This window comes from Apus apus, chromosome 2, assembly GCF_020740795.1.
Source record: "Apus apus isolate bApuApu2 chromosome 2, bApuApu2.pri.cur, whole genome shotgun sequence".
In the NCBI taxonomy this organism is placed as follows: Eukaryota; Metazoa; Chordata; class Aves; order Apodiformes; family Apodidae; genus Apus; species Apus apus.
Genome location: NC_067283.1, coordinates 81,316,612 through 82,470,044, shown reverse-complemented (window position 1 = coordinate 82,470,044; position 1,153,433 = coordinate 81,316,612). Strand labels below are relative to the sequence as shown.

Genomic DNA, 1,153,433 nt, shown 5'->3' with positions numbered 1-1,153,433 from the left:
ACTCTCCAAGCACTAAAAAGGTTAGAAAATTTATGTGCAAAAGAAAACAAACTTTTTCTGGTACCCACCATTCTTAAATTTTGATATGAATACAGCGTATTGCTAAAATAATCATAATTAAAATCCACAGCTCACCTTTGAGTTGAGGTTTTACAGCAATTGTTACACAGCAATAACTAGACTTACAAACTATACATAGTCATGTGAGCCCATGTAAGTTTTCAGGTGTTCTACACTACCATAGAGGGACACCCCAGCGGTTAATTGAGGATTTTTCAGCATCAAGTGATGTACTGCCATTCCACCCCAGGAAAACCCAACGATACCAATCTTCTTTGCACCGCATTGTTCCTTTAGATACTTCAAGACAACATCAGCTTCCCTAAGACATATAAACAAAAGTAAACTAAGGAATCTATTGCAGAATCAATACTTGAAAATTCAAGAAGTAAATTAAAAGAGATACATTAATTTTTCTGCATCCTCGCCCCCTATCATTCAAAATAGAGAATACTTAAAAATCACATTGCAGCCCAGAGTAGTGACCTCTGTATTTAAATGGGAGTTAACAACTCTGGTCCTAGTTTAGGGAAGTACAGGTGTAGGTACTTGAATACTTACCTGAATTGTGACCTGCTCCTTTGTTTTCAAAAGAAGCAAATTTTTAACTGAATCACTTTGTCTACGACAGCACAACTAAAGACAAGACATATCTGCAAGTAGAACAACATCTTGCATTATGGATTGTAGGAATAGATAAACTTCACTGTGCTACCTCTGCAGAGTCCACCTATTTAGATAAAGATTTGTCCTGAGTATGACATTTTTGTTGCATGAGTAAATATTAAAATACCCTACCAAGCCACATGCAATAATACTATACTAAAGTAGCAATTACTCAAAATTAAACTGTCAGTAATGTTTAAAATATGAGTATTGCATGAGATGTTGCACACAAAAAATATGCAAATTGTTTTTAATGTAGGCCGGAGCAGGTAAAATTTCTTTTCAGTTGCTAACTTCTTAGCAATTCAATACTTTTGGGTTTTTTATTATCTACTGAGTTTTAAATTAATTGTAAATGCACCCTGCTTACAGTAATAACTATACTTTCAAATATTATGCACATTAGTATGGTCATCACAGGTTTGGTTAGGCTGACAAAAAAGCAGTACAAGAATGACACAATCCGGAGATTGTGTCTTGGGTCTGTAGCACATGCACTGTGAATGGATGAGCTCTCTCAGATTTGATTTCTTTGGAAGGGTACTAAGTCATGGGTGTGTTGCATTCTTCATGCTCTGAAAGATCTGGCCTTGAGGGCAGCTACAATGAACCCTCAAAAGAAAGCACAGGCATGTCCTTGAGGTCTTAATTGTTTAAGACAGTGCCCACATATCTGCTTCCTCTTTGGAGTAGGATTTTTTTAACAGGTGTTAGTCATTTGTCTTTTTAAAAACTTCCATCACAGCTTCTGCAATATATGGTCAAAAGCTTTGCTTAGAGATGTTTCAGTTGGGCATGGACCTGTTGAAAGGGTCTTACAAGATGATAGCTGAGTAATAGGGTGTTGCTGCCTCACTCTCATCCTCTGAAGTTTCAGGCTGTGGTGATAGAAGCTGAAGAAACAATAACGCCTCCCATAATTCAGGGAAGCCTTGTTACAGGCACTGCTAGGCTCTACAGAGAGTGGGCCATCTATTTCTCATTGAGAAAAACAGTTTAGTTGATCAGATGTATCTCAGGTTTTGGGCAGTGTTGCAAATTTTTATTGAGTGCTTCTCAGGAGAATATTGTCTGATTCTATAATTATTTACAAGGCAGAATGCAAGATGGGCAAGTAACAACTGGCAGATAACAGAAGCAGATGTGGAACAGTTTTCCTTCCTTATCTTGAGGAACTGGAGGCAGAATCATCATCTGTGGGTGAGAGTGCTGGCTATTTCATGGCCTGTGAAACAGTGGCCATGAGCCTGTGCAGACAGTATTGCATAGTTAGAAACAGGCCCAGGAGAACAAGATGGGGACAATAAGCAGAGTGATGGACCAAGCAGATAATCCTGTCCAAATCCCAGCCAAGACAGTGCCCAGAATCACAGAACTGCAAGAGAATAAGCAATTCTGTGTGTGCAGCCAGCTTGCCCTGATGTGAGGTACCACTTTTAATATTTCATGCAAATTCCCCTCATTTGCCAGATGGCCTTTAAAGTTCAAGTACAAATAATCATCTTACTTGTCTACTTTCATAGGATCATGATCTTTCATCCAGTCAGCAAAGTCAGCCCAGTGATCAGTACTTTTCCAGGGTTCTGTTCCCTTGAAGAAGTCTGGGCAGATTGTTCTGTGTAAGACATGAAATAGTGTAAGACATGGAATCAAGTCAATTTTCATGTCCAGGTGGAAAGAATCTACGGATGCCTACATGTCTCCTAAAGTATCTTCTACTGCAAAGTACATATATAGGTGGTTACTATCTGAATCATATTCTACTCATCTTGTTCTCTCAATCTTCAGAGCTAAAAGTGTATGTCTTTCTATGGAAAAACCCCCACAAATAAACTCCCATTATTTCCTTAGACATACTTAATACAAAAGTAAAGGGATTAAGCAACCCTCCTGATTCTATAGAAACACATATATATATCTTTGCCAGTAAAAGCTAAAGCAACTGTTCAAAAGGTTTAGTTCTGAAAAGCTTATACAACTTAAAAAATAGATGCCAAGTTTATCCTTTAATAACGCTGCCACATAAGCACAAACACTGTCACTTGTTGACTTTCCTTTTGGCTTTGTGCTCAGGTAGCCATTTTGGATGGGTCAGTTTTGCTAGCTGTGGTGTCCTCACGGGAACATTTTGTCCCTTTATGTTTTCATTTGCTCAGACTGGCAGGATATGTTTGCTCTCTATGTATGGGAACCACTATATGCCTTGCTTAGCTTTGGAGCCTATGATTTATCGAAGTATTTAAGAGGAAGATAGGAAAAACAGTTGCTTACGTGTATCCATGCCCCGCAATCAAATCGACTATGTATCTAATGTCTGGAAACAGCCATCCAAATACATCATGAACCACAATCACAGCTTTGTCTGTGAAAAAAGATGGTCTACAAACATATGCCTTGATGTGCTCAATTAGTACTTCATGTCCAAGGGACCCATATTCAGATCTTCTTCCACTATTATATAGAAAAGGATCAGCCATTTGGAAACCTAAAAAAAAAGAGGGGGGAGGAAAAAGAGAGTAAGAAAGTAAAAACATTTGTTAACACTAATTATTAAGGGAAAATAAAGGCAAGTATGATCTGCAGAAAGTAGTTCAATCACTTCTGTAAATAACATTGACATCCTTGTATGAAAGGAGAAAGTAGAAAAAAAGCAAAAACAGTGTTCTACTGCAGAATGTCTTAGTCTATGATGTGTTATTAAGCTAGGAATGAAGAGAAATAACAAAAGAAAAGTTAAAAAATTACAAACGCATGTGTAGGTCCTGACCCTCATGTCACATTTGTTTTACTCCCATGCAACTCTGTCAGCACTAGCATGCAGCAGTACAGTTTCACATGCCACTCTCTCCCCACGCGTGGGGCCACCACTCGTGCCTTCAAGGGGAATCCCATGCTGGTTTCTCTGGATTGTGTGATGTGTAAGCACTCAGCTGCTACAGAGAAGTACAGCACTCAGTGCTTCTCTCAGTGCTGGCACCTGCTAATTAATCCGTGCTTTTGGTAGCAGCATCACAAGCAGTTCTGGGAGCCAATGTATGGGGTGCAGTTGCTGAAGGACTACAGTGTGGATCTGTGAATTAGATTTCAATGCCTTTAGCCCATATGCCCTTGAAAAGGATTCCAAGAAAACAAGCAGATATGCAAATCTCATTCAAAATATGGTTTTGTTCCTTCTCCAAAAATAGCAATTACAGACAATAAGCCAGTAGATGTACTAGAGAGATTAAAGTCAAAAGTTGTTCTGACTCTCTGTGTCAGAAGCTTGGAATGGACGCAGAGCAAAAAGTCGAATATGATCCTGTAATTAAAAGTAGTGTTATAATGCATCTATACAAGGAATCCAATTAAGTCTGCAGGGGCAGTATTAATAGCAGCACTTCTGAGCCATGTACTGACTTCAAAACTGTCCTTGGGGATGCAGCACACACACCTGCATGCACATGATGACTGTCTACGCTTCTTCATTTCTACATCAGTCTATCATTCCTGTTTGTGCTGTAGCATGTACTTCAGAAAACTATCTAGTCTTCATGGAAGTGCAGCAAATTCTGGTTAAAACGTATACCTTCCTCAGCTCTCCACTAAGCCCAGCAGCAGAGAGATAGGTTTCACTGAGTAGTGGGAAATTCTGCCTAAGCAGTAGGGACACATTTGGAACCATGGTCCACTCAGATTTGAAGAACACAGAGTCAATGCCACAGAGACTCACCGCTTGCTTGTGCCTTACACAACACTTCCCAGCTTGCATGATTAACACAGGCTTAGTAACAGCATCCAAATTTTATATGCATTTTTAGACTGTCTTAAACCTAAGTTAATTAGTCTTCCCAACATATAATACAGGGACATTGCTCTTCCTCATCCTCTCCCAACCCTGAGGCTGCTGTCACCAGATCCAGCAGGGCCAGCACTGAGTTTGAGCAAATGTGCTTGATTACAACTGTAACGCCAGGCTGATAAAGTGTGGTGTAGAAATACAGGAACTGGACCAGAACATGGCTTTACTGCTAGAATCAAGCTGCTTCAGAAATAGCATAGGTGGATGATCTCATGTTGTGAATAATCCCTCGTGCTGATAACTGAGAGCTGATTACACTTGTTAGTTGTTCTCCCACTTTTCTCAACATCTGAATGTCAGGGTTGGTGTTGGGAAGCATAAAGTAGCCAGATCTTCAGAACTAAAACCTCCATTGTTTTAGCATTGTATGAAAGTGGAAGTTGTAACATGCATGGAAGAATATCTCCTAGTTTAAGCCCCTCATAATAGGCCTGAACATGCTTGAGAAATTTCTGTTCATTCAAAAGCACTTCCTCTGTCTTTTTTTTTTAACCTAAGGTAAAAGAGCATGTTGAAGTGCAAGAGACTGCCTGGAGAATTCCCAGGCACTCCCAATGACAGCTGATGGTGTCAGCTGGTTCCTGAGATGGCAGCCACAATATTATTCCACTAACACAGTTTTTCAGAAGGGCACAACCTACGGTGTCCCCTTCATGGAAGTAGTTTTTAGGAGGCATTAGGCTTTGCAATGGTTGTGAAACAGCCTCCTGCCTATCTGTTGGTTCCTTCCCAGAAATCATTTCTTTGGCCTATCTTGATTGATGCCTAGCCAGCTGGGGCTTCTCCAGGCACCAGGCTGCAGAGAATGTTAGTAAATAGTCAGCCACACCTGAACTGCTTAGAAATCTTTGATGGGATCCTGTTCAGTCAGAAGCTTTATTTGTGCCCGCCCACTTTGACCCACGCAACACAGTGTGGCAAAGCAACAAGCCAGGATATTTCCTACCTATCTTGTCTCACCTCATTCCCCTTCCCACCAAGTTCAGCCATTACACTTTTCCTTTTCCTGCTTTCCCTGCGGCATGATTCCAAGCAAGCAGTATCTCACCTTTACACACCACTCCTTATCACTGAACTCCAGCCCAGAGGAGATGCAGAGCCTGCACGAAGTCAGGAATGGGGGAAAAAACTCCTGCTTGCAGGGAAAAAAAAAAGAGTTATATCCATGAGTCTGCTGTTATCTTTTTGCTCATTAAGAAAGGGCCTTCTTTCAGTTTCTCCTCACCAATGGTTCTACTCTTCATTGGGTATATCACTACCATTCAGCTTTTGTGCAAGTAACATAAAAACTGAGGAGAGTTATTTGTTATTATCACAAGGCAAAGGTGGGCTCCATGGAGTGGTAGGACAGACCTAAACTACTACATTTTTGGGGAGCAAAAATCACGTGGTTAAATCCTGCTGAGTCTTAGTTTTCAATAGGAAAAGCCAAATCCCTACCTGGGCCTGAAAAATCTTTTTAAAAACAGGTAAAATAAGAGCAAAGGTAGTACTAAGGATAATCCTCACTTCTTAGAGTATAAGCATGTGATCTCAAAGTGCTGTGCTGTTTGGCAGGACCTTGAACTAGTGATGTCAAGATGTGACATCTCTGCCATTTTCTTGGGTCCAGTGGTAACATTTTAAACTCCAGCAGTAAGTTATTTTAATGATAAGTGCTCCAATGGACAAAAAAAGGAAAAGAATGGGAATTCATTGCCATAAGGGCAAAATAAATTATTATGATCCCTTAATGTGCTCTTCCTATTGATGGATATAGAATGGTTACCAGTGTCCCCAGAACTATTGCTGTGCCACAGCTTGCAATAAGCACTCAAAATGAAACCAGATGTTTCCTAAAGTTGACACCCTTTATCTTCACCTTGTCCACTCCCTAATACTTGTCTTGTTTTACTGAAACCAAAATAAAAGTCTCTTTTTAAAGGAGTGGGTTTTTATGCCTGTTTTGTGCCTTTTCAAAGAGCTAGATCTAATTGCTTAGCAATTTCAGATTTCTCCATTTCAGCACAGTTAAAAGTAGTTAGCCTTTTCCTGCTGCCAGCTCAGTCTTTGTGGACCAGTTTACCATCACATACCTGGAATACAGGATCCTGTTTTAGCCCAGCTCGCTGCTTCTGCCCAGAGAGATACCAGCTAGGTTTCTCTAAACACAAGAAGAAAATCAGTTCTGCTGGCAGTTTTGCTCCTGCTGCTGCCAATCCAGTTTCCAGGTGCTCTTCAACTCTTCTGCAGACTTTGGGATTGGGAGGTGAAGAGGAGAGGCTTAGCATAGGAGTCATCCCAGCCAGGAAGGGTGGGGACACATCATGTAGAGAGGCAGGGTGCAGCAGGCTCCACATCACTTGCCTTTTACTCCACCTTCTACTTATTTATTTATTTATTTATTTACCCATCTGATTATTTATTTATTTATTATTTGGGGAGTTTAGAAAGCAAGATACACACAAACACTATACTGCACTTATTTTTTTCATCTCTCTGAATGTCTGTGATTCCTAGCAAAATAGTACAGAGAAGTTGAAGCAAGGCTTCTGAGTGTTATGATCAGCACACTTCAGTTTTCTGGGAGAATTTACCTTCCAGACCTGTACAAAGCAAATGATGTGTGTGATGCAGCCACTTAAGACACTGCAGAATCTTTGCACCTCAGCATTTATAGCTGAGGCATTTAACATCAGTGGTGCATTTGCTGATGCACTGTTAAATTCAGAGATGCATTTTCTTACAGTATATTCATGCACTTTTATTGTCCAATTTGTGCCAAATGAAGATGAATCTCCCCTGGTAAAAGTGCAGCATAAAAGTCTCCCTAGCACAGAGATCCAACATATTGCAGCCACACCCACAAGTATTCCCAACAAGTCCAAAAGTGTTCCAGATTTTTTTTTATTAGACTTGCTTTCAACAAGTTAGAAACATTTGAGTCTGAGCTGGTTGTTATTGATGGTGGCTCATTGAAATTTTCCATTCCTTACCCCTCAGGCTGATGTCTACAATAGCTTTAGTTTCCTCTGTGGTTTGTGAATGTGTGCATGTTGGGGAGTGAGGCATGAGAGACAAAAGAGCTCAAAGAAAATTACAATGTTATTTCATGTCAAAGATCAATAAAGAAATTTTTATTCTAAGTGTATATGACAAGTCCCAGAGTCACTCTGCAGATCCTCAGCTGTACTCTGTGAGGTAGTGACCCCTGTGTAAAACAGGTGATGGTTGGATTAATTCACCAAACTTCAGACATTTACAGTGAAGATGTCTACATGTCAGCAAGGTGTCTACCCTTCCACAGTTGCCATTAAGATTTAGGGTATGATTCACACTCTATGGGTGTCTTCTTCAGAATGAAATGGGTATTCCCCTAGATGCTACCAGCTGTGATGATCATGGAGTTTAATAGCAGCCTACCCATCTAGTGCAGGTGTAGACTGCTGTGTGGAGTGTATTATCACTCAGGCAAGGTGAGTCCCACCTCTGTGTGCTGTGGGAGCTACACGCAACTCCAAATTAGCATTTGTCATGACCAGAGAGAGGGTGTTTGCCCTGTCATACCTGTCAGTAACTTTGCACATCAGGATTGTACAAGAAACCATTAAAAAGATTGCTTGTGTTGCAAGGGAGGGAGTGGGGAGACGTCACTGAAAAGATCCAGTTTTTACTTTTATATTAATGGAATCTTGCTTGACCTTGTCCCAGTCCTTGCTTGACCTCAGTGGGCATGCTCTACTCAGATCCACAAGACTGAAGTACTGTCTTGTCCCCCCAGACATGGGTCTGTTCAAGCTGCAGTGGAACAGAGTGAGCCAGAAGAAGCAGACATCTAATCCCATATGCATCTCATGACTGTAAATCCTGTCTTCATGCCCAGCATCTCTAATTAGGGGTGGTTAGGGTGAAAGGAGAGCAAAGGGCTTGATCTGCTGTAGTGGAAACTTTTGCCTGCACACTGAGATTGTGTTTGACTGGCAAATCCTAAATCATTTTGATCTCCCATACTTGAAGAGGCTGTCTCCCCATAAAATATAATCACCACCTCTGTAATGGACTCAGGATTATGGAGTAGATCGCACCTGTACATTTCGTACAGTCTCAAGCAATTTATATATTTAAGCCTGCTGTGAACATATCTATTTTTAGGGTTTTCAAAAAAAAGAAGGCAGATGAGGGTTGGAATGAGTACAACAGATTCACTTGTCCAAGCACACAGGAGTCAAATTTCTCCTTCACCTGAAATACACAGCTGCTTTTTGTTTGGTTGTTTGGTTGGTTGGTTTTTTTCCCCAAAGCTTTGTGCCAATACTCATCCACTTGCTCCTCCTGGTTTTTTAGAAATGAGTGTGAAATTGAACCCCAAAGTAAATCTTCACAGCTGTTGGCTGCATTTTTAGCTGTATGTTAACAGAGGAAACAAGATCCTAGGGCATGCAAGCCTGCTGTCCCTGGGCAAAATAGGAAGGTATTCTCTCCCAGACAACTACTGATAGATTAAAACCCAGAAAGCCAAGAACTCTGCTGGCATCTAGTGCAGATGAGAAGGATTCCAATGGAGAGACCAATGCACAGGCTTAAACATGATCTGTTTACTGTCACCTGGTACAGAATCTGGAGTGCTGCTGGTGGCAACAAAATTGTCATGAAAAACCTGTTCAAAGTGTCTGTGCTGAATGGTGCTCTTGCAGCCTAGAAGCTGCAGACAAGGCAAGAGGCTCCCCTCTCCTCTTGCATGGGTTCTGCTGGCAATAGCAGCCTTGTTAAGGGGTTACCACCATTGAGGGTACCTTGTGAGGAACCAGTGGAGATGCTCTGAGGAAGGGTTAGCAGAGAAACATGGTCCAATGGGATCAGAACAGCTCTGTACCCAGTATCTGCCACGAGACCAAGAGGCATCATTTGGGACTTGAGTGGCTACAGGAGGGGGGCATAGCTAGTCCCTCACACAACTTCACTGAAAAGAGAGGGTCTAATTAGTGGGCTTGTAATTTGGAGCTGGTTTTGGGGCTTTTGTTTTTGTGTGTCATTCTGATTCTTTTCCCTCCATCCAGTGAAAGGCTGCGTATCTAAACCTACTGAGTCATCACTCAGGAGAGAAGAAATGTAGTTTAACAAAACTGATTTCATTTGCCAGGTTTCTGGCTTTGGTCTCTTGTCAGTGTTTGAATAAAAACCTTGGAAGTCAGGCCAGCTTTTGTTATTACAAATCAAGGCTCGGCCAGAGGTTTACATGTACAGATGCTTTCACTGTCATCAGTGAAAATTAATCTCACACTTACAATTTCCTTTACCCTTTAGCTAGCGTGGTACTCTGGAGCATTACAAAAAATCTCCCAGAATTTTCTGCTTCGCTTAGTGGCAAGTCGTCTCTCCGCTCTTTCCCATGCTTTCCCGTGTGCCTAAGAAGAAAGGCTCCGAAGCCTCCCTGTGGGAGTGACCTTATCTGCTCCATCTGGCGCGGCGCTGGCAGGCACGGCCGCGCTCCCCGCACCGAGCGGAGCAGCCGCCGCTCCTCGCCGGGCACCGGGACACAGGGCGGTCGCGGCGTCTTTGCATCTCTCGCCGTGCTCCCACTCCCTTGCATTTGTATTGGTTCTAAAAAATAATAGACTCAATCTGTCACCATCCCTCCCCTTCGGCCATCCCCTTGCATCCGCCCCCTTCCCCGCCTTTACTCCGTTTCTGTAAGCTTTTGAGACGTCATCTGGCTTCTCTCTGAGCCTCCCGCTTTGCTTTTGGATAGGCAGGGGTTTGTTCTCAAGTGCGTACAGCTCCTTTTCTCCATCAAAGCGTGGCTCTGACCACAGGGACAGAAGGATCACATACGTAAAGAAAAAAAAAAAAAAGTTTTCAAAAGGTATGTTGCCAGTGAGCTGGTTGGCATGTAGAAATAAATGGTCGACCCAAGAGCTTCTGGGTTACTCATGTCTGGTTTGAGTTAATTTTTACATATAATAAACTGTGAATGTTTAGTCCTACTTTTGCTGAAAGAGCCTGTAGGGTTTCAGAGGGTGTGTTTTGTGAACTTTATAGAAAAAGGGTGGAGTATAACTTTAATTACGCCAAAGCAATAACAGGAAAACTACTTTAATATTGTGGATGACATGCAAAGAGGCGTATTAAAATTACCTAACACTGTCCCGGTGTTTCGAGGTTATTTAGTAACTCATCACTTTATTAAAAAACACTTCCAGTGGAATTTCAGTACAAGGCACATGGTTCCAAGTAATAATTAATACTAACAGAAATAATGGGGTAAATAGTAAATTTTGGAGCAACGGCTCCAAAACAGGTACCCCAGATCAGAGGCAGCATCACTGTTGCACTAAACACTATAAAAAGAGACATGAGTAAGATAACAGAATTAAGATTATATGAATAATTGCATGGATCAAGGTCTGATTTCCTTACCTATTTTCACATGACTTAAGAATATGTCTATTATTTTGTCTTACCAAACATTTTGCATTTTTCTCTAAAACTACAAATATTTTGAATCCTTCAAGGATTCATTCTTTCCACCCATTTAGTCACCGAAAGCTGTATTGTCTGTGCAGAATTTTCCCCATAAAATATCGAATTATAAGACATACATTTGCTCTGTTTCACTACAGGGCACACTCCTTTTTTTCTTTTTCTTTTTCTTTTTCTTTTTCTTTTTCTTTTTCTTTTTCTTTTTCTTTTTCTTTTTCTTTTTCTTTTTCTTTTTCTTCTTTTTCTTTTTCTTTTTCTTTTTCTTTTTCTTTTTTTTTTCTTTTCATTTTTCTTTTTCTTTTCCTTTTCCTTTCCTTTTCCGTTTCCTTTTGCTTTTCCTTTTTCACAAGATATACGCTTATCGTTATATTACTAGCCAATTAGCATACACAAATCAATTCACAGCAATCAAATTACTTTATTAAATATGTTTGCAGAGAGCACCTGTTCTTAGCCTTTTTCTAAAGCAAAATAATGAACTTTGGCCTAGCAGAAAAAAATTAAATTTCTGTGTAATCCTGCAAATTTTTGAGTCTGTGCTGGAAGTAAGTGTACCTCCCCTGCAATCTGAGCCAGTTTAACAAAATCAATTTCTAAAAGCCCCAGAGTACACGTTGGAGTAAACATGTCGTGGAGGATCTGAGGAGAACTGGTTCAGGCAGGGGAGTAGTCTGCCCACTGCCTGTCCCCTGCCCCATGCTGCCCAGGGCAGGCACAGGCAGGCACATGGACAATGTGTGTTACGTGTGGAAGGGAACGCTTGGACCATGGAGGCCAACCAGACTGCAGTTACTGACCACCCTATCTGCTTCAGAGAGGATGTCTGCTGCATGTGCCATCAAACGTCATGGTGTGGAAGAGGTTGTCTCCCCCTGCCCACCCAGACATCTGCCCCTGCCCACCTGGATAGTTAAAACTTTTGCAAGGGCTATTTGTGCTGAAGCAGCTGTGCCAATGAAGAGTGAACTCCCAAGTTTGCTCTTCCACAGCTGGTTTGTGTACTACCAAGTTTCAGACTGGAGGTTTCAGCAAGGAGAAAAGCATGAGCTTAAGCAGGAAACTTGAAGGCTCATCAGATTTAAGCTCACAGGGTTGATACTACCACCTCCAGCCTTGACTGTTTCTGGTATACTGGATAGAACCAAAATAAGATCTCAGAAACCTGACAAGTTATTGGCCACGAGGCAAAAAGCTTAGGGCCACCTTATTCAGTCCTTCACAATGTTCCTCTCTCAGGTGCTTTTATTTTCTCTTTTTTGCCAGGAAGCTACAGAGATGACAGCCTGTCTGCACTTGACAAGGCAGGCCACTTCCAGAGCTGTGTTTTAAGCTGCAGCTCAGACCTCAGGCCAAGCTCATCTGTTCATTACAGCCTGTTCTCCTGGTTCAGGAGGTAAAACCAACCCAAACCTGAAACCCTCCCCCAGCAAGCTGGAATCCAATCACTAGTCACCTGCCTGTCTTCAAAGACACCAACAATCTGCACCACAACTTATTAGCTTCATCAGATCTCCTGGCTTGCTTCTAGGTGTGCCTGGGGAGCCAAGATCCGATTTTTTAAATGAAATCACCACTTGCTTCTACCAAGCCAGACCCGAATGGATTTCCTCTCCTTCTTGTGCAAACCATCTCATAAGCCCAGATACGAACATTGAATGAGTTCTCCAGGGTGGGCATGATCTTTGGGCTTCTTATTGGATAAAGAGGAGGAGGGAAAAAGGGAAATTAGCCATCTTCTCCACAGAAGGAATTCATAGCATGTCTATACTATCAAACACTCTCATGAGAGAATGAGAGATTTCCATTAATGGGATAGCATTTTTCTGAATGTCCACACAAAAAAATAAAACTTTTATATAAAGGAGATAGGAAAAACACTGTGAAGAAGTCTTGGATACACTGGTCTTGAAAGAAGGACCTGGGACTTTCTACTCAAATAATATGCCCTCAATGTGTCCCAGGAGATTTAACATAAATATGCCAAGTCAGAGATCCATGTTCAAGCTACTGTTCCACCATGCTCATCTGTGCAGAGACTGCCATACTCAAATGGCTACTTCTTGCTCTCTTGTCTTCTCTGGGGGATCCTGCCTTGGTATAGCCACTACTTTTTCATGTGAGCAGGAAGCAGAAGCCAAATTCCTCCCATTCCAGTCAGATATCAGTATACATTAGCTATTCAATCACTCCCTCTCTGGTGTTAAGCAGAAATCGGTGCAGAAATTCCTCAGAGTTAAAACCAATTACATAGCTGATCACAACTTTTCTGTATCTTACACAAAAATCATTGTAAGTTCTTTCCTGTGAGAAAAGACATTGATGCAAATGTTTTTAAACTTAAAGCTGTGAGTGCTAAATTAATTCCCAGATCAACTACATACTATGTAGTCGAGAGCAAACAGTAAGCACGGCAAGACTCAGAAGAACAGTGATGATACTGCACATTCCTTGTGCAGTGCACTTGTGAATTATGCAAATTGAAAGTCAGAAATTAAACAGACTGCTGCCTTGGCATTTGTAATTAAGGCTCTTCATTACCTCACAAGATGCTTTTATAATACAAGTTTGTTTAAAGGCCTATTTTAGGTCTTCTGCTTTGATGGGATAGAAAGGTTTCATGAAGTTTGGGAAATTTTTTCCCTAAATGCAAATTAGATTCTGCATGTTTCACCTGTGTACTGTTCAGAGTAATTTTTGACATGTTTATGTTCATCTTTCAAGTAGTTGTGCTGCTTACTCCTGGAAACCTCTCAGGTAATCTGCAAACTTCAAAGGCTCTTAGGAATTCTTCATATTCTTTAGGTATCTTTTTTGAGGAACTCATTTTTCTGTGATCTCCCAACAGCAGCTAAAAGCCAAAAACTACAGCCTCCCTGTCACTCTTGTACTCTCCATTTATCTTAAATATAAATTTTACAAAGAAGGAAGTATATAATTTTTTCTGATTTTTTTTTCTGAAAACAATAAATATATATTTTTTCCAACTTGTTGTCTTCAGATATAATAATGATAATAATAATAATAATAATAATAATAATAATAATAATAATAATAATGAACATCGTTGAGATGCTGAAGAAGAACCCAAGCTCAAGCTAAGCTCAGAAGAGCCAATCCAGTACAGCCAATCCCAGTCCTACAATGCACACTCACTTTATTTTGTGGGCTACAGGGGGACTTTGATTTGTCCATGTAGCACAACATTAAATATATATGACAATTTTGCAATACAGTGGATTTAGGATGGACATCCAGGTGTGTTAAAGTTTATATCTTTCAGATTCCAGCTTTCATTAAAGAACGATAATGTTAAATAACTGAAAATGAATAGGCAAAGAATCTTATTGTGTGTCTGTGATTGTATGTTACACTGAAGTGCAGGACATTACTAAATACCTTTGAGAATTGACAGAGATCAAATTGGAATAGAGCAGGTAAGGAAAGTGTGATGAAAAATAGATTGAAAGGTCACTGAACTGTAATTGCATTTTCGTAAATGGTTTGTTGCTTTGCATAGTATAAATACGGGTTTTCAAAAACAGAAAGAAGACTTTAATGTCTTTCTTCTCTTGTGTCTTCCAGTGACAATCTAAATTCAAACCTATTTTGGTTATGATAGCTGATCTGGAATTGATCCAGATCCTACATCCAAACTCTACAAGCCAATCCAAAGTATACTGCAGGTCCAAGAACATTTCAGATATTAAAGAGATATGAACATAAAAATATCAACATATTTAATAGATGTATACATATTCAAAATTCAGTTTTGGACTGCAGTGGGAAAATCTAAAGCAGAAAACCAAGCACAAGCTCTCTTTGCTGTATAGATTTCCAGTTCACCAATGTTCACAGATCCCTATGGCTCAGACAAACTAGATAGCTCTGTGTCCACTCTCTCTTGACTTATTTGGACTTTCTCCTGTCATTGCAAGATGATGCTGCTGGTGAAAACACATCAATTCTCACACATGTGCTGCTCAGCAGGACAGTGCTGACACACTGCCAGAGCAGATCAAATCCTTAACATCCAGGTTCACACAACAGGCTCCTCATGTGAGATCATTTGGTGTGGCAGTGCTGGAGCACTTCCACACTCTGTCCCTGCCCCTGGCCTCCTTCCTGCTGGGGACCTGAAGCCTCTCTCCTCTTGACCTTGGACTGCTTGATACTGCCAAAAAGACATTTTTGCAGGTAGCATTTTGCAGAGGATTTCCTTAATTTGAACTAAAAATTCAGTGAATGGCATTGGAGTGATAGTGACCCCTACATGAGCCCCCATCAGTAAGGCAAGGTTAGAGACTCCCAGCACGTTTTTCCCACCCTGAGCAGATGGACAGGCCAGTCTCTGCAGCAGGAGCTGGGACTGCTCCCTACTGGGGCTCAAGGCAGGTAGCACTTTCTGCAGCTGACTGGTGGCAGAGACCATCAGCGGCTGGCACATCGCCCAGGTGCTCCTGGGGAAGCAGTAAGTCCCCAGATCTTTCTTCCCAATCACCTCCAGCCCCAGCTGAGCACAGGCAACATCTGACACATTGCTCAAGAGGTTCTGGCAGTCGTGAGATGCGATCTGGAGGTTACTTTTTACTCTATCAAAGACAGAACAAGATTCGGAAGCCTGAGGCAGGACAGCAGATCAGCAGCCCCTGGTGACTCACTCACTCAGCTGCCACCAGTGCTGGCAAGGTGCAGGGCAGCTGTGCCAGATGCTGCTTCAGATGTTGAAGGCTTCAGACACCTGGATATGCCTTTGGGCTCCTCAGGTAATAGGCTTAACCAGGTGGCAGCATTCGAGGCAGTGTTTCCTAACACTGGCAGCTGCTTGTTTCATGGCCTATCAAACTGTCAGATGGCCCCAGTCGGGTGCATACCACCATGGTCTCTGTCTGCTGTCCCACTGCAGGCACTAGAGATCCTCCATCTCCTCTGCCACCCTCTGCTCAAAGCTTCTAAACCATTTCCTGGGGCTGGAGCAGAGCTGCCCTCTTGTGGTACCCATGCTGCAGGTTTCTGACAGCAGTTTGTATTCTTGGGGCTCAGCTGATAATGAATTGGAAAATACAGGCTCTTCCTTCTGAAGTAGGGATAAACTAGACACCCACTTCTAAAGTAGGAAATTTCCCAGATGTTCTCCTCTGAAGAGGAGATTCCAAACAAGTTTGTTCTCAGGAGCTGGACTGGGATGCCAGGCTGAGCTTCTCAAATAGTCTTGAGACCCTCTGAGGATAAGGCCATGAGAAATATATATCATGCACTGCCATTTCTCTGTGTGTCATCATCCGTGTGAGCTGACTGTCTTTAGCATCTTTAACCAGGCTCTGGCAGAGGCCCATCAGACATCACGACAGCATTAAAAAAATGAGTATAACAAAATGTTTGATCCACAAAGAAGAGTCAAGAAGATGTAGATCAAGTAGTAAATGTGCTTGATTTTCCATGTCAGTCACCCAACTGAAAATCTGCTTCACTAAGCCAAGTATTTTACTCTCCTCCTTAGACATTAAAAACATTAAGTGGTTTCTTCACTGTATTATTCACCTACTGAAGGCAGTACACGCAGCAAATGCATTATTGGCATAAGGAAATAAGAAAAAAGCTGAGGTTTATGCTCAGATTCTCATTGTGCAAGCTACAGTGAAGTGAAAGTTACTACAGAAATCAGACAGCCTCATAAAACAGAGGTCATTGACTCTGAGCAGCCTGTAATTACTTTGACCTTTAGACCATAGCTCAAGTTTCCCCTGCTATCCTTTTTCCCGTTGCTGCAATTGTTTGAAAAAAACTAATGACTAGTCACTAGAAACCAAGGTCTGCCTGTATTCTTCTCCTCATCAGTGCAGCAGAGACAGTAACACAGATGTTGTTATAGACAGTACCTGTTGTGATTATGTGGATCATTCTCCACAATAGACACATTCTCATTTTGGCAACACTCACATTTTCAAGTGAATTAGAACTGAGCCCTGCCCAGAGGAGCTCAGTCTAATTTGGCTGGCAGTCATAACTTCCAATACCATCTGGAAGGTCAAGGAAAATGTTTCTGGCAAAGTTAGATTGCTCCTGCTAAATACTGAGGATAACCCCTAATTTGTAAGGATATTTGCACAGATTTTGGAAGACGTGAGAACCAACACGACCTCACAAGAATTTATAAGCAGTCACTTGATAATGGTAACATGTTTCACACCACACCCTCTATTACCAGAAGGAGAACAAGGAGCAGTATGAAAAAAAACAAACACAAAAAAACCCAAAAAAACCCTTAAAAATGCATAATTCTAATCTAATGGCATAAGTATCTAAATATCTAAAAGGCTCACTCAAAGTTGATGGAAGTGTTTTAGGTAAAAAACCATAGGCCTCAAACATTACTACAATTATTATGAATGGGATATTCTGAAAGACAAATATAGCTGGTTTTGGTTTGGTTTTGCTTTGTTTTAACCCAAGAGTATTTCATTGAGCAACAGCAGCCAGAGTTCTGGATCTAAAGTGGATTAGTAACAACCACCAGCTCCACTCTCAGCGTGACAGCAGGATCCTAACCAAGTTGATAGGGCTTAGTTCTAAACAGAAAATCCACTGTAATTAATACATGTGAAAAGATCCCTGATGCCTTTATGCCATGTGATTTGGTGATGCACATTCTGCAGATCTTGAGAAGAGCTGTGAAGTTCTGCAGGTATTTCTTTGCTCCATGGAAACAGATATGTGTCAATCATCCAAATATCACCTAGCTTTTTGAAATCTAGGCATATATGAACAGCCTAGATTTTCTTAGTCAAACTTACTAAACAGTGATTTCTCCTGTAATATCATTTTCACACTTTTTACACTCTAGCTAACTTCACCTCTCACTGAAAATGCTAGAGGGCATAGTTTCTTTCTTGGTTGAGATGTCATAATCCATAGAACAGACCTCAGTGCATGGCCAAGCATGTCCTCAGAAATATTTTCTAAAATAAGCAGGACTGGAGCCTACATCATTTCTATGTCTGATAATCCTGAGCCATTATGTCCATCCCTAAATTCATGTTTGGTGCAGTGCTGCTACACGTTTTATAACATACAGCAAGTGTGCAAAACATCAGTCTTGAGACACATTTTCATTTAGGAAGTTGGGTTCCTCAGGTAGTTACTAATCATAGCCTAGGTCTGGTAAAAAGAAAACACGCTGAAAGGAGACACATCAGTCAACACCAAGACCTCAGAGTCAGTATTTAGTGTCAGAGCAGCAGCCTGGGCAGCACTTCTGAGACGACTGCTCTCTGTCTTCGTGCCAGGAACCCGCTTGGCACAGCAGCTTCCTGCTGGTTAGGGGCAGCGTTATGCGATGCTGTGGCAAAACGGCCAGCCACCAGGAGGCACATCTTCTAAAGGCCCTGCAGGGCACGGGGAATATCCAGGGGAGAAGGGGCTTTCACAAGAATGAAAGTATTCACTGGCAACATGTCTAGTGACTAATTTCAAAAGCTTTCATATACTTTTAAAAAGCCTACCATGAAAGACTGAAATTGGAGAATTATATACATTCAGCCTGCCACAGCCTTTTGAATGTGAATGATAATTTAGGGACTTTTACATGACATTTAATTTATATTTACCACAACCAAGTAACAAGAACAGAAGAGGAGGCTGAGGGGAGACCTCATTGCTCTTTACAACTACCTAAAAGGAGGTTGTAGTCAGGCGGACGTTGGCCTCTTCTCCCAAGTGGATAACAACAGGACTAGAGGAAATGGCCTGAAGTTGCACGAGGGGAAGTTTAGAATAGTTATTAGGAAGATTTTTTTTGCCAAAAGAGTGGTCAGGCACTGGAACAGCCTGCCAAGGGAGGGGATTGAATCACCATCCCTGGATGTATTCAAGGAAAGTTTAGACATGGCACTTCAGGACATGGTCTAGTGGGCACGGGTGTTTTCTCTGGGTTGACCATTGAACTTGGTGATCTTAGAGGTCTTTCCCAACCACGACGATTCTGTGAGTCCGTGAAATAAAGCATGGGAATTACAAATGTACTTTTGAGTTTTAAGTGCCCCATTTCTTGTTTTTCCCCTCTGGTTTTTGTTGTTGTTGTTGTTGTTTTTTATCCATTAATCCTTGCTCAGACAAATTGAACATACTGGCATTTCTCACTTTCTCAGTACTACGCTGGCACTTTTTTAATATGGCAAGCCAATTTGTCAAGACGCAGATGAGCTTACTTTAAAAATGAACTGATCTTTTTTTTACTTAAACCTATAGGATAATTTGAAGCGTCGGATGGGCTGTAAACCCTGGAGTACCCAGCCAGTGGGGAAACAGGGGAGGGAACTTTGCATCGGGAATAGGGAATATAAACAGTTATTCACCTTACTACGGGTGTGCCTACTTGTTTAGGTCACCCATTCGTGCAAGAATGTAAATAAACTGTGCTTCGCTGAAGGATCTGTGTGGGCCTGCTCATTGGCACGACAAACGTTTCTCACGACGAGATATGAGGAAATGAGGTTAAATGAGGAAAAAGAGAGATAAAATTGTGCCTCTGGCATGTGCCATCTCTGCACTCAAGTCCAGACTTGACCTGCCATCCATTCAACTGCTACCACGATGGCTGGAGGGTTAATGTGAAGGACTTGATGACTGGTTGTCAGACACAAGGGGTCATATGGTAAATTCAGTGAGCTGAAAGTTGCCACAACTCACTGAACAGCTAGAGAGGTTAAAAACTGCAGCCACGGAAAACCAAACTATAGACACGTGCATTTCATCAGCACAGAACTTCCCTGTAACCTTACTGCACTGTTCTTATGTTTCCTTCTTCAAAGAGATCCTTGCCAACCCACCAGACCCCACCTGAACCCTTTCCGGGCAGCCGGCAGAGCACCAGGTTGTGACGTGCGCTTGCCTGGGCCGGCAAGAGCCCGACGCGCACCCGCCTAAGCTGGAAGAGATGTTTGCGTTTCACTGGAGAGTTTATTAGCTCTGTTGGCAACTTCAGACTCAGCAGGGAGAGCCGGGCTTGGGGGAGGTAACACCTTTTAAGGCGGGTGACGCTCTTCCCCCGAGGAGTTTCCCGGGGCTTCGAGAAAACCCGCAGCCCGCACCGTCCGCATCCCCGACAAGCTGACCCTCCCAAAAGCCTGCCCGACCTCGGCTCTGAACGCCTCGGCGCGGGGCAGGACTGAGAACAGCTCTGAGCCGTGTTTCACCCGACTGCCGTCTCCGGAGGGGGACACCTCCCTCCTTCCCTCCCTCCCTCCGCCTCAGCCGCCGCCACCGCAGCCGCTCCGCTCCGCTCCCGCCCCGCTCGCCCTCCGCCGCCCCACCTCCCGGGGGCCAGAGGCCGGGCGGGGCGCTGCCGAGGCACCAGCCCCACCGCAGCGCCAGCCCCACCGCTACCGCCAGCAGCCCCCGCCCCGCACCGACCGAACCCGCCCCGCCCCGCACCCACGTAACCCGCCCCGCCCCCGGCCCCGCCAGGGGGCGCCCGCGGGCAGAGCGGCACTCTAGCCCCGCCGGCTCGGTGGTGCGAGTCCCCGCGGCGCCCGGCAGCGCAGCGCAGCGCCGAGCGGCGCGGCCCCGCCCCGCCCCCCGCGGTCACACCACTCGCGGGGCCGGCGCTGCGTCAGCCGGACAAGATGGAGACCGCCGAGGAAGGTACCGCTGCCGCTCCGCCGGGCCCCGGGGCTTGCCCCCGGCCGCGGAGGGGGGGGGGGGGCTCTGCCCCTGCGCCTCCAGGGGTGGAGGGGCGGGGGGAGGGGGGGCGTCACTGCGCCCCATCACCGGCGCAGCGGGCGCTGTTCATGGACGGGCTTGCCGTCCTGGGGCTGCAGGTGCCCGGGCCGCCCCCCCAGCTGCGCCCCTCCTCCCCCGCCGCCGCCGCCGCCGAGCCCGGCACCCTGCGCGGGGGCACCGCGGGGCGCGGGGCGGGGCGCGCGCGGTGCCCCTTACATAACCGCGGCCGTTGGGAGCCGGGGCCGCGCGGGGCGGGGGAGGGGAGGGCGGCGCTGCGGTAACAGCCGGCGCGGGGCAGCGGTGCGGGACCCGCCGTCACCCGCGCTCGGGAACCCCCCCCCCCCCCCCCAGGCCTCCCCGTTCTCCTCCGGCTGAGGCGTTGCCGGCAGGGAGCGGGGGGCTCGGGTGCGAGTGAGAGGGCCTGGGAAAGGAAGTCCCGGCGCGGGAAGTAGAAGTTGGGGTCGCTTGCCCGGAGAGGCCGTGAGGAAGGGGCTGCCCTGGGTCGTGCCAGGTTGTCTTCGGATCCGGTTGTGGCCGGCGGGCGCTGCCATACCCGGTCCTGGAACTTTGCGAGGTCTTAAATTTCCACTTTGAGCTGAAAAACAATAGCAGTTTTAGCTGCTGCTGCTGCCTCTTTTGCTAGATTAACTTTATTGTGTATGTTGAAATACCTGTTTGAAAAAATTGAAGTTGTGAAGTGATGCCAGGAGCTGACATGTTTCTCAGCTGCTTCTTCAAGAGACTAATACATAGTAGCTTACCTAATTTGAAAAAAAAAAAAAAAAAAAAAAAGTTGTCACAGATATAGTCGTGTTTTGTTACCGTGCAGTTTCCATTTTTAAGGGCGCTTACTTTCCTTGAGATCAAATGTGGTCATGTGTTGCCAGCACTTTTGCTCTGCTTGAATAATGTTGAGGAACTGCATATTTCAAGCTGATAATGCAGAACTTTCATAAACCGGGAGTTCATATTGTAGAATAAACCAAAATAAATAAAGGGCATGTGTTGTGCCATGTTTCTTGCAGTATCTGAGCTTTGTTTGTCATTTTAAGCAATAACTACAAACATATATTGCATCAGCAAGACAGTTCCAAGGAAAGTGTTTTGTCTCTTGGCATTTGTTACTTTGGCATCATTTTGAATGTTGCTTTTTAACTAGTGGCACTTGATTTTCCAGCTTGAGAGGATTTTAAAAAGAAAAGCTGGAAAAACATGAAACACTGCAGGAAATAAGACATCACCTTTGTAGAAATCTCCCTTGCATTGTTCTGTAGACATCTTTAGTACTTTTAAAAGCAGATGATTTATACAAATACTACTGTCTTTAAAATCTAACAACTTCTAAAACTGGTCTGCAAGCGTGTCATGCCTCTGTAAAGCAACACTTACTTATACTGATGAGATAAACAAGATGAAACTGATTGCTTTGCCTCTGGTTGCTCTGAAAACCTGGATTATAGCAAACTGTGAAGTGCATACTTGGAAATAGGTGAGTTCCCAGCACTCCAGTAGCTGGTGAATCCATCTTTGTGGAATTAACTCAAGCAGCATAGTTGGTAATTTGTTGTTGGCTGTTAACAATGATCATACCTGCTTTTACTGGCTTTAATTTGGGGAACAGTGAGGTCAGGGAGAGAAGAGGGGGCTGTTAGTTAATCTTAAGGCATTGCTTCCTTTAACTAAACCTTCTTGTTTAACTCTGAATGTGGAATTTGGACTTGTCTGTGTGTATCTATATATACACACATACACAGGTAGCCTTAGTTATTGTAGTCTTATCAATGTTACCTTCGAAAGCTTGGAGTACTAAGATGAAAGTAATCAGTCTATAGACTCACTTTCCATAAATACCACTAGAATGCTACAGCTTCTACAGCTGCAAACTTCAGTCCCCACTATTTGAATTTCATCACACTTGCCAGGACACCAAAGAGACTTCCCAAGGTTAGAAAGCGGTAAACACTAGCAACAAAAAAGGCTGTGTTAGTGCCTTAAGAAAGAGGAAATCCATGCTCTAATATTACTCTCTGACTGAACTACTGCTACAAAGTGTCAAATTAACTTTCCTAGCTATTGGTGGCCCTTGTTTTTCTGATGACTTCCCTTCTTGGCATAGTTGTATTGTGACTTAACTAGATGGTGAGATCTCAAAGAGAGGCAGGTCAGGGTAGTAACAGCCAGACCTAAGTGGCAGCTTCTTTGCCTTACAATGAATGTCTGAGTTGTGTGTCTGTAGTACTTGAAAGCTCCAGATACCAACTTGTGCTGATGAAAGGTACTCTTGTTTGTTTCTAGTTAAATTGGTTTGTTGCTAAATAACACAGTCTTTGCTTTTAGATATTACAGCGAGGAACATTCAGAGAGGTGGTAGGCAGAGAACGATTCTCTGGGACAACAAAGAACTGTGTTACCCAAGATCATTTTTTCCAAAATGTATACATGAATGAAAGGAGGCATGTATGTATAAAGTGTGTGTATAAGTAAAAAAATCATATCTGATACACAGTAGAATTCACTCTGAACATGACATCTTGCCCCTTACCAGGCTTTATGGCTTTGAAACCATTTGCTTCTTTACATTCTAGGTTGTTACTCTCAGGTGTGTTTATTTGCATTTATAAAACTAAGTGGGAGTATCTAGAAATTCTAATAGCCTTTGAAAAAACAAAATAGATTTGACTTATTTTAGTAAGGTAACAAAGGAATTTATTTTCCAAGCAAAGAGTGCATTAGCTTTCAGTAAAGCAATTGATGTTTTTCCCCGACGGTTTTGAGTGAACAGTATGCTGTGAAAGCCAATGGACCATTAATGAGTGGGTTCGGAAAGCTATGGGGGTGTTTCAAAGCAGTAGACTTTTAACTCCCTGGGTTTGGTGCCAGAGAGTGTTCTTAAAGCAGCGGTTTCCCATCCTGTCTTGTGTGCTGGCTCCATTACGAGACTGATCCAGCATACAAAGTTGTTTCCTGTAGCAAAGGAGCTCTATTTGAAAGAATGCTGGAGGTGAGGACACCACAGTTAGTGGGTAGAACCTGCCTGTGGGTTGAAGAGAACTGTCCTGTGCAGCCATTTGGAAATACTCTCTGTGATAATGGAATAATTTGTTATATGAAGTAGTGGTTCTGGTAGTTCTTTTCAGCAGAGAAACCAGAGGCTCGTTTGTCGGCTGCAATGGAAGTATTTTTTATGTCTCTATGTAGCATCTTTGATGTGGTATTTCATCTTATTGCATCAGTATGTGTTTCTGTTAATTCTAGGTTTTCAGTCCTGCATGATTGAATTCAAATCTCTCGGGTCTATAAATATAAAACTATTATTTGTTTCTTTAGAATCACTTGAAGTCTTGTAGAAACTGTTCCAGTACCCTGTGAACTGTGGATGTGGTCATATTGTGAATTCTTTGTAGAAAAAACATTTTAATGTTTGGTACCTTTTGGAACTTTTTCTACAAAAACATTAACTTTTGAAGCTTTCAATCAAGAACAAAGATAAGTGATTCAGACTTGAAACTGCATATTTTCACTGTTCTTCAGTGCTTTAAGTTAGTGTTTTTCTAACAGAGACCTCTGTGTATCTGTTGCGCTCTTGCAGGTTAACTGAATGGTGTTTAACAGAGAAATAATTAACAAAAGTTAAAATGCTAAGCAGAAATCTGCTATAAATACAGACATTTTATGTTAATTTCTGTAATAGAAGTGAAAGTTCAATGGTATTAAAGGATGAGTAAAGTGAAGATCCCACCCATCTGTCGAAAAGCAAATTAAAAAAGTAATTACTTATATTTGGTTGTATGCTTAAGTGCTCTGAATAACTGAACAGTGTTAAAACAGACATCTGTTCTGTTGAGGGAGAGGTTTATACGCGCTTCTTTGTCCACAAAGCATTTTGCAATCTTTACTTGTAAGAAAATGTCAAAAATGGAGAAAAAAAGAGTATGTGGGACCATTTGAAGTATTACTGACATTTTGAAAAAAAGAAATAGAAAACATATTTCCTATGGTGGCTGAACTGTAGGCAGCTAAGTGGATGGCCTTATTCAGCTCAGGCAGCAAACTCGCAAAATACCAATTTCTGATTATCGTGATGTGGTGGTTTTTTTCCCTTTCATCAAGAGCACCAAGGAACTCCCATCTTAGGTTCAAGGGTAGCAAAAGGCACGCCTAAGTCATTAAATATTTGTAAATCTCTTCTCCTCAGCCTTTCTTTAACTTTTTAAAACTCAAATGGAATTTTTCCATTTCAAAGTCTCCGCTTTCAGAAAGATTATTCTTAATAATCTCTGTTTTCTTTTGGTGATAGCTTTTTTTAGGAAAAGAGCACCTCTGCATGTAGTTCTACTGTGTTTGTTTCCTGGAAGTCTTAAAAATAAAATAAGACATGTTCTGGTGTTTTTATAACATGATCAGGCAGATAACATTCTTGTTGCTTTTTGTGGTATTCCTGTCATCATGTCTTGCATCAGATGGTACCTGTCTTTCATCCCCTTTCAATTTATTTTGGCTTCATTTTGCTACATAAAGTTTCAAGAATTATGTAATTTGTCTTGCAAATGTGCATTCTGTAAGCAGTAGGGTAATGAGCTTTATGTCCTTGTCAGCAGATATATGCAGAGTCTGTCGGTCTGAAGGAACTCCTGAGAAACCCCTCTATCATCCATGTGTGTGTACTGGCAGTATTAAATTCATACATCAGGAATGGTAAGTTCTGTGTTTGTGGGGGGGGGGGTTAATTTTTTTTTTTTAAACACATCAGCATGTCTCTAAAACAGTACTTCTCAAGTCTTCAGGTTAACTGTTAAGAAAATCCAATTTTCAGAGGAAATGTGTTAGGGATTTTGATTTTTTTTGGTTCATTACAGTCCACAAAGTATTTAGTAATTATATATGAGAAGAAAGTACTGATAATTGTTTGTGTTTAGGACTTCAGTTGTGCACATTTATCAACTTTATGAAAACTAAGCAGAAAAATCAGTATGTTGGGGGTTTTCTGCCCACTTTTATTTGTGAATAAAAAGAACATGTAACTGCATGGAAGAAATAAAAGTACTCAAGTACTTTTTGGTCGTTTTGAGGTGTATGTTTGATCAGGAAAATTAGAAAGTTAAAACTGTAATTCTGGTCTATAGCACACATTCTCACATTCTTTTCATGTTGTTTCAATAGCCATTTTTTCACAAACATAACAGGTCTAAATCTTACATGTGTATGTCATGACTTGAAATATTTTTAAGGATTGGTGTCACTCGTGGGTGTCCATGTCAGGTTATATGCTTTTAGTTATTAGCCTTTTCAGTAATATAAGCAAAGAATGCACTTTGTCAACAATATAAGTGATGTAGTTAAAGAGTCACTTACTCAGCTTAACTTTCTCACTTTTTGGAACTTGCTTGGTAGCCTAGGTGAGCTTAGTAACCATGCTCAGTTAAGTGCTGCTTGATACTACTAATATCCTGATTCATGTTTTAAAACAGAGAATTTGGGTGTTTTCCTTAAAGAAGGGATAAGGTGGAGGTTATGTGATAGCATGTTTTAATATGATCGCTTTTTATTGCAGCTTAGTTCAGTGGCTTAAACACAGCAGAAAAGAATACTGTGAATTATGTAAGCACAGATTTGCTTTCACACCAAGTAAGTATATTTTACTGCTCCTATTTTTTCAGATTTTTTCTCTAAGTATGTATGATTAATTTTCAGCATGATAGATTGAAATGTGTGTTTTGACTTCTGTATCTTTGTTTGAATTACAGTTCTTATGGGTATTATTGCAGACTTTGAATTGTTTGAACAATGAATTATCTGGTTCATAAATTTTATGTGAGCCTTAAAAGAAGTACGATTCTGTACCTTTTCCGTCTACTTCAGTCCCATTCTTCTGTAGCCAACAATAGAGTATATGGTGTATTTTCAGCTTCATTGATGAATTTGAGTGTTTATGAGGCTGAATATTAAGGTGAAACCACAGCAAAATTAGAATTTGAAAAGCAGTTTTCAGTTACCTTTGAACTAAGCACCTGCAATGCTGCCACAACTTCTGTCTGTTTCAATTCAGATGGTTTTGGCAGATAATGGAAATTGTAATTATTCCAGCTGCATTTTAGTAAAAGATACAGTAACTACCCAGTATTATATCACCTTTTATGTTTGATTCAACTAAATAAGTTAGGCTACTTCTTATGAAGTACTGCTGTATCTTTATGTGGTTCCCAGAGGATTCTTGATTACATTTTAACCAATAGGAGTATAAATAAGTGAGGTCCTTTGGCTTAGTGGCAGGCTAGGCTCACTATTCAGTAGTGCCAGCTTATTGATTGTTGAATAGGTAAAGTGGTTCTTGTGCTATGTGTTTTTCTGATTAAATTTATTTGTTCTGATTTCATCTTTGCAAATGCTGAACTCATTTCTTCACGATGCAGATATGTAATTTAAATTTTTCTTCAACTGATCAGTATCTGCACTGTAGAAGCTGTCTTGAATTTGGAGAGATTGAGTTTTGACTAATTTATATGAGTGCTGCAATAAAAATCAAAACTCCTGTTCGGGGTACCTGGTTCCAGTTAGAAGAACAGAGTGCTCATCCTATCTGCTCCCCTCTCCCCTCTCCCCTCTCACCTCTACTGTTTTTCTTTTTTAAGACTAAGGAGCCAAATGGTTTAGTTCAAGTCTTTTCTGTTCCAAAAATCCCATAATCCACCTTCCTTTTAGATACTGAACCTCAGAATTTTCCATTTCTGCTAACAGTTAAGCACATGAAACCATTTTTTAAATGATCAGCAGTGAATTATGCAGTATTAACTCTGCCTTACCGGTGTGACGAGAACGATGTATTTTATGTTGAGCACAGCAGTGCTTTCAGGTTATTGTTTTTAAATACTACAGAGACCTGTATAAGAAATGTCAGAGCGATGTCATCTGCTTGCAAATTTTATTTGTTAAACATTTTTATAAAGACAGTATATTGGTTCTGTTGAAAGCTGTGAAAATTAAGAGTGATCCACAGTTCTGGAGCTCTTTATCAGCTAACTAACCACTTCCAAATTTACATTATTTTACTAGGTCCTCTACAGAATTTAGTGTGTTAGACCAGAAAGCTGCATTTCAGTGATTTACTAGTTGTTAAGAAGTAAGGCTTTCTAGTTGTGTATGAAAACAAGACAAAAGTGTATGAAATTTTACTTAGGATATAGGAGAAAGAGGATGAGAAGTTCCAAATGACATGCATTTTATGTGTTACTCTGGACACTAGAAAGCTTATCAACTGCCCTTATCAACAGAGGTGTTCCTGCCTAAGTTTAACACTTGACTGACATAGCTGTTACCAGTACAGTTTGTAACGCAGTCGCAGATTACAGACACATGAGAAAACATAATTGCATTACTGTGCCTCAGCAAACTACCATTTGTCATAGGAGCTGTGAAACTGGTAATAAGTGAAACTCTTGCTTCCCGGTGTAATAGAGTGCTTCCACCGTATTCTGCCTCTAGCAAGGGTCTGCTCATCCTGCTATCACACACTGGCACTCCTCAGACAGCACCCTCAGCTGATCATGTTTTCCAGGCTGCATACGGTGGTAGTGTATGTTGGGTACCTAGCACTGATTCCCCCAGCCTTCTATACCCAGAATGTCTTGTTTTGTTATTTCCCTCACACCCAACACTCAAGCAGTTATGGCTTCCTCAGTGTCTCTTTTCCCTTCTTATTTGGAAGATAATGTGGACTTCCAGCCTGGAAGCTGGATCTGCATGTGGGAGCTGGTGAATTATCACGGGTGCTGGAGAGAGAATACAAAGGCAGAGATGGGATTGAAGTATATGCTAGTCATTCAAAATGAGGTTGGATCTGGCCTATAACCATGCCAGGTTCAAGATAAATTAATTCACCATGGGATGTGTTGGAATAAATGCGTATACATAATTAGTTTGTGCTTTAACAGACAGGCACTAAGTTGAGAATAATAATGCAGCAATACCAGCAGCTCCTCTTTTAATTTAGCTTGTTTTGCTTGTTACGGCTCTTGCTGTAGTTCTGTCAAAAATGCTCGTTTGCTAAGTGACTTTCTGTGTATAGAGTGTTCATAAACAATGTATGTACTAGAAATACTTTAAGTCCTTTACTGTCTTTGACTTCATTAACATTGTGTGACTTCTTTGACACCTGAACTGTCCAGGTTAGTTACTGTTTGTAAGAAACAAAGAGTAAAAGCTCTAACTTGCACCTTGGCAGGAGAACAAAGGAACTTATTTTTCTTTTAAATAATAGCATCATTCTCTAAAAATGTTGAGTCATGTAGGCAAATGACTCAAATTTTCAAACACACACTTTGAAGCTAAATTTCATATGATTAAAAATTCATTCCTTTTCTACAGTTCTTCAACTTACGGATCAATACAACTATTTTAAAAAAGTAGCTTTGGACTTTATTTGAACTGTGTCAAGGTTAATTTTTAACTTGCACATTTTATTTCTGAGATTCTAAATAGCAACTACACTTATTTTTTCCCTCCCCACACACTCACTTTCTTTTGTTGTGCTAAGATGCACTTTTCTGGCTGTCACACTAAACATTCATAAGCACTGACCCATGAAAGAAGGTGAGACTGTATTTCATGTGAGAAGATAGTTTTTCAAAACTTCTCTTTTCTGTAGAAGGTAGCATTAACATGGAATATTTTTACAAATTCCTAAGTAGAATAGCCTGATGTTTAGCTGGAGATTGGGATGGATTCATTTCTCTGCTTCATAAGCAGCTGCATTGCTGGTAAGTGAATGATATGATGCCACAAGCTTAGTTAACACAATTATTGTAAAATGGAAGCAAGCCATGTAGGCAGGATGTTCTTCACTTTATATATTTTTATGATCTCAAATAAGCTTTTGATTTATGCATGCAAAGTTATTAATTCAAGGCTTTCATGCGCTTGGGCTCACATTCAGCAAGATTTGGATAGGCTGGAGAGCTGGGCAAAGATAAACCAAGGAACCTAATGAAGTTCAGCAAGAATAACTGTGGAGTCCTGCACCTGGGAAGGAACAGCAACATGGACCAGTACAGGTTAGGAGCTGACCTGCTAATAAGCAGCTCTGGGGAAGGACCTTGGAGTCCTGGTGAACAAGAAGTTATCCATGGGACAGCAATATGCCCTTGTGGCCAAGAAGGACAATGGTATCCTAGAGTGCATTCAGAGGACCGTGTTCAGCAGGTCGAGGGAGGTTCTCCTCCCCCTCTACTCTGCCCTGGTGAAACCCCACCTGGAGTATTGTGTTCAGTTCTGGGCTCCCCAGTTCAAGAGGGACAGGGATTTACTTGAGAGAGTCCAGTGGAGGGCTACGAGGGTGATTAAGGGACTGGAACACCTGCCTTATGAGGAAAGGCTGTGACCTGGGGCTGTTTAGTCTAGAGAAGACTGAGAGGGGATCTTACCAATGTATATAAATATCTGAAGGGTGGGTGTCAAGAAGGAAGGGCAAATCTCTTTTCAGTCATGCCTTGTGATAGGACAAGGTGCAATGGATGCAAACTACAGTGCAGGAAGTTCCACCTCAACATGGGGAGAAACTTTTTTAGTGGAAGAGCTGTCCAGAGAGGTTGTGGAGTCTCCTTCTCTGGAGAATTTCAAGACCCTTTTGGGTGCGTTTCTGTGTGACCTGCTCTAGATTCTGTAGTGGTCCTGCTTTTGTAGGGGGGTTAGACTTGATGATCTCTGTATTGTTGTAATCCTCGTTTGTTACTGTTCTTTTCTTGTTGTTTGCCACCTTTGTTCATGTGTAACTTAATATGAAAGTTTATTGGATCAGGAACTATTTGTTCCTGTGAATCATTTTAATTCATTGACCTCCTAAGCTATCCTGTAACACACTGAGATTGTCCATATTAAAGACTTAAGGTTGTGAGGTTTTGTTTTTTTTTTTAATTAATCCATAAGCCTTGGTACTTTTTTATCATCTTAAAACCTTCTGGATGTGGGTAGCATAACTATCTTAATGTGAAAGAATAAGTTTCAGAGATTTTAGGGCAAATAAAAATTAGTATCACTGACCTAATTGTAAAAGATTAAATTATATATTCATATTTTAAAGTAACTAGTGCAAAAACCATAATGCAGTAATTGTGTGGGTTTTGTAGTGATCATTTATTAAGTTCCAAACTTTTGGATCTTTAGTTTTGTACTAAATGATCTGTAAGAAACTATGTAATTATACTGAAATTACTGACCCAGTTTTGTTTGGCTTGACATTCAAAGTAATTAAGGTTTTATTGAAGGATATAATGGGCTAATTTTTAACCTGTTCATTTTGACAGACTTCAATACTGTAGTCCATAGCTTCAGAATGTCTAGAAAGTCTCGTTTGTAAATACATGAACTTCTGAAACAAAACACTACATGTTGGCATAGAATTCAACATGTCTGCTGCCAGCTCCAGGGTGACAGAGTAAGCATCCTGTTGAGATAGATATGAATGTCAGTTCATATGTTTTGTTAGACCCATGGCTTTCATGAGAAGAGGTGGCATTTTTCTCCTATTACCCTAGCAATCTGGAGTAAAATCTGTGTATGTCTCAAGAGCATGAAACATAGAAACATACAATGGTTTGGGTCAGAAGGGTCTTGTGAAGGTCATCTAATTGAATCTAAGGAATAATTTACAATCATTGTTTTACCAAATTAGTACTTTAACCCATGAGCTATAAATCACACCATTTTTACTTAAGAGTTATATAGTCTTATGTCATGATCACCGCACAGGGATGATTGGGGTGGCATATACGTGGCTTACAAGTGTAATAGTAAATAGAAAATCTATGGGTAAGAGGGCTTTTTTAAGTGTGGAGGTACTGTGAAGTACCCTAAATGACAATTTTACTTAATTAAAGATGTTTTGCTTCCACACTGGGTATACACCTGTTGGTCAGCTGAAATGTACTGACAAACTGTTTCCCTGAAAAGCAGTAACCGTTATTGCCTTCTGACTTCTTCATTTTTTCTAGGAAGAGGAGGAAAATTTCAGCCTTGTGTTTTTCTTTCATTATGTGTGTCAGCATAATACTGTGTTTTTGTCCTCAGCTGTATGCTTTGGAGACGCAAAATTAGTATTTGTGTTCCTGAATAAGTTAGGCTTATGGGGGAGGGCATCTGCTCCCAGAGAGCAGTCAGCCAAACAAAAAAAACCTGCCCAAATCTAGTATTCACAAGTAAAAAAGTAGTTTCAATGCACTGGTATCCAAAAAGCCTTTACAGTAGTTTTCTCATAGCCTTGCCAGCTCAAAGAAGTTGAACTAAAGCTGTGAAGGCTTGCTTGTGCTCAGCCAAAGTCTGTTTGAATTTGATGCTGTAATAGAAAAGAATAATTACTGTAGTTGGCCTCCAGTAGAGAGATTTTTATTTGAAGGAACTGTGGTAAATAATGCAGGAAATTGCTTTCTCAAACTGAGTTAGAAAAGATTACTGGGATGGGAATTAAGGGGTGGAGGAAGGATGAGGAGGACAAGTGTGCAAAAGGGAATGAAGAGGATGTATACTGCAGTGGCAGGGGTCAAAGTCTTAGGCCTTGCAGTGGTAGTGGAGAGTGGATTAAAGGAGGTGGAATGTGGAGAGAAAAATGGCAGTAGGTGACAGAGACAAGCGGGGGCATTAGCTATGAAGATCACTGGCAGCAAGCTTCAGTGCTCAGTGTGCTTGCACACCAGAGGTTCCTGTCATGCTAGGAATTTTTGTATTTCACCCACCCAAATGTTTTAGTATATAGAAGGGCTTTATTTTATCATTATGGTATAAAGCTTCTAGTGGTAGAAGCTTTATGTATTTTGAGCTGTGGTGAAACAAAGGAAAAATGGCAGTCTTCCCCCTGCCTTCATCCTGTCCCAGGCCCTGAAATCATAAAAAATCACAAAATTGTTAAATGTAGCTTGATGAAGCTTATGTTCTCTGAGTAGTAGCTACACTCTGCATTTATTTGAATACTCAATTCAGTTGTAATCCTAAAGCCTTTAGAAAAATGAGTGTGTAGAGGTGCTAAAATTGAAAACCACTTCAACTTTATTGAACATAATTTTTTATAATCCTCTGTGTGTTCAGTAATTCCTGAAAGATGCATTTTTAAAAAACTAAACTCTCCCAGCTTCCCCATAACGATTAAATAATTAATGCTAAGTTAATGTTTTCCTTGTAGCCTGTGTTGCAGTTCCAAAGTGTTGATCAAAATAAACTTTTTGAAAATGAAAAAAATAAGCCTGAAAGTACCTGCTGGGTGCAGTTTTGTCTGAGTGATACCATAAATGTGTAACAAATACACTCTGGGTAGGTATTCTTTAGCACCCTTAACAAAGGTCTGCTTGTCTCCTCAGCTAGTTTTCCAGAATGTTTGTTACCTGTGAGTTGAGAGGGCGTTAGTAAGTCTTCAACTGGCGTTTCCTGTGGTACTACCAAGTTGTATGTTAAATCTGTTTCTCTAATAAGAAAACTGTAAATTGTGAGACAGTGTCAAAATATGTTTGTGTCCTGCTTTCAATTTACTCTTCTGTGTTCTCAAAGATATATTTCTACACTCACAGCTACTATACGAGTATGTTAAATTATTAGTCCTTTATTAAAAAAAAAAAAAAAAAAATCCAGTTTGTTGGCAGATACCTGACAAGTAAGAACCTTTGAAATTTAAAATCAGATTGCATTTGTCTTTTGGTTATTGTTTTGTGGTTACTTAGTGTCAAATATAGTCCATATGTTGTTGAAATGCACAGGACTCTCCACATTCTTTGGCTACTTCTGCTCCTTGATAGTGCTTTTCTATGCTCTTGAGTTCTCTTTACAGAAACAGAGGGAAATATCCTTGAAAAGGGGAAGTTTTTTTTCTCCTGTATAGGCTTCCTTTCTGAGATTAGGATGATTAGGAACGTAAGTAAAGGTAATAAGGATGTTCATTAAAGGAAAAGGGGGATGCAGGTGCACTTCATGAAGCAGTATTTCTCAGACTTTTAAATTGAAGGATTGTTCATGAGAGGGAAGTGAAACTTTTCACAAGTAATTCCTATAAAAATCGAGTTTCCTTATGTAGTTTAAAGTATAACTTCAAGCTCAGCGCTTCAAACATAACTGTTAAACATCTAGGCAGCAATGTCTTTGTGCAACTCCAAACTATAGTTTATCTTCTTTATTCACATGTGTTATTGATAGTGTGCATTATCACTTCTCAGCATCCATCCGAGTCTGTAGAAGCCAGCTAAATGTAATGAAATTGTTAGCGATATATGTTTTTTAATTGTTTGTAGAAGATGAAGCCCTGTCACTGTTTTTCTTGGCTTTTGAGTTGGATAGCTTCATGTAATATATAGGTGTTGAATTAAAAAAGTTAAGAAAATGTACTACTGTGAAAATGTCCATACAGGCTGAGGGTTTTGTGTTCTGCTCTGTAGTAGGACTGACCTTAGTCGAAGAAATCTTACATGGTATTAAACAGATAATGTGTTCAAAGTAAAAGTTGCTCTGTGTGTATTTCAATGTCTGTAGATACTTCATCAGTTCCCTTCAGTTTTCCTGTCTTTGTGGTGTTTTCATTTCACTTTTTTTTTGTGCCGTTGGATAGCAAGTGGAATCTAAATTATCTAACACAAACAAATTGACAGTATGCAAAATTGTGAATTGCTTTTGTTCCTTATGGTCTTTCCTTGAACTAGGTTTATAAATAACATAGAGTGATATCTTTGAGGTAGTGCTGGGTGGGAGGGCTGCTGAATTTATAATCTGCTTGTAGGCTTGAGCTTATTTTGAGATAATCGGAGTTCACAGTTAATAAATAAAATATTAAGAAAAGTCCTTTAAGTCACAAAACAGCATGGAGCTTATTCATTTTTCCATTCCACACAGTACACAATGTAACAATGTAACAAATGTGTCATGTGAAGTGTTTTTTGTTATTTGTTTAGAGTGATCTCTTGGGAATCTATAAAATATGCTTATTCTAGTAAACTTTTGCCAAATGCCAACATTTTGTAGTTGGCAGGACTCTTAACGTAAGTGCTTCTTTAACGAAAGAACTGTTACATAAGTGCCTTTTCTACACAGTTTATTCCCCAGATATGCCTTCACGGCTTCCAATCCAAGACATCTTTGCTGGACTGGTTACAAGTATTGGCACAGCAATACGATACTGGTTTCATTATACACTTGTGGCCTTTGCATGGTTGGGAGTAGTACCTCTTACTGCATGTAAGTATTAATTCTTTTGTACTGTAATACTTATTCACAGGAAAATGTGCCACTTTCTGCAACAAAGTTTTGTGGGACCATTATTGGTTTTTTTGTTTGTTGTGTTTTTTTTTTTAAAGATCATAAATTCAAAGGCATTATTTCACTTATTTTCACTCATAAGTTCTAGCTCTTTGACTCTTAAGCCAGTAGTGCAATGCAGAAAGGTATTAAGAGATAGGAGAAAACGCATAAAAGGGATTTAAAACTGCTTGTTGCATTATTTCACTTATTTTCACTCATAAGTTCTAGCTCTTTGACTCTTAAGCCAGTAGTGCAATGCAGAAAGGTATTAAGAGATAGGAGAAAACGCATAAAAGGGATTTAAAACTGCTTGTTCCAATAAAATGCTTCTTTTCACTGATCTATTTAAAAATCTACATGGAAGGTTTTATTTTATACTATTTATTAGTATTAGGATAGAAGAATTTCCCTGGTTTACTAACTATCTCTAAATAAAAGTGGAACTTTTTTTTTAGTATGAGAAGTTAAATTCCTTTACAGTCATACATAAAATGATTAGTAAAACTCCTCTTAAAAAATCACAAAGGCTTAGATAAGTAAAGGAATTAACAGAAAGAGAGGACACATTTAAATTACTAGTATCTAGTTTGAAATTCACTTTTCAAATACAAGTGATGAGAACTACTGATGTTTCAACAAGCTAAAAATATAGAGATGAAAAAGGGCAAAGGGGACATAGTGTTCAGTCAAGGAAATGATTGGAAGTCCATCTTTACAAACAGTAATATATGCCTTGAACAAAAGAGCACAGAGCCAGTAAATGCATCTCCTTAAACAGTTGCTCAATGTTCTGTGTTTTTATATGTAGCTGGCACTGGCTTAATTTGAGAATAGTGCAATACTGACATCAGCTATAAAAGAGTGGCCCTGTTCCTGCAGCCTCTTCTTCCTGTGCAAGGAAGAGAGCTTTTCTGGGCATGGAGTAAAGAAGATTTGTAAATTACTCTGCATTAGAACTAAAAAATATTTCATATTTGTTCCTTGGGTTGTTAGATAAAACTTGGTTTTCTACCGTTGTTCAAAATGTAAATATTGTACACTTGTCTTACTAAAACTTCTGAAGGACAGCAAAATCATATTTAACAGATTAACCAAGGTAGTTACATTTCTTAACTGTCTGAAAACCTGATGCTGACTCTTCAGTAATACTGAAATGTTACCAGAAATCACCACCTACAGCTTAGTTTTGCAAGACTTTTTTTTTTTACAAATGTAATTTTTGTTTATTAATACTCATTTCCTAAGCCAATATAAATTAATTATGATTTTTATTTGTGAGTGACTGTGGTTTTTTTACTTAATTTCTTTCTCTAATTTTGTACATACACATACATTTTTATGGATTCCTCTAAGAATTAACATACTGTGAAGGGTAACATATTTGCCTAGGAAGGTATCCAACATGATAAAGCCATGGAGTCTAACAAGCCTTGAAAAATCCATTCGCTTTTGAAATGTGTTAGGATCTATCTTTTGGATGTGATTTTGTGCAGGTTTTGTCGTCTTACCTTAAAAGTTCTGTCATATGGCTCATGTAACTGTGGCTGGCTTCACAAGGAAGTATTATCTCATTATGTTGTATCTGGAAGAAAAAGGTGCAGCGTAGAAGAACTTATCAAGCATACCAAAGGAAATGTGTGGTTGAACAAACCTGCCTTCCAGATTAACATGCTAGTCGTGCAGTTATCCCATTGTGGGATAAATTCTACATTATTTTTTTGTAATGTCACTTATTGCATTACCCATCTTATATGGCTAAGTAAAAGGAATTGGTCTCTCTTTGCATACAGGCAGCCTGATCCCGGTATGTTCCAATATGCTGTTGCTATTCTGTTAGCACAAAGCATATTTACATTAGTGGATGAAAAAAGCCAGCTATACAATCTGCTGTATCTGTTCAGAGAAGAAGGATTAATTGGGCCATATTAATCCAAAGTGATTTTATTCTCTGTGATAGTAGTATTTAGCTGCACAGTTTCTAGAATGAAGTACCCAAGGTGCAGTGCATGAAGTAGGAAAGACGTATACACACTAAGTAAGATGAATGTGTGTACACTAAGGCAGTAGGAAGTCCGAAGTGGAAGTTGGCTTATCTGAAGTGCCTCCTTTATGTCAAATTTTAGAAATCACCACTCACATTCTGATATGGCATATGAATCTATTTTCCTGGAGTATTAAGATGCCACTTTTTAAAAATAAATAGTTAAGAAAATAGTTGTATACATGTTTAATGTAATGATGTAGTGGTTAAAATTGTAGAGGTGTGTAACAGAACTACTTAAATTGACTTAAGTATGAACGGAAATTGTGTATGTGAGCACCAAAAGAACCAGCAGAAGAAGGGCTAAGAGGAGTATTTGCTGTTTGCCAAAGAACACTGTATATGAGGATGCATTCAAACCAAGAGAGAAAACAGACTAAAGCTAAAGTGTCAAGAAAATGAACAACACTGGAGCTATACAGAGAAGGAAAACAGGATATGTGTCCAGACCACTTGGACATATGTCTTAGTGCTTATATGAGAGTGAGCAAGTGAAACCTTTGAGGAAAAAGATGTTGCATAGATACCAGTTTGCTTAGTTATTTTATGTAATAAAATTCCCTTCCTATTCCATAAAGTCTTGCAACGAGTTTTGTTCCACTGGTTTCCTACCAGTGTGTTTCGGAAATTGGAGGTTATGAGGCTTGTGTTCTTTGACCCGTACAGTCTGGCAGAGTTCCTAGTGACATCTGCACCTTTGCAGTTTCCTCACCATGTAGCTAGATTGTGGGCAAGGGAAACTGTTGAAACTTACTGGCAACAGAGGATCAGTATCATCTTAGTAAATTTGGTTCAGTGACTTCAATATAAAATGTGTAAGTAGTATATGGTTTATTAGTTTAGTAGTAGTACTACAATGAGACTAAACATTTTCTTTAGAACAGCTATAGTCATTGTGTCTTTTGTATTCTAACTTACTCTAGACCTTTGAATGTTGTATTACTTTCTGCTCAATTTCAGTAGGAGGGATGGATTGCACTGGGGCTGTGTTAACTTTCTCCAAGTGCTATATTATGTCATAGGTAAAAAGTGAGCATAAACAATAGACCTCTTTGGCATTTTTGGTGGATTATTCATGAGAGATGTAGAAATACAAACTTTCTATAAGTTCCAGACACATTTATTGAAGAGGTAATAAGTGAGCTATTTATTCTAGGTCACAGAAACTATAGAGTGCCAGTATATCTTTGAGTACCTATGCCTGCTTAAAGAGTGGAATGAGAATATTAAGAATTGCATTTCTGGATATGGGTGTCTTAATTCTTCCTTCATGCTGTTCAGAGCATCTGTGTGATCCTATGGAGCTGAATCTCATTTTCTGAAGTATACTATATACACTGATAACCTACTTTTAAGATTGTGACTGAAAAATCATTATAAAAAGCTAACATTAACTAGTATTAACTATTAATCCATAAAACAATTATTTAAAACAGATAATGAAATGGTGAGATTCCTTGCTACAAGATATTGTAATACCAGAAGTTGATACAGGTTCAAAATATTATTGAACTTATTAATGGATAAAAAAAACCCATCAAGGATTAATTAGCACTCAGATATTGTGGCACAGGAACTGAGTGGCTTTGCAGAAGCATATGAGAATGTGCTGAGGAAGTATCTTCAACCTGTTTCCATGTTCTTTCTGAAGTATTCATTGCTGTGACCAGTGATGGAGACAGGTCTAGATGAATCTTATACTCTGAAGGTATACTTTATCAAGAATGTTCAGTTAAAATAAATACAACTTTGTTCTACAGGGTTGTATATGGTCTTGAGTTCTGTTAGTTCCCTGGAAGTTGAGATTTTTTTCCTTGCCCTAAATTTAGCTAAGACACCAGGTAAAAAGAGGGTACCTATTGTTGTTTCCAAGTGAGGCTATAACCAAAATTTCATTTATACCACACTTCTGTTTCTTCATGTAGGTCGTATCTACAAGTGCTTGTTTACTGGCTCTGTGAGCTCACTACTGACACTGCCACTAGATATTCTCTCAACGTAAGTACTTAAACAGTTTGTTACAAATAACTTTCCTAGTCAGATTACTGTGAAAGTGGTTGCTTTGGAACCTCATGTCCCTTTCTTCCAGTTATGCTTGGTATCCTTCATCATCTTAAGATGCATTAAGTGCATTTAGAAGGGTGCATTAAGTAATAGTGTGTCCAGCAGGTCGAGGGAAGTTCTCCTCACCCTCTGCTCTGCCCTAGTGAGACCACATCTGGAATGTTGTGTCCAGTTCCGGGCTCCCCATTTCAAGAGAGACAGATTTACTTGAGAGAGTTTAGAGAAGACTGTAAGGGGATCTTAGTAATGTATATAAATATCTGAAGGGTGGGGCCAATCTCTCTTCAGCTGTGCACCGTGATAGGATGAGGTGCAATGGATGCAAACTAGAGCACAGGAAGTTCCATTTCAACATGAGGAAGAACTTTTATACTGTAAGGGTTATAGACCACTGGAAGAGGTTCCCCAGAGAGGTTGTGGAGCCCCCTTCTTTGGAGACTTTCAAGACCTGTCTGGATGCCTTTCTGAGTGACCTGCTGTAGATTTGGTCCTACTCTGGCAGGGAGGTTGGACTTGATCTCCAGAGGTCCCTTCCAACCCCTAACATTCTGTGGTCTTATGCAAGCAGCTGCCCATTACCCTTTGTATAACAAAATGTATGGCCCACAATAGAAATTATTACAATAGAAATAATTTCACTTTGAAGTTTTCATATTTAGGATCTTTGAAGATGAAAAAACTGACTTTACAAAATGAGTCCAGGTTAATGAATATTTGTATTTGGTATTAAGAAAACTTACACTGTGAAATTACACTTAATAATTTAAAAAAAAAAAAAATTCCATTCAGTATTCCTCCTGTTACCTCACAGTAAGCCTAGATTTTATTTTATTTTTTTCCTGAAAAGAATCTGAAACAACTCAACATAGAGCATCTCTTCTCATGTCTTTTACAGTCTAGGGAGAAAATAAAGGACTCCAGGATATGTCAGATTTTAATGGCATGTGAAGTTGTGCTTTGACATGTATTTCTTTGACAGAGTCAATGTCATTAGCATCTTGTGTCAACTTTTCATTTTGGACTTCTGGTCCCCATGGTACTCACTGTGCTCTGCAGGCACAGGTGTTTATGCAGCTGCGTGGAGAGCCAGACTGCTTTGGGGATGGCAGAGTGCCATGGCATGCTTCTTTCTGACTTGACAGAACGTATTGTAGCGTATTAGTTTCCTGAGCTAATTCACTTTGATCAGGGTGTAGTGCAAGGGTGGAAACAAGTAGGAGGGGCTAACTGCAATAAGGGATGAAGGTTGCTTAAGCCAATCTAAGTAACTCTTGTATTGCATGAAACCATAGTTTCAGTTTGCCAGCTGAACTTTTGCTGGTGCTTTGCAGGTATGACTTGATAGATAAGGATTTTTAAAGTACAAAGCTAATATCTGGGGTAAAAGACTACCTGGAGAGCAGTTGAAGGCAAACCCTGCAGCTCTATTATTTTGGTTAGGGTAGCTCAGCAGATAAAATGTTTCAGTAGACTAGATGTTATGCATTTAGCCATTTAAACAGACCTTTTACTATAATGAATCATTTACTTAGTGACTGTTGTGTTTCCTTGGCTATTCTTGAAGATTGTTTTTCCTGAATTACTCTTGAAGCTTTTCTTCATGTTGCATCAGATCCTGTTTTGTAGGAATAGTTATGTTTAAACAGTATAAATTTCACAAACCAAATCAGAGGGAAATAACACCTTCTTAAAATCAGTGTTTATCTTGGCACTTAAAAATATTTGTACTCGGGTATGTACAAGCTTCCTGAAATAAACTTTGGAATAGTTTTTTTTAATTAAATAAAAATTGTATATATTTTTTTCACCTAGACTTAAATTCAGCTTTTTTGCACAAATACCTGTTTATTTGTTCATTTGGACAAGGAAGATCTGTTTGTGGTCTTTAACAATGACTAAGTTTAGTCTTATTAGCAAAATTTGTCCGTAATGGTTGTGGTTTTTTCTGTTTTTAACAGGGAGAACTTACTGGCTGACTGTTTGCAGGGTTGTTTTGTGGTAACATGCACTCTGTGTGCGTTTATCAGCCTTGTTTGGTTACGTGAACAGATTGTTCATGGAGGAGCACCACAGTGGTTGGAACAAAATCAGCAACAGCCGCTCAATGGTGTTGGTCAACAAAATGAGGTAAGACTCAGTATTTCATTATAAATTTAGGAAATGTGTGGTAATTTAGTAAATGTGTAGATAAATTTAGAAAGAGTGCAATAAAAATTACGAGAACGTTGGAGCATCTGATATATTGTGAGAGGCTGAGAGAACTGGAACTGGAGATGACATGGATCAGGGTGAACCTTACCAATGTGTATAAAAGCCTGATGGGAGGAAGTAAACAAGACAGAACGAAAGTCTTCCTAATAGTATTGAGTGACAGGACATCAGGCAGTAGGCTCAAATTTAAATACAGGAAATTTCATTTAGACAAAAAACCAACAAAACAGATGTGGGTATGTCTTTTTTTTAACTGTATGGTCAACTACTGGAACAGGTAACTCAGAGAGGTTATGAAGTCTATCTCAGGAGTTACTCAAAAGCCAACTGGAAACAACACTGAGCAACCTGTTTTAGCTGATCCTGCTTTGAGTAGGTGGATTGACTGGACTATCTCTAGGAGCCCTTTCCAACCTCAACTATTCTGTGAAGAAATCTGACTGTTTCCCTTCCTCTTTTAAAAGGTTTAGTGGTCCCAAAATTCATGCTTATCTGAAAAAATACATTATTAATGTTTCTTAATACTTTTTTCTATGTACAGGATAAAAGTACAGAGAGAGGTTGATCAATTTAACTGAATACTAAATCCTGTTTCTGTAGGCTCAGGCTGTTGTAAATGGAGGTGTTGAAAATGCTGTTCTTGATCAACCTGCTAACCCAGCTGCTGAGAATGTAGTTGTAGGCGAGAACCCTGAAATTCAAGAAGAGCAAGTAGATGAGGAGGAGGAGGATAACGAAGATGAAGAAGATGCTGTAGTAGAAGATGCAGCAGATGCAAACAATGGAGCACAAGGTAACAGGTGACTCAAAACATTAGCGTTCTAGTACTTTTAAATATAAATGAAACCATTGTAAATAGAACTGTTGTAATTCAAGGAATTCCCACTGTGTAAATTCCCTCTTCAGCTTAAGTTATCTTGTTTTTCCAAATGCTATGGATTTCTTCTGAGCACTGAAGTATTTGTTGGCTGAAAAGCTTTCCAGCAGTTACAAGTTGAATGTTATGCTGTTAAGTCTTTTTGTTCATTAAAAACATAGCATGGAGTCATTACATCTTGTTTTGGATGAGTCTGACAGCTGTAAAAATGGCCATTGTCTCCTCAGATGACATGAACTGGAATGCTTTGGAGTGGGATCGAGCAGCAGAAGAGCTTACTTGGGAGCGAGTGAGTAAGAATAACTTTCTTGGATAATTCAGACTCACACATGAAATAGTTTGTAGTATTACTGCGATAAAATCCATTTGAGAGAGTTTTCACACTAGATGGATCCAAATCTATCAATAAGAGGCTCTAGTGACCTAAAAAGTCATTGTATTAAAAACAAATTGCTATCATGCTAATCGGTATCTATTAAAAGTCCTTTCTTTGTTTTTAAATACAGTAGCAGCTTAAAACATTTTTTAGCACACATTGTTCTGAAGTCTTCAACTTGTTCAGGTTTAGAGATTAATCACAGCTTGCATTGAGGCTGCTAGGCCAGATCACGTGTTGCACATAGGTGTTGCTTTCTTTGTAGTTTAATGCCTAATTTTTGTATTCATGAAAACATGAAATGAAAAGAGAGAACAGGAGATTTGGCTTAATTTATTTACATATTTGCAGAAAGCAAATGCATTTCTTAAAAAATGGAGCATTTCAATGTAACTTTGCTTATGGATAACAAATTCCATAATAAGAGCATGAAATGTATTTATTCTGTAGTCATAGAGCAGTCTAGAGATTCGGCACCAAGTTGTTTTGTAGCTGGTTTACAAGGAGCCAGGATTTGAGTTCAAAGCTCGCCATATCCACCAAGATCTACCTGAAGCTAGATACATAAGCTTCATGTGATCTACCAGTGTCACTGGTGCCCATGGTAAACAGTTGTAAAGCTAGTTACTGTATTCCTAGGCTGTGATCAGTTGTTGCCTTGATTGCAGTGTAGTAGAAACACAGTTTTCATCACCAGAGACAGCTCTTGAAACTTGTTTTGTATCTAGTGAAAGCTTCTTGGTTTGTTTTGAAAGATACTTAGTGAAAAAGGGCATATGTAAATTCTGGTTTCTGAACCATTCTGCTACATATCTCAAGAGGAAAGCATTATATTTCTGAACCAAATTTGTGTGTTTGGAAGTGTTGAGGTACTCTAGTTGAAAATGTTTTGACTCATCTCCATGAATATAGAAATCGGTTTTTGCAAACTCTCGCAACCATTTCTAATCCTGTGTGCATGCATAGGCAATAGGTATCTAGTTGGCATTTAGTATCAAAAGTGGGGTAGGCTTTTCTGCTGTTTCATCCTGTGAAAATAGAATGCAAACTTTATGAATTTTCAAAAATGTTTGCATCTTGGTTTATGTTGCAAAATATGTGCAACTTTAATATCTTGGAACTTAGTGCAAATTCTGATACAAAATAGCCTTGTCACTGATACTTTACAGTCCTAATTGTGAAGTAGGAGTGTCTGGATGGAAATAGTAAGAAACCCTTGAAGTGGGGGGGGGGGGGAATTTTTTTTTTAATAGATGCTTGCTTTATGGCTCTTCTGTTGACACTTCCTGTAGCAGCTGTGCAGATCAATGGAGGATTTGTTTCCTGTCTTCCCTAGCTGTAAACCATTTGTGTTGTAAACTTAATAACAATGTTGCAACATGTTACTGTTGCTAGTTGTTTTTGAACATGTAAGGTAAAATATTAACCTTTGGCTTTTGTCAGTGAAACATAAACTGGTACTTTGCAATTAGAAGCCCAGTAAAAATTGCGCTTGTATTTTAATACTGAGTTGTTTAAACATGTTTTTAAATAACAGTTGAATCACTGAAATAGTTTATAAGTACAGAATTTTTGTCAGAATCTTAAATCTTGGAGAGAAATAGCCCATAAGTTAATTCATTACATGTTTGTTTTGCCCTATACAAATACATGTATGTTAAACTATTCCACATTTATATCACTGCCTTTGATCAACTGAGTTTACTGTGTTGAACAGGAACTTAGGTTCTACCCCTGTATTTAAAAATTTATGTCCAGATCATGTTGGTTGAGCAATTAAAAAAAAGCATTTGACCATATCAGACAGTAAAAGTTGGTGTGAATGAGGCTTATTTTAGATACATGTTTTGTTTTTCTAATGAGTAAATAAACCTAATTTTATTATCTTCACAGATGCTTGGACTTGATGGATCTCTAGTTTTTTTAGTAAGTGAAATTTCAATAATTTCTATAGAAAGTGTTTTGTTTTTTTAAAGCAAACTGTATCTTGAAAAGTTACATACTTCTATTTGAAGTCCCCATTTTCATATGATATTATTCTTTAAAGAGACTTCCACATGATGTCATGTTCAGGCAAAACTGTCTTTTAGGAGTTTCACAGAGTAGCATGTGTGGCATAAAAGTGTAATTTATTAAAACATATAGGTTACTTTGAATCACATACTCCACTGTAAATCAAAGTTTGACCCTTCAAAAATGCATACACTGAAAATACATACCTGTTCTAGCCTTTGCTAGTTTTGCTCTTTATGTTATGGTTAAAATAGTGTCCTCATTCAGTCTTCCCTGATTTGCCCTAATACCACCAGAACACCACTAGGGAATTTTTAGTGTGACTTTATTTGGTGTGCAAATTCTGGTAATAATAGCCAATTGAAAGAAGAAGACTAGATACAAAAGTAGACTCACGTATTTAAATGACTGATATTTATGTACTGTTTCTTTATCATCTTCCTCCCTTCTTCCCCCCTACTCCTTGCAGGAACATGTCTTTTGGGTGGTATCTTTAAATACATTGTTCATACTTGTGTTTGGTAAGTATAATTTGCTCTTAAGTGTGAAGTGATAATGCAGGTTAATTTTAAGGCTCTTCTCTCAGAATAAGGGAAGTAGTGACATCTAAAAATGGAACTACGAATGACCTGGGAGTCCGAATAATAAGTCTTTATTGCTTCTAGTTTTGTCATTTTAATTCTTTTTAGTAAATAGGTTTAAAATAGGAAATCTACCAAAAGTTTAATGATGTCAACCAAAGCACAGAAAGGAATATTTGTTTGGAATGTTGCTAAATTAAAGGAGGAACGTCATGGAATTAATTTATGAGCAAATTCAGTACTTTTAGGAACGGAGAGGGTATTTTTTTTTCTTCTTACAGTTTTCACTAGATAGACTTCAGTCTCTTTTTCCATCAACACATTTTTGGAGCTCAAAATTAGGAGAGGGGGGCATGCAAGAATGTAACAGACTGTGTAAAGTTGTCAAATATACTATAGTTTTGTGTCTAGAATTACTACAAAACAACTTTCCTTTGTTCACACAACTGACAAATTGTAGAAAACAGTAAATTCTTATCAGCAGGGTATTTTACTTTATTTTCCTTTCTCCTTCCTGTAGATGCTGAAGCTGAACTGCAACTTTAAATGTTTGCAAGACTCTATTTCTAGTATAAGACAGGAATATTTCCTTGTTCTGATTTCATGTATAGTTAGTGCTAGGAAATCTTTTGGATGTAAACTTGTTACAGCTTTAAAAAATCCTAAAAAATAATAATAATAATCCCCAAACCTCAGATGTATATTTCCCAATCATTTGAACCCTAAAAGAAAAAGGTAGTAAAATGCTGGCCTTCTTGTGAATAGCAGTAAGCTCCCCCTTGAAAGTTTCTAGCATTCTTATTTTATATTTACTGCTTGTAATATGTAGGGTAAATTTGCATTTCCACACTGGTTTTACTGCAGAAAGCAAGGTACCAAATTCAGAATTTATTTTTTAAAAACCTTCCTGACAAGCATTAGATGGTGATTCAGATTGGTGGGGGGGGGCTTTGGGGTTTTTTTAGTATCTTACAACCCTTGAGTGACATGGAATAATATCAGCTCTTCCCTGTGCTTCAATTTTGCTTGCTTGCTGCTAGCAGGAGCTTTTGGATTATGGTGCTGAAGCTCATTAGTGTTCTTGATTTGACACAACTATGTGGGGAAGCAGCAGCATTGTAGTGACAAGATAGAACATTTCATACACTTGAAGGAGATACCAGACACACAAATTCACATATTCTGAATTATCAGTTTAGAAAGGGATTGTTTGTTATTGTTTTTTTTTGAGCAGTCTTTCTTGGCAAAAGTTTGAGCTTTAAAAACTGAAGTCATACTGTGGATAAGAAATTTTAACTGGCAAAGTAAAGCTCACAATACTGAAACAATTATTTGAGCATATACTTATTGAAACAAATCAGCAGACCAAAAGAAAATAATAAGTATCATACATATTTAATTTACAAAAACTAAAACTTCTCTAATAGGCGTTGGAATATACTTGAATTATTTCTTTCTGATGGTCTATTTTAATCTGCAGCTGACACAAGTTAATTATGTTTTTTGGTTGCTATAAAATGTAGGCTTTTTTAAAAGTGGATAATAACTATAGAATTTCTAAACCCTTAATAATAAATTATCATTATGATAATAATGTAGTAATAATAAACCCTTTAATAATAATTCATAACTATAGCTATATAATCATAATAATAATTTAGTAATAAGAATAATTAATAAGGTTTTCAGATAGCTGTGTTTTCAGTAGCTCTACGTGTGCTTTAACAGAGACCAACAGGAGATCTGGGAATTTAATTTGGGCCTCTCAAGCCTATTTTTAGTATCTTTCCCACTAAATAATATTGCTTAATTTTCAACTGCCAAATCACTAGTAGTTCATAATTACAGTCCTGGTGAGTTCAAATGTCCAAGGAAATACTTTCCAGAAGATAAAACATAATGAAAGCATTTTGAACCGTAGTTACTGATCCAGAAAATACTGTATTATACTCTCTTGCACAAGTTAACAAAGTTAGACTTAATTTGTATTTTAGCTCGCTTTGGTAGTTGCAGAAGAGTTTGTACTCCATGTTTTTTGTTAAAAGGAATCTATTAAAAAATCTCTTTTAAATAAAGTTATTTTAAATTATATATATATATAAACTGCACAGTAATTTCCTAAAACACTGTCGAATTGATACAAATTTTAAGTCAGGAGTCTGATGTTAACAGAAGTTTCATGTGATTTTTTTTTTTAATCTCACTTTTCTTTCTCTTGTTCTTACTGGACAGAAAGAGCTCAAGTCCTCCCTTTATCTTTTACATTTTTGTTATTTATTTCTAGTAACTGCTGATTTATCTGAAACAGACATAAATTAAAAATTTCTGATCGTTGATCAGAATTAAAAAAAAAACCTGCTAAATCTTGTTTTGGGTTGTTGGGTTTTTTTTCACATATTGGTCATACAGAGGTGTATGAGAAATTCCAGGAGGTGAGAGAAAATCATCAGGCTTTTCATTTTGGGGTATGTTTAGTCTACAGTATAGGTGAAAATAAAAGCTTGCAGTTACTGCACCCCACTTCACTTACTAATGACTCCTTTTACTCCTGTAGGAAAGTGATGTTGAATTCTGTAGTCTTTCGTAGCTTGGTTAGAAGAGTACAGGGTGAGCTAAAACAACTACTTGATCCTGTTGCAAATACATGGATGCCCAAAAATGGGGAAAGTGCAGTGTTTTTTAATTCATTCCTCCTGAGACCTCAGAATTGGCTAGAGTTAGTTCTTAGGAATAATGACAGTTCTTATTACATTACTTCAAACTAAAGGACTTCTCAGTTGCTCCTCATCCATTCACTGGAGCATCATCTTTATCTCCATCTTCTCTCCCCTTCACAAATTTCTGCAGGGCTTGCATTTTTTTACAGTATTCTTAAAAATTAAAACACTAAAACTGTAACCTCGCTAATGCAAGTCCTATCAGACCACAAAGTAGAATTGCTACTTTAGTCTTTTAGTGTATGGGAAAGAAGAGATATATGGAACAGGTTTGTGTGTACCACAGTTTTCTGAGACTGATACCACCGTAGTACGCAAGACTGAGAAACTGAATTCACTTTCACACAGCAAGAAAGAAAATACTGTCCTGTTATTCTGTGTAGTTTCTTATTGTTTGTTGTTTTTCAGTGTAAATTTTGATCTGTTTTTCAGTGTTTGTAATATTATAGAAATATAGCATTTACAAATATTTGTAGAGAAAGTAATTTTTTTAGTTGCTGTCACAAAATTGATCAGAAGTAGAACGATTACCATGTTATAATATAGACATCCTGCAAATAACACTCCATTTAGGAGTTTTCATGTCCTTTTTTCCCCTTCTTTCTGCTTCCATTATGCAGCATTTTGTCCATACCACATTGGTCACTTCTCCATTGTTGGCCTGGGCTTTGAGGAATATGTAAGTACTGTTTGCTAATTTCAAAATGAAAAAAACTGCTGCTGTTTATTTAATCAGAATATTTTTGTAGCATGCTTCCACTTTTATTTGTGATTGCAAAAGTAGCATGGAATGTCTGACATTTTTCCTCCTCAAACCTATGATTAAAAATGTTCTCTCACTCTTTCCTGCTCTCTCCATTATTTACATTTTAGTGAGGTTTCCTTCTTGTACAAAAAACCCCATACGTTTGTTTTTGGTTTTTTAAGACTCTCTTGTTCCTCGTGTGCATTTTTAATTTGTGTATTGAGTTGATGATAAAAGGTAGGTGAAAGTAAGTTAGTGTAAGGTGACACTGTTTCATATATAGAAGTTGTTTCGTATATGAAGAAAGTAGTTGTTAGACTAAATGTACATACTTTCTATTCTTGTTGGAGATACCAAAAAAGTACTAGATTATTAAAATACGTAAAAATTGAAGAAACTTGTCATTCTTCTTTAGGAGTTGAGATTTGAAAATTTTCTTAATTGCATAAAAAGGAGATACAATCTTCTAAGAGACTGAAACTTTCCCTTTTTTTTCTCCTCTCCCCCAGGTTCAAGCATCTCACTTTGAAGGCCTGATTACAACTATAGTTGGATATGTTCTGCTAGCAGTGACGCTAATTGTTTGTCATGTATCCTTTTGTGAGAAGTTTAACTGGTTCACATTTTACATGTAAATAAATTTTCTGGCTATGTTTTGAGGAGGCACAGGCATGATGCAGATGTAATTAATGTACTATTTTGCTTTGCTTTTTTGGTGAAATTTGGAGAAAAAGTCTCTTCTGTTCTCTTGGCCATTTAAAAGTTGTCAGTGTAACTGTGTTCTTCAGAACGCTTGCACATGTTTTAACATGCAATGGTAGGCTTTTATGCTTGCTTGAAGGCCTCCAGCTAAGTGTCTGAGAAGACAGAACCATTGTTTTTTTCTTCACTGTCTTTGCACTGTTGTTGTGGGCTATCTAGTTGCAGCAGAAAGAGAAATGGGATTATGAAAATATGTAGGGTGATCCTGCCAGATCTTTAGAGTGTGGGTTCTTTTAGTTCCTCTTTTATGTCTCTGAACCACAGAGAGCTTGCAGCAAGGATTTCCTTCTTTCTTATTGTTACAGAAAAAATAAAGTAATGACAGAGTCCTGAAAGGTAGAAGGATTTGGTCACAAGTTAGAACTGCATTTTAGCTGCATGTTTTTAAAGGGACTACACCAACTTCAATTTGAAAGAATAAACACTGTTAATGGTTTTATGTTCAAGAGTACACAAAGCTAACATCAACTTGAGACCACCTGTACCAATGAGCGGTGGAAATTTGGTTAAACCCACTGATTGCCATGTCTCTGTTTTACCTCCTAAAAGAAAACAAAGCAAAACAAACCCCCAGCTTCTAGATTTTCTTGGAAAAGGTGAGAATTTATTTCAGACTGCATGAAAAGGAAAGCTACCATTTAAGGAAGGCCTTCAGTTTTGAAACTTGCTTACTCGTATCAAACGTTTTCAAAGACAACTCTATTTCTTGGAGAAAACTTTTGGATTTAAGAAGGGTGGTGGTATTATTTATTTGTTTGGGTTTTTAGATGCATTTTTTGGGAGAATTATCCAGCACATCAGATTGTGACTTGCAGGGTCACGGCCAATTTTGAAAATAGAATCCCCATAAAATTCATACTTCCTGTTTCACTTTTGTCTTTTGCAAAATTTCCTGTTGCTGAAACCACATAATAACATAATGTAATGTAAACATAATATGACTGTGTTATGAAGTATTTTTCAGCATTATTTTCTTGACAAAACTTCAGGGTTTGGCAGCACTTGTGAAGTTCCAGCGATCGCGTCGTTTATTAGGAGTTTGCTATATTGTTGTCAAGGTAATTCTACTTCTTTATGTGTAGCAAAACCCCTCTATTTTCTTGGCAATTTCTGTTAAACTAGTGAGATGTTATTTTCTCTTTTTTCCTAAAGGTTTCCTTGTTAGTGGTTGTTGAAATCGGTGTGTTCCCTCTCATCTGTGGCTGGTGGCTGGATATATGTTCTTTGGTAAGAATCAAAGACAGGCTGAGAGGATTGGGGTTGTTCAGCCTGGAGAAGAGAGAGCTCTGGGAAGACCTTTTTGCAGCCTTCCAGTGCCTGAAGGGGCCTACAAGAAATTCTTTACTGGGAGGGTGGTGAGACATGAACAGGTTGCCCAGGGAGCCTGTGGATGCCCCTTCCCTAAAAGTGTTCAAGGAGAGATCAGATGGGACTTTGAGCAATCTGGCCTAGTGGGAGGTGTCCCTGCCCATGGCAGGGTGGGTTGGAACTAGATTGTCTTTAAGGTCCCTTCCATCCCAGACCATTCTATGATTCTATGAAATGCGATACAATCTTTTTAGATGATGTTTCTATTTAAAAGAAAAAAACTTCTGGTGAGAAGGGAGTTGTTGGTGTGAGTTTGAAAACACTCTTACCTTTTTATAAACATAGTGTTTCCAGAGGGAAGGGGTTTTTTTCAGGTACTGTGTAATGCTCATTTTGTTTTTCTTTACATTACTAAATACAAGTTAAAACGCTGTTGTTAAAATAAGATCCTAATCCTGTCTACTGCATTTGCAAGTCCACTGTGATAGCGAACCTTGTGTACTGAATAAACTTCTTTATGTAGCCATCTTATGTGAAATGTTAATAACTTCATATTTTAAAAATTGTCCGGTCTCTGTTTTGAACAAGACTCATGCTGTGTTTACCTGGAATTGAGGGCACTTTTTCTGTCCTGAAAAAAAATTTATTAATTTCAAATGGAGAAAATTAATTTATTCTAGCCTTAGTAGAACTATAATTTTACTTACTTGCCCAGCAATTTGCCCTTGTGGCCAGGAAGGCCAGTGACCCCTGGGGTGTACTAGAAAGGGTGTGGTTAGTAGGTCAAGAGAGGTTCTCCTCCCCCTCTGTTCTGCCCTGGTGAGGCCACATCTGGAGCATTGTTTCCAGTTGTGGACCCCTCAGTTCAAGAAAGACAGGGAACTGCTTGAAAGAGTCCAGTGCAGAGCCACAAAGATGATTAAGGGAGTGGAACATCTCCCTTGTGAGGAAAGGCTGAGGGAGCTGGGTCTCTTTAGCTTAGAGAAGAGGAGACTGAAGGGGTGACCTTATCAACATTTGTAAATACTTAAAGGACGAGTGTCAGGAAGACAGAGTCAGGCTTTTTTCAGTGATGTCTAGTGATAAGACAAGAGGCTGTGGGTGCAAACTGGAACATAGGAGGTTCCACGTAAACATCAGAAAAAACTTCTTTACTGTGAGAGTGACAGAGCACTGGAACAGGCTGCCCAGAGAGGTTGTGGAGTCTCCTTCACTGGAGACATTCAAAACCTGCCTGAACAAGTTCCTGTGTGATGTACTCTAGGTGATCCTGCTCTGGCAGGGGGGTTGGACTAGATGATCTTTCTCAGTCCCTTCCAGTCCCAGATTCCAACTCCAGATGCTGTGATTAAGGGAAAAATAAGTATTTGCTTCCATCACAGTGCCACTTTATTTGAACTAATTTATAAGTTACATAGTGTATGGTAGTGTTTCAATTGACTTTTTTCTGTCAGAAGAAAGAATTAGTTCAGAAATTTATCTTTGCTGTTCTTATAAAGTGTTCTCTTTTTTTTTAATTGAATGCTATAATTATTTATATGTTAGCACAAGGCAGATATTTGAATGCCTATTAATGAACATAGGGTAAACAAAATTCATACCTGGAGGTTTGCCAAACTTCATACTTGTTTACTGCTTACCTTCTAGGAGATGTTTGATGCCACTTTGAAAGACAGAGAATTGAGCTTTCAGTCTGCACCAGGTACCACAATGTTTCTGCACTGGTTAGTTGGAATGGTTTACGTCTTCTATTTTGCATCCTTCATTCTTTTACTGAGAGAGGTAAGTCTGTAAGAACAAGACTGGTATGTAATGTAGTTAGAGAAGCTTGCATGTTTAACTCTCCATTTCAAATCTGGGTGTTGCTGCTGCTGTGCTTTGTGTGTGTATATTAGATTCCAGCATTACGTAAAAGAGCCACAGTGGTCCTTACTGTAGTGGAAAATGATGATTTAGAGTATATTTTATTTAGTGGGTTTTTGTTTACGAAGAGTCCTTAAGCATGGGTCATGCCTTAAAATTTATCTAAATATATTTCAGTTGTCTAAAATTGATTAATACTTGGAAGTGAAGCTTGTAATTAGTTATTGCTTCTCTACTTCTTTGTGATAATGCTTTGTTCTATTTCTATACCAATTTGTTGAACCTTTTTCAACAAATACCCCTATTACATCTAAAACCTGTTTGCTGCAGTAGTGTTATCCAAAATGAAAAACAAAGAATGCAAAGATAATTTTCATATGTTGTTTCTGTATCCTACTTCAGGTATTGAGACCCGGTGTCTTATGGTTTCTCAGGAATTTGAATGATCCAGACTTCAATCCTGTGCAGGAAATGATTCACTTGCCCATTTACAGGCATCTCAGGAGGTTCATCTTATCCGTGGTAAGGACTTTTCTCACAAATTTCTTTATTTGCAAAGAAAATTTCATGTTAGCTCCCATTTACATTACTACACAGTAATGTAAGGAAAAAATAAGGAAAAAATACTTTCAGAAAACAAATCACACTTTTCAAGTTGTGCTTCTTTCAATTTTTAAGAAGTTTCTTGTGTAGAACATTAACTACTAAGTTTCAAGAATAGGATTGTATTTTTTGTTTTTACTTAGTTAAACAGAATTTTTTTTAACATTTTTAGTGTCTAGCCATGAGTTTATGTAAAGGCTAAGGATGTGTTTAAAATGTACTTGGATTTTAATCAGGTTCCTTTAGGAAACAGGATTTATAAAAATGCATGGTCTTCATGCACCTGATCTCCTCTACTAAATTTTGATTCAAATTAAAATATGAGGAAATAGAAACTGAAAGATTTTCTGAGGCTTCTACAAGTTGCATGAAAGCTGAGCCACTAAGAAATGAGCAACGCACAGTTATTAATCCCAGAGCTGTGAGAGGGATGTAGAACCATCTGACAGTGCCTGAACTGTCAGCTGGCCACACAGTGCTTACTCAGCCATGGTCCTGTTTGGCAAGGGCGTCATTTCATGCTGGTCTGTGAGAATGGAGTTATTTTTACTTTATAGTGTCCTTTGGGGCTTTGGATTGGTGGCTGAAACAGTGTTGCTACCACACAGGTGTTTTGGCTATGGCTGAAGAGTGTTTGCTCGGGTAGCCTCAAGGCTTTTCCTCTGCCCTGCTCCGTCACCCCTCCAGCAAATAAGCTGCAGTTTGGGAGGGGGGTATACTTTGGACAACTGACCCAAACTCATTGAAGGAGTATTCCATATCATATGATGATGGGCTCATCAGTAAAAGCTGTGGGAAAAGAGGAGGAAGGGAAGGGGATTGTTCATTGTTATGGAGTTTGTCCTCCTGAGCAACTGTTAAGATGTACAGAGGCCCTACTTTCTGGGAAGTTGCTAATCATTTGTCTACTGATGAGCAGTAGTGATTGAATTTGTGTTTTGCTTGTACACAGCTTTTGATTTCTCTATTAAACTCTGATTATCTCAATCCATGAGTCTTACTACCTTCCTTCTATTTTCACTCCATTCAGCTAGAGAGGGGAATGAGTGAGCAGCTGGGTAGATGTTTGACTGTTAGCCAGGGCTAACCCACCACACACACGAAACATGTCAGAGAGATGGGTACGAAACTAGGTTTGGTTGTTTCTACTATTTGGACTAACTTGTTTAACTTGTTGCAGATTGTCTTTGGATCAATTGTACTACTCATGCTCTGGCTTCCTATACGCATTATTAAGTATCTTCTGCCTAACTTTCTTCCATATAACGTTATGCTCTACAGGTAAGCATTTAATTAAAAAACATTAAAAAAAAGTTCATTTTCCATCTCCTTATAACTAGAAAAATGTATATTTGTGCTCTTTCAGCATTAATGTGGCATTGTTTGCTACATTTTGCTTGTTTTCAATTAATCTAATCATACAATTTGTCAAATAAAAAGCTATTAAGAAAAATAAGAGGCATTTTTATTCCATACTGATAACTATTTGGTTTTCATATGCCTTCAAAACACCTTCCCCTTCAGCTTTTTGAGAGTGAAGTTGTTGCCATGTTTATTTTTCACATCCACTCCTGATTATCCTTGCTTCAAGAATAAAAGGATATCTGTAACTTTTTAATGATACTGGTATATTTCTGTTTCTAAATATTAATTGAAACAGCAGTAATGCAAGCAAATAGAAGAGCAAATCATATTGTCTGACATCAACTTTTTGTCTTAAGTTTCCTGTGCACTCATGAACACTTAAACCTGTGCTCAGAGTAGTATAGAAAGAGAAATGTCTGCAAAAAACTAAGTAGTTCCTGTTGGCATCTAATAGATTTTTTTGTTGTTGTGGTGTTAATATTCTTCAGTGGAAAAGACGATTATGAGAAGTTTTCTTACACTTGACTTCTTGCTTTTTCCATTGTTTCTAGTGATGCGCCAGTAAGTGAACTTTCCCTAGAGCTCCTTTTGCTTCAGGTGGTGCTTCCAGCTTTGCTAGAACAAGGACATACAAGACAGTGGTTGAAAGGTCTTGTACGAGCATGGACTGTTACTGCTGGATACTTGCTGTAAGTAGAGAAAGCCAAAATAAGCTAAAAGTATTGTGTCCAGCTTGCCTTTCAACATGAAAGCAGCATGCTTTCAGGAGAGTTATCCCAAAAAGTCACTTTAATAACTATTTTACAGATAAATACAGATGAAAACTCCTATACTGATTTCCTATGGAAGTGTCTTCTAAGCAGTATTTGTACCTACTTCAGGACTAGGTTTTGACAGGTCATTTGGTACACTATTACAGCATTTGCTTAGTAGAAAAATGAATAGAAGTATGACTTAACAGCTTGTTAAATTCCTGTTATATGGAAAAATTGAAGAGGTAAGTGTCAGCAGAACATTTCCATGAGTCATTCAAGTAAAATTGATGTGCACCATTTGCATTTCTTACAGTAAGAAGGAAATTTTTTTTTAAAGGGAAAAATTATTTAGAACATTAAGCTGAACAAGTGAATACCTTTAAGTTGGCATTTTTAAAATTACAAGTTCCATTTCTAAAGAGGGATAAAACTGTATCTTTGTTAGCTAAAGAAAATCATTATACGAAGTGATGTTCCTTAATTTAGACTGCCAGGAAGACTTCTAGCACTAGAAATTTTTTAGTTCATATGTTGTTTGCCAAATTAGTCAAATAAAAATTAAGGTTGATTTTGTTTTTCTAGAAAGTTTTTAAATTTAACTTCAAAGTATATTGGCATTCTCCCACATCTTGCTCATTGTGGGTCATGCCAATACAGCACTATTAGGATGAAGATTTTCTTTGCTAAGCTATGTATGAGTTTCTGAGAAAACGAGTGAAAGACCTTTTTCTTCCACTGCAATCCATAATACTTATTTTAGGTTCTCATAAGGAAACTCTCCTCACTTCTGTTCTCTTTTGCATTTTGTAAAGATACATTTTTAAGTAACTTGTTCATCCCCCTCCCTGGAATTGTTCAAGGCCAGATTGAATGGGACTTTAAGCAGTCTAGTCTAATGGGCTGTGTCCCTGGCCATGGCAGGAGGGTTGGAGCTAGATGTTCTCTTAAGGTCTTTTTCAACCCAACCCAGTCTGTGGTTCTAAAGTAAGAGAAATTTGGAGCTGACAGAAGTGGTTGTGCTTTCTTCACTGTTGGCAGCTGTTAAGAACATTTGTAAAATATCTCTTCAGCAATTTTAGTTGAGCACAGATGAAAATGCCAGTGGAATACTTTTTAAAGCAGATTGACTCTTTCTAAGATTGATGTTCTTAGAAGATTGTGAACAATTTAGAATCTTCATAAAAGACTCACCTGACTCGGTACTTCTGAAAGCACGTCTAATAGCAATGCAGTACTGTCCTTGTGCAGTTTGTTTGAAGGCAGTTGTTTTCTAATAGGGCTTAGTAGCAGTAAAATAAAAGCTATCGAGCTGCTTGCTTATATGAACTGAAATATTGATGCAATTTTCCTTTCATATGCACAACAACTTTAATACTAGATTTTGTTTTTCAAGCAGACAGATAAGTGTTCTTTATTTGGGGCTGTATTCCCACTGTTCTAATTGCACCCACACTAGCACTTTCCTTCTAAATTCTGTACTAAGAATGATATTGAGTATGTTATTAGAAAATTGTTTATTTTACTTTATCAAGATTCTACCAGTAGTCCTGTATAATTTTTATACAACTTGTGTTCATTCTCAGTAGGCTTGTCTTTCTGTAAGGTTCTTACTCGTACCAAAGAGAGCAAAACTGAAATGTTGGTTGTTACAGGGATCTCCATTCTTACCTACTTGGTGACCAAGAAGAGAATGAAAACAATGCAAACCAGCAGCCTAACAACCAGCATGCTCGCAATAATAATGCCATTCCAGTTGTGGGAGAAGGTCTTCATGCAGCCCATCAAGCCATACTTCAACAAGGAGGACCTGTGGGTTTCCAGCCTTATCGTAGGCCTTTAAAATTCCCACTCAGGGTAGGTGTATCTAACGCATGAAGAGAAAAGGGAAAGGCATTTGAAAAATGGGTGGAATTTTTTTGTAAGAAAGATTTTGCCCACGTGTCATCAGAAGTCAAGTGGTGGGTCGTGTTGGTTTGTGTTTTGTATGGTTTGCAACTTTCTAAAAAGTAGTCTTAAAGTTAATTTTTCAGCTTTTTTAGCCTGTAACTTACGACATTCAATTACCACTGTATTTATAGATCCCATATGTGTTGTGTGTTAGTTTACATCTCCCTTTCCTAATGGTTAGTAATGGAGAGAAATATATTAACCCCCAGCAAATGGATAGTTCAGGAATGTGTCTAATAAGGCATGGCTTTCAAGAGAGCATACTTTGGTCTTGTAGCTGAAGTGTATTTTAAACTTTTTTGCTTCATTAAGAAATTATATGGAGAAATTCTATTGCATTAAACATAGGAAGGTGTAAAAATACTGCAAAGTTCTAAATCCATACACATAGAAAGAAAACGGTGTTGGAAAATACCTAACTTCTGAGAATAATATGTAGGTCAAACTAGGTAAATTGTTTTGTTGTTACCAGAACTCTGAGTTACTGAAATATAAACTGAAACACAGCTTATTTATTTTTTCAGTACAGCTCAGGAAGGGAAGTAATGGCTAAAGTTAGAACAGCTTAATACTGCTTCTGATGTTTCTTTAAAATGCTGGATATACCAGAATTCTCATTACTAAGTACAAAATTAAGGTGTGTGTGTCCCCTATAAATCTCAACCTAGTAGAGCTGAAAGAGAATTTGAAAGTATTTTAGGATTGTGCAACCATTTAGCTTCTGGGTGTTCTACGTTTGGGCTTGATATGAGGGTGGGTAACTCCATCCACTGGTGTTTTTACCCTCTCAAATGGCCCTCCATAGGAATGCATGCGGCACTGCTGCAGAGGAAACAGTGGGAAGAACTAGCTCAGGGATGAAATGGCTGGGGAAGGAGAATGAATTTGCCCCTGTCATAGCAGCTGCTACTTCTGTTTGGTCATAACAGGAATTCAAAACATGCTCTGAGACCAGTTTAATCTAGCATAAATATTCACTTACTACTGAAAGGAGTGGTGCCGTTCTTGCTCCCTTCTTCCCTTCTTAGCATGAATGCCTGAGCTAGCATATATACACATGATGAGCTGGAACAGATCCAGATGAAAACTGAGTTAATATGCAGAAGGCATTAGTTAGATGTGTGTGAAAGTTCAGATAAGACTATATTGTGTTATTTATAAAGAAATTATACTTGTGACATTTTCACTCAGACTGAGTCAGGTTCCTGTGCAGTTGCTGGGATGACAGAAAGGGTAATTGAAATTAATTACCTGCTTAGCAGCCAAACAAGGAACTAAAGTGGCTTCTCACTTACTGTGACCTGACAATATATAACCACTGTAATGTGGACATGCTGCTTTCAAGGGAGGGGTGTGTTCACCTAGGCACTCATTAAGTCCTTTCTAGAACTACCATTGCATGAATTACTTTACTTTTGTGGATTCTTCTGGATAAGGATGTGCTGAAATTGTCTCCCCCTCTTGAAGCATTGCATAGTGTAAGCTGACCTTGGTGGGGTGCTGACCTTGAACTGATTATAATAGCTTACCAGTTTCATATTCAGCTGTCAGAGACTTTTTTCTGGTCTACTTACCTTCATCTAGATATTTTAAGTTCTTTAGAGACTTGTACAGAACATAGAAAATCTGATTTAACTGAACTTCTTTCCCTTGTATTCATCAAGAGGTATGACAAGCATTTGCACAATCTCAACATACATGGTAGTTCACTCATGATTCTGTGTTTCTGGTTCCACTTGTTTGAAGTATTTATATAATTAATTGTTCAGGATTGCTGCAGGTGCTTCAGTTGTAATTTTTGGTATATTAACCTTAGTTCTAGTTATATAAGTTAATCTTACAAAAATGTCTCCCACATAAACTTCCAGTATGGAACAACACTGTATTTTAATTACTTTCTCAACTGGGGTTTTAAGAATTTGAGAAGAAAACAAACAGTGTTGACATCTGATTTTGTAAGAACCTAGAACAAGCTGGTTTCTATTCTGTTTTTTTATGTATTAACGTATTCCACTAGAACTCACTCATAGTGTTCCTATGGACTGAGCAAGGATTAAGAACTGATCCCTCATGTTATTTCAGTTACAAAAAGCATATATAACTATGGGTTTGATGTATTCTTTTTTAACTTAATAAAGTACATACTGTTAATCTGAAACAAAATTAAAATATCACTTTTTTTTTTACTTGTTACATAAAAGTTTATCATGAGTTTTACCAGATGATTCTTCCAACTCATTCATTTTTTAAACACATGGTCTCTTGGTGAACTCTCAAAGCCTTTCCAGACAAATGCTGATGTGTGGAATTCATTGAATTTTCCTGCTCTCCTGCCTTGTCTTCCTTTACCTTTCCTTTCATAATCCATAGCTGTCAGCAGAACCTGCAAACTCCCTGGCAAGCTTTCTTCTGAGAATTTTTAGATTTTATTACTTCATTGTTGATTCTTTAAAAAAAGCAAGACTATCTAAAAAAATACATTTATCATTACTTTTCATAGACTTGGTATGTTATTTCTAAAATCCCTTTAGATTTGTCCTACTGTAGTTTTTCATTTAACTTACCAGAGTTCATCCATTTTCTATTTTTTTTTTTATTTTTTTTTCCCCATGGATTTACTTCTAACTTCTGGAAATCTCATCTGGAAGCTGTTTTTATTACAGTCTTTACTGTGACAACTTTGAGGAGATGTCTTAAGTCTTAGGATTAGTAGTGAGTTTGTCCTGAACCCTCACTTCAGTGTATCTAAATGAATCTCCTGTGAGCATGTTTCCTTTTGACTACTATTTTCAATATTCTTTTAATGAGTGTCCTCATTTTAGCTAGTTTGCTTTTTTGATGTGTTATTTTGGAAAGAGTAGGGATGTCCTTGAAACACGTTTGAGTCTTAATGTATTGTGGTCACTGCTAGTGCTTCTTCTGTGATAAGAGTAACATGCTGCCTCTGCATTGTTTAGGTTCAAGTCAAGAGTTACTCCTCCTCTTGTACGTTCCTTCTCACTGATCCAAGAAGCAGCCATGCATGGTTTTTAAAAGCTTCATATCAGCTTTAGTCATTCATGTATTGTGACTGTGAAGAGTCATGGACTTTTCCCCAGCATTCTCAAAGTAACTATTTAGGCAATATTGTTCCCAAACAAGTCACATCATGTGTTCCTCATCATCAGAAAGCTTATTTTGCCTGAAACCCAGTTGTCAAGTTACTCTGGTTTCCTTCTTTCTGTGATTTGGGATCCCCAGCCATAAAGAGAATATTCTTTGTGAAAAAGGGTATATGGCTGTCACCTGGCAAATAATTGGGTATTGTGGAATCATCAGGCTAATGTCTACAAAATCACAAGCTTTTTCCTTGAAGAAGTGCTGAAAGTCCTAACCTAGCTATGAGGCTGATCTACATTGTCCACAACAGTCTCATCAAGGAAAATGTGTGTCACAGATTTAACTTTCTGTTAATAGCCTGTTATGGTAAGATGTTAGTTTTCCCATAGTAAGCTTGCTTGTTGTGTGGCTTTGGTGATTAGTGAAGCAGAACTTCATAGGACATGATGCTTGAGACATTTAAATGATTTAAAGACATCAAGTACATGAGAATTCTCTGCTAAGATGTAAATCTGACTAAGGAGCCACCACCTTTGCTGTCAGCTGCTGGTCACATAAACCTGGGGGCATCTGGAAGAACATTCTCAGCAAGGTTTTCCCAATTACAAAAGCAGTCTTGCTTATCTGGCCTACAGAGCTAGAAACCTTTTGGGGTTAACTGAGAGTTGTTGTGCTGGTTAGTGCAGAAATAAAGAGATTATTTTTTATTATACCATAACAGACAACTCCTGTCCCTCTGGATTCAAATGTTAATTTTTACTGTTGTGACAACTGATGTGAACTCTTAAAAGAAATGCAGCACACCTGCAGTGTTGTGTATGTACTGTGGATAGGTTTCTTGTTACTGATTTATTTATACAGTGAAATGTTAGATGGTATTTGAACTTTCTAGTTTAAGCTGCGTTTCTAGCATGATGCATCTTTTTATGTTTGGGGTTTTTTTTGCTTTAAGTAACTTTATTATAATTTTTTTCTTTTTTTCCTCTTTCAGATATTTCTTTTGATTGTTTTCATGTGTATAACATTACTGATTGCTAGTCTTATCTGCCTTACCTTACCAGGTAAGTCTATTATTGTAAAACTGCAACTGAAAACAAATGTTTTGAAACTATTGTATAAAGTCAAAAGGAGTAATCAGGAAAACCAGGTCTCACTTTTAATGGTACTAGATACTAATGGTCTCAGATTTTAATAGTCTAAAAATCTAAATCATAGAGATAATACCCATATTTAAATGACATAGATTGCCATTTCCTTTGTTTTGTTGGAAGGATAATTTTTTTAAGGGCAGAGCTCCAAGTGCTGAGAGAATCTCTCTAGTAGTATTGTGAGAAAAAGAAAATTGATACTCTTGAACTTGCTTTACCATTTAGAGAAGGAAAATGCATAGCTTCTTACCAGGTCTTCTACAGTATCTTCTTTAATTAAATACTCTAAAGGTGTCATCAGCACAAGGTCACTAAGAGACTTTGGAGTGATACACATGCCACTTCCCAAATATGTATGAATGAGTACTTTAACAAAATCAAAAGCACTTTGTAGTTGTTCTAATAATTTGGGACAAATTTAGACCTGTAAACTCATTTGACTTTTATAGCCTGGCTACTGTATTACCATGTCATTTTTACCTCTTGGTATTAATGATCCTAACATCAGTAATCTGCTGAGAGCACAGTTACAATTTTTGTGGTGGTTTTAATAGTAGTACGTAAAATAATTCCACTATAATACTGGTGAATAGAAGCACTATTAAAAAATGAAACGGAGCAAATGAGTCTCCCGTTTTTGTTGGAGAGCTTCAGAAGCCTGATCAGTAACTCTTAAAAAATTGTATGAGGCAGTGAGTGAAAAGACATAAACATAGCTTATAAGATTTAAATTCAGTCTTACACACTAACATATTTGGCCTTTGCAGTTCTAAAGTTTAGGCTCTGAATAGTTCAGTATTTGGTGTTTTGATCTCCTGTAGTTCAGATCACATTGCTGGTGTAATCAAACTTCAGGCGAAAAAAAATCTACCTATGTATTTGTCATCATCTACGTAACTATCTATACAGTACGTCATACATTTGTGCCTTACAGGTGTAGTACGAAATTACTGTTTTATGCTGAATATATTTGTGCGTTGATATTTAACAGTAAATTTAAGAAGTATTTTTCAATAGGCATCCTTCCTTAATACGTTGAAAAGCATTACTCTATTTAACAGTGTTTGTGTTTGCAGTATTTGCTGGCCGATGGTTAATGTCGTTCTGGACGGGGACTGCCAAAATCCATGAGCTGTACACAGCTGCTTGTGGTCTTTATGTCTGCTGGCTGACGATCCGAGCAGTGACAGTGCTGGTCGCCTGGATGCCACAGGGTCGCAGGGTGATTTTTCAGAAGGTCAAAGAATGGTCTCTTATGGTGAGTCTTGAGAAAAAATTGTACTGATTTATCAAATAAGTAACTTAACAAAACTTCTTTTATTAGTGCATGTGGGTTTTACTCCGTAATCTATACCTCATTTTTATTTTCAGACCGTTTTGAAGCTTTTGCAGATTACTTTCCTATTGCGTTGGATACCTGTATTTCTGGAAAACATTTAGCACAATGTTAAGCAATCCGTGTAAATAAGTTTGTGTATAAATGTTTGTATTTACATTTGTTTTTCTGTTTTCCTTTAAAAGTGAGTATGTTGCATTCTCCCTATGTGGTGTGTGCTTAAATACATTTACATTTTCACATGCACTTCAATGCTTAACTACTACTCAGTTAGCAATTTGACATCAAATAATAAAAAAAGGTAGATTATGATGAATGCGTCTCTGCAAAGTAGAATGATGCATATTTTCATTAAGATCTTTGTTTTGATGGATCTTTGTTGTTCAAATTAATATTTTGAAAGGAAGTACTGTGGGGTTTTTTTTGTTTGTGTTTTTTTTACCAGGAGTTCAGATTCTCACCTTGGCAACAATTTTATATCCCATCTTTTAGTTTTGGTTTTGAAGATTTCTCTAGCAGATTTCTTGTCTAAGTATAGTAATTTTAAACATTGATAGTATAAATAGCATCTTGTGATGGACGTGCTTGTGTGCTTATTAGACCATTACAGACGTTTTTTGAAAGATTCTTCTCTAATTTTCCTGCTTACAAGAATACTCAAATGCGTTTGAAGTACCTTTGGATAGTATTCACTACTGACAACAAGCAAAGGTGATTTTATGGTTTAAAACTATATGGATACCAATAGGCACAATCACGCCTTTTTCTGGATGGGGCATGGAATAGGACTTAATCTCTAAAACTTGCATTGCAAAACTAGGTATGTAGTAAAAATTATTTCTAGCCATGTGTATGTATGAATTAAAGGTCTGTAGTTTTTTTTTCTCCAGCTTTATCTGTGTAGTTTAAGTTACATTTTGAAGTTTAAACAACAAGAATCCTCTGATAAACATACTAATTGAATGTCTTGGAAATTTTTTCTAGATAATGAAGACATTAATAGTGGCTATACTGCTAGCTGGTGTGGTTCCACTTTTGCTTGGTCTTCTGTTCGAACTCGTCATCGTTGCACCTTTGAGAGTTCCTTTGGATCAAACACCTCTCTTCTATCCTTGGCAAGTAAGTTGCCCCTGTTTTTCTTCTGCTGTTGATATGTTTCTTTACTTAGAAGTAAGGGGTACCAGAGTTCTTGTTTCATGTTGATTTGGTGCTTCAGAGCATTTCCTTTAAGTATGTTTCTACTTGACAGAGGAAAGACAGTCTGGATGTGAGTAGGATATGCTTAGGAATTTTAAGTATAAAAAGCTGAATTTTGTGGGATGACGTCAGAGGATCTTTGCATTTCAGTAATTAGATAGTCACTTTTATCAGTAGCATAATTGTAAAGTTACATAAAGAAATTAGTATAGCTGTATGCACAGATGTACATATTCTGTCTGACCTTTTTGTAAAGCTTTCTGCCTACCGTTATGCAGCAAGAGGTTCAGCTGCAGTTTTAATTCAGTGATGATACACACTATGAATTAGGATTATTCTGGGTTTAGATTGAGATGTCAAATCATTAATATAGGCTTTTGCGGTAGTAGTGTTTTCGTTTTCTTCAGCCAAGTCCCACAGGTTAAGGGAATGCAAACTTTATTTTCTGCAAGTTGGTGGAAGAAATGAAGGTACAGTGGATCAAGTGACTAATGCTTGCATCACCTAGGCTGAGTTATGAAAGAACTTGTAACTCAGAGAAACCTTACTTGAGGGAACCATAACTCAAAAGATCTAGAATGCATATTACTAATTAACAAAGTGTTCAGGGATAATGATTTTCTCAGCAGTCCACAAACAAGCTTTCGTTTACTTTCAGTATCTAAATGTTTGAAAGTCTTATTAAATATACTGAAAATTTTATTTTCACGTGGCAGAGCTTCCTCCAAATACCAGATTAGAGGGATTTTAGACTTGTAAATTAACAAGGAGCTGTTGAAATTCAGAATAACTTCCATTTTTCACAAAAGAGAATAGAATTATACAAAGGTTACTACTTGACCAAACACAAAGCAACTTTCACGCTGACTTTTTTGTAATAATTTTTAAAGTCTCTGGGGAAATAGATGGCTTTTTAAGTAATTGGTCAAAGAAAATATATTTCCCCAGCAGCTGAAGAAAGTTAATTAGCCAGTGCAGCCAGTTGTGTAGCTCTTTGTTCTGCCTTCTCAACCTATACTTTGCATTCCATTTTTGGTGGTTTTTATTGAAGAATCTCTTACAAGTATCTGTAATCCAGAAAGGATTGATTCAGTATCTGCAGAGTTTACCAGAAGCCTGTAGTTACATTGTGTTCTTTCAATTCTGTGCCATAATAATTGCAGTATATGTTAAAACATATATTTTCCTCTGAATAGTATGACTTTTTTGTTGTTGTGAAGAGCAATGCCTTGCTTTGTTTAGCTCTTCTCACATCAGGCGGGGTTTTTTGAACAAGAACTTAAGGGAAAAAAAAGTGTTTCCTGACTGGTGTGAACATTTTGTATATTGTTTCTTTTCTTTTTTAAAGGAATCAAAATAGCTTATTTCTAGGTAAATGTTAGCAGCATTAATTACTTTGCACTTGAATGCTAATCTGTTGCTTTAACTGAGTGTAATGCTTTTATTTTGTATTTGCCTTTGGTTTAGTAGTAGCTGATTTTCCTGGTTCAAGGGAGCTGAGTAAACTCTTAGGAGTTTGCAGGTGTCACCTCTTGTAAACAGTGTCCAATGTAAACAGAAAAGTTACTATATTTTTACTTATAAGTAATATTAGCAAGTTGCTATTAAAAAAGCTCTTGGTTGTCAAACTACTGAAAAATCTTGATGCTAACAGTCCCTTTTTGCAAAATTAGGACTGGGCTCTTGGAGTTCTACATGCCAAAATAATTGCTGCCATAACACTGATGGGTCCCCAGTGGTGGCTGAAAACTGTTATTGAACAGGTAGGACAAAAATGTCCATGAGAATAATCTGTATAATGTATTTTGAATGTTTTTTGAATGTATGGGTCAGAAAATGGAGTTACTGTTGGAGTAATGGAGTAATGGAGCAAAACTCAACTGATCTTGTACAATTCTTTTAGCCTAATCCACTAAGCTACGCTAAACAATAAACCAAAAAAAAGTCTCAGAAAACTGAAATGAGGAAAATGCATAAACGTATATGCAGTTTTATCAGATTTGTATTACAGTGAGAAACATCAGTATTTCTTCAGATGAATTCACAAGTGTTCAAATACTGGACATTATTTGTGTCCACCACTCAAGAACAGAGACTTTCTGCCTTCTCCTGAGCTGTAGAGACTTGCAGATGAGGGCATATGAAAGACCACATTTCCATTACCTTATGATTATGAAGCAAGACAGAACAGTTTCTCTGAGCAGTTCTGAGTCACATAGCCTGTTGCTTTCTTTGGCAGACATTGTTTTCTTTATTACAGTGATTAAGTTTTACGTTTGTTGTCACAATGAAGTATCTCAGTTGTTTACCAGAAAAACTTTTCAGCTCTGTGCTGTATGTAATGGCTATGCTGCAGGTCCTCCTCAAGAATTGTGGAGGCCTTCTCTTAGGGCACTGACCCCACATACAGAGGCTCTGATCTGCACTACCAAGTAGAAAATAAGATCATGGTTTTTGCCCGTGTTACCAAATGTAATAGATTTGTTCTGTTGACATACACAGCATCTTCTTTCAGCAAGTTAACAGCACAAAGCGATCACAGGTCACCCATAAAACCACCATTCACAGCTCTATTTAATGAACTTTAATTTGGTCTCTTGCAACCAAATCACAACACTATTCCAGATTAAGTTGCTCTTTTGCACCCTATTTAAATTACATCCTGGCACAGAGATTTTCCTTCTTCAACTGTAGCCATCATGGTTTTTTTCAAATTTGGAACACTTTCTTCCTCTCATAAGGAGAAAACCTTGTGTAAAAACCCTGTAATTATTACTGTAAGCACAGAGCATGGCTTTCCTGATTGACCCATTCTACTTCTAACTTGTTCTTCTTAGGTATATGCAAATGGGATTCGAAACATTGATTTACACTTCATAATCCATAAACTGGCAGCACCAGTAATCTCTGTTCTGTTACTTTCCCTGTGTGTTCCATACATCATAGCTTCTGGTGTTGTACCCTTATTAGGTATGTATACGTTCAGAATACCTGTTTATCATCTGATGGTTTATAGCACTGGTAATAAGTCTGTGGAAATAAAACTTAAAGCTCTAGGTTATTAAAAAAAAATCAAAGAAACAACCCACAAATAAAGAAACAAACAAACAAAAAAACCAAACAGGAAACCCCCACTCTTCTGCCAGCAAATATACATGCTTAAGGATTGCTGTATCATCTTAAAAGTTGGGGGGGGTTAGAGAATGCAATACATTATTCTGCCTGGCATTTTAATAAACTAAGTGCAGAATACATCAAAAGTATGGGACTGAATAATATCTAACAGAAGAAATGTAGGTATCTTGCTAGTTTTGGAAAGGGTTGATTAATTAATTGCTTCTTTGAACAATCAACCTTTAATTTTAGTCTCTAGGAGGTAAAGTATGCTGAGGACATCTTTTCTGACTTGTCAAATTCTAAAGGAAGCTTAGAACTGGCAAAAATACTTGGTTTGTGGTTTTCCTTCGGTAATGAAATGAAATGTAAATTTTAATTGTAGCTTTTTTATATACTTCACATAATTAAAGGCAATAATGTTATTAAGCAGGATAGATGTGCTTTTACATCAGCAGTTGTCTTGGTAGTTAGTTCTAATGTTAACATGTTCAATAAGTCCCATTTTACTCTTCAACTTCACTTGAATGCAGACTTCAATAGTGTCACCGTTTTTCTGACACAAGGTATACACAAGTCAGTAAACAAGAAGAACTGATAAGCCCAGCTTTTATACCATGGATTTTCACTCTTAATGGAGAACTTTTGAGCTTGAATGCTTTAGATGAAAAAAAACCAGCAGCTGTTATGTTGGATCTCTGAGATAAATGGGTGTGTTACTTATTTCACAGCCCTTCTACTGAAGTTACAGTATAACCAAAAGTGTAAAAGCAGGTGCAGAAGCAGAAATGCCTGTGTTCCTTGAACAATGCTAGATTCTGTGAAGGTTGTGTCTTGTTTTCTAGGAGTTACTGCTGAAATGCAAAACCTAGTTCAGCGACGGATTTATCCTTTTCTGCTTATGGTTGTGGTGTTGATGGGAATTCTCTCCTTCCAAGTCCGCCAATTCAAGCGCCTTTACGAACATATTAAAAATGACAAGTGAGTATATAGTGGGGGCTTTTTAATTTTCCCACTTAAAATTGTGATAACAACCTCAGATTGAATTCAGGTGTTGTAGATACTTAGGGCTAAAAGGGATTTTAAGAAGCTAACTAGATGACCATCTAAGGCAGATCTAAACTATGCAGGGCAAATCTTTCTATCTGTGGTTCAGGTAGAAAAGCACAGGCATAGACTGTCTTTATAAAGAGAAGACACTCCCCTACATTTAACTTGAATGTGTTTTACCACAAATTAAGTTGAGTGCTTGTTTGTCTCTCCCTCTGTAGTCTTGAAGGACAAGTGGACATAATAATTATCTGGAAGTAAAATCATGTCACAGTCTGCTGCTTATAAAACCATTTCTCCAACCTTTTCTGCATGTCGTTTTCTTATTCTTTCTACTCATTAGTCCAATTAACCTGCTAAAGGATGTTAATTTGATTTGATAGAATTTGTCCTTACCAAATTTTGTACTGTTTTCTGATCTTTTAAGTAATCTCTATTCTTTATTACTCAGATATCTCAAAATATTAATTTTTCCTGTATTTTTTCTGGTTATCCTGCTTAGTTTCTAAGCTTTTTTGTGTTGTCCTTATTACCCTATTTTTTGTATTACCTAATTACCTTATATGTTGGTTATTTAAAAAAATAAATGCTGGACTCGGCAACTAGGCTTCCTATGCTTTTATTCTATTGAAAAGGAATAAATGTGTTTGTTGTGTTCATGTCCTGAGTTACCCTAGGACATTTTTGCTTTCCATCAACTACAAAAAGAGACAAACCTAAAATAAACTTTTTTAAACTTTAAATGTTAGGAAGTAACTGATACATTGTTTGATGTAAATGTGAAATTAATAGCATCTAGAAATATTGAGAGAGTTGTAACTAAAATTAAACTCTCAGCATATCAGTTTGTTTTAGCACCTTTTATTTGATCAGTCACCTGCCGTCATAACATGTTCTGTAGTGTTTGGCCTACTGTATTACGTATAGCTGGTATTTATATTTACACATGGGTTTTGAGCTAAATTTTCATAACTTTGTCAAAATGTGTATTGAATTGCAAATTGCATTAATGTTACAAGTTGTTTCCTTGTCTAAATAAGGCATATAAACAGTATGCAAAGCTGTGAAAGTAGATCTAAGTGAAAATTACTTTGATATTAAATTATTAAATGTTGCAACCATCCTTGTAGACAAGGAGTTTGTACAACTTCAGTTAATGCACTCATTTCAGGAAGTAAGCAAGTATAGTCATGTAGTACGTAACAAATTTCAAAAGCATACACAAGTTTTTGTGACATTCTAAAATATCCAAAAAATATGTAGTAGTTGTTCCGTGATGGTACCATGAGAAAAGAAGCTGTGGTGAAAAGGTTTCCAAAGGAAGTGGCAGGTTTCGGGGGAAGAATTTACAGGTGTATATGGTTCCACTTGTAGAGCATACAAATAGGAAGCATAGAAAGGAATTTAGATAGCAAAAAGTAGGAGTGTGAAACAATGATGTAGAGAAAGTAAGGAATATTGGGAAAAGCAGGGAAACTGCCAAGCTGATGAGATGGTGAAATGTTGAAACAGAATTTAAGTAAAGGAATCTTGCACCCCTCAGGCTTGACGTAGCCTGGCATTAGAATATTTTCTCTCCCTTTAATAAAGATTGAGCTGCAGTAAAAGTTTCTCCTTTACAATACTTACTTTTTCCAACCAAGGTGTTTTTCAGTCTGTAGTTCAGAGGAGCCTCTCTTACTCTTGCTCAGTGCATGTTCTGCGTTGTGGCAGGTTCTTTTTTGAACTTAGAACCTCATTAGCACTCTCACTTGGTTTTATATCTTAGTTGTTGTTCCAGACATTACAGTGGCTCAGACAGACACTGCAAAGATGCTCTTAAAATTATCATCTGGCAAAGGGGCTGGGTTTATAAATAATGGAAACACACTCTATATTTCATATCTTCATTCAGTTTAAATTTGTCTGAATTACTGAATTTAAGGCTGTAAAAACAAGCCTGTAATGCCTGTATTCTGTTATTAAATGCTTGAATGTTGAGAAAAAATGAGGATGCTTGAAGACCAGTAAGGGGGGAGGGATCACTTGTAGAATAACTCTTGCTGAAATAAGAGAGTTTCTTCTGCAGCAAAGGAAATAGAGTGGATTTGTTATACAAAATTTTGTATTAACTTGTGTTAATTTCTCATTGTCTTTACTATAATCCCAGGTACCTTGTTGGGCAACGACTTGTGAATTACGAACGGAAGTCGGGTAAACAAGGCACATCAACAACTCCACCTCAGTCTTCACAAGAATAGATGGTCATATTAAACGTCATGACCTTCCCTTTGCCTTTACATGTCGTTTTTTCATAGACTCTTCTTCAGTCTTTGGATATCTCTCCCAGTAATACTCTCAGCAGTGTTTTGACTTCTGTCAGTAGCATCCAGATAGTAGTTAAGGCTCCATCCCTTATCTGCATTTTCTGGTGTTATCAATGCTGTCTGAGGTCTGTATATGTGTAAATAGAAGTATCCTGATACCCTAAAACCTTGGATTAAAAGGAATGTGCATTGTACATCTTTAAAAAAGTATATTAATTTATTAAATCTAGTTGTCACTTTATTTTGGACTGCTGTTCTGTTGACAATGTGCCACAAAGCAATAGTGCGAAGAGGCAAGATGTTTTTATAAAATTTGGAGCTTACTTTATCGTGTTCATAACAGTTCTTATTGTAGAAATATAGTATGATTTTTCATGAGTGGAAAGGCCACACAGAGAATATCAAAAGTAAATAACTGCCTTGCAGTCAGCAATGAAGTGGCCGTGGTGAGAACATAATTAACTATGTATCTTGCTGTCAAGTCTTTTTTATTATTTTGTATAACACCAAAGCTGTTGTACATTTTCTATTGCCTGATTGTTTTTCATGTGTCTGAGTTTGTAATATTGTACAGTTGCTGTTAAATCAAGAAAATATTTCCTCTTCTGAGAATTCAGATATACTTGTTGAGGCTCAGCTGGGTTTTTCTGTTTGGTTGAGGGTAGGGGGGGTTGGCTTTGGGAATCGGGTTTTCCTGCATTGCAACAGAAAGTTAAAAAATTGCTAAGGCTAGGTGATAGAAGCATTTAAAGGTACCAAGGAAAATTAGATAGGTTCACAACTTAAATTGTAGCAAATTTCTTATGAACATAAAATTCTTCAGGACCTTGAGAGGAGGGATGAACCTTATCTGATGGGTTTGCACAGGAAAAAAGAGCATAGTGTAAGCGACATTCTGACTTGGTCCTTAATTGAAGAACTTGAAATCTTTTTTTCAGTAAGTTAGCAAAGTTGCAAATTGCAGTATGAATTTTATATTGCACAAATACTAAAACCCACAACAACAACAACAAAATCTCTTTTCTTTCAGAATTGGTCACTGTGAGTTTTTATGGGAATAATACTGAGGAAGTGATTCATCATGTACCATTTATTGCCTGAGGGGCAGGGCAATATGCTATTATATGCTGTTAAACAGGCAAGGAAGAGTTAGCAGATTTCTTTGCAAGGACATAGTCAAACAAGAGCCACCAAATCAAGTCTGTGTTATTTCTGTATGTAAATAGAGGTCTTCTGCAGTAATGTTTGCGGGGGTTTATGTAGATTTTAAAGAAAATACTTAACAGTATCACAAAGCTTTAAGTAGCATCAAATCACATGCTTAGGTTGCAGTATCTTTCCTAGATTAAATGGAGGGAATGAGAGTATCCATTACAGTAATCAGAAAATTGATGGAACATTTAAATTGCTACTCGGTACGCTGTCCTTCAGTATTCTGTACTTAACTATATGTGTATATAATTAATACTTGAGAATCTGGCAGGTGCTTTGAGAGTGTCATCTCCTTTTACTGATGTTGCATCTCTGATCTGGTGTGTTTTCAGCTAATGTGGTCCAGGCTGTGATGATGGTAGTGCATTTTGGGTGTCTGAACTCATGTTCTAAGGCAGTGAGCACAAGCCAAAGGCATCTGAGTCTAGCAGCCCGGTAGGATTTGGCTTTCACTATCAGAAGGTCAGAAACTACTATTTTACAGAATTGCTGTTGTCCTGATGGATTTGAACTACAAATATTACACTTTGGAGTGATTTATTAGGAAATCTCCACTGACATGAAATCATAGAATAACCAGAATATTTCTCTTGTCATTCACTGTTGCTGACTAAATGCTAAATGGAGTATTTGCCCCGTATATTTTTGATGTGCATAAATATTGCATTTGGCTATTTACAGTGGTGTACATGGTGGGACAGATCTATTTTCACAAGAATAAATTCACTGGTAACATCCATTCTTACTTATGCCAAGATTCTGTCTTTGACATATCTTCCGTAAACAGTTCCAAAATGGTCTTGCCACTCAAATATTGCGAGCACTACTGTGCATCATGCAGAATTTGCAGTAGTGTGATTCTTGTAACTGTGTTTTTATTGAGATAAACTGGTCTTAACATTAAAATTTATTAAGAAAAAGCCTCTGTGCTGTTTCTTATTACTGTTGTTTTGCAAGTCATGACAGAAAAATCTGAATCAGGCCGTCATATAATGTGCACTGTAACTATTTTAATGTAGCTTACATTATCTGTATTCAGTCTTTTTTTATGGAGAACTGGTTTCAAATCAAACTGTTGTACTTTTGCACTGCTTTACAGATCCCAGGTGAAGTTTGTTTCTGAAACTGTCCATTGTGAACTTCCAAAAAATTTCATCTCCTTATTTTTATGCCTATTTTGGGAAAGAAGATGGAGGTTGTATCTAAGAAGAATTAAATAACACTACTTTTTTTTATTGCTTCTAAGTTTTAATAGTTTGCCTTATTGTTCTGTGTATATTCCTCTGGCCTAGAAACTTGATAGTCAGCATATGAGTTAACTGGCTGTTGCTGAGATAGCTGACAGGCTCGATACCAGCAGCTGCCGTCTGTGGTAGAGTCACACAGCGTGCAGTGGTCTTACAAGTTCAGTGTGTGTATTTTCACCACAGTTTGTGTTGACCCTGTGTCTGGAATGGAGGCGTTGGAGATGCATACTGGTTTAATTGTAGCCCCTTTGTGGTGTTGAGTATCTGATGCTTTTAGTGCTTCTACAGGCCTTCATCCAAGAAGTGTCCGATGGCTCTGAAGCTAACGCGTCACATACTGAAAGAAGTTGATTGCAGCATGGCTTTGACTGTTTTTACACAGATTATTTTATATTGATTAAAAATAGTTAAAACTCTGTATCCTTTCTCTGACTCCCCTTTCCCCACTTTCAAGGGCTGTCTGGAACCTGCAACCATGCTCTGTCAGTAACTTCCTCAGAAAAATGTCAGCTCCATCACCAGTTACAGTAGTCACATCACTTTTCAGCTTTCTTTGCATTCCCCAAAGACTGAGGAAATGTCTTGATAGAAATCTGCACAGCAGCCCCACTATTCTTAAGAGAACTCAGTAAAAAGCCCTTTACTTTGCAAAACACAAATGGCAGTGATTTGTTGATTCCACTGCCCAGCATGCTGATGATGAGCGCCCTTTTGTTTCCTCATACTCCACTGACTGACTGTCCATGTATATCTAGATTGGAAATCCTTCATGGATCCTTCAAGCTCTGCTTGCCTGGGGCACAGACACTGTACAGCCTGCACAAGGGCTTCTTAGCAGAAATTATACAGATAATAAAACCATTAAACAGGGAGCTGAATCTTGGTGCTGTAATCAAGTTCAGGATGCAAAAAAAGGAACCAGTCTTCTGAAACAGTTAAGGAAATGACTTTTATGAAGCATTAAGGTAAATTCTGGTGTTTCAGCTCTTATTTTGATGCACTGGAACTAAGGAATTGCATAGTTCACAGCAATTGTATTTAATCTGTGAAGCTGTGTTTCTGGTTTTAATTTGTTAAGAACTAGTCACCGTAAATTGAGAAATGATATGCTGAAATCATAGTTACTCAACAATGGAGATTTTTAGAAGGTGGTATTTCCAAAGGTCTAATACTATTCTGAAATAAACTGAATGGTTTGAATTCAGTATAATACTCGGGGATAGAGCAATAACAAGGTGATTTCACAATTCTGCACATCATTGTTGCTGCTTAGGTGCTTAGTTGCTGTAATGTGTTACTTGCTGAGTAGTGGCCAGAGCCTCAGAGGTACATTTTATTTTCCTGTACAAGGAGAATACAAACATTTGGAGTTATCTGACCGGGGGGGGGGGACACTTAACCTTATCTGATATATGTTAAATCACTTGCATTTCAATTAGTGTTTCAGTTTCTGGAAAATAACACTAGTGTTACCTAGAGAGAAGGCCTAGAGAGGTCTTAATAGATGAAAGCATGTTCTGGAGTAGCATGCAATTAATTGGTCTCTTATTTTCCAATTCTTTTTCATTCTTGTATGGAGGTTTTAGCCTTATGATTTTTACAACAGTTTTTAATTCTTATAAAAGAATGTGTTTTAAGAAAACACAGTTTTTCATCAAATACTCAAAAAATCTTTCCACTTAAGGCATGGTGCTGTGTCCTGTAATACTGTCTTTCAGCTTTATGCCTGATTTCACTGCACCAGACCTAATAGCTGGAAGATTTGAGGGTACGATATTAACTTTCTGAGCAAGGACTGGGGATCATAAAGAATATTTAACTTCAGCAGTTTAGACACCCTTGAAAAACTGCATTGTGGTATTAATTCCATTCTGTTACAGTGTTTCAAGAAGTCACTTGAAAGCATCTCCCCTTTGAAGAGTAGCTACGTCATGGTATGTCAGGAGTTTGCTGTGTTCCTCTGTTCGCAGGAATCTGTGAAGTATCTCTGTCCTGCGTGGCCTTGTGTGTTCATCGGTGGGGGGGTGTAATGTGGATCGAGAAGGGCTGGGTTCATGGAAGATGGTTCTTTTTCAGCAACAGTCAGGTGCTGCGCGCATGGAATGGGCCGAAGTTTCTTTGGAGCTGTGTCTTCTGAAGGCTTGGTGAAGGGAATAATGCCATTATCGAACTGATCCCAGTGCTCGGGCTGTTCCTGGGTTTCCAGGAGCCTGCCGCCTGCCTCCAGGGACCCTGCTCCTGCCGGTGTGGAGCGATCGCTTCTGCTGGCAGCTAGGATACTGCCGGAGAGCGCCAGTCACAAAGCAGCGTGTCACGGGGGGCTGGCAGGAACGGACGGCAGCGCACGCCGGGGCCCAGCAGGCCGGGAGAGCCGGAGACCGAGCTCCCCGCCACGGGCTCTGCCGCTGCCTCGCCCTGCAGCTGCCTCGGGCCTTGGCAGCGCTTTATAGAAAACAGGTCTCGTTTTCGCCTTCTGCACAAGGTGTAATAAAACGCCTGACGCAGGGAAGCGCCCGGCCGGCCCGCCCCGGCCTCGCCCTCCGGGCCGCGTTGCCGGGGCCGCGTTGCCGGGGCCGCTGCGGCGCCCTGCCCGGGCCGCGGGGAGCCGGGGGCCCGGCTGCTGCTGCCGGGCTGTCCGGGAGGGCTGCCCGCCCGGGGCCAGCGCCCCGCCGAGGGGCTGCGTCAGGCGGCGGGTGCCTGGGGCGGCCCGGGAGACGGGAGGGGCAGGGCGGGCCGGGCTGAGGCCCCTCGGCGGGGCCGGTCACAGCCAGGCGCTCTGCCGCCCGCCTCCGGGCCTGGGGAGCTGGTTTGGCTGCGTGCGAGGAGAAAGCGAGGAAGTCAGAGCGAGGGGGAATTCGGAAGCCCCTTGGATCCGGCCCCAGGCAGGAGCGCGGGGTGCTGGAGCAGGGCACCGGGCCTGACAGCCTCTAGCGGCCCCTGCCGCCTCAGCCACGCTGTGACTGCCTGGTTAGTTGTACTCCTTCCTCAAGGCTTTTCTGTTCCCTGGCTTGACCTGAATTTCCTGACTTTTTCCCTTCAGCTTCAGTTTCCCTGCCTAGAGCTGCGATTTTAATCTGTACTGAAAGTGTGTGACCAATGTAGTAATTAAATGCACACTCTGAAGTCTGTTCCTGATGCAGGTTTTCTGTGTTGAAGTAACAAGGATACTGTATCCTGCCAGTCTTTTTCCAGAAATGAAGCTCTGAGCATGGATTGATCCCTGAGGCAGCCTTGAGTCACAGCAGTCCCATTCCTTCATCACTGACCTTAGCAATCCTCTTTTTGGCCATCTGTGTACTCAGAGCATATACACAAAAATGACAAGATTGTTCTTGGTGTGCAGTAGTGAGTTGTCAGCGTGGCTAACTTTCATATTGTCATGTGTGGTGTGACTTGTCTAGACTACTCATTCTACAAATAAGTATTGTGTTAGATTTGAGGAGAAAAATAATTTTAAAACTGTCTGAAGATAGCTGTTAAAGTAGTTCTCCTTACCTACAGCTGTGGTTGGCGTCCAAGCTCCAGCCTCTTTATTTGTTTGCCATCAAGTTTAAGGTTTCCAGAGACTCACCGTACTTTGTCTTTCCCTTTTGACTTTGTGAGTTCTCCAGTAGCCCCAGTTATCAAGTAGGACAGGAGGGAATTTTGGTAGAAGCCCTGTTCCCCCCCCATGTGCATACACAGGTTTTCATTCACATTCTCTATCTGTGAACTGCTGTTTTATTGTTGTTTCTTCCAGGTCCTTGTCACTGAACACAAACGACCATGCCTCCTCCAGAAACCATGTTTTGCGCTCAGCAGATCAAAATTCCCCCTGAGCTGCCTGACATTCTGAAGCAATTTACCAAAGCTGCTATTAGGACTCAGCCTCATGATATTTTGCAGTGGGCAGCTGCGTAAGTAGGATGTTCATGTAGTGATGTGGCACTGTGTGTATGGACCCGTAAAATCTCAGATTTGTTGGACAGTGGAGCTGGCTTGAACATGAAGCCAACCTGTGCATTGCATAGACACTTCTGTGCATTAATCCAGCACGTGAGCCTGTAAAAATGGTGTAGGGCTTGATTTCTGTTTCAGTGAGGTTTAAGACTGGCATATTTCTGGAATAGTCTGATTTCCATATAGAAGAATGCATTTTAATTTTTTCATTAATTACTCTGTTCTTTAAGACTAAAGATGTCCTTTAAAACCTTAGAAGACCAAACCTCTTTATTACTACTATTTTTTCCTTTGATGTGAGACTTAATTCAATATGTGGTGTTTAAAGGACACCTAGAAATAGCTTTCCGATTCTTAAACTTTCCTAGGTTTCTTTTTTTGTTGTTTCCAGGAACAAATGTAAGGCATCTCCTTAAATGTTACTGACATAGGAAAAGAGCTCAAAAAGTTTGTGACTTCTAGATGATAAATTAAACTCTCATCATGAAGTTGGTTTGAGATATTTAAATGTTTCCTCTTTTTTTTTTTTTTTCTTTTACCTCTCACTGTTACTTCATGTCCTGCAGTTTGTGTGGACAAGCTCTAGAAAAGTATCTGAGATGTTCTTAACTGAGGGGATTAAAAAAGTCTGTGCTGTGTATGTGAGGGAGGGAAGGCTTTTAAGGAAGCCACGCTGGAGTCTGGCTTGCCCATTTAAAAAAGAAAAAAACAGAAGCTGAATCGCTAAAGCTGCAGTGTTAGTGAAAAGCACCAGGAACACCTTAAAATCGCCTTGTTTCTCTTAGGAATGTGATGGAGGTGGGATGTGGCTTACCTCCCAGTGATGGATGTGCAGGGAGCTTGCTCCAACCAAGAAGCTGAAGTGGCAGCTGAAGTTGCAGAGCCTGCTGCAGCGTGGGGCTGGTGAGAGCAGGGGCTGTGCAGCGCTGTTGTGGCCAGGCCCTCAGCCAGACTTTGACCTTGGCTTACGGATGGCACCAACTTGGTTGGAGGAGCCCCCACAGATGGGTAGGCAGCTGATGCTGATTGCACAGCCCTATCTGGAGTATGCTCCCATGCAAGAGCACCTGGGGCCAAGCAAGGTCTGGATCCGGGGGGCCACATGAAGCAGAACCAAGGCTGTGGTTTCACACACACTGCTGGTGCTGTAGGTCTTGTCCCTGTGAATAATCAGATGGGGAAATGGATTTGGCTGAAACGTAGTCCAGGAGTTACACATACGTACAAACTGTGCATCTCTTTCTATACAGTCACGTTGATTTAGTTCTGCAGTGCTGCTGGCCATGCATTTTGTTGAGTATTTGCACGGCATGGGATAGCCTGGGCATGGGTATGGGTGACCAGGGCAGGTGAAGGAGGATGAGTGGAGAATCTCTTAGGATAGATAGACCTGCCACTCACCAAATTAAAACTCAGTTTTTCTTGCCCGCTTCAGATTGTTGGCCAGGTATGGCAGAGGTAGTTGCTCTTAAGGGTGTGGCAGCCTCACAATTAGAAGGATGTGCTTCTAATTCCCTTCCTGCTCTGTTTTTAAATTTTATTTTGGAGTGAACAGAGATGGCAGAAATGCTGATGAGAGAGTTGCAGCATAAGTAGCCAGTTGTAATTTTCAAGTAGCTTGTGAGGGGAATGTTAAACAAACGAGCCCTCAGGTGCTCATCAGTCAAATGAGAAAAAGCTTGTGCTTTGATTTGCAAGCCCATTCTGGTGTTAATAAATGACACTCTGCCTTTGCCAAGAAGGACTGAGTGTATCATGCACAAAATAAGTTAAATGCCTTATGAATTGTTAGAGGGTTGTGAAAAAGGAGTGTAAAAAATCATAAGATTGTGGTTTCCCCTGCAAAGAAAGGTGGTATCTGGGCACAGGGAGATGGGAGTTGTGTAGGCAGATGGCTTGCCAAGTGCTGCTGCTCCTGTGTAGGAGGATGCAGATTCATTCACTGAACTATTATGTCATGGTAAAAATAATGAGTGTTTACTTCTGTGTAGCTTATAATGGCCATGGCACTGAAGTGTCTTGCTCTTCCCATTCACTTAGGTACTTTTCAGCACTGTCAAAAGGTGAACCCCTTCCTGTGAAGGAGAGGTTTGAAATGCCTTTACCAACAGAGGAAACAGATGGTGGTTTGACCCCAGGACTCCTTAAAATCTTGCACAAGCAGGTACAAACTGGCCTTTGTCGAACACACAGTGCTATCAAGGAATGCTGATGTGCTGGGGAGACTGACTGTCAAGTATTTGATGTATTTTGGGGAGGGAGTATGTTTTGGTGTCATTCTGGTTTTCAGAGTTCTTACTGTGGTACCGTGGTACCGTCTCAAGTTTTCTCCCAAAGGCATGGTGAATGTTGCAGAACTGAAGGAAAAATGGAAGCACCTCTGCCTGCCAGAGGAGCAGCTGAACACTATCCTGCAACTGGACAACTTTGGTGAGGAGGCAGAATGGATGAAGATTCTGGCACTTGGGTGCAGCGTGCTCGGCAAGGTACGTTCACAACAGGAGCCCTTGTATCCAAATGCAAAGGGATGTATATGATCATATATGAGGTAAACCATAGAACAGTTAATGCAGATGGTCTTTGGGGAATGGTAGTTGCTTTTGCAGTAGCTGGTAAAGTCACTTGTATGGTTACTTCTGTTCCCCATCAGCTTTTGGTCAGGGGAGCTTAACCAAAAAGAGAGGGCTACATCCACAGTTTACTGGGATGGCCACAGAGGAGCAAGCATGTCCACAGGGAGCTTGGACCATGAGAGAGAGGATAATAGAGGAATGATGCTTATGGAATCAGTGTCAATAAGGACAACTGGAGGGAGAAATTAAAACATCCGCTTTTAATTGATTGTGTAGTCAATTAAATTTTCACAGAAGCAGTTAATTTTACTAAATCTACATCTAATTATTTTAATGTTAGTAATAAAATCTCAGCAGAGCATTTAAACAGAATGAGATATTATAGAAGGCACTACACTGATGTTCTTATGAAGTGTAACATTTTTAATGACTTCTACAGTAGGAAAGAAGGGAAACTAAAAAGAAAATACATGTTAAATAATATTTTGAGAATGTTGGAATATCTGGATACCCTGAATGTTAATCTGGCCTGGCAATCGTGTGTATATATATATAGATATATATTTATTAATTTCAGCTGTGTATTTCTTGATTCCAGTCCCCCTCCAACACGATTTTGTAGCTTGGGTTCTTAATTTAAACTAAGTAATAGCAAGATTGTTATTAAAAAAAAATCAGAACAAAATCACAGTCTCAGGAACATGATTCTGATGAAGCTAGACCATCTAAATTTACCTTAATCTATCCATCCTTTCAGATTTTAAATGAATATTTTTTTTTCACTCTATATATTGAAACTTAAACTTGCATTTCCCAAACCAGAGAGGAAGACACAAAAAATTTACATTCATTTTCCTGCAGCTGTTAAGTTGTGTTAATGGTTGAATAGGGTCATGGGTAAGATACAAGAGTAGAGAAGTGTGAGCCTCTTAAAAACACCAGGTTATCTGAAGTGTCTTTCTGTGAAGTACTGATGTGTTTTTACAGCCTTGGAGAAACAACCACAGAAGTAGCCTGCTACACTGCCTTTGAAAGGTGGGGACATGGATGTGAATAACATTGCTGTATTGTGAGAGGGAGCAAGGGGCAGCTCAGAGTGGCAGGAGCAGGAAACACCAGTAGCACTGTAGCAAACTGAGGATGCTGGAGGCCTATGCTGAGTCTTCCATCCACGTAGGCAGCTGCCTCTCTTTCCCTAGAGAGGCCTCCCAGGGGAGGAACTACATTACATACAACTGCTAAGAGGTTATAAAATGACACTTCTCTGGCCTGCGTTCCAGATCTTGAACAGATACTGGATTTATTGTAAATATTGCTGTTCTGCTGTTAGGAAGTACTTATTTTTTTACAAAATAATTGCTTGCTTATTAATGAAGAGGCTAAGGATACATTTTTTTAAAAGTTATAGCAAAACTATTACTACTTGGATTTAAAAAGGTCCATGTGGTTTTTTTCTTTGTTTGTTTTAATGGCATCCAGTTAGTCTCTGACTTAATGAAGCTCAATGCTGCATTTTCCCACACTTTTCTCTCTGTAGCTCAGCGTGGATAGGGCGCTAGACATTGTATTGAGTAAATACTTTTTAATAGTATATTTGGAATTAATACCTCAAGGCATGTTTGTTCTAAAGGGAACCCAAATGTCACTTGGTTTTGACTAAACTGAAACATTCTTCAAATGCTTTTTGCCTCTATTCTTTTTCTACTAGATGCTAACATGGAACTTGCAGATAAGTAAGGAAAACAGTAAATATCAGCATTCCTAAAAATTATTATATCATTGTAAAAATTAATCTAAACCATGAGAATTTTCTGGGTTTTGCAGATGCATCTGACTTAACTGCTTAATTCAGTTAGATCTATTGAGATAAGATATATACACACTTGTATACATACATACATGTAGCCAGGTGTGAGATTTTATAGTAGCAGAATAGAGCACTGTCCTGGTTTGAGCCAGGATGAAGCCAATTTTCCTTTTACTGATTTTTTTTTTTTCCTTCAGTAAGCTCTCTTTTAACTAGCAGCAAGTATTCCAGCTAGTGGACTGATAACACTGGAGACAGAGCTCAAACTACCCCATGCAATCTTTAAACATCATGGGATTCTGGTATTTTTTACCCTAGTTTCCACTATAACTTCATTATTTTTTTCGATCCCTGCATCTGCACTGGAGGGTAAATTTGGTGTTGGAAGCTAGGTAATAATGATAAAGCCTTCATGTCATTTACACTCACTTTTAGTGGCTTGCAGAGGGTGGTGGTGGCTCTGATAATGTTCCTCTAATTTCTTGACTGAACCTCCTCTACAGTCCTTACTGAGTTCAATGAAACATGCCTGTGAAATCATAACAAGGGACCCAGAAGGCGGAGCAGCGAGCGTTCCCTTCGAAACATTCTCGTTCCTCTACTCCTATTTGGCCAGTATCGATGGAGAGATACCAGAGGAGAAAACTGAAGCTTTCCTCCAAAGGATTAAAGAACAAGCGTAAGTGCACGGAATTGTAATGTGTGGATTACCCCTGGGTTCTCCATAAACCTTTAATTTCAGATGAATAATCTGTCTTCACTTTGGATATAGCCATAATGGCAGGAGTAAAGTTGAGTAAGTTTATACTAAAGGTGTACATAGTTATTTTTTGTTAAGTGGTCAGCATCAGGGTTTGAACAGTTAAATGATAAACTGTTACTTTTCCGTCTTTCTTTGAAATATTGAAGTCACTGCCTGGTGGTACAATTTTCCCTGTAGGAAGCAATTATATACAGGTTTATATGATATTACTGTATATTACTGGTACTAGAATCGGGAGAATCTTAAGGGCTACTCTTATGATTTAATACAGATCATAAACAGAAACTGGAAGTTCCCCCTTGAAGTCTGAAGTTTCTATCATGTTTCTCCCAAATTCCTTCTCCATAGATATTTTCTTGAGAAAACATTTAGTATTACTTGGTCTTAAGTGTTTTGGCTCTTCAATTTTTGTAGTATTTCCTGTGGTAAATTGTACTTCCTGGTAATGGCTTTATGTTTGTTGCCTTCAGTGAGTACAAAGGACAACGGTAGGACATAGTCCCACCTGAATAGTTTGTCCTGTTTTGGTATTCATGCTGAGTTGGGGTGCCTGGGTACATTTCTAATCTGTCCTGTTTCTCTTTCTGCTTGCTCTGAGGTTGGTTTATAGTTTGGTGTCAGTCTTATCAGTAAGCCATGAACTAAAACAGTTCTTCACAGCAGATGTGCAGGTTGAAGGTTAAGCAAAACCTCACTGCCTGGTAATCTGTTTTGCTGCCCACAACAGCTGTGTTCTGGTCTTTTCTGTGCTGTTGTGTAAACACTGGCTTGCTTCATAATGCAGAAGCAACCCCATTCTCACCTCTGGACTTCATCAAGTAGTTTGTTAGCAAATGAACCTCTGTGAATGATTAATCTCTCGCATATTGAGGCAAGGTAATTATTTGTAGTATCTTACTAGTTTGGTATCCAAGGTCTTACGGCTGCTAAGTACCATACAGTGCGCCCTGAGGCAGGTGGGATCAGTGGGCTTGGATGCAAAGAAAGTGTACCGTAGCAGTGTAATGGATGTGTGTGGGTATATATATGTGTGTGTGACACACTGTGGAGTTTTAAATCTCTCTGTTGTTTCTAAGGACTTGGGTAATCTGTGTGCTGTTAGTGTTGGATGACCCTGTGTGTGTCATACGCTCACTTTGCAGTAAAGACCAAGTGGCAATGTGAAAGGTACAGGGATTTGGATACCAAAACACTTGAATCACAGCTATATGCACATTTAAGGATTATGTGACTTCCCTTTTCTGTAAGGGCTTAAAGGGTGCAGCCTAAGGTAACAGCCAGGCAGGTCAGCGCAGCAGTGCCAGCCTTGCTGTGGTCCTGGTGCAGGATTTTGGTGTCCTCCAAGTGTTCTCTGGTGCTGTGGGTGTTGGCAAGATGGTCCCAAATGCTCATGTAGGGACAGGTCTCCCCTTGATACAACCAGGGTCTTTTTCTTTTGTACCCTGTTTACCTCCTATATTATTTGGCATCCTCCTTACAAGACTGGGTAGAGAACAGCCTGTTGATGTTCTCTGCCCATTCAAATGATTTATGAGGAACTGGTGAGGTCACTTGGATTATTCAGCTTGGAGAAGACGAGGCTGAGGGGTGACCTCATTGCAGCCTATGGCTTCCTCACAAGAGGAAGAGATGGGGCAGGTACTGATCTCTTCAATCCTGTGACCAATGACAGGACTCGGGAAATGGCAGGAAGCTGAATCAGGGGAGGTTTAGGTTGGATATCAGGAAAAGGTTTTTCACCCAGAGGGTGGTTGAGCACTGGAACAAGCTCCCCAGGGAAGTGGTCACAGCACCAAGCCTGCCTGAGTTCAAGAAGCATTTGGATGATGCTCTCAAGCAGCTCATGGTGTGATTCTTGGGCTGCCCTACATAGGAACAGGAGTTGGACTCGATGATCCTGACGGGTCCCTTCCAACTCAGCATATTCTAATTGTATTTTTCTAATTTTCTAACTTGCACCCATTTTTTCATGTGTTGTCACCACTTTTGGTGCTTGCAGGTTGGTTGTTCTGAAAACTTCTGGACACCTGCACTTCATGATGATCAACAGGGTATTTGCATAGATTGGCTACCTTTTTTGTTGCACACACCAACACTATTCTGTTGCTTTAGACGGGTGGCTGATCATATTTTTGTCAACATTTGTAACTGAAAAAAATTCACAGACTTGTGCTAACAGCTCTGCTAACCAGGCCTAATCCATGAAAACTGCTACAGGTGAAAGTCTCATCTCTGATAAGCTTGGATTGACTATGTGAAGTCTTGTGCCCAAAAAAATCAGTGTCAAAATCTCATAGCTTTTTAGGAGATGGAGGAAAGGATCCATCAAGATACTGCATATATTCCTACTAGAATTAGCAGCATGGAATTAGTATTAGGAATGCATGAAAATGACATTGTCTTCAATCTAGTTTTCAGTGATAAATTGCCAGTTTAAAAGATCTGCAACAGGCTTGCTCTCTAATTGCTGCCTATGTGGCAGGTTTGCAGACAGATAAACTCTTCCTCCCATCTATCTGGAATTGGACTTTCTGTCTTGGATTGCTACCAGCTGGATGTACACAGGAGCTCAAAATGCACAAGTAGACACACATGAACTGAATTGTTTTGTCATTAGTTACTAACAATTTTTTTAAATAACTACTTTTTAATGATAGCTCTCTTGCTTGCTGTTACCATCACCCTCAACTGAACCTTGCCCAACAAACTAGGATTTACCATGCTAGTGTTCTAAAATGCTTGGTTTATTCCTTTCCAGCGACCAACAAACCGGCATGGTGCTGCTCAGAAACTTTCTGACCTAACCCTCAACACTGCAAGTTTTGATCAAGCCTACTCTTCAGCACCAGGTGAAAGGGGGAAAAAAAAAAAGGAATAAATACATGTAAGAAAATGTGTATTGAAAGGGCTGTTATTTGCATATTACAATGCAAGAAGATGCTCATCTCTAGCTCTTCCCTTTGTTTACATCACTCTTGAAATGGCCATTCAGTAGATGTTGATTGAATACATGGTTATACTGTTTTCCTGCCTCTCAAATGCTGATGCTCACACCTAAGGAGTGATACCTTCACTCATTTTTTTATATTGAGTAACATGTATTTTGTTGTGGATCTTCCTACCTGTACTTCTTAAGTGATTGCAAGAAGTAAAACACAGAATTAACTTGAGGGAAGATGGGGCAGCTCCAATTGGTGCATTTCTCATTATGCAGCTGGATAGCACTGACTTTGACTCTTGCACAAATACAGCTTGTCTTTTACTACTTTGCATGGACAAGCTCTATTAAACAAAGTCTTACTTGAGAGAACTTCCTGAGAACCCTGTGGCTGAGTTGGCAGAAGTATCAACTCAAGAAAGGACAGCAATGTTTCCATACTGTTTTTCCTCTAATTAGGACCCTTTCAGAACTTAAATATCCTTTTCCATTCTTAGATACAGTTGCCTAATGAAGGATCTATTTAAACATGTCTTGTTTTCTGACACAAAAGGCTACTGCATTTATCAGGTGAGGAACGCCTGACAGAGTTCAGCTTGGTTTTGAGTTGAACAGCTGTAGTAGGCACAGAAGTCCAAATCAATCAGAACTAGACTAAGTATTCAGTGACAGATAATTGCAGAAATGACTGAGGTAAGAGACAACATACTGGTGGCTACAGTAAAACTGGAGAGATTCCATCGACAGGGAAGCCAAAACCAGGAGCCAATGGAGTGCCCTCTCCTGGCAACTCACTTGAACAGAAGAATATATTGTAGGACGGATCTGCAACCTTCTTCTTTTGTATTTGCTTACTTTGTTGGCACTGGCTGATGATGACTGGCCTTGCTGTAGTAGATTGTGTGAGGAATTAACAGGACAAGACAGTGATATGATAAAAATCTCCCTGAAGTGGAATTCTCCTGCATACCTTTAATATGTACCTGTGTGTTTTAAATATTTTTATCAACCACTACTGCTAATATTTATGTTAAGTCTACAGGATGGGAACACTTCCTAGTTATTTCTGGAAGGATATGGGTACACAACCAGTGTTTGAAAATGGCAATCAGCAACTCTACAAGTGTTCTTGGTACCTCCTCACTAGTTTCTGTGGAGGGCTATATTCTTATCTTTGCCAGGTGACTTTGGTCCTAAATTTGGGCATGAGTTTGGGAACAGTAACTTTCCCTGTTACTGTCCTTTTACCACTAACTGCAGTTGAAGATACTTTAATCTGCTGGAGAAGTCTGAACTCTCCCCTCTCACCTCTGGTACATGCTGTAACTAGACAGTAAGTGCTGACTTTCTGGAACACTGCTCTCAGAGGTGACAATGTCAGGTGGCAGGCTAGGAGGGAAGTTTTCTTCATGCCTCTTCTATTTGTAATTGCTCCTAGTTCTCCAGGGACTAGCTCTGTACTATATCCACCTTTTGGATACTAATTACAGGTCAGAAATGCAAATTAGTACAGTCTCTCACAGATTTCATTCTTCATCTTTGTCAGACTAAACTCAAATAGATTAAAAAGATCTATGTAATTTATCAATAGATGCATTAGTGTTACACAGTTACACATTTTATGATACGTGCTGCTTCCACCATGACAAACCTTGACACCAGTTCATTTTTGTCTCCAAGGCCAGCTGTGATGTAACACCAATATTATGTACACAGTGTTACTGTCCCTGGCACAACAGCAGTAATGACAGTTCCTGGTGAAGCAATTTTTTTGAACAGCTGACAAACAAAACAATCAGGTCCAGGTTTCTACTTTCTTCTTTTATGGCTGTGATACTTGTCTTCATCCCTGAAACAAAAACACAAACATTGTGTGTGCTTTTAGGCTCAGACTGATAGAACCTGAAGGAAAAAACCAAAACACAAAATAACCCAGGCTTGGAAAATGGAAATGTCTCATTAAATGTAATCATGTCCTCTTCTAAGGAAAGAAAGTAAACTACTTTAAGACAGTTTATTTCCCATGCTGTTTTAATCAAAGTTTTGTCATGCGCTGCAGTAGTGGCAAATAGGATTAGGATAAAATTTTAGGATTTAGGAATTTTATTTAGGACAAAAGGCTCCACAGTGTAACAACACCAATTTGAGACAAGCAATCTTTCCCATCCGTGCAGTTACCTACAGCATTTTTTCCACACATCCTAGGGATAATGCACCATTTCTTCTGCACAACAGCCTCAGTCTTTGCTCCAACACAGGTTACCCACACCTATGGTCTTGCCGATGCAAATGTGCCCTTGATGGTATTAGAAGGTGTGGCCTAGATTTGTTTTCTTTTCCGTGAAAGTATGTCCAGAACTACTGAAGAGCAACAACACGGTTCTGAAGCAGAGCGAGCTAGTCAGCTGATCCTATGAATATACGCACTAGTGAAACAAAAAATCCTGTTTATTAAATCCCAGCGCAAACTGGAGCATTAGGCAAGAACACTTAACTGGTTAAATGAAAAATATGTCCTCCCATGTCCATCAAGGAGTAAAACTGCCTGCCACAGTACTGTGCTAACCCTGTAGCATGCAGTTTTAAAGTGTCACCTTTCAGATGTGAGAATAAATTCTGAAGTCTGGATCACAGTTTACGATCTCACAGCAAGTTCTTTTTAATGTCAGTAGCCTCTTGCCACTAGTTCTTATACTGCAGATGAGGTTAGCCCAGCTTTTTAACTGGACCAGATATTCTAATTCCCTGCCCTAAATTCTCACTGCCAACAGCTATGGCCACCTGATTCAGAAGCAGGAGTTCAGTCACAGTATTTATTGCTCACCGTTCTCTTCTTCTCTGTGAAACTCTGTCTTTGCCTCTCTCACGACTCCTTTTTCGTCTGTTTGGACTCCTGCTGCTCTCCCTCCTGTGTCTGGTGCGTTCAGGCTCCTTACAGCTTCCTCCAGACTGCCGTGAGTCCACCGAGGCTGACCGCCTGTCTTCCCTTCTGCAAAAAAGGTTATTGATTTTATTCAATAAAAAGTTTTACAGTCACTATTGTTTTCAGTACCAGTTCTGTAGTAATAAAGATGTATCTTTTATTAAGCCTCTCTACCTCCCTAAAAAATACAGTACCTCCTAAAAGAAGCCCAAAGTCCATGCTCTTACATATGCACATAGAATCATAGAATGGTTTTGAGTTGGAAGAGACCTTAAGTATCATCTAGTTCCAACCCCTCTGCCATGGGCAAGAACACATCCTGCTAGAGCAGGTTGCTCAAAGCCCCATCCAACCTGGCCTCGAACACTTCCAGGGATGGGACCGCCACAGCTTCCCTGGGCATCCTGTTCCTGTGTCTCACCACCCTCACACTAAAGCATTTCCTTCCAATGTCTAACCTAAATCTCCCTTCTGCCAGCATAAGACCATTACCCCTCCTCCTCTCTCTACAAACCCCGGTAAAAAGTCCCTCCCCAGCTTTCCTGTAGGCCCCTTCAGGTACTGGAAGGCTGCTGTAAGGTCTCCCCAGAGCCTTCTCTGCTCCAGGCAGAACAGCCCCAACTTGCTCAGCCTGCCTTCATAGGAGATGTGCTCCAGCCCTATGATCACCTCAGCACACTATTTAATCCAGTTACTTCTTACAAAGTAACTTGTTGCTCAGTCTTATCACCTGTGTTTGGCTCTCAATCCCTAACTCTTCAGCCACGTGCCCTCAGCTGCTGCCTACAGTTGGAGAACCCAGCAAGCCTAATCTCCTGTTTGGCCTTTCCATTTACCTTTATTTTAATGCTGAAAAAAATACATCTCAAGTGTCACCCTTTAGTTTGTTTCAACAATATTTTCATTTGAAGAAATCCTGTAGAACCATAAATAGACTATCACTAGGCAATGTTTTCATTTTTATTTCAGTGACAAATGTTTGGAAGGGTGTGCAGTGTTACTTGATACAGGAAGAAATACATACACATAAAACATGCTATCAGCCTGCTCACATGCCCAAGGAATCTGTCAGCTGTGGCATACCTTCCTGAAGATTTTGACTTCCCTCCTTCACATGTCTCTGCATTATCCAACCTACTCTCTTCCTGCCAGTGATTGCTGAGTTCTTCCATATGCACACCAATCACATCCCGAATCACCTGGAGATTTAAGATACATTAAAACAAACAAGAAAAGCAGCATGTCATAGTAGCAAACTACACTAGCAACTAGACAGCAGAAGGTAAAGATCTCAAAAAAAAAAAAAAAAAGCCACCCCAAACCCTATACACCAGATCTTTGAATGGAAGGTTTTATTTGCAGAAAAAGGTATTTCATCATATATTTAAACAGCACCATTTTAAAACAGTCTAAAATATCTTGCTGGCATTTTCATTTGATAGAAACACTCCTGTTGTTTGTAACTTGCTGCAACAAACCAAAAACCAGCTCCTTTTTAGTTTGCAACTCTAGTAAGGCAGTGTACAAGAAGCGGGGGAAAAAAGGGAGACATTTTCCTTGTCTGAAATGGTATATAAATGTTTATGTTGAGGTACAATAAGCACTTTTGTGCAAAAAACCCTCTTTCCTTTCAGATACTCACCTCAGTGTAAGACTTCTTTGTTATATGAACATTCTTAGCCCTGTATGACTGCCGCCGCCTTTTGTAGTCTCGCATTTCAGCCAGAATTTCAAGATGGGACTTTGGACCTTTCTGACTATCATCTAGCAAAAAATTGGAAGTAAAACATATGACCATTAGCAGGACAGTAGCACCCGTAGGTATGCAAGTCTGGTGCTTTAGTAATAAAAGTCCAAACCATAAAATACCTGGTGTTCTTTACGAAGTTTCTCCACTGTTTAGTAACTATTACGAATTTAGCACAAGCTCCCTCTCCAGCCATCTTGCTAGCTGTTTACACAAGACTAAAAAGCCACCAAGCAAATGCTGTTGTGTTATCTCAGTCTCCTGAGAGTGATCCAGATCAATATATGGGCTTGCATTTGGTCAAATGCCTACAAAACACAGGCCATGTTTTCCAAGGCAGTATTTCAGTAAGACACAAAGACTAAGAAGGCCAGATTCTGTGAAACATCTACCTGTGTAGACAAAAAACACTATCTCCTACCACTTAGGCATAGCAGGGCCCACAGGATAACCCAGATGCTTTCAGATGCTCATATTTCACTTGATCCAGTTACAAACTGGCATGATTCAACAAGAATGAGAGGCCTTGTTCCAACACACTCATTTATATATTGCTCAAGAGCTCCATCGGACAACTGCCAACATTTCTTGTTAGGCTTTTAATCTTAAGTGATCTTGCATCTCATCATCTCTTACAGCAAACACCATTCCAAGTTCTGCAGTCACTTGGCAACATTAAACAGCCTGAAGTCAGCTGCAGTAAAGACAAAAGATCCATCCACTAAGATGGATCTACACAATACATGTGGCAAGAGCAGAGCACTGAGACTTTCTCAGAAGTAAAAGAACACAAAGTCTACCAGTCTTTTCTGAAGCCAGGTCCTCATTGTGGCTTTTAAGAACAATATGCTCTTCACAATAAAAATAGCACAAGCAATTCAGTTTGGCTTTTAACTAACTTATCTATCTACACAAAGTGAAAATTCTGAGTGGTGAATTCAACAGCAGACTGTTCTTCAAACCTTGGGTGATTTTTGCTGCTAAATCCACAAAGAGGTCACTGTCATTTTCCGTGATTTGGGATCTCGACCTCTGCTTCTTTGTTTCCTCAACAACATAATCATAAAGAGCAAGGCGATCAGCTTGAGTCAGGTCACAGGTGAAACGCTTGTGATTTTGAGGAACTTCCACAGGCAGTAATGAGTAAGATCCTGGAGGTTGAACAGACAGCTGTGATTAGCAAAATACCATAATTATACAGGAAAACACTGAGAAGCTCAACAAGAAATGCAGCAAAAACTCATGCTGTTTTCATCTTCCCTCTACATGTCTGTAGGAAGATTCACCCTTCTTAATTTGAAAGCATAAAAATTGCTCAAAGACAAAAAAGGCCCAAAGCCCTCCCCAGTCTGTACAACCTCTCCTGACTGCTCACACTGCTAGTGACAGGCTTTGACATGTTCTCAAGGGATCAAAGTAGATTACATGAAAAGGACACTGTATTGTCCCATCAATTTCTGCTCTTGACTTACTAACTAAAGCAAGAGAGATGAAGCTGCAGCTCTTGCTTGTGGGTTTGTCTAACTCCTAACGTTTTCTGTTACTAGCTGCAAAATACCTGCTGTTCTGCCAACACAAATGAAAGCTGCTAGGAGACTAGGTAACTGGGCACTGTGCAAATCAGTTTAACTCACACTGTCACTTTCTCTACAGAGCTTTCATAGTAAAATTGCCATAGGCACCAATAGCTAAAAGGGTTACAAAGGCACTTTCAAGATACTCCAGATTAGTTTAGAAAACTCACTTCGAAGTTATGAAAACAAACACTGCTTGCACACTATTCTTTCCCTGAATGGTCAGGCCAGTACTTGCTCTCCCTGTTCCCCCACTGAAACACACATCCTCCAAACAGTAAATCCATTCTCAATCCATTGCACCAGCAGCAAAACCACTTCCTTAAAGATAAAGGATGCAGTATTCTAGGATACTACCTGCAGAAAAGCGTTTTACTTGAGAACATTCCCCGTAGCCACTGACCTGACCTCCATAATCCTGCTCCCTGCAACCCCAACCCTACCTTCTCCCTGCAAGGCACAATCCTACACAGACATGTGTCTCCAGGTAAGACAGGGTGTACACAAGAGTCCTCACAACAGCAAAGCTACTGCTTGTCTAGGTTATTCCACACTTAACAGCAGCTGGGCAATCTTTCACATCCTGCTTTCACTAAAGACACTGAAGCAGGGGAAGAGGAGCTACCATAACCTACAACAACAAACCTAAAATGCAAGATTTCCTCATTACTGTACTTGGAATCTAAGACAGCACTTTTATAACCTGAACTAACATATTTAAACATGAATACTAGCCTTTTATTTTTAAAACGCACTGTTCTTGCAGGGTCATGGAAGCCCACAGAAGTGCTCTAATAGTCACATGCTTGTGATTTCACAAGAGTTCCATGACTTGTGATGAAGACCAGCCTTCTTGTCCTATTATATATCTATTTGAATATTCTAAATATGGTTAGAATTTTTTTAAAACAAAGATATAAAACTACTACCATTGGTAGAGTTAGTCAAAAGGAAATTTATGATAAAAAATGCTATTTGTTTCTGTTGCCAAAGCCTTTAAATTAAACAATTCCAAGTCAGTAACTCTTGTAGTGGGCTAAGAGTCATGATGGAACCACCCCACGTTGTTTCAGTGTTATCTTCAGAGAAATGCAAGCTTGCAGTGAAAACTGGATTAGCAAACACTGGCACCTAGTGGCTCACTGATCGATCTCTGCTATTAAACCACTGAGAAAAGGTTGATCTGTTTCTTCTCTGCTTGGATATACTTATGTCAAATTAATGAGTTACCACTTCCCTCCAGGAAAAAAAAAATAAAAATGCATCCAACGTGCTCCAAACACATGAAAGTTCCCATCACATGAAAGCTCCTTTCCAAGCAACTGACTGTTAAGGCTCCATGCCAGAGAAACAAAGGCAGCATAAAAATCTATGCCAGAGCACACGCTGCTGTATTTGACTACCAAGGCAGACAAGTAGAAAAAAAAGGCATTTTTCCTTCTGCACTTTTACCAAACTAAGACTACAGGCAGTAAATGCTGCATCTTTCAGGTGTTGCAGTAACTTCCATACTATAGGCTGCGGCTCTACAGTGGTTTCTATAGGTAGCCCTACTTTTCTACTCTGAAAAAGAAGCACAGCTCAGACTTAACCTCCTCTCCAGGCTGGTGAAAAAAAACAATGAAAAAATGAAACATAAAGAAACTCATGAGCTGAGAGCAGACGCAAAGGACAACATCATATTTGCAGATACATCAGCATTTTTACTATACAATTTCTTAGGATAGTCTTGAAACAATCCAACATGGTAAGAGTAATACACCTGTTGTTTGGTTATTGGTCTGAGCAGTGGTGGACATGCACATATAGCTGATATCTAACAATTAATCCTTAATCAAAATAAAAAGCAGTCCTTCTTTTCCTCCCCACCCATGACAGGAAGAACAAGGCTGGAGGCAGCAAGAGAAGAACTTGAACCACAAAGAGCTGAAAATAGTAACAGAAAACGCAGGCAGAAAGGAAAGTGTAGGTAGTGGGATGGGAAGTGAAGGACTAGTGCTTTAAGAAACTCCTGAATTTTGCAGTGTTGATTTCCCAGTCCTCAAGAGATCTAGAGGTGTGAGCACAACAGACTCAGATCCTCTGACCTGGTTGCCCTGAGTACAGAAAGTAATGTTCCAAAGTATACAAGGGAAGGAAAATTAAAAATAAATTTTTAAAAATGCCTCATAGCAGTTCACAAGTGGAATCAAGGAAGCTGTGTGTGGGGACACAAGAGCATCTCACCACACCAGAGCTGACAAAGCTGTCCCAGTATCTGCTTACCTTCACTGTAGCTGGTACCTTCTTTTGCACTTTGAGCTCTAGCTTGCTTAACAATATGAAACTGCAGATCTTTATCTGCAGACAGACAAAAATATCATGAAGTTTTACATCAAATACTTGGTAGGGTTAGTCCTTATTCCCCAAGGGTTATTCCTTATTCCCCAACTGCTATTATGAGACTTATGGTAGATTTTTCTTACAGAAGGGAAGGTCTGAAGTGAAAATGTAATTTTAATCTATTCTATATTTTAACTGAGGGGAAGAAAAAAATAAAGAAAATAAGAATTTCCAGGTCACAGGGATATAGAAAACTAAATGTATGTGTATTACAACTGTATTCTATTCCATTACTATAGCCCCAAGTTCTAGGGCCATTTTTTTCACCTTCTAAGCCTGCATTTTAATATGCTTTCTGCATACTGCACGGACCCCCCACCTCTGCCCCCCCGGGGGCTTCCCCTCAGCTTCTGATCCTCAGTGCCCGCCGCCGGGGTGCCCTTCTCCGCCCCTCACCCTCTGCCTCCCCCCGGGTCTCCCCTCCCCGGGTTCCCTCTCACCCCCTGCCCACCCCCCGGCGTGCCCCCCCGGCCCCGCTCACCCATGGCGACAGCGGGGACCTTCAGGTGCTGGTAGAAGAAGCGGGAGTCGCACATCTCCGCCTGCGGGACCAAGAAGCGGCTCCGTCACGGCCCCAGGGCCGCCCCCCGCCACGGCGGCCCCGGGACCGACCCCTCGTCCAGCCCCAGCCCCAGCCCCAGCCGTGCCGCCGGGCAGGGGCACCCCCGGGCCGGGACCCCCCGCGCCGCCCACCTCCTCCTCGGCCGAGTAGCCCATCTTGCGGAGCCGGCAGGACGCGGCGTGCTTCTCCAGCGACGCGCGGGGGACGCGGTGATGGGCGTCGTAGGGGCAGGGCACCCTCTCCACCTGCGGCGGGAGCCTGGTCAGCGCAACCCGCCGCCCCGCACGGAGCCCCCCGCCCCGCACGGAGCCCCCCCCTCCCCCGGCCCGCACGGAGCCCCCCGCCTCACCGCATCGCCCAGCCAGACCGCGCCCGCAGCCGCCGCGGCGGGGCGGCCGCCGCAGCCCCCGGCGGGAGGCGGGCCCGGCGCCATCGCTCCTGAGGGCGCTGCCGCCGCGGAGGCGGGCGGGGGAGGATGACGCGCCGCGGGCGCCCCGCCCGGTGCGGGGCCGGGCTGCGGCGGCGGCAGCGAGGAGGCGGCGCGGGGCGCGGGGCGGGCGCGCTGCCGTCACCTCCGGGCCGCGGCGGGGCCGCCCGGGCCCGCAGCGGCGCCAGCAGGGCCCCCTGCCGGCGGGAGGGGGCGGCGGCGGCTCGTTCCGCCCGGCCGGGGGGCGGGTCTGGGCCGGCTGCGGCCCCGCTGCGCCGGGCAGGAGGAGCCCGGGAGCTCCCTGCTCCTCTTCGGCCGCGGGAGGGCAGCGCGAAGGCGGGTCCCGCCTTCTCTTCCTGCGCGGGACCCGTTCCGGAGCTGCGTGCCCGTGTCTCTGGGGGCCTGCCTGGCTGCTCCCGAGCCAGCCCCCCGAAGCAGGCGCGGGGCGGGAGGCACACCGGCCTCCTGCAGGCCGGGAAGGCCCTGGCGCCCGCTTCCCTCTTGCCCCCCAGAGCCAGCAGCCTCCGGCACGTCTGCCTGCGGGGAGGGGTCCGGCAGGGATAGGCTGCCTGGCGGGCGAGGCCCGCGGCCGCGGTTCTCCCCAGCGCAGGAGCTGGGGTGGGGAGCAGCGGGGCGGCTGCAGCTGCCAGCGGAGAGCCCTGCCCTCTGCCTGGCCAGAGTTCTGCCCAGAGCCTTCCCCCGGAGGCTGAGGGAGCGTTAGGGCTGTAAGACAGGATGGGGAAGAGGATGCCTGATCTCAGGAATAAATCTTGCGTGACTGACGTTTGTGCCTGCCTGTTTTTTTGTCGCCTCTGAGGAAAGCACATAGGGCTGGGAGGAAGAGTGGGTTTAACCAGGCGAGGGGGGAGGCACGACAGATGTAGCTGCCAGAATTGCTCTTGTACATCTGCTTTCCTTAGCAGATTACAGGCCTTTCTCTCCTGCACAGTGAATTTGAGACTCAGCTGGGATTTCAGCCCTTAGAGACGCTTGCTCTCTCTCCATGTTTGCCCGAGGATCTTTGACTTCGCATGATACTAGATACTTACAGTGGAAGACTTCCCAGCTGCCCTTGCAATTTTGTCTGCTGTACTCAGGTATTCTCACTAAAATTAGCACATTTATCAGTAAGAACAGCTGAACAAAATTGTTCTAACTGTCTCCACTGGAAAACACTATTTATACAAAATTATGAAAGTCAAGTTCGACAAAGTATCCAAGCAGGTTTTTCTAAAGTATAAAGATTAAAGAACATTTTTATTTTTTAAAACTTATACATTAAATTGACAGTTAAGAATCATCAACAGATGTTTTACTCTAATGGACAACATTTTAAATTACTCATAATGGTCTTAGGAGTTTATTTTCCCCTAGAAATACCAGTTCCTGGGATCATGGAACAGTCAGAAAACTGCCACTTTCCTGGCCTGCATGGATTTGGATTTGCCGAGTGTGCTGGTAGTGTGGTGCTTTTCTAGAGGGTCCTCCTGAGCAATACGGTTGTCTGGAGAAAACGTCTGTGGGAGCCAGCCCTAAATACCTTCACAGTGCAGCAGAACAATCCTAAACGGCGGGATAAAGCAGAAGGCACAGCAGCAAAATACTGTATCCCTTATGCCAACATAAAGACCATGCAGCACTCCTGGGGAATTCCTTAAACATACCACCTCGTGTATTCCTCCAGATTGAATTTATCCCACTAGGTAATCCCGCTGCAGCTGCTGGCGTGGAGCTTGGGACCCTAGCCTGAGGCAGGAAACTTAATGTGGGTTCAGCGATCCCCACAAAGGCACTCGGTGACCTGCAGGACACCAGGCTGAAACAGCACTGCTGTTATGGGCTGCACCTTTTTTGATGGGTATCCACCAGGAGTGGGAGGCTCATCTGAGCAACAAAACCTTTCCCCACAGATCACAAGGGGAGGAGCATCCACAGCTTTTCTTTTGTTTTGTTTTGTTTTTCCCCTTTCACTGATAAGAAAGCCTTGCAGGCTTTCTGCAGCCACTTCAATATTTATTTAGAAGTATGTGGACTACTTGAATATAACCATTTTTTCTCTAACATGTCAGAGAAGACAGTTTTCATATGTAGTGCTGCCTCTGTGCCTTAGAGACAGAGCATTACTTAAGAGTTGCGTTGTGTCCACAGTTCCTCCTAGAAATCAGGGAAAAGTCGGTGAAAGCTCAAATTATTAATTCTTTTTAACATGTTTCTGGTAAAGAGAAATACAATAAAATCAGTGAAAGCTTTCTCAGGCGCCTTGCTGTGCACAGTTGGCATGCACATTTCTGGCCAAGGAGAGGGCCAAGGAGCTGGGGAATGCAAGCTGAAGGAGAAAAAATTTTCTTGTGAGAGCCCAAAAGCCAAAATGGAAAGCAGCCTGGCTGATGGCCCCAGACAGCTCATGCAGGCCTGGCAGGCAGAAGAGACCCCTTTTGACTTCCAGTTGTGATAGATTTTTGCAGGGCTCCACCCACACATATTTGGCAAAGTTGCAGCCAAGTTCTCAGCATCTGGCCTAGCAAAGGGCAGGGGGTAAGCAGCCAGTGCCTGGCAGACCACAGCCTGTCCAGCAGCAGGGGATTAACTGCCCCCCTGGGCATAAACTGTGCAGAAACCACCACATCCCTGGCGGAGCTTAAACCACAGCTGGCTTCCTTGACGTTCACCCTTTGGACTGCAGAAACAGGAGACACTGAACAGGGAGGCAGGGGGTCCCAGCACCCCAGTGGTAAGATTGACCACACTCATCTCAGAGCAGCTCTGCTAGTTTGTAGTGCTGCTGCCTCTTCTCCCTTGCCCTTAGAGACCATGTGTCAAACTCATTTTCTCCAGGGAAGGAGATGTGGTATCCAGGCTGATTGCATGGGTATCACTCTGCAAAATCTACTAAGCTAGAGAGAGATTTTGTAAAGCTGAAGCACACAGACGCTTGAATTGCAATTTTACGTCATTGTGCCTATTACTCCCTGCTATCTTAGACTTCAGCTGAGATGTCACGCTCAGAATATGTAGGACAGATTCAGCTGAATCAGCTCCATTATCTACAGGGACATGAGGTGAATTCCTCTAGCACACATGAATCAATTTATAGAAAAACTCTTAATGGCACAGGCAGATTTTTCAACATTTCCTTCAGCAGACCCCTGACCAGGGTTTAATTTTCACCATTTGCTCTCTGAGTTCTAGTTTTGTTGCCTTTCCAGCTCATCCCACAGTGCCGGTGTGGAGCAGTACAGGTGCTGATGGCAACCAAGAGAAGTCAGAGACTGCTCAGACCTCCCTGGTTCCTCTGCTAGGAGAACTGAATGGATTCATTCCTTCAGTTGTGCACCTCTCAGACCCTGCTGCAGGTCATTGGTTCCTGGATCCTGACGCTTATTCTTTTGTAGCTTAGCCCAGTTCACAATTACAGCCTAAAGTACATTTTACAAACTGCAGTACACTGGGCTCTTCCAAACTGATTCACAGGTGGCAACTCTAGCATCTGTTAATGCCTTATTGATTCCTCTTTCTGTATCTCCGTGTGATCTTTCATGGATTCATCCCATACAGATCAGTTAGTCAGGTCGATACCATCCTCGTCTTTAAAGATAAAGCAGTTTAAAGTGTGGTGTTGCCCCCATGTGCCAGATTTGTATGGAAGCTACATAACCATCTGCGCTTAAACACTGACAAGATGTATTGCTGTAGGACTATTGATGGAAAACATTCTCATTTGGTGGATCTGGAAATTCACCATTGAACAGCCAGAGGTAAATCCGATGCCCTCTTGCACACTGAAGTTTTAATACATGTGGTTTTGAGTTTGTGGGTTTTTTTCAGATTAAGCTCCAGCACCTTCACAGTTGCCGTACTGTGATCCTTGATCCTTTGCCTGTTCCCTCTGCCTTCTTCTTTGCTCTGAGCTTTCCAGCTGGCCATACCTGCTGCCAGCTCGGGGCTGAGGTTCCTCACCTGCCTTTTCCTCCTGGGTTGTTAATGGCCTGGCAGACACAGGCTGGTGTCTCCTTTTGGCATATTCATTTAACACCTGTTGTGATTAATCCCTGTGAAGAACGAGCACCTCATCCACGCTGTTTGTCACGAATACTGCCAAGATGGAAACCAGCTAAACCAAAATGTGGCCAAGACTCTGTGGAAACTGGCAACTTCTGGCCAGTGACTCAGCCCCTGCTCGTGCTTTATAGAATCATAGAACTATTCAGGTTGGAAAAGACCCTTGGGATCACCGAGTCCAACCATCATCCCTACTCTACAAAGTTCTTCCCTAAACCATATCCACCAACACCACATCCAAACGACCCTTAAACACATTCAGGGATGGTGACTCAACCACCTCCTTGGGCAGCCTATTCCAGTGTCTAACCACTCTCTCTGTGAAATAAATATTCCTAATGTCCAGTCTAAACCTCCCCTGTTGCAGCTTGAAGCCATTCCCTCTTGTTCTGTCACTAATTACCTGTGAAAAGAGACCAGCACCAACCTCTCTACAATGTCCTTTCAGGTAGCTGTAGAGACTGATGAGGTCTCCCCTCAGCCTCCTCTTTCTCAAACTAAACATTCCCAGCTCCTTCAAGCATTCTTCATAAGACTGATTCTCTAGGCCCTTCACCAGCTTCGTTGCCCTCCTCTGTACTCGCTCCAGCACCTCGATATCTCTCTTGAATTGAGGTGCCCAAAACTGGACACAATACTCCAGGTGTGGCCTCACCAGTGCTGAGCACAGGGGGACAATCACCTCTTCTGCTGGTGACACCATTTCTAATACAAGCCAGGATGCCATTGGCTTTCTTGGCCACCTGGGCACACTGCTGGCTCATGTTCAGCCCCCTGTCAATCAGAACCCCCAGGTCCTTTTCTGCCAGACACTTTCCAGCCACACTTCCCCAAGCCTGTAGCATTGCAGGGGGTTGTTGTGGCCCAAGTGCAGGACCCGGCACTTGGCCTTGTTGAAGCCCAGACCATTAACATTAGCCCAACAATCCAATCTATCCAAGTCTCTCTCTGTAGAGCCTCCCTATCCTCATGCAGATCAACACTCCTGCCTAGCTCAGTGTCATCTGCAAACTCACTGATAATACACTCTATGTCCTTATCAAGATCATCAGTAAAGATGTCAAACAGAAACAGTCCCAACACTGAGCCCTGAGGAACAATGCCACAGGCATGGAGACCCTTCCAGCACAGGGCTGCTTGTGCTCTTTGCCAGGAAGGACAGAGCAGCCTGTGGTTTTCTTTTAAAAGCACACTATTGATGTACAATTGATGCACAATTGATGCCTGCTTGAAATTAAGAGAGAACAATTTACTCATCCGCTTGTTGTTTTCATGTGCAAGTCCTCTTGAGGAGGCTTCACAGCTTTGTGCTTGACGTGAAACTGTATGAAGTGTCCCAAACAGGAGCTCAGATGCTCCCTTAGCTGCTGAGGAGCTTTGTCTTGCCTAGAGATAGCTACCCAGTAGTGACTGTGGGCTCAGCAAGGCAGCCCATGCTGCTCACAGCTCCACGTTGTGCTGCAAGTTGCTGCACTTTGCTGACCAGGGCTACAAAGCCACTGCCGAGGTCAGCCAGCTGAACAATGAAGAGGCAGCCTAATGGATTGGGCTTGCGTGGCAAGGTTTTGTTAATGGAGGGGCTGCAGGTTTGGCTTCTGTGAGAAGCTGCTAGAAGCTTCCCCTATGTCCAAATAAGCCGATGCCAGCCAGCTCCAACACAGACCCACCACTAGCCAAGCCCATCAGCAACGGTAGTAGTGCCTCTGGGATAGCATACTTAAGAAGGGGGGAAAAAACCCCAAACTGTATAGAAACAGCAGTGAAGAGTGAGACTATATGAGAGAAACAACTCTGCAGACAGCAAGGTGAGTGAAGAAGAGGGAGGAGGCAGCCTGTGGTGAAGACAATGGTGAAATGGGAGGCTGTGCCCCTGCAGCCCACAGAGGTCCACAGTGAGGCAGATACCCACCTGCAGCCTGTGGAGGACCCAACATCAGAGCAGGTGGATGCCCAAAAGTGACTGTGACAGTGTGGGAAGCCTGTGCTAGAGCAGGCTCCTGGCAGCACCTGTGAACCTGTGGAGAGAGGAGCCTATGCTGCAGCAAGTTTGCTGGCAGGACTTACGACCCCACAGGGTTTCCATGCTGGAGTAGTCTGTTCCTGAAAGACTGCACGCTGTGGAAAGGACACATGCTGGAGCAGTTAATGAAGAACTGCAGCCTGTGGGAAGGATCCGCATTGGAGAAGTTAATGGAGGACTTTCTTCCATGGGAGGGACCCCAAGCTGGAGCAGAGGAAGCGTGTGAGGAGGAGCAACAGAGACAACATGTGATGAAGTGACTGCAACACCAATTCCCCATCCCCCTGTGTTGCTGGGGGGGAGGAGTTGGAGAAATCAGGAGTGAAGAAGAAAGGAGAGGTGGGGGGAAGGTGTTTTAAGGTTTGGTTTTATTTCTCATTACCTACTGTGATTTTATTGGTCATAAATTAAATTACTTTGCCCAAGTCGAGCCTGTTTCGCCCATGACAGCAGCAACTGATGAGCAATTTCCCTGTCTCCACCCACGAGCCTTTTATTATGTATCCTCCCCCTGCCCTGCTGTGGAGGGGAGTGATGAAGCAGCTTTGTGGGGCACCTGGCATCCAGCCAGGGTCAACCCACCACATCTGACATCAGGTGTGAGCCAATATAAGCGTGCACCCCTTCTGGCGATACCCACAGGTATTCTGGATTGCACAGAGCCTCAGGCTGTAGCTCCAAAGGCATCAGCATGAGGACAGCGAGGTGGGTGGGAGGCTGGAGCAGGGCCTCCTGTGTCCAAGTCATAAACCAGGACTTTAGACAAAGGTGCTGGGTGTGATCGTTGGAGGTGATCACTTTCCAGTGCTGTTTCTGTGGGAAGGTCAGAGCAGAGTCCGAGCGTCCAGCAGGCAGAGGGCAGCAGAGGCACCAGTAACATGTGGCTACCTCCGAAAATACACGTTTTACAGCCTCTCTGCTTCATTTTCTGCAGTAACAGATCCCCACCCCAGAACAAAAGCTAATAAATTATGTATTTTTTAATCTGTTATGTGGCAGAAAAGTGTTAACCAAATTACATTTCCCTCCCTCTGTGAATGCATCTAAGGCCACAGCAGCAGCAGAGTGTTGCTCCATGTGTGCCTGCTCCAAGCTTTCTGCCAGACCTTTGTCCTTGGGTCACTGTTGTCCCTGTCTGGTGTGCACTAAGGGGATTGTACTTCCTGAGCGTGGGGAACTTGCCCAGCAATTGACCTGCCAAAGATCAGCTGGAGCGGGCAGTCCCCTTGCTGCCCACCCAACCCTGTGTCAATGGGACATGTGGAAGTGCCTTTCAGGGAGGGACACCATCCCTCTCTTTATGCCACCTGTAACCTATGAAGAACCTCACACTGCGAGGTGAGCCAGCTGGGTCCCATATCCCAGCCCCATATCACTGCAGTGCAGCCAGCTGGAGCCACTCCATGCTCTGGCAGATGAGCTGCCAGACAGGGCAGGGCAACAGAGAATGAAATAGCACAGACATTACAGTGCTCTCAGCACTTAAAACACATCAAAAGCTTTAGAGCAACACAGAAGTTCTGTGTCAACTGTGTGTTTTAGCTGGTGCTAAAGTCCCCCTTGCATTTGCTGTGTGGGCATGTCCTAAGTGTGCCCCACTCTGTGCTGGTGTGGAGAACTTCAGCTCCGCCCTTGGGGGACCTGTGTATGCCCCAGGCCCTGGGGGATCCTTGCCAGCATGGGGTCAGCGGGAGATATCCAGACACATATGGATTGAGCCGCCTGCTTTTGCTGCATCTGCAGACTTGTAGAGCTTTAGAGGTGGCTTTGAAAATGTGGCCTACCATCTTCAGCACTATTAGTGCAGTGAATAATGATAGCTGTCCCTAGGTGTTGCCATTTCTTCTGATGAAGGTGTGCAAAACAAGCAGTATTACTTTAAGCTGAAACAACATTTCAAAGGAAGTCACAAGAAGGAGAAACTTACTCACCCACAACAATTTCGTTGGAAAGAAGAGTCAGCAGATGCAACTACAGGCCAGGTTTTATAACAAGCTTAATATTCTGGGTGTGGATTTGCAAGTGCTGCCTGCAAGCATCCTTCTTCTTGCAGGAGGATTAGCACAGGGGATTACAGATACCCGTTGAAGAGTTTGGCGTAGGCTCAAATGGTCACACCATCTCAGGCTTCCCAAGCATGTGGGGACAGGGAGAAGGAGAAAGTGAGCACAGGGGAGAAACTGAGATCCTGGACAATAACTGCCAGTGGGAAAAACACAATGTGGCTTTAGCTCTCACAGGGACTCATCACTGTATTTGCTGAGTTCATCGGTGGTGGGATTTCATCAGGCTCAGCACAAATCTGCACCTCAGCAGCATCACATTTGGAAGCTCAGCCTCTTGGCTGAGACATGAAACAGAGGTGCTGCTTGCTTGTGGACAGAAACGGCCCACAGGCACCTGTGTCTGCATGAATTACAGCATCAAGCTCCACATCCTGGCCAGTTTCTCTTGACTCTACACACACAAGTCATGAGTTTGTGGTTAAAGTACTGTGCTCACCACACACACACACACAGATCTCCGCATCCTGCTGTTCCTCAGTGCAGGCTTCTTTCCATCCTCTTTAGAGGCTTCCTCCCTATTTAGTCCCCTGGTAAGCCTGTGCTTTTGCAGTCACCCCACCTCTTCTATATCTCCACTCATCATGTCAGCAGCTCTGTGCTCTCAGATCTTTCCAATGCTGCTCACTGATAATCAAAAACTTCACTGAAAAGTAGGAACTGCTCCACCGTGCTATTACAGTATTAGCTCCAAACAAGAAATGTTCCCCAGCCTGACGTTATTGCTGCAGCTCTGAACTGTCCTGCTGCACAGCCCCTAACAGGTGTTTTGTCCCTTACAAGGCACATCCATGTAAAATAAGCAGTGACCAGACTGTAGGAAAAAGGAAAATCAGCCCCCCTCACCCACTTCACTGGGATGCATCTTCCGTCCCAGCGTGTGCACACAGCACCCCAGCACACAGTTCCCTGCAAGTCTGCTTGAGGAATAAGGTTATTATCTTTTAATGGCTACTTATTCCACTTTCCAGACATTCAGCCAGAACCTTCTATGTGCTGTTCTTCATGCCTGTGAAATGCAGTGTGCAGCGAAGCATCTCACCTCAGATACATCTCTCACCCACCACAGCAGAAGCAATATAGAAACACTAAGAGGACATATCATAAGACAAACAGCTCCATTCACATCAGCAAAAGCTGTTAGCACCGCAAACGCATGTCAACAATCAATCCAAACCTAATACATACACACAGTCATAAGCTGTGTTAAAAGAGCTGCTTTAAAACTACATCATTTAAGCTGTGAACTCAGATGTCGGAAAAGCCAGGTTTGTAGCTGAGGGCTCCCCCGTGGTGCTGCAGCCTGTCACGTCTGTGGCAGCAGGGAGAGCAGCCGTGCCTTGGCAGCCGGGTGGCAGATCCTACCTGTATGGATTGAACCTGGCAATGCCCCGGCAGTGTGGCCTGAATTAAGATGTCACACACATGGCTGTGAATTACGAAACTCTCGGTTAGGCTGCTGGGCACCAGGATTACTCTGGTCTATTTCTGGCTCTGGCAGCAGAGTCTTAATGGGTATGGTGGTGATTACAAGTAGGATAAGCAGGAGCCCACGGCTGGCAGGGCTCCCTTAGGAAATCTCTGTGGCTTCCCTTTGGGGGATTTGGAGCTGTTCTGCAAGCCACACCTCCCATCCCAAACCTGGCAGGGACTCCCTTCTCGATGAAGTTAAAAGGAAGGATCCTTGCATGTCTTACAGGAATGGAGATGCAGCCAGAAAAGCCAGGATAGCTTAACTCAGTCTTGCTTTGCCCAGGCTATAGGTGCCTACATAGGAAACCAGAAGAGGACTCGGGCAGAAGCACTGAATTAAACCAGGTACCCAGGCAAGGTATAATAACATTGTCTCTGCTCTTAAATTCCTCACTCAGTATTGGAAAAAAGCAACTGCTACTGTGTACTACTGAAAAATGTGAGAACCTGCAAACCAGGCTGTTTTTTGGTTGCAGACATAAATCCCAGCACTGAAGATTCAGGATCCCATTCCCTGACAGCTGAGCTTCCCCCTAGTTCCTTGCTTAGGTGCAACCACCCAGGCAGCAGCTGCAGGCTGAGAGGCTGAGCAGAGCTCCTTGCCTACCTCCTCTGTCTCTTCGCCCGGGGATCAGTAGAGGCAGCAGCGCAGCAAGTTGTAAACACACAGTTACTAACAAAAGCCTTAGCTGTGGCATCTCTCACTTACAGAAAGCAATCCCGATTAACCAGGTGGTGCCGTTTGTTACTGCATGATCCTGCATGCTTCAGGTTGCACCCAGGATTTGCAGCTGCTCACAGCCAGGGCACAGTGATGGGAGAGCCTCTATCAGTTTACCCCTGTAATCAATGCCTGGCATAAGAGCCAAATGCCAGTTGATCCTTTCTCAGAAATCCTAGCTGCCCATAGCAACTGCAAAGCTAGAAAGTGTCTGGTGTACCAGTGCTCCTCCTGGAATGAGGGGCAATGCTGCCCTGGCCATGGGGTGGGGTACTCACCAAACACCTCAGGGGGCTTTTGCAGAAAAGTGGTTTGTGTTAAGTGCAGGGAGGAGAAGAGCGAGAAGTTTTGGGATGGGAACAGCTCTGGAAATTATTCCCTTGCCATGGCCTGACACCAGGTAGAGTAATGAAAAGTAAAGCTGAGCCCCACAGTAGCAGCTGCTGGCACAGGGTACACCACAGTGCTCCTTTTCCTCAAACGAGGTGTCCACAGCTTTGTCTGGTGACCCTGCTTCTTCTTTGTCACATCCCTGCCTGCTGCAGGCAGAGGTAGGGGATCTCACACCTCGCTGCCTGGGAAAGGCATAGCAGCAGGGGTGCAGTGGTATTTCATTAATGAAACAGTTGCACAAGCACTTTCCTTAGCTTCTGGAAGGGTCTGGCGTCTTTACATCACCAGAGCTATCCCCCAAATGCCTTCTGACATAAAGCTGGGGCACGTCCTTTGCCCTGACTTTTCCCATTTTACTGGCCTTTTCTTTCCCAACCCCATGGCAAACCCCGGAAACCTTCCCTGACCCACCAGCAGCTCCGTGCTGTCCTTGCTCTCCCACCATCCCGAGGCCCCACACAGGCTCTGGGCTGGGACAGCAAAAGGCCAGAGCTGCAGGCAGGCATGGATGGTCTGGCTGTAAAAAGGTGGACAGCAGAAATGCAGCCGCCCTCCAAAACCCACTGCCAAGGGGCTCCCCAGCCAGCCTGAGCCATGCAGTGCCCCACTCCCAGCCAAGATGGAAGTGCTTCCCGGCCGACATTTGTGTTTCACCTGCATTTTTCTCTGGAGTCATGAAATAGAGGTACTGGAGGAGCTTGTGCCAAGCCTGGACTGAAGCACGGCAAGACAGGCAGAGTGGCTGCTCTCAGGCAGGTCCCTCAGCAGTAACATGCCATCAGCAACTCTGCAGAAACCCCATTTCCTGCATCCAGCAACTGGGCTGAAAATTAACATCTCAAATGAAGATCGCTCCTGTGCTTGTCAATGGTCAGGTCTCTTGCAACACTATTTCAGACAACACAGAGGATATTAGAACTCACCAGCTATTCCTTGATCTTTTTGTATTCCTTAGTTTGAAATGTAGCTTGCTAAAGCCCAGAGGATTTCACAAGAGTCTGTTCATTATGACAAAAGAACAGTGGAAGCAAGGAGAAGTTCCTTCAGCTTGGCATTGCTCTTCTGTTTCTACAGCTTCGAAAAATCTTCCCCACAGTAGCAATTCCCCAGTCCACCATTCTCCGCTCTTACTTGGAGTCTGAAATTATTAAAAAACCCCACAAACAATTTTCAGAGACAAAACAGGCCTGCAGGTTAATCTGTCTGGAGATATTTTTCAAGGGGCTCCTAGGAATTTTCTAATATCTCTTCATTTCCATGATACTTTTCTGGCCCCACTCATGACCTGTATAAATTGGAAGCCAGAGATTTTTAAATTAAAAAGAAAATCCCCATGGAAAAAAAGACATTTTTTTAATAATATCCACATACATATAATGTATATTTATACATTATGTATTATTTATGTATATATTTAAAAGGTCAACAGTGTGTATGTATACACACATATATATGTATAGATGTATTTTCATATACACAGAAAAAAATAAACACTGAGTAAGGAGAGTCTTGATATATTTAGCTGTTCTGTGTAACTGAAAAAATACTGGAGGTCACCTCAGATGTCAGTAAAGGCTTTTCTGCAAGTTTTACATCCTTACCTGCAGAAACCTTCCTGCTTTGGAGGAAATACCCCCCTGCCCTTTTTCCACCAAGCCTGGTAAATTCAACAAGGCTCTTCATCGTAGGATGGTTTCCATCTAATTGCTGGGGGGAAGAAAACCACCTGTGGATTACAGTATGATTTTCTACAAACAAGCCTATTTTAAAATGAACTAAAGGGCCTGTGTGAAACTAATCAAGGAAAGAAAAAAAAGCGAGGTGGGTAACAGATGGTCCCACAGTTAAGGGAAGCTCTGAAATGAGCTCAAACCAGACTAAGCAATTAGAGGCTTTCAAACAAATAGGCCAAAATAGCCGCACTAAATGCTGGCGTCATTATCGAATACACAAACTGCCTGTAAATGAGGCAATGTTTCTACTGAAAGGAAGACTAAAAAGTACAACCACCTTATCCTGCACACTTGCCATCAGTGCCTTTATGAAGAGCATGCATTGCTGTTTGCCTAAGTGTTAACTGTGAATTTTATAACATACTTTGTCCTCTCAGGCCAGTACAGGTGTGAAACCAAGAAATGCTTTGTTTATCCTTCTTAGTAGGAGACAGAAAAATCTGGTTGAGGTTAATCTTACTTGTGTTCCTGTATTCACACCTCACCTTGAGGTTGAGGCCCTGATCCAGCCAAGTAACAAATGCATACTTAGCTTCAAGCAGGCCTTGCTTTGTAGTTCCAGTGACTTCAGATCAAGAAGAGACACATACTGACAGCATGTGCTGGAGTATGTCTGTGTGCAACCCGCCAAATTCTGTACCTTCTGACACCCCTGGGAGAGCCTTGGGCTGCATGGGCAGCCAGGGGCAGAAACAGGACTTGGTTAAGTCTGACTGTGCTGGAGGATGAACTTTAGGATTTTGAATGAAGTTTGTCATTCCTGCTTTTCCTTCCTAGTGCAAATGTCAGTGCAGTGTGCCAAGTCTTGAATTCTCCTCTGGTGGCATTTTTTACTAGTTTCCTGAGGGTGTGATGTTGCTGTGACCATACTGGGTACATCGCTGGTTTACGTCCTTCCCCCAAATATATCAGAGGCAGGATTTAAATTTAAAGATGGCAAATTGGAGAAACAGACTGCCAAAAAATTAGGACGAAATTTTGTCAAGGCAAATGCAAAGCACTACCCTTGGGCAGGAATAATCAATTTCATGAATACAAATTGGGACCAAATAGCTAGGAAGTGTTGGAGGAAAGGTTTCAGGGATCACAGTGGACCATAAACTGAAGACAAGACTGTGGCAGACTGCTGTGCCATAGGTGAGAACTATGCAGTACTGTATGAACAGGAGGACAGTGAACAAGACTTAGAAGTAATCGTGCAAGTACTTAATATATTCTGTTCAGTGCTTATAAGGCCCCTGCTGTCGGTATATGCCCAGACTGGACACTGTCCAATGAAAGAGATCTGGAATAAACTGATGTCAGAGGGGCTGTGGAAACACCAGTGCTAGAAACTTTTAAGTACAGATTGGCTAAATACTACATTGACATCAGTAATATTTACTCCTGTGCTCATGCAGCTGGCTTCATGTCACCTCTGTGGTGACCAACCTTAAGACACACGCTGATGGGACAACAAGACCTCACACACTCAGGATACACATGGAAGCCCTTGCTTTTAGCTGGTGGTCAGAGCATAGTGTCTTTATATCTGTGTGCTTGAACTTCAGAAGACAGTATTATCCAGGTAACTAGCATCAGCGTGCTTGTGTTTAGGGGGTCAGAGAATCCCTTCACTGCAAGAAAAAAGACCTGAGAGAGGGAGAAAAATCCTACTCACCAAAAATCTCATCTCTTGTAGAAACCTGGGAGCAGCATCAGGGAAGAGTCTTAAGGAAAGGGAAAGCAATGCTTTAAATCATCTGGGTGTGTTGTTTGTTTTTTTACATGCAAAGTCTTTAGACAGTAAAAATGTGCTGTGGCAGGCCCCTGTCAGTTCTCCTTTCTCCGCTTCACACCTTGTGACTTGTAGACAATACAGAAGATCGCTGTGCTGCTCCTCCGTGCAGGCATTGGTGGCCGGGGGCTTCCCTGTGTTCCCCTGTGATGGGTTTCATTGCTCCTTTGCAAAACACAGGGCTGCTGAAATGCAAAGGTGCAGCAACAGAGATTAGATAATGAGATTGTGTTCTTGGTTTCCCAAGGGTTGTGATAGATCAGGGACATCCCTGCCTGACTATGTGTTGCTGAAGAGAGACTTCCACAAAACCAAGAAAACAGCCTTTTAACAACATGTCACCCAAGTTCCCTCACAGACATGCCTGGCATTACGCTTCTAACCTTGATAGCCTGAAGGAAAATCTGATTGTAATTAATCTTACTTGACAAGTGGAGAGCTGAGGCAGAGAGACAGCAGAGCTTGCTGAAGGCAGGGATGCAGCTGCGCAGGACAGCTGAGATGAGAATCCAGTCTGACCCAACCAGGACTCCCCTGGGGTTTCACTGCTTCAGGTGCGGGTGGTTTGCACCTCTCATTGCAGCTGTGAGTAAAATGCACCATAGGTATCCATAAAGAAAGCACACATTTCAGTTCTTGCTCAACTCTGTAACTACCAACACAGTCAATAAATATTCTTATGACTTTTGCAGATGAGTCAGATTCTGCATTACATACTGTGTTACAGTGCTGTTAGTGTCTCCTCCACCCATGCTGCCACACACATGGTGGCACTCTGGCTATCTCACACTGAAAAGGAGATATTTGGGGAGCAAAAATGAGACCTGGCAAGCAGTCAGTGCTGTGATTGTGCACATCAGGCTGGACTGAGGGTAAGGAGGAAAGCAGATGGGAGGGAAAGTACAATATTGCATGATATTAGTAGTACTCTGAGATCTCATATTCCTGTAGCAGTACAAATAACTTCTAAGTGCTGGTATGAGAGAAAAAAATTATTTCATATATACATGCATAGAAAGAATAAGAAACAAATTCTCTCCTTGTAGTACAAAGTAAATTGCAGTTGACATGTAGATTTTTCAGAGGAAACAGAGATTGGTTTTGTACCTACACTTTTATTAAAAGACTATGGAGGGACAGACTATTTAACTGTTCATCATACTCATCTTAACTCTTTATTCCTTTTCGTTCAAATGCACGTAGAATTAAGCTGCCCTATCTATTGCTTTATGTACTTTTCACTGGCCCTGCTGGAAGGCAAGTTTGCCCTAGAACAATTGATTATCTCAAATGTAAGTAGCACAAGCATCTATACAAAGATTTTGCTCTTTTTAAGGTGTGACAGCCAATGTGATGGCCTTTTCTAAACCAGTATTTTAATGGGTTTGCTATTTCAAAATATGTTTGACTATTTTGCTATCTTGTTTTGAAGCTCGTTCTTTCCCAGCTGGGAATATAGCAGGCTGTGGGCTGAGGCAGCTGGCAGATGGATTGAGAGGAAGAGCTGCCATCCCTCAGCAGGCTACACCCACACTTGCTGGGGAATTGGTTTCCTCAAAACACTGCCCCAATTTAGGTTAGCTGGCAGCAATTCCGTTTTGAAGAAGTCTTATGATATCCAGTGAAAAAAGAAACAGTCAAGATCCTTAAGATATAATACTACATCTCACTCACCTTTCAAGCAGCAAAAACCCCTGCAATACACGGTAGATTTAAAAAAAAAATCAATCACAAACGGAGGCACTATTTTCCCTCCTGACACTTAATTTTCTTATGTTTTAAGCTGTGCACATTCAGAACTAATGGAAAAAACCCACACAGCTAATTTTCTTTTTGGCACGATAGCTGCATCAAATGCCTGGTACCATGGAAATACCAGTTACTCCCGTCAAGCTTTTTGAGGTGGGGAAAGAAGGAAGTCCAGGCATTCTCTTTTAGAATTCTAAGAACAGAATTAATCACAACGGACTTTTGAGTGATGAAACATGGGGATTCCCAAGGGTTATTTTAATTGGTGCTATCTACACAACAGCAATAAACAAGCCTTGTTTTGATCTTCCTCTTCAGAAACTGTTTGACTACACAGCTAGGAAAGTGATTTTCTAGTGCCTATGTGCTCTGTATTCCAAAATATGCAAGAAAGTGCTCACAGTCCACGTGAAACTTGGCATTTTTCACACAGGCAGAACAAGAGAGCAGACCAGAGGACCACAGGGCTGGGCCATAACCACCAATGCTGAAAAAACCTCTTGGTTTCAACTGATTCCCTTTGTCCCCTCCAAATGAGCCCTCATTCAGCTCATGTCAAATGGTGGTTACAGTCCAGACAGTGACAACTGTGAAATTAAACAGAAAAATACAATGTTGGGTCACACATGGCAAAATTCCCTTTCCACTACCACTGACCTGTGTCACAGCAGAGTGCTGGACCTTCACCAAAATTAGCCACTATGAACAAACAAAATCCATTACTTCTCTTAGACATGTATCCTGCTGTAAAGTTGGTACTCCTAAATTGTGGTAATTATTTACTACTGATGATTTTTAGACTACTAGTAAGATCAGTGATTTAGGGGCTTCTGGCTGCCCAGTCAGAGGGCTGAAACTGCAGGCACTTAAATCACGTTGTTAATTTCTCTGTGTTCACCGTGTGGTTGCTGGCTGTAAATAACCATTTTCAAATGAAGGGAAAGGCACAGTATATCCAGGAGACCTTCTGGGATTTACAGAGACTCATCTCAAAGGTATCCATGTGGCAAAGTGAGTTACTGGAGCTGCCCTACACTGCACTATTCTTCCAAAAGTGAAAGCTGCCTCCACTTTACAAGAAAATGAAGTGTATTAGCTAAATTTAAAAAATGAGCACTGAGTCCTCCCAGGCAATTTTAATTTCTGCTCTAGGCTGGCTGTAGCCCTGTGATTGACTGCTCCCATGCAACTGACTGTGCTGGCATGGCATACAGATTGAGAAATGCACTCATATACTGTAAATTACAGGACTAGAGCCTAAGACTTTAGGTCTTTCAGGACAGAAGACCCCTTCTGGCAGGAGTTATATACAATGCATAATAAAAGGTCTATGCACAGTATAATAATGGCTACTGCATCTACTCATTGTTATTGATTATTATGTTTTGTAGTATTATTAACAATTTGCCTTATGACAAAATTTCCCCAGAAGACAGCTGGATTGTTGAAGGCACTAAAAAGTTTTCCTTTGCTTATCCTAACCTGTGGCTTGAATATGGAACACTAAAACCTTGTTAAAAAAAAGCAGAACATAGGCATTCTTAAGGCTTTTATTAAAAGGCCCTGTCTTAGGGGGAGATTAATTATTTTGCAAGCAATTTAATCCATCAACCCGCTCTGCTTGGTCTTCTGCAGCTGGCTGCTCTGCCAGCTCCATGCAGCCTCAGTGTCTCCAGCTGCCAGAGCTGTGGCCATCACCCACCCAGCACCAGCCCTGCCACTGTCTTGCTGCCACCCATGCTGTGAAGCTGCTGCGTGGTCCCCAGAATGTCACTCTCCCACACCAGGCAGCAGCTGGCCAAAGAGCTCCCCGGCACTGGATGGGTATGAGTGGGGGACTGCTCCCATCAGTGACAGTCTGGATGCAGCACATGGATTTGGGAGGTGGAGGGAAGAACTGTACACATGCACACTGTACCGTGAACAACCATTCAAGGAAGCTTCTTTCTGCAGAATTGAGGGAATGGCAACAGGTGCGACTGCATGCATCTCACCTCATCAGCAGCTCATGTGGTAAAGGCAAGTCACGCCTGACCAATCTGGTGGCCTTCCATGACAAGGCTACAGAGATGGTGGATGGTGGCAGAGCAACCGGTGTCATCTACCTGGATTTGTGTGAGGCATTTGACACTGTCCCGCACGACATCCTGGTCTCCAAACTGACAAGGCATGGATTTGACAGATGAACCACTCAGTGGACAAGAAATTGGCTGGATGGCTGCACCCAGAGAGTTGTGGTCAATGGTTCAGTGTCCAAATGGAGACAGGTGACGAGTAGTGTCCCTCAGGGGTCAGTACTGGGACCAGTGCTGTTCAACATCTTTGTTGGAGACATGGACAGTGGGATTGAGTGTATCCTCAGCAAGTCTGCTGATGATACCAAGCTGTGTGGCGTGGTTGACACCCTAGAGGGAAGGGATGCCATCCAGAGGGACCCTGACAGGCTAGAGAGGTGGGCCAGTGCCAACCTCATGAAGTTCAGCAAGGCCAAGTGCAAGGTCCTGCACCTGCGTCGGCACAACCCCAGGCACAAATACAGGCTAGGGGGAGATTGGCTGGAGAGCAGTCCTGAGGAGAAGGACTTGGGGGTGGTAGTAGATGAGAAGCTCAACATGAACCACCAGTGTGTGCTGGAGCCCAGAGAGCCAAACACATCCTGGGCTGCATCAAAAGAAGTGTGGCCAGCAGGGCTAGGGAGGGGATTCTGCCCATCTGCTCTGCTCTGGTGAGATCCCACCTGGAGTGCTGTGTACAGTTCTGGTGCCCTCAGCACAAGAAAAATATAGATCTGTTGGAGAGGGTCCAGAGAAGGGCCACAAAGATGATCAAAGGGCTGGAGCACCTCTGCTATGAAGGCAGGCTGAGAGAGTTGGGGCTGTTCAGCCTAGAGAAGAGAAGGCTCCAGGGAGACCTTATAGCAGCCTTCTAGTACTTGAAAGGGGCCTACAGAAAAGCTGGGGAGGGGCTTTTCATCAGAGAAGATAGTGATAGGACAAGGGGTAATGGTTTTAAACTGAGAGAGGGGAGATTTAGGTTAGATACTAGGAAGAAATTCTTCACTGCAAGGGTGGTGAGGAACTAGAATGGATTGCCCAGGGAGGTTGTTGATGCCCCATCCCTGGATGTTGTTAAGGCCAGGTTGGACAAGGTTTTATGCAACCTGGTCTAGTGGTAGGGTTCCCTGCTCATGGCAGGGAGGCTGGAACTTGATGATCTTTAAGGTCCCTTCCAACCTTAATGATTCTATGATTCTTATGTCATATGGGTTGGCTCTAGTGTTCTTGACAGGAATGGATTTATTAAGAGGATGAAACTTCCCCTTTTAGCACTGGCTAATGCAGTCTCAAGTATTGAAAGAGAGGAGAGTAACAGATGTAGGGATGCTCATACAGCCAGTTTGGGGTTGCATATGTCCTAAATAAAATAATAATAATAAAAAAATAATTAAAAAGCCCCTAAGAAAATATGTTTGCATGTAGAAGGAACCTACTTTGAGCAGGTGCCTGCACCTGGGCTGCCCTTGGAGCAATACAGGGACACCATGTCATACAGGTGACAGTCAACAAAATTGACAGATAAAGCAACATACCAAAGCATGTTCCGATGGCAGGAACCCTCTTCATGGACTTGCAGCTCTGCATCCCACCTGCTAACCTTTCTCCCATCTAGTCCCTCCAGCACCTGCTCTGATTTTCTAAAGGTTTTTTAAAAAATATAAAATAAGCATAATCTTTTGCCTTCCCAGACCTCTCTCTCATATTTCTTCCTTTATCAGTCTGCGTAGATCTTTATCTTGTGACTTTGTTGGAAAAAGACAATTTTTCTAATATTTGAGCACCCGTCTTCCTGTGGAAGAGCACTGTTGACTCTGTGAGCATAGGCATTCATGTTGAACACAGAGTAAAAGGACAAATTAGGCAAAGGGCTGCCTTTCAAAGAGAAAGCCGTGGTTTAAAACAGATGAGTATTGAGGCCCCCAGAAGCAATTAATACCCAAGCTGAATATACACATTTTATAATCCAATGCACTGTATTCTACTCCGAAACGTATTATAAAAATTATGAAAAAATAATTTAAAAATGCTTTACATGGCCATTATAGACTGTTAAGCATACTTTGGCAAGCCAGTATTATGCCTAAAAGACAACCAGAGTCCTATGAAAGAATCAAGGGAAAAATTAACAGCATCAGAAAGAAAACTCACTGCTGTGGAAACTGGTGATTAGCAATATGGCAGTACTGCAGCAGCTCAGCCAAACAGCCCAATTTGACTGTCAGCCTTCTGGTTGTGTCTGTTTTCAGGATGTGGCTGGTTTTGATAGCTCACAATTTTTTTTCTTAACACTGTAGATTAAACCCCGATCACTCTTAATATTGGTTACCAGTTAAGAAAGATCATTTTTGAACAGTAAAAATAAACTCTTACTCTTAGGGTTTCTTTAAAATGGACCTACACTTTATTTATTTACTTTTGCAATAGTATCCTGAAATAAGGCTAATATGTCATAGTCAACTAATAGCACGTTAACTGGATATGATCAGAACATTTGTTGAAGCTTAGTAAAGGACAAGTGGACTTGATTAAGTACCTGTTCTGGTTTGGTGGGTTTTTTGGTAGTGGGGGAAGGGCCACAGGAGTAAGGAGCTGAGAAGCTCCCCCTGCTCCAAACCCAGCCAAGGAGCCATTAGAGGGACAATAGATGCTCCTCTGCGATTAACGTAGGAAAGAACTGATACAACACCTGAGCAGAGAGGCACCTGGGGGGAGAAGAGCTGTGCTGGGGGGAGAAGAGCTGTGCTGGAGGGGGAGAGCGGTGCTGGTGGTTGGTGAGGAAGAAGGGGAAGAAGGTGCCTGAGCAGAAGTTTCCCTGCAACCCATGGTGAGATGGCAGCTGTCCCCCTGCACTCGTGGAGGAATATGGTGGAACATTCCCTGAAGGTGCTAGGAGGGGTGAACTTGGCCAGTGGACTTGGATTTTGTGGCCAGAGGATTTGCTGCCAGTGGACTCTGATTATCCAGCTGTGGAAGACCCCGGCACCAGGGGAGGTGGCTGTTCCCGAAGGAGCCCCTGACTCTGTGGGAAGCCCAGGCTGGAGCAGCTCCGGACCTCGTGGGAAGGACTCATGAAGGAGAGATTGGTGGAGGACTCTGTCCCATGGGAGGGACCCCATGGGGAAGCAGGAAAGGACTGTAGGGAATCCTTCTTCCTGAGGAGGAAGGAGCAGCAGGAACCACCAGCCTGTGAACTGACTCTAAACCCCATCCCCTGTCCCCCCGTGCCGCTGGGGGGAAGGAGGGAGAGAAACAGAGAACAAAGGGATTTGGGCCTGGGAAGAAGGGAGGGGTGGAGAAACATATGCAAGCCCTGCTCTGTGTGTTGTCTGTGTCCTGAGTGTGTTTGGTTCGTGTGAAAATAAATTATTATTTTTTCCCCAAGGTGAGTCTGTTTTGCCCGGGACCTTAATCTGCAAAGAACCCTCCTTGTCCTTTGTCTCGATCCATGAGCTTTGTCCTCACCCCAGAGTGCGTGCATGTGCTGGGGGGGAGCTGAGTGAGCAGCCACGGGGCTGTTTCTTTGTTGTCGTGTTGGGCCCAAAACCACGCCATTAGTGGCAAGCCAGGCAGGGGAGAGAGACAAGGAACCATGACAGTACCTCCTGGAATACTCACTTTAATTAGAAACTTCATGTCAATTGATATAAAGATCAGGAGAAAAGGAGACTCACTGATTGCTGATGCTGATTGCAGCATTCAAACCTTGTCTGCTTCTGTGCTACAAACTTTGCTTTGGTAAATTAAAAATATCTTGGCTTCTAATCCAGACGTTATTTTCTCAAGGAGCTTTCAGGAAAGTAGGGCTTGCAGCTAGTGGAAAGGTCTTATCTGTATTTCTAAATGGAATATAAATATGTTTGACCTGGAGGAAATCATTATGCTCTTGGTTGCTTCACTTTCCTCAAAGAACCTGAGTACATCCTTTGCTCTTACTTACTTGGAGATTATTTCATCAGTACTTAGAAACAACAAATCTTCTATGGAAGATTAGAACCAAGAACTGTTTCTTTTCAGAAATTTTTTGGAGCATAATGATACAAAGTTAAATTTAAAACAGATAGTTTTATCATTTTGCTTCTGGGGGAAAGTATATTTTCCTGACTTGGCTCTGCTCACTGATGTTAAGCCCATGTGTCAGCCCCAAATTAAACTCACTGTACCATTGACAATATGGCCACCTCTATTTTTAGGATCAGTGTGTGCACAGCCAGCATGCTCCTTTCCAGTTGCTGAGTTAATTTAATTTACATGTATGTCCTGGTTTTGGCTGGGATAGACCTAATTTTCTTCCTAGTAGCTAGAGTAGCCCTGTGTTTTGGATTTGGTATGGGATTTGGTGTGAGAAGAATGTTGACTATACACTGACAGTGTTAGTTGTCGCTGAGAAATCAAGGACTTTTCAACTTCCTGTGCTTAGCTAGTGTCCAGCTGCACAAGAAAATGGATGAGAGCATAGCCAGAGCAATGGATCCAAATTTGCCAATGGAATATACCATACCATATGATGACATGCTCAGTATATAGATGAGGGATGGCTGGGATGCACACTCTCTTCTAGAATTGCAGTTTTGGGACCTCTCTCCTCTGGAATTGCTAGCTAGGGAGGGGCAGGGCATTGGTCAGTGGGAGGTGAGCAGTTGCACTGTGCCTCACTTGTTTATATGTATTATTATTATTATTAATATTACTATTATTACTATTACTTTGTTTCAAATATTAAATTATTTTATCATAACATAGGAGTCCTTAATTCTGCCTTTCTTATTCTATTCCCCACTCCCTGGAGGGTGGTGGGACAGTGAGCATGCAGCTGCATGGTATTTAGCAACCTGCTGGGTTAAAACCATGACAATGTATAACACCATAAGATGGAGCCCATCACTCATCCAACAATGGCCAAATCATGAGTGCAGCTGCATGGCTGCCCACTGAATGCAATGTGGCCATCAACAGCACATGACGTGAGGCTACACCTCTGTGTTAGTATATATGCACTTCAGCTGGGCTCATGGTCTCACCCTCTTTTTGTGAGAAGTCCTAGTTCCTAGCTGGCTGTTCTTGGGCACTTTACCAGTAACTAACTGGCCAGTGACCCATCTTTTTATCACATGAATCTCCATCCCCTTTCCCCTTCCTAGTTTAAATCTCTCTCAACAAGCTCTGCTAGCTCTTGCACCTGGATCCTTTTCCTCCTTTGAGACAGGTACACCCCAGCTGCTGCCAGCAGGCTTGGTGTGTAAATCAATCCATCATCAAAGAACCCAAAGTCCTGGAGCCAGGTGTTGATCTCCTGTCTCCTCCTGTTTATTCCTTCATCCATCCCTGCAACTGGAGGGGAAGAGGAGAACACCACCTGTGCTCCTGATCCCTTAACCAGTCGTCTTAAGGCCCTTCACTGCCTCTGGACTTCTCGATACTACTTTGTCACTACCTACCTAAAAGATTGAAAATGGGTAATAACCCAAGGACTTAACAAGGGAAGAGAGCTTTCTACGTATTTCTAACCCAGGTCCCAGGGAGATATCAGACTTCCCTATGAAGTGGGTCCAGTCTGCATATTTGGCCTTTTAGACAATACACACTGTTCTAACCTCATCTACCATGCCAGTCATCTCATCACAGAAGTTTATCACGTTGGTAAAGCATGACTTCCCCTTGATGAAGACAAGCTGACTATTCCTGATGACCTTCAAGTGCCTGGAAATTATTTCCAGAATTAGCTGTTCCACCACCTTCCTGTGGTTCAAGGTGAGGCTACCCAACCTGTAGTTCTCTGGATTCTCCTTACAGATAGGAAGGACATTTACTTTCATTCATTCTTCAGGCACTTCTCCCAGTCACCGTGCTCAATCATAGATGGAGTGTGGCCTCACAATAATATCCACCATCCCCACAGCAGTCATCTGCTTTCCCACATAGAGGGCAACTCTCCCTTCTCACCGTTCCAGCCTTCCCTTCCTAAAGGAGCTTGCATCCCCCCCCATTACAACACTCTAATCACAAGAGCCATCCCACCACACCTGTGATTCCAGTAAGATTGTAGCCCTGCACCTGCACACAGAGCTCCATCTCATCATATTTATGCCCCACACTGTGTGCATTATTATACAGGCACTTTAGAGAGGCACCTCAGCATGTTGAGTTTCTGGAGAGGCTTTGGGGGACTTCTGCATAATGGCACCTTAGCAGCATTTCCTTGCTTACATGCAAGTGCTGGAGGTGACCCCACTTGAACCTCATTTTCTTGATTTTGTGTTCCATTCCTGTCACATCACCCCATACCTTTTGCTCATTGACCCTGTCCAGAAGTCACTCACATCTTCTAGTTACTCTCTTCCTCTCCTGTCAGTTTAAAGCCCTCCTTTTGAGGTCAGCCGTCCTATTGGTGAAAATAACTTTGCCCTGTTTAGTGAGGTGGATCCCATCTCTCCCAACCAGATGCTGATCTGCACACAGGGTCCCATGGTTATAGAATCCAAAATCCAGTTGCCAACACCAGCTCTGTAGCCAATTATTGCCCTGTACTATCAGTGCCTTCCTCCTCATACTCTTTACCCTTACCAGTAGGATATAAAGAACCACCTGGGCCCCCATGCCCTTGAGTACTGCCCCTGGAGCTCTGTAGTCAATTTTGTGCCAGGTTTCCCTGGCAGTATAATTTTGTGTCCACGTAGATTAACAGCAGGGTGTCGTGATCACTGGGTTGGATGTGCTTCAGCAGTCCCTCCACAATGTCCCCAGTCCAGGTCCCTAGCAGGCAGCAAACCTTTCTTGATGATAGATCAGGTTTACAGGTGCCTCTGTTGCTTGCAACAGGGAGTCACCCATTACATGAACTTACCATTTTTCCAGGGGATCTTGCATTCTTTAGGGTCAGGTGGACCAGATCCTTTCCTTGAAGACATACCTGGCCTCTCTTCAACTTTGAGGGTGGTGACCCCATTGCAGTTGTAAGCCCTTAGGTGGGGCAGGAGCCTTTCTCTTGGTGCCAGAAGTCACCAGCTTCTATCCTTCCCCTTCTCCAGCAGTTCCACTTACCTTGAAGTTAAGAATGGACACTGCCTGCTTCTCTGCTGCAGCTGGGGGTCTGGAGTTGTTCAAGCTGCTGCATTTCAGAGAAAACCCCATCTACCTCCCTTTTTATCCTCTCTGATGCTTCACAGCCTGCTCACTTCCTCCTATAACTCTTCTACTTGGTAGCACTGTTCCTTTCCTTCAAGATAGAACAAACCCTGTGGGATAGCAGGCCATGCCTCTGGACACCAGGGATGGTCAGGCACACCCTGCAGCCCAGGATTTGGAGGGCTGAGACTGTCACAACAGTACAAACTCAACTGAGCTCTCCCCTTCCTTATGCCTTGCTGCACAAACTGCTGCTTCTGAAAAATAGTGCTCTGGGCCATGGCTCTTCTATTACCCTCTCCTGAGCACAGAGTACAAGGTGCTTCATCAGCCCTAATCAGGGGCAGCTGCAACAAAGGCTCTAGACACCCTGGGTCAAGGGCAGCTAATCACATTAATTAGAAGCTGCTACAGCTTCCTTGAGCCCATAGCCTGGTGGCTCCCCTTCCTTTGTCCTTCCCTGGCAGCAGCAGGCACCTGCCAGTTTCTCAGAGGGTTCCCAGATACACCCAATGATCCTGAACCTTGTCCCCTGAAGATTCAGAAGCTCCTAAAGAAGAATGCAGAGACTGTTCCCTAAACATGTGCCTCTGTTAGCTGCACCCAATAATATCTTACTAAAATCTCCAGGCATTTGTTCCTAGTGCTCTGTGTGCATACTCGAGTATGCATTTAATCTGTGTGAATAATTTGCAAATGTATTATGTATATATATCATAGAATGGTTTGGGTTGGAAGGGCCCTTAAACATAATCTAGTTCCAACTCCCCTGCACGGGCAGAGACAACTTCCACTACATCTGATTGCTCGAAGCCCCATCCAACCTAGCCTTGAACACTTCCAGGGAGGGGAATGTATGTAAATTTATTTATTTATTTATTTATTTATTTATTTATTTATTTATTTATTTATTTATATTTCTATACTTACACATGTAAGTCTAACACACATAAAAATTTCACGTCCCCTTTGTATTTGAGTGGTAGGCAGCTTAAACCAGTGACTGGTCTCTGATATGTCTGGCTGCCCATCATGAGGTGAGCATAAACTTTTCAGAATAGCACGCTTGAACTCTCATTCACGCTTGAACTCTCATTGTGTTTGGGACCCAAAAGACTGCTGTGCATGCAAAAGATAAAACTCCAGGGAGTTTAAACATAGCAGCACAGAAACAGCTGCACTGCATCAGACTAATCTGATGTCTGACATCTGAAAGTGTCCTTTACCAGATGCCTGTAGGGGAGCACAGGGGCAGGGCAAGCAGGTAAAAGTACTTCCCCAGCCTCTGGGGGTCTGTGCAGTGGAGAGAGTCTCCTTAACTCACTTTATAAGCCAAATAAATAATTCAGGGTTTACTGACAGCCATTAAAACCAAGTAAGCTAAAAGTTTCATGTTCTAGAGCTGTCCTTAGGGTATTTAATTAAAAATAGGCTCCTGAGCAAAAGAATTTCATCATATTATCTTTCATGAAAGCATTACTGTGAAAGAACGTAATTTCTTGGAAAGACTTATCCCATAACATGTTCTTGTATTATAAAAGCCATTTCCTGTCACATTCCAGGTATTCTGCCAAGAAAAGAAGGACCATAGCTGGGTATATGGCTTTTTTTCCTCTCTATAGTATTTAAAGATTCTTTTACAAGTATTTGACAAAGCCCCATGTTTTCTTTCTTCCTTAAAGGAGAAGTTAGTCTCTTGTTGCTTGTGGAAGGCTGTCACGTTCTTGAAAACAGAGTGAAAAAACGACCCAAACTGCTTATATGTGTCAGAGTTAGACTGATTTTTATAATGCTTACTTAACTTAAACATATAAGGATTACCATGGAGAAACCGTATCACTTTTGGAATCCAATTTTAAAAAATTGTATTGGTAGAAACAGCGTTATTGGTGTTCCACTTGTCCTGCAATTCAGCCATTTGTCTGTGATACTTCAGCATCACATTCATTAATGCATTTCTCCCATGACACATCTGTGAATTGCTATTATCCACATATTTATAGCTAGAGAAATGAGGTCCAGGAAGAGCAAGTGATCCATCTACAGCCACACAGAAAACCTGCACAGCATGAACCTCAGTTGTAGTCTCAAGCTAAAGTGTTAACTAACTGGCATCTGGAGCATCCTGACTAACCACGCACCAGCCCTGAAAATGTGCTCTTCCAAATGAGGGCCCAGCTATACTCCTCACAGATTGCAACACCCAGTTCCTGAACTGTTTGACAAATAGAATTTCTGCTCTGCAATGAAATTCTGACATCTGCAACATCATGGTTTTTTATATTACAATTGAATACATAATGCATTAATTAATAACAATATGTTCCAATATTTTGGTACCACGTATGATTAAAAATTTTAAAAATTAAAACTGTAGAGTCAGGAAAAAATTATCTTGTCTTGCTTCTAATTTTTAATATATTTTTTAACATTATTGAAATATTTTGGTGAAATAATGAAAGCCATTTTACAGATTTACTCCCATCTAACACATTAACATGCTGCATTACTGCAAAGCATCTAAAAACTCTGCATTTTTTGGGTGGGAAAGAACTCTTTCAAGAAACTTCCTGCAGTGCAAATCACCAATAAATAAGATCTTGTAAACCAAATGCTTTCAGTTGTACTCGTCCAATCTGATGGTTTGTGGTTATGTGTTTACAGCATCATCTTTATCAAACAGTTCGTGAATGGACAAAGAGAGCAACAAGCACAATTAAAAACAGCTGTTACACTAATACTCGAGAAACAGGTTTTGGGAGTCTTACTGGAAACCTGGCATTCCCCAAAGTTCTTCAGCCATGATGCCATCTTCTCAAGGAAGAGCAAATAACAGAACATGTTCAGACAGTGTTTCCACATTTTTCCTTATGTATATTCCAATGGTATCAAGTCTCCCTCCACTTAAAGTAGTTTATTTTTGCAAGGCTAACTTTACTTAATGAATAAATCTCAGCCAAGAGTGATATCTGCTTGATGAATTTTGGACTAGCATCAACAGCAACATGGAAATAAGCCCCCCTCACCACCACCATCCACGTGGCATGGATGTCATGCCACTCCATGTCATTGTGGTAGTCCAATATCTATCTAGGCTCTCCTGCCTCAGGCTGCTGCCACAAGCTGTGCTATGCCTCTGTGCACTGAAATCTGTGTCATTTCTCATTGGAATTCAGAAATCTCAGCCACTGGTAGAAATTCTCAAGTGTCTTGAACAGACTGTGTGAACCTCCTGCTGGTGAAAGGCCATTTCTTATCCAACCATCTTTCATTGCTGGTAGAGTCTTGCCTGCCTTTGGTGTACCTTTTTTTATGCTTCCATGTGTAGGTTTCACTTCAGTTGCTTGAGGGAATATGAGTACTTCAGAGGGATAGTGGATTACTGCTTGTCTAAGGTCTTCTGCAAATTCCCTGGTGCCAGAGTAGTGCCATCCCCAGCCTCTTCTCAGAAGAGGCTCTCCAGCTGAGACAGAGGAGATCCTGAGAGGGCATAGAGGACAAGCGTATGCTGAGGCTGAGGTCCCCTCTACTACTTGAGATGAGACACTCATCCTGTAGCAAAGAAGCACAGATACCAGAGAAGTCAGGAAAAGAAGGGGTGAGTGGGGCCATGCATCTCTTATTTAATCTCTTTTTGGCTGGAACCATTTCTCAGATGTCACCCTCTGGCTCACATCTGTTTATACCTGGACTACTGTTAATTAATACTTCTGAAGCATGTTTGAACTGTGTGTGCTTTAGAATTGATTAGGTTTTTTTACCCAATTAGGGAGAAGGACCATGTTACACCAGCAGTCCAGAGACTGCATTCCTTTTATTTGGGGCACAATTCAATTTGGGACAAATTGTCCTCTGTTCATGCCAAGTGCTATATGCCAGACTTCATCTCCTTGCTCCATAGGTTTTGCCATGCAGATGAGCAGTTAAAGCAAGGGGATGACCTGTCTTTCCTCCAGACTACTCCAACTGTAGCAGAGTTGTTCAACAGTGTAATTGAAAAGAAAATCAGCAACTAGATTTAAACAAGGAGGGAAGAAAATTTTAAAGGAGGAACAATGAGCACTGTACTTACCTCTCCACTGGTGCAACCTGATTGCATCAGAATCTAAATGCACACTTTCTCCCTTTCTTTGCATTGGTGTCACCATGACAGAATTCATGTTTTGCTTACTTGTTCTTCAATAAATTTCTTTTTTGATCAAATATAAAAACCTTTATTTGCCTGAAATATCAGCAAGGCTATTATCTTTTTAAAATCAAACAAAGCATACATGAGGACTTGGCTCACCCTTGGCTTGGAAAGAATGCCCTTTCTAAGCCCTTGGCTGAGAAAGAAATGTCAGGATTGCTTCCCTATTTCCCCTGCCCCACCTCGGTAGTTTTCACTGCCTCTTCCACCTTCTCTCCCTGTGGAAGCTGAGTCACAGCTCATGGTTCCCAGACTAATAAGCTGTTTTGTCACCTCTTTTACTGCCTTATTCTCCAACTAAAACTGATGTAATTTTTCTTAATGGCAAAGGAATCAGTAACCCAATTAAACAGGGGAGCTTTAAATCACCTGGGTTACACACTGTTCAGAGATAATACTTTTGCCCCCCGCCCCTCCAAAAAAATAATTTCACCTCTATGAAGCATTCAAAGCACAGATCCTATGCACCAAAGCCCTTCTCAGATGTCAGATACTTAGTTTTTGACATCCCTTGGCGCTCAGTATACTTTATTATGTTGAGGCCTCTAATGACACTATTCTGAGATTAATGGGATATTAGTACTAAGACAGCCCTGCCGTAACACATCCTGTGCAGCAGAGAAACAAAATGTCAAGACCCTAGAAATACCACATGCCAAAACCACCACACATTGTAACAGCATGCCTCTCCATTTAGGCAGAGACTGACCTTTTCAGAAGAAAGAGGTCAATGTACATTCATTGGGAAAAAAACATAAAATAAAAAAATGGTTAAGGTGGGATATTTTAAAAGCACAGCACTAGCCTAAAATGCTGCTCGCAATCAGAGTCGTGGCTGCACTGCCCTACCAGTAAGAGGCCAGATAACCTGGGTGCAGGTTCACAACACTCTTGAAGAGGTCAATACACACAAGTCCTAAAACAAGCCTGATTCCTAAGTGATTCTGATGTTTTGTTAAAACCTCACTCACTCTGTGGGAGCACTTTTTACTCTCTTCCTATCCCAAAAAGACTTAATGCTGATACCAAAAGCACTCAGTCTGCCTGGATGCTGTGACAAAGCCATAGGGCTGTTAGGGTAAGCACACACCTCTTGTTTTCCAGAGAGCAGTGCAGTGGCTAGAGGCATTACCAGACCTCCCTGCTATATTCATCAGCAGGCATGGGTTCAGCTTTGTGGCATTAACCTTGGTTTAATCCATCACCACCACTTGAGAAACAGCACAGTTACTATCAAATACTTGGTGCGGTCTTCTTTCCCCTGGAAAGAGATTTTTACTTTCTTATCTGGTCCCTTGGCTGATATAATTCTGCAGGAGTCTGAAATAATAGGTTCTTCACTAAATTTGCTGTATAATAACCTTGACAACATTGCGTCTGATCAATGCCCAGTTTCCATTGTTTATTCCCCAAAACAGTGCCTTTGGGTAAACAGTGTCTTTCATCATTCAGCATTTGACAATGGTAACTTTATCCACCAGACTGAGAAGGAAACATTTTGTTTACTCTCTCTATAAGAAATATTTATATGTAAAATCTAGATTTCTATATGGAAATACTTATTCCTGGATTAAGCATCAAGAAAGACTATAATGAAAGATCTTGTTTCACTGGGCAACTAATTACACTTGCTGGGGATGGCAGCTTAAAGAGTAATGTAAACAAACACAGTGATGCAGTAATTCCCCTCAGGACATGCTGTGTGCAATTCTGTACTGAACAAAGTCAACTGAGACCCTCTTGGCCAAAATGTCATTAGTGACATTAAGGAAATGCCACTGCTTGCTGATTTATGCAGAGTCCAGGGACTCATCAGAACTAGAGAAAATGTTGCCTGTAAATTTTAAGTCCACCAAAAATGCAGTTACATATAGTTTTTGCAAGTATTTTTGCCATTTCCACACTTTATCCTAAAACAAACCACAAAAATGTAATGATTTCTTACTTGATTCAGCCACTGAACTAAGAACATAAGAGACTTCACACTATAAGGTTGCTAGAAGATTAAAAAATTTCTTTAAAACAAATCTAAATTACATGTGCCTCTACAGGGAATATCTAGTTACACCAATCTTTTTGTGTTCTCTTTCAACTTTAAGCAGAGGAGCTTCGATTCTTTTTCATCTTCCTTTGAATGTAATTTACCCGCAATTCTAATTCAAGCATAGTGAAATTAATTTCTTTTGTCTGTGGTTAATATAAGCAGAATTGATATAATGGAGATGGGAGCTCCAAATCCAACCTCTGTTTCAATTTATTTCAATTACACTTCATTAAAATTACCCTATGACATTGGTAACAGTTATGTCAGGTTTATATGTCAGGGCAAGAAGCCAGCTTCAAATTACCATTTTCTACCATACCACAACCATAGCATTTCTTTAACTACATTAACAAGCATCAATGTTATCATTCATTAGATGCAAATTTCTTTGGGTCACTCCTCAGTAAATAAATGCATTATTCTCTAATAGAAGTCTTGGATGTGCCACTTAGTTTGTGCACAATTTTTTTACATTGTTTTAACTGATAATCAATAGCCTTCTACATATTCTACATCTCATTCAAATGACAGACTATTTTTGTGACACAGACAAGAATTGCACACCACTTAATTCTGCTCCAATAATACTTGAAACATTTAGGGGAGTAATCATCTTGACAGAAAAACATGCAAATCTGATTCAATTGTGCTAGGAATTCCTTTCAAGAGATGTCAAAGTCACCAGAAGCTGTGTAAATAGCAGTATTGAACATTTTTGCTTTCCATGTTGCTTCCACTTTAATAAAAATCTTCATGAGAGCTCTTCTTAACCTGTTAACCAAAGTTAAAGGCAATAAGATTGTATGCATGCAAAATGAGTGTTTATTTTATTGGAGCCAGACTCTTTTCAGTAGTGCCTGGTGACAGGACAGTGGGCAATGAGCACAAGCTGGAACACAGAATGTTCCATTTAAATATGAGGAAAAACCTCTTTACTATGAGGGTGACAGAGCACTGGAACAGGCTGCCCAGGGAGGTTGTGGAGTCTCCTTCTCTGCAGATATTCAAGACCTGCCTGGATTCAGTCCTGGGTAATGTGCTCTAGGAGATCCTGCTTTAGCAGGAGAGTTGGACTAGATGATCTCCAGATGTCCCTTCCAACACTGACAATTCTCTGACTCTGTGATTTATTTTTTTTTCTCTCCTTTAATCATCTGAATACATTTCTTTTGAATCTTGTGATTTTCTAATTCCATTTGCTGCTATGGTAATTTTCTCTCCTAATTACACTCTCTCTATATGGCACAGAGACATCACTGAAAAGCTCAATACAGAGAAGCTTTGCAAGTTACTCTAACAAGAAAAACTCTAATGAGGATCAAAAACATCCAGTGAAGTCTGTGAAAAAACCTCCCTCCCCATGTCCTTTGGAATAGGTGCCAAATAAGGCAGAATTAGGTGCTGCACTTTTGTGCCAGATTTCTCCCACAAAAGGAAAGCAGCTGTGACCTTGCTCCAGCTTTTATTCCTTGCATGAAGCACTGGAGAGGAGACAACAACGCCTTGGCTTCTCACTCAAGTAGTCCAAACCATGAGCCCAACATGTTTTTACAGGAATGTACACGAGTGCTTACATGCCAGCCCTGTTCTTAGAGACTCTCATTGTAGGCAAATGAGAAAATAAACTACCTAACTGTGCAAGTAATTTCAGCTGGAGCCGATTATCCATCTGCTAATCCAGTGCAGCCTGGAAGCTTTGCCAATGACAGATTAAGGTCAAACAAATGATCATTCCTAGGAAGTATGCTCCTCTTCCTAAATGTCTTTTTCTTCCAATATGTTGTGAAATGCTGAACAAAGAGCCAATATAATATTATATTAGCATAACTTTCTTCTACTGAAGCTACAGCAAGTTTCTGGAATAACACTGGGTTCTAGACAAGCCAGACAGTATGTTTAAGACAGAGACTCTGGTTTTAAGAGTTTATAGGTGAAAAAGGTAAAACCCAGGAAAAACTGCAGAAAGAAAATGTTGTTATTTCATTTTACAGTGGCAGAACTAAAGCAGAGGGCTTATGGGAATGCGGTAGACAAGGTGTGTAGAGACTGAAGTAACAGTGGCAACTTTAAAGCCTGTGTCCAGCAACAGTGTGAGGCTGAAATGCCCCCATGATATGCCTAAGAATATTTTCCCCAAACTGCAATTTGTGCTAACTTGTTTTTTTTCAGAAACACTTCTTCTAAAAGATTTTTAAAGATCAGCTTGAGGCAGCTTTGAAAATCCCAGTGTGCACAGTTGTGCGCACACACATGAACTACGTGCAAGCAAAGAAGGTCTTAGTATGAAAAGGTGTTAAGCAAACTGAGTTATAGGAACTGTTGCTTCTGCAGCCCAAACTTTAAGACGTCAGAGACAGACAGGTAATTAGTAACATTTAAATTTATTACTGGAAGGCTACACAAAGGTAATTTGGGCATGTTTCCGATTCAGACGCAGGTCTTAATGCTAAATGGGTAAGCCTCATTCCCTCAGGCACGTTGCTCTAGTGTTTTAAATCTTTGCACAAGCTGTCTTGTCTTCTACCATTGCTCTGACCACAATGAAATGCTCTGTCTGCAAAGCCAGACACAGACCTTTTTTTTTTTTTTTTTCTTTTTGTAGAGCACTTTAATACCTTCTGATGAAAAGAGCTGCCTGGAAGCTGGGTCCCGTTATGTAAACCCAACATCCTCACACCAGTAATCCACAGATGTCTCTCAAAGTCTTGTGTAACTGACTGGCAGAGCACGGTGCGGACGCTGCCTCCTCCCAAAGAAGCTGCTTTGCACGGGGGATAACAGCCTACTTAGCCTGTCCTGCTGTAGCTGAGCTCCAGCACTGCCCCATCTGTGCCACTCATGACACAGGCAGGAAAAACAACAGTGTGTCCCTGCCTAATTAGGGCCCACAGCACAACGCCAGACACGTGTGAAATCACGATTAAAAATGTCTTGAGCTACACTTTAGAAGGATGCGGCTTGTAAAAATAGGAGTTTGCTGAACGTGAAGGCAGTCTGGCAGAAATTCAGATATTTTTTACAGTAGTTCAGAAACTATTTTAGTCCCCATGTCTCCTTAACTTCTATAATTCCTGGTAAAAAAGGAGGAAAAAAAAATTGAAATATATGAGAAGTGAAGCCTAACTTTTTAAAGAGAATGGTTCATTGTGGACCAGATTTTGTCATACACTAATAAGGCAATGAAGGAGATGAAGCACAAAAAGACAGGCATCATAAATGCCTGCTTATTTAGATTACACTACTGGAAGTGCTTAGGACCTGGATTTTGTCAGTCACATGTAAGGCAAACAAAACATATTTAGATACATAACGTGTCTAATTACCTTTGTATTTTCCTTAAGAAATATACAGGATGCTTTTTCTCTTTAGCATAGATAGGTTTTGTCTGCAGCAGTGAATGGCCCATATTTTTTTGAAAAGAAGGAATCAAGACCCCCTGAAAACTGGGAATACACAGCTAGTGATCACTAGCTGGTTTACTTCAAAGGGCTGAAAGGTAACACTGCTAGGAAGAAGAAGCCATCAAAGTATTTATGGAAAGTCAACTTGCAAAGAGGACACAAGAATTTTTTTTAACATGCCAGAAGAGCACAATTGTCACTTCTTTTTTTCCCTTCTTGAAAGCAGCAAACCAAAATAGGATAAAAAAACCCCAAAGTCATAACTAAAATGTGAGGAATTTTGCCTGAGCATTTAAAGCCTGATGAATTTTTTAAGTAACAGAACAGGGTTTCTTATAATATGAAAGTGTTAAACTGCCTTAATTACATCAGGACCCAAGAGGCTGAGTCTCTGATATGAAAGGCTTGATATCGATCACAGACTGCAGAAACTTCCCTCTTAAAAGTCCAGCACAAATCTATAGCTAATGAAACCTGTTCCACATTAATGAAAGGCTGGTCAAATGAAATCACTTTATTATGTCCTTGGGCAACAGGTGAAAAGTTTGCAATACAGGAACTGAAGTTAAGGGTAGATGCAGATAGTAGCCAAGAACTTTTTTGGATTACAGATGCTAGACTCTGTATTATTTCTGAAAGATTATTCTGTCTATATAGCAGAATAATGGGGCAAAGCACTGTGGGAGTACCTGCTGTACTGCTAACCCATAAATATATATGTTCCTCACCAGAACTGTCAGGCAGGTGCACTTCCAAAACCAGCTGCTAAATTTCAAATCATACAGAGTTTTTACAAATTAGTAACTCACTTGCAAAGTCATTGAGATACTATCACACTGTAACTATCAGCAAACATAGGGCAATTGGATCTGTATGCCATTTTGCAGCAGAATTACCTCAGACAGGCTACAAACTTGGGGAGCACTCCCAATTTATGTGTAGTTTTGTAGGAAATACATTGCAGTGGATTCACATATTTCAAGGACCACCACACTCAAGCTTTCAAAGACCTGGTACTCAGCAACATAAATCATTAGATTACCTTTAAAATAAGGTATTTAAGACAGTATACTTATTGTTCCTTTTACTCACCTTTCTAGTTTAGAAATTTGACTTCCAGATAGGCAGGTGATTTCTAGCTCTAACTTTGAGAGAGAAATGAGAACATGAGACTCCACTGGAAACTGAGACAGTTGGCTTAAGAGGACTATTGTGTACTCCTATTATTCACAGGGAATTTTCCCACAAGTATATGTCTTATTCTCAAAAGTTACTCCCAGTGGATCTCAAAGCTTTTCAAAGCCCATTAAAGTGTCTTTCAGCTGCAGCTTTTGCTAAGACCTCCACTGGAACAGTTGTGTTGGCAGCCTCCCTGGCCACACAGACTTGGGAAGTAATTCCTATTCCACTGTCTCCAGCCTAGGGACATTATTTGTATTGACATGCAGAGATCAGTACTCTTACTGCTTTCCAAAGGAATGAGCTCTGATCAGCCTGATCTAGTGGGATGTGTCCCTGCCCATGCAGGGGAGTTGGAACTCGATGATCTTTGATCTCCCTTCCAACTCTAACCATTCTATGATTCTGTGAGGAACCTTTGCCAGCACCATGCCTTGCTTCCCAACCAGCCCGTCAGAGAACCACCAGGGAAATGTGCCCCTGCTCCACATTTCTGAACAGCTCAATATCGGTAATTTAGAAAGCAGGTTATCACTTGAATTGGCAAATGTTTAAAATTAATTTTCTCTCAAATCCCTGCAGACTACCCCACTGAGTAGCCCTTGCCTGGTGTAGTTTTGAGCTGTGGTGCTGGGCTGGGGAGGTCTTGGGACTCAGCCCATCTCACCAGCTCTTCCTCCACCCCTGGAGGAAGCAAACCCACTTGTTGCACCAAGCTGGGTGTTTCACTGATGGGGTTTTGTACCATCTGTGCTGCACCGACACACCACCATGCAGCAAGAGAACCACTCCCTGGTGCAGCACTTGTGCCAGCACACTTGGCATATGCAGCCCAAAATTACTCACTCCAAAACATTTAAATGGCGAAATTATGTGTGAATTGAACTTGGCTCTCACAGCACTCAGCTCTGTGTCTCTTGCAATTCTGATACATTTTAAAGTGTTATTAATGCATTTTTCTTACCTGCCAAGGGTTTTACTGTGTGGAGTTAAACACAGCTGGGGTGAAGAGTGTGGAAGATGCCACTTGAAGGAACCCTGAATCCCAGTAAACAGCTACTGCAGTTGCTCTGGGAGAGGAGGAGGACATAACCTGCTCACAGGCAAGACAAGTGGCATGGCTCTCCCCACTGGGATGCAATGTGTTTGTCTCCTCTCAGTCCCCCTGACCCAGGTGAATGCCCAGCCCTCCTCCCCAGCCCCAGAAGAAGGACTGTGCTGGCCTCCCCCCTCACTCTCTGGGCTGTGGCTGTGAAATCACCTGGAAAGCTTGCTTACTCTGCTTGCTTTGTGGGTGTCAGGAGCATTCTGACCTTACTATTCAAATATTTAGGAATGCCCTGTGTGGTATAAAACCAGTGACACCTGCTGAAAACATGTATATGATCCAAGATATATCCATTATCCAAGACTGTGCCCATTTTACATCGCTGCCTTTTGCTACAGAAGTTGTCCCAATGGCGTCAGCAAAGAATTGTCTCCACAAAAAGATAATGGTACTTCGCACACATAAAAACTAATTGAATCTCACCAAGATTGCTGTAGTAAGTGCTCATTTAAATGACTATATTTCTTAGGTATTTAGGGGGCATGTCATTTTTCACAACTGTCATTCTATAAAACCCTTTTTTTATTTCACAGAAATGCAGGAGATACTTTTGGTTCTCACACAAGGAAAGCTTTATAGATAGCACAGTTCCAGAGTTAGGTTTAATATGGGTAAGCAAAAAGCAAATTTGTAAAGCTAAATGTTAGATTTTTTTTTTTTTTTGGTATTGAAAAAGGTACTTTTATTTTAGCTAAGAACAAAAGAGAGGTGCAGAGGGAGAGTTTTTAAGTTGAAGTCCACATCACTGTTTCTTATTGGTAAGAAGTTACCTCTTGGGGTTTAACTTTAGAGCACACAGTATAGCACAATGCACAATCTTCCAGCAGTGCTGACAGTTTTGTTATAGGTAGAATGGTTTTCTCTCAGTAACCTTATTTGAAGATATTTACCTTCACAACAAAAACTGTAAACAGTCTCTCTTTTTAAAATGTGTTGTACCCTATTATTCCCAAAACAACATTTTCAGCAGAGTTGGAAATCAAACACAGCTCAGTATACCAGTGTCTGCTGTTAAATCTCATTGCTAAGTGATAAGCAAGATGCCATTTTAATAAACCAATCAACAACAACAACAAAATTAAATCAGCTTACTAGCAAGTTCTCTTTTCTTTCTATTTTCTAAATAAAATCTCTCCTGGAAATTTCTAGGAAAAGTCAAGGTTTATTTTTCCTGTTTGCATTCTGAAATGGCATTTTTTTCCAGATCAATTAGTTCCTGCTGAGCTCTTGTACCAATTACGCTTCATTATGTTGCTTGCAATGCTAGTGTGCTAGCTGGTGTAATGAAACTTTTATGAATAATACAACAAATTGCATTCACAATTAAGGAAAAGCATGTACCTTTCCTGGACTGCCAAAATAGTGTCTCCAGGCTTCCAGTAGGAGAGTTAACATCTGTCTCAGCAGCAGCTCCCAGCTTGTGTTCCCCCTTATCAACAGGCCACGTGTGGGGCAGAACATGACCAGGATGCTCAGTGTCTCTAGGCAAGACATGCTACCTCCAGGCAATAACCAGAAAGGAGATACCTGAACTTGACTCACTCCTCTGGCAAGAGGAAAGAAATACACAGCAAGAGGCAAAGTCAGATCATAGGAATGCAGAGCTAAGATGAAGGAAGAACCTGTCTTCTTCCACTGCTGATTACTATACTAGGCAGCATAACTCTATTTTCTGTGTCTTGTCTGCTGAAAATGGAAAAACCTCTGCTTTGGCCACATGCCTTAATTTGAGGGAGATGAATAAAAGGTCCAATCAATCCAAAACATTCAACTTTTACAGTGAAAACCTTTGAATTTTAAGAGTCCTACAAAATTAATCCATTCATGCTATGCATTTGGGCTGCCATCTGGTCAGCGCTTCATTAGCAAATGACCCATAAGCAAAGAGAAGAGACCAGTCATACAGCTCCTGGTCTGCATCATCACTTGCCACCTCACTCTGGACTCCCCTTCAAGCAAGACTGCACGGATGTATGTCCTGGTTTGAGACAGGATAGAACCAATTTTCTTTCTAGTGGTTTTACTTTTCGGTTAAATCTCTTCTAAGTTGCCACACCTGCTGAAATTAATGGCATGTTAATGGCATGAGAAGAATCAAGTGCAAACCGTCTTCTAGAGAGATGCCTTGTCTGGCCATGTCCCTTCCCTACTACTGTCCTCTGGGAAAGTGAGATGCTCTTTCTTCCCTCTTCTGTCCTCATCAAGTAAACAAATGTTTTCATCTTTTCTACAGCCACTGTCATGGTTTGGGCCCAGCCAACAACAAAGAACCACACAGCCACTCACTCACCCCCCATGCCCTCCTAGTGTGGAATGGGGAGGAGAAATTACAACTAGAAGCTTGTGGGTCGAGACAAGGACAAGAAGGGTTCACTCACCGATTATGGTCACAGGCAAAACAGACTCAACTTGAGGAAAAAAAATAACTTATCACCAGTCAGATAAACAGGACAAAGATAAAACAATGACCAGAGCTTAAATACCTCACCCCTCTCTTCTTCTTGGGCCCAAATTACTTTGTCTCCAACTTCTCTACCTCCTTCCCCTGAGTGGCACAGGAGGACAGTGGATGGGGTTTAGAGTCAGTTCATCCCATGCTGTTTTCTGCTGCTCCTTCCTCCTATTCCTCAGTCTTTCCCTGCTCCACTGCTGGGTCCCTCCCATGGAAAAGAGTCCTTCACAAACCTCTCCAACATGAGTCCTTCCCACGAGGTGCAGTCCCTCAGGAGCAAGCTGCTCCAGCACAGGCTTCCTACAGAGTCATGGGCTGCTTTGGGAACAGTCACCTCCCCTCGTGTGGGATCCTCCATGGCCACAGTCCACATCTGCTCTACTGTCCCTCACAGGCTGTTCCACCATATTCCTCCATGAGTTGCAGGGAGGCAGCCTCACATCTCATCATGGGCAGCAAGGGAATCTCTGCTCAGGGAACCTCCTCCCCCTCCTTCCTGACTGCCAGGTGTTGTTCTCACCCCCCCTCTCCTCTGTCCTGAGATCTTGTATCAGTTTGTTTTCCTTACTTCCATATGTTAATCACAGAGGCGCAGCCATTGCCTCTGATGGGCTCTGCCTTTGCTCGAGGTGGGACCGGACTATTGGAGCAGCTTCCAGCAGCTTCTCTCAGGAGCCATCCCTGGGGCCCCTCCCCCGCTACCAAAACCTGCCACACCAACCCAACACAGCCACCCGCAGACTAGATTATGCATTTGAGTACACTCAGTGTGCAAGTTCCTTCATCAGTGCAAGACAGTTCACAGTGGAGGAAACTGAAGAACTCTAAATACAACTTCAAGAGCAGCCAAGATATTTAAGGAAAATTTCTTCCTAAGATCTTGGTACTAGACAAGTGCAAATAAGTAGAGAGCAGTCATGTAAATGCAAATATCCACTGCTGAACATATGACAAAACTTCAAAACCTAGTGAGATTCAGGGTATCTTTGACCATGACCTAACATTGCCCTAATCATTAAAGCAAGAACTTTTAATTTCTTTACAACATTTCTAGCACATAAAGAAGTGTTCAGCTTTCCAGGATTCCTGGGAATGTGCAGTCCTTTTGATTTTATAGGCTTCAAACGTTTGCAATTCACGTCACTAATTTAGTTGTCAAAGTCCAACCATAGATTTTAAATTGGAAGACATTGACTTTGACCTCTTTATTTCAGTTTCACCAACTGAAAAGCAGAGATAACAGTATTTACCTATCTCAGTGTCCTCTGATTATTAATTGCTGCTTGTGAAGCAGCTTCACTATGGAAATTTCATCCCTCAATGCTGCCTTCTTACAGAAGAATTTAAAGACTTCCTTGTTTCTGGATGTACAAAAAGCAATCAAAAGGAAATCACACTGAATACATAGGATGTTTCTAAAGAAAATACAACCACATGGAAGCATATACTTCCTTTACTGAATTAATAGCAGTTTTTTTCGAGTTGTAAAGAAAATACAGGCAATAAGAGGGATGAGGAAGGAAGTACTGCACTCTACATTTGGTATTACCTCTGTACAGGGGTCAGAAAGACCCTCCATGCATGCCCTTTATGGCATAATATGCTTTGAATTGTGACAACTCTTCATTTTAATACACTATATCCATACATAAGAGTGTGGGTAGTAACAGAACTGCTTGGGATTTACCAGAAAAGTGTATTCAGTATTATCTACCTACCTATGCTTCTAACTTCTTCCTTAGCGAATTAATGGAAATATATTTTCTTAAGTGGAAAAATTAAAAGTGATGCAACAGAGTGACTATGATATTTAAAATTGCTTAAATAATGATCATATAGTAGGGATGGTTTCTAAAGAGGTGTGTCTTACACATAATCTGCTTTCACTTGAGCATCTCCTGGGATAAGCTCCATTATGTTTGTGATTTGTGAATACTGCATTACAAAAACACCAAGAAACAAAGCATTATGGCAATTGAAATGATTTCAGGAAAACATTAAACAATCTCCTTGAAGAGCATCACATTTCTGAAAAGATGAGAATGAGTATAATCCTGTTAGAGACAAGGAAATCTAAATAGATAATGTGCACAACATGAAGATAATAAAACCCCACAGTTATTCTATGAGTTTTTAAAATGTTTCCAAAACACACATACCTTTATCAAGGCACTAATTCTCTAAATTATTTAAATACATGCACAAAGCATTTCCAGAATATTCAGGCATATATGACTTTCAATACAAGCCTCTACTTAATTGTATGATTACATACTCTGGGGAAATGTCAGTTAACACCAGAAGGACCAATTATGTCAGGAAGAGGTGGGAGAGAAAAAACGAAATATCCTCTGAACACTATTAATTGCACATACCAGAAATCACATTTCTAAGTATAGGGTGTTATTATTTTCATACTGTATGAAGAAATGAGTGCAAACTCTGGAATCCCATACTGAAGCTACAAAGTGTTCTTGCATCTATATGGCCTGGCTGGAGACCACTTTGTTTCTCAGCATCCTGGTTTATATTTAAGAATGTAGAAGAAACAGAGAGAGAGAAATATATGCTGAATATAACAACTGTGTTCTTCATAAAGTGCCATTTACAGTATTTGCTGGCCAGCATTCATTATGTTCTGAAAAGAGAAATAGTTCCAAGGTGACCACTTGTAGCCCTTCATGGAGCAATGCCATATGTATTTAGATGGATTTCTCTAACATCTCAGTGAGGAGCTCTATCCTCTTCCCCATCTGCCTAGCTCTACAGATTTGAACAAGCCATTTACACCATGAGTCATTTAAACCATTTGAGTAGTGCCAAAATAAGACATCTGTGTGTTTGAAGTTACATTATACAATGCTCTGCTGCATTTGAATAGTCTCTAAGTCAATTTCAGCACCTATAAAATGAGTATGATACTCACCTTTACAGCACAAGCTGAGACTCTGCTGAAACATGTTGATCGATGCAAGTTGTATTCTAAAGCACTCCAAATTCTCACAGAAGGGTGAATAATAAAATGTGATTGTATATATGACTAAATTATGGCAGCAAAACTTCTAGACTTTCCCTTTAATTTCTTCAGTTTGTGAATTTTTTTCTGTTTCTGCTTTTGTATCCCTGTTTCTCCAGCAGTGGATTGCATTAGGTAGCAGTGTCCAGCCTTCGGTTTCAATTAGACAAAGCTGAAATAGAATTATAAAAAACATTTCAAAAATTAAAACTGGGTCACATAATAAGGCTTCCTCTGGGGTTTGCCAGAAAAATTAAAATTGGAATTAATTCAGCACTAATATCTTTACAGTTTACTGATGTGGGGCAATAGTAAGGCTAGATGGACTCATATCTGTGGTACTTCCTTGGCTTGAAGTCAAAAACCATCTGAATCTCTATAAAACTATAATGTCCTTAGGTCTCAAACATCCCAGAAATACAGAGATGTACCAGTATCGTCATTCAGGAGAGAGTTCTCAGGGATGAAAAGGCTTAAAACCTCCCACAGTCATGCAGGAAAAGAAGAGTGAACTGATCTTAAGCTTCAGAAGTGCTGGGATAGATGTGCTACATGTTTTCTCCATATTCATACCAGTACCAACCCAATCTAATTTTGGTTGCATCATTTGACAATATAGGAAGAAGAAAAATTTTAGGAAAATGTTCCTGTATGTGGAAATACATTCATTCAGAGAGAATAAAAGGTTTTAGTGTAAAGACAACATTACTTATTAATTTTAGATACCCAAGCGATGTTTTCACACATGTACTTGGGGATTCCACTGCTACACCAGAGTTAAAAAATAAAGTAACTGTTAACAAATAAATTCTCATGCACACTACTCCAGTTTGTCATGGTTTAAGGCTGGGCTGGCAATTAAATGAGTGACAGATGCTCTCTATTAACTCCTCTCCCTTCACAGAAAGGGAAAAAGAATAAGGGAGAAAGACTTATGGGCTGGAAACTAAACTAAAACAGCTTCAATGAAACAATAATAATGAAAAAGAAAACAATGAAATATGTACAAATATATATGTATTTGTATATGTGTGCCTCCCTCCACAATAACACTCATGTCACCACTGAGGCTGCAGGGCAGCCCTGGAAAAGTCCTAGGCTGAGATCCTGGAGTCAGTGGCAGATAGAAGCTGCGTGTAGGAACACACAGATTCAGGAACACATGGATTGGGATCAAAGACTGACAAATGGATGGAGTCCTACCAGGATGCCAGCCATGGACAAAGAGTGCTTGACCCTTGAGACCCCTCAGATTTATACCATGTATGATGTGTATGGGATGGAATACTTTGTTTAGTCAATTTTGGTCACCTGTCCGGTCTGCTTCTCACCTCAGGAGGGTCGCAGGTGTGACCCCTTTACTCCCTTTTATTTCTGGAGGATAAGACATTTTTCAGAACCAAGCAGTGGCCTTGGTTCTGCACACCATTCTCCAGCAGTAACTATAAACACTGACTGTTATCAGTCCTAGAAGCAGAAACTGGCTGAAAAACATGCTGTTAATTTCAGCAAGTGCATTCACTTAACTGAAGAGACTTAACTGAAAAGTAAAATAAGTAGAAAGAAAATTGGTTCTGTCCTGGCTCAAACCAAGACACAGTTAAAAACTCCTGATGATCCAATAATTATGTCATAACAGAATGCATATGGGATTTTTTTTCCATAATAATTTTTATACATGTATTAATTTCTAATATTGTGGGTTTTTGGTAAAAGACATTAAAATACAGGAGAATAAAATTAAACATAATTTCAGAAATATTTTGCACTCCTACTCTCAATCTTCATTAGCCTTTATGCAATGGAAAAACAATGAATATTTCCACATTAAGTGCATGTGTAGCATTTAAAAAATAATATGCAAAGTAAAAAGAAAACAGAAGTATTTTGAAATGAAGATTTCTGTAATCCACTCTTCTGAGATGGCAAAGCCCCTGACAAAGATTTTATACAAACTTTTGTTTTACCTTTATTTTAATAAATTAATGTCTGCACACTAACAATAACTTCTCATCAGTTTTATCCCAAGAAACTCCCTAAGACAGAAGTTAAAAGAAAAACTAAAATTAATCCAATGCTGGAGAACTATTGGGAAGCCTCAAGGTCTTCACCATCAACAGTAGCATATACTTGAGAAGAGCAGCTCTGTGTGGGACTGTACCCTTCTTTTTCTCCTTTCACTTGCATTTGCTCCTTGTTGTGGTTTGGGCCCAACACAACAACAAAGGAACAGCCCCATGGCCGCTCACTCAACTCCCCCCACACACACTCTGGGATGAGGAGGACAACGCTCATGGGTCAAGACAAAGGACAAGGAGGGTTCTTCACTGATTAAGGTCCCAGGGAAAACAGACTCAACTTGGGGAAAAAATAATACTTTAATTTCACACTCATCAAACACACGCAGGGCACAGACAACACACAGAGCAGGGCTTGCATATGTTATCCCACCCCTCCCTTCTTCCCAGGCCCAAATCCCTTTGTTCCCGGTTTCTCTCCCTCCTTCCCCCCAGCAGCACAGGGGGACAGGGGATGGGGTTTAGAGTCAGTTCACAGGCTGGTGCTTCCTGCTGCTCCTTCCTCCTCAGGAAGAAGGATTCCTTACAGTCCTTTCCTGCTTCCTCATGGGGTCCCTCCCATGGGAGAGAGTCCTCTACCAACCTCTCCTTCATGAGTCCTTCCCATGAGGTCCGGAGCTGCTCCAGCTTGGGCTTCCCACAGAGTCAGGGGCTGCTTCGGGAACAGCCATCTCCCCTGGCGTAATCAAAGTACACTGGCAGCAAATCCACTGGCCACAAAATCCAAGTCCAGTGGCCAAGTTCACCCCTCCTGGAACCTTCAGGGAATGTTCCACCACGTTCCTCCACGAGTGCAGGGGGACAGCTGCCATCTCGCCATGGGTTGCAGGGAAACTTCTTCTTGGGCACCTTCTTCCTCACCAATGACCAGCACCGCTCTCCTCCAGCACAGCTCTTCTCCCCCCAGGTGCCTCTCTGCTCAGGTGTTATGTTGATTCTTTTGTATGTTAATTGCTGAGGAGCATCTATTCTCTCTGATGGATCTTTGGCTGGGTTTGGAGCAGGGGGAGCTTCATAGTTTCTTACCTGAGCCACTCCTGTTGGCCCTTCCCCTGCTACCAAAAAAACCACCAAACCAGACCAGAACACTCCTCCACTGTCAGCCTTCCACCTACCACCTTAAAAAATAACAAAGCAACATATAAAATCACAACATTAGCATACTTTATGTGCCTTACCGATGCTAGAACTGTTGTTCTTCATAGTACTAAGGTTAATTATGTGGATTCCAAACTTCTTCCAGCGAAACTAAGGTCCACCAACCAGTGCAGGGGAGGTAAGTACACACCTTCCAGATGCTCCTTGCTGTCAGGGAACTGCCCTGCCTGCTCCGGACTAGCACAATTTGCCTTGAGAAATCTACCTTCTACTAAGCACTGCTACCCCTCAGGAAGTTCAGCACTGGCAGGGCTTGCTAGGTTTGTGTACAAGATGAGATCCGTTGGACCCAATACTGTGCCTTGGAAAAATAATATTTTTCTAGAGTAGGTCATGCTTTAGATTTCAAGTAGAAATTAAACACAGGTTCATGTTAAAAGCAGAACTCCTATTGTTTTCATTAATGTCTAGTAAATGAAATTACAAGAACTAGTATCGAATGTTTACCGTTTTGTCCCTTTGTTGCATTAACTGCACAGAGACAGCAATGGGCTGGTATTGCAGATACTTCAAAAAACATTTAATCTGACTAAGCAGCAGCTGTAAAATGCCAGCAGTTGAGAAAGCACTAACATTTAGCAAGATAATATTTCTTATTCTCTTGCTTCACTCTCATCATTCAGCTCAAGCCTTTGGTTTCTAGGAAACATACTGCAACTTCTACCCATAGATCCCTAGCAGATGTTGCTTCTCACATCAAGCAGGATTTCACATCAAATCTTAGCCAGAGCTTAGGAAAACTGAGGCTCTAACTGCTCTTTCCAAAGGACTTTATAAGTGGGGAGCTCTTAGCAAGTTCTGCTGAATCTGTTTGTTTGTAAAAGCTCTCCCCACCCACCTTCCCATTCAGGTAAATATAAGAACAAACACTGTCTCTCTTTGGCTTTTTCTAATTGACAGGAAGCTGTTCCTCAATGATCTTTTCAACTTAATTCCTTATTCTTACCTTGAATATCTTCTTCCCACTTATCTCACCAACAGTAGCACAAATACAGTACACCACCCTATGTCTTTTTGCTAGGTTAATGGCACTGTTATGACCCACAGCAGCTAGCCTGTTTTCAGACTTACTACAGCACTAACAAAGCATCTAAATAAAAACCACTTTATTTGGCATTATGAACATAGAGTTGGATTTATTGTTCTGCAAGCCCTGCCATGAACTCAGCAACTCCAGAAACTGGTTTGCTTACATCCATGTGTAAATATTGTATTTAGACTAAAATTCAGCAGCCAGCTTTTGAAGCAGCAACCAGTCTGTTTTGAGGACCAGCGCATGGCTTGGAGGCAGCAATGCTGAAAACACAAATTGCTATCAGTCTGTATCCAGAAATAAAAAAGATGCTCCCAGTAAAAAGCAAAACCCCATCTCTTCTACTGCCTTGTTTCCCTCAGTGCCCACATCTCCTCCACAGACACCCCCATGGCACCTGTTGTGACCCTTGGCACAGACCAGGTTAGCACTGTGATGATGCTGGCTTCAGTCATGCCACCAAACCCATTCCTCTGTTGAACTTCTGGAGACCTGGGCTTCTCTCCCTGTGTGGAGGTTGGCAGATTGCTCAAGGGAGGTTTCCCTGTACTCTGAATGCTTTGCTTGGTGGCTCTGGTGGAAGTGCCGAAGAGCAGTCCAGTGCCCACAGAAACATCTTCTATGTGTCTCAAAAAAAGAGCTTTTACAAGCCATTCAGCAGAGAAAAAAAGTAAGGAAGCGAGAAGGAAGCGAGTGAGGAAGCCATTATGTTTCTGGCTCATACTGCCAGGTAACACTTCCATGTGCTCCCAGCACAAACCTACAAAGAGATAGGTGAGGAGGCAAATGGCTACAGGAAAAACCTGTCTGATGTGCGACTGAACTTACACAAGCCTGGAATAATTGAAACCACTTAAGTTGCCAATTTGTGGGAATACACCAGGAAGGTGCATAAACAGCATAAATGCCTTACCAACAAATGCTAAATAAGCCTCAGAGTCTTGTCTGGTAGCTTCTTACAGGCAGATAAACTGAGGAAGAAGAAAATACCCTCAGAATTTCAAAAGTGAGTGCATTCATATCAGATGGGTAAAAATAACACATAAACAGGCTTCTATTAATCAGTTACTTCAGATACCTAAACAATGCAAGCATCCAAAGCTAATTTTTATTTTACTATGGAAACAAATGCTTTTGTTCTGACTAGATTTTATTTTTAAGAATACTGGTGATAACTTTTAGTGTCTTGTGAGTTTTTTCCTCAGGTGAAATTAGTGAATATGGGAAGGACACTTAACACTCACTGAATCTTCATACTGGTATTACAATTGCATGTGAATCTCATTAAATCTCAGTCTCATAATTGTTTATAAATTAAATGGCCTACAAAATGTAATGGGGTGAAATGGGAGTACCTGATGCTATAGTCATTCCAAAAATTGGTTTCTTCAAAGGAAACTCTGTCTGTATAGGGACAGGTGGGATCTGCTTTGAATTTCCTGCCTTGTTAATTCCCAGCAATAAATTTTTAAGATGATGATGATAATGAGTAGTGATTCTGGGCTATTTGCTTTAAGATGACCATATTTATTTCTTTGCTTTTATTACAAAGTTTATAAATACCAGCATTTAACTTCAATGATGTTAACTGGAATCTTTTCTAGATGAAAGGTTTGAGGCTGTCCTCTTAAAAATGGCATGAAAATTAATTAAAAAAAAAAAAATATATAATTTGAAAGCCTTTGCGGAGTTATTCTATGGCCTTTCTTCACATTGTTTTGATTTGATTTGCACACTAAAGCACAAAAGAAACCCTGTTTGCCACACACGAGCTGTGTTACTGAAAGAAAGGGGAAAGCAGGCATACTCTGTTTTAATTCTACAACCATGCCCGAGCAGCCTAGTCTTGGTGAGAGCCTAGTCTTGGTGAGAGCCTCTGTGCTGACAAGAGAAAAGGCTGCAGCATCATTTTAGGGATCCATGGAACAGTTTATGTCCAATTAGCTGCACCTTTTTGTGGTAGCTCATTGTCAAGCTGCACAGATATTAAATAATTTGAACTACAGTCAACAGCAGCTGTAAAAGTAAAAAATTCAATGGGAAACACAATGTCTGCTCTGTACTGGCCTGACACCTTGCTTTGAAAGCTCAAGCAATATAGCACTGTTCTTTGAGAGAAAGCATGAAAGTGTCAGGCTCAAGCAAGAGAAATCAGTTTTCATCTCTGAGGTCCCTGCAGAACCACTCCAGCTATGGGAATGAATGGATTAATTTCTCCTCCATTAATAAGCCAAGAAGGTAAACTCTAAACATTGGGGGGGGGGGGGGGGAGGGTAAGGATGAATTTTCAGAATCAAACTGGTTTTTTCCTACATTGAAATAACTATTGTTTCCTTCTAATTAGAACTATGGGTTTTCAGAGTTTAGTGTGGGGTTTTTTTTGTTTTGGGTTTGTTTGGTTTTTTTGTTATTCAGAGTTCCTGCTGCCTGCACCTTTGATAGCATGCTTAATATATATTTAAAACAATCCGGCAAAGTAAATACTTTTTCTTGTAAAATTATAAGACAGAAACAACCCAAATATATTTGATTAATCAATTTGTACAGGTGAGCTGAATCTTTTATTCTCCCAAAATTTTTGTTCCACTCTAGTTAGAATTAGGTTTTTTTATTGTTCTGCTATTCAAAGCTACTACAGACAAAAGCCTTCCTGAGCTTTTACAATTATTTCAGACTGAGAACAACACAAATGCTCCCTGCCAGCTGCAGTGTGTCAAGTTAAAAAGAAGTTCTTCCAAAATACAAGTGCTAATCCAAGAGATAGCATCTACTGAGCAGATCTTTGGCCACACTAACTGAGGAGGAAACAAAAAGTTAACTGAACAAGCCCCTTAGACTTTTTGAGTGCAAATATTTAAGAAACTGATGGACAATGACAGCAAATAAAACAATCCTATAGAGCTGTCATGCTGCAACTAAAACCAGCTCCAAAGCATTTCATTTGGGAACAGACATATAGAGCAGTATCCCAGCAAGGGCCTCTACACAAAGAAATAACCTCAGCATGAATGTGGCTGGTAATGTATGTCAGCTGTGATCTCAGAGGTGTCTGGAGGCGAGGGAACAGGTTAATCTCCTTTCCTCCCAGTTTAGCTTCTTCACAGAAGCAGCCAATCAGGGAACTATTTATTACTAATTCTGATTCCAGATATATCCTTCTCCTAGGCACTAGGCTAACCCTGTCAGTTAGAGATCACCAGGAAGCCACTGGGCATTGTAGCACTGGTGACATCTGGTTCACATAATGTTTTCTTGAAAAACTGCAAAAACCTACTACTCAGGCTCCTTTACTCACAGTTACATTTCACTTGCTGTTTGTACCTTCTTTTAATGTAAAAAAGTCAATCATACTCTGCTTTACTTGATGCAGAAATACCAGCTCATTTCTCTCTTGTCAGACAGGGACTGGACCCTGGACGTTCACTTCCTGAGGGATGTCATATATTTGAGGTTCACTTCAAAATGCTGTTGAGGAAACCAAATATCCTACTTTGTTGGCCAAAGAGCTTTTCCCCACCTCTTCCCTGCCAGTGAACGGTGCTAATCCATGGCATCTAAAAGGGAAAAGGGTTTCACAAGAGCTGTGACAAAGCAGGAAATCAATTTATACCTGCATTATTCCTCTCAATCCCCAAATGCCTTCCATAAGAAGTATGTGCCTGACATCTCTCCAGCTGGTAAAACTTTCAGGCCTTTGTTACGTGATTTGATGAGTTACTTGCTTTAAAGCTCTCCTTCAAAGCACAGAAATTCTCTATAATAATTTCTCCAGGTGTGGAGAACGGCCCGTCTTCTCCTCCCCCCGGCACGCACGACTCAGACTAGCGGTAGCGCTGAAAAGTTTTGCGTGCGTTGCTGCAATCACGGCTTTCGGGACCACCCCCTTCGTGCCGAAGGACGAGTGGCAGCTTCTGCCGGCCCTGCCCCGAGCACCCCCGGCCCCTCTGCCGCGGGGGTGGGCTGCGGGGGGCGAGCTCTCCGCTCAGACGCGCAGCCCCCGCCGAGATGCCGGCACGGCGGCCGGGCACGGCTTCTCAGCCGGCCCGGCGCGGAGCTCGGAGGTGCTGTGGAAAGCCGTGTTTCCCACCTCCCGGCCGCAGCCCTGTGGCTGCGCGCAGGGACCCGCCCGCTCCCCCCGCACACCGCCTGGGCACCCCCCGCCGCCCCCCCGGTGGCAGCGCGCTAAGCCGGAGCCCCGAGCTCCTCAAAGAGATGCTGAGCCGATTACGGGCCAGGAGTTTGCGAACTGCCTCCTCTGGCCAGATCTCCCCTCCCTGCCGGCAGCCTCTCCCCGCCACCCGCAGACGCCGCTCGGCTGGGCCGGCCCCCGGGGGAGCCCCGAGCGGCAGCAATGCCCTGGCCGGGGGCTCCTGCAGGGCCCCCCGCGGGAGGAGCCTGAAACTTGGGTGAGGAGGGGCAGAGGGATCCCGTTCCCAGCCCGCCGCGGGTGTGCCGGGCGGGAAAGGGCCACAGCTGTCGGCGGGGCAGAGCTCGGCGGGCGGGTGCGGGCTGCCGGGGGCACCGGGCGCCGTGACCGCCCCCCCGGGCAGCGCCCCGCGGCCTGCGGGCCAGGGAGTCCCGGCAGAGCCGCTGGCCGCGGGGCCGGGCGCCGGGCGGGGCGGAGGGGATCTCCCGCGTCCCGGCCCCGGGGCCACCATGGTGCTGCTGTCGGGGGACGGGGACCAGCTGGCCGGGGAGCGCGTCTGCCCCGCGCCGGCGGCGAAGGAGGTGCCCGGCGCCGAGGCGGAGAGCGGCCCCGAGGAGGGGGCGGCGGGGGCTGCAGTCGAGGGGCTAAACGAGGAGGAGAATGAGGAAGAAGAGGACTGCGAGGAGTACGAGGACTTCTCCGAGCTGCCCGACACCTGCAGCATCGCCTCAGACGACTCCTTCTACCCGCCGGGGGGGCTGGAGGAGGAGGACCTCAGGTCCCTGGAGCGCGACAGCCCCGAGGCGCTCAGCCTCTTCCGAGCCTGCTGCACCAACAACACCATCGTGCTCAAGGCGCTCATCCGCCAGGGTCCCGGGGAGGAGGAGGTGCGGGAGACCGACCGCAACCGCCGGGTGAGCATCCCGCGCCCTGCCCCGCCTGCCCCCGGGATCCCTTCATCCCCAGCCCCCGCGGAGGGAAGAGCATCTCCGCTGCCGCGCAACCCCCGAGCCCCCCGCTCCCCTGCGAAGGGGCAGGGCTGGGGCAGGCCTGCCTAGGTTGGGTGACCCCGCTTCCATTTGAAGGGGGGCTGCTCTGCAGTCCCGTGGGACGGGACGGGACGGGACGGGACCCCGTGCAGCGGGGACGGGAGAAGGGCGCGAGGCTCCGCCCTGCTAGGCGCAACTTTCCAGGCAAAGGAAGGGTCTGATTTGTGGGGAGAGGGGTCGAGATTCCAGTTTTCCCACCATCGGTTTGAAGTTGGGTCTTGCTTTCCAACAGCTTATTAGGGACAGAGAGTGGCTTCACCAGCAGTGGCTGTGTTCAGCAGGGCTAAACCTTCCTCTTCACTGGCCAGTCCATCCCCTGCGGTACTTCATACTTTTCCCCTCAAGAATTTGAACAACTGAACAAAGTTAATGTTTTCCTTTTTTTTTTCCTTTTTCTTTTTTTTTTTTTTTCCCCTTTAACTCCCCCCAAAATGTAAATTGCTCCCAGTTCCTAGAATGCTAAGCAGGGTTTGGGGTATTGCTGTGCTAAAATCCAACTTTTTGGAGTTCTCCTGATACTTGTTTTGTTGTTGGTGGCCTGTTTTGGGAGTTTGTATCAGTACAAGGTTTGTGATTCAGTTTTCACCTGTTACTTAGTTTACTGCAGGGACAGAAGTGTACTTCACTAAATCAGAAGGTGAAAACTTAGGAACGATTTCCTAGGTAACGTGTAACTGGGACATTTGAGCAACAATACAGAAGATGAGCAACAGCAACTGCTCTATTATTGCTACAATTTATATTAAAACTAAGAATTTTCACTTGTAGTTTGCATAACAAATTGTCTGTGACAGGAATGTTTTGAAAGAAAGTGTGAGGGATTTCAGTTGGGCAACCAAATTGCATATTCTGGCAAAATAAGTGGTCTTTGCATCAAAAATGATACAATAATTTGGGTTTGGGGCTGTTTGGGGAGGGTTTTTTTTTTGTCTTACATGTAGGTACTTGTACGACTTTCCCTACAAAATAACTTTATTTCGCCACCAAAGGATTGTTTTAATACCTATTTTTAGTGATCCAATTTTCGGTAAACTTCTGCAAAAAGATACAAATACACATCCAAGGCGGCAGCAAGCATGGTGGTGGAAATAAGCAGCTGAGGTTAGAAAACTTTTATATCAACTTTTCTTCTGCCCAAGCCAACATATGGTGTAGTTATGCTCTTTGTAACATGTGAGATTCAAAGGTATATCATGGGGGATGTTGACGATCCTGCAGATACACCTATCCTGTATATGAATCATAGAATCATAGGGCTTGGAAGGGACCTCTGGAGTCCTATCCCCCTGCTGCAGCAGAAACACCTAGGGCATATCACTCAGAAAGGCATCCAGACGGGTCTTGAAAGTCTCCAGAGAAGGAGACTCCACAACCTCTCTGGGAAGCCTGTTCCAGTGCTCTGTCACCCTCACAGTAAAGAAGTTCTTCCTCATGTTGAGGTGGAACTTCCTGTGTTACAGCTTGGTGCTGTTTCCCCTCGTCCTATCACAGGGCACCACTGAAAAGAGACTGGCCCATTCTTGACATCCACCCTTCAGATATTTATAGACATTAATAAGGTCACCTCTAAGTCTTCTCTTCTCAAGACTAAACACCCCAAGGTCTCTTAGCCTTTCCTCATGTGACAGATGTTCCAGACCCTTAATCATCCTTGTAGCTCTCTGTTGGACTCTTCCTAGCATATCCCTGTCCCTCTTGAACTGTGGAGCCCAGAACTGGACACACTACTCCAGGTGTGGTGTTACGAGGACAGAATAGAGGGGGAGGAGAACCCCCCTTGACTTGCTGGCCACGCTGTTCTTAATGTATCCCAAAATACTATTGGCTCTCTTGGCCACGAGGGCACATTGCTGTCCCATGGATAACTTGTTGTCCACCAGGACGTCAAGGTCCTTGTCCACAGGGCTGCTTTCTAGTAGGTCAGCCCCTAATCTATACTGATGCATGGTGTTTTTCTCCCCAGGTGCAGGACTCTACACTTACTCTTGTTGAACCTCATTAGGTTGATCTTTGCTCCCAAGCCTCTCTAGATCTCGCTGGATGGCTGCACAGCCTTCAGGTGAATCAGACAATCCTCCCAGCTTTGTGTCATCAGAAAACTTTCAGAGGACACACTCTATCCCTTCATCCAGGTCATTGATGAAGATGTTGAATGAGACTGGGCCCAGTATTGACCCCTTGGGAACACCACTAGGCCTGGGCTAGGACCCAAATCCAGCCCTGGCATTGCATGGATGCTTGCCTCCGATGAGGCCCATGGATTCATCACTCCTCTGGTCTGTGATGATGGGAGAGGTTTGGCCTCACTGTATGTGTGGCATAAAAGACCATGTGCCTCACAGCTGTCCTTTCTGAAGGGGTGGCCTTCCCACCCAGCAGAGGGTATGCAGCTGGCCGGGAAGGTGAAGGCATCCTCTGCCTCAGGGCTGAGTTGTGCAGAGCTGAGTCGGGGTTATGACAAAGCTGTGGTGAGGCATCAGCCTTCATCCCCCACTAGCTCCTTCTGCAGAGGTGATAGCTCAGGGTGGTGAAAACAGTGGATTCGCCTAGCTGGACAGCCCTCCCTTTTCCATTTCACTTCCCAAGAAACAAGGTATTCTTCATTAAGTCTCCAGCTTCCCAGAAAATAAACAAGATTTTAGCTTGAATCCGAATTGAAAGTTCCTCTTCCTTGTTCATGCTGTTAAAAAACCAGATTTTTTTCTCTACTTAAAGAAATATTCCATTTGAACTGAAATTAATATTTGACATCAAGTTATTTTTTCTGCAATTTTTTATGGAACCAAAGTTGTAATTCAGCAGCTTCATGAATGATGTGGGAGACATGAATTCAGATTCTCTCTCAGCCTCAGGGGATATAAACCCTCACAGTGGTACAGAGCAAGATAGCTTGAAGTTTTCCAGACAAGTGTGACCGGGATAGGAGCGGCCTTTCTGCTGGGAAGCTGAAATGTCAGGAATGACCACAGTACTGACGTCCCCATGGCAGGGTGGAGCCAGCCTGGGCACTTCTCATCCCCTCTTCCCAGGGATGGCAGCAGGGGATTGCTGGCCACCTGGTTAAACCACAGTCTGTTCTCCACAGGCTTACAATAAAATGTAGAAATAAAACACTGACTACTGTTCTGATTTTGTTCCTCTAGTCTCAACTTTTTCCCCAGCCACTGCTATTCAGAGAATCAGGGAAGTCATGCTATTTTGCATTAGAAACCCACCTTTTTCAGGTATCTTTACCTGACAAAAGGGAACTTTCCCTTAGTCCTTTCAATGCCCCTTCTGTGAAGTTTGTGCAACTCTTGAATTTGCATGTCATATAAAATCATTGTGCATTACCCATAAACAAAACTTAGTTTTACTGCCAAAAAGTAACAGAACGAATTACATACACCACTTGTGCTAATGGAATTTTCCAGTTGCTGAAATCTGTACTGTTAGCTTCAACATCATCTTTTGACAGGGTAATGTTGTTTACAGTACCATCTGGCATGGATTTATTGGAAAGCTTCATTTATTTACTTATCTATTTATTTATTTTTTACACTGTGAACAAGTAAGATGAACTTCTGTTTCTTCTAAGAGTTCTGTGAGGCAGGAGAGAGAAGGAAGAATAACTTGTTTTTTAGAAGTGGGATGGTGAAGGGAGGGCTGTCCAACTACAACTCTGATCTCATAACCTTTGTTACGTATGTACAGGACAGTTCCATTTTTTGCAACTGAAAAACTACCTTCTTTTTCAAAATGGACCAAACATGTAATGGATTATGGCAGTAAGACAATGCCATATTTTGATTCTGAAAGTAAACTCAAATCTCAAAACATAGCACAAAGAAAAAAATTCCAAATGGTAAAATTCTTAAAAATTATTTTGGGCACAAACAGCTGGAATTTTGCCATTGTTTTGGTTTTAAATTTTTACATAGGTCCTAAAGGAATGCTATGTGTTAATTTAAAGTCTGGAAGGATTTATTTAAAAAAATGCTAATATCCAGAGGTCAGTTTCCTTATTTTCCTCATCTTTTTTAGCAAAATACATAATTTCTCTCTTTTTGAGACAATTTGTGCAGCTGGATAGCAACATTTCATGGGGCTTCTGCAGAAGTGTGTTTTTCCTGTGCTTTGTGAGCTGCAGAACCACCTGTCAGGCACATGTTTTCATGAAATTCACCTTCCTGCAGTAAACCACACTCCACAACATTTATTAGTCACCACATGTAGCCTGAAGACAGGTACCTTTCCTGTCCTGTTTTCATTGTTGTTGAGACAACAGCAGTTTATATACAAATGTCTGCATAGGGTCCCCAAGGGGTTGATCCCCACATCTTCAGCTGCACAGCCCTCTGTATATGTCCCAAAAGTCCCAAAAGACTGACTTGTTATACTCGTGTTCTTTCCTTGGCAAATCTAATACTGAAATATTTGGAAAACAACTATGACAGCATATAACATACTTATTGTAGATCATAGAATGGTTTGGGTTGGAAGGGACCTTAAAGAGCATCTAGTTCCAAACCCTGTGAATGGGTAGGGACACCTCCCACCAGACCAGGTTGCTCAAAGCTCCATCCAACCTGGCCTTGAACACTTCCAGGGATGGAGCAGCCACAACTTCCCTTGTTCACTTTTAAACTGTTCTTCCTCATCCTCTCACTACATGTCCTTGTAAAAAGTCCCTCTCCATCTTTCCTGTAGGCCCCTTCAGGTACTGGAAGGCTGCTGTAAGGTCTCCCCAGAGCCTTCTCTTCTCCAGGCTGAACAACCCGACTCTCTCAGCCTGTCTTCATAGCAGAGGTGCTTCAGGAGACCTCTCATTCATTACTGCTGATGTATTTACCTACCGCATGCTGGCAATCATAAGGGATTTGCAAACATATATGAGAAAATAAAATCCTGGCTCCAGTGAAATCTCCTGATCTGGCAGGAACCAGAGTGTGATCCAGAAAATGATGCTGCTTTCGTCCATGTACTATGGGGCCTGGTTTTGCCTCCTTACTAGACACATTTCCAGAATTTCAGATAGTTGCATCTTGCAAGTTTTAACACCACTTCATATTAAATCTTGTGTGGAGACCACAATTATATATACTCAGAAAGGCAGAGTTTCAAAATCTGGTGTTCTGTTACCACAGAAGGAGAACAAATTTAGACATTTGCCATGACAATAGAGAAGGCAATAAGGGATTGGAGGGAGAGAGGGGAAAGAAAGCAAAGACATTCTCATTCCAGATCTGTAGAAGGGTTTTGCGTTAACTATCCATGTGGCATATGCTGTAACTCTGTATTTTAGAGTTGGTGTATGTCCAAAACCACTCTGTTGTAGTCTTTTTCAGCTTTTCATTTTTTATGTCATTGTTCAGTGTATAATGTCATCTGCTAGGAACCAATTTGCAGTTAAACAGTTTGTTACTGTATGTGGAGATCAGGCATTTGTGATCTTCATTTAATCCCCTGAAAAAGTGTGAAGACATAATCTATGTAGCTTGTAAACTCTTCCTTCTACTTTCAGAAAATAGACCTAAATCCATAAATGAGCACAGTTAACATTTCCTGCTAAAGCTTTATACAGGATGCTGTTGATCAGTATTAGTGCTTTGGAGTAAGTTTGCCTTTGAGGCTCAGTAGTTCTGCAGCTCTGTCACCAAGCAGACCTGGATTTGTGTGTGTGTTGTTCTGTCCTTTGTTTAGTTTTGTTTGTTTTTTGTTAAAGGAAGAAAACAGAGTTTTAAAGAGTTGATTTCTGGATCTAAATTTCTTTTTATTTCCCCTCTCATGATGTTTAGTAGAAAAAAACAAATGAAGAATTACCTGAGGAGGGACAATGAGGCATCAAAACCTGGAAATTGTTGTTTCTGAATAAACAAAAAAGTGATGTCCTGCCTAGAAACCTACTTGAAAAGCTTGTGAGAACATAGAGTTGTGCCAACTGTGGAAGTAAGCCCAAAGAAGTAGGAGGAGAAGAGAAGGTTCCTAGCAGTGTGGTTCACAGAATGGCATAGTGCATGAATTAAGAAGATGGTTTCCCTGTTCTCCTTCTCTCCTTAACAGAGAGCAGTGGGTTTCTCCAGAGGGTGATTTGGACATCTCTGCTGTACTATTACTGCTGTGCTCTCATCCTGGCAAAGAGCATCCCTCTGCTGACTTTTGAGAGAGTTTGCACATGAGACTCCTCATTTGGTGCGTGTCTACCTCCTGTAGAGGACACGCTGTGTTGGAGATCATCAGAGAGTGATCCTCTGCATTGACTGGAGATGTTTCTCTGAATACAACCTAAATGTGTTTGTGTGTTGCTGGCTGTAAAAGGACATTTTGGAATGGTATCACTCACCCAGTCACCTTACTGGACCCATGATGGCATCAGAAGCATCAGACCTGTCATGCTGGTCTCCTTGCTCTGTGCTGCAGACCTGTCCTCAGGAAGGCAGAGCCCCACAGGCTTTGCACTGCCAGAGTGAGACTGCATGGGGTAACTACGCTAGTTTAGGGAGTGTTACCCTTCAGAGTTTTACACAGAGAGTCCTTAATGGAGTTGACACCCAAATCTTTTTTTGCCGAAGGGCTGTGCTTCTAACACTGATACTGGCTGAGAAGGACAGCGAGCCAGTGGTTCAGTTCCCAGGTCCTGGGTGAAGGGATATTGGGCTGGATGATGCTTTTATAGAAAGCCATATATCACAAAAAGTGCCAGAGCTCATGTGAGACTCCATTAACCTGTTTTTATTATTTTTGTTATCTTCATGATACTTGAGTGCAAAAATAAAAAATTAGGAGTACAGCATTTTGTGGTGAGGAATGAAGATTTCCTTGTCAGATACTGCAGTTAGTTGTCATGGCACATAGTGCAAGTCATCCCGTGGTAGAAAAAGGATTTGACAATATCATCTGCTATAGTGCTGGGAAATTTTCTCAAACTTTCATAGGCAGTTTCAGTTCCCTCATACTCTCTCATGCAAAGTAGTCTCATGGGAAGGATTGTATTGAAACTTAACTGTGAAAGGGAATTTTTTAGGGTGGAAATAGTTTTAAAAATACCATAGCAGCAAAAGTAATCTAATTTAAATCCTTAAAAAAAGGTGCAGAAATGCCCCAAATGCACTAAAAAAAAGTCCCTGGATATATATACGTGCTTAAAAAGGAAGTGAGTAAGCAAGGCAAAGCAAAGCACAGTAGGTCTCAAAATACAGAAGCTGCTTGAAACAAATTGGAAACTCTTCAAATACTGAAATTACAACTCAGGGGAAGCCATCAGAAAGGAGTAGATAGAGCATGAAAAAGATGAAGTCAGTTGGCTAAGAGGGAATTTGGTGAGCTATTCAGAGCGTCAACCAGATTGATACAGATAGGCAGTGGGAGGCGTCACAAGGGCGTGGGTGGGTTAGCTGCCTGCCTGCCCTTGTCTGCATTCATCTGAAGCGTTAGGTGAGTAATGCCTTTGTAAATCTGGCACAGAAACATATCCTCTAAAATAACTGAAAAAGAAGTATATGCCCAGAACATGATTTCAGTGGAGTAAAGGGAACAATTAATAAGGACCATGAGGGTGCTAAGGATGCAGGTCTTTGGCAGACCACTGGAAACACATAACCAGATCTGCTGCATCCTGCATGCAGCTGACAGGTAATGACATGTTGTCGCTATCTGCGACCTATTGTATCTCCTTTTTGGAGTGAATTTAACTGATCGGGATCTGCCGAGAGGTCCGCACGCAGCGCTCGCCTCTCACAGAGGAGCAGCGAGCTTCGGCACTGACTTCTCGGGTGAGACACTTGTTCAATGCTCACTAGTGTTTCCAATAACAGCAGCCAATCCCCAATTAGAATTTACGAATACATGGTTTATTGAGGAGAAAAATAAAACATTTTGGGGCAGGAGACTCAAGATAATCAAAATACATAGGATCTGTAAAATAACTTTAAAACACCAAATACCAAGAACTTAAATATGCTCTAATACTTATATACAGATAGGCCTTATTTACACACCCAGATTAATTATTATTATCACACAGAGGGGACGAAAGAGGGATATGCCCGACGCTTGTCCCATATAGGGTCACAGTTTGTGTGCAGGTGAGACAGGAACACCTCAGGGAGAGACTGATACCCAGAATACAATCCCTTACTTTGTTCCTGAGATGGTCTAGGTACTTTTATAGCAGCTGCGGGTGACTTCCCCTGCAACCCGGTCTTAGAACCACGGGTGGCAGGAAGAAGTCTCACCACACGTGCTCAGCAGCAGGCAGGGAGGCAGGAACCGCAGGCATGGAGGCAGGAACTGTAAAAAGCCGCGGGCGAGGCGGGACGAGCCAGGTCTGCAGGGAGCCGGGACTAGCCGGGACTAGCCGGGACTAGCCGGGGCGAGCTGGGGCTGCAGGCAAGCAGGTAAACAAGAACAGCAAGCAAGCAGGTAAACAGGAGCGGGGACCTCTGGCAGGCAGGCAGACACCCCGAAGGCGCAGGTCACCCCCCAAAAAGCAAGCAGCAGCAGCTTCAGTGTCTGTCCAAAAAGCACGCCCCAAATCAGCAGGCACGCTGTCTCTTTTATGGGTCTCCTTTGCTCCCAATTGGCCAGTCTCTTGTTTCTGGGGCTTCTCAGCCAATCAGGCAGCGACTTTTTCCCGCCACTGCTGTCACCGGGCAGACTTGCGGTTTGCAACCTTGTTGCGGTTTTCCCGCCACTGCTCTTGTTAGCAGCTGGCTACCTCTTCATGGCTCTGAGTTGTTGTTTTCTGGCAGAGGAGGCAGGCAGGAGAGGGTTTCAAGTGCCACGTGGAGCAGCCATTTAAGTCAGTTGTGACTGCTGACCTAAAGGGCATATTATATTCGTGTGAGGAAAGGTCTGGTCCTTCACAGATGTAATTTTTATTTAGTGTCAAAAGCGGCGTTGGCTAAAAGATATAACTCCTACTGAAACTGATAGATACATCAACGTGAGAAAGCTGTGCAAGTTTAATCTACTCTCAAGCGATTAAGTGGTGAAGAGCGGTTTCCTTGAAGAATTTTGACAAATTGCTTAATGTGAAGTGTATGGAACAGAAGGGATGTTTTTAGTCTGGTGGTAGCCCAGAAGTAAAGGTCATTGAAATATTTTGTTCTAGTTTAAGCAGTCTTTCATGTTGGTATCTTAAGTCAAGTATTGGGACTTGCAGAGCTCCTCAGATATGCAGTGATGACCCTGGTTATCCAGCTGAGCACTGGTTGACTCCAGGTGTAATAAAATACAGATGCATTTAAAATCTAATGATTGTCTAACAAGACCTGTTGTTTGGGACATCTGTCATCAATAATTATGACAGATCTATAATTGTGTCTTCAACAGAATATGTCTGTAACACAGGTAAGAAATGTGACTTAACTGCATTTTTCCCGGAGGCTCTTGGAGGCTTTTTTCAGAGTGCATAATGTGCCACTGCTAATTCCTCTGTCTCATTAGGAGACACAAATTTCTCTTCTCATGGAGGAATATTAGCACTAATTTTATCCCTTAAAGTTTGTAAGATCATTCCCCTGAAATTTTTTTGAGGCATAAAATGCTCTCCAAAGTTCAAGATTTAGATAAATACAGGGTTATTGTAATCTGGTATTTTAAAAGGGTTATTTTGAAGCAGTGCATAGGTATTGTAAATAGGTGACTTCCAACAAAAGATCCCTTTGATGTTGAAGCTGTGAGAAAGAGTATATCTCGAAGACCTTAAGAGGGAGAAAGGAGCCTCAGAAAAGTCCATTAAGAGCAATTATCTTCAGAAAAGTTAGGTTTAAATCCTACAATAAAGGAGGTGGAAAAAGACAATGCCATTGCTCTCCTTCTTGCTCATGGACTCAGGACTCCCATGCAGAAGACTTAGGTTAACTGCAGCCTGATACACAAGAAAAAAACTCCAGAAGCATCCTGGGGAAAAAAAAACAAACACAACAACAAAAAACCACAAAAACGTATTTTTTCCTTTTTACTGTCTCTGCTAGCAATCTTGTATCTTCTTACAGCAGGAAACGCGCAATCTTTAATAATTTCTTCCTGGTTCTGTTTTGCCTCCCTGCTGTTGCTCTAAATGTAAGTGTTGTGGTTCTGGCTTTTCAGCTCCATTAAACGGTGTGTTGCACAGAGCATTGGTAGTGTTGAAGGTGCCTTAAAACTGGATCTTCCCAAAAAGATATGGAAATTCTCCTTATTTTAAGTGACTGCTGAAATAACTGCTGGTTGATGTTGCTTAGAGCCTTCAGGGTGGCTTCAGAGAAGCAGGCTTTTCTCAGCTCACTCCCGTGTGACTCAGTGGTTATGGAAGGGTGTTCCAGCTGGCCTGGCTTTGGACTGAGAGCTCGCTGAGGCTGGGCCAAGTGTGCTTTCCAGAATATAGTCACCTCTGTGATAGAAGCTGTGTGGCCTGAAAGCTGTCAGAGGTGTTCAGTCCTTTCCAGAGAAGAAGAAGGCAGGGACTTCTTTGGAAGAGATGCATGCTCTGGTTTCGTTCTAATTACAATTCACCCCTAAGCGGAAACCAACTACAAAACCTGGAGCTCAGAAAATATTTTGGGTATAAGTAATTTTAAAAGGGTTGGTTTAAGAGACCCCCACATCTGGGATGTGGGGAACACAGCTGTTGCAAATTGAAACTCATAAGCTGAGAAGCAGAGGGCATCTTATGTTAATATGGCACTACATAGAGCTCCACAATCCTGAAAGCTTTCAGTTGCTGTACTTGCTGCTTTAGGTTTTCCATGCTATCTCTAAATTAGCAGGTTTTATCTTTTTTTAAAGAGGATATGATAAGAGCAAAACCTAACAAAGCTATAGCTTCATGATGTTTGTTGGTGACGTTCAGGCATTCATTTTTGAGCCATTCAATCGGTTTCTGTGTGCCTCAACATATATAAATAATATGTGACTATATGGAGGATCCCTGCATTGTTTTGATCCCAGTAATTCTACTGATACCTGACATACATAGACAGTAGTGGAAGTGATTCATCTCTGGGTACTGTTGTTCTTCTACCTTCCTCTCCTCAAAGGCTAAGATTTTTAACCTACAGAAAAATCATTCAGTTTCCAGTAGGATTTCTCCATGAGACTAAGGTAGCACAAGTGCTTGGCCTGAGGGGTGTTTCAAATCTTTGGGTAAGGAGTGCTCCTTGAATTAGGGTACTACTCTGTGTAGAAACCACTTTTCAGATCTCATGCCTGAGCTGAAACAAAGTGCATGCTGATACTGTTTCTCAGGAAGAAAAGTTAAAACAGATGGCACTGCTAACAAGCACCTCATGGCTCTGAAAAACTGCATCCTGTTGAGTTTCAGTAGCCTGTAGGAGAGCTACCAAGCCTCAAGTACCCGGGAAAGGAAGTGGATCCACAAGCCGCAAAATTCCCAAGTTCTTCAGCTCCTAGCTAAGTACCAGTAAGTACTGTCTGGTACCTCATATGGCAAGGCTTTAGATTTCAAGGCAGGATCTCTGAGGAAGAAAGAACAAATGGTCCCATCTCAGGCACTGGGCTCAGAGCTGTCTGCTCAGAAGCACCACAGGAGTGATGGATTCAGGTCACAGCTGTGAGGGACAGTGGGTCTCCAGATCGTCCAGCATCAGAAAGATCTTAACGTTGAGTTCCCTTCATGTCCTTTGTTCCTGCTAGCGCTGGAAGCAGTGACAGGGGCTGTGGTCCCCTGAGGAGCAGAGTCAGCGCTGGCAGGGATGGGGACGCTCGGCCCCTCATTGGGTAGTGCCTTTTTCAGAGGTGTGAGACTTGCTTGCTTTTCACTCCTTCAGGCTTGTCCCTAGGTTTGAGGGGATGTTTCAGAAAGGCTTTTGAGATTGGTTCACTTCTGCATGTGCCACAAAAACCACTTGTTGTCGTATTAATTTTAATCACATGGGTCTTGTGTGTGTGCTTGGGAATAATATAAACTCTGAAAATAAATGCTAACAAATGTTGAACAAGGAGTAGAAGTAATTAAGGTATCTATTTGGATCTATTGAGACATTCCAACAGGTATTTTTGTTTTCAAAATTTGTTCTGCTACTCAAGAAGAGATAGACTGAAAGACAGAGAAACCTGATCTAGTTGAAGATGTCCCTGCTCACTGTGGATGGGGTGGACTATGTGACCTCTAAAGGTCCCTTCCGACCCAAACTATTCTACGATTCTATTTTTTAAAAAATCACAGCAACCCAGCAAGCCCCATTTTACCTTTTGACAAGTATTACTGTGTAACAGAGACCCAACAAAAACCAGGGGATTTTTCATAATACTATACAGTGTTGGTAGTACTTCATCTTCACAGAGGAAAATGATAGTGAGATTGAGAAGTAACTCCTGTGTGACGTTACAGGTGTTGGTTGTTTCATGCCAGATGATCCTAATGTGCATCAGGTTTATCTTAATCTACATTTCATTGAAACACATTTTTCTTCCTCTAAATAAAAGTGGTACATGATCACTAACTAAATCTCATTGTTAATTTTGAAATAAAGATTGTTTTGGAAAGCATCAACAGCCTTTTAGTTGCAGAAGATCCCACTAGGTAAGCACAGGCTGTGTGTCCATTGCAGCCAGCACTTGGCCCAGGTTTTCTCTGAGTCTGGAGCAGTTCTCCTAATTCACCTTTTTTATTTAGGCTTTTCAATTTAAAGAGCCAGAACTAGCATAATTTGAAAGGGCTGGTGATACTTCCTGCTGTATTATGGTTTTGGAAATTAATAGTGCTGATAGTAAAATTGGCATAATATCTATTTGCAAATGCTGTGTACTTTTTTTCAGAAATGACAAGATAGCTTTCAGGTAGGATGACACAGTAATAACACGATGCTCCAGTTTTCCCCAAATTAGTATTTTTTTTATTAATTTTGGTACCGTTTCCAGTTCTCATACTTTATTTATACAAGTCATGCTGTTCTGGGTAGTTTTTTGGTAATTGAGTATTGCCTGCTAACAGTTTTTCCTCATATTCTTCCTATACTGCCTGTCACTGCATGGAATTAAGTTTAACTTTTGTGACCGAGGTGTTGCACAAAGGCCACTTAGTAAAAACTGCTGGTAGACATTTTAAATAGAAAGGGTAAATCTCTGGGGGATGTGAAAGAGCTCCCACGGGCTTTATTTGAGACAGGAGTTTACCTTTAATGTTTTCATAAATAAAGTTTCTCTCAGAAGGTTACCTTCCAAATTTCTTAAAATGTTACACCATATAGATTTGAATTTAACCATTTCTTAGGGTTCTTTCATTAAAATAAAAATGACAGCCCTCCAACCTGGGCTAAATATACTCCTATAGCATACCCAGTGTGTCACAATAAGAAATAATTAAGCACAGTCAGAAGAGGATGGTTGTCACAGAGTTTGTAGTTGCACATCTGGCAGTGAATTAGCAATTCAAATTGTATCCACTGTGGGAAAAAACAACAATGTGGAAATAGTTCCCATTTTTAAATTCTATTATTTTCTATTATGTCTGTTTAATTCCACAGGGAGCAATTTGAAAACAAGCTGATACAAAACGGGAATGACTCACGGTCGGGCTTTTGTCGCTTCACACGTTTCAGATGTATAATGCTTTGAGCCTGATCCTGTAATACTGTCTCACATATCTGGGGCCTTTTTTTTTTTTCAGTCTGTCTTTTGCCTCTTAGTACATGAGGCCCAATCTTTGGGACAGCCTGCGTGCAGATAGACCAAAGGCTGATGACAAGAGATGCTGCCAGAGGCCACCACAGCTCAGAATTGCACCCTCAGGGAACTTTTGTCTCTGTTAGTACTGGAGAGGGGCCTTACACATCAGCCATTGCTATTAGTTCTCTGGAGTAAAAAAGTGGCAGATAACACATTAAGTAAGTTCATAAAAATGCAGCCTTTCAGGGGGTATTTGGCTTTTTTTTTTTTTTCCTTTTTCTTTTTAAGAAAACCTAGTTACCTTCCTAATTGTTTCTCATATGAAAAAAAAGCTCAGCACACCTATCTACTGTTTGATTGGGAAACATGGGAAAGCTGCGTGTTTATTCATACAGGTGTCTTTAGGTGTGGAGGAAGGCAAAGGGAAGACTGTCTTGGGAAGGCAATAGGGTATTTCTGCGTATCTGAAATTATCAAGTGGGTTTGAAGGTTTCAAGAGAAGGCAGAGTCAAAGCTTAGGTCCATAAAGGAGTTAATTTCAAATACTTCTTTCCACAGAAGAAGATTTTCTGTGAAGATCATGAAATAACAATAGCTTGTCGGGGAAAGGGCATAGAATAACAAGTATTGCTTGGTTTTGGAAAATGAACTACTACCAATATTAATGAAACCTTAGTGTTTAGACTTACAAAGCGCTTCTGAGCTAGTAAAAAGTGCAAGCAAAATAGAGGAGTTTTCTGGTTGCCCTGAGACAAGTGTAACTGCATAGTAAATGCCAAGATGCAAGGAGCAGTGGCAGAGGAAGCCAGAGGAAACCCACAGCTGGGAAGCAACAGGTTGTTTTCCCTGCCATGCTGCAGGCACCTCGTCACCATCATGTCAGGCGAGTCCTGTTTGCACGGGAGACTGGGCAGCGTAACCATGCTGGAGCTGCTCTGCAGTGCTGCAGCAGCTGATCTCCTTGTGCTGAGCTGCCAGCCTGGAATAAAACCCACATCGTTCCTGGAGGGCAACCTGGTCAGTGGTTTGATGAGGGAGTGAAACTGCCTACTGTTTCATTGGTGACAGGGAAAGAAAATGTTAAGGTCCCTGGGAATGGGGTGAAAGCATCTTCCTCCTTCCCCAGGGACAGAAAATCAGTGCAATGCCCCAGGCAGGGACTGTCCCACAGCCTGCAAGCAGGGGCTGTGTGGGAAGGCTCAGGTGGCTTCCTGGGTTTACAATACTTATCTCCATACAAGTTTCCTTGAAGTGTGTTCGATCCATTACATGTATGTGGAAAATTCCCTGCAAAAGTGAGATAATTAAATCTGACAGTGCTGCCTGATCAAATTACACCTGTTGAAATAAATATAGTTGCCTGCTTTTGGATTTGAAGAATATAAGCAGATATTACAGTCCTTTCTCAGCATACATTACCTCCTAATCTTCCTGTTAGTGATAGGACATGAGGCAAACATTGAAATATTTAATACTTGTGAGATATTTTAGAAGAAATAAGCCATATAAGCATCCCAGAACAAAAAGAAGAAAGAGACTTAGTGAATAGATGTCAGCCTTTTTCTTAAAATTGATCACCCAAATTGTCTTTCTCTAAGACCCAAGATTGTGAAATGCCTTTAACTTACTCTTGTAATTCTATCTTTCCGTGGACATTTTTAGCTTGACCTAGTTTATGCTTATTACAGTCAGTGCAATTGATGTATGAGCAGAGGCTCCATGCACAGATAGATGCGGGTAGAGCTGTGGTATTTTGGTGTGTATCTATGTGATTGTTATGGTGCATTTCACAGATTACAAATGTACAGTGAGTGGATTGTCCACTAAGGATCTGCATTCAATTAAAAAATAATTACCTGGAGGTTTCTAGTAAGGTGATGCTGTTGCACTGTGTGTCTCGTATCTCAGGTCTAGCACTCTCTTTTCTGCTATCCTTAAAGCTATGAAATCCCCTTGCTCAGGTCATTAAAAATACTATGATCTTTCTTCAGAGTGTTAGTACTAGATCAGTAGAGACTCTTACCTTCTTGTGCTAGGTCCACGACTCAGTCACCCTATTAGACATAGACAGTAAATGTGGGGCAAAACAGATTAACACCACTGACTAACTGGATAAATACGTGTGATCCCTGTGATAAATCCTGCAGACAGGAAGGATTTTAAAAACACAAGGTCTCCTTTGTTATGGGTGCAAAGGGAGAGCAGCTCCATGTCAGGCCTTGGTGTTTCAGGACTGTGGTAGCTGGGGTGCAGGCACTGAACCCACAGCTGCACACTCCTGGTGCCACTACCAGCCCAGCTCCCTGGTGCTGTGTCTGCTGGAGCACAGATTTCCATGCTAGACCTGTTCATAAGGCCACATGCCTGGATACTGAGTAGTTATGTGAAAAAATTGCTCTGCAGAGCTACGATGTGTGTTTTTCTGAAGCAGTACATCCCCAGCAGACTGGAATGAGGGCTGCTGGCTTCATGCTGGGCTGCTTACAGGGAAAACCAGCCACTGCATTTAAAGAGTTCAGCATCTGTCTCTCTTATACTGCTGTTATTATTTGACAAGTTGAGCGTGCAGGAAAGTACAGTTCACAATTCTGTAATTAATATCCTCTGTTAACTAGTCTACCATCTTTCATCCGCCAATCTGCAGAGTTTGAAAATATAGTTCAAATATATCCGTGGCAACATATGTTGTTTTGACAACTACCTACCTACCTACATAAATACATATATAAATAAATAAACAGAAATCATTATTACTATTTCTGTATTCCAAGATAGTAATTGTAATTGCCTTTGGTGAGCTTAACATGAATGTCGGCCCTTCTATTCTGTTTACTCCTTGCTGTCCATAGAACACATTGCTCTGGGGAGGAAGTTTTTAAAACGGCACATAGGTACCTAGTTCCGAGCTTGAATAGATGTCTAAAAATACCATATTTTCCACTTCCCTGTTTAGTTAATATTTCTAGTACAGTGATTGCATCAGTTCTGATTTATCACTTAAATTGTTGGTGTGTGTCTTATAGGAAAGAGGAGTTACAGCAAAGCCTATATGGTTTGGCAGCTTTTCTGTCAAAGGGCAAGTGAGGATTGTTCATGTGATATAAAAACTAACACAAATGTTCAAATACTTTCAATTAATTTCACAAACTTGCTTCTGTTCCTTCCCAGAGTCATGTCCTGTTGTTCCCTTTAAGATTTTAAGATGTTCAGAGAGTGTATCGTGAAAGACTCTACCTTATTATTTGCACTACTGCAACCAATAACATAATTCCAAAATATATTATTTTAAAGTCTACCTGTATTGGCTGAACTTTTAAGGTTATTGCTACAAAGCAATAGCAGTTGGTACAATCATGTTATTATCAACAGTTCTGTGCAAATATCCAATATGAGGTTTTCAATTGTTAAGGGGAAGAAGCTGATTTTTGGCTGTAGGATTTTGATACTCATATTAGTTACTGTCAATTAATTGCAACAGGCTTCCATTTCGCATATTTGCTATTGTTAGTCTCTTCCCAGAGGTGGATTGAAGGAATTGGACTCTGAAGGTAACAGGAAACATCCTGCCTCTAATTTTGAAGTAGAAATACAAAGACCAAACCTTCTGCTTTTAAAAATATTGCAGTATTGCCAAGGAGCATTCTCTCATTTTGCATCAGATAAATGCAAAAGCAACTCCAAATGCTTAGCAAGACGTTTGAAAATGATCTGATTTAGGGAAAAACCTATTACTTTTTCCAGGTGCCTGAAAACTGAGGGAGAAAACCAGAAGTTTTACCATTCATTCACTGCTACTCTGATTATTTTAGCTAATGAATATAGAGTTCTTAGAAAATCTGGGATAAGAAGGTGCAAAATTTGGTCTGTAATTGTAAACTATCTAAAGCCATGCCCACACCTCATGGAAAAGAAAAGGAAAAAAACCCTAGGGTCTCCTGAGATCATAAGAAAGGCGCTTTATCTGATGAACCATGAAGTGGAAGATGACCATACTTTCTGCATATTTCATTTCACTTCTGTACAGTTTTGCCTTTCTCATCCGTGCAAGCGAAGGAAGATCTTAACAAACCTTTGTGTTGTTTTTTACTACAGTGCAGCTTATTTGCACAAAACTAAGTCACCTTAATTGCTATTAAATTAAAAATAAAAGCCAGTGGAAACTGACAGATTCACAGCCTATTTCCTGATCAAGGCATTTCAAAAGAGAGATCAAAATGTTACTAGAAATGATAGGGAAACCAGAAATTACTTAGAAAAATGTATTTTATATTCTCTGAAAATATTTTAAATCTCTCTAAGATAACTGGAGTTTTTGTCCTTAAGCAAGTATTTAGGCCTGAGATAGCTGATGCAGAGAGGCACATACTGATGAGATTCCTTGTGCCGCAAACAATTTAATATGAATGAAGAAAAATGGAAAATAAAATGCCATTAAATCAGTGCTTTTCAAATCTATATGTAAAAGCTATTTTCCTTGTACATTAGCTTAAAAAAGGAGAGGGGAATTATCAGTTGTCAGTCTTCCAATAGAGGCAAGACCTTGATATTTCCTCTCTGTGCTTTCTAATATCCAGCTGAGTAAGATGAGAGCACGCACTTTTTTAAGGAAGAGGTGGGGGAGGGGAACCTGACTCAAGAATAGAAATGATCATAAGCTGAAAAAGAGTTTTCTTTGACATCATTAAGGTGCATCTCCTTCAGTTTACTTCTCCTGTATGAGTCATTGTGGTTGTCTAGCTGAAGCAATTTCATCTGACCTGTGTGTCCTTCCTGAGGTGTGGAAAATGTTTTTGGTTCTCGCTTGGTAGTGTTGTGCAGAGTCTGGTGGACTTAAATAGCAAGTGGAAAGTTCTCTGTGAAATAAAGGTCTCAGAGCCTTTGAAGGCTACATTATTAGCACACCACTTCTGATTTTTTCAGAACTCAAAGTTTTAGTTGTAGCTTTCTTTTCTTTAGCAAAAGGATGAGGTGGGAGAATCAGTCCTAGGAAATTAAACATTCAGCACTGGATGATAAAATGCACATTAGAGGAATTTAAAAAAATGCAGAACATAAAATAATAGACCTCTGTGCATTTGCTTCTAGAGATGGTGGCTGAGGAAACAGCAAATGTGTAGATTTGGTGGTAATGAAGGACAGTGTTCTCTCCTCCTGAGTCCTGTGTCCACCCCCAGGTGACAGAAGAGCAAGCCTTGACAACAGGTTGTGCTGTTCGTTTGTCCAGCTCAGCTCCGTGGGGAGCTCTGCATGGAGTCGGGAGGTTTAATGCTGCTGAGATGTCCTGTTCATGCGCAGGTGGATTTAAGGATGCTCCTAAAAGTCTGCTGCAGAGGACAGGCTGTGCTCCACATACTCTTTATGATGAAACAAAAAGAAGTCAAGTGCCAAGATGATGTAGACAAAATGTTACCATTTTAGCATCTGAATTGTGGTTGGGTATATTTAATCATCAATTGAATCTAAAAATGCCAGTCTTCTGGTTTTGCCTCAGCCTCCTGTAAAACTGCTTGATTTTTCTGAGTGTGACCTGTGAGTGGCTGCTAAATGAACAAGGATAACTTTAGAAAAGTGGCAGCTATTCCTTTAGGGGTGGAAATGTAATGGTTTTTGTTCAGTGTAATGTATGTAATTAGGCTGCACAGCTAATAACAATTTATAATGGAATATTTAGTTACACCAACATGTAGTATCTTTCTTTTCAATGCAGAAATACATATTCATCCCACCTTTTTATTGTCATTATTCCTGTTTACTGCTAAGCACCCTATGTTTCTCCAATGATTAGAGAATTTCCTTCCCTATCGTGCTCTTCATCATTATGAAACAGAAAAATTGCACAAATGTTAACAGAATCTTCTCTGCAATATTTCTTCAAAGAAACATGTTTCTTTGTTCCCATGTCTTTGAGAATTCCATTGTTTGGAGTTGGGCACCACAAAAATAATGAAAATTTTGTTTACAGGTCATCTTTATACTATTTTAATGGACAAGTCTCTCTCAGCAACAAAGTTAATTTCTATCAAAGATTCTCATTTACAGTACACATATCTCTGCAGTTATTGGTGTTTCTTTGTTTATACCTGTAGTAGACATAACACTACCAGTTTTCTGAGCTTGCCAACCTGTTTGCTTAGATGGAGCTCTCTAGCAGCAACAGATCAGCCATCACAGCTGGAGTAGCCTGTTGCTGTACTGAGCTAATGGGAAGTATTCCCCAGTAACAGACAAACAGAAAATCCTGGAGAGCAACACAGAGCTCTGATGGATGTGCTGGCCCATTCACTAATTCCCAGTTTTACCCAAATATTCTCCAATATTATGAAGCAGATGAAGAACAGTTTCTGGATTGTTTGACTGAAACTGTTCTATAAAGCGGACATACTGTATTACTGACTTAGCAGTTTTATATAGTCAGGCCATCTCTAGTAATTACAGACATTTAAATAGAAGTGCAAAATTATTACTCCCTTTTTTTTTCCCCAGCTATTTAATTCTATCTTCTTTACTTCAAATTCAACCGTATATAGACACTCAGCTCAGATAGACAGGGTGGTCACAGGCTTTGTAGAGCGGGAAAGACTGTAGAGTCTCACTCAGCTCTTGCCACCAGGCAATGACATGCAGTATCAGTGTGTGCAGCACTTCCTTATTAAACTCAACTTGCAGTACTGTAGCTGATGTTAGACAGATAAGATGGTGATGCTACTGTCTCTCACTTGAATATTACAAATATGATTTTTGCTGAACTGTCTGCCCATAACACTGATACCTGTTATAGTGCAGGGGATGATGAATCCTTATTTAGCTAATTGAGATAGTAAAAGAAAGAAATTCAAAATGAGAGTGCACCCTAAAAAAAAAAAAAAATCTGTTTTAGAACCACATTCTTCAGGATTTTTTTCAAGAGTTGAATCTGTGAAAAACAGTGAGCTATCAGTGGAAGAAGGTCCCCATGAACAGGTTAATTCCATGTCACAGTGTGTGTCTTCTCAAACAAAAAAACAGACTGAGCCTCTTGGAGATTAACATCATTGTGGATGAGCCCATTCCCTAAATACAGTTCTAAATGAGTGTGAAGCTACTCAGTAGGAGCTGCAGGCCAGTAGAGCAGTGCTCTTCATACAGCCAAGTGCTACTCTCTGATCTTTCAAAAATATACTTCTGTCTTTTGTTAAAAGAGATGCACTTTTCACAGGGTGATGCTAAACCTTCAGGAAGGAACGATTCCTTAATGGGAAGTCTGATGCAAAATGGATTTCCTGTCCAGTGGCTGTGTACAGCCTATCAGTTACTTTATTCCTAAAATACACAGAACCATGGTTTGATGTTTTTTATAGTAGGAGTTAGTTCTTGCTCTCTGACCAGCCATGAGAATTACAGTCATCAGCATAGGTCCAAGTCACCCTCTTTACCCTTGACCAAAGCATATTTACATAAAAACTAAGAGCATAATCCACATGGTCTGCAGTAATTTTAAATGTGATAATAGTCATCAGTGTTTCTAACAGTTATAAAAGTTTAAAAGCTTGGGTATGAAGTTTATACTCTTTAATATTGCCAATTCTAGTTCACTATGCCTTACTTGAAAATTGCCTACTTGTTTGAAGGTAATGTTTTTGCCTAGAATTTAAAATCTCCAGTATTCAGAGACTGTGAATTTATCAAGGCTGTGTTTAAGAAATTACCATTATTAGGGCTTCCTCTCTTTCTTCGTGGAGACCACTTTTCACTGCAATTTGTGCAGCACATATTAGGTGGGAAAGAGTGAAAGACTTCCTGTGAGGCCAGGACCTGTGGCACTTTCCTCCAAGTTTCACAAGTCTGAAACTAAGGATTAAAACTTTATAAAATCCAGTTTTTGGCTTTCAATGTGGTCATCTGTGATATTCCATGGTAGCTGCACTGCATGGAGCTGTGGGATCACAGGATTGCAGTCTTTTAGGATCAGGACAGTTGACACTAACTCATATATACCAAAATCCAATTTGGGTCTCTGAGTGAAAAATGGACACCTCCCATCAGTTCACCACAGATGTATCTGTTGCTCATGAAGCTTAATTGTTTTCTAAGGAGGAGCAGGAGATCTTTTTTTGTATTTATGCACAAAGAAATCTTTTGTCTTGTTTGAGCTGGGAAAAAAACAGGAAGGGGCATAACCGAGATGAAAGCCAGTCTAGATAAAACCAGATGCATATCCTAGATAAAGGAAGTGCTTTCATTGTGGAAAGTATAATGGCAAGGGCTTTCAAGAACCTGGATTCTTTGACATCTGAAGAACCACCACTATTTGCACTAGCTGATGAGAATCTGAAAGAGATGAGAGCCCCTCAGAGGGATCTTTGTTTGATAGAAGTAAAATAGTAATGCCTGATCCAGCTGTAGAATCTTTTTAATGTCTACCAACAGTATTTCAGCATACAATTCCTCCTGAATATCAGTATTTAGCTTGCATTTTCATGCACAACAGCTACTGATTGTTGTTACCATGTTATCCTCTCGATTGAAAAGATGCTCACTCTTGCAATGTGGTAACACATCTAGAATGAAAGGTGAATCCTATAGGCTACTTACTACTGCATCTCTGTCATCAGAGAATCACTTGCCTTTCAGCTGTACAAGGGCAGCTGGTCCTTTCCCCTTTCTCTGTTTTCACTGGGGGAGAAATTTTAACACAATTTTCTGGTCCATTCAGGTTGGTTGCAGGATCAATAGGCTTATTATTAGAAGATCCAAGATCAGTGGGAAGGGTTAGTATGAGAAGTGTTATAGGAGAGGAAGGGTGTTATTCATCCACTGATATTATGAAACTTACTGTCAAATGGCAAATTAAGATGAATATTGGGCTTTTATTGCTCTTGCTTCTTCTTTAGATCAAAGGATGAGGAAATAGGCTGGAACTTTTATGTATGCTATTATGCAGCATTGTGTGTAGCATGCAGGCAGTCCCTCATCTCTGGTGACCCAAGAAGGGTACACAGTTGCTCTTCTTGGTGAGAACAGGGCCTCTGCCAAGGAATAGCTTTCACCCTGATGGATTCTTTCTTCATCAGGTTGATTTCCTTTTTTTGAGGAAAGAGACTTTTTCTTATTTTTTCAGTGGCAGATTAGCCATTGATGGACACACCTCTTCCTGGGCTTCAGGCTCTCTCTTTACAAGATTTGGGTCTGGTGCAATTCCACAGCTGAAAGGCTCAGAGAAATACAAGTAAAATGACTTTACAGAAGTTGGAGGAAAGGAACTGAAACTTACTGAGAAAGTGGTCTTTCCTAATGTAATTGCAGGAGCTCATTGCCACAAGAGGGTGCTTGCAAGCTCATCACTGGAAGAACTCCACAGTGAAAATGCAATGGGACCTCTAAAACGTTTCTAGAAGAGACAGGTTATATCCAGTGAGAGATTATGACAGAGTAGAAGGCTGTACATTTATCTTTTAGACAGCATCTGACTGAAATATATTGCTTACAAAGACTGTGAGTCATTACTTTTGGAGAACTCTCCTGAAAAAACCTATTCATTCAAAACCTCCGTTTAGCCTCTTGCAACAGATCTAAGCTACAGTCAGCCTGTGTCTGACAGAACATCACAAAAAGGAAAATGTATCTATTAAGCAGATGGGGAGGAGTTGAATCCTATGCCTTATAGCCAGGGGGAGTACTTTTTGACAGAGTTATGTTTGTGCACAAAACGCATTTCACGTGCCTTCTGAACGCACTACGAAGTATGTTTTTTACATGTTGAGAACTCTCTTTTTTATCTTAAATGTGTGCAAAATGTGTATATATTTAGATACCAGGAGAGAAGTTAAGAGCAGTGTCTTTCAGGCCCAAGATTTGGAGTTCAGATCTGAACGGGTTTCTCAGTGTTCTTAAAGGTCTTACATGGTGTGAGAGAGCACTGGATACAAGTCACATCAGGTTTGGGTTGTGCTGTTAGATGATACACCTTTGTCTATTGCTTTGTTTAGCTCTTAAGAGTTTTTGCCTTCCAGAAAAAAAAAAGAAAAAAAGAAAATGCTTCAGTGATATAATCGGAAGAATATTATTGTAACATTGGATTTTTAATTAATCTGGCAATTGCAAGAGTCTGCAAAATGTTTGCCCTATAGCTGTGTTATATATTTCCATACAACTATGTGCCCTCGTGGCCAAGAGAGCCAGTAGTATCTTGGGATACATTAAGAACAGTGTGGCCAGCAGGTCAAGGGGGGGTTCTCCTCCCCCTCTATTCTGTCCTTGTAACACCACACCTGAAGTAGTGTGTCCAGTTCTGGGCTCCCCAGTTTAAGAGGGACAGGGATATATACTGGGAAGAGTCCAACACAGGGATACGAGGATGTTTAAAAGACTGGAACATCTGTCACATGAGGAAAGGCTAAGAGACCTTGGGGTGTTTAGTCTTGAGAAGAGAAGACTTAGAGGTGACCTTATTAATGTCTATAAATATCTGAAGGGTGGATGTCAAGAATGGGCCAGTCTCTTTTCAGTGGTGCCCTGTGATAGGATGAGGGAAACAGCACCAAGCTGTAACACAGAAGTTCCACCTCAACATGAGGAAGAACTTCTTTACTGTGGGGATGACAGAGCACTGGAACAGGCTTCCCAGAGAGGTGGAGTGGAGACTTTCAAGACCTGTCTGGACATGTTCCTGTGTGATCTCCCTGAGGTGTTCCTGCTGCGGCAGGGGGATTGGACTCGATGATCTTCAGAGATCCCTTCCAACCCCTATAATTCTTTGAACTATTTCCACAAAAATAGTTTGAGCCTTATTACAAACTGAGTTTCTTTCAAGGGTTCTGAACCCCACTGCAGCTTTCTGCTAGAGCAGCAGGCACTCCCAGCCTCAGATGTTCACAGGAGGAAGCAGCCAGCACTTTGCTGTTCTTCACTGTTCCAGGCAAAGCCTAATAATGTCCTGTTCATTTAAGGATCTGGAAATACCTCATCCTTGTTCACTGGGTGGTTTACAGCCCTTGGAAACCTTGCTGAACAACACATAGCAATCCAGTGAAAGAGAAAGAAATGAAATTAAAATCATCTTGCCCTTCCCTGAGGCAGAATCCTCACATAGATGGGAGTCTGTCATGTTGCCTCTCCTAGTCCTCAGCAGTTAATGGTTTGAGTGGCTAATGTTTTGAGCACTTCAAGGTACAGACATGGGATTTGTGGCAGAAATGCCTTCAGGGTTTACATCAGGATTCCCCCATTAACGTGCAGTGCACCATTTATATGGTTTTCTGAAGTCTCATTTCTCTTTATTTTTTTTTCTCTCATTTCTCTTAGAAATATCTCTTCCCTTACTTCTGAGCCAGAGAAGAGTGACCTGCGTCTAGCACAGATACCAAAAAAGAGGCATAGCAAAGAGAGATGTATAAATATGGCTGCCACGTATCATGTGTTATTACTGTCAACACTACTAAAATTTAGCACTAACGTTTGACAGTATTAACACTGATTAATACGTGCTATACAAACAGGAAAGCTAGGATTAGTACGGCTGCATTATTTGTCAGGGATCATCACTATTTAGTAATTATACCTAACATGGCAGTGAAATTTAACCTGATAAAAAACGTGTTATTTCCCCTGCCATCCTCCCACAGTATTTTCTGTCCTTTACAGCAAGGCACCCCATGAACAGAACACAGAACCTTTCCCTGAAAATGGGATCCTGGGCTGATTTGCTGTGCTATTGAAACCAGAGATAACTTCTTTTTAACGCATGGCTCATGGCGATAACTCCACAAGGTGACCTGCCAGTTAATTTTAAGTATGTGTTGTTTTTATTAAACAGTATTTTCTTAAAGCTTCCTCATATTCCTTTTCTAAATTTACACTTTCTTTACTTCTGCTGTGATCATAGATCTCCCATACATTGCAAAGCTTAATTTTGGACTGATTGGACTACCTCAAATGTCACTTCTGTTTTCAGTCATGGAAAAACAATCCTGGTTTCCTCCCCTTCCAAATCTATTTCTTCATTCTGTATATTGCTTTGTTGCATCACAGTCTGCTGTCACTAGCAAAGGCACTAGCAAAGCTACTGATGAAATATCAGACTGATGAATATATATTCCTAATATAGTCTTATCAGATGTCACTGCAAAATAATACATTATTCTAAGAAAATTGATCTTGATCATGAATGTGCATACCTGCTAACATCCTGAGTGAATATTTTAAATATATATTTTTTTTTCCAATGGAATTGCATTAAATTTCCTAATTCAAGTGCCTCAATGTTAAAATAAACCTGAGTTAGTTGTAGTTGCTGCTAGCTCTTGTTCACGTATCCAGGCCTTCACTTCTTTGTTTCAAGCTGAGGTCCAGAGAGGAAAGAGGAAGCAAAGGTTTTTCATTGCTAACACAAGTCTGGTTGCTACTCTTAAGAAGTTACCACCAAGTGTCATCTTAACACAGAGCAAATCAGCTTGCTGGCAACGCAGCCCAGGCCTCCTGCAACTCAGCTGACACGGTGTCCCTCAGCTCATTTTTTTTTTTTTTTTTTGCAGAGCTGTTTCCAGGACTAGATTTAATCCTGAGTGCACTCTGCTGCTGACCTCCTTCTTTGTTGTGTAATGCAAGCTTTTGCAGGCATAGTAAAATGAACTTTCCTGGGACTATTTTTAGAGGTGATCATGGAGATTTGGATTAGAATAGATTAAGTAAAGATTCCTGCAGAGATGATACATACACCACGCTATACCTTTACTTAAAGACATGTCCCGAGTGATACAAGAGGCATTTATGAAGCAAATAAAGTCAAACATCTCCCACAAAATGGAGAGGGGAAGACGGCAGGTTATCACCTGCAAGTCCACAGACTGGCCTGTGTTTTCAGACAGCAGAATGCAGTTCATGCTGGCAGTTCACGCTGGAAGATGAATCTGTGAGTGCTCCTAAGACTGCGCGGGCGGCAGTTTTGTGCCTTCAGTATTCAGGCACTGGAAGGGGTAGTGCCATATAAGCTTGCTTTTGGGTAGAAGATTGTGCTTCAGGCTACTGTGTTCCTCTGCAAAGGAGGTAGTGACTTTTGCACTTCACTGCTTCATCCGTGCTTGAATACACTTTGCACTTGTCTGATTGCTTTCCCTGGCAAATCCCCACCTTTGCCCCCCTCCATTCACTTGGAGTTTTGTCCAACCCACAGTCAGCCAAAATTAATTTCAATTCCCAGCTCTTTTTCTGTTGCTTTCCCAATATAAATCTGTATGTGACTAAGCTGTTGCAGCCCTCTCTCTAAAAGGTCAGCCAAAATTATTTTGCCCAGATAATATTCAAGCTTATGTGCTTGATGGATTTCTGTAGCACATAAACACCACTTCTCATGGGACTGATGACCTGAATAATTACCTCATCTCAGTCGCTGTTGATCTGATCAGCTAAACCAATTACAATGTAAGCTCAATCCATTTACAAAAGTTTCTCAGATTGCTTTATGCAGACTGGAAGGTTTTGTGCATTATACACAAATTAGTATGTAATGGATAGTGATGCTGAGCACTAGATTTTGCTCTTTTTTAATACAATGTGAATTTTGAATCTCTTTCAACCCAAATTTCACAGGGTTTCAGAGATTTTAATGGAGGTCAGAGTTTCCCTTAAATAATTTTGGGAAATTTATTTTGCAGTACTTTACCTGATTTTTTTATTATTTTTTTTAATTTTGTATGTGAATTATCTTATAGTGAGTGATAGTTATATCTAGTTGTGTTATAACAGTGTTATTTATAACACAAACTATTAGATATATAAATCACTGCTTTAGTAAATCAAGAACAAAAAGTTTAAACAGAACTTTTTATTCCTTTGTTTTATATTCTTCCATTTCTATTACTCAAAATATTGTTTGTGTAATGTGCTTTTAACTTAGACATAATCTGCATATTTGTTCCTGCACATGATTATAGATTAAAATGAATCATTATCTCATTTAATTCATTTACATGCAGTTTTGATCATTGCTGTTAAATCAACCTTGCAGAATCGTCATTAATACTTAGAGATGCATGCAGGGTGAACTGGACAGTTCTTTATCATGATGCTTATGAAAAGCAACAGGTAATGTCAATTTAGTCTTTTGCCAGACCAATTTTTGCCTGGGATAATAGGCAAAAAGATATAATAAGCTGTTTTCATTCTCAGCATCTCGATGGAAAATAAGTTGCCCCAAGAGATTTTTTTTTTAAAGCTGAAATAATTGTATGCTGTATGTGATTTGCTCTGCAGTTCAGCTTGAGTTCATTATTGATCCTCTTAGTCTTTCTTGTGATCTCTATTATCTGTAAGGATACATGTAGCCTTACGTCTGTAATTTTGTCATAACATCCGATTTATAGAAATGTCTCCTGAGATGTCTATGACCTCACTTAATCAGACACATTGTTTCGCCATTAGCCAACTCAGCTGAGCAAGGCCAAATTTATTTTTATAGTGGCAGCACTATTCCAGTCTTACATGGAATCAAAGAGATTTAAGGCACATGAAGAAATATCAGTTTCAAAATAATCAAAATTTTCACAAGACTGTTTTATTCAATTTCAAACCTGCAAATTTTAATACAATACTTGTAGTGTGATTACTGAAGAGTACTATGAATATTCTTACAATTCATAAACACTGCTTGAGGAAGGTGTTGCAACATCTGATTACCTGTAGGTAGTCCCGTGCCTGAAATGTCCATTTATGTACTCTGGGATGAAATTAAGAAAATTGGTTCTACTTTATTTAGAATATATGGAAAAGAAGTATTTTATCCCAGACTGACCCTTTTGTCATATACTCTAAACAAAGTATTTTTAGTGTTCCTCTGTAACTTCAAAACAAAAGGGGGTCTTTCAAAACCATGCTAGTTACATAAAAAGAGGACATGTCATGTACTACAGAAGAACTGTGGGGAAGCTCTGTTAAATGCCAAATACTCCACAGAGGAAAGACAGACCCCTCAAGACCTGGCAGTATTATGGCTTCTACTTGGAAGAAAACTGTTACTGATCTGAGTTTCAACCGCCCTTCTGGGGAAAAATGGGCAGTAAATGTTAGCGTAGTTGATGTGATGGATGACTCATGCTTCCTTGCTACTCACGCAGAGTCTGTATGCAATATTTGAAAAACGAAAGAGGATCTGTAGCAAACCTCAGAGAAGGCAGAAGCTCCCACCTCCTGTAATGAAGAAATCCCTTTTCCTATAGTTCAAAGGCCTTAATGCCATTTCATGTTTTAGGTCTCTTCTGCACAGAGGATCAGAGCAGGCTTTTTTTGCCTATTCTGCTTTGTTGATCTGGGAGAATGATGAGCAGAATTTCTGGCCGCTAATTGGGAGAGAGCAGGTCTTAGCTAAGAGAATAGTCCTTGAAAGGCAGAGATACTGAGCTTGTATGCTGTGGAAATATGTACAGTTATTCCTTCTAATAATTTACAATTATTATATATTAATGGGAATAGTTTGAGGTTTTAGTATGTTTTAAAATAAGTGGTGGTTGAGGACATATGAAAGGGAGAAAAAGGGATGCTGTTGAAGGAGAAAGGCTTAGGGAGAGGACATGCATATAAGAATTATCAGTCTTCCTTCTCCTAAAGCTTTCACGTGCAGTGAATATGTCTGAGAATTGATCTTACTGAGAAAATAATAGTAAGATTCATTTAAACATTTTTTTTTCCACATAGACTGATCACTTCATAATTGCTCTGTGACTCTTCATGTGAGGAAAAGTATAATTGATGCCTGGGTAGAACATTAATGAGATAAAATGTCACCTCTTTTCTGAGGATAATCAGGCTACTCAGGTTCAGAATTTTCCAGCCAACATTAATTTATCCTGCTTTATTTTTGTATTTAAAAAAAACATTAAGCACACAGCTGTGTTTTCTTGCAGACTCCTGTGATACAGGCTACTGCATTACCAATTGCTTCTAAAGTTTGCTGAAAGCAGTTTGCTATCAGTTATATTTCTTTATTGAGATTGTTGAAAGAGTTTTTAATATATTATGTCTGTGGATATTAGTATTTATTGGTATATGAAGTGAAAGTTTCCAGACTAATAACTCATGTTGCAATTGGTTGGTTGGTTGATTGATTGTGCATCCTGGCTGATCCGCTTTTACTAACTTTCAGCAGAATACAGACAGGGCCAGAAATGAATGCAAAAAAGGGAAGGAAAAAAAAGGAAAAAATAAAAACATCGCAAACCCATGAATTATCTTGGTTGAATTGAACCAGGGTTTGGGGAATAACTGTCAAATCCAGGGACAATTTCATTCTAATGCTGCAGCCTCCTGCACCTCGTTTCACTATCTGATGTATTTACAAGAGTTATGCAAAGGAAAGCAGCTCCTCAGCAAGCTGCTTCCCTAGGAAACCTGTAAGTGGTGAGGATAACCAGAGAGCACTTGCATCAGCCCTTGATGGTGCTGGAAACCCCATGGGGGTGAAATGACTTGTTTTTACATTATTGTGCAATTGCTCATTTTGCATCTTAACCAGGGAGTGCTGGGCATGCTCCTTTCAACACCAGGTTCTCAGATTCATATTTGACCCACTTCAAATTCGTACAACTGTCATTGAAAAATGATTTTCCATGCTACTGCACGAAGAAATCCCTCAGAAAGATCCTATTCTCCATTGCCTTTCCATATCCTTAAGCAATCAGTGCTAGCACCTTGGGGAAATAAACTTCAGAAAATGTTGATACCTGAGTAATCCTTCTAGTTCATCAGCTCAGAACTGTGAGTGAGGTTGGTTGATTCTGAGATCATTTGTGCATCATATCTGCTGAAATCAGAATGTCAGTGTGTTTTAGTTTAATTAGAACCTATCTGATAGAGGTACCCACTAAAAGTAGGACAAATGTCCTTAAATACCATAATGCAAAAGCCTCTCACACAAAACAGCTAATGTTTGTTGTTTGTTACTGTTTGTTTTACTGGTTTACCATTTGTTTGTCTTTTAATGAGAGCAAAAAAATGAGGTTTTTTTTAAAGCATCTGGTAAATATTTTAGAGCATGTCCTGTGAAAATATTTTTCAGATGCTGAGTGAAACATTTTTTTCCATTAGAGATAATTACTTTAAGCTATTCTTATGGCTGCTTGAAGATACCACTCTCTTCAAAAAATGTCAATTTTTGCAGTCAACAATAGATTCCACTTTCTTATTGTCAAGAATTTTAGGTCTCCAGTCTATTGTATACTTATTTTTCTGCTGTCATTAGTAGCTGACATTTTACTAAATGACTGGATGAAGTTTTAAATTGGCAGAGTTTTTGGAGTTGTAAAGACCCCTATCCTGAACATCAGGTGAAAAGTATAATTATTAAAAAAGTAGAATAATGATCAAGTCCTTATGAAGCGGACACTGACACTTTTTTTTTTTTTTTTTTAAGCTAAGAATTATTACATTGAAGTAAAACTGGAATCAATCTCAACAATCCAACCAGGAGAGTACATACATTTTAGTTAATTTTATTTATATATATATATATATATATATATATGTAGTGCTGTTGTCTCTGCATTATTTAGCTCTGTAGCTGTTCTCTTTGGTTCTCTAATTAAGGCCTTACAGTTGCCAGTAGACCACACAAAGATAGGATTGTAACTGTATTTGTTGGAAGAGCATTTTTAGACTTTCATATATATATATATATGTATAAAACTGAATATACTTAGTTAAAAAACCCCTAATTTATAGAGACCTTATGCTAGGAAGCTTAGTTTCCAGTACTTACTGGGGAGTATTATGTCCAGTTCTGGAGCTGCCAATGTAAGAAGGAGATGGAGCTATTGGAGCAAGTCCATAGAAGGGCCACAAAGATGATCAGAGGGCTGGAGCACCTCTGCTATGAAGACAGGCTGAGAGAGTTGGGGCTGTTCAGCCTGGAGAAGAGAAGGCTCCAGGAAGACCTTATAGTGGTTTCCAGTACCTAAAGGGGGCCTTCAGGAAAGCTGGGGAGGGGCTTTTTACAAAGGCTTGTAGTGATAGGACAAGGGGTAATGGTTTCAAACTAAAAAAGGGGAGTTTCAGGTTAATTAGGAAGAAAGTTTATTTAATAAGGGTGGTGAGATACTGGAAGAGGTTGCCCAGAGAAGCTGTGGATGCCACGTCTGTGGAAGTGTTCAAGGCCAGGCTGGATGGGTCACTGAGCAACCTGGTCTAGTGGGAGGTGTCTCTGCCCATGCAGGAGGGTTGGACTAGGTGCTCTTTAAGGCCCCTTCCAGCACAAACCATTCTATGATTCTGTGATTCTATGATAACAGTATCCTCTGTACAATTTTAATAGAATGGTTTGAAGTATTACAGGGGCTTCACAAGGAAATGGAGATACTCTTTACAAAGAGTGGTGTTGCTTCATGCTGAGGACAAGTGTGAGAATAAAAAGAAATCAGAGTAATAATTTTATCAAAAGATATAATTGAGAAATCCTCTTCATAGCCTGTGAGCATCCCAAAGAGTTGTCATTGCCTCTGTGTCTTAATGAAACTGTTTGCATGTAAGCCAAAATGACTATTCATAATAACAATGAAGCAGGACACTGAAATATTAACTAATTAGTTATAAGGACAATAAATCAAACCCACAGTTGTGGTTATTTGGTGAATGCCTCTGTCTCAGTAGTGTCCTTGGGGAGAAGAAATAGAGAATGTTTGGACAAGAGCTTCTTAGAAAAATGATGGATGAGTTAGGACAGGGCATTCAGTTTTCATAACCAAGTTATCCCTCTTGCTAGCCAGCTGTGATTGTGAACTTGCAGCATGTCTGTGTGAGCACGTTTTAGGCAGACAGGGCTACCAGGGAGGCTGAGATTTGTGTCTCTGTCCTTACCTTTTCAGTAGTCAGATACTGATGCTGAGCTCAAGAAAACCGAGTCGTGTTGGTGGTGCGTAGGGAGCGCAGGGAGCACTGATGTATTCTGCACCTGCCCTCCCCTACAGAGGAACAGCAGGCTACCCGAGCAATCCCAAAGACCAGAGATAATAGCTTTAATCCTAATGGTCAAGTGAGCAGTCAGGATTAAGTACTGTCGTTCCATTTAATTAATGATAAGTGTATTTTGCTGTATTTTAGAGAAGCTGTCAGTTTGCCACTTGCAGTGAAACATTGGTTGGGTACCAAGAGGAGTTACAAGGTTTACCTCCTGGCATGGCTTCCTCCTGGAAGTTTTACACCTTCCAGCTGTCATAAAGTACATTAAACAGTGACTCTAAAAGCAATTTTATTTTATTTATTATTATAAAAAAGATCTACTTCTAATGGGAAACCTGAAGTATTTAAAGATAGCAGCAGACAAACACTTCTCCTGCCTACCACTTCCTCTTCAGAGAACAACTAGTTGTTTTTCAGATAATAAATATTCAAAGCAGGTCCAATTCATTTTACCTAATGGGTTCATTTCATTATATAATAAAATCTGATTTATTCTCATTTGAATGTATATAGCCATATAAACATACGCCATTTATAAACAGATCCTTTCCAAGGAGCATAATATAATACCTAGTCTCCTAGGTGTTTCTGAGGAACACCAAATGTTACTAGCCAAAGGGCAGAGATATAAAGTGGTGTTTTGTATTTGAACATGGTGCCTGGAGCCAATAACTAGTTACACTGATGCCTTCTCAGTTCTTCAGCTTGAAAAAAAAGAAAATGAAAAAGCAGACAAGTATGCTTCCTCAGTGAACTTTTCTGAGTCTGGTAAACCTAATGGTCTCTTTATATTTTACTTACAGAATGGTCTTATCGTTGCCTGTTACCAAGGGTATGTGGATATTGTAATAGCCTTAGCACAATGCCCTCACCTTGATGTGAACTGGCAGGACAACGAAGGGAACACAGCTCTAATTACAGCTGCACAGGCAGGTAAGGCTCTTTGTTTCACCTCCTACTTATTGGGTCTTAGGAAGAGTGTGTGTTGTGGCTACTATTTTAGGGTTTTTTCAAAGCTCTAAAATAAATCCGTCTGGGTAAAATAATCCTGGCCAAGTTCACTCCTGAATAATTTTGCCATTATTTTCTTTGAACTAATGAATCTACAGTAATGCTTATCCAATGGATTAAGGCAGAAAACACTATGCATTTCTAGTAGAGGCTGTTATCTATTTTAACTTAAAAATAAAGAAAATCTTGCCCCAAGTGTGCAGTACTCTACTGCTTTGTTCCTTTATGCTTAGTGCCCTATGTTTGCTCTGGCAAGCAACCAGTTGACATTGCAGTCATGTAATGTGCTGTATTGGTGCTTATAGCATCTCTTTTCTCATGCTTGTTGCACCTACCTCAGTGGGTCTGTAGTAATTGCTGACTGTAGGAAAATCTCTCATGATTAAGAAAAATTTGAGCTGCTAAGATGTTTTTCAACCACTCCATAGTTAATAGCAAAAAAAAAATATCCCTATTTACATAGTCTGAGCAGGATTCAGTGTCTGCCAATGCTGCTTTGATAACAGACTGATTATATTGACATCGACCACATTAATCCTGATGCAGACTGAACAGAGTTTATCCTCAGGTTTACTTTTATCCCAGTCAGCACAGTAATATTCAGTGAACAAGTGTAACAGATTACATAAATGTACGAGATGCTCCCCAGAGAATTACTAGTTTCAACTGTACAGTTAAAAAGCAATCAGTTGATTATTTCTGTGAAAACTCAACCACTGTCCTTTAACCTTTAAGGAAAGCTGTAGTTTTCTCTTACAAGTGTTAAAAAAGTGCTAAAGCATGTAATTTGGGAAAAAATTGATGAAGTAGGCCATCAGTTTGTAGTCTAAAAGCAGTTCCAAGGGCTGCTTGGCTCTGCATCTGTGGTCTTCTTTTCATCCCTCAAGTGTGCTCCTTAAAGACAATCACTTTGCAAGGAAATGCATAGCTGGTCTTTGTCAAGTCTTCTCACTGATGAAGAACCTAGGATGTTCATAGGAGTTCATGGGATGCAGTATTCCCTCCCAGACCCTGGCTGGCTGGAGGAAACCAATTTCCATCAGACAGTATCAGTGGACATTACAAGCCATGTTTAAAGATTGGAGCAGTTCTGTTTTAATGTTAATCTAGTAACATTGCCACTAGACATTTCCAGGTAGTAGCAAACTGTGCTTTGTGTTTTACCAAAAAGCAAACGGCTAACAAAGCGTGAGATAGGTCTTGAATACTGGAAGAAAGAATTGGGACCACAGTAGTCATGTCCATAGCAAAGTCATGAGGATAGTAGCTTTTTAAAGAAAGGAGAGAAGACTCCAAAACTCTAACTTACTTACTTTCTTTGCCTTAATACAAGTTTGGGCTATAAAAGTTTTAACACTGACTCCTTCTTGACCTTTATAACTCATGATAATGAGCTCAGAGTTAATCCTGAGGGCTGACATTGAATTGACACTCTCTGCCAGTACTTGCTATTGATCCCCAAAGCAATTGGAAATTACTGTAGTCAGCAGAAGCTCTTACAGACTCTTAACTTGTTTTCCCCTGCCTATGATAATCCTGAGCTACAGTGTTGACACCAGTTATTTAATTCATTATCAAAAGATACTGCTCTAGTGTTAATAGATATTACTGTGAGGTTAGCATTGCAATCAGAGGAGCTATAGTGCAATAGATGCTGCTTAATTATTGCTGAATGTTAAGTAATATCAATAAGCAGTATATTATAAAGAAGTGAAAGCAAAGCTTATGCATTCTTTCTTTTAGTGGAGGATTCATTGTTGTGTTTTTTTAACTTTAGGCCATGAAGATAATGATGGTTTTGCAAAATAAATTATTCTGAGAGATCACTGTCATTTATACCAAAAATATGGGGTTTCCCGTGGAAAGTCTAATAGCAAATACACATTATTTGAGTTCATGGTAAGGTGATACCAGAAGCTTTCAGAAAGTGCTTCTGGTTTTGTTATTAGCTTATTAGTATAGAAAAATAACCACAAAGTGCTCTGCTTCATGTGTAAATTTCAGGTTTGAAAGTTGGTCTGTTCACTTGCTCTCTCAGTATTTCGTATTGAAATGACATGAGATCCCATCTCAAAGAGAGCTTGCCTTCCAAAACTGTATGTTTGTTGCAGTCTGGGAAGGGAAGGGAAGGGAAGGGAAGGGAAGGGAAGGGAAGGGGGAAGGAAGGCAGGAAGGCAGGAAGGCAGGAAGGCAGGAAGGCAGGAAGGCAGGCAGGAAGGCAGGCAGGAAGGCAGGAAGGAAGGAAGGCAGGAAGGCAGGAAGGCAGGAAGGCAGGAAGGCAGGAAGGCAGGAAGGCAGGAAGGCAGGAAGGCAGGAAGGCAGGAAGGAAGGAAGGAAGGAAGGAAGGAAGGAAGGAAGGAAGGAAGGAAGGAAGGAAGGAAGGAAGGAAAGGAAGGAAGGAAGGAAGGAAGGAAGGAAGGAAGGAAGGAGTTTCAAGAAATGGGAAAAGGGAGGAAAATTGCATTAACTTTTTTTTCAGTTCTGCTGCTGCTGAGTACATAGCTGCCTTGGTGGTACTGTATTATGATTGGCATACATGGGTGTTTAAAGGCAGATGTATTTGCTCATAAAGTATAGATGGTTTATATTACAGGGACTGGTTTGGGGCTGGGCTATAGTGCTGGGAATTAAAAATCAGAGGTTACCCCAGTTTCTGCTTATTAAGAGAACACAGACAGATAAAGCATCCAGAGGATGAGAGGTGTGGAGTGTATTTGGTTCCATCCATCTGTGAGAAAGCATTCACCACCCATAGCCCAAACACAGGCTTTTTGCAGGTACAATTAGAAACTGTGATGTTATATGACAGAGCACCTTCCTTAATATGCAGCTCGTCCTTCTGTCTGTATTACATAGATTATTGGGTAATGTTGTCATCATTACATGCATTTCGTCTGTGGCAGCAATGAAGTGAATGGAGCTGTTACAGACATCTGTGCTGATCTCTAAATATGGCTCACAGGGTGAGGAAGTGTGCCCTTAGCATGCCAGTTCTGGTAGAACATAGATCTGGCATATAAACAAGAAGAGCTTAATACAAATTCAGTATCACCAATGAGGCTGAGGCCAGGCCAATTTATTTTAGAGCCGTATACAGCTTTCATAGCAGACTTTAAATCATGGAAGACTCAACTGGTTTACAATTTAGAAACATATTTCTGCTTCACCCAGGCACAGGAGCACTGAAGCAAACTTTATAGCCTTAAATCAAAAGTGTATGAGAGGGTTTGAACAAAAACTTGGCAGCTCTGAGTTTTCCTTTGAATTTGGTATCTGAACTAGAAATTTGAAGCAAATCTCAGAGGACAGAAGTTCCCACAGATTAAAACTGAAGTGGTTTTCAGGAATCCCTGAGACACAAAACTTCTGAGAATCACAAACCTCTTCATTTTCTTTGCTGGTATTTTTTCTGTCTCACTTGAGTCCATCTGTAGTGCTTGAAGATTTTTTTCTGAGGAAGGTCTTTCAGGATTGACTTCTAGGATCATCCCAGATTTGCAAAACGATTCTTACTGCAGCTATGCTTTTGGCAAAGGGAAGAACATCTTTAGTAATGTAATAACTGGTGAAAAATCTTCCATCGTATTATTTCTCCTTGTTTCTATCTCTGGTATTTGTGGTCAAAAAAACAGTATTTCAGCTGTTCCAAAACCTCCATGAAGATGCACACTCTACATCAGTGAAACAGTGCATGTCCTGCAAAACAATTCGGGCATAAAAATTCTCCCAGTGGTAACCAATACCTTGCTAGGATTTGATCTTAGGCCATCAAGTCAGTGAAGCTGAAGCTTCTGTATTGAGTAAGCAGGACTGGGTCACTTGATCCTGCATTGAACCCAGTTCATTTTTGCTTTGTTCAGCTTCTTGTGGCTTGCTATATCTTTATATTCCATTTGCATCAGGCTGCACAAGGTACAGGGAGCTTCTTATTCGGTTTTCTCTGACTCCGGCGTTGCTAGGCTCATCTGAACTATCCCTACGTCTGCTCAGGTTTCAGGAGAGTTTCCAGTTATGCAGCAAGGTAGCAGAGTCTAGGAAATTCTAGGAGATAAAAAGCAGCACCTAGAAAACATCTTCAATTAATTGGTAAAGATTTTCTTAACTTGCTTTCCAAAGTGAATGCAGGACTCTGTTGATACCAAAGTGACTGTTGATGAAGTCTGCACCAGATGTGACACTATAGACTTTCAAAATTGTCCTGTATGAATTATAATCTGCTTCAGTAACATTTCTAGATGAATTTGAATGACATGCATCACAGAATATTCAGCTGGACTGCAGAGTGAGATGAAAGAATATTTTTACAGCTCCTAGTAATTAAATTGTGATTGTTGCAGCTGCGTGACAGACTGCATTATTTTATAAAGCATCAAAGCACCATAAAGTGAATGACAAGTGAAGGGAAAACTGTTTTGAATGAGTCATAATGGAACTAGATACTTGTCTTGTTCTGATACTCCAATTACAAAGACTTGATGTTTTAATTGGTCTTTCAACTATTTAGCCAGAGATGTCTTCAACTATTACTATGCCCTTGCTGACACCAGTTATCCTGGCGTACAAGGCACACAAAAAGCAAAACCACTTGCTTTTAGAAACAGAACTAAAATTATTTATTCTACTAACAGAACTGAAAATCAGCCCCATTTTCATGTTGCTGGAGGGTAGACAAGTGGCTTTACACTGTCAGATGGAAAAATAAAAATGCAGGATTCTACACAAAATATTTCTTTGTCTCGTACAGGCCTGGCATGGTTTGTTAGAATTATTGGCTGGAACCATCAGATGCAATCACTTTTTAATGAAGCACCATTATAGCAAGGCTCAAATTTACTACAGGAGCCAAAAAGCTGAACCTCTGCAGTAATTTCCCCCAGGTGATGGGTTTTTCTTCCATAAGCTGAAATAATTCCCTTTGCAGTGCTACTCACTGAGTCAAGAAACTGAGGCCCCTTTCAACCTCAGAGTGACCACCTCTGTTTTCCAATTATTCCCTTACCTTAAATTGACTTTTCAGAGAGGAGAGCAACTTGAAAAATGGTGGGAACCCAGTTTTCTAGGCTCCTAGCCCAATACTCTGGTCACAAATCAGTGCCACCTAGCCCTAAGGTTGACAACTGCAATGAGCGGAGAAGGATACAAAGAAAGGAAATTGCATTAGTTATTTGCTTTTTTCCAGTTGTTAAACCTGCAGGAGTAATTTTTTATAACCTTGAGACAGCACCTTAACCTGTGACGTATTTTCTCTGCTTTTTTGTTTCCTTAAAGGGCACATAACCATTACAAACTATTTGTTGAACTACTTTCCTGGGCTCGATATTGAGAAGAGAAACGTGTTTGGATTCACGGCGCTGATGAAATCTGCGATGCAGGGCCGAACAGAGTGCGTGAGAGCCTTGATGCTGGCAGGTATGCAAAATGCTTTGCTGCTGCTTCATCTTCATCTACCTGTAAATACTAGAGAGTCACACACAAACACCAAGAAGAAATACGGCTCTTGGGGTGTTTACTCTGAGAGGGGTGTTGCAGCCTTCCCTGAAAATGGGTTCAGCTTTTAAATAAGTCAGAGGGAAGGTGGTGAAGTCACATGCTGCAGGTGCAGGAGTGCTCAGTTTGCCTGTGGAAACTCATCCAGGACCTCTCCAAGAACTCTCAGGGTGAGATTCATTGTCTCAAGGAGAGTTCAGGAAGTGTGATCATCAAGATTTGTAGGCAAGGAGTTAATGAAGTTCATGACACAGCTGGGAAGCACATGCAGGTCTCTTGCTGCCAGCTCTGCAGGTGTGATGGTGCATGATGGTGGTGGAACCATAGCCAGACCTCCACCTCTCTCTCCAATTGTGGCAGGTCCTGGGGTAGGTAGTGAAAAGCACTGGGGGCTCTCGGTCTTGTCAGGAGAGTTAGGTGTGGGGTTCGTATCCCACAGGAGCATTGGTGGGAACTTTGGCCAAATAGGGAATTACCTCTCTTTCTAACTCCTCTATAGTTCCAAATTGGCTCTCCAGGTTTATGGGCAACATGTCACCAGTGGGTCTGTATCTGCTGGAAGGAGGGAGTTGCAACACAGGGAATGAGCAGGTCCATCTGTGCCCACCTGCCTCTCTTCACATATGAGTACAGGAAATATGTTTCTTGCTGTTGGCTCCTGAGTGCAGTTGATTTTCCAGCCCTGTACTTTGCAAGGTGAAGGGGTCCTGGAGAGGAAACTGGGAAGGGAAAGGGGCATTGGGCCTCGACAGGAGCAGTCCCAGCATACACCACCTTTTAGCCACAATGTTAGATATTTTTATTATATGAAGTAATTGGTATATAAACTATTAGTTAATAAGTAAATAACTAGCATAGATTAGTAAATATTCTTGTATTACAGTACTAGATCCTTGACACAAATTAAATATTATGGAAATGATAATTGTGAATATGTGAATATTGTTACTGTCAAGACCAAGGATCCTACAGATCCATTTAAATGAGAGTAAACTACTTGAATAAGTAGTTTATTTTAGCCATTTTACTGTCATGTAAGTCTAACCTCTCATAATCTGAATATTTTAGGTCACAGGTATTAATCAAGTATAGTGATATTTCTTTCATTTGTTTTCATAATATCCAGTTTCCAGATGTTAATATGACACAGAACATGTGTCAGAACCAGCATTCTATTTTCTGAAAGGTTCTGTAGCCTCTTATACTGGAATCAAGGCTTTGGAATTGGATAATATGTTTTGGAGTTCAAATTTTATGAAACAAAATTATGAAAAGGCAGCCAGAGCTACAGTACTTCTAGACACAGATGCACTTTCTGGAGTAACACATACTTCATGCAGAAGCTAGTTCAGAATTTTCCAGTGCCTATTATGAATTATCACTTAGAATGAAACTACAAGAACTTCTGACTTGTCAAACTAACCTTACATTATGACGGCTTTCTATTGTTATCACTGGAGATGTGATGGAGGCTTGTTCTTTCTGTTCTGGTCACTAGAAGGTATTTCACAGTCTTTCCATCTTTGTAGATAACTCAGTCCTTGTTATTCTACTTCTCATACAAAAAATATCAATATTGAAATTTGCAATCTAGTTGCTGCCTCTGGCATCTGAACAGCCACCTTTTCTTCTTTTCTTCTCAGTGATGACCAGTGATAGGACAAGGGGTAATGGGTGTAAATTGGAGCATAGGAGGTTCAAGGTGAATATCCGAAAAAATTTTTTTACTGTAAGAGTGACAGAGCACTGGAACAGGCTGCCCAGAGAGGTTGTGGAGTCTCCTTCACTGGAGACATTCAAAACCCACCTGGATGTGTTCCTATGTGATGTACTCTAGGTGACCCTGCTCTGGCAGGGGGGGTTGGACTAGATGATCTTTCGAGGTCCCTTCCAACCCCTAGGATTCTATGATTCTATGATTTTCCTGATTCCTAAGAAAACAGAATATTGGAGAGAACAAACCTTTAGCCAGCCAGGAAATGGCCTAATTAACCTCTATATCAAGTTTACCTACAGAGAGTTGTATCAGCCCATTTGTGCATCAGAAGTAGGGAGGATAAGAGGTATAGAGTTTGTAGAGTTAATATACTCTGAGTTTCTAAATTGCACTTTATATACATGTTTTAGTGAGTATTTTGCAGGTCTTCACATTTCCAGCTCGAAATAGGGGCCACAAAAGAGGGTGGTAAATTACCAGTACCCACTTTAATATCTGATTGTTTTTTTGCACTGTACAGTCTGGTGAAATGTCGGGGGGGAGGGAGCTACTGATCAGAATGGATTTAAAAGTGGTTTGGAGCTTGAGGGACACTGAGTGGCTGCTGACAATGAAGTGGTAGTTTGCTGAAGAGGGTGAAATTGTTATTAAAATCGGTGAAAAAACCGATTTCACAAATAAAAAAGCAAAATTCTATGTTAAAACATAAGAATGCATGGAAATAGAGGGGGAAAACACCCCTATTCAGCTGTAGGTCTACTTGCATAGTCTCTGACTTTTGTACAGCTATGGAACAGGTATGTATCTTTAGAAAAGAGTTGGAGCCAGGAGGTTTTTAAGCTCACTGTCTGTTTAGTGGCTTGGGTAAGACCTCTATTGATGGGCACCTACTTATAGCAATGCAGGAGGTCAGTAAAGGAAAACAGCTCACCTTCCTAACCGCCTAAGCATGGATTTAGCACAGTCAGATGGGGAAGAGGTAAGGGCAATGTGCGACAGATGGTTGCAGCTGGATTGTCAAAGTGACTGCTCTTTCTGAAATTTGCGTTCCTGGAGGCTGGCCAAGGTCAATCACTACAAGATTAAGGGGCTCTGAGACACTTGGCTGTGACGTTTGCTCTTTCAAAGTGAGTCTTTGGAGCATGTGACTTGGCTGTCAGTGAGTGCACAGTGAAGAAGGGGGGGAGCCCAGCATGTGGCCAGCAAGCCAGACCCCCCCAGCCAGTGGGGGCACAGGAACACAGGCTGTAACGCACATGTCAAGCCCTGCTGAAATCTCCAGGGTAAACTCAATGCTGCTTTAGTACAGCTGTCAGAGTGGCTGCAGATCTAGAGACTGGGCTTTAAATGCTGTGTATAAAGCAGGTTGCTAGCAGATGCCAGACTCTTTTACCCCGTCTTTAATTTCAGGGTGTCAGTTTTGCATCTCAAGGGGCATTAAACCTTCTTAATCAAGTAGAACACTGATATCCCAAAGGGGCATGTGTATGCCAACTAGTTGTGCTGAAAATGATCTTTGGGGCAACTTTTATAGGAAAATCAAGGCACGTGGCAAATTAAGTTTTCCTAAAAGAAAACTTGTAGGCTGTACCTACACTGAAATTACAAATGGTTCAAGAAAATTGCTATCGCATTTAAAAAAGGGACATGACTGAATGTCAAGTTTGTTCAAAAATGTCTCCTGATTTGTACAGAAAATCCAATACCACTAGTAAATCACACCTTAGAAGAGATTTTGTAATACAGAGTACAAAGACAACATTGATTTCTGTTTAAGATCAGGTTTTCAGTACTCTGTAGTATTGTTTCATGAGATAAAGTTTCTGAAACTCCTGGGGACACATCCATCAGGCAGCAGCAGAAGTGGGCTTCTCCTCAAAGGGAGGAGAACCAAGGATGTGAGCAAGGCACACAGAGGTACTGGCCTCATCAATGAAGGTGCTTCATGAAGAAATGGAGTGGGACTCATGACCGTAACCAGGAGAAACCGTTACTGCAGGGGTTGCCAGGGAAGTCCATGGTGACAAAGCAAGACCATAGAGGCAAGAGAGGTCTGAGGTCAAATGAAGTCTGTGGTCCAGGTACCAAATCAGCAAGGCATGGAGCCAGGCACAGCACAGGCACAGCTGCAGCATAGCTCAGGCAATAACCAGAGCTGAGTGTCTGAGCTTCAATGCAGCCTTCAAGCAAAGGTGGGGAGCCCCCAGTGAGCACTTTCTCACACAGCTCATTTTGCACAGTTCTGATCCAAGGTCTCAGCTTGGCAGCTGTGCCATATTGGAGCTGGGATGTCCTTTTTTTGAGATAACATTGACCAGCTGCCTATACCGCTTGCTTGCTTACAAGCAGAGCATACTGTTGTTCATTACAATTTATGGGAGAGAATCAGTGGTAGGAAGTTTGGGTAGGTTAGTTCAAAACAGGCTAGTGGAGCAGGAGTGGCTTTGTATGTCTTTGTTCCTCCCTTCACTGGTTTGTAGCTTCTGCAGTGATTAACTTCTTATCACTTTCCCCATTCTCTCCTTTTTGCTCTGTTTCTCTGTAATGGCAAAACATTGTTTGTGTGGAAGGTTATACTGTAGTCAATGTAAATGGCTTCCTGATATCCCTTCCTGATATCTTGTTTCCCTAATTGATAGCTTGATAGTTTAAAATGCTGTTACCAAGATAATCCACCTGGAAAAAAATAATTTCTCATTGTGTTCTCTTGCCTTTTCCTCAGGTCTCAGTCTCTGCACATTTCCATCTTCCAAAGCAATGGGACTAAATGTTTTTTCTTTTTTCCACCAGGAGATGCTTAGATTAGATATTAGAACAAATTCTTCACTGAAAGGGTGATTAAACACTGGAAAAGGCTGCCCAGGTTGAATCACCATCCCTGGAGGTGTATAAAACCATACAGATGAGGTACTTAGGAATACAGTTTAGCACTGGACTCGGTAGAGTTGGGTTATGGTTAGACTCAATGATCTTAAAGGTCTTTTTCAACCAGAATGATTCTGTGATTCTTTTGAGGCAAGATCTGTGTAGGTCAGTTGTATATTGGTGCTTCAAAAATGGTGCTTCTGCTGATAGAGAAACCCCTAAAGAATTCAAATGTTGTAGCCTGTTCCCTTCAATTTGTGGGTTGCCAGGGAATGTGGCAGCATTGGATAGAGTACTGCAGCAGTTGCAAAGATATAGCAGAGAGGATTAGAATGCTTGTACCTCCTATTACCCTTGTATCCTCTCTTCAGACCCCCAGGTCCCTTTCTCTTACACTGCTCTCCAGCAGATCAGTCCCCAACCTGTACTGGTACATGGGGTTGTTCTTCCCCAGGTGCAAGACTCTACACTTGCCCTTGTTGGATTTCATCAAGTTTCTCCCCGCCCAACTCTCCAGCCTGTCCAGGTCTCGCTGAATGGCAGCACAGCCTTCTGGTGTGTCAGCCACTCCTCCCAGTTTAGTGTCATCAGCAAACTTGCTGAGGGCACACTCTGTTCCCTCATCCAGGTAATTGATGAAAATACTGAACAGTACCGGTCCCAGTACTGACCCCTGAGGGACTCCACTAGTCACAGACCTCCAACTAGATTCTGTCCCATTGACCACAGACCTCCAACTAGATTTTGTCCCATTGATCCCTTTGATCTCTCTTTATTGCATGTTCCTTTTGACAGAAATATTATAGCTTGTCATATGTGAGGTTTTCTTTCAGAGGCCTGCCTAATTCAACTCTGATCATAGCAACAAAAATGTGGGCATTTTCATTAATTAACAGTATTTTTTTTTCTTTTCTTTGAGGGGCAAATGTTCACGCAACTGACCCAAGCCGTGGACTGACTTCATGGGAATGGGCTTGTTTCACAGGAAGATCAGAATCTGCCTTCATCATGCAGAAGTTGATGGACAGTCCATGCCCAGAACAGTTTTGTGATCAATATAAACCAGAATGGCCAAAGATGAAGGAACTTCTTGCCAAGGCTGCAGAGCCAAAAAGCTGTTTGCAGAGGGTGTCTGAGTGTGTGAGGGCTGCTATCCCGTTCCGGCCTTTCTTTGGCCCAGAAAAAGATGGGGTCCTCGATCACATGGTGAAGGTGACAACAAGCCTGAGCAGCCCCTTCATTGCTCTGGCATGCCGGACAGTTTGCCCAGGCAGCCCGCCTTCTGTGGGGAAACGCAGGCTGGCTGTGCAAGAAATCCTCAGGAAACAGAGAGCCGAGGAGATCCGATCTCAGGACAAAGACCACTTAAGCAGCTATGAGAAGCTCTTTCAGAACTCCAGAGTCACGCTGGTCCCCAAGAAGAAGGACCGGCGAGCCAGCCTGCAGCCCATCAGCCTCGCGGTCTCCCATGTGAACACGGTGGCCACGCGGAAAGCAAGCCTCTTGCCGCTCCACCTGCTCCGACGGAGCAGTGTCAGGCCGGGATTTGTCATCCCCAAAGTCCGTGTCAGCAAGGCTCCTCCACCCACCTTCCAGCCAGAAAAGGCGAGAAGGAGGAGCAGTGCGAAGGATGACCCCTACTTGCAGATTCCCAAATGGAGATACAAGGAGATTAAAGAGGAGCGGAAGAAGGCAGAAGAACAGGAGAAGAAAAAAGCAGCAGAGGCTCAAAAACAGAAGCAGGTGTCTCCCGCCAGATCCAGGACCTGATTTAAAGGCAGTTGCTTGAAGGTTTTTGAGCCGTCTTGTTATCTGAGCAAGATAACAGACTGCACGCCCTCGTGTGTGCCCACTGCTCACAGAGCTGGAATGCTCAATAATGGCCTTTAAGGTGCAGAAACAGGGCAAGGGCTATGCCACAGTGTGTCTGGTGGTGGAGCAGGAAGGTATTTTGAGGTGGAAGACTTAGTAAGTTTACCTGTCTGCTGTTGACAGGAAGCTTTAAGTGGTGCAGTCCTTCTACGGTTCCCTTTTTTTCCCAGTTCCTGATGAATGACCGAGGAACATCTTGAAAAATATCATGTGTGTGTTGTTCATTTTGTAATGGACAAAATTAAGGAGCTGTGCTTTTGACAATTGACATTCCTCCCTCCCCTTGCCTAGGTAGATGTATTAAAAGGTTTTATAGTAATAATGAAAAGTTTAAAATCTACAACAGCATTGGTGGGCAGTGAAAATGCAGATCTACAATAATTTTTAATATACTAAGCACTTTATTTTAATTCCAGTAATGAGAATTTAAGACAGGATAGGTATTAAACTGTACAGCTCTATACAGTCTGTATGGATGCAATTCCTAATGCTGTTTGTTTTGTTGAATATAAAAAGAGCTGCATATGAAATATTTCTGTAGTTGAGGTATTCATATCCTCTGCAGGTGTAAATCAGGGGCAGGATTTCTTTGGAGCAACAGAGAAGATGAGCTACTTTTTCAATGCCACTGTCATCGAAGATTTGCCTCCCCCATTAAGTTTCCCTGTATCTGCTATCTGTTGTGTCCTCTTTAGTCTCAGGGAATTTTTGTCATTGTGTTTAACTGTGAAATAAGGGAGATGGCAAGCCACTGGTGGGCTTTTTTTCGAGGTTGATATTTTAAGTTCCTGTAAATAAACCCCACGAGGTTTACTGTGAGCCTTTCCATATTATAGCCAGGACAGGATAAATATGCAGCTTCCAGAAGTTCAAGCAACTTTCCAGGTCTCGAGCCCAGCCATATGATATGAACATCCAGTCAGAGATCCAGCATCAGGCAGCTCGGCCACTGACATTTGGCAGCCGTGGCCACGTGTCGGTGTGTAGTGTGCCTCTGGGTGCCTGGAGAGGGCAGCACCTCATCCCTCTATCTCAACGCTGGGAGACGACGTTCTCTAGCAGAGTGCATCTCAAAGTGGGAGTTCCCACAGGTTGCTGCAGGGTCGTGTGGTCCACGCGAAGGCTTCATTTGGTTTTATCAGCAGTCAGTCTGAATGGCGTGCCAAACCCTGGCTGCAAACCTGCTGCTTGCTGAAGACCATATGAAAAAAAAGTAGAGGTCAAGTGCAAACAAGAAGCCATACAGCACGTGCTCAGGCTATGGTTTTGCTCAGGATTTGCTCCCCTTTGAAATGAAATGTGCTGTGGTGTGCTCTCCTGAGGGTGTTGCTCTGCGGGAGCCCAGGCAGACCCCCGCTGCTGCTGTCACCACCTTCTCCAATCAAACAGAAGCAAAACTTTTCCATCCTTTGGTCTCACGACACAAGGACTGGCCACCATCTCACTGAACTTGTAATGAAACTCATGTGTGTCATGGGAGAAACACATTCAGTTGATTGAAAACCAGCACCCAGATTGGTATTGCTAGCTAATGTCTGCAGGGTCAGAGCTCGACAGAGGTTAGAGCAGGCACATGAAATAAGGATTTTCTACGCAGCCTGTTCTTTGTACCTCTTGCTGGAGTAGCTGTATTGGCTGGACTGCATTGCCAAGTAGCCTCCCAGGTCAGAGTTGAAAGAACATGCATCCTGCTAATAAATCTCCCCAGCCCTGTGAATTTGAAGAGGACTTTAGTCTGCAAGTGCATCAATGCTGTACAGTTGATAAGCATCAGTTTCGAGATGGATTTGGTGTGAACAGAGCTGAAGCTGAACTCATTTCTGTGGAGAGTAGGAAGGCAGTCTTTTAGCTGTTTGTGGCAAAGGTATCAGGACGGATTTTGAATTGCTACACTGGATTGAACGGTTTAGCTATAAATTTTTGTTTACTGCCAGACTAGCGTAACAAAGATTTAGCATTCAGATTCAGTATCTGAAAAGCAAACTGTGCTGCAGGTGAACACTTGAATTTGCACTCTCAGTATCACTTGCAGGAGACATACAAGTGATGGGCTCTCAGGGATTAACCTACAGTATGTTAGAATAAGGGGCTGAAAATTAAGCCTGTTTTCTAACCCTTTGTACTTTACTGTGTATATGTGTAAAAATATGTGATATTTCCATTAAAAGAGGCATAAGCTGTTTAACTTTTTTGGCAATCTTATTCTTCAAAGTGATTTGAGGATGCTGCTTTTCAGTAGATCAAAAAGCCCACCCACTTTCACCAATAGACTGATCAGCACCATCTGAAAGCAGTTTGGTTCCCCTGGAAGGAGCTTTTGTGTGTTAACTTCCCCTCTTTATGAATTTTTCCTGAATAAAAGAAACCACTACATTTTCCTGACATGGGGCTTTGGCCAGCCATCTTGGTGCAGAGAGAAGCCATTGCTTCGATAACCCACAGCCACGCTGCTCTGCTGTGAGCAGCCAGTCCCTCAGCATCATGGCAGCCAGCGTGGCTGCATTTTGTTCATCTGTGTAAAGCCTGGCGCTTTGCTAAAGTGGGAAGTGCAGGCACAGATCTCTGCCTCGTCATTGCCTTCCTCTCCTGCTACCCTACTGCACACCCTGGCCATCTTACTCCTCCCCCTCATCACTGTCCTCACCCTTAGTGCTGTGTCTCTTGTCTTTATTTAATGGTCTGAAGGTTCTGAAGGTTACAGTGGGCAAAGTTCCTGCAAAACACACTTCTGGAAACATGTGGCAAATGGACCATAACAGGGAAGGAAGGCACACCTGGCTCTCCTCCAGCCCTTTGTCCTCCTTGGGCTGCTGCTGCTGCTGAGAAGGATTTGATTTCTGTTGGATTTCAGCACAAATAGAGTGGTTTATTTTATATATATATTTTTTTTATTTTTTATTTTTTTTTTCCCCCAAGAGACCTGTAACTATGAAATGCCAAGTGATACCAGCTGTACTTCAGATCACTCCTGGTCACTCAAGCAGGAGTGTTTACCTCCTAAGAAATGCATGCGAGCCTTTGGCAGCACCTCCTGGCAGCTGGAGCTCCTGAGGGAATGCGGAGGCACTGCTATAGGATGATGCTTCTGCAGACAGGAAGCAGACTCTGATTCCTAGGGTGGAAAATGGTTTTCTACCTGCCTTCGATGCCAGGCTGCAGCCTGGCATGTTAGTGGGAACAATGCTCCTGAGCATTGGGAGTGAAACTGGAGCATGGGCTGTGCCTGCCACCATGGACATTGCTTGTCTCAGCACACCAGGAGCTTTGGTGTGACAGCCAGTCACTCCCTCACTGGGTGGCACCCAGCCTGATGGGGTAACTTCTGCAGTAAGTAAGGATTTACTGTAATGATGGTGGAAAGTGAAATCCCAGGCAATGGTGTCACAAATAAAAGACCAATGAAAACCTCTCCTTAAGCCTTGATGAAAATCCTCTATGGGTCTCCCCATTGAATGCCTTTTTCTTAATAGTTCTGAGTGCTTCTGCTGTCCTACTAAGGGCCAGAGCAGCTGGTAAAAAAAACCACCTTGAATAGAAAACTGGCATACTGATAGGGAACATCTTTTGAGGGTATTTCTTTTTAAACAGCTGCATTTCAGCAGGAAACTTCCAAAAGCTGTGACAGAAGTTAGGACCAAATATGCAGGACTGCAGGTGGTCTGAACTGAAGCCTTTTCCTTTTTTCTGTAATTCATGTGATGCAGCCTGGCTTTGCTTGCTCTGCATGTTGTGCCTCAAAACTCAACACTACACAGTTTGGTTAGATACCTGGAGTCTGCAGGTGAGCAACAAGCTGAAAAGGGCAGTTGTCTCTCTCTCTCGCTTCTTGTCCATGCATTCCTGCTTACCCCTAGCAAACCTGGCATTTGGCTGGATTAGCTGGAGCTAAGGCAGGGGAGCAGGGAAAGGAACAGGCGAGATGGTGTCATTCAGAGCCACTGAGATCCTGGGTGGCTCAGCCAGTGCCCCAGGCTGTGCCCAGAGTGGTGAGGAAGAGCTGACTCCCCAGCACAGGTTCAGCAGCTCCAGAAAACAGTGAGCTGTGTGACACACACAGGTGACACTCTCCTACAGGTGTTTGTATCTCCTCTGAACCCCATGGAAAGGGGCATCAACTGGTTTGCAGATGGTGGCACGTAGGGACACAGTTCAGTGGTGGACTTGGCAGTGCTAAGTTAATGCTTGGACAAAATTATCTTACAGTTCTTGTCCAACCAAAACAAGTCTATGTTTCTATGGTCAGGAAAATTACAGTCCCTCCATTCTCTGAGCCCTCTTTGAAAGGATTAAACAAGCACCAGCAGCAGAGCTCAGCAACTTCAGCCATAAAGTAGGGCAGAAGGATTTGTAAGAAATGGGAATTATCCTCATATTTTTCTTCCTTTTAAATCACCACAGGTAGAATTACAAACCCATACTGTCATGTCTTTCGTTTAAAGAGCTTCTTCATCACTTAGATAATTACTTATGTAGAGTGTATTCAGCAGAGAGGGCAGCTGAGCAGCCAGCCCACCATCTTCTCCAGGCAAGTGAAAACTTGACTGACCGTTTGGCAGACTCTCCATATAGTAAATTTTGCAACTAAGTATCTGAATTCCAAGTCACTGAAGACTGCTAAACTAACATAATCAGAGAAGACAGTGGGTAGGGATAATGCCTGGAAGACTGGACAAAAGGTAATGGAGGCAGTGAGGGGGGCGAGAAATAAAGTCAATGTCTGTGGTGTGTTTCTGATTTAAAACAAGAATGGCTTTTTGCTCCATTTTTTTTCTGACTACTGTGTAGAAAAGACTTAAAGAAGCCATGAAGGCTTGCTCTGGACTGCTAAGGAATATATCATTTAAAAAGAAAGTGATTCAATATGAGACTCTTTCAGTGTCTCCTCTGATTTTGGCAAGTTACCTTGTGTGCTGGAAGGTGTGCAAAGGTGTTGAAAACAGTTGCTCAAAACAACTAGGAAAGCCAGTTTCCCAGCATTCTTTTTTGAAGCTTTTTACTCAGCAATGACTTTGGACAAAGTTCTAAAAGACTTGATCTGAGGTTGGAAAAAATGCCTCCAACAGCATCTTAAAAGTAAGAAAGTCAAATAAACCTGTCACCCAGCAAGCTGGCCACCAGGGACTCACACATTATGAGTTAAGATTAACACAAAACCAAAATAATAACCAATAACAGGGAACATAATTTAGTTCCTTCCCTGCGTACCTGTACTACATATGTTCAAGGCACCAAGGTCTTGTCCTGGAGACACTCCTTCTCTAGAATGTCTCCCCAACCCAAATGAAAAAAAAAAAACCCAAACAAAACAACAACAAAAAACCAAAACAAAACCCCAAAACCTGAAACAACAAAAACATGCTCATCATCACCAGGTACCAGGTCTCACTGGTTGTGGAAGGTTAAGGATTATTTACAGGGAAAGCCAGATTGGAAAGTCCACCAAGGAACAAGACAGGGAAATTGTATTGAGTGACATAGTGTTTGAAGTGTTTCTGACCACAGTCCTTGGGTCATCCAAGTAAGCAAAAAATATAAATAAAATATAATATATATACCTCCAACGATATTACAGGCTGTCACAGTATTTAAAAAGAGGCCTGGAGACTGGGACCTCTACAGGTGACTTCCAACCCAATACATTCTGTGATTCTATGTTTATTATACATCATATTAAATTAAACCCTACCGATAAAACTAGCTCTTGGTAACATAGTAATACGTGTATGTCACTCCTATATAAAGTAATAGATTTTATTTATATATATATATATATATATACATATATACACACATATATATAAATCTCTCTATATATATGTTTAGAAATTTATAAAATATATGCAAATAAAAAGGATCTCACCTTCCAGTGATAAAGCACTCAAATATGTTAATGATGACTGCCTCTAAGAAAGCTAGTGCTAAATAATTGTTCTGGAAGAGGAACACATCATCCAGGGTATAATATGGAGGCTACAAAGAGAAAACAGACCAGCTGCCTTTCCACTGAACACTATGGACCTCTTGCATGGGAAGAGGCGGGGAATATTGTAAAAAAATCATGCTTCACCAGGTAATTAAAGTTATTATGTATATAAATTTTGCCTAGTCGGGTTTAAATCTGGCACTTCTCTCAGCACATTTGAATTTACAATATTCATAGTGTTCTTTCATGCCTATAAAGCCATGCCGAGGTTTGTGGATAATTAGTGGGCCAAATGCTGCTGTTTCAGGAAAACAGAAGAGGTCATGAAAATGGATTCAGGTGGTTCCTTTTCCTCTTCCTGTCATAGCAGCTTTCCACATGAATGATGGTTTGCTACTTTGCCCAAGCCTTTCCCCCTAAACAAATCAAAACCAAACAGAAACCCTCAAGAGGCAGATGTGCAAAATCCCGGCTTGCAGACGCCACCCTGGATGCATCCAGTGATTTTGCATGAGGCACTGATAGAACAGCAAGCTCTTGTAAATGTGAATCAAGAAAGGGGTACAGGAACTGCTCAAACATCTCTGCTCCAAGTGTGTGCACGTGCCTGAGCATGCCTACGGTATTTTTATTTTTGGTGCCATACTAACTGAAATCTGCTCAGGGCAGTGTTTGTGCTTTTTCAGTCTCTATATGCAGCCTTCTACTGACAAAGTTGATAAAATACTTACTTTCCAACTGCATCCAGCAATGGGATCTGTTTCCTTGTGTTTGCTGCTATTATACTGAAGCCAGCTTCTGGCATGAGCTGGTGGCACGGGGATGCTCTGCATCATTGTGTGACAGTGCTAACATGACACAAATCAACAGATGACGCCGTTAAGTAATGGCCCCATGAAAAGTTCTGTTCCAAAACAAGGTGAAACAGAATTTCAAAAGCATACACAAACCTCTTTGTATTGAAAGCTGACATGCTGCATGATCAACTTGTCTGCTTTCCCAAGGAAATGTGGTGGAATACAGGTCACTCAGGATTTACCCAGTTTCCATTAAAGGGATATGAGGTCTTGACCACCTGATATCCTTTTCCAAAAGCTACAGTCACAGCCTCCTGAAGTGCATCATTATAAGTGAAATTAAACATTTGTTTGGTGAGCAATAAAACTGAACAGACCAGTCATAGTAAACTAATTATTTGTTGCTTTGCTCATGAAAATTTGCTTCATAAACTCAAATTCAACAAACATGTTCAGTTAAAAAAAATACTTTATGGACGTTTTCCACATTCACTTTCTCACCTGTGGTTTGTGAAAACTGTGGGGTTTTATTCTTCATATGATTGCCTGTATTAGCCATTTTTTTAATGTGCATGGACACAATGAGCAGTGTTAGCCTGTGGTTTCCCAGCCACTGTGAGGCAGCCTTCTGCAAGAACCTTTTCAGGCTTATATAGGGTTTTCTGCACTAACATTCCTGGGAGTCTACACCTGCCCTTTATTAGAAGAAGTTCTGTCAGGCACCAAGTGGCTGAACCACAAGAACCAGGCTTTCTTGTGTGACAGCAGTCATCTCAGTCACAGTAACTGGTGGGCACTAGTTTTGGCTGTGTGCTCAAAACAGGTTCTCCACCTTCTTGGATAATCACTTGTTCAACAACTTGCCCATTTATGAACTTTAAATATTATGAATTGTCTTAGGGTTTCTATGGTTGACTAAGCTATTGTGCTCAGAGAAAGCCAAGGATAAAGTGCTGGAATGAAACTGCATGTCAGCTGTCCAAAGAAGAAATAACCAGGTATCAATCACTGTGAGGCCTTGTCTGTACTTACAAACAAAACTAAAAAACCCAAACAGAACAAAACACCAGAGAGATGAACTGGTTTAACTGACCCTCTTGGGATTTAATGAGGCTAATATTCACTCGACTTAATCAATCAGAACTAGCTTGAGATGAAAGCGATGCAAAATCATTCACCCTGAAATCAGAGTTTCCACCCAGAGAGTTATGGCAGCTTAGCTAAAGTGCTTCCAAGGTGAGTGCTGCCCTGCCACTGGGCTGAGGGCTGGATCCCTGACCCAGGGGAAGGCTCTGCCTGCAGCTCTCTGCCAACCCATTCTGCTCTTCTTGCAGCTTTCATTCTTTCAACATGATGTTAAGGTACTCATGTCTCTTCTTTAGCTAGTCATTTATGAGCTCTCTCATACACACAGCAGAGACAATGGCACCTCCTGGAGCAAGTTCAGTGCCTCTTGCTGACCCTTGGCTAATTACCAGTCTCACTTCCATTAACGTGGCTTGCAACTGCCAGAGATCCTTCCCCTCACACAGTCCCCAGCACCACATTGCAGCTTGAATTTGGGAAAGTCTTTGAATTTGGGCAACTTTAAACCCCTGCATGCAGTGCTGGGTAAGAACCATATCGTCACCATCCTCCACAAAGAACTGCTCTCTTTCCATCAAGTAAAACACTGACTTATTCGTTAATTCAAGGCTGCCTTTTGAGGATCACAGCCTCAACTCAGGAACAAAGTGAGCCTGACAACAGTCAGAGACAGAAGATTAAATATTAATCCATGCTTTTGTGATACCTATGCTGGATTATAGTAATTCCCTGTCTGCAGATCTTCCCAAGGCCCCTTCCTACAAGCAGCCAGCCATGGGATTTAATCACATAACAGACAAACAGCCCACTCCCCAGACACTAAGCTTGGGACTTGCTTGGAGACCTCTGTTCCTTCTTTATCTCCAGGTGTGCTCTTCAATTGCCAGCTGCAGAGTACATTCATAACTGTAGCTATTTTTAGTCACTAAAGAAAGTCTCAGCTTCCAGATGTGCCTACTGGTACAAGAGAGAAAGAAATCCAGACAATCTATAAACACGGTAGGCAAGCTCTGGCTCTTTCTCTCCTAAGCCCATTTTTCCAGGACACTAGATGTGTGCTATACTGGTTGCCCTTCTTTTAGGGGTTTGAGTGACATTTTCTCAGGGCAACAATTAGCTAAATTGAAAAAACAAGAAAATTAGGCCATTGTGAAGAGCTGGCTGTTGCACACCAATCAGCTAGGATATGACCAAAGTAAAGAGAATGTGAGGCTGAATGACAGAAAAGGAAACCACCACCACAGAGGGACATGACTGAAGAAAACACCGAGGGAAGACAACAGATTAAAGCAAACATCACCATCTAGGTATTCCCAGAAGCATCAAAGCTGCAGCTGTTCCTGCGCTGGCATAAGCTGTATCGAGTGCAAGGATTGTTTCAGCCCAACTTGCTTGTCTCCTCCGTGCCTCAGTTTACCCATCAATTAAACAGAGACATTTTCCTAAATCCCAAGTTAACTCATAAACTCTGCTCTTGGTTATCAGCTATTGAGGGAAAATTATGGGTGGGAAAAACCATAGAAACAAAATCACATAATGAAAACTATGTAAATTAAATAAAATCTATTGACTTTGGAAAACCATGTGAAGTTCTTTACAGATGGTGGAGGCAGTTTGGATGGCAGGGGCCAGAGCGGAGCCTGGGGCAATCCCAGTGGCAGTCTGCAGATGTCAAATGATGGTGAGGTTGGACACAAACAGAAAGCAGATCATCTGCTGCCCATGTCTGGAAGGTGGCTGAACCCGTACAGCTTCTGAAGACAAGAAAGTGCAGGACTGCTCATGCATTCCCTACAGTATAGATATATACTGTTAAAGGTATCATCCTTGAGTGTCTATGAAAGAAAAAAAAAAAAAAAAAAAAGTACTTCCCTTGGAGTAACAGGAAGGTGATAGTCTTTGGCCTGTTTTTTCCCACCAAGTGCTCTCCTTAGGTAAATGAATATTTGCTGTATAGCAAAAAGTACGCTTTTTGAGTGTACTCAAAAACTAGCTTTGCCTAGAAATGCAAGATTAAAAATGTTTTGCATCACATACGTAACACCATCATGCCCTTCTTTTCTGAAGTGTTCCAGTTTTGGGAGATTTCAGTGGGCTATTTAAGCATTTATGAACTTATGAAAGGAGAAGCCAGATTTGTGCAGTCCAAATGCCATTAAATCCCTGTGTTGTGAGCTACTATTAGCTGAGTTCTTCTGAAAACCTTGTACCAGCTAAGAAGACACATCAGGGAATGACACTTAGAAGGCATTTAAATGAATCCAGGGCAGGAGAAGAGAGAAGGTAGAGGCAGTGGCAGCAACCCAGCAGCAGCAACTCAAACAAAGCCAAGGTTTAATTTAAAAGTGATAACATCCCATCAGTTATTTTAAAATCAGACTAATGCATGGACACTAAACTTCTTATACAGTTGTGGGTTTGCACTCCCCCCCCCAAAATAGCCTTCAGACTTCTAGGTGCACGGAGAGCAGAAGAAAGCAGTATTGCCTTCACTAGTGGCCTGAAGGTCTCTCCCCTGTACCAGAGCAGGCATGCCAGTCATGCCACAGTTATCAAACCCAACCTAAATATGTGGTAATGAAGCTTATGAAATGAGTATGAGATGCTCTGAGCACACACTGATAAATGCTTTAGGGGAATAGCAGATATTTCACTACTAGTCTGGGCAAGATTGCTTCTTTAAACAGGCTGTTCAGTATTCAAGCATCAGCTTGCCTCAGTTCCTCTGAGCTTGTCCAGAGACGTAGCTGAGGCAGGTGATGTTTGGATGCAATTGTAAAAACTTCCTAGACGCCAAGAGAGAGTCGTAAGTGAGGATGAAGCAGAAGGTGGTAAACCAGGCCCTGAGGACACCACAACCAGATGAGCCCAAACCCTATCACAGGTGGGAGGAAGCACAGCACTCTCTAATCTGACTTACACAAAGTTATTGAACTAAGTAAATAAATAAATACTATGGTGAGTAGTCAGACCTTATTTCAATATGAACTTGACTGTGTTTTCCCCTGCACTCAGCTTCAGTCTTAATGATGCTGTCAATTGCCAACTTTGGGTTCTGGAGCCAACAACCCCATTAAGACTCTCATGGTTTGACTCCAGCCAGCTACTCAGTCCCACACAGCCACTCCCTTAATCCCCCTCCCTGGGTGGGATGGTAAAGAAAACTGGAAGAGTAAAAGTGAAAAAACTCATGGGTTGAGATAGTTAATAGGTAAAGCAAAAGCTGTGCATGCAAGCAAAACATCAAGAAAACGGGTGGGAAGGAGGGGAAGAAGGAATTCTTGAGCACCATGCTGCATCCACACCTCAGCAGCAAGGTTTGCACCTCCAAAATACTTTGGGAGCTGCTCATACATTTCCTAACATTCTTTGCAAAGTGTTTCTGCTAATATAAATTATATTGGTGTCTTTCCTTTGAGAAAATACTGAGTTACGCAGCGAATGCTGGCAGGGCATGTAGCTGTTTATAAGCTTTTTCACGTTTTCACAGGCAAACCCTGTTAAATTGTAACAATAACCGCCTGCATTTTACTGGTAAGCAATCAACTTCCATGAAAGATAACAAAAGCTTCAATTGAAATGGGCTAGTGTCGTCGTTTGGGCCCCACACGACAACAAAGGAACAGCCTCGTGGCCGCTCACTCAATTCCCCCCACACACACTCTGGGATGAGGACAAAGCTCATGGGTCGAGACAAAGGACAAGGAGGGTTCTTCACCGATTAAGGTCCCAGGCAAAACAGACTCACCTTGGGGAAAAAAAAATAATAATTAATTTCACAACAATCAAACACACCCAGGACACAGACAACACACAGAGCAGGGCTTGCATATGTTACCCCACCCCTCCCTTCTTCCCGGGCCCAAATCCTTTTGTTCCCAGTTTCTCTCCCTCCTTCCCCCCAGCGGCACAGGGGGACAGGGGATGGGGTTCAGAGTCAGTTCACAGGCTGGTGGTTCCTGCTGCTCCTTCCTCCTCAGGAAGAAGGATTCCTTACAGTCCTTCCTTGCTTCCCCACGGGGTCCCTCCCATGGCAGAGAGGCCTCCACCAACCTCTCCTTCATGAGTCCTTCTCACGAGGTCCGGAGCTGCTCCAGCCTGGGCTTCCCACAGAGTCAGGGGCTGCTTCGGGAACAGCCACCTCCCCTGGCGCCGGGGTCTTCCACAGCTGGATAATCAGAGGTCACTGGCAGCAAATCCTCTGGCCACAAAATCCAAGTCCACTGGCCAAGTTCACCCCTCCTAGCACCTTCAGGGAATGTTCCACCACGTTCCCCCATGAGTGCAGGGGGACAGCTGCCATCTCACCATGGGTTGCAGGGAAACTTCTGCTCAGGCACCTTCTTCCCCTTCTTCCTCACCAACCACCAGCACAGCTCTCCCCCTCCAGCACAGCTCTTCTCCCCCCAGGTGCCTCTCTGCTCAGGTGTTATAGCCGTTCTTTCGTATGTTAATCGCAGAGGAGCATCTATTGTCTCTCTGATGGCTCCTTGGCTGGGTTTGGAAGCAGCGGGAGCTTCTCAGCTTCTTACCGGAGTGGCCCTTCCCCCGCTACCAAAAAGACCATCAAACCAGAAGGGCTAGAAATCCAGATCTCTTAAAATCTGAAGCTGTATTCTAAACACCATGCTCCAAGCACTGCTGTAAGCCCTGCTTAGGAGGACTCACTGTGTGCTTTTATTAGGTTACTCGTAAGCATCATCATCAGACACATTTTCATGTGGTGTGTAACCCCACGTATCTTACATCTGGCAGAAACTCAAAATCTACCTCATGGTCCAGAACAAAAATCTTGTTCCTCCCTCTCCTGTAAGCTGTGCACCAGCAACAAGCCTTCACGGACTCTCCTAAAGAAAAGCACCTGATGGCTGGATGCTGCTGGTCACCAGAAAAACACATGCTGGGGTCTTCCGAGCTGCCTGGTCCCTGAAGATCATTCAAGGCAGTGTCCTGAGAGGTGTCCCTGGCAGTGGCCTTCCTAATGTCTACATCAACAGCATTTGGCTGTAAACCTCAGAAACCCCCAGCAAGGAAGGGTACAAAGATCATGTTCTGGTGATCCATGCTGGTTTCTGGCTGAGGTCAAAGGCTGTTGACTGCATCATCCATAGAACTAACTGGGACAGAACAACAGAGAGAGTCAACTCTAATACAAAATGCTGTCAAGAATACTCAAGACCACCTCCTGATACTTCATAAACTCTTTTATGCTTTGTTGGTGCTGATTGTTCGGGTGATCAAAGGCAGTCTTGAAAAGTCTTTTCTTTGAGTAACTACTTGAGATTTTTTTCCTGATGTACACGTACATCCCTGTCATGCCCAGACACTCCCAACTCAGCGGACTCCAGGGGAAATACCTGAGCAAGGCAAAGGCACCTGTTTGGCATTACTGTTTCTCTACTTGCCAACAGGCTCTCATCTGGGATGCCAGCAGCAGCAGTAGTGGTGCACAGCCAGGAGTGTGCCTAGGTCCCTCCAGGAACACTGCTCCAGTGGTGACAAGTTTCAGGCAAGTGAGACAGGGGAGCCTGAGGAAGCAGTCACCACAAGTCTGTGCAAGACAGTGTGACATCTTCTGCAAGAGCTGAAGGGAAGGGAGGATATGGGATCTGTGCTTACAGAAATGATGGGGGCAGGCAAGCAAAAGCTACTAGGCATTCATGGGTGTGTTTCTCCCTGTCAACAGTTGTTGCATCCACAAAATACATGCTCCTGATTTGTTTACTTCAAGTGCCTTAGAAAAAGTAGTCCTGCATAATTACATGAGCTGCTTTCACTTATCTGAATTGCACCTTCCTTAAGAGGTCTTCCAACTTCATTTCCAGGCTGCATTTCCAAGAAGGCTGTAGCATTTCCCTCTCAAAATACCAAGGTTAGATCAGACCAGCTGCTACCAAGATCTTTTGTTATTACCTTTCCCAAATTCTGTTTGTCTGCCAAACCATCCCTCAGCAAATCTACACAAAATGCCTACATGACTCTGCACATTCAGTGGCAGTTCCAGGGAGTGAAAAGATGCATGTCCAGCTTGAGCTCTCTCCCTTGGATGGTTCCCCAGTAACTGCTTTTGGACACCTCCCCACACTGCACAAGCTCTCAACTCTAAGCAGCCTAGCCCACCACAAAACAGAACCAGTCACTATATCAAATTTAACCTGTGGGTTTGTAAGGCACATGCAGGAGCTAGGCTGTGGCATGGCATGACAGCCTGTCCTTGAGAGTGGCAGTGCTGGGAAGTGAGATGGCTACCTATGTGTTACACTCTGCTGCCTCTGAGTGACTCCAGGTCCAACAGGTTTTGGTTTCAAGTTAAGTCTCTCCTCCTAGCGCTTAGTTGATGTTTTTGCAGAATTGTTCTGTCTCTGTTTCTTTTCTCCCTCTCTTGTTGTTGCTGATGGGAAAGGCTGTGAAGTCAGAAAGAAGTCTCACCCAAATCTGCATTGATCCCATTGAAGTGATGCCCCAGCCAACTCCAGCAGATGCTGTCAGTAAGCTGCACTGGGAACCAGTATTTGTTCTCAAGGATTTATGTTAAGTTTGCAGAGCAAAACCAAGTTCACCTCTCCTATTACACTTCAAGAGCATTTGCTGCATAGTTGATGGAAAGCGAGAAGTCTTCAGCTGTATTGTTATTAATGCCAGAAAATATGGCTGAAAGTACACAGGGCTCACACTCATTGCTTGCCACTCCTATTACCCATTAGAACTGTAATACTATAAAAGCAATATTCTCCATTTCCATCAGCTCTAACATTTTACCTTGAGGATATATTATAAGCTATCAAAATGCAGTGGCCCATAATGAACACAAAGGTGCCATCTTTATTTAAGCATCTTTCAGAGTAGTGCTAGGTCACTAATGCTACTTAGAATTGCTTCTCAGGGTAATTGGGATACTCTTAGTCCTGAAGTACTGTGCTTTATTCTTTTCACTCTATAATCTCAGCTCCTTACAAACAGCCACAGAAATTTTTCTATTTTCAGAACATAAAGTACAATCAATCAAAAGTGAAGTTCCTGCTTGATTCTGACTTTCAAAAGCATTTCAGTAGTATCTCCAGGCTAAGCAGATATCTTGCCAATTGCTTTGCTGTTTGTCATGTTTGATTATAGGCAAAGAACACATAAATAAAGGAGAAACTGCAGAGCAGACAGACAGGTGCTCCTTCTTCCAAGGAGCTCTAGCTGAATTCCAGTCCCCTTTTTTTGGAATCATGGGGCCTACACAGTAATAGGCTAAAGTCTTTTTTTGTATGACAGATTTCATTTCACTCCCTGAAGCCAGGGCTTTACAACACATTTGTGAGTAAGCAAAAAGCCCAGAAACCAATGCTAAAGAAATGGCTTAGTAGCCACCAAGCCACAGAACTGAAGATGGGACATAGTGATCGAACAGTGACATTCCTCTGCAGAGCTTCACAAATGCAGCTCACATGAAGTAAAAGATCTGCCTGCAAATCTTCTCCGCCATTTTCCATGTTGGTATGCCTTACAGTGTTTGAGAAGGGAGACATTTGGAGGTCCTCACCTAAGGTGAAATATGTAGTTTGACACTCCAGTTCTGCAAAATAAATCTGAAGTTACCTTAATTCCTTGGAGGGTATCTCTGAAGTTAACAGGACTCCTGAAACACAAAGTAGAAATCCTCTCTGAAAGACTGGTGGCTTGCACGGGATGGAAAAGTAACCTGCCTTGAAGGAACCTTTATGCACTCTAATTTCTATAAATATTTATCTTAGCAACTGTTGGCTAGTGGTGAACTAGCTGTTAGCATGCAAAGTAGGGCTTTTGTACTATGAAGTACAAGTTTCCAGTGTGTATAACGTAGGAGCTGTTTGGCGCGGAGAAAAGTGAGGCTGTGTGTTTAATGAACATCCTCATAATAAGCTCAGTTAAAAGGCTTATTTAAGGCTTCAGCCTTTCATTCCAGACCTCTCCAGCTGTCACAACTGTCACATCAGCAGTGGGCTAATGTTTTGTTTTGTTCTGAGTGATAAATCAGGCCCTAAAAGAGCATTCTTGCATTTGCTATTCATGATCTTTTAGCCAGAAAGTAGGAATAAGGTAAGGAATCAACTTTTAATGTAAAGCTTTTTTTATTAGCAATTCAGATTTAACACAGTGAAAAGTTATTTGCATAATGAATGTGAAAGATGTTCACCCAACCTGTGTTTGAAGGAATCGGATCTCACGTTGCTTAATGTCCCTGGGATGAATAAAATATTAGATCTCAATTTCTAAAATTGACTGTTCTCTCTCTTTGTAGGTTCGCACACCCTAGAATATTAATTAGGTCTCAGTTCAGTTAGAATATGTCTCAGTTCCACATCCTACATGTACATGCTCCCAGTGATGGATGTTGCAGTGAAGAAAGAGAATAGATATTTCTCTATGTTAAACCTTGTAGGTTAAAAGAACCAGAAGTTTGTTCAAGTATGTTCGCATTTGCAGATTTTCCTCATCCAAAGGGCTCTGACATGGAAAAAGAGTCAAGGGTGTGTAGGTTTATAAATTAATTACTTGTATTTTCAGTATATAATTAGGCAGTGGAAATTGCTGTCAGTATAGGAAATGGTCAGTATTCAGCTCTGAAACAAGATGATAGCTTGGTTTCTTTTCTCTCATCATCTTCTAACAACAATTTTACAGAGCACAGCTGAATCAACTCCTGTTGCAGATCCAGTTACTATTCTAGTTTTAATACTGGAGGGTTTACTGCTTTAGTCACAGCTCCTGTTCACTGCAGATTTAACTGTATAAAAAAATAAAGTGTACAACACTCCACCAGCACATGCTCCAGTCTGCTGGTCTTCAAGAGACAAAGCTACAAGACCTTTAGCTTCCTCAGACTTCCCCAACTACCATGTTACAAACCCAGCCAACCCATGCCCATCGTGCTGCTCAGGACAGATCTGCTGGAAGTGGCTTGAAGCTGAGAATCAAAGCCCTGTTCAGCCCATGGTTCTCTCATATTTGGTAACAGATGCCAGAGCACAGGGAGGTGAGAAAGTCCAGGTCCGTATGTCTGCTCTGTCCTGCTAGCTCAGGACTACTATCCCTACTACTGTCCCCCACCTTCTGGGCCTTCCCTGGCAGCTGAAGGTTCAACTCCCTCCCTCGTAAACCACTCCTGTGGGCTTTCCCTTTACACTTTGACCTCAATCAGCATTAGGAACCTGCTATCCATGGCTCCTGTTTGTGAAAATCTGCTCTAAATTCACAGTAACAATCACGGATTAGAACAGCTTTTTAAAGAAACAAACCACGAGGTCAGTGGAATTCGAAGAAGTGGATGGTTAACCCTCATGCAGAGTGATACATCACTTGAAAACTTAAGTGAAGGCAAAGATTAGGTGCTCGTAACTTTAGAAATAAGGCTATTTTTAAAATACTAAGCAAAGTTTTCAGATAAATACAGCAGGTTTACAAGTAAGTCTAAAACAAGGAGAAAACTGATGCCTCCCTTCAGACCCAAACACTGTCACACTGGTGCAATTTTGCTCAGAAAGGCTTTGAATGTATCAGTGGCTGCAGCCACATCTGAAACACAGTGAGATACTAGTTATTTCAGCCACTGGCAGCATGCAAAGATTAGTAGATAACTTTTGCTTTTTGTTTTAACTAAATCCACTGTTCAGTACTTCAAGCGACACTTCTGGTTTAAGTGGCAAGCCAGGTTAGTTGCAGTGCTCTCCAGTGTGCTTGGTCCTCTGTATCCAAGAAAGTGATGTTACTGTCTTTAACATGGTATCAGACATCCACAGATATGAGACAGCCTATCAAAAATGGCTTCTAAGAAGTTATTTTATATAACTTCATAATTTGCTGCTTGTTTGTGAACCAGAAAGGATAAAAACATGTTGCCAAACCAGCTTTAGTCACAACAATGTGAGAATATACCAAAGGCAATACACATGTCCTTACTGTTGGCTATAGAGCTCACAGCTCATTAACACCTAAAGAATTTTTATAATCCTCAAAATCACTGTGGATTACAACTGCTTTTCTTTTTTTTTTTTTTTTTTTTAAGACCATGAGTGATGTACAGAATGCCAGCACTCAAGTTTTCTAAAAATAACTCCAATGCAAGCTGGGCAGCAGAGATTGTATTACAGGGCTTCTTTCAAGTTTTTCAGAACTGACATACTCTTCTTTCATGGAGTCCTTAGTCAAATACAGTACATGCCACCTCTCTTCTCAGGCTTCCTATCTAAATATTAGTGCCAGTGTTTTATGAAAAGGTTAAAAAAACAGTTTACACTAGATGCAGTCTCTTCTCTGATGGGGAGATGAGGAAAACAAATAAATACGTGACCCAAGAACACAGCAACAATCAAAATACAAACCTACACCTTTCTAAGAAAAAAGTGTGCACATCACAGGATTGATAGAGAAATTTTGAGGAAAAAAGGAATTCTTTAGGAAAACAAATCAGGTACTATTTAGGAATTGCCTTTACTAATTTTACATAATACAATCACACAGAGTACTTACGAAAGGGTACAGCTAGAATGTAATTTATTTTACCCATTTGTTGAAGAAACCCAATGAAGTTTTACCACTGTGGACTTGACTCAGTTTCTTTTCATCCAAGCTCTTCCAGTCACTATGATCTGCATTTGTCTTTTATTGGCAGAGCAGATAATATAAGCTGTAACTTGCTATATTTAAGTGTCTCTGTCTTGTAAGGGAGAAGGTTTGTGTGTAAATAAATTCAACTAAAAGAGATATTTGTCTTCTTAAGCCTTTACATCATTGCAGCATCTGACCAGCAACATCTATTCCTGCTGTAAAAGTAACTGTACTCTTACTGACATCCCCACATTTTCTGAGATGCAATTAACATACCTTAATCCTATAGATAAAGGCAGTGGCCTAGACTTAAATCTGATTTTAAACTTGATATACTCAAATGTGAAGGGGACATGAGAAATGTTTTATAAAACTTACACCTCCCTCCTCCATGAAGATGGTGAGTATTCAGAATAAAGCTATTCCAAAGGGACAAAAACATATGTCCGGTCCATCCCATTCACCTTTGTGTGAGACAGATTGCTCTGAATATTTTCATTGAGCAGCCAGAAGCATGTGATGATCATACTACCATGGATAAAGTACAAGACTTATGCTTCAAGACTTCCCATGACACAAGGGTAAACCATACAGTTGAACCTGGAAGTAAAGAATATCTAATTAGCAATAAGATCAGTTGCAATATTGCTGGTAGCAGAGTTATGGATCTCGCAATAATTGAGGACAACTCAATCAACAGCACGCCAGATGTCAGGCACATCTATTCTCCCCAAATTTTAAAGGAAAATGACATTTTTTACACAATGCAGCACATCATTAAGTGCAGAGTGTAAGGATGTAACATTGCAACAGTCCCAGGGCAGTAAATCTACCATATCTCCACTGCATCACATATTTATACACAATACACATATACTAAACATGGGATGCCTGAAGTATCAGAAAGCTTCCAGAAACACTCTGGCCCTTTCTCCAAATTCTTTGGTGATTCAGTTGTGTTATGGCATGCAGAATGCGGTGTTAGCTGCAGTTTCATGAGAAGCTTGCCACCTCTTCTGGTTACAATTCTTTCTTTTTCTGAAAGAAGATTAGAACTCGAAAAGCAAAGGAAAATGTAAAATTTCATTTTCTTTACTATCCTGGTTTATTACCAAGCTTAGGTTCTACAGCTTTGCAAAGATCAAGTGGGCATCTCCAATTTCATAGTGGAAAACAGCAAGTTCCATTTTAGCTGGTAGCATCTAGTTTTTATTTTAAATGAGACTGGACTACCCAAACCAGCTCATCTACTGTGTCATAAAACTTCCTAATAAATTTCACTATCTATAAAATGTTTAATGATGCAGCATTCTGTAATAAAATCCCATAAACCCCACAAAACTGCACTCTCCTGATTTACATTGTACTTACACAAAAAAGAGCCCAATATACAACTTCATGCTTTATTGTTGTATTATTGTAATTTTAACAATTACAGAAAAAAATATTTTGCAATAATTTCAAGGTAACATCTGAACATCTTCTCTGCATGTTATTGTATCTTATTTTGAAAGTTTCAATATTCACCAGTAGGAATCCAGATAACCAGTTATGATTCTTCGAGCAAGGTAATGCTTTGGTGAGGTCACCTGTGTACAAACTTGGATACCTCCCAACAATATATAATAAGCTTTCATACAGAGACATTTTCCAAGTATATAGGAATTCCTGCACTCTAAAATCCACTAAGGTCATCTTGAGAGTCATACTCCATTGTACAAGCTAATATACTCATCTAAGTAATCAAAGACAAAATTCAGGTATTGTCTATATATGCTGTATATATTGCATTAACAACCAGGAGCAGTAGTTTGTAATTCAAAAGCATCCATGTTCCTAAATTTTAGTATTAGAATAGACACGTGGTTTTGTGTTCAGAAACATTTCTACCCCCTATTACTTGATGCTTCTACATTTAATTTTCCAGTGCAGTCAATGGAGTAGAGAGTGATCCAGCTCCTCTTCAAAGACACTTCCATTTGGTCAAAGATGCCATACCTAAATTCTCCTGACTGTCTTGATTACATCACCATTGACTGCAGCTGGAGTCTAGACAGTATTTCAGATGAAGGCGCAAGACTAGGAGAGCTGAATCCCATCCAGCCCACTCTCAAGCCAGAAGCTACCAGCACCAGATGACTGACATGATCTGCTTCACCACTGATGCAGCACACTGACAGCTACTGCCTGTACCATCAACAAGATGTCACCCCTTTTTGTCCCAAATCTGCTAACATTCCTCCCAGGAAATTGCCTCATGCAGAAATGCCATGAAGCTCAACAATGCTACCCTTTAGGAATGAGATACTCATGTGTGAGTCACTTGGACACTCATGAGTGGCTACAAACAAGGCCTCAGACGTACCAACAACAGAAACAGAAAGCATATTTTTAAAATTATGCATATTCTAATACAGAATAAGTCTTATAAACAAGAATAAGTCTTATAAACAATGCTCATTACTTAAGGCAAGTAAGGTTATCTAATTAAATTGAAAATAAGGACTGCATATACAGATTGTACATCCTTCCTTGGGTGTAGAATAAATATAACCATGCATATTCTTTGCAAAACACCATTTCCATTTCAAGCCTACGAAAAAATGGAAATGCCAGGTCCCTCTCACCCACATGAAGTAAAGTATTCCACTTGTGAAATGGGCCGTATTTCACGATTTTGTTGTTTAAACCAGATACTCTGGGAATTATTTAATTATTATTATGCCACAGTAATTTAAAAAAATACTATTTTTAAAGCTTTCCTCCCTGGTTTTAAGTACTACTTGATTTGAAACATAAATGAACTAGTAAAGCTCCAAGTGACCCTACACTTTCATTGATTTGCCAGGTGAATGTTGGCAGCATTAGTTCCAGTAACCACTTTTTGGACATTATCATAAGTTTTATAAACCCAGAGGGTACTTAAGGCTGTACTGTATTTATAGTCAGATAAAAGCAGACGTATACTTCAAAAATGTAGGTGGACTGTTAAAAAAAAATGTTTTTCTAGGTTTGACATATATGAGGTGTAGAAGAAAAATGATAAGTGATTTTGAACTGTGCAAACAAAAGATTTAATTTGTAGTCAAAACTAATCCGATTGCTCTATTTGAAAAGACTTTTTTATTCCCTTGTATCACTACTGTCCTTATTTACAATAAGAAGAATCAGAAAAAATAAGATGTGTAACAGAGGTTAAGTCATAAAGTTAAATACGTTTACTAATGGTATATCCTAATTTCAAATAGTAATCTCAAACTGTATGTTAAAAAAAAAAGGGAAACAGATTTTTCACCAGTTTATCTTAAGTTCAATTCTGGAGGGTCCTGAGGTCCTTCAGCTTGCTATTGGAATTGCAGAATCAAAGCCTCATAAAAATACAGCCCCCACTGAGATTAGTAAGATCACAAGTCAGTTGTGCACAGCAGCATTGTTGCTGTTAAGTCTGATTTCTCTCCCTCCACCATACCCACAGATCTCCAAATGGAAGAACATCAGCAAGACTCTGCAAGTGCAAAGAAGATTCAGCTGGATTTCTGCCCACGTGAGAATGTTTTTGGGCCTTTTATCATCTCACTAGTTGAAATCAGAGGGCACAGCCACTGGGCTGTAACACTGCACGATACTGAAGACTGCAAGGGTTCCATGTAACCAAGACACCAATTCCTGTCTCAACAAACTCCCTCCAGGCAGTAAAGGTACCAGTACAGAAGGGTTATTCTTCCCTACCCACTTAGTATTAAAACTACATTAACTATCTGCTATTGCGATGACACAACTAAATGTACAAGTTTTAAGCTCAGTAATCGTATTATTCATAGTGAAGTTTTATCTTGGCAATAAGAAAATCTTGTACAAAACCCACTCTTGATCAGCATATACTTAATAATAGAGAATTTTCCATCTGGGATAACAACTGAACAATGTCTTCATTCTTATTAACCCTTGACAAATAAAGTAAAAGAAACAGCAAAATATTTTAGAGGTCAACTTTAGTGATTTGACAACGTGAATTCTAAAGGCTTTTTGTCTTCTCTCGAAAACTTATTCACTGACGCTAGTTTGGTTGATGTTTTGGTGGAGAGCTCACTTGCGAGGCTGGTGGATGTGCTGTTTGACATGCTGTGGGTGAGGAAGCTTTTCCACAGAAGGATGTGGTTTCTGATGAGCCACCTGAGCCGCAGCTGGAGGGAAGTCCTTATCACCCTGTTTGAAGAACACACCAGGAAAAACGTAAGAAAGCTTAAAAGCGTACTTTCCAGTTCAAGTGGATATAAGTTTTTAAATGTGAAGAGCAGATGGAAAACAGCATTGCATGTTACTCTGAAGTGCCTGTGTACACATCCTATCTTGCCATTCTTTTAGCCAACTTCAAGACTTCACTTAATTAAGTTTTACTTCTTCCAGCTGCACACACCACCCAAGAACATAGTATCTTAAAGTGATCCAAGGGAAAATAAAAAGCATCTTACAGGTAAACCACATTACACAGCTCAGTGATGTAAGGTCATCATGATAAATGTTATGAAACCATGATAAAAATCCTATCGCAACACACAAGGCATGAATTACTAATCATAGGATTAATGGCTAGTTAATACTAATGATTTAGCTTATGGATTTCCAGGTTCTGCCTGCTCTTAAAATCCAGAATAACGCCTTGAATCTGAGGTACCCCTAGGCACGTATGGCAGCTCAAACACCTATCTTCAAACATATCCTTACAGGCAGGAGTGTTGCTCCTCCTCACAGATCAAGCTATACCAGCAGACTTACGTGCAACCACTTTGAAATAAAAGTAATGCAGTAATATCTAGCTTGGATATGAAAAGAAGATTCAATGAAGTGCTAAAACAGTGGAAGTAATTTCAATTAATAATTTCAGTTTCACACAGAACCAGAAGGAATGCTCAAAGAGACTTAACACAAATATACAAAACATAAAGCCTCTTTTCATAAAAGAGGAATGAAAAAGATTAATTTTGCTCTGATCAATGATAATTCTGAAAAGCCTACAATCATTTTTCTGTGACTGAAGTAAATTTAATGGTAATCTTACCCTAGCGAGGACTCCAGAGATGAACACTGATGGTTTAGGTGGGCTGAAAAAAGGTAGGAGGGATTATTAGTGCAAATTATTTAAAAGACAAAAATGAAAATTACATCACACATACAACGAGAAGAAAAAAAAAAAAGTGACATTTTTGGCAATTAATGAATATTTCAAATAGACAAATTTCCTCTTTAAATTACTATTGCCTTACCAGTACTTACTGCAGACAAAAACAGGCCTGTAAATTTGGGCTGCTATTACTTCACTTTAATTGTGACAGCAGTAAAAGGCCGGTCCAACAACACTGTTCCTTACTTAAAGATAGGTCTTTGTTTGCATTGGTTTCTTAATCCTCAGATTTTACATATAAGCTGCCAGCAGTACTTTAGGCTTCGTATTTTTGTATTGCAACAATGACAGCTATAGTTGGACTAAACTTACTTCTGTGATGAAGAATAAAGTAAAATTCAAGTTTGTACCTGTCAGTTTAATGGATTAATATTCTCAGTCTCAGAAAAAACAACACATAATACTCTAAATCCCACACTTTCTAGCAAATACTTGCCTACTCTGTTACATAAAAGGAGAAGCATGCCTGCAATAAAACTGATGTTAAAAAAAAATAAGGCAAAGTCTGCCCTGCTTTTTCATTTGCAGACCTCCATCTATGCCAATAGGAACAGACTCTCCATAGGTAGAAAATTACTTTGAAGCTTTGTCAGTATGAGGGATCAGCTTCCCTGTGCCACTGATTTACTGAACTAACCACCTCTACGTAGAGGCCAAAGCACCTATAGCTGGTAACATAACATTAGACATGCCTAACAGCATGTCAAACAGCTCACCCCCGGTGCTGGGTGTTGCCACAGTGTCTAAATTATAAATACTCAGCAACTTCAGTGATATCTTGGGCAAATAAAACCATACATCTGCATGGAGTCTGCAGAAGGGTCGAGACAAGAGGCTCCAGAAAATCTCCACAACAGATGTAATACTTCTGTAAGAAACCTGTCTAACCTGAGGCACTGCAAAGGGAAAGAGGGACTGGAGATCAAGTTGTGCCTCATTCTGAGCATGTTTGTAACAGAGGACTCGGAGCAGGTCGTTCATTAAGTTGGCTCATGAGAAGGGTGCCTATCCTGTGATGTTAGGGTTGATGAGGTAGGAGTAACACAAAGCAAACACAAAGCAAGTGATTTACGGGAGGAATGATACTGATTATTACAATGCACTCTACAACTACACAGCTTGTAAAGTTTTATTAACACGATGTTATGTGAAGTTAAGGTAACACGCAACAGTATTAGACCCTGACATAATGGTTTAATAAGTATGCCTGAGCCCTGTTTAAGTCAGGATATTTCTACACAGTCTCTGAACACCCCAGTTATTTAACAACACTCATCATCCCTTCTAGACTTTTTTTAAAAGTCAGAAAGACCGGATCAGAAAAAGGGAGAAAAGAAGGAAGTTCTGCTCTAAAATACCTCCATTTAAGAGTACCAGTGATATTTTCTGCAATGAGACAGAATGTTTGATAGCTGTATTAGACTCCTTCAATCTAATTTTTTGCTAGTATAAACTAATAACAAGCAAAGATCAATAGCAAAACACTTCCATTTTATCCTAATTGTACTGACCCAATTAGTATATAACAGTCTGCATGATATTTCCTGGATGCTGAGTAGCAAACTCAAAGAAATAATTCCAACTGACAGAACACAGAGGTACTGCAGTTGCTTAAGGCATCATTCATCAACTAACACAATGGCATTATAAAGGAAATTACCAGTAAATGGAAAAAAAATGTGTGGCAAGTTATTCTTCAACTATACATGGAATTGGGGTTTAGTCACACTCAAAGAAACAATTCTTTGTTTGGCACTGCATTATTAACAATATGAGAAATTCAAATAAAGGATTTTTTTCCTTACAGTCTTACTATGACCTTTCAGTGTTCACTACGCTTGGATGATGCATGAAATTCAAATAAACATTTCTCTAAAAAAGCCTGTCTTTGCTGAATGTGTGCTATAGCTTGTCTGCCTACCACCAAACTGTACTATCCTTGCTTTAAAAACAAGTTAAATGCTCTGTGGCATTGGCCAAAAATGACAACCAGAAGGAATCTCTAGCACAATGGCTGTTTCAAACACAGCTTTTCCTTCTGCAAATCATAAGTCTTCTCAGAAACCCTAGTCGACTCTACAAAATGTCATGCTACTAAAATTCAGGACCCAACCTTGCAAGTGCCAAGCTCCCTGGGGACACAATGAAGATGGATAAAGTTAGAATATTTAGTACACTTTCATACCTATTTTTATTTAGTTGCATGTCCTTTTGTCTAAGGAACTAGGCTGAAGACCCTGTAAGTATCATCTTCAGAATCAGTTAAGCTAAAATCCAGTCTGAGGTTTGTCTTTCAGTAGTACTGCAGAATTAGATAGTGTATCTTTACAAAGAAGACAAAAATCAGCAGTACCATTTTCCTGGTAAAAAACTACATCCTTCAGATATGAAGCATTTATCTTTAACTCTTATAATGAAATAATGTATTTAGCCCTGTCTGCATGGAGTTGGTTCTGGGACTGTCTTCAGTTGCACTGTTTTAGGAGCAGGGCACTCATTTGGACCATCCCACAGGCATGTAGTAGGCACCAGAATGCCTCATGCTAACTCACCAAAGGTTAACATGGAACATTTTAGGGTAACACAGGGCAATTTGCTGACACATATGGAACAACCTAATGGGAAACCAGTGTTGTAAAAATGTATATACATTCAGATGCAGCTGGAACTGATTTGTCTTTGACTTTCACTCGTTTGTGCTCTTCACAATTGATTGGAATCTTCTTGCATTATGACAGATTTCCAGCTTCTAAAAAGAAGAACTAGAACACTGACATGGCTTCCAGCTCGAGTGCCTGTACCCTGCATTCACAAAGATCTTTTAAAAAGATCCCAGCATTTTTTTTTGGCTGACCTGAGTTCTCACCCTTGGCTGTGAGTGCACACTGTAATCAAGATTCACCTCTCTACTTAGCTGATAACAAAGGCAAAATGCTTCACTCCTACGGAAAAGACACCAGCCTATTAGGAATCTCATTTTCATGCATTAATTATTCCCTAGCAGAAAGAAAGACAGAAAGCTTTCCAGAAATGTGAATGTGTCTGTATTTATGCTCTATGTTAAAGCCCCTGGCTTTCTCCCCATTTTTACTAGATTATGTTATCCTGGAAACGATCTTTAAACATTTAATATTATCCATTATCTTTGATGATCTGTAGAATCAGAATCAGGCCAGAACATACATAATCACACATCTATACTAATGAAGCCTGCAATGGATTAGAGAAAGGCCTGGATAATCAGTCACTGATTCATACTTTAATTTCATTCTTAATGAAAGAAATGCTTCTACAGATGAACTTCTTTGCAATAAATTCAGTCTCTATTGCCAGACTCTCAAACCATTGGCACAGATTAGCTGCCAGGACCATGACTCCATAATTGCATCCTGGGACATCTACTGAGACTGCAGTGTTGCAACATCACTCACTATCTTTCCCAAGAACCTACTGAAAATAGAAACAAAAATGGAGAAAACACACAGGCTATCATCGACACATTTGCAAAACACTTTCAAGTGCTTTAAATTCTATTGGTGTTTTATGCAAAGCACAAGCTACATTTCCAGTATTTCGTAAGCTGTGATGGTTGCTTAGAGGATATACTTAATCTGATAGAAATCGGTTTGACAGATGTTGTTTTGAACAGTATTCTTTGTCTAAGCATCAGTAAAACAAGAAAGTGAAAAACTACTACTTTCTGACAAAACCTGACTTTGTTTATTCATATATGTGCTTTACAGCTATTTAGTGCACACATTTATTTAAAGGTAAATAATAGCCACAGCCAACATTGTGTAAGGAACACAACAGTGTGCTTGCCAAGACTGCTTAGAATGCGTGTCAATACCTTCAGAGCAAATCCTTATTTTATTATAACATATGGAGGAGAAGAACACATCTGTTGAGATCTGAGCGCTCAAAGAACTTACGCTGATTTTACATGTGCGAAACTGCTAAAAACTGCACCTGTTTAACATCAGCTTCTCTACCGGATTAATTTATCCTGATTGCATTCAAATAAAATAAAGATTTCTGTTATTTCATAATACTTAGCTTCAATAAGATATTCATCTGGCATTGGAAGCAAATCACAGAGAGATGGAATGCTTGAAAAGACCATTAGCTAGATGAAGTGAGGCATTAATAATACTAAAATCTTATGCCTTCACCTTAGAGGGACTGGTTAAACTGAAGTTTGTCAGATATTACTGTAAAGACAAACACGGTGACATTGGAATTACTGTGAAATCTCCTACAGGCCACAGAACATACATAGCACAGATGAGTACTTATCCAACTCCATTTAAACTAGAGAAACTGAAGAAGTTTGTTTTATAAATTAACAGGAGATGTTATAGTTATTAACTTTATCTATCTAAACATGCAGTGTATGTGCACACAGACATGAGGCTATGCATGTACAGAAACAGAGATGACACAGATTCACAGTTTTTAGGAGTGGTCCCAAATGCCCCCACAGCTGCATGAGGGACGAACACCTACATCCACTCTCCTGTCTGCAGCACCTGAACCACCTAAAGCACCATCACCTGATGGGATGGATCTGAATCTGATGCCGGTTTCCAGTGGCATGTTGAAAGGCAGATCCAATCTGGAGGAAGGACTATGAGTATCGCTCACAGTACAATTCAAAACAAAAGCTACATTTAGAGCTGACTAACCAGGAAACAAAACCATGCAAAGGCATAATTCCTTCCCACATGAACTACAAACTCCTGAACAGGGAAATGGGTCTTACTGCAGCCAGCTGGTGTAGAAAGCTCATGCTCCATGTTCATGGGGTTCACAGAAAAAACAAAACGCTAAGACAAATAACGAATAAGAAAAAGCAATAGTAAAAATAGTACCTCACAGTATAGCTCATTTAAAATACTTTATTTGGTCCAGGAACACTGTAAGTAAAGAATCAAAGAAGAAATAAAGATGGAAAAAACAAGGTGAGAGAGCATTGAGAACCTTCTACATGAGGAAGGAGATAAGAACTATTTGCAGACAGTACACAAAAGAGTGAAGAATATTGCTTCTTTATATTATAAGTAAAGAAAGTAGAAGGCACTTAAAACTAGTAATAGCAGGTACCTTTAATATACCATGGAACTAAATGTAGAACCTCCTGAAAATATGACAAGATCAAGAGTTCAGTGAGATTCAAATTATATGATGCAAACCCATTTACATCAGTCAGATTAGAAATGTGTTATGCGAATGCTGATGCTCCAGGACTCAAGTTATCCTTAAACTGATCAGGACTACAAAGAAATCTCCTCTGTGCAGAGGTTAAACTTTGATACGTCATTACCCTTTCTGCCTTCAATTAAATATCATAAGAGATTATCTTCCTGATACATCTGATTCCCCCCAAAATCATCTACATACTGTAAATGAGAGTGAAAGCACAAGCTCAAGATGCCCAATGTGCCAACATTTAAAACAGGTTAGCCTACTTTAAAAAGGACAGAACAACACAGATACAAGGCTTTTGTTAAGCTAGTAGATTTTTTTTGTTGAAATAAGTAAAAAAAAGTTACATACTTTAAAACTACATTGAACTCCTAAAAGAAAATTATTAATATTTGTCTCTTCATACTTCTGAGAATTAATGATACGTCTTATCACTGGGGATCTTTTGCTGTTTAAGTGGGCCTGGCAAACAGACACATGAAATCTACAAATAATAGCATGACATGTTTTCCAAAGACTTAGGAACCAAAAAAAATAATTTTTAACTACCAAAGAGTAAGGGTGGAGTTTGTAACTTGTTGTTTCCTTTAATCAAATCATCCAGTGGCATGTACTGCGACTCACAGTTGGCCTCTAGCTGTGGCAAGCACAAGAGGAATCCCTGTGATGGGCTGCAAACTGAAGAGACATCTACACAGAACCCAGAGCTGCACCCAACTCCATGAACCACTGGGCAAAGGCAGCAAGTGGACAGCATGCACCTCACTCCCCCAGCACCCTGAAACAGCAAGCACTTGAAAAATGAGCAGAACCTTCTACTGAGCAGATTGGCCTTTATTTCCTTACTCATTTACAAACATATCATTCACTCTCATTAACAAGCTGCTTAGGCAAGCAAAATGAGAAACATATATGAAATAGTATGATCAGCAGTTACCCATTGATGCTCCAACTGCTCCCTAATTAGAGCAAATCTTGTTATTTTCTGCCTTGTCCTGGCATGATATTCACTCCAATAACAGAAAGTTCTCCAAATATTCTGAGCAGAATTTCATTTTCAGTCAAGAAAACTTCAGACTTTAATCCTTCTCTTATCTTTCCAGAATTAAAAGCATTTTGGCCGGTCATTCAAACCATCCAGCTTAATCTTCAAGGTTGCTTGGGAATTCCTAATTTTTGGTTTCAAAACATGAAAGCTAAATAGTCTTAGTTTCAGTCTAATGCCTCTTTAAAGATGTCCAGGTACTTACTTATAGGGGTGATTATTTGAATGTACAGAGCTGCCTTTGATTTTGGCATTGTCCACAAAAATAAATTCCAAGATGATTAAAAACACACTGAGATGATTAAAAACATTTCTCAGCAACAGAGTAAAAATAACAAGCACACTGCTCATCAGCTTGCCTGAAATACTTTCCCATTGGTTATAATACATTTAGGTTATTAATTTTCTGGACAGAAAAGTAATAATTAGTCTGACTGACTACCAGAGGGAAATATTCTAGCTCACTGCATGAGGACATACGCTATCTGATATTCTATGATAATTTATCCTGTTGAGGTAATTTATTTATCTGCCATAGCTTTCAAACCTTTAAGATCACCCACAGGATGGCACTGTTGAACCTCTGAGTATCGTACACAGTAAGAAGGGAACGACCTCAAAGAAATCCAGGTGCTGCAGCAAATGCTAAAATGAGTAAAAAGCCACACTTCTCCTTGATGCCAAATCTTGATGAAATGCAGTACATACACACACACAAATTCATACACAGCCCTACAGACACTACTTTTGGAAAACAATTTTCTTGCTCCCATGTATTAGTCTGTGTCCTGATACACCTTATGAACTCAATGCCCTGTCAGGAAATTTTAATGACTATTTGTTTTGCTATTCACATACATGCAAACTTGGTATCCTGCTCTTTTAATGAGGTGGTAAATCACTGGCCATTATATTTAATAACAACTGATTGACATTCATTGTTCTTACATTAACTGACAACATATTTGCAGCATATGGACTGATTAATCTCACCAGCCTCTCATTTATCTGTTTTTAGTGCATCTGTTAGCCATAAAAGAAAATTATTTAAGAAAGATATCCACCATCTCTTATCTATATTGTTGTACATGACATTGCTATCAGAGGTTAAATTTCTCTTTCATGCCTTCTTTTGACCAAAATATGAAGATTTAAGCATTTCATCTTTTCTATAGACTTAGAGGATTTACAAATAGTCTATAATTCTCCAACTACTGGCTTATTTATTAGGGTTCAACCCTGTTATCACAGTATCTACATTAGCTCTTGGTGAACATCAATGGCAAACTTCTCCCTGGCAGCAATCACAGCACTAGCCCACTTAATATCTGCAGCCATTTAACTGGAAAAATGAGAGCTATGAAAACTGACATAGAGCAAGCAGTACTTAAATGGTGACACAACTCAAAGGAAACTCTAAAACAAGGAACAAAGTAGGGCACACTTTAAGCATTTGCTGTGGAGAGCTTCATATAACAGTAGGATGTGACTGATGAATGGAAACCATGCAGAATGCATGGTGTAAAATGGGGTTGAGAAGACTCCTTACAGTAGTGCTGTGGCTGTGGAAGCATGCACATTTGACTGTGTGTCTGCAGTGTAGCTTGGGGTAGTAAGAAGTTATATTGCAGTTCTTCACAGCAATAGGAGAGTGAAGGCTGCACATCTACTGAATTAATAATGGCTTCAGAAATCAGAAAGCAAGATTCAGGTTCAGACTTTTAACAGGAAAGTTTTGGAAATTCTAGGTCACTGCTGTGTGTCTCTGAGACAAATACAGATTCACCTGGGCAGGAGGGTGAAGATTTTCACCTTCTCATTAGCTCCATCCACAGCAGAACAGACTGTGATGAAGTTCTTCGCCCAATAAAGAGCATTGTTGAAGATCATGAAGACACTCCAGTAGTATCAGAGTTGAAGATTGTGTGAGCTGGCTGTATTGGTCAGGAACTTGCTTTAGTTCAAAACTGCCAAAGTTATTAACAGAATTCTCTCTATTCTCCGCTGGAAAGTGGCATTTCTAGAGGCATAAATCTTGTCATAGGAATAAAAGAAAACTAAGTCCTGAAAGCTGGAATTCCTCTTAATTCAGACATAGGAAAAAAGAAAAAAAACATTCTTTAAGTATGCAATCTTATATTTAGAGCTCATAAGCAAACAAAGACAGAATTTTTAAAAAATCAACTTAGCAGCTTACTTTTAATAGTAAGAAACACCCTAACTCCTAATAAAACTCACTGAACTGAATAGAAGCAACTGCTTCATTCCTCTACTACCATGTTTGGCTTGTATCAGGAATAGCGTGGCCTGCAGGACTAGGTAAATGATCATGCCCCTGTATTCAGCACTGGTGAGGCCACACCTCGAGTACTGTGCTCAGTTCTGGGCCCCTCAGTACAGCAAGGACACAGAGGTGCTTTAGTGTGTCCAGAGAAGGGCAGCTAGGCTGGTGAGGGGTCTGGAGAACAAGTCTTATGAGGAGCGTCTGAGGGAACTGGGGTTGTTTAGCCTGGAGGAGGCTGAGCGGAGACTTCTTTGCTCCCTACAACTACCTGAAAAGGAGGCTGCAGCAAGGTGGAGGTCAGTCTCTTCTCCCTAGTAACAAGCCACAGAAGAAGAGGAAATGGTCTCAAGTTGTGCCGGGTGAAGTTTAGATTGGATATTAGAAGAAACTTCTTCACGAAAAGGGTACTTAAACACCAGAATATGCTGCCCAGGGAAGTGGCTGAATCACCATCCCTGGAGATGTGGTGCTCAGGAATATGGGTTGGCATTGGACTCTGTAGAGTTAGCACCATACTCGATAATTTTAAAGGTCTTTTTCAACCAGAATAATTCTGTGAGTACTATGCCTCCTGCTGAGCTGTGGTGGCTGGAAAGGCAGCATCTTTGTTTTCCATCTAGAAACGTGCTGTCACATGAACACAATCAGACCAGGCTGTTTCTTCCTTCCATATTTATCTTAAGGGTTAAATCTGTAAGGTCAACATCAGATATTACAATCCTCTACAAAACTTCTACTACTATGAATGGGACTGGAACTTAGTACCTAGAAAACACAGGAAATGACCGTGAATAAATCAATAGCAATGGGATTCAAAGCATTACAGTCTGAAGGATTTTAAGAGTTTTTAGGTGGTGAGCTTTCACTCAGTGTGAAATAAAAGTCTAGTTTTTCAAAGAGATAATATAAGCCATGACAATGCAAATGGGTAACAGATCAATGTTCTGTTACATCTGTACATAGTTCTATAGTAGCAGCCATTCATTTCAATCACAGAATCATAGAATCCTAGGGGCTGGAAGAGACCTTGAAAGATCATCTAGTCCAACCCCCCTGCCAGAGCAGGGTCATCTAGAGTACATCACACAGGAATGCATCCAGGCGGGTTTTGAATGCCTCCACAACCTCTCTGGGCAGCCTGTTCCAGGGCTTTGTCACTCTCACAGTAAAAAAAAATTTTCTGATATTCACCTTAAACCTCCTATGCTCCAATTTGTATCCATTACTCCTTGTCCTATCACTGGTCATCACTGAAAAACACTTAACTCCATCTTCTTGACACTCACCCTTTACGTATTTGTAAACATTGATGAGGTCACCCCTCAGTCTCCTCTTCTCCAAACTAAAGAGACCCAGCTCCCTCAGCCTTTCCTCATAAGGGAGATGTTCCACTCCATCATCTTTGTGGCTCTGTGCTGGACTCTTTCAAGCACTTCCCTGTCCTTCTTGAACTGAGGGGCCCAGAACTGGACACAATATTCCAGATGTGGCCTCACCAATGCAGAATAGAGGGGGAGGAGAACCTCCCTTGACCTACTAACCACACCCTTTCTAATGCACCCCAGGATGCCATTGGCCTTCTTAGCCACAAGGGCATACTGCTGGCTCAAGGTCATCCTCCTGTCCACCAGGACCCCCAGGTCCCATTCACCTACACTGCTCTCAAGCAGGTCAGCCCCCAACCTGTACTGGTACATGACGTTTTTCTTCCCCAAATGCAAAACTCTACACTTGCCCTTGTTGAACTTCATCAGGTTTTTCCCCGCCCAAGTCTCCAGCCTGTCTAGGTCTCTCTGAATGGCAGCACAGCCTTCTGGTGTGTCAGCCACTCCTCCCAGCTTGGTGTCATCAGCAAACTTGCTGAGGGTACATTCTGTACCCTCATTCAGGTCGTTGATGAAGATGTTGAACAACACCGGTCCCAGTACCGACCCCTGAGGGACTCCACTAGTCACAGGCCTCCAACTAGATTCTGCCCCATTGACTACAACTCTCTGACTTCTTCCTTTCAACCAGTTCTTGATCCACCTCGCTGCCTGATCATCAAACCCATACTTGATCAACTTATCTACAAGGATGCTGTGGGAGACGGTGTCAAATGCTTTACTGAAATCAAGATAGACCACATCTACCGCTCCACCATCATCTATCCACCTAGTAATTTCCTCATAGAAGGCTATAAGGTTAGTCAAACATGACTTGCCCTTGGTAAAACCATGTTGACTGCTCTTGATGACCCTCAAGTCCTTGATATGCCTAGAGATAGTGCCAAGGACAAGTTGTTCCATCACCTTTCCAGGGATGGAGGTGAGGCTGACTGGTCTATATTTACCCAGGTCCTCCTTCTTGCCCTTCAATGGGGTGCAGAAATCTTAAAGCAACTATAAACTCCTGAATGTCAATACCACTAGTGATTTTTAACCTAAGAAAAAACAACTGCTAATTTTCCAGTTCAGTCTGTTAGATCTGTCACATCTTCGTGCTCCATTTGTTTGAATGGATTTAATTGCTTTAATCATAGTTAAAGCAGTTAATTTTCTTACATAAGTACTATAGCACCTGCAAGATGGCAGCTAACCACTTGGCAGTACAACCTCCTACCATATAAAACAGGGTTAAATTTTTACTGTTTGTGATGTACACGTAGCTTTGCTTCATCACTTTGCTTCTACAGGACAAACAGATCAGTCTGTCTGAGGAATGAAAACAAACAAGCATACTCAGCCTCATCTGAGTTTACATTTATTAAAAAGCAACAATATGGATGGTACTTTATACCGGGAATTTGTACTAGGATTTTAGACTGGTCATTTTGGTACAAAGCATAACAGAAGAGAAAAAAAGACACTAAAAACAAACCATTTTACTTTATCCAATACTTTGTGGCACAATTCCGGCTAGAGTACTGTCTACATTTATGTATCTGTAGTTCTAGCTGAAGAGAGTACTCAGGAAGCACACAGTTTTTCCAAAAGAACTAATAGTAGTACCTCTGGTCACTGTCTGGATGTTAGAACAAGTGACAATATAATAACAGGAGTTGGCTTCAGAAATCTTCAGCTTACTCACTGTTGGAATCAGGGACAATGGGCCTAAGTAAAATGTACTTCTTGTTTCAAAAAGAAAGTGCATCTAAGTATCAATTTAGGTGAGATTAGCAAAACAACTTTTATTTCCTAAATATTCCTGGATTCCTCTGTATGCTTCAACAATCCATTTCTGATGTCTTGTGAGTACTTGGACACATGCATATTTTAATAAATAGCTTTTTATTTGCTCATGAACCAGGATATACCTTTTGTAGAAGTCTATTAATATGCAAATGGAGAGCTCTCTCCTGACTCTGAAGGTCATTTTTACTCTATGTAGTTCAACAGAGTAATGGATTCTAACAATGTGAGTGAAAATTCATGAAAACGTATCACACCACAACCAGATTTTCAAACAATTAAAAAGTGGAAGTAGTAGTATCACAATAAATGCATCTTCTACCATACAACCAGGTGTGCACATTTGTAAATGCTATACTGCATGACTTTTCATAATGTGGTATGACTTACTGACAACTTATTCTTTCTAAATTTTCAAATTTTGGGTAACGTATCTCCAAAGCCAGTGCCTTCCTGAGAAAACATTTCTGTAACTTAAAGCATAATCACTTCACATGTAAATAGAGAAGACAAGGAATTTGAAACTTGTAGCAACCAAATTTTGTTGCAGACTGGAGCATAAGACGATGCACTGCTTGATTCAGCTGAATTCTTCTGAATTCACAGGATCTGAGAAGCAGCTCAAAACCTCTGTAACAAGAAGTCTTAAAAATAATTTAGAGGAACTACACCAGTTTGGGTCTTAACTTTTTTTTAAAATCAAAGACTTAGGGAGGAAATTAAAGATAAAACCAGTCTGAGATTGCTAAGTCAAAGAACTCCAAGGAAAGATTCAAATGGCTAACCTACTTGCATCAGGAAAACATTCCATGAAAGAGCGTGAACCGTGAAAGACAAGAGACGTAGAAATCATACAGATAGAAATACATATATCTGAGAAAGGCCTCACACTTCATAAAGGCTCAAAATTCTGGTTTAAGTTACAAAACAGATAAATCTTAAAAATTGGGCATTGAAAAAAAACCCCCAAGTTTTCATTTAACTGAAAACTAAAGATACTACTTGAATTTTTTTACTCAGGTGAAACAAAATTCTGAAACATAAAAAAAGTCAAGCTCAATGGAAAGCAACAAATCTAGATATAATGACAACGTATTTTGGGAAATGCTGTCTGTCTCACTCTGACCACTCTTCCTCAATCTCATAGTGATTCGTAGTGCTCCTACCACATGGCAGATGCAAATCAAGTGGTGAGGCCAGACTACAATTCAGGCTATTCCCAGACACATAAAGCTGTGCCCAATGAGTATCTAGACTCTGATGTGGTCTGAAAAAAAACAGTGACATAGATTACTACAGGTTTTTTGGTTAACACCAGATAGTTATGCTTAAGAACTCAAAATACGAACACAGGAAGCCAAATTAATGCCTGATACATTTACTGCTGGTACATGTATTCACTTATAATCTTCCTTTCACATAATTTCCTGAGATCACATTTTAGAAACTGGTTTGTGTAAACTTTTGACCAGCAAACAAATTAACACAGGCTTTTCATGTCAAATACCTACCCATTCACTCTGAAATTATCACCATGAAAAATGCAGAAAGAGCAGGTGTAAAGAAAATGTCCTTAATTTATCAAAAGGCCAAATCATTTTCTAATTTTCATCTTCTATATTTATGGCAAAAACCAATGTGGCATTCCTATTATTAACCTGCATTTTCAAGAGAGAAGACAGACCTCTTGTGTATACTTGCTCTGAATACTTGATGTTATGACATTAAAATTGACAGAAAGGTATTGGTCTCCTGTCATATTTATTTAAAATCTTTATAGAGAAGTCCATGGAGACATACCCTAGTCACCCAGATGACAGCAATGCTATTGCTGCTACATAATGGCCAGCTGCAAACTGAAGTTTAATTTCATTTTTGTCTATCAGAGGCATCTCTTCTAGCTACTTTCCGTTGCAAAAAGAGAAATTTCCACAAAATTACAGCAGTGATCTTCATTCAAAACTGCAACACATCAAGAGAAGTAGGAGGTAAAAAAGTATACAGGAACTTCAAGCAAAAAAATCAAGCTTTGTTACGAAGCTCTGCTGTGAAACACAGTCATTTTAATTGATGGATAACAGCACAATCCACAGTTCAGAAAAAAACACAGTGCAATCATGCTTTTTGATCCATGAGTGGAAGTAAGAAGAAAAGGGCCCATTCTCCAAGGATAAATAGTTCAAGAATTCTGTGAATATGGGCAGAAGTTCAGTGGGAGAGGAAACTGCCAAGGTGAGAGGAGAGAAAAGATGTGTAAAAGGGAGGAAAAAAAAAAAAAAAAAAGGATGAAAAAAGGGGATCCTCTCCTTTGGCAGTACTCCTTAGTAAGCATCAGGAAAAATTTCCTAAAACACAGCAGATATTTAACTCTCTTGAAAAAGAGCACCAAGAAGTGGATTTGCAACTCCTACAAAAAGCACTGATGAGCCACCAGCAGGAATGTACAATGAGGCATCTGCATATGAGTTCTGGTACCTCTGCTATTTCCAGAACCCTAGCTTCCATATAGACCACTGTTGATCTTCAGTCTTTGATGAATCAAAAGGTTATGACTTCAGCATTTGAAATAGAAAGCCCACAACTGTCCACAGCAGCAGAAGAACACATGGGAAATAGCCAACTCTCTGTATCTGCTCTGGGCTGGCATGGTACAACCGTAACATGTGACAGAAAAGATCTTCCTAGCATTGTGTCAAAGGGGAAGCTATGATCACCTATGGAAGTAATGGAAGTCATGTTGATTTTAGTCTGCATTCATTTTGCAGAGCTTCAAGTAACAGTAGGGTGCTAATGCAGAATGGAAAAAACTACACAAAACATAAACTAAGAATTCACTCTTAAGAAAGTCCATCCTGAAGTAATTCTGTTTGTCTCCCTAGGTCTCACAAACTGACAAGCAGCCTCTCATAACTTTCTCATTAACCAATCAACGTTCAGAAAGTCTTATTTTGATTTCACTTAGTGTTATCTCACTTTCTCTCTTGGCATATGAAGCAATTTGATCAGCTATTCCCATTTCTTTTAGGTATGGTAATCTTGAGGAACAAATTAATTACGAACTTAAATCAGGCTGACAGGTGTGACTATTCAGTGGTGCTTTTTAAATGGAAATGCATATTTAGAACTTCAGGAAGGCTTGTAATTATTTCAGGTTGGTCAGGTTTTGGATCAGACCAAATATTAACATAGCAACGTGAAGGTGTAATTTGGTGGTGTGGTGTTTACAGCCTTGGAAAATCTAAGGAAAACTTATTCAAGTATCTTAGCTATCATGCACACAGTGCAACAGTTTCCAAAGCAGGCTGTAAACCTGAAGTCTGGGTATTATCATTAATACCCCCTGCTGCAATTTCCAAAGGGGTTAGGCATTCACAATTTCACTTGATTTAAACAGGAACACTGTACCTCTGAAAACTGAGCAGAGAGTATAAAGAAGAGTACTTGCAGCACTTAAGAAACCACTTGTGAGTTTTCAGTAGAATGTGTAACTTGGCCCGCGTAACCACTGTCAAAGAAGCATGACAAACCAGACACATCTGATATAGTCCTTTGGAAAAATGTGAAAAGAATTTGAGCATAAATGCAGAGTAAAAAGGACAGAGCCAGAGAGCTGGTTGTCCACCAGCTCACACACAATCTTGTCAGTCTATACAGTGTAGTTTTCTACTTTCCTGAGGATGCCTGCATAAAGTCTCACACTGCAAAGGCTAGATGGCTATCCTGGATCATCCACTCTCCAGTATGTGCTGCTTGGGTGGCTCCTCTCAAGTACTTACACATAGTGATAAGCTCTCATTGAGCCTTCTCCTCTTCAGGCTAAACAGTCCCAGTTCTTTCAACCTCTCTTCCAGCCTCTCCATCATCTTCATAGCCCCTCACTAACTGGACTGTCTCCAGTAGTTCTGACTCCATCTTGTACTAAGGAGCTCAGAACTGGACACAACCCTCTGGCGTATCAACCAGTCCTCTCAGTTTGATGTCATCTGCAAACTGGCTGTGGGTACACTACCCCATCACCCAGATCATTAATAAAGATGTTGAACAGGATTGGACCAGACCCAGTCCTGGCCCCAGGGATACACTGCTAATTACTGGCCTCCAACTAGACTTCATGCCACTGATCACCACTCTCTGGGACCAGTCATTCAGCCAGTCTTCCGTGAACCTCACCATCAGCTCATCCTGCCCACACTTCATTGTGTCCTCTCTACGAAGACCTTACAGTAGACAGCACTGAAAGCCTTGCTGAAGTCTAGGAAGACAATACCCAAGGCCCTGCAATGAGATCACCATTTGTGCTTGTAGATAAAGCATTTGTGCTTCCACGTTATCTGCTATGCACATACTAAGGCAGAGCAAACACAGTTTACCCTGTACAAGATTCCTGAAAACTTCATGGGCTAAAGGGGACTCTCCTGCAATTTCCTCAGGCAGCAATACCCCCAAAAAGAACACATAAAACACCAGCTGTTTTATCATCATTGCTTCTGTGTTGTCTCTACTATATACACTCTTACAGAGGAAAATCCCAGGAGGTATAAGTGCAGAAAATATGAGATTGACAGACCAGGCAAGAACAGATGAAAACAAGAAAGACAAAAAAATTGGGATTTGTGAGGGTTAAAGATACCTGAAGCTAAAGTGGAGAGACACTTAACACAGTGCTAAGTGATGAAATACAGATTAAAGATAATGAAGCTGAAGAAGAGATCAAACTCAGTTTTGCAACTAATACACTACATTTCTGAACTGGTGAACAAGCTGAACATGAGCCAAGAATCTTCCCTGGCAGCATATAAAGCCAACAGTATTTCGTGTTGGAAATCATCCCCTTCTGCTGACCACTCACTAGACCACATGTAGAGTACTGCATCCAGTTTTGGGCCTCCAACATAAGACATCAATAAAGTGGAGTGAGCTCATAGAGGGCCATCAGGATGCTCAGGGTGCTGAATCATTCACCCTGCAAAGAAAGGCTCAGCCTGGGTTTGTTCAGCCTGTAGGAACCAAGGCTTTTGAAAAACCTAATGGCAGCCTGCCAATGCCTATAAAGAGGTTAAAACTAAGAGCAAGACTCTTAAGCAGCAGCGCATGGTTGCAGGGTGAGAAACAATGGGAGTAAATTGAAACCAGAGGTTCAGATTGGCTGTGAGGAGAAACTTGCCATGAGGACAGTTAAGCAGTAGAACAGGTTGCCCTTAGGGACTGTGTAGCCTCCGTCTTTGGATGTTTTCAAGATCAGGTTGAATACAACCTTGAGTAAAAATCCCACTGAAAAAAAACCCCAAACCTAATAATTAGGGTTAAATGTGGTCCCATTGACATACTGACAGAATTTAGTTGCACGATGAGCTCTCAAGTTTTCTTCAGAACTTGCTTTAATTCACAGAATATATGCTGTCAAGCAGCTACTCACTCAACCTTTTATAATCCCCATTGAATTTCCTGTGCTCTAGTTCCTACTTATTACACTTCAGACATCTTTTTTCACAGCAGTCTCTGAATAATTTCCTTGTGGCCTTTTTCATGGTGTTTATAAGTAGTGATTCCAACATCAGTTTGTTTTTAAAACATTCTTAAGGTATGAAGAGTCTGAGTTTAATGTTGAAGTGCAGAGTGTACAATTCATTTGCTGGCCAGGTTGACCCTGAGACCCAGTCATGTGTTCCTAAGATGCTATGGTTTATAAGAAGCTTAGAAGTCTTCTACTTCAAACCAGGCAATCTGCACCTGGTAATTGTTTCTAGTAGCGGACCAATAGCAACTCTTTAGGAAAAGCACTAATGACTGCAGAAAGCATATGGTGATCACTTTCCTGCCATTTATCTCATCAACAGCTCTTTGTCTTCATCTCTTCCCATCCAGCTCGGCAATCAGTGGAGAGATTTCTGAAGCCTCACCATTACCTCTTCTATCAGCATACACCTGAAACCATCTCCAAAATTAAATAACAATCCCATCTAGCATGTATCACGGTAAAAAAAAAAATTCTGCTAGACGGTATGTACCTTGTTGGAAATGAAAAAGCCTGTGAAACTGATAGAAGATGAACATGTGCATGAACTAGATGTTACTTAATGGATTTTAGATGATTCTACTCAGATTGTCTACTAATAAACAGAATTCACAAATTGCACTGAATGATCAACTAATTTATTTTATACTTTACCCTCATATAAGCCTGTCTTCCTTCAGCAGACACAACAGAACTCTGATGATGACTGAGGGTTATGCAGAAGGAGATACCCTTGCTGTAGCAGTTGAAAAGAGTTTATCAAATAAGCTAGGGAATGCTCAGGAGAGAAAAACCTCTAGAACTAAGGGAGTCCAATGATGTCCCAGAGAAAATACCAAGGCTATTTTTAGCAAATCACATACACAGACTTTTCCCAGACTATCTTTTTTGTTTATGGTGCTCAACTTGAGATTCAAAGACAGAATAATCAATGCAAATAAAGGCAACAGGAGCTATGGTTGGAAGTTACAAAAAGCTACCTACAAACTAAATATTCTAGTATGACTGGGTCTCAGGGTCAACCTGGCCAGCAAATGAATTGTACACTCTGCACTTCAACATTAAACTCAGACTCTTCATACCTTAAGAATGTTTTAAAAACAAACTGATGTTGGAATCACTACTTATAAACACCATGAAAAAGGCCACAAGGAAATTATTCAGAAACTGCTGTGAAAAAAGATGTCTGAAGTGTAATAAGTAGGAACTAGAGCACAGGAAATTCAATGGGGATTATAAAAGGTTGAGTGAGTAGCTGCTTGACAGCATATATTCTGTGAATTAAAGCAAGTTCTGAAGAAAACTTGAGAGCTCATCGTGCAACTAAATTCTGTCAGTATGTCAATGGGACCACATTTAACCCTAATTATTAGGTTTGGGGTTTTTTTTTTCAGTGGGATTTTTGTTTGAAGTCTTACTGGTGCTTTAAGACAATTTTTGCACATATGAAGCTTCTGATTGGTATTTTTTACGTGTGATGGTTTAATAACTCAGGGAATTTAAGTTTGAAATTATTAAATTCACAAACATATCTAAAAGAATTGACAGGTTTTCCACACCTCTCCTGCTTTTAGAGGAAACCACCAAAGCTCAACAAAGGTTAAGTGGATTTATTTTTTCAAGCCTAGTATAACCTAGTAGTATTATTCTGGCTATCTGAAATCTTTCTTGCAGCAGTGTAAGGAAAAGGAAGATAGCTGTTTTTTTGTTCTGAAGATTACTTTAACAAGGGGTGCAAGGCAAGCCTGCATGGGATGAATCTTCTGCAAGTTTGCTTTTAAAAAGCAAAGTGGGAAGACAGACTGCATGACATTGATGAAGATTTGTAAATTGTTATATTCCCTGAGAGTCTTAGTTACTTAAGCCAGAAGGAAAGTGATAGTAGTAGTGAGCTGCAATCCTCCACACTGGCCAGGACTGCAGAGGTAAGGACACTCTGCTAACCTCTTGTGTCTAGTTCCTGACCACAAAAGAGAAGGAGAAATAGAACTAAATGCACTTTCCTGCACTTCCTTCTGTTTCTCAAATTTAATCCCTTCTGCCATTTCACTTTTAGCTTGATTTTGATCTCCTCCTTCCTCTTCTTCTTTCTACTTAGCTCCTTATTAATTCCAGTAGGCCTCTGACTCAGTTTTCTGCCCTATCTAGTGTAGCCTGGGTCTCTCACACTTAAAACAACTCCACCTTCCCATTATCTTTTCAGACAACTACAGAATTTTCTTCCAAGAGCCTACTCCTACTCTCCTAACCTCCCTTCGTCCTAGAAAGATAATCATCCCCTCAGGATCTTTAATTCTTCCACTTATTATCTACCTCTGATTAATTACGGCTGGAGACGCTAGTCCTTGGCTATTTCTACAGTCAGGATCCTCTACTGGTTTACTTCGTGTTGCAGGATCAAAAAGGAACTTCAGGAAGTGAAACAATTCCCTGCTGGCACTAACCAGTACCACTCCAGAGCACTCAGCAGAGTACAAGGAGAGAGAGAGAGAGAGAGAGAGAGAGAGAAAAAAAGCACAATTACAAGGGAAAGAAACAAATGCCAACATATATGTAAGCATCAACTTAACTTGAAAGTTTTACTAAAAATCTTTCTGGTTCTTTTGTGCAGTTTTGGCCACTATCACAAGGCATGAGCTGACAGACTTGTCACTTTTTCAGAAAATCTAAACAACTGCTGAACAAAGCAAAGATAAGAAACTGGTGGCAGCAGTACAGACAGCTGCCAACAATGACAGCACTTAATCCAGACCAGTGTCTGAAGTCTTACCTTCCTGAGAAACTATTGTCTTTTCTATTTCAAAGACAGTCTCACAGGAGTGTTTGGCAAGCTGATTTTAATTTTGGAGAGAACCAACTGCATTCTCTGACTGCCTAAAAGGTAATGCCTAATTACACTAGTTTGAAGTGATAACAATAAAACTTTGATGATTTATACAATTGGTTCCAAGTTCATCAATGCCAGTTACCAAGCAGTTCTTTTCAGTCTTTGCTTTGATCAGAGAAAGTGACCTTGCTATCCTTTTAATCCAACTGTAAAATAAGCTTGTAATTAGTTCTTTAAAGTTCAAGTGATTCTAATGAAATCTCTTATGACCAAAAATGCAAATTAATGCTTTAGTTCTACATCTTGATAGTTAGGGAATTTGGATTGCTCCCTGTCCCAGATTCACGAGAGTAGGGAGGGTAACATTAACAGGACCAGAAACACAGGAATAAACCTATCACCTGAACTAACATTTTTATGCTTTTGATAATTAAAAAAGTTTATGAAACAAGAGTACAACAGTTTTTTTAAACATTTGATAAAAAGAGTAGAAAAACCTGCAGTATTTCTACATAAGCAAAATTTACAGGCAGCGGTTCCTAAAAACATGCATGTTTCAGCTCTTCCTTTCTCATTAAATCAAACAACTGTTAGATAATAGAACTGAAAACGATTTTGATACCAATGTATTCATCGTGTTCCACAGCACATCAAGCTGTAAGACTAACAGTTGGCTTCATTTCAAATTAAACCTGACAAGCAGTCCCTTGGTGAAAGAACATGTGTTAATTTAACTAAAACACATACCTCTTCTCTTTCAAAATACCTCCTCCATCAAACATACAGCTTTTACGATACTATTTTCCTGTTAGGTAGTATTGCTCTTCCTGTCTTTCCATAAAAATCTTACTGCAAACACAGCAAACCTCTAACTTACCCTTTGGTGGTACACAGAATGAAGATTTTCTCCCCTTCCAAAAAAGCAGACATGAAACCTGTACTTAGGTGTCCCTGTCATTTACTAGTGTAGCTGCTAATAATGTATACAAACAGAATAGGAGAGAGAACTTCTCCGACATTAGCCTGTTAAATGAGGATGACGACTACTTCTGAGGAACTGAGAATTAATAAGCACAGTACCTTCTATGCTTCACTGCTTATCCTCAGACAGATTCCTCATCTATCTGTGCTTTTACCCTTTTGCAACTGAGGTCTACAAAGTGGCTCCAGGATCAAGCAACAACAACCAAAGTAACATAACGAGTACACTTGATGGTTGCTAGCAGAAACCAAGGACACTGAAGGACAGCTGTCTTCCCATATCTAAGTGAAAAGAAACACTAAAATAAATGCCAGCAAAATTAGCCTTGAAGACCTGCTATTTTTAATTCAGTATCAGCCAGCGTTCTCTTTTGTTCACAAGCTCATCTTGCCTCATGAAGAGGTGTCAGATACACAACAGTAAGCAAACTATACCAGAATCTGATTATAAGGAAATTTATTCCTACTATCTAACATGGAGGCTTGCATTTTGTGAGGATGATAGCTTATTCATAAATGAGACTATAAACATTGTATTGTAAGCCTTTCTTTTTAAACCCTCCAAAGGTCTTGTTTACAGTGACATCAAGTTTCTAGGTCAAACGTGTTTCAGTAAGTATTATTTCTTTGCTTAGACTTTCAAAAATACTGTTTTAAGCGACCCAATGGTCTGAAATTTGACCCCAGAAAACAGAGCACAATGTAAGTACTGCCTGTACACATAGAATCACAAAATGGTTCAGGTTGGAAGGGAGCTTTAAATATAATCTAGTCCAATCCACCCCTGCCATGGGCGACATCTTAAAGTTGCTTTAATAAGGCTGCTCAAAGCTCTGTTCAACCTGGCCCTGAACGCTTCCAGGGAGGGGGGCAGCCACAACTTCTCTGGGCTACCTGTTCCAGTGTTTCACTACTGTCATATTAAAATAATTATTCCTTGTATAAAGCTACCCACTTTCAATTTAAAACAATTACTCCTTGTCCTATTCCAACAGTATCTGCCAAAAAGTTTGTCCCTATCTTTCCTATAGGTCCCTTCAGATACTGGAAGGCTGCTATAAGGTCTCCCTGGAGCCTTCTCTTCTCCAGGGTGAACAGCCCCAACTCTCTCAGCCTGTCTTCATAGCAGAGGTGCTCCAGCCCTCTGATCATTTTTGTGGCTCTCCTCTGGACCCACTCCAACAGATCCATGCCATTCCTGTGCTGAGGGCTCCAGAGCTGGACACAGCACTTCAGGGAAAGTCTCACGAGAGGGGAGGAGAGGGACAGAATCACGTCCCTTGACCTGCTGGCCATGCTTCTTTTGATGCAGCCCAAGATATGTTTGGCCTTCTGGACTGCAAGCAGATGCTGACTCATGTCCAGCTTTTCATCCATCAGTACCCCCAAGTCCTTCTCTGCAGGGCTGCTCTCAATCCCTTTATCCCCCATATCTGTCCTGATCCTGGAAATTGCCCCAACCCACGTGCACTTGCACTTTTCCAGCCTGTTAAGCCTGCAGATCAACCTTATGTTCTCTTACACAGGAAGTGCAAAAGTACCTGGCAAAGTTTGCAGTATGACAGATTTTCATAACCTCCTCAAAGCACTCTTGCTTGTTTTTTTGGGAAATCTGAAGTCCAGAAGCTATGTTTACTGCATGCCAGGAAATGAAGAACAAAACAATTCAGGACTTAAGAGATTTAAACAAAAATTCCATGTTTGGTTCATGAACTTAATTAAGAACCAATACACATACCTGCACAGAGTAGCGGCATAATTAAACTTGAGATGCAGAAGTTTACTTCATAAATAAGTTGTGGAACAGATTGCCCAGAGGAGTTGCTGATGACCCCTCCCTGGAAGTATTCAAGGCCAGGCTGGATGGGGCTTTGAACAACTGGTCTAATGGAAGGTGTTTGCCCCTGCAGAAGGGTTGGAACTAGATATTCTCTAAGGTCCCTTCCAACCCAAACCAGTGCATGATTACATGACTCTACTTGTGCACTGAATACAGCTTCTCAGCAGGAGTACACAGCAGCAGGAAGACATGTGTAGCTCAGTGGTGATACTGCTGCACTAGGGAAAAAGGTCCTAAGTGCAAAAGCGGATACAGAGGGGAATACAAGTGTTTAAAGTTAGCACCTCCACACCTCCGCTTATCCTAAGTGTCTAACAGGAACCCAACTGCCTTGCAGGGCTCCTCAATAATACCTCATCTCACATGGACTGAGTTGAAGCCAGCTTTCTGTCCTTAAAATATGCCTAGAATAATTTCTTTATGTATTACCCAGAGTGGTAAACACTGCAGATACCCATGGATAAAAACTAAACTGACCCCCTGGGGTGTAAGAACAACTGCCTGCAATTCCTCTTGAATGATCACACACAGGTGGAAACACAATCCAACATTATTTGTGATTGGTGACAGCCAACATGGCTTCACTAAGGGCAAGTCACGCCTGACCAATCTGGTAGCCTTCTACAACAAGGCTACAGAGATGCTGGATGGTGGCAGAACAACTGACATCATCTACCTGGATTTGTGCAAGGCCTTTGACACTGTCCCGCACGACATCCTGGTCTCCAAACTGACAAGGCATGGATTTGACAGATGAACCACTCAGTGGACAAGAAATTGGCTGGATGGCTGCACCCAGAGAGTTGTGGTCAATGGTTCAGTGTCCAAATGGAGACAGGTGACGAGTGGTGTCCCTCAGGGGTCAGTACTGGGACCAGTGCTGTTCAACATCTTTGTTGGAGACATGGACAGTGGGATTGAGAGTATCCTCAGCAAGTTTGCTGATGATATCAAACTGTGTGGTTGACACCCTAGAGGGAAGGGATGCCATCCAGAGGGACCCTGACAGGCTGGAGAGGTGGGCCAGTGCCAACCTCATGAAGTTCAACAAGGCCAAGTGCAAGGTCCTGCACCTGGGTCGGCACAACCCCAGGCACAAATACAGGCTGGGGGGAGAATGGCTGGAGAGAAGTCCTGAGGAGAAGGACTTGGGGGTGGTAGTAGATGAGAAGCTCAACATGAGCCGCCAGTGTGTGCTGGAGCCCAGAGAGCAACTGCATCCTGGGCTGCATCAAAAGAAGTGTGGCCAGCAGGGCCAGGGAGGGGATTCTGCTCTCATGAAACCCTACCTGGAATAATGTGTACAGTTCTGGTGCCCTCAGCACAAGAAAGATATAGACCTGTTGGAGAGGGTCCAGAAGGGCCACAAAGATGATCAAAGGGCTGGAGCCCCTCTGCTATGAAGACAGGCTGAGAGAGTGGGGGCTGTTCAGCCTAGAGAAGAGAAGGCTCCAGGGAGACCTTATAGCAGTACTTGAAAGGGGCCTAGAGGAGAGCTGGGGAGGGGCTTTTCATCAGAGAAGATAGTGAGAGGACAAGGGGTAATGGTTTTAAACTGAGAGGGGGGAGATTTAGGTTGGATATTAGGCGGAAGTTCTTCACTATAAGGGTGGTGAGGAACTGGAATGTGTTGCCCAGGCAGGCTGTTGATGCCCCATCCCTTGAGGTTTTTAAGGCCAGGTTGGACGAGGTTTTGTGCAACCTGGTCTAGTGGTAGGGTTCCCTGCTCATGGCAGGGGGTTGGAACTTGATGATCTTTAAGGTCCCTTCCAACCTTAATGATTCTATGATTTCAGAATTATTTTTTTTCCAAGGTTGCTTACAGAAGTAAACATTTATGCTGCTTTTGTTTACTATGACAAGATCATAAATTAACATAGCTGTAGTGTCTAAATCACAACTGAGCTCATATAAACAGCATTATTCACCTCTGCAGAAGCATGACGGAAGAAGAAGTCGTCAGCTTTGTCCCTCCCCAAAGTTCTTAATTCTTTTCTCCTCAAGAAGGTGTCTTAAGTTGGAGTCAGAAGGTGAGCAGTACAGTCTGGAAATCCAAAAGCATTACAAGCTAGTACCTAGCTGGCCTGGAGAGTAAATACAGGGTTCAAACTCTGTCAATAACCTCAGGCAATAAATTTCTCCTTGCTGGTGGAAGTTGGGGAAGGAGTTTTATTCACATTCTGGCTGCAGCCTCAACTTCAGTCATTTTGTCAGTTAACCAGCACAGAACTTTGTTACCCATGGCCTGGGCTCCAAGGTGCAGCTTGCAACAGAGGCAGAACTACTACTACAGAACAGAGATTTAACTGTTTTACCAGTTGTCACATTCCACTGACAGCACCCTGTCTCTACCTCCACCTTTCTTTCTCTCCCTACTATCCTACCAGAGACAGGAATCTATGCAAAATGGCAAGGTATCACATGAATATTTCAGAGAATAACCAGACTGCCAGCTGCTCAGGAGTGTTTCAACCTGTTAGGGAAGGCAGAGACTACAGTGCAACTGAAGGAATTTTCATTGGGTTCTCACATTGCTGTGGTATGTGATCATAAAAAAACCTCTCTCTATAAACTTGAACCAGTCAGTCTGCTACAAGATGTACCAAAAAAACTTCTGTGATATCTTTGTAGCTCACCTGAGAAAGGGCACATGATAAATACTTCCTTCTATTACCTGCTACTTTCACCAGATGTTCCAGTCTTGTGTTAGGGAAGACGGTAAATATAAACATACCACAACACCTCTCTACATTCTTTACTGATACTTCTATTAAATCCTTCTTACTCCATAGCACTACAGAATAATCTAAATTGGAAGGCCTTTTTATAGTGACCAGTCCAACCTCATGCTCAAAGTGGGGCAACACTGCTGTGCCTTGATGTGTCAACTTTGAGTATTTCCAAGGACGAGGACTGTGAAACGCTCTGGGCATCTTTTTCAGTGGTTGAACCACTATGGAAGGTTTCCTCCTTCTTATGTCTAGTCAGAATTTGCCTTGCTGCCATTTGCAGCTGTGGACTTTTACTCTTTCACTGTGGACTTCTGGGAATAAGTCTTTTGCTTTCTTAAACTTTTGCTTTCTTAAACTATTTTTCCATGTCATTTTAGCACTTGCCCCCTGCCATCCCAGCTCAATGAAGTCTCTCTCCAGATGGGCTCTGGCCCTGGGCCACTGCCTCTCCTACTGTGATGGCAGCTGCCCTGGGGACCACCTGTCCCTGCCAGGGTGCTCTAGGGTTGCGCGTTTCCTCCAGCAGCTACTCCTGCCACACCTGCTACTTCCCTTGCAATATCTTTTGGCTGAGTATAGCTACCATAAATGTAACACTTAATATTTTTGTATTACAGGAATTGTTCCCTGCAAAGGCTTTCATATTGTAGCCGGGTCCAAGTTTAAGGCCAGTCCAAAAGATCTCTTGCTTTTGACAACATGCTATCCTCCTTGAAAGGCTTTAAGAGAATAACAAGAGTAATTTTCTCCCCTGAAAAGCTACAAGTGTTAAATTAAAAAAAAAAGAAAAAAAAAGAAAAAAAAGTGAACTTCCACATAGATTAACCGAAATAAGGCTCACTACTCTGTGAGGCTTACCTTTATGTTGCAGTAACAGCCAGCCAGTTTTGCCTCTCCCTCACCTAGCCATCAACTCCTGGACTGGTTAAGACTAGGGAACATTAGGAAACGAAAAATAATGGACACACACCCTTATTATTACCTAATTATTACACAACCTTATGGGGGAGAGCTCCAAGCCAGGGTGGTAGGAAGACTGAAGTGAGCAGACAGGTCCTTCCTAAGTCAGATCTACCCACCAGCTTCAGGTCGGCTTTGCACTTTGAGCCAGGTTGTGATCTTGTTCCCAGAACAGAGGATCACCTGCAGCTCAAGCACTGACCCCCAGCACTCACCAACTTCTCCGACAGCCCCTCAGTTAAACACCCTACCAATGGCAAAGAACTCCAGAAGAACATCACTAAACTCAGCAAGAAGAGGGTATGGCTTACAAAAGCTGCTGGAAAATTAACTAAAAAATATTTTGTTGAGCACTACTACATACAAAGAGATTAAGAAGCACATGTTTTCAGAAGACTCTTCTTGCCTCAGGAAATGCTTGTGTTGCTCTAGAGAGATTTTAACATCACTGAAGGAGTATCTCTGGTCCCAACTACTGCGCGGGCATGTGAGAGACATTAGTTCTGAAGGTTTCAGGGTTGTTTGTAATTACCAGCTGGCAAATGCTACCACGGAAATCAGTATTTATGTTGCCAATACTACTTCTACCAAATGCAAATTCTTCCAAGACATTGTCTCCAGAACAACATCACTTCCAAATGATTTCAAGATGCCTTGCAGCAGATGGACTGTAGACTTGCATTTTAAATGAAAATTATCACACCAGGAGCGCAGGGGGGTGAAGAGAAGCTCATCACCAAGTATGAAATGAAAAGTAATGAGCATCAAGTACTACACACTGAATTAAGGCAACTCTACTCTGCATAGGGATTTTTCAGGCTTCTTCCCATACAGTGATATTTCATCTCTTCCAACAGTTTACTTTAGGCAAGTGAAAGTAAGTGATGGATGCTCAGAACCAAATTAAAATTTTAGATGAAACCATCCATTTCTTGACATGTATCCAAAGATTGACTAGTCTCACTAGAATTTATTCGCAGAGACTATGCTAGTTAGACTAACATGTGGCACTTAAATTTTTCATCTATGTTTACCGAGTTGCTTTCTCAGTTTTCAACTGGAAAAATTCCTGCTAGGTTTGTGGTAAAATTATTTTTTTAGAAAACTCTTACATTTCCTTCCTTTTCCATACTTCAAAAGCTAAAACATGCTTTGGTTTTTGGGTTGGTTTTTTTTAGGTGTGGCTTTTTTCCTACTTTTAGTCAAAATGATTTTGGCAGATCATGAATCAACTAACACTGTAACTCTTATCTCCCTTCATCTTAAGAAGAAAAAAATCAAACTGAAAAATGTATAAATCAAGGCTCTTCTCTCTCCTTGCTTTTCATTCTTTTCTTGTACATGCTAGAAATGCTCAGTCTGTGTTTATGCCCATGACTGTAGTCCAAAGAAACCAGAAAACAACTGATCATATCCAATTTTTGCCACATATTAAATATGATGTACATAAATCTAAGCAAAGTCAAGGAGAGTTAAGATGCTAACTCATATACTGCTATGCCAAAAATTAACTGGAAGCATTCCTTGGCAATCAAATCTTCAAAAGCAAACCAAAGCAAACAAATTTATACGTACGTCTTGAATTCCCCCTCCCCAGACTAACACTGAGAATCCAGACAGGAAAGATTTCCTGAGGTACTGTAAACAGCACCAGGGTTAAGTCTGAGCAGTTAGATTTACAACTTCTCTGGCCCTTTTGCCTAGGGAATATTGTAAGATTAAAGGTATTAATAATATCATGTGCAACAACAGTGAATCCAGAGAATAGCACTTCCTTCGAGTTGTTCCCTGAGTCTGCTATAATGCCTACAGATCTGCTACAGACTAAACAGGGATAGGCTACAGAGACCAGATCCTCATCTAAGGCTATGGAAGCAGGCCTGTTGACATCACTAGATTCTAGCCTACTAATAGTACTTACAACAGAATTAAGAAAAGCAGTAACTTGTTAGAATAATTCAGAATTCAGTTTTAAAATCCCTTCCTAGAAGGAGCTGTGATGCAGGCTTGCAATTGTTCAAGTCCCTAAAAATCAACCACAAACATTCTGAAAAGTACTGCAGCAGTACAGAAGGATTGCCTCCATGATTACCTAATGCAACCAGGGTCACTGAGAAGGCAGATTCCCAGGTACTTACTCATACTTTCAATACATAAATCTTTCATGAGTTCACTATTTCCTCCCAACACACATATGTCTCCACTGAAATGGCAATGGATCTTAACATTAACTGAGTCTACAACTAGTTGTACAGTGTGAGAACACTTACCTTGCTGACCCTCAGTGGGCAGCAGTGAACATGTGGAAGGAGATGAGGATGGAGGATGTAGAAGGGTACTCCTAAGAGCACTCTCCAGATATCTGCTGTTTGGGAACTTTCCAAGCCAGAGGCTGTGTCCTTGTATTTAGTAGCCCTCAACAAACTACCTTCCATTATCATTCCAGTGGCTTTTGTAATCCAAAACTACTGCTTGTAGAGTTTAGTGATGTCCTTCTGGAGTTCCTCACCACTGCTAGGACATTTAACTAAGCAAAACAGCTCTGCAACACCTGCAGACTTGAAAAATTCACTGTTTACTTCCTTGTTAAAGTCACTCAAATCAATCAGTGCTTTCACTGTTTGCATATATGAAGTCACATGTGTACCATTTCCACAGATACAGCTTTTGTTTATTCAGTCAAATCCTAATGCTTGGCCCAACACTGCCTTCTCTACTGAAAGGTGTGATGGGCTATGGAATCTCATGGTAACAAGCACTGAAATTATGGCAGACTGAACACTTCAACTGTGAAGATTCAGTAACTCCAGTGTTAGCAAACATAATTACAAATGCTGTGAAAATCTAAGATGACTTCTGATAGAAATTTTGCTGTTAGGGTCTTTCTACTGACACTTTTTCCCATTTGATGGGACACATTACCTCATTTTGCAGTAACACAATTAAGATTAAATAAAAACAAATGAATGTCACATCCCACAAAGCTATTTACTTGCTAAGGTTTCTCTCTTAAAATGTACAAAGAAGAAACTTAGAAAAGGAAATATTAAAGCCAAGCAAATAAAGTTAATTTGTTTCAGCAATGTGAATGCTGAATTAAGAGTCAGCATATGAATTTATTACTTAATTCCTTTGTTTGCATACTTTTGTATGCCTCTTAGTGAGTGTAACAGTATTAGGAAAATTTAGCTCAGATTCTTCTAGAGAGAAAATGTTTTTCAAGGTTTTCAAGGTAAAAGTACTGTAAAGTTACCCCCAAAAGAAATTACATCTCTTGGCTAAATATTTGATGCAAATAGTATTAAAAACGGAATGAATGATCAAGTGAAGAAAAAACCTTCACTCTATTTGGTATGCGCAGAATTCCAAAACTGCAAACAAGGCCCCTGATTAAATAAAACTGAATTACCATGGGATATGGTAGAAGATACTCTTGAGGATCAGTAACTGAAAATAAAGCATATAAATAAATAAAATATCCTAATGATGTAGGTTATCAGTGTGATCCTGCAAGAAATCTCAGAGGCCTAAACAGTGAGATGGCAATATAGGCTAATGTTAGTGAATTATTCAGGATAAAAATCCTGGATGTATACAGTTATAAGCGATCTCAGAGGAATGACTGAACAATAATGTGAAAGAGAAAGATGGCACCTTGATAAATGCAGAATATACACTTTGGGAAAAACAATTCTAACTGTACATGTATTATGATGGCCTCTAGAACAGTTATTAACTCAAAAACAACCGTTGGAATCACCGTGAGAAGATTTTTTAAATCAGCAGCTAAATACCCTGAAGACAGTTAAAAAGACAGCTGGAACACCACAACAATTAAGAGAAGGAAAAGAAGCAGAAAAACAGAACTATGCTAGTATGTAAATCTGCAGTATGCTTCTACCCTGCACACTGCAATTCTAGTTATCCCACCACAGAAATAAACAAAAAGAAGAGAACTTGAGGAAAAACATACAGTGGAGAGAAGGTAAAGCAAATATAGTTATTCATTACTTACTAGTATTTAAGACTCGGAGGGCACAGGAAAAAGTTAATAGGCAAGCAAAAAGAAACCACTTTCTGCAGCACAAACTATTTATAGACTGTGGTGCTACCTCCACAGGAGGATGATTATCAAGGTGAGAAATGTACGTATGCTCAAGAGAGGCTCAGAGATAAAGGAACCAGGTCCACTGGCCGTAATTCCATATGATTAGCAAGTTTCTAAGCAGTTACATGGATTGCTGGATGTGGGGAGAGTTCATCAGGCTCATTCTACACTAGGCCTTCTTGTACACTGTCCCAAAGTACCATCTGCTTGGGAGCACTGCACCAGCAGGCGAGGACAGAGTGAGCTTCATGCTGGCCTTGCATAGCCATTCTTATTCTTTAGAAAAGAAGAGGAAGGAAAGGACTATAATGAGTTTACAACTCCCCCTTTCCTTCATTGTATTAATAGTTCTTTATTTTATCAGAAGCATGGCAACAGGCAGGGAGAAGTATGAACTATATACAGTGTCTTAAGCTATCAGCTAATAAACCTATACACATTGTAAAAAAAATGCTGGAGAGGAAGATTAAAGCTGGTGCATTAACTGCGAGCAATTATCTTCCCTTTCTCCTCCTATTGGTGGGGGGATAACAGTGTGCATCAAAATGGCAAATTTTCTCTTCCCAGCAAAAGGTAGTAAAACCTGAAAGAACTACCAAAGCACTAAAACCAATATAATGTTCTAGCCTACTTGGTATGCACAGATTTTTAAAAAATGCCAACAAGATCCCTCGTTACTCTGAGTTACCATAGTATACAGCAGGAGACCCTTTTGAGGATGAGAAACTGGAACAGACAAACACAAAAACGATACAGCACTGCTTTAAAACATACATATGACTGTTACTTATTTCTATTAGACATATGCAGCTCCTAAACACCATTTTTATTTCTCAGTCTGACACGGAAAATATAAAAAAGCCAAGTTCTGATCATCAGACCAGCAAAGCTGTTAGTCAGTCTGCATAGAAGGAGGAACATATATACAGTGGCCTCTCAATATTAGAACTCTTCAGAAAAAAAAAGGTAATTTTAGGAAAATACAACAGGAAGGGGACAACTGGCAATCACTAATACAGAAAAAATTTCAAGGGTAAGACACAGCACAAAAGAACATGAAGACAAGGAAACAGGGTGTCATAAAGAGAGATCCTCAAAAGGGCAGCAGCAGGAATAAATAAAACATCAGCAGGACTGCAAGTTTTCTGTAATTGTGCTTGCTTACAAGATATAAAGGAAAAATGTAGTATTAACCTCAAAGCCATCTAGAGGTCATTCAAATCATCCCAATACAGGGAAGGAACCAGAACAGCCAGCATTATCAGCCAGAAGGCCTATGTTTGGAGAAAACAACAAACATGAAGCTCCACTCCATAGAAACTTTTGAAGTTCTGGCATTTTTTTCCCCATTGTAAACTGAAGAGAGGATAAAATCTTTCAAACACACCAGCAGAAACAGAACTGTGTAATGTCTGAAAACAGAAAAGTAATTTTACCGCAGTTTTCAAAGCAATAAATAATAATCATAAATTTCATTTAGTCAAAAGCCTTCTAACTAGCCTTATGTGGAAAAATTTGCAGTAATGTTATTAGTGCCACTGTTGATATAAAACAGCATACACATAGCTACATACACTTTTCTAGAATCACAAGTTAGCATTATCCCGGAAATAAAAGAAGAATCACAGAAGTGTAAAAATACTCAGCTTAGTGTACTGAAATTTCATTCCATCACCTCCAATAAAAAAGCAACATTTTAACAAATAAGCCAAACAGGGTTTCATATTAACTGTCAGTTAACTCATTAGTGTCCCACAAAGTCAAAAGTCTAATTCATTGCATGAAACAGAGTTGCTTAATAGCAACAATAACACATTGCATGTTAGCAAATATGCTAATATGTTGCATGCAAGAACAAAGTATTAAAAAATAAAATCTAGCTTTCATAAGTATCGCAAAGTAATCTTCATCCTCCTAATAACCATCAAACAGTAAACACAGTTTATCAATGCACATTATAAATGCTAATACAAGGTTACAGTCTCAGGAGTGACTGTCAGGACTGGAGGACAATGAAACTCATTATCAACATTTAAGGTGTACAAGGATGCACACATTTAGTACTGAAATTTTGCTCACTTGATTATTTTGAAGACTTTTGGTAGTTCCAAATGCTCTCAAGACTACAACTTAAGCTGTTCTAGCAAAAAACTGTCTCTCTCTTCCACTGTAATACCTGGAGGTCTGCATTTTTAACTTTGAATCAAAAAAGATGGCTTTAGAGTAGGCTTTGGGAAGCAATGACAAACATTCAGCTCTGCAAAGTACCAAAACCAAAGTGCTTCTGTCTTAAATACAGTCCTCTGTATTTGTCCTTTTCCCCAGAGTGAAATTTGCAATTTGAGAAGACACGCTGAACTCACTCATACAGTCAGCAGTATCATCATTTGCAAGCTTAATGCTACCTTCCCTCCACACAAATCAACCGTAACTCGGTGTGAATTAATACCTCAAGCCTTGGGGAAGGGAGAGCCCACCTGCTGGCTCTGGGGGGACCTCATAGCAGCCTTCCAGTACCTGGATGGGGCCTACAGGAAAGCTGGGGAGGGACTTTTTACAAAGGCATGTAGTGACAGGACAAGGGGTAATGAATCAAAACTGGAAGAGGGGAGATTTAGGTTAGACATTAGGAGTAAATTATTTAGTGTGAGGGTGGTGAGACACTGGAACAGGTTGCCCAGGGAAGTTGTGGAAGCCGCATCGCTGGGAGCATTCAAGGCCAATCTGGATGAGGCTCTGAGCAACCTGATCAAGTGGGAGGCATCCCTACCTATGCAGGTGCGTTGGAACTAGACAAACTTTAAGGTCCCTTCCAACTCAATCCATTCTATGATTACACCAGTGAAATCAACACGCTGGGACTCTGGGACTGTCTGATTAAGTACTGCAGTATGTGGTGCTAGATGAAGCATGCCTCAAGTTTCTCCAAAATTGAGAGCTAGACTAGTACTTAATTATAGCTCTAACTCTGAAAAAGAAAACAAAGTTACATTTTAAGATCATTAGGTAAAAAAAGAACAAACCCCTTTGATTGTACCCCAGAGCAACAATGCCAGCTCTTCTTTGAACACATTAAGAGCCCCAGCCAGGTTCATCATGTTACATATATTCTAAGGAATGAGTCCCAGAGAATCTGAAACTCACCAGAAGTAAGATTTGTGTGAATGTTGCTGAAGTATTTTTTTACTAATTGTCATTTGTTTAACAGGATGTCTGTGACCAAGATGCACTCACTGAAATGTTACCACAAAATCAGAAGGCAGCAAGCCTACTTCAGCCAACATTTTTCCATTAAGTACTGTGTTTCAATGAACAGCACTATCAGCTGCTACAGCAGAATAAACAAATCTCTGATGATAATAACAAATGTCCTCAGTGCTGTCCTGAATTATCTCTCATGTATCTCCTGCTTCTAGTACCAATGGCTGCTCCTGGGAGCAACCAAGTGAAATTCCCTCCTGTTTGTCCAGGTGACAGTTAAAAAAGGATAATTCTAAGTTTATTTTAGTACTAAACTGCTTCAAGGTTTGGTGCCTGATGCAGCTGAGGCAGAAGAAACTTGAGAGAAAAGTGCTACTTGAAAAACTAGATCCCCCTCCTTGGCACACAGTGTCAATCTCGCACACCTCCTACTCATTTTCAGCTCACAGTGACTTCTCTTCAAACATAGGTTTCTGACTAAATAAATGAGGAGCATCTGGTCCTCTGGCAGCTTTTTCTATTAGAATTCCATACCTTTAGCTTTAGAAATGTTCTCAGTGTTACTGAACACCTAAATAATAGAGATTTGGGCTTAGCTGGCATAATAAAAATGATTTCGTTATACTTTTGGCTTTGAAAATTTTTGTGCTTTATAATGCCTATGTAGTATTTGTTCCAACATCATCTGTGCCTTCAAACTGGCACAATGACCTTCATCCCACACATTGCAATAATTTAGAAAGATATCAAGAGAAAAGCACAAAGCAAAATGCCACCATGCAAGCTATTAGCTTAAGCTATTTTACTTTTACATACAGATGCGGAATGCTGCACTCAACTGTGCTACTTATAAGATACTACTTCCCATCCATTTTCCTCTCACATATGCCTAAGCTTTTCTCACTCTCCTCATCACACAGAAATTATAGACTTTAATTCTTTTAAAATCTTTTTCTTACACCAGCTTGGCTGACAATTCAACTCAGCTTTCCAGCTAATTTTCTAAGACAGCATATGTTTCTTTGGGACCAAACCTGACTCTCGCTGAGCTGTATGGCATATCTGCTATTCACTTTGAGGGAGGGGAAATATCAGATCTTTTTTAGTTCTCTCACACATGCACACAGTACTTCAGGAATATGAAGAGAGCTATCCATATAATGTCATAACTAGCACTTACACTGATGGATTTATCAACTTCCTGCTTCAATCATCAAGAAATACTGGAAGTATGGAACAGTCTTTCAGACAACTCACATCTTACTGTAGGAAAATGTTTCATTCATAATCTTATCTAGCTTTTTCTCCATTCCCTACATTCACAGATATTTTCCCTTCTTAAATGGAGATATTCACAGCTTCTTTTTTTTGCCTTACAGTAGTTCCATATTTAAAAATCAATATTATAGACACTATTCTCTGCATTTATATTTAAATCTATAATGGTATATACATTTTATATGGTTCAGCACAGTTAACAGCAACTAATTTGCTAATTCTCCCAGTAACTAGTCATCTGCAGATGGTACTGTCCTGAAAAATCACATAAAAATTGCTAATATTGGGTTTTGGTTTCACAATTAAACAAATTATGCATACATAAACTTTAGTAGACTTGAGCATCTGCTAACTGTAAAAATACTATGCAAAAGATGAAGACACAAAGATGAATAGAGGTGGGAAAATGCATGGAAGGCAGTATCACTTATATAAAGGAGCATGAACCTAAGAAGCTATTCCTGTAACTGTGAAGTGAATTTTAAGTCCAAAATAATAAAGATGAGAAGAAAGTAAAAAAAAACAAAACAAAACCAAAAAACACTAAGCTCAGAATCTTTTGGGAGAAAAAGATGTTTTGGAGAAGGTAGGAAGCTATTTCCCTGACTACGGTATGTTCTGTATTCTGCTTAATGATATTAGAAAATTATAGTTGCAATTTTTTTACAGCTCTTCTGCCAGCAGGACATCCTTTTAGCCTTTGGAATATTGAACCAAGCAAAGAAAAAGTTACACCCAACCCAAAATCTGGTATGATAATGGGCTAATGCCCAACAGTTGCTTCAGTTTGCAACTTTGCCAGAAACTGCAAACATGGTGTTCACAGCCAGGTTGCTTTTCATTGTGTTTTCCCTGCGACATTTCATCCTCAAAGACCAGCTGCCTCCAAAGCTCCACACAAGAGTAATGAGAGTTCAAAGACCAAAGACATTAATAAAAACCCTCATGAGTCATATCCATTATATCCACACATTTAATCAAGTTTAAGTTTTTATTTGGTCAAGCATAAAATGGCAATATACAGTCTGTGAAAATTATGTTTATGTAAAGCCACGTCAGCTCATAAAAAAGGGGAAAAAAGAGGTGATGACAGATGCTTGTACATAGTTCACTCCTTCAGAGCTGCCTCCACTCACACAACAGGCAAAGGGACCTTTTTAAGACAACACTTAAGTGGCCTTGCTGCCAGAAAGGGAGACTCAGTCAATCCTCTACCCACCAAAGCCGCACATTTCTTCTCCAAAAACTTAAGCAGAAGATGTAGGAGCCTATCTGTCCCAATCTGTCTCTTTACCTTAAATATCCACCATGCTGAGTCAACACTTGCTTGCTTTTCCAACATTTTGGTTTTATAGATGCATGAATACAGGCAAAGAGGTCTTTTTCCATCTTTATGTTGGTGAACTACATGTGAGAAACACTAACGGGCTATTCACTCTGAGTATTGATGGAAGTACTCATGAAGTTTAGTTTCCAAGTTTAACAGGCTAAAAAGTATCTCACTCTATTTTTTTCCCCTTAGAACTCTCAAGATTTTCCTCTGCCAAACACATGTTGTCTCTACAACAGAGAACAGTAGAACTAACTGGACTGTACCATCTTCATGACAGAAACTACCTCCTACAGGACTTGTGTACAAGGAAGCTGAGTGCTGGACATTATTTCTCAGGGCTCGGCTGTTCCGAAGGACAGCTTTTCCCAAGTTAAAGGGCCAGGACTTCGACTATTGTTTCTGCCCCAACTAAATAACTAGAAAAACAGGGTGAAATACAAAAAGTCAAAATTTTTTCAAGCATTTCAATATTTTGGGTGTAAACAAGCCTACAAACCTGCTCTAATGGCTTAGTTACATAATCTACTTAAAGTTTTTAAAATTCTGTCAGAAGTCTGGACAAGCGTTCTTACAAGGCAAAAAATAAATATATTTTCAAAGACAGCAGAACCTTCAGTGGTAAAGGAAAAGGGAGATAATGCCTGTGGGTTATTTTTTGTCAATTGCAACAGAATGAAGCAAGGGAAAGGAAATAAAATTTACTCTTGAATGAAAGTATATACCTGTAGCCTAAGTTTTTTAGATTCCCATTGCACTTTTAAGAGAAAAAAAAAAAAGCAGGAGCACCTTAACTAGCATATTCAGACTTTAAACATAACACAGAAAGATACCCGAAGGATAGCAGGGGCCTTTGAGAACTCCACTCTCACCATGTAACTCAGTAAGTACTGAGACTGGCTCTTTGACATACATCTGCATGCATCATTAGCTTGATTTTGCCTTTGAGTCACCACATTCTAAATTATTCTCTTAATTTTTTTTCTTTTACCCAAAGAATATGGCTAGGGTCCATATCCACATTCCAAACCGAAGTAAAATCCAGGCTGCATATTTTATTCTTTCTAGAGCAATGGGAAAGTCAGAGAGAATGCTGGATTCACAATCTCCAGGTAAGTTTAAGTTACAAAACAAAATTTACATAAGTACACTGAGAAGCCACTCTACTGCATTTATATCCAGTAATTATATCTCTGTAATCATCCACTTTGTTTCATAAACATAACAAAAGAGAAGTCTTTAGACATTAAAGCTTATGCAGTTTACTGTTTGTTAAAAGACAAAATGAGCCAGAAATTTGCTTTAAGTATTTAAAAAAAAAAAAACATCCAGATGCTGGTATGTAATTATAGTTTCTTCTTGAGCTCCCAGCATGACAATTAATTAAGCTCTTGTGCAAAACTGAACAAGCAACTCTCACTTCAAATTATCTGTCTTTCAGGAGTATTTATTATGGCTCAAGTCAGATGCTGGCACAGAAGTGAGTGTAGTATTGCAAATCTCAGTTAAACACGCATTCTAATACCGCCCATGACTATGAGTAGCCTACTTATTCCAAGTATTTTCTATGACAACATGCAGTCCTGAAAAATGATGGTTTCTATTCACAACCCTACTCCTAATTATACGTTTCATCATCACTTAGCATCACTAAAACCAACCTTCCAGCAGCCATCAATATGACTATCAGTCAATCCAAACTGCAACCATACCTAGAAAACAAATCAATGCAAGTCTCACACAATTACAGAAATGTAAGAAAACTAGTAACATCAGATGTTCATCCAGCCAGTATCTATCTCCAGCCAGGCTGATAAATCACCTCATCTTGAAGAACAAGTGGGCTGAGGACCTCAGCTCACAGTCAGGTTCACCACTGACATCTTGACTACAGTGGTGCCACTGGCTTTGGATGCCACACATTTTTTAGTTGACCTAAACCAAATGATGCAACCTCTCCCTTCTTTCATTGAGTCTTCTCTACATAAACTTAATCAGCAACTCATCTTTAAGTAAAACTGTATTTATACCAGACATACAAAATTATCTCCACTACTGCTCAAGGCTGAGAACTGCCTTGTAGGAAAAGTTTAAATTTTTGTAAATTCATCTTACCACATACTGTTTTAAGGAATCACAAATCACCACTATGACAAGTCAGCCTACCATTTCATAAAATGGTAGGTTGTCACACCATTTTATTTTAGGAATCAGAACTGAGTAAAATGCTTTGCAGAGTACATTACAGAAACTGGATTGCACACTGCTAAACGGCTGAGAAAAGCAAATGTCATATAAGATACACCTGGTGAATTTACTTTAAAATCATCTTTATCACAGCACAGTTAGCTGCTTCAGGGGTGTTCACCTTCATCAGCTTTGTTTACATTAACACTAGAAACACTGACCGAATGCCTTTTCTGCAAGTACACTGCAAACACAATGCCAGCTGTCTCCGAAGCCACTAACATTTCTGTGAACTCCAGCTGAAAGCTTTCTTGCTGAGCAGCTGCTCAGATTTGTGTGGCTGTGGGAGGGACAAGTGCTCTCAGAGCTCCCTGGGAACACTGGGAGAGCTCAGTAACTTCTGCCTTGATTTACTGCCAATTCCACTAATCTGTCCTCAACTAAGCTTGCAATGAGATTAAAATAATCACTCAGTCATCATACCCTCCCTCTTCACACATACAAATTACTCTTCTCTGTTTTGTAATGTTCTCTCACATCACTGTCAGCTGTTCACATCACCTGATACAAACTGCCTGAAAGGCTGCTTCTCTGGACTTTGAATGCAACAGGGAGTAGAGATTGCATCATCAACAATACTACCTTAAAATGGTCAAGACTAAGACGCACGAGTAGGAAGTTAAAACATCTATGTCTCCGCATGTATTTAGCAAAAGGACATAAAATACCAACTAGCAAAGACAAAAAGTACATATACATTGGTGCCAGAGAAAGCAGAACAGACTGTGAGTGGTCTCCTCTCCTGCCCCTGGTTAACCTGTCCCCATCTCCTGATGAACCTCCCTCCACATCAGAAATCAAAGCGTTTTAGAAGTAGATGCTGAATCACCAGGAGCAGACACAGAAACTCCGGGGGACTGCACTTTTCAGCACAAAATCAGTTGACATGCTGCAAACTTTAATTTTGATTAACAATAACTTTATGCACTATGGCCTGTGGAGTCTGCTTGTCCTGTCTATGGCTAAACAACTTTCTGCTCCATCTATAGCTCATTCAGCCACTGGAGCTTTACAAGTATGCCCACTGGAGCCTACAAAAGGCACATTAAGCCCTTCCCCTCACAGACAGATACTTTACAGTTCAACCAGGAAAACAACTTCCCTCAGACCTGTAAAACAAACTTACAGTTTTGCTTTATAATTCATGCTGATTCCCATCTAACTATGCTCCTCATATCACTCCTGCCACTTTATTTCTCAAGAGGATTAAATCAAATAAAAAGTTCAGACCAATGCTTTTTGTATTAATATACAAGCTCAAGAATAACTGTGTGCACCACTGCCTAATACAGACCAATAACATATCCTCTGCAAGAAATATAAAGCAAAGAATGCACTTTAAATGCATATTTTGACAATAAACTTATCGGGTGGCCAAGGGATTCAATTTTATGCAGTACAACAGCTAACTATTGCCTAGTTAATAAGGTAGCTCTAGACTTCATTAAACTTCCTCCTCCACCTTTAAAGCACAAAGATTGCTCACAGATCTGCTTTACACTACTAATACACAGTGTGTATTTGTTAGCATCTCAGAATCCAAAGTGCACTCTCTCTACAGACCGTTCTTTTTGCCAGGCTTTGTTTTGTGTTGTGCATTCGTCTCAGGGCACCTGACCTGGACTCCCAGCAGATGATGCTGAACTGGAAGAAGGCAGGCCAAGGAGACTACTAAGCCACGCCAGCTAGGATTGGTTCTTCAGTCCATACAACCAGACTAAATGATCTCCAAAACACACACAATATGAACATGAAGTCCTCACCACTGTCTACAGATCTGCTTCTAATGTGCCACAGCATCTGCTAAAGCAGACACAGCCACACATATCAAGGTTAAAATTTAACTTTTCCCTGCGCTATTTCAGTAAGCATGGAAAATTATAATCTTGTTTGAAGAAAGAAGTAAAGCAGATGGCTATACTGTAATGGAGGTTTTGATCTGTGAACAGGCATAAGAAGTAGTCTCATCCTAATGAAATTCCCTTGCCATGAGGTTGACATGCCAAGGAAGTAAGAGTAAACAGCTACGTAACACATCTTCATTAAAAACACATCTTCATTGCTTGTATCCCCAAGCAAAGTTTAAACTAACAAGAAGACATGATTCCTTCCTTTGAGTAAAACTTAACTGCAATGGAGACCCTCTTCCAGCTTGCATGCTACTGTGCAGAAATACAAGATGAGCAACTTTATAATGAAGAAATTATAGCAAGTTTCATTTTCTGGCCTTTCACTTAATTTTAATTACTGTTCTCTTTTCATAAAAGTTTTTCCTATTCAAGTTGTGATTTAGTAAATAAACATGCTTGCTCTTATTTATACAGACACTTTCACAATACTTATTACCATTGTTTTACAGGTAAAAAAACCATCATGTAAGTCACTCTACTTACCAAAGCACATGAATAGCACTCTGTTGTTGGTTTTTTTGCCTTGAGCAAACAGCAAGGACAAACCCATGCACTAAGCTAGTACATAAAGATTTCAGGTAAATAGTCTTGGCTACAAAGAAAAACAGCTAGCACAAAAGCTAGCAGAAAACCAGGTGGCTTTTGTGTGAACAGAAATGCAACAGTCTATTGAAACTCCCTGCTTTTATTTCTACACAGCAGTTACCTGACAAATCTAGTTAAAACTGCAAAGCAACTGCTGTTTTGGTATTCACCACTAAAACAGTTAAGATTCCCACCTAAAATAAAAGCAGATAATATTGATAGCATTTGTTTTTACTTGTCTTTTAAAAGCATCATACTGTCAAATACCTCAGAGAGAGGAGAACTGGCCAAGAGGTAGAAGGAAGATCACCTCGTACACAGACGGACAGCCTAGTGCTTCCTCCAAATGCTTCTGCACAGTCTGAAACAATGTTCAGAAGCTTTAGGAAAGCTGATGTTTTACTTTAAATGTACTTTTTTCTCTCTGACCTCTTACCTGGTAAGATCATTTAAAGGAGGTGCAGCAAGGTAAAAATTCCCAGATTCCCCAGATCTCTTCAAGGAATGTGTCACTTGCTACTGTTTAAAATGAATTTTCTGATACAAAAAACCCCGTATCTTTGGTTTGCTATTTTCAAGGAAAATAAATTAGTGATAAGGTTCAAAGTTGTGGAAATTCACTGTAGCACATGCATCAAATAAAAACGCTCACCTGCTGGTTTCCCAGTCTTGGTCATCTTTATCTTTTTCTTCTTTGGCATCAGAATTGTGTGGGTGTTTCTGAACAATTCGCATCCCACCAGCTTTTACTGGAACGAAAATTAGACACAACAAACCTCAGTCAAAGTCAAATCAGCTAAGTGAAGAATGTTTTAAGGATGACCCTCCCACCTCTTCCCCCTAATACTTTGCAGAGTAGCTTCATAGCAATCACAGCTTGAAAAAGAAGCCCGAAGTGTTTAAAAGCCTGAGGAACAGCTACTTCAGGACCACACCTGCCGTTCTTTCTCATCATGTCATCTCTGTGCATCCTGAGAAGTTGCAGCTCATTTTACCACCTGCTTCCAAAACCATTTTAGAAAACTCAACTCTGTTTTAACTCTCCTCTCACCCCTACCAAGTTGCAGCAGTCAGATGAAGAAAGAGAGGCAATGGCTTGCATAACACTAAACAAAAGGCCACAAACAATGTTAAATACTCCCATAAAGAAGGGCCTAAGAACCTTACCAGTCTTTCCAAGTTAAGAACTACTGCTATAATACTAGCAGTTACAAAGAAGTATGCCACAAACTGTAATAAAAAGCAGAGTTTTGGAGGACCACTAACTTGCATTTAGAACAGAGCTTTTTCTCTCATGAAACATAAGCATTTACCACATCTCAAATCCGTGTCACAATTAGTTTTACAAATGATGCAAATGTGAAGCATCCCTTCGAAACACAAAAGTGAAAGCAAATCCAGTTAGGTTCATCATTTATGCCCTCCAAAGTGATACCTAAAATAGAAATCAAGCCATGCCAGCACTGAAGGTACCAAGCAGAACAACAGTCAGACTGCTTTTGATCTACTGTTTTCATACTGCACTTCCTCCCCCACCGCTCTCCCCCCCCCCCCCCCCAGCAACCACTGCTATATATGCTTACAGGACAGCACAGGATAACAAGATGCATCTCATTAGCTAATTGGATGGGCTACACTGCCATCAGCAACCACATCAGAAAACCACTATAGGGGTCAGGAGTCAATAAAACCACCAGAGACACAGTGGTTTGGGTTTCATGTTGCAGTGACACAGTAAGCCTGGGCAGAGATGTTTCAGCCGGAGCAAGCAGGATGCCTGGAGCCACACTCAGAAGGAGCTGACACAGCCTGGCCGGGTGGCTGGGGGGAAGCCGTGCTTCTGACAGCCCTCCTGTGCTCAGGCACAGGGAGACACCCAAGCACCTCACAGCAGCTCAGTGCTAATCCCCGAAACCTAGGAATAGGTATGGTTCTCAGTTTGTCACCAGGACAGGAATGGAAAGGGCACTCCTGTGCATAAATTTTACAGCCTAGGTGAAGCAAGAAGCGAAAGGGACCTGCCCTAGGAAAAAGTAACAGCTCTTTGGCCCTGGGATTTTTTAAATTGATTTTTAAGGTTTGTGTGATATTTGAAAGATAAACTTCTGATTAAATAAAGGACATTAAATAAAAGACAGGCAATCAACAGAAAAAATATCAAAGAAATATATTTTAAAACCTATCAAAATTGTGTCCCCTCATCATGCATTAAAAAAAAAAAAACCCACAACCACAAAACACTAACCATTTTGTGTTCTCCAGCATAAAAATCACAACACAAACTGGTGAGAATGTTTCACATTGGATAAGGAAAGATAGAAAGGATAAGAAACAAAGAAATGCAGGTTTAAAAATGAAACAAAAATTCAAATTCCTATTAACTTTTCTTGATGTAAACTCCTTAGAAATTTGCTTGCAAAATCAAACACCAAGTTCTGTCAAGTGCTGTCTTCTAACACCTCAGTTAATCAAAGTGATTGGTATGTTTCACTAACATTAATTTATAAATATAACATCACTGCACAATCAGCTCTTGTTAGTTCCCTTTCAGATTACTTTGTGGAAGATGCTATCTCCATAGCAACATCTGCCAGGCTACAAACAGCACTTCTGGACAATACATGCATGCTTCCATGTTCTTCACCATCTAAGAGAAAACTAAGGAAAACAATACCTGAAGATTTTGGGCTAATCTAAGTGGTCTAAAATATCTCCTCTCCTATTGTATTTCATCAGGTCACCAGCCACTTGTTTTCTCTTTATCTGTCAATGGCAAAGATATGCAGCTAAGACATTCAGATTTGTCTGTATGTAAAATTAACAGGGATTAAAAAGCAAATAACCAGACAATTAAAAGGCATAATAGTGACTGAGCAATGCCGTAACTTAATAATTTTAATAATCTGATTTTTCAACTAAAATCAAACAGGTGTAGTATAGACAGCTAAAAGTACATTTGTGCATAATCGAATGTTTAATAATGCAAGGTTACTGTTCAGAACTGGTAAACCAAAAGAATCTAGCAAACAACTGCAGTAATATTGTGTATTCCTGAGATCAAAAGTGAAATAATTAGATGAGCATTGTGTACATACAGCTGATGTACATCTCTGCCACTTGTGATACAGCATGCTCATACCCAGTCTAGTTTCAAGAGATTTAGCTTAAGAAGAGAAATATCCTTGCAGGATAGTTCACCTTCCTTTTCAAAAGGTTTCAAGCAAGCTACAATACCTCAAGGTTAGACAGAGAAGAAATTATTATTACATCCACTGAACTAAAGAAAAAAACCACTGCATTTGTGAGATTTTCTTGAGACTTACAGGATTCATCTATTTCTTAATGCTCCTAGCATTTACTACATAATTTCACAGATGCTTACTACAACGATTTTGTTACTTCGAAGTAATTCTTAAGAAAGAGCTCAGATTTTCTTATAGCAAATCCTGCACAGAGCAGAGAGAGGGTTTAAAGAACTGATATACCACGTTCCAGAACACTGCCGGAAAACAGTGCCCAGAAGAGGCACTGTCAATGACACTGTTTTGGGAGGAGAAAAAAAGCAGTTCATGAGCTGAAGGAGCTCAGACCACAGCTGCTCTGGAGAGGCCAGCAGGGACCTGTGCTCAGGCAGGAGAAACCAGGGAATGGCTCCCCATGATGGCAATGGCCAAAGGGCCACCCACCTCTAAAGCAGGAAATGAAGAGGGGATCATCTGCCAGCATGCTCTGAGAAGAGCTCCAGCACAACTGTTTGCCTCACTGCTAGCTAAGAGCAGAATGTAATGATCATCTGTCACGTTTTACCGCCCTGAGCGGCTGATAGGACTGTCTTGTTTGTCCTGTGAATGTGTTCCCGTGTTCCTCTTACAGGTATGACTGCTCCTTTTGGCAATGTATTAAACAACTGCGTTAATCAATTACCACTCTAGATCATCTAGAGTCTGTAAACATTCTCCGTCTATTTACCCTTTTTTTTTTTTTCTTTTTTTTTTTTTTTTCCACTGACGTGCTTCTTTCGGACTGCTCCCAGTTTCTGAGACTGTGTTCTGGAATAAACCCCACCAAGTAGCAGCAAGCACCCAAGTACCTAGAGAAGCCCCACAGATCACCAACAGTTCCAGCCCCAGCTTGCTTAGGTTGCCGACCCGAGGCAGCCCCTCCTGGGAAAACCTTCCAGCTCAACCCATATTGCCTGCTGGTCACAGGAACTGGACAGGAACTTTTAGAAATCCAGACTATACCCCAGACTTTAGCAGCTTCCTGTTCTTCATCGATACACAAAATCTATTTCTTATATACTGTATAATAACAGATTCCATTACATCAACAAAAAGTGTAAAAAGGACCGAGGGAAAAACAAAATATTCTGCAAGCTTAAGGGAGTATACGTTAGTGTCTGACAAAACAATAACAGAAATAAGAGCTATTGTATCCCTTCATTACAGAAAAATCTTGGCTTAGAGCTATCTTTTTTTAGTGTAGAAAGAAAGTACGTAACTATTTTAAAGAAACTACTGTAAAGCTTCATAAATAAGCTATCAAGGCAATCACCTTGCTTTATTATTTCACAGCATCTAGTAGAAGAAAGTAACTGCTAAAAGCTTAATTACATAGCCATTTTTAGACAGATTGCAAGCTATACAAACATACTCGGCAATGTATTGCAGATACATTGATCTCACCGGCAGACAGGTATTTAATAGCACTTAAGTTCGAGCCCTCTGAAGTTTCAGAAAGGAGTTCACAGTTGCTTTGTGCACCCTGTTACCAGCCTGAGGTCTTGAGGTTTCTTTCAATTATCCTTTGTCTTTTCAAGTGTTTTTCTTATCTATTTTTTCCCTCCATGCGAAATACCAACACAGAGAGGAAGAGAGTGCATGCAGTCAGTAAGCAAGGGCCAACGCTGCATATGAAAAATAATGGATTTGTCAATTCTGCTTGAATTTGATGATCTAAATCCTTCCCAACTTGTACGTCTAACTCATGCTCAGCGGGGTAAGATACATCCATCATTATGGGTAGGTCTGTTTATAAAACTGTATGCAGCAAAATGAGAGCTTTTAAGCCATATTCATATCTTAAGCCCTATTCACATCCTTTCCTTGCTAGGAATACACCTTGTTACTTATGAACAGAATTCCACCTTTATTTATGCAGTCATCTTTTTTTTTTTAATAATTTTTTAATTTCATTTTATTAAAACCTGTTTGCAAACTGCCCTATTGCATATTATTTTTCAAGGATCTAAACCATCTTGAGACAGAGGATTAAAACCTAGCTCCAGCCTCTAGAGTAACTATAAACTGTCAGTAGTCAGCACATTTATTGGGGAATTTCTAATTATTAAAAGACCAAAGGGCCACTTTCCTCTGCCAACCAGCTCAGACTCATATTCTTCCAGAAATTACCTGAAGATACAGTAAAGCTGACCTCAAAAACAGTTTTGATGATCACCTTCCTTCCAAAGCTGAATTGGTACACACAAAAAACCCAACAACCCAGGGATTCTAATCACCTTAAAAGGCACATAGCTGAAAGAGCTATTTGGTTCATTAGTGGATGCGTATTTTACAACAGAGACAGTGAAATGCTTTGACAGCAAGGGAAACCTGTACTGTACTCCAGTTGTGCTTTTTGTACTGTGCATCACTAGTTTCTTGGTGTTCAGAGGCTCACTTCAGGCCTTAAAAAAAAAAAATCCACCTCTTTGAAAAGACAGGTTCCAAAGCAAAACTCTCTAACACTGAACATCAGAAAATATACTTACAAAGCACCTAAATAAAAATATGCACCATTTATGTTTCATTCCCTTTTCAGCAACTGTGCAGCAGGAAGACACAGCCTGAGGTCTTAACTACAGCTTCACAGTGAAGCTGACATTTACCTGACTCAAAGCAAGCCACCTTGAGGAGCTGTGGCAGCAAAGGCTGTCGACATGGGAAAAAGTGGTTTGGTTTCTTGAAGAAAGTCATGTAAACGCTAATGCCATGAGAAGGGAGGCTGCAGAACTGGGACAGCTCTGCTCAGTCAAGAGACTGGCTTGACTGTACTGCTCAACTCTATTTGCCATGCAAAGCCAAGCCATTATTTCTAACTTCTAGTACCTATTTCAAGGAATTTCAGGTCTTCTTTATAAAATAAGCAGAATTTCACTAGGTTCAAAAGTAGTTTTGAAATTTAGCTTTAAATCTCATCAATTGATTTGAATACAAAGCTAAACACCCAGCGAACTAAGCGTTTCAGCATTTTTTGACTGAAAAAAACAACACAAACCAAAACACAGCCCACCAACTAGTCCACCAGGAAACGCATGAAAAGTTGCTCGTTTGGGGACCACAATTCTCCTTGTTAAGAAAACTGTAATAAAGAAGAAGAAAAACTAACAGGACGAGACGGAACATGACAACTTGGATACTGCCAGTAGCTGAACCCCACCTGTGCACAGAGAGGAGCCTGTCACCTCTAGAGGGTGGCAGACCCGTGTCCCACCAAAGGCTCTCCTACCCCAGCCACCTGCGGCTCTCTTTCCCCAGGAGCAAGCAGCAGCGGGCGGAAGGTGCCAGAGCTCCTTTGCTGAGCAGCTAGCAAGCTGTCTGCCTGCTACCCTGCCAAGCCTCTGGAACTCAAGCTAAGAGCACGCAGTCTGCCCTAGGACTCACACCACGATGCCCACAGGCAAAACGTACAGAGAGTACTGGTCATTTTCAGTTTGTCTGCTCGCCAACAGCCCTGCAGGCTGCGACGCCGCAGAGACTGCTCCTTTTTCCCCTTCCCGCCTTTACGAGCCCCCGGAGGTGGTTTCTCAGGCCCCCGCCACCTCTCGAGGACGCGATGCCGAGGCAGACGGCGCTGCCCGTCTCCCGAGTCAGAGGCTGGAGGTGCCGAGCAGACCAAACTCGGTGAAGATCTGTCTGCAGCTGAGAGCTCCTCCGGGAAAGGCAGGGCAGGCAGCATCACCCCCATGCCTACCACAGGGCAGGGGGAGCTCAGGCAGAGATGAGGGGAGGACCAACACACCCCCCCCCGGTTCCAGGCAGCCGGGGGGCTTTCGGCGGCGACGTTCGAGCAGCCAAGCCCGGAGGAAGCAGCCGGGGCTCGGAGCCCCGGCAGCGGCGGCGGGGCCCGCCTCAGCCCGGCCTCGCCCTCCTCAGCCCGGGCAGCGCCTCGGCGCCCGCACGCCGCAGCCTCGGCGGGGAACCGGCGCCCGGCCGGGCTCTCTGGGAGGCGTTCAGCGCCCCCAGGCCCGCGGCTGCCCAGGCCGCCCCGCTTACCCCCCCGGCCCGTCCCCGTGGGTCGGAAGAGAAAGAGCGGAGAGACGGGAACCGGCGGCCGTACCAGCAGGAGGGTGTCCGGCCCGCGTCTCTGCTTTCTCTTTGGGAGGCGAAGACATTTTTACTCTGGCAGAGGCCCCGCACCGGCACCCGCACCCCGACTACCAGCTGCGGCCAGCGCGGCGCGGCCCCGCTCCCGCCCTGCCAACGTGGCCTCCCGCCGCCGCTGCCCCCGCCAGGACGCGCCCACCGCGGGGCGGGTGCCCGGGCGCGCCCGCGCTGCCGCCGCCCCAGGGCGGACGTGCGGCCGCCAAGCGCGGGGGCGGGCCGGGAGCGGGACAGGCGCGCCCCCGCCGCTGCTGGGCGGGGCTGGGGCGGGGCGGGGCGGGGCTGCGGGCGGGGCGGGGCTGGGGGCTGCGGGAGGGGCTGCGGGCGGGGCGGGGCGGGGCTGCGGGCGGGGCACGGCGCGGGGTGCGGGACCCTCGGCAGCCGCCGCCGCGGGGCCCTGCGCCGGGGGAGTCGGGGGGTGGCGGCTGGCAGGGCCCGGCCCCGCGCCCAGCGCCAGCTCGCCTGCAGTCTCGCTGTGTTTCTCATTCCGTTTCTGTTTCTCTGTGTGTTTCCCCAGCGGTTTGATTTATTTTTTTTTTTTTAAATTCCCCGTGATCCTCCCTGCCGCTGCTCAGAGCGGGGTCAGCGTTGCCAGCCTGCCGCCCCGCTGAAGCCTGCCTTCCTCTTCCTCTTTTCCCGTCAGGAGCAGGATTCCTCTTGCTTCATGTCACTGGCTCCTGCAACAAAACTGCTTTCAAATCCCTGGCTGCATATGCAATTGGAGAGGGTGATACACACCTTAATATATAATTGCTTCAAGCACACGGCCCAGGGAGTTAACACGATTCTGAACTATGTGCTTGTACACTTCAATTAATACTTTTCATGAGTGACTAATTATCAATTCACGTCTTTCACTTCTATTTGGTCCTGCCAAACCACGTCTGTGTGAAGTGGCATGTACGGCGCCGGCGTTGCCTGCGCTTCCCATCTCCTTACCTCTTCCTTGGAAGTAGCAGTGGCCATTCACACCAGTCCAGGAAACCTCTCAAACGCCTCAGTGACGTTTTCCCAAGTGTTGTGGGAAGGCACGGAGCGCAACATCAACTACATTATCAGCAAAGTGTAAACCATGCCAGCTGTTCTGCTTCTCTTTCATCGTTTGATGTGAGGAAAGTGAGTCCCCCGAAACAATGAGCACAAGGTGGTTGGAAGCTGAACCCCCTAAAAGTGCTGTAGTGATGATACCACATCTCTGGTATGTTGTACGATAAACCGATGTAGTCATATTTTAGTTATTTACTACCACTCTTTGTTACAATTATATTACCAGTGTCAAAATGTAAATATTAGGTAAATAAACGGGGGGTAGGGTGGGAGGAGGGATTGGCAACAAGCCAAAATATAATCACACCACATTATTCTTAACACACCGCATGAACAAATGTTATAAAAAGGCTGTAACTATGTTCTTGATTTTTGCTGCTGGGTAATTTCAATTTCTTCAGCACTTCAGAGTCTCAGATTATATTTTCAGCTCTGTCACCTTCTGTGTAGCCTGACACAAATTACTCCAATTCCCTTTCCAGTCTCTGTCAAAATCTATTCAGATTATCGTTTTTTTCTAGAGCAGAATCATCTCCTAAAGGAAGATTTTAATGTTTCTTTGTCTGCTCTCCTCTGGATTTGAATTAAAATATTGTATTTTCAGCTATTCTTAGTTTTCCCAGGAATGTTTGGTTTGGACTTCCCTGTGCTGGTTACTGGGGTCAGTATGAGGTTTTGCTGTTGCAGATCAACTAGCTGTTACAGAATTAAAATTAAAGAAGGCACACTTTATGACATTATAAACACCCCAAGTTAATGTTTTTTCTCCAAGAATCAGTAATAATTTCATATTTCAGTGCAAGGATTTGATATGTGGAGATGCACTGGGAAGCTGAATTGCAACAGAAAACGTACTTTGGCTGTTCTTGTGAAAGCTGGCAATATTTCACAACATTACAAGACTTTACATATCCCCATTATCACAAATACTTTCATGAAAGCTTCCTGTGGCTTCACTGCTAAAATGTGACATCTGTCCTGGGTGTGTTTCAGAAACATGGGGCTGAAACGTGATACTGACTGCAAATGGAGCTGGGCATCAGGTTTGGAAGCTGGGATCCTAGAACAAGCCATTCTGGTGCAGAAGGAGCAAGGACTGGAATAGAGGAAGAGATGGAAGCAGGAAAGAACAAGATGTAGGAGGACTTGGCCTGAGTGGGCAAGGAGATGAGGGCAAAAAGTTGAGTAGGGAGTGGTGGAAAGGTGACATGAGAATTGCAGAAGCTGTGCGAGTGTGTGGTAGTAGAAAAGAAGTGTCTTTCCTCAAGCAATGAAGTGGAAGCCAGGGCTGCTTGGGTGAGATCAGGATGAGAAGCCCCAGAGGGAAGGAGGACAGACCAAAATCTGGTCAGGCAGGAGTGAGGATGCAGACGGGGAGGCCTGCAAGAGGGAGTGGGAAGGATCTTTGCTACTTTCCACAGCCTGGAGGTTGCCAGATCTGGCTGTGCTTGTCAGTACATGTAATTAATTACTTGTTTCCTCAAGCAGCAGGTGCCTGTGCAAATGCTAAGTTTCTGTGCTTGTAGAACAATTATGCAGGTGTGTCAGCATGATACCATAGTATAGAATTTTGTTTTCAGTTACTTATTCCCTTATTATTTTTTAAATGCTGCAAGAAAAGCAAAAAGGATGCCACACACCCCCCAAAAAAAGAAAGAAAGAAAGAAAGAAAAAAGAGATTTGTAAAATCAAACACCTAAATGAGGAGAGGCTGTAAAGGCTGTAAGTGAGATTTCACTTTTGTGAAATAGAGTGATTGTTTATTTGGCAGTTTGAAGGCAACATATATTTCTTCAGCTAGCAGTGGTGCCACAGTATTAGGAGCCTTGTCCTTCTCAATTATGCCAATATACAAGAAATACAGAGATAGGTGACAAATATGAAAATAAAATGCTAGGGGTTTTTGGTGGCTTTGTCATTTCCAGCAGTTCCGTTGTTTGTACCAGCTTGTGTGAATGGGAACAACTGTGGGAAACCTCAGAGGAAAAACAGGCAGTTTTTCCATAACGTTGGCCATGAAGTGACTTCCTTTGCCAAGTCAGCCACGCCTGCTGCTGGCACCCTTTTCCCTGAGACTGTGGTAAAGACAAGTCTCTACTGGAACACTGGTGAATGACAGAATCATGAAGACAGGGCATTGAAATGCAGCAGCACCACGAGGGAAGAGTAACTAAATCAGACTGTTTAGAATATGTTTATTTCATATTTTCATGTGTTTTGAAGACCAGTGGATGTTTTAGACTTAAGAGCATTTTTCTGAAGGATTCCACCACACTCCTCTTCAATTAATAGGCAAGAGCTCATAATAGACATCTCAAATATCTGTGACAACTAACAAAAATACTCTCCAGCTACTACTGATTTTAACTAAAATAGCAAGCAGAAAGAATCTGTGTCTTTTGCAGTAACAGTGCAGGCAAAACCCCAACTCCCACATTAAAAAAAAACCCAAAAAACAACCAACCAAAAATAGGAAATGAGCCCTTTACAGTTCCTAAAGGGTATGTTAAAAAAAAACATGTGAAGAAGTTAGACAGTAAAAAAAAAAAGGTACATATAAAAACAATTTTCTGTTGCAGTTGGCCTTTCACTACACTTTTGACAGTAATACTAGGTTCTTATTTTTATGCTTTATAGCCCGAAGCATGTTCAGTATTTTAAAAATAGGCAGTCTGTTGAGCTGTGATTAGGACACCATTTCTGTCTCTCTTGAAAATACTTCCCAGTACTTAACAGATGGCTGCAATTTTGGTGCTTTCACTTGGGCCTGCAGCAAAGCTTTGTGTTCTTTCTGAAAATTCCAAAACACACAGAAAAAAATGTTTATGGATTCAAGTCAGGGCGAGATTATAGTTACTTCATGTAGGGTCACTCAACACTTAAAGGCAGCAAAATGTTGGGCCACAGCTCTCTTGACCTCTGCCATCAATTCCAGCACACATGTGAACACGCGGGGTGTAAATCCCAGGGAGCAGGATAAACTGCTCTGTATTTAGCAATAGGGTGGGCAAAAACTCTCAGTAAGTAGTTTTTTTGCCAAATGTATAGATAAGTGTAAGCTCAATGAAAACTACTATCTGGTTTTGACAATGCAAGCAAAATAGTTTCTCCTGAAAACACTTGTTTTGAAAGTTGGGCTGAGAAATGAATTTTATATTATTATTATTATTTTCTACTTCCAGCCAGTTAATAAAGATATCAGTTCTTCTGTTAGTTCTAATCCTTTGTGACATTTTTCAGGTAGTGTGATGAGTTTTTGAGAAATGACATACAAACTGAAGGTTTAGGGTTTTTTTTAATTCAGTCCTTCAGTTTGACTTTTTGAGTTTTCAGATTTTTAATTGTCTATGTCACCATTCACTACTTAAAACAATGGGTCTACAATCTGATACAGTCACAAGATGGGGAAGTGCCATGGAACTTATAGAGACTTTATCAAAAGCCATATAATGATTGTGTTCTGTCCACTATTATACCGGATTAATGAGAGGGTGCAGTTTTTAAGAGTATGGTTTGCTAGGAAATCTTTAGAGGTTTTGTGGGCCACCGTCCCAAATGATGATTTTGTTCCAATTTGCAGATCTGGAAAACAGTTTGTGTAAGAAAAAAAGTAAATAGATTTGGGGCAAGAAAGTAATGTGTTTTAGTATCCATTTTCCACCCTCCCCTTACTGACTGCTGTTGCATTGACCTTATGATTAAAGCCACTTGAGTTGCCAGTGTTGGCTGGTTTATCTGTATCTTGATGATCTCAGTGATTCCATGTTGTTGCTCTAACAAGGAATGCAAATTTACTTGCTTGCTTGCTCGCTGGCTTTACTAATTCAGTTTTTGAAAGAAAACCTATATAATTATTTTTTTTCTTTAGAGAAACACAAACATTAAATCTGTTGTGTTAAAAGTTACTGAATGGAATAATAATGTAATTTTAAAACTCAAACGCTCTTTTATTTTAGTGTTTTATAAAATTTCCTTGAAGATGTTTCTGCTAAAAAGTATCCAACAGGTCTATCTCATCAGAAAGATGGAAGGATGTTTTCATAAAGAAATGTTATAACCTCACATTGCCATTCTTAGGTTATATTGCCATGAAGTTCAGACTTCTGGGCTGTTACTAAACATTAAATCAGCACAAAAAGCAATTTCTTAGAATGATGGATTACTGCTGAGATGTGAATCAAATTCAGGAGGGTTCTAGCAAGGGAAGAGGTTGCTCTGTGTGCCTTTTTCTCAAAAGCATTCTGGTTTTCTGGTAATTGTTATGTTAGATGCAATTACTAATTTTTACATTTGCTTCTCCCCACTGCTGTTAACAGTATTATCTTAGCTGTTAAGTTTGAGACACAGTGCATGCTAGACCGACATAGTTTGTACTAGGTTTCTTTTCTTTCAAGAACAATTATAGGTTGTTATTTGCCATACAGCTGAAGTAGAAATTTATATTGACTTCACAGGGTAATTCTGCCTTTAAGGAAAACTCAGATGGAAACCACTATCACACTACAGCCTCACATTAGGCTAAAATTGACTGCTTTCATTAAAATATTTATAAATGTCTCTACCACTATATATGAAAATGAAAATAAAGCAAAATAAAGTGAATAAACCTCTGTGACTTTACAGAGACTTTGTGCTACAAAATGTCAATATCCGTTTTTCCTCCGATTCAGTGCAATTCAATCCTGCCTTAGGACACTACTCAGTGATATGGATTCTGATATGGAAGATTAATAAAGCTATTTATAGATTAGATTTATAGATTTGAAGGAAGGGAGGCATGAGGGAGGAGAACAAAGGGGAAGAAGAAAAAAATGGAAAAAGTGGAAAGAGAGGAATGAAGGAGGGAAGGAGGGAAGGAGGAAGCAAGCAAGGGAGGAAGGGAGGAAAGACGATGTCTAGTGCAACAGGGAAAGTAAAAGCCATCCTTTGGAGTTTTTTCATCCAAAGATCTCAACGTTCTGTATAAAGGCCATCACTTTCATTATCCTGTGCCTTACAATGTGTAAATGGAAGTTCAGAGAGGTAAAAATAAGTTGCCAAAGCCAAGGTAGTAGCAGAGATGAAAACAGAAGCCAGACCTCTGGAGGCACAGTTCTCTCTCCATTAGGTCTTATTAGTCTGTGACTTAATAAAGAAATGGCATCTTTTATCTTTGTAGATGATGGGCACATTACTGCTGCCTAATTGGGGAGGGTCTTGTTCTTCCAGCTCTGTAGACTACAAGGCTTCTCTCCACACAAGTGTGAGGGTGCAAATCCTCTTGGGTTTTTTGAGCCATGTGGAAGCTTCACTGCTAGTGGAAATGGGGACTGTGATTGCTCCCAGGAGCTACTGGTATGGCTCCCAAATGTGGCTCAAGAGAATGAGGTGTTGTAGTTGGCTTTGTGTCATACCACTTCTCTGTTCCTGTTTCCCATCCCATTCTTTCTTTGAGATTGCAACTGATTTGGACCTGTGGAAGCTGTGCTGTTTCAAGAAAGGCAAGAATTAATGTTAGCTCAAAAGTGAAAATGAAATAAAGTCCAACTAGTTTAAATTCTTAATGTTTCCAAGCACATTTGGTGGTGGTGGTCTACATTTTATTTCTAAAAACAGTTAACACCAGAACGTGGTTTGCTTTGGGTTTTTTTGTTGTGTTTTTTTTGTGTGGTTGTGATGGAAACAGAGAACCTGGCTGACTGCCAGCCTTTCAGTAAGCACCCATTACAGAACTGATGGTTGCTTAGCATCCATATTTCCTATTTAGGGTCAGGTACCACCACATCCATGGTAAATAAAACCAGCCTTCATTGATTTCAGTATCTTGGCTCTTTCTGTTTTTCATAGAAATTATCCCTGGCTTTGGAGTGAGTTTTGCATTGTACCACATTAAGGACAGTTGACCCTAGCTTCTAGGAAATACCCTTTTAATAGTGTAGAGGTGACTGTTACAGGTGCTAAACAGCTTTTGTTCACACCAGCTCAAGCTGATTGTAGCTCATCACAAGCTGATTGTAGGTCAGCACTTTTCAGTACCTGCCAGGGTGACAGTCTTGGAGCTCAGGCACAAGCAGCCACTCCTAAGACAGAAGAGTGAGGTTGGTACTTGGCTTCCCACCCTAACAGTACCTGACAGGTTTTAGCTGATCCCACTTTATCTTTCCAAGAGATAGCCAGAACTATTCTACAAAAAGACTTTTTTCTTCTGGGAGTGCCTTTGTGACTTCATTTCAGACCTTTGGCAACAGATTTCTGTTAACTTTGCAGCAAATGTATCAGTTGCAAAGTTCAGGACTTTACTCTGTGCATTACTTATTTATGTTCTTTCCAGAGAACATTAAGTAACAGACAACAAGAAATTATACAGTGTAGTGTCTATTTAGTCTAACTAGTGTCTTTGTCTAAAGTAATGTAGTAATTTTTTAATCTTTGAACTGATCTTAACACATAGCTCAGCTGTAAATCTACCCAATAATTTTCCCTTAGAAACACTACTCTAAGTTACAGAGAAAATTAATTGCTGAATAGCAAAAAACCCTATTCAATTGAATTCTAGATGCCAGATTTCCAACTATAATTCTTCTTCATTCTTATTAGAAGGAGTCTGAGTGTGTCAACAGTCTTATTGATGTTTTCTGTTGAATGCTTTGTTATAAACTGAACATAATTAAATGTAAGTAGACTGATATTTCATCACAGCTCAAGGGTATGAGGCTAACACATTTTTTCTCTTGTTATCTCTCCAGTCCTCTTTCTTCTTACATGAAAAAAATGCAAAGTATCAGCATTCTTTAGGGTTGGGAAGTCTTATGACCTCTCCTTTGGAAACTGCAGAATTTGAACAATGGTGGAATGGTTTTGCTTTTCAGCTGTGTTCCAGAATTATGTCAGTTTTAATGAGTATATTTTTAAAATGCTTGCTGGCTCAGAGCTAAAGGTTATAAGACATTTTTAAAGTCTGTATCTATATGTTATTTTTCTTTACACAAGGATTCAGCTTGTTTACCAGTTTTCCATTTTTTCTGCTTCTCCGAACTACGTAATTCAACTGAATTTATTTTAGTTGCTCATATTACAGTTTTTACGCTTTTCACAGAAGTCAAGTTTTATGTTTAACAATTATCCTGTGTTAGGTGTTTATCAAAATATTACTAGAAAGTTTTTTGTGCTTGTACTAGGTCTGGATGGCATGGAGGTAATTCTCATCATAGCAGCCCATATGGTGCTGTGTTTTGGATTTGTGACCAAAACAGTGTTAATAACACTCCAGTGTTTTTGCTATTGTTGAGCCGTGCTTGCACAGCACCAACTCTTTCTTTTTTTCCTACTCTGTGCCCTCCAGTGAGTGGGAGAAAAGGAGGGAGTGAGCAGCTGTGTGAGTGCATGGTTGTTGTCCCAAGTCAACCCACCACAGTTCTGTGCTGTAAGTACCAACCTGACTCGTGTGTCTTACCATGGATGACTGGCCTGTATTTCTCCAGATCTTCCGTCTTGCCCCTCTTAAAGAGGGATGTGACATTTGCCTTCCCTAGTTGTCAAAAACCTACTTGTGAATGTCCTGACCTTTCAAAAGGGATAGAGATCTTGCAGTGACAGCAGCCAGCTGTTGGATCCACCCTACCCAGTCTCATCTGTCCAGCTGGCTTAAGTGAACCCTAACTCTGCTACCATGATTAATGCTTCAGTCCCACTGGCTGTTACTGTGCTCCTGGTACTCCTGAGGGAAAGTCATACCCATAAGACACTGAGGCAAAAAAAGGACTGAGTACCTCACTTTGCCCATATCCTTTGTCACCAGGTCCCATAGGTAGGGGATCTACAGCAGGTCTAAGTTTTCCCCAGCCCTTATTTTGCTGCTAATGTGCTTACAGAAGTCTTTCTTAATAGACCTTCGTAGCCATGCCAGTTTCTCATCTAACTAAGCTTTAGCTTTACTAATTCCATCACTGCACATAGTATAATATATTATAGTATATAGAGATGTAACTAGATAGCCTGTATATCCCCATACACAGCTATATCTAATAAAATACAATAAACGTACTATATAAGGTGAAGGGCTAAATGCAGAGTGAATATGTCATCAAACTGAGTGTAAACAGTTTTTCATACTGAAAAAAAAAATAGAATACATAGTGGTTGCATTTATAGCAGGCATGGATAGACCAATCAGACTGTCATATCAGGAGTCACTTCAGTTTCTTCTTAAAATTCCAAAAGGACAATAAAATACATTTCAGTATGCATTGCATGGTACAGAACTAGCAGCCATGTGTGAACATAAAGGTCTGTCTAACCTGATGAGTGAAGCTCTCTGATTGCCCACAAGGATCGGGCTTGTATTTTCTCCACTTGTTTCCAAGAAATCCGCATCTGACCATCTCTCAGACCCAACCTATGACCTGGAACTCCTGCACCTTTCCACAAAATCCGTCAACATTGTTCTCAGAACAATGGCTATGGACTGACCTTTTCTAGTGGTTGTTGCCAGGCTCTGCTCAATGAGGAATTCTGTATTGTGCTACATACACATTGCAGTGGTGATTTTTCTCCAGACTTACATTCCCTGAGAACGTCAGAACCTCCTCTGAATGTGCTTTTATAGACCCTCCATATCTTTGGTACAAAATAGGCCTGCATCCCTTGACTTAACCCTTACACAGGATCCATATATGCTGAAGAGCTAGTTTCCCAAACATATCTTTTACATTGGAATTAAAATTAATTGCCTCAGGTATGTTTACTCAGGTCTGCTCTGTCCTTACTTGGAATAAGGTGGAATGCCATCAGCCCTGTGCCACAGACTCCTGACAAGTTTATATTATGGTGAATCATGTTGCTCATTAACAGACAAGCCTCTTTTGCGTATGAACATCAAATTTTGCAGTGGTTATTGCACCAAGCCTTTGTGCAATCACTACCACTAAACATACAAGATCTGAGTGTTCCCCAGCAACACCTGCGATTGTTTGAATTATCCTTGTTGGCTCCCTTGTACTTCTGATTTCTATCTTCTCCTCCTGTGGCAGCATGGTTTGGTCCTTCATTGGAGTCTAGCTTGTTTAGCTTCTCAAGGCAGCTTTTGTCCTCTTACATGGCCATAGGGACTTCTTACCTTGCTGCTACCACAGTCCACTACCACATTGTTGTGTACTGCTGTCCATTCTTCCCTCCCTTTCCAGCAAATTCCTGCGGACAGTAAACTACCAAAGCCTTTCCACTTCCCATTTCACTGCCTGTGCTGTATTTTGATGAATTACCAAAGGCTGTACTGGCCACTGAGCAACCTAATGACATTGCTTTCTTGAAGAAATACTGTCCTTGGATCTTGAATCCCAGAAAACTGAAATAATGATGGTGAGCTGGTAATAGCTGAAATTCCAATTTGGTGTTACAATTTGCAAGCTATGTTACAAGACCGTGGGGAAGAAGGACTGATACTGCTAGGTCAAGGAAAATGTGTATCACAGAACTAATCGAGGGTCACCACCATCATTTATGGACACACTATGTGGATAAGAGGGAAGCTGAATGGATTGTTCGGAATTCATCACATTCTGTTGTCAATATCTGTCCAGAGGAGTAAAGGGACCCATAATCCCCTTTGCAGCCACCCCATCTGTTATTTTTTTTATAGGCCATTTCTTTCCAACCCTTTACTGATTTTAAATTCTTGGCTGTTACAGTACTTCTGGTTCTCCTTCAAGGACAATTCTGCTAGAAATATTGTCTCTTACGGTCATCCTGAGACAGAGCCTTAAGTTCATACAGATTAACTAGGAAAGTTCTGGCTCCCTAAACCACCTCATCTTTCTGTCCAAGGATTAGTGCTCCTTTCTTGTCCTTTTCATCTACTCCTTATCATCCTACTTGCCCTTTTCCATGGCACAGACTTAATCTTAGTTTCCAAACCTGCATCTGGCACAGCAGTGTGAAAGTTTATAAACTGCCTTAAATACAGCACTCTGCATTGAAACTAAACTGCACTTTTGCTGTCGTTATCAACAACCACAAGACATTTCACTCCACTATCCCCTGTTCCTCAGTTAATTCTTGTCTAAATTCAATCACAGGTTAAAAGCACATCCTTCAAAAGACTCTATATTGCCTTCCTCCGCTTCTGTAATGTGTCTTGTTTGCTCTGGCTTGTCCTTTCTCTCCTCTGTTGCAGTCTAATCTCAATGCAACAATGAAAATAGCTCCATATGGTCCTGCTCCATATATCTTCCCAGAAGATTAGCCAGTCTCCATATTGCAACCAAGTCTGCACACCTGATGGAAATCCCTCCACCAACAGATTGTCCAGGAGGAAATGCCCCCGTTTTTTGCTCTGCTCAGTCCCATACGTCAGTTAAATACCTGTTGTTTTGTCTGTCTTCTGATCACATAATCTTGTTTGTCCTTTGGAGACAATCCTGGAATAAAGTTCTGCTGTATCAAGCTCACCTTCAGCAAATGAAATATATATGAAAACAATTAACTGCTTTTGAGTCTCATGGGCACTTCTCCTATCTCATCACTCCCCGGGTTGGTAGGGAAAAGCAAAATGAAAAATCCCAAACAAAAAATCTCACACAATCCTTAAGTACATCTGTTGGAGAGGGTTTTTTGGCCTGTCACCCACACTCCTTGTCCAGCTTGGCTTTTCTGCTGTCTGCTCACCTATGAGAAGCTTTACCCTGCGCTGCATGAGAGCCTGCATGCTGCACTGACCCCAGTTAGCTGCCTCATGGCCCACAAGTGAGCCAAACCCCATCCTATGAGTGTACCTCTCACCTAGGGTTACTCTTCAGACATCCCGTGCCTGACTTACCCTAAGGGGTGGGACTCGAATGTGTCTGGCCAATCATCATATCTGATAGACAGATGCAGCATAGTCCCTTGTTATGTTTGTATAAAACATGGATTAAGCTTTCTGTGAAGTAAAACCTTCTGATTAAAGATACAATACACACAGACTTCCAGAAGTATTTTCAGTTTTGATCAAAATAGGAAGAGAGATGTACCAGCTGGAGATCAACTGATTAACAGTTTGCTAGTAAACAAGCCAAGGAGATGAATGTATCTGATTTTCCAAAAAGAAAGGAGCATTTTCAAAGAGGCAAGGGCAATTAATAGCCAAGAAAAAGATCCAAAGTGAAGGATCACCTTTTTGTGGGAAGAGAAATTTTATTTTGAACACATCCTTAAGGTGTGTTCAAAGGAATGTATTATGAAAGGTAACATGGTTTCCTGGGCCAAGATCCCCTTCCACAATCTAAACCTGAGAATGTACTTATTTCAAGGCTGGATCCGCAGTCAAGAGGATCTGAATTCCTAACAGTTTCTCAGCTGCCTCATAATGGGCCAGAAGAAACTTCAGAGCCAACATAATGACCAAAGATCCGTATGCATTGTTTCCTTTTGGCACTTTGACTTTAGAAAATTTGCGACCACCTATTTTAAACTCTGTAAGAAAACATTTTTCTTCCCTTTTACTTTAGACTGGCTTGAATTAAGGATGATTTATTGGTAAATAGCTAATGCCTTAATCCCATAGGTGCAGCTAACCTTAGAACCAGTTTACTGGACTATTCTTGCAACACCCAGCATCCCAAAGCTTTTTTTTCTTTTTTTTTTTGACATTCTCCAGTTTGTCAGATAGGGGTTTAAGTGTAGGAAGCATTTTTTCCTGACATGCCAGCCAGGGAAGCAGCAGAGTTGTGCACGAAAATGTTTAACCCAAGAATTTTGCCAGTTTGAGTGTCACAGTATTTCCTAACACTGAATGAAAGGGTTTTTTAAATGTCAGCTTTCATAAAATGAAAGGCATGCAGCACTGTGAGAAGCAGTAGGAAAATGATCTGTTATAAATATCTGAACTCTCGCTGAGGTATCTTTTCTCCTGTGTCCTCCCTGGAATAGCTAAAACTAACATCTCTATTGAGCTTAAAGAACCTGACCAATCAACTATTGAACACAGAGCATTTGTTGCCTAGAGGAATGAATAATTAATGTAGCCTTCCTAATCTGGTATCAAAGGAAAGGAAATGTAATAGCAAATATGCCTGTGCATAAGGGGGGAAAAAAGACAATAGTAACATCCTATCAGGTCTGCTTAAATGATTCATAAACATGAACTTGAGTTCAGGTTGCAAACTGAAGTGTCTAGTGATAAAAGGCTGACTGAGAAACCAGAAAAATTTATTTTGCTGGGAAAAGAAGTGAGATGAAGGCAGAGAAGATTTTGTGAGCCTGCTCAAAAGGAAGCAAGGAAAGTATTTCCAGCTGAAGATTTTGGACTTAGAGATTAAATCCCTGCTGCTAAGCTTTGCTATTCTCTAAGGTAATGAAAGATTCAGGCCTGTTGTATTTCTGTAACTTTACCAGTATATCTTGCTTCTGAATATAACAGGCAAAACTAGAGGCAGAAATCCATTTAATTTTCTCTTCACTGTCAGAATATTTCTTTTTTAATGGTTCTTTCTATATTAAAAGGTAAGAAAGTCTTGGGGGGGAGACAAGCAAAAATATTCCTAGAAGCTTAGTTACATTTTTGAAGAGAGGTGTTGTGGACTAAATGTTCAAAATTTCTCTAGAGCCAGTGCAATCTGCAGAGACAGCATGGAAAAAGCAAGGTAAAAAGGGAAATGGGAACTGGGGAATAGGTAGTGTAATCACGAGACCATTTTTTCAGATTGTTGAGGTCCCCAGAAGCTGCAATGAAATCTATGCAAGTTTCTGTTTTGGGAAACAACTGAAAAACTGTGTTTGCATCCAGAGATGGAAGTGTGGAAAAGCTGGGTACTGGCAGTACAGAGGAAAAAATACCCTAGGGGACTGTATATAGTTTTTTCCTATCATACTGTGTAGAGTTTGAAGCTTTTTCTCCATGAGAAAGTTGTGCTGGTCTGTTTAGGTGTGCAGTTTTAAATAAATAGCACAGACATTACTATTTGAGCTAAAACTAATTTATTTTATTTTCAGTTCAGAACAATGAAAAATTTGTGTATTCTATACCAAGTAAGAAGGCCTACACAAGAATTTAGGTGAGTTAAACTAGATTGGTTTAAAACCTGGTTTAAATCCTATCAGTGCATCTTTCTGGTGTAAAGGTTTTCGGCATGTGCACTATCCACATTAGAGAGAAACCTGATAAAAATATTTAATTGGTGATGGGATACAACTGAGGATTCACCATTTCTCAGAGAAGTACTTTCAAAAAGAAGCTAGAATTAGGAAAAGCTGACTGCCATATAGAAAAAAAAAAAGCACAAAAAAGAAAAAACAATCAAACAACAAAAACCCAAACCATTGCAAACAAACAGGAAATTCTACATAAACAGCATGAAATCAGACTGCAAAATCAGGAATTAAAGACACCAAAAGTCAGAAAGACCTGTTCAACAAGCAGCATTAAGGTAAGCCAAGATCATTGTTACAGAGAGAGAAACATCACATTTAGCTTGGTGAAGAAACCAGGTGACAAATTCAGTGAATTGAAAGCATGTCATGTTTAACACTCCGAAAGATGAAGGAAGATTCAGCACCATGTCCTTGTTTTTAACAGGTTGAAGTCACACAGGCTGCTGGGTGGCTGTGTCGTAGGCAAAGAAGAGCACACACAAAGTCACATTCATCCCTGCTCTGTTCAGCATGTAAGAGAACTACAATCTGGATTTAAAAAAAAATCAATCTTGCATCCTGCTGCAAGGTGGGTGGATCACTGAAAATCTGTTGTGGGAGAAGGAAACAACTCTTTCCTCAATAGGTTGAGATGGAGATTTTCTCTTCTCCAGCAGTTCACATGACTTTGCAAATGCATAGTAACCTGTAGAAAGGAGTCTGGGTAGAAGGCAGACTGTCCACATCTAAGAAATAATGCAAAGTACAGAATTTGAGAAGAAATAAAAAAGCAAATTTTGCAATCATTTTACTGGAAAATTTCCTCCTTTTTCAACTGTCTGTGTGTTGTAATGAGGTGACAATGAGAGAAAAACACGAAAAGGTAAAGTGTGGTGTTCTTTCAATAGCACAGAATGGCAGTGAAGGGAAAAAAGAACTCTCATAATCATTGTAAGCTAGGAAAATAAAGATGGCATAGCTGAGAAATAAGAGAATCCATGGACTAAAAATACCTAGTGGTAGTAGTAGGAGACCATTACATGGCTGACTGCAGACTAATTGCATTTGTTCAGTCATTGTGAAAATGGATACAGATGGGATGCACAAGTTTGGAAATATCCTACTGTTAAAAAGAAAATACAGCAAATGTTATGCGATAAGCCATTACCTAAGATGATATTGTTGGGGAGAATTCAGAAGAGCATAAGGGCATATGTCTAAAATACTATTGTCTGCTTAGCAGAACTTTAATTTTTACTGATTTTATTTTCCATCAAAAAGAAATGTAGGATGGTGATTGGGGGAAAAAAGGAGACAGACCTTAGCCAGTGAGATAGGTTTTCTTAGTCTGCCACTGACTCAAGTAACATAAAACTTCCTTGCTTGAAACAGAACTTAGTTTTCTGAAAATCTGTTAGAGCTGCTTGCAGATCTTCAGTGGCTCAATGAGTATTTTGCATTTTCTTCACGGCAGCGGTATTGCAAGTTCTTACAGGGATGCCTTCAAAGGCACAGTCCAGATTTTACAAGCTTATTCTAAGCAGAAACAGCTGGGGAAACAGCTAATATCAAAGTTAGCAATTCCTCAGAGGTCTGAATACGTTCCAGATTATAAGGGAGAACAATGAAATCCCAGACTAGTCTTTTGTATCTGGTTTTCATACACTGATAGCACACCTGCTGGCAACTGGGAGTCATCATAGCTGTTATTCCTGACTGCTCTGATTTTATTACATTGTTCCTTGAGAATTAAGTTGGGTCTCAGCAAATCTTGCTTTGGTCAGAGAGAAAGCTTAAAGTGTAAAATCTGTGTCTCCAGTTACATAAAAAACACAGTGAAGTCCTCCTTAGTTCTCAAAGTAGCAAGAGTTGGCTAATGTATCCCAAGGAGGAAATCTTCCTTGCCAGTAAGTGTGCATCTTTTCCCACAGTTCAGACAGATTTATCAGTCAGAGACACTGGGCAGCCTTTGGGCCAGATGTCTGGCATGTCGTTCTCTGCAGCTGAAGAAGGATGTGTTTGTTACCCTTCACTAGAGAAATGCTGAGATACACTTGGTAGTGCATTTATCTGAGCAGGGCAGCTGCCACGTTTGGTGTGAGTCTATTAGAGAGCTACTACACTTTCCATCTCCACACACCAGGTAAACCAACTTTACTGCACGTACCTTTGTGTTTATTTATCTCTTAGAAACACCCTAACACAAACCTAGCAATTTATTTATTTATTTTTATTTTTTTGCAAAACACTTTGAGGCTGCTGGATAAAAGCAGAAAGAAAATGCAAAAGACATTTTGTGGTTAAGCCTGAAGATTTAAATACTGCTGCATGGTGAGCAACACTGAGGCATTTATGGTGGTACTTTAATCTCTCTGCGTTATACAAACAAAAAATCAGATGAGCAAGCCCTTGAGCTCTCACAGTTGAACACAAATTTTCATTCATTTTGGCTAAATTGCTATGAACGTATGCAAGCCACATTAATTTGATAAGCCTGGGGGAATCTTCCTAGTGCAGCAGGAAGAACCTGTAAGGAAGGACCTTGCGGCCTTTGAAGAAAATTCTAGCAAAACACAGGAAAGATTAAAATGATACCACAGAAACTCAGAAAATTGAATTGTCAGGGGAAAAAGGGCTTGGGAGGAAAGGAGCAATAGGGAGGGGGAGATAGAGACAGTGATAATAGTTTTGAGATAACTTAGAAGAAAGAGGAGGTCAGGTGGAGAAGTATACACCAAAGAATTGTGTGTGAAGCTTCACAAATCAGAAGGAAAAACTCATGCACTTGCTGCCAGTAATCCCTGTATCTCATGTTTAGCTGCCAGCAACAGGGGAGACTGAAAATGCACTCATGCGGCTACTTGACTAAGAAAGTTTGGAGAGCATTACTGTTTGCTCTGTGAAAGACAGATATTAAATATTTAAATCAATTTAAATGCAACTGTTCTGTTCTAAGTCAGAGAAAATCCGCAAGTGCATCAGGGAAGCGAGAGGATTTTGATCTCAGGCTTTCCAAGGAAAGAACTCAAAAAGCAATTACCTGAGATGTAATATCAAAACATCTGTCAGCCATGTCTGAAAATCAGGTACCTAAGCTGGTATGACAAAGCCTTTGCCCAAGCATGTGGGCTGTGGCTCCAAAGTAGAGGCTCTAGTTTGTATTCCCTGGTCTATGTCCTATGGACTCCCAACCTTTGAGTCCTGTGGGTGTTCTTCCATCTGAGCCTGTAACAGACCAAGATGCCTAAAGCAGACTGCGTTTCTCACAGTGTCATTAAAACTGTGACTCCTCTGGCTGGTCGAGAGCCAAGCTCCCAGCAGGCTGGCTGGAAGGTGGAGGTTGCTTGGCAGTGCAGGGTACAAGAGAACACATTACAGAAGTGTTGCACAAGTAGTCACTGTTAACTCTATAACCTTACCTAATGTTTTACCATTTACCCCAAGTCCTTGCCATCAAGATTTGCACATTTACAGGAACTTCTTACTTGTTTCACTTTATTGTGTTTAGCTGACTATATATTTTATTGTGTTTTTTACTCCTGAACAATGTGCTGGTGTGTCGGTCAGCTGTGTCCAGCTTAACAGCTGATTTTTCCCTTGTGTCTGGATTAATTATTGCTTTTTATGTGCAGATGCACAGTTCAAAGTTACTGGGTAGGACTGGGCCCTGCTGGCTTCCCTCAGGAGGTACTGACACTCCTGTGCTGGTGACCAGGCTGGAATGATGGCGACCAGGGGTTTGTTATCTGACCGAAAGCCCCTCTGTGAATTATCACTAGCAACACTCTGAGCTAAGAGGCCAAGTTCTGCTCTCTTGTTTTCTCTGCCAGCTAATTGAGGTTGTCCTGTCCTCCAGGGCTGCCTCAGCAGCTGACCGAGGATGGCTAGAACTGTGGCAAGCTGTCAGTCTTCCCCCTCTCAGTATTTAATGGTTGATTCTGTAATTTTCACCATGTGCTGTGTCTGTGTTCAGATCAAACCAAACCGCCTTTTGGGGCTCTGAATGTTTCAATGAGTGAATCATACCCTTGGGTATCAAGTAATCTCTTTACAAGTTAAGTTTGTTGGTTGGGGGGACGTTGTTGGGAAGAAGACTCAGTGCAGCAGTATTTGCTGTGTGCCTGAAATAATGGCCAGGGCAGAGGCTTCCCAGAGGCTTGTCGTGAGAGAATTTACCTTTCATTCCAGGAGGTGAAGTACAAGCCTGATTGTGTACTCTTTCCTGAGTCCAAAGGTTTATTTGGATATGGAGTCATGTTGATGACGGCTTCTGGCAGTCTTGATAAATGATCGCTTGTGGGCAGGCTGAGATGCCTCCTTGCTGCGCATAGCTTCATCAGTTTGTGATTTTGCTGAAAAACTCAGTCTTCACGATAAAAATTAATTTGTATCTTTTCTCACTGTGCCTTCAGCAGTTTATTTATTTAGAGTTTCTTTACCTATATATTTCATTGTCTTGCTCAATTTGACCTAAACAGCTAACATCCACTGAACTTCAGGGACTCGCCTATCTTCAGAGAAAACATTGACCAGCTGCATTTTTTTAACATAGGACCACAGTTACTCACAGTATTTAATTAAATACCCAATTAACCTATATAGTGAAAATATAAATGGACCTTTTGCTCTCTATTTACTTTGCTAAATAGTTATCTATTATAGTAGTTATTTAGTTAGTGCTTTTTTTCCTGGATAATTATTTGTACTGACTACCTACCTGACTCCAAGATATAATCAATTCTCTGTCTTCACACCTTGCCTAATGTATTTTTCTTGCTTTCATGACATTTCCTACTTTGTGCATGTATCTATATCTATATCTATATCTATATCTATATCTATATCTATATCTATATCTATATCTATATATCTAATCTATCTATGTCCTGGTGCTTGGATCATGTCTGGTAAATTGATCAGAAGCTTCAGGTGACATGACATTTTTCATTACACCAGTGATAGAAATAATATGCATTTCAATGGTTAAAAAAAAAAAATTTCAAGGATGACAGACTTTAGGAAGTCCTGCAATCATCATTCCTATTGTAAAGCACTGGCTTTTAGCAAAGCAGGCTATTTTACAGAAAATTAATGAATGAGAAATAGAACAGAATAGAAGTTGAGCATTAGTGTGACACATGCTGCATGCAAAATTGCAGTAGGTTAGAAAGAAGAGCAGCTGGGTGGATGGCATATGTGCCTATATGTCTGATTTAGTTATTTGCAACATGATATTTAAGATAGTGGCCTCAAGTTACTCACTTAATAATTCTTTGTAGGGAATTGGTTGTGTTTCTGATGTCATAGTTCTTAAGTTTTATGTACACAGTCCCCTGAGTGGGAGCTCTCACAAATCAAAGATTCTACTTCCTCCATTGCTTGAAGAAGATTCAAATCCACGTAAGTGTTTTTTTAGGAGAATATTCCTAACACTGAACATTTTGCTATTCTCATGGAAGTGAGTAGGAGAGACTGTTCCTTCTGGGACATACCGCTTGGCTGTACTGGCTGGAGCACACTTAACCTACAGATCCATATTCTATTTAAAGACAATTGCTCAGTCACAATGAAGTCTCTACCAACACATTATGCAGGGCTAAAGAGTATTCTATTACCCTGAGCTTTGTAAACCTGGCCTGGCTTGGCCCAGCTCAGCATGAGTACATCCGGGACATAGCAACCAGCCTTAAGTCTCCTCCATTGGGTGCTTCTGTGGCTCTAGGATATAAATATTATGTTTCTGCCTATCTCTCAATTCATTGTGTCTGAAGCAATGAGACCCTGACATTGCTGAAATAGAAGGCGTGTGTTGCATGCATTGTGGCATGGCATGACAGCATATGGAAATGTTTGAGCTTGCACAGTTGCCTGCAACTGCACTGGAGGACAGTGCAGGCCAGACAGAAGTGGCACAGTCTTGTCCATGCTGCCTAGTGTTCTTGGTATTTGGTTCAGCTATCTCAGAGACTGTGAGTAGGCACAGGGAAAACCCATACTAGGCAGTGTGCTTGCGATGAGGCAGTAAGAACAGGATATAGCTGCCACAGAGTGCCTGGGCACATTTCTACATCCTGTTCCAGTAAGGTGCACAAGCATAGCCAAAGACGGATCGGTCCATGTGCAAGAGCAAAGTTTTAAGCATCTAAGTAACTTAACTGCTGCAAACAAAAATGATTATTGGATTAGAAAGGAGCTTTTAAGAATTAGGTGCTTAAATTAATTTCTGGCCTTCCTCTGCTTCAGCTTATCAGTAGCAAGGGTAATCACACGCCCCTTAGTGTTTTAAGAATGCATAACATCATGATTTTAGAGGATTCATATAAAAGAATAATGAGGGCCAAACAGGGACTTTAAGTAGTTTGACCATGAGAACAGTAATGCAGTTTGACTGCGGTAGTATCCTTCAGTGTTGTAGACTATCTCAGCTCTGTCAGCTACAGTTAACTGCAGTATTGTAAACTAACCGTATATTGTGTTGAAATTTTCCAATTCTGGGTATCTGTGTAGCCACTTGGATGGTCACTGAAGCAGTAGAAGGTGCCTAAATCTGGTTCCTCTGATATGGCTGTTGATGAGAATACAAAAAATTGTTATACATAATTATCCATGTGCTTTCTCCTCTCATCCAGATCTCCCACACTATTCAACAAAGTCCTCAAAGTACAGCACGTTAGCCTCTGAGGTGCACTGCGATCCTAGGTTCACCCTTTCCAAGGACAGACTTAGTACATCTTATTGTGTGCTGGATGGCAATCTGTCTGATGTCAGCATTTGAGTGCTTCTTAAGTGCTGGCAGAAGTACCAATTAATTGTTTTACCCTCCATAGACCAGAGAAAGAATTTTAGATGTCTTCTAGTGTGATGCCGTTCGAGTGCTTTAAATCTTCTAAGCTTTATAGAGCCCTTTAGCTTCAGGCTTTGGTACTGTTCATGTAATATACTGCTGCTTCCAGCCAGCATTCCCTTTGAAGAACACAGCATATAAGAACTTAGTCACTGGCCCAAGCACATAATATGGCAATATTTCAGTTTGAAAGCACAGAGGCCTTTGCTTGGGGTCTTTGTGAAGTCACAAAGTGCTGTGGGGTCACTACAACTTTGTTAAGTAGCAAGAGTTCATTCAGTGCTTGAATTAGAGTGTGTGGACTGTGTTGCAGGGAAGCAGGATGTCTGGTTTTTGGAGCTACATTCTCATTTCCAAGGGGATATACAGTTTACTTCATTTGTAACAGTACTCTGTACTGTTCCTATCAGGAGCAAAAGCTACTAATGCTGGACCTACAGACTTGGAGTAAGGCCCTGTGCATGACCTGAGACCTTTCCTCTCCTCCTCTGATGAAATGCACCTCTGCTAAAAGCTCTCTCAAATTTAAGCACCCCAACAGCTTCACAGCTTCATGGAGAAATTCTGTGAAGACTCATCCCTGCTGGAAGCGTAGCACTGTGACCACGCAGAGCTCCTCAGGGACTTGAGTCCATGGGGATCCATGGGAAATGGGTTGGCACCCTTTCTGGTAAAGAAAGCAGGGGAAGGACAGAGGTTTGCAGGACACTGCCTGGTGGCTGTCTGGACGGTCTAATTGCTGGTGTGTTCCCCTACCCAGCCTTGGCCCATGCTGGCTGCTATTCCCTGGGATGCTGCTGGGACGCAGTTCAGAGATAGCAAGGGTCAGCAGCTGTTTTAGCCAGCATTGTGTGTCAGGACATACTCATTTGGGAAGGAGGGTTTCAGTCATATGCATACCAGTCGTGCTGTGACATTTGTCATCAGGGCCAGTGCAGAGGGGATCTAGGTCATGCTGGCATCCAGGAGCGAGAAAGAGTCATCACCATACTTTGGCGGATAGTATACTGACATTCTAGCAAGGGGCATGTCTGTCCTTCAGCTCATCTGGTCACATTTCTGGCCCCCATATACAAGAGGCAATTGAAAGGGACCTTATTGGTTGATTTCCAAACAGGGAATGGCCAGGCAGCAGTGGAGAATGCCTTCTAGCTGATATCATGCTTCAAGGAGCCAGTTTTCCTGCTGTGTGTCCCAGCCTCTATGCTCATGTGATGCAGCCTCAGGACATGACCCAGCATGTAGCAGCAAGCAGGGACCCCAGCAGATCCATAGCAGTGGGAATATTTGTTGCTGTTACAGACTGGCTTACCTTCTGGGAAACATGCCTCTGCAAACTGAGCTTCAACAGCCACCATTTCTGAGGTTAACTTTCTAGTGCTCCAATTTCCCACCTTTCTTGAAGGTGAAGGACTAGCCTCAGATTGGCTTTCTAGTTTGAACAAAATTTTCTGTGTAGCAATTCTGGACTGAGTTTCTGCGAATGGGAGTTGTTCAGCAGCCTGACTGTCTTTGTGTAGGGAATTTTAGAAATTATTATTTCTCCAGTAGGGAGATCTGGACTATAAATTGTTTAGAAATTTGTTGGCTGATCTTCAGCTGATCTGATTTTCATTCTGCTCCCACTGTAAGAATTGGCAGCTTTGCAGTTTAAATGTTCTCTGCCAGATTTCTAAACTATGCTTTAATAGAGCACAAATCTAGTTGTGGCCTCAGCAGTGTAGATTAGGCAACTGTGGTTAGGTAACTGGTGCTTAGTTCTCAGTAGACTAAGTCTATCAGAAATCAAAGCTTTTTAGCACTGAGTTCAGTTTTATTGTGGTTTGTTGTTTTTTTTTGTTTTCCCAAATGTGAGCAAAACTTCTTTGTATTCAGAGACAATTTAATCAAATTTTCAGTCCCTCACTGAACAAAAAAAAAATTCCCTCTGGATGAAAAAAGAAGAAAGAAATATTTCATAGTAGTTTTTTCTCTGAGATTTAAGATTAACAGTTCTACTAAAGGAACCATATTCCACCATTAAACTGGATGACATGACACAATTCAAAAGCAATTTTGGTATAATGGAGATAATTTCCCATCAATTTAATGAAAATACAAATTTTTACGTAGTAATGTTTTATGTTTTATGTATCATTATTCTAGACTGGAACTTCAGGAAGTCCAAGTAAAATACAAGCATATAAGAATCTTTATTTTTGCAGATAATGTTATCAGAATGATAATAGGGTGATATGTGGATCACAATAATGTATTCGTGTTATAATATCTGTGCTCATTTCAGAGAGTTTCAAGTTTTCAATAAGTTGACCTGAAGATCTTTTCAAGCCAGAGAAAAAAAGCTACTTATTAAACGTACAGTGCTAACTTACCAATATTAATGGAGTTGCAGTCTTGCCAGAAGCAAAATTCTGCTACAGAGACAGAGCAGCTACCTCTGCTAAGAGGTTTTTACTACTGTACATGTCCTACATTTTGTAAACAGTGAGAAAAATTACTATAATGATGCTTAGGAAACTTAGCATCAATATACAAATGCAAATATAAAAGATAATCTATTGTTCTCTACAATTCCGTACAGTCTAATATATGCACTTTAGCATTCCCTTTCGAATCAGTCTGGTGATTAACTCATCAATCCTTTGATAATTATTGAAATAATTGTCCCTCAAATGGTAATAAATCTGATGCCTGTTATGTGTTGATGTTATTTTCACTGTTTTCAAAGAAAATGCAAAATGTTTTAAGGATTTTGCAAGCAGTAGTTTAGATACAAATCTGTGTAAATAAACACTGTGGATTGTTTAAATGTTAATATCATTATAGATCTACGTGCTGTAATACGGCAAATACGAGATCCAATGGAATCTTTTTATAACTAAAGGCTGAGTCTTTATGGAATAGTTAGCAATGACTGATAGAAGTTGACAAACCCCCCAGACTCTTGCTTTTGTTTTCATTGGGAACTACTGAATCATCTTTCTACTTTTAAAAACCTTTTTAAATAAGCACGGGTTTTGGCTTCTATTTTGCTAGAGAGGGAGGAGCAGAGCTTCAGCTTGTTAAAATCATTGAAGAAACTTCAAAAGCCAGTAAAGAACCAATGTTTTATCCCAATTGAACATGTCCAAGATTTCTATCAGAATTTTTCAAAGTACTGGCTCTGCACTATTTCATTTTTCATGTATGTCCCCTCCATGTAAGGTCATATACATACAGTAGCCTAATTTTACACCTAACTTTAATCTTTTGGAGAACATACTGAAACTACAAGTTGGCTTTCCTCCAGTATTTCCTTGTAATATAATGGGAAATCTTGCCTTCTGCTATAGCACAGCTTCAGGTGATGAGAAAGTCCAATCAGCCTGGGCAGAACATCATACTAGTATAGGCTTTGTTGTATCTAGTATGCCAGTGGGCGGTAAGGTGCCAAGTCAAACAGTGACATTGTCAAAACTCTGCTGATCTGTTTCCTGTTCATGGAACTATCCCAGTTCCTCAGTTCCTATTACAGTGAAGATTTCATGGTGCTTGAGTTTCTGTGAATGAATCATAGAGTCATAGGATCTTAGGGGTTGGAAAGGACCTTGAAAGGTTATCTAGTCCAACCCCCCTGCCAGAGCAGGATGACCTAGAGTACATCACACAGGAACGTGTCCAGGCAGGTTTTGAATGTCTCCAGTGAAGGAGACTCCACAACCTCTCTGGGCAGCCTGTTCCAGGGCTCTGTCACTCTCACAGTAAAGAAGTTTTTTCTGATACTTACATGGAACCTCCTATGCTCCAGTTTGCACCCATTGCCCCTTGTCCTATCACTGGATGTCTCTGAAAAAAGCCTGGCTCCGTCCTCCAGACACTCGCCCTTTACATATTTGTAAACATCGATGAGGTTGCCCCTCAGTCTCCTTTTCTCCAAGCTCAAGAGACCCAGCTCCCTCAGCCTTTCCTCATAAGGGAGATGTTCCACTCCCTTCATCATCTTTTTGGCTCTGCGCTGGACTCTTTCAAGCAGCTCCCTGTCCTTCCTGAACTGAGGGGCCCAGAACTGGACACAATACTCCAGATGTGGCCTTACCAGGGCAGAATAGAGGGGGAGGAGAACCTCTCTTGACCTACTAACCACACCCTTTCTAATGCACCCCAGGATGCCACTGGCCTTCCTGGCCGCAAGGGCACACTGCTGGCTCATGGTCATCCTCCTGTCCACCAGGACCCCCAGGTCCCTTTCTCTTACACTGCTCTCCAGCAGGTCAGCCCCCAACCTGTACCGGTACATGGGGCAGTTCTTCCCCAGGTGCAAGACTCTACACTTGCCCTTGTTGAATTTCATCAAGTTTCTCCCTGCCCAATTCTCCAGCATGTCCAGGTCTCGCTGAATGGCAGCACAGCCTTCTGGTGTGTCAGCCACTCCTCCCAGTTTAGTGTCATCAGCAAACTTGCTGAGGGCACAGTCTGTTCCCTCATCCAGGTAATTGATGAAAATACTGAACAGCACTGGTCCCAGTACTGACCCCTGAGGGACTCCACTGGTCACAGATCTCCAACTAGATTCTGTCCCATTGACCACAACTCTCTGACTTCTTCCTTTCAACCAGTTCACAATCCATCTCACTACCTGATCCTCAAGACCACACTTCCTTACCTTATCTATGAGGATGCTGCGGGAGACAGTGTCAAATGCTTTACTGAAATCAAGATAAACCACATCTATCACTCTACCATCATCTGTCCACCTAGTTACTTCCTCATAGAAGGCTATAAGGTTGGTCAAAACATGACTTCTTCTTGGTAAAACCATGAAAACTTAGTTGCTCAGATACAGCTTGTTAGTCTTGTGTTTTGATGGACCGATAAAGGCTCTTCAGGAAGTACAGGCTGGGAAGGCAAGAAGGAAGAGTTGCCCTTTATGGCAAAGAGTAGCTGGAATGCTTGGAGCTATGCCTACAGCTGGGTGATGAGCCAGCAATAGCTTATGGGTAAGGTTAGTGGACAGACCAACATGGATGACATTGTGGATGTCTGCTGTGGACTGCTTGATCAGGAGGAATGAGGTAATATGTCTTTCTTCAGACAACCAGAAGAAGCCTTATACTCACAGGCCTCCACAGAATCACAAAATTGTCAGGGTTGGAAAGGACCTCTAGAGATCACTTAGTCCAACTGCCCTGCTAAAGCAGGATCACCTGGAGCATGTTACTCAGAATTGCATCCAGGTGGGTTTTGAGTATCTCCAGAGCAGGAGACCCCACAACCTCCCTGGGCAGCCTGTTCCAGTGCTTCATCACCTTCACCATAAAGAAGGTTTTCCTCATGTTTAGATGGAGCTTCCTATGTTCCAAATTGTACCTGCTGCCCCTTGTCCTGTCACTGGGAAGTACTGAAAAGAGTCTGGCTCCAGTCTCCTTGCTGGATTTTGTGGAGAGGGAGCAGGGCTATAAGTACTATCACAAATATAGGCTTAAGAAGAGCAGACTTGGGAAGAATCTCATGAATTACAGACCTGTAAAGGAGTTAAAAACTGTTGGTCAGTATTCAAGTATTACCTCCTTCAAGCTCAAGAATGATCCTTTTTGATGAGTATGAAATCAAGCAAAGGTAAGCAGAGGCCTGAATGGATATAAGAGGATCTTGTGAATAAAGAGGTGATGCAGGCAGAATATAGAGACACTGAGCTTGCAGGGGTGATTTAGTAAACCCAAAACCCACCTGAATTTGAATCTGGTAAGTAATATGAAGGACAACAAAAAAGGCTTCTGCAAGTTCATAGGCAGCAAAAGAAAGAGTAGGGAAAATGTGGGTCTACTGCTGAATGGGGCTGGTGATCTGGCACACAAGATTACAAGGCACTCAATGCTGTCTTTGCATCAGACTTTACTGGTAAGATTGCCTTTCAGGAGTCCCAGACCCATGAGAACTATGGGAAAGTCCAGAGCAAGAAAGACTTACCTTCAGTGGAGGAGGATCAGGTTAGAGAACATTCAAACAAATTGGATGTACATAAGCCCATGGGACCTGATGGAATATGCTTGTGAAGGCTGAGGGAGCTGGACAGTGTAGCAAGGAAACAACTCTTTATTGTATTTGAAAGGTCATGGTGATAAGAAGAGGTTCCTAAAGAATGAAAGAAAGCAAATGTCTGTCCTAATTTTGAGAAGGATAAGACTGATGATACAGGGAGCTACAGGCAAGTCAGCATCACTTTGACCTCTAGGAAGGAAACAGAATAAATACTTCCCAAAACCAATTCTGTTTGCATGAGGGACAAGAAGTTTAAAGAACCTGACAGCCTTCTGCAATTAGATGAAAATTTTGTCTTATGTCAGCCGTAGAAAGGCACTTTTTTGGCAGTGTATCCCATGATATCCTCACAGACGAAGTAGTGAAGTACAAGTCAGATGAGCAGACAGTGAGATGAATTGAAAACTGGGTGAACTGCATAGCTGAAATTCTTGTGATCACGGGCAGGAAGTCATAAAAACATAGCCCCACATTTGGGCATCTTCCAGGCCATGGGCCCCCCCTGCCCAAACCCACCATATTCGGCCATGCGTCGGCCAGAGTCACAGTCACCATCACAGTGGCCTCCTGATGTCACCAGCCCTATCACAGCAGGGCCCCTGCAGCCGGCCCACAGTTCTCCCTCCAGCTCCCAGGCCCTGGGATGCCAAGCATGGCTGGAAGGAAGAGGAGCCGGAGCAGCCGGGCGGGTGGCTGCCCGCCCTGGGTGGGACAGCACGGACACAGTTTCTGCAACCACCAGAGAGGAACGTGCCTCCCAGGGCCCTGGAGAAGGGGCAGCAGCGGAGGAGGAACATCCCCCCGGCACCATGAGAGCCACGGCCCGTGCTCACACCACCGGTGATGTCCCGCACGCAGCTGTGGGCGCCAGGGAAGCAGCACGGGGCCCTGGCGTGTCTGCCTGCTGAGACGTGGTGTGAGCCCCGGGCACGAGAGGCAGCGCAGCCGCTGGTCACAGCCAGCGTGGGCTCCAAGGGTAAGTCATGTCTGGCTGAAAACAAACCCTCTGGACTCCCCATGGGCTCACCTGCAACCCCTCCCACCAATATACCTTTTTCTTTGTGGATTAACAAGGGTTGTGTGGGCCCTTCTTTGCCAACCCCCACCACCGCTTCTCGCCAAGAGGTGTCATCTCTTCCCCGCCAAGCCCTGAAGGCGAGGGGAGGAGAGGGCCCTGCCTCCACTGAGCTGCCCTGCCTTCCTGAGATGGGAAGGGGTACCCACAACCTTGCAGGAGATGGCCTGTCCCACTACCACCCAGGCCCCTGCTTTGGACCATCTCCAACATCAGCCCCACCACTGGCCTCAGGTATACCACCACTAGTACGTGAACATTCTAATAGATTCCCTCGGAACCCTTATTTTCTCCAGACTGAACAAACCCAGTTTTATCAGCCTTACCTCATATGGCAGGTCCTCCAGTCCTGTGATCATCCTTGCAGCCCTTCTCTGGACCTTCTCCAGCCTGTCTGTGTCCTTCTTGTAGAGCAGGGACCAAAACTGAATGCAATACTCCAGGTGTGGTCTGACAAGCGCAGAGTACGGTGGGATGATGACTTCTTTATCTCTGCTGGTGATGCCCTTGTTGATGCAGCCCAGCATCCTGTTAACTTTCTTTGCCTCTGCAGTGCATTGTTCACTCATGTTGAGCCTGTTCTCCACCAAGACCCCCAGGTCCCTTTCCACAGGGCTCCTCTCCAGCTGTGTGGATCCCAGTCTGAACTGCACTCCTGGGCTATGTGTTCCCAGATGCAAGACCTTACACTTCTCCCTGTTGAACTTCATAAGTTTTCTGTTAGCGCACTCCTCCAGTCTGTCCAGGTGATCCTGGAGCAGGGGTTTTGGATTAGGCAATCTTTGGAGGTCCTTCCAGACTCAGTGACTGTCTGGTTCTGTGTTTCTGTTGGCTGGAGTTGTCCTTCTTCATACCTGAATTGCTCACTGAAACCTATGCAGTTACTGGTGGTTTAAGTGCAGCCATTTGCTATTTGGTCAGTAACATTGATACAGTTCAGGCTGTCCAGGCACGTATAAGAACTATATCAGAAACTTAAAATGACATGGAGTTAGTGAAGTGAGTGCTATACTAAGAGTTTTCCATCTTTGTTTTCTGTCATGTTTTAGCAGTCATTTTGTAGACTGCACTGCCAAGATTCAATACTGGTACAAATGGTATTTTATTTTTTTATTTATCTCTTTATTTATTTATTGTAAGAAGACATTGACTTTGGTATATCTCTTAAGTAGTACAACAGAAAAAATTCACAAATTGAAAATCCTAATGTTAAGTTACATTGTGTTATTGTTTTCCTGTCACGGCATATTTCATCATTGCCAAGCAGGGTACATTGCTGTAATGCTGTGGCAGATTCTCAGTGGAATGAAGCTTTTATCTGCCATGTTAATGAATGGTTTAATAATACAGTAAGAAAGACTACTCACATAAAATGTTTTAATGATGGATGTCAGAACAGTTTCTAGAATGGATTTGTTTTAACAAAGGCAAATGTGCTTCCTCAGGCATCTGTGGGATTGCTACTAATAAAAAGAATGAACGTCATTAAATTGGTAACATCATGTGCCTATGCTTTTATTATCCTTACTTTTTCTTTTATTATGTTTTAGTAGATATTTTTTGGAACAGGAGTTGTAAAATGCTCTTTGTCATATATATCAGTAGAGTTGGAGAATCTGTGTACATTGCAGTGTTCCTCGTGTAGTGTTTTTAAATATATCTAAGACACACAGACACACAGAGGTTAGAAGACTGCCACTCTGTTTATTAGACTGTTGTTCCCTGGGAATAATTAGTAGCAAATGATCATGCTATTAAAAATACAATCACTGGTCTGTATATAAGGGAGTGTTATAAACATGTTTAGGGGTGTTTTTTTTTGAACAGGGAAAATCTTGTGGGGGAAGTAAAAGTTGGAGGCTGTCTAGGGCACAGTGATCATGAGATGACTGAGTTTTTGATCCTTGGAGAAACAAGGAGTGGGGTTAGTAAAATTGCCACCTTAGACTTCCGGAGGGCATACTTTGACCTGCTCAGAAGACTGATTGACAAAGTCCCTTGGGAGGCTGCCTTGAAGGATAAAGGAGTCCAGGAAGGCTGGACATACTTCAAGAAAGAAGTTTTAAAGGCACAGGAGCAGGCTGTCCCCATGTGCTGGAAAACCAGTAAGTGGGGTAGGAGACCAGCCTGACTAAACAGGGACCTTTGGCTGGACCTTAGGAACAAAAGGAGAGTCTATGACCTTTGGAAGAGGGGACAGATCACTCATGAAGTCTATAAAGATAAAGTGAACCTAAGCAGGGTGAAAATTAGGAGAGCCAAATCACAGCTAGAGCTCAAACTAGCTACAGCTGTTAGGGATAATAAAAAATGTTTCAATAAGTTCATTAACAATAAAAGGAGGATTAGGGAAAATCTCCATCCTTTATTGGATGCAGAGGGAATCTTAGTAACAAAGGATGAGGAAAAGGCTGAGGTGCTCAACACTTCCTTTGCCTCAGTCTTTAGCAGTGGAACTAGCTGCTCCATGGATACACAGCCACATGAGCTAGGACACAGGGAGGGGATGCATCACGATTAAAGAGGAAGTGGTCACACACAGGTCTATGGGACTGGATGAGCTACATCCAAGGGTGCTGAAAGGACTGGCGGGTAGCAAATGTAACACCCATCTATAAGAAAGGCAGAAAGGAGGATCTGGGAAACTATAGACCTGTCAGTCTGACCTCAGTACCAGGGAAGGTCATGGAGCAGATCATCCTGAGTGTTATTAGAAGACTTATAGAGGATAACGAGGGGATCAGGCCCAGTCAGCATGGGTTTATGAAAGGCAGGTCCTGCCTGATGAACCTGATCTTTTATAACCTGATGACCTGACTATTGGACAAGGGAAAGGCTGTGGATATTGTCTATCTGGACCTCCAAAAAGCTTTAACACTGTTCTCCATAGAACTCTCATAAAAAAAATGGCTGCTTATGGCCTGGATGAGCACACGATCTGTTGGATCAAGCACTGGCTGGACAGTCGGGCCCAGAGAGTGGTGGTCAATGGAGTCAAATCCAGCTGGGGCCAGTCACAAGTGGTGTTCCTCAGGGCTCAGTGTTGGGACTGTTTCTGTTTAACATCTTTATTGATGATCTTGATAAGGACATAGAGTGTATTATCAGTAAGTTTGCAGATGACTCCAAGCTAGGCGGGAGTGTTGATCTGCATGAGGATAGGGAGGCTCTGCAGAGAGACATGGATCAGTTGGATTGTTGGGCTAATGTTAATGGTCTGGGCTTCAACAAGGCCAAGTGCCGCGTCCTGCACTTGGGCCACAACAACCCCCTGCAACGCTCCAGGCTTGGGGAAGTGTGGCTGGAAAGTGTCTGGCAGAAAAGGACCTGGGGGTTCTAATTGACAAGGGGCTGAACATGAGCCAGCAGTGTGCCCAGGTGGCCAAGAAAGCCAATGGCATCCTGGCTTGTATTAGAAATGGTGTCACCAGCAGAAGTAGAGAGGTGATTGTCCCCCTGTGCTCAGCACTGGTGAGGCCACACCTGGAGTATTGCGTCCAGTTTTGTGCACCTCAGTTCAAGAGAGATCTCAAAGTGCTGGAGCGAGGACAGAGGAGGGCAACGAAGCTGGTGAAGGGCCTAGTGAATAAATCTTATTAAGAGCACTTGAAGGAGCTGGGAATGGTTAGTTTGAGGAAGAGAAGGCTGAGGGGAGACCTCATCAGTCTCTACAGCTACCTGAAAGGACATTGTAGAGAGATTGGTGCTGGTCTCTTCTCACAGGTATTTAGCGACAGAACAAGAGGGAATGGCTTCAAGCTGCAACAGGGGAGGTTTAGACTGGACATTAGGATAATTTTTTTCACAGAAAGAGTGGTTAGACACTGGAATAGGCTGCCCAAGGAGGTGGTTGAGTCACCATCCCTGGAGGTGTTTAAGGGTCGTTTGGGTGTGGTGTTGGTGGGTATGGTTTAGGGAAGAACTTTGTAGAGTAGGGATGATGGTTGGACTCAGTCATCCCAGGGGTCTTTTCCAACCTGAATAGTTCTATGATTCTATGATTGTATGACTGACAAGTCAGGGTTGTATTTTGAACCCCAGCTGGAATAAAGGCTTTAACAGGTGATTTAGATTATTATCCTAAAGTACTAAGCACCAAACCTTATTTCTTAGTGTTTCTGTAGAGATATAATTAGAAAAATTATGTGTATTTTTTCTGATACCACAAACAGAAAAAAAGACAGGTGTGGATAGGAGAAGTCCTGAGTAAAGTAGGAAAAGAAGAATCTAGGATAGTACAGATTTCTTTACAATACTGAAAATCCTTAGGATTATAAAATAGCAACTCTTGTTGAACATTTCCCAGTGTAATGTTTTACTAGCCTCTAAAATAATGTACATAACAATTTTAGTACCTGCAAAGTATCTAGCCTCTCATTTGCTTGCTGAAGTAGAAGAGAAAGTTATGAATTACATTTGTATTTTAGAAAACATATTTATGTTATGTATGTCATCTGTACATCCTAGGTACTTGGGAGCCAGTCTTTCCTCCATCCATGGACCTCTCATTTATTTGGACATAGTAAACCTTAGATTAAATTATTTTATTCAGTCTCCCATTACTGTGTTTTTGCTGCATAGGAACCAAGCAGTTGCAAGATTATACAAAATATATTTCAATTCAAGTCTGAAATCCTGCATCTGACAAAGGCCAGTACTTGGTCCATCAGAGGAGGGCAGCAAACAAGCAAAATAAAATCTATAGTTCAGCTATATGAATGTGTGCTACTAATTATCTAGGGGAGAAATTTCATCTTCATCCTTGCTAAGTTCATTACTAGAGCTGGAGCAAGAGACATGAATGCCGCTGTTTCTAACAATTATGTCCTAATATTGTCTAAAGTAAACTTCTGAAAACTTGCTGGCAAAACAAACAAACAAACAATATTTATATATCTAAGTATGTATGAAGTAAATACACATGTATGTAGGCATATCAAGTAAAACATAAGCATGTTACTATATAGTTTTAGTCAGGCACAAGTTATTTATGCTGGGTAATCTTCCACATTTCTAGTCTCACTGATGAAAGTAACATTTTAACATCAATTGCAAATTGTTTTTGAAGTATTCCTTTTCTGAGGTTTTTGACTTGACAGCTGTACTCTAAAGCTTTGACAAGTTTCCAGAGGAACGAATGACTTCAAATGTGAATGAAAATTGAATAATACAATTTTATTTCCTAATGGTACTGTACTACTAAATCTAATTGGCACAATGCACATCCTGAAATCTTTGTGTCTTTAAAAAGTGACTCTTCTTTCTTCAATTCTACAAGAAATACATAATTTGTCCTCATTATTACACAGAAGTATGGTTTATCCTTTCTCCTACCACCCTAGAGAGCTGGGAAAAGATCTTTACAAGCAAAACTACATAACTACTTGGACAGGACTTAGATATCTAAGACCAACATTGAAGTCCTTGAAAACTTGTGCTCTGCTATGCTAACTCCCTCAACGTTATTTATTTATTTATTGAATATTCATGTTACTCGTGCATTTCTGCTGGTGAGCAAACTGAGATGTGTCTCAGTCTTGACAGGGCAGAGCCTCTTGAAACCTATTCACGCATAAGCCCCTTTAGCAGCCATTAGACAGCTACTTGGCCTCCTATTTTGCCAGAGGGGCCCTGTCAACAGGCACTGGCTAAGTGCATTTAGTGGCTGGTTTTCTGCTTGGAGGGCAGTGCAGGCTGCCAGCCTCCTCTACTTACACTCACTTCCCCTCAGTGGCTCTATGGTCAGTGTGGTAGCTCAGGCAATCTGAATTTAAGTCCCTGCTTTTACTTTGCAGAAGCTGCTTCCTAGAATTCAGCTTTGGCGAGACTTACATTAGATGTTTTACGCCTTGTCTGTATTGAAAGCTTCTAAAAAATGTCCTGTAATTGAGTAAATAAATTGAGCACTTCATCTTGGCAAATGGCAAACTTCTATCAGATTTTATGTTCCTTTGTTTGGTATTTCATGTATCCAGAAACCCTGAGGCTTCTGTCATCCGAACAGGTTCCTTGAAAGCATAAATTATTGCCACTTTACTATGCTAATCTACAAATGCTGTTTTTCTTGGGAGGGTCATTTTCCATGACATCTCAAGCCTCAAGCTCCCAGCTAAAAATGGCAACAGGGATCCCAGACATACCAGTCATTTTTGCAAGACAGCCTCTTAATAGTAGACCAGCTGCAGGAAGCACAGATAGCTGCAGAGCAAACCTTCCTGCATCATCTAGGGAATGATGGGAAGGGAAATCAGGAGGAATGTGCCAGGCTAAGGAAGCAGCACTGTCCTAAAAGAAGCCTGTATGGGAGAGATGTGTTATAAATCAAAAGCCCCTGGAGACAGGGGAAGGGAGGTCAGCTGGTGGCAGGCAAAGAAGGAACCACGACTGAGGTAGTGGTTGCTACTTGCCACCAAGGGGGGGCATCACAAGAAGTGAACTGGTAGCAATTTCATAACACACACAAGGAGCCAATTTCTCATACATCACATAGCTCACCTTCCAAACAAATTTCTGTCAGTTGTAGCAAACACTGGAAGTTTCTGTGAATTAAGGGTTAACTGGACAATTGTGGGGGAAGAAAATAAATAAACTGAAAGTTATTGAGTACCAAGTCAGCACATCTGGCTCAGGTTGTCCCTGACTTATAAACTGTGGAATGGTGGGAGAGAATTTGGGGAAACAGAGCACATTGTTACAATCAAAATCTTGTTACAGGCATATATGTGGAACCAATAATTTATTGTTAGGCCAGTTAATGTTTTAACAGTTGACTTGTAAAAATTATATAGCTAGGATAAGAAAACCTCATTAATAATGCAGTTAAATTTGTTGTACAAGAAAACTGATACCCCTTTTCTCCAGGGTTGTGCTCACCCTTCTGATGTCCCCATGGGTGCCAAAACAAAGACTTCAGACTTCCTCAGTATGAATAGAGGGTGTCAGAAAAACTCATCAGCATCCTCAGGGCTCATGTGGGCACAGTGAGCCACCCCTGATGTTATGTCCCTCTCTCCTCAGTATTGGGGTCTAGGTGGGGCTATTTGTTTAAGATTTCATATCACAGCCTGCCTCCTGCTCCCATCTAACCAGGCAAAATTTGGGAGGCACATGCTGTCCTCCCCCAGCGCCATTGTCCCAGAGGGGGTGAGGTTTTTTCCAGCAGTGACTACACAGGGCTGCCAGCCACTGCCCTGGGCAGTCCCAGTGCAAAGCCAATGCAGGGAAGCCACAGGCACGTGGACATCAGGCAGTTGCTGCCACAGCTAAACCAGATCCTGCCAAGGCAGAGCCAGAGACATCTTGAGACCCTGTGCTGACAGCTGCCCACCAAACCTTACGCTAGTGATAACAAAACCAATATTTACTGGGTTGCAACATGCTTGCCCTATGTTTATCTCTGCCCTAAGTTTTGGTCAGTTTTTCCAAGTTTTTGTCATTGTCACAAATAAGATGCAGGCTTTTAGATCCACCTAGTACAGCTGTTCTTATTTGCCAATGCAAGGCTCCTTCTCCTATGTTGGGCTGATGAGCTGGACAGGAAGGTATCATGAAGGTGGAATCACATCTCCAAAATTCATAAAGGATCTTTCTGTTCCTCCATTCCTAGTCAATAAATATTCCATAGATCACTTCAAGTCACTCCTGCATCTCTTCAGATCTTCCCAAAAAAAGGTACTTTTTCTGTGCAAAAATTTTTTTTTTTTTCACTTCAGAACGACAACAAAGTAAGTATTCACCTCTTCTTTGAACAGAAAAGTTCAACCATGGCTGTGCTTCTGCAAAGCCTTGAGCTGGCTCTGCCTCAGCTTAGAAATGTGGGATTAATTACATAGCTATACTCAAACTTTATCATATATTTTACTCAAGCAAATACCCTCCAAAATCAATGGAGTAAAAGCTTTGGAGTTTGCAACAGTTGCATTAATAATATCAGTTAATAAACAATCCTTCAGGACATCCACAGTGCTTTCAAAAAAGAGTAGTCTTATACTAAACTTGCAGAAATATTTTCTCCACTACAGAGGCCTGTATGTCAAAACAAGACTACAGCCTGGAACTAAACCAAAGTACACCACTTTATGAATAAAAATTTCAGAACACACAGTTTTGATAGTGCAAGAATTGACAAAAGTAAAGAAGATGAGGAAGGGACATTGGCCTCCTTCAATATGCAGAGCAAGTCACCTGGTCATGGTGAAGGATGCAACTGCCAGATTTCATTTGACATTGTTAGTGCTCCAATTTTGCCACAATTGTAGTGTCTTTTGTTTGTTTGCCTTTACTCAATCAGCACAGTATGTCAAACCCTTCAGGTGCAGAGAGGTCTATGGCTGACGTACTCTGCTACTCCAGGGGGGATCCTGGGCTTCTGAACCATGAAAAACATTGTGCTTTGATAGCATGCTTTACCCTCCGTAGTTTGCTACATTTTTCTACATTCTTTGCTACCCTTCTTTAAAATCAAATTCAAGCTAAAGCAAGAAAAAGGAAAGACTCAACTTTTTAGTAATTCTTTGTCCAAGTTTGAGCCAGGGTGAAGCCAATTTTCTTTTACTGATTTTTTTTTTTTCCCTTCAACTGCTTGTGGGAGTTACTGGGGTAGGGGGAGGCAAGAGGCTTTTGCACATTCCTGAATGCATTTGTATATAATGGTACATATTTTTTTTTTTGTCATTAGTGTGTAATTAAAGCTGTCTAGTTTAGTTTTCAATCCAGAGAGACTCTCTCCTTATTCTCCCTCTCCTTCCCTACCTGAATGGGAGGGGGAGGGGATAGAGAGCATTGTTGTCACTGGTTTAATTGCCAATCCTGAGTCAAACCATGACATTCCTGGACTGTTTGTCTAGAGCTATGCTGTCAGAGCCAGATCAATAATCGTATCAGAGGACCTCACATGAAGGTTTCTGCTTGACTAAGGGGAAATAAAATAAAAGTTACTATAGAAGGAATTTATTTGCAGAATGATCATTTTTTCTCCCTTACCTTATATACAGGTGTCACAGAGACAGACTGCATACAAGACACCGAGAGGTACTAAAAAAGCCACACAGTTGTGATATTTCCCAGAGGCCTCACTTACCTGCAGCACCCTTTTTACCCTAGTGTAAATGGACTCTGATTTTAAAGGCAGAAGCTGGCCCCTAGCATGCATTTAAGTGATTTTCATCATGTGTCACAGCAGAAAAAAAATCCTTTTTTAAAAAATAATTTTTTAACAACACACAAGTATGTTTCCATTTCAGGACACAGCATGGGTAGAAAAAAAGGCTCAGGGGCAAGTGTGTGCCTGGCAGAAAGGACAGAGAGTTCCTTTAGGTATCGAAATTGTGCCCTATATTTAACAGTGCCGAGTGAAGCTCAGTGGTGAATTTCCTTAAGAGTGAAATTTCTTATGTTGTCTAGACAATTTCCCAGCTTGTAAAGGATAAAGAGAAATTAAAATACAATTCCAAGTGGTCTTTAGGTTTGTTTTTTTTCCTTACTGTTAATACGTAAACTTTGCACAGTAGCACTCCAGCAAGTCCTACATTTCACTAACTACAAGACACAGGAATACTACTATTCCTGCTGCTACTACAATTCCAAGAGGCTTAACTGTTAATAAATGACTAACTCTAATAAATGAAAACTATAATCCATACCTCCCATTGGGTTTACACTGAAGTATAATGTTCAAGATGAGGAGGTGCTTGATGCTCCTCTCTGGAATCAACATCTTCCTTCGTGTTTTGAAACAACAAAACCAGATGCATATCTTTATACTTGCAGAAGGCTGTGTATCTTTCTTTTTGTTTTTGTTAAAAGCCATTTGAATATTGTCCGGTAATTATTTATTGTTTAGACAAACATTAATTTTCAAGATACATTCCCCATTTCCAATGCATCTGCATACAGCATTTTAGAGCAAGTCCCTACATTTGTGAAACTTCTTGCGCTTTCCCTTCAACTGGTGAGAACCAGCCACTTGTACCAGACACTCTGCCAGGTAACTGAGGAAAGAAGTTCTTATTTCAAGAAGCAGACAAGAATTCTTTCTATTTATTTATTTATTTTACAGTCACATGCAGGCACTCAGGTTTGAGTGAGGCTCTATTCTGTGGGAAAGCTTATGAAGCAAAAGTACATCGTATATCCAAAACATATTTCTAGCCCAGTGCTCCAGTCACACTGGGATTTGTTTCTACTTTGGCAGAGCCAAAGGAGGAGTGCTTGAAGGATTGGACCAAGCTAAGGTGAGAGCCAAGAATGAGCACAAAGATCAAGAGAGAGGTGGAGAAAACAGGCAGAACAAAAATATCAGCATGTTACAAGAGAAAACATCTGTGAGAAGTAAGATGGTGGGGTTTTATTTTCAATTTAATTGAAAAATACCAGATGTAACCGATGGAAAATGTTACAACTGGCAGAAATAAAAAGTTATTAATGAAAGGCATATTTCTGCCATGAGTTTTATCAAAAGTTACTACGAATACTTGGCCTTCCTCTAACATAATTCATATTTTTATTTTATAGGGTCTTGGCAGATACATGAAGCAAATCACAACCACGCTGAATTTTTACTCGTTCAGGAGAGCTTTTGCAAAACAGATGACATTGGAGATGCCCCCAGCTAGAAGATGTTAAACAAATGCAGCATGCTCCATTATTTGGTATAGTCCAACCTGAAATAAAAAAACTCTAGATTCTCTATCATGAAAAAAAAATAAAGACGTTAAAATAATCCCAGAATTCTTCCATCAGGAGAAGCTTGTGTTGATACCATTTCACTTCTGCTCACCTAGGTATGTTTCTCTAACCTGCCAGGTTAGAGAAAAAATAATTCAAGCTGGAACTAATGCTGGAAAGAAGGCCTGTTAGAATTATGAGTGTGGTGTGATGACCCTGGCTGGGCACCAGGTGCTCACCAAGCTGCTCTGTCACCCCTCTCCTCAGATGGGCAGGGGAGAAAAAATACGGTGAAAGGCTTGTGGGTAAACACGAGAACAGGGAGAGATCACTCACCAATTACCATCACAGGCAAAATAAACCCAACTTGGGAAAATTGATTTAATTTATTACCAATCAAATCAGAGTAAGGTAATGAGAAATAAAAACAAATCTTAAAACACCTTCTCCTACCCCTTTCTTCTTCCCAGGCCCAAATTACTTCCTTCCTCCTCAGGGGAAGGACTCCTCACACTCTTACTCTGCTCCAGTGTGGGGTTCCTCCTGTGGGATAGAGTCCTTCATGTACTTCTCCAATGTGAGCTCTTCCCACAGGCTGCAGTTCTTCATGAACTGCTCCAGCATGGGTCCCTCCCACACAGTGCAGTCCTTCAAGAACAGATTGCACCAACATGGGTCCCCCACAGGGTCACAAGTCCTGCCAGCAAACCTGCACCAGTGTGAGCTCCTCTCTCCACAGGTCCTGCCGGTAGCCTACTCCAGTGTAGGCTTTCCACAGAGTCACAGCCTACTTTGGTCATTCACCTGTTCCAGCGTGGGGTCCTCCCTGGGCTGCAGGGGCACAGCCTCCCTCACCATGCTCTTCACCAGGGGCTGCAGGGGAATCTGCTCCATGGCCTGGAGCACCTCCTCCCCCTCCTCCTTCACTGGCCTTGGTGTCTGCAGAGTTGTTTCTCTCACATATTCATACTCTTCTGTCTGGCTGCAATTGCTGTTTCCACAGCAATTATTTTTCCCCCTTCTGAACTATGTCATCTCATAGGCACTACCACCCTCACTGATGGACTCAGACTTGGCCAGTGGCGGGCCTGTCTTGGAGCTAGCTGGCATTGGCTCTGTTTGGACATGGGGGAGCTTCTGGCATCTTCTCACAGAAGCCACCCCTGCTGCCCCCCCGACAACCAAAATCTTGCCGTGCAAACCCAATACATTGAGAAAAAAAGAGGTTAACACAGAGAAGACTATTCAAAGAGCCTTGTTAGGAAAAAGAGTATGAATGTTGTCTAAAAAACATCAAGGTGCCGAGTGTGATTATCAGGAAGGAAGAAGAACTGTGTAAATATTGGATAAATAAGAGAGGTGTTCACTGGAGCACTCAACCAGGATTCAAAAGACTCCGATTCAACTGCATCCCCACTGAAATGTAGACAGTGACTTGCAGTTCCTTTCTGTCCAAGCATGCAGCCAACTCCATAGGTTAGAGGCATGTTTGCTGTCTCTTCATTAGTTTCACATGAGGTGGAGCTAGTGCAAGAGAAGAAACAGTGTATGCCTCACAGTCTTTTACATGAGAATGCTGCAGCCTGGTGGCTTCCAAATTATTGCACAAAAAAAATATAATGAATGCTCCAGCTTCTTCCCAAGAAGAAGCAGAGCAACTAACGTCATCTACCTGGATTTGTGCAAGGCCTTTGACACTGTCCCGCATGACATCCTGGTCTCCAAACTGACAAGGCATGGATTTCACAGATGAACCATTCAGTGGACAAGAAATTGGCTGGATGGCTACCCCCAGAGAGTTGTGGTCAATGGCTCAATGTCCAAATGGAGGCAGGTGACAAGTGGTGTCCCTCAGGGGTCAGTACTGGGACCAGTGCTGTTAAACATCTTTGTTGGAGACATGGACAGTGGGATTGAGTGTATCCTCAGCAAGTTTGCTGAGGATACCAAGCTGTGTTGTGTGGTTGACACCCTAGAGGGAAGGGCTGCCATCCAGAGGCTCCCTGACAGGCTAGAGAGGTGGGCCAGTGCCAACCTCATGAAGTTCAACAAGGCCAAGTGCAAGATCCTGCACTGGGGTTGGCACAACCCCAGGCACAAATACAGGCTGGGGGAGAATGGCTGGATAGCAGTCCTGAGGAGAAGGACTTGGGGGTGGTAGTAGATGAGAAGCTCAACATGAGCCGCCAGTGTGTGCTGGAGCCCAGAGAGGAACTGCATCCTGGGCTGCATCAAAAGAAGTGTGGCCAGCAGGGCTAGGGAGGTGATTCGGACCCTCTGCTCTGGTGAGACCCCACCTGGAATAATGTGTACAGTTCTGGTGCCCTCAGCACAAGAAAGATATAGACCTGTTGGAGAGGGTCCAGAGAAGGGCCACCAAGATGACCAAAGGGCTAGAGCACATCTCCTATGAAGAGAGGCTGAGAGCGTTGGGGCTGTTCAGCCTAGAAGAGAAGGCTCCAGGGAGACCTTACAGCAGCCTTCCAGTACTTGAAGGGGCTACAGGAAAGCTGGGGAGGGGCTTTTCATCAGAGAAGATAGTGATAGGACAAGGGGTAATGGTTTTAAACTGAGAGAGGGGAGATTTAGGTTGGATATTAGGAGGAAGTTCTTCACTGTAAGGGTGGTGAGGAACTGGAATCTGTTGCCCAGGGAGGTTGTTGATGCCCCATCCCTTGAGGTTTTTAAGGCCAGGTTGGAGGAGGTTTTGTGCAACCTGGTCTAGTGGTAGGGTTCCCTGCTTATGGCAGGGGGTTGGAACTTGATGATCTTTAAGGTTCCTTCCAACCTTAATGATTCTATGATTCTAAGAAGAAGGTGGGAAAAGGTTGCTATAGCCAAAAGTTATCATTTTACAACAATGCAACAACACATTTTGTTTTGGTAAGGCTTGCAATTCTTTTGGGATTTCTGGAGCAGAATGGTCAAAATATTTTCTTTCCTAAGAGGTATACCAAGAGACAACTGAACCAGAAGCTCCCACTTCAGTAACTGAGCTGTCACATACAATCTATTTCTTTTTTTTTTCTTTTTTTTTTTTCTTTTTTTTTGTGAGATACTGCCTTTGGCACCTGACCCTGGGAGAGGATACAGAGGGAGCCAGGCAGCATCCTCTTCATTAAACCAAGGCATCCAGTCTCTAAAGAGGGCAAAATGTAAGACGCACTTCTCCACATTTCGCTTTTATTTTTTAATTTATTTTCCTTCCTTCTAGTTAGGTAAGCTAGCTGCCTGGCAGAGACAGCCAGACGGCTTCTGTGTATTCCTTAGGCACATATCCCTCTGGCTCCATGGATTATACAGAGAACCTAAGCCTGAAAAAACTTCTGTATTCTACCTCATTGATGGCTTCATGACAACACAGTGCAAGATTTAACAGTATGAGAAGAAAAAGTTGTGACAGACGTTAGTCAAATTGCTTCACACTCTACTGGAAGGTCCTTACATGACAAAGAATGTAGCCTAGTTTAAACATTTCTGGATGATCTATAAGGCATTGATTTAATAAATGTTCTTGCTTATTTAAAGTTAGCTGGAAATCTTGCAGTCTAGTTGAGATTATTGTACAGACCACATGTTTATTCTATTTCACAATCTTATACTTTCAGTACATATATACATAGTCTGAAAACTCAACACATGATTTTTAGTGTATCACTATTCAGATGACTAGAGGCCAAGGTATTCTAATCTCAGTATAAACTTTGTAATTGCTTGGTCACAACAAACTTGTTAGTCCAAGAAGAAGACACTGAACAACAGTGCCGCTGGTTTTGCCTTGATGCTCTTGTTTCTCGTCCTATTTTTCCAGAACACATAGCAAAGCTATAAAAAATTGAAAAGTAGAACTATTCATGAGTCTCAGCCAACATGAAAGGTTTTTCTTTTTTTTTTTCTGTGCATCAAAGAAACATACAGTACTTTTTTATTATTTATTTTTCAGTGTAGCACAGTTCCTTAAGGCATCTAATAATAAAAATGTTGGCTTCAGTCAAGGAAAGAGAGTGTTTAACCCAACCTAAGTCAAAACTTGTTGAAAAATCCCTGTTAAGTACATAGTCTGATGCTGCATTCCTTGACCACACTTTCTTTCTGAGCAGTCTGCCTGTAGCATCACCATTTCAGCCAGATCTCAGAATTCCCAAAAGATGGTTGCTGGAATTGGTGAGCACAGAAGAAGAGCATTAGAGGTAAAATTACTAACACTGTAGTAGAGATGATGTGTGAAAAACTGGAATAAAAAAGGTAATTGACTTTGAGACTGTTGCCAGAGCAAAGGCAGCATAACGAGCACTACAGATTATTCAAAATTGGGAGATTTAGCTTTGTTCCTAAAATAGTATGCAGATTACCTTTTGAATGTCTTCTTTTTACAGCCTTGTTTGTGAGTAATTCCATGAACAGCTGTTTAGCCTAACAGTTTGAGCAAAGAGCCCAAATGACTGACCTGATGTAACCTCTGTTCAGCTGCTGCCCCTTGTCTAGACTGCAGTCGGATGCTGACACGACCCTACAACACTGGAGTTGATGAATAGATTTTTTTCTCTCCCTTTTTTTTTCAGACTTCACTGAAGAAATACTTGTGAAATGCCAAGCTGCAGGCAAAAGTAATAAAGACCTTACTACATAAAAGAACAAACAGGAAATAATTCATTATGCCTGAGATGTGCAAGACTGCATTGCAAATTAAACACATAGAATTTTACTATGTGATATTTCACACGTGCTTGATTCTTACTACCATGCAGATGCTTAAAAACTTTGGATGCAGATAAGACCATCTTCTGAATGTTAGATTGTTCTTGGACACAGGCAGTTTGTAGCTGCAAGTTTACCTTTCAGTCTGCACCATTTCACAGACAACTCTCTAAATTAGAGCTGGCCATGGTTTCCACAAGTAGTTTTTCAGAAAAAAGAGTACGTCGCCTAATTTGAATTTTGGTTTCCATGAACTGACATTCTTTGTACTATTACAGTTGAGCTTCAAAAATGTAGAAAACAAAATTTTGCTTTAGCATTTCTGAACACAGCCTCATGTCTGAGTCCTGTTGTGCACTGCTGTGTAATTGCCAAATCTGTAGTAACTCTTCTTTGCTATAGTCAGTATGTGCCTTTTTACAATGCACTAACAACAGAGTAATAATTAATTAGGTTCTAGCATTCCTGAGGGAAAGTAAACATCCTTTATCTCATTATAATCTTGAAGTACTCAGGAAAAAGGCTTATGGGATACTCTGGAAGAAAACCTTTCTCATTTGTGGAGCCTCATATGGAAATGAACACCTTTCTTAGTGAATGTGATTAGCTTGTGCATTTTTGGATCACAAAGGCTGTCTAAGAGAATGGTTTGGTAAAGTTTGGAAGCATATCCCATTTCCATTCACCACCTTTTGGTAATTTCTTGGTGTGGTTTAGACACACAGAAACAAGATCTACTTAGAGAAAACTCAACGAGAAGTTCTTCTTCAAGAATCACTCTAATGCTTAAGTGGGGCAATTGGTTCTGAACTACTGGGTGGGGTGCATCCAATTTTCCAGCACAAAAGTTTTTCTTTAGAAAGTTTGAGCTGCATATATAGTCAAAGCACTTGGGCCAGGGTATGAAGCTAAATTTAATCTGAAATATATTTCCTGTGAGGGAACAGCAAGAGCAGGCTCCTTCACAAGAGAAGGAGAGCTGAGGGCTGAGGATGATGGCAGGGCAGGACATGGCATCACCTGCAAGTATGGGGGGGCAGAGCAATGCACTTGAATAAGAACAACAGAGCAGTAACTAGGCTCAGCTGACAACGATCACCGAAAATGTCTGTAGTGGTGGAGCAGATCTAGCCATATCTCCAGTGGTGGAGAGGTCAAGCCAGGAAGCCACTTGATCAAGGCAAAGCAAGGATGAGAGGACACATGGCTGGGCATAGGCATACCTGCCGTGTAGCTCAGGCAAGGAAGGAGTGAAGGCCTGAGCTGTCAAACACAGCTCCAGAGCATAGGGTGCAGGCCCCAGACAAGGTTTGTCACAGCTCTTTCTCGCAGTGTATCTGTTTTCACAACATAACAATGGGACGTTTCACTGCTGTGCCATATCAAAGGTGATCCTAAACCCTCTTTAGTGAGGGAAGATGTTGCAGATCCTGTTGGTGCACTCATGATCAGTTTAACCCAGGACTTGCAGCTTCTTCCAAATAGGAGGAGACTCTATGAACTAGACAAACCAAGCAGGATCTGGGGTTTGTAACTGTGACATAGCAATGCACAGAAGATTTATAGCTAATTTTATATTCTGTCCCTCATTCTCCTGTCATATTTGAGGATCCCTCTCCTGACTCTCTTGACTCTTCCTCTCTGTTGCAGATTTGTTCTCTGATAATCCAGATGTTTGTTTCAGGCTGCCAAAACTGACAGGCATCTCATTAAGCAGGTCATGTCTTTTCTCATGTGAGGAAGGACCCTATGTAGGTGCAGGGTGCTTTTCCTAGGCATTCTAGGTAGGTGCTTTGGGCCAGAAGGAGTGAAGTCTTTCGGAATAAATAAGAAAAGCTTGGTTTTGTCTGCGGAAAGAAAGAGAGCCCTTGCTGAGTTTTCTGTGGCATGACAAAAAGTTTCTTCTTCAGCCAAGATTTGCCTGATCATCAGCTTGATATTGGCTGAGGCTCAAGTTTGTTTAAAACTTGGCCTGTGCCACCGAAATTCAGCTCTCGTTTCCCAGAATCTTTTATAGGACTTTGGCCCAGGTTAAGTGCTCCCATCACAGTCTCAGGACCAGACTAATTTTGCTTTATTTCTTATTTTATTATGAAGTATCACATAATTCTAACCCAAGAAGAGCCCTTAGGCTAATAAACTGAAATCTAGATGTGTTTTTGTTTTTTTGCTTTGTTTTGGTTTTGGTTGTTTGGTTTTGGGTTTGTTTTTTTTTCTTTATTATTTTTTTTTTAATAATAATTTAGCATAATGAAATCAGGTGCTGTCAGCAAGCTGTTCTACCGCTTAACTGTCCTCATGGCAAGTTTCTCCTCACAGCCAATCTGAACCTCTGGTTTCAATTTACTCCCATTATCAGCATGTCACCAGCATTTGGACTGTTCTGCTCTTTTCCTATCCACCATGGTAAGGTTGGCATTTGAGGTGGACACCAGTGCACTCATCTGACAAAACGCAAGTGAAGTAATTCCAGAGCAACTCCACCAACTCCTATGGAAGTAGGAAGTGTCCAGTGCCTTTGAAAATCAAGCTCCTTATTTAAACACATAACTCCAGGCATGCAAGTCTCAGTTGGAAATGAAAAAGCCTGTGAAACTGATAGAAGATGAACATGTGCATGAACTAGATGTTACTTAATGGATTTTAGATGATTCTACTCAGATTGTCTACTAATAAACAGAATTCACAAATTGCATTGAATGATCAACTAATTTATTTTATACCCTCATATAAGCCTGTCTTTCTTCAGCAGACAGAACAGAACAGAACTCTGATGAAGACAAAGAGCTGTTGATGAGATAAATGGCAGGAAAATGATCACCATATACTTTCTGCAGTAATTAATGCTTTTCCTAAAGAGTTGCTGAAATCAGAGGATGATGAAGGAGTATGGAAGGCAAGCAGTGGAGAATGGTGTAGTGCAGAGACCTGCCAGCTGTTAGGCACACTAAGAAAAAAAGAGGAAAGAACTATGAAACAGGCTTTCAAAGAGGTTTGGGGGAATGATTTGAAAGTCACAGCCCCTCTTTCAGGCAAGATGTCCCAGCTGGATTTCAAAACTTTATACAGATAGCCTAAATTATTGAGGTTTGAAGTCTTTGTTAAAGAACTACTGGAATAAAAATTTCAGGAAGTGTTCCCAGTATTCCAGGCTAATCTGATTGTGTTTGGCAAGAGAGTGCCAGGCAATTTAAATTTCCAATTCTTACTTAGGGTAAAGATAATTGTACAAAAGCCAGCAGTGACAGAGGTGTTTAAATGAGGTAATCAAATGAACAATAATAGAAAATATTTCACTATGCATGGAACTTTCAACCTAAAGACTGCAGCGTTTAAACATAGGAAAGAGCAGAGAGGATGATAAATAGGAGCAGAATTGATTCTGGTTTTACTGTCCAAGTCAGGTTGGTGAATTTGAGAACTGTTCTAGTGTTTGTATTATCCTCACCTTCCATTATTGTACTCATTGGTGTCAGGATGTAACAACAAATTAAGGCCTCTGAAAAGGAGCAAGTTTTACCTTTAGTCTATTTATGATACAGGTAAGGGCTTTTGAAGTGTGCCAATTTCTGCCATAAAAATAAACAGAATATAAATGTCTGTACTGAGACAGACATTCCCTGGAAATTAAACCTTTTTGAGATGAACCTGCCAACTGTTGATGATCTAAGCAGTAGAAGATGCATATGGTTGCTCAATAGACCTCAACACTCATTTTGTAAAGCCACAGCTCCCTCAGAACCCCCCTCACCTTCTGTGTGTGTTTGTACTCATCTCTGAGTAATTGTTGCATGATCTGTTTTTTTAATCTGGGAAGACAGTCCACTTCTATCCCATGACAGGCATAGTCTGTATGTGATTTCCCCTGACAGGCCAAGGCCAACGTGCCAATGACATCCCACTTATTAAAGCTGCAAGTACTGGGAATTAATTAATCTGGTTTTGCCATCATTGACCTTCTACCCTGCTCTTCTCCTCCATGAGAGTGTGTGTGTGATTCTAAGAAACTTATAAACTGCTCCATTTGTGCTGAAGACTCCAGCCATGAAAGAGGTTTCTGAATTATCCCAGACTACAAAAGAGCAGATGAAAGATGAGCAGACGGAGCAGAACAATTGTGAAATCCTTCTTTTCCTCCATTGACTTAATGATGGGTAATGACTTCCCATTCTGTTCCTCAGCCATTTGGTAGAGCTAATATGGTGACATGTTTTTAGGTAATTGGTAATTATTATATTAATTTAAACTGCAGTTTGTGAAATGTAGTGAAGAAACTCACTTTGTCAATGTGTTAAACAAAGGTGCTAAAGCACTCCATGAGTTTGAAGCTTCAATTATCCCCTTATTTACTAGGCATGGTACTCTCAGGTTAGGCCTGAAAAACAAAATTAATAGAATAGACTGATGTGGCTTCTGCAGCTAGCATTGTCCAGGATAGAACCAAATCCTCACACTAAGTACAAAATGTTCTAGGAACATCTATGATTAGTGTAAAAATAAAATATTGTAATATCAAAATAGGAACTACAGAACAATTACCAAGTATTTTTGCCTCCAGAATCTAAGTGCTTTTTATTTTTGGCCTTGCTTGGTTATTAAGATAATCCAGCTAGATGTTCAATAATTCATTAATGCATAAAGCATATTATTTCACAAGGTCTCATTAGTTTAAATATTTCATACATAGTACATGCGTGAGGTTGAAGGCAAAGACACATATTTATGCTAGAAATGCAAATCAGAAATTAAGAGTTTCTAGAATCATTCCCACGTGTCAAAATCATTAAAGTGCATAGTCATAATGCTACATAAGTGAAAATAATTTATTTTCTACTGAAAATCATACTTTAAGCTAAAAGCATTATTTTATAGTGATGATTTTTTCTCTCTTGATAAGAACTCTCTTGTGTGGATAGTTTGGCCTAGGAGATATCTGCCAGTTGAACAGCACCGGTGCTGACTCTGCTTCCCTTACTTGAGATTAAGTCGGTCACTGAGGCCTGACCAAGCCTGCCTGCACTCTTAGAACTCGAAAAGATGAAATATGCTATTTGGCTGGAGTAGCTCCTAGCATTTAGAGTTTTTGCAATCAACAAGGGCTGCTGCTGCCAAAAAGATTGCTTTCTGTAGCCTCACTAAGCCTGAGAGCCTGTGTAGAACAATCTGCATCCTGCAGTACACACACAAGTCATGACTACAATAACCCAGAGAAAGCCTCTGGCACCCATGACTTAGTGAAATGTCATTTCAAGCCAACCTGCAAACAGAATGCAATCATTGTCTTCACTCTCAGCTGCCTGGTCTGTGACAGAGAGTGCAGGGACCAGGAGTGCACATCGGAGGCAGCTTCAGGCTAACATGCGAAATCCCCTATTCCAGAAAATCCCTGTAATGAGAACTTAGTGACTTGCTGGACTTTCTGCTTGGAGGGATATTATCCATCTTTCTTCTTGAAAAAATTAAATCCTTTTGAAACTGTAAAGCCTCTATTAATGCAGTAATCATGACAGCTGTGAGGGATAGTGACAAATGGTCTCAGATGCTATGACCCTAAAAAGTAATATATTTAAGGGTAAACCTTAAATGTAAGGCTTAGAAAGCAATAATTTGCCATTGAGTTTGTTGCTCTGTTTCCTGTAGCTTCCAGAGGTTTGAAAATGGAAACTCGTATTTCAAAATGCCTTCTTTAGCAGTAAATTCTACCTGATCATAATTGAAGAATTGCCTTGTGATTCCAGAAGCTGCAGTATTTAAGGAGGCTCTGCGCGGCACAGGGTCTTCCAAGCATGCCAGTTTGCAGCACTGATGCTTTTCTGAGCTGCCATGGAAGGGAAAGATTTGAACAGCTGTGCAAATAATATCTGGAAGATCTGGTAAGCTTTGCTAAGGTACTGAGTTTTTTATGTTGTGCTCATTGCTCAGGGGCCACATTTTTAGGTGATCACTGAGCTGCTTGGATTTTGCCTTTCTGCACAAATCTTTGCTTGCAGACTCCTGGGAGTCCTCTTGGAGAAAAGCCCTGCCCAGCAAAAAGCCATCAGACTCTTGCTGCAATTTAACTGTGACTTTGTGTCCTTGTGGCTATAGTTTTATTTAGTATACATTCATATTTAACGATCAAAACGTAGCTTTAAAGTACAAAAAGATAAAACAATCTTAGAGAATGTGAGAGGACTATAAAATCAGAGAAATCTTGTGAAAGAAAAGGAAACATTTTTAACACTTCTGCTGCTAAACTTTTTTTTTTATTATTTTTGTGTGTCAAGTAGAGAAAAGCTTTACACATGGAGTTTGCCATCTTCCTAACCCTCCTCTTGGTTTCTTAAAATCAGTGTGGCAGAAATATGCAGGTTTGTGGTGCTCATGTTCCTAACATACCCTTTTGGGGTATGACAGGCTCCATGAAGCTGTTGTGAAATCAGCCGTAACTAATTAAAGTCCCATGGTGGGTAAGGCCCTAGGTGAAGTAGTCATCTGCCTTCTGGTTAAAACTGTGAGGAAGAAAAATGGTCACTGGATGGGAGGAGAGAAGAGGTGGGAGGCTGCCTATTTGGCCTATGCTCAATCCTAAAATGCCAGGCTGGCCATGGCTGCTACCTCAGAGGTACGAGGTTCTCCGTGAGACAGGAACCTTGCCTCCTCCCAGCAGCTGTAGCTGTCTCCTCCCCCATTCCTGATTCCAGGCAGCCCTCTGAGTAGCAAGCCCAACACTGCAGGACTTTTTCTTAATGACAAGGGATTGGTTTTGGTCTGTCATCCTTCAATGAGAAAAAAATGATTTTGTGTGTATTTCCTATGCCTTGAGTCAGCTCTGCTTATGCATGTCACAGCTGGAGTCTGATGATAGAGATCATTTAGAATCTGGAAGATCTCTAATTCATCAATAAAATATCAGCTATACAAATTGACATAGGGCTTTTCTATGAAGTAGTTTTGTGCCTCTCCCTATGATCAGGGTTTTCTGGAAGAAACCTCAGCTTACTGAAGGTTGTGAGGTCTTCCAGAGCTCCCTTAAGCAAACTCTGCATTTCATGCTCATATGAGCTGGTGAGGGTAATATGGCACTGCAACAGGTTGCCCAGGGAGGCTGAGGATGCCTTATCCCTGGAAGCGTTCAAGGCCAGACTGGGTGAGGCTTTGAACAACCTGGTCTAGTGGAAGGTGTCACTGCCCATGGCAGTAAGGTTGGAACTAGATGGTCTTTAACATCCCTTCTAACTCAAATCTCTCTATGTCTTAAGAACAGTTCACTCTCAAAGTGGGAGAAAATATGTCAAGCAGCATTCCACTAAGGGTTGATCTGTATACAGCGTTTTTTAATATTTTCATGAACAATCTGGATCAGGAAGTTTGGGAACAGAAATTGGGACAGTGGAAGCAATGGAAGGGAAAGTATGTCTACTGAATTTGCAGGTGGTGTCAAACGAGGAAGGGCATTAACAAACAAGCTTCCAGATTATTTTGTTGAACTGGAGGAATATTTTGCAAAGAAGATAGGGTATCATTCAGTAGTAAGAAGTAATACACTTACATGGGGACAGTTCTTTAGGTAAATCAAGGAGGAGCAAGAGCTGGGAGGAAATCATTCTGAAGGGGAAAAAAAAAGATTTTATATTGAGTCATATATCAGCTGTGTCATGTTATTGCTAAAAAAAAAAATAAAAAGAAAAAAAATAAGCACTACACCCACTATACTGAAAGATATTTTCTATCCTTATATCTCTATGTATACCTTGAAAAAGAAGGGATTATAGCTTGAAAGAGTGAATTTCACTGCAGTTGGCACTGCCAGGGTCTCAGCAGGAGGACTACATCCACTCTTGATGACAGGCTTTAAAAAGGATGTGCAAAAATGCATTGCAGAGAGAACAATGAAAGCACTGGAAAACGTCACCTGCAGGGGAAAGTTAAGTCAGTTGAGGTTATTTAATTTAGAGAGGAAAATGTCAAGGAGAGGCATAATAACAGTCTTTGGATGTGTAAAGATGTTGCTGCTAACAGCAAGTGAATAAGCTCTTATCTGTGCCTGTAATAGGCAGGGGATAAAGTAATAGGTTTAAACTCAGGAGGAAAGATTCAGATTAGACATCTGGATATCAGGCATACTACATGTTCCCACCGAAAGAAGAAAATTTAAGTCAATTGAGGTTGATTTATCTCAGCAAGGGGACTGCACATAATGGTAACACAGGGAATGATCAAAATTTTCCTGACAGTTACTGAATTTGATGCAACTCTACTGATGCCAGGGAATGAAAGAAATGGATGAAATAATACAAGGTGTGATGTGGAGGGAGGAAAGGTGTGGAGTACAATGTAAATAACATTGCAGAAGAAAGATTAAAGAGAAGTAGGAAGCAGTAGGTAAGAGGATGCAATGGAGATTAAATCAAGGTGGTGAAGGGAAAGTGAGGATGCAACTGGAAGACAAAAAGGAGAGGATGGAGGTGAGAAGGAGAGGACCTGGAAACAAAGAACCAATCGGTTCCAGGGTTGGATCCCTTTAAAGGTCTGGGATCTAGATACAGAAAGATTGTCAAAAAGTTCTATTGCCTCGCGGATGTTTTCAGACCACACCACTTTCCAGACCTTCCACAGTCTTCTGTTTGTATTCTTCTGCATTCAGGAATGATTGTGAAAGCCAAAGGCAGAGTTTCCTCACTTTCTTGCTCCTTGTTTTCTCACAGGAGTTCATTGCACAGCCCCAAAATTTCTCAGAAATCAACACTTTGGCAAAGCCAGCCTTTTCTGTGCTTGGTTTTGGTACCAAGCAACTAATTATTCTGGAAATTTTAATAATGAGGATCATATAGGAATTCTCCAGCAGGAGGTTGGGGAATAAAGTACACTTCTCCATGGCACCATTCCACTGGATTATCCTTTTTGTTTCTGCAGACTCCTTCTTTACTCATCACGTACTTCCCAAAAGCTGCAATGTGGGAATCAAATGTGCTATAGAAAACTGTGTAGCTTGATGCTTGACTGCTTCTTCCATCTGCACACAGCCTGCTCTCACTTTCACGCAGTGCATGACAAAAAAAGATCCAAGAGTTGGACATCCAGATAATGTGGAAGTGGAAACCACTTGGGAGGTTCCAGCAGTAACATACTGGTATCTTTACTGCCGCTGTAGTATGAATACAAAATAATAATCATAAATGTGCAGAGTATATTTATTGATACTTGAAGAAAGGATATATAAATAGCACAGAGATGGTTGCCCCTTTTGGGCCAGTAGTTACATGCTCCCACTTTTTCTGTGGGAGTGGAAAACAAAACACCAGTTATGGTGATTTCTTTGTGCAATGCTAGTGTCAGTGACAAAATGACAGGAAGGAGAGCCATCAAACAGCACACAAGAGGGAAAAATGTCTGAGCAATTTGCTTCCCGTGGCACTAAGTGTAGTGTTGCATCTTTGGGCTGCCAAATATTTTAACTGCTAGGATCACACACACACAGAAGATGTTTAGAGTTTGTTGCAGAAAACCCAAGTTCTTAAAAATGTTTCTCCATTAATATTGTAAGCCACTTTCATTCCAAGCCACATTTTATTTATTTAGTTAGTTAGTTTTATATTATTTATTTTTGTTAATATTTAATTTTATTTATTTATTTTAAGCCACATTTTAAGCAAAGTTATTAATTTGTCAGCTAATTCTCTGCAGGTGCATTGTCTTGGAAGTACAATTTTTTTCCCCTCAGCAACACTGTTTAATGTGATGAACAATGTTGTCATGATAAGCCTCACTAGGTTTCCCCTAGCCAATAATTCATTGAATTACAGCGTGACTAGAGGAACATCAGGCAATCAGAAAGAACCCCCACCAAAACATTCTGTGAGAAAAGGAACCAAGTGCTCTGGTGCTTTACTGCCCAGTAAAGGGGTAAGATGACTGTGTCACCAGTTCAAAGAAGTCACAAGCTCAGATGTCATGGTTTGGGTCTAACACAAAAACAAAGAACCAGCCCCATGGCTGCTCACTCAACTCCTCCCTGACATGCACACACTGTGGGATGGGGAGGAAAAAGCCCAACTGGAAGCTCATGGGTGGAGACAAAGGACAAGGAGGGCTCTTCACCGATTAAGGTCCCAGGCAAAACAGACTCAACTTGGGGAAAAAATAATAATTTAACTTCACACCAATCAAACACACCCAGGACACAGACAACACACAGAGCAGGGCTTGCATATGTTACCCCACCCCTCCCTTCTTCCCGGGCCCAAATCCCTTTGTTCCCGGTTTCTCTCCCTCCTTCCCCCCAGCGGCACAGGGGGACAGGGGATGGGGTTTAGAGTCAGTTCACAGGCTGGTGGTTCCTGCTGCTCCTTCCTCCTCAGGAAGAAGGATTCCTTACAGTCCTTCCCTGCTTCCCCATGGGATCCCTCCAATGGGAGAGAGTCCTCCACCAGCCTCTCCTTCATGAGTCCTTCCCACGAGGTCCGGAGCTGCTCCAGCCTGGGCTTCCCACAGAGTCATGGGCCCCTTCGGGAACAGCCACCTCCCCTGGCACCAGGGTCTTCCAAAGCTGCGCAATCAGAGTCCACTGGCAGTAAATCCTCTGGCCACAAAATCCAAGTCCAGTGGCCAAGTTCACCCCTCCTGGAACCTTCAGGGAATGTTCCACCACGTTCCTCCACGAGGGCAGGGGGACAGCTGCCATCTCGCCACGGGTTGCAGGGAAACTTCTGCTCAGTCACCTTCTTCCCCTTCTTCCTCAGCAACCACTGAGATCTTCACCCCAGCACTGCCTTTCACCTCTCCAGCTCAGCTCTTCTTTTTAACTGCTTGCTGTGCTCAGATCTTATATAAATTCTTTCACATGTTAATCACCGAGGAGCATCTATTGTCCCTCTAATGGCCCTTGGCTGGGTTTGGAGCAGGGGGAGCTTCTCAGCTTCTTACCGGAGCCACCCCTGTGGCCCTTCCCACTACCAGAAAAATCCTGCCAAACCAAACCAGCACACCAGACATTATAAGGTTATTGGGAGCTTGAGGGATTTTACTATACACCAAGATTTTTCACCATCTTAGGAAAAAAATTATACATGTAAAATACAAAAGCCTCCATTTTTCATTAAGTTCCTTACCCCTTTTATTCCTTCAGTGAATGCTTTCTAGCTGGATTACCATTAAAAACATTATACCTTTTTAAATGCAGATTGTTTACCTTGGTAGCAGGATCAGAGAAAAAAAAATGGTGGTAGTGGACATTAAGATCTGTTAGGTTGAAGAGACACAAACAAAGGCAAAGCAAGGTAAAAATGGCAAACTAATAGCAAACATATAGTCGCAAAATGTTGTGTGCAATGAAGTTCTCAGAGGCTGAACAGAAACCCTACTTCTGACATTCTGCCCTTTTTCCTCACTTTGGAGACTATTTCCTAATCACAAGGGAAGTAACAGTGAAACTGGACAACCCTGAGGTCCCAGCAACTGCACAATGCTTCTCCCCACATCCTGGACTGACCCAGAAGAGCATCGCTAGTGTACAAAAAAAATGTGCTAGTGGGCTTATTTCTTCCCCTCCTCAGAGATAAAAGATAGCTCCCTGAGAGGGAGTTGCTGTTAGAAGCTGCTATTGAAGTAAAGCAGAAGCAGGCAGCAGATTGCCATCATTTCTGTATTTCACTAAAACCAGTGGGAATTATTTTCTTATTTTGAACAGCAGATGAAGTTCTGCATTTGAAAACAAAATTCAAAAGTATAACAATACAAATCTACCCCTCCCCTGCTTTCACCTCATTTAACAGGTTCTCTCCACTTTCTTTTTCCCTGTTGGTGAAAATGCACTATTTTGTTAAGATTACCTCACACTGGATTATTTAAATCTCAGTTTGCAGTCCTCTTCTGCTTTTTCAGTCGGAATTTTTAAAAAAGGTAAAAGCATTAGAAAACACAGAATCAAAGAATAGTCATGGTTGGAAAGGACTTCTGAGGTCACTGAATCCAACAAAGCAAAACCCCAAACCAAAACAAGCAAACAAAACAAAACAACAAACAAACACCACCACAAACACACAACCTACAATCTCAGCCACTAGAGCATTCCCTGAAGTTCTGGATCTATATGTTTTTTTGGAATACACCTATATCTATATGTTTTTTGACTCCACCACCTCCCTGAGCAGGCTGTTCCAGTGCCTGACCACTCTCAGTAAAGAAATTTTTCTGAATGTCCAGTCTAAACTCCCCTTGCCACAACTTCAGACCATTCATTAGATGTACCAGGGTATTTCCTCCATGTCAGAAACTGGACAGTCCACCAAAAGAACAAAATAAACCTTGGTTTCAACAGGGTGTCCATTAACAGGAAGGCTCTCTAACACTACCTTTTTATTTTTATTTTTTTAATTTTTGTTTTAGTGATGGTTTTTGTTCGCTTTACACAGGTTCAGCAATCCTTAAAAGGAAATTTATGTTTTCTGCCCTTACTAGAAATGGAGAACCATGTTTCACAACTGGCAAAAACCAAGCTGCTCAAGGCTCATTGCACATAGCTAGAAAGAACCACTTTTAAAATCCTCCAACACATTGCTTTTCATTTAGTCAGACAGATTTTTATGGAGAAGATGGTTCATAAAGGAATAATACAAACCAACAGTACAGCAGGCACAATATTCTCGCAAGGATGGCTAAAGTGATCTACCCTGCCTAACTGGCTATGGGATGGGAAACTGTGCAGCACTGCAGGGTTGGTACTGAACAAGAGAGTGCAACACTTCTATGTGTCAATATGAAAAGAAAAGCAAGAGGCAGATACAGTGACCTTGGGTGCTGTGCCCCACCATTTGCCTTGGCAGTGTGGTACTGCCAGGGGCTCCCCTGGGCAAAGAGCTACAAAGGACCCCACTATTTCAATTCTCCTGGGTATAATACACTCTGGGGACAAAGATGCTCCCTCAGTCTATCTTCACCGTTCCTGCAGTTCCCATGGGGCCCGCAGTTCAGTGCGTTTGGAGTGATGTACCTGCAGTCAATGACAAGGAGCTTTCTGAAGCATGAAGGTAGACGTTGCTTCTGCTCTGCCTTGGAGCAGTAGTCCAGCTTGTACTCTGCATGCTCCTCTTTCGGGATGAAAAATATCATGCTGACCTGGTGGCATTAAAGATCTAAACCAAATGGTCTCTCTAGTTGAATACTTTTTCCCACCCCAGACAGTCAAAAGAACAGAGTGCAGGTTTTTCCAGGGAGCTGATCATCATGTGACTGTCTGGAAACAGAGTAGATGCTTTGTGATGAGACCCTCTCAGCATAAAAATACTGACGGACACAGTTCAGAAGGGAACCTGTGAAAATTTACAAAGGTAACACACAGAGCTGCAAGACAGCTAATCAAAAATGCCTAAAAAAATTGTTTTACAGCTGCAATGCGCTGTCAATTACTACAGAAGTCATGCAAAAACCCATGAAAATACTGAGGAAACAGCAGTGTGATCATGTTTGTCACAGCATCCAACCTCAAGTACATGAAGATAGTGTAGTAGATGAGCTTGTGCTGAGCATGGATAGAATCAGTGTCTTCTGTGGATAAAAGGGGGTGTATTGTTAAAGTGTATCAGGACAGTTCCAGAACACTAAATCAATGTTGGAATTGACTCAGTCAGTTGGGTACATATTTGAATCCCTTATCCCACCATTCTTTTGGGTTTTATCACATTTTTAACCTATATTATGTGGTTGGTTGCCTGTGTGCAAATGTGTCTTTTGATAGGTATTATGCAGATGTGGAATCCTGTATAATACACTCTTGTACTGCTGTGCTAGGTAGAGATTTGCTTGTTGCACTTAATATGCAAATAGCAATTGATGCACTGCTCCAATACTACCAAACCCATTAACATGCAGACTCCATTTTCAGTTATTACAGGAGACAGTACTGTGAAGGTGTCTGGTTGTGCAGAATTTGCTCAAAGAATTAAAGCTCAATATAATATGGCTTTCATATACAAAACCTCTCTGATTTTGTGTGAGAGTTATTATTTCACAAAAGCTTAAAAAATACGCTCAAGGCTGCTGACAGACTTTCACTGTCCAGGATGGTCAGGGGCCTGCAGCTAGAAGGAGTTTGGCTTTTACTGTCCTGAGGAGAGGAAAATAAGGACCCACTTTATAGCTGCCCACAGCTACTTCAGAGAAAGTAAAAAATATGGGGGAGCCAAATTGTGCACAGCAGTCACAGGTGATACAGCAAGGTGCAAAGTACACCAGTGGTGGCTTGGGACATTCAGGTGGACATGAGGAAAAACTTATTCATTAAGAGGCCAGAGCAGCACAGGAACAATTTACCTGGAAATGTGGGAAACCTTCAAGATTTTGAAGAACTGGCCTGGCAAAGCCATGGCTGACTTGATATTGTATTGGTGATACTTCTGCTTTGAGTGGCATGTTGGACTAGATAGTCTTTAGAGGTACCTTCCCACCTACATGACAATGATTCTTTGATCTGCTCACCAACTTGTTGTACAAATAACAGTTTTTGAACCATCAGCACTCACAAAGCCATTCAACAACATCTATCCACGTGGACTATAAGCACAATAATATTTTTGCAGAACTGTATTACATTTTTCTTGATTGGGATTATTCCAACAGTTCACTTTTCAGTTCTACTTTAGGGTCTTTACTCATAGGATGTCCAAAATAAGTGTCCTTTCCTAAAGTAAGGATGTATACAGTAACATTTCTGCCTTCTCCAAACAAAAAAATTAATATAGGCCTTCTGATGATTGTTGTTATATCAAAAAAGATTGACTAAACACTGGTGGGTTTCTTTGCAATGATGACATTTAGCAGTGCCAAAAAATCTTTTACTAGTCTGTGTGTTGCTACCCATAGTAAGAGGAAGTCATTGCCTTAAGGAATGGGCAGCCTAAGGCAGACAAAGAATGGAAGAAAGGGAGTATATACAGTGGAAAACAGATAGGGACATATGCTGTGATTCACAAAGGTTGCTGAGAATGGAGGAAGATGAACTATTAGATAAATGCTATTCTCCTAAGGCCTAGCTCAGTACTACTACAACATAGTAATCTTCCAATAATTGTTAAAACAGATGAAGCTGTTTTTTTTTTCCAGTAATGAACATAGTGGAGGTTTCAGAAAATTATATTCTTCAGCCTCCCAGGGAAAAAAAACACTTTCATTTTACTTTTGATGAAGTGTCTTGGATCTCTGCCCCTGCTTCTTGCTCAGACAGAGAAGCTCCCACAGATTGTTTCAAAAAGAACTGCAGTCAAGTTTTGGTGACAGCTTTATTTCATTCACTGCCTTGGAGTGTGTATACATATTGCCCAGGGCAGAGGCACAGCTCAGTGGCAAATAACAAAAGTCACAATTCAGGTGTTTATATTCTAACAGTAGAGTCATGCCTGACTCATTTATAAGAAGGGAGAAACAATATCGTCAGCAAAAAGCCTGTGGATGTAAAACTACAGCTTGCAGTGTCCAAATGCAGGAACGAGTCCCCAGTGAGTCCTGAGCTGGTTTGTTTATTGGGTTTAGCTGATCTGTCAGATTTTTCATGTGCTGTTCTGTAGTTTCTGTAAGCTAAGGGTGAACACAAAAGCCAGACATCTCAAATCTTGTTTCCTCCTTTAGGAATTGCAGGTTCTGTTCAAAACGCACCTCTTCACTTTTGCATATCAAGCTGAAGTGCTGCCTATGAGGTGCTTAAGTAAATGCCCTTCATCTACCAGTAGTAGGTATGTTAAAAAACCACAAGCAACCATTCCACACAGCTGGAGAACACCATAGATAAAGCTTTTTGGACACTAGGAAGATGTTGGTGTGGATACAGTAATAATATACTCAGTTATATGTTCTCACACATCTTCAAAATTCTGGAGAAGTTTCTCTAAAGCTTAATGAGAATATGAGAATTTATTTTTTTCTGTAATGTAAAGCAGAGCAGGATTACAAAATGCACCTGCACCAAAGCACTTGTTCATGTCACTGGTGCCTGTGAGATAACATATGATGTATTCCCAACATCGCCAGAGAAGTGATGAGCGTAAGTTTAAACTGTGACTGGACAAAATCACGATAGAAACAGCCCATTTACAGCTAGTAACTGTAAGAGACACCAGTTCTGGCTCCCAAAGACCCCAGAAGAATGGCAATTTTACTGCAAGCTGTTTGCACTGTATTTATACTTAAAACCCTGTTACTGGCAAAATGGTACATGGTTGAGCATCAGTCCTATTAATGTTTTATCAGTCTAATAGTCCAAATTAGTGGTGCATTTACAAGAACATGCAGTCTCAGTCCAAATTTGATATAGAAAAACCTCATTAGTAATACAGTAAAATTATTTAACATTAAGATTTATTGATATCTCCTCCTTTTCTTTGATGCTCTGAAGGACCTTCCACAGTCCCTCTAGGTGCTAAGGTCAAGAACATGAAACTCTCTCATGAAAAAAAGAGTGGGGTTGCAACAAGTCATCAGTGTCCTGAGGGCTTTGCTGGGAGCAGTGTGATGACTGTGGCAGCTCCAGAGGAGCTGTTTGTCCTGCAGAAGAAAAAGATGCAGGGATGGAATAGGCAGGTGGCCACTGGGCAATTGCTGCCACAGCTAAAGCCTGTGACCTTGCACTTGTTATTGCCAAAGATCATATTTGCAAGGCTACAGCTAGGAGAAAACTTAAAGCAAATATTGCCCTTGTTGTACATTACCTTACACTATGGATTCTTCTGTCTACATTTGGTGTTGACTGCTGCTGAACTGAGGATCCTGGACTAGACAAATGCTTGGTTTGACCCACTGCAGTCCTCTCTATGTCCCTGTAATTACAGATGGAGCCAAGAGAGAGAATCCTGTCAGCTATATTTAATGCCAGTGTCTCTTGTCCTTATGCATTTATAAAATGACCAGCTAAAAAGCACACCTTTATCAGGGAAGCATTGTGGTTTGAGCTTCCATTTGTCTGAGGGTCTGACAAAACAAAGGCTAGCAGTAGCTCTGAAGGGCAATATTGGTGACATATGAGAAGGATTTTGCAGAGCTGAGAGCATTTTGTGGCAGGGTGAGGAGCATGATATAATGCTGAACCCATGTTCAGTGGATGTGGGAGGTCAGGAAGGGTGAGGTTAGCACAATAGTGGTGTGTTGCAAATATGAGAGAGCTGAGATGGTGATGATTCCTCATGTAAACATCACCTTAAATCAAGAGGAGATCCACTGCAGATTTTAGTGAAGTCTTTCATGTATGCCTGACTGACTCATCATAGAGCTCCTTTTTGGGTACCTAAGAGGAGTTTATATCTCTCAGCTGAGGACTGATAAAGGCATATTCTAAATGTTGTAGTAAAAATTATAACCTGAAAAAATAGATTACATTGTAACCCAAATGAATCTTTTTTTTTTGTGCCTGCTGAAACTTTAAAGTTTTCATACAGCAGTATGAATCATTCAAATCTGGGGCTTCTCTTTATTATTTTTATTTTTCCTGCACTAATTGTAGTGCACTTTTAAAGCACACATTTTAGAAAGTGATGACAAATGCTTGTTGGGGAACTTAAATCTTCTTAACATCTGTCTCTTTTATCTTCCTGTGGCAACATAATAGCAGTGACAAGACGTCCTTATCCTGCTCCTTAACCAAGTGCAATCCTTTCCTTATGGAGCTTGGGCACTAACAAGTTATTACCTATGACTTTCCTTATCAAGTCTTTTCTTCACAGGGAATTATTTTCATGTTGCAGAGTCCTTTTCTTATTCTACAACGCATTCACATGTCTGCGGATACATCCATCATGGGACTGAACCAGAGTAGCTCCAGTGACATCAGTGCTTTGCATTTTGTAAATGACTATTACTCTGATTCATATTGACTTTTTGATACATTGTGTATTAAAATTGTGTATTGAAGCCAAACATTTATTTTCACAAATCAAAATTATTAGAAACTTCTGTCTGAATGTTTTTTTCTCAAATATGCATTTTTGGAACGTTATTAGGAACCTGTTGACACTATTGATATAAAAAGAGTAGAGTGATGGGTCTGCATTTTTATATACTGCCTGTTGCCTTCATAAGCCAATCTGCTTCATGCTGAAACACAGTTCTTTAGGTGTTAACTGTTACTTTACCTCTGTTATTAAATTACTTTCAAAATGAGATATGTCTGATTAAATCAGTTTAAAGACTAAACAAGCAGATCCAAATTTGATTAATTTGCTACTCATGAGTCACACTGAAGTCAGAAGAGGCTTGGTTTAGCACCAAATGGATATTAAACAATGCAAGTTCATGTTCATACAGTATCACTGAGAACCCAATAGAGAATATGCCTTGCTTACATATTTTATAACTGATAAAGAATAAATCATCCCATTTATCAGTTTCTCCATTTCTGTACTGTAAAAAGTGAGGAACATTTATACTGAATTCATTGTGGTTGCTGAAATGCAAAACCTGTCATCAATAGAAGAAGGCCCATACTCCTGATAATGTAGACTGTCCCCTAATTTTTTTGGAAGAAAGATGAAGACAACTATAGCGGAACGACATTGACATATTTTATCATGAGAGAAGGGTCAGACCTTGACATTTCTGAGATTAATGAAAGGCAGCAGTCAAGGCTGTCATTTGTCATCCTGTGTTGTGTTTTTTTCCCCTCATAAATCTCATCTTTAAAGCCTCAACTGCTGGAATAATGGGACTGTACTAGGGATTTACCTTTTTTTTTAAGGACAGTTTTAAAAGTCTTGGAGACCACTGAACGTTAAGGGTTGCCGGTTGTATCACTTGTGTTTGTAGTTCAACTACACACAATGATTCACACAAATGTAACCTCTTGACCTTTCCTGATGGGGGAAAGGAGAACCAGCTCACACGGCTGTCTCCACTCGGTAATGCTTCCCAAGCTTACTAGAATGTCATCTTGTTTGCCAGGTGTTTGCCATCATCCTGTCCCTTCCTCGCCATGTGAATTTAGTGACCTTTGTGTTTTAAATGTCTATATCTAGCATAAGGATTGTCTTTTGTTTTAGTAATTCCATAGGGTGAGATGGAAGGTCATGACTAGTGACTATACTGACACTGGGTATCACTAAATATAACGGACTTTATGCTTTAGTGTCCTAAAAGACAGATACTTGGTTTAAGGGCAGTCATATAAGCTCCTTTCATAGTAAACGGAAAATAGGCACCTCCAGAAGTCAGTTCATCCAATTCTAAGATGAATCCCTCTCTATTACAGAGGAAATTTAAATAACTAGCTTAAACTAGATGCCTCATAAATGGCTGCAGTTTGATGGGATACGTCTCACCCCTGTGTGCGAGGAAGAAAAAGAGCTGCAACCTCCACAGACTGAAATTCAACATGGTGCATAATATTCTTAATGGAGAATACTTGAGAATTCATCACTGATAACTCATCCAGAATTGCAACAACAGGTCATTGAATTGCTATTTATAGCAAAGCTTATTATCATTTATCCTACTCAGGTTGAGTGACCTTGGAATTTTTGCTCATCAGACCCTTGAAATTTCATTTATTGCCTAGTCTCTGGCAAGCGAAGGAATCCAGCTACATGCCCTGATTGTTAATGCGAGCAGTAGAAGCACTATTTGGTACAGCACCCTAGCGCTTCATTTTGACTTTTATCATCACCCAGTGTCGGCAGCAAGGTGTCACTGACAGGCCCACCTCCTAAAGAATGGAGGAGCTACAGAGTTTCAACCTAGCACGGCTGCTACTCTCTGAAAAGTCTTCTGTCCTCCCCCCTCCTCTTTTTAATTTTTTTTTCCTTTCCACAGCAGGCACCATGAACCAAGTTTCAGGGCAGTGTGTCACAACCCAGAATATAGGTATGAAGATACAGATATAGAAAACATAAAATTATGTACAGGACAGAGACCTTCCTTTGGTCCCATCAAATAAGCATAACCTCCCCTCCTACTCCAGGGAGACCAACTTTTCTTACTGTTTTCTATCCAGTGCAGAAGACTTTTTTTTTTTTTTTTTTTTTTTTTTGTAAAATGGTGTGATTTCTCACATAGTGGAAAACTAGGTGCCCAGGTGGTTGCACATGTAGCTAAATGCATAGACACAGGGGTACAAGCCAAGGTGATGGGCCATTCTAGCTCTTGCTAACTTACGCTGGCATTACCCTGCAATAACATCCTTCCTGTGAACTCATCTTGTGCACAATTGGCTATAGTTTTAAAAATACAAACATAAACATAAGAAAATGAACACGAGCAGTCCTGCCAGTCAACCACCAGCAGCATCAGGGGGTTAGGCATTTTGTAACCTGAAGTTTCTCTATTTATAGGCAATTTTTAAATTGAATTAATTTTTTGAGCATTCTTGAGTCACAAATGGCTATATTCTCAACACACTGCACAGGACAAAGTTCTTCAAGTTAATTTCATATTTATACCCGTTCTCCAAATGATCATACCACTTTTCACCAGAACTGCAGAATGCAACTGCAGAATGTCCCTTTTGTTTTTTTTCAGGCTGCAATCACTTCATTGCAAGGGGCCACTCCATGGCCCAGTGTCGTTCTTTCATCTGCAGCCTTGGATGGAAGTGCATGTTGAGTTGAACTGGTGTAGATATTCAGGTCCTTTATGTGTATAGGCAACAGTAACCAATTATTCAAGCCAGGATTCCTGACACATAGATGGCCCACACTTATGTGGTAAATCCTTCAGTCTGCCCCATACTGTCTTTCCATTTTTTGCAAATTGGCTTTATCTGCTGGTTGTCTGCAACAATTGATGCCTTTTACTGGAGAAGGAAAAATATCTAAGAGGGAAAATTTTCTGTAAATGCTTGTAGGTACTTCATGATGAAAAGGAGTCAGGCAGACCTGAAGATTATCCCATAAAAGTTCTCCAGTTTCTTCAGATGCCACAGCTTGCAATGACACTGAGAATGCACATGTAGAAGGATTTTACTGCCACAGCCCCAAGAAAGGATTGAGTAATTTGTGATTAAAACTGAGGTCCAAAAGCTAGGCTTTACATACAAAGCAGCAGCCTTGGTTCCCAGAATTGGCTGGTCTTCTCAGCAGCATGTCAAGCTTCCTTGACAAGCACTGAAAGAGCAGGAGACATAAAAAAGCAGTTTGTTTCCTGCCTTTAAATATCTATTTTAAGTGTACCTTACTCATGCACTGCTGAGGAGAGCAGCCACTTTTGGGAACCAAGGGCAACTGAAGACACTGCATTTAGCTATTTGTTTTCCAGAAACCCTTCCATAGAACCCTTAGCAGAGGATCTTAATGTTGAACAACAAAATATTCTTCCCATCTGGCTCTTGGACATATGAGTTTCAATCCTCTCAAATACTCCAGAAAGATTAATTGAAAACCATACTTGCTGTGAAAAGGAGGCTGTGTCCTACAGCTCTGCTGTCAGGGTGTCTGAAAGGACAGTTCCCCCTCATGGCTCCCTCCAACCAGACAATCCATGGCATGGTCCTCCCTCGGAGGAGGGGAGTATGTCCACCATCTGCTGTCTTCTTTCTCCAAAGTCAGCTCTGTTAGTACCACCAAAATATATTTTCCTTCCGCAACACTAGTATTCCCGGTAAGTGGTGTTAATACTTACACTTGCTCTCTTCCTTTCTCATCACACAAAATACACAGGTTAACACACCAAAGACTTACAAATAATACTTATGTTTTAATTTTACAAGGGTATTCACTCTTTTTCATCTCACACACCACTCAGTTATTTAATTCCTCAACATTTTCACTTTGCTTCTTCCTTGTTTTGCAATTTGGAATAAAAAGGTCGTATAAAAGAAAAAGAAGTTCCTGTTATTTTCAGATCAGCTCTCCATATCTTCCTTCATTGTTTTAAATGGTGTCCCTATCTTTATCTTATGCATTGTGTAATACAAAGTCTCTGTGGCCTCTGCAAATGATTTTCTGTAATGTCTGCGGAAAGGTAAAATAAAGTGCAGCATAATCTTTCCAAGCCTGACTCCTTCATTTAAAAAAAACCATATATAAATATAACCAAATGGTACACCACATGGGGCCTCTTCATAACCTAATCAGGCAGTTTCAAATTTGAAGTACATTATTCCAACAGCAGCTTATATAGGTAGTTTCTGATCATTAGGAAAACAGATATTTCAGTCGCTGCTGGATATTATTCAGTCCACATTCTCTCTGCTTTGTAGATCAATGGAGAATTCCTGACTCCAGGCACTTCTTTTCTGTCCAGTACAGTTAAAATTGGTCTCTGCCAGCTGCTTGCAGGCTGTATTCAGAGCATCAAATCTTCAGATGTTTGAGTTGCTGTGTGATTAGAGGGAAGTCTTCCTTCTCACCACCTCTCACAAGATCCATCCAGGACCTGGATAGGTTACTTCATGCATATGAGTGGAATTAGTCAGATGGCAAAGATTTCTGTATCTCTGGGTGCTCTTCAGATATTATTTTCTTTAATTCCTTTGATCATTGTTTTGAAGACTTGGATTGTTTTAAAAGACCCTTCATTTATGCTCTTCTTCATCTGCAAATACATTTCATAACAACTTTGAATACCTTGACATTTTGGGAAAAAACTATGACCCTACACTGCTCTCTGTTTTCTGATGTACTATACTGAATGGCAGCTTCTTTCAGTGAAAACCCAAATCCTTAACCTTTAAAGAGTTAGGACTCCTGATTTGAGATTAAAGAAAATCACATTTGTAGGCTGTCTTTATAAACCTACTAGGCTATTTGTATTTTACAGTACATGTGCACAATCCTTGCCCCACTTGCATGACAGCAAACATGCAGACAGCAAATTACATAAGTACTTAAATATGTAGATACATTAAAATATTTCTTTGTTAGTTCCCTCACTTCTTTCAATCTACACTTTGCATGTACTATTTGTACACATCTCCTAGTAAATCACACTAATCAGAAAAAGTCCATGCATCATTTGGTGTTCACCAGCCCAGCATATTAGTTGTAAACATGCAAACACATGCATGCCTGCTGCTGCTGCATGCAAGAGCCACTTCACAACAGCAGTGGGAGATAGACACAGCTCCTCTTTTGCAAATGCACAGGACTCTGTCCCCTGGATATAAGGAGAGTAACCTTTAGATTTACAGCAGTTTCACATTGTGGGTCTATGGTACATTACAGCAATTTTTAGGGGATGTCTCATTTCCCTTCCTGACTAGCCAGGTTCTTTGCTTGGTCATTGTAGCTATAGAACAGTATATGCTTATAGCTTTGAATTTTAATTTCCAAACAAGAAGATCCTGCGACAACCAGATATGGAAAACAGTATCCCAAATGAAAAAAAAAAAAAGTAGAAAAAAAATATGTAAAAAAGGAATCCTCAGAGATGGGACAATTTTCTTTATCAAAGACTGCCTGTGCTCTGTCCATTTCTACTGTGGAACAGTGGTAAAAGAGGTGTTTTCTTGTAAAACTGACATTATTTAGAAAGGGTTTGATGTTAGTCATTTGCTTTAACTGTATAACAACTGGTTGTTTACTGCTTGATATATGGTACTAAATTGAACTATAAAGAACAGTGCAAACATTAACCAGCAAAAGGGCACGTGCTTGAGAGCCATATTAACCACATCACAGTGTCCTGGAATCTACACTGCCAAATCCCAAATATTTTTCTTTTTTTTTTTTTTTAGCATTACAGGGCTAAATAGTATTTGCACTGCTGAAAGCCATTTTTTATTTTTTATGTGTTTGTTTTTCTCGGAAGCACAAAAAGGAGGCATCTTTCTAACAAGCAGGCCTACAACCACAGAGCAGAAGAAAATATGTTAAACATCACCCAGGCAGAATGTTCATCAGTACTGACATTAGCTTACTAGCAGCCTGAGAAAGCATTCCCATGCAACAATCTGTCCAGAGATCACAAAACAATGACACTTCACTTGAACGTAGACTTGAAGCTATACCTAATCAGAAAGACTGATTAGACAATGTCAGTAAACTTACAGACTAACTTAACCAGTTTCCCTGTCTGCCAGTCTGTTGCTCCATATGTCCAGATCTACAGCAGAGAAGTGTCTCAAGAGACAGCAACACATTTTGTGCTGTGAGGCATCCGTCACAGCTGGGGTTGGGCTCTGCCTCCTGAAGTGCTTGCACCAAAGCCTGCAATGCATTCCCCATAGGTGGCATCCAAATGAGCCTACCTACCAGAGTTATCCAGGCGTTCCAGTTGACAGGAACATTGGAGTGGTAGTCTGAGGTCTTACAAATGGCAAGCCTTCCACTGAAGCCAGTCAGTCACCAGATAGATGACGGAAGGACGTGCACAGGCCAGCAGCTACCCTAGACAAGCTATTAGAAAGCATCTAATGGTACAGGAGCTGTAGCACTGTCAGCAAACATCATATGCAATGCCTTGGTTTATTTTCTAAGAATGAATATGTGACAAACGTGTACAAGAGCACTGAGGCACAGCAGGGCCATTTGCCTTACTTTTTCACACCACTGAATGAATGTCTGGAAAGGCAATTTCCTTGGAAGTGAATAGGAGATGTGGTTACACTCATGCAAATAGCTGCCAAGAGCGTCGATTTGCACATCTTGTTTAGTCCATGGCTAAGAGGCCTATGCTTGACTCAAACATAGATCATTGTTTGCCTCTTCCCCAGAAAACTAATTCTAATGAAAAGATTCCTAAAATAATCTTAAATATCAGGGAAAATACCTTCTGTACCTGTAAACGAGCAGGCAACCTTTCTTCTCTGAGAGACAGTGGGGCTTAAGGCTACTACCCGGTATGCTCCATGTTGTGACCACTAATGCAACAGGTGATTAAAAGTGCCACAGGCAAGTTGGGGAAGGTAGACCAACTGTTAATCAAAGAGCAGCCCCAGATCAAAAGAAAAGTCCAGCTGGCAAGTCATTTTAGAGTGTTGGGCTTTTTGGCAGTTGCTTTTTAGGGAGAGCAGGGCTATCATTATTGCCTTTACTTAGAGCAGCTGATAAATAGAATTCAGGTTCAGGGAAAAATCTTGTGATGAGGAATGACTAGCAAAGAAAGGATGTTCCTTTCTAGCATTTGAGAGATGACTCAAAGTAGGAAGTCATGTTGATATTCTAGATGCTGTTTCAATATTAGTAAGAAATGAGTGTCAGGGAGCCTACAAGAGTATGAAGATTGACTGTAGTCCCAGATATCTTCAGGTCTGTGTTTGGCTAAATTTGATGTATGGGACATAAACCTGATCATTTTGACTAAAACAGCCTTTGGTCTCTTCATCTGTGTATTTGGTTGAACTGCCCTCCTCATATTTTTTTTCTCTTGAAGTAGAAAATCTCTCTTGCTTCGCACCTCTTGCAAGACTCTGATCTGAAGGAAAACTTTGAATTTTTAAAATATTTTATGAAATACATTATGAAGAGTTCAGAGATTGATGGTCCAAAGTTGAGTTGGAGGCCTGTAGCCAGGGGTGGTCCCCAGGGGTCAGTGCTGAGTCTGATCTTGTTTAACATATTCATCAAGGACCTGGACGAGGGGAGAGTGTAACCTCAGCAAGTTTGCTGATGATACCAAACTGGTAGGAGTGGCTGACACTCCAGAGGGCTGTGCTGCCATCCAGCATGACCTAGACAGGCTGCAGAACTGGGCAGATTAGGATCTTGGAGACAATAAATTAACCGTGAGCCAGCAATGTGTCCTTGTGGCCAAGAAGGCCAACTGTATCCTGGGATACATTAGGAAGATTGTGGCCAGTAAGTTGAGGGAAGTCATCCCCCCTCTCTGTTCTGTGCTGGTGAGGCCACATAAGGAATCCTATCTTCAATTCTGGGTTCCCCAGTTCAAAAGAGACAGGGAACTATTGAAGAGAGTACAGCAGAGAACAATGATGGTGACCGGGGCACTGGAGCATCTCTCTTATGACGAAAGGCTGAGAGGGCTGGGGCTGTTTAGCCTGGAGAAGGCTGAGGAGAGACCTCATCAGTGCCTATAAATATCTAAAGGGTGGATGTGAGGAGGATGGAGCCAGACTCTTTTCCATAGTGCCCAGTGACAGGATGAAGGGCAACAGGCACAAGATGCAACATTGGAAGTTTCATCTGAACATGAGGAAAAACTTATTTACTATGAGGGTGACAGAGCACCAGAACAGGCTGCCCAGGGAGGTTGTGGAGTCTCCTTCTCTGGAGATACTTAAGACCTGCCTGGACGCAGTCCTGAGTACTGTGCTCTAGGGGATCCTGCTTTAGCAGTGGAGTTGGACTGGATGATCCCTAGAGGTCCCAACTCTGACAATTCTGTGATTCTGTGAATATTAATTAGGAAGTATTATATACCTGATTGCTGATTTCTAATTAAATTCTGTAAATATGTAATATGCAACATATGGTACACAAATATGTATAACACTGTGGAGGTGTTAAAAAAATGGGTACACATGGTGATTTTGGGATGGTTTAATGGTCATGGGGGTGTAGGCCTCACAGTTGGACTTGGTGATCTTGAAGGTCTTTTTCAGCCTTAATGATTCTATGATTCTATGTGATATAATCTGTGTGCGTGTATATACATACATATATATGATAAGAAATTACAAAGCTTTACAGAAGAACAAAAAAACCCCAGCAAAGCCAGACACCTTTGATTAGCTTTTTAGGTTACCTTTTATCAGTGCTTTTATTGATTTCAATCTTCCTTGGAAAACAATAACTAAAGTTCACTGCAGACCATGATTTCTAAAACTCAAATTAATTATTCTCTGTCTCTTTCTCCTGGTAATATTCTGTGTACTTTTGTAAACCCTTTTTACTTCCATTTTCCAAAACCAGCTGTGATTCCTTAGCCCTTAAATATGTTTCTTAATTGTTCAGATAAAAAAATTGTTGCTAGGCACACTTTTAATTCCATTTTTTAATCACTTTTGCATATTCCTACTCTTTCTTGACAGAGGCAGGAGCTTCTTTGGGGCAATATTTATTAAACCTACTCATAGTCTTCTTGCACCTGATCCAGATCCTGAGCATTTGAAAGGATAAGTGCTGTGATAAGTGATGTAGCGTTTGCAAGAAGCTTTAGTATGTATGAAAATACTTCTACAGATAAACAAGGTAGAAATATATGGACATACATGCAGCTGGTCCTGATAGCCCTGCTTGAGGTTTTGATTGGTTTGGATGAGGAATGAAAATGAGTAACAGAGCACATTATGTTGTTCCATATTTTAGAAATGCTTGTAAACTCCAAATTCTGATTTGGTAACCGTCAAAGAAGACAATAACCCATTGTTTCTGCATATGCTGACATTTCTCAAAAAAATGGGAATTATTTTTCTTTATAAAATGAAGAAGCTACTTAAGGCATAGTTTGCATGTCAAGTCACACACAGTTTCTGTATGAAGTACAATTTCTGATTGGAAAGTTAAGCTATACAAAGAAAAAAACAAGTGTGCATTACTAAAAATACTTCTTAAGAAATGCCACAAGTCTTGCTCTCCTTACCTTGAATATCCCAATCAGACTTTATCACTTTGTTTCTAAAGGAACATAGGTTAAATAGAAGCAGTTGAGTTGAGAAGGGCAAGCGAGAATCAGAGAGCTGGAGCTGCTGCCTTTGTGACTGGAGTTGGCAATGATCTTGGCTATTACTGGAAAGAACATTAAGAGAAGAAAAGATAAGGGAACAAAAGAGAAGAAAAGATAAGGGAACAAAAGAGAAGAAAAGATAAGGGAACAAAAAATGTTGTTGCTTCTCAGGACCGACAGCTACAGCTCAAGAAAGGTATCTTGGAGCCTTTGCTGTCTGTTTTCGAAAACACTTGAGTTTCTGTGCTCCAGCAGCCAGAGAAGGCAACAAAGTTCTGGCCATCATCAGGAAATGCATCAGGAACACCACATTTCACAAAGGACACATTTAGGTTAGAAAAGGTAGAGAGAAGAGTAACCAAAGCAATCAAAGGGATGCAGGGGTTGCTTCATAAGGAGAGATTAAAGAGGCTGCATCTCTTCAGTGAGTAGAGGAGAAGATAGAGGGGGAACTTTGCTGAGATTTACAAAATCACAAAGGCAGCAGGTCATGTGAATGTAGAACTGGGTTGTTAACCAGATCCTATGGAGTACTGGCACTGGGAATGCTTGATGAAACTAGTAGGAGACTTGTTTAAAACAGAAAAATGAAAGTACCTCTATGGGATGTGGGCCATGAACACTAGGGGTTTGTTGCTATGCGACATTGTAGAGGCAGGTCCAAAAGGGAGGGGGGAATAGTCAAATTCAGGGTCTTCAGGTCCACACACACACATTAAAGGGAGCAAACAAGGTTGTGTACCCTCTAACATCTCTTACATCACAGTCCCAAATGCTGGAGGGGTATGAGGAGAGTGGGCTGCAGAAAATGGCAGTTGTGTGCCACTTCTAGAAGGTGGACTGTTATTCCAAACCCATCAGGCATTTCAGACATTCTTAATACATAATATAGGAAAGAGTAATTGGAAGATCTCATTACCACCTGACTATAAAATGTAAGCAAGGAAATACTTCACTTATTCAATAATCAGCAAAAAGTAAACAAACAAACAAAAAATGAATTATTTCGCATATTCCAAATTAATGGAAATCGTTGTGAATGACATGGAGTTAAGTAGGTCATCCAGCTCAGACATGAGCCTATCCACCAATTAGGGTAACATCAAGAGGAATACTTGTCAGCTAATCCCTGAAGACAGGAAGATATCCTTTCTGTGTATAATTTGTTAATCACAGTATGAATTGGGTTGGCTGGTTTGTTTTCTGGCACAGTTATTCTCTTGCCTATGTGGAAGAAGGGAATTAATTCACAGTGTATTGCTGTCACTTTCTGCAAGGGCAAAGACTGAAAAGGGCAGTTGGTGGAAGGTAACTTCCATAAATGCAAATGCATTTGTCTCCTTCCTTACCTGTGGCAGCTATGAATTCAGGAAAGGTTGCTGTGTTCAGATCCTTCAATGCACAGACTTTGGCTCAATAAAGAAAGCTGATGGACTTCATTAAGCAGGTATATGTGTAAGATTCCTTCATGTAAACATTTTATTGAGGCTGTGTCTCCCCAGTGGTCCCACCTGCCAACTTTTCCTGTTTCTTATTATTAGCTGCCACTGTATGGAGTAATTTTTCTTTTGCTTTTATATTAGAGTAGCTTGGGGACCTGTGCTGCCAGAGATGAGCTCTGTGCTACTGAGAGACAATGAACCATGACCAGTAAAATCTCCAGTTGTACAAGTGAAGTCCTTAATCTAATGGCTGGGAAACATTTTATAATTGCAAAACAGGAATGAAGCCACAGATTGTGACAATACGCACAGTTTTGTATAAATATACTAACTTAAGCTTTTTTCAGTGAAGACCAGTGATAGGACAAGGGGTAATGGATACAAGTTGGAGCATAGGAGGTTTAAGATGAATATCAGGAAAAATTTTTTTACTGTACGAGTGACAGAGCACTGGAACAGGCTGCCCAGAGAGGTTGTGGAGTCTCCTTCGCTGGAGACATTCAAAACCCGCCTGGATGCCTTCCTGTGTGATGTACTCTAGGTGACCCTGCTCTGGCAGGGGGGTTGGACTAGATGATCTTTCGAGGTCCCTTCCAACCCCTAGGATTCTATGATTCTATGATTCTATGAACTGTTGCAATTTTTTACCCTGATAGAAAACCCAGACTTTTGGCAGCCAAAGTCATAGTAGTTATAGGAGTTTATTGCTATTTCCCTTTTAATTCTAGATTGCATCCATTCTTTCATTTAACAAGATAAGGTAAATTCTAAAATGGTACTTCTAGCCACTGCATGAAAGATTTATATTTTTGTTGGTAAACTTTTAATTTCTACTTTAATAAACCCTTGAAATTTAGGCATGTTTTGCTGTTTCGGTTTCCCTCCTCTCCCTCCTCTCCATGACCCTCTTATTAAACATGGATATTGTACTATGAGATACTCTTGATGTGGGGCTTTAGAAGTTACTGCACAGTAATGTTGCCAAGAGCCATTCCTTAACCTCTAAACTAAAAGGGAATGACTGAAAAGTCACATACCATATTACTTCCATGTGAAGTCACAACTACAAGAAATGCTTTGCTGGAACTTGGATTTAGAGAGACTTTAATTGCTAATGATGTTTCTGGAAGATATGTAACTGTTTTCCCTGTTGCCTCCACAAAGCACTACCATTTCTGCAAAATCTGAGCAGCTGGAACAAAACTAAACTATTTCAGAATCTGTCTTCTATTCTGCTAGGGGAAAACGCATTACAAAACCTGCTAAATTTTAAATGCTTTATGTTATAAATCTACTCTCCTAGCCTGGTCAGCATGCAAAATACCTCGGCAATCTGACGTGCATTTATGTCAGCTTGTACCTACATAACCCAACAAGACAGTCTGCCTGTCCTTGCGGCTCTCTGAACATGCAGGTGCCTTGGATAACAAGATATACTGCATCTGCAACATTCTTCTTTCGTGGTAACTGTGTGCAGCCCTTGTGCCAGGACCTGACTGCCAGCAGTGAGGGTCCAGTTCCAATTTCAGAAGTCACTAATAAAACACTGCATTGCATTCCTATCCAGAAACTGGGGAAATTAAATTAAACCGGCAGTTGCTCAATGACCTGACCTTCCTCACTTGTGAACAATGAATGAACTGGTTAAAAAAAAAAAAAAAAGAGTACTGCAAAAAGGAGAAACAGGAAAAATATCCCCACAGATACATTAAACCAGGACATGCTTCATGGGTCTGCTTTATTACTGTCTTCTCTCCATCAGATGTCAAGAGGAGCGGCTGTTCTACATTTTTAAGCATGAGCCACTTCAAACTCCTGTGCTACAACAGATTCCTTTGCTTTGACAAGAAAGGGGGCTATTGCTGCAAATGCAAAAAAAGGAGCAGTAGCACCATCTTTAAATGGAAACAAATGGGGTTTCTCTGGAAAGGGTGCACTGTTTTTAACTGTGACATACTGCAGATTTTTTTTTCCTGCTGGGAAAAAAGGGACAAAACCTAAAAAAACTCAACTCAAACAAATAAACAAACAAGCTCCACACCCCTCCCCCCAAAAAAAAACCCCAGAACATATTTTAAGGTAAAGAGAAAGGAAATTTCCTTTCTGCAAGTCCTTCTGTATATTTTCAGTACCAAAATAAAATGTGTCAGTGATAGCAGTGGCCCCAGCAGCTGGGCAAGCGCTGAACACACCTGGCTATGGTAGTGGTGGCTCACTCCTCTGCATAATGTTCAGGTACAACTGGAACACTTCCGTCAGCTCATCTCTGTCACATCTCTTCAGTGATCACTGAACTTTGTGTGCAACTTGGGGCAGGAAGGGGTGGGGATGAACAAAAGAACAACAAAAAATGCAACAAAAACTCCCCTAGAGCAATAGCCTGGAAAGCATGAAGAAATACTTAGAATGTCCAGGAAAGCTGAACCTCTCCAGAAGGCTAGAGGACACAGGGGAGACTGAAGGCAGCCCCTTGCTCTGGGTCTGCAAACAGCAGCTGCTACACAAATGACAGAGTGTGCCTTCAGTTTTTAATTCTGATGTTTTTGCTAGTTTTCAGTTAACTGCAGATCTGCAGACATGTGGATGGTATTATCTGTTTTTTACATGGAGTAACAAAGGTGAAAACAAAATTATTTGTGACTGACTTAAGGCTAAGGAACCTATTCTACAATACTGGCAATAAAACCACACAGCCAAAACAAGTAGTTTATCTTGGCTACCTAGTTATTTTCATCACCCAAGAAAAGCAAGAGAGCATCCAGACAGAACAAGCATCAGAGGGGTTCAGCCCACACCCAGATAAGAGTCACGTCAGATGAATCCATTCTGCAAAGTCACAAGCAATGTCACCTCCAAATTCCAGAAAAAGGGGAGAAAAAGTGGTAGTTCTGCCTGATTAGACCTTAGCAACAGCTGTAGTTTTGGAAATCAGAAGTCTAGGACCCACTAATGCCAGAACAGAGACTGCACTTCACAAGAGGCTACTACACAGATTAGCCATCAGGATCCAGGTAATGCAAACCATGCAAAGACTGCCATTTTACAGTGTGACAACTTTTTTATTCTTAACTGCTGCCATTGGATTTTTTTTCTGAGAGAAAAAAAGGTTTTTTTCATGAGCCAGGTGGAATAGGTCCCTGAAATTTTGGGATGCTCATGATCTTGGTGCCATGCTTTGAAAGAGAGCTAGTGCACTCCTCAGTCACCCATCAACAATAGCATAAGGTCAGGGGTAGAGGATGGGCTGAACATGCCTGAAAGAAAGGCAGAAGATCTCCAGATATGTTTCTTGCAAGCAGTGCTGCCCAGAGACACTTACAGAGCAAGGACATGTAAACTGAAGTCTAAAGTGACAAAGGCCCTTCAGCATTTACCACCTTATGCTCAAAACTGCATGTGACAGGACTCCAGATGGTGTACAAATGTGAGGAGGTTTTGCCTGGACCTTTTCCTGCAGAGAATTCCCCAAGCAGGTTTTAAACTTTTTTTAAAAAAAGCTCAGGTTCATTACAATACAAAACTCCACTGCTTATGTTTGTGAATGGAGACAGCATAAAGGTACTGCTGGGGTTGCAGCACCAGAAAGGGGGTGGCCAAGGAGGTATAGAGAAGGGTAAAGATTCAGGAGGAATAGTGAGATTCTCTCAAAATAGTGAGATTCTCTCAAAACTGTTGCTTTTTCAAATACCTGTAAGATTTCAACTGCCTATAAATTGAGTTGAAGTTGGAAATATTGCCCCAACTGCATCTCAAGGTCTCAATAATAAGGTGGGCTTTTTAGAGAAAAGTTTCTTGTTTTAATTAAGCTCAAAATGTTGGCTTCATGGCTGGTCTCAACCTCCTGTCTTCCTTCCATACTGCCTTTTAAAAGAGATCTTCCCCTCAGCAGCCTCACAATGTCTTCAACTCCACATTGTAAGACTGTGGTAATTAGTTGGAGCTTTGCTGAGTTTGTGGAAATCTTGTGAGTAAAGTAATTATAATATAGTTTAGTGTTTCAGCCTATTGCTTTTATTTGCAAGATTGCTGTCTTCATAAAAGAAACAGATTCTGACAATGTGATGGCTGTAGATAATTGAAAAATTGTCTCCAAGTTGTTTTCTCAGTTAAGTGTGCAGCACAGTCCCTTATTTAAGGAGCACAGTAACACTGTGTGTAAGAAGTCCAGGGATATGGTGACAAGTGAGTACTAGTCAGCTTACATGACAACACACACACTGTCATCAGTTTAGTTATCAGGCCCCAGCTGTAGCTAAACTCAGATATTTGCATCTTGTTACCACTTTTTGTGGGTTTAAATTTGCCTTCAGTTTGGTTTTTTTTGTTTGTTTGGTTGGTTTTTTTCCCAAAAATGATCTGTGTTCTTCATTCTATTTAGTAGTGATTTGAACAAGGTGAAGTTAAGTTGTGAATTTCAAAACCAAAGAAATTCATTGTTATTAATAAAAGTGCAAAGTTAAGGGTCTTTAGAAACAATGTCTTCCATTTCCTCCTATGAAAAGTGCAATCTCAGAAAGATAAATCCAACCCAAGTGACTTGGGCATCTGCCAACGCAGGCGTCTTTGCAGACTATTTAAAGTAAAATGCTTTGATAGAGTAGGTAATAAACTGGTGCTGAAAGGTGCACAACGAGCACAAAAGAAAAGGCAGATATGTTTGCAATAAAAGCCAGGTAGTGAGGAAGCCAAACAAGTGTTGAGTGAGTTAGAGCCTGGCTGAGAGTTATCCCAGGTGTTAATGGGCTCCAGAGGCTAAGGTGACTATTGAACCAAAAGGTATTAAAAGGTCAGGCTGGGCAAGGGCTGGTTGGCTGCTTGACTTCCCCTTTTAGCATAGGATGATGAAAAAAGAAATACAATGAATTATCAGCTTGGATTCATTATTGGAACAGGAATTCAAAATTAATAGGCTTTAATTTCCAGTAATGATACTCAAGGACAAGTAATGGCGTTTTAATAAGAGAGTCTGTAGACTAGTCTTGTTCATCTGTCTTGATAAGAGGGTTAATGGTGGGAGCCAAAGACAATTTATCAGCATATCTTCTAAAACCTGTTTATTTCATAGAGGAATTGATTTCAGACTTGAAAGTCTTAAAGGCTTTATGCTTAAACAAAAAACTCAGTGCAAGAAATGAAGTATGCAAATGATTTTATGACAATTGTAGTTCTTTTTCTTTTGAGTGAATTATTTACCATCAGACAATGAATTTTGAATTTGCTCCAAAGCAAATTTCAATATCATTTTAGCATAATTTTTGTCAGCTTTCCATGGTGAGTATTCATTGTTTATTTGTGCCAAGTGAATATTCATTCAAATTTGCAATTATGTTTCTCTCTACTAATTTAGCAACAATCCTTATCAGCGAATAACTAATTGAATAAGTGTAATTTTTAAATATATCTGAAGTCCACCAAGAGCACTGAGCAGCACTGTCATTCAGACACTCTCAAAAGAATTTGTGTTAGTGCATTTGATGCTTTTCATTTCATGAAAATTCATTAAATATTACCCTCAATTTCCCCAGTGCTATAGTATGGGGTGCAGTGACAGTTTTGCATAGCTGCTGAGGTTTGAACTACTGATTTAATTGTTTATTTATAGACGGAATAACCTACAATATAAACAATTTAAGATTTGGTAAACCATCTTCTGTTACCCATGGGCATGGCTGTGTTAACTGTTACATGCTCACACAAGATGCAAGTTTTCTACTAAAGCTCTAAAAGGCAACTCGTTGGTTAGCAAGGAGACTTCAAATAATATGATATAGCATAATGAAGATTATATCTTGATTATGTTTAATGATAATGATTTTGAATTAATTATCTAATTTCCTGATATAAAAAAAAAATCAAATGAAAATTTATTTCAGAAACAAAAACTTTTCAGTTTTCTACTGCCTCCTATTCTATTACTGTACTTACATGTTTCATTTTATATTTCAAAACAAGGGAGAAACTAGCTAAGAGTGCATTTGTATGTAATACTTTTCTGCTGCCTTCACTATTTTTTTAATGTCTCCCAAGACCATGAAAAATCACAAGGTAATTGTAAGACCTTTCTTCTGACTTTGAATTGATAGTGACACACAGATACTCAGTCTTCTGGTAGCCTTTTCAAGAACATTTTGTATGTGAAAAATGTTGATTAAATGATAGTAAAAGTGATCCACAGATATTATAAAGGCTAGTGAGGTTCAAGCATTTCTTTGATAAAATTCTCAGGTAGTATATTGTGAACTTCTCTGCAGTGATTCATTCTAGAGCTATTTTCCACTTTACAGTTTCCATGATTGTTTGAGTAAAATAAAAACTAGGAACAGCATAAAACTAAAGGAACAGTAAAGCTTCTTCACTTTGGGTTATATCTAGTATTTGGCAGACCAAGAAATTTATCATACAGTTGGACTGATTATTTTCTATTTTCATAATTGTTCTGTGTATTACAAGATATTTAAAAAATAGAACATTTGTTTATGCAAAACATGCATTAACATTTTATATGTCTTTGCTTCATTTCACTGGCCATTTGGTATAAGGAAATATCATTAAGTCTTATGGCCAGGTTCATTGCTATACTTTGTAAGTAAAAAGGGAGAATAAGCATTGTTTGACTAACTGTTGAACCTGATTTACCTTTTACTCGGGTTGATGGAGCATATTGCTTAATCTTCTGCTCAATATCCCCCTTTATTCATAAAGCAGGTAGCAACTTGTACTCAAAACATGCAGTGGGTCTGGAACTGACAATCAGAAATCTGCTGTGTGTGGAACTGAATGTGTGTGTGTCTATATATATATGTAATAAATATATATAAAAATATAAATATATATATATACACAGACATGGGCACATATACAAATATGAAAACATATATATATATATAAAAATGTATATGCATGCACCTGTGTGCATGTGCATGTAGAAGGAAATATTACATTATATCCCAGATCTTCAAAATAAACATCCAAATTAACCAGTTAATGCATTTCACTTAAGAGTTTCCTCTAATTTTACTGCTAATATTTCTCTTTGTTGGTTTTTTTGGTTGTTGTTGTTTTGAAAACAATCAAGCAATTTGCTGTTTGAACCCACCCCCATTATTTTGCCAGACCACCCCAACCTCCATTGGAAAAGTAGCATGGCAAGCTGCAGGCAATCCAGGAGACTCCTGGAGTGCCTCCATGACAAACTTTTCAAGACAAGAACTTGACAGCCCTACACGAGGGGATGTGTTATTGGACCTGATGGTCACATATGCAAGTGAACTCATGAGGGATGAAAAAGCTGAAGGCAGCCTGCGCTGCAGTGATTGTGCACTAGTGCAGTTCACTGTCCTAAGGAGTATGATGCAGACGAGAAGCATAGCCAGGACTCTGAATTTTAGGAAAGCAAAATTCCAGCTCTTTAAGGAGTTAGTAAGTAGGATCCCATGGGAAATGGCCCTCAGGGACAAGGGAGCAGAAAACAGCTGGCAGATCTTCAAGGATGCTTTCCATAGAGTGCGAGAGATCTTAGCCCCCAGGTGTAGGAAACTGGGCAAGGAAGGCAAGAGTTAAGAATGGCTGAGTCAAGACCTGCTGGTCAAACTAAAAGACAAGATGGAACTACACAGGCAGTGGAAGAGGGGACAGGTATCCTGGGTAGAGTATAGGGATATTTCCCAGTTGTGTAGGGATGAGGTCAGGAATGCCAAGGCACAGCTGGAGCTGAACTTGGCAAGGGATGTAAAGAAAAACCCAAAGGGATTCTACAGCTATGTAAACCAGAAAAGGAAGGTTAAAGAAAACATACCCCCTGCCCCGATAAGCAACAGTGGTGAACTGGTAACAACAGACGAGGAGAATGCTGAGGTTCTCAACAACTTCTTTGCCTCAGTCTTTTCTGGCAATCCCTCTGCTCACGGCTCTCAGGTTGATGACCCACAGGATGGAGACCAGGGAGATGGTCGCTCCCACCATAAGCAAAGACAAGATTCATGACCATCTGAGGAACCTGAACATACACAAGTCCATGGGACCTGAAGAGATGCATCCCAGAGTCCTGAATGAGTTGGCTGATGTAGTTGCCAAGTCACTCTCCATGATACTTGAGAAGTCATGGCAGTCAGGTGAAGTCCCTGGTGACCAGAAGAAAGGAAACATTACTCCCATTTTTAAAAAGGGTAGAAAGGAGGACCCTGGGAACTACTGACATGTCAGCCTCACTTCTGTGCCTGGGAAGATCACGGAACAGATCCTTCTAGAAAGCGTAGTAAGGTACATGGAGGACAGGGAGGTCATTTGAGACAGCCAGCATGGCTCTATCAAGGGCAAGTTCTGCCTGACCTAGTGGCTTTCTACACTGGAGTGACTGCATCAGTGGACAAGGGAGACCTACAAATGTCATCTATCTGGACTTCTGCAAGGCCTTTGACATGGTCTCCCACACCATCCCTCTCTCTAAGTTGAAGAGATATGGGTTTGATGGATCTCTGGATAAGGAATTGGCTGGATGGTCGCATCCAGAGGTTAGTGGTCAATAGCTACATATCCAGATGGGGACAGGTAACAAGTGGTGTCCCTCAGGGGTCTGTACTGGGACCAGTGTTGTTTAATATCTTCATTAACAATATGAACAGTGGTACTGAGGGCACCATCAGCAAGTTTGATGATGACACCAAGCAGGGTGGTGTGGTCGATATGCCAGAAGGATGGGATGCCATCCAGAGGGACATGGACAAGCTGGAGAAGTGGGCCCAGGTCAACCTCAGGAAGTTAAACAAGGCTAAATGCAGGGTCCTGTGCCTGAGCTGGGACAACCAGAGACGTGAATACAGGCTGGGGGAAGACATGCTAGAGAGCAGCCCTGTGGACCAAGACCTGGGGGGGCTAGTGGATCAAAAGCTGGACATGAGACAGCAATGTGCAATTGCAGCCCAGAAGGCCAACTGCATCCTGGACTGCATCAAAAGAAGTGTGGCCAGCAGATTGAGAGAGGTGTTTCTGTTCCTCTACTCTGCCCTGGTGAGACCTCACCTGGAGAACTGCGTCCAGCTCTGGAGCCCCCAACACAAGAAGGATGTGGACCTGTTGGAGCGTGTCCAGAGGAGGGCAACAAAAATGATCAGAGGGCTGGAGCACCTCTCCTATGAAGACAGGCTGAGGGACTTGGGGTTGTTCAGCCTGAAGAAGAGAAGACTCTAGGGGGACCTTATAGAGACCTTCACAAGGGCATGTAAAGACAGGACAAGGGGTAATGGTTTCAAGCTAGAGAAAGGTAGATTTAGGTCGGGCATTAGGAAAAAGTTCTTTAACATGAGGAAGGTGGATCACTGGAACAGGTTGCCTAGAGAGGTGGTGAGGGCCTCATCCCTGGAGACATTCAAGGTCAGGCTTGATGGGGCACTGAGCAATCTGTTCTAGCGTGAGATGTCCCTGCTTATTGTGGGGGGGGGTTGGACTACATGGCCTTTAGAAGTGCTTCCAACCCAACATATTCTATGATTCTGATTCTTTACTTTCCATTTCATTTTATGTCTCAAAGAAACATCCCTGTTTCTTCCAAAATTGTAAGGCTCAGTCAGCTATCTGCTTTGAGCTGATGTGGTTTTTTTTCTTTCTGGAAATACAGCATCCTTGGCAGCCCAACACTCTGTACTGTGACTACTTTCTGGTTTTAAATTCTTCTGCACTCTCCACGCCCATTAGTCACATTCTTTTGCCTGTGGTGGATCTCTCTAAGCTTACCTTGGGCACCATGATGAATTTAACCTGTACTGGCTAATGAGGTACTCACGGAGTCAATTCATAAAACTAAGGTATTTATTAAGAGCAACGATGGAGAGGTACAGTTGAACCTGCCTTCTAGCAGTGTGCACACAGATTTCAAATTATGCCCTCCTCAGATTTGGACTCTTCTGCACAGTTCCCATGCAGCTCAGCAGTTTTGAAAAGTAGCTTGGAAGGGCTTGGATTCCTCTTAGTTATTCTACTATCAGTATATCACTGTTGTATCTGCAATGGCATGACTACAAAGCCACATGTGAAGCAATATGTATTTAATATTTTGCAGTGGGAAAACTGCCCTTAAGACAGCATCTCACAAGCAGCATACTGACCTGCAAAATTAGCATGTTTTTTGCAATATAATCATCCAGTTAATTAGCTTTGCTAGAAATCCCATTTATGCTACTCCTTCCAATAATGAAAAATGCCTTGGAGGGAACTTTTTCATCTGCATTCCAACAAAATTACTGAACATTTGGGCAATATTTTATGTATTGTTGTATATTGAAGAAATGTGTCTCAGATAAATTGATTGTAAAATCTGAGTAAAACCTGCCAAATCCTGTGGTCTTCCACTTCTTTACCGACAGGTACAAGCTCAATAAGCAAAAGCAAAACTGCAATCCCAAACTTCATTTAGCTAACAATGTTTGGGCTTGTGCATGGAGCAATAGCAATGCTCAAACTCTCCACTTCTCCAAAGAGAAAAGGAAAAACTCCATCTGCTTGAAGTGCTCTGAGGCTATTCACCAAGGGTGGGCAGTGAGTAACTTCTCTCAGTTCTACCAAATGATGGTACCAAATGAGGCAGCAAGCTGACAGCCAGCTCAGACGGATCTTTGAATTAAAAAAATGTGTTTTGTTTTTGGTTTTTTTTCCTCTGGAAAGAAAAATTGTTTTCTTTTACACACTAGTTAAATCTTCAAAGCATGTGGTCAGAGGTTAGTAAAATCTATTTCTGTGCAAATGTTGTGAGACTTTCACAAAGTGCTGAAAACATTTAGAAGTCTGAGGACTCCAGAACTTCATTGACTTAATTACTGCCAAGAAATGTTTGATCAGTTTTGAGTGTAGGCTCAAAACTACAGGTGATAGTTGCTCTGGTCTGAGCGCGATCCCTTGGTATAGTCAGGATATTTAAATTACAGAGTATAGGTGAGCAAGAGAACTGAGGCTGTTTGTCTTGTCAAGCAAAGGCATTTTCTGGCGTGCTTTGCTTCCCAGCTCTTCTTATTGCTCCCATTACAGGTTGTTTAGAAACTCATTGTGGTTGTCCTCCACCTTTATGGATGTATGGTTCTTGTTTTGGAAAGGCACCAGGATGTTGAAGCATCTTCCTGCTATGAAACAGGGATGTGACCCTGTGGAGCAGAACTGGGGCATACTGCAGGGTTGGATGGTTAGACTGAGTGCTCTGACCATTGTTTTCTTGTTCTAGTATTGACCTTTGCAATTTTGATTGTTGAAATTTTTTTTTATGATGTTATTATGAATCTGGAGATAACATGTGTAAAGATCTAACTGGACTGGATCATTAACAACATCAGAATTATGTTAAGCCAGCTGCTGAAATACTTATGAGCCAAATACCCACACACAAGAACTATCAATGTATATCTATATATTACTTATATGAATGAAAATGCACAATAATTTAATAACACTCTTGAAAAATTCTATACTTAGTTTTGTTTTCACTTTAGTTCTGAATGGCAGCTTTAACCTTGGCTTTCAATGTTTTGGCTTTCCTTATTTAAAAAAAATCAATGACTTTATTGTAATTTTAACAGAGCTTTTTCTTTCTACTTTTTTTTTTGTTTCATTAGAAAGGAAATTTCACTTTGAAAATTAGGTTATTATTTATAGATTCCAAGCCAGCTGTGGATAGGTAAGAGGATACGATATAAAATGAAAATAAAATTTGAGAGAGCAGTAAACAAAGTTATACACCTGTGTGTTGTTCACATAGTCAAGTTTAGGACTGATTTCAAAAGGAACCTGCTTTTTGGTTTGAAATTTAGGTCAAAGTAATCATTAATCCTATATGAAACTCTGATATAATTTTCACCAAGTCAGGAGTCAAGGTGCAATGAACCCCCCAGCTACACAAGAAACAGAGGTTCCTTTAATGGAATATGTGGAGTTGTGCTAATTACACAACACTTACCCACATCTGATCAGGAAACAAACATCTTTGAACGTCTGGGGAGAATCCCTTTCATTTCCTGCAAGTTCCTTACAGCGTTGATTTAGGTGGGTGCCAGGGCTTTCATTTGGGAAAGAAATTGTTTCCCAGCCTAGCCAGCAAAAGCAATACCTATCACTTCAAGAGAAACGCCATTTGAAAAAAAAAAAAAAAAAGGTAAAAGAGCTGGAAATGGAGACCAGACCACAAACTCAAATAGTATCCTCCATGAGAAGAGACATTGCTTGCCTTATCAGGTGTTGTATGACTGAGGTGCTAACCTGTGACAGCAAGTTCTGCTGGAAAAGTCAGCAGACCCTTACTTGGAGCTGAGCAAGGTCACTTCTATAATACATAGAGAACATGAATGTCCCTTGGGCAAAACTGGATGAGGCTCATAAATAGTGAGTAATTTGAATTGAAATATTTTCTTAAGCTCAATATAAAAAAATCCCATCCTGTGGTCAAATATGTGAGAAGTTAAAAATTTAGAGAAGAACTACTTGCACTGAAAGGATGTTATCTGTTGTCAGTATAATATATGCCAGATGCCAGAGAAAGGACTGTTTGGTGAGCCTGAAAGCTATAAAAGTCTCAAGGGAGAAATTACAAGCTTCTTTATGGAGTACTGTGTAATATTACCACTGAGGCAACATAAAAGCAGCACAGGCAAACCGCACCACACCAACATGCACCGAGCTGATCTGTAGTGCCCGGAGTTGTTCCATGCCACATTTTCATCGTCTCATCTCTCAGTCACACTCTCTACCAGTCAGAAAAACATTATGAATCAAGAATGTCATACTAAAGTTTCTGAGGTTCTAAAAAATAATGTCTGACATTCAAGCTCCAGGGACTCAACACAATTAAATCAACTTAAGGGAAAAAAATAGTTTTAAGTAGAAATTCCAGTGATTTACCTGAAAGTGAATGAGGGAAGGAAACTGGGGCTTGCAGTCACCTTTAAGGTACAGAGGCACATTTTGCACTTTGAAAACCAATCCAGAAGTTAGGACTCTGATCCTAGAAATAGTGCACAGCCCCATGCAGCTTAACATCTACAAACAGTCCTGCTGAGCTGTGGGTCTCCTCATGTTGGCAGTGGTACTCATTTGCAGAAACATCTGCAGGGTCAAGCCCAAATGACTCGAGGCAGTCCCAGAGGCAGTATCCATAATTCCAATTTCTCAGGCCTAGCTCTAACCACCAGAAGGCAGGTTGAAAATGGGCAAGTCTGCTGTCCTAATTGTAGAGTGATTTGTGATGTAAATCACTGTATAATTGTTTAAATAATAACGATTTTTTTATTTAAATTGTCTTGTTTAATTATTTATTCACCAACCCTGAAAGCTGTTTTATTTTCATTTTTGGCCAGGTCACCACACCCCTTTGGAGAGAAACAAGTGTTCTCAAATTGGGAAGGCTTGGACAGTCCCTATTTGCTGACTAAAACTGGAAAAGGTCAGCATTGGCTTTGGTCCTTTAAAAATACAGCTTTTATGCATTTCTGTTGTTGCTGTTGGTAAAATACTCTAAGTATTACTCGAAAAGCTTCTAAAACTGAGACTAGCATCTGGTGCAAGAATTTCCACGCCAACATTTTGCCTCACAGCAATGCGTATTTTAGCCTGAATTTCACCTCAAAATGAAAAGGCAGAGGGGACAGCAGAAATTCAAGACCTGTCAGGCTGTGCTTACCTGTCATGTTTCTTTCTATCACTTGCCAACTGATTAAGGTAACCTTGTTAAAGAATTAAATTAACACGCAAGTGAAATGACAGAGCTTTAGATGTTCCGGTTAGAGGTTATCCTGTTTCTCTCTTCTTGGCTGCAAGTGGCTGTTGCACACATGGTACCTGCTGCCCCACTGAAATTATTTTCCATTGCAACACTGAGGCATTGCAAAGATGATTAATCTTTCCTCCTTTCAGAAAGTCAGGTTTTTTTCTCTGCTTTCTCATTTAATTTTATGCACAGTAGCCAGACAAAATGAGGGTTGCACAGTGGAAGGATTTTGGGTAGTAAAAGCACAACCCAGTGAGTCAGGATACGGTGCCCAGTTTTGCTGGCTTTACTACAAACATACTGTGCAGCCATGAGCTCTTTGGGAAAAGATGTATTTCATGAAAAAGATCAAGGACCAATTTTTCAAAAGGAACTCATGTTTGCTAATGAGAGCTTCTGAAAAAAAAATATAAATCTGTCCATAGAAATTATATTTGAAGTTCTAAAGCAGTGAGTTGAGCATTTTACAAAATTCTTTAAATGCCTGTTAAGTTTATTTGTGTGCTTTGCATTACCTTGATTCTTCATCCATGTAACGGTGTCTTGCCACTTACAGAAATCTGGGCCAAAGGAATTAATTGCTGTCATCACAAACTCAGTAAAATCATCAAGACAAACCCATTGGGTGGGCAAGAAGCTGTCCTGATGTATACATGTAACCCCTGTTTTCCAGGTGATATTAGCAACTCCTCTGAGACGGGTGATGTGTTCAAGGCAATTAAGGTAAATGGGACAGCCTAGGAACTATACGTAAGTTTTCCACAAAAAGTCCCCAGTACTGATATTGGAGCTGAACTGGATAATAAAGTAGCCCTGTGTATGAAAAACTCAAGTAAAAGAGTCTCTTGAGTTGAAACGTTAATGGTGTCACCAATTTCTTAGGTAGGCAAGAGTAAGAGTAAGGTTGTAATAAGATTGAAGTCTTCACAGGTGGTGAAAGGCATCCTCCACAAACAAAAGCAAAAAAAAGAGATCTTAGAGGAAGCAGTTCTAATGCCTCTTTCCTAATGCTTTTTCATTGCACCTTAGGACTGTGGTGTACGCACAGCTCAGATTGACTCTATTCTTTAAAGATAGTCCCAGCATGGGAAATCAGTATGCTTCAGTTGCTGGAACTGATGCTACTTAGTTGATCAAATGGTTGGCTGCTCTGTGAAGGAAAAAAAAGGAAGGAATAGGGAATAGGGGATTTTAGTTCAGGTCATCCCAGTCAAAGACAAGTGGGGAGTAGAAAAAAAAAAAAAAAAGGCTAAACTTTGGGTGGCTTATATGCACCTCAGGATTATATTAGTAGGTAGGATAGTCCTAAAATGGCATTAAAGGACTTAATTGTGGGAGAGGCCATAGACCCCACATTCAGACAAGATTTAGTAGCAAGTAAATTTATAGGAGACATTTGGCTACAGATATGGTAGAAAAACCTGCAAATTTTGCTAAATCCAACCAAGGAAAACTGCATGACAGAAGAATTTTAATTACTTTTGCCTCTTCTCTAAAATGTCTGCCATTATCACAAAGTGTTGTACCTTTCAGGAATACAAAACACGGGGGAAATTGAATTGGCTCCTCAAACACAGGCAAATAACTTTTGTTATAAACATGTTTACTTTCCTCATTTTTTCCATAGGAAAAACGCAGCCAATATGAATGCAAAGCTTGACCAACGTGATGTCTTTCTATGACCATCTGACCCTCCTATTGGATGAGGGGAAGGCTGTGGATGTTGTCTACCTGGACTTTGGTAAGGCCTTTGACGCTGTCTCCCACAGCATTCTCCTGGAGAAGCTGGCAAATCATGGCATAGACAGATCTGCTCTTCACTGGGTAAAAACTGGCTGGATGGCTGGGCCCAGAGCCTTGTGGTAAATGGAGTCAAATCTAGTTGGTGGCTGGTCACCAGTGGGGTGTCTCAGGGCTCAGTTTTGGGGTCAGTCTTGTTCAATATCTTTATCAATGATCTGGATGAGGGGATTGATTGCACCCTCAGTAAGTTTGCAGATGACACCAAACGGGGTGGGAGTGTTGATCTGCCTGAGGGCAGGAAGGCTCTGCAGAGGGACCTGGACAGGCTGGGTTGATGGGCCAAGGCCAATTGTATGAGGTTCAGTAAGGCCAAGTGCCCTGAAGTTGTGGCAGGGGAGTTTAGATTGGATATTAGGAAGAATTTCTCTACTGAATGAGTGGTTAGGCACTGGAACAGCCTGTCCAGTGAGGTGGTTGAGTCACTATCCTTGGAGGAATTCAAGAAACACGTATATGTGGCACTTTAGGGCATGGTCTAGTAGCTGAGGGCATGGAGGTTTTTTGTGGGTGTTTTTTGGTGGGGTGTGTGTAATTGCTTGTGTTTGCTTGTGGCTTTTTTAAAGTGTTGATGGTTGGACTCAGTGATCTCAGAGGTCCTTTCCAACCTTGACAATTCTGTGATTCTGTGACTCTGTGATATAGACAGTCGAGTGTTTCTTTCGTTCTCCCACCTACCTTTTGAAGTGGTCCAAAAGCTTTGTTCCATCACCTTGGACACTTGGGTTTATGACCACCTCAATCTGATTATGACCATCACTCAGGCTGCACATTAAATCCTTCATAGGACAGACAGAATTTTGTCCACTTTAGCACTTTTATTGCTAGGCAAGGGGAATGAAAGCTGTGTCTAAAAGCTGGTTTTGTTTGAAGAATCCACAGCACTTGCCCAGTCTTTGACTTGATCTGCATAAGGGTAACAAATATTGGCTTTGGGATGCTTTTATTTTTTTGTGATGTGGTTTTCTGTGTGGGTGATCCATGCCCTCCCAGCTCAACTCTAGAGATACAACATTGTATTTAAGTATGAGGTAACTGAATGAATATTTTGTTTTACAGACATCTGCCAGAAGATAAAAGCCTTTGAAACAGAACCCTCTTTCCAAGAAGTTAACCTTCTGACTAGCTACTGCCTCCTTAGTTCTCTAGTAAGTTATGCATTATTTTGGTCTCTGTAATTATTTTCTCTAACACTAATCTAGCTTACAGTTGGCATCAAAAGCCATGGATTTCGCTCACACTGGTTTTCTGCAAGAGTAAACAATTCTTTAATATGCAAATCAGAGCTGCAAAGTTGGATTAATTTAGTCAGCATGCCCTTGAAGGAGAGAAAGGCTTTTACAAAAAACTCAAGGTTACAGTTGTGTTCCTAAGCATGATGAACAAGATACTCGACCCTTTAGAACAAATAAGTAGGAAGATCGTGTCCTCATGGAAAAAAATGTAGGATAATAACAAAAAAATGGAAGCTAAATTAATGGGATGGATCATATACAGAAACTGAACTGTAATTTTGACAAATGCTGCAGCTTTATCTTTCATATTTTGTTGGACAATGTGAACATTCAAGCTCTAGTCGACATAGTAAATCAACCTGTCCTCACAGACACATTATAGGAATCCAGTTGGAAAATACATTGACAAAAAAGTCTTTTTATTCTAACAGGTGTTAGAACTGGCAAATAAAATTGACTTTAGTTGCATCTCTCTAAAAGGATAGTGGACCATAAGCCATGAGGCCTGAGACAGAATACCACCATGGAGATTCATCATAGTTTGCAATGCAAACACAGTTCAAGAAGATTTTTCCCTTCAGGAAAGTCCCCCTTCAGGACTGAAAGCAAACATACTGAAATGCATAAAAACTCTCTATAACAAATGCCTGTGCATGAACTTTTAAAAAACCACGTATCTAGCCCAAAGGCTCAATTAAAATGGATGTTTGTCATAATTTAGAACTAATTCTTCCAGCCTTGATTACATCTGGGTGTCCAAAACTAGAGATGTTCCCTGCAACACAAAATGTTTATTGACTTTGATTGATTGGATGAACAAGTGAATTCTGGAACCAAGTTTTACTCCAGGATTAGGAGTTCCAGGCACCCTCTGATATAAATTCAGTTTTAGGATCTAATTTTTATTTATACGAAGACAATTAAGACAGTTTTAGAAAGAGTCCACTGTTTATTGCATTTTATGAATTGATCACACTTCATCCTTGATGCTTCCTGAAATAAACAGGAAACCATTTATGCATTACTTTATTATCACTTTGAGACATAAATATCTCCAGAGAATTAATAGAAATTGCAGACAAATATTTTGTTTCAATAAAAATCAATATAATCTAGATTGTACTACTTAGCTCTATCAACATTAAGGAAAAAAAATAAATAATGTAAATCAATTATCAAACACATGAAAATAACATTCATCATCCTGTCAGGATACAGTATCAGTGTAAATAGCAAAAAGAAGAAAAGCAGTATTTGATCTCATCTGTCTACACTGAATCCTGTATGTATTTTTAAAGTGTCCTAATCATAGTCAGCTTAAGCAGGTCATTGGCAAAGGGTCCTCTCATTCTGCTTTTCGAACACGGAGGCCAAGAAGAAAGGCTGAATATGTCAAAATCTCCACCTGGTGGAGCACAACACTTAGACTGTTTCGTGGAGATTCTCTTATCTTTACATAGCCTTCAACAGGTTTTTGCTCCACAGGCCACTGAGTCCTTTCCAATCATATTCTAGCATGAAGGAATACCACAGGCATCTTCCTCACCTGAAAGCTTTTGACTTTATTGGACTTCAGCCCTGCATTAACTGGTGTGCCCAGGGAATCTGTCATTTTCAGTAAAGTATGCCAAGGCCAAAGTCGAGCAGCTCTATGACTTTGACAGATGAGAACTGACTGAAGCAGTGTCTTATTAAAATAATCTTTGAGGTGCTTACCTATAAACTCACAGGTTTGCTAGGGAGAAGCAATTCCCCTTCTGGTGAGTTTTCATCCTGGGAAGAGTCCGGATGCAATGCTGTTTTACAGGTCTTGTGTGCTGCACAGCAGCCACTGGACAATACTTCCTGGTTCTTGATGAAATTTTAGCAAGATCTTAGACATGTGAAGGACAGATTCCCGCTCAAAGCTAAGCTAGTTTTCCTTCTTTAAGCTTGTCAGACCTGAGAAACATCAGACAGAAGCTCCTTCTGTCTAAAGCATCCTCTTCTTGTACCCTTCCAGTAGGTGATAAAGCAGTATGTCCGTACATATCTGCTGTTAACCAGGGTAACATCCAGTCCTTGTTACTTGCCTCAGGTTGATTGGCTTATGGGCACATCCATGCTCTGAAACGTTTATCAAATTGGCCTTGGATGCAGCTCCTGTACTCCTTTCCTCACTTACAACATGCTGCTCATGCCTCGGTCTACCACTGTTCAACTGCTTACAGTTTATCCCTTCTGTATTTGAATATTTATACTCATGCTGACACCCACAATTTTGCAAGGCTAAGCAAAACCTCAGCTAAGACATACAAATACTAAGACAACTAAAGGAAGATGGATAACAGAGTTGCTGTTACAAAAGTTCCTAGGATGATTTTTTTGCTAAAATGGCTTCAAGGCCAGACAAATCCAGAGGTTTAATACATTCCGCAATTGTTACAAAGCTTAAAACTTGCTATTCATACAACTGCATAATTTCCATTAAGATTATTATTAATGCTTGACAGCCTTGCTGACTGTGGCCTATCTCTATTCCAGTGCCTGAGCTCAGTGAAGTCTTGGCTACCCCACAGCTCTCCTTAGCTCTTGCACCTCTGCCTCTGCCACCCATGCACAGTGCAAGCCAACTTTCTGCCACCACTGAGACATGGCCACTCACCTGGGATTGAGCCAGATGACAATCTGCTGCAAAGCCCTTGTCAGTCCCATCTCCTCTATGGTAGTAAGAGTGGCTGGTGCCTCCTGTCCCAAGCAAAGGCACGAAAAGCACTTGGAAAAGCGCATAACTAGCTCAGAAGGCAGCTGTCCAGTGTTGCCCTGTCTTAGGACCTTTGCCTTCCATTACAACAAACTGGTTTGGCTCATTAAGCCTCAGTTAATTTCAGTTCCCAGAGACAGTATTTTGTGTCTTGCTTATTGACCCAGATACAAGGACTCGTTGAGTCTGCAGTGACTTGATTTGCAACAAGAGGAGCAGGGTGTGCTTTTAAGGAGGCTGATAATAAAACACTGGCCTCAGGGCCTTTCAGAGGCTTGAAGGAAAAATTAAGCTGAAAACCTCTTCGCATTCAATAAGCTTGCTTTCTTTGCCATGGTACACCCATTGCCTTAAAATATTTGACTGAGAGGGAGAAAAATGGGAACCTAACAAGGAGATGAACATGGGATGTAACTGTGCCCTGTGCTGTGCCTTTCTCTTCCAGCTACTCCAGCCAGCTCTGATCTGCTGTTTCTATTATTCTACCTTGCCACAAAATCCATATATTGCTAAGGATCTATGAAGTCCCTTTGCATAGAGGACACTCCAAGAACAGCTTCTTCACTTTACAGTTAACTCTTTTTTTTTTTTTTTTTTTGGGTGTAACTTTTGCGTCCCAGAACTGGCTGCTATTGTTTTGCCTTAGACTAATTATTCATCCCCAGACACCTGACTGGCCCAACCACCCAGGCGCCTGCAGCTACAAACCCTTCCCTGTTTTACAGTGCTCTGTATTTTCAGCAGAAATGTGTCCCAAGGACAGTGAAATGATGAATACCAACTATAGCTGTTACAGGCCAGCCCACTGCTCACTCCAGTGATGTTTCCCTCTCCTCACCACATGTTCATAGGGTACTTCTCTGTTTTTTAGCACCTTTTTCCCTTTGGAATAATTTTGCAAGTAGGATTGCTTTTAAGCATCAGCCACTAGATCTATCCAGATGCCATCAAAGAGTAAGTAGCACCTTGGTACATGGTAGTTAATAGTGTCTGAATTATCCCATGTTTCTAGTGGGTTTGTCTAAGCTGAAATTGTGCCAAAGTGTTCTCACTATGAAAAAAAATTCCTCTTCTATCGACCTTCAGCCAAAATCACATAATGGAACTATATTGGGAGCCCATACACCAAAAAACCCCACAAAAACGGAGCTAAGATATCTCTAAACATTTTTATATGGTCCTAGTTACAGGCGGTGATAACAGGTTGGGGTGGTCACATCCCCATTCTGCTCTTCCAGCCCCCTCCATCCTTCTGTGGGATGGACGAAGGTCTTGGAGGAAGGATCAGGTGTTCTGTTGTGGCAAGACACAGACCGGCTGTTTTGCTTCTCAAACACATACCTCTTTTCTGAGATTTCATGAAAATATTGTTGGCCATACTGTGAGGCTGCACGGCTGCTGTAACAGATGGCTTTGTGAGTGGCAGTAAGTGCCACCAGCAAGGCACAGAGGAAATCCCTGCAAGTAAGAGTCCCAGTCTTTCTGGGATAATTAATGATTTCTGGAAATAGTACTGGAAACACAATAAAAGATTATCTAGTTTATTTCCCACTTTTGATGTCCCTAAGTTCAGTAGGTCAGGCTAAGCTGTGGCTGAAGTTGTTCTGCTTTATAAAACTGCTTTTATTTTTAAAATCAAAGTTAACACAGCAGACAAACCACACTTGAACTTTGGTGTGATAGACACAAGATGAATGACAGCCCTAATTTTTCACTTTAGGACGCAGCTCCAAAACCATCCTGTCTTTTAACACCTGTTTAACCTTAATTTTGCTGATTTGCACAGTCATTAATTAACTACCTATGGTATACACAGCTACCCTGATATATCTGGAATTTCACAGTCTATTAGAGTACATAATTTGCATTTACATCACAGTGTTGTTAAACCAAATCATTATCTTAACCTACACATACACACAAAATTTCAGGACTTCAAAACAACTTGCCTCCAACAGTATTTTTCAATTATACATACTCATTTTTCTTCTTATTCAGTCAAAACATATTACATGGAGAGTTAAATAAGAAATGTTATTGTGCTAAACCCTAATTACTAAAAGTAAAAAAAAAAAAACCAAAACAAACAAACCTCAAACCAGAGGCCATAGTTGTGGGAAGGTTAGTTTGCACTTTCCCCTGGGTTAACAACATCAACTTTAATCTCTGGCTTCCAATTTTACATCCCCTTCTTACTAATTTAAAAGACACTGCTGATGTTCACGTGCTGGCACAGAGCCCTGCCCTTTGGCAGAGGTGGTACAGTAACCTGTTGACAGCCCCCTCCCTCCTCACTCAGCCCATCTGTAGTGTCCTGCTCAGACACCTTTATGCTGCTCTCCCAGGCTGGAGCCTAGGTCAGGGTATGAGCTGTTCCCCATACTTGAATGAGCCAGCAAACCAGGTGCATTTAAAGTTTCCATTTTTTTACTTTAAAATTTGGGCAAAATGCAAGTTTTGTTTAGGACATATTATCAGTCTCTACTGAGATTTTTTGTGAGTGCAAGAGCAGAATGAGTTACTGACATGCAAGTGCTGGTCCAGCACCTGGCCTTTGGTAGCTGGAGTAGAGCATAGCAACTATTACATTATTAAACAGGAACTAGAGGGGTGAGGGGGAAAAACAACCAACCAACCAAACAACAAACAACCCCCCCAAAAAAAACCAAACCAACAAACCAGCAGGTGACCTCTTACAATGTTCTAACTGAAGGTAAAGCAAAGAACAGAACTGGAAAGCCCCTGGCCAAGATGCAGCAGAACCGTGAGGGCATGGGGCTCGTCAGCATGGGGCTCCCTTGAGCTGTAGCCCCTGCCCCCATAACCAATTTGTTCTGCTTTCCAAAGTCAAAACTGGAGTAGTTTAGAGGAAAAGGTTTTGACGGTGTTTTTTTAATCCTTTTTTAAAAAGAGCCTTATATTTGCTATGGAAGATGTTGGGCTTCATACAGTAGATGCTCTTCCTTTTTTCTCTCAGCTAATATCAGAGGTGATAATTGATTGCATTTGTAAACTGTAGCCTGAATTCTCTGTCATGCCTTTTCTCTCTGGCCTTGGTGTGTTAGTTACTGTCTTGATGTCTTTAGTTATCAACATTTTCTGCCTATACAACATAAGAAAATAAGAAAAGTATGTAAAAAGCAACCCTCATAGCCACAGAGCTATGTCCAAATGAACAGACTTATGTAAATTCATATATTAATTAAATTTGTGGAAAATAGTGAACCAGCAAACCACTGCTATTTTGCTTTCCTAGATTTAGTGGTAAGCTTCATTATTTTGCCTGTCTGGAAAAGAAAGGTATTTCAGAGTCTGAAACTACTCAGCTGGCTACTGAAATTAACTGCAGCTGTCAGTCACTGCAAGTACTTTTTATCTAAGTGTGCTGTTTTGGTTTGGTGGGCTTTTTTGGTAGTGGGGGAAAAGGCCACAGGCCTGGCTCCGGTAAGAAGCTGAGAAGCTCCCCCTGCTCCAAACCCAGCCAAGGAGCCATTAGAGGGACAATAGATGCGGCTCTGCCATTAACATAGGAAAGAACTGAGATAAGACTGGAGCAGAGCAAGCAGTAGGAAAGAGCTGAGCTGGAGAGGCAGAGCAGTGTCAGGGTAAAGATCTGGTGGTTGGTGAGGAAGAAGTGGAAGGAGGTGCCCTAGGAGAAATTTCCCTGCAACCCATGGTGAGATGGCAGCTGTCCCCCTGCACTCGTGGAGGAACATTCCCTGAAGGCACCAGGAGGGATGAATGTGGTTTTGCTGCCAGTGGACTTGGATCATGCAGCCATGGGATGCGACTGTTCCCAAAGCAGCCCATAACTCTGTGCGAAGCCCACACTGGAGCAGCTTGCTCCTGAGGGACTGTACCTCGTGGGAAGGACTCATGAAGGAGAGGTTGGTGGAGGACTCTCTCCCATGGGAGGGACCCTGTGGGGAAGCAGGAAACGACTGTAAGGAATCCTTCTTCCTGAGGAGGAAGGAGCAGCAGGAACCACCAGCCTGTGAACTGACTCTAAACCCCATCCCCTGTCCCTTTCTGCCACTGGGGGGAAGGAGGGAGAGAAACCGGGAACAAAATTATTTGGGCCTGGGAAGAAGGGAGGGGTGGGGTAACATCTGCAAGTCCTGCTCTGTGTGTTGTCTGTGTCCTGTGTGTGTTTGATGAGTGTGAAATTAAATTATTATTTATTCCCCAAGTTGAGTCTGTTTTGCCTGGGACCTTAATCAGTGAAGAACCCTCCTTGCCCTTTGTCTCCACCCACGAGCTTCTAGTTGGGCTTTGTCCTCCATCATGTGTGGTGGGAGAGGAGCAAGGGGGGAGCTGAGTGAGCGACCACACTAAGTCACTCTCTTAAAGCAATGAAAATAAAATTACAGAGAGCAGAAGGCTCTACAGTAACTCTTGACAGACAGGTACTAGAAAATAAGTTGCTTTTTTCCCTCTTAGTTATTAGAATGTTGCAGTTTTTGATGTGCTCGCTAGGGTGGCTGTGATATGTTCATTCTTTGAGAAGGCTGCACCAGTTCTTCACTTATTTTCACTTTAGGCCTGATCCATGGCTTGGTAAAGCTGATGGAAGTCTTTTCAGTGATGTTTGTGGGCTTTAAAATTAGCTAAAGGTTTATACTTTGCAAGAGTTTAGCATGCCCTTTCTTTTTCTTCTCACAAAACAATACCAATGCCCACAGAGGAAGGAAACTGCTTTTAAAATAATACTAAGGTGAGTTTGATTTGGAATTAAGTTGAAGGATAATGCATTGGCAGGTGTCTTGCCAGAGTACTGTGCGTGTACTCAATGTGTGTGCCTTGCTGGACTTGTGGTGTGCTGATCTTTTGATTAAAGTGGCCTGGTCAAGATGGTGGAAAACTCAGGAGGGGCATCGGGGAGAAAGAACTTGAAATGCTGGTGTTAGATGGAGCCATTGGACTTGGCCCTGAGAAGAATGAAGCAAGAATTAGGAGTAAGTGCTCCTAACCCAGACATATCAAAATACATGATAGTCAGCTGCAGGCTTCAATCCCCTTGCCTGGGGAGGAAACTCAAACCTCCCATAGTGGCTTTAGGCCACTATTTAAGAACTGTCTGGTCCTCCAGAAAAAAGCTGGCCCTTCACAGATCTTTAGCAGACATCAGTGTACACGTGGCCACCAGGGAAAATGCCAGACTTGAAACTGCAAGTGGCTGGAGCTGCTTCTTGGCAAGCCCAGACCTAGCACCAGCCGTGTTCAGTGTGTGTGGCTGCTCAGCTACACACCCATGCCAGGCACTGTCCGGCTGAGAGTAAATTGGCCTTTGCAAGTTGGGTCCTTGATGGGATTGTGCCCTGTGTTCGCCACGTGTCTGTGTGCCCACAGGAAGACCACACTCTGCTGCTGAGGATGGTGAAGGGGAGGGAAAGTTTGCAAAAAGTTCTCTATTTTAGCTGCCTGATGTCTTTGTACCCTAGTCATAAAGTCTTGGACCTAAAGTCTTTGATCATGAGTCTCATCCTCCTCCTCTGTCTTCCTCAGCAGTAACAGCCACCGCCCTCATGCCCAGCACTTCGGCTGTTTGGTTTGTTGCCTTGCTGGCTGCAGCTGGACACACCCAATTGTGACCTCTTTCCTTCTGCTGCTCCCTCGCACTTTTCTAGCATAAAGCTTTGTGTGCCTCATGTTGCTGCTATTAAATGTTCAGTACACTAGCTTTTCAGTAAGACTTGATGATCTCAGTGCATGAATTGTGTTGTTGAGCCCATTCCACTTTTAGTAATTCTGGGTGTGTATCTTATCTTCAGACATGAGCCCTGAGTTTCTGCCTTTTTAGGCCCCTTGTTTGCTCCACCCCCAGACCCTTGCCTTGCATTGCTGTCTCCATCCTTCCGAGTCCTATTGCTGCTCCCCATCATACCAGCAGTAACACTAAACCCAGAGCTCTTTCTGCCTGCTGGCAGGAGAAGATGATTAACAGGGATGGAGGAGTTGAGCAAGCCTCCCTTGCAGTGCACTGGCTTGCATAGCTTGTGCTGTGCCAAGCTAAAAAAAAAAATAAATCAGCATTTCTGATTTGAGTTGCAAGCCTCCCTGGCGAGATGTTTCTGCAGGCAAATGCAACTGCATCCCAGGAAACAATTATTCCCAAGCCCTTACATGCACTGCACCCCAGGGCTCCCAGCAAAGCATGAGTAAATTAATGGCTCGCTTGCTGTTTCTTGGCTGCTGTGTACGTATCATCAGGGCCAAGATAATATTTTTTACATTGTGCTCCCATCCAGCAGCACCAGCCTTGGGATGCTTAGGGTTTTTTTCTCCAGGTGTAGTTAAACTCTCTCTGCAAGCGGTGACAGCTGAGCTGTTGCAGCCATAATGAGAGGTGAACTGGGTGTTGACACTCTTCTCAAGAATACCTTACCCTTTGCTTGCTGTTGTGGAGTGGGTTGTGCTCACAAACCTGATGGAGAGGGAGGGGGAGGGGATGCCTTGAGAGCTGGAAGTTAACTATCTGATTAATATTTAAAATAAATAAATGGCAGGGGGTTGTTGGCTGTGTGAAGCTAGGCATCAAATTATGGAGTCAACTTCTGAGTTTAAACATATTGCACTATGACCAGCAATTCTCCACAATACAGTAGGATTTATTAATAGAAAATATGTCAATATGAGTTTGTCTTTGTACATGTTGGCAACATGTACAGTGAAACACATTTTTTTTCTCAATCTACACTGTAATAGTTCTTTTGTGTTAACTGACATAACCATTTATATTTTGGGCTTAAATATGTTATTTGTCAAAATGTACTTTCAGTGTTAATATACCTTTAAAATCATAGTTTATCTTTTAAATATTGAATTCATACTATTTTTTTTCAAATCAATATTGCTCATGTTAGTGCAAATTTGTTAATCTTGAGATAGGTTAACCATTCCTTCCAGACCATAAACAGCATTTAATAAAACAGTGAGATTTATATAGCTCTACACAGCTGAACAAGATTCTAATATGAAGCTTGTTAAAAAAAAAAAAAAATCCAACATTTTACAGTACATCAATTGCATTTTATACATTTTTTTTGGAACAGTTTTTTTCTTCTCTATTTCTGTGTGTGATCTAGTACAAGAATGAAGGGAACAGCAATAGGTAATTAAACTTTCCTCAATATTAGAAAGAATGAATCATATATATCTTGCTCAGTATGGTAGCAGTGTTGTATTTCTGAGCCTGGAAAAGAAGCCAGGTAATTCAACACCTTCTCAAAACTCAGTACAGCAAGAATGAATGTGATCAGTCGGAGCACTTGCCACTAAAGAAGAATGGAAACGAAACAACACAAACTATAGACAAAAGGTATTTTATGCCTCTTCATCAATCCAGAATCTCTCACTTGAGCAATGGTCAACATCTGACTCCAAGTAATTCCTAAGAGGAGATGAAAGGGGGCAATGTGGGCATTTCAGTAGCATGAAGAATGGAAATAAATCCAAGCTACAATAACCTCCTGTCCTAAGAACTTCAAACAGAATGACAGATCACTTCGGCCTGTTGGCAACTTTTGCCTGGAGAACTGTGCCAGCCTGGTGGTTATCAGGCAGTCAAGAAGAACTTCAAGTCGAGAGTGACATTCTTTATTAAAAAAAAGCTTTTATACTGAAAATGTGCTTTGTTCAAAATAGCACTGCAAATGTCACTTATCTTATTAAAATCAATGTATTAAATAAAATATAAACAACCTGTGTCCAAAACTATGAATAGTATTTTTATCTACCTCACTATACATCTGGCCCACTGCACCCCTCCCACCCACCCTTTCTTTAATTTGTTAAAAACTTTTTTTTTGCATGCGATTTTTTCCCTCGTTTACTACAAAGAGCAGATAAGGTTACATATCGTACACTGGGAAAAGCTGCCAAAAAAAGGTTAAACTATATTCCTAGGTTACCAATAAACCAATTCTACATCACAATACCCGCCTGTGTGAACTAGTGGGGCTGCGTCCTATGGAGCAGGCGATGGCTGGCAAGACTTCTCCCCTTGTGCACAGCCAGAAGTGTGCCAGGTGATGGTACGACTACTACAATGACTAATCACAGAAATGTTCGCCACCTAAAACAGATTCCTTAATTGTAATTTGAGCAATTTACAGCTACTCCATTTGTGGTGGGTTTTTTGCTGTGAGAACTGTGAACTGCTGCCTCAACCAAAGAAATGAAGAAATGTTAGAATCTTTCTTTTCATTCCAGAATTACAAGAGCTAAGATGAATATGCCAGCTCTTCTGGCCTCCTAGCCTAGCTTCCTTTGCTATTTTATAATGAAAAAAATTAAAAAAATCTCTGTCCCTTACGTTTTTTATCTTTGAGGGTTTCACTTTAAATGCACAGAAATGGTCGGTATCTTTCATATTTGAGGAATGTGTTTTGCGCATCAGGTTTTCTTTTTGGTATGGGTTAAAATAAATGATTGTCCTAATGGTTCAGGAGCTGGACCTTTCTCTAGCCTGGACAATCTGGAGACTCCAGACTTAAGTCTGTTGGGTTTTTGTTTTCCACTCCCTCAGGAAGATGGCAAGATCAAACTGCCTTCTTTGAGCACTTGCACATTGGTGGCCGGAGAGTAATGAAACCTCCCCAAGAAAAGATCAAGAGATGCTATTTTAAAGGAAATGGCACCTATGGGTGAAGGAGTCAGTGAAAAAATCAGATAACCCCTTCCTTTTTGAGTATGTGGCCTAACAATTTTGAGTTGCTGTCAATGGTTAAGAAAGTGAGTAAGAGAAAGCACATACTGGAGTTTCCACTGTTTATAAAAACTGAAAATCAAATAAAAATTGAAGCTTGAACAAGGAAAACACTGGATGAAAAGTCTTACGCCACACAAACGCACACACTCAAACACATACACACATACAGGCACACAGAATACTATGCACACATGGACACACACAAGTAAGAATGTATATTTGTATGGCAGGTTCTTGGAAATAGACATTCTTAGCAAATATGGATGACAGATCAATTGTAATTTATTTTCTTTTAACACTGTATCATCATAAAGAAAACTGGTATAAATGAAAAAAATCTATTTCAAATATCTACATCTAAAATTTTAGGCAGTGAAAAAGCACTTTGTTGACAAGGAGTGTGGAATGATGAATGTTAATTGTCAGAAACTGCTGAATGCCTTTTTTTTTTAGTTGCCACAAACAAATTCACATATCAGAACGAACAATACTGCTAAATATTCCTTTTTGTTTTTTTGACTTTTTTTTTTTTTGACTTTTTCTTTTTTGTTAAAACGCACCGGGGAAAAGAAAACCAAAAACTGGAAATTCATACATCTTTCAAAATTTGAAATTGAAGCAATATTTAGAACCATAGATGAAGAAACACTGTGGCATTGGTGTAATATACACAATGCACTTGTTGTTTGTTTGTTTTTTTTTTTACCTGTAATGTACATCAAATACTTTACAACAATGCATTAACAAAAGGCAAGAAACATCTTGCTGTACAGAGGAAACCCCAAATGCAACTTGAAGCCTAGATTCACAATGAATGAGGATATTAAACAAAGTGTGAGAAGCTGTTCCCCATTAAGTATGTATGCTGCTCAGTTACTTGTGCTTAACTCTTGACCCACGTCCACTGTCGTTCTCCCTCTTCCCTTCAGCCACATCCAATATACAGCACGGAACTTTAGACCCTACAGGCCAACAATAAAGTTGCCCCACACTGTAAAACATATATATGTATATATATTTCTTTCTAATTACTCCCAGGTTTAGCTTTCGTATCTTTTAGCCTTCTAAAAAAAAGCTCTTAATTTTTCCCATACTGGTTATCTGGGCCTTCCTATGGAACAGGCTTTAACAAACTAAATTTGCAGGAAAAAAAAAAGTCTTGTGGTATGCATGCACATGCACAGTTCCTGGAGCTTTTGTATCTGCCCAAGTCTCAAACCCAGGAGTCGGGAGAGGCTGGATAGTGGCTTGTTTCATAGTTAAGTTCACTATAGGGACGAGCAGCTGAATAGAAGTCGACATAGTTGCCAGTTGACTTTAGTCCCAGGTGCATGTTGTATTCGCTTGCAGGTGGACGATGATGCACTTGGTCCTCAAAGAAGGACTCATCATAGTTTCTTGTTGAATTCTGAAACGGCTGATATGGTTCGTAATCTTTTCTGCTGGGCTCCTGTGGAACTGGCTGTGTTGAAACCTGAAATATAGAGATACCCACAGATTGTTAGAACTTACTGTGGGCAGCAAGAGTGAAGAAGCAGTAAGTTTCACTATGTTTCTCATGCTGGAAATGTGAAGTTTATCTTTGTAATGTTAACATCTGCTCAAGGTATTGCTCGGTAGTGAATTAATTGCAGCTTTTCCTTGTCATTACATGTCTTTATTTAATATTGTTATTAAATACATTTATTATTTAATGTTACTGCTGGAGTACTTAAAAAGTAATTCAAATCTGGATCTGAGCAGTGTAGCTCACAGTTACTTTTGTAACTATAATCTGTGTATAATTTTCTGACTATTTTGTGGCTATATTATGCAAACATTGGTGGCCAAAACTCAGCCTTGAATAATTTCAATGGAAAAAACATACACTGCAAAATTTGTGACTGCAAAATGACACAGCCTTCAATCCTCCAATGGTCATATTGGGAATACTGGTACTCTGATGTCAGTGTCAGAAGACTCTTTGCAGACCTTGCTAAGTCTGCAAGAGCTAGTAATGCTCTTTCAAGAAGAGAGGAACAGTTGCACTGCTATGTCCCAAACTCCATGATGTTCCACAGCCACGTGGGCCACAAAGATGATCAGAGGGCTGAAGCACCTCTCCTATTCAGACAGGCTAGAGAGCTGGGGTTGTTCAGCCTGGAGGAGTGAAGGTTGTGGGGAGACGTCACAGCAGCCTTCCAGTACCTGAAGGGGGCCTACAGGAAAGCTGAGAACGGGCTTTTTATGAGGACATGTAGTAAGAGGACAAGGGATAATGGAGTAAAACTTGAAGAGGTGAAATTTAGATTAGACATTAGGAGGAAATTCTTCACAATGAGGGTGGTGAGACACTGGAACAGGTTACGCAGGGAAGCTGTTGGAAGCTCCATACCTTGAAGTGTTCAAGGCCAGGTTGGATGGGGCTCTGAGCAACCTGGTGTAGTGGGAGGTGTCCCTGCCAATAGAGGCAGGTTGGATCTAGATGATCTATAAGGTCCCTTCCAACTCAAACTATTCTATGATTCTGTGTTTCCATTATATTATTTCAAAGCATGTCTCTATCGGACTCTGTGTGTAGACTGCAAAAGGCTCTCCGTGTCCTTTAACAGACCTTCAAGTGATCTTACAACACTGGATGCAATATTAGAACATGACAAAGGACCATAACTACTCTAGTTCCTATTTCTAGTATTGATATCAATGTGTATAGGACCTTGAGTCCCTTGTTTCATTTCACATATTCAAAAGCAGATGTTTAATTTTGGACACAGGAGAAAAAAAATCTATACTAAACAATGTATTTATATGCCAAACAGTTAGAGGTGGGCAGTTTTTGAGTAGAAAATAGGAGGCTGAAGTAGTATTTCTGGGTTCATTTTAGCTAAAAACAGTATTTCTGATAGGTCCATCAGAAACTTAACATTTCATTGAGATGCAAGTAGGAAAAGGTGGAAAACCGGTTTTAGTTTTCACTCAAACTGTCACCCCCAAAATCAAATTAGTTGATTCATGACTGCATTTAGAGTGAACCTGCTGTTACAATACCTCATACGCTGTTTTTTTCTAAGTACTATGTTAATTAGAAGGGCTTCATCTCTTTAAATAAAACCATTCTGCAATAAAAGCAGAAACACCTTCATGCACTGAACTGGCTCACACAAGTCATATGGTGCACCACAGGAAGCACTGGCTAATTAAAAAGCAAAACTAATAAGAAGAATAGGGGCACAGAATATCAGAAACTCTCTTCACCTGAAGTTTTTGGATCAGGCTTTTATATTGAAATTTCAGGTAATCCAGTAAAAACTTTCAGAGAAAAATATTTTTATCACATTTACTAAATATTACTTTAACTCTCTGATAAGACTAATCATTTTAAGTTCTTTCCTTAAGTAGTTTTGGGTGTCATTTCTCTAGCTAAAAAATGCTGTAACTTCTGCATATTCTGTGGAGAAATTGTGAAAATATTGAAGAGTTTTGTTAATTAAGTACAACGTAGCATTACACACAATGATGAAACAAAAGCCTTTGAGTGCAGAAAATTGTGTTTTGCAGGGCTTGAGGAATACCAGCTATATGAATGCCATGTGTGTCAATATTGCAACCTTTTCTGTGAGTGCATTAGCTTGGCACCCATGCTGCCAATTATATTTTTGTAATGCCCACCTTATCCAGACATACTTATTGCTCTCTGGTTTTCAGGGACAAGACATTTTAAGAGAGTCCCAAAGTTCCAGACCAAATGGCTTGGATGTATATACATGAGAAAGTGTCCTTGCTGATGAAATGCAACATTTTCTCTTGCCCATATGTTGATGAGTACATTAAAAAACAAGCAAGCAAAAAGCCTTGCTACAATCATGCTTCTGAAGTGACTAAATGGCAAATCTGAGGGCTTCTACTACACACAAGTGTAGTGTACACATCCCTGCACTAGACACAGGGGGATCTTTCTCCAGGACTGTTCAATACTTGAGGGTCTGCTAGGATTCCTTAGCATGTGAATCATGTGGCAATAGCATTAGTTGAATTTTATGATGGCTATACTTCAGTAATAAGATTTGACCAGACTTAACCAAATTCATTGGCACAGGACATCATGAGACACCAGAGCCGGTGCAAGTGTTGGTTAACATTAGTTTGGATTTTGTAGTCTAAGTCACACTTATCCAGAACTTTAAAATCATTTGGGTTGCAAGCTGCTCTTGATTTCAGTATGAGTTACAGGCTTAAACACCTTAGACAATTTTTGTGCATATGCCATTTAGAACAGTAACATTTTAGTCTTCTTACTTACCTGGTTATGTTTGATATCTTCAGCAGGGGCACCATATGAATTCCTGTACAAAGTTGAGATTCCAGTGTTCTGAGCTGGAGAGAGAAGAAAGGAAGGAAAATGCATTAACCAAACATACCTCTTTGGCCTCAAAATCAATTCTGAAGGCTTCATTATATACATTATACAGCACCTGTTTTCCATACATGAAAAATCTTTAAAAGCATCTGTAGACTTCTACTTTCTCTTCCTCCCACTGAACAGTCATCATTTTTTATTTGGTGAACATGCATATACATGTTATACACTTATTAATGGTAACAGGTGCTATTTCATGTTCATACTAATGTTGTGCATGTCACATATAAACCAGAAAAATAATTTCATATACACCTAGCAACAGTTCAGGTTATAAATGGGATTTTGTATCACATTTACACTAAACAGGTAATGGTTGCAAATATTGAGACTAAGAAACATTTAATTCCTTTCATTTCAGTTGGATGATGCTAACCCAAATCCTGTATTATTAATCCTGCACTGCTTTTGTTATAGGGTGAAATTATGCATGGCAAAAGTGATTAAATGCCACTGAAAACTGAGTTATGCAAAAAAGTAGTATATAGTTGAACTGAAGAGGTCTGGCCAAATTGTCTCAAATTCACAAAGACAGTTTTGCAAAAAACTGATTTCTCACCCTGCCCTCCCTGCTCCCCAAACACATAAAAAACTAAGGATTTTCACCGCAAATCTGGCTTCACTGATAACCATGGTTTGGCTATCCAACTGAAGCTTAGTTTGCTGACAGAACTAACACAACTGTAGTTATTTCTTATAATTGACAGAGTATGAGGGTATTATTTTGTGTGGCTGCTGTGTACTGGTCCTACTGGGCATGTGTTATTAACTTTTGAGACATTGTAACCAATGGTTTGATGCTGCCATGAGGACTCTCACTGCAAAAGCACATGCCTGAAAGTAAAATTGAATAGTTGTGAATCAGAGCATTACTGTGACTGAAACATCTTGCTCACACAGCTTCTCTCAGGCCTCTGTGCAATGGTGTAAAACCTGGAGGCTGTTAATACCTTTGCAACTTGAAACCTTTGAGGGTGAGGACTGAGCATCAGAGCTGAAAGCTGGGTGTAGGATCCATGCTAGTCACATCACCAAGAAGAACAACAGTTACTGAAGAAGTGACCACTCTTTCTTCCTTTGGCAACCTGCTAGCATGGACCCCAGCATGTACAACTGCCTCTGTCTTTCCCACAGCCACCAAAACCTCTCTGGAGAAAGGAATGACATGGTGTCCAGCCAAAGTTTACTGTAATACACTAATTCTGGTCTTCAGATCTGCTATGGGCTCCATGCTGAGGGCATAATTTTTCTCAGAGCTTGGTGTACTGTTCCATGTTGCTGCTTTACAGATCTCAGAAGATGTGCTTACGAGACGTCCAGCTTGTTCGTGAAACAGGATAAAGACAGGGTTTATACAGTGGGGTAGTGAGCCCTAACAGCTGGAAAAAGATTTTCCACCTGATAACCATTTACTAACAGGGATGAAAAAAATCATTTCTTGAAGAGCTAGATGCAGTTACTGAGTGCAAACTTCTGAGCAGGAAACGAAGAACTCTGGAGGTCTAGAGGGAGGGCAGCAGGATCCTTTCTTCAAAGGTAGGAAGAGTAAGAACTCTAGTAACAGATGATGGTCAGTCTTTTCCAGTGGTAGGCAGTCTTTATTCTGCCTTTGTGCCAACAGGTGGCAACAGATGAAAACGATGACTGCTTGAGTGGTTTGTCTTTGGCCATATATGTGAGCACAGAAGGGTCGATCTGCAGAGGCCGTCCCTTCTCAGGCTGCATTTTGTCACCAAAATTGAGTGAATGTGAGACTTGACTGTTATTAACTGCCAGATCATTTCTTGATGCCGTCTTTTTGATGCTGTTTTTCTGAGTTTTTTTGCTTGTCCTACAAAGTCTTGGAACAAGTTGGGTTATATGAATTCCTCTTCTCAAGATCTAAAGAGATTCAGTGCTTCAGCTACCCATTTTGTGAAGTGCTACTTGAAAATAATGGGTGATATTCAATGTATTGGACTCTGATAAACAGGGGAAGAACTTATTGTAACCATTTTGTTTTCACATATATAAATTGCACGATAAGCAAGTTTGAAGTTTTATGCATGCAAGTTTTGTCAGGCATAACTAAACATATTCAGTCCAGACAGGACCATATTGTTCATGGTTGGCTGATGTCAAGAATTGTAGTATAAGAATTGTACTGTGTAAGGTGCAACATCTGAGGGTTTTTTAAAGAACGGGATGAAAAACAGGAAACTGGACACATGCTAATTTATATGTTGTCCTTACAGCTAATCTGAGAGACTTTAAGGAAGATCATGGCCTATAAAAAAGCACATGGTATAAGTGTGCCACTAACAGCCACAACTATTATAAATCCAGAAACAGTGGTCCATAGGTGTCCTGCACTACTGTGACATTTGCTCTGATGTGCTCAGAATTTGCGATGGAAAAATGGATGGTTTCAGATTATGAAGACAGCTGCAAGGTCTGCATTGCTGATTCCACTGCAGTGATGTGGATACAAATTCACAAGTTTAAAATGCAGTAAAAATGTAGTATTATTTTCTTAATGTAATGAAAAGAAATACAATGACACACCAAATGCTTGGAAATGAGAGCCAAAAGTTCAAGAACAAGAAATCTTGGTTTAGTCTAGCTGGGAGGCTGAGATAATTCTGTCTCTGAAGAAAACGTAAGTCAGGCAATGTAGCTGCTAGCAGTGCCTGCAGCCCTACTCCAGTACCTGCTTCTGAACACACAGGCAGCATCCCTGGGAACTCCACTCCCACTCTGCTGAGCTTCAGTGAGCAGTTGACTCTTGCTGTCCAAAAGCAGAGGGAAAATATAAAAGAAAGAAGGGGACAGAAAGAGCTAGATGAACGGGCAGATATTGTGTGGTTAGTATCTGATTTTTGCTGTTAATATTGTGTATGTAAATAATTTTCTGTTTTAAAACATGGTGAGAGAAGAGAAGGGAAAGGGGTACAAGGAGCAAGGGATGTAGAGTTTCTGGCAGCCACAGTTCCTTACAGAGATGTGAGAAATTATTAAATTATTTGAGGAGTGACGAGTGTGTGTGTGTTTTATGCGGTAAATAAACATCAGAACACGATAGTACCAAAGAAGTATTTTTTATCAGGCAAAACTGTGAAGGTTCTAAAATGAGTACTATGATTTGCTCACAGTACTTTATGTTTGCATTGCATAAAGAATGTTAAGGAGAAATAACTTCCTCTTTTCCCCCTGCCCAGTTTTCAAGGTAATGTGTTTTTAAAAAGCCTCATATAGTTCCCCACAGCAGTTTTCTGCAAAGCTGTCAACAGCCTTCAAAATTATGTCACTCAGCAGTTCATGTGATGAAGATATCACTGACCAAAGCCATCCGCATATATCCCAGTGACTTGATTCATGGTTTAACATTTAGCTTTCAGTTCTTTTAAGTACTTATTCTGAACACATTTACAGACACTTTGAAATAACAAGGTGCTAGCCTTTTGCCCTCACAAACACGGACTGATAGTAGGAAAGGACAGCTCAGCCTGACAGGTAGTCATCCTCATCTGATATTGCATAACTGGGTTTTTCTGCTCTAAGCAGCAGGACTCCATTTTCTAAAATTTAGCTCAAGACAGTAAAGGAAAATGGTTCTGGGCCTCACAAATCCCAGCTAATAGAGATCATTACGGGTCACTACCGCTGCCACCTTCTTGCACGGTGAAAGATGAGGTAAAGGGCACGAGAAAAGATTACAGTGTATTATGATTTCTTATAGTAAGTTCAAGTAGCCCAAGCATCTGTAGCTATTGTAGCAGATGATGGTGGCTGGTTGTGTTCTGAATGTGCAGGGACTTTAAGTAAGTTTAAGTAAAAAAGCATAGGCGATTGATTCTCAATAACTAAAAGAAAATAAATTAATCAGAAGGTGTTTTTGCTGGTGGAAGTGAAGATACAGGGTGCAGACTGTGAGAGAGAGAACTAACAAAGTAAAAGAAACTTCAGAGCAGGAGTCCCATGATAGCACATAGTAAGCTTATCCTCCCTGCTCTGAAGGAACACACCATGGCATAAATAATGTAATCACATGCACATACAGTTCCTGTTTTTTTAAAAAGGAATATAATAGGTTTAGTCTTAAAAATATACTTCAGATGATAAAATTTTATGATTGGTTATTATTTTCTACAGAAAAGATGGAGAGTAAATATACCATGCATCATAAACCCATGAAAGGAGAGGGCAATGAGAACATTGATATTGTTCCTCTATTTTTTAGCCGTCCTTGTGAAATCAATGTAAGTTACCATCTTCAGCCAAACTATTTACTTCATAGATTCTCCATTTTCCCCAGAGGTTTCCTGACAACTCCCCACAATGGCAAGAAGCCAATATTTCTACTTTGAAAATCCATCGAAACCCCTTCATTTCAGTCCTAGCCAAGAGGTCATAATATTTTTTAACTATACAGTGAGAAGGACTTTGGAGAAGAGCATGGAGACAGTCATAGATCAATTGGGAGTATTGCTGTAACTACATTCTGTGTAAATCTGTAAGTCAAAGAAATCTCAAAAATGTATATGCCAGGTGGAACCTGAAAAAACATCTATCTAAATCCCATAGGCTCTGTGGATGTATTAGCTGCATTGCATTGTCTGATGCACAAAATGAACTACAGGCATTGCAATGAACTTGCTACACAAATTTAGATCATTCGAGTACAGTCAAAATGTCTCACAATTAAAATCACAAATACTGATTTTATATTGTTTTTATTGAAGTGTTTATTTTATGAGCAACAAAGAGGTTACACAAATTTCACGTTGAATGTTGACAAGTGAGGCTCCTTTTAACTGTCATTTTCTTTTGCTCCTAAAATGGTGCTTAAATTGAGCTCAAAGCAAATGAGCAGAAATTTGGTGACCTGAAAGAGAGAGAAAGCAATTTGTTAATTTCATATAAATTTCTACAATGGTCATGTAAGATTGTGAAATATTATTCAATTTTTCAAGTTGAATTTTCAAGTTTTGATTTTTCTCAATCAGTCAGTAGCTGGAAAAATAGTTGATATCTGAGCATGAAGGTAAGAGTTCTGAGTTTCCTTACTAAAAGCCTACCCAGAAGATCAGTAAGAACTGACTAAACACAAGCAGATATTAAAGAAAAACACGATGCAAAAATCAAAGTGGAACTAAGGTTGCTGGAAAGTACAAACCTGAAAATTATATTGAAAGAGAAAGGAAAGAAGGGAAACAGGTGTAGAAGAAGAAAAACACTAAAGTAAAAGACAAACTGAAAAGGGGTGGGGAAAAAGAAAAATCACAGTTCTTTCCAAGTATGGAGGGAGACAAGACTGTCCGCAAGAAAACAGATTTTCCACATGGACACCCATTTTTTTGTTGAACTTTCCGATACAATCTGGTAGTCTAAATTTGGAGATACAGCTAGTAGAAAATACTGTTTCTGCCTTTTTTCCTGAGATTCCCTCTTCATAGATCCTTGACCAACTGCTGAAAAAAACACAGTACTGTCCTTCACAGACATGCAAGTAAGAGCCACTGAACTGTTTTAGAGAACTACCTTGTGCAGTTCCCCACAGCAGTGACTATGAAACAGTCAAAATATTACAGATACATAAAAATGCAGTACCTTGACTGAATCTGCTGCAACCTCAGGTAGAACACTGCAGGTCCCGCTCAGGACAATCCTCATTTCTCTGGTTTCCAAATGCTCTTGACAGTCATTCCTCTTCTTCAGATTTTCACTTCCATGTTAATTAATGCTCTGTATTGCATTTTCACATAAAATGAAAGGCTGGCCTCTAGGTTTTGCTAGGCAGTTTGGATGGCCTGATGCTGAGTCAGCATGCTACTGGTGTGCCTACTGAGTGGAGGAAGACAAAGAGCCCATTCTGGATCCTCTGAGCAAGACCTCTATCAAGGATGTGGGAAAAGGCAACAGGCATTCCAGAAGTGCAGAGTGACCCCCCCACTGTGGTTTTTTTGCCTGCCTTGAGGTAGCATGTGCAGGGGAGGACACCATGATGCTCAGCACTTTGTAAATGTATGAAAATGTTCAACAGAGATATAAGACTATGCAGTGGTGATGAAGACCATCACTAGGGGAGAGATGCCTTCAGTGAAACATGAAATAAATGCTATAACATACACAGAGAAAGTTATTCCATTTACATCAGCCCAAATGAGAAAGTAACAGGAATAAATTTTACAAACTGCTACCAAATTTCCTAGAATGACTGACATACAAAATGAGCTAACTGGTCCTGGAAAGCCACTGCCTGCAAAACACAGATGTTAGGGATCACCACACATGCTCAACCACTCTCATGCTTCAGAAACAATGCTAGTTAGTACAAGGTGGATTTACTCACTTCCTTCTAAAAGGAAAACAACACTGAAATGTAAAATTGCTTCTAGACCCTTACCTCTGTGAAGCAACATGTCTTCACTAATTATTTGCATGTAGCACTGAATTAATTAAGATCTAGTACTTCTTCAGTTGCATTTCTCAATGTGGCTAAAACTCCAGAATCAACCAAAGCAGGCTGATGTTTTTCTACAGTATAGAAACCAGCCAAGCCTACAAAATCAGTGGTCAATCACACCTGATTTTTATATATGCTATGCAAGTATAATCTCACCTGTCATGGTGTCTTTCCTAGAAGTATGTTCTCCCTTATTTCCATGGTAAGTGGCGTTTGTTCCAGTTGATTCATAGTCTGTTTTTCTTTCCTTTAGGCTGATCATTTCCCGAGGTGAGGCTGGGGCACTTGCTAGATCATGAAAATGGATTTATTTTTTCTCACTATATATGACTGAATGTAGTGTTTAACTCTACAGAGTAAACATTTTAGTCAAGTTTATATTTGTTAGCATACCAACATTAAGCTGTTTGAATAAACACTACCCCATTATGGAAGAAAAGATGTACAATTGTATTCATGGGACAATAAATTCCAAACATCATTTTCTCTCTGAACTTTTAATTTTTTTTTCACTTATGCCCAACATCTAGGATGATTGTTAAGAAAAAAACATACAAAAATTATTATTTTTTTCCCTCTTTAGCTTTTTAATTTAATTTGTCAGAACTTTCTGGTATAAGCACTTTAGTATTTTTTTGTTCTCCTCAAAATGCTTAATTTATTTCTGCTGGAAAGACCATTTAAGTTTCACCTGGGCGGAAAAACCTTTCTCAGATGGTTTTCTCCCTCCTTGACTGAAAATTAACAAACCCATTATATGACTCTAATGGGGATGGGAAGAAAATAAAATAATAAAAAAAAAGCATATAGTAAAGACTGCCTAACACTTAAATCTAACTCAAATAATTTCTTTGTCTTTAAATACCTGTGTATGAACAACTGCCATTAAAACAACAACTGCTACTTGAAGGTACAATTAAAATGAAGTCCTTCATGATACTTTGGTATGGCTAAAAGAAGGAAAGTATGAGGTGATTAGGAGAACTGGTATTGCACTTGATTCCCAAGTGCTGAAAAATGTGATCACTGGCAGTAATCATAAGGACTTAGAGCTTGTGATGCTTAGGAAAAGGAGAAAAGCAGAGCTAAAAATAATGGCTTTCAAGTAAACTGACTTCAAGATATTTAGGTCTTGGTAGATACAATGCACTTTCCCTGATGTGGAGGGCAGTGGAAGGAGCACAAGGTGAGTGGCAGAGCACCCCAGAGCCTTGGTCAAGGCACAGTGGTGTAAAAATAACTAACATGTGGACGCTTACTTCCACTCTCTCTCTTGCCTCCACCCAGATATTTGATATGTCAAAAGAACCTCAAAAACAAAAACAATGTCCTTGCTTTAAAAACAGGAAAAAAAATAATTAAAAAAATATTTTAAACAAGCTCGTTTGTGAAGCCTAATCATGAGTTCTGTCTTTCAGCATCTCTGAACTCTGTTACATTTTTTTAGTTAAGGAATAGGGAATTTTTTGTACCTAATTAAGGGGTAGGGAAGCACAAGGGATGTTGAATTCTTCTTAGATTGGTTCTGCTGGCCTTGGCCTCTGAATTTACAGAGCAAATATGGGACAGATGGTTTTTCTTATGAAGCCATTAAAACTGGGGATTGCTTTCAAATTGCTTGTCAACAGTGATGTAATTCTAAAGCTCATAATCCAGCAGATATAAAGAAACATTACATTAAATTACCAAATGAGCTAATGACAACAGAAGTCTAACAGGGAACAAAACAGAAAGCAAACTTTGAAAAAGTTGCTAAGGCAGGGACGCATTTTGTTTCCCATACTCTTGTAATGCTTTGAAGCACTCTGGTGTTTTAAACAAAATTGACTGATACAGGCAAAATCATCTCTCTCTGTTCCCTGTGGGATTTATCTCTCTCCTCCCATGTGAGAACAACAGTTTTCTGGCAAGTGTTAAAATCCAGAAGTGCCCTCTTTCAGAGTTTTTACTGGAAGCAGACATAAAATCATTGGTTGACATTAGACTGAAAAGTGATAACAAGGTTTTCTGCTCTTATTCTTAAAGGACACAGAAAAGAAGACAGACCTCTTTACGCTAGTCAAAGTGTCTTATCACCATGTCCTAGGGATGGAAGGGACACTGGGAGTTTATTTACTTCAACTCTTAAGCCCAAGGTAGGATCCAGTATATCAAAATAATTCTTGACAGATTTTAATCTAAAACTAAAGATCTCTAATGACAGAGACCACATAACTGCTCCAAGCAGTCTGTTCCAGTGCTTTGTTTCCCTACTGCTAGGAAATGTTCCCTGATGTCTAGTCTGACTCCTTGCTGCTCATTATTTCCATTTGTCTGCTATGAAAGTAGAGAAAGTTCATGCTGTACCTCTTCACAGCTGGCTATTTCCTTGAATATTTGGTGCTTACCTCTTCCCACTGCCCACATCTCGTTTGAGTTAAACAGTTACAGTCCATTCACTGGGTCCTCATATCCTGATTTCTCCATCTCCTGATCCATGTGTGCAACTGACAAAATTCCCTGAATAATTTCTAAAGAACTTTTGTCTACCCAGAAATTCTCCTTATAATTTATTTGTAAAGAATTATATATTTTTTCTTCCTTCAGACAGTATTTCAAATTTCTCAGGACCACCCTGAATTCCAATAATGCCCTTCAAGGCACATGAGATTTTCTCAGGTTTATGTCACCTGCAAAGGTAATGGGCATCCTTTGTGTATTATCTGGGTCATAAATGAAACCACTGAGGAGTACTGGGCCCAAGACAAACCTCCAAGAAAAGGATGCTTCCATTTTGGCAATAAGCAATACCCATTTTTAGCAAATGGCTCTCAGTCTGTTTTGTATTTACCATATATGACATTTTCTGGACCGCTTGCTAGCTTGTTTTAGCTTCCTATAAAAATCTTGTGTGAAATAGTCTTGCTGATTACAGTAGATTTCATCTCCTGACTATGCCTTTAACAAAGTGCTTTAACTACGTTGTAGAAGGAATTCAGGTGGATTTTATTAGAACAAATAGTATCAGACCAATGTTTGCATTTAATATGGATACTACTGGACAGACACTAACTTTTAGTACTCTGTAGTAACAGATACTCCTAGAGTTAAGCAGTATCTTATGTTCCTACTATCTTTGAGGTGTCCAGATTCTGATTATTTGTTCCAGCAATTTTCTAGAATGAAGCTAAACTGACTGATTGGTAATTATATTGGAACTTCTTTCTTCAGCAACAACCACTACATGTATCTTTTTCCAGTCTTATGATAACTGATGATGGCAGTAAAATTTAATCCAAAATTTCTTGAATTATGTTCTTGAAGCAATGCAGTAACAGAAGTGAAAAGACAGTACTGGCAAGAGACAGAGTGAAGATCTCAGGGCCAGACATTTCAAGAGCCTTGCACTTACAGTCAAAATGAAATTTTGGAGAAGAAAAAAGGAACAAGAGCCCCTTGCAGACTTATGTAATGATAGATTTTGAAAACCGAATAGCAGCTCTCACTGTATTTCTGGCTATACTTTCAAGTTTCCTCAGTGATTGTTCTGTAGGACTAAGATGTACCTTCTAAGTAATCAACAAAACAATTTCCTTAAAAAAGCCCAACTATGACACAATGTTGATGGCAATAATAAATTTGGCCAATTTTAAGCCTCAACTCTTGGTATACCCATGGAATGACAGCATTAGATTGAACAATTAGCAAAAATCACATTGAAAAAGGCTGACTGCTTTAGTCTGGTTATCTAAGATGATTTTTCACTGGGAATGGTTTCATCTAACCAAGGTGTGTTCAACCTTAGAATAAACTGAGGGGAAAATGCTCAGATTTTTTAATATAAAAATTAATTAACACTGCAGCATAAGATGAGATATTACACAAATTCACTGCATAGATCGTACTGAATTAATGATAGCTGGTGTAAAAATGCTGTCAATGTCACATGAAGGCCTGTAGTGAGTCTTTTGTGAAACTTGCACATACACATGTATACACATATAATGAGAATAAAAGCTGACAAAAAATAATGTGGAACCTTCAGCTTCTGCTAAGTGTGCGGTGTGATCATGAAAACACTGTGGTTTTCATGACTAGCAAAGTGAGTAATGCAATTTCCTCACACTACAAACAGACAACACTGCCCTGAGATGTACTCAGGTAATCCCAATCAGGAAAAAAACTGCATGAGAATTTGAAACAAAAAAGTTACAGAATATTCTTTCCGCTGTAAAACTTTACAAGAAAAATTGATTCCTGCTTTGAAGAGGTAATTCAGGTAATCAGTAAGAACGCATGTTGTGCTCTTCCACCACTGTTAACAACCAATACGGATGCCAGTGACATTGCTAAAAGGAGGAAAACGACAGGGACATATTACCTCTGTCTTTACTTCAGCCCTGAAAGCCTGGCCTTACCTGAACGGTTGTTAGGAGACATGCGCACGGGAGAGATGGAAGGCGTGCGGGATGAAGAGTACGGTCTTTGTCGATCCCTTTCTATTGTTGAGGATGAGGCTACAAAGTGATACTGCGACCATCCGTCCTGCAAGACCAAACATTGCGACAGCAGTCAGTGAAAATGCCACGCAGGGTAGAGTATTATTCTCCAGTGTTTTCACTACGTACACACAAGTAGGCTACCATCTTTTTCCTGTCACCGGGTGGCAAATATTCCCAGCAGTGAAGGATATGCGGACTGTACTGGCACACCAGGAGAAAAATCAGAATGCAGAAAGTTCTTTAAAAGAACACATTTCAGAAAGACTCACATTATGAACACAAACCAACTTTTTAGGCTGTTCAATAGTTAACTAATATAACTAATAGTTAACTATTACCCAATAGTTTTATAGTTAATAAATAGTGTATTTTTCCCATGCCCCTACTTTTACATTGAAAACGGCATTTGGGCTATGAAAACATTCTAAATTGTAAGATTGTTTGTTTTCACAGTGAATGACAGTTTCAGCTTTAAATAATTTCTGTCTTATCAGGAAATTTTAGAGGAAGCAATACAATAATCCAAAATAATGTGCTTCACATTTTTTAAAGGATATTAAAAATAGTTTGAAAGTATAATGACAGAATAAATAGACTTCCACTAGTGTTGTCATGAAATGACCGTATTTCAAATGCCTTAATTTATTGATAGATTTTAACTGTCTCTATCACAGCTTAATGTTAAATCTAAATCAGTAACACAGTTTTCCCAGTCTCACACTGAAGGCATAGGCCCTTTAAAAATGCTTACTTTCTGCTGTGCTGAGTGGAAATCGAGTCAAGACCATGGCAAAGCACTAAACAAACTTTTTGCAATGAAATGCTGAATAGAAAACAGCTGGAATTTTCCTCTTGCTTACAGAAAAATAGTTCTCCATTGGGGAAGTAAAGAATATTTCCACCTCTGTCCTGGTTTGAGCCAGGATGAAGCCAATTTCCCTTTTTACTGATTTTTTTTTCTTCAGTGAGCTTTCTTTTAACTAGCGACATTCTGTCCTAGCTAGGCTGATAAGACAGTGGAATGTTTTTCTAACTGCTGGGTCTTCAAGGTTGCACCTTCGCTCTGCTGGCTCAGACACTACGGGGAGATCTGTGACTGCCCCGTAGGAGGCTGAGTTAGACAGACAGCAAAACTGGCCAGAGATATTCCATTTCATATATCTACGTAAGCTCAGAGGAAGGTCAGAGATCACAGAAGACAACTTCCTGCTTCTTCTTCCCTTTTCTCCCATCCATGGCCGGTGTCCAGGGAGGACTCCGTCCATCCAGCACCATTGATCCCCAGGCTCGAGCTCTCCTGACCCTCATCACTCTCCGCTTTCTCCAGCAGCAGCTCCGGGATTTCTCGGGACTGTTCCAGCTCAGGGGAGTGTGGTGGGAGTTGCTGGGGGAGGCGAGAGGCTCTTGCACATACCTGAACATATCTGTATATAATTGTATATATTTTCTTATATCATTAGTGTTTAATTAAAGCTGTGTAGTTTAGGTTTCAATCCAGCCAAGTCTCTCCTTCTCTCTCTCCTTCTCTACCTGGGTGGGAGGGGGAGGGGATTGAGAGCTTTGTTGTCGGGCCTGAGTCAAACGGTGACACACGTCCTACCCCAGGCTACTCCAGACATCCACCCCTGCATCTCACTCCCTCCCACCCTCTGCCTTCGCCTGAGGCATCGCTTTTGTTTCCTTCACACAACCCATGAGCACCTGGCTCTAGGAACTGCAAGAGAAAATGGCTTTCCACTAAACTTTCAAGAAAGAGAATTCAGCAAGAGTGTGACACTTTATCTTTTAAAACCAGCAGGAGAAAAGAAGATATTAATACTTGATGTAGAGGGAAATGTCATAAATAAATTAAGACAGACAGTTGTGACATCTAACTACAAATTCTGAATACATAATTACATTACATAATACTTTTGTATAAACATGCATGTATCTCAATCTCAATTTCAAAGGAAAAAAAAAACAAACGAAGAGTGAAGTTTGGGCCTAAGCTTTCATAGTAGATTCATGACTTTCCCTAGACTTGATAGTGTTTGTCCACAGAGTTCACTTATATTACTTCACTGAGCTGCACCTCATATTTCATGACAGTCATACAAGAAAATATAAGGAAGAAAACCAGTTAATTAATAAAAAACTAGTAATTTGAAATAACAAATAGTAAATATTTAATACCACTTGTTTAAAGCAAAATTTTCTATATCCAATCTATCATTTCCAACAAGTAGCTTCTACACAAGCCACATCCTAGAGGTAGGATCAATGAGGATGCAAACAAAATCATCTGTAAAGCCCTAGCTTCTTAATGGTAAATCAAACTGGAAATTAGTAGAAACTTTTCAATACATTTACATATATAATATGTATATATACTACATATACATTTTAAAAAACAACTAACAGTTTATAGTTATAATGAACAGCTTAAGTTCAATAATCTTATCCAAGCATCAAGACTGTAAATAACATACTTAGCATTATTTTTACATCTCCTGTTAATAAATTGCATGGTGGTTTCTCTACTACAAAAAGGAAGTAGTAACCATTTGAGAGGCCCATGCCATTCCCTGCTGAAGAAAAATGGTTCCCTTCTTCCTCCATCTCTGAGGTCAGAAGTTCTTACCAGAAAGGTGACTCTCTATAATTCACTCTTACAGTTTTCTGATCATTCATTTTTCTCTTAAACAGACTTCTGAAGAGAAGATAACTAGAGTGCAAGCTCTAGATCTGATAAAAGGAGACGGAATAGACTATTTATTATTGTCTGCCTGCAAGAGGAGACATCAGCCGCGCTTACATAGCATGAGTCAGAAATGCTTCCAGCTTTGTGGATCTGGATGCATGCACGGCCAGGTGCACTTTCCTTTTGCACTGTTGTTTCCCTCAGATAAAGTCCTGGCACGTGGGTCAGAAAAAACTGCCCTGAGCCTTCCCATAAACTCTTCTTCCTTGTGTCTATTCCACCTGTGTTGCTTACATAAACACCTGGACCCTGGTTCTGATAGGAAGTCAGGCAAACAATAAAAACTAACACAAGTATTGTGGTGACCTGGCCTTACCTTTGACTAAACAAGGCACATTGCTGCCACTGTACAACAACCTTCAAGGTTGCTTTTCAACAGCATTATGGGTAGCTACCAGACCTCCCAGTATTTCAAAACCTTAATACTTTTAAGTCATCTATCTTAAGCTCTCTTCTGCCGCAAGAAACAAGCTTCCTTCCTTGGAAAGGTAAACAGTTTGTAACAAATTCATTAAAACTATCCCATAAACAATTCCAAAAGCTATTAGCGTTAAATATTGAAACTAATTTTTAAGAGCCTAAAGGGAGTATTTTCAATTTAATGCCGAGATAAACACCACCTGACGTGATGGCCGCTTTCATTACTTTGTTTCAGCTCTAGTGCCTGTAATGAAATTTAATTAAATTGATTTGGGTACTTAAAGGTACAGTATATAGCAGTGTCCTGCAGAGAAGAAAGCTAACTCAAAAACGAAGTGTGTGCAACTTCATTTTAAAAAACAATTTACCAGCCACAAATGTGATCTAGGAGAGAAAAAGTACAACAAAAACATCTGACAAGTTGGAAAGAAACTCAATGCAATTCTGTTACAGAACGGATGCATTTGTTAACTGGCAGCAGTTAATTAATAGGTGACAACTGCATGGTACAGGAGGACACAGAACAACCACAGTACAAAAATACCATTATATGCCCTTATTGTCTCTTCCAAAGAATCTTCTACTAGGCATTTCTCTATATGTTGACTATAATGAATATATGTATTCTCCCTCAGTTATACTCCATAAAGTCCAAACATTAATGTTTGTTTGGCAGTTAAATGTTTCTAACAAAACATTCTTGGGAAAGCTGCAGCAATTAGATTTGGGGCAGGGGCTGGATAACCACTGTAGAAAATAAAACTGGTATTTCAGTCTCACTGATCACCTTTTATTGGACTTAAGGAGTGAGCAGGTTCCTTTGTCCCCTTGCTCAACTTAAAAGCAATTTTGAAAAGAAATAATTTCTTCAGAAAATTGGGAAAAAATTGTCAGGGTGACTGAACATACTGTGCCAAACACCTACTGCATAGGTATCTCACAAAAATATAATCTAGGTTTTCCACATTATTCATGTTTAAGATGTAGGGGAAAAGAGAAAGCAGTTTTCTATTGTGCGAACAAGCATTTGAAATTTTCAGAACTTTTTGGTAGTAGAGGCCTCAACTTGAGGAGATGATCCATCTCTGGAGGTGGGTGATATCAGACACATCATCTTCTCACTTGTAGTGCAGTAACAGCATGAGAACTGAATGGCATTAGGTGCTGACAGGATCAGAAACCACGCAAAAGCAACAGGAAACGAGAGCTCCTGGCTGGATAATTCACAAACAAGAGAAGAAAGAGGGGACAGATACCATGAGGCGGCCAAGCAATGCATGGTGTAGTTGGGAAGGAGCCCCAACATCACCAGTCTCAGTGTGGCACCCAGCCTGGATGACCTCATGGCATCCAGTCAGAAAGAAATCCCACATTAGCTCATGTGCTAATAGCCACACAGCAGAAATAAGAGCAAGCCCTACTCTCTGACTGAATATGCTGATCAGCTGCTAAGAAGACACCAACATAAACTGAGTGTTTTAGAAAACCTGTACCATAGCTGCAGGCACGTGATTGTCTTTCAGTGCTGAAGGGCATAGTCTGCCCTGACTCCTGGCCACTGAGGTCCTAACACTGTCAGAAAGAGCAACTTCTCAGAAGCAGAGAAATCCCACTAGGGAAAAGGAACAAAAATGATGCAACAAATTCAATAATGGAACAGCTAAAACCTGAGAAACTAGAGAGAATGTTGTATCTTGCCTTCCCCAAGTTTACAAACTCTCCAGCATGCCACTTGTTGTTTCAGGCCTTCTCCTGTCAGGCCTGATCAATTAAAACCCTGATTTTATTTAATTGCCATTTTTCCAAATTACTTGAAGCACACAGGATCATGCTTGTTTTGTCATCTCACTTACATATCTGTAAGCCAGCATTTTACTAGTTCTAGGAAATAACTGCAATAACAACTGCTCCTGTAATGGCAATAAACTGTAGAAATGTGAAGTCTTGATAGGCAACCACTTGCAGAAATCAGTAACTAGACCCACCATAGTGTTAGAAGTAGCAACCAGGCAAAATGCCTGTAAGTACTTAACGTAGGATCTGTTCACTTTGAAGCTCAGCCAGACATTGCCCTGAGTTGCTGGTGTTGCATCTCTCACAAGCTGAAGCACTGCTGTCAGGTTAAATGAAACATCCTGACTGGTGTTCACCAGTGTGACACTGTCTAGAGTAGAAGATAAATCTGATGTGAATTAAGTCAAGGCTCATCAGACTTACACAGGTCTGGGCAATTATTCACTGGGAATTTGTTGTCATGACACTAATAAGACATAACAGAAATTAGAAGTGGATCAAATTATCTACATACATGAAAGTTATGCGTGTAACTTGACTGTGGTGGGAAATCTAAAATGGTAACGAGGTTGGGGTGATCCACACATCTCACGGAGCTCTTAAATGGGAGTTGTAAACTAATGCAGTTTAAATGCTCACCAACCACCATGCTTATCATTATGCTTTACAACTTGGGATCATATTATTTTCTTTTTATACAAGAGAAAAAATAAATACATTTCCCAGAGCTTCCCCATGGAGACACCATGCCTGACTTCTCTCCCTCTGCTTAGCCCCATGGTAGCAGAGGCAAACCATCCCCCAGCAACACACCTGAATATTGAGTTTGCTAGCTCCCCTGCATGCCACCGAAGTAGGTGATAGGGAAATGTTAGCTGCTGAAGGAGGGATGGAGAGAGGGCTGTTCTCTAAAAAAGCCCCTGCCTTTCAATTGAAGAGTGTTTACTTTAGAAGGGGAATTTCAACTAAACTCTTACAACTTCAACAACTCTAGAAATGCTCTTGAAACACAAACCAACCTGTTTTAGATAGACTATGTAATTTTAAAATGCAGGTGCTCTTTATTTTTTTCTTTGAATTTTAAGTGCCAAATCCTACGATCAATAAATGATTCCTGGGAGGATTGTCCTTTCTGGATTTGCTTGCAGTGTTTCCAGGAAACTCAAAACCAGCAGAGAATTCTTGTGCATTGATCTGCTTTATGATGTATTCTGAATAACCCTACTTCACTCATGTTTTTTAACTGCCATCAGCTAAACCACAAACAATTATAAGCAGCATATTGACATTTTTATTCCTAGGATTCTGTCTTTTGCTTATAAAGTGGGAACTCAAGCTATGTTGTCGAACAGTGGAGTAGGGATTGAGTGTGGAAGATCCGGGCATTCTCCCAGTTTACACACCAGCAGTTTCTGTTTGAGTTAAATCATGTAAAGCAATTGTGCATTAAGTCTGCAAGTGGAAATCTGGAGTAATTTCAGTGGTTTCAAAAGACAAAGGGCTGCTGACTCCAACTGTCATGTTTGCCTTTCTCTCCCAAAGAGTTATGAGACAGGCCCTCAAAATCAACAGATACAAAGTGATGACATGGATCATTGAAGCCCATCTTAATTTGAGGATTTTAGTATTTTTATTTATAGTATTTCCCTGGCTTATGCAAGCCAGAAAATTACTTAAAACAGAGAAATTATTGAAGCTTGAGGATTTAAAAATATTATAATAATTTGGGTAAAAGTGCAGGAGTTGCTCACAGTATGACCACTAAGCTGAAGTGGTTAAAGCAAAATACAGTTTGCTTTCCATGCCTTCTGATGATGACAATGATGCCAGCTACTTCCTGGTTACAAGTTTTGTTGGGAGTGTAACACCTGTCCCTGTGCAAGCCTGGAAGGAAGGACAATCACAGGCATAATGGAGAAGAGGGGACAGACACTCCTCTGAGAGTACTAGGGGAGCAGTTGCCATCACTAGAGCCAAGGCAAAGAGCAGCAGTGGCTGACCCAGGCTTTAGTCTCCTTTTTTTTATGATAAGCAGTGGGCTTGGTCTCAGCACTTGTCTTCTTTTTACTCTGAATTTCAGTGTACAAATGGCTTTTACTTATAAGTGACTGTTTCTGCAGCCCAGACACAGCAGAAATTCCATTTCTTAAGAAGCTGAAAGAGAAAAACGTATTTAGGACAGTATGAGGCTTGAAGAAATGCTCCTTGTCAAGCAGTCATCAACCATGACAAAACTGTCTGGCATTGGATGAGGATTATCAGGTTTTCTGTTGGCTCTTTAAAGTGACATTTTCAGAATCAGTGGTTGAACTCATTCTTGTTAAAACAAGATGCATACCCCCTAGCCTCCATCTCAGCTTCCCTGAAAGCAAAGCCATTTTTCTCCTTTTGTCAGCATCCCACCCCAAAATCTTTTGTAATATTTTCTCTTCTTGTTTTTCTCTTGTCATCAGAGAGCCTGAGGCATTGTATTCTTCTGAGAGTATCACCTTTTTTAAAATTTCAAAATATCACAGATGGCCTTGGTCAGTTTTCTCTTTTCTAAAATATTTTTTTGCCTGCAGTATTATAATCTTCTAATCACGTAACTTCTACAGTACTTTTACATCTCATCCCTTGATTTTAACTATGAAGAGACAGATGATAAGGGAGAGAAATGTTAATTGCTTGCCAAATCTATCCAGGTGAGAAACCTCTAGGTAACCATCCCTGGTTGTTTTATATAGTGCAACTCTGGGACATTTCAGGAAATCACTGAGGCATCGCTTTATCTATCCATAATTAATTATTGATTTCCTGTTGTGTGAGCTGCAAAGATGACAAGACCTAATCTGATGAGTAAAATAGCTATAAGAAAAGGGAATTGTATGTGAGGCAAAGCATGAAGGACATGACTACAGATACGGCAGAGTTCATTATTCATTTTGTTGAAGTTATATGCAGCTAAATAATAAACCTTTCAAAACACTGCAATAAAATCCGAGAAATTCATTTTTCAAAGCATCACTTTGCCTCTTAAACAGAAGTAAAATTGTTTTATTTAATATATTTTAGAGGAAATGAAGGCAATATTCAGCACATCAGATAGAATTCTGTTCTCCTGTTTTCCCCTGCACAAATAAGGTATATAAGCTATAATATAAATTGGTAGAATAGCAATATTTTTTTTTCATGTATCTTGTATGCAGAAAAAAACGAACAAACTGCATTCAAGAAAGCATTTGCAATAAATTTTTACTTGTATTGTCATTTTCACTTAAGTAATGTGATTTCACCTATCTTAACATGTTTATGCCCTAGAAATGCAAACTCTGGCTCTTGGCCACAAAATCTTGATGGTAGCACAAATACTACTTTATGCTCAGGGGCAGTTTCTTAAGCCTAATCTCCTTGGAAATACCAGAAACCAATCAACACTTCTTACTCTTACTTTGCATGCATTAAATAACAAAGTCAACCAAACTCTTCAACTATACCCATGAATCTAAACAACAAAATAATCATTATCAAAAAACCCACACTGTTGTCTCTTACGGTAAAGAACATAATAGGACTGATTTTACTGATTGTGGTCAAGAGCCGTTAGAACTTTCTGCTTCCTGAAGGGTGGAACTGTGGTTGAAAACTGGGGATCATTTTATTCAAATGTGTAGCTGCCTGACAAATGAGGAATCAGTGCCTGTTTGGAAAAATCACTAAACTGCTGTCCTTGGTTTTAGGTGATTTTTTTTTTTGTGTGTGTGTGTGTAAATACACTAAACTAGAGACTTAGAGATCCCAGTTATTATTGCTAAGCTGTGTGAGTTTACCAACACATGTAGACATTAATAATGAGCAATGCATATTCTTTTTTTACTGAAATACCCTAAAGAGTTTTTTTATTTGGTAAACGAGAGCTTTAGTACTAACTCAAACAGCAACACAATATTGCATCAAAGCATACAACTCTTCTTTTAGAGAGACTACAACTTTTTCTAAAAGCACATTTTAAAATTAAAAGTAATAAAAGTTTAGAAACTACCAGTGAAACTTCTAATTTCTGCTTTCTAGAGGAAGAAGCTATAGCTATTTTATTATGACAAACTGTGTCAGCTAGTAAATGAAGCAAAGCAATTCAGAACAAAGCACACACTACAAAACAGACTCCTTTTGAAATATGAGGCTACTTTCTTGAGTCTGAAAAGGCAGACATATTTAGGCCATTTCTGAATTCTGTTATCAGTTTTAGGAAGAGAACAGGGAATAAATGAGGACTTCCCAGCAATTTTTTCCCCCACCCATTATTAGACCATGTAGAACATCAAAGAACTCAAAGTAGGATACTGATGCACCAGCTTAATATTTCGTCTTACTTTGACTGAATTGACATGTATTGGCCACATCAAACAAACATTTCTAATCTCCTTATAGGACCCAGAAGGATGAGTATGATGATAGCCTAAGTATAGCAACACACAGAAGCATCAGCAAAAGATTCTCAGCATCAGATGCATCAGAACATCACAGCTAGACTATTCACCTCTGAAAAGAAAACATTTTGATTTCCATAATAATTAATTTCATGTCCATCCCCTCTGTGCTTGTTGCATACGGTATCATTACTAGTAAAAGTTCCACTGATCTGATCCATTTGCAAATCTACAAGCAGTCACCTGACATACTGGTTCAAGTCTGCTGGGAGAAACAGTTTCTAAGCCATCATCTTTTAGTACACATATGCTTCTATTTGTGTCTGAACCTAGATATAGAAACACTAATCATAGAAGTTAATTAAAAATTATATTTAGTTCTGAGTTGTAGAGAACATGTTCCTTGAATGAATTTTGGAGGAAGAGACTGGAACTCATTAAAAATGGCTTCTCTTTGCATTTATCTTTAAAAGACTTTTGAAAGTCTTCAGAAAGACTTCTGGGTTCATTTCAGTATTGTGCATCTGGATCCAGCTAAACTTTGTTTGCATTATTCAATGTTGTTTTTATTTGTTCTGAAAATTTCAGTATATTATTTAAGTGAACTAAAAATATTCCCAGTCCCCAGACATGCAGATAATTTTCTCAGGTATCTACGTTGTATTCAAGTATTAAATTCAATCTTATTTTGAGGACCTGTACTTTTGAGAAAAAGAATTCTGTGGATGTGACCTTCCACTAATGCATAATGCTCCAGATTCTGGATGCTGACTTGTATCTCTACCCTAAGCATATTTCAGAAACTTCAGCTACACAGTTCCCTTCAGAAAGACAGCTCCAAGTCAAAGAGACTGACTCCTGGGCTGCATTTTAAACTTTATTTTCTTCAGCGAAGTTCAAAAGGTGGAGTACTTCAGAGACAGACTTTACACAGCTAGGAGATTAAGTGTCTCTCTTCTAAATCTGTACTTAATAACTTGGGTTCTCAAGTGAAAAATATGTAGTTGTTTCCAAATAAGTCAGATAGAGCTTACTGTGAGACTCACTAATGCTAAGGATGCTTTAACATTGTGTATATGTATGGCTTATCCTAGAGAACTGTTTGAACAAACTTTGATTCTTTTATTTGTTTAGCACCTCGAGTCTAGTAGGTTTAGATGTGAATGGTGTCGGCTTCCACACAGCTCTTACTGATGATTCAGAAGAATTACTGCTAAGTCTGGTTGTTGAATTTACCACTTGCTACAATGCTGAATGTTAAAGGCAAGCACTATCATACCTCTAAGGCCCTCATGAGAAAAGCAACAGTCAAGCACAGCTGCAGACACTGTCTAAGCTCATAGCTCAAACCATTAAGGTTTACTTCTTTTAGGTATTCCCCAGATGTCCTTATTCAGACATGGCCGTGTCTTCTAGGTCCATGTTGTGTTGTGAGTACATTTTACATACACACACCTGCATTCATGTGTACAGATGTGCACGTATATTTACCAGCAAAAAAGCCGAGATGCCATCACACAGATACACAGGCATTTGAAAGTAACAGGTGATTATTTTGGCTCTAATTGAGCTTAATTGTATTATCTGTTTGTTGTGGGTTTTTTTTAGCCCGTAGCAAATAAATGTAAGGATGGGCAAGGTCTTGCTTCAGCTACACAGAACTCTTCTCATGAAAACACTATTGTCAGTGTTGAATCTTCAGTTCAGCGCTGGATGTATCTTAGAGTATAGCTAATGTTTTAAATAGGATAGCAAGCATGCAGAATGTTTTAGAAAGAAACATATAAATACTGATATAACTGAAACGTGAGTAAAGGAATGGTAGGTGATACTGCACAGTAAAAAAAACCTGTTGAGTAGATCACAAATAATTTAACTATGTAAAATGCAAAATTATTAAAATAAATGAAGTCTATTATGCAGTAAACATTATGGAATTCAGAAGCATAAAACATTTGAAAACTTCTACCTCTAATATTTGAGGCAGAAAAATTAATATTTATATTCCAGCATGTGTTACCATTGTCATATAAGAACATTAGTATTTTGGGTTCCCAAGAGATTTTCTACACTTTTTAGGCCATGTAAAATATAAAAAAAATTAAAACACCACAGTGGCAATCCCTTCTCTTTCTAGTATTGTTTGGTCCTGTTGATAAACTTAAAGGGGGTTGGTTACAAGGAACTAGGAAAAATATTCCTTGATATGATGGATAAGATAGGAAAATCAGAACATGATCTACTTGACTGCATAAATTAAATTGTTATTATTTGTATTATAACAAAATAGTAAAAACATTCAGTTTGACTAAACATTGTATAATATTTCATATATAAAGATAGTGTTTTTTTCTAAATAATTCTTCTTAAAACTAGCCAAATGAATTACAATGGTAATACAGTTAGCTGAAGACACTCAATATATTAATGTTATACCAAATGCTGAGAATCTCTCCCTCTCTCTCTTTTTTTTTTTAAATTTAATTCAAGCACCATTTATACACCATTTTTTCCATGTGAGAATATTTCAGCACATGTATAGCTCAGCTCAATTTATTTGCAGAATTTCCTCTTTAGGCTTCAGAATTTTGCTCATGATACGTAAATTCTTGCTGTATAGACAAACAAGATATTACTTAAGCAGGCAATTGGCAATGAAAAAGCCACAGGTGTTAAAATTTACTTGACAAAGTTTTGAATGGTTCTTGAAAAAACTCAATTTCTGGGAAGACACATGCAATCAAAAGAGGAGGTAAATGATAAGTTTATAATATACAGTGATGTGGCCTAGTGCTGTGTTGAAAAGAGTAGCTGCAAAGTAAAAAAGAAACACAAAATTCCAGACTAACAAATCATTCCTCACTGAAGAAGCCTTGCATCTCTAAGAAATAATACGCAAAGATTAACAGATTATTCTTTGGTCTGCAGGTACTAACAGTTATTTCCTGCAGAATAGAAAAGATGCCTTTGCTCTAATGAAGACATACTTCATATTTCCATGAGAACTGGGAAATGCAAGCCTATCTTACGTGAATATTGGAAACTAATATACAGCATAAAATGTGGAAATAATAATAATTTAATACACACAAAAACCAGTAATACCAACTTTTTCTCTGCTACTGAAACCAATCACAATGTCATGATTATGTACTTAGCAAGATTGCCATTTGATAAAAAGCCACATTTAAAATGCTTGCTTAACTGTGAATAACATGTTTTTAGGCAAGAAAGCCTGACATAGAAAAAAAGAGAGCGAAATATATTTTTGAAGACTACTTTTTTTGCTATATTGGTTATAGAATCTCTGTCTTCTAAAATTACTCAAATGATGCTTTAAAAAGGCTCAAATATGTTAATTCCACAGAAAATTTCCACATTTCCTTTCTTTAAAATCAATTCAGAAATTTGCTTAATTTGTCATTAACAAAAGAAAGTAATGTCATATATCAGACGATTAAATGCTGAGCGTTTTAAATATCATATTCCTATTAGCTAAAGATTAAAGGGATTTACCCTCACACTGAAAGATATTTATGTCTAAAGTATTTAAATGAGATCTTCTCTGTTGTCATCTCTCTTCCAGGCAAAATTAGTAGAAAAAAACCCAACAAACTGAAAGAAATAGCATAACTACTATGTCCTCTATGACCAGCAAAAACATGTAGATTCCTATTTTCTCTACATATTTTAGCAGAAATAATACACAGACATATATATATATATGTTTCTATACGGATTTACTTGAATGCTGTGCATACGTAGAAGGCCTTTTGGTTTTGCAATAATGCCATAGAGCCACATTTTATTATGAAAAATATCTTAGGAGGAAAAAAAAGGACTGCACTTGGTTAAGGAAGTTGAATTTTAGTGTCTAAAATAAGTGTCTCTAATAAAAAAATGCCCAGTCATGCTAATTCTCATCAACTGTACTTATGCCTGAAGGAAATCTCTGTTGTTCTTACTGATAGAGATTTTGAAAATTGGCATTTTAAGAATGTAATTAACTCCTGGACACACTGATCTTTCCATAGGTATCCTAGTTTACCTGGGATCCTCTTACTGAATCAGACAGCTATTGCTTTTTTATTAGAGATGCCATTGGGCCAGAAAAGAAATCAAAGTGCTTGATAAATGTAATTTACTATTGCAACATGATGCTTATCAGTAACTGCCTTTCTGTTTGAGAGGTTCGGACAATTGAAAGAGATTACAGAAATGCTAGAAAGCTTGTCAGAGAACTGAATGTAATAGACTTGACCCTCTTCTGGCATATGCTGTTCTCAGAGAGAGCAAAACTCTGCATAGCTTCCTCACACAGCTGAGGGGACTGCTCTTCTAAATGGAGTGAGATGCTTTCCAGCTAGAAGCTACAGGGTTCAGTTAATTAAATTGTATAGCTTGAAAACAGATACTCTAGTAAGGCTTTGTTACTTTTGATTCAAATGTCTTCTGTAGAACTCTTTTGGGTACAAATCTCAGGATGCATGAAATAGAACAATTCAACACTGGTCAGCTGACAGCTAGAATACCTGGGTTGGGAAATAGATTCTGGTTTCTTGGCTCTGGGAGAGAGTATGCTGAGCGTGCCATGACCCAGAGTGGTGGTTTGGTGAAAATCCTCTGTCATCAGTCACACTGAAGCTTGTGGCCGCCCACTGCCATAAATCAATCAATCAGTCAATAATTTATTAATCAGGTACTTGTATTTTCATAGTTAATATAAACATGGGCTTCAGACAATACCTTCTCTATAATGATAATCTAGTTTTATATTGCACTGGGGGCATTTACATTACATCAATCCATTATTTTTCTAAAAGGATGACATATTAAGCTGAACAAGGCCTTGCTAATACTATAGAAATAAATTAAGCCCCCTGAAAGATCAGCACTGCAAAACACATATGCTCATGAACAATTTGAGCACAGGAATAGTTTCTTCAAGTGAACCCACTTTTTTTGGTAACTATTATGTTTTGGACATGGAATTTAGATCCTTCCTGTAGGGTTTAAGTTCTGCACAGACCTTTTCACTAGGGAAATTTAACCTAAAGACAGCATCTTTTGGAGGGATGTGTCCAATAACCTTATCAGAAGAACATCCAAATGTGTTCCAAGACTACATGATAGCATGATGTAATTAACATTTTTAAAGGGTCACTAGATAGGTTTTACTTAAGAAAGGACTTCAGATTCTAAAACTGCTTGACTAGAGTTTTGAAGTTGATTGCTGGCAATTTTTATGGAACATTTAGTAATACAGGGCCTTCTCATAGAGTCATCATCTTATTATTCTGAAACTGATCTGAAAGTTATTCTGAAAGATCTGGAGTGATTTAACTGCTTTCTAAAGCTTCAGGCAATTTTAAAAATCTTTTCCAGCCAATGACAGACAAGGCCATCTTCAGAGTGACTACTCTGACTTCATTAAACATCTACCACAATACCCTCCCTGTTATAAAAGGCACATTACATGCTGAAGGATGACCACCTTTAATGGCTTTCTTGGTTTAAATAATTGGTTGCATTTTTATTCATTTGATAGGTGAAAAGGACAAACACTTCTGTGGTTCCATGCAGAACAGAAGCCTGTGACAATAAATGGAAAGGAAAAATAATTTCTACAAATTCACTGGGATCTGTACTTTTATACTGGAAGACAGAGTAAGAGTAAACATAATGATAGAATGTAAACATATTTTCTTGGAGCCTAAGTAGTTAGGCAAAGCAAACCAATTGGTACACAACATATTCTTCTTAACAGCTCCTCCAGCTTTTTTACTATTACACACATTTAATGCTAATTGCAGCTTGTTTTTAGCTAATACATTTTATTTCATGTTAAGCTCAATTAGCACAACCCTTTTGCTCAAATTTCCTCATGTAATTTAACAAGCTATCTGTGTTTAAGAGCAGTTGGTTATTTTCTTGAATATTGAGATGGATAGAATTTACCAGCTAATGGAAATCTGCTCTCTTACAGTCACATCTGTGTTCTCCAAGGTGTTCCCAAATCTTCAATCAGGTAGCACCCTGGAAACTGGAGAGGGGTCCAGTGTTCCTCACTTGGAAATATATGTCTTTAAAGAATCACTACTGTAGCTCACACACTCACTGGGCTGTGAACCATGTGACCATTAATCACTTTTGAGTATCAGATTTTAAGTATTTTGTAATGCACTCATTAAAACAGAGGAAGATAAACAGTAATTTATGAAAATGTCTTACTTGTTGAGACGAAAGAAGTTTGAAAAATACATTACTTTAAAGTTGCTCATCGGGAGACAGTATTTCATCTACTGATGAAAGACCAGTTATTTCTTACCTGCTAAGCTTCAGCATTGTTTGGAAATTAATCACACTAAATCATCCAAACACTGTTTATGTGGGTCTGAATCTGAACCTTGTTTTTCTCTTGGTGGGAAGTTCTCAGAATAGATTTCTGTTTCAGTCATTGCTCAGCAAGCTAAACACTATTTTCCATGATGAAGTACCTGCAAGTTAAGCTTCTGAGATGACTGGCAACTCCTGCACATCAAGACTTCTAACTTGTTGACTGTGTTGTGAAAGTGTCAAATTAACCATATCAGGGAATTAATTCCCCGCCCCCCCCCCCCCCGCCCCCAGGGCAGAAGCCTACAAAGGATGATAAACACTGCCACCTCACTTACAGAGCTGAATGTTTACTATTTATCTCTTGTGCCTTTTCCATGCCAGCCTAACCTAAGAAGACTGTGTGTCCTATTAAAACCACAGCACAACTATGAATTGGAAATCCTAGCTCACTGCATAGAACATGTCAATGGAGGGCACAGGGCATGGCATAGCTCTGCAAACACAGTGCACAAGGTATTGTGGACTCACAGAGCTTTCCAAGTGGAAAATGAGACAACAAAGCCAATGCCTCCTCATCTTCCTTCAGTTTGCAGCTCAAGTTGTGGGAAGTTAGAAATCTATCTATCACTCTCCTGCATCAGAAAAGCTACAGTCTCCACCTTAGCAAGCTTTCCATAGAATAAAAAGCTATTTGAGAAGAGGGACCAACAGTCCAAAGGCTGTAACTCCTGTTGTATTAACTATTAATAAATGAGCACAATGTTACTGTTCCAGCAAAGTGAACAATAGCAACACACAAACCTTGAATCATTACTTTGTAAAGCAACTTGGGAATCCCAGGACACATCAGATGCTGCAGACTACATAGCCTGCCTTCCCAGCAATATTCAATTGGCTGCAATAGTTCCAGCTCTTGCTTTTGAGGCCTTACAGAAAGAACCTATGAAATCGATAGAGACTTCTCATTGTTTCCATAGGGTGAAGGATCAGCCCACTGCAGAGAAGTTCCTGGATACCAGAACTGAGCTCTGGACTGTCAGAGCGACGTGGCTTGCAGGGTTTGTTCTGTCCATCTGCTCTGCCTTTCTTTTTAAACACAGCACATGAGCTAGCCTAAAACTCTTTTTACAGAAATGCGCACATCTCCAGCTTAAATTGCTTTACCAGATTTAATTTTCTATGCTTTCTACCTCACTGACTTGTGGAATAATTTTGGATTTTTCACAATAAAAAAGGATGGACAGGACCTTACATTTTTTGTTGTCAAAAGACACTGTTTGTATTCTTAGCCAGATACACTACAACCTTGAGATAGGGTATATCGCTTGATTTGATCAATGAAGTTAACTGAATCATTGTCAGTTGCTGCTGCAGCTTTTGGCTTTGAACAGAGCAGAGAAACAGGCAGTATCTGTCAGGCTCTGAGTGGCACAATGAAATTTGTGCACACTGCCATTCTTCTTAAGAAACACAGACAAAGCTGGTACCCTGAAATCAGTTAAATTTGGGCTATATTTTATGTGATAGCTGATTTTGACAGAGTCCTTAGAGGCTGCTTAATTTAGGTTTCACCAGATAGGTTATAACTTCGGTTAAAGCTGAAGAGGTTGCTCACCCATGATGTACGGACAGAGTATGGAGGAAGCATTTTATGCCTTGCTAAGGGTAGCCCCACTACCAGCAGCAGGTGGGGAACTTGTTTCTGACTCCTACACTTCTCACCACTTCACAGCCCTGAGTTTACCAGGGGATACTGCAAGTGTGAAGTTGGTGCTTATGCGCTTATTGGCTTTTGGTTCTTCACAGGTGTGTGAAGTCATTAGGTGACCACACCAAACACCAAGTCTGGATGGATTTCCTGTCAGTGTGGTTTATACTCTGCCAGCTATGGGATGATCCCTGCCTTGTTGAGCAAAATTAGCCAAGTGAATGGGGTTTTCATGGTTTTGCTGATGCAGTCATATTTGGACCAAATATACTGCATGCTACAGTACGAGAAATAAAAATATATTCCCTTCTTTCCCCACTAATACAAAGGATAAAACTCGTTTTTCTCTCCCCTTACTCTACTGCAAACATGTAGCTCTACAATATATATATCACAATTCAAACTATTTGGTTACACTGTTTCTCAAACAGTAAGGTGTGATGCTTGCAATTCCCTTGTATTACAACAGAAAATTGTGCCTCTCTGTAGGCCACCAATTCTCTGAAAGTAATTGTATAGATACTTGAGTACACAGGAAGAAATTTCTGATGGTTTTGTGCCGGCGGCGAGGGAAGCAAGCAGTCCAGAATCAAGGTGATTGATAAAGCAAGCTTCGATTTATTGAATACACAGTGTTACTTTTATACCCTTTTCCAAACCTACATGTAGTGAATTCATTGGATAGTAACTACTTGTAGTGAATTCATTGGATAGTAACTACTTGTAGTGATTTTACTGGACAGTAACTACTTGCAGTGATTTTACTGGATAGCAACACACACCTGAGTTCCAGGGTTCTTCCTTGTTTTCTATTATTCTACTTCTCTACCTTGCCCTTGAGTTAGTTTAAGCTAACAGAGAGATTGTTTATACTTGTGTTAGGCTAAAAAAAGAGATTGCTTGTACAGCTGCTATTTGTGCTACACTCTCAAGGCCTCTCGAAGAGATAGCAAGGGCCCATGGCCCTGCTGCTCAAGCCATTCTGCAACAGTTTCGCAATGGGATTCATCTGCGCTTCAAAAAAGATTGTAAATACAACATACTGCAAAGTGTTGGTCATAGTATACTAACTGTATGTTCACTCATTTTTACTAGCATATGTATTTTAATGAAATAAAGACTGCATGACCCAGTATCTCTATATTAAATGACTAGCTGATTATTAGTATAATGCAAACATTTCTAATTTTCCTATCATAAAAACATTAATTTCCCAACAGTGGTGAAACTCAGCCAGCCAGCAAAACAGTCAGTCTACTTTAGGCAAGTTTAAAAAATATGATGGACTTTATAGTATATCTTTTAACAAACTGGAGCATCTTAACTATCTCAACATTTTGATTAAAAGAAACCAAATTTATACAATGTTTAACAGCATGTAGTGAATATATAAATATGTATTTATGTAAATATGTATTTATACATATTTAATACTTTGTGAAGCTTTAAGGAATTAGCCAATGTAGAGTTTAATAAAATGTTTCCTGAGAATAAAATCTGTCTGGTACGAGTGTCCTGGAAGCTACCTCAAAGGCTACCCTGCCCTGTTTTCCATACTACTACAAGTACATACTTGTGGCCACAGAAAACGTTCTTTTAAGCATGCAAGGTACTTAGTACCTAAGCATGCTTAGTATGTAAGTACATTACCAGGCATTCTCATTGGCAGCCAACAGAATGTCCTTTAGGTCGCAGCGTACTCAGAAGCCATATAGCATATAGATTCCCTCATGCACGGAGCAACCCCAGAAACTGCTTTTCAGGCACAGCATATATACACAGACAGAAGGTTGGAAATGGGCCAGACATTGTAAGAACCTCTAACAGACTACGGTGCAATGGAGTTCAGCCTCTACAGTGCAGCCACCCACACGCACAGAAGTCAGGCTATGCACACTTCCAGTGCGTAACTGCCTTGCGTCAAGAAAAGCCTACTACTCTAGCTCATGTTTGTTCCCACCTCTTCATGGGACAGTTGAGTAACAGCTCGTCACAAGGAACATCTTTGCATATGGTATCCCTACTGCTGCCAAGGGTGATGACTGAAAATACTGGAAGTGAACAATGGGAAAGACTCAATATTCATCCTTCTTGCTCCTCAGACTTGACACAAGCAGGGCTGAGGCATGCAAAAGAACAGCATTTCAAACAGAAGGTCAGCTTCTGCCAGTTTGAGATTTGGTGCATAATTAAGTTATTTTCTTGTAAAAAATAAAAGGCTTTGCTGCTGTGAATCTTCACGACTTCACAATTCTTATGCCTCAGCCTTAATTAGAACCTGAACTTTTGTGCCACACGAAGTCTTAGCTCTCTTTGCTGACATTACAAATGCAAGTATCAATTACATCAGCTGTGAAGTTCCACATTGTGAGAAGACCTCTGAGAACTAAATCTGCAGGCTGAGACTCACACGGAATGTAATTCAGTTTGGAAATATTCAGCAAGAATTACGTTAAGTGCGGTAATTTACTAAGTAGACACTTACATTAAAGGTATATTGGATGTTGCTTCACGGGATTGTATTACCATATTGCAATTCATTTTTAAGAGGTTACCAGGCCTGTGGGAATGGTATGGTAGGTAATATAGACTCCACAGACTGAAAACCAAGTAGACGATCTTACTGTCTGCCAGGCAATTGGAAGTGAAACTATCAAGTTTCAGCCCAGCTCCACATGTAACTGACCCCTAAGCACCAATCCTTCAGATAATCTTGTTTACAATCTCATGAGGAAATTTGGGAGTTGAAGGGCTGGAAATCAAGTCATGTCCTCAGGAGAAGGAGGGGAGATGTGAGAAGGAAAGGTACAGTAGGAGAGCTTTGCATAGCTTTGTTCTATGAACAGGGGACTTCACTCTCCAGGGATGTCAGATCCAGCACTTTCTGTACAAGGTCTTTTTAAAAATCAAATTCACATCCCCTTTTCACCAGCACATATGTTTTCAAAAGATATTTCCATATTTAAAGTAGAAATGAGGGAAAAACCCATAGCTCCAAGTATCTGGAATTTTAAATTGTAGTTGAATTTCCAGTTTACATTAATGTTTTGGCCTAAAGTCTCTCAGCCCCCAAATCTGGGTAACAATATGAAAGATGACAAATCTTGAAAATACCCAAGCCTTACCTTTTTGTAGAGACTTCTCAGGTCTCTGTACTGCCACATACTATTGAGGACCTGAGATGCTGCTTTCACCACTTTTGGCGAATGCCTGTTACACACATATATTAAAAAAGGGAGAGAGAGAGAAAGAAACAGTGAGAAAGAAACTGTTAAGTATAAGACTCCATCCCAATTTTCAAATGCATTGCTATGGATTTAAACCCACAATGAAAGCATGTTTTAAATGTATTATGAGACCTTTAGCTGGCATCTTGGAAACCAATGTGTTTTTAAGCAAGGGCAATACAAGTTTTTTCTAGTAATAATTATTTGGTGGGGTGCAAAATAGGTGTTCCTCAGCACACTGACAAGGATTCATGCTGAGAGCATAATAAGAGCAGTGAGAGAGAAGGCAACTGGCAAGACTGTTAAGGACCCAACTGGTATTATGTACATCTAAGATGTCCTGGCTACATCTTTTGCCAAAAAGGGCACGAAGTTAGAACCAGAGTTTCTTCAAACTTCAACTCATGACAGCATGCTCAATGCATTAAGCGTCTCTTGGCAGTGGCCAAATAAACACTCTGGATGGGTGATGAGCACTGTTTTTGAAGCGCAGAGCTGAGATGCAAAATTAGAACTGATTACAAAACGTCATGACAAATTTAATTAGGAATCCAAATTAAGACTTGCATCTTGCTCGCACTATTACCCTTACATGATGGCAATGCAGTGTCATGCTAAAAACCCTGTATAACTTCACATGGACTTCCTCGTCAGAAAGGTTTTGAAAGAAGCTCTATTGTCACAATCAGTTGGTATAATATATTAAAAAAAATATATCTAAAAACCCCCAAACAATCAGAGAGTATTAAGCTCAGTGAGGTAGGTTCAAATAGAAAAGGACTGGGAAGATAACCCAGCCCACTGAGGAGGCAAACATAGTGTAGTTAAGTCTCTATGTGGTACCAGTTATACGCATAAAGCAGCAGTGGTAGAAAACGTTGCAGAGGCCAAACTCTGGAGTGAAGATTGATGGAGTCTGGGGCAGTCATTGTGGTGGTTCATGCTTTAATTAGAAAAGGTACATGGATTGCAAAACCAAAGAGAAAACAGAAAGCCATCAGCATATATTATTGGCCTGGGCAGAAGTCTTCTCAGGGGTCAGGCCCTGGTGCATCCTGTGACCTCTGAGAAGGACAAGCAGCAGGCTGGCAGTCAAACTGGTAAAGCAATGTTCAGGACACAAGTAATTCAATTAACTTATACTGCATTTTCCTAGTAATTTAATTGGTGCTTCTTTTTTTCCACCTTCCATTTCTCACCCAGAGTACAGCAGTTGGTGGGTAATTGGTGAATAAACAGAAATTTCATAATTCCTTTCAAGCATAATTGTTTTTATTATACTCCCAGCTGTACTGGCTAGTGAGGTGCTGATAACATGGACTAACCAGAAATATAATTGTGCCATACTGTGGGTACTGAGGAGAGATGGGAACTATGCAAAGCCCATATGGGCTTGGCCAATATGACCTTGTGAACACCAGTTCTCTTGTGTTGTCATACAGGGAAAGCACTCAAGCCCTGGGCATGTTCCAAGGGCTAGCAGGGCCAGCCTCACACTCCTGCCACAGATACATACCAGGATGCATGGCCAGGCTAGTATCCTGCACTTGTAGAAGCAGATACCTGACAGCGGACACGACAAATTTGAAGTGTTTTACTGTAATCAACTGACCATGTCAGGATTTCCTATCAGTCCAACAACCAGCAATTCTAATTTTTAACCAATGGATTACATATCAGAGACAAAACCAAAGCAATGGTGTCTGATACTAATACTTCTGAAACAATGAAACTTGCACTTAAGATGGGCATTTGTAGAACTGTGAGTTGACAGGTTTTCTTGTTCTGGGACTGTGTAACCTGTAACAGTAGTAACACAGGACCACAACTCAAAGTTATGTGAGAGGTGGGATACATATCATGATTTGGGAGGGCATGCTGGAATTACTCAACACTACCTGAGCTATAGGTATGTCTTTCACAGTTATGAGGGATACTTAGACAGGGAATTACATCCTTGGATCCTCCCAAAACCACCCATCATCCTTTGAAAAGTCAAGATTTAACAGGTATTTATAATCTCTACAGGATAATGAACAGGTAGACAAATGCATTATTTTGAGGAAAGACACATTTAACTTAAGAGAAATGGATATGAACCTGCTTGTAGTATCAGTACATTTGATCTAGAAAATACAAATAAAAAATTAAAGAGATTCAGCAGTAATAAAAATGCAAATGTAATAAATCAGCAGAGCATGGGGAGCTCCCACAACTGGAATCACATACTCTGTTACGCTACTACTTTTTACCCCTGACAATTATAATGTGAGAATGTTTCAATAATGAATTTGGTATGAAAAGAAAAAGGTGACAACAGAGGAAAAGAAATGCAATTAAATTATATTGGCAATGCTCTGATCACATAGGCGAGCATAAGTTCTCATACCAAATGTAAGGTGCATAAATCTTTCCTTCAGGTTGTAGCCTGGCTTTGTGGGGCTCTTTTAAAGCTCTGATGCTGCGGTGGGCTGTGTGATGACAGCTTCGAGTAGGTGGACTGATGGGTTTTGTACACTACAATGAAGGCTTTTTGTTTTCAAACTGCCATAGTCCCATTGCACTATACTTCTGCAGGTTGACAAATATGAGAACCAGGCTATCTGTTTTAGGCAAAAGAAGGATAAAGAGTGAACTCTTCATGAAGAGTGTGTACATAGGAAAACAGACAAGATGAAACCATAGCTGCTCTGAAAATGTCACAGGCGTGTGTAAGATTTTTGCATGTTTTGGTGTCTCACAAAGTAGCCTGCAGTTATCCTAATGCTCACTCAGGAGTAAGGTGTTGGGAAAACCCAGGGATCAACTTTTCTCCTATGCCCCACCTTACCAGCAAGCTGGTGGCTTGGAAAAGGGTGCTGTGAAGAGGCATGAGTGACTTTATATTCTTAATTCCCAGAGCAACCGGAACAGTAACAGAACTGCATTGAGGTTCGCCTCCTTTCACAGGATCCCTCCACATGCACGTCACCCCTTCTGCAAGGTGCAGTCCAACTGCTCTGGTCCCTAGTGTTTATCAAGAACTTCTGGAAGTACTTAGAGGTAGCAGTTACTGTAGACAACTACTTTCCTTAAACTGCACATGCAGTGCACTCCATGCACTGCTGATGGCACACCAACAAATCACAGCAGAGACTTGCTATTGGCACTATCTGTTTCTTGTCACTTTTCACACGGGGCATTATGTTTTCTGATGAAACTAAAGTAATCAACTCATGATTGCACAGAGGAGGCAAACACATTCAGGACTAATAATAACTACTGGAGATGTTAGAAAAGGTGCAAGATGATTTGCAAAACATACTTGTCTCCTTTACTCTTAGATATGCCAACCAGTTTCTCAATGCCGCCTGCGTCTCGTAAGGCCTTGGCATTCTCCATGTTTTTAGTGATGACTTCATGCAGAGTGCAGCAAATGGCAGTAACGGTGTCATCAGACATGGCCTTGCTTGATGAGCTGTTGCTGTTGTTAGCGCCTGGCAGTCGGTGGACCAGATCCCTCATGGCATACTTGCCTTTGTTGAAAGAAAACGAAGGGAGAATTCAGAAGATACAGTAATAAAGGGTGATGGAGAAGAAGTACAGGGAAAACACGCAAGACTGTTAGCACCATTTGCATCATGGCATGTAATCTAATTGGCTACTGATACTATTTTGGAGCAAGTCACATTTATATGATTGCACGCTGAAGAATTTCACACATTGGGGACTTTTAATATTTTCATATTACACCAGTTGGAGACATCAATTATGGGCTACATCATGCCCTTGTAGGAATGAAAAGATGATAGTCCAGGCCAAGTACATGTATAAAGATAACCTGAATACCACAACTTACAGAACTTGGCAAGTCCAGATCTCCCATCACACAACTTGTAACTCAAGTTACTACAAATAAAAATGTGCATCAGTTGTTAAAAAGACTATTGTGAATGTAAAACCAATGACCCTGCTATTTGTAAGTCTTCTCTGAAGGACAGGTTTCACAGCACAAGGTTAATTCTATACCATATGCAGAAATTGAACTGGGTTTATTAGTGTTTCTATGACTTTATTGCTTATTCAGTGCTTAGAGATGACACTGCACTCTTGCACACATCCTTAGTTGTATACATGGTATTGACCAGAAAGGCAGCCCTTCTGACATATGTTCCTGTCTGGTATTTAGAGATTATTTTATAAAACAGTAACTTCTAGAACTTAATATCTCCTATAATGAAAGGTGCAACAAGTTTTTTTAATGGTCACATTGAACTGATGACACAAAAAAGAAATCCTGTTGAATATTATCCCTTTTCCATGTTTAAATGAAATTTTTTTTTTTTGCAAACTTGCACTTAAAAGTCATGTAGTGCTTGTGAAAATAACACAAGCGCAGCTTCTGATAATTTATATATATATATAGTATAAACGTAAATACATAAAAATGTAGGGCAGAATTAGCAACAGCAGAGATATATGGGAAGCCTCACAGCAGTTCTATAGAGGGTGAGGGTCACTAATGCAGGAAAAGAGCAGCTCACTAATTCAACGCAATGAAGACAAGATCAGAGAGGGTGAGGGCCTGATGAAGTTAATGCTGAGGTGAGTGAAACAAATCTGAATCACCTTTAGTGCAGCTGTGCTAGGAATCTGCATACAGCAATCATCATGAGAGTGTATCATGCAGGATGAAAAGGACAGGAAAATTGGGAAAAAAAGTATAATTATCAATCTAATCTACATAACATTTTATGAATGAAATAATCAGGTATGATTGTTGTATATAATATGGTAATTTAATCAGATTTTTTTGATAACTTAAAAAGTTCTGATCAATTTGTACTTTTGGGTACTTATTACAAAAATCCTTTCTGAATTAATGAATTCAGTTGTGTGTGTCCACATCTGAAAGCAGAGCTAAGAGGAAAATCACATATTTTAACTATCAAATGTTAAATTATTTTTATTTCTCACAATTTTGCCTGCTACAGTAGAAATACAGTCAGTCATCTGGAACAGAATATTCATAGTACAGATAAAAACTAAAATCCCTGTACTGAAATGTTAAACTTTAAATGCTTTGGTAATGTGAGATCTTAGAAATTACTCACTCTGTATCATGACAAACATTCCCGATCATAAAAAGCATAACTTTACTAACAAAATGTGCACAGTAGGATTTGAAGCCTACTGGTGTGCTGCAATGCAAATACAAACACAAATCTTGTCCTCAAACATTTTTATGTCTTTGTACTTAATATTTAATTGGCCATTTGTGTTATTAGCTTTTCAGGAATATTATTAATATCATATGTAATACAGATATTAACACCACGTTCCCTTTCAGAAAACGTTTGTTTGAACAAACTTAAAATCTTTTTTCCCCTACACATACATGAAACACTGTTCAAGAACAGCCTCAAGTGCTATTTTTATCTGCATCTGTTTGTTCTTTGTAACGTGAACACATTAATAGCTGCTTATCATGTACAGTGATTACTTCAGTCTGTAGCATATAGTAAATAAAGCTTATGCAGCAAAAAATAAACCATGATCTGATGTAGCTTTTAGTCTTCTAATGGAGCCTTGTGTCAGGAATAAGTACAAGTAGATGAATCAGATACATGAGTAAGACTTTCTCCTTTACCCTGCATACACATTCAGAACAGACCTATGATCCTTTTTCCTTTCTTCCCTCACTTAAATTTGCAACCCACTGTCTCAGTCCTCTGGTGGAACCAGAGGACAGTGGTGACATTAGCGGCCAAAGACTGTGTTACTTGGCACTGAGTATAAGGAAATCTGGATGGCTGTCCCAAGCAGACTTCTTTCCTACAACTGGCCTACTAGTCCAGTCAATAGTAGTCATGCCTGTACATGTGCCTAGACACACAAGATACTTCCTAAAATAAACAAAAGCTTTGGAGCTATCAGAAAAAGCTCATTAGAAAAAGTGAACTCAACACAATCAGGCAATGGTATAAGCATTCTGGACATGTTCATGCTCAACAAGTTCTAATATTTCTGACATGCACACACTTAACTTAGGCATGGGAAAATAAAATCAGTATTAGATACTTCAAATTAGCCAACCAGGCTTTTACAAATAATATGCAACAGTGAAACACTACCGTATCCCTTATTCTGAGTGGCTGTGGTAATTCCAGCTCAATAAACTATTCAATTCTTAGTCAGTTGTGTACTAAAATGTTTTGGCATTTTTTTTTTTCCTATGAATCGCATGGAATTCAGCCCTTGGATAGCAAGTGCCAGGAGACTCACCGTACGAATTTGAAGACTTAAAATCTAGTCAGCACATTGCAGCTTTGGCAGCTGTGCAAGCAGGTGTCCAGTTTGGAGATCCCTCTATCATAACCTGTAATGATAATGCCAGGCCACCGGTCCTGCTAGGAGCTGTCTGTGAAGGAGACAGGCTTCCTTCTCCCTGCCCTGTCCCCGAGGTGAAGTGAAAGACAGAACTGCCACCTCAGAGAGAGCTGCTTACACATGCAGGTAAAGCAGCTGACACCACATAGACAGGCATCGTGCCTCAAATTGTCCTCCCAGAGGTTCACCAGAAAAAGGTGGCACACCAGCTGGAAGAAGAGGGGAATGACCAGACTATAGGGCTGCTCTAAGTCACTGTTTTACATGGTCTTACGTTTTTTTTAACAGGTGTAACTGTTAACATATTTTCTGTGAATTTAGTATTTGAACACTATGTTAGCTGCATCAAAGGAAGCATGGCTGAGAGAGGTGATTCTCCCCCCTCTCCCCCCTCCACATTTGTGAGACCCCACCTGGAGTACTGTGTCCAGTTCTATACACTTATTAAATAGTCATGGTATGGTTCCCAGTTTCAGAAAACAAGACTTGGAAGATTAACTTATTGAAAACACAAGAAACATCAGACAGATAGTAATTCAAACTAAGAGCCCTGTCCTAGAGGTAGGGCTTGCTCTAATAAAAGTAATATGTCATCTCGAAGATACTAATTAATTCATATTGTGTAGGTAGATAATAAAAAAATAGCAGAATGCCCCCATATTTTGTTGTAATGATAAAGATATCCTATTCCAGAACTGCTGGTGTCCATATGTCACAATATAAGTGAATTTTGTTCTCTTGATTCTAACACATGTGCTTCATGTAAATTTCCAGGCATACATGGTTTTGTGCATTTTGATTATCCTTGTGTGTTTGTAAGACCATTCAACTTCAGTATTTCACAGCCTTTTTGAAAATAATAATACTGGGAGAGCTTTTATTATTATTTTCAATCCTTATTTAGTAAATGTGGCAAAACAGACTATTTAATTTGGGTGGAATAGATTTTAATAATGAGTCAGTATATTCTACTGGTAGTCTAATTAAGTGTATTCATCACATGTTAGCAGTGGCAGAAATACCACACTTGTGTTTGATAGAGTTAATTTGTGCATAATGCTTTTTTAAGGTGTAACTGATAATCACTATCGGTACTAGGGTAGCATCTGAAAGTACTCCTTAGAAGTCCAGCTGTCATTGTACCAGAGGAACCTTGTCCCTTCTTTGATCAGTGGAAATCATCAGTACATAATGAGGTGCAAACATGAGGTGATTACGCTGGGTACAATATGTAGCAAACTCTGGACTTGGACTGCCTAGGCAGTAAAAGGCAACTTGTAAGCGTCACAGCAGCAGTGAATCCCATGTGACTTAAGAGGGTAAAAGTGTTTCAAGTTTTCACAAGGTGATTTTCTTCTGCCACTGAAACACTTGAGAGGGAAAAACTACTTCAAATTGTAAAGGCAATACAGGCTAAGAAGCAAGAAATGCTGTCAGACTGGATCTGAGAGCCAAACACATGTATTTTTTTGTGGGATAAAGGACAAATCAAATCAAAGATGAAGCAGGGTAATGCCAGAGCTGTTTGACTGGTGGCAAAGTTAGTGTGGATGGAAAGAGATAAAGTTATAATTTTGAAAGCAAGAAAGGCTGCAGTACTGAGGCTGAGAGAGACTAGTCCATGCAAACAGATCATCACTCTTCAGACTTTAGGGAGCACCAGTAAAAGTGCAGGTGAGACAAGACCAAGAAATAATCTACCCAACATATCAATATTGGTTTATAAAGGACTCCTATTTCAGAAGGCAGAGTAGCAAAAGCCAAAATAAGGGTCATTAGCAACCCCAAAGTTTCATGCCACTGCAGCCACTGAGCCAGTGACTCTGCTATCCATCCCTATCCTTAAGATATAGTCCCTAGCATAGCTTACTGCAGCCCACATTACATGTGAAGGAACTGTAAGTCACAACAGTTTGTAATCAGCAACCCTTTCTTCTCTTTGTCTGGTGACTTCTGGTTTGACATGACTTAGGCTGTTGACATGTCATGTCATGTTGACATCCAAAATGCAGCACTATACCAGCTTCTAAGAAGAAAATTGACTCTATCCTGGCCGAAGCCAGGACAACAGGGCAGATTTATGCAAGACAAATGCAGTGGCTACTGTCAAACCTACATGGCCTGGCCAGTGTCAGCTAATGGTTGGTGATGTTAGGGATGAGAACACTGTGCATGAAGTACTATTAGATGAGGAAAGTGGAAAAAAGCCTGAGCAATAAGATTGAAAAGCATGCACCCAAAAAGCATGGGTCCCATCACTTTGAGCAAGTGTCAGAAAATAGAGAACTTTGGATCTGTTTGGGATTCAGGTGCAAAAGGAAAGCTAAAACCATTCCTAGGCATGTAGTGGGCAATTCATGCGTCCAAACACTAATGCAGTTTCAAATACCCTTATATAACTGAGATGTCTGCACAGAGTTTGTAGACCTATGGAAGACACACAGCCTTCTGGAAAACAGCTCTAAGTAGGATGCCCTATGTTCTTTAATGTCCAGCACTTCTGATGTTTAGCCAAAAATGTTTCCTGGGTACCCTAGTCATAGAAACATAGAATGGTTTGGGTTGGAAGGGACCTTAAAGATCATTTGGTTCCAATCCCCTTGCATGGGCAGGGACACCTCCCACTAGATCAGGTTGCTATGTTATGGATGTACACAAACATTTGTAATCTCTGGCTCCTCAGAGTAAACACATATGAAGACATTTCTCTACATGATGTTAATTGACTATAGTACTGCAATTACCCCTATCAAAAAAATTACTAAATCAGCTCAACCATTTGTAAGGGAATGAGTAATGAGTTACCTTAGACTGGTATGAGTAAGTACTTCAAAACTTGGAGGCTGGAGATGCTGCTTTAGCTGCTTCACATTAAGCTTAGTCTGCCAATTAAGCTGGGATGAGTGCTTTGAGCCACAGAACAATGCCACATTTCACCTCCTTGCAGGTTTATTTGAACTTAGATTTTACGATTCTGTGGAAATAAACTACTTTTGGAGAAGATGGAAAGAATTAAAAAAAGTTAGGCACATGTGCCCTTCTGTGCCCCCAAGCACCCAAGTGCACTTTGCTGATGGCTGCTGAGACAGAACAAAAGATCAGATGGAAGTCTCAAGACTCCCTCTTCCCCTCAGAGAAATGATACATATTTTCACTTTTCCACCACCTCTGAGGACGGAGAGAAAGATTTCAAGATACAAGATTGGTATTTGGTATGGACCACGACAAAGAGGAACAATTTCTTCCCTGATACATTGCATGTGACATGCCATTCAGTGGTTTTCTTTTTTAAAAATATGTTTTATCAAGAATAAATTCAGCAATGGCTAGTGTAGCATATAAAGCCCAACAGGGAGTAGGAATAGTCATCTTTTACAGTTTCAGGGAAGAAACCTGCAAACTTTCACAGAGCAATGAAAGTACATGAACCACCAGTATCTGTGTTGGCAGTGTCAATGAAGATTTGCTTGTAAAAGTATCAAATATCTAAAGAATATAGAATACAAAAGCTTTTCTCTTTTTAAAAAGATTAAAGATGCTGGTTCTGTGATTCTGTATTTGTCAAGAGGATGGTATAGTACAGGGAGAACTAGGAATGACAAAGGGCACAGCCACAATTAGGAGTGGAAGAGCGGTATGCATAGAAGCTAGGGGCATTGGACAAAGACAAAGGAGAGCATTTTTGTATTTTCCGTCTGAACATGTCATGGGAAATCACAACTGGGTGGAATGCAATCACCGTTTTCAGCAAATTGCTTTCTCAGATCCACCACCGTCCACAGATTTTATTTCCTGTTACAGAATTTTAACATAGCCACTTTCTTCCTTCAGCTCCTGTTTTCAGAAACATGACTTTTCCGTTTTATGTATTTTCTGCCTCCCACTGGCTGATGATTTTTCTTGCTTTCCACTCACCTTCCCAGGGCTGCCCCTTCTCCCCTCAATTACATGACTGGTATTTTTGATTCCGTGAGCTGTATCCCCTCAGCCCTTTGGGTCTTAACCACTAAGCTTTCTTGTTCCTTCACTGTCTCGCCTATTTGAAATTTAAGCATATATCACTGCATCTGTCCCGTCTGACAAGCTTTCCAATCCTCTCTTCAAATTGGTTTACAAACCTTCAGTTTGATCCTCAGCTAGATCCTGTCTTTTGTCACAACCCTGTACACCCATGATCCCTGCCAGGCTCCTGCTCTTTAACCTTCTGAACTAAAGCAAATTGTAGCTAGCTTACAAGCATAGATTTTAGACTTGAAAATACTGTTGTGTTTAAAACCTATTGCTCTTTTACTACTCTTGTTGTCTGCCATGTATATCTCAATTCCATAGACAGCTTTCTATTTAACTACTGTTACTCCTAATACTTGTTTTACTCCTCTCTCCATGGAATATGTTCATATTCTGCATTTCTCTCACACAGCAAGACTGCAGATATTCAGGCTTTATATTAGCACTTGTCTTAAGACCTAGAGACTAAAGAATTTCCAGGGCTCTTGAGCTGGTCATAAACTGCTAATTCATAGAGCATATCTGTCCCAACACATGCTTCAAAGGCTAGATCCATGTCTACACTTTGCATGCAGAAGCACTTTAGCCAGCTCCACTGGAGCTAATGCCAAAACTAGAGAAATGTATTGAGGACCAGCTGTATGCCTCTGCCTCTTTCATCTTTGCTGCTGTCTTTTTGAATGTCAAGGGATGCATGCTGTCACAGAAAAAGTGGCTTTCTGGAGAAACTACCTGTCTTTTGAAGGAGGAGATGTTTGCAGCAGAACAGCTGAAAAACTAATAAAGAAATGGACTTGTGGGTACCACGGCCAAATGGAGTTACTGTTTCCAAGAGTACATCTCACCCACCATAGTGGATGGCTTCTATATTGAATGTTAATCCATACATTCAAGCTGAGCAATCTTTGTCCCCTCTCTCATGCTGAAGAGGCAAACCATCAAACACAGGCAGCCCAACTCAGGGTGCATTCCCTGACTTGCAATCTGGTTTTGGAAGACAAATTTGCCAAGAGGTGTAAGCATTAATTTGTTTAAAGTCTCACCCATACTGGGAGGATAAATTTAAACAGTTCAAGTCCAGCTTGACTTGCCTAATTATCTGTTGATCTGATATGCCAGACAACTACTGGGTTCAGAGAAGGAGAAAAATCTCCACCAATAAGTTTCTATTTGTCAGCCTCAGCAGTAAAAGAAGCAGCATTTTTTTAAGGTAAACTGTCATAAATCCACACATATTACTGCTTTTCTGTTGCTCCCCCTTCCCTGGCCAGACAAAAAGGATTTTTTGGTTCCAGGGAATTTGATCTTGCATGCTTGGGTTTTATATTCAGAATGGATGGAGTCCGTGTGGGCACACAGTCTAAAAATCTCCTTTTTAATTGATTTTGTTTTCATCTCCGGACAGAAATAAAAACTGGAAAAGGTATGGAAATAACCTGTTAGCATACCTATTGACACAGGTAGTGCATATATATCTAATTAATCAGCTCCTTTACACACCAACAGATTCATTTCTCGTTTAGACTGCACTGTCATCTTTCCTTTCATCTTTCCACTAGCCCAAGGTAAAAAAGATTCTGCAAAAGGAAGCGATTCCTCAGTTTAATTGCTGCAGGCTAAGTTTTCTGATTACTGGAGCTGGTTTTAGTCCCTTGCTATCCTCTTCCCTGCTCCCTGCAGAGAACAGAGCTTTTGGAAGGTTGAATTTTTAAAAAGATATAGTCGTTTAATTAATGTTATGATTAATCAGTGTTTCTAAAGTGCTTTGAGGAGGAAAAGTGCTATGCGAGTGTTGAGTGGAATTTTATTTTTATCTGTTATTATTTTCTGAGATATGATAACATTTTGTTAATAGTCTGATTCAAGGGACTTTAAATTAGGCCATAATGAAGACATAAGAATGTAATCTATTTTTGGAATAAAGTAAGTTTAGGCTTCAAGATCTATGTCCTGATCCAACACCCATTTAAATTAATTAGCCTGTCTACCAATGTCAAAAGACATTAAATTGGATTCATAAAGAAGTAGCCTATCTTTTCTATTTCAGTTTTTATTTCGTGTCCAAAACACAACAAGATTCTGACAGGAGACTGATGTAGCCGGAGTGAATTGCAACTAGATATTATCCTACTTCAACTGTCCATGAAGCAATTGCTATTTATTTGCTACTATTTTTCTTCTTCACTTGTGCTATAATATTGCCTGAAATGAATGAATTAATTTGTCCCCACTGTATGGTCTGAAAGACTGATTATTTTTGCATGCTTTCATATGCATTTACAAAACTATCATGGTGAAATGTACAAAAATTCTTATATTTAGAGGTGTACATTAAAAAATTAAGAGAAATAAACCCAATGTAGATCCTCATTATATATCCTCTTATTAAAGAGTAAATAAGATGCATAGATACAAACATGTTAGCTCAATAAATACAAACCATGGTAAAGTCATAGTGTTCTTTGGAAAAAACCTCTTCCAACAAATACCAAACCACACCAGGTCATACTGTAATGTTAATATATTCCCTAATTACTGCATTGTTCAAACATTTCTAAAGTCATCACAATGAAAACTCTTTGTGAAGCAGTTAAGATAATTAATCTGTGCATAATGGCAAAACAATACTGAGGATACATATCAGTATTTCATGTTGCTTTATTGCACACCATACCATAAAAGCATTTATATTTATTAACAAAATCCTGGTTAGTATCTAAGGCTCAGTGAAAACATACACTAATTTCAGAGATGTCAATATTTTGGAGAAGAACAGAACAGAACAGAAAATAAACAAGTAAAAGCACAGCAACAGAAAAAGTGCTGTTTCCTAAATATTTTTAGAAACTTTGAAGACAATTTATCCATGAAACGGTAAGAGTATAATACAATATTTGCTTTTTCTTCAATTTGGCATTGTTAGCAAAGACCTCATGAAGACACAGTGTCCACCTGTTGAACTGCTAATGCATCAGTGGAACTAAAACAGACCATACAAACATCAGCTGTAGTAATGAAGTTACAGCTACCTTTATTAGAAATGGAGTGTCTCACACTAGTCATGCAGAAAGTGGACAGGCAGTCAGTTTTATTAGGTATGTTTTAGAGGTCAGTCCATTACCATATGGGTAATACTAATGTTCTGATTCAGTTTAATTCCTCTTCTCAATAGAGCACTTCGTGTTCATAGCAACATGCTCATTGGAAAAGTGAAAATTACACTGTAGTTTTGTATTTTAGCTCACCTGAAGCTACTACAATTTAAGGCCTGGATACAGTAGGTATGTAAGCAAGGACATGGTGCAGAGTTTAGAAGAAGCTTTGTGTTCTGACAGGAAGGGCAAAAATGCAGCTGATGATAACTGTCCTTAATTAAAGTATATTATTTTTTGTTTCAACTACAATGTGACTAGTTTTTACATTTCTCATAACAAAACATCCTCAGCTCTTCTTAGTTATACAGCTCATCATTAGCAGTTTAAATAAATTGTGATAAATTAATTTTAGTCCTGACTCCTCCATCAGAGTACAGATCTACCAGAACACAGTTCTGTGTGTGTTTCATCAGGAGATGCAAGTCAAAGGGTTGGTTCACAATGTGACTTGGTTTTGGGTTGTGCTACTGGTGGTCCTTTCAAGGTAACAGCTCCAGGTGGGGTCTTCAGGCTAGTAGCTGATAATCTTTTTTCTCTAGCAGCCCTCAAAGAAAGGTTGTCTCAAGACATTGATTTGAGCTTGCTCAATGTCACTAACTTACTGCTTTTTTAACCTGAGTCACAGCTGCTCACTTCTATCTAAGTAACACACAGAAGGAGGATACTCAGGACTGTGAATTCAATGAATTTCCTTCTCTTACCTCCATGGGGATGCAATTTTCCACAAGGCAAGAGTCAGAGAGTCCACATGTTAGACTTGGTCTCCTTTTTGAAGACCAAGTTGGACAGAAGAGATCTGCTTAAGGCAAAGCCCTCTTCAATCCTTCAAGTTCATCTCTCTCAGTCCTCTGCAATGTTGCCTGATCCCTGCTGCTCTCAAGGAGAAAGGGAGAATTAAGTAAGTCTTCCAAAAGTCTTCTCCTCTCTCCAGACTTGGGGAAAGAAGAATCTGCCAGAGACCAGTTGGCTCCCTGGCTCCAAGAGCCTTATTCTAAATTATCAGTGCTCTGAAAGACTAGGGTGGAGCCCTTCCATGTAGCCTTGCTATTTCCCTATGACATGGCAGAATATAAACTACACTCTGCACTGCAGGGGAAGAATGAGAGATCACGTTTGAAGTGCTAGAAAAGATTTGACTTAACAACAACAAAAAATCAAAGCAGAAAAAAAATGCTCTCAGGGAAACAAAACAGGTGAGTTGTTAGATACAATGCTGACCTCCTAACAATGGGAGATTCAAAGCACAATATTCTCAAGGTAAACTGTTTCTTGATAGACTGCTCTACTGCAAATGATAAAATAAATCTGAAGAATAATCATGTTGCCTTTGTGAGAACAACTGTTGTTGTCAGCGTCACCTTGAAAAATTCTGCACGCAAATATATGACTTTGCATATACTCATTCTAATAGCATGCATTTTCCTCTAATTAAAATTAGCACTCTGATTATTTCCTAGAATAATCCTGAGGTATGAAATCCAAATAATGTACAAGACATAGCACTTTAAGAGCATCCTGAGTACCACACAATCTAAAAGATCCTGTAACTTTTCTTCTGAGAGGAGTAAGTAATGAGGAAATTTATTTTCCTCGTGTCACACATTAGATGTACCAAGCAGCATGCACATTCTTTTGGTACATGGAGCTGAATTATTGCCTTATGCTGCAAAATCTGTGAACTTGAACCAGGAGCTTCTTTCTCAGCATTGCAAAGGACTCAGGATTGTCAGGATTTTCAGAAGGAATTTCAGAGCCTGTATCTTGAACATAATGCAAGGACAGCCATAAACTAACAGGGTCATTATCTGATTAATTAAAAGACTAAGTTCCCTAGAAAGACTAGCCTACCTCTGCTCCTGTTCCCCAAAGGGCTAAGTGTATAAAACTGAGGTGCAACCATGTGTGAATGAGGGGCTTAGCTCAGTCCTACTTGACTGTGGACCCTGATACTTCCAACAGCAAAAATGAAACAAAAATGTATGCAAATAACTTCCTTATGAATTATAGGACACTTGAGGTTGTCACAACTTGTGCCCATGACCCCCTGTGCTTGACTGGGCATCATCAAGAAGAGTCTAATTCAGTCCTTTTTTCACCTTGTGACATTCGGGATGTATAGTGTTTACCAAAGACACATCTCGGCAACTCACTGAACCGGTTTTACTCAACTGATAATGCCAGCTACTCCTGATGTAACCACCCCATCCAAACCACAAGCCCTTTGCACAAACCCCAACCCTCACGCAAAGTCGTTCTCTAATGTCTAGCTCTAATCCCTGTCTCCAAAGGGTGACCCCAACCCCCTTGCTCTAACCCCTGCACAGATGCCCAAAACCTAAACCCTAGCAGGCCAGGGCATGGCAGAGGAACATGACAAGTGCTTGGGATCTTGAGGTCCCTGTGCTTCAGCACTTGAGTAAGTAGGAGAGGGAAGCTGGCACATGAGGACAAGAAGGGTAGGGGAGAGAGAAGGAGAAACCAAAAAGGGTGATTTTGTGGCCTTTTGTGGCCTCCTTTTGTAAGCAGGATTCAGGTGATAAGACACTGATTGTGAGACCACATTTGTTAAACTCTTACCCTAACTCTGACCACTAATCCTAAACCTGACTCCTAGCTCCTAACTCTACCCCCACCCCCTCCTTCAATCCCAAACTCTAATCCCTGACCCAAATATCACAAACACAAACTCTGAGCCCGTAACAAAACCCAATAACGAATAATCGGGTAAAAGAAGAAAATCAGTTGGCACAGGAAATATTTATAACTGTTGAAAAAGAAACCAAATTTATTTGATATAATCTTACTCTCATAAAGCTGAGAAGGAGCAGTGAGGTAAGGCTTCATTTATCACTGTCTCAAACAAACATTAATTTTCCCTATGTGAGAAAATTAAAGATTTTGCTCCTGTTAGCTATGGTGTCACTGCAACACAAGCTGGTTCCCAGCTTATTTGGCTTTGCAGAAACACCCAATTAAAATTCCTGCCTTTCAATCAAATCCAGTGTAAATCTGGAGGATAGCGATGGATCTGACATAGTGCATTAGCAAATGATATTGGTCTTCCCTTTGACAATTATGTTAAATTCTCTAGTTAATGGCATCACTAAACTCAGAGAATCTTAAAAATCATAACCCTACTCCTTACAAAATATTCCACTCAGGTAAATGAAGTATTTGTGAAAAAAATGAGGAAGGAGAGAAAATATTTATATTGGCATATCAGCTTTTGAGTCATATGCAGGTAACAGTCACATTTGATCTGTTCAGGAGATTGATCGACAAAGTCCCTTGGGAGACTGTCATGAAGGGTAAAGGACTCTGGAAGAGCTGGACATACTTGAAGAAGAAAGTCTTAAATGCCCAGGAGCAGGCTGCACCCTTGTGCTGAAAGATGAGCCGATGGGGAAGAAGATCAGCCTGGCTGAACAGAAAGATTCGGCTGGAGCTCAGGAAGAAAAGGAGAGTTTATGGTCTCTGGAAGAGAGGACAGGCCTCTCATGAGGAATAAAGAAAGGCAGTAAGGCAATGCAAGGAGAAAATTAGGAGGGCCAAAGCCTGACTTGAACTCAACTTGGCTACTGCTGTCAAAGACAATAAAAAATCTTCCTATAAATACATTAATAACAAAAGGAGGACTAGGGAGAATCTCCATCCTTTATTAGATGCAGGGGGAAACATAGTGACAAAGGATGAGGAAAAGGCTGAGGTGCTAAATGCCTTCTTTGCCTCAGTCTTTAGCAGACAAACTAGTTGTTGCCCAGACACCCAGTCCCCTGAGCTGGAAAACGGGGAGGTGGCGCAGAATGAGACCTTCGTAATGCAAGAGGAAATGGTCGGTGACCTGCTACACAACCTAAACATCCATAAGTCTATGGGGCTGGATGGGTTGCACCCAAGAGTACTGAAGGAGATGGCGAATGCTCTCACCAAGCCTCTTTCCACCATTTACCAGCAGTCCTGACTAACTGGGGAGGTCCCAGTGGACTGGAGGGTAGCAAATGTGGTACCGATCCACAAGAAAGGCCAAAAGGAGGATCCAGGGAACTACAGGCCTCTCAGTCTGACCTTGATGCCAGGGAAGGTCATGGAGCAGATAATCTTGAGAGCCAGTACACATTGTATTAAAAAACAACCAGGTGACCAGGTCCAGTCAGCACGTGTTTATGAAAGGAAGGTCCTGCTTGATGAACGTGATCTCCTTCTATGACAAGATGACCCATTTGATCGATGAGAGGAAGGCTGTGGATATTGTCTACCTGGACTTCTGTAAGGCCTTTGACAGAGTTTCCCACAGCATTCTGATGAAAAAGGTGGCTGCTCATGGCTTGGACGGGCACACGCTCTGCTGGGTAAAACACTGGCTGGATGGCCGAGCCCAGAGACTGGTGGTGAATGGAGTTAAATCCAGCTGGTGGCGGGTCACAAGTGGGGTTCCTCAGGGATCGATGTTGGGACCACTTCTTTTTAACATCTTTATCAACGATCTTGATGAGGAGATAGAATGCACCCTCAGTAAGTTTGCAGATGACACCAAAGAGGCAGTGTTGATCCGCCTGGGGTTAGGGAGGCTCTACAGAGAGACTTGGACAGACTAGATCAACTAGTCTCAACTATTTGAGGCTAAGCTCAACTGCCTGAAGTTCAAAAGGCCAAGTGACGGGTCCTGCACTTGGGTCACAACAACCCCATGCAACACTACTGGGCTGAGAAAGAGTGGCTGGAAAGCTGTTCAGCAGAAAGAGACCTGGGGGTTCTGACTGGTAGGTGGCTGAATATGAGCCAGCAGTGTGCCCAGGTGGCCAAGGAGGCCAATGGCATCCTGGCCTGTATTAGAAACAGAGTGGCCATCAGGACCAGGGAGGTGATCATCCCTCTGTACTCGGCATTGGTGGGGCCACACCTTGAATAATGAGTCCAGTTTTGGGCACCTCAATAGAGGAAGGACACCGAGGTGCTGAATTGTGTCCAAAGAAGGTGAAGGGTCTTGAGAACAAGTCTTATGAGAGGGAGCTGGGGCTGTTTAGTCTGAAGAAAAGAAGGCTGAAGGGAGACATCGCCCTCTACAGCTACCTGAAAGGATGTTGTAAAGAGGCAGGTGATGGATGTTTAAAAACATCCCTGGATGTTTTTAAAAGTTGTCTAGATGTGGTGCTTGGGAATATGGCTTAGAGTTGGACTTGGTAATGTAGAGTTAATGGTTGGACTCGATGATCTTAAAAGGTGTTTTCCAACCTAAGTGATTCTGTGATCATGCAGCTGCAAGTTCCTTTAAACATGAGTCCCTTATCTAATACAATCAGCAATAGAAAAATATTTGCAGTCACGTTGTATAAAATTTACAGCATACAAACCACACTGAAAAGATTCTTTAAAAATCATTACTATAAAGCACATTTAACAATTATGGGATATTCTATTGGATATTTCTTAGCTTCCAGATTTATTGACATGCATATTCTTATCTTTGAAAACATATGAAATACATCCTCAGTGCATATTTATTTCAAATATTAAAAGTAAACATCCCAGTGAATACCCTGGAACCCGGCCCACTTCTGAGCTATGAAATCCTCTTCTGCAAACCAATTAAAGTAGATAAATCTGTCATTTATGTTCAAGTTTTCCTTGCCCTGGAATTCTTTTTCCTTTCATAGGCTGAGTCAGATAATGCTCTCCCTATAATTCACATTCTATGTATTGGTGCACATACATACTACTATGCAGCATAGTACTACTATGCAGAAGCCTTTAAAAGCTAATGCAACTCCTTCTTCAACACATAACACAAATTAAGATTTTAAATTAATCGGTGTTTCAGCTGTCTCCAAAATCTATGCTTCTTTTCTTTTGCCATGGCAGTTGAACCTTACTGCTACTTTTCAAACATTTTGGAATTTGGGAGAAAAGAGGGCATAAGAATATGCCCCTGAATGGAATGCACAGCTAGAGCAGCTGCCTTGCAAACATGCAGCCTGCAGGAATGAAGCACATATATACTAAATAACATACCAAATGCATATAACATATTTAATACAGAAAGAACTCAGAAATTAAGAGCAGGCTATTCAAAATCATGTTAGCAGTAACATGGGGTCTCTTACAAGCTTTCAAGAGGGTTGCTGGTTTTTCCTCCCCCTATTAAATTGCAAATGCAGCAGTAAAATACAGTGTATTTATGTATTTTGTAGTTAAAAGAAAATATCACATAGCTGAAGGTCTCACAGAGGAAAGCTTGTGGATCTCACTTGTCTTGACATCAGTAAAGCCTACAAGACTATACTCACATACCACCCTCAGGAGAAAGCCAACAGAAACTGCTGCAAATAGTATGAAAAATGTTTGGATGGTGCTACTCAGAACAGTTACCAATGGTTCATCACTGAAATACAAGCATGTATCAAACGAAGTATGTAGAAAACGTATGAAGTAAGCTCTGTAGATAATCTTCTATCCTGGATCTATATCCATCCAGTGTCAGAGTCAGTGGTACAAATGGTGAAAGAGAGAACAGGAGCTAAAAGATGTTGGAGGACTGGTTTAGAATTCAGTTATCTCGATTAAGGAAGCTGGGATTCATTGAAGGCAAATGGATAATACACAGGCAGGAGATTATTATCCTCAGAAATACATAATGAAAAACAACCTACTGAGTAAAAATTCTGAGAAAAGGATCAGGAAGCCCGAGAGGAGCTATCACAAGATAGTCATGTGTTACAAGATGGGTTGCTGTGAGATAGACAGCTATACAGGAGTGTTATTAACAGTTATTCCTGGCAGAACATATAGATTTGCTCCTCTGCATGAAGCTTATGGAGGAATACCACAAGTCTGAATGCTGAACTTCAGGAAATATATAGACCAACCAGAATGAGTCCAAATTAAAGGAGCAAGAATAGCTAGGAAGATAGACCAAACTGACAGCTATCTCAGCTTCAGTAATATTGTTATCTTTGTGGTACTGTACGGAAGTGGCATCATTCTTACAGACTGTGTTACTGTGAATGACTAGATTTATGTCAGAGAAGGTTTCTGTTGGAAGCTACAGATCATCAAGAAAAGACAGAAAAAGAGGGTTTCTCAACATAGGGCCCCACTGCATGTTCAGGATGAGGTCTTCATACGGCCTACTTAAAGAACTGGAACAAATGTCAGTCAACTATCCAAAATAAAAAGATTTTAAAGAAATTGTTCAGCTGGTATTTTTTGTGGTTTCTAAATTTACAATTACAAGGTTCAACCTTGAATGGTTCAGTTTATGTGTCAGTTCCATCTCAGTTTCACATTATTTACTCAGTCAGCTAACTTAGTAAGTGGTCAGTTAGGACCGAGACACAGTCACTCCAACAAGATCATTTGAATTCCCAGGAAGATACTTTTTCATCCAGGTTTTCAGGCTACATAATGGCAGGCACAGCTGCACTGGCCTCAGGAATTTCAGTCCATGAGGCTCACACATTTCTAAGGGGTGAAGAAGATAGATTTCTTGCTCCCTTACCTCTGGAATGGCTCCTTGTGGTATAACAATACTGATTCCAGTCTTTATAGAGTTCAATACAACACTATTGATGTTAAATACATTTCTTGCTGCGGATGCAGTGCGTTGGTTGTCTTTCTCATGCTTGAGTGTTCCAGGAATGGCTTTAGGCACAGCATTAATATTAGTTGGTTGATATTTAGCCTTGTCAAACCTGTACACTGAAGGTATCCATTCTGCTGTTGACCTCAGAAGGCAGCACTGAGCTGTGTGCTTTCAAAATTGGTTGATGAGAACTGGGAAATTTTTATAGCAACTCTAGTTTATGTTGAGCTTTGTTTGTCAAGAGACAATGTTTGGGATTAGGATTTTCAAACTTGCACTCTAAGGGCCTTGCTGCAATACTATAAGGTTTTATTGTAAAGCAGCTGTAAGAAGCAGTGACTGTTTTCTGAATCTGTTAGTTCCTTTAATGAGGCCTTTCTCAGGGAAGCTTTTCTGAGGATAAAAAGCGGACTGCACAGTCTCCTCTCTAGATGATCTGAAAATTGCTGGTTTATTCTGAGGTGGAGGAGGGTCAGACACAGAGTTCACTTCAGAAAGTGCAGGGCTGTGATGTGCTGGGAGAGACAGGACAGGACTATTAATTGATTGAGGTTGTATATACTGAACCAAAGGAGCAGGAGTAGGAGCTGTAACTTGAGGGATTGGCTCATAGCGCTTTTCACCAACAGGCCTATCCAGTGATTCAGCATCAGTTGGTTTCCCCTCAGAATAATCAGTGAAATTCAGCTGATTCTGCAATTGCATTTATTGGTTTAGTGGGGTCAGAATGACAACTGGCAGTAACCAGCACATTTTCAATACTCCTGCAATTGAGGTATGAGAGTTGCTTTCAATAATACTACTCATTTTCTTCAGCATCATAATTATTTGAGACCTTCACTCAAGGTCTCTGTGGTTCTGGGGTCCTATAAATATACTTCTTAGGTTAACTGCCCTCTTTGCTTTTGAATGAGTGCAATAAACTGGCTGGAAAATAAGGTGACATGACCTTTCAGAGCAATGAACCACTTAACTACCCGGTATTCGGAAGAAAGGGAAAAAGAGGTCCAAGAAAAGATGCAAACAAGATGAGGGAAGTGGCAGATTCAGTAACTTGAGTCACCAGATCCACACCTCTGAATCTGTTTCAAACTCCACAATTCCCCTAATTCATTTCACCACCATCCTCCTTTTTTTACTCTCCCTGTTTTCTGCTCCTTTTCCTCCAGGATCAGGAGAAGCAGAAAACAGATATCTTACCTCCTTCCACTCCTCTTCATAATCCATGGAATATTCTCTTTGTTCACAGCCTTCAGGTGACTTGGCAATCCTGGCTTTTGGGTGAACTGCTGCTATTGCCAGATTGAGTAAGCACCTGCTCAGACTCACCTGTCCTCCTAGAGTTATGCATACACTGAAGGGCCGATACTCAAGAGCAAGATTATTGTGTGGACAGCTCACCTTGGATGTTTTCTCCTGGGCTCCCTCTGCAACCTAAACTAGGCTGTACCCCTGGACTGGTAATAAAAGACAGCTCATGTGATAACTTTTAAATTAATACCACTGCTCCTGAAAGTAATTCCATCAATTTTGTAATAATGACGCACATTTTATAAGGTCTTTTAGCTGATGATGTCTAGGCATTTTCTGCACATTAATTGTCCCTGACAATGACAAAGACATATGTGATTATTCATTCACAGTTATGGAAACCAAGTCAAGACAGGCCAATGACCAGCTCAGGAAGCCATCTAAGATTTCATTGCTTTCCTCCTCAGGACTGACTGAACAAACCTAGAGAACAAATTAACTCTTCCAACTACTAGATTTGATTTTGTTGTGTCTGCATTCTAAACCATTTAATTCTCTTACTCTGTTTACTTCAGTGGCTTGATTTTCATAAGAAATGGTTGCAATAAAGTTAATCTCTAACTCTTTATTTTTGTCTTGGTTGAAGCTTGAACTAAAGGTGCGGTTCTTTTTCTTTCTCTTTTCAATAACTTTGCCTCAGCTTTGAAGTTTCTGTAAGCTGAGGAGAGCTTATCAGAAAAGTCCCAGTGAATGAAACATGCTTAAATAGGGCTACAAGTGAATGAGATGAATTTCAGTCTCCCTAGGAAGAGGCTGAGCTCTTTGGTATAAGGCATATACATATTCATTCCCAAGGCAGAAGAATGGATTTAACTACAGTGGATAAAGCACAAAAATCCATCTTCAGAACCCCCGTCTCAAAGGCTTTGCTCATGATGAACTCAGTATTTCAGAATGTTAGTGGCTCACAAGAGAGAAGGAGTCATTGCCTTCTCTTCACGGCCTGATTTAGACATTGCAGTAGGGCATTGTAAAAGAGAGGATAACACCTTGAACTGCTGAAGACTTAATATCTGTATAGTGAAATTATACACACTGGCTTGCCTGCCTACCTGATATCATCATATTCCAAAGAAGCCTGCTTTTGTCCTGCACAAGAATGCAGCTTATCTGTTTTGTTATTCTAATTTTCTAGTAAAGACATGAAGGAATTACCCAAACTGTTTTTTTGTTGTTTTTGTTTGTTTGTTTTCTGTGGGGCAAGGAAGGAGGGGGGAGGGAGGGTTTGTAAGCAACATAACAGTTTCCAACAGTGCAGTAATACTATGGTAGGACTCATGGTAGCTGAATTCTAACAAAACAAAGCACCTTAAACATCCAGTATACAAAAAATAAAGTTTATAAGATAATTACCACATTTTGAGCCTTACAAGCCCTACAGGGCTAAGTCAGAGTTTTCTACCCCTTATGTTGGTTGCTCATGTGACTTTTTTACTTTTACTTTTACTTACAAAAGTTTGTAACAGGAAAGAGTGATTTTTTGCTGACCCAGATCAATTTGTCCAATAAGTCAGGCAGTGCTGACTCACACAAGGGGTTTGACTACAGACAAGATGTGTTAATGAGAGGCCAGAGGGAGCCTAGGAGCAGGAATATCTTCTGCCACTGCCTGCCTCAGGGTGAGTTACCATGTCTACGGTGAGAGAACTGCAATTTCCTAAACATGCTATAATAATCAAGAACCTATAATTTTAGACTGGAAATAGAAATTCCACTACTAAAAAAAGGAACTGTTTGATATAGAAATTCAATATTAATTTATTTCTATGAAATACACTTTGTGGGGACATGGCAACATTTCCCAAGGACCAGAGTGATTGAACTGACCTCCAGAGCCAAAATTGATTGTCAGTTCCTTTCAAAAACAGCTCCTTAGACTCTATTTCATGACTGAGAAGAGAAACTGAGTTCTTCATTTGCCATCAAGCACCAAAAAATTTTACCCAGATGTTATTTACATGGTAAAAAAAAAAGCTGTACTTTCACCTCCCATGCCTCATACTTAACTCATTGATTTAAAGTAGACCTCACCATTGTTTGACATTGTCATGATTATTACCATCTATGCAGCCTACTCACTGTACCTTAATAATGCTGCTTTGCTACTCTGAGTTGAGTCCTGCTTCTCAGGAGTCTGATGGAAAAATTCCTTTTAGCTTCCATGAGAATAAGATTAAGTTGACAGCAACAAGACTTTTTTCTGATTATTTTGATCGTGTGCAATAATATGTGTTTTCTAAACATTTCTATTAGTATATATATAAAGATGAAGTTAAAGACACTCTATGTCAATTTAATATGGCGATAGTTTCTCAGATGGACAGCTGGGCAGGAACCTCAAAGTTCAACAAAGGTAAATGTAAAGTCCTGCACTCAAGATGACATAATGCCCTGCACAAGCACAACGGGGGGGCAAACAGATTGGAAAGTAGGTTTTCAAAAAACCTCCAAAACACAGGGGTGCTGGTGGACAAGTTGAGCTTGAGTCCACAATGTGCTCTTCCAGGAAAGAAGGCCAACCACATCCTGAGCTGTATTAGGTAGAGTCTAGTCAACCAACCACATAAATTTTTCTTCCTCTAGACTCATATGATTCTGTCTCTGGACTGCATCTAGAGGACTGCATCCAGTTTTGGACTCCCTAGTGCAAGAAAGACATTGCAATATTGGAACAAGACCATTGGAGGGCCACGGAGATAGTTGGAGGTCTGAAACACATGGCATACAAGAACTCAATTTTCTGGGCCTTAAGAGAAGGTTAAGGAGAGATCTTACTGTTGTCTACAACTAGTTAATGGGATGGTGTAGAGAAGATGGAGTCAGACTCATCTTAAGAGTTCCACAGTCTAAAAAAACGAAGCAAAAGACACAAGCTGGAACACAGTAAAATTCAAACTGGTAGAAGGACGAGTATTTTTACTATGAGGCTGATCCATCAAAGCAACAGGTCTCTCAGGGAAGTTGGTGAATCTCCATCCCTTCAACTGGACAAGGTTCTGAGAAACCTTCTCTTACTGGACCTTTACTTGAGCAGGAGGTTTGACTAACTGACCTTTAGAGACAGATTCAGTAAGACCAAATTCTGTCTTTTGTTGCACTGACAGACCAAAGCCTTCCCTACAAACTGAAAAAGTGACTTTATTTTTAAAAATGTATTTTTTTAAGTACCTAGTTAATTTTCTAGGCTTACATGGGCTAAAAGGAGGTAAACTGGTACAAGATCATCTAGTACCCACATGAATTTCATAGCATATGTGTCCCAGACTGTTAGATACTACTCTACAGTTAAGACTTCCCATGAAGACAAGTAACTTCTGAATTTTATTTGTAATTCCTTCCCTGCACATTTATAAAGTACCAGCAACAAGGGGTTCTCTGATTAAGCTTCTTAAAAATCTGCAGTCTGGACTTAAGGAGTCCATACCTAAAATATTCAATTATCTACTGTCTCCAATAAATAAATAAATGAACAAATAATCTCCAATTACAAGTTTTAACAAAGTGCTGTATTTTTTTTGTCTTAACCTGATATTTCAATTTGCACTATGCATAATGCACTTCTACACAAATAACATAGGTTTAAGCAGTAATGCCTATAAATGCTTTCTTAGATAAATTCCTGAAGTCTGAGCGATCATTATAAAGTACTATATATTATACACATATAACATTGCTAACTCTGGGGGGTAGTCATTGTGCCTTTTCCTTGTCCGCACAATCTCTTGCATAACACAGCCACAAGCAGAAGCGAAAGGAAAATGAAAAACATGATAATTTAGAAGTTTGTATCAGTAATACCAGATTTCAAATAATTTAATAGACATGCCACAGAGAGATCAATGGGGCTTTGAAGCTGATTCTACGGGTTCTCTAGTCTTTCCTTGGGAGGAAAACCACATTTTCTTAATTTTTGTTCAATTGAGTCCATCGAGATACTAAGCACCAGAATCACAGTCTTACCTTACAGAATTATGTTAATAAGGCCCCTCAGCTAATTGATTATTTCCTCCCTTATCTCAGATTATAAGAATTTGTTACCCTCTTAGTATTTTGTAACTGTATATTACAAAACTGCTGCTACTCAATCCCAGCAGTGATAAGCATGAAACAGCAGATTCGGATTTCTTTAAAAGTTGCTGGTTAAACAGGGGTGCAAGCTGATTTAATCTGAGACCTATTCAACTAGTATCCAAAAGAAGAACCCCAGAAAGGAGCAGAAGGCTAAGACATAGTGACTGTCCTGGACAATGCCTTTTTAGTGATACTACATGCAAGTAAAGGTACAATATTTATGAGGAAACAGAAGGATTAATTTCTAAAGGCTGCAGAAAAAGACCATTTTTCTGCTTTCTGTAATCAAAAGGATATTTGAAGTTTTAATAATGCTATCTGAAACAAGAGCCTTTAACACTAAAGCCTGTCATAAATGATAGAAACAACTAGGGAATGACTTAGTTCTTACAAGCAAGCAGATCCTACATCAAAGTACTTCACAAAGAGCAATTATTTGGTAAGAAAACAGCAGCATCTGAAGATGCCATGCAGAAACCAGCAACTGTGAGTTTCCTTTTCATAACTGTCAAAGACTAAAATAACACTAGGATCACCCATATTTTGGCACAGAATGCATATAACCAGAGAAACCTTCTGTGTATACTGGGGCAACTGCTAGCATCCAGCAATGTTGTGTAAGCACACAACGGTCAGGTACATAAAGAAAAAATAATAACTAAATTAAATATAACTGCATTGAGATTTAGTTAGAATGCCAGTTGTAAGAAGCCAGACGTGTGCTGTTTCCTAATCTTGCATTCCTTGAACACCAACTCTCTGATACCTTATATCCTTGTCAGATTTCTATCCTAGGTAAATTAGACATTTTACAGTGCAAATATTTATCTAACGGATGATTTCAAACATCTTTGTTGTATATTGACAGGTAACTTCTATGTTAGCCTGTGTCAGCTTAGCCCTCCTGTGCAGGGACATAGAAATCTCTTAGGTCCTTGCAATCTGAGTTTTCTACCAGTGTCACCTTTGTAAAGGGTATTTGGGTTTTGTCCTTAACATTCTTCCTATTTAAGTAACCATCACTACGAAACATGCAGAAGACAAGTTTGGGGACACTGAAATGGAAGTCTGAATATGTCTCAAAAGCCACATGTGGACAAGAGGGACACTGTGTACTGCCACTTCACCTGTCAACATCTAACTTGGGAACTAGGATTGTGTGAGATTCTTCCAGAATAACTGCACTACTTAAAGAGAGTGAAAGGATGTACATGCACAGAAAAAAATATTTTTAATATGACTGTAAGCAATATATAGATAGCTTAAATTTGACACATGTTCATTTATATATTTATATATTTATTAATTTTTTTTCCTTTCTTAGTTCCCCCCTCAACATCCTTTGTAACTACAGTGCACCAGCCGTATTCCCAGGGTCTTCATATGCAAGAAGAAAATGATGTTACTTTCCTCTGTCAAATGCTAATTTACTTGCCATGTTCTTCTACTGTCTTTCATCAACATGGGACATGAACAGGATAGCTCTAGTTTCTTCAAAGAAAAGGACTTCTAGTAAAAAAATGCCATATATGTAATTTCTATAATTTGAATATCACTTAAATTGATAAGGCTTTTAGGAGAAAAGGTTATTTTGCATGTTGCATAGAATAAAACTACCTCACTGTTCCATGAATTGAAGCTGATACAGAATAGGCTCGAAGCATCTGCTTTGATACACTTACCTGTTAATGTGAGGCTGTCACAAAACTTGCATCTTCAAAACAGCTTTGCAGATTTAGAATAATTCCTCAAGGATTTAAAAGTACTTTTAAAATTACTTTGGCAGTTTGTGATATTTGCATTTCTACCTTTGTATGTTTTATGCAGTAGGGAACTGAATTATATGCACTTTTTAGATCAGTACCTTGAATTTTCAAAGGATAAGTAGCACTTCTCAGCATGAACATACTGAGAAACAGAGATGAAAATTAATATTGAATTGTTTGAAATGTCAATCTTCTGAGTGAGAAAAGTGGATACAGTTACAGTTTAATTGCTTTCTACCTTGTGCAGAAGAACAGAACAAAATATAAATTGTTTATCTCAAACAAAATGCAAGATGCAGGTTGGGGCACTTGCTTTTGTGTGAAATGCACATTAATGCAGTGAAGAGGTACACTGTTGGCTGCTTGTCATTTTTTGGTGTTGCTTTTTGGCAGTTACACCGAACCTAGGCTTTCTTGGGGCACCTCCACAAGATTTTGCAACTGTAATGACTTGCATTCAGAATTTAGTAATACTGAATGTCAAGACAAATTTTTAAAATCAACATTAAAGGCTTTAATATTTGTAAAACTTAAAACATTAAATGACATAATTTAAAATTACTGGTATCATCTAGATAAGCTCTCATGGTGCAATACCAAAGATTATTCCCTTGAGATTCTGGAATTTAAAATAGAAATATAGGCATTTTCCAGATATTTCCCCACAGGTCATTCTATTATGAGGAGTAGCTGACCTAGGGCTGGGCTGTGTGTACTAGTTTTAAGCGTCTTGATCTTATTTTATGAAGACGAAAAGCTTTGTAATTCTTAAGCTTGGCATTACAATGAAAAACACATCTGTGAAAGTGGTATTCTTTCTTACCCTACATCTGAGATTGTACATGGTTATTTCTGTTGTATTGAGTGACAACCAAAAAATTTAGTGTTTTTTCACTAGTTGCCCTTGCAAAGTCTAATGAGCTAACTAAAAGGGTGTAATTATTCTGTGTTATTAGCACTACTTCTGACAGGATACTACTTGCTTATCTTCAGCCAGCCAAAAGTTAGCCATCTAGTCTCTGTCTACTTCTATAGTTTCTCACGCATGACCCATTCCACTGTAATATCCAAGACTTGAGGCACAGAATTTAGTGGGATGAACACCTAGAGGTGCCACTGTCTCTCCACTGTCTGCAGCAGAAGTTTGCCTGACCAGCTGAAACACCTTTTTTCCAGATAGTTCACAGTAGAGAAAATGCCCCCAAATCCAGACAGCCATTTTTAGGCAATAAGGAAGTTCAGGTGTAAAAGACTTAATCTAGTCTTGCAAATGCTTGATCATGACTTTGATATTAAAATGAGAATTCAGTATTACCAACCCTACTTTTACCCCTAAATCTCTTACTTGGGAATGTAATTTGATAAGAAATTACTGAGGAAGGAAACCTTTCATAACCTCTGTAGCTACCAGGTCTGCTTGTCAGAAATACATTTGAGATAAACTGGAGGAAAAGGCAATGAACAAGCTGATGAATGTACATAGAAAGTTAAAATCTCCTTGACACAAGGCTTCTACACTGTAATGGAAAAATATTAAACATTTAAACATTTACCAGTTTAAATTCTCAGCTAACATGCACACAACACTAGCAACCAGGGAGTCTGGACTTTGCCATATAGGTGTTATAAAATATCAAAGCTTAATTATGCATTTATCACCTCAACTAACACCTTTCTCTGTGGTACAGAGTAAGGAGTATCAGCTATTAATGTATGACCATATATTCTCTTTCCTACATCAGCTTCTTGATGACAACGTCTTCTGACTCAGGTATCAGTTTATTGTAGTATAAGTTCTGCACAGCTCAACTATTAAACGCAACAAATGAAGTGCAATACAGCTTGACATAAATTAAATTGCAGCATATATTCGTCTTCCCTGCCTTCTGAACAAATGTCTATGATTCTTGATTAATGCTTTCTGGCATCTCACGTATTGCCAATTTATGTCAATTTAACATTTCAGTGACTAAGATACTTGGTAAGTCAATTAAAAATTCAATTAAAAAAATTCAGCGCCTCTCTGATCCTTGCAGATGTATGTATGAGAAATTCAGAAGTGCTCACATTTAAAAAGGAGAGAAAATGGCATGTAGACACTTGAAGTGGGATGAAAGCAGCATATTTGATTTAATCATCTCTCAACCCATCCCCATATTCTCTATGAAAGTACATTACTAGGACTTAGAACTTCTTATAGCTGCTATTCTTGTAACTATGATGCTGAACACTGTTTTCCCTTGGATTTATTACTAATGTTTAAACAAAGTTGTGGTCTTAAAATGTGGCTATGTTCTAAGACAGGAAAATTCCATGCAGTTATTTATGCTCCAGAAGAGTCACATTCTGCTATGAGAATGCAAATACTTGTTTCTGACGTGTTTTCAACCTAACAGCCGAAAGCAAATCTTTCTGAATGAATCATTATCACATTTGAAATAACATACCTGACTCTGCTTTGAGTGCAAGGCTGGGCAAAATGACCTCCTGAAATTCCTTCCAACCTGCATGATTCTGAGAGTCTAACAATTCATTCGAGCTGTAAACTCCTGGAATATATTTCAGTCAAACTTTCTTAAGTTTAGCGATAAAACTTTGAAACAAACACCAGGTATATGAGGCACCCGAAGAGACCCATGTTGCTCATGAAATGGCACGGCTTACACTCAGTGGCAATTTGTACTTTCCCTAGAACAACTTCATCACTTAGCAACAGAGACACAGAAATACAGGGTGAGATCCATTTTACGGCACGTTGCATAAAAGAAGTCACTTTCTGGCAGTTTCGCTCAGTCAACTGTAATTGAATCTAATACAGGAGTCTTCCACTGGACAATGACGTTTAAGACACGGACCAAGATTAAGCAGGTTCCAACGGACATTCATTAACAATGTAAGTGATATGCCATCCTTGAATTCTGTGTATATCTTGTAACAGCATTACCAACAGATGATAAGTGATTTGAGAATAACTGAGTAGTGCCACTTCGTAGCTTCCAACTCAGGAACAATTGTTCCAAAATGACCGCTCCTGGAGGCCATGTTTCAGGACTTGATTAAAAACCTTGCAAGAGCTGCATAAATTGTATCACTAACTCCACTTATCTGAATCACGCTTTTACAGAGATAGCCACAAAAGGATGTCTTCAATGTTTCAACACTTCAATTTATCCCATCAAAGTCCCTAGAATCTAGAGCCCTGAATAGACACATGGATTCTCTACACATTTTCAGGGAAGACATACATAAGGACGTTATCTTCTACAAAGTCAAGAAGTCAACAGAAAACTTTAGGCAGAACTGACCTATTTCATATTTTTTCCCTGAAGGTAAGTGATCAAAATGCTTCCAGTCCCTAATAATAAGTTTTATTTGACCACAGAAATACAGGCTAAGAGTCCAAGAAACCATGGTCAGGGTAAGAGAAAACTGACAGAAAGACCTGAAGCATAAAGCTGTGAATTGAAATTTTATAAATTTTACCTCCAGTTCTGCATTCACTCCAAAGCCTGTACCCTGTGGACTTATCACCAAACAGTATGAAATGCAATACTCATACGAGTTCCAAATTGTACTTCAAGAGAGCAATCCTATATTGGACATATTCTACTGTACATGAATATTTCTCATCTGGAGCAGCTTGTAAAAACAGCTTAACTCTTCTGAAAGACCACCTGCTGCACTTTAATAAGCCACCTTAATTGTAATTCAAAATCAAAGGCAAATGTCATGCATATACAAGAACAATCCTAATGTAGGATTTTTTCCTTGCTGGGCAAGAAAAAAGGCTGATAAACCTTCCCATGGGAAGCACTCCTGGGAAGCACCATAGAGTGGGTACTATTTAATGCAGACAAGAGTCCAGAAAGGCATGTGGAGAATTGATGTGGTCAGACTGTGACCTGGAAAATATCTGGGCATAACACCTAAGGAGGGAAAATCAGGTGCTGGATTATCTAGTGCCTGTACTAACTAGTCCAGCTTTACCACATCTTTGTCTGAGTGTAGTTTAATTTTGGGAAGTAGAAAGATGAATACACCTAGTCTCTTGGCCTAGAGACATGTGGCACAATGCAAAATGATGAAGGAGGAGAAAAAAGAGGGTCCTTTTAAGGACATGAAGCATGCTTGAAATGAAACCCAGGAAGAAGACCTCACTATAAATAAAGAAAATGCTGTTCTGGGGATGGCTCAGATAAATTATAAGAGAAGCCTGGCAGCAATCTTTAGCAATATAACAACACACTTGATAGGTTTGTGTGAAAAACAAAACAGACTGGTCAATTCATTGAAGTCAGGAAAGAAACTTATGGCCATTTAAAAAAAAAATCTTTTTGCTTGTTTTGTAGCTCGTGACTCTGGATTTTAGAAAGCTTTCTGATATATTTGCCAGATGCCTTAACACTGGTCTATGGGCTGCTTGGCAGGAGCAGAAAGAAATATTTCATTCTCTGGCACATTTTGATAAAAATTTGTCAGCTGGCAACGGAACCACGGCACTAGTGAAAAGAAAGCTTTCTAGATGCACTAAAAATCCCCAGCCAACTCAATTCTACATTTTAAATTTTGTTATATATACAGTTGGAAAATTCACCTTTTAAAAAAGTTTATCTTAAGGGGAAAATTCCAGTTCATGAGGTAGAACTTGTCAGCACAAGAACATGATGCACTAACAAAAACTGCAAAGAGAAAAGATAAACAGGATGTTGATTCTGCTTAGGCAGAAAGACACTTGAAGGACTAACCTGAAGAAGTTCCTTTTGTGTCCTCCTTTCCATAACAACAGCTAAGTATTGTAGAACGTGCAAAACGGTAATATTCATGAAAATGAACCATCTACAACATGAGTTGAAACCCTTGACCACTCTAGGTGTCGAACATTTCTGAAAATCTGCTCTATTATATGCTCTATTTGCTAAAAATAATCAGGAACAAGAGAAATAATGACCGTTATTACTGTTTCTTTGAAGTTCAATGATGAAAGGCAACAAAATGAACATATAAAGATCACAGCTGAAATGGTTCAGGCATTACAGCCATAACTTCCCTGTCATATTGGCATGTTTGGACTTTTTTTAAAGTGCAGCAAATTTGCATTGCAGTTATGGGTTACAATTCCTCAGAATCACCCCATGATAACTTAAATCTGAGCAGCATTGTACAGCCATTACAACTTGGTGACGGAAATAAATTAGGTACCTATTTTCAACTTACTTTTCCCACCTTTTAAAAATATATATTTGTTTACATTGCATGTTTGTCAGTAATTTAATAAAATATTAAAATGCTGAGGTTGTGCAAGCTTATTATCCATAAATTACCCAGTATTTTAAATGGCATGTCATATTAAGACAGCTCAATTTCACATGTACAGCATTACTTTCCTTAATTAAATTTGCAGTTTTGGGAAGGAAATAAAACTCTCAATTAATAATAATCAGAGCACAGAAAGGGTAACCACATATTGTCTAATTCATGCCACCATAAACCATATTTATACTCTCTAAATTCAACTATAAAGATTTTTTTGTTACATCAATAAGTAGGGTTAAGAGATTATAGAAGATAACTCAGTATGAATGCAGTTTGTGAACCCTGTAGGGGAAGTTCCACAAATAAAAGAATAAGATGTTAGATAATAGAGACTATGACATGCTGTAGAGTGAACGTGGAAGTGAGATTATGAGAAGAATGAAAAGGTTGGCTATTAATTCAGATTTGATGGTCTAATGTATTTGCTTCAGCAGTGACTTGTACTTGAAAATTCCTAGGGAACAACAAAAAACCCACTAAGACCACTTATGTAGTATCCTGTTTCCTGAAATCTGAACACAATACATAGAAAAATCAAATTCCACACCAATTATATCAACTATAACATGAGCAAAAGCTGAACAAGCAGGCTGGTCTTGCAGGTACAGCACTCTGGTGTTCAATCCCTGGGTAATCACAGCAGGTTTACACTACTCACCAACCTCTACCTCTATTTGCTTTACAATATTTTGTCATGAAGTCTCTCTAGTTTGTACAGTATGTGAGAGGAGTAATTGCCTTGTTTCAACAACGTTCAGAGCACTGCTGTAATGATGCACTAACTCTGAGATAGCACTGGATACACGTAATACAACGTTATGATAGAAGTATCTATTTGAGGAATTACGTAATTAAAAGCAGAGGAGGAGAAGTATGCTGTAATGATAACAAGTTAGCAAAAATGAATTAAAAAAAGCTCTTAATTTACAGGAGAAGTAGAAATAATTTTGTCATGACTGTTGAAATAGTTCAAAATCAAGGAAGTGATTATTTTTCAAAAACAGAAGATGAAAATAGAAGTTCAACGATCCACAGTGTTTTCATGAATTTGGCTAAAAAAATACACAAAAACCTAAACAAAATAAAAAATACCCAAATACTAAGATGTTTACTTACCATGCCACTAGAATTCAGGCACAATAATGTTTTACATTAAATTACTGTCCTCATCCTTAACTTACATGTTGTGAAACAAGCATCACCCAGTTCGCTTGCTGAAGCTACAAATCTGCCTAGTAAATTCCTGTAACCATCTTAAAATCTTTATGGTTTGTCACTTCATGATCCCAAAATTACTTGCAATAGATAATCTGAAGATCAGGAGTGGCTGCTCTGCTTAGATCCTTGATCTGGAAGATGCAAGTGCTACTGCCAGCCTAGGAATGAAGTGCTAAAGCAAAACAAAGCCATTGCTTTTCTTCTGGAGATTACAGTATGACAGATCATGAAACACTGCATGATATTTAATTAATTTAACAATTCCCTGCACTACAGCACTAAGCTGTCACATAAAATGTAAATATGACACATTAGAGAAAAAAAATTACAATTGTGCTAGGAATGTCAGACTAATTATTTTTATTGTGCTCATTCTGCTGCAAACTGGAAAAAAACCCCAACAACAACCCAAAACCCACAGAATATATAGATTGTTCGGAAAGAACATACCTATTAGCTCCTTATTTCTGACATCTAAGGCCATGTTTCGTAAAGCTGTAGCAACTGCACATACCACCCGGTCGTTGTCTATTCGAAGCAGTTCCACCAGGATTGGCAATCCTTTTTCTTTGCGGACAGCAGCGCGGATATACACTGACCACTGCGAAGACACAAGGGAGAGTGTGAAGAAGAAAGTGAGAAATCCATGACAGAAAGCAAGGCACCTGAAGTTGTAACAGATATAGAGGAAGGAGTGCCAGATGCATGTGGATGCAAACTCAGAAGAGGGGAAATAATTTCATTTATGATGCTAGGCAACTACTTGATTTGGAAATCTGCACTGATTTTCTATGGTGGTATAGAAATTAAATGATTAATTGAGTTTACTCCTAGCACACCTGGTTACACTTTTACAGCCCAAGTCAGCAGACCACTTGCTTTGCATCAGCATTTCCTATGCAACACCTAATGATGCTTGTTCACTTGTAAAACAACAACATTTATATTACAAAATACATACTACAAAACATGTTCAAGAGGTCAGACAATTTGTTTGCTATTATCATAAGAACATTTAGTCTAAAACCACAAAAGTGCTGTTAAAACTTCTCTTGTGATTGTCAATTTGTTCAGAAGGAAAACAAGGACAACTGTATGTCTGGTTTTGGCACCTGTAGTGGTCCTAACCAGAAGACTGTTTTATTGTACATCAAGGAGTTACAGATTCACGTAACAGCTGACTTGAGGGAGGCACAGGGCTGTGCTGTGTCATGCTGCACGTACCACGTGGCTGCAGGAGAAACCCAGTGGTTGATCATATCAGAGAAGCCTGCGGGCATCTCCCTCTCAGCAGCTGGTCATGTCACCATCACCACTGGCATGCCCTTGTCTTTTATCTCAAAGTGAAGCAGCATGTTCTCATGTGAATGTCCTTTTTCTATGACAGTAGAAATTATGAACAGAGTTGTTTACTTCTAAGAAACTCCTTTAAGAGCTCTAAAAGATATCACGCCAGTGAACCTCTCTCCATGAATGGGATTTGTGCTGTGACTGGGAGGTCCATCCAATGCTGCACAATGTGATTCTCCTAGCACCTGAGGGATGAAAGATGAACTATAGTACACTCTTTTTCATTCCACTGTTAGCTCCAGAAGTTTGAAAAATGTAAACAAAACCACAACTGTGACCTTTTGGCTTTAAAATCTATGGATATTGCCAAATTTGAGACATTTGGACATCTGTAGGATGTCCAGGTCTTCTCAGTGCAGCCCAGTTCAAAACATCTCTTCTCTGGAATTTTCAGGAAGTTCATGATCATGCTCCTTGCACTAATAGTTGAAAGAAACTAAAGCAGAACTTCTCTGTCCTTTCAGTGTTCTGGCATGGATGCTTATCCTGCCATCATCCTTGGAAGGTTCTGGAAGCCCTTAGCATTTGAAATATTTCAAATATTTCACAAATTAGGATGCTAAGCCTTGGTATTTTCAAAATATGATGAACCTTCTCTTTTGACAAACCTCCCTTAAAGAACAGTTATATCATACCTTAAAGAACAGCTGCATCACAATAGGGTTCCTCCATAAACAGCAATAGTAAAAAAACTGCCATGACATAAAACATTAGAAAAAGCTAAGCATGCTCACTGTCAGCAGACCATGCTCCTCTGCATATGAACTCTGCTCACCACAGCTGAAGGGCTCACTTCAAAAGCATCTGTTTACACTACAGACAGATTCCCTGAATAGCAAAAGCCAGAATATAGTTTATGATAAGAACAGTAGAGACAGAGGCTGACAAGGGTTGCGATGTTGCAATATTTGGAGGGCAAATTCATTCCAAGTGATGTAGCTCAGGAGAAACTGGGAAAGAAGGAAAAAAATCCAGCATTTAAAGAATATTACTGTTATTCCTCTGTAGTAAACATGCATAAAAAAGCTAGCTGTGTGGACTTTACCATAGACAAAAGTTACAGTGGTTACAATAAGCTTCCTAGTCAGGTAAATGGGACATGGGGTTCTCAGTATCACTGAGCACAGTAATGTAATACGTCTAAAACATAAACTTGCCATTGTTTTCTGCAGCAAAGCAAATAGCTCTCAGTTGATAGAGGCGGTAGCAGGATTCTTGATTGATCTTACTCTATGTGCTCTCCTCCAGTCTGTACTCTGGAATCAGTGTATAAGGTGATCATCAGATAAAAAATGAAAACACACCCTAAGGATCCGTGTGTTTAACTGAAAGCTTCTACTAAAAAATAATTTATTTCCTGCACCTTGATTTTAATGGGTTATTAAATATAAAGCCTGCTATGAAAGAACCAAATTAATCTATTTCAGCTTCCTGTTTTAATAAACATGTATTTACCTGCCAGTTAAACACACATAAAAATTCCCATAGCTGGATTGCCAGGCCCACCTGTCCCAGGGGTGGCCTCTTCTGGGTCTGCTGTGATTACAAGGTGACTACCAGAGTGAGGGTTCATGGTGGCAGTAAGATTATTTTGAGAAAGGAGTGAGCCTGTCTGGTGGCAGAGGGAGTTCAAGCTAGCAGGCAGTATATTGAAAGTTGGTGTCGTTCATCACAAAAGTACATCACAGAAGTAGCACCTCCAATACAGATTACATGGGGAATCAGTGGGGACTTTAGTGTTTTTTTTAATTAAAAAAACCTACACCTTATTTGAATCTATTAAATACCAGAGAGAATCTAAAATGATTCTTCAGATTATTCACTATGTTATAAAAACCTCCCTATTCAAACTTCTGTAAACTGTTTTCCCTTGAACTTTTTTAGTCAGCTACCAAGGGAAAATACAAGCATTTGTTTTATGAAACCCAGGTTTAGAACAGACTTCTTGAATTGTAGAATTTTCATCATCCATTCCAAAACAAAAGTCTAAAAGAAACAAATTAAGAAATTGATTTTTTTAACCCTAAGGAGAACAGAAGACATTGTAGGAGAAACACCGAAATAACTCAATACGAAAAGAAGCATAAATATAAACCTCCTTACTGAATAAATAACATGCAGACCTTCAGCATCTGTAATGAACCAATTAATTTGATCACAGCGGTAAAAAATACCACTCCAAAGTTTTCACAGGGGAAAAATCCAGATATTATGTTTTATAGATGCACATATGCACACACATGCATGAAACAATGGGAGAAAGAGACAAAAAGGATGCAAGACGGATGTATGAAATTTCTCATCTCCCCTGTGCATTCCTCCACCCCCCAGCTCTCTCCTTCCAGAAAACGCCATCCGCCCTGGGAAAAGTTCACAGACTCCTCAATGTGTGATTTGCCAGCATTTCATCTGCATTTTCAAGTCATGCACCTTAGGCAGAAAGAGAAATAACTATTAATTGTTTCAGCAGTCTCCAGAGAACTTTCCATGTGGAAAGTGGTAAGAACTGTCTGTGTCCGTTTCCTTAAGCTGCCAATTAGGACAAGTCTCTGCCAGCAATTACGCTGCGCTGTGTGGATTTCAGGAACACTCAAATTGAGATGCCTCAAAACGCCTGTTTTTTTCTCTCAGAGAATGGAAACATTGATTCACTCTTGCATTTATTGATGATCTTTCTGTTTGCCCAAAGCCATCATGAAATGCGCCCGCATTTCCACATTGCAGGTCAATTGCTAATATGAGCTCAGTGAAGTATAAAAGAGAATAGATGAAAAATCATAAAAAAGAACAGAGACAAAGGGTTTGTTGCCAATGAGTAGGTAAATGAGGCACTCTGCTAATATACTTAATCATCCTGTTACTCCACAAACCAGTGGCAGTGTCAGCGATCAGATAACTGCTCAGTTTGTAAAGAGAAAGGGCTCCTACAGGAACAACAAACACTTTAGAGGGAACAAGGAGCCAAAAATGAAGACAAAATTACCATTGTTGCATCAGATTGTGGCTAAATTATCAGAGACAAGCACAGGAACCACAATCTGTGCATGAATACTCTTTCGAGATAATTGAATTCGGGGGGCATAACTTCTATACATGACTTTGAAGGTACCTAGTACATCTCTGTGTCCACTTTCATTAGTAGCTCCCTTTTTGTCATAGTAATTAAAGAGAAAAAATACAGTAAACTGGAATATTATTTTTTTAGTTTGTCACAGTTATTATTATAAAGGAGTCTGAATGCCTCTAGTGGTTACATTAGGCTGAAACCCAACAAGAATGTAATTAATCTAGATAAAATTTACTTATTTTTTCCAGAAAAAATGAAGAGTGTTTAGGCAGCTAATTCCTTTTAGTATTTCATAGGGTTTTAATCTATGAAGCACCATCACAGGAGACCAAACTAAAAATGAAGAAATTTCCAGCACAAAATGGAAAAGAAACACCAAACCTCACAAAAAAAATCCCCCAAGGAATACCAACAATTGTATGCACTTGATATTTTGAATGGATTCACTTTCCTGCATAGACACCAGTATTCTTGGAGCATCTCCTCCAGAATTTCACCATCACATACTTCATTTTTGACTGAAATTTGAATTGTATTGGTACAGTTCAACACTGTGACTCAATGACTATTCAGCTACTGTACATGAAAGGGAACTGCAGAGACATAAACTACAGGGGATAAAAAAAAAAAAAGCCAACTCAGGGCAGCAACCATGACAAAGCAACCTAAATTACCAACAGACCCAGGAAGATTAAAAAGATTCAGAATTTGCTGAGAGAGGCTTAGAAAGGGGCTGTCTGCTAACAGAAGCTGAACAATAGTCCAGCGAAGAGAACTACATATCGAATAATCAAAGATCAGTGAGTAAGCAAAGACCAATATTCATCTTTGTCTGATCATAACCAATGTAATACATGCATCTGGAAAATAAGAGAATATTTTTACATTTTACTTTACTCAAATAATTCTACTGGGATCCCTGAGAAGTCACACCACCTGACAGAGAGCAAGCTTCTCAAATCTTTGTTACCCTTTTACAATTTCTTAAGAAAGCAAGTACGTCCCAGGGACTTTCTGATCCCTGACTGCAGTGTTTTGTTCTCAGAAATTATTCCACCTGGTAGGCACACCAGTACATTCTCTACATCTTTGCGTAGGGACAAGAGAAAAGTATGAACTGGTTACTGTCCTCTAGCTCTACAACCTTAGTCAAGCTTAAAGAGTGAGGAAAAAAAATCTAGTGGGTAAAGTTATATAGTTAAATAAATAAATTAGATAAAACTAAAGTGATGTTCACAGGAGATACCTTAAATATTTAAGGAAGGTAAAGTTCAGAAGGAACTGTCCTTGCACCTCATCATTCCTGGTTCTGTAGTACAATAATATATTGTCTATTCAAAATTAACTGAGAGTCATTAAGACTTTTCTGAACATTGTACTGAATACTATTAAATAAGACAAGCTTTGAGACAAAAGTGACACACCTCAAGGGAAGCAGACTGATGGAGTATAGTAAGGGATTAGCATGAGCACAAATTCACCATGAGCTGATGTCCATGCTGATCTCTTCATGATGTCTATGATACGGGTGTTTGAAGCAGCATGTCTTACTTCTTGAGTATTGTTCTGTTCCTTGAATCTTGCCTTCCTGCCTACAGAGCCAATACACGTCCCTGTATTAATTGATGCCGCTTCATCTACGGAGAGGAATTCCACCCAGGTAAGATTTCTGACAGAATAAAGTATTTTCAATTTAAAAAGCTTACCTCTGTTGATTATGTGATGTGTCATAAGGGGTTTTCTCCATCCTATCAGATAAGGATTTGTAACGCTAATATTTTGGAAAAAAAATAATGTAAGCCTTTTCACTGTAATCCAAGAAACTTTCTCTTGGAACTTTCTGATGAAACCCCAAAGTGTTAATATACAAGTAACTACAGTAATCAGAAAAGGCTGCCAAGGAACCCAGAATATGTCCTTGCCTGATAAGAGGAAGACTGATAACCTAGATGTCTGCTGCTTTAGACAATAATTATTCATTATCTGCAAGTGTCTGGATGGTAAGGAGCTTGAAACTCTCCTAGTACTACTCTTTGAAGTAGCTGCACTGACCTTGTGACTGAATCAGACCCTCTCATGTTTTCAGTTTCCTTATCTAATAATTCATTTAATTTTCTTGCTCCCATAAGAATCAGATTTCTCTAAGATGGCATTAAGAAAATAAATGTAGTTGCTTGCCTAAGGAACAAAGACCAAGATTGCATCTAGCTATCTCAAGAGATCAGATCAGTGACCCAAAACCCCATTCATATGGGGATCAAAGACAGGAACATTCAGTTGTCTTACCAAAGAGCCTTATCCTTCCCTGCTGAGTACGATCAAACATGGAAGTAAAGGAAAGGAGGCAGAAAGAACTAGCCAAGGAATGCTACGGCCTCAAGTGATTGCAAGACTTAAACAGAGCAGCTCTTGTTCCTGGTGTTATGGAGCCTGAGGAACTGACAGACACTCAGGAAAATGAAGCTGGCCATCCTGACATTAAAGCAGATGAAGAAAGTTTGTAAAGCCTGAAAAGTAACCGGGACAGAAGACTGGGCAGAGAGAACAGACTAACGAAGGCCCAGAGCAGGTATGCTACCTGTTCTGACACAAGTTACTATGTTGCCAACAGAAATACAGTATATCTTGTTTCCTGGTTTTAAAAGTTACCAACTACCTATATAAGTTATGATAGTATTTTAAAACAAAACAGGATCATATGAAGGAGAAACTATTAAGGGTAATACACAAAATTTAAGGGTTTGATACAATTGAGGAAATTCTGCTTGTGGTGATAATGTGTTTTTAAGTGCACGTAATGGAAAATACAATATTGTAGGACCAGAGGCAATGGGAACAAGCTGGAACACAAGAGGTTTGTAGAACATCACAAAATGCTTTTTCACTGTGAGGGTGACAGAGCACTGGCACAGGTTGCCCTGAAAGTTTGTGGAGTCTCCATCCTTGGCGACATTTAAAAAAGTTCAGACGTATCCCGGGGCAACTGGTTCTAAGTGATCCTGCTTGAGTAGGGGTTTGTACCAGATGATCTCCAATGGTCCCTTCCGACCTCAGTCCTTCTGTGACTCTATGAGTTAACAGCAACAGGTGTTGCAGAGATGTCTCCGGCAGATAAACTGACATCAGCCTAAATTTAGCTGTCAGATGCATATAGACAGACATAGCAATACACAGATATGCCAGTATCTCCATTCTTCCTGTGAGAGAATTTCTGTTCAAAAGGGATATAACCTTGAATCCTTGACATTCTGAAGTCTAGAACATTTTGCATGTTTTTACATGCTTAGTAGATTTAATGTATTAATAGCCTATTTACCAAGATGAAAACTAAAAAGAACTTGCCACTTTTATTCCTCCCATCTAAGGAAAAATATTGATGCCCAGCTACATATAAAAAGATCTGTTGAGATTTCCTTTTATAGGCTGGGTCTTGTAATTTTATACCTCATAATTTTTTTAATCCAAGGTATTAAAATAAATAATTATATGAGGTTGCAGAAAGGACTTCACATTTGAAGTGTTATCATGTGAGAAATTTCTTAATAAGCAGTCAAGTGTCATCAGAGTACAGCTGAGCGAGCCAACAAATCTCCAATTTTTATTTGTGCATTTTTTTACAAACTTGGCAAAACCCAAATGAAGTGTTAAAGAAAACTAGCAGAGACCCCAACAAAAGCAGGTACCTAATAGGAAGTAAAGAATATCCACTGCTTCCAAAGGCATATCTCAAGCCCTATTCGCTCAGCATATTACTAAGAAGCTATAAAATACAAGTTCATATTAAGAATATTTAGAAATAAGTCTACTTTTAGAAAAAATATATCTCAGAGTGGCAATGAAAGAAAGCAAAACCCAACCCAAAGGACATCTTTTTTATGCATTGCTCTTTCTGCCTGTAGGAAGTTCAGGAACAAGGAAAATACTCTGGTTATGATATGATGGGAGAAAATGCTTTGGGAAGCAATGACTCCCCTCAAACAGAAATGCACCCAGCCTGATGCAGCAGCTGAGTTCTGTAGAAAGAGGCAGACAAGTGCATGTAGACTGCTGACAACCTGGGCACTTGGAATGCCAATAGCTAGTGGCCATTGACCCCATCAGGAGATAGACATGCAGTGACTACCACAGACCACTGAACAAAGCAGTAGTCACCCCTTAAACATATCCTGGAAGTGGTGTGGAAAACTGCATTTTGTTAAAATCCCCTGCACACATATTTGGACATCCTCAAATATATTATTCCAGAAGGTCCATTCATATTACACATAGACGCATCAAATAAGTATACGAAAAAATAAAAGAGATCTGTGAGGATATGCATGTGTGTTTCCATGAAAGGAACAGGTTTGCTTCCTTCAGATTTCAATACCAGTGTCCTCCCTATGTTACAATGTCTTGGTGCAGAAGAGCAAGATGAATGAACTTCTGTATTCACCTGAAACAGCCTCTTCCAAAATCAGCTCTGCTTTGTATATAAGCTGTCAATCTCCTTTTCAGAACCCAAATATACATCAAAGTCAAGAGACACAGGCGTCATCTACCCCAGATTAAATTTTTGCATTGAAAATATCCTTTCTCATACCTCATCCTGTTTTATCTGCAAACTTTCATTGGGATCTGTTACTGTATTTGTCACCAACATGCTCAGTTTTTTACTCATTATAGATTGCTTTGACTCTAATAATAATTGCAGAGATCAAGTATTTTTTTAGCCATTGTAAAAAACAAGTTTACTTTGCAGACAGGTAGTATATGGCAAAGCTTGGTCCAAACTGCTTTATCTCCACATAGAAAAATTATGCAAATATGCATGTCACTTTTTTCTTTTTTTGATAGTATTTGGCTTTAGAAGAAATTCCTGCCACTGAAGCCATGCCAAAAATGTCCTACAGATTAGGATTCATTATGTGCATGTGTTGATTTAATGTGTATGCATCAATGAGAAACTATATTCTCTGAGATAAAGCAAACTTTCAGCCTCTCTCAGCTGTTAATCCTTAATGCGATGCACTGCTGCTTTCTTTTCAAGTTTCAAAGTTTTAAAAGCAGTCTAGGGGAATTTAGACCCATTATCACCTGCTAATTCTAGTGGCAGACATTTACCTAAATCCCCTATACAATTTTTTATTAAAAAAAAATCATTCAGACTTCCTTTTTTCTGCTCACTTTTCCTTCATAATGGCATTGGTTAAGCACTGCCTGTGTTAGCAGTCTTACATCTTGGTCACTGAGGAGGATTACACAGCTTTATATCAAAGGAACTAAAAGGATGAAACATCTAGAAAATAATTATTCAAGTGCATGAAGTGTGCTGTATTTTTTTCCAGAAGACACCATATGTTTGGAAGTTTGTGAGCTTGCCCGGTGCACCGTCTGCCTCATAATTCTGGGATTCTCCTGACATTAAAATAATGCTAATTGAAAAAAAAACAACCAACCAACCCACAACTGCTATTGCTATTAATATTAATAGCAACTTTATTTTAATGTAGTTTGCTCTTTTTTACTCTTTCAGTTCATCATAAAGTTCTTCCTGGAAGATTTCAAGTAAAAAATAAAAGAAAATCTGTTCCCATTCTTTATACAATTACATTTTCTTGAGGAACTAAAAACCTGAAAATCTCCCTTGGGAATAACCTCTTCTTTAAAGAGTTTTCTATCTTTTATTTCAGTCATTTTATATGTAGAAGACTGCAGCAGTGGAAAAGAGAGGTCAAAAGGTGGAAACTTCAATGCTTAAGTTATTCTCAAAGAGGATTATTCCCCTTACACAAAAGGCTAGTATGACATGTGAAATTAAGGATATTCGTTCTGTGTCTGCACATCACTTGTAACGGAATTGGTAAATCCTTAGAAAAATAGAGCAACACAGGAACAACTGAGCTCTTCCCATGGGATCAGCACTGATAGCATTAAATTTTAAATCAGTTTTTTGCCAAGGAGCTCTGTGGAACCTTCCTTCCTCTCCCTGAACACTTCTGTCAACTAAAGGATGACAGGTATATAGATTTCTTAGAAATGGGAGAAGGGGAACCACTTGGATTTTAGCATTCCTATTAGTCCTGGCAAACATGCATGCATTGTTTTCTCATTTGGGCCAGGGCTACACCCATTCTCAGACTGATAAAATACATGTATCATGTTTCTGTGCCAGGATTACAGAATCTGATGTGGTCTACAATGTGAGAACAATACAAGCGTAGTGATTGTCAGGCACAGTGTATACATAGCACTTTGTAGGACAAAAATCACTGGTACAGATGCTTTGTTACTAATTTCATATGTCACTGAATGCAATAGTCAAAGGCACTTTTAGCAGTTTGGTGAAACCCGGTGCTCAAAAACAAAAAAAATCACATGCCTCTGAAGATCTACTGAATATTTCAACATAAATTTCAATAAAACTTGATTAAAAAAAAAACCCACAACAATTTAGTAGAGTCAGATTTATCATTTCAAAATTAATGCCTAATTAAATTGATATTTACATATCACATATGAATGCCCAATTGCTTAAAACCAATCAGGATACATTCTGAGACCTATCTGATAAATGCATTTCCCTATGAACACAAGAGTGTTTTCACAGTAACTGTGAAAAATCCCCACAGAGAGTTAACTTCAAGTCAGTGCATGATCTGTAAACAATAGGATTAGATAGTTGGTACTTTCACCCAATCAAACCAATCTACCATCAGGAAAGGGATGAAGGAACTGCCCTAAAAAGTAATTCAGGCTCAACCGTTATCTTGAATTTATTCTAAATTTGTTCTAAATTTAGAAAACTTTTCAAAGTGTAATAAATTAATTATTTTTTTTATTTCTTAGTTCACTGAAAACAGTTTCAGAGAGAAAAATGGATCTTTTGATGATAAGTGAAAAGCAGGATTAACGGGAATGGAGTGCCTCGAATGAGCACTATACATATTTGCTCATTACACAAATTTAATCATATTCATGTATTTTTATAATATTTTACTTTTTTAAAAAGTAGATGGTTAGATTCCTTGGGTTGGTGTCATGATTCAGATCTTGCTATGCTGTTACCTGATTTCTCTTAAAGAGACAGAATGTCACCAGTTTCTGCAGTGACAAAACCATATGGCTTCATTTGCGGGGGTTTGAACTAGATGATCTTTGAGGTCCCTTCCAATCCAAACCATTCCATTATTCTATGATCGACACCAGAGAGATTTTGGCCTAATTTTTCATGGCTCTCTGACCATGGATTCATAAAGATTCTGCTTCTCCTCATTTGGATATGGGTTTTCAGTGGAAATTTTTCAAACTTAACTTGACCAATGTGATTTTCACTGCTGTATGTTGACTTCAGCTATGATATGACTATCTGGATTCATTCAGAGGACTTGAAATGCTATCTCGAGTTTGACTGCAGATAGTTCTGTGAGAGCAGAGGGTTATCCAGCTACCAGGAGCATTCCGATGCATTTATATCACCATTGGCTGTTATCTGTAGTGTTTTTTTTCTGAACTGAAAAAAAAATACGTATCAGGTTAATATTCTTACCTTCCAACTCCCAGCGGCCAAGTTCTGCAGTGCCCCTGCTGCCCCCTCCAGTGTGTCTGGATTTGAGCACTCAGAAAGAAGTGTGAGGTAGGGTTTGACTATTGAAGGGTGCCACAGCATCTGGATTCCTTTGGGCGGTTCTGCACAGTCTGGGAGAGGTCCTACGCCATCCCACTGTTGGAAAGCACAAATCAGATGGTCAGCAAGGAACCGTGAGATATATGTGAAGTGCCTCAGCTGAAGGTATAATATCTACATGCACACGTGTCAGGGCATCAGCCTGTTAGCAGCCATTATTTATTTTAACATAGTGTGATTTTTCATAGAGAAATCAAATTTCCTACTCAGCACTGCTTATGGAGGAGCTATAGCATTGGCAAAAATCACAGTGCTTTAGCTAGCTGACATAACAAAAACACTTATTGCTGCGTTGTTTTTCTTTTGGTGGGCGTAGAAGTCCAGTGAACGTGAACATATCTTAAGAGGCGAATCTAAAACTTGCATATGAAGATATTCTCCTTTTTTACATCCTGCACAGTTCTCCACATTCTCTTTCTCCTCATGAGAGGGAGAAAAAACCCAACATGAAATGCTTATGTGGAAAACTAAATTATTCAAGGCCCTGAGCCCTCCATCCTCTGAAAGACACCAGGTGTGACAAGTCTTACCCAACTGCTCAACTTCTGGCTTCTCACCATGCAAGTGCCAGAGGCTTTCAGCCACAAAGCCAGCCAGACGTATGGTCTGAGACTCCCATGTAGTTGGTAGAACCACCCCTCATGAAAAAGACCCTTCCTCTCATCACAGAGTTTTGCCATTAAAACAACCTTAGTCTCCTAGTCTGATATCCAAAACAGGTAATATTAAACCCTGGACAACTAGCAGGTTATTGCTCAAAACCCAATCCTACCAGAAAGAGAAACTTTATTGCAGGAGAACAGTGATCCACCTCTCCAGCGGAATGCACAACACTCACCCCTGAGCATGAAGAAGGTAATTCCAGGACCTTTTTTTTTTTTTTTTTTTAAATAAAAGATGTGGAATACACTTCTAATGATATTTTAAAGGTGACTTTTATCTATATTTGTAATATATATTTTACTTGCTTTGAACAGATGAAGAGATATATAAAATTCATAGTCTTAATACCAGTAGTAAAAACAAGCCCTATCTTTTTAATACAATCTCTTTTCTAACCCCTCTGATTTACAGATTGGATGATATGATACAAAGTAAACCTTTTCATGCCATGCATTAGAGCTTAATGTGATTGTGGAGATAAAAAATGTGTATTGTAACACTAAACATACAAAGATAGCACAGCCCAAAATAACTCATTTAGATTTGAAACAGTCAGTTTTCCTAGCTGATTTAATTACGAGTCAAACAACACAGTAACACTTGCACAATTCCTGCATCCAGGAAAAGACCTGTACTCTCTTGTTTTCAGGAAGTATCAGTCATAATTTAATTTAAGCTAACTTTAAAGATCTTCATATAACTTAAGGGACAACCAATCAAGTAATCTAATAACAACTAACATAGCTTAATTTTAGCAAGGTTTTGTTAGATTACTACCATCGAGGATTCAGAACACTATTTTTCCTAAATTAAAGCAGAAAAAAACCATAAAAATGGAAAGCTAGCAGGACCATTTAATACAAATGAGCCATTACTCAAAACCAGAAAGCTGCTCAGGTATGAAACTTTCTGCACTGGACAAAAAGTATCATAGTTTAAAAGAACAAGCACAACAATACCCAGTGGTGGTTAAGCAAGTATAGGAAAATTGCCTTCTGGAAAAACAATCCCTTCCAATGACACTATTATAGGGCTGTGCCTTTGAATTTTCTTATTACGTTTCTGCCTTTCAAGCAATAGGTTGATTTCACCGTATATGACTCAGTTCTTTTTTTCTCCATATAAATCACCATCCTTACCAGAAACGAATTCTTGTCAGCCCATAAAAAAACCCATATAAAATCCCCTGCTTCTTATTTTAACTCTCAGAATTGAGTAATTTCTGCTGTTGGAATTTTTTTGGAAAACAAATGAGAAACATGTCTTAAAGCTCCAGCCTGGCCTCTCACCAGATTTGGGACTTATGCCTTAGTAAGCCTGCTAATGAATGACTTGTGATGTCTGAGGGCACAAATTCAGGTCTTCATCCATCTCATTCCAAATTGCTCAAATTATGGACACATGCAACTGCACAGTTTTTGCACAAAGTACTTATTATATTATTTCATGGACAAAATACATGTAATGTATCAAATGTATCAGATCAACCCAGTACATTTTTCGTACACATGTGAGGATGTAACTTTTTTTAAACTCATGCATTTACAGTCCCAAAGAATGGTGAAAATGATTGAAAAACAACTGATACAGAGCTGTGTATATGTTCATGCTATACTAGTACTTATACAGCATTAGAAATTATGCTTGCAGATAAATTAATATTTAATGTGGTTTAGCCATTCTGCCCAACAATGAGAAAACATTAAAAAAAAAAAAGAAAGATAAATTGCTGCATTCCCTTGCCTTTCTTGCAACTCACTTATAGCAGATGGTTGTATTAATTCATCACACAGTGTGGGGGAAGATATTTTCTCAAGACACCATGATGCCTCAGGGCCCTTGTAAGGGTGATAGAAGCCTTTGGTACTTCACTTGCACAGGCAGTGAAGGTGCAGTAAACTCAGTGACAGTGGATAATGTCCTACCCTATTCTTCAGATGTGGTGTGTGTGCCCAGAGCAGCATGTGCAGGGAGGGTGTCACTGCCAAGCACACATAACCTTCATGCTGTGCCTATGGTAGTCTCTTCAAGGGCAATAGAGGGTGACAGAAAAGATGTTGCTGTAGCCACTTTCTGGGAGGTAGAGAGCACAAACAACCATGACCTGTCAGGTGCTCCCTTGTCCCAGTGTTTCAGCTCCTCTCAGCTTCTGCATGTGTGATCTCAGCTAGCCCTTCACCAAAGAGCTTAATGACTTCTGGCATCCTCTCTGTAGCTGAGACCAGGGCCTGCAGCCCTACAGCCCAACTGTTTCAGGGCGTGCAGGACGGATGCGGGTCAGAAAATAAGCTGTTGCAAAGGAGGTTTTCCTCATCTTCATCCCTTTTATAAATTTTATTTCTTAAGTAGAAACATCAATTGCTTGAGTGATAAAAAGATTTTTCCCCAAGATGATAGCACAATATTTTCTCAAATGGTGGCTACGGCACGACAGAAGTTGTTTTGTAGTTCACATTGCTCAGTATTAATGAACCAAGGAAGTGTGCTAAATGACTACCCAGTTAATTACTGGCAGTTACTTTATTGTGGCAAACGGTCAGGAAAGAGGAATAGGGTCTATTTGAAATAGGCTGTGGATGTAGTAGGAGCCTCTGAAAAAGAGGATGACTATGCATTTACTCTTCCTAGCTTACGCTACATTGGAACTGAAAAGTCATAAACAATATTCCTTCCAGGCTTCCCTCCTTCAGCTGAAATTACCCACATATATTATGGTTGAAGCTGACAAACTGTTTGCTATGAGGGTGAGATACAAATCTCTCATTTCCTGAAAACTGGTGCAAAGAAAAGATGAAAGTCAAGAATGAAAAAAGAAGCTGAACATAAAGGTCTTTAAGAACAACAGACTTTGGAGATTAAGAGTACTCTAATAGTTTCCAAAGTTTCCATATTACTAAGAAACTCTGAGAGGAGAAAAGATCACTCATCTAAATGCTCTCCCCTGCCACAGAACAGATCTCCTGTCACCTTTTTTCCTCATTTTAATGAAAACAAATCCATTTTTATATCATAATTGTACTGGATACCAGAAAAAGCTTCAACTCAGTAAGAACAGTGCATTCTCTGTGTTTTGTTTTTTTTTCTCTAACAGCCTCAAGTTGGTGAGGCTTGCAAAATACCACTACTGGAAAAAAAGAAAAAATAAAAAAGTCCAGGGAAAAAACAAAACAAAACCCAGAAATCACTAAAATCATCTTGATCACTCCAATTATCAGACTACCTCAAATATCCAACACTATGCTATAGCTGTGTTTTTTGTATCAGCAGAGGAAAAAAAATCTGTATCAGCGATTTACCAGTGTCCACCAAAAGCATTTTTAAAATTTCAAAGACTTTTAAACAAACAGCCACCCCCCAACCAGAGGACAATGGATCCTCATCCTGCATATCCAGTAGCTGTGGAAGTCTATCCCCTGTTCCTAGACATGTCAATCCAACAGTTTCTTTTGGAAACCACTGTCCGATAGATGCATTGGTCAACGCTGTCAAGAGCAGAAATTTAATGTTAAGCAACAAAAACTCATAAAAGTCATAGAGGTGGCTTTCAGGAGTGACGGGAATCCATGCAGCTGATACAAAGGAGGCAGGAGTGCCAATGTGAGCACTGTGTGCAGTTTTGGGTGCTGCAGTATAAAAAGGACATTGAGGTGCTGGAGAAGGTGCAGAGAAGGGCAATGAGGCTGGTTAGGGGTCTTGAGAACTGGCCCTATAAGAAGAGGCTGAGCGATCTGAGGCTGTTCAGCCTGAAGGAGGCTGAGGGGAGACCTCATTGGTCTCTACAAACTATCTGAGAGGAGGTTGTGGTGAGGTGGGTCTTGGCCTCTTCTCCCTAGTGACAGGAAAAGAGGAAATGGGGTCAAATTGTGAGAGGTGAGGTTCAGATTCGATATTAGGAAAAATTTATTCACAGAAAGAGTGGTGAGGCATTGGAACAGGCTGCCCAGGGAGGTGGTAGAGGGAACGTCCCTGGAGGTGCTCAGAAAAAGGGTAGACATGGTGTTTTGGGAGATGGTCTAGTGGTTAGGGGTTGTAGGGTGGATGGTTGGACTCGAGGATCTTGAAGGTCTTTTCCAACCTTAAGGATGATTCTATGATTCTATTCTATGATGTAATATTTCAGTTAAGTCAAAGCTCAGTTCAAACATCCAGGCCTAAAGCAAGGTGGTGAATATAAACGAAGGTGCTGTTGTCCAGCAACGGGTAGCCCCAACAAAACTGGGCAATTTCTGGAATACAGTTTGTTGGATAAATAATGATAACCTCCCCAGTCTGATGCAACAATGTTTACAATTTTGGGAAAGGTGTTTGGAATGCTTTGAAAACATTCCAATTCTTTGAATCTTTATTATTAATCTGAAAGATGAATAAATCTAAATTATATTCCTGATTACATATTACATTCTTAGAAGAATTATCAATGCCTTTATTCAATGTTTTTTTAATAAACATTATACTTTGCTACAAAAAATAATTTCATTTGAATGATACATTTTGTCTTTGCTTAAAATCAGATCACTCCCAAATAAAACAGGATGGAATTCAATCTAGGGAAAACAATCCTTGGCATCTCATTACATCTTCTCATCCCTCTCCACCGGAAGCTGAAGCTAATGGGCTTTGCACTATATTCCACAAATTAAGAAATACAAGTTTTATTAAATAACTCTGTAGTTTTGACTTTGAAAACAACTTGATCATACATGATACTGAGAGATTCCCAGTGTATATGATACGTTTCTGTGTAGGCAAGCAAGAATGTAGAAATGGGCGCTAAACAGCTCTGTAAGGAGATGCTCAATACAGTTGATATCTTGCTAAGGAACAAAAAAAAAAACATTTAAAAGCCACTGCAAATTCTCTGTTACTGTCCTCATTAATTTGGTATGGGTTGGTAGAGTATTGAAATATACTTGGTAAAATAGGGGTCTCACCAGGAGAAAAGGCTTACTTGACAGCTTTATTATTTATTCTTTTTGAAATATTATTGCCTTAAATCTGCTATTTCATCTGGATAGAATAATTTAGAGCCCATTTAGCTAGCACGCTAAAGAGGTGTGCCAGTCAATTTTTCAGTGATATATAACTTGAAATGTTGGTGTTATACCTTAAGGCTCCTGACAGAAGTGAAAGAGAAGGTCAGGCTCATTTCAGAAGTGCCACTTCCAGTCAAAAATCACATTTTGGGCTAGATTCTGGGCTGACAAGAACGAAAAGAGATGGGGAATTCAAAAGGAGCATGAAGCCAAGGAGTCAGCCTGGTTCTTCTTTGTGGAGAAAGGAAAATAAATGAAATAGTTCCACATATGTATATAATGGGCTACATAAAAAGAAATAAAGTAAGGATTAATGGCAGCTCCCTGGGTTTTTTTGCTGAAATTGGACCATACTAGTTATTTTCCCTAACTGCTTTTTGTTCTAATCCTTGTTTCTTGTTGGCAGCTGTTAGAATACCTACAGCAGTGACAAAATTTTCCAAAGTGGAACAAGTAATTTTCTTTGAGCAGCCTGTAACAGAAAAAAGCAGCTATGGAAAAACTACACCTAGAAAGATATGGAGAACTACCTGCTACCAACACTTTTCCTTTGGAAAAGTTACAAATCTGTAGTCATTCTCATTGCTATTTAGTGTGCGTACTGCTACAGTAATGTGTCTGTGATATAATTGTCAGCATTCCTCTTATTTTAAGTTGTTAATGGGAAAACGAGTTAAATACACTTTGAAAGTCAATCCAACTAAAATAAAAACCTGCAGCCCTTCAAATAACTTGAGGAAACTATCAAGACTGTACTTTACAATCTTTGCTTAGTAACAACATTAGATATAACAACACATTAATGTTTTTTTAAATTCACTCATCTTGCTTGATTTAGTCCTACAGAGTAGGACTACCTACAGGTAGAGGGAAAGTATAAGATCAACTGTAAAGTGAAGATGTACAGAAATACAAGCCTGATGTCTGCCTGCATGAAAGCTTCTCTACACAAATGTGACTGGGCGAAGTACAGTGTAAATTATATGAAGATTACATCTGAATGTTATGACTTACATTTTTGCCATAAATTGCATCCATTAATAGACTGAGCTGTTTGCAGCACTTATGGCATTCACAATGCATGCATGGCTACAGTTTCCAGGTGCCACCATGTCATGTGCAACTTTTTCAAGCAAGCATATTTCCTTGTGTTACTCTGGAGCCGTATGTTGCTTTAGGCTCTCAGCTAATTAACAAAGGCAACGGTTTTGTGTATTATGCATCATGCACTTTATTTCTAATACGATGCATGAATTATTTATATTTTAAATTATGAGTACTTCAATTACTAGAAACACAGCTGCAAGTAAGATTCGTTACCTGATCTTGTGATTTCTTTTTCTTCTTCTTCTTCCCCCAGCACCCTGAACTCTCTGCATCTTTTCCATTGGCATCACCACAGAGTAATCCATCAAGTTCATCCGTTCCCATCTGCTGTCCCTGAGATGTTTCTGCAGCTAGCCTGTATGAGAGGTTCCTCAAAATGCACACACAGTTTTCAACGGTCTAAAGAGTGTGACAAAAAAAGAAAATAAAAAATACAAAAAACAAAACAAGAAAAATGTTAAAATCCTTTCATTGCTTACTCTGTATACAAAGCAGAAGAAATGTCCTTGATCTTTGCACATGCGGGTTTGGTTGGTGGTTGTTTTGTTTTTTCCTAAAACCAGAAAGAATCCCTTTCTGGCATAAATTTTATGTAAATTGCCAGAAAAATGGGATCTGAGTTCCATTTCACTAATACCTGTAGCATGAAAAGATGATGTTTCCTGAGTTCCAAAACTAAGACTAGAAAATCTCAGAATCTTGTTGCCTTTACTGCTTCTAGCCAGGCTGCAGACACCTTGTGGGCAGCCTTTCCCTTTCCTCCATTTTTCCCCCTAGTAGGTTGTGACTTCTGTGGAAGATGCTGGCAGGAATCCAGAAACAGAGCGAGAGGCAGTGGAAGAAAATTCAATGATAATTCAACATTTTTTCTCTAAGTCTAAAAGAAGTTCTGTTTAGACTTGGTTTAAGTCTACTCATAGAATTTGTTCAATCTGGTTTGACCATCCCTAATAAGCAGGATATGGGCTTAAATTTCTGGAGGCATAGAAAGTATGGTTTAAAAAGCCTCTATCTATCTGTCTATCTATCTATCTATCTATCTATCTATCTATCTATCTATCTATCTATCTATCTATCTATCTATCTTTATTTCAACTGCTCCTAATACTCCACGGAGATAATAAGTGACAGTCACTACATCTCGGCTCTGCTGCTCCATTAACCCAGAATGGAATAACTGTGAGGCTCTTGGCTCTTTTATTCTGCTGTACTCACCAGTGAGGCAAACAGATGGGGATTAATTTACTTCCATATACTGTATGAGCTTATGCCAGGTATGCATTTGGCACATGGCTTTTGTGATGACATTAAGTTCCAGAGATGAACTGAACTCAGACTCATCTAGACATTACACTCTTTCACATTACACTTGTACTAATTTGAAATCTTCAGTCAAATACATAAATACATGTAGAAATATATACATGTGTAGAAAGTGTTCTTAATGCTCTTCTCACACCCAAAAGTTCTGTAGACTTCATAGCGACAATAATTATTTTAAGTTTGCTGCATCTTTTACTTTCCTTCAACATTTCCATATGTGAATTTTATTCACTCCTGCTACTATTTACTTCTGCACAGCCATAGCATGCTGAAGCTTTGTGTTTGTTGATTAGGGTTCTATATTTTAACTCCAGTTTTTACAAATTACGGTTTTCATACTTGAAATTCTCATTATGGGAAAGATAAACTCACTCAGTGCACTGCAAGGACAATGTTACCTCAAACTGGAAACATAAGGAAACGTCCAAGGCTTAAGCGCAACAGACACCTTCTTCACTAAGGTGAACTCTACAAGCCAAGAAAGCTGGTTCTAGTCATGCACTGGACACACTTCACTCCTTCTTGAAGCTTTGAAGGGTCCTTGTATTCCTCATTCCTACAGGTATACTTCAATTTCATCATGAGAGGATTAAATATAACTTTAGTAGTCATTACATTTTAATAGATCACATTAAAAATATGAACACTAACTTCATGAGGTAACAATGTCTGAGTCACTAATTTTTTAACTCTTTCACTTGAATTAGCATAGCTTTTTATTATTACACATTTATAAGAAACACTGCTGTTAAGATGCTTGTAATGCAGCTAAGATTTATGCACTCTTAACTTCACCAACATGAGGAACATCTGTCAGCTTCCCATGCACCTGGAAGTGTCTCATTCTCTTTCAGAGCCTGCGAGAGCAGGGACCTATTTTATCAGTTGTTAGTCTTTAACAGCATTACAAAATTACCTAACAGGTTAACTGTGGCATTTGGAAAAAACACTTATTAACTTTAAAGTAAAGTTCAATTTTTTGTTATAATAGCACCATTTTTGAAACTAGATAAAAAAGTTACTTAGAGACAGTTATTTAAAAGTATTTATTTTAATTAAAATTATATTCTGCTTTGGGATAAATATGCCAGGTAAGAGGCTACACTATGGTGTTTCATATTTAGCTTAAAACTACTTTATGTCATGCAGCTAAAAACCTCTTAGACAGGAGGTTAAAACTACAAAGGCAGGGAGATCATTCTTTCTCTACTTTATTCAATTTTTCCTCCATATATGAGTTAGCCTGCAGTTTTTTCAAGTCATACCAGCTACAAATGAGAGTATAAGCAGAACACTCTGTATTAACAATAAGAGGAAAAACAGGGACCTTATTGTGCTCCTTATTTAGCCTTTTTAACAGTAAAGCAATCTTGAAATCAGTTGGGTCACCTACAAAGAAACTGTTGAAAAACCAGCAGCTGAGCTGTGAGACCTGGCATAAACTGACTTCCTCATTTTCCATCCACCTCCCTCTCTGCTCCAGTGAAAATCCTCTGACTTCTTTCTGTGAGGCAAGCTGAATCAGGGAGCTTGGAAACAGTCCCCGGGTTTAGCTCTTCTGAGTCTAATGAAGCTGAAAATGCCCCCCATTTCAGGGCTGTGCTACAGGAGGTGATTGGCTGCAGGTCTGCTCTGGATCCAGCTGCAAGCACAGGTTCCTACCTTGTAGGTGGGCCTCCTCCCGTCATCACTCTGCTAAATTTTTATTAATGGAAAACTGATTGTAGGCTAATGTGTTGTGAGGTTTTTCATTTTGGTTGTGTGTTGTTTATTTTTATCTTAAAACACAAAAATGTGCTGGTAGCCCAGCATCATATGCTACAAACCTTTCATAATTCCCCTCTCCCTCCCCTGAATTTACTGGCAAATTTCACATGTTTAGTTCAGGCTAACAACCAGAAAGTTCTGGAGATTATTCCTCTCCAATTTATAAACCCACAGAGGTCCACAGACAATAATCTTTGAAGGATCAAAAAACCCACCCAGTGGATTTTAAAATTTTGCTCTGTAAAAGGCTGATCTCCTGGGATTCTTAGTGATTTGAAAATGGACCGAGGTTGCCCTAGAGCAGCAACAATTGATTCATCACCATGAAGCAACTTATCACCTGAAAGCAACAGGTGTTTGAAACTGGCCTTTATCTCTGGAATACTTCAATGTATTACGTATCTTCAGTTTGGAAATGCTTGGTTTCTTTTTAATTAGACAGTCCCTTTCACTTTTGGAGAAGCCTGTTTATATCTTACTACTTCAGAGAAGTAATGTGACATAAAAATACATCTTAAGACAGTTGTTATTGAAAGCATTCATTGATCCTCTTTCAAGAAAAAATAATGTTGGCAGTACTGCAAACCAGCCTATTAATTGATCAGTGTTTTTTTGTTTGTTTATCTTGTAAGCCTACCATACTGTCACTGATTCTGTCTCATACTAGGTATTGAAAATCAATTGAAATATAAACCTGGCAGAGTCCTGTAAGAAAGTTTACATAGTGTCTGACATACCTGCTCCTCTTATGCCTTGTATTTTCTCTTGTGCTCAGCATTGTATTTTCTCCTTTAATAACTCAAGTGAGGGGATGACACACTTACCTGTGCACGCTACACAGGCAGACACAAACCCAACACTTAGCACACTAAAACACAGCTCAACAGAAGAGAAAGAAAAAAACGACGCTAAATTATGCTTTGCCAAGGCACCCCTCACAATTCTTTAAAAAAAAAACAACAACACAACATGACTTTAGAGTCCTGATGTACCCTGAATGCCTGGATTTCTTGCTCCTGAAAAGACAAAGATGACAAACCTTACTATCAATTTCACTGCTCCCCAGAGCAGACTGGATCACGTACAGCAATGCGTCCGTCAGGCCATCACACTCCCTCATCCTTCTGCGGGCCTCCTCTCCAGCAGAGCTGACATTCCTGCAAGGCAACAGCAACAGTCACCACCTCCCCTCCTGAAATGCTCTCACAATTAACAGACTGATAAAAACACTTGTTGGTATTTTTTTTCTCCTTTCTTCAGTTCAGAGCTGTGACCAATGACAGCTGTGAACGAGTTCAGGAAATGTAACACAAGAGGGGAAAAAATGGAAGTCATGAGGCTCCCCACAAGAAGGGGCTGAGAGACCAAGCAGCCAAGCAACATATGCCTACCTGAGCTGGGAGACCCATGACCTACTAAAACTTGACAAAGGGCTGACAATTTTTCTTTCTTTTTTTTTTTTTTTCCTTCTTTAGTTGGTTTTGTATTTGTGAGAAAGCATTTTTCAAATGTGCATAGGTACATAGAAATTAGGCATTGAAAAATCTAGAGGTTTGACAACGAAATCTCTCTCCTAGGATTTGAAGAGCCCAGTAGTTAGGGCTCTTAAGGTGAGAGAAAAAATATTATCAAAGCATAACGTAAAACACCTGGTGTTGCTTGCTTCTCATTTTACATGTGTTTCCTTTTCTCTCTCATTTTGAGAGAACATTAATGCCTTAATCGTCTCTTTACGTGGTTGCTCACAAGTTATTTTACATTGCAAAATTTAAAACCTCAGCTTATTATAGTAATTGTGCTCCTCAAACAGGGCCAGAGGACTTACAAACACATTTATAGAAACACGATTAGAACAAAATTTACTGGATTACATAATGTGTCATAAAGCTTAAAATACTGATATATAAAGAAACAGATATGTATGAACAAGTACATACAAATAGAGATTATACTTGTTAACATCAAGCCTCCCTGAGCAAATTGCTTTATAATTTGCATAGCAGTTTTGATTTGGAAATGGGTGAATTAGCAACCTCAGGAACAGGGTAAAACTCTTCTCATAGTCTCCTTCAGCAGGGGAAGACAACCTTCTGCTGAGATGCTTCATATGTAGCTCTTCTCTCCACACTACTAAGGTTTATACAAAAGAAGAATGGAAAATAGTACACCAGCCCTAAGTATTTAATGTCAATGTATGGAAACAGAAGGGAGGGCATTGGCCCTCTGCTTTGGGAAGAAGGCAAGGCACTTTCTTTCTCTTATTCCATTTTCAATTGTCTTTGCATTAAAGATGGAAAAAGCATGAGATTCCTGGAAAGGAAGATGAATTTTAGATGGAGGAAGGTGAGAGGACTTAAGGATAGATTTATTTTCAATTCTTTCTTTGCTCTACCTACTTTGTGTTCTGCCTCCTTATGATCTAAAAATATAGCATTTCCCCAAAGCACCAGATTTTTCCTAATCAAATAATCTTATGACAATCCCCAAACCTCTCCTATGCAGGTTCCTAATTGATCCTGCTCCCTAAACACATGTGATTTCCCATCTATACTTGCATCTCCACACAGTCCTAATTAGTTTTGCTCTCCCGCATACAAGCTGCCCCAATTAATTCAATACTCTTCCCTTCACCATTGCAGACAGCCTGACAAAATACCATACAGCCCGGGAACACTACAATGACCTCCCTAGCACACTAATTCATGCTCTCTCCATTCTCCTTGAGACTCCCCAGTTTGCCCCACACTACACACCAGGAGTGTGCCCTTCATAATGGCTTGCAAGTTTTGTGTTGTCTTGTCCCCAAACTTGATACCTCTTCCCTTCTCTGCTGCTCTGTGAGCAGCAGATGAGGGGGCTTCCTCCAGTTCATGGGGAAACCCTCTTTTGTCATCTGGGAACTGGGGTCTGGAGAGAATCAATTGGAAAAAAGTCTTCCATTGGTTCTCCCTTTGAAGTAATGGAAACTTTTTTACTTCCCTTTGGGTGACAGAAATCAGAAGGCAAAAGTATAGAGGGTGGTTTTCCCAAAACAGTGCCCATGCCTTATACTTGCAGGGCCAGAGACTCTGCCTAAAGTGTACTGTGAGTAGACTGGGCCCTTATCAAAAGCAATAGCTCCACCTGAAATACCTAAATGACAGGACACAGAATCATGGATCTGAAAAGTGCACTGGAAATGGGCAGTGAGGACATGGTGGATTAGTGGGCTTCTCCCCCCAGCCCCTGGAAGATAGAGAAAGAAAGTTGTATCAAGCCCTAAAACAATAACTGCACAAATTACAATTGGAAGATGCTGAGCAAGTGATCTCAGCACACCACATTTCTTTGCACTACTTCAAAAAACAAACAAACAACAGCAACAAAAAAGCAAGCAAGCTTAAATATTCCTGAATCCTTTTAAACAAGTAGATAGAACAGTCTGAACTAACATAATGTATTCAGATTTCTTCATTCTCTGTATTCATGTATACTGAGTGCAAGCTTTCAAAACATACAGTCTTAGACATTGGTAGAAACTGGAAAAACATTCTCCCTGATCTTTCATTGAGGTGATTTCTCCTCTCTAGCATGGCCAAATGCACATCACCTTGACCCTCCAGAACCTGCAGAGACTGGCAGACTCTTAGCTCCTCTCCAAGCTCACCAGAAACTCCTCCTCACCAAGACAGCAATGTAGACAACCTAAGTGTCCCTGAGCTGTGAGCTGTCTGCCTCACTCATTTCCAGGCAAACAAAGAATATGAGGCCTTTATACAAAGTTATAGAGACACACTAGGGGCACATCTTGCACATACAATGTATTTCTTTGCCCTGTGTGAAGGAGCTGTCAAATTCAGTTCTTCTGTTCACCGTCCTTCCCCATTATGCTCCAGTTGCTTCTGTAATCAAGAGTTGGATATACTGAATTCCCATGACTGTTTTTCCTGTGTCTCTGTCTAGCTCCTGCACTGACTCATAGCTACTATAGACTTCCTCAGATGTGGTGTATTTATTTACATGCAAAAGAGCTTAAAACCCAAGACAAATCCAAACACTGCACTACATTTTGACAGAAATAATAACTTGATTAATTAAATAGAAAAACATCCCATTATCTAACTATTCCCATTTCACCTCTATTGAAGGAATCATTGTTAACTGATATCTTTCACAGAAGGTCTCTAATATCACCATGTTCAGGCTATGTAGTTCTGTGAAAGAGAAGCAAGTTCCAGATTACTTGACCTGTCAAAGAAACACACTACCATCTTAATTCTCTTATTTCCCATTCTTAACTCAAATGTGCTGCAGCCATCAGTGTGTCAGGGAGTAAGACATGACATTTGTCAATTTATAGTTCACTGTGTAAACCTTAAACTAAGGCATTAGTAGTATATTCAGTTGGTAAAATGTACCACTAACTAAGCACACATTTCTCCAGTGTTGGTTTCCAAACAGGTGAAATTACATTTTCTGGATTTTGAAAAACATGTAGAAATACAAAGCACAGGTTTTTAGGAAGAAAAAAACTCCATGCTTCTCCATTGTAAAGGTAGCCCAGCAAAGCCTTAATTTCATGTTAAATTTTGATAACTTTTGGAAAGTCTTTTCACAGGGTATATGTGAGGTATAGGCTGACACTTTGAATCCAACAGATCAAGCAGTTTTAGAATTCCATAAACCAGTAAAATTAATTTCAAATGGATTGCAGTCACACAGGAATACCAAGAATAGGGAGTGCTGAAGAATAACTCCCGGTTTAGTCAGAAGGTCCCACACAGACCTCCAACAAACAGCTAACTTTCTTCTCAGGAGAGGAACATCAAAAACAGATAGATAGAATAAGAGCCCAGACCCATGGGTCATCAAAGAGCCATTTTCTTAAAAAACAACAAAAAAAGGCAGACTGATTTTGCTAGTAATATAGGAATGGAAAGAAAACTACAATAATCCAGCTTCAGTTTCAGGGGAAGATATGTCACAGCAGGCATGACCCTCCAAACATAATTAAGGGATATCCATTCTGTACTAATAGGAAGTGTGTGCTGTAAAGGAATGTGCTGTGCAACACATACCTGACTTCTGTCAACTTTGGCACTTCACTTATTCAATATAATTTAATATAATTGGTGGGATTTAAGGTGTGGAAAGATGCGTGATAGCAAGTAATTTCTTTCTTCTTAGAGGAATTTTTCATATGCTCATACAAACTATGGAAAGCTTTAAGCAATATCCTTATGACTACAGGGTAGTTAGGTCCACCTGCCTTATCCAGGGGAGGGACATAGGAGTTTTTTGGAAGATGACCAAGAAAGCAAGAGTGCTGAAACACAGACCCTCTAGATATGGGAAGATTTAGCAAACTGTTGACATTACTCCCAAGTAGCAGAACTACAAATCTCAAAGACAGAATTAAAGTATCTACAGCAGCACCTGTCCACCTTGAGCATGCTTGGGTCACAGCAAATACTTTGAACTTTCCTGTACCAGCTACAGGTCTGCAGACTGAAGATCTCTCTGCAGTTGTGCAGGGTAATTGTTGAGAACCAATTCTCCCTATTAGGAAAGATGAAATCAAGGTGTGTCCTCCTTAAGGCCCACATATGGAAGTTTTTTGCTATGGACTGAAGTTATAAGAAAGGAGAGACATCAGGAAGAACATCTTAAACCAGGTGCAACTCAGAAGTTATCTTTGGTACAAAACCTCAAATGTGTCCAAAATATAGCTTTATTTCAAAAAGTTTTGTGTAAGAGAGACTAACATAACAGCCTCAATCTTTTCCATCCTTCTACTTGCTATAATAGCCATCAGAAATCGCTGTTTTGCAGAAAAGGGGAAAAGTTGACACAAACTAAGAATTCAAAAAACTCCTTTAATGTTGCAGGAACCATGTTTATGTTTCCCTGAGGATAATTAGTGGGGGAAAAGCCTTCTGAGCAGCAGAATTGCAACTGATGCACTAAACAGTCATCTTTAGAACACATATGTTCATTAAAAAATTAAAAAAAAAAAAAAAATAAAAAATCCCTGATACTGGCCTCCTCTACATATGCTCTGTGATATGCTGCCTGTTTTTATTTGTCTGATTGACTCAAGATTCTCCTTCAGGGGCACAGCCTTGTCTTGGTGGCAAGCTGGCATCCCCAGTCCCACTGCAGACTGTTGTGGTGATTCTCTAAGGTGGTCTGCAAGGTAGCAGGTGATCATGTAGGATCTACTGCTTTTTCTGTGCACTTCCAGCTGTTTCTATAAGCATTCCGGTTCTTTGCTGCAGTAACACTGACAGCAAAAAGAGGCAACCAGCACAATGCACATTTCTGGCACATGTGCTCACAGCCATTCACAGTCCCTTGACAAATATGTAATTTTAAGGACTTTTTACAATGGAGTAGACCTTGAGTCACATCGGCTTATTTGAAAGTATGCAGTGCAGACTTTGGACATACAGTAAGTAGATAAATTGTAGTTATGGTTACTATAACTTTCAGACAAATTCTAAATTTTAATAATTATTTGGACACTAAGGCTTTTTTTAATCATCCCTTAATGCTGAAAACTAAACTAGCTGATAAGAGTAGCTATTTCTTTGACAATGTTAAAATTTAAACACAGTGGTGAGACAAAAAAAAAGAAAACACAAGATGTTCATCTTCATTATTACGTTTCTGAGTGTTAGGCTTTTAGAAACTACAAAATCAGCTTATTGTTTGGAAGTAATAATAAATTAAAATAGATTTTCCTGTTACTGCCACAGATCTTTCCTGCAAATTTGCCCGATTTGAATGACAGTTCAATGCAGTATTAGCAAGATTAGCAGGATTTCTTCTTGCTAAGTGGTCTTAGTACCAGTTATCGCTCTCTATCTATAAGTTGGTTTCAGAGTAGTAATAATTTGTCAGTTCTGCATGTGGATTAATAATAACATAGGGTTTTGGGGAAAATGATCTCCTATTAATTAAAATAGCTCAACTGTAATTAAAGAAGCAAGACCAATTTATATCAACAAGGAATGAGGCCCCAGATCTTTCTCTTAGGTATTCATTTCACTTTAAAAGCATACACTGCAATTAGACAAACTCCTGACAGTCTAATGTGGATACAGTCTTGGTTATTAACCTTTCTATCAAATGCTGTGACAATGTGATTTAGCTTTGATTATTCAGCCATAGCTTTCATTTTCAAAACACCAGAGCAATTAGCCTACCAACTCGTGCACTCAACAAGTAGCTATTACTGCTCTGCTTCTACATGTCCAATCCTTGGGCTAAATGCACTGTTTTTAATGACTGCTCTGTGTGATCTGTGAAGCAATTGACTTCTAACGTAATTTTTGGCTGTTTTGATACGTTTTGATTTGTGGTGGAAAACGAACATAAATTGCCATAAACATGTTAAAAGAAACAACCTTCCTAAACCAAAACAAAATGTTATGGCATAAAATATTTTTGGAAACATTCATGATATAATGAACCCTACCCTTACCTGAAAGAAACAAAAAAAATACCTAACTCCACCCCCCCTGCCATTTACTATGTGTTTTCATTTGAAGTGTAACTTCTAAGTGCACACAATTATTTAGAGTGAATTCAGGAAATGTTTTAAATGATTGTACCAAAAAAAATAAATTCTACCTGCAGCAAATTTCTCATCTGATATTTCATTTCTCTGACATGTAGTATCTGCCTTCATAAGTATCACTGCACTCATTACTGGTCAGCTCTTTATGCAGATACCCACATTTAATGCACTACCTGCAGAAGGTGAGTCAGTTTGACCAGCCTTCATCTGTTTTGGTAAGAGCTGAAATATTGTGCCACTTACTGCCCTTGGGAAGAAGCTGCTGTGCTGCAAACTCTGAAGATCATAATGGGAACAATGTCAGTGTCATGACATTTTTCTCCATTTGGAATTGTAACATTTCCAACTCGATTCTTTCCCAGAGTTTAATCAGATGCTGTGAACAACAAAGGACTCTCTACGTGTTAAGGACCTACTGTACACAAGTGAGCTGTGGTGTGGTGGCCCAGGCCAACAGCCAAGCACCACAGAGTTGCTCACACAAGCTCAGAGACTGCAGCAAACTTAGAGATGAGGAAACAGACGCTTCTATTTTCAGTTGATTCTTTTCTTTTTCTTCCTTATCTGAAGGAGCACAACAAACTGGTCAACCCTAAGCCTTTCAAATGGCTGCGTTTTCCACTAAGAAGCACAGCATTGTATGAATTTAAATGAGCAGGTATGAGGTATAATTCAACCATTACTTTTGCTTCAACATACACTGTATTCGGCCAGTAACACTCTGCAGGTCTTAAGAGGCCATTATTTGAAGTTCTAATAGTAGTATCCAAATTGTTCACTGTTACCTGAGTGTGCCATAACCATGGTCTACAGCCTTTCACTTTAAACTACCTGGTATCTCAGGACTGGAAGAATGTATATGCAACAGCATGTTGAAAAATGGTATAAACTACAGCAAACCATAATAAAATACAGAAGTAATGGACACATAAATAAGATATGCTAGGAAGACTCAAAAGGGCTGATTCAGAATCCAGAATCCTACCTTTTCATTCTGAAGACAAAATGCATAAGCAATAAGCACATTAGATAAGGGATAGATTGATTGGTAATAACTTCACTTTTCAAAAGACTTTTTACAAGATCTCCAACAAATGTACTTCAATGAATATAAGCAAACATGGGAAGGCAGATAGATTCAGGTAATTTGTTCATGTTTACTTTTCTCATCCACTAAAACATGAAGTCGGTATTTATCCTGTTTAGTCCTCTGGGAAAGTCTCTGTCTGGCATGAACTGTACTAGCAGAAATACATCCACAAGTAGAAAAACATTCCCCTTTTTACTTTTTTGAAGGCTATATTCTCAAGAAAAAATTGACATTACAAACTGTATTAATAAGGACAACCAAAAAGAAGCAGGCAGAATGCTTCAGAGTTCAGAATAAGCATCAAAGAAACATACTACCTGTAAAAGAGAGTAATTTACTAAATGTTTAAACAATTTGTTCTGACTGTATCAGCATGTCTTACACTGCTGAGATCACTTATCCTTTGAATGTTATTTAACTAATATAATTTCAAATTTCTAAAGGAAAATCAACGCTCCTTCAACCAAAATTTTAACATATAATACTGCTGAGGAAAAGGATTTTCTTCCATACCTGAAACTTGTGAAAAGGTATTTAGCCAACTTCACATAGTGCCATGTTCTGATGTATTTAACCTTGGTTTAGCTTAAGAACAACTGGTACTAACAAATAAAAACAAAACCTCTTGATTTTGACACTTCTTTCCCCTTGGCTTAGTCACAGGCCTAATTCATGTGCTTTTCAGGGATACATGGAAGTCTCTTTTCTATACACTCAAATATACTGAATCCCTGAATTGATTATAATAAGAGTGCAACTTCTGAATCCAGCACAGGGCTAAAATACAATCCTGACCTGCTTCCAACGTTTTACCTGAAATAGTTCAGTGCTAGCAGGCATGTCCTAGCTACAGAAAATATAATTGTCTCTAGAATAATAGGAAAGGACTAGACAATCACATTAAATTAACATTTAAGAAAAAAAGCATGATGCTTTAACAAATGGAGTAGTTTGCTTCTTTAATAAAACTCTCAAACCAGAAAATCTATGAATAAGTTTCACAATTATAGTTTTTTGAATCAGGAAAAAAAACCAACCAACAATACAATACAACCAACAGAAAACTAACTTCAGATTATGCTTTCTTGAAGTTTATTTGTTAAATATCTTGCTGTCTTAAAGTACTAGTTTTTCCATCCATTCTTCCCTCTGTCAAGAAATTATGAACCCAAGAAGTCCTGGGAGTTTGTACTCTTTGCAGTCATCCTCTGCTTCATTTTAATAAGGCTTTTAGAATCAGGTCTCCAGCATCTTCATGAGAAGTCTTCACTGAAAGAAAATGATTGTGCTACTCCACACAAGCAAAAATGAAAGCTATTTGAAGTCTAATATCTGCATTGAAACCTTCTCCGGCATTTCACTGTCTTGGATTCCTATGAGTCTCAACTGTCTTCCATACATTCTCTTAGTTGTTCATTATAGAAAAATGTTTTAATTAATAAATCTTATTTCCCTATCTTGCTGATGTTATTATTTGGATCTCCTTTTTTTTTTTTTGTTCAAATACACAGTTGAAACACTGAGGAGTCCAAAAACAGGCAATGTAAATATCCAGTGAATAGCCTGCTACATGAAATAAAGTCCATATGCCAAACAGACGCATTGGCCACATATTTGAAGGACCTCCTAAAGTTTTAGTCACACAAATTCACAGTTGAGGGCAACTAAGCTTGTGTAATAAAACGCCTTATGCCTCAACTTCTTTACTGTGAGAGTAACAGGCTGCCCAGAGAGGTTGTCAAGTCTCCTTCTCTGGTGATATTCAAAACCCATCAGGGTATGTTCCTGTGTACTCTACTGTAGGTGATCTTGCTCTAGCAGGGGGGCTGGACTAGATGACCTTCAGAGGTCCCTTCCTACCCCTACAACTCTGTGACTGTGAACTGTCACATTCCTGCTACAAGACAATGCAAAAAGACAAATGTGTTATTCAGGTATAGACCCAGCAATTGTACAGTCAACTGGGCAGAAAAGTAGACACTTTGAGATGGAGGCAAGCTAAAATGAGATCTCCTAGTTCAGTGAGAGACAGATATGTGTGTCTATGCAAACATGAAAACTGTGCCTTTAGGAAAAAAGAAATGAGGGTAAACTAGTTTAAATCTTGGGACAGAATCTCTTGACACTGTCACTTTGGTTTATTGCTCCCACTCTCAAGTATTCTACTTGGGCTAGATGACAATTCAGATGTGACTTCCGAGTTGTACAAATAATAATAAAAATTAATTATATTACAGATGCTATAAAAATTGCATTTTTTAATGTTCTATTTTCAGTTTTCCATTTTTTATGCTGATTTTTACATTGACACTGTTGTCACTAAACCGAAACAAAGAGTTTTGGATGAGCTATTACATCATCTTGCGTATTAATCTCATACTTTGGTAAGCATATAAGCTCAGTAAGTCTATTTGCATGTACCCTTCAGTTTGAAACATTTAAAAGCATTGTTAGTAGCATGCTTCTTCTCAGGGCTTGTAAATGAAAATATTGAGAAGTTACACAGTACTTTTGCTTTTGTTTTAGAAACAAGTAAAAAACAGAATCACCAAAATCAAACCCTAAACAATGTAAATAGTTACATTTAGCAGTTATGAGTCTGAAAATTCTATGACTAAAGACTAGGTTCCTGAAAAAAAAAATAAATTACTTGCTATGAGCAATCCTATCAACATGGAGGAACAAACAGGATTGTGATTGCTTAAGTAAGATTATTCTCCAAACAGAGTAAGAAATCTCCCCATCACATCTGAGTTTCAAGTGCCTTTCTGCATCTATTTTACAGTTTTGAGAAAACATTATCAGCACAGAGCCTTGATAAGAAAGAATGGTAAATCAGCTTCGGTTGTTGACTAATCAGATGAGCACAATTAATTACAACATTAATCAGTTCATTAGATTATTAGGTTAATCTCTTTCTGATCAGCTGGTTAGAAATTTTAATACAGAGGATAAGAAGTCACAAAGCAGAACACTCATTAGAGTATTAGAAAGTATGAAACACCACCCTGAGTGAAACAAACTAAGTCACATCACATCATACAAAAGTAGAAGTCAAATGCTTTTCAATTGTATGTATACTGATACTCTCAGTGAACTGACTGCTATGGGTATCTCTCCATCTGAAGGCTCTCTCCAAACTGGGGAGGGGTCTTCCTCCTCTACCAAATTAAAAATGGTTCCAAATGCTGTCTTAAATGCCATTTATCTTACTTCCTAGTCTATACTAGTTACTGGTATATTCTAACTTTTGTTTTACTATCACTATCCACATGCTCTGTATTACCAGCACTTTGTCACAGTTTTCAGTTAGGAAACTTAAAATTAATTTTTTTTTTGCTCATGTTAATTCTTTCTGGTCACATAAATAATTATTGTGATACTGTTTCTGTGAGATTGCATTTTAATATTTCTAGTATTTCTTGCTCCTCAGCTTTCTTACTTTTATGCTTTAGCTCCATTAAAACCATCTATGCTGCTTCCCTCTAATAACACCTCACAGTGTTAGGAGTTCTTAAGCTAAGCATCTGTAAAAAAACTTATTTTCATAAATTGCCTAATTGTAAAAAAAAAAATCAAAAAATAATGTGATAAACTATAATTCTTATGCTTTGGCTAAATATGCTTTCAGCATAAGAAATAAATATGTATGTTCATGTCCTATTTTCATGACAGTCAACCTGAAAGTGCCAGAGTCTTTATCCTACCTCAGATTATGTCACTTCATCATATCCCCAAACGGCTTTATGTGCATACTGAGAGATGATGAAAGAACTGACCCTCTAGCGTGCCCTTCAGCCTAATGAGTCATTGTGCACCACTGCTGCTCGAAATAACCTGTAAAAAAAGAAGGGAATCACTCTACCACAACCCTACTTATCCCAACGTAGTCCATGCCATATAAAACGATGACCAAACTCTCTGCTACTGACATTACTGTCAATACTCTCTCCCCCTTTGGCTTATATCCCAGGGATGGAGTCTGACATCTTTGCTCTTCTGCCAAAACAAACCTCTACACTGCTCTGTCTCAGTGCCTGCCACTGTTGTATGTCACAGTAATTGCTTAGAGGGCAGAGATTACTTTCTGTCATAAAGTTAATTTTTCCCTTTCTATTTGAACATATCCTTTTAGTCAATTAACTCATTCCTGTAAAACTAAACACCAAATTCAAACTTCCCATTGGTGCCTTGAGATACTCATGAGACCCTGCATGAACAACAGGTTCTCTTCTTCCACTTTGTCATTTGCTTTGCCATGAAATGTACTGTTAGGCTTGCCTTCAGATATTTTACCCTCCCATTTGCAAAAGTATGCATTTAGCATGTCACTGTATTTGCTTCATCATGATTCTTCCTATAAATTGAACCAAAACACTTGTATGCAGTGAAAGAGAGGACAAACACCCCCTCAACACTTCAGGAGCCTTGTATATATGTGAGTGAGTAAAGGCTTACACAGAATCATCGTGTTCTTTACCTGATTATCAGTTTTGTGCATTCTATTTTCATCAAGTCTCACCTTACATAGGCTTTACTACATGTTCTTTGGGCCAAGGGGCCCAAAGTATATTTGTGTTCTAAAAACCCATGAATAACTAACGGCCAAAAAAAGAGTGGGGGGAGAATTGCGCAAATGGAACCACCAAAGCTGAGAGCTGTTTTCAAGTACAAAGTTACTTATTCTGTGGCAACCTTCAGCCCCAATCTCTCAACAATTATTCCTACACTGAGGGATTTCTGCAGCTGTGATTATTCTTTAGTTGACAGATCATAGAATCATTAAGGTTGGAAGGGACCTTAAAGATCATCAAGTTCCAACCCCCCTGCCATGAGCAGGGAACCCTACCACTAGACCAGGTTGTACAAAACCTCCTCCAACCTGGCCTTAAAAACCTCCAGGGATGGGGCATCAACAAACTCCCTGGGCAACCCATTCCAGTTCCTCACCACCCTCATAGCAACGACTCTTCCTAATATCTAACCTAAATCTCCCCTCTTTCAGTTTAAAAGCATTACCCCTTGTCCTATCACTGCCCTCTCTGGTGAAAAGTCCCCTCCCATCTTTCCTGTGGGCCCCCTTCAAGTACTGGAAGACCACTATAACAAAGCCTTCTCTTCTCCAGGCTGAACTGCCCTAACTCTCTCAGCCTGTCTTCATAGCAGAGCCCTTTGATCATCCTGGTGGCTCTTCTCTCAACCCTCTCCAACAGCTCCATGTCTGTCCTGTGCTGAGGGCTCCAGAACTGTACACAGAATTTCAGGTGCAGCCTCACCAGAGCAGAGCAGAGGGGTAGAATCACCTCCCTGGCCTTGCTGGCCACACTTCTTTTGATGCAGCCCAGGATGCAGTTGCTCTCTGGGCTCCAGCACACACTGGCAGCTCATGTTGAGCTTCTCATCTACTACCACCCCCAAGTCGTTCTCCTCAGGACTGCTCTCCAGCCACTCTCCCCCCAGCCTGTATTTGCATAAGCATACCCTGAGTGACAGATACTCAGATCCATCAGATTTGCTCCCATGTGACCTGCTTTCACAACATACTCAGTGTACAAACCTCACTGCTAATGTAGTGCTTTGCCTGTAGTGGTGTGATGCCTGGGAAGAGTTTCATCCTTTGTATGCCTCGTGTGCCAGTCAGAGACCAAATTAGCAAAAAGATAATTAGAGCTTATAAAGGTGTCTGTTCTTTTATGAATAAACACTCATTCTAATTTTGTAATTATTATTTTACTATTCTCAGTTAATTGTCAGTTACTCAACCACACAGCTTCCTCCAGTACAGTGCAAACAATACCCAGAATTACAGTAAAATTTTCTATATTAGGTATAAAAGAGTGCAAATTATTTGATACAGCTTCAGGAAGCTCAGCACTTATTCTCCAGCTCAGAGATTATTTCCATTGCCAAATCTTGCTGAAATGAATATAGTAGTACCAAATACTAGTTGATTTCCCTCCCCCCACCCTCCTTCCTAAACAGGTGGCTCTGGTAAAATGACACTCCATCAGGGTGATAACCACATGAATCAAGTATTGCAATGTTCCAGTTCCTTGTGCTTGAGTTATCTTTCTGCCCAGACCAGGAGGGATACAGGAGGCTCATGTGATCGTAACTGATAAACTACCTGTCTGTTCTGCTTGAGATGATTCATTTATAGACATCACACGGAGAAAGGCAGAATTACTCTTCAATTTATTAATTCTTATTAAAGTAATTCCTACCACTTTTGTATCCTTTATTTACCTCATTTTTACATATCTACCTACTCATCCAACAGCTTTACATACCCAGTGCCCAAGGCCCAGCACCCCATCATAGCTGAGTCCACAGCCCTGTCCCAGCAATGCTGCAGCAGTGCTGGTCTCCAGCCCTGTTTCTGGCTCATTGTTTGGATTTCCTGCCTTGGCGTTGGACCCGGCTTGATGCCCTGCTGTTGCCTGATGCTGTTAGGAGTGCCAATAACATCCACTGATTTCCTCCAACTCAGCTCACTCGGCTGAGCCCACTGGCGAGGGCACTGCCCGTCGATGTCACAGCCACCCTCAGCTCCCAGCTCACCAACCCCAGGAAGCAACCCTTGTCCTGCTATGGCCTGACACAATTAATTAGGCAGATGAATCTCTCAAATCTGCTATACTGGTCTTGATATTCCTTCTCTTTCCACTCCTAAAGCCACTGAAGGCTAAGCAGTGCTTTTGGTTAAAAGTCCATTCTTCTGAACACCCTAAGACCTCCACACATAACTAGACTAGGCTGAAATTCATTGGTCTCTGCAAATGCTAAGTATATGGTCTCTGGCTGAGATCTTCTGCATTTCAGCTCCTAAAGAAACCAAAAGCCATAAGGATGACAAGTTTAAAATCAGCTGTTTGTAGTATTTTATGCATGCATAGGCTGGAAGGACACATCAGTCCTATATTTTCCTCTCCCTCCTGTGGATTTTGTTCTATGGGATGTGATGCCAGTGAGGGCCCTACACCCTTCCTTGCCATGTGGGCTACAGGTACTGGAGGGGCCTCAGTGGAGGCTCAGCCTCTCTTCCCCACTATAATCAGATTCAGACAAGGACTTGGTCTTTGCTGGGTACAAGCATCTCTCCCTGCATCCTTGGATGCCAGCAGCAGGTAAGCATCCTTCTGAGCACCTACAGCTCTGGGAACAAATTTCTTAACTATATGAAATCACACTCAGTAGATGAAGGGAAGAGCTGTACCATTCCACAAGCACCCACTGGCACTGATGGGTTCACCAAACACACCAGGAGCATGCAGACACTCTACAGGCTCTTCTGCTGGAGGAAGCTTACAAAAAAGTTAGCTGAATTTCCTTTGCAATAACTTCCTCTGGAGATACATAGTCTACCCTGACAGTATTCACAGGAAGAATTATTGGGAAACAGCTATTCCGCAGTTCTTTGCATTCTGCTGCATAGACAAGTCCCTAAGACAAAACCCTTGGTTACAACACAGGTTTAGCCCAGCCACAGGAAGTAGAAGCAACCCATACCCAGCTCCAATTTAAAACTAAAGCTTACTTCTTACCAAACATACCTGCATCCTTGCTTGATCATTCTACCTAAAATGGTGCCCTCAGCATCATTGTATTAAGACACACACGGCCACTGTCATGAACATTGTCTGCTCTCTGAGAATCTCCAAGGAGTGCAGCACCCTGGCAGATTAAATTTTGAATCTCAGTGTTTACTCACACCTTTTGTGGCTCCTACAGTAATCATTTCACACTCAGTATTCCTCCCTTCCCCTTTCCTCAAATAAAAGTTCTTTAGACTGCATAGGTCTTCAATTTACACATTTATAACCCAAACTCCACTTGAAGAGTGGCACTACAACCTGCCCAGTATATTGAGGCAGCCTGTCAGTACTGCAAACTTGTTTTAAAAATCAACCCTGTTAACTGAACGAAGAATGACAGCCAAAAAAACCTGTGGTACCAGAGAAGTTGACTGCTACTATTAATACCAGCAAAGAACAGCAGTAGCAAGCATACACTCTGAAACTACTTCGAAGATCAAATGCAATAATATTTATTTATTTAGCCTAATGATGAAGTCACTATGAAATAAACAGCAAAGAGTTCTGGAAGTATTTCAGTATACAAGTTCTGAGAACTCCAGAAAAATATAGAAGTATCAATGACAAAAAAAAATTACACCTAAATATTCCAAAGTTGTATTAGTCAGGAAACTTAATTAATGAAAAAACTACTAGGTTTCCCCTATTCTTTCAAAAAATAGAATATTAATATTTTCCATATAATTTCAAAGTTTGATCCAAATTTTGAGGGGATTTAATTGATTTAGAGACATGCAAACAGCACTTTAGACATTATGCATGTAAAGCTCAACACTTTTTTCTGACTGCAATTTCACCTTATGTCAAAAATTATGAACAGCAGCTTGTAACTACAATTTTGTGATTGTCTGTGCTCTTTTAATCATAAACATGTATTTGAAAAAGTGGTAGTTACTGACAAAACCCAGCAGTTGTCTTCTTACAGAAAAAAAAAAAAATTGCTTCTTCAATATCTTTCTGGGTTTTTTAATGCCACTTCTCTTTTTTCCATTGTCACCCTGTATTTTTACTTCCACTGAGTGACAGCTAGCAAAGAATGAAATTTAATTGAAAGAAAAACACACATTGCTTATGGGATGAATAAAAGTGCATTCAGCCAAGGCAATGTGCTGCCACACAAACAAGCTGAAAATGTCCTTCCACAAAGAGTGCACCACGCTGCCCACCCTCCCAAAGAGAAGAGCCTGTTCTGTGGGCAGCCTGGCCCCACTCCTCTGCTGTCAGTGCGAGGTTCTCTCCAGGGGGCTTGGCAGCCAGACCCCTTCTCTAGCAGGGCACTGAATGGCCTGGAGTAGGCAGTTCTGCCATCAAATTCAAGTAGGAGATACTTCTGGTGTGTTTCAGAATGCTACTATAATACACAAACTGTACACTTCAGAATTAATTTCTGGAGCGTTTTCAGCCATTTCACAGTCAGTGTCATTCAAATTAAGTTTTCTGGAGTGATCCCATTGCATTTATGCAATATATTTATGCAGAGAGCAACAAGTAGATCTCCATCTACTGTATGCCTGAAAGGAATTCTTACTTTGAGAATTAAATGCCACTTAAGCACCTTGTATTCAAACTGCTTAGTGCTTCAAGTCATGGTGACTATTTAATTCTGCAGTGTGTGGAGCAGAGTGTATTTAAATAAACACCTTATTGTATATGTCCAATGTCATAGCTACACATTTCAATTTCCAGTTCCATCAAAATACTACTTACTAATTTGCAGAATTTTATTTACTCTCCTTTAAAATCAGTCCTAACAAAAAGTTAAGAGAAACCAAACGAATGCTCGTTAACATACACTAATTAAACAAAAAGATATTTAAAATAGAAATATTTCTCTAGCTGTTTGCCTGACATTTGAAAGTAATTATACTTGCCATTACTAATCAGTTCATCATTATGAATTATAAAATACTTTACAAAACAGTACGGCTAGAAAGTTAAGCATGGAAAACTTAAGTAATACCCAAATTAAGCTTCCTTCTGCAACTGTAGTTAGAATCACAGAATAACAGAATCATCCTGGTTGGAAGGGACCTTGAAGATCATCTGGTCCAACTATAACCTAAAACCCCCTACCATACCTAATTTACCCCTTCAGCTCTTTTACAGAATGATGATGATACACTGTCTACACTGTCACTTTTTACCCCCATAGGACTCATTCCACTCACGTCTCATCCACTGCACAGGATGGACTGACTTGATAACAATCAAGTCAGATTGACTGACAAACTAGAAGGGGTTGTTTGGTGTTATCCTGCTCACCTCTGTCAGCAAGTACTCCATGACCAATGCAAGGGAAGAGAAATAATGTCCCAGAGAAGGGAAAGGAGGTAAGGAGACTTTGTTCTCTTCCAGATTTTGTTTCAGAGCTTGCGATTTCTGTATTCCTCATTTTCCAGGGCTTTCTCTTGAAACTCTAGAGTCACTCATAGGATCTCAGAAATCCTGGCTGGAAGGAAAGTGTGGGACGTCACCCAAGTACAGCCTGCTGCCTGAGGAATGACTGTCATCAACACAAGACAAGGTCAGTGGTTTTGTTACAGAGCCTTGAAGACACGGCAGGATGGACATCTCAATGCCTCTCTGTTCCAGGTAAAGCATAAGGACCAATTGGAACCTTCCAAGCAGAAACCTGTGACCTTCTCCTGGCACCCTCCCCAGTTTCTCAACATCTTTGCTGAAATGGGTGGGCCCAAAGCTGGATGCTCTATTGCAAAGGTGAGCACAGCAATACTGAGTAAAAGGGGGAAAACTTCTATGGACCTGCTGGCCACAGATGTTCCCTAGTCTTGCCTTATTCATGATTAGAACATGCTGTTGGCTCATATTTGTTTTGGTGTCTCCTATAAACCCCAGCTCCTTTTCAAAAGGGGTGCTGCTCAGACAGGGGGTTAAAACTGATAAAACTTTGTAAAGTGATGGTGTATTGTTTTAGTGTTTTCCATTCATCCATGTGGCCAGACACTTTATCACAGAAAGCAATCATACTCATTAAACATGATTTGCCACTGGTAAATCCATGCTGACTATTCATAGAAGAGTATAATGGAATCATAGAATGGTTTGAGTTGGAAGGGCCTTAAAGATCATCATTCCTCTTTCATGTATTTGGAAATTGATTCAAAAAACAAATCCTCTATGTTTTTTCCAGAGTGTGAGGTAGAGGTAGTTCCCATACTGTCCTGTTTATTCTTAAAGACAGATACATTTTTAGCCTTTCTCTAATTCTCACACACCTCCTGCAAACACCAGCATGACAGATGCCTCAAAATATTGTCCAGCTTCTCTTGCAGTACCGTTGGGTAAATTAATCCAGTTTCACGGATCTCAGTATACTTTCTCCAAATAGTCCTTAATTCTGTTCCTTGCCCATTGCTGGCTTCTCCTCTTCCTTCCTAAAACATTCTGAAACATACAGGAATCTAGGAGCAGGATTTGCCTGCTAACACTGAGGCACAAAATGTGTTGACCTATTCAGTCTTTCCCCTTTTGTCCATCACTAAAAGAGTCCATCTTCCCCATGCATCAATGGACTCACATTCCCCTCATCTTCTTTCTGCTTTTAGGATATATACGCCTGTAAAATCCCCTGCTGTGATCCTTTGTGTCCCTAGTTATCTTCAGCTGGGCTTTGATCTTCCTCATTTTATCCCCAAGTGCCCAACCAAGGCTTTTCACTCTTTTGTTACTCTGGTTTCCACTCCCTGGTTTCCTTTTGTGCTTCAGGAAGCTTTCTGCTTATCCAAGTGAGTCCTCTGCCATAATTTACAGTCTTCCTGTACAACAGGGTGGTTTGTTCCTATGTTGTTTTGTTGTTTGTTTTTTGTTTGTTCGTTTTTTTAAATTTGGTGAGCACCCTTCTTCTATGAAGCAGTTTCACAAAGGCTTCAAAATCCATTGAATTTGTGACTGCTATGGATACATAGCTGCTGTCAGGGGGAATGATCAGAGCACAGGCAAAGCACAGGGTAGCAAATAAAGTCAAAATGGGAAGTGTGCCACTACAGTTGAGAATAACAATCTAAATGTATAGTCCAGGCCCACAGGAGGTTTATACCAAATGCAATAGTCTGTACTGCCGGCTGAACATGCTGAAGCTGCTGCAGGTCCACCTACCCAATGCTGCAAGTTAGCCTTACAGTTCTACCGCTGAGATCATTCCTGTTTCCTGTCTGGGTATCAAGGGCTGAAAACAGTAGTATTGCTTTGAGCGAGACAGTAGCAGGAATTGTGCTGAGGCCACTAAATTAAATTCACACGAAATATGAAAAGAGCAGAGCAGACTCCAAAATGACACCTGCTGGAAACTGTTCTGTTTCTCACTGCAGATTTTGAGCATGCACAAATATTTATTATTGATGAGCTAAGGAAATAATTTGCCTTTTACTGAATACATGAACTTCAGGAAATAAAAAGGCACAAGGACAGACCTACACCAGAGAGGAGTAAGTGTGAAATGATTAAGCAGGAAAGGAATGAATAAGCTTAGATCTCTGCCAAAAGTCAGATTCCCAAAACCACTGCATATCTGCACCAAGTAAAAGTCCAGCTTTTCAGATGTCATTGTAAACAAGACAAATCTCCTCTTTAATTCTATAAAGACAAAAAGAAAGAAAGAAAGAAAGAAAGAAAGAAAGAAAGAAAGAAAGAAAGAAAGAAAGAAAGAAAGAAAGAAAGAAAGAAAGAAAGAAAGAAAGAAAGAAAGAAAGAAAGAAAGAAAGAAAGAAAGAAAGAAAGAAAGAAAGAAAGAAAGAAAGAAAGAAAGAAAGAAAGAAAGAAAGGAACAGTTGGTATTATTTGAAACCAATATGAAAACTGGTGGACAGTTTCACTATTACCCTTGTAATACATTCCTGAGCTTGATTTAAGAATGAGAGACATTAAGCTTGGCTTGTAAGGTGCTATGAAAGTCAATTACTTTTACTGTGTGGCAGTTGCCTCTAAGGTTTTTGATAGATTAAGTCCAGTACATAACAGTTATCAAAGTATTACATATATGCTAGTTCCTGCATTATTTGTTTTTATCTATTATGTCTGATAATATGAGATGTGGTTTGCATTAGCATCCCCCAAACTCTCTGTGTGATAACTAGAAAATAATTTCAGGAACCTTATACAAAGTAAGATACATTTACTTTGCTAAAGCATGATTAATTAAAGTTCTCACATACCTGGAGGAGAGGAAACAAAAATAATATCTAGGGATTATGATACTTTTACTTTGGAAACTCTTTATTGTTAGAGTTTACATTATAAAGACAATTTACAATAATAATATACCTGAGCCCTTGAAGAATGGCTGACTACGTAACACATCCAGCAGCGATAAAACATAATGATAGGGCTGACAGTACAGAGAACAAACATTTCTTTACATAAATTAACCCCCACTTAGTAATTACACTATATATCAGCCAAAAGGTCAAGCAAAATGTAAGCCTGGCAGAACCAAGAAGGCATGTATTAGAGTCCAGACAGAGTTATGTTGGCAAATTATGGGGAATAACTCATCAGTTAATGCTTTCCATGTGTTCCATGATATGTGGAGCCACAATTCTAGAATAAATGTTTGTGCTAATGCAGTAATTTTCCACTTCTTTAGAAGAAATGTTACCAACTGCTGTTATACAGGACAAAGAGTACTGAAAAAGAAAGTATACAGCTATGCAAACACATACAAAACACATACAAACCCCCACATGGATGCACACACCTCTTTCTTTCAGGTTTATTAGCAAGCAATTATGTATTTTCATTATATATAGTAATAATATCAGAGTATTTAAAGTACCTATAGATTTTGAGGGGTAAATGGTAAAACAAACTGATTATTTACAGGTCACTTGTGACATGTAGCAGTAGTATGCCTTTCTCTGTGCAACCAGTACTTCATACAGGTGCCTAGCTAAGCAAGCCACCTAAAACAAGTCATAAACAGCTGTTATAATCAAAGGAAGGTGATTGATTTCTCTGAAACTGCTCCAAGATGGAGATGCTGCTTACTTAACTTTGGGTACCTCATTTTTATTTATTAAAATCCAAACAAAAAAAACCTCTCAATTAATAAAAAAAACCTGGCAAATCTGGGACGATTTCAGTGCTGAGTGTCTTTTAGTTCACTTTTCTACAATCTAGCTGAAGGCAAAACCAAAATTACCAGATCTCTCAAAAGTAAATCCAAAACAAAACAAAAAAACCCCAAACGCATTGTTCCTGTAAAAACAATGAAAAACTCTCACGTTGTTCTTGTAAACTGTGTAAAATTTCAGTTCAGAATAATGCATCATTCATAATTTCCCTAACCCCCATTTCAGCACCAGACATCCCAGTGGCAGACAACACTTCCTCCAGCGGATTTTGCTGGTGGTTTCTGTGCCTGTGTGCGAATTCGTTACTGAGCTTCTGTCCTTAGCAACCTCTGCAACCTCATGACAGGGAAGGGTGACACAGTTGTGCCAAGGGGGGTTAAGTGGGACTATGCTGTTTTCAAGACAGATTATGTCTAGAGTAGAAAATATGACCCTAGTTACATCACCATCATTAGTGTGAAGCTAAGAAAGTTGCATCTTCCTTCTTAAATTTGTCCAAGGGGGTGATCATTCTCTTGTGCGCTGCAAATATTCATACAAACTCATCAATGTTTGTTTCTGCCACTTGGTCATGTTGTAGGAGAATGTAAATAGAGTAACTAACTAGTCTCTACTCTGCCCCCTTTATCACGTGGGCTATAAGAAGGATGACCTCCCACCCCTACCCAGTTTATTAACTAAATATGAGTTCTTGCCTGTTTCTGTGTGAGGACAATACTTAAACACTGCAGAAGTCACAAGCTGTGCCCAAGGCCATTTGTCTGCCCACCGACTGCAAGTGCTCATCTGAGCAGCCAGGAGAGCAACCAGACTGTGTGCACAAGCAGCTAACCCTAACACATGGGTAACGACCAAAACTACAGATGATATTGTGCATTTTCTCACCTTTGCACAGACTAGAAGATGCCCCTTCTGAGCATGTAGTCTGGCAACGAAAGACAGGAGGTTTCAATCAAAATAAATCAATTTGACTAGTCTACTGAAAAATGTCCTCAGTAGAAATTAATTATATGAAGTGAACCCAGGAAATTAATATTATTTTGCAAATAGATACTTTTATTTTCTATTTTATTATGTATTTTTACTTCACTAGGGGATTAAAAAAAAACATAAAAGCACCCATATTAATATATACACAATATTTACATGTGCCCTTTCATGACTATCTCTTTTGAAACACTTTGTAAGTATTGTACATTTGTGCATAGAAAATCAGATATAAAAATGGATGAATGACAGCAGGGGAAGAGGAGGAGGTACTTCACAGTACTGTCCTTCAAGAGAAAACTGTAACCAACTAAGTGTAATAAATGACTACCTGACAAAAAGAAATGAACTGTGAAAGTAAAAAGGCTACACTAGGATGAATACTTCAGAAGTACTTTGCCACAGAAACCCTCTGTATGTACATACTATCAGGCAGATGTTAAATGTTCTTATACAGCACGTGCAGATGCAGCTAAACCACAGAATTATAGCGTGGTTTTGGTTTTTTTTCTGTGTGTGGTTGGTGTTTGTTTTGTTTTGTTTTGTTTTTTTAATAGAATGTGTTCATTCTTTCCACAGGAAACATCTTCAACAGAACTTCAGTAATACAGAACTTCAAAATACATATGAAGCTAATTTAGGGAAGGCAACAGGAAAAGCCCCTAAAACCCACAAACCTCTAATATCTTTGTTTAACTCATTTTTAAAGAGGAAAGTCTTCCACCCTGTCTGCCATAGTAGACTGAAACTTAGCACAGATGTTTCTGGCAGAAGACAGGAAAATCCTCTCACAGTTTTGTGGTTGCCTTTCTGAGGTAGTGTCCCCAAAGCTGTGTGTGCAACAGTGAGCTACAGCTGGAAATCAACATCACCTTGCCCTAGCTTTGAACCCTCACACTCTACATGTGTGAGTGTTAGTTTTTATTATATCCAGAGAAATATTCAAATTGGCTAAAACTCAGGGAACCCAATTAGTAATGGGCATCACATGCTTTTCACATCAGTCTTTATAAAAGTCTCAATTTACCCCAAAATTAACTGTCCACTTTCCTAATCCTCTCAGAAAGGGGGAAATTAATTTGATTGCAAATAATGTACTTCATTTGCCTTTACTGAAGTGCTCTTACTAGCTTGTCCTCTCAAATTCGCAGGAAAAGAAAACATTGCAAAGTGCTAAAACTCCTCTATAGAGCTCTAGAGTGACAATAAGTACACAAACTCAACACTCTCTGGGCAGTTTCACAAAAGATGACATACACAAATGATCTGCTGCTTTTCCACATCTTCAGCTCAGACACTGTGAGTGAACCGTAAGCTAAGCAGGCTTGGCAGTCTGCAGCCTAATTCATCACACCCCACAAGAGCTGTATTTTTATTTAATTACTTACCTTATCAGGAGGCTTCCTGGGAAAATATTTCCAAAACAGATAAAAACTACAGTTTGTAAGTGAGGTTAGTGGGGACTGCAGGTCTTGAGACTTCAGTGCTAAGGATATCACTGGAGAGTGCTTCTCATCAGCTCTCAGTAGCTCACCAACTTACAGAAATGTGGGATGCCATCAAAGCCTTCTTGCAGCAACAAACTCGAGCACTGGCTCAACCTGAGCTGCTGGCATTAATTACTCTTGTGATTGAAGTGAGACAGTTCACATGCTCAAAACATTCAGAAAGGAGGTGATAAAATGTTTACTCTGTGATGGTGGCCAGCTTATCCAGAAGGATGAAGCAAGCTCAGCACACTTCAAATAGAGATCTCTACTTAAAAACCTCAGATTGAGCAAAGAGACCAAATGATCTCCTCACTCCTAGGGGAAGTTTCCGCAGATCTGAAGTGGTCTATCATGGGATAATGAGGGAAAGCTGTAGAAGTATGTCCTGCCTTTTCTTTGCTATGCAGGGCCATGTGTTTCCACATGTTCCTTTTCCATTTTGGCCAGTAAAGCAAACAGTTTTAGGAGGAGAAAAGCTAGCTAATATACAAGTCAAGCAAACAGCACCAAAGAACTTCAGTCTTACTGAAGAACATTTTAGTTACTTGCAGTGGAAATGAGTGGCCATACAAACTCTGGATGATCGTGTTTCTCATTTTCCTTGGGTAAATAAAACACTATCATCAGGCACCATGACCATGAGTGGTGCTACAGAATTGTCATAATCAGTTTTTCTTTCATGTTGAGACAAATAATATTTTCTGTAGAGCCAAACTATACTAGTTTTTCAAAGAATCCATTCAAAAAAGACTATCCAGGGTGTTGGATAGTCAGCAAAGCAACAACAGAGGTACACTCCAGTTCCCACTGACACCTGTGGTCCTTGTGATTAACTCTTTTGCATAGTCCAGAGAGTTGAAACAGAACTGGCCCATCTCTTCAGCTTCCCACACAGTGACTGCACGGATGTGCTGACACATTCTAAAATACATGCGATGCCACACAAGCTTGAGGACTCTTCCCAAAGAGAAAACAGCTGTGCCACTGTGATACGCTGCTCTGCAGCTGGCCAGCGAGAAGGAGGCCTGCTGCAGTCAGCTCGGCTTGGAGTCAGCCCAAATGGAGTCAGCAGGCCACCAAGATACAGATCATACAGTGTCTGCCAAGCTAAAATAATTCTGAAATCATAACAACCCCACAGAATCTAGCCTTTTTACAAAACAAACAAATTCACTTTATTCAGAGCCTTCACAGCCACACAGCTTAAATCTCTGACAGAAGAAAATGTAAATTAACACTACCTAACCATGCAAATACATGTGGACATTTAATGTTCACATTAAGCACTAGTTAACAGCACGCATTCAACCTGAAAGGAATTAAAACCACCAAAAGCTGGGAAAATAGTCAGTCACTCAAAACATACTTGAGATATTGAACACATCCCTAATGCAGAGCTGCAACACACCACAAGCCGTTCAGCCTATGAAGCATCAGCTGAGAGTTTTGTTGTCACTGAGCCTAGGAATACGTGAAGGTATTGGGGGAACATTCATTCTTTTCATATGTGTGTGTATAACTTCCAGCAATAGTAAATTAACAAATCACAGGAAGACCACAGTCCTACCACAGCAACAAGTAAATATTTAGAACTCTATGACACCCAGTTAAGTTGTTTTTTTTCCTTTAAAAATCTACAAACATTCATTTTAAAGAGAGTAAAAGATCCTAGTTGAAGATTAAGAACCAAATTTCAACTAGATCCAAAATTATCAGACTCTGACATATAGGTCCAGCATTTCTCATTCGTATTCAAACATGAAGCCCCATCTGAATGAGTTACCTTGTTTGCCCAGGGATCACTTAAATAATATTTTGAAGACAGATGTTGACAGATGACTTTTTGGCTATCTCACTGCAAAATCAATACATTGGGAGTTGCCTCTGCATTTGAAGGCAGATCTAGGCAGGGCAGCCCAGCATCTCTTAGCAGATAAAATGGTGGAGGCAGGCAGTACACCACTGAAGTTTATTACATATACTTAAGTACAGAGAGAAAAAGTGTCTGGAATCAGCCTGTATTATATTTGAGACTAAAAGCTAATACAAAAGGCATTCCATAACACCAGTTTAAAAACAAAATCTCTGGCTGAGATTTTGATCAACTTGAGCCCAGAATGAACTTCCAGAGCTTTGTGGAATTTGTAGCATCAATGTGATAGGATGAAGTAATACTTTTACCAAAAATGCTGAAAAAGCGTTAAACTTCAGAGTGCTATTTGAATACCACTGCTGTAATTAGTACAGTATGACCTTGTATAAACCTTATCAATTCGTTCATGAGTATGCAAAGTGGGAGTAACTGCACTGTGAAAAGAAAGTGGGGTGCTTAAGTACCTGATACAGCTACACATTTAATTCTTTTGACACTTCTCTCTTGAGTATCTCCTGAATAAAATTATTACAGCAGTAATCAGAGGACGCTGATCTATTAATATTAAAATCTCTCTCTACCCCCAAAGCTTAACATTAGATTTTTATTTCAGCTACATTTCTGAATGATGGCAGCATTCAGTGAGGAACATTCTCATATCTTGCAGAAATTTGCCTCAGAATCTTTATGCTTAATTGTGATGCAATCATTGTGGCCTCTCAGATTGGTTTGACTTTTATCTAGACTGGACCTTTCAGCTTTTTGAAAAGGTGAAATACATTTTGCACACAGGTTGACTCTTACTAATTTCCTGTGACTATATCCATTTTGTTTTGTGATTAGAAGACCAGGAGGAACATGGCCGTGAACATCTACACATGAGCTAATGAAAGCTTTAGTCCTTTTTGAAACTATATTTTTCATAGTTCCTGCCCATGAAAACAACCTGTCTGAAAGTTTTCAGTTGGAGTGCCTGAAATTAGGCACTTCAAGTAATTATCAACAAGATCAAAACTGCATATAATTTTCAGAGCTGGTATGTCAGTGATAGTTTAGAAATACTCAAAGCCTCTAACAACCAGGCTGTTACGTGGACACCTACTCATTGATGAAAATCCCTGCCATTGGTTAAATGCAACTTAGCGTTTATACATTGTATCTTGTTTTAAAAGATAAGAAACAGCAGTTCAGTTCAATTTCCCTCCTGTGCTGTGATTGCATATGATACCCTGGGAGGCATTATCAAGCCTACTAAGAAAGGTTTTAAATAGTCATCATGTACAAATAATGCATGATTTCTGAGGGAATGTGTTTAAAAGTAAGTAATATCCTGTTCAGCTTTAACTGTGATCCAGATACCTTAATTTATAATAAATTGGAAGTTATCTGGTAGTCATTCATAGAGCACATGTCAGGAATCCTTCTTGGTTTCTTCAAAATAGTGGAGAGTTGACATTAGCTCCTCAGTTCCTCCACAGCTTGTCATTGCTGAGATCCAGGAGCATAAATGATGTCAATTTAGTAAGAGTTTAAGTTGTAGTGAAAAGTTTTGAACTTCACAGAACCAGACATTAAAACTTACCTTTTCCTTAGCTTCTAGACATGGCTTTCCTCTGCACTTACTTCCAACTCTAGTTCCTAGAGAAATTCCCAACCTGAGAATAGCTGTCAGGAGAGCATGTGTTGTTTACCAATGGACATACCAGTATACTAGTGTAACCTTGTAATTTAGGAAATTTCCAGTTTGATTCAACATCTTAGATGTGGTCTAATGAGATTCAACACATGATAAGAAATTATGTACGCTATGTAAAATATAACATGCATCACCACAATATATTTCTAGAATGCAACCAGATAACTTGCATCAAATCTGCTGATCTCATGGTCCTTAGATTTTAATCACATTAGTATTGTAATTTAATAGTTCAGAATGTATTAAAAAGACAAGAATGGTGGTGATTACCCCTTTCTCCATGGTAAGTCAGGATATGAAGTGGCTAAGAGGAGGAAAACTGTGGGTTAGGATTTGGACAGCTTCCTCTCTACAAGTGGATAACCCTGCCTCAGTACCCCTCTAGTTACTTGTCTCTCCCATGCCTCTTGATTGCTTGTAGTTAAAGTCCCTCTCTTGAGTAGGCTGCCAGTGGAAATACAAAATTTAAATGAGTTTTGCCCTAACCTTGGATTCTGACTGGCTTCTCAACGGAGTGTGGGCTTTCTTGTTATCTATTACACAAGACTGTAAGGTAAGCCTGGGCTCTGGAAAAAGCAAAGGAGATACTGATATGATTTGACAAGCCCAACATCTCTACATCCACTACAGCACACACAGTGATGGACACAATGTGACTGTTCTGTTGATAGGAGGAGAATCCTAAAATCGGCTGCAAAGGTCCTGGTCCTACTGCAAAAAAACAGCTCTGTTTATACCCTGCTGAGGATATTCAGAGCTTGCAACACTGACTAAAGACAGAAACATATTTTAGCTCCAGTAATCAGCCTTTTTGTATCTGAATGTGTAAACACATAAACACGTAAATGCAGATGTGTATCAGTTTAGTTTCTTAGCAAACATTTCACACATCCATAAAATAATGTTTCTTCATACATATGTATGTTTCTTCAGAAACTAAACAAATGATGAATAATACAGTCTGTGCTATTTATTGTATCCTGCTCCCACATCTTCTTTTGTCACATGCAGCAGAACGTTAGATTCAAAACAATTATAGAAGTTCCTAAGAATAAGTATCAACAGACTTTGGATGTTTAGAAGAGAACTGGAGGAGAAACAAGACTCTGGGATAAATGCATTAGATGTAAATGTCTGTGAAACAGACAACTGATCCACAAAATAGCTAAAGCCATTTGATATTCAGGCTTTACATCTAACATAAATTGTTTTAACAGGTAATTTCTTCCTTCCAAAAGTTGATATATTCAGAAAACACTACTGGGTCAGTTACACTCCATTAATGTTTTAAAAGCACTTTCCCCCTTTGCTTTTCTACTATGAGAGCTTGCTACATATTTTTTCCAGTTGAAAAATAATTAATGGCATTTTGTGAAAGGTTTGAGAAGTGTAAAAGTACAAAAATATGAAAGGTATGGGGATTGACAAAAAAAAACTACTGGAGTTACTCTCCCATACAATTTCTAATCAACCAATAGGGGGGAAATAAGTATCTTTATAGATCTTTGATTTAAACTGCCCCTATTCCTTCAGTGTATGATGAAAATTAAATACAACTTGGAAGAAATAAAACCCCAGCATTTCATGATGTTGAATCTAAAACTAGATTCGAATCTTAAAAGCAGTAAATTCTCAAAAATCCTTTTAAATCCTCAGATGGGATTCTATTAACTTAAATTAATCTTCAATTCATAGAAAAAAAAAGTTTCAGACTGTACACCAAGACAAAAAGTCTTGAAAAGATCTTTGTTTGTATTTTTTTTTTAGATAGTATTTGGACAGAGATCTAGTTTTGCAATAAGTAAGTGTATTGGGTTTGGGTGGCAAAGTCTAGTAGTTGGGAGAGGGTGCTACAGGTTTGGCTTCTGTGAGAAACTGCTAGAAGCTTCCCCCATGTCCAATAGAGCCAATGCTACTGGCTTCAAGATAGATCTGCCACTGGCCAAGGCCAAGCCTATCAGTGATGGTGGTAGCACCTCTGGGATAACATAGTTAAGAAAGGGTAAAAAGCTGCTGCACAACAGCAATTGCAGCAAGAAAGACAGTACAGAAGGAGTGGGAGGAGGCACTCCATCTGCTGGAGCAGATTCTCCTGCAGACTCTGGAGAAGACCATAGTGAGGCAAGCTGTTCACCTGCAGCCTATGGAGGATCCCACAGCAGAGCAGGTGGATGGCTGAAGGAGGTTGTGACCCTGTGGGAAGTCTGTGATGGAGCAGGTTTCTGGTAGGACCTGTGGCCCCGTGGAAAGAGGAGCCTGCCCTAGAGCACACTTGCTGGCAGGAATTATGACCCTACAGGGGGCCCATGTTGGAACAGTCTGTTCCTGAGGGACTGCATCCTGTGGAAAGGACTGACACTGCTGCAGTTCATGAAGAAGGGGGAAGGACCCATGTTGGAGAAGTTCATGCAGGACTCTCTCCTGTGGGAGGGACCCCTGCTGGAGCAGGAGAAGAGTGTGAGGAGTCCTCCCTCTGAGGAAGAAGGAGCAGCAGAAACAACGTGTGATGAACTCACAGCAACTTGGATTCCCCATCTGCCTGTGTCTCTGGAGGGGAGGAGGTAGAGAAATCAGAAGTGCACTTGAGCCTGGGAGGAAGGGAGGGGTGGGGGGGAAGGTGTTTTCAAGATTTATTTTTATTTCTCATTATTCTACTCCAATTTGATTGGCAATACATTAAATTAATTTCCCCATGTTGGGGCTGTTTTGCTCGTGGTGGTAACTGGTGAGTGATCTTCTTGTTCTTACCTTAATCCATGAGCCTTCTGCTGTATTTTCTCTCCTCTGTCCAGAAGAGGAAAGGGATGACAGATCAAACTGGGGGACACTTGCTGCCCAACCAGGGTGATCCCACCACCATAATCCTGATGTTTCAGGTTAAGAAAACATTACGCAATGTGCCTACTGTGGATTTTTACATTTAAGATTAGGGATTGTAAACCCTCCACTATAAACAGCTGGAATTCTAAATTGAGTTTTTATCTGACTTTCCATAATAAGTCTAAATGAATCAGAAACTATAAACCAATGACACAGTATTTCCCCAACACAAACAAAGCAGTCTCTGCTGAAACTGGGAGAACTTGTGGATGGCTGGCTGAACAAGAACTAGCAATGTGCCCAGGTGGCCAAGAAGGCCAAAGGTATCCTGGCCTGTATCAAAAACAGTGTGTCCAGCAGGAGTAGGGAAGTGATCATGTCCCCGTACTCAGTCCTGGTGAGCCCACAGCTTGAGCACTGTGCTCAATTCTGGGTGCCACAGTATAAGAAAGACAATGAGGTGCTGGAGCATGTCCAGAGAACACCAACAAGGCCGATGAGGGGTTTGAAGGGCATGTTGTATGAGGAGAGGCTGAGGGAACTGGGGTTGTTTAGTCTGAAGAAGAGAAAGCTCAGGGGAGATCTTAGTGCTCTCTACAACTTCCTGAAGGGAGGTTGTAGAGAGGTCAGTGCTGGTCTCTTCTCCCACGTAACTGGCCATAGGACAAGAGGAAATGGGTTAAAGCTATCCCAGGGGAGGTTTAGGTTGGATACTAGGAAAAATTTATTTACTGAAAGAGTGGTGAGGCATTGGAAGGGGCTGCCAAGGAAGGTGGTGGAGTCGCCATCCCTGGAGGTGTTCAAGAAGCGTTTAGATGTGGTGCATCAGGATATAGTTTAGTGGTTGTGGTAGTTGGATTATGGTTGGACTCAGTGATCTTGAAGGTCTTTTCCAACCTTCATGATTCTATGATTCTGTGAAACCCAAAACGAAAAAACGAAGTAAAGCTTTCATGGAGCTTAATGAGGTATGGTACTAGTATCTCAGTGGGGAGCGAAGTAAATTGGGTGATTACTTTAACATATGTCAAACTGTGGTTTGGCAATTTATGAAAGATTAATATTAAGATTAAATTTATAAGTGATAGGTATAACTGCATTTAGAGCTCTGAGTTACCTAAGCCACTTCAAACTATTCAAGTTATTTAAAATTAGTAAGTACAATATTGTATTTAAGCTATTTTCTTTTTTCAAATCACAGAAGTATGCAAAGCACAGTTTGTAAATAATGTCTTTATGGAAAAGAGGAAATAAGAGGAAAAGAAGGTCTGATGTTGTGGACATCTCTCATACAAGTTCATGCTGATTTCAGCTGCATTACTGTGTGACTTTAACTTGGCTAAAAATGATAATAAATAAGCAGTTAAGAGCACTAGAAATTGTAGTTAAGCAACTTTTTAATTGAAAAAGCATAAGAAGCTCTCCTCAACAAACTGAGAAAAGGGAAGATCAGCAGAAAGAATAGTAACTCATGCACCGTAGTGAAAAAGCGCAAGACAAAGATCTGACTATGCCTACATAAATGCCATGCAAACTATTTATTAGTGTTGTATAGAAGCTGGATTGTATTACAGCACCTCTCAGATACTACTTAATGTTTTCAGCAGTGACAGAATCATAGAATTGTTAAGGTTGGAAGGGACCTTAAAGATCATCAGATTCTAACCTCCCTGCCATAAGCAGGGACACCTCACACTAGACCAGGCTGCACAAGCCTCATCCAACCTGGCCTTGAACACCTCTAGGGAGGGAGCTTCCACAGCCTCCCTGGGCAACACATTCCAGCACCTTACTGCCCTCTTCTTGATGTCTAACCTAAATCTACCCTCTTTCAGTTTAAAACCTTTACCCCTTGTCCTATTACTATCTTCTCTGATGAAAAGCCCCTCCCCAGCTTTCCTGTAGCCCCTTTCAAGTACTGGAAGGCTGCTATAAGGTCTCCCCAGAGCCTTCTCTTCTCTAGGCTGAACAGCCCCAACTCTCTCAGCCTGTCTTCATAGCAGAGGTGCTCCAGGTCTTTGAGCATCTTCATGGCCCTTCTCTCAACCCTCTCCAACAGCTCCATGTCTGTCCTGTGCTGAGGGCTCCAGAACTGTACACAGAATTCCAGGTGCAGCCTCACCAGAGCAGAGGGGCAGAATCCCCTCCCTGGCCCTGCTGGCCACACTTCTTTTGATGCAGCCCAGGATGCAGTTGCTCTCTGGGCTCCAGCGCACACTGGCAGCTCATGTTGAGCTTCTCATCTGCTACCACCCCCAAGTCCTTCTCCTCAGGACTGCTCTCCAGCCATTCTCCCCCCAGCCTGTATTTGTGCCTGGGGTTGTGCTGACCCCAGTGCAGGACCTTGCACTTGGCCTTGCTGAACTTCATGAGGTTGGCACTGGCCCACCTCTCCAGCCTGTCAAGGTCCCTCTGGATGGCATCCTTTCCCTCTAGGGCATCAGCTACTTTACACAGCTTTGTATTGTCAGCAGACTTGCTGAGGATACACTCAATCCCACTGTCCATGTCTCCAACAAAGATGTTGAACAGCACTGGTCCCAGTACTGACCCCTGAGGAACACCACTCGTCACCTGCCTCCATTTGGACACTGAACCACTGACCACAACTCTCTGGGGGCAGCCATCCAGCCAATTACTTAATCAATTACTTAACCACCGAGTGGTCTATCTGTCAAATCCATGCCTTGTCAGTTTGGAGACCAGGTAGTTGTGTGGTACAGTGTCAAATGCCATGCACAAATCCAGGAATGTCATGCATCAGAATGTATCAGAAAAACAAAGGAACTGAAGACTGTATCCCCTTCCCCCAGATCCTCCTGGCATACTTGCTGGCGTGAAAGCTTATGCAATGAGACCTGATGTCTCTAAAATCTGTCAATACTACACATTTAGAAACACTTGTCAGGTACTCTGAACACCACCACTTTTCCTATGATACTGAGCACTGTCACTGATAATACTGATGCAAATGAATTTTAATCATTGTCCTTTCAAAAAACAGCTCTAGCAAAAGGAGAAAAAGAAAACAGCACAGGACAACCAAACCAGCATCTTGAAAAAAACTCTCCCAGGGAAGAGGACAATGGACTTCAAATTTACGAGATAAACACAGCACTATCTCAGCCAGCAACCACATTACACCTACTTGATTTACATTACCTCCCAGTAATGTCCAATGAGATTTTCCAACAGAAACATGAGGCTTGTGACTAGTCACAAGTGAAAGTATGGTGGTTATTTAAAGAATGCCAGCTAAAGTACAACCTGCACAAAGCATGCCCTACTCATCATCTCCACAGAGCTTTCTGATCTTTCTGACACATTGGCTGTTTCCTCCAGCCTACAGCCTACAGCCCTATTACAGGTATTCACCACAAAAATCCAGTTACCATCCTAGAGGTCAACTTACACTTTTCTCCCTTGCGCAAACTCAAACTTGACATTCTGTTCAGACTGGGGAAAGGTAAACAAGAAAGCTCCTGCTGGTGTGAAGCAAAATGAAGTTCAACCATCTCCAAACGTTCTGGCTCTGCTGAAGAGCATCCATGCAAACTAAGTGGGATGAAATTTTCTAAAGAAGATGGGTGAAGTCCAAATAAATACCGGAAGTCATTAGAGGACAGAATGATGCATATGGGAAATAGAGCGGATTTGATATCAGAAAGATATTTATAAAGCCGTAATATGGTGAAAGGACCTGGGTTTATAAAGAAGACCAACTCAGGACAGCCACTTGACTTGCTGCTAGAGCTACCTGGGAATGATTGAATAAATATAGTATGTACAGTCTTTTGCAGGCAGATATGAGCTTATTTTGCACAAGCTGCCCAGAAGGTGCCCAGAAGCTTCTACGAAAGGTACTATCAAGCACTTGGTAGTAAGCCTTGCTGCAGAGCAGTATATATTAGATCAGGCAACATATCATTCTCATGTGGCCACAAGTCCTCAGGCTGACCCACTGTGCAGGCTACAGTAAGCTCACATCAGTTTGCAAATGGGCATGCATACACACTGAAAAAAAACCCCAAACCCAAAGATTTCAAGACCAAAGTGCAATCAAACCATTAACTATGAATACGATGAACTGAGGTTTTCATGGTCAGGGATGGACATCAGTCCCTTACAAGCAGTTTGATAAAATTAGCAGGAAAGAGAGTTTATGGTGTGGGGACACTGGACATGTCTACTAAGAGAATGGGTACTGTGAAAACTTGTAATGGGCACTTCTTTCAGAGGCACCTCTTTAACTGAGATAGGTTAAACACTGGAAATACGAGAAGTGTAACATGGTAATTGTCTTTATGGAATGACTCCAGTCACAGTGATCAAGTAACTTTTTTCTAGTAATTTGACCATAATACAACACAATTATACTACTGAACTCTTTTCACAACCAATACAACTCAGACACAAACACCTAGCTTCAGTTACATAACCCAGTATATGATGGTATTCACATACATTCACCTGCATTTAAGTCCAATACAAGTTCATTTACAATATGCAAGTTATTACCTTTTAAATTTCATTCACTTCTGATCACATATAAACAATCAATAATGATAACTACTTTTTCCCTTTAACTTTTCATGTATTGCTTCTGAAAGGGAGACACTTAATTTGATGATGCAGCACAAAGACAAGAAGGTGCTTGCTATAGATATGTTAAAAAATACTGGTATTTTACTTTGCCTCTTAAATATTTTTTAAATGTAGCTTTTTGATGGGTATCTGCTTTGGATGCAGCATACAACATAGATTGTATTACTGATGCATACGATCCAGCTACTATTTTTTTATGATGTATGTAAAAATATTAACTACTCAATTTTTATGTCTCTGACCTAGACAACATAATCTCCAATACATAAGGGGAAAAAAACCCCAATGCTTAAAAAAACCTTGCCTAATAGGTTACAATATTTCAACAAAATTATGTAGATTGGCATATAAAAATTGTTATGACTTAATCCTCTTGTAAGGCTTTGTCAGAACTGAAACTCTTCTTACTCATTATATTTTCATTCTCACATCTACAATGATTTTTAGGAATGGACAAATAATGTTGCACACACTTATACAAGGTGCATCTTGGTGTTGCATATACAAGTTTGGCACACAAATATAAACACATATCATACTCATTAAGAATGTATTTAAGCATTCTAGCTGCACAATATTAAATTGGTTCCATCCTTTTCTCATCTTCACAGAGAAGAAAAAAATCTACGTTATATATTTATCGAAACTCCAGCAATAGCAGCTGGAACCCATAGGGCATGTTACTTTTTGTGAGCATCTTCATTACTTGTTGTGCTGATTAAATCGGGTGTAATAGTGAGAACATATTGACTTCACTTAAGCAACTGAGGAAATGGGACAAATCTACAAGGAGAAAAACAACTGTAATACCCCAGCTTGGATGAGAAGATCAGTTAAAGCTGTTATAAAAGAAGAAAGGAAAACCCATAGCAGCACTTTTAGATTGTTTTTTGAATGGCCTGAAGCTTATTTTCCAATTAATTTCTAACTTCAAGTTTACAGCACTGAAAATCATCATCTCGGCTGACACACAAACCAAGTCTCTACTTTGCAGATGCCTAAGAATGCAAAGTATCAATTCAAGCCAAAGGAAGATGATTAAAGTGAAGCAAATGTTTTGCAGTACTCACCTTAGGCACCCAGTGGCATTACGCAGCACCTGTGATGAATGGAGTTGTATTTTATGATCATCCTGGAGTGGAGAGTTTTCCCATCCAGAGTGAGGGATGATCACTGCATTGGTCAACACTGCGAGGGCATCCTGGATGATTGGCATTTTCAGTGCATCACAGGAGGATAGATTCCAGAGAACTCCTGCAGAAAAGCAAATGACTAATAATTAATAGTTCTGCAAAAAAGATTGAACAGTTTTTGCTTTGTTAAAAACCAACAAAACATTTAACAGCATCGGTGCGCTTAATAAAGCTGTTTCTGTCACAGAAACATTGGAAATTTCTCAGAGCTAAGCCTAAAAACTGAGCAGCTGGTTATGACCTAGGCTTATATAGGCCATGAACCACATGTGGAATGAAGGAGTATTACATGTATGTTTTTAGGGCTTGGACTTCAGATTTCTTCCTTCTCAAATAAAATTAAATCAATAGCAGAAAATAGAATCTGATTTACACTAAGAACCTCACTGTTAATAGATATACATTGAGAGATCAAAACTGTGGTCTTCAGTGTAATGGAAGGAACTGTCTAGGCTAGTTGGTACTACACGCAAAGAGACTTCCTTCACAGTCTGATATAGTAGTATGGTATTATTCCAGCCTTCAACAAGTCACTTCTTGTATCATAAATATTTTATGATTCAAAATTACAGAATACTACCATTTTTGCACATAAACAACAAACTTAAACAAGGAGACTAACAGGAATAGAGAAAAACCACAACAAACCCTTCTATTAAAAGTCATAATGTGCCAAAGAAAAGGAAGAGCAATCAAGAGCCAAAGCTTTCAGAGCACAGCCACAAGGGTCAGGGCCAATATAGATGTGCCACACTGAAAGCAGGCAAGGAATTGTTGGAGGTAAAAGAAATCCTGCTTTTCGTTCCCTTCTATGTATTTGTATATTTGCTGGAAAAGCACATCTGATTTTTGTGCTGTGCCAAGAGCCTGCTGCTGCTGAGCAGCTACTAGTAGTGCCAGGGGAAGCTGGAGGGTAGCATGCTGCTCTGGAGATGCAGTGGTCTTCATTCTAGCCCAGGGTTCTCCCAGAAGCAGCTGGAAGAGCCAGCCTGCTTCCTCCTCCCCGTTCCCTTGCCAACATATGTCCTCTTGTCTACAGTCCAACCCTACTCCTTCCTACTTTCCTTCCTGCAGTGACAGTAGCCTGGCCTCACACCTCACCTTGAGTGGTAAAACTGAGTTTTGCCTTTATGGCTATCAAGCCTTGAACTTACACAAAGATTATCATCATCATTATCATACACACAAGGTTATTAAAAAGAACGTTACACTATGAAAAACCAAAGTGAGTGGTGGTGGGAGGAAACTGCAAAACTCCCTATAAACATAGACTGGGATATTTATAAATATAAGCAGCAAGAACACTACTTGCTCAAGGCTTTCTTTAGCATTCTGTGTTTTGAAGGAGAGGTGTGATTAACAGGAATCAACCTACATTTTTGAGTTTCCCTTTAAAACTAATTACCTCTATGGTGAGACTATTTCAGTTATACAATTTCATGTTTCAATTATTTTAGATGAAGCAAGCAAAGAAAGCTATGCAGTTTAATGTAAAAAATTAGCTTAGCCTACCCACTAATAAAAAACCCCACATTAAAACAATCTGTTTGTGGTAATAAGGCAGAAACTGACAAACTTTAGCTACAGACAAAAAAAAAAAAAAAGAAGAAATAACAATACTCATTTTTTCATTTAAGGATTCCTGTTTTAAAGGGAATAGAGCCATGGCTTGAATTCTGTTCTGAGTGCCTTAAGAAAAGTAATATAATATTTAAAGGAATAAAGACCTTCATAAAAATATTTATATTGGCTCTTCTATAACAGGTTCTTGGTATGCTTTACTGGCATATCAACTATACCTGAAATATCTGGTATTTTGCTGGTCTTAGTACAAACAACATGGCTGCTTTTTTTAACCTTTATCTAGACAAGTATAAATTATGTGCATGGCAGAGAAGCAGAGAATCAGAATGCAAATCTTTCCTCCCTCAAGTTCTGATTTAGGTCTTAAGCAAGACAATGTGTGCTGCTTTTTTTGAGAAGTTTTTTGGAAGTGAAGCAGAAAAGAGTGCTTTGATGGCAACAAAACAGTACTTTGGGCTTCGAGAACTTGTAATAAACCAGAAAAGCAGAAAAAAAAAACAAAAGAAGGAAATGTAAGAGCCCTGCTTAAAATGCTTAAAAATGTGTATGTCTACACTATTCACTGTTGGTTCTTGTAATTAAAAGTAAACTCACATAAACACGATAAGTTGGTATATAGCAAGAGCTGAGATGCCCAGAAATATTCTTTAAGACCTTTTTAAAGGGCCCTCAATTTAAAATCTTCTCAACACTGCACATGAGCTTTTGCTCAATAAACTGTAAGAGAACAGGTGAGCTCCAAATCAAAATAAAACCCTACCTATTCACTGAAGAGCCAAAAAGTGAAAGCAGAGCCCACTAACGAAATTAATTCTTCAGAGTAAGAGGATGAAGGGATCACCAGACTAAATTAGCTGTTCTGTCTTTTCCTAAAATGATTGTATGTCAAGACAGAATCAAGCAAAACAGCACTGCTCAGTAAGCCTGACACCATCTTCAAAGTTTTTCCACCTCACACACAGTTTTAAGAAGATAATGTTCCTCTACCCTAGAACAATGTGTTTTATCGAATTTTAAGCTTTTGAATACTACCAACCATATTACTGAAAAAAACAATTTTATTCTGACAAGTTACAATTTATTCTAACAAGTAGTGGAGTCTGCTACTTGCTGAGGTTGGCATTTTAAGTGCCTCCTTGTATCCTTCCTTTATTAAGGATTTGCAATTATGAAAGGGCACTGGCAATTCACTTCTCATTACTTTTGCTGAGGATGACCTGGAGCTAGATTTATGTGGGGTCTATGAGGATGATCCATTCCCTTGACTTTGCAAGGGAAAGCAATAAAAAATTAAACCTTTTACCTGAGGCACCTTCCATTATGGAGTTACGTCTTCTCCATATGACTCTGAACATACTTTTCAAGCATGCATGCATTACATGCCCTTTAAGACTACACTAAGGACCTGGTCACTGAGATAGTTTTCCACCTTACTCTGAAAGCCCTGACTGAATTGGGTTTCCAAGCACAATAAGGAAGGCTGGAACAGTCCCAAGGGGCCTGAACTGCCCCCTAAATAATTTGCATATCAACAGCTGCCCACTGGAAGGGAAGGGACTGGACTTGCCATACCAGTGATTCATCATGAATAGTGGGACCTATTCTGCTGTCTATGTATTGGAAGAGAGCTGCTGATACAGCAACTCAGTAGCCCAACTCAGCAGTTTAGGATCAGAAAGCTGACTCTTGGGAGAGAAGGGAAAATAAGGATCTAGTCAAATCAGTGTTGAACTTCTACTCAATCACTTGTGTTCACAGTGTCTTTGTCTCCCCATTTGCAGATCGCTTCAGGCTGGGTTGGATGCTTCTGACTGAACGCTGCTGCTCTCTCAGCTGTACACTTTAAAATACATACAGATGTGGAAGGGAAGAACTGTCAGACAAGAATGCTAGACAGACATTAGCTTTAACATCAGTCAGTAGAGGAACTACCAGAAGACCTGAATTAAGTTACTGTGTAAAGATGAGCGGTTCCTGCCCAACTTGTTTTCCTAACTGATGAAATTAAACCGGTCCTATAAAACACAGAACAAAACAAATCAAAAGGAATTAATTCTAAGTGAGAGAAACACAGGAAAAAATAATTAAACTGTTTTCAATCAAAATTTAATCCTAAAACATGACTAACGGCAATCCGTTCCCAATTAAACACTTTATTAGAAAACAAGAAAATCAAATAAGGATGCATATATGAATGGCAAGATTTTTTTTTTTTTTCAATGCTTACTCATGTATTTTACTGATGAATTTTTTCTAGCACTCAAAATCAAAACATATGCTTGGCAACAGACACAAAGGACAAAGATGTTATACTTAAAACTGAACATCCAGTTACAGCTCAAAGTATCAAACTCCTTTCTCACAAGAACCAGTTAGGAAGTTAGTCCTATGTATAAAGTTGCACCTACATGCAAAATGAATGGTTCAGTGTACAGCTGCTAATAAAAAAAAAAAAAAAAAAGAAGAAACACTCATATACCAACAATTCTTAAGATTATTAAATTGTTATCTAAGAGTGACCACAGTGAAAAATGTAATTTCAGCATATCATCAAACTTTCATTTTGTAAAGGAAAAAAGTGAAATGTTAAGATCTGTTTCTAAACAAAAGATATTCTCAAGTTAAAAGTTAAGTATTCTGTGTTGCAAATTGCATTTCAAAAACATTTCAAAGTACAGAGTGGTTTTAAATGGCAAGTGTTTAAATACTTCATCACTGGGGCAGGGGCATCAAAATTACATGCCCAGCTGAATTTTTCCAAAGGATTACTACTTGCTGGAAAAGTTCAATGCAGCTGTTATGGTAAGCCATATGCTGCAACAGATGTCCTCTATTTATCACTCCAGATTGCCTTGTTTGATATTTCCTCTTCAACCTAGATTTGACCGAAGTAAAAAAGTAAAAAAAAAAAAAGTAAAAAAAAAGTAGTATATTAACAAGCAAATAACGAAATGGGTTTCACTGCCATATAAATAAATAAAAAAAAAACTTAAATGAATTTGCCATAGAAGCATCTCACTGATTGCACAAGGGGAAAAAAAGTTCTATCCCATTTAGAGTTGGAAGTTGATGTGGTTCATACACGGGCGATAAGCCAGTGCCAGAGACAAAGAGAGAGCAAAAAGGAACCACTTGGGTTTTCTGTTGGGACAGAGTGTAGTAAACTCAGGACACACGAATGGGAGGCAAGGAGAATGAGGCTGGCTGTGATGGGAAAACCCAGCCCCAAGCAAGCCCATAAGAGAGAGAGAAGAACTCGCTTGCCAGGGGTATCACACTGCTCCTCACTGAGACTTCAGCACCCTGGTGACTTTTTCTGCCTCTTGCCCTGTCCACCTCCAGGGAAATAGGCACTGACAACCTGACAAAGGGTTTTTATTCCCTTTTTATCAGCACATTCCCTTTTACCCATAACAATACTTTAACTGCAACAATTTGCAGAATGAATTGGTGCCTCAGCCTATTGCTAAGAAAGCAGGGCAGCAGATTTTAGAAGGCAGCAATTAAAAAACCTTTTCTTATTTGACTGAGAGCAGCAGGGAGTGAAGTAGTTAATCTGATAATTCATAAAAATGTTGAGAATGATACTTCATTAATACAACAAATCCTATCAGTGAGTTTTCCCATTTTCTGAGCCAAAGTACTGACAGCATCTTGAGAAAGGGGGAAAAGACTGTTATATAATTAGACAGTAAATTGGAATACATTTTGTACAAAAAAGTAAGTTGAACTGTCAATATTGTTTGCAGAAGTGTTATCTGATAGGACAGCATCTTTCTGAAGCAAAATTACTCAACTTATTAAATTAGTTTGAGATTTGCCATTACATATGAGCTATAAATAGGATATGTTTTGAGTGGTTCTAGAATTCCTTGGAGATGCTGTAGTCTAAGTTTCCGAACTGATGTAGAGCCTTTTACTTTCCTGGTTTCCAAGGAAAATGGCTACTAGGATTTAGCATCTCATTGAATGACTGCACAACAGATTCACAGGAAGACTTTATAAAATGCCAGTTAATTCCTGCTCTTAATTTGTTTGGGAATCACTTCCACATTTCTAGAAATGACAACAATGTTTCTGTAGGTGATGCTAAAACCTAAAATGTAAACTTGGCCAGACTGTAAAATCATACTGTTGTGTTCCTCCTTACACAGCTGTGCCTTGTTATCACATCTCCACTGACTGAGAAATGTCAGCTCATTGGTCTGGAGAAGTACAAATAGGTATTTAAAGTATTTTCTAAAAATTATGATTATTTAGTAATTAATTTTGAAGACTCTCTGTAAAATCTGATTATTGGGATGGAAAAGCAGAGTAGCCCTGTAGCCATTGCCATTGCTAGTAACATGCCAGAGGGTTTGCTACAGTGGTGAAACCTCTGAAGCTGAGTTGCTTGAAGTTGTGTTGGGCCACTTGGATCTTTAGCTTGATTAACTGTAGCAGCCATTTCTGTAGACCAGGTGGCTTTGTTTGTTTTGCTTTTGATTGGCGTTGCACAATGGTGTAGCATAAGCTTAATTTCATCAAGATAGCAGTAACAAGGAGTTTTTCCACATTTAACAAATCTTTGGTTTCTTTTTTTCCCCATATCAAGATTTTAAGTGTAACAGCAGGGGACCATAAACTATTCTATGCAAAGCTTGAACTGTGAGATTAAATGTATGTTTTCACTGCAATCTGGGACTTGCAGAAAATTTGATGGAGTTTGGCATTTTATATTAAATTCTCACTGGCTCACAAAACTCAGGGCAGAGGTTGAAAAATTCCTTTATTAAAAGGATCTCAAGCATTGGGAGGGAGTCAAACCATTATATAACCTTTGGGAACTGAAAATGCTTTTGTACTTGAAGAAAGAAATACTGAAGAAACGATAATATGTAATTGCTCATTCAGCCACTGGCTTCAGTCCAGAGTAAACAGATACGGATTTTCAGCACACAATTTTATTAAAGTTGAAAACAACTGTTATTTAAAACTCCTAATTAGAAGTAAATGAGTACAAAAGATTTAATCAACTTTTTAAATTGATTGTGGTAGGACATTGCACTTACAATTACATCAATTTAAAGAAAATAGGAAAGATTTCTTAGAGTTAGTACCGTTCAAATCTCCCCTTTGAATGAAAACCATTTAAAACATACAAGGACATTTCAGTACCTATGCAAGTAGATTTAAAAATTGTAAATCTTATCCTAAATCTATTATTTAAAAAATAATTTAGCTTAAAGTCTGTAATCCACCCAAATATGCTTGGTAAGTTCCTAAAAACACTTGTTTAAAGTTATTACAAGGAATTTAGTTATCTGCAGAGGAGAAACTATGCAAGAAATGAATTAAGATCTTTTCTTTTCAACTCAAAACAAGCACTTCTGAAAGCTGTGTTTTGTGATAGCAATTATCTATCTTCATACTTAACCTTCCCAACTTCCCAAGGACATAGTGATGGCATGTTGGAGGTGGAGAAGAAGCTTATTCATAGGGCTACATATTAAGAGGCATTTGTACACTTTCTGCATTTATCCCATGTCTCAATTTTTTTAACTACAGAGAGATAGGAGCCCCAAATGGTACTTGGCAGTCTCATTCTCTTAGCTAAGCATACACTGAACCAAATCTACATCAGTCTTGTATAAGTATTACCATGGTTACACCATCACGACAGTTTAAGCACGTTGTCTGGCTTCTCACATTGTCTTTTTGAAGAGTTTGTAATATCCAGGATACATATTTGAACCTAAAACATATTATATCTTTATAATCTAATTTTCAGTTAATGTAATGCTGAAATCCTCTCTTTGGTTCTAAAAGCAACCCACTTCACACATTTATCTTCCTACCTATCTTTTTATACTAAGTATCAAAATCTGTTAGTTAATGAGGCCTTTCACTAGGCAGGCTTCCTTATACTTGTATTGCTCCATTGCAAAACTTGGATATAATTAAGAAATGGGATATTTAATATGATCAACACTCAAATGGCATCCAATATAAACCTAAGGGAAAAAAAAAAAGATTAAAAAAAAAAAGAGGGACATAATAAGACATTTTAGGAATTATATCAAGGTGAAATACTCTAAGAATGCAAGTCATGGAAGAGTCTGAGTTCTTTATTTAAGTCTGTGGGAAAGTCACCTCAGAGTGAGATAAAAGAGCCATTATTCATCTTCAAAACCAAATTTCCAAAGAGCAAGAGGGCTAAAAATAGTTGCCACTTCTAAATGAAAAGTTTATATCACAATAAAATTTCACATCTGTGTTTACACACTCCAGTAACTAAGCTAATGTGAAGGGCACTTTTGCAGAAAATTATTAAACTGATAAACTGGTTCCAGACCCTAAGTACTAAGTAGCCAGCCCTTTGCCAAAACATTGTTAAATATAATTTACTACACAAAAAAATCACAACTGTAATACCTTAAGAAGCACAATCAGAAAATAACACTACAAATAGAAAACAGCTACAGGTGTGTGCTTTTGACTCTGAGAACTGCCAACTGAAGAATTCCCGTTGTACCATGAAGTTAAAAAATCTAAAGAAATGGCCAGAATTACCTAAAAAAATAAAAATAAAAATAAATAATAATAGTAAGCATTACACTGAAGTAAACCAAAAGGTCATTTTAACAGAATATTCCCTTAAACCTGCTTTACACATCACTGTAGGCTCACTAACTTGCAATTACATAGATTAGTGAAAACACATGCATTTTTCTACCAAAAAAGGAACAGAAATGTAAGCCAGCTACATAACAATGTTGCATAATATGGGGTGACAACAGAGGACTAACCAAGCCAAAACACAAACTGGGCACAGCTGAAATTAAAGGCAACACTAATGAATACTGGAATTCAAAACCTGGGAAGTAAACTGAATTTTTTCCTGTCCAACCTGACCATGGGCTAAATACACTAGAACAACTCATGTTTCTTTGAAAGAAACATGTACAAAATGTCTTACATTGGTTTTTTTTCAGGAACTGAATATATGCTTTTTAATTTAGTGAATAAAAATGCGAATATACAGAGTCTATGCCTATCTACATATAGTACATATGTATAGTGTCAGACAGCTTATATATATATTTTTTTTAATTTTCTTTTGGTACATGTGATACAATGTGATAATTGTCATAATTTATATATTGTCAGTAGACAGTAGCTAAATCTCTGATACCTCAATATCAACCAAAATAAGCCGCATGCTGGCTGCCAGCACATGAAAAAACAATTTTCCCTGTCATTATTTATAGCTGTATTTCTTTATCATTGTGCATGTTCTAAAAGTGGATCATCCACTCTTACTTTCCAATCAAATATGGTACATACAGTTTGAAAAAGGTTGACACAATCATACAAGGCGCCTTTTAAACGGAGTTGTTTCTAATTCAGCTAGCTTGTTGTTCAGAGGCAGAAGCTGTGTTCTTAGTTGAGATGAATTTTGACAAAATGAGAAGAACAGCGGTTTAAATCACTTTATCTGTGACAGGTACTCAGTTATTGGATGGAGCCAATGGAACAAGGAGTCAGGTTGAATCTACCAACAGCTGCTTGACCTCACCTTCTCCACAAGGCATCAAGCGGATTCTTCTGTTATCTATGCTAACACTTCATATTTTTCATGTCATTTTTTGTTTCCTGATAGTAAAAAACCAGAAATAATGCTAAAATTGAATTTTGTGGAAGGGCTCATAATTAACTTCAACTCAGGAAAGGCAAGGGAGTCACTAATCAGTTACTTGTCATTATTAACAAGTGAAAACATTTTTTTTCCACCATCTGCAGGATCTGTGCTAATTTTGTATCATGTTCTTGTCTATTTATATTTATTAGGAAAGTGTTAATATTTAATTATTTTAATATTGAAGGCTTTTTTCCCATTAACAGGAGCTACTGTGGAAACTAGTAGCACAGTGCTGGGGTGAAAAGATGGCTAAATTAAGTACGGTGCACCGAGCTTATACTGACTTCTTTTCACTTACAGAACTATGTGAAACAAGATAATATAATTCACCTTCTCCTTGACTCTCTGGAAATTATGAAAGGGTGTAGGCAACGCTGAAATCTCTACTTCGATCAGAGTATTTGACTTCTGCAAAAATGCCTATATTCATTGGTATACCTCAGTTTATCCAGGTTCTTCTTGTAAGGACAAGTGATTGTGGAAGTGTTTCTGGAACAGTAATCTTTGAATATTTCAGGAAGTCCTTCCTGGGCATTAACACAATTTAATTTCATAACAGCCAGGCAGCTAACTTCCATCACAGCTTCTGCATGTGAGCCTGCACCAAAACCATTTGCTTCATGTGAGAAAATCTTGAAGACTCATCACTTTGCAATAAGGCTCAAGTTGCCCAATTCAAAACTTTAAGCATGGTAAAGTCTTCCAATATCAGCCTGAGTCCTCTGATAGCAAGGAAGAGAAAGACAAGACAAAGTAAGAAGTGAAAAACTCAATTTTGGAGAAACTGTGGTAGAAAGAAATCTCTGAAAAAGAGGAAAACTACAAACAGCACCAAAGGCAATCCTGACAAGCAAAAAGTCACTGGGATAGAAAGCTGGTCTGCAGGTTTAAATATCCTTCCAAGATTAGTCTTGAGAAATTGAAATTATAATCTCCTTAGCAACAAGGAGGAAGAAAACATGCATGCTGGAGGAAGGAACTAACATAATAACTTTTGCTCTGGTGAGCATGTGCTTCATCTTGGTGCAGGCAATGAATGCTTTGCTACTGTTCAGAAAAACTGAGCTGCTAAAAATCTCTCCTGCCCATATTTCTTCCCCTGCAGCTAAGTGCCTACTTAGCTAGCATCTTTGCCCTTTCAGATTTATGGACAGGTCATTTAGACTTGATAGGCTCAGATCCCCATCCACACAGCAAAGAAAATGGCACTCCCCAATGTAAGGCAGGAAGTTTGTGCCCTTTCTAAAAGTAACAAACAAGAACAGCTTTTACGTAGAGAGGATACACAAATAACATGAGGTGGAAAGGCTCCAGGTATTATGTTTATTCCTAAAACACATTTGCTATTATTTCCTCTGTACTTCCTTCAGGCTATGGTGGCACTACTGAAATAATTATCTTCCTGCCACTTGAACTCAGGAAGGCTGATGGGAGGCAGAGAGAACTTATTTTATTTTTCCTTGTGCCCACCACCAAGCTAAATTTTTCCATTCCTGAGGCAGCTGCTGCTGCTGCATCTTTCCTTCCCCTGAAAGGACAGAGAGAAGAAATCTAAATGGGACAGCTGTCATGCTCCAACACATTACAGTAAGCAAATGAGAATTGATTCAGGTGCACAATTCCAGCCTGTTTCCTAAAAGTTGCAAGATGAGAGGTGCAGCTATGAGTCTTACTTTGGAAAGGAGCTTTGTAGAACTCTACGACTATCACGTTTGCATTTTCAAAGCAAGGGCCATTGACTTTCATTCTGAAAGGCACAAAACCTGGAGAGGGCAAGTAGTAGCCTTCTGGGATGTACTGGCTATTGAAAGCAAACAACAAACCCAATAAAAAAACAGGCCCAGACATAAAATCTTGAAAAATCACTGACTTTGATTCCATTCCCCAGGGTCACCATCTTGCTCTGCTCCCCCTTCATAGATGTTCAGCACTCCTGATGCTCACCATCCCTGGGAGCTGCATCTACCCATATCAAGACTGGTTACTGCCTACCCATTGATGTTCAGTACCTACTTCTTGGTAGTAACAGTTTGAGGGCATGATAGCACACACATCCTCTCCTTCTGTGGAAATTCAGGAAAATTTAACTAAATACTGTGCAATGGAAGGAATGCCATCTGTAACCTAGTATCTTTTTTTTTGAATGACCCAATGCCATTATTGTTCCATTTACAGACAGCAGGGGAAGTGCCACTGTGACTACTGAGGTGTACTGCTGATGTTCATTAGCAGTTTGCCACTTACTACTCAGAATATATAGGCAGAATGCTCCCTGGAGCCAGGACACAGACCATGTAACCAAGAGACAAACGAGGATGTTGAATCTGAAGTGCTGCTTACACTTTATTAGACCTGTCAGTAATTCTGTCACTCTGCAGGAGGCACCACCTGAGCTTGTGTAACCAAGTAGCTCTGCCCCATTAATCCTCCTAACAAGTATGAGGTGATAGGTGGTGTAACTAAAGAAACAAAATTAAATATAAAAACCTACATGTGATAAACACCATAAAGTTTATTCAGACACCCTCAAGGAAGGAACCTGGAGTCAGCAAGAGGACGATAATCTTATCAGTTGTATCCTAAATGAGGCCTGACCCACAAGGGTAATTTTTTTCTGCAGAAGCATAGATGATAGCACGCCCTCTGATGCTTCTATGACAGAAATGAGAACTTTTCTTCCATAATTTAGTAGGAAAGTCATAATGGAAATACAGGCATTGTAAAAAAGGGTAATAAAAAGATCTTAAGATTTTTTTATTTGTAGCATTAAATTAATCACAACATTTATATCAGCAATCAAATAGAGTGAAATGGCAAACTGAAAACTAATAAAAATAATCTAGCTTCTGTTTTGCATTTTAAGCAGGATAGCTTAGGGCACAGGGGAAAAAAACACCATACATTTCAGGTCAGTGCTGTTTGACAGCATTTCAGTATTTCAGAAGAAAAGTCCTACCTTGAATTTTGTAAGGGAAGAAGTTGAAATGATCTTAAAAATACCAGATTCTACTACATCAAGAAAGAAGTAGCCTCTACCACTATCTGCATGCCCTATGTAGAAGATACATCAAAGAGCATGCAATTAAATTTCAGAAAAAAGGCTTCAGAAGATGATGCTGTCCATCTCTCCAACACGCTTTCCCATTGTCCTATCGGAACCACAAGAAAGGTGAAGAAATGTAATGAAATTCTCCTTCTTACTATATAGGATATAAAGGAAATTAATAAAAGCGAAATCCAGCTTGTGCATGTATAGCCCTACACCAAACAGGAGGTAAAGCAGAGGGAGAGCAGAGGATTCCTACCACAACATATGTGTGTATGGAGTGTATCACTTGCAAGAGTATTCATGGCTAACTGAGAACAAAGCGACCAGCAACAAAGCCTGCATTCATCTGTAAACTGTCCGCATGATCCTGTATGCATTACATATATCCAAAGCATTTTGTTCTGCTAAAGAAGATGGCAATACAATAAAGAGTTACAGATGCAGCAAGTGGCATGCAGCACGGATCTGTGTTTGAAAGACCTGTATTGAGTTTGAACAAAAAATACTGAAAGATTCAAACCTGTGACCAGTTCTCTGATTTCCAAATCTGTAGTCTTGCGGAGTAACCGTACTAATGCTGGGATACCACCACAGTTTTTGAGAGCAATTTTGTTGTCATCATTTGCCTTCCCATATACCAAGTTTCTCAAAGCTCCACAGGCACTACGGTGGACTTCTGTCATCCGATGGTCCAACAGATCCACCAGTAACTGTATTCCGCCTTGTCTTCTTATCTGAAACAGGCCAAAGTGACAATCATAAGATTAGAGGAAGAACAACAGTATTCCATATGCTATCCAACATAATTAAGCTGTGGTTTATGCAGGCTGTGCTCCAGCAAAGGTATGCCGATAGCCCCACAAAGCTGCTACATTACACTGCTTTGATTCCTTGTATTATTTTTTCAGTGGAAACATAACTGTACCATGACAAACCTGAACCTCTGTAAAAGTAGCCAAAAGTTAGTCAGGAGTGTTGCCTCCTCAAGATGAGGGAAGGCCTTATAGCCCTCTAAAAATACCTGAAAGGACATTGTAGTGAGGTGGGGTTTAGATTGGAAATTAGGAATAATTCCTTCCCCAAAAGAGTTGTCAAGCACTGGAACAAGGACGTGGTTGAGTCCCCTCCTTGGAGGGCTTTAAAAGACGTGTATATTTGGTGCTTAGGGACATGGTTTAGTGATGGACTTGGTTGTGTTAGGTTTACGGTTGGACCTCAAGGTCTCTTCCAACCTAAATGATTCTATGATTCTACGGTTCTATGACTCACTGAAAATAAAGACTGAAAAATGATTCATCCTTTGAGGTTACAAAATCGAGCTATACAAAATTACTCATACATAAATCATAGATAAAACTCTCCCTATTCTACTGGCTTGTCTGGCATATTCATGTTTTTATAAGAACACCAAGACTCAGCAAACAAAGCAGTTTTGTAGTTAAAAATGTATATACTGTGATTTTACATTATTAAATTGAAATGTTTTAATGCCTACACAGTTACAATACAGCTTTGGGCATTATACCATATCCGACTTTTTAAGCAATATGCAGATCACCTTGAAGAATACAGCAACTGGCACTACATGGAGTGTGCAGGGATGTGAGTGGACATTGGTAAAATATATCAACATCAGATGGAAGCTTTTTGAGAGTCCGTGATTCTACTGCTCAGAGGAACCAAGACACCTTTTAGTTTAGAAACCAGAAAAACAGATCAAAGAGAAAAGGTGTTACAATACATCTCACTGGTTAAAACTTTACCCTTGTGAACCGATGACTTGCAATGAAGTAATTCCTTTCCAAGCCAGGAAAAATTTACCAAGTTTATCTGGGAGGTGTGGGGAGTGTGACTTGTTTGTTTGCTAGCTTGTTTTTACAATTCATCACTATTTAATCTTCTGATTAAATCCTACTAATCAGGTTATCAAAACCAAGCACACTACACAAAGAGCCACCCACATAGCAAAACAGATGACATTTGCTGAAACATGCTGGGAACAAAAATCTTTGCATCAGTTCTACAAAAGAGGAACCAACCACTGAGCTTCATACTAATATCTGAAAAGAAAAAAGATCTGACTTAAGAAGGAACAAAGTTAGAAAATACACAAGTCGTTCCAGTGTGATGAGTAATATCAGGAACAACAGAACGGAAACCAGCCTCCTGATCTTTGTGAATGGCATGTTTAAAGTACGCTATGCTGAATGAATATTTTAATTGCTTCACTGCTAAAAAAAAGATTATTGATGAGAAAAAGTATTAACTTTGTAGCAAATACCATTCTTTGTACTACAAATAATCTGAAGACTCAAAGGGCTCTGCCTCTGTTCAGAGGCATGCTGAGCCCTCCTGGACATTGCCAAGTGGCACCTCATGCTCCTCAGCAGTTTCTCTTGTGGATGCACTCGGGAGACAGTCTTTGCTAATTTCTAGGAAAAAGGTGTGGCTCTCCCATGTTCAGCCAGTATTCCTGAGCTGCAACTTTCTTTTTCAGTCATGTTACCTGACACTAGTATTCGGAGCATGCAGCTCCTCCTCTCCCAGGAACCTGGGAGTCAGAAGCATACTGAAGTGATTAAAAAATACTTTCTTAAAAGTGAGGGCATTAAATATTAAATCTAAAATGCACTTCTGTCAGAAAAAAATATAACAGAAATGATACGGATGTTATGTAACACTTTACCTCACTTGACAAAATTTCTTCAATCTTGCTGAAGAAAGAACCTACTCTTACCTGGGAAAGACAAGAATTATTTTGCAAACTTTATTTGAATTTCCAGGCTTGAATACCTGGCAGAGTGGCTGTGTCATGCAGGCAGAGATAAGAGCTCAGTTCTGATGCTTTTCTTCATCTGGATTACTGTCTTGCTTTGGTTTTGTTTTTCCAACCGTCCATTATTCACTAGAATTCTCACCCCATCTTTGTGTTTCCATCATATATCTATATAGTTGTTTAATAATACATTCTCCTGCAGGTTTATATGCCTGACAAATTGTGACATGGATGTTACCAGAATCTATTTATGTTTATGGAAACTGAGGCAAAAGAAATTAAAGCCTTTGTTCAAGTCCTTTACAGAATTAGATCCACAGTCTGGAGGACAATTCTGACCTAGTGAGTCTCCTGGGGCAGATCTCAGCCGAGCTAAGTTGTCACAGCTCCAGGGAGTTCAACAGCGGAGCTGCTGCCAAATGTCTTTGCCTACAATACTGGGATGGGTGGATAAGCAACAATTTTCACCAATGGAGCATCAAATCCCACTCCCCCAAAGGACTTCTGAGAGATACTTCTCTCTCCTGACTTTATATGAAGAGAACATTTCTCAATGCAATATTTATTGACACATCAGTGGCTGCTGCCTTGCCACATCTAGAAGAAAAATAAAATAGACTATGCCAGAGTCTGCCTGCCTGCTAGAATTGAATAATCTGGACATCCATAAATCGATGGGTCCGGATGGAATGCACCCATGGGTGCTGAGGGAACTGGGGGAGGTCATTGCTAGGCCACTCTCCATCATCTTTGGTAAGTTGTGGGCAACAGGAGAGGTGCCTGAGGACTGCAGGATAGCAAATGTCACTCCAGTCTTCAAGAAGGGCAAGAAGGAGGACCCAGGTAACTATAGACCGGTCAGCCTCACCTCCATCCCTGGAAAAGTGATGGAACAACTTATTCTTGGCACTATCTCTAGGCATATCAAGGATGAGGGGGTCATTAAGAGCAGTCAACATGGTTTTACCAAGGGGAAGTCATGTTTGACCAACCTTATAGCCTTCTATGAGGAAGTAACAAACTGGGGGTTGGACTAGATGATCTTTTGAGGTCCCTTCCAACCCCTAAGATTCTGTGATTAAGATTCTGTAATTAGCATAATAACAAGTTATCAGGAGATACAGGAGATCAACTCTTTTTTTCACACAGACGAATCCCAGAATAGCCATTTCTTAGGTCAAAAGACATACTTTCAACTCTGCAGCACAACCACGTTTGCAAAGTCATATCATAAAGTTTATTCTTCCTGTCTTGAATATATTGTCCCTTTTTTACACTCTTATAATTACCAAAAAAAACCCCAACAAACCAACCAAAAGAAAAGAGAATCAGACTATAAGTATTAAAAATGTGGAGTGAATCCATGTTGTGGTAGTTCTCAAGTGAATCTTTTAATCCATGGACAAGGTTAATTTCTGAATGCTCTTTTCAACTTTTTCTCACTAGAAATATTTTGTGTATGTCTTTGGAATATATTGTCAGAGAGTTGCTAAATAAATACATCAGGATGCATTATTTTACACACGGCACTATGGAGTGTATAGCAAATCTTCTGAGAACCGGGAATCCCAGACTGCACATGCCTGAACTCATTCTGTTGAGCCTTCTCAGTAAATACTCAACATAGACCTGTGCTGATCAAAGTAAAAATGAAAGAATGGAGATGACATGCATTTTAAAATGAATTTTTTTCTGTGGATGAATGCAGAGCTGCTTTTCTCTGATGAGTCACATGAGTTCTCCTTCTAGTAAATTTTAAACTTTCCTTTTGAAGTTGGCATTCAATCATTAATGTGTCTGTCTGCTTGCTGGTCAGAAGGACTTGTACTGGTCAAGTCCCATGATGCCATGACACAGACAGGACAGGAAAAGCTGCCAGACTTTCTGCTTCACAGACCAATAAGAGTGCACTCATGTTGGTATGGTATCACAGTTTTTTCCTCTGGTATTGTATGAAGTTTGGTTTTGCACTGCATCTCGGAATGTATTTGTATATGCACTCTGCAGATACAAAGTGAACTTGGACTGAAGAAAGGGTTCAGACCAGTGCTGGAGGCAGTGAAAATGTTATCCATGTCCTAATTAGGATAGCCTGGATGTCTCATGCCATGAGCATTTGAGAAATGCAGTTTATCAGTTTCAAGGCTGAACTTTGATTCAACAGATTTGGCTTCAGTGGTCAAGAAGCCAAGATTAGTTCAGAATGTGTTTATCATAGCAAATTTTCCATGATTTGGATATTAGATATTAAATCTACTAGGAGTTACATGTGAGCAGCCTCAAGCATATGCACTAGTAAAACAAGCCAATAATGCATTGATGATGTCTGAAAAAATACAGATATACTTAATCATAGAAACATAGAACGGTTTGCATCAGAAGAGACCTTAAGGACCATGTACTTCCAACCTCCCTGCAATGGATGGGGACATCTTCCACTATACCAGGATGTTCCAATACAAGAGATTGGATGGATGTATGTTAATAAAATAAATGTACAATGTGAAGGATATTTAGATACCCGGAATGCGAGGGCACCTGTGTTGTGAGGACATCTGGTCAACGGCTGTCCAGCATATAAACAGAGATGAAACAGGAAAAGTAGTGAACCCCACTTGTATACACAAACCCTATAGAAGAAGAGGCAATACCAAAGACCAGATATGTGAGGCCACTGATGGATGGGCTGCTGAAGGAACTGCTCAAAGGATTGGAGAAGTTCAGAGTTTTTTTTTAAGTGGTAAAGCAGGAGAGAGGGGGAAGGAATGAATGACAAAATTATCACAGGTCTTAAGGGAAAAAGCATTCTTATGGGATGCTTTCAGGTCATTGTGGCAGTGTGAAAAACTTAGGGGATGTTTAGCAGAAGGGCAAAGGTAGGAAAACAGAGAAATCCAAATGCATGGGAGAGGAATAACACAAGAAAACAGAGAAAGAAGCTGGTCACACATAAATAAGTTATGCCTCAGTATGCTTGTCTGGCCAAACCCTGCTGCTGATCACTGCAGTCTATTATATCTTTCCATCCCAAAGGACTATGACAGTTTTGAGAGGTGGGCCCATGCAAACTGCATGAAGTTCAACAAGGAAAAAAAGAGCAAGGTTCTGCACATGAGTCAGGGTAATCCCAATCTCAAATACAGGGTGGGCAAAGAATGGATTGAGAGCAGCCCTGAGAAGAAGGACTCAGGAGGTTTGTTTGATGAAAAACTAAACATGAGCCGGCAATGTGCACTTGCAGCCTAGTAGGCCAACTGTATCTTGAGCTGCATCAAAAAAGTGCAGCCAGCAGGTCAAGGGAGGTGATTCTCCCCTTCTACTTTGCTCTCAGAAGACCTCACCTGGAGTACTATGTCGAGATCTGCACATAGAGCTCTTTGAGTGAGTCCAGAAGACAGCCACGAAAATGATCTGAGGGCTGGAGCACCTCTCCCCTGAAGACAGGCTGAGAGAATTGGGCTTGTTCAGGCTGGAGATGAGAAGGCTCTGGAAAGGCCTTATACCAGCCTTCCAGTATCTGAAGGGGGTTTATATGAAAGGGGCTTTTTACAAGGACGTGTAGTGGTAAGATTAGGGGAATGGTTTTAAGATAAAGAGGGTAGATTTAGATTGGATATGAGGAAGAAACTCTTCACTATGAGAGCAGTGAGACAGCAGAACAAGTTGCCCAGAGTTGTGGAAGCCCCATCCCTGGAAGTGTTCAAGGCCAGGTTGGACGAGGCTTTGAGCAACCTGGTCTGGTTGGACATGTCCCTGCCCATATAGGGGGGTTGGAAATAGATTATCTTTATGGTCCCTTTCAAGCCAAACCATTCTACGATTCTGTAATTTTTACTAAACCTTACTCCTAACAATTTTCCTGGGTGAGGACAGTCTACGTTCTGCATACTGCTAATGAACCTCGATCTGGAGTGAGACCAGAGTCTGAGGATCTGCTACTAGGCAAACCAAAGGTTTGAGCCAACTACCAGTGAGACATCTTTGTGTCTGCATGCACCTGAAATGAGACCTGCTAGCAAGTTTTGAGCCTGCTTAGCTGGAGAGTAAGGACCACATATTATTGCTTGTGTTGGTGTGTCTGCTGCTTCGTGTACACAAGGCTGCCTGTACATTGTTCTCATGTTTGTGTCAGTCTGCTGTGTGACTTAAGCTTCTTTAGCACACATACCCAACAAAAAGAAGAGGGACACTTCTATTTCTGAGATGATCTGTTACTGATTAATTTCTCATTCATTTATTGTCTTGTTTTTGTAGATATGTAATTTAGGTTAGTATATACTACCCTGTGCTTGACGTTTTAAGTAGTTTAAACCAGCCTTAGGTCATGTTCCCTGAAGGATCCAGAACACAAGAAATCATCATCTGGCTTGTTAAGCTAGTCTAAAGAAGAAGTGCCCACCTTCTGATGCAACACCATAACACATCCTGCTCCATTTCTAAGCAGCAGCTGAAGTTTGGTCCTGATCACCCTGAAGACTGTTAACTCTAATCCCACAGATGGGAACAGGTGGTTCACGCAGCATTCAAACATTACTCTTATACAAAGGATACACTGGAGTCAGGGAATAAAATACAGAGCTTCATTAAAAAGAAAAAAATAAAATAATCCAGGGACTTCTCCTGAAGTGTATTTAACACCCTTCGGGAAAGTTGTCTGGATCTAGAGCTCTTGGTATCTTCTCTCTGCTTTGTATTACACTGGCTAAATATAACCTTTACTCTTTTTGAGATAGGATACTTTCTGTGCTCTAAAAAAAACCTGACAGAAGGACCTTTTAAGAATACTGGACTTCTCAGGAAAAAAAACAAAACAAAACACAAACACCAAAACATGTAAGCATTGTAGGAAATATTGCAACCGTATTAATTTACCTTTTACTTTTCATGACAAAAGCATGCCAAAACTTGCCAAATGGTAACACAGCTTGAAACAGAATTATTGTCAGATGTGAGCAGTAACATCATTACAGTCCATGACCTTAATGCATAAAACATGCTACCTGTCACTGCTTCAGCAGAGAAGCCTTGCTGCTCCTCCAGGGTCTCTGTTTAAAGTAACAATTGGATGAGGAAACTTGACTGCTTTGCTTCCCTAGGGATGGGGAACGTTTGCCCAAAAAGTGAGGATAATCAGGGCTGTCAGACTGAGTAGAATTCATGCTTTGACTTACAAACAAAATTATTATTTTCTCACATTGAGAGGGACAGATAACTTCTCAAATGTGAACAAAATATGAGTGAGCAATCTTGGCCCTGGAATTTGTTATGCTTATGGCACAGCAACAGCAGAAGCGGAGTCAAAGCAAATGGACATTAGTTGCTTTGATTATTACTACAGTTTTGAACTCTATTTAGACATAAAAATTATTCTGTTCCTCCCATCAGAAAATGAAAGAAGCAAAACCCTCTCTTTCAGTCACTCCAAATTGATACTGCCTTTTCCATGCCTTGAAAAGCTGTTAAAATCAGAGCTAGAAATACAAAAAGGAAGAAAAACGAAGCTGCAGATTTTAAACAGTTTAGCCAAAGACTGTTAGATAATGAAGAATTCCAACACAGCCTAAAAATATTGCTGTGATAGAAACCAAAACACCCTTCGTCTTCTATTTATACTCAGCAAGTGGGTATCTGAGATACTGTTCAAATTTTGCCAGTAGGTGTAACTGGAACATCCTCTTCTGCATTTGACTATTGTGCCTTAGAAAGTAAAATTTGATGAAAACAGAAGAGGATTAAGAATAGGTGCCAAAATTGTTAGACTGACAGATGATAAAAGTGTGTTTCTAAAATAACACAATCTCTTCTTCCCAGTGAGACATTCAGTGTCCCACTATTAACAGCTCCACCGTCCTAATATGAAGAGTAATTAATGGTTAAATGCTTACTTTCCACATTTTTCTTAATAATCACTTCTGAATAACTCTTCATCCAAAATGGGGGAAGGAAATTTAACAAGAATCAAGCCTTTTTAGACATCATAGATATTAACTGCCAGCTTAATTGACATTACATGCTGCATCATCCACCACTTATTCTGTGACATTTCCATTATTAAGAAAGCATGCTTCAGTATAACAAAATACAAGTGTTTAAACACACAGAATTATTTTTAATGCCCCTGTTACATACGGAATAGAACTAAACAAAACTGACTGCTAGCACAGGTCATGGTATATATATTTACCTGTATATATCCAATAACCCCCAAAATAAAGGGATAATTCTTGTTAAGTCTGTTTCTGTAAATTTTTGTAATAATTTGTTTTATTATTCTTAGATGCCTCTTTCCTAACAAGCAGAATAAGTGCTTGTAATTTCACATGCAAACAGATTGTAACCAACTCTGTTCCATGGAAGTGGGAAGAAGGCACAAGTGAGCAAAACCAAATGGGGAAGGCCTTTTTAAACACTGGCAAGGCAGTGTAGTGTTTCTGAGACACTCTTTTGACTATGGCCTCCCTCCTCCTCTCAGGATCACCATTTCAGCAGACTGGTGCACCCACACAGACCAGGGCACCCCAGAAAACTCCAAAAGGCCCCTCATTGCACAATGACTTGACCACAATGAACCATTATATGCACTGCTCATAAAATTATTACACTTCCAGATTTTCTTACTGCAACTCCAAATCCTTTCCATGAGACATGTTACTTATCTTTGCCTGTTTTACATTGTTAAAACAAATTTCATCTGAGGGGAAAAAAACCCAATGTATTTTTTAGAGAAGAGTTTGGAAGATGGACAGCCTCCTTGCTAGCTAGCTCTTCTTTACTATTTCTTCTGATGTGCCTATGGAACAGCAAGTAGACAACACAAAATCCATACACTAGAAACACACGTGAGATTCATTACAGACAAATTTACCTGTAACGTCTCAAGGCAATTTAGTCTCATTAGCAAAGTAATTTGCTATAAGTTTTAAAAAGTGCTGAGCAATTTTAGCTTAAAATAGAGTGGAATGTTATGCAAATTGCTGCATTAGCTCCAAAGTCTAATTTGTTTAAAGAACCTAAAGCAGTCTTTGGATCTAGGTCCCATTTAAGAATGGCTATGTGGAACTGTCACTAAGAGCTTGTTAGATCAGACACAAAGGCAACATAAAGCTGTGAACAGGCATAATTTCAATAAATTCAACCACTGGTACAAATACAGTGTTCTGCTTTAATTAAATAAGAATTGTTCCCTGTGTGCTAAACTGGCTGCATGGAGAAGGGCATCTTTTTCTGCATCCATAGAAATCAGGTAGGTGTTTGGAGGAATGGTTGTGTGACACATGAGCACGCACAGCATGGAGTCAATACTAAGAAGCTTTTCTCCTGGGAGTGGATATTCTATTTCTGTTACTGAGCGCACATTTGTGTCCCTCAAGTGACCTCTTTAGATCCTAGGATCTATGTGTGGGGTTAACAGAGACTTGAAAACATGTTCCGAACAGAAGGAGAGTAAAAACCGTGTTTTAAAATTGCTCTGAGAAGTTATGAATAAGTGTACTGCTTTCTCAGTTAGTAAGCTTTAATGTATTTGGAACTGTTATACATTTGTCTTTGGATGCTTAGTAGGAAGGCTATGCTTATTATAAGTCAAGGTTTTAGCATGATTTTATTTTTTTGAGGAAAAAAACTCCAGCTGGGTGTAAGTTACCTATAATAGTAAAGCAGTTTACCCCTAATACTCTTAAAATCCATTAAATTTGCAGGTTGACACAAGCATCCTATTCTAAATCTAAACATCAAGCATTAGTGGGATCACACAAGTAACTCTCCTAACTGCAGGCGTAGAGCTGACCTGAAATGCTTGTCTGACTGTAAAAGTATCAGAAAAGCAATTTTCAATCCCACTTTTAAAAGCAGTATCTCTGAAAATGAACAGATCGGCATTGACCTGCATTAACCGAGCTACTCAGCTTTTGAATCACTGCAGGTATAATATAACATTGTGGAATACACACAAATTAGGAAAAATACAAACAAGCCAAAGCCCTTAGAAGGTATTATAACTCACAGATTCTCAAGTGGGGTCTTTGCTTTTTGAAACAGTCAAAAAAGGCAAATACTAAAAAAGGTTGAGCAGTGTGCACTTTATGAATAATGTAATATTGATACTAATTTAGGATGCAAAAGACATTACTATTACTCAAGCATTGATCTAGTACTGTCTGAAGTTAAATGAAAAATTATAGTTAATGTCAAGGGTTTGGATCATTTACTTTTTCATATTTACAAAGAATTAGTCATCTATTTGCAAATGAATATTATTATTGGGCGGGGGGAAATCAACATATATACTCCCTTGTATTCCTATAACCAGATTTCTAGTGAAGTTAAACAAGATACAGAAAATTTAGCAATTTTTTTGAATGTAAAGAAAAGTAAGATTTTTAGACAATTGCAGTAAGTCAGTACTTCAAATAACAGCAACAGAGGACATCAACTTTGTGTCAGGTTAAAATTTCTCAAGTGGTAGTTAACCATATTCAGTTAAGTGTATGATTAGTGGGATTTAGTCAATAGGAACACAAATAAGATCTTGGAACAAGGTGGTCACAGAGAATTCCTTTTTTCATTTAAGCCCAAACAACAGAAAAACTTTATCTGATGTTTTGGCTCTAATTGGAAATTACAAAAGATCCTCTTTTTATGCTTGCTGCAGCTATCTCAGATTGTTTGCCTTGCAGAATAAACACACTACTTCTTCTCAGATTAAAAATAAATTTACATTTATTGGATCAAGCTTCATACTGCCACCTGATAACATTCCTTCTCCCGTGGCATCCTCTACTGTAACTTAAACAAGAGGCATTCTCTCCTTATAAATGAAGTATTATCCTCCAAAGAATTTCTATCACATGACAATTTCCTGTCTAAAAGAAGTATTTGGGGGGCCAACTACTGCCTCAAAAGCTAATGAAAGCCTTCTCACAATATTCCTCTTTGGTAGGAAGTTTTGCTAATACAAATTCAGGAACACAAAATTAAATTATTTGTGTAAGTTCAAAAAGGCAGACTGTGAAACTGCTGACTGAAACATGAAGTTCTAGAGTTCTAGTGCAAAGCAACACTGCAGAATCTTTCCTCCATCTCCCATTTACATAAGCATTATAAACGCAGTAAAAGTCAGCACAAGTAAACCTGCCTCATATCTAATGTACTTTGCAATATTCAGAGATCAAAAGGTAAAATTATACATATATACACACAAATGTGTATTATAGTAAGTGTGTGTGTATACATATACTTACTTAATGGGTCTGAATGTTTTGGGTTTTTTCCCCCCTTTGTCTAGCACAGGTTCTCTTTGCCTTCTAAAATCCACATCTTTCTTCTTATTTTTCCTCAGTCCCCTATACTGCTTGAAATAGGGGAGAACAAGAATTTCAGGCAGTATCCAGGACGTGCATAACACAGACTTGCAGAAGGCCTCAGCAATGTTCTGCTGAGTTCTCCTAACATGTAACCTTCCATTTGCTTGTTGGACCACCAATAAGCTTCAGAAGACACTTTCCAAAAGCTGTCCAGCATAACTCTAGATCTCTCTTTTTCAATCAGCAGAACACAGAAAAAGCATACAGAAGTGAGGAACAAGCAAAATAGCCATCTAGAATAGTGCCACCTCATGGTCAATGGACTAACTCCGCTTACTAATCTTCTAAAGCTTTTGTGACTTGCAGCAATTTTTCAGTTCCTTCTGGACATGGGAAGAGCAAAGCAGCAGTTTGAAAAAAACCCACACCACAACAAACCAAAAAACAACAAACCAACAGAAAACCCTTACCCAAAGCCCTACAACAGTCTTGTGTGTGAAGCAGGGAGTGTGCCCCTTTCTTTAGGGCCTTGCTTAGTTAACCATGTGCCCGCAATACGACTAGTGAAGGCACCAGCCAGATCCTGCAGTGCTGCTGATGCTGGTGGGCAGCATTCCCACCTGCTCCTCAGCAACTGCAGTAGCAACAACAGCTCAAATACAAGGGGCTGTTTTGGATCCATTGTGTTATTTATAATTTTGCATTAACTATTTCTTTATATATGTTAAATTATCATTATAGTGAGCATGACATTCCCTCTTTTTAATAAGGATGAGTATGCAGGAAAAAAAAAAAATCTCTCTGTAACTAAAAAATATTATTCCATTCCAAATAACTTTTCAAGCCATATTTCACAGATCTAACACATTTCTGTCTCTGCCTGAATTGAGCTGTCTACAAGATACCAACCTCAGAAATGTCAGCCATTTATCAGTAAGTATTTCTTTTCTGGGATGAGGAGAAGGAGAGGATCTGACACATGACCCATAAAAATTGTACAAAACCCCAGAATTTCAAAACAGATAATTTTTGCATCTTGTTTTTTATGGTCTCATTTTTCTTTTTTTCCTTGTGTGGTATGAGTCATACTCTGAGTTAACCCAGCGTAAACCCTAGAAGACCAGAACTGACTTCAGCAGCACTGCTATAAATTGAGATTACATCAAGGCCTCTGATTCCAAGTGACTTCAAGTATTTTTCTGCAGTGGCTGGATAGACAATTCAAGAGTGATACTGAGGTGCTGGAGTACAGAGGAGGGCAATGAAGCTGGTGAAGGGCCTAGAAAATATATCTTTTGAAAAACGCTTGAAGGAGCTGGGAATGTTTAGTTTGAGAAAGAGGGGGCTGAGGGGAGATCTCATCAGTCTCTACAACTACCTGAAAGGACATTGTAGAGAGGTTGGTGCTGGTCTCTTCTCACAGGTAATTAGCAACACAACAAGAGGGAATGGCTTCAAGCTGCAACAGGGGAGGTTTAGACTGGACATTAGGAATTATTTTTTCAAAGAAAGAGTGGTTAGACACTGGAACAGGCTGCCCAGGGAGGTGGTTGAGTCACCATCCCAGGATGTGTTTAAGGGTTGTTTGGATGTGGTGTTGGTGGACATGGTTTAACGGGGAGAACTTTGTAGAGTAGGGATGATGGTTGGATTCGGTGATCCCGAGGGTCTTTTCCAAACTTAATAGTTCTATGATCCTATGACAGGTAGGCATTTTAATTTTAGAATCTCAGGTGTCATATGCTTCTACAAACCTGTTCCATCTGCTGCAATGACTGTCTAGGTTAGTAACAACCATCTCTTTGTATTTTTAAACACATTTTGGAGATCAGTTGATAGTTTTTAGCTTACATGTTTCATTGGCATGGCCTATTTATAATGACTATAATTCATCTTCTTGAAATAATTTTGCTGCCAACCTTTTTAGTGCAGATATGTGGAGAAAGTATCAAATTACAGACAGTGATATCAATCTAGGTTATTTTCTTTCTATATAGTGTGTGCTAAGTCTTATCATGGCTTGCTGGATGATGAGAACAGTAACAAAAAATATGCTCTTCCATAGGAAAGTAACCACCTGCATTAACACATCTGGCTAATAAATCAGAGAAACAATTGACAGAAGAGCAATAAATAGAAAGAAACCCATGGTATTTGTACTAGAACATTATATTTCTTGAAAAAGTTGCAAATATATTCATTGCCCACTCAAAATTTGGCAACATCCTATCACTTATGTCAAATGACACTGTTTTTCAATGCGTGTTACCTTTCCTTCCCTACCACCTAATATTTTCAAATACAGAAGACAGAGCTTTTACAAATATTTTGATACAACCCGGACATTTTTTCCTCAGACAAGTGGAGACAGATTCATGACACAGTGCAGTGTTCTTACCGCATCAGCTGCACGCCAAAGAAAGCAGCACAAAGGCATTCATCTTGCACACATCATGCTGAATTTTTTTCTCTCCTTAATGTATGAAAAGTATTATCACCAGATGTTCACATCTGAATTTTCTGGCTAATTGAATTTATTGCCTAAGTTTCTCTTCTGTGTGGTTACTCATTCAGAGGCAAACTGGCTGTCCAGAGCTGAAAAAGTTAGAAGCCTCTAGCCAGTATTCTCATCTCCTGCAAGGCGGACACGCTAAGGGTGAGTGCTAAACCCACATAAACAGGAGATGTAGACAGGTTTTGCTCAACACCTTACTCACTCCCTTCATCAACCCACAAGAACACCAGTGTCAGGGCCCTAAAGAACAGCAAAACTGAGGTCAAACTTAGTATCCCAAAGATGTCTGCAGACACTCGTAACAGTCTGCAGTGTAGTGCAGAAACTGGAAGAGTCCAGACAACAACAGTGAGGCTGCATTAATCTTTATGAAGTATGGACAGTTGTTAATACTTAAAACAATTTTTTTGCTTGCTTTGGCTCTACATAATTGCTGATGACTATTTATTAGCATCATAAAAAAATGTATCTTAAAGAGGAGCATCTGGAAAGAGTGGACAAAACTTTGTCCACTTTGTTCTTCTCTCAAGAGGGAATAACTGGGCAGTGGGGGTTGGGAACATGAAAGCAGCATAAGGAAGTGTGTGGGGTAAAAATACCAACACATATTCTCAATATTAAGACCACTATTTTGTAAAATAATAATGTTTTCAGTCACTTTGAAAATCTATTCAATTCAGTGTCCTTGTGAGATAAGAGAGAATGATGCAATGCTAGAGAACAACTGAAAACAACAGGAAGGCAGCAAACGAAATGTCTAATTTGTGCTTATATAGCATTAACTCAAAAAAACCCCTACAACTAGATGCTCCATTATACTTATGAAATAATATACTCCTGTTTATTTAATTTTAAAACCATGTCACTTTACAAGCCTGATACTTCATTCCTAGTTGAGCCTATTTTTCAAAAGGAGTAAATTTGAAATCTGAACGCAACAGACTCAAAGCATTAATGAAGATCCTTGGCAGAGCAGAGGACTGATAGACAAGAACTGGCCCTCACAATGTGCCACTTCTTTGCCGTGCAGTCTTCAGTTAACAACCTAAATCTCTAGTTTCCTCTCTTGACTGGATATTACTCCCATGGGGCTTGTCATTAATTAATTTATTGAGCAATGGCAATATTTTCCTAATCTTACATCAAGTGAAATATATGTCAGGTGCATAGTAAATCATTATTATAATTGAGGCACAGTATCCTGACAATGAAGTCAAGAACAACCATGGTTAAATTACCCCAGAGGGATCCCAGAGTGTAAAATGCCACTACTTGCTGCAGAAAGCACAGATTGTGGGGACACAGCAGAACACTGAGTGACATTCCTTCACACTCAGTTTTAATAAATGCAAAGACTGGGCACAAAACAAAGACATGCACATTATAATCAGAAGAGATAAATGTAATAAAATTACATTGGATGGTAAAAGTGATGTAGAAAGTTTAAGATTAAATTCCCTGATAGAATATGGCCGTTTATACTTAAAAAAAAAAGAAAAAAAAAAAAAGTGAAAAGGCTGACCATATTATAGTTAACCTTGTTTCTGGAATTTATTAGCTAAGCAAAGACAATTTATTAGCAAGAAAAAAACAGACCAACTTATTCTGATAAATATTGTTTAGTAATGCAGTGTTGGATTCTAGATTGCGAGAGAAGTAGAATTACAGTACTTTAATACTAGTGTATGAAAGCATGGGGTTTATTAGCATTATTCTAAATAATAATGTTACAAGGCCATTAAGAGAGTAAGTGGTCTTAACAGCAGTGTTAACATTGACTATTGCATCAATACCAATGCAGCCATTTCTGCCGCATCTGTTTTAGTTAATATTACAGTGGGAAAATGTTCAGCCACAGGCTTGTGTTACAGGCGATGAGTTAGTGCTTGATTGATTCACACAATACAAACTGAAAGAGGAGAGAGGTTATCATGGAGATAGCATAAAGGGATGTCCAAAAGAGACATATTAGACACTTAAACTAGCACTGTAGTTAAGGAAATGCTATTGAATATACTCTTCTTGCACATCTATCAGTAAAAAAGGGCTTGAAGTACAGAAATCACTGTTTTAGTCAGGAGAAATAGAGTGTTTACATCTGCCTTCCTTAACACAAATAAATCTCAAGCCACTGACTGATGGAATAAATAAAGTGGAAGGGAGCAGAGAGACTGAGAGGTTAAATAGGTCTGAAGCTGGTGTCAAGTGGGGCTGATTTAAAAAACAACAACAACAAACAACAAAAAAGCAGAAGCAAGAGCAGAAAACAAAGGTTGCATTCAAACGATATTCTGATATAGAAAGAAGCTGAGACAAGCCATAGATAGGATGTCAGAGTGATGAGATCTTGATAATGGGGAAAAAACAAGGGCTTTGTTTCTATAAATCTAACAAAATACAGGATCTGTCCTTCATCTGTTCCAGGTTTGTGTTTTATGAATCTTCCAATAGGACAGAGGAAAAGATGTCTTCAAATTAATGTGACTGCAAGAAGGCCAGACAAACTGGAGACAGAAAGACCACCAGGACACAGCCTTGCATCCTCTCCATGCAACCCACGGGATGGGCAAAAGCAGTGGGTTAGGACACAAGAGACAGCCTGTCGCCAGTGAGGATCCAGTTCCATGTCTCCAGCCCTGTGCAGCATGAACCACCGTTGTCTCCCTCAGGCAACCTCCCAGCTCCTGAAGCAGCTGCTGATGAAACAAGAAGTAACTGAGATCCCTCCATGAGAGGACCAGGAAAATCCTCTCCCATGCTTTTTCCTCAGCTGGGGCAAAGACCATTTTTGGCACCATTTGGGTATATCATAAAAAGCACCCAGAATTAAAGCAGAGGGACAGGCCTTGCAAACATTGTCAACCTGAAACCACACAGGCATTTATATTGATGGGCCGTTGCTAGCTTATCACCCTTCAGAAGAATAAAGGGAAATAATACAAGTGGAATAAAATTATCATCCTTGTTTTTACAGGAGAGCCCATGGCCACACAGGGCTAAAAATGGACCTAGGGCATCAAACCTAGTCAAGTGCTTTCAGTATAAACCCATTTTATTTCAGCTATATTCAGGTATACAGCCTTCACTTAATCTGTTCATAATTTATGACATCTTCACATATATATCCCTTCTTTCTCTTCTCACTCTGGCTACAATGAAACATAAATGCTTTTTTGTTTTTTTTTGGTGTTGCAGCATCAGAGTGTATTTGAGCCATAGGTATGATAAGGAAAGATAAATAACAGAAACTGAAATTAATAAAATTAACTGGTTTTCTCTCAGTTTGGTTTTGTAATTACTATCATTCCCCCAGTCAACCAAGTCACATTTAATAATTATAGATCAGATATTTTACAATTTGCAGTTACTTCTCACGTAAGATATATGCAGTACATCACTAACACTGCAACAGTGTAGCATCTGTTAGTTGAAAAACATTCTTCAAGCACCGCAAGTTCAAAAGCTCATGGCAAAAACAAAATTAAAAAGATAAGTAAGCTTTGCAGAGGAATAAAAATCTTGAATGTAATGGGTAAGAAATAAGCAGAAAGCTTTTTGTATACTTTGTCTTACTGTGAGGAGTAACTTTCATTCAGTGTAAAAACATATCCCTGACTGACAAGGTGCGATGAGTGGAAATCACAGAATATTAGGGGTTGGAAGAGACCTCCAAAGATCATCAAATCCAAATCCCCTGCCAGAGCAGGAACAAAAGAAAACAAACTAGGGCAGATCACTCAGAAAGGCATCCAGACAGGTCTTGGAAGAGAAGGAGACTCCAAAACGTCTCTGGGGAGCCTGTTCCAGTGCTCTGTCACCCTCACAGTAAAGAAGTTCTTCCTCCTGTTGAGGTGGAACTTACTGTGCTCAAGTTTGAATCCATTGCCCCTCATCCTATCACAGGGCACAAGTGAAAATAAGTTGTCCCTGCCTTTTTGATGCCCAGCCCTCATGTATTTATAGACATTAATTAGATCCCCCCTCAGTCTTCTCTAGACTGAAAGCCCCAGGTCTCTGCCTCTCCTTGTGAGGCAGGTGTTCCAGTCCCTTCATCATCCTCACAGCCCTCCCTTGGACTCTCTCAAGAAGATCCCTGTCCCTCTTGAACTGAGGAGGCCAGAACTGGACACAATACTCCAACTTAGGTCTCACCAGGGCCAAGTAGAGGGGGAGAAGAACCTCCCTCGATCTGCTGGAGACACTCCTCTTAATGCACCCCAAGATACCATTGGCCTTCTTGGCTGTCCCATGGATAACTTGTTGCCTACCAGGACTACAAGGTCCTTCTGCACTGAGCTGCTCTCTAGCAGATCACCTTCTAGAATGTACTGGTGCATTTTGTTGTTCCTTCCCAGGCGCAGGACTTTGCATTTGCTCTCGTTGAATCTCATTATGTTCCTCTTTGCCCAGAAAGTCTGGTTGGGAAAATTATTTCAATATTGCAATTTACAAAAGACAAATTCAAGGGTCATTTCCAGAAATATTAAAGAGTATAATAATAAAAAACAATAGCAATTTGTATATGAAAAATTGACAGTAAAAAAACCCACCTTGCACTGTAAAAAGCATGTGCTGATTGACTTGTTAGAAAGTAGACTAGAGGTAAGTAAGAAACTGAAAGTTAAGTCCCGTAAAATCAACATTAATGCGTATTTTTAGAATAATAAAAAAAAATTCTTAGGTAAAGACTGTTCCTGGGTATATCACAGAGTGCTACTTTACTTCATTAGAGGTATTTCTACCAGTAAAAGTACACAGAAAGTGTCTTTGAAAAGGACTGTTTGACATTTACTTGCATGGGTGAATATGACTGCCCAGGGTGATGGGGAAACAGACCCAAGTAGTCCTCCAGGCAGTAATCTAAACCTAGGTAAGCAAAAGCATGAACACATTAGTGCTCATTTTGGGAATCAGGTGCAGGCAAGCATTGCTTCATATAAACAATCATCATTAAAATAGGAAATTCCTTGTGAAGTCATTTAAGGAAACAGTTCTCCAGCTGAAATTTTACCCATACAGATGTTTAACATATGAAAATTATGGTTATCTAAGTACTAATAAAATGTTTATAACTTAACAGGGAAGTATACTTTCTCAAACTATGCAATTATTGTCTGCACTAAAAGGCACTCTCAACAAATATTTTAGAGTCTCACTGCAACTTTTACATTGCTTTTCAGTATCACCTATGAGATATTTCTTCCATTTAAATTAAATGTCATGTCTATATTATCTTCCATGCAGAGATTAAAGGAGTTTACATAATGTCTTTAATGGAAAACAGCATCATCACCTTACGAGTCAAAATCCAGCTTTTAAATGAAGATATTTTTGAAGAAAAAAAGAGAGAAAAGGAACATTATGGGAAGGTGAATACAAGACCATGATTCTTCAAACACACAGGGAAAGGGAGATACTCTGTTTTCTCTGCGACCCCTAATGGAAACATAGGGAAACCTTGCAGAACATTGTAGAACCAAAATGAAGGTATCATGCTAAGATGAGAGCATCTCCAACCCCGGCTCTGGATCCTTCAAATGTTATGGAGTGAAGAATTCTGCCAGCATTAGCCACATCACAGAGTGCTTGTCCACCACCCCATACTAAGCGTAAATATTCCTTGGAACTAAGTCATCCTAGAAACAAGTCTGTATATAACCTTGACCATCATGGATCTTGCAGTACTATGGATGGCATAAAAACTACTACAGCACTACAATTCTGTGAATTATAGATGTAAAAGAGATACAGGAGAGAAAAAAAAAATGTATCCTGGAAGATTATGACATCTTACATCATGTAATGAGATCTTTTCCTTACACATGTTTGCATGTTTGCATTCCATTTCAATCAGATGAACCATCACACACTTAACTGAACAGAGGATGGGAAAGAAATATCTCCGTTCAACAAGCCTTCAATAATCATAAAGAGTAACACAGCTATAAAGATAATGAAGATAAATAAGTTAGTATATTCTGTGCTCACTGCTTGACATATGAAAGAGCAGTGGTATTGCATTTAAAGGGTTCTGGACACATTCTGAAGAATTCACAGAAGATACAGAAAAACTTTTAAGATTAATGACAAATGAATGTGAATGAGTGTTTTGAGCAAGTCTGGAAAAGAATTGCTTTCAGTGTGCAATCACTCATTTTTTTAGAATGCCATGCAATAACGTCTGGACTGACACTTTTCTTCCAAGACCGTGTCAAGTGAGTACATGGGAATGCTCTCCAAGATAAAGAGCAAATTGTCTGATCCAGTGAAGTTTATTAAGGATGCAAGGGAAGGTTGCATGCAGGACAGTTCAATAGTTACTGTTCTTTTATTTGGCACCTTTGTATGATTTTCCTGTGATGAGACCCTCAAGTGCTGTGGCTTTGATGGCAAAAATTAATTCCCCAGCTTGCAAAAAAGAGTCACTGGTGCCAAAAACCTCAAGTGACCTGTTACACCTTTGCAGCTGATGGCAGGCTGCCATCTTCCATGGGAGTAAAATGGTGTTGGCGTGTGAAACTGCACAATTCAATCCTTTTATATGGTGACCTCATACAAAGGAATAAGCTGTCATTACAGGAAGAAAAACTGCTGTGGAAGAATAAATCCTGTGTTTAATAGAATGTGCTCTTTTACAGAAATGTTCTCTGGTGAATATTTTCAAATGCTTCTCTTTTCCTATATCCCCTGCCTGTTCCTTCTTGGCACCCACGACCAGCTACTCTGGCTCTGCTCACAGTCTTGCCATTGTTGGCGTAAGTGCCCTCTCCTAAGGAGAAAATGCCATCTGAAAGGGCCTTCTTGTGCTCTTCTGACTGATCAACCTCTGATTTGCCTTCAAATAGCTGATCAAAACTTCTTCACTCCTTTCCTTTCGTCTTTTACTTGTGTTCTTCACTGTCTTCTATGAAAGAATAATTTATATAACAAACTGCTAGAGTATTCTGAGATTCTGAATTTCATCTTTATTATGCCTAACTCTAATAGGCTGCTGGATAATTTTTACAGCATTTAGCCTGCTGTATCCCTATGCCAATTTTAACACATGTGAGATTTTCAGTAAGGGCTGGGTGCTGCTCAACAGGAGATAAAAAATCCAAACATCAGACATTAGCAAAAACAATCCATTTTCTTGAACTGCATTCTGCACCACCTGAGCACCAGGCACAGGGAATAAAGGTAAAGAATGAGAAGCACTACTGACAGCAGATGTAGTGCCTGCCTTGCAGTCAGCAATACTTCAGGAGGCTCAGAAGTAGCACCTGTAAAAACTTTCAAGAGGAGCAGTTATAATCATACATTTAAATAAAGACTAGCACTGAACAGCTTTGAGGAGCATAAAAGTGGCAGCACCTGCAAGAAATGTCACCACCGTCTTTACCAATGGTCAGTGTTTAATGCATTTACCTATTGCTATACTGGTATCTTCAGGGCTGGAAGGGGAAAAATGAAAATTCTACCAGAAATATAAAACTTAACTCACTTCAGAAGTTTGTTTTTTTTTAAAGTAAATTACTTTTGACACCTTAGGGCCAGCCTGGGGCATCTTCACATAAACAATTAATGATTTTGTTTGAAAGTTACAGAAGAGCTTTTGCAGACCTCGGTGGTCCGAGAGAATTGCTACAAACAAGAATAAGCAGGGCTTTTTTTTTTTAGCAAAAAAGGGATAAAATAGCTATTAAATGCTGAGTGACAGTTTCATGCTCATTAGTAATACAGGTAAATGATTTTTTTTGTCTCAGCTCCCAGAGCTGAATCTTCAACAACTGCATTACATTTCAAATTCAATGCTATCAGTAAATAAACAAAATTGTGACATAATATTATCCATTCTGTGTTTCTGTATGTTCAAGTGCATGTTACAAATTAACATTTAACAAATTAGTCATTGAATTGTATTTGCTTTTTCCTCAGTGCCTGTCAGGTGTATGAAATACAGTTTTCTTAACTTTCACATTTTTACATCCTTTCTCCAGCATTTGAAAGACCACTGAGAGTTTTCTTTCTTCAGTCCAAATAATTTGCTAGGCTGATGTGAGGCATTTGGTAATTACAAAGAACTGGAATTTTTCAGCTTTGTAATTCCAGACTTGTACCTGGACTTTCAAAATTCGTATCTACTAATTTGACAAGAGGTTGCAAGGAAAATAAAATTTAGGATGAGTCCTAGTGGTTTTTTTGCCTGCACCTTGTGTCCAAGCTGGCATGTTTCCCTGTGATTGCACATGACAGAACTACCTCCCTGCTTTCCACAAAGAAGGAACCAGATGTTAAACTTGGTCATTCTCAGAGAGAGAAGAACTGACCACTACATACAACTGCAACACAAATATACTGCAGAAGAGTGCTCTGTCTTATTGACAGGACTTTGAACTTCTCACACAAAATGTTCCTCAAGACATTCTTATTCAGTGGAGAGCATATTACCAAGGACTCCAATAGACAAACACAGGAATAAAGTGCTCTGCTGAATCATGGTCTAAACACAAAAGTACTTACCATTAAATACTACATGTAGATGGAGAAACAGATAAAAGACACTGATAAAATAGTTGGCTAACATTCCATGCTGTAGTTTAAAACGCTTCACAAAGCAGTAAAGCAGACAATACATCTAATTTTTGTTCAACTCAGAAAAAGCCATAGTACCAGAAGTTTGAAAGCACATTTTCAGGTGGACTGTTTTAAAAACCTGTATTTTGGCTTGTTTCCAAATACAGTTTCTGTATTATGGAGTGAGGAATCTATCAAAGCCCTGAAAAATAACTAATAAAGAGGGGAAATCTTCATTTTATCGGTTATCTGAGAGAAGGTCAGAGAGCTGCTTAGCACTTCATTGTTTTATATACTTATCTTCACTCTCTCAGCTTGTGAGCCTGAAGCTTATGAAGGCTGATGCCCTAGTAGGATAGGTAAGATCAACAACAATCAGTCTGCCTCTTCCCTGAATGGTTAATGGTTAGCAATGGGAATGAAACCATTTTCTTCCCCTCAAGTGTGATAGCTACCTAAAAGCTCTCAATCTATAGCTAACAAGAGGAAGCACAGATTGTACAATGATTACATTGCTCTAATCATTTAACCACCTTTCTCAGGGATTAATCAATTATTTTACTGAAAAACTAGTTTGTGAATAAGGATGAGAAAAAAGTACAGGAAAAGAGTGCAGTTAAAATTTTCAGCAATACCTGTAGCAGAGTTCTCTTTTCAGTGCACAAATATTCGTCATTTTACCAGTCATGTAAATATTTTTAAAAAATATTGTTATCCCTAAAGATGTTTGAGATAACATACCCAACCAGTGCAGTTCTGACAGTGCCAGCAAAACACATAACTAGTTACTCACTCAGGAATTTCCTCAGGATGAAATAGCCTAGAAGGGAAAGCTGCTCTAACTGCATAGACCCACAGAGTGATATGTGCTGAGGGTGAGGATAATGAAGCACTAGCAAGGCAGCATCACTGCACAGTTCTGACAAATAAGCAATAGCAGACCTTGATCTCAGTTTACCTTTACATGCAAGGCTGAAAGATGCCGCTACAGGCCCCAATTTATGGACACAGCACGTGTCCCTGACTACCAGTATCTCAGAGAGGGCAAGAGGAGACAGCTGGGGCTGGTAACAGCTTCACTCATTCAATTTTAATTGACTCCTGTGTGTTTGTCTGAAGGCTCAGAGCTGCCTTCCTTGTTTCAGCTTGTGCCAAAAGCTGAACTGATTGCATTAACCACATGGAAAAAGCAAGCAAGAACTACCGATCAGCTACAGGTACAGAACAAAGTCTACACTGCTGTTTGAATTACCTTTTAGATACAATCTGCACTGAATTTCAAGATCACAGACCAACGATCACAGTTCAGGCTTCAAACCCAGTGAAATTAAACTCTATTCACACAATTATACATTAAAGCAGGCTTTGATTTGGAATCCTGTTGCTTAATTTTCATCTTTTGTGTTTGTATTTAGTGTCCAAACATCTCTCTTTGAAAATCCCTACGGAAATGCCCACATGCTTCACTGAGATTGAGACTATGCCACTAGCTGTTTACTGAATAACTACTGATACAGTGTTTAGTTGGTTTGCACACAATAAAAATAATCAAAACAAAACAAAAAATAGTGTCAATATTTAAACACCTTTTTTATTTGCTCTAATAGTAACAAATTACTTATGTGAAAGCTTGAGTAAAATGGGTCCAGACACATATACATTATTTCTCTTGTAATTACTTTTAAAGTACATATAAATAATTGCTGATGATAAATGGCAGACAGCATCACTGCTAAAAAAAAAGGGTTTATAGATCTTACCTCTGCTTTTATTTTATTGTCTCCGAAACAGAGATGTTGTAAGTAGGCTGCAGCATTGGACTGTACTGAAGGAAATTGATGTTGTAACATCTGTATAACTTCTGGAAGCTCTGGATCTCGCCATCCAAACTCTCTGTGAGAAAACCAACAAGAAAGATTCATTAAAAATTCTGCTATTAGTGGATAAATTTGACAATGATTGGGTCAACAGCGAAGACCGATGTCTAAAATCTTTATTTTTTCCCCCCATTACTTTCAAAGCAAACATTAAATCAAATACAAAGGTAATTTTCATTTTAGAGCTTACTTCTCTGCAAGAAAAAAAAAAAAAGTTATATAAAGTATAATTAGAGTAAATAACTTTATGGAATTAGGTCTCTAAGTGCAAAAGTTTCCTACATCAGAAGGTTATGTAAAATCTTAATATAAGAAAAGAATTAAGATACATGCTCATAGCATTGTACTTTCTCTATTAAAATTAAAATATGGAGGCTGGAAGCAGAATCACAAATAGTTTGCTGTGAAAAAATTCAGTCTTCACACTTTTCTTTAATCCAACAAAGCATGAAACACCACTAGCATCAAATGAAATAACTGACTCCAAATGTGTTAAACAAGTCCCAGCAGCTATTCTGCAGCTTCTAGAACTTGGCTTAAAATCAGTCTGTCACTTCAGGTAAAGGTTTCCCATCTGTGTTTAAGGGTTAAATCAATCATGAAAATGGCTTTGGACTTTGTACCCCAAAAGCCAGAGATGCACACGTCACTCTGCATGAGATGCTTAATTTTCACATCCTTTTCCCTAAGAGCTAATTTTTCATGCCATACACATATTTTCACCATCTTCCATATAATAGCTCATATGCAAGACAACAGAGGGAAATGAGGGGAAAGAGGTGACTTGTGAAAAGTTTCTAGGTTCTCTGTTATAGTTACCATGACCACCTGGGAATTCACTGCCAAAAGACCCAAAAAATCTGTAGAGTCCAGTGAAAGTATTTTTTAAAATATTCCTGATCATTATTTTACTGCCCAAATGTTAGGGATTCTGCTGCACTGAGGCCAAGTGAAATTTGCTGAGGAAATTCACCTGTGTTTGAATAGCCCTTACAGTAGCTCTGCAGTCTGTCTTCAGTAAAATTGGGCATCTCACACTTAAAGTGCAACAGTTATCCAAGTCATTTCATTGAAACAAGACTAATGTTACAATAATAATGAACTACCACGAAACAGAGGTATTGTCTGTTCCTTTCTCATATGGGATGTTTGTCAGATTCAGAGTTGTCATTAGAATTTTATCATTATGAAGATCCAGAATATAAATAGGAGTTGTAAAAAAATGCATGCAGAACTTCAACTATTTATCTTCTGACAAAACAGATGTTAACTCATGAATATTAAATTTCACATTAAGTGTTTAATACAAAGAAACGATTAAGTTGTAACAATAAATCACATATGGACTATTTCAATGACTCTTCAGATGATACAGACTGTTGAGAAGCAAATGTTTTTGCTCTTTTGCATATGTTCATAAAGATCTGAACTGAGATTTTCAACAGTCAGACAACATTGTAAAAGGTATCAGGGAAGGCTGGAAACTTCAGCAGCTGAAGGTGGCAAACATCATGTTTTCTGTGCATACCAGCTTAATATGACTTTGTCAGCAGGTGAAAAGGAAATGATTCTTTGGCTCAGCACTTATTTCTGTTTAATAACAGGTAGTACAAACCCATTAACAAATAATAAATGCACAGAGGTGACAGAAACAATATTTGAGAAACTACTTCTCTCTTGTATTTGCTTTCTTACTGTTAGCCATGTTAACACTTGTTAACAGGATCTTCAAACATATTAGACCTGCTTCCTATATACATGGCTCTCAACCAACCAAAGACATCTTCCAGAATTTTATTTTTTTAAATAAAAATAAATAATTAAAACCCAAACCCCACAAATCTTACTAAGGACAAATTAACTACCCTAGCTCCACTTCTAATTATTCTCATTTTCAATCCTACATGCCATATTTGGATTTATATATATATATTTATATATACATATTTTGGAGAGGATACAAAACACTGGAAGAAAACAGCTTGCATGGAAAGACTACAGGGGAACGTTTGAAATAAGTTGTTTTACACCACATAGCTACACCTCAAAGTGTTGGAAATTATATCACCAAATTCTCTCCCAGACAAAATTTCCTTCTTCATAAAATGTGTATTACTTGAACAGAAATCAATCAAAAAGCTCACTATGTGCAGTAGTACATGATGAAGCCTGACAACCAGCTCAGGCTCTTCCTCTTCTGGAATCCAGAACAGAAGAGGCAAGGAAAGGGTAAAAAGAAAAAGTCCCTTCAACAAAGGTATAGTAACTGTTCCGATGAACCTGCCATCTTGATATGGTATTTACATATGAAAACAGGGCTGTGCCTCCTTTTCCCCTCTGATCTCCCAAAGGAAAAGCTAGCAAATAAGTGATACATGAATACTTGCTGGAACTGGTTGTGTGCACACTGGACGTAAGCAGAAAATTAATTCAGAAAATAGATCTTCAGCACTGAATACTGAGTTTGTCATGTCATCAGTTTTAGGAGAGATAATGAACTAAGCGGGAAAAAAAGTTAAAACACTTAGCCCCAGTATGCACTGTCATTTCAAGCAGATGGTCTTTAAAATGATTGTATTTTTAGTAGTTTCTAAATGAAACTATATAAAACAAACAAAAACTTCTGTCAACAGTTAAGGCTGCTTAAATAATTGCAATAATTTTAGCAGCCTTCAGGGCACGAAGGAATAGTTTCCAGAGGTTTAAATTTTTCATCTGTTTTATACAAGTCTCTTATAGGTGGGGGAAAAAGTGAGCTAGAGAGATGATTTTTAATTATTATTTTTTTTAAGAACAGCAAGCTTGTGGTCCAATTAACAACATTTACTTGAGAAAAATATTTATGGTGGGGTTTTGTTGTTGTTGTTGTTGTTTTTTTTAATTTGCCTTAATTATAAAACCTTGAGAAGGCTACTGAATGAAGTCAACTGGCAAAGGTTGTGAGAAAGGGATAGGGCCAGAGCTTCTTGAAGACGAATCTACAAAGCTATCTGGAATATCTTGCAGGGATGTGGAGAAACTGTCAGGACACAGATCCAAACATACCTTAATGACAAAAAATACATATTAAATTAGAGACTAAACAAAAAGTAAAAGAAAAAAAAAACTAGTTGTGAAGGAAGGTATGTTGCAGAAGTCAAGAGCTGGAATAAACTGGGCTGCAGACATTTAAAGGTAATTGAAATTAGATAGCAAAATAACTTTTACTGCCTAACAAGAAAAAAAACAATACTAGGGTCAGTATATGATGAAGATAAGGGTCAGATTAAAGGAAGGGAGAAGCACAGTGAAAATAAAATCTATCTCCATCTCTGTGAAACCTCTCATAATGTGCCACAAGGGAAGTAGTTAAAGTGGCAACATAAAAGGATCCAATCCTATGTAAAATTTTAAAGCAAAATTAAGCAAAATTGGAAACTGCAGTGAATATCCTAAACAAACTCTAGCTAAGCCTATGTCCTTTATTAACATCCCCATGCACATAAAACCTGAGTGAGGTGATCCACACAGATAGTGAAACAAGCCAGAAGGCTGCAGTAAATATAAGGAGGTGTGTGGCATGTAGTTTTGGAGAATGCTATCAGAGAGTCTGTGTAGTTGATCCAAACATTAATAGAAAGCTAGCATCTGTATATTCAAGACCTTCTGCTATTGCCTACATTTCCCTTGGAATGCCAAGACTAAGCTGTTCAGGTCAGCTAAAGGCTTCTGGTGGTGGTGAGGGTTTTTCTACAAGAGAAGAACAGCTGTGCAAGAACTTCACAGCTTTGGCTGGAAAGCAGCATATGCAATGCACTCCAAAAACTTCAGTAGGTTGAAAAAACGCATTCTTTCTATGAAGCGTCCTCATCTTAGGAGACTGACCAAAGTGTGCCAAGGTGTTCCATGTTCTTTGATGGAAACTGTGCTCTAGGAATGTAGGATTTATCTCATTCTGAATCCTGCCAAAGGTTTTAGCTTGAAGTGGTGATTAAGATAAGTGTTCCCTGGATTACAGCAGGCTGCTGTTCCAGTGTGGAAGAGGACTCAAAGGAGAACACTGAGTTATATGTAAGCTGGCAAGGTGTACACCTAGACTATCACAATAGGATATTTTTCATCTGTGAACAACTGAAGAGAATTAACAAGGAGCTGGACATGACATACAACTCTGAAAGTGAGCAGCAGAAGCAGCAGCACCAAGAAATCCAGGCTGACTTGGGTACAGCAAGTACTGACTCAAAACCAATTCCTGCTCCTGCTGTCGTACCACATACACATGTCAGAAAGCAAAGGAGATGCAGACTTTATTGTCAGTAACACAGCTGAGTGAACTGGCTACATGAGATTACTTAAAGGTGCTGCTGCACACAAATTATGTACTGCATCTGAATATTTACTTGAATTATGTCAGAATTCTCTTTTTCTGCTACTGCAAATGCTGATGACACACAGAAAGGCAAAACCAAAAATTCCTGTTACATCTATATCTGCACTCAATTAAAAAAGGCTACAAAGTAGGTTTTAAAAGCACAGGTCTTCAGTTGGTAACCGAGGATACAGATCACTTCAACAAAGCATTGCAGAAGCAGGCGTGGTGGCTCTGTCTACTCTCCATCCATTGGTCACAGTGAGTCTCATGAGAGCTTGGGTTCTTATTTCTGATTTACATTATTAGAGCAGAACATTCCCATCTGATCAAGCAGTTGGCACAGGCAAGCACTGACACCCAGAGCTATTCCCGTCTCAGCAGCATTCCCCAAAGGCAGCACTGTGAAGATGCCTGCTATAAAGAACCATATGCTTGACTAAGACTGAACTACCACCAAGCATTTATCAAAGAAAGAGAATGCACAGTTTTTAGATATATTTCTTACAGAAGTGTATGGTTAAACCAGGCTGGTCTGTATGTGCTTGCCTGTCTTAATATGCACGTGTATCTGTGAGACAGTCTTAGACTGGTGAAGGAGAGGTTTTCATACATCACAGAATCATAGAATCATAGAATCCTAGGGGTTGGAAGGGACAGGCAAAGACAACACATTTTGAGCTAGGGATTATCTTTCCTAGATTTCTAATTCATATGCACTGTGGCATGGCTAATGCCAGCCTACAAGAGTTCTTCCTGCACCTCCGCCTGCAGAGATATATTCTTCCTTTCGGTTTTTCCCCTCTCATTCCGAAAAATCAATAAATAAAGCCTGAAAATCTCTTTTGCCTCATTTCTGAAAGGAGAGCTGTGAGAATGGGTTTCTGGTATCACTAGGGAAAAAAAACCCAATAAAACATCTACATGTAGTTCAGGATCAAACACAGGAGAACTAACTAAGAGCCAAGAGAAGATCAAAGAACTACCTTGCATGTTTATAGGGAGAAATTTACTTCTATTAAAAATATTTTGAAGGAAATATACCAATACTACATGAATCTCTCTCTAAGAACATAATCTTAGTACATTTAAGAAAAGCAAAGACAAGATGTTCAACTTAACTGGTAAAAAAAATAAAAAATACCTAAACATAATCAAATCAAAATTGGAAACTTTTCATTAAAGTTATTTTCCCTTTTTCAACATAGTTTACCCTATGCAAGCACATACATATAGACAAATTGTCAGCCTGGTTTTAATGATCTGCTACAGTTTAAGAGAAGGCAAAACTACTATATTTGGTCTGAAAACATAACATGGATGCTGGAGACCTCTAGCACACAATTTCAGGAAATGAGATACTGAGAAGTCAATCTGTTCCACGCACCTTGGAAAACCCACAAAAGCCTTCACCATATTGTCTTCTGTAGTAAAACTTGGCCAAAGAGGTGTACAATAGCAAGGAACTGATCACCTTCATATTCAGCTCCATGCTGATGTAAACTACATATATCCACAAGCTGTAGTAACAGCAGGTTTGGGCCTAGTGCACACCTCTTGGGGCAGCAATGAACTCTCATCCACAGAGAGTTCCCTGTACTTCTGTTTTATCCTTTCAAGAAAGATAAACCAAACCATTGACTACTGGAAAAGTTAGGAACAAAATAAACTGACATAATTTAGGTTAAATCTGGAGGCACCAGAGGTAACGGCAGAGAAAAGGCACCACTGATGTACCTTCTGTGAATAAAAATCTAAGTTCTGATGAAACAAAGAAATCCATCTATGTTACTGTTTATTCAAACCTGGAAAGTGCAGCCTGTGTGGGGTGCTCTGTATAACTGATGCAAATACATCCAGTGCCACACAAACAGAGTAAATGTACAAGCAGCTCCTAGAAAAGCTGAAATATAAGAAGGAAGCATACAGAGGGTGGAAACTAGGATGGGTAACCTGGGAGGATTACAGAGAAGTTGTCTAAGCAGCTAGGGATCAGGTTAGGAGAGCCAAATCCCTGCTAGAACTAAATCTCACTTCTTTGCATCAGATTCTCTGGCAAATGCTCCAGCCTCATCGTAAAGGCCACAGCAGGTGAAAGCAGGGACTGGGAGAACAAAGCACACCACACTGTAAGAGAGTAAGTTTGTGACCATCAAAAAAACCTAAGGGTGCATAAATTTATGTGACCTGATGGGGTCCATACATGCACCCTGAGGGAGCTGGCAGATGCAGTTGCTAAGCCTCTCTACATCATATTTGAGACATCATGGCAGACTGGTGAGATTCCCGCTGATTGGAAAAAAGGGAACATAGCCCGTGTTTTTAAAAAGGGGAAAAAGGAAGACCCAGGGAACTACAGGCGGGCCAGTCTCACCTCTGTGCCTGGCAAGGTCATGGAGCAGATCCTCCTGGAAAATCTGCTAAGGCACATGGAAAATAAAGAGGTGATTGGTGACAGCCAACATGGCTTCACTAAGGGCAGGTCATGCCTGACCAGTTTGGTGGCCTTCTACAACAAGGCTACAGAGATGGTGGATGGTGGCAGAGCAACTGACATCATTACCTGTATTTGTGCAAGGCATTTGACAGTGTCCCACATAACATCCTGGACTCCAAACTGACAAGGCATGGACTTGACAGGTGGACAACTCAGTGGATAAGAGATTGGCTGGATGGCTGCACCCAGAGAGTTGTGGTCAATGGCTCAATATCCAAATGAAGGCCGTTGCCGAGTGGTGTTCCTCAGGAATTAGTACTGGGACCAGTGCTGTTCAACATCTTTGTTGGAGACATGGACAGTGGGATTGAGTGTACCCTCAGCAAGTCTGCTGACAATACAAAGCTGTGTAAAGTAACTGATGCCCTAGAGGGAAGGGCTGCCATCCAGAGGGACCTTGACAGGCTGGAGAGGTGGGCCAGTGCCAACCTCATGAAGTTCAACAAGGCCAAGTGCAAGGTCCTGCACTGGGGTCAGCACAACCCCAGGCACAAATAGAGGCTGGGGGGAGAATGGCTGGAGAGCAGTCCTGAGGAGAAGGACTTGGGGGTGGTAGCAGATGAGAAGCTCAACATGAGCCGCCAGTGTGTGCTGGAGCCCAGAGAGCAACTGCATCCTGGGCTGCATCAAAAGAAGTGTGGCCAGCAGGGCCAGGGAGGGGATTCTGCCCCTCTGCTCTGGTGAGGCTGCACCTGGAATTCTGTGTACAGTTCTGGTGCCCTCAGCACAGGACAGACATGGAGGTGTTGGAGAGCGTCGAGAGAAGGGCCACCAAGATGACCAAAGTGCTCTTCTATGAAGACAGGCTGAGAGAGTTGGCGCTGTTCAGCCTGGAGAAGAGGTGGCTTTGTTATAGTGGTCTTCCAGTACTTGAAGGGGGCCTACAGGAAAGTTGGGGAGGGGCTTTTCACCAGAGAGGGCAGTGATAGGACAAGGGGTAAAGGTTTTAAACTGAAAGAGGGTAGATTTAGGTTAGACATCAAGAAGAAATTCTTCACCATGAGGGCAGTAAGGTGCTGGAATAGGTTGCCCAGGGATGTTGCGGAAGCCCCTTCCCTGGAGGTGTTCAAGGCCAGATTGGATGAGGCTTTGCACAGCCTGGTCTAGTGTGAGGTGTCCCTCATGATCTTTAAGGTCCCTTCCAACCTTAACCACTCTATGATTCTGTGATTCTACACATCTCACCAAATGTGCAGCTCTTGAATCTCACAAATCTTGACCATTTTTTTCTTCCTCTTACTGTGTTATTTACACTTTCTGAAGAGCTGATGTTGTTACAGCAGCACGCTTGCCAAATGGCTTTATGATATAAAAAAAATATCACACTAACTTCTTCATTGCAGGGTTGCCTAATTATTTTTTAATACATGCACAAATTTAGATTTGATTTGTAGGCAAAAAACTGGTGGCACAAATGGAATCAGAAGGGGAAGCATTTCACTGCAGAGTCTAAGGACACTTGAGGTACAGGAAATGTTTATTTCAGAGCTTGTCAGCACCTCATGAGACAAACATTAGAAAGATATGCTTGGCCCAACAGTTGCTGACTTTCATTTGAGTAACACACCAGACCTGCTTACCCAGGTACACTGTGACCTGTTAGCACATGCAGTGCCATACTTGGACATTTTACCAGATTAACAATTTCACTGATGCAAATGGGCTACACTTTGAATCCTGGCACTGTACTTCTTTTTTAATTAAGCACATAGCTTACATCTTCCCTAGATTTCTAATTTAGCACAGGTGAACGTACAAGAGTTGTACAAATACTCATCAATCATGCTAGAAAAAACCTGGATGCCACTCTTGCGTTACACGCTTTCCTTGGTTTCTGCTTCCTTGTGGCCTAAACTAGAACCACCCTGCAGTGGTGCTTACAGAGATTCATCACAAATGTGGTTTTCACAATGATTTGTGTCTGTTAATGAGGTGCAGAGGAGAATGTGCTATGGCAGATCTGCCAGGCAGCGATGGAAAAGCTCAGCATGTCCCAGGTTTTTAACAGAACCGTAAACATGAGGTCTCAGGGCTAATCTGGCACTTTAAAAAATCACCTCTCTGATACAGCAAAGGGCTAAAATTGACATGTACAATGGCAAATATACCCTCCTGCAGTTTTACCTTTGTATCCTTTATATGTTCTCCAGTAAGGCATCCCTTTTCTGTTTTCACATTACTACCTATGATTTAGATTTTAAAATAAGAAAACCATAAGAAGTAAGCTTGTGAAGAGGCAAGATGAGAACTACTTCAACATAACAAAAATGGTCTGGAGCTGAACTGTGTAGATTTCTTGAACATTTTCATCTTAAGAGGAAAAGATTTTTAAGATGATACAATTGAGTAAAGATTATCTAATGACACTGGCCCCAGTGGTACTATTTGTGGCTCTAGGTTACTGCCTACGTAAGTATTATCTACTCAAGGTTACCCCTATTTCATTTACAAATGACTTTTTAATGGAAATATATTTATGAACCTTTATGAAATAATCTTTCATACTACCAGTACTGATCTATAAATATTTCAATCCCTTGTTGTAAATGAGGGAGCTTTTAAGAAAAAAGCTGCCTATGTCCTGAGGTAGCCACACAAAGCCATACCCTGCTGTGGCTGGTATAATGTTATCTCTCCTCTCTAGACTGTGGGGTAGGGAGCAGAGAAAAATCAGAGACTTCTGTGCTTTAGAATATCTTTAATTTTGCCATTTGTGCTATTTGGTTTGTTTAATGGTTTGGGTTTTTTGTTAGAAAGTGGCATTTGTCTTTTGGGGCTCTTGAGCTGAAAACAGTCTTGAAAATCTTGTTTTATCTCTTCCTCTGCAGGCATTTGCATATACAGGGACTGCTTCCACAAAAGCAAGTAAGGAGAAAATTAATTAACCTATCAAGATATCTTTAAGCTGCTCAATTTATCTTTTTTTGCCCTGCAATGCAACATTTTTCTGGCCCCAAGGTACAGAGGGGCCTTAGAGTAGCTTAATACATTGCAGTTGTGAAAATGTGCCCAGTTAACTCTTCTCTGAGAGAACAGCTTATGCTTGCTTCTCTCTGTCTGCAGAAGTTCACACTTCACAATGAAGATTTCAGAAGACTGTGAAATGTTGTGCATTGGCAGAACAGCTGTTACAGATGTAGATATGCTTTTCTTGTACTTCAGAAAGGTGGAAATGCAGACAGGAGATTAAGACAGTAGATAGACCTATGGGAATCTAGCCTTGACTCTGTCATTGACATAGTCAGACACAGTAATTTACTTTAATGCCTTTTTCTGAGCTGGATACATTCTCTTTCTCTGGTGACCTGTAAATCAAAATTGTCTCCTTTTCTAGAACTAGTGTTCTCATTCAGAGGCTCTTAAACCTTTCTGCATTTCAACAACAGAACAAAAAGCTTTTAAGGTCCTGCTCCCATCTGGCCAAGTAGATATGTATGCTTTCCAAAGAACAATGTTATGCCACAAATCCCCAATTTTCCTACGAAAATAGGAAGAGCACTTTAGAGAGAAAGACATTTATTTAATTTCCGCATGTGCATCACGACACCTAACCACTGCAGCTATAAAAAAAAAAGACAGCACCAAAGCAAAAGGAACAATTTAGCATTAGCCCAACAGCTTTAACGTTAAGAATTCAAACCACACTCATAGGCATTATAGGAAGCTGGCACACACAATATACCCTAAAGTCTCAGAGCATTCACATTTTTTGAAATCACCACTGCCATAGGAGTTCCCAAAAGGTTTTTGGGCATTCCACCACCTTCCAGTCAAAACTTTTAATGTCATATTGTTAAGCACAATGAATTTCACAACTGATGTGACAACACATGGATCATCTCATCATTGCTCAATTTGTTTGATCCATCTTCTGGCCCCAGCAGATCCCCCGAGTCACAGGGCACCGAGAGGAGAACGTCTTCTACCTTTCTCCAGCACAACACGGAAACTCAAGCTCTTTCATGTTTCGGGAAAAAAAAAAAAAAAAAAAAGTAATCAAACTGTACCTTCCCCTCCTAACTGCAAACAAAACGCACGGGCAGATTGCCATCTGGGTGACCTGCAGACTGCCACAGGAAAGGAGGCAGCACTACAGCAGAAACTGGGTATTTTTACAGAATCACAGAATCTATGTGTGCAAATAGCAGTCAGTAGTAATTGCCAGTAGCACATACAGTTTTGTGAAAGCTGCAGAAATACTTTTTATAGCTGACGTGGGGGCAATGAGAGGGTGCCCGTCTGAAGTAATAGAAAGCATTAATCTTAAATACTTTGTGCTATCTTATTCCTTAGTGATTATGCCATCAAGTGCATTATTACCTTACTTTGTCACTGCGTGGTGGCAACTCTCCACACATACATGCCCAGGCATCACTCTTATCTAACACTTTGCAGAACTCCTTGTCTTTCTGAGCACAGTAAACTCTTCAAAGTAAACAATCTGTGGATGCCTAAATAATGAATATTAAGCAATAAAACTTAAAGGTGACTCAAAATACCATACAAATTGATAAGCCCCAGAATTTGCCCTGAAACACTCAAACACAAGCCTGTAAAGCCAGGAGAAAAACCCATGTGAATTTCTGATACCGAGTTAAAAAACAGCAAACTCCTTTCATTTTCTTTTCATACAACTAGACTCCTATTAATTTCTTTAGAGAAGCAGAGGGACTAATTCCATTCATTAAACTTGCAAGCTGTACAATTCTGTAAATGCACCTGAATTTCATCTTGTCACATGGAAATACAGACTAACTGCTTTCCTTTGCCTTTATTTCAGTTTCAATTAAGCATAAAAGAGCTAGTCTCCTGTATGCTAGCTTGAAGTATCTCAATGTACAACCACCAAAACAATGTAATAATGCAAGGTACACTTGACATTCAGGAGGCAGAAAGTACTCAGAATTAATAATGGAAGAATCAAATTGCTAAAAAATTGGTCAAATGAAAAGCTATTGGATGGAGGGAAAAATATCCACCAGTAATGAGTAGTAACACTCAAATACTATTGCTACTTCCCATCACATGCTTTTCATCTACTTCAAAGCACTGTTGAAATTCTAGGGAATTCTGCTAATTCAGTACATAGATACCATCATCTTCAGGTCAGGAATGTGCAGAGATACAGCGCTTATGTGCCTCTCTCACAAGGGCAAAAAAACACTGGCAAATGTTAGAAGAGCCACTATTAAATCCTCAGCCTTAGTTTTCAGCTCTCTGAACCAAATACAATGATGCACTGTCAGCTGGCTGGAAAAGGTTTTCAAGAATACAAAAATGCAGAGGATCTGGACAGCACTTCGGAGAAGTGCAGGGTAAGTAGAGATCTGGGCTGTCAAAGCCAATTTCTGATTGCAAGTCTCCTGTTATTTGGAATGTGTGCTGCATCATACGTTGCTCAAGCTAAAGATGGCCTCATTTAGGGAAATTTTAATCTCAGATTTTGTAGAGCATAAAACCAGTTTGTTTATATATATGGGAAAAAAAAAGTCACACATCCATTCAGAAAGGATGCTTTTTTGTTGTTGCCATTTCTAACAAGGCTGTTTCAATCATGTCTTATTCTACTCAAAGCACCAATAACTGTAATATCCCTTTCAGGGTACTACACCAACAAACAAGACTGTACTTCTGTGCTTGCATGGAGCAGTAAAAGGAAAGAGGATGGTTTCTAGCTGGGTATCCTGCATGATAACATTTCTGTTCTCTGTTTGGACTAGAGGCTAACCCAGAGTCTCCACAGTGACACAAAAGCCAGCAGAAAAATAATGAGCTTACCAATTAACAGATAAGGCTAAATGAAAATAATATCATAGAATCATAGAAAGGCTAGGGGTGGAGTGGACTTTAAGAATCATCTAGTACCAACCTCCCTGCATTGGCAAGGACACCTCCCGCTAGTAGACTAGGTTGTTCAAACCACCATCCAGCCTGACCTTGAATACTTCCAGGGAGGGGGCATCCACAACTTCCCTGGGCAGCCTGTTCTCGTATTTTTACCACCCCCACAAAAAAAGATTTATTCCTAATATCTAATCTAAATCTCCCCTCTTTCAGTTTAAAACCTTTACCCCCTGTCCTCTCAGTACATGCCCTAATAAAAAGTCCCTCCCCAGCTTTCCTGTAGGTCCCTTCAGGTACCGGATGGCCTGTATGAGGTCCCCCTAGAGCCTTCTCTTTTCCAGGCTGTACAACCTCAACTCTCTCAGCCTGGCTTCATAGGAGAGGTGCTCCAGCAATCTGATCATCTCTGTGGCCCTCCTCTGGACTTGCTCCAAAAGCCCCATGTCTTTCTTGGGCTGGAGGCTCCAGAACTGGACACAGGTAGGGTCTCACAGGAGTGGAGCAGAGAAGAATCACCACCCTTGACCGGCAGGCGTATAATACTGGCAAAGTACTACCAGTGCTGCAAGTACAACATCAGGTCAATTCACAAACCTCAGCTGCTGTGTCAGCAACAAAACCAGACTGAGAACTCTGTGTCTTGTTTAAAAACATAATCCAAATACCAAATCAGAAAAAAAAAAAAAAATTTACATGGATGATACTCAAGAGATTATGGCAAAAGTAGGCTGTACATTTTAAATAAACATAAAGTAGACATCTCATACGTACATTTGATCATTTTACCTCAGTAAAATGCAACTCACAGAAAAAAAAAAACACGCTTTGAGTGGGAAAAAAACAGCTCTTCCCTTAGTTGACATCCTACTGGGCTACACCTGGGAGATGACTTTTCTACCCGTAACAAGAGGAATGAAGTTGCAAACTGTTCTACACAGAAGTTCTGCAGAAATGTTTCCAGCTGAACTGCGAAACACTGTATAGATCTAATAAATCCACTGCAGAAAATAATCACACTATTGATTCAGGGCAATAGCCCTTGTTAACGAATGAGTGAAATCCTGCCAAGGATCTGTCATTTAGAAATCAGAATCAATACCTTAAAGAGGTCTTTGAAACTTGAATATATTAAGGGAAAATATGTGCCTCAACCTATCAATCTTTCCTCAGCCAGTGAAAGCGCAGCTAATTACAGAAGAAGGATGAGTTACTCTCATGGCACTTAGTTGTTAGTTTTATGGTACTTCTGTGCAACATGTTCTGGGTGGGATTTTTCATCTGATTTAATTAATTCCAGTACCCCTTACTATCCAATGATCCAATAATTTAGCTGGTGTTTGATACCCTGTGACATATTCTGCCAACGCCAAGAAACACAGGCTGTGAATTCCACCTTTCCCTTTTCAGACTTTGGGTAACCTTTTCTCTCAAGATTTCCTTATTTAAGCTAAAAGGACAATACCACTCCTTTCAGCTTTGAAACTGTCCCTTATGTGCTCATGAGTCAGTTGACAGTATTGACAACAGCTATAAAAACCTCCAGTATTTACAACCTATAGCTCTAACCTGAATGATTGCCTCAGACTTCATAATCCAAGATCAGATCATGGTGACATACTACTAAGCAACTGATCCAAAAGTTGTTTATAAAACAGACATCTGATACATTTAGAATTAAAAGTAGTTTAAGCTGTGGTTAAAGACTTAAGTATTGATTCTGCTACATGTGCAAGTCATGTAGCATGTGTACCCTATAAGAATCTATCACCTTTTAAGTAGATTATTACTTAAAAAACCCTAGATTTTGCTCTAAAACGGTCCCAAAACTGAATAGCGGATTAATTTGCTAGGCTGACAGAAATTGTAATGACAGGTAGTTCCAGTCATGTCTAACAACCCTCATTCACAGACACTGAACCTATTCTGATAACCATTTATTTCCTTATTTCCCCTCCTCCCAAGAGATATACTTGGATCAAGGGCTGGACAGAATTACCTGCTTTATGGAAGACAGGAGCATGCTTGCCCAGAACAGACACAAAAGCTCTCTGTCTAGGCTGGCAATCAACTGCCTGTCACACTTGATAAAGAAATGATATTTGACTTCTCCTTTCTCCTTCCTTTTTTAATAGCCACTGACATCTGCTAGCAGGAAAAATAAGTTTCTCACACATCCATAACTTCATATTTCTGATATCTTTTGGACAAATCCATATAATTTTGAAAATTGTATTTCAAAGCGCTGCTGCAGATTTTAAAGTCAAATTCAAAATCAGTAAAGTCCACAGATTTTCAGCTGTGTTGTTTGTGCAAGGGGAGGCTAGGAATGGGAAAAGTCTCGGATTTTTTTTGTGTGTGTCAATGCTTGCTGTTCATAAATTTTCTTCTAATGGCAAATATGAATTCACATAGGACACAGTGTTCTTGATATAACTTGATAAAAATGAAACTGATATCCATTTTCATTAAAACTCAGTGTGGAAAAGATATGGAACTGTTCTGCAACAGAGGATATCATACCAGGTGTTCTTTATTTATTAGTGAAGAAATCACTATATAGGCTATTGAAATGATTTTTCTTCATTTCATAAAAACATCTCCCTCATAAGTTTTTTTCATTTGAGCATAAAGGTGATCATACAGCAAAGGCGACATTGCTGATCAAGTCGAGAGCACACCACACTTCAGGTTGAAATTGCACTTTTTAACTTTAATTTATACTGGAGTCTCTTTCACTCCAAAGTAAATGGAAGAAATATTATGCACAGAGGTGGCTTACAGAGAATTTCTGTATATGAATTCACATGCACAAATCATAGAATCATTAAGGTTGGAAGGGACCTTAAAGATTACCAAGTTCCAACCCCCTGCCATGAGCAGGGAACCCTACCACTAGACCAGGATGCACAAAACCTTGTCCAACCTGGCCTTAAAAGCCTACAGGGATGGGGCATCAACAGCCTCCCTGGGCAACCCATTCCAGCTCCTCACCACCCTTATACTGAAGAATTTCTTCCTAATATCTAACCGAAATCTCCCCTCTCTCAGTTTAAAACCATTACCCCTTGTCCTATCACTACCTTCCCTGATGAAAAGCCCCTCCCCAACTTTCCTGTAGGCTCCATTCAAGTACTGGAAGGCTGCTATAAGGTCTCCCTGGAGCGTTCTCTAGGCTGAACAGCCCCAATTCCCTCATCCTGTCTTCACAGCAGAGGTGCTTCAGGCCTTTGATGATCTTGGTGGCCCTTCTCTAAAACCTCTCCAACAGGTTGTATCCTTCTTGTGCTGAGGGTACCAGAGATGTACACAGTAGTCCAGGTGCAGCCTCACCAGAGCAGAGCAGAGGGGCAGAATCCCCTCCCTGGCCCTGCTGGCCACACTTCTTTTGATGCAGCCCAGGATGCAGTTGCTCTCTGGGCTCCAGCACACACTGGCAGCGCATGTTGAGCTTCTCATCTACTACCACCCCCAAGTCCTTCTCCTCAGGACTGCTCTCCAGCCGTTCTCCCCCCAGCCTCTATTTGTGCCTGGGGTTGTGCTGACCCCAGTGCAGGACCTTGCACTTGGCCCTGTTGAACTTCATGAGGTTGGCACTGGCCCACCTCTCCAGCCTGTCAAGGTCCCTCTGGATGGCAGCCCTTCCCTCTAGGGCATCAGTTACTTTACACAGCTTTGTATTGTCAGCAGACTTGCTGAGGGTACACTCAATCCCACTGTCCATGTCTCCAACAAAGATGTTGAACAGCACTGGTCCCAGTACTAATTCCTGAGGAACACCACTCGGCACCTGCCTTCATTTGGATATTGAGCCATTGACCACAACTCTCTGGGTGCAGCCATCCAGCCAATCTCTTATCCACTGAGTTGTCCACCTGTCAAACCCATGCCTTGTCAGTTTGGAGACCAGGATTTAATGTGGGACAGTGTCAAAGGCCTTGCACAAATCCAGGTAGATGACGTCAGTTGCTCTGCCACCATCCACCATCTCTGTAGCCTTGTTGTAGAAGGCCACTAGATTGGTTAGGCATGACTTGCCCTTACTGAAGCCATGCTGGCTGTCACCAATCACCTCTTTATTTTCCACGTGCCTTAGCAGATTTTCCAGGAGGATCTGCTCCATGACCTTGCCAGGCACAGAGGTGAGACTGACCAGCCTGTAGTTCCCTGGGTCTTCCTTTTTCCCCTTTTTAAAAACACGGGCTATGTTCCCTTTTTTCCAATCAGTGGGAACCTCACCAGACTGCCATGAACTCCCAAATATGATGTACAGAGGCTTAGCAATCACATCTGCCAGCTCCCTCAGGACCCATGGATGAACCCCATCAGGTTGCACAGGTTTATGCACCCTCAGGTTCTTTAGATGGTCATGAACCTGCTCTACACCTAGGGTGGTGGGTAATTCACTCTCCCAGTCCCTGCTTTCACCTTCTGTGGCCTTTGCGTTGAGGCTGAAGCACCTGCCAGAGAAGACTGAAGCAAAGAAGTCACTGAGGACTTCAGCCTTCTCAATATCCTGTGTTGCTACCTTGCCCGTTTTTTTGAGGAGAGGGCCTGCACTCTCCTTGGATGTCCTTTTCTCCCCAACATACCTAAAGAAGCTTTCCTTATTGTTCTTAACATCACTGGCAAGATTTAATTCAAGCAGGGATTTGGCTTTCCTAAGCTGATCCCTAGCTGCTCAGACAACCTCTCTGTAATCCTTCCAGGATACCTGCCCTAGCTTCCACACCCTGTGTGCTTCCTTCTTCAGTTTGAGCTTTTGTATGAGCTGCTTACTCATCCATGCTGGCCTCTTGGAGTTTCTACTTGACTTCCTCTTAGTTGGGATGCAACGCTCTTGGGCCTAGAGAGGGTGATCCTTAAATATCAGCCAGCTTTCATGGGCCCCTCTATCCTCCAGGATGTTATTGCAAGAAACTCTTTTGAGCAGATCCCTGAAGAGGCTGAAATCTGCCCTCTGAAGTCAAGGGCAGTAAGCTTGCTGTGAGCCCTCCTTGCTGCCCTAATGATCTTGAACTCCACCATTTCGTGATCACTACAACCTAGCCTGCTCTTGAGCTTAACATCCCTCACCAGCCCTTCCTCGTTGGTGAGGACAAGATCCAGCACAGCACCTCTCCTTGTTGGTTCCTTGACGACTTGGAAAAGGAAGTTACCATCCCTGCACTCTTGGAACTTCCTGGATTGCTTGCGTTTAGCAGAGCTGTTCTTCCAACAGATGTCAGGGTGGTTGAAGTCTCCCATGAGGACCATGGCTTGTGAATGTAAATCAAATTACTATATTAGATATTCCCATAAGCTGGTAATAATTTACATTAAGGAGGATGTTCTGCCACCTTCTTTTCACACTTGTGAATGTTTGAGATGTACAGTAAACATGGACATTTTTGGGACATAAAAAATGTCATGATTTTTGGCAAACTCCTAAAAGCTTTCAGTCTTTCAGATGGGGGTCAAGTAATTATGCATGATTTGGTTTTTGGTATTTTACTAAGACTATGAATCTGCAACATTATAAGTGGTATTTAGTGTATATGTGTCCAGTGAGTAAGTGCTTAGTTCTTTCCTTCCTTAAAACATACTAAACACAAATTTCAGGTTAGATATCCACAGCAAACAAAGTCTCTACCTTCATTTGCTATCTAATGAGATAAAAAATACTTTACCTTTTGTGAAGAGCAAAAGACACCCTGATGTTGTATTCACTTTAGTATGAATTACAGATATGTAACTATCAAAGTGGCAACTATATGTTTTACTTGTATGATGTATATTTTAAGAAGAGATTAAGTATGTTAATCAGCTACTTGTGCCCATTGCAATTTCAGAATAGAAAAAATTAGAAAAATGCCAGCAAAACAATAATTAAAGAGATTCAGAGTGTGCTTCCCTTTAGCTTTGCAATATATTAATTTCTCAAGCTTTTGTATAACTGATTACACCTTTTTTTTTTAACTTCTACGGTAAATAGCAAAACTAATTAGCTGCACACTATTAAGTTATTGCACATTTATCTACAACAATTCAATTCTGACTGTGAAATAATCTTTCTAGCCCATAATTATACTCCAGCTCAATTAGCATAATTTCCGCAGCACATTATTTAATAAGGAAGCTGACATAAGTGTTGGTCTTAAATGCCAAGGATATTCTAGACAAGTAAAATTGGGAGACAGGCAGAGCTGCATTAAACACCTAGGATATTATCAAGATAGTACATGTAAAACAGAATACGAATTCAATGCTATCTGAACTATCACAAGCAGCTGAAGAAAACACTTAAAGGGCTTGAGATGTAGCTGTGGCATTCAGGATGTATAGTTCTTGTCTCGAACAATCCAAGAGATAAGTGATGGACTTTGGCACTCAGGATATCTGTTGTCTGTCTTGTGGCATCTGAGAGTTAAACAACATTTGCTGATGGACTAAAGAGATGTCTCAGCAACCCACCCAACCATTTTGTTTCCCCTCCTGCAATGAGTACCTGACAACTGGGGAGTTTAGTGTGGGACATGCTGAGATCGGAGACAAAGGAGTTCTACAGCTGGCCCTGGGAGCAGAATACCCAGTGATAACCAGGCCTTGACATGAAAACCATTGACTTAGCAGGACAAGACAGAGTGCCTGTCTCAAGCCACTTCCTAGGACTGAAACTCCACTGCAACAAACTAATCCTGTGGTGCCAGTTGTCTCAGCCTCCTCTTTTGTAATGGCTGATCTCATCAATTAGCCAAACAAAGACTACATAACCCCTGGCATCATACCTGCCCCCTGCTATCTCTGAAGAGCATGGAGAAGATAGAAGGATTTTCTCCCTTATTCAGGGAGAAAAGTGGGGGTGCAGTGGGCAAGAACTGTATAAAAATCTGAGACTCTATGGGTGCATTTGAAGCACTTCCCCACCAGGAACCACTTCCCCACCGACGACATCGCTGGACCGTGGTGGTAGCTGTGCTCTCGCTTGCCGTCCTCTGTATTTCTGCTTTCTCCTTTCTTTTCTGTCTCTGTTTTCCTCCCTGTCCTATCCGCTCTAGGGACTTTGCTGTGTTACTCTAATAAAAGTTTGTTGTGCACGTGACATCTGACCTCGTTTGCATCTTAATTTCACCATTTGGGATCACCTTTAAACTTCTTCTCAGGTCCTGCTGAACAACAAAGGGTGCAGCTGCCATGCAGCTCATCCCAGGAGAGGGAAGGCAGAATCCAGCCGCACCAGCCTCCCACTGCGGTGAGGAGTGTTGGAAAGCAAGGGGCTTCTGCCCCATCTCTCGTAAGACCGCACGCCAGCCCCGGTGCCTCTTTGTGCACCCAATGTTGTGTTATCTTTGTTTTGTCCTGGCAAGATTGTAAAAGATTGCCACGTATCCGAATACCAGATCGTGACAGTACCTCAGCCACTTCATTAGAAGCAGTTTCATGTCCTTTGCAGCTCCTTCATCCCCTGTCACTGCATCTCATTCCCCTCTCCAAGAGCAGCCAACAGATTACTCATCATCCCATTCAGTGTATTAGTTTCCTTAAAAAAAAAAAAAAATGCATATGGTCTTGCATCTCTTACACTATACTAAGTGCAGGCAGCCAACTCCCACTGAAGAGAATCACCATAGGTGAAAAGATCAGTCTCCAGGCTTGTTTAGTCTTTGATTTGCTGGTGAGGATTTACCAATGTGAATCCCAGTTAGTAGCAACTAGGCTGTCTTATGGACACTTAATTCCCTGGTTTCTTGGGCTGAATGTGCTTGTGGAGCTACATGGACAACAGCACTTGAGGACTGCTGGGCTGGATCTAAACAAGGAGTTTTGGAGGAAAGGCTTTGCCTCCTCTCCACAGCCCTCTGACTCATCCTGTTCTTTTCCTGCACAAGCCTGTGATGTGCTGGGTGTCAGCACGGATCAGATTTGTATGTCTAGGCTATGAAATGTAACCTCTACTGTAACACATGCAGCCATGAGTCCCTCCTGACAGCTGAGAACTGGAAAAAAAAATATCTTATATAATATAATAATTTATTTTTTATATATATATATATATATATATATTCCTTGCTTGAGTCTTCATCTAACTGTTTCTAAACACTAGTAGTTTTAAATGAACTGTTATCTGAAGTGCTTTTGAAGTTCTGTGAAGGACTTTGACTAAATATATGCTGTTGGTGATTATGTCCTTGCACTCTTCCATAATTACGAATGGTATAAAGATAATTTCACCTGTGAAGGATTACCATTTCTTATGTGAGACCATGAAAAACACTGAGTAAAATTTTCAAAATCACCAAGGTGATTTAAAGCTGAAGTCCTATTTTCATGTAACCTCATACAGGATTTTAATTTAATCAGGACTTCAAAATGCCTAAGACTCTCCTGAAAATGTAGACTTCAGCTTTTAAACCACACAGCCACTTTTAATAACTTTATTCGCTCTAATTAACTTTTTATTTTGAGGTTAGTACTATTAAGCAAAATCAGGACCAAAACAATCTCTGCATACTAATCAGTCACTGACTCCTGCTGCTGAAATGTACCATGTGAGGAGATGTTCTAAAACTTTGACATAAAATCAGAACAACAGAAACTGATAAATCAGTTATTGCAGAAATAAATAAATAAATCAGCAATATCTGTTTCAACTTGCTGCTTTCTTAGGAATATGTACAACCAGGCAAACTCTGCTTAATCAAAATTGAAAGTAAGGAAATATATCATAAATGAGTTTATAAAGTAACTTTTATTTTTATTCAGACATATAAATGATGCATCAGCTACAAACACAGCCAGTTCAGGAGATTTCAAAAGCACAAGGAAAACTGAACAAGATTTCCCAGAAAGCTGCTCTGCTGTTCATTCTGCCTTATCACCAGGAGTGACGCAATCTGATTTTGAGGCAGGCTCCCTTTGGCAGATGGCAGCGAGAGAGGCAGCAAGACCATGGCCAACTAGTTCTGCACCTGCAAAACCTGCTTCGTCTTTCAGCCCAGGGCTGTTTAGGAGGATGTTCCTATGAGAGGAATCACGTTGCCTGTTCTGAACCAGCATCAGTCAGGTCTGCTTACAGCCACAGCCTTGCAGCTCCTGTCACTTTGCAACACAAAGCCAAGAGCAGAGGAGCCTTTTGTTTAAAGACATCTTTTGAACTGGAGTTAAACACATGAAGAATTAAAAGCTAGCTTGTCAGAAGCCAAGTAAAAACCTTTTCTAGAAGGTTTAACTTCTCTTTTTAAGAGTTAAGAATAGAATACACAACCAAAATTAGTCTTGACTTCTAAGACTTTAATTATCTTTTCTAATACAATTTCATTTTACCTATCTGTTTAAAATCAGGTTATCTAAAAAATTACTAAGGTAGCCAAGATTATCAAGGATGCTAATGATTTAGTCTGTCAAATTAGAGAGGCCAGGCTATAAATGAGTCTCCTTTGTCAAACTGTGTAGCTAATATTAGTGCATCTAAAATTACTAGCCAGTTATGAAAATCTTGGTCTGCTGTTTGTCTTGTTCTTTCTCCTTAACAGCTATTTAGCTCCACCACTTTTTCTTTCCAGAGTATCAGAGCATCGAGAAGAAAGAAATGCAGCTTCACCCTTCAGTCCTGCTGCTTTGAGTCAGAAGATAAAGAGTTATGGCTTGAAGACATAAGATAAAAGCAAAGCAATATACTCGAAGCCAGAAACTCAATGAATTAAACTAAGAAAAAAACCCTGTAGGTCAGGCAGAGATAATGCAGAGTAAGCACAGCAAGAGACAAGGAAATGGGAACTATAAATGTATTGTTATCTTTTCCATGTCATTTCATCTCTCTATATGTCTGTTTTGCTACCTATAAAAAAAGGCCCTTCTGAAAGGCTCTTCCGAAAGATTTCTGAGAGCTTGCTGTAAAAATCACTAACTCCAGGGCAAAATATCATTACCAGTGCTGCCACAAAGGTGCAGAGTAGTCACCAAGGCTTGGATGGTCTTAAAGGGGGTGAAGACCTAAGACAAAAAGAACAATCAGGAGGCAGAGTATCAGCTACAATTTGTTAACCAAGCACTGTGCAAGAAGTGCACCAGAGATGCTTGGTAAAAGCCAGTTTGCTCCACACGCCTCAAGAGGTTCTGTTTTTCATCTGTGTTGTCAGGTCTTTTCCTCTTGCCCTAAAAATTGAATTTCCTTGGACTAGGTTCCTCATATCCCAGTACTGAGAACAGACACTGATTGGAGAATATGCACATACATAAGGAGAGACTTAAAAAAAATATCCTCAGCTTAATAAAAATATTCACAATTGTATGTAGCTGTAAGAATGATGAAATACAAATATTCGCTGAGGATAGCACTTAAGAAAATGACAACTTAATCCAGCATTTTACCTGTTTTCTTACCAAGGTGTCAATACAGTATGTGAATGCCTCTCACAGATGAACACTTGGGAGGTTTCATGACTGTTTTAGCAAGTTACGCCTGCTCTTGGTTTTTAATGTGATAATGGGGTGACTCATCGATAAAGAGATGCCAACAGGAAGACTGATCTGCCTGAAAAGCAGCAATTTTATAGCAACTCTTGAAGGAGTCTGGGATGTGGAAACAGCACAGTCCAGTATTTACCTGATACCACTCACCAGACTCAACAATACCTATCAGCTTTTATCGTCACCTATTCAGCTGTCTCAATTGTTTAGCAGCTGCCAAACATCTAGATACTACTTCCACCGTTATCTATAAAAACACTTTTATCATCCACTATAAATACATAAGAAGCTTACATTTCTAGAGAACGCTGCTAGCCTTGGCACTGATTTATTCCCGGGTCAAAAAGAGGTAACATTCTGAACTGTCAAAGTTGTAGTTATCAACATGATTGCTCAACACTAGATTTATTTTTCAGATATTTTAATTTTTATATTGAAGCCACACACTTACATGGCTTTTTTTTTTTTTTCTAATCTAAGTGATAACAAAGTCCAGGCAGGTTTTGAATGTCTCTAACAAAGGAGACTCCACAACCTCTCTGGGAAGCCTGTTCCAGTGCTCTGTCACTCTCACAGTAAAGAAGTTTTTTCTGACGTTTAGTGGAACCTCCTATGTTCCAGTTTGCACCCATTGCCCCTTGTCCTGTCACTAGACATCACTGCAAAAAGCCTGGCTCCATCCTCCTGACACTCGCCCTTAACGTATTTGTAAATATTGATGAGGTCGCCCCTCAGACGACATTCTGAACAGTCCAAAGCCCTGTTTTGAACTCAGAAGAAGGCAACACTCAGATAAATTACCATCTGTGACTACCTCAAGCCATGCGAACATCAGAGAAGATGAGAAGTCAGCCAGGAGCCTGCCCAAGATGCTGAATGCTCCTCTAGGTGGAAACCTGCATCTGCTCACCCAGACCACAACTGTAGCAGGGTGTCCAGCCCTTAAGGATGCACTGACTGAACTAGCTACTGAAATGATCAGAACAGTTTTAGCAACTCCTACTTTGTACAGACAACAGCTCATGAAATTTTAAAGAGCAATGAAATGGAAAAAATAACCATACATGTATGCAGAGCAGGGAGTTATCAGATTTTAACTCTGTAAGATCCGGTGGGAGAAGTAACAATTAGCTGCAGAACTCTGCAGTCCTGAGACAGCTTTCTGAACCATACAGGCAGAGGATGCCAAGGCAGCACCAGCAGCTCCTACGACACAAGAAAGCGGTGCTATAAAATGTCCCCAAGGAGCACTGAAATGTGCAGTCAGCCCAGAAAATGTGTGCTACATGAAGTTTTCTTCAGATAGTCAATAGGATTTCTGCATTTCCCTTTAAACTTCTACTCTAGCTTTTAGTCTGTAAGCAAAATACTCACTTTCCCTACAAGAGTTCTGCTCCTGTTTTTATTTCAGGAAAGTATGGGACATGAAAGTAGCAGAGGTGGGTTTTATTCTTTAAATACTGATCGATCTTAGGCACAGATAGAGAAAACAGTTACAAGTTACAGATACTTTATTCTTTCTTTATAAAATCTTTCCACACACACTGAAACCGACAATTAATAGTGCTAAATCTTGCAGAAATATCAGCATACTAGAATATAATGAGGTCCAACTGTCTAGTCAGGCACAGAAATAGGGAAAAAAAATGAAGTATCACCAGCATCACTATGAACTAGCTTTAAAAATCACAAACCTGTGCATTAGAAGTTCAGCAAAAGAAGAACAGAACCAAAAGATGCATTTCTGCACCATTCAACTAGACCCTGAAGATCTCAAGTTTTTCTAACACATTTAACATGCCTTTCCTATTTTATGGAAAAAATAGTTGTAGCAACATTGGTTTAGTTTACATCACTATATCCAATTTTTCTTTCAGACTGTACACACGTGGCTGTGACCGTGAATTCAAACCAGAGAATCACAGAATGGTTTGGAAGAGACATTAAAGATAATCTAGTTCCAACCCCCCTGCAGGGGCAGGATCTCGTCCCACTAGATCAGGTTGCTCCAAGCCCCACCCAAATGCCTTTGGACAGTTCCACAGACAGGGCATCCACAACTTGCCTGGGCAACCTGTGCCAGTGTCCGAAGAATTTCCTAATTTGTAGCCTAAATCTCCCCTCTTCCAGTTTAGATCCATCACCTCTTTTCCCCTCTCAATACAAGCCCTTGTAAAAAGCCCCTCCACAGCTTTCCTGTAGGCCCCTTCAGGTACTGGAAGGCTGCTATAAGGTCTCTCCAGAGCCTTCTCTTTGCCAGACTGAACAGCCCAAACTCTCACAGCCTGTCCTCATAGCAGAGGTGCTCCAGCCCTTGGATCATCTTTGTGGTCCTTCTCTGGAATTTCCCCAGGAGCTCCATGTCCTTCTTCTGTCAGGGGCTCCAGAACTGGACACAGTATTCCAGGTGGGGTGTCATGAGAGACCGAGTGAAGGGGGAGAATCAACTCCCTTTACCTGCTGGCCACACTTCTTTTGATGCAGCCCGGGACACAGCCGGCTTTCTGGGCTGCCAGTGCATATTGCCAGCTCATGTTGAGCTTCTCGTCCATCATCACTCCCAACTCCTCCTCTGGACTGTTTTCGACACATTCTCCACCCAGCCTGCATTTGTGCTTGGGATTGCCCCGACCCAGGTGCAGGACCTTGCACTTGGCCTTGTAGAACTTCATGCAGTTTGCACAAGCCCACCTCTCAAGCCTGCTAAGGTCCCTCTGCATGGCCTCCTTTCACTCCTGCGTGTCGACCTCACCACACGCTTTGGGGCTGTTGGCAAACTTGCTGAAGGTGCACCCAGTGCCACTATCCATGTCACTGACAAAGATGTTCAACAGCAGCAGTCCATGTACTGACCATTGGGGAACATCACTCATCACTGGGCTCCAATTGGACATTGAGCTGTTGATCCCCACTCTTTTAGTGTGACCATCCAGCCAGTTCCTTTCCCAGCAAGTGGTCCATCCATTGAATTTGTATGGTTCCAGTTTTGATTCCAGGATGTCATGCAGGACAGCGTTGAATGCTTTGCACAGGTCCAGGTAGATGATATTGGTTGCTCTTCCTTTGTCCACCAATGATGTGATCACACTGTACCAAATTAGTCAGGCAGTATTTGCCCTTGGTGAAGCCATGTTGGCTGTCACTAATCACCCCTTTGTTTTCCATGTGCCTTAGAAGAGCCTTCAGGAGGATCTGCTCCATGACCTTGCCAGGCATAGAGGTGACACTGCCTGGTCTACAGTTCCCTGGGTCTTCCTTTTTTTCATTCTTGAAAATGGGAGTTTTGTTTCCCCTTTTCCAGTCAGTGGGGATTTCTCCAGATGGCCAAGGCTTCTGAAATATGACAGACAGAGGCTTAGCAACTTTGTCAGCCAGTACCTTCAGGAGCTGTGGATGAATCCTGTCAGGTTCCACAGACCTGTGCACCTTCAGGTCCTTCAGATGGTCACAAACCTGCTCTTCTCCTGTGGTGGGGAGATCTTCCTTTCCACAGTCCATGCCCTTGGCTTCTCCAACTTGGATGGTGTGACCAGAGCCTTTGCCAGTGAAGACTGAGGCAAAGTAGTCACTGAGTACCTCAGCCTTCTCTATGTCCTTTGTGGCCAGGTCTCCAGTTTCACTCTGAAGCAGGCCCACAGTTTCGCTCATCTCCCTCTTATTGCTGACATACCTGTAGAAACCTTCCCTGTTATTTTTAACATGCCTGGCCAGGTCCATGCTTTGGCCTCCCTTACCTGATCCCTTGCTTCTCTGACAGCTTGTCTGTACCCCCCCCCCAGGACACCTGGCCCTCCTTCCACTCTCTGTACACCTTGTTTTTGCATTTCACTGTCTCCAGAAGCTCCTCTCTCATCAGGTTTAAGACACTTGTGCAGAGACCTATTTAGCTCTTTGATGCTTCTTAGCCCTGGCTTAGAGACATATATGAAGCACAAATGCAAACATTTCAATTTCGTGGCAATAAAATGAGAAGTCTGCCCATGAAAATTTTTCTTTCTTCCTCACTGCAGTAGAAACAATACACAAAATGGATGTAATCTATCTAGGAAGATTTTGAATTTTTTGACAAGTTACCAGGTGTATGGTAATTAATGGAACTTCAGTTCAGTTCTTTGGCCACACAGCTCTTTCACCACCCAGTGCCAAGGAAAACCCGGGATCAGCGTATCACGGTAAACCCCACAGTGGGGTAACCGCTGGCATTTTGGTTCAACAGGGAAATGCATCTCCTTCAACCATCAGAGCTACACAACCCTGAACACACACCATTTGTGTGCAATGACAGTCTGTTAGCAAACCGTGCTACTAAGCAATCCCAACTTCATTAGATTCTTAAATCCGAATTTGTTTCAGGTTGACATGACATGGTATGTGTCGGCTCCTGCTGTTAGTGATATTGTTGCAATGAAGAAAAAAAAGAAACCCATCTGTATCTTCCCACACAGTCAATGACTGAGAGAATCTGTGCTAATGGATTTTTTTTGCTGCTCTGCAGTGTGAAGACATTAAAACTTATCTCTACCACAAACAGCATGAATGAGTATTTAGATTTTTTAGTATGGCTTTTTTTTTTTGCTCTTTTTTTTTTTTTTTGGCAGTGATTTCATTGTACAAACATGTATTTTATCTATATTATTATGTTTTTTTCTAAAATCTTCAGTCTTATTCTACACTTCAAAATGTCGAACAATTATGTGGATCATGTTGCTGGGTCACTGTACTTGTTTATAAATCAACCATAGATATGTATGACCTGAAAGGATATCTGGAGCACATCGGTTAATGTAATTTAGGACTCTCGAAGCAAAAGCTGAGAGAAGAGATATAAGGACTAACACTTCCACAGAATAAAGTACAGGACGCCACTAATTTAATTTAATAAGAAAGGCCCAACTTTGTGAGTTCAAAGATTCTCTAAGTAAGAAAATATGGCTTAGTGGTGGATTAGAATTTAACAAAACTTTGTGAAGTACAAAACGTGGACTAAAACTTTTAACTACACCACAAATTAAGGCCCAGAGTTTTGAAAACAGCAGAGGCAGAAGGACACACACTTTCTTATTCTTCTAATGCATAGCACAAGCTCACTTATCATCTTTTGTATCCAAAAAGAGGATGAAATATATAAATTAAGTCACTACTTATTTTACTCACAAATGACAATATTAACCTACATTACGTTCAGAGCAATTGTCTTCTTTGGAAGTTTGCAGTGCAACAGGAAGGAGATTATATTGGCAAAACTGGGAGCTAATTCAGGGCTCACCATTGTAAACACTACAGAAACTTGTTAAGCTGTATCAAATGTATCAAAAATGCCATGATGAGCTATATGTTAGAAAGCAGAAAATGCTACTCACCTCAACCACTCCTTCCAAGTACATCTTTCTTTTTTATTGTCATTATTAACCACCAACCAGCCATTCCAATGGAATGGACTGTTATTACCACAAGACCTTTGTTCTTGCCCCATAACAGCTTAAAATGTGTCACTGTATATGTGAAGTCAGGATTTTTTCCACATATATCAACAACTTAACCAAAATTAATTTCATCTGGTTTTGGTGTGGCATTTCATTTTTTTTCATTGTTATTTTTATTACTTTGATGGAAACGTGATACTGATCTGAGCTGCTCAGACCTACTTAGAAGCAATTCTGGAAAACAGGCAAAGGAGTACATCAAAAGATTGAGATGGTTGCTATGGGTAGGCTTGGAAACATTTGTCCCATATTATGGATATCATGTCATAACCCTATACTACAATCTAGCAGGTTTAGTGCAGTCCATTGTGGACAATGTCCAAAACATGATTCTTTCTAAAAAAAAAATAAAATACTATTTTAGTAAAGGTTAGGACTTGCTAATATTCAAGTTAGCTTTCATAAAAATCTATTATTAATTTAAAAATTTTGCAAATAAAAATTCTCAGTTTTAGTTACGTTCTATCTCCTCCACAAATGACAAACCACTCTGACATATGAATCAGTCTCACATCTATTCATTAGACAATTTCACTTTGTGATTAATGATGTTTAAATGTTGCATTCACATTCTTTCAATTTCTAAAAATTCCCTAATTATTAGAGATGTAGAAAACCTTTTAAGGAAAATAAAAATCAGAACACACATCTCTAGTTTGGAATTTCATTGATATTTTGAGAAATACCTTTTATCCACTGGACAGCAGGCTGGGATTAAAGGAACTGACTTTCAGTTATGGGTCAGCAAATGTTATGGAGAAATAAAGATCAAATTTAACATGGTGTCTCAAAAATAAAACGTGTCAAGTTTTTAAAATAAAAAAATTTAAATAAAATTCTAGTTGAATTGAATGGTTAGACAATGAGGAATTTTTAAATCTAAATACTGTAAATCAGAACTTCTTACTAGTCCTACCTTGTGCTTCTTCACGTGAAATTTGTAAATACTACATGAGAGAGGAAAAAAATTGTGTAAGATGGATTGATGTACTCTCAGCATTCCAAGTTCTTCCATCTCTGCGAGGAATTATGTAGATGCAGAGCATGTTCAGCATGCAAGTCTTGGCAAACCTTGCTGTTTCAATAAGAAACAGATTCTTTCCTAACAGCAGGTATAATTAGTAACAGGATTAGTAACATGATCAAAAAAGAGCTACCTAAAAGAACAGAAGAACAAGACTAAATATTATGGTAATTTCTGGAACCATGTATTAAAAGAAAGAAGAAAAGTATGTGATATTTAGAGAAGCTGCACTCTCAATCTTGGCCTGTGCAAGCATGCAGCATTCTGGGAGTGCAATCCCCTCCAAATGAACTGCTCATCTCTGTTCACTAATAGTTTACTTCTAATACTCTGAACTTCACCTTTGTTTTTCCTGCTTTGGTCTTTTCATTGGAAAAATGTCATAAACTGCATCATGAAAAATCAAATTATTTCTTTTAATATTAATTTGAAGTTAATGAGAAACTTAATCAGATTTTTTTTAACAGCAACAAATGTTTATGTGACCTGCTTTTCCATTATTTTCAGATTTTGCAATTTGCTTCTTCAACAAAGAGTAAAAAATCTGTTTTGATAAACATTGTTATTTACATTCTTCCAGCAAATGCTTCTCAGATTAATGGGACAATTACACTCTGGAAACAGCAATACATACAGAAAATTTTAATCAGTTGTTGCTTTCCTGTGTTACATTTAATGCAGAGAGGATGCCTGTACATCTTCTGACTAATTCTGAAGAATATTTTTTTGCATATTTAGCTTTCAAGGAATGCATTTTTTGCACCTCAACACAGAAAAAAAAGGTCTTGCAAACTGTAGCTCAATTATCACAGCTCTCAGTTATCTGATTTGCCATCTACTTACATCCTTACATCTTCACATTCTTTTTAATATACATTATTGATTTTACTTAAATATGAGTATTTACTTATTGACTCTTGTAGTTCTTTTATATTTTTCTGTCCTTCTCCTGAGATACTGCAAGTAAGGCTTCCAAACATGAATTCCAACAAGAATTCTTCCACAAAATAAAGAGTATTTTTCCACAACCTTAAAACACAAGCTTTAATAATCATGCCTCATTTAAAGGCTTTCATCGAACTCCTGGAATAGATGACAACACTTGAACTGAAAATATATGAATTAATTTGACTCACATTTCATGAGGCACAGTAGGAAATGCAAAACTAAATCCTAACAGATGTCATATAAACATATAAAACTCTCAACACACTATTAAAATATTAAAATTGCAAGACACAGGATTTCGAGGCTAAGAAACACCAAAATTATAGATCAGCTTTCAGTTTTTTGTAGCACAAACAAACATCAAGATAAACAAAATGAAACACTGTTCAAAAAAGATTTATGATTGATAGAAATGTATAATTAAACTCTGAAACAGTCCTTTAGGAAAACATTCAGACCAGAAATGAATAAATACAGAAAGACAAAATACGAATAAGTAAACTAATAAATGTTGTAAGTCTTGTATTCTGGAAAAAGTCACATCATCTACACATCTGTATGTCAAAGTCTGTGCTGCTGGAACACTGCTGAATCATTCAGTGTTCAGCAGCTACATATTCTTTCTTATGCAGACCTCACCCTGGCACAAAATACCTATTTGGAGCGCAAGGAAACAGAACACTGTACTATTGTACTGCAACCAAATACAAATATGTAGCCAGAGTAATGGAAAACAAAATATGAGGCTGAAAGCTCAGAAAGAGTTTCTGTGAAATACGTGAAGGACCACAACAGCTATTCACAGTTTAGGATTCAAATCAACTCGCAGAACTGCCTTTAGATTAACTGGGAGTTTCCTGGTATGACAGGGTAATAGCACAAGTGCACTTTGCTTATTTGTGTTGAGGATGAAAGACTTTTGCTCCAGTGGTCCCAAGCAGTTAAAGCTATTCAGTCTAGCATGGGTGAGGTCACCATTTCTGGAAGTGACAAAGTGGCCACACAAAGAGCTAGTATCAGACAGATATATGTTGGCACAGTCCAGCCAACAACCCAGTGCTCTTGATACAACTTCTTTAAGAATTCTGGTCTCAGAGTTCAGGGGAGATCTTGGGAAATGCCTAGGGAGCAAATTTGGAGCCTTGCCACCTCCAAGAATATAAAAAAGAATAGGGTGACTGTAGATCAACGTGCATGCTAGGAATAAGGGAATCTGTTTGTTTGTTTTTGTTTGTTTGGTTGGTTTTTCCCCAGTAATTTAAAATACGTTATGTGAATGTATTACTTTGTGCAACACAAAATATTTACATGTTTTTCTTTTGTCCCTCCTGCCTCAGCAAAAATTCAGTCTTATGTCTGAATTTTGTAACATCAAGGACAGCAACTCACTCTGGAAAGCACAGGGGGTGGCAGGAAAGAGGAAGGGAAGATGATGAAGCCAAAAATCTGGAACTAGAAGCAGAGCAAGAAGCCCTTGCTGGAGCAAAGCAAGTCCTAGCATAGAGCAAGTAGAGCTGTTGGAAACATAAATGGAAGTGAGCTGAGAAGATAAATGGAAGTTTGAATGCAGGAGGAATTTCACACCATCTGGAAATTCACCAGTCAGGTGAATCCAAATGGTAGAGAAACCATCTTAGAAAACCCGTTACACTTCTAGACAGAAAAATAAAGGTAGAACTCCAGCAAGAAGGTCTTTATTGCACATTTCATGTACAAGCAACTGTCCCCTAGGAAAGCAGCCTGGATGCACCATGACACAGAGAGTGTCTTTGGGAGCTATTTTGAGGGGGCTAGACAGAAGTAGCTCAAAGAAACACAGTCCTTGGTTAGCACTTTCAGAGACACTGGCAAGCAGTCTGGTCTCCAAACACAGAAACAAAGCCTGCTGAGAAATTATCAGATTGGTAGAGAACACTTTCACACACATCATAAAACAAGATCAAGTCCAAACTATACCCACAACATCATGTCATAGGAGGTCATGGCATTAGACCATAAAAAGGGAAACAAATGCAGTGCTGAGGTCTTTCTGTCTAAAGATGGCCATGTACCTTTCTGGTCTGGAACCAGGGACCCAGGATGAAGGGAAGAGGTGGGATTGGTACCTAAGAATCAGAAGTCAGGTGAGTTTCCAAGACCAGAGGGCATCATGCAGTCCCTTGCTTGCTGGATACAAAGGCCATATGAAGGGCACAAACGTTCTAGATCAGCAGGTGAGAAGCACTGAGTTCAAGAAACCTTCACTTCTACTCTTTGTGAGTACCAGTAGCATAGAGCAAAAGCAAGAGAAACGCTTTAGAGGGAAAATCTAAGATCCTGCAAGGGAAGCTGAAGACAAGGTCTTCAACATAGAAATGTACTTGTATACCACATAGGACAGAAAACAGACAGAAATACAAAGATACTTTGGTAAAAAAGTGAGGTTTCATGTTAATTATGGAGTGGAGACACTTCTCTGTGAGACATTAGATACTGCAAACAAGAAGCCTGTATTGGAGGCATGGAACTCATTTGAACCTTAAGGGAATCAACCTGTTAGCCCTTCACATATGTAAGGACATGAATGAGCTTCTCACTAGTAAGTGCGGGCAAGTGGGGTGGGAGGGAGGTAGGAAGAGTAGAAGATGGTAGCTGCAAAATAGCACATGGTGTTGGATGAGGCTTCTACTATTAAGGAAGACAAAGAAATAGTAAGCCCCCTTATTAAGGAGTCCATAACTTAAGGTGTAACTGTTGATTCTCCTGGCATGTGAGTTTGAACTCTTTAAACTGAAGAGCCATTCGCAAATGACCAGAATTAACTTTAGTTTCACATCTCAATGTAAAACATGAGGGTTGGAATATTCTTCACACTTTCACTCAACTTTAGTGATGGGAACTACAGAAGAGAGAAAGATTGTCTTAATAAAAAGGGTAGCTAAGATACTTAATGCAGTATGAATGCTCCCTTAAAACACAGTAAGGAAAGCATGATGGCAGTGCAAATCACCTTTCAAAAAGAGCTTGAGGAGAAGTAAAAATCAGCTAAAAAGATGAGAAAAGTTAATTTTCAAGAAGTGCTTCTGAGATCTTTGAAATCTGTTAATCTAAAAAGCAGTGAATTTGAAGAATGAAGGATATTTCAAGAGTGGGCGTAGATCATCAGCTCAAGATAGGCATACTGAAATGGTATGATTCTACCTACAGGCAGACAAAATACTAAAATCTGTCCCAAGTGTGAAGAGGAAGTCAGAAGGCATCTAAAGCACTGATTGCACCACATCCACGAGATGACTCAGTAATGGAAGAACCATTTGCAGAGAGGTGAAAGATAACAGCACTGTAGTATTTGAATTGTTTTGCAACGTGCAAAGTCAATAGGAATCTATAAATGAAGAGCTTTAGGCATTTCTCATTTCATTCCAAGAGCTAAAAATGCTTTATACACATCAATTTACTGAGATGGATACAATGGTGTGGTTTAAGAATGAAGTCATATTGGAACTGAGACTCAACAGTTACCTAACACAGTTTCCAGATGCTCAGAAAAATCACATCATTATTTCAGTTTAAGCCTAGAACAGACTTTTGAGCTGGCTAATAGCTTCACAGAAGGAAAAAAAAAAAGCCAAAGACTGTTTATAACTAAAAAGAGTCAGGGCTTTGGATTTTCTCTCTCTTTCTCTACTGGCACTCCCGTACCATCACTCTGGGATCTGAATCAGAAGTCAATTCAAAAGGCAAAGTTACCCTCACCTGTTGCATTCCCAGCACCATTCTTAGAAAGGCTGCATCTGAACACACATCAGGCACACATCTGCGAAAATAACGAAATCTGACGAGATGGAATCACAAGCTGGTAGGAGTAGAAAGCAATACTACAAGTTAAAGTTGCATTAAGAATGCTTTTGCTGAACTAATCACTATTTTCTAATCTTTATTGTGTATAGGTATGCAGAGAACAATAATGAACTCCAGACAGTAATTAATGAATACTTGTTCATTTCCTATCAGAGTAGTAATGGTCAAATTTTTACAAACAAATTATTTGTAAAAGCTAATGATTATGAAAATCCACTAAAAAAAACATGGGGTAAAGAATAAATGGGAGAAAAGAAAGGAACAGGAGGGAACTCTAAAGTAATAAGCCAGCCAAGAAGCTCAGTCTCTTGGTGCTTTCCCTTGAGAGATTTTGTATGGCATATATGACCCCTAGACTATTCAACAGCCAAAATGTCTCATTATTCAAGAGTCTTACAGAAAAAAAATCAGTATCTAGATGCATCTGAAACTATTTCAAATAGGACTTGAAATACTTCTTAAAAATGTTAATTGAGCTTATTCTAAACAGTGACTGCATATGGTAAAATAAGATCACTGGCATATATTAATCAGTGAATACAATTTAGAAAAAGACAGACTGAAATTAATGTCTACTGACCATCATGAGCCACTAGTAACATGCACAGTATTTTAGTTACTTTTTCAACCCTCTAGTAACTACTTTTAATTGAAATAACAAACATGTACTTTGGGAAACTTAAATGGATTATTTCAAAATATACACAGATTATACATTAATCCCAGCTGAGTGCCCTTTCTATAATTTGCATTCTTAAAAGTCCCCAAATTCTCCTGATTACTGAACAAGTCATTGAACTTCTATGATCACAACTGGGTAAACAGTTGAAATGCCAGACAAATTCCTGAGCCATTTTTGTGGATTTCCGGCACCAATCCAACCTCTATCAAGTTGATGTTCACAAGTCTCAATCAATTAATAGTGACAGAAAAGCAATGAAGATCATTCAGTACCCTCTTGAAACACAAAAGCTCATGTACTGCAGCTAAATCAACTTGGATAGTACCTGGAACCCCCAGTACTGAGCTGGAATGCATTTCTGAAGTACATAAGCCTCTCCAATTTAAATTATTTTTACCTATTTGATATGGACGCCCGTGATCTTCCGTATTTAGTCTACTTTAGTGAAGTATGTAGAAATAAAATACACATATGGAAATAAATGAATATATTAACTAAATATAAGCTCTACTCTATTTTCAAGATCTATATATATTGTTTGTTAATATATTTTTATTATTACCCCAAGTAAATCACAAGATGTAGAAATCTGAGAAGCAATCTTAACTCAGCTCATAGCTTGAAGTCTCATTAGTTCTTTCTTGTTGAATCAGGCTGGTGTGGTCTGGTGTCCAACCACTGCACATGTGGTGAGGAGACTCTTGGTTACTGCAGGAAAAATACTGCAACACAAAAATTCCACCCACAACAATACTAGAGAGAATATTGCACCCCTGATATTCTTTGGACTGTCTGGGATTTTTCATCTTAGAAGATGAAAAACTGCACCATTTTGGCTTGAGGAATCATTGTATTTTGAGAAACAACCACAGAGATTATAGAAAAAGCCAAATATGAAACTGAAAACTAGTAATTATCAGGCAAGTTTCTTAATCTGACAGGAGAAAAGTAATTTTTTATAGCTAACCACTAAAACTGTTAAAGCAACTAAGAGAAAACCCAAGATCATCTGGATTACACTTTAAAACAAAGCAATTGTACTTGTTTAAAAGTGCAGAAGAACTTTGCCTTTTCAATAATTCTTTCCCTATTATTATATCAACTGATCAATTTCTTTCACTTAATTACTATGGTGCTAGATTTTCAAAATACATTTTCCAACTTGTTCATGCATTACCCCACTTCAATTCAGTGAGATATTCTAAGATGCCAAGCAACAGTTCCTCAAACAGCAGCTCCATGATTTCAAGCAATACAAAGGTCATGTGCAGTTGAAATGAAATTGCATCAGAAATTTATTATTAAATCTGAAATCTAAATGTTCCCAGATGTACTGTCTTAAACCTATAATTGTATGCATTATGAATTAAAATAATATCTTAAGTTCATGACCGTTATTCTACATCAATCCTTATAGGAATTAACTGACAGAAATGCTTTGTTACATAAGCTAGGTAAAAAGCTGTCCAGCTTACTGTGCAATGACTGTTTCTTTAAAACAAAACTTCACAAGGAATTTTAACAGGAACACAGCATGCAGTGGCTGTTGAACTTTCCTGTAGGATTAATTTAAAATAGAAAAGCAATCTGGTATAAACAATCTGATTCTGTCTTCATTTTTCTGAATTTGTATTTATTAATTTAACATTTAATTAATTAATACTTATTAAACATTAAGCTTACATCAGTTGCTAAATGCTAAGAAGCACTTGTTCCATATATATCATAGAAGCAAGGTGTAATAAACTATAGGAAATAAAACCAGCAAGATATACAAGAAACATCAAGTATAACCCCAAATGCAGCAGAGATGTCATTGCCTAACTATTCTCTGTATCTACTGATCATTTGAAAAAAAGTTTTAAAACAGATGAAAAGAAATATCAAAATACAGGCGAGGAAAGTAGATAATAGCATTTAAGCTCTGAAATTACTCTACTGTATCACTGATTTATTTTGTTTGTTCTTCGGAAAGGTAAAACCCAAACCACTATTCTGCACAGAACGGAAGTAACAAGGAAGAAATTCATATTATTACGCCCAAAGATGCTGCTGGAATACAGCACTTCCCAGACAGCAGACAGAAGGGAAATTCTGGTCTCTGGCTATCTCCCAGATTCATTCACCACAGTGTTGGCAGACAAGTACTTGATGCCTTAAAGAGTATCAGTGCAAGAAACACACTTGGCATTCTGGGTGCTGTAACACAGCTCCAGCTACACTGCTAGCTAGCTTCATGCTGAGGAATTGCTATGTGACTTATCTTTCTGTTTTGCTGTTAACTGCTGTTCACATTTTAAAACATGTTCAGATGCCATTTTCACATTGCAAAACAGCCAAATGCAATGGCTGCCTGTAGCCTCTCTTCAGCCTAAGACTCCAGAATACTTTATTAACTGCTCATAACTGCCTAAAGCATCCTTACAGCAGTGATGGCTTGTCATATGCTGTTTTTCTCTCTTCCCTCTAAAGTTTGACCACAGCCCTTGAACTCTGACTTGCAGAGGAACTGATTACTAACATTACAAATCACTAAAAGCAAAAATTCTGTGTTCCCTCAAAATTGCCACAGAGTTCAACAGTCTTCCTTAAATCCCAATTTGATCTGTTTCCTCCCTTCAGCAAAACAGCAACATGTCTTTGCAGGAAAAGGCAGCTCCTTCTTCCTTCATTTGCGAGCAGATGGCTCTGGAAAGCAGCTCTCTCTGTTCCCATCCTGCAGCCCCAAATAAAGAATCCCAAGGGTCTCTTCTAGTACAGCTCTTTCCTACACGAATGTCTCTGCCTTTAAATAAATAAATTTTGGCTCACTTCCTGCTAATTACATCCGCTTGTAATTTCTAAGTCAAATACTAGTTTGCCTTAAAAAAAAAATAAATTAAAAATTGTGCCAAATTACATTGTCCTCTGTCCTGACTCGTAACTACAAGATTTTTCAATCTATAAGATTCCATCTATATAGAACAAAACATAAAGTTAGCATATGTCTGTCCTCTTTCCCCAGCATCAAGCTTCTGGCATCGTATGCTTTGCTGCCTGCCCCTACACGGCTGTCTTATCTTTTATTATTTAAATAGTGTTTATGTTTTTGGTGTTGCTTTTGTTGTTGTTTTTGCTAATGTTTTATTTTTATTTGTTTTGTTGCTGTGGTTTTGGGTTTTGTTTTGTTTTTTTTCTCTATGAGACCAAGTTTTTATTTCAGCTACTATGAATTCACGACAGCATCAAATGCTACATAGACATACAAAGGCTACACCTTATGTATTTGATTTCTTCTAGACAGGCTGCATTTTCCTCAGGTTTGAGAAGTATCACTGAAAGTCTTTAATTTTTCAGTACCTGAATGTACAGGCATAACTATACTCAAAGAAAAAAAGCACAGATGAGATTCAGCTATTACTAGAAACTTGTTTCAATCTCCTCAGAAAATTCCAGACATATGTCTTTATTAATACTCATTTACTTGTAAAACTAATTTAAACAAGGAGAACGAAGGCTAATTGACTGATTTATTGTTGGCATTTTATCCTCAGCTCTTGTCACATGACAATGGTTGCAACAAGAAAAAAAAAAAAAGGCAGGTTTCTTATTGAGCAGACCACAGGCCAAGACTATATATGTTAGTGTAACAAGTAAAAAGCTTGAGGAACTCAGGAACTCACCCCTGAGCTCCACTGTAATAAGGATGGGTACATGAGATCAAAGTGAGGACAGACTATGGAAGGAGGAACACAGAAATACTGCCTTGACATGCATGGGTGCCTTTAGGAAAGTTAAAGATGAACTTGAGATGTACAAGCCATGTCAAAGGCAACAAAAACGGCTCCTGTTGCTACATTAACAATAAAAGGATGAACAAAGAACATGCAAGCTCATTGCTAAATCAGTAATTGCAGGCACAGATAAGGTCCAGGTAGCCAATGCCTTCTTTGTCTTAGTTTTCACCAACAAGGTATCCCAGGGGTATATGTCTGGAGCAAGTGCTCAAGGAGGAGAAAAACTGTCAGCAGCAGAGGAGAATCAATTCAGGAATTACCTGACAAACTTAAACCCTTACAAGCCCATGGGACAAGAAAGGATGGATGTGGTGATGCTGAAAGAGCTTGGTGATGACACAGAAAGGCTGCTCTTTGTCATGGCACAGAAATCTGTGGATGAAGAGAGCCATTAATATAATCCAACTTGATTTCAGCAAGGATTTGATACCGTGTCCCACAGCATCCTGGGATGTTATCTACCTAAGTGGACTTCATTTGTACTTGACCTGAAAGCTTGTTACAACTGGAGCTTCTCAGGGGTCTATTCTGGAGCCTGTCCTCTTTAATACAAAGGAAAAAACAAAATGTACCGCTATCACGTTTGTGGGCAATATCATATTGGGAAAGAGCAGTCACAGAATCACAAAAAAACTTTAAGATGGAAAGAAACCTGGTAAGTCATTTAGTCCACAATCCACTCAAAATAGGTCTAGTGAGACCAGGGTCCACAGGACCTTACCCAGCTCAATTTTGGATGGATCATCTCCAAGGATGTAAACTTCACGAATTCTGTGGATGTGTTTGAATATTTGAACTGCATGACAGGAACTTGTATCTTTGTATTTAATCCAAAATTCCTGTGTTCCAACTTATGCCTGCTGTCTTATCTTATCTGCATGCAACTTGGAGAGGTCCAAGGACAAACCTGAAGGCAGATGTGCCATCCAGAGGGAGCCAGACAGACTGGAGGAATGGGCCAACAGAAACTTGACATGCAAAATAGGCAAATGCAAAGTCCCACTTCTGGGAATAACCATCTGCAATTATACAGGCTGGGAAATAACTGTCTGGGGAGCAGCTCTGTGGAGAGGGACCTGAGGTTTCTGGTGGACAGCAGACAGCATGAGCCAGCAGCCGCCCTAGCAGCAATTAAGCCTAACAACATCCTGGGCTGTATTAACAGGAGTGTAGCCAGCACATCAAGAGGAGGATTTGCAGTCATTAGACTGCAATGTGGAAGGCTGCATCCAGTTTTTGGCCATAACAATGTAAGATGTTGATAAATCAAGAGGAGCTCATTAGAGGGGCACTACCACCAGATAAAGAGCTGACACAGTGTAGGAGGAGAGGCTGAGGGAACTGGGCTGTTTTAACTTGCAGAAGAGATGGCTCAAGACAGGCACTGGATCTAACAGCAACTCTCCTTTATCAAACAGCAGCTCTTCCAGAAGGTGGACCTCTTTACTGATGTCTATTGCTAGATGATGAAAGCCAGTGGTCAAAAGTTAAAATGAAGCAGACTTTAGCTTGACATAAAAAAAAATATGTTCCGTATCAGTAGAAGTAAGCACTGTAAGAGATTGCCCAGGGAGGCTGGAGAATCCCTGTTCTTGTAGATTTTGAAGGCCCACCTAGACAAAGCTCTGAGCAACCTGCTCTAAATTTGGTGTTGACACTGTACTGAGAAAATCTTTGGATTAGGAACTCCTAAGGTCCCTTCCAAGGGGAAAAAAAAATCCACAATTTTAACTCACACTTTTCAAGAAAGCACTAACCCGGTAATTAAAACCAAAGAACAAACAAAAATACACAACTACAAAAAAAAATCCAAACAACCAACAAACCAACCACAAGCAAAAATAAACCTGCTAGAGGCATATTCATCTTCTACTTGGCCTATATAAGTTTTTCTAGTTAGTTAGAATTAATATTGCATTATCAAACAGTCTTAGTACTCACACAGTGCAGAGGTATTAAAACTATTCAAAGTTGTTTCCACTTTCATGATTCAGTAATTTAATAATGTTTAATCCATAAGATATAATGCATTGATTTCTTTCTATAGTGGCACATAATTTCTACAGCAACGTGCAAGTAACAAATTGAGCTTTTCATTATTTAGAGGTACACATGATGGGAATAATGCCATTTTTCTGCTTACTAAACAAAAAAAGAAAAAATCTTGTCATTTTTCCTTTTCTTTTGAGAGAGAATGGAATAAGTTTCTGAAAAGAAAAAAAAAAGAGTGAAATTTTCATTCCAAATTATGGCAAAATTTCTATTTATTTTTTCCTTGATCAGTACCAGCACAAACATATAAAATGCAAAACAAATTATAAAGCAAATTATCTTTCCATAATAATGACTGTAAGCAGTTGATTTTAGAAACTCATAATGCCAGTAAATATTAAATCAAATAAACTATGTACACTGATTACTGTAATTTATTTTTTTTTCTAATGTAACTGGAAGGTTACTCAGAGGTTTCACATGACATAGCTACAGGTTTCCAGCCCCTAAGGCTAAAACATAGGCTGTAGGAGATATACTCAATACTACAATTTAAAATTTATAGTAGTGTTAATCCTTAAATTGCCTTTTAAATGGAAGACTTTTTTTTTTTTTAATCATATTTGCCATTTACCTACTAATTCCCTTAAAAAATACTGAGATGCTTTATACATTGTACACCTACATGCCGACAGAAGTTACAGAAGTGCTCTGAACATGTTAAGTATGATGAAATATTAAAATAGTACACTTTGACTTAATCTTGGCATATTTTCTTTCTCGCCTCTGTCCCATGTTGTGCCAGTAAGGAAGAATCCAACATGGTTTTCCTAAATCTAAATTTTCCTGAATTTTTCCATCACAACTTTGTGACCCACTTCACCATAATCTACTGTGGTAGTGGAATAGGATGTGAATGATGAAGTGATGCTGTCTGACAAACAGGTCTGGAGCTGTCAGCCACAGCAACAGATACTTTATCGTATCTGCCTTTTAGGTGTTCCCTGGTTTGCTCCTTAGAGATACAAAAGATCATCAAGGGCTTGCAGTCCCTTACACTTAGTTGCCAGAAGTCTACTTTAAAGACAATTTGGCTTTGTTCTTTTAATCCCTGAACATTATTTGTATTTCAGAATCAACAACTAGAAACGGTAAAGAAGAACATCCATGAGAGGATAACAGTACTATTAGCTGCTCCCAAAGTGTGAACACTAACCTCACTGAAGTAAATCCCTCTAGGAAAAAACAAATATACTATAAATATATATACATAATCTCATCCTGTCTGCGGGATTTGATCTCTTCCTTTAATGTGCCCATAAATCAAATTAATGCTACAGTGTTCTTATAAATGTAAGATCCCTAACAGGTGATTAACTTCTATCAAAATCCATAAGCAGGGGGGAAAAAGCCCAAACTTTCCTTTAGGAAAGCCATGCATATTGATACTGAGTCCATAATATGCACCAGCTTTTGACTAATCAGCCCAAGCTTGCATTGTAGTCAATCAATTAGAAATACAGTTAAAAACCCTGTTACTAAGGAAAACCACAAACTGTGATCCTAAAGGAACATAGTACATCTCCAGCTGAAACAGCAGAAAGGTTTATTGTATCTCTGTTTGAAGTGCTGATCACAGCTGCTGGGACCTGTCTTGCATCAAACACACAAGAGTCATTTAGGTTGGATGACAAAACCCTATTGGGTTAGCTTCTACAAGATTAAACACTACAACAAGTAGTTATTTTGCTTGTTATTTTGTTCAGAGGGGACTATAACCCTGTATTCAGCATTATTTGTACCAGAGTCATGTTCCTTACAGTCAAGGAAAAAGCTGAGCAATGTATCCAGAATGGATGTACTCTTCCATAGATGTTAAATTAAACTCCTAATACTTTGTAAAAACAGAAGTAGCATGTGCAATTACTCTTAAGCAAATACTGTGTTGCAAAATAACTATCATCAACTATTAGGTTGATCCTGAGAATGGGCCTTCAAATAGACTGGTGATGGGTACATGCAGGACTGACAAATCCCACTAAACACTGCAGGGAAAGAGAGACATCTGTAACAATGCATTAGATTTCAGATAGCCTTAATTCTTTGGGTTTGAATGAAGAACATACTTTTTCAGCTGATGTTACTGTCTGCATAGAATGGAATTCACTTTTCATCCTCAAAAATGACAGCTGATTATCCACCTTTTTTGATCATTCTGTGACAGCTCCCTGTGGCAGATGTCAGTGTGGCAGGCCTGCGTGGTGAAGTTCTTGCCAAGATACAGAGGAAAAAGCTGTCTCAGGTCTCCCACACATAACCTGGAGGAACCAAGTCTACGGATGAGAAGGCAGCTCGGAATCCAGATCAGTCAAATCTTCCATGTTTTCCTGTCCATCGCCCTGAAGCACACTGCAGTAGCATGCCTGGAACCAAACATCTATTCGAGGCTCCTGAAACTACTGAACCACCTAGAAAGCGGCTGTGATTCTTGACATTAAAGAATAGTCTCCACACCCTAACCAGCAAGTGAGCATAGACCACAGCACTGCTGCTGTCATCACCCATCAGCTAGAGTGCAGAGCTGTACATCGAAGAAGTCCACACAAGTGGTGGCAATTCTTCTCAAGGGACATTATGACTCTCTAAGACATATGTTCCCCCCCCCACCCCCCACCATTAAAGATAAACCTTTCAAAAACATAGCATAAAAAATAATTTCACTGAAAAGTATGCTGTAGCCTGTATGCAAACAACCAGATGGAAAAAGCAGGCAACTTACATTTGCATAACGACTTTTAACTGGAAATGCTTTGCAAACACAGCATTAAAAGCATGTAATGTATCATTGTTACTATTGTGGCATCCCCAAATAGCACCGATGAGATCTAGGCCTCATTATAAGATGTACACTATAAATGTATAGGCAGACACATAAAACATGTTTTAAAAAACCTTTCACCTATTATAGAATATAATCTACCCCAACTGACTACAACACAATGGAAGAGAACAGATGGTTCAGATGGCAACTGTAAACACATTTTACAGATAGCTGAACTTCTAATTATATCAGTTTTGAGATCTCCTGTCACACCTTCACAATTTATAGTATGTAGCCCCTTTAACCTCCCTGTAAAAAATTCTATAGGCTCCCTGCTTCTATTCCGACACTTTCTCTATCAACTGGAGTTTTTCCTTCCTCCCTCTCTTCTTCCAGAAGGTATGGAAAAGGGTGTCCCTCAGCTATCACCTGATTAGGTAAAGACCATACAAAAAATAGAAGCTCCAGTAAAATTCACGGTACTGATAAGGTACCCCTTCTTCTCTGCAGTCTTACCTTAACATTGCCTCCTTGCACAGTACTACCTGATTTAAGTCCTGACAAGGCTCTGAAAGAACCAAGGAACTGGGGCCTCAGAAGGTCACTGACTCAAGTCTCTGGCCATAGGTAAAGGTAGCAGGAGAGGACCTGAGTGTTGCTGCCTCCCCGTCTCCTCATTTGAATTTAATTGCTCTATATTCCCCTTCTCTCCCCCACAATTTTAATGAACAATCACTGGTCAGTTACAATAAACTATTTAGGCTTTTATTATTTTCATTTTTTCTCTTACAGAAGAAAGTCTAAAGCTAATTACTATCTTGTAGAGAAAAAAACCTGGATATTTTGTTACCTACAAGGGACACTTCTAGGTAGTGACCACGAGTACAGTGCAAAAAAGCACCACCCTAATTTAAGAGATTGTCTTTTCTTTGACTTTCAGTCTTGTGAAAGCTAAAAACTGCATTGTATATCATTATTATAATTGGAGATTTTATGCTCTTTTCCCCCAGATAAAAGGAACGTGCATGTTAAAAGGAACCACATACAAGATCCAGGCTGAAAACACACTCCTTTCTGCTCACAAATTCGTCAAGTACATACACCTCTTGTACTACTACACAAAGCATCAGTTACATGTGGAAGGAGAAAGAGCTCACATACCTTAGGTCCAAATGCTGTCCTGAAACAACATTATACTGAGCTCATTCACTGTCACAAATATACGAAGCCTGCAGTTGGGTTTGGTAACTAATCTTCAGTCTAGCTTAACATTGGAAGTTTTTCTTTTATCTGTCATTATGAAAGTGTACCTAAGTTAAATAATACTTCTAATTCTGAAATGTTTCACAAAGTAACAGTTTGTCTGCATTAACTCTTAGTTTTTAACATAATACTGAAAATTTCGCTTTCGGTACTGTGTCTTAGCAATATTTTTAAACTGCTGGTGCACTGCTGAAAGTATTCAACTCACAAGACAAAGAAACACATGAAGTCCAGCCTAAATGAAACAAACACATCAGGGAAAAAGTGCTCAACAACCTTTAAGCAAATAGAACAACAACAAAAAAAGAGCTGTTCATATACACCAGCACTTGCATTAGGTTTACTTCTTTTCTTTGCTGGTGTATTAGAAATTCTATATACCTGAATTGAGTTTGAAACTAAATCTTATCTAATTCCTTCAAAATCTTAGTAACTGAAGGAAACATTTTTCATGGGAAACATTGAAAAGTATTGAATCTGACTCTGCTTCAGGGACTATTTGTCTTCCCATGCCAGCCTTCCTATCCAAGGACAATGAGAAACTGAGTTGGGTTCAGATTGTAGCAAGGTGAATACAAAGTAATCTGAAATTCTAACTGGTTTAAGCTGCAACTAAACAGAAAACCAATGGATATAAACAGGAAATACAGAAACTATTTAAAGAGTACTAGAAGATGATGGATGATGATCCAATGAGGAACAGAATGCTTTCATGAAGAATAAAGACAGAACAACTGTGCAGGGACAAAAGGACAGCTATCAACATTCAGAATCTGAACTCCTGGCACATTTGCCCACTGATTGATCCTGTGTTATTTCCTATTGACCCACCTTGTTCTCCTTCTTAAAAAAATCTACTCTTGAGTACATGATGTAAAAATATGAAATACAGCAGACAGCCCTTCGGTTACCCTGTTGTGATAAGACAAGGGATAATGCTTTTAAAGTAAAAGAGGGTAGATTTAAATGAGATATAAGGAAGAAAGTTTTTATGAGGAGGGTGGTGAAACACTGAACAGGTTGCCTGCAGGGGTGGTAGATGCCCCATCCCTGAAAACATTCAAGATAAGACTTGAATGGCTCTGAGCAACCTGATTTAGTTGAAGATGTCCCTGCTCTCTGAAGGGGGCTAGACTAGATGGTCTTTGGAGGTCCTTTCCAAACCAAACTATTCTATGAGTCTAAGATGGCCTGTGCCCCAACACAGCAAAAAAGTCCAAGGAGGAAATACAAGACCAGCTAGCTGGAGTGTGCAACCTCCTGCTTTAAAATATATGTGCATTAAGTAAGTGGGAAGTGGACAAAGTAATGGTAATTCACAAAGAACAATGCTGCAGGGGACATGAGGGGAATCACAGGCCTTTAATACCCCAGCCAATTTTTTAGAAACTATTCTAAAACTGAATTAATGAGCACATGCAACCACATGAGCCACTGGAATCCTGTGGAAAAGCCAACAAGTGCGTTATTTTTTTAAAAAAGCAAAACTCTTGGCTCCCTCAACAGCAGCTATCTCATGAGATTAATACAGCAGTGAAGTACTGATGAACCCTGAACATCATCCTCCCTGAGCAGAATGAAGGTATACAAGCTGAGGAGTGATTGTAGTAAACCTTTTCTACTTCAGATGCTGAATCCTCATAGAGCAGCTCTTCTGACTGCTCCATCAACTTTCTTTACAGACACTGGTCAAGTAGGAAACGAGGGGTTGTCCTAGAACAGGAGATCACAGAGCATCATAATAACTTGGGCTGAGGCAATCACACAGCCACACTTGTTTTTTTCCAGTGAAGAAAGACCTTTGTAAAAAGTCAAAGAGATATTCTGCTACCTAATTTCCATACTATGCAAACAAATTCAAGACTGGAGATCAAATAATTCCGTGAGTTGAAGCTGAGAGACATGCAGTACAGCAAGCATGTATTTCAGTTGTGACGAAGGGGGTGCAACCCTACAGAGTAGCTCCCTCAGGTAATTCAGATCTTAATAGGTGCCCACATAAACAAACCAATTGGTGCTGAAATAAAGGCAGGTTCACGTGCATCAGGGCAGATGTCAGAGTAAAGCTTCAGTCCATAGTGCTCTACTGTCCTGGTCTGAGCCCTAAACTATGACATCTACCTACTTCCTCTCCATACAACAAAACGGTTCCTGTGGTCAGGATCTTTTAGATTGTTATGAAATGATGGAATCAAGACAGGCAATCTAGACATAAAACTCTGTGAAGAATAACATATTAGAAAAACTGAAGAAATCTTATAAAGTCTTCCCTAGTAACATCTTGTAAACAGACAGGAGGCCACATAGCTAACAAGCTTCCTAAGAATTATTGGACTAAAAAGCTTGAAGATTTATTTCCGTCCATGTCGTATAGTATAAGAAAATTAATTAACAATTTGGAAGCTTATAAATTACTTTGACCTATAGGAAAAGACTGCTCAGAATAAACACAAGTAATTTTCCCTTTTGGATTTTATATAAGCCAGGTCTGTAAGCAGGGCACAAAAAAATACTGTGGTGGGAGGGTGTAAAACTGACAGATGATGGGGAAGCCCCTAGGGAAGTTGATTTTAATACAGATTTTGCACTGCACTCCAGTATATCACGGTGTTAGAAAAAGTTTGTACATTGTTTTGTCATTTAAAGCCCAGATGGCCACCAAGGAACAGTTGTTCAAGACAAACTCTAGTATCCCACAGGACTTTCTGTTAAATAATAGAAAGCCAATTACAAATTTGAAAAAGCCTAGACTTTTTTCAATCTGAAGTCTAGTTAATCTTTTTCAATGTATGGAGAGAGAGATATGGGTATCAGAAGAAATTATATCAGCACACTACAGATCTCATGGATCATTTTCTCTGTGCTGTATGACAGACATTTAAGTGTCATGGTGGTTACTTTTCAAATGAGATTATATTCCCATATTCCTATCCTGTACAGCAAATGCTCTTAAACATCAGAACTTGTAACAGGAACACAGTTATTTTTTTATTTTTTTTTTTATTTCAAATCACAGTGTTCAGCCTTTTAGTCCTTAGAATGTTTTTTAATAGGAATGGGCTACCTGCATTGTCTGCATTTAAGCTATGGCAAAAACGACAAAAAAATGACGGATATATAGCATGAACCCAATAGTTTTCTTTGTGGAAGAGGGACAACAAGATTTCACATGCAGTACAGTTTCTTTTTTTGCCAGATGATCTTACAATCATGCATGGCTGAACAAGGCAAGTACAATTTGGATGGCTGCTCACAACTCACTTGTACAAAAAAAAGTATCACTATCCACAAACCTCAACGGGGACATAAAGCAGGTTTTAAACCACCGTAAGACTAAGCAGACACAGTTTATAATCAAACTCTGTCAAGCAACCTAAAAAATAAAGAAAACCCTCAAACAAATAAACACAAAAAAACCCAGGCAAAAAATATTAGGAAAGTACTTTCAACCAATGAAATAAATCTCCCAAAATATACTCTAGGTCAACTCCTTATCCCACTTCTCAAAACACTATCAACAATTACAGGGCAAATTCATCCTGAAGCAACTCTCTAATAATGAGTACATGAATTATGAGTATGAAGCAGTATTACTTCCTCTTTCTTGAGGTAGCGTTATCTTAACTCATTGTAATTTCCAAGTTTTCCAATTAGCAGATAAAGGGATTAAGGAGAATAAGTAAATATCACTGAGCCTGAAGCAATTAGTGAAAAAAAAAATAAATAATGTGGATCACAAATTTGCAAGCATGGCTGCAGAATAACTAGCAAGAACACGTGAGCAGGATCATGTAAAAAACATGACTTAGCTCAAAGTACTGGAAATAGAAATGCAATCTGTATTTAAAAAAAATTAAAATGTGTTTATAACAACCAGAAAAGCACCATTTTGTTTCATGGGTAGGGCTGAAACAGGAAAATATCTGAACAAAACTATTACATACTAAAATACTACTTTTTTTTACAGGCCAGACTGTATCAACACAAACTGGGGCTGCACAGCAGCGTGACAGCCATCCTGGGACATGATGCTGGCTGAGTTATATACTAGGCAGTAGAAACAAAATATGAGGGGTGTCACACGCCTTTTTTATCCCCCCTTCTCATTCTCTGTAACTCCTTTCCATCACATCCTTTCTGGGACTAAACCTGCTTCTGTGATACACAAACACACACATATTTACCACAGGTGTCAGTGTATCACTTCCCTTAGTATGATCCATCTTCTGCTGAAGGCAACAGTAGAAAGCAAGGCTGATAAAACGTGCAGAATCAGAACCAGGTCACAATAAAAATAATATGCTCTGTAAATGCCGTCATACATTCAGATACTGTCCCCTGGAAGTCACAGATACGGGGGTATCTTTCACATACAGAGAACAGATTTTCTTGACCATTCGTGCCAATTTTCATTGGAGAATTCAGTAATTTCAGAGCATGCACAAGCTAGAGCTTATGCTAACAATTCAAACCATCTTTCAGCTATACCTGCCTCACCTACCCTCGGAGATAGCAATTGACAGCCTCATTTTTTCAGATTGCTTTGCAAAACAATCTTGATTCTGTACATTGTTAACAAAACCCAGGCTGTCTAGCTCAGGTTCTTACTACATTATTTATGCTGTCTGCACAAGAGTGACAGTACCGTACACTCACCTTTAGTGAAAAGTGGCACCATCCCCACTGCTAGAAACTTAAAGAGGGGTTAAAAACAATTTCTGTTCTATTTTATGCCTGTGGACCAGTAAATTTTAGAGCATTTCTTATGCATCAGATACTATACCTTGTGTTGCAGATGACTTACAGTCCATTGTTCAAAGACAAAAGGTAAACCTGGTAAATAAAATGGAGATTTCTTCTCACAAGACCTGTGAAATAGTCACCTGTTTATACAATCTAATCTCCTTTTAGAAGTGCTGGGTAAATTAGCTTCATTTAAATACATTGGTATGAACCAGTTTAAATAAGTGAATGATTACACCACCATAAAGTCATGACTTTCAAACTCATACAGGCTGCTCCAATAGGGACTTATTACCTAAAGTATCTACACCTCAGCAACAGGTAAACGAAAAAGAAATTCTGATTTTGATTATGTAGCTTATTCTCAGCTCTGCTATCCTGAGTATTCATGACACTCACAAAACTTTTAGATCAGTATGATCAAATTGATACCAAAAGAATCACTTATGTAAGTGATTGCAATCAGTGATTAACTTTTCCTTTGAAGACATCTCAGATACAGTTTGTTAGTGCATCACTCTTCCCTCCCCCCCCCAACAGGTTGCATGGAAATGAACATCTGATTGCCAAAAACTGTAAGGATTTGGGGGTTTTCCCCAATTTTGCCTATTACGTTTTTTTTTACTTGACTGTGAACACTAGGTTAACGACATTTGTTGTCAAGTTAGTACCTACTAATTGACAGAAAAGTGTAAAGTGTCATCAAAATACACAGCAAAGTTGAAATTAAACAGTATATAGCTTGTCAAGAATGCCATCCTATGGGAAAGCACTGAGAATCCTCCTCCTCTCAACATTAGATACTCCTCATATATTCTCTACACACAAATTCTATTAAGTACTTTCTTTGTGTATATGAAATCAGAGTTTAATATTTTAGAATGCAAAGACTGAAATACAATTGTACTTCTGCTTTAGTCATAAAAAGCTCTAGAAGGGCACATTCCTTACTGAATGCATTTATGTGCTTCTTTGACCATATGAAAATAAGAAGACAAACTACAAATTGAGCTTTGTTTGTAATAATTTAAATATTTATATTGTTTTGTAAATTCAGAATGAAGATGCAAAACAACTCATCTCAAAACACATTGAAACAACAAGCATTCAGGAATACCACATTTTAATAATTGATGGCTTTGTATTATCTTCACTTATCTGTTGCAGTGAGAACCTTCAGACCCCTTGGTGAGTGCCCTTCTATGGGGAAGGGATTCACCCCTTTTCTTGTGGTGATTTTTTTTCAAGCATAGAATTCTTCTGCAGGACTTCCAAACTTTCTGAGAGCGTCGGTTGATTTAATTAAAAAAATGTCAAGTCATTGCTTTCAAGTCAGCCTTAATTCTGAAAATATTCCTTAGCTTTCTATCACAGAAGATTCCTGATCACTGGATTTTTTTTTTTAATATGGCATTCCATATAGCACACCATAAATTGCATGTCTCTCCAATTCCGCTCCAGCCTTACTACAATTTGTAGACTAGACAAGGGGAGGAAGACAAAAAAGGGCATCCTCTCTTAAGGTACCTCCCCAGATACCTCAAAGACCAAGTATCCCAATGTGAAAAAAAATTGCCACCTATAAAACAAACTCCAATGATGGTTTTGTGTGCCTTTTAGTTATCATAATATGCATACACCAAATAAATTCTAAGGTGAAGTGAGGATAATTGTTTTAAATTATATAACATGCATCCAGTAACTTCAACAAATGATATCCAAACATCTTTTCCAGTGTTGTTTCCCTGAAGTCTGATACACACAAAGGGCTTCTACCATTAACTAATCTATAAATAATTTATCAACAGCAGTTTGCTGTCAACACTCACAGCTTCTTCTATCAACTAAACCTGCTCCTGAAAACATCAGGTTATGCCAGCTAGAGAACTGCCAGTAAGACAAATTTAAATAATAAGTCCATTTGATACAGCATAGGCATACTATGTGTGGTAGAGCAAGGAATATGCCCCTCAGCAAGTATGTGTCGCTCTTCCACTACCAAATTTAAGTTGCAATTTGCCCTATGAGTTATTCTGAATGATGAGGCATTAAGCCTTATACTTCACAGCTGAAATAGCATCACACTGCCTCTTCCATCCTTTCTTGCATGGAATCAAACAACAGTTCAGCTTCACTCTTCTAACTACTCACAGCACCTTACTGCTCTAAATTCCTTCTCCTTCATCAGAGAAGTTAGTAGTTAAAGCAAGAAAAATAATTTTGTATCCTCAATCCATGCAAGTCTGCTTCACTTTAGGTCTTAAACATTTTTCTGCTTTTCCCTTTAACAAATTTAGAAGAAGTGTTTCCATGTCAACCCTATGACCATTTTAATGCATACTGGTTTTATATCTGTCAGTCTCCTACATATTTTTAGTTCCTTGCTAAAGATCACTCAACTATGTCTAGTTAAAGTGTCAAACAAGTAAACATGACAGAAGGAAAATTTCTATTCTGTATACAGCACTTGAGGTGCAGCCTCACCAAGGCTGCATACAGGGGCAGGATCAACTCCATGATCCGGCTGGTCACACTATTCCTGATACAAGCCAGGATGGTGTTGGCCTTCTTGGCCACCTGGGCACACTGCTGGCTCATGTTCAGCTGCTGTCAATCAGCACTCCCAGGTCCCTCTCTGCTGGGCAGCTCTCCAGCCACAGCTCCCCAGACCTGTAGTGCTGTTGGGGGTTGTTGTGGCCCAAGCACAGGACCCAACATTTGGCCTTATTGAACCTCATGCCACTGGCCTCTGGAATTTGCCTGGTTACTAAAATACTGAAAATGAACATGTTCATTTATCAAGATGTCTGTCAGCAAAAGATATTAAGACAACCAAATTAAAATGATACCGGGGTTTCCACTTTATAAGCAAGCAAATCCTAATGGCATTATTTAAACCAACTGCTACATTTGAATTCAGTTATGTAAAATCTGCAGTTCCTGAGCTCAAAATTTCAAAGCAGAAATAGAGAATATATGAATACAGAATATCCTTTGGGCTGACCAGTACAAAGACCATACAACGATATGTGCAATGGCTCTACCTGAAGCAGAGAACACAAGTAACAACCATGTATTTTTTCTGAAGATGACACTGAAAATACCATGTCCTTTGAATATGAGGCTTCCATGTGAAAAGTGCTGGAGAAGCTGGGGTCTACATCAGGCCAGGTGCTTACCAACATTAACACAAGGAATTTCAGCAGCAGCCAGCTGTATTGGCAAGGAGACTCCACTTACACTGTACCTATCCTAGTGTTTCTTATAAAACAAAATAATCTCACGTGCCTCTGAACAAAAATGCTCCCGTGCCCCGTATCTCCACATGCTGATTGCATACAGGCTCATGCCATATATACATAGACTACAGATTCTATGTATATATACATACTACATACAACTTTTTGTGTATATATGTATATTTATATCTTGTATTCATATTATATTGACCAACATTGAAGTTCAACGCAGTTAAAAACTCCATGAAGGCTGAAGGCTGGGTAGAGGCAGGAAGTCTTCCACTGTGGAATGCCCTGCACTCTGTGCTTCTGCTTTCTGAGACATTCCATGGCCAACATAAGCTCAGTCTAAAAGCCTGACTTAATACTATATACATACATATATACACTAGCATATATATATATAGTAAGCTAACCTTAGTGAATGCTCAACGTGAAGTGGTAAAGGAAACCGATTCCTTTTTTTCTGAGTTGGTTGACTACACTTAATACTTGAGCATTTAGATTGTTAGCCTATTTGAAAAACTTTTTTTGTTATTCCAGCAACCAAACTTTCACAGCAGTTTTGATTTTTACAAGATGACAGCATGAGACTGTTGAGTATAGTTGGCTACATTTTCCACATAGTTTCTACAGATGTCCAAGGTCCTTCACAGTTCCACCCTTCGCTGCATTCCTTGAAATGCTCTTTTAACACCAATCTTGAGTACATATTTCTCAATGCCTTCCAAAAAGATTTTCACACGGCATTTTTCTACAGGCTTTCAAGAAACTACCCCTTTTTTTAATGCTTAGGTTTTCTACTGACACATGCTTACCAGGGTAACAATGAAATGTGACTAATTCAAAGGAACCCAGGGACAACAGTAATTATTTGTTGAGAATAATAAAAGCTTTTAACTGATTCAGAAAAGCAAATCTATTGCTATAATTAAACAATTTAATTGCTTTTATTTTAAACCCTGCATTCTTTTCTACTTTCTCTTGTTCTTTGTCAGTCCACCATTCTGCATTTCATTTCAAACTGAATATGAGCTTTCTGGAATAGAGAGGTGTAATTTTATGTAATGTACAGCAATTTTATGCAAGTACATTAAAATGAAACCACTGGACCATTTAAATACTAGCAAGATATGCAGAAACAGCAACACAAATCCATGTTTTTAGCTTTGTTTGACATCTCAACAAGTAATGCAAGCTGGTAATTCATAGAGCACTTTTCATAGTTTCCATTCCAAGCTGCATCTTCTCACAGGAGTCACATCACTCTCATGTGCATATATTGAGAGAAATACATGAATCTTCACACCAGTCTCCTTCTCAGTGAGATCTCAAGAGAGTTCAGCATTATGAAGCCTAAATTTTACATGGGTTTGGGGAGAACAAGGAAGCAAATGTTCTTTCCCTGAGGTAGAAGAATCTATGTCACAGATCGCTTTTTTTACAATACAACACTCAGATGAAAGCAGCCACCTCCCTTCCCTCTGAGCTTTCTAAGCATTGATAGGTCTTCAATTCTCAGAAAATTCAAAAGCTACATTTGAGTCCATTTTGCTTCCATTCTTTTTTTCTGGCTTTTATTTCAAAAGATGATTTTTTTTTTCTGAAGTTACTAACCAAACCTTAATGCCAGCATACAAAACCTGCTAGAAGTTTATTTGCTTTTCTTTCTTACCACTGAGAAATGGATTCGAACTTCATTCAGTCTTACTAGAAAAGAATGTAAAAAATGTTTCTCTATACATTTAATTACAATTGTAAAGCTGCCATCCATGAGATTGAAATGAAATACTTACTCTACAATGGTATTGGCAGTAGAAAATATTTCTCTTGTTACACTGACATCTTAAGATTTCAGTGATAGTTATTTTAGGAGATAGTCAGTCTCCAAGAAATGTTATTTTATGGCTTGAATCAAGCAGTTTTATCTGTCTGAAAGTAGAAAAACACAAACTCCTGAACTGCTTCTAGCTACTGTTGTAAACAGTCTGAGACACTGAGATGTTGCATTTAACAGAGGTACAAGGAAAGCACTTTAGAGAAAATTTTCTCTGTGTTTTTCTCAGATTCCTGAAATTAACTAGTTTTCATTCTAATCTAATAAAATGACATAAAAGTTTTATCTTCTTAATTTTCTTATGAAAACAAACAGGGCTTCAAAAACTGCCTCTTAACTGTTGATCAAGACTCACTGCCAAATTTTCATTTAGAAGTTTCTTTTCCTTGCTGCATTTACTCCATTAAAAGTTAGGTTACAAAGTTAACAAAATTTCATCTTTGAAAAGACTGCAAGATGTAGCTTATATTGCTTATACTCATCACAACTGGGAGTGCCGTGAGCTTAGCTTTCCCCAAGAAGCCTGCGATACCAAGGAACTAAATCAATACCATATGCAGAGTACTCCATTTTCCTAAGAAGTTAAAAATGTTAGAGAAGTAAGCTCACAAATATTTTAAAATGTTTCTGAACACTATTTTGTGTATTTCATTATCCTTCAAGGCTCCACCAAAATTGTCAACACAAGCGTGACGGGCTACCTTCACTACTCTGCATGTCTCAGCAGTCACCTACCAGTTCTCTCCTTTCTCCACCACTCATTCTATTCTTACAGAGGCAACATAAATAATACAAATAATAATGCAGATTTCTCCTCATCATCAATTCCTGAAAAGCAGTTCAGAAGCTGATGACTTGTATCACATGCTTACTGTTAATTAAAAAAAAAAAATTACACTAAAACTTTACTGTAACTGAGTGAAACTAAGTACTGTTTAACATGAATAAAAAGCAAAGTCCAAGACAAATTCTAATTTTATTTTAAATAACAAAAGGAAAGAAGATGTAAGGTCAGCAACAGACTAATCTTTATGTCAATGAATATGTAACTGCAATTCATATTTAAAGTTACTCTGAGAAACTGTTCACTTTATCATTACAAGGTACATCTGACTGAGAAAGAAACTTCCTGGGGATTAGAATCTAGTAGGCTTGGTTTCACTGTACCCATGTATGCAACCAGTATGATTAGACATATTGAAGCTGATAAACAGGCTCCTCAACAAAAGTATTTGCACCTGGCTGACTTGAAAACTGAATCAGTGAGCACTCATACTTGGAAAGGAAAAGGTGGAGAGGTGTTAAGTGTGCATTTTGAGGCATCAGATCTTGAAACAGTCATGTGTGCACATTTGTCAACAGCACAAAAGTTCCAATGATGTTATAACCCAGCAAAGCAGCCGAACTTGAACACACTTCCCACTCTTTTCTCAAACTCGTCTCTCCTCCTGGGAGACACCTTTAGTGTAACCATCTTTTAAGGTAATTAAAAGAATAGTGTCATCACCCTTCTGACTGCCTTTAAGAAACACACAACCACCCATGGAGAAATGGAGGACTGTCTCAGGTGCACCAAGTATGCAGGCTTGCTGTTGCTAGCACAAGGAAATTTCATTTTGTAGGTTCCCCCTGTGCAAAGGCATTCCTCTTCCAGCATAACCAAACTGCTGTAAAGTTTCACTCATCAGGCTTAAGAACTAGACCCACATTTTTACTGAAATAATGTATGTAATCTCACATACTTCAGAAGCAAGCTTTTATGTGGTACTTCTCTGTTGGTTTTCGAAAATCATTTGTGTGTTTTTTTGCTTGTTTTGTTGCTGTGGTGTTTTTTTTCTTTTTTTTTTGTTCTCTTTTTTTCTGGTGTGTAAATTGTGCAGAAGCAGAAAGGTAACAGATGGCTACTGGAGTCATGCCATAGAAAATGCAGTGGCTGATAGGATCTGTTATCCTGTTGCAGCAGCAGATAAAACCTTTACAGTTTAGGATAAAATTTCATTTTAAAAATATAACTGCTGACAAATGAAAAGAGAAGAACTTACAAGAGAAGACTATGCATAGAAGATTTCATCCCACAGAGATAATTTTATGTATTTAAAAGAATTTCTATGTACACCAGAGGAAAAGATTTGCCTAAATGGAGATTTTGCAATTTGGCTACCTGTGGCAAACTCCATTCTCAGCTAGGATGGTAAAGCCATGGGAGAAATCAAACCCCTTTTCCCACTACTTCCTGAAAAAGCTATCTAACATAACACCTAAAGGATCCTCTGTGTGCCAATTTTGTGTGCAGCCAGAGCTTTGCAAGATATTTGGCAACTACTCTGATGCAGAAAAATGTCAAGATTTTATTAATAAAAGCTAATGGAAGGAATCACAGAACCATACAAAAAATTAAAAAGGCATAAAGAGAGTAACTCCTCACAGAACCCAACTTCATGCAGGGAAAAAAAACAAAACAACAAAACAACTGCCATCCATCTTAAGGCCATTTGAGACCATAAACTTATGTATGCTGACATGAACACCTGAGCAATTACAGCATCACATTGCCAAACAACCAAGGCCACTTCTGTTTGTGAAACACTGGGAGATGAATTACAACTGACTATAACAGTTCAAACATTTTAAGTCTTCAATTAAAGTAAACTTCATAAACAGCAAAATACTCATTGTGAGAATGCTCAGACATGGTGACTCACTACAAGCAGGTAACTAACTGCACACCCACGTTTCAGACATACACAGCTCAAAGTATTGAATGAGAAAGGGGATAGCAGTGATGCAACTGAGCCAACAGGAAAGAATCAAGTCTAAAGAAATACAAAAATTTGTAGGCTTCTCCAGGCTCATCCACTTCCTGGAGTCCTAGCAGGCATCTCCTAGACTTCACTGCTGTGGCTCCCTCAGATCCTCTAGGCAATGCAGCAGCAGTTCCAGCAGCTGGTGAGTGAGGCTCATCCAACCAGTCACCACCCACATCTGGTGAACCCTGGCTGCACACATAGCAACCCTCTGTCATTAATTCTGCCCTTAACACAAGGGACAGAGGATCAGCAGGTCTCTCAAGTCAGCACCATTTCCCCACACAGAGCACCCCATGGGTAGGTCCCCCTCCGATGAGCATGCCAACAGGCACTGTGGTCATAGGCTGTCCCCATGTCACCTTGAGGCAGAGAAGAAATATTGTGGTAATTTTCCACCTGTGACTGTGCCCTGCTGATGAGAAATTCCCAGGTCATGAACATTATACCTAACTTCTTAGACACCATCTGGGGCCTTAGGACAACGGAATCCACCCCTAAGAACACCTTCCTGCTTCTTTTTTTGAGACATGTAAAGAAACACAATAGAGAAGACTTTTCTGTTTATACTTCATCATTGTTCTGACCCAGGTGATTTAAGGTCAGTTATTTGCCAGAAATGGTTTCATTAGTGAAGGTCACACAATACTCTGAATTTCAACCATCTACAAGTCAAAACCAGGAGAGCGTCATGCTGCAAAACTGTTGTGTAACCTTGCTGATTTTGTAGGCATATGGAAATCCCAGGTAGAAATTACATTGGTGTTTCCATAAGGAGATAGCCAAGACTATAGACCAGCAATCACCGAGTTAGTTGGTAGTGGTTTGAGTGAAGTTATCGAGCCTGAATATTTTAAGGACAATGAAATTGCATTAACAGCAGCTAGAGGAAATTTAGTTTCTGAATCTTTCCAAGACTTGGACAGAGTCAAGAAGAAGGACCACTTTTCAACTAGTTACAAGAGCTGGAACGAGTGAGGCTGACTGATCAGTGCAGCTTCTCTGAGCAGGTAAGACAAAAATGCAACACAATCCTAACGGGAAGGTAAGGAAGGCAAGGAAGGCACATGTACCGTCAGTATTCATTCCTCTCACCAACAGACACAAAATCACATTTCTTTAGCCTTATAAGCTATCACTGCAAAACTTCAAAACTAAGTTTTTATATTAGAGACGCTTAAATTCGGGTAGATGGAGAAGGAAACAGCATCAAGGCCCTTTATAGACAGATAGAAATAGCATCACATTCACAAGCTCTGGTCCTCACTGGGGACTTCAATCACCTTGATATCTGTTAGAGGGAAAACACAGCAGGGCATAAGCAATCCAGGAGGTTCCTGGAATGTGTTGAGAATAACTTCCTTTTCCAAGTGACAGAAGAGCCAACAAAGAGAGGTGCTATGCTAGACCTTGTTCTCACCAACACTGAGACGCTAGTGCGGAATGTGAAACTCACAGGCAGCCTTGACCATGAGATGCTGGAGCTCAACATCCTTAGCACAGCAAGGAGGATGCACAGCAGGCTCACTACCTTGGATTTCAGGAGAGCAAATTTTGGCCTCTTCTGGGACTTGCTTGGTAGAGTCCATAGGATCAGGCCCTGGAAGGAAGAGGAGCTCAAGAATGCTGATGAGTATTCAAGCACCACCTCCTCCAAGCTCAGGAGCAATGCATCCCAACAAAGAGACAAAACCACAAAGAGGCCTGTGTGGATGAACAAGGACCTCCTGGAGAAACTCAAACATAAAAGGGAAGCCTACAGAAAGTAGAAGCAAGGACAGGTAGACTTCCCTAGCATAAATATAGAGAAATTGTCCAAAGAGTCAGGGATCAGATTAGGAAAGCTAAAGACCTGATAGAATTAAATCTGGTCAGAGATGTCAAGGGCAACAATAAAAGCTTCTTTAGGTATGTTGGTGATAAAAGGAAGACTAGGAAAACTGTGGGCCCTCTCTGGAAGAGAGAGAGAGAGACTTGGTTACCTGGCATATGGAGAAGGCTGAGGTACTCAATGCTTTTCCCTCAGTCGTTGCTGCACTGACCAAGTCACAGAAGGCAAAGGCAGGGGGACTGGGAGAATGAGGAATCACCCACAACAGCGGATGAAGTTTGAGATCACCTGTGGAAGCTGAAGGTGCACAGAAGGTCCATAAAACCTGATGAGATACACCTGCAAATCCTGAGGGAACTAACAGATTAATTTGCTAAGCCACTATCTATCATATTTGAGAAGCTGTGGCAGTCCCATGAAGTTCTTACTGACTGGAAAAGGTGAAACGTAAGCCCCATTTTTAGAAAGGACAGAGGGCCCAGGGAACTACAGGCCAGTCAGCCTCACTTCTATACCCAGCAAGATCATGGAAGAAATCCTCCTGGAAACCGTGCTAAGACAGATGGAAAATATGGAGGGATTTGTGACAGCCAACTTGGCTTCACTAAGGGCAAACCATCCCTGACAAATTCAGTGGCCTTCTATAATGAGGTTATAGTTGGAAGAGCAACTTATGTCACCTACCTGGACTTGTGCAAAGCATTTGACACTGTCCCACACAACATGTTTGTCTCTAAATTGGAAAGACATGGATTTGGTGGATTGACCATTCAGTGGATAAAGAACTGGGTGGATGGTTACACTCCAAGAGTTGAGGTCAATGGCTCAATGTCCAACTGGAGTTCAGTGACGAGCTGCATTCAGTGGGCATTAGTATTCGGACTGGCAGCACTTAACATCTTTCCTGGCAACATGATGGTGGGATTGAGTTCACCCTCAGCAAGCTTGCCAATGGCACCACGTTGCGTTGTCTCATCAACATGTTGGAGGAGATGAGAAGCCATCCAGAGTGACCTTGATAGGCTTGAGAGACGAGCCTGTCCAACCTGCATGAAATTCAACAAGGCCAAGTGCAAAGTCCTACACCTGGGCTGGAGTAATCCCAAGCACAAATACAGGCTGGGCTAAGAACAGACTGAGAACAGCTATGAGGAGAAGGACTTGGAAAAGGACTCAACATGAGCCTGAAATGTGTGCTTGTGGTCCAGAAAGCCAATCTTGTCCTGGCCTGCATCAAAAAAAAAGTGTGGCCAGCAGGTCAAGGGAGGTGATTATCTCCCTCTACTCCGCTCTCATGAGACCACACCTGGACTACTGTGACCAGTTCTGGAGCTCCCAATGTAAGTACATGGAGCTGTTGGAGTGGGTTCAGAGGAGGGCAATGAAGATGATCAGAGGGATGGAAAACCTGTGCTATGAAGACAGAGTGAGACAGTTGCGGTTGTTCAGCCTGGAGAGGAGAAGGCTCCATGGAGACCATAGAGAAGCCTTCCAGTACCTGAAGGGGGCCTACAGGAAAGCTGGGGAGGGGCTTTCTACAACGGCTTGTAGCGATAGGACAACAGGTAACAGCTTTAAGCCGAATGAGGGTAGATTTACATTTGACATTACAAAGAATTCTTTATTATGAGGGGAGTGAGACAATGGCACAGGTTGCCCAGAGAGGGGGTAGATGCCCCCTCCCTGGACTTGTTCAAGGTCAGGTTTGATGGGGCTTTGAGCAACTTGAAGATGTCCTTGCCCATGGCAGGGGCGTTTGAACTAGATGATCTTTAAGATGCCTTCCAAGTCAAACCATTCTATGATTCTGTGATCAAACAGTGTTAAAAAAAAACCACAAACAATCCTTCCTCTCTCCTCTTTGATCTGTAGTATATGAACCAAATACATCATGTCCTGGTATAGAACAAAAGAATTATCAAGTTAACTTCAAATTATTTTTAAAGAGTAAAAAACTAAATTAAAATACTTTATTATTTAAACTTGTGTAGCTTTCACTCATTTCCTGAAGTAAATACTTTGTTTTACCTTGCAATGGAGTTTGCACAGCCCTTCATTTTCCCATGTGCCTTTCTCCTCCAAATCTGTACCTTTGGTATATTCAGGAAACCTAAAGGTAGCACTCTGTCCTCCTCCACGCTAAGAAAATACTTTCATTTCTCTCCGAATCTTCAGCTATCCAGATCCCCCAACTTCACTGCATCCTAAGAATAAATGTGAGCCCCAAATTATTAAACAGCAAATGACCCCACTGTTGCTGCAGCAGCTTAAAAGATACCAAATAAACAAACTTAAAAAACCCACAAAACAAACAACAAAGGAAGCAAAAAGAACAAATATGTCACAGGAAGCCTAGAGACTAGGAGTTTCCCTGGCAACAATAGTTGTAGGATATCTATGGAATTAGTGGTGGCTTTTGCTTCCTAGGAAACCACTCGGCTTATTGCTAAGAACTGTGATGTGCTTATGAGCCTCACTTGCTTATTGAGCTCCTGGAGCAGGGCACTGGAGTCAGGTGAGAAAGATCTCAGTGAAGGTGGTGGAGATCAGCAGAGGAGTATCATGCACCACAGAAAGAAAGGCTAGGGGCTGGACTTCCCATCAGGCTCTGATCTTGAGTGATCTGGCAGAGATCAGTCTATTCCCATCTACCGTATTTAACCTACATAAAGCTAGGGTTCTTTAAGTCAGGCTCTTCATTTATAGAGAGTATAATCATTTTTAGCTAAACTCTACACTAGAAACATTGTTTTAGCGAACTCTTGGTGTTATTTGCTTACAGAAATCTTCTGCATTCTCAATGACACCTTTTGTGCAATGGCTACAAAATCAGCTGGATTTTGTTTCCTGTTTATAAAATACTTGTGCAATACACACTGAGGTCCAGCTTCAGACACTAAAAACCTCTCCGTAGAAATTTATGTCTCAGTTTTGAGGACGATTTTTAGTTGCTTTGAGAATACCTGGGGCCTCGTGTCCTGATTTTCAGCAAGGTTCTTCAAAAATTTTCCCCATTCATCTTCTCCACCTAACACACTTCGACCCCCATCCCCATCACCTTCCCCATGGAAGAAAGATCAAGATTATCCTTTGAATGTCAAAGCACCTTAATTAACTTATTCTCAACATCACTGTAAACAGCAAGATCATTATTATCCATCGGCTGATGAGATGTCCAAGAGCTACTACTGAGAAGCTTCTTATGTGGTTTATCTTGCCAGGGGATTGTAACAGCTTACATGAGCCCAGCAAAACCTGAAACTATGGTTCTGCTCCATGTTTTTCATGTTTGGTTGGAAAATATACTTACAACATCTTCTGGCTCTTGCAGTCTGTCATCACAGAAATGCACCACGCAGATTTTGCATCTGTCAAAGTTTGCAAATGAGCCACAGGGTACTGAGAAAAATGTGTGGCAAACAAAGGCAGAAACTGCATTGAGACATACAGTCCCCATTAGAAGCTCAGTTAATACTGTTCAAGAACCAGAAATGAGCTATGGACTGCATGAAGATGAGGTACGATGTCCAGCTGCTTCCTCCTGGATGAATGAAGCCATTAAAATATGCATCAGATTAAGAAACAGTGGAAAGGGCTTTGTTGCTGTTCTTCAAGTGGCAGACCAAAAAACGAGACATCAATCTCACCTCCCCCCAGCTGTTAGATGTGCACTTACCAACACTACGTGGGGCTCCTCCCACTGTGCTCCTGAATTATTATCATTGACAAGCACATAAGTGTACTTCAATTCTCTCCCTCCAGCATAAAGTAAAAGGAATTACCTTCTGGTGGAAGGAGAGGACTCTTAAGAGCTAAACTTTCAGATAAAAACAAGAGACAAGGCAACATCTCTCCCAAAATTATTCCCTCTATACCACATACAACCAACCAAATAAAACTGCTGCTGCTAGTTTAGGAACTGTAAGCACTTCTGGACAGACTCATCATTCAAACTACATGGACCAACACTGTATGTGTTACTGTGATATATTGAAATCGTGATGTTCTGTGATTATAGTTGGGCAGGTTTGTTAATGATAGGATCAGATTTCTTTAAAGAAAGAATGGCAACAAAATCAAGTGGCCTTGCCTAAGCCAGAAGTTAACATTCTCTAGGAAAGTCTTTTTCAGCCGAGGTTTCATCTAAGTCAGTTTTCTGAAATCCCAAATCAAGAAGATTAAGGATAGTCTATGCATTCCCGCCTCACATATTTTAAGGAAGCAGGCTTCATCCTTATTTAGCTACAGCAGGACAGGGAAACAGATTACTGTTTCCTACCTGCTATGTTTTCTCTAAACTATTTTGTGCACTAAGTAAAAATTCATGGCAGCTATGTAGAAGGGATCTGTATGAGGAATTGTGATCTGCTCCAAACTTGTGATTCTTGAATTGGATGTATTTTATGCTGTTTAAGCTCTTCATTTTTACTTTCTTTAAGCATCAATTTTACATTCTCAGAGGAGTATACAGTAAAGCCTCAGAGACCGTACAATTCTGATGTAGGGAAGTTAAACCAGGTATATCCTTGCTGAATAGAAGACACAGTTTAATTCATCATTACAAAACACCATCTGCTTGGTTCTATAAATACAAGGGGAGCCTGGCCCAAGTAAGTTTGATGCAAGAAATTCTTAGCAGAAACCTAGGAAGTTAAAGTGTTTACTTCTGGAGGTGAGCCTAGATTGCCAAACATTTACATGGTCAGATCCACAAAGAGAATGTTTCCCATGGCTCCCCCTCTCCCCCCAGTTTTGAAGAATCATCTACCTCTTTACCCTTAAGTTCAGTTATGGGTAACAGGGACTCTTTAAAACTATTGAATTAAAAGACTGGCTTATCACACATTGTCATATTAAAGGTGGGAGGTACATCTGCAAGCCCTGTTCTGTCTTATCCTGACCAGAAATATGAACTACAATTTTCTACCTCTCGGGTCAGAGAGTTATGCCAGAGAACCATCAGCACCACCACGAACTTTCTGGATTCTGAAAACCGAGGCCCACGTCTCAGAATTGACCACAGCAGTGCTGCACACACTTGCCACCTGCTGTACTGTAGTCACAGCAAGGCCCTCTACCCGAACAAAAGTTTCTTTCTGAAGGTGGTATCTCTTCCCCAAGAATCTACCAGACATGTTACCACCAAGACGTCCAACCTCCCACACTTGCAGGTTTACAGTCTTATTTTCTTACCTCGTTACACTGTTTGAGTGTCTGGCTGCTATTCAGATTTACAGTAGACCAACACTATTAACACTGAGACAATCCTTGGAACAAAGTGAGATTAAATATATGGTGAGGACTCCTGCAGAAACATTTACCTTTTAGCAGGCCACATTCCAAACACTGTGTGCTAATCTCATATGAAGCACACAAACATAACTAGAGTTTATTTTACTTTTAACACTTTTTCCCTGGAAAAAAGAAAGCTCTCCAGCTTACATTTTGAAAATAGAGCATTTTTTAAAAAACGCAAAATAATAATACAAGATGAGTTTTGAAAGTTAAGAGTCCACAGAAAATGTTCTAATTTATTTCCTTTCACAAGTGGAAAGAAAACCAATGTAAATGTTTAGAAGACAAGTGGACAGGACCGCCACCTTCTGCGTAGAAGGAAATTAAGACCACCAGAGGTAATGAAATGGAAACCTGACTCTGAAAGAGAACAGAGCAGAAAAGTCTCAGGGTATCAGAGCTAAATCATCCAATGCACGGAATGTTCTGCTTCTACATTGACCTATACTCAGACAGTCCTGAAAGTAAGAACTACACAAAGATGACTGATTTTTAAAACATTGTTTTCTTGTTAAGTTGCAACATGATTATTCTGCTACTGGTTTTGGGGGGTTTTTGTGTTACCTTTGTTCATTTTTTTTTTTCCTAAACAAGACCCCAATCATTATTGCAGTCTGGTCTATAATGAAGAATGAGCCCTTTATAGTTTCATTTACCAAATTACCCCATTTCTTCTGAATAAACAGTTCTGAAGGTTCTGAAACACATCTCTTTGGAAAGAGGATGCCATAAAGGAAAATTATAAGTGAAAGAGGATGCCATAAAGGAAGTTTTTAAGTGTAGAGCAATATAATTCAATGCAATATAGAAGTGGACATTTGAACTCTGGAATTCATTTTGATAGCCTTAATGGAGCGTACTCTACACAACTTGTACCATCAACTCAGCTTCTTGCCAGCTTCTTCACAAGAGAAGGTGATGAGTGTATACATGCATGTAAACAAAACCAGGTAAGAAGAGAAGTCACAGAACAATGAAGGAAACATGTTGACTCAACCCATCAAACCAGACACAGTCCATAAAGAAGCAAAACCACCATTACTGCAAAACTTTATCAGTATGTATTTAACTGAAGGATGTGAAAATTATCAATTTTTCATTTGTTATGCAGCAAGTGTGATTTATCAGCAGTGGTACCTGTACATGGTTTCTTAATAGGCAGGAAACTCAACAACTAAGTCATTTGCATACATGTGTCAGGTTCGTATTTTGGAGTAAAAATTGGAAGGCACACAGACTGACAACTGGATATCAGCATTTCTGTTTCTAGGGCTCCTCAGTTCCCATAAAGTCTAGGAACAGACAAACCTTAGATAATTTATTGGTGCCAAGAGGCAGATTAATCTCTCTTAAATCAAAGTAGGCTGCAAACTATCACATGAACACATACTTCTGACACTTTAAAATAGTCATGACTACTCTCATTCACAGTTCAGTAGCAATCAAAAGCAAGACAGAATCATAGAATGTTAGACAATAATTAGATAATAGATAATAAATACTGTTTTATTACCTTCCCTAGGCCACTTTTAAATATAAAATATTATCGCATGAAACAGTTAATAACACAGCTCTACTGTCTGTATCTCTTCCTTTTTTTGACATGAAGTAAACATAATTTACAGACTGATTCTACAGAGCATTCTTTTATCTTTGATACTCAACTTCTCCATTTTCTGTGGGCAGAACTTAAGTTTTATTTCTGACAGGTGATAAGGGCCTGATTTCCTTTTTAAATAACAAAATCTCAGACTTTCCATCAGTATAGACGTGCATAGTTTTTACTATCTGTTATATGAGCTCATATCAGCTCTCTATCTGCATGAATCAAAAATTATCCCCTACCATGAAATTGATAATAAATACCTTCATATTTTTTAGGCTAGCTTTTGTCCTAAACTTCAAGTTAATGAACATTACACTGCATTTTATGACAGCTGTATGATGCAGAACAGATGTTCAGCTAAAATTTCATTTGCCAAATGTCAGCTCACAGAACATATATAAAACTGGAGTATTAGTAATCCAAACTACATGGTGAAAACAATGGAAAAAATTGTCAGCTACATCACTGCCTGCCAACCATTTTTCTTGGACTTAAGATGGAAATTCTGTCCGAATGGAAGATTCCAGAAAACAATCTTCAGTTTTAGATGGGCATGTTCTCTTCTGGATATCTGTTTCTCAACTTGAACTGCCTGATATTTAGCAAACACTAAGCAAAAGCCTGTAACTTTTATACTGAAAGAGTGGCCAGGCACTGGAACAGGCCTGGGGGGTGGCTAAGTCACTATCTTTGGAGGTATTCAAGAAATGTCCAGATGTGGCACTTCAGGGCATGCTCTAGTGGCCAAGGTTGTGGGTTTTTTTTTGTGGGTGTTTTTTGGTGGGGTGTGTGTGTGTGTTTGTTTTTTTCGGTTGTGTTGGCGTTGTGTGGGTATTTTTGTTTGTTTCGGGGTTTTTTTTTGTGTTGATGGTTAAGACTCTGATCTCAGAGGTCCTTTCCAACCATGATGATTCTGTGATTCTGTGAATATAATCAGGTCTGCTTCTGACTTTTGTTGATAAGAATTATTCAAACCAGCAAGTAAGGATAGCAATACTAAGAAACACCATACAGAGTCCATGGGTCAAACAAATGAGATAAATAGTAATGCAAACCTCTTTTTTAAAAGTTATTTTGTGCCAATCCATCTAACAGTAATTAGCAAAAATATTTAATGATCCCCTCTGAAGAGTTTGTCAGTTCAATTTATACCTGTATGCCTGCTCACTCCTATTTTACCTACAGAAATCAATACTCATGAATGAACAAATGGTTTCAGAAGATGAGAAAGAACTAAAAAGCAGGCACATGAAAAATCTGCAAGATGAAATCTTCTTTTACAAGGACATAACTTATACATTACCTGACTAACAGCTGCAAAGCGATAGCAGAGCAACTGAATAGTGATAATGTTTTCTTAAAAAGATATTATGTCTAGGTTCCATAGATACTGTAAATATGTCTTTACTGTCTACAGGGAATACATGCTTCTCCTAAGAACATATCATATGGATTACAGTAATTTTTCCTCTGGTTTAGTGCACTCCTAATGTAATTTTCTTTAAGTTTGAACGTGAGACTATTACAAAGAAAAGTTCTTTTTCCTCCGTGGGATTTTATATTCCAGAATACAAATATATCAAAATACCAAGTTTTCAGAAAAGGGCTGTTTCCCTCAGGCTACCAATGTTTACTCTGGGACAGGGGCAAGAAGGGGAGAAATTCAGCTTGTAGTTTTTAAATTTTCTAGATGAATATCAAGAGCTAAAAGAAAAAAAAAAGGAAAAAAAAGGTTGAAGGCAGGCATTTTCCCAAGTAAGACTTTGCAATGACTGAAGTAGCTGTGAGTAGTGTTGCTTCTGATGGACCTTAAAACTTAGGGGCTGTTGTGTTGGAGAGACAGAAAAAACCCACTATAACGCTAAATGAGAGATCAGGTTGTGAATATTTGGTTTTTAATGCAGGAAAATAAGTATTTTCAAATTGATGTGTAAATATTTCCAGCATTTTTGTTGGGACAAATATTTGGGCTTTGTCTATCATTAAATTACACATAGCAAAAATAAATATATAGTAAATCAATCAATCACACCATCTGCCACAGAAAGACCTTGTATAAATCCACAACTGCAACAAGTTTAAATAAACTTAAGCTACCCAAGAGATAGTTTTGTTTTTGTTTTTTTTCAGAAAACTGAACAAAATCACCAAGTGCATTGAGGATTACAGTTAGCATTTCCATCGCTGTTATCACAGAAGTCAAATCACTGCCAGAAACCTCACACTCTCTAATTCATCTGTCTGCTTGGGGTATATATGGCTATAAAGCTTCCTCCTTGCACCTTTCCTAGGTATATGAAGATGGTCATGCCTCTCAGCAACATTAAAAGTTTTGCTATATATTTAAAAAGGATACACAGTAACAAACATTTCTGCAAAGCTGTAGTACACACACTCTGCTACCAAGTACTGGCAATGGAACACCCCATGACAGACAGTGTGAAACATTAGCCTGATTACACTTTGCTTCCATATTGCTCAGTATCCTTGTCCAATACCAGAATACCCTTTTCTACAGCTTTTATAAATATTAATCTCAGACAAACCAACAACCTGTGCCCAAGGAGCTACTTGAAAATTCAGTCCACAATGGTTACAGTCAAAACAGTTATACCATTCCTCCCCTTTTCAGAGAAAATTATTTTTTGTACGCTTCTGAGGGATGGCACTACTGAAAGCAGGCTAAACAGGCACGTTCAAGACCACAGCTATCGCTTTGTTTCACAGAAGAGCTCATGAGAGCCTTCCAAGGTAAATCTGCAGGACAAAACTGTTATGATCATAACACAATCTTCCATGTACAATCACGGGTCTCTTTTTTCAGGTGCTTTTATATTCAACAGCCTAAACATACAAAAGCAAACCACAATTACAAACCTCTGCATGAGCAAGAATTAGTAGACAATGAAGGTTTCACCCACCTGGGATCTTTCTGAATGCTATCAATGGAAGGTGACCTAGCCAAGGTCCCTTCAGGTGGGATGGCTGGCCCAGATTTGCTGTATGGTGATTCAACAGAAGGACAATACTGCAGCTGTCGGTAGGGATCTGCGTAATTGGAGGCGGGGCCGGCTGCATAGCTGGCCCTCTGGAAGGTCGCTGTTGCGTTCTGTGTGCCGTGTTGACTGCCTGTGCGCTGTAAGGGTACGGAGTCGACACCAGGGGAAGATGGGGCTACGACAGGAAAGTAGGGACAAAGTAAAAAATTGAGGACCTGTTCACAGAAATGGTTAACCAGGTCTAGGCAGAGGAAAAAAATAACACAACACACACATATAAAACAGGGGTTCAAAAAGAATGAGGAAAACAAAAACAAACAACAACGTCATTTTCAAAACCATTGAAGTAAATAACCATCAAATGAATTTCTAAACAATATGTCGCTTCTGGACTATGAGACCTTAAGCCAGTTAAACAGATTGTAGAAGTGATTTTCACTAACTTGAAACCAAAAAAGTACAGAAGCAGCATTGAACTAGTAAAGCTAAGATTCACAGCCAGCTCTGAGCAAGGCTTTTTTAGGACCTTACAGGGGTGGAAGTCAGTCAGATCCACCAGAAGGAGGGTCAAACCAGGCTCAAGACTCCAAACTGGGATGGATGGCTCTACGGCAGAAGAAACAGAAAGCCATGGCCATCCCAAATTTATAGTCCTGGTAACCATAAAGCAGGTAAAACCAGACACCTGCTACTGAGAGCTGCTGAGTACACTTCATTAACCAATCTTCTGCATGTTTCACCTTAAGGAAGACTTAGGGGTCTGCTGCTGCTGAGTCTGAAAAAGAGCTAAGCACAAGGTGATCACAGAGATGACTTAATGCACACCAGCAACGGCTGTGCTCACACACCACAGCTCAAGATCAATGCATTACAAGTTTTGAGCAGCTTAACCAATAGATTTAAACCAACTTAGTGCTTTTGCAACTCAAAAATCTTATTAATCTCTCTTGTAGCCCATTATCTTTCAGTTACATGCCCATGTACTGAAGATCCAGTCTGTTTTATGAATCTTATTAAGCACGCGATATTTTTCAACCAAAGTCCAGTTAATGGAAAATGGATTCTGAGTGTAAAGGCCATATGACAAATATCCACATGATCTTTGTCCTGGAAACAAATACAAATTACATGTTGGATCTGCTCAGAAGGAAATTTGGACTGTTTGAAGTGGCATGTGAACTCATGGTGGCTCCCATTTCCCAAGACAACAAGAATACTTTCACCAGCAGGAGCGTGCCCAGGTGCAGGACTGTTTTCAGCTGGGTCAAATTCTTATGCAAAACTGTAGGCAAAACCACATATTCAAGAGACAGGTTTTAATCACAGACTTCCCAATTTCTCATTAGCATGCACATTTACATTTTGAGAAAATAAGTATTTTTAATCAAGTCCATGAAAGAGACTTCAAGCTTTTTATCTCAAAGTGTCAGCAAATGAAATACAGTGAGCTTTAAATACAATTAGAGCAGTTTTGTCTGAGTACTTGTCAAAGTAACAAAACCTGAAAATTTGTATCAATTTATGGCCTTTTCTTCCTTTTCTTTTGGCTCTGAAGTATGTAATTTTACAATAAGAAGTATTACCTTATAACTCTGTTACTAACATAGATAAGTGAAATCACCCATTCATCTATTGTCCTTTCAGTAGGACTGTCCAAGGCCAGGTTTGGATGGGGCTCTGAGCAACATGATCTGATGGGAGGTGTCCCTGCCCACAGCAGGGGGGTTGGAACTAGATGATCTTTAAGGTCCCTTCCACTGCAAACCATTTTATGATTCTATGATTACGTTAACTTACATATATAGCAACATTTTTAAAGGTTTTGCTTTTGTTTAACTGCTTAAGAAAGAAGATAATAAGACACATAGAGACCTTTTAATAAAACTGTATCAGTTAAATACACAAACAGTATTAGCATACTGCAAATCCCATGCAGAAATCATGCTAAATTCAGTGTTAGGAAGACACAAGGAAAACATCACATTTGAACAAAAAATACACACAGTTCAAAATCAAAATTTGGTGCCTTGTGATAAAAAAAAGAGTAAAAAAACAAGTTAGAGAAAATACTGAAAATATTTTGAAGTGAAAATACAAAAATGTAATTACATACTAACATAACATACTCTCACTATGCAGGAAATACTGCTGGCTTTTGACACCTATATGGGAAATTGCAAAACACCCCACAATCCTAATGCTGCGTTGAAAACCAATAACTTAATTATAGTGTAGATTGCTTTGCAAAATATTCCACTGGTTTCCCTTCCTCTTCTTTGCAAGACAGTTCAACAGAAATTCTATTTGTTTTTAAATACTTGGAAAATTTTCCTATTTTACTCCTTTGCCTTGTTAGTAAAATAGGTATTTATATGAACTGTAACTAGCTGTCACACTAACACCTACATGCTTTTTGAGTCACTCTGATTCATTTCTCAAATTATCTTCCTAGCAGACTGTTACTTCCTTTTGAATTTTATCACAATGAACACAGAAGCGCCATAGTCAGAATATGAGAATGACACAAATCTTAAACATTCACAAATAAGCTTGTTCAGCCAGTGTTAGCCAGACCAATTACAAGAAAAAAAAAAACAAACCCAAAGGACTAACACTTCAGAATAATTTCTACACTAACTTGACTACAGCCACCTTCATGGACTGTAAAAAGGTTAAGCTTTAGCAGATATTTTTACACAAAGACTTTAATGTAAAACTGAAGCAAAGCCATCTCCTATCAATACATTCTGTCTGCTTAAACAAATCTTTTTGCCAACTAGGCTTAGTGACTGAGGTGTTGCTCTTTAGGCTACGGAAAACTTTCTGTCTATTGAGATCTCCCTTCTACTTAGCTATGGAAAAAGCAAAGCTATAGTAATTATGTTTATTTAAATAAATAATTCAGAAGTCCATTTGCCTCACCCAGCAACACTAAATCTTCAGTAAGTACAAAGGCATCCAGAAGGCACACACTTGGAAAAGACCAAAAAACATTCATGTACCAGCTACATTTGAGGATGCTCAAGCAACCTCTTTACATATTTTTAAACTGAAGACAAATAGCCCTTCCCTCTAACTTCTGCATTTGACTTCTCTCAAATCTAAGCCAGCTACACACTGATCAGAAGCAGCTCAGTGCAGGTAGCACACAATACTATTTTGACAAGGATCAGGATTCGCCCCAGCAAGTGAAGAAAGAGGCAGGAAAGGAGTTGTAATAAAAGTGCTGTTTCTGGAGAAATGGACTGCTTTCCTGTGTCCCAGGACCAGCCCAGCCTTCCTGGGATCTGGCTTAGCTGAAGAAGTATCATGGCTAAGTCATGTTTTTGCCCTAGGTAGGCAGTCCCTACCCTGTCCCTGCCTAAAGGTAAAAGCAAAAGTCATGACCCAACTGTGAAAAAGCAGGGCTAGTTTTGTGGATGCCTTGCTGATTTAAAGAGAAGCTTGGAGGTTAAGTCGTCCACAAAACTAGACCTACTTCTGGTCTTCAACAGTCCCAAAACCAAGGTGGTCAAGATTAAAATCAAAGGATCAAAAGGTCTCAAAATCTTTTTTCTCCTGTATGTTGCTTTACCTAAGATGCAACCCACAAAAGCATAATTTTTAATAATGTCTGCCAGCTGTCAATCAGCACCTCCAGATCCCTCTCTGCTGGGCAGCTCTCTAGCCACTCTTCCCCCAGTCTGTAGTGTTGCATGGGGTTATTGTGGCCAAAGTGCAGGACACTGCACTTGGTCTCATTGAATTTCATGCCATTAGCTCAGCCCATCGACCCAGCCTGTCCAGATCTCTGCAGCTGGTCATCCAGCCAGATTTCAACCCAGCAAATGGAGCAGCTGTCCGAGCCATGGGCTGCCAGCTTTTCCAGAAGGATACTGTGGGAGACTGTGTCATAGGCTTTGCTGAAGTCTAGGTAGACCACAGCCACAGCCTTTCCCTCATCCACTAGGCAGGTCACCCAGTCATAGAAGGAGATCAAATTGGTCAGGCAGGACCTTCCTTTCCTGAACGCATGTTGGCTGGGCCTGATCCCCTTGTTGTCTTGTACATAATGCTTGATGGCACTCAGGATGATCTGCTCCATAACCTTGCCAAGCACTGAGGTCAGGCTGACAGGCCCATAGTTGCTCGGATCCTCCTTCTGACCCTTCTTGTGGGTGGGTATCACATTGGCCAATCTCCAGTCATCTGGGACCTCCCCGGTCAGCCAGGACCAGTGACAAATGATGGAGAGCGTATATCTTTCACAAAGACTTCTTTCGAGATCTTGCTTTAAGTTGTTATCTCATTAATACCTTAAAAAATATCCTATCATCTCAGCCTTTCACTTCTGCAGCACCAAAATCACATCCCCAGAAAACTGAGCCTCTGGGGTACCACACAAACATTTAATACATTCTTACAAATCTTTGCCAAAGACAATGAAAAGCCCCTCTTAACTACAGCAAAAACCCTTCAAAGACCTGATGTATGCCCTGATTATGGTTCTCTTGACTGCAGAAATGGTATGCAGAAAAGCCAGCCTTTTGCATAGTATCGAAAAAGATACAGCATATTTTATATTAATGTTGAAAATGTAGGGCTATCTGTAAATCTGCTCACAGGCTCATAATGAGACACTAAACTTATACTTTCAGATTTTCTCACCTATTATCAAATCTATGTAATCTCTAGAAACAATCAACAAAATTCTAAAAGCAAGAACACTGTTGCACCATACCCAAGTATCTCAGGGAGACCACAAAATAATTGCTAAAAAGTTCAGACTTTCTAAAAGTCAGAGGGCATTTTGCCTAGTTAATATATGTAGGATCAGACCTTCAGAAAGGATAAACGCATTTATGAGACTTGTTACACCTTCTTGCTGAAAATTAGCTGGCTAATGCTGCTGTTTGACTTTTGGATATTACTTTGTAAAAATTTCCTCCTATTATTCTACATTAGACATTCGAGTCCTGTGTTAACCTTCTCCCTGTGCCTTTCATACAGATTTTACAGTTCTTAGGGGTTTGTTTGTTACTTTTTTTTTTTAATCACTGATTTGCACCTACAGTTGATTTTTACTCTCATCTGAAAGTTGAAAATTGGATCCCAGTAAGATGTCCCTTCAGTGCATGGTATGTTCATCGTCCTTCCATGAATTCATAAATTATACAAATGCATTCTGTTGGTTGCAAATACATAGGAATATTTACAAAACAGATACTTTTCTCATCTAGTATACCACAGAAACAACACAGTTGCATTCTATATCAATTGGGAAACGGAATTAATCACATTTGGGGGATACTCTTTTTCTCTCTAAACACTGAGTGTTGTAGAGCATGAACCAGCTTACTTTATTTTTTATTTTTTTTTTCCACTAGAAGTTCAGCAAAATAGATTATAATCAGATTAGGAGCAAATCAGCAAGACAAAAGTAACAAGCACAAGCAGTCAAGTTTAACACTGGTCAAGATGTATAATACATATATAATAATGAATTTGCTTACTAGTTAGTTTTAGCAGCACTTTTCTAGATTGTAAGCATTAAATCTTACAGAAAACTATGGTTGGGGAATCTGAAAATATTTACTGAAAGAGTGGGGAAAAAAAACAAAACCCCACCTTCATAGTTGATATTAGCAACTACCTCTGAGGTAGTTAAGATTTTATGAAGGCATTAGCATATCCTCTGTTAAAAGTACACATGCACAAAGAATTTTATACTTTAAGCACGGAAACTACACAAAACCAACCGCTAAAGGATTTCAGGATAGAAGGCTTGCAGGACCTTACACAACTATCAACACCACAAAAGTCCATTGTAGCTTGGGAATTTAGCTACATAATTTCTTGTAGTCAAAACAGGAAAAAACCAGTCAAAACTACTGCAACTTTTTATATCTCCTCTTTTCTATTTTCTTCTTCCTCGCTTCTCCCAACTCCTTCTTTTGTCCCATTTAGTTGCTTATCTTACAGTCAAAACTCCTGTTTCCAAATTATCAGCCAGCAAGAAATAAAAATAATCTGTAAACTAATCTTCCCTTGCATCTTCATATGGACTCCTGTCCATCCAGCCAGCCTTTGCTGTAAATGTGTCAACCTTTTAGGGCTTCCAGGATTGCATTGCACTCCATGCAGTCAACTAGAAAAGCTTCTTTACCTCTGTTACGTCCATGTCCTCTCCCTCTCTCAGGGACTTCTAATTATGCTTCAAAGACTCTGCTAGCCTTTTGCCCCCCCTAATTCTTTCTTCTGGTTTCAACTTTCCCCAGATACTTGTATTTTGTGTCTCTCAGGGGAGATACCATCTTCTTCCCTCCAGTCAGCTCCACCACGCTCAGCTCAGTGCCTTCAATAACCAGGCACAGCCAATCTGTCTGCTGTATCACATACGACTTTTTAGGGGAAATGCAAGCAAACAAGCGAAACAGACACTGAACAGCTTTTTCCACCCACAAGCAAGTTAGTCACAATTTCCTTAGGTACTGACTATACCTGAATGTCACACCTTCTTGTAATTAGCACATCTACATGCGGTTGCAACCATGTATTCAGTAATATCTTTACTATCAGATGTTTTTCATGACATGGTAAACAGCAAGCCTTTTTATCAAAGCGACATCTTTGTCTGTTCCAGATGGCACCACAGGAGATTTATGTTGTTCACTCTCTCCCACCCCCCTCTTCAAAACCAGAGGTAGCTGTTAGCCACTATGCTCTTACTTCTATGAGAAATACCCAGCACATCTCTGAATCAGTTAACAGGTTCATTCCCAACACTGGCAGCTGCAGAGTACTGAGCCTAAAGAAGATAAAAAACATACTCCAAGTGATTGTACATCCAAATAATGAATTCTTACTCATTTGATTCTTTCAAAAATCTCAAAATTATCTCCTGACTGTCGCTGTATTTACATGCAACTGTTCTATGGGAGAACAATTGCTTGCTTCATAGAAACCAAGGAAACATCACTCGTTTTCAGCATATTGTCGTGGTTAATAAATCCTCTTTCAATGCAAAACCTGACAGTCTTGAAGACTGAAGAACTGAAGTTGCTACTGCACTGATGCAGCCTTTCACTGTGATTTTCTAAGAGCGTTCTTTAGATCTGACACTAATTGCTACGAGGCTGAACATTCCTTTGCTTAGAAACTGATGTTTTTCCATAATGCAGAAAGAATCGGAGGAAGAAAGCACTGCTTCCTCAGTTTCTGAGCTTTTCTTCTCATGCTTGGTTTTTTTTGTTTGAAATGCATACCTTTTATTGAACAGTTCCATTGGGGTATTGCCTAACCTTTAGCATATGGAATAATCATCTTAATCACCAAATCAGATTTGGCATTTCTTTACTACTACTGTTTTCTTTAAGGGTTCAAATATGTGAGCAGCTGGTATCAAGCTGGAATCACCTAGTTCCATTAGGGCTAGCAATGGAAGCAAATACGTACCTTATGAATAATGTAAGCTATAATGATTTCTGCTCTTTTAAAACAAATTTTAATGAAGAAACAGGTAGAAGTGAGGAGCAATGGAAACAGAGGTTGTATCTCAGAAGTCTGTATTTCAGTTAAATAGATTTGGTGGCTGAGATGAATGAGTTGTGATCAAAGTTTATTTGCAGCTGTGCTTGATGAGACCTCAGGCTTCACTGCTGTGCCCAACCTCACATGGCCACACCCACAACCTTCTCAAATTCTATAACCTTCCCTCCAGTCATCCCTCACCATCATGTTCCAGAGTTAGGGGGTGCCCATCATGGTAATACAGCCTGTATCTCCAAAGCATATATAGCTAAGTCATCATTTTGAAATCCATGTAGTCTGAGGGGTCACCCAGGTTTTATGCCGATTTTAGGATTCCCCACATGATTACAAACATACCACTAGTTCTGATTCCCAACTCTCTGACTTAATGCAGGAGTTACTTCCTTCCTTCTTTACAACAGAAGAGGGCAGAATAAATATTTTTCAAGTTTCTGATATTAAAAAAATATAACACTCCTTTCCACCTCCAGGAACTGCCTGCATTTTAAATCTGCCAGATTCTAACCTCTACTAATACATGCAACTTTCATTCTCAGATTCAGTTTCTAGCATATTTCAGTGATGCTGCTCTGTACAGAAAAAGAGAAGGGTGCGTCCACATAATGTGATAATCAGATGCCAACTTTGTCTGCTAAAGGTGCTATGCCAAGAACTTTTCTCAGATTGTCTCATCTCTCTGAGATGCATCTCTAAATCTGGGGAGAACATGCAGTTAAATTCATTTGTTACATGAGCATTTAAACAGAGAAAGTAACAACTCCTAAGGCCCTTAAAAACAACTGCCCTTTCAGAATTTAAGACACTTAATTCATCATGTCCATTTCCTCACTGGAGATAAAATTCAACCCTGAGCAATGGTGTAACACAGGACATACATATAACTTTCCTCCTCTTTGTAGTACTACGTAATTTCACATTATGCACGAGACTTAATGACTGTAACCATTATAAACCCCCATCTCAGTAAAGCCACACAGACTAGCCTACTGCAACTAAATTTCTGGTTTTATGCCAAATTCACCTTCTCTCAAAGTCCCTCTGCTAAATAGCTTCCTGTCCAGCTGGCCAGCATAAAAGAGAACACATGAATGAAACTCACTATTATTATTAAATAATGTATGAATATTATGAGACAATAACAGAGTAACGGCCTGCACTGCATCATGCTACAGCCATCAAGCACATGGATGTCTTTATATTTTGACTTTTCTCTATTTAGTACACTATAATCCTACATAATAAAATGGCTACTAACTGGTATTTTTTAAACACCTTACTGAGCTTCAGCTATTTCAATTAATAGCTTCCACTCTGGAGTAGAGAATTACTTTACTATTAACTTAACCACATTTGTATTCCAGTGCCAGACCATGTGATATGTACACCTTAAAACATTAACCTAACTTCTGCAAATGATAGTTTGAATGTTCCTGGACTCATTACAGTAAAACCTGACATTTTTGAATACTTGCTGTACTCGTAAAAATTCTAACCATACATGTAAACTGCTGAAATTATGATAGAGGAGGAAACTACCTCTAAAAGTAGACAGTCTTACATAAAAAAAAAATTATTACCGCTTTGGGTTAAGAAAAAACAAAACTAATAGACCGATGATTTTTACAAGAGTGCCTTTAAATATAATGATGCAGAAAGAATGATCCTCTAACAAAAGCATTAGTTGTGTTGAAGACATTACTGAGTAGTTACCTCAGGTACAGCATTATGGTTTTGTTCAGCAAAGATTTACAAGGAGACTCCTAAGAAGAGTTTGAATTGCTTCTTATTTCACAAATTGTATTTCACTTTGTATTTCTACAGAATGCTGAAGTAAATGAAAGAAAATGGACACAGCCTTGCATCACTGAAGTCTAACGTGACTAGGCTTTAACCTGAAACTACAACTGTATAGTAAATAGATGATAAATACACAGACAGGGTTTGGCACAGAGTAGACACTGTATTTTCTCAATAGTGGCAGATCAGATTTACAGGCTGTGTGCTTCCCTGACTGAGATTTTATGATCGCACTTCTCCCCCAATAGGTGACAAAAAGTCAAGGGACATCTGAGAAGCATTCTGACATGCTCCGAGTCATCTTTCTACTAAAAAAGGAGAACAGAAGAATTAGAAAATACACAGGGCAAACCACAGGCCTCTGGAGGTACCCTGTTCGTGCGAAAGAGAAAGGAGGCTTTGGACACTGACCATTTTAAAAGGTTTCTATTCTGAGCAATGGTGCTGGTCTGTCTTCAGATAGTTACTATTCCTCCACAGAACTCAACCATGGAGTCAAGACTTTGAAACTACGAATACCTTATCTGGAGAAATGCTTCTCACAATAAGGGCGGTATTGCCCACAGATTAGAAAGATGGTTCTGAAGAGTTTTCACTTCCTGCAGCTTCCCTCCCTCTCTCAGTGAGCTCTTGTCCACAGCTTTACAGCAACCACTGGATACCACTGAAGCTGAAAACAATGTCTTTCATTATATTCCTGACAAAATTATAAAAGGAAGAAAACAAAATAATTTTATATATATATAAAAATAATAATAATAAAATATTCTTTCTTAGAGGAGATGCCACCATACCTGGAAAAAGAATCATCTAAAAACACATACACAAGAATATAACACAGACATAGCTATACCAGACACCCCAGATATGTCCAATGAAATGGGATTATGACTGCACTGCTTTGAGGTGATTTGTTATTCACTATGCAGATCACTAAGGTATTTTGTGCTCAATTTACTTTGTACTGAAGATTTGTTCCCTGCTTGTTTCCTATAATTCTCTCTCCCAAAGCAGTATTATCAAGTGGATGTCAGTTAGGAATACAGGTCTATTATCACAACATTACCAAACTAATAGAGATGCAGTGGAAGGAATTATTTTTCTTTTTAATTTCCCTGAAAACATGATGTCCTATAGCCAGACCTCCATGCTGTGTGATTTACCAGCATGATCCTCAATTAATCTGCAGCTGTGGCATCACAGTATGTCCCTGCACAGCACAGCAGCTTGTGACAAAACAAAAAAACCCAAAACAAACAAATCTGTCCCCTGAACAGAAAAAAAATCCACAACCTAAGCAGAAAGAAGCAACATTTGGTATTTATAACCTAACTATTGTAGTTTAGGACCAAATAAAAACTAAGTAAAACTTTGAGAAGCAGTATAATGGACAAAGTGTTTAATTCAAATGGAGCAAATCAAAGCTGACTTTTCTGTTGCTTCTCCTTTTCACCTAAAGTGACAACTTTAAAGCCAAAAATTGAAAAATATATTTGAAACCAAGGTTCCCTTTTTAATTGTAGTGCTTCTAATACAGGAACTAATAGCTAGATGCTGCTCTGAAACCCATGTAAAACTCATTGATGCTCACTCTAAGAATCTGAAAATACCTAATTGCATGTACATAGGAAATTTTCTTTTCCCCTCTAGCCTGCTTAAAATTCCTTTTACTCACTAATCTGAAGACTATGGAATTACAAGTGATACATCTGATTAACTGAATTCCAGCTCCGTACCGAGAAGCAATACTAACATAACCTGAGAATGGATGAGGTAGCTGTTGGGCAACTAGGATTATAAATAGCTCTGTGGAACCTACCACCAGTGCTGTGCAAGGCTCAAACTCAAGAGTCTGATTCCCAGAGCTGAAGTCAAGTTTGTTAATTTTCTAAAGTTTTTTTTGCAATATTTTTAAGTCATAGACAACTTTAGTAATTTGAAATGGCTAAGGAGAACAGCTTAACAATGGACTGCTTGCTATAAAGTACTGTAAATTACTATCAAAAAGATCTCTCTCAAAGCAGAGATTAAAAAAACCACCCACATTCTCATACTTGTTTTAGATATCATCTGAATACTAAATACCAAGTGTAAGATGCTGTACCTGGGTCAGGGAAACCCCTGGTATCAACACAGGGTGGGGGAAGAAGGGATTGAGAGCAGCCCTGTGGAGAACGACTAGGGGTTACTAGTGGATGAAAAGCTTGATATGAGCCAGCAATGTGCTCTCATAGCCCAGAAAGTCAACCATGTCTTGGGCTGCATCAAAAGAAGCATGGCCAGCAGGTCAAGGAAGGTGATTCTCCCCCTCTACTCCACTCCTGTGAGACCCTCCCCTGAAGTGCTGTGTCCAACTCTGAAGCCCTCAGCATAGGAAAGACATGGACCTGTTGATACAGAGAAAGGACACGAAAATGATCAGAGGGCTGGAGCACCTCTCCTGTGAAGAAAGGTTGAGGGGTTCGGGGTTGTTCAGGCTGGAGAAGAGAAGGCTCTGGGGAGACCTTATAGCACCCTTCCAGTGCCTGAATGGGGCCTACAGGAAAGCTGGGGAGGGACTTTTTACAAGGGTGTGTAGTGATAGGACAAAGGGTTTCAACCTGAAAGAGGATAGATTTATATTAGAGATTAGGAAGGAATCCTTCACTGTGAGGGTGATGAGACACAGTAGATGCCTCATCCCTGGAAACATTGAGGATCAGGATAGACGGGACTCTGAGCAACCTTATCCAGTTGAAGACAAACCTATTCATTGCAGGGGTTTGAACTATATGATCTTTGGATATTCTATGATACTGTTATAAAGTCCTTCACATAACCACTAAAAAAGAAAAACCTTAAAAGGTTAACATTTTAAGGTGAAAAACTTTTCTTTAACAATTTTTATGATTTATTTGTAAAAGCAGACACAGAAAAACACTATCAGTTTGTGATGCCACACAACTGCAATAAAGCAGGCTTAATATTCTTGAAATAATAAATTGCTCTATAGGATTTAGATGTCTAACTTCTTTCACATGGCAAATTTTTCAAATATTGGAAAATTGCTTCACGACATGAAAAAATATTCACCTTGAAATAATGACTTTGAAAAATATCAAACATATTCAATACTTTATTACATATGAAGACAAATATTTACAGGCTTGTGACGATGATGTACTTTTGGTTCAACGCATACATCCTTTGAAGCTTCTGCTCCTTTTGTGAGGGACATCAAGGAGCTAAGAGATATGACAAAATGTTGAGAATCAAAGAAAACATAAGCTGGATGCACATAAAAAACATGCAGCAAATTAAGTACTTGGGTGTTTGGAAGCAGCATTAAGCAGTCCATGCAACACCCTTCTCTGTCCTTGCTTTAAAAATACAAGTTGCAAAAAAACCCAAAAAAACCCAACCCAAACCAAAACACAACTGACTTGCACCCACTCAGCAGTTACGGTTCCCAGACCACTGGCAGCAGAGCACCACACCCCCCTGGAACAAGGTGAGTTTTCTGCCCCACCATGCTGGCAGCAGAGGGAAGCAGGGCAGAGGCAAGAAGGTGGCAGCTGGTGCAAATTTCCAGCAGCAATTCCACAGTGCCAGACTTCTTTCTATCAGGTCACAGAGATGGAAGTTCAAAGGGGCTGGGCATATCACTGTCTTTCCTACAGGGATGGAGCCTCCAGGGAGCGGGGGCAAACAACATGTGAACCTAGCACTGAGCATGGGAGGCAATCAGACACCAGAGAGCTGGGACTGCCCTGCTTCACTTGTGAAGTGCAAACGAGGAAAGGAAGAGGTCAGAGCTATGTGAGCAACCAGAAGCAACAAAACTAGTAACCTCACCTCCCTTCAAAAAAGCAAATGCAAACCAAACCAACAGTGCAATCAATTTTGTACAGCCTGTTCTTCTCTGGGGCAGTAAAAAGGGAGGGATTTAGCTTCTACCCCTCCTGCCTCTCCTTCAGGTCCTAAGTAGAGACCTCATCCTCACCACAAGCACCTCATGAGATGGAACAAGGAGGCAGAACAGAAATACAGCTCAGACATGTTGTGAAAAAGCCACCACCTCAGTGACAAGAGAAGGAATGCTAGTTTTCCTTCTACATTTCCCCTCAGACACTGCTTAACCTCCAGGACAGCAAAAGCCTGGGTCAAGTGCAGCAGGGGCAAAGCAGTACACACAGGCACAGCTGCCTGGGTCCCCTTCTCATCCCTCCAGAAGCTCATCTAATCCATGAAGAAAAGATTCCTCTGGGAGCAAATGTTGCTCCTATCCCACCAAAGCAAGACACACTTTTAAAGGAGAAAGACAACATTACAAATAACTAGGAGCAGTGCTTGACGTAAGACATCCCTTGGTGCAGACTCCTTTCCTTCAGCAAAAGAATCACCAGGCAGGAGCAGGAAGGAAAACAGAGAAGAGGAAAACAGCATCTGCCTAGAAACACAACACTATTTCTTATCTTCAGCAGCTTTTCCTGAGCTGCATCACAGGAGAATGAAATACAGTTTTCCCTGCTGTTGGCAAGCACTTGAACAGAAACCAGGGCCTGGGTCAACAGATAATTCCCTCTGAAAAGGGGAACCTTGACTCTCCACAGCTCTCCTGACAGGACTTTCCCTCCACACAGAAACCCAGCCCACAGAGCCATGCTTTTCCTTGGCAGCTGCCATCACAAATTTCACAGGCCTCTTCTCTTTGATAAGAATTCTCCACCATGGCACCCAGAAGGTGCTGCAACCTGTGGCACAGCTTTTGGCAACAGACAGCTTCAGAGGCAATGCATTGGTGGAACCACCCAAGCACTGGTGTATGTAACCTCAAGTAAGCATAGCCTCAAGGAGACAAGGCCACCAGAGAAGCTGGAAAGCAGCCTGGAAACAGCCTGCACACATGGAGACATTGGGCAGCTTTATGGGCAGCATGAGAAGTGCTACAGGAATGCCCTTGCCCCACACACTCCCTGACAAATAACCATTGCAAAAGCATGCTTGGCAAACCCTTCAAGTCCTGCACTAAGCAACACTTCAGAGGCAATGCAATTTTTGACTGTTTATCCTTTCACTGTTTGACCTCCTTTCAGTAAATCTTTCATGTCAGTGTCTTCTTTTTATTTCATTTTTATTTTATTTATTATTAACCACAGACTCTTCCTAACCCTTTGCCTCTCTTCCCTGGGAACCTGAGGAGAGTTCTCACAGTGCCTTGCATGTGCCATCTTCGTCAAGGAGGCATTTCAGCTCCCCACACCCAGAACTCAAAACTAATGCCAAGTGGCTACATAACCACACAAAGCTGCTGGACTTCCTACAGTTAAGCTGTGAGGCCTTCCCCCTGGTGACCATCAGAGGCACAGACCATCCTCAGGCTGTGCACCCTGAAGCAATCCTTAAACTTCATTAATGGCTATGAAGGTTCATCTGGTGCCACTGAGATGTGCACGTCCTTCACAGAGCTGAGAAGGACAGGTTCAGTCCTCCAGCATAATTGCTGTTCATCCTTGCCACTTACATGATGTCAAGGACAAAAATATTTGCTCTCAGCCCCAAAAACCAGTGAGGGTTCTTAACATATGAACACTCTGCAGGTTTTGTGGTCTAAATGTTCACTGTTACCAGAGCCTGCCTTGCTTTTAACCAGCAGCACTTAGTTCAGCTGATAAAGCCTCAGTTTGAGGAGAGGCCAGAATTCAGCTCAGCTCTACCACTTAATACCCCTGCCTCCCAGACCACTAGGGAGAGCACCCTTTCAAAGCTTTTCGTCACTTTATCCAGAAAGCACATCCTTTTTACAGAAGAGGGCTTGTATCTTTCTCCAAGGGACTGTGATGAAACTAACTGTTATGACCTTCCAGAGTGCTGCCAGCCTCCAGAGGGCGATGGGAGCTGGTCCCATAGAGCCATCGCTGCTGAAGTCATACTCCCCTGCTGCAGCTTGGCATCGACAGCTCAGAACCTGAGCTGCAAAGCTGCTTTCTCCTCTAGGCAGCTACAGAAATTCCAGGCTTGCTAAATAGCGAGATTTTACCCACTTGGGCTTGTTTCATGTTTAACATGAATTAAATCCCAGTAACTACGGTCTAAACCCCTAGTCCAAACTTCTAGTTCTGCAAGGAAGTGAATGGTTGCTGGTTCCGTATCCCCTTTGCCTGAAAGGCAATCTCTCCCACCTCCTGAGTAATAGCCCTCTTCAAATCCCAGTAGTATTCACATAAACATCAAGTAAGTTTATCTCTACTACTATTAACTTCGAAATTGAATTAGTAACACAAAGCCATTAGGTTTTTAAGGAAACTAAGTAACACGCCTGTCTGGACAAAAATTGTATTTGTAACCCAAGCAAGTAACACTAACAAGTTGTAAGTTGCTTTCAGTAAGTAAATTACCTTGTTATTTATACTATGTCTGAGTACTTCCTCCAAGCACGTATTTTGCAGATTCCCATTTCCAAAGCAGTATTTCATATTTATTGCTACTTCTAGTGCAAAAGTTTGAGCTGGTACATTTTATGAGAGAGGGCATTACCCTCTGAAGATCGAGAGGGATTGTGAAGTAAAAGGTACCAACCAAAAAAAACAAACTGTGCAGCTGCTGCTGTCAAGTTTGAAAGATTATTTTTAACTTAAGACAGCTTGACAGCAACACACTCTGTCATAATTTAAAAGAATTCATCCTGCCCCTATCTAAAGTTATGCTTGTATTGGAGATGTTCAGTAAGCTCATACTATTTTGTACCTTCTGCAATATGTAGCCTTTAGTGCAGACCTATTGTCATTCCTTTAATTCCCAAGTGAATTAAAAGGAAAATACAGACGTTAAAAAACAAATATCAACCAAAAAAACAGTGAGTGAACAAAACAAAATTAATTTAGTTAACCTCCAGAGAAATTTTAGCTTATTGAATTCTGGTCACTGAATGTTGATTCACCAAGAGGATGAAAAAACTGAGTGGGCTTTATCCTTAGTTGTGTAAATATTCCTGAATGTAATAAGTATTTAGCAGCTCCCAAAAGAGAAACATAAGATGTCTACAGTAAAAAAATAAAAACAAAAGGAAAAGAAAAAAAAGGTTTCTGTTCTGTGAGTCACTTAATCTTCCAAATTAAATGAAATTTTCAAATCCAAAAGAACAACCCACAACATAAAAGTAAATGGCTTGCAAGTATAACTAGCATAATTTTTGTTTCTAATGGGCAATGTTAACTGCAGAGAAAAAAAATCCAGGCTTTTGACAAAGTCCTTAAAGTAAGTTTGCCTTCCCTTTATTTCCATCAGATGTGGAAAACCATGCACCATCTTCATGATTAATAGTACCGTTGTAATAGACAAAATAATGTCAACTCTGGTCTATAAAGGAGCACACTAAAGTCTTAAAGCTTCTCCTCTAGCTCCAACCCTGAAACAATTCATGCACATAGAAGATTCAGGCTATGAACCCTCGGCACGTTTCTTCATGGGAGTACAGAGCAATCCACACCCCTCATATCTTGCACAAAGTAATCAAGACAAACAGCTATTCAGTCCTACAATAAAAAAAAACAACACTTAAGACCAACCAAAGAAGAAGTAAAAAATTCTATGTGCCAAAATTCAGTTGAACTCCTTCCCCTCTTTTCTGCTTATTTCAGAAAAATGGCATGGTCTCCACCAGAAGGGATATGTTCCTATAGGCTTTTGTGGTAGAGGCAGGAACAGTCTGAGAGTTGATCTGAGCCTAAAACTCTGAGTTCTGGCAGATCTTTAGCCTTGTTGTGTGAAAGGCTGACAGCATTCACAGCTAACATCTATTGACAGAGCAACAGAATAATTAGCCTGGCATGGATGCCCCTGCTCTTATTTCCCCAGACCTTGATGATAGAGGTCAAGGGGAAAAGCAAGAGAGGATCAGCCCAACACAAAGCTGGACCAACGGGCTCGTTCTTCAGAATAAGCCTGGAGCAATGCATATTCCAAACAGCAAAACAAAATTCATCTTCATAAGGCCCATTTCTGCTATCAAAAAATCAGTGTGTTTTCAGCTTTTCCTCTTCCTTTCTGAAAACCCATTTTCAGGTATTACCCACTAACATCCTGTGTCCCAGTTTCATTCACTATAATTGTGATCTATGTTGTCAAGGTTTCCTTAAGAAGGTGTTGTGAAGATTACAGTCACAAGACAGCCTGCTATTTCAGCACAGAGAAGCAAGGGATGCGTTGCAAAAAAACCAAGAAATACCTCTTCAGGGCATGACTTGGAAAGAGATCATCATATAGGAAATACGAGGAAGCCACATGTGGAGCACAAGGCTTAAGTTCAACATAAATAGTTGCTTCCTTCACTATTACTGTCCCTGCTGCTCAGTGACTTAGAGGTCTTGTCCCCTTCATGTAAAGAACAGTAACTTTCCTCATGTACATGTATAACTCTACACTAAACATATACTATAGTAGTTTATTTCATGATAAGAAAATGGTGTAATGGTGCTCTTTGACAAGTATAAAGCTGTTACTGGTATTTAGCTAGAGAATTCTGTGGAAAAAAACCCTTCTTTTTAAGGATTTTCTCCTGTATTTCAAACACCTAAAAGTTGCATAAAGTAACAGAAATTTTTGGACATGCAAAACCTGCCAGCTTTGCCCTTGGAGAAATAGTCTAAAAATAAGAAAAATAAAATTTTAAAAGAGAGCAAAGTATCTTGGTCCAAAAAATACACAATTTTATCTTGATGAAAATGGAGGTGATCTGCAAATGGTCATAATCTTCCCTCTTTGGTCAACACAGCAAAGATAAAATATTAGAAAAACTTCCAATTCCTAAGGCAAGCTCCTTCTACATCTGCTTTAGGCTATTTTGGCTGTAGCATTTAAATACTCTAATTATTTTGTGCATTAAACACCATAAATATCCCTGTTGATTTGTGGTCTATTTGTGGGTTCCAAAGTACAGCTGTATTTCATTTGGTTGAGAGGACATTCTGCAAGTAGGACTTGTACACCAATGCATTTCATGGGCAATAATTTTTATGCATGGGTGTTAGCAGTGAAGCTAACAGCTTTTCTCTATGCCATAGTTCAATGTCTCTGTATCTATACCTAAGTGTAACATTGCAGGAGAGAGGAAGAACATTTATGTATAATCCACTTGAAAAGCAGTTAATAACACTTCAGTTTCATGTGGAAGGAACCGTGCAGTCCCTTTGCAACACGAAGTACCTTTGCAAGCAAAGGAAACCTAGCAATTTCTTCAGAGACAACAGATTTTCCTTAAGGATAATACACAAGATTAATAAAAATATTGCCTCTCAGCTTATTCATAGGCCTGCGGCCCAAATTAGCTTAACCAATATAAGCAGAATATTAAGTCTCTCTCCATTTTGTGCATGCCTGTGGGGTTCTACTGACAAGGGCTGCCATCTGCACAAGGTATTTTGTTTGTCTGGCATGCACATAGTACATTTTTGCTTGGCACATTAGAAAGAGAAGAAGAATTAGTACTGAAGAGTAAGGCATAACATAAAAAGACAATCGTGCAAGTTACACCCACCTACCTGTACTAGTGCGGTATGTGCCTGTGTGTGCTGGTTGCAGAGGGTCCCCCTGACTCTGGCTGAGACTCCTCATAGGGGGCTTCTGATAAACTCTGTCTTCGTAAATAGGATCTATATGATGTTCCGGAGACTGCAGTGCCCTTAATTCGGAGCCAAGGTGGCTGTGCTGGCTGCTGTAAGATGCCCGAGACCCAGCTGCAAATAGATTTATAAGAGACATTTGAGAAACACAGTGACAAATACAGCGTCTACTTTACAAAAAGTTTACTTGAAAGCAGCACTTCAACTAAAAAAAAACAAACCCAAACAAAAACCAAATAAATCAATGTTTTCAAAATGCAAGTAAAACCAGTACGCAAGGACAGCAACAGCTCCGCTTAGTCACTTTAGCTGCATCATCCACCTGCCTTCATCTACTCCAAAACCCCATTTCTTCCAAGGAAAATAAGTATTTTGGAGAGATAGATACCTCTTCTTATACAGACCAAAAAAGGGGAAAAAAAAAAAAAAAAAAGAAAAAAAGAAAAAAAAAATCAAGCTATGAGATCCAGGAATGCCCTAGACCAAACGAGTCCACAAAAGAAACAGGAATGGATAAGAGGGAAGAAGTAAATTCACATGTTATGCCTATATCTTAAGATCTAAAACTGTTGAATAGATGTAGCTATAGGCTGATCTTTTGCTGGTTCACTAAAGATTACCATCCTGGATTTGGGCAAAGTTTTCTACTAGTTCAGCTTGTGCTGCTCAGACAAAAGGTGTAGTCATTCTGGATGAAAATCTCTACCACATTCATGGTGTTGACACCAGTTTTGTTGCATAAACAAACAAATAATTTTAAAATGCAAAGGACTGATTTAAAACAATACGTGATAGCAACAGAGGCTAGAAATGAGAAAGATACATAAAATTATTTAAACTTTAATACAATTTGACTGGATGAAAATAATAATTTATTACATTTCTTTCTTTCTAATCAGTGTGTGCCATATAGGTGTTTTCTTCTGATTTCTTCAACATATGTTCATGGTTTCTGGGGAGTACCCTATTTGCATATTTTTCTCTTCAAACATTTTTCAGCCTGACTTGCCATTAGCACACTACTCAAAGTAGTTCTGTTGTTCCCCTTACTAGAAAAGCTTCCAAGAATCTTCAGTGACATATTTTATCTACTACTACTGCAATTATTCAGGAAGTTGATATCACTATTATAGAATTAAATTCTTCATGGTCCTCATTTTCAAAGTGCTCTTTAACCCACCGTCTTTGATTCTCAGAGCAGCTGAATGACTCCACCAAAAGCCTAGTATCCTTCAGAGTGACCTAAAATACAGACTGCTATGACTATATCCAAATTTCACTGTGTACTTGGTTAACTCTGTATTCAGAGGAAAAAAAAAAAAAGAAAAACTGAGGGCAACATTTCAGAGTTTCATCAACAAACCAGGTTTGCTACAGAATTACAGCCCATTCTATAAGTACTATGTTTCATTTATTTAAAAATTAGTAATGCTCTTCAGAGCAACAGATTTCTTTTTAGTCCTGCTTCTAGTGAATGGAAAGATTTTTTCCACTTAATTTAGTAGCAATATAACCCAAACACTAATGTGGTCTCAAATAGTTATGCTAGTCTTCTGGTAAGGTGGGCTTAACCTTCTTCATACTCTACTAACAGTTCTGGATCTGCAAGTGATAATATTAGTCTAATTAGGTTATTATGCTAATATTAAAGAAAGCTTTATTTGCATACTGTGGATGTAACTAAAGCTGTAACCTAAAGGTTTGAGGGTTTTAACTGTCACTCTTTCTTAAGCATGCCAAAAACCCTAAGATTTCCACAGGCAATAAAAATATTTTCATTTAAAAAGATAAACACTCTCAAATCTCAGAAATTAAGGCCATTAGAACATGAATATTTTAAACCCATGGCCCTTAAACATATTCAGTATCAAGCAAAACTCATACTTTTCTACAGACCTTAATATAACAGTATTTCCAAAATTACCAGGTATCAGTATCTAAACACAGAAAACTAACACCCTTTAAAGTTCTTAAACCTACTTAAAAAAAATAAATAAATCAGAAAATTTATATATAGATGGAACACCACCATAATTTTTAATGTTTCTATTAAGTTGGTATTTAAAAATTGGAATTACAAATTCTGTTTTTCATTAAAATGGTTTCTCTATCGCTCTTAAAATTCTAACATATAATAATTATGCAATAATGTAATAATAAGTCTCAACAGTAGGTTATTATTGCATGTTTTATTTAAATATTAAAATGGACTAACCCGATAGCTAACTGGAAAAAGGTAGATTTAGGTTAGAAATTAGGAAGAAATTCTTCACTATGAGAATAGTGAAACACTGGGACAGATTGCGAGAGAAGTTGTGGAAGCCCCACCCCTGGAAGCGTTCAAAGCCAGGTTGGATGGGGCTTGGAGGAACCTGGTCTAGTGGGAGGTGTCCCTACCCACGACAGGGTGGTTGGAACTAGATGATCTTTAAGGTCCTTTCCAACCCAAACCAGTCTATTATTCTGTGATTATACCAACATTTATCTCTGTTGCTCCTGTGGTGTTATATCTAGTGAAGGTCAGATAACGTAAAAAAAAAACAAAACTCAAAAAACCAAACAATTACAGCTGAAATCAACTTAAGTCTTGCAGATTTTAATATAAGGAAAAAAAAAAAGGGGGAAGTGTCATGGACTTCATACAATTGCATCCTACCTCATCTACATACTCAACCCCTCCACAATATTCTGCTGCTAACTTGGAAGTCACTGGAAAGATAGTTGGATAATGGATCAAAACAAACACCATGAACACAAAGAATTTATGCCACTAGGAAAAGAGAGGTATAACACACCTCCTGGAGGGGGGTGAGCAGCAAACAGCTGTATCCTTTACTATCCAAGGCTGCAAGCTGAGCTGAGTCATCTGCTTCAGAAAATACTTGCATTAATGCAGTGTAAAGCTCATAGAGGTTGGAAAAGCAACATCAGGATGCTCAGCAGCAATCAATGTACTACCAGGAAGCAATAAAACCTTGGATTACCAAGGCCCATTAGCGTTCTTACATTAATGGAGACTCACTGCCTTCAGGAGTGGCTTCCCTAAACCTAACAGCATCATAAACACATCTCACTCCAAATAGCATTTGTCCAAACCTCAGCCAGCCACTATCCCCTTCACCTCACTAATAACACTGCGCTGCTCTGGGTTGCTTGAAACTGAAGCAGTGATAGGGATCAAGGCCACAAGCAACTCTCTGACATATTCTGAAATTCATATCCCCCTCCTTGGCCAAAACATCCCTAACAGCAACAGTATTTTTCCCTTGGGAAAGTATACAGCATAAAGTCCATTCAAAGACAGGTCCATGTACAAGTTCAAAGGCAAATAATTATTAATTTTACAGTTCTGCAAGCTGTTAATTACAGATTATATATTTAGTATCAGAGGAGACACAGAACTCTTATGATCACAGTTCTGAAGGAGTGGTTTGGGTTTTTTTCCTCCCTTAGAGATTAAAAAAACCAAAACAATCCAACAAAAACAAAAACAGAGAAGAGCTAAGCCATTTTTTAGGTGCTAAGAAAACCTACTTCACTATTAATTCCTTAAACAGCTAAATCTTTAGTTTCACAAAAGACTGAGAAATTATCTGATTGCAATATTGCCCTCTGTATCGCTGTGAAGCTTGTGAAAGTCAGGCTCCAGCTGGGGTATCTTGTGAGCCCCGAGCCAGGTGAAACAGGTCAGGGCAATGATGATAACCTAGAACCAGCCAGAAGTTTTCCCTAATGAATCTACCATGTTCCTATAACTGTTGCTCTTCTTGCCACACTCAAGAGGGGCAACAGAAAGAGCCCAGAAAGAGCACAGTCCTACCTATAGCATCAAAAAGATCAATATCCACCACTCACGCTTAAAAAAACCCCTACTTAAAACAAACCCTACTAGCTGCAGGTTTCCAAATTATTCAGGTATGTTCCTCAGCACTATAGGGAAGTGGTTGGTTTTAGACCAAGTCTCACTTTCCATGTGAAGAAAAATACTAGAATCAGAAAAGTGTGTAATGTGAGAGAAATACACAAAATAATCCCCAATTGCTCTTCAGAGTTTGTCAGGCTGTCATGGAAATAAACACTGCAGACACATTTGAATAACACTGCTAATCTGACAGCGTAGGTCAATAAAGTAAGCCACTATATTGGCAGCATTTTTCATTTCAAGAAACTAAAGACATTAAAACTATTAAAATGAATGGATACATAGGCATTTTCATAAAATCTACTCAGACTTTAAGGCTTATTTCTGCCCCTTGTGAAAGTTTTACAAGTCATCCTGCCTTGCTGCAGCCCTAAAAACAAGCTCTACAAATTCATTATACTCTCCAAACATCTCTAATAGCAAAAGCATAAGATACATCCCACTCTTCAGGATTTAAGAGCTCATTAGAAACATAAATACACAAGTCATCATCTCAACATGAAGAAAAACATCCAGATTTGACCAGATAAACCATTCGGCCCTCATTCAGAAACCTCCATCACAAAATAAATTAATCAAGAGTCCTGTTAAGCAGTTTTCTTACATCTGTGATACAGGAACATCATTATGAGATACGAGGTGAGGATGAAACTCAATGACCATTATATTACCACTTATCAGTAATGTGTTTACAACCCACACATTTCAACACACAATGTAACTCTAGCTACATGAGGGTCCAAGTATCAAACTCTGACTCTGAACACACATTGCACTCAGGAGATGTGATTTTCGTACAAACAAGATTGACCATTCACAACTGGCTGTACAGACTTTTAATTTCAAATATGATGACAACTTTGCCCATGTGATTTGCACTGAGTTCTTCTTAGATTAAAAGTTAAACCACAAAACAATGAAACCTAACCCCACATAAAACTGTAATAAGCCCATGAGCAAGACAAGAGACTGCAGGGACAGAAACTAAGAGAATCTCACCAGTTTTGTAGCTTTGGTATGTTGTATGTTTTTCAGAAGATTGAAATAATTTGTTTATTCAAATGATACATCAGGGCTAGAAACCTTTTTTGACATGAGTTTCTCAGATGCTTGCCCTGAAATACTACTATCACATATATAAAAAAGATACAGTACATCAGTTGATAGCTTCACTGCAATTCTGAAAAAGCAACGTGCGAGAAAGAGCATATGAACAGTAGGATTTTCACTCTGAAAGTATATGTAATGAAACCTATTTTTCAGACATTAACCTGGTTTACTTTGCACAGTAAAGAAGCAGATGTGAACTCAAAGGCAGAATTAGAAGTGAACAGGAGGGAGGAGGGGAAAGAAGTCAAACATTGATAGCCAGAGCTTTGATACTGACTTGTTCCCCCCATCCCCGCCCAGAAATTTATGCAGAAACATCCCTGAAATGCTTGTCTGAATACATGCATCTTCTCACAGCACTGGAAGAGGACAGTATGATCTACAACAAATGTTATTATAAATAAAGCTTATAAACTCAGATAATAGGAATATGCCAGCACTGTGTGATTAAAAGCGCTGTACCCAAGTACTGAAAGTGAATACAAATTGTCAAGACATGACAGATGGTTAAATTAACCAGTAAGACACGACAGACCATATGGCAGCACCAGCTAATGCACACCTTGGGTATGTCAGCTTGTGCATACCAATGATCTGCATTCACCAAACACAGTCTGGATTAAGTTCCTTTTAATTGGGTATATCTTTTTCTTAAACACAGGTTTCTCACCTGTTAAGATTTTAGACACACACAGTCTAAACACAGATTTGGACCTGAAGTTTTTCTTTCCCCAAATACTGAAACTAAAGATGAACCAATAAAAGTTCAGAGTTAAACTATTCTTTGTCTTTATATTCTTTTTGCATTTTCACTACGCTGTTCTGTCAGCGACTTGGAACTCTTTGTAAAATTAAAGAAGAAAATAATTCCACCACTGAATTGACTGACTATACACAATGCCTTTCAACTTATATCAAACTCCGAATGTCTGGAAATAACATGGATGTGCTACTTTGGCACCCCCACACCACACTACTGGTGATCACCATGAAACGAGTATGTGCTACAGCACAGAAGCCCTCAGAACTGAAAGAATGTTACTTGCCTCACTTGTCAGTTTCTTAAGACTGCTTTTCTCAGGTTTTCTACTTAAAAGATTAATGTGCAATATCATGCATGGCCTGGAGTGTTTCTTGTAAACTATCATTGCACCATCAAACCTATTAGCAGTTTCGCTGTTGGGATATTGTCACATTCAGCAGTATGGCTCACACTGTGGAATTTCCCAGACATAATTTGTCCATTAACCAGATTAAGTACCTTAGGAAAGTCTCCTCAAAACAGATTGGCTTTGGCTGCTTAAGAGACACTGCAACACCAGCCTCTGACCTAGAGTTAGTACTTTTCACATCAGTGCTAAAAATAAAGGGGGGGGAGAAGAAAGAAAAAAAAAAAAAATTACACTTTTTAAAGTGGAATAAACACATCCAAAATTAAATTTAACCATCATTTGCTAAAGCTTACTATGTCTTATAAAAAGTAAATGGGATAAATGTTATCTGGATAAACCAGTTTTTTAAAAAATACTGAAATTGATTATACTCCTTAGTATATTTAAAAGAGAAAGTTTACAATATTTTCTTAACTTATCTATTGTCTATGCTTATGTTTTAGATATACAGTGTGACTTTACTGCAAAGTATTGTATGAGTTATTTTAATTATACAATTCTAAGAAAATCAGAAAAAAACCTAAGGCCATGAATCTGTGTTTCCTAACAAGCATTTTATTTTTTCCCGCTACTGTCCTCCTTCTGTTGAAAAGCATTCACCTGCTTAAAACATTAAAAAAAAAAAATCTTAATGGAAGAAGTGTGACCGGGAGCAAAGAGATAAGAAGAAGAAACAGAAGATTAAATGTGACAGACAAGTTCAGGGGGGTAATTCCCATTTTGTTTCTGATGTACAGAACTGTCACCGAAGAAAGAATGAGAAACAAAAACTCCTCCAAACCCAACTGCTACCACATAGCAACAATTTGCCCTGAGCAAGGCAGAACATGATAGATAAAATTTTGTAATTTTGTTGGTTTTTTTAAGTATCATCACATTGGGTGCTCTCCCCAGCCCCCTTAAGCTGTGCCTCTTCCCTTCCCCTCAACCCTGCCAATGTTACAAAAAACGGGAAGAAGTCCTCTGCATGAACAGGAACAGATACTGCTATCCAGTGATACAAATCACTGCTGCTAACTTCCCTGCTCACTAACTGCTTTGATGGAAGGCGAGTGCCTCAGGAATGGGATGATGTTACTAAGCAACAATCCCAAGCAGCCGTGCATGTGCTGTTTGGATAGTTCCCCACGGCTTCACGACAACAGCAAATAATATCATGTCTTTGTAGCAGGAAAGATCATCTCTGAAGTTTTGCTACACATCTTTATCTTAGAAAAGAGAAGAGTTTATTAATTCAAAATTTGAACTGTAAAAGCTTGTGTGGCACTGTGGGCTCTACGCTACAGCAAGTGCTGTGGCAATAATCTCAACGCAGCAACTAAAGAAAGAGAAACACTGCTGTTACTTGGTGAGACATACCCCAAAAGTAAATATCCAGAAAAAACCCTCTACAGGTTATTTTGCAAAACCCTACAGTTAACACTTCTCTGACAAGGACTGCATATCAAAATGAAGAACTTTATTTCCTTAAAGCTGGGTCTTCCCTCCTCTCTGACACAGAGGACATAGAAAGGCAAGACTTGGGCACCCTATTTGCAATGTAAACTAATCACCCGAAATCCCACAGATCTTTATAGGACTACAGATAATTCCAGCAGCACAAGAGATTTGCTAAAAATCATTGCTGCCTCCAACAAAACAAATCAGGCACTATTCCACTGGTGCCTGCCAGTGAAAACTTTGCTTTCTGATCATGTTTAACATCACGGAAAAGCACAGCATCTTAAAAACCTAGCAACTCAGAACTCTTCCCCCAGACTGAATGTCAGCTCAGTCAACCTGAAATGGAGCAAGTTCTTACAGCAGTCCTAGTGCAGTGGGAAGGGGAAAGCCTTTCCGCATTGACCCTCCCTGCACAGGCAACAGAAAGAATATCTAGAGCTTAAATCCAGCTAGAAGTCAAAGTCCCAAGACTGTTACAGAAAATGTGTTGATTAAGGAATGTGCTTTGAAGAACAGTGGTTCCGAAAGGGAAAACTACCTCAGTGTAACCCTGTGGGAGGAGTAACAAAACTCATGGCTAATAAAGCCTGTAGGCCATCCAACTACAGTATTCCTGAACTGGCTTTTACCGGGCAACCTGAATTTTTTATCTAATCATACTGTCACTCCTGGGTATTCACAGTTCCAACAAGTGGTGTTCCTGCTAAAAGGGAAAATGATAATAGATAGTTCCATTGAATCATGACCATGTGTTCATCTTCTAAACATTAGTAATTTATGATGAGTATTGTGCATACTTCTTTTACAAACCTATGTTTCAGTCTCTGATACATGTAGTTGAAATCCAAGACATGACATCTGGGGTTTGCTCACAGAAGAGTGTTTGCAATTTATCTTTTGTAATTCCTTTTATAGAGAGATTGCATATTATTAGACGTGAACAATATTAAGTTCCAGAGATTCTATCTGTAACATTTTCAACTCAAACTTGCATTTCACTGAAAGAATGGTGAAAAGCATCAGACAGAATTTCTTCTTTATGTAATGTCATCTTGAATAGAATATTAAACACCTCCTCCTCCCAGCAGCTTTCTCCTCCTCAATGACAATTTGCTTGTGATCCCCCACTTCTAGAATTCACCAAGACTGTGACATAATAACTGTGTATAACTGTGACATTCCAGGGTAAAAAGGGGAGTTCATTATCTTTGTCTTTCTTTCAACGCCACACTTAAGAAAGGGAAGATTGCTTTGGATATTCTGTAGCATACTGTATTACTCATCAAGTCTTCATTATCCATTTGAGATTCACTGCATTTAAAACAAGAGAGTGAAAACATTGAGCTTTTATTAAATGTATACATAATCAGTTTGAATACAATCTAACTAAAGAATTTAGTTACACCTGCAAAAAAGTTTAGACCAGCAACTTTTATAATTATGGCTTTTTGCTCAAGCTGGTTTTAGGTTGTTCCCATTATGTATACATTGAGACGTCTGCTAAACCACTAAAAATAATAACTTATTATTAAATCATTATAATCTAAAGGGATTCTAACAAGCTTGCTCTAAATAAAAGATACAAAAGAAATGCTGAATGAAGAGACAAAGAAAAGGAATACTCTTGACACTGAGATCATGAGGGGCTTGAGGACTTCAGCCAAGTTTATGCCAGAGTAATTATCACAGAGATCATATCCCATAAAATAAGTTTTCTCTATTGATTCATTATGCTTACTAATATAAAGATCACACAATAGTAACCATTATCTAAAGGAAAAAGAAAAAAAAAAAAGAGAGAGAGACAAGAAAAGAAACAAAACCTGCACCACAGACCTTGTGATGTGCTACTAATCTCACAAATTCAGATTATCCCTGAAAAGGTGGCAAGGAAAGGACCTTAAGCTGAAAGACTCCTGTCACTTGAGCAGAAAGTCAATGCTAAAAGAAATGGTCACAACAAATGCTGCAAGAGACAAATGGTGACAGAAGGTCACCAACAAAAGGAAAGCAGAACTAAGATAAGAAACATAAGAGATGTGTTCACAGTAGTGAATTACTGGAAGGGTTCGGCTTCAAGAAGGGCTTTAACAGTGCTTGCAATTAGACGAATGTGATGAATGGTAGTCCAAAGGTGCAAACACTTCAAGGATTCTGAACCGTCCCACAAGTAGATCCTGGTTATTCATAAACGCAAATCGGAAGTATTTGCATGTCAAATAGATGCTTCACCTGTGAAACCTGGCTGCAGTCATTTGCATCAAATATTGCCTGAGTTTACAAAAGCAGTCTGAAACCTTCTGCAGACTAAGAAAAGAAGTGACATGCAATCCAACACAATCTTTATAAACTTCAGAGAAAGAGAGATTCTTGGCAAACAGTTAATCCTTGAATTCTCAGGCTCACAAGACAGGACCTTAGGCAGGGCAGGACACAAATTAGATCACTTTGGAGAAGAATTTTCAGTCACTTTTAGCATTAGATTCAGAATCTTGCTGTAAATAGCTTGAGCTGCAACACAAGGATGACATGAGCTAGACAAGAACTCCAACTACAGACTGATAGAAGAGCAAAATTTTAATGAATAAGCCTTCAAAACCTCGAAGTTTGGTCAGAGACCAGGCAAAGTGCAATTATGGCTCAAGAATCACCCTATCTTTGGCAAGGCTCCCTGTTTCAATTCTTTGAGGGAAAAATGAAGAGCTTTAGTTACCACAAGGATCCTGATCCTCCATATAAGCCAAACAACACAGATGGTCAGCCAAAGCCCTAAAAATAAAGCCTGCTGTGTGAAAACAAGCCACTTATGTGATACCTTTTGCTCTCCCTCCCTCCTTGGTCACATGCTACTATCCTAAAAGCTACCAGGAACTCAACTGATCTTGCCTTTGAAAAAAGGCTGTCAAATCCTTCATCAAATTACTTATTCTTGCCAGGACTCAGCAGTCTTGATGCATAACCTCCATCTACCAATAGCAGCTACATAAGCTAGCAGCCTTTCCACTGTTAAGAAAGAAACACACTAAGTCGGGTCTGTGTACAACAGGTTTCCTAATTTCCTGATCACCCAGGCAGATCAGTTCAGAAGAGGGCTGGAAAGAGTCTCTCTTACCCACAGAGGGTCACAGTTCTACACAGTTCCACTGATGAATTCCTAACAGTACATAACACTCCCAATTTTCCTTGGTATGTGATTCGGCCATGAAGCATTCTATTATCTTCCTAAAATAGGTGACTGATGTACCATAGTCAAACAGGTCACACAGGTCTTCTCCTACTCTTGTTTTTAGCCATTTCCCTAATTTGTAACTAGCTATTAAGTGCATTATTAGCTTGCCTCCAATTATCTTCTTTCCCTCTGATCTGTGAAACTCTTTCTACACAGGATTTATCTTCCTTTCTTAGGAAAATGCCTCCTAACATTCCACTATCAAAAAGTTTCCCTGGCATATTTCAGGGTTTTGTGCCAAAGTAATAAAATTTCAAAGTATTTTTCAATTGGCCAAGCTCTCCTTGTGGGACTTTATTAGTAGCGTCCTTCCTTTCCATTAACTGGATTTTAAACATTACAAACTGACAACGGTACTTTGCCCAGGTCCTCGCCCAACTACACCCTTGCAAGGATATTCATCTTACTGAGCTTCACTAAACATTTCCCAAGTGGCACTACAGAAAACGTGTGCTCTCAGCCCTGACAAAAAATAGTAAGACATCAGATATAATAAAAAATAGGTCAGTATGCAGGTTATTCCAGTACAGTCTGGTTTTGGTAAACCCATGTTGCAAATTATCCCATTAACCATTTACCACCTTCATGTCTTGTATTATCCTAACAGTTTTTGTTATAATGTCCAAAAAAGTGCTGTGATTAGCTGGCCTGCAGTCGGTCTTTTACTCACTCCTCCCTTTCTTCAGGGTATATTAGCCTCTAATACATGTCATCTCCATCCACTTTCTCCCTGCTCCCCCTGCCAAATATCTGAAAGAGTCCAACTCACCCTCCTTTGCAGATCATGCTCCCAGGATTTTGACAAGAGTCCTTGAAGAGCTTATGGCACCTTTTGGTGAGCAAACATAAACACAACTGTATCCCTGCTGAACCAGGATGCTCAGGGAAGGTGTGGATGGGGAAAAGACCCCATGGAGAGGAGTCCTTTTGCTCTCACATTCACAGGAAATCTGCCTCAACATTAAAGTGCTGCAGCTCCTTTTCCATACTTGCTTTCCTCCCAGGCAACACTCTTTAAACCCAGGGAGAACTTTAGTCCTCTGATCAAAAGGTTTTACTGCCTGAGAGCAGCACAGCTGGCTACCTGATACAAGAAATGGTTCACACCTGGGTTGGAGGGGGAGGGCAAAGGACTGCAAGGCAAGATAGAGACATACCCTATGGAGGAGATAAATAGAGAAAAAAAAATGCAAAAGTTTCCTAAAAAAAAGTGCGGGTTGCCTGAGACTTAAGACCACTTGTACTCAAACTAATGTGGCACTTTTCTATTCTCCACTTAACAGGCTACAAGCTGCAACTTGATGTACTTATTAAAAATCTATGTCATCCAACTGGCAGCTTCATATGCCATGCCTTGTAATTGTAAGATTAGTCATAACTTGGTCCTTCTCATTTCAGCATATTAAATTCTGACTTTTGCTTCTACCCATTTACAATAATATACAGTTCTATGAATTCATTATCATCAAACAATCTCTCTCTGCCCTCGATAATACCACTTTATTAAAAAACAAAAAGTATTCTGTTTTGGGTCCATATCTAGGTTTATTTTCAAATACGACCTTACAATTACAGCAAAATTACTTCATTTATCTCCTACAACTGAGAGAGAAAACTTGGTGCAATGCAGTTTCTGGCAGCCACCACTGATGGCTACTTTGTTTCACATCTCAACATGGGCATCTCCCCACCCAAGCTTTAGCCTTAAAAAAGGGAGTTTTCCTCACCTCCCCAGTTTACATCTTCTTCCTGCCACAGTCAATCACTTTACTTTGGATCACAGCCACCCATGCTACTTTAAAGCTGGTCTGTGCACACAATAAGCAAAAAAGTTATTACACATCCCAACAAATGAATACTTCCATGAGAATTCATGACTAAATGAGATGCATACTGACTTTCAAGATCTCAGCTATTCTGCCTACTCCAAAGAGTTTGTGTGCCACAACAACTAGAAAGGATGAAGTCTTCCACCACGATAAAAATGAAGGGCTAGTTCTCATTTCACTTCAACACCTGAAGAGCATAAGAGATTACAGATTTCTGACACTATTTATTGAGACTTGGTAACAAACATTTCCAGGCTATTAGATAAGGCCTTGCAATAGCATTTCAGACCATGAAGAAGCTACAGCTTCCATATGCACTTTCTTGGCCCAGTGCACAAGCGAGATAAGCACAGTCATTCCTATTTAGATTGTAAAGCACAAGCAAATGTTTTCACTGATGCCACAAGAGCCCACCTATCTGAAATTTGAGTTAAAGGGGACCTTCTCCTTGCCCAATACTCCCTCTCCCATACAATAGCACTCCTTTCTGCTCTGTACAAGTGAGTTCAAGGCCAAAGAGGTTTGTGAAGGACCCAGAATCAGGCTCCTGGCAACTGAAGAGGACAACACATATGTAAGGACACTGTTCAGACCTGAGTAAAAAAGGGGCGGCAACAGAGACAAGACTCCGCCTCCCTAGCATTCCCTCAGTGCCCAAAAGTTTGTACATATAGATCACGAGGCCCCAGCCTCCTCCTGTAATCTCACATACTAAAAAACATACAAACCAACATAAGCAAGACACAACTGGAGTGCCAACACTAGCTGATGTTAATTCCATTGCTCTAAACAAAATTCCACAAAGTTAGGTTCCCAAAACACTGCTCTTTGACTTCGTGTGTCTTGTTGGATTCCAGCAGCCAAAAAAAAAAAAAAAAAGACACAAGAATTCCAGCTCCTCAGATTAACCATCCTTCTGCTACAGACACTGACTCTTCTCTGTTAGCTTTTTGCTAAATTGAACTTTTTCTTATGCTTATTTTCAGCACAGACTTTTTACTCTCTCCTCTGATGCTTAAGAAATCCCAGTGGCTTGCATTTGAATCTTAGCCCTGTAGCTACGCTGCTAAATTTTAAGACCAGAGGCCAGAAACTGCATGGTAGTTTGTGTGGTTAAAAACCTCAGAAAAGGTTGCAGTGCTGACTAGAAACATTTTATATGTTACATTCACCTAAAAGCTCAGAAACAGCCACTGTCACTCAGTTTCCCACAGTCACTCTATTAAAATACTAGCAGCTTCATACCACTTGAATCTATTTTCAGCAATGCTGCAGACAAGTCTACTTTGCCTGAGAGCCTGTTATTTTGCACTGTTACTTGATTTTTCATCCCTGTGAAAGACCGTTGGGAAGATCAGTCAAGTAACTTCCCATATGAAGAACAAGAGGCAATGGGAAAGGTAATGCCCGGTATGAGAACACAATGCAACTTTAGACACACTTGTAGTGTTTGCTGACATAGAAGGTCAAAGCTCAAGTACATTAGCTCAAAGATATATCCATATATTTGACTCATCAACTATCCCTCTCCTGTGAGCATATTAGTTTCATGTAAGCTAGATTTGAAAGATGCAGGAACAAAAATCATGGCAATAAGAAGATACTTCAAAGACATCCATCTTACTCTTGCTTTATTGCTGTAAACTGTCCATTTTGGATATCTTGTCCAAGTTTTAATTGAGCAGTATTGTAAATATGTCAGTTGTAACAATTAATAACATAATTATCACTGAAGGAATAAGTGGAAGTAGAACTAGCAGAAAAGCAAAGCAAAGAGAACATTGAGTTGTGTATTTCTATCAGCTCCAAGACCAACATCAGCACTTAGAACCTCCATGTTACAATGTGGAAAGAAGAAAATTAGTATCAGAAAGATACCAAATTCTAAGTCTCTGATTAATATCTGAAATACTACTGGATGCCTCAAAATCTTTTGTCTTCTTGTTGGAAGGAAAGACTCTCAAAACAAACAAAAACTAGGAGAAAAAAAAAATCCTATAACCGCACTGTCTGTTCCATAAAAAAAGGACACTAACAATTGTAGAAGCACAGAACGGTTAAGGTTGGAAGGGACCTTAAAAATCACCAGGTTCCAGCCTCCCGGCTATGAGCAGGGTTCTCATGTATAAAGGCTTTGACTGGCAGATAAAGGAATTTTCTAGCTAACAAAAAAAACCTAAACAAACTTCATAAGGTTCCTGCTACCTTACTCTTCCAGACTGTCCAGGTCAACCTGGAGGGTAGCTCTCACTTCTGGTGTGTCAACCTCTCTACTCATCTTGGTGTTGTCAGCAAACTTCATCAGGGTGCTCTTGATCTCAACATCCAGGTCACTTATGAAGATGTTACACAGCATTGGGCCCAATATCAAGCCCTGGGGGACCGCACTTGTGACCGGTTGCCAGTCTGAGGAGGAACTATTTACTATCACCCTCTGGGTATAGTCTGTCAGCCAGTTCCCCACTCAGCCCACATACCACTTGTCAGAAACAAGTCAGTTTCTGAAAAACAGTTAAACAACTGAGTGTCCTTCTTGCTATTATCAATCATATTTACAGTCCAAGTCTCACAATCCAAAGATTTTCTTTCCTTACCTGGCTGAAGACGTATACCTGCACTTCATACCTAGACTGTTTTATTAGCTCAGCCCTGTGTCTCAGGTGGCAATTTTAAGGCATAGAGAACTTTTAATTTTGAGGTAATTTAATTCACCTTGGCTTTGGATTAACATTTTGCTGGTACCTTCCTTATCTGTAATGCCCTGCTCAAAAGTTGAATAGTGACGCCTGTGGTCAAGTCTTGTCTGAACTGGTGGGAATTTGGGTTTGATGTAGCCTAAAAAAAAATAATTTTACTTGAGCACAGTTTAAATCCCCCAAAAAAGCTAGTATTAATGTGAGTTAGCACTAACACTAATTTGAATATTAACTCTGCTAAAAGAGCTATTTCTGCATCATCCCCCCCAGTGGTATGAAAGAAGGGGAAGGATGCATATATGCTCACAAGTATAAAACACCATTCCAGCACAAAAACATAGCACAGTGTGATTTAATGGAAAATGTTTACACTTAACCAGATAATTTTTTGTAAAGGTGGTAATGAACCAGTTATATATAGAAGATCCAATAATTTCCTGCAGTTGAAAGGAAATCCAAATCCATGCTAGTGGTAATTTGTATTATTTATCCCATACTCAGCTGCGTAACCTGATCTCCTCTGTGCCCATATACCCATCAACATGCTAAAACATGTCTACACTCACCATCAAATGGCAGTCCTGCCATAAGTCTCAACAGAAAACAAGGGTTCAGCACGTCATATGCAATCAAAAGCCTACAGAAGCACAAAGGGCAAAGGAAAATTCCCACCAAAGGGGCAGAAGAGCACGACAAGACAGATGAAGGGGCAGAAGGAACTAGTTAAGACCCTGATAAACTTAGGATTCTTTACTCAGTGAAGAGCATAATGTGTTTTTGAGGTATTAACTCATGCCACAGTTTTATAAAGCAGTGTTATTTTAGTATTAAGACCACATATGCAAACAAAGAGTCCTACCTCAGAGAGACCAGATCTCTTTATATTTTATTTCAGAAGGACCTGAAAGAAGATTCTGTTTTCAAACATGAGGCTGAACACTAAAGTTTTCAGCAGTGGCATCAGGTCTGCCTCAGGGATGCTGCAGCTCCTGTTGCAGTGGAACATGTAACCACTACATGAAGAGTAACTGCATTCTTTCCACCTAATATTACACGGTGATTCGCACCGACACTCATTTCTTAAACCTGCCCTTTCAGTACTGCTGACTGAGCATGAGGCAGTCTCCAAAAATTTATTTTCCTTCTTATGCTTTTGTAATAAAGCAATGCATAACATTACCAACCACTGTCTTACCTATCTTTAGTCTTCCTCCTAAGCCTGGATGAAGAGGCAGGAGTGGCCCTGCAATACCCAGCCTGCTCCTCTGTCACATAACCTGAGGCACAAACTACTTGAACAGCACCATTTCACAGCCCCCTCTCACTTGGCCCCTAAGCAAACTCACTCCTCCTTTAGCACTCTCTGTCTGATTCTGGCCAGCAGAAGATGCTTCAGAGGACCATAAGGAGTGGGCACCTGTGCAATGACCTGCCTCCTAAAAGGGTTTTCCCATGTTTTTGCTGTCTGCTCTCCTACACACTCCTTCTTCCATGAAAAACAGGCTCCTGTTGGCAAATGTGGCTCCCAGCAGCACTCAGCAGCTCAGTCCAGGCGTGGTAACTGCAAGAAGGTATTTACAAACTGCTTTTGGGATTCAGATAGCTGCGTGAACAGACAGTCAAGTATGCTTTGGAGCATCACAGATCAGAAAACTTCTTCCAAAACTGTAATTGCAGATTACAGCAATGAAACAGCTAGACTAAGAATAAACATGACAAATGTACACTCATAAGAACGACTATATACACATATACACACATACCCTTACATGCACATGCTTGGCAATGGTAAACAGCTCCAGTATAACTTCACTAACACCCATTTTTGAAGACGTTTCTAAGGTTACTTGGTTAAAACTGAGTCATTGCATGCTGTTGCACGTCTTATTTTAAATTCAGGAAGGCAGTCTAGAAATTGCCATTTTTATAATTTCAAGTTGTTTCATAATCAAGTTTGTAGGAAATTAATATAAGTAACGACATCTATTCAATTAAGTCTTGCACAGATTCAGTTTTGGGCTAGCTACGTTTGTATCGTACATTTTCAATTACAATTAAAAAAAAAAAAAAAAAAGATCATATCTGAAGGTTGTCTTTTTTTAAACGTCTAGCCCTGGTAACGGTATCACTTGATTTGTTTAGCATACTGAGACCCAGTAGCATTCATGAGTTAGACAGCTCCAGTACAAATGTCTAGTATCATGCAAAATAAATAAATAAATAAATATTTTGTATTCCTGCTAATTAATACAAATAATTATTTTTATTCTTCTTGGAGAAACAAACAAGATTATTTTGAGTATCATCCCTGTGATGACACATAGATACCAATGCAACTTCACATTAATCACAGCAGGCAAACAATCAATCAGTGCAATGTGACAACTATTGTCCCATCCTCCTCCTCCTCTCTCCAAGAAAAAAAGCACATATTCGGATGTAGTGAACACAAAATAAAAATCTAACTTATTCAACATTAAATTTTTAACATACAATTGCTTGCTCTCCTTCTCAATAGGTTTGATTTGTAACACTGTGACTAGAACACTCCTGAAACAATATACTTTCAGCTCAAACACCAAACCTGTTCTGAGCAAAAATGCAGACAGGAAAGAAAAAAAAAAAAAAAGGAAAAAAAAGGCAGCTGACTGCTTTAGTAGTAACTGTAACATCTGATCCTGGCTAACTCTAATGCATACGTTAATTTTAAGTAGTCCACTGAATTCAGTGAATCCAGTGAAAGACTTAGAAGATTAGTCAGTCACTTAACACTGCTAGCAAATGTGTAACTCGGGACTGTGGGGAGGCCATGAGGAACATGCTGCAGAATGGTAATGGAAACGAAGGGGTGGGAGTTCACAATGGCAAACTTTTGCAAAATAATGGGTCACGTGGTATAGCTCATTTCAAGGACTACTTGAAAGGCATGTCATCACTGTGGGGAAAAAAAAAAAAAAAGGTACTTATTAACATACTGTTGCTACCACTTTGATATATATATTATTTTTTAAGTAGCAAAGTTATCTCTGCATATCTGTCAGCTAATACTCACTGAAGTTACACGTTTTTCCATTTGTTATCGAGACACTGAGATTTTTAGCAGACTTTAAAACAAAACCCTATGAGACCCAGTAAATCAGAAGCTCGTTATCTTTGTTCTGAACAGCACAATAGTTGTAAAAGTTAGCACCGCCTTACCAATTTTTACAACTTAATAGGAAGTTCAAATGATTAACCACTATCCTGCTCTCCTCCCCACCCCCCCCACCCCCCCCCCTCACCGAATGAATATACACCATCCATTTCCTAAATGCATGAATCTATAGGCTTTTCTTTCACTGGAGCTGTAAATTAGTGACAAGCAACTCCTCACAGCAGGTCCTAAAAAGAGGCAAGAAGAGAAGCACCTATGTTACCCAAGATGCAGAAGATGACTTATCAAAAGCTTTTATTTAAAAGCCATCTGAGAAAACAAATGCCCATTTCCTAACTTTTATTCAAATCTAAGAGGAAAGTGCCACTAGGAATGCCTGTATAACCACTATTGGCCAAAAAGCCAAAAGTCAAAATCCAACTTGGGTCTAGTAGAGGATGAATAGTTTCTCGAACACTGTAGCACTTCAGAGCCATTATGCCTGGCCTTAAGCCCTCCAGAACAAGTTTTGACTAAGCTAGCATCACAGATTTAGTGCTGGAATGCTATAAAAGATGCTTTCTTCAAAAAACAAAATGAAAACCCCAGTACAATATAATTTCCCATGCTAAAAGTACATAAACAGAAATGTGGATTGTGCCTGTTAAAAACTTCCCTAAGCAAAGTCTTATATCCTAGAACAAAGGCAAAGAAAAATCCGGGAAATACTGGTAGCTCAGACCCGCAGATATGTAAGTTTTAAACTGAACTGTCATCTGTCCCTTTGAAGCTGGCAGTTTCCTCCATGCCTATTTAGACTTAACTCCCTAAAATACAACGTCTGTGGCAATTCTACGTTGCCACTTGAGAGAGTCCATATTTAATACCTGTAGCCAACAACGTATTGGTATACACTGGGAAGAAGTTACACCAATATAATTGCTAAATAAACCACTTTGTAATCTGACACTGAATATTTGACCACAGGATTGCTATAATTGTCCCAAGATCTCAATTTTGGCATCTAGTGATGGTATCTCTTTACACATTCTGAAGTTCAAATGAAGTGTTACATAAACAAAAAGTTTTGACATCCCCACTCTTTAAAAAGGGAAAAAAAAGAAAAACAGAAAAGTTATTACAAGGAGATAAACTAATACTACATTTTATTATAAATTAGTTTAATCTGTATGTTGAGACACCATACACTGGAATGCCAACAACCGCTGGGGGAAGGGGGGAAGGGAGGAGATGGGTGAGAAGAGAAAGGGGGGTGAGAAGAGGTTTTTAACTCCAGTAAGGAACTTGTGTACCTGCCTGATAACGGCAGCCAAGCCGCTTTATGTATCCTATTTATCTTCAAATCTATTTATGTCACACAAGAGAACATATGAGCATAGCAGCTGTTACTATAGCAATGAAACTAGAAATTTTGAGAACACAAAAAACCCACCCCTGAAGGATGCTCAGTTTAGCAGAGAGATGATTTAGGGAGCAGCGCACCAGTATCTCCCTTCCAGGATCTGTTCAAAGCTGCGGTTACAGAGGCATTAATCAGCTGTAACAGCCTACTCCCTCAGGAGCACTCGGAGCCAAACAACAGATACCTCTTACTCGGCACAAGGCGCTACGCCGGGAGTTCCTGCTAAGTAACCCCAAACTTGTCAAATACCTCAGACCAGCTTGCAAACCCGAGGAAGAGCGATTCCCTGCCAAAGGCTCACCGGTTTGGGGCGCGACAGAGAAGGAATTCACCATAGTAACATACTCCCTGCCCCGACCGCGAGTGAGAGCAGGGAGCTCGGCGCCCAGCCCCGCACCCCCACAACACCCAGCACACCTGCCCGGCACCGGTAGGATGGGATGACCCGGGAAAAGTCAGGTACTTTCTTAAAGAAGCAGGCAGGCATCCCGCCTCTCCCCGTTTACCGCTGCCGGAATGAAAACCACAACTGCCCCCAAAACGCTTTTCTGTCAACCACCCCCCTTCCTCTCCTGGGCCGGCACCCGCCCGGGAGAGGCCGCGGCTCGACGGGACGCTGCCGGCCATGGGCCGCCGGGGCCGCCTTTCTCCCTCCCTGGCCCTCCGTCACCCACCCCACCCCTCCGCGGGCGCGGCGGCACCGCGCATCCCCCCACCCCCCCAAACCCCCCCCCGCCGCCGCGGACCCCAGGCGCTGCCGGCCGCGATTTACCTGCGAGGGAGCCGGGTCTCTGCAGGGTGGCGGTGGCGTACAGCTCCTGGGAGTGCTTGCTGTACTGATCGGCAGCGTGAACCAGCCGCTTGGTAGGCGACAGGGTGGCGTAAGTGCCGATGGTGGAGCTTAACTGGTGGATAGGAGAGGAGGAAATGTTAGACTGGACGGTGGGCGGGGAGGTCACTCGGATGGGGGACGGCGACAGTCCCGCCGAGGAGACGACGATGTTGATGGGCGAGCTGGTGCTGTAGGACTTGGCCAGGCGGCTGGGGGACTGCTTCGGGGAGGAGAGGCGCTGCGCGGTGGCGTAGGCGGCGCCCTCGGCGGCGGAGCCGGCCCGCGACAGCTTGGTGGGGGAGCCGCCGGGCTGGGCGGGCAGCGGGGAGCTCACCCGCTGCGCCGGCAGCGTGGAGCTGGCGTAGTAGAGCGCGGCGGCGTGCTGGGGCTCGGGCAGGTGGAAGGCGCTGCCGTGGCTGGGCGCGAAGGGCTCCCGCGGCTGCGGGGCGGCGGGCGGCGGCGGCGGCTCCGGGCCGCCCGGGTGGGCGCCGCGGCCCCCCGGGCCCTGCTGCGGGAAGGAAAGGCAGAGGCGTCAGCGGGGGCGGCGGCGGGGGGCGCCCGGCTGCCCCGGCCCCCTGCGGGGAGGGGGCGAGGGGGCTGGCTCGCCGGAGAACCCCCCCGCCGGCCGCACGCAGCCCCCTCCGTGACCTGAAACCGGGCCGGCACCCAGCGCCCTGGGGATTACGGGGCTCGTTAATCCGCTAAAGCGTTTCCAGCTTTTGAGGGAAAACTGGCCTCCGGCTCGGGGGGCTGAGCGGCGTAAAACTCCGCGTCACGGCTGAAGTCGCCACCCGGCCGTCGGGCAGGCTGCCCCGGGGTCTCCTGCCCTGAAGCCCGCTGGCGTCCCTGCCCTTGCGCCAGGCACAGACGAGCCCTAAGTTAGCGTGAATGAATGCCCTGCCGCCCCCAAAACTTTCATTCTGCAGACGTTAGAAACGGGCGGCTGTAGCCACGGAGAGGGCTCTCATCGGGGAACTTTCCTCATCGGAAAGAAATCGATGTCCCTACCAGGAAGAAGCACAACGCCCGAGCCGCGCCGCCGGGGTGGCTGCGGCTGCGGCTGCTGCTGCTGCTGCCGGGGGCTCGACGGGGCGCGACGGGCCTCGGCCTCGACCCTGCCCTGGCGTGAGGAAGCGGAGGGGAAGGGCCGCACCCGGCCTGGGAAAACCGGGCCGGTGGCAGCCGCCGGCGCAGCAGCAGGGCAGGCGATCGCCTCTCACCTATCGAAGCGGCTCAATGGGGCAGGAGGGCACGGGAGGAGCTGCCGGGCCCCCCATCAGGCCGCGTCCAGCAGAGAATCCTCGCCGGGAAGCAGCGCGTTGCCCCCGCCGGCCTCGGGGCTGCCAGCTGCGGTCAGCAGCGCCAAGTTTCTCATAAGCGCAGTGCGGGGGGGAAGTTGGAGGGGGGGGAGCGAGCGAAAATCCTCGGCAGGTAAGATGACAAATCTCAGTTGTGTGCCTGAGCCGCTTCTGGGGCAGCAAAGGATGGCTGGAACTCGCCCTTACTCCCAGGCGGCTTCCCCTTTTTCATAGGGGATCTTAGGCTCAACAGATCATCTGTGAATCCGGTAACATTAAAATCCTCTAATAACTGCACCCTTCAGTGAGCGAGAGCTCAGCGCTCTCTTGGAAGATGCACTCTTGTTTCACGTGCTTATTTCTTTTCTTTCTGATTATGAAGGGATTTACTTGGAACCTCAGAAAGTGCTCCAGATCTTGGGGAGTTGACCACAGTGCAGCTGGGATTCAGACTGACCAGTGCTTCTCCCAAACACACACACCTCTTGGCCACGGGTTTCCATAGCTAGAAAAGCCTTTAAAAGGTGAATAATGAATTTTGTGACTCAATTCAAAGAGGTGTGGTGAATGCCAACGGCAACATTGTTTCACATTTAAATAGAAATCTGTTTTTTTGGTGTTGTTCTACAGGAAAAAAAAACACAACAAAACACACAAAAAAACTCCAAGCAAACAAAAGCACCATACTCCTGTATGAATCATTGAGTCATAGTGTGGTTTGGGTTGGAAGGGACCTTAATGATCATCTAGTTCCAACCTCCTTGCCACGGGCAGGGGCACCTCCCACTAGACCAGGTTGCTCAGAGCCCCATCCAGCCTGGCCTTGAACCTTCTCTTCCAGGGAGAGAGGATCCACAAATTCCCTGGGCAACCTGTTCCAGGGTCTCATCATCCTCACAGAAGAGGATTTCTTCCTCATATCTAATCTAAATCGACCCTCTTTCACTTTGAAACCATTACCCCTTGTCCTAATAAAAACTTGAGTAATTTTCATAAGAATACCCAATAAAGGATCTGGACAGATATTAAGGACAAGATAAAACTAAACTAATAGGAGCAAAAAATAAATGAGGTTCAAAGAGCCAGAAATGTTTACTTCTTACGTAAGCACACTGGAAATTTTTCTGTCCTTTTTTTTTTTGGGAGCCTTGCCCTTCAAATGCTTTTCATCTGGGTGACAAAATATGTCTTTTTCTAGACATAGACAAGAAGCAAGGATTGGGAGGAGTGGCTCCTGGTGCTTTGCTCCCAGCTGTTAGTAGCATGGAAGCTACCAGCATTTGCAGAATTTGGGCATCTCAAGGGAGGACTGCTGGATCCAAACCTCACTGGCTTCAAGAGGCTTTGTGTCCCAAAGAGCAACAGTCTAACAGATAAATGTAATGTAAACTGTTCCCTCTAGCTGGTATGGCAAGTCTCAGGTGGACGAGGGGATTACAGATCCAAGAAGCTTGCCTGTTGTTTGTGGCCACGAGTTGCAAACAACACAGCATCAAGTAGGAGTCTTGAAATTTTCATAAATGGCCAACGAGTTCAAGTTGCTCATTTGAAAGACTCCTAAGAAAAACCAGGAAGGCAAACTCTGGGAACATCAATGAATTTTTCAAAGCTACTTTAACGCTGAGCTACTTACCGTCTCTGCTTTAAACTGGAAAGAAGGGCTAATCTGCAACTGACTGTCCAATGATGTGTTTGACAGGAGTACAGTTTTCATTGTCCAGGTTTAAACTGTATGGTAACAACTTTTATAAAACAAAAACAGGCTGGCAAGATTTAAGACAATATGGACAGGGCAAGTTTTGAACATGATGGAAGGTCATTTGAACCACCTATGATATCAAACATGATGGAAGGTCATTTGAACCACCTATGATATCAATTTGTATTTGTTAATCAGTTTTACTTTTTGGAATGTTAAGTGGCAGAATAAGGTATTTTGTAATACTTAACATGGTTCTAAAATACAGTCTTCTGCAGTGTTACTGGTGTCTTCTGCAGCACACAGCTAATGCATTAGTAACTTAGTTTGTCACTGATCATGAAATTGTCAGGATTTTAAGCAAGCACTGTCATGATGTATACAAATTTTCTAATCTACTTCTACATGGCTTGCTGTGTCAAGGATTTAGAGTAATTAATTTCCAGTAAGCCAATATCATCCCATATTCCTAATAAATCTCTATAAAGCTGCAGGCGTTCTGCAAATACTAATTCAAAACCAACAATAACAACAAAATCCCACTTCACAGTTCCCTGTTACAGGGTAGGAGCTGTAGTGGTGGGACACAAGGGTTAAATTCTTCTTTAAAAATGCAGCTTCCTAAAAAGCTAAGCATTTGCTCCATGTGAAGGAGAAAACCTTTGGATGAACAGATTGCAATGAAAACATTAGCATGCAGTATTTTCTAGGATGTGACTAATCTCAGACCTGTCTTAAATTTGCTGTGAGGTTCTAATGTTTTTTTTTCAAAGGGCCAAGTATACAGTCACATTCTCCACTCATGTTTTCTGAGGCAAAATATGTTTCTAGTTCCTCCCTGCCTGTTGTTTAAGACAGCTGTAGAAACATGTCATTGTTCATCCTGCAATGTGACATTATACTTCATATGGAAGAATGAAATACTATAGTATTTTCCCCTTATTTTTCCATTTATCCACTATTATCATCAACTTGATAGTGAAACTGTATTTAAACTAATAAACTGAAAGCAAATTTGCTTCCCATTTGTTATATCCTCCTGCATCAATCTATTCCATAGATGTGAACAAAAACCAAGTACTTTCTTTGTAAGACTCATAGATTTAATTCTTCTGGTACCCCAAATAAAAGGATTCTGATTTGCTTATATGAATTCAAGATATGGATTACGATACATCCTTTTGAACTGCAGAAATGTGTTAAAACATGAGAACATTAACATAGCTATGAAAAAAAAAAAATCCTATTTAATCTTACTAAAAAGATAATTCTAAAACAACCCAAGATCTGCAGAGCTCTATACAGAAAATTGCCAAGTGTGTCCAGTTAGGTTATAGTAGACTAGAGAACAGTCTAACTGCTGTTTGTCTGCCATCATTCAGGCATTTAATGTACTAAATTTCCGGACATTAGCATTTTTTTGTTTTGTTTTGTTTTGTTGTTGGCTTTTTTTTTAAATTCCAATTTTTAAAAAATTAAATCACAACTTTAACTGATAAAGATTAAATTAAAGACTACAATCAAGATTTCTAGTGTATGAAGTGGAATTGAGGGTGGTAATTAACTGTGTTGGGTTATTTATTCTGCTGAAATTTTTTCATGGAAAAAGAATTTCAAAATCCTAGATGGCTAAGCAGCTTGAGTAAAACTTTGGGGTCAGCTGCTAATTACTGAAACATCAGCATGTTGATTCTCTGTTGTTGCTCCCAGAGGGAAAAGCAGTGCATAAGACAGCAAAAGCTGAATAGCAAAAGTCTCAGAGAACAAGATGACCATTATGAAGATGCTAGCAGGCACAGCAGATCTATTTGGTATATCATCTAAAATCCTTTCAAACTATTTTCTTCTTAGGTGTGCCGAAACACAAAATCAAAGGTTTTGTGCATCTCTGCTTCATAATTCACAGGTGCTAAGGAACTAAGAGCTCCTGTCAATGCAACCGCCTGAATCTTAGACCAGAAAAGGCTTCATAGTAATTTCTTGGGAATGAGATAATGATAGAATTTCCAGAAGAATGCTGGAAAATTTGAATCATGTTACCAGTTACCCTTAAGAAATAACAATTTGCACTCAATGTCCTGTATACTTCTCTGACAGTTAAGAGAAGATAACTGGGAACTTATGTTACATTTTGAGAAGTCTGCATGCCCATTTTAGGCCTGGATGAACTTTTATCCACAAGCATTTTTAGTTTAGCATTAAATGCTAACACCAGTTTTAAGCTTGTTTTGGTCTCTATAATTTTCAGGGATTGCTTTGCCTCTAAAATCTCAAACAAGGTCATATCTTATGAATATGAACATAGTCATATACAGCTGACCATGAGAAGACACCTTCTCTTGATTCTAGGGAGGATTTTCCAATTAAATGCTCAAGTTGTGTGAAGACATCCCTCCAGGTCTTTTAAGGGTCCAGCTCTGTTTCATAGTCTAGGTGACTGTTTCTGTGCTCTCTCAGTGACTGCAGGACTTGCAGATCTGTTGACAGCTGTTTTCTGTTAAAAGAACCTTCCATATGGCTTCACTTGAGGTATCACTCTGCTCTGGTCCAAGGCCTCCACCAACACTCTTCTACAAAGAGGAGAAGAAGGTATGGAAAATGCTTAACATTTCCTATTCTTTGGGACACAGACTTCAGTCCTTGGGCAACACCTGTGGCATGGTCTTTCTCCTGCAGGACTTTGCTGTCATTTACAAGTTCCTGACCTAACTAGGAAGGTGCTACCTATGTTCAGATGCACTTATATGATAAGAGATGTCAGATTATACTTCTCGATGCCTCAAATGTGGCCTTTTCCATCTGTTTATCCAGATTTTATCACAAAGGTCATAGCCAGCATGAGGTCATCACTATACTGTGTTTGCAAAATACACCCCAACACCATTAGGAAAACTTGTCAGCCTAACTGATCTTAATCTCAAAGGTTGTATCTATAGATGAAGGTAGGTAATACCATTGTAGTTGTCTACATCCACAAAGAGAATTGTGTGGGATTCTGTCAATGTCTAGAGAGGCTCAGTCTCTGGTTTTAAGGCAGCAATGAAAGCTACAGTCATTACCTACTGTAGGATCAAACCAGCATTATGCAGATCAGTTCTTCACTATCATAAGATGTCCTAGTGAACTGTTCTCTGTAATGTCTTCAGATTTCATCTGCCTCCTTTAATGACAGAAAAATTCTCATGCTTATATGTGGAATCCAGTTTTAAGCACATAATCATCTGCCACATCCTACCAGAAGTGAAGTCTTTATTTTAGATTTTGTCTGGGTAGATTATTGAGCAGCCTGTCACCTTGTGACACAGATGACTGATGGCAGGAAGAGCCATTATTCCAACTGAAAAAGGCCAGTATACAGTTTTTGCTTCACAACTGAACACATACTTGTACACAATTTGCTAATGTTCTAAATATGGTGAGTGATGTGTAGTGGTCTGATGAATGACACACCTATGACTTGTTTATAGGAAAAAGGATACAAATTAGAAAATTAACAAACTATTTTTCAAGGCTTTTTGTTCTTTTAATTACCTTTGTTTTCCATCTCTGAAAAGACCACAGCGTCACCAGAACTAAAAAAGTTCTCATCTAGAAATGTAAACTAGTTCCCCTTCCTTTCACTTTCCCTTGCAAATACATGGCAGAACATATGGAAAACCACTATTTGTTGTATGTGCTATGCTTTATATTCTTACAATATCTACATTGTAAGCTGGCCATTTTCAAGATGACAGTAAATCCAATCAATACATTGTTAACAAACTGCATTGTCCAAATACAGGATTCACCTTTGAGCAACTCCTCTGCAAAATCTGCTACTTTTTTAGTAAGAGCCACTGACTCTTCACAAATAACGTGAGTCGATTAATACAGGATCTCAACACCAAGCTTGATAAGCTGTTTTCAGTGGGGAAACAGCCTAATTCCCTGCCAGAGAAGCGGGTGTTGCTAAGAAATCCTATTCCAGCAGCATCTAGAAGATAAAAATTTCATGTTCTAAAGTACTCAAAGCAGTGGAAGAACTCTATGATCTATAATGAAGTCCTTCAAATTGACAAAAACTTTAGATTGCACTTTGCAGCACTATACAGGAAATCCCAAGACTAATTAGTTTATCTTTTTTAGACAATTGCATTTTCAGAAATTGTTCTTGCTGTCACAGCTGGCCTTGGGACTGTTTACATATTTTTTCCAAGCATTTGGGCTATCATTCATGTTCAGAGACAGCTATATGCCTTGCACACAAATACCAAAGGAAATTACTGCAATCTGAGCAATTTTGACTCCAGAGGCTTAGTTTAATTATAATAGGGATAGCAAACATTTCCAAGGATTGACTATTTTCTCCTTAATTGTGGGATCAGCAGTGGTCATATTCAGAACTTTTTAATTTTAACTTTTGACTCTTCCTCATTTACCTCCTTGAAAAGGTCCTTTGTATGGGTTTTATGTTATTAATTCATATTTTATATGGCAGTTTGTTAATATTTTCAATATTTTAATTGACCTGAAGTTGTCAAGCATCCACTGCAAGATGATGTTGTGAAAATTATGATGTTCTGTGAATTTTTTCCTGCCGGAACATCTACCATACAATCTGGAGGAGCCAGAAGAAAGAAAACCCTATTTTCTGCCCCCTCATACCAAGGAAAAAAATAGGAAAGGTTGCCTTTCTATCTTTCTAGTTACCTTTCTGAAGGTAACCAGTTCTCTGTGAAGTGGGTGGTTCATGAGAGCTTTTTAGATCACAGCAATGGCTGTTCAGTATAATTCAAATGAAAGAAATCTGGATAATTAATTTTTTCCCCTCTTCATAAAGTCATACTTTTTTGTCAATGCATATGACAAAATTTATATTAAGTATTTCACTGCTTCTAACCCCTAGACAGTGGTACATTTCCCCCCACCCTTTTTTTTTTTTTTTTTTTTTTTTTTTTTTTTTTTAGGTTCTTTCTCCTTTTACTCTCCTGTCTTGTTTGTTTTAGTTTCTGTTGCTCTTATAAGCTGGTTTTTTTTCCATTCTCTCACTTTTTCTTTTCTTCTGTACTTGAAGAATGCATCACACCCTTTCAGGCTAACCCCTAGGGAATGATGCTTTTCACAAAGCACAACTCCTGATGACATCTGCCCAGGCTACAACTGGATATTATAGCCTCCTTTTTCTTTCTAGCTGGAGTCCTGCTCTCCTGCTGGCTTCAATCCCAAAGAACATTAGGGAGGTCTTCTTTGGTAAACACAGAAAAACCCTGAGGCCTTACCACTATGCAGGCTCATTTAAAACCCTTTATAGAAGAAAAAAAGTACCTACCTGATTTGAAATGAAATGTAACTGTGCTTTATTTCATTTTTCAGTCTTAGAAGATAGGCAGTTTTTCTGAGCCAACTGAGAGAACAGAATATTGTATGCCTCTTGGTATCCCACAAGCTGTGCAATGACTATGTAATACTGGAAATCTCTTAGCAATTTAAGGCTTTGAAATTCAAACACTACTCAACTTCTACAGAATCCTGAATTATAAAGTGTCCCAGTGTCACACTGAGATGGTCTGCTTTGCTGGGGCAGTTAACACCTAAACAGAGAAAATAACCTGAGCTGACCAATGAAACCCAGCTAGACTTTGTTTATGTACAGAAGCACGAACATTTCTAGAAACTTTTATCTAAACTGAAGCTTAACTTCTCAGTGAGAGGCTTTGATGTTGTGGTGAAAAGCACATAAGGTGAAGGGGTTATGTGTCAGAGCCATGAGGGATCCTTTTGACAGGAAGAGGGATTTTTAAAGTTTTCATGAGTATCTGAAACAATCTTTCTAAATGTTTGAAATGTACAGGTCGCTGTCTAATAAGTGCTTGTCTTACAATACGGGGGGAAAAAATTCTCACACTTGGGAGCAGGCCATGGTATCAGGCAATGCTTGGTATCCCAAGCAGGTTTCACATGTGGCATCAGGCTGCCTTTGTTTCCATTTGCTGGCACTTTCTGCTTTCAGTAATATCCTGATAACAATGCAGGGAGGTCTTAGACCTTAGTCAGGGCTCCTAATCAGCGCAGTCACAGATGCACTGAACAAGACAGAAAGTAAAGGCACACATTCACGTGCTGGTGGGCACCGAACAGCCCTGTTTCCTGAGAGCTACCCCACATGATTTCAGGTGCAAGAGACCTGGGCTGCTCAGGACACATACCTGACCGTAGCTCTGGATGGCACCTCTGGCCTGACTGCTGCGAGGTGGGAGCTGGGCAGCTGCTGTTTCACCCAGGGCGAGGGTCTGGTTGCTGTGGTAGCTGGCTGAGTACTGGAAGGACCCTTCAGGTTTGGAATTGAGCTGAAGCGCGCTCTGGGAGAGGAGGCTGGGCCCTGCAGGGACAGGATTTGAGAGCAGTCAGAAAGTAGCAGTGAAAGAGCATACCTGTATTAACTGTCAGGTGAGCCTCAGAATTATCAGTTGTGTGTAGCTTCTGCTTTTCACACTTTGGCTCTTCAGTAATAAAAATCACATACATTACATTGTTTCCTTACCACTCAGTCATCATTATTATGGTGTTCAAGCTACAGACCACACTGCTTTCTTTGCAAAAAATGTATGGTTTTGACCGGTGAAGAAATTCTAAGCCTCAACAAACCCAATTGTACTATGTGAGAAAGAAGTCTTAGTTTTCAGCTCAGAATAGTTGATGAGTTTTCTTTTTTTTTCTAAGGATAAGCCTTGTTTATTTCACTTAATTATAGCCAGTTGTTCTGCATGGGAAATGCTAACTTGTCCCTTCCTGGGCCCCCAGCACATTAGATATATTGATTACTGCCACTCTGTCCTACACACGGTGATGTAATACTTAGGTGCCTGTAGGGATGGATGGCAGCCTTTAAAATATTAATAGCTCCTCTCATTGTGTAGGACTCACCCTGATCTCAGTGAATCTTTGATGATTGTTTTCTCAGCCTATCTTTTCTTCCCCATCACAGCACTGCACAGCAGGAGAGCCAAGTGCAGGCAGGAAGCTTAAATTTGGGCTGCCAGACTGAAGGGCCTGTTGGGAGCATGAACAGTGGCACTTTCCCCAGATATTTAGTTCTTCTGCAAAACTAAAACATATTCTAATATTCATTAAGTTAATGTAGAAGTGATTTAGCTTATCATGTTCACATAGTAAATTCCCCAATTTTTGCTCTGAGAGCATGTATCAGAACAGAAAAGGCTCTTCCTACACTGTGCTGTCATGTGCTTTAGATGTGACGTCCCAGCACCACTTTTAATGGTTGAACTCATTCTATCTCTCTGCAGAAAATCTACATTAAAGAATACCCACATAATCCTCCCCTCTGCCTTCACTGATTTTAATCTCGTCTAATTTTCAATAAACTAGCTTGCTCTTCCGTGGTGTCTGGGCCTAGCACGTGAAATACAAGAGGACAGAAAAGATAGTTATGCCTTGGCCATTGCATGAGTTACAAAGAAGTCTACCTTCAAACCAACAGCTATCATCTATAGCATATTCAGTGGCTCCACAGGGCAACGGATTCATCTTCTGGTTGGCACTAATAAGCTCATGAGAACATAGAAAGTGACACAAATCTTAAGGGATGTGAAATGATTAATTTTGCTCCTACAGAACATGTGAAAAGTTCAGTTTTAAAAAGACTCACACTGGCCACATTTCAATGAATTTGCTAGAAATAACTCTCTGTACATTCCTGATACAAAGGCCACATTTTATGTCTTTGCTATGAGGATTTACAGCTGCTCCAAAAAAAAGAGTTCCACTTGGAAAATGTGCCAACAATCCCACTGACAAACCAACACGGAGAGTAATTCATCCCCTTGCCCGCTGGTCAGAAATGGCAGAGCCATTGCAACTGACATTTTCCAAAATCCAACCCTAACTGTTCATATCAAAACCAAACTGTAGTAGTATATGTAAAGTGGAAGTGTTCACAACTACATGTAGACTGGGATTATGACACTGTTTTACATATCAACACAATTTGCACTGCAGAGTCAACTGCATTAATCAGAATATTCCAGATAGAGGACAAATTCAGAAATTAAGTTCTGGTCCTTGTACTTTCCTTATAAGTACAGAAGGAGGCAGAGCTCCACGTACACTGTGAGGTTATTAAAAATGGATCACATGGATAGGACAGCTGAATTTAATCCTGAATGGGTGCTTATAAATCCAATATTTTGTAGCTTTCCATTCCCTGACTCTGCAAATAGGGCTTACTTAGCATGTTCCATTTAACTGGTTCTGTTGCTAATTTTGTTCTTTAATGAAATATGTATTTTCATATAATTTTTTAAAGAGCATAAAGAAAATACAGACTTAGTTTTAAAATACATCTACAGATTTTTTCTAAGCTCTTGTATTCTGAACTTTTACTGAGAACTTGCCTGTGATCAAGTGACATGATTAAGTTAATAAAATTCAAAAAATGGTAGCTTTCCCAGGAGAGGCAAAAGTTGCAAGAAAGCAATTTTTGTGCATGAAAGTGTTTGTACTCATTCTGAAAGTAATTATGCTGTGACATTTATAAAGCTTAAATAGTGATTAAGCTATCACATGCTATAAACCCAATATGTTTAAATTTTCATTGCATCTGGCTTTCAAGTGTTCCTTTCATATTACCATGTCTCACTATGGAATTTACATAGCCAGCTAGAATCACATACATGGGCTCCCAGCACCATTTAGCCTAATCATTTTCATGGACTTTAAGAAACTTACCCAAACTGTAGGAAGAAAAAAATAGTAAAAGTTTTAAGTGGTTTTAAGTTCACTGACTACTGCATAGCAGTCTTAATTTTGTACCTTAACAAGCAGTAATGAACAACCAAAATATAGCTATATTTCAATAAAGTATTTATTACAAATAACAAAGGCATTTGAGAGAGACAGCCAGATACTTAAAGTAAGCCCACATATCTCAAGCAACTGCAGAATAGAGTTCTGACTGCTCACTTGTAGATAACTAAGTCTAAACCAAGTGTACAAACTACAAGGTACAAGTGAGATCAGTCAGCGTGATCTTGAAAAAACACAAGTTCCTTTTTTAGGATTTAGGGACTACAGGCAGTCCCATCTTGTCTGATAGGGAGAAGATGGATCACTTTTCTCATTAAGATTCTTGAGATAATCTGAAGGCAAAAATAAACCTCCTGAAGAGCAAACAGCTCACCCAGAAGAGAAGTGGTTTGTTTGTGTACTGCTATATGCTGATGGCTCTTGACAACAAACTACTGTTTCTTCCTGGCAAAAATTTAAACTCTGTTGTGTTAGCATAAGAAAGTGTTAATGCAACTATACTTCATTTGTTTTTAGAAGAGTTAAGACAGCTGGAAATTCTCTGCTTTGACACTAGAAATCACTAGTTAACTACTAGAATAATTCAGTCTTATTTGTTCCCTTTATGCTACATAACTAACTACCAATCTTCAATTTAAGGTAAGCTTGAAAACAAACACAGCATCATAAGGTCTAGTTTGGCAGATACTGAGGATTTACAGTATTGCTTTAAAAATTTGTACTGCATTTTGTTTCTACTGGGGGGCATTGGGAAGATACAACTACCTGTTTTGCCATATGTTTTTTCATCACCACATAAAGAAAATCTCTGCCTTGTGAAAGAATATTGGTGCTGGGATTATTCATAGTGGATAATACCAACTTTTCACTGATGCAGTCAGTGCCACTCTCCTCCTGTATTATTACTAAAATAGCACAGATCTGAGAGCAAATTCAGGAAACTAAGTCAGAGCCATGCTACTGCAGGAGATGCCACTGTGGACTATCTTCAAAAAATGAAGAAAGGTATAGTAACTAACCTTTAAATTTCTCTCTAGTTTGGCAGATGTATTGCAGACAACACCTTCCTCTTCACCTCAAGCAGAAGAGTGTGCAAAGCTCCCCATCTTCCTCACTTTGGCTGCTATAACCTAGTTTAGTAAGGAGCTCAAAGGAGAGGGAGAGGGTGTGCATCTTGCTTGGGACACAGGCAAAGTGCACTTCTTAGGCTGGGGAAAGCTGCTGGAGCACAGGGAAGACCAGGCAAGGAGAGAACAGAAGAGGATGACAAACATGCCTACATCAGGGAGCCAACTGACAACAAAACCTGAGAGGTAGTGGAGAGCAAAAGACTTTTCTAGGAATCAGAAAATGGATACAGGAGTTTCCTTTGGGATCTGGAGACCCAGGTGCTGGAAGGTACAGCAGTTAGAGGGAAGGAGTCACCCAGACAGCGAGGGGAGGGGATAGGCTCCTTGTGAAGCCCCTTTAGTCTCACTGGCAGTTTTTTTATAGGCTATTTTTTTTACTCTTTCAAAAACCTAATGGTTTAAGAGATCTGGAGCACATGAGAGCACCTGGCACACCTACTTCAAGCAAAAAAGGGCAGAGGAGCAAATAAAATGCAGGACTTTGTTCTACCCTGCATCCCATCATTAAAGAGGGTAGCACTGAAGCCCATACTTGCCACCTTCCTGCCATATTGCATTTGACAAAATTAGCACAGGTGGCATTACACTGAACAGGCTGATTCATGGCATTTAGGATGTTGCACATGGCCATGAATGTGAACTGCTGAGTTACAGACTCCATCATAAGCCACAGTAAAAGGAAAGCTTCTACAACACCAACCCACCTCGGCAAGGGCAATGTCAAGGAGCTGGCAGAGGCATGTGACAAAGGTTGGAGAAAAAGCCCCACCATGTGCAGCTGGGGTGTTCCTGTGCACCTCACCTGCGAGGGGGAAGGTATTGCACTGGCAGTAATTCTTCATGGGCTGCTGTTTTTCTTTCTGAATAACAATCCAGTGTGCAATGCTGGAATAAGGGGCAGTGTAGCTATTTAAAAAACAAACCAAGGAAGCAAGTGGTTTTAAACGATGAGATTATTACTAATCCAAGGACATCACAGAAAGAGTTGTTTAGGAGAAACCAAAGTTACACAAAGAATCCAGGTTACTATTATCATCCATGACTGAGTAAAAAAAATGTGGAAGAATTATAACTACGAAAACATTTATCCTTCTATTTTTAAGAGCAGTATTTTCTTTGGAAATAAAACCCCTTAGATTTCCTTTTTTAAAAAAACCACACTTTGCAGCATACTTCCAAGATAAAAGACACTTTCTGTTGTGTGAAAAAGTGTATTTTGCTTTTAGATAATATCCTGTTCCTCAGCATAAAAAAATATATTAACTTGTGTAACTGACTTTATACCTACACTTCATCAGAGCAATCCCACTTACACAGTGAAGAAAGGTCCAAAATGTCCATTTTTGTATGCTCAGAAACTGCCAAGGGCTAAGGCTACTATATTCAAATCCATGGGAATAAGCTTGCTGATTTCAGTAGGAATCAAATAGGTTTTTAAGGTCTTCCAAGTGTATTGAAGTGGTACATGATAACAGAGAAAATGTACTAGTTGAACAAATTTTTAACATAAAACCAAATTTTTAACAAAGCTGGTAAAAGAGTAGATGTATCATTAGACATGTTTAGCAGACCAACTATGTCAGCACCTCTGCTTCAAATTTTAAAACATGTTTCTTTCTGCCAGTTCTCCTGCAACAAGAGGTGATTCAACACTCTCCAAATTCCAAGAGTACAGCACTAAGCTTTCCCCTCCTCATTCGTTTGGAAACAAACCCTGGAAAAGCTGCATGCTCAGCTGTCCTCTGCAATCCATGGCCCCGGGGAGCACAATGCCCAAATTAAGTAGAGAAAAGAGATTTAAATAAAAAAAAAAAGGGAAAAAGCAAGAAACTAAGCCCAAGATGCATCAGCACTGTAAGGACTGCATTTTAATTCAATGAATAGTCATTAATGCTGACTGATGCTTCAGTGAGAGATGACAAAAAATAGGCATCAGCACTGATAGGAGTTGAAAAGCCAGGAAACTTGGTTGGGAATCAGAGCTGGCATCCCCCGAGGGTAGGGCCTTGTCTAACAGAGCTTACCCGAATGGTATCCATAGTGAGCCCTAGACCTTGGGCTCTAAGGAGCTTACCAGTGTCAGAAGGTAAAGCAGTTTTCTAAGGGCTGAGAAAACATCAAGTGCTGAGAGACTAGTCCAGTACTCTTACACTGATTAGAGATGAGAGTAGAAGAAGCACATCCTATTAAATTTTACTCTTTGTAAGTTTACTACATCATGAGTGAGAATTTAAAAACAACAAAAAAGTCAGATAAGAATTAAGTACAATCAGTATTTGTGATATGTATTTTTACCCATAGGACAGAAAGTTAAGGTAGTAGGAATCTGTGGATTAGCTCCATTACAAATTCAGGTACCTTGGTATTTTTTCTGTCTATTGTAGCACCATTGCTGGGTCACAAAGCTAAATAGTCAGATAAATATGGGATTTTTGTAAAGCAGGAACTCACAAAAATAAACCAAAGAAATTTTTCCCTGTGGGGTTATCAACAACAGCCTACCTCTAGGTTCCACCAGTCAAATATCTGAAAAGTTACTCCAGTTTCCTCATCCTTAGACTGCAGTATCTTATGGAATACATCACAAACTGTAGTTTTACAGTGTGTAACAATTCAAGATAATACTATAACAACAGTATGGTCAGTCTTCAAAAGAAAAAAAAAAACAAACAGGTTGAATTATGAGATGGGACTAATATTTCACATTACAGAGCACAAGTTAACATGGAACAAGTCTTCGGTAATACAGTATCTGCTACTTGTTCAATTATCAAATAATGACCGTATAATGACAGGTTACATACAGTACTATATTATTACAAGGTAAGGGCACGATTAATTCAGAATTGTAAATCTCTGCAGTAATTACTTCTGAATTGTCTAAAATAATTACACTACAAACTACAGAAACATACACCTAGTCGGCCCCCATGAGATAATTACATGCTTGTTAGTTTTTCATGTGACGTTTCCAATAAAAATATCATGCAAGTGAAGGATTTTTTTCTCTCCTTAAGATTTAAAGTCAGTTGGCTTACTGGGGCACATTTCCTTCTCCAAGTAAGTACTAAAGTGGAGCACTATTATTGTGTTATACATTTTCATTTGGTCAGTCATCTATTGCGACGCCTGTTCTAATTGACAAAGGAAATAGACCAAAACGTGCTGGAACGAACCTCTAATTAGCTCCCATACCACTTATAAACAACACTTCACTCACCTTCGATCAACTGACAGAAGTAGTAATGACAAATTATAGAGTAAGTGTAAATAAAGTGTTTTTAATTAGTGTAATTAATCACTTCACACATTCTTCAACTTGCTTTACTCATTTGGGTAACAGCTGAAAGAAAGCACTAGCAAAACTCCTTTAATGTCCTTTAAACATTCATTCCCAGAGTTAATAGGTTGAGGTGCCTCACATCCCAGCAAGAGGAACCTAACTCTTGGTATATGCCTAATTAAGGATTTCAAACACCAAAAAGTCATCACTCACTGTTTCTTTCACCTCCCAGGTCATTTAGTTTGAGCATGAAATATTGACTCCTACCCTAGAACCTCATTTTTTATTTGCTTATTTAAAGTGTATACTCATGGTAAGTAGTTGCTAACCACTTCTAGTTACCCAGTTTTGCAGAGGAATTAATAATTTTTAAAAATGAAATAAAAAAAAATATTTCCAAGCGCTCAACTGTATTTGGGATGCTGGGGGAATCCTACAGCTAAACTGAAAGGACAATAAAACCAGGAATAGCTCCTGATGGTAACCTGCCTGGGTCTTCCCGTAACACTTGACAGTATGGAAGAGGGGATGTTAAAGACAAGGTGGATGATCCTGATCATAGGGTACTAAATTCTCCGGCATCTCACTGTTTTCTGAGTCCTGTTACCAGAATCAAGCTGCATATCCAGCTGGAACCAGGAGTAAATTTTCCCTCCAAATAGGAAGAGTAAGGAACATCTGTTTGTTTTAAATCCCTCTGTTGCAATATGGCTTATTTTTTAAGTAATCTGAAACATTCTTTAAAGAAACTGAGATGATTTAGGATGGTTTTGAAAAGTAGAGGAATTGACTGAGAAGGGAAGCCCTGCAAGTGCCTCAGGAAGTGGCAAGGAGCCACCACCTTGCCCTTTAGGTACTGACATCTCTTCCCTATTTTCTTGTATCTGAAAAAGTTGCAAGAAGGTGGAGGCAGTGGAAGCAGGGGGCAATTGTGGGGGAAAACCCTAAGAAATACAGGAGAGACCTTTGTGGTTATCATAAAAATCAGATGTTTTCTTAATCACAGGCAGAAAATTTAGAGATTAAACCAAGGCAAAACTTAACATCTGAAGACAAAACCAAATCCTGTCAGCTACAACTGGGCAAAAATATTATGTAGGACAAGAAGGAATTTCAGGTCAAGTGTTAGTAAGATCTCAAACAGAAGATAAAAATCTAGCTGTAATGTAACAATAGTAATAAGCATTGCTACCACTCTCCCTTCAAATCCAGGACTAGTACTATTCTAGTACTAGGAAAATATTTCAAGATCTACCTTCTAGGAGATATTAAATATTAAAAGTATCAGCACCTTTATGTCACAAGAAGAAATGCCAAGGCTGCAATATAACAAAGGTCTCACATTACTTAGTAATACAATAAATTGGACAAAAAAAAAAAAAAAAAAGTGAGGAGGGACAAATGTATACCTCAAATAAAGAAATAAAGTATAATACTTTATATGCAAAATCACAAGCAGCTCCCTTATTAAGAAACAAACACATCTCTAGATCAGAGCCAGCAATTCTTAAACAAGTACACTGAAAACAAACTTTCTTTACAAAATCGAAAGCAATTTATATGCAATACCATGCTGTACCAGCATTAGAAATGTTCTGTCTACAAATACAGAAAAGGGCTTTAGTGTTGCTATCGAACCTATTCTTAGGTACTGGAAAACAGGATTTGGTGGGATGTATTAAAAAATGTGGAGTAAGTTCATTTTCATCCAAGAATTCTATAAATTACATATATCTGGAGAAATGATGCAAAACCTAGCCTGATACCATTATGTAGGGGAACAATATGAGGATATCCCTTCTAACTCTCTTTCTGACCTAATTAGTATTGGAATGAAAGATGAAGAACATTTTATTTCAAGAGTAAGAGAACTGGGAATAAAAAATAGTTTAATTACACGTAGGTTATCTTATGCTTTTTATAGAATAGAAAAAGTCTGCCATTATTGTAAGGGGCAAACAGAGGTGTTGGTATGATTTGAAAGAATAAATCACTACTCCCAAGGGATAGCAAAGCACCCCAAATGCCCCCGAGAGGCAGGAGAAAACCAGAAGGATCATAGAATAGAATCATAGGGGTTGGAAGGGACCTCGAAAGATCATCTAGTCCAACCCTCCAAGAAGACCTGAAGTTCATAGAAAAACATAAGGACTACATTCCACCCTGAGAGTAAATGGTTCTTTTTTGATTACTGAAAGACTTTTTTTTTCTGATGGTCATATTAAAATTCCAAATTCGGGGCAGGGGGAGTAGCACCAAAGTCTAATCCAGTGAGGATGTCTGACACTACCAGCTTTCCAGCTACTGCAACTACTGCATAATGCTAATGAAGTACCTCCAAATGAGAAGACTGTCTGTGTGATCAAACTAGGACTGCAGAGAGACAAATGTGATCTCCTCTTAGTGTTTGGTAGAATTGTGTTTCAAAACTTTGGCACTCAGAAAATACTGCCCGGTATTTAAAATTCACTAACTGTGCACCTGTGAGGGACAAGAAGAAAACCAGAGAGAAGCAAGTAGTCCCTCAGTAGCTGAGCTTAGTACGGAAATATTTAAGGGGTAAGAATCTCTCTAGGGATAGATAACTTTTATGGCAAAAATCCGTATGCACTACATTATAAAGAAAATAGAATTTCCAGTGAGAAAAGTCTTCTGGAAGTTAAGAAACTTATTGCAAATATTAAATATTAGCAGACTCATGGGAACAAGATAACAGAGAAAAGTCTAAGCAAACCTGACATAACAAGGTAACTTCAGTGTTTCTTCATCAGATAGTGTATGTTTTGCTTTCTAGACTATACTACACATAGCATTAATCCAGACGTTTGTATTAAATGTGATACAGTCAGATCTTCTTTCATAGTACTTGGTAGTGTTTGAAAGTAGGAAAAAAGTTCCATTACTAATGAGAAAAATTACTGAAGGTGCTAAAGAACAAGACCTAATGACAGGCAGTGAGCAAGAATTGGTTTATATATACTTAGCCCCAAATATATAAGTTGCCTTCATCTTTTTAATAGAAAAAGCTATCCTAAATTTAGAATACAAACAAGGATGACCTACTACTGCAAATATTTAAATGACTCCAAGATTAAACAACTTCTTTTGTAGAAGATAAACTATATTTTATGGAATCACTTGCTAAACTCTGCAGATACCGAAATCCAATAGCTTCTGAAAGATAATTTATCATTGGCAATTGGGATGGTGTGCTTTAAGGAACAATAGAAATAATATAGGAACAAGACAGGCAGAAAGGATAACAACTGAATTACATTTTTGCACTACAGAGGTCACAAAGAAGGAAAAAAAAAATCCTCTAGTGTTTTATATAAGGATATGTATGGATGATTCTGCAGCTTGTTTGGCAGCAAAATTTCTGCTGGCACTTGTTACACCTCCATGAAAAGTCTCTGCCAACAAAACCTTGCCAGTGGCCTAAGGTAGACACAATGTGAATTACCCAGAGAATAGAAATAATTTCTTTCCACAGTTGGCATGATTTGCTAATGGTGATAACATTCCTTCTGTGAAACTCTGCAGGCAATATGCAATACCAGGAGTGGCAGCCCAATACCTCACTGTAACAGCAGCTTGCTATCTATTAAAAGAATGGGACTGTGGAACCACAGGAGAACAGTACCTGAAATGGGCTTCTGGATGGGAATAGATACATGCGACCACAAGAAGAAACTTGCATGCATGAGGATGCACTGCATGCAGCAGACACAGCAAACTCTGACTCAGAAAGAACTGTCATGTTACTGTTTGGGAAACATTGAATTTTGGCATAAATAATTGCTATTTTCTAATTTGTGTTTTCATTATCAGTATCCCATTTTGCAAAGAATGGCTACATTAAAAATGGAGCGCGTGCTTTGTTTACAGAAAAATACTCTAGTAAATTAAGACATATTTTGCATGACTAAATCCTGTTTTTTTTGGAAGTATTTCATACCTGAGAAGACCGACTGTGAATGTCAAGTGTCACCCTCTGTGCCTAGTGCAGTCTAAAGCTGCTCCTGATAGTATTAAACTTACATATTCCCTTTTTCGTTCTAGGAAATAAAATCACATGGTTATAGACATTACACAAACATGACTCACATGGAAGCTGAATGCATTATGAGAGATCAAAAAATTAGACAAACTTATTCTGATAGACCCAAGTTAGATTGTATAATAATAATAATAATAATAATAATAATAATAATAATAATAATAATAATAATAATAATAATAATAATACAATTATTATATAATTATATAATAATAATATATTATTATTATTATTTCAATAAAAAGCTTACAAGCTTCTGACTATAAAACATGTAAAACTACACAGATATATGAATCTAATACAGAAGGCACCAGTAGATCTATTGTGCTATTATATTGTTCTGTGAGCTTAACTAGTAGCATAAAACAGGTTTCTTCTTGTGCTAAGTAGAACACCTTTTTTTTTCCTGACCTTTGAGAGGCTTAAAACTTGAATCTTTTCTATCCACAAATGAAAATGGCTATTTGGTCTCTGAGGCGAGCCAGTTCAGAATGTGTTTAGCACTGCTTCAGAAGTCAATTAAGTAGAAAGTCAAAAAGGTCAAAATTCTTATGACAATCTTTTTCATCTGCCAAAAACTCCTCTGCCATAAAACAGAAAGTACACCCTTTTGCTTCTGCTTTCTGTCTGTGTCTACAAAGGCACACTACTCTCTGCTCTTGTGTTGTACTCAGAAAATGCATTTCTCCATTCATAAGGCCAGAATGGAAAAAACCCGAGGCAACTCCCTACTCTGCATTATCATACAAGTCACAAAACCCCTACTTTATTGTGAGCTACATAAACTGCACGTAGCAGAAAAACCCCCACACTCATACCTGCCAAGATTTTCTGTTCCATATACATCATTTTACACAAGCTCACAGGCCAACTACCTCTTTTTCAAGGCTGCATCTACACGCTGGTTATGCTGATGAGCTGGCACGGGGGGTGGCAGAACGATGTGGCTCTTGGCACCTCTGAGGCCGCTGAGCGTGGGTACTGGAACGCAACTGAGGCAAGAGTAGGGCAAGTGGTTTGCCAGTCTGTCGTGAGGATGTGGGTGCATTTGTTTCCTGGCCGGTCCTACAGACACAATATTTACTGATGTTCTTTTGCACTGTAGGTTTGGATGCCAAAAGTCTTGCTTTTTCGTGCTCCTACAGATGCTACCATAAGTCACTGTCATCATCTAATGAGTTTCAGTAACTGCTTCCTGCGGTGGATGCAGGAACACCTGGTTGCCTGTGATGGATTTGTGTTTGCCACAGGCTAAGCATTACAAGCTGATCACGACCTCCTTTCTAATTGTTCCTGCTTTCTGGGTCTCGACTATCTCACATTTCCATTTTTCCCTTCCATATATATTTTACCTGTTGTTACTTCTCTTGTGATAATTTGACATTCACCTTTTGTACTACAGTAATAAAGCTAGATTGCAAAGGGTTGTTTTCTTTAGGCAGGGATTTTAAGTCAGTTGCACAGCATAAAATGACACCAGGTACACAAGGTCAGATTCATATTAGGATAAGCAAGCTCAGAGATAGGAAGTAATACTGTGATACGAATATGCAATTTATATATAAAAGCACATTTCAACATGTAGACATAACCAGAGATAAGGAAACTTCAAAAGACATGCTGCAGGTGACAGCACACTGAAACAAAAAATCAGCCTATAGGCTGCTGTAGGAAGGGTGCCCACAGCAACCCCTGTGCCACCCCTGAAGAACCAGGGAAAGCAGAACCTTCTTCCCTGAATGGTGACAGTTCCTTCAGCCTCCACCAGGCCTCCTGCTTGTAAACAACCACATACAAACTTGGATTCAGGCAGTGAACCAAAGCAGAATGAGATCAGCTGGACCCAAGTCACAGTCCCTAATGCTTCATTGTCAGTAACCCATGGTGGACCGTGGCCAGTGAAGCAGATACCAAAGCTTTCCAGGAATCCCAGTGGTGAGAGCCCACACTGTGGCTCCATTCCTAAGTTTGACTCTGCAGTGGTCTTCTCCTGCCTGCATAAGGGATGAGACTGAAAAGGAAAACTTCACTCATGCTCTGGAAGTGAGAAGACCGACATGAATTTAATAGGACAGAATATGCCAGGAATGAAGATGTGCCTGTTTTACCTGGCCCTCACCATCCTGACAGCTGTAATAAGAGCAGAGGTGATGGAGTACCAAATGATAGTGTCTGAGATACATCTTTTCATCTGGTGCTTTGCTCCATACCGTTTAACTCTGATTCTGACAGAGGATGCAAACAATAAAGTCCAAGTTCAGGATGCTCAGTGCTGATGGAGAATTTCCTGAGGCAGCCCTGGCTGCAAACACTGATGCTGATGTGTAAGAGCTGGCTCTCGGGTCAGCGCTAAAGCCTGCTTCATACTATGAAATCTTACTGTCTTAGCAGGGTTCAGCAATGAATCTACAGAAACTTTACGTAGTCAACTATTTTGTAAGTACATTAAAAGCCTGCTGATGACTGCCCCTGGAAGCAGGTTTTGGTGTTTGCTATCAGCCAGTGGCTTTTACAATGTTAAATGACATTACAATTATTTCAGGCTCACACTTAGAGTGACTAGGGCCAGAAAGGGGAGGTGAATATAGGAAACAACACTTAAGTATTTAACAACTACTTCAAAAGACTAAACTGGACCCACAGTTGAGACAATTTCTGCACAACTTTCTCCATAAGAACATACAATGAATAACTGAGACTTAGAACTTTATAACCAAAGGCGTCCACCTTTCAGAAGATTTACCCCATTACAAGTTGGGCAAAGATGACTTTGAAATGCCAAAGTTTTGAAGCCAAGATATAGAAAAGGCTTGTATTAGAAGAGATGGAGGGAATAAGGAGAGGCATCCAAAATGCCCAACCATGAATATTTACCATGAGTATATTACAATACTGACAGAAGTTTCATCAATAAATCAAAATTTCCTCAGACCTCATACTCTGAAAGATCTATATCTGGAGCTAAGAACTAAGTCACACAACTGCCAGGTTTGCATTAATGCCACAGATGGAAAAGTGGTGTGACCCATGTTATGGACTTCTGTCACTCCTCTTCCAAAGACTCCAATCCCAAAATGAAAGAGCAGCACACACACTTCCTATCTGCTTTTCAGTTCTGAAACGTACTCAAAGAGCACATGATTTTATTACTGCGTGTGTTCACCAGGAGAACCCATGAGAACACCTTGTTTGTGTGCACAAAGAATGATTCAGCTGGATCACCCTGGCTTTCAGAGCAGATAATGAAATGGAAATATCTTCATCTATCAACAAATTGTGAGGTTCACTGCTGCCAAATTTCATCTCATTGAGCATATCAGCCATCTGACAGGTGGCAATTTCACAAAGCACGATGCTATGGGGTGGAAAAAAAACCAACCCACACATCCTTTTACACATTAATTGTGTAAATAGTGTGTTTTTGTTTCAATCCATTTTCAGTATCTGTGGATAAAGCTGCTGACAAAGGAGGAAAATCATAAAGGTTGAACAAGGAGTGCTCATTCACACTGGGACAACTGCTTTCATTGTAAAAAACTGCTTAAACAAAACTAAAAAAAAAATAAAATCTTAGCCCATCTTTTTGACCCTAGAGTTAATCAGGTTAGTTAAGTGAAAACCATGTGTAATTTTATGTGATAAAAATAATCTGATCATGTAAAACAAATAATTCTTCAGAGGAAAAGATATGTAAATGATGCTTCTACTCACTTGTGCTGTATTTTGGGAAAATAGTTTCAAATGTCTGTAAGAATTAACATATTGTGAGATTGAGTCCTTAGGAGTGACATCGTTAACTGCCTGCATTTCTGTCAACCTGTAGCCTCAGTGAAATTAACTCTGAAATGGCACTAGCCAAGAACACAGTGTTATCTAATCTACATTGTATTTATTCACTTATCAGTGTGGTGCTTTCTGTAATCAATCCTGAGCATGAGGGTCACAGATGTGAATTAAAATATATTGAGAAAATTAGGGGGAAAAAAATGTCCGGAGTACTGGCAATATCAGGTGGGGAAAACTGCAATCCAAATATGAACCACTTAATTTTAAATTGAAATTCAAAATACACCATTTAAAAAATATCAGACAGTTGCAAGACTGATCTGAGATGTTTTCTGAGACATGTCAACAAGAACTACTGCAGTCTGCAGTAATTACTTAAAGAGCAAAGAAGGACAGTTGTCATATGAAGTGGTTAAGCAACTGAAAAATAGTGCAACAATTCCATTTCATTTAGAAACTTAAATGCCAAAAGCTACATAAACCTACCCCATAATCCTTTCAAGACTGGTCTTATGTTCATTTTGTGGAAACTGAAGCAAAGGAAATAGCATGAAAGCATAGATACCTTAAAAATAAAATTAGAGACATCTGGATTAAGAGACATTTGAGCCTGTGGTTTAAATCAAGAAGAAAGTGCCAATGGATTTGCTCAGTAATCTCAGCAGTCCGTCTTAACTCTCATTTTGCTGCCATGACAGAGGGAGTAACCATTGCCTATCTTCACCACTGTGGCCTGTAAGGATTCAATGTTGTCTGCAACAATTTAGAGAGCTTCAGCTAATTATTTCAGAAATGGTTTTGATGCTAGTATCATTGCTGTCCTCATGTGACATGATAATGAACCACAGGGATAGGGGTAAAGAGGAACTAGCAGGAGGGAAAGAAACAGAGGATCGAAACCTTCCTCTCGTTCCACATTTATCTTACTCCTGCTCACACTACCCATTTGTAAAATGCAAATCTACAAACATTGGCAGAAAAAGGTAGTTTCATCCTTAGTTATCACTCAGAGGCCTCTAGATTCTTTCTGTCACAGAGAAGGTACATGTGGGGGTCTCAGGCAGTTCATCAGGACCTTTCCCACTTATCTGCAGGCCAGACTGTGACCTTATCAAGCCTTGACAAAAAACATCCTCAGCAATCACTCTTCTTCACCCAAAGAATTGTACAGCTGTGTTAACTCTCCTTCCTTCCCTGAACCTTTTTTCCTTTTAAATTCTTCTTACATGTAAAGAGGGGGGAGGGAGAAGAGACAAGAAAAACAGGAAAGAAAAATAAAGAGGAGCTGTACTGACCAGGTAATAGAAGGAATTTATCTGAAACAGCTGAGTTATTTTGAGACAGTGCTGCAGTGATGGGAAGGAGAGGAAGAAAGTGCCTTTTGTTTCTTTTATCCCTCATTTTTTCAAAGTAAGCTCATCTTAAATGTTAATTTTTCTTTGTCTCCGCAGTGCATAATCAGCCCTCACAAAATGTTTTGTTGCATCTCTTTCCCAACTAAATGAACCAATCCCACCAAGAAAATACCTGAGTTGTAGTCATCATTCAGTACTTCTGTATCTTACGTATCTTATGTCTGTCCTGAACTAAATTTCACTCCTCTGCATGTTTCCTTCCCCAGTGATCTCAGGTCCTGTGCTTACTGTGCATTCACAATGCTCTCCTGTGACTTGTCTCCAGTGTTTTATATGTGATTATCTTGCCTATTACTTGTCTGGTCTTTCCCCTGAACCTATTTAAAGTGACAGTTACCTATCCTAATTTATGCAAAAGCAGTATTTTTGAGTTCCTATTATAAAGAGATAAGCTGGAGGAAATAAATAGTTTCAGGGAGGAGCAGCCAGCTCTGCAGTCAGCTCCAGGCTGCCACACTGGGTGTTACAGCAATGTACAGGAGGATGGAGGGCAGGTCAGGTGCCTGCACAGTGACACTGAGGTCCCTAGGACACACCATAGTTACTGACTACTGCCACTAGCAGCAGCCTGTACCTGCCCACCCTCAGGGAATGAAGGTACCCAGGGACCACTGTTGTTCTGCTGGTGGCATCCCCACAAACACTTAGGACAGGCTGAACTCCCCTCTGACTCCACAAAAACTGTTAGATAACGTTTGATGTAAACTGGAGTGATGCAGTGGTGACAGATCAGAGAAAAGGAGACAAGGAGAAATCACTGTGGTACAGGAAACTGGACCATGGAGATGCAGATTCAGGTCTTAATTCAGCTGCAGCTTCTTGAGTTTCTGGAAGTTTCCTTACTTTTTGTTTGTTCCCTTGTAACTGCAACCACAGTTTTTGGGAAGCCAATTTATATGGAGGTGGAACAGAAAAAAGAGATGGGCAACAGTGCAGGAGTTCCCCTCAGATGTGTGCAACCTTGTCCCAGGGTCAGTGCAACCACAGAAAACTTGTATGAGAGCACACAGCAGTTACTAATCTGCCCGCCTTTGTCTGATAAAAATTACTTTAAAAACTGATCTCTCTGCTTGTATTTCCCCAAAGTAATAAAAGCTTTATATATATGTGATTTTTATTTGCTGATTCACACTCAGTAAAGATTATTAGTGAGCATCTGTATTAGCAATACAGAACTCCTCCTGTGTAAGCTCCTTTCATGTGACTTGTCCCTTTAGCCTTTGGTCATGGCTTTTACTTGCTGCTAAAGGAATAGCAAATGTGAGGTGATGTTTGAGCTTTAGAGTATTATAACAGCTGCCTGCTATGTGATGACTTTTTAAAACTAATTTTGAGAAAATCAGAGTGCATGAAACCAAACTGTAAAGATTCTGACTACAGACACACTAATCCTCTAGAAAAGCAGAGCTACTGACATTAACTTGCTAGACTAGATGCACACAGTTCATAAAAAGAAGCTGGGCAGGCTTTCATATGATGATTTAAAAAATCTCAAGTAGACTAGAACTGCTATGGAAGGTTGAAAATACTCTCCTCAGAGTCAGCCTTGTTACTTAAAATACAGCTATGCAGTCGAACTGTGGAAGTAAACATAACAAAAATTGTAAAGTTAAGAGCTCAAAAGTTAGGAAATGCCAGAATACGTTGTCTTTTTTGAATCATCACTCTTCCCCTCTTTTCTTGTCTTACAGCCAGTGCACGTAATGCAAAACTATTTGGTGTTTTGTAGGTGCCTCATTTTTCACTGCATGACCTCAGGCCTTCTTTGAAAAATGTGCAATAGAAAGAAAAAAAAATATATATACTGTAGGATTATTCTGTGGAACTCAATGTGTTCTTCAAATATATCACAAATAACAATTTTCATAATACCTGTAAAGAGGGACATTTATGTAGATCTCATTTCCTCTTTAGAGATCGAGGGAATTAAGACAGAAAGTGTCCATGAAATACAAATGCTGTGTGAGACACTTCAGAGTGAGTTTTAAATTCCTTTTATATCACACTTCATATATTTGAGACTGTGTTTCCACAATGTTCAGTTACAGCTGTTTCTTCTCAGCATACCTGTCAACTAACCAGGAACATCTAAAACAAAGTGTCAGTAAAAGACACCTTGAATGATTTCACAACTAGAACATCAGAACTTCAGGACAAGAAGGAGGGATACAATTACTTTCTATGTGTAAAGCCGAACTGTCAATAATGAGATTTTTGTTTTCATTTAGTATGTGTGTTCTACTCATTGCTTAGAGAAGTCACAAGTGCTACAGATGACATTCCCCTTCAGTACACTGTGTGATCTGAGCCTTAGCTTTGGGGTAAATGAGGCATGGACAGAAAATGTACCAAACAGGGCATGCTAATAATTGTTTTATGATGCAGTCATGAGAAATTCAAATTATGTTGTAAAGACAGTCTTGACTTTGGTACTTTTGACTTTGCAAACAGTGAGATTTTAACTGTCTGGTGTGTTTGTGGCATTTTATTCTAAAATGAAAAAAGACACCAAAAGCAAAAAAAGGAAATCAGGTATATGAAAACCTAATTGCATTTATGGGTGGTTATCAGAGCTGCAACTGTTACCTTTGGCATATATATCTGATTGTTAATTAAAACCATAATGGCAAGTAGCAATCTAGTTTCGTTACAAGGTGGGCCCAGAGTATGGGACACTGTGCCAAAAGGTTTCACAAATATTTCCTGACAATGAAGAAGATCAAGCTTGCAGCTCTGCAGGGAAGCCTACCCCCTTATGAGCACATGCACCTGTTCTCTCCAAAGCTGTTTCTTAGGGACAGCTATTGTCCTGTCCAGAACTCTACCACTATTTCCTTTCTTGAATGTCATTCTCATCACCCTGTTGGTCCCTTTCTTTCCACCTAACACCTGACCAAGTTCAACCATCCAAACCATCCAACCAAGCAAATGGAGCTTTCAGCTTTCTGACTGGACCTTCTGTTTCAACAACTCTCAGTTCTTCCTCTGCTGGTTCCCCACACAATGCGTATCCTATTGCTCCTCTTCTCCATCAGTATGCTCCATTTGCCTACATTCCTATTCCCCTTCCCATCTACCAACATTCCTATTTGTGTCTTATCCTTTTGTAATACTCCAAACAAATTTGGTTTAGTACTAGTTTTCTTCACATAACCAGATTTCTCTCCATCTACTGACTTAATCTTTCCCTAAATTTCTACTGACCAGGGATTGTCAGCTGTGAATTTTAGTGCAATCTTGTTTTAAAAGAATGAAAAATGGGAAAATTAAAATTCTGCATTCAATTTGCCAGGCCTTCCTTTCATCACCTGATGACCACTTTTCAGGTGATGACTCGTCATTGCTAGAGATGCTTTGTAGAAGGTGGCTGTCATATTCCATTAACCTTTCCAGATGAAGAGGAGGTCATCCCCTTTACTTTTGAGAAAGCTAAATTTGGACAGACATCTTGAAAAACATGACTCAGTCAGAGGGTACTAAGCATTGGGGAACTGAAAAAGACAAAAATGGTTCAACTGAGCAGAGGGAAGATGTTTAAATATACTTGAGAAAACTGAAAAGCCAAGGTAGTATCAGTAGCTGCAGCAGGAGTGAAGTGAAAGTGCCTATATATTTGTGGCAGATGGCAACAGAGTATCAGATAGTGGGCTGAGAAAAAGTGAAGAAAAATAGGGAATTAACCTGCTTTTTCAACATCTGGTGCTACATTTGATAATAGACCTATTAATCTGTTGGAAAACTTTGTCTCAGTGTATGCAATGCATGAGCACAAGTGTTTGTAGACATCTGCTCTACAAATACATTTCAGTAGCACATCCCTCATTCACTTGTGCTGTTGTTTAGCCTTGATTTACTTCCCCAAAGGCTGGTCGTAGCAGAGAATCTATCCACTCACTGCACAATTCTGCAAATAAAATGGCTGCTAGATGACCAGTGAGCAAACCTTTGAGAAAAGACTTTAGCTTCCTTGCTACATCTGCCATTCACAGAATCATAGAATCATAGATTCATAGAATCATAAAGGTTGGAAGGGACCTTAGAGATCATCAAGTTCCAACCCCCCTGCCCTGAGCAGGGAACCCTACCACTAGACCAGGTTGTACAAAACCTCACCCAACCTGGCCTTAAAAACCTCCAAGGATTGGTCATTAACAGCCTCCCTGGGCAACCCTTTCCAGTTCCTCACCACCCTTACAGTGAAGAATGTCTTCCTAATATCTAACCTAAATCTCCCCTCTCTCACTCTCTCAGTTTAAAACCATTACCCCTTGTCCTATCACTATCTTCTCTGATGAAAAGCCCCTCCCCAGCTTTCCTGTAGCCCCTTTCAAGTACTGGAAGGCTGCTATAAGGTTTCCTCAGAGCCTTCTCCTCTCCAGGCCGAACAGCCCCAACTCTCTCAGCCTGTCTTCATAGCAGAGGTGCTCCAGGCCTTTGATCATCTTCATGGTCCTTCTCTGGACCCTCTCCAACAGATCTATACCCTCCTTGTGCTGGCAGCACCAGAACTGTACACAGTACTTCAGGTGGGCTTTCACCAGAGCAGAGCAGAGGGGCAGAATCCTCTCCCTGGCCCTGCTGGCCACACTTCTTTTGGTGCAGCCCAGGATGCAGTTGGCTCTCTAGGCTGCGAGCACACACTGGTGGCTCATCTTGAGCTTCTCATCTACTACCACCCACAAACTTCTCTGCATCATCTTTAAAAAGTTCACCTGACTATTTCTGTCTGTATAACCATTTGAAAATTTTAGTCTTAAGAAGTTATCAGCTACCTGGCCAAGTGGTTACAAAGAGACACCAGAATTACTCGCAGTCCCACACTACATTCTGTTACTTTTGCATAGTAAGAATGTGCTGTTTAAAAGTTATTTTTGTAGTGGTGATGCTAAAGTCTTACGACATGACCTTATATTATAGTACAGCAATATTACAATTACAAAATATTTGCCTTACAATAGATTACACATTTGGGATTTTTTCCCCACGGTCTAGCAGTGAGATTCTCCCAATTACAAACCAAACCAAAAGTTGCAAAGGCAAGGAGGCGGTTTGCCTGCTTGCAACTACTTTGTTTTCTGCCTTTATCAGAAAATAATAAAGAAAAAGACTATAAGATATGCATTCAGTTTTAAAGCATGAGATTTTACAAATATGTCTGGTTTCTAGAAAACACTTTTCTCACAACTTACTTTCACTGGCTGAATAGTCTTGTGGATCAAGTATCCCTGACTCCTGCAGTGATCTAATACAGGAGTCCACCAGCTCCAGACCAGTGGTGAGCTCATCTTCTATATCCTTCTGACCATCTGCAATAATATTAAAAACATAAAAATGTAAATGAAGTGATGAAAAGCAAAAAATAAACCAGTTACAAGACAAAAAGTAAAACCAGTTACATGTGACTAAGCATTCACAGCTGATGAAGGAATGGAGAACACAGAGAATGCTAGCCATATTGAAAATCATGCCATCCTTTGAAAGTGTGGGTTTTTACTTTTAATAAAAGTAAAATGAGAAAGTGCAGGTATAATCTCAAAAAAAAAAAAAAAAGTTAAAATACATGTTTAGCAAAGCTTCCTCTCAAAACTCTACCTCAGTCTTGATGTTCTTTTATCAACCCTAACAAATCCTGCCAAATGTTGCCAGTTTTTTAAGTAGGGTTTTAACACACTAGCAATAAAAGAAAATGCATAAATAAATGTTGTTTTCCCCACCATCTTCTTCAGAGAATATGATCATTCTGGAAGAGAGTATGTATTTTACATAGATGTAGATAAATGCATTACCTTGTGTTTGCCAGTGAAACTGCTCTTCTGTTGAACTGTAAAGAAAAAAAAGCAAGAGTTAATTTTTTATGAAATGATTCAGTAATGTGCTATCGATATTCAGATCTAAATATATTCTGACGGGACTGACAAGAATAAGGGAACTGAGTTAACAACATAGGTAAAATTATATATAAAGTATTATTTTAGGTATTTTTTAATGAGTGACTTGCACAGCATTTGTTGAGCAGGGTGGAAAGATCTTCACTTTATAATTAAGCAATTTAAAACATGCATATAGAAACTGCCCTCTTAGTTTTGATATATGAATCACACTGTTTCTAAGCAAAAATGTTAATATTTTTAATTTTTTTTTAATCTATTTGTCTGACTTTTCATTTTTGTAGAGAAACTTAAAAATTGCTTTCTCAAGTGAACAGTTAGATCTGATTTCTAAAATAAATTATAAGCGTGATTCCTCATTCTACTGACATTATGTACATTTTTATATTATTCAAATGTGCAACTAAGTCAATGCAATTGACCTACACAAAAGAGTAATTTTAGATTTGTTTGTGCTTCCATGTACAAGCACTTAAGCAATAGAAGGTCTTAATTTTAAGATAATGAGCATGAACACCAGAGGATGAGCTAGGTAGGGTTTTTTCTATAAAATGAATATATTAAAATGAATAATAAAATGAATGATATATACGATTAGGCAATGAGTACACTTTCCTCCAAGGTGTAGTCCGCTTATGCTTTAGTACAGGTCTTTCTCACATGCCAAGAATGCAAAGAGGACTAAAGTTACTCAGTAAAAATAATTCTTTTGATAACAGTGAACTCATTATTACAGTGAAGATTATAACATTCTTCTGTACATTTTTACAAGATATTTATAGGGTAAAACAAAATTAGCTGTTGCATCCATCAGTTAAAAGAAAAAAACAAAACAGCTTTTCAAGCTACATTTTTTTTCTTTCTGACATTGAGAATAAATGCAGGTTTTAATGAGTAAATGGGATTTAATAGATTTAAAATATTTTCCCTTTCCCATCAGATGCTGGATTTCTTACGTATATGTGAGTATAGCTCCTAGTATCTATGTCCAGAACAAGAATAATGTAAATGAAATTAAATGCTTCCTTTTGGAGATGTCTTTTTATAGGAGAAGAACTTGGGTCAATGATTAATCTGATTTGATAGTGTTAAAAAAAGGATAACTGTCTAATATACATATACATAATCCTAAGAGGACAAATTTTCATTTCTAGCTGGCATCAGAAGTGTTAACCTGACAAATTCAAATCTATATATCATCAGAAATTTCCAAATATCTACCATCTGTGATTTATATTGACTCACTGCAGTGAGACTTCATAGATATGAAGCTAACCCTTCAATGAGACACTCGACTAAACCTCTTGCATTGAAGCTAACAATACTGAAGATAAAAATAGCCAGAGTCCTCTGGCAAATAATAATGGCAAAGTGCTAAATTGGAAGAATTTACTTTAATTTAAACTACTTTTTCAAATGGAGCCCTAGTGCATGGTGACTAGGACAGTGTCTCTTTTTGAAATACTCCTTTTTCCAAATTGAAATTCCTTTTGCCTGACTTTCAGAATCAGTAAACCACTGCAGCCTCAGCTGACACACTGGCATTTGGAAGTGATCCTCCTTTCTGGCATTAGCATCATATATAATAAGTAATGTATTACTTTCCTGGTATTCAGATTCCTGTGTGAAGATGCCACCTCGAAAGACAGAAAAATCCATAGCATCTCAGGTGGCATTCTTGCTGGCAAAATTAATTACATGTTGCTGGCAAGAACACACTGATGTAAAAGACTGTGCCACCTCATCCAAATCAGTGAGAAAAAAAAACAACAACCAAGTCTGCGCATAAAGAGTGGATTATCATTTCCAGAAATCCCAGATTAGCCCTATTAAAGCAATAAATTTATATAAACTATATAAGTTCATTATTAGTATAGTACAGATAGTATTAAATTAATAATTAGTGGCTGATTAGTAGCGAACCGTCAGATCACTAGTCTGACTTCCACAGAAACACTTTAACGCATATGCCCTCAGAAATCTTAGATGGGAAGTGTCTAAAAAGGGATTGCAATAAATTTTGACTGTATTTTGGCTTTTCCAGTTTTAGTCAGGCTTCTACTCACAACTACAGTAATGGTCTTTTAATAAATACTGTAACTTTTATAGTCAAAGTAGCAGATTCATCATCAATATTTTTATTCTAATCCTACATTCTTATTCAAGATACAGAATATGGAACAGGCTACCCAGGGAACTGGTGGAGTCACCAACCCTGGAGATATTTAAAAGACTTGCAGAGACATGGTTTAGGTTAGCGGTTGAAAACAATGATCTTAAAGATCTTTTCCAACCAAAGTGATTCTGTGATTCTATGAATCTATATTAAAAGTGTATTTGTTCCTCCAAGGAGATCAATAAACTGATGCCTCAGTCTTGCAGACAAAAATGCAAAGGTTTTCCTTAGGAAAGTCTCATTAGAATTTGTCATGGTATAAATTTAGCTGCCCTGCTTTTCTTTTTTTACTTCCCTCCCTTTTTTTTTTAAATAAGCTTTTCCTGTTCTTGGCTTGACAAGGATTTCTGACTGAAGCAACCAGACATGTCTGTGTAGGGAGTGTGCCAAAACTGCTTAAGTGAATAAAAGTAGGTTTCTATTGTGCTTTTCTTTTAGTTGTTTTCCAGCTTCACAAGAGATCAGTACAATTGACTGTGTACTCATAACAAATACATAAAAAGACCAAAAAAAAATTAACAGAATGCCCCTTAATTATTTTTTCAGCATGTTCAGCAAAGTAAATCTTTCTACTTTATACGTTTTTTTTTTTAAAGAAAAGGTTTTGAATTCATTATCAACCACTTCTCTGCATATTCATATGCCTCATTATTAAAGTCCACAAACTCTATCAACTTCAATTGAGGAAGCTGAGCAATAAAATACTTTATTTATTGAGTTCTGAACTGTAGAAGCCTGCGCCAAAATAGAGTTTTTGAAGGAAGGAGGGAGATTTTAACCAGAATTACATTAATATAGTATTGAAAATATTAGCATAAAATATTAATGAGCTGAGAAATCAGGTAGGTATAATTATTACTCCCTTAGCCCAAAACCATAATAATAATTATGATTTATTTGCTGTATTCTTCTCTCATCATAGTACATGAAGAATATAGATCTTGTAGAAGATGACCATTCTACCAAATTCTCTGTGATTGATGTAAAGATTCCTGTGTCACCATTCAACTACACAAAACTTTGATTCTTATACTTAGGTTATCTTTGGAAAATAAGATTTACTGAAGGAAAATTCTAGGGGAGCAGAGTAACTTAAGAATGGGAAGATAATGCTACACAAACAAACAAAACCTCAACAAACCAAACAAAAAACCCCACAGATTTTGTCATATGCTTAGTTCTGGATATTCATCTTGAAGCCAATTAATACATCTTCTATAAGGATGGATTGCACTGTGCCTAAAAGTTTACCTTCAATAACAACCTATGCAAAAAAAAAAAATAAAAATCCAGTAAAAGTTGTTTACCTCGCTAGGCAAGAATGAGCAAAGTAATCAAGTCATCTTGAGTAATCAAGATGAGTGGTCATCTTGATTCCAGCTGTACTCACATGTTTCCATTTTTGCACTCATATAATAAAAGCACTGAAGTAGTGAGAAGTCTTTCATGTGTGACTTTGTGTGCTAGGAGAATGAAAGGCAAATGACCACAGCACACTGCAGCGAGCTCATTTTGGGGAACATCACATGAGCAGAGCACTCGAGGAGCTCTACCTCTCTCTGCACAGCATGGAAGGATCAGAAGCACAAAGCATTGCAAAAATGCCAAGTTTCTGTGGTCCGCAAAGGATATGTCTGACTGTTACCAACAATTGATTACATTGAGTTTACCCCATTTCAGGCAGGGGGGGAAAAATCCCAGCCTGAGCTACAGTACATCTATAAGCAAGCAATGAAACAGGCGTCTGGGAGTCTTCATTACTTTTCCTTGTATCTCAAATAAAGCTAAACAAGAAGTGGATGTCCTCTTCAAGATGGACGTGATAAGAACCAGGCATGACAAGAGGGCTCTCTGGAGACAACCAACCTGTCCCAAAATGGCCAGTACCAGTGGAACAAGATGAGCTATGTATGACCATCAAACACCTCTTCCCACAAACTATGAGTCAAAAGCAGTTTTAGTGGTGTACAAGTGAACGCTCAATGTGACACCAACTCCTGAACTGTACTCACGAACCATGTTTCTATAAAAGTGACCTGAATCTTCATGTGACCTAACTCAGATGTGGGGAAGACTGTTCCACACTTTAGCAGAAGATCACCTCAGACAGCATTGCCACAGGGCCTGTACAAACTCCCAAGGATTTGCTCTTCAAAGCAGGTGCTGGGGAGCAGGAAGGGCACCTTGGACTCACCTGAACTCATGGGGTTGGGAGTGTGCCCATGGGTAAAGCAGCAGGGACAACCGTGAGGCAAAGGCAACACAGATCAAACCCCTACCCCAACGCACACTTTTTGCACACGGCCTGGACACAGCAATACTTGCAGCATTGCTTGGGTTTGGTTTTAGACATTACATGGCGTAATGTGAGACCTGACTCCCTTCACACGAATGCCTCTTGAGAGTTTCTGAACCATTCAGTGCAAGAAGAAGCAAGAAGAAGCTTCACCACACTGTACACTCTTCTTCAAGTACAGTATTTATTATGCAGCCTGTGGAAAATAATTTTTCTTATCCTGTGCACCAATATACATAACAGTGCACGTGCACATCAGGCCATATAATTTGGTTATTCAAGTCCTGTGCCTTACTGCTCTTTGGAAGAACACCATAGGAAAGAAAACTCAGTTCTTGCTGGGGAGATGTGTAAAGTCTTCATTTACTTGGTCTTACTGGCACATCTTTTAATTTAGCACAGAGCCCTCAAACAGGCTGCCTGGGCAAACCCACATTTCTGTATTCCTTTAATTATCCAAGAAATGTTTGTGTGCCTCTTCTTTGTATGAAGTCATTCAGTTTACAGTTGCCACTCATTTTTTGAGAAAGTGCTACTGCTATGTACTACACAAAAATGTTTCTTTTTATTGTTTTGTAAAACAATTCATGAAATTATATGTAACACTATTATACAACAGCCATGAAAGCATTTTTACAAGAAGTTGTATCAGCATGTAAACTTTTCAATTATTTCTGCAATGGAGTCACACAAACAGTGTTCTATATAATTACAGGCAGACACTGTCTCAATGATTTTTAAATTGCTATTCTGGTTATGGAAGGTGGAAGAAAAATATTCAGAACTATTTCACAAAAAGCAAGGAGGTTTAGAAAATAATATCCTATCTAAAGCAAAGGAGAATCAGATTTTAAATCAGCAGTACACTTCAGGTTATCTGTAAAATAGTAAATTAACTTTGGTATCAACAATCTGGAAAAAAAGACCAAGCTAAGTGTCATAACCTAAGGATAAATTTTGTATTAATAATCCTGTGGAAAAAGTACCAGCCCATCAGTAAATTACCACAGAAAAGGTCAACACCCAAGTGCAATTATTTTTGTTGCCCAATTTAAAATTATGCCAAAATCTCTGAGTTCAGTAGTCAGCTCTACAGATGTGACACAGTAACCTCTATCAAATATGTAATTGCACCCTATTAGTCAGCTGTGGTATCAACTTGGATACCATATCAAGAAGTCATTTTGATGTTCCAACAAACCTAATCCATTCCCCTAAAATGACTAAAATGGAAATTGAAAAAAAAACACAACCCAACCCAAAACAACCAACCAACCAAAATAAAGAAAACACCTTCCCCTGCCTCCCCAAATCCTCACGTATTTTATTGATGGATCCTCTTTTGTACCATGTGAATTTCCAATGGACTTTCAAAATTATTACAAAGTTCTTCTTAGTTATAGATGCTGGAAAACCATTCAGGTACTTAATTCCCACCTTTATTAGAAAGGCCTTGCTGCAAGTTCCTACAGGGAAAGAAAACTGTCTTTTTTTTTTCTCCAGACAAATTATTGTTATTCCCTAGTTTTTTATAAAATTAATAGCAGAACTTCGTGGCTCTGCTACGTTTTCTACTTCTTTCCTATGATGCACAGAAATATTCACAGCTAAATTTTCAAAAAGGTCCCAAGATCAATGCTTTCCTCTGTATTTAACACCTGCAGAAGTTTGCAGACAGGATTTTTCATTAAAAGCAACTTTTAAACTGCTCCAGTCCTATTTAATGACCACTTTTCCTATACTGATTTTGCTTAACAACAACTGTTCTATTTCTTCTTACTTAAACGTTATTTAAAGCTCCATGTGCTATGCTGCTGAGACCACTATGTCAGGACAGAGCACACACAGCAAGTCAGCCGCAGCATTCCACACGGTAGGCTGCTGATGTGCCTGCAAAGGCTGCTGTTTAATGGAGAGGGTGTAATACAGTCCACTTCCCTATAGTTTTTGACCAGCAGTCCTGGAATGGTCAGCTAGAATCTCAATTATAATCATTCTATCATTTTTACTTGTAAATTGCTGAACTCATTTCACACATATTGCCACCTAGAAAATAACTACACTTGCTACTTAGCCTGCAACACCAGTTTCCTTTAGTTTCAGTTCTGCAGATAGTTACTGGTGTGACAGTGAACACAGAGAATCTTTTCATGGTAGTAGCCTGTTGAGCTCTACCACTCCAAGAAAAAAGAATGTGCAGGGCAACACACGCAAATCCTCATTATATTTTCTTTAACTTAAAATTTGGATGAAATTACAGCATTAGGGAAACAAGTGTTACATGATTACCATATTGTCATCCTTCCCAGGAGTCCATTTCTGCCCCTATGTGTACCAGAGAGGATAGCGGGCAAGGCAGACCCTACCTCCGAATCACTACAACCATTCTTAAGTTCTTTAATTAGAGAAGCTAAAATAAATTAAAATAATTTCATTGTGTAATTTCCATTAATTAATTAATTAATTAAGAGAAGGTGTGATGGTTTTCAAAGAGAAGAAATTGGCTCAGAGCTGGATTTCTGCTGAGGTAACAATGTTAGTTCTTCCTATTTGTTTCGGCCCTTTTTTTTTATCTGAGAAAGAAGCTCAGTTCCAAAACTGAACTACCTCACAACTGGAGCACATTTAAAATCTTACCACACTTGCACATTATATCAGTCTAGATAGTAGTGTGCTGTCGTATCTCTTCAGCCCCCATGGTGATATCTGGATCTGATCCAAACAAAACAGGTATCTAAAATAATATTTAGAAGAGACTGAAGTGCTTGAGAAATAAATCAGAAACTGCCAATTAGAAACATGCAATAGTGGAGAAGTAGAACCATCTCTACCTTGAGGCAATGAGCAGTTTGGTGCCTACATCACAATGCAGCCTGTCATTACCCTTAAAACTTTATTCTCCAAGCTTGCCTAACAGACAGCATTCCACACAAAATTTGGTAATAGTTCTCATACTTAAAAAACAAACAAAATAATACCCTGAAAGATAAAATGAGCTCTAGTTTCTTCTTTTTTTCCTCTCTCTTATCCCAACAGTTCACTTCTTAAAGCACTTGCACACAATGTGATAGAACCAGATACAATGTTGTGAGAAATCAAACCAATGTTTAAGTTGAGCATAACCATCAGGCTATTTACTATCTTCCTATGAATCCTCAATCCTGTATAGAAAACAACACTGTGTTTTAGTTAAGGAACTCCATTGTAAAAGACACCACCACAGCTACCCTCTGTTTGCACCAAGTTTTGAAAGATGGCTTCAGAAAAAGGGTGCAAGACAGTATAAAAGAGGAAAGACAGTTTCCCGGTGCAGTAGAAAAAGGTACCAAAGTTCCAGAGATGAGACTTAATGTCACTAAGGTAACTTAAAACATTGTGCCCAATGTTTTGACTTTAGGTAAGAAATACTCAAGTGAACCGAGACTGATTCTTATCGGAGGCATATGCGGTTACCTACGCATTGTATTAGCACTATAGGAACTCAGCCCAAACCACTGAATGCACGGAGACAGTCATCTAAAATTTGCATTACAACACACTTATTCAGCACCTTTTTTGGATCTGGACTTTGGTACCAGAAAATTAATTTCTAAAGAAATACATTGCAACATAAATACAAGTTCTTTGAAGAAACCCACTTCTGTAGAAGTGGATATTGCAATATTTCCCCCTGAAATATCTTACTGCTAGCAGGTAAAACCCCACTGGTAACATGAAGCTCCTCATCTCCTCCTTACAGACAAAATACAGAAGGACACCCCTTCTGCACAAGACTTAATCCTTAACGTACAGGTTAAGTCAAGAGCTTCATGCTGACCACTGTTTAGGTAACTTACTCTAAGTATGACCACACTTCTATATGACTATTTAATCTATTTCAATATTCGTTCTGTGTTGTCCTTGGTAATGAAGAAGAAAGTGATTTTAGGTTTTGAGGGACGATTCATCTTGGGTTCAGCACTTCCTTATGGAACTGATGCAGACAGAGGCCAGACTGCCTCTACCTTGAAGAAAAGTGCATTCCACACAGAAAACTCCCTACACACACATAGTCTGTCACTGTGAAATCACACATCACAGCCCTTCCCAGTTTTTCTCCCCTACAGCCTCATATTAACTTCACTCAGCTCCTTCTAAGAAACCTAGCCCTTCAGGGCTCTTCACTTCTTTCAATGTAAGCAACTCTCCCTTCCACTGCCGCTCCTCTTTTACCAAAGAAAGCACAGAACCAGGATGTTTCTTCTTGTGCTTAGCTGATCACTTTGCTGTTCTCTTTACCGCAGCTATGCCTGTTACTAGCTGCTTTGTGCCAACACAGTGGTGTTAAGTCCCTTGTAACTAAGAAAAAATATTCTTAATGTTAATATATAGTCTGATTTTTGACACTGAACAGACTGCATGGTAGTCACATCGTCATGCTACACATCGTATTTTATTGCCACGGAACAGGATTCTGCAGGGAGCAGGAAAGATTTTGCTGATCCTTTTTAAAGGAAGATTAAGTAAATTATTTGAGGCGTACACTAAAAAAGTCAAGTTTAGTAAGTGTGTGGTACAAGTTTTTTTTTGTTGAGATGAAGGAGGAAAAATCATAGAATAATTTAGGCTGGAATGACCTCCAGGCATCACTTGGTCCAGTGTCCACTTAAAGCTGGGCTAACTTGAATGTACTGTCATGGACATACTGCTGTAGATAAGGTATGGTGGAGACTCCTTCAGTATTCTGCTGTTCAGAATTTGATGAGTTAATTTTCATTTTTTAAAAGATAAAATCAAATCTCATAAATGATCAAGTTAGAGGAGTTTGAGAGCTTATTAGATGAGACAACTGAAATCTGAGAAGGGAGCACAACTGGCTTGTCTAATATAGCGAGGCTAAATGACAGGAGAAAAATAAACAAACAGAGGAAGCATACAGGTGGGAAGAGAACAAACATGTTCAAACCAGTCAACAAAATTTTTGGTGGGAATTCAAAAAAGGTCCTAAAACTTTGTGGAATCAGCCATTCTCATTGAATTTCAGGTGAGGTGGCAAAACCATACCTGCTCTTAGAAGGCTGTTTGATAAGTTTATTAGCAAGAGATGATGTTAGTTTCTTCTTTGAGGAACCGGACAACATCTTAGGATGGTCCCTCCAGTTCTGTATGTGAAATAATATTAATCTGTGATGCTGGAAACTTGGTGATTATTACATAAAATAGTATACACACAACTGCATAAATTAATACCTCGTAGCACCAGAAACACCGAACAATAGAGAAACCCAGTTGTTCTAGAAGCAGGTGGACCCAAGAGTCACTTACACAAGAAATTATGAGCCTTACATCTACATTTCAATGGACAAATGTAAAGGTAGCAGAGAACTACCTTCCAACAGAACATACTGGATGAGTGTGAAAGTAATTAGGTGGGTGATAAGCAGCTGGATCAACCCCTAAACAATTGCTATTGATTTATGATTTTAACTATAGGAGTGAAAATCCTTATTTGTAAACTGTATACGGAGTTGACAGATTATTCAAGTAACTAAAATGGCACATGGTAATAACAGCTATTTAGCTATATGGATAACCTTTAATCACACATTCATTACTGAAAATTAGTAAAATTATATTAATGCAAGCTGACAAAAAAATAAATGCAACCTTTATACAGATTTGGAGCTTTGCTGGTGAGTACACTGTCTTTTTATTCTGGCTTTTTCTACCACTAAGGCTCAAAGGGGAAAATGAGAAACAGTTCCCTAAGAATATAATAGTTGTTCCATTATTAATTTCCTACTAGTGACTAAAGAAACACAACACAAAAGGCACTATGTATGTAAAACCACAGGTCAGACATTTGGTAAAGACCTATATAATAAATACATTGTAATTCCATTTTTAAAATAGCATATAGGCATTAAAGAGAATATTCCTAAAGAGTGTAAGGATATCTTTGTATAAGCTTGAAGAAAATGATCTTCCAGATACCATACCAGTAATACTGAGTGCAATAATATTTTGAAACATCTTTAATAGAATATTACATTATAAAATGTGAACGTTAATTGACAATAAAAAACAATCCTTTGAAATTTAGTTTTGTTAACAAAAGGAAGAAATACACTTTCTATCTAAATATACACCATATTCAGAACCTGAAGTTTCACAAGATAGTTACATGTATGTGCATATTCTATGCATTTCAATACTGAGTTAAAACTCTGCAAGAGGACTTTGGCAATATGATTTCCTGATCCTATGTGCACAAAACTGTATGTTAAGCTCTGCCTACCAGGTACTATGAAGGGCTGCACTAGCAGTAAGAGTCAGACAGAAAATCAGGTCAAATCAAAAGACAAGTGCTCAGTTGATCTTGGAAGTTCTAACTAACAACTTCTTTTTTCTGTTTGTCTTTTCCATAACCTATCTATTGCTTACTCTCTACATATTAAAATAAGTACCAAATTCCTTGTCTGCACCTATTAACATGCAGCTGATTTTGCTATAGCTGAACGTCAAATTTGTTTCCTAAACCTTGTTCTACTTCAGATCTCTCACTCCTGTTTTCAGCAATCCCACTAATACTCATGAAAGAAAAGAATATCTCTGTATCTCTGTATTATTTTTCCTTTAAGCTGCCTAGAAGAGCATCTTTTCCTCCACAAACTGGGGTGACCAAAGTGGGGTGTAATTTTTCTGATGCAAATCTGGCCCTTATATACTAGAGAAGTATCTTCACAAATATCACAGGTTCTCATGTTGCATTAAAAAAAAATACAGGAAAGTTAGGTCTATACTTTTATCACTTGTAAAAATTTAAGAGACCAGTTAGTCTATAATTTCTGGTAGCAGTGATGTCATATCTCAGAACTTCTCAGCAGAAGGATTAAACTGCTGAGATGGCTTGCTTGAGAAAATCGAATTCTACCTATTTCAGTCCTCAAAGCATTTCAAATCTGAAAAAGCTGTCACACTTTTAAGTGTTAAGATAGGATTCTGGTCTTCACTCTGTCCAAGGGGCCATCTAGTATTTTCTGGGAAGTCTGTATAATTATGCAGAAAAATGTTAAACTGTATTAGGTTAAATAAAAGCACTACTTTTCTCTGCTGACTCCGCTGAAAAAGCAGACAAAGGAAACAAAACACATACCTCCCGTAACTAGCTGAGCTTTACATTGGCAGATAAATTATTTTAAAAGCCCTTTGTTTTGGTGAAAAGGCTCCTGAACCACAGGAAAATTAAGTTCTTGGCCACCGATGCAAATCTCTCTCTAGGATGCCTCAACATCATTGTTCAAAACAATTCATTAAAATTCTTTCTTCCCCATGGCTGGTAGAACCAGAATACAATTAGTTTTCAGTACAGCTAACGCCACTAAGTAATGTTTTTCTCTCCATGTGAAACATAATCACATGTTCCATCATCAGAAATATTACATTTACATAAAATAGAAGATACCAGCTTTGCATTAATTTTAGCTTTCTTTTCTCTAATTACACTAAATTAAATTTTGAGGGGTCCTCAATTGAGTTACCTGATAATTTAGCTAACTCCACAACTTCCTTCTCTCTAACTACCTTAATTGAGGTTAAAAAGCTGATTGTAAAATAGAGAGTTTTATATTACTTGTTCAGTGCATCTCAGAAGTAGTCCAATCCAAAGGCTAAATCTGTTATCACTGGCAGAACAGAGCTAGTGTGAAAAGAGAGGAGACTGATTTATTTATTTTTTCCTCCCTGAATATGAATGTTCTGGACTTGATAAAATTAATTTCTCACAGTATAGAAATGCTAAAGCTCACAGTTGAAAACAATTAAGAAAATGATGTGTTTTTTGGCCATTTTGAGAAATGCAAGTATTTGCAAGTAAGTAAGCATTTGCCACTAAGCTTAGGGGCAGTCAAGAGTCAAAAGCAGAGACAGATCATTTAGTTCAAACCCCTGCTCAAAGCAGGGTGAGCAAGCACTGGTTGGGAGGTATTACCCATCTTCAATCATTAAAAATTGCCTCCAGATCTTAATGGTTTTACATTTTCAAGAATATAATGAGTAAAGGAAAAAGTCTATAAAGAAAACATGAAAAGCCCCACTGAAAAAGAAGTTTTAAGAATCTCTAGCAGTCAAATAATTCCAACAGTGTTTTATGTTGAACAATACAGTTCAACACCAAGCTGTACAGGACAACTGTATGGTTTTGACCACAATACAGAACAACTTTGCAGTTGGGATGGAACTGGATTTAAAATGACCTTTAGAGGGTGAAAAAATTTATTCTGGCCTGTTTTCAGTAAGAATGATGTTCTACTGAGAGATCATGGTAAGGAGAATTCAAATAATACAGTATACTCTTCACCTTATGATGAACTATATAATCTTCAGTCCAAACCTGAAAAATATATTCAGCTATCAAGCTGGGGATGGCACTTTCTAAACAGACATTATGAAGTATTGTACCTACTTAAGGAAGAAACTAAAGCAACCAAAGCTCATGTCTACACTGACTTCCAAAGTTTAAAATTTGCTATTACTTTGAATTGTAATGTTAATCAGGAACATAAATATATGGACTTGACTTTATTAAGCTTTCACACAGCACATAAAATGGTAAATTTCTCTCTAGGAGTAAAAAAGGAAATATAGATCTAATCTATCTGGAACTGCATCAGGCATTTAACCCATTATCAAATGACACTGCGAAGTTAATAAAGTGGGGAACAGTGCAAGATTTGAACAATAGCTATAAAAAAGGCCAAGGAAGAGACAATCCATGTTGTTAAACTGAAGCTGAGCAAGAGGGAAATGACACACAACTACTCAAAAATCAGTCTTGGAGGAATATAGTTTTCCACAGGAATGTGAAAGACAAATCCACCCAGTTAGAAGATGAAGGAAGATCAGTAGTGGAAATGTGTTCAAGCAGTCTTCTAACATCAGATAAGACTGGACTTTTTCTTCCTCAGGTTAATTACAACACCATCTTACCATGACTTCAATGCATTTTTTTCAGGAAACTAAGACTGAAAATTGTCTTCCTTCTCCCTTGAACAGATATCTTCCCTTTTTTCACAATGAAAAAAAAAAAAAAAGGATAGGCTGCTGAAAGAAAGCAGGAATTCTGAAAATACTTTATGTTAATCTATAAAATAGAACTTATAATAACCATAGAAGTTCTATTACTCATAAATGGCTTGCTAAACAATTACTCCAAAATACACACATATGTAAAGGTACATAGACATTGCACTTACTCATTTGAATACTATTGAATCAAGTCTCTTTGTAGGAGTCTTTATTTTAAATCTAATGCTTTATATATCTTTTAAAGAGCCTGAAACCAAATTTGGCAATTATAAACATTCAAATGATTCCCTAACATCATTATTTATAAAAGTCAACATTTTAATCATCATGATGTTAATATCTTGTAGCTATTTATAGAGACTTTTATCTAAAAATACTATTAGGCGAATTGCATGTGAAGTTTAGGTGATGCACACCAAGAGTGGATCAAGTTTTTCTGTCCTATTTTTCCTTAACTCATTGTTTTCACCACTGACAGATTAAATTTGAAACTGTGTTCTTCTGCAGCACTGTTAGCCCAAAGCACCTATAACGTTTCCGTATTACAAGGAAAAGCTGTCTTCTCAAGTCTCGTGCACTTCAAAACCTGCTTTACAATCACAGAAGTGCTTTGAAGAATAAATGTATAATGAAAAACAAAACAAAACAAAACAACCTCCACAAGAATACAGGTAGTGCTCCATCACAGACTGACTCCCCTGCGTGCCAGGTCAGGGCTAGGCGGGTGCAGAGCACAGAGCTGGAGACACTGACAAGCGATGAACTCAATGTGAGTGCCACCACTCTCCCTGCCTTGTTAACAGGGCCAGCTGACCCAGCCCTGGGGCAATCCAGAAACACCCAAGCATGTGAGTGAGCCTATCACCAGTACTAAGGGAGGAGAATTAAGAATTTCCCAGTAAATCTACATGAAGAAAACTCTCCTATACCAGACGTCTTTGTAAAAATGGTGGCTTCACTGCCTAGTCCACTCCTGTCCACCCCAACCTAAAACAACAGGGTCATGTGAGGGAAATACAATTTTGCTGTTAACTGCACTTGTTCTAGAAGTGCTATCTTTTAACATGAGTTGTTTGGGGTTTTAAATTTTTTTTTTTAATATATATATTTTTTTAGAACTATTATCTCCTCTTCCCATCTTCTGCCTATTACAAAAAGTATTGATGGAAACTGCGACAAGACCAAGCATATTGGATTCCCAAACACTATTTATCCAGTGAATAAATATTTTTACTGCAAACTATTAATGATCCTTTAATTTCTTCCTAAGAAGAGTGCCAAATAATAGTGCCTTCCTCACCAGTCTGAACTCCTCTCAACTTCTCAGCAAGTACCCTAGTCAGCGCGCCTTGTTCCTCCCACTCCCATGCCATATGGCCCAATCAGTAGCTAAAGATGGGGTTTTGCTGTTTGTTTTTTTTTTAATCTATTTTTTTTAAAATTTTATTTCTGAAGCTACCATCAATCCACACATCACAGTGTGAATAACAGTAAAAATTAATTTAACCTTATAAATATTCCAGTCATGAATATTTTCTCTCTTTCTTCAACTTCCAGGTTCAAATTCTAGTCTACCATTTTATTAATTTCTAGCTTTAAGTTTGTAGTACTTTGATTTTTATACAAGTGGATTACTGGATGTACAGCTGTGAGTGAAATTATGGTCAAGGCCCTTGGAGACTGAAGCAAACTACAGAAATATTTAAATAGAGCCTACTTAAATGAATAAGCAACAAACGAATATTGACAAAAATAAAATATCTCCAAGAAGTTGGTTATTGAATAGGCTTTTATTGTCCATTAGGTATGAACCCTGAAATTGTGAACTATTATGTACAGACATATGTGGGATCCAGTTTAGGCACAGCAGCAATAATTTCAAGATTAAGTATTTCCTGAAATATCTCTAAAGCATTGCATGTGAAAGCATTTAAACAGAATGAGCTATACACTTCACTTAAAAATCACCTAGAGATACTAGTAAATTTAAGAGAGGTTACGTGTATGAGATAGAGGGGCATACAGCGAAAACCAGAAACACGTGCTAGTGTTCAGTGAGCCAGACCCAAAACTAACACATTTGGTGCTCAAAATGAAGTAAAAATGGGGCTCTGCACCTGAAAATACTACCATTCTATATGTATTCATAACTAGTCTAATCTAAGTTTCCAAGTCTAATAACCTTTACATCCAAACTTCTGTTCTGGACCCCATTGTCAGACTATAGGAAATAAAGAAGTGTTTTTTGGTTGTTCATGTGTAGCACATCTTTTCCCTAACATTTACCCCCTCTCTTCAGCAATTTGAGGGAAAGGCAGCTTGGTGAAAATATGACATGGATTAGTATCAGTGTGATAGGACAGATGATAGGACAGGAATGCAGCCTCAGCAAGTTTACAGATGATGCAAAATTGTGAGAAGTGTTTCAGAGAGAGCAGAGGATCGTGCTGCCATTCAGAGAGACTTCAATAGATGAAGGAATAGGCTGACAGAAAGCTCATGAAGTTGAGCCAGGAGTGTGCCATGCCCAACACTTACAGAGAAACAACCCCATGCACCAGCACAGCCTGGGGTCCAACCAGCTGGAAAGCAGCTTTGCAGAGAAAGATGTGGGGGTCCTGTTGGATTATAAGTGGGACTTATAACAGCAGTGTGCCCTTGCAGTAAAAGGTGGCCAAAAGCACCCTATGCTGCACTAGGAACCATTGCCAGTGAGCCGAGAAGGGTGACCCATCCCCTCTGCTTGGCACGGGGGAGGCCACACCCAGGTCTGTGTGTCCAGTTCTGCACTCCCTAGCACAGAAGAGACACAGACATAATGGAGTAAGTCCAGTGAAGAGTCAGAGAGATTACAATTGCACTGGAGCCTCTGCCATACAAGGAAAGGCTGAGAGAAGAGAAGAGGAAGAGAAGGGGATCTTATGGAGATCTTATTAATTTGTATAAATATCCAATGGGAGGAAGCAAAGAAGATGGAACCAGGCCTCTCAGCGATAACAAGTGAGAGGACAAAAGGCAATGAGCACAAATCAAAATAGAAGAAAAATCACCTCCATATGAGGAAGAACTTTTTTTTTTTTTTTTTTCAGTTAGTACAACAGAACAAGTTGTTCAGAGGGGTTATGGAGCATCCATCTTCTAACCCTACTGTACACAACTTTGAGGAAACTGCTCTAGTCAACCTTGCTTTGAGCTGGGAGCTTGGAACAAACACCTCCAGAGGTGCCCTGACCCCTAAACCATTCAGTGATTTTACAACAGAATTCCAAAAAGATGGAGCGAACTGAGAAACCTATGGGATTTTGCAAACACTAGTGTTTTGTAAAGGAATAGAAAGTGAAACACTTTCTAGATTATCTGATCACCCTAAAATGATGTTACCAAGACCAGATAAACTCTGAAGAAGAATTTAACCCCAGGTATGATGAAAAGTGTGAAAAAAAAGCAAATAAATTAACAAAAACTCTGAAAGATCGTCTTCAACCTTTACATGCAACTTGAAGGCCATGTACGACACAGAGAAAGTATACAACTTTTCAGTCTGCACTTAATTGGTGCAGCTATTGTAGAAAAAACAAGCTTACCAGCTGGCTTCTTCTTCAGCACAATGCAAGACTTGAATACTAAAAATTAGATACGAAGAATGCTTTGTCCTTTCTGTATATTTCACTAATTCAGCTGTCCTCCAGAGGTACTGAAAGTAAGAGGTGAGTTGACAGGCACTGGTGTCACAGCTAAACTTGTCCTGACAGAGTGTCCTTGACAGTAGTGGTCTTAGACTCTCAAGCCTGGGCCTGGCTCAGTTCTTGGCTGCCCAGCACATGCCCCTCAGCATGCAGTTAAGAAGCACAGATCCCCATTACTCATTTGACCAGTCTGCAAAGTTTGCAAATTCTTCCTGTCCCATTTTCCCCTAGCTGAAGCTGAAGTGCTATTTGTCCCTGTTAACATACATATGTAGCTATATATCATAAGGAGTTAATGCAGAAAACTGCATTTGCTACTAGAGTACAGAGATGTTACTGGCAGGTAAGTCACTCTCTGACTACTTAACGACATATGGCTTTGTTTTGATCTAGTACTGAGGTTGCATACAAGGAAAAAAATGTCATGTAAGTTATTTTTAAAAGCTTTTCTGAAATAAGACTTCATATAACTTTGCTATAAACACAATGGTATATCTCCTTTTAAAACTATTAGTAAAATTAATATACTATTTTAATAGTTACTCATCACATTATGATAGTTTTGTAACTATATATTTTATTCATCTGCCAAAATTTGTCCTATTTATGCAAAGCTACATGTTAAAAAAACCACGTATTTTCCATCTTAGCTACTATATTTTGCACAATAAATTCCCATCCCTTCTGCCTGATGCCTTGCTGTTTGCTATCACAATCAGAGACCTAATTAAGGAGACTTTGTACCATCAGTTTTCAAATTAAAAATATTTGGAAGACAACACAGACACATTTTTTAGAAGACAGAAAGAGATGTTCACATTTGCAAAATAAAATTCAACCCAAGCAAATTTTTTTAAAAAAGAACCTGAACAGAAGCACACTGTCCTGGAACTCAGGTTCTTCTGAGTTTCAAAACTCTAAAGGGTGATTACCCTGTTGGCTTATGGTCAGCTGGAAGAAAGGGAAAATTGGTTTCAAACTAAGAAGACATCCAGAAAACCAGAAATGTTTGCAGCTCCCAAAAAACCTTGCCAGCATATATCAACTTAGCTGTATCATAAGCAAGCATCGGAAATACCATTTCTATTTTCAGAACATCATGCATCCAGGATAAAAGCCGAGTTCCTCCCACATCTAAATTGCTCAGTAAATCTTATATTTCAAGAATAGTCTTATGCTAACTGCATTCTGCAAATTTTTAAATTGAGACATGCAAAAAAACAGAGAAGGAAGACTGTTTTTTAAACTGAGGATGTGCCTTGGCTAAGCAAGAAAAACATCTAACCCATGAGCTACAGGTTAATGTTCAATCCAGACTGAGTTGGGAAAAAATATTTTTGCATACCCTGGAGATGTGTCAAAAATAAAATATTTCATACAAATGGAATGCTTAGACATGAAGCTATGTGATACTATAAAATAATTACAGTTGGAACTTAGGGAAAAAAAAATTAATAGCAGATGGTCTCCACATTCAACTGTGAGAAGTAAAAAAAATAAATTATGATGATGATTCTAATCCCTAGACAGCAAACAGTTTTTAAATTCCAGATTTTTGTGATGTATTAAAAAATAATCTCTTCAGATCAGATATACACAGAAAACAAAAACCTTGTCAAAATTTTCTGCAAATGTTGATTTAAGTTAAAATAATAATTATCTGACACTTGTACTATTAGAAATGTTTTCATTCATGAAAATCATGGTGCCAGCACTCCCTTCTTATCCAAACAGCAGTTGTTGCTAAATAGCATCTTTTGTATCTGAGTTATGTCACTATAGAAAAAAAAAAATTACAACTCTGACACAAACTTGCTTATCAATTAAAACAACCAAAAAATTCCATTATTAGGTTCCAAACCTCTGCTCTTAATAAATACCTACCAAGATTACTCTTTCCCTACAACTACCTCATTTTTTATAGCTATGTTCTTCTAGTGCACTCCACAGGCACAGGTGAAAGACAGGATAAGGATCTCATTTTATTGTCTGAATTGGAATCCAAATTGGAAAGTCTGCCTCCTCAGCTAGCTGGTCTGTGGATTAGAATTGAGTGGGTAGTTTTAGTGCAATTTATCCACAGACAAAATAATAATACTTAAAGAAAGATACTTTGTTTAATAGTTTTAGTTCAGCACTAGGCAGGCCTGGAGATGTTCTCTGTCTCTATTACAGGAGATCTTAGAGTATATTACTGAAAATAAGCAAGCCTACGAAATAGTACCTGAATATTCAGAGTATTAAGGCTTTCCTATATTTAATATCCTCTTTATGAAGTAAAAATGTTTATGTTGCTTCTGGGTATTTGTCAGGTACTAAGTCAAATGGGAGGCAGTTAGAGTAAATACTACAAAAGGACATTTCCAGTTTTGCAGCTGAAGCAAATACCACAGCCCAAAATCTGAGTGGTTGTGCTGGTTTGGTTCTGGCATGGTTTCAGCAGAAGGACAGGGTCCCCTGAGGTGGCTCCTTTCAGAAACTACTAAAAGCTCTCCCGGCTCAGGTGGCCAAAGTCAGGTGACTTTTTGGTGAGGAGGAAGGGGAAGAAGGTGCCCAAGCAGAAGTTTCCGTGCAACCCATGGCGAGATGGCAGCTGTCCCCCTGCCCTCGTGGAGGAACATGGTGGAACATTCCCTGAAGGCATCAGGAGGGGTGAATGTGGACCTGAAGCCCGTGAACTTGCATCTGCAACCATGGAGGACCCTGGGCCAGGGGAGATGATTGCTCACAAAGCAGCCCGGGACTCTGTGGGAAGCCCGCGCTGGAGCATCTTGCTCCTGATGTACCTCGTGGGAAAGACACAAGAAGAATGTTGGAGAATTTTGTCAATTTCTCTGCCATGGGAGGGACCCCATGGGGAAGCAGGGAAGGACTGTAAGGAATCCTTCTTCCTGAGGAGGAAGGAGCAGCAGGAACCACCAACCTGTGAACTGACTCTAAACCCCATCCCGTCCCCCTGTGCTGCTGGGGGGAAGGAGGGAGAGAAACCGGGAACAAAGTGATTTGGGCCTGGGAAGAAGGGAGGGGTGGGGTAACATATGCAAGCCCTGCTTTGTGTGTTGTCTGTGTTCTGTGTGTGTTTGATTGGTGTGAAAATAAATTATTATTTTTTCCCCAAGTTGAGTCTGTTTTGCCTGGGACCTTGAGCTTCTAGTTGGCCTTTGTCCTCCCCACCCAACATGTGGCGGGGGGCGTTGAGTGAGTGGCCATGTGGCTGGTTCTGCATCGTTGGTTTAGGCCCAAACCAGGGCAGGGATACATAGTAAGTCTTGCTGGTAGAAAGGAATCTGTCAAAAGTCAGGATAAAGCTCCTGGATATGCAAATACTGAATTTCTGTCGCTTTGCAAAATATTGTCAAATCATTATGACAGCGCATGCACAGCTGTACATAAATATTTAGTAATGATGCTGGCTATACTGCAAGAAAAAAACCAGTGAGGATGGAGGAAATGCTTCCAGAGCTAACTTGACATAAAAAAATAGTTTTTCTGCAGATATCTAGATACTAAATGCTGTGACCGGTTATTTAATTTTTTATTACATAGTTTTTTAAATATTTGAAGGTATTTTACAGCATAAACATTATGAGGAAGCAAACGAGAATTTTGGCTTAAAAATTCAAATTGCATAATAAGGTTGAGAATATATATAAATAGTTTGAAATAATTATTTATATTGAAAAAAACAGAGGAATAATTTTTGTGTAACATTACTTATGTGTCAGTGTTTCTTAAACTTCAACTGCAAAAATCTGTAACAGATTCCTTAGATGAAACAATTGCATTTTACATGCTCCACAGAACTCATATCTCTCCTTAGGCATCATTTCCTTGATTAAAAGATTAAGCTAAGAAACTTATATTGGAATTAAATGTTTCAAGAGGCAACTTTGGAAAGGGTGGGACTCTTGAACTCCCCTATCAGCTAGAGAGATCAAACTCCTAGAGGAAGTAATAAGCTCTGCTCTGGGGTGGATCAGAATTTGGAAGGGAAGAAGCCAAGCTCAGCCTGCATTTGCAAGTGTTTCCTTAATGTTAAGGAATGGTGAAGTCACAAAAATCTTATTCACAAAGCTCAGAAAATTGGCATTCTGCTTTACAAAGGCAAAAGGACGTTCATTGAACAGTTAACAGTAAGCCCATACTGAAGGGTAAAAGCTATGTTGTTCATATGAAAAGCCTGTTTTCTCCTGCTCGTATCTCTGAATATTGCATAGTTATTGTGACTACCATACAGCTTCATCAGGCTAATTATCGAGTATCACAAACTGCTGTGAGGTTGTATTGTTCTTTCCTTACAAGCACATTCAATAGGAAAAATAAAAGTGGTTACATGTAGAGTTCCCACCAATGCAAACTACATGCATGTAAAATACTTTCATCTCCATATTGTATTTTTGCTAAAGCCGTAACACTGACAACTAACATTATCTACATGCTGCCAGTTCCTTAAGTATTTTGGAGAATTTAATATAAAGAATGGTACCTTGCCCTGTTAAAACAGCAAAATCTTGATGCTATTTTTTTTCAATGATGCAGGAAAGAATTTCATTGAAAGAGGAAAACTAAAAGTTCTCGGCTTTATTATAAATTACTGTAACAACTGTTCCTCTCAATGCCAAATACAATATCACTTAACAGTATTGGCAATCTTTTTATTTACTATTGTGAGGGATCATGCACCCTATCAGCAGCCTTCCAGACAAGTACCCATACCCTTTCATCTCTAGATTATATACTGTGTGGTAATCCAAGCCATATGGCTGCTACCTACACCTCCTTAGCTGAACAGAGATGTCAAGTAAGGAGAGCCTGCTTAGACTGTGACCCGTTCACAATTGATCCTCAAGGGTAACTCAGTCAAGCAGTGAATAGTATAACAGGCTGCAGAAATTGCTGAACTTAAGTGCTGCCACTATTTGTCAAGCATGGTATAGAAAGTATGATCTCCTAATACTATGTCTGGTGGTTTAAAAAAAAAAAAAAAAAAAAAGGAAGCTGGCCTCCTTTTCACTCAGAACTGCATAACTGTTCCCAACATTTTGAACATCACCCACTGCTGCAGGCATATCACAAGCTACAGAAACAGGCTGGTCTCAACTGAATATCAATCTTGACACTGCTCTGATTCGAAGTAAGAATCTAATATATTATACAGTCCAAACTATTTAATAGTTTGAATAATGAAAAAGAGAAGATTGGATTTTTTAATGGAAACAGGAAAATTTAATACAGCAAGCCTTTTATTTAATTAACAGTTCAATTTATTCAACGATCTTTTAAAAAGAATGGTGAATTATTTACAACTGATAGACAATGCAACATCTTAGAAAGCTACAGCATGTGAAGGACAGTTCCAGTAGTTCCAATACTGGTTCATTAGTGCATGATCTTAAATGCTGATTACAAAACCCTGCAGTCTCAATGAACTAAAAAGAAAAATAAAAAATCAAAGTTAATCTCTTACATAATTTACACTTAGAAAATGTTACAATTCACAATGAAATTTAAATCACACAGTATAATTAGTAACTTATAGTTAAGCCGGTATCTTGGTAAAGCACATACCAACTGGAAATATAATGACTGCATGTTTACTTGGCACACGGTATCCTACAAAATACAACCTCAACAAAAATTACATCCCAACTCATGCTTCATCTATATATGCTTGGTATCTAAAATGAAGAACAAGTTATTGGAACAACTCAACAAAGTTTCTTACTTTCATAGGCTTTAGTCTATGTAGCTACTTTGTTCACATCAGTTGTAGTCTAGCTATTAGGCCATCTCTTGGTTCAAACTGTAAACTGCTTTACTAAATTCCGACAAAAATGAAGTGTATTATTCTAAGCATGAATCCTGAAGTAAATCATGCCTGATTAACAGCTGTTGAAGCTGAAATTCCATTGTGGGGTTATACAACATGAGCCAGGAGAAATAACAACAGACTAAAATTTATCTGCTCTCTTCACACAGATCAAATGTAAATGAAATCAAATCTAGATTTAAAAATTGTTACAATTTTTTATTATTGTTCTTCCATTTGATTAAGCTATTGATGGATCTATTCAGATATTTTTTTGTTTGCATTGACCAAGCTAGAGCTGGTCCTGAATGTTATAAGCAACAGATTTACAAAGAACAGAAATTATCAAATTAATTTTATTGCCTTCTTAGATCTAAAGTTTCATTTTTCAAAAGTAACGGTAGATACAGTTTCCACAATACCATTTTGATTAGTATTTTCAGTTGGGCAGAATTAAACCACATGTAGAGAAATGGCTGACGTCTTCAATAGCAAATGGGGACAGTTTGTGGGATAGCTAACATTTTAATTAATGAACTGGAACTAAGCATTATAATGACTTTATAAAGCTTGCTGATGACTGTAATTGGCAAAATTGTTACATAAAAGGGGAATAAGTAGAAAGACTGATTGTGAATACTTCCCTAGGTATAAATGTGTTTTATTACATCCAAAAGAAGACTAATTCATTAAACAATAAGGAATTTTGGTCTTTCCTACAGAATGGAGAATATATCTTGGAAAAACACTAGTAGAAGATTTTAGGTGTCATGGTTAAACATTCAGCTAGTTGAGTTATATATTGTGGCAGGAAAAGCAAATATAAAAACCTTGGATGTAAAAAGAGAATAAAAAACACTGGAGAAAATTTGGTGCAAGGCTTTCTGAAAGATTCTTGATATTTAAATATTGCTTACAGAGATCAAATTCAAAAGGGGTCATTGAAAGGACTGGAGAAGAAAGTGAAGAATAATACAAATTAAACTGATGAAAATGCCTCTGTATGACCTGTATGATTAAAAGGTTTAGTTTGGTCCATTAATCAAGAAGATTGAGAGGTTGTCTGATTACAATATATAGGAGATTATTTCTCCTAGTCAAGGCACTACGGTTTTCTTCTAACACAGCAAGCATAACAGAAGAGCATTACAATAGCAAACTCTTCTTTTGACATAAATATCTAACATAAATATTCATGAAGGTAGCTAACCACTAGAGCTATGAACTGCCAAGGGCACTAACAGATTCCCTATCCTTTAATGCCTATAAACAATGAGTTTGCACTTCTCTGAACAATTATGTTGAGTTAAAAATGTGTTACTCAATAACATATAGGCTGACTAAAATTAAATTACTTAAGATAAGTGAGAGGCCAGAGGTGAACACTTAAAGGGTCTTTTCTGCTCTGGAAACTTTTAAAGCCAGATATGCACCCAGTGCATATCCATGTATCAGGAAAAACAGTCCATCCATACACAGAATTTAATGATTATGCTGAAAAACAACCAAAGGCAAAGGTGTGATAAAATTTTAGCCATTCATACTTCATGAGTAGATTTTTGAAGTTCAGTAGCCTATATAATGTTCCGATAGACATGGTCTGGACCTCACATTCAACTTCTCTCCCACATCTCCTCCACCCCATCAGAAATCTGCCCCACTTGAAAATTCAACAGCCTGCAACTCAGTCTTTGGGACTAATTAATTGCATAAGAAAGGCGATTAGTTTGTCCAGTATAGTGCCCGAGTGCTTTATGAATGCCCAAATAAGCTAGAGCTAGTTTATACAATGGTCAGTTTCAGCTTTATAAAGTATCAAAATAATATAATGATGGATGAGGGAGGAGGGAAGAGATGAAAACAGAAGAAAAAGAGACATCATGAAGTGGCTCTTCTTGTCACACTGACTGTCTCGCAGTGCTATATGACGGTCTTCCAGTTCTCATCAACCTTTTCTCTAACCACTAGAGAATCCTTTCACTTTTATTTAGTGACCATGACAGACTACTAAGAAGTCATCTTACTTTTGCAGCCCCCACACAAATACAGCAGATATCTGAGTTGACAACTAGATAAGCTGAAAATTAGACTTTGGACGTTAGCAACCAGCTTGTGTTATCCCTCTGCAAAGAGTCTTATACAAACATTTTTAAAGGACAAAAGTGCAACAATGCATATGTTGGAATCATTTAAGTCTTGTATGTACTTGCGTAAGAGATTTAGACTATTTACATCAAGTTTTCTTTCATTCTCAGCTAGATACAGAATTAATAGATGTTTTTAGCTGCCATAGGAAATTATGAATTAATGGAAAACCAGGAAATAATAATGATCAAACAAGGTGCTAAAATTCATAGCTGCAGATTAACTGTCTGTTCTTTATTTCTGATTTCACTTAAAGCATTATTATAATCACAAACACATATGTATGCTTCTCTGTGTAGCTCATGAAATTGGCCAGATGATTGCAAAGACTTAAAGATTAAGTGCACTACAACAGATTATTCTAACACTTGATTGGTTTCAGATAGCTGCAGGGCTGTGACAGCTGATACTTGGCAGATGTGCTTCCATTTTAATACTGTTTATCTCCAAGTGATCTACTTCAAGGCATTTGATCTTTTATCGGGAATGTGTCATTGTCTTCTGTAGGATCAGGCTAACCCTAGGTAACCACTAGACTGAACGCACTCAACTAGTATTGTTAACTGTATGAAAACTGTAGTCTTAGTTTGTAAAACCTTAAAAACAGGATTAATAAGGATAATAATTCTTATGACATCTGGCTACAATGTTAATGCTTAATATTTTACAGGTTTTGATTTTCTTTTTCATGCTAGAGATTTGTATGCTGTCACATGACCATTAGTCTCTGCAATGTTCTTTCTGTGAGAGTAACTACTAACTTGTTTGTCCTCTTCTCAACTTAGGAAGAGTTGGGGGGAGAAGGAAATTACTGTTCCCCCTCATAAGCCTTACACTCACTCTGGATCTCTTGACCAACTAAAATAATTTCTTGGTTAATTTGCCCATGCAAAGCCAGGCATACTTGTGGGTAATGGGTCCAGCTCTATGCTGTCCTGGACTTCAGTAAAAGATGTGTTTGTCTAAGTTACAAGTACCTTTTTTTTTTTTTTTTTTTTTTTCCCCCCCCTAAAGGCCCACAAATGCCTCTCAGAGAATATTAACAAAACAGAAGTATTGAAGTCTGACACTTGGGTGTTGCCACCAGCACATGGGCAGTGATGTCTAAGAAAGACCACATCCACAGATCCATGGGCTAGGATTAAAAGAAAAAACACAAACTTTTTTTAACAGAAAACCTGCTACGTTAAAAAAAAAAAATCACCACATCTGATAGATAAAAAGTGGTTAAAAACCTAACAGCTATTTTAGGATATTAATATTTTGCACAGTAAAACTACTTCAAAGTATGTGAGTTGAGAAAACTCCCTTCTCTTGAAGGTACCCTGCATAGAAGTTAGAAACTTTCACCTTGCTGCCATTCTTGAACAACCATCAGAGAGGCAGTGATCTCTAACAACAACTTCAGTTACACAAATCCTATTCTCATCTTTCCACAACAAAAGACCCACTGTTTTCTTTTACCTAGGACCAAAGCAATGAAAACATAGGGTTGGCCATAAGTGGAAAATGAGGAAAAACAAAACAAAAACAAAAAAACCCCACAACAACACACGGAACAACAAAACACAAACCCTTTATATTTTATATGTTGATGTCTCAGTCCTTGAAACCATAATACAGAAACAGCCCTAGAAGCACAGATGGGAATACAGGTACCTACCCAGCTGTCACAATAATGTTCCATGACCTCTTTCCACTTTAATGAATCTTTAGTTCTGTGTATAGCAAAACAGCCATTACAGAAAGTATAAAAATAAATCTCAGCAAAAACAATTTATATATATATGGTCATTAGAAAATTTCCCTAGCAGACTGTGGAAATGAATTGAATTTGACTTTCATATATTTTCTACCTCAAGCACCTTTTCTGGTAGCCTTTTGGAAAGATGGAAGATATCTGGTAGATTTGTTTAATATACAGGAAAAGATTTAGGTAGACAGAATTATAACCTCCTGAAGCTTGCAGCAATGGACCTCAACTGTGACTAGATGTGTACAGCTGTGTTCTAATGTGCTGTGAATTTAGGTGATACCCCATTCAGTATGTTGTTTCAGGTCACACTGAGAAGCTCTTAACCTCATGTGGTTTACCTTGAAGCCGCGGTAAATTAAAACCAAGTTATGTTCATAGTAACCAGCACTTACATTCTTTGGGGCTCAATTCACTGAAGAAAAAAAACTCCACATATAACCAATGACACATAGCAGATGTCTGAGAGACATCTACTAACTCCACTATTCTATGCATCTAGCTGTCCAAACCACAAATGCCAGAGATGAGCTTACAGACCCTTACATACACAAAGTTAAAGGTATCACCAGAAAGGGTCATTCCAATCCAATGTAAACACACTAAAAACTGTGAATCTTTCCATGGTTGTCCAAAAGAAAGGTTATCATTACTATGATGATAGTCTAAAAAATACTTGGCCATGTGTTGTCACTTTAACAACTTGTCCAGAGTCTGACTTTACTATTTTTCTGGACATTTGAGAATTACAAATAATCTGTTTTAAAGCATTTCATGACTAATCTTGAAGGAAAAACTCCATTTCAACTAAGCTAAAATTTCACTCATCCTGAAAGTTTTTATCAAAGCTGTAGGATTTGACCCCCAGTATCAGGTATGTGAGCTATGCAAGTTTTCAATACAGCAAAGTAAGACAGGTTAAGTCCATGACAGCTAGGCAGAACAAGATAAACACCATCCCTAAGAGGTATTTTGATAAGCAAAAATGGAAAAAGAACTTAAAACTTTTATTTTGCTTAATATTACAAACTTATTCAACATTACAGATACCTTCATGATGACTATAAAATTAGGAACCACAGATTTTGTCTCACACTTGTGTGTTCTGCTGTGACATCGGTTCTTGAACCAGCCATCGGCTGCTTATTGTTTTTAAGGTTCTGTGTGGATGCAGTGTTTAGACATCAAAAGAAGGCCAGTCATCCGATTTATGTTAAAGGAAACTTTGGGAGAACCTGTGTATTTGCCTTGATTATTCCAGAACAGTATTTTGGTATTATTATGTACATTTTGGATAACACATTATTTTTCTATCTAAAATTCTTTTACAGATGTATATACTCTGTATTACTTTTATTTGATTTTCTACTGTGGAATCAATGTTACTTAGATTGAAAACCTTTAATAACTTTGGCAATTTTAAGAAGACTAAAGCTTTTTCTTTCTAGAGCATAAACACATAAATAACATGCACTGTGATTTTAGCCTTCAGTACACAAATATCTAAAGGTCCTGCACTTGAAACAGAAGATTAAAAAGTGCTCTGAACTTTAATACCTCCTGTTGAATGCATTTGTAGTTACAAACAGTTGAATATATATGATGAATATTTGATTCCTCTGAAGTACTTTATCATTTGTGTGCTTAGCTATACTAGTTCTGCCAAAAGGATGCTTCATGATATTACCATAATCTGAAGTCATGTAAACCTCAAAGCAATTACTAATGCTGCTGTCATTTCTTCTATGTTGGTTATAAAAATTAAAAGCTGCTATATATGTGTTCTTTTAGACAACAGGTAGGAAAGTTAAGATTATGAACCAGTGCTTACCTAGTAAGTATTAAAATGAACCCATACGAAGACTCAGTTGCCCTGGTTAAAGATGGCACTTCTTTAAAAAAAGAGAGAATTAAAAATACAGTAGAATACATCGATAACTTCCAAGTGACTTGGCAGAGGAAACGTTTGTTGGTTTGTTTCGTTTTTTGTTTGTTTCTGTATTTTAAGCCTATTTTTAACTATCTGCAGATAACAACTTTTCTTCACAGGATCCATTTTGTCTTTTTGTACATAAGTTCTGAGGGGAAAAAAAAAAAAAGTGGACCTGTGATAAAAAGAGCAAAAATTACCTGTTGACATGTTACTCTCTATCCCCTTGCTGAACTTGGTATTTACTTTCTCTTCCCTGTCTCTAAAGTTTTACACTTCAGTCTTAGGCCTACCTTTATAATTAATTTAAAACTATTGTACCAAATATTTTGGAAAATTAAGACCACAAAGCCAATGCAGTTTTACTATTTTTCTTTCTATTTTAACATTTTAATTATAATGGGGTATAATTATAACATCCTGCTACTCACCAGTTTACAGAACAGATTCATGTAAGAGAATGGTCAAATACAGTACTGTATGTAGAAGACAGGCTTTATTCCATCATTTTCCATACCTGAAAAATGCATCTTCTTATGCAATAAAGTAATAAGAAAATATTTTAGGTATTTTTAAAGTTTAAATTAAGTACTATATTGAATCGAGAAATAGGGGTTTTTTTCTCCAATAATTTCTGGTTTAGATACAGCTGTATTTATACAGCCATGGGGTGGGACTGTTGAAACTAGCTTGCATTAATATTCTAATAATGGCGACTTGATTCACCTTACTAAGTAAGTTCCCATCTTACGACACTACACAAGTGAGGGGTAAAAAAAAAATAATTTTCAAACTATTATTTCTCTCAGAAAGAAAGACCACAGATAGAAAGTTTGATATTTATCAGCAAGGCTTTTGTTCCTGTCCCTTCTAACAGGAGACTGGCCTAGCATTCTTGCACCTTTTCCTCCTGCAAAGTCACTGTTTTCCCAAAAATACTTAAACAATTTATTAATTCATCACCTGTTGTCCTTGGACTTAAGAGGTAGAAAATTTGACCTGATAGGCCATCTCTTTTGGCTCTAAAAAGGACAGTATCCAGACATAGCAGATCTAAATCGGTGGTCTCTTTGCTTATTCAAACACGTTCCCTTGAACAGGTGACAACTGTATCTTAAGCCCAGCACAACATTTTTATTAGAGAAGCAAAGTAATTTCCAAGCAGATAAGCATTTGGTACCATAGATTTTATGATGTTTGATAAGCTACGGTCTTTTCTACTAACACAAGGGACATCTACAGGCATGAACATGACTAAGCAGCCTTCACTGCTCACCACGTTTATCCTCCCTGGAATGGAGGTTCCTATCCCATTTTTAAACTAACTGCTGTTTGTAGAAAGGAAAATTAGGAACGTTAGTTCTTGCCTCAAAAAGTGAAAGAATGCCATTCACTTCAGCAAAGTGGACTTGGCAAACCTTACAGAAGTAAGCTCTTTTGTTGTGGTGTAACTGTTTTCTCCTCATTCAAACTATTACGTATTCTCACAGATAATTAGCCTGACATTTCCATCACCGTATTAACATGAGTTGCAGCCTGGGAAATAATAGTCAAGAAAAGAACACAAGCTGAGAATGCAAAAGAGCTGCAAGAATTGTGGCTTGGAGAGTAACTGTTGGAAGCACATGTATGAAACATGAGGCCACAGGGGCCAGCTTATAATCAGTCAAATTCAGACCATGAATTCAGACAAGTTCCAGACAAAGTGACATCAATTTGAAACATATGTTCCTTGCAGAGGGAAAAAAAAAAAAAGAAAAAAAAAAGAAAAGGCAGGAAAAAAGAGCATTGAACTTCTACAACTGATTTTTTTTTTTTTTTTTTTTTTTTTTAAGGCAATATGCAGATGAATACTGTATTTTGCTACTTAAGAGTCCTGTTAACCAGTCAGCTAATCTGGAAATGTCCTGGTTGTAAGAAGAAAATTATTTATGGACATATTTTACTATCATTATGCATCAAATCATGTACCTAAGGAAAATGTGCCATGTAAATAAGGAAAAAAAAAAAAAGTATTTCAGGAAACTTAATAAATCATATCCAAAGTGAGTGAATAAGCCTTGCAGTAATATATTAGTGTACTGTAAAGACATGAAGATTCACATTGAAGACCAGTTGGAGATCAGCTTTTATGACAGTATTTGACCTAAATCTCATCCTCTAAACCATTCAGATCTGAGTACAATGTCTATTTTTCTGCATTCAAGCAAGGCATACTTTGAGAGGAGAGGCAATTTATTAGAACAGCCGTTGCAGATGGTGCACAAGCACCTTCTTTTAGTCCTACACCACTGTCACCACTTTTTCTTCACAGAATCTTTCATGTTCCTGGTAGCACTCTCAGCAAATGCATGTTAAAATATCTAAGAGAACATCAGCTCCTGACTGGGTGATTTCACTGTCAGAGCTTTCAGATCAGATCAGAAGTATACCAGGTATCTCAGATGGTCTTCACATTATTTGACATTTCAGTCCTTAGAATAGTATTAAAATAGTAAAATTATAAGGAGAGTAATTTAGGCAAAGGTCTCAAGCATTTCCTTAGCATTTTTAGATTGAACAGAAAACTGCTTAAGGTAAATACAGATTAGTAATGTGGAAGTTTCCGTGCTAGTTCATGTCAAAGAGGTACTAATGATACTCAACAAATCAAGATTTAAGACTACATCACACTTGCATATGTAAAAAACAATTAAAAACCCAATAAAAAACTTACTGCAAATGGGTCAAGTCCCAGAACAAATTTTAAAGTAGGTTGAGGATGAAATGCATTAATCTGGAGGGAAGCTAGGGCATAAATGCACTCCACTTGTTTACTGAAACAAGAATACTTGTCCTAATTTTCCAACACAGTAACATATAATTTTGTGAACTAAGTACATCACTAACTAAGATTAAAATTACTGATCATCAGTGATTGATACATCACTGATCATGCCTACAACCACTACAAACTGTGATATATTTGCTAAAAGGGAAAATTTAATAGCTAGTTCATGCATTATTTTTTCACCTACAGCTGTCCTGGCTTGAGCCAGGATTAAGCCAATTTTTCTTTTCACTGATTTTTGGCTTAATCCTGGCTCAAGCCAGGACAACAGCAAATAACTTGTGGAATAAAAAGAGAAGGAACACTTGTTGCTCAGTTTACAGATAGATTTGAGACACTGGAACACCATACTCTGAGGAAGCAACTGGTAATCATAACAGTACCAGGTTATCTGGTAAGCAACTTAACCTCGTGCTAAATTAATTGAGGTTAGTAATTACTTCACTCAAATCAACACATGATATTATTTGTACCAGCAACTATCACTATGAGTCGTATTTCCCACATATACTACCCCTTCAAAAGAGTTGCTTTAAAACACTTCTTTAGCTGTTTGCATATATACTATAGGAAGGAGAGAACATACCTTTTCAGTGTATAACAATTTGCAGATATTAAACTGCAGAATATCCTGATAGTTTTATTGCAGAGGCAATGAAACTGATTTTCTGAATTCTCTGAATGATTTTAAAGCATTTCTATGCATCTGTCCTGATTTGAGCCAGGATAGCAACGATTTTCTTTCTAGTGATTTTACTTTGCAGTTAAGTTCCTTCTAAGTAGCTGCACTTGCTGAAATCAACAGTATGTTTTTCAGCCAGTGTCTGCTCTAGGACTGGTAGCGCTTGATGTTTATAGTTACTGTTGGAGAATGGTGTGCAGAACCAAGGCCACTGCTTGGTTCTGCTAAACTTCTTATGCTCCAGAAACAAAAGGGAGTAAAGGGGTCACACCTGCGACCCTTCTTAGGGGAGAAGCAGACCACACAGGTCACTAAAACTGATCAAAGTCTTCCATCCTGTATGTGTCATACTTGATATAAATTTGAGGGATCATGGGGCTCAAACTCGTTTTGACCATGCCTGGTATCCTGGAAAGATTGTGTCTGTTTTTCTGCCTTTAATCCCGATCCATGCATTCCTGAATCCCTGCATCCAGCTCCTATCTGCCACTGACTCCAGGAGCTGAGTCCAGGACTTACCCAGGGCCGCCCTGTAGCCTCAGTGGTGATGTGAGTGTTATTTGAGGGGCGGGGGCAATACTGGTTTTGTATATATTTATACGTATTTCATTATTCTCCTTTTCATCCTTGTTTCATTACAGCTGTGTAGTTTAGTTTCCAACCTGTAAGTCTCTCTCCCATATTCTCTCTTCTTTCCCCACAGGGGAAGGGAGAGGTCAATACAGACCATCTGTCAGTAATTTAATTGCTGGCCCAGTGTTAAAGGGTGAGAGAATTCATCTCCTTTCTGTAAACCTACTGTTGCCTGTATCTTCATTTTACATAAACTTCTTGCTCTGAATGTATTTATTAGTTCATTTTTAAAATTTATTTATTTAAAAAACCTTCTACCTGTAGGACTAATGAGTCTTTTAGGTAGCACTCACACCTTCGGCTAGATACAGGATTTAGGATTTGAGGCCTGTGTCCTCAGTTAAGGACACTGTCCTTTACAAACCCAATCTCATGTGGGAGAAGGCCATTTTATTTTCATAGTGAACAGATCAACAATGCCTCCCTGAACCCCATTTCTCTAGTTCAATTGTATTAAATTAAAAAGTGGAAATCCCACCATCAGACAGTTTGTCAGCTAAAGCAATATGGCATCAAGAAGAAATTTCCTTTTGAGAGACTAAAACTCACTATGTGATGTTTGTTTGCTTTTGTTCTCCCTTTCAGTCCTTTTTTCAGAGCAGCAAGAAAATAGAAACTGCCCAGGAAGACAAGCTGCATTACATGTTGCAACTTCACACTAGTCATGCACCAGCAAAGCAGCTCTTTTGGTCAGATGGCCTAAGAAAGCTCCCAAAAGAAAGTGTGGTTACACGCTGCAGTCTTCAAAGTTTTGGGAAAATGTGTAGAGGCCTTCACATCCAGCTAAGGCCTTAATTCTTTGACCAGCTCATTCCCTAGACAGATGGTAGCATTTCAGTATTCATCTTCAGTCTGCCCTAGACAAAACTTACAGCTGTGTTACAAACACATCTGCAGCCTATTAGTTACTGTGTAAGACTCTTCCTTTCTGCCTTGGATTGTTTCTCCATTCCAGGCTCTCCCCTCAGAACCTACTTGTTACACCAAAACACAAGCCTAACTTATGGAATCAACACAACCTTACGCAGGTGAGCATTTCCTGCATCCCTCAGTGAAAGCAATGAAATGGAAGGTGAATGCAATGCAGGAGAACCTCAAGCAGCTGCTTGGTTAATTTGAAAGTGAAGTGAAAAGAAAAAATAGCATCGGAGTTTCAGATGAAAAAATAATACAGTATTTTTTTTCAGAATTAGTTGGTTGTCGGTGAATTTCTTACACAGTGGTCTGTGTTTTTCTCTTACAGTAAGGAGATTAATCTTATGTGACAGATATATATATATGAACATCTCTTTTATATTATACAACTGAGATCTACATAACTTGATGCTGACTGTTACATCTTAATAATATATGTGCATGTGAGTGTGTATCTGTGCGTTTCCAAGGCCTATCATGATTCTGCAAGTCACATTCAGTGACAAATATACCAAGCAAACACTGCTAGATACAACATCAAGAACTTACATTCCATTGACTTGTCTCTTTGCTAATGCTTCATAGCTGAATCACAGTAGATGTATGACTTCACAAAGACCATAAATTTAACGCAAAGCTTTTGAGACAAAGCCTTTTGTAAGCTAAAAAGAAGTAGACATGACTACACAATAGCCTTAACTTGGCAGAGATGTGCTTCCTCCTGTTACTTTTCCTTTTCCTCACAAAGGTACACCTATGGAGTCCTGCCTTAGGATCCAGCCTGTCCTCTTCAAAGGTAAGAGCTTATAGTTACAGTGAGGAACATATTGGAGCATTTCTGCTGGTGAATCCAAGAAAGTGTGCTCCCAATCAACTTCATCCATTTAAAAATCAAGAAAAAAGCAGGTATAAGAACAGGGCCCCAGATGCATCTTTTGTGATGTAAGACATTAATTAGTCCCTGTACCCAGTGTGCATTTGCTCAGTAGTAAAGGCATCAACTTTCTTTCACTGAAGTCAATGATAAAACTTTTCAAAATATGCAAAAGTTTACCTAGAGGTAGTAAAATCATAGCACATTCATAGCACTTTGTTTTGTTTTGTTTTGTTTTGTTTTGTGTTCTGTAAGACTTTGTTATTTCCTGTATTTTTCTCTCAATTCTTTCCTTTTAATCATGGCAGCTATTTAACTTAGATGAATTGACTTTGGACCTGTGATTCCAAATTAGTAGTTATCTAATGTATATATAGTTATTTACTATGAAATTCAGACATCAATCATTTATGGGACACCACTGAGGAGAGTGACTGCACACATATTCCAGAAAACAGAATGATTCACATGTACCAACTCAAATATATAATTCTGTACTCCATATAATATATAATTTTCCCTTCATAGTCTTAGTATAATTCACATTTACATTCTTAACTTTGCACTGGAAACATGCCTTAAAGCTGCAAGAAACAGGATAGTGACTTCTTCCAACTACAGTAACAGAATTGCCTAAAACCAAAAAGTTTACCCCAGGAGTAAAGGGCTGCCTGCAAGAAAAGTGAACAAGATCATATATAGAGAGTTCTTTCCTTTTACTCATTGAGATTGAACTACTAAGATTTATGTTTTGTAATTAAATTGCACCATAGCTATCAGAGATTCTGGGTAAGTAGCTCTAAAGAGTTTAAACAACTAATTAAATCTTTCCAATTTACTATCATTCCTCATAAAGGTGAGATGCTTGTTTCTGAACTTGTAATGAGGGAAGATGAACGAGAAATCACACTGATGTTGTAGAAGATATCTCTAAAAACAGAGTGGGCACTATAGCATTTATTTATTTAGAGTGCCCTAGAGACAGAAGGAAAATGTAGCAATTCCATAGGCATCCATGTAGCTTTTTTGGATTAGTAAAATTTTAATATGGCTTGCAATTAAATAACTTACACTAAGGCTACATTGTGGATAAATCTATTTTCCACTGACTTCATCATTCGTTTACGCTGAAGTTTCTTTACCCTAGTGACATTTGAAAGCAGCAAGTTTTATTTCTGAGAGAAATTGCCTGAGCTTACTCTATTATGATTTGACATTTACATCACAGTCATAGCTTGCAGCTCCAGCCAAGATCAAATCCCCACTGTTCATGCACATATAAATGTATGGTCCCTGCTCCAGAGAATTTAAATCTGAGGTCACCTGCTAAGTCAGCTACAGAAAATCAGAGAATCTAAATACAAATCATCAGCGTAGTTGTTTAGACAACTGCAACCCTGAGGTTATTTTTGGTGACATAGAAGAGCCTGAAGGAGGATTTTTTCTCTTCACAGTGAAACCAATTTTTGTATGCAGCCCACATAATCTGGGTAAATACGCTTTTTAAGATGGAAACCAAACAACATAGATTTGTTGTATGGCCTAATATTTGAATATAGTAGTTTTTTGTGTGCATAAGCATGATGTTATGTTTCAGACCACTGAGAAAAGGTCATTAATTTATAATTCAATTTATTTTACTTGTACATGAGAGGTTTGCATTACTGCTTTTGCTGAAGTTTTATTATGTTTGCTTTGATGAAAGCATACTTCTTAGAAAGATAGGTTTTCATTTTCTGTTTCAAAAATGCAGAATTTGCTGAAGCCTGGACTTGAGCCTGTCTTCTGATTGTGAAATACACCTTAACTTGACTTCTATTTCACCAAGACTGTACAAATTTTGAAGGGCTATCTGCAAGCCAAAGACTGCAATTTCCTTCTTAATGCCAAAGCAACTGAACAGTGAACTGTTTAGCTTTACTGCTGTATTAGTTGCTTTTAGTCACTTATAAGACATCTCATCTCCTACCCTACAATATGCCCACATATATTAAAAAATTAAATTAAAATAGATATCAGTAAATATATATCAAACACACAGCTGTCTTTACATTGCCTAAAGTCTACGGCTTGATCTAACTGTGTAACTCTGCCAGAGAGTTTCGAGAACTCACCATCCAGAATTCAACTGTATCCTACTTGGGAAGCTCACACAGTGCGATGCTTATGAGGTTTCACAACTCTCCTTCACTGTGTCTCCTGTGCATAGGTGTCCTTTGCAAGGAATTCTCTGGCGTCAGATAAAACAGCTCTAGGCACTAAGAGCATTACAGAGGCAGCACTTTCTCAATCACTGTAGCAGCAACTGCTGGTGACCCAACCTGTTCTAATTCTGCAGCAACTAAAGTAAGACCCATGAAAGATTTTGTCCTATGAAACACTGATAAAAACAAAATCTATTGAATCTATTGCTTCTTTCTTTGGCAACATATTGGATTTAGTGGGATCTCTATGGTATGTGTTTTCAACTGTTTTATTCAAGACTGTTAGCAACTGTCACAATACCGAGTATTTTCTTCTACACTCAGCTTGTTTACATGTGGACATACAGTGGGACTTTTTTGTAATTGTTCTAATATTTTGTAACTTATTACTATGAATACTTAGGAAAATCAAAAGCCTTGGTTTTTTTATGGCTGGTGAGTGCACTTTAAATATCTTCTTTTGACTAATTGCTTTTGTATGTTTTATTTGACGTTCCTTCATCACTTCATATTGGAGGAAAATGAAAAAGGTAGATATTTTGCTCAAAAATGTAATTTTGTAGGTGTTTATAATGTCTTTTTGGGGGAGGAGTATGACTAGTAGAATTGAATCCTACTACCTCTAAAAAGGCAAAAAAGTTTAGCATAAAAACCTAAAAACTCTGCACTGCAGTGTTTATAATGTGAGTTTATTTATATAATTTAATTTCTCTTCATTTGCAAGAACTCTGTGGATTCTCTGTTAAAATAATGTTGTTCTTTTATTCATCCAAATCTGAGTTACATTACTGAGTTAACTTTTACTGTTATGTGTGGAATACTTTTTACAATGCTATTTAAATTCCTTTATTGCATGACTGCACACCTCTGTTGTGAAGGACTTTATTGGTTTGTTAGACATACTTCAAGTCCCATTAAAGATTATTCAGGATTTTGTTTCACTAGTTATTTTTCCACCAGTGAACACAAACTATTTTGTTTTACCTTTCACCGATTTTAATTTGATCTATTTTATGCTTTCAGGTCTTTGTTTTAAGTAATTTGCCAATTAATTTGCTCAAATACTCCTTATTTATTAAAAGTAGCTGCATTTTCTGCTTAGTTAACAACAGTAGATGAACCTATTATGAATACATAATGAATGCAAATAATGACTGAGGCCTTAACTATTATTATAATTTTCTCTGATCTGGTTTATATCAAGACCTGTATTATTCACAGTGGAATCCTTTGAACTCTGAAGGTTATGGAGAAACAAATGCCACTTTCAAGTTATCAAAGCTCTGAAAAGCTTTTAGGCTTCATGGTGAATTTAAAATCCAGTATTACTGTCACAAAGCTCTTGTTACTGCATGGTGTGAATACATTTCAAACACAGTCATTAACAGAATTAATATCTCTGTCCCTGTCCAAGCCTGTAGACAGGCCTGCTAAACGTCTTTCAGGTAAACACCTTCCAATGTTCTCCTACTTTCTTCATCTGTGAAAGTCTACTGGACTGTGAAGTCCTTCAAAAGGTTCAAATTCTCCTGAAGCTTTTACATCAGCAATGGCAGCACCCTCCCGCAGACAAAAGGAGGAAGGGAAATGTCAAGAGGAAACCGAAGGAAAAGACAGCACCTCTTCAGTCCAATTGCAAACAGTTCTGGTTTTGCAAATTCTGGACTTCTTGAACGCAGAGAACTCAGGTGGTGATCAATAAGGAAACAAGAGTTGCTCACTTCAGTTGGCCTCCCTGCATTCAGTCATCCCTGTGATTCTACTCCATTGGACTCTCCACACATTTCCACAGCAGCGTTAAATCATGGCGACCCCTCTTTAGTGTTGCTACTTATCAATACTGATTGCATAACAGCTTTTTGCTTCAGTTTCTGCTTCACTTTTTGAAAATATATCTGAAGTGCACAAATATTGTATTATAAAGACTGTAATACCTACTTGCAGCTTGCTTTTTGCTGTTTTTTGTTCTGTTTTTTTTTCAACTAGATAATAAAGTATTCTGTTGTCATGGCTGGTCATCTTACGAGCTGCCTAGACATGTCAGGACCACAGAGGCCTTGCTGTCCCTGCCCAGTCTCCCCTGGGGCTCTCCCCACCTGCCCACAGCCAGGACCCTACTGCAGTCCCCCAGAGCCATCAGCCCTGCCCCAGCAATACCACAGCAGGGCTGGTGTCCAGCTCCCCACAGCTCTGCCCTGCCCAGCTATGGGCCCTACCGAGCCAGGGACCTATGGCCTCGCCCAACATCAGCCTGTCCATAATTTGAATTATGTGCTTTCTGTGTAAGAAAAAAACCTAAGTGCTTATTTAAAAATAAACTATAAGACCAAGTTAGGTGAGTACTGAAAGATCAGTAATGCCAGAAATGGGCATATTTTCTCATGACAATACTGATCTCTTAGCAGAGACACGGCAAGGTATTTTGTCAAATAAAGCCAAAAAACAACTTCCACCCTTTTTTTTTTTTTTTTTTTTCTGACTGTTTAGGCATTCAAGGATATGCAATTCTCATATAATTCAGAATGAGAAGTTTCATGTAATCTAGCATGGCATAAGTGAAGGCACTAAAATTTAACTGTAACCCCCAAAACTCAATGATCAAGCAGCATATTGGTTGTTTATTTTTATCGCAGAATGACAGTAAGAGGAGATCTGAAAGTCAGTTTGCTAGAAACAGATATTAATTCTAGGATGGTCCAGCTAAATTTTCTTGCTTTTCAACACAATGAAATCTGTAATGAGAAACTTCGACACTGCAGCCACATACATGCTATTGACTTCTTTCAATACAAAACAAAAATGCTCATATTTATATGCAGAACATCAAACATCACACTGTATCACAACCCATTTCATTTAATATTCAAACACTTAATTTTTAGTTCAAATTAACTCATTTTTACACTGACATTCTTTGCAGGTGTGTACTACTTACTAAAAAAAAGTCACTTAAAATACAGTATGAAAAGGAAATCAGTTAATTAAAAAATTCTATGTCTTTGAATATGCATAGTGATAGAATGTGACCATTATGGTGTAAGAAACAAAGTGATTTTATACAGCCTATGGATGATTACTAAAAATGCTAACAATCTCTCAACAATGTTAATAATTCTTTGATGGCTATGTCCCCTTGGGGTTTTCTTTGGATTAAACTTAAGTGATTAATGTTCATTTCAGAGAGGTGTAAGGCATTTAAATCCACTGGTAAAGAAATTACTAGACATGGACAGTTCAGTGTCTTATATTCTAAAACACCTTGCCCGGAGAAGAAAAAAAAATGTTTTCTGAGAAAAAATGGAATAGAAATAATTGCAGGGCAGCAAAGCAAATGATGAAGCGTGATTGCTCAGTCACACTGATCAAAGCAGCCCTGTGGCATTTAAACATTCACTGGAGTTCCTACGTCTGCTAGGCTTGTCCTGCTGCAGAAGTGATACAGCATTATGTAAATTTGCAGTGAGTAAAAGGCAATTTCCATTAGCAGCAAGGCTGCTAATTGTAATGCAACTTTTGTTGAGCAAGACCTGTTCACTGAATGGTGAAAATGTGTATACTATGTATGAAGGGAAAAGTTCAATAGTGTTATTGAGAGCTGTACCACCTAGTGCAGATTGTGACACAGAATATTAAAAGCAGTGCTGCCACCTCTTGGTTGGTTTTGTCTGTAGTAAACATGTTTTGTACTTGACACATATTAAAAAACAAACACAAGACAAAAAACCCCTACAGAAATGAAAGGCACAACATCAGCCTGTTCAGCAATGTCAAAATTGCAACAATATGAAAAGATAACATTTGAATATTTCGGTAAATGGGGCTACCCCTACAGATTAAGATCATGCCTCACTATCAGTCATACAGAAGGCATTTATATCATAGTGGCTTTTTTCCCCTCTCTTCTTGCTTTTGGAGCAGACAGAAACGTCTCAGCAAACCTTTAGGATATGATATGCTCAATTCTATGCCTAAAAGCATATGAGTCCTGCCAGGAAGATTTCTAATAGCATCCAGGGTTGTTTTTTTTTCATTCAGGAGATAACATGCATATTTTACTTTTGTATTTTATGTATTTACATATATATATACACACACACACACACATACACACTAGTTTATGTATATATACAAGAATTCATAAGCAATATACTTCCTTATTACATTGGAGGAATAAAAATCCATTTGATCAATACTGCACAGATGTTGAGTCCTGCCCTTCTGGCAGAATCCAAAAGGCCAAACTTGCCAATTAACTGCCAGAGTAAGAGCCTTGTCTTCTCTTTCCTTCTGGATTTCAACACCCCTGCTAGGCAAACAAGGGTTGTATTATATTTCTCTCCATAGGAAAAATATAATGAATCATGGTGCAAAAGAAACCTACATAACATCTTTCTTACAAATTAACACTCCTAATATTCTTAAAATAGATGCTTATTGCTGTGACCCTGTTCACCTAGGCTTTCGTTTGGATATAAAGTTTTGACACCCCTAAAATCATCCAGTCTAAATTATCTGAGAAACTCCAAAGAAAGAGAACTTGTGTATACACAATACATGTGTTGAGTATTTTCTCTCTACAACTCAAGGCTTTCTCTTTAGTCCTTAGCTGTAAATCTAAAACTTAAGGCAGTCACTGGTCAGACTGGATGATCTTGAAGGTATTTTCCAACCTTGATGATTCTGTGATTCTGTGGTCTATCCTAAAAACCTGCTCAAAGTGTTTTCAAGAGCAAAATCCTCTAGGCATACAAATAGTGTAAATAACAAAATGCAAAAGCACTTTCTAAAAAAAAAAGGTATCTAATTTAGCTATGATTTCTTCCTTTAGATAGAAAATTACATAAGTGAAAGAAAAAATATAATTTGTTATTCCAATTTCAAAAGTAAAATGACGGTGCTTCATTAGCTACCTCCTGTTACCTTTGAAGGGCCTACACTTGCGTATCATAAAACTATAGAGAAAATAAGGTTGGGGAGGACTTCTGGAGATCATTTAGCCCAACTATCTGCTCAGAGCAAGTCCAATTAGATTGGGTTACTCAGGGTTGTGTTTGGGTGAGGATTCAATGTCTCTGAGGATGGAGATTCCACAACCAAACTGTGCATTTGTTCCCAAATCTAACCACCCTAACCACAGTTGTGGTGAAATAAATTAAAAAATAAAAATCCCAATATCTAATCAGAATTGTCCATGTTGCAGTTTGTGTACTTTGCCTTTCATTCTGTCACTGCTGGCTCATTTCTCACATGCTGTCCACCAGGTCTTCAGAGCCACTTTCTCTCCAGGCAGTCCCAGACTATACTGCTGGATGGGGTTATTCCATTTCAGATGCAGGACTTAAACTGCACATGAAATGGAAAGAACTGTAGGACATAAAGCACAATTGTCACAAGTGATTAAATGGAGTACAGGGTGGAAAGATAATAATAAAATGTATTCTTTCCATTGAATACCCACATCTAGGTTTTTTTACAACAGCTATTTGGCAGTTCAGTTTTTTGTAACCTAGAGTGCAGGTGCAGTCTGGGAGCGGCATCAGATTATCAATTATCTGATGTAGCATGACACTCCAGTAACAAATTACAATTTATAATACAACTCTGTAACAGCTTACTGCTGCTTTATTTCTGCATGGATAACTCATGACTCTTCAGCTGCCTTCAGATTTGGATATATGTGATGCAGGCAAGGACTCTGTGGTACTGGAGCCCCTTTGTATGTAGAAAGGGAAGAAAAAGAGAAAACAGAGAAGCTGAAACACAACAGGGAAATAAACCCCACGATTAACAGAATTGAACATCTGCCACTGATCAAACTAAGACATACTGCCTGTAGCTGCAAAAGTAGGGTAGCAATTAATATGTCAGGTACCACAGGAGTAGAAGAAATGCTCTAGTACTGAGCTGCAGGGAAACAAACAAACAAAAAACCTTAGTACACTGTCAAACAGAACTGATTAAAACTCTTCAATATCAGGAAATCCTGTATTATACATCTATATTGATAAAATCAAGCAATTCAATTGGTGCAAAAAGTCAGTAATTCATCTTTTTCCTTTCAAGATCCTAGCTTTTTTATCTATGTGGATGTAAGCAAATATTGCTGAATGGATAAAGCCACCTGCTCAGCAGAGGCTTTGAACTGACATGTTCAAAATAGAAAAGGATCCTGAAGTTCAACGTTTGCTTGACTATTTAAAGCCTGAGAAGTTGCAATGGAATCAAGAATAAGTGGAATTTACCATCCTGAACCTACTTCCCAAATATTATTGAACCAAATATTCAATAATAAAAATGGTAAGTGGACCTTGAGAAGATTATATTAACTAGTCACAAACATGACAAGAGAAACACATAAGATGTGGAAGATGTAATATTATGTTACATAAAAATGTTATTCCTAGGTCACCAGAATGTGATTAAGAAGAATACACATTCAGATTTTCTACTCAAATAAATTTATGTTTGTTAGGAGAATTGTTTAAAATAATTCAAAAAGAAACAAGGAGTAACACTTTTTAAGATATTAAATGCTTGTTGCAGTATGTTAACATATAATTCAAGCACCATTTACCTTGCAAATTAGTGTTTCAAGTTAACAAGTGGCACCCAAAAGGGACTGCCTTGTAGTAAGGAAGTCACCAGACATAAGAGCTGTAACTGTTCAGCCTAAAGAAGGGAAGGCTTAGGGAGAATCTTATTAATGTGTATAAATACCTGAAGGGAGAGTGCAAAGAAGATGGAGCTGGACTCTCTTCAGCGATGCCCAGGGACAGAACAAGAGCCAATGGGCACAAACTAAAACACAAGAGTTGCTGTATGAATATCAGGAAACACTTTTTTACTGTAAGGGTGACCAAGCACTGGCACAGGTTGCCCAGAGAGGGTGAGGCATCTCCATCTTTGAAGACATTCAAGAGCTGTCTGGAGATGGTCCTGGGCAAGTGGCTCTAGGTGGCCCTGCTTGAGAGGCCCCTTCCAATCTCAACCATTCTGTGATTTCAAGTAGGAAGAAGGACAATTTGGACATAATATGGCATCACTGTCACAGTATCAAAACCAAGCATCCTGTACTAATCACAGGAAACTGATGACAATATGTAAGTCTGCAAGTATATAATCTACCCATGAATTTTGTAACAGTAGTAGCCTCTGAAAACACTTTTGCCTAGTATTGCTTTAGTTGCAGTATCTAATGCTGGTAGTTTATCTGATGGAACCAGCAATAACCTAGAACTAAATTTTCTACTTTGTTTTTGATGAGACACTTCAACTCCCATGAGTGCAGTGACACACTGCCAGCATTGTGACTAATGCTCATAATAAGGAATTATCAGTATCCTGTTATTCTGCACTTTCTTTACAAAATATGCCAGACAGTAGAATATGCCCAGTTGCTCACCACCCATACACTGATATACACCAGCTAAATAATAATCATTGTCTAAAGACATCTTTCTGGGCACTGAGACACTAGAAAGGAAAACATCCCAATATCACCAGTCCAGATAGTGAACAGACAGAAATACATCATGCTCTAATGATGTGCTACTGTGCTTCTGATAATGGGGTTCTCCTTCCCTGAATACCAATGGAGGCAATACTGAAACGTACCCTACAACTCTTCAGAAACAATTTCTCAAAGTTTCACTCATGGAGGCCCACTTTATGGGTGGGACAGTGTGCCAAAGGGTAATTCAACATTCAACTGTAATTGAATACTGCTGTATTTTTTTTCAGTAATGTCTCTAAAGGCTCTCCAGGATACATTACGGGAATACTTGATAGTATTACCTAATACTTTCACTGAATCTCATTCTTCTGCAATATATTGCTATTGGGGATTTTAGTAAGAATCATACTGATATTTTTTCCTACTTTTATTTAGAAAAATGGGGACAGCCCCTAGTTCAAGGGACATTTTCAGGAACTACATAATCAAATTTACCCAAACCATTCCGTGATTCTGTGACTCTCCCCCTGTACATGGAACTTGTTATAACATATCCAGCAGCTTGTTGTAAGACCTGTGTGACATCACAGTGACATCACAATGGTGGGACAGTATGGCCTTATATGGTATGTATGGTCAAGACATCACAATGCGGGGGCAATAAACCTTATATGGTATGGATGGACCCAGTATCACATGGAGGGGACAGTAAAGCCTTATATGGTATGCTTGACCTTGAGATCAAAATGACACAGTATGGCCTTATATGGTACGTATGCCATGACATCACAATGGTGGCAGTACGGCCTAATATGGTGTATATGGCCATGACAGCTCAAAGAGGGGGAGGCAGTATAATCTTGTGTGGTATATATAGCCATGAGATCACAACAGGAAGCAGTATGCCCGTTTATATTATGTGTGCTCATGTCATCACAATGAGGTTTCAGTGTGGCCTCATATGTATAGCAATGACAGTTGGCAGATGGTTGGACTTGATCATCTTGAAGGTCTTTTACAACCTTGATGATTTGATGATTCTATGAGAAACATCAAAGTACACATTGAGGGCATAATTATTGAGTGGAAGAAGAAAACTGAGTATCTCTTTCACTACTGTTTTATTCACACCAGGTACTACCTTACTGCTGTTTGCTAATGTATATTCATGGTTTTCTCATCTTGCACTTTAACTAAGACTGCCTTGCACAATGTGTAAAATTCAATGAATTATGAGTTTGTCCTATATAACCTCAGAGAGAATATTTCTCTTCCTAAATAAATATGTTAATACTTTTGAATGTAAAGATTTAAGACAGCAGTACTTTTATAATCCACGAAGTGGCCAGTAATAATGGCTTAGCTATTAAAACTGTTAACACATATGAGAGAAGAATGTTACCCTCATAAATGTTATCCTCATGAAAACTTCCTTAGTGAAGCCCATTTGTCACCTTCAATCCACAAAATGTCCCTTTTTAGAGACAGCGTGGCTTCCAAGATTCAAGTATAGATAGCTCTTGGCTTTTCTGGAAGCTCTATGTCCACATGCAGACTCCGGAGTGTCTGCATCCTTCAGTGTCATGACTCAAATAAAGCCAGGTAGTATCAGTTCTTCCTAACTGTTAACTACAAGAGTTTACTTTAAAAAAGTATCATTTGGTATGGAGACATCTACAGAAAAGAAAAATCCAACAAAATTGTGTCACTTTCACATCACCATTAAAATTAATTATTATAATACTAACCAACAGTCGCACATTTTTTACTATTTATCCCTATACTCTTCTCTGCACTTCTCACAAGTGAGATTCCCAGCTATAATGAAGATGAAATCTAAGATGTGCTCCTAGAATTCCAAGATTAAAGAGTCTGTTAAGAAAAAAATATTACATTTTCTTTAATTTCCATTGTTAACCCATTGTAATGTACTATATGAGGTCAATTAACTTTCCTAGAACATCTGGGAGGCATGTTCCACAGTCAGGAACCTTTTACAAGTTTTCACAGTCATGCCACCTTTAAGCTTAAGAACTTATGTTATCCACAGCTGTGACAAGGATAAAAGCAAGCTTTCTAAAAGCTATGTACCAGTACTCTTTGATAGTGGCTCCATGGTAGACTTTCTCTTAGGGTCTAAACTGAAAAAAGATCTGAGCCTGTCTCGGCAAGGTTGTTAACTGGAAGCCAAAGAAGAAAACCTACAAGGAAGGAACTGAAAACAAAGGCTCATTTTACTGCAACATGTGCCTCCATCCTTTAAGACAGAGAGAAGTGTTGGCCATGGATGCAGCAATGATTTTAACATACTTATGTATTTTCAACATTCTTGCTCTACAGTTGTCTTATCTTACTTCCCTACAGTACTAATGTAGGTTATGAATTTTCAGAAAAATCAGGAAAATGTGTCTAGATCTATGGAGCTGGAATTGTAACTGTGAATCAAAGAGGAAATTACAATTGCATTGTGTCTGGGTACCAGGGCTCTGTCTGTGTGCCCAACCAGGACGGTTGATGTCCGTTCCCTGAGTGGATCAGAAACTGCCGGGCTTGGCCAAACATTACTGAGACCCTGGACTGACTTGAGCCATTGGACTGACTGATTTCCAAGCTGCCTATTTTTTAATAAACATGCTATCCATGAGTGTTTGTGCAACAAGTCTATCCAAGTGATCAGACACTCTGGAATCAAAAAGGAACATTTGACACTTAGGATGAAAACTGCTAGAGGACTGTTTTCTCTTCCCTGTCCCACCTTTCTGGGGAGCAGAAAGGCATTTATATGAATTAACAGAGATGTTTTAGTATTTTCAACCAATATGGTTTATCTTGACTTACTGCTATACCCTATACAGAAAACAACTATATCTCCAATTAAAAAACTGCCCAGAGTATTTCTGAGAAAGCCCTCTGACTATCCAGGAAGAACTCAAACCATCACATGGACACAACCTTTTCATTTAGGAAAGAGGACAATTAAAAAATACATCACATCACATCAACAGGTTGATTTTTACAAAACCACAGCCCATTAATTAAAACCTGTGTTTATCTAAGACTTCAACTCTCTCTAAGTCCAGTGCAGAATCACAGTCTTAAAAGTAAATTAGGAGTCAAGGTAGTACCAAGAACAGTTGTTTCTTCTGAGGAACTAGAAACCTAGCTGGTCACTTCAGGTACAAGAAATCCATAGCAAAAGGCTGTCCAAGAAGAAGCTATGGATCTGTTTGAAAAATCTGAAGCTATCATTTCTTTAAGAGATTATTCTGTCAAGACAATACTAAGTGAAAGATGAGACCTAAACCAGTATGTAATTCAAAACACAGAAAATAATAGATTCACACATTTAGTCCAGAAGAAGTAGTTGAACTAAGGCTGTTTGACAAGTTAGATCTATCACCAGATGGACAACACAATCAATGGAGAAATAAAACCCTAAAAAAAAAAAACAACAAAACCATTAACAAGAAGGGGTTAAAGAAATCTCCAGACAGGTGTGCTTTCCTATAGGCAACCAAAGTTGTGCTTGTAACATCATTAGGCACGAACCTACACAGAGGAAAGGTCTCATAATAGATCCTCATTTATATCACTGTCCTCCGTGTCACAAGCTATTACATCTTGCATGTCTTCAGTAGGTATTGTAATCACATAAATCTTTAGGTTTTTTTAACACTCCAAAGGGCACATATATAATTATCTATAATGGAACAATAATGTAACATCTTTCTTTAAAAAAAACACCAAACAACAATCAATTTCTGATAAACCATTTTTCTTATTAAATCCATGAATAACAACTTCACCCTTTATTACTTACACATCATCATGGACTATGTGAGATGTTTCTACTGTTTATTAGACATCAATTGACCTTGGGATAACAACTTAGAAATATTTTCAGTGAAGAAAATTATGTTTAGCACTATGTGAAAGACCTAGACAGTTCTGACAAGAGAGAGCATACAGCTTAATAGAGGTCCAGGTTTGGGAAATTGCATTGCTGCTTGCATCAGCCTAAACGATCCTACAACAACCATCTCACATTGACACAGCTTGCAGATTTATGCACTGTGTAGCAAAGCACCAGTCTTATCACGGCTCATCCACTATCAAGTGTTTGGAAAAGATAAGAATTAATTTGCATTTTTAATGACAGCTCAATGTCTTGACTTCTTTGCAGATGCTACACTGACAAATACAAATTTGAGCTGCAAACATTCACTTCCACTAGGCTTACTACACATATTTTGGGGATATATTTCTTCAATACAGATCAAGCACTTGTATGGTACCAATTGAACCAGGTAAGTAATTACGCAGTACTTAAAGTTATATCAGTTCCTTGACAGAGTATTTTAATATATTCTAAAACCTCCTGGGTCAGAGGATTACAAGCTTTATTTGCATTCCAAGTCCACCCATTCAGTAACAGAGACCACTGAAAAGGGTTGTCAGTTGATAGCCACAAGACAGAAACTAATTTTCTCCATTGCTTCTTTTCCTCCTTATTCTGCCTTCATCAGGAAAACATGCATGGAGGACTGCAACAGTCCACATGGACTTGATAAATTACCTAGTTGTTAATGATAGCCATTGGGCAGAACTCTATAGGGCTACATTATTTGTTTCATTTTAACAGATACTCATCATTTAACCTAATGTCTTTATTCAAAGAAGTGTAATAAAATGAACACACAACACACTGATAGAAAAGCATTCACAAAAAGACAGCCTAAGACACTGTGAATGACATACGTCCAACATATTTGCCTTTAATAATATATAAATATCACAATATGACTTTCTTAATACAAAGGTACCTTAAAAAATTAATGTAAATCTCTTGAGAAGCTAAGCTAAGATGAAGAATTAGCAAACATAAAGGACTTTAAAGGTGCTTCATTATGTTAATTAAGCATTTAGTTCTGATACGTTTCCAGGAACGTACTCTGAGTTTCTGTGATTTCTTAAGTCTGTACTTAGAGCTGTACAAATCCTGAATTAAACACTAGTCACCTGCTTTAAAGATGTCAACTGCTTATATTGTGTGACTATGCAACATTAACCATCCCTGCTCAAATCTCAATTGATTAACAAGGCAGCACATCTTATGAAGGATTAGTTAAGGCATGGTGTATAAAGGCATTTATCTCAATACCATGCTGACATACACAATACACAACTTTGCTGGAGGTTTTGTATTAAAATCAGCTGAAACATCTGTACTGGAGGAGCTTCCATGGAAAAGAACAGCAGCAGAAGAGGCAGGCTGTATAGCACTCCTTCCTCATTTCACTTATTTACAATTCCATTATACACTACAGTACATTCCACTATACTGACAGTTACACGTCACACTAAGCATGTTACATTAGCTTACACTAATGTTTTGGGTTTATACCAAGGATATAAGACATGGAAGTAACTCACTGTTGACAGAATACACTGTAGGAGACCAGACTTTTGCTAGAACAGTAATGGTTAGACTGTTTGGTGGATGATGAATCAGTTGAATGGTCGCATCCAGAGAGTAGTGGTCAATGGCTCAGTGATTCAGATGGAGAGGAGTGACAAGTGGTGTCCCTCAGAGGTCCGAACTGGGACCAGTACTGTTCAATAGCTGCATCAATGACATAGACAGTGGGATCAAGCGCATCCTCAGCCAGTTTGCACATGACACCATGTTGAGCAGTGCAGTTGAAATGCCTGAGGGACAGGATGCCACCCAGAGGGACCTACACAAGCTTGAGAAATGTTCCCATGTGAAAGTCATGAGGTTCAGCAAGGCCAAGTAGAAAGTCTTGCACCTGAGTTGGGGCCATCTCTAGTATCAACACAGGCTGGGGGAAGAAGGGATTGAGAGCAGCCCTGAGGAGAAGGACTTGGGGGTACTGGTGGATGAAAAGCTGGGCATGAGCCAGCAACGTGTGCACTCAGCCAATAAGGCAAATCGTATCCTGGGCTGCATCAAAAGAGGCATGGGCAGCGGGCTAAGAGAGGTGGTTATGCTCTTCTACTCCACTCTCATGAAACCCACCAGGAGTACTGTGTCCAGCTCTGGAGTTCTCAGCATGGGTCTTGAACAGGACCACAGAAATGATCAGAGGGATGGAACACCTCTCCTGAGAGGAAAGGCTGAGTTGCTGTTGTTCAGCCTGGAGAAGAAAAGGCTCTGGGGAGACCTTACTGCAACCTTACAGTAGTTAAAAGGAGCTTATAAGAAAGACGGGGACAGACTTTTTGGTAGGGCCTGATGCAATAAGACAAGGGAACAGTGGAACAGGTTGCCCAGAGAGGCTGTAGATGCCCCAGCCCTGGAAATATTTAAGGTCAGGTTGGGCAGGGCTCTGAGCAACCTGATCTAGTTGAACTGGAGAGGAGTTAGACTAGATTACCTTTAAAGGTTCCTTCCAACCCATTTTATGATTCTGTGACAATGAAAACTAGCAGCTGGATGTGACATCAAATTTAGGAAATGTCATGAGATCTGTCTGAAAAGACAGGCATACATCAGGACACAGTATTTTATTACCATACAAAACTTGCCTCGATATTACCTATTCAATTATTAAACACAATACTGCTATTCCACAAACCTGTACTTAAATGGAAAACTTGCAAATAACTGGATAGGCTAATTATTGTGTGTGCATCAAGAGTCGATAAAAACAAATGTATATTTGTTGGGCTGTATATTTAGTATTTGCTAATGAAGTATTTGCTAGCAAACAAGACATTTCCTTAGATTTCTATCTCTTAATTTCTAGATTTTTCTTCAGAAGTGAAATAATTTTCTTTTGCTTTATATGATCTCCCCCAATCATATTATTTGTCATGTATTACCATTTTATTTGCATTTTCAGACATTTTTATTTTTCATTAGGAATTTAATATTTGTACAACTATTTTTAATTGTTTTCTCATGAGATATTAATTTGCATCTAGGATGATACATCAAATTCTCTAGCTTTGAAAGAGGCTTAAAGTAATTAGGCCTGTAACTCTTCTTTAAAACCAACAGGAATGTATAATCTTATCAAGACTTCTTTGAAAATCATAATCAGAAGATTAATTTATTAATATTTTTTCTTCATTTACCTAATGCCCTTTGTATATTCAATTTTAGTCCTTGTTCATATTAGCAATAATATTTTTTCCCCTATTTTTACAACACTTTTTTCTATTTTACATAATTTTACCTTTGTGCTTCCCCATAGTTTTTATGTTCACTCTGAAACTCCTTTTCATTAGGCACAAGACACAATGGCAAGTGTGGACACAAGCTGTGTACATGATACATGTGTGTGCTTGTGAGGCAGATAATATGCTCATGGCTTTTAGGATAACTGAGAAAACCATTTATCTGGCTCAGTGTTCTCAGTTCCACACAAAATGAAAGTACAAACTAAGTCTCTATAACTGAACATCTTGCCAGCAATGAATAGACAGATATTTTATTATTGTAATGAAAAATGCTTCATCCACAGACATCACCTCTCATCCTGCAATGAAAAGAAAGAAAGAAGGAAGGAAAAAAGCTAGGTAGTCACCCAGCTCCACTCTGAACTACAGACTTGGAATTGCAAAACTAAAATTAAATTGCAAAGTTCATTCCAATCTGATAAACCAATGAAGCAAAATCAAATGCTTTAAGCATTTTCACCAGTCCTACACTGAGCATCCCCACCCTTTAGACATTTGTCCTGTGGTTGATCTATTCTTGTCTGCTATCAATGCACTTATTTTTTTAATTTATTGAAGTTGAAGATTTTTACTATTGCTAGCTTTTGCATCCCTCCAGGCTGATGTTAAATAAAGATGACAGGCAATGTCCACAGGATAGTGCACATTACTGAATATATCAGAATTTTTTATCTGTAAGGTAAACTATTTACAATACACTAGAGAGCACAATGTTTGCTGTCAATATATTGTGCTTTTAGTAAAATATAGATGCAGTAATTCATGTCCAATTACCTGATATGAAAGATAACAAAAGCATGCACAGCTCTGGTTCCCAGCACCCCTTCAGGGCAGTGAGGAAGGCTGCCTTCTTTCTGAGGAAACCAGAAGAGTACTGCTGAAGTCTCCACCTCCACCACTTAGTTAACAAATAGGTTTAAATACCATTGGTCCTTACACTCAAGGAGCTCTTTTAATAAATTCCATTTCCCATTTCCTCCCTTTGACCTCTATGATGGAACATTAGTAAGTTTGCAGGGGATGAAACAAAACATTAGTACTGTTCTTTTTGACCATTTTAATTTTCTAAGCAGATTCTAGATAGCCAACCTTAAGACTGCAGTAGCACACCTTTTTGCATTCAAAGGCAGGTATTTTACACAAGCACTAACTAAATACATTGTTAGAAGAGGATAAAATTTGACATTTGGGAAAGCAGGAACTGCTACTACATCAAAAATTTTGAGTGGCACAAAATGTAATAGAAGGAATATATCAACTAGTGCATATTCTGATATTTAATTGTGTGCCCTGCAGCACAGCATCTGCCTACAAACCAGAATGTTACTAGAAAACAAGGAACAACTTTCAGTAAACACAAGCAGTTAGAAATATGAAAATCACTTATGGAGAAAGAAATCATACACATTCTGAAACCATTAAAAAGCTGGTAGGCATGAAGTTTCCCGAGTAGTTTTTAACAGTTGTCTTCATTGAGACATTTTCAGTTCAGCACAGATGTATGGAAGACAAACAACTCTCTATCTCAGAAAAACAGGAGTCACAAACATCGATTTAAGTTTCCAGGACTTTAAAATTCCTTTAAACAACTTTGCCATTTTTCTTGTCACGGTATGTTCCTCTGCTCCTTGATATAATATTTTAGTATTATAGAATTTCAACTAAGACATAAGACAACTATCCATTTTTCATCTATGTTTCATTCACTTAGGTCCTCTAAAAGAAGACAATTTTTTTTTTACTGAGATACTGACAAAACAATGGAAAGGAAAAATTAATGAAGTAACAGCGTAATCAACAGCTCCAACAACTTCCTTTGTGTGCCTTTACAGGGTTTAAAAATTTGAGAATACTTAAGGGTCCACTTTGGAAAATCAGTTTTGTATGTTACTGGTGGGATGTCCTTCAGATTCGCAAAAGGAATATTTTTTGTCATGCTGCAAGGTGTGCTATTTCAGTAAAAATCCTGCTTCATGCTGAGCACAAGCACAACAGTGACTAAATTTTCATTACTTGACCCAGGACAGGGCTCCTAAGGAGGTCAAGGTAACTCCCTCTCTGTTGGATTTATTTGAAGTCTATAGACTCAATGGCCATCAAAACACTTAATGTCAATAGTTCAGTGTTTTGGAACAGTGTCCCAGATTCATTGCTGTCAGACACAGCCATAACTTCAGGAAACTCCATAGACTTCCATGCAATTTTCAGTGGCTAGTTTGTTACCTTGACAGATAGACTGCCTGTTGAAACATGACTGAGTTTTGTAAGGTCCACCATTAATGACATTTATAAGGCAGCAAAGCCACAAAATGGGATTACACAGTAAATAACATCAGAAAAACTAAATATTGCCCATGGTAGTAGAACCTCTGTCTACAGTGAATAAAGACAAACTGAAGACAAATGGTCATGCATGCAATTTACTATAGCTAATTTCTCCTTTTTCTCCTCAATATAAAACCATCATTCCCATCATGGCACCCACTCACACTTAATACTTTCCCTCTCTTGAGAAACCACAGCTAGAAAGTGCTCTTGAGTCAGTTTACTATCTCAAAAAATGGATTTAAACTGTCTTAAATCCATGACAGTTCTGGAAGTCACTACTGGCAAATAAATTGGTTATTCCCCTTGAGGCATGTAGACTGAAGATCATGATTTTAACTTGTCAGCTGTAGCCTCAAGAGTGACACTTGGAAGAGTTTCAGCTTCTCTTTGATTGTAACTGCAGGGTTAAACCAGGAAAATTCCAGTGCAGAAATGGTACTCGAAGATAAACGGAACTTGAAACAAATGATATTAGCTCTTATTGCGAATTGAGGTCGTACTGTTTCGCTCTTGAATTACAGAAAGGATTAAATTCCAGTTGTTTTGTTGTACCTACATTTCTCAAATGTTTCTTGTCAATCACTGGTTGCAGTTAATCTTTAAATAAAGAAAAGTGTGTCAAAGCTAAAGGAATTTTCCATACACGCTCATTTTTATTTCCTTTTCTTCCTTGTGGGAGCACCTCAAGTTGTGTGACTTTGGAAGCTGGTATTCAGTCTAAGTTATTTTCCTAATGTCATAGAACAGTTTGGGTTGGAAGGGACCTTTAAAAAAAGTAGTTGCAACTAGGTGTCATGATGGACTAGGTGTCCAAACAGACAACAATTACTCGTGGCAAAATTAAACAGATTGATATTTACACAGACTTAAAGGGACAATAAAAATTAAAAATTAGAAATATTTCAAAAATTATAACAGTTTAAAAACTGATACACTTCTTCCACCTTTCCTTGTAATTTTGCCTGCTCATCTCTTTATCTAAAAAGTTACTTTTCCTCTTATCTTTTTTAGTTTTTGTCTTCATGCTTTTTCTTTTTCTGCATATGTAAGTTCTGATTCTGCTGCAAAAACAAGGTATATCAACATAGATGACAAGATGAAGTGGTCATCTTGTGCAGGTATGGTGAAACAGAAATCAACCTGATTTAAAAAAAAGAAAAAATCACTCTTCATGAAGGTGAAATGCTGCAAATAATACAAAAGAACCTCCCTGAAACTCTACTGGCATGAAAGAAAATGTCAGCACTGGAATTATAATGGCATGTTATACTTTCTGAACTACTGTCATGGGGTGCCAAAATACTCACACATTAGTTAACTTTAATATACATCTTTTTCTTTCTACATGCCTGTAAGCATTGATGTCTTTTCCTCTGAAAGAGAGGTCAGAGTTCCACTGTATGATGATGAATCTAACCGATTTCCTAGATGTTTACAGTAGCTGGTTGCTCAAAAAATATCTAATGTTTCCCAAGAGCTTTGGCCCTGTTGCATTTTCAGAGGGCTTTTGAAGAGCTTTGGCACTACTACACGTCTACAGTACAGACCAGACTTCATGTCCAGTCGATATTGTGTGTGGCCTGCTTGATGAAAAGACCAATCATGCTAAATATAAGCTCAGTTACTGAAACACAAAGACAATTTATATTTGCATTTTGTAAGGAACAGCACTGTCACTTGTCCAGAGTTTCTCAAATAAATAAATAAAAAAAATTTAATCATCAAATTAGGAAGGGTATGCAAAGAAAGTGAAAGTAAAAAGTGTTTCAGAATGAGTAGCAAATTTAAATGCTGCAAGCCTACCATTCAAATACTTGGTGAAATATTTTTTCTCCTTTAAATTGCACCATGCCTTCACTTTTCCCTTAATTTCCATACTCAGCTTTGGTATCTTTGAATCTTAAGTGAATCTGCAACTGAATCCAGGGTTAATAATGACTACTCAAGAAGCATTATAATGGATAACCATTTTTTCAAGTAAGAGCAGCACCAAATAAGTTTGTTGGCCTTTACAAATTCAGTCACTGATTCAAATCAAGAACTATTTGCCAATGGATCTTAATCTATTCCAGAGGATGCTATCACCTTTGAAGAAAAAGTGTCCATTTTATGAAAAAGACCTGCTTTGTTAATAAAGCAGGACAAGGAGAAAAAACTGCATAAAAGTGGCCTAGAAATCCAAGCTATTAAGTTTAAAGCCCAAGGGCTTCAAAACTGATGTGTACAGTGGAGGAAAGGTTAATTTCTTCTGCATATTTTGTATCTCGTTTTTTCCTGGTCCAATTTCAGAAATCACTTCACAAAGTCTGAACTCAAATTTTTAAAATACAATTGATGTCTTGAAAGATTACACTGGCATCTTGGTTTCTACTTGGCCACCTTAAAAGATCTAGAAATAGCATAAAATTTATACTTAACTAAAAATATCAAATAGCTGTTAAAAATAAACAAAAATCCTTTTCAGCATAAAATTTCTGGAGTAATTGCAATTATGTAGCTGTAGAGGATTTCTCTTAAAAGTCAAGAAACCCTTTCTGTTGTATCTTGTTTTTGAACGAGATGGCATTACTTTATGTACAGCAAGGCACTCTAAGCTCAGTGTAAAAAGAGGCCATTAATTTTTACTCAGTTTTTATAGTCTACTATCTTGCTTGAGATTTTACACATGTAATGCCTTACTTTGGAAACTAAAATAAAAACATTTCCTGAAATTTCTAAGATTAATTAAATAAATAAATGAATATGACAGATAAATTGACCAGAGAAGTGTTTTCTTTAAACATCAACACAAAATAAGGCATCAAATCACATATTAGTTCAAACAGTTAGATAATTTCTTGTTCAGAATATGTCTGAAACTGATCAAATGGTTTAAGTACTATCAGAATCCAGACACACATTCTGTAAGTGAGAAGAGAAACAGAGAAAAGCTGCAGATAGTTTGGGTGTACAGTGCAGTTTTAAAAATAGATGCTTAAAATTAATACTGTGGTAAATATTAATTTTTTATTTTTACAGTTTACCAACGCTTAAATTTATTTTGATACACAATAACATTCAAATAGCATAATGTGTCAAAATTCAAAAGAATCTTTTAAGGGCTTGCTTTTAATTTCTGTTTTTCAAATATTTTGGGGATGGAGGGTTAGGCCAGGAGAAGGATAGTAGAAAAAGCAGGATTAAAGGGCTTGCATTTTATTATTAGAAAGTCTATTCAAATACAAAGTTTATTAGCAATAGATAATAATTTTCTCTATTTACTTAAGGATTTCTAAAGTTAAAAGAGCACTATCAAACTAATAATTTGAAAATATGCAGACAAAATGGGGGTACTAACAGCCACTTTACTCACAGGTAAACTGTAAAGTAATACAGGGAGAAAGCAAAAACAAACCGAAACAGCCAAGCTAAGAACATAAGCAACTTGAAGTATTTCTACCAATTATTTACTGGATAGATATTTGAGAAATTCACCTTACTCAAGCTGTGAAGAAGTACAAAAGATTCAAAATGTAATGTCAGTGTCAGCCTTTTAGTGAAAAATCCATTGAGCTGCAGTCCCAGCAGTCATTCAACCCACTTCTGCGTGGTCAGGTGAGACGCTCTGAGAAGTTACTCGAGCAACCAGTTAGCACAGGGCACCTTTCCTCATCTCCCTGCACTAGCAAGTTTCTGTATGGCACAGACCCTTTTTAGCGCATGTGGTGTAACACCACGGAGAGTGCAGACACTGAGAAAAGCTGTCAGAGCCTTTTAGGAAAACCTCCCCTAATCCTGTACTTGGAATTAGGAATTTTCCTCTTCCATTTCTTGTCTCTGGAGAAGCTATGTGAAATTACACAAAAACTAGGATAGCTTGCTGAAATGAAGAAATAACAGCTTTAGAAAGTGCCAGTTACCAGCAAAACCATATCACGAGTAGTATTAAAATGTTCTTCTCTCTGACTGTCTAGTGCTAACAGTAGGCCTTTAAATTCAAGAAAAATTAAGGTTGCAGCCTGTGATTCCTGAAGTCAAGGGCAGCTTTGTTTTGCCATGCCTGAACTGTCATTTAGCAATTGCTGGAAAGCAACAAGCAGCTGCATGCTAAGCAGCTCAGGGACTGTTGGGGAAAACTATCATCATGTACCTCTGTGATGCTTCAGTTCTTGGGGGCATGCTGAGCTCCCTGGAGAGGACAGGCTGGCCAGGTAGTGGGGCTGCAGCTGAAGGCTAGAAGCGGTGCCTTTTTGCTGGGACAACCAGGGATGCCACAGAAAGATGGATTGCCTGGTGGAGCAGGTGGCCACGACGGGATGCGAGGTACAGGGGAAAAAGGGAGAGCCAGAGGGAGGCTGGAGCAGCAGGCATCGGTGGTGAACAGGAGGGAAATGCGGCAAGTCACTGGGCAGGGGGGGGGAAATGTTCACAGTTCCCTACAACTCAAGGCCACTAGGTGACCAAGCTCAGAAGGACTTATTCTCTGTACCACAACACAGTGGAAACCACTTTCACTTCTATGCTGTTTTTCTTAGTCACTTGGAGATTTCTGTATTCAAATGTATTCTAGCTTCTTTTTCCTCCCCTTTTTTTTTTCCTCTTTTTTCTTCCTTTTTTTTTCTTTTCTTTTTTCTTTTCTTTTTTTTTCTTTTCTTCTTTTTTTCTTGTCCCCTTCTGCATTTAAAAACCTTTTCAGTCGTCTTTGGGGAACTCATTTTAAGGAAGCAAACTAGGCCTATTCATCTTGCTGAAGATCTTGTCACAACCTTCTACAATACACATCTGCTAACGGCAAGATAACATCAGTAGTAAAAGGTTCTATTCTGATGCATGGTTTTCAAAGCAGCTACCACATACTTTCTGGCTTAATGCCATTTCCTCTAGGAAGATGCAAATGCAAAGATGGGGTGCTGCATTGTTATAAAACAGAAGTTGGAGTACTGGGGTGGTATCATCTCACAGTTAAAAAGACTTTATCCTGCATATGCATTTCATATCCATTATCCTTGACAATAAATTGCTACTTGTATGAATCATTTTTATGTCCTAACACTATCAGATTTTGTAGAATATTTCCAAAAATAATTGAGACTGCATATCCCTTAACAACTTTTAAACTGCTAAAACACAGTTTTCACAAATTAAAGTCAACAAAATGTTCTGTATTAACTGTAATAATCCTGGAATTTGGCAGCATTGCTTGAATGTACTCACCATTTCAAAATAAAACTTGCCAACTGTACTTCAGTGGAACAGTTAAAAAAGACACACGCAGCAAAAATGTTTTAACTTGACATGCAAACCTTGTGCCATTCAGAACAAATACCTAGACAGCAATTTTACAACTACAAATAGCTATACATTTTCTTCATGCCCTGTTTTGCCTCTGGGGAAAAAAAACCAACTTTTATTTCTGACAAGTATGTATTAACCTAAGTAAATTGTACTATAAAAGTATCTCAAAATTATTTTCTTCACTATGAAATAACCTCCAGTTTTTCCTACTTACGCCTTTCCAGTGCATCATTAATCTAGTCAAAAAAAAAAAAAAAAAAGTAAACTAAAATAACTGAGACACCCATTTTGGGTTTTCACTGAACATACAAAGAGTTTTGACTTAAAGGACTTCAAGTTTTGACTGAACTGCTTTGTGCTGTCATTGTTCTGTGTTGCTTTTGGTTGGTCCTTGTTGCCTTTCTGCATGACAGAAACCTGCCAGAGCTCTTGATGATCACAGAAGTTCAACAATATCCCATTATTTGAATAACTGGAAATCTCTTATTAAGGTAATTATTTAATTAAAGAGAAATAAAACCAGAGAAAATACGAAAAAAATTCCAAACAGTCCACAACAACACCAAGACTTAATAGCAGCTAGTGCATTAGCAGGGGTGAATGCCAAAGAAACTCTGAAGTGGAAGAATACCTCAGCAGTTCCCTGCATACTCCTTGCAGAATGTCCCTATTAGTTGGCTGAACAGTAGTGAAGAAGAGAGTATTTTCTAATCACCATTATATAGGACTCAGAGATCAGACTGTCAGGACTGCAATGCACTCCAGTCCACCTTTGTGCAGGAAAGGCCAGCTATAATGCACCTTGGGCAGCCTGGAAGAGCTTTTCAAGAGAAAGCTGGAAGAAGGCTCAGTGACTGCCCTGCCCTTTGCACAGGAATGGCTCTTGAGGTGAGGTTGTCATGCGTGACCCTCATCTGAGCTACGCCTCAGTGGCACTGCAAGGGCCTGTGCCTGGCCACATACCCCACTGTCCCAGGCCTAGACCCAGGCTAACTTCCTAGTTTGAAGTGGGAACTGCCTCCGCACTGTGGTCTTGCCTGGTGACCACTAGACTCTGGCTGACGCTGTTGATGGGCCTACCTTGACCATGACTCGCTGACTCATGTTCTTGACCTTATCTCAGACCTGCCTCATCACTATAAACTTGTCTGACCTCTTCCCTGAACCTTGTGTGGTCTCTGCTCTTTTCTGAATCTCGATCCCAGATGTGCCCTGCTTGGGTCCTGCGGGATGGGGCTCCCTCCAGCTGGCAAGTCCCCTGCTCTGCTCCCAGCTCCCCAGCCCTGAGGACCAGCCATCCCTTGCTGGGGCTGACAGTAAAGCTGGAACTGGGAGTACAGACCGGATACCCACAAAATAAAGGTCTGGCACCATGTTAGAGCCCTGCTGAGTTGGAAAGAGAATCCAAGAGCATCCTGTTAAGTGGTAAGAAATACTATTTTGTACTCAAACACTGTAGCCTTTGTAAGGGATGTTGGCAGAGCAGCAAAGTAAAACCTCTCGAACAGTCATTTCAAAAGCAGAATTTATACTCCTTCAGTTTGACATTGAGCAAAAAAGAACCTTGGCTCTCGGCAACTGTGGTGTGGGATGATCCCACAGGACAGGAACAGACTGCCAATGCACTGATTAGCCTGATCACAAAGTAGATCTTCTGGGGATCAAATTTTAGTACTGGGCCAGTTAAGCAGCAATTGAACATAATGAGTAAATTATAGTGTCATCATCTGAATTACATCAAAAGCAAAGTCACATACACGAGAAAACAGTACAGTATTTCCTCCATCCTGAACAAAATCTAATGCTTATGAGAAAAAAATGCTAATTTTGACAAGGAAATATATGCAGTAATACATGATAGGGAGATGAAGATAGCTTCCAAAATCCTATTCCGTTCAATCAAAATATTCAGGCCACTTTAATTATTTTGGAGAAACAGTTTTGTCAGATAAAGAGTCATCTAGAGGCAGCACGGTCCTGACAATCAACTCAGAACACTCAGTGCTGTGCAGTATCTAGCATCCACTGTAGATTATAACCCCTATACTGACACTGGCATTTGACAAGTGAACACTTGGACAAATTTATATTTTCGGATACTTTCTGAGTTCCCAATTTTAAGTGTGCCCCAAACAAGGTAACAGAATAAATTCTTCTCTTCCCTGTGTTAGTTCACAACTTAAAATAATATACATCAAATCCTGGTACCTGACATAGACATCAAAGCTTGTATTTCCCACAGTGATGGTAGGAATGCACAAGTTCTTACAATCATGGCTTTAGAAAAGACGAAGGGTGGAATCCAAGAAAATATAGGCCAACTAATTGTCCTTCATGCATTTCCACTGGAACATATTTGAGCTCATTAGATACAACTTTTAGCCTATTCTGGATACATAAAACCAGTCAGAGCCACAGGTATAGAGCCCTGGCGACAGCTCCAGAGCTGATTTTGTGAACTGCTTCCAGCAGTGCCCTCACGGAATGGTCTGTGGCTCCTCTGATACCACTGTACATAACAGTAAGTACAGCGAAACACAGCAGAGAAGCTCAGCTTCACTGAGAGTGGTATTTCTGTGATCAGGGAAGAAATGAGAAGGCTCAGATAGCTCTAAACAAAGGCACAGAAGTCGCCTAGGAAAAGTGCCCCCTTCGCCTTCAAAATGCAAGCAGTTCAAGTGCTTGGGCAGCAGGTCAGCAAAAGCGAATGCCTTCAAACATTGGCACAATAGATTTTGAGTTAGAATTTAAACTTTCTCTCTCCTCTCTACCCTTCTTGATCCCTTCCCCTGATCTCAGGAATTCAATTACAGCTCAATAGGAACATCTTTTCTGCAATTTCTGAGCTGAATTAGCCAGGCTGTACTTTCCATGCCCAGAGGGACAAAAGACCTAGACAGAGGAAGAGCCCATACGTGCAAGGTACATGTCCTCTCTGGAGAGTTAAGTATTGAGTTTGAGCATTCATCCCTGAATCACTTACTCTGCTACAATAAGCATCCTTGAATTTAATCAAACCATCAAAAGAAAGCTGTATATGTGCTAGGATTTCTTCCCAAAAGGCACAGCAGTGACCTTTTTCTAAAATAAAATAAAACGAAATAAAAATTAATGAAGCCTCTTCATCAGTGACACTTTACATTACTTGGTATTTTCACATAGAATCTAAAATATATGTGGATACCAAGTCTTATTTTTTGAGCTCAATTTATCAATAAATTAAATTGATGACTGCGTTAACAAAGTAATGTTTTCTGAAAGATAATAAAAATGCATCTAAGTACTTGCTTTACTGTACCAATAGCAAACAAAATTTTATTACTTTTACCAGTCACTTAATATAGTGGAACCAAAATCTCAGCACTACAGCCTCAACACAAAACTTGTTTCTCTCATTATGAATACATGTTTTGCCTTCATCCTCATCTATTATATTTGCTGATAAATTATTTTGCTTCTAGAAGGGAAACAGGAGGAGGTTATTGTCATGGACTGAATACCAAATTCAACTGTCTTCTCTTAAGTATATCCAAAAGATAACCAAAGCATAGATGTAATACTACTTTTCATTATATTGTAACTTACAGGTGCCTTGATGTGACACAACAAAATCTATTACTGCAAGTGAACAGGAATGGAAAGGTCTGTATCCTTTCAGTGACATATACGTAAGATTACTAGGAACTAATTTTTGAGAATATCTATCATAATACAACCCATTTATTTATTTTTATATTGAATTTCTTTAATACCTTAAACTTCAAAATAATTTTAACCCATTCTTGGAGCTCATCCATCCTGTTTACAGAATGACATAAAATGTTTGTAAAGGAGGATCACCTGATCATGTTATGAGGATTGAGAGTTATAAAAGTACAGAACGCTGTTATCTTGGGTAACATTTAATACAGACACTACCTACTGCACAATTGGCTCCATAAATATAGCAACATGCTGAAACCCATGCAGATCAACACCCTAATGTGGCTCTCTAAACTGGCACTGCAATCTGCTGAATTCACAGAGTAGTGCACAGATTTAAAGGCTGCTATGCTCTGCCTGTATCAAGACTGGACATATATTCCCAAGAGACACTTCCTGATACCAAGGAACGAAAACGTGCAAAATAAATCCTGGACTCCACCCTACTCTCTGGAAGGACATTTGTTTCTACACCACAAGGTTCCTCTGCCTTTTCTCCAAGCATGACCTCATCTCCTCATCTGCTTTACATTGTCAAGCTATTTTCCTCAGTCCTACATCCTCCCCAGCTCTGACTTCCCTAATCCACACGTACTCCATACACGTAATGGACTCTGGTTTTCATTTCTCAGGGTGGGGAGTGTCAGACCTCATCATCCTGCATAGCAACACATAGGTTCTGAGCATTTTCTTCCAGTTGAATTGTAACTCCAGCATCTTTGTCTTCTCCTTCAGCCTTTCTCCCACAGCTATATAAGTATGATTTTTGCCATCGCTAGCACAAGGCCAGAGGCTTTGTGGGCAGCTGGCAGTGCTGGGAGGCTCTCACAACATGTCTGGCCCTGCCTCAGTGGGGGCTGGTTTTAGCTCTATAAGCAATTTCCTGGTGGTCACATGCTTGGTACCTCTCTGTGTTGGCTGTACTTTGGGAACACCCAGAGCAGGGGCTGGCACCCCTGTGTAGTTGCTGCAGGATAAACAGTGCCCATGACATCCAGGGGGCTTATGTTTGAGAGAGTGGCAGTTTTGCTTTTTTCAACCTTCACAAAAAAAAATTATGGCAGAGAAAGTAAATGTATATATATCAGGAGCAAATTTTGTACAGTGAGAAAAGATTTCAAATGGAAGATTTGGAACTCTCAACGCAATTTTGCTCTGCCTTCAAGAACAGAGAAGGCTGTCATTACTTCAGCTACTACACTGAAACTGATTTATACTGGCCATTATGGTAAAAGACTGGGATGCAGCCTTGCAAATCTACACCACGCTTCCTCTTCTTTCTGTTTGGAAAAGGTCTGCAGAGCCATAACAGCTCTACTTAACTGTCCCTTTCTTCCCTGTTCCTTTAGGACCCTCCATGGGGCCAGAAATTTAGTGCCTGTTGGGGCACATAATGTATATCAGTCAGGAGGACAAAACCCAAACGACACACTGCTGTGAGCAACTAATGCAGTTGAGAGAACACTTTCAGATACAGTTGTTCTGCACTTGAAAACTCTCTTTTGAAAGGAAACCCTGTAAGATAGGACAAAGTGTGAAGCAATGAAAAACTAGAATAGAATACCTGGACTGTAGGCCCTTGTCACAGGTCCCAAAAGACCTTTTGGGCAGTCAGCATATTTAGTTCTTCATTAGATTTTTTCACAAAACTATATGGTCAAGAAGTGTCTTATAAACCTCTCCTCAGAGCTGTTTCGTACATCTGTGGGAACAGCCATGTCCCAGCTGTCTTCTATGTAATGGGGAGGTCGACCAAACTGATTACATCATGGAAGTATTGTCACTTCCCACCATATTAACTCCTTTTACATAGCACCTCCCTCTTATCATAGAATCACAGAATCATTTGAGTTGGAAGGGACCTTAAAGACCATCTAGTTCCAACACCCCCACATGGGCAGGGACACTCAACCAGGTTGCTCTAAGCCCCATCCAAAGCAGCCTTGAACACTTTCAGGAAGGCAGCAGCCACAACTTCCCTGGGCAACCTGTGCCAGTGTCTCATTATCCTCACACTAAAGAATTTCCTCCTAAATTTCCCCACTTCCAATTCTGATCCATTACCCCTTGTCCTCTCACTACAAGCCCTTGTAAAATGTCCCTCCCCAGCTTTCCTGTAGCCCCTTCAGGTATTGGAAGGCCACTATGAGGTTCCCCCAGAGCCTTCTCCTCTCCAGGCTGAACAACCCCAACTCTCTCAGCCTGTCCTTGTAGGAGAGGTGCTCCAGCCCTCTGATCATCTTTGTAGCCCTTCTCTGGACTTTCTCCAGGAGCTGCAGTTCCTTCTTACATTGGGAGCTCCAGAACTGGATGCAGTACTCCAGGTGGAGTCACAAGAGAGCCCAAGTGAAGGGGTCAACTCCCTTGACCTGCTGGCCACATTTCTTTTGATGCAGCCCGGGACACAGCTGGCTTTCTGGGCTGCCAGTGCATATTGCCAGCTCATGTTGAGCTTCTCGTCCACCATCGCTCCCAACTCCTTCTCCTCCAGACTGTTTTCAATCATTCTCCACCCAGCCTGCATTTGTGTTTGGGATTGCCCCGACCCAGGTGCAGGACCTTGCACTTGACCTTATTGAACTTCATGCAGTTTGCACAAGCCCACCTCTCAAGTCTGCTAAGGTCCCTCTGCATGGCCTCCTTTCACTCCTGCGTGTCGACCTCACCACACGCTTTGGTGCTGTTGGCAAACTTGCTTAAGGTGCACCCAGTGCCACTATCCATGTCACTGACAAAGATGTTCAACAGCAGCGGTCCATGTACTGACCCTTGAGGAACATCACTCATCACTGGGCTCCAATTGGACATTGAGCTGTTGATCCCCACTCTTTTAGTGTGACCATCCAGCCAGTTCCTTTCCCAGCAAGTGGTCCATCCATTGAAACTGTAAGGTTCCAGTTTCAATATCAGGATGTTGTGCAGGACAGTGTTGAATGCTTTGCACAGGTCCAGGTAGATGATGTTGGTTGCTCTTCCTTTGTCCACTGATGCTGTGACCACATTGTAGAAGGCCACCAAATTAGTCAGGCAGTATTTGCCCTTGGTGAAGCCATGTTGGCTGTCACCAGTCACCCCTTTGTTTCCCACGTGCCTTAGCAGAGCCTTCAGGAGGATCTGCTCCATGATCTTGCCAGGCACAGAGGTGACACTGCCTGGTCTACAGTTCCCTGGGTCTTCCTTTTTTCCATTCTTGAAAATGGGAGTTTTGTTTCCCCTTTTCCAGTCAGTGGGGATTTCTCCAGATTGCCAAGGCTTCTGAAATATGACAGACAGAGGCTTAGCAACTTTGTCAGCCAGTTCCTTCAGAAGGATGAATCCCATCAGGTCCCCTGGACTCATAAACTTTCAGGTCCTTCAGATGGTCACAAACCTGCTCTTCTCCTACAGTGGGAAGATCTTTCTTTCCACAGTCCATGCCTTTGCCTTCTCCAACTTGGACGGTGTGACCAGAGCCTTTGCCGGTGAAGACTGAGGCAAAGTAGTCACTTAGTACCTCAACCTTCTCTGTGTCCTGTGTGGCCAGGTCTCCAGTTTCCTCCTGAAGCAGGCCCACAGTTTCTCTCATCTTCCTCTTATTGCTGACATAACTGCAGAAACCTTTCCTGATGTTCTTAAAATCCCTGACCAGGTCCATCTCTTCTGTGCTTTGGCCTTCCTTACCCAATCCCTTGCTTCTCTGACAGTTTGTCTGTACTACCCCCAGGACACCTGTCCCTCTTTCCACTCCCGGTATACCTTGTTTTTACATTTCACTGTGTCCAGAAGCTCTAACTAGGTAACTTTATTACTAACAAAATGTACATTTGGGAATAGAATACTCTCCTGCCTTTTGGTATGTTTATTTTAAAGTGAGGTGAGAGTAGTTCCAGCAGGAGGTTCAGATTCAATCATAGACTGAACAGTGTTTTAGTACGGTATTTTAAGTAGGGTTTTTTTCCCTTAGAAAAAGACAAATGGATTGGAAAGGAAGCAGAGAATCGCAGTTTTGTACAGTATAGGTAGAAAAATACAACGTACAATTTCTGTTTTTATCATCTTCTAAGTACAGATGGACAGAAACAAATTAAAATTGGTAATGGAACTGACCTCATACTTACTAATCTAAACATTCTGGAAAGACCAATTAAAGAAGCACAAACTTTGTGGTGAATTGCTATTGTATCTGCCTATGAATAGCATACTGATATATAATTTTTTTAAAATTACTTTACACAATTCTTCCATTCTTCCAAGAAAGTCAACAAATAAAATTAGGACAGTCCAATACACATTCACTATTTGTCAGGAAAGACCTCTACGAGACACCTGAAAACATTTATTATCTTCTGCAAAAAAAATCCTGAATTATTTGGGGAATACCACCACATTTTTTAAACAGTGAAGCCTTATCTGGGTGAATTCTCAACCAGCAGCAACAGTGATAATCTTCTCTAAATAAACTTGCTTCCTTCTCCTTCAGGGTGTAGTTTCACTTTATACTTAATTCCATCTAACAGCAGTCGGAGACCAGAGGGGGTGGACCTGTTTTCTCTCTGCCTTTCTGCCTCTTTGTGTTAAATTTAGCAACTGTGCAACTCTATAGTGACTCCCATCAGCTTGCTGATCCAAGGGAAAACTTGCACATTTTCATGAGTTAGCTTTCCCTTCAAGCTGGGAAGATTTACTGTGAGAAGTCATACCCAGAGAGAAAGCCAAAGGAGCTCAGAAAACGTGGTGCGAGCATAAGAGGGCTACTGTTCTTTTCAGTGGCAGTCCTTAGACCAAACTAAGCATAATACGAGCTCATGTGCTAATGCTGTATCTATGTTACTCTTTCAGTCTGAAGTAGAGTATGATTTTGAAGTTAATCCATGAAGTAATGACCCTACTGCATGTTGGTTCAGTTTGCAGAACAGCTACAGCAGATGTGAACAAAATCCTTTTTGAGAAAAATTAGCTGAAAAAATTGTTTCAGAAGTACACCAAGCACTTGCTAAATATTCATATGCTAACTAAAAGGCTCTTGAAAGGTTTAGGGGCTCAGAGATATTCTGCAGTGCTTCTACTACACTGCATTGTGTGAGCTGACCAGGTGCTGCAGTCTCTTGAAAAAGATGAAAACCCTGGTCTGTAAAGACCCTAAACAACCACCATACATTGGGGGTAGCAAAACAGACATGCCTCTGTTAAAGAGATCCTCAGCTCATTTTCATGTGGGAATAAAGCACTGAAATTTTCACTCATTTGGATACCTACACCCTCAGACCCAAGTTGACCACATGGGAGAGTCCTCAAGGAGCATGAATCTTCCAGAATTACTGCACCTCACAAAAGACCCCTGTCAAGAAACGGTTCAGGCACGAATCTTTGGTCTGCTCTGTGCTCCACACTGTACTGTGCCAAGGCTCCTCACTTCAGCCAAGGAATCGATCACAGTAGGGTGGTGGTGTTAGGAGATTCTATTAACAGCTGCCAAAACAGTGAAGTAATCCATCAGGTCCAGGATTCATCTAGAGACTTCAGTCATAACCCTCAGGAAATAGGGTTGGGGACAGGACTGTGCATGTCTCAGAGGTCCATCCAGGAGACAAGCTACCTATAACGTATGTCCAAAGTCCATCCAGATGACAGGGCCATACACTAGGCTACCAACAAAGGGCATTCAGTTTTCTACCAGGAGACAAAACTGGAAACAGGTACACCTACAAAATGGCTTTGTGTCCTCAGGAAACTGACATTCAGTCTCAGTATCATAAATTTTCAAACTGAAGGATAGCCCACAGGACAGGCATAGAAAGTTTTAGAGAAACTTGAGCATAACTAGTGCACCATTCTGCAAATATATCCCTGCAGTTGAGGGCAGGGATGCCCACACTCTTTATTTATTACCATTGGCCCCTGAATGCCTTACCAATATGTTGACAGCGGACAAAGAACACTATCATAGGTAACTTGAATTGCTCTGGATAGGGTAACGAAATGGAAATGACACTAAAGACACCAGTGTACAGCACTGTAATGTTAACACATATGTTTCAAACACAACTTGCCTATACATTTATAGAGTAACATAACCAAACCAAAAAGCAAGTTCTGTGTCACTGTGATTATCCCAGCTAGTTTGCAAATGCAGTCATCTCATACAAAGCTCACAGAGAACATCAGCACTTGGCTGCAACACTTGGTAAAAATTGACAACGCTATCTATCAGAGAAGAAGCATACATTTTCTGCAGGTAAAGAACTGGAATATATTCAGAAAGGCTTTTCAGGTCTAATTATTTCAGATGATACTTAAATAGCATTAAATAATTCCTGGCCCTTTCATTTGATATAGTTCTTCTCTTTTAAAAATACTCTCTAAAAATGTCTGTCAAGACCTCATATTTACAGTTAGTAGCTTCCACTGAAAAGTAATCTTTCCTTAACACCATTTGTATTTTATTACACAGATATCCTACATACAAGGGAGCGATGATTGGTTCCTTGCTACAGTACAGTAACTGTCAGTGATATTTCTTTATAATTATGCAAGAACAAGCATAACTTAGAAGTTTCAAGTGCAAAACAGATTAAACAATGAAAGATTCATAAGTGAATTAAGAACCAAAAAGAACAGTTGGTGTTCTTAGCAGAGTTTGAAGTTAGGAGAGATTTTAGTATTTTTAGGATGATAAAAAACAGTTCAACAAACACTTATGAACAATTGCAGAGGCCCACAAAACCACAGAAACAAGGCATATATCAGAGCCTGTGCATATAGGAGTGTTTGCTAACTGTTGAGACTGACTGCAACCAGATGACCAGTTACCTTGAGACATTATAAGCGTGCACTATGACCCCACACATTGTTCTCCACTTGAAAGAAACTTGACTAAATGAACAGTGATGGAGCTACAATCGGACACCCAGAACTCCATGCCTGGACAACTGGTAGACAAGTGCAATGAGACACATTGACCCTGCAAGGTAAATACAGTCAGTCACTATAGAAACCTTTAAGTGGCTGACCACTCTGTTCCCCAAATCAGAATACCCTATCACCATGGGGCCTGCAGTTAGTCTCAGTGTGTTCAGACTGCAAGGTAGAAACTCACTTTTCTCTCTAAACTGCCACATGACCTAGGATTTCAAGAACAGAGTATTCTAAAAGTCTGCAGTCAAAATATTAATAACTAAAAACAATTAGTTCCACATGAAGGATATTTTATTATAAGCTTTTAAATATATATATATATATATATATATATATGTATTAACTACTGTGTTTTTGAATCAAGAAGGCAGATTACGGGTAATTTGTAACAAGTGAAGCAATTAATAGTATCCAAAATATCATACATTTGAATGGAATCGAATACTATCTTTAATAGTTCTGATTTTTGAGCTTTTACCTTTTTTTTGTTAATACATATTCAAAATCTAAGAGAAAATCTGGAAATCACTGAAGGGCTACTCTATCCTTTTAAAGAAACACCTCATATTATTGACTAAAAGCATGATTTTGATAGTGGGAAACAGAAAAAAAAAAAACACAACCCAGTTATTTCCTGTAGGAATTATTCTATAGCTTATGAACTTAGTCAAAATGTGAGAAAATTCATATGCAGCAACATTGAAAGAAATTTAATTTGAGCAGTGAGACACTTCTTATAGCAATATTCTGAAATCCCTGTGCTTGCTGTAACTTCTAATAATGTAGTGAGTTTGTTTTTATCTCATTTTTCACTATATTTATCTTTTAAAACATCAGCACTACTTAAAACAAAACAAACAATGCAGTCCAAACTGGCATTTGAAGGCATTTGGAACTGAGTTCGGAAAGTAAGTAATGCCATCTTAGATGTTATATTTCCCATATGAATCTGTTTGTCCTCAAGTACTTGAATATTTTTATCTTAATGTTAATAATTTTGTCCCTTGATGCTACCAAAAGGCCATCAAGATGTCATTGGAAGAGATAAGAAAAGTCACACTAACTGTGCATAATGTCCTGTCAAGTAAGTAAAGAAACTTTTCTCCACATTCATCGCTCCTTTCTTCCCTCCTAATTTCTTTTATTGTAGCTCTCTGCTCAAAGAGAATAGGCCAAGCTTCTCTGAGTAGTAGCCAATGGTGAATCTTTCCCATCAGGATTCATGCTATCATATTGCAAGCCCATAGACCTAAAAGATCCTAGTTTTAGAAAGTCTCCAACTTAAAAATAAAGGAAGTATCACAGTGTGACAGTCTTGGCAGAGCACTGATGCCACAGAAGAGAATGGATGCCTTGGCAGAACTGAATGCTTCATTCAGCCCCTGAAATCTTCTCTTCCTCCATACAAATAAAGCTTTTTATTTATATTTTTTTCCCATTCCCCTGCATGTGGGACCACCTAACGAAAGAACTGAAAGAAGGAAATCAAGTTGCCTCCATGGGGTATGGCATCTAGGTCCCATCTAAACTTGAAAAGTAAAAAATTATCTCTGTACCAATTATGTTATGAAAAGCAATCAGGATTTCATCTTTTTGACATAAAAAATTACCTTGAATTTCTGCTTTGAAAGTCTTCAAAATCTTATTCCTACAGATTTTCAAGGGGCTGATGTTCCATAAAAGAAAACTTTAAATCTAATACAGATCTCTTAAGTTTACCTATGATTGCATTGGCCTTTCCAAAGCCTCTGTACTCTCTTGCAATTCCATCTTATAAGAAAGACCAATGTCAAAACAATGCTGTAAGGTGCGGGCTTTTTGAGATTAACCTCTAACCACTGCATAGTAAGTAAAAGTAGTTACTGTCAAGCTTGTGAAAATCAATATAGAAGCACATCTTCAGAATGTACTTCTATCCACATATTTAGTATATTTATTTTTACTTCCATAGATCTTTTCCAGAAGGATGATGCAACAGCTCCACAAGCAATTGAAAAGGCCAAATAAAAAAAATATTTTTTTTAGTTCTTTATCCAAGCAATACTTTTGAAATTAATGAGAGGTCACTGAACTGAAGACCAGCTGCTGGACTTGTATGCTCAATTAAAAGGTCTCCTGTTTGCTTACAAGTCATATTGTACAGGATACCTCTTTGAGATTTGCATGCAGTAAAATTAAACATCACTCAAAACGGATTTAATAATTTATTTTTTAAAATAAATTACTTTCAAACTTTAGCAAAACTGGTGCAATACTTTCAGACTGTGAAATTCAAAGGAGCCTAAATGAGGAAGGCAAGCACATTTCATTGAAAAAGATAAAATATCAGCTGCAATAAGTGCATGTGTTTGAATACAATATTCTATCTATAGCTATTATCAGGAAATATAGTATGTAATATTTCTTACACACCTTTATAGAAGTATTCTCTTCACTCAGACTGCAAACTTCTATGAAAGCATTATCATATTTTCCCAACTTTACTACCTCTTGTCTTGCAGCCCCAGATTCTAACCTGGGAACCACTATTGAATCGAATATGTTAGCAAAACACATAGGTGACTATGTACATATGTATGACTCCATTGTCATGAAGTGATGATAAAGCTTAAGGACACATAGTGACCGACTGTTCCTTCAGGAACAAAGAATGAGATACCTCCAAAGGAGAAAATCAGAAGGGGATTCTGACTCAACTAAAGACAGTAGATTGTAAAGTCCCACATCTATTCCTAGATCAGCTGAGAATTAGAGATGATCAACAATGAAGAAAAATCTCTGTCCTTTTAGACACATCCTATTTTTCAGAGAGATTTAACTGGTAAGGAATTAGTTATTAAGACTTCAGGGCCCTTGGGTCTTGAAACTCATGAACACAGAGGGACCTTATTGCTCTCTACTACAACCTATAAGGAAGCTGTAATGAGGTGGGTGTTGGCCTCTTCTCCCCAGTAACTAGCAATAGGATGAGAGGAAATGGCCTCAAGTTGCAGTGGGGAGGTTTAGAACAGGTATCAGGAAAAATGTGTTTACTGAAAGAGTGGTCAAGCATTGGAACAGGCTGTTCAGGGAAGTGGTAGAGTCCCCATCCCTGGAAGCATTCAAAAAATATGTAGATGTGGTGCTTTGGGACACGATTTAGTGGCCTTGGTGGTGTTGGGTTGACAGTTGGACTTGATGGAGATCTTTTCCAACCTTAATGATTCTATGATTCTACAATATTACATCACTTGGGTAAAATAATTTTACATCATCAGACGTTCCAGGCTGCAAAATTATTGAATCATATGTGATAGATCACTGCTCATCAAAAGACCCAGACCTTTCTAATATCAATCAAAGAGAAAAGGAAGGAGAGAAGGAACAGATATATATAGATAGATACAGATATAGATATAAAAGACAATAAACTAAATCATAACTGCACTGTTGAGAAAAATACAGAAGCAGTAGAAAATGTTAGATTGCAAGGCAGCCAACAAATATTAAGAATATCAAGTCATGTTTTATTAAAAACAAAACAAAAAAACCAAACAGTGTGTAGCAGATTAATTATAATGCCTCGTTTACACCATCAACTATGTTGAATAAGCAATAAAACAGCAGCTCAGAGCTAAGGCACATAGATGCCTGGTGGGGGTTTGTAACGCAGAAATATATCAATAAGACTGGCTCATGTAGCAGTGGGGCAGGAAGGTCCTGCTCATCCTGAAGTCATTCAGTTATTATATATCTTGGTGTAACTAGTTCTTCTCCAGCTACCAATCTGCTCTATGTCAGACTTCATCCTACATCACACACTAAACAGGAAATACTGCACATAGTTTCTTTGACGGAAGATACCTACTGTTGTATTTCACAAGCCAAATTCAAGCCACTTGAGAGCTCTGAACAGCAAAATAATAACACCAAGCAACTTATTCTGCTGTACAATTTGAATAAAAAAGCAAAGTAAACCTTTAAAATCCTATCTTAATAATTGGATTAGATTAAGACTATTTAGCATTATTGCTGCTCAGCATTACATAATATATAGCTTTAAAATGTAACAGCATAAAGCAAAAAAGAAAAAGTAGATCCAAAAAATTTATACCCCAGGCTGGCTGCACTCTTAATTACTTATGAATTGCTACTAAAATACTAAGGTAAATGTAGTACTGTTTTTCACTAAAGTCAGCATTAAAGCAGAAAGCTGTACATTAACTGTCCTATTTTTCTAAATGACTAGCTACAATTGTATCTCTTCACTGTGCATATCCTGCATTATTTTCAACAAAACAAAAGTCATCTGTAGCCTATATTTTCAGCAAATGCTTTAGAAAACAAACAAAAAAAACGGACAGGGGCTATATTATGCATAGTAACAGGGCTTTCTTCAATTTTTATTTATCAAGGAATAAAATCATGCTTATTTAAACACTGTTGATGTTAGGAGGTTCATGTCACAGTTTCTCTTAATGACATGAACAAGGGCATTTATTGTAACTATATCAATATCCCTTTCTGTTGTTGGGGTCTTTTTTTGAATATAAGCTGTTATGTCAATAAATTGCAAAGGAATAAAGCACTGTATTGTCAATGACTCACTGCAGAAACACAGATTAATCTTGAAACAGTTGGGTGTTTCTGGGCCACCAAAACAAACACTTTTAGAGGAACTAACATATTTTATTTTTATTTGGTTCCTTTCTCTGCAATATGGATCAGTAAAGAAAAAAAAATAGGTGTTTTAAGTGGAAACAAATGTAAAAATCAAAGCAGATTATTAAAAATATTTTTGGTTAATTCTTCATTTCATAGGTACTAAGACTAAGATGTTATTAGGTTTCCCTAGCAAAGTTGGTTGTAGCAATGTTTACATGGATTTCAAAACCAGTTCAGAATTAGAATAAAATTGAGTTGCAGTATTATCAGATTCTTATAGTGGTAAGGAGAGTTAACACACAACCTTTTTCTATTCTATTACTTCTGATTAGAGCCAAAAATACAGACTCAAGGAAGGTGAAGGCCTTGAAAAGTCTTTAACTTTAAATGTAAATGCTATTGCCTTCTTAATTACAGCACTAATTGAAAACACTGTTAAGAGGGAAGTCAAGAGGAAAGGAAGGCAGAAGAGGTGGATGATAAAAGAATGCCCAATAATAAAAGTACTTTTTCCATCTACCTTCCAGTAAGCTTTATTTAATCAGAAAACAAAATACCTGGGAAATTTAAATGCTGCTACAGAAGCTGTTTCAGACTGACTTCTGTAATTCACTGCATAAGCTACACTTCCCTTTTCAAGAGCAGATTTATAAACACCACTACATGTGAATAAACTGTATCTCTTCTTGCTTATTTCTTCAACAGGAATAATGTGGGCTGGACAGAGAAAATTAGAAAGTTTTTTGCAAAAGCTTTTCATATATGAAGTCACTTAGGCCCTGATGTTTACATATTCGGAGGAAAGAAAATTAAATATTTTGTGATACAACATATATATCAGATCAGGATAGAAAATGGAGGTGATGATTACTTCAATTTATTAATAGGGTTTTATGTTCTCATCAGCAACTTGCAATGATTATTTCCTCCTAACAGCTACATTTATCAATTTACATACACTACATTTCATTGACAATTTATATGGCCATGAACCCCCACGTATCTACCAGAGCATTCTGTTAGTCAACTAGAAGGGAAAAATTGGATAGCTAAACTAAAAAGCACTGATTATAACTGGATGAGTAGTATCAGTGTAATCAAGAAAATTCTTGTAATTTTTCATGGTAGTCACTGGCTCCTGCTAGCCATTCATGAATACAGACCAAAAAAAAAAAAAGAAAGAAAATCAGTAGCTATACTTGGAAGCTTTAAGGTAACATTCACAGTATATTTTAAATTAGGTAAACTTAACACTGTACTCACTTTGATGCTAATCCTATTGCAGCTATATTCACAGCCATCTGTGGAATAATATTTATGCTGAAGATCTTCAAAATAAAATGCTGAAGGAAGATTTAAATGAAAACAAAATACAATTATTTAATCTTTACCTAGTTATCTCAAGATAATATAGTGAACATAAAAGTTGTACTGCATCTTCCTTCTCTATACCTGGGGAGTTGGGGAATATTGCTCTCTAGAGAGTGCAGAACCAGATAGCTTCTGTGCAAGAATCATTTTTTAAAAACATATTTGGTATCACCACTGAGCAGTGTGGAAGAACAAGGTGAATAAACAAAAGTGGTAGAGGAAAGGCAGAAGGAGGCAGAATTTTTATTCACAATTAGCAGTAACCGAGACTACATCCATTAAGAGGTTGAAAACATGGGGGATTTAAAAGCCCCTTTAGCATATTAAAATCTATATCTTCCTTAACTGCTGAAATGGCAACATGCCTAGAGAGCATATAACATTAGCCATTCAAAGTATGTTGGTACCCAATTTTAAGATGCCTGTGGAAACAGAACTGTGTTCATTCATGCCATTCCTGGAATTCAACTAAATATATCAGTAATACTTCCTGTGCATTTTGATACTCAATACACTCCAGTATCAAGGAATGCATTGCTCAGTTTCCGCTAAAACATCAGTCACAGTTATAGCAGCACCCCTAAGGTGTTTATGTCAGTCTCTCAGAAGTATACAGACAACACAAAGGAAAACCAAGACCAATTCCAGTACAAATTATCACCTATGAATAAGGTCAGTTTACCTAATAAGTAAAGAGTAATAGCCCTGTTAACTTCTAAAGTACGAGGAGGAAAAAACAAACAAACAAACCAACCACAGGAAAAAAAACTAAATTCAATTTTTTCAAAGTTAATTGGTAAGTCTTGAGTTTTCTGTATCAAACACTACAGATAAATAGAACAAAATTATTTTTTTATCAAGACATATCATGGCAAGACAAAGAATCTACATTTTATGTGAAAGCAGAAATTACTACTGTTGAGAATAATGTAATTTTGAAAGCTATGACTGATGAGAAGTCTGTAATTTCCATTAATGCATTTTTACTGAAAATCTCCAGTTTCTTAAAAATTTGCACTGAAAAGCAACTATGCTTTCATTCTAACCAACAACCCAAACAAAGTCAGTTTAATGCAAAAGTAACTTAGTAACTTGCTAAAGCAGATAAACTAGCCTGGATGACGTTTTGGCAGGAGGCATTAGTAACTTCTTGGTGAAAGGCGATCAGGACATGCCAAAGCAAGGAAGTACTGAGAGAAAGAGGTAAGGGCTTTATTTTGGCAAATTGAAGACTGAATTATGTGGAATACAAATTTAGGCAATGGAGAAGAAACATAATAAAAGAGAGGATGCTCAAGGCAGAAGTCAAGGTCACCTACACAAGCTCAGATTTTGAGAAGTAGAAGGTAGGGGTGGTGAAGAGAGAGAGAGACTTATGCCTGACTGCAGCATTTCTTTGAAACTCAACACAAAATTTAATTTGTTTCCTCAGGAACAATAGCAAGATAGGCTTTGTCTTCATCTGTGGAACAGAAAAAATATTGGTTTGTCTGGACTTCTGGGAAGCCTTTAGCCAGCTGCATTTTGCCTTACTCCTTGTATAAATGCAATGTTACACAACTTCTGTTTTATGACCATTTCACTTCTAAACCGCTCTGGGAATAAATCTTGTTTGTGTGGAGGGATGCTGTTGTCTACAGGAAGAATGGAGCTTCATAACTTGCAAAATGTGCATCAGGAAAAGAACTAGCATCTGCTTACAATAGCTGAAGGCAATCCAGTGGAATTGTATCAACTTCTGCTGCCTAATTCTGTTCTTGTAAAGATTCATTTGAATCCCTGTCAGGTATTCACTGGTTCTCATTTCTCTGTACAGCCTTCCAGATACGCAGGGATCCTAATAAGCAGATCAGGAACTGACATACAGATGTGATGACTACTCAGCTGCACATGAAGCCAGGAAGATCTCTTTAGCAGTAAGTCCGAGATTTCTCAGATGGCGTAGTCAGGATAAAAGGGTATTCTCAACTCCTATCTTCGGTCCTCCCAACTGAAAACAGAGCGTAATACGATTCCCCGACTCCTCTGCCTTACCCTCCCTGTCCTGCTTTTTTCTAGACTCTGTCCCTGTTTCATTTTCCTCACCCTGCTCCATCTCACTCTTCATTTCTCAGACCCTCTGACTCTGGTGTGTGATGATTAAATACAAATATTCACTTTACAGACAGAATTTGGGTTCTTCCAGATACTTCTTCCACTTTTTGAATAAAGGTTCCTCCTCCCCAGCCTTTCCCCTATATATGCATGTACCAGGGATGCTAAATGCACCTGGAGTTCTGCTTCTTGATTTCTTGCCACAGGACTCTGAAGGACCCCTCCTAACTCTGAAAACATAGAAGGCAGGATGGGACAACAGAGACTTCTTGACTTGTTGCTTGTAGAAAACCAGGAATTTTTCTCTGTAAGTCTGTGCAAAGTTCTGTGTAAGCTCCTTTTTCAATAGTGAGGCCTTTTTGTGCAAATTTATTAACAACAGCTGTGATGATGATTAGTTGAAATTCGCTTCAAAACTTCAGCACGTGCATATTGAGAAGGAAATATTCAACGCAGAAGATGCAGCTTGGCAAAATAAGGAACAACTGAAATCTTAGTTTAATACAAACAAGCAGCAGCAATACTAATGACAAACATTACTGTAGTCTCTTGTCCATGATTCCTCAGAACTGACTCCTTGAAGCACATTAGATACCTTCCTTCTGTTTTCAGTGTTTTGATGTCAATTACCCACAGTCATTAAATACTGTCACCATGTCACAGAATTTGTTCTTGGGCATAAACCAGCTATTTCTGAGATATCACAAAAATAGTATCTAGTACCTTGACGCACAAGCAGTAAGCACTGAAAATAAACTTTCATGGACAGGTTTTATTAAACTTTCCTGTAAATACTTCAAATTCTAGAACTTCATCATAACAAGACATTTTCCATCAACATTATCCTTAATCTTAGCTTCCTCAAACCGATCAAAAAAAAATTAAATACCTGATAAGTACAGACAGGGACAAAAAGAATATTATCAAATTATTAAAGCAGAGGCCACCAAGGTATCGTAAAAGGAGAGCAAGAAGGGCTGTAAAGAATAGTCTTGCTGCTTGCATCCAAGTCTTGATAGACATTCTACATGTCCTTAAGCTTCAAATGATACTTGTCACAGTTCCCTTAGGCAATCTATTACAGTGTTTATCCATCCTTAATGGTAAACTCTATTGCTCTAATTTTCAACAAATGGCTTGCCAAAAGTACTCTGAACACAGAACCTCACTCTGTAAGACATAAGACACAAACAAGTTTTATATTAACAACAATGTATTTACTAATATCAGTACTTCCTTTCCCGCCCCCCCCGCCCCCCCTCCAAATTACTGCAATATGCAAGTGTCTGACTTGAAATAACACATTTAAATAGCAAATGCAATAACTGGAAAGAGATAATGCCAGAAGTGCACTAAGTTAGAGAATACACTATAAAGTACAGTCTTCATTGCTTAGATATCAGTAAATGTTAGTATCTCAAGTATCTGCTGTTTTTTCTGTTGTCATCATTCTGCTTCCCTCTCCCCCATCCTGGTATTAGTAAAACAGAAGAAATAATGAAAGACTTGACCTAACTAAGAGAGAATCTAAGTGATACTTGGTAGATTGAGATAAGGCTTTCAGTCTATAAGATCCTTTCTTAGGGCACTAGAGAGAAAAATATTTATACCTTTATTGTCATAGCTTCTCTGCAGTAACTTTGATGTGATTAAAATAAAATCTGATACCTTAATTTCAGACACAAACCAGTGTTAAGTGTTTGGCAATGCTGAATATTACTGTGTTACTGCTCTGATGGAGGTGATATCTCAGGAGGGTACTTTGGCAAGCAGAAGAGGGAGAGCATCTGTGGAGGGGGTGTTTCAAAAGTCTTGTTGGAGTTGGTGCCTTCAGAGACATATCTATCTGGGAATGATACAACCCATACTAATACTGTAAAAACTATGGGTGTACTGTAAAAAAGGAAAATTATAACAGACCCGATTCTTGGGCATTTGCTGGAAATTTCCCTTTCAGCAACAGAAGCTTAGCTGCCGCAAAACTCTGAAATGGGTTAAATTCCCTGTAGAGGATCAGGAGGACTAATATGTTTTCTTTATGTGTCACAGTATGGAGAACCAGCATGAAGCCCCCACAAATGTTGTATTAATGGAAACATTACAGGGTTGTACAACCTTCTTGTTGTACACAACCTTGTGTTCTTGCTCTTCTACCAACTTCTTATCTCAGTGGTTTTTTTAACAGTTTCCCTAAATACTGGACTTTTCTACAGCAAGTACACACAGGCTCAAACTTAATCTTCTATCAGGTTGCTCTGAATGATCACATCACAAGTCTGATATTTTATGCCAACAAACTGTCAATCTACACAATGTAATCATATTATTAGTAAGTATTATACTAACTGTTCAACCACAATTATTTCCTATAATGAACATTTTCTTCAAATCTTCCTTTTTCAGTAGTGGTCTCAAACTAATTTATTGACCTAATCTAATAAGATACAGAGTTCATCACTTTTCAGGTCTCTATAGCCAAAAGACAAGAGATAGCAAGTACAAGGCAAAACAAGAGTACTGAAAAGCACAAATCTCATTATTTCCCTGATCATATTCTTCTCTTCTAAAACATTCTCTGACCCAAACACTCCTACATGTGGTGATACACATGAAGCCAGCAACATCAACTATTGATGTCAAACTACGGTTGGAAATTAGGCTTGGTACATTGTAACAGCTGTCACAACAAGCAGAATCTGTTCGTTCCACTTCTTGACAACTGACTGTATTTCAAATAACTCTTATTTTTAAGCAATTATTTCAGAAGTGGCTAAATGCTGTGCTTAGGCATGTAAATCAGTAGTCTGATTTTCAGAATTGCTGAGTTCTACATATTACCTCAGGGACACATATGGCATTCCTCATCAGTGTAGCTAGATTTGGCCCACCTTTTATTTTCATTCTACTCAAGATCCAACACCAACTCTTTATCTGTTCAGGCGTTTTTAAATGGAACTACCATCAAATAATATGCAGTATAGATATGTATTAAGTGTCACAAATTAATATCAACAGGTCCAGTGCAACATTTTCCTTCTGCACACCCTGAATTGAGGCGTTCTGAGGGATGATGTTCACAGTATTGGCTCCACCAACATTAGAACTGTCCTCCAAAGTAACAGTGCATCTTTGATGAAAACCTCCTGCTCTTTCTCACTTCCCGGGCACAAGTTTGCACCATGAAGTGGTCTTGAGGAACACCAACTGAACTGTTTTCAGAAACCATCCTGGAAGAGGCTCTCCAGGATCCTAGCTTTACTTCATCAATTAATGGCAGAACAATCCATGGGACCAAACTAAAGTCTGTTATAATCCACTCAAAACACATTTAATTCAGTTTAACTACTTCTGATTCTTCACATTTATCAACAGTTTTCCTTGGACTCTGCATAACACTTCTAAGTAAAAGTGAAATTATATATGCTGTACTGACATCCCAACTGCTGTTGGCAGTTTCTGTTATACACAAAGCTTTAGAGTAAAATTTGATTACTGGAATAAAAGCATGTTTATTAAGGATGGGGGGGAGGCACTTGTTAACCTCCTTTTCACTAAGAAAAACCTTTGTAAGATGTTCTTGTCTGTAAAAGAGAAGGAAAATTATTGATATTTTTTTAAATCCTTTTTTGTCATACAGATAAAGAAGGAAGCCACCTATGAATAGACTCTACCCTTACAAGGCACTGCTGCTAAACATTTCTGAATTGTTACAGATCTCAAACAAGTTAGAACTTTGGGGTGGATGTACATAGAACTTTTTCAAACACAACTGAAAAGGCTTCTAACACAACTTCCATTTTCCCACACAAGTTTTATTAGAGTAGAAAATGCTACTCTGAATTTTGGATGCCTGTTCCCTCACGTTCCCTGCAGACTGTGTGTGAACTCATGTATCTTGCTGTACACAAACTGGAGACTACCTGCTTTTGATTGTAATTCCTTTGCCTGCTGTACCTTGAATTCTCTGGCATCTTCCCTTGTTTTACTCAGTTTAATTGCTCTTCAGGAGTGAAGCAATCTCTGCATCATTCTAAAGCATTCAACCTCACCTAGTCACTTACAGCAACATAAAATAATCAGGAGATAAATGGCAAAAACAACAACAACAAACCCTGAAGTGCTTGAAGAAATTGATGTAAAAAATATATAGAATTTTAATACAACTAATTTCCTAGTATTTATGTGGAAATAATAAAAAGCACAGAAAAAATGAAGTGGGAAGGGGAAGTAATGTTCTTACAGTCTTCAAGGACGGAAACTTTACAGCGTCTCAGCGCAAACTGTTCCAGTGTTTCACCAAATTCATGGTGAAAAATGTTTTGCTTACATCTGGTCAGAATTTTTTGTGCTTCAATTTGTGTCCATCACCTCTCATTCTACCACAATGTACCTCTGAGAGCAGTCTCAACCTGTCTTCTCCACGTCTTCCCATTACCTGCTTGCAGACAGGAGAAAGACCTCTCCTGATCCCTCTCTACTTATGGCTAAAATCTCATGTTCCCTCAAGCCTCTTCTCATACATCATGTATTCTCTAGCCTCCAGTCTTCTTGGTAGCCTGGCACTGAATGCTCTCCAGCATGATAATGTCTTTTCTGGTACTGGGGAGCCCAAAACTGGATACAGTATTCAAGATGTACCCTCAAGAGTTTCAACTAGAAGAGAGGAAACACTTGCCTTGATCTGCGGGCTATGCTTTTACTATGGCAGCCAAGAACTCAGCTGGCTGCCTTTGCTGCAAGGACAGACTGCTGACTCCTATTCACTTAGTTGTTAAAGAAGTCCTGCAGGTCTTTTTCTGTAGAACTTCTTCTCTACTAGACAGCCCCCGGTTGTGTTGTTACATGGAGTTATTCCATCTAGATGTAGGAATTTGCATTTGTTTTCCTTTCTAAATTTCAACTTCACAAAGTTCCACTCAGCACATTTCTCTAGCCTGTACAGATCTAGGCTGTGGCAGCCTCATCTCTACTGGCCTACTACATTTGCAACCCCCTAACATTAAAGATCTACAAAGACTATTACATATACTTCAGCACTAAGTAGCCTAAACTAGATCTAGCACCCACAGCTGTACAGGAATTTTATTTAGTTACAATTTTATTTGATCATCACAGTAGAAATAGTCTACTTTTGCTAAAGGGAAATTCATCTATCTCTTAAACGTTCTTGAAATGAAGGATCGGGTTTATTGGTTAGAGTTGCTGGGTATTTTTTCACATAATTTGCAAAAAATTGTATCCTCCTGAGTAAAACACCAGATTCCCCAGTAATAAACTATGAATAACACATACATTGTCAAGACAGAGAACTACATTTAAAAAAGCTTATTAAAAGCAGGTAAGCTCTCCATGCAATTCAGTAAAATAGATTATGTTTTTGATACCAGTAAAATACAGACATTTTAGCACATTGCTGAGGACACCTATGTATGAATACCAGTCTTTTCAGGAGACTTTTAATAGCAGACAGAAAATGACCACTATTAATTTTAGTGTGGGGGGGTTGAAAATCAGTTGAGAAAAATTCTATTTCCTGACCAATTTGCAAACTGTATGTTCAAAGAAAAAGAGTAAGCTATGCTAGAGCTACATCTGTGAGTCCAAAAAGTAAGTCTCTGTCAAAGCAGAAATACACAAATATAAGCTGCTCTCATAAAACAATGATAAAGAATATTCAACTAAAACTTCTTTTAAAGTTTTAAGGATTTACTAACAAGTACAGTTCTTCAGTGAAGTCAAAGGATATTAATTTATGCAAAGAGATAGCTTCCGTTTATGTTACGTGTATGTGCACATGATCTATTTTCTTGCTTGTTCATTCTTTCCATTCTGTGGCACTTCTTTGTCTGAAATGTTTCAAAAGAAAACATGAAAATATGTAGCTGAGTCTTCAAACTGCCTCAAAGATTCTGTTCTCAGCTCTGGAAGGAAAAAAAAACACATTCTTGCTTTTATCAGCTTCCATTTTGAGGAACTACATGATGTGGTCTTGGAAAATTCAGCAATGTGAAATACATTCCTATGTGCCTAAAATTATCAGAGATTGAAGACCTTAAAAGACATGCAGGCATCTAATTGCCCTCCATACAAAAGGGAGTGACAGACTGATGGATCTGGCCCAGAAGGAATAAACACCTCAGCCAGAGGGATGGAGTAGTACAGAAAACAACTTGGCTCCTCATGCAATACATGCTGAAATTTTTATACTCAACAGATTGAGTAATGAATGGCTCAGAGTCTGCCAACAGGGAAACACTGTGGCGTGGAAGAGTTCCCTATGTTTTGTCCTACTTCACAGTCTAACAATTTTATTCAGCTCTATCAGAAGCCATCGATTCCCCCTTTGATTCACAGCCAAGAACCCGTTCCTGAAGAGAAGGCATGCATGTCATTTTGGTACAATTCCTCGTGAATATAGTCCTCTAACACTCTAAAAAAATTACTACTGATCAAGAATATGGCAAAGAAAATTTACTTTGGGTATTTTGACGGGGCCCAGCTGTGAGATAGGGAGGCACTGAAATGATGAACACTATTAAATATGTGTTTTTTTCCTTGAATGCCAAAATGAATTCTTCAAGGTTAGAAAATGGTCCTGTGGAAAAATTGAGCTATGGAGCTATATGACTGTAGGATACAGGGATTCCGATGATGGATCTAGGCTGCATAATTCTGTGCAGGGTTGTGTTGTGCTGTGCAAATTCACCTCACATTACTTTCTTTATCCTGTTTCCTGTGACAAGAACAGGTTATACAGGAAGTCATGAAGAACAGAAAATTGAGCCCCAAGGAGCTTCACGGTACAGCTGGATACACAGCTCCTTATGGGCCAAGTGTCATATAGGCAAAATTAGAACAGAAAGCAAAATTGAAGCCAGAAATAACAGCTCTGTAGCATGTTTCTAAAACCTGGTTTCAAGGGCACAATCCTAAGACAGATAAAAAGACTCCATGAACCTACTATCCCAAGGAGGTAAAGCTGAGATCAATTTCCCTGATATCTCCACAATGAAGGGCACTGTTAGTACTTGTCACAGCAGAAAACACCACTGTAAGCTGTTTTAGCCAGTCTGAAATTGCAAATACGGATAGCTCCTCCAGGTACAACTTCTAGATACTTGGGTACTAACAAACATAGGTAATATTAACTAGAAAACTTTGGTTTAGATATTTTGAGTGAATTATTTTAAAGAGGTGAAAAAAAAACATCTAACTTTCCAGCATTAAAATATGCTGATTACAATCAGTCCAGTTTGATTATTCTTTGATAAGGAAAAGCATCTGAATAATAAACCTAGGTGTCATCAGACTACAGTGACATCACTGAAGGATGTATATTCACTTCTACTGGAGACTTACAAGTAGGATTTCACTTTGAATAATGAAAGTGTTTAAAATAAATGTAATTGATATAAAGTTTGTTTTAAAAAGCTTTTATAGCTTTTACTATACTCCGTCAAAGGAACATTGTCAAATCTGAATGAGCACTGAAGTCAGCACAGCAGCCAGATTGCTATTTGACAATATTTGTATTAGTTCTATTCCCTCCTATAATGATTCAGTATTTTTAAAACTAGCAGAAAATTAAAGCTTATTTAATATCTACAGGAGAAACAATGACCCAACAAACAGTATTAGATCATCATTGATTTCCTTTTTAAAGCACTTCCCAAGTCTAAGAACAGCTATTTAATTGAAAGCTTTTTGATGCTATTTTCTGGACAACAGTATTTCAAGTATTTCTTAAAATGTTTTTAGTTGAAATGCTAGAAGTTTCAAACTCTCACATGTAAAACATTTTGGAGGCAAATTACAGACATCAAACATTTAAAGGAAATCTCCTGTTATTCTAGGTACTGGTTTATTCTACAAAGAGGTTAGTAGTCAAAATATTCAACTTGTGGTTGAATTTTAATTGAACTGTTACATTCAGTATTTTTGTTGTAACTGCATAATTATGTCCTACTTATAATGGAAAACAATCATATATTTGATTGAAATATAGTCTGAATTGCTTAAACTCAGGAAGTGTTTCTTCCAATGTGGTATTTTTTTTAGTTTTTGTACTAGTGTAACACAAAACTTGGCACTAAGCTTGGCATATCATACTTGATCTTCTGTATTCGAAAGATCACACAATATTTCCACTGGTAAAACCAGAAGTCATGTCTACACAATACATTTTTTTCTTGATCCTTGAAACTCAAGTACTATCATCTTTCATTTATTAGGTTCACCTGAGAAAACAAAAACTAGTATCAACAAGCTCAAAACTATGAAATCTTTATTTGCACTAAACTGACAAAGAGCTCAGCTTCCTTTTGTTACAGTTTCTTAAATGAACTCACCATCGTCCAAACAATGTACCAGAACAACTTCTTAGATTTAAGAAAGCCAATGTTTAAAAAATGAGAGTGACTCATACCTTATAATTCCATTTTGATGTCAGGTTAGCAGCTTAAATAATTACCTCTAAAGCTTTTAACACTTTGAATGATGAAATTATTATAAAATAGGTTCACAAAACCTATCAAAACATCTCTGCAAATATGAAGTCAAAAAGCTCTGGCTGAACATTACATCTGTATTTGTAGAAGTTGTTTTGCTGTTCATCCATTCAAACTACAGCAAATCAATTAATTCCAAATGTGACTATTATTTTATTACTGGACAAACGAGACACCAAATCACATGAAATTAAGCTTCTTCTTGAAATTTTCTTTTCTAAAAAGCAGATAAAAATGCAAATTTTCAAACTCTACTAAAAATCTCACGTTCCCTGGAGTATAATTTCTTTACCAAAAGATGACAGATCTTGTTCTCAGTGGTAAATCATAACAGCATTAAAACTAATCTCATTACAAAGAAATTAACAATTCGTACATTACCTAATGCTGCTCATGCTTCCAGTTTCTGATCCAAGCTTACATCTCTCCAGCTGGCTAGCTACAATTTGACGTTCAGCCTCAAGTTCTCGAGTCAGTCTCTCAAACTGCAGCTCCTGAAAAAATAAATTTAACCATTTGTTTTCACTTATCTTGAGATTCAGATGGAATTTCGGCACATAAAAGTATGGCTTGTGTAAAACCCGTTAATATAAGAAAGTTTTGTGTTTGTTTTTTTCTTTTCAAACACATTCATAGTTCAATCTTTTGTGGTAACACCTAGGCATTCCTTCATTCACTCTAATAATATATGTCATAGAATGAGCCAGTTTATCAGGAATGGAATTTCCAAATACATTCACCAATTTAGGCCTACGGTAACAAAAGCTTTTGTCCTCAAAAAGACATAATTCACATTACACTACAGTGAAATAATCTGAAGATGTGTTGTTATGGACAGAACACAGTTTGATTTCTGCACTTAATGATGTGCAGAGTGGAAACTCAAGTAGATCTGGACAAAAGCCATGTTAAAAATCCTACTAGTAACTGAATGCATTTCCTTTTATTCTTGCAAGGAAGCCAAACCAGTCCCATCAGATAAGGTTTATCCACAGAACTTACAAACCTACTGCTAAAGAGTTTCTGGTGTTATACACAAGAGATTATATTTTAATTAAAAGAAAGAAGGAAAAAAAAAACCCAAAACAAAGAAAAACAAAACAAACCAGTACAAGTAAAATCCCCACTACTCCTTAAAGAGCTATATTTCCCACATAAGGTAGCAGTAGTTTTCTCAAATACAAAATTAAAACAATTTTAGGGAATTATGTTTGTTGTAAATTTGCCAAATGTTGATGCTCTTTTATTTTGGTCATATTTACATTAAGTCATTTTAATAGGTAAATAGAAACAGCTCTTGTATCCCTTTTCTTTGGGTTTGCGGAAGGCTGAAGAAAACATTTTTTGAGAATCTACTTGTTGAATTACTCCTGTGTCCACATAAATGCACATGTTCTCTCTTACTTTTTTTTTTTTTTTTTTGTCTTTCAAAAGTCATCCCTATAATGCAGAGGTATGGGAGAGAATCCCTTAAATAACTCCCCAGCAATGTCTTGCCTAGTAGTAAAACAGCATTAGAAATTTATTGGGTCATGACTTATGTATACCAAGTGCCACTGAAGAAAGAACTTGTCATTTGAGAGAAAGGAATGAATGGTGGGAGTAGAGAGAAGAATTCAAAAGTCTTCATCCTATCTGCTACCTGAAATCTCCAACCATGAAGCCAAGCTTAAATGGAGATATCAGATTTTTCAAATCTCTGAAACAAGGCAAACCATAACTGAAACGGAAGAAGGCTGGTGGTTGTTCTACCTAATTCAGATGGTAATTTCCCTTTGTTTCTCTTGTTATTGGCATGGAATGACTTGTTTCCTGCACTGTGAGTAGCAGGTGAAGTCCACATGGACTATATACAGCATGAAATAACCAGTATATACTTAAATGACCACTGACTACATGACAAAGCCTACTTAATTCTGTATTCAGTATTCCAAGCAAAATTATCCAGAGTACAAGAATACCATCAAGAGTCAGACTGATGTAATGAGCAAAATATCACTGCTCGCTCAATGAATGTTAATAGTGCATTAATAATCATAGTTAATAATACTCTCTGCACATTTTTGTAGTACTCAACTTTTTAAAAATTGTTGTTAGTAGATGGGACTATTAAGTCTCCTGATAATAACCACCTATTTCAGATATACCTACTTGACAGACAGCATTTGTTTCTCACCTAGTAGTATCAATTGTCTGAAAAGCTGAAGAGACTGTTCAAAAACTTCCCCAGAGTTATTACTCAAATTCTGGCCTTGTTTGCATAAAGTAACACCCTTAGTGCGGAATGGCCTGTAACAGAAATACAACTGAAGTTCTGAAGAACATAAAATGAAAGTAAAGTACTATAGTATTTGCTCTGCTGGCATGCTTATATCAAAGCACGTAAGCACTGGGAAATTTTCATAGTATAAAATACCAAACCAAACCAAACACAGCATTAAGTTTACTTTCTAAAGAAAAGCAAAAAGTTTACCAGCTATTCTGTTCCACTGTGTTTTGTGAATTACTAATTCTATCATTACAGTATCATCAATACACATTTTGACACTTAACATAAGTTTCCAGCCTGCCAGCTTCACTTCCCACCATCCCAGGTGGGGCAAGTCAGACGTATTCTTTGTGGAGCAGAGGGCATTTTGTTTACCTGCCCCGTGAGACGTTCTCGTAACATTAATATGAGAATGCAGGAATCAAGGACTTGGAAGCGTACACTCCTGACTGTCCATGCTGTCATTTGCCTTTTCCCAGACAGACAGGCATAGCTCATTGCGTCCTTTTACTCCAGAAGGTGTGCAAACAAGCTCTCTTCAGCTCCCTTTTGTCTCTAGTGTCCCAAGTCAACTACATATAGCAATGCCTCCAAAACAACTTTATTGAAATACTAAAAGAGTAAATATTATTTTGCCTTTTATTTTCTTCTACTATATACAGTGTATCTCCTCATATACTTTCTGTTTCATATTCAGTTAATCACTATGGTTGACTGCTTTTCCCAGCTAACACCCTTATGTCATGATTACTTTGTCTACAGAATATTTTTTGCTCATTATTCTAGCCTCCAGAATATACTTTTCTACTCTTGATTCTGTCATCTATCTTTCTTTCCCATTTACTCTTTTCTCCATTCCATCTTTCTTTCATTTCCAAGCATACTTCACGACTCATCCTCCACTAATCTCTTTCAGTCCTATTATACAAATTAAAAAATACCAAAAAAAAGATCAGTTTAAGCAATCTCTCTCTATATATATATATATTTATAAAATTGGTCCCTTATTGAAGGACCTCTGCTTTTCTTAAGATGTAGACATCAGTGTTTTTTGGTTTCACTGGCCACATTATTTAAGTCCCACCCTGCAGATATGACTGGAAAGGGAAGGTTGCGTATATGTTCCTTCTCAAGCAGGAGATGTGCTGGATCACTTAAGAAAATAATAATCTCGGGTTTCTAATGCATGAAAATGGCTAGAATAGGTGAACAGTAACTTTATTACTAGCTCGATTAAACTGCTGCTACTTCTCAATTGTCTTCCGTCATGTGCCATCAGAAGTTAGGGCTGGAAGGAACAAGATGAAAGGGGGGGAGGGAGGTGGGTTGGAATATGTGAAAGGGCAAAGCTAAACAATTATTACCTCAGAATTATTCTCTACATTAATTTTAACAAACAAATGTATTAGGTATTCCCTCATGTGATAAAAAAGGTGCGGTTCCACAGGGTTGCCTTTGGAATGAAAGAAGAAAATAATTCAAGAGTTGGGAGAGTCTGCTGCCCCTCCATATCAAGAGTCCCTGGCAGAAAACCAATTAATAAGCTTCCTTCTCTTTGTTCAGGAAGCAGTGAGAGTGATTAATATTTGAATAAATCCGTATGTTTAGATTTCAAGCAGCTGTCACAATGCAGGAAGACAGAAACTAGAAATAATATTTGCTTACATTTTTAAAAAATAACCACTGAACCTGACTCCATCATTTGTCTTACTTGTTCTGTTTACAATTATCTTCACCAGTTCACGCCATGTTATCTTCACAACCTTCTATTATTTATCTGAATCAAGATAATCGAAACATCAAAATTAAAAACAAATTCCTACCCACTGATTATGCAAATCTGTTGTCAAGACAAACCAAAATGAAGAACCGCAGAAACTACACTGAAACATTCAAATTAATTTAATTAATGCCACATCAAGTGCAGCTTCAAGGGCAAACATGCCAATGCAAGTGCACATGCAAAAGCCCTCAAAATGAAATGACTGGTCAGGCAGTTCTTATCACCATAAAGGGTGCAGGAGCAGGAAGCCAACAGAAAAATTAGAGATAATGATGAGAGCAATGCCGAGAAATCACTCAAGAGAGCTGCTTGGAATGGGAGGAACTTCAAGATAACTTTCATTTATTTGAAATTATAAGAAGAGTATGTATCTGCTAAGACTTGAAGCAGTTTATGTTTAAAAGTGGTTATTTGTCCACTATCATAAAGTTTTTTTGTAAAAATACTCATTACTCCATAGACAGCAACTGGATATATTCATCTTTTCAGTATGAGATTTATGTTTTACCTACCCTTTGCAGACACCAAAAGTTCAGCCATTATATAAGATTTGAGTCACGTCATATGCTTCACAGTAGTCCAGAAATGGAATAAGCCTGATGGAAATGTTCACAACCTTAACACAGGTTATGACCTTCTGAACTCTGGGCACACCAAGTAAGAGAGTATTGGATTATTTTTATGCTTTGTATATGCTAGGTGGTCTGTACTGACTCATTTGAATGTTGGGAGAGGAAAAACAGGTTAAAAGAAATTTGGCTTATATTCAGGGATGATCTCACTTTTCTCTGTCCTTTGCAATCTTAAAATAATCCTTCAGTCCTTTCACAGACAGATGTGTACTAACGCTGAGCTAAAGACACAGCAAAATCAGTAGGGATATTAAAAAACAGCAGATACAAAAAAAACCCAACATAAAAAACATTTAAATTTAGGCTGAACAGCCTTGTGGATCTATTTAATTCCCAAGAATCTCAAGGTCATAGCAAGAAAAGAGAAAAATCATTTAGCCTTTGATTTTTGTAAATATGCTACACGAAACCAAATTGGTGCACTGATGATCACTTGAATCTTCCAATACACACAAATAACAGCACTGAGGTAAGGCTGGGAATCCCCGGTGAGATTAATAATAAAAGCCTGATTATAGCTACACAAACAAATAAATAATTTCCTGGACCAAAGTCTTTCATCAGAGTATCTTAGAAGCCACAGAATTTCCTGAAGTACGTAGGCTGTAGGAATGTACAACACTGGCTCTATCTTGTAACCTATTAAACAAGAAAAACCATACCTCAGTCTCACAAGGAGTATGTGTACGTTGTCATTTGCATCCTATGGCATCATGCATCATCCTGGCACAACTATAAACTCCAAGTAGATGCCAATATTTAAAATGGTGTTGGACACAAACTATTCTTAACCTATTGTACTGGACACATGTGAGCAACTAAAATTGGGATACATACTTCTTGAGGAAAACAGCAAAACCTAGGGAAGTTTAACTTGGCAGAAATCTAGGGAAAGCATCAGATACAAACCAGACCTGACAGCCCACTGTGTAACTAGAAAGAAAACAAAATGTCTTGATGTTTTCAAACAGGATGAAAACATCACTAGCAATTCCTCTACCAATCTGACACCCAGTGTTGTTCAGAAGCTTCAAAACTGAGCTTTAGAATGTACCACTTGATTTTTTCAGCTTCTCTACTTCTCCACTGTTGGACTGTGTTTTCAATTGTACTGCTCTTACCCTTTTTCACTGGATTGTTTCCTTCTTCCCTTTCACTGAATAACACAGGGGTGAGGGGTAAAAGCTCACAGCAAGGTAACAATCAGATGAGCAGAGTGGTGGCAAATTCAGAAACTCAGTAGTGGATGTATTGTTGTAGGATCTTAATGGAGGCCAAAATACCACTAAGATTTAAAAAAAATAATAACAGAATTGTTAGCATCTATGACCGTACCTATATGAAACTGCAAGTTCATAGGTAACATCAATCTGCAGGAAGTAATTCATACGCTGGCAGGACAACCATTTAGAGAAACCTTGATAAGCTAGAGGAACAGGCCAATGGTAGTGTAATGAAGATCAAGAAAGAAAAATAAAAAGTCCTGCATGGAGGATGGAATCCCATGTAGCATTACAGCCTCTCCACAGAAAGGACATGGGGGTCTGGCGGACAACCAGCTGCAACTCAACAGTGCATTCCTGTAGTTATGACAGCCACCCACTTATTTCACTGCACTAGCAGAAGAGTCACTAGCAGAACAAAGAAGCAATTATTCTCTTTTATTTGGTACTCCTGAAGCTGCATCTTGAGTATAGTGCCTGGTTTTGGGCCACCAGGACAAGAGACATGAAAAGATTCAGAAGACAAGCAGAGGGCCACAAAGATGGTTAGACGATTGAAGCACACAGTGTACAAGAAGCTGGAGGGATCTGGTTTGTTTAGCACGGGGAAGAGTAAGTCCAGGGAGGATCTAAACGCGCGCTTTTACTTCTTAAAAGGGGAATTACAGTAAAGACATCATAGAGCTGTAGAATGGTTTGGGCTGGAAGGGACCTTCAAGATCTAGTTTCAAACCTCCTGCATGGGCCAGGACACCTTCCACTAGATAAGGTTGTTCAAAACCAGTGTCTCACCACTCTTGCACTGAAGCATTTATTCCTAATGTCTAACCTAAATCTCCCCTCTTCCAGTTTAAAACCATTACCCCTTGTCCTATCACTACATGCCCTAAGAAAAAGTCCTTCCCCAGCTTTCCTGTAGGCCCCCTTCAAGTGCTGGAAGGCTGCTATAAGGTCTCCCTGGAGCCTTCTCTTTTCTAGGCTAAACAGCTCCAAATCTCTCAGCCTGTCCTTGTAGAAGTACTCCAGCCCTCTGATCATCTTCACTGCCCTCCTCTGGACTTGCCCCAACAGTTCCATGTCCTTCCTGTGTTGAGGGCTGCAGAACTGGACACGGTACTCCAAGTGGGGTCTAACGAGAGCAGAGAAGAGTGGGAGAATCACCCCCCTTGACCTGCTGGCCATACTTCTTTTGGTGCAGCCTAGGATACGGTTGGTTTTCTGGCCTGCAAGAGCACACTGGTGGCTCATGTTGAGCTTCTTATCAACCAAAACCCCCAAGTCCTTCTTCTCAGGGCTCTTCTCAAGCCATTCTCTGCCCAGCCTGTATTTGTGCTTGTAATTGCCCTGATCCAGGTGCAGGACCTTTCACTTGGTCTTGTTGAACTTCATGCAATTTGCACCAGCCCACCTCTCAAGCCTGCCAAGGTCCCTCTGGATGGCATCCCTTCCCTCCAGTGTGTCAACCACACCACACAGCTTGATGTCATTGGCAAACTTGCTGAAGGTGCACTCGATTGCACCATCCATGTTGCCAAGAAAGATGATGCCATTCATTACTGATCTCCCCTTCGACACTGAGAATTTCAGACTCTTGTCAGATGTAAAAAGTAAATAGAGAACAGTCACAAGTTTCTGACGGATATAAGGGAAAAACCCACAAACAAAAAAACAAACTGCAAAACCAAACTACACAGCAAGGGTGGTTAAACACTAGAACAGATTGCTCAGGCAGGTTGTACAATCTCCATTTTTGGAGATTCTGGAAGTCAACTGTGCATCTGATTTAACATTTAAGCTAGTCCTGCTTGGATCAGAGCTCTAGAGGACGCTTTTAACATAGTTTTTCCATGATCCAAGAACTTATGAGTTCTGAAATTTTTTCCAAGGCTTTATGGCAATCCGTATTATGGATTAGAGATCAGTGGCTATCAAACTCTCTGAACATCATCATGCTTCCATAAAGACACATTTGATTTGATGTAAGTGCTAGCATTTTATCAGTCTGAATCTGTATTTCTCTACCTTATTCCTTCACCTGATCCAAATGGTTTAGCAATCCCATGCTTCTTCACAACATACGAGCATGGCATCTGGGCTAGTATGCATATGGAATATTTATGGCGTAAAGAACTTATTTGCCAATTATGGTGCTTAAAAATAAACTATTCCTTCTTTTTCATTTAAGATAACTTCAAAGAAGTTCATTTCATGCCTTTAAAAACTTTTCTAGAAATCAAACTCTATTTTATTTTCTTTTTTTAGGACCCTGATACAAATGAGGTCACAATCACATTCAGTGGAATGTTTCAGCTCTCCAGGCACATTGCCCTGTTCCTCTGTGAGTTACAGGCAAGCCTTGCACATTGCCCAACTGCCTGGACTTCTGTTCCTAGGGAAATTGTATTATTTCTTCTCCAGCACAATCACCAAAGTTATTCAAATTATCTCAATTTTTCTGTTACAAATTGCCTAGTCCTTTTTTATCCCATTCTCTCTTCTCTGTTTTGTATTCAGCTTTAGTCTTCTAGCTCAGTTCTTTCTTATTCTCACTTGTTTTTGCATCCCTTGCCAACATCCCCAATGGTTTATCACCCACCATGATTGCTGTGATATTCCACTTCCTCCCATCCAAACTACCTCAGTTCCCAAAGCAATAAAGTACAAGTAAAAGCCTTAGAGTGTTAGGACAGGATCAGAACTACTAAGATCTTTCTAATCTCATACTTTTGCTTCTTCACTCTCTGCAGCAGCAATTTAAGGAGGATGCAAGATAAAATTACTTTCTAACTCACTAGTTTTTACTTGATTTAGGACATATTGTTACTGATTGTAAAACTCAATGTGGGAGAAAAAAAACAAAACCCAATATCCAGAGACGGTGGATCTTCTCCAAGAAGAGTGAGCAAAACAGAGTTGAAGTTTATTCGCAGACTCTGACTCTTCAGTGTTACATTGTCCCAAGCTTGTAATTCTTGTTTATTCTCAGTTTTCCAGGCACAAAGATTTACTACATCTAAGTTGAAAAGGGTAACTACATATACAGTGGCAGTTTTTGGGGCCTGCCTTTGCGTGTTCAGCAAATCTCATATATCAGACAGAACTGTGGACTGATGCCTTTTGCTCCGATTTTCCAATACATATCTGTAAGGTCATTTTGTTCTGAAAAGAGCAAAGCAGTCCTGCTGCAGCTGGAAGATACTTTGAAATAACATGGTTTCAAAAACTGAAATTTAAAAAAATGTTCTTGATATTGAAGCACTGAGAATTTTTTTTTTTTTTTTATTCTGACGACACACTCAGCTTCTAGTCTCACTTTCTTCTCTGATCTGATCTGCAGTCTGACAGGCATTATGCCAAGATGCTAGCAATAGCTACAAAGGTGTCCACATACATACTGCGGATACCAATAACACACAACTCTTTGCATGTAGTCTATCTACATGTTTAGAGATCTAAAGCCTTCTACAGGATTCTTTTCATGGGATTCTGCAGTTCCCTATTCATACACACCTAAACTAGTTCCACCTCTCAGAGCTTTGAAGATACTTGCCATCCTAGGCATTGCATACTGGTGGAGAGCCAGCGTCACAAATCATCAGTTTTACACTTGTCAAGAATGGTCTAAGAGATTGGAGGTATCTAGTCTCTTCCTCTTCTCCTACTTCCATCAGAGAAATTATTTTGGTGAACAAATTCTCTTTTGATTTTCCTTGCCTTGTAAGAGATTGATTAATCCATACATAGACTGTGCAGCATTTCCAAGAACAGACTCCACAATTTGCAATTATCCTTGAATCTCTGAATTAATTAGGATACTAGATCTGAATATTGCCATGAGTAGCTATTAAACAGCTAGTCATTAGCATGTTAGTAAGGGATTCAGAAGTTATCTAACAAAGCAAGAAAGGCTTATATAATTTTTTTGAGGACAACCTACTGCATGAAAACTAATACCCTTAGAAAATATTTTCAGCATACTTCCAAGACTCAGTTTGCTACACCAATCAACTACGGATGCACTTTCCAATACATAGAGGACTACAGTAAAACTGTAAGGAAATTCAGCACAAATACAGGGATGTTCATAAACATTTCTACTATTCTACCAGACAGTACATTGATTAGTCAAATAATTAATTTATTTCTAATTCTATTACGTATTAAGGAAAAATAAACAAACAAAAAAACAACCCCCCCCCAAAAAAAAAAACAAAACACCACAACAACAACCAACCAAACAACAACAAAAAAAAACCAAACAGGCTTTCAAACAGCTCGGACTAAAACATTTCAACTCAAGGACTGCAAACCCTTGAGATTTGCACACTTCGTCTTACAGATGATTCTCTGGCAGCAGCAGTTAACTTTAATAGCCCGAACTATGCTTTTGAATCTTTTCTCTTTAATTACATCTTTTATTAAAAAGAAGAGAACTAGTAAAATGATTAGGCAATTCATTCCTTTTCTGGCTACCCTGCAGAAATACCATAGATTCAGGAAATTGCCAACAGATTCATATTGTTCCTTATTGTCCTCATTTGAGCCAGGATGAAGCCAGTTTTCCTTTTACTGATTTTTTTTTTTTTCCTTTAGTAAGCTTTCTTTCAACTAGTAGCAGAGTGTTCCAACTAAGGCTGAAAACAGTGGAATGTTTTTCTAACTGCTGGGTCTTCAAGGTCACACCTTCACTCTGCTGGCTCAGACACTACGGGGAGATCTATGACCCCCCCCTGAAGGAGGCTGAGTTAGACAGACAGCAAAATTGGCCAGATATTCCATTCCATATATCTACGTAGGCTCAGAGGAAGGTCAGAGATCACAGAAGACAACTTCCTTCCTGCTTCTTTTTCCCTTCTCTTCCATCTATGGCCAGTGTCCAGGGAGGACTCCCATCCATCCAGCACCATCGACCCCCAGGCTCGAGCTCTCCTGACCCTCAGCACTCAGCGCTCTCTCCGGCAGCAGCCTGGAACTTTTTGGGACTGTTCACAGCTCAGGAGATGCTGTGGGAGTTGCTGGGGTGGGGGGAGGCAATAGGGGTTTTGTACATTTCCTGAACACGTTTGTGTATAATTGTATTTTCTTTTATCATTAGTGTTTAATTAAAGCTGTGTATTTTTCAATCCAGCCAAGTTTCTCTTTTTCTCTCTCTCCTTCCCTACCTGGGTAGGAGGGGGAGGGGATCAAGAGTATTGTTGTCAAACCTGAGTCAAACAGAGACACTTACGAAAGAGAAAAGCAGTTAGTATTGAAAATGTTAGTTTTAAGAATTATCATTACGATCTTTTCCTTCTAATTTCTGGTATGAATAGCTCATCTTTTTAACAAAGCAAAAAGGTTTTTATACTGAAATTATAGTCTAAAAATCACCTGTTTGAAAACAAATAGGTAAGGAACATGCAGTTCAGGATAACATTCTTAGCATTTAGACAAAAAGCTTAGAATTAAAATAAATAAATAATGTCACTGGATAAAAAGAATTTGTATGGGTTGAAACAGCATAGAGTTGGCACTACTATATGTCCACCAAGACAAGAGACATATTTTGAAAGAAGGGTAAAGAATGCAATAGTTCTGGGAGTTTTCACTTACCCCTGTAGTTTGTATAGTCAAAACAAACAAACAAACAAACAATAAAACAACAAAAAACCTAAAACAAACAAAAATAAAACCAAAAGGCAACAGAGAGACAAGGCACATAGAGTTATTTTTTTTATACTATCACAGCTGCTTAGGATGCCCACAAGAAAAGACAATTCTTGACTTGGTCTCAGGTAATGCACAAAAGATGGTTTGAAATCGTGCATCTAAGAAGCCATTCTTTAAGTGATCGTTCTGTGCTCAGACTCCACATCCCTACAGAAGGCAGAAGACTTGCCAGTTGGCAGTTACATAAACAGAGAAAAACGTAACAAAAAAAAATCAAAAAGTTTGCGTAAAGCTAAGAGTTAAGCCCTCATAGGCAGTATGGAAACTACTTGATGCCTCCATATTTGAAACGGAGAGGCAACGCAGTCAAGAAAATGCTTAAGACATAACAAAAAGAAGTTAGTACAGTTAAACAGGAGGGCAAAGGAAGTCACTAGAGACATCTTTAAAAGAAGAAAAGAATGGACCACAAATGCTGACAGGTTTAAACATAAACACACAGGACAGCATAACATGGTTCTAAAGGACAAATAGCCAAAGGTATCAAAGCAAACAACAAATCTTTTTTTCAAATGCATTGGGAGCAAGAAGCTGCCTGGACAGTCTTTAGAGGCATTGGATGAGCAGGATATAAAACGGTTCATTGAAGAGAAACTAAATTAATCCTTTAGAAAGGCTTTTGTTATTTCATTGGACTCACTGAGACAGTTTTATCAGATGATCTGCCTGAAACTGAAGCAACTGTAAACTAGACCAAGATACATCCTGACAAAAAAACAGTATCAAATTGGAAGATCAGATGGTGTTTGCTCAAGAGTTCTGCAGAAACTAAAAAATACATAGCTTAAAACAGATGTAGTACCTGAGAACTGAAAGACTTGGAATGCAACTCTGTTTCCAGGAAGATCAATAAGACTACAAAGTATCAAGCCAGACAGTTATATCCAGCAAATTAGTGGAGTCTATAACATGTAACAGAATTAGGTGATGCTGACAAACATGAACTACTTCTTTAGAAAGCTTCTGTATAGATAAGTACTTTCTTAAATAGGAGGCTGAGACTAGAAATAAATGGTAAATTCTCAGAGTTGAAAGTGTCCACCAGTGAAGTTCTGGTTCTGTGCTCCACACTACTCAATGCATATATAAATGACTTGAAACAAGGAGTGAACCAAGTTTGGCAACAATACAAAATCATGCAAGAGAGTAAGGGTGAAGGGCATCAACAGAAAATTTCAGAAGGAAGTTTGCACAGCCTGAAAAAGCAGGACACAAAATAGGAGATGAAATTCCCTGTAAATAAGCAGAAGGTGATTCTCATAGAGCAAAACCAGTCCTAACTTCACATGCTTTTCAACTGATTAGAAGTGCTTCTATGAGTTTAATACTTTCTTCCAGAAATCTAAAGCTGACTTTTCTGTAGTTTCCTGGATCTACCTTTCTGGCCTTTTGATAGATGACTCTAATATTTGCCCTTTTCCAGGCATACAGGATTTCCCCCTACTTCCATGACCCTTCAAGGATGTTAAGAAGTAGTACTGAGATGATATCACCCAAATCTCTCAGCACCCTCAGTTGCATTCTACCAGGTCACAGAGGAAATGTACCTGTCCTATTTGTACAGGGGAAAGGGACAACTGAATGCGGTCAACTAACCACTGGACACTTCTACAATGCTGACTCTCCACCAGGACAACTGTACATCCATGGACAGGTGGTGCTCATTCAGCACCAGGGACAAGACCCCCTGGGAGCAGGTGTCTCATTTCTGCATGAAAACTGTTTGTACAGAGGAGCTCAAGTAACATGAAAAATTAATGGTGAGACAAAGGCAACTCAATGAAAAGCATTATGAACAGCTTGTTTTAGGTCACAATCCTGAACATCACTTCTAAAAACTGTGTTTTGATGTTCTTTAATTTTATTTGCTCAATGTTCCTTCTATAAAATGTTTTTTGTTAACTACCCTACATATATACAGTTCCCATGCAAAAGTCAGAGCACTGTGAGCAGAGCTGCCTACTCCCCAACATTCTGGTCATGCTGCTGAACACACTTCTGCTCATGGTGCTGAATGAGCAACATCTGCTGACTGGCCTACAGTCACCTTGGTGGAGGGAAGGGGTTGTAGAAGTGTCCAGCTCACAGCTGTCTGGCCATGGATGTTGGATGTGGCAGATAGTTGGCTGCATATACTTGCCACTGGACATTTGTCCTAAACCCTTTGTACAGATGGTCCCTCAGGTGACCCCCCCTCTACTATCAGTGATTTGCCAATTGCTTTGTTGTTGCATCTCAATAGAGTTTTGGGACCTGACATTATCTGTGAAGACAGACTGAGTTGCCTGAGCCTTTCCTGTGCCATCTTTTAATGGAGTTGCTGGCCCTCCATTCAGCAGCAGGCCTACATCTTTCTGCTGCTTCCTAACTAACATACATGCATGTTTATGTTATTCTTGTTATCTCTTGCTAGTTTGAGCTCCAGATGATCTTTTGCCTTCTAATTGCATCTCTGCACACTGAAGCAGTATTTCTATATTTCTCTTTGGAAGTTTGCCCCTTTTGCACCACTCTAGTGCTCTTTTTTTCATTTGAGCTTTCTTAGGAGCTTGGTGTTTTTCCAACTGGTTAATTTTTATGTCTGCTCCTTTTCCTGCTTGGGGAGATAGACTGCTCTTGTGCTTCAAGAAACATCTGTATTGGGAAATCTACCAAAATTCCTGAGCTTCTATGTCCTCCAAAACAGACTCCTGTTGGATCCCTTCTAACAGTTCCCGGAGTGAGTTGAAATCTGTTCTTCTGAAGCCCAGGTCTTTTATTTGTCACTTTTACCTCTCAAGCCCTCTGGCCTCTACACTCCTATAGTTACTGCAGTTAGCACTGTTGTTGGCTTTCCCATCTTCAAACATGTCTCTATTAGTAAGCATTCAGTCCAGAAGAGCACTGTTCTATGTACCACTGTGTTACTTTCCCAATAAGTATCAAGATGGTAGAGGTCCATTTTGAGAACCAGGGCCTGCAGGCCTGTGGCCTGGTGGAGGTCAATGAAGAAGGCCACAGGAGCTCTGGGTGGTCAATGCCTCTGTCATCCTAGGAACAGCCCCATGGGCTGACACAGGAGTGTCATGTCACTACCATTTGATCACTAGCTTTCCTAAGAAGACACAAGCACGAAGAGTCTTATGTCACTGAATAAATTAATGGTGTGCTAGCATCTTGAAAATTCTGTGAATTTCTGGTGTTCCCATGTCTGAAATGATGTGGCAGAACTGAAAAGAAAGAAAAAAGGGCTAGAAGGATAATTAAAGGTATGAAACGGATTCTGTACAAGGAGCAACGAAGTTGGGAGTCTTCAGTCTGGAAAAGAGACAGCTTAGGGAGGACATGGCAGAGGTCTACAAAATTCCATATGGTGCATTCACTAGCTTTTTCAAAACAAGAAGTAGGCCACATCAAGTAAAGCAATTAAGAATAAGACTTGAAAAGAAATGAAAGAAGATGGTTTTATATGTAACAGGCATGCTTGTTGATAGTTACTAAGCACATTGTAACTTCACTGAGTTGTGGAAACCTGAAAACAGGTGGCTTTTGAATATTAAGAGTCAGTATCATATATTCTTATCCTTTTCTTACTGTTGCTTCAGCATATACTTATAGTCAACCTTGGGACACAAGCTGTCTGACCAACAATGGCCATTTTCATTAGTGAAACACATTTATTGCTATCAAAAAATAGACTAGAAAACATAATGAATCAGGTTTTTAATATAAAAAACAGATTTTCATCCATAAAACATCCAGATTAGAAACTGGGACCATTCTTTCAATCAAACACAAAATAGTTTTGCTATTGAGTCCTCAAACAAACAAACAAAAAGACTCCCAGATTTACACAACTCATTCTAAGTAAAGCAGTGAATGGAACAAAAGAAATATACTGGACTGGATTTGTAGGGATGGCTCTGGGAAATGAAACACACAATAAGCACTTGCTGCACTCCAGAATTACCAAGCCTCACTAAAATAATGGTGCTGCTTGCACAATTACAGGACAGATTTTAGTTCAATGATTAGTCAGTTGCCATCAAAACACCATTCAAGAAACTATCAGTAGATTAAAATGAACAGAAGCATCTCTACAGGGATGTTCCAAAAAGCAGGGATATCAGAATTTCTGCTATTATACAATTATAAAAGAAGAGAGTGATAGGAATCTTTGTCACTTTCATTGAATCAGGGGAAAGAAAACAGGGGAAAGAAAAAAAAAAAGAGAAAGTAAAAATAATGAATGAATCAACTTTTTCTATGACTGCAATCTGGATATTTCATTGACATTATTGCAGAAGTCATCTGAAATCCAAGCCTTTGTTACTGCAAAACATAGTGATCAAAATTGTATCTATTCGTGAGTGATGAATGCAGGAACCTTACAGCAGTGTTGATGATCCCAATGGTTTTGTTCAAGACCTGGCACATACGATGCACATTACTAAAGTCTCCAACCCCAAGTGCAGAACAAGCAGGTCAGAGTTCCAACTCCCATTTCAGAACAGACTGGTTCATGGTATCATAGTACTGAAAAAGAAAGGCAAAGTAAACAAAAACAAGCCAGAATTGCTGAATTTAAAATTTAGTATTTAAAACCAATTTAATAGCAGAAAGGGGGGTTGAATTTATTTCCAGCCATGGCTTCTGAGCTGTGGTTTAGAGCCATACCTGCTCTGCTCCTGGCCCCCTCTTAAATCTGTCTTCTCTCCGCACAGTGGGAACTTGGATTGGCTTAAATGCAGGCTCTCTCATCCCCACACCTGGCAGCAGCTGAATGCCACACATATTCCCCTTCAGGAATTGCAGGCACTGTTTCCATAGCAGCATCAGGAAAACCACACCAAACTGGTTAGGGAGTGAGGTGAGGAGATCCGGCAGGCCCCAGCAAAGCTACTTCCCATCTCCCTGGACAAGGCACCCTGAGCAATCAAGGGTGGGAGCAAAGCCAACCGTGCAGTCTGTGAGGCCTGGGAGGGACCAAGAGCACAGGTGACCTGGAATCCCCCCTTCATGCCTGATGAGTACTGCTGTGGTTTAAACAACAAAATACAGCAGTTCAAGTGCCCAGCTGTGCAGGTAAGTGGAAGGAGATCTGCAACAGGCCAGCAAGTGCTTGGCTCCCTTCTCCTCCAAGGTCCTCAAGGGTGGGTTGCCTGCAATTCTGTACCAGATGTATGGGGAAGTAGAGGTGTGCCCTTGACAGTAATTAAAATAGCACAAGAGAACCTCATTTTTACTTCACAAATCACCAAATGTGTGGTACCAAAGTCTCAACTGGACTTTCAACATCTCAGGGTCATGCATGTGTTGGGATTGTTTTGTCAAAGCCGTATGATTTGCACAGCTGAATGTCCAAGAGACAAAAATTAGATTAAATGTGACATTTCTGAATTATCTTGGATAGCCTGAAATAATGAGAATCTGGAATTGCAATCTATGCTTGCACAACATATCGAAGGTGCAAGATGACTCCTGCCATTTCCAATCCCCCACCTGCTCACCAACCATGACTCAATTTATCAGCACCACACATAGCCACTCATCACACACAGCGGGCATCTTTACAGGAGCACAGGAGGGTTGAGGTTGAAAGGGACCTCTGGAAGTCATCTGGTTCAACCCCACTTAAGCAGCACCATCTACAGTCCAGGACCATGTCCAGGCAGCTTTTGAATCACCCCAAGGAAGACTCTACAACTACCCTGGACAACCTGTGTCTGGTCAACCTCACACTGAAAAAGCGTTTTCTCATGTTCAGAGGGAACCTCCTGTGTTTCAGTATGTGCCCATTGCCTCTGGTCCTGTCTCTGGGCACCACTGAAAGGAAGCTGACTCCCTCTTTGCACTCTCCCTTCAAGTATTTATGTAGATTCATGAGATCCCATCTGAGCCTTCTCTTCTCTGAGCTGAACATTCCCAGTTCTCCCAGCCTTTCCTGATAGGAGAGATGTTTCACTTCCTTCATCACTGTGGTGGCCCTTAGCTGGACACCACCCAGTATGTCCATATCTGTCTTGAACTGAGAAGCCCAGAACTGGACCCAGTTCTCCAGGCATGGCCTCACCAGTGCTGAGCAGAGGGGAAGGATCCTCCCTGCCGGGAGGTGAACACTCCTCCTAAAGCAGTCCTGGGTACTGGTGGCTTTCTTTGTCACAAGGGCACATTTCTGGCATACCCTTGTCTGCAACTAGCATTACCAACGTTACTGAGGCAAATGTGTTACCCCAAAAGGAGAAAAATGTGAGTAGACAGCTGTCTTGAGACAGTACTAATTAACCTTCTGTGCCATTAAAACTACTTTCCCTCCCAGAACACCTCTGCAGTAAAAGAGGGAGTATCAGTGAGTTTTCCCCAGCTGACCAGTGAGACAGCTTTAACTTTTTCCTTGTGTGCCTGAGGGCTAGGAATGGATTTGGAAAGTTGTATCTGAGAGTATTATTCTATTTTTTGAATTGATGATGGATGGTCCATCATGTCTTATGCTGTAAGGTTCGTTTCTCTCTGTTCATGGACACTGTCCAATTTCAGTAATAGCCTGTGCCATACAGAATTCTAACTTTCCCTACTCCACCTGGGAAGCTACACTGACTATACTCCTGAGAAGCCTCTGTGCTGAATAAGTCTGGCTACTTTGATTTCAGATCCTGTCCAGGAGAGTCTCAGCAGCCTGGAATACACAAGTACCAGCAACACTGGCAATGCTAAACTGTAAGAATAGGAGAAAGACTGCTTAATTTTCAGGACATGTTCCTTGCTTATTTTAGGTTGTCCAACCACCTTACAAAGCAAAATGTGACATAAAACACATTACTTAGCAAGTGCTGGAAATTTATGAAGTAATTTCCTCTTTGGCTTAAAAAGGGAAAGCACAAATTTAGTGTACCGAAGTCAGGATTTTAAACCAAATTTCACCTTTACTGAAGCTTTCCTAATTTTGTGCTGCTTTCCCATTCCTCAAGTTTTATTTCTATTTGGTAAAGACTTATTTTTCATTTTACATGGCTGGCAAAGTATATAACATTTCCAAAAGCAAAGTCACTGGAATTAGCATGAAAAATAATATTTTAATGGGATGGACTGACTTTGGTCACTCTGCTTTGTCTCTACAAACAAGAGACTGCATTGACCAAGAGAGACATTTCTCTGGCTCATGTCCATTGCAGAGCAAAGTCAGAAAGCAAGAAACAGAAAGAAATACAGCATTCCCTCCCTTGAATACATTCATTAAAAGTGGGGAGAGACCTTGCAACAATGTTTGGCACAGCAACACCAAAATACAAAGTGTCTCTAACCATTTACCATGTCCTATTTTGGAAGAGCAAACCCCTCCACATCAGTGTAATTCCACTTAGAGAGAAGGTTTTTGAAAATTTAACCCTTATAAATCAGCGCCATTCCATTTAAGCTGCTCCACACCTCCACACAGCAGAACAGTTCCTATCTTTTGTTCTTTCACTTCATGCTCGAGACAGGAATAGGGAGGGAGCCCTTTCTGATTCAGTACTACCATAAACACCATGTACAGCCCCTACAGCCAAAGAGACAGTTGGGAAAACAAATCCTGTTCTGAAGTTTGGCAGCTTGATTACTGTCAGGACTTCACAGAGGGGAGCATAACTCTGTGGAGGTGTGCTGAAATGGATACTAAGTATATTTAGGATTTTAGGTTCCTTTCCTGAATTTACAGAGCACACCTCTCAAACCAGTGAAACAGGCTCTGTAACTGCTAGTGAGTTTATGGACAGGTATTACACACACCACTACTTTGGGCATGTTTGCTACCACGCTCACCTATTTCTTGAGAGGATGACAGGTATCACAGTAGCAACTAAGTACACACGGCTCTGGATACAGGACTTCAGGCAAATAACTATGTTTCACCAAAAAAAAAAACACTCCAGGGTTAGAAATCCACTGAAATGCAAGCTACAAAATTATTTAGAGTGAAACAAACTTGAGCCTGAGAAGCAGTCATGTGAGAAATTACACTGAAAAAAATTGTTAGCATGACAACAACTATGTGATCTAAATTATAATTTTAAATATTTAGAAATGAGAAGCTTTGGATAACTCAGATACCATGACACCGTAACTACTGAAAATGCTAACTTTTTCATGACAAGCACTGTATGCCAAGGATCTAATTACAAACACCAGCACATGCTGCCTGTTGAAAAACGGGGAAACATTTCAAGCAGTTTAGGAAGAATGAAAAAAACCCCCACCATTTGGAAATATTACTATGTATATGGAATAATGAGTCCTCATAATAGATGTTGGATCTTATATACTAAAATTTTGCTGTTTGATTCAGATGCTAACTTGATGCTGCATTAAATGACTAAAAGATAAAACCCCTTTTCCTTCATATCAGCTTCTGAACTACTGTTTGATAATTTTTTAAATTAATCTTACAAATCTCTAGATCTATATTTGCAAGCCATGTTGATTTGGAATTTTAAGGAATTCTAGTAGTGGCAATGAAGACAGAAGAAACCAAATCAGGTAACAAACATGTAATGCTCTATGCATATCTGCACACTGACAACAGCACCTCCTGATTACGGGATAGCTCGTTTCACCACCACTCATTTAAACATATGTGGACCTGAAGAACAATGACTCATAATTCAACAATCTGACTAAATATTTTTAATTATTATGTATTTTAATATTATATTGATCAAGTTCAGTCAATGTTCTACTTTAGTAATTTCAGAATTGACTATACTCCTGGCATAAACAATAGAAAACAAAACCCAAAAGTAAAAATAATTCAATTAGATATACCTAGAGAATTTTTTAAGAGTTTGAATTCCATGTAAATTATCTTCTTTCTGTCTGTGAAGGTCTGAAGTACCCAGTCTCATGACAAGAATAACCTGCTATATTCCAAAACCAAAAAGCAACTCATCCCACTGTAGACAAACCTAACACTCAAATGTTTGGAAAGAAAGATTGGGGGGTTTATTTATTTTTAAAGGAAAAAATCTGCAGTTAAGACACTGCAAAATATGGCTGCTGCAACAGGTGAACTGTTTTGTAAGATCAGCAGGCTACCATAAAATCCTTTTCTGTAACAGAGCAAACCACAATGTGACAGTAGATAAACTCCATTAGAGTGAATTTAAGTACATGTAACCATGTAGAGAGAATAAGCCAAACATCTGCCCATGTTTTTTTTCTATACTTTGTTGATGTTGCTATCATCTGGACACATTATCCACATGTCCCCTGAAACCACGTATTGCAATTTCCATCAACTGGTATTTCACCTGCTGAAGAGGGCATAACTGATCGAGTACAGCTTCTCCTGCTGTTGAGCTCAGTCAACAAGCTGTTCATGAATCCTGCAGATGTTTTGATAAACTGGGCCAATTTTTTTTTTTTTTTAATCAGTTTTCAACCCAATTAAAAACCAAAATAAAACAAAACTGTTTTTCACAGTTATATTGTGCCTTACCAGTGTGTGCTTCCAGACTTCAACTGACATCAGCATGAGATGAATGACAAAAACAATAGTGACCATTACTTCCAGAATGTATTAAAATATGTCAAACAGAAAGGTGTCCTGAAGCAATAAAGACAGTCCTGGCAAACAATAATGACTGGGCTCCCATCCTCAGAAACACTTTCAATCCCTTCACACCATGTGGATTTCGTTTTTCTAAATTCCCTTCCAAGATATATTGATTTTTAGAGCAAATAATAAGCATTTAAAAAACAAAACAAACAAAAAACCCTACTACTCTGTCATTCAGAAAATTCCATGAGAAAATGCAAAGTCTCTACACTGACTGTCTTAAATATTCTCCCCCCTAGACAACCAAATGGCTGTTTAGTCTTTTAAAGCATTCCCCGAACATTAAAACATAAAAGGAAGGAAAGAGAAAACTTGCACAAGTAGGTTGTGTAAGAGCTTGGAGAAGATGCCTATGTCCAAATAGTAATTCCACTGATTTTATGGACAACATTCCTGTTTTTCAAGAGCCAGTAATAAGTAAAACTCAGGTTCAGTCTATTTCCTGTCACAAAAAATGTAAAGGTAGAGAGCCAGGAGTCCCTGGCAGGACAACAGGTTTAACCATAAAGCCTTTTAGAGTTAGTCCAAACAAATATCCAGAGCCTATCTGGAGGTGACAGACAATCAGGCAGTTTCTTTGTCTGCTCTATCTTGTAGCTATGCCACAGCCATCCCTATTGTATAATGTATTAATCAAAGAAGAGTATTTCCAGAAACCACCTCTACATTTATCCAAGCTCATTTTCATTTTGAAGCAGTATAACATTAATGCCAAAGAACTAAAAGTAAGAACAGGAAACGATAAAGAGTATTGCTGCCAGACTTTCCAAGTTGAAGCCATGCACTAGCCCCACGATTTCTGAACACACTACAGAAAGAGACAGGGTAAAAGGCATAATGACAGTCAAATACCATCATAGGAAATGTTAAGCATTTAAAACACTTGATGGGTAGCAGCTCAGTAACTAATAGTGGGATTCAATATATTTGAAATAAGCAAAAACTAATATATTATATAAAAATAATGTCATGTTTGAAAAAAGTTCATACATCAAAATATAAAAAAACCTCTAATCTGCATGGATATAAAAATAAAATAAAGCCTGGCTCACTGAGGAGAATGCAGCTACTATTTGTGTGTGCATTTTAGCTTAGGAGCAAATGAGCCTTCATTTACCTCCAGAAGTGTATTTACTACAGCTGTGGGTTCAATTTCTAAGCACTTCAATAAATAAAAAAGAAGATAGAACTTAGTCAGAAAACAAATTCTGCTTTTTAGATGAACTCTCACAATTCTTAGTGAAAAACACACCATATGGTTCAATACATAATATCAGACAAGAGAATGACACCCCTAAGTTAGCAATTGTGTCCACAACAGGACAGGAAGGCAGGAGGAAACACATCAAAATGGGAAAGAAAGTGATACAGCACTGCCTCAATCATTGCCTCACTTGGTTACTCCTGATGTGACAAGCTTTATTCCTGGTTAAAAAAAAAAAAAAAAAATCTTAAAAGAAAATGTTACGTTTCTGGAAGTTGAGTAAGCCACAGAAGACAACTCTGAGAGCCAGGAGACCAAATGAAAGTAAGGACACTCTGTGTCCTTACTAGAACAGACACCCTCCCAACTGCCTGAGACTTTCTCAATGGTCTGTCTGATCAACCATGGAAACACTTAAAGTACAAGACCCCTTAAACAACCCCAATATGATTCTCACAGCTGCCCTAAGGATAGGCTTGTGCTTTCACAGTGTATTGGACACACACTCCCTACATGACTTGCTATTGTTGCTGTGGATTATGATAATGGTTGACTGGTTCCTTTTAAGAATTTTTTCCTTGTTCACCCTTTCACCTTCCCTCCCTCTCTCCCTGAAGTCATGTCTTCAGTTTAGGCCTCCACCACAGAGACAGAGCTACAAAGAAAATTAAGTTCTGGGCTATTTGGTCAAGTGAAGGTGATAGCTTGGCTCCTCAGAAGAAATCAATGCATGCCTGACTTACAGTGAGTCCTCAGTGTACCAAAATTTTTCTTTTTACAATATATGCTAGTCAGCTCCTGCAATATTAGAAACAAGTTTTGATGTGCTACACAGGTTCACTACAGTAATTTAATACTAACTTAAAGACATCCTTTAAATTACTATTAAACACAGTGAGAATAACACAGATTATCAAAGTAAAAGGTACCGTGAAAATAACAATTTGTTAGGAATATTGTGTAAAATGTCATTCTTCAAAGAAAGGCAACTTGTGTAATGAACACTGGAAGAGTATATAATGCATGTTCTAGATAAAGCTCCTATTTAAATGCAGAGCTAATTTTGACTTCGCTAATTTTGATATAATTGTTTATGTAATTCTGCACTGTGTGTATATATATACACATGGGCTTTGAGACAACTGCAGAAGCTTATTTAACAGAGGCAGTGGTATTTGAAAAACCCACTTACAGATAAACTAAGAAAAAAAGGTAAGCTTTTTGGTGGTAAATATTTATTAGAAATAAAGTAAATAAAGTACCTAAAGCAACAGCAAATTAGAGCTGAAAAACTAAAGAAGTAGTAGTAATTTCTTCTATGAAACAAAATTAGAGCAATGGTCTTGAAAAACCTAAAACATGGACTGCCAACATATCACCGTACACAATTATCTGTAGCAACAGGACACTGGAGGTACACCCTGATCTCTAAAAATGGATGTGAGAAATATCTAAAGCCTGAGTCCTATGACAAAAATGAACTAGAAATTTATATACTCCATTATGTTATTGCTGAAGAAAATTCCACACCTCTATTACTAGAATTTCACTACATTTCATATTTTGGTAGAGAATCAGTGTCTCTCTTACAGAAACTAATATTTCTGGTGAAAATTATACAGCACTGCTGCAAGACAACATCTAGGCTTAAAGTGAACTGAGGCAGAAAAAAAATTACTAAGAAGGAAAAATGATTAATACAGGGGTTACTCAATACTCCTATGTAGCATTAATCTTGTATTATAACAATTATATTAGAATAAAACTGCTCTAAATTCTTTATGTTTGTTCAATTAACAGACTGGGTAAAGCAAGCTATTAATCTCATCCTAGCACCCCTGTATCATTTACCAGGAATGACTTATCAAGCATCCATTCTCGGTAAAAAATAAACCAAAAATATTTCAGTGTTTGAAGCTTTATAAATGTTGAGCATGTACCTTTCCAGTGCAATGCCAAACTTCATGACTGTTTAGAAGGGAACAACTATGGTCACAATGCTATAAATGTATATAAATCATTATATATGGATTTCTCCTCTCTTAATCAAGTCATTCTGAGTGAATTATTTCAAACACAATTTACATAGATAAAGCTGGTGATGTTTCATGTCCTCCACAGAATGTGCCCATATGTGGTTAGTTCACTATTATCGGAAGTTACTTAAAGCAGTTATGTAGCTTTCAGCAAAAGCACAAAAAAACCTATAAATCCTGAAAGTTCAGGTAAGTCTCTTCCACAACTACAAAGGCACCACAAACCCACCCAACACAGACTTACCTCCTTCTAACTCAGCTAAGTTCCACTCGTTTCAGTACATATTGAACTTCTTATTTTAAACCATCTGAGAACTTGTTCCGGCTTTTACTGCACATCATTGATTTGATTAGGAAAAAAAAAAAAAAACTACAGAAAAATCACTAAAATATTTCCTCTGACTCAGCAGCCACAAACTTTCCTCTTTAATGGCACTGAATTTCATTTGAGAACTGAGGACCGATTCTCTCCCAAGCTAATGGCAGGGACTGGGCTGAAAGCAGCTTTCTTGGAACACTCAGAAGTCTTGACCAATGTTAATGAATATGTTAGTTGGAAAATTATTTAAAAAGAAGTACAGAGCTGTGCAAGATAATGGCTTTGAATGTCAGGGACAGACAGACAATGAAAAATAAGTGAGCCAGCATGCACAGTGAGCTGGAGAACAGGAACACAGCCCAAGTACAAAGATGAGAGCTTGCTCCACACACACAGCTGACACTGAACCATTTCTATGCTTGAGTCTCAATCTGAAATCTGGCTCTTAAATTTTTAGAATATCCAAAGCCAGTTGTGAGAATCAGCTGTGGAGCCAAAAGAAATCTAACCTGAAATCAGGGCAGAACAGACATGTAACACTGCAACTTTGAAGAAATGGAGAAAAAGAAGAAAAAAATGGTCAAAATGTTTGTTGAGTTTTTTGTTTCTTCATTTAAAATCTCTGTTAACATCTATCATTTTAATTACTTGTATTTATTGAAAACTAATCCTAACTAATTAGAAGAATTTTTGAAGTTTTCTAAGTTACAGGTTTCTAGCAACACTCTGACTTTCCTATTGCTTAAAGGCCAGCTCATGAATACTAGCAGCTTTGACAGTCTAAAAGATAAAAGCATTAGAATGTTCATGCTAGACTGTGCCCAGTGATAAAATATTGAGCCTTCTGAAGATAAGCCATTAAAATAACAACAAAAAACTACAAGTGTGTAATATCACCTCTTCACTTTTATTTTATCGACTTTTTAGTCAACAGCACCCCTCTGATATGATCTATGAATAGCTAACTCTTAATCCTCTATGCAAAGCGAATGCATACGAGGTTTTGGCATGTTCCTTTTGCACGTTCATGAACTCTGGAACTTAAGAAAGAGTTGGAAACACAGGAAAGCAAACTCAGTACTGGACAAACTCTGCTCAGGTAAGAAATCAAAACAGAACTGGTTGTTACTGTTGAAATAAAGTTACCAATAAATTATCTTAAAAACAAAGGTGGGAAAAGACAAGAAGCAGAGGCTATTTCAACCATGTTAGACTCGAGATTTGCCACCAATTCCCATTATATAGTAGAAATCAGAAATCAGCAGAAATCAGCAACTTTACAATCAAGGCAGTACTGTTACTTCCTATATAGCCTGATGCACCATCCCGCAGGCTGGACAAGCAGACCACCTTTTTCTTACCATGGCAGCCAACACCATCTTCAAGCCACTGGTCACAAAAACTTAACAAGGGATAGATACATGTTTCAGCTGAAATACCCCACACATATGGCAAAATGAGAGCCTATATGTACTAGAAAGCAAAGCCATCTACTCTGTTTCTAAATGAACTCTTCGCTACCACTCCAGAAGTAGATATCCTTGTACAACTCTAAGAGAATGGTAACAAGCAGTATTAATTTATTTACTACACAATCAAAGCATCTTAACACATGGTGCACCCACATTCAATAATAATACATAGAAGAATGCAACTTGCCCCTTAAACAAAAACTACTGGTATTCAACACTACCAAGAAAACTGAGGCCATAACTAGAACAAAAAAACAACTTGAAGACATCTGCCTGACTGCCTACTGATCCCAAAATGATGTAACTTTATTAACTCAAGAGTTAAAAGACGCTACTTCTCTATACCTAAAGTTTTAGCAGCCTTTCCTAGCACAGTAGGAAGAGGCGTCCCAACTCAGCTTCTCTGACAACTTCTAAAGCCATAAGAAATATTTGTCTTCAACACGTTTCAGTGCACTGAGAATAAAACTTTCAGAACTGGCCTAGATACAAATTATACACAACTGTGGTACTCCATCACACGGATACAAAATCTAGGACACTTGCTAAATAACTTGGTCACAGATGCTGTCAACAGAAAGCATGCAATACGGGGTGTGTTAAGGAGAGCTTTACTTCAACTGTTAGGCAGCTGTGCTTCCAACTACTTTTTCTTTCAAACTCTTAAACCTGCACAATTTTGTAGCACTCAAGACTGACAGAGAGAATCACAATTTGGCAGCCACAGAGTGCATGTGTTCACAGCTGGGAGGATGAAGTTCCTCCTTTAATTGTCGGGTTGGCTTTATCAAAAGCCAGTTAATGGAATGATAATACTGGGAATGTCATACGAAGGTCTTGACCTCTGACTGAAACTATTTGGCACAGTGTGAGCCCCATGCTAAGATTTTTCTGAAAGGATCTCTCTGGATCTCAAAAAGAAATATATGTCTCATTAAAATTATCCTAATTATTTCCAACAGCATCAACCTCTACTAAAATAAATAAATAAAATCAAGAAGACCTTCAAAAAATTAACCATTTTCATATTCCAGATTTAAAGGGACAGTAGCCTTCAGCACATGTATCGTATACTCTGCCATCTGAACACCCTGCCCAGTGTCAGCACTTTAAGTCTAGTGCATGCTGTCAGAACAGGGCTTACCACATTCTCTTACCTCTGTCTCTCTTCACAGATTAAAGCAAGTCCCTGACACATGTAAAGTACAGATACATATACAGTTTGTATACATATGAATGTGTATACATACACACATACAAATGTAGCATGTGTTAGTATCATAGACCCATTGTATGGCAGGCTACTTAAAACATGGATAAAGTGTTTCTACTTTAAGTCAATAACATGCTACAAAAAAGTTTGTTGAGACGTTCTGATTTGGTAGGTTATATGGGTGATTTTTTACCAATGACAGAAAGCTGTTTGTTGTATCTCTCTATCAGTCACTTCAAGATCCAGCAACTAGAAGAGTGAATATGGTTTTTTTTCAGGAAAAGGAGAATAAAAAATAAATTACAGCTTTTGCTTACATTTATTTTAATGAAAGAATGCCTAGGCTACTGAACATCATTAGCTAGTACATAAACAGCTATTACTGGTATAATAAAATCACTGAAGTAATTCCAGCTTTGCTTTGAACTTCCAAAAATCAAGATGTACACGTACGGTTGGATTAGTTCAGCTACTCAGAAATCAGTGGAGTAACACCAAATATAGATTTGGCCCATTATCTACCTGCACAGCACAAATGAATAATGCAAATGTGTATGCAAAGGACCATGAAGTATCTCAGCTTAGCAGTGCATTTAAAATGTATCACTAACTTTCAGCTTCTTGAAATATTTATCAAGCTCAGGAGGTTCCACTGAGAGCACACTCTATTAGGGGCCTCCACTGAATTTTTATTTCTATGCCTAACTCAGAGGACTTTACAAAAGGAGACTGGAATTAACTGCTAAAACAACTTCAGATACTGTTCTTTCACCACAGTCTTCACAAGCCCCTTCATATCCATTTCTGAGTCACTTCAATGTTCTTCCCACAGCCAAGACTAACTGGGGTCTTTACGTAACATGTCTTAGAAGAGGAAGGTAACACGTTTCTGGTCACTTGACTTCGGAAGCCACTAAAATTATGGTTTATGCAATTAGAAAGCTACTGAAAGAACCCACAGTAATGAGCATGCTTTAAGACACCACAGTCAACTCAAAAGTACCACATAAAAAGTTAAGCAGTCTTCTTAAAATCAGTCTACTGCCACAAACAAGTTAAAATGACTAGTTGAATCAACTATGAAGAAGCTTGAAGAAGCTTGGATAAGCTGCACAAAGCATTTAAATGACTGAGCACTAGTCAAACACTGATTTGGTTTTACTGAACTCTTTTTGAGATAAAATTAGTTCCTGATCTTGAAGTAATTAAAGTATTTTATTCCTCTATTGAAGACTGGAACATTCAAAGTAATTTATTATTTTTTTTCATGCTGGATACTCTGGAATACACTTGGGAATGTAAAAAAAAAAAAAAAAAAAAGATAAGAAAAAAAGCCTTTTGTTTAAGACTGAGCAGTTAAACTAGTCTGATCTCGAAAATCTCTTGTTTCCAATTTTAACTAATAAAAAGGAACAGTTATGGTTATACCAGACTTCCCTCAAAGTCCTATGTTTTATTCATTATGGACTTCAGGCAAGTTCGTGCTTATTAATCTGACAAATGGAATTGCCTAGCAAACAGTATTACTCCACAATAACATATTCCTGCAGCGTCTTGAGTCAAGAATAATATGTAAAACCAATCTGCTCTAAAACATCTTTACTTTTTTTGTAGGATGTACTAGACACAGGGGAGGAGTTTCTTAGTTTTTATATTTTAGATATTTTACTCGAATTCAGTCAAACGATCAAACCAGTCAGAAAACTGTTACCTTAACAAGCATATATAGATCTGTGTTGGAAAAGGCTGTTGGGACTTTTTCATGTAACTGACTTTCACATTAAATTCATGTATTTAATCCCTTGAGCAGTCAGTCACATTTCCCTGGGAGCTAGGCAGCTCCAGATGAAACTAGGAGGTCAAAACCATGCATTATTTTCATTAATCTTCGGTAGTAAATTTCAAATTAGCTGACTCATCTACACAAAAAATTTACCTGAAAAGCTGACTAGAGACTTAAAAGTTCAACGTTAAAAGATGCAGATCCCATGCTCATCTCTTTAAGAATACAATCTGGAAAAAAAGATATCACTACAGTTGAGTACATGGTATATTGATAGACAACATTTTCTAGGGTAAAAGTACAAAGCAACAGGTCCGTAAGCTGAGAGTAGACATCTGCAAAAATAAACTTCTTCCCAAGAAAGCTCTGCCTGTTGAGTCATTTTATCTCAGTGGAGCTACTGCTTTTCTTAAATCTTTGCTTTAGATCAGCAGAAACAAGTAACAACCACAGTAAAATAAAGACATGAAGCATTTTGGAGAAGGAAGGCACTTCCACTGAAAAGCAGCATTTACTTTCTTGCCTTTAATGGACTTTGAAGTACCCATTTGCAATTCCTGGCTCACAAAAAGAAAAATACCCGTCCTAATCCTGCCAGCCACAAGTTAGAGAGCACTGCACGTGGACTTCAAAACCCAGCAATTATGATACCTATATGCCCTTCTGCAACCAGATTTAAAGCATTTTGAGGTCCAAAAAGATTTCTAAGCCGTTCAGAAGTGACGTTTAAAAACAAGCCGTACTCGTTTTCACGAAATCTCTCGTTTCGCCTCAGATAACAAAAAAAAAAAAAATGACAAAGCAGCCCCAGAGAAGCGCTCCATCTTTAACTCTTTTACCTCGGTCGCCCACTTGCAAATTAATCTCCTCAATCACTTCGGCATCCGCTCTGGGAAGTCTCCTCAAAGCCGAGCTGCGCTTCCCACCTCTCCGCAGCTTTTTATGATTAGGACGATTTGATTGTTTTCTTTTTTTTTTCTTTTTTTTTTCTTTTCTTTTCTTTTCTTTTCTTTTCTTTTCTTTTCTTTTCTTTTCTTTTCTTTTCTTTTCTTTTTTTTTTTTCCCCTCCTTTAACCACTTACAAAAAGAAACTTTCGGGGGGGGAAATAAAAACAAAACCAAACCAAAAACAAAACACCGCAAAAACAAACCAACCGCCCGGTGAGGGCTCCCGGCCGTTCCCCGCGCTCGGAAGGACGGCAGCAGCAGCGGCAGCGGCGGCAGCAGCAGCAGCAGGAGCAGGAGCAGCCTCCCCTCTCCCGCCGCCCGGCGCGCCGCGGCCGGGCCCGGGGCAGCTGCTGCCGCCGGCCCAGCGGGGCAGCGGGAGCGGGGATGGGGGGGCGGGGGGGGATGGGGGGCGGTGCGCGCCGCCGGGCACAAAGGTCTCCATGGCAACCGCGGGCCGAGCCCCCCGCCGCCCTCATTCCTGCGCCGACACCTCATGGCCGCCGGCCCCGCCCCGCACACACACACACACACACGCACACACACACCCGCACACGCACACCCGCACACACACACGCAGCCCCCGGGCGCTCCCCCACCGCCCCGCACCGCCCCGCACCGCCCCTCCCCAGGACCCGCCATCCCCACCGGCTCGGCCGGGGAACCCGCCCGCCACTTCTGGGCAGCAGCTGCGAGCCGAGCAGTCGCTGCCGGCCCTGGCACCGGCAAAAAAAACCTGCCAGCGTTTCTACCGGGCAGATCGATCAGCTCCGTGCATATCTGTGTTTGTTTAGGTTTTTCCAGTTGAGGGCAGAAGTTGATAGGCTGCTACAGCATCCCGGCACAGCGTAACATCGCGCCGAATTAATGAAAACCCACAATCTTTAGCTTATCACGCTCTTGCAATACAAAACACTAGGTTTGGGGGCACAGCTTTTAAATTTTTCTCTAAAACTTCTGCTTTGCAGGCTGTGTAAACTGCACCTATGAAACTTTTGTCTTAAATACATCTAGAAAATAAAACTAACTTGCACCCAATTTTTTCAAAGTGTGCGTAGAGCAAAAACTGGCAAGGTTAAAAGCAAGGGTAAAAGGATAAACGCTTGGCCTGGCTTCCAGCACCGACCACTCCAAGGCTCCAACACACCTTGTAAGTGACAACTTTTATGTACAGGATTACTCCTGCTGAACACAGCAAGACTCTTCATACACCCCAAAGTCGAAGGTGTCTGGGATCAAGGATCGAAATGCCAAAGGTGGAAATCAGGCTCCAGCAATACTAATGACAAATTCCTACAACCCCGGGCGAGACCCCTGCAGATGTAATTAGGCCTGTAAAAGATTACGATCATCCTTCAGTGCGGTGCAAATGGTTAAGTAATTCAATTATTCTGCCAAAGTCAAAAAGACTGAACTGCTTCTGAGGACTTCTTGCTAAAGGGCCTCGTTCATTCTGCATATTTCACTTGATCAACACCTGTGCGAACTCAACAACTGCAGGAAAACAACTCTTTGATTATTTTGTGTACAAACATCCTGTCAGGAAAAATAACCGTCCCTTTCACAGAAATGTGAGCTTCATATTCAAAAACTTCATGTGAATAAACTGTCAGCTTAAACTCAAAAAATGAGCCCTTCCTGATGTTTTTAATTAAACTAAATGTGATTATTGCAACTATGTTAATTTTTAAAAAAGGCCATAGCAGACAGCCTTGGTTATTTGCTGCCAATGTTTAGGTTGAAGGCTGAAGGACTGAACCAGAGGCTTGCATTATAGCATTTTCTTTGAATTCCTTATTCAACCCAGATCTGAATGAAAAGGTTCCTTTCTACTTACAAAGAGCTACCCCTGTTCTCCAAACCCCCGATGATCAGGCACCTAACATCCACTGCCATTAATAATTACCACTACTGATTCGGAGCAATAAAATTTCAGTGCACATTTCAGTAGTCTTCTCTCGAAACGTCACAGCGAAGCTGAGGTCAGTTTTGCTTGATTTCACAAGACAATTTACGCAGAGGAAAGAAGAGCAACATTTCAGGGTCTGAAGGGAAAAAAACCCACCGATTTGTCTTCTACCAACCTTCCTTGAGTTTATCTGCACTCCCTGGGGCAGATTTAACTCTCTCATGGGGGATAGAGGGGAAAAAAACAATCAGAAAGTAGGTAAACAGGTTAAGAGGTTTAGCAGGAGAAATTTCTTTTAATCTGCTGAGGGCAATGCAATAGTAATAATTTGAATAAGGGCACAATCAGCTGCTTCTCCCAGAAACTTTTGAAGCGGAAAACCCAACAGCTAACTGTATTTCTGAAATTTCAAGAAGGCAAAATGTTGCTGGAGGCAATGGATGGGAAATTACATCGTAAAGCCCTTTATTATTTTAGTTCCTGAATGGCAAACCTACTAGCTTCCTTGTAACTCTGCCAAGCTGTAAGTGTCATTTAAGGAGAGCAGCGCAATAATTTCTTTTTGTTCTCCATCGCTGCCTAGGCTGTAGAAAAGAAGACTGTTTATGATAAATTAAAGGTCACAAATAAATGGCAATTTAATAGAAGAAAATCTACTCCACATGAAGTAATACCTCCAAGGGGTAATTAATTACACAGCAGTCCGAGCACGTTCTCTTTCACTGAAATGCTGTGAACAGCCACCCTGTTTCATTTCAATGTGCTAATATGCATCACCATCTCTGGAAAGCTCTGTTGAAAAATAAGTAAACAGGCACTATAAAGCCACTGCATCTATTCCAGCAGTGCACAACACACACACAATTTTACAGTATATTTAATAGAGAAATTTAACCTACCAACAGCATCCAAAGGTATTTCACTCTCATTGCCAAGATCAATGATTGGTATTAAAACGGATTGCCACATACTCGTGAAAGAGTTGTTCAATAATTAGACACTTGTAAATATTACTATCTTATTATAAAGGGATCCCATCTCATAAAATTGATTAATGAAAGTGGAATGAAACCATATTAATTCCATACCCATATACCCTTCCTATGACTGTTTCTTCATTACAATACTTCCTATACACTTAAAATTGATCAAATTGCTAAGTGCTCTATTCATGTTTGACTTCTTGTATGCTGAAGCTGTGCAAATTCTGAGAGTTTGGACAGGGAGAAGTAAAAAGAAATCCTATAATGTATTTTATGCGTTCCACTAATAAATACTAAAGGAAAAGTGCCTTTAAGTTGGGACACCAAGAAAAGAGGTCAGCTGCGTGATTTTTATATCACTTTTGCAGCACATGAATGGTTTTCTCTGAACCTCAATTCAGTGTTTTTATGCTAACATCAACAACCACACTTTAATCTACACCAGTGTACATTCCCATCCTTTTCACTCTTGTTCTTCAAAAATGGTTCACAGAATGGTTTGGGTTGGAAGAGACCTTAAAGATCATCTAGTTCCAACCCTCCTGAAAAGGCAGGGACACCTGCCACTAGACCAGCTTGCTCAAACCCCCATCCATCCTGCCCTCGAACACTTCCAGGGATGGGACATCCACAACCTCCCTGGGCATCCTGTTCCTTTGTCTCACCTCCCTCATAGTGAATAATTTCTACCTAATGCCTAATCTAAATCTCCCCTCTTTCAGCTTAAAACCATTACCCTTGTTCCTATCACTACATGCCCTCGAATCATTTAAAACATCTCCAAACATCAAGAGTGTAGCAACTAGGTAGATTCTTTATAATTTGAAAGAATAACATAAATACTCAAATCTATGTTTTTCAGAAGAGATAAATCTGTGAACATCACAAGGGAGTTGAACTGAGGCCAGAGTCAAGGGTTAGCTTGTGCTCTCCTTAATGTGTCTAGTGAGCCAACAGGAACCTGCACATGATAAACAAAGCAGAAATAAGACTATTTCACTTGAAGTCAGCCAAATATTTCCTGCATTGATTTGGTAGTGGTTTCTATACTGTGTTGTGTTTTGTTTTTTCCAGGGCACGTTCAGCTGTTCCTCTGCTTGACAATCTAGCATATTTAGAGATTTCTCCAGTATCTTTCCCTTTTCTCTACTAACATTTTCTCGTTTGTGGCATTAAAGTTACCATGAAATAGAACTGCAAGTTCTGCAAAGCCTCAGGTCTTTTTCAGAGGCTCAGGCCTGTGTCACAGTCCCTTACTGCGTTTTACTTGTGTCTCTCTCTTGATTTCGTAGCCCCATGCTGAAGACCACTGTAAAAACAAGTAAGGGTTTTCTGTTATACTGTGCATGATGATTCTGAAGAACCCTACAATTTCCCTTCTATGACAAACTCAGCTCAGTCAAATAGTGTAAACAGGGGATTTTGTTCTTGCATAATAAAAAAAGCCTTTCTTAGGGTCTGAGTAGACAGTAGTATGTAGCAGTTACTTCCACCAACTTTTGTTCTTTATGTTCTGCAACAATAATGACTAGCAGAATTATTTTAAAAAATATTAGAGGCCACAGAGTCTTTGAAACTTGCTCTGTTTCACTGTGGAACAACCAATTCATTAAGAAAGAAGAAAAAATGATTGAGCATTTGAAGATTTGATAACCAACTACCATTTTATATCAGCTCTCTAATTATTCCTGAAAACTTTTTGACCCTCAGTAAGAATTTTGCAGAATATGAGCCACTTCTAAGTCAGACAGTAGAAAATCAAAACTATTTCAGAAGGGTTGGGCACTTCCATGACTTTCTGGAAACCAGAAGTAAAACGCACTCTGATTGCAGTAGTAACATATTTAGGTCAAATAGAATTACCACGGAGAGCTAAGTGCTTATGGAAGCACAGTACTTAAATCCCAACTAATTATGTCGGTGGCAATTTCTGTGAGTTACAAGGAGGTTTTCTGGATATGTTGTTCAGACAGTTTTTGCAAATGAAGATTTGCAATTCTAAGAGTTCATTGCAAGTTTCTTACCAGATGTCTAGCAGCTACAGAGTTTAACTAACTGCATGTCATGTTTTCTGCTTAAAAAGTAGTATTATCATTCACAGCAATCAAATCTGCAAGTGTGATCTGCTGGAGCAGTACTATTAAGTAAAACATCAAAAATACAGGTCAGTTCTGAAAAAAGAAAAATTATTTTGCCCTTTGTCAAAATTTACATTTGTCCCCATAGTGACTTTTCTCCTATCATCTGTTTTCCTACTGTAGAGCCTGTGCTCGTGGTACCTAAAAATTCTATTTCTTTATTAAGAAATAGATTGTTTTATAAGCAGCATGGATCACATCAGGATTTTGCTATGAGATGGGTATTTGCTATGACATAGGTATACTAACATGTCTATTTGCAATATGAACACACTTCTCCTACTACCTTCAGCCAGCTTCATTTTCAGAACTGTCATCTGGAGGCAATATGTTTTACCAGTCCCAGACTGACAACCAGTCCCTTTTATAGGGCTCATAAAACACCTCATACTGTTGGAAACGACCAGCAACCCCTTAAAGGAGTGTCATACATACTGGAAATGGCAAGCACCTGCCACGATGAAACTTGCCAGTGTGTGACAATGACAGAGCTATGGGTAGGCTGGTAAATGCACAGATGCTAGAATCACTCCATATCACTCCATATCACACATACAATTTTAGCTTTATTCTTGGTAATTGAAATGGCTGCCATCTAATTTGTGACTGCCCGTGATTTCTGCTACTGTCTGTATTTTGAAGTAGTAATAGAAAATAAATGTGATTATACATATATATGTGGGTTTTTTGTTTATTTTTCCCCCAGCCTCGGAGACTTGTATCTCCTTTTTTCCTTTCCTATCTGAAGTTAGAATTACTCTGTTATAACTCCCACGTTCCCTTGTCTCCATCTAAAAGGGACCATTCATGCACCCTGCTTCTCATCCTCCAATAAATGCTCACAAACAGAAACAAATTCAAATTGGACGAACTCTGCTAATGTCAGTGGAAACTTGTACTTAAATGGGAATGCTGGAGATAGTCCCAGATTCACAGAGAGAACTCGGATGTCTGAAACAGCACCTGTCCATGCAGAGCCTCACTACAGGAAGATGCTTTGGGCATTGTATTAAAGAAAGAAAGGCAGGATGGGTTAAAAAATGGCAAAAAATAAGTAGGCTATTCCAAGTAGTGTAATCCGCATTTTATTTTTTTCTGTTGATTTACTCATCATCAGAAACACAGGGCCTGATAGATAAAGTCATCTCAAATACTCTTCCTGTCTCACAGGCTAAGCTCAATGGTCAATGCTATCAGATACTATTTAGCACTCTTACAATATTTAAAAGCTTTAATGCAGACATGAATGGGGACACAGAAGCCATGATGCTAAGGCAATTTTTTCCTCTCTTATTTTTCAGTCTTCATTGCTAACCTATGCTATGCAGTGATAACAGGAGAAACTGGAGACGTTCACTCTCAAAGAATATTCCATTTCTACACTTCATGTGCATCTATGACTGTGTTGCCATAAGCACAAATGAGCCTAGTTTGCCCATGTGTAATTTATTAACAACATTTCAACTTGAACTGCTATAGTTAAACAAGAAGAAAATCAGTGCACTGACAGGCGGGACTGCTGGTTAAGTCTTCCAGAATAAATCAGTTGCCTCTTCACTGCATCAGAAAAATCCCGTAGATGCCAAGCAATGCTGATTGCAATGCATTAGGATAAGAGGGAAGACTACCAACCCACTTCCCTTTCCAATCAAAAAGCTGATAGTCATGATTTCCTGATCAACCAAAATCTGACTGTCCATACCAGTTCAGAGTTCAGTCTCACTTCCCATCCCTCTGTCATGTAATAGTAGCTCAAAATATCAGAGGAACAGAAAAAAAATCACATCACAGGCAGTGAAAAGACCTTTTTTTTCCTAATTAGCAATATTACGCTGAAGAACTGACAAAGAAGGGGTGCATGGAGACATGCCCCATGTGAGGAATGATCTTCTGCATTAGCAGAGGAAACCCCGTCGTTAGATCTGCTGTTGTAGGAGACCAGTATTTTGTGTAACAGTAAGAAATGAAAGGAGGGCAGGTTTCTTCTGTCACTTGTGTATTCATATATCTCAACAATCTATCTGTCATAGTGGCTATATGGAACCATGGAAAACCAAATGAATACGAGGATACTCTCTGTTGTACAAAATCTTAAGAGAACTGTGTAATGTGCACTATTTTCCCCTCAAATATAGGATTTTTTAGTTAAAATTATTATTTTAATAAAGAAAACATCAGAATTGCATTATTTAATGGCAAAGTAAGTTCAAGCAGAAAAAAGGTATTTCAGAAAAAGATTAAATCAATATTGGAACTAACAAATGAAATGTGAAAATGTGTTATTATAGCTGTGTACTCCATTGCTGGTGTGGTGATCAGTGACAGAAATAATTCTTCACCACAACTATAACCCAATTTCACTTGCTACATCTTGCATGATGTATACAAGTGTCAGGTGAAGTTCAACATTGGTGATGCTGAAGCTTTGTAATAGTCAAACATTATGATGGGTTTTCTATCAAACTAAAAAGAGCTGAAGAACCAAAAGGGTACTTTGAATCCACCAAACAAGTGGATGCATGTCATACTCAGTCTTACATAGTGTCACCTCTTCAGCCTCCAAGTCACTTTGAACAAGTAGAAGGCTTTTTAAGGCTGGCTTTGTGTCACAAGGCAAGGAAGAAATATATCCTTTTATCTGGTAATTCATCTCTGACCAGGAATAAAGACTTGCTACTCACAACAGGTTATTTTTCTTCTCTCTACTGGCCTGGTAACAGGAGGCTGCTGTCTGCTCCCCAAAAGATCTCAAAAATGAAATTATGCCCTTCACCAAAGAGCATGATGTGATATAGAAGATGAGAGCAAATGCGCTATTTTGTCTGGAGAACATTTGGGTATTCAAGCAAACCAGAATATAAACAGGTCAGGAGCTAGAAACCAAAAGGAAAACATAACAGAAATCCATAAAGGGAGTGGAGAATATTGACAAACAAGCTTTTAATTAGAAAAGACTTTTGGCATCAATTTTTTGAATTAAAAAAATCAGTCGGAAGTAGAGATATACTAAGAGCAGCACCAGGAAGCAGCAGAATTTTACCACAGAGAAGCTGCACATTCAATTTGACCTTTTGTCAGACACTTTACCAACTCTGCAGAAATGGGATATTAAGCAAATAGCCATAAAATAGGCTGAATTATTTATCAACTGCGGGACTTCTAAATCATCCTAGGTTATGACCTATCTGTGTCAGCAAATCTCGCTGCACTGGAAAAGAGAGTTTCCCAGGATGCAGCTGTGGTTTGGTGGGAGGGCAAGAATAAGGAGGAGCTCTCCAGGAAAGCCAAAGTCTGTGTTCAATTCAATTAGCAAACAGATCTAACTAAAATTCTAGAGGGACTACAAAAGTCAAAGACATAGGGGGAAAAATTGGGTGTGAAGGAGTAGAAAAAGCCATTTCAGGCTTCTGTTCTGTTAGTTTCAAAACTCCACTTCTTGAAAATGGCTGTATGCTGCTGATTTAGTTTTTTCCATGTATACTTAAAATGGACATTATGAAATCACTGGGCACAGACATAACGTTAACAACATATCTTTTTTCATGCAAAATTTCTTTGACAGCTTGGCATATAGTTAATCAGTTTTTTAAACTGAATGCACCCCAACACAGTGGACCTAATTTTCCAATCTGTCAGCCAGAATTTGTCATTAACAAACTTTACAAAACAGATTAAATACCTCAACTTTTTTTCCTCAGGCTTGTGACTTGGCAATGGGCTGAAGAAAATATGTAATTCCAGCAAGATTAATGAGTAATTATTAGTTGAGATTAACCTGTTATATAGATTTAATGGGTTTCTGTATTGGCTGTAGTTCTCAGAATAAATTGATGAATGATTGCCTCAAAAGAAAATAAGTTAACCTGACTGGAAGGAATCATAGAGGCTGAGGGAAAAGAGAAGAGATAAAAAGCAGGAAGTAAATCTGATGTTCAGAGAGGTATTTGAGCCATTGATACTAACGGAAAAGAGAAACAGGCACTCGTTAATGAGTGCACCCATTTCCTCTGAGGTGACAAACACATTAACCTTCACTTGCTGCAGTAATCGTATCAGGCACAAAATAAATATTTTTCAGAGAACTATTTGGGACAAACATGACTGGCTACCAGTATTCTAGTTTAGGCTTTCAATCAGATAAAGATGGGGGTGTGTGGGTGTGTTCTTCAAAAAGCACACAGTGTACCTGTCTTTTAAGTTTTTTTAAGGATATAATGATTTTGTAGAAAAGAAAGATATGCAAGTATGGTCATATACTATCATAACAAATATTCAAGGCCTCAAAATTCTAGCCATAAAACATTTTTTTTTTAATATTTGCTGCAAAAACCAAGAAATACTGCTATGCACACCTGAAAGAAAGCAACATGGCCAGTGATTAACTGACCTACTAAGAGACTTAAACTTTTGCTAACATTCTCCAGTCAATCATACATTCACTCTAATAACTTACTTACCAATGCTACATTTAGATAACATCCTTCCCACATTGTGCTTTCGCTCCACAGCACCATTTTTTTTTCTCCTTTCTCTCCTCTATCTCTCCCTTTTACCTTTTCCTTCCCTTCCACTTTTCTCATCTCCCTCTCTTTAGGCTAAGTGCGCTTAAGTTCCCTTAAGAAACAACACAAAAATCCCAGACACTGGCTGCAAGAGCACTATTTTCTCTGCTGGCATGTTATTTCTGCCTGTCCCTCAATCAAACCCACCGATACTTAGGGGAGAAAAACACCTGCTGGCCTTTCTGTACACACTCTTGGAGACTATATTGCTAGTTGCTGATAATGTAGTAAGCATGAACAGCACCAGTGTATGTTTTTTTTTAAATCCAACTTGTTTTCTCTTTATGCTTCAAAATATGGCACAGGACCCCAACCCCCTCCAACCTCAGAACACCCAGTCATCTCAACTGGGCCTGGAAGCCAGACCTACCATTTTCTGCACAATGCCATCAGGTTGCAGCAGCACCAGACTTTCACCATCCACATGGGACTCCCACACACACCCCTGCCCAGAGGCTCCATTTAAGCTCCATCTGGGGCACCCAGTGCTGGTCCCAGGAACCATCAAGGAGCAGCAGGCCTGGGGCTGTGCCAATAAGAGAGGAAGGGTGCTCACACCATGGGCAGGGCAGTGCCCTCCCCAAGTGGGATGCAGTCATATATAGCACCTCTTTTATTCTTGAAAGGTGACAATACGTATCACTATGATAACCTTCACCCCACCTTTACCTGCCCAGTCAGCCATGAGTAACTTTGACCTAGTGGATAATTATTTTCTGTAGATTATTTGACTGCATTATTTTCTTCTCCCCCTTTGCAAATTTCAGGAGATTTAGTTTCTCACCTCTGCCCTGCAGATATGTAAATTTATTGTATCCTTTCTTGTTTTGGCAATACATTTTGCAAGAGTTTCTGCTTCTGCCCTGACCAATGCTGAGCTGTCTGTCAGCCTTTACACCTTACCTTAAAGTGCTAAATTCAAAATCTGTTCCCAAGCTTTTAGAGTAGCTGCCTCATATGAGATGTTTATAGCTACCAGTAAACCAAGCTGATACACTGCATAGAAAACATTAGTGGAAACTACCTAACAAAGACTAAGAGACTGTTCAATCTAAAGACTTATTTTGATATTTGAGACCCCATTATCTCTATAAATTGGAAGATTGTGTTGCTCAACATAATAGCTCAACCTGATCTACAATCAAAATACCTGCTGGTAGTGGGCAAGGAAAGGTAGCAATGCATTTTCCAGGATGTCTTACTAGAGAAAGAAAGCTAACCCTCTTAAGGAGAACCTTTTCTGGTCATAAATATCTTCCATAACTCATGCCTCTTGAAATGTCTTTAAAATGTTTGACAACAGCCATAACTCAGGGAAGACTATCACCTTCCATTGGCCTTCAGAGGAAAAGGTTGGCTTTTGGGTGCATTCACAAAATGGTCAACAGGGCATAAATACTATAAACAAAGCTACCTTCTGTGCTTTGCTAATGGAAGACTTAATCTCCCTCAGCTAGGAAGTAATGGACGCTACAACTGAGGGTATGACAGAGAACAAGGGCTTGCTGCTCTAAGAAAAGCAATTGTATCTCCCTAAAAGAACATCGAGACACATTCTGCATGCATCTGGGGAAATGACTTTTAAATTTCTTTCATGATAGTGAAGGAGATGCCCGCTGCACATTTATAAACTAAGAAAAAAACAAAACCAAAACTTGTACAAAATGGTTTTATTCCACTTACGGCCTGGTTTTCCCATGACTAAGGGAGAGCAATTCTGCTCTCACTCACATGCAGGCATATCCCATACATGCCAGCTGGAGCTGTTTCTGGAGAACAAAATAACTGGTTCTAATAGATCCGTGTGGCTTAGACAGCATGCAACTTGGCCTTTATTTATTTTAACAATAAAAATCAATGCAAATAAACTTAAACAAAGAATAAATGATGAAGGAAAGCAGTTAAAGTTGCACATTTTGAAAGCTGTGTAAAAGGTTACGTTCACGGAATACTGGCATGCACATATAGTTGCTATATGCATCTTGGGAGTAAATATACAGGCAGAAAGTATTGCACCAATTTAAATTATCATTTCCATACTTCAAAATAAATCTTTATGCAAGGGCTACCTAGAAATTAATCCAGCTTAGAACTTTCAGAATATTATACTACTTATAGCTGTAGGAAATAGTAGGCAATATATGATAACCACATCAAAATAGCATGTTCTTAGAGACTGTGTAAAGCAAGAGGTACCAGAAGAATTATCAAGAAGTTGTGGATCTTCAATGAAAATATTTTTCTCATACTGAGTAAAAACATGCAGACTTCTCTAACATCTAGAATTTCAAGCAGATGTAAATGAGTAAGTGTTGATAATAATTGATAATCATGTCCATGTTTCTGTTCCTTCTGTGTTACTGCAGACAATATGAAAATGAGGAACAATTTAGTTAAAAGGAAGTCTTTTGCCAGCTGTTTAGCAGTAAGTAGTGGAATAAAGTCAGTCTGGAGATTAATTCACACTACCTCATAGGCCTAAAACAAATTACTTAGCCTGTGGGAATGTAATTGAAAGCAGTGAGTAAGAAGAGTGTAAAGCGCAGTGAGTCCATTTGCCCAGCTCCCACAGCCTGTGGGATATTTGCTACTACAGAAAATCACAAGCAAGTGCTCATGGAGGTGTGCTTGTTGCCTTGCCTGTGGGTATTTTTTCACTGAACAGGACAAAAACTTGGAAACACCATCTTAGATGTCAGCTATATTCCTTAAACTGCTCATCAATTCACAAGCAACATCCTTTTTTGGGTCCATCACAGGCTTTGAAACATTTGGGAAACCTGACACCAAATATCATGGAACATCATGGAGAAGAACATGAATGAGTACATCTCATTCAGAAGGGCCAAGGCCTTTTCCAGGGTTTTTGTCTCTTGATGATAGCTGGTACTGTTAACAAACCAAAGAGGTGGGTAAAGAGGTAGGCAGCATTTAATACTGAACATGAGGCCTGCTGTAGAAAGTATTTGCTTGCTTTGTTTTTGACCTAACATTTTTTAACCAAATTTTCTCATTCTGTCTTTTCCAGTTTCTTTACCCTCTCTGTCACAGCGTTTGATGCTTCCATTAGAGTGGAATGTATGAGTATTATTTATCTGACTATGATCTAAATACACTAATTCTTTTCTAGAAAAATACACTTTAGAAATGGGAGTTAGTTCCTAAGTCCAGACCACCCCTACACATTAAAAAATAGTACTTTTTTTTGCCGAAAATGGAAACAGGTCAGAGTAGCACTTCTGAGCTAAAGAAAATACTGGAATAAAAAAATATGAAGTTATACGAAGATAAAAGTAACAGTAACATCAGCTTGGAGCATAATTAAAAAGAACACATGGATTGCACACAAGAAATTTTAAAGTACAAAACTAAACAATGATGTTTTATTTCAATTCTACCATAATTTTATATAGTTATAACTAAATATGTGGAAAATACAGACACAGTATATAGTACTTTATTAAAAACTGTTGCAATATGAGAGTAGTTAAGACCAAACTGTTGCATAGAAGATAAGGAGGGTTCAGTTTTTGTTCTGTTATCCAAAATAATTATTTACTCTCCAAACACAAAATGCCCGTGGTGCCAACACCTACTCCTAGGTACTGGGAGGTTAACATAATTTCTTTGTTTCAGTGCTCCAGTTGATATTACTAGTACTGGTCACATGTATCTATCTGTACAGTTCAACAGTTAGATATCATGGCTAAAATGAGTTATACATCCCCTTACAGTTGCATTAGAACAATCAAAACTTTCATGCTTTCAATGAGAAGGAATTTCTAATGAAATTATAAAATGTCAGTTAGGAAAAATAAAGGCTTAATACCATTAAGATAACAGACCATTTTTTCAACTTCTTTAAACACTATAAAAGTAATCATGGAACAATACATTTATTATTTTTAAAATGGCTGAAGACAAAGAATAGTATTATATGAAATTATGACACATGCCATGTCAGGATGTGTCAGTTCAGAGAAAAAAACTTTTAACTTTTAGAAGAAAGATTCTTGGCTTCAGCTCAGTAATAGTCTTATTTGTTGTAGGTTTCACATCAGCAGTAAACCAAAAATGGTACTGCCACACACGGCATTTTAAACTTATTTTATAGAAGTTTTTTAAAACCAACAAACTAGAAAATTTGCTGTTTGAGAAAGGAACAAAGATTTCCTAGATTATTAAACCCCCAAATGGTAGGTATATGAGACTTTGTCTTGGAGACAAAGATGGCAAAGAATTAAAAACCACTTGCATATCTATCTCTTCCATAGAAAACTTTGTTGCTTCAAGTTCAATCATATGAAATAGTGAGAAAGTAGTTTATTTGTGTAATGAAAACAGTATTCAAGCCACCATCAAAAGAGCATTGTAATCTGAAGGCGATATTTCCTGAAAAAAAGGAAGCTTTCTTCTCTTCCCTTCTTTTCATCTCATGGCCTCAACTCAACAACCATAAGCAGTCTCTCATTCTCTCAAGAACTAACACTAAAATACAGTTTCTCAATCTTTACAGGATCAATACTTCTAGAAGAGCTAGGAGAAACTACAGTAGATATGCAATGTCAAAAATATGCAATGCACAAAATACATTTAAATAAATTTAAATACATGTATCTCAACCTTGTCCTCTGACTTCAGAAGCTCTGTGAACCTCTGGTGTGCAATCTATTCACACAAATCTGTTTGTCTGAGAAGGTGAGCTCCAGGTACCAGGGCTGTGGCAAATGGCCATTCATCATGTTACATGACTTGCACCATGTTTTCTGTTAAGTTGTGAATGAAAGTAAAGACTGAGTTCATAGTAAAGGACTAAGGAAACCAGAAAAACCTGAGAAGTTCTGTGAATCATTCTCAGAAGCACTTCTAAATTCTTCCAATTTCCACGTCGTAAAAAGCATTTTCATAAGAATGAGTGAAGCAGTGATAATGAGTGAAGCAGATTCCTATGCAGATTGGGGCATCTGGTCTTTATCAGCTCATATTAGATCAGAACCAGTATAAACAATCTAAGCCATCTGGGGAAAAAAACAGAGTTACATAATTTCATTATTATGTACCTCTTGCATCATCTACTTAGCACTACACAGGTGTCAGCGATGCTAACACTTGCGATGGAAAATCAGCTTCAGTCACACCTTTTAGAAGAAGGATAGCTGAAAGATTACTTTTAGAATATAGTTGTAACTTCAGGCCAAGCAGGCATTTTCATTTTTTTAGGCTTCCAAGAGTCCTGAGCAAAATTTTTCAATGTTTAAACATTACTTCATCCATTCATTTATGTACTGTCATACTGAATATTTCACAACTCAACATTTAAAAATAAATGTTACTATGAAAAGAGCTACCAGTTACCTTGCAAAATTGTAGTTCTTTTTTATTCACATATTATAATGCCTTAGCACTGCTGTTTTTCACCTTACCTGAGACATAACAGGAAAACTTGTAATATGGGCTTTCCAACTCTGTACTATATCAAGAGTCCTGCCTCAGTCTGACTTCCCTTTACATTGAACACAACCTCATGTTACTTTGACTTATGAAGGTGAATAATGCTGGGACAGTTGCCTTTGTGCAGTTTCTACTGACAGTTTCTTGCTTGGTTATTATATTTGGAATTGAAAGTGGAAAGTAACATTACATTATTAATGATGTTGATCCTTCCAATTGGCATTGCAAGCTTTATGCTGGGGATACTGAGTCTATTTGGACAAAAAGACTGACAGGAAAATATAGTGAGGCATGTACTAATCACAGACACCAAGGGCCACAGTGCCTCAAAGACTGACACTCTTTCCTAGCACATCTCAGAGCACTTAATTGTACAGAGAGGGGGTAAGAAAGCCACAAAGAAACATAACAGTGCCAGGCCCCTCCCTGACATAACTCAGCATCCCTTTGTTTTCTCCCAGAACAATTTTGCTAGCATAGCAAGAGAACCAGGATGCAGCTGGGTGAAAGGAAGAACATCTGGTACAATATTGCAACTCTGAATCTTCTGCAGCTGCATACATAAGACTTGAGAGCCTTGAGATGTTGCTTGCTGCTGGGAGAAGACGTGCTGTCCAGATCTGTCAAAAGACCAACAAGCTAGTAAGACAAAAATTAGGCCACAAGCCATTTAGGCCAAATATCTCCTGAATCCAGTACCCAACTTCTATATTCAGCTGAGATCAGCTGAAGGATTTCAATTATTTCCAGTGAGCATTAATAAAAATATACTCAACAATGTAAAAATATTCAGAAAATCACTGAGTACTGCTTCTATACAATCACAAATAAGCTGAATTCTAAAGCTATGAGTATTCCTGTGCAGCTCCTGTAATATTTACTCTCGGTGCCACTTATAGGTAGTCACTGCTGTAAAATGCTAGTCCAGTAAGACAGTGAAAGGTGTTATGATCACTGGTACATTTTTTTCTACTGCAGATGCCATTCAGTTCTTACTAAGTTGAATTAAAATTGCAGTTGTTTTCAAATTATGTTTAGAGTGATTAACCTAATCTCAAGACTCCAACCTATCTTCATTTTTTCCTATTTTTATAATCCAACCAAATAGCCCTTGAATGTGTTGAAATTGGAACTGGAACCTGAGAAGAAAGTCAAGACAAAAAACTCAATATAAAACAGCTGCAAAAGTTGGAAAACAATTTCTTCAGTCAGCACACTGTAAAGATGTAGTATTTTGTGCAGGTAATATTAGGCTGATATGAAGAAATACATATTTTCAAGTTGTATCTAGAAGAATAGCAGACCAAAACCTTTTAATTCCCTCTTCCAAAACTCTTACACAGAAAAAAGGTTCCAATTGTTTTATGAAATCTGAAAGCCTTAAAGGTAAAACTAATAACCAAATCCATGACACTCGCCCCATACTCTGCTCATTTGCTTCATTTTGGTCGCTCAGCTGAACTAGAGTATCTTTAACAGACCACTAGCATTTCCCAAATAATTATTTTGAGATTTAACCTTTAGGAATTACCTGTTTTAAATTACTACTTAGAAGAAATAGTATGAGCTGCTTAATCTGTAGTATAAAATTAGGGTCTCCTTGAGAAGGAAAAGCTCTTTAGTTTACAGCTCTTCTAGGCTCAGCTGAAGGACAGCAAAACAAACTCAGAAATAAGATGTAAGCCTTTAACAATAAAGGAAATAAAATATTAGGATAACTTCTCAGCATTGTACTGGATTATGCATCACTTCCTATTTTTAGATTGACTGTCCTTCTAAAATGATTCAATAGATCAGCCAGAGCTCTGGAAGCAAATACTAGGATTGTCGGCTGAAATCTTAAGGCCTAGAAAATGCATCATGGATTATCAGAATGGGTCCCTTTATTCTTACAATCTATTAAACCAAAATCTGAATGGATGACAGCAGAAAAATAATAGACACTTGTTTATAATCATAAGTACAAATGGGGAGGGGGACTAAGCCTTTTTTCCTCACTTTACACCTTTAGAAGGTGTATCACCCTCAAGATGTGAGTATACTCAATGACTGCATGCGTTCTGAAAGGTACTGACGTAAACAGTAGGTTTTGCAAGGAAAAGCAGAATAAATTTCATTTAATCAGAAGTAATTTAACATGATAGAATTGGAAAGAGAAAGTAAAGCAGGAAAAAAAAGAGGGGGGAATTTTAAAATTACTTCAAGAAGAAAATCCTAACTGGTGTGTTCTTTTATATCATAGCTAACAATAAATGACGTTTCATTATTAGAGTTGTAATGTATTTGCCAAAGATGAGCAAAGGCATAAAATATTCTGTTTCCAAATGTGGTGTAGTATAGACAGTGAACTGTACGACAAGCCTCTATTGATATTTCCATTGCTTCATCAAGTCTTGTCAAGTACCCTCCTCTGGTATCCTTACTACCTACCATCCAGTCCTTGTTTTATATGTACCCCAGAGTCCAGATAATTTAATTAGCCAATAAACACTAGCAGGGAAAGGTTTGCCTATTGCTCCTTTTTACTGTTCAACTTCATGTTATAAACTGATTACTCATTGCCCAGTGATGCAAACTGATTACCTGATTTAAAGCCCTTAATTAAATAGCCATTCATTAAACTCACAGTTAAATAGAACATGTGATATTTTGTAATTAAAGCAAATTGTTGCAACAATGTATTTTAACTCAATAGATTTATACGACCTGTTAAGAGTGTATTAAGCTTGAATACAAAAGAAGCACAGTGACTGAAGTGAAAAAGGGATATTACATATTCTTCAAATGGGAAATAACTATATAGCGTCCATCAGCAAGTTAGTATTTGTAATAGCCATTACAATTTTCTATCACTTTTAAACAAGTTCATGACCATTCCACTCACTGGCCACGCTTTTTAATATCTGTATGTATACCATCTGTATTCCATGAGATGATTGCTGCTCTCTAATTAGAATATTGGACATCTAATATTATTAGAATAATAGAATGAAACAAATCAGGTTCTCCTTGTCAGAATATAAATAAGCACAACATCATTCCAATTCAACATTAAAGTATTTGAAGTTGTTTCCCTTCCCTGGTAAAGCAGTTTCCTTCCTAGACTTTTTCCAACATCACCATCTAATTTTTTACAAAGCTCCAGTACTGCTTCCTTTCTCTCCCAAAGCACAAAGCAGCACAGAGCCTTCTAGTTTTATCCTCATCACTTGGCCACTGCAATTCTCCTTCCTGAACCACTCCATTCCCTTATCCTTAGCCATCTGAGGGTAGTCAGGTCACACTGCTTTTTCAGAAAGGAATATATTTCTTTTTCATCCTCCCAGGACAGAACATGAACACTGGGACAGACATAAGATGACATATGGAAGGGAGATGATTTTTTATCACAGAAGGGCAAAAAGAAAGATAAAAACAGCTTACACAACAACTTATACAACTCAATACAACAGAAAGAATACCACTATGAAATGTCTGGTTACTTTTGCCCAGGATATGTACAAAAAGCAAAAGCCTCTATTCATGGAAAAAAAAAAAGTTATCTTTAAGTCATGAGACTTTTGCTGGTTTATTCTTCAGCAACCCCTTCACTGCCTTCTCACACATAGGTGGATCTTCCCTCTCTTATGGAATATATCTGGATCAGTAGCGAGAATTCTGTTAGTTTTCACAGGTGAAGCAGGAAGAAAGTATAACACCTATCCTCTTCAAATTCAAGATTCACATATTATAGAGAATAACAAACAAAAAAATTAAATCATGTTTCTGGTAGTTTTTTTATTAGAGGGCCCAGAAAAAAAATAATTCATATAGTTTACCCAGCATGCTCTCTATAAAATAAAGAGTACTTGTGTTTTTATATTCAAAGTAGACAAATAATTTACTGCTTGGAAGCTTCTCAATAATGGTGCTTTCCTCTATTTTGAGTTCCTCTAATTTTTCTCTTCTGTCACATTGATAAAAATAACTTCATGAAGAATAACTTCATAAAATGCTTATAGTTTAATCCTCTAATGAGAATTAGCACAGAGTACCAATTTTATTCAAGTGCATTTAAAAATCTCACCTACTTGCTGCTAAAAATTGAGTTATCTGAAAGTGAAGTCAATGTCAAATTAAAACTTGCTTTTATCTTGCAACAGAAGGCTCAGGAAGATCCGAAGAGCTGCAAGATTAAGGCAGCATAACTAATAACTGGTACAAAAGAAAAAAATCACGTACTCACATTTGAATTAGCTTTCAGGGTGCAGCGCTCAGTGCGTACCATGGAATCAGTGTGCCTTGACCAAAACTTTCAAGTTCCATTAGCACAGCTGCATATGGTAGGGCTAGAGCTGTGAGCATGAAATGTAGATCTAAGCAAAGCTGCAATCCTTAGGTGTTGCATGACAGTAGGGATGAAACGTTTTTCCTTGCTTCCATAAAAATGAAGGCAATTCTTGGACAAATAGTCATAAAGAAAGAATTACAGTCAAGAACACGATCTTTTAAAATAAAATTAACAGAATATACTGTTTACAATCCATCTTGACTACTGATAACTGCTGTTAAGTTGCAGGCATAGTACAACACCAAACTTTATCAATCATCATGAAACCTAGCCTTTCCTCACCTTTAACTATGAACATCAACTGAAAGGTCCTGCTACATGTCCTTTATTTAAAATATTCCTAAGCAACCTTTCAACCCTCCAGGATTACTTAAAAAGAAGATACAAATCTGAAGCAATGTGAATTTTGTCTGCCTAGGCATCAGACTCAATGTGAAGTGAGATTTGCTTTAATTTTAAGGGGCCTGTGTGTCTGTTTCTAAGCTACAGTATTATTTCCACAAAAAAAAAGCAGTTCTCAGAATATCCCAGTACTGCTGGTAACAGCATATATTATTTAATACTCTTGAAACTGTAGCCTGTGCTAAAAAAAAAAAAAAAAAAAAAAAAAAGAGTCAATTTCTCAAATGAATTTATTCCTATGTAAGTGCTGTGTTAAAAAATGAGTATTTTCCATTAGATAAAAATATGGTCTAGTAACAATCACTTCTATCCTTGTAGCTCCCTCATCTCTTTTTTCCCAGGCAAAATTACATGAAAAAACAGACCAAATGGTAAGTGCAGTATAAGCCAGACCTGCCCTGATTCCCTGCTCCCTTGCTGTACTGCACACTTTCATCTCCCTGTGTTTTTAGTGTTCTACCATCATCTCTCTCCCTCTCGGTGTTTGTCTCCATTCAAGTACTTTCCCACTCAAAACAGGATCACAGAACTTCCACAGTAATTGTTCTGTTACTCTTGTGGTGCACTCCTCACACTGCACACGCTTTAACTGTGCGGCCAGTAAACTGTTCAGGACAGGACATGAACTCTTTATTACTTTCTGTCTGCTCCATATCTAGCATGACAATGTTCATCCCTGATTGCCCAATCAATGTAAAAATTAACATTAGGGTTATGATTTAGGTAGGGCTTAATGTCTCTGTTACACTAATATCTGAGTATCTAACCATTTTTTATGTGTTTCTCCTTATGCACCACATTAAGCAGGGAAGTATGAAGAACTGGGCAACAGAGAAATTAAGTGTCAAAACAACAATAACAAAAAAAGCCCATAAGCATCTAGAACTGTCACCGTTTGACTCAGGTCCGACAACAATGCTCTCGATCCCCTCCCCCCCCCACCCAGTCAGGGAAGGAGAGAGAGAAAAGGAGAGAGAATTGGCTGGATTGAAAACTAAACTACACAGCTTTAATTAAAACACTAATGAATCACACAAGAAAATATATACAATTATATACAGATATATTCAGATATGGGCAAAAGCCTCTCGCCTCCCCCCACCCCCAGCAACTCCCACAGCACTCCCCTGAACTGGCAAGAGTCCCGAGAAATCCCGGAGCCGCTGCTGGAGAAAGTGGAGAGTTATGAGGGTCAGGAGAGCTCGAGCCTAAGGGTCGGCGGTGATGGATGAGCAGAGTCCTCCCCGGACGCCGGCCATGGACGGAAGAGAGCGGCAAGAAGAAGGAGGAAGCTGTCTTCTAAGATCTCTGTCCTTCCTCTGAGCTTACGTAGATATATGGAATGGAATATCTTTGGCCAATTTTGCTGTCTGTCTAACTCAGCCTCCCACGGGGGGGTCAGAGATCTCCCCATAGTGTCTGAGCCGGCGGAGTGAAGGTGTAACCTTGAAGCCTCAGTAGTTAGAAAAACATTCCACTGTCTTATCAGCTTAGCAGAACACACAGTTGCTAGTTACAAGAAAGCTTACTGAAGGAAAAAAAAATCAGTGAAAAGAAAAATTGGCTTAATCCTGGCTAAAACCAGGACAAGAACCTACTTCCTTGTCAACTGTCTCAGCACCAAAATCTATGAGAGTCATTATCGCTTCTCATAGGATGGAATTCAAACTCTGTATCACCAATATCCTTTTAAGTGCTCCCAATGGCCTTCCTTTTGATGCTATAGCATCTAAAACTCTAAATACAGTACAGTGTATCAGTAACCACTCTGCCTCCAGCTATTTTCACAACTGTCACAATGAATATAGAGAGCAGCTGAACTGACCTACATCAGTAGTTACTCATACAGTTACTTTATTTTTACAGCATTAGCACAATGGGTTTGTTTGCTATTTCAAATTCTTATTTTGTTGAAATAGTTGCAATCTTTGTGTTGTATTTTCTTTGATACATAGGCAAAAAAATCAAAGGCCTTTGTTATCAACAAATATTTTTAAAAACCTGCAGTGCATTCAAATTCCATTCTTCTCAGAGTCTAACATATGCTACTTACATCTGAAATCTCCCTCTCACTGGATGCAAGTGAAAACTTGCTAATATTTCAGAGTATTAATATAGTGGATTAAATTATCCATTAGGAAACTACAGTAATCAACTAAAAGTAACCTAAACTGACATAAATTTGCAATCATAAAGGAATGATCTGAGTATTTTCATAATACATCGTTGAAGAAGAAATTGCTTAGAGCATGAAAGAAATCATAAACAACTTCAGTGAGAACATTAACCTGTTTTCTTCTGGGCACCTTATTTTAAGAGACATACAAGGCGACAAGTACAAGAGTGCAGGCTAGAGCAGGGCTTCTTAGTAAGGTAAAAAATGAAATAGTATTATATCAATACCATAATTATTCAGTAAAATATTGACCAGTGTTTTGTCAGAAAACAGCATATTAACAGAAAATCACAGATTTTGCTTCCCAGAATCTCACCTTTCAGAATCCAATATGGACCAGAAACATGACCGCAATACAAATTGTGAGATACTTCTTTCAGAGATGATAAATGTTATTTTTGGTCAAGTTTCAGTTATCTACCTAAATTACAGTGTGTATGTTTATGTGTATGTGTTTATCTATATCTACATCTATATCTATATCTATATATTTGACTAACACATGAACACTGGCAGAATTTTTTCATGGTCAAAAAATGTGAGTTCCTTTAATGGGAACTGATACTGTATTTTGCTACCTAAGAACAAGTTCCACTGTCTTTCCCACTAGGTGAACTTGCCGTAGAAAGCAGCCAAAACACACAAAAGAAGTAAAAGAATGACTTACAAAATACCCAAACACCACTGTTTGCACATAAAGATCCTCAGAAAATGACTCCTTTTCACATCAGAAAACTAAGTTGTTCAAAGCTCTTAAACAAGTAACTTAATGAGAAATTGTTTGCTTGCTTTCTTTGTCCCCATTCACTGAACCAGAGGAAACTAATTGTTAATAGATGTACTGGTGAACCCAACTAATCCACCTTTTGCAGAAGAAGAACTGCTTTTGTGTGGTAAGTAAAATGTGCCAATTTGTGTCCTAGAATAGCTTAGTTTCTTGCCTCACATGGTGACAGTGGGTCGCGAAGGGGTGAAAAGTTGTTTTAACCACATGGACCTGCAGTTCAACAGTCTGCTGATCATCACCTAAGCTTGTTACATTGTTCAGTGTTTTCTTAACACAGTTTAAAAGATAAGTAATTGGAAATAATTGTTTGGAGTTAATTTTGAAAAAAAATTGAATATCAGAATTTTTAGAATGTTCCAAATAAAATTAATTTTTTGATCCTGTGTGATTCTCACCTATAGCAAAAGCTACAGAACTATAATGGAGATGTTGACAAGTACAAGGACACTCTAGGAATGGGTAACTGTCCAAGCCAGCAAACTGTAATATGGCTGCAAAGGATGACAACACCAATTAAAGAGATCACTCTGTGCACTCTGTTAGATAATTATCCAGATAAGGTCAAGGCTCACATTCTCGTCAAGTGCTTTGATAATCGTTTATCACAGCAGCCCATTTCAAGTTACATTAGGCTGACAGCTGGTGTATGGAATCCATTTCAGCACAGCTGCAACAAAACAATCTGGAGGTTAATGGAGGGGGGAATGCCAGTCAGAAAGGCAGGATCTCTCCTCTCTCCACTCCCTCCGCAAGGCCTAGGAAAGCAGTACATATGGCTGCACTTTCTCTGCAGTCCCAACAGTATACACACCCTGGTGTGCATTACTTCTCTATTCACAGGAGACCTGGCACTGAACAGACAGCTTCTGCATCCATGAGATTTCTGCTGATGGACTCTGAAGACAAAATGTCTCTTGTGGTGTTAGAGTGCACCCCTGGGATTCTTGTTATTAGCAGAAGCCCTGCACAGATAGTGTAGTCAAGCCTTACATACAAAAGCTATTTAATATAGTTCTAATGAAGTCCTCTTTTCATCTATACTTTATTTATAAACCTGACTTTCCAGGAGCATATTGTAATGCTTAAAAAGTACTTTAATATCATTGTTAGACATTTAATTTTAAAATTCATCAATACATATATGTAAAGTTCTAGATAAAATCAGGAACTTAATAAAAAGATATAATATTTCCATGAACTCTGAATTATGCCTACTGGTGCCACTCTTTGCCTTTCAAACACAGACTTGTAGCCGCAGACTCCATTAATTTTATATTAATATTAAGTCCTGCTTACATGAGTTTATTTATGGATGAAGTCTTCAGAGAAGGTACATCATTACTTCCCTATATAATGAAAGTCCTTCTTAATTTTTTAATATTCTGAGAAGCCAAGATAACCAGTTAGCTTCTTAAATCCATACTTGAAGCAGCTATTGAAGTGAACTAATTTAAAACAAAAACAAAACAAAACAAAACCAAAAAACTGTGCACATTTCCTCTTGACTTTAGTGAGAGCTGCTGAGTGCTCAGAACAGAAAATCAAGTCACATATTCATCTGCCTTACTTTGATTTAATTCATCATGCCACAGTTCCGAAATCATGGTCAGATAGATTTTAAATCAAATTTTCAAATGCAAGCTGCTGAGGATTTTTACCTCCCAGGATTTCACTTCCTGGATCAGAAAAGGAATTTGGCTCCTTGACATCAGTGAGATTGCTCAGATAAAGAACAGATTGTGCTCTCTTGTGTCTTAGGCCCATTAATTCACCTCTTTGAAACTTTTTCTAACTGCCAACTAATTAATCCCTACAACACAGTGGGAAGGAAATATCCCATTTTACAACTGAGAGAAGAGAAGCGACAACCACACCTGGAAAAAGAAAAGTGTAACAGCAGGCATGAAAGCTCACAAGTACTATCCTCAAGCCACATCACCAGATCTGGGCATCCCGCTGCGCTGTACACACTGACCCCATATGCTCTCTGAGTCAATCATATATCCAGAGCATAAAGCAAGTGATGGCAGTGCACATGCATCAACAGTCTTGCTGTTACTGAATAGTCTTTTGATTACACCACTCTGTAAATTGACTACGATAGCTATCTTGAGACAACATGGTATCTTGCAGCACACCTTTTGAGGTCTTATAGTAATTCCCTTTGTAACAAGAAAATTATTTTCTACCTCCAGCAAAAGGACACTAACAGATCCAGTGGGCCAGTGAAAGGGCTGGCTTTAAGTAGCTTCATTAGTCAGCCTTCTTTTTCTGTTGGGAATTCACAACCGATCATGATTGTTTGTTAGTTCACAGTATGCTTTATGATTTTGCTCATGTGCCTAGAATGTCAGCTGCCTCAATTATGCTAATCATAAACAAGTAAATATATACACCAGCACAAGAAGCTAAGTTACCTTAATAGACTAGACATAGGTGCTAACCATGCATGAGAGGCATCTTTACAGGAGCACAGAAGGGCTGAGGTTGAAAAGGATTTCTAGAGGTCATCTGGCTCAAGCAATACTACCTACAGCCAGTTGTGCAGGATCATATCCAGCCAGCTTTTGAGTATCTCCAAGAAAGGAGATTCCACATCCTCTTCTCGCAACCTGTGCCTGTGCTTGGTCACTCTCCAAGTGAAAAACATTTCCTGATGTTCAGAGGAAACCTCCTGTGTTTCAGTTTGTGCCCACTGCCTCTGGTCTTGTCCCTGGGCACCAGTAAGAATTACCTTGCTTCCTCTTCTTTGTACCCTCATTTCAGGGACTTTTATACACAGATTAAATTCCCCTCTGAGCCTTCTCTTCAGGCTGAACATTCCCAGCTCTCCCAGCCTTTCCTCATAGGAGAGATGCTTCAGGTCCTTCACTGCCTTGGTGGCTCTACTCTGGACTCCCTCCAGTAGGTCCATGTCTGTCTGGTACTGCAGAGCCCAGAACTAGACACCTGGCTCCAGATGTGGCCTCACCAGTGCTGAGTAAAGGGGAAGGATCATCTCACTCAACCTACTGGCAACACTGCCTAATACAGCTCTATATACCATGTGCCTTCTTTGCCTCAACGGCACATTGCTGGCTCATCAACAATTTGCTGTTCACCAGGACCCACGGGTCCTGTATTTGGCACGATACCAGTGGATCTGGAGCATCAACAGCGATACACTACAGCAAAATTCTGTCCTGCCTGTACTGATAATGGATACCCAGAAAAATATGTGAAAACCTCTCATTAGACAAGCTAAAATGCAGTAAGCACTTGTTGGGGCTTATCATTATTAAGACACATTTCAATGTCTTAAGTTTTTCTTAACTTTTTTCCCCAAAACTGCCTACTAATTGTAGCATGAAGAGAGGTTCCCTGCATGCATATGTATCAAAGAGCAACATTTTCTCTTGAAGCTTAAGACAGCTCACCCATAGTAGGCTTTTACTTTTTGTTATTAGTTTCTCCCTTTTTATTTGTGACTGCTAAGCAATAATTTGAGAGCAAGAATTCAAAGGCAAGTCCTTAAAGTATTGAGTACTAAATCCAGCTGTTGAGCCCATGAGGCACCATTTTCACAACCTGACTGTACCGAAAGAGCAAAGTATATAATCTATGAATGAAACTTTTTGAAAATCCTGACTGGAAAAAACAAAACAGACCAAGGAGAAGAGCCAGCATGAAAGGCATTACTCTGGCACAGCAGAAACCTGAGCCAATTAATGACACACAGAGAGGAGCAAACCATGTGAAGGACTCCTCTAGTTTTGTGCTGGCCTTCCTAGGCAGAGTAACCTGGGCTGCATGGAAAGAAGTGTGACCAGGAGGAAAAGGCAGGTGATTCTCCCCCTCCACTCTGGTCTCATGAGACCCCACCTGGAGTACTGAGTTAGTTCTGGAGTGCCCAGCATAAGAAGAACACGGAGCTCTGGGAGCGAGTCCAGTGGCAGGCCATAACGGTGATCAGAGGGCTGGAGCACCTCTCCTATGACGATAGGCTGAGAGAGTTGGGGTTGCTTAGTCTGCAAAAGAGAAGGGTCCAGGGGGACCTCACAGTGGCCTTCCAGTATCTGACGGGGGCCTACAGAAAAGCTGGGGAGGGACGTTTTACAAGGGCTTACAGTGAGAGGATGAAGGGGGAGGGGCTTTTCATCAGAGAAGATAGTGATAGGACAAGCGGTAATGGTTTTAAACTGAGGGAGGGGAGATTTAGGTTAGATATTAGGAAGAAATTCTTCACTTGGGTGGTGAAGAACTGGAATATGTTGCCCAGGGAGGCTGTTGATGCCCCATCCCCGGAGGTTTTTAAGGCCAGGTTGGACGAGGTTTTGTGCAACCTGGTCTAGTGGTAGGGTTCCCTGCTCATAGCAGGGGGGTTGGAACTTGATGACCTTTAAGGTCCCTTCCAACCTTAATGATTCTATGATTCTGTATCTCATGCTTCTATATTTCTCTATTTCTACAAGGATTTATTACAAAGACCGTTACTCAGCTTCCTTTCACTTCTTTGGGGGAAAATAGTACAAATAATGTTTTTTTCCTCACATTAAAGTAGCTTAATGAAACCAACCTTTATGGGAATTCAACATATTATAACATGTTGGAGATGGTCCAAATTTTGATCTCTAAAATGTTCACAGTAATGATCAACACTATACATACAAGAATGTAGTGAGAAACAATGCCTAAATTTGTGTTGTACAGTAAAGATAGGGTTGAAAATACTGTTGAATACTGCTGATATTTCCCTGATAAGGCAAAAATTGAAGAACGATACATTAGCCAGTACAGATAAATCAGCATGATTATTTTTCACTCTCATAGATCTCACTCCAGATTGTTTGCAAAAGTTAGACGCATCAGGAAACAGTCACATAATGACATATGCTGAAATTGTCACTAAATCAATTCAAATAAACAAACAGATGAAAGAATGAAACTGAATTACAGTCAGACAAGAGTGATGCTTATCCTACTTGCTTTTGGATGGACAAAACATAAGATGAAGACATTGTTGCTAGGAAATCCAAGGATGGAAGGGTAATGTAATTTCTCTTATTTTTCTCCTGATAAGGACCAGTTGTTTACTTGCTTGTATTTTAGTCAATAGAATTTCATCTATTCAGTGTTATGTGGACAGAAGATGAGAGCAGAGCGAAGCTGTTTATCATTATTAACAGAACAAATCTATTTCATATTGAAATAAATTATCTAACATTACAGAAAACATTCTGTTCAATACTGCTGCTGATTCCCATATCCCTGTATTATGTGGTCAAGTTGGTAACATTAAGGTTTACATTTCTCATTTCTTATTCCTTGACTGAAATAGCTGTTATTGCAGCACACAATGAGCCTACTTTTGTCTTGGGAGCGTCTTACATACAACAAATTCCTTATTTACAACACTAAAAAGGCCTATGTGTATTTTACTTCACAACAGTGGCATACTGCAAGATAAATAAAATCTCATTACAAAGCTAGACCGTAAGACTGACTTTTAGACAGCAGTCCTGCATGATTGCAGAAGGAACGTCCATTCAACAAGAAATACCGGTCAATCTCTATAGCAACTGGCTGCTAAAAACAAGCAAACAACAAAAAAAATTACTAAATGATGGAACTGGATGGAATAATGGAATGTTCTCCCATCTGACTGTTCTGACAAAGTGGAGCCCTTATGAGCTCACATGGAAATTGGAGGAATGCATCAGCAAGAAGTAGCAGAGACTACTCTTACAGGAGTTTTGAATGTCAGAAAGGAGTAAAATCCATTTAAATAAATAAAATTTTTGACAATGAAAATAGTAGAACATACTGAAAAATTAGTTACTTAAAAGGCAATTAGCTACAGGAATATTGTGAATTATTTTTGTCATGCTAAAATATAAAAGGTATGTGCTATTTATGAGGTACATTGTAATTCAAGGATAAAATTTGCATCCACCTAGATGACCCTAGGTTAAAATGTTCTAAAATTTTCTTCATCTATATAGCTGCTTATAGTTCAAACGTGCTGTAAGGGTTAACACTATCACCAGAAACAATGGCATTTCTTCATTGTAAATGCACAAAATAGAGTATTGGCTGAAGTAGTAATAATTACAAATTCAAATGAACTTTTAAAGTGGATCTATTGCACAGAGTGTTGAAATGTTAAAGCAATTGGAACAGCTTTTTTCAGCAGATTAATTCAGGAAAAACTCCCAGCAATGGCGAAGTAGCTCTTGGGAAATAATTACTAAAATAGTAAATGGTGTTCATAATCAACAAAGATGCTAACTTAATGAAGCACAGTTTCCTCCTGAATAGGTATGTCATTTCACTGTAACCAACCTATGATACAGGTCACTTGAAACTGTATCTAGAGAAAAGAAATCAAACTGCTACAGGAACGCTGGTGTACAGACTGCATTCTTGCTGGAACTGCTTTAGTTTCGCGAAGCTACAGCTTCTCATCACTGCAATTTACCCTCAAGACAACAGAGCATGTAGAAGTAAGAGGGAGGAAGGAAGGAGAGAAAGATTTCTAGTCATGATAATAGCATGATAACTATGAAAGAAATTACTTCAATAACTAGTTCCACAAATTTAAAAAAGCTCAAATGTTGTTCTAAATAAATGCTCCACCAAACAGTAAAAATTTTGGTGTACTGTGTCAGCTAAAGCTATGAGAAGAGATACACAGCAGATCACATTTGCTATCTATGAGAAAAAGTAGAACTTTGGATCCATTTTTTGATATATTTAAAATCTATTTTGTTACAAATCAACAGATTGCATTACTGTTTAAAATCTGTAGTGGAATTTTTTGCTACCATCCAAATACAGCTTTGATGTTGCCATTCAGCATGTTACAGAGAGTTTTTAATTTCTTAACATATCCAAAATACAGGAGCCCAAAGTGCCAAGGCAAAAATACCACACCTGAAAGCAAAGTTGCAGTATTTGATTTGATCCAACTGGGAGAATTGGAGCGTATCAACCAGGCTGAAAGTTCGTTCCTCAACAGTTTAGAGGGGTCCTGGACAGGCAAAACCAGGTTGCACTATGAATCTGGTCTAGTCCCAGCTCTTCTCTATCTCAGCTGGATGCCATCATCTATGTCCCCAGCTGCTGCAGCTGGACATTAGTGGGGGAGTTACACTCAAAATGCTGTTAGCCCATTTCATGTTTTAACAGTCTAAAGAAAACCTACTGCTTTTCTCTAGGGTTGTATGCACCCTTTCCATTTTCCTCTGCAGTCTAAGGTTGACGGTTTTGGTCATCTTCAAGATTAATGGGGGAAGAGACACACAAGTTATGGGCATTCTGAGACACTTGCTGAGAGCAGTACAGTGTTACCAGCAGCAGACTCTTCTTTTTAAGTCTCGGGATCTGCTTGGGGCTATTCTAAATTTTCTTCCCAATGCCTGCCTCCTTCTCCTTGCTTCCCAGGCAAAGTTTGGGAGCCACACGCTGCCCTCCCCCAGCCCTGTTACCCCAGAGAGGTTGATTGTCCCACAGTGACTGTACAGGGGTGCCAGCCCCTGCCCTGGGTGCTCCCAGAGCAAAGCCAATGCAGGTAAGCCACAGGTATGTGGCCATCAGGCAATTGCTGCCACAGATAAAACCATCTCTCAACCAAGGCAGGGCCAGACAATTCCCTTAGACCCTGCACTGTCAGGTCAGCACCAAGCCTGTGGCCTTCTATTGCTAATGACAAAATCATATTTACTGGATTCCAGGGTGGGAGGGATGATGAAGAGTTCACCTCCAGCTCTTGTAGAGTCTGCTTTTGGCCTGTTTAGCCAAAAGAGGACTTTAAACCTTGTGTAATACAGGATCAGTCAAAGGCAGGAAAAACATCAGTCTGATTGGTGTTTTTAATTTTAAGAGAATGGCTGGCAAAAAGGGAGACTGCTCCCACAGCACCTTGGCTGCTGTGCCAGGTTCTCAGTAGGGAGGATACAACAGCTGAGTACAACCTCTGATGGGGAATATTTTCTGAGCAGAAGCCTAATGGACTGCCTAGGAATACTGCCTAATGGGATATCCAGAATCCAGAGCCAAGTGCAGATAATGGGGTGGGCACCGAGTTGGGTTTTTTCCTGACTAGAGGCATAAGACTACAAGGGACATTTCTGCATGAGCAACTCTTCAATGGCAGCACTGTCAACATCCCTTCTCCGTGGAGTATACAACAGATGCTCAGATGGAGACTGCAGATGCCAAAGGGGAGGAAGCTCCTGCACACAGAGGCCACCTAGGCCCTGGCAGACAACTCTCAGGGCAAGGGTCACAAACAACATATTCTTATACCAGGCAGCACAAACCTTGGCCAACAGTGACAGATCCTGGACAACCATTCTTTGGTTTTGGGGGCTGCATCCACATCCTGCAGCATACTTGCTCAGGAGGCCAAAAGCAGTTACACCAGCTACTGCTGGGGATGGAGTTCAGAATGTGGTTTGGCTGCTACATACAATCAGGTTCAATAGCCTTGACAGTGGTACAAAGGAAGATTTTTCAGGTCAGCATGTTTTCCATAATTCCCTGGCACAGTAAAAATACAGGGATATTCTGGTTATGAGATCCATTTTGGTAGGTGTGCAGCCCAGCTTGGCTGACTGGTGACTTTATACAAACTACTCAAAAGACAGCCTTGCAAAAACAGTCATTGTTTATACTTTTTTAAAAAACAGCTGAATTTAGTCCACTCTAAGTCAGGCAAGAAGTTCTTTGCTTAAGGGACTCTATCTCCCCCTTCTGAGCTGAAGAGTAATTGTTTTTAAAGTATCCTGGGCTGCACCAAAAGAACCCTGGCCAGCAGATCAAGAGGGGTGATTCTCTGATTCTCCCCCTCTATTCCGCTCTCATGAAACCCTACCTGGAGTACTGTGTCCAGATCTGGAGCCCTCAACATAAGAAGGACAGGGAACCATTGAGGTAAGTCCAGAGGAAGGCCACAAAAATGATGAAGGCTGGAGTGCTGAGAGTTGGGGTTGTTCAGCTGGGAGAAGAGAAGGCTCCACAAAGACTGTATAGCAGCCCTCCAGTACCTGAAGGGGCCCTACAGGAAAGCCAGGGAGGACTTTTTACAAGAGCTTGTAGTGATAGGACAAGGGATAATGGTTTTAAAGTGGAAGGGCGAGATTTAGATTAGACATTAGGAAGAAATGCTTTATTGTGAGGGTGGTGATATGCTGGAACAGGTTGTCCAGGGAAGCTGTGGATGTCCCATCCCTGGAAGTGTTCAAGGTCAACTTGGATGGGGCTTGAAGCAATCTGGTCTAGTGGGAGGTGGCCCTGCCCATGCAGGGGGTTTGGAACGAGATAATTCTTAAGGTCCCTTCCAATCCAAACCAGTCTATGAACCTATGATTTTTTCTCCTTCTTCTAGCAGACATTATTGCCATCTCTGAACTCAAAGTTGAATAAGAGGAGCAACGGCAAAAGGTAGTGAGGTGCCTTAAAAAAAGCTCATTGGCTTCCAAAGGTCAGTGCCCTGAGGTCACTAATAAGGCCTAATGGCCCTGACCAGCCTTCTTTAACTGTTTCATATATGAATATTATTTTTGGTTGGAACAAAATGTCTGGACTGAAAAGTACTCAGGAAAGTCCTGCTGATTTTATGAAACTTTAATTCAACAGCAATTGCAAAGGCTTATCTTATTTCAAAAGACTGTTTTACTGATCCATTCATGCAAAAACTAGGAAGTTCATCCTAAATTGTTGTAATACCTATTACTTACCTATGAATTAAATCCAGGAATAAAGAGCAAGAAATATGAAAATAACTGTAGCTTAATCCAGCCCTTTGAAATGATGAATATAAAAGGGTTTTATTTAAAAAACTGTTATACCAGGATAAGATGGCACCTGTATGTTCAGCTTTCTGAACCAGTGGAAGGATTATTCATGTTTATTTAAGAACAGACTCTGTCACCTTCATTTATAAAGGTAATTACTTTTCTAGATAAGTAGTCCAAGTCTCTCTACTAAAGCTTTAACGTGGAGTAAGGTATAAGACACCATGAATAAAGATGGCAGGAATTGGTACAAAGTCAGCCTTTTCATTTCCTTTTGTGAAGAGCCAGATTTAATTTACCATATAAATTATCAACCACCTTTTTAATACGTCTATAAATTCATCACAGTTATTATTTTCTTTAAAAAGCAAATGCAGCTGAATATTAATTGCAAATAAACTAATTTAAGCAGAAAGGAACTTTGTTGACACTTCTCAGCAAATCCTTTACAAAAACACTGCAGTTCTGCAGTTCTACTGCAGAACACGTGTTCTGTGAAACCTAATGACCTTTTAACATAGTAAGAAATGAAGCTAATATGCATAAATTTAGGATCAAGTTTCAGCATAGAAGTCTTTCTCATTGTTCCAACTACAGTTTTTTAAAGATATAATCTAATGATCAAACACATCTCATAATCTAAATTCATCAAAAGTTTTCATTAATATTCATTCATTACATTTGAAGCATTCAGGTAGAGAACTGCTAGGACACTCCACTTCCAAATTATTAGAAAATGAAGAAGTTTTAATTGTGCCTTATTTTGACCAGATCAGATAGTCTTAAACTCCATATGTTACATTAGCTCAAATTAACCCCTGCTACTGCAGGAAATTCTACCAGCCACTCAAGAGATGGCATCCCTACACTTACCAACATGAGCTGCTGCTAGACTGATGGCTTCTAATTTGAGGCCAAGATAGAGACTGCAACCAAGGGAGGAAAAAAAAACAAACAGAAAAAACAACTTACAGATTTTCAGAAAGGCATAACTGAAAACAATTACTGCTTGTTCAGCATTATCCTTGAAGCTGAGAGGGAAAAGTAGGAATCTAGGAATCTTAGCTCAATTTCACCAGTGGTGAAACATTTTTCACTGAAATGTCTTCTGCTTAGTTCTCCTTCAGAAAAGATGGTTGGTATTCACTACTTCTGATGTACAGTCAATCATATACAAGGGATTCTGTTCAAAAGGCTTAAAATTCAGTGTTAGGTTGCAATCTGGGGTATTGAAACTCTAAATAATGGAAATACATCACTATATTAGTTGAGAAAGTATTACTTTCACCATTTTCTTGGTGTTAACAAGACCTAAGTAACTCAGGAAATACTGAATCCTAGCCCAGTGTATGAGCTTCCTACATTATATACTAGCTAGTGTATTATTTCACTCTTTCCACCAAAATAAATAAAAGATGCAATAGTATAAGTTGACATATGTCTTAAACTGAGTTTACCATGTCAGCTGTCACAGTTAAAGCACTGCACTCTTTCCAAAACTCAAAATCAATTAAGAACTTATCTGCACAGATTTTATGCCCCCTAGTGTGGTCAGCTTACTTAGCTAGTACATCTGCACTGCCCCACAAAGAGCAGAAAGACAACAGACTGTAGAGATGCATTATCACTGAAGGGAAAAATCTGCTTGGACCAGCAACACTTAAAACATTTCTTGCACTAGAAAAGCTATCAGTCAGCATAGAATCATAGAAAGTCTTGGGCTGAACGGGACCTATAAAGGCATCTAGTCCAAACCCCCTGCAATAAGCAGGGACATCTCCAACTAGACCAGACTGCTCAGAGCCCTATCAAGCCTGACATGAACGTCTCCAGGGATGGGATCTCCACCACCTCCAGGGTCAGGTGTCCTTCCTAGAAGATGCCAAGAGGTGCAGTACATATTTATTACAACAAAATCACAAAGCTGCTAGACAGGAAACCATCCTCCATGTTCTGTACTAACAGGAAAATAAATGCTGGTCACTTTAGAACTTGGTTTTGTATTGCCGAACCCGATAGAGGAATTGGGAGAGAAGGGAAGAACTGCAGTGGATTTCGCAATATTTTGTTCAGATCAGAGAAACTTTTCAAGCATTCAGACAGCCATCTCTACTCTTTTAGTCTTCATTGTAGCAAAGCATTTAAACACATAGTTAGTTTCAATCGGCTTTATTGGGATTTAAGGGTATGTTAAAGTGCTTCTAATTGTACTCTGAATTGGTATCTCAATGATTAACACATCAAGAATATTGTCTTGTTGCCATTACTGGGAATTCAAAGGGATTTCAGACAATAGAATGGCCTGCCAGGAGATGAGAAACTGCTTCACAACAGACTGGAAGACATTTCAAGCATGACCTTTTTGACTCCATCACTTTAAAAGTGGATCGTATGTACAAGGAAATCAACACACATGGCAGTGTTTCCACAGGCTTCTGAAATACCTTTTATTATACAGTTATTTTTTTAAATCAAATTAGAAAAGGTGTTATTGAAAATACCATTCACTCATTTTAGACCCCTTCAAGTTAATTACTGCCACACTCCTGGAATTTAGATCTTGTGTAAGAGAAAAATCATGAGATTTGTATTTGAAAAATATTTCTTTAATTACAAGTAACAGCTGAGATAAGTCTAACCAAAAGGGATCTGTGAAAGACCATACATAAAGATACGAAGGGACTTTACATCTTGCAGCTTTCTCTTACCAGGAAGGAAACACTCCTCCCATCCCACATCGGAATCTTATTAAGGAGGCAGAAAAAGAAAAATAGAAGTAATATGAGGTTGGTTTTGCTTTTTTATTAATTTGTTAATTTATTTATAGGAATTAAAATATAACCATGAGAAAATACTATTGCAAGCAAGGGCTAGTCAAGTTTATGGCTTGAGGCCAGGTAACAGTATGAAACTTAAAAATGGTATCATGTAACACTAAAGGCATTTAAAAAGGCATTTAAGGAAGAAATTATCTATTCCAGGTTTACAAGATACTCAAATCAAGTAAGTTCCTCAGAAAAAGAAATACTATTGCCTGCTATTTTAAGTGAATTTTTACTGACCAGGAAAAGAATTCTTTATGAATGACAGGTAATTGATGCATTACAGAATTAGTCTGGCTATTCATAGCCAGAGAAGTGTCACTATATTACAGTCTGAAAATAAATTTTAAGACCCTTGCATTGGCCCGGTATTCCAGTGGGTGGCCCAAAGCAGTCCTGTCTTCCCTCCTTATTCCTGTAACAATGTGGCTTATTTATAACACCAGTAGCTTATTTTCAGACATTATGGTAACCTCCACCTGCAATACTAGCTCCTACAGGTGTAAAATTAGAATCTGTATTTCCGGGGTCAGCGTATAAGGCTCAGATTCAAGAAAGCACTTAAGTAAACATTTTACTTCTAGCATGAGCTCAAAAGCTTTCCTGCAATTGTTAATGGGTTCTGGAGCAGATTTTAAAAACACCTTCTTCACTAAATGAAAAAAAGCCCACCACATGGACATTACCTAGCAGAAAATGAAGCACCCCTGAGAAGCAAACACTGCTCTTATATTAAGCTCAGCAAGGAAACTCTCAAGTTCCCCAGCTTGCTGCTAGTTTTCTGATTTTTTTTTGCCAATAAACTCCATGCATTTGAAAAACCTGATAAAAATAGATCACTGCTCCTAAAATAAACTGCATTAAATTGATTCCTACCACACAATCCCTATGACAATGCAAGCAGTTAGGTAAATTTCTACAAACTTTTGCAATACTGGTCTCGATCACAAGAACAACCCTAAGCATGCAAACTTACAGTTCAGTTGAAGCAATAACAGAAAAAGATGAAATACACACAAGTCAGGGGTTTATCTTCATTCACACTTAAGCCTTTTATTCAGTTGACTAGCACAGGCACGCAAGGTTGTAATACTAGTTTTTATTCTTACTTCTTTGAATTGTGCATCCACGCCCACTAATTTTAATAAGCACACATGTCCAGGACAGTTCCACTCTTCTGAGCCAGTCATCCTACCACCTTGTTTAGACCAGAGGTCCACTTTCATTTCAATATATAAAGGAGGCTTATAAAAATGGCAGAGAGAAAATTTTATCAAGGCTTGTAATGCCAGGAAAAGGCGCAAAGGTTTTAAATTGAAGGAGGGTAGATTTAGATTAGATATAAGGAAGAAAACTTTTACTATGAAGGTGGTGAGAGTGTGGAACAGGTTTCCCAGAGAAGCTGTGAATGCCCCATTGTTGGAACTGTTCAAGGCCAGGTTGGACAGAGGTCTGAACAACCTGGTCAAATGGAAAGTGTTCCTGCCCTTGACAGGTGGGTTGCACTACATCTTCTTTAGAGGTTCACTCCAGCACAAACCATTCCATGATTCTATGATTCCATTTCTGTCTCCAATGTCTATAACCATGGGTCCTACACAAATCAAGGTTCTGACAGACAACTGATCAGGTGAGGACAGACAGCCATTTTGGCCTCAAAATGTTTTCTTTTCTATGAATGGAAAAAAAAAAAACACCTGCACTTTTGTCCAGTTCATTCCTGTTGTGGGTTTTGTTTTGATTTTTTTTTTAATTTACTTTTATAGCTGGTCAGTCTTTCCCATTTTTGTGTGTGTCATGAAATAATGCTCAAGCCAACTGAGTATTGCCTAGTCATCACTTTTATTTCTGCACTTTTTTAACGTGGCATCAGTGTTAGCTGCATCTGTTCATACCAAACTTAGTTTTGGTTCTCCCTTTGCAGGAAAAGTAATAAAATTCAATGAAATTATTTCCTAACAAACATTTAGAAATAAATATTGCAATTACACTTTTCTGAAATGCAGCAAAATAATTTTGTTTCCTGCCTCAGGCAGTTATTGGGCTGATAATTTCTAAAATCAAAACTGGGATTGCTGAAAGTCAGTTTCCCTTCTAATATTCCTAGAGACTTTCTCTATTAAAAAAAAAAAAAAAAAAATAATTTAAATAAATCCTCTTATTTTCAAAAGGTTCCCTAGGGGAAAATTGTCTTCTAAACTTCAAGAATAGTTTTCTTTATAACACAAAGATGACATACTCAATAAAATCATCTTTCTGCACTCTCAGGTTCTATTTAAAAAGACATATTCCATCAAGCAGCCTCCAACAATTGACTGGAGGAGACAGCCCTCTCACCTGACTGAAGTTTTCCAGTTCACTAGTTTCATTGCTAAAGCTCATCAAGTCTAACCATTTTCCTTATTTATAAAGAAAGAAAAAATCCCCTCACTTTTTACTGTTTCATCCTTGAAGAGAGCTTTACTGTTTAAGCTTTAAGTGTCTCAGCCCCATGGGCTGCCATCATCAACCCATGTAGAAAACAACAATAAAATGAAATCACCCATAGAGGTCATTCCTTTCGTCCGGTGATAATATGAAGAATCAGAGGACTAGCAATGAATTCCAGAACTTTAACAACCTGAATAAATTGTGAAGTACAAACCAGAATGAATATAGGATGTGACATTCATTTCAGATGAGTCAATGAATAGAGGTACAGTCTGAAATCGGCAGATACCTTCTCTGTTTTTACTGAGGAAAAATGACAAAGGGGATAACTGTTTTTTACATGCATAATTTTCAGTAAGGCAAAACCCCTTTTTTTAGGATTTGAAGAGGGTATGAAAGAGTAAATCAAATAACATCTGCATGAAAGCACTCCAAAGTTCTAACTGAAGCCTTGTTCCAGTTCCTTCCTTCCTTCCTTCCTTCCTTCCTTCCTTCCTTCCTTCCTTCCTTCCTTCCTTCCTTCCATCCTTCCTTCCTTCCTTCCTTCCTTCCTTCCTTCCTTCCTTCCTTCCTTCCTTCCTTCCTTCCTTCCTTCCTTCCTTCCTTCCTTCCTTCCTTCCTTCCTTCCTTCCTTCCTTCCTTCCTTCCTTCCTTCCTTCCTTCCTTCCTTCCTTCCTTCCTTCCTCCCTCCCTCCCTCCCTCCCTCCCTCCCTCCCTCCCTCCCTCCCTTCCATTCCTCCCTCCCTTCCTTCCTCCCTCTCCTTCTTTCCTTGCCTTGTCCATTTTGTGAAAAGAACAAAACCAAATCACCAAACCAAATCACCAAACCTGTAGCCTACAACTTAAGCTGGACTGTGAGATTACAAGTATTTTTTTTTAACTGAACTATCTTTTGATAGGAAAAAAGCTTCAGTCAAGCCTGACTCACCAAAAAGGCAATGCGACTGAGGATTTCCATTCATAGAGTTTATTACAACTCAGGATGAGTAGGAGCACTGCTTATGTGATAGCACAGAATTCAACATTAAAAAAAACACACAACCAGTCAAACTCTCCAAGCTCACATGATGATCTCTTACTGACTCAACTTCAAGGACCACAACTTCAGTCATGCATAACTGTCAGATTTTTAGATGAATATAAAGAATTAACCACAGCAGATTTGGAAGGTTCAGTACCTACAGCATCTTCAAGGCTTTAAAGTTGCTAATGCTTCCTCACAACATGACCCTACACCTGTTTTGTTTTTTCTTTTTTCCAAACATCTGCAACTGACACCACTGATTCATGTCTATTGTAGAAACGCACATTATCCCTCTGTGTGTACATTCTGTTGCCAATTTGTAATTTTAAGAATGTTAAACCTGAATTGCCACGGGGAAAAATGCATTGCAAATGTGCCTTGAAGCAAGGGAAGACAGTATATAAACAGTGGTAATTCTAACATATTTCTGAGTAATTGTATGTTTTACACAGATATTTTTTTTAGAGAATAATGTTTTGTTGGTTTAGATTTCTTTTTTTATGTATTAATTCTGTTTCTGCATTAAATAAAACAGGAGAAACAGGTGTCATACAGTGTAAAAAATCATGCCCTGTTTAGCCAGTTATATATTGCACTAAAATAACATTTTGCGTCTCTCTTGTGACAAAAACCACTGCAAAGAAACACAATTTAAATTGGACAGATGAAAATTTTACAATAAAATATACAAATTAGATGATAGTCAAGGAACAGGTAACCATGACTTAACTTCTGAAGTTTAAAGAAGTGATTTTTATTTATACTATTAAAGAAAATGTTAACCACAACCAGCAATTAGATGAAATCAAGCTTCCAAAAAAACCCCACTTCGGTTTACATGTTTGTATCTCCTGCTTATCCTGTGCTGACACAGTAACAGTGGTGAAACACAAACTTTTTATTATAAACATTTCAAAGGGCTTAAATTAAAATCAGAGTTTGAGTTTGCCAGGTTCAATTTAAATATATGAAAGGGAGTCCAGATGTTACACTCCAAGGAGACAGTCTCCTGAGTTATTCGAAGTTATTGGAATGACAAGAAAGGAAAAGCAACAGAGTTAACGAGAAAGATTATGAATCACCATATTGCTAAAAATACTGCTTTCTTCCAGCCAGGTCTGAACTTCAGAGTGGAAGATGATGATGATACAATATCCAACAGTTTTTTCTTTGGAAGTAAGAATCAGTAGCATTTTCTTATTGTAGAAACTAAAAGTGGTTACATCACAATACCATGAGACCATTGATACAAAGTATGCAGGAATAACAGGAGAAATAGAAATGAGAAAAAGTGTCACTTTATGAAAACAAAACTTACCATTTCTTCTCTCCTCAACAGGCAAAACCTCCATATTCTCAGCACTAACTGTATGCCTCTTTCTAATTTTAGAGATTTTAATACTCTGAACTTTAAAAACTGTATCATCTTTTGAAAAAGAAGTAAGTGGTGCTACACCTCATTTCAGAAATCAGCACTAGTTGAATTGATTTTCAAACCTTTTTACAGAATCTCAGAAAGGCTGAGGTGGGAAGGGACCCCTGAAGATCATCTGGCACAACCCCCTGCTCAAGCAGGACCACCTAGAGTTGACTGCCCAGGACCAGGACATTCAAATACCTTCAAGGTGAAAGACTCCTCAATCTCTCACAAACAACAACACAGTAATATTTCTCCCCCACAAAATAATTGTTAGGTACAAATTAGGCATTATAGGCATCAGATTTACAGAACTTTTTTTTTTTTTTTAAATCTGTCAGGAGAAATGGTCAGGAAATAGCTTTCCTTAGAAGTTTTAGTATTTACTATTGTTACAGTTAACAGAATATTGCTTTAAAGGGGAATTTTCCAGGGGGGAAAACAAAAAACAAACAAACAAAAACCAAACAAAAACACACAAAAAAACCAAACACAAGACAAAACAGAAAAATATGCTTTTCAACTGATTTGTTATGTCTCCAGCCCTCTGATCATTTTTGTTGCCCTCCTCTGGACACGCTCCAACAGGTCCACATCCTTCCTGTGCTGGGGGCTCCAGAGCTGGACGCAGTTCTCCAGGTGAGGTCTCAACAGGGCAGAGTAGAGGGGCAGAATCACCTCTCTCTATCTGCTGGCCACAATTCTCTTGATGCAGCCCAGGATGCAGTTGGCCTTCTGGGCTACAATTGCACATTGGTGGCTTGTGTCCAGCTTTTGATCCACTAGTACCCCCAGGTCTTTTTCCACAGGGCTGCTCTCCAGATTTCCACAGCGTCACTCTCTAGGAAGGAAACCAAAGCTCAGCTTCCCATACTGCACAACTAGGTAGCTTCATGAAAAACTCAACTTCACTAGAGGAAAGACAAAACACACAACAAAAATTCCTTCTCAAAGAACAAAACAAACAAAAAAAACCACCAAACAACAACCAACCAACCAAAAAAAAAAAAAAAGGTTCCTTTTATGTTTGTCACATCTAAGTATGATAATCCCTCAGAACAACTTGTACAGATTTTTTTTATTTTTTTTTTCAAACTTCAATTTAAGAAAAGCTGGAAGCTTGAAAATTGTTTTAAAAGGAATGCTACTACATAAATTACATTAGACAGAACTGCAATAACAGAAGCTTTATTCCCAGCACTTCAACCTGTAACTCAAATAAGCTTTATTATTTGTAATTTCTAATCAATGGCCATTGCTAGTAGGAAGGAGAAAAATATCAAGAGACACTGGCAATACATCATCTGAAATTCCGTCTTGTGTAAGCTCTGCTACCTATAGAAAATAAACTTTTGAAGAAAGCAGTTGACAGGAGCAGTAATGGAATAAACTACTTAATGGCAAACCACGAGCTGTGCAAAAAGATGTGCTGCATCTCATTCAGCAGCTCACAGAATCAGAGAGAGGCTTCTTGTCCCACTTTTGAACCAGCCCTGCCTAATACCAGAAGATAACAGTTCTCTGGTACAGCAAAACATCACATTTACATGATTTGTGCTTCTGCACACTAATCGCATAATTCCATGTAGGTCTTCGAAGACTCTATACGCTCCTGAACATCATCAGTATTTTATCCATTTGCTGGAAAATATCTAAGAAAAACCTATGTCCTCTGTGCTGACCTATGCTTAGAATTGCAAATGCTGTCAGTTGCCTCCTTGGCTTCAGTAAGAGAAGCTTGTTCAGGGGATGTGACAATTCCAGCTCCATAGGTGTCAGCATGTTGCCACATACTGAAAGGTACTTTCTCAACTACCTTTGGAAAACTTCCCCATCTATAAACAGAGGAAAGATACATCCAAATACTATTGTATCAAGATTGCAAAGCAACTCTTTCAAAAATAGGAATCATCACCAAAAAAAAAAATAAAATAAAAAAAATTAAAATTTAATTACATAGAATAGTTGGTGTTTTTTCAACAAGGGAAATCTGCCTATTTCAAAGAATGGATTTTGGCGTATCCTGGGGATATCTAAGTTCTGCAGCCAGTGAGACTATTCTCTTTCTTATTTGTTGAGGAAGTTATAATTTACAGTCCTTCCTTTAGTATTAACGCATGAATAGAGATAGCTAGATAGTTCAGGCAGTCAAATGCTGTACTAGGCTAATTTAAATTTAAATAAATTCAGAGCTTTTCAGAGGGAGTCATCACAAGTTGTGTGTTCCCCACTTGCTGCTCCATTCTAAATAAAAAGAAGTTGGGCTTTGCATATATAAAATGCTGTATAAATTAAGTACAACAGAAGGTCATGTTCTAGGCACCTCAGACTGATAATACAAAATAAGTCGACAACTTTGACTGTAATTGCTCAGTGCCTCAGTTCTCCATCACTGGAAGACTGAACTACTTGAAAATGTTCTGGAAAAGCCAGTAAGAAAATTAAAAACTCCATCTCTAGCCACAAGTCAAGTGGTAATAATTAATTAAGACCTGAGGCTGAATGAAGGTAAAAAAAGTTAATGAATAGCCAAGTGAATAGTAAACAGTTTATACATTAAAGAAGGCAAATGCTGTGGAAAATTCTGGTGTGATCATCTAACAGGAGATGATCTAAGTATGAAGATAAGCAGGTACCTGACAAATCTTAATCTTAAGAAACTAGATTAATAACCCTGAGTTATTTCTGCTCACTTTCTTCAACCAGTAACATACTTAGTTCTATTGACCAAGTTTCATAGAACAGAATGACCAGGGGAATGCCATTCAGCTTCTCTGAAATTCACAAGATTCCTATTTCGTTGCTTTCAAATAATTTTATACCAGCATCTTTATTTACTTCTTACTCCAGAGGTCTTTCCATAGGCATTTACCTCTGATGTGAAAGCCTATCCGATTCTTTTTGAAATGTACCGATACTATATCCTCTAAATTTCCCTTATCTTTCTTACCACTAGTATCATCAAAGAACTCAAACAGATTAGTTAAGCATGACCTGTTCTGTCTGAATTCATGCTGGATATCCTTTATCAAACTGTTTTACTAGGTGTTATTCTGTCACATCTTTAAAAATATTTTCAAATATTTTTTCAATAGGGGCGTTGGGATATTTTTTCTTCATTTTCTTCTGCCTTCAGACAATTATTGTGCCATCTAAGACCTCAAGCATTGTATAAAATATTTAACTTATCTTCCTAACATCCAGTGAGAGTGTAGCAGGGTTTTTTTCAACATTACATAATTTGCAGGTAACTTGACTAAGGCTATATCTATTATCACTGTACTGCATCCCAGGTCTCTGCACAGAATTCCTGTACCTATTTCTTAACCTTTTGCTTACACCGTATAGTTTCAGGTAGTAAGTTTGCCCATGTTCTCAACACACACCCAAACCCTCTGACACATTTTCTCCACATGCACTTTTTAAACAGCAAAGCCTATTGAGTTAGTCTTAGAATGGAAAGGAAGAGTGACCCATACTCTGATCACCTCTCTGTGACTAAGATTTTTGCAACTCTTCTCCTTAGCTGTATTTCACTACAATTATACTGGAATGGCAACATTTTTTAGCTATTTCTAGCAATAATTTCAGGGCAAGAAACCTACCTTGACATACATCCTGCCAGACAGAGGAGTTCACTAGCATTAAATTGCACACAGGCAGAGAAGGTAGGGTAAGCAGAAGCACAGACAGGTGACAGAAGCAAAGCTACTGATCTTACAGAGAAGTGAGAGCTTGTACAGGAAGTCAATCCACAGTAACATATTTGTTTGCTATTATAAACTACTATAGTTCTAGTTTTTCTCTTAAATTTTCTGACTCTTTCTTATGTGATTTTAGCCCCTTGTTTCTCAAAATCAATACTTACTTGCAATAAAACCATACTTATTTTCTATAAACAACAAACCACCCCATATCACATCTTCAGCCTCAGTAATACACATTTAAGCCACTTTATGTGGTGACTAGCTTCTGTTTTTCTCAGGTTCTCCTTCCAATTAGAAAATCTACCTTTCACGGTTGCTGTCATCAGTTTAAGAGTTCTCTATTTCATTCTTTATGCTTCTCCTACAACTTCAATATTAAATAATACTGTCCAGCAACTTTTTCTTTGCCCTATTTCAGCCCTATTTCTTTGCACTTTAATGTTCTCAATTCCACTAAGCCACAGTTATTTCTGTTCCTTTCTCAGATATTTTAGGTTTTCAATAAGATTACCAATTATGGATTACTCAACACTTTTACGTATTTCTTTACCTTCCAATCTGGATCTTTCAGAAGTTACTGAGTTTTCCTCACCTCCTTCCACATTCTTTCAGTCTGTTTTTCTGAAGTCAAATATTTTTAAACTACGGCTTACAGAACCCATTTTTGGTCTATTAAATTCTAGGTGTTCTCCCAGATGTCTTGTATTTATCATAATTGACTCACAGCCAGCATTTTTTGAAGTCCAGTGTGCCTTTTGACTTTATGGATCATTCAGTGTTCTGTGTCTGCATCTGAAATTGCATTCGCAGCTTAGGTTATACTCTGATGATGTCTGGTTCCCATTTCTGAGAGGGTATTTCCCTGAAAAAGAAGCTACTGCTTCTGGCCTTTTGTGCTCCCTGGCATCCGCCTCTGCCAGAGAATTTGGCCAGCTTTGAGTCAGGACAGGAAATTCATTGGCATCACTGAAGATGAGTCTTAGATGAAATGGCAAAGCTTGCTTATTCTGCTCTCACACATTCTTCTTCTCTCTCCCTGTCTCTCTCTACTCTAACTTGTTTTTCATTGCAACATACTCTTTGCACATTCCCATCTCTTAACTTTCTGTTTCTTTCTTATCTACTCAAAACCAAGAAAACACTCTTTCCAGCTATGTCATTCTGCTCAAGAGGATGCTATTCAGCATCCAACACTGCAATCCACTGTAAGTCAGAGTCTCATTTTGGGGTTCATTCAGGACATCTTGCAGTGAAGTGGAAGAGGATGACAGTGCCTGCACACAGCCTCTTGGGCAGCATATTCTTCGTACCAGCTAGACCCTGCTGTGTGTACTGAGAAGCTCCTGCTAAGCTGTTGTGCTTATGAGATCATTTGTGGGAACACAGTGAGCAAGAATTGCTTGTCTTTGTCCTTATTCTGTGTTTAGCTGTCACAAATAATTTTTTGTGCCAACTGTTCAGTGTTTGAAACCACTGCTCTTTTTCTGCATTTGCTTCCTGCCAGATTTTCCTATTACTCTTACAATTATCTGCTTGAATGGATTTTTTTACTATCAAAGTATGATGGACTGGCTTAAAGAGTAAGGCATCACAGTCCAAAGACGGAATGGATTAAAGCTTGATTTTACAATATCTATAGTTATATTTGTTGATTATTACATTTTATAATAAGAAAAGAGAACTACAAGAACCTCATAACAGTATCTGATCCTTAAGAATGGAGGTATTGTATTATTTTCCAATCAACTTTAAATACCTAAATCAAAATAATCTATCCTGGGAAACTACCTTGAATATAATGAAGTGTGACATTTAAAGGAAGGTTAGGCCTTTTGGTATTATTCTTTATCACCTTCCCTCCCAGCCCAGCCCTGTTTGGGAGGCAACTATAATAGTAATGCATTATTTCTGTTGCTTGTCTTTTTTCCAGGGACAAACTCATATATATGCAAAGCTAGTGTCACCTTCCCCTACATATACACTAGATAAACCTTCTTTACTACAGGCTTAATATCATCAGCATAGTGTTTTCTTTGAACAGTTCTGTTAGAACTTTCTGGGTTGGTATGTTGTAAATGAAGAACTGAGCCGACCCAGTTTATGATCTGGAGCAAAACCAAAATCAGATCTCCACCAGGGACAGCTTGGTTAAAGGAAGATTTCAATAGCAAACATCAGTCAGTGTGTCAAAAGTCTTAAAAAAAATGAACTCTCAATCTGAAGTGTAGATTGCATTCCCTTTCTCATTACATTTTTTTTTTTTTCAGTAACTTTAAATACCTGAATTCCTGAAGGAAAGAAAAAAAGAAAAAATCTATAATAAAATACTTTAATAAAGATGAACAAATCTTGTCCAAAGTCTGTTGAATTATTTCTTTCTGGTAATCATATGAGGGGTAAGATTCCAAAAAGACAGCAAATCCTTTAAAAAAGGGGGAAAATACAACTTTGATTAGCCTTCTTTTTAAAGCTTTGCACTTTTTGTATGGACAGAAATAGCCTGACATTCAGACAATTTTGCGTAAAAATCAGAGTTAAAATGTCATTCTTAATAAAAGTTCTTCTTCTTCTTGTACTTTTTATCACATTCAAAATGTAAACTTCCTAATGTACTCAATTGGCTCAAAACCAAACAATGTTTATTTATTTGTCTTGTACAGGCATGTTTGGATTTGGTGGAAACCCTGCAGCAGTTTGTGAATTATATATGCAAAAAACAAAAAAAAACCTGTACTGAATATACACACACACACACAAAAACAATCCAACAAAACACAAAACAAAACCCCCTGCACATCAGGCTTATCACTTCTCTACCATTCGCTGTGGAATGAAAAGACAAAATTTTCACTTCTGTCTCAGCCAAGACTGCCAATTCAGCTTCTAAAATCTAAAAACAAACACGTTTATTTGAAGTTCTAAAGAATTAATTAACTTGCCTTCTTCCATGTTCCCTTTTAGGCATTCTACATCATTTCAACAGCTTTATGCATAAATATCAACTGTGGTATACAAATAATACCTATTCTTCTTGTCCTTGGTTCTTTGATTTAAATCAAAATGAAATTAAGTCACTAAGTTTCATAACACTATGTTATGTTTTTGTTTTTTTTATATCCTTCAAAAAGTTTTCTTCCTTTAGCTTTTAACCACTAAGAATTATTTCATTTTCACTTTAAAATAGCTAAATATGGATACTACTACTTAATACAGAAATAAACAAGGAAGATTTTAAAAGCTGGGGCCAAAATTAAAGCCAATCAATATATAGCTTAAAATCTGAGTAATTTACAGTATTTTTAGAAAGTACAATTTAAGGAAGAAATGAAAAGAGCATGTAAAATGGAACCAGGATAAGGAAACAAATAGCAATATCTAAATCAGAAAAAAAAAAAAAAATAGCCTTTGTGGCAGTATTTTTCCCTGCTGTTCTCACGCAATTTCTGTTATGCTGTTACTCCCTTGGCCTTGCACCTACAAGCCCCAAAGTTTGGTTTTCAAGGGAAGCAACTCACACTGGTCACTCCTTCCTTCCACTCTTTTCCTAGCCCTTCACTGTACCTTGTTTTACATTTGGACAGGCAATACATGCACACAGAGAGCTTTAACAGCCAAGCAGTGTGCAGGCATTCTGATGACGAAAGGGTGCTCCAGTCAGCATTAACATCATCATACGCAGGAACACTCAGCTGGGAGTCTAAGTAGGTCCTGAAGAAAACTAGAGTTACTGTGGGAAAAATACTATGGGGGAAAACACCTGCTGCACTAGGGCGGACAGACAGGGAAAGAAGCTCACCTGGGGTCCTACTGGTGCTTCCCCAGCTGGCCTTGACCTTGTCTCAATATATTTTGTGTAAGAACCTTGTTATCTGCCCCAGCAGAAGACTGGCACCTCGAACTCAGAAAAGGCTCTGCCACTCCTGTGTCCCTGCTAATAAACCTTCAAGATGACCAAACCCCTTCTCCAGTAGTATTCTTCACTTCTGATTTTCTTAACCACCCACAGAAATAATTCTGTCAAGAAAAGTGTTTGAACTGAAAGCCAAGCAAACTTAAATTTGGTTTTGCTAAAACATAGATGAGAGACTTTTAATATGTTCTGTGGTGCACTCAGTGTATTTAGTACTTATCCTGTAATTTCTACATATATTCCCTATTTCTTATACCTAAAATTCACAACACGATTTAGAAGCCCAGTTTGAATCATTACAAAACCATTATGACAGATGGTAAGCACTCACTTCCTTTCTAATCTGAATGCATTGCCATAGTATGAAAACATAGGAGTTGCCCTAGTTAGGAAAAAAATAGTAATGGATTGCCTCTCATACAACCAGGCACACCGGCAAAGATGACAAATGACAGAAAATGACAGAATGACAGTATTCATGCCTTCAACATGGAACTTTTTTCCTGCTAACATCAAAATCAAAAGTCTTTTCCTGATATTACCTGATATTTCCTGATACGACCTTTGGTCATCCATTGTGACAGTGATTTCAGCAACATCATTGTACTGGGTAAGAATTTAGCTGAGAGTGTTCCTGATCGTAATTATCTGCTGTCAGCACAGAATGCATCAAACATTGAGATCCTGGACCTTCAGATATTTTGAGAAATTACTGTGGCTGTGAATGTCTATTTTCTCCATAGGAGGAAGATTCTGGCCCCATAAGAGAATTTCTTTGGTTGTGATACAAGTTTGAGGCCATTATAACTTTAAAAAAATATCTCAAGTGAACGATGGAGATCTTTCTCACTGGCAAGCAGTCTAAAACTCCCCTGATCATCTTGATTAGTATTCAGATTTGGTCTCCTGTTCTTTGAAAACATGAGAGACCATATTATCAGATGGGTAATAGGAAGCTCAAAAGTATAGAATAACTATTTGAAAGTATCTAAAAAGATATTCTTAAGAAGAGCAAATAAGGCATTTCTCTTGCAATACAAGACCAAGCAACCATCAAATGAAGAAAAGTAGCTAACTCAAAAAAACATGGTGGTTCTTCTAACAAGACCTAATGAAGCTGTGAAAGGCCCTAGAATATGGTAGCTGACAAAAATATACATGAGTTTAAGGCGAGAAAAAATTCAAAACACACTAGTTCAGGTCCAGGAAGTAAACAGCATCCTGGCAAAGTATCAGTACACATTTACTCTCTTGTATTTTTCTAGACACACACTTATGACTGTTTTGAACACAGGATAATGAAGTAGGTGGATCTTTGCATGAGCTTGGTGTGACAGTGATTTTATTAAGTACAAAGTGTATTGCTGTAAATCAGTAAAACTAATCCTTTGGCATTATGAAGGATTGCCATGTAATAAAAATTATTTTTGAACAGTGACATTTTATATTTTATTAATAATATTTCTCAAGTTCGTTGTACTGGAAAAAATATTTTGTGAAGAGTAACTATATCCACTTTGGCTTCCAAAATAAAAGAATGTGTAAGGTAAGCTCTTTCATTTTTAAATACAGCACACATAGTAGAATAATCTTGATGGTATACATGTGATAATTCTGACAATAGTTTACTAAACCTTATTGACCTTCACCATTAAAAATTTGTTACCTGAATCTGAACTTTCATAGCTTCAATTTTCTGTGTTTGGAAGATTTACTTCTGGTGGACCGCAGATTAACCTTCTTATCAGGGTCCTTTTTCCTAGGCAGGTACCCTCTTGATAAGGTAATCAGATCATGTTTCTTTAATCTTTCAGCACAGAGATATTTTTCTAGACCTTTGGTCATTCTCATTCTCTACATACACCTAACTTTATGAGCAGCCTTCTTGAACCACTGGCACATAAGAACTAGCTAGTATACTTCTGTATTTACTGAATTAAAAACAAAGACACTGATAAAATAACCACTCCGCTCCAACTAAATAATGTCTCTTGGCTTCAGAGTCACACTAGTAACTCTCCCACAATGACTTCAAATCATCTCCACAAAAAAAATGACTATTTTAAAGGATGGTCTGAAATCTTTGTATATACAATATATATAGACATAGATGTATATATAAGATGCATGGCTTGTTCTTTGTCCCTTATGAGATAATACCGATTGACCTGTCTGACAATTTACCCCTCATGACTGCTCCTTTACCAACAATAAGTCCTTTTCAATTACAGTATTCATCCTTAAGGTATCTACAAATGTATAAAGCAACAAGTTTATTTTGTCATCTGGGACACTACCAAAAAAAGTGGGAAACGTAAAAAAAGAAGAGTCGAAGTTTCTTGCTGTCCACTAGACATCAATGTATTTCATAGCTTTTCACTAATAATTTTGAAATTCATCAGATATATGGTTTTAAATTTATTTATGCATGTCATTTTGGTTTCTCACTATAGAGGTTATATCAAATCAAGTGGATTAGGAAAGCCTGTTCTGCCATTGCTGTCACCTTTATCAAAGCAATTAGAATTAAAAACAATAACAACAACAAAAACACACAAAAATAACAAAACAAACAAAAAAATCCCCACAAAAAACCCTGAAAGTATAATTATCTTGCTTCTAAAATTCCTGATTAAACAGCAGTGATTCCATTCCCACTTTGAATTGTATAGTAGTAGTAGTAGTTCTGTTAATTGAACTTTCTGACTGTGAATGCACTGTGCAATACCAACTCCTATTATCCTTCAAAAATAACTTTTTATGTTGCCTAAACTTGGTTAATTACACTTCTGTTTATAGTTCTTACCACCTATTAAGTTGTATTCATTTCTCAGATTCCCTCTGATGGTATTTATATTTAATAGCTTGAACTTGTTACCTATTTGGATGTATATACATGCACACAAATACTTTTTTCTCAACTACCTTCAGTCTGCATTTTTCTTGTTGTTGTTCTTTTCTATCCCAGCTTATTTCTAACCAGTATTGTTTGCTCGTTACCTTGAAAGCAAGTTGCTTTCCAATTATTGTTGCCTTATCTTATTTAAATACTTTCTTCGAGATAATATGCCCTGTAATGGTTTTCGTTGCTATGAAATCACCTATTCAGAAGAACACCTATCATTCCTATTGACTTAGATTTTAATCCATTTTAATGTAATAATTAATAATCCAGTATTTTATACAGACCACTTCCTTAACCTTTATTGAACAGGTCAGATGCAGAAAGGATCTCAGAATCATTAACTCAAGCTTAAAAAATAACCTCTCCACACTCATGATCTGAGTGCTCTGGACATCTTCCTCATTGCTTTCCCAGCCAGCATTTGCTGTGGTGGGATGTTTTTTTAATTGTCATTTTCAGAGCTACTTGTAACTCTGGAAGATGATCATAGATGAAAGAAACCTGAAAACCTAGCTCATTGGTTTTTCAAGGCTTTGCATTTCTTTTCTGTTTCTCACTCATTTTGAAAGGTCTTTCTCATTTTTGCTTAGCCAGCTTCACAAGTCGCTGTTCTTTGTGCTATGAAATTCTGATGTATCCCAACATGAAGGTAAGAAGGTTTTTACTGTTCCAAATTATTCACAAGTACCAGAAAAATAATGGCATAATTGGGACTTTACAGATTCCAAGGGGGATCTGCCACTAAAAATAAAATTAACCCAGCTTCAAGTTAATTGCTTTGACAAGTAATATATGGGGTCACAAATACCAAATGTAGACCGGATCTTGGAAAATTAGTTACCTAAAATATGAATATGGAAAAGTATCACAGGGAAGAGATTTTAGAAGTGTTACAATGGCAAATCACCTGCTCAACTCTATGAAAAAGAACCTAATGACACTAAGTTAATGTGTTTTTTTAAGAAACCCAAAATGTTAAACAAGCTTAATCTTGCTGAGGACACCATGATGGATAGCCTGAAGCTGACATTTTAAGAATACTGCAATAAGAAAAACAAAAATACAGATTATGACAGAAGAGATGTGAATATTTCTTAGATTATTTTTTTTTCTGACGTAGGATGTTGCAGCCAAAATACAGAACTGACCAGTTATTCTCTATATGACAAATACAAAATATTATCACTATTTCACTTTCACCACTGAATACCTGAGGTGGTTTTTGTGCTCTTCTCAAACATAATGATAAAATTCCATGATTCTGGGTGTATTTCACTTCCACTGATTAGGGTCATCGTTCTTTAAACTGTATGGCCCAGGGATAAATGTGCTTATACTGAATTTCTGTAGCTGAAATACCATAAAAATCTTCCAATTCTGTGCCTAACTTGAGAAAAGGAGGGGAAAACAAAATATTCTTGAGCAACTTTAGGCTCATTCCTATGTTCTGAAGGGATATGAAATGAAAAACAGATAGAAAACAGTGTGGGATGAAAGAAGATCAATGAAAAGTGAAAAAGGATTTATCTGAATTCATTATGAGCTGTAGTATAACAGAGGTAAATTATATGAGTGAATTACAAATAAATATATTGGTAGAAATAATAATATTAAGCATTTATTTAACACTTATCTAAGAAGTGCTTTGCAAGCAATTACACTGTACAAAGAAAAGCTGTCAAATAAATTTGACCGACTGAGGGAGAATAAAGTTATGAAGGCTAGAAAATTAATTTAACCACATTTTTCTTTCAGTCTTCATTTTAGAGCAGTATTTCTTCTATCATAATATAAAACAAGTTACCTTAGAATATGAAGTCAAGAATACAAGAAGTGAGAACTGGCCATGGGTCAACAAGTTTGAACTTCTCATTTTAAAAACACTCATGTTTCTTGGTGACTAGCCTATACACAACTCGCACAAACAAATGGAGTAATTCTACTGTCAGAAGATGTCAGATGTAAGTGAAGGAACCTCTTAAGCTTGCAAAAAAAAATTCCATGTTCCTACAGTAAACTGTAAAGAAAAGACAAATTAATGTAAATGTACATTTTTAGTCATGCATTTTATGATCTGAGTTTATGATTCAAATGTAATTTAAAGCAGTGTAAACCCATTAAACAGCTTAGATTGCTGGGAACACCACAGTGAATGTAAGAGTAAAGGAAATAAAGCAAAGCAGGGGTGTTGGAAGTCAAATACTTGAACATGTATTTAAGAAAAATGATATCTGGAAACCTTAATTAAACAGAGGTGGTTTGTGTTTGTTGTTCTATTTTATTTACAACAAATGGTAATTTCTCCATTCTGTTGGTAGAATACAAGCACACAAGCAAAATGTTTGGGTTTTTTGTGGTTTTTTGGATTTTTTTTTCTTTTTTTCAAGAGAGACTCTGAATACATTAGCAATCCCATTTGGGCAAACAATGCTATCTCAAATCAAATCCTCTGATTTGCTTCACTGCGCTTTCTATGTGTTTTTTCAGTTCTCTAAGCAGTTTTGTGAGCAAATCAGATTATAGAAAACTAAACTAAAAGAACTCCAGAAAGGGTTTTTGAACTTTGATAGGGATTGTTAGGCCCAAACTCACAGAGTTGACACCATCACATGCAACTTCAGCACCACTAAAAGTTCTTAAACCATGGCAAACATGAGGAGCTTCCTCCCCTACATAAAAGCGGCTGCTAATGACTGACAGTCCTCAACTTGTTCTTCAAGTCTGCTGCTCCTTCTTTATTCACAAACATTTCTAGTCTGAAAATCTTTTTTTCTTTACACCTGCTTTTTCCTCTACTGAAAAACTTCTACTTGCTAAACTTCATTTTTACTATCATCATTTATTTTCCCTTTTTACTTTAAATTCTCTTCTGTCTTAACAGTCAATGGCTGCCTCTTCCCATACTTGGAAAAGCAGAGGTGCAAGCTGGTGCCCCAACAATATACTACTTATGAATCTTAACCTCTCTGAGATGGCTGCAAGTGTCCTGGACAGTAGCTCAGCTTAGTGACAGCACAATTTTCTACCTTTTGACTGCAGTCTTGTATGAGAGGAATGCTTTATCAAACCAAAAAGGATGATGCCAGGTTTCTTGGAAACCAGGAAAAATCATACTTTGAGGTCATGAAGACAGACTTCAATCTATAAAGAAAGGGCTTCAGATAGGAGCACATCACTGAACCCTCCAGCTTATTTGTCACATATCCCTGAACTCTGCAGACTGTTTGGACTCAAACAGCTAGGCTTGCCATATGGGAGAATCTGGAACGTCTGTACCAACCATCACATTACTTCCTTACATGTATATCCTCGGGGGTGGTTGGACAACGTGGGGCAAGTGGCTGACACAGGCCAGAATATGTCAGTGGATCATCATAATTTGAGAAGGACACGAAGAGCTCAACCAATAGCTGCCTTTGGTCTCTGCTTAGTGCTAGATGCACCACAGTTGGACACTAACTGTTTTGTGTGCACAAATAATTCCTAGAACAGAAGTTGCCCTTGTGTAAGTCCTCTTCAGACCACCAGTATGACTCTGCATGCTGATGAACCATCATAAGGTGGGAGAAATGTAGCCACTCACAGGAGAAAGAGGCAATACATCCCAAGGGTTGGATACAAGGTGAGAAATAGGATGGAAGCTCTTCTCTCACTAGGAAGAGGAAAATACTTCTTTGTTGAGTGTTCTTTTCCACAGGCCTACATAGCTGGCTCGGCCCTTGGTTTACCCTTTATTGAGAAGCTGCCCTCTCTCTCCCAAGCTGTAGCCGCTACTTTCATATCCTTTTCCGAGTCTCTTCTCCATTCTCTCTCATGGTACCTACATGCAGTTCTGCCAGCAAGAACTCTCTCCTTTCTTTAGTTCCCTTTTCACTCCCTCCTCCTTCCCCTGAGTACCAACAAGCAGAGCTGTCAGCTAGGAAGCAGAGAGCTAGAAGATCCTTGGTTACATTAAAAGGTGAGACAGAGAAAATGTGAGATTGTGGTTGAATGGGGTGGGTAATGAAGTGCCAGCAGATACTGCTGAGGCTCCTGCGCCTCTATGCTGAGAGGCACGGTTCAAGGAGGAGAGGAATTAGCAGCAGTGAATGATCATCAATAAAGGAATTACTTGTGAAAACCATACTGATGGGATTCCGTAAGACCTGCTGCATTGCATCCAAGGCTGCTGAAAGAGCTGGCCAATGCCACAGCAAAGCCGGTCATCCTCATTTGCAACAAAGGGGAGAGAGTCCTCTTGGAGAAAGTTTCTGGGACATGAAGAACAAATGTCTCTCTGAGTAGGAAGCTGGAGTAAAGTCCTCCTGGGGTGCCTCCCAACCTGAATATAATCTGAAAAATTTACAGACTTAAGTCACTATAAGTTTTTTTCTACATAGGACAGTAAAAAAGCACTGAAGTAAATGTGAAGATAATAGAAGCATGACAAAGAATGACCTAACGTTACAGAAAGCTATAAATACAGAAGACATTCAGAGTGCATCAATGACTACAATTTATAAAAGAAATGCCAAGTGCAACCTCATTTCTTGCAACCATGTTAGCATTCTGCTGAAACCAACTTACAAACAGAAGTATAATAAGGTATAATCTCAGCAGGTGACAGGTATGTATTGTAAAGTAATATAAAGCTTCTGATTAAAAATAAAACAGCTTCTAGCTGTTTTTATTCTTATACATATTACGAATACCAGATATTGTTCCTCAGAAAAATAAATAAACCTTTTCAAGTTTAAACTTTCATTACTAGAAATGATCAGCACTGAAAATTCAATATAGATAGGAAGAAGTAACAGTATCATAGAAACACTGAGCACATGTATAAAGCTGATACAAAGAAGCCCTAAGACTTGTGGAGACTGTGATATGACAGTACACCACTGCTCATGTGTGTACAGACTGCTGAAGTGAAGTAGGCTCTGGGATGAGAGTGCATCACTAACACTGGATGTCTGAAACAAAACACAATTACTGAAGAAAGAATTAAAGGGAGAGCGGAGAAATCCAGTAAATGCCAAACTCCTTGGTATGATATCCAAGACAGTAAAATCCTAAATATTATCAGGATTCAATTAACACTTTCACATGATATTTGAAGTGTGATTACATAGAGACAACTGAAAACAAGATTGAACAGCTTTTTCCTTGTCCTTTCACCAACATTGCTACAAACTTTTCCTTGCTCTTTTTAGATTCTCTCTGATACTATGATCTATAGACAAGACAAAAACTGTTCTACTCTTCAGCAAGTTGCCTTCTGGGATTGACTCACAAACTCACCACTTAGGTAGCGCATATACTTTGTTCAGCAGCCTCACTCATTCGTTTCTTGCACTGTTACTAATAGCGACCTTTTTTAAAATACGAACACTTTAAGATGCCAAAACAAGTCTGTTTCTCATTTCTTCTCTCGTGTGAGCTAACATTCTCCTGGTCATACATTTTTTCCATGCATACCAAACTCAACATTTTTCCTCTTGGTTTTGGGTTTGGGGTTTTTTTACAAGTTACTGTGCCTCCCGTTCTTTCTTTCTGAAAGCATTATTTAAAAAAAAAATAAAAATCAATTATCTTAAACATACTGCACTTTTCTCTTTGGCAACAACCTTTCCTTTTTTGACTTCCTTGAGCTGCTAAATTCGGAATTGTTGTTTTTGCCTCAACTAAGTTTGCAAAATCTCGGGGGCCACCAACGTATTGGCGCTTTTTAGGATTTTATGAAGGGTTGGAAACAGAGTGTCACTGACACAATGGTTACTATAAGCAATTATGGCTACTTATTGATATTACTGTTATTGTTGTTATTATTCTTATTGAACTGAAAAGCTTAGGTTTTACTAATTATTAAAAATATTAATGTTTTTACGAATTCTGTGTCCCCCTAATAATTTGCTGGAAGACAGAAAGAGACAGGATGTACTGCCTCCATCACTCACTGTTCTAGTTGGAAACATAATTCAGGCAGAATAACTTAAAACTTCAGTACTGCTGATACTGTTACATATGAGAAAGAACATGCAAATTGGTCATGATCGAGCTCATCAAACATTCATGGCAGGGAAAGTTTGAACTGAAAAGTGACATTTTACTTAATGGCAATAATAATTTAGTTGTAGAGTTACTTCTGCCTTTGGACTCTAGGGAGGAATAAGATGACCTCATAGGTCTCCTCTAGCTCAATTTTTTAATGATTCTATGAAACAAACCAAATGAAACAATGTGAAATGACAGATTATATTAATCTTTAAATGAACAATAGAAACAGTATCCAACACTGTATGGAATTATGTTAATACAGAAAAAGACATATAAACTAAATATACCGTGAAAGCTTTTAATATTAAATCTTTGCCAACAGCAGTCTGCCTGCTGCTGAAAGGAGCTACTGGCATTATTGAGCACAGGTCTGGCTATAGAACTCCTACATGAAGGGTTAAAGAAAAAATAATGACCTTCTTTTGAGAGCAAGCTATCATACTGCATGATCTAACTTGGATACTGCAAATGAGTATTGAAGCTGGGTTCCCTAAAGCAATTTGACAGAAATAATCAAGCCTAATGCTGTGGAAATGCAAGACAAAAAAAGTTTGAGAAACGACTGTAACCATCTGCAGCAGCTTGGGGGGAGTATTTTGCCTATGGAAAAAAAAAAAAGTGAGAATAATATGCTTTATTTTACATCAGCCATCTTCCACTATTTTGAAAAGCTTCTTCCATTTCAAGTCATTAGCCACAGCTAATATGCCATCCAACTGATCATCCTCTCCAAGTCTTCATGCCTGAAATTGTGATTTTTGAGACAATAAAGTAAAACAAAAGGCTTTAATCCAGGGTAAAGTATTAGTTACTGTGGTCCCAATGAAATAAAATACATAAGCACATGCTAAATGCATCTGTTTGGCAGAATTTGGGGCATGTGCTAGTATTAAAATCATACTTGAACTACAAAATCAAATGGGCGATTGAGTGATATTTCTATGCAAAGAACAAGAAGAATAGCAGCAGTCCTGTACTGCCAGGTGTTGTTTACAAAAAGAGTTTCAACACATAATGAATTATTTAAAGAGAGAAAATTTGGGTGCACCTGTTAACTTTGAACAGGACTGCGTAATTCTTCCACTTGAGCAAACTCAAGGGAGTCTGAGAAAGAATTCCTCCACCATGAGAGACAGAACTGTGCAAGCAGTCAGTCAATACAAACTACGGATTGATGAGGCTTTCTGCTCTTTTCTAACATCGAAGGCATCCTGAAAAGCACCTCGGGGAGTTTACTCTCCCACAGACATTTTTCAAACAGGTAGTCAGAGCACTAAAAAGATAATGAGTTTGTGCAATTAATTTCCGCCTAAACTTTGAGATAAAAAGCATTACAATTATAAGACATAGTCATCAAAATAACTTTAAAAATTATGTGATAGACCATCTCCCCAGCTAATTGCTTAGATGCTTTCTTTTATCAAAAATAGTTATTTTCCTACTCAGTTGTAAACTGGGTATGAATAACTATATTTTCTGTTTTAACACCTATGTATTCCTACATACTCATTTCATCCTTCTTATTATTAAAGCATCTGTGCTTATCTATACTGTAGTTAGACTAGAAAGCAAACACACACTATATGAGAATATATCAAAAATTACCAAAAAGACAAAAATGTATTTGGTCTGTTAGATACTGAGCTAAATTGTAGTAAAGCATGTGTTTCACATGTTTTACTGGATGGATTTGCTTACACTGTATGCTGAGATGCTACATACATGGTGATATTTTGTGTATCATATTAGCTTTGACTGTAACTATTTATATACTGCCTGGAATCCTTGGTATAGAAGCAGAAATTTGGAGAATGCCCTTAATGGCTTTTAGCCTATGCTAACCCATCCTGAAAAGGGCTTCTTTTCCCTTGTTGCCTCACAATTACCACTAAGTGAAGAAAAAAATACTGTTTAGTCTGCAAAACAGTAAAGCTGCCTCACACACAACTAGCTCTGAACAGCTTGCTGGTCCCTGTGCAGGTAAACACCATAACTATTGTCCCTGCCTTTCCACTGTTACTTTGTAATGCACTAATAGACCATCTGTAGCTCGCTGCTGGTGAATCATCTTGCATCTGAATGCACTCTTTGAATTATCTTGATACTGTGTAGTGAACATGACATAAACTCTACAAGCAAAATATTCAAGAAAGCTAGCAGGGTATCTGAGTAGCTGGTCCTTATGTTACTGAAGGAAGGTTTATAAAATAATTTAAACTAATCCCACTTGGAACGTCTTATCACAGAATGCTCCTACACAGCCATACATACTGTTTTCTATTACTAAATTGATGGCAATGACATAATATTGTGCTTCCCCTAAATCACTAAGAATTTCAGAGATGTCCTTGCAAGGGAAATATAAAACAGCAAACAGACAACTACTAAGCTCTCAAAGTAGCCCATTGCCCTGATATCTGTATCAGACGCTAAGCTTAAACCATCCAGTTAGAAGTACTAGAACCGATTTCTCTAGATACCAGCTCTGGGGGAAGAGGAGAGAAAATAGGAATACAGAATAAAAAATTTCCTTTCACAAACCTAAACAATTAGGAAAAAAATCTGTGACAGTAATTTCAAAATCTCAGTAACATTCTCAAAAAAATATTAATGCACTACAAAAAGTGGAATTTGTCTGGGTCTGCAGCTTGCTTTCAAAGGCTCCTTGTGATTTTGATCTGCACTCTTAATTTCATCCTTACTTTATACACATATTTTCCACTCACTTCAGCTACTCTCCTTGCCCCATTAGTGTAAAATGGCAATCTTGTCCTCTGGTCCTTCCTTCAAAGAATTGTGTAAGAATTTGAGTGGAACAGTCAATATAGTTCATGTGATAAAGAGCAACCATGAAAAAAAAAAAAATCAGAACCCCTCCAGTTAAATATTTATGTGTATGTGTGTGTATACATATATATATATATATACACACACATATATATATTCTTCAGCAGATGCTGAGAAAAAAATAAACCTTAACCTCAGAAGTGGCCACCAACAAGAGGCTAGTAAGGCTAAGGTTAGAATATTTCATTTCCTCCTTATTTTAAATCTATCAAGACAAGATTTCTGGAACAGACATTTCTTTAATCTATTTTGTTATTTGGCTTTTTGGTTTGCTACAGATTATCTAGGGGGTTTGTTTGTTCTTTTTTTTTCAACAGTCCAAATAAATAGCTTGAGAGCTGCGGAATAATAAGAGGAGAAAAAACACTGGATCATCTTCCCCATACATAAAATATGTTATTATACCAAGGCAACACAGAAGTCCAATGCACCTGCAGTACTTTGGAGAAGCAACATCTGTCGAATATAACCTGGAAAGAGAGTAAGAGAACCTACTATTTTGCCAGAGGCTCAAAATATTCAATATGTATCCACTCTACCTTTCCCAACTCATAGAACAGCTCTACAGGGCACCATTGTCTTGTTTCCTCCCCTTCTGCTTTATCATTCTGGCACTTCATGGGATCCCAATTTTGTGTGATTCAGCAAATCCAAAGAAGTGTCCAGATGCTGTGAATTAGCCTGAACACTCAGTCTTGTACGCCATGTATCCCTTGTGCTTCCTCTTCTGTTTGCATCAGCTGTAGGGATCAGCAAGAGAAAGCACTGCTGTCTGCCTCAGTTGCGCTTCTTCACTCCCCCTGACCAGAAAGCCTCCTGCCATTCATTGGCAACCTCAAAGAAGTAACCTAAAAATTTCCCAGGCCCACCAGACAGGGAGCTGATTTAGGTTTGAAACCCCAAGGAACACAAAAGGAGAAGGCAATAGAGAGCTAGAACCTCCTTCCTCATGCATCTGCCAAAAAAATCAGCTTTTTGTAATCCACAGAAGTGGTAACACGTAACAGAAAAAGGTCAAAGGGGAAGAAGGTGACTGCATAATAGTAATGATGCTGCAGAGCAACTCCCGAAACCGAAGCAGTAACCAAAGGGACACAAAGCTCTGGAGAACTCCCTGTGATATCAGGACTTCAAATCTTCTTCTAGAGGCCGTAGTAAACAGTCACTGGGACACTGAAGCTTTCAAGAACGTAAAGTGTGTTCACCAGCTGCCCATTTTCAAAACAGTCCTCAGCTGGTGGAAGACAAGGGAACACAATCTCTCACATTCACTTTCATCTCAAGCAGCTTTCCCACCCAAGCTGTATATGCTGAGCGCTTCTGCAGAGCAGCTTCAACAGAAGAATATGGGTGACAGTAACTCCTGGAGACAGGTCTCAGGCCTGGCAGAATGGAAAAAAAAGTGATTCAGTCTGAAGGAGTGGTCACCTTGGATGCAGCCAGGACCAGATTTCCTGCTTGTGCGATGCAGCCCAGTGTCATATTCAATGCCAGGACTGGGCCTCCCTGTCTCTGTCAGAAACTGCCATGGAATTAGATTACAAACTAAGACTTTTTCTGGTTTAAGTTTTTGTAGCACATTTTTTCCTTGAAATGACTCATAGGAGGAGTTCAGATCAGCCATTTAAAATCACAGAACACCAATATAGGAAGCAAGGGCAGCTGTGGACATACTTAATAAAGACTTACCCAACAGTACTAATTTTTTAATTATTTTTTTAATCCTGAAAATGCTTTTGCACTTCTAAAACTGGTACTGAGACTTAAAAATCAAAATTTGTCTTCATTAGGTTAAAAGAAATTTGCATTATTACAAAAGTAAAATAATGTTGTGATTTGACCAGACAATTATAACATAGGCTCTTAAATTTACTGCTTATTCTCAGTATGAAATCAGGAAAAAACCACCCTTCTCATCCTTATTCATTTAGTATCACATTGAGTCATTAAAGGGAAAGAAGCCTCCCATGAATTCAAAAAGTTCTAAAAAGTGGTATTTAAAAAAAAAAAAAAAAAGACCCTCCAGCAGGAGTTACCACTCAACTGTGTATAGGCTATGACCAGGTATTTTTTGCTTTTAATTAGGCATAGAGAATTTACTAACCAGTTACTCCTGGCTTACACCAACTCTTTTCTTAACTACGGTACTCAACTGGTAGCAGATTCTAGAAACTCTGCAAAGATTACACCAAAAATTGATAGTTATTTTAATGGAGAATTTCTGAAAGCTTTACTAAATTTTATCACATCTAAACCACTTTATGGTTACACATATGGGGCATGAAATCAGAAAAAATTTTTGGAGTCGTTTTATCAAGCTTTTCTCTTCTAAACCTGAAAGTTAAGCCACTTACAAAGTCACCCACTACATCTTTTTATTTATTATTCAGAGAATTAAAATTTTTAAAATTACTTAAGTAATGTTAATAAATCTGTGATGCTGACATATTTTGCTTCCCACCTCAATCTGACATCTTGCTTAGAGCTGATCTGAAAAGCTATGATTTCCTCTATTCTGAAGCATTTTTATTACCTTGTTCTATCAGTCTCCTTCACCATTTGCAATTGTATTCAGCTTTCTCCTGAATGTGTTAACAGTCTTAGATGACACATGTTCCTTGTATCTTTATTAAAATTAACACATGCCATTTTTCATCTTGCTTCTCTGTCAGTTTTTGCAATAATCCTTGCACATAAAAGGCTATGGTAATTTCTCACAATGTCCCTATTTATGATTCCCATTGTAGTATATAAACTGCATGTGATTTGAAGCACTTATACTTGCAAGGTGCAACTATATATTAAATACTATCTAAGCGGTTAGGAAGATAGTAAGTGCCTGAAACAATTACTTCAGGCAAATTATGTGAGTCTAACACAGGAACAGGAATCACAACAACCTTAACAACAGTATCAACTGATGCTCAGAAAAGTTAAAGTTAATACTTAACAATTAAGTTTGATGGTGTGAGTTTCAGGAAGATCAGCTGAGGTTGAGGTATGCAAAACATTTAAGATTTGTAAAATATAAGGCACCTAAGCCAGGTTCAAAGAGTACTAACTCATCTGATCAGATATATTACTATTGAAAGATGGAGGAAAAATACGAACAGCAGATCTAGATTTGACAATACATTCTACCACATATGGCCAGCAAGTCCGGAGAGGTGATTCTGCTCCTCTGGTCCTGTCTGTGAGACCGCACCTGCAGTACTGTTTCCAGTTCTGGAGCCCTCAGCACAGAAAAGACCTGTTGGAGAAGCTTGGAGAGGGCCAAAAAAATTGAGAGACGGAATACCTCTCCTATGAGGTATGAGGAAAGGCTGAAAGAGAAGGGGTTGCTCAGCCTGGAGAAGAAAAGGCTGTGGGGAGACCTTATTGCAGCCTTTTAGAACTTAAAGGGGGCCTGTAAGAAACTTGTTAGCAGGTATATGATTTTAAATGGTTAATGGTTTTAAACTGAAATAAGGTAGATTCAGTCTAGATACAAGGAAGACATTTTTTATGATGAGGATGGTGAGATACTAGAACAGGTGCCTAGAGAGGTGGTAGATGCCCCATCCCTGGAAACATTCAAAGTCAGGCTGGACAGGGCTCTGAGCAACCTGATGTAGTTGAAGATGTCCCTATTCATTGCAGGGAGATCTGGACCACATGACATTTAAAGGTCCCTTCCAATCAAAACCCTTCCATGATTCTACAAAACATCTCCAAGACCTAAACTGGTTGATGCTTAAAAAAGACCAGAAGATAACCAAAGGCTGCAGAAAACAGAACAAAAACTCGAGAATGCTACAGCAAGCTACCTAAAGAAGAGTGAGATAGATACAAAACAGAAGAAATTATTTCTTTTTAACAAATCTTAGCAGTCTCTGCCTACATGAGGCTTGGGAGAAAAAAATAATCTTATACCACCTAAAAAACATAGTACTTCACATTTCTAAGAACAGAATGCTAAGATGTCTCCAAGAAGAAAATGTTGTGAGGATAGTATCAGATCATTTGATTGTCAGAATTACAAAAAGTTACATCTTTTAGAAGAAAAGAGGCAAAAAACAATGGTCTTTAAAAAGCTCACTCACTGTTTCTCCACACTAGATCTTTTAATTTAAAAGGAACAGATGAAGCTGATTTCTCAAGGTTGTTGTTTTTTTCCACACTTTGTCATGCTCCAGTCCTACCGTTATGTAAAATCTGCACCGATTATAGAGTAAGATAAGCTTAAGGGACATATAAATATATTTTTCTTTATCATTATTTGCTAATCCATTAACTCATTAACTGATTGCTGGTGCTTAAGGTTTCTGTTCTCCTTTAGCTCCATGTTGCAAAAAAAAATCTATGTTCCATAACACATCAGTACAATGCCATTTATACAGACTACAAAAATAGGAGGACTGCAGCAATCTACTTTTTTTTTTTTTTTTTTTTTTTTTTTACTATGGCAGTTAAACATAATTTTGACTTTCACAAATTGAAAAAAAAAGAAAATATGGAGAGCCCTATACAATCAATGGTTCTGTCCACACATTGGTAGCTAGAGAAACATGTGCTGCCTGGTCTTTTATAAGACACAGAATGGTCAAGAGCAATCCCTTCTTCTAACAGAAGAAATGTGTTGTGATTGCGCTGAACATGGGCATCTATAACCCAGCCAAGTGTCACACTCCCTAGAAGCATCCACTGAACTTCTGTTTGAAGCTTGCCAGCTGCTTTTCACTATGGTCAGATAAAAAAGAAGGTTATCTGTGAGAAGCAGCTAAGCAGTGAGAATGGGACATTCCCTTTTAACTAGATTTGGAACCAAAAATAGTACCATTAAAAATGTAAAGCTATTGGGATTGTTACTATAGAAGTCATAAAAAAGAAAGAGATCATGAAAAATGTAGTTGAAATCAGTTCTAAGCAGAACGCAGAGAGCTAGCAAAGTGAGAAACACCACCAAGCATAAAAATAACAGAAAAAAATCAAAGTTTATTTTCTTTTTTCTTTAACAACTTATATTTCTTCTCCCTTTAAAAAGAACATTTTAATTCAAGTAAAAAAATCTTAGATAAAGCTGAGCAGTTGAATTTCCTTCATAGACAGTTTCTACATACAGACAAATAATTCCACAATAAGGACTAGACAGCCACAAAAAATGCGTAAGTACCTTCAATTAGAAGAAGAAAAAAGAAAATATAAGGAACCAATGTAAGGGTTCAAGAAATTCACAATATTTGTAACTTGAAAAACATGGCCTACTTCAATGACCTTGACTTGTTCTTATCATGACAAGTTGAAATGCTGTAGCTAGAGAATGACAGAAGGGATATAATTTAGAATACATTAATTCTTTCATACAATACTGGAAATCAAGAGAGCATTTAATACTTTCTTGAAGTCTATACTACACATAATAAACCCATGAAAGTCAATCAAACCCAGACACAAGTCCTACAGGTTGTAGGTGCTGGGTTTTGGTTTGTTGTTTGTTGTTTTTTTTCTGGATCTATCTTTCTTCATGAGTTTAGTATCATCAAGTGAGAATAAATGTGTTGGTTTATTAACATAAATTTTGATACTGAAAATTATCACGGAGCTTACCTTGGTTAATTAGTTTACAAGGTACACAAGTATGGGGATGTATATCACGTCTTAGTAATTCAAGCAGAAAGAAAAATTTCTTTCCTTTCTGAAACATACTTCAAAGTTTATTTCATATATTATGCTGTGCCTTAGGATATTGGTCTTTTTAGTTCACAACTGATTTGACCAGGACAGATTTCACATGATAATTAGATTCTCTTTTATTGATTTTTAGCTGGTAAGAAACCAACCTAATCTTGTTACTTTATGCCATAACTTTGAGCCCTTTCATGATTAACAACTCTGGATACATACTTGAATTGCGTAGTGGAAGAAGTAAATGTAACTCATTTTCTGGCACATATATTAGTATAACCATTCAGTCAGGCCAATACGTATGCTGAAACAGTTGTTTTTAAACATGCATACCTTTTGCTGCTACCCAAGGAAGGGGACTTCTATTGAAGAGCATTCAGGAGGCTTTTGGGACAAAACTATTCTTTGCTTCTACTGCCTTTTAGTACGTACTATATAAGAGAAGACTGAGATTATACACAAACTCTTAGGATACTCACATACTCCAAAAACAGAAAGAAAAACTTAACCAGATCATTTGTTGAAATATTTGCTAGTATATACAGTTTATGCAGTAAAGACTGGTTCATTCCAACTTCAGAAGATTAATTTTACTCTGTAAATGTTGGGTAGAAGGAAACATAAGACACTGACAGCTACTAAACTCTGTTGCATGGAATTCAAACAGATAGATTAAAGGAACAAAAAACCGTATCTGTTTTCTGTACTAGCATCCCACATGGAAGAATGCAGTTTCAGTTTATATAAGGGGATGGTTGCACAGATGCGTGACTGACACATGATGCAAGAGCATCTGCTGTACCAACCAGTGTTAATAAAAGGTGAAGTCACCGTAGCCAGATCTGCCTCACACCTGTCATGCCATGGTCTCGGGCCCGAGACTCTGCGTAGTTTTTAAAAAACTGCTTACTACTTTTTTCTTGGGCTGATACTGCAATTTAAATTCAGCAAATTACATTCCCTTACTGTGTGAAATATGAATCTATCATAGCCTTAATCATCAAAAATTATCAAAATAAAGATAGAGGCAACAATTTTCTGAAATCATGGAGATATTTTCTGAATCTTCTTAAAAAGTCAAGAAACTGAAATCTCCAGCATGCTTCCACAATTTAAAAAACCTGTCAGGAAAACAGTATTCACTGTGCTTACATCATTACAGGCAAACAACAATTAACAACAAAAAAACACACCTTACAACAGATAAAGGCAGAATTAACACACTCCTATGCAAATTCCCAAAGTTAGGAGAGTTGTGCCTTTTCAAACCTAGGACATTGAGAAATCATCTTTAATGTAAGTAAACAAAGCAATGGAAATCATTTATTCAGTCAAGCTTCAAATTATTCCTTACAGCTTACTGGCAAAAATTCTGAATCTTTAGAAAAATAGTAAGGATATTAATTTAACTAAGGAGAACTGATCAAAATAATTTCTGATCAATCTGAGATGTACAAATAATTTAAAAACCCTTCCTAGGCAACAAAATAAAATACAAAAGTTCAGCTACAATAAACCATATCTAGTTAGATACTCTGAGGCCAAAACATGATAAAATACCAACTCTAGTGTGGTCTTAAGTATAGTATTACTAAAGTTAGTTGATTAAATGAAAGCTAAAGAATATTGAGTGGGTATTCAGTGTAGCTTCTAAAGAAATTCATGAAAATAGGAACGAGGTTATAAGATTAATCAAAATAAAAAGACAATATAGATAAATTATTTCATTTCTGGAGCCAGAAAATGTACATCTTTCATAAATAAAAACACCTAAATAACTGTGTTGAAGATTTAAAATTTTGTGATGAAAACACTAAAGATGGGCAAGAGAATGTTCTTAAAAATATCCCTTACAAAAATATCTAGTATCATCACCACTAGATATACTATTATATCTACACACATATTATATCTACTGTTTACCTCACTTAGTCCCCTTTTTGAAGCTCTTTATATGAAGGAAATCTATCACATGTAAACAAAGGAAGAGAATGAGCATTCTGCCTCTCACCATCCTTAGGTATTGATGTCTCAGCCTTCAAAAACAGTATGTTTTAAGGATAGCACAGATGCAAAGGTAATTTAGTCTTTCCAGCTGAGAATATTGGTCACCTTTTTTGGCCACAAGTCCTGCTTGGCGTAAGGATTTAATGTAACGAGTTAAATTAATCTGTATTAAAAAAATATATATTCACCATTGAGGGAAAACACAATACAGGAGAATAACACTTTCTCTTCATTACCCTTATCTTGTTTCCTCACACAATGAAGTCTGTCAGTCAGTGCTATAGAGATAGGACTTACTCTCTAATCCCTTTTTTCCCCAAATAATTACTCAATGCCACTCTGTGACACACATTTTATATCCTCTCTTTCCACAGAGGGTCAAAACATAGTTGCTAAAATCCAAGATCAAGCTAATATCCACAGTAAGCAGTAAGCACCCAAGGCAGAAGAAGCATTTACTTAGTACACTCCATGAACAATTATATTACATCTTTTACAGAGAATTAAAGATAGTGTTCTTCACTAGTTTTAAATTACTAGATCAAGACATGAAATTTAACACCTTCTACACAAAATTTTATGTTATATGTTTGTAACGACAAATTTAACTCCTCTGTGAATGTTTTAAAAAATGTCTGCTAGTTTTATGTAGTTTAATCCTGGTCTAATTTGCAATGTATTGCTATGGAGATACTTCAATAACTGGAATCTGGATGTAATTACTGTCAAAATAATGGATTGCCTGGGTGTTTTTTTTGTAAGTCATTTACAGGTTTTTGTTAGTTTTTACCACCCTTCAATATGTAGACTAGAAAATTAATAGATAAAGTAAGAGTTGTGGTCTCTTTCAGTAACATGCAATTTATTGTATCGGAATACTCAACAGGGCAGGGAATCAGAAACCAGTAGAGGAGCTAGGAAATATACAACAAGAGGAATTCATTTGGCTAGAAAATGTGAAAGGAGCAGAGGTCAGTGCAGGATTTGAAGAGTATGTTTTATCAGAACATGCCTGTAGCTGCACAACATATGCAACATATGGAAAGAATTAATATTATAGAATCATAGAATCGTACATGGAGGTCAAAGACCTCAAAGATGACCTTAAAGATCATCAGGTTCCAGCCTCCCTGCTGTGAGCAAGCACACTTCACACTAGACCAGGCTGCAAAAAGCCTCGTTCAGCCGGGCCTTAAAACACTTCCAGGGAGGGGGCCGAGTTCATCCACAGGGTGCGTCTTCCTCCAGAGTTTTCAGAGCTTGATGTCTTAATTAGGTCTTGTAGAGTCTTACTCATTCACCAAGCATACAGATTGATTTTAAAACACAGAGTACTCCCAGTATCCACCAACATCACTACCATCAGAGGTTTCACTAACCAAAACCATTACCCTTTTCTTGATTCATACATAGAGGCCCAGGACTTTAGAAACACAGTTTGAAAATTCCATGTTTTCCTTCAGCTTTTTTGCAAAACTTTGTTTTCAGTAACATGAATATTGTATATTGCTTTTATTCAGATAGTTACATTATTTTGAATATCCAGGATACTTCTATTATGGGTGATAGTTGCACTTCCACATTAGCAAAGCATACGAAGAAAACTTACCAAATAAAAGCAAATAAAACCTCATCCAAGCCTAACGTGTATGTAGACTAAACAGCAAGTTTTAGCAGAAATATATGAAACCAGATCTAAAATATGAATGTGGGTGTGTTAAGAGAGAAATGCCAAATTTACAAGCTAACATGATACTTCATGTACTGGGAATTTAAAAAGGAATCTTGCGATGCAGTATGCATTCGCACAATCTAATAGTTACCAACAGCCACGCATAGACTTTAAAATCAATCAGGAAAATTTATCTGGCATCTTTTTTCTATTTCAAAAACAGGAATAGTTTCCTCAGCCTTTTTAATGGCACAGAGCTTGACAGAACAGAACTGAAGTGGTCTCGTTTCTCCACAAAATGACAGTCCAGAGAGTCAGTTATCAACTGAATTTAAGGTATTCTACAGCTGACATACAGCTGATCCTTGCACTTCAAGAATATTGGCACATTCACTGCAGTTCTAATAATAATATTAGTAAATCCTAAGGGAATACTGATACTAAGGACCTACCTACACACTTGCTGGCTTTTAAGCCCACTCATTTTTATATAAAACATTTACCGTGTGTTTCTATCTCCTCACCCATGCTAGCCTATGGATGAGGTTACTAATTTTTATTTATAAAACTGGACTGTGACATTCACTTGGCTGCTCAGTGGTATCAGCATTGACACCCAGGATTTTGGAACCATTGGGAACCATGCTGCTGCTCTTCATTCAAGTAAAAGTGAGACTTGAACAGCTATGTGTGACAATCGAGAGGCACACCTGGACAACCTCTCTGCCCTTTATTTTACTATGCCTATTCTATCACTGCAGTACTCTGGTCACGTGTCCCAAATAGTGCTGGGTGCTGTCACCCATCCTACTGCTGTCTGGACCAAATGTAGCATCAGAGCTTCTAGTCAACATAAAGGGTAATTTTTGCATAAATGTGCCTTTAATGTTTCAAGCTAAATTTTTCAATAACTTTCTGTGAGCTAAGCTTGATTTTGCACAGAGAGTTAGCGGTTCAACATTCAACTACCAGTATCTGCGTTCTCAAATACATACCCCTGCTATCATCAGATCAAAAACCACAGTCAGATTTCAATATCTGTCTCTAAAAGCATAAAGCAGAATACCTTTTAAGATCTATGGATGATGGTGACTTACCAAAAAGTGTTCTCAGTTATGTAACAACCAACTTCTAAATCTGACATAAGCTTTGTTATACAAAAATAGAATGATTTCTGTGTTCAAATATAATCTGCCTTGAAGATCTTAGTGAAATGGAAGTGTGTGTTCAGAACACAGCTGTGGTAAAGCAGTCAGGGTTGTGGGGGCTTTGGTGATGGGGCTATTAAGGTTACATGGGTGCCCTAAGTGTACATCTTCATATCACAATATGGCTGACCTAATTTTAGAAAAGACAAAAATAGCTGAAACTTTATGTATGTAATTAAGGCACAAATCTTGCCCTATGTAAGGAGCTGATTTGATTTGCTCAATTACTACATTACAACGTAACTCTCCTTAAACTATGATTATGGAATATTCAGTATCACTTACTGTCATCTGTATTTCGTAACAAATAAACAACATACTGCCTCTGTTATGAGTGGGTAGTAATAAGACACTATTGAAAGAAAACAATTTATCACTTTATCAGTTATTTAAACATCACTTAACGTATTGTAATAAATATTTGGAACGGAGTAACTGGTGATTCTTTAAAATAAATGTATTACTACAGTGGTAGGTGGAGACACTAGACATTAAGAGCTGCTGTACAAAATAACTATAAATGAACATAACTGATATTTTTCAGTCTTTTTTCCTTTTTTAGTATAGTCCAAAAGATTCTGTGATGATACAATATATAAAAGACTGGTAAGGTAGCTAAAAATGATAAAAAAAATAAAATCTTTTAACATTTTTATATAGCTTTTCCAGTTTGCTAGTGTAGCTCTGTTTATGAAATATCTTTATTTTATGTAAAAAATCCAGATCTATGTCAATACTGTAAGCATTTTAGTCTATGAGGTTTTTAACTGAAGAAATTATATTTTAAAATTTAATTTGCCCTCAATATACTCTGTCCATCAATACCGAACACATGTAGGATTTTTGAACAGAGAATCAAAACCAAGTTGTATTTTTCTCATATTGTAGTTTCTTCCTAACATCTAACCTAAATCTATCCTCCTTCAGTTTAAAACCATTACCTCTCATCCTCTCACTACATACCCTTGTAAAAACCCCCTCCCTAGCTTTCCTGTAGGCCCCTTTCAGGTATTGGAAGGATGCTATGAGGTCTCCCCAGAGCCTTCTGTTCTCCAGGCTGAACAGCCCCAACTCCCTCAGCCTGTCTTCACAGGAGAGGTGCTCCAGCCTTCTGATCATCTTTGTCCTCTGGGCCCACTCCAACAGCCCTTACGTTGGAGGCTCCAGAACTGGACACAGTACTCCAGGTGGTGTCTCCTGAGTGTGGAGTACAGGGGCAGAATCACCTCACCTGACCTGCTGGCCACGCTTCTTTTGATGCAGTCCAGGACATGGTTGGCTTTCTGGGCTGCAAGCATACATTGCCAGCTTATGTTGAACTTCTCATCAACCAGCACTCCCAAGTCCTTCACCTCAGCTCTCTTCTCAATCCATCACCCATCCAACCTGTACTTGTGCTTGGAATTGCCCTGACCCAGGTGCAGAACCCTGCACTTGGCCTTCTAGAACTTCATGAGGTTGGCATGGGCTCACCTCTCCAGCCTGTCTAGGTCCCTCTAGATGGCATCTCTTCCCTCTAATGTGTCAACCTCACCACACAGCTTGGTGTCATCAGCAAATTTGCTGAGCATGCTCTCCATTCCACTGTCCATGTCACCAACATGAGATAATATCCATACAGCATTCTTGTAGCCAAGAAAAGGTAATGAAATACTGTTTAAAACTAAGTAAACCTGAGTAAGAGCCCTACTCTTCTAGATTTAATGCAAGATGCGAGAGTCTACAGGTTGTATTTTAAATCCTTGAAAGAGGCAAGTGTTGAGATTAATTAATTCAGAAAACCTTCTAATATTTAGATATTAAATAATTATTGTGGGACAATTTTATATAGAAAACTTTCACCAGTCTAGAAGAAACAACTTTTAAAATATTTAATATAATTTTACTAATATTCATAGCCTCTGCCTTCTTACTGTTTGTTTCTAGAACACTAAGTATCATTGAGTAAGTTAAATCTGTGTACGTTCCAAGTCTAGCTACTTGAGTGTAACTTCTTTTACAACAAAGTACTTGTGAATTAAGCAGGTTAAATTTTATGGAACCACAACTCATAGTTTAATTTTGTACTGGTATTTTAAGTTTGCCTGCTTTTCACAAAAGCTATTTCAGCAATCTTTCCTTTAAATACAAATCAATGTAATAGCTATAGCTATTGTGTTTCACAAGAAAAAGCCCAGAGTTATTGCACGTTGTTTTTTTTTATGTGATGATTACTGTTGAAAGGTCTAAACAGTCTATAAAATCAGGAAAGTTTAAAGAAAAGCCTTATCTTTTTAGTGCTGTAGTTAAAAAAGAATGCACCTTTCTTGTAATTTTAAGAAAAGATGTTTGGTGTTGTTTTGGTTTTTTTTCTTTTCTTTTTTTTCACTTTAAAAAAGCTTTAAAATTAATGACCCCAAGTTGAAACAGCCCAAAATAATTTTAGCCCCCTGAAAAGCACTTCAGGAAGTTACAAATATTTAATAATCTATGTGCTATATAATGAAAACTGCATTTCAACATGACATTTCCTTATTAGTGTTGTTTTCCACAGTTTTTCAAAAACTGAGCATTGAATCTATAAGCTACAGACACACAAATCTTCCTCCACTTCCCAGCAATACATAACGAACAACAAGAAACACAGGTGAAATATGCAGCTGTATTCTTTTTGCAGATAAGGACAAGCTTAATTGTTAAAACTGCTAAGACAGTCAGCGTCCTACTGTCTAATCTCAGTTTTCTATAGTGGGTTTAACTGTGTCCATCAGCACACAGCACTTTGATAAGGGGGTCCTAATGCAGATAGCCAAGAACCAGGAACAAGGCGTTAACTTTCTTGAGGGTCCCTCTACAAAGCCTACCTCTACTCCAGTATGGTAAACACAGAGCCAACAAGGTGGCTTACACCCAAGCTGAGCCTCAATTAACAAGTTCCGTATTTGAATCATGAACCCAAAGTTTGTGTCCACAGAGGTTCATCAGAACAGTCTTGTTGCACATACAAGGAACCAATTAATTTGAAACACCATGTGTAAGTAAATATGCTTTTCTGGTTCCCAAAGAACCATAGAGCTTAACACACAGAAAGGATGCAGGAGTCACCTCAGAATTAGCCAATCCATTTACTTTGTCTTGTTCAACACAGACTGTGCTATACATTAGCTATCCTATTCCCATGCAGTTACCAGGATATGTGTCTATGCTTAAGTTCTCTGGTGCATATTTTTACACATGTTCAAGGGGACAGATACATTTCCAAGGACACCCTGATACAGGATATTCCCACTGCATCTCAGGTAACAGGAAGCTGACTGTATTACAGAAAAATGCATGCTCCACAACGTGTTTACTGAAGAGAAGGTATAAAAGCAGAAAAAGCACAGAATGTACCTAGCTTAAAATATTTAAGATCTGGTTTTGTTCATGAGTTAGAGTAAAAGAGAACAACTACAGGTGTTGGAAGACACTGATTTGGCTTTTGCATTTGCAAGTAGCTATTTCCTTGAGCTAATATAGGCATTTGAAAAAGAACCTCATGAATAAGAGTATCTGAAAAAGGCAAAGCCTACCAATCGTCACTGCCACAGTGAAGATCCTGCTTACATAAAGTACATTTTACTTGAAATGTAATGTGACATAAATTTTCAGACAGGAATGAATTAAGTGGAAAATTGCAATAAGTATCTGTTGTGAACTTTCACTGTTTACTCTAGAGGGGCTAGTACACATAGGATCAACACATTAATTAAGAATGAGGTGATAGTGAGTATTCCACAACCTCTAAGCCTCAGTTACTTGGAGAGTTGGCTGTGGCTGGGGAAACAAAAATCGCAAATTGAATAATCCACCAAATCAAATTATCAACTCGTCTGTATAATGTAAATTATATTACAAGAAAACTACTCTCTATAGTCAGTTCTAACTGTGACACAACTACAGACTTCACCTAGAAGTAGTTTTCACTTTACTCATCCTATCAACAGAAATAGTATGTGGCAAAACCACAATATTGAACTGTTCATTCTTACACACCCAGAGTTTTAACCAGACATGGTTTTGGTGCTTAAATGAAGTTAAAACAGAATTCTATACAACTTGATGCCTTTTCCTAGCTCTCTGAAGGAGCTAACAGTAAGCTTCAGAATTTCAGGACTATTGGACTGGAAAGAAAAAAAACAAACCAACAAAAATAAAGAAAATTTAAAAAACCCCACACCACAAAAGCTATTATGACATTTTTTTACAATAAAAAAGACAGTATTTTCCATCCTGTTTTTTTACAAATTTGTTTCTTCTATCTCTCTAAAATTTTATATTCAGTTATTTTTGTAGTGACTTCTTTAAGCAACGAAAGTCTCTATGGCTCAATCTAAGTTCTACTCTTACTGACTGTGATGACACAATGGATCAAATCCTGAACGACTGCATCATCAAGGCTCCTTGATTCTTTCACACATATTAGTAGGTACGAGTTCAGATCAAAATGGTTATCCACTCAGCATTCAATGTAACTTCATTCTCTACTAGGGTCTCTCAAAGTTGTTTATGTATGCCCCTTTAGAGAACTATTTTAGTAGTTAAAGAGTACTGCAACACAGATCATATTTCTGGTGACAGCTCTTTTATTCATTTACTAGCGCAGAGCTGGAATTTGTTTAAAAACAACTGGAGTATTCACAGTACCAGTTGGACACAGAATGAATCCAGTACTCCCTTCTGCTCCTTGGGTACTTCCTTGGGTACCCCACTGAGGTAAAACACCACCTAAACCAACACAAATTGCTTTTAATCTGAATCAAGCTGACTTTAATTTTAAAAATAATTCAAATACTTTCAATCTATTGACATTCGAAAAGCCTCCCAGTCTTTGTTGTGCTTTTTAAAGCTGGACAGGCTGCAGTCTATTATTTCTCCATAAAAAATTAGCAGAATGGCACTGGCAAGAACTAGCGGTATCCATTTTCAGCTTGCTTAATTATTTTCTAGCCTATCCTGAACAGGTGTCATGCTATTTCTATTTTTATTTTCTGCCCAGGTAAAATTCTGCCATTTGTGCCACTATATTCAGTTTCTGAGAATTTTTTCACAAGCACAGCAGTATCCAGAGAAGTAGATTTAAAACTGTACCTGTGGTGGCCTGTCAGCTTTTCAAATAAGAGTGTTATTTAAATTTAGCTTTGACAGCAAGTTAAATATTAGTTTAATTGCAAATTACACTCTAAATCAAGTTTTCTAGTAGGGGCAATGAATGTTTGCTACTGAGTGATGGTTTAATTTATTTCTAACAGGGGCTTAAAAGACTTCTCTTGTAACTGTAACTCAAAACAAAGTGGAACAGACTGAATGAAAAATCTCCCTTGTAGATATAAGTTTAAAGGGAACTCAGGGCATTATAAAAACACCAAATTAAAATCTTACAGAGATTCACAGGTTGTGAAATGCAAAGACCAGAAGTACCTTTTGAACTTTTAAAACTACTACGGGAAAGAAAAAGTGAATGAGCAGAAACAACAATCGAGATTGCCTTTTTAAATAACTCCCTGAATATTGCAAAACAATTCAGTGAGTCATTTAGGAGTCTGAGGCCAGTCCTTGCTGTTGCCACATACTGCTACTTCTACTATTAGAAAAGACTGAATTCCTCAAAACATTCATTACTGACTTTCAGTGACTGCGAGATGCTTAATATGACTAGGTTCAAGATGTCTCACCACTGCTGGGTATTAGATAATTTATTTACACAATCAAATATGAATTTGGTAGGCCAATATTGAGTTAAAAAAAAAGCCCAATAAAACAAAACCCAACGCAAGAAAACTTGCCCACCCCCACAAAAAAAAACCAAATAGTGCTAAAATTAATAGACTTTCTAATAAAGGAGTGGAAGCAATAATGCTTCATTCTTGTGCTCTCCAAAAGCCAAAACCATCTTTCATATACAAACCATCGCTCACTACTTCTGGGTGTAACGCTCTGCATCACAGATTCTGCAATTCAAAAATTTACAAGTCTGGCATATCAATTTAACTACCTGGCATAAGGAGCATTATTTACTGCCTTTTTTTTAGCAGTGGTACCACTGCCAGTGTTCTGATGATACAAAGATTTAGGTCAATGATGGCAGGGGAAGTACTCCTTCGCCCACTACACTGAAGGTCATGTTTATTTAAAGCACTAGAAAGTAACAGAGAGACTTGAGAATAAAACACCAGTGGCTCAGCTGCTACTTTGAAGAAATAACTAATTAAGTTAAACACAGAGACTGTACCTGCTCATTTGGTATAAAAATCACAGAATCACAGAATCTGGATGGATGGGAAATCATGGTTGGAAAGGACCTCTGAGATCACCGAGTCCAGACATCAACACAAAAAAACCCACCAAATAAACCCAAACAACCACAGACACTACACCAAAAAACACACACAAAAAACCCCACAACCTCAGCTACTAGAGCATGCCCTGAAGTGCCACATCTACATGTTTCTTGAATATCTCCAAGGATGGTGACTCAACCACCTCCCTGGGCAGGCTGTCCCCTGTATAGAAATTCTTCCTAATATCCAATCTGAACCTTCCCTGCTGCAACTTCAGGCCATTTCCTCTGGTCCTGTCATTATCCACTTGTGAGAAGAGGCCAAACCCCACCTCCCTACCCAACTCCTTTCAGGTAGTTGTAGAGGGCAATGGGGACTCCCCTCAGCCTCCTCCAAACTAAACATCCCCAGTTCCCTCAGCCGCTCCTCATATGACTTGTTCTCTAGACTCTTTACCAGCATGATGGCTCTTCTCTGGACACCCTCCAGCACCTCAATATCCTTCTTATAGTGAGGGGCCCAGAACTGAACACAGTACTGAAGATGCAGCCTCACCAGTGCTGAATACAGGGGCACAATCACCTCCCTACTCCTGCTGGCCGTGCTATTCCTTATACATCCACCTGGGTAGACTGCTGGCTCAGGTTCATCTGACTGTGAACCAGAACCCCAGGTCCCTTTCTATTGGGCAGCCTTCCAGCCACCCTTCCCCAGTCCTGTAACGTTTCATGGGGTTGTTGTGGCTCAAGTGCAGGACCCAACACTTGGCCTTGTTGAACCTCATATAATTGGCCTTGGCTCATCAGTCCAGCCTGTCCAGGTCCCTCTGTAGAACCTTCCTACCCTCAAGCAGATCAACACCATCCTGGTTTGAGACAGGATGGAGCCACTTTTACTGATATTTTTTTTTCCTTCAGTAAGCTAGGACTGATAACACTGGAATGCTTATGTTACCACCAGGAATCCAAGGTCACACCTTCACTCTGCCAGCTCAGACACTACGGGGAGATCTATGACCACCCCCGTAGGAGGCTGAATTAGACAGTCAGCAAAACTGGCCAGAGATATTCCATTCCATATATCTACGTAAGCTCAGAGGAAGGTCAGAGATCACAGAAGACAACTTCCTTCCTGCTTCTTCTTCCCTTCTCTTCCGTCCATGGCCGGCGTCCAGGGAGGACTCCGTCCATCCAGCATCGTCGACCCCCAGGCTCGAGCTCTCCTGACCCTCATCACTCTGTGCTTTCTCTGGCAGCTCCAGGACTTTTCGGGACTTTTCACAGCTAAGGAGAGTGTTTTGGGGTTGGGGTAGGCAATAGGGGTTTGCACATTCCTGCACACATTTGTATATAATTACATATATTTTCCTTTATCATTGGTGTTTAATTAAAGCTGTGTAGTTTAGTTTTCAATCCTAAGAGTCTCTCTCACTTAGTCTCTACCTACTACAAAAGGTAGGGAAAAATGGAAGCCTTCGGTCATTTTGTGTCACATTTCCTGAAAGTTCTGCTTTCTTTGCACCCTGGTAGTTGCAAGAAAACATCATTTTTCATCAAAAAAGACATGCCTATGTTTATGTGGAAACAGGAAAATGAAAATTCCTAAGTTAAAAATCTGAAAGATTAAATAAAAGCAATCAAAAATTAAATACAAGGATTTTTGTTGGCTTATCTAGAAATAGTCACATGCTTTGTACTGAAAACCCTCTCTGGGGAACTTGACTTTCTCCCTCATGACACAGAAAAAGAAATCCTTACAGTCTTGTTTTTGTAGATACCACTATGGTGACACAAGGCAAGAGGCTGTATTGCTTCCCTTTCCTATGCTAAACAGTCTTGTAGGAGGCAGAAGCATAAGTTTCACTCTTTGTGAGCTACTACATAACCTATCAGTGCCATTGAAAAAAATGCCACTTTTGCAGATAAGTTTAAAGAAACACTGTAGAGTTCCAGTTTCCACGCTTTCTACAGCATTTTGCTTAATGTAGAATAACAGTGATATAAAAGTGTATCTTCCAACAAAAGATGAAATCAGCTGTTTCCATACGTGAATCATAACAGAAAATGTACCAGTTTCAGGGTATGCTCCAAAATAGTATGTGTAAACTTTGAAACCATGAAGACCTCTTAAGGATCCAAAGGCATATTTTAACACTTAATAATACTAAATGTTTCAAGCCTCAAAACATTTCAGTGCTCCTTATCCTCCAGAGAACCAAACGTATGCTGATCTCTCCAGTTAGATAATGGTTGTTTCTTACAGGTCAGCCAAAGAAGAGATGATGCTATACACGGTAGTGCAAAAAGAGGAAATGCAATGCTTAGTTTAACACCAAGTCAGCAGCACGTATGCAATGTCTTGCTTCCTCTTTCCAGGTAGCTTATAAGAGGCAGTCAACTTCATTTGTTGGGGTTAAACCATTTTCTGTCATCCAGCATATCAGCAACAGCCAGAGATAACAGGTTTAGACAGTAAGAGTTAAGGACTGAAACAGGTATCCACACAGGAACTGAAGCATCAATGATAACTTACTCAAAGAGCTAAAGAAGAGAGTAAAATTCCAAATTAAAAAGAAAAAAAAGGCAGGCGATACTTTTTTCCCCTCTTGAGACAAAAGCACATAATCTGTATAAATTTCCATTTTTCATTTATGTACCCATGTAGGAATAAATTCACCCTACTCTCCAAGCAAGCGAGTACAACAACCTTTTTCCTACAGTGGAAGAATTCCTTATTCTAATAAAATAGAAGGATTGATTTTAGCAACTGAACACTGTCACCCTATTAGGATTTGACAGATAGGAGAAAAGCATTTTTAAAAACTGTTGACAGATTTACTGGGAGGATACACAGGCACATCAGAGGCAAGAACACAAAAAAATGACAATCAAATCAGGAAAATATAATTTGAATTCTCATGTTTTAATAAGAGCAAGAATAAAATATTTAGATGAGGCATTTTGAAATAACTTCTGTTTATTACTGTATTTGTTTGTTTCACCGAAGCTGATACTAGACAGATGAATACAGACAAAACCAAAATAACAGATAACAAAATACTGAAAAGATTTAGATAGCAGATATTGTTCCTTCAATCCTCAAATTTAGTTTCAAAAACAGCCGTTAACAGAAGCAATGGTGGAAGAGAGGGGTGGATAAACAGCTGTTCCAGTTATTGCTACTTTTTTAAAACAAACACTACAGAAACAAAACATTATTTTCACGACCTTGGGAAATGTAAGACCAAAAGGTAAATAATAAATTTCTATATATTATTTTCTTTACAAATAACTTCATAAATTATCATGTTAGCTTTGATCCTTAGTAGACTCAGAAGAGTAGGCTCTGGGGAGTCTACAGCAAAAATGGAAATATATGTTCAAAAACTGTATTATAGTTCTGCTTTGAATGAAATCTAGAGAAAAGGGTATTGAAAGAACAAAGCCACAGGGACTGAAAATTCTTTTGCTTCTTAATGCCTGTTTCTGGTACTGTTACCATGGTTCTCACAGTAACCTCATGTGTACACCCATAAAATTGTTTTTCAGATTAAAACAAGTACATTTGTTTTAATGAGCGTAAGACTGGAAAAGTGTCCTACTGGTAGAAGTACAATCAGTCCATTATTAATCTATTATTTTACTTTCCTTAAAGTTATGTTATGCTGTCATAGCCCAATAAGAGGGGTTTGAAGAGTTATAATTTTGGAGTAGAAGAAAACCCTTAGCTAAGGAAGAAAATTCTTAAATTTCCAAATACAATTGAAATACTTTTCAGCTTAAGTACTGTTTAATACCCTACAGAAACAACACCCCAGGTAATGCTGAAAGCATGAATTTTATGTTTTGAAGACTTCCCAATGTCTTGCTGACAGTCAGAAACTGTTTATAAAACTTCAAAACTTCTTTGTAATGAAGGTGCATTATGACGCATCATTCTGAACAGCATACCCCTTCAGCTGCTCCATGGCTAGGCAGTCTTTTATTACCTTCAACCTAGCATGGCTTTGCACTAGAAGTACCTGATGCCCTTTTATGTCTACACTGACTATCCAGCCCTTGCTGTCTATGTAAGCTGGAGGCAACTGTATTTAATGGTAGACACTGGTCACATGACGTTCTTTACTATACTTGCCATTTCATGTCTCTACCAGCTATTGGCAAAGCCCAACCTACACAGTGATTTTGTGACTCTGTAACAAGACTGGTACACAAGTCAGTACAGACGTGCTGCACATGTGAATGCACATTGTCTTTTGAGCTCTTAGAAGGAATTCCATTCTCAAAAGACATATCACTGCCACGTGTTTACAACACTACCTGGATCTGTGCTGCTTAAGTCAACCTGCACCACTGCTAGAAATCTGAAGGCAAATCAGCCTGAAATCTTCAGGCACTGTTCTTGTGAACCTATGAAGTAGGAACCCCAGAAAAATTATTTATTAAACAATCACACAGAAGACTCTCGGATGGACAGGTTTCTTTTCTTATAAGAAAATGTTAGTAGTTGCCTGCATTAAATATGAAATACAAGCAGACAGACACACCCCTGCTGGACAGATGTCTCTTCACTCCAGACTTTATGCTTGCTGTAATAGTGTGGAATTACTTAACTGCAAAGCACAAAAGGGCTCATTCTGAAAGCTTAAACTATATACTTCTATGCACACAAAAATAAATGGCTTTATTGTGGTATCTGGTATTGATTTTCAGCTATTTCTACTACAATTACACAAGCTCAACTAAAGTGCATTAAGACACCCTTCTGTAGATGCACACAGTAAGGTAACTCAAGTATCAACTAAGCTTTCTGCACACTAGTACAATTTTTAAAAGACAATGGGAGCCTACACTTCTCATTGACTTCAGGGGACAAGAAACACTCAGCATCTGTGAAAAAAAGATACTAACTTCCCTTGATTTTATTCAGGTTTTGCTTTTAAGAACCCAAGTGCAAAATGGTTCACTTTTGAGGAATTCACTTGCGTATTGGTTCTGGCAAAGTTTCTGAGATCTATAATCAAGACCATTTTTTCTATTTTCATTGCATATTACTGCAAGTAAAGATGATGATACAGTTCAGACTCATATCACTGCAGCTGTGCAACTTCTTTTACTTCGTTTGGCTTACAGTGATAACTAATAAAACCTAATGAGCTTGTTAAGGAGAAAGTGAAGACAGAATGCAAATATTCAGAACTGTGAAAAATACCAGATAGCAGATGCATGAGAACAAAAGGGATTTTCCTCATTCTTCCACAACACTACTATCAGCTACCGAGGATAAAAAAAAAAAACACCTTAAATGCATCAAGTTCTGAAATGCATTTAATTAGTAAGATTCTTGAAAACTATTTCATCTTAATGTTAAATAAAAACCATAACTTCTTTTATATCAGTAGGTTGGTAGTATTTATAATCTTTACTGTATATATATATTATACTTTCTTATCATACGAGAAGTGGGTTCGGTAAGTGATCTAGAATTGCTTCTGCAAAGTGCTTAGATAACATTAAAATCTTAGCTGCATTCATCATTAGACTAATTTTAAAATATTCCACTGAAATGATTTCCTGATTACTTAGAAGCAATATAATACTGTGAAAGACAAGGGACAGGGCAGGGAAGAAGAAGTGAGAAATATTTCAGTAAGGTCAAACCATTTCACCTTTAGCATTGTAGAGTCCTAAAATGAATAACTGTCTCGAAAACAGCTGCCCTGAGCAACTGGACATCATGCTCAGGTGGGGGTTTCATTCGATAACCACTTGGACCCTGTTCTCACAAGGAGGGCTCCTCGTTTTGTAACCACCCCGATAAACTGGATACTGTCCTTGCAAGGGGAGCCCCTCCTTTGGCAGCCACCCTGATAAATGGGATGCTGTGTTTATTTGATAAGGAACAGTGGCTGGCAAGAGAAGCCCTGCGGGGCACAGTGCTATCTTGTGAAAGACCACTGTCCTGCTTAAGGACAGAGCGCATGCCTGAAAATAAAGGTCACTGCTCAGTCAACCTGGTCAAGAGGGGGCAAGTGATCACCTGAACCCCTGTGTTCCACTGACTAATTTCCAGAACATTCCCAAATCCAACACTGAGTCTGCACAAAGTAGACCATACCTCACCCAGGAGAGGAAGGGCTGTGTGGCATAAACGAGGCAGACTCAAAACGCTTGATGTGCACCCACCACCCCAGGACCACACCGAGATCGTTGCTGGCACTAAGGGTAGTGACACCTTTTCTATCCCCTCGTTTTTCATCTCTCTCTCTCTCTCTCTCTCTCTCCCTCCCCTCCTGTTTCTAACCTTAATATCAGCACATAAGGGTAACATAATTTCTAGTTTTGCTAAGTTCTCTTGGTTGTAACCTGTTGCTTTGAGAATGAGATTGTTGTGTGTTCTTATGACAAGCTTTATAACCTTACTCAATTTTAAGTAATGTTGTGTTTCGTATAAGCCTCCTAGTTAGTGGTCCTACTCCTAAGAGTACTGTACAGAGAATTCCAGAGGTAATCTCGCCAAATGGGTTGTTAAAAGAGATTAACTAAGAGCGGGTTGACCCTGCCTCTGGGAAACTCTAGTCCATACCCACCTGATGGGACGTGACAAGCATTTATGGAAAATATAAGTAGCACTTTGTTTTCGGGAAAAAGAAATTAGCACAATTATATTTGAAACACTGACATATAGAGCTTGTGCAGAATTTAATTCTATTTTACTATATAATAAGACATGAAAACTAACCTGGTTACTCAGTGACAAGTAATCTTCAAAACATAAGATGAGCCTAAGCATTGCACCACTTTCTTTAAGTCATTAACTGCACATTATCTAACTCTCTACCAAGACACAGGTATTCACTAATAACCTTCTGAAGTAGAACAAATTTAGAATATGTTTCCATTTTAAAATTATTAATCTGGATGCTTATCATTCACTTTCAGATAGCCTTCCTAGCCACTAGAGGGGAAAACAGGCCAGAAAAACACCAAAACACCACCCTGAAAGACACAAGAACTAAACTACTTTTTACCAAGCAAGAAACAGCAAGTGCTTATTCTCAAAACTCTTTTGAGATATTGATGTTATTTCTTATATTAGGGGTGATTTTTTTTCAGCAGGACACCAGTCTTTTCACACTCTACTGGCTTTTACATTATTTTAAAATGTATATATATAATAGTTCCAAATTCTCTGCAAGCCTAGCAGATATGGGTGTCTTAACCTTAAGACCCATTGTAAGCACAACATATGTAAAAAAAACCTTTGAAAGCCAAACAACATACTATTATATACCTAGAGGTATATAACTTGTTATTTGTATAAGGTATTTAAAAATAGGTTAGCTGCTGTACTTAAAATTATGTAAATACAGTGGCCTACATCCGTTTCAGACTGGTAAATAAGTTCCAGCAGTAGGAAAAAAAAAGAAAGATAATATAAAAAGTCACAGGATTTGGATATTATATCATTTATATTCAGAGATTTAGACATTAAAATTGTTTTTATACTTTCATATAAGGATTCTTTTTTATCATTAACTTCAACATAATTTTGAATGCCAGTCTTCAAAGCCAACTTTTCAGAATTAAAATTCAGATTCAACTCAAATCTCTAAGCCTTCTGACTTGCAAATAACTCATATGAATAACTGTACTATCTTTAATATGGTACTTAGGTGAGTATAGTTAAGTCATGCTCAAGGATCTGAAGGATTAAACCCCTTTCCTGATTATATTTAAACAGAAACAGGTTGAAAATTTATCTTCTAGCTCTTCAAAGGAATACAGCTGCTTATCCAACAGCTACAGTAGTCTGTCCTTTAAATCCTCTGTTTTAAGTAAAGACTTCTCAGATAAACAGGTGTTAACAAGGGTGTAACAGGGAGTTCAGACAAAGAAACTCTTTCCTGCTCAAAAGGTAATAATTTCATATTTGCTATAACCAGATAACTAGACATGCTTTATGACCTCCTTTCATATTTTTTTTTTTTTTGTCACATTTAATTTTTTAACATCCCTGTAACTGCTCAGAAGGCTGAACACAGCTAGGTCCAACAAAGGCACTGCTAGAGTATGGAGAAAAGGTACTTTTTAGGGAATTGAATCCCAGGAGACAGTAATGTAACAAGATGAAATCTTGTATATAAGGAACAGTGGAAAGATAAAAGGTCAAGAAAAAATAGTTCAGACTGACCAGATTTTATTCATTCAGATACATCATCAAACTTCTCTAAACCATTCAACACCTGCTGGGATCTAGAAGCAATTCACCTCTGTTCTTCCTTTCTTTACTTTGGAAACTGCAAGTGCTCAAAAACTTGGAGAATTCATCTGATCACATGAAGCCAGCTCATGTCTTACTCAGCATATTAATGCAAACTCAGTATTAGCCTTCCCAGACACTGCCTGGCTGCCAAGCCACTAAGAGAGAGGTACACCTGTATTACCTATGATGTTCCATTACATAGGGTGTGCATATAAATAAGTCTTGGTTAGAACAACTTACTTCTAGAGATTGTGTTAACTTACTACAAAAGTCTCAAATATACTGAAGATTAAGTTATTGTAATTAAAAAAATGCATTACAGCATTCAGTGCTCCCAGCAACAGGAAAGGATTTTACTGTGTTGGGCAAAAAAAGGCTAGTGGAGAAAAGTGAGCTTTTTATACAGCTCACATGTTCTCTTTTACAATAAAATAAATCTCACTTAAGAAATAAAATTAAGACACAGACATGGTAACTGGGTGGCAATTCTTTTATGCTGCAGAGCTATGGCTTCGTTACAGCTAAAATTAACAAGTGCAGCAATAACCAATACATCAGAACTAAAAAGCTTTCAAAACCTGGCCATAATACAAAATACTTCCTTTAGCAAGCTGCAAATCTTTTTTCAACTATTTTAAGATGCGTTCACTATAGGACAACCTACTGAAAAACACAACACCACATGACATCTGGAATCCAAATCTAGGTAGTATCTACGATGGAAAGCATGTTCATTCATTTGGTAACCAAGAAAACTATTTCAAAACTCACTTAAACAGCCAAAAATACCTAAATACACTGAAGACAATATGGCTTTAGAAGCATATGAAAATGCAAAACATCCTTCACTTTTACTGATACTGATGCAAAAGAAGGAATTGGAGAAAGTAATCTTTAACAGTAAACAGAATGCTGTAGAAAAGGCTGGTACATAGTACGTAAGACAATATAAGCTGCAGTAGGTTTTGCAGAAAACTTCATTATTATTACATCTTCCTTCTGGGCTCTGCTTAAACACATTAGAACCAATAGGGTACAGCACAGAATTGAAAGAAAATATCCATTAAGAGTAGCAGAAAACCCGAAGCAGTACTGTTGAATAATGCCTCAGTGAACTACAAGATGCCTACCAAAAGCTGTTTAAGTATAGATTTTCTTTAAAGCACCAAGCATTTTTTAGGATTTAGTCTTGAAGGAAGGAGGGAGGGAGCAGGTATTGGTATATGGCTACTGTACAAATAGTCAGATAACACAGACGTAAACAGGCCACAATCCCACTTGTGTTCCATTAAATCCTCATCTGGCATTTTGACACTGGAATTTCCTCTAAACAACCCCTAAAAGAATAAGAACTGTCTCTGACTTACGTAATCATTTATTTTCACGGCAACCACTTCAGTATTGTAGAGATAACTATCGACATACTATATCCTAAAATCCATTATTGCAACTATTACACTGTATTTCTCCATTAGCTCTAGAGAGAGCTGAACAAACACCAGGAAATACCTTGCTGAATCTGAGGATTAACCCAAAGAATAGTCTCCTGCAGTCCTGATCACGCATTCAGAAAGTGTTGACTGTTCTCTGTGCGACTGAGATCAAAGACAGCCAGCTTACTGCAGCAGCATGAAGAGTTGCTCAGTTCCCTCTGTTGTATCTTGCCCTGGTTTTGGGTCTATTTATTTACAGGCCCTAAACAGACTTAGTGGTGAATAATTTTGCTGCTGAAGGCATAATGGACTTGCCTGACCTCGTTTTATGTGACTTGAGGTTCAAGACACATGGAGAGATGCAAAGTGTCTATGAATTAGCTCCAAACCCTTTGAAGGGAAGGTTCAGCCCTCACAAGATAGAAAGCTTAATGAAGGCAAAGTGTGTAACTGTTTTTGTACCTATTTTAGTCTTCTCCAAGTCTTCAATTTGGATACAAGCAACGGACAGTAAACAAAGCACTCTACCTCCCTTAAGGGACCTGTACTGGCTCTCTTCATGTACATATACGTGCAAACTGTCTGAAATATAGGTAAGTGTTACTGTTTTCAATTAAAAAAGTAGGGAGCTAAGGGAATGTGAAGAGAATGGATCAATCATACAGAGATAACAAAAAGGATATAAAATCTTAAGGTGAGGCTACTTTCACACTTCTGTCTTATTAACATCAAGAAAACATTATTTATTTTTTATTTATTTTTTATTCATTTCCACATGCTGTTGTAGATGGTCTGGTAGAATTTGAGAAGTAATAATCTGGTCTCTAAAACCTGCTTAGAAAGTGAAATCTTTATGTAAACTAAAGACAGAGATATCTCCTGGGGGGGGAAAAAGTAACTCTTACCAAAATCTTCCAAAATCCCATGCTGTGTTAGCTAGTTTTCCCCTTCATTTGCCAATTCTTTTGGCTGACAAATTCCTTACCACTTTAAAAAAACACTGGAAAATAACAAGATTATTCTTCAATAATCAGCTATCCTCAGTTTCAAATCTTACTTTTTAAAGCATTAAAAGCATAGTAATCAAATCGGGGGATTTTTTAAGCCACACTATCCTCCCCCAAAATATATTTTCCCTAGACTACATACAAAGTTGTAAATTACAATTTGAGCAAAACAGTGCATTATCAATGAATCACTATAGAATCACCAGAGGACCACAGACATTTTGGCTGAAAGTCACCTAGTCTCACCTCCCACTAAAAACAGGATCCTTTCCAACACAGGATTAAGATTTGTGTAGTTGACTGCAAAAGATCAAGTTCACAGATTTTCTGGTCACCTCTCCCATTACTACAGTATCCTCCTCATGAAAAAGTTTTCCTTCATCTAGCCTGAACACCCCAAGCTGCAATTTATGGCTATTGCCCCTTGCTAAACTGTATGCCACTATTGAGAAAAGTTTGGTGCCTTCATCTTTGTCACTACCTTTGAAGTTACTGTGGGCTAGCCTAAAATCATCGCCTTAGCCTACTCTTCACCAGACCCAGCTCTCTAACCTCTCCCATCATGTGGTCTAGGCCTCTGACACCCCCACACTGGACCACTTCCAGTGTCTCAACATCCCTTCTATACTGGGGGTTACTGAGATGACAAACAGTTGTCCAAGAAGCAGTTCCAAGAAAACTTCCTTCAGTCTACTAGTCATGTTCCTCCTTCCTTCTAACCTAGCCCAGTACACAGTGCAGTGAAAGCACAGCACTGGCTCGTCTTCAGCTTGACGTCTGTAATAACTGCAGGTCGCTTCATGAAGGCTTTGACTCAGCAAGACTTTGACTCAGCCAGGTGTTTCTCAGCCAGGAATGATGTGTGGTGTTACTCCACCTCACACACAGAATTTCACTCTATTCTTTTTAAAATACATTAGTTTCCTGTTGGCTCAGTCCTTTTTTTGTTTAAGGTCTTCAGATGCTTTAAGACTGAAGCTCTACTTCAGCTTTCCAGGTATCACACTCATTTAGTATCACACCACAAATTTGCTGAGGGTGCATTCTTTTCAATTCTCTCATTCAATTCATGGAAGAATTTATTAGCATGAATAACAGGGTCAAACACTGAGGTATTCCACTTCCATCTGCTAACTGATCAAGCTATTGAACACTACCCTTTCAGTACAGTTGTCCAGGCTATTTTAAGTCCAATAAATACCCAGTGCATGCTTCCTCACCTTACTTTTGACAGCAGTGCAGGAGAAGGTATCAGATGTATTAATAAAATGACAGTTATACCATACCCCATGTTCTCCCCTCGTTCATATTGTTAGACATTTCACACTAGAAGGCAATCAGATTATGTAAACACTAACTGCACTTCAGAAATCTTTGTTGACTCTTCATATTCACCCTCTTGCCCTTCACATGTCTAGAAGCAGATGCCAAGATTACATGTTCCATGATCTTTCTGCAGTCTGACCCTGACCTGATATAGCCTGGACCCTGGACCATTCTCCTTATCTTTTCTAAAGACTGGTAGGATGTTAGCCTCCTTCTTGTTCTCAGGACTTGCCTCAATTACCATGTTTTTTCTTGGACAATGGATGCCTTGCAATCCTATCATGTGGACAAGCTCTTGTCAATCTTGGCATAGAGCCCCAAGAAGCTGAATACATCCTCTTTCTCCAAACAGTCCCTAACCTGTGGCTCCACCATGCTACTGTCCCTTGTCTGAGAGCAGTTAAAAACAATATGGAAAAATTATGCCATTTCTCTGTTTTCCACCATTTGATTGTCTCCAGCATTATTCCACAGACCCACATCTCCCTGCAGTTCCTTTGGGTAACACTTACAGAATCCTTTCCTGTTACTTTATGCTTCCAAGTTAAGCTCCAAATAGGTTTTGGCCTTCCTGATTTCAATATGCCTTTTCCAGAAATTATTAAGAGAAACTGAAGTTACCATATGAAGCACTCTACAGCAGAATTACAATTCACCTTCTAGAACAGAATATGTTAGAAATCAAATTCTGTATTCTTTGAGGGATAGATGTAGGCTTATTCTTCACTGTCACAATTTACTGCATGTTGAAACTTTCACTCAGCAAGAAATGAAGATGACAATTTTCTGAAAAGTCTCAGGAAGTTTTGCAGTAAAAAAACCCCGAAAACAGCTAAGTTTTTCCCTATTATAAAATAACTCATATGCCATAAAAAAATAATACAGCTGCTGATTATCTGTTTAATTCACTTATTAAAGTGAATGCAATTGAAGTAAGCTTTCTCGTACTATCCTTTTCAGTAATGAATAGAAACATTTTGAAATTTGCATGGTATTGTATTATCTGAACCAATCAGTCTTGAACTCCAAGGGAAAAAAGCAGTATTAGATCACAACTGTGAGAACACATTGAGTCTAGAAATTGATGACTCAAGCACATTCTAAGAAAACAAATGCTAAGAATAAATACCTACAACTAGGTATTAGTATTTCAAGAATATTTGAATTAAAATCAGGATTATTTTATTTTAAGTAATATGTGAATCATTGTGAATGATAACACACTCCTTTTCAATGTTAACTTGAAGATTCACTCTTTCATTCATCCCTCATTTACTACAATCACTGATGAGAGGAAGAACCTGTACACCTGTATTTCTCCCTTCCTAAGCAGTGCTGATTATTAATGCAGATTAGGGATCAAAAAGACAACAGAAAAAAAAAACACATTCAAACCAAAATAGGAATCTTCAAAAATATCTAAAATACTGAACAGAAGAGATGCAAATTAATGTGCTTTTATTAAAGACTTCTTTGTGTGCATACATATGTCCTCCTATACCAAAAGGAGCTATTCACTGTATTCATACATGCATGCATGCACTATGCAAACAGTGCAAGTACAGCAATAATGTCCATGGATATTAACACAAGATAATGAAACAACAACATACATATTTTTAGCATTCTTTCAAATGAACATTAACATCTCTTCACATCAGAGAAGGTTCATAATGAGAAAGAGTACATGCTATTAGATCAATGAAAAGTGAAAAAATTAAAAGCGCAAACATTCAGATGCATAAATTGGACCCACATAAAAGCCTGCATATTTTTTTCCTGTAACAGCTGGCCTCATAAAAGGTACTACCTATGCCTATAAATCTTGCATTGTAACTACAGACTAAAAGCCTATCTTGTTAAATAAAAGGTAACAAAGAAATCACCAAGGGACATTACATACCATTCAAATTTACAGTAAGAAACCATAAAGCAGCTCTTTGCATGACCACAGATTAACTGAGAGGGAGCAGATACAGTTGTCAACACAAGAAAATCAGAAGCTTAGCTGAGAAGAGTAAGCTTCACATTAATCTCAGCATAGATGAAAAGGGGAGGGAACCCAGCGGTTTCAGGTCAGGCTAAACTGATAACAACCAGACAGATTCCTTTCAATTCTTTTATTCCTAGTGCATAAAGGAAATGCAGCTAGGTATGGTCTTCACAAACTAAGGAGCACTAAACCTACCTGATAGTGGCAATTATCTCTTTCTCACACAGAAATAACGTGGCAAGGTTTTAAGTATTGGACAATTTCACAAGCCCAAATATTGGAATACATTCGCAAAGAACCCATACGCCACTCATGCATTAAATATTTTTTCATTTCTTCAGGGTTTTTTTTACACATTTGTGGAATAAACTGCAGTTCACTTTCTAAAATAAAATTAAAAGCACTTAGTGGACTTAACATATTTTAAATACTCACCTGTTACTAAGGAAATAAGTATATTTGTTTGAGTCATTAATTTAGCTTAGCTCTTCTGTATTTAGGTAGGCATTACTGTGGCATATGCTATCAACTAATTTTTATTTCTGTGTCTGACAGTGAATCTGGCACATAAAAGTACAGCACCAGTAGCAATGCTGATTCGATATCAGCAGACAGGCACTGTGTCAAACCTCAGTTTGAATGTCTATCAAATTTATTACAGACAGCTGTCCATTTTCTACAGTCCATCATCCAGCCTCAGCAGGAAAAACCTTTAACAGGGATGCTGTGCAGCATATGAACTGCAGAGTGCTTACAAACCTTTACAGACTGCAGTGGGGAAGAGTCACTGTTATGTACACCCTTTACAATGCTTTTCAATCCCAATATTCATCACAGTGGTACACCCAGTCCTACTTTCAGAAACAGAGGCACTTACTTAATGTTATACTCAGTTTTCTAATATGTTTGCTGTGTGCACAGAAAAGGCACAGGATGAAATTACACTGTTAATTGAATCTCAATAATTTATTCACTATTTAAATAGATTTTAAAGACTACCAGAGAAAGTGTAAGCAAGAACAAAATACTGTTTTTTATACAGGTGCAGCAGCATATGTAGTGGTCAAAGGCTTCAGGAAGATGCCCAGGTACATATTGCAGACAGAGCTGCACCTAACTACCTTCCTATAGTTGTAGTCATACAGAAAACACAATCTACCACAGGTTTTTCCATACCTGAAAATCTTTTGCCAACAGAACAGCATCTTGGAGCTGTACCAGAAAGCTGTCTTACATTATGGCAGGAATGCACAGTGTTTGGTTGCTCCCAGCAACAACCTGTGGTAAACTACGGAACAAAAAACTAATACAAAGAATGACCTTCTTTTCACAGCACAGGGTTACTGAAAACAGAATAAGACAAACAGTATCCTTTATTTTCTGTGACCTGCAACAAACAGAGCAGCATAAACTGTCTTGGAATAGGTTTTCATGTGCAAGCACTGTCTTGTGAAATAAAAATAGAAGTTTCAAAAAAAATTTTTACAGAAGCAATAGTTTTAAAGGTTCATTTTTCCCCTCCAAACAAAATTAGTAATGCTGTGTTGATTCAAAATTACTTGATTATGGAATGTCAAAGGTTGAAAGATAGAAGTTTATTAATAGTTATGCTACTGGTTGACAGAAGAATGCAATAAACCTGTTTTCATCAAATCTAGTACAAAACTGAGAATCTTCAAGAGAATCTGCTGACTTACTATGAAGAATCAAGCCTATTTATAGCATCAGATGTGCTTACCCTCAAGTGCTCTGTGAACAAAAGCTTCCTACAAAAGCTTCAAATAATGACCTAGATTGACAGTGAAGCAAAGAAAGATGGCTGTAGCTACATACAGGAAAGACAGTCATAAGGGAGAGGGGGGGAAAAATCCTTAATTGTAAGTATACACTAAAAACATTACCAGAATTTTCCCAAGATGTGTTGCTATGCTGGAATCAGGGTGAAAAAAACGTTTATCGGCAACATACAGTACAATTCTTAAGTACACCTATTTGCATCAAGAATCTTCATTCTGCTTTTGTTGATTTTTCACTGAAAAAACCTGTTGAAAAATGCTTAACAATGTGAACACAAGTGACGACTACCTAGATGAAGAGGCTAGTAACAGTATACAAAACACTCAACTTAAATCTTAATTACACAGCCAGGCACATATTTGTACTGTGGTAGTGTTGAGGCAGAAGGATAATCGTGACCATGGGGTAACACTACAATATGAATTGTAGGTCTGAGTGACAGAATATCAAACTAACCAGCAAAATGTCATTCCAGAATAATCAGATCATCATAGTGGAAGGCACTTGATACCCAAGGAGGGAAAGCTCAATACAAACAGGTACTAGTTAGGTCTAAGAAATGGGACAGTAAAGAGTAACGCTTTATCAAGACTCAAGGAACAACAAATGTGGCAACTGAAGGAACAGTGAAGGAAGCTGAGAACAGCCCACATGTTGAAACAAATAAGCAGCTGTATGACAATCCAGACTGAAGAAACTGAAGGAATACTAACAGACATAGAAATACTACTCTGTATACTCTCAAGTAGACAATCAGTGGCAGTTTTTCACTTACCAAAGCTGGTTTTACAAGTTAAAATTATCCAAAAAGGTAAATTTCTGCACATGAGAAAACAAGATTTCACACATTATGTAAAATAAGGAGAGAAAGGGCTGTGACTGATCAAAGATGCCTCTGCCCCAACAGTGTGGACAGCCCCCCACAAACCCACTTCCACCCCCACAATGCAGGAATATTCTGAAGAGACAGAGGCTACATGACCTGAAGGCTCAGGGGAGATTAATGACATGATTGATCATAACCATTGAAAAGGAAGCCAAACTCATCTCAGTGCCAAGGGAAACACAAGGGTGACTTCATTTTAGACAACCTGCCTATTTTAGCAAAGTATTTCAATGGTTTGCCTAACTGTCTGCCCCTGAATGAAAGGAATGCACACCCAGAGAAAACAAAACTATTTTTAGAGGCGGTTCTGGTTAAAATAAGAAAACTTCTGTATGTGAATCTGCTTAGAAATGATGATCCTGTAACTCTAATCAAAAGTACATTTTACTTATTTATCTGTAATAGGTATTTAACTTATTGTCTTGCACTTCTCTGTAGAGTACAGTCATTCTCTCAGCAAGTGACTTCACCTGTTGTGGCCCTACTGACAATTAGTGACTGATGAAGTCACAATGCAACAGCATAGACTCGAGGCAAATGGGCTGAGTTGGGACACATCTCCTGCAAGAGGAGTCTCACTCCCAAGAGGCTGGCAGCCTTAAGCTCCAGGCCCGTAGGGTAGCTCTCTCTAATTAGTCTCAGTGAGTGATGGAGGATGTAGCATGTTCTCCACCATAAAGCTTGCTGGATCACTTTATATGAATGACATGAAGCACTTAATCAACCAAGTAATGGCACAGCTTTGTATCAAGTTTGCAAGACCTCAAGACTAAGCCTTGCCAGACTTCCTCGGTCTGAACTTTTCTTGACCTGCCTGCAGCTCTGTTTTGCTTGGTTTCGCTGTAACCACAGTTTTTGTAATCAAGCAGGTGCCTATGATTAACTTGTTATGACCACAGTTTAAACAGACGGAAGTATCAAATAGTCACTCAGTATAAAGGGAGGTACTTAATGCCACTAACATGATAAGATACAGGCCTGGCATCATAGCAGTGGCCTTCCAAAGTGAAGGCAGAGTAGCGTGATACAAGGCATGAAGGCAAAAGAGATGGGCCACCAACTTGGCACTGGAGACCCCACAGCTATAAGCAACACAGACAGACCAGCACGGGAAGTATACATGTGGTAAAGCCAAAAATAGAAAACAAACAATAAATAGAAGAGCTCTGAAGAAAGATATGGGCTTCAGCTGACTTGAACACACATGTGCCCTTCTGGCAGCTTGGGGTTCTCAGCATCATGATGGTGATGTTCAAGATAATAAGATTCAATTTTATATTGTGCCAATTGTATATTGCAATTGCTACACTCTGCTAAGTGTAACTTCTAATTAAATTGTGATTTGAGTGTATTGTTGTGTGCTAAATCAAAATCCCTTGTAACTTCAAGTAATTTCAAATTAATTAAACCTGGTACTATGTATTAAGCCCTATACATGTGGCATATCTAAAACCACATGGTCAAAGCGCATTGGACTACAACAAGGTCCCAACAATAAAACATGAAACATCCTAGAAAAGAGATTTCAAAAATTAAGTCACTATCATCTCATTATATATACCCCTTCAATTTAAAGAACAGCCCCAAACAAAGCCAAACAAACCAACTACAACAACAAAACAAATAAAGCAAAACAAACAAAAAAACCCCGAACAAAACAAATAAAAAAATAAATAAAAAACAACACCAAAAAAACTTCCAATTAAATATTTTAAAACATAAAAAGGAAAAGAAAAATGTTTTGGCCTCAGGACTTGGACTGCTGTTTGCATAGAAAAGGCAAATGTATGTATTAAGAGTAGCAGGGAACCCATGCAAAAAGTCTGGCCCACTGTTCCACATGTTATAGCTTATATATGTAACCTCCCTCCAAAACAAAGTAAATGATCTAACAAAAATCCAATATTGATCTTGAGGGAAAGAATTATGCAGTTAAAATCTTCAAAATTTTTTAAAGGTTAATGTGTTTTCCTGGCCTTTTATCCCCTCACGCTGGAAAGGTTCTCCACAGAGCTAACCATGGAAGAAGTTTCCCTCATTAGAAGTTTCAGAGATAAATATTTAATTTTCATCACAGTGGAGCAAAAAAAGACAAGTACATGCTACACACTGATAAAGTAATTTTATTGTATGATTCTAAATTCATGTAGTGATATCTTAACTGTGCAACTCACAGTCAAATTCAAGCGCATGTACCTTAACTCTTAGGTGTAGATTTAAGTTTAAACTTAACTTTGCATATGCTGGATTCTAGATTTCTTGTGTGGGAATAAATAGAACCGTAACATATTTTACCAAAACATAGCATTCAGCTACCTGCTAAGTAGTTTTTTTCTATATATAAATTATCCACAGAGAGAGACAATTCCATTTAGTAGTAAATGCATCAGGAGTAGAAAATGCTATCACGTGAGAAAACACACAGACGGGAAAAACAAACAGATGGGAAAACACAGCAGAAGTATTCAAGTTTCCAAAATGACATGAACAAAAAGTGCTAAAACAATGTTGAAAATTAAATCTTCAAAAATCTCTTCAAAACTGAAGTTGTAAGAGCAAGCTGTATGAATACAATACTGGAAAGAAAAGCTGAAGGAGAAGGCTTACTGTGGAATCTGCCTTTAGTGTTCTTCATTCATTTCCAGAGAAGAAAGAAAAAACCCCAATCATTAACTGAAGTGTTCACAGTTTGGTCTTTAGACAGCACTTTCATTGCTCTGTAGGAGAGGCATGCTGTTTTTGAAAGCCATGGACCTTACATTTTCTATGTAAATAAAAATTGCTATTGATGGATATTGTTTAATTAAAACATATAAAAATACTGAAAACAGGCACAACAGCTAAGTCTCAGGAACATAAAGTATACAGAAACATGACTGTGACTTCCTTTTAGACAAGGAAGTGGGGCAGAGGTGGTGGAGACACACTCAAAACCTCCACTCCCCTGTACATTTAAATAGGAAAGTTGGGCTTTCTGAATCATTCTAAATACTACACAAAAAGTTGGCTAAACCCATGGCTTTAAGTATATTTTTACAGCAGGTGTGCTAAAAAAAACCAAAACAATCAACCCAGTCCTTGAAAACAAGTTGGCATACTGATCCAACCACCCTTCGCCAAAAAAGAAAACAACACACTCACTGAGCTCCACAGCAGCATTACCCAGTGGCTGCATAAATCCCAAGTTTGTCCAAGCAACAGAGGGAGCTGCACAAGTACAGGAGAAAGCATAACTTGACTAGCCACTCCTAAACTACTTTTAAGTTCATTTAGGTCTCCCTCTCAAGTGAATTCAAGGTGAGATTAATAATCTATTCCACTATGCTGGTTAAAATACTTCCGTTTAGATATAAAAATATCTTAGATTTTGAAGAGCCATAATGAATGATATGAGAAAAAGAGAGGAACAATGTTAAAATGTGTTATGTTAAAATGTTAGAAGTTTAATATCCTAAAATTTAAAGCCTACTGAAACGAAGATAAATATTATTACTTTCTCAGGGTATCTTTATTCCAAATTTGAACTTCTTCCACTGACGGCAAAAAGAAAAAAAGTAAGTTAAGACAGAAGTACTCATGGATCAGCAAAAGCATGTTCATATACTGGCTGCATGATAAGAAAGAGCATCTTGCCTTTCTTTGTGATGGCCTTTAATAGTAATTTAAATTACCATTAGACTGAGCTGTCCTTAAGTCACATTCTATGCAGCTTCTCTGAAATTCCTGACTTTGAACTACTAACTTTTCAACTTTAAGTTAAAACAGCATTATATTTAACTCTCATTTTATCCTAGTAATAGGCATTTTCTTTCCTCTCTTCAAAGATGGTTTTACTGGAAGGCTATATTCTCTCAATACTCTTCCATCAGACTAAATCTTGACAGAAGCTTTTCTGCTCCCAGCTCATTTCAAACAATCCCAGAAATACTTAATTTGAATTATCACCACATCCTTTTATTAGTGAAATAATTTTTAGTTTCTTAATACTGTATCTACTATGGCTACTGTGTTTTTGGCATGAGTTACAGGACACAGGGTTCTGAATAGGAATTACTTGTCTAGGTCTCCATTCCTCTAAACTGCTGTTTCTTGGGAAACACAATATGACTACGCTCAAAGCTGCTCCAAAGAACTATGCAAAACCAGTCCCAGACTAGATCAAGAACTGGAGAATCCTATAGAGATAGGCATATGGTAAGTATATTAAATTATTTACTCCTTCACCAGGCATTGTGATGACTCTTCAAAACTTCTCAACACCTCATTTCCAGTAGTGGAATCATCTATATGAAAAGCGGTTTCATCAACCCGAGGATGTACCTGTGAAGCAGCAGTTGTACGCACAAAGCTTTGTAACTCAATCACGTTGGTTCATCCAGCCACCTAGAAGGATGTTATCCCCTGTACAGACTTGTGCTACTCAAAACATCTCATACACCCAAGTCTAGTTCTTATCTAAAATCAATATATTAATGAAAATAAAAGATGGCAAAAAAGGAAGACCAATAGCCCTCTGAAATATTTCAAAACCTCATTGGAAACAAGGGAGTTCTGTAACTAAGGAAGTGAATACATTTACATGCTACTTAGAAAGACAGTGAAAAAAATATTTATTGTTTTAATATAATCAGCATGGGTCTGAAATAAAGCTGCTAAAACTTTTAAAGGCAGAGATAAAGCCTGATGTCTCAGGGGAAGCAAGACATGAATATATTATACTTGAACCTATTTAGAAATGAATATTTAAGGTTATAAGAGTAGTTATTGGTTCCTCTAAGGCAAGAATGCAATTATATTTTGGTGAATGACAAATATTACAATATGCCATGCATATTGTATTCATAATAAGGGAAAACAGCTGCAGAAGTCATTCTATGACCAGATTTGGGGCACAGTACTTAGATGACTGTATGAAATACCATGATCTGTTGGTCAGACTAGATGATTTCACAGGTCCCTTCCAGCTTCAAAACCTTGAAAAAATAGCCTGAATTGAAACATCCATCTACATATATGATTTTTGTGCAGAAACTGTAATCATAATACAAAGACATGAGAAAAACAATCCATCAGAGCCAAGAAAATAAATTAAATCTTTCAGCTTCCACAGCTATTTTCTAGCTGCAGTTTTATTTGCATATACACGTGTGTGCCATTCATAACCCTGTTTCCAAAGAGTACTAACACCCGACTGACATGCATTACAATGCTTAGTCATGGGGTAGCTTTCTAATGTGAAAATTGGTAAATGTTTTAAAATAATGGAAGTTACTTTAGAAAAAAAACTCATGTTCTCCAAGAGTTTATTTTAAAGAATCTGCCAAAATAAGCCTCTACTACTATGTCTTTGTAACTACACTACTCCTCAGCTTCCAAGGGAAGAGTTTCTGTATGCCAAGAACCAAAAGTACTGTGAACCACATATGTCCAGAGACTTCCAGGAAAAGCATCAGGTTTAATATATATTTACTTAAAAGGTTCTCCAGCAGTCATTTCTACCTGCCAAACAGCTCTATCAATAATTCTCTTCCCAGGAATCTTTTAACACCTAGTGTGATCAAAATTCTCTCATGCAGGTAGCAATTCCCAACCAGAAACATATCACGCTTTTTGCAGAAGAAATAGCTGTATTTATCACATATGTTCTCACACATCATAGACTCCTGATAGCTCAGTTTGTTGAAGATTTTTTTCCACAGAATATACACAGAATCTACACAACTATGTTTTATCCAGCACAGAAAACTGAAACTATTTGTGTAGTGGTTTAACACTACTTAATCATTTTCCCTTTAAATAACTTGATTCTATCTAAGAACAAACAAATCAAAAGAAAACAAATTTTAAAAAAAAGCTTTTACCTTCACAGAAGTTATTAACCCTTTGTCTTCATGAGGACAGCCTGAAAACACCTAAGCCGAGTTCACTGCCTGGCATCTCACCATTTCTTAGGCATACAGTATGATTCTGACCTCCCCTCCAGCAGTGCTTGTTGACCTTAAGAAGGTTAGCAGTGAAGGGAGAAAGATGGATTCATATTTTTTATCCATCACTTCTTCCCAATTGCATCTCAGAAATCTGCAATCCAAAAGCGATTCAGCATGCTTGTCCAGAGGTAAAACACAAAGGAAACAGCTTCTACCTTAAAGCATGTAGTTCAGGATTTGAATTTCCTCAAATCAACCTAACTTCTCAACAATAAAACACAGGCTGCAATTTTTATTTTGACAGAAATCCCTACCTTGAAAAGCACATGGATAAATCTTCAGATTCACTCACGACCAGCAGGAATGCCACTTTACATTTGACATACAAAGTACACTTTTTAAGACCAAATCTGTTCCTCAAAACAGGACAGCACAGGTATAGGCGTTCTTCAAACTGAGTTCAGCACAGCTTCAGATTTTCTAAATAAATAGCTTTAGTTTCACATAGGAAATTTAGGTAGTGCAAATAAATGCAACATCTATGACAATTTCTTTCACATATCCTGCCCTCTTCAAAGACTGCAAATATCTACTGCAGTCATCGATACCATAAATCCCACAGCTGAGTCTGTTACAGTCACTCAAATACAGTTCTAGATACTTAATGAGAAGTAACACATGAAGTTGCCATAAGTGCTTCCAGAGAATTAAAACAAGGAAACTTTCTCAAGAATCAGCAGAGAAGAAGAAAATGTAACATCTTTGAGTAATCAAAACATACCTCTATTACTAACTCAATAACCTTTTTATTTATTAGCAGCATTTTGAATATTTGTTTGTATTTCTAAAACTGTAGGTATATTTTCAGTTACTATCAAAGGGCACATCAAGCAAAATTACATACCAGACAGTAAAGTAATTCACTCCTTCTAAAAAGCAGAAGGCTACACATTTGAACAGTCAGTTAGGAACTTAACCTCATTTACTCCTCTAATGCATAATCAGAGTAATGCATTTGAACTGTCTGAAGCACTGGATGGTGGCCTTACCTAGGATTATTCCAATAGGACACTAAATAATGGAAATCTGACAAAACACACAATATTGTAGGGAATACAGAAAGCCTCAAAGCAGGACTGCCTTTTTTTTTTTTTTTTACTTTCAGAACTTTACTACAAAATAATAAAAAAATATTGGAACTACATGGCTAATTTTTGTCAGCACAGTGAAGAGCTTCACTTAACAGAGCACCTTTGAAATTTTGCTACCTTTTACCACAATAATTCAAGATATTATCTTGTTAGCTGGCTAGGACGTTCTTAATTATAAGGGAATGTGGAAATACTTTATTACAGGCTCCTTTGCACTGTGGTTCACACAAATCAGAAATAACTTTGCTAATATTTTACCCCTTAAAATCATTTCCATCTAGTGGATTCAGCAGCGATTCTCTCTAATAATCAATACACCAATTTAAGGGGGTGGAAAGTTCAGTTGTAAAATACAATATCAGGTATAAACAAGAAATATCATCACAAAACCCAACAACAGAAAGGAATTTCTCACTCTTCAATACTGTATCACATTCTAACAGGCAGATGCAGTACATCTACATTTTTTCAACATCAGAGAGTCAAAAGCTAAGGCATGTCTTTTTCTTCAAAATAATATAGTAACACAGGCTGAAACGCTGATACATGCCTAAGTAATGCGATACTCCTGGAAGAGAATATACATACAAACATCTAAACCATGGATAATTCCAATACAATAATGTGCAGTAACTCTTAAGACAAAACTTCACAATACAACCATTCTTTCCCACATTCCTCTTTTCAGAACCAGAAAATATGTCTAATCTTTAGCAACCAGCTCATATCAAGAATAAAAAAGTAAGAGCAAGGTCACAACTTTTATAAAAGTCCAACGACTCAACAGCTGTTACTTCAGTGGTGTTAGATACCGTAAACTGAATTCACACATTAATTTTACTAAAGAAGCAGTAAATGTCTCAGGCAGGGAAAATAACTACTTAATAATTGGAAAACCAATTTAGACACCTTCAGCAAGGAGAAAGCTGATTAAAAGCAGCTATACTTTAACATCTCTCTTTGGGATACTCACGGCTGCTGTTGAGCCAAATGCGGTGGTGACAGAGACCAGGTGTACAAAGAAGCACTTAGCAAAATCTCAAGACACTCAGCTCAAAAAATGCACATAAAATGTCCAAAACAGTCTTACTAGAATCAATCAGAGAATCACACTAGAAGACCTTTCTTTCAGAAATTTCTAATACTTTTTAATCATCCAAGGCCAAAAGCCCCAACGCCCTACCAAATTTTGCCCTTAAACAATTGCACATCATGTTTTACACAAAAAAAGACAGAACACGCATATGTTAAATTTTAAAATCCTGGGATTCTTATTACTTCTTTTCATTAGGAAGTTTGGGATAACACATCTTCTCCACAACTACTAATTTTCCTATGGTTCTTATTTGCTGTGTCTATATCATGTAACTCCACATGCAGACTGACAACAAGAAAGGCATGATCTCTCAAAACAACCATTCACCATAAAGAATAAAAGTAGAAAATAAACGAAAAATGCAATTAAGTTACTTATTGTAGGACACCACAGAGATGTATACTAAGACATGAAAAAATATATAATATCCTTTGTAATATGCATTTCTGAATGAATTATTCAGAGAGCATCTATGAAATCTTTGTAAAAAAACCCTAGATCATAATACTGCCTTCTAGCTTGCAGATGCAGCACTTGCATACCTGTTCTTTAACTGAAGCTAGAATGGCAGAGGTTGTCTCAGTTTCAGAGCCATCGCCGTTGGATGTGTTCAACACTGGACTAAGGGAACTTGTCTTGTCAGAAGATGAGGGCTGGTCTGGAACAGGCATAGTTTCTGCAGTTCATGGAAAAACAGAACAACGATTTTGTTATTAGAAACCTGATACATATCAGAAATCACATGTATGTAATAACAACACTAATTTAAGGAAAAAATGGTAGAACACACTTCTGTTTGGTAATAGAGAATTAATACATCACTTATTTAAAACTGAAACTAGTTCTAAATACACTGAAAAATGAAGTATTAAATTATCCCCCATTCTTACTCCAAAACATTCACCACAGTACATTTGAAGAGTATTCACATAATTTACAGCTGTGATTTTTATACTGTATTCCAGTGGCAGCATTCAACATAAAACTACAGTATCATGAAAGTAATGAATCATGTAATACTTTGCAAACAGGTAAGCAACAAATGTTACATGAAAGAAATATAAAACATCCATTATTGAATTTCTAACATGAATGAATATTTAATACGTGTTATATTTTAAGCCTTGGTAGCTAACTTCACCTCTCTTCTAAAAGTTCATTTTGAAAACATTTTCCCAGAGTATTTTTGAGAGAACCAGCACACCAGTTGTTCAGCCGTGTTTGAGTCCTGTTACAAAAAAAAATAATGAATTCTTAACACTTGAAGGAATTTCTAGCATTCATTTTTAGAGAGGAAAATGGTGTGGAAAGATTTATCTTTCTCAAGGCTAAGCTATAGAGTAGCATCTGGGTTTAAATGTCACTATAGGCAGATCTCTGCCAGCAAGTTGTGCCACATTCCAGAAGGAGCAGAAAGACAGCCTGCATGGTTCACACACAGGTAAGTCAGGATATAATCACTTTCTTGTGGGAGTTGGCCAGAATTATTCTGTGGAAGAGAACCGGCCCACAGGCTGCCAGCTGAATGTGCCTCCTAGAAAGCAGTGGAGATATTTAGAGGCATGTCTTCAGAGGGGTCTTATGTGCACAGCACTTGCCATTCACATCAATGGCAAAACTCCTGCCTTGGCTCCATTCTGCTTTTCAAAATGCACCCTCCTGCTCCACCCACCTTTTTTTTTTTTTTAAATTTATTTTATTTTTTTTAATAAAACAGAATTTTTTTCTGGAAGAAAAAAGCTGGTCCTCCTGCTCTTACAAGTCTGCCTGACTCCTGGCAGGGAGACTCTGTTAAATCTTCCTTTCTATATACACTGGCGTGAGGAAGTAAAACCCAGTAAAATAAATAAGACTGGTTATCAAGGAATCCTTGGTCCTGCTTCCATCTCTGGAAGTAACTGTCATTTGGACTCTGTGATCTTGGAGGTCCCTTCCAACCCCTAACATTCTGTGATTCTGTGAAACAGAGAATGAGTTTTCATAAGCAACAGAGAAGCTACTGTACCTAAGGTATCCACAAAAAATCATTCTTGAATCGGGAATAGTGTTTCAACAGCAAACACCAACATATCAAAGGCCAGCACTTGCACTAGTCCATCTGCTCCAAGTAGGTATTTAGCTTGGTCTTCAGTACAAGAAATGGTACATTCTCAGGTCTTAATGGGACTTAACATTGCCAGTAGTATAGAATTACAGACAGTAAGGCTGAAATGGATCTCCAAGCCCTCAGACTACTACCAGATCTCTTGACAAGGCAGATTTTTTTCCTAAGTCATTCTTGATATTTAATATGCTGAAGCAGTCCTTTACAGCCTTCCTCACTGCACAGTCCCCTGGCTCCTCTGTTCAAGGGCTCCACCACCCTTAACCATAGAAAACTTGCTTTAGTGTTTAATGTCATACATTTAAGCTCAGTGTTTCCTGTACTATTCAGCACAGACACAGGAAAAAAACAGAATTATTCCATCAGTCCTCTTCAAAAAAGCATTATCCCACATGATGACGACCACTCTCCCTTTCCTTCCTCTCTGGCTTCTCTTCTCTAGAAAATCTACCCCAATTCTCTTGATTTTTCCTCTTAAAAGAAGCTGGCTGATAGCCTTTTGATAAACACTTCTTGGAGCCTACTACTTAAAAGGAAAATTAAAGCATGTATGAGAAGTAAAGTAAAAATTACGCAGCTTAACAGAGTACACCATAGCTGAGTGACTACAGCACAAAGTAAATCTGCTGCATTTAATTTCCACAACAACATTCTTACCAGTGTCACAAAAATACAAATAAGATTCTGTAAGTCAGAGCATATACATGCTCCTGAGAGAAGCAAATTAAAATCTCAGACAATCATAGATAGATGAACAGGAAAAATACTACCAGCCTTTTGGGAACACACTGGGAAATCGGACATACATAATTCATGGATTCCTGTAGCTCACAGACCTGGCTAAATTTTATCTGGAGTCTGACCTTTTCTTGTTGCTGGTGTCTTTCTACGAGTATCTAAAAACTTTGCCTCACTTTAATGAAAACAAGCCAACCCTATATATCCAAACAAAGCCACCCTCTCCCCATGCACAGTCCCAGCGGCTCCAGTGGCCCCAGCGCAGGGCACAGCTGAGCCCCTCAGCCACGGGCGGGCACCTCGGGGAAACCTGGGTCAGAAAGGGCAAAATGCTGCCCGGCAGCCAGGGCTGAGGGGAACGGGGAGAAACAGCCCTGCCAGCCCCCGGGGGAGAGCGGGAGGAGGGGATCCAGGTGTCCCAGCAGAGATGGCCCTGTAGTCTTTGGAGGGAACCCGGTGGGGCAGGTGTTTCCCTGCAGCCCCTGGGAAGGCCCTGAGCAGGGAACATGTGAGGCCGCAGGAGCAGCAAAGAGGAGCTGGTACGGACTGACCACAGCCACCCTGTCCCCTGGCCCTTTTGGGGAGGGCAGGGGAAGAGATAGAGCCAGGAGTGAAGGGCTGAACCTAAGCCTAAAAAAAGGTGTAGGGGACATATTTTAGGTTTTCTTTGTTTCTCATGATCCAACTCAATTTTAATTGATAAGTTAATTCTTCTCAAGTCTACTCTGTTTTGCCCATGATGCTACTAATTCATGATCTCTCTGTCTTTATATTGACCCTGGAGCTTTCCATATTACTTTCTCTCCTGTCTGTTGAGGAGGGGCAGAGAGAGCATCTCTTTAAAAAGAAAGGTGGCAAAAATGCCTTAGTTTTTTTGTTTTGTTCTTTACCTTGTGTCAACATGGATTCCTGGATCGATAGATACAGGCTATGGATGTGTATACTGTACAACTGTAACCCACAGCTGACAGCTACCATCATCACCATCTCATGAGCCAATGAAAGCCACAGAGAACACAATCAGGTTAAGATTCCTGGTAAACCACTATCAAGCACAGTGGTGGAAGTATTTTCAAAAATAGATTGGGCAAAATAAGAAACAGGAAAAAAGACAGCAACAATATATATAAATGTGGAAAACTAGTATGATGAATGTAATAAAAAGTGAAACTATGTAACTGAATACCAGTTTATTGTCTGAAATACAGATGGGCAAACACCGCTCAGTAACTGAATCAAACAAAAATAGCCCCCCTGGCATCGGCTCGTGACACATGGGTTCACTAGTTCCTTTAATTCCCCATCAAAATAACTTCAGCAACACTTACTTAACTGTCTGCTTTCTATAGTTCCATCATTCACAACTGTCAAACATTCATCTCATTCAGTATAACAACTGATTTCAATAAAAAGTGTTCTCCTTCTTTCACTTTCTGTTGGTTTTGGTTTTAAACTTTTTTGCCTTTATCACTTCATACAATTTTAATAAACTCAGTTGACAGAATTAAAAAATATCTAACATCTTTAAGAAAGCAACAACAGAAACCTCATTTCTTTGAAAACTGGGTTAAAAATAACTTTTGTCATGTAAATACTTAAAAAACCCTTAAAGTTTCACCTGAGTCCTACTAGAATTATTACTCCTAAAATTCACAGACAGAGAGGGTTAATGGGTTGGTTCTTGAGTTAAAAGATAAGCAAAAAATAAGCTACTTCTGATACAGCTAAACCCCACTTCTCTCTCAACTCAAGCTATGTCTCTTGTAGTTCAAATAGAGGTACGTATACCTCTCTTGCTAAAGATCTTCTTGATTTAAAGGCACACATTTCCATTCCAGCACGAAAGGTATACTATATTAATACTTTTAAGAGCCCAAAAATATTTCTATACAAAATTCGCAGGTTTCCAAAAGCTGATTCTAAGCAAACACGTTTGTGATGTTTGGAATTCTAGCATGTTAAGGTTGTGAATCTCAGAGAGACTGACCAAAACAACACTAAATTACTGCACTTTTCTAGCTAAGGAGTTAAAAAATAACACAGAAAACAAACAAACAAAACAAAACACACAAACATACAAAAAAACAAACCAACAACCAAAGAAAAGGAAAAAAAACCCACAACACAAAAAAACCACAAAAAAACAAACAAAAAAAAACCCCAAAAACCACCATAGATTATTTCAAGATGGTCTTTTCCAAAGAGCGGAAGTAGAAATATTGCACATTCAAAGTAATTCCACTTTTTCAAAATACTTGCTGCTTTTCATTGGTAAATTGTATTTATGGTATCAGCTTATAAAACGTTAGGGTGACAACAGGGAAAAGGGAAGAAGGAGAGGACCTCTTTTTCAAAGCTACCTTTTACACATACTAAAAAATAGTTTTTAATAACTTTAAAATGCTTATTCAAACTAAGCCTTAAATATATATATTTCAACATTATTATTTAATTTCTCTTGCATTTCTTTTGAACATCTATAACTTTTCTTTTTCCAGTGAGCACTTGGGACTCTTCTAGGACATGGTGCTTGGGCTGGTAGCCCTTTCTTGGTCCCATTACATTCTATTCAAATGTAAATGAATGATGAGGTGCTTTATAAATCCTTTCTTACAGATGCATTATGGACGTTTTAGCAAGATGTAAAAAAACAGATACAACATTTTATTACTAGATACCACAAACGTCTAGCAACAGAACTAACGTAACATTAAGAACTGGCAAATAGAAGACTGCAAGATCACATTCTTTCTGTGACCTGTGGGATGTCAGCAGATGCTGGATGGTGGACACCCTTCCTTGTGGCAGGATGTCACGCTTTCTCTGAGGTAATGCAACCAACTTAGCTAGTTCCTAGGTCAAATTGCAAGCCTGTTCAGGCTGAACTCAGGCACAGAAGTACATACACAGTACAAAGAGTACACATTCAATGCTATACATAAAACCGTAGGTAAACCAAAACATTTCTATGATTTATAAATGCATAATAAAATGATCATGTCAGATGCTGTGGTTTCACTTCAACATTTAATTTTGCACACACGCTTACATAGATTTGAATCATACCAGGCAGGGATTTACTAAGTAGGGAACTAATGAGGTGTAGCCATGAAGACATTATTGGTGAAAGAACTTTGGTGACGATGGAATGTTTGGAACAATGACCTGTTGCCACTCCTTCCTAGATGGGGTGGCTACATCTGCCTTTCAATGATCATATTCTTCTCCTCCTCCACATCAGAAATACTGTGCTTCATTCACTGCACCCATGCAGAACACTGAAAAAAGCCCTAGAATTGAAAAAGCAGCAGCATCAGCTGTAAACTGAGCATTTTGTTCCTTTTCCAACTTAAACTGTATTGGTTTTATAGGTTCTTTTATAACCTATGCTTAAAGAAAAAAACCAAACTATTCCTTAAAGAGGCAGATTGATATTCCTTTAAAAGTCACCTTATTAATGCTGTTTACATAGTCTGATGTTATGTCACCCTTTCATGGGTAGAAAGGGTAGACAGATTAAACAAAATTAACAAAAAAATTCCACTTCACAGTGTCTGGAAATCTACGGTAAAAAAACAGCTTATCCACTATGCTGGAAACTGCATGTAAATCAGTGGAATCAGAAAATCCAAATATGTTTCTTTAATCAAAACAATACTGTGGTAAGGCATATGTGCTCCCCAGTGGGTTTTCCCTGTAAAATAAAACATTAATCAGTGAGAACATTCATTATAAAAGTGTAAGTCATGCTGTCGTACTGCACAGCAATCAAATTTGGCTTGTTACTTAGCTAAACTGGAGAACTATGAATGAATTACTTTTGCTTCCTATCTTCTACCTTAGATATGCTGCATGGAGATTATAGTATGACTACCATTTAAAAATATGCATTTCTGTTGTTTCTATTCAAGTTGCTTACTATTTTGCCATTTTTTAAAAATTATGGGAACTTACTGTAAAATGAAAACACTTGACTGCATTTTTTTTAACCTACAATTGCATGCTTATGGCTACACTGAAATTTACTGTTTATAATTGCAGTAATTTATATCAAGATTTCAGAAGCATGGACTAATGCTGATCCTGATTAAGAAATAAATACATTAAATATTCCAGTATCCTTCAATTGCATGATTGCCACAGGAAACCTCAATTTCTCCCTGCATATATGAACAACCATTATTACTTGAAAGCCTACAGTTGTTAACAGCTGCAACACAGTAGCTTTTAACAACTCAGGTAAGTAAAATAAATAAATAGGTTTGGCACTGTATCTACAAAACCACCAGTTTTCATGGTGTTCACAGTCATTCTGATAAGCTAAGAATTCAGTGGGTGCAAGTCAGGAGCCAGAAGAATATAGAAAAAAATAGCCCTATCAGTCCTCCCCATCAGTCAAATTATTACCTGTGTCACAAGTCATATTTGGTGCAGATATGGAGGGAAAACATACAACATTGGCTCTAGGCAGCAGGATACATATTTATTAATAATACATTAATCTTTTCTGCAATGAAGCTGAATCCTGCAGCTGCACAACAGTGAAACCGTAGCAAACATAGCTATTGAAATTGTAGATTTCCTTTACTGTCCTATCGTTGCTGACAGTTTGATACAATTTATGTCTGGGTAGGTATTCTTAAAATTAGGTTGATAATGTCTTGAGTCAATGGGGAGATAAAATCTGACAGACCCTGCAGAATCCATCAAAGAGGAAAATTTCTTCTGATTGCTTAAGTAGTTATCAAAGCATCCTAAAGTATGTATATCCTATATTGAAATTACCAGATGGGAAAACAGATTAATGAAAGGAGACATGATACCTAAAGACCTTTGCAAAGGCTTAAGCTCAATTAGGAATCAAGGCTATGAGGGATCAAGTCAGCACTCTTATTATTCTAGCTAACCCATTGTGGGGGCTTTCTAATGAGCAAGGGCTTGTTCTTTTTCTGGACCCATCCAGTTCCCTCTTGACTAAGACAGGTGAGCACTCTTGTGTTCTTTTGTGACTTGAACTGTTGCATCCTTAGTGATTTCAACCATACTATTTAGGTATTTAGTGCCTCTAGGTGGATGGAAAAGAATCCTCTAGTTTTAATTTTTTTTTGCTCTTTGGAGAAGTGTGATAGAAGACATAAAAGATCCCAACTATCACAGTGAAAGATAAAGACAACTGTATTCTAAAATTTCACTTAAGAAAAGCCATACTGGCAAAATTCCCACAACATTTTCCTTGACTTATCCTACCATAAACTCCTACAGATAAATATGCAGTATCTAAAATAGAAACAATTGCTGGCATATATATAGCCAGTATATATGAAACTTTCTGTTTCCTTCTCTTCCACAGATGCCTGATTCAAAAAGGCATTTCTTGAAACGATCCAAAGAATACAGCTCAACAGGAAAAAAGTTTCTTCCTCAGGTACTCTGTACTCCTGCTCTGAGTCTGATTAAAACATCTCTATTTTCCTGCTCTCCAAGGAGGAAGCAAAATGAAGGGTCTTACGCACACAGTAGCCAATATGAGGTCTCTGCAGCTACATCAAATATTTTCCTATCACTATCTGCATTACTCAATGTCAGAAGGCTAGAAGCCATGTGAAACCTGAAGTTTTGCCTAGAGAGCTTAAGCCATCTGCAATGCTTCCAAACTTTCTACATCAGTATGATCCTATGAAGTACTGTGTTTGCTCAAGTAATTTGTCATAAAATATGTCAGTTTGCTTTTTTCCATAATATTTAAAAGTTCCAGTACTTTGAATTACTGTACAGCCTCCCTCCTTAAAATAAAACAAAAAATTCCTAAAACATGCCCAACTATTTTAGAAGGGTAACTGAGAAGTAACTGCTTACGAGATAAAAGCTATGGCATTTGACTTAAAGGGCTTTGAAAAACAAGGAGAAAGATGGCCCAATGTACAGCCCTCGCTTTTTTTCTTTCAAACCTGAGTCAGCACCAATGCTGGGTGCACAAAGACTTAAAGATCAGGCCCAAAACCACAAAGGCAGAACTGTGTCAGTTAACTGCCCTCAGCCCCCTTCTTTGTCAACATATTATGGTAACCCAGGGATTAATCAGCATGGATGAACTACATGCTGCCTTGAAACAGGTTCCTACTTCATTGATAGTGAAACCACCTACCTAATCTTCTCGAAGGATTTACCCTAACCGGCTAGCACACACCCTCTGAGAACTGAGCAACCTCCTAAAATTCTTATGAAAATATTTCACAGCTGGAGTCAGCAACACAATTACAAAGGGAAACCAACATAATTCATAATCCTGCCAATATTTTAGAGATCTCAGCATAAAGACTTAAAATAATTTACTTCAGTTTTGCTGAAAAGTCAATTCATAAATCAAGCAAATTGGTTCCATTCATGGAATCCAACGAGAGAATGTTGTTTGCTGATGTTACCAAGGGAACTGGTGCTCTTATTTCAGTGACAATGCCAATATCCTCAAGCATATAGAGCAAAATGTGCATCTACAAACAAAAGCCAGAAACACTCCTACAGTGAATTCTTAAAATATTGAAAGACCAAGATACCATAAGAGTAGATGATACTAACATAACTTGGGGTGTTCCTTTATTGTTTTGGGCTTTTTTGTTCATTGGTCATTTACTGACTAGGAGAGACTTGAAAACTGAAGTGACATCATGTTCTGGGTCTGGTTGGGATTGAGTAATTTGCTTTATAGAAGCTCATATGGTGGTGCTGTGGTTTAGATTTGTGACTGAAGCAGTGCTTCTGCTACTGATGAACAGTGATTGCACCGCATTAATGCCTTCCCTGTTCCTCTGCTCCCCAGCAAGGTTGGGAGGGGGCCCAGCTGGGACAGCTGATCACCACTGACCAAAGGGATATTCCATACAATATAAAGTCATGCTCAGCAATAAAGCTGGGGGACAGTTTCTCCAAAATAGCTGTTGATTGAGGACTGGCTGGGCATCAGTCTCCTGGTAGTGATTGCTTTTGCATCACTTGTTACTTTTTTTTTTTTATTTCACTAATTAAATTATCTCTATCTTGATCCACTAGGGATTTTTTCCTCATATTTGTCCAGTTCTCTCCCATTTTGTGCTGTGAGGGGTTAGCAAGCAAGTGGGTAGGGGCTTAACTGCTGGCCCACCACACACCATGACTAGCAACACTACGAACAGTAATAAAAGAAAAAATAAATTGTAGTACAAGAGGTGGGATCACTGGCAGCAAGGATACATATTCATTACAAAGAACAGAAATAGTGAGGCAAAAGCACAGCCCTCAGAGTCTGAGACAAGTAATACACTATGGTTCTGTGCTGAAACAGACAGTTTATTACTACTACTTTAAATGTAAATTGGAGGCTGATTCACATTGACTACTCTAAATGTTTCCCACGGCTCTGAACCTGAAGTAGAAAAGACAGTTCTGGTATTGGTGTAATCTTAGGACTAATCTAATTCTTCACTAATTCCAACAGTTAAGGAGCTTGCTTATATATGTATCATACTGAATTGCACAAATCCTCTTTGCTTCACGTCTCACATTTATTAGGGCTAGACAGCAGTATGCATACTTCCAAGCCCCATACAACACTGTGTGAAATGTACCTCCAGATGAACTTTCAGAGACAGACACAATGTTTAGCAGTTAGGGCTGCACTGGGGAACCAACGCAGCAGTCGCTCTGGGACTCCTTTCGTAATGACATCACTTACATGGACAGCTGATAGAAGAGCACCAAGTCTCCCCACTTCTTCACTCCATGCTGAAGTAGGTACCTGCTGGGATAAGGATGTCTTCTTTTTTAAGTGGCTGGATCCCCATCCCCCAGCATGAGATGAGCATGACAATCAAACATTTCCTTAACACTTTCCTGAAGAGCCAAGGTCTATTCTGCAGGTAAGGCGGCTGCCTTGCTTTTCTCTCTCTGCACATACAGCATTCTGCTGGTATGATATTAGCAGAGCTGTCTGGTGGATAGGCAGAATCCTAATGGGAACCGTGGCTGCTCATCTCCTCACACCTTTCAATATGGGCTTAGAAATACGGCCCAAGCCCCACAAAAAGGACCAAATTCCACACATTCTTGTGTGGTAAAATGAGCTCAGAATCTATCATTTCATAGGTGAAGTAGGGTCGTTGTACTTTCCTTCCTTTTAAATGCACCATTTTACATTTATCCACATTAATAGTTAGCATTCATTATTTTGGTTTTTTGGCTTCATAAACTCTTTTCAGTATTTTGATACCACAATGAATGGTGCAGTATGGTAAGCTCCCCAAACATAACTTCATGGCCAAGAAAGATGAAAAAAAATCTCTTATTTAGCAGTTAGCATGAGTTATGTCTAGACAGGACAGATGTTAGCATAAGCCAGTAACTGTTAACCAGCTCTTTACTGTAGCAAAAGCTGATGAAATATAGTCAACTACCTGTGCCGAAGAACAGAATAGGTTTTGTTTGCTGAAGGAAACAGATAGCCAAACTATGCACAAACTCTTCGTGATCAAAAAGTGCAAATGTTCAAAAATATCTGGAACAAGCAGATTTTGAGCAAAAACAGTAACAACCACAAAGCAGAAAGCATTGCAACCTGAAAGGACTAATCACCAACACGGTATTCCCTGCCCAATCCTGTAACTGAGAATAGTTAGTACTGGGGGAAACCAGAGTACAAAAGAGAGAGATGAGAACCTCGTGACCCTGCGTTGCAATTTGGGACCATCTGACCCAGAGGACCTGAGAGCAGAAGGGAGCACCCAGAGGACCCCATGACCCCATACCAGGACTGCACATAGCCCAGCTAGAGACATAGTGCTGACCCACCTAACTTCTCTCTTGGACTGCACTCTCTTTCTCATGGAAAAGGGAAGGTGTTTGAGGAATCATTGCTCTAACATGTCCATTTTTTCTCCTGGACCAAGTGATCTTTCCCATGGAACTCAGGGGTTCATTGCTTTCAATATACCACTTCTAAAGAAGTGCATCTTTAGAGCTCTTTGCATTTTCTGTGCTTGGTATAAGTTCAGTTCAGTTCCTCTCTCACCTAATCAGCAGATTAATAAATAGTCACATTTGAGCTGTGGCAAGTGAAAGTGTTCTTATTAATGCCTGTAAGAAAGATAAATTTTATTTTTCTATAAATAAAAGTAAATTTATATGAATTTTCTTATTCTATAAATAAAGTAACTTTTATTATAAAAAAAACCTGTATAGCTTTTAGATTAGAAGACACATGAAATCTTAATATGACAGTAACAGTAAATAAAATGCTGTGAAGTCTGACAGAAGACAAAGTAAGGTGCTCTTCACACAGTTATGCTTTAAGATATATATATGGATTCAGTACCAATGCTATAGTTTTCTGGGTGTGCATGACTGCTCATAAAGCTGTAACTCCTAAAATAGTGTCAAGAGAAGGGAAATGTATAGCTGAAATTTCAAGTTTACAGAAGCACAAAGGATAAAAACTTCCAGGCTAAGTAAACATGAAAAACTAACTACTTGTGTTACCAAAACCAACAAAAACCAAACCCTTCCTATGAGATAGCACATTTGTAAGGATCTGTCTATTTTTTCCTAAAAGTTCAATGGCACTCCTGACACTGAGTGCATCTGAGATGCCTGGAAACTTCTTCCAAGTAATTTATATGCCATACCTCATTATCTTAAGGTGGGATTATAAGGAGTGTTACTGCATCACCAGGACACTTTGAGAAAAGAAAATGCTACTATTCCCTTTTTACAGAGTGCAGATGCACAAAGAGGCCAAGTATCTTACTGTAGATACAAGAGAAATCTAATCAGATCAGAGTTGAATCCAGGTATCCCTAGAGTAAAAAATTTTTTTACAGTATGTACAAACATAACAAAAACTAACCAGAAATTTCACCAGTACAATCCTAGTTATTTCTCTAAACTGCATACAGAGGAATATTTTATGTGCTCTTGAGCATGGAATCTGGAAGAAATCTCTGCTGGCATATCAACTAATAAAGTACATTAGAAACACAATCTTAAAAAAGCCAGCAGAGCAGAAAACTCTCTGGTTCTCTGCCTGCTAGAAAGCAGAGACAGAAGGCTTTGCATTAATGCACAGATTTTTTTACAAAGTATACTTTAGATACACAGTGTTTGAAAGCTTGGATTTAACTGGAATACACTTAGATTGACAGTGACAATCACTATGAGATTGTGATGACAATTGCTCTAAATCAGTTTGCTTAAAAACCTACAGTGGAATTGCCAGAATTATGGAACTGACTAAGCATTTTACAGTAAAAGAAGAGGTTATATGCATACTTGTATGTTGCATTTTGCGATTTAGACAGACTTGCCTTTCCAGTCTGAAAGTCTGGAAGTGACTAATCCCCTCCCATAGTTGTTCAACCAAACCCAGTGTCCCTACACAGTACCAATCTTCTATTTCAGTTTCTTTCTAGCCAAAATATTATTATCTAGGAGATAGCTAATTTTGACATAAAGGACTAACAAATACAGAATCACAGAATAGTCTGTGTTGGAAAGGACCTTAAAAATTGTCTAGTTCTAACTCCCCTGACCATGGGCAAGGACTCATCTGCTAGAAGTTTGTTTAAATTGTATAAGACTGTAATTAGTCTAATAGTTTCAGTCCTCACTCTGTCACACTGAAAGGGTATCAATTTACAGTGTTACCTTTATACACATATGTTGAAAACATTCTTAAAGTATATTGGATAGGAACACATCACTTGCAAGACTTATAATGGACTGGCTGTATTAAGTCTTTCTTCTTCATCCTGTTTTCAATACACGAAGTTGGATAATTTGTTAAATGACAGCAAAAATTTCTGAGGTGAAAAGGCAGACAAACCTAAACCTTTGCATAACTCCCTCAGAGCCAACTGTTTGAAGGGTCATTTAAGAATTCCTGCCCACCTTCAGAACTACCTTGGAACTTCTCATTCTTTGATCCTTCCAGATAAGGGAGTTCAAAAATTTTTCAGGAAACTAATTAATTTAAAATGTAAAAAATAAAAACTAATGAATGTGCTAATTCTTAGAAAGCCTACTAAGCGTACATAAAACCAAAGAGTGCAACACAGCATATAGCATGCTAAATATTGACAGGGACACTCAGATCAGGATGAAGAAATAGCAGAGAGAAGTCTGTAACTATAAGCAAGTGATAGTCACAACTTGCAAGAAGTGCAGAAAATGTTAACTTAAAATTTCTTTTTGCTATGTGATAAAAGATGGGAATCAGACTAATAAGCATTCTGCTGTTGCTTAAGAAGAAAACAAACAGCATTTCTCCAACCACAAGCTGAACAGAGTTAGGTGTGAAGGAGACTCAGACTGATTATTTGAACTGTGTATGTGAAGAATGCACACGCTGCCTCACTTAGCCACAGCCATTTTGCCTAGAAGATCCCAAGTAAGAAATAATTTCACCTGGCATCAACAGATTAGTCAAGTGATTTTTTAAACAGCAAAGTACCATAGTAACTCCCCTAAAGGAATGGCCCCACAGCACTGTCTGAAGTTCAATCAAATTTCTTACTTCAATATCAGATAATGTTTTGCCTGAAGAGCCACGAGCTTTCCAAGAAATGAGACACTAGGCCCTTTTGTCAATGGTAAGGATAAATAGCTGAACTAAATGGCAACATTACATTGGCCTTCAATCTACTGATTACTTTTTTATTGCACCTACAAGTATTTCAGGCAAGTGAACTTGCAAGTTTTCCCAAAAAGCCTAAAACTAGGCCCTGTTTTTACAAACTGTAATATCATACATACACAGTACTATACAATGCTATAACTGTCTTCTCTTAGGGGCCCATTTCCTTTGACAGGACTTGTCAAGAACATATGCCAGAACAGAATTTTGTTTCCTAAAAAAAAAAAAGGCTTGTTATTATTAAAGCATATGCTATCAGAAACAATAATGAAGTTGAAATGGCAACTAGGCATAAGAAGCAAGTCAGCACTCTTCTTAGTAACTTGGATTTAAACCAGCTAGTCGCACAGAACTGAAAATTACCTGTGACTTATCTGTACCAGAATTTTATTATATACTGTGTAACTCTGTTTTCCTAAATCAAAGGTATTAGCAGTAACAGAAATCAGTAAGCTCAATTCAGCACATATCCTCCAGCATCTACTTTTTCCATTTATTGTAGCCCTACAGAGATACACTCTTACTTTTTTTTAACACTCTCTCATGGATTAACTACTTCTGTACCAATCTATCTCAGTCTCCACGCAGATCCACTTCTTTTAACGATTTCTTCTTTTCAGATTATTATTTTCAAACAACAACTACTGCCCAAATCTTCAACAGAATTGATAACCAGTTACTGCAATGTGTAAGTTCATAAAACTGCCTCAGTGAGTAAACTGGAGTGCTGTAACAGCTGCTGTCCCCCATGTTCATTGGGAGGTTGACTTCAGACACTGTAGAAATCCTTTGCACAGTCAGGTGGCTGAAACCGCAGCAACACCCACTCAAAGCAGACATCTTTCACTGCACATTCAAAGACATGCATGTAATTGCTTAATGTTATACACATCTTCCAATGTCTATTTTGGCTGTCTACATTGCCTAGTTTTAATCACCTACATGCACACTACATGAATGTATTTACAGGAAGTGCTAATCTACATGTATCTACAGAATCTAAATTCTATTTAGGTCTTTATTTACAAGCTCATCCTGTCAAATTACACATTCTAGCAGAAAACCCAGTTTCTTTATCCTAAAAAAAAATTTGCACAAGTTAGGGAAACATCACATTCAGGGATGCACTGCCAGAGATAAATCAAATTATTCTGGGGACAAGGTCAAGGGCATGGGCAGGAAGCCAAGAAGGAAGGTGCCACTCCTCCCTGTGCCTCCCCTTCCCTCTCCCACCCTTGAAGAAGGTGAGAAGTGCTGCTTCCCCAATCCGAAGGGATGCACAGGGGAAAACAGTGCACAGCACAGACCTGAGACATCATAGCTTCTAAGAAACCAGTCAGCAACAGCAAAGAGTCATGTTTGCTGGAAGCAGTTTTAAAAAACAGCTTTGGTAAAACTTACTTATTCATGATGTAAAGCTGGAGAGGATGTTTCACAATTTTCTTTCTAGCTTTCTCTTTTAGTTACAGGCAGAGCTAGCAGTGCTTAGCACTTCTGTTTTTAACATCCTATTTTGAGCCGCTTAGACTTTTCACAAGCTCACTGTTTGGGCTGAAATACTCCATCCAAGCAGCTGTCTCATAATTAAGAACGCACACACCCCCCAGTCTCAAACAGTTCAAGCTTTTCCAAGAACAGTATTTGTGGAAAGTATCTTTTTTTCTGTTTGCATTATAAAAAAAGTCTCTCAAAAAAAGTGAAAGTTTTGGAAGTGTTTATGTTCTACAGGGCAGAGCCGCAAAAATTATTTCTATTGCAGGAGCATCTAGAGCCTTTAAGTGCAACTGAGGAACCACTGACCTAAGGATTGTACAAATTAAGAAAACACAAGAAAAAATATCACAGAAACATAATACATAGATTTCTACTGAACTCAATATGCTCAAATCAAGTAAGCACAGAATTTAACATATGCAGTTGCTTTCTGACTATAAAATAAATTATTCAAAAGCATTATTCATACTGTTATTTGATAAGAGACTTGAGGCTTGTTTGACCAGGAAAAAGAAATTAAACTGGAAGCTTACTAGCCTGCAATAAAGCCAGCTGGAGGAGCAACAGATACTCAAGTTTCTGAAGCCCCTTCATACACTTTAGAGTGACTTAAGGCTGAAGCAGTTCAAATTTCATGATCTCTTTATGGCCACTTCTTAATGAAGATTGTTTTCACCCTCACCCTTCACTCTAAAAAACAAACAAAACTCCTCCACAACTCCTTAAAATAACTATAGAAGCATTTAAAATAATTTACAATAGACAGAAAATCATTATTTGTTTTATGATCTGCAAACATCTGCATGATTTACCAAATGAAAATAATAGATACAAAGACTGTACAAGGCTAGAAATAGCTATTCGCTTGCTGTATTGATGATTAGTTATTTCCTTTATTAGTGGTAGAATCTGCAAGAGATTTTTGTGTGTACAGCCCCAAAAGAAGAGCTACTGTAATGAATCCTCTTGATTTAACACTTATTAGACTGTTGACCAACAAAGATAAATCTTAACAACACAGATGGCTGCTTTCTATACCTTAAATAATCAGATACATTCTATTCTTAGCTCATCCAGTATTGCTTTCATTTTTCAGCTACAGGTAGTCTCTGAATGTTAGGCGTTACTACTATCACCTTTAGCCCATGAGTTCAAGTTGGGCTTTCTGAGGTACTTAAGAATCGCATGATTTTTCTATGAAGTACACTCAATTCCACTGCTAAACGAAAGAACTTGCTTTGGATTACCTTCTGAAAGCAGTAATACTTCAGATACCACCTGATTTAATCTAAAGTCAATACAAACTCATATATCTCACCTGTCCTGAAGAGAACACATACTGCCAAGCAGAAAATAGACATGTATCTAACATCAAACCATTTGGTCTAAATACTAATCAAGAAAAAAGCAGCAAAAGAAAAGGAAATTACATAATACATTCAGAGACTTATTTAACATACAACACTTCTAGTGTCTACCTATGGTATCTACTTTCCTTAAATACATATCTGGCCCATGAAGTAGAGAGAGAGCACACAGATAGGCCTACATGTCTTAGCCTTGATTAGAAAACAAAATACAGAAGTAAGCTTGTAATATGGAAAAAGAGAGAGACCTATGTTTATTGAATTCATGTTTCCAGTGAGTCATACCACACATGTGCCTGTGCCTTGGACTCCAGCTGGGGTACATTCCAAACTGCTATGCAGAAATGTAAATTTGCATCACCTACCAACAGCCCTAAGACAGACTTAGGACAGTATTTATTTATTTCTTTATTTATTTATAGTTGGGCTCACTTCTGTTCCTCTGAGGTGGTTTGATGATGTTTGGGAAGGGAAACACAATATAGAATGAGTCTGGATGTACAGATATGCAAAATAAGCATACAAAACTATTTGTCCTCTAAGCACTAGCTGCCTATAGTCTCCTCCTAGTTACTAGGGTAAAACAGGTGCCTCCGCAGAGTGAGTAATTCTATCACAAGACAAGCTGCTAAGGCAGACAGGATGACTCATGTTTGAGGAGAGGAAGAATCATCTCTATTACCTGTAACGGGTGCCTAGGCAACTATTTTAAACTCAATTACTACCTTTTCAGGTAGCTAAAATTAGGTAAGATGAGTTACATCTGAGATGCAGAATAAATATACCAACGAACAAGCTCATCAGTGATATGCTATATAATCAAAAGGTTACTCAAAACAACTTCTGAAAAGGTGAGTATAAATATCCAGTACTAGAAATTGTCCCTGACATGAAAACATCCAAGCTTTTCCTATACCTTTCCTGTTCACACACAGAATTAAGTATCATGGGAGATTTTTTCATACATTAGTTTTCAGCAGAAATATATGTGTATGCATATTCACTACAAAAATAATTATGCAAAGTGTGCAGCACTTATGATAGAGCTGACTGTTTTGTTTTTTTCCTTTTTAAAAGGAGATTATATAATACTCCTCTAGTGCAGGGGAGGAGGACTTATTCACAACTAGAATCCCTTAAAAAATGTCATTATTTTTACCTATTCTTTAGTTATGTCTATTAAAATATAAGCCCTCAATCAAATGAGCGCTGAATAACAATATGAACAAATCTGTTCTCCATACTATAATTATTTTTTAAAACATTGTTTTGCTTTTAGCTAAGAAGTTGCTTATTAATAAATGTGCAAATATGAAGGTGGATATTAATAAATATGCAAGTATAAAAAATAAATTATCATACAGAATTAATTATTCAGGTTGGAAGGGTCCTCAGCAGGTTTACTTATCCAACATCCTGATAAAAGCATATCAGGTCGATCTGCTTCAGCCAGATGATCAACCTTCAGACAAGCTGATCAGGGCTTTGCCCAGCTGGCTCCTGAAACATCCAAGAATTAAGTTTCTCAGGCAATCTTCTCCAGGCAATAACTTCCACTGCTTAATTACACTTACAGTGAACTTTTTTCCTCCTTTTAAGTCAAGTCAAAATATCTCAATTAGTGAGTCAACTTTCAACAATACATCTCAGCAAAAGAGCCTGCCTTGGTCTTCTTGGTAACTTCCTCAGAGATACACAAAGGTGCCTGCTGGGTCTCCCTAAGCCATCTCTTTTCCAGGCTGATCAAGCTCCATTTCTCAGTCTTTCATCACAGAGCATGTACTCTCTTGCCTGAGGGCCCTCTGCTGAATTCTCTCCAGTTTATAGATGTCTTTCCTGTAGTGGGGTGTCCCCCTAGACTTCTACACGGCACTCTAGGCATAGAATCATAGAATAGAGTAATAGAATGGTTAGTGTTGGAAGGGACATTAAAGATCATCAGGATCCAGCCTCCCTGCTATAAGAAGGGACACCTCACACCAGACCAGGATGCACAAGGTCTCATCCAACCTGACCTTGAAAACCTCCAGGAATGGGGCATCCACAACCTGAATAAATTTTTCCCTCCATTTACTGGCTGTGCACCTATTAATGCAGCTGAGGATGCTGTTGGCTGCCAAGGCATCCTTCTGGCTGACAGTCAGGTTGCTGTCTACCATGACTTTTAGGTCTGTTTGAGCAGAGCTGCTCCCTAGCCAGCAAGTGCCCAGGATGTACCAATGGTGGGAGTTTCTCCATCACAGGCTCAAGGCAGTTATTTGCCCACGAGAGTTTCACAAGGTCACCATTACTCTCTCCTCAAGCCTATGTAGTCTCTTCTGAAGGGCAGCCAGCCTTCTGAGAGCTTTGACTGCAACTCACCATTTGTCGTCATCCACAGACTTGACGAGAATGTCTTGCATCTCCTCCTCCCTATCACTGATGAAGATCTAAAGACAAAGGCACAGGATACACCCCTGGTCTGATGACCCAGTCAGTCTTTCATCCATCTAGTAGACCACCCATCTGGGATGTAATGTCCCAACCCGGATACAGAAATGTGACAGCTGCCTGTGCCAAAGCCTTTCTGAAGTCCTTCTTTGAAAGTTTTCAGGTAAACTAGAGAGATACTACATAGGATGGAAGGTCCCTTCATGAGTGACTAATTATGTAACAGAGAACTAATTAAAGAGAGACTACGCTCTTCCTGTAGTGTGCCTGTCAGATTCCTAGAGACAGCTAGGTTGTGAGCTGGGGTGTTTAACATACTCATACTGCACGTTCCCTTTTCTGGATCACAGGAGGTGATGGAAGTTGCTAATGATACTAAATTGAAAGTATTACAGAAAACAGTCAATTAGGGAGAACTGCAGAGGACCTTACAAGACTGAATGACTGGGCAAAAACAGCCACAACTCATCTGCATCTTGAATACTGTGAGAAACTCTAGTTCTTTTTAAAAAGGATGTAGCAGAATTGGGAAGGCAGAGAAGAACAACAAAATGCAAGGCGAAGAATGGCCCCCATATACGGAACAGCCAAGCATGCTTGAATTCTTTGGTCCAGAAAAGACAGTGCTCAGAGCGAAAATAAGGAAATTATCTAAAATCTTGGATAGTGCAGATGGGAAAGGGACAACTGGCCACCACCAAGTGGACACCGCCGACTGAACACAGGACACTTCTGCACTGCCGACACACCACTGGGACAATCCCAACACCGACCAGCAGACAGGGCTCATTCAGCATCTTGTGCAGAACCCTGAGGAGCAGGCAGCTCTGCTCATGGGGCTCTGCTTTCTGCAAGGGAACCGTGTATGTGTAGCGGAGCTCAAGTGTGCGAGTCACACAGTTTGTAACATGAAAAATCAGCAATGAGATAAAGGCAACTCAAACATAAGGTATTTTCCAAAAGTAATGTTAAACAAATGCACTTAAAAAACATCAAAACACAGTTTTTAAAAGTGATGTTCAGGACTGCAGCCTGAAACAAGCTGTTTGCAATACATTTGATTGAGTTGCCTTTATCTCATAATTTTCAGTTCAATATTTTATTTTTGTGTTCAGGTGTGACTGCTTTTGAGACATACTGCAAGATGATATATATATTTATTTTTTTTTTAAATAATCAGGATATTTTTTTTAATTTAGGGCTAGATATCTTGAAAATGAATTCCAAAACAAGAGAGCTGCAGCAGGAAGAAATGTAAATAGTCATAGTACTTAAAATTCTACTTTTGCATTGCACATTCAGGGTAAGTAAAGTTTTAGATACACAGAGTACAAATAAGAAACTGATTATGCCATGTTATTTAGAGTACAGACTTAGACAGATAGTTGTAATGCTAAACATTTCCTCAGAACTGAGGCTTTGCTTGACTATTTACATCAAGATTTTTTATACTAAAAATAATAATTCACTGAGCATTAAGGTAATTGAGCACATATAACCTACACAACAAATTCTAGAAAACCAGACACTTAATAATTTCTCTTTAAACTCTAGCTGCATTACAAAGCTTTTGCCTATCTGAGATAGTCCATGTCCAGTACAAAGGAGGAGATGTGTTCACTGAGCAAGAAAATAGTTCTGTCTACAGTCAGTGAACCTGTGACCTCTTGATCAAGAGTGTAAGAGAGGAGCATAGGGATCAACAGTGGTGCACAATCTTCTGCCTGCTCTGTTTTGTCCTACACATACATTCATCAACATCTGCCAACTGATAAATGATGGCAAGCTAGATCCAAACTGCTGAACTGAAAATAGAAGACCACTCCATTATCAAAGCTTTGAATTATTCCATTACTTGTGAAATTCTCCTCCTGCCCACATGTCAGATGTATTGGTATAAGGACAAAAAAAAAAAAAAATCATTTATCTAAGAGAGCTGATACTGCAATGACTTACACAGCTATGGAATTGGTACTGTATGAATTCTTCTGGAACTAAATTTCTGACTCTTGAACACTTTAAAGCATGAAAACGGGTACATCAAAAATGAAGCCTTATTATAAAGCTAAGCTTTACAAAAACCTATGTAAGTGTTTCGCAGTGCCTTTACAGATACGCAGTATTATTCTTTTTCTTAAATGAATATAATTTGCGATGCAACACCACAACATGCTGCTTCAAAACACTTTTCCTTTTTTTGGTTACTTTGTTAGGAAAAACAGAAAACAAAACCCAGTCATTTCACCATGCTTACTATTTCCTAATTGGAATTGATGGTGCTTCCTTGTCCTTTACAACCACAAGCCTTGAGATCATCTGACTTGGCAGACTACATTGAATAGAAAAGAGAATTTCAGTAAAGCACACATAAAAATTGGTATAATGGAAAAAAAAAGAAAATGAGTGATTTTGGAATGTCTTCTCTAATACTGACCTCTGAAACCAACATGAAAACAATTACCTTAGAAAAATGTAAATACCACAAAGTACTGCAAACTGTGGAAGTCTTCCAAAGAAAGAGTCTTCCCCGAGTATCAGATTTTACTGTAAACCTTATATACACTTTTATTTTAAATAATAAATTCTCTATTGATGTGAACTGATACAGCACCACGTAAGTTTAGAAAACCTTCATGTATATACATTTTTAAATGCCTTTGTTAGTAAACATGTACCTCTTCTGTAGCAGCAATTTTTCTTGTCTAGTTAAATCAATGAATCATAGACCCCATTAATCACTGAATCATAGAATGCCATGTTGGAAGGGACCTTGAGGATCAGCTGGTCCAACCTTATTAGGTACTACTATAGTTTATATGAGGTGGCTCAGCACCCTGTTAAGCTGAGACTCAAAATTGCCCAAAGGGGAATCTATCACTTCCCTTAAGAGATTATGCCTTCATGGTGAAATTATGAAGGTGTTACACAGCATTGGGTCAAATATTGATCCCTGGGGGACCCCACTTGTGACCTGTTGCCAGTTTGAGGAGCAACTATTTACTATCATCCTCTGGGTATGGTCTGTCAGCCAGTTGCCCACGCACTGCACAGATCAGAAAGCATTCTATTCTGGTCAGAGTTAAGATTTGTGCAAATACTGTCTGAACCTCAAATTTCATTTTTCTATAACAATTTTAAAATGTGGATTATAATTAATAATGATCCAGAAAACACTGGTGTTCACAGCCATAAGAATAAAGCTAATCATCAACATGAATAACAGCAACTAGATCGGAAGGAAACATGTCAGGAAATCAGTGGTATTAAAGATCAAGAAAAACAATACATAGTTCACTTGAAAAGAACAAACGAACATGTAATTAACAAAGATCAGAAGAATAGCTAATGAAGTCTAGGATGTTGACAGTTATAATCTAATGTCTTCATCAGATATTAAGACAAAACAATAAGTGGATAGAAATCCATATCATTCTCTATGCTGAAACTGTACTTCAAGAACCTAGAGGAAGTGCTTTCAAAGTAGATTTTTGAGAAAAATCAATCAGTCCAGAGATTGTAGAATTGTAATGGAGTCCACTTGGGAAGTCTGTCAAGTCTGCTTGGAAACCATACACCAACTAAACCATTTACTGTGACGTAACATGGTACTTATCACTGCCGTGAGTTGACTTGCACTTAGTGTGGTCAACAGATTGTCACAAGACAGAGAGAAATAATGAAATTACTACTGACAGCAGCCAGTCACTTTGAAAGTAGATAATGAGACCTGGCAGAGAGTGGGACTGATTAGACCAATAAACAATGTAAGATTTCCACCAGAGCTGACACAAAGAGGCCCAGAAAAGCGCTCTCCTACTGAATACCGAGCTGAATCTGTTTGCTGTTGATGAAACCAGCACCTGAATACAATTTCTAGACTATTAACCAAGAGACTGAAAGACAAATCAGAGAAGGAACAGGAAGCTGTAGAAGATGAGCTTGGCACACTGGGCTCTTATCTTCACTGCAAAGCATCTGTGCATATTCAAGTTGGAGAAAACTACTGAAGAACAGGGAATTGTCTGTGTCCCTCCAAGAGTGATTAAGAACCATTTCTACAAAAGCTTTGGGATTTGCTTTGATACTAAAATGCTCATTATGCTGAGTATTTTCTCAGGGAAATGCTGAGCTGTGGTATGTTTGGTAGACATCCACCATATCATTCACTATGCAGTGAGAATCTCATTTACCTAAAAGCATGCTGGTTTTCATTCATTCATCTTCAAGGAATACTTAATCTCCAAGTATCTTTGCAATGAACACACTTAACAACTACAAAGTCTAGTGCTTCAATTAAATGTTTTTGAAACATTTAGCACTTTTACACAGTTGTAAGGCAGATCTGGTGAAATACAGTATATAACACTATTTCAGCTATCTATACAAAACCACTTTTCTGGCTTGTTTAGTGTAGTTCTAGTATATCCCTTTTCTCCTTACTGAGACTGACACAAAGAAATAATTTTCTTTCTCCACCCTCTTTCACACTCTGGGGAAATAGATCAGTCATAATTTGCACAAAATTCCATTTTCCAAGGTACCTTTTATATTCCTTACTACAAAAAGAAGCTTGGCTGGGAAATACTTTCTGCTGCCTTTTGTTGTTTGTTTTTTTAATTACCTCAAAATTATACTTCTGTCCTACAGCTGGAATGAGGTCAGATTCACTGATGCTTTAGTTAAACTTTAGTTTATACTTTACAAGAATAATTTCCTCCTTTTAGAAAACCTTCTCTATTATTACATCATGGTTTGTATTTATAAAGCTTATTTGGCTTTTGTTTGGTTTGTTTGTCCCTCCTCCTTTTCTTCACATAAACAAATTCCTTTCTGCTTTTGATCTTTACCTGGCAATTCTTTACTTCACAGTGATCCCGTGTTCTGTCTGTTACAAACATGTGTTTGTGAACTGCAGCCATACTGCCATATTTTAACTTTCTCATAATTTACCTGTACCGCTGTCAACAGGTAACGTCCTTTATGCATAAATCCACCTTGTAGGCTGATAGTCCCTAATTAGTTGCATGCTGCCCTCAAATCTGAGAAATCTTCCTCCTCAGCTAAGATTACACAAACATTTACAGTACAGAGTTGTCCTTTACATAAAGAGTTAATCTAGTTCTAATTCGTCATTTGCCAGATGCTTCACCACAAGCTCAGATTCAGCCCAGGGAACAAGAAAGATCCTCAAAGGCTTCCAGCTAAGGATTCTTTTTTTTTTTACCCATGGGGATGTCCAAGCCTAGCTAGACCTTCACCACAGCAAATTCAACTACACTGTCCCAAGTTCCCACAAGTGCAGGGAGTTGGGGCTGCCTTTTAGATCTGCCTCACAGCATTAATATAATTGCTATCATAATTTGCTTTTCTTTTCAACAAAAGCGAGCTAAAGCAAACACCTGTCACAGTATTGTACCTTCCTTTTTCCCAATCTGATGTTTACCTTTCTCATACTCCTATGTTTATTTCAGAATATTTCTAAAGTATGGAGGATATGCATCCCCTTTCTAAATGGCTTAAGTTACCTCATCATATCTCTTCCACATTCAGTTTTTGTTTACCCCATTCAAAGGCCCATGCACATTTGCCTTTCCTATATACCTTCCCACAGAATTCTCCTCATCATTTTTACTTCCGCAGTTAATGCCTCTTTCTTCACCTTTGTACCATCCTTTACATCATCTCTCTTTATGCCTAAGCTCATCTAACACCTGTAAGATCATCTAACATTCATAGTCATATCCAATGACAGCAAGATACAGAAATGATTTCTAAAAAAAAAAAAAAGATTCACAAATTTTGTACTCATCCCAAGAAGTAACTTTCAGCATGATTAAAATTAATTCAGAGAGCCTGCCTCATTTTTCTCCTAGGAAGCTCAAAGGCAAGTATCATATTGTTCATTTGGATAGGACTGGCACAAGCCAAGTTACAAAATCATTTCTAGTTTGACTTTAGTAATTTTTTCTAAAACATTTCATTGATGTTTTATGTAACACCATGATGGTTCTCTGCCTGTTAGTGGCTTTAAAATTTCTCTGGCACTACTATCTTATCCTTGTCCTTTGTCTGTAAGTGCACATAATAATTATATGCTATCCATGTTTTATATAACTATAGATCCTTTTATAACCCAGCAGCTTGCTTTCTTCCCTTAGCATAAACTTTATCCAGGAGCTCTGTTTCAAGAAAAATAGAGATGGAGTCCTACTTATCTTCAAATCTAGTTCAGCACTGCTTATAGGTGTGAGCATAAGCAAACCTTTCAGGAAGATAAAAATATATTAAAAATCCAAACTTCAAAATCAAACACGTGTCTCTCAATATAGACAGTACTATCACTGATATTTAAAAGGCATTATCTCACATACACTGGGTAGCAATGGCCCCTTTCAGAAACATATGCAAGAGAGGAACAGGGAGGGGAAGGAAAAATAAATAAATCAAAAATCCTTTTTTTGACATAATCTCCACAGAAGTAGAGTAAATCAGAGATTTTGCTTTCATTTTCTACTATGTGCAACTCCAGGTGTCTTTACTGCCCTTGTCCAAAAGCCAATACACATTATGTTTTTATTTCTGCATAATTTCTTATTTCTATGCAAATTCTCAAATAATCAGATAATTTGGTTCTCTGATGTACAAGATGTTCTGTTTCCAGCAGAAACCCACAAATTTGCTTCACTAAGCTAGTTTGAATAAATTTGTATTTCAGCTTTTACAAAACTAAGAATTTATGCCATGAAATTAAAAAAACCTGTACTCAGTGCATAACAGCCTATGCGAGTTCTGCTAGAGGATGAAAATCTAATGAAATTACAGGTAAAGGGGAAAAATGTTAGCACATGACAATGCTACACACAGTGCTGCTTTCTTAGCAATGCTGAATTCAAGACCCCACCCAAGCACTTTGAACTGCAGGGCAATTTCATTTTTGTCCAAATTAAAATAGTAAACCCCTAACTTCTGCTGAATGTTACACAATCTTCTCTTTTTCATTTCTACCTATTTCATATGCTCATGAGGAAGAGGTACTGACAGTAATTCCTTCTCTCTTTTGTAATTCCCCTGCTCTCCTCCTGCCCCCAGCTCCAAACCTGTACCACAGACCAGCCACCACACTAGCAGAAACCCACCTGGCTTTTTACCATTCACTTGCAGATTAAACTTTTATAGTTTTTCTGCAGCAGCTCAGGGTAGATGGAATTGTAGTTGTAGAAATTATATTTTAAAAGAATGCCAAAATCTACACTATGAAGCACAAATGAAGAAAACTATCCTTGGATACCCCATAAGCTCAAAAGAAGCCAGTGAAAATCCAGTACTGAGCAACCTGATGTAGTGGGAGGTTTGGAACTAAATGATCTTTAAGGTCTCTTCCAACACAAACCATTCTATGATTCTATGATACTCCAAAAGAACAGTTCTCAAGTGAATATGGGTGGGTAGCGAATAGAAGGGGAAAAAAAAATAAAAATAAAAATAAAAAAATTGGAACTTCAAAAGATTGGGCATATCTATTGCATCCAACTGAAGCAAATGATGAAACCAAAACTTACATGAATTGGCACAATGTGTCTATTCTGCAAATCAGAAAGCACACCTTGAGTTCTTGCACAGAATTCTAACAAACAAACAAACAGCGAACATCATCAGGTTTTAAAGCATCTTAACAATAATTTGCTTTATATAAATTCCTGTGCTGGTGTGAGGAGAGATGTAGCTACAAACACCAGAAAAAAGTCATTCTTACCGAAGCTGTCTACACTTGGATACTACACAAAAGTGCTAGACATAGCCACATTTTCTCCAGGTAAATGTGCAACAACAGAAGCTAGCACCAGAGAGGCATCTAAAAACGAAACAAAAAATTGCCCAGCTGGGGGAATTCTCCCACCAGAAAGAAAATAAACCTATGATCTAAATACAGTCATTGATGGAAGGTGGTCAGTTCTAACGAGCAGTTGCAATGGCACTATTAAAGGCAGAAGAACAGAATTTTAAAACCCAGATCTTAAATTCAAAACCTCAATTCTGAACCAGAAGTGTGTACAGAAGGGTACATTTACAGTCATTCCTTTCAAAGGGGAAGGTGGGGAGGAGGAAGTATCAAACCTAACATTATTTAAGTTTTGTATATTCTATTGGTTTAAATGTCAGCGTGCCTTTTCTAAGCTTGCACAGAAAGAATAACTGTTACAGGACATGTACTGCAATGCAATCTTGGAAAGCTGTCTTTAAAATAAAATTCTTCAGAATGAGAACCACAATTTGGGCTTTTCACTCATCATATATTTACAGAACATAAAAACATAAACAAACTAGGCAGATGCAGTTTCTTTTGTCTCCCTTTAGACAGGATACAGAGGCATAACGCAATGAACCAAAACATACAGTTCCCGTGGCTTTGTCACCTAAGCTGACATTTACAGTATTCATATGCAGTACTAATAAGATGAAAGAATCACACATGCATCATTAATTCATAAAAGCATCACCGTAAAAAAACAAGAAGTGGAAAAAGGAGGGCAATTGTGTCAAAGCAGTTCATGATCCCAGCCTGATTAGAATTTGGCAGCGATCCCCCTGTCCCTGCAGTTCTACTTTAGTTAAGAGTAAATATGCAGTAATTCAACCAACCAAGCCAGTAAAACAAGAAAAAGATGTCCCTCTTTGTAATTCCTTCCTCAGTGAGTAACTTGGCTTTCTATTATTTTCTTACATTACTTTATCTACTAACATTGATTCTTCACGTACCAAATTCCATGGTTACATTCAACAATACCACCAGGTTGGCTTTCTAAGAGAAAGAGATTTTATTATGACTTATAGCATAACATTTTGACCTTGTTTCACTTTTCCACCAGCAAAAATAACTCACACCATCAGATTTCATTCTGATCATGGCCATAGCTTCTATGCTTAATATCATCAAGAAATTAGAATGAAGTAATTGTTTTTTTCCTCTCCCCCTTCTCCCCTCGTTCCCCTTCATTGGATACTTTCTGGGATAAAAGGGAGAGAAAAGGGAAAGGGCAAGTGGTGACTGTAGCTTCTACAGTGAATGAGATTTATGAACTTTATTAACTTGTTTTTCCAGGAAAAAGATCCCTCACAGGGCCTTGTGTTTCCCCTACAGATAATATAAAACACAGTCAGCTTAGTGACACCGGATTCTACCAGAGAGCTTGCCTCGCTAATCCTATGAAATATGTACAGATGATGACATCAACAGCACTTTGCATCACAGGGAATGCAGTGGCAATGCAAAAGTAACTATCAAGTAAGACACAACTACTAAAGATAGAAATATAAAGAAATAACATTGACAATGGACCGAAGAAATACTCTTTACCAGCCCAGCACAACACTTCTCATTCTGCCACCTGTAGAAGACTAGCATCTGCAGCACAAGAACTTTTGAAGAAGCATCAGTGAGGGAAAAGATAAACAAAACTTTAAAAAGCAATCAATCTGTAACAGCAAGCCACATATTATGTAAGTTGTTTCAAAGAACTGTCCGGACAGTCAGAAAAACTACAGAGAATAAGGACTGTGCAAAGATGCTCCAGCCCTTTCATCATCTTTGTAGCCCTTCTCTGGACTTGCGCCAAAAGCTCCATGTCTTTCTTATGTTCAGGGCTCTAGAACTGGACACAGTACTCCACGTGGGGTCTCATAAAAGCATCGTAGAGGTGGAGAATCACCTCTCTTGACCTGCTGGCTATACTTCTTTTGATGCAGCCCAGGACAAGGGTGGCCTTCTGGGCTGCAAGTGCACACTGCTGGCTCATGTTGAGCTTCTCACCAACCAGCACCCCCAAGTCCTTTTCCTCAGGGCTACTCTCAATCCATCACCCACCCAGCCTGTATCTGCGCTTGGGACCTTGCACGTGACCTTGCTGAACTTCATGAGGTTTCCATGATCGAATCTTTCACCTCCCAAGGTGCCTCTGGATGGCCTCACCTCCAGTGTGTTGACCACAACACAGCCTGGTTTAGTCAGCAAACTTGCTGAGGGTGCACTCAATGCCACTGTCCATGTCACCAACAAAGATGTTAAACAGCACCAGTCCCAGTACTGACTCCTGAGGAACACCACTCCTTCACAGATCTCCACTTGGACACCAAGCTAGACAACTCTTGGAGTGCAACCATCCAGTCGAGTACTTATTGATCTCTTCAGCCTCTTCATGCAGAGGTACTAGGTGTAAAAAAGTCTTACAGCAGATAAGATTCCCTCTAAAAACACATCTTCCCAAAGAAAATACATAAGCAGATGTCCTTCTTGTAGGAGACGATGCCCCTCTCCCAGAACTACACGGCTCACAAGGCAGTGGGTGAGCACAGAATGGCTGCCCGTGGACTGCATGGGGACTCTGTCTGTCCCCCCTCTCCTCCTGGCCACAAACTGCAGACCAGACTCCGTCTTGGAGGCAGAGATACCTGTGGCTGGAATCCACTGGCAACACTGTTGTGAAGCGCTGCCCAGAGACTGCTCCTAACTCCATAGCCCCGGGAAGAGGGCAAAGTCCAATCCAGCACAAGAAGATACATTGTGACAACTTATGAAAAGGACTGCAGCAGCCAGGCTCCTGCAGGCTCTCTTGGAGCGCAGAGGAGGTTCTGATGGTCAGCGCACCGAGAGATCTGCTGGCTCTCTGGAGAGACTGGGGGAGATAGGGTCAGCCAGCCTAAGGGAGCGCTGGAGAAGGCCTGCCAGTTCCTGTGAGCTCCTGGTGAACGCTGCCTGCCTGTGAGGAGGATGATCAGTGGCTGTCCACCTGGACCACAGGCCATCAGGGGGACTCTGCTGTCACTGCTCTTCCTGCCCTCACAACATGGTTAAATCTGTCCGCCAGTGAGGCCGGAAGACAGTGAAAACCTATAAAACAGCTGACCATCTTGGGACTTGGTTAAAGAAAAATATTTACTTGCCCATAATCCTTCCTTGCCCATCTACCTGGCCCCCATTCCTATTCCCTCTGCGATCCCTGTTACAATCCATTAGGTACGCCCTCCACCTCCTCTTTTCCCATTCCTTTCCTTCTCCTCATTGTTATTGTCATTGTTATTCCTTAAATTACTGGGGTGGTGGTGTTGTTAATTTAAATTACCTTGGTATAGTATTATAGTTGTTTTTCCATTATTTTGTTGTTATTATTATTACTACTATTGTTTCTCGATTACCCTTTTTTGAACCTCCTGCCCCAAATTGATTTATTTATCACTTTAATAAACCACATATTTGTAAATTCTATTGGGAGTCGGCTGCTTTCATTAGAACCATTAGAGAGTACCAGACAAGTGCCTCACCCTAAAAGTCAGTGCTGAAGTTCACTGCTCCTCTGTGAGAGGCAAGCACCACGTGCTGACCTCTCGGCAGATCCTGATAAATTTAATCTCTCCAAAAAGGAACATAAGCAAGTCGTGGATCACGACACTTCTACTTCTGTTCTACTTAAGTTCCAACAAGATGTTCCCCCTATTTAAGGGGAAATCTTTCCCCCAGTATAAGGCACAGTGAAAATATTGACTATTCCAGATGCCTTTCTAAGCTTGCCACCCCTATACTAAAAAGACCTTTACTTTTCTCATAGTGTTCACACTACACAAGCTATTCTGATTGTTGGTTTATACTACACTACTTCTTTCAAAAGAGGTAACAGTACTGAGGGGAGGAGGGGGCAGGCAGGGCTGACCATGAGCCTACATACGACTGTCATAATTCTAACAGCCTTCTGTTATTATTCTGAAAATAATATCCAGTGCAAATGAACTGCATATTATATAGTCCTCACTCACGATTAGTTATTTTTGTACTGCTTTGTCTTCATTTTCACTAGCTGTTCTTAATTTCTTTTATATATCTGTAAATTTAAGGCCATTTCAATGCCGGCTTTAAAAATATTGGTTATGGTTACATATCGAAGCACTTCATTGCAAGCTACACCAAGTAAACATTAATCACACATGAAAACGAAGGTTGTCCAAATATATTTTCTGCTAGGTGACTGTCCCTGCACCAACAGTGAATGATCAATAACAAGGAAGTCAAGACCTTAACCACAAAAAATCCACATCATAATACTAAATCAAGTCATTCTTGCATACATTAATGTATTAAAAATAATGCCTGTATAACTTTATGGCTTCACATTTTTGGTATCTTCACTTACAAGTGCCCAGGAGAACATCAGTCATATCATAGCAGTCCTGCCAAACTGAACACAGAGGTTATGCTCTAGACTGTGAATTAGAGGAATAGGAATACAACAAATAATCATTTTTAAGGCATAAGCAAGGGAGAAAAAAAGCCAGGCATGAGGTTTCGGAAAACAGACTCTAAGCTTAGGCAAGCCAGGAGTTGCAAGGAGTGTCTTGATGAGGGCTGTTCTGCCAGGCAGTCTTTAGAAGGAAAGAAAACAAGTAGACAAGGCAAAAGAAAGCAACTTCCTCCAGCTTGTCCAAGGCAATTCTCAAGCAAGAAAATTCACATTACACCTGCTTTTCCTTACAAGGCCCAGGGCTCTTCTTACCACGTAGGCAACACACTGCCAGGCACTTTCCCAGCTTCTGTGGGACCAAATCTTGTAGGTTCTGCAGAAGGAAAACTTTTCTGCTCTTAACAGCACTAATACGTTCTGCTTACAGAGGAGGCAATGCTTTTACCTACGCAAGACCCAGCTGCACACAGAAGTGCTAAATATTGACAGAGGGAAGTCACAAATTTTTCCCAAAAGAAAGGTAGGGCAATGTGTAACAGCAACCAAAAAAATTTACAAGCCAATCTAAGCTGAACACAGGATGAAGTCCAGAAACCTAATTCTGATGTATCCTGTGTACTGAAAGAACACAACACTGATAAGGATCTTTGCATTTTTTATCATAATGTCAAGGAATTTAAGTTCTGCTTATCATGCATTACTCAGAGCTTCCTCAACTATGGGAGCGCCAGATATGTTGCCTTTTAATCTAAATGGTATCTGCTTCTTAAAAAATAACTCAGGTGTTATTGAGGAAGGTAACATTTCTATGATGAATGAAGAAATAGCAATGCTATTTAAAGTCAGCTTTGCAGTTTTGTTACTACAGAGGGTATCTAAGTCCAAATGCATGGACACATGTCTGTAATTTTACATTTAGAAATGTTTTATAAAGCATTCTGAATATGGATAAAATACAGTCAAATTTACAAGAAAAAGCATTGCCCAAACTTAGTGAAAGCTTAGGTAATACTGATATATTGATTTACTGCTTTTGAAAGCTTTCATGTACTGCTTTTACACATGACATTTGCTCTGCTCAATAAAGCCAAATCTGTCTCACCTAGTTTGGGAAGGAAAGCAGTAGATAAAAAACCAAGCATCACTCCATCCTTGATGAATACTCAAGAGCCCTGAACTTCACTGCATTCACAATTGATAAGAATGTCTGACAGAGGTTTGTTGTTTGGAGTGATAAAATGTTGACAGGAAAATAAATTTATTCATCCTAGATCTATACTTTTTTTTTTTTTTTAATTATGAAATGTGAAAAGACTGCATGATATCTGTAACTCAGGGATTTATTTTATTATTATTTTGTTTGTTTGGGTTTTTAGTACACATGAAAGTCAGTGAAATGTTACTTCTGATATTCTAGCACAGGACTTTGCTGTAAAAACTACATCTTATTATCTATTACAAGGTATTCATGGGAGATAAAAATATAACATGTATTTTATGCTGTTCTGCTGTTCTGTCACAGCTGGCAATACATGTTCCACGTGAAATACCTAGTGCTCGGTAGTCAATACAATTGCAAATTGCCTGGATGTGGTATCTTTTCAAAGACTGTCTACCTACCCTTCTATAACCCAGTCACACAAAGCGTTTGACGGGTTCCAAGTTTTGTCTCTTCCACAGCCAGGAGGGGGGAATTCTTGGCAGATGATAAGTATCTCTGGGATTTGCTATGGGCAGAAATGAATTGAAGAGGAAACTTGGCTATAATCAGAACAAATCACAAGACTTCTCTTCACCAAGCTTCCTGACTTCAGGCTAAGATATCCTGCAGCTACATGCACTGGCCAGATGTTATTCATGTCTTGATCTATCAAGTTGTAGGCAATGTGGGCTTCATGTTTTTCTCTTTTAATAGGAAGCATTAATATCTCAAATTTATGCTACTTAGAGGTATACACATATAATGTAGGGATTTTCATTTTCAAAACATCCAATATACATCACCTTATGAAACAGTAATTCTTACAAAACATCTCTCAAAAAACCAATTATCTACTTGCAGTCTACAACATGAATTGAAAATGGTTAGAAGCATGACCACTTCCAGAAATTAGGTTGTCTAACTTAAATATTGTCTCCAAGTAAAACCTTAAAAAAAATAAAATTAACTTAAAAAACAAAACCCCAACAAACAAAACCCCACTAAAAAATCCCCAAAACCAAACAGCTCACTCATCCTCTCCCAAAACCACACCAAGCAGAAAAGTAGCTAAACTGGATGCTGAACTAGTTTTATCTTTTTCTTGGTTTGAATAAGCAAAGATTATTAAAGCAGTTATTTGTGACTTTTGTTTAAAGGAAGACAAAGAGTTTTTAAAAACAAGCTTAGGGTACTGAGCACCCTAAAGAGCTTAATTTTATATAGAAATACCATCCAACAAAACCTCATGGAAATCAAACATCTACTATACCTTGTCAATCATAATTCTTTTCAAACAGAGATCAATGATGCTGTAAAATAATTTGTACATACATAATTCTTACATAACGGCCTGGAAAACTCCTAACATTCTTTTTTTGAAGTTTACTTGAAAATGCATGAAAGATATCTCTGAAAACACTTAGGTCAACTAATAGGAAAAGAAGCTGTTTTGCTAGAAAGAGAATCCCTGACTAAAAATGCCTTTCCCATAACAACAGGGCCCTATAGGTATTTAAGTCACATTATGAAGAAAGCTTTTGTCCCCTTTATCAGACTATGAAAATACCAGAATTAATTGAATACTTTTTTTTTTTTTTAACCAGGACTGTCAGTTCTGTACCACTATTATTTCAAGCAGTACTTTGTAATGCACATTAATCATGAAATATTATCACAGAGGTATACAAACCACAAGCTACCAGCTTTTAATCAGACCTCTGACCTTCAGGAAAACTGCCAATTATGCACCACCATTCCTTTTTTTTCCCACCTTGACTGTCAGCAGAGAATGCAATTTCTTATGGAAGACAAATTTTTTGGATAGGTAAGCCTCTTGCTACACATTTTGAGCATGACTGTGAGTCTACACATATATATTCAAATTCTCCCATCATGTGTGCATTGTTAACACAAGGTTGCACAGCACAGAGGTATGAATGGGCACTCCTGAGCCAGGCAACCACACAACTTTAGTCCATGTTCTTTAATCACGAAAGCAAAAAGTGAAATTAATTCCCCTAAGTAACTATTATCTTACTGCAAAAATAAGCACCTTCCACAGTAATGAAAAAATAATTCATTGGATCAATATACATGTCAGCTGAGACCTGACATTTGTTTTTGAAAGATGCCTTATTCTCTAATGACATTTATCTGCCAACATCATTACCTACAGTAACATCTTTGTCAAGTAGAAATCATTATGTTGTGACAACTTTCTATTTTAGTGGTCAGTATTTTAATGAAAGAAAATTAGCAGTCACAAAGAGCACATCTTAATTACTTTAATATCCTTCAAATGTAAATGTTTTTTAAGGGGATAGACTAAGATGGATGTAAGACTGATATAGATGATATAGCTAAAATGACAACAGCACTCAGCTGAGAGGACCCTCGAAGGAAAAACAGTGGAAGATGTTATGTCAGCCAAAATCAGATTTTTTGGGGTTTACAGGACTTTCTGTAACCTCATTAGAAGAAGGATTCTGCCCAAGACAACAGAGACATAACCAGTAACATAAAGAGTGTTATACCTGTCTCCAAACTAGCATCCATTTTATTAGTTTAATTTTAACTAGGGACTGCCACGTGGATTATACCAATCCTACTTCACAAAGCCAAAGTATGCATTTCTTCACAATGCATAAGGGAAGGAGAAAGGGAAAAGGAGAAGAGCCATAAGATGCTAATATTTGTCTATTTCTATGCTTTGTAGAAAACAAAAGCAAATTAAGCTTAGTGCTACAAGATAACCAGCCTAAAACACCTAACCACTCCAAAAATGAGAATATATTTAATTTAGCAAAAGGCTCTTAAGTATCAGGAATGCTTTACCTGATTTTCTCAAAATCCTGCAAGTAAAAGCAGTGCAGAAAACTGTAAGCACTGCTTGGGAACTCACTACTAAACCCACCCCAGAGTTCAACTTTTGCAGAGTCTATTCGCTTTAGACACCTGCTTACGATCATCAGTGCCTCCTTCTCAGTTCCACACCCACCAATAGAATCTGAATCCAGTTCAAATGCTAACAGAGATTGAATTTGTCTAATTTGGCTTCTTTTCCTATTCCTGAAAATCTGTATTTTTGCCTCTGTTCCTGGTGTCAGTAGTCACTCAGCCTCAAACATAAAAGCTATTAAAAACTATGGAAGTAATACTTCCAATACCTGGAAAAGGTATAAATGGGCATGTTCACCACATGATCTAGCAAGACACACTTCTCAGAAAGCATTTTTGGTTGTTCTTGTAATGAGCTGCAGGATTTAGCAAGATTTCCCATTTAGTTTGCTATACACTTAATTGGAACTCCTGAGTATGGAAAATGCTTTATCACCACGCCACCTTGAAGAACAAAACAAACAAGACTGATTTTTGCCCCCCCACACTGTCCTTCATAAAAAAAAAAATAAAATCTCTCAAACAGGTCTCCAAGAATTACCTACTTGACATCCATGGTTGATGTCAGAAGCTCAAAAAGTTCCCAATTAGATAGGAAGACACAACATAGAATAAATTCAAAACCACAATAAACACATTATTATTTCTATTAAAAACCACAACCTTGTGTTTTTTAATGCTCTACCATGAAAAAGCCAAATATTTTCTATTCCTTATGCTGGTCTCAGAGCAAACACAGCTAAATCATGCATTAAAATCAGTATGGTTGAAGGTACCAACAAACTTCATAATTTCATTTTCTCATTTAATTACATAACAATAAGGTGTAATATTCACAGACTTGCAGATCTCAAATTTGTTAAAAGCAGCAATTACAGGTTTTCAACATTATGACACACATTTAGACTTCATCTGCAAAAAGATGTCATGATAGTACCTACAAAAAGGTAGGACTTTTAAAATCTACCTAAAGAAAACTAACAGATTTATATATCAACAAACAGAAAAGACTCAGAAACTCAAGAGCATATCTTACTAATTAGACTTTGAATTAAGTATCAAGTTCTCTTTAAGTGGCTTTTTCTGTGGGGCCTGTTTTAAACCCCATAATTTTTACTTACTTCATTTTAAAAATAGATCAAATTTATTACAGGAACAACAGAGAAAAAAATGAAGTGTTGTTAAAAATAATAATAATAAAAAAAGCACTACTGAAATAAATCAAAGGTAACTGCTGCCAGATTTCAAATGAGCATTTTTAAGAAGTCTGGGCAGGGGAGGGGAAGAGCTTGGCAGGTAGACAAAGGCCACTTTTCTCTCCAGCTTTCAAATGAGCAATGAACTAAAAGCTATTCACTTCCATCTCTCACTTAACATAGCCACAGTCAAAGCGATGATTTCCTTGCTCAGATGAAGTGCCCCTTAAGCATGCCCTAGATTTGCAATGAATTCAGTGTGATTTTAGCTATACAACTTCCACTAACTGAAATGGAAAATGCATGACAAAAAGCCCAAGCAATTTTATATAGAGCTTCTCAAAATTATCTCTACACTCATAAGTTAGGCTTTGGAAACGTTAAGGCATCTTTTTTTCCAGTTCATACCACCAGCAAATTATAACACATGGCATTTTAATATAAGTACATGCATGTAAAGAATTACAGGAACTGTACTTAAACTACAGTAAAATTCACCTATTCATATTATTAAATGAGATGGGATACTTTCATTCACTAGTCAATTAGTTTTCTCAATTTATTACATATGTTAGCCCTGGAACAAAACTACCATCCCATTTTACATTTAATTATACAAAAAAAATACACAATAAAACTGAAGTATACATTTGTATAGTTGCATTATAGCAGTTGCTTCTTGCATAGATCTCAAGACAGCAGCTTTCAAATCCAGCCTGAATAGCTGATGAACAGTGATGAAATGCTTCTGTATTAGTATCATTATCAGGGACTACAACTTCAGGAAACAAATGGAAGTTTTAAATAAAGGGGGTAGAAGCAGGATTTGCTGTTTTGTTTGTTTGCTTTAAATAACGCACATAGGCAAACAAATTTAAATAAATAATACCAACAGTTTGGTGCTGTTCAGCTAAAATTGCAGAGGATTGACTGACTTCATTGATGCTTCTTATCTAACTACATGCATGAATCAGGGCAGTATAATCAGCTCAAGTAGAGAATTTATTATAATTTTTATACTTTTGCATAAGGTCAAATACTAACTTAAAGTATTTAGTATTTGAAGAAATAATCACATTCAAGTTACTCTATCAGCAGGAGACATTTGATAACAAGTCACTGCTAAAGCATTAATAAATCTTAAACTTCCCCTAAGTTCCTTAACTTTTACAAAGTTTCCCATCAGAAACTGAAATACTTTAAGACAGAGAGAAAAATGTTAACCATAGATAAAGAGTATTTTTTCATACCTTTTACATACAGTTACACATCCAACAACAGAAAATAAAAGGCTCTCAGTAGCAAAAATACCATTGAATTAGAGAGTTAAGACCCACATCTATTAAGAGTTCCTCCTTTTGCTTTGGATGCTAAATCCATGTGGATGAATAAATGGCATGTTGTTCAAAAGGAAAAATTTTTAGGCAAAAGGGAGCTGGCATCCCAGACTTTCATATTATTGAATACCCCATGGCAGACCGGGTCACTAGAAGTTTCCAACTCATTCTCCAATCATAACGTAGCCCAGTTTTCACTCTATGACCAAGACTTTGTTTCTTCCTATATAACAGTGAAACTGATGAAATCTTTTCCTAAAGAGATCAGCTGAAATGAAACTAAATGAAAGCCTAAATAAGAGCTCAACCTTCACCTGCAGTAATAACTCCCCATAGTCAGTTTGTGTGAACTTTAATGTAATATGCCTTCATGCAGAATACTGAATCCAAATGAGCCTAAATTCTGAAAAACATAGAAAGAGCCCAAAATCATTTTTGCACTTTTTAAACTACATAGATTTCTAATTTTTGCATAGCTTCTGACCAAAACAAGAGAGCACCTTGTATTTTATACACAGCTGAAGTCCACTCAAAACATGGCTGATGCTCACAATACAGAGAGCACATTTTGTGTGCAGGTGTCCTTGCTGGGGAGGATTAAATTGTTGCATCCAGTTTTTCATTTCTCTTCATTAGGCTTTTGTGGATATGTAACAAAAGTATAACCTATCGGTAAAATGAGTAATAAAATAAAGAGGGGTAAGATGCTGCAGAAATAAAGCCAAATAAGAAATTCAGCAAGCAGAGAGGGAAAATCCCAAGACAACAAACAAGTGGTGAATGGGAAGAAAAAATTCAGTTCCTCAAGTCATCTATTCCTAAAGCACAGTGCTGAAGCAAATGTTAGAAAAAGAGTTTTGGTTTCTGCTGGATGTTTTCTGTTGTTTTTTTTTGTTTGGTTGGTTTTTTTTAAATCATGTGCCAACAGTAACAGGAAATACATACAGTTTATCACAGCCCTGCTTTGATTTGAACTATTAGTCCTTCCTTAGTCCCTGGTGAAATGAAATGGCGCTGGAAACTTACACGGCCAATGGCTTAGGCCCCAGATTACCCAAGACATAAAAGAAATTACTTAAAACAAGAGGGTCTGCAGATAGAGCAAGTGGTGAGCAGAAGTCAATGAAAGCCGTTTTATCTTCTCTAGGAAGAGGGAAGGAACTGGCCAAGGATAAGGCATACTGGTGAGACTGCCGTACAAAGATAATACTTGCTGGGCTTGTCTCCGGAGAAAAACAAACCAAACCAAAGAAACAACCCAATGCACTTCCAGGACACAGCCTCTCTCCTCTTACTCAGATCATTAAAGTCTGCTGGAAAAGTAACTTCAAAAGAAACTAAAGAGAAAGCTTTAAATTTAGTTCCTTCATACATTTCACAGGGCCTGCAGGCAATTTGAAATATACGAAGTTCAAGGAAAAATGTCTCCTTAGTCCCCACCTTGCCATTACCTCCTAGGACTTGTAGTTTTCTGTTACTGTTACTTACCAAAAATAAAATCACAATGTTGGACCACAGCTCCTGCCTCTGTCAGTGTTGTGAAAAATCTAGTGGACCGCAATTAGTCATCCTAACACACAAACATATGTTGCAAATTTTACAACACTGTGTAATTAAAAAGACTACTTGAAAATGCTCACATATGGTGCTGCAGATTCGCTTTTAAGAAAAAGCAGTTTTTAACTGCTTAGTTTTCAACAGCCTTGCAACGTAATATTTTCTCCTATTCTTTCTTTAAAAGATGCATTCACAGAGAGTCATGCAATGCTCTGAGCCACCTTTAGACCTCTGCTTGTGGATGAAAACCTGAAAATATAAATTTTATTTTAAACAAAGAAACAAAAAATTCAAAAAAAAAGAACCCAAATGAAAGCACAGTATTACATAAAGCCAAATCTCCTACCTGAGTATTTCAGGATGACAATGATAATTTAGCATCAAAAGAAAGCATCTGGGAACTTATTAAATAGTCCCAAAAGCTAATTTCCTTCTAGCTACACTTCAGTTACAACATCTATGATTTTTTCCAAGCTCTCAAGTACTGTATTTAAGCAATTATTTTCCCCACAATTAGAACTACTGTTTTCACACCCCAAAACTGCTTAAGGGGAGATGAATCACAGCTTACTTATTATTTTTAATTTGGAAAGCTCCTTTAGAACACAACTAGCCTTAGTTTCAAACGGTTCAAAAGAAACCAGTGCCCCTAACAATTAAATAAACTGGAATATGAAATTACATTATGGTTTATAAACAGAGTTCCTGACATCCTTTACTCATCTCCCTAGTTTCTTAATTACATGTTAATGTAGCTCAGAGATAGGACTAGCTCTATTTAATTAAAACTAATATTGCTTGAAAGGGAATTTGATTAGCAATAAGGAAGATTGTATGACTGGGGCTACAGAGGGCTGGATCGTATCACTACCCTTCTTAATTCACCTTAGGTGAATTATTTTTTGTCTTCTCTTCTCCATTTCCCTATCTGTAAACCTGGGAATCAAAGATAAGGAAGAAAATAAGATACTGAACTCTGTCCCTTTTTAATGATAAATCCAAAGACATTTCAGGTAACAGGGGTTAGAATGGATTTGAAATACATCAATCTGCACATCCAATTACTTACATATGCATTAACATATAAACATTTAAATCAGTGTTAGCAATAAGCATAGTGTGAGGCTGAATTCACCTCAGACCAAATCCAAAGTTGTTCTAACCATTTCAAAGGAGCTCCCCTCAACCCTAGCAGAGACCACATTCTGTGCTGCAACCTGCACTATGCATACCAGTCAAATGCAACTTCCTTCCTCTGCAAAGAATTTTTCTTCAATATGAATACTTTTTCTAATTAGAAGAGCACATGACATTTTCCAGAATCTAGGGGAATAAAAACAACTGGTTCTCTATTCTCTTTTTAATTGACAGACTGAAATCCCCTGAAAATAGTGCTTTGTTTACAGGGACAACATTCAACACTGAAAACAAATACAGATAGATGAATGCCAACAAGACATATCAACTTTATTGTCACGGAAAAAATTCTCTAATTAGCAAGCTATATTAAAATAGACAGTAAATTATTCTACTGAAGTCACCTAGTAAGGAGATCCAAATCCCCCCACTCTTTTCAATTAAAAAAAATTAAGATACAGGGAGAAATTAAAATAATAAATACCATAAACAATCTCAAGTTTTTACAATATGTGCTCTTTTATTTTTTTAATATATATTCTTAATGAAGAAGGCAAACAGGCTGAAAATTATCTTCCTCCAGACAATGTGTTCTGCTGTCCTTGCTGTATACAGCAATCACATCTTGATTCAGATGTGACAGCGAAATCTGACAACCAAAGCTTGTTTTTAAGCTTTGCCAATGTTACCAGCTGTTTAACCAGACTAATTTGAATACTATACTTGAAAATAAAGTTTCAGTGCCCAGTAAGATCCAGTAAGACCACTGAAATCTTCAGAGGACTGAATGATGGTACAAGCAAAATGCCCATATTAGCAAGTTCTGCAAATGGTATTATGCAACTTCAGTAAATTTATTCACTCATTTAAAACCCCTATCTAGGTGTATACAATTCATCTTTGCCACTAATTCAGATGAAAATGTGTGTTTGATTTAAGGGGGACACCGGCAACTCTAAGCTTTATGTTATAAGTTTTACAGCAGAACAGTATTGAAATTTTTAACTTATGTCTTTCCAGTTACTCTTTAAGGTCACCTTCAGAAAACCAGCACAATGGACCTGGTTCAATCCATATCATTTTTCTGTTAATATTCTGAATTAATTCCATAATCATATAAAAACAAGCTCAATACATAACTAGAGCTAACTGTTGCCCTTGCACAGCAATTTGTGAAGAAAAAGAAAAAAATCTTTTCTTTCCTGAGGTTCACTGCTTTAAAAGGTATTTTCCACAGTAAGTGACATTTCTCAGCATAATTCTGAAAACTAATCAGATAGGTTTCAAGAAAATGTCAAACCACTGCCCCTGGCAATGTTCTGAAAATTAAACTAACATTCCATTCAATTCAAAGGAAATGAATTACTGTTTTCTAATGAATATATTTTGTATATTAAAAAAGAGCATACTTGCCATTTAATATAAATATGCTTTCAATTACAATCAGCTTTACTGTCTTCAATACCTTCAATGTGATAACCAGTAACTTTAAAACTTTGATTCTAATGTTCCACATAACAGGCAAGAAACAATTATAATTCTGATATTGTTGCATTTTAAGAAACTGGTCTTTTGCTTGATAGACAGTTTGCCTGAACTAATTTTCATATGAATGTGTATCGTTTCTGCAATTTCTGCACTGCACTTCTGAAGGACAGGACTTGGGACAAAAACATGTATTTCAAGCTCACTAAATGTGCTGAAGACCTCAAGCTGCAATATTTTGGAGCAGAGAAGAGTACATTAACCTAGAAATATTTCTGACTTTCCACTTAGAAATCACGTAGTTATAACTGCAATGAAAGAGGCTCCTGTGTTACCAGAATAGAATAAAAATGATTGTTGTACCATCTCACATCACCATAAAACAAGCTAGCAAAACATGGTCTAGATAAACGTAAAAAGCAAGTGTAGAATTGTTCAGAAAACAATAGTGAGAAGAATTGTCTATGGTAACTATCACAAGAGAAGGATATTTTGAATGCAATTCCCATCGATCTGATCTGCTATGATTCCCAACACCTAGCTGATTGACTGTGTTTATTAAACTTGCAGCTTGGGTGAAGGAGTGCAAGCACAATGAAAACGGAGTTAGAATTCAACAAGGTGCAGGGAGAAAAGAGACAAGCCTAGTTTTCATACAGAAAACTGCCAGATTCCAATGAACAATCAACAGCAGAAGAGAAAGGAGCCCTGTAGAGAATGGTCAAGCAGCTACCAGATGAACATGCATCAATTTCAAATGAGGGGGACAGCCTCTTCTCCCTGGTGATGTGCGATAGGACCAGAGGGAATGGATGCAAGCTGTGCCAGAGGAGGCTTAGGTTAGATATTAGGAAGCACTTCTTCACTGAAGGGGTTATCAGGCATTGGAACAGTTTGCCTAGGGCGGCAGTGGCGGAGTCACCATCTCTGGAGGCATTCAAACAGCATGTGGACCTGGTGCTTATGGACATGGTTAAGTGGTGAGCTTGCAGTGTTAGGTCTAAGGCTGGACTGGATGATCTTGGAGGTCTCTTCCAGCCAAAGACATTCTGTGTAATTTCCTAAGGTTGTGAACACACCCTGCTCATGTGCACGGACAGCAGGAGGACTACTTCCCTTGTTTCTCAGCATTGTACATTGTCAACTGGAAACATGAACATGGCCAACAGTATCACCACATTGGCCCGCCTAGCAGATTAGGATGAAGGTCCACTAGTGGGGAACACATACTCTGCATGCCTCCAGTAACTGGCCTGAGACACTCAGTTTAAACATTTTGATAATGCTTTCCCACATGGATTCCACTGGGCCAGCTACCGCCATGTGAAGGAGCTTGAAAAACAGTGTTTAATGTTCAGCTCACCAAGAACCTCCAACAGCAGCGTAAACAGACCAAAGGCCGGACAGTGCCCAGTCAAAGCTAAAAATGCTACAACTGTGGAGACAGAAAAGACACTTGGAAAACATCACTTTAAAAACTGTGTCTCAGAACCATCTGAACTGATCATACCTGAAAGCAAAAATCACTCACAGGAGACAGGAAACACTGCATAACTATCCCTGCAGTTTGAGAAGAGTACAGCACTTTAACCAACACAGGCCTGTTACTCCATGAGTTATCTGAAAGCTTGATTGCTGCCAGTAATACACAAGACAAAATCACATCTCAAACAGGATCCAAGTAATAGAAAATACACTGGCTCATCTAGTTTGCTAAAAATACATTCCTCCAGTAGCTATCTACTAAATTGTGCCCCTAAGCAAAAAAACAAAGAAAACAAAATTAAGAACATACCTGAAGAGCTAAATCCCATCCCCCCTTTAAAAAAAAAAAAAAAAAAAAAAGGAAAAAAAAAATTAATTAGTTTATCCCAACTAGTAAAAAAAGTATCTGAGAGTTATCAGATAATTTCCGTTGAGCAATTTATTTACAAACAAAACACTTGTCTGGCAAATATATGTTCAAAAACCATGTTTCAACCATAACTTTAGCCAGCCATTAAACTAGAACAAGCAGTAAGATTCTCCAAGACCTTAATACAATTGCTTTCTGCTCTGACCATTTCTCAAAATGAGGATTCATTTGATTTTAAAAGGTTGTTCAGGAAAGCTAAGACACATCCAAAAATATGACTCAAAATGGATAACTTGGAATGAGAACATGCATATCTGACAGTCTACAAATGCTTTTAAGAAAAAAAAAATCTGAAATTTCATTATTTGAAACTACATTATGCATGTAATTAAGAATAGGAATAGGCTCTGATCTGTGGAAGTAGATTGTCCTTCAGAATTACATAATGACTATGTTATCCATCTCATTAATAACTATCTACATAAATAGGAGGTATAGCCTTACATTGATTGCTTTTTTTTTTTTCTTTTTTACACAGTAATTCAAGATACAGATTGGGACCCAGTTTCTAAATTACTGGATTAATGTTTACACCCACAATTTTATTGCAGTGTCATCTAGTATTTGAATGTTCTCCACAGGACTGATACATGGACTTTTTAAAACAATGTTATTATATTTACACCTAAAACCCTTACAAAGAGGGGCTTACATTTCAAATTTATAAAATGTGAAAAGCAGTAACTTCTATTTGTGTAGCAATCCCAGTTTACAAATGACACGATGCAAAACTCAGGTGTTATTCCTTCTACTAAAGATCATCTTGATTTAAACCTTAGAGGTGGAAGCAGTCAACTTAAATATGTGCAGGACTAAGCAACACATAAAGGAGGAGGGAGCGTGCTCACTTTACAGAAGCACATAAATACCTAACACTAATAACATGGGAAGAACAACATATAACTTCGATCTCTCCGAAGACAGGACAGATAGTCTCACATATTCTCATAGTAAAGGTTCCCTGCCTTCACACCCTGAGGTAATCCTGAATGTAAACCTAAATTCCTACCTGTTATTGTAATGCAAAGTAATCTCAGTGCAATACACCTGTTCTATATAATAGATTAATCAATAAACACAAAAAATAGCTGTATAAATTGATATGCAGAAGTTAAAATGCCACTTACAACTCTTCCCTGAATAGCAGATTTAATTTTACTGTGCAAGTGAAATAGCTGAGAATTAGTCTTAAGATACTAAGTAGGCTGAATAAAAGAATACCCTCTGTAAATGCTTTGCTGATAAAATAATTAGAATAATTATGTGTCTTTCAAGGTACGGTTTTATATTAAATAAGGAATAGAATACAGAAGGATGATTTTCCTCGCCTGAAAGCAGCAGTAGTGTTGGTGTTCTTCTCTATGGGCACATGCCTACATGTCCATTGAAAAGTGACAAAAACAGATGTAAATAGTCACTATGGTACACACTAAATGGATATAAAATCCCCAGGCATATACAGATGTGGAATGTTCTGTTTAATGGGAAAGAACACAGATAACACCTATCAACTGACAGTGAAAATACAGTTAATAAACCCAATGCTAAACACATGGTGCATGTGTGAAGTTCTGATATCCATAGTAGAACCCCAAGAAGGGGCTCTAAAAGTGAGCCACAAGAACACTTTTAGACTGAAAAAACAGCCTTAGTTTTAAAATTATCAATAACCTAGTAGGTTACATAAAATCTTGATTTCCACAAATAAATAGGAATAGAATAACAAGATAGAAGTACTGTCTTTATCTGCTAGATTAAGATGTGGACCTCAAGAATAGCTAGAATTGAATATTCTGATTCCACTTCAAGCTTTTAACAAAGAGGTTAATCACCCACAGCAGCAGTTTAACACAGATGTTCACTCACCAGAGGACATCTTCCTTTAAAGATATAAGAATGTCTAAATCAATCTTTTTTCTGATTGTTTCAGGGAAAGACAACTAAATGAACTGGATTGAGCTCCCTGTTTCCTGAAACTGTCTCCTGCAAAAGATTTTTGCAGTTCTCTCACTCTATTAAAAAAGAGTACTTGTGCACTTCAAAAAAGGAGTTAAAAGAAAAAAAAAATGGGAGGGAGGGAGAGGGTGGTGTTGAAATGTAGGCTACGGAATGACTCAAACTTTCTGCTTCATTTACAGAATTTTTAGAATAATTTACGTTCTCGGAAAATTCCCAAAATAATCAAGTGAAGCTATGCCCAATGCTGTGAGAATCTGGGTGTCTGCAGTGCCCTTGCAGGAATCAGAACCTAAGTATCCAGCTCTTCTTAAGTGGAACTCTCGATTCTTGGGCAAAATAAATGCACCTTAGTAAAGGATGAAAGAGTGACACTATTACTCAAACTCAAGTTATTTTCCACCCACAATATATAAAATCATTTCTGGCTTAGTAAAACCCACAGTAAACAATGTTCCCTCTTTTGTAGTGAACATTAATATCAGAATTACAATATTTCAGATTCATTTGGTTATAACTTAGCAATAAAACTGAAAATATGATTTCACATAGCCTTAAAAAAATCAAAGATAAATTATTTCATTTAAGTCTATTATATTCTATCTGTATATGTGCAATATGCTGTGCAATCCCATGAAGGAAGAGGTTTGGAGAAGATCTGAACTGTTGATTTGATAAGAGTAAGGATAAACAAGAAGCTAAAATTTAGGCACTTTGGAGGTTTTTGGTTCAGGGGTTTTCTTGTTGCTGCTTTTGAGCCTGTTTGGTTCTTAAAGCTAACATACATCATATTTCTAAATCTGCACTTAAATAATAGAAACAGTAAATAAATATAGTCTGGTTTCATCCTTACAAATCACTTGAATGAACAGAACAATCCATTACCCTAACAACAAGTATTTGGGGATTATTTACCCCTGCAAACATACATTAAAATAATTTCTACACCAGAAAAAGCAGATTATGGAAAAGCATTATATTCTATCACCAAACAGAAGGAAATTTGTTAAACCAGTATTTGGTCTTCTTAAAGCAGGCATCCCCGATTCAATGCAGGTGTTGCACGCATTTAGAACTGATTTAGAGTGCACTCTTTTAAAAATAATGCAACTCACATTTTATTTCTTCTGAGAAATGAGTCTCTCAGAAAGACTGAGGGGAAAAAAAATGGCTGTTTGCTTGTTTTATGGAAAAAAAAAAAAAAAAAAAGGGTACCCAATAGCATTTTTGTTTCTTTTAACCATAAATTGTAAGTAAAACCATCTGCAAGGTGCCAGGCAACACACCAATGAATTCTCTAAAGTACAAGTCATTGTATTTGTCTTTCACCTGTTGAATCACAGGCAATCCTGAACATGTAGATCAGATCACACCCATATCAAGGTATTCATGCTTATGGATTAGTCTATCCTTAATTTTAACCAAAAGTGGAAAAGTCATCCCCCAGGAATCCCCATTTAGGAGAGAGGATGGGTAGATGGCTGAAACAATCACACTGTCAACTGGAATCTTTCGTAAATAGTTCAGCATGCCAATAAACCAAACAAGAATCCCCAACACCCTGCGCTCTTTTCCTAGGAACTCACTATAGGAGGGCTGCAACAACATCCGAAAACCAAATTTTGCCTGCTTCCCTTCCCCCTTTACCTCAACCCAGACTGTCTGCTGAGTGACATCATGTATTTGCTGTTGATAATATCCATAAAGGTGTTTGGGTTTTTAATTCCTGAAATGCCAGCTAATTACAACTGTGAGGTTTTCATATTGTGCTATGTCTCAAGGATAACAAAGTTTGAGACCCCTTGTTCTGATGCTGATGTTACACTTTCATTTTTCACATGAGTGCATCTAGTCTTACAAAAGAAAACAAAAAAACCACACACATCCCCACATTCTATTTGGAATAGAGATGATCTTGTTTTATAGATCATTATGCTGCTGACACAGTGAAACCACTGATTCTCCCTAAAATACATATCCAATATCTGGGTGTACCTACTCATAACAATTAAGAATGAATAATTTTTCTAAGTCACAGTTCTGCATTTTTAGTCAGACATACAAATGGTTTCAGCTGGGGGTGGAGGGAGAAGTAGGGGAGAAGTTTTTCCTGTTAATGTTTCAGAATGTCCTTCCAGAATTAAAAGTAAATGTGAGTAGTATTCATCCCACTCTCACAAACAGCTGATGGAAACACTGATTCAAGATATGGAATACAGTAACTTTGCCCTCATAAACAGGTGTCTAATTTAAAATTAATTTTATTGGAACTTGTTAGACTGGAATGGGGAGTGAAGTTTTGAACTAAGAAGTCCACAGTGGAACAGAATAAGAAATAAGAAGGGAAGAAAATGGTGCAGGCTGTATCAGTAACCTACACTTCAAATTTAAATCCTCTTCACATAAAAACAAAGTCTGGAAAGATTTATCTTTAACACAGATTCATTTTTGTTATCTTATAATTATCCTCCAAGCTACCTTTATGCTTCCAAGCTCCTTGAATTGGCACTAGATAGAAATAAAGTATTAGTGTCTTCATTATCCCAAATTCTTTTATTATACTTTGCTCCCTTTTACAATCAGAGTTCTGAAAACATTGAAGCACTGTCCTGAAAACACACATACTGAGACGTTTGCAAAGCTATCCCTCTAAAAATGGGATTCCTATTCATTTCTTCAGAGCCAGAAAGCATTCAAAACTGAATTGCCCTCTTCTTTCCCTTATGTTATTCATTGCTGGTTTGACTGCTGTTGCAACATCTCATGCCCTTTGGTCTTGATCTGTTTCGTCTGGTGTCTCCTCGTCATATGGGAAATTGCATTTTTGTTCCATCATGGCAATAATGCTTCTTCTGGTACGATGATGTGACAATTTTGTTATTTTTGTTACTGTAATCAAGTTCTGAAAAGGTAGATTTTAAGAAAACTAATAAAGACATATTTGTGCCACCAATTCAGTCAGCTCTTCAAAGGAAAAGAAACCACAAATACCATTCAGGTGAACTTTTAGCTACTCAGAAGTATTATTAGCAGGGACACAATGACAGATGGGTTGAGGTTGGTAGGGACCTCTAGAGGTCATCTGGTCAAAAGCTGCTGCTCAAGCAGGACTACCCACAACAGGCTGCCCAGCACTGTGTCTGGATGGCTTCCGAGTACCTCCTAGGAGAGAGACTACACAACCTCTGAGCAGCCTGTGCTTGGTCATCTCACAGTAAAAAACTGTTTCCTGGTGTTCAGATGGAACCTCCTGTGTTTCATTTCATGCCCATTGCCTCTGGGCCTGTCACTGGGCACCACTGAAAAGAACGCAGCTCCATTTTCTTCACACCTTCCTGTCAGGTAATTATATACATTTATGAGGTCCCACCAAGCCTTCTCTTCTCCAAGCTGGACAGCCCCAGCTCTCTCAGCCTTTCCTCATAGGCAGGATGCTCCAGTCCCTTCATCATCTTTGTGGCCCTTTGTTTGACTCTCTCCAGTATGTCCATGTTTCTCCTGTACTGGGGAGCCTAGAACTAGACATGTCACTCCAGGTGTGGCCTCACCAATGCTGAGCAGAGGGGAATGAACCTCCCTTGACCAGGTGACAGCACTCCTCCTAATGCAGCTAAGGATACCACTTCACCGCCTTTGTAGCACAGGCAGATTGCTGGCTCATTGTCAACTTGGTGTCCACCAGAACCCCTGGTCCTTTTCTGCAAAGCTGCTTTCCAGCTGGCTAGTCCCCAGCATGTTCTGATGCCTGGGGCTCTCTTTTTCACTTGTGGATTATGTAGCCAGGAGACATAATGTGACATGACAGCCTTTCAAAACATTATATGGGTTAACTGGATTGGTTTCAGGCAATACTTCTGCAGTGGTGAAGCAGAGATTAAGTTAATTGCATTTGTTTAACTTCTCAGCCTCTGTTATAGTCCACAAATCCTGCTTCATTTTCACCTAATTAATAGACCACCTATAGGCATGCAAACTTGGTAGCCTCGCATATATATTCCTCATTGGGTTCTATATCTGCTTCTCCTTGCCCTTGCTGCTTTCCTTCTAAATAATATCCTTCTAGTTGCATTCATGCTGACATATAAGGTAACAGAAAACTAGAAGAAATTTTCTAGACCAACAGTTGCAGAGGGAAATATTACTACTATGAAGCAGGTTGTAGAAAAATAGACATGCCACTAAACCTACAAACACAATCTGTGGCGAATGAATCAATGTTCAAAGCAGAGCTGCCTTTCACTCCCCAAAACAACTTGCGTGATTTGTCATAGCAGATCACATTGTAGCTCTGTGAAATCTGGCATGCAGCCTCCAGCACCGGCCAATACCTGGTGCTACACAGAAAAGTAACAGCATATTGCACCTGGCTAATCTTTACATATTTGCTCTTTAATTGCTAAGCAGAGCAGAAAAGAAACACTGAAGCTCCTCCTGGGCTATCTAAGTAATTTTGCTTATATTTAAATTCAGTAACATAGTCACCTTTAGGTGACACTGCATAAAATGCAGTCTATTAGAATTAACTTCTTGCATTTAGCTGATAGACACAATGTAGATAAATGTTCAAGTAGCTACAAGTAGCTAAAAAATTATATAGCCATGTCTCCCACAAAAGACAACAGTGATACAACATCCCTAGTCAGTATGTGAACAGGTAATACTAAGGCGTTTGTTTCCTTTTTTATCCCAGGCGGGAGGAAGAATGCATTCCACAGTCACACAGAACTGCTAAAATCCTGATATGGGGTTGTAAAAATTACTGTCTTTAACAACAGGGAGGTTAATCTCCTTCCGAAGCTCTGGAAACTCATTTAAGCAGCGTACAGAAAATTAACATTGTTGAGAGTTAGTATATCTTGTTCTGCAATTTTTTTCTTAACTATTTATTACTGCCCCTCCTCCCCTTCCCAACCTCACGTTGCCCCCAGTACTCTTTATCTCCTGTTTCTGTCTCTCTCAGGCAAAAACTCACAACAGATACATTTCCACAGAAAACAGCACTCATTCTATCCTGAAATAATACTCAGGCTGTGAAAATAAACAATGAGGACAGAAAAGCCACATTTTTTTTAGTGAATGGTTACAGCAACTATCTTTGACAACACGATATGAAAGTCATTTATTCAGCTCAACATCAACATAATGATTTCGTAGAAAAAAAATGAGAAGCCTTCATAAATTACTGCTTATGACTAAATTATGCCACATTCAGCTCACATTTTTCTCAAGTTATCTCATTTGCCTTACAGATGGATGATGGTCTTCATGCCCAAGCCTCCATACTCTACAGGATAAACATTTTCAACCTACTCATCCATCTGTCACATTCCTCACATTTTATGACCCTCTTCAATTTAGTCAAACTACTTTTGTTGGCAGAGCAGGATACAGTGCAATTGGATTTCTCACCATTTGAGATAAACAAGATGGACTTCAACCTTCCTTTCTCAATTCTTTCAAGCAGTTCTGTACAGATATGATACTGTATGTGGTGTTAGTAGGCTGGGTTTTTAAAATAAGACTAATTTTGATATTTTTTAAATTGACAAAGGCTGAATTCAGAAGGAAGCAATTAAGATCTAATACATTTTCAGGTCACTCCCACTAAGTACTTTCTATTACAATTAGCCTTTCACTATAAACAAATCCATCATGGATCACATCAGCTTACCAACTAAGATTCTTAGACTGAGGTAAGCACAATTAAAAGCTTTTTACAACAGCTGACTTTAGTTTTCTGAAATTGGCAGCAGAAGAGGCTATTAGCAAAGAAAAGACTGAGAATTCCCACTAGTTTAGGTCAGTGTTACTTCACTACAATTTTCCTAGCAAGACAGTAGCAGAGAGCATGTGTCCAAATGTCCTGGTTTGAGCAAGGATGAAGCCAATTTTCTTTTTACTGATTTTTTTTTTTTTTTTTTTAATTAAGTGAACTCCCTAAGACTCTCTTCTTATTTTCTTTCTCCTTTCCCTACCTGAGTGGGAGGGGAAGGGGATCAAGAGCATTGTTGCCGCTGGTTTAATTGCCAAACCTGAGTCAAACCATGACAATAATTTATTGGCGCCCAAATATGAGGCTGTATTTTAAGCCCAGGCTATAAATTCTGACTAACTAGCTGAATGTTTAGAATTCCACCTCTGCTGGGAGGATTCCCTGAGATAGCTATGGGCAACACTTCTGCTGAATATGTTGATGGGTTGAAAAATGAACAGACATGTTCTGCAATGTTTTTGCTGGACTTTTTTCCCAATATGCAGTCATACATGTGGTATGCAGATGGGATAATACTCCTCTGTGTAGCTGCTCTTGTTATTGTTTTGTGGTTTATTGACAGGACTATAGCCATAATCAACCATCTAATAACCTCTCTAGTGATCCAAGGTTTTGATACTGATATGTATGGTGGTGCTGTATGTGTACAGTACAAATCCTCACATGAACAGAAAGATCTATGTTGGTAATGGCAACAGCAGCAGCAGTTTTACCTCTCAATTTTCTCTCAGGCTGAATCTCCCAGCTCTTGATCTAAATAGCATTGTTTCACTGACAGAAGGAGTAAGATGCTGGACAGATGGAAAGATAAACCCCGGTACCTCCCTAGAGATAATGGGGCTCATACTGCAGCCATAAAGAGAGGGTGTCCTGCTATGAGACAGCAACGAGAGAGATGGAACCCACTTCAACGCCACCTGTGGTCTCTCCTGTGTGATAAAGAGGACATGAGAATCTGGGACAATAAACCCACTGCTGTTCTCCAGATAAGTGTACAAGACAGTACACAAAGGCAGGAGACAGTCCTTCCAGACAGAAGGCTGCTCCGGTTTCCAGCAACCAGTCCTTCTACCAGGATGGTGCACTGACCTCAAATGCTCAATATCAGAGGTGCCCTGCCTCCAGACAGGAGGAGGAGAGGGATAACCAAATTCATTGGACTGTGTGGATTTGGTGGTCTGGCACACTAGAGCCACAAAGATATAAAGCTTTGGTGGACACTGGTGCACAGTGCACTCTAATGCCATTGAATCATGAAGGGACAGAATCCATCACTACTTCTGGAGTGATGGGAGGGTCTCAAGAACTGACTGTTGTGGAGGCCGATGTGAGCCTCACTGGTAAGGAGTGGCAAATGCACCCTACAGTGACTGGCCCAGATGCTCCATGCGTCCTTGGCATAGACTATCTCAAAAAGGGTATTTCCGTGACCCGAAAGGGTACCGGTGGGCCTTTGGTATAGCAGCCATAGTGACTGAGGACACGGAACAGCTGCATACCTTGCCTGGCCTTTCAGATGACCCTTCTGTAGTGGGGCTGCTGAAGGTCAAAGACCAGCAGGTGCCAACTGACACTTCAACAGTGCATAGACGACAATATCGCACCAACAGAGATTCTGTGATCCCCATTCACAAGCTGATCTGGCAATTGGAAAGCCAAGGTGTGATCAGCAGGACCCATTCACCCTTCACCAGTCCTATCTGGCCAGTGCGGAAGCCTGATGGCGAGTGGACTATCGTAGCCTGAATGAGGTGACACCACCACTTAGTGCTGCTGTGCCGGACATGCTAGAGCTTCAGTATGAGCTGCAGTCAAAAGCAGCCAGGTGGTGTTGCCACTATTGACACTGTTCATGCCTTTTTCTCTATTCCTATAGCACCAGAGTGCAGGCCACATTTTTTTCACCCGGAGGGGGGTCCAGTGCACCTGGAATCGACTGCCCCAGGGGTGGAAGCACAGCTCAACCATTTGCCATGGACTGATCCACGCTGCACTGGAGAAGGGTGGAGCTTCAGAACACCTGCAGTAGAACAGTAACATCATCGTTTGGGGTGACACACCAGAGTAAGTCTTCCAGAAAGGTAAAAAGAGCATCCAAATTCTTCTGGATGCTGGTTTTGCTGTAAAAAGAAGCAAGGTCAAGGGACCTGGACATACCTGGTGTGTGATGATGGAGGACGGTGAAGTGCAATATGCACCTCAAGGAAATCTAAGTCTGGGGGAGAATCCATAATTTGGCAGTCTGTAGAACATAGAGCCTACATATAAATATATGGTGCAGAATAAGAGGTGGAATGTCTTGGTTTTAAGCCAGGATGAAGCCGATTTTCCTTTTACTGAATTTTTTTCTTCAGTGAACTCTCTTTTAAGCAGCACACTTGCTGAAACCTGCAGCAAGTTTTCCAGCTGGTGGACTGGTAACACCTGACCGTTTATAGTTACTGCTGAGACCAAGGACACTTTCCTCTGCTTGTCAGATCTGCTGCTTTGGACACTAAAAGACCAGAAGGGTCACACCTACAACCCTCCTGTAGGGAGGACTAGACAGATGGCAAAATTTGCAAAACAAATTATTCCATCTATATATTTACATGACACTCAGTATAAATTCAAGGATCACAGAAGTCAAGCCCTTTTTCTTCTCCTTTTTCCATCTATGGCCAGTGTCTGAGGAGGGCTCTGTCTATCCATCTCCTTCATTCCATAGGCCCGTGCATTCCTGACCCTCTTAACTCTACTCTCAGCTCCTGTCTACTTTCTGGCAGTGGTCCAGGACTTTTCGGAACTGCTAACAGCTAAGGAGAGTGCCGTGAGAGTTGCTGGGGATGAGGGGAGGCAAATAGGAGTTCTGCACATTTCTGTACCTACTTGTATATAATTGTACATATTTTATTTCATCATTAGTATTTAATTAAAGCTGTCTAGTTTAGTTCTCAATCCAGAAAGTCTCTCTCCATATCCTTTCTCTCCTTTTCCTACCTGGGTGGGGGAACAAGAGCACTGTTGTCATTCGTTTAATTGCCAATCCTAAGTCAAACCGTGACACCAAATAAAGAGGGATTACTATTTAGCATTTTTGGCTTTATTCTCATTGTTACTAACACCTTCTTAGTCGTCAAACTAATGTCTGTTTCTCCCATCATATGTTTCTGAAAAAGCCATTTAATGTTCGGTGTCATAAACACAAATTGTCTAACCCTTTCAGATGTTTTAATCAACAGAGAACTTGATAACCAGCCCATGAAAAAAACAAGAACTATTTCCAGTTCAGTATTTCTCCCTTCCCATCTCTGCTACCTTGTTTACAAGCTACCTCTGCTATTTTGTTTACATAAGCTCTCATTTTTAGATGCTTTTATCCACTATGTGTTGCACTAAAAGATAATAAGCTACTTGACTGCTCAGAGAAAAACTGAAGAAGTTGCCAGGACCTCTCACCCTCTCATATGCTGGGAATTTGAAGAGGACATGGTCCGTAGCCAAATCAGAACATTTTCAATAATCTGGAACATTTTTAGCTGGGTTTTAAGCATGGGTCTGGGTTATTTTCAACCTTTAAGTGACCAAGTTGAAAAATTTCCTACTCAATACATCTAGTGAAATATGAATTACACATAAAATTAAGCCAAATTAAATTGGAAATTATAATGCAACTGCTAAAAGTTAATGCTGACATCTTCACAGATGTGAAGATTTCTCCACAGAAATAATACACTCTGTATTCTCCACCTTGATAAACTTGGGAGTAGCAATTGCACACAAGCAAAGTTAACTGACCAGCCTTTCCAAGTCCATGTCCACTCAACTTAATTTGAATATGTTTACATGTACATTACTAGAAACTCAGTAGAAGAGCCAAATGTCTAAATGCCTATGTGTTTACAAAACCTTCTTATTTTTTTGGATGATACAGACCTGAGATACTATAACCTGATATAAATAGACAAACACTTCTGCCTGTATAAAATGCGCAAGCCTGGTCTGAAAGCTCAGTCTTACATAGACCTATGTAATCGGGTACAGACATACAGACTTCATCTGTCAGGAGTCTATAAAACACCATAGTTAGTATTCCAACCATTAAAAACTCTCACTACTCTTCAGTACTGTGTTCAACATAGCTCTGTCTGGCTCATACAGAATAGGATCATGAAAATCACAGCTGCACACTGCTCAAAGTTCCTCTTCTCGTCCATTTCCCTGACCTCCCAAAAAGACAGCCCTGTTTCAACATTACCAGCAAACCCCAATCCATCACTGCCCTGTTTCCCATTTTCCCTTACAGCCACCACTACCATCTCCTTAAACTGCTGTTGTCAGTTTGGCTGTCAGCACTGATCATGTCAGATACCCTAGAAATGGGTGCATTCAAAAAGGATTAAAAAGTAGCCTTACAAAGTAGGAGGAATACAGAAAGTAAAGGACTATATTATCTGTATCTTTTAGGAAACAGAATCCTGAGGGTAAGCATTAAGAAATTACCTCTGGACCTGTAGTGACTCAGACCTCAACTCATCCATGTTTGGAAGTGTGGTATCACTTGATCTCAAATAGGATCAGCACTGATAACCAGACGGAATGTGATAGCTATCTTGCCTCTGCAGTGGAAAGCCAGTACAGGACTTTTGAGAGATGTTCACTTTTCAGACTAAAAAGTTACTCGAGGCCTGAGGTTTATTTCTCTAACACTTGGGGGGATGGGGTGGGGGACATGGAGAGAAAGAAACACAGGCAACAGTGTTGTTTGCAGGCTTGGACTCCAGGAGCCAAGGTTCATTAAACTGTTGGAGCCAGGTAACCTATCCAAGACTTATCCCTCTTTTACAGAGCAAACCTATACTGGTTTCAGTGGGACTATGCTATTTACACATTAAGAACTTAGCACAGATTAAGACAGCATTACATTTTGCATCACAGAGTAATGCACCATGGCATATCAGAAGAAAAATCTATAAACACAAAATCCAGTGAAAAATCCCATGTTGCATTCCTGAATCAAACCTGAACACAAAGAAAAATCCTATTATAGGTACACAAAAGAAGATAATATATAAATTATTTTCCCCATTTTACTAAACTATATATTCAAAATTGTGCAGACTCCTACACAGCTTTCAGGAAGTTATTTACTTTCTACTTGCACAGTTAGTCATATTCATTTCTTTGTCTATAAGGACAACGTATACTGACAGAGATAGAAAAAAATAGTCTCCATCCTAACTGCTCCTGCCATGAGAAGAGATGAGTATGCCATACTTGAGCAGCTCTGCAATTGCACAGCTATCAAGGAACTGTCACCACCACATAAGTGGCAGCAACTGCGAGGCTGCTCTAAATTGAGCCAAAGACTGAAGAGTTCTGTGATACAGATGAGTACCAAACTGACCATGTGGTTTCTGTATTGCTCCTTATCACCCTCCAGGTGTTCTCAACCTTGGAGGCATTGGCATTCAGAGCAAGTGACAGCCAGCGTTCCTCTCCCCCTGTCAGGCTGCAAAAGTAACCATGGGGTACATATTGACTGAACAGGATACAAGACCCTGCATGGCAGCTTCTCAAGGAGTTCCTTCTTAATTTTGCTATCTAGTTCAACCAGCCAGTCTTGACCTTCACCTCTCACTTCCAAGCTCCCACCCTGTTTCATTATTCTTGCGTCTTTTCCCATTACAGAAGTACTTAGGATTTTCTGTGTCAGTGTTATTCAGCAATTCAAAAGCTCCTTAAAAAGCTAATTTAGGATTAAATACCCCTTCTGTTAAATGTTATGTAACTTTTCCTATTTAAAGGCAGTATCAGTGCAAAGTAATTTATTATTTCATATTATCATCACTTCAAAATAATGTCTTCATCATTAAATTCCACATTCATGAGCTTTCTTGATCTCCTTAATAAACTTGTTAAACTTGGAGTTCTCTGGGTGGTCGTGGAAGATAATCTATATTGCTCATCTTATACGCACTGTCTAATGTAACCTTTTAGAGCTGATTCCTATGTCAACACTGACAGCAGCAAAATATTTGAAATTTGATTGTAGAGGGTCTGACATCACTGCAGCTACTAATGGAACAGAGCTCAATGGCCAAACTGTAAAAGGGAAAACATTTATTATTCCTTTTGGTAAACAAAAATGAAACTGCTTGCCTGAGGTCTCCATGAAGGTATTCATGAATAGGTCAATGCTTTGCCATCAGCTTCCACACTAATCTCATTTGAGTATCTTGCTAATTATGTATTATAGTGCCTGCATCAAGCTCTTAACCCCAAACCAAATCAGGTATCACTACCACGATACATGTGAACAGTTCCTAAATCAAATCAGAGCATGTTCGTGCTGATGTCTCTTACCACCACCATTACTTCCATCGGCTGACAGGACCTGAACAACAAACTGTCCTCTCCATAGCAGCAGTTACACAGGCAGAGTTGCCAGTCTGCCAAAGTAACTCACTCCACAAAGGAATATGAAGCTATATTTCAGTCTACAGTAGACTCACCAGCAATGTTCCCACTACAATCACATGACAAAGCTTCTTCAGTTTAGACATATGCTTAGTAGCCTTTTTAGTTCAAAAATTACAGCACAGGCCTTAAGAAACAGGTGTCAGAAGTTATCCTCAACTGCACTTAGAAATTCTTTATTAAAAAGAACCATCTTCTAAAGGCAGCACCACATGCATCTTGTTCAATGTCCTTCTGTAAAAGCCATAGCAGTAGAGGTGATCCTTGCAATATAAATATGGAAAGAAATACATCTATCAGCTGAGAAGTCTCACAGAAGGTTGGTAAGAACTACTGATTTCAATGAGCTCCCACTGAAGGGAACGTCATGTCTGAGGCTAATTGGTATTTTCTGATATGTCCACTCAAACTTAACTGTTTTTCACAAATTAAATATTTAGAGTTTCTCTCGAGCAAAAAAAAATTCACTGTTTCTACTTAATGTAAAAATAAATAAACAAGTAATTATACACAGAATATACTTTGTGCCAGGAATATATTTTTCCCTGACTTCTCTCTCTTTTCTTCCTCCTAACAATGGGGCAACAAATTTTGAAACTTGTGAGTTTCCTTGTTTGTTTCATTTTGCTTTTGGTTTGTTTTTTAAATAGCATCTCATTTAAATGAGAGACAACCCCCTGCCACATAGCAAAAACCTTTTACTTGATGGTGGATATCCTGTTTCAGCCTTATGCTTGGGGCAGGAGGAGAAAGTAAGATTGAAAACTTGGCAGAAAAGTAGGCTATAACACAATAACACAAATAATTTATAGGAATACGCAGTCACGTTTTGATAAAACAATGTTTACATTCAGTTATGGTTTTTGAATCCTGAGGAGTTTCTGATACAATAGGGAAACAAGCTGAAAAAAACTATTCATACAAGACTAACCCATCAAGTGTAAGTTTTATGCATAATAAAGGCATAGACAAAGTAAGCAAAGACTCAGATTTTGTTAAAACACCATATTTTAATGGCATTTTAAAAAGTCATTCTGATAACAAGTGTGAGGTACTGACTGGGAAAGAATTTTCCAACTAATTTACAGATGTTCATTGACTCTCATGATCAACACATAATTTCATTTAAAATTTTGGTTGTTTTGAGTTTGGTTGGGTTTTCTTCTAATTGAAGCATTTAAGCCCCAACACCTCTGTTCATCCCCAATACCTTTAATTACCTTATTACCTATTACCTTAATCAGTTATGGGTTTCAACCACTGAAGAATAAATCTAATTGTTGGCCTTCTGTTACTGATCCTTAGTCTTTCTTCCCTTGACTACGTGACTGGTTGCAAGTACATGTTTCAGAGCTATGCGCATATATCCAGCCAAAAAAAAAGCCTCCTAGGATAGAGCAAGATATGTATTTTTTCACTTTGTGTTTACAAGGTTTGCAAAGGTATGGTATTAGAACACACTGACTGGGAGGACATGGCTCCCCTTGACAAAGAGGGAGAAAATGGACTTGATTCTGTCTGTGTGCTACCTAAGGCCATTTTTACATACCTTGTGGGTGTGGAGCAGATAGTAAAAAAAAAAAAATTCAACCATTTGAATTAAGACCTTGAGATTTAAGATTTATATAATATTTCATATTTTCTCACTCTGCCTTCTCTGTTTAAATAGAAAATCCGTTTAAACTGAAGATGTGTTGAATGCTGGTTACCTAAGGTAATTATTTCACTTGCATTAATTAAAATACTCCTTAGGTAAGTCTAATTTGGAACACCAACTTTGAAGTTATTAATTTACAAATTTACTGGCTAATTTGTGGTTAAATGGTGAACCAATTAAGTAAAGATCCTATATCCTCCTTTCAAAGAGCCGTAATTCCAAGTCAAAATGATAAAGCAGTCTGGGATGGAAGCTAATTAAGTTCAGGATCTTAATAATGCATGAGTTATTTCCGAAGGAGAAAGTCCAGCTGTTTTCTTGGTCAGAAAATAGGTCAGAGATTTATAGGCTACATGAACTAAATTTCTGTGGTAACATTTGAGCTTTTTACACTTGAATAACTGTAAAATTGCATGGGGAAACATATGCAGGTACTGGTTCCTAAACCTGTTGCCTACTCCAAATACAGAGCTGCAGCAAGCCAAACTCCATGCAGGAATTTCTGTATTTAAGCTTCAACTACACAAAAATCTTTCCAACATGTAGAAGACATGGTCTGAGCTCACACCAGCCACTCACAACTAACAACTCTGTAGCTGCTGCGACGTGCCTGGAGGATGACTGAGTCAGATAAGTAAGCCTCAGGAGATCTTGCTGTTGGCTGATACAGTTAACTGGTAGTCCAGCTATTATGGACATAGGCTTAAGTGATCTACTTCTCTACTTTCTGACCCTAAGTGTCAACATAAACTATAATGTTCTGAGATGTACCCCAGCTCACAGACAAAAAACTACCACTGAAAGCCGTGTCACTGCTGTGCTCACCAAGTGACACATCAATAGAAGAAATGACTCGTTACCAATGAAATGCCGCATTTCCTTGAGAAATGTCACATCAAGTATATGTCCACCTCAGAACTGAGCATACTTCTGAAAGGATTTGTAAATGCTTCTCAAATGGATTAAGAATGGCAACACCATTTATAGGTCTTGAGCCTGGAACCAGTAGTCCAGTCTGATCACTATTTGAAAGTTCAAAAGCTCACAAAATGTGCCTTGGGCTTACAGCATGGAAAGATAACCCTTGTCACAAAGAGACAACATGGTCCCTTCCTTGAAAACTCTGAGATTAAAAGTTATCCAGAAAGTACAGAGGCATAGGAACACTAGCAGCACAGCCACCCTATTACAGAAGGATTACCAATTATACAACAGTGAGTAGTGCTTACATTAATCAGCCAGAGACATCACTGTATCAGACAGCTCTGCAGCAACACATTGTGACACCTCTCAGTCTTTCCTTTTCACAGGCTTGTTGAAACAGAGAGGGAAAATGTTTTCAACCAAGACCTTCCCAAATAAAATTTGAAAACTAACAGAGTATAACTGACACAGAGACTTATGCGTACTTTAAAAAAAACAGTTTATATAAGAGTTATCACATAAAAACTGCTTCAGATGTTTCAATGAGATACAGAGACTGAAAGATGACTGTAGTATTACAGGGGCAGGGGCAGAAATCAATACAGTCTGCTTACTTACAGTAAGCTTTATTTAGGACATCTTTGTTTAGGGCACCATCTCATTTTCATACTTCACCTGGGCACCTTTCCCCCCCCCTCTCACAACAGTGGAACTGATGGGGAAGGGGAGAAAAGTTTAAAAAGGTTTTCACAAGGCCTTAAAATTCTTAAAGTAGATTATTCTAACAATTTAGAGTTCTAAACTGCTGAATCATGTTTGCTACACAAAGTTAAGCTGACAGACATTTGAAAAAAACTCTCTTAATGCCTGAACTATACTTGGCTAGGGAAATAAAGCTTGTATTCAGATTTGGTTCTACTTCCTTTCAGAAATGAAGAATAAATGAAGTTCTTCATATATGATTTTCAAAGAAGGAGCATCAGTAAATATTAAGTGATAGCACTAAGAAACCCAAAACATCTTTCTTCTATTGCAACGCTGCAATTAAAGACCTATTTAAGCAAAAGATCTTATTTATAGATTGTTATTCTCTACAAAATCTATTTCAGTTCAGAAGCCTTGATTAAGTCCCAATTTGTAAGACTGGAAAGAGGCCAAAATAGGAAATCGGTACAACTCCTTAACAACATGGATTTTTTTTGGATTTTTTTTTTTAAGAGACTAGTTCTGAAATAGATTACAAAGCCTTCTAATGAAAATCAATGGTGTTTTGAAGTTAAAGGCTTATAGCCCAATGAAAGATTTAAAATGTCAAAAATGGCACTGTGTGCTTCAACCTTTGATTTTCACTTGTGTTCCCAAATTAGCCTGGTTGGTTCACAAGCTTAAGGCAAAAAAAAATGACTTTTTGAACTGCTATTAGCCGGTTTAGGCTAACGAATGGTCTCCACAAATCCGCATGTGGAGTGCCAGGTAATGTCTTCAGATACCCTATCCATAACTGATGCAAAGTCCTGTTTTATTTGCACCCACTCTGGACATCCTCTCCAGGAGCACCTCCTCTCCTGGGCTGGCAGGGTGCTGGCCCATGCCCCACCAAGCCCCTCCTCTTTGTAGCTGCAACCCAGCAATGGCCACCAGCAGCCCACCAGGCTTCCCCAGGGAATGCCTTATGTGGTCACTGGTCTGCTTTTGCTCTAACTGCAAATATTGGTAAGGGTCAGGAGGGTTATGTCCTACAGCTGGACTCTGACTCTGCAATGACCTATTCTCTACAACTGAACAGGAGCTTCCTTCGCTACAGCTTAATGCCAAGTTGGCCATGATGCGCTTTAAGCATATTGTGAGGAAAGTCTAATTGAAACAAGCAGTCCTTGTGCAATCACCCTCTGAGCTACTTAAAACAGAAAGAGTGGCTGAACAGACTGCAGATATGTAAAACCAGCCCCAAACAGACCCAAGACCGAGGGGGAGCTTTCCCCTCAGACAGAAAATATCCTACCAGCCCTACAGAACAGCTAAGGATGCTGACACTCCTCTGCCCTTCTGTCTCTGAGGAAGACTGATGACACTGACCTCTGGACCCAGGGGGATGTTGCACAGTTGAGTTTGACGCAAAAGGGGTCGATGCAAGGTTGTTAGGAGGAACAACTTTAAGCATAATGTTAATTAGGTTTTTTGAGTCCAAGATAACCTCGTATTATTAGTCCAATTAAAATGACATTTCTTGATTAGACTGTTAGAACTTCAATTAGATTAACAATAAATTCTTGGCATGGCACCTAAGGTGTGCTTCTGTGACCTACAAATCACATGCAGTTCAGTAAAACACTGTACATTTCTTATCATGATTGCTTAGCTTTAGCTCTCCGTATTTACGAAGACCATATAGCCCTGTACTTTCCCAACAGTGCTCCTCTTTGTGCTTTCCCTTTAAAGTGGCTGAGTAACTAGCACAGAAACATAACTGTTCCCTTCCTGTGCCTCCTCGCCGACTCTTGACCAGAAAAAACAACCACCATCAAAACAAACCACCACCAAAGTGAAAAGGCACACACAACCTGCACCACCACCCATTTTTCCATTCCTATGCAAGCTAAGATAAGCAATGATGACAGGGTGCTGCTTCTGGTTGATGAGAAGCTCAATATGGGCAGGCAATACATCCCTGCAGCCCAGAAAGCCAGCTGTATCCTGGTCTGCATCAAATGAAGTGTGTCTAGCAGGTCAAGGGAGGTGATTCTCCTGCAGTATTCCACTCTCAGGCGACCTGACAAAGAGTACTGAGCCCACTTGTGGAGTCCCCAACATAAGAAGGATATGGAGCTCCTGAATAAAGTCCAGAGAAGGGCCACAAAGTTGATCACAGAGCCGGAGCACCTCTCCTATGAAGACAGGCTGCAGGCTGTGCAGCCTAGAAAAGAGGAAGCTCCAGGGAGACCTCATAGTGGCTTTCAATATCTGAAGGCAGCCTAGAGAAAAGATGGGGAGGGACTTTTTACTAGGGTATGTAGTGATAGGACAAGGGGTAATAGATTAAAGCTGGAAGAGGGGAGATTTAGATTAGACATCAGGCGGAAATTCTTCACTATAAGGGTGGTGAGACGCTGAAACAGGTTGCCCAGGAAAGTTGTGGAAGCCCCCTCCCTGAAAGTGTTCAAGGTCAGCTTGGACAGGACTTTGAGTCACCTGGTCTAGTGGAGGTGTCCCTGCCCACAGCAGGGGGATTAGAACTAAATTATTATCTTAAAGCTCCCTTCCAACACAGACCATTCTATGTTTCTATGATTCTGTGACTGGCCATGGAAAGAAGGGATGCACACTACCTTGATGCAGTCCAATGTAATACAAGTGTGCAGTGTGGGTAGACAGTAGAGATGCTTTCTCGCATTCACTGCACTGCACCTGCTCTAGGTAAACACCTTCAATTCACAATATGAGTCTTCATATTAAAGAAATTAACACTGAAATGAACACCAAATACTAAGAACATACTGAAAATTAACTTTCAGGAATCACCTTCATCTCAATATTAGGATTTTTTATGCATAGTGCAGCATCTGCCATCCTTCAGAGTTCCCTTTGCACAATTATAAACTTAAGAGATCAAGTAAACTGTATGTTAGCTGAGGAAGTCTAATTCCTTCCTGTAATGAAGGAAGTAAGACAAGGTTTGTGACCATCTGAGGAACCTAAATATACACAAGTCATTGGGACCTGATGAAGGAATCGGCTGATGTCGCTGCCAAGCCACTCTCCATGATATTTGAAAAGTCACGGCAGTCCCTAGTGACTGGAAGAAAGGAAACATCATGCAGAAAGGACTCTGGGAACTACCAACCTGTCAGCCTCACCTCTGCGCCTGGGAAGATCATGGAACAGATCCTCCTAGAAGACATGCTAAGGCACATGGAGGACAGGGAGATAATTTGAGACAGCCAGCATGGCTCTACTTGGGGCAAATCCTGCCTGACCAGCCTAGTGGCTTTCTACAATGGAGTGAATGCATCATTGGATGAGGGAAGATCTACAGATGTCATCTACCTGGACTTCTGTAAGGCCTTTGAAATGGTCCCCCATGACATCCTTCTCTCTAAGTGGAAGAGAGATGGGTTTGATGGGTGGACTTTCCAATGGATAAGGAATTGGCTACATGGTCGTACTCAGAGCATAGTGGTCAATGGTTTGATGTCCACATAGAAAATGGTGACAAGTGGTGTCCCTCAGGGGTCCATACCGGGACTATTGTTGTTTAATATCTTCATTAATTATATGGACAGTGGCACAGAGAGCACCCTCAGCAAGTATTCTGATGACACCAAGCTGGGTGGTGCAGTCGATATGCCAGAAGAATGGGATGCCATCCAGAAGGACCTGGACAAGCTAGAGAAGTGGGCCCGGGTGAACCTCAGGAGGTTCAACAAGGCCAAGTGCAGAGGTCTGCACCTGAGCCGGGACAACCAGAGACATGAATACAGGCTGGGGGAAGACATGCTAGAGAACAGCCCTGTGGAACAAGACCTGAGGGTGCTAGTGGATCAAAAGCTGGGCATGAGACACCAATGTGCAATTGCAGCCCAGAAAGCCAACTGTATCCTGGACTGCATCAAAAGAAGTATGGCCAGCAGACCCAGAGAGGTGGTTCTGCCCCTCTACTCTGTCCTGGTGAGACCTCACCTGGAGTACTGCATCCAGCTCTGGAGCCCCAAACACAAGAAAGATATGGACCTGTTGGAGTGTGTCCAGAGGAGGGCAATAAAAATTACCAGAGGGCTGGAGCACCTCTCCCATGAAGACAGGCTGAGGGAGTTGGGGTTATTCAGCCTGAAGAAGAGAAGACTCCAGGGGGACCTTACAGCGACCTTCCAATATCTGAAAGGGACCTATAAGAAGGCGGGGGAAGACCTGTTCACAAGGGCATGTAACAATAGGACAAGGGGTAAAGATTTGAAGCTAGAAAAGGGTAGATTAAGGTTGGACATTAGGAAAAAGTTTTTTAATATGAGGGTGGTGGATCACTGGAATGGGTTGCCTAGAGAGGTGGTAGAGGCCCCACCCCTGGAGACATTCAAGGTCAGGCTTGATGGGGCTCTGAGAAATCTAATCTAGTGTGAGATACCCCTGCTTATTGTAGAGGGGTTGGACTAGATAACCTTTAGAAGTCCCTTCCAACCCAAGACATTCTATGAATCTATGATTCTGAATCAGTAACATTAGTGTATCAGCCTGCCACCATCGACCCCCAGGCTCGAGCTCTCCTGACCCTCATCACTCTGCGCTTTCTCCAGCAGCAGCTCCGTGATTTTTTGGGACTGTTCACAGCTCAGGAGATGCTGTGGAAGTTGCTGGGGGTGAGGGGAGGCGAGAGGCTTTTGCTTATACCTGAACATATTTGTATATAATTGTATATATTTTCTTATATCATTCATCAGTGTTTAATTAAAGCTGTGTAGTTTAGTTTTCGATCCAGCCGAGTCTCTCTCTTTTTCTCTCTCTCCTTCCCTACCTGGGTGGGAGGGGATTGAGAGCATTGTTGTCAGACCTGAGTCAAACGTGACAACTCTTAACCGTTTAATGAATAAAAATACATTATTTTATACACAGTGTATATACCCATTACAAAACAATACTACTGAACTTCCATTTACTTTTGATTATTCAGTCTGTTCATGCACACACACTTGAACTACTCTAGCCTTAACTACAAGCAGAAAATGAGAATGGCAAATATTAACATCCCCACGTTTTCCCTTATCTGCTGAATACTAGTCCTAATATAACTACAGAGGTTTAAAAAGTGCACAGGATCAAGTAGCACCTTAAAAACTGAGTCATTACAGAATTTTAGAAATAATCTATTTTTTCATGTTTTTACCCATCAGAGAATTGTCCCCCTATACACTCCCAGTTCTTACTATTCATAGTTGGAGATGTATCCATTGTTTTCCCTACCTGCAAAAGAAGGCCCACTCAGAGAAAAAAGAACTCTTCAAAAATCACCAAACATACAGACATTAACCTATATATACACCTCTAAATATCCTTCAACCAAATGATACCAACACCAAAGAGTACACTGTGTGAAATTTCACCTTCCCAAGATAATTTGTATGTCCATAAAATATTACAAGTAGCGGCTTATGAAAGAGGTGACAAACGAAATCCTGAAGCACTTCCAAAATAAAGACCACAAATATCCGTACACCAAGTTCAAACAATCTGAACACTTTCTAGGAGGGACAGAGACAGCAGAAAGAGCTGGAGAAGGAACTTCATTGAGAACAGGAAACTTGCAGTAACACTCACGGTACCTGAGACCCTTCTGCACTAAAAAGAGTGGAAAAGAAAAGCAGTAATAGGAATAAGAGGCAGTCAATAGACTCCTAGATATGTGTCAAATTTTTCATTCCTAGCTCTTCTCACTTCACCCTCCCTGCTTTTTCCACTCGTAATCTTCCTAAGCGCATTTGATTAGCAGGACATGACATCTTGCTCTTTATGAGCTAGTCTGTTTTGCAACTCAGATTTTTCCACCCAAGATCTCCTTTTTGTTAAATCACACAGACATAATAACACTAAATTCATTTGGATATGGAAGATTTTATTCACAATACAAGCATAATTTGCAAGAAACAGCAGAAGTACTATCAATTTTAAACAGTAAGGGAATTTGTCCTGTACACACTGAAAAAATGGCTTCCCCCCCTCTTCAAACTTCTTAGACAATAGTATTTAAAAACTATAGTTTCTCTCTATTTAATTTACCAGATTTACTCTTCTTTACTGCTGCAACTGATTAAAAAGCCTGCGTGACAGAACAAGCAAACAGTATTATATAATTGTATAGTACTGCACATAATGAAACTTAGATTTCTATTTAAATACATTTTTTCCCTTAGGAGCAATGAATAATCTTTTCCTTAGACATAATTTGAGGCAGACTGGTATCTCCTTGTTTTATTTCCAGATTACATCCTAAATACAAATTATCATTTTTTAACATAAATCCATCACTACAGTGCAGATCTAGCAGCCCTCTTAATGCCATTGCTGCAAAACCAGCTACAGGAGACAAGTCTCTCCGTCAACTGTCCCCTAGGCTGCTGCTCTCACCCTCTAAATTGCTGGAAAGACCAGCAGTGACAGCCCTCTCTTGGTATCATTCTTGGCAAAAACGTTGAACACAGTAACATAAACAGTCATGACAGTTGTCTCCTGGCCATGCTGCTGAATTTTTCAGGGAAAAGGGCAAGCTCTAAAACTTAGGGACTATTTGCATTCCTAACGCTCCTTTGTATTTCCATTTCTAGCAACAGATGGGCACAATATATTCCTATACTTAATGAAGAAGTAGCACAAAAAATGGTGTGAAAAACTGTGATGGCCTTAAAAAGTTGTGAACTTAGGGAGAGTTTGTTTTTCTCTTCTTACCTCCAGCTATATCTGTTTCTTAATCCCAGCTGTAACTAGGTAAGAATTCTTACTCTCAAATTTACCCAGGCAATAACTACACAGGATAGGAAGGAAAATTACTAAGTAATGAGTGAAAAAAAACTCTGATCCCACTGAAAATCATCATTCATCCATTTAAAGCAAGCAGAAAATGTGATGATATCTGCAGCACATCGTAACTTGATCCTGCTCAAATGATCTCTCCTCTTAGGGCATGCACTTAGGGACAGCCATACCGAAGCACTGGCACTTCTAAGTGCTGTGCTCCAGAACCCCCTGACTGTTCCGAAACCCAAATCTCTCAATTAACAGGCTTTGCTTCAAATGTTTTCTTCATTTTCTTCCTTGCAACACAAAAAGAAGGGGATACTTAGACAAAATAGCAAAAGAAAGACAGAAAATATGTATTTTTATCATAGTAATGAGAGCTAGAGAAGAGTGAGAATGAGAAGAGTGGGAGGCTCCTAGGGCATTTTTCCCCCAAAAAAAATTTCCACCTCTTAGAATGACAAAGAGCCACCATGCATATTTGTATTTTCTCAAAAACATAACCTACTTTAGTTTTGAGGAAAAAGCAAAACATTCAGGAAACTTGATTTTACTGGACTAAAGCAGCTGGTAAGTAGTAGCTAGGGATCTTTTTTCTCATGTGCCTCCTTACTAGCAATATCCCTCTTGTTCACCAAATAGGTTACTAAATTCAATGGAAATTTCTCATAAATGCTCAACCTACCAGTTCTGCAGCACTGCTTTTTCACTACAATTACATTATACAGATAAAATGCTTTGTTTTACCATTTAATTTCTATTACTGTGGCATCAGGGAAATATTAATTATATATTGAAGTTGCAGCTTTGAAATTTAAGCTGTTCCATTATTTCACAGACAAATGCTCTCTTTTCCAGTTGGAAAAAACACATTTGAACTGTTTTCAAACTGGTACTCCTCAAACAAATGGCTCCATGATGGCTGTAAAAAAAGAAAAGCAACAGTTCCACAGTCACTGTGCAGCTTTCCTTGGGCACTGGGAAGTCTGAGTCAGCTCAAAAAAACCAAATAACTACTGGAGGATTCCTGAAATTAGGTGTTTGCTCAGAAAGAAAGGTGTGACTGTTTTGCTAACTATGCAGTCTCTCCTCCCTGCTTATTGTAGGCCCATTTCATGTGTCCAACAGACTAGAACAACCTGCTAAGGTTGGACCAGATGATCCTTGAGGTCCCTTCCAATCTGGCATTCTATGATAAACTACAGAACACTTTTTGTCATACCCGTGCAGTAACCAGCATCTCAGTTTAGCAATTTCTGATTAAGGCACAAGTCCCACAGTGGTATATGTTACATATAAAAAAATGCAAGACATAAGGAAATACTTAATTATCCAGTTCCTAGAAACAACTGGAGAACAAAAGTAACTGTTGACAAAAAAAACAAGAATATTTCCCAATATTTAGCAAGGAAAAGCAGACAACCTGGAGAAGTGAATGAGGTGTCAGAAAGCTACACAGTGAGATATGACCATGTTTAGCACTAATTGTTTTTAGCAATTTTTTCTTTTCAGTTGATGGTTGTAAATATCCTAAACCACAACTAAAGGGCCAAAAGCAGTGAAAGAATCTGACCTAGGAAGGATATTTAACCTCCATTAACTTAATTTTCAATTTTTTAGGGTTCCTTTTCCAAAATACTATTAAACACATCCAGTGACCCGTAGAAGTTCTTACGGAGGCATACAAGTAGGACACAGGGTCCTTGTGACTGGCATATCCACTATGTTACAAAAATCCAACCCACAACAGCAAAGAACTTCAAAACATCTCATCTTCGCATGAAGTTTGAGAGAATCGGTTCTCAGAGACATACAATTATAATCACAGATCCCTGTAAAATGGACCCAACCAGTCGGCTGCAAGTATTGCAAATCCGTGAGTTAGTTCTGAACAAGTAGATTTTCTCAGAGTCCTCATGCAACTAATTTCTAAATGCAAAACAAGAAGTATTTAAATAGTGCCCCAGTACCCATTAATCTTCCCTCACTGGTATCTTTACAGATAGCAGTGTTAAAAAAAGAGGGCAAAAAAGTGTCCCAGGCTTCCAAAAAGAAAATTTTCTTACAGCATAATTGTGACTTTAGCTATGTTACTGAAACTTGTGGCATTTTTGACAATCAGCACATTGAGAACTAATACGCTGCCTTATCACTATCTTCTGTAGGCAACTGCTTCACTATGCCTTTCCCCAGATTCTACAGCAGCACTTTTGTTATTTAGGGTTACTTTAACATAATTCAATAGACACTGACAACACAACCACATACGCTTCAGTTAGAAGTCATCTTCCTGTGTACATTGATGTCATTTTTAATCCTCACTAATAAATTATAGTTAAGATATTTTAGTGGCAGATACATTGAAATGTCTCCTGTTGTCTTAATCAACTTGCTAACACATCAGCAACACTCAAGACTTTGGTAGCTATTTTGCCATTTAGCACATGTACATAACATGAACTGGTTAATAAGAATTAGTCCCTAAGCACATCTCCATCTGACATGAGCTGTCTGTCATAAACATCTCATCAACTCCATTCCTGAGACTATTTCGTTATCCCCAGAAATGTATTAAAACAAGCACTTGATCATTCAACAGGAACTGACTTCCTAAGTGAAAGATGACAATGTTCAGAATACTTCATTTTCTTTCTCCAAATGGTTTCAGAGTCTAGCCACACATTCCCATTACACCATTTCCAGCTATTTATTAAATTCTTATTTTTGCTGTTTGGGGTTATTTTGTGTGTGTGTTGGTTTGCTATTGTTCTATTGTTTTGTTTGTTTCTTAAAAAAAGCAGTTCTAATTAATGCATACAATAAAATAACGACCATCCGATTTGAACCACATATCATTACATGTGGATTTTAGGGACCACTGAAGATGATTTACTGCACAGAAAACAACATTAAAACAGAAAACTATATATGGTGTAGAGACTCCAATACAGAAAGAGGTAACAGTAATCTCAAGTCTTTAAGACATTCACTACATAATGCAGATGCACATAGAATGCTAAAATTAGGAATGAGTGGAGTGTTTGCTAGGTGATTATTCACAGCTAAACACAAACCTCTGAGCTTAGAACTTTGGGAAACACGTTTATACAAGTAGATCATAGAATGGTTTTGGTTGGAACGGACTTTAAATATCACCTAGATCCAAGCCCCCTGCATAGGCAGGGATGCCTCCCATTAGAAAAAGTCCCTCCAAGCCCCATCCAACCTGGTCTTGAACACTTCCAGGGAGAGGGCTTCCACAACTTTCCCAGGCAACTTGTTTCAGTGTCTAGCTGCCCTCATAGTGAAGAATTTTTTCCTAATGTCTAATCAAAAGTCCCCTCTTCCAGTCTTAACCAATTTTCTCTTGTCCTCTCACTACATGCCCATGTAAAAAGACCCTCCCCAGCTTTCATGCAGGCCCCCTTCAGGTACCGGAAGGCCACTCTAAAGTGTCCCCAGAGCCTTCTCTTCTCCAGGCTGAACAACCGCAACTCTCTCAGTCTGTCTTCATAGGAGAGGTGCTTCAGCCCTCTCATAATCTTCATTGCCCTCCTCTGCACTCTCTCCAACAGCTTATGCTGGGGACTCCAGAACTGGACACAGTACTCACAAGAGCAGAGTAGAAGGGGAAAATCACCTCCCTTGACCTGCTGGCCACACCTCTTTTAATGCAGCCCAGGACACGGCTGGCTTTCCGGGCTGTAAGTGCACACTGCCAGCTCATGGTATGCTTCTCATCAACCATCACCCCCAAGTCCTTTTCTTCCAGGCTGTTATCAATCCATTCTCCACCCAACCTGTATTTGTGTACAGAATTACCAGATGCAGAATCTTGCCCTTGGCCTTGCTGAACTCCATGCAGTTTACACAAGACCACCTCTCAAGCCTGTCAAGGTCCCTCTGGATGGCATCCCTTCCCTCCAGCTCGCCAACCTCACCACACAGTTTGGTGTCATCAGCAAACGTGCTGAGGCTGCACTCAATTCTATGGACCATGCTGACTTTTTTTTTTTTTAATAAAATCTAGTACAATGTACCTTATACATTTGAACCTTTCCTTTCACTTTAAGTGTTTTCAAGTAGAAAGCATAAAGTGAATGCAATGGGGTAACTATTTAGGTGCTCTTATATATATATATATATAAAAAATATATACATTAAAAAAATCAAATTTCATTAGTTAGAAATAATCCTTGGTGGATTTATAGGGGGCTTTTTAAATGGATAATTAAGTATGAAGAACTAAAATTAGTTGACCAAAGGAGTATATTTACTTTACTGCATCATGTCTTTGGTCTTATAGTACACATGCTATTTATTCCAAGTGTTACTATTTTTGCTTAGAATAAAATTTAATGTTGCTTTTTGTCATGTCATGTAATGACTCTACTACAATAGCTTTGAGGATAGTTTAAAACTTCTATATTTATTAGTCAGCCAATGCCAGTGCTGAAATCTGGAAATTGTTTTGATTAAGTATGTTTTCTAGTTACAGCTATCTTAGTAAAAATTCCAAGGTTTCTAAAACACGGTCTCCAAGCATTTAAGTGCACAAAGACCACCAACGAGTAAAGCCATCAAGTAAATAGTAGGCACATATGCACAGACTTTTTGGCTTCTCCATTTATAGACCAATGCAAAGGATGCAGCATATGGGAGACAACCATCATCCAGCTATGGGCACAATACAGTGACTAATGACATTTTTTTCAGCATTGAAGGGAAGATGAGAACCATGTGCCAAACACCAACACAGAACATGCCAAAACACAGCCTCTCTTCACTTTGAAAACTTCTTACGGAATATAATCCTCATTTCAAGTTTTCATTTTATAAAGAAAATTCCTAGCAGATGTGGTCAGTCCGTTATTTCCCTTTCACTGTCCTCTGCATCCCACCCACACACTTTCCAAAGGCAGTTTCTGGATGATATTCCACAGAGAAGATTTAATGTACATCAAATCAGAAGTAGAAAAGAGGTGCATAAAGCTCAGGAAGTTCATTAGTATTTCAGGAGTTTTGCTCCTACATCTTAGGCAGCCATCACATATTTGCTATTAACATAAATTTATTCAAATATGAAGAAGCTGTTATAGCAGCTCTCTATCTGCAGTTCTTGAAACATGTTGTGATGATTAAAATCCCACACACATTGAAAAAAAGCTACTGTGAACAAATCTGTTACAATACTCTCATACCCTATACTCATTTCCAGCATTCAAAGTGCATTATATTAAATTACACTCCCTTGATTCTGTACTGGGTATCTTCTATAGACTATCACATATTGCCACTAATTGCATCGGACAGATTAAGCTCACTTTCTTGGCATTTGGACTTCAGTTACCTACTAAGATTGTCCAGTAAGAGACTGGATCTTTAATATTACTGAATGGGTTTACACACTGAATACTTTGTATGCAGACATCCAATGGTGCTTGATGTATTCTCCAAAGGATACAGTAGCTCAAGTATAATTTTTTTTGCAGTCTGAAATAAAGTTTCCTTCTGACTTTATTACATCAAAGTAACATGAAGTTACTGAGCTAAATACCTATACATATATGATATGCCTATTGACATCTTCAAAGGACTTATTTTTTTTCTTAACGAGAGAAATATCAGCTTACAACAGGATGCAAATTCTGAGGAAAGATCCAATGATAAAATATGTTTTTGTCAGAAGGAATGCTGAACTACTGCAGAACATCAACAACACCAGCAGCAAGGTACAAACTGTGCCCTCTTCCAATAAAAAACTTCCTTTTGATTTAATGCCTTTATGATCATTCCAGGTTCTCAGACCATCAACACTGATCAATCATTGATCAACTGTCAGACTGTGACAGCCTGAAATTTTAAGGTTCAGAAGTTTAGTGAATTCTGAGATTATACAATTTACATTTAGGTAATAGACTGATCCTTGGACCGTGATATGGCAGTTCCAATAATCTGGTAGAGTGTCTTCTCCCATCTCCAGTACTAGTCAAAAACAGGTGCTTGGTTTTTTTCTCATACACTTTTCCAAAGTCTGTGGTAGAATCCTGTTTAACGGCTCTCAATGGGTTATTTTGTTTTATTTTTTTTTCCTTTTTTTTTTTTTTAACACTCTAGGATTACTTTACTTATTTATTTATTTCTTTTTACACTGACAGCTGCAGCAACCAGTTCCACTCAAGTGGTAGTACTAAGGGAGAACCTTTTTTTGTTTTTACAAGCTGTTTCTTAGTTACTGCATTTGATGGCGACACCTGCCTGCTAGTGGAAGACAGGTAAGAGCTCCCAGTTATATCCTCCATGCTCCCTGGCATTTATCTTACACCCAGTCAGCTGTCTCTTCTCTAGGCTGTAGATCCCAACCACCACCACCACCATTCACAGTAAAGCTGTCTTATACTCTGATGATTTTTTCCATTTTCTCTGCATTCTTCATCACTCTCATACTTTTCATTCACTGCATAATTCTGGTGGTCAGGGGCATGAATCTTCCAGAAACCTGAAATGTGGCCTCTTTAAATCTATTTTACAGCTTTTTCTTGATCAGCTACAAGGAAGTAGGCCTGTCTTCCACAAACCAGGATCTTTTGACAGTAAACATTTTGCTTCCTGGGATCTTCCATGGTTCACAGAATCATTGGATAAATCATGTTGAAAAGAACCGAAATGGTCATCTATTCCAACATGCAGAAAACAGAGTCAATGCTGAATTCCAGTCAGGTTGCTCAGGGCTTTGCCAGGCAGGACTTCAAAACCTCAAGGACAGATGCCACAACCTTGCTAGGCAACCTCTTGCAATGCTTAATTATCCTCCCAGTGAGTGGGTATTCTTAAGTCCGAGCCTCTTATCTTGATTTACGAACATTGTTTCTCAACCTCCAGCCAAGCACCTCAGTGAAAAGCCTAGATCTGTTTTCTCTTTCTCGATTATTTCCTTGGCTACTGGAAGATCGCCATTAGATTCTCCCTGCCTTGAAGCATCTTCTCCAGGACAAACAAGCTCCACTCCCTCAGTTTATCCTTACAGAACATACACTTCAGCCTTCAACTGCTTTGGCAGCCTTTCTCTGAATACATTCCAGTCAATTGACACCTTTTGTGTACTGGGCTGGGAGGTAAGGTGGTGTCCAAACCACGACACAGTATTCCAGCTGTGGTCTGGTAAGTGCCAATAAAAACGAAAATGAAACATTTCCATCATTGTGCTGACTAATACAGCCCAGGATGCTGCTGGCTTTCACTGTTGCCAGGGCACACTGCAAGATCCTCTTTTAGCCTACTGAACTTGAAACAAGTTTGCTCAGGTCTTGCCCACCTCTGATGAGAAGTCTGACACAGTTCTTGAAGAGTAACTTAAGTGTCTGTAACACTGTCCTTGACTTCACAGCTGATATTGCAAAATCAATTGCTGTTGCAAAATATGACTTAAAATTCCTCCTTATCTTTACAGCTTAACAACATTCAAATACAGCAGGGAAACGTGACTTTCTCAGTTCAGCTTCCATAACCACATCTGAAGCAGTAGGTAACAGATGAACTTGATGATGAGGAACAGAGGAAGAAATCACAGGCATAAAAACCCTTGCCTCACCATGGAGCAGCTCTCCTTGTTTTTCCTACAGTGATGGAGGATAGGAAAATGAGATTGCAGAAATTTGATTCTGGCTCTGACAGGTACTTGATTGGGGAGATTATAGGCCCTAAAATGTTTGGAATAGAGATTGTACATGAGCATTACCTATGCCCAGAGAATACATTTGCCAGACAGTGAAAACTGCAGAAGAAGAAAATCTCAGCTAAATAGAATAATAATAATTTAAACAGAAGACATGCTTGTCTTAAATTTTGTCAAAAATGCAATTGCTCGCTGTAGTCTGACACGTTAGAGGCTAGGTTCTTTTGCTTGAACTGTTCTTGACAGATTTTAATGTTAATTGGTCTGGGGAAGATGCCAGGCAAGTTAAAACATTTGCTGCAAAACAAATGCGAAGGAAATATGGCTCAGGGTGGCGAGTCTCACAATTCACTTACAACAGCAGAGAAAAAACACCATTCTCTAAAGGGAATAACAGAGCAAGCTGAAGAAAAAAAAAATAAAATTGTAAGAAGTGGCAAGCAACAAGCAACTCTGCCACAGGATTTACTTCCTGTACATTAAGCAGCAATAAAACATTAATTTCACTATAGTAAAAACTCTGACTATAAACTCCAGCAAGGTCTCAGCAGAAATGCAAAGCAGTTGAAGTCGGCAGGATCTTTTCCATACACAAATTACCATTTATGGCTAGCCAAAAAAAATACTCAAGGCAAAAACAATGAAAACTGAGTTGTGAAGGAGTCCCTTGGAGAGAAGGCAACAAAGGCTGTCTCATCCCATATATTAAAATACTCATCCCAACCTCTCATTCCCCATGCCGTATCTGCCATTACTAAGCTAGATCAACTGAACCAGATACCATCAGCTTTCATGGTGGAATTTAACAATGCCATTGCACCTTGGCACTTTAAAGAGACTTACAGCAACTACAGCATTTTTTACCAAGTCAGGGCCACACAGCTTGTGTTTGTTGTGAAGCCAGCATTATTTCAGACTTCTCAGGTCATGCTCAACCAACAGGTCTGCAGTTCCCGCAAAACGCTGTCTCCCAAAAGAGCAGCACCACTCAGCAAAAAGACTCAGTATCCCAATGCAAAATAAACAGTGGGACTTTGAATCAACAAGTATTCTGGATGCTCAATTCTCATTCATTTTCATCAGAACTGTACGCACTTGTCTATTTTAACAGACTCACAAACTGATGAAAAGTAAAAAAAAACATCTTTGAGTAAAGCTGCACAGATGTGGAGGTTAGTGAAGGAGATCTTTCCATCTGGATGGAGACTTGCCTCCTAGACCTGACAAGGACACATGAGAGGATGCAGTGTGCTGTGCATCTTTTGTGTAATGCAAAATTTTAATTTCACACCACCTTTCCACTTGCTCTCCTGTCTGCTCCTGAAGACCGGCAAGAATGTACACTTCCTTCAAAACGAAGGGCAAAAATGCTTCCACAGTCACAACAGGTGCCAAAAAAATAGGAAAAGAATGGAGAAAAATCCGAATCTTCATGTTGTTCTTTTGAGTAATGGCTAAACTAAGCCCCCTTCTCCAGCGAGGAATCTATAGATGAACAGTAAGAGGACTGGCTAGAAGACAAAGATAACCTCATTTGTGTAATGTGTATAAGCCTGGAGAAAAAAATTAGCCCAAGCAATTTAAGCCTTTAGAACAAAGCAATGAAACACAGACAAAAAATTGCAAAATATCATCCTCTTTAAGAAAGGCAAATAAGCTACACTATCTCTCCAGGATTTACGAAATAAATCAGCTATTTATCCAAACACAATGGCCCTAATGTTAACACAACCCACTGTTTAGTAGACAGAGGAAACAGAGAGATGACAGAAAAGAAACAAGAACTCTGTAACAGCAGAGAATGGAAAGTGAAAGGCTTATTTCTCTTAAATACAGTAACAGAACACACAGATTAACGAGGAAATTTTTCTATATACCCAAAATAAATATTTTTTAATTTACAAATCTTTGTCTGAATCTTCCAGTACAAATAGATTATAGTAACCAACTGCTAAATCATCTACGTATCTAACTCTTACCTTACTCTGAAAGCTAGTATTTGTCCTTAAACAGTTACTAATTGTGTATTCTGTGAAGTTATTCCACTCTTTATAATCAGAGTAATTTTTAAATCATGAGATTAAATTTAAACATAAGTATTAACTTTCAAAAAACCCCAGCAATTAGAGTTTTACATAAAACCTTTTATACATAACCCTTTGACATCATGCCACCACTGTTTAAAAAAGTGTTTATTTAAGAAATTGTACTGAAGACTTTCTAAAGTCTGTTACAGGACACTCTTTTTTAATTTATTATTTATATAATACTAAGTAAGCATTAACATTTAAATGGAGAAAGAGTGGCTGAGAGGAGGTCTTATCACTTTCTACAGCTACCTGAAAGGAGGTTGTAGGGAGGTGAGGATCAGTCTTTCTCACAAGTAAAAAGCAACAGGACAAGAGGAAATGAGCTCAAGTTGCACCAAGGGAGGTCTAGATTGGATACTAGAAAAAAATTCTTCACTGAAAAGGTAATTAAACTCTGGGATAGGCTACCCAAGGACACTGAATTATCATTCCTGGAAGTCTTTAAGAGATGTATAGATGTGGTGCTTAAGGACATGGTTTAAGCATTGGACTTGGTAGAGTTAGGCTATGGCTGGACTCAATCTTAAAAATCTTTTCCAACCAGAATGATTCTGTGATCCTGTGTTATTTCCAAATAAATAAGAACATACCATACTAAACTGTTTCTGTCCTGTCCCTCCCAAATTAGCAGCACAAGAACCTTCTTAATATTACACAATGAAAATATTAACTTGATGCTTCTGTCCAAGATTCAGTCCAGCTATGCTCTTCTCAACCAGCTAGTCTAATCTGCTACGGCTAAGCAACTTCTGTCAGCCTTGGTTTTCACTAAGGAAAATGTTTACTGGAAGTGCAGTTGGTCAGCACCTTTCTCTATGACTGAGTTTGACTGCCACATGGGGACAGGCATGTCCTACCTGACAGTGGTATTACACAGTTATCTAAAAATTCTGTACCTGAAGGAACAGAACACAAGTACAATGTCAAATGACATTAAATGAATGCGCACTTACATCTTTTTACTCCAGCCTAAATTCTGGCACTCTCCAAGAAGACTCCTTCCTGCTTAGCATTCAGAACAGCTCCTAGCACATCCCTTGAACTGGGCAAACTAATGATTCACAGAGCATCAGTTTTGGTTGTGGAGGGTTGTGGGTTTTTTCTTGTTTTGGGGTGTTAGTGGTTTTGTTTATTGGGTTTTTGTTTTGGGAGGGTGGTGGTTGGTTTTTGCTATTAAACTTCTATGTTGTTCAAGGAGGGATCTAAGAGAGCTGTAGCAACCACTTCTACATCTCCATTAGTTCTGACTGGTCCGTGGATTTAAATCTTTTATATTTGGCACATGACCATATCTGCATAAATCTCTTGTGCCTTGATCTCCTAGATTTTCCATCTTGGAGAGGCTCTGCAATTGATCAGTGGGCAATTTGAAAGCAGAATGTTTCAAGCAATGACCTCAATAGAAATGTTACTGTAATAGCACTACGGTATAGGATAGATTGTTGATAGGACTCTTAAGTTTCCTCAGCACTAGGCAAGTACATTACTTACTGAACCATGTTGATAAACCACACTTTCAGGATCTCAGTAATGAGGATGTAAGGATGTTCTGCCCAGTTAAGAACCAGTTCAAAGCCCCACTGAAGCCAGGCTCAATGACTCTAATGAATCTGCATGAAATAAGCAGCAACACTGAATAGTATGAAAGTTCTAGTGTTTTACACCAATGTGTGTCACTTGGAGACAGTTATGCCTTTTCCTTCAAAGGTATCACTCCTTTTTTAAATGTAACATCATTATAGAGGTAAGACCTTAACAGATTACATTTCAGCAATTATTTCAAAACAGCCAAATGAGGTAAGTAGAATAAGGATCCTTAGCATCTGTTCTCTATTTTAGACAATAAATGGAAAAGATAACTGCCTAAAAATAAAATAAAATTTCAACTGTGTTTCAAGCAATTTACAAACATTTGGATTTTTTTTAAGTTAAATGACCTAAAATTTGCCAGATTTCCAGTGTCAGGTGAAAAGATTATTTGCAGAAAGTTTTGAAAGATTACTAAATCTGGTGACATTCACAACATTAAAAGAGCCCAAAGACAGCTCAATGTTTTGCAACAGAGCATTAAAGAACAAACGGAAAAAAATATTAAGCTGGTGAAGAGTCTGGAGAGCGAGTCATACAAGGAGCAGCTTAGAGAGCTGGGGCTGTTTGGAGAAGAGGAGGCTGAGGGACACCCAATCGCCCTCTACAACTATCTAAAAGGATGTTGTAGGGAGATGGGTATTGGCCTCTTCTCCCATGTAAATAATGACAGGACCAGAGGAAACGGCCTGAAGTTGTGGCAGGGGAGGTTTAGATTAGATATTAGGAAGAATGTCTTTACTAAAAGAGTGGTCAAGCACTGGAACAGTTTCACAAACTGTGAGAACAACTCCTACTGCCACCTGGCACACCCAAACCCAGCAGCCAAGAGACTAGTGGGTGAATAGAAGCTCCAGATCCAGAAAACAGCATTAGCAAGGCAATATCTGTACCATATATGGTTACTGCTGAGTCTCCAGAAATAATTCCCTAAAGCACACAAATTAAAGGAAGTAATGTCTGGAAGAATCACAAGCAAGAGTAAGAGCTAACGATACCGATGTGTATGTTCATAGACACTGAAGTATAATGACCACAGAGGATTTATACATTCTAAATATTAAAAAGACACAAAGTATTTTAAGTAGCATTTGACATACAACTCAGCTCCATTAAAAAGGTCAACGCTGTTCTTGTCTGGCCAAAGCAAGGCCAAGATCTACATTCCTGTTAGTGGAGAAATATCCTCCAAAATCCAAAATTATTTTATGATTGTCAACATTTTCATGCACCAGAGCTTAAATGTTACACTTCTAGCAAAAGTAATTACAATATAGGAAATTGAAATGTTTAGTTAAACAAGATTAATTAAATTAAAAACATAACACACTGTCAGACATATTAAGCAGAAAGCTGAAGTCTGATTGAACAGGATGTCTTCCACAAGACTTGGACCTCATTTTGCACATAATTTGCTAAGCATTACCACACAGTAATTCTGCATGGAACACAGCTCCACGTTCTCCTGGGCACATCCTTTACTATCTAAAGCTATTCATGTCCACCATACCTCCTCTCCCTCAGATAAAGTAATGTTATGCCATCTATACAGATAGGGAGCTTAACCAAGCTTATTTGCATTAAGCGAACCACAATCTAATGACACAAACTCTTCTTTTAATAGAGAGCAAGCAGAATTCTGAAACTCTTAAGTCAGTAACTTTATAAACTAAGTTCTCTAATACATAGCAGTTTTGCAAAGAAAAATCAAGTATTTGCTCAGGTATCTCCTTGGACAATATTGTTTCTACCTAAATTGTGAAGTTTCTCAACTGCTGAAAATTTAACAGCTTTTAATTTTACATTCAAAGTTAAAACTTCACTTTTTTCTAAACCTGTGAGGAAGCAAGGCTTTGTCATGGCTACAATGTGGGGAAAAGGTAACATTACATCAGAAGCTCTTGTTTATAAAGGATGCATCGATATTGTTTCAACACCATATGCATGTTAAAAGTTTTTTCCATGGACAGCTGTATTTTATAATTATTTGATGGCATTATTTTATAGTTATTTGGATAATTAATTTCAAGACTAACTTGCGAATTTACAATTTTTGCTACGTAAGCATTTCAAGAGAAAAACTGTGATCATGAAGCAACATTGAATCATAGAATCATAGAATCCTAGGGGTTGGAAGGAACCTCAAAAGATCATCTAGTCCAACACCCCTGCCAGAGCAGGGTCATCTAGAGTACATCACACAGGAATGCATCCAGGTGGGACCCCTTATTCTTTCTACTAGTATGCCAGCCACTGGTTTGGACCTTCATTATCAAATTCATTTATTAAGCATACCTATGTAATAGAAAAGATCCAGTTTTGCAGACACAAAACGATGAAAAAGCTTAGCTTCTTTATTCTACAGTAGAAAATCAGAACTTTCTTTCTCCAAAGAAAATCAGAAACAGGATTCACAAACAGCAAAATCTTTATATTAAATTCTTATGGACATGTTTTTGCAGTAATTATATTAATAGAATACTCCATTCCTTCAAGGTGCAAAACATTGATTTGTACTAAAAAAAGCATATCCCTAAATGCCATCAGCAGATTGGCCAGCCTCCTAGAAAAGCTTTTTGTGAATCAAAGCAAGTAAAAATCAAACACAACAAACCAGAAAAAACAAGATGGAGGAGTAAATGCAACCAATACTGAGGGTGTGTATTTTGTTTTCAGGGTATGGTTTTAAATATTGTATCATTTACCAATACTCCTACAGGTTTGCCAGAGCACACCAGCCATTCACTTTTTTCATGGTTTAACACTGGGCTGGCAATTAAATGACTGACATGTTGCTCTCTATTAACCCCTTTACCTCCCCCTATTTAGGGAAGAGAGAGAATAAGGGAAAGAGACTTGCTGTTTGGAAACTACACAGCTTTAATGAAACATCAATGATGAAAAGGAAAATCATTCCATATATATACATATATACAAAGCCACTATCGTGCTCTCTCCCCCTCCAGTAACGTTCATGTCACCACTAGGCTGCAGAGCAGCCCTGGAAAAGCCCCAGACTCAACTCCTGGAGATGAAAGCTGAGTGCACAAATGCAGGGATTCAGGAACACACAGAACAGGTTCAAAGGCAGAAAAATGGACAGAATCCTCCCAGGATGCCACCTGTGGATGGAGAGAGCTTGACCCTTGTGATCCCTTACATTTATACCAAGTATGATGCATATGGGATGGAATACTTTTTGTCAATTCTGGTCACCTGTCTGGTCCACTCTCCTCCACAGGAGAGTCACAGGTGTGACCCCTTCACTCCCTTTTGTTTTCTGTGCACAAGAAGTTTAGCAGAACCAAGCAGTGGCCTTGGTTCTGCACACCATTCTCCAGCAGGAACTATAAACATAGAGCGTTATCAGTCCTAGAAGCAGACACTGACTGGAAAACATGCCCTTAATTTCAGCAAGTGCAGCTACTTTGAAGGGACTTAGCTGCAAAGTAAAAACACTAGAAAGAAAATCTGTTCCATCCTGGCTCAAACCAGTACAACTTTTATCCACCTATTTAAAGTTAGTTAAATTCTGCAATCTGAGGCCTCTTAGTACAGAAACAGCTAGCAGGAAACCAGCTTAAATTTTTCAGTTTAAATGAAAAATGACAGATCAACTTAACACTAGTTCTGCTTTGTCTTCCCCCATCCTCCTTTAGGATCTAAACAAAATAACACACAGCTTCCTTCAGCACCGTGGTAGAAAAATGAGTAATTATCCTGACATGAGTAACTTCCTTGAATGTTGTAGGAAATGGTATTTTAAAATAATTTAAAGAAAATATTATGTTAATTTGTGGCAAGAAAAAAAAATCATCTGGAAACAAACAAACAACAAACACAACAAAAAACAAAATAAGTAAAAGCTTAAACTTCCTGAGGTTGTCAGTGTGCTAATTAATAATTTCCTTTGTATTCTTACATCTCCATAATAAATAATATATAATAAATGCAATATTGGATGGATTAGCATAGTATCTTTCAGACGAGAGAATTTGTTCAGCATTGTTATGGTGTACTTATAATGGAATGACTTAAAATAGGTATCTCTCTTACTTAAGAAAAGATCACGCCTAGACCTCTGCAGCTAAAAGAACAGATGACTAGACTGAGATAAAGAAATGATCAGTTTACTGCTGATGAAAACACATTTAACTCTTTTAGGGAACTATGTGGAATCAAATTTTGAAGTTAATTTCCTTATATCAAATCAAAATCAATAAATGTAAAAAACAGAAAATTTTTCCGCTGCCTATTTTTTTCAGTAAATTCTACCCATCAGGACTGATCTATGATGTTAAAAATATTTTGTCCAGGTAAAGCAAAGCTTACACAGGTATTGCAGTGGATTAACTTTACTATAACTATTGCTGTCTTAGTGTCCAATCTCTCAGATTTCTTCAACATGCAAATGTGTATATCCTGAGTACACTCATCAGCAGTTTTGGGAAACACTGCGTAGACCACACCTTTCACCTCTGAGCTGCACGACAGAGAGGAATGCAGAACTCCTCACTAAGGCTGTATAGTCTTTACAACCACTTAAGGAAAGCAAACATAGACAGAACCATGGCACTGTCACAACTCCTGTGCAGACCTATGAAACTTCTACCACATGTCCACAGTTTAAACAAACAACGACATCCTGTTTTAGCAGCACAAAGCATCTTCCTATTTACCGGAGCATGTAGGTGAGAGAACCTAATAGGAGCCCAAGTTAAAGAAAAAGAAAAAAAAAAAAAAGTAAATTTAAAAATACTTCCCAGATCCCAACAGTGAGCAGTGACAGAGGCAAGTATTCTCCATGCATGAAAATTAACTTGTTTTACAGAGGGTACTATGGAAGGGGATGCAAGTCAAGCCACTGATTTATTTTTTTTCCTATTAATTCACCTAATCCATGTCAGGAGAAGGAAAAAATAGAGTAAGAAATTAGCTGTTCCACACTCTATATACCACAGACGACTGTGAAATACACAAGATTGTTTATCATCTGTCCCCAGTTTTAATTTTTAAAGAAGCATGTAGCTATTCAAACAAAAAGAATGGAGTCCTGCAAACCCCACAAGACATCCAAAACTTTTTTCAAAACATAGAAGGAAGGTATAGCAAAACCTTCTCCTTTCTTCATTTAAAATAAATCTGTGAACAACGTTTGTTATCGCTTTGACCTGACACGTACTGCATAAGGGTCTCCAGGAAGAAGACACACACCAGTAAGACACCCTAACTCCTCACACTACTTCCATGCCCACCAAGCAGCACCACCCACACAAGCTGCACTCCAGGATCAAAGTACTGAAGAAGCAAAACAACATCTTGTTGATTGAATTCTTCAGTTTATGGTTTTTTGTTTTGGCTTGGTTTAAGTGTTTTTCCAGTACTTAACTGCTCACAGATGGGATATTTGTGGAGAACGTATGCAACACCCCACAGAGACCCAGTAAGACTCCCATAAGCTTTAGTTATGTCAGGAGAAATGCACGCCATGGTTCACTGGTGAGCAGATGTTGATTGCTGTCTGTATGTAGGAAATGCTGGTGCACTATGGCAGTGTTACTATGGCAAATACTACAGGAGAGGAAAGTGATTGTCTTGGGGGAAAAAAAAAAATAATAAAAAAAAGCTGTTTTCACCCACCCACACTCTTTCATATCCAAATACTCACCAACACCAAAACACACAGGTCTGAGCAGCCTGCCCAGCAGTGAGGCTGCAGGGTAAGTGTGTGGCAGGCATCCATCCAAGGCCTCGCATGATGATTTGGGAGCCAAAGGGCTCCCAGGAGGAATCCTTCTACTGCTACGATAGCAGCCACAGGCAGCTCCAGGCATGGGGGAAGGGGAAGGGAGTTGCTTTTTGTAGCCTTCAGGAGCTGTCAGTAATCAGTCCTTCCACCGAGGGTCATTACCGCTTAATCACTGTCCTTGGCCTCTTGACCTAGGTCTCAGGAAAAGCTTCATTTAGACCCGTTCATTCCTATAGCCCCCTTCCTGCAGTTTATCCCTCCAGCTGCTTCCCTACCCATATGTTCCTAAACCTTTAAGGCTGCTACTACAATCCTCTACACGTGCAACAGGAGTGATTAGACCCCACCGATTTATTTCAGCTCCTTCTCAGGCCATGGCTAGTGCAGGAGACTATTGGAGGATATCTTCTGGAAAATAAAACCCATTCTGGCTAAGCATGTAACTAATAGCTTTTTACAGAATTTTCTTCCTAATCCCTTGTACTTAGTAGACATCCTGAAGTATAAGGACATATTTTCTGTTTTAATCCCGTCTAAGAGGAAACACTTTCTTGTACTTACATTTTTTAAGGCCTGGTAATCTTTTTGCCCTTCAAATCTAATTTTTTACACAGGTTTATCACCACTTACTTATGCCCCACATAAGTAAGTTAATCAGCCTTTTTTATAAGACGACACGGGACTTAACATTTTAAAGTCCATTGTTTTGTTTCAGGATATCAGTCAGACACAAAAGTCAGACTCAGTCAGATCAGTCAGACTTCCACAATCTCATACACACAAAGCTGACTGCTACTGCATTCACTTCTTGTAGCCTACTTATTTTGCTGCTTTTTCTTCTCATCTCACATTAGGAGAGTAGTGGGCCAAATGCAGCACAGTGCATTACACTGGAGGAAGCAGCAGCTTTATATTACAAGTATTATCACCATCTGCAAATTTACAGTTCTTAACTATGTAGATGTTTCAGTTTGCTTGATTCTCTTCCAAGCATTCCTTGATACAATTCAGATAGAGCCTTCCGGCTGAACTGGTTCCATGTGTAGCTAGCTGGTACATTTATTCATTAGCTTTAGCGAAGCCCTAGGCACAGTGACAGTACGAGTGATATACAAGGTAAAGCCCAGCATGTTCAAGAAATACCATAGTTTATTAAGAAAAGTAAATAATGTGGGGGAGTGGTATGCGGGGCGTTTTCCCCTTTATTTTTTTAGAAGCATGCATAATCTTGATAGAGAGGACAAGCAAGCTCCTTATTTTTCCATAGATTTTAGCAAATATTTGGCCATAAATCAGTTGAAATATGCTTGGCATGTTCTATTCAAACATTCTCATAAAACTGCAAACAGTTCTGTTAGTTTAGATTTACAAAAATAAACTACCTGAATTTTAGTTCTAAAGTTTATTTATTCTCTGTGACCACTAATTTTACTAATAAATTTAAAGAGGAGAGGAGGTCACTTAAACCCTATCAAAACATAATCAGGAGACAGCCTGAATTCATTAGTCCTATAAACTCTGAATTTAACACTGCAATACAACATGAGCAATCCCACCAAGCTTAAATACCTCTACATTTTTCAGCCAAGTATCTTTTTTGCATAGCACAGCATGGCTTACCCTCTACACTAGATTAAAAGAATCATGACCTAAAATACTTTCTCTACCCCACTCTCTGCTTCATAAAGAACAGTTTATATAATATTTTTCATCAAAGTTGAGGTGGTAGGGTCATCCCAGTAGTATTCACTCAGTGAGCTCAGTGGCACAGCTGTTTTTGGGGGTGCGAGAAAGGTTTTCTGGTGTACTACTGTTTCACACTAATTTAAAGGAAGAAAAAAAAAAAAAGGAAGAAGAAAGAAGAGCTCTCAGTCAGTTTCATCATCTCACTAATGTCTCAATAATAATAAAAAAATAGATACAATTCTTCACTATAACCTAAAACAATGTAGGAAAGGTTCTGGACAGCTATAAAAAAAATGCAGTTTTCTTTGTCTTTATTTCTTTATTTTTAAAGTAATAAAGAAAAAGGAGAAAACATTCTGCACACAGGTCATAACATACCAACTAATTTACAGGATTTAACATTTGTTTTATGACTTCTGTTCATTTTAAAATTACTCTTAACTTTAGTAATGATTGTATAAATTTCAATTTAAGAAATGTGCACAGTGCATTTCAAGTATATGGCAAAAATTTAGAGTAAATCTGAGTTTTTATGACCCCTGCATCACAGCGTTCTACAGGTTTATTTTTACTTGAGATGCCACTGGAGACAGAAATCATTTGCATATAAGGCATACCTATTCTAAAGTTTCCAGTGGGAACAGCATATAATCAGTGCACATACTAGCTGATGAAGCTAGTAATTGAATCAGCCATTTCAAAAGATATTTTACTATTTTTATGCTAGTTTTTAAACATCTGAATATTAGATGAACACCTCAATATGCTGGCCATTTTTCCCCCATAAAATATACTGCAGTTTTTCAGATTTTTAAACATTTCCAGAGTAAATAGCAACACCCACAATTAAACTGAAGTGCCCCAGATCATTAGGCAGTGCATGCACAGTCATGCCTCTATTAGATCTCTTTCACTTGAACAATGAAAAATTATTTACAGATGCTAAGAATCAGCAGTAGTCACTCTTTACTTACTATTATAGGTACCGTAAAAAGAAATGGACAATTGCAAGTAGAAAAAAGGAAGAAAGACAGATGAAACATTAGAGAAACTGGATAGAATGCAGCACAAGAAAAAAACCTGGGGACCTCCTGAGAGAGAAAGGTCGAGGGAGACACATGTGGAGACGTATGTCAAAGCTCTGGTCACCTCAGAACTACATGATCAGCACAGTCATGTTCCCTTAACTCCATGTGTTTCCCTTACTACTTTCATCCTATGTTCCTTGAACTCCAAGTTCAGCTTTCCATCCTACATGCACAAACAGCAAGGCAAATGCATCTGGGTTTACTCTAGGTTGCAGCATACACACAGCAGGTGAGATTTACTTCGAGTGTGCCAGAATTGCAGGATTACACACAGAAACAACTTCCACCACCCGCAAGAACCTGGTGTTCACCAGATTGCAAGATGCCTCCATCTTACACTCAAGCACCACTTGTGATGGAACAGGACATGCCAGGGGAAAGCTGGTCACTGAGTCAGATAATTCCAAAACCTGGCAGTAATCTAATACACCAGATGGGTAACTCACAGATGAGCCCACCAGCTCAGAGAAAAGCACACTTCATCACATCCTGAAGTGAGCGCAGACCACTGGGATTTACCAGGGGAGGAAGACAAAAAGGTATATTCTCTTCAGTTAAAACACCCTGCTCTTTTGTTATTTTGTTTGCTGTGAGATAAAAACATAAAGAATCCAGCTTAAACCTAATACCTGCATCCTTCAACATGACATGAAAACAGAATTTTTAATATAAGGACACCTTTCATATTCAGTGGAATACACTTCAGCAAAGAGGCCCAGCAGAGAGCCTGCGCTTCACAGAAGCCCTTGTATGGCCTTCAAAATATTTAGGATTCATATGATCTACAGACTTTCTCCTGAACATATGAACAGGGAGTATTCCACACCTACAGGAGAATTGCAAGCTCTTCACATCAACAAAAAAGCCCAGAAGAACACAGAAATGGCCTTTGTTTGCTGACTCCAGCTAAGGTGTTCAACTGCATTGATGGATCACGTAATAGGCTTGGCTTGCTGCTTTGATGAATATTCATCCTTACAGACCTCACCTTCTCACAAAGTTTCCAAAACACCATAAGAAGTTATCTGCAGCACATTTCCCCTGCTTGGTCAGAAATCATTTGCTAGAACACTAAAGTGTGATTTAATTTGTAGAGTGGGGGAAAACCTGGATATCTGTGAAATGTCACAGGTAGAAGAGAAGCACAGAATAGAACAATGCTTCAAAGGGATTGGTTTTTTTGCCCCTGTTAAAAATCATGTCCTACATAAAATGCAATTTCTCTGCTATTGAAACAAAATGTTTAATTTAACTTAACTTTTCTACTTTATAGAAAAATCATTCAAAGGTTGAAAATGAGTGAATTTATTTAAACGCATCCTTGAAAATTTATATTGACATTTGAGCATAAGTTTACTCTATGCATAGCAAAATTGCTTGGCTGTCACCTGACACCTGAGAAATCACACTGTTCTAAATAACAGCAAGCAGATGGAGTAATTTCTATTTTCCAAAAATTAGCTGCAGTAGCTTATTAAAACTCTGTAGTAATGTGCAACTTCACTTCTTCCTCAAACTTTAACATAAATATGACATTAAACTAAAGGACATATTTTAATGTAACATTTAGGAACTAATTTTGACTAATTTTAACTGACTTCTGAGCAGTGTCTGAACTGGATGCAAATGATAAATAGTTGGTGTTTATTGGCAAGTGTTGCTCCTGCATCACAGATACACTCATTTGAGACTGAAAAAATACACTCCATCTCTTCATAAAGTGGAAGCAGCTGCAATGACAACTGATTTTTTGGCAACTTCAGTCCCTATCAACTTGTAGGTACCAGAAGCAACCTCAACCACATATTAAAACTAATTAACAAACACAATAAAGTACACGAGACAAATACAAATGCCAGCTTCATCATTGAGAGCAAATATCTAACTCTTACACTGCAGTTCAAGCAATTTTGGAAGCTTTTTATGGAAGGAGGTAAGCAGATGTGTCCATATATCTCAGATCTGCATAAGGCTACAAAGTGAAAAAAGGACAGAAAAAATTCCAGTGGGCTTATCTAAGAAGTAGTACACATTTCTGGCATTTTGAACCTCATTTATTCTTTGTTCCCATTAGTTGTTTTATCTTGTCCTTAGTATCTGACCCAATCCTTTATTGGGTATTCTAATGAAAATTAATCAAGTTTTGATTAGAACAAGGGGTAATGGTTTTAAATTGAAAAAGGGTCAATGCAGATTAGGTATTAGTAAGAAATGTTTTTCTGTGAGGGTGGTGAGACCCTGGAACAGGTTCCCCAGGGAACTTGTGGATGTTCCCTTGCTGGAAGTGTTTAAGGCCAGGTTGGATGGGACTCTGAGTAACCTGGTCTAGTGGGAGGTGTCCCTGCCCATGCAGGGGAGTTGGAACTAGATGATCTTTAACGTCCCTTCCAACCTAAACCACACTATGACTGAATGATTCATATGGATCTATCACCTCATCTTTTCCATTTCATTGCAAAGGCAGGTAATCTGGACACTACACTAGAGTATTACAGTATTAAAATGAAACAGAACTAATTATTGAAGGAGCATCAGAGCTCAGCAGATTTCACAGTATTGAAAATAAGATTCCATCTTTACAGAATGGGAGATTCTGTAATGGGAGATTTATGCATCTTAATGGGAGTGCTTCAGAATGGGAGATTTATGCATCTTATTCCATAACTCCACACTAAGTAGGAGAATTTTCTGCTTTCATGACAGGAGAGCATGCTGTGGTGGAGGCCCCCATATGGGGGCAGGAAGAATGAGGTGCCCTAAGAGAAGCATTACCAGAACAACGCAGGCCACAGCGGGAAACAAAATCCTTTTAATGCGACTTTCTTGCTCTCCATAGTTGCTGTATTTGAGAAAAACAGGTTTGAACAGATCCAGGCTCATGAGGGATACAAATCTAAAGATCGTCTACAGACCAGATCTTGAAATATCTGAAGATGATGATTTTTTATCAATCAGCACAGAATACTTCAAAAGTACATTAAAAATGTACTCTGTACAGTAGAATATCCATTAACAACAGCAAAAAACCTGCTGAGATTTTTTTCTTTTGTACTTTTTCTCCCACTGAGGAGGGAAATATTCTGCGAGAAAAAGCCAAGAAACGAGGACATGGGTGCAACATGTATTGGAACCTTATAAATAAGCATGGAAAGCTGGAAGAGGAAAACCCCTTCTAAACCAACAGCAGCAGTTCTGGTGATCCCATACAGAAGAGACCACCAAGCCTGTCATGCTGCCCCAGGGCAGAGAAGCAACAGCTGGAGCTTCTGTGAGGAGAGACAAAAAAGGCCGCACCCTTTCTCAGTAAGGGACTTGAAAACGGTAGCAGTTTTCCTTTCCCTTCGACCAACATCAACACACATGCCCTTGGTACTTAAAAAAAGCAACAACCATAGGATGTTAAATATGTGGCTGATTTGTGATTTGCAGGACTAGCTTTGGGACTATCGCTAGCCCCACCACGGTAAGAAGCCATTCCCTGGTAAGGAATCAGACAAAACACTTAGGCTGATCACACTACACAGCACAAAAAATTACCTAATTTTTTTTTTTACTTTGTTAATTATCAAGCTAAAACAAGCCAAGCAGCCTGACAGCTTTACTGTGCTAAATTATTCAATAATAATAATAATAATAATAATAATAATAATAATAATAATAATAATAATAATAATAATAATGATGGTGATGGTGATGATAATACAATAATTATAATCCTACTACATCATGCACTAGTAAAACTAAGCTTCCTAATGCGAAGTGCTGTAATGCTGTCCCAAGCCAGCAGACAGAAAGCTGAATTAATCTCCGCCGTTACACGCAGGCTGGTTAAACCGCAGCAGAGTGGAAACAAAAAGCCCGTGCTATTATCACCCAGCGCTGACGCTGAGAGCCCAGTGGGGAGCCACAACACCTCACACGAACCACGCTTATTTCACAGCTCTGCTGTTGGCAGGACCCTGTGTGAAGAGCATCTGAGACAAGCGGTGCAGGTATTCATGAGCTAAATGGATGCCAGGAACATCACGTAGAGGATAAAGGGACAGCGCAAGAAATTTGCACTTCTCCTCTGACAGGACTGGTAGGTGGAAGAGACAGTTCTTTTACTCTCCATTCTGATGGAATTGGCACGGAGGTTTTAGCCAAACTGGGAAAAGGCTTCCGTGCTGATTCACATCCACTGTAAAACTGAGCTTGAAAACACAGAAAAGCCCTCTCGCTGCCAGAAGGGAGAGAAGGGAGCTAAGGACTTCTGCACTTCCACGGATCAATATATATATGTATCTATCCTCTAAAAGTCAAAGGAGAAGCAGCATAAAATGGAGCAAACCCATTTTACAGGAAATACCCTTACAGCATACACACAGTGAAGAGACTCCCTCCAACAATGACCTAGACAGATATTAAACTAGCAGGTATTTAGCATACATCTGGGAGACAGACAAAGCACTATTAATCTCAAAGAAAAATAATGCAGTGTGACAATGTGACATCTGGCCACGCACAATAAAAACACTAATACATTTACTCTTCCCTATTTGCAAAGCAAGCAATGAATCTTTAAATTATCCACAACAAAACCAGGTTCATAAGATGACAATGAAAATGTTTCAAACATCTGGGAGAGACTGTATTTTATGCTTAGTGAAAGAGGATTTTAGTGCTTGTGGACCTGATTCTGTCTATGTTTATCAAGTTTCCTTCTTGCAGTCCATGGCTATTTGTGCACATTTGTATAAGCAGGATTCCAAAAGTGAAAATAAATTTCTATCGACATCATTTCAAATCATGTTGGTACCTGGCTTTCTTCTTTTTTTCTTCTCTTGAGCACTTCAGTAGCCTTGTTGTGAGGTATTTGCCTGTTTTTAATCCATTCAAAGAAGAGATGGCCTTAACAGGTCTTTAAAAAAATATAAATCATAAGATGTAATGACTCTGCAACTGCACTCTGCAAGTGTCCATGTGGCATTAGGTGTCTTTGGGTACCAAGAACATAAGCATTAATTATTCTGAAGACAGAAGCAGTTTTTCTTAGACTAAGCTAAAAAAAAAAGAAAATAAAAAGAACCACAACCAAAAGCCCAACAAAACATCCCCCCCCAAAAAAAAACACCGAACAAACAACAAAAAACCAACCCAAAACCCCAACCCTAAAAAAACTAAAGTGCTTTTCTGAACTAATGTGAACTCTACCAATAGGAAAATATATTAATGGTTGGGGGGTTTTTTAGAATAATTGTGTTATTTTAACAGCTTTGAACATAATTCAAATTACTTCTATAGTGCTTAATTTTCTTGTTAAACTTTTAACTACATTTCTGAATGCTGACAAAATACTGTTCCATGTTTTCCAAAAGTCAATACATTTCATCAGACTCCCCATCCCAAAAAAAAAGGGTATTTTTGAAAGATGCATATTTTATTTGGATGAAGTTGTAAGACATACCATTTCACTCAGAGGTAAAGCTAGTCTTACGAAACTAACAGTTAATCATTAAGTCCACTAACTCCCCTATTAAAGCCAGAGTGAATTTTAACCGATTTACCATAAGGAAGGATGCAGAAAGCAAACTGTCAACAAACTGGACTGAATCTTGTCCTGATTACTTCAGCTTGTGGATGTTTCAAGACCCCTTACATAATGCTCTTTATTTCACCTGACATTGCAATTGCTCTTTCAAGCATGATTTGTATAAATCGAGAAAGCATCTTCAGTTCCCCTTTCTGAAAGTCTTATCTTCAACACAGCAGCTTTCCCCCCAGAGTGACAGTTCTAGACTCAGACCACGGTGCAAAGCTGGTCCTTGCACCTTTCAGAAGATTCTACTCATCCAGACCACGCTGCCCTACAGCTGAATTAAAGGCCACGTCTCTATTGGCAAAGCCCAAACTGGCTCAAGGAAAGCTACACACCATATAAAAGACTTCACGAGTTATCCACTGCTTAAGAGAGAAGCTTTGTTGCTTTACCCAAAGACTTTAGAGAACAGTGCCAGAGGCAACACAGAGAAGAGCTTGACTTTTTAACTAGCAGGTAGCTGCTACAGGTCCATCAGCACAGAGCCCTTCAGAAAACAGTGGAAATTACTTCTAGACATGGAGATTCCCGCTTCCTCTGCCTTGGGCAAGCAGAAGATAACCATAGTCATAGTTTCTTCCAAAGTCTCTGGAAAAAATATTTATGTGCATATATTACTTCCAAATAAAACCACAACACAAAACAAAAAACAAACCACAAACCAAAAAATGAAGTCAAAACCCCACAGATAGAGTCTATTTTAAGAGACCAACAGCTCGATAATCTGTGATGACAAGACCATCTTAAAAAGGGATCCTACAAAAAACATGCCTGAGAAACCAAAACACAACTGAAGGAAAAACCACATCTCTCCAGGCAAATATGGAGCACCTAGGCACCAAAACAGTGTTTACAACATGGAAAAATTAGTCCAGAATGAAAACTGACTCAGAACTTTACTCTTGTGATAAAGAGTCCAACGTACTTTTTAAACTGCAGAAGCAATATTGCCTTTAAGCCAGGCTTGTAATTAGCCACACATACTTGAAATATGCAGCTGTTAAAATACTGAGTATAAAAATAAGTACAAGAATAATTTTCTACTTGCACATGCGTTTCTCTCTCAATTAGTTATGAGATGCTCTATTTCTGAACTCCTAGATCACTGAGGAGCTGTCACTACTAAAATTGAGGGAAAAATAATGAAGCCTCATTATTATCTGATCCATTTCAATTTAAAAGTGTAAATTATTAAAAACCATGAAAACGTTGCAGTTTTGGTCATCACACTCTTACAAGAATTACCTCGTTCTAAACTACAAATAATTGTACAACAATTCATGTAAAGGTTTTTAGGTTATATCAGTCATTACTCTTCAAAGAAAACATAATCAACAGTTACCATTATATTTTGGGGCAAACTAGGACTAACACATGCTGTCTTAGAATGGGCTGGACACAGGCACTCAAGAGGGCCCATGCATTTCCTTTACTTGGGAAGCAGTAAAATGCAACACTAGAAGTTAATTACAAACTCCCCAAAATTTATACTGGGTATTATAATTTCTCAAGAAATATCTCTAGCTACTGAAATTTTATCAAATTCACACAAATGTTTCCTTTGACAAGGTATTTACTAAAGCAAATAACAAGAAGTTACCTTGTCAAAGGAAACACTTCTGGTGTAAAATTAAAATGTCTCCATCTTAAGCACTGCAAGACACTATAAATACTCTGTGTGTATATATATGTTATTACACCATAAACATTTTCTTGTTATGGTAATAATTAAACAATCTACTATAAAATAAAAAATAATAAATTACCGTAAACTGAATTAATAAAGGGTGCATTAGAAAGGGTGTGGTTAGTCGGTCAACAGAGGTTCTCCTCCCCCTCTATTCTGCATTGGTGAGGCCGCATCTGGAGTATTGTGTCCAGTTCTGGGCCCCTCAGTTCAAGAAGGACAGGGAACTGCTTGAAAGAGTCCAGCGCAGAGCCACAAGGATGATTAAGGGAGTGGATCATCTCCCTTATGAGGAAAGGCTGAGGGAGCTGGGTCTCTTTAGCTTGGAGAAAAGGAGACTGAGGGGTGACCTCATCAATGTTTACAAATATGTAAGAGGTGAGTGTCAGGGAGATGGAGTTAGGCTTTTCTCAGTGTTGACCAGTGATAGGACAAGGGGTAATGGGATCAAATTGGAGCATAGGAGGTTCAAGGTGAATATTCGAAAAAAAATTTTTACTGTGAGAGTGACAGAGCACTGGAACAGGCTGCTCAGGGAGGTTGTGGAGTCTCCTTCTCTGGAGACATTCAAAACCCACCTGGATGCGTTCCTGTGTGATGTGCTCTAGATGACCCTGTTCTGGCAGGGGGGTTGGACTAGATGATCTTTTGAGGTTCCTTCCAACCCCTAGGATTCTATGATTCTATGAATTCACTACTGCAGTCATAATTCAAGTTCTTAAATTTCAAAAGCAGTGTCAAAATTCTTTTAAAAACCTAAACAAAAACACAAAAGAACCACATCAAGAAAACCACAAAAGGCTCACAAGTACTTCCCATGCACACATCAAGTAGAATGTATAATTACAGGACTTGCTTCACTACCTTAGAGACTTAGATTGTTCTTCTTCATACACCAGTAAATGACATCATGATGCAGTTATCTGATGGTAGGACCAGGTATTCAAGTCACCCCTTCCTCCCAACAAAAAATAATCCAACAAGACTCACTCTTGACAACAAAATCAGAGCTGGATACTAACAATGGGAAATGGACTAGAAGGTACATACAAAAATATTACCTACTAAGCAGCACTACCAAGAGCAGAATACCAGGATACAAGGTTTAACGCTAGACTTATATGGCAGAAATTAATGATTAAGAGAGAGCTATCACTTTGTCTTGCTAATAAATCTATCTCTCTGATTTGAAATTGGTACAATTGCCCCAAATATAATTCTCAGTTCTCAAGAAATAAAAATCCAGTGGCATAGTACGAGACATCAAGGCTTGGAAAAGAGAAATCCGAAAACCCAAGAATGAAAGTTTAACTAGTAGGTGCCTAGGTTGTTAAAAAACAAAAGTTACTCAGTAGTCTGTAAAAGCTGGATCTTATAAAAGTTGTCTGTAGTTGTTACTTGAATTGTAGAAAGTGATCTTTATTTCTTAAGTAATGGATTTGGAGAAGAACAAACCAGAAATAGCAACTCTTTCATTTCTTTTTTTTTTTCCTCTTTAAGACAAAAGTTCTCTCTTGTTCTTCATAACATAACTAAGACAAAGTTCATTTATTTTAAATGTTAAGCACACCTGAGAGGCCTAAATTTTCTTAAATGCCAGTCAAATAAACAGTCATAGCTGCAGAAAAGATAAGCTTAATCTTAAACTGCAAAACCAAGTATCATCACACTTCAAAGCTGTTCAACACCCATGTTCCACACAGTTGTCCAAGCCTATACTGTACTGATGCATGGAAGAGCTTAAGCCTCATAAAGCTAGTTGTTTACATCGTTAAGAAACTAAGTGGCATGGATCATTTTATGTATTTGCACATTCAGGTATTGCCAAGTGCCAAAATACTTACTAAGGCCATATTGATTGTAGAATCAGGTTTAGTGACAAGTTCTTAAGTTACCATGACAGGAGAGCAGAGTAATCCTTATGCTAAGGTGCAGAGGTGCTTGTATCAGTATTTGAACAGAATGGCATACTTTCAGGGCTACCTCACCAAAGCAACTGAATTACTTTAGAAAGTCATGAAACACTTCTATAACCAAAAATAATTAAAAAAATCACCCCAAGCTCTGCCTTCCTGTGTTCCTTGGTTTCATTTGGTAACATTATAAGCACAAGATGAAGTCATTCACCTCTGTAGCTTAGTAACTGTAACAGACAAAACTCCAGCTTCAGCAAATTTTCTGAACAGTTACGCTTTAGTTTTCTTTCTAAAAAAACTCTTACTACATTCATTATGAAATAAGTCGATTAGCCAATATTTGGAATAGACACTTATGACCATTAATATTCTAAGACAGATTTCAAAACAAATACACAAACTGAAGTAACAGAGGGGGCCTCATCAAAAGCATACTTCCAGTACCTTTTACTACTAGCAAGGATCACATTTAAACCAAATTCTCCCTTATGCTCTTAAGAATAGAAGTAAAAACCTAGAAACAAACAGAAAAGGCAATCAAATACTATTATCTGCCTTCTGGTGCTAGTTTTAAGGAATATTTAGAAAACAATATAGAATTCAGCTAGTTTATTAGTTTCGGATAGAGAAAAACTAGGTCCTTAGAACTGCACATGAGATTTTGTTCACAGTTTTAGATTTGGTAAGATTCCTACATTCCAGCCCCATTAAATAAAGAAAAAAAACAACAAAAGAAACAAAAAAAACCCCTAAACCTTCAAAAGGAAGGGCAAAATATACAACTAGTTCACTAAACACTACTGAGCAACAGAGAACAATTTCAATAATAACCTCTGAAATGCAGTACTTCAGTAATGAATTCACTAGTAAAGCCAGAAATCCACAATGGAGTAGTTTACCCACCTATTTATGTATTTTAAATAAATATATAGCCTTCAATATATATAATGACTACTGTCGTTTGATAGTTTTATTTCCATGATGAACTGCAACTAGTTTTAAAAGCCTAAACTCACTTCTAAAATTGCTTTGTTTAATATTAGCCACCAACTCTAACACTCATTGGTTTATTGGCTGCAAAATTAAAAAGCCCTCCAACAGAAATTACTTCCCTGTGAGGTAGGAGCAGACTGCCATCAATTTGCCCCCTTCGACTGGCAAAGGAAGATAGCTCAAGCTACTTTATCATCTTCTGCAGGTGTGTTTTCTAGATCCTGAATCACTACAGTATCATAGAATCATAGAATCATAGAATCTTAGGGGTTGGAAGGGACCTCGAAAGATCATCTAGTCCAACCCCCCCTGCTAGAGCAGGGTCACCTAGAGCACATCACACAAGAACGCATCCAGGTGGGTTTTGAATGTCTCCAGTGAAGGAGACTCCACAACCTCCCTGGGCAGCCTGTTCCAGTGCTCTGTCACTCTTACAGTAAAAAAATAGGACCCTCCCCACCCTTTCAGTGTCTCAGCAGATTGCACTGAAGGGGAAGGATCCTTAAACTCATTGTTTTGAGATCATTCAACTACTTCTTAATCCAATGCATACCATGTGATTTTGTTTAGAACAGATTCATCCCTCTTCGCGGTTTCTTAATCCCCAAGTTTTGCCGTTTCCTAGAAATGACAACAGATATTCTCTGCACTCTCATGTCCAGCTTCCGAAACAAAACTATCTTTTTTGGTAAAACCAACTGATTCCATCAGCTCTATTCATTAGTCTTGCCACACTAACAAGTCTATATTTCCCTGGGACAACCTTTTCTTCTTAGCTAGCTACTTCTCACCATTTTCACCATGGTTCCCAAGCACTCTATGCAAAATTAGCATCTCCACACATGCTGACTTTTTTTTAAGGCAAGTTTTTTTCAGGTGCTTAAATTTGCAATGTTCTTGACATCTTCTTCAGGCAGGTCATGCATGCAGTACAATTTCCATAGACCAAATATTGGTCTTGAACCACTATAAATGCTGTTAATATATACAAATTACAGAATTAATTAGAATATTACATAATATGGGGCAAATTCCACTGTTTTTACTCATATAAATAGTCCAAATTATATTAACTGAACTTTGAGAATAAATATGAATGGCATCTGACTGTGTTAACCAGAATACAAACTTTATTTGTACCTTGAGGCATAAGGGAAATTTTCCCAGGTCTTATACAAAACCCCTAAACAATCATATCCTAGAGCAGAAGCTACAAAACCCTTAAGAACCTTCTTCCTCAATTTTTAATCTGTACTGATGACTCAATTTTGCTATACCACTTCACTTTTAAAGACACGCACCATTACTGTCTACAGCCACTTAAAGTCTGTTGAGGCTGCAGTTGAGAAGAATTCCTAGGAGTGTTTTGAACTAAAATCATTAGCATACGCAGCTAGTTTTGGAACACCTATACTAAGAGAGACAAGAAGCAAAGAACATTTTGGGTCTCTGAAAAGGTGCAGCAGGAGTAATTACCAGCCTAATGCCTCTGACAGCATTCTCTTCACCACTAGCTGCAGCTGATTGGCAGTGACACTGCTTGATACATAGTCCAGCTGGCAATATTTTGTCATGTGCATAGGATCATAGAATCACTTAGGTTGGAAAATACCTTTAAGATTACCAAGTCCAACCATTAACCCTACTCCAGCAAGTCCAGCACTAAGGCATATTCCCAAACAATCACCTCCCTGGGCAGCACGTTCCAATGTCTGACAAACCTTACAGTGAAAAAGTTCTTCCTTATGTCTAGTCTAAACCTCCCCTGGCGCAGCTTGAGGCCATTCCCTCTTGTTCTATCACCAGTTACTTGTGAGAAGAGAACAGCACCTGCCTCTTTACAATGTCCTTTCAGGTAGCTGTAGAGGGCAAGGAGGTCTCCCCTCAGCCTCCTCTTCAGCCTAAACAGCCCCAGTTCCCTCAGCCACTGCTCATAAGACTTGTTCTCAAGGCCCTTCAGCAGCTTTGTTACCCTTCTTTGGATATGCTCCAGCACCTCAATTTCTTTCTTGTATTGAGGTGTTCAAAACTGGACACAGTATCCGAGGTGTGGCCTCACCAATGCTGAGTACAGTCACCTCCCTGGTCCTGCTTGGCACACTACTTATGCACCCTCAGTACGTTTGGATCCAGCACCAACTTAGGAGGGAGTCTTGATCTGCCTGAGGGTAGGGAGACTCTACAGAGAGACTTGGACAGACTAGATCGATGGGCCGAGGTCAACTGTATAAAGTTCAACAAGGCCAAGTGCCAGGTCCCGCACTTGGGCCACAGCAACCCCATGCAAGACTACAGGCTTGGGAAGAGTGGCTGGAAAGCTGCCCAGCAGAAAGGGACCTGGGGGCTCTGACCAACAGGCAGCTGAATGTGAACCAGCAGTGTGCCCAGGTGGCCAAGAAGGCCAATGGGACATTTAACTGCTGCTAAACAGTGTTTCTTTAAAAAATCTGGTCTACTTCATCTTGAAATGTGGTTACATGTCAATCAGTCAATTAGGAGTAAGTATTTAGAGAACCAGTTCTGGAGCTTCTACCTTGAGCATCTCCACTATTGAACACCTCCCCTCTCTCCCTTCTTTTTTTTTTTTTTTTCTTTTAAATCAAGTGTGTGCCTAAAGCTAACTGAAGGGCACAATGTTGGGCAAGATTAAAGAGTGACAAAGGAATGGGAAAAATATATAATTTCTAGACATTTACACCCTGATGTTATAGGAAGCCTTGGTGAAAGAAACCATATTTATCTTGGTGCATGCTCTGTATGACATTAGAAACATCATGTGTTCTTCCCATTTGGAGAAACAGAGATTCATAAATAGAGATTATGTCTGTTTTAGAAAAAGAATCATTCAAAATCAGTCATGTTGATCACACAATTAATGCTTAGTCTTAAAACAATCCTACCAAAAAAGTCTATCATAACAATGTAGAAACACTTCAGAATCAGATTGAAAGGACTAGACATTTTTAAGGCACCTGAATTACTGAGAGCAGGAAGAGATTTCAGGAACTGAACTTTGACCTGGACTTTGGACATTAGTATTACAGGACCTGACAGCTTCTTAAACGAAAACCAGTTTTTGGCACCCTCTAGAGGTTTTGCTCCCACAGAGAAACAACTCAGATAATTAATTATAATTAAAATAAAATTTGGGAGAGCTTATAATCCAGAACTCAAGCCTGTTATCAGAGCAGGCTGGTACAAAAAGGTTCATACAAGAATGCAAAACCCATACAATGGAGAATCAATTCTGGTTTAATTCTATGTAATCAGATTGCTCATCTCCTTCAACTACCCCAGGACTTCTGGGTCTGTAGGAAAACAAACTAGAAAAAACACATTGCAATTAATACTCCCCTATTAAAAGACAGGAGAATCTAGCTTCGAGCACATAACTCTGGAGCTTTATCAAATTTTATGTTTCACTTAGTTTATGAGAAAATAAACCAAACCCGGAGACAGCTGGCAAAATAATGGATCACGCATCTATGCAACACTGTAAAACAATATTCCAAATATTTAATATCACACAGATATTTTTTAATAAAGTGGAAGCTAAATTTTATTCATGTTCTCTGAATAAAAGCAGTATTAATCATCCAATTTGCCATCATCTGCCCAGCCACTTGTCTCTTCCACCAAACCCTGTTGATATAAAATATGAAGGAAAAAGGACTTTCTATTACAAAACTGTTTCTGAATTTTTTATCAAGCTGGTGTTAGGATACAATTTCCTACATTATATAACGAGGAACTGCATCTTCAGATCTCAGTAGATCATGGTCTACAGGTCCAAGACAAATGCACTCAAACATTAAGAATTAATTTTCTGCTATCATCACCCCATAAGTCTGAAAATACAGGGTGTTTCAAGCAGTTGTGTAGATTTAAACAACTTCCTCAAAACAAAGAAGAAAACAGTAATTCATTTTAGGTGCTTCATTATGAAAGAAAAAAAAACAACAAACAAAAAAAAAACAATGAAAAAACATTCTACAATCTTAATATAGAACAGGCTTTTCCTATCTTCAATGATAGCACAGAAACCTAAATTCCAGCTGCAAAGTGTTTATTTTTAGGACAGTTTGACATTGCAAGCCATTTATCCACAGCTTTCCAACTCAGAGATCACTCATCTTTTGCTGTATACGTCTTTCCTTGGTTTTGTAGAGAAAACAAATAAAAACCCCCACAGATCAGGGTGTCCAAGGTATTCCAGGAGCAGCAAAAAAAAGGAAGCATGCTACATATACTTTTCCACATCAGTATCATAGTAATTTGAGACATACACATCACTTTATTCAAAGTATACTGCCATATCAGTGATCGGTAAAATGAAATGAAGACCAACCGCTAACAAAATCATAGTGTCTGCTTCATAGAAAACTGTAATGAGACTCTTGAAATATCCTGATGATGGCTCCTCAGGGATCCAGCTCTAGCTACTGTGAATTTTTAATTTCAGGACACTTGGTCTTGAATGTAGAATAGTTGGTCTCAGGCAAGGCTGACTGGTGCTGCACAGACATCCTTACTGCAGGAATACAGGCTCTACCAGAAACCATGCAAAGCTCTGAGCTGCATCCTGTAATGTTGAAGTTTGGATGCAGCATCAAAACAATCATTTGCCATCTGCCTGCCAAGAAACTTCAGTTATACACTGGACAAGCCACAGTAACCAGTGCAACTGACATCCTTAGTATTATCAGCACATCCAATGCTCAATCTGAAGACCACACAAAGACTCTTGTTTGCACAGAAAACAGTTCTCTACCATGTTAAAAATCAAGTGCCAGAGTAAATAAATCAGTTCCACACACAAGACTTCCCTGGTCCCAGTTTAAAGTCCTGCTCTTCATTTGTCATTAAGAAACAGTTAAATTAATAATACAGCTCAGAAATGTCTGAATTTCTTTGAAAGGAAGCAGATGTCAAAGCAGAAGTAAAAGAACATTTGTGAATTATCCAGAAATGCAGAACTAAACACCTCCAGATGTGGTCTCATCCGTGCTGCGTAAAAAGGAAGATTCACTTCCACCCACCTCATAGTGATGCTTTTTCTAATGCAGCCCAGGAAGCTTTTAGATCTTTACCATGAGAGCACATCACTGGCTCATGTTCAGCTTGCCTGCCAGGAAATCCAGATCCTTCTCTGCAAAACTGCTTTCCAGACAGTTGTCCCCAGAATGTACTTGTGCAAGAGGTTATTCCAACCCAGGTGCAGAACCTGGCACTTTGCTTTCACTGAACTTCACAAGGTTCCTGTCAGCTCTTTTCTCCAACCTGGTAACTTCTCTCTGAATGGCAGCACAATCCTCTGGTGTATCGGACACTCCTTCAAATTTGTTATTGTCTGCAAACTTGCTGAGTGTAACTCTGTCCCCTAACCCAGACTGCAGACAAAGATGTCAAACAATGCAGAACACAGTACCAGACCCTGGGGTACACCATTGGTGCCTGGCCTCCAGCTGGACTTCACGCTACTGACCACAACTCTTTAAGCCCAGCAGTTCATCCAGTTTTCAGTCCATATCATTGTTCATTTATTCCATCTGTCATTCAAGAGCTTGTCTGTGAGGGTGTTACAGGAAACTGTCAGAAGTCTCCCATGAAGTTATTATAAATGACACTCGCTGCTCTCCCTTCATCCACCAAAGTCATCTCATCGTAGAAGGCTATCAGGATGGTTAAGCATGTCTTCTGCTTCACAAATTGATGCTGACTACTCCAAATCGCCTTTCTGTCCTTCTTACATTTAGGAATGATTTCCAGGAAGATTTGCTCCATCACCTTCTCAGGGACTGAGGTGAGGCTGACTGGCCTGTAGTTCCCCAGATCATCCTTTTGAAGGCAGGAATGACATTCGCTTTCCTTCAGTCTTCAAGAACCTTCCCTGATTGGCATGACCTTTCAAAGATAATTATTAAAGACTTTAAATCCACAGCGAGTACAAAAGTAGAATTTTAATGTATGTGATGGGCAGATGCCATGATAAAGTGGATCACTACAAACTGCTCCACTCAAATACACCATTGCCTACAAGCTAATTCTGAAGCCCAAGTCAGTTGTTTACTAGCTTTTGATCAAATAAAGTCTTGAACCCATAACAGAGGTTACACCAGAATAAAAGGGAAAGCCCTACTGGAAACATCCTGAGACAGCTTGATAGTCACAGACTGATATCAAAATGCCACAGAATTTCATGAGGAGTGAGCTCTCATTCTCTGTCACTAACAACAGTCCGTGCCCTAACTCAGCAAAAAGCAGCACTCAAAACAAAGCAGCTAGTAGCTGAAAACACACGTAATGAAGCCTAGAGCAAAGCTCACCAGACAGCAGGAGAATGAGTGATGTCAGGGTAGGATGCTCAACTCTGGAACAGTGTTGGAAGAAAAAAAGATTAAAAGTCTGTCCATCCTTTGAGCACACATACACACCAAAAAATTATCTCTACTATGGAAAAAGGAGACAATGTACTCTGCTATACCCACAAACACTGGTAAACAAACTTATCTCCTAGAAAGTATGGATTTTGAACTGAAATCTTCCTTCAGATTATATCTGTAGGAAATACTATTGTCATTCACATTGTATTTACCCTTTTGTGGTGTTTTGGCTTGTTAACTACACAAGTCTTACTGATTGTAATCTGACAACCTAGAGAAACAATGGATGAGAAAAACAAAGGCATGCTTTGAGCAGCTCCTAGAAATGTATAAAAACATAAGGAGTAATCGCCTTATGTACATGTATCTAGTATAGTGTTATTTAGCATAATTAGAGGGCAGATATTCTAAAATTCATTGTACATTTCAATAGACTATACTATCAAGGATGACAAGTATACAAAAGGATCAGAGTTGTGAAAATTGGATTTCTCCAATAATTTAAATTAATTTTGCTCAGCAAACACTTTCTTAATTATTATTTTAACTGAAATAGCAGCAGCTACAAAAGCTACAAGTAATGCTTCATGTTATTTGTTAAGTTTAATAAATTTTATTTTTCAAATTAATATTGCACTAAATATAATTTTGATTGTGTATTATATTACTACCTGCAAATCCATAGAATCATAGAACGGCTAGAGTTCAAAGGCACCTTAAAGATAATCTAGTTCCAACCCCCCTGCATTGGCAAGGACACCTCCCACTAGATCCGGTTGCTTAAACCCCCATCGAACCTGCCCTTGAATACTTTCAGGGATGGGGCATCCACAACTTCAGTGGGCAACCTGTTCCAGTGTTTCACCATATTCACAGTAAAGAATTTCCTCCTAAAGTCTAATCTAGATCTCCCTTCTTCAAGTTATTCCAGAATAATAAATACAATCCATAACATAGCCAAAAACATCATTATACAGTCTTGTCACTTAAGTCATTACCTGTATTTGTTGAGATACTGTACTTCATTTTAAACACATGAAGTGATAAAGGCAACTTCTACCTAATGTACAAACTGTATCAAAAAGTCTATAATTACCTTCTGATCCACTGAATCAAAGTCCAAGATTTTGGACTTTGGGGCACACACCTTGGCCCCTTCCCCTGCTCCCCCCCCTTTTTTTTTGTGTTCTGTTTGTTTCTTCTTACAAAATGAATGTCAACAAAAATTATGTCAGAAAAAATCACTTTTGAGAAATATTCTTGAGAGTTCGGAGGTATTTTAAGACAAAAATTAGAATAGTATCTAATCTTGTGAAAGTGAGAAAAAATTGCTGAAAGATTGTCCACATATTCCAGCACTTACCTATGCTAATTATTTTGCTGAAAGCATCTTTAATTACTTCAACATCAACTTGACACAAACTTGAAGAAGGCAACCTGTGGATACAGGAAATTCAAACATTTCTCCCTCATCTTCCTGCTCTAATTGAGAATGTGTGCTCCTTTATGCTTGGAACAAAAGAGGAAAGGATGGGAAAGAAATTATTACTGGTACCACAACAAATCTTGAACAAAAGCTGTCTGTCCAATTCTCTCTTAGTATATGATGAAACAATAGCAACAGACCCTTGCTCATAAATGAGTATAACACCACTCCTTAAATCCTCTGTGTTAGTACTTTAGTATTAATGCTGTAGAATGGGACCAGCAGTAGAGTATTTGCTGATACTTTGTACAGCTTCATTATTCTTGTAAAAGCAAGTTCTGGCTTTGTTCTTTAAACTTCTCATGGATAAGGGACCTCATACAGTTTATCTTTTTCCTCCCCTTCCTTTCCCTTTCCCCTTTTAGAAGGGAAAAAAGGCTCAGTAATGTCATTTTCCGTTTTGGAAAAAAGCCTCTTGCATTACATAAAGTATATTGTTACCTCCTTGGGAAAATGCTGTACAAAGTCAAGCAGAAGTTAGTTCTATGCCACCTGTGTACCAATAGCAGTTTAAGAGACGAGTATTTGCTTAAGCAACAGGGTAAGTACTACATGTTCTAGGAGACAAGAGCACAGAAGTAACCACAATCCTATTTTCATGCTTGTACCTGACTTGTTTTCAGCCTCTCTAGACTTGTTTTCCCTTCAGCAGTTGTCTTAGCTAGGTTTTTGAATTTCTCAGCAGAAGTTTTAGAAAGAGCTGGCTCAACAGGGTTGCGGTCTAAGTTCAGTTATCAAAAACACTGATGTAGTACAAAATAAAGAGCTACCACTATGTTTGCTTGCTTAGATGACTGCTAAATTAACATTGCAGTCTGACACTCCATTTGCATTCTTACATACGGTCTTTCATAAATGGTACAGTCAATCAATCTACAGCACATGATTTTTTAAATGCCCTGGGAAGGAGCTGGTTATATGCCACTCTACATAGGTAAAGAGTGCTGAACCATAGTCCTGACTGGGGTTCTTGTTTTTGTTATCACTTGTAAAAGGTCATGGATTAACTCAGAGGTGTTGAGCTCATTCTTTATTTCAAGATTTAACACTGGGATATTTACAACTAGCTTCAACCTCCTGTTGTAACTTAAATCTAAGGTCCAGCTTAAAAAAAAAAAAAATTAGCCTACTGAAATTCATTGTCAGCAAGAAGTAAATACACTTCCACTCAACTGTTGAGAAGCTTGGTTTTATATAAATAGAACAATAAGAAAGCTTGAAATCAGAGCTGCTAACAGGACGACTGAAGGAATTCCTGGGACTTTCACCAAAAGCCAGCCTGCACCTAGAGGTAGCAGCTTCAGCCCCTTGACAACATCTTTTTGCACTATAAAATTATTTCAGTTATAAAGCAGTATCATAAACTGAAATATATAACATATGTACACCTGTTAACAAGTCGTAGCATTCACATCCTGTCAGAGAGCAGGAGAGATCCCAGATGTTTACAATAATTAAAAAAAAAAAAAAGAAGCAACAACAGAATTCATAAGGCAACAAAAACTTTCATTATATTACATTTAAGGCATTAATGACTGTTTCAAGACAAGGGAACAAGAAGTTTCTACAAAAGAAGAAGCCTACCTAACAGAAATAAATAATTAAGAGATGGGCAGCACTTCTTTACATGTCTGTTATGTTTTGGGTAATATCTGAATGTCATCCCTAGGTATTATTAAAAACTCTGCATATCTATTCAAACTTCAAAAGTTTTCATGTAGAAATGCTCAGACCTTGAATTGCAGCCTCTTTTTCATTTTTCTTCTCTAGGCGTATATGAAAAAGATGAAGATTAAAACATCAGAAACATTACACAATGTTCTATAAATTCATTCAGCATGGTAAGTCACTTTTTTTAAAAAAGCTCTAAAGCGATTCATGTGTAAAGAAGAAAAAGGTTTGTGCTGGCCATCCTTTCTCCAGCTGTTCCTGTGAAATGCAGATGTATAGCTGTATAGCTGTGCTTCAGAAATACACTTTATATCTAAAACCTGGCATTGTGAAATAAATCACGAGTCTCTAACCCTTTCACATCAACTACTTTAAGTTGTACATTGAAGGGAATGGAATACAAAACTAAAATTATTTTAGCTATCCTCAAACTCCATTGATGTAGCAGAGGATTTATCGCAGTGATGTTGCCTCCATTAGCTGATCCAAAACCAAAAATACGTCTCTAGTCATACCATTCCAACAGGCAAGGTTCTTGATTAACTCACAGTCTGAGGTGCTGAAGCTACCACTTACTGCTGAGGTTGAATTGAAGCAGCCACTGAAAGCCCATACCATAATTCTAGGCAGAAATTTCTACCTTTACATATGTTCCCTCACCTTGATATAGGCCCTGAAGTATGTCTGTCTCTCAAAACATCTACTTAATTTAGTTGTCCTCTAACTGTCATTAAATACTGTAGTTCTGTTGTTTCACATGTAAGAAAACAAGTGTTGTTTATTTTTAAAAAGAACTTAATCTAACCTGAGTATCAGGTGGCTACCACACTTCCAGCAATAAGAAGGAAAATTTAAAGAGTTCAAATTTTCTCTCATTTTCATTTTACAACTTTATTCAACTTACAGTATCCCAAATGCTAATAAAAGCACATTCAAAAAGCATACAGAAGAATAGGTATTTCTGAGTATGTTCTCAGTATCCAACACTTACAATTCTATCCTCAGATGAATAGAACCTAAAGTCTAATCGCTTATCCCAGACCTGAAGACTAACTCACACCGGTACACTGTAAAATAAACTCATTAACCCTATTTTCAGCATCAAACAACAATACCTCTTCTTTGTAAGCTGACAGCATCCTAACACGTTCAGCACATGGTTTTGCTGCATAGGTATGTAAATGAAAAGAGCAAAAACCGAAAAGAGCAAAAACCAAAAAGAGCATAAACTAATAACACCTTTCATGTGCACAAGGGAGGAACCCTGGCACCTACTTCTCTATGGACAAACAGTTCCAAGAGACTATATATAGTGAAGTTTCACCTGGATCCTTATAGTCCACTGTGCAGGACTAATGTATTTCAGAACCTGGATCAACAGGTAGAACAGCTAGGGGAATACTTTTAACTCTGTAACCTCAAAAGCCATCACACTTTTCCTTCCCATTCACCCTCCAATTTCAATTTTAGGGACTGCTTCATTTCTCCACTTACGCCATTCCTCCTGGCCCACTCAGCTTTTCCATACCAACCACTCATACTCTTTCATTAAGCAAAAAATACGGCTATATTGCATAGTGCTACAAATTAGACACTCCTAAAGAAAACCATGTGACAAAACCTTAATTTTTGGCCCTCTGCCATACTATATAGGTATTAAACCCAAAGTAGAACCAAAAGACTGTATTTAAATATTTAGAAAAGTATTTGAAAAATACTGTATTACAGTGAGAATATTAAGCCTGTCAAAGATCAGGAGTTCTTGCTTCTTTATTACAGTCCTAGTATTTTACTGAAGGCATGCTAAATACATTATGAATAAGTGAATTTAATAACAGCATAAGGGAGAAAAATAATTGCTTCATTTCCATGAACACATACTTCCATTAACTTAGCTACCTGTTTTAGAGGTCTATACAAGTAAATAAAGAGCAATACCATTTATTGACAAGCATACTATGGTATAAGGGAAACAAACCTTGTATTTCCAGAATTATACTGTTCTACAAGTCAGGAAGGGTATGATTGAATGATAAGTTAGTTAAACAAATTAGTATTCTTACTTTTTCCTTCTCTTTCCCGCTCCTCCACCATTTCTACCCCCCTCTTCCCTCTCCCCCCCCCCCCCCCCCCCCAAATTCATATATTGATTCATTCTGGAAAATAATCAAAACACAAAACTTTTTGAGTTTTAAAGTATAGAAGTTATAAACTACTACTGAGATTATTCATCCTGCCTGTTTCATGGCTACACTGCAAAAAAATAAAAACTGTGTCACAACAAGCACTGGATCATGGCATTACTGAAGAGTCGAGTGAAAGAAGGTTGAATATAGTGAAAAAAATATTTTTACTAAGGTACATCTTGTCAAGCACAGATCTCTCATTGAATCAGTTGTATTTCTGTCACCAAATTCCACAAGAGTACAATTAGGTTTTATCTAGGGGAAAATACAAAATTACATTGCTTTTGAGGTTGATATAGGAGTTATAAAACACTGATACAAGAGAGGAATTTTAACATTTGACAGAGGTGCAGCTAATTCTATACCTCCTTATAGCATACAAGTACAACATATACGCACATGCCTTTCTTAAACATGTTCAAACCGCCTTCTGCTTATTTTATCTGCGCAAGATGTCCTGTTACAACTGGTATACTTCTGCAAATAAAACACTACTGAAAACGTATTTCTAAAAGTATTTCCTAGAAATCATCAGAATAGCTTAACCACCTATGCTAAAAGATTGAATTAGCATATTTCCTATTCATTAACTACACATACATCAATTGTGCCTTCCAGCCTGCCTCCGAATCCCACCTTCCTCCCCCAGCCTTTTTTGGTTGGCTGTTAACAGTACATTGGATTTCTTCCTCTGCTTTGGACACTAGATACACAGCAATTAAAACACACAAACAAACAAACCAAACCAAACCAAACAAACTGCAAAAGCAATTTATACTGCAGAGACTTTGGCTCTTTGACAAACATCATTGCTCCAAGTCTGGTCTGCCAATAGATCACCATCAATCTGTCATTTGGAGACCTGAAATATTGTCATCAGCACTGATCAAAAGCCAAGTAGCTCCTCACTGGGTATTTTTAAAGGGGAAACCATGCTGAGAGAGCCTGAGACAGAGTGATCAATCAGCTATGTCAGCCTGAGGATTATGGTGGAATGAAAGATATTGTAGAGGCAACCCCTGCTACCCCTTGTCAGCCAGTTCTGGTTTGAGCAAACATATTTTTAGTTCACACACAAACAGGAAAACCAGGTTCTCTGAAGTGACACTGCTCAGCATGCTTTCCAATCAAACGACACCAGCATATTCAGGAGGTCAGAGCGAGAGACGCCACATGTCAAAATTCAAGATGTCCCAAAGTGCTAAAAATGGGTCAAGTTTATGTGGCATTTATGTGGCTGGCATAAAGTGTCAGGTATAGCATACTCCTCAACCATTAATGTTACGCTTGTTTAAAAAAAAATAAATTGGGAAATGAAACTAAAGTTCTTTATTTAATCTAGATGCAAACTTTCAGCCATTCTAAACTGAATTGAAGGCATAATCCAAGATCAAAGTCTACAATTGTGGTTTTACCACTCAAAAACAGATGTCTTCTCTGTTTTAAGTCTTTTTATATTAGTAGACATGAAATAGAAGAATGGCTGAGGGGCTTTGATGGACTGCATCAAAAGAAGCATGGCTGGCAGGTCAAAGGACGTGATTCACCCCCTCCACTCTGCTCTCATGAGATCCCACCTGGAGTACTATGTCAAATTCTGTAGCCCACAACATAAGAAGGACATGGAACAACTCCAGAGAAGGGCCACAAAGATGATCAGAGGGCTGGAGCACCTCTCCTATGAAGACAGGCTGAGAGAGTTAGGGTTGTTCAGCCTGGAAAAAGAGAAGGCTCTGGGCAGACCTCATAGCACCCTTCCAGTACCTGAAGGGGGCCTACAGAAAAGCTGTGGAGGGACTTTTTACAAGGGTTTGTAGTGAGAGGACAAGGGGTAATGGCCTTAACACTGGAAGAGGGGAGATTTAGAATGCATTTTAGGAAGAAAGACTTCACTATGAGGGTGGTGAGGCACTGGAACAGGCTGCCCAGGGAAGCTGTGGATGTCCCATCCCTGGAAGTGTTCGAGGGCAGGATGGATGGGGGTTTGAGCAAGCTGGTCTAGTGGCAGGTGTCCCTGCCCATAATCATGAAGGTCCCTTCCAACCCAAACCATACCACGATTCTATGATTCTAAATATTTATTACTCACAACCAAAAAATCATATCTCCTCAGACCGGAGGAAGAAAAAAAAAAAATAAATAAAAGACAGCAAGACCTACACATGCACCGTAATGCACCGTACCCCTACACTTAGAAATAGAAAAGAATTACAAAGCTGATTAATCTTGGCTATTTTTACTTAAAAGATATGTACAGAGAGGGAACATTTAAGACAACTGATCGAAACTTCAGCTCAAAAAGGCAAAGATGTAAAATTTCACAACATACCTTTGCATGTCATCCACATTAAGTAATTATTGCACAGACCTATGCTAGATAAGGGAACAGAGATTGTAAAGAAATGTTTGTTTCTTGATGAAATGAGGAGTATTACCCATCCTTTGAGTGTTCATTATGGCAGTCAACAATGAGAATTAAGTGTGCAGGATCCCAGTGGAAGCACTCAGAGGCTAATGAACTTCCCTAATTTAAACAGAAATGCATGCTTTTGAATTTGTTTTCATTGGAAAAAAAATGTAATGACACATATTAAAAAGACCTATTTACCTGAGAGTATTAAACAATTGGTTAACAGAACAGTGCATTAGGCTTCTGAGATATAATATGGCTTCTGTTCAATGCTACCATTAATATAAAAAAGCTTTCTTGGTATCATGACTCTCTAATGCCAGTTCTTAAAACCTGCAATTCTAAATTTACCATTTGATTGGACATGGATGCTTCTAATTAAGCTCAAGCTGCCCATCTTTCTTCAAAGAGATTAAAGTCAGAGTCTACCAAGACCCCTGAGGCTTTCTGCAATACTTGTTCTTGGTAAAGACAATAGAAGTCAGAAGTGAAAAATAAGTGCAATAACTTGCTAAGCTTGTCAGAAACACTCTAACCAAGAATACATACTCGTGAACCTCCAAAATCTTTAAGAGAGCATCTTATTTATACAGGAGAAAAAGAGGACATGGTGTTGTGCATTCAACTATAGGATGCTGTATGTCATTAGTAAAATAAACGCATATGTAGTAGTTAATCCTTAATGAGGTCTGTGTCACATTACAAATGCTATTTTTCCCAGAGTAAACCAAACTACACCCTGTATAAATCATCTAGACATAACTGAAAGGCATTTTGGAATTCCTTTCCAGATCACTTTTGTGATGTCAAAGCAGGACTTCCAACCCTGTTACTCAAAATCCTTCTGTTGGGCATAAATGCTATGGATGTGGCTTAATGACAGAAATAAAGAAATCAAATGCCAGCTTCTTCTATTTTTTTTGTTTGTTTGTTTTAGTGACAATTTTAAGAATGCATTGGGTCTCCTCTATTATTGACAATTACGCAGGAGAGAAACTATCACATTTACATGTTTTGCCCAGTACCACCAGATTATGTACATCAATACTGCAATGAAAATCCGTATACAAAGTCAACATTATTCTTCTAACTCAAGCTTCAAATCCATTTGCAGTACGAATAGCAAGAACTATGTGGCTCATCAATTACTGTCAACCTCCTTCATTAAAGCAAAAACTCTTTTAAACTACCCAAAGCTTTTTTGTTCTATTTACTGCATTTCTAAGCACACTAGGTCAGACAAGATTAGGCACTGAACTGAAAGTTCAGGTTACTACCATGTGGTGGTCAAGGATACAGATACTTCATCAGAAATACTCAGTAGTTTAACAAAATAATTAGTCACACTTGTCAATTTGTCAAAATGCTCATAGGCTGACCTAGATTTTGATTTGTAAGAAATCACTAGATTATCCACTCTGTATCTAGCATCCATGCTGTTTAAGGGCCCAACTCCGACTTTCCATAATACTTCAGCTTCCAGATCATACAGAATCTCACTTCCACAGGTACCAAGCCTTTCAGAAATGAGGCGATGCCCTTAGACATGTACAAAAGCTGTCCTGAAGTTGAGTTGTTGTAAGGAATACAAGCAAGAAAGACAGCTGGTGCTCAGAATGCCTTCAGGTATCTACTTATTTAAAGAACTCAGTTTCTCTAAAAATTCAGGCATACAAGACAACAAGATTTGCCCAAGCATGTTCTCCATGTCTAACTTTGAGGCATTTCTAACGTTGAAAACCTTTACACTGTTGTTTCCTTCTACAACCCTACTCTGACCCAGCCTTCTGATTTTTCTCTCTGCTTTTCATTGAATTTGAACCTCTACCTCCAATGTCATGCCATTTTTCATGACAAAAAAAAAGAGCATGAAAAGACTTTTGTCTTCCCATATGTGAAACAGGTAAAGCAACAGTCAGCCTTTTGGCAAGAAGAACAATTATTTTTAAACAAGCAAATCTGACTGGGACAAAAACCTGCTTTCAAAGAAACCCAATTGCTACCCAGCCAAGTACAATATCAGGAGAAAATAGAATGCCAGGACTTGTTTCACAAAATTGTGTATGTCATTTTCAGAGAACTGCAATCCATTGTACAAGCTAGATTTTCACTCGGATAAATTTAAAATAATGTAAATAAATAACAATAATTTGTAGATCAGTTAGCATACCAGAAACACACATAATCCTGAGTTTCAGCATTTTAGTGGAAAACTATAACAAAAAATTGTAAGGTTTACATGTCCTGTACTCAACACCCAGTGCAGACTTTAATGCTTTTCAGAAATCCAGCTTCACAAACTGTAGGAGGACTCTCACAGGAGGTAGGAATTCAAATATAGCACATTCCTTGAAATTTATTGTCTGGAGCCTTGAGTTACACCCGAGACCCTTGCCAGCCAGCCTTTCAATCTGCTTGCTAGTTGTAATGGAAGGTCTCTGGCTTTTATAGGATGCAGATTAAGAATTAATCCTAGTGGTACTAAAAGGTACAGCAATTTTCCACCATCTCATTGAAACTTATTTCTAATTATTTTCCCAAACATCTTAGTAATTTACAATAAACTAATCTGATATAAATGAATATGTGAATGAAGTCTCATTAAGTGTGTTTAAAACCATTAAGAACCTCATCAAAATCCCTATTTATTCTACCTGCCTAACTTCATTTGGCTCCCTTCAAAAATTCAGCCTTAAAGGGATATTTTGGTGTTATTTAATCGAAAAACAATTGACTGTGTTACTACAGAAGAATATAAATATGGCTGAAAAAATAACACACTTGTGTTGCTCTAAGCAGGCAAATTTAAGTTCTACTGTCCTTTCCAAAAGTAATTTTCTTGACCAAAAGAAAATTGCTGTACTATGAAGATTTTTGGGAGATGAATAAACAAATTGCGAACTTGGCAAGGAAAAAAAAAATGGAGAGGGGGAGGAAAGGGCATAAGAAAGAGGGGTGGGATGCAAAATCTTTCCCTAAAGAATCATTTATGAAAAGCCCCCTTGGCTCTCACATGTTCTTGATTCTGGATGTCACTAGTAAATGTGGATTTTGCATATCTGTAGCATCTCAAAATGAATAAAAGCAAATGGAAAATAATGGCTTGTTATACAGTAGAACTATTATGACTAATTCAATTAACCATAATAAAATGTAGCATCAAACACAGTTATTTTACATATTAATTTTTAAAAGTTATCAAATTTTGGTAGGTCTGAGAAGTATAAAAGTTTTAAAGTTTCATTAGAAGCTGTTTTTTTTCTCCAGATACTTCAATAAAATAGGCTGTGGCCAAAAGGAAGAAAATAATACATAGACTTCCACATTTTACATCTCTTGAAGTTATTGCTTGTTACTACAATTGAATTGTGTAAAGTAAAATACACAGATTAAGAGCCAGTAGGATGCACTAGAAGTTATCATGCCAAGAGTAATTTAAACAAATATTAAATACTAGCTTTCATAGATAATGAGATGTTTCTCTGTTGCTTAGTTTTACACTAAACTGGCAACCAATACATTAAAAGTGTTAACATGGCTATGAGTTCTCATATAAACAGACAGCATATTTCCTTTTAAATTTCATTGAACTTAATTTTTTTCCAGCATACTGCCAGAGAATCTGGCCAGGCAATCTGCTTTTACAACCCATTCATGACACCAAGTAAGTACAACCCAAGGGGATAGAAGAAACTGTTTCAGTGTGTCATGCTGCATTCGGACTTCTTTCCAAGTCAGCCTAACTGCAGAAGAGCCCTTAGCTAAGGGGCCATGTGGTTCTGCAGCGCATAAGCAGAGGATTGCATACCTGTCCTACATGGAGACTTCCTACTGACACAAGAGAAATAACTTTTCCCATCATGCCCTCACCAAAAAAAAAAAGGTAAAAAAAAAAATGTTTTTGCAGGCGTAATGACTTTTCTCACAAAAAATATATTTCTTACTTAAATGTGTTTTAGTTCTTTTTGAGAGTCATACAGTCACTCAAAAAATAAATGCACTGTATATTAACGTGCTGCCTCCATTAAGGCTTATTGTTTGTGTATAAGTTATTAGTAATTTGACCACTTAATTTAATATTGCGAAGTTAAAGAAGCATTCAAACTGGATCCTGTAATAAAATCTTACTGAGACCTCCAAAGGGCAGAAACAATACATTTCATTTTGTCAGACCTCAGCTGTAACTTGAAAAATCAAACTCTTCGTGACTTAAAAGTGCAATCAGTAAAAATCAAAACCACAGGTCCTTATTTAAGTATGGAGTTCTGTAATAATGTGTTTTGCTTATCTTGCTGATACTCCTGAAAACAGTTGCTTCTAAGAATTGTCAAAATATATGTTTGAAATTCTAACAAAGATATGCTGGAATTTCCACAAGTGACAGGTTCTAAAAATCGTATCACACTGAACCATGAAATAGCAAATGCATCTGAAATTTAGTGCAAAATTTAACACTCATGAGTTCTGCTGATTCTCTTACCTGCTTTATTTACATGCCAATCTACAGCCCCATCTAAGAACATATTTCTTAAAAGCCTCAAAATAAGATGTTCTGGCAGTTCCTTTGTAGCATAAGCTGATTTTACAGGTGTCTTGAGAAACAAATGCTTAACACTGAACCACAGCCATTACATAGATACCATCCATCAGTAAAGGTAAATTATGCAAATCAGAATTATGCAAACACATTTTTTTTAGTTGCTACTATTTCTATACTCTGCAGCTGTCTGTCAGAGTTAATTATGTGAGAATAAAATTATTCTAGTAGCATTATTTTTAAAAACACAGGAAAAACAACAAGCTTGTGTCACTGGTGAGCTATTTATTGCTTTCAATGTCAGTTAAGGTACCTGACAAACAAAATTCAAGCACCATAGCTGGAGTTCCCTCCCAAAAGCATCTTTCTTGCAATCCACAAAAAGTCATGCAACTGCCATTCAGAAATAAATACTGTGCTTCCTACCAGCAGCTTTAAAGGGTACTTCCTTTGGTACATATACCCAGCACAGCCCGCTCCTCTTTTTTCCAAGCCTCTCTTATATAACAGACTGCAAACACCATCTCTGAACAACGTGATCAAGATGCAATCTTCTGTTTCGGTACAACATTCAACATAAGCACGTTCAACACAGTCCCGAGCCATTGATAACTTCTCACTAATGAGGATGTTCTACAGCGAGTTCTCTGCAGTTTTGCAGGATGCAGACTGACAGTCAGTCAAGGCTCCCAAAAGGTAAAGTCATTCACAGACTGAATTTGTATTTGATCACTGGAGAATGTCCGAGTTTTGCTTATGTATCACACTCTTCCTAGGTGGTTTGGGTTTCAGGTTGGGGCTCCTCCCCCGGACAACCTGTGTGAAGGTAAACAGGCTGACAAAAGCCCTAAAACCATGTGAGTCTCAGAGGCCCAGAAGTAGGATATGCAGCAGCTTTCTCTCAAGACCAGCACCTAACTCCCTCACACCGTGTCATTCACACGTTGGCCAGCTAACTAGGCTGTTTGAAAAATACCAGCCTATGTGACTTAGATAATCAGTTCATTCTTTAAGACAGGATGAATACATGCTTATTTACAGGATGACAAAGGTATTTCCCCCTCTCTTGATTTTGCAAAAGCCCACAAGAGACTTACATAAACTCGACGTAATTCTGGGTAGTCCTCTCACTCTCTTGAGGCATGCAACTCTTGATGTACCCTACGGAGAGGTTCACGATGAGCCACTGCTCAGGCCAACTCACTGTCTTCCCTTCACATGCAGCCTACCTACACAGGTCATGAAAAAAAAACCCACAACCTGAAGTTTTTACTTTATCTTATTACTGCCAATAAAAACGGCATGCGTGTCTTAAGAGGAATGAATACCATTTACTACAGCCGATAAAGTTACTACAGCTGGGTGTTTAATAAAGGACTATTCATTTCTGAACCTCTTCAGCAAGTTTGGGATATTTTTTCTACAATGCACAGGGTTAATCGTGATACCTTGAATCAGAACAAAGCACACCCTAACACTTGAACCACGAGAAACAAAATGCCTCAGCACGAGATGCTGTGCTCAAGCATTTCATGTATTCGTGCCTCCAATCCCTCCAGGGGAAATTTAACATGGTTTCTAAATCACCTCTCTTTAGGCATTTTTTTATTTTCCTCCAGGATCCCCGGCCAGATGAATTTGTCTATTACATGCCCTGCCTGTGCTGTTGCACCTCCTCTGTCGTGACTCGATTCAGCTGAAACCGCCGCTCTGACCGATCGATGCAAGCACATTACACACCAGAAGAAGAGTAAGGTAAGGGTAAAGGAAAGAAAAGCATCTTTCCTTTCAGCCATTAAATATAGATCAACAAAACATCACGCCGCACACGGCGGCTCCCTCAGCCCTCCCTCCGCCCGCTCCTCGAGCGCAGGATTTCGCAGACGGTGGCTTCAAAGGAAGAAGCCCCCCCGCCCCCCACTCCCAGCCGCCGCACAGACAGACAGACAGACACACACACACACACACAGGCAGAAGCCGCTGCCCAAGGGCCCGGGCCATCGCGCTGGCAGCCCTAGCACGCAGGGCCGGGCGCTGCCCCCGCCCGCGGGTCCACGGGTCCCCGGGCCCCTTCCTCCTCCTCCTCCTCCTCCTCTCCGGCCCATGACTTCACTGCCGTAACGAGTACATTAGTGCAGGGCGTCGGGAGACACGCTGCCGCGGCTGCCCTACATAACCAACGACTAACGTAGGAAGAAAGGGAGGAAAGAGATGGAAGGGAGAAGGAGGGGGGAGACGCGAGAGGAAGAAACAAGAGAAAATAACGCACTTTGTTACCTCTCTGCTGAAGGGACAAACAGAGCTCCCAGCAGCCCAAACCCAGCCCGGCTGCCTCGCCGAGGACAGCAGTGCAGGAGCCCGCACCAAGAAGATATATCACGCAAGCGGGAAGGGTGTGTGTGTCGGAGGGGGGGGGGGGAATCTGGCACCATTACGGTGCCTGTCGTACTCACCGATAGGCGCCGATTCCGCCTGCTTTCTCCCAAACATGTACCAAAACCCAACAGCAAATCCTCAGTCCACTAGGCAAGAATGAAGGGGGGGGGGAGAGGGGGGGGCCCGAGCGACGGCCCCAGGCTTCACCGCAAGGTCCTGACCTTGCCCAGCTGCAGCATCTTCGGCTTGGCCCCCCCCGGGCGTGCGTGTGTGCCCGTGTGCGCCCCGGTGAACCCGCGTCCGTGCGAGCGCGCTGATCCGGGTCGGAGGGGCTCCGCCGCAGGACAGCTGCCCGCTGGCTGCCGGGGCGAGGCGGGCTCGGCATCCACCGCCCGGCCGCTCGGGCGAGGCGCGGGGCCGCTGCTGCTGCTGCTGCTGCGGCGGCTGGGGCGGCTGGGACAGGCTGCGCGGCGCCGCCGTAGCGCAGCGCGCCTGGCGGGCGCACCGGCCGCGGGATGTGGCCGAAGGAGACACAGCCGCCGCCGCAGCATCTGCCGCCGCCGCGCTGCCTCCCGCCCGCCCTGCCTCCCTCCCTCCCTCCCTCCCCGCCTGCCTCCGCCCCTCCTTCCCCCGTCCCCTCCCCAGCAGCAGCGCGCCCGCCGCGGCCGAGCAGCCGGCGCTGGGGGGAGGGAACGGGCGGCCCCGCTCCCCTCGAGGCGCCGCCGCCGCCTGCTCCGGGCGGTGCCGGGACAGGGTCGGGCCGGGTCCCACGGCCTGACTCCGAGCGGAGCCACCGCCTCGCTGACGAGGGGCCCGTCCCCCCGTCCCCCCCGCCGAGGCCGGAGCGGCTGGGGTGTCGCGGGGAAGCGGGAGGCAGGGCCGCGGGCGGAGGGCGCAGGTGTGGTGGCGGGTCCCGGGGCAGGGCGGCCGGCGGGGAGCAGGGCCCCGGCAGGGATAGCGGCTCTCGCTGGCTGGGGTTGTGTGGCTGAAACTTCAGGTCTGCCAAAACGGGAAAAGCAACAGGGAAGCGAGAGCGTTACTCCCCTGCTCGCTCCTCTCTCGGTTCTCTCTCCCCATGCTTGGAAACCCTCGCTGGAAAATCTGCCATGTTTTCAGAAGTCTTCTTGCGAGCCAAGGGGGTCAGGGGTATATGGAAGTCATGTCTACTCCTATCAGTAAGGTGAAGCACGCTTAACCCTTTACTGAGAAACTTGTGTAAAATGCGATGACGGCACTCACCTGAAAGTTGCCATTCCATGGGTCCTTTTAATTTGCCGCACGGAGTTTTGGTTATCTGAGGGGAAACACCAATTTCTTGTTGCTGTTTCCTCGGGTAATTACCGCTAATTCACGCTCGCAGCGATCTGAGCACCAGCACAGCAATCAGGAAAGCCATCTATTCGACTGAGACGACAGGGCAACGCCTAGAGTGAGTTATCTGCCTGCCTGAACGCGCAGCCCAGACACCTGCTCGGCGGGGACCGATCCCGCTGCCCCCTCGGGCGCCCGCGGCTGCGGCCGCCCCCGCGGGGACGGCGCGGGGAAGCCGGGCGGCGGGGCGGGCATCCTCGCCGGGAGGCTCGCCTCCACCCTTGCACTACCGACCTGCCGCCTAGTTGGCTGGATAAATCATCGCAGGCGCTTTATTAACAGCTCTAAATGCGGGAGGATGTATCTGCAGGCGGGTTTAGCCGACTCGACCGAGATCAAGATCGCCGCCGTCGCGGCCGGGTTGCAGAGCGACTCGCTGCTGCCACCTCTCGCTTGGCGTTTTCGCAGATTTCCCAAACACTCCTGGAAGAGGTGTCCTCCTTCACCGCACTAAGGGTTTAGGTGGTTATCCCTCCCTTCGTTTCACGAGAGGGCCGGAGGCTACGTCTTCATCTCATTGCATTGCTCGTGATGTGTCTGGCGTCAGAGAGACTTGCTTTCAGGCTGTGGCCTCACTTTTATTTCCCCTCATAATTCGTCTTCATTTTACCCTTGCTGTTTACCGGGGGAAGGATTAAATGCAGAATTTTGTGTATGCTGCCTTGAGGCTAGCTCATTTTTCAGCTATCCCTAGCCTCACAATAAGCACACTTGTTTTCATCTCCTCAAAGATGCATCCTAGGAAAAGGAAAACAGTATTTGGAGGAACCTTCTTAGCAATTCAACAAGACATAACAGCAAATAGTTAAACAAATCTGTATTATTTTGTCCTTCTGAATCTTTTCCTCATCTAATGAAAGAAGAAAAGTTTATTCCCCTGTCTTTGTCCAAGCTTGTAACAAAAGTATCAGGCCTGTCTGTGTGTCTGTGGCTGGAAAAAACAGCTGCTGGTAGTGTAGAAACTGCATAGTAGCTTAGCCCACTGATGGTTAGGGTCCTATCCTGAGAAGCAGACTGGTCTTCCAGTCTGAAACTCCTAATCAGGCATGTATAACTTCCAAAGTATGGTAGAGTAACAGGAGACCCACCTGCAGCTACCCTTTCACAGGGAGAGAGAAAAGAAAAAAATCAGCTCCTCATCTGCATCTGGAGGAAGAACATAATGTCTGTTCAGGGCAAGACATTGGTTTTATGATTCCCAGCCTGAGATAGGCATCTGCTTCTGGACTCAAAGTAGTGTGTTACCCAGTAGATACCTAGACTATCTTACTGTCAAACCTCAAGATATATTTGATAATAAAATTACTGGATGTCATCGCATCCTAGACCCACCACAGCATAACATGATCTCCTTTCTGCAGCTCAGCCTCTTCTCTTCTGCAGAGCTGAAAAGTCTTTTTGTCAACAAAGGGAGACGAGACAGAAGGGCTTGAAACAGGCTGTATCCCTCTTTCATTCCCCCTGAAATATGTCCATATAACTAGGGGCATTTTATGGCCCTGGGAACTGTACACATCTGGCCTAACTGTAGAACAGGCCGAGTGTGCTAGTGAAGGATGCACTTAATACACCTGATTCTCCCCACGCTCTAAAGGTTACCTACCTAACTGTGCCGAGGTATAGGTACTAGTCTGAAAGCTGTTGGCCTGGAAGACAAATACAGGAATATTAAAAGTATATAGCAATGCAGATCCTTTGTTGGGGGACTGAGGGCTACAGGCAGAAGGGTTTTGGAGGAATCTGGAGGGTGTCTGAAGGCAGCTGCTATTCTCTCACAAGATTTCCTCCCTTCGCATCACTATCTTGCATGACAGGGTGATCATCTTAAGACACTGCAAGATTCACAGAGCCACTCCTCCTACTGCTTAGCTCCCCTGGTTTTCCCTGCGCCGCCTTTTCTATGTCTCCTGATGCCAGGTGAGGTCAGAGAAGGGGCCAGGACTGAGCCCTGCTTCTGGATATGGAGAAGGGGGTCAAGACAACTAAACAAGATTTCCAGAAATGGCTTGTGGCTGCTGTTGCTGCTGTCACGGAGGAAGGGTAAGGGAGAGCAGTGAGGGGTAAGAAGGAGTGGGCCCAACATCTGAAAGGCATTGCCCGAGCTATAGTAGATACTACCTGCCTACTTCTTTCTCAGTGACTAAGTCTCTTGTTCTCATAAGCCAAAAACAAAGATGGGTGGAGGATGTTCACATTTTTTACCAGTCCCAGCCTTCTCCAGTACAGTCTGTTACATTAGGCTTACTTGGTTTGTGCCTGGGAGTGGTGTATCTTCCCCAATCCTTGTCTAACTTAATTGAGAGTTTGTTCAGGTTTTTTTTCTTGAAAGAGATGAAAAAAAAACCCAAAAGGAAATTAGTATAATATCACGGCAAATATTTTCAAGCACAGGAGCTATAAAAACATCTTTGCCATTTATATTTGCCTGTAAGGTTTACAAAGGTTCTTGAGGCCTTAAGGTTCTATTTGGTCACAATAATGACAAGCAAAAATTTTAGAAAATAAACAAAATGTGGTAACATGAGTAGGTTTAAATTCAGTAATAGAATTTTCACTTAATTTGTCTCCTAAATGACAGTATTATATAGAACAGTAACAACGACAACTTGTTTTAGCTTGGGCTTAAGGGTTGCATGTTGCTATAGCTAGTTGTCAGTGATTGGCTTCCTATCCTGTTAGCTAGAAATATAAATTGTGCTTTGTGCAAAGTTTCATATTCAGGTAAAGATTAAAGCTAGCAGAGGAGAAACACAGGGAAAGCTCCTTTGGTCAGCAGTTAGACAAGGCATCTAAAATATGGTATACCTAGACACAAGTGTGAGTTGAACCTGCCTGTTTGGTCTTAACATAAACCATATTTAATCTTGGTTTAATCCTTCTTGGAACAGAGTCTGGGGACTTGATTTATGAATTTTTGGACAGAAGAGAAGGCATTTTTTGGTTGATTTTCTTACTTTTAAATTATATTTAAAATTAAATGTATACCTTATACAAGGTTTGTTGAGATTCTCTGTTGTGATCAGGGTCCAGCACCCTCCTTTGTCACGCTGAAGTAAATGAGAACATTGAATCCTAACCAGTAACAGAAGTAACACTATGTCTATACAAATGAATAATATTTCAGGCAATCTTTAGTAAGTCTGGAATAAAACCAGGAAAACATGGGGTTTGCCCTTTTTAATAAATTGGAAAATCGGCTTAGCATAATTAGTTTTTCAATTTTAAAGCAATACTCTAAAGAAGTTATTACAATTAATGTCTTATCACTTTCTAATGATTATTTAAAGGTGGAATCATTAAAAGAAGTTGACAACATCCATTGGAATATATTTCAGATAAGAAAGAGCATGCCTCTTGAGACACATGGTATGGTCTTAATAAAACCAAAGTGGGAATTAATTTAAGTAGCTCATTCAAATTTCTCTCATTTAATGATGATATTATGTTTAATAAGTCAAGTCAATGCTGAACTATAGCAATATTATTTGTATTTTTCATTTTTCCTAAATTGTTACACAGTATTAATACAAAATTGCATACCTAAGAGCAAAGTACATGTAAATCCTGGGATGAGGATGGCTTTCTATGCCACAAAGATAAAATGACAAGAGAACACTTGCATTATTCTATTTGCATAAGCTTATGTCCTGATCTCATGGAAATATTTTTTTAGCTGTAGTCTCTTGAAGGAATATAAAGTGTTTTCTGTTTTGAGACACAGCTGGTTTTGACTCAGTTTGGTTATGAGTAAATTATTGTAGAAGTACTAAGCTTGACTGGCAATAGGAAGATACAATTGAATTTGTAGTACCTGCAGATTTTCTAAATTAATCTATACTTGTGATGGGAGAGTTGGGTTGTATGTACTGAAGACAAGTCTCAGTTCCATGGGGTTTTCTTATTTCCAACTTTATCTATAAATGATCAGATAGGAAGTTAAGAACAAAATTTTTCTGAAACAGTGGGGTTAAAATATTTTTTGGACCTGCTCAACTCTAAAAATTCATTTTAAGGGTTATTATTTAGCTAATAGCTGACATTAATTTCTTAAGCAAATTGGCATTTTCAGCACACTGGATTTTCATATATAAAAAGGTATAAAAAGGTAAAAATTCAATTTAATTCAATGATCTGTCTCAGTCACAATTGCTCAGCACTTTTTTTTGAGGTATAGTAGCAGGACTGCTTTATTTAATAATAAAACTTTATCTAAGTGTTCCTGATTAATGAGCCAGTTGGAGTTTTACTCAACTCCAAAGAAAAATATAATGAAAATACTTAAAGGGTGATTGAGAATGTGGCAAATTATTCCTATAAATTAACTACATCTGAATTAAAGAGGATTTGGGGGTTTTATGGTGGTTTTTTGGTGGTTTTTTTTAGCTTTTTGGTATATTGTCTTTAGGAAGATGGAAGGCCAGAAGTTGAAAGAAAATTTAGTTCAATGTAAAAATTGTTCTTTTGAGCATCCAGTAAAAGAAAGTTTGAAATTATAGATTCATAACCCATACACACCCAGGATATACAAAGAACGGAATGTTCTGAAATAATTTCTAAACCCCTCTCCCATGAAAAGATTTAATAGATCAAAACCTGTTTATCCCTATTAGTGTCAATTTAAATGCCAAGCCACTCTCAGAATGTATTTCTTAATACACCTAGAGCTGCAATAGCATTTAGGATTAAGGTATAACACTTACAGAACTGTATTGTACCTTTTGCGTATTTCTTTTCCCATCATAATTGTTTATAGAGTAAGTCCATCTCAGCAGTAAGGACCATCTTGCAAAAGGCCAAGTAGAAATCATGCCAAGACTCACAAAATTATGTTGTTTCAATAACAATGAAACCTGTTGTACCAATTATCCTTTTATTTAAGCAAATTATGTTTGAGTTTTACTTGATATTTTTCCACAGTGTAAAAAGCTGTCAGAGTTCAAGGAACCAGTAGATTGAGCATCTAGTTAGATGTCATATTGTGTAGGACTGAGATATTACCTACTCTGAAAGTGAAACAAATGACTTGGTATTTGCAATTATGGAGTGATGGCTCATTTTCTAATATATTCTCTATTATAGTTAGTACCAGGAAAGATGAAACCAAATTTACTTGACTATTAACTCTGTGAATGTCGTGCTCCAAAAGTCACACATTTCTGTTTTTTCCAAGCACCATCGTTTTAAATTCCTGGAGACCACTGATCTGTTTTCCCAGTGCTCAGGAGACTCATGAGATGAGACAGTGTGTCATCTAACACCTGTTCAGATCCTTTTCCTCAGTTTCATTAGGTAGTTGCACTAGCAATCATTGTGAAACCCCAAACCACTAACCACGAGCATACAACAGTTAGCAAGGACTCCTGGCAAGAATTTTCCTGCTCCTAAAAGCCTTTGCTTAGGCTTCTTGTGTGGCATGTACATTCATATTTTAGTGTACAGGAGGACACTTTGTGACATTCCTCGCATCCATACTTGGAGTTACTCTAGTTTGATCCTGGTGCATTTAAAGTGATTCCTCCAGCTGTGGCACCAAGGCTGAAGTCACAACGGGTGCTGTCTAGAGAGCACTGTTTGCAGACCCAAGGTCCTCCAGCATGCCCTGTACATACTGAGGCTCAGCAACTACTGTGAACTTTAGTGCTGATGTGGCTGTAATGTGGACATAGAGTCCTGAAACCTTAACAGATCTCAGGAAACTGAACCCCACTTTCCCCTCTTTGTACTATACCAGTGATGTAGATATTTCCTGTTGGAACAAAGTGTATTTCTGACAAGTGGGACAAGAACCAAAATTACCTAATTCTTTCTCTTTCCTCAGCTGAGCTGGTTTGACTTGCCATTTCCCTCAGTCAGGCCTCAGAGTTTGTCTCAAAAAATATTGGAGTGTATCAGATCATCTGGTTCTTACATGTTAGCCAATCTTACAATTTTTTTCCTACAGGTTCTCTTGCACTATTACATATCTCTTATCCTAAACACGGTTTGTACTTAGAGCTGTGTTTGTCATCATCCTGTAGAGTTTTTAGTCATAATCTCACTTCCATGAACTAACTTGTTTTGGAAAAATATTTTTCAGCTATGAGAGACCATCAAATGTTGCAGTTTAAATGGCCTTCTACCTAAGACCAGAGTGGATGAGTGTGCAATGGATAGATAAATACAATGCAGAATTTTCCTTATGGAAGTTTTCAATATCATGGTTTTCTACCTGGGTAATTAGATTTTCACAAAGATTTTTCCAGCTTGGTACCTCTATCAGAGGCTGTCACTAAGCTATGTTCTATGTGATCATTTCAAGCACAGCTTTTAAATGTCTCTAGAGAATATGTGGAGCACATGGGGAAGAAAATGTTTTCCCTCACTTTCTGTTCTGCTCCTGTTCTTTTGGTTTCAGTATAACAGCTGTTGAAGGAAAAGTTGAGTTTCTTATTCTGTGCTTTTTCAGCAGAAAAAGTAACTGCATATTTTCATCTAATACTGTTATTTAAGTCTTAGTATTACTGCACACCTGACCTGCTTGTGTTATTTTTAACTCAGTGGCAAACAGAAAGATATGTTTTATCAGCACCACCTGCTTAAATTAAAAAGGAAAAGATAACTGAGTTTAGTATTATCTTACCTTTCATGCAAGAAAAATAATGGAAGTAAAAAGCTGCTAAGTAATATGAAGTCCTAAGAAGGAAATAAGATGTTTCTAAAGCCTGAGGTAAATATTTCCTTTTTTAATCAAGACTCTCTTAGGTATTCTTTTATATTACATCTATTTAGTGTGTTATTTTGGCTGGATTTTGGAATTCCCACGACTTCCACTGTGGATGTGCACTGCAAGAATAACTGTAGATATGCACAGGTAGCATAGTTAGTCCCAGAATCAGTCCTTTTGGAGACATGCTAAAAATATGCTGTGGCAGCTCTCATAAACTCAACAGCAAGAATACTTTTAAAGTGGTAACACCTTTTAACTTAGTTAAAAAAGTTATTTGACATTTTCTGTGTTAACTGTGTCCCTAAAATAAGTTACTGTCGTCATATACAGAGTTCAGATGGCAAATCTTTTTCTTTTTTTACACTAGGATAACAATTTAGAGAACTGTGTTAGATTCAGTAACCTTTAGTTATGTTTATGTTTTTTTGTGATGCCTGGGAGATTTTTTCAGCTGTTATGAAGCAGCAAAGTTATGTAATTTTGGGAATTTTAACATATTCTGCAGAAAAAACATTGTTGAGCAACCATCCATCTGTCTGTCTATCTGTCTGTCTATCTATCTATCTATCTGTCTGTCTGTCTGTCTGTCTGTCTATCTATCTATCTATCCATCTATCTAGAGCAGCCCAGTGGAGGAGAACTTGGGGGTACTGTTGGATGAAAAACTGAACATGAGCAATGTGCTTTCACAGCCCAGAAAGCCAACCACATCCTGGGCTGCATCAAAAGAAGCATGGCCAGCAGGTTGAGTGAGATGATTCTGTCCCTCTACTCCATTCTCGTGAGACCCCACATGGAGTACTCTATCCAGATCTGGAGTCCTTGTCACAATAAAGACATGGACCTGTTGGAGTGGGTCTAGAGGAGGGCCACAAAAATTATCAAAGGGATGAAAACTCACTCCTATGAAGACAGCCTGAGAGAGCTGTAATTGTTCAGCCTGAAGAAGAGAAGGCTCTTGGGAGCCTTTCCATCATAAAAGAGGGTTATAAGAATGATGGGGACAAACTTTTTACCAGGGCCAGTTGTGATAGGACAAGGGGAAATGGTTTTAAACTAAAAGAAGTAGTTTTAGGCTAGATATAAGGAGGAAATTCTTCACAATGAGGTTGGTGAAACATGGGAACCTCTCCAAAGAGGTGTAGTCCAAAGCCCAAGAGATTTCTCCTATTCAGTCTGTTTTCTGGTGTTCCTGTTAGTATAATCCTTTATTAGTAAGGCTTAGCATACGTTCCCAATAGACAGGCACAGTACACAAATGGCAGGCCACAGAGATGAACAAGGCATGCAATGCCTTTTCTGGCACCCACATAAACACCAGCAGCAGTTACACAGATTAACAGTACAGTGCAGTCCCGTTCCCCCACTCTAGATGATTGGCTTACTACAGGACATTCACACACCTTCACTCTTCATTCACAGTCACTCCTACATTGATGGGTCCCTAGATCAGACAGATCTACCCAGGATCCATGTCCAAACCCATGGCTCCATTTAATCTGTCTCCAGATCTGACCTTGTTTCTTTCCAGATTCTGGTCTCTTCCACCTTGCCAGCTAGACCAGCTTGAATTGTGCTAGTGAATCATTTCCCCACATCTCCACAGAGAGGTCAAGGTCACACAGAAAACAGTGAGGAACAGAGCTTAGGAAGATAGAACAGACTACAGTTGATCAAGTGTGGAGCTCAGCTGGACAAGGCTATTGACCCTTTCCCTGTCTTTGGCTCCTTCCCTGGAACATCTTGTAGTAAGTTTCACCCATTTCCATAAGCCCCTTAAAGGCTCTGAGAATAAGTTTGCTCTTTCCTGTGAGACCAGTGACACTCTTGTTTCACTCCTGCACCCCTTTTTATCAGATATAAAAAGCTGGTGGAACCTCTCCAAGGCCTTAAGTGATTTGTTCAGTTGTATTCCTTCAGTCTGTGACGTGAGAGATCTGATATTTGATACTGTCTCTGTTATCTCTTGTTCCTTAGGGTCTGTCTGTCTAGGTCGGGGGTGGGTATGTTTTCTCTGTCTTTGTTTTTCAACAATATTCTCAAGAAATGTCCCTACATTACAGGTGTCTGCACATACTTTACATTTCACACAGGTTTTACCTTCCATGTAGCTGTGCAGGACTTCTTAATATTCCCCGTGTTTGAGCAACTAGAGCTCATCTACTTACAAAAACCGATCTACCACACAACAACAAAAAAATAATGTCAATCCTCTTAATTAGAATAATTTATTAACAATATTCTGAGGGTAACATCACCCTTTGTACTTCTAAGCAGTACAATGTGTTTTTTGCAGATTCTGGAAAGAGCAACAGCTACAGAAAACTACCTTGATATTTACACAATATTTAACTGGTAGAAGAAATACACTGACTTTAAAATAAAACCACTTCTGGTAACAACAAATAACTAGACACTTGGATTATGTCTTAATTTAAAATGAAGAGTCCTGTGGGCTTTAAAATCCTCTGTAATCTTCAGGTCTTTTAGTGCCACTTTGACAGCAACCAGGAGAGTCTGTGTATTCTGCCCAAAATTCCTAATATTCCACACAAAAAAAATGGAGAGCCAGAACAGTTTAGCTGCAACAGTCTACATTTCCCAGAGTATCTTCTTGAGCTGTTCCTTGGCAATTTCACTGTTGTGGTGCCTTATATGAGAAGCTGCATATGAGGTTTCATTTCAAATTATGTTCTTCAGCTGTGACTTTGAAATTATTGAAAAAACCCAATTTTCAAGAATTGTTTTCTCCTACAGAAAGAGGATACTTCTTAAACACAAACTGTAATGTGAAGGGAAAAAAAAAACAAAGAAACCGAACATTTTTATCTCAACTTTGATTGATTTTAAAAATTACCTGTCAAGACATTCCATAGACTATAGTGCCTTTCCAGAGACAGCTTACTCTTCCCTGTTTTGTCTCTGTGTGACACAAGCCAGACCTGTTCCCTCACCTTGAGGCAATCAGAATTTTGAATGAACTATGGATTTGAGGGACTTCTTCAATCTAGAGCTCAAATCAGTCTAAGAGTGGGGGAGTGAGATTTAAAGCCATTTTGCCCTTTCCAAGAATTACATCAGAAGAGCAGAAACTTTCCTAGATATAAGAGAATACATGGATGAATAAAAATTATTTCTGAACAAAATGGCATGGACTTTTATAGTCTACAAACCTTAAAAATTCCCATGGGAAGGACCAATATTACATCTTACATAGGCCAACATAAAAAAGAACATCCCTTCCTAGAAACTGGTAATTATCTTGTTCATCACAGATCCCTAAGATTAAGGTAACTTCTGTCTAAAGTCCATCCTCACTTGCTGAGACAGAGAGTCAGTCTAGAGGTCAAGATACTCACTAGGTCTACTGCAGCTCCACATTGAAAAAGCCAGAGAAAGTTGCTTCTGCAGGCAATATTTTAAATGTTATATATCTCTTGCTCAGTTTCAAAACCCAGATAAAGGAGCATTATTGTCTGGACAACAATTGTTTTCTTGCATTGTTTTTTTCCATAGAGTATATCTCAAGCTTTTCTGCAGTGCATCTAAAGCCATTAAATACCCCAACTTAGATCTTACCTTGCCTAGAATATTCAGTGTAAATAGCTGATATTAAATCTTTTCCTCCCTTCCTGGTATATGGAGAACAGGACCAGATAACAGGTGCACATTGTGGACACATGGAAGGCTGAGAAGTGTGCTGTCTTTCAAAAATGATCTTCTGAGAGTAACCCTTTTTATGGCCACATTGTTTATCTCTTCCCATGGGACAGATTTCTAACAGGTTTCTTTAGACCTTTTACTTGCACAACTGCACACTGCATTTCTCACTGCTGAATTTCTTGTTGTGTTGAATAATTTCTGCAATATGTCAAAGTCATTTTGAATTCTAATGTTATGTTTCAACATACTTACAGCCTCACCTGGTTTTCCATCATCTGTGCATTTAATAAGCTTACTTTTTATTTTAGTATCCAATTCATTAATGACAATATTTCAGTAAAAACAGATTCTGAGCAGAACTCTTCTACTGTGGGTGGTAATTCATTGATAGCTGTCCTTCTGAGTACAGTTTGCCAACACTATTTACACCCATGCTGTAGCAGATTTTATCCAGGTCATCCTGTAATAAATTTTGCCTAGATCATGTCTCTCTATCCTGCTTATCAGAGTATAATGCAGGACATAATTGGAATTTTTGTTATTATGATATGAAACACGTTTCTGTGTTTCCATTCTATCCACAAGTCACTTTACCCTACTACAGAATAAAATTATATTTGACACATTTAATTTTTTTACAAATCCACATAAATAATGTAGTCTCCCCATCTTTTCTCTACTTGCAAATGGTTTAGTTTAAGGTTACTCAGAGTCCACAATGAAGCTGAACAATCTGTAAAATCCCTGTGGAATCCTCCAGCTCGCTTTCTTTTACCATTCTTAGGGTTAGCCTGCATTTAGGCTGCCTCTTGTCCCTGTGAATTTTTAAACGTAACTGCTAGTGAATGTGTTTCTTTCAGCCAGTTCCATGAGTATTTTAGAATTAAATTTATCAAGTCCAGCTGACCACCAGGCATCTTACATAAATGTATTTATACATGTTTCCGTTTGCTCTAGACTGAGATCCCATTGGTGTGAAGTAAACAATTGTGGATGCTAGTGTTGAGAGATGGGGGGGGAGGTGGATGGGGTGGGGTGTGGATCTCAGGAAGGCAAGATTCAAAAACGGCACAGAATACATAGGGGGTTTTTTAGCTGCTAGTAGTTTTCTACTCTGTTGGGTAATGCACCAGGATTTTTTCCTACTCTTCTGCTAGCATGCTGTGTAATTGGGATATGTCTTGGTTCCATGGGGTTTATGCATTGGTCTTTTGCTTCCATGTGCTTGTCTATGTTCATCTTTAGCAATGTGATTTAGTCTTCACTTCCTAAAATCTTCTTTTGGTTGAAGTAACTAAAGCATTCATTAATTAAATTGATCACTTCTTATCCTTCCTCTTCACTGCACTATAAGATTTTGCGAAAATAGGACTCTGGCTTAAAAGTCACGTGTAACATGACATTGTTTCAGAATATGTCATGCCTACACAGAAGTAGATGAGATGGATACAAATTTAACAGAGGGAGACATATAGCTAATAAAATGCAAAGTTAGTTAGCTTTTTCTAAATCAGCTACGCCTCTCATTTACATGGCATGTAAAGTCATTAGGATTATTGGTGTTTATAAATTAAATATTTCAAGATAAATGCAATAACCTTGTCTAGGAGTGCGTTAATGCTGTTCTGTTTCTCACCCGTTTTTGTGAAGTCTGTTTTATAACCTTACAACTGGGTCATTAACTGTGTTTTGCAAACAGTGTTAATACTAGTCAATTATACTAGCTAGCATTTGACAAGACCTAGAAATATTTTACAGATTACCAACTGAGTCAAAACATGAGCAGGAATTTGCAGATAGGAACAATGCTGGCATTTCCATTTGTGTTTCTGGCCGTTTTTTGTTTCAGTTGCTTACACATGCATGCACATAAGCAGGACTCATCAGCTCATTGTGGCTTGAGAGTTGACTCAGTCTTTCAACTGATGCATCTACAACAGATCAGCTGTTCCTTCATTAAAAGCTGTCACTACAGCCTGTTGGAATTATTATAATTAACATTGCAGAACTCAGTTTTGCTGGACAAGGGTGGGTCCCTTTATACTGAAAGTCTTTAATACCTTCAGTGTTTACATAATACATAACATTTGGAAAGGCACAGTATCTTGGTTCTTTGTAATTAATAATCTGTTCTATTAATTTTGAAGAAAAGTTGACCACTCACTCTACAAAAAAGATCTGAAGTTCATGCTGTTTAACATGCAAACAGTGAGCAACAAAGGAATGTCTGTATCACAGGCCTCAGACTGTGAAAAACTGCCACATTTTACCTGAGAAGAAAGGCTTTGAGGTCCAGCTGACCTCCCGGTTTTCTTCCATGATTTGGTCAGAGAGAACTTGTCAAACCTCCTTGTCCTGAGATCCATAGTGAAACTCCCATAGCACTACAGCACCTGCTTAGAGTCAAGAGTTTGTGGGGTTTCTTATTGTACCTTTAGTCTCAAGACTTTTAATAACCTTCTTTTTGTATTGGAGTCACCTCTGATGTGACTGATTCAGAGGTTCAGTTGCTCTTGTGCAGATAAATTACCATTTCAGGAGAACACGCCATTGCACAAAACATCTCTCTGTCAAACTCCAGCCACTACTTCACAAAGCTTTCTCCATGTTAAGAGGAACATAAGGAACTTTCATATTACTGAAGGTTCAACATGTATTTCAAATCCACAGAGCTTAGCTTTATAGGCTGAAATGTTCCCATAGACACTGAGAGTAAAATGGGCTAGGTTTAATTTCTATTGCTTCTTACTCATACACTCAAAGAATATGCAGGGGAAACTATTCACTGCTCTGCATTCGGGATGCACCACAGAGGTGGTGCTCCTAGCTGCTGTTTGGCATGGCTATGTTGTCCACTACTGTCAAATAGTTTCTTCCTACCACATGCCTGTGCCCATGCAAGCCTACTTACATCTATCTCATCAGAAAGGAAGATATTGGGAAACATGTTCATTACTGTCAGGGATAGCATTCTCCTGTTATTTCAACGTCAAGATAGGGAAATCCTTCACCTATGAAAGGGGAAGGAGGGAGGTGGTTCTAAAAATGTGTATCAGTTAGGCAGGTTAAAAGTTTCTGAGCCTCCCCTCAAAGGTCCCGGAAAGTACATCTTCTCCACTTTTGAAGCCAGGGTTGGGCAGACAGCAACAGTAGCTAGGAAGAAAAGCAGGAAGCAACAAACAGGACTCCAAGAGGGACACAGCTCACAACAAAATGACTGGGGAGTGTCCAGCACTCTAAACAACAGGTTAGTCTTCTTGGTATCTCAGAGACCTGGACCACACATGTTGCTTGGGTGCTCTGGCTGTAATTGGAAGCTAGGAGTGGGCAGCAGAGAGACTGGGGGGGAAATATTTGCCATATGTGCTCTGGATGTAGCCAAATGGTGGGGAGTATGCAGCCTGCATGAGAGCTGCTGTCACTTTTGCTGTAGGGCCTTTTTCCCCTCTTGTCCACATGATTTTCGATGCAGTGGCAGGACTTGTTTCTGATTGCCTTAAAACTGACATTTTTGTGTTGCGAGATTCAGCCAGGTATCATCTTGGACACCATTTGGCAGCTTCTAGGAAAAAAAAAATAGGGGTTTTAAATCTAGGCACAAGATGAAACTAGTATTATTTTCAAAAGGGAAAATGCTGAAAGGTTTTTCATTTTATGTTTGAAAACCATCTTATCAGAATGTGCCAGTAGTTAATTTTCCTAACATTTTATGTGTATAACACTAGGGGACAATAAAAAATTGGGAAAGGTAAAGACAATCATAGATTGTTAGATAGACCATATGGTGAGGACAGACCTTGAAGAACAATAAAATCATCATCTTCTGGCCTTTATTGTTCATTTTTTTTTTCCTGTTTGTTTGCAATGTGCCCTGTGGCAGCATTATAAATCTTTCTGTGTAATAGCTCTTACTGCTTCTTTTCTTGCAATTACAAAAGGTATTTTATGTTTATCAGCCATTCCAGACAATATGGATCCTATCTAATGTATATCTGGAGCAGTAAAAAGATTGAGTGTATCAGTGCCTCATATAGTGTGATACATAAAATCAAACATTAATAAAGGCTTTTGACAATCTCCATCTGCTTGGTCTTCACACTTCTCCCTCTGTTTTGTTGGGGTTTTTTTAAGAGATCAAATCTTGAAATATTTCAGCATTTCCTCTAACTCATCTAGTCTGCCAATTTTTGTGTAGATCAGAATATCTCGATTTATGAGTTACTTAGTCCTGTGACCATAGCAGAGAACAGTGTTTTTGTTAGTGTCATGGGTGTTACTTACATGACTCTGGAAAACACAGAAAATATCTTTGGAGCACTTCTGAATCCAACGATGAATTGCTGCAAAGAGTTGACTGTAAGGTCATGGAAAGCTGTGGAAAGTGTGATTACATATACTGAGATGTAGGAGGAAAAAAAATTGAGAAGCTCTTGAACAGAATATGCAGTTATAAGGCTCCACTTGAGCTGAAAATAGAATTACCATTTCACTGTTACAAGCATAAAGTATCAGTGCAGTTTTTCTTGACAGACTTTGCTGAATGTCCACCTCAGCAGCTAAAGCACAGTATTTGGTCACAAGAATTCTTTCTTCACAAGTGTAACTTTCTCTGACATAAACTAGATCATGAAAATTTAGAAGTAAGTCTCTAAATTGATATTTATGTCACTATATTCAGACCTCTGACTCAGGAAGCACATTTCACAAATATACTGTCTCCCAGCTCAAAACTAAAATCAGAATTTACCAGGTTTAAAAAAACCCAGAAAATAGAAAATATTAACCCATAGGCTGAGAATAATAAGGTTTTCCTCAGTTCTAGTTCTTGCTTGTCTTTCACACATTATGTGCTGCTTTCTTGTAAGCACAAGCATTAGACTACAGTTTCATGTTCTCAGTGGGTTTAATGTAGAGGAAATAGATTTAAGGTTTATACAGGAGAAAAAAATATTAAAACTATGTATTTTGAATGTGATGAAATGGCATTGCAATTAAACACATCTCGAGATTTTTCATACAAAGCAGTAAATTCCTGGAAACAGTTCAACCCTTGCCTGTTTTATGTAAGTAATTATTTTGTTCCATTTGCTAAAAATAGTATTAATCTTTTATTTGGAAAGATGAAAAAATGATAATTGAAACTCATTCGTATCATGTTATGAGTAACAAGTTAGCAATATTATGAACTGCCTTATTCCAGGTCAAACTTTTATTTCATATGAAGATGTAATCTCACATCCCACAGAGATTAAAAAATCTCTCGAATTATTGTAGTCTATTGTGCTTTTATAGGTAATGCCATACATTTCAAAGGAAGATTTTCTACCAATTTTAATTTTTACAGACCCCAATTCTGACATATGTTAGCAAGAGGAAGTGTATTTTAAGAAGAAATAATATGTCTTATAAAATAACTGTCTGTAGAATAAATATATTATGTATTCTTTCTCATTTAATTTAATTTAATTTAATCTAATTTAATGTTTTCCTGAATTTTCACAATGTAACACACCAATTCTTAAGAGCATCAAAGACAAGTATTACCAAAACAAGCGTCTGTCTACTATTTATGAATGAAGATCAAGCAATTTCATTTTTGTTACCTTCCTTAAGGAAAAGGGTTGATGTCAGTACAGGAAGCAGGTTTTCCTAAAATAGAAGCTATGGATATTTCTGTAATTCCAAAAAAGGAGCCCTGCTAAAGACTCTAGAGATCAAAGAAAAATAATAGGTGCCTAACAGAATGTTTCTCCCACCCCAGCAGTGTGTTCAATACTGGTTCATAAACAAATACAGACAGTAGGACCAGGTAACCTATTCACACGTCCTAGGCTGGGAAAGTGTCATTGCAGTTCTGCTACAGTGATATCCCCTGGAAAATTTCTGAGGAACATCCTTGCTGAAGCAGCTCTGAGGTAATATTTTTCTAAATCAATCCAGAAGGAAATGTTCAAAGAGTTCTTACAGCACTTTTACTGGTATTAATATCACAGATGTCTTCAAACAGCTTTAAGGAGGATTTCAAGAAGTGGCTGGAGAAAACACAAAGACACCTGGTCTGTACTGAAGATTGACCTTCCTTTGAGCAGGAGTTTGGGAGTAGGCAGTTTCCCAAGGTCTTTCTCTAAATGCAAAAACCTATCAATCTATTACCTCCGTCTGATTTTTTAAATGTATGTTTATAACCAAAAACCTAACCAGAAGTATGATAAAATATTCCATTACTTATGAATCAAAATACATTTGAGGACCCTGCAGCATTATCTACTTCTGACATATTAGCATAGTTCAAAAGTGCCTTCCGGTCCAGATGTGGCTTACAGGATGCTTCTGGCTGAGTGCCACTCACCCGGAGAAGGGTGAGTAACAATTGTTCAAAAAAACAATGCCACCTAAACATTTGAACACCTTCAGATGTATTTTATCACTGCATCCTCTGTTTAGACATCTGTCTCTCTTTTTCACATGATCTACTAACATGTCCTTTGTTCTTAAGCAGTGCTTCCATATAGTCTGCTAGTTCAAATTTATTTTCTATGTTCTTCTACTTTATGATAATCAAGATCCTTTTATTCTTTAATGGCTGCAAAAAAATGGGTAATTGTCATTCTTAGAAACTGTATTACACAAAATTTTCTTTAAATTCTAGATCTATATAGCTTTTCCCATATCTGTTAGGACAGAAATTTTACAGTAGCAGTAAAAAACACACTTGGAACCATGTGTTTTCATAACACACACAAAAAAATACTGTTCAAACTGGGGTTCTCTTTTTTTTATGCACAGTTTTGATTACAATCATAAAATCATTAGGTTCATGGGCTGGGGGAACTAAAATTCAACAAGGAAGTGTGCTAAACCATCAGGATATATTCTGCTGTTGAAGCTACTATCCTTTTTCCTTACATACACTAGTGATGATCAAACTGCAATTCTTTCTTGTTGAGTAGCTAATGTGTGCTAACATATTTAGTAAGCTGCAACCAATGCTCATGGTAACAAGATAATTTCGCCAAAAGACAATTAAATCTCATCTACGCTCTCCACACTGCTTTGGTTCATCATCCACATGGATTTTCCTCATTAACGAAAAGAGGTAGAGAAAGATCTTGCCTTGTATGGGGAGGCTCTTCAGTGAGAGTAAAGGTATGTGACAGTAAACCAAAGGGATACTGCTTCTGTCACATGCTTCTACCATCATGCTTTAGTATAGGGCTCACAAATGGACTTTAGCTACCCAGTCCACTCATTAATGTTATTTATTTCCTTCTCACAGAATCACAGAACCTTAGGGGCTGGGAAGGACCTCTAGCGATCATCCAGTCCAACCCCTCTGCCAGAGCAGGATCACCTACAGTACATCACACAGGAACGTGTCCAGGCGGGTTCTGAATGTCTCCAGAGAAGGAGACTCCACAGCCTCTCTGGGCAGCCTGTTCCAGTGCTCTGTCACTCTCACAGTAAAGAAGTTTTTTTCTGATGTTTACATGGAACCTCCTCTGTTCCAGTTTGCATCCATTGCCCCTTGTCTTCTCACTAGATATCACTGAAAAAAAGCCTGGCTCTGTTCTCCTGACACTCACCCTTAACATATTTATAAACATTGATGAGGTCGCCCCTCAGTCTCCTCCAAGCTCAGGAGACCCAGCTCCCTCAGCCTTTCCTCATAAGGGAGATGTTCCACTCCATCATCTTTGTGGCTCTGCGCTGGACTCTTTCAAGCAGTTCCCTGTCCTTCCTGAACTGAGGGGCCCAGAACTGGACACAATATTCCAGATGCGACCTCATCAGGGCAGAATAGAGGGGGAGGAGAACCTCCCTTGACCTCCTAGCCACATCCTTTCTAATACACCCCAGGATGCCATTGACCTTCTTGGCCACAAGGGCACACTGCTGGCTCATGGTCATCCTCCTGTCCCCAGGTCCCTTTCTCCTACACTGCTCTCCAGCAGGTCAGCCCCCAACATGTACTGGTCCATGGGGTTGTTCTTCCCCAGATGCAAGACTCTACACTTGCCCCTGTTGGATTTCATCAAGTTTCTCCCTGCCCAACTCTCCAGCCTGTCTAGGTCTTGCTGAATGGCAGCACAGCCTTCTGGTGTGTCAGCCACTCCTCCCAGTTTAGTGTCATCAGCAAACTTGCTGAGGGCACACTCTGTTCCCTCATCCAGGTCACTGATGAAAATACTGAACAGTAGCAGTCCCAGTACTGACCCCTGAGGAACTCCACTAGTCACAGATCTCCAACTAGATTCTGTCCGATTGACCACAACTCTCTGACTTCTTCCTTTCAACCAGTTCATGATCCACCTCACTACCTGACCATCAAGAGCACGCTTCCTCAGTTTATCTACTATGATGCAGTGGGAGACAGTGTCAAATGCTTCACTGAAATCAAGATAGACCACATCTACCGCCCTACCATCATCTATCCACGTAGTTACTTCCTCATAGAAGGCTGTAAGATTGGTCAAACATGTCTTTCCCTTGGTAAAACCATGTTGACTGTTCTTAATGACCCCCTCATCCTTGTTATGCCTAGAGATAGTGCCAAGAATAAGTTGTTCCATTACCTTTCCAGGGATGGAGGTGAGGCTGACCGGTCTATAGTTACTCGGGTCCTCCTTCTTGCCCTTCTTGTAGACTGGAGTGACATTTGCTATCCTCCAGTCCTCAGGCACCTCTCCTGTTGCCCATGAATTACCGCAGATGATGGAGAGTGGCCTAGCAATGACCTCCGCCAGCTCCCTCAGCACCCTTGGATGCATTTCATCTGGATCCATAGATTTATGGATGTCCAGATTACTCAACTGATCCCTAACCCAATCCTCATCTACCAAAGCAAACTCTTCCTTCATCCTAACGTATTCTGGGGCTTTAGGGATCTGGGGCTCATGGGGAGAGTCTGCAGCAGTAAAGACAGAGGCAAAGAAGGCATCAGCACCTCTGCCTTCTTTATATCCTCTGTCACCACGGTACCCACCTCATTCAGCAGTAGGCCTATATTGCCTCTATGTTAGTTCTGTCTGCAATGTATTTGAAGAAGTCTTTGACCTCACTGGCAAGGTTTAGTTCCAAGAAGGCCTTAGCTTTCCTTATTGCCTCCCTACATCCTCTGAGAACAGTTCTATATTCCTCCCAAGTGCCCAGCCCACCCTTCCATCATCCATAGATTCTCTTTTTCCACTTGAATTTGCCCAGCAGTTCCTTGTTTAGCCATGCGGGTCTCCTGGCTCCCTTATTTGTTTTGCTACCCATTGGGATGCTCTGATCCTGCTAGGTATTCTGTTCCTCCCACACAGGATCCTGCATTCCACCATCTTGTGATTGCTGCAGTCAAGGCTGCCATTGACTGTCACTGCTTCCACCAGACCCTCCTTGTTGGTGAGTACAAGATCCAGCAGCGCTCCTCTCCTAGTCAGTTTGTCCACCATTTGCATTAAGAAGTTACCATTAGTGCACTGGAGGAACCTCCTAGGCTGTGAATGGCTGGCTGTGTAGGCCTTCCAGCAAATATCTGGGTAGTTAAAATCCCCCATGAGGACCAAGGCCTGTAGTTGCGAGGCTGCTTTCAGCTGCCTGTAGAAAGCCTCATCAACTTCTTCGTCCTGATCAGGAGGTCTGTGATAGAGGCCCACAACAGTATCAGCCATGCCAGCCTGACCCTTAATTTGTACCCACAGACTTTCCACTTGCTCCTCATCAGCCCCTGGACAGAGCTCAATACATTCTAGTTGCTCTCTCACATAAAAAGCAAATCCACCGCCTTGCTTTGCTGACCTGTCTTTCCTAAAAATGACACAGCCATCCATGACCACATTCCAGTCATGTGAGCTGTCCCACCATGTCTCTGTAGTTGCCACCAGATCATAACCCTTAGACCGCACACAGACCTCTAACTCCTCCTGTTTATTCCCCATGCTGCCTGCATTGGTTTGCAGGCATTTCAGGGAGCGAGCTGAGCAGGCTGGTGGGGCCCTGGGGAGGCGGGGGGCCTTCTGGTCTTCATTAATACTAGAATAATGCCCCACTAGCTCAAACTCAGCCACAACCCCCTCCCACTTCAAATCTAGTTTAAATCTCTGTGAATGAGCCCTGCTAACTCCTGCCCTAAGACCCTTTGTCCCCTGTGGGACAGAGTTTTCCCATCCAATGCCAGCAGGCCTGGTGTCCTGGAAATCAAACCATCCAGGAATGAACTCCTTTAGATTAAGCAAAGAGCCTCTATGCTGTTTTCCTCCCATCTTCCCTAATTCCAATGTTAGTCAGAGGTTCCCATTTGTACTATCAGTCCCAAAAGTGCTTAGAATATGAGTACTTCAGATTTATCTGAACTTTGCCTGAAATTATTAATAAATTCATAGGTGTTAACAGATGTGTGTATATGTGTGTTTGTGCATGCATGCATATGTCTTTGTATTATAGGTATAAACAAAGTAGAGTTTCTGTTCTTGTAGGAAAAGCAGTGCTTCAAAGTCCTTGCAAATGAAGAAAACAGAAATATCAACAGCTCTCTGGAGCAAATTTTAAATGTCTTTTTTATTTGTCAATGCTACTTTTTTTGCATAGACACCTTACCTAAACAAGACAGCCACTCTCCTGCTAACTGCAAATCTTATTTTTAAAACTAAAACAAAGTCTTAGAACAAAACCAATAACACAGAAGAGTTTTTCTAGGAGAATGGTTTCTGTAAGCTCCCTCTGTACCTTTTCCAGAAAAAGATAGCCTTTGTTGCATCTTCATGAAAGCATTATCTGAATTGCATTACAAACACTGCATAAATAATTCCTTTCTGTGTTTAATCAGTTAGTTGCTGCTTTAGCTTTTTTTCAAACCATGATTATTTTGCCCAATATAGCATTCATTTCTTCCAGATCAATGAGGATGTTTTTTCATTTTTAGGAGTCTGAGGATCCCTACCCATGAGTGAGTGTATTCCTATGGGACCATCATGCGAGTATGCTGCTGAATCAAAGATCAGAATTCTACCAATCAAATTGGCTAAGCATTGTTAGGAACCAAAATCTGTTTGAATAATTTTATGCATAGGAGATAATACTGATAATAAACTTTGGCTATGATGGTGGTTGGTCATGCTGCAGAGAATTATTTTTCCATACTTTTGCTTTATTTAAATCACTTAACTCCATCATAACTTACAAGTACTGGGCACAGAAGAATAATAGGTTAAAAATAATAAATTCAAGGCTAATATAAAGTATTTACGAAGGAGTTTCCATCTTACAGCTTGTTTCTTGCAGCTAAGGGATATCCTACATTTTGAATATTAAAGTCTGAAAAAGAAGTTAAATCATTGCAGTTGAACAACTTTCACAACATTTTAAAAACACTAAGAAATGAACAAGTCATGGACAGTTAGTACTTGCATTTAACAGTAATACACACTTTCAGGAACATGAAACAAAATTTCCTCATAACATTAGCTTCAGAATACAAATGTTCTAGGAACAAAATAGTGTCTGCTAGAAAGGAAGTATTGTAGACCGAGCTTGTTGAAGGTCCAATAAATAAATGTAAGTGCTGTTTCACTGTGATAAATGACAGCTGAACAACTGGCTAACTGAAACATATAGCAAGTTATCATAAAGCAGATATGGTTTTAAAAATATTTTTAATACAGGATTTAAATAGTTTTGTAATCTAAGGAGAAAATAAGACATTAATATAATAAAGAGAACTGTGTATTAATGTAAATGGATATGGGATATTATACTGAGTGATGTAAAAATTACAGTGATGCATCTGACTCAAAACTCTTAAACTTTACCTGCTAAGAATAATTAAATTCTTAAGTCGAGTCATATGCCCTGGAATTAATTATGTTTAAAATAAAACATAAGAAGAAATGGTTGAATGAGATAAGAAATAAGACTGTGGCAAGCCTGTGGGAAGTGCATTATAATGTGAAAGTAAGGTGAAATAACCTGACTTGTGTATTCAGTAGGCAGTGGGGAACATGTCTGAGGAACAGAGATTTTTAAATTCAAATATTTGTAAATGGAGAAATTAACAAAACATTGACAAGATCATATGATTTCAGAACAATTTAACTTTGAGTTGTATTTGTGCTGCAATCCCACTACATATGGGAGGAAGAGACATTGTTTTACATGCTATGGTAACCTTTTATGCTGAAAAATTGGAAATCTCCTTTAACACATACAAATTATTATTTAGACATGATCAGTAAGTTCCTCACTGTTTTGCAGTGTTTGTATAAAGGTAGGTACACAATGCATAGGTCTCCATAAGCCCCTCACCCATTTATCAAATTAAAAACATGTTTTAAGCTGTCATAGGGCTATTTCGAGAGAACTTACATTTCATCTGCCTTCTCCATCAGTAGTCATGGGGGAAGCAGTGTCTGGGGTTCACCCACAGCAAAATATGGTTAGTCTGAGCAGCGTTCATTACTCAGCAGCAGCGGTATTCAGGCAAGAAAAACAAGGGCAAAAACTTTTCCAGGAATGGACAAATATATACTGGACAAAGCTGCTGCAGTGTGAATAGTATCCTTTGTCTCCATGGTCTGATGACCTCTTATTTCTCTGCTAGCTCCTCAGACCTTCTGCCACAGCTCATGAAGGCTGTTTTGTTCAGTAGCATGACTTAATAGATCTGGAGTCACATTGGATTGCTCAGTTATACTTGAGCTTCTATACAACTGCCTCTGTTCTAAAAGGATGAATAAGCCTAATGGATTATCAATATTCATATGACAATTCCATTGTTACAGTGTGTCAGATGGTAAATAGGTTTTACATAGAGATAGTTGTACTTACTTACTATTTCACAGAAAGTAGGAAATCTATGTTAAAATAAGAAATAACAATTTTAAAAATTAAATAAAATAATAAAACCTGATTACAAGACTGAAAACTATGGTCAAAAATGCATCAAAGACATTTTTTATGTATGAAGCTTCATTAAAATTTAATATGTTGTCACAGGGACACATGTCATAGGGGAAAAAACCTATTTTTTTTTCATTTATTTGAAACACAATAATTTCATTTTTATTTTAATTTTTAGAAAAAAAACCATGTCTGGTAAAATGTACTGGTAAAAGTAGGAGAAAGATAATTTTTTTTTTTAATGCTTTTTAGCATCCAAGGCTGGAGCTCAGTCAGAGTAGATCCTATCAGCGAAGTACTTGCCTTTGATCCAGGGAAGATAACAGAAGAAAGGAAGAGGTTTTTGCTAACTTTATAATAAAATGATCTGGTAACCTGCTTAGGAAGATGAGTTCAGGGCTCACAAACAAAGACCAAAGTCTCTGGAGTGAAATAAGTTATTTGCCTTCCTAATGGCTGCATTTTGTGTCCTCCTGTTCCTCTCAAACTGCCTTTTAAAAGATTATTAAAAAGGTAGTGATTTAGGGTAGGTATTGAGCAGACTATTTTTCCAACAAGCCAATTTTTGTCCATTGATTTCCATGCTGCTTTTTTTCTAACCAAAGGTGGCTTCAGTGAAGTCCTCTTAAGGTATCCATGGCCTGATGTAATTTGTTCTTAGATTATTTTTTCTCTCTTTTCTCACTCTTTGATACTTTCTTCCCCTCAGTGTATGTTATTAACAGTCATCGGAACATTTTATAAACTTCCATTGACTTTGCAGCACTTGAGCGCACAACTGGGAGACACCTCACGAGCCTCAGTTATTGCAATTGTCAGAAACAGACCTGTTATTTTCTCAGTGTAAAACTGATTCAATACTACAGTTAACAAAATTGAAAAAAAAATGAAAGCACTTGCTGCTACACTGCTGGGCTTGACATTTCTAAATAATCTTAGAGTTTCCCTTGTCATTTCCACTGTCTCTCAAAGGTCCAGGCTCAGGAAGTTTAGTCAGGAAATTACTCCATTATGCAGGAGACTGCATAGCATCAGTAAGAGTCAAATCTGGACCAAAAGGAGCTTCTCATAAAAAAATGAAGATTGTTAGTTACCTTTCTGGTATTGCATAAATCTTAAACTTCATATTTTATCTCATGAACCTAAGCTACTATGTTTGCTGATGACTAAACCCTTGACTTATAAATAAGACTTCAGTGAAACTGAAGTGGTGCCTGACACGGGAAGTTTGCTAGGATTTAGCTGCATAATGGCATAATCCCTTTTTGAAACATAACTAATTCAGAAACATACTCAGCATGTTGCTTCTGTAGGGAACCCTAGAGCACAAACAAGTATTTTAAAAATCCTTATTACAGTGTGGGAATCAGGCCAGATACAAAAGAGAGGGAACCCAGCTATTATTTCTCTTGTGCCTGATCTTGAAATCTAGAGAGGTAACACTTAGAGAAAAGTCACTTTAAAAACTCAGCAGGAGTCTTGCCTGACTAAGGCCTGCTCGGGTAGGCCCATAACTGCATAAACTGTAATTTAGATAAGACAACTAGTTCTGAGATGCATTGCCTGAATGAAAGGAGCTAAATAGAAGTAAAGAGCAGCTATTTTTTGGTACTCTGCCATTATGTAGTCTTCTTCATCTCACTTCAGGGGCAACTTCCCATATTTCCCTGTCTTCACTGCTTAATGGAGGCTCAAACGAACAGCTCACCATTCTTCCCTGGTTTGGCTTGGCTAATTCCTGTAAAAAAAGAGGTCTTTTTGATCCCTAAAGATGGAGGTTTGCTGTGCTGGAGAAGTAAAAAGAGAGTCAGGTAGAAGTGGGGTGACAAGGACAAAGAGAAAGAAGACTCTTCAGCAGAGTAGAGGGTGAAGAAAATGGATGCAAACAGGGGCAGGACTCCAAAAAAAGGCCAATGATGTTGAAGAGACTAGAAGAGAAAACTTTAAGAGAAATACTTGGAAAATATAATGGACTCTTGCAAACATTACAAATATGTGTAATTTTTTGCTAGTGGGGACTGCTGTTTAAAACTTGCCAGAGCCAAAGCAGAATCAGAACTGCCTGCCAGAAAGAATAAGAAAGGTGAATATGAAGTGAAAAAAAGCACGCGGCAGCGGTGAGAGCTGCTCCTTTAATTACTGAGGATTAGAGAAGAGACCGAGCTTCCCGGAGACGGCGAAGCCGGAGCAGAGCGAGGAGACCCGAGTCTGAGCGGGAATCCTGAGAGGAGCAGGAAGGCTGATGTGGCAGGGGGTGTGGCTGAGAACCGCGGCAAGGTTTAAAAGCGGCCATCTCGGCAGCTCCCTCAGAGCACGCGGCAGCGGTGAGAGCGCAGAGCGGCAGCGGCCGTCACAGGAAGTGAAGTGGCGCGAGGGCAGGGAGCGCGAGGGCAGGGGGAGAGCGGCGTGAGTGGAGGCAGGAAGCAGAGAACACCAGTAAATTTCTCTAGCATGGTGGCAACACGCCCTAAAACTGTATTGAAGAAGGATATGGGAACTCAGACGGAGGTTCTGAGCAGGCACGCAGCCGTGCAGGTCTCTGGCTGCAGCGAGTGCCTGAGCCTGGCACTGGTGCCAGAGGGAGCCAGTGGCACCGCGTGTGTGCGGTGCGAGCAAATCGATGATCTCCTCAGGCAGGTGGTTAGACTGACAGAGGAGGTTGAAAGACTGAGAATTATCAGAGAATATGAGAACGAAATAGATTGGTGGAGTCAAACCCTGAGGCAAGGGCAGGAGGAAGAGATGCTAGAACAAGTGATGGATCCCCTCCCCTCCTGTTCTCAGACAGAAGGAGAGAACTTTAGGAACATGGAGGAATGGAGGGAGGTCCATCCTCGGAGAGGCAAGAAAAAACCCTCCCAACTCCGTCCATCCTCCGAATTGCCCTTGAAGAATAGGTACGAGGTCTTGGAACTTCAGGGAAAGGAAAATGAAGCTGGAGTGACAGATTTGTCTAGTGAACCACCTATGACTTGTCGCTCAGCTCCACGACTTAGGACTTCTTCAACTAAGAAGGAAAGGAGGGTAATTGTGGTGGGTGACTCCCTTCTGAGGGGAACAGAAGGGCCCATCTGTCGAGCAGACCCATCCCACAGGGAGGTCTGCTGCCTCCCTGGGGCTCGCATTAGAGATGTTAAAAGGAAACTCTCTAGTATGGTAAATCCATCTGATTACTACCCACTGCTGATTTTTCAGGTTGGCAGTGACGAAATTACTACAAGAAATGTAAGGGCAATGAAGAGAGACTTCAGGGCCCTGGGACGGCTAGTTAGGGGGTCTGGAGCACAAGTCGTGTCTGCCTCCATACCTCCTGCAAGAATGGGTGGAGAGATAAGCAGGAAGAGTTTAATGATGAACGAATGGCTAAGAGACTGGTGCCAAAGGCAGGGCTTTGGCTTTTTTGATCATGGGCTGCTCTATGAGACACCTGGCCTGATGGTGGCAGGTGGGATGCACCTGTCCCAGAGGGGGAAAAGGCTTTTGGGGCAGGACTTAGCAGGGCTCATTGAGAGAGCTTTAAACTAGATGTGAAGGGGGAAGGGGAGAAAACTGGGTCTGTTAGGGACAAGCCCAAGAGGAACATACCAGGGCCTGAAGGAGGATGGGCTAAGGAGGATTTAGTCCCACTGATGTGCTCTACTTGCTTCCTGAAATGCCTCTACACCAATGCACGCAGCATGGGCAATAAACAGGAAGAGTTAGAGGTCTGTGTGCGGTCTAAGGGTTATGATCTGGTAGCAATAACAGAGACATGGTGGGACAGCTCACACGACTGGAATGTGGCCATGGATGGCTATGTGCTTTTTAGGAAAGATAGGGCAGGGAAGCGAGGTGGTGGAGTTGCTCTTTATGTGAGAGAGCAGCTAGAATGTATCGAGTTTTGTGCAGGGGCTGATGAGGGGCAAGTTGAAAGTCTGGGGTAAGAATTAAAGGGCAGGGTGGGATGGGTGATACAGTTGTGGGGGTCTACTACCGACCTCCTGATCAAGATGAGGAAGTTGATGAGGCTTTCTACAGGCAGCTGAAAGCAGCCTCACAATTACAGTCCTTGGTCCTCATGGGAGATTTTAACTACCCTGATATCTGCTGGAAGACTTATACAGCCAGCCTTTCACAGTCTAGGAGGTTCCTCCAATGCATTGATGACAACTTCTTAATGCAAATGGTGGATGAGCCGACTAGAAGAGGAGCGCTGCTGGATCTTGTGCTCACCAACAAGGAGGGCCTTATTGAAGCAGTGGTGGTCAATGGCAACCTTGGCTGCAGTGACCATGAGATGGTGGAGTTCAGGATCCTGTGTGGGAGGAACAGAATTTCCAGCAGGACCAGAACCCTGGACTTCTACAGAGCAAACTTCGGCCTCCTCAACCAATTGTTAAGGGAAGTCCCATGGGACAGAGTGCTAGAAGGTAAAGGGGCTCAAGATAGCTGGACAATATTCAAGGACCACTTCTTGCAAGCACAGCATCAGTGTGTCCCAATGGGTAGAAAATCTAGTAAGGGAGCTAGGAGACCAGCGTGGTTAAAAAAGGAACTGCTGGGGAAACTCAAGTGGAAGAGGAAAATCTATAGATCATGGAAGGAGGGACTGGTCACTTGGGAGGAATATAGGAATGTTGTCAGGGAATGTAGGGAGGCAACTAGGAAAGCTAAGGCCTTCTTGGAACTTAACCTTGCAAGTCGGGTTAAGGACAGTAGAAAGGGCTTTTTCAAATACATAGCCAACAAAGCTAATACCAGAGGCAATATAGGCCCACTGCTGAATGAGGTGGGTGCCCTGGTGACAGAGGATATGAAGAAGGCAGAGGTGCTGAATGCCTTCTTTGCCTCTGTCTTTACTCCTGCAGGCTTTTCCCATGAGCCCCAGATTCATATAACCCCAGAAGTAGTCAAGATAGGTGAGGACATAGTAGATGAGGATTGGGTTAGGGATCAGTTGCATAATCTGGACATCCATAAATCGATGGGTCCGGATGAAATGCATCCAAGGGTGCTGAGGGAGCTGGCGGAGGTCATTGCTAGTCCACTCTCCATCATCTTCGGTAAGTCATGGGTAACTGGAGAGGTGCCTGAGGACTGGAGGATAGCAAATGTCACTCCAGTCTACAAGAAGGGCAAGAAGGAGGACCCGGGTAACTATAGACCGGTCAGCCTCACCTCCATCCCTGGAAAGGTAATGGAACAACTTGTCCTTGGCACTATCTCTAGACATATCAAGGAGATGGGGGTCATCAAGAGCAGTCAACATGGTTTTACCAAGGGTAAGTCATGTTTGACTAACCTCATAGCCTTCTATGAGGAAATTACTAGGTGGATAGATGATGGTAGGGCGGTAGATGTGGTCTATCTTGATTTCAGTAAAGCATTTGACACCGTCTCCCACAGCATCCTTGTAGATAAGTTGATCAAGTATGGGTTTGATGATCAGGCAGTGAGGTGGATCAAGAACTGGTTGAAAGGAAGAAGTCAGAGAGTTGTAGTCAATGGGGCAGAATCTAGTTGGAGGCCTGTGACTAGTGGAGTCCCTCAGGGGTCGGTACTGGGACCGGTGTTGTTCAATATCTTCATCAACGACCTGGATGAGGGCACAGAATGTACCCTCAGCAAGTTTGCTGATGACACCAAGCTGGGAGGAGTGGCTGACACACCAGAAGGCTGTGCTGCCATTCAGAGAGACTTAGACAGGCTGGAGACTTGGGCGGGGAAAAACCTGATGAAGTTTAACAAGAGCAAGTGTAGAGTTTTGCATTTGGGGAAGAAAAACGCCATGCACCAGTACAGGTTGGGGGCTGACCTGCTGGAGAGCAGTGTAGGTGAAAGGGACCTGGGGGTCATGGTAGACAGGAGGATGACCATGAGTCAGCAGTGTGCCCTTGTGGCTAAGAAGGCCAATGGCATCCTGGGGTGTATTAGAAAGGGTGTGGTTAGTAGGTCAAGAGAGGTTCTCCTCCCCCTCTATTCTGCATTGGTGAGGCCACATCTGGAATATTGTGTCCAGTTCTGGGCCCCTCAGTTCAAGAAGGACAGGGAAGTGCTTGAAAGAGTCCAGCGCAGAGCCACAAGGATGATTAAGGGAGTGGAACATCTCCCTTCTGAGGAAAGGCTGAGGGAGCTGGGTCTCTTTAGTTTGGAGAAAAGGAGACTGAGGGGGGACCTCATCAATGTTTACAAATATGTAAAGGGTGAGTGTCAAGACGATGGAGTTAAGCTTTTTTCAGTGAAGACCAGTGATAGGACAAGGAGTAATGGATACAAGTTGGAGCATAGGAGGTTTAAGATGAATATCAGGAAAAATTTTTTTACTGTAAGAGTGACAGAGCACTGGAACAGGCTGCCCAGAGAGGTTGTGGAGTCTCCTTCGCTGGAGACATTCAAAACCCGCCTGGACGCCTTCCTGTGTGATGTACTCTAGGTGACCCTGCTCTGGCAGGGGGGTTGGACTAGATGATCTTTCGAGGTCCCTTCCAACCCCTAGGATTCTATGATTCTATGATTCTATGAAAAGGGGGAGTGGGAAAGGATTCTGATGAGAACAAAGAAAAATCTACTAATTGCTATCACCCAGGACAAATACTCCCAGTGAAGTAGCTCAAGCATGACTGAGCTACATGTGTTAGAAGGAGCGGAGGCCCTGAATTAACATATTAGTCAAAGTGCTGCTGGGAAAGGATTGCAAAACATTAATACCTCTGAAAAAATGTGAAAAATGTTCTGTAGATTCCAAGAATTTAGATCTATGGTTCTTCCTTTTATAAACACGACACATATTTATATTTGTGTACTTAACAGATTTTTAATTTCCTAAATACGGCTAGCAGAAAAAATTATTAGTAAAAATAGCAATGCCATTTCTGTTTGGGATAGCTGAGGTATTTTTCATTAAAGAGTGATACAATGACAAGAAATAAAGCTATTCCAGAAGGTTGCTAAATATTGAGTACACAATCCAATACCTTGAGCTTGTTAATCTTAAATTAAAAGGAAGGATAAACAACCAGGCTGCTAAATAATGTTTTCTGGCTCAAAATAATGGATTTGAAGTACATAAAGGTATTCAGAGAGGACAAAGGAGTTCAGACTGGAAAGATCTGTGTGTCAAAGGCTGTGGAATGGTGTGAAGGAAACATACACAAAATACTTGAAGTTTGTTGCCAAGAACAAGAGAAATTCTGTAGGGGAGAGCTCTAGATGTAGCTGGATAACTAGATAGCTGAAGCAGGATACTAAGAAAAAAAAATGAAACCTTGTAAAAATGGAAACCTTGTAAGGATGACAATAAAGGAAAATGTTGGTCATCAAGGAATCTTGTCAAGGAGATGAGAAAGAAAGTGGATGACAATTAACCAACACTAAGCTCATCCTTATGAGTGATGGAAGGGTCAAAATAACCACAGGTGTGGCTCCAGCCTAAATTAGTACTCTGCTTTTGTTTGCAGAAAATGGGACATTACTGAATATGTAGCAGGGGTAAGATAGCTATGAGAAGGGTGGTATGGAAGTGGAAACTGAAACATATCATTTTAAAGGAAAAATTGAGGCTGTCAGGACCTCCTCATCAGATATCTCCTCAGTGTAATGACTGGACTATCTGGCGGGATGGTTTACCTCCAGTTTTTATATTTCTGACCACAGAAATGTAGGAAAACACACAAACGAATCTGGTAGCAATGATCTTTAGTGAAAGTCCAATGTTGTGTGCATGGAAAAGTTTGTGAAGCAGTAACTTTTTAGAAGGAAAAAGTTATCTAGGCAGCTGCAGATAAATTACTTTGACTTCTGCAGTGTGGAAAACTTGGAATATATTGTCAAATAAAAGGGAATTAAGACTGGAGAGGCAAATACAAATTGGTAAAAATGCAAGAACAAGACGGTGTTGCTAGGAAGGACTGATAAAATAATTTTCTTCTGTAAATGAAAGGTTTATGAAAAGGAAATGACAGTGGAAGAGGAAAGTTTGAGCTCATTAAGATGGGTTATAAGTTATCAGTGCGATAGGGCCCAAGGAAACGAAATGCAATTAAACATATCAGAAGAATTTGCAGGAGAGTAAGGAGTATTAATGCAGGGCTCTAGAAAATTATAATGGAGATAACTATGTATATTGTGATCATCCTTATTCAAGAAAACTGAATTTATTTTAAAAGGAGTACAGAAACTACTCAGAGAAAAGGCAGAGTTTTCTGCAAACAGTGACTAACAGAATATAGTTTAATAGTCTCACCAAACAAAGACTGAATGACACACACTTGATCCCTCTGTGAGAGACCTTCATTTCACTCTCTACTTTTCTAGAGTGAAAACTGTGGAGGACTTGCTAAAACCAAAAGTTAATATTGATACAGGAAAAAAATATGGCTGCATGGCGTGCACAAGAAAGTTTAGGGTGGAACTAAGAAGATATTATTTAACAAAATAAGACTTTGAACCATCCTTCTAGTAGGGTGTGGGGTGAGAAAAATCAACAGTTTTCCGAATAAAATGTGCTTTATGAAATTATTCAACACAGCTGCTTGGCATAGTTCAAAACTCATGATTTTTTTTTCTCCTGATATTTTTATTACCTGCTTTTTACTGTACCTACAAATCATTGGTTCAGGTTACTATCCAATTAAAATGGCCATCTAAGGTCAGATATTTTTTGCAATATTCATCCTTTTCATCCTACTGCTAGCATTCATTTATTTATCCCTAGCAGACATTTAAAGTTTCTACTTGAAAAATATTATATTGGCCACTGCTAGATCTAGGGTCCCCGTTTCCCTAGATAAATTTTAAGTTATTATTCCCATGCTTCTCTACTATTAGTTGTAAAAGAAAGCTTTTTTTTGCTTTTTTTTTTTTTTAACAACGGAAGAAGAACATAAGCCCTCTGATTGTCACAAGTGTTAGACCCTCCATGAATTGATTAATAAAAACCTCCAAATACCTATGATTATTATTCAAGTTGTCAAATGTAGGGAAGTTGCACTTAAATGTGCATTGACTACACAACATTAAATACACTGATTGATATGTGCATGTAGGCTAGTTCATTTACTGGAGCTTATCATCAGAAGTCACACATTTATCTTAAAGATCCTGACAGTCACAGAGAGATGTGTCCAAGTGGCAACGAGATTCTTATGAAGCCTTTTTTCTAAGCAGCAATAAAGACTGACTTCTGTGTCAGTGGCAGCATGAGAAAGACACATTCCTTCTTCAAAAAAGGAAATGGAGTATAGCTGTACTTAGTGCCTCCCATTCCCCAAAAGACACTTTTTGTCATGTTTCAACAAATCTCAGTGATACTGTATCAAATAGTGAAAATGAGTTCATAAGTCAAAAGCTGGACATAATAACCTTCTTACCACAGCATGTAAACATGGTGGAGAGAAGTATTTTAAATGCAGTCTTCTCCCTCCTGCCGCTTTAGACAGATATGCATTTGGAGCCTCTTCATTGAATGGTTGACCTTCTGTCTTGACCTCTCATTAAAAAGTCAGTGACTGTGTGATAAGAAGGTAGGCACCAGGAGCAGTATCCATTGCTCAGTGTTAAGCACATATATCTATACACACAATATTAATGTATGTTCATACACATCACAGAACCACAGAATATTAGGGGTTGGAAGGGACCTCCAAGATTATTGAGTCCAACCCCCTGCCAGAGCAGGACCAAAAACTAGTGCAGATCACTCAGAAAGGCACCCAGACAGGTCTTGAAAGTCTCCAGAGAAGGAGACTCCACAACTTCTCTGGGGAACCTGTTCCAGTGCTCTGTAACCCTCACAGTAAAGAAGTTCTTCCTCATGTTGAGATGAAACTTCCTGTGCTCAAGTTTGAATCCATTGCCCCTCGTCCTGTCACAGGGCACAAGGGAAAATAAGTTGTCCCTGCCTTTTTGATGCCCAGTCCTCATGTATTTATAGACATTAATTAGATCTTCCCTCAGTCTTTTCTATAGACTGAAAAGCCCCAAGTCTCTCAGCCTTTCCTTATAAGGCAGGTGTTCCCGTCCCTTAATCACCCTTGTAGCCCTCTCTTGGACTCTCTCAAGTAGATCCTGGCCCCTCTTGAAGTGGGGAGCCTAGAACTGGACACAATACTCCAAGTGAGGTCTCAACCAGGGCCAAATAGAGGGAGTGGAGAACCTCCCTTGATCTACTGGAGACACTCCACCTAATGCACAGCAAGATACCATTAGCCATCTTAGCCACAAGGGCACATTATTGTCCCATGGGTACCAGGACTCCAAGGTCCTTCTCCACAGAGCTGCTCCCTAGAAGGTCACCTCCTAGCCTGGACTGGTGCATTTTGTTGTTCCTTCCCAGGTGCAGGACTCTGCACTTGCTCTTGTTGAATCTCATTAGGTTCCTCTTTGCCCAGCTCTCCAGCCTCTCTAGATCTCTCTGAATGGCTGTCCTGCCTTCAGGTCAATCAGCCAATCCTTCCAGCTTCATGTCATCAGCAAACTTGCTGAGAAGACACTCTGTCCCATCATCAAGGTCATTGATAAAGATGTTGAACAGGACTGGACCCAGCACTGATCCCTGAGGGACTCCACTAGTTACAGGTCTCCAGCAGGACTCTGTACCACTGACCACTACTCTTTGGGCTTTATTGTGTAGCCAGTTCTTAATCCATCTGACTATCCATTCTTTTATCCCACATATCCTGAGCTTGCTCACAAAGGTGTTATGGGTGACTGTGTCAAAGGCCTTGCTAAGGTCAAGGTAGACTACATTCACTGGTCTCCCTGTATCGACCTGTTCAGTCACATCATAGAAGGCTATCAGATTGGTCAAGCATGATTTGCCCTTGGTAAATCCATGCTGAGTACTCAGGATAACCTTCTTCTCTTCCATGTCCTTAGACATGACCTCCAAAATGAGCCACTCCATCATTTTTCCAGGGATGGAGGTGAGGCTGACTGGTCTGTAATCTCCTGTATCTTCCTTCTTGCCCTTTTTGAAGACTGGAGTGACACTGGCTTTCCTCCAGTCCTCCAGCACTTCTCCTGTTTGCCATGATCTTTCAAAAATGGTGGAGAGTGGTTGGGCAATAACATCAGCCAGCTGTCTCAACACTCTTGGGTGTGTCTCATCAGGGCCCATAGACCTGTGCACATTCAATTAACATAACTGATCTCTGACTCCCTCTTCATTGACTAGTGGAGAGTCTTCCCTCCTCCAGGCTTCCTCTCCTATATCCAGGGTCTGAATCTCATAAGGGCTGGTCTTAGTAAAGACTGAAGCACAGTCAGCAACTCTGCTTTCTCTGCATCCTCTCTTACCAGGGCTCTGTTAACTCTTCTTCTTTTTACTACTGATAAATTTGAAGAAGCTCTTTTTGTTTTCTGTTCTTTCCTTTGACGGTTTAAGTTCCAAGAGGACTTTGGTCTTTCTTGTTGCCTTCCTACATATCCTGACAATGTCCCTATAGTTCTCCCAAGTGACAAGTCCCTTCTTCCACAAGCTGTCAATTTCTTTCTTCCACGAGACTTTTTAATGAAGATCCTTGCTTATCCATGCAGGTTGTTCACCACCTCTGCCTGATTCTCTACACAAAGCAATGTACATTTCTTGGGCTTGGAGGAAGTGGTATTTAAAAATTGACTAGCTTTCCTGGGCTTCCTTTCCTTCCAGTGTCTTAGCCCATGGGATTCCTGCAAGTAGACTTTATGGACTTTATAACTAAATAAACATTCATACCTACACACTTAAACAGAAATGTATATACTGCAGATGCAGTGTAGTCTGAGATGGAGGATCATGGTGCAAAGGTGATCCAAAACACCGTAACACCAACTGAAAAAATACTTCAGACAATTTTGATGTTACTCAGGCTCTGAAGCACTCAACTCTTTACTTGGAGCCATTTCTGAGGTATCAGAACACATTGAGACACACAAGCTGTTTTTCAAGAATGCCTGCAGGAGCTTTATATGCCACTTCTTTCTTTCCAAGTTTTTGTTTGCTCTGAAAAAAACCTGAGTCATGATTCTAAACCTTTAGCCAAACAGGATTAGGTGTATGTGCTTTTGGGGAACTTTCATATTAAAAAAAAAAAAAAAAAAAAGAAAAAAAAAAGAGAAAGCTCTAGCTTTGTTTTGTCCAAGGCTATCTGGTCACCTGGGTCACTGAATATGTCTACCGCTGTTGCAGATATTTACAGGTTAAATTAAAATCTGAAGTACATGATGATAAAAAAGAATATTACTTAAAAATGAGTGCAAATATGTCCTTTTTCCTTTTTTTTTTTTTTTAATTTTTCTTGCAATGAATTTAGATCCATCATGAGGACAACTTTATTACAGAAATCTTTCATTTTATTTCTCTTCCCAATTAGCAAAACAAGCTTTAAGGAAAAATAAACCAAAACGAATTTTATGTAAACCTGTGAGAATGTAATGGATTGTACTGTTCTTTATTTGAGATATACTATTTTTCCTTTACACCTAGTTTATTAAGCATTTCAGGTACTTGAGTTGGGAAGAATTGTCACCCACTGTTTAGTATAACAAAGGTCTAATGGATCAATATATTCTTAAATCTGAAAGAAGTTAAGTCAGCCAAGATTCACACTTAGTTTTTAACAGAGGTTGCATTGATTCTCATATCTATAATTGCTCCAGGGCATGAATTAATGACAAACTTCAGAAAAGCTTCAAGTCTTTCAAGATGACTGAGGCTGAGTACCATTAGAAACCTCCTGGTCTGTAGTGTGCAGATACATAGAAAATGCTCTACTGTACACAAACAGAAGCATTTGTAGCAACTATTAACTGCAGTAGCTTTCACACTTCTCAAGAGCTAGCTGTATTTTTTGTGTGTATATAATTGTATGAGTGTGTCCGTATCTGACTTAAGTGCTTGGCTAAGAAGTACATGTGTTACACCTCTTCTAAGGAAAAGCTATCTTTGAGTGCCTTCAGTAGCTTCTCTCTACTATCTCCAGGGATGTGCCTTAAGGATACAGTCTGGCCTGCAGTACTGCAGCTTTCAAAACCTCAGTTTTGACATATTGGTTGTTAATATTATAACGTGCTTTGTGACGTATTAAATCCTCTAGCATTCTAGAGCTTCTCTTCTTTTAGGGTATTGTTTATTGGGGTGGCTAATTCTAATTTAGCACACTGATCCAAAGTGGAGTATGGTGTATAGAAAAACCTGAAATAGAGAGATATATTTATAAATTAATTAGGTAATGTTTGCAAAGTACTTGAAATGTGGTTTGCTAAATCAGTGCTACATATTATCAACCTGAAATGATTACATAATAAATAAATAGAATTTATTATTATTCTGCTTCACATTATGCAGCTGGCAAATTGTCAAAAGCCATGATTGATTCCAGCTCTCAACAATGCATGTCATCTACTATTTAGCAAGAAATTAAATTAATTCTATTTTCCACCAACAGATGGTACTCTGAATTTCTGTATTCCTTAAAATTTTTGTATTATATTATGTTTTTTACGTAATGTGGAACCTACCTTTAGGGAAACTACTTAGGAATTAAAATTTTTTTGTTACTACCCTTAAATGAATTTGCACCTTCCAGTGGAAAAAAAAATAAAATTGCCCACATGTATATAATTGTTCTGAAAATTTTACTGGTTTGCTGGGTATTCCAAAATATCGGTATTTATGGGTATTCCAAAACATTTTTGCATAATATAGAGCACATCTAGATACTTCAGCAGCTAGCCATGATTAAGTGTCAGTGTAAAATCTTTAAGGTCCCCTCTTTTCCTCCAGAATTTACATTCTGTATTTTGTGCCAGATTCATATGCGTTCTGGCTGCCTTGTTCAGTTACGAAATAGCTACTGCCAGAAAAGATCAGGATATTAAGAACTAAAAGGTTAAATTTTAGTCCAATTCAAAACTCATAATTAACATTCATTAAGTACAATATACAGTGGGGAAGAACAGGTAAAAAAGTAGAAATCTGAATGTGAAGTAAAAGATAAAGTTAAGAATAAGTTGAATTTTAGTTTTCATTTAAATTGCTAGTAGACAGCAAAACACACTGAATGATGAGTCTCTGCAAAATGTTCCAAGTTTCATGTTACAAATTATGAAGCATTTGAAAATGCCAGCTGTAGTAAAATGCATGTAATGATTTTTTCATACTGACAGATCACTCACCAGGAAAAATAGCCTAAATGAGCCTTGTCCAAAATAAAATTCTTATAACTCAGGACGGGACTCATGTTGTTCATCACATTCACACTTAGAAGCTAGTATACTCTTTTGGTTCCATAGATTTCAGGGTTAGACAGTCAAGAAGATGCATGCATTCAGACCAGCTTTTTACTGATCTTTATTTACTTCCACAAATGTTCAGAATTCAGGTCACTGATAGGTATAGAATGGTGAAGCACACAGTATTTTTGCAGTAATTCAGGCCCCAGAGCAGCTTTTGGCTGAAGCAACCTCATATTTTAGAACTGAAAAGACCATGATGGAAACAAACCATGCAAAAAATAAATCACACTTCTCCTAGCATTACATTTTTGCTTTATTGCTACATTTAGAGACCATACTATGTCCTGTAAATCAGCACTTCACTGAGTAAATTATCAAAAGTAATTATCAAGATTTTTTAGTGTATGATATTTCATCTTTTATTTCAGAGAGTCACATGGTAATTTATGTATTCCATAATTAACTTTAACATATTAATGTATTTGTGCAAGAAATTTCTTTTTAACAATAGAGTGGTCATTACAACTTTTTTTTTTTTTTTGCAACACAATAATTAAGATACGTGATGAAGTTTTCATGCAACAAACAGATTCACCTTTAGTTCAAGTATGAGAAATAAAAGTGTATGAATCTGAATCAGAGGCCATGGGTCTTAATTTCAGTGAATTTCAGTGTATTTCAACTCAGTGAGAGTCAAATGCTTGTGAATGTTACATTATAAAAATTTAATTTTAATACTTTCCGTCTAACTGTCTTGTTTCAGGAGGAGAATCTAGTTCATGCTATATCTACATGTAACTTTCAGAGGCTAAACCTCAGAGGTAGGTAGGTGTTCTGTGTTTTGTGATTTCACTAAAAGTCATGGGCTCAGGCTAGATCTGCTGTACTCATGTATAGAAGAACCTGCCTTAAGTTTGGGGCAACCTGGGGCAACATTTTTCATTTCTGATGTAGGCGTCATAAACATAAATGGTAGATAGATTCAACACCCAAAGAACCTTTCCACAGTGCAGTTGAGAAACATGCACTGTCTTGAAAAATTTGTGGCTTTGAAATATTGATTCCTGGTATGTGGAAGCATTCTTATTCTTCTTCAATATTTTTGGCATGTGTTTTCCATGGGATGAATTATACACTAGTTTATCTGCAGCTGATCCCTGCTATTACACAAACTGGGTAGTTGATCGAGCTGGGGAAAACTGGTAATTGGTCCATAGTCTTTCTTTTTGTATTTCTTTATTAACTCTATCCAAAATTTATTTTTTTTAAGGTATGTTATGGAGTTAAAAAAAAAAATAACAGCTAGGCCTCTCTCATTTATCCGAAGGCATACAGGGAAAGGAAATTCTGTGCCTCTCTGATTCCTTTTTGTAGCCATACAAAATACTTAACTCAAACAACATGACTGCTTAGAAACCTTTGAGCACAGTTACTATATGTTTACTGCTAACATGCATGCATTTTTCAGACTTGTGCCTTCTGTATGCAGCATATAACAGACTACATGCATGGAGATCATGTGGTTAGCTGAGTTCTCACCTTGTTACTATCTGAATTGCCAGTTTTCATGAGGACAGTGTGATTTTCAAGCCATTACTTCATTTCTGATCTCTCGGAGTGATCTGGCAGGCATCTGGTTTAGCTGTTGTTTCATAGAGGGAGATTTCCAAGACCAACAGTACCTGACAACCAAGATTCCCTGTGTTGTGACTGAACCACAGCCAGCAACTAAGCCCCACACAGCTGCTCACTCATTGCCCTAGTGGAAGGGGGAAGAATTAGAAGGGTAAAAATGAGAAAACTTGTGGGTTGAGATTGAACCAGTTCCATAGGTAAAGCAAAAGCCATGAGCACAAGCAAAGCAAAAGAAGAAAATCATTCACTGCTTCTGGCAGGTGAGTGTTCAGCCATCTCCAGGACAGCCAGGCTCCATCACATGTAACAGTTACTTGGAAAGACAAGGTCCACAAATCTAAGTGTTCCCCTCTTCCTTCTTCCCCCAGCTTTATGAGCTGAACACGGCACCATAGGGTAGGAAACATCCCTTTGGTCAGTTAGGGTCAGCTGTCTCAGCTGTGTCCCCTCCCAACTCCTTGTGCACCCTCAGCCTACTTGCTGGTGGGGTGAGGAAGAAGAAAAGGCTTGACTTAGTGTAAGCACTGCTCAGCAATAACAAAAACATCTCTGCATTATCAACACTGTTTTCAGCACAAATCCGAAACACAGCCCCATACCAGCTGCTATGAAGAAAATTAACCCAGCCAAAACAAGCACACCCTGAAATTACTAAGATATTACATACAGTTTCATGAAAATGATGTGCAGGACTTCAGAAAGAAAAGGAAAAACACACTTCAGCTTCGTGGTGGCATATAAATCTCCCAGGTCCTAAATGTCAGTACTGGACAAGGGAGAGTAAATTATATCTGGGAATGTACTGGTCTGATTTTCCTGTGCTAATTCCAGTACTACAACTGCATATCTGTGTCTGTATTCCATTATATACTACTGTATGACATTTGGTAGGTGGGACTGAGGAGAGCAAAGTTTAGTTGATTTTGTTTTGTTTTTTCCTGTCCAGTCTTTCAAATACATTAACTATGCATATATATATAATATATAAATAAATATATATATAAACATAAATATATATCAGTATATTTATACATAATATATATAAAGAAATATGTATCTATTCCTTTTTCAATGTTTGCATGATCTGTTTGTAATCTTCGTCTCTATAATACTGCTTCATCATCCTTGGAAATGTGAAGCTCTATCAGATTTTTGGTTTGTTGTGTTTTTTTCCTGAATTCCAAGCACTGAATGATGCTGGTATTTTGGACACAACAGGATTCTGCATCCTCTTCAATTTCCATTTCTTTAACTCATCATTCTAGGGAACCTTGCTAGAAAATTTCCAGTATATTTCAAAGTCTGTTTTTCTAAAATTCCAATTTAGTTGAACACCTGACTTTCTAAGCTGAAGTTTCCTATTACTTTTGCAATATTTTCTCACAAAAAACAAAACTAGCAGATTTTGTCTTTATGACTCCACTGTCTGATAAAGTAACATGTTCTTTTTGTTTTTGTTTTTGTTTTTTTTATTAAGGAATGTGATATCTGCTGCCACTTAGTCATTTATTTTTCTAGGTTTACGTTTGGGAAATTAAAATTACTTATAATCGGTCCATTTTCATCATTGTTTATTTGTCTTATAATCTTTAAAAAATCGTATTCATCCCAAGAATCCTGTATATCAAACCCCACACACTAACTTTTGAGACATTTTTACCATGTCTCATCAAAAAAGACTTGTTTTGTTCAAGCCTTAAATTATTTACAATCAACCATTTATAAAAAGTCCCTTTGACTCTACTTTCATTTATGTCTTTCGATACATATGGTATAGGTAAAGTTTTTGTTATGAAGACTGCAGATCTGCTTCCTGTCTTGTCCTATTGAAGAAGTATTTTTATTTGTCAACATTATTTATTTAGGACATTGTACATGCATCTAGGACATTGGTGTGCATTTACTATGAGGTACAAGAGCATGAAATAGACTACCGATTATAAATTGTGATCTGAGGCTAAAAATAAGTTTGAAACAAAGTATTTAAAATTACATATTTCTTTATTTGATTTTGTGGTGGGGTTTTTTGCTTGTTTGTTTGGGGTTTAAAAAATTTATTTATTTTTTTACTTAGTAGAGGCTGTTTACCTCTAGGCTTTTTAAATCTCAGTCACAAATCCTTACGAAATACTGGTTTTGCAGTGGCCAGAGGTACCTAATTTTAGCTACTGAAAATGACATTAAAGCAGTTAGACTCAGTATGCACTCATTAGTCTACCTGATCCGTCAGCTCTAACACTGTACTCAGGTCTCTTTCTCCCTACATTTTTATGCCCTTTGCAAGTGCGTCACTCCTAAAATTTCCCTTCTGCTGCTTTCTGATTCCTCCAACTCCTTTATTTTCCTGCTGCTCTTATATAAATCCATTGACTTATTTGACTTACTCCACTGTCCCAAACACAGTCCCCACATGTTTTGCTCTTCACTCGCAAGCTCTCTGAATTCATCAGTTTTCTGTCTGTTGCAGCGTGAATCTAGTGCTTACAACAAAATTGTCTGAAAGTATTAAAATGGAAGGAACACTTCATTATTTTGCCACTCTTCAAGTGAAAAAAGCCAGCAGAGTTGTCGTCAGTGAATTTTTATACTTGATTCATCTGAAGTTTGAGAGGCTGAACAGTGATGTCATTCTCCTTTAGCCTGTACATTCTATGGTGCATTAATCTTGTGGGTCCTTGAGAACTCTGGCCTGTGCCTAAGGACGGGTAAAAGTTAATTACCCAGCAACCTAAGAAATATTTTTAGCAGAACTGGAGGGTATGAAAGGAAATTTTACATAATTCATTACAGCTTTCTTTAATAGGCAAGATCTTACCTCTAATGGATAATCAGAGAGACTAATAAATAAGTTTATGACTAAATAAAGATACAGTAGGATACAGAAAATTACAACATAATGCAAAAAGCCATATTCTAAGTAAAATGTATGTGAAATCTAAAGCCCGTACTATAAATACAGTAAATATAGGGACCTAATAAAATAATTTAACATCATGCTAATATAAATCAGGGAGTGAAACTGATAATGAGATTAAAAGGAAACTATGCCAGGCAGAGAAGAAACTAGATGAGATATAAGAAATACATTGTTCAACTTGCTTGGAATATGATACAGAGTCACAGGAATGACGTGTTTTGGTTTTCAGCTTCTTCCATTTTTGGTTGTGTTTTTCAGTTTTGAAAACAAAATGTTAAATGTTGTGTGTATATAGCTGCACAGTCATTCATAATATGTATCGCATAATGCTTTTATATTTAAAGTATGTCAACTTTATATAGAAATTTATGTATGTATATAAGCTTATTCCTGTGTAACTGCAGTATTTTAAAAGTAGAATGAATTAAAAACAAGCTCTGCCTTTGGGAAGGGGGCAATTTTATTCTTTGCTTTCATTTTAAAAAATAATCTCTGGTATGAATTCAGCTGCAATTCATCTGGGATTGCCATAAATCACATTTATGTAACTGTGGATACTCATCTACCAGCTTGCTTAAGATATCTGTAAAAATGAGAACACCAACCTTGTCATTGAACCTAGCAACCTGAAGCCTTCCATTCTGCATAAGTTTACCTAGTCTTTGTCTAATGCATCCAACTGAAAAAAATGCAAATCCACTGTGCACTGAATATTGTGACTCCTGTTTGCCTTCTGTGTCTATAAGTGACCTTTTGCTTTTGCATTTCCCTATACTTTTCCCCACAGCACTTAAGGATAGGGCCTCTTTAAAGAATGAAACAATATTTTCTTCTGTTCACCTCTTTCCAAAGAAGGAACAGGGCTTCTGAACCAGGATTAAGACAGAAGGAAGGAAGAATGAGCAGCATACATAGAAATAGGTGAAAAAATAATATACAAAAATCAGGGTGAGGAAATGTGGAAAAAAAAATGTGGTTAATCACTCTGCGGTACTGGTCATTATGAACTTGCAAGCAGTTCAGGTGTCCGTCTGTCTCATGCTACAGGAGAGGCTAACCTTTTAAAAGACAGAATGCCCTTTCACACAATATTACCAATTACCAGCTAGTCTACATTCTTTCCATGAAACATTTTTCATTGGACCAAGCCAGAGTCCTTGCCATACCTTGGTATACCCCCTGTGGTGAGGAGGCAGGAGGGGAATGGAGGAGCCGAGACTGACAAGCAGATGAGAAGGCAAGAGTGGTGAGGGAGCAATAGAATCAAAATCAACAGCAGCACAGTTCTCTCCAAGGCATTTGGGCAACATACAAGCCTTTCTGTCCCTCAGTTCCCACAGTTTGACACCCACAGCCACCCCTGACAAAAAAAAACAAACAAAACCACACGTGTGCATTTCAGGATCCACACTGGATTGCTCTGCTGTGAAGCAAGGAGGGCACTGCATATGTTTTGTAATCTCAGGACTGGTGCCATATTAAATCCTTAGTGACTTTCTTTTTAAGGGTTCAGAATTATCACTTGGCATGTGGTCAATGCTAGTGCTTGCAACCAAATTTTTTTATAACAGGTTGTATATGGATTTGGGTTTGCTGAAGATATTTTTTTTTCTCCCATTCTCCCATAAGTAATAGGGCCTTATACAGGTACCTGAATAGGTGCCTGTGCCATTTTATCACAGAGTATCCTGTTTAGCTTCCAGTTGCCACTCCAGAAGAAAAACATGCTTAACCCCATGATTATCCCTGTCTGTCTCATGTATGTTTCTCAGATATCTCTGGGCACACGAAATGGGCTAGACCACTGTGTTTAAGCACCTAAATAGCCCCTCATTACCTATGTCTAGGATACACCAAGAGAATTTGTCAAATCCCATGACCATTTGTCAAAAAAAAAATGGATTCACTGAATGTTAATTTTGCTTATTTAAAGAATCAGAGTTGCTGTGAGCAGATTTCTCCTGCCAAGATGTTTGGTACTACAGTTTTTACCAAATAAATAAATAAATAAATAGATAAATACATGTTTACATACCAGCTGCCCCCCTCCCCCCCACCACCCCCAAGCATGCCCATTTCACCCTGAGGTCACATCCAACATGGTTAGTCTACTGTGAAATGAGGAAGACAGTATCATTTACAGGTCATATAAATGTCAGGCTCAGCAGTTCCTTCCATAATGAAATATGCTGGGCTAGATTTACTGCTTCAGTGGGATATGTCTGCGATGCTCTGCTGGTGCAAAATAATCTACTACAACTGGTGTATATGCAGATAAGCAGGAATGGGACATCCTCATCTTGCCCAATACCAGGACTGCAGGTTGCTTTTCCACTTTACTGTTGTAGAATTCAATGAAGAATACTTTAGGTTGGCTGTCTCCTCTAGGGCATCGTCCCTTGTGCCTCTGCCACATGGTGCAGTGTGAGGCTGGGAGTGGAGATCTGCCACCTCAGCTTCCTTCCTCTGCTGGGTGGGTGCTAAGGGAAGCAGAATGTGTGTCCACAGATTTTTTTGACTATTCAGGGCATGCAAGCTAGTTCTCTGATCCAACTGAAGACAAGGCAAGCAACCTGGCTTACAATTTTCTTTCACTGCCAGCTTTCAATTCTTAATGAGGTTTTAATTTTCTGAAGAGTTTGATTTTCTTTCTCACGAAGATCCTTTCATGTTCAGAAAATGACGCTTTTCCCTTCAAGAGCTGTGTTTTTTTGTTAATCTCTCTGCTTCTTTATTTAATAGACGCTGCCAAATTTGGTTTTCAAGACACTGATCAATGAAATCATTCAACAGAATTTTGTCATGTCAGAACTTGCTTACCAACATTTCATAATTTCTTCATTCAGAATGTCACATTCTAATCAGTGTGTTTGCTGTGCAGAAGTAATAATGTATTGACTCAAAGTTTTTACCTTTTCCAAGTCATAAGGCTTAGTTGACTCCAACCAGCTTCAAGGGATTACCAGAGAAGAATACACATCTGATGGAATTACTAGTTGGTGGTAAGGAACAGACAAGAACAAATCTATAAGCAATATATATCCATTTATATTGTGAAATGAGAAATATCCATGAAAGGGGGCTGCTAATCTCATTACATTTGTTAAGCTCAAAAACGGCAATGAGGCGATTTACTGTGAAATCAGACTCATGCTCTGCAGATCATAGGATTTTAGTTTCTGAAGCTTATTAATGCTAATGCAACATTTTTCATTTACCTAGTGGGCTTTCAATGAACACAGAAGCGTCAGTTCAACACATCACTTTGGCACATGCCTCATTCTGATCATACTCAAAGAACATTATTTCCCCCACGTGGTAGATGTATGTGGAGAGAAAACAACACATGTGGCTTTGCTACTTGAGAGTTCAGATCTATTCAGATGGTCTCTGTTTGGGGTCACCTAGCAAAGCTGCTTTTCCTTTGTGAGCTACACAGAGGGTTCTCCTCAGTCCTGGGGGGAAAACATGCAGAGGATTTTAGTGCTGTTCAAAGACATTGTTTGCACTCTCGGAAGTTTTCACCTGGGATATTCTATACAGCAGCTCATCTTTCAGCTTCAGTCCTTTCGTATCCTGTTACAATTCCTGCAGACTAGGTAAAGCCTAACACAGCTGCAAGTGGGTTATGAGACTCGGGTTTAACAGAAAATGAAATACAAAGTTCCTGTTGCTTCATTTCCATGTACCCCTACTAAAGTCCACCAGCTTTACTTTTTCTCCACCAAAAAAACCCACAACAAACAACAACAAAAAACCCAACCCAAACCAAACCAAACCAAAACAAAACAAAAACAAAACAAAAAAACCACAACAAAACAAAGAACTCAGTCCTCTGTTTGTAAAACAGAGCTAAATACAGCATTGTCTAAACAAGCTGAAAATATGTACTTTTAAAAAGACTTTTTCTTCTACTAGGTGACACAAATGGTGTTGATGTAGCACTTAAAGATAAGCAGGCCACATGACATGGCTGAAAAGCCTCCTGCTCATCACTCCATCTGCTAGTTCAACAGAATGCTGCACATAAAAGGATAATGGGCTTGGTGAAAACCAGAACACCTGTTAGAAAAATTGTTTAATTTCAGAAGTCTTTTTGTAGAGCTCCCAAACATTATTTCCAAGAAGTACTATATGAACTGATCACTTAAAGAGGAAAACTCCATAACATGGTAGCACAAAGAGCGCTCACAGGACTACAAAATAAACAAGCAGAATTCCTCAAAAAATTGATGAGACACTGGAATGGGTTACCCATGGAAGTTGTTGATGCCACATAATTGGAAATATTCAAAGTCAGGTTGGGTGGGGCTTTGAGAACCTTGGCCTAGTGGAAGGTGTGTCTGCCCATGGTAGGGAAGCTGAAACTAGATGATCTTTAAGGTCCCTTCCAACCCAAACCATTCTGCGATTCGACGATTTGTTCTATGTCAAACTGTCACTGACTGGTTACTAGAATTAGGTATTCTCAGAAGGTAATCTTCGCAGAGAGGTTTTCTGAGTTCTGTGTTTGACAATATACTAGGGAACAATACTGTAGATACAAAATAAGTGTATAGGTAGAGAAAAGAGCACATGGCTGACAGGATACTATTGCAAGCTGACAAGCTCCTGTGGACCTTGATGTAAAGTTATTTCACTCATGTTTCAGAAATAACAGTTACTGTGTAGGCTAATTTTCCTTTCCCATTTGCTAATCGCATAATTCCCTCATTATTTCTTTGAATGCTTTCGTTTGCTGTTATTTGTAGATATTCACTATAATTTTAATACTGATTAGTTTTCCATACATTCATCTCATTCTGAATTTCTGTTTCCTGCATGAACTCCTAACAATAGTTTTCTTGTGGCAACGTTCACACAACTGAGTATTTACTTTTCCAGAATAAGTTATTAAATTAAGACCAGTACTTGGAGGCTTTCCTGAGAAAATAATAAGTTGCTAAATGTTCGTGCAGAACTAATACAGTGGGATGTGAAAGGAGTTAAAGTTACAATCAAAAAAGATGCTCCAAAGAACATAAAAAAAATAACATTGAGATTAGACAGTTACCTCTTTCTGTCCTTACTACAGGGATATAAAATGAAGTATTGAAAAGTATAATCTCCAGAGACCAAATAAAAAATTGGATACGCCAGATGTCTTTGCTAACTTTAAAGGTATAGGCTCTTACCACTTCGTTGTGGTTTAGGCCCAACATGACAACAAAGGAACAGCGCCATGGCTGCTCACTCAACTCCTCCCCACACACACACTCTGGGATGAGGACAAAGCTCCTGGGTGGAGACAAAGGACAAGGAGGGTTCTTCACCGATGAAGGTTCCAGGCAAAACAGACTCGACTTGGGGAGCAAAAAAATAAATTAATTTCACACTAACCAAACACACCCAGGACACAGACAACACACAGAGCAGGGCTTGCATATGTTACCCCACCCCTCCCTTCTTCCCAGGCCCAAATCCCTTTGTTCCCGGTTTCTCTCCCTCCTCTCCCCCAGTGGCACAGGGGGACAGGGGATGGGGTTTAGAGTCAGTTCACAGGCTGGTGGTTCTTGCTGCTCCTTCCTCCTCAGGAAGAAGGATTCCTTACAGTCCTTCCCTGCTTCCCTACGGGGTCCCTCCCATGGGACAGAGTCCTCCACCAACCTCTCCTTCATGAGTCCTTCCCACGAGGTCCGGAGCTGCTCCAGCCTGGGCTTCCCACAGAGTCACGGGCTGCTTCGGGAACAGCCACCTCCCCTGGCACCGGGGTCTTCCACAGCTGGATAATCAGAGTCCACTGGCAGCAAATCCACTGGCCACAACATCCAAGTCCAGTGGCCAAGTCCACCCCTCCTGGCACCTTCAGGGAATGTTCCACCACATTCCCCCATGAGTGCAGGGGGACAGCTGCCATCTCGCCATGGGTTGCAGGGAAACTTCTGCTCAGTCACCTTCTTCCCCTTCTTCCTCACCAACCACCACCAGCAGTCTCCCCATCCAGCACAGCTCTTCTCCCCCCAGGTGCCTCTCTGCTCAGGTGTTATAGCTGTTCTTTTGTATGTTAATCGCTGAGGCGCATCCATTGTCTCTCTAATGGCTCCTTGGCTGGTTTTGGAAGCAGGAGGAGTTTCTCAGCTTCTTACCTGAGACACACTGGTGCCCTTCACCCGCTACCAAAAAACCCACCAAACCAAACCAGAACACACTTGCATAGAACCTTTTGTGAAAGCCTATGCTCTTAATTTTCATCAAAATCATAATATATCATCCATACTTACATATTTTATGCTTAGCACATTAAAGGGAAAGAGTGTCTTTCATTAGCCTGATTACATGTGATTTAAAATCTGAAATTAATTACATTTTACTCATTTTGGACAAGTACAATATAATTGTGATGCCATACATTACTTTTAATCTGTTACTGTAATTCCTTTGAGCTATTGCCCTTATTTGTTCTGCATACAGATGTGACAAGAAGGAAATTGTTGATTGGTGAAAAAAGGAAAATTAATAGAGCATGTAATGGAAGTCTTAATGCCCAAGAATCCACAGAACTTTTGTTCTGGAGCTGGTGGTGTTCTTATGCTCTAAAAAATTTTTATTGCGCAGACAAATATATTAGAATAAGGCTTTCTACAAAGCCACATAGGCATAGGTGTTTGATTTAAGATCTTCTCCATCAGAGACTCTCCTATTTCCTCATGTTAATCTGGAAGTGCAGAATGTTGATCCATGGCTAGAAATCCTACAGTTAGGTTTTAAAATAAACCAAGAATCTTATGGAGTAATAAGAATGAATGTCAAAATCCATGAAAAACCAAAGCTGATAAAGTTGAATCTACTGGTTAAGAGTACCACAATTGCATTTGAATGAGTGATCAATAGCATGTACTATTTGACTTGATTTTAAAATGCCTAGAATCATAAAAACTACCCAGTCTGATCTCTAAAATTTCCTTTCCTTACTTCCAGAAGCCAAACAACACCCCTGCATTTCCAACAGAGAGGAGAAAAAGCAAATTCTCATCCAATGCATTTAAATACATGGGAATACAAAGAAAGAAAAAAGACACCTGGTTACTTTGGAGTATTCAGACAAAAAAGAGGTCATAGACAAAGGACTGCAGGAGCTCTACTCTTATGAAAAATGAAGCAAAACAACAGAAAACACATAAAAGAATCTCAACTTCTATCATATAGAAAGAAACTTAGATTACAAGACAAAATTAAACAGTTTTTTTTTTATCATAGCTTCTCAAATGCAAGGCTTCCAGGATTCCCCAGTTATCAATAGATTATACATCAGCCCAAAAATTTTAATTTACAATCTCTTTTTTATGGGGTTCATTTTTTCAATTGTAAAAATGTCTTCCCCCCACTCCCCCTTTGTTTCTGCATTCTTCATGCCCTTGTTTTGTAAACACACAACATATCTGCCTCAGCTGAAATACTATTCATGGTTCTGCACTGAGTATGCCAGGACACCTTTCTGTCTGTCCCTATTTATGAGTCTTCTTTGTGTTTTATTGTTTGGTAAGGAGAATGTGTTTTGTCATGGTCATGAATTGCAGATCAGTTTCTCATGAACTGGCAGGACTGATAGCAATATTTTTTCTTCTCAGCAGTCTATAATTCCACTTCATTCTCCTTGTTTGTCTTTTATGTTTCCTGCTTATCTGCTTCTTTCTCCCCATAGATAGGCAAAGCTGCCTAGAATACTCGATGGCAATTACATTTTGAAGATGATTTCTGTAAATTGGTCTACTTTTCAATCACTTATAAGCAAAATTATTCTAGCTGAGAGGACATCAACTTAAGAAAAGGAAGAAAAAAATGTGTGCATCATTTACATGGTTGAACATACAGTCTCCAGATTAGAAAGTGTCAGTAATATTTACATATGTTACATAATATTAATTGGCTTTATTCCTTAAAGCTCTTTAAACATATTATTTCAAAGCATATTTATCTACCTAGTGCTTTTTTTATCCAGTTGTCTCCTGCATGCTTGATATGCATTTAGGTATCTTATATTTCTTTATTTTTAGCCACAATATAATATATGAGAAGCAGATTTTTAGAAACGTTTAACTTGAATTAGTCATTGATATATCTAAGAAAAATTATACAAATGTGAATATTTTTGGGAAATGTCATTATTTGCAATGCTACTCTGTGTTTCATCCTAAAGAACTGAAATGTTTTTGTGCTATGATGAATACAATTAGCACTTAGCACATCATAGAATCATAGAATGGTTTGGGTTTTAAGGGACCTCTAAAGATCATCTAGTCCAAATAACCTGCCATGAGCAAACGCACCTTCCGCTAGACCAGGTTACTCAAAGCTCCATCCAATCTGACTTTGAATACCTCCAATGATGGGCATCTACAACTTCCCTGGTCAACCTGTAGCAATGTCTCACCACGCTCACCCTCATTATAAAAAGCATATTCTTTATGTCCCACCCTCTTCCCTTTTAAAACCACTGCACCTTCTCCTGTCACTACAGGCCTGCAGAAAAAGTCTCTCTCCATCTTTCTTGTAAGCCCCCTTTATAAACTCAAAGGCCACAACACAATCTTCTTCAAGCCTTCTTTTCTCCAGGCTGAACCGCCCCAACTCTCTCAGCCTTTCTTCAGGGAGAGGTGCTCCACCCCATTTTTATGGCCCTCCTCTGGGCCAGCTCTAGCAGGTCAATGTCTTTGTTGTACTGGGGACTCCAGAACTGGACACAGTACTCCAGGTAGGGCTGTCAAGTAAGGCAAGCATTTTCTTTAATATCTGATATTGATTAAAAAATTGTCCAGTATGTAATAACTTGTTTTGAGAAAATTAAATTAGATTACTTAAATGTTATTGCAGTTCTGTAGTGTGAATGTCTCTTAAAATTTCCAGCATTTTGCCTACCTAAGGCTTTTTTCGTGGTGTGTTATGAATTTCATAGAATCATAGAATGGTTTGGGTTGGAAGGGACCTTGAAGGTCATCTAGTTCCAACCCCTCTGCAAAAGCAGGGACACCTCCTACTAGACCAGGTTGCTCAAAACCACATCCAGTCTGGCCTTGAACACTTACAGGGAGGGGGCATCCACAGCCTCCCTGGGCAACCTGTTCCAGTGTCTCACCACCCTCACAGTAAGGAATTGCTTCCTAATATCTAATCTAAATCTGTCCTCTTCCTAGTTTAAAGCCATTACCCCTCATCCTGTCACTACACACCCTGGTAAAAAGTCCCTTCCCAGCTTTCCTGTAGGCCCTTTCAAGTACTGGAAGGCTGCTATAAGGTTTCCTTGGAGCTTTCTCTTCTCCAGGCTAAACAGCCCCAACTCTCTAAGCCTGTCTTCACAGGAGAGGTGCTCCAGCCCTTCGATCATCTTCATGGCCCTCTTCTGGACTTGCTCCAAGAGCCATGTGTTCTTTCTGTGTTGAGGGCTCCAGAACTGGACACAGTCCTCCAAGTGTGGTTTCACGAGTGTGGACAGCAGAATCGCCTCCCTTGACCTGCTGGCCACGCTTTTTCTTATGATTTTGACAGATAGTCTAAGTTAAGAAAGTGTCATTCATGAAATTAACGAACTTATTGAACTGAAAGATAGGGAAAAAAAAGAAGCTGATTATGTTGGATTAATAAAGCCTCATGGCCTCCAGTATTTTTATACTGCCTTTCAGAACATTCGTCTAAATTATATAATGTGGCACAGCTGTAACATATATTTTTAAGTGAAGAGAGAGACAGAGTGAGAAGATCTTGAAGATTATTATTTTCAGTTATTTTTGTAGTGGTATATTTATTTTGTTATTTTGAGTGAACTTCTAAGTGCCATCTTTCATAATTAAAAATTTTGTAAAGGCTGCAATCAAAATTATTTGAGTAGAATGAGGCCAATAAAAGACTGCAGTGTTATCATTTCATCATATTAAATGCTAGGTGATTTCAGTTTTTTAAGTTGCAATAACTTAAAACTCTGCGATACAAGCTTCATAATATATCTGGAGTACTAGCATGACAGTTAGACATTGTTATGGTCCCAAAAATCTTCTAGAGATGCATAAATCTTGTTAATTTTAATGGAAATTAAAGATGTTGAGCATTTGGAACTACCTGCACGTGCTGTGTATCTCTGCTACAGAGCACAAACCAGACTGTATGCTTAAATTTAGAACAAATAAGTGAGGAGGGAATTAGCAATTGTTTGAATTACAGCTACATCACTGAAGATACATTTAAGTTTAAAAAAAGAACTACGGAGCCCAAAAAAAAAATCTTGCTACTACAGAAACCATGCTACCTGAACCAACAAAAATACCTGCAACCAATCACACAAATAATGGAGGTCAAATATCGAAAAGGTATAGTAAAATAAGAAAACATGAAATTCTCAGTGATACGCAGAGGATCTACTTGCTCTATCACTCCCTTAAATAATAATAAAAAAAGATGTGACAGAAAAAAAGGAACCAATGTTCATACGAGGATTTTTCCTAGTAAGATTCTGTCATGTGTGTTTTGTTTTGTTTGGTTGTTTGGTTTTTGTTGTTGTTTGTTTGTTTGTTTGTTTTGGTTTTGGTTTTTTTTTTGTCCTGTAACAGGGCCAGCCCTTGGTGGAGTCGTGGTAATGAGCATGACAACAGCTTGGATGCTGTATGTGGTCCCCTGCCTGGAGAGTCTCTGCTGGCAACCCTGTCACTGGAGATACATGCATACCTCATGCTTGCATGACTTGCCTGTGACCAGTGGCTTCTTCAACTGACCTAGGCAGGTAGACATCTTTTATCATCCCCCCACCCTCCTTTTGTTCCCCTTTTTTGTCATCAAAAAATTTGCACATAAACCTGCCATAGCTGTTCCCAGTTGCCTTTGTTGTCGCTACTCAGAGGTTAAGCATTGGAACAGGCTGCCTAGGGATGTGGTGGAGGGATCGTCCCTGGAGGTGTTTAAAAAACAGGTAGACGTGATACTTCGTGAGATGGTTTAGTGGTCATGGGGATGTAGGGTTGACGGTTGGACTTTAAGATCTTGAAAGTCTTTTCCAACCTTAATGATTCTATGATCAGGGTGGCTGCCAAAGGAAGGGCTCTCCTTGTAAGGACAGTGTCCAGTTTATCAGGGTAGTTACTGAACCAAGGGCTCTCCTTATGAGTACAGGTCCTTAAATGAGGACCCCACCTGAGCACAGTGACCAGTTGGTCAAGGCTGCGGCTTTGAGACAATTATTCATTTCAGGACACTATATGCCTCTGTGTTTTTACATATAACTGATGTCTTAGTGATTATTATTCCTTCTATTACCCAAACCTCAACACAGTTTAAGGTTTTTAAAGGATTTCCCTTTCTATTGGTATCTGCTAGCTGTCTCTATTTAGTGGTCAGGGTGAATCAAAACCCAGAAAACAGAATTGCTTTCTATTACTCTCCCTCATCCTCCCAGGGGAACACAAAAGGGGAATAAGGAAGAGAGACTTCAAGGTTGAAAGTCAAAACCAGAAAAGGTTTAATAGAACATGGAAAGGATAGTAACATGTGGGACAATAATGAAAAATATACAAGTATATACAAAACCTGATTTCAGGTGTTTCTGATATTAGTGTCCAAAGGTCCTTTATGGCAGAGCTGACATGGGAAAAGAGCCAAGGTGCTTCCCAACAACTGATCTAGTTGGATCCTGTAAAGCACCTGGCAAGCTGAAGGCAAAGGGCGGGAGCCTCTTTCAGAGATGTCCACTGGATGAGGGAAGGGAGGCAGGAAAGAAGAAGGGAGAGATTTTTCCACCCTCATAGCTTTTATAGGATATGGCAGAAAACAAGAGGAGATACTGGCCCCTTGCTGTCCTGCCCCCTGGATCCCTTGGGGCCCTAAACAATGCCCTCTCATTAGGTATTTCCAGTAATACCACAAAAATAGCCTGTGCCCCCTCAAACCAGAGCACTAGCCTCTTGGATTTTCTAAGTCTTTGCTAGTAGGTTGTATTCCTTTACACTGAGAAACCATGTGGTTATATTAGATAGTCATTGTGCCACTGGGAATGATTAATATCTTTAACCTTTTTCCAAAAACTTTTCTCATTTAGATGTGATTTCTCATTTTAAAATCATTCAGCAGTAGACCTTTTGATTTAGTAGCTTTAGGATTTTTGAATACAAGTGTCCTATGGTTATTCATTACACAGTGCTTTCTAACAATGTCACTTAAACAGATTCCTGTGCATTGGTCTGGACCAAACCTCAAAAATTGTAATTGACAGTGCCTAGATATTTAATCTCAAAATCATATACAAATGTGATGTTCAGCCAGGCTTCCAGGGGGCACTTTACTCTTGCCTATTGCATTTCCTTTCAGGTTCCTAACACTCATTTAGTATTGTGAAGCCACTGTCGATATCATTGTCAGGTGAAGTAATATATTCCCAAGAGGTTGTGTTGTTTGTTGGCTTTTTCCCTAATACGGTCCTGGAATATTTTACTGGGTGGATTTTGCATTCAGTATGGAGAATGCAGAGTTTGACTTGTTTGGTTCTGTGCGACTTTGGAAAGTACAAATACGGCAAAAATATGCAATAATGAAACAGGTAGTTCTGTGACTGTCTTCTGTATGCACTGATGTATGATAGTTGGAAGCCAGTTTTTGGCTGGTATACTATTGTGCGTACCTGTGGATTTTAAAATCACTTTGCTCTCCTAGAGGACTATCTCTGTGGACATTTCCAATATTCCAGTCACTTGCATCTTTGAAGCACACCTCAATGCAAAAAACAAGACACAGAAGAAATATGGCATATGACGAAGTTTGTAGCATGATAAATTTACAAGAAAACATTAAAATAGTTTCTTTCAATGTGGTAAGTGGGTATGTTGCAAGATGTCCCACTTTTCTGACCACATGAATCTTTGCAGTAATTTTTCTGGGCTGTATTTGGATGAGAATGATACTGGTTTAATCTAAAGTGAAAAAGAGACTTCTGGGGGAGTCTATGACAAATATGTGCTATCAGTAAGTATGTATATTTATATTGACCTAATATCATGAGAGTCCTAAGTGAGTAAAACTCCATTCTATTTCCCTAACTTGCACCTTGAGGGCTGTAGTCCTCCATGCAGGAAAAAGAAGATTAGGCTGATTTTCACACTCGATGCTTGTAATACCTTGACTGACCCCTTCAGCCTTAAGATCCCACCCCACAAAATCCCTAGCACGTTGTGGATCCAGAGGAGCCAGTCCTTTGCTCTTAGTAGGCAGTGCAGCACGACTGCCACCTCAACTCAACTAGGAGCAAGATTTTTGTCTCATTAACCACCCAATACATTATTAATCAGAGAAGAGTCTGCTTCACATCTGCTGATTTCATATGTGAACATAATATGTAGTGAGGTAGTATAGTAGAGTCATTAAATGGCTTCTGCAGTGTAGGTATCTGTCGTTGGTGAAGACAGTGAGAACTGAGTTATAAAGTAGCTATAGGTTCTTAAAATGTGAAGACCATGTTCAATAAAGTTGAACACAACCTTGTGACTCTGCCTTAGTGAAGGAGAGACCCAATAACTTTTACTAGTGTTCTTTTCACTATTCACAGGAATATCAAGTTTTTGTACCATTTTACAAGAGAGATCTCCACTGACTTAAGTCTTTGGTTTCTCTTCTGTCAAAACTAGTTGTGTTTCCTAGTGTAGGCCCCTGCAGATCTGTCAGCTGCCCCACCTCCCTTACCCTTCGTTGTGTGGTGCACAAGTGCAAATGCAGTGTTGACAGCTTCTGTTACTTTTCTCTTAAAGAGTTAATTAATTGCTGTTGCACAGTGAACACTTTTTTGTTTTTTACTCTTCCAGTTCTGTTTTTCTTCATTCACAGGTTTCAGGTGAATAATCTTGCTTCTGTGAAGTGTACAGGTTATTTACAATTCCTGAAAGATCACTGTCAGAAAAATATCAGCTATTCTATTACAATCCTTGCAGTTTCTTCCTAACTTTCAAGGTATACATTTTGTACCTGTTTGTTTGTTTTGTGTTGTTTGTTTTTGTTTTGTTTTATTTATTATTTTTTTAATTGCATCATTTGATGCTGATTACTTCAGGGCCCAGAGGGAGTCAAGCTACTTTGTGTGAGATGAACTCCTTGGCAATCTCTCTGACTTTTCAAAGTGAAGAAAATTATGGCTGAGATGGAGCTCTGCACTAACAGGCACAGACCCTCTGGAGTTGCATGAAGCCACAGTGCTTCAGCAGAGGGCTGCAAACTCCATCAGCAAATGGTTAAAAGCACATGTGTACACTCTGGGCTATAATTAAAAGAATAAAGTAGAATTGCATCATTTCATGTCATCTCCATAGGCCAGGCAATGCTTATTTCTTGATATTTCTTCACAAGACTAGCTACTCTTCTAGAGCAACAACACAAAATCCTTTGATGGGAGTGACTACAAAAATAGAAAATCACTGCAGAGGCAGGAAAGATTTTTTTATTGTTTTGAATTATGTGGGTTTTTTCCTTCCCTCTTCCTCTGAAGCATCAGATATTGGCAATCTATGAATGCAAGGAACCACTGAGAAGGCAGCACCAGTGTTCAGATGACATTCAGCAAATCTGATTGCCCAAAATGTCAGCTGTGCTATTCTTGTTCTTATGTTTCCCTGGAGAGAAAGTGAATCAGATGGACACGAGAAGAGAACCTCAGCACTCAGTGACACATAAAGCTGATTTTATTTAATAAGGTATGGAAGGTGAGTAATAATTTCTATTCTAAGACTTCTTTTCCACAACACTCATAGACTTCTCCATCACAATAATCAAGGCCCTCCAGCCCAGCTGTGACCAGCACCACAGAACTGGGGGAACAAGACAGCAGTCCAACGTGGTAATATGGCCGAGTCTGCTGGCAGCCCAATCCCTGGGCATAGTGGTTCCACACTCAGTCTTCCTCACGTTGTTGGATATCTATATATAGAGTTCCCTTTGCCTTTTCAGGGGCTAGTGTTTTCACTGTTAATTTCTTTCTATATTAGATTTCATAATCTGCTAATCATGTAGCCCAAGGCAATTTCTTTGAGTTTCCCTGTATTGAAGACAAATCAGCATTTTCTACTTGAATTCTGTCACACTCTTTTCTCCAGCCCCCAAATATGTGGATGTGAATTCAACAACAGCAATATAAGTAAGTTTATCTGTCCTTTTTCATTTTTCAGTGTATACTGGACTGATACAGTGAGTCAGAGCTGTGAGGACATAGTCAAGATCTCATTTATCTGAACAGTGCTTTCAGGTAAGCTTTACCTTATGAGATATACTCTGTGGAACATCAATTGCTAGACTTGGAGTGAGGAAGAACTTTTCTTCCACATCAGACTGGCTGAGACACTGGGCTTTTTCTCATGTTCTTCTCCAGTACTGATCAGCTGTTGTTGCCCAAGACCAGCATCTAAGCCTTTGTTTCTCTAAGCACTTTCTGCTATTGCTGGAACATCAGACAGGAGAATAGTCCTACTTTCCCTCCTCCTAACACAACCTTTGCATGGGAACATCTTTAGTTTAAGACATGATGTCTACACTGCTTAGACTAGGGAAATAACTGGGATTTTAAAATGTTTTTTTAAAAAGGTTTAGCTTAAAGGATCCCAAGGAGTCACAGCATATTGGGCAGAAAGTTGCCAGGACCCTGGGGTAGGAATTTTTGGTCTATTATGGCTCAGGAAATGTGTCATCATTGTGCTTACAAGCTCAGTGTGCTCGTTTGCTTATCCAACCGAAAATAGTTAATTGGAAAAAAAAAAAAAAAAAAAAAAAAAGGCTTTTGTGGAAATGACAATTCCTCTGATGGTAAAATATGGCAAATAACCCTGGTAAAAATCAATATGGCCAAGCTATTAAAACCCAAACTATATTTCTTATTTAAGAATTTTTGTATTATTCTTATTGAAGCCTTCTCCCTTGACTACACCGTCACTTAAAATATCACTGCAATACGGGAAAAATATGGTTTTTCTATACTATTGATTGTGCTCTGCATGAGTATAAATGGTGTCACCAGATGGAAGGCAGATCAATAGGTCAGAACTTACTGATGATATAAAAATTCATCCAGGTTTCAAGATATATACATCAAGTCATACAACTATGGTTATAAAAAACTGCCCATTTTCTTTTTACAAGTTGTTTTAAAGAACTAGAAAACAGTTACTTACCTTGCAGTCTATTCTGCTATGGCACTTTTATTGTCTTCTTTCTGCCATGAGATGGAAATAGTATATATTTCCAGAGTGGAATGGTTTAAAATATAGAAGCACTAAGCTTTGAATAGCCTTTTATCAAAAAGAAAATCTCACCTTCAAGGTCTTTTAAGAGAAACAAAACACTGAGATGTCATTGGAGCAGACAAATGCATAGAAACAAGAAGTGAAATATATATAAAGACACACATACATACATTCCCCCATCATGAAAAATGGCTCTACCTCAAGTTTGGCATCTTGTCTCTTATTTGCACTTAGTAACAAACTCATTCAAAAACTGTAGCTGAACCGAGTTAGTTGCATGTGTACATATCATGCCTCTGTAGTCAGGAAAGCAAATGCAATGATGAATATTAAGACTGGCTTTAGATATAAGGTCAGCTGAGCTATATTGCATCATTTGTAGGATCATTCAATATTCCAGGTTGCTGCTTGTTATGAGAGAGACTAAAGAACCACAAGGTAATAAGGGCAGAACATTTGAATCCTATGTTATCCTATGGTACAGTTGCAACGCCACTATACCAGGGTCTTCATAGGCAGAGAGAGAATTTCCCTTTGAACTAATGGACATGTACCAGGACTAAAGAGGTGGAAAAAAATCACAATGAGAATCAGTAGGAATGGTCAATGTTATTTTGACTAAATGGAGAACTTGATTAATAAAAATATTTTTTTTCTCCCACTACTGTCCCACAGCTGTCCTGTGCTTGACAATTGAAAGCCAAGAAAACAGACCATGAAACTCACACATGTACAACTTCTATCAATGACAATAGAAGTCTTTCCATAAGCACAAAGAACAAGATTTGACACTTTTGTAGTTTATGGCCATCCTACTGAAAAATATTAGAAAAGTTATAAATAATTTCTCAGTATTTAATAAAAAGCATTTAGTTCAGAGTTAAGATGCAGTGGTTTGGCCCAAACAGAACCCAAATTGTAACACTCATACCAGCAATGGTGTAAGCATCACCTCAGCTTAGCTTTTAATTTCCAGCAGATGCTTTTTCTCCTGGACAAAAATACAACACTAGGCAAATCCATACTTGAGTGAGTTGTCACAGGCCTTTATTTTGATTTAATAAATAATTTAACCAGCCCAAGCTTTTGGAATTTTCCAGAAAAGTGACTTGCTTTTGTTGAATGCCACATGCATTATAACCTTGGTAATTTCATTGGATGGGTTCTTTTACAGAAACATGTTCTTCTACCTCTATATAAGAGCCAGTCTCTTTACTACAAATAACAGTTAGAATGCAGCAAAGATGAATTTTAAAATTTGAGGTCATTGAAGTAATCCATTGCAGAATATGAATAAATATTCATTTGAGGAACATAGTTTATTTTAATGGCTTTTTGTGTTCCATTAAATGACTAAAAAGGCCTCAGCTTTTCCGAGTGTACTTAAAGTATTTTCTTGATTCTCAAAAGGCAGTATGATAAAATTGCAAGTAACTTGTCCTAGGAGAGCTTTCCCTTAAGAGTTCAGTTCTTTCAACTGAACTTTAACTATAGAGTTTATAAGGGCTCATCAGGTTGCCAGCTGAGATAACAGCTATTGTTTACAGATTCCAGTGAAGACAACTCTAAATTAATATTTTTTTCATTTTGCCTTTTGTTTTTTTTCCAGCTACAGCAGTTGGAAGCACACATTCAACAATAATAATTGTTAAACAACCATTAGGAATTAGCAACAATTTCACAGGTAGTCAGACAAGAATAACAATTAAAACCATTACATACCTTCAGACAGCCTTAGGAATACAATACTGTCATTATGGAAGCTTTCTTAAGAACTCTGAAAGTCTACTGACCGTCATAGTAATGTGAGTTTATTTTTGTCCTTATTAAAATTTTTTGTGCAATCTTATTGTCCATGTTCATTTATCTGCTAGTCAGTTAATCAGTTTCCCCAACAACTTTTGAACACAGTATCCAATTTCAATCAAATTTGAAAGTGCAGCTGAAGACTCAAAGCTATTAAGTTCCTACAAGCTTCATGAAAATAAACTATTACATATAAGTTGAAGGTTCAAATTAGAGTTCCCTTGAGTGACAAATCACATTCTGAGTACAAGAGGTTTACTTTTTTGCTTTGTCTGACCACTGGCCAGTTAGCATGTTTGTACAAACACGCTGTAAAGCTAGTTACAGCCAGATTCAATTATTTTAGTGAGGAAAAGAGATTGCAGAGCCATCTGACAGCAGTCCTCAACCCCCATCACCTCCTTCCCCATGCTCCTCCCTCCAAAAAAAAACCCCAACAAAACCCAGCTTAATTGTTTTTATTGATCATAAAAGAATCTGCTTAATTTCCTTTGTCCTTGATCTGGATTATGATATAGAATTCTTATTGCTTTCATTGGAAATTTATTTTCTGGATTGATATGGTGCTACTGATGATTTTGCAGCAGTATTTTGTCTAATTTAAAACTCCTTTTTAAAAAATATGGATTTTTGCTGTGAGCTTTGTATGCACTAATTAATTCTAATTAATTCTCATAGCATCCTTATGAGACAGCTACATGTTATTATCTGTACTCCACAGAAACTGAATTCCAGTACAACATCAGGTTGAATCTATGTCAAGGAACAAAGTTAGACCTGATCTATTTCAAAAAGAAAAAGCCCCACACAATTTCTCAACATTTCTACCCCTCCAGCTATACCTGATAGTTCTAATATATCATTTACATCAGCATTTTCCATATTTTGGAATAAATTAGTAACTTTTTATTTTCCATGGTAAAACTTTGTTAACAATTACACCTCATGGAATTTTCTTCTTTGCTCATTTGTTACGGATTAATTTAATATGTAATTACAGTATCATAGGGATTGTTCTGATTTGAGGTCATAATAAAAATAAAGGAGTCAGTATAGTTTCATTCAGAGAAATGGCTGGACACCATCACTAATGAACTATACTGCTAACCATAATCTGGAAATGCTGTGTTTGATATTTGCCAGTGTGGACTAATCCAGAAGAAAGAGTCTGGAAAAACTTGCACATAGAAGCATCTTTGGTCATTTAGTCCTGAAGAGTCAGATTACAAAAATTCCTGCTTTAAAATTTTGCCTGGAATTTAGCTACAGAGGTATTCACCAAGCATGTAAGCATCAACTTCCCTTCCCTTTTTTCTACCAAAAAAAATATTGTCCCAGTGATATTTTGTGGCATGGAGTTCTTTTTGTGAATGACTCACAGTAACCACAGATTAAATGCCTTTTTTTGTCTCCTAAAAGAAATGGCAAAAAGTATTTCAGCTTTTTCTTCTCTCTGGTATTAATTGTTTTGTTTGATACTACTATGGATTTTTATTCTTCACTAAAAGAAACAGACACATTTCAGAAAAAGCTTATTCTGTGCTTTTTTGCTGTTTCTACTGTTTCACAGTGGATCTTACTGAGCCTACTCCTTATGTGCTCTTTCTCTTTTTGATTAAGATGACCAGAACTGAATACTGTGCTGCAACTGAGTACAGTTGTACCTGGTACTTGGTTCTTTTTCCTGAGCAGCTGTGCCTGAATAATAACCTGTTCTCCTGTTGTACACACAAACAGTTCATCTCGTGGTATGCATCTCTTTGTACTTCTTAACATTACCTTCCCATGGCAAATATTGCACAATCTTGTCTTTACCTAGGTGTCCTGAAAACCTTTATAATGCATTTTACTGCTGCAGGCCCCAAACCTTGTTAATAATTTGAGATCTGTCTCTTTTCTGCTTATATTCTGGTCTAAATAATTAATTACTGCGCTGAATTCCTTTATTGCTGACTTGAAAACCTGTGCCTTTCTGCAGATAGAAAGAGTTATAAACATTTAACATTTATTTTCTTTTTTTCCCCCACTGAATTAATGAACCTCGTTATTTGATAATTAAAGCTGATTATGCAAACTAAGTCTCACAAAATTACATTAAATCAACATTACATTTAGGGGTAAGGCTGTAGCTGTGACATGGCCCTCACTGCTATTGAAGGTCTCCAGAAACTCCATTTTTATCCTATAGTGAAGCACCGTAGGCAAAATAAGTTATTGAAGTACTTTACTGACAGCATATATCCCATGAGACTAGTAGCCATTGCTTTTGTAACCTTTACTGCTGTTCAGCTGCACCTTGATGTGCAGTGGGAGTACCTTGAGGTTCTGTTCCTGCATGCCTAAACCCACGACCTTGCAATTTGCTTTGAAGTATAGGGATGTGGCTCTTCTTCCTCCTACTGAGCTTAATCACAATTCAATTATTTTAGTTTATATTGATAAAACTTGATCTAAGTTTCCATAGCAACCATAATGATCAGAACATTGCAATGGGGTATACAAACACTGTTCGGTTTGGTAACTTTAAATGCAATGAAGCTAGCAAAGAGAATAGAATCATTGGCTGACATTCACTAATTTAGAGTTGGATACATCTTGCTGACCTTTCATAAGCAGCAAGTCTAACCTGGTGTTTAAGACTACCTTTCCATCTCATGGGGAGAGGCAGGACCCTTCAAAGAGTGATTAATTTCTCTCTGAAGTAGCTTAGGACTGATACGCAAAGTTAGGCAATAGCCATCCTAAAAAATTCTTCAGATGAATATCCTCAGTTTTTACACTGATACATCCTTTGACCATGATAATGCTACTTTACATCTGTCTTCCTCCATTTGGACTTCTGTTCTAAGGTCCATGCCTAATAACATGCAAAGAAACACCATTTTTCCCATCTAGCCAATTACCACAAAGGAAAAATTAGAAAAAAAAATGAGGAGGGCAATTGCTGTATTTGAGGATAGAGTGACATAGGATCTTCCTAGGATCTTATGTGAGACTAATGATTTCAAATGTTAAGTGGCTATGTTAAAATAATATATAAACATTAAAAATTATGTTTTTAAGATGTGATTTTCATTAACTTGTGCCATCTCAGTTTACATGCAAGTGGTTGTCCTGATTTGAGCTAGGATAGAACTAATTCTCTTTCTAGTGATTTTACTTTTCTATTAAGTCCCTTCAAAGTAGCTGCACTTGCTGAAATTAAGGGCATGTTTTCCAGTCAGTGTCTGCTTCTAGGACTGATAACTCTCCATGTTTATAGTTCCTGCTGGAGAATGGTGTGCAGAACCAAGGCCACTGCTTGGTTCTGCTAAACTTGTGCACAGAAAACAAAAGGGAGTAAAGGGGTCACACCTGTGACTCTTCTGTGCAGAGGAGCGAAGTAGACAGGTGACCAGAATTGACCTAACAAAGTATTCCATCCTATACATGTCATACTTAGCATAAATTTGAGGGATCACAAGGGTCAAGCTCTCTTCAACCATACCCATATCCTGGGAGGATTTTATCCATTTGTCTACCTTTGGTCCTGATCTCTGCATTCCTGAATCCTTGCATTCCTGCAGAAAGCTCCTTTCCGTCACTGGCTCCAGGAGTTGAGGCTGGGACTTTCCCAGGGCCTGTCCTGAAGCCTCCAGAGTTACATGAGTATTATTGAGGGGTAAGAGGAGGGAGTGCAATAGTTTTTTATATATATATATTTGTACATATTTGTATATATTTGTATGTATTTAATTATTTTCCTTTTTTTCATTGTTGTTTCATTAAAGCTGTGTAGTGTAGCTTCCAACCAACAAATCTCTGTCCCTTATTCTCTCTCCTTTCCCTACAGGGGAAGGGAGAGGGGTTAATAGAGAGCATCTGTCAGTCATTTAATTGTTGGCTCAGCATTAAACTGTGACAGTGGCTTAGACTGCAGGAAGTTTTCAAAGCCATAGTGATTTAATCTAATTCTAGGATACGAGTCCTTCTGTTGCCCTTTTCAACCCATCTCAGTTAAAAGAGTTAGAGAGCTACACTTATGGTATCTTTTAGCATAAATGCAGTCAAGAGAAATCACTTCACAGTTTCATGTACAATTAATCTTTTTTTACTTCAATTAAAATTCCTCCCATCTTGTTATTCTCTCTATATGTATTAATATTTCCCAATATATTCTATTTTATCAGCATCAAATCCTGTATTTACACATAGACTTTATATTACCAATGATGTACTCTGCTCCTCATAAACTTCTGTTTGCTTTAAACATAAACATCTGTAAGAAACAACAGACACCTCCTTAAAAATGTCTGTGCATGGTCAAGTTGAAAAGTTGCAAATTAAGAGGCAATTAAAAACAAAATTACACTTTTCTCTGCATTTTCTACATTAGTTATAATTATAACCAGTAAAAGGTTGGAACTTCCTTCACTTAATTTGAAAAATTGAAGGTTTCATTAAAAGTAATTAACACTTGTTTTTTGCAAGAATTATTTTTCACTTGGCTGTCCTTTGCTTTCTTAGTTATTTTGAAAATGTTTCATGTGAGCATTATTTCTGATGGCAAAACAAGAGATGTTTCGGGTTTCTTAGAAAATAACTTGTGGGTTCTGAGATGTTAGTGTTACCATTCTGGAGATTAATATTCATAGACCTATTTGTTCACAACTACCATATTTTATTAAAGAGGAGAAAGAAAAATGTGGAAACTTACATTCTGACATAATTCATCATACAACTGTATCAATAAATTGAGAATTTGAAAGACATGACAAAATAATTAAAGATATTAGAACAGATGAATTATGAAATTTTTGAAGAAATTGACTCAGTATATACATGATGGGAAAAAGTTCTATTGTAGTTGTCTAATACATTTGAAATCCTACTGACAACAGGTTTGAAAAATCTATTGACAATAGTGGAAAATAATTGGAATGCTAATTGGCAACAGCATGGTACAGGAAAAAATTAAGCCATCTAGCTGTTCTTTCTTTTTTCCTGAAGTAGCCTGGCTCATTGTCCCATGTGATATAGAGAAAAATGCTCTTTTGCTCTGTATATCTTTCAATATTCTGTTGTTAAAGTTCTAGAAAATCTTAAGGAGAGGTTCAACTGGGACGATTCCTTGTGTCTAACAGGGCACATTGTTGCTTTAGGCAATTCGGGATCACCCTTAGGTGAAATATTAACTTCTGGAGACTATTTACTTGTAGGAAAGTACCAAACAATAGAAACAATCAGTAATAAGAGAGAATATTTTGGAATTCTATACCTCTACTCACAATCCTCAAAGAAACATTACACCAGTTGAATGGTGTCTTATGCTCAATTTAGTGAAAAGCAAATCAATGGACTTTAGATTTTTGCTGTCCCTCTTGATATCATACATTGCCACATAGCAGTACATTTTTGTTTTAATCTTTGTTAATTCTGCTCATGGCACATCTTTGCCTTGTAAAAATTTTTCATTTTGAAAGACTGGTTAATGAGACCATATATAAGAATGGACATGGAAGAGAAAGATAAAACTGTATTTTACAGTTTGCTCATTGAGACAGCCAAAGAACACTTGAAAAAAACCAAGCAGATTTACATGTGTGTATATTTAGTTTTACAGCAGAAAAAGAAGAGTTGTCACATCAGTCCTGGAAGAGTGTCTGACATAAGTTTTTCCTTTGAAAAAATGGCATGTTTCTTAAAAAAAAGCTAAGGAAAAAAGAAAAAAAGCAATCCATCAGCAAACAGCCAAACAAAACCTAACAAAAATGGTAAGTATAACTGAAGTCTGTATCAATCTCTAAGGATTGATATCGGGGTATTTTGCACCTGTGTTCAAAGTAAAGAAAGTATTTACAAATGAAAGAGATGTAAATTTTGTTGCATTATGAAAAATGTTCTTCTTATGAGACCCTAGAAGCATAAGGAAGTGTTGAAGCTGATTGATTACTGCTGTGAATTATTGCATTCCGATTCAGGCAGCAACACTGAAAATACAAGCATGGCCCTTGGTCATGTAGTTAGAGCAGTATTTGTAAATATTTCAGCTTTTGCATTTATTGGAAGTAGCACAATTGGTTTTGTCATGTCCCACTTTATTTAACACTGTTCCAAAGAAACCCTGTTTAAATATGCAGGATGCATAGGAACTTCAACTATTTTTTAAGCTTCTCATTATAAATTTTAAGTAAATTCGTAGGAGTGAAAAAGTAAACGTAAAAGAATAAGTGACAATAAATGTTTTCATGCCTTAGCTGGATCACTGTAATAGCTTTCGTAATCAAACCATATTCGACAGAATTGTCTATATATTATGTGCACTCTTTTTGTTGTGTACTCATACATTCTACTGTATTCTGTGAAGATAAATCCAGTATTATTTAAACTGTGTGGGACAGAAGAGAAAAAAACCTATACAGAGCACATGTGAATAGTCTTTGTTTAAAACACAGCTAAAGAAAAACATCCACAATGTTAGCTAAAGTCAGTTTGCTTGGGCAGAAATTAAATAGTTTCTTAGAGAATTATACCATATTTCTGAGCTTAACAAATTGATAATATGATATCAAGACCATCATGAGACTGAATGAGGTTGCTGAAAATTGAAGATACTAATTTCATATGCAGGCAATCATAAAGAAGTCTGTGGAAAAGGTATGTAGAGTTAGCACTGAAAGGCAGAGTGTTATGTTTAAGCAAAAATATTCCTCACTTCAGAAATAATGTCTTTTCCTTGTTCTCTACCCTGAGAACAGATTATTGCATTTTACCTTCACCTCTCCACCAAATGTTTTGCTGTTTTGACATCTGGCCCTGACCTCAGGCTAGACATCAGCTACGTTAGTCCTGCTTACATCTATGTTACTTGCAATGGTTTGAGAGTAGTCAGATTAAAAGAAGCGAAGTTGCATTTGGATGTTACACTGGAAAAACACATGCACAGGTCTAATTTACCTTGCTATTTGCTTTCATTAGTGGACAGGTAAGACACTCATCTTTTTAAGTGTTTGCCTAGACTGAACCTTTTTAAAGTTTTAGAATTGTGAGCTTGTATTTTTGGCATAGTTCCATACGTCTACTTCTTTTTTATTTTAACTTCATCTTCAGATTTCAGGTTAAGGTATTGTAATGCATTTTTCTCCTCTAAAAGACTTTTTAAAAAATTCTTTTATTTTGTCATGTATCTTCTCTAGTCATCCAGACCAGCTTGACATTTGGAAGAACCTTTAGCAGACTGCCTAGGGAGAAATGCTTCATGGTGTTTCCTCTTAGTACTTCCATAGGAGGACACTGCACGGAGTATGAAGTATTAGAATTTATTTTAAAATCCATGGATCTGCTCAATGCATAGACTACTGTAAAATCAGTCAATGCTTCCAATAAGCCGTCCTGAAATTAAGGCATCAATACAAATGTACTGACAGGGCTCCCTTGCATCTACTACTCGTTGTACAGAACCAGACCAAAAGGGAGCACAGGACTCAGCAGCCTTTTTGGTGGAGTGGTCAGTAGTGGAGGCCTCAGAAAGAGTGGAAAAGTGACACTTTTGTAGCAAATCATCCTAGACCAAACAGGCTGAAAGCCAATGAAGCTGCTGAAGGCTTTAAAAAGCTCTTTGTAAAGTCCAAAAACTTTTATTTGTGCTTCAACTGCAAAGTATCAGAACAGAAGTTGAATACTGGTTTTCAAGTATAATTTCATGTAATTTTCCTGTCCTCCTGTTCCGAGCTCTCTAGGAGCTGATTCAACATTAATACAATTTTAGCTACAACAGTGTATCCATCTGAAACAGCCCCAAGACATAGGACAGCATCTCCTGTAGGTGTCTTTTTCTAGGTGTTTAATCATAGATTTCCTATAGTCAGACTGGAAGTGTGCTGGAAGCTGTCAGGCAGGTGCCTGTATGTGCCATGAGACCCAAAAGGGCTGCTGACAAGGTGACACTAGGAGCCTCGCCTGGGCATTCTCCTGTTAGCAAATGAAGACATCTCTGGATCCACTTGATTCACCTAAGTGTAGAGGCAGATTTACCACATTTTTATATGGTCAGGGCAACAGCTCTTCTTTGCTCTCCTGCTTCTGCTGTGGTAATCAAGTCTGCCAGATTGTTCCACGCAGGTACCCCAAACTGCATCATCAGCTTCTGATTTTCATTCCCTTTTTCCTCTCCTAGGTTATTCCTTTTTACCACTGTCCTTACCAAATAAACTAACTGTCCCGATTATATTTCATGCCATTAATTCTCATTGTGGTGTATTTGTACTCTGATTTGGTATTTCTGATACTGTTAACCAAGTCATCTCAACCACATATGGGATTGCAGACATGATTTCCTAGGTTTCCTAGACTTTGCAAGACTTGCCTCCCCAAAGATCCTCCATACTAACCTCCTGTGATGCTTGGCTGTGTCTTACATATATACTACAGAATCACCAGTGAAATCCAGCCACCTCCTCATGGCAATTCCGTAACTTTTATTGGACCCATGTACATCCATCTGATTATATCCAGGAGTTTCTGTTGTCCATTTTCCTTCCTCCTTCAGCCAGCTTAACCCCAGGCCAAGACCTATGCAGTCATCAGCCTGCAGCCCCAGCAAACCTGAATGAAAAAAAATAATACACACAGAACATCAGACAGAGTTTCAGAAAAAATTGCTTAAAAATATCTGTTTTAAAATTGCTCAAAATATCTGTTTTAACAACAAGTATGGCAATACACTTCATACCCTAGTCTTGTTTAAAACACTAATTAAGGATCTCATTTGTACTATGCTCGTGACAACAATCCCCACTGATGGGGTAAACAGCCTACAGAGGAATGATGTCCTTGCTTACTGAAAGCAGAGGATAAAAGCAATGTTCTCAGCTGCCTTATACATGATGCATCATTGCCTTCACGAGTAATAGCCTATGTGATTTAGTAATTAATATCCTTTACTACTTCTCACCTTGTGTAATAACATTTAGTTTTAGGACAATAGCACTCAGGAAGACCTCTTGATCCATCAAATCCACCCAGGTGTGATTATCGACAACCATTTAATAAATACCTAATCTAGAAGGTGCCATACTGACATACATACCCTGCATCACAAAGCATTTCAGTGCCTTAGAAATAAGATCCTTAGTGTAAAAGATCACAAAAATTGGAGGGCAGGAACAACCATGTGTATCAACAATCCCTACATCAGTAGAATGGCAGGTAACTTCTTAGGTGAATATGCTCTGAAGAAACTCGGAAACAGGTGACACATGGTGATACAGAGGAAGATAAAAATAACTTGGTCAGCACAGCAGCAAAAAATACAAACTCATCGGAACGATGAGCTTTTCAGTACTTTTTGTATCCATGTAGGTGACTACACAAAAGTGTAATAATGCTGTGGAAAATTACAATATGTACAGTATGCCTTACAGTGCACAGATGAAATTATGTGAGGATTTTAAACTTACAATTTCTTTTATTTTAAACTCACTAGATGATCTTTCTACTGCTTCTTAACTTTCTGTTGAAAGATATTAGGCTATTCAGTCCTCAGTAAGGACATATAAAAATAATATATAGTATATTTTTTCTAAGTGTCTCGGAGCTCTTCTTAAAGACCATTTTTGTTGAAACTAATAATTATATTGTAAATATGTGTACAGAAAAATAGACATTAGCCTATTCAATCCTCAGAAAGGGCATATAAAAATAATATATATTACATTTTTCTAAGTGTCTCTGAGCTCTTCTTAAAGTCCATTTTTGTTGAAACTAATAATTATATTGTAAATATGTGTACAGAAAAATTAGATTTATACCAGTTTGTCAGGTGTGTAGTGGAGGACAGTAAATGGTAACATCATAAAAAGAGCATGTGAAAGGAATATGGCTTTCCAAGAAATACTTTCTTTTCGCATTTGCTTTGTTGCATGCACATTTCAGTTCACTTTTATAAAGTATTTGCTTTCCTGTAGATTGTATAATTTAACAGCAAAAAGCATCAACTATTTATCAATAATTAAATTAACATAATAATTAAAACAATATAATAATTAAATAGAACTTCTTAAGTTCAGTAATGTGTTGAAATAACAGTGAGCCAGTTACTCTGGCAAAGAAGGAATTCAAATCTCAGCAAATTAATGCCTGACATTTGCTATACTCTCATCTTATACATATGTATGTCCCAGTTACTTACTTAGTGCTAATACCTTCCAAAGTTTGAAGCTAAATAGTCTGAGATTTCGATTTTCATTTCCCCAGTTTGAAATACAGGTGCTGTGTTGGAGTTGTCCTGCCTTGAGATGAGACCTATCTTCTTGTAACTCCTGAAGTTAAACAGTAAAACATTTATTTGACTGGCTCTTAAACACATCACAGTAAATCCTGAAGTCCGAGCTGAAATCTGACTGCTTTTTCTAATTGCTTATGAATCTATTATTTTCCCACTCTGTCATTGTTTCCATTCCCTTGTTCCTACCGATGGTTTAAAATATTAGGTTTTGAATATCCTTCTTTAATATTTGAAGCAAAAAAAGCATTAGCCCATATAATTTTGGAAAAAAAGTCCAATACCTCATTGCTCTAATGAAAAGCTATCTATAATTCTGATTGATAGCTTCTGACAAAGGTTCTTAAATTAGAAAGAATTCACTCCTGCTCCAAAGTAACAGTACATGAAGCATTAAAGAATAAGCTTTTAGCTTACTACATTAATGAATTCAACAGGTATATGAAATTTTAAATAAGTAACTTACACTGGTTTAAAGGTTCATGGGTATAAAACAGATGAATAAAAAATAACACCAGATATATTCTCAATATACTATTCATTTTTTTCAATATTTCCAGTAAGACATAATTCCTCCTAGTTTTTTTTTTCTTTTTCTTTTCCTTTTTTTTTTTTTTTTTTTTGCAAGTCTATAAATCAGATGCAGGGATTTGATCTTTTAAAGAACTTCAAAGTGACTGAAACAAAATGTCTTTGTAATGAGCTCTGAATAAAACTAAAAATGGATCCTTATCCCTGGGAAGCGTGAGTGGAAGAAAGAAGAAATCAAAACATTATTAACTGGGACTAAAGGATAGCATGTGTATGATCTGGGTGCTAGTTAACACTGAACAAGTGAAAAATGCAACTTAGAACAAGATTTCTTTAAAGCATAGAAGTCTGAAAATGGCCCTACAGGGACATCACTAAAATCACATCCTGTCTCACCATAATATTAAGGGTTAATCAACATATTTAACAAGAATCCACTGTTTACAGCTTGTATTAAAACAGAAGTGTAATGTTCCCTGTAAAATGCAGTATCAAAATTGTACATAAAGTTAATTTTATTACTTTCCTCTTATTTCTATGCATTAGCTAGCTAAACATAAATATTAAGGAAAATGGCATAGCTAATAAGGCATCTACCAGAAACAAGCAAAATGCCTTCTACTTTGTGGATAATGTTTAAAAGGTATCAGTTTCATGATATAGGCATTAAAAGGACCTAAAAGCAACATTTTGATGATACCAGGATTTTCATGGTTTAGACCTTCCAAAGTTATCTTTCAGAGGTTCTGCATACACTGCAAATTAATTTTCAGCCTTTTGAGAAAGGGCAGAAGCAGAGAAAGCAGAGAAGAAAGTCATTCTATTCTGAAACAGCCTCTGCAGATACATCTTTTCTTCTTACTGTACTGTTGCACATCAATAAGAAAGTGGCAAAATTTAGATGCTCTGGAGCCACTCTCCTCATCATTCATGGCTGGTACAAAAATGGATAGTCGCCAGGATAATGTAAATGTCATAGAGGTTTTGAGCCTGACTTCCTTCTTTCTTTTTCATCATAGGAAAATGTAATCTGGGCCACCGAAAGAATACAAAGCAGACTTCTTTATCTTAGAGCAGACCCTGTTATGGAAGAATATGTGATTTTTTAAAGAAGTGTATAGAATAAACACACTTTCAATTTATAAGAGAATACAGCTTCCTTATTCTGAGTGGAAGACAGCACATCCAGTCCACCTTTTTACATATGACAATTTTTATTCCTTTTCTTTTTCCAGTCAAGACCTAATTTACTAGGCCCTGGAGCTACAGATGCCTCTGAAGCCCTCTCTATTTTGTTGGATAGGCTGTGAACAAAGAATTCTCTTGTATGTGATTCTCTAATATAATTTGAACTAAAATAGCTTCAAGACTCAGCAAGCAGGCAAACTAAGTGAATGAATAGAAAATCAAGTCTGTAATTCTAACATAAACAACTGTAGAGTTGAATAAATAGACATGTAAGCAGTTACCAGAGCACTCCCAATAATGCATTTTTAATACTCTAAGAAATAAGTGCAGAGAGGAATAAACATACTGCCTCAGGCTATAAAAAGCTTCAAGTGGCTTTTATCTTACATCCTGTTAGATTATTAAAAGTTTGTAATTATAACTTTATTAATATTTCAAGGTTTCTCACCTTACACAAACTCTCAAACAAGTAGAAAACAAGAAAAACACATAGTAATCATAAAGAAGTGTGAAAATGTTAAATCCTATTTATGATTTTCTGATAATATATTTTTGTAGTCTGTTTTTAAATGGGGAAATGGGAATGATTTTATGGTTGTGAGTGCAGTGTTTAAGTACGGAAGACGAAATGTAAAATCTGTTGCTATGAATTTAGTGCAGACATTAGCAAGACTAGTAGGCATTTAAAAATTGTTGGCTTTGCTTGGATGGTTTTATGTTTGTGAAATGATTTTTTAAATATCTATGGAGGTATGAGATAATATGACAAATATGCTGTTCTTAATTCTGTGCAAGGATGTGACAAATTAGGTAACAAGAGGAGCCACACTTAGAACCTGGCATTCTGTGTGTGACATCAGTAATTTTGAATTCTCATACATATCAAGCCATCAGTGTCACTGCTCAAAGTCTCTTGCATGTATTAAATGCTGCAATACACAACATGCTATGCAAACAGGTAATTCTTCATTGTCACTAATGTCTTAACACTCTCCTGGACTGTCAGAAATGAATAGGAATCCAATGTCAGCTACAATTAGTGTCTCTTGATGACTTACAGGACAGAAAAACTGGAAAAGATTAATCCTGTCTCTGTGAATGAAATTAAAATCTGATGTTAATTCTTAAGACCTGGAGCTGAATTCCCTTGATTTAGAAGAAACTTTGTTTGACTATAGTAAAATTCAAAGTCAGGCCTATCTTTAGTTCTGAATCCCAAGAGAAAGAACTTGAATATATGCAGGAGCAGATTTTTTAAATGCTTGTGGTCTTATTGATGGATCTAAATGAATGGTCAGGTTGCCCAATAGCCTAGTATGCCAGGAACTAAGATCTTTTGAAAAGTCAGACATAGCTGTCTTAATGGGTGCTGAGTACCAGAAAAAATTACTGTATTTAATTATCTGTAAGTTTTCCTGAGCTTTTTGACAATCTGCTTCAGCTGTGAGTCTTCAGCACTCTGGAAACAATACTGTACTTTGACCTAGATTAAAAATGTAAAAAAAAAAGTGTGTATAAAAGCATATGCTGTTTATGCCCACTTGTTCCTAATAATAAAACACTTGCATGTATCAAGAGATAAGCATTGACCATTTGAACTATTCCTTTTCTTTATGCCATGCCTCTTTTATCCCAAGAGCTAGCTGAGTACGCTGCCTAGAAGCTGACAGGCAGTGTGCTATATGTAGCAATTGGATTCAACACTTTCACTGCAGCTTCCAGAGAGGGATTCCTCCTTCTAGTTTCTGATTAACACCACATTAATGGGAAACTAGCTGAAGTACTGAATTGTATTAACTGATATATATACATATATATAATTTTTAAAACTTATTATCCCTCTTTTAAGAATATTTCAAAATACAAATGGGGTTCTTAGTCCTCTTTGGTAAGTTGTGTTGAGCAAATAGACATTCCTAAAGAGAATAGCTTACCATAACATAAATGAGAAACCCCCCAAAATACAAAATAAATGTGAAAAATCAAACATTTTTGAATCCCGCAAGAGCTTATCACATTGAATTCAGAGTCCACCTCATTCTTTATATTTGTGTGCTGGAATAAAAGATAATTTTATTTATATCAACAATATTACATTATATCAACAATATGGTTATTTTAATCATGTGGAAGATGTGAGAAGTATAGTGTAAGGTATGGCTAGAAAGCCATTTCTAATACAGCCTTGTTTTATAAATGAAGTTAAAATTCAGTATGTTGGGATTCATGGTCATAACTCAAAGCAAATAAAATAAAATAATAATAATCAGAATCGTTGTTGTTGTTGTTGTTATTACCAAACACTAAAATAAGCTAGAATATGCCTTTGGCAACACTGAATTCTAGTAAGTCTTATAGTTCTTGGCTACCCAAACCTCACACTGGTTTCATTGAGAATTTTAAGTTTGTAAAGAACATCAGTCTTTATCCAATTTTTAATCTTATTATTTTTTTACACTTCTGGCATATCAAAGATAAACTATGGTAGCATACTCATATTTTCTGTTAAAATATGTTAGAAAATAAGCTGTTTACTCAAGGTGGATACAAAACCATCCATGCATTTTTTTATTGTACCTTTATTATCACATGAATTTTTTATTATGCAAAACAGCAGCATAAACCTAACTGAATGGCTAAAAAACTGTATATAGAGAAAGGAAGTTAAATATAAAATGGTGAGTTTCTTCTCATAGTGCTTTCCAGAACTAATGAAGTTAAGAAAAAAATTTTATTGTGTAATCCTCTATGTAGTCTCTGGGTTAAAGAAGGAGAAACAAGGTTCTTCTGTCTGAGTGAATTTAAACCAATAACCACTTTGTAATGGTAGTGTTGCTGCTGCAATGACAATATAAGGATATGGGCAAGACAAAGTTCACAAGCAGCAGTAATATTTCTTCTATTACATCCATTCATAGCTGTAGAAAATCAGAGAAGGTTGCAGGCAAAAAATCCTTCTTCAGGTCAGTGAACAGCAGAAGCAAACCTCAAAAGTAAAGCAAATTTGGAAGAACCAATTCGAGTTTAATTTTGGAATGTATCAGCTAAAATATTTCTGAAAGATAAGGCAGCTGTTACATGTGAAGGGGGAAAATTTTTTGGGGGGATGACTTCTATTTATCAAAAAATCAATTTCTGAGAGCTGATAAGGTATCAGTCTCCTAAGGGAAGGAGAGAGATAAGTAGTTTATGGTCTTCACAATGTAGAGAATGCAGAGAAAGGGGAAAGATTGCAATATGCCATAAAAGTAATACCAGTAATGAATGTGAAGCTTCAAGACATTTGTTAAGACTATGAAACTTGGTACTTGAGGGACAAGTTTATACAGCAGGAGGCTGCCAAGTATAAGTTCCTAATTATTGATATTTTTAAATGAATTGTTGCTGCTCTTAAATACTGGTTTACTTTCTAATTTCATAATGTAACTACTAATTGTAGAGCGTTCCACATCAGGTGGAATATATAATACAGATGGAATATAATACAGGTGGAATATAATACAGATATTCTTTGTGTCTTAATTAAAAGCATTTTCAGAAAAATAGCATTGACAAAATTCTTAATAGAAGTCTTTTAAAGAAAATAAATATTCAAAAGGAGTAAAAGTACCAGCATGTCCAACAATAGGGTAGAAAACAGGAAATTAAATGGAATATTCAGCCCTTGGTAGCCAGTCTGCAGCAGAGTTCTGCAGGAACTGTGCTATTTAGTATAATCCCAAATACCCATGAAGAGAGCATGCAGTGAGGTAAGAAAGTTTGCTAATGATACCAGGTTATTCAGGACACGAAATGTGAGGGTTGCTTGTAAAATGCCAGTAGGGAAATTGAGAGGCAATACAATGTCAGCTGATATCCAGCATAGATGAAGATAAAGGAGAGCACATGAGGAAAGTAGTGTGAAAACTGGGAAGCTGAAATGCTAGGCCATATGCTGGTTACTCACCAAATGGCCATACACCTCCTTCTCAAGGCAGAGGCACATCCTCACTGAAGTTTTGGCACTGGGAGCCCTAATAAATGACCTTGGAGAGACACAGGGAGAGACACTCCCAGGCTCTGCCAGAATGGCTATGCTGAGGAGTCAATGGGGTGATTGTTCTGGAGGAAGTGTCCCAACAATGTCAGATGTATGCCTTTATTAGTAATTGTATGAGTTCCTTCTGTTGTGTATTGGTTGCCTAGTTTCACTCACTACTATGATGGCACCTGGCACACCAAATGAAGCATATTATGTAACTATTTTGCTCCTGAATTGCCCAGTAATTTGACATGAAGAGGGGGGAAATTACTAATGGGAAAAAAGAGACAGCCAATAATAATGTACCATTTGAAGTTACAAGACACTGCTTGTAGAGTTCCCATGGGCTAAAAACCTAGACAGAAATTCTTGTGATTGGCAATATATCTTCTGATATGTACTGTCGGTGTGGTTGGATTGACCACAACCAGCAGTGGAGCACAACTACCTGCTCAGTGGGATGGGGAAGAGGATTAGAAGAGCAAAAACTAGAAAACTTGTGGATTAAGATAAAACAAGTTTAATAGGTGAAGCAAAGCTCACATGCAAGCAGAGTAAAAGAAATCATTTATTCATTACATCCCATCAACAGGCAGATGTTCAGCCATCACCAGGAAAGCAGGGCAGTATCACACAAGATGATAACTTAGGAAGATGAACACCTTAACTCCAGAGTTCCCCCAGCTATTATTGGTGAGCACAATATCATGTAGTATGAAGTATCTCCTTAGTAACTTCAGATCAGCTGTCCCAGCTGTTTCGCCTCCAAAATTTTTGCACACCCACAGCCCACTTGCTAGGGACACAGAGTGGGGAAAAAAAGAAAGCCTCAATGCTGTGCAAGCACTGCTCAGCAACAGGCAAAACACTGCTGTGTTATCAACACACTTTTAGTCACAAGTCCAAAACGCAGCACCATACGGGCTGCTATGAATAATATTAACTCTGTCCCAGGCAGATCCAGTAGTCAGTAAAAACAGTGAGTACAAAATAATGCACAACAACCAGCAGCCTATTTTTAAAGACACTTTTACAAGTTACTATAAAGCAAACAAAATTAACATACCAAGAAAAGTTTTCCCAAATGAGAATTCTCAAAAATTACTTGAGTTTTCAAAAAAAAAATACCATGGAATAAACTTCTTTGAGTTAGAGTTTGAAAGGTAACAATGGGACCTAACACCGAAATTCTGATTTTTGTGAACTTCTTTCCATTTTCACTTCCACTTCTGCACAGTGATCCTTTTTGAGTGTTCTTTGTCACCACATAAAAGAAGAAAATAAACTGTCCCCCAGTTTCACTGTGAAGAAAATGTAGAAAGTAATATGGACCTTTAGATGCAGGAGGAAATAGGATTTCTACTAGATGTAAAGAAACCTCTGAAGTTAAGTGTACTTAGATATTGGTAAATTGTCTGAGAAAAGTGTGGAATGACTGTCGTAGGGAATTTTTATGAAAGGGATTGACAAGCATCTGCTAAGAAGAAATGGGTATGATTGTGCTGGCCTTAGGTCATTCAATCTTTTTTTTTATCCTCTCAGTTTCACTTTGTTATTGTTAATGTTTACTACTAGTGCTCTACCGGACTGCTTCTCCCCATACTTCAGATGAAAGGACTGCCATTGTCAGAAGGTAAAAACCAAGACACACACAAAGCTTTCCACTGTCTTTGAAGTACCTACTTACAAAATAGGATAACTAAACCAAGCACAAATCTGCATACATTTGACACATGTTCATACCCTGTATTTCATGCTGTTTACTTCCAGGTTTTCATTCCTACATTTTGTGTTCCACGTTGCTTCAAATAACTGTCATTTCCCTTGCATGCCTTATTTCCAAGGTCTATCAGTGGTTTAATTTATCTGTTGAGAGGATAACAGGTGTACTTTGTGAGATTGAAACAGTAATGTAAACATGCGTTCTTGACTTTCAAATAGATGCTTGATTTGCAAGTGTCAGGAAAGAGGTAAAAAGATTGCAAACAGTATAAACCTTGCAGAGAGAGCTCATGAGCAATGTGTTCAATAAATCAATACAAATACATTTGTGAGTAATTAAGGTCTGGAACCTTGGTTTCCTTAGTCTGTTCTCCAGTGCTGTGTTAGATGCAAATTTGGGCATAACAATAACATAGCTATTTAAATTGGTCAGTTGTAGTAAGGTTTTTAAAGAATTTCAAAGGTATCTACTCAACTCAAAAAAGAAACTGTTAAAATAGTGAAATTTGGTGTAATCCTCAGTGCAGTATATGGTGTATTTTCTAAGTTACAATATTAAAAACCTGAGCTGGAATGACTGAGAAGTGTGAATGGATTATTACTTCATTTATCATCTTTTAAAATTTTCATCTCCTATATGGAAATCTTCTCCATCTAACCCATGCTCTTGACATACCATGTTGCTTCTTTTCTTCCAGGTCCAGATACTATCTCTCTACCCAACAATCAAGGACAAAACAGAACACAGAGCAGCAGAGAGGAGGAAACAATTGCTACTGTTCCAGTTTTTTGAGCACACCAGAGGTGCACTTGCCACTGCACACCAGGGGTGCAGTAGGACACAGAAAATTCACTCCAGACTGTGTGAGACTGCTTGAAAACTGTCCAATGATGGTATCTGCATGATGTGGGCATGCTTTTTCATATTGAGTGGTACAAATGCCATTGATACTTTGGCGGCCTCTTTCCCGACAGAGCTTCACGGGAGGGTTACCACTGTCCAGGTGTGGGGCTGTGGGGAATACCTGGTCATGGGGATCTCACATGTGGGAGATATGTTTTGAACAAGGCATTGAACCACCTGGTGAGGGAGCTGAAAGAAGAGATGAGCAGGTGTGTGTCATCAGGTAAGATGAAGAGGAGATTGAGTCATTACAGAAACTTGACAAAGATAAGAACTTGAGCCATACAAAGCAATAGAGAAGGACAGAGGCAGGCCATATTCAATCAAGCAGTGGAGGTAAACTGTCAAGATAAAGACAGAATCTTGTGACTTCTGGTTCCTGCTTCATCTACAGATCTGAAACTACAGAACAGGTGCTGGTGAGGACAAATACGACACGTCAGCTGATGCATCAGAGCCAGTTGAGCTAGCCTGGTATCTATATGAAGATGAAAAGGTAAATGACAGTTATAGGAAAGTCCCTGCTATGGGAGACCTATCTGCTGACCTAACCTGACAGCTAAGGAGGTCTGTTATTTACTGGAGCCAGAATTTGTGATGGCCAGCCTTTGGACTTTTTTCCTTTGTTGCTCTTCCATTTGGGCAGCAATGATGTTGCAACAGGTAACCTGGAGCATACCAAGCATGATTACAGAACTCTGGGGGTGAGGTGATAAAGTGATGAGTCTGGTAGTGTCTTCTCAATCCTGCCAGTCAGGAGGAAAGGCTTGAGACAAAGAAGGGTCATCTATCAGATCAAGACTATCCTGAATGGCTTGTATTGCAGGTAGGGTTTTGGCTTGTTGTGACAATGGGACCCTGTTTGAAGAGCAAGGATTACTCTGCTGGGGTGGGGTAGATCAGGTTAAGAAGAGCAAGGCTATCTTTGCAAACAGGCTTGCTTATCTAGTAAGGAGGGCATTAATCTAGATTAGTTGAGGGACGGTTACCATAAGTTGAAAAGAAGTACGGACACAGAAGGCAGAACAGATATGTCCAGGGGACAGCATGATAGAGGAGGTTCTTCAATTCCCACTGTGAAAGCAGCATGACGTGAGGCTCATAATAAAAGCCTATAGACAATATGGGGAACAAAAATGGTAATATAAAGCAGGATTTAGCATTCCAGAAGACTAGGAGTTGATAACATGGTACTTCTTACATGAGAGAAAAGTAAATACCTGTCAGATATCACAATTTTAACTTTTCACCCTTATTTATACTTAAATGTTGTCCCTATTTGGCTTTCATTTTCAAGCAACTTTTCTTGCTTCATTGTTTTTGCTTTGCTTGTATTTTTGTCATGTCTTTGTATTTTTAAGATGGAATAAATATAAAATTAAATTACAAAATTGTCATTCTAAGTCTTCAGTTCCAATTATCTAGAGGCAGAACTTCCTTTTAAGTAAGGAGCAATGTTTTTTCAGCTCTGCAAGTTCATTTTGGAACACCAAAATCAAGCCCTATCTTTCCTTGAATTTTAAAACTTGCCTATGATTTAAAGGAGAAGCTGTTACTCAATTTACTCTGTGACCACTGAATGCATTTGCAGAACAAGTGTTTGAGTCCATTATTGGAATTTACTAAGATGTTCCCTTGATGCAAAGGGGTAGCTGAATTAATCTCATGACTTCTCAGCCTCAAGGGCTGAGTCAACAGATAGTTTAATTAGGTTCATCTTTGCCCAGCTCTCCAGCCTGTCTAAATCTCCCTGAATGGCTGCACAACCTTCCTGTGCATCAGCCAATCCTCCCAGTTTCATATCATCAGCAAACTTGCTGAGGATACACTCTGTCCCCTCATCCAAGTCATTGATGAAGATGTAGAACAGGACTGGACCCAGCACTGATCCCTGGGGGACTCCACTAGTTACAGGTCTCCAGCTGGACTCTGCACCATTGATCACCACCCTCTGGACTCTATTGTTCAGCCACTTCTTGACCCATCTCACTGTCCACTCTTCTACCCCATACTTCCTGAACTTGCTCACAAGAATGTTATGGGAGACTGTGTCAAAAGCCTTGCTAAGGTCAAGGTAGACTACATTCACTGGTCTCCCTGTGTCTACCCAATCAGTCACAACATCATAGAAGGTTAACAGATTAGTCAAGCATGATTTCCTTTTGGTAAATCCATGCTGGCTACTCCATGCTGGCTACTCCTGATAACCTTCTCTTCCATGTGATGACAAAGAAAGAAACTTAAACCCAAAATAAGCACTTAGTACAACATCTCCTCAGAGCCGAAATTGCTGAAGACTGAGTGTGGGAGTCAGGGATGTCCTGAGCCAAAACTAGTACTTTCATAGGTAAGCTTCAGCAAGGAATAAAGAATATTAGAAAGCTATCCTATTTTGGTCACAGGACATAGAGATATCTGGTGCAGTGACTATTTACATCAGAGTCTGGTTAATCAGGCAGACAATGAAACTGTAATTAAAAAAAAAATAATTAGAACTGGTGCAAAAGTCATCATTTAAAAAAAGGAAACTTTCTCTTCATCCTGAGATGTTTTAGTTTATAAAATATGGATAAATCTAAACATCTGATAGTTTGTTTAGTGCTAATACTTTGGTAAAACTTTGTATATAGGATCCTAAATAGACAATCCCTTTTATTTAATTACAGAGAACTGAACCTTTTCTACTATTGAACTTTCTGCATAATGGAGGCCTCTTTCTTATTTGCTTTCTTCCTTTAAAGGTCTTTCTATCTCAGTTTTGCTTTAACTTTTATTCCCTTCTCATGTATTTTGTTTATTTAGAAAAAGAGTAAAAATAGATTTTGCAACAGAATAAAAATGAATTCTGTAATGCATTTATAAACACAGAGCAAATCAGAGCAACTTGCTACAGGTTGGCAAATGCAATCTGACTGCCAGCCAAGGAAAATTTCAAACACTTCCATGGTGCAAGTAAAATTGCTCAGATTGTTCAGATAATGCTGCCAGTTGTATTTATTTTGCATTTTAATTCTCACTGTAACTGCTGCTTCATGGTATCTTCTACTGAATGATTGCTGGCTCTTATTTTTTGTCATTGTGGAAGGTTTTTGCTCTAGAGGTAAGGTTTTTGCTCTAGAAAGCTGTGCTACTAAAAATCTTAAATTGCTCACTCTGTCATTACAGGTTATTTTGCCCATCTGGAAGATGAAATCAGTTCTTTAGGCTTAAATGGCTCAGTGCCAGTTACTCACCAAGCCAGTCTTCCCTTGCTCCAGGATTTAAGGGAATGGAAAAAAAAGGGAAGAGATCCCAAAGTTACTATGGGTGGCAAGGTTGTTTTGAGACTAGTACTGTCACTTCTCTACAGTTTCTAAAACCTGCACTGTCACCAGAATAGTCTGTTCTGATCAGCTTAGGCTAAATGTTCTATGCAAGCTTCTCTGGCTTTGTTCCGTTACCCTCTTCCAACTTCCTCCCAGCACTGTGTATGTGATCACTGAATACATTGTTTTAGACTGATGCTTTGTCCCAGCTGGACAGTTTCTAACAGTTGAAACGAGTTTTGAAAAGCTTCCCTTTCAGTATTACCCCTTCTTTTTCCTCCCAGACATTTACACTACTAAAATGTACTCCATATTGACTCTGTTCTGTGAATTGCACACATTAATGTTCTTTTTTTAGACTTTGTACCAACATATCTGATGTTGTCACTACATTAAATAGTAATGCATTTTACTCAGTTTTGATTTAGACATAATTAATTTAAATATATGGTTTAGCTAACATATGTACCAGCTTTAGAAGTCTGGGAATATATTTATATACATACAATAGATTTACTAATCCTGCAGCATAATTTTTAATCCTCCCTTAGGCTTGTAAATCCTACTTTCTATATGTAATTCCTATGATTAATTTACAAATCATCCTAATAAATCCTAAATTAAAATGAGTAGATTTGTAAATCCTTTCTTTGCACTTCAAGTACGGAACAAGTAGATGATTTGTCAGGGAGGTCTTCAGAGCTTGACAGTTACAATTAAATCTATATCCAGTGTTATTACTCTTCCTTCTCTGCCTTCCTAACATTGCCTCTAAATCCTGATCATCTGCTTCTTTCATGAATTTAAGCTTTATTTAAACAAGATAGAAATTCTGTAAACTTTCTTATGCTTCAGTTGACTTAACCATATCACTGTAACCAAACCAGTTTCATGCTCTCTCAACCTGAACTCTACTGGAGAAAACAGATTTAGCCACAGACCCAAGAGAGCATGCAGGATGTGTCAGGAAGTGGTGCTGGAGATGTAGTTTAAACCATTTTCTTCTGAAAAACAGCAACTGCAGCATGCTCCATCATGATGTTTGATTATTCTGTGACATTACGGGATTCTTTTTAATGGCTCCCCAGAGTATTATTCCTCAAAAACTTAACAGCATTTGTGCCAGCAGTTCTGGCTTTACAGACAGTTAAAAGTCGCTTCATTTATAAACTCGAAAGCAAGAGTGTCTTACTTGTGCTGTAAGTTACAGAGTAACTGAGAAACAAGGAAGACAGTCTCTGCTCAGGTCTCCGAACCTTTTATTCAGGATCTTTGGGTTCACACATTTGTATAATATTGCCTATGCACTTATACAATTCCCCACTGTGCAACTAACAGCTGCACAGCTCCAATTGAAATGAAAACCTTTTATCTGAAAATCCTGTCTGTTTTTTAAAATACATGTTAAGTGGCAAAAAACCCATGGTTACTTTGTCAACACCTTTGAAGTCAAGGTTGTGTTTAAGTCTTTTAGCATGTGATGCAGGGATGGGGAACATAATATTTCAATGGTTCTGTGAAGTATTTCCTCCAGTGAATACAACCAAGAAGGAGTGTGGCCCATTGCCTTTTTCTCTACAAGCCTATAGCATTATTAAACATACAAGAGTTTCATTCAGCCTTTGCCCCCCACAAAATTCAACCAATAGCCTGCCCACCCCACATCCAAGTCTCACTTGCAATTTTGTAAACACCTCCTTGTGGTACTACTGCCAGACTGCAGGGGAGCAGGGCAAAATTCCACTTTTTCATCTTGCAAGGCCACATAACCCTATAGCCTGTCCTACACAGATGCCTATGTATCTCTCCACAGCGTTTTCTTGCCTGCATCCCTTATTTCTGACACTCTGTGAGAAGCAAGGGGATGAGCTCAATGAGGCAGGATAGTGGCTAGCAGGCTCAAGAAAAAGACATTAGTGGCTTAAGGACTTCCCTAGCAGAAATGGAACACTATGAGAAAACTGCAACTCCTGTTTTTAAATTATTTTTTATTTTTTTGGATAGGAGTAATTTTCAATTCAGAAATACCTATACATGTGAATTCCTATGTAGGAGGTGTGGCAGGGAAGCTTGCCTGCAAACTTTCACTTGAAGAATCTCTCCAACCTGAAGTCCATTGCCTATTCAAGATAAATTATTTTTTAAATGTTTGACAGTAATCATTTGTCTAAAAGCTGTTCTAGAAGCTTCAGCTGGCTGCAGAAGGCTGAGTAAGTCCAAATACTGATCTTGAACATTAAGCATATGAAAGAATTATTTCACTCCTGCTGTAGTTAACAGGTAGCTGTGGCTATGAAATCTCTAATGAAATTCCTAAACTCTGAATAGTGAGCACTAGATGCCTTATTTTTCAGGCTGAGAAAACAGCTAAAGCAAATGGAAATCTCTAAACTGGTACTGGAAGGACTGTCTGGTGTTTGGGGAAAAGGAACAGTTGAAGGCTGTTCCCTTCTCCCTCCCCTTCTATACGTAGATTTAGTCGCTTCTGTTTCAGCAACAAGCTGCTGGTGTGCCAGAGGCAGATCACACACAACGTTTCAATCAGACTAAAGTTTCAAACAGGTGATATCTTCAACCCTTCTGATACCTAGCATTTCAGAATATCTTTGTTGTTAGCTATACTTACAAAGGCAAAAACGTGTCTATTTTTAAGTACATGAAAACGCACGTTACAAGTACGCACATAATATTACATATTTAAGATAGTGTAGGGTTTTGCATGTATGTATGTATATATACATAGTAACATGTATGCTATATTAATAGTATAGCTTGTATTATATGTGACTGAGATATATTAATATATGTATCTATATTACTATATAGATATACTCATACATACATATACATGCTAGCGCATACTCAAACTTACTTCTCCCCTGGCCTTAGAGGGAAGTTATTATCTATTCATTGGTAATACTATCTAGTGTTAACAGCTCATCATGGTGATAGTACTTTCTCTGAGTCTTCATATGTTGAATACAAATAAGGAGAGGAATTGCCAGACAATATGTTTTACCCAAATTATGTTGTTCTGTATTCTCCCTTGCCTTTCCTAATCAGTTGCTAATCTTCTGTATGACTTCTTAATTATGCAGTTACACATTTATATCCTCTCTCACACCTTTTCTTCCTTTTCTTGCTAAGGCACCTTCAAAGACACTTGTGATGAAGGTGTTCTTTGTAAGTAAGTCTGTCTCTTTGCAATCTATTAGTAGGGATGGAGTGAAACTTTAGTAATAAGCCAGCTTCTCTGCAAATGGGTTGGCAAAACCATGTCCAAAAAAAGTAAATAGGAAATGAAATCCTAGAGCTGCAAACATAAGATGAAATCCATTTAAATGTTTTTGAATGATAGAAGAAGCAGCTAAAATCGAGGCCAAGAACCAGATTTAAAAGCTTGCCAGGAATTTCAGTGAAAAAGCCTGTATTGGCCAAGTTCTTCAGGCCAAAAGAAGAGTAATGGGTTCAAAGAAAACAACATTTTGCTTCTTTTTCTATTAAATAGAGAAGAAATAACTATCATTCAGTTTGTGGGTTTTTTTTTTAATTCTCTTAAGGAGAGTGGCAGTACCCTCAGCAGCAGTGTAAGTTTGCTGTCCTTATTGTGATACAATGAGGAGCTGGACCCCAGTCCTGTTGCCTTTTCCACAGTGTTGTGTCAGGGCCCTGAGCCCTGTGGGTTTAGCTGCTGGAGCTGGGTGCCAGCCCAGAGGAAGGGCAGCTGAGGGCTGCCCCCTTCCTGCAGATCTCCTTGGGGAGAGCATTTCTAGCTCCATCTAACTTCTCACATGCTCTTGACCTTTCCCCAGGAAGCTGCCTGACACATGGGGCTGGAGCTGCCCACCGTGGCCTCCAGCCTGCCCTGCCCCCTGATTGGACTAGTGGGATGGGCCCTGACCATGCCCCTGTCTGGGCATTCCCAGCCCGTACAACATTGTGACAGGAGTCTCTGAAAATCTGTTCTGGTGTAGAGTCATTCCATGGACTTTACTTGGGTCAAGCTACTGCACAATTTAAAGGGGACAAAGGCTAAAACTGAAAGTAAACAAAGGTTATGTCTTAGTATGAATGTCCTGGTTTGAGGCAGGACAGAAGCAAATATATTTTTAGCAATTTTACTTTTCATTTAAGTTTCTTCTAAGCCACTGCACTTGCTGAAATTAACAGCATGTTTTTAAGTCAGTGTCTGGTTCTAGGATTTGTAACACACAATGTTTCTAGTTACTGCAGAAGTAACTGTATGAGTGGTGTGCAAAAAGGCTCTTGCTTATATGTATTCCTATAGAAACCACTGCTTGGTTCTGCTAAACTTCTTATGTACCAGAAATGAAAGGGACGAAAAGGGGTCACACCTGCAATCCTCCTGTGGGGAGCAGCGGACCAGACAGGTGACCAAAATTGACCAACCCATGTATTTCATCCTATATGCATCTTAATCAATATAAATGTGAGGGATAACAAAGGTCAAGCTCTCTTCATCCATGGCTGGCAACCTGGGAGGACTCTTTCCATTCTTCTGCCTTTGATCCCAACCTGTGCATTTGCGAGCTAGGCATTCCTGAATCCAGTTCTCTGCCACTGAGTCCAGGAGTCCAGTTCGGGACTTTCCTAGCCTCAGCGGTACCATGAGCGTTGTAGGGGCAGGGAGTGATTCTGGTTTTCTATATATTTGTATACATTTCATTATTTTGTTTTTCATCATTATTGTTTAATTAAAGCCGTGTCATTTAGTTTCCAACCCATAAGTCTCCTTCTTTTTTTCTCTCTCCTTTCCCTTTCTGGGGAAAAAAAGAAAAAAAAAAAAAAAGGGCATCTGTCATCCAATTAATTGCCAGTCCAACCTTAAACTATGACAACTAACAATTTGTGTTTGTGAAGAACCTCGGTATTTTGTACCAATCATTTGAAATATGCTTTCCTCAATTTAAGTTATATCCTCATTAAAGTGTCAGACATTATCTTCCCCAAAATGAATAAATAGCTTAATATCTCTATACAGGCAAAATTCAGACCTTGCAAAATAAGATTCACTGGCAGATGCTGTTGTACTTCCCTGGGATGCTTGATCAGAATCATGCTGAAGGAACTGAGAATGAGATCTGTCCACCTGGAGAGAGACTTAACATAGCTAGAAACAGAGCACTGAAGCCTTCCCTGAAACTTGGAATGAGGCCATGGTGTTCCAGAGCTGTTCAGTTTCTCCCTCACCCTTTTTAACAGCCTCTTTCTGAATACTTCTGTAGAGAAAGGGAAAGTGCACTGAGAACCATATGGAGCCTACATTTCCCCAGCCATTTTTAGCTCAGTAAGGCCTTTTATCTGCTTAGTCATTTTGTATCTCATTAATCTCAACCCATTTCTAAATTAGCTTTCACCCTGCTCACTTCTAGAGGGGTCTTACAGCTTTTATGTTGACTACTCTGGATACCCTCTGTAAATTCTTTTGCATTTTATACTTTCCAGCTTGATTGTTGGCTTGTTTTGCATATGTACTAGTCTTAATGGAGCAAAAGAAAGGTGTTTAAAGCAGCAAAGTGAAATAGTAGTTCCTTATTGCTTTCCTCAGAAACCAAAATATTCTGCTTTTCTTACTGAGCAGCGGGGGAGAACTGGACATATTTTCAGATGGAAAACCTTTGGCAGCAAAGCAAAGGTGTCACATTGTATTTACAGCAATTTACATATACTTAGTGAAAGCGGTCATTTCAATGTGTCATAAAACACTAACAAGGGCTTTAGGAATCCTTTTGTCACAGGTAAGAATTTTCATTACTTCAGAATATTATTAATAAATTCAGTAATAAATTACAATTCCTGAAAGTCTCAGGAGTATTTGCAATTATTTGTCAAATCAAGCAGACCTTCAGACCACTTTATACTACTGCTTAGCTTACAAAATTGAGTGTCACATTAAAAATATAGCTCTTCAGCATTTCATTGAATTGTGAATCCATGAGGAACAACTGTAGTGTGTATTTATATTCTCATATAAAAATAAAATTAAGAATCCATTAGGTGCTTTAATGCCCCAGTCACAAATGAATAAAAGAGAAACAGAAGAAACTAGAGACTAGAACACTAATTTCACCTCATTTTCTGAAATGTATAAACAAGAATGATGAATCTCATACTCACAGCTATGCTGGACATCATGTAACAATCTCTTCCTACCTAGGACATTCAGGAATCCTGGCACTAGCCAAGGAATTGTGATTGGCAATACTTGGCAAGCGTTAAACAACAAAAACCAAGTAAGTGGAAAGACTTAATTTGATTCCATTCTTACCTCTGAGCTGGCAGCAAAACATGAAACAGCCTGACCTTTTAAGTGTAAGCTTTTGGTATTGCAAATAGAAAAATACTTGGGTCACATCCCGGTGGTCTCCTTTTAATATAACCAATCTGAAGCATTTTAAGGTGTAACTGTTTGGCTCTTCTGATGAGTAAGATGTGTTCAGATTTCCTAAGAGAGAGGTTTAGTTTGAATCAGGGCTAAAACTGTAGTACTGGGTGCCAAACCTGGCGGCACCATGAATCCACTCACACTGCTTGATCTTAAAACCAGAGGAATATTCTGATGACTTGGGTCTCATGCTTCAGACAACATGGGAATAACAGGACTGGAATCTTGCCACTTATGTCTTTAAGTAAGTAGGTAGCTCTAGATATGTCCAGCACCAAGAATTTAGATATGGAATTCATGAGTGGAGGAAACACAGGCAGCTACAGATTTTAATGTTTAGAACAAACACAAAGTGCTCAAAACAGGCCAGAGTCAGTTCTATAGCTCCAGACTCAAGAGGCAGGTCCACAATGCTGCACTCCCTGGGAAGCCATACACAAAATGCCAACTGAGAGGAGTTATTGGTCCATACCATATCTTGAACAGTGCATTGGTGTGGGCAACACTAGCTGGCACAGGCCAGAACTTAGGTGTTTCCTGTTCTGGTTGTCTGGTTCTCGAGATATTTCCCAGCAAGCTTATGGGAGGTGTGCCATTGTGTGGATAATCCAAGGACTATTTAGTCAGAGAACAATCACAAATAAATAATTAACATAAGTGTTATGCTCTTACTAAGAAAAAGGAATAATTGGCACTGTTTTCTGCTTCAGAAACTACATATCTTTTACATCTTTATCTTTTGTACTGAGTCATCCATTCATACTTAAATGTACTGTAGATCCTGAATTGTTCAACCATGTCCTTCTGAGGTGTTTCATTACACATGCAGTGAAATTAATAAACTGTGGAACCTACAGTTGAATTTCTTTTTCAGAACTGTCAAATTAATGTGGGAATTATGAATTCAGGTAGACATTCAGGAAGGAATTTATTGTTCTCATGACTTGTGACAATTCAACAAGAACAAGAAAAAATCTAAATTTTGGACTTACATATTAACAACTTTGGATATCTAAAGTCTTTTGTGATCTCAATAACCATGGAAGGTCTTATTCTGGGCTAATGTTCTCAGCTGGTGATCTTCCTCATGCACCTAACCCAGCCCTCTGGACTGCCATTGTCTAATTTTTGGTATTTTTTAAAGGCCAGGAAACTGGTCTATTTGTCACAGAAAACCCCAACACAGATCCATCCATGTTCCTATTGTTGCTGACAAAGATGTGGACAAAACAGAAATCTGTTCATTGAATTGGGCTGTGGCATGTCACTATAGTAATAAATGTGGTGCATGTGACAATACTTTATCCTTCAATTCCATTTGTAGCAAAAATGCTTACAATGCTTCTAAGAAATAATTAGGGGAAACATCATTGAACGTGATTCTAAACTAAGCCTATTAAAAGCATTCTAATCAGCTTTAAAAAAGAACAACAACAACAAAAAAGAATCCTTTTTAGTCAACCTGTTCGTTAAATTTATTTGTTAGGTTGTGTATTTGGTGAATTATCTATGGATTACTCAGAAAAACTCTGTTTATTCTTCTGGTTTATCTCATCCAGAACTATTAAAAGAAGGAAAAAAACCACCCAAAAAACAAAGATAGAACTTACAAGAAGATGAGAGTTCTTCAGACAGCAAAGATGCTACACAGCTACTATAGTTAAGGGTCTTGTGAACTAGCAGACCTAGATGTTTGCTGGACTTTTTTCTTTATATAGCCAACACTACTAGAAAAGTAAAACTTAAAACTATCTTAATCATGCCCCATGTTTCTTGGTTTGCATTTGTTTTTGCTTTCATTTGGACATAAATTATTCCAGGGAAAACATTGCTTCCTGCATAAGGTAGAACAGTTCAACTATAATTGCATTGCTGGTACTGACATAGGGACCAGTAGATATAATTGTTTTGTATGTCTTTAAATTATTACCTAATTTTGATAATACTCTGTGTGTTAGAGTTCAAACTGGGAATAAATTCTGATTGCTGAGTGCATTTGATTTGAATCATTATTTGAAGCTCAAGTTTTGTTGTTTTCTTGTTTTTGTTTTGGATTTTTGGTGACTACAGAAGAAAAGAGAGAAAGCAGAGGAGAGGCCTTTAAATTTTTTATTTTTTTTTTTAAGTTTAGTTAAAAAATATTTTCAGGGACCTAGCACGACATTTCCACAATTATCTTGAATAATGCCTTAGTATGACTGAAACAAATGCCAATTAAAAAAGTAATTCTGTTAAATCCTACGAAACTCACGAATACTCAGTATGCATTTTCACCAAAATGTACAGAATTAGTTGTCAAGTAATTAACAGTGGCTGTGTAATAAAACTTTAATAATTTATAAATTGGATAGAATCAATAACTAAACATTGGATACTACTGAGATTCAGTTCATTTATAACTGTAACTAAAAGAAAAAAAAAAAAGAAAAAACAAAAAAGAAGCTCACAGGATTAATCTGTATTGTCAACACAGTGCCAGGATGATTATTTAACACCGCATATATTGCAGAATCATGGGAGGGCTGAAGGGCTGAGGCTAGAAGAGATCTCTGAAGGCCATCTGGTACAACCCTCTTGCTCAAGCAGGACTGTCTAGAGTAGGCTGCCCAGAACCATGTCCCGGCAGCTTTTGAGTATCTCTAAGGAGGTAGACTCCACAAACTCTGTGAGTAACCTGTGCCAGTACCTGGTCACACTCAGAGTGGAAGTGCTTCCTGATGTTCAGAGGCAACCTCATTCGTTCCAGTTCATGCCCAGTGACAGGCAATGGGCACCAGCGAAAAGAGCCCAGCTCTATCTTTGCATCTTCCGTTCAGGTATTAATACACATTTATGAGATCCTCCCTGAACCTCTTCTTCTCCAGGCTTAGTAGCCCAGCTCTCTCAAGCCTTTCCTCACAGAGAAATGCTCCAGTCCCTTTATCATCTTTGTAGCCCTGCACTGATCTTTGTTCAACATCTTCTTACCTCTCTTTTACCTGGGAGCCCAGAACTGACCACAATGTTTTTCAGGTCACACTTCATATAAATCATAGAAAAAAAATAGTTTTGAAGGGATTGTTCAAATTTGCAATGTAGGACTAACTTCTAAGTTAGATTAATTTTCTTAGGACCCTATTCAACCTAGTTTTGAAAATCTCTATGAACTGAGATTTTACAGTCTCTGCAGTCCACCTCTTCTAGTGCTTGACTGTTACATTTGTTTCTTAAGAATTTTTTCCTTGTGTCCAAGGAATTTCTTTGTTGCAGCCTATGAATACTTCTCATCCTTTCATTGTGCAGTTCTGAGATTATTTTCGGTCCCAGTTTTGTACAACCCTTCCTTAATACACTGGATGTCTGCAGTGTTATAACTGGTATTGATGAAAACATGTTCTTTAAACTTCCTGACTTTCCCTGAAAAATATAATATATATTAAAAAATACTTCCTAGGACAAAAGAGCTGAACAAATGATTCAGCCTTTTGATCTGTTTTGAGTTTTGTAAATACATGACAAACTTTTATTTCTGATTAAAAAAATATAAAAATCTATGTGATATTTTCTGTAACGTCTACTGAGACTGAAGTGTTTAATGGGTATTTGCTGAGCAGTTGTAGCTATCCTTTCTGAAAGAAATGACTCACCATATCTACCACACTTTGTATAGTTACAGTACAGTGAGAAACTTCTATCAACTGCTTATCCTGCTCAGATAAGGTATATATTCTTTGTGTTCTTTTGTCTAGAATGGAACAAAAAAAAGATAAATCGTTGATAAAGGATATTATAGCTTCTACCTAATTTTAAAGTAAGGTATAACATATTCATCTCATGTTTGCAAGTAATCACCAGACAGAAACAGACTGCTAAAAGGTAGTCTTGATGATAATTTCAGATACTCTAAAATGATAATAAAATGTTTCTTAAAGATGAGAAGTAGGCATTTTCTTTGACATAAATTTAAAAGGAAAAGTCATTATCATACCATTTCCTACTGTTGATTTTCAAGTCTTATATGGCTTAGTCAAAGTTTCAGAAGGTTATGGCATTTTGCACCATAAACCAGGCAAAAATAAACCCACAAACCAAAATTAAATATAATTTTGAAAATGCATATTTTGTTCCCTCTCCCAGTAAGGATAATCCCCAAACTTCAATTGGATCCAGTATTTCCTAGGCTGATATAAAAAGATTGCTTGTGGAGCACAACTTTCTAGTGTACCTCTTTCGACTACCACAAATACATCATATTTCTGTAAACTGAACCAATAAAATTTGGGGTCTTGACAAGGCTTTGCTACTTCCCTATCTGAAAAACCTTTCCATTACTCCTTTATAGTGAACGGTCTGAAACACAATGGATAGTACGCAGTTAAATGGAGATGGAATTGCACAGTTCTATGGCTTGAAAAAAAGAAGTTAGAAGTCTGATCAACTATTAAGGTCCAAATAATTATGTGATCTTATTTGTGCCAGAAAAAAACAAACAACCCTTAGCTTAAATTATAAAAGCACAATCAAGTCAAAATTAGCTTTTGTTTCTACTTTATACAGTGAAATAAATCATATTACCTAGACACAAAACAATAATTCTATTTGGATCTGGTTCCAATTTGCTGCATGACATGGTGGATTTGTCTCCTGTTAAAGTGTGTAATACCTTACAAGATTCTTGCCACTGAATTCATAGTAATTTTTAGGTCTTATAGGTATCCCTCATAGGATGCAATATGTGCTACTATCAATTTTAATTTATTATCACAGTACTGAAATAGCATTGAGTAAACATTTGACAGTAACATTTTATAGTTTTAGCTGAGGTTTACATTTAGTGTCTAAATAAAACTCCAGTCCCCCATACACAGAATGGAAACCAACTGCTACTTCAGAAATTACGGTTATAAGAAATACAGTTTTTCTGTTAAATAGAGGAATTCAGAAAGCTAACAATAACAAAAACTAGGAAAATGAATTTTTTAAGAGGAGTTGGATGGCATACTGTGATACAGAAGCTTTATTTACTTGTGAGTTATTTAAATACAGAATAAATAAATTGGTACAGTTTACAGGAAACCTAAATAAATAATTGTTTTTTCAGGATTCCAGGATTTCAGTGATACATTCCCAATATAGAACCATTGAATCATGGAATGGTTAAGGTTGGAAGGGACCTTGAAGATTATCAGGTTCCAACCTCCCTGCTATATATACGTAATATGACAAATGTTATAGGATCATAAAATGGCAAAAGGCCACTGTGTTACTGCTATAAATGACATGCATGGAGCCAGCAATTCAGTCAGCACCAAGTTCAAAAGAAAGTTGCTGAACTAAAGGGCTCTTCTCAAGAGTCAGGAATATGGTAGGAGCCATTAAGCCTTACAGTGAAACTAGGCAAGAGAAGTCTTTTGAGGTGTCACTGTCCGAATCTTTGCTTCCCCAGAAGGAATACTTGAAATAGTTAAACCTAGTCAGAGAGGCAGAAAAGGAAATGCGACATAAAACTTACAAAACTGGCAGTCCTGCCCTGAGAAAATAGATACTGTTTACAAATTAATATCCTGGGACTGCAGCAGGTATAACAAGGATTAGGGACAGTGTCACAGTCCAGTTAAATGTCTCGAATATGCAAGATGACATAACCTGTAATTAAACTTTATGAACTCATTAGGAAGGAAAACAAAGAAACACATAGAACACGGGCTCATTCTCCTTTGTACGGGCTAGTCTAACATGAATTCACTCATTCATAACTTCAATAATTCGTGAGCCACAAGTTCTTTAACTTGTAACTCATGTGCCAATGATTGAAACCCTTACCTCGCAAAGGGTGGGAGTGAGTGCTCAGTCTTCCTTCTCCTTCACAGCACTGGTGTCCCCAGTGTCAAATGGGAAAGCACAAACCCTCAGCAATACAGCTGCTGTTGGATCCATGTCAAAATCTGTTTGCGTAAACTGTGTTTTATACCTCCTGAATTGGAATTTTGGTCTATACCATTTCCATAAATTAGCAGATACTAAAGAAACCACGGGCAGTTAATACGCCAGGATGCAAAACGCAATGACCACCAGAGACAGCCAGCTGCAGGTGATAGCAGCTGTATAATGACCTTTATCCTTCCCTCTTGATCCTGTCCTGCGTGTGAGTTGCTCTCGCATTGACCTAATGGTGCTGCTCCCAGCATACATCAGGCCTTAACGTGAGCTGTGTGTGAGGCCAAAACCTGGGTGGGAGTTGACTGAACAGTCACAGAGAAGACATTTAGATTTGTAATTTCTTTGGGATAGGAATAGACCACTCCTAAGCAGGGCAGGCACTTATGTCTCATTTTCATTGGAATGCTGCTGTCCTGAGTGAACAGTGTTTTTCTTGGTGAGGGCTTGCTGATTATTAATTGAACTTATCAATCTTCTCACAAAGGAAGAGTGCAAATACCAATCTGGAGGCACATTTGAGATGATTACAACATGCTGAAGAGGAAAATAAACCATGCAATTTCTCCTTTTCTCTGTCTAAGGTTAATCCCAGCTATACAGCAAAATATAACTTCAGCCAACAGCTTATTACAATCTTATTTCTTCATATTTCTACAATATCATGTCATAATGCTCTGGGCCTTTCTGTCCTATCATGAAAGAAGCACACACAGTCACCAGCCTTTCTGGCTGACAAACTCCATGGAGCTACTTAGCCAAGACTCACCAGAGCATCCCTGCTCTACACTTGTATTCCAAAGACTGTTCTTACATGTGTGGAGCTTGGTTTGAAGAAATAATTCAAGCTTAGTCTATGGGTTTTATTTGGTTGCTGTTTTTGTTTTGTGTTTTTTTTTTTTTTGTGTGGGTTTTTTATGTTTTTTGTTGTTTTTTTCATTATTTGTTTGGTTTTTTTCACTCTTTCTTTGTTTTTTTTTTCACCAGGCATTTGTGCACTTTGGCAACAACATAAAATGTTTCCCTAATTACAAAAGCAACCAGTTACAGATAGGAGGTGATTTGTGATAGTCAATGTGGCTTCACTAAGTGCAAACCCTGCCTGGCAAATTTGGTGGCCTCCTAAGACACAGTTACAGGATTAGAGGATAGGGAAAGAGCAACTGGACTTGGGTAAACTATTCAGCACTGTCCTGCAGAATATCCTGGTCTCTAAATTGGAAAGATATGGATTCGATGGGTGGACATCTTGATGGATAAGAAATTGTCTCAATCATTGCACTCAAAGAGTTGTGGTCAACTGCTTGATGTCCAAGTGAAGATCAGTGAGCAGTGGCATTCCTTGGCAGTAGGTATTGAGACAAGAGCTGTTTAATAACTTTGTTGGTGACATGGGCATTGGGATTGAGTGCACCATCACCAAGCTGTGTGGTTAGGTTGACATGTTGCAGGGAAGGAAGGCCATCCAAATGGATCTTGACAGGCTTGAGAGGTGGGCCCAAGTGAACTGCATGAAGTTCAAGAAGACCAAGTGCAAGATCCTGCATGTGCGTCAGAGTAATCCCAAACAAATACAGGCTGGGTGGGGAATGGATTGAGAACAGTCCTGAGGAGGACTTGAGGGTGTTGGTTTATGAGAAGCTCAACATGAGACAGCAATGTGCATTTGCAGCCCAGAAAGACAACTGTATTTTGTGGCCAGCAGGTCGAGGGAGGCAATTCTCCCCCTCTAGTTCACTCTTGTGAGACTCCACATGGAGCACTTTGACCAGTTCTGGAACCTCCAACACAAAGAAGGACGTGAAGCTGTTGGAGAAAGTCCAGAGGAGGGCCATGAAGATGATCAGAGGGCTGGAGCACCTCTCCTACGGGGACATGCTGAGAGAGCTGAGGCTTGTCAGCCTGGAGAATAGAAGTCTCTGGGGAGACCTTATAGCAGCCTTCAGTACCTGAAGGGGCTACAGGAAAGCTGGGGAAGGAATTTTTACAAGTACAGTATTGATAGGACAGAAGGTAAGGACTTCAAACTAGAAGATGGGAGATTTAGGTTAGACATTAGGATTATATCCTTCACTGTGAGGGTGGTGAGACACTGGCACAGGTTGTCCAGGAAAGTTGTGGATGCCCCATCCCTGGAAGTGTTCAAGGCCAGGCTGGATGGGGCTTTGAGCAACCTGCTTTAGTGAGAGATGTCCCTGCCCATGCAAGAGGGGTTGGAACTAGATGACCTTAAGGTCCCTTCCAACCCAAACCATTCTATGATTCTACTATTCTGCCTTGAGAAAGATCCTGTAGCCATGTAAGATATCTATGGCCAAGCAGGCCCAACTGTGCAGACAGTCTAAGCAACAGGAGCTTAAGATATCTCATTCAGTGAAAATTAATTGCTGCATTATCTTATATATTTTGCTATTGTGATTGGTTTTGCTGTTATAAACTATGTTCCAGTACCAACAATGCCTGTCCTTAATTTTGAGGCTTGACGGCACGACAAATCAGATCTCAACACTGTCTGTCTGCTGCATTAACTTCTAATATGTCCTTAACCTACATTCTCTGTCTTTCATCCAAAGTTCAATTAAGTGCTTTCTCTAAGCAGTCCCATTTTTTTTTTTCTGTAACAAACTGTCCAGAAGATGTAAATTTTTTCTTACTGGAATTACATAGATTTAAAGCAGTCTAGTCATAGCAATTGCAACACTTTGCAGTACTGGCACTCTAGAATACTCTTCAGTAATCACGTTATTATTTTTACTTGTTGTTCTTTGAATGTTCAATATTTTTCAATACGACTGCATTTCAACTGTGGAGTCCTTGTGGGCACTAGGGACTTGTATGTATCTTTCTGCAAAATTTCAGAAAATTTAGTGCCCAGCTAACAGTGTTGTTTCTAGTGGTGCATTAGAAAATAAGATACACCAAAATTAAAGCTGCACCCATGTAAAGCTTTAATACTGGGCTGGCAATTAAACAAATGACAGATGGTCTCTATTAACCCCTCTCCTTTCCCAGAAAGGGAAAGGAAAGAGAATAAATGAGAGAGACTTATGGGTTGGAAACTAAACTACATAGCTTTAATCAACAACAGTGATGAAAAGGAAAATAATGCAATATATACAAATACATATAAACCACATATCACACTCTGTCCTAACCAGTCCCACCCCCCGCCCCCGCAGTAATGCTCATGTCACCACTGGGGCTGCAGGACAGCCCTGGGAAAGTCTCTTACTGGACTACTAGAGTCAGCAGCAGGCAAGAAAGTGGATTCAGGAATGCATGGATTGATAATATACAGATCAGCATCAAAGGCTAATGAATGGACAGAGTCCTCCCAGAACAACAGCCATACACGAAGAGAACTTGACTATTGTGCCTCAGATTTATGCTGAGTATGACGCATATGGGAGACTGGACAGTTGTGGTCACCTGCCTGATCTGCTCCTCCCCACAGTTGCAATTTTGTCCCCTTTTCCTCCCTTTTATTTCTGGTGCCTAAGAAGTTTAGCAGAACCAAGCAGAGGTTTCTACAGGAATAAGTATATGCAAGAACCTTTCTGCATACCACTCACATTGTTGCCTCTGCAATAACTAGAAACGTTGTATGTTACCAGTCCTAGAAGCAGATGCTGACTTAAAAACCTGCAGTTAATTGCAACAAGTGCAGTGGCTTAGAAGAAACTTAAATGAAAAGTGAAATTATTAGAAAAAAAAAAAAAAAAAGGTTCTATTATGGCACAAACCAAGATAGCAAAGGTTAATTTAGTATCTGATGTGAGGAGGAATCCAGATGACTCAAAGAAATTTGAATTTGGGAGCGAGAAGAAAATTAGGGTAGAAGAGGAAATAAGATAGGACAGACCACAGGAAGTACAGGACAAGGCTAAAAAGAATTTTGAGAAGAAGCTGAGTAGAGAAATAGAAATTTAAGAGAAAGACATAGACATGCAAAAGATGTGGAAGAGAAGTGTTACTGTGTAGAGTGGTACTGAAGATAATAAGGCAAGAGACAGATTTGAGTGAATTGATCTTGTTCCTTTGTGTTCCATAGCTGAGATTTTTATTAATTCAGGCTCTGCATGAAATCAATGCAAGTATTCCTGGACTCATATATAACATCTACTTGTTGATAAAACCATTAGCTAAGTACTGTTCTGCAGTAATCTTTTGTGGTGCATTCTGAGAATGAAGGGATGACTTCGCATAATACAGTGTTTAGTAGCAGGATGCCAGCCCATGAAGAGGATGCACGAGATAGGAAAAGGGAGTTGATGCAGGGAAAAAATAAAGGCAGCAGAAAAGAGAGTGCTAAAAGGAAGGAGAACACTAGCAAGCAAATATAAAGAAATAATATTAAGAGTATTAAAAGTACTCATTCAACAAATTATCGGATTTCAGGAAGTCAATAAAGGAAGTCAGACCAAGAAGTCTGACTTACATGTGCAGGCAGGATATAAAACAGGATTTGCCCACAATGCCTATGTCTCCTTCGCTTTGGCATAAACGCAGAATTTGTGCCAGCTTATGTTAAGCTTTTTGTTGTGCCAATTAAACATACATCTTATTTAATTGTTGAATTTAGTTATTAGTGAATTAAACAGGATAGCGAAAAGAAAGATAAGCTAACTGCATCCAACTTTTCTCACAGGGGTGGCAGTTTCATTATTCAGAACCTGCTGTGTATGGTGGTTGTAGAGGCAACATTAGATTTCAGTCAATTTGTTTGAGTCTCTCGATAACCTTGTGAAAGAAATATTTTACCAGACCATCTTTAGTAGGAAATGAATGTGTTTCATAAAATTACCTCATTTTTTACTGACTAATTACAAAGGTTAATTCTTTCCCTTTAGGGATACTGTAGAACAAGTTATACAATACTGCAAGGTATATTTGTATGGAATAAATCATATTAACCTTCTCCATTCAGATGCTGGAAGACAAGGCAAGTATTTATCATTTAAAGTAATTTAAAATTATAAATCTTTAAAATATATGAAAGTGCATATACATATACACACAGACAGATCTCATACAGATTTTATTTGTAAAGACCATTGCACAAAGACTCAGAAACTGTCACAGCTGGGCCGTTTAAGGAGAGAAACCACTGTGTGCTGACCCTAATCCCTTATTCCCACCTTCTCACTGTGTCTTTACTGAAGGGGCTGAAGATAAACTGTCAGTAACAAGGGTAGGAGGAGATGAATCAAGAGTGAAGGAGTGAAACTGAGCCTGGGAAAGAGGGAAGGAAAGGTATTGTTTAAGTGTATGTCTTTTTATTTCCCACTACTCAAATTAATAATTAAATACTTACTTTATTTGGCAATAAATTAATATTCCCTGAGTTGAGCTTGTTTTGCCCACAATGGTAATTGGTAAGCAAACTTCCAGTCTTCACCTTGACCTATGAGCTTTCTCACTCCTGTTTGTCCTATTTTCTCTCCCTGTCCCACTGGGAGTCAAAGAGCAGCTGGCTGTCAGCTGGGCTAAATCCACCACACTGGTAAATCTCAGGAAGAATCACCTTTATTCTTGTAGAATAAATACTGAAACTCCCAGCATCTTTCATGGCACTCAGCTTTCATACAAATAATTTATCAAAATCATTCTACCTACTTCTGTAATTATTTTTTTGTAAAGTGTTCTTAATCTCAGATGCTTTAAAGAGAGATTTTGATATATGTGTTTGACAAAGAGAGTGAGAGAGTTCTAGGTAGACTCTGAGACAGCAATGAGAAAGTTAATCTTCCCATCTGGTATTTTTAAATCATTAACAATATGCTGTTTCTCATCCTGATCACTGAATTATGGGACACTTATTATGATGTAGTGTTTCATGTCTTCATGTCTAGAGTAATCTATCTTATTTTAAGGGACATCATGAAGGACAGTTCTTTGACAAGCACACCTGTTTCAGTGATTTTTCTGACTTGAAATTGAAGGCACACAGCCAGTCTCTCTGTGCTACCCTACACTGGCCCCTGCTCAGATAGCAAATAGCCAGCCTCATGGCCCAACAGATCCATTTTCTTGGCTCCCCGATTGGAGAGGCAGAGCACTCCGGGTGCTGCAGCAGAGGCAGTGCACTGCCAGGGCTCACACAGCACACTGCTGTGCTCCAGCCATCCAGGAGGAATGGCTGGCTCAGAAGCCTGAGGCTAAGCAACAACACAAAAGATCTGACCAGTCAGCACGTGTAGAACCTGACCCTGCTTCCCTTGGTGTGTGAGCATAGCTGAGACCTTGGAGGGAAGGAGACCAGAGGTACTGGGTATCAATTCAGCTCATTAGCTCTGCATTACTACCATAATGGACAGCTTCTGTCTGCAACAATCTTAACAGGCTGCTCACTTTATTCCTGGAAGGATTTAATTCCTGTGTTTTACTGCATCATACAAAAAACTTCAGACAGCGCGACATTCTCACAGGTCGCTTTTAGCAAGCAATGGCACTCAGCTATTAAGAACCTTTGGTATCTCTCAGTTATATAGAATCCACAGCCATTAAAGCAGGTAAGGAAGAAAGGTGTGCTGCATACTTGAATTTCTCTTAATTTGGCTTTACAAAACACATAACAGGTGCAGGAAATGCCGTCGTTGCAATAACAGGGAGATCAGTTGGTACACTGGCTCTCAAACTTTTTGGGTCTAAGGCTTTTAAGTCTGAGTGCCCACTATAATGCATTATATCTTCCCTGCCTCTACAAAACAAGCTTCAAATGTCAAAAAATGACAAACAAAAACCAAAACTCAAATCAAACCAATCGTTTAATCATTTTTTTCTGTATACATACCTTGCATTTGCTGGGACAGACGTTTGCCCCCACACTACACCGAGTCATGTAAAGATGAGTGCAAGGTTTCCCAGTGCTTTTTGTTTTCAAAGGTTCACACAGAGTTACAGATCCATGCTAATGCCATCCAGGATGGTTTATCTCTCTTTCTAAACATATCGCACTTTCCTTTTCAAACACAAAGCACTGCTCTGTGTTAACCTTCCTATGACTGGTGCTTTATGAAAGGAATGTGCCAGAAGTGCAATGGAGTCAGTTCACATTCCCCAACCTGACCTGGTTCTTTCAGTTTTACCTGAGTATGAAAGTTTCAAGCTAGTGGCCACACAGGCTAATCAATCATTGAAGTTGTGTTATCTAGGGAATATAATCTGTTATTAGACGAAACAGGATCTGTCAAATTTAACTTCTGATTTTAGAGTGCATTTTAATGTATTAAATATATGCATTGTAAAGGTATTCCATACCTGAAAGCAGGCACCTTTTAATTCCTTTTTTCTGAGATATGCATCTGAGGCTCATTTTCCACATGGAATATAATGAAAGGCTGAATTAAAGCATCCAAATATCTGAAAAGCAAAGGACATTCTTCCTTTGGAATTTTCTTGCAAAGCATAATAAGGATGCTGATTTGCTATATGCTATGAAGATATGTATCTTTCTGAAAAATGAAAGCACAAGGGACTATGGCACCAACAAATGTGTACAATCCTAAGAAATATATTAATAGTGTCTAGGCAAATAACAAATTTTATTATCAAATACTCATCATACACATTCACATAAATAAGGCACAGGTTTTGTTGCTTTGACCACAGACAGCTAAGGAAGTCAGAGGTTAGAGTAATATTCTATTAACTCAAAGAGAAAAATTCAGGAATGAATGCCAAATCTCTGAAGAGTAAACTTTTAGTACAGGGCAATAAAAACCTAGTGTATGAATACAGGTAAAATGTAGATGTACACTCTTGTAAAAATGAAATTTCATGGAAAGCAATAATGTATTTACAGCAGCTGAGGCAAGAGAAGAAAATCCTCCCATCCTTAGAAAAAACTGAGACACTGAGGACCATCAAGGCATCAGGATGATTGATTTAACTCCAAATGGAGTCAGTTGCAGTAGCACCATTTAACTAAAGCATTAGGTCACCTGTTTACACAAGTATTTTTGACTGCAGCTTGATATTTTCAAATTTCCTGGCAAAAAACCAAAAAAAACCCAATATGTACTATAGAGTGTTGGAAAATAAAGCAAGAAGAAAAAAAAAGAAAAAAATTACAAGAAATAGGAAAGTAATCTACTCATTGAGTAAACAAAAGCAGTCAGAAAATAAAAAAACTAATTAAATATCCCTACAGTTAAGCTGTAGTCAATCTAAAAAAATAATCAAAGGATTAAATCAGATTTAATTATTTTAAAATAAAAAGAAAAAAGGGAGAGTAGTTCATGCCAAACCTTGCTTCTCCCACATCTTGAGTTTTCTGTCATCACTTGATTAAAATAGTCTATGACTGTGTCCTGTGCTTATTAGGGAAGAAATAAAAAACTGAACAGATAAAAAACACATTCTGATGGATGTATTATATGCCAAGAGAATATGACGACTTATGCTTGTACTTGTCATCTTATCTTTATGTACTGCATCTTCAATAGTGGGAAAACTGTTCTTTACTACAGAATCCAATACATTGCTAGGAAAATAATGAAGTCAGAGAGGCAGAAATTGAAAATATGGTCTAACTTATGCATACTAGGTAAAAAATGAACTAGTTGCCAAAATATACCCATATACAAATATTTTTGGCGGCTGTGATTTTCAGATCTTTAAGGAGCATGCTCAGAATGGAGTTTAGTCTTCAACTTTTGTCCAGGGACAACAGAACAAGTTTGTGTTGAAACTTGTCTTTAGCTCTACCCACAAAATTAAACACTGTCTTCCCATGCCTGTATGTAAAACATTAAGGTTTAAAAATCTATTAAAAAGAGCTAAGAACACTTCACATGGTCAAGGACTGCCTCTCATTTTCATTACTTTCCCTTTTGTAGGAGTTCATTGTAAAATGAAACTGTCCCTCTCATAGTAAATCTTGAGGACTTTGAAGCTGTGCTGCTCCATAATTATTAAGATTAGTCCTTAACTGCAGCCTGACTTCAGCATTTAGGGATTTATGGCTAAAAGGCAAGACTTCTTATTGCTTTGCATTTAAGATATAGTGAATCCAAACAGTTAATAAACCCAAGAGTTCATTGAATGGAAAAACAACAACAACAACAAAATAGCCACTCTGCATTATTAAAGATAGTCTCATTTTCTTAAGTATCTGGAAGTGGCTATAAACCCACTGAAGATAAGACATCTCTTTGCAACTCAGAACACATATCTAGACACCTCATATTTTACACAACTCTGCACAAAGTTCTTCTGTCACCACTGAATTGAAATATTTTTCCAGAATAGGTCTGTTCTCCAAAAATTTCATTGTATATATTTAATATATATTTGCTTTGCTATTTAGATATTGTCAATTGCCTAGAGGAAGGAGTAAATATTAGTTTTATAGGGCATCAGGACTAGGCTGCCTTATCCCAACATGCAAGTGATGGTGAGCAGATACAGTAATCAATCATGTAAGGGTGAACTGAGGTGTTTTTATGATTTTTAGAGATAATTGCTGCAGTAAGATTATAATTGATACAGGTTTCTTCATTGTTTGTGGTTAATTTTCAAAATGCCAGCAAAGTGTATCACTAAACCAGGTACTGAACAGCTCCTATCTGACCTGGGGCTTATTTTAACCCCTGTTGATAGGAGAACCAACTAAAACCGAGTGACAGAAACTACAGAAGTTGATCAAGTAAATAAAGATAAATCAAAGGACTGTTAATAAAATAATACATTGATTTATCACTAAAGATTTACCTAAAACCAAACTACAACTTCTAGGACAATGTATTAATTTCTCTTCTATTTGAGAAGAACAAAGACTTATATGAAGGCGTCATGTTTTTCTCTGTGGCTACTATTGCCACAATCCATGGAAACAGTGCATTTCTGACAGTTGCTCACTATTGCACTGTTGGAAAATAAATGAACTATTTCCTGTTTCATTGATTTATGGAGAGAAATTAAACTCTGCTGAGAAAATTTGACAAAAAAGAAGATACGCCACAATCAGGTTATTTGAATCTTGATGCTCTGCCTTTATCTGCTGATAATTCATAGTTAATTTTCAGAGATGCCTGTAATGAATGACTGAAAAGTGAAAATAAACATTTGTCTCCAACTATCTTTTTGTGCAAAATAGGTAAATAAATTCCAGACAAATAATCATTCAAATGCTCATTTAATCATCACTAGTAAGAGCTGTAAGTTGAGCAAGCTTTTCTGTTACTACTTCTCTTCCACTAACATCTAAATACATTTTCAAAAATTCTGGAAATACTGCCTTTGTCTGCCTGATCACAATGGCAACTTGAAGCATATCCCCTAATAGAGTGTTGTCTCAATACCCTGAGATGTAGAGGTCTTTGACATAGTTTCCAGCCTCTTCAAGCTAGTTTTATAATGTAACCTAAAACCAACAAAAGGCAACTGCATTTTCTAAATGCTGCATATTGTATGTCATGAGCATATATTGTTAGTGAATGAAAATAGGGCTGTTTCTTTCAGAATTACAATTGATTTTCGTAGTCAAGTTTTAAAATCCTACCCAATGTGTTTGCATGTTGAAGTTCCTGAGGTAATATGTAAAGTTTTTAACTCATTCTTTAGAAGCAGGTTGAAAAAATGCAGAAAAAAGTAATCATCAACAGGAAAGGATTTAATGACTGGTATGACTATTACAGCTGAACTATCCGAATCTTCATCCTAGTTCAGTTCCTTCCTCTACAGGAAGGTGCTGAACATTCAGGAAGACAGAAATCTAGCTTTAAGTTTGCAGTTCAACAACAAGAACAACAAAAGTGTACAAAAATTTTCTGTGTGCAGAGCAACATGTACTTGCAGGCTTGGTAGCATGAGCATGCTGTTTTAGAAAGCTTGTATAGTCTAATTTTCCCCCAATTATTTCTGAGTTATTTTGCCTCTATTTATTGCACAAAATTTTATATTAATTTCAGTTTTAAATTCAAGGCAGACAAGAATGGTTTCTTTGGTCAAAGAGATTTTTGCGTTGCTGACAGTTTTTATATAACAACTGATTTAAGACTGGTTTTACAAAATCTGAAATGTTTATTTGAGCAAAATAGAGAGATAGCGAGTGAGAAAAAGAAATGCTCTACTAAAAAAAAAAAAGATAATGTTGCTTTCAGAAATGCTGAAAATTAATCCAAACCCATATGCTTTATTTTTTAATTATCTTTTGTTTCCCTTAGGAAAGATGGTTATCCTAAATCATTATCATTATTCTCTTTAGCTTTATCCTACGGACATCCTTCTGTGAGGACGAAAGACTGAAAGACTGTGTGTGAAGATGCATGTAAGTACTGAAGTCAGGAGAAGGTTTTGCTGCCTTGGTAAGAGCACTTTGAGGGGAAGCCCTGTAAACAAAGATGAATAAACACATACATGCTGTGAGGAGCCCTCCTCTCATGCAGATATTCTGGGATTCATGCATGACTTGACTGAACTGTTTTTATTCAGCCTGAAGCCTATTTTCATTTTGCAAGTAAGTGAGATAATTAGGTAAGCTCTTGTAGCCCAGGACAGGAAGGCTTGAAAGACGTCTTCCAAACCTGGCTCAGCTTTCCCTCTTTCCCAAACTCCGACTCTGCTTTTTCCAGCAAAGAAGTGCAATCATATTCAGATAAATTCTCCCTAAATTAAGTAGTTGCATGTAACTAAACAGCCACTAGAAAATGACAAGGAATTATCTCTGTAACAGTAGTTAATATTATTTAGTATTTTTGAGGCTTAAACATAGCTTCTAGCTGCTATAAATTATCACCAGTTCTGATACTTTATAGAGAAATATTTTAATCCAAACAATAGAAATGTTTGGACAGATATGATGCTTTAGGAGACTGTGAGAATAATAACAAAGGATAGAAATTATTGTCCTTGCTATTAACTCTCAATTTAATAAGAAAGATTAGAAACATCTACCAGAAACAAAAAATAACTTCAAAGGTTACTTTTTTGAAAAAGATGTCTGATACAGTGTGATAACTTGTGTAGAAAAACATAACTATCTATTCAGAGGAAATAACACACTGAGTCTATTGAAAATGAACAAAATCAATCTTTAGAAGGGAAATGAAAAGAATCTAGCTTCCTCATATTAAAAGGCAGAAAGACAGAATCTATACTATTGGAGATTCAGGGATAGCAAAATGAGGGAATGAATTCAAGAAACGATTAAAAATGGCTTTGTTTGACAATGTCTTTTTACATTGCAAACAATCTTAAAACATCTCTAAATCTAGATTATCAATGATACAATCTGAATGCTTTTGCAGTACTAGAGAGTTCCAAGACTTAACTTTAAAATAAGTTCTTTCATAACAATCAGGCTGTAGCACAACACAGGGTTTTCACATGGGCTGTGGAGAAAGAAGAAACCTAAAAGAATTCTAAACACACTTGCCTCAAAGTGACCTCAGGATGTCCATTCAGTCTGTCCTATGTGAAGGAAAATAAATATATCTGAACCCATATTCTGAAAGCTGTTTGGCTATCTCCTTTTTACAAAAATCTGCAGTGAAAAAGATTTTATAAACTCCCTGAGGAAACCTTTTTCCTATTTATAATTAGTCTTGCAGGCAGAAATTTTCTCTTTTTTACTTACCACCTATGATAACTATATTTTACCAATCCTCTGTCTAAACAAACCAACCAACCAACCAACATAGAAAACAACTGACTGACCATTTTTAGTAGACTTGTCTGCTAGGGAATCCTGTGTCCTCTTTTAGTGTCTTCTTTTCTGCACATAGCAAAACATGATCTTTTGACTCAGTCCTTACATGTCAGTATACCAAACAGTTTGCATTGATTTTTAGGCTCTTTTTAATTCCCTCTGCTGTAATTCTCTACGTTCTTACTAACTTAGACACAACATTTTGGCAAGTTGAGCAAAGCAGTTGTTCCACACTGTAACAACAATTCTTTCCGTACTTTCTAGAAGTCCAAGTATAACTTTTTTCTCAATAATTTCTTCTCATGTTAATGCTTGGGTATATGGGACAGTGCAGTCTGCCAGTTTCATCTCAACAGAGTGCCAAGTGGCTAAAAAGATCTTGAAGAAGATGTGAAGAAGGATTCATAATTAAGGTATTTATGGATATAATATATTTAAAATTTCCAGTTACTTTTTGCTTTTGGATGCTTGTCCATGTATGGATTCATAGTGTGGGTGGGTTTTTTTCCTTTATTTTTTTATATTTTATTTTGAGGGGCATTCTTTGAAAAATATGTTAATTGAGATACCACTCAGCAAGGCACCTGCAATGCTGTTGACTCTGGTGGCATATACTTTGATCAATGAAGGAAAATCCACTTGGGCATAAGATATTTTGCACAGTCCCAAATCCAATTTCTCTTTGTTCAGAGATCTCCAACTATTGACGCAAATGTTTTCAAAACAGTCAACTCCTTTGCAGTAGACAGTAATTCCTGCTATTTAATACCTGTAATCAGGAATAAACCCTTTGCTGAGAAAAGAAGAATAGACTACAGACTGTTTGCCAAAGCAGAGGTTTATATAAAAAATAGCCAGGAGATCTATGCACTTGTCAGGCTGTAGCTTATTGCTCAGTTGTTTCCTACTTCTGCTCTTAAAACAAGACAGTGTCTTTGTTGCTTTCTCACCTCATACAAGTGCAATCTTGGTACAAGCCTTTTCAGTATTAGACACTCAAAAAATAAGTTAAAAATTTATTGCAAGGAGACTGAAGATTGAACCTGTGCAGAAAAAAACATGACTTACACTCAGAAATGGGGGAAAAGAAACAGCAAAATTAACGTCCATTTTCCATCAGACTTGGATTAGAACCAAGCCAGTTATTCCACCTTAGGTAGAACCTGGGATAAATTGTGACAGAGATTGTATTCAAAAAGAAAACAATGTAAGATGGATTGATTACCACCCTGTGAATCTCCTACTCCTTAGCAGAAGAAATTGCCTCCAGAAAAAATGTCTTCACAGACAGAAAACTAACAAAAAATTTCCAACTGTGTAGAGTATCAAGTTTAATTCTGTGGGGAAATAAGTTTTCTTGATAGCAGGAATAACTTCACAAATCTCTAATAATCCAGTCAGAATAGCAATGGAATGAAATGAGGAGGAAAGAAAGGGAAAGGAAAATGGCTGACACAGGAAAAAAGGTATTTTAGGCTCTTTCCCTAAAATTAATTTTAGCACCTGAAAGCAGAAGATTGTGGCAATCAGGGAGTCACACCAGCTAACAGATACTAATGAAAGCAGTGATGATTTAGTGATGACTTTCCTCCTAGCTGGTCCAGAGGCCAGCCATTGCAGTTGGGATTTAGAGAGCCTGTTACCTGTTTTATGTTAATAAAGGCAGAACCTCTGGAAAACATGTTAGTGTGTTATCAATAACAGAGTGAAAAACTGAATCAAATCTGCAGTTACACAGCTCTGCTCCTGAGCCAAATGGATCTTTTTCTTTGGCAGCCAAGATCCCCACAACAGTAACCCCATGTTCTGTAACATTCACTACAATTGTAAAAAACTGCACTTGCTCCATATATTGTCTTTTCAGAAAGACGTAGACAATGACTACTATCTTCTGGTGTTCCTTTTTCAGTGCAGAGCAGACACTAAAATCAAACAGGAGCATGTGCATAGTTGATCTCACTAAAATATTTATAGTGAACCATTAATTTGGTTGATGAGAAGGACCTCATCGCCAGTAAGCTCCAGTCTTCTGGGGCCTTTCTCCAATATTCTACTGCCCTTTGGCCATTTTATTTATCCATGAAGGCAGTAGAAGCCAGACACAAAAAGAAACATACATTGTGCCTGCAAAAGGTGATACTTTCTGGTTACTCTTCCAGCTAGCCTGACAGTCTGGATTTGATAAATGCTGGATGCTCGATTCCTAACCATTTTTAATGAAGAAGTTAATTTTATCTCCAGTTAAAAAATGAAGGGTAGCCATGCAAGCTAGTTAGCTCAGTAACTTGCAGTCTTCTTAAGGCTGTAGTTGTTTTCAAGTAATTTTGTGAAGGTTGAAATGGTTTCTTTCCAGACAAGGGGCACTGAGTTTGCAACCTATGCAGCCTTGTTTGCTGGTGTCAAACAAGCAAGCAGTCCTTTTCTAGTGGAAAAGTATGAAAGCTAGAAATTTATCAAATGGTATCCACACATTTCTGGTTTCCATCCAACAGTCAGAGGCCACAGCCCAAATGTGGCTCTATAGTAACAGTGTAAGGTTATTTTTTAGCATTAATATGTGTTAACAAAACAGTATTTTGCTTTGAAATTTGCCTTCCTCCAAGGTCCTAAACAATAAGAGCAAATATACTTTGCCTTTGTAGAGGAAGAGGAGCCTTTACAGAATATAATACAGCCTTTACAGCAAGACAGCCCTCTTGCTGCAGCCAGCCCTGGAAAAGGAGGGCGAGATTTTACAACTCAGACACAGCAGAAACCAATGAACTTAATAGTGTCTTGAACTGGAGGGATGAGCTTTTGAAAGCTCAGAATCAAGAAGAAGGAAAGAAGCTTTTCATTTAGATTTCCTGCCTTTGATTTTTGTAAGGGAGTCACCATCACTGCAGTAGGGGTTGGCACTGGGGTCACTGGCAGGGACAGGTTCTTGTTTGCATTCACTGTGCTTCCCAAATGCAGAAATCTACAGAGCCCACTGCCAGCTGCAGAGCAGACTGTTCTCTCTCTGATGGATTGCCTGACGTTTACTTTCTAGCAAAGTACTTGTTACTTTTTATTTATTTTGATCTTGTGAATATCAGATGCATTTTGAATTCTCTTTTTGTTCTCTGAACCAGTGCCTTCTGCAAATGTTACAAACATATTTTTGATTCCTTCTTTCAAGCCATTAATGAAAATATCAATTAGACCTAGTCCCAAGCCAGATCCCTACAGGTATCCATATGAAATATCTTCTCAGCTTACTAGTGAAGCATTACTATCTAAGAGTACACACTCAGCAGGGAATTTGGGTTATGGCCACAGTATCTAACATGATTTTCCTTATATTACAAGTGTCATGAGGGCTAATGCCAGCAAGCTTACTGAGTTCAAAATACACCACAAGTATTGCTTCATCCGTATCTTCTAGGCCAGTTCTATTGTCAAAAAAGAAATTGCAATGGTCAGAAGCAGTTCATGTTCTTTCCTGTTTTTGTCATCCAGTTACTTATAAATTGATGACTCAATGATTTGAGAAGGGAAGTAGAAGCAATACATCTGTAACCCATCATCTATGTTTTGTTCCATTGATACTGTTTCCTTTGGGAGGGTAAAATTAATTAAATTGCAAAACCTAACAATTTCTTCAAGAATAATTGTGAGATGGTCTCAATTACTTACCAGTTACTCCAAAATTAATTTTATCATTCCCTGCATATTTGACCCTCTCTAACTAACCCTATCCAAAGTCACCCTCCATACACTTGTGCTCTACATACTGTTTTCAATAAATAATAGATACTTAGTCCCACATTTCTGACATCCTTTGTTTGTCGCTGTTGTCTGATCAAAAATTTCTCCTTCAGCTTATTTTTGATAGGTATGTTTCTTTTGTTCTTTCTCCTTTTATCATCACTCAGAGAAATGCAACAAATTTGCCTCTTACCTCTTTCTCAACTTCAGAGAATGACTTCAAAGTATTCTTGATCTACAGTGTAATATTGGTTTCCTTTTCACCTCTTCATGCTTCCTGAATAAACTATTTCTATTTTTCTAGCCTTCCAGTTATATTGATTTGCTTCACCAGCTTTCTGTGATGTTGAATACCCATGTTTTTGGTTGTAAAGCAATATTTTAAATTATTTCTCTTCAGTTTCTGTGCTGTTCTGAGTTGATGCGTTCAAGCTGAATCTTCTCAGTTTAAAGGTGACAGAAGAAAAAATCCTTAGACCTCAATAGAAAAGGAAGTGTGCTCTTGATGGTCAGGTAGTGAGGTGGATCATGAACTGGTTGAAAGGAAGAAGTCAGAGAGTTGTGGTCAATGGGACAGAATCTAGTTGGAGATCTGTGACTAGTGGAGTTCCTCAGGGGTCAGTACTGGGACTGCTACTGTTCAGTATTTTCATCAGTGACCTGGATGAGGGAATAGAGTGTGCCCTCAGCAAGTTTGCTGATGACACTAAACTGGGAGGTGTGGCTGACACACCAGAAGGCTGTGCTGCCATTCAGCAAGACCTAGACAGGCTGGAGAGTTGGGCAGGGAGAAACTTGATGAAATCCAACAAGGGCAAGTGTAGAGCCTTGCACCTGGGGAAGAACAACCTCATGGACCAGTACATGTTGGGGGCTGACCTGCTGGAGAGCAGTATAGGAGAAAGGGACCTGGGGGTCCTGGTGGACAGGAGGATGACCATGAGCCAGCAGTGTGCCCTTGTGGCTAGAAGATCAATGGCATCCTGGGGCGTATTCTGGTCCTGCTGGGTATTCTGTTCCTCCCACACAGGATCCTGAACTCCACCATCTTGTGGTCACTGCAGCCAAGGCTGCCATTGACCACCACTGCTTCAACAAGGCCCTCCTTGTTGGTGAGCACAAGATCCAGCAGCGCTCCTCTTCTAGTCGGCTTGTCCACCATTTGCATTAAGAAGTTATCATCAATGCACTGGAGGAACCTCCTAGACTGTGAAAGGCTGGCTGTGTGAGTCTTCCAGCAGATATCGGGGTAGTTAAAATCTCCCATGAGGACCAAGGACTGTAATTGTGAGGCTGCTTTCTGCTGCCTGTAGAAAGCCTCATCAACTTCCTCATCTTGAGCAGGAGGTCTGTAGTAGACCCCCACAACTGTATCACCCATACCACCCTGCCCTTTAATTCTTAGCCACAGGCTTTCAACTTGCCCCTCATCAGCCCCTGCACAAAACTCAATACATTCTAGTTGCTCTCTCACATAAAGAGCAACTCCACCACCTCGCTTCCCTGCCCTATCTTTCCTAAAAAGTACATAACCATCCATGGCCACATTCCAGTCGTGTGAGCTGTCCCACCATGTCTCTGTTATTGCTACCAGATCATAACCCTTAGACCGCACACAGACCTCTAACTCTTCCTGTTTATTCCCCATGCTGCGTGCATTGGTGTACAGGCATTTCAGGAAGAAAGCAGAGCACACTGGTGGGACCAAATCCTCCTTAGACCACCTTCCTTCAGGCCCTGGTATGTTCCTCTTGGGCTTGTCCCTAACAGACCCAGTTTTCTCCCCTTCCCCCTTCACATCTAGTTTAAAGCTCTCTCAATGAGCCCTGCTAAGTCCTGCCCCAAAAGCCTTTTCCCCCTCTGGGATAGGTGCATCTCACCTGCCACCATCAGGCTAGGTGTCTCATAGAGCAGCCCATGATCAAAAAAAACAAAACCCTGTCTTTGGCACCAGTCTTGTAGCCGTTCATTCATCGGTAAACTCTTCCTGTTTACCTCTCCACCCATTCTTACAGGAGGTATGGAGGCAAACACAACTTGTGCTCCAGACCCCCTAACTAGCCGTCCCAGGGCCCTGAAGTCTCTCTTCATTGCCCTTACATTTCTTGTAATAATTTCGTCACTGCCAACCTGAAAAATCAGCAGTGGGTAGTAATCAGAGGGATTTACCATACTAGAGAGTTTCCTTTTAACATCTCTAATCCGAGCCCCAGGGAGGCAGCAGACCTCCCTGTGGGGTGGGTCTGCTCGACAGATGGGCCCTTCTGTTCCCCTCAGAAGGGAGTCTCCCACCACAATTACCCTCCTTTCCTTCTTAGTTGAAGAAGTCCTAAGGTGTGGAGCTGAGCGACAAGTCCTAGGCGGTTCACTAGACAAATCTGTCACTCCAACTTCATTTTCCTGTCCCCAAAGTTCCAAGGCCTCATACCTATTCTTCAGGGGCAATTCGGAGGACGGAGGGAGTTGGGAGGGTTTTTGCTTGCCTCTCCGAGTACGGACCTCCCTCCATTCCTCCATGTCCCTAAAGTTCTCTCCTTCTGAGGACAGGAGGGGAGGGGATCCGTCACTTCTTCTAGCACCTCTTCCTTCTGCCCTCGCCTCAGGGTTTGGCTCCACCAATCTATTTCGCTCTCACATTCTCTGATAGTTCTTAGTCTTTCAACCTCCTCTGTCAGTCTAACCACCTGCCTGAGGAGATAATTGATCTGTTCACACCGCACACACGTGGTGCCACTGGCTCCCTCTGGTACCAGTGCCAGGCTCAGGCACTCGCTGCAGCCAGAGACCTGCACAGCTGCGTGCCTGCTCGGAACCTCTGTCTGAGTTCCCAAATCCTTTTTAAATACGGTTTTAGGGCGTGTTGTCACCATGCTTGAGAAAGCTATCGGTGTCTTCTTTTCCCTGCCTCCACTCGCGCCGCTCTCTGCGTCCCTCGCGCTCTCTGCCCTCGCGCCACTTCCTGTGACGGCCACTGCCGCTCTGCGCTGCCGCGCGCTCTGAGGGAGCTGCCTAGATGGCCGCTGTTAAACCTGCCGCCGTTCTCAGCCACACCCCCTGCCACGTCAGCCTTCCTGTTCCTCTCAGGATTCCCGCTCAGACTCGGGTCTCCTCGCTCTGCTCCTGCTTCACCATCTCCGGGAAGCCCGGCCCCTTCTCTAATCCTCAGTAATTAAAGGAGCAGCTCTCACCACTGCCGGTGGCACTGCCGCTCTCTGCTCTGCGCTGCTGATGTGGCTAGGAGGTCAAGGGAGGTTCTCCTCCCCCTCTATTCTGCATTGGTGAGGCCGCATCTGGAGTATTGTGTCCAGTTCTGGGCCCCTCAGTTCAGGAAGGACAGGGAACTGCTTGAAAGAGTCCAGCGCAGAGCCACAAAGATGATTAAGGGAGTGGAACATCTCCCTTATGAGGAAAGGTATAGGAAATCGGGCAAGGAAGGCAAGAGGTAAGCATGTCTGAATCAAGGCCTGCTGGTCAAGCTAAAAGGCAAGATGGATCTACACAGGCAGTGGAAGAGAGGACAGGTATCCTGGGTAGAGTATAGGGATGCTGCCCACTTACGCAGGGATGAGGTCAGGAAGGCCAAGACAAAGCTAGAACTGAACTTGGCAAGAGATGTTAAGAAAAACAAGAAGGGCTTCTACAGGTATGTAAAACAGAAGAGGAAGGTTAAAGAAAGCATACCCTCTTGATGAGCAACAGTGGTGAACTGGTAACAACAGACAAGGACAACACTGAGGTTCTCAACAACTTTTTTCCTCAGTCTTCACTGGCAGCCCCTCTCCTCACAACTCTCATGTTGATGGCCCACAAGATGCAGACCAGAGAGACAAATTCCCCCCCACTGTAAGTGAAGATAAGGTTTGTGACCATCTGAGGAACCTGAAGATGTACAATTCCATGGGAGCTGATGAGATACATCCCAGAGTCCTGAAGGAAGTGGCAGATGTAGTTGCCAAACCACTGTCCATGATATTTGAAAAGTCATGGCAATTGGGTGAAGTCCCTGGTGATTGGAAGAAAGGACATGTTATGCCCATATTTAAAAAGGGTAGAAAGGAGGACCCCGGGAATTACTGACCTATCAGCCTCACCTCTGTGCCTGGGAAGATCATGGAACAGATCCTCCTAGAAGGCATGCTAAGGCACATGGAGGACAAGGAGGTGATCTAAGACAGCCAGGGGCAGATCCTCCCTGACCAACCTAGTGGCTTTCTACAACAAAGTGACTACATCAGTTGACCTTTGACATGGTCTCCCACAACATCCTTCTCACTAAATTGGAGAGATACGGGTTTGATAGGTGGACTGTTCAGTGGATAAGGAACTGGCTAGATGGTCATGTGCAGAGGGTCATGGTCAACGGCTTTAAGTCCAGACGGAAAACAGTGACGAGTGGTGTCCCTCAGGGGTCAGTGCTGGGCCCAGTGTTGTTTAATATCTTCATTAACAATATGGACAGTAGCATTGAGAGCACCCTCAGCAAGTTTGCTGATGACACCAAGCTGGGTGGTGTTGTTGATACGCCAGAGGGCTGGGATGCCATCCAGAGGGACATGGACAAGCTAGAGAAGTGGGCCCAGGTGAACCTCATGAGGTTCAACAAGGCCAAGTGCAGGGTCAAAAGCTGGACATGAGCCACCAATGTGCAGTTGCAGCCCAGAAGGCCAACTCCATCCTGGGCTGTATAAAAAGAAGTGTGGCCAGCAGATCAAGAGAGGTGATTCTGCCCTGGTGAGACCTCACCTGGAGTACTGGGTCCAGCTCTGGACCTTCCAACACAAGAAAGATGTGGACCTGTTGGGATGTATCCAGAGAAGGGCCATGAAAATTATCTGAGGGCTGGAGCACCTCTCTTACGAGGACAGGCTGAGGCAGTTGGGGTTGTTCAGTCTGAAAAAGAGAAGGCTCCAGGGGGACCTCATAGTGGCCTTCCAGTACCTGAAGGGGGCCTGCAGGAAAGCTGTGGAGGGGCTTTTTACAGGGGCTTGCAGTGAGAGGAAAAAGGGTAATGGTCTTAAGCTGAAAGAGGAGAGATTTAGGTTAGAGATCAGGTGTAAATTCTTCAGTGTAAGGCTGGTGAGACACTGGAACAGGCTGCCCAGAGGTGTTGTGGGGGCTCCATCCCTGGAGTGTTCAAAGGCAGGTTGGATGGGGCTCTGAGCAGCCTGTTCTAGTGGAGGGGGTCTTGCCCGTGCACGTGAGTTGGAACTTGATGATCTTTAAGGTCCCTTCCAACTCAAAAAGTTCTGTGAAAGGCTGAGGGATCTGGGTCTCTTTAGCTTGGAGGAGTCTGAGGGGCGACCTCATCAATGTTTACAAATATGGTAAGGGGGAATGTCAGGAGGATGGAGCCAGGCTTTTTTTCAGTGATATCTAGTGAGAAGACAAGGGGCAATGGGTGCAAACTGGAGCATAGGATGTTCCATGTAAACATCAGAAAAAACTTCTTCACTGTGAGAGTGACAGAGCACTTGAACAGGCTGCCCAGAGAGGTTGTGGAGTCTCCTTCACTGGAGACATTCAAAACCCGCCTGGACATGTTACTGTGTGATGTGCTCTGGGTGACTCTGCTCTGGCAGGGCGGTTGGACTAGATGATCTTTCAAGGCCCCTTCCAACCCCTAAGATTCTGTGAAAATCAGTATGATGGTGAAAGCTGTATTGCCTCTATGAGGCTGCATGGTCAGTGATACTGAGCTGCAACACTAGGAAACAAGTACAACTAGATTCAGCTTTTTTGTCTCTAATTACATTACTCACATATCAAGAAAAAAGTTGGCTGGTTGTGCCAATAGAGTGCTATAAATTCATGCTACTGTTAATTATAACATTTAATAGTTTAACGGTTATTAAAACATTATTAAACAGTTATTATATTAAACTAATTATAAAATATTAAATATTAAATGTTTAATAGTTAACTAATATAAATTATATTCCGTTTAGTCCATTTACAATTTATTGCTGTCACAGACCTCTGTATTGGCTACAGTTTCCTCATTTGTCTCAAATTAATGATTTTCACTTCATTTTTTTTTTTTCAGTCTAATGTGAAAAAATGTGGCACGAATCCTTCAAAGTGAGAGAGCTCTAATGGAGGGAGACTCTCCGCAGAGATGACTCAGTCTCTCTTACACAGTGAGCTGAACATAGCAAAACAGCGTTGGTTTATGCTGCTACATTAGTTATGGTGTGACATCCAAAGACAAAGGTGCGATTTCCCATCTACTAAGTGATAGTGTCTGTCACGATCCGCAACTTGCTTATCTTCCTTTTTGGAGAGATTAAATTTATCAGGATCTGCCGAGAGGTCAGCACGCGGTGCTCGCCTCTCACAGAGGAGCAGTGAGCTTTGGCACTGACTTTTAGGGTGAGGCACTTGTCTGGTACTCTCTAATGTTTCTAATGAAAGCAGCCTACTCCCGATAGAATTTACAAATATGCCGTTGATTAAAGGTATAAATAAATCAGTTTAGGGCAGGAGGTTCAAAAAGGGTAATCAGGAAACAAGAGTAGCAATAATAATAATAGACAATAATGGAAAAACAACAGTAATACTATACCAAGGTAATTTCGATTAACAACAACAGCACCCCAGCAATTTAAGGAATAACAATGACAATGCCAATAAGGAGAAGGAAAGGAAAGGGAAAAGAGGAGGTGGAGGGCGTACCTAACGGATTGTTAAAGGAATCGCAGAGACTAAGGAGGGGCTGGGTAAATGGGTAAGGAAGAATTAGGGGCAAGTAAATAATTTTTTTAACCAAATCCCGAGATGGTCAGTTGTTCTACAGGTTTTCACTGTCTTCCTGTCTCACTGGCAGACAGATTTAATGATGCTGTGAGTACAGGAAGAAACAGTGACCACAGAGTCTTTGTGCTGGTCCGTGATCCAGGCGGACACTCGTCCTTCTCACAGGTAGGCAGCGTTCCCCAGGAACTCACAGGAACTGTTAGCCTTCTCCAATGCTCTTAAGGAGCAGACGTGCCTCCCTCCTCTGGGCTGATTTGCTGTATCTCCCTCAGTTTCTCTATAGAGCCAGCAGATCTCTCCATGCACTGACCATCAGACCCTCCTCTGCACTCCGAGAGCCAGCAGGAGCCTGGCTGCTGCAGTCCTTTTCATAAGTTGTTACAACGTATCTTGTGCTGGATTGGATTTTGCCCTCCTCCCGGGCCACGATCCACTCCTTGCAGAGTTAGCAGCAGTCTCTGGGCAGCGCTTCACAACAGTGTTGCCAGTGGGTTCCAGCCACAGGAATCTCTGCCTCCAAGATGGAGTCTGGTCTGCAGTTTGTGGCCGGGAGGAGAGGGGGGACAGACAGAGTCCCCATGCAATCCACGGGCAGCCATTCTGTGCTCACTCACTGCCTTGTGAGCCGTGTAGTTCTGGGAGAGGGGCATCGTCTCCTGCAGTGTCCCTGTCTGCATGGAAGGAAGTATTAAGTTCTTACGAGGGTCAGCATGTTGGATATGGGCACCTCCAGTGTTGAAGCGGTTTGCTTCTTTAATCAAACAGCCAAGAAAAAATCTAATTATATAGTACAACTCTGAATTGCAAATTAATCAAACCTCTCTAAAGTTCTTATTTTGCAGTTGGGATGTTGCCTTCTCTAGCTTAAAAGCATTTGCCAAGTACTTAAGGTGCTCAAAATTTACAAACCAGGAAGGATGTGTGTTTTGTTGGCAAATGTTCTCTGGATTTACTTCAGCTCTCCTTCTCTTAACTGTCACACCAGAGTACCTGTACATTGACACTGCTCCCAGAGAAGAAGACACATAGTCAGTTATTTCTGCGTCCGGGTGTTAATTCCTATTTAAGCGTTCTGAGTTGTTAAACTGTAGCAAATAGTGAAGCTTATTCGAAGCAAGGACTTGGTAAAAAATGAAGTAAATCTAAGTTTGCTTCAGTTTTATAAATGACTATTCCGTGAGAAAGGAAAGAAATAAATTTTGTAAATATTACCCAATTGTTGACGTGAAGCTTTCTCATGCCTGTGTGAACATGGCACACAGACTACCTAATGAACAAGCTGTTGAAGAGCTGTTATATTTACTTTTTTATAAACTTAAAGCATTTATTTGTCCGTTACCTAGCAGAACTTCTACCTCGGGAAAGAAGAAGCGGCTCTGAGGAGACTCTTTAACACCAGCTCTGAGTAACATTTTTACCAAAGCAAACCAAGTGAATGTCAACAAAGTAACCGAGTCTGGGAACAAACCACCATTTTGTTCTTCTCTGGCCCACCCCCTGTATTAAGGTATGAAAGCAAGTGTGTCTGTCGTGGAGCGGAGAATTAGCCTGCATTGAGGTTGCTTCGGCCACAGTTTTAAATTCTCAATGGTTAAAAGCTGGCTTGGACATCTGTCTATTGCTGCCTGCAGAGTGAGACAGCAGGTGTCTAATCCCTTCTGCTCTCCTCTCTCAGCTCCTCATTACACTCAGTGTTCAGGCTAAAAGAGATTATGTATTGACGACAAAACTTTTCAGATGCCTTATTACAATCAACCCCTTCTTCATTTTGGTTTTCCTATTTTACTTGGTTTATCTGTCTGTATGCTGGGACAGTCAGAGGAAATTAATAGGAAATCCAACATAAACAAACATTAATTTGAATGGAATAAATGTTATTCCTGTTTTAATTATACTGTAAAACATAATGTAGATTGAGAACTTGTAAACTATTATATAAAGGGTTTGTTTAGTCAGGCATTACACAGCTACTTCAGATTTTTTTCTACTTTTTTCTCTCTCTGTGCAGGAAAAAGAAAGCAAAAGTCATGGAAAGGATGTATTAGTAATTTTATTGTATTAAAACCATGTATCATTTACCAGGGGCCAGAAACTTGTGAAGACTGACACCAAAGTACTGAAAACTCTGAGTGATTAGTAGGCTAATACTATTAAAATAAAAAATTGGGATGAAAAATACTTTTAACATTCATCTGTAAGACAAGATTTGGGCAATAGAATTTCTATTAGTTTCAAGCAAAAATTTATTGAAATTAGTATTTCAGATAAATGAGCTTCATACAAATGCATGAGGTCAAACTGAACTCAAGAGGTATCCTATTGCATTACAAATATCTGATCTAGTGCTGGATTGGCAAGAAAAGCTGGGACACGGACAACATACATTAGCTTTTTCCAGAAAAAACAGAAAATTCCCCAGTTATATAAAGAACAAAAAAAGATATAAAGGAGAGACAGCCATAACATTCCCAAATGTCCTGGTTTGAGCCAGGATGAAGCAGATTTTCCTTTCACTAATTTTTTTAATTTTTTTTTCCTTCAGTAAGCTTTCTTTTAACTAGCACCAGTGCATTCCAACTAAAACTGATAAGAGTGGAATGTTTTTCTAACTGCTGGGTCTTCAAGGTCACACCTTCACTCTGCTGGCTCAGACACTACGGAGAGATCTATGACCCTCCCGTAGGAGGCTGAATTAGACAGACAGCAAAATTGGCCAGAGATATTCCATTCCATATATCTACGTAAGCTCAGAGGAAGGTCAGAGATCACAGAAGACAACTTCCTTCTTGCTTCTTCTTCCCTTCTCTTCCGTCCATGGCCAGTGTCCGGGGAGGACTCCGTCCATCCAGCACTGTTGACCCTTAGGCTCGAGCTCTCCTGACCCTCATCACTCTGTGCTTTCTCAAGCAGCAGTCTGGGATTTTTTGAAACTGTTCGCAGCTCAGGAGATGCTGTGGGAGTTGCTGCGGGTGGGAGGAGGCAAGAAGCTTTTGCAGATATCTGAAAATATTTGCATATTATTGTATATATATTCTTATATCATTAGTGTTTAATTAAAGCTAGTGTAGTTTAATTTTAAATCCAGCAAAGTCTCTCTCTTTTTTTCTCTCTCCTTCCCTACCTGAGTGGGAGGAGATTGAGAGCATTGTTGTTGAACCTGAGTGAAACGGTGACACCAAATAACCAGATGCTCCATAGTTACTCCCCACAGAACTTGGGGCTTAAAGTGGGAAGGGTGGGGGAAGGCGAGTGGGAATGTGACCTGCACAAAAATATTCTCAATTATTTGGAGATGATGTTTCCTTAACAATCCACCCTGAACAAATGACATCCATACTATCCAATTTAAATCCTTAATGGTTCCACAAAAAGAACCAAAATGAAATACAACAAACAAACAAAACACAACAACAACAAAAAAATGGTATAAAAGAAATGGTGTTGGATTTCCAGTCATATGTACACAGAGGTAATGATACGTGTTCTCATGTCTCAAACAAACGTCAGATTTGAGTTTCTCACAGCTTATCTTCAGCATGCACACACAGCCAGTCACATGCTATGAGAGGTCTTTTGAATTGTGGTAGATACAAATCACAAATGCCACATGATCTATTCATTCATGTGGTGGTGAGACTCTAATGACAAGGATGGACTATTTGGAAACTTGTGGAAACACATGAAAGAATTCAAAGTGTCTAGCATTCTAGAAAGTGGTCAGAAACTCAATCAAAAACAAAAACACACACACAATTATTTCAAAACAGTGCTGGCCCTTTTGAAAGGAAGTGATCCATTGGAAGAAATCAAGAAATTACACTTTCTGTTGCATTAACAATGAAGCTTAAACCGTGGAGAGGTAAACTGAAATCCATTCTTAGCACTTGTATCCAGCCTAACAATGAATTGGCATCTTGTACTATGGAAAATTACTTGCATGAGAGACAGTATCTATGGAAAGCAGAAATCAGAAAGGTTAATAGATAGCAGAGCTTACCTTTTTCAGTATTATTTATTTATTTATTTATTTTTAATTCTGAAGTGCACCTGGAGTGAAACATTATTTATACATAGTTTCATGCTCTGAGTGACTGTGGCAGAAATAAAAGGTAGTTGTATTATACCAGGGCTGAAAATAGTAATCATCCTTGCTTATAAGATATCAAGAATAGGAAGATTCCCTTCTTCAGCCATGTGAACCATGGAGTATTCCTTCCACAGAGCTCTTGGGATGTATCTTTATCTTATCAGCAATAAGAAACAACATTAAACACAGTGAGACTTAGCGAAAGAGTCAGGATTTGTTCTTTGATGGGTTGTGCCATATCCTACTGTCACAGGTGCAGTAAAACACAAGATCAAGATGTGAGAAGAGTTCCTTAAAGGAAATACATGCCTTATCCTTTCGCCATTTTGTGATCTTCTTTTAGGACATCTCAATGGGAAATGGCAATACGGACACAGCATGCTCTTCCTGCTCTCCTGCTTTATTGTGTGCTCATTTCAGTGAGACTGCTGTGCTTCATAGACTTGTTGCAGCTTCTTGCTGCAGTTCCACAACAAAGAAAACAAGTCACTCTGAACTTTTTTCTTTAGCCTTCTTTTTTTTCTACTCAACTATAACATACAGTGTTTGGCAAAATAATTTTGCCTGGAGTGAAAACTGATGGAACAGGACAACAAACCTTTTGTGCAGTGCTTGCACAAAACCTGGCACGATGCCTAACTTTACTAGAAACTGCACTACGTGTGTTAGTGCAAAACTGTATAATACTACTGAGGTGAAACAAAACTGCCTCTCCATATAATCTTTTGCAATCTCATTGAAGTCAACATAATGCCTTCTTCCACAAAAATTAGATTAACTGGTTTTGGCAGGCAGCATAATGTAATATTCATGTTATGAAGCTATCTTAGACTACTCATCAAAAATATAAATATAGTTGAGAAATAGACTTTTCATTATTTACATAACACTGAATATACCAATTAGTGTCTTTCATTTATATATTGTACTCTACTAATGAATAAATGACTAAATTGAATACTTCATTCTCTAATTGCATCACTCAAAGATACCACCAGAATTAACCTTCTTCTGTGGTTAATTTAAACATATGCAGTACAAATAAGCTTACTTGAAGCAGCTCAGAAACATTAATTCTGTTTACTAGAAAAGCTTTTGAATTTCAAATATGCAAATGTACATATTTATCCCAGGTTTGATTGCAGTTAAATTGGGAACTTGTAGGTCTCTCATATCTTACTATTAAATTTCTTTCTATTTTTTCAGTCAACAAGAAAAGGATAATAAATACACTGAACTCACACAAAGACACATAGACAAAACTGGCTTTAACCTAAAAAAGAATTTTATTTTTAAACAAAAAATCGATTTAGGCTAAAGTATTATTAACATAATAGAAGCAAAATTAGTGTGTTGGTTTTTTTTCTAGAGACATCACATTTCCCTTCATATTCTGACCCCTATACAGTTCACCTTGTTCTTTGTCCAGCTCACTGCACAGTAAAGGTCTTGAGCCTTGTAAAGGTCTTAAGGTTTGGTTTTACTTTCAAAGCAAAATCTCTAATGGCTCAAATTAAGATTAAACCAGCTACCACTAGCCTTCATCTATATCAAATCAGTTTATGAAGAAAAAATTTCTTAGACCCAAGTAAGATCACAGGAAGGCCCATGGCAAGCACTAACCTTATCACTTACTGGATCAATCTGCTCCAAAGGTGCAGGTACAGTTATGGTGGGTTTTAGCTTCCCTGAGCAATTAAGTTCTCACCTCTGTCTGGCCTGATGAGTAAGATTTGTCACCATTGAAGAGCAGAGCTTTAGCAGGAGCAGAGGCATTCCTTCATGCAGGTTGTCAGCCTCTTCAATGGCGAAAGAAAAGGGGAGGCATGCTGCTGAAAAGAAATAAAAGGGTAGTGAGGGGGAATGACAGTGAGACCACTTCTGCTCAGCACTGACATATGCTGACTTAAAATGCTCACAGAAATGTTGTGCAGTATGTCAAAATGGATTTATAAGTTTTGAGTTTTTCTCTTCTGCTCAGCTAAGGTTTTGACATTCATATCCTAGTCAAAGCACAGTTTCCAAAGTAGCATACATTCCTTGGTTGTGAGTTTTGTTTTTTTAAGTGATCTACTTTGTTTTATTTGGTTGCTTTTTTCTTTTGACTTTAAAAAAAATTTCTTTTTAACTGCTGATGGATTGATAGACTGTTTATTGTTTATTGTAAAGTACTTGATAATACACTTAACAAATTTAACCTACTTGGCAATGTATCTTCCTTTATTCATTACTGTCTCATTGAAAGTCAAAGATGAATGATGAGTGGAGCTTTAATTCCCTAGAAATCAATTGGTTTATTATCAGACACAATGCGTTTGAGACTGATGAAGCATCCTAAAGCAAGAAAGCTTCTTAAAATATAAATTTTTTTTCCTATTAACAAGTATCTTGAATTCTGTAATACTTTGTCTATGCCATAATCTCCATGTTTCATATATTGAGTTCACATTCAAATTACGTTTCAGGTTGGAATATGGGCTGGTGTCAAGTTTGTATAAAAAAATACGGTTTCAGTGGATTCAGGATTTTGATTGCACTTTCCTGCCGAATGCATTCAAAAGGAACTTGTGAAATATCTGGCTGACCTAAAACTATATTTTCAGTGACAAGTTTTTGACTAAAAGAAAATTTTTCGCTTCTATCCATATAAATTAAATTCACTTCTCATGTATTAGCTACAGCTGGTATCTTGGGAGGTTTTTTTTAGCTTTTTGTTGTTTTGTGTTCTTTTCTTCTGGTTTGGTATTTGCTTTGGGTCTTGGTGGGTTTTTTGTGTTGTTTTTTGTGTTTGTTTTGGTGTTGGGTTTTTTTGAAAGTATGCGGTTTTCTTCTTGGTTGATTTAGTTTAGCTTATATTTTACACTTTCATGTTAATGTAGAAAATGTTATAGAGACAAGAGGAGTCTCTTCAAAAGTGGATTGTAAAGACTGCATATTACTGCAGTCTAAGTTGGAACAAATGTAGTGTTGCTCTCAGTCCTTCCTCTTTCCTCCCCATGTTGTTGCCATTTCTTCCCCTGTTGTACATTGTCTTTTCCTCCATTAGATTAACATTTGCACTTGTAAAATCAAATTAGTGTAAGAATTTGGTTTTATGTTTGTTTGTTTGTTTGTTTTGTTTTGGCTGGGTTTTTTTGCATGTAGTTTTGACTGGGTGGCTTGAACCACTTAATCTGAACACACCACAGAGAAAACAGGATTTTATCCCACATTTCTGAGAACATCGCTTTATCTGCTGTGAAACTGCATCCTAAATTTAGTCAGCTGTAAAATTTTTTGAGGACAGTATGTTAAATTTCCCTAAGTAGTGTGCATATACCAGCTCAAAATCACACAGGAAGCTTGCTCACATAAACTTTGTCTGATAAATATACTGCAGCATAAATTCCATTTAATGTTCATGCACTTATAAGAGTCATAGATGATATCACCAGGATATGTGTACCTTTCATGGAGTGTCTGATAACAAAGAAGAAAACAGTCTTCCACTAATTGTGTATAGCTTTTAAATTTGATTCATATTTCAGACTTTCATTGCACTATTGAGTGTTCTGTAAAAGATGTGCCTTGAAACCAGATTCACATGGTAATTTTTATAAGCTGCTATACCAAAATAGTTTTAATCCACTTTCTTTTGTATAATGAACTTTTAAACTTTGATATTAGCTAAATGGAAATTTAATAATAAGTAGTTGCATGTGTACTACTTGTTTATGCACACATATAAGATGGATATGTCTATTAAATTCAAATTATCCTGACTTACACCTCACTTCAACATATATTTATACTGTTTCAATTAAGCAGTTCAAATTTTAAGTCACTTCAAAAACAAGTGTCCTGCTAGCATAACAAACATTATTTATTTTGGAAGTTCTAGAATTTCCGTATTGACAATTACTTTAATTTCAGAAATCCTCTTAACATTCTCCACTATGAAAATTTAGACCCTGAGAGATCAAATTATTTTACCGATTAAACAGCAATTTTTCCTTAGCTGTTCCTCATCAAAGTATGCTTGCATCATTTATTATAACAGGGATACCTAAACAATAATGGTAAAGGAAGCCTGTAAAAAACACCCATGGATTAAAAAAAACAATAAAAATGTTATGAAAATCTGCAAATGATTTTATATCTAGTGCAACAAACATAGTGACAGTATTCTTGTATTTTATTGCTTGATTTTGCACTCAATTTTTTTCATTAGATAATAAAATGGAAAACCCAATAGATGGCTTTGTTATATATAACATTGAGAAAAAATGGGACAAAGTAATTAGAAATACAAAGAATAAAATAATTCTAAAATTAATGTTTTAACACTGCTTGAGCTTGTGTTTTTTTTTCTTTTGAAAGTAGATTACAAGACAATTAATCTGAAGGGAAGTAAGCAGGACAGATTGAGCCATCTCCAACAGATTATTGAAGTATCATCTTCATCCATATTTTTTTACTTCTTTTGGCACAGTTCAGCTGCATTGCTCATCTCTTCCTGAATTCCCCATGTAAAGAAACAAGTTAACTTTTGGATAACCTTCCTGCTTGGCAGGTTTAGCAGTTTTCCATTCTTTTAACTTTGCATGTGCTGAGTCTTCTTTAACCCATAGTTTGTTTATGAATTTCATAAACAACTTCCTTGTCTAGGGGAATGTGTCCCTTCCTGTGGCAAGAAGGTTTGAACTAGATGATCTTTAAGGTCCCTTTCAACTTAAACCATTCCATCATTTTATATTTGATAGGTAAAATTAATTCAGTGATGACTTTGATAAAGACAGACCCTCCAGGAATAAGTCTGAATTTATCCAGATAATCATCTTTGAACAACACTGAGGAAAATAATGAAATTATGTTTTATGTTATTTAAACATTTGTTAATTTCTTCCAAATATTGTGCAACCCTACAAACAATATCTCAGTAACAAATACTTAGATTTTTTTTTTTATTAGCATTTGCTTAGTAACTCCACTTTCCTGTGGAAGAACTCCACTTCTCCCTCTCCCCTCAATTAGTGGCATGTCTGGTATCTCAAACTGTATATCTAATAACATAGAATAAGTTGGGTCTGCCTTTTCCAGTAAGACCACCAGAGCAAATAAAATGTACTAATTTTATTCGCAAATTTTGTTTTATTCAACTATGATTATTCAAACACGTAGAGAAAGAAACACTTGCACTGATTTTTTTTTAAACATATGTAGATGTATTTATAAGATTCTTCTGATTACTATGCTTAAAGTTAACTGTCCTGTGCTGTAACAGTTACATAATTCACATGCTCAGATGACTCTGTTTCTTAACAGGCGCCATCTGACATCTGTAATACTATGGAAATCTATGCAATTAATGTTTTTCAAGGTGCACTGGATATAAAATCATCTTCATTAATAGCCCATTTTCATTCTAACTGCCTTTCAGGTTTTGCAAGTATGATTAATATTTCTGCCCACTAGAAAGACTTCTCATAACCATTCATTGCAATAAATTTGAAATCCAAAGATTCAGTTATAGAGGAAGACAGGGTGAAGAATTTTACCATACTGATAAATATTGTCAAATAATGTATTTTGAATATTGGAGTTTCTATATTGCTTAGAGATCAGTTTGGACTATGGAACATGTTCTGATGTTTCCCTGCAAAAGCTATTTAGTTATAATGGCTCCTGCTTCTTGCAACCAAACCACATTGGTAGTGAAGAAAAGCCATCTATTATCACAGAAACTGCAATTAGGTGTAACCTGAGGACTGTCCAGCCTATGACTTGTAGCATTTTGAGTAGCTTTATGGGGTTTTGGAGCTTTAAAGCCCACTAGAAAAACCTCTTCACTGAATATAAGTTTTTGTGGCTGCTCTTCTGACAAAGCCGCATTAACTCAGGAGAAGTAAGCTTGAGTAAAAGTGAACGAGGTCTGGAAAACCCTTCATATCTGGCATTTAAGGAAACCTACTTCCTTGATTCAAAGTTTAAAAAAGAAACCAAACCAAACCAAATTAGTATAATGTATTTTATTTTCTTTTTACATAGGTTTATATACTAGAATTCCTCTCACTTTTGTCCTACACTTACCTATTTTGTGGTGTGAAGGAAACACAGATTTTAGATTGTCTCAAACATTTCCACTTAAGTGTTAACATATTTCTAGTTTTATGGTAATTTTACTATTACTTATGCCAAATGAGTTTTCCAAAGTCTGTATACTTCCTTCCAATAAAAAATATCTGCTATGTTACTGAAACTGGGAATTGCAATCCTCTTAGTCTTAACTGCAGGTATTATGAGATAAGACAGCCACTTGCCAGCTATTGTCAGACTAAGTGTCTATTTTTACAGAAACTTCAAAGCAGATATTTGCTACTGGCAAAGTACTGGGTTTGTCTCATAACAAATATTAAGGGCCTTACATCAAGTACAGCAGAGTACTATAAAAGGTAATTCTGTTGCTGTGTTTTACTGATAACCCAACTGCCATGGCTTCTGGATGAGTATCAAAACTCTTCAAAATCCTGCATTGTTTTGTTACTGTTTTGGCTTGACAGCTGGAATAGTGTCTGTACCAGGTTGAAACAGCCTCCTTTCCAGAATTTCAAATATATTCTGCACTCTTATCTGAAAGAAAGCTGCTTCTCTTCTGTATGGGTATGAAATGGTTCAGATGGGAATACTCAGGGAACGTGGGAGACTCAGGGGGATCATGATTCCTTACAGAAGTGCTTCTCCACATGCATTCATACAGACATTAAGCATCCAGAAGGCTGAATGTTGCCAAAACAGGTAGTGCCAAATCTGCTGCCAGAGCCTCCTGCCAGCATGTTATGGTTTGAGGGGGCAGAAATTAATTTTAGGGCATTGATGCGATGAACTCCGGTGGCCAAGCCCAAAAGTGACAGAAGGTGTTATTTAGGACCCTGAGGAGGTCCAGGGGGCAGAGAAGAAAAGGGTCAGATGATTCCATCCCATTTTCTGCCATAGCCTATAAAACACCAGAAGGACAAGAAAGTTGCCTCTTGCTCCCTTCGGTCTACTGGCAGACATCTGGGATGGAGGATCCTGGCTCTCCTCGACACATGCTTTGCAGAATCTGACTCCATCCATTGTTGGGAAGACACCTGGCCCTTTTCCCTGTGTTGGTTCTGCAACAGGGGACCTTCAGACTCTTAGATCAGCTGCCATTAACATTGAGTTTTGTATATGTATACATATATATGTGTATGTATGTATATTTGTATATTTTTAATTACTTTCCTACTTGTTACTATCCCTTGCCTGTGGCATTATACCTGTTCTAATTCTAATTTCCAACCTTGAAGTCTCTCTTCCTTATGCCCCTTTTTATCTTCCCTTGGGAGGGTGTGTGGGAGGACGAGGTGGGGGTTAGTAACAGAAAGAAATTTTGTTCTCTGTTTTGGTTCACCCTGACTACTAAACAGAGACACAGTACTAGCATTTTCAGAACATCTCTGCGCTCTGGCCTGTTTAGAACAAGGTTTGAAAACAGCTACAATATTTCATTGTTCTGAACAGTTTTGAAACATTTCAGCTTAAAAGGCATGATAGCTTCAAATCACTTTTTGATTTTTTTATAGTAGCTGGCCCCTTGTAACAACTGTGGTACAGAGTGTTGTGCTCAACTAAACGAAATAGGACAATAAAAATCACTGACACAATTTTCTCACTTTTTTTTGAAAGCCATTTCAGTCCTATCACTCTCATAAGCTGTAGAAGCTCTAAGAATACACTCAGCTCACAACTCTTTTGAGGGGCATTGTTTTGTATTACACCATTAGACATTTGCTGAGAGTCTGATGTCATGGAGACATCCTAGATCACCTAGTCAAACTTAAAACCATCTTCAGACACACACCAGTGTCTCCACTGTTTCATCCAGTTACTTTTGTCATTGAAGAGCTGTAGTCACCTTTCTTTTCCAGCAAAAAGTCTACCCCTCCATACTGTCTTCACAAACTACTACATGAATCATTCTTTGAAATGACAGTTAGGTATCAGCAATTCTTCCTGAATCCTGTACATGCAAGTCTCAATGAATGTTGTTCTTCACAACATACAATTTTGTTTAACAATCTTCTCAGCCAGTTGCATTTCCTCATTTTACTATTTTACAATAATATTTGACTGGAATCTGACATTTACCATATATTACAGCACCAATTAGCTAACCCTACACCAGTGAAGTTACAAGTTTTATTGCAATAATTATGTAGCGTTTTTGAGAAATACTGATGGTTTTCTTTGACGTCTCTTTATCTCTGAAAATGTATCTTCACTTATTAAAATGATCTGCTCTGGAGGGTATTCTGTTCCATTGCTGATAATTTTATTTCACATCTTTGATTATCTTGCATCTTGTGTGTGATTTTACAATCTCAGTTATCTGTATTAGCATTTTCTAACTTTAACTGGGACATCGGAAACTGTAGTGAGCAGTGGTACTTAAGTTTCTTATTGTTACCTGATGACCCATATTGCATATATCACGTTAGGGAAGAAAGCTGCACAAAACCCCACTTTCTGGTAACTTTTATTTTTTTTAAAGTCATGGATGAGAGGATACCCTAGTTTGCATACGTCTCTCCAGAGAACATAATGGACCAACAGACTGCGAACTCCAGTCCTGCTTTGCTACCTGAGCCCTGCACTGTTTTCTTCCAAAACTTCTTTTAAGCTAGTGAGCCCAAGACTTCAAAAAAACTAAGGTTTTATATATATAAGGTTTATATGCTGGGAAACATCTGTTTCAGCATTTGATTCTACAGTGCATTTTGTTACTCCTTGAAGCTGCCACTCAAGAAAAAGAGGATGTAATCCCAGTCCTAGGAGCACAGAAGGATAACCTGAGGACCAGAATAAAGTGAATTTTTGGTCTGATTATGATGGAAGGAAGGTTGCTGCCTGGAGAATTTCCCAGTAGGAGCACATGGAGAAACATGGTTGAGTAACTTCTGACAGAAACACTGTCTTCCTGCTTTTTCAGGAAAATTAAAGCTAGTTGAATGAAGGTCAAGGACAAAAACAGAGGCCAAGAAAAGTTTGTCTAATGTACTCACATTGTAATGAGGTCACCCAAAACTTAATCTGAAAAGACATAAATTTACAACACATTGTCCACAAGTTCACTAGGTGTTGTGAGGTAAATGAAGACAGTCTGTGAGACAACAATGAAATCCGGGGTCAAACACAATAAAGTGGACAAGGGATGACATTCTATGGACAGTGCATTGATTTTTCACACTTCTCTTTCCTGACTACTTAAAAGTGCTTGTCAGAGCAACCTGACATATCACAACTTTTTCCTTACTGGCTAAGAGGAAACCTGGCACAAAGCCCTCTATGACTGCTTCTGGAGAAAATGAACAAAAAAGCAAGAAGAAGAAATCTGTGTCCTGCCATGGATGGACACATGTGCAGTCTTACTACTACCAGCATTTTCCAGACTTTATGGTGCTACAACCAAAAAAAGCCTCATAGTGTGCAGGATAGAATCATAGAAAGGTTGAGGTTGAAACGGACCTTAAAGATCATCAGGTTCCATCCTCCCTGCTATGAGCAGGAACACCTCACACTAGACCAGGCTGCACAAAGCCTCTTCCAACCTGGCCTTGAACACCTCTAGGGAGGGGGCATCCACAGCCTCCTTGGGCAACTTCTTCTAGTGCCTGGTATGCTGCTATAGTGAGCAATATGCCACAGTGACAGATCCCAGCTCTCCCACATGCTAGAGAGAGCAATGCAGTTATAAAAATCAATGTCTAAGGTGTAAAGTTTCCATTTCAATACACAGAGACTTGTCTCAGCCACTGGCCACACCATGGTACTGTGCAGGACACACCAGCTTCTCACCTGGCTAGCATCCCTTAGGCCAACAGACATCTGACCCCCAGGCTTAGTCACAGTGGAATATCCAGGCTTGTCTGGTGATCTCTCAGAGAGGACTCTTCTGGTTTACATTAAGAACAGAAGTAATGATGTCAGAAGCAATGGGCAAAATTATCTCAGAAGACATGGTAGGAGCAGTAAGAAAAAGTTTCCAGGGTATCCATTTTCTATAATAATTCGTGTTATAATGACATAAGAAGGTACACAAGTGGACAACTGTAGAACAATATAAAGAGGCTTCCGTTATGTGATTGCAATGGCTATCATCATTAACTAGTGTGGAAATGCAATTTAGTAATGACCAATTCAGCCCACTGGCTTGCTTTAAAACACAGACATACTGAAGTTAAGCATATCCTACAGCAATCATAGTCTATTCTCATTCTAATTTACAATGACTGTTAACAACTTCTAGAGATGCTATGAACAACTTTATATCCAAGCCAAAGGTCAGGAGCCACTAGGCTGGATTTTCAGTTGTAAATTTCCTTAATTTTGTGCATTTCTTGAAATACTCCCTATAGAACACCTTTCACAGTTAGTACTGTATATTTCTCTTTCCCACTGTATCTAAAAATAAATGAATGAATAAATAAATAAATAAAACATGCAAGACACTATTCGTTTCTCAAATATATTCCCAGCTAGAATTCCAAATCGTATTTTGCTTAGCTCTATAGGAACATATTCCCATTATATTTCCCACTGGAGTCTTAGTAGGCACTTCAGAAATGGTCAGGGTTGGATGTGGAGAAAGACTGCATTTTGGCACTCAAGCCAAATTATTTCCTTTTAATTCTAACATTGCATTTTGAAATGAATATTTTCTGCTAAGAATCACTGCACCACAGGTGGAGATCATACATGTTGTCTCCAGGCCTTGCCTTGCTAAGGACTTGCTGTCCTTGTCTCAACCTCTCTATTATCTCTGACTTTCCGTAGGTCTAAACATACAACTGAAACAGAAGCAAGGAGTCCTCAGGGAGAGACAGTATTATAGATCTGTAGGAGGGGAAGAGGCGCAGAGGTGTTCCCAGTGGCTCACTAACAGCCCTTGAAAAAGTAAAATACCTTTAAAAATGTTTAAAATTTGCCATTCAATGGAGCACTACTGGATTTTTCAGGACAGTAACTGATAGGAGAAAATAACCTTGTATCTTTAAAACATGGCATAAGTAATATGGTAGAGTCAAAAGTAGCCATCAAGAAATCAGCTGATCATACATTTGATGTCTAAATCATCACTTCCCTATAGCACACTCAGAAATGCTACTCTTTAGCGGAATGGAAAAGCATAAAGAAGATCTTAACCACTAATTGCTGTCATCTCTGAAACCAGGTAGGGGGGTGGTGGGAAGAAATAAATAAAGAAAAAAATGCTCACTATCAACAATCTACCTAATTTACTTCTGATTGTATGAACAGATGTTTACTTCAATAATTGTTTACTAAACAGAAGAAGAAGTTTACCTTATAACTTGTACTGATTATCACTGTAGGGAAATGAAAAAATCTGGTAATGTAAAAAACACTAAACCCAGTGTTTGGATCAGAAGAAATTGTCTCCATGCACACCATTTAATAAAAAAAATATTGCAATGTAAGGTAATAAAGCAGTGTCATCTGCAAACTTGCTCCATCATCAATATCATTAATGAAGATGTTGAAAATATTTGGACCTAGTGTTGACCCCTGGGTCACACCACTAGTTACTAACCTCCAACTAAACTTTGTTCCACTGATTATCATGCTCTGGGCCCAGCAGTGCAGCCAGTCTTCAATCCACTTCACTGTCTACTCATCTGGCCCACGCTTCATCAGCTTCTTTATGAGGACCTTAAGACAGACAACACTGAAGGCCTTACTGAAGCCATGGTAGAGTATGTCCACTGTTTCTCTACCAAGCTAGTAATTTTATCATAGATGGTTGTCAAGGTGGTAAAGTAGAATTTCCTGTTGGTAAATGCAAGCTGACTCCTCTTGGTGACTTTCTTGTGTCTCATGTGCCTGAAAATGTTTTTCAAAATGAGTTGCACCATCACCTTCTCAGGGATCAAGGTGCGGTTGATCAGCCTGCAGTTCCCTGGGTTGTTTTTGCCCTTCTTGAAGATAGGAAGGACATTTGCTTTCCTCCGATTCTCAGGCATGTGTCCCAGTTGCCACAATCATTCAAAGATTATAGATATAGCTTTGTAATCATTTAATCCAGCTTCTTCAGCACTTGTGGGTGCACCCCATTGAGGTATATGGATTTATGTAAGTGTTCAGTTTGCTTATGTATTCTCTGACTTGATCTTCCACCCAAGACTAGGTCTTCTTTGCTCCAGTCTTTCCCCATGGTCTCCAGGGGAAGTCCTGTGCTTCTCTTCTTATTTTGAAAATGTATATAGGAAAAGAGAGAACTGCCATGCATTTTGAACTCCAAAGTTTCTGTGGTAGTGGTTTGAGACATTTGAGATGAAGTGACTCATATATCAATCACTCTCTTGGTCACATGATGCAAATTCTAAGAATCAGGTAAAGTAGTTAGAGTTCTATAGTTATTCTGGTAAAATTGATTAAAATCATGTCTCATTTTAATAAATAAGCAAGGACTTTGTGAATTAATCAGATTGTTTCACAATTATGTATACATGTTGTAGCATTCAGGATGTATAGTGCTTGTCTCGAACAATCCAAGAGATAAGTGATGGACTTTGACACTCAGGATATCTGTTGTCTGTCTTGTGGCATCTGAGAGTTAAACAGCATTTGTTGATGGACTAAAGAGATGTCTCAGCAACCCACCCAACCATTTTTCTTCCCCTCCTGCAATGAGTACCTGACAACTGGGGAGTTTAGTGTGGGACATGCTGAGATCGGAGACAAAGGAGTTCTACAGCTGGCCCTGAGAGCAGAATACCCAGTGATAACCAGGCCCTGATATCTCATGAAGACCACCGACTTAGCAGGACAAGACAGAGTGCCTGTCTCAAGCCACTTCCTAGGACCGAAACTCCACTGCAACAAACTAATCCTGTGGTGCCAGTTGTCTCAGCCTCCTCTTTTGTAATGGCTGATCTCATCAATTAGCCAAACAAAGACTACATAACCCCTGACATCATACCTGCCCCCTGCTATCTCTGAAGAGCATGGAGAAGATAGAAGGATTTTCTCCCTTATTGAGGGAGAAAAGTGGGGGTGCAGTGGGCAAGAACTGTATAAAAATCTGAGACTCTATGGGTGCATTTGAAGCACTTCCCCACCAGGAACCACTTCCCCACCGACGACATCGCTGGACCGTGGTGGTAGCTGTGCTCTCGCTTGCCATCCTCTGTATCTCTGCTTTCTCCTTTCTTTTCTGTCTCTGTTTTCCTCCCTGTCCTATCCGCTCTAGGGACTTTGCTGTGTTACTCTAATAAAAGTTTGTTGTGCACGTGACATCTGACCTTGTTTGCGTCTTAATTTCACCATTTGGGATCACCTTTAAACTTCTTCTCAGGTCCTGCTGAACAACAAAGGGTGCAGCTGCCATGCAGCTCATCCCAGGAGAGGGAAGGCAGAATCCAGCCGCACCAGCCTCCCACTGCGGTGAGGAGTGTTGGAAAGCAAGGGGCTCCTGCCCCATCTCTCGTAAGACCGCACACCAGCCCTGGTGCCTCTTTGTGCACCCAATGTTGTGTTATCTTTGTTTTGTCCTGGCAACATTGTAAAAAATTGCCACGTATCCGAATATTGGATTGTGACACGTTCTGAACTGGTGTATACCTTAAGCAAAGACATTCTGTGATGGGTTGGCATTGTACATATAAACTGGAAAAAGTTAAAAGCAACATGTGAGTTACTTTATAGATATCATAAGCTTAAGTGTCATTATTTCAGCAAATTGAGATGGAGCTTATAGATGGCTCAGACAATACAGAGCAAAGTGGAAATAACTGTTGGTGATTACTGTTTCAGTTTGCAAAACATGTCTGGAACTGCTTCTGGCTAGCTGGGGGAAGAGTAACAGTGCAAAGCTTCACTGGCTTGTAACACCCCTGCTATGTCTGTACATCACTGAGCTCTAAGACCAGGTGCGCTGCTGCCAGATAGCCTCAACACAAAATAATGTGCTTTGCAGAGAGCTTCAGTGTGGGTAAACTCACAGGGCACAGGACACCTAGTGACATACAAAACCATTTTGTGCATTAATACTCTCATAGCTCAAGGCTTCTTTTCCACAATCCCTCTTTAGCTATCCTGCAATTTAATACTAAAAAAATTTCTTACAATTCATCAATTTTAATTTTTTTTTCTCCCCTTGCTGTCATTTTGCTGTCAAAAGCCCATGGATCCTGCACAGATACATCAAATGCTTATTTCAGCCTTTACAGAGATACTCCACAGAGACCATAAGAGACTAAGTAAAGAAATACGTTAGCTCTGAGATTTTAAATTATCTTCCATGCTTTCAATCCCTGCTTTAGCTAATTTCTTGCATTGTTCCCACTGTCTGCCTCTGGAAGCTTTCCTATGTTTAACTGGGCAATGCAGCTTGCGCTACTTTCTCTCAGTGGAGTTTGAGCAGGCCTTGGACTTTTTTGATGGTTTAGGCACAATGATGAAATTTAGCGCTTTTTTTCCCCCATAAGGTCCTAGCGACTATGATGAACTTCAAGGGTGGATGTAAAGGGAAGGGAGAGAAAAAAGTTCAAAATTAGTCCAGGTTTGGCTTATAGTAAAACTGGAAGGAGCAAGCCTGTGAAAAGAAGTCAGAAAAACTCTGGAATTTGCTCAGCAGCTGTCCCTCCACTGTATGAAGTCTATATGATATATTAACAAATGAGAAGCTATGTAATATGATAGATTATGAAATTAATATTTAAAAAATACAAATTTCAGTTGTTCAGCATTATTCATATACATCTAAATTAATTTTGATTGTCATTAGACTCTGAAATTTTTGACTGTGCTTTAGGAAGGTATGTGTGCAGATGTGTGCACAGTAGAGAAATAAATGTTTTTATATGTTATTCCAATAACATCTATTTTTAATGAAAAACATTTTTCATATTATATGTAGAAATTAAAAGCATTTAATGGTTCAAAACAAGTTATTCCATCATCCAAAGAAAAAATTAATGAACCTTTAAAAAAGAGCAGTTAGGAGAATTCTCAAACATTGGAGAACACAGGGCACAAAACCAGAGGTTTCAGATTTTATCAAAAAAGAACCTAGATACCCAAGAAACAAGACAGGAATTTTTCTAACATCCTTTGACTTTCTTCAGCAAGAAATAAACTGCTGATTTTGTGCTTTAATAAGTTGCCATGAAACATGGCAATAGTTCCTATGACACTGCAGAAAAGAAATTAAACAACTTTAACTTATGAGTTTTCCTGAAATGTGTCTGGAACTCTAACAATGCTAAGAACAACACTGAAATGCCAACACAGAATTTAGGTCAGTCTTCAGAATGCAGGAAGTTTGGTTTGCAGCCTTACACTATCCCTCTCTGGCTATGAGGGTTGGAATATATGATCTCCTGAAGTCTCTTCCAACATGAATTATTCTGCGTTTTCAATCTTTAGCTTTGAGAAGAAGACATTGATTCAGAAAAAATCTGTTTTTTTCCAGCTCTAGTGAGCTGGAAAACCATATGCTAAAGAATAAGCACATAACAATTTTAGAAAAAAACCCAAATATTCAGGATTTCTCTGAAAATATACAAAATATAGATAGACTAAAATTAAAAGTTAAACAGAATTGGTGCTGTGTTGACATGGCTCATAGCTGCATCTTTGATAAACTTTTGTGAAAGTATCAGAAAATAGGAGAACTTCCACAGAACTTGAGGATGAACTAGGTACAGGAATCTCAAAACACTTTCTTCCTAAAAGCATTCAACAGCTACAAAAGTTATAGCAGTGAAAAAGAGAAAATGATTCATTTTTTTTTGTCACCTCTCCAAGGAAAAGTTGGGGAAAATCAAGCCTGATCATAGAGGAAAAATGTCAGCCTTTGCTGAGTAACAAAAGCTGGTATAAAGCTGGCATATACAGCTGTATAAAAGCTGTTCTTATGATATGTTTTCAGATAGAAAATCTTTGCACGCTACTTTCTTGCCATGTAGGGGTAACACCAGTTTCTTAGCTGAACTTCTCTTTATTTACCAGATGTCTCTTTTGTGCCTCTAAATTGATATAGCACATAATTAATATAAAATATGACTTTCATTTCGGCAGGAAATGCACTAGAATTAAAACTGTCACTAAAGGAAACTAGAAACAACAAAGGGAACATATGTTAGGTATTATGGCAAGACAAGAAATCACAGCACGTATTTTTCAAATGGTTCTTTCCTAAGATAGGGTATATAAGAGGCTCACTTAGTACTGGTGAGATGCAAAGACAACTCTGTACTGAAATGTTTCTGATCACCTGAAAACCATCTAAGACTCTGAGAAGGAAAACACAAGAAGTAAAATATAAATAACTCTGATTTGTACACTAGTGTTGGAGTTCAAGCTTATATTTAGGTAGTGTTTTTCTTTAATTCAGTGTTGCACAACATCTCTTGATCAGGCTGTTCACGGTTGTAATTTACAGACTCTGGTCCTTACTGCAGAGTTTCATTTAGCAGATAATCGTATTTGATCTAAAAAAAGTATTGATGTACAATAACCGATCTTTAAAAAGGATCTTTGACTAGAGCAAGCAAGCTCTTCAAAGACAGTAATGCTTTTTATTTTTCTTCTAATATATTATTAATGAATAATCTGAGTGTATTAATTGGCTTATTACTGGAAATAAAACAGAGTTTATATGGAATTGTAGGCCACTGAAATTTTCATATGACTGATATTTTAACTAGTTGAAAGGACAATTTTTCTTCTGACTTGTGATGAGTCCTTGAGCATTCAGCAGTATTTAGACACATATGCTCTGAAAGAATGAGTGGAACATTGGCGAGAGGAAGTTAGAAGTTCTACTGAATCCTTCTGTGTGAAAATGCATTTTTAGATTTTTTTTTCAAGTTCTGAAAAAAATTAACTGCCATTTGTCACCAAAATTCATGAAAGGAATGGTTGTGTCTCCAAAGAAGGTATATAGATTAAAATTGTGGTTTAAAAGAAATATGTATAAAAGTAATGATGACTTCAGAAGAAGCCAGGATTCTGGTATTAAAAAAAAATAATAACAATTGTAAAGATTTGCAATATTTATCAGCTATATTTGTCAGCTAAAGAACATAATATGATATATATTGAGAAGAAAAGTTGAAAAATAGTATCTAAATATCTTTCAGGTACTTTATTCTGTGCCACTATTGACAATTGCTCAATTGACATAATTGTTCAGTAAAATATGAGATTAGACTATGTCATACAGATGGGAGGGAATATCTGAAAAGAATGTTCCATATTGTCAAAAACTGAAAAATGTTGGGCCAAAAAAAATAACAAACAAATACAGCAAAAGTGTGTGTGAATCTGTAAAGTATTATGAAGTATTTTTAAGAGGTATGGATTATTAATGATTTGCAAAATAAAAAGCCCCTAATTCTATATTGAGTTTAAAAGTCTTCCTTATTTAAAAATGGTAAGATAAGAACTTTTCAGTCACATGATCCAATGCAAAGGGTGCAAGGAGTGTTTTTAAAGGTGAAAAGTATTTGTATTGAGTGCAGGTGTCAAGGTTTGGTAGTGCTGCAGCCCTGCAGCATGGTAGGCCTCAATGAGGAGAAGCAGTGAAGGGTGAGGGAAACAGGGTGAGAAACAGCCCCATGAACCCTGAGGGGAGGGCAGGAGGAGGGGCTCCAGGCACGCCAGCACAGATGCCCCTGTGAAAAGACCCTAGTGGAGCAGGTGTTTCCCTGCAGCGTCTGGAGATGAGCGATGGTGGAGTGGGTATCCCCACTGCAGCCCCTGGAGGTGGATATTCCCTGAAGGTGTACAGCATGTGGACAAACCATGCTGGGGCATGTTTATCCTGGAAGATTGCCGCTGGTGAGAAGTAGTGTGATTCTTACATGAAAGGTCTAAGTATCATGTCCTGGTTTCGTCAGAGCTTAAGAGAAGTAGAAAAATATAACTCAGTCATCCTTTTGGTATGACTTAATAGCTTCTTCTATTCAATGGCTTAAAGACTGTCTAAGGAGAAAGTGAATAATTATTCCTTACTTATTTTCTGTGTATTGTTCATTATTTTATGGTATCCCTCAAATATCTTCTATTGAGACAGAAGCATAGCAATTAGTTTCTTGTCTTCTGTGGAAAGCACTGTATGCTTCTGACTCCACTTATTATCTTCTTTGTAGTCCTGAACAATGGGAAAATTGGGCAATCGAGAACTGCAAGCAGTATAAAAGATGTGGAAGCACTAAATTTATACAGTGGGATACCACTATTTTGTATTTTGTTTTCTGTCATTATTTTGAATACACTGTGAGCCATGAGGTGATACACATAATGAACTAAGAAGTGGTAGCTACTTCTGTACAATAATGATCTGTGCATGGTGTTGTCTGTGCTCCCATATTTTATTTTTCTTATATGGATATAGAATTTCAGTTGTCATTTTTATTCAGCATCAGATTCTGATGCAATTCTTCAGAGTCAGTTTTAGTGTGGACTGTCATGAGGGTGAATTTTTCACTTCAAACTTTATAACCTTGCTATCCATCCTACTTATCGGGTACTTAGGAGTATCTTGACTGTATATTTCCTCCAGCTCCCTTGCTGTTACTGTCCCTCCATGAGGCAACATTCCCTGCTTAGCTAGTGCAACTTAGTTTCTAAAGAGATGACTAAATATTTACTGCACTATTGAAGGCCCATGGGATTATTCCTTGAAAGCTGTGAATTGCTTGCTTGGAGGCACTCTGACAAGACAGAGAAATGTATACCTTAACAAAGCTACAGGTTTTGGCCTGCACTTCCTTTTAAGAATGTACAAAATATTTCCTGCATACATCAGTATTCCAAATACGCAGGGTATAACATTTTTGTGATTTTTAATTTTTTTTTTTCCAGAACCTGTTATTTAATTATTCTCAGAAAAGTATAGGTTAGACACACTGGTCTTATAGATAGTCATTAAGACAGATACAATAATACTTTTTACTCATGTCTAACACAATTACCATGAAAATAAACCAATATAATTAAAATAGAGAACTTAATCATATATGGAAATGAATGAAACGCTCTACTGATATTAACTGGGTGCCTAAACCTGCCAGACAAACTACAGTTGCAACATATAAGGCATGTGAAGTAAAAACATTCAATCATTCACCCACTGGACTATGATCCATGCAGGGAAAGGATGTGAGTTAACAGCTCCCCTTCTTACAAGATAGTCTCTGTCAGTTTGCATTCTGCACTTGGAAATTCACTGAATACCAGCCAGTCTTCAGGAATCCCCCTTCAAAGGAAACCTTAGGGCTTTCTTTAAATCCAAGAAAACCTAAGCAGATTTCCACATTTCTTTTCCAGGTAGAACCAAAGAATAACAAGAAGAATCTGTTTATGCTGAACAATCTCTTTACACAGCAGAAAAAAGTCCCCCATTCATTTAAAAGAATAAATATTAAGAATAGCATATTCTGAGCTATTTAATAAACTTATTACTCTATCATGTTGTTACAAAGAATATTGTGTTGTATCCCTAAGTTCAACTGAGTAGCATCCAGTGGAGGACTCAAAAAATCTTTCCATCTTTCTTTCCTTCTTCTTCTTAATCCCAGGGATGAATTTGACCACAAAATGTCCTGTTTGTCCTACAGTTGAGAAGAATTACTTTGAAGAAAATTAGGCTTTCCACAGATTGGTGAACTTCTCACATCCAGGACAATTCTGGATCAAAATATTTTCCTGACTATGTAGCACATAATTTACATCAGTGTTTTAGCAAATAAAAGATTTCCATTCTAACTTGCCAATTCCCAAAACCAGATACTCTTTAATCTTCCTTTTGTCTGAATTTTCACAGCAAAATTACTGTATTAATAATTTATGTAGAAAAACTCAATAACTAAAAAAAAGAAATAGATGGAGGAAACACAGAGCAAAAAATATAAGTTCAAAAGAGAATATGAAATACAAAAAACTGATGTTCAGCTATTTCAAATTTGAATGCCTGACAGAATAACTTGAACTTAACCTGAATGGCACATGCTTTGGTGACTCATGCTATAAGGGGATAATAAAGTTTTGGTAATTTGGTTCTTGATAAGAATCCATGGATTCAAGCTGTTAATCAGAAAAAGTACACTTCAGTAATCTTAAATAACAACCACTTACAAGTGGACTTCTAAAGACAACCTACCAAA

The 1,153,433-nt window shown here is 39.3% G+C and overlaps 7 protein-coding genes across 21 annotated transcripts in view; 3 read left to right on the top strand and 4 right to left on the bottom strand.

Annotated features, from left to right (window-relative positions):
• The window catches only part of LOC127381345 (carboxymethylenebutenolidase homolog), a 4,087-nt gene extending 884 nt beyond the window's left edge, over window positions 1-3,203 (bottom strand). The window contains exons 1-3 of the mRNA XM_051611579.1: window positions 2,998-3,203; window positions 2,234-2,341; window positions 240-382 (exon numbers count right to left, since the gene is read on the bottom strand). Coding sequence (XP_051467539.1) covers window positions 240-382; window positions 2,234-2,341; window positions 2,998-3,203 — 457 coding nt within the window. The remainder of the gene's footprint in view (window positions 1-239; window positions 383-2,233; window positions 2,342-2,997) is intronic.
• A 17,368-nt stretch (window positions 3,204-20,571) lies between these two features.
• Window positions 20,572-72,609, top strand: MARCHF6 (membrane associated ring-CH-type finger 6). Of its 3 annotated transcripts, none has more exons than XM_051609920.1 (26): window positions 20,572-20,662; window positions 25,339-25,435; window positions 26,292-26,365; window positions 34,793-34,936; window positions 38,966-39,038; window positions 41,063-41,231; window positions 41,916-42,108; window positions 42,420-42,481; window positions 44,462-44,494; window positions 45,051-45,102; window positions 48,500-48,558; window positions 49,134-49,214; window positions 50,376-50,444; window positions 50,539-50,613; window positions 52,342-52,476; window positions 52,960-53,079; window positions 54,341-54,441; window positions 55,077-55,214; window positions 56,933-57,134; window positions 61,318-61,387; window positions 62,551-62,732; window positions 63,795-63,929; window positions 65,681-65,770; window positions 66,845-66,977; window positions 67,967-68,102; window positions 70,321-72,609. In XM_051609920.1, exons 1-26 carry the CDS (start codon window positions 20,644-20,646, stop codon window positions 70,409-70,411), a joined length of 2,733 nt encoding a protein of 910 aa, XP_051465880.1. In that variant the 5' UTR covers window positions 20,572-20,643; the 3' UTR covers window positions 70,412-72,609. The 3 variants fall into 3 exon arrangements, with proteins under 3 accessions (XP_051465880.1, XP_051465879.1, XP_051465881.1); XM_051609919.1 differs by having other exon boundaries at window positions 20,578-20,662; window positions 25,336-25,435; XM_051609921.1 differs by lacking the exon at window positions 20,572-20,662 and adding an exon at window positions 21,123-21,314.
• A 2,624-nt stretch (window positions 72,610-75,233) lies between these two features.
• On the top strand, window positions 75,234-87,992 carry ROPN1L (rhophilin associated tail protein 1 like). 3 transcript variants are annotated; one of them, XM_051609984.1, is made up of 7 exons: window positions 75,234-75,393; window positions 76,676-76,832; window positions 78,916-79,039; window positions 79,200-79,361; window positions 81,759-81,934; window positions 84,018-84,069; window positions 84,777-87,992. In XM_051609984.1, the coding sequence occupies exons 2-7, from the start codon at window positions 76,702-76,704 to the stop codon at window positions 84,894-84,896; spliced, it is 765 nt and encodes a 254-aa protein (XP_051465944.1). In that variant the 5' UTR covers window positions 75,234-75,393; window positions 76,676-76,701; the 3' UTR covers window positions 84,897-87,992. The 3 variants fall into 3 exon arrangements, with proteins under 3 accessions (XP_051465944.1, XP_051465943.1, XP_051465945.1); XM_051609983.1 differs by having other exon boundaries at window positions 75,234-75,903; XM_051609985.1 differs by lacking the exon at window positions 84,018-84,069 and having other exon boundaries at window positions 75,234-75,903; window positions 84,777-84,913.
• SNRNP48 (small nuclear ribonucleoprotein U11/U12 subunit 48) lies at window positions 86,515-94,695 on the bottom strand. 3 transcript variants are annotated; one of them, XM_051609979.1, is made up of 9 exons: window positions 94,494-94,693; window positions 94,276-94,389; window positions 94,064-94,124; window positions 93,466-93,540; window positions 90,589-90,777; window positions 89,522-89,643; window positions 88,963-89,078; window positions 87,781-87,945; window positions 86,515-86,805 (listed from the first exon to the last, which is right to left on the bottom strand). In XM_051609979.1, exons 1-9 carry the CDS (start codon window positions 94,575-94,577, stop codon window positions 86,766-86,768), a joined length of 966 nt encoding a protein of 321 aa, XP_051465939.1. In that variant the 5' UTR covers window positions 94,578-94,693; the 3' UTR covers window positions 86,515-86,765. The 3 variants fall into 3 exon arrangements, with proteins under 3 accessions (XP_051465939.1, XP_051465942.1, XP_051465941.1); XM_051609982.1 differs by lacking the exon at window positions 86,515-86,805 and adding an exon at window positions 87,277-87,367 and having other exon boundaries at window positions 94,494-94,695; XM_051609981.1 differs by lacking the exon at window positions 86,515-86,805 and adding an exon at window positions 87,295-87,382 and having other exon boundaries at window positions 94,494-94,695.
• Window positions 94,696-146,052: 51,357 nt separating this feature from the next.
• Window positions 146,053-192,490, top strand: ANKRD33B (ankyrin repeat domain 33B). Its single transcript, XM_051610769.1, has 4 exons — window positions 146,053-146,457; window positions 179,904-180,033; window positions 185,380-185,520; window positions 191,100-192,490. The coding sequence occupies exons 1-4, from the start codon at window positions 146,053-146,055 to the stop codon at window positions 191,948-191,950; spliced, it is 1,527 nt and encodes a 508-aa protein (XP_051466729.1). The 3' UTR covers window positions 191,951-192,490.
• A 19,329-nt stretch (window positions 192,491-211,819) lies between these two features.
• DAP (death associated protein) lies at window positions 211,820-264,388 on the bottom strand. Its single transcript, XM_051611241.1, has 4 exons — window positions 264,169-264,388; window positions 257,483-257,579; window positions 215,490-215,532; window positions 211,820-214,636 (listed from the first exon to the last, which is right to left on the bottom strand). The coding sequence occupies exons 1-4, from the start codon at window positions 264,221-264,223 to the stop codon at window positions 214,517-214,519; spliced, it is 315 nt and encodes a 104-aa protein (XP_051467201.1). The 5' UTR covers window positions 264,224-264,388; the 3' UTR covers window positions 211,820-214,516.
• Window positions 264,389-365,087: 100,699 nt separating this feature from the next.
• CTNND2 (catenin delta 2) lies at window positions 365,088-1,011,737 on the bottom strand. Of its 9 annotated transcripts, none has more exons than XM_051610842.1 (22): window positions 1,011,610-1,011,737; window positions 890,801-890,934; window positions 759,138-759,250; window positions 672,183-672,217; window positions 671,586-671,702; window positions 650,106-650,278; window positions 640,864-640,996; window positions 620,054-620,248; window positions 601,131-601,383; window positions 531,774-531,906; window positions 507,385-507,598; window positions 494,428-494,611; window positions 458,591-458,708; window positions 454,675-454,860; window positions 447,521-447,694; window positions 436,026-436,176; window positions 404,090-404,300; window positions 400,684-400,768; window positions 380,062-380,188; window positions 375,821-375,952; window positions 369,103-369,176; window positions 365,088-366,297 (listed from the first exon to the last, which is right to left on the bottom strand). In XM_051610842.1, exons 1-22 carry the CDS (start codon window positions 1,011,626-1,011,628, stop codon window positions 366,037-366,039), a joined length of 3,222 nt encoding a protein of 1,073 aa, XP_051466802.1. In that variant the 5' UTR covers window positions 1,011,629-1,011,737; the 3' UTR covers window positions 365,088-366,036. The 9 variants fall into 9 exon arrangements, 8 of the variants coding, with proteins under 8 accessions (XP_051466802.1, XP_051466809.1, XP_051466801.1 ...); XM_051610849.1 differs by lacking the exon at window positions 1,011,610-1,011,737 and adding an exon at window positions 1,010,448-1,010,614 and having other exon boundaries at window positions 640,864-641,428; XM_051610841.1 differs by lacking the exon at window positions 1,011,610-1,011,737 and adding an exon at window positions 1,010,448-1,010,614.
• Window positions 1,011,738-1,153,433: the final 141,696 nt, after the last annotated feature.

Coding starts and splice junctions, on each gene's coding strand:
- SNRNP48 (XM_051609979.1), bottom strand. CDS start 94,577: ATGGCGCCGGGCCCGCCTCCCGCCGGGGGCTGCGGCGGCCGCCCCGCC. Junction 94,390..94,493: donor CGGTCTGGCTGGGCGATGCG/GTGAGGCGGGGG, acceptor CTCCCGCCGCAG/GTGGAGAGGGTGCCCTGCCC. Junction 89,644..90,588: donor AGCAGCAAAAATCACCCAAG/GTTTGAAGAACA, acceptor ATTTTTTGCTAG/ATGATAGTCAGAAAGGTCCA.
- CTNND2 (XM_051610849.1), bottom strand. CDS start 1,010,484: ATGTTTGGGAGAAAGCAGGCGGAATCGGCGCCTATCG. Junction 380,189..400,683: donor TGAGAAGTCTCTACAAAAAG/GTAAGGCTTGGG, acceptor TTGGTCTTGCAG/GACGGATGGTCGCAGTATCA. Junction 375,953..380,061: donor GTCTCCTAACAACCGTTCAG/GTAAGGCCAGGC, acceptor TTCATGATCTAG/CAAGTGCCCCAGCCTCACCT.
- ANKRD33B (XM_051610769.1), top strand. CDS start 146,053: ATGGTGCTGCTGTCGGGGGACGGGGACCAGCTGGCCGGGGAGCGCGTC. Junction 180,034..185,379: donor AATTACAGCTGCACAGGCAG/GTAAGGCTCTTT, acceptor GTTTCCTTAAAG/GGCACATAACCATTACAAAC. Junction 185,521..191,099: donor GAGAGCCTTGATGCTGGCAG/GTATGCAAAATG, acceptor CTTTTCTTTGAG/GGGCAAATGTTCACGCAACT.
- DAP (XM_051611241.1), bottom strand. CDS start 264,223: ATGTCTTCGCCTCCCAAAGAGAAAGCAGAGACGCGGGCCGGACACCCT. Junction 257,580..264,168: donor GGCCGGACACCCTCCTGCTG/GTACGGCCGCCG, acceptor TTTTCGTTCCAG/TAAAAGCTGGTGGGATGCGA. Junction 214,637..215,489: donor TCTCTGGAGTCCTCGCTAGG/GTAAGATTACCA, acceptor TTCTTCAAACAG/GGTGATAAGGACTTCCCTCC.
- ROPN1L (XM_051609984.1), top strand. CDS start 76,702: ATGCCTCCTCCAGAAACCATGTTTTGCGCTCAGCAGATCAAAATTCCC. Junction 79,040..79,199: donor TTAAAATCTTGCACAAGCAG/GTACAAACTGGC, acceptor TACCGTCTCAAG/TTTTCTCCCAAAGGCATGGT. Junction 79,362..81,758: donor GGTGCAGCGTGCTCGGCAAG/GTACGTTCACAA, acceptor CCTCCTCTACAG/TCCTTACTGAGTTCAATGAA.
- MARCHF6 (XM_051609919.1), top strand. Junction 39,039..41,062: donor CCACTAGATATTCTCTCAAC/GTAAGTACTTAA, acceptor TGTTTTTAACAG/GGAGAACTTACTGGCTGACT. Junction 50,614..52,341: donor GGCTGGATATATGTTCTTTG/GTAAGAATCAAA, acceptor CTTACCTTCTAG/GAGATGTTTGATGCCACTTT.